This window comes from Scyliorhinus torazame, chromosome 2, assembly GCF_047496885.1.
Source record: "Scyliorhinus torazame isolate Kashiwa2021f chromosome 2, sScyTor2.1, whole genome shotgun sequence".
Taxonomy (NCBI): domain Eukaryota; kingdom Metazoa; phylum Chordata; class Chondrichthyes; order Carcharhiniformes; family Scyliorhinidae; genus Scyliorhinus; species Scyliorhinus torazame.
In genome coordinates this window covers 161,291,350-162,444,782 of record NC_092708.1, presented here as the reverse complement: position 1 = coordinate 162,444,782, position 1,153,433 = coordinate 161,291,350, and the positions used below count along the sequence as shown (strand labels likewise).

Genomic DNA, 1,153,433 nt, shown 5'->3' with positions numbered 1-1,153,433 from the left:
CACCCAGTGCCACAAGAAGGTGAACGACCTCGTCAGAGCAGCCAGGGTGAGCCTCCCCCCCCCTGCCTGATATCCATATGTCCCCTCCCCCATATCTCCCTCCCCCATATTCCCCCTCCCCAATATCCTCCATATCCCCCCTCCCCATATCCCCCCTCCCCCATATCCCCCCTCCCCATTATCCCCCATATCCCCCCTCCCCCATATCCCCCCTCCCCCATTTCCCCAAGTGAATCTAGCCCTAACCTTAACCTCTGCAATACACGCGCAACCGATGGCGTGCATTCATATACCTGCCTAACAGTGTTGCCTTATACCCCTGCCACCACCCCCACAGGAGAAGCGCGCACACAACAATAGGGAGCATGTGAGGACTGGAGGAGGGCCTGCTGATGAGAGGCCACTGACCGAACACGAGGAAAGGGCCCTAGAACTGGCTGGCGGCCCTGAGGACCGGGAGGTTGCTGATGCAGAGGTCGGGGGCCCACCAGCAAGTGAGCCACCGACAGCCCGTCCCCATATCCCCCCTCCCCCATATCCCCCTCCCCCATATCACCTGATCACTGCCTGCGTGTCTAACCATGCATGCTTCATTGTGTATCGCAGGAGCAAACGTCCAGGCACCCATCCCCGCAGATGCAGACCGCCCGCATGATGCCCCTCGGAGACCACGGGAGACGGAGAGACCCGAACCCTCCAGCATGCGACGCCCGCAGGATGCCCCTCGGAGACCACGGGAGACGGAGAGACCCGGACCCTCTGGCATGCGACGCCCGCAGGATGCCCCTCGGAGACCACGGGAGACGGAGAGACCCGGACCCTCTGGCATGCGACGCCGCAGGATGCCCCTCGGAGACCACTGGAGATGGAGAGACCCGGACCCTCTGGCATGCGACGCCCGCATGATGTCCCTCGGAGACCACTGGAGACGGAGAGACCTGGAGCTACAGGGAGACGACACCCCCGTCTCATGCGGGTGCGACGACGCAGGTGTGTGCCACCCAGCGACGAGAGGGGCAGCCACAGGCCCCCGTCACAGCCGGGCCACGAAACCACTACCCAGGACACCACTACCCAGGACACCCCTACCCAGGACACCCCTACCCAGGACACCCCTACCCAGGACACCACTACCCAGGACACCACTACCCAGGAAACCGAAATACAGGACAGTGACAGATTGGATGGGCGGAGACGAACCGCCACCCCAAAGTGCCATGGACTCAGAGTCGGGACGATGCGCACGACACAACGCCACTGCTGTCATCAACACCCTCCACCATCGCAGAAACACTCACCTCGGTTGGGCACTTTAGTGATGAGGTGTCTGGTACACTCACTGGTGCGCACAACACAGCCGTCCCGGTAGAGCAGGTGGAGGTAGGAGCAGCAGAGGGGCCGGGCGGTCGGAGGGCAGCCCAGCCCAAGCGAACATCTGCCGCCCAGATGGATCCCGGGTTCCTGGAGTTACCACACCCACCCATAGGTCCGATGCAACCACCGAACCTGAGACGAGCGAAGAGGGGTGACGGCCAGCTTGCGGCGGCTGCAGTCGCAGGTGGAGGAGTCCACCCGCATCCAGGAGCTGGGAGTGGTGCCGGTCATGCGTGCCACCCAGGCCGACAACGCACTGGTGGCGTCCGCGGTGGAGGCAAATGGGGTGTGACGGTGTCAGACATGGGGAGCGGTTTGCAGGCGGCGTCTGTGGCCCAGGACATGGCTGCCCTCTCACAGGAGGCCATGAGCCAGTGCCAGCGGCAGATGGCAGAGGGGCTCAACTCCATGGCAGAGTCTCTGCAGGCCATGGCCCAGTCTCAGCAGGCCATGGCCCAGTCTCAGCAGGCCATGGCCCAGTCTCAGCAGGCCATGGCCCAGTCTCAGCAGGCCATCGCTGAGGGCATCGGCGCCATTGCCCATGTGCGAGCCGGCGTCGCACTGTCACAGACAGGGTTTGCCAACCCCCCTGGGCTCCATGGCTGCAAACCTGCAGATCATTGTCGATACCAGCACGGGCCTCCAGGACTGGCAGCGCCAGATGTCGGGGGGGGGCGTCGGATGGCCAGTCCGTTCGCATCTCCCACCCATGTAGAGGCCTGGGGGCCATCGGGCACCCCGAGGGAGGGAGGAGGTGGTGTGGTCCGTCCCGGCTCCCTCTGTAGGGGAGGTCCCGGAACACCGCGACACCTCGGACTCCCCCCCTTCCGTCCCAGGTGCATCGGGTGGGCAACGGGCAGGACAGGCTGGCAGCTCACCATCCCAGTCGCCCCGGGCCGCAGCCTGGCCCATCTAGGCCAGGACGCCCCAGGAAACGGGCCGCCAAAGGGATCCCGTGTCAGAGGGCAGGAATCACAGGAGTCCACCTCCAGTTCTGCTGTACCGTCTGGGGAACCACGTAGACGTAGTCATAGGGTCCGTAAGGCCAAACAATTAGACACTGAGTAAGTTGGCAAGGGTGCAGGGCACAGATGAGTTTTAGGGGCGAGGGGCACGTGCATGAACTCAGTGTCTAATTATTAAAGTCAATGTTACACCTACAGAAACTGCGTTTGTGCTCTGTCCAAAGTGTGCGGGGGTGTCATGTACGTTGAGCACAAGTGTGTGTGTGAGGGGTGGTCTTACCTCAGCCCCAGGTGAGTCTGCCCCCTTCCCCCCTGGGCCGCCATCAACATCCCCCCGGGGAGAGGCGGGGACCGTGCGCTGCAGTGTCACAGCCGCATGCAGGGATGGTCCGGGTGGATGGTGGTACTGTGGCCATGGGTCAGACATAGTCCAACGATGTGGAGCCAGGAGCTCACCGCAGGGCGGGTTGTCATCATCCTCCATGGCCTGCAATAGACACGCGTCCACCGCACCTGTGTGAGCCCGGCCGTTGTGCTGCAGGTGGATCGGCAATGGGGGGGGTGGTGTGCATGCGGGTGGGGGTGGGAGGGGTTGGGGAGGGGGGGGTGAGGGTGCTGGGTGGGTGGATGGGTGGGGGGTGTGGGTGGTCGGCTGTTGCCCATGGTGTGCGGTCTGTGGCCGTACTACCCGATTCCCACGCCCATCTAGTCAGTGAAGCGGGCGGCTATCAGCCTGTCCCGTGCCCGCTGGGCCCAGCCGGTAACGGTGGACAGCCACCCGCCCATGTCTCGCCCGTCTGCCCTGACCATTGCCCCCATCCCCCTCATCTGGGGAGGACTGCACCTCTTCCTGCTGCTCCTCCACTCAGCCCTCCTCTGCCTGCGGCACATCGCCCCTCTGCTGGGCTATGTTGTGCAGGACGCAGCACACTACAATGATGCAGCCGACCCTATCTGACCGATACTGGAGGGCGCCCCACCTGAAACGCATCTTCAGCACGCCAAAGCACCTCTCGATCACTCCCCTTTGTCGCTACATGGGCATCATTGTAGTGGTTCTCCGCCTCATTGCGTGGCCTCCGTATAGGCGTCATCAGCCATGATCGCAATGGGTAGCCCCTGTCGCCCAGCAACCAGCCCCTCAGCCGGGGATGGCGTCCCTCGTACATGCCGGTGATGTATGACCGTGACAACACGTATGAGTCGTGTACACTGCCCGGGTAACGGGCGCAGACATGCAGGATCATCATGCGGTGGTCGCAGACCACCTGTATGTTCATCGAATAGGTCCCCTTCCTATTGGTGAACACGGCCCTGTTATCTGCAGGTGGTCGCACGGCGACGTGCATCCCATCAATCGCGCCCTGGACCATGGGGAACCCGGCCACGGCAGAGAAGCCCACGGCCCGGGCATCCTGGCTGGCCCGGTCCACAGGGGAGTGGATGTAGCGGTGGGCCATGGCATATAGGGTGTCTGTCACTGCCCGGATGCACCGGTGCACCAATGTCTGCGATATGCCGGACAGGTCCCCACTCTGTGCCTGGAATGACCCCGTTGCATAAAAGTTCAGGGCCACCGTAACCTTGATGGACACGGGGAGCGGGTGTCCCCCCGCCAGTGCCACGCGGTGACAGGTGTGCCAGCAGGTAGCAGATGTGTGCCACAGTTTCCCGGCTCATCCGGAGTCTCCTCCTGCATTCCCGGTCCGTGAGGTCCTGGTATGACAGCCGGGGCCGGTACACACGGGGCGCCCTCGGGTGCCTCCGTTGCCGTGGGGCCGCGACGTCCTCCTCCCCCTCCTCGTCCTGTCGGTCAGGTGTCCCTCCAGCCTGGTCGGCTGCCGCCTGCCCCTCTGCGGCAGCCTGCGCCGCCTCTCTGGCACGCTCCTCCTCCTCCTCCTCATCCAGGGCAACGTGGACATTAGCGGCTGCCGCCACGGCGGCCAACATCGCTGGATGATCGGAAAACATGACAGCCTGGTTGTGGGGGGGGGGGGTAACGACGACATGTCATCATTGCCCATACCCCCTCCTCCCCCCAGCCAGGTGGCATGGACCGCATGGGTCCGACTGTTGGAGGCTGGCACCTGGCAGGTGGACCAACTCACTTGCCCTCCCATCCCCCCCCCTCGGCACGGACCCCGTCCCCCTCCCCGGCACGGACCCCGTCCCCCCTCCCCAGCATGGACCCCGTCCCCCCATCCCCCTCCCCGGCATGGACCCGTCCTCCTCCCCGGCACGGACCCCGTCCCCCCCATCCCCCTCCCCGGCACGGACCCCGTCTCCCCATCCCCCTCCCTGGCACGGACCCCATCCCCCTCCCCGGCACGGACCCCATCCCCCATCCCCCTCCCCGACACGGACCCCGTCCCCCTCCCCGGCACGGACCCCCGTCCCCCTCCCCCGGCACGGACACCGGCCCCCCTCCCCGGCACGGATCCCGTCCCCCCATCCCCCTCCCCGGCACGGACACTGTCCCCCCATCCCCCTCCCTGGCACGGACCCCTGTCCCCCCATCCCCCTCCCCGGACCTCATCCTCCCGTCCCCAGCACTCACCCCCCTCCCGGCACTCCCCCGGAGCCCAGCCCACTCTACACACCCACCCCCCCCCCCCCCCCCCCCCCCCACCGCACACACACACACACAACCCTACACACGCCTCTCCCCCACACATTCAGACTGCGGCCACGCCATCGCCTCTCCAGCGGCCAACCCCCCAGGCCGTCACCCACCTCCACGCCGGGCGGCGTCAACCATGAGCACTGGTTGACGCCAATTAATAGGTGGTTTGATTTATGCCGACGTGACCCGTGATCACGTCGACAGGACTTCGGCCCATCCGGATGGGAGAATATCGGCAGCCCCGAAATCCATTGCCTTGCGCCCACCCGTGCCATTCTCCGAGGTGTGCGGCGTGATTGACGCCCCGCCGACTTTTCTCCCTTCGGAGAATTCGGCGGGGGCGGAATTCACGACGGCCCACGGCGATTCTCCGATTCGGTGGGGTCGGACTGTGACACTCCTGACGGTGTGTGAAAGCACTTGAGAAACTCACGTGTGACTGGCAGAAATGAACAAATGAGAACTTGAATTGCCAATGGAATAAGAGATAAATTGTAACAAAATTCTAGTTTTCAGGATCAAAATCCTGCTCGTCAGGAATCCAGGAGTTGTGAAAGCTGTTGGACCGATTGGACCTGAGTGAGAGTGGATTTAGAGAGGGAGAGAGAGCAGTGAGGAAGGAAAGAATTGGAAGAGAGTGAAGAATTTGGTTCAGGTCATGGAAATGGGGTCATTTTAGAAAGAAGCTTCCTTTTTGGAAGCAATATCTGAGAAACAAAATCACTTGCTGTGGAATCTCAAATCGAACTGCAGTGGTTGGGATGATGTCTCAATGATTTGATTATCTAATATCATCACCTTGACATTAATTTATTTAATCTGATCAAAGCAATGTCTTTTCTCATTTATTCTTACAGAATTAGTTAGTCAGAAGTAAATATTTATTTATTTACGGCACCTGGGCCATTTTGAATTTAAAGGTAATTGATGACATGCATTTATTTGATATAGGAACTTAATAATTTATTTATTTAAGTAAGTTACTTATCTGAATGCTTTTTAATGTTTTCTCTGCAGCTTCAAGTAGTGATATTTATTCATGTCAACTCGATTTATTTTGTGAAGACAGGAAAATAATAACTTATTGGACTTGGTCAGTTAAAACCATTATTCTAGCAATTATTTCTCAAAGGCATTCCAATAGCACATGTCTCAGAATACTAATATTTATTCATTCATTTATGAAGCCAATCAATCAAAAGTGAAGTTGGACAGAGTCAGTTATCTCACAAATAACAGTGTAATTGTAAGAGTTGATTTGGGCCTTATCCAAGTTATTATTTTCATGACAGAGATCTTGGAGTCAGATGTTGGATTGAGGAAACATGTGTAAGGATAACAGTCCCAAGTCAAAGTCAAACAAATGCTTCGGGATAGAAGTCCTGAGCTGAGGTACAAGCATCGAGGATAATGGTTCTGAAGTACTGAGGGAGCCCCATCTGTAATGGATCTATCGGTCCCGCCAATGGCAACCTGTGCCCCGCCTCCCATGGTGGAGCATGGAAATAACGGGAATACCCATCGACAGTGGCAGGACCGGAAGATCCTGATGCCGGCCAATGGTGGGCTGCCTCCGCCACCACAAAACACACCACAGGAAGGGTCGGGGCGGGGGGGGGGGGGGGGGGGGGGGGCAGGGGTGAAAAATCCCACCCATAGAATTCAAGTGGAATGCAATTAAATGTTTCAAGAACAGGAATCAAATGGACTTGTCAAATGCAATGTATGTTAACTGCTTGTCCTGCAATGTCCTTGTCCTGAGATGCTGAATCTTTTATTTCAAAGGCTAGGGTTAGGGTAAGGCCGCTTATTAAAGAACGATTCCAACTCTCTTCACCAGTGGCTTGTGAGGTAAACTGGTGCTCAATTATGTCCTTGCCATAAAAAACATGGCAGTTTTATTTTTAGTTGCCAACTCTATCCTTGTGGCTCCACAACTACATATCGTTCTTGATCGACTCAATTTCTTATCATGCAGGTAGAAATATGAGCAAGATCATCACTAAGGATACAATGTACTCTGAAAATAACAACAACTAGACTATCTTCATTCTATATTTTTCCTTCTAAACGAGAGCTGTCCCGTGTCTCCACAAATACTGCTCTGGACTAAAAGAAAACTCTCTGGGAGGGATTCTCCCTTTCTGAGACTAAGTCATGACGCCAACACAGAAATTGTGGACTTTTACGACAGCAAAACTGGTGCCACACCAGGACTGATTCCACTACTGCTAAGGGGCTAGCACTGGCACCATGTGGAACAAATGGATACCATTGATAAATGGTGCTGGATTCGCCTGTTTCGCGATTGACAGGAGGCTGGCAAGTTGTAGCCGCACATATACACTTCACTCCCCACACACACCATTCCAGCCAACAAGATGGCAGTGAACAGAGCAGACCCAAGTTTCGTGGACGCAGAGCTCGAGACCCTCTTCAACGCCGTGGCAGAGAGGAGGATGACCCTGTACCGTGGCCAAGGAAGGAGGCTGCCAGCCACCACCTGGGCGCAAGTAGCAGACGTGGTCAGTGCCATGGGCAACATCGTCCGGACCGCCCAGCAGAGCCGCAAAAAACTACGCAACGTCCTTGGGGCGGTCAGGGTGAGTAGGCAGCACTGTGCCACTGGCAGCAATCTCTGACACACACACCTGTAACCCGTAATACAACCCCCCCCTCCAAACCCGGAGGACAAGTGTGATGCACTATCAATTACCACAAAGACGAGTCTAGTGGAATAACCGGGGCTTTATTGAGTAAAGATGTTGTGCCTCCTGTAGCTGCTACCAGAATGGGAGCAGCACCGGCGAGCACACACACTTATATGCCGCCTACTGGGCGGAGCCAGCAGGCAGGGATTTACCCATGTACCTCTAGTATATGTGTCTTACCGTAATGCATATAATACTGCTAGTGGTGACTACCACATTCACCCCCTGTTAAAAAAAGAGTCCGGCCGGGGTGGTGGAAAAAAATTACAAGTTCAGTCTGTCGGGGGCCTCGACCCTCCTCTGCGATCGCCTCAGTCCTGGTGGTGATGTGGGCGCCAACTTGGTCACCTGTGACTCCGGGAGGGTGCTGTCCTCGTCTTCATCAACCCTGAGTGGAACCAGTGGGAGGACTGATCCTCCTGGGGCGGGGGCTGCGGTGAGGTTCACTGGGGGGAGGGGGAGTGGCGCAGGGGTGAATGAGGCAACCGGGGGTGGGGGGGGGGGGGGTCGGGTCGGGGGCCGTGGGTGGGGATCCAGCAGGGGCCAGGTCCCGGAGGGAGACTGTGTCCTGGCGCCCGTCGGGGTGCGCCACGTAGGCGTACTGCGGGTTCGCGTGTAGGAGGTGGACCCTTTCGACCAAAGGGTCTGACTTATAGGTCCGCACATGCTTGTGAAGGAGGACGGATCCAGGAACTGTCAGCCATGTTGGGAGCGAGACCCCGGGGATGGACTTCCTGGGGAAGGCAAAGAGACGTTCAGGGGGGTTTTGTTAGTCGCAGTTCAGAGGAGCGATTGGATGGAGTGGAGCGCGTCGGGGAGGACCTCCTGCCACCGGGTCACTCCGGCAGACCTGGCAGTCTCTGGTGATGGTCCTGACCTCCTCAATGGAATAGGGCAGGTTGCGGGCCTTGATGAAATGGAAGAACCGGGTGACCCCCGGGTGGCAGAGTCATAGTGGAGAGCCCGGAGTTGGTCCACTTGTGCGCTGGCACATGTACCGCGGGATAGGGCGTCAGGGGGCTCGGTGAGCTTCCCGGGGCGATACAAAATTTCGTAATTATAGGTGGAGAGCTTGATCCTCCACCTCAAGATCTTCTCGTTTTTGATCTTACCCCGCTGTGTATTATTGAACATGAAGGCAACTGACCGTTGGTCAGAGAGGAGAGTGAATCTCCTGCCGGCCAGGTGATGCCTCCAATGCCGCACAGCTTCCACAATGGCTTGGGCTTCCTTTTCGACAGAGGAGTGCCGTATTTTGGAGGCATGGAGAGTGCTGGAAAAGAAGGCTACGGGCCTGCCCGCCTGGTTGAGGGTGGCGGTCAGAGCTACGTCCGATGCATCGCTCTCAACCTGGAAGGGGAGGGACTCGTCGACCGCGTGCATCGTGGCCTTGGCGATGTCTGCCTTGATGCGGTTGAAGGCCTGGCGGGCCTCAGTTTTAAAATTCTTTGCTCAATAAATTGGTGCACTATCAATTACCACAAAGACGAGAGTAGTGGAATAATCGAGGCTTTATTGAGTAAAGATGTTGTGCCTCCTGTAGCTGGAACCAGAATGGCTGCAGCACCGGCGAGCACACACATTTATACCCCACCTACTGGGCGGAGCCAGCAGGCAGGGATTTACCTATGTACATCTAGTATATGTGTCTTACCATAATACATATAATACTGCTAGTGGCGACTACCACAAAGTGCACGCCCATACTGCATCACATGCCGGCACCCAAAGCATGTCCTAGTCATTGAGTCCACCAGCTACCAACTCTCTGGGCTGCATGCGTCAGACTGTCGAACATTGTCGTTTTCTGTTCCCCTCCCCCACCAGGAGAAGGCCACGCCCAACCGCGGGAGAAGACAGGAGGGGGACCGCCAGACCTGAGGCCGCTCACTGTGGCTGAGCAGAGGGCCCTGGACGTGGTCGATGACTCAGAGGAAAGGGAGGTCGCCGAGGTGGAGTTCGGCCGGAGGTGAGGAAGTGAGATCCCGCTTAGTTGTGGTTCCCCATGACACATCCCCACCAACACCACCCCCACACCAGGGCTATAGGATGACAGAGATTGGGACCTGAATATTGAAACATCACGTGACATTTAGGAAGGACATGAAGTTAGGGAAAGCTGAAGGGATGGCTCTGTTAATTAATGATAGTATTAGTACATGAGAGAAGGATGACCTAAGTTCAGGAAACTAGGTTATAGAAGCAGTTTGGGTTGAGATGCGAAATGATAAAAGCAAGAAGTTACTTTTGGGAGTGGTGTACAGGCCCCCAAACTTCATAGACTTTACAGTGCAGAAGCAGGCCACTTGGCTCATCGCGTCTGCACAGGCCCATGGAAAGATCACCCTATCTAAGCCCACACCCCCACCTATCCCTGCAACCCAGCAACCCCATCTAACCCTTTTGGACACTAAAGGCAAATTAGCATGGCCAATCCACTTAACCTGCACATTTTTGGACGGTGGGAGGAAAACGGAGCACCCGGAGGAAACCCATGCACACACAGGGAGAACATGCAGACTCCGCACAGACAGTCACCCAAGCCGGGAATTGAACCTGTGACCTGTGCAGCAACTCTGCTAACCACTGTGCTACCGTGCCGCCCGTATTTTCTTTATTTCTTTATTTTTTTTCATCTCCCTATTGTAGCGAGAGATATGGACGCCATTTTGAAATGGTGTTCCAATCTCCGAAGCAAATTCCGACCAAATCATCGTGGGTGCAAACCACTGCAGGAGTCAGAAAACAAGATCCTGCCGGCAAGGTGTCATTTTCAGATTTTCCCCGGTCCGCCGCTGGTGACGTAACAAGGTTCCCGCCAAGAAAGGCCAGGAACCTAATTTTAATAAATGATAATGTCATTAAAGTGCTTCCCTCCTGTATTGTCCTCCAACATTGGCATCTCCCCCCTCACCAACCAGATGTCACCTCGGCAAAGTTTACAGTACGTTTTTAAAAATGGGACCCAGGTGGAGGGAACTCACCAGGAGCACACAGGTAAGGATAGCCACTGGGGGAGAGGGGCATGCCCGGCAACACACTGGCATTTCCCCCTTTCACTGCCCTTGGCACCCTGGCACTGCTCCTGGCAGCCTGGACCCTGGCACTGGAGGGCAGTGCCAGAGGGAAGCACTGGGTGCCCATCTGGGGAGCTCCATTGCGGACCATGGTCAAGTCCAGTGCGGGCCTCCAGGACTGGCAGCAAAGCTCCACTCGCACCCCCATCCCATGGAGTAGCCCGGGGGCCATCGAGCACCCTGAGGGAGGAGGAGGTGATGGGACCCATGCCGTGCCGATGACTCCCGCAGGGGAGGTGCCGGAACACCACAGCACCTCCGCTCCACCCCCCCTCTCCCCGCCTCCTGGCCCCAGTGCATCTGCTGGGCAGCCGGCGGAACAGGGCGCCATCACACCACCTGGGATACCCGAGCAACAGTCGGGACCATCCAGAAGATGCCCGCGACGGGGACCCAGGTCGCAGGGCAGGAATAACAGCAGGCTGCCCCCACTCCTGCTGTACCGTCTGGGGATCCACCTAGATGTAGCATTAGGGCCCGTAATGCCAGAATGTTAGACATTATTTAAGTTGGCACGGGGGCAGGGCACAGTTTAGTGATAAGGGCTAGGGCACAAATCTGTATATACGTTGTCACAGTAAACATCTGTTCACACTGTTACAATCTGTCTCGATGCTCTGTCAGATGGATGTGAGGGGTGCGCTAGTCTGGGCTGGCCAGAGAAGGAGGGGGGCAAAATGGGCGGATGTTGTGGGTCACCCGGGCTCCCCACCATTCCCTGGACCGTCCCTACTACCGTCACCTCAGGGATCACCCAGGTGAATGGTGGAAATTGCTACCGTGGGCGGGAGTCAAATGTTGTTGTACGATGTGGAGTACCAGAGCTCGTCGCAGAGCGAGTTGTCATCATCCTCCATCCCATGACCAGACCCGCTGTTACTGCTAACCCAGGGCCCACATCCCATAGTGTGGCAGGTATGTATCACAGAGGGGGTTGCAGGCGGGCGTGTGGCCGGGAGGGTTAGTGAGGGGTGTGGCGGTGGGATGCGGTATCCATGCCCCTGGCCAATCCCCTCCCCCCCACCCCCCTAGTTGGTGAACCTGGAGCGTCGCGTGCACATTGGCTCTCGTGCACACATCGTGCGGCTTCGTGTGTCTGCCTGGGTCCATGTCCTGCCCAATCTCGCCCTCCCTCGCATCCTACTCATCGGACAAGGCCGTATGTTCCTCCTCCTCCTCCAGCACGTCACCCCTCTGCTGCGCAAAGTTGTGGAGGACGCAGCAGGCCACCACGATGCGGGCAACCCTCTCAGCGCCATACTGGATAGCCCCTCTAGAGCTGTCTAGGCACCTGAACTACATCTTCAGGAGGCCGAAGCACCGCTCGATCACACTCCTGGTTGCTGTGATAAGTGATAAGAGCTTGGGCATCGTTGTACTCTCATGCGTCCCAACAGATAAGCCTTTGGCTGTCCGTTCACCAGAACATTCCTGCAGCTATTGATTTACTCAGCTACACCTCACTTCCATCCATGATATCCTAATCCCTACTAAAATAATTACTCACACCCACCCTGGCTCTTACTCCTGATACAACTCATCCCCTCATCTACACTCCCTTAGGTTCGAGGAATGAAGACTTGAACAGAAATGGCAGTCAACTAGTTTACCCATCTGCCATCAGATCTGACTGGGCCACATAAAACACCATTGCTTCCTGCTCTCATCTCTGAAAACTGCTCACTATTCCAGGACCACCCTGGATTGCAAAGGTAACACCCAGCTTCTTTTCTCTGTTGCAGACCATCTTCTTAAACCCCTCTCTGATGGTTCATCCACTCTCACCTCGAACAACAAATGTAAGGAGATCATGGATTTCTTTGTCAGCAAAATTGAGACCATCTGACCATCTCCGCTGTCATTTCCCTTCCTTCCTCCGCTCGCTGAGCGAAACCTTCCCCATAACATCCCTCCAAACTGTTTCCATCTCTAGTTTCTCTCCCATCTCCCTCTTTGAGCTCATCCTGCCCATGAGATTCACTTCCTGCTCTTTCGATCCCTATGACCACTAAACTACCACTCACCCACCTTCCCTTCCTATCTCCCATGTTAGCTGACTGTTAACAGCCCTCTCCCTCTGCTTCAAATCGGCCGTCATCAGTCCTCTTCTCAATAAACCATCGTTTGATCCCTCTGGCCTCGTGTTGCCACCTCTCAAATTCATTCCCATCTTCCCCAGAATTCCATGTCTGAATTCCTCCAATCAGATTTCCGCCCATGCCACAGTACCAAAACAACGCTTATCAAAGTCACAAGTGCCATTCCATGTGACAGTGACAACGATGAACCAGCCCTCTTCATTCTCCTGGACCAATCTGTAGCCATCGGTACAGTTGACCACACTACACTTCTTAAAGACTTCTCCACTCTCCTCAACCTCATTGGGCTACCCTTCCCCGCTTTGATTCATATTTATCAAATGTAGCCCAGAATCACGACCAATGGCTTCTCTTCCCATTCTTAAACCTCTGGCACCCCCGAAGGACTTATATTGGATTCCTCTTATTTCTAATTTATATGTTGCATTATAACACATCATCTGAAACACAATTTCCGTTTCCACATGTACACTGAGGACATCCAGTTTCACCATATCAACCACCCCGCCCCCCCCAGTCTCTCTCCAACCCTCAGCTGTATCTAATCTATCAGACTGTGTAGCACCGTCAATATGACGCGAGGCAGGTTGAGGTAATGTCAATTGAAGGCTTGATTAAGCAGAACTTTATCCCCAGCAGCGTGGTTACAGAATGCAGCTGCTGAGGGAAATGGAGGGAAAAACTGGGTTCTTATACCGGCATTTCTGGGTGGAGTCCAGTAGGTGGCAGATCCTATCAGGACCTGGCATCCCTCCACCAATAGCCTGTCGACACGTGGTGTACCGTATTGCCCCTAATACATACCACCACATTCACCCCTTGTTGAAAAAAAACCAGGTGGGATGGTGGTTCGCATGGTGGTAGGGGTTTACAGAGTCGGTACTGTGCCGTAACTTTGAACAAAACACAACATTATCGCTTCAACTGGGCCAACGGGCCAAACAGGGTCGGTATGATGCCATAACTATAACTATAACTGAAAACGTTGAGAATGAAAGTGATTCGATGAGCCGGATGGGCGCCCTGGTCGTCCTTTCCGATCGTCTCGGGCGTGGTGGTGATGGCGCTGGCTCGAGTCCCGTCGACTCTGGGAGCATAGCGCTGTCCCCTGTGTCGTACTCCTGGGCGGGTCTGGGAGGAGAACCGAACCCCCCGGGAAGGGGGTGGCTGCGGGATGAACTGGCAGGAGTGAGGAGGTGGTGATTGGCGTTGGGGTGTGTGTGGGTAGCTCCGGCGGGCGCCAGATCTCGCAGGGAGACTGTGTCCTGTCAGCTATCGGGGTACTCCACATAGGCGTATTGCGGGTTGGCGTGAAGGAGATGCACCCGTTCCACCAACGGATCTGACTTGTGCGCCCGCACATGTTTCCGGAGCAGAATGGGTCCCGGAGCTGCTAGCCAGGTCGGAAGTGGCGTTCCAGAGGAGGACTTCCCAGGAAAGAGGAGGAGGCGCTCGTGAGGCGTTTGATTCGTGGTGGTGCACATCAGGGACCGGATAGAGTGAAGGACATCCGGGAGGACTTCCTGCCAGCGGGAAATTGGGAGGCTCCTAGACCGGAGGGCCAGCAGGACGGCCTTCCAGGCCGTTCCATTCTCCCTTTCTACCTGCCCGTTCCCCCGGGGGTTGTAACTGGTCATCCTGCTCGAGGCTATGCTCCTGCTGAGCAGGAATTGACGCAGTTCGTCACTCATAAAGGAGGACCCCCTGTCGCTATGGATATAGTCGGGGAAACCGAACAGTGTAAAAAGGTACCGAGGGCTTTAATGACCGTGGACGCTGTCATGTCGGGGCAGGGGATGGCGAAAGGGAAACGGAGTATTCATCAACGACGTTCAGGAAGTACGTGTTGCGATCGGTGGAGGGGAGGGGGCCTTTGAAATCCAAACTGAGGCGTTCAAATGGTCGAGAGGCCTTAACCAGGTGCGCTCTATCTGGCCTGAAAAAGTGTGGTTTGCACTCAGCGCAGATCTGGCAGTTACTGGTGACAGTTCGGACGTCCTCGACGGAGTAAGGGAGGTTGCGGGCCTTAAGGAAGTGGTAGAAACGAGTGACCCCCGGGTGGCAGAGGTCCTCATGGAGGGCTTGTAGACGGTCCACTTGTACATTAGCACATGTGCCGCGAGATAGGGCATCGGATGGCTCGTTCAGCTTTCCGGGACGATACAAGATCTCCTAATTGAAGGTGGAGAGTTCGATCCTCCACCGCAAGATCTTGTCGTTCTTGATCTTGCCCCGCTGTGCATTATCGAACATGAAGGCAACCGACCGTTGGTCAGTGAGGAGAGTGAATCTCCTACCGGCCAGGTAATGCCTCCAGTGTCGCACAGCTTCCACTATTGCTTGTGCCTCCTTTTCCACTGAGGAGTGGCGGATTTCTGAAGAGTGGAGGGTTCGGGAGAAGAAGGCCACGGGTCTGCCTGCTTGGTTGAGGGTGGCCGCCAGAGCTACATCCGATGTGTCGCTCTCGACCTGGAAGGGGAGGGACTCGTCGATGGCGCACATCGTGGCCTTTGCGATATCCGCTTTGATGCGGCTAAAGGCCTGGCATGCCTCTGTCGTCAGGGGAAAAGTAGTGGACTGGATTAGTGCACGGGCCTTGTCTGCGTACTGGGGGACCCACTGGGCGTAATAAGAAAAGAAGCCCAGGCAACGTTTCAGGGCTTTGGTACAGTGGGGGAGAGGGAACTCCATGAGTTCAGGGTCGGGGCCTATCACTCCATTACGCACTACGTACAAGCCATTGTTTTCAGGCCAAATAAAGACTGGTTCCCCTCACCACCAATGCAATCTTCTCCGTGGCTGAGGTTGAACCAGAATGTTTGCAACTTCGGTGCCATATTTGACTGAGAGACAAGCATATCGCTGGAAATTCTGAAACTCCCCACCTAACAGCACGGTGGGTCTACCTACTGCGGTTCAAGAAGGCAGCTCATCACCACCTTGTGACAGGCAACGAGAGAAGAGAAATAAATGCTGGCCTAGTCAGTCATGCCCACATCCCATGAATGAATTTTTAAAAATGCCCTAGCCAGCTTGCCGCATTCTTACCTCCATAAACTTGACGATATCTAAATCTCGGCTGCCCATGTCCTTACTCACTGCAAGTCCCCTGAGTTTGCAGACCTACACTGGCTCCCAATTGAACTGTGCCTCAAAAATTTTCATCTTAGTTTTCAAATCCCTCCATGGCCTGGCCCCTCCCTATCTCTCTAATATCCTTCAGCTACATAAACCGCAAAGATATCTTTCCTCTAATTCTGTCTTTTTGAGCATCCCAATTTTAATCACACCACCAATAGTGACCATGTATTCTGCTGCCTTGGGCCTAAGTCCTGGAATTCGCTCCTTAAACTGCTCTGACACCTCATTTTGCTCTTTGACGACACATTTCAAAAACTGTGGGCTGGATTCTCCATTTGAGAGACAAAGGGCTGGATTCACCGTTTTTGAGGCGAAGTGCCGCCGCTGGCGTGGGAACGGTGGCGTTTTACAATGCCAAAATTGGTACCGAACCCTAACCGATCCTGAGTGAGGGGCTAGCAGCCATGCCGGGTAAAACCCCCGGCTCCCACGACAAAAACGGCTGGAGAAAGTCTGGGTCCGTGATCGCGCATGCGCACAGCGGCGACCTGTAGTGGTCGCGCCGTCAAACATGACGCTGGCCGTGTGCGGACCCGACCTGCCAAATACTGTCTCCTGGCCACCCCCCACCTGTCCCTACAGCTCTCACGGAAGCCCCCTCGGCCAGCAGCACGGCTCCCGCCCGACTGTGGCGGCGCTGGACACAGTCCGCAGCCCCATGTCGGGTTCCCGACCGCTGAGACCACACGTCCCATACACGGTTGGGAACTCAGCCCATTGAGGGAGGGCCTTCACGTGATGCGCCAACTCCGTTCCAGCGGCGTGTGGCGCGTGACACGATAATGCCATTTTGGAGGAAGCGGAGAACAGAAAACCGGCGTCAAACCAGCAGCATCCCCGATTTGGACGTCAGAAGGGATTGTCCATCCGACCGCTGATTACAATATCGGCGGAGTGTAGACGCGGGACTGAATTGGGAGTGTTTCCTGGTCCTGTTGGGGGCGCCAGTCCCGGAGCCGTTCAGGACATGCTAATGGGCCAGTAGTCTGCCCGCATGTAATAAGCGCAATTGTAATGGATGCCGCCGTTGGATTTACTGGGGCCAGAATTGGCACTGGAGAACTTGACATGCTTGACACACTCTCATTCCAGTGAGGCCAGGAAGATGGCACTAAGGAGAGTGGCCCCAAGGTTTGTGGATACGGAACAGAAGTCACTGCAGGATGCTGTGGAGGAGAGGAGAGACACCCTATTCCTCAGGGTGGGCAGAAGGCTACCACCCGTCGAGGCCAAGTGCCCTGGGTGGAGGTGGCAGAGGTGGTGAGCATCGTGGGCCCCACCGTGAGGAGTGAGCTGCAATGCCAGAAGAAGCTGAACAACCTCCTTAGGATGGAATAGGTGAATCACCACCTCTGCGCCACTGGCATCACCCGCCTCCACATCCCTCACTCCCCCCCCCCCCCACCGGCCCCCATCTGGCACCCTCCCCATCGCCCTGCAGGTCCCTACCAGGGTTCTAACCGCAGTGGAGCACAGGCCGATGGTGCTGGCCAGGGAGGTGGGAGAGCACAGGCCGATGGTGCTGGCCAGGGAGGTGGGAGAGCACAGGCCGATGGTGCTGACCAGGGAGGTGGGAGAGCACAGGCCGATGGTGCTGGCCAGGGAGGTGGGAGAACACAGGCCAATGGTGCTAACCAGGGAGGTGGGAGAGCACAGGCCGATGGTGCTGGCCAGGGAGGTGGGAGAGCACAGGCCGATGGTGCTGACCAGGGAGGTGGGAGAACACAGGCCGATGGTGCTGACCAGGGAGGTGGGAGAACACAGGCCGATGGTGCTGGCCAGGGAGGTGGGAGAGCACAGGCCGATGGTGCTGGCCAGGGAGGTGGGAGAGCACAGGCCGATGGTGCTGACCAGGGAGGTGGGAGAGCACAGGCCGATGGTGCTGACCAGGGAGGTGGGAGAACACAGGCCGATGGTGCTGGCCAGGGAGGTGGGAGAGCACAGGCCGATGGTGCTGGCCAGGGAGGTGGGAGAGCACAGGCCGATGGTGCTGGCCAGGGAGGTGGGAGAGCACAGGCCGATGGTGCTGGCCAGGGAGGTGGGAGAGCACAGGCCGATGGTGCTGGCCAGGGAGGTGGTAGAGCACAGGCCGATGGTGCTAACCAGGGAGGTGGGAGAGCACAGGCCGATGGTGCTGACCAGGGAGGTGGGAGAGCACAGGCCGATGGTGCTGACCAGGGAGGTGGGAGAGCACAGGCCGATGGTGCTGGCCAGGGAGGTGGGAGAGCACAGGCCGATGGTGCTGGCCAGGGTGGTGGGAGAGCACAGGCCGATGGTGCTAACCAGGGAGGTGGGAGAGCACAGGCCGATGGTGCTAACCAGGGAGGTGGGTGAGCGGGCAGTTCCCCAGGTTGGCAGGGGACAACCAAATGAGTTCCGAACGAATTGCGATGACCATATGGCAAGTGAGTCACCCCTCCCACCCACGCTCTGCCTACTCGAGATCTTACCACGAGTCTTGTCTTTGGTCTTGCAGGATCACCATCCGATAACGCCAGACCATTCAGTGTACCTCATCCTGGCCGCAGCCCCACAACATTCCAGAGTACCAGCCCAGAATGACACCGACTTCTCACCACTCCCGTCAACTGCACCCTCCATCATCCCAGTCACCTTGGTGGGTCATTTTAGAGGCTGGGACTTTTACTGGTGCGCTCATCACACATGCAGCAGTACATCAGGCGGAGATAGGAACCCCTGAGGGGAAGATCGTTGGAGGACAGATCGACTACAGGGACTAGATGCAGTCCAGGCGGGTTTCACACTTCTGCAAAGGGTGGCTCCATCAATTCTGGAGATGCAGCACAGAGCAAGAGTCCACAGAAGGGGGTGTCAGCAATCTTCCACCACCTGCAGGTACAGGTGGAGGATTTCAATAACCTGCAGGAGCAGGAGGCAATGCCAACAATTCATGCCACCCAGGCCAACACTGAATGCGTGGCATTGGCGATGGAAGCCTTGGGTGCGAAGGTCACAGTCATGGACCATGATGTCCAAGCCCTTGGCACAGAGTGCTGGCAGTGGCTGAGGAGCAGGACAGGGCAGCCATGTCACAGGTGTGATGAAAAGCATAAGCAATCATGTAAATAGTAATGTATATGACCTCCAACCAGCAGGTAAGAGTCGAGAACAACCATATGACACTGTTACCTCAGGGAGTCTGGAGATAGTCGTCGTAGTGGATAGTCGTATTTGTAGTAGATAATTTATAATAGTTAGCAGTTTTTGATATTTTTCTCATGGTTATCTAACCCACGTAATTGTTGTAACAATAATATTTAACTCGTCAAGAACTAGATGTTTTCTAGTGCATGATTCCTATCGGCCGAGCACCAGGACGTAACATAGTACCAGGACTGGCTTTGAAGATTTAACAAGAAAGCAGAATTTGTTTTGAAGAACACAAAATGTTTTCTGCTAACCACATAGAGTACTGGCAAATCTCACTCAACGCACTTCTAGACAGTGAAGTCCAGGATGGGAGGTCTGAAGACACTACACCAGCTTTGAGTCACTGGCAATTTAGATGCAAATTGGCGTGCTTTTAAACACAATTCAACTCTACGCTTCAGATCTAGATCTGCAGGCACAGGCTGATGAACGAAGAATAGTGTTGCTGCACACTGTAGCCGGTCCACAGGCGATAGAAATCTTTAATACCTTCGTATTCGACGATGATGAAGCTGATTAGAAAACTATGATGACGTCGTGAAAAAGTTCAAACGGCACTTCACACCGAACAAAACTGAAACGTTCAAGTGGTAAATTTCTGCGCACGTGTACACAGCAGGTGAATCATTCGACAGCTTCTTAACAGACTTGCGGTTATAGGCGCAGATATGTAATTCTGCGACTTTGCAAGCGTTGATGATCCGCGATCAAATCGTGTTCGGGATTAGTAATGACAAAGTTCGGGAGAGGTTGTTGAAGGAGAATGAACTCCAGCTCCATTAAGATTTGCCATGCTAGCGAGCTAGCTGTGCAGCAGATTAGCACTCTAACCCTAAAGAATTTTGGTACGAAGATTGGAGATGCAGCCGACACGATTAGTGTTGTGACACAACCTCAGGCAAAACATGGTCCCAGCAGTGGCGGCCATTTTAAACAAGTTACCAAAACCACCATTTTGTGCAAGTGACGTGGCAACAAGCATTTGCAAAGGCAATGTCCAGCATTTGGAAAAGTCTGTTTTAAATGTAAAGACAACAATCACTCAGCAAAACAATGTTTCTCGAATAAAAAATCGGAAGTTCCAAAATCAATCAACGTGATTGACGAGACAATTCGCGAAGACAAAGGGCAGAATGGTAGCACAGTGGTTAGCACAGTTGCTTCACAGCTCCAGGGTCCCAAGATCGATTCCTGGCTTGGGTCACTGTCTGTGCGGGGTCTGCATGTTCTCCCCGTATCTGCGTGGGTTTCCTCCGGGTGCTGCAGTTTCCTCCCACAGTCCAAAGCTGTGCAGGTTAGGTGGATTGGCCATGATAAATTATCCTCAGTGTCCAAAAAGGTTGGGTGGGGTCACTGCGTTATGGAGTGACGGGGATAGGGTGGAAGCGTGGGCTTAAGTGGGCTCCTCTTTCCAAGGGCCGGTGCAGACTCCTTCTGCACTGTAAATTCTATGATCTACGACACATTTTTAATAGATATGGGGCGGGATTCACTGTTTCCCGACGCCGATTTCATAATCGGTAATCGGGCAGAGAATCCCTTCTGACGCCGAAATCGGGGGTGATGCATGTTTGACACAGGTTTTGTATCCTCTGCCCCTCCGAAATGGCGTCATCGCATTGCATGTTGCACGCCGTTGGGACGGTGTTAGCGCATCACCTGAAGGCCCTTCCCCGATGCTCCGGCCCGATGGGCCAAGTCCCTGGCCGCGTGGTTGACGTGTGATCTCAGCAGTCGGGAACCCGATGTGGCCACTGCAGACTGTGTCCAGCCCCGCCACAGTCGGGCGGGAGCTGTGCTGCTGGACGAGAGGGCCTCCGCGAGGGCTGGGGAGACTGGCCGGGGATCACCATCTGGCAGGTCGGATCCTCGCACGACCGATGGGCTGCACCGCACTGTAAATTCCATGATTCTATGAAAAGAGTTTACAGTGCTGCAACCATGCAAAGTACATCAGTGGATTCAATCCTGAAAGAATTTCATGAAATATTTCAAGGCTTTGGAGATTCACTTATCAGATCAGTGAAAAGCGAATGCGCAACCAGTCATACACGCACAACTTCATTAAAGGAACAACTAAAAAATGAACGAGAGATAATTGTTATGGGCGAGGCGTTTTCAGAACCCCAAAATGTGTCATGGAGTTCAACCAACCTCTCCCTTTAATGGATTTGTTGCTTTTGAAGCACGCGGCTTGTTCTCCAGGTGTGATATTACAATTATGGACACGTGGGTTTTTAAACACAAAACAAGGTTTATTCCATGAACTCAATTTAACACTTTTAAATAAATATTGGATCTCTTAACACCCCTTACTTCAAAGATAACCCCGACAATATTACAACACTAAATAACCTTCAGTTATTCCTTTCAACATCCAAGACTTAACACCTTTAAACAGAAACACATCAGGTTAAAGGCTTTACTGTTATGAGTTTAAATCACCCAAATGATCCAGAGATAGTCTTTCATGGCAGAGATCACAGCAGATCCAGCTCACTGCAAACACAGACACACCCCAGCAGTTTTTCAAACTGAAACTTCAAAATGGCTGAACTGAGCTCAGCTCCACCCACTCTCTGACATCACTGATTTCTTAAAGGTACATTGCTTAAACATCCATTTCTTAAAGGTACTCTCAAATGACAGAATAATAAATCTGGGGGTGATCAAACGCTCTGAAGAGCCAATGGATTGGGTGAACTCCATGGTCTGCGTGAAGAAACAGAACAATGACCTGAGAATTTGCATGGATCTCAAAGATCTCAATTTCAACATAAAGAGAGAGCATTATCCTATTCTGAAATGAGAAGAAATTATGTATGCGATGTCAAGAGCGACATGTTTTAACAAACTAGATGCATCACAGAGTTTTTGGCAACTTCAGTTGGATGAGGAGAGCACAAAGCTCTGCACCTTTAACACTCCATTCTGACGATACCATTTTCTCAGAATGCCATTTGGTATTGTTTCAGCATCTGAAATTTTCCATAGGGCAATGGAACATGTCGTAGAAGGAATTCCAGGTGTTAGAGTATTCCCGTACCAGCCTCCTCGAACAGGCGCCGGAATGTGGCGACTAGGGGCTTTTCACAGTAACTTCATTGAAACCCACTTGTAACAATAAGCGATTATTATTATTATTATTATACGTAGACAATGTTATTGTTTGGAGCTCAGCAAGAGAAGAGCACGACGAAAGGCTTATCAAAGTGCTGAGAAGCATTAAGAAGCATGGTCTGAAGTTAAACAAAGACAAATTCCAGTTTGGTGTCGAAAAAAATCATGGGCGGGATTCTCCGACCCCCCTGCGAGTCGGAGAATTGCCGGGAGGCGGCGTGAATACCCCCCCCCCCCCCCCCCCCCCGCCGGCCACCAAATTCTCCGCGCCAGAGAATTGGCGGGAGCAGGAATCGCGCCGCGCCAGTCGGCGGACGCTGGCAGCGGCCCCCCCCGCCGATTCTCCGACCCGCGATGGGCCGAAGTCTCGCTCGTGCTATGCAGGTCCCGCCGGCGTAAATTGGACTAGGTCCCTTACCGGCGGGACCTGGCGGCGCGAAGGGCTCTGGCTCTGGGGTCCTGGGGGGGGGGGGGGGGGGGTGCAGGGCGATCTGGCCCCAGGGGGTGCCCCCCCGGTGGCCTGGCCCACGAGCCGGGCCCACTGATCCGCGGGTGGGCCTGTGCCGTGGGGGCACTCTTTTCCTACGTGTCGGCCGCTGTGGTCCTCTGCCATGACCGACGCGTAGGCGAACCCCCCTGCGCATGCACGGGGATGACGTCAGCAGCCGCTGACGCTCCCGCGCATGTGCGGACCCGCGCCGGCCGGCGGAGTCCCTTCGGCCCCAGCTGGAGCGGCGCCAACAGCCTCCCACACCAGCCGGCAGGGCGCAAACCACTCTGGGGCGGGCCTAGCCCCTAAAGGTGAGGAGGATTCCGCACCTTTGGGGCGGCCCGACGCCGGAGTGGTTCACGCCATTTTGTCCTGCCGGGACCCCCCGCCCCGCCGGGTTCGGGACAAACCCGCCCCATATTCTTGGGAGACAAACTTTCTGCTAGACGTCTACAACCTGGTCAGGAGAATATAAAGGCGATATTGTACATGCCATGTCCAACAGACAAAAAAGGAGTCCTAAGGATGCTAGGTATGATAAATTTTGTAGGACAATTTATTCCTAATCTTGCAGCAAAAACGACATGCTTGAGGGAAACCATCAAGAAATATATCGGTATGGAGGCGGTTTCATGCATGGGCACCAGTCTGGAGGCGATGGTAACTGCGCCTCTGCCATTCCCGCCGGCGCGGTACTCCACCAGCCCTGTGGTGGTGGCGGCCCTGAGAGTCTGGGGGTAATGGAGGAGACATGTGGGAGCAGAGGGTGCATCGGTCTGGTCCCCAATCTGTGATAATAACCGATTTTCCCCGGGAAGTATGGATGGGGGGGTTTCAGATATGGCGGAGAGCAGGGATTGAGAGGATGGGGATGTTTATAGACGGGAGGTTTCCGAGTATGAGGGCGCTGGAGGAGAAGTTTGGGTTGGCGAGGGGAAACAAATTCAGGTATCTGCAGGTGCGGGACTTCCTACATAAACAGGTGTCAACCTTCCAGCTCCTACCACTAAGGGGGATTCAGAACAGGGTAGTTTCCAGAGGGTGGGTAGGATAAATGAGCGTCTCTGACATTTACAAGGAACTTGTGGGGTCAGAGGAGACGCAGACCGAGGAGCTGAAGCGCGAGTGGGAGGAGGAGCTGGGAGGAGAGATAGAGGATGATCGATGGGCGGACGCATTGAGTAGAGTGACGCGTCCGCAACGTGTGCCAAGCTCAGCCTGACATAATTCAAGGTCGTTCACTGGGCCCACATGACAGTGGCCCGGATGAGCAGATTCTTTGGGGTGGAAGACAGGTGTGTAAAAGGTGCGGGAGGACCGGCGAACCATGTCCACATGTTCTGGGCATGTCTGAAGCTTCGGGGATTCTGGCAGGGGTTTGCAGATGTCATGTCCACGGTGTTGAAAACAAGGGCGGCGCTGAGTCCAGAGGTGGCGATTTTCGGGGTGTCGGAAGACCCGGGAGTCCAGGAGGAGAAAGAGGCAGATGTTCTGACCTTTGCTTCCCTGGTCGCCCGGAGACGGATACTATTAGCTTGGAGGGACTCAAAGCCCCCGAAGTCGGAGACCTGGCTATCGGACATGGTTAGCTTTCTCTGTTTGGAGAAAATCAAGTTCGCCTTGAGAGGGTCACTGTTAGGATTCGCCCGGAGGTGGCAACCGTTCGTCGACTCCTTCGCAGAAAATTAATCGTCAGCTGAAGTGGGGGGGGTTAGTTTAGCTTAGAGTAGGGGGTTAATAAAGGTGGCACCTGTAAGGAAGGTTCATAGTTTATAGTTTCATGTACATTTTTTATTTTGTTCTTGGTGCAATACCAAAAATACATCAATAAAGTGTTTATTAAAAAAAAAGAAAGATATTGGGCGGGATGCTCCGTTAGCCGGTACCGAAATCGGGAAAGGCGATTGGGCGGAGCATCAGTTCCGACATCAAAGTCGCAGCAGGCGCTGATTTGATGGCAAATCGCAATGCTCCAGCACCTCGACAGCGGCGTCAATGCGTTCCAGAACGCATGTACGGTGGATACCGTTTGCATATCATTAGCAAGCCTGACCCGGTATTCTCCGGGGCTTCCACGATTCTCCTCCTCCAATGGACCAAGTCCCCGACGGTGCAGTTCACTTGTGCTTTTAAAATCGTGAAACCGGCGTGGCGGCTGCTGAGGGAGAGAGAGGGGGTACGGAAGGTGTCCAACATCACCATTGTAATAAGTCCACGAATGCAGATGTCCCTTCGCCAGAATTCCTTTTGTTAACAAAACCAACAGCAGTACAACCATGTGCATTCAGCTTGCTGTCACACTGGGAGTGCAGAGGATCTGACACTCCCTGTTATACACAAAGGAGAGGCTCTCCGATTGGCCCCACCACTCAGGGAACTCGTATTCCAATTGGCCAATCTCAAAGGCCTGGTCTAAGTCACTACAGCCATGTTCGCTAACACTTGTGCCGCTGGCCGGAAGGGCTTCTGCCAGGGACAGTGGGAGTAGTGGGCTGTGGGGTTGGGGTAGACGGGCATGCAACACCATTTCCGCAGCAAGCAAGGCAGCCATGCAGCTGCGCACACCACTAACAGTCCACTTTGAACCTAATGCCACGGATCATATAGGTGACCCCCCCGGCACCCACTGGGTGCCCTCTGTCTGCAGCCGACCCAGCAGCTACATGGGCACGCTCCAGCACAACCAGTGCCATCTTTTTGGCTGGGATAAGTGTGTGTGGGGAGTGTAATGTGTATATGTGGCTGCAGCTTGTCAGCCGCCCGAGTGTCGATCACGGACTCAGCGAATTCCGCACCGTTTTTCATTGGGATCGATTGTGTTCCATGCAACACACCGTAGCCCCTCAACTGTGGCAGAATTGGTCCTGGTGCGACGCAGGTTTTCTGTCATAAAAGTCCACGGATTCACCGTTGGCGTCAACCGACACCAAAATTGCATTGGCGATTGGCCGGAGAAACTGTTTTGACACCAAAATCGGGGCCGGTGCCAGTTTCCGGAAGCTCCACCCCTTCCAAAACACATCATTGGTGAGTACGCCGCACGCCGTTGGGATGGCCTCGGGACGTCACCTGAAGGCCCTTCATCGATGATTTGCACCCTGACTTCCCGACGACGTGGAACACTTGTGGTCTGAGCTTTCGTCAACCTCACGTGGTGGGTGCGCCGCCACAGTCGGGGGGGGGGTGGGGAGCAGAGGGGGTTACACGGGGCCATGTTGGATGGCGCGACCGCCGCATGTCGCCGCTGAGCGCTTGCGCGGCCATGGACCCGGTAATTCTCTGGCCTTATCTGCAGGTAAAGCTAGGGTGTTTACATGGCGCGGCTGCTAGTCCCCACTGGGCGGAGCATCGGTGCGGGCACGCCTGCTCCGAACATAGCCTCAAATCTATCAGAATCCCACCCATTATTTTTCCAATGGCATGAGTCGCAAATGTTACAGGAAGCATTGACAACAGCCCCAGTGCTGACATTTTGTGACCCTACAAAGAAGACAAAAATATCGACAGATGCGCCGAAAGATGGTTTGGGAGCAGCATTATTGCAGCAAGACAATGATGAAAATTGACTTCCAATTGCCTATTCATCAAGTTCAATGACTGGCAGAGAGCGGAGATATGCTCAAATAGAAAAAGAATGCTTGGGTTTGGGGAATGGATTTACCAAATTCCATGATTACTTGTATGGCCTATTAACATTGTTAGTGGAAGTTGACCATAGACCACTTGTGGCAATAGTAAAGAAAAATCTAAATGCGATGTCACCCAGGATACAACGTATGATGATGACGTTACAAAGATACGATTTATACGCCAGGTAAAGATCTCATAGTAGCCGATACACTTTCCCGTGCTACGGACGTGAGCAAAGAACAACATGTGGATAAGGATGTACAAGTACACATGAATCTTGTGACAGAATCCCTTCCAGTGTCCGATGACAGTTCAAAACTAATCAGAGACGAAACCAACAAAGGAAACCCAGGTCAGAAGGCAAGATACACAGCAGGTCACCTCCACATCTGATGTGCTGCTTGGAGACCCAACTAGAAGGAGCATTAGAGAACATAAAATTAGAAAGTTAGACACCAGTTAAGTTGGCACTGGTGCAGCACACAGGATAGTGTTTGGGGTGAGGGCACAATTCGTTGTCTGTGCAGAGCCTGAACATTCTCCCCATGTCTGCCTGGGTTTCCTCCGGGTGCTCTGGTTTCCTCCAACATGTCCCGAAAGACGTGCTTGTTAGGTGAATTGGACATTCTGAATTCTCCCTCCGTGTACCAGTACAGGTGCCAGAGTGTGGTGACTAGGGGCTTTTCACAGTAACTTCATTGCAGTATTAATGTAAACTTACTTGTGACAATAATAAAGATGATTATTATGCTTATTTCGAGCACTATTAAAATTGAGCACCTGTTCACCGACTGCCTAGGTCCTCTATCTGAAGGGTGTGAGGATGGTCTGGACTGGGTGCAGAGGATGTGCCGCGTGGGGAGTGTGAGAGGTCGGATATGGGGTGTGGGTGTTGGAGGAAGGCCATAGGTCAGTCACAGGTGACTCTATGAATCCTGTTTCAGAATCTGTCAATTAAGTTTCAGACTTGAATCTTAACAGTTTCGGATTCTGTGAATCCACAGTTTCGGATTCTGTGAATCCACAGTTTCAGACTCTGTCAACCCAGAGTTTCGGATCATGTGAATCCACAGTTTCAAACTCTTTGCATCCACAGCTTTAAGAGTTTCCCTCATTTGCAGCTGAAAAATTTCAATATGAAGTTAAAATGAAAAGCAGATATGTGCAAATCCCTCCCGATGACCTCACAATGGAAATTAAGTGGCTTTAATTGTGCATGGACAGGAGCATTGCACCATTAAAATCTAAACATATCCAGAGGGCAGCATGGTGGCACAGTGGTTAGCACTGCTGCCTCACAGCGCCAGTGACCTGGGTTCAATTCTTGCCTTGGGTGACTCTGTGGAGTTTGCACCTTCTTCCCGTGTCTGTGTGGATTTCCTCCGGTTCCTCCCACAGTCCAAAGATGTGCAGGTTAGGTGGATTGGCAATTCTAAATTGCCCTTTGTATTGGTGGGATTACTGGATTATGGGGATAGGGTGGGCCTGACCCTAGGTAGGGTGCTCTTTCAGAGGGTCGGTGCAGACGCGATAGGCTGAGTGGCCTCCTTCTGCACTGTAGGGATTCTATGATTCTATGATTTGATAAGAAGTAAGGTTACCAACATATAATTGATATTCCATTGATAAAGCACTGTGGAAAATTTAAACTTTCCCTTTATTCTACATTTATAATATATCAGCTGGAAATCAAAATGTATAGCCTGGTTAGCAACCCTTCTTTGCAGTGAAGCTGATTGTGTTGGTCAGATAAATTGCAAAGAAATTAATTAGCTGACCTCTAATATATTGGGCAGTATCCCACAAACAGTGGGTTATTCACGTGGGCTTCTGGGTGAACAACCTCACCATCTTTATTGGTGAGGATTCCAAGAGTTGCGACAGACAGTACAACAATTATTTGACCAAAGCATGTCCATAAGCTGCATTCTTTAGAGAAACATAAATAGAACTCTCGGTACCTGGAGGAAAGCAATTTGGTGTATCTTGAGGTTTAATTGCACAGCATTTATAAACGTTCCATGCCAATTAGCCAAATGTTCATGAAAGTAGCACTGTACACATCGGATTTATACCGTCGTATCAAATGTGTTCTTCAGGCAGTGATTGAGTTTTTAGTGGGTCTCGCTGGAGGACATAATTATGATTGAAAAATGTGGGGTAATTAGCAGCAGGAGCTTAGCAAAGTAAAAGTTACCTGTATTTCTTCAGTAACAAACTGAATACAGGAGAGAGCTTTACCTGCATTTATCATCAGCTTTGCTCACTGGGACAGTAACTTCTGAGCGAACACTGCAATTTTACAAATACTATAGTTTGCATTTTGAAATTCCAGCATTCTGCCTTCTTTTACATGATAACGAAAATACGTTCGTATCCCTGAATCAACCTTAGCCTCCAGACTGACTCCCTTACTGTTCTGAAGAGAGGCAGTCTCTTACCCCGGACTATTTTCTTCACTTTGAGCTGATCTCTAGTTTCTGTGGGAGTTCACAAAGAATGGCCGGTTGCTAACATGCTTGTGAGATGATTCATTCATCAACCAGCCTCTCTCAAACTTTACAATAATAATAATCTTTATTATTGTCACAAGTAGGCTTACATTAACACTGCAATGAAATTACTAAAAATCCCTCAGTCGCCACATTCCGGCGCCTGTTCGGATACACTGTGGGAGAATTCAGAATGTCCAATTCACCTAACAGCATGTCTTTCAGCACTTGTGGGGGGAAACCAGAGTACCCGGAGGAAACCCACACAGACATAGGGAGAACATGCAGATCAGGGGCGGGATTCTCCGCCGGAGGAATGCTCCGCTTTGCCGGCGCCCGGGGGTTTCCCAACGGCGTGGGGCTTCCCCACAATGGGAAACCCCATTGACCGGCCGGCGTAATGGAGAATCCCGCCGGAGGGTCAGGGCTGAAATGTGACGCAGCTGGGCGGAGTATCAGCCCATGGTCTTCCAGATGATATGTCTTTCCCCAAAGGGACACTATCTTAAAATCCTACCATGGGTTTCACCTCTGTAAGGTGTTCAAAGTCTTGCTCAACTTTCAAGGACCGATACCACCCATCAAAAACTTAGTGTGTTTTTCGGTGGCGCACCATTCGCTGGTGCTGGGATTCTGTCTTCCCGACATTTGTCAATGGGATTCCCACTGAAGCGACCCCACGCCACCGAGAAACACACGGGCAGGGAATGCGCTGCTGGGGGGGAAAAGTGAATCGCAGCGACCGGCGAATTCTGGCCACTATTTTTTTTTTTTTTGAAGCAGATTCCACATTCTATTTCTTCTTTATATTGCTCAGTTTCAGTCTGTGAGTCTCCAGGATTAACTCCCAGGCATTGAGAACAATTTTCCTTGTATCATTTTCACAAAACTATGAAAGAGATGAGTTCACTTTCCAAAGCCTTCCCCACCAACACGCTCTGCAATAAAATAGTCCAACTTTCTTTTGGCCATTGCAGATTTGTAGAAATTTGCCCAAATGGCACCAAAATGCCTTTCAACTCCTTCCTCACTTAATTTAGGCGCTAAGCAAATATGATTTGGCAAATCAAAACCAGGAGTTAAATCGGAGTCATTGTCAAGTTCTCCTGCCACCCCTACACAGAGCTGGCTGCAGAGAGTGATACTCTGGAGTTGAGGTAAGTGTGGGGGTTTAGTGAAGTGGGGGAGGGAGGTATTGCCGTATCGTGTTTCCCTTATTACGTTCACAGGTCAGTGGCGGCAGGATCAGACCAAGGCCGGAGAGCGGGGAGATAAGTCTACATCCCCATGAACACACCCATGTAACATCACAGGTTAGTGTTTGGTAGGTGAGTATTTATCTCTTCTACCTTTTCAGACCTGCTTTGAGATTGAATGCCAGGTAGAAAAAGGTTAGTGTGAAAACCGCAGATCAGTGGTGAAATTAAAAACAAACTGAAAATCCAATTAAATAAATGCAGGGCCAGGCGATGTGTTACAGCTGCATCATGTGGGGGCTGGTGGGCCTCATTGTGGTTCATGGCGATCACAACTGTAGCTAACGTTGGTTGCTCGAGGAACTTTGGCTCAGAGTTAACAAGCTGGAGTCTGAACTTCTGACATTGCAGCACATCAGGGAGGTAGAGTTACCTAGATGCTGTGTTTCAGGAGGCAGTCATAACCCTTAGATTAACTACCTTGAATTTGGTCTGTGGTCAGGGACAGGAGGGTGTGGCTACAAGTGAAGCAAGTAGTGGGATCCAAGAAGTAGCACTAAGGAGCCTCAGCCCCTGTCCTCAATCAACACGTTTGAGCTTCTTGCTTCCTGTGTGGACGAGAGCGGGGACTGGAGAGAGGATGACAAAACTGACCACAGCACCGTGAGACCGGGAGCCATTCAAGTGGTGGGAGAAAAGAGAAAAGTGATCGTAATCGGGCTTCGTATATTTATAAGAACATAAGAACTAGGAACAGGAGTAGGCCACCTGACCCCTCGAGCCTGCTCCACCATTCAAATGAGATCATGGCTGATCTTTGTGGACTCAGCTCCACTCTCCGGCCCGTACACCATATCCCCGAATCCCTTTATTCTTTAGAAAGGTATCTATCTTTTTCTTAAAAACGTTTAAAGAAGGAGCCTCAACTGCTTCACTAGGCAAGGAATTCCAGAGATTCACAACCCTTTGGGTGAAGAAGTTCCTCCTAAACTCGGTCCTAAATCTACTTCCCCTTATTTTGAGGCTATGCCCCCTAGTTCTGCTTTCCCCGATCAGTGGAAACAACCTGCCCGCATCTATCCTATCTATTCCCTTCATAATTTTATATGTTTCAATAAGATCCCCCCGCATCCTTCTAAACTCCAATGAGTACAGTCCCAGTCTACTCAACCTCTCGTCATAATCTAATCCCCTCAACTCTGGGATCAACCTAGTGAATCTCTTCTGCACTCCCTCCAGTGCCAATATGTCCTTTCTCAGGTAAGGAGACCAAAACTGAACACAATACTCCAGATGTGGCCTCACCAACACCTTATACAATTGCAGCATAACCTCTCTAGTCTTGAACTCCATCCCTCTAGCAACGAAAGACAAAACTCGATTAGCCTTCTTAATCACCTGTTGCACCTGCACACCAACATTTTGCGACTCGTGCACCAGCACACCCAGGTCCCTCTGCACAGCAGCATGTTTTAACATCTTACCGTTTAAATAATAATCCATTCTGCTGTTATTCCTCCCAAAATGGATAGCTTCACACTTGGCAACATTGAATTCCATCTGCCAGACCCTAGCCCATTCACCTATCCAAATCCTTCTGCAGACTTCCGGTATCCTCTGCACTTTTTGCTTTGCCACTCATCTTAGTGTCGTCTGCAAACTTTGACACATTGCACTTGGTCCCCAACTCCAAATCATCTATGTAAATTGTGAACAATTGTGGGCCCAACACTGATCCTTGAGGGACCCCACTAGTTACAGGTTGCCAAACAGAGAAACACCCATTTATCCCCACTCGATGCTTTTTGTTAGTTAATCAATCCTCTACCCATGCTACCACTTTACCCTCAATGCCATGCATCTTTAGTTTATGCAGCAACCTTTTGTGTGGCACCTTGTCAAAAGCTTTCTGGAAATCCAGATATACCACATCCATTGGCTCCCCGTTATCTACTGCTCTGGTAACGTCCTCAAAACATTCTACCAAATTAGTCAGACACGACCTACCCTTTATGAACCCATGCTGCGTCTGCCCAATGGGACAATTTCCCTCTAGGTGCCCCGCTATTTCCTCCTTAATGATAGATTCCAGCAATTTCCCTATAACCGAAGTTAAGCTTACCGGCCTATAATTACCCGAATAGTTAGGGGAATAGACACTGTTCTCTGCAGCCAGGATCAAGAGTCCCAAAGGCCATGTTGCCTATCCGGTGCCAAGGTTCAAGACATCTGCTCTGGCCTGAAGAGGAACTTACATTGGGAGGGGAAGATCCCATTGTCATGATCCATCTAGGGACCAACAACATAGGTAGAATGAGGAAAGATGTCCTGCATATAGAGTTTGAGGATTTAGGCACTAAATTAACCAACAGAACCGCCATGGTTATAATCTCTAGATAGTTACCTGAGCCACGTGCGAATTCACATAGGGTACATAAAGTTAGAGAATTGAAAACATGGCTCAAAGATTACTGTGGGAGAAGTAGGTTTTGGTTCATGGGCCACTGGCATCAGTACTGGGGAAAGTGGGGGCTGTACCATTGGGACGGCCTACATCTGAACCATGATGGGACCAGCGTTCTTGCAAATTGCGTAAGTGGGGAAGTAGAGAGGACTTCAAACTAAATAGAAGAGGGCTGGTTCTAAAGAGGGAATATGTAGGCTTCCAAAGCAAAAGGATATGACAGCTTTATAAGGCAGATTTTTAGGCAATGATACCCAGAGTGTGGCAGGAAGGGACGAAGTCAGCAACAAATAGGGTCAAAAAGGGAAATAATGGTAACACGGTCAAATTAATAGCTCTTTAACGTCTGTGTGGAGTCTGTATGTTCTCCCCGTGTCTGCGTGGATTTCCTCCAGATGCTCCGATTTCCTCCCAGTCTAAAGATGTGCAGATTAGGTGGATTGGCCATGCTAAATTGTCCCTCAGTATCCAAAGATATGGTTAGGTGGGGTATTGGGGATAGGACGGGGAGTGGGCCTAGGTCAGGTGCAGACTCGATGTAGCAGATGGCCTCCTGCACTGTAGCAATTCTATGTTTGTACGGCACGTAGCATTCAGCACAAAATAAATTAACTAACGGCACAAATTGAGCTGAATGGGTATGATCTTATAGCCATTACAGAGGGGTGCATTCTACGAACATGGGGAGAAGGCCAGCAGAATGCTGGCACAGCAGCTTAGGAAGAGGGTGGCGGTCAGGGAAATAGAGAGGGTGGTTGATGGGGATGGGAATTTGGTAGGGGACTCGGCAGGGCTAAACAGAGCATTCAGGGACTTTTACAGTAGGCTCTATTGCTCGAAACCCCCCACAGGGCCTGAGGGAAAGAGACACTTTTTGGACGGACTGACCTTCCCAAGGGTGGGCAGGGAGCTGGTGGATGGGCTGGGGGCCCCGATTAGAGCCGAAGAAATAGTTGAGGGCTTGAGGGCAATGTAGTCGGGTAAAGCCCCGGGGCCGGACGGGTATCCGGTGGAATTCTGTGAGAAATTCTTGGGGATTTTAGGGCCGTTGCTGGTCAAGGTTTTCAATGAGGTGAGGGATAGAGGGGTGCTGCCCCCGATGATGTCACAGGCCACTATTTTGTTAATATTGAAGCGGGACAAGAACCCGGAGCTAACCGGGTCATATAGGCCAATTTCCCCACTTAATGTGGACGCCAAGTTGCTGGCCAAAGTTTTGGCCTCCAGGATTGAAGAATGTGTGCCGGATGTGATTAGGGAGGATCAAACCGGGTTTGTCAAGGGCAGGCAGTTGGTGGCCAATATAAGAAGGCTGCTCAACGTGATTATGATGCCCCCGGAGAGTAGGGAGGTTGAGGTAGTTGTGGCAATAGATGCGGAAAAGGCGTTCGACCGGGTGGAGTGGGACTATCTATGTGAGGCGTTGGGACGATTTGGGTTCCTTAGGGGGTTTATCGACTGGGTTAGGCTGTTGTACCAGGCCCCAGAGGCTCGTGTAAGGATGAATAGGATGACCTCGGACTATTTTAGACTGCACTGGGGGACAAGGCAGGGATTCCCCCTCTCCCCACTGCTGTTTGTGTTAGCTATAGAGCCGCTGGCAATTGCTCTGAGAGCTTCAAGGGGCTGGAAGGGGTTGGTTTGGGGGGGGGCTGGAACATAGGGTCTCGCTGTACGCGGACGACCTGCTCTTATACGTATCAGATCCAGGGGCAGGGATGGGTGAAATCATGGCGATTTGGGGGGAATTTGGCCGGTTGTCGGGATATAAACTGAATATGACAAAGAGCGAGATGTTTGTAGTCCAGGCGAGGGGTCAGGAGGGTCGGCCGTTTAGGTTAGTAGGGGACAGTTTCAGGTACTTAGGGATACAAGTGGTGCTCGATTGGGGCTGGTTACACAAGTTCAACTTGTCCCGGCTGGTTGAACAGATGAGGGCCGAGTTTCAGAGATGGGATGCGCTCCCGCTGTCGTTGGCTGGAAGGGTGCAGACGGTCAAAATGACAGTCCTACCGAGATTTTTATTAGTATTTCAATGTCTCCCAATTTTCATCCCGCGGTCCTGTTTAAAGAGGGTTAACAAAATCATCCTGGGCTTTGTCTGGGTGGGTAAGTCCCCACGAGTGAAGGTGATGCTCGAGAGGAATCGAGGGGAGGGGGCGCTTGCCCTACCGAATTTCAGTAATTACTACTGGGCGGCTAACATAGCCATGATAAGGAAGTGGGTGGTGGGGGCGGGGTCGGTTTGGGAGTGGATGGAGGCAGCTTCATGTAGGGGCACCAGTTTGGGGGCGTTGATAATGGCCACCTCTGCCGTTCCCGCCGGCGAGGTACTCCACCAGCCCCGTGGTAGTGGCAGCCTTGAGGATCTGGGGTCAGTAGAGGAGGTACGTTGGAGCAGTGGGAGCATTGGTCTGGTCCCCAATATGTGACAACCATCGGATTGCCCCGGGGAGCTTGGATGGGGGGTTTTGAGTATGGCGAAGGGCGGGAATTGAGAGGATGGGGGACCTGTTCTTAGAGGGGAGCTTCCCTAGCTTGAGGACGCTGGAGGAGAAGTTTGGGCTGGCAAGGGGGAACGAATTTCGATATTTACAGGTGCGGGACTTTCTGAGCAGGCAGGTATCATCCTTCCCACTCCTGCCACTAAGGGGGGATCCAGGATAGGGTAGTGTCTAGGGGATGGGTGGGAGAGGGGAGCGTCTCGGACATTTACAAAGAACTTATGGGGGCGGAGGAGACGCAGACCGAGGAGCTGAAGCATAAGTGGGAGGAGGAGCTTGGTGGTGAGATGGAGGATGGCTTATGGGCGGACGCATTGAGCAGAGTCAACGTGACCGCAACATGCGGCAGGCTCAGCCTGATCCAATTCAAGGTGGTCCACCGGGCCCACATGACAGTGGGCCTGGATGAGTAGATTCTTTGGGATGGAGGACAGGTGTGTAAAATGTGCGGGAGGACCAGCGAATCATGTTCACGTGTTCTGGGCATGTCCAAAACTTAGGGGATATTGGCAGGGGTTTGCGGACATCACGTCCAGAGTATTGAAAACAAGGGTGGCAATGAGTCCAGAGGTGGTGATTTTTGGAGTGTCGGAAGACCCGGGAATCCAGGAGGAGAAAGAGGCAGATGTTCTGGCCTTTTCTTCTCTGGTAGCCCGGAGATGGATACTGCTAGCTTGGAGGGACTCAAAGCCCCCAAAGTCGGAGACCTGGTTAACCAACATGGCGAGCTTTCTTGGCCTAGAGAAGATTAAGTTCGCCTTGAGAGGGTCACTGTTAGAGTTCGCCCGGAGGTGGCAACCATTCATCGACTTCTTTGCGGAGAATTAATCGTCAGCGGGGGGAGGGGGGGTGCGGGAGGGGGGGTTAGGGTAGCGTAGAATAGGGGGGTAATTAGGCGGGTCGGGAGTCAGTGATTGCACTATTTTTCTTGTTCTGTGTACACTGTTTTATTCTTGGTCTGTACTGTTGTTTGTAATGCCAAAAATACCTCATTAAAATTGTTTATTAAAAAAAGAATAACGTCATGTAGCCAATGCTGATTACTGCCAAAATTCCTGATATAAAGCTAAATCATTTGGGTTAAAACGTCTCTCCTCAGCATGAAAATCATGGGCAGGATTCTTCATCCTGCCTCACCCGTTTTCGGATGCGGACTGTCCCCGCTGGCAGCAGGATACTCCGTCCCGGCAGCCAGCCAATTGGGATTCCCATTGTGGGAACCCCCACGCCATTGGGAAATCTGCGTGGGCGAGTGCGCTGCCGGAGAATCCAGTCCCATGTCTGTCCTTCTGCTTTTCTTGTCTCCTTCCTACTTTTGCTTTGACATCTGGATGTAGCAGATCCAGGTCAGACTTCGCTCTTTTACACATCAATAATTCAGCTGGTGAGAGACCCTTAGTTGTTTGTGGTGTGATATGACATTGAAATAAGAACCTTGAGAGCCTGGTTCCTAAAATATCACCTGCCATCCTCTTCAATCCTCACTTCAATGTCTGAGCAGCTCGCTTTGCTAAACCATTTAACGCTGGTGAAAAGGCTTGGTATGCACATGGTGTATTCCATTTCTTCGCATAAATTCTTGGAACAACTTGTTCATAAATGTTGTACCATTCTCAGACACGAGAGAATCCGGTAACCTGTGAGTTGTATAAACCTGGCAAAACTTCTCTTCGGTACTGAGAGCTGTAATGTTGCTCATGATGTCTACTTCTAATCACTCAGAATGTGCATCCACAATGACTAAAAACGTGTGACCCATGAAACGACCTGCAAAATCCACATGAATCCTTGAACAAGGACAATTAGGCCATTCCCAAGGGTGTAATTGTGCTCGTGGTGCCATCGTCTGGTTAGATTTACATGCAGAACAGGATTTCACTTTGTTCTCCAAATCCTGGTCCATATGAGGCCACCAGACATATGACCTGGATCAACTCTTCAATCGAAAGGAACCTGGATGAGCTTCCTGAATTTCATCCATTACTTTTGAATGACCAGTGGGTGGAAGAACCACTCTCGATCCCTACTGTAAACAACCATCCTGCACACTTAACTCATCTCTGCGTCTCACATAAGCTTCAACCCAATATCTTCTACGATAGATAATCATCCTTGCGTCAGAATTTTTAAAAACTTGGTGGCACGGTAGCACAGTGGTTAGCACTGTTGCTTCACAGCACCAGGGTCCCAGGTTCGATTCCCGGCTTGGGTCACTGTCTGTGTGGAGTCTGCACGTTCTCCCCGTGTCTGCGTGGGTTTCCTCCGGGTGCTCCGGTTTCCTCCCACAAGTCCTGAAAGACGTGCTCTTAAGTAATTTGGACATTCTGAATTCTCCCTCTGTGTACCCGAACAAGTGGCGGAGTGTGGCCACTAGGGACTTTTCACTAACTTCATTGCAGTGTTAATGTAAGCCTACTGGTGACATTGTTATCTCTGGAGCAGAGAAGACTGAAGGGTAACCTGATCGAGGGGCACAATTATGAGGGGTATGGATTGAGTGGATGGGGAGCAGCTGTTCCCCTTAGTTGAAGAGTCAGTTACGAGGTGACACAAATTCAAGGTGAGGGGCAGGAAGGCGGATTTGAGGAAAAGCTTTTTACCCAGAGGGTGGTGACGGTCTAGAATGCAGTGCCTGGGAGGGTGATATAGGCGGGTTACTTCACATCCTTTAAAAAATACCTAGATGAGTACTTGGCACATCTTAACATTCAGTGCAGTTAGTGGTTAGTGCAGTGCAGTGGTTAGCACAGTTGCTTCACAGCACCAGGGTCCCAGGTTTGATTCCCAGCTTGGGTCACTGTCTGTGCAGAGTCTACACGTTCTCCCTGCGTCTGTGTGGGTTTCCTCCGGGTGCTCCGGTTTCCTCCCACAAGTCTTGAAAGACGTGCTGTTAGGTGAATTGGACATTCTGAATTCTCTCTGTGTACCCGGAGTGTGGCGACTTGGGGCTTCTCACAGTAACTTCATTGCAGTGTTAATGTAAGTCTACTTGTGACAATAAAGATTATTAAAAAAAGACTATGGGCCGTGTGGAAGCAAATGGGATTAAGTAGACAGGTCAAGTGTTTTTCATGCATCGGTGCAGATTCAATGGGCCAAAGGGCCTGTTCTGCACTGTATTATTCTGTGATTCCGACTTAACATGTCTGCGTTAGCATCATCCTTCCCTGCCATGAATACGATGCTGTAGTGATCGGCTGACAGTGGAGCCAAAGCTGTAGACAGATCTGGCAAAAGCTTTCCAGAATACGTTCAGCAAGCTTACAAATTACCTGAAATTGGCCACATTCCTGGGCTCCGGAGTTTCTTTAATCGCTTGAACTTTCCCTTCCACGGGAGGTAAGCCTTGTGCAGTAGTTCTGTGGCCTAGATCCTCCATGCTCAGTGCCTGGAAAATGCACTTCAGACACTGTCCCGCCTCTGAAAACTGTTCTAAAACTTGATCCAGGTTGCTGAGGTACTCCTCAGTCTTACTCAAAATTAAAATGTCATTTAAGTCGACTGCAACATGAGGAATGCCTTGTAACAGGTTGTCCATTGTCCTTTAGAAGTTCACTGGACTGGAGGATTGGCCTTCAACAACTGATACTTGAAGAATCCTTTATGCGTGTTGATCGTCATGTCCTGCTTCAAACCTTCCTCGAAAAAGAGTTGTTGATTTGCCTGGCTCATGTCCAGATTTGAAATGTCTTGCCTCCTGTAAGTGTTGAAAATGGATCTTCTGCCCTCAGCAACAGGTAATCGTCCAGCTTGGAAACCTGAATAAGAGTAATTTTGTAACAGTACCATCAGGAACAATTGGAGCTGTCCAGCTGAATGGGCTCAATGATTTCTAGCCTTTGCAGGAGCTCTGACTCCTCCTCCACTTTGCCTTTAATGGTGTAGGGTATTGACCTCGGTTTGAAAAGGCGAGAAGTAGCCTGAGGATCGACAAACAATTTCACTGAAGTGTCCAGCAATGCACCCAATCGTCTTTGAAAACCTCAGGATATTTCTGAATGACATCCTCTGTCACTTTTCTGTGCTTTGTCTCTAGTTAGAACATAGAACATACAGTGCAGAAGGAGGCCATTCGGCCCATCGAGTCTGCACCGACCCACTTAAGCCCTTCACTTCCACCCTATCCCCGTAACCCAATGACCCCTCCTAACCTTTTTGAACACTAAGGGCAATTTAACATGGCCAATCCACCTAACCTGCACAGTCTTTGGACTGTGGAAGGAAACCGAAGCACCCAGAGGAAACCCACACACACACAGGGAGAACGTGCAGACTCCGCACAGACAGTGACCCAAGCTGGGACTCGAACCTGGAACCCTGGCGCTGTGAAGCCACAGTGCTAACCACTGTGTTACCGTGCTGCTGCACGTTACCATTCAACTGCATTTTCCTGAACCAGTCACATCCGAATAGACTTAGCCCATGGCCGTTTACTACCGGAAGCCAGGTTCTTGCTTCTTGGCTGTTATATGCAATGTTTGCCTCTACCACTCCAAGCAATGGTGTAGTGTCACAATGTACGTCTAAAATTTGATTCCTGCCTGAGTAACAGCTGGCACCTGCTCAGAGCCCAAATCTTCCTGAAGATCTCCTCACTGCTGACAGATGCAGAGGTTCCTGTGTCCACCTCTACCTTGATTTTCTGTCCATCGAAATCCACTGTAGCATAAACAGGCACGGCATACCCTCTACTCATGTCAAGCATGTCATAATAGTACCAGGTCTGAGAGTTCCAGGAGATGTGCCGTCGACTGGGGCTTCCTTGCATTTGAGGTTTCCTGCTCGGCTTGTTTTTTTAAATTTAGAGTACCCAATTATTTTTTTTCCAATTAAGGGGCAATTTATCGTGGCCAATCCACCTACCCTGCACATCTTTGGGTTGTGGGGGTGAAACCCACGCAAACACGGGGAGAATGTGCAAACTCCGGACGGTCAGTGACCCAGGCTCCGGATTCAAACCCAGGTCCTCAGCACCATAGTCCCAGTGCTAACCACTGCGCCACCGTGCTGCCCTCCTGCTCAGCCTTTGACTTGGTCTTAGCACCTCTTCACTAAATGCGTCTTCTTGTTGAACTGGCGAAAAGCAGTATCTATAAACTTACAATGATTCAGATAGTGTGATTCTCCACATCTAAAATACACCACAGTCTTCATCTTTTTACTTGCAACTTCTTCCTTTACTTGATGTAGTGCACCTGCCTGCGTGCTGCCATTGGCCTTCTGAATATGTCTTACATTATTGACTGCCATTATTGGCAGCCATTTCCACGTCCTGAAAAATTTTGAGAGCCTTCTTAAATGTAAGTATAGCTTCTCACAGCAAACACCGTTGAATGCTGTCCTCGTTAAGACCACAAACTAGTCAGTCCCGAGGCATGTCTTCCAAAACTGCCCCAAAATTCGCAATGGTCAGAGAGCTGGCACAATTCAGCAACAAGGTTAGCTAAAGACTGTCCCGTCTTCTGAAAATAACTATTGAATTTGAAATGTTGTACAATTATTGAGGGCTTAAGATTGTGGTGATTCTGAACAAGTGTAATTAAATCTGCAAATGAAATGTCCCTTGGTTTCCATAGTGTATCTAAATTTCTTACTAGCTTGTCAGTCTTCACCGCACACACTCGGAAGAATTGAGCAATTTCTTGCCTCACCTGCGATCCCTTTGCCAAAAAAAAGTGTTCCAATCTTTCTACATTTTCAGTCCAGTTCTCGTTCTCTTCCACAAACTCACTGATAGACCCAAACTCAGCTATGGTGGTGCTAACTTGTCTTTCGTTGGTAAACTTAACAACATTTTGTGCTGAAAATGCTGAAACTCAATTTTTTAAATTCTCATTGTCAAAAAGATGTGTTAACTTGACCACAACTTGACCATAAACTAATGGAGCTAAAGGCCAAGGCCCCCTGGACCGGATGGGCTGCATTCCAGGAAAAAATTATTTTGTAGCCTTGATCACGGATTTAGCAGTTAAGTCAGACAGTTTGGTGACTTCAGGATCATTTGAGAAATAATCAATGATTAGAATATAATCACGACCATAAAAGTGAAATAAGTCGATTCCAACTTTTGACCATGGAGTCTTTTCAAGATCATGTGGTAGAAGTGTTTCTTTGCATTGAGTTGATTGGTTGCGTTGACATGTTTCACATTCAAGAATCAGGTTTGCAATGTCCTTGTTGAGGCCTGGCCAATATACTGCCTGTCTCGCTCTTTTTTTGCATTTCTCTATGCCGAGATGACCTTCATGTATTTCTTGTAGTATCATGGGCTTAAGTTTCATAGGAATCATGATGCGATCGAGACGGAGTAAAAAACCATCAAGAACGTGAGTTCAGATTGAATGTTTCTGTATTTGGAAGTGTCCTTTTGGCCAATCATTGTTCAAATGGTTAATGGCACGTTGCAACATTTCATCTTTGTTGATCTCATCTCTGTGAGTTTGAGTGTGTCATCTGACGCAGGTAGGGTTTCAGCTCGAAGCTGCACTTGAGTTTCAATGTGCTGAATGAACTCTGGTGGTCGTTCTTCTGAGTTGTTGAACGAGATCATTAGCAATTACCAAATCTTTGCTTGGATTATAGACTAGTTGAAAATCATATCGTCCTAACGTCATAGGAAGATGTTGTAGTCCAGGAGTCATGTCATTCAAATCTTTGTGAATGATGTGAACAAGTGGTCGGTGATCAGTTTCGCCTGTGAATGTTGGTAAGCCATAGACATAGTCGTGAAACTTGAGAATTCCAGTAAGTAAGTCTAAACATTCCTTTTCTATCTGGGCATACCTTTGTTCAGTAGGTGTCATAGATCGCGATGTATAAGCAGCGGGTGTTCACAAAGAATCATCATCTCTTTGAAGAAGAACTGCTCCAATTCCACTTTGACTTGCATCCGTTGAGATTTTTGTTTCTCTGTCAGGGTCAAAGAAGGAAAGAACAGGTGCGGTAGTCAATGTTGACTTTAGATTCATCCATTCTGTGTGGTGCTCATCAGTCCATGAAAATGTAGTCGATTTTTTGATGAGATGATGCAAAGCTGTAGTTCTGGAAGAGAGGTTTGGAATGAACTTCCAATGTAAATTTACAACGCATAGGAATCTCAACACTGTTTTCTTGTCTTCTGGGACTGCCATCTTCTGTATGGCAACAATCGTGTCTTCGTCAGGTTGCACACCAGGTTCTGAAATTTGATCACCCAAGAACTTTAAAGTTGAGATACTAAAATTGCATTTGGCTCTGTGTAGTTTTAAACCAAATTTGTGTATCCTTTGGAAGACTTGCAAAAGCCTTGCATTATGCTCTTCACGTGGAGATGACCAGACGATGATATCATCCACATAAACTCATACTCCATCGATGCCTTCTGTCAATTTTTCCATTGAATCATAGCATCATAGAATTTACAGTGCAGAAGAAGGCCATCCAGCCCATCGAATCTGCACTGGCCCTTGGAGTTAGTACCCCATTTAAGCCCACACTCGTAACCCAGTAACCCCACCTAACCTTTTTGGATACTAAGGGCAATTTAGCATGACTAATCCACCTAACCTGCACATCTTTGGACTGTGGGAGGAAACCGGAACACCCAGAGGAAACGCACACAGACATGGGGAGAACGTGCGGACTCCGCACAGACAGTGACCCAGCGGGGAATCGAACCTGGGACCCTGGAGCTGCGAAGCAACTGTGCTAACCACTGTGCTGCTGTGCTGCACGATGAAATATCTCCGATGCTGAAATAATACCAAATCGCATTCTGTTGAAACAGTATCGACCAAACGGTGTGTTAAACAATTTCTTGTCATCTAACTGCATTTGCCAAAATCCTCTGGAGGTGTGCAGTTTGCCATTTGCCATTTCACTGGTGATCTCTTCACGCTTAGGTATTGGATGATGTTCACGTTTTATATTCTTATTTAGATCTTTTGGATCTATGCAGATTTTTAATTCTCCAGATGGTTTCTTGACATCCCCATCAAACGGACCCAATCAGTCGGTACTGTAATCTTGGAGATGATGCCAGGTTTCTGCATGCGTGCAAGTTCTTGCTTTAATCTTTCACGAAGCAGAGCAGGAACTCTTCTAGGAGGGTGTACCACTGGTTTTGCATTTGGTTTCAATTGTATTTTATATTGAAATGGAAGAGTACCCATACCTTCAAAGACGTGAGGAAAGCAGTCAATAATTCCTTGAATATCTTCCTGAATAGATGGACGAGGTGCTTGTGTTATAGATTCTTTGAACTAGGTGAAGATCCTGACAAGTTTATGCACCTAATAGCGAAGATCGATTGTATTCAACAACCTCAAACCGTAAGGAGGTGACGGTGCCGTGATTTGTCACAACAAGATAGCAAGATCCCAATGAGGTAATTGCGTTGCCATTATAATCACGCAATTGACAATCTGTTTTCTGTATTTTAGGAGGTTGACTAAGTTGCGAAAGGTCATTTGTGTTTATCAAGCTCGCGGAAGCTCCTGTGTCCAACTTGAAAATGATTTCCGAACCATTTACTTGAAGCGGTGTATTCCATTTGGATTCCGTGTTAATAGATTGTATTATTTGAGGATTAGAAGTAACATCTACAGTAGTGATATACCTTCAATTCACCGAGAGGCAGAGAGAGCGAGTGAACATTAGGCTTTATTAATCGTGAACTTGCCTAGCCAGAGTTGGTTGTGCAGATGAGTGCCACCCACAGGTGGCCGATCTATATATAGCCCCGGTGAGGGCAGAACCAGAGGCGGAGCCAACCGGGGTTACAGTACAGTACCTGGAAGCAGCTCGTATCACCACTTCCAGGTCATAGGTTACAGTATCCTGCATTAGGTGAATACATTCACCACAAGTAGCATCACATTTTTCAATTATTCCTACAAAGAAGGAATCTTCTAAACAATATGCATCAAGATCATTATCAGCGTTATCACTTTTAAAAGTTTCTTCAGTTGTGTCTACACTTCTTATGTTCATGTGTGTCTTCTGTAGATTTGCAGATTTAAATTGTGTTGCTTTAAGTGAAGTTCTGCATTGCACAGCAAAGTGGTTGAGTTTGCAACATTTTGAGCAAGTTTTTCCAAGTGCAGGACATTTTTTATCTGGGTGGGTGTGTGCACGGCATCTACACGTCATGATGTTTATTTCGCCACGCGCAAAGTGTCTTCATGCATGCACAGAACGGTCTTCTTCCATCTCACGCCTCTTGGTGAAGTGTGCATGTGCGGGTCAGGAATGCGTGTCCGCAATATGGCTGCCGTCCAAAACACGCATTTTTCTGAACTGCGCCACAGCTCCAATGCAGTCGGTCTCGAGGCTCGTTTTCGCACCCTTTTCTTTTTTCAGAATCTCTGAATACTGACTTTTAGACAATTCATTCACTCGACCCATTTCAATAGTGTTTTCTAGCTTCAGATCTTTTTGTCTTAACAAATGTTCCCTGAGCTTTTCATCTACGATTCCAAAGAAAATTTGGTCTCTGATCATAGAGTCAGATAGCATGGAGAAGTTACATGTTTGAACTTTGAGTTTCAAATCTGTTATGAAGCAATCAATAGATTCTCCATCATTTTGCATACTTTTCTTACAATACTCTTGAGGGTTTTACCATTCACTGTATATTCCCTACCTGCATTAAACCTTCCAAAATGCATTACCGCACATTTGTCCGGATTGAACTCCATCTGCCATCTCTCCGCCCAAGTCTCCAAACGATCTAAATCCTGCTGTATCCTCCGAGTCCTCATCGCTGTCCGCAATTCCACCAACCTTTGTGTCATCTGCAAACTTACTAATCAGACCAGTTACATTTTCCTCCCAATCATTTATATATACTACTAACAGCAAAGGTCCCAGCACTGATCCCTGCGGAACACCACTAGTCACAGCCCTCCAATTAGAAAAGCACCCTTCCATTGCTACTCTCTTCCTTCTATGACCGAGCCAGTTCTGTATCCACCTTGCCAGCTCACCCCTGATCCCGTGTGACTTCACCTTTTGTACCAGTCTACCATGAGGGACCTTGTCAAAGGCCTTACTGAAGTCCATATAGACAACATCAACTGTCCTACCTGCATCAATCATCTTTGGGACATCTTCGAAAAACAAGTTAGTGAGACACGACCTCCCCTTCACAAAACCATGTTGCCTCTCACTAATACGTCCATTTGCTTCCAAATGGGAGTAGATCCTGTCTCGAAGAATTCTCTCCAGTAATTTCCCTACCACTGACGTAAGGCTCACCAGCCTGTAGTTCCCTGGATTATCCTTGCTACCCTTCTTAAACAAAGGAACAACATTGGCTATTCTCCAGTCCTCCGGGGCATCACCTGAAGACAGTGTGGATCCAAAGATTTCTGTCAAGGCCTCAGCAATTTCCTCTCTAGCCTCCTTCGGTATTCTGGGGTAGATCCCATCCGGCCCTGGGGACTTATCTACCTTAATATTTTTTCAAGACACCCAACACCTCGTCTTTTTGGATCTCAATGTGACCCAGGCTATCTACACCCCCTTCTCCAGACTCAACATCCACCAATTCCTTCTCTTTGGTGAATACTGATGCAAAGTATTCATTTAGTAATTGTGCACTCGCACTGTCTAAATCAGATGCAGACATATATAGCTGAAACTGTTGTTTTAAAACTTTCCAGTTAACATCTAGTTTACCAGATCTCCTGAGCTGTCGTAGAGATTGCACTTTCTCCATGAGTTTGGGATTCTTCTGTGTTTTGAAGTAACAGGTCTGTAAGCAGCCTGTTCTTCGAAGTCTGAGTCGCGTGCTAGTTTTTGTTGTTAGAATCTATATGAATAATTTTTAATAAGTTCAGCAAAAAAACCTGGTACCATGTTATATTCCTTGCCTTTTCCTCCAAGATAGTCAGATATGGAGTGCTGACAAAGAATATAAAAATAAGAAGTTTGAATCAAAATAAATTTATTTTACACGACTAACTTTGATTAGGTTTACACACTTTACTGAGTAATAGATACTAAACTAATAATACTGAATCTGTAGTACAGTAATCAATATTCTATCCAACTACACTATGACTTGACCTTATCCTATATCTCTACAATCAATTCTCACTCTGTTCTCCAGGCTTCTCATTATGTTCACTTCTGCTTCTCCCAGAATTCCGAGAGATGCTGTCTTATATACAATGAATTAGTAACGCCATCTAGTGTTTGATTCACACATAGTTTCAGATGTTACTACACTGGCACTATACATATCATTACAACGGGGAGAGCAGCCTGAAGACCAGCCCTCTGCTCGAGACTCAGGAGACCCCGGAGGTCGGGTCAGAGGATGACAGTTTCATCCTCCACCATCCCAGACATTATCACCTCGGTTGGATACACGAGTGAAGAGACTCCTGGGACAGTATCTGGTGCGCACCACACAGTCGGTCCGGTACAGCAGGTGGAGGTAGGAGCAGCCGTGGGGCTGGACAGTCGGAGAGCAGGCCAGCCCCAGGAACCAGCTGTCGCCCAGACAGGTCCCGGAGTCATGGAACATTCAGTCCCCCCCACAGTGGAGATGCAGTCAGAGACCCGGGGACTACAGGAGGGACTACAGCCGGCTTCCAGCAACTGAAGGCGCAGGTGGAGGAGTCCATCCACATGCAGGAACAGGGGGTGGTGCCGCTCATGCATGCCACCCAGGCCGACACCGCACTGGTGGTGTCCGCGGTGGAAGCAATGGGGGCGACGGTGTTGGATATGGGTCAGTGTGTGCTAGGCCTGGGGCATTCTGTGCAGGCGGGGGCCAAGGCCAAAGACAGGGCTGCTCTCTCACAGGCAGCTATGTACCAGAGCCCCCTGGACATCGCAGTGGCGCTTCTGAGCGTGGTCCGGTCACAGCAGGCCATGGCTGAGAATGCTGGCGGCATTGCCCAGACACTGGCCGGCATGGAGCCGACTCAGAAGGAGGTGGCCCACACCCAGAGTGACATTGCCCACAACCAGGGGGACGTGGCCCAGTCACTGGCTGAAGTGGCACAGACCCTCAGTGGGGTGGGACAGTCCCAGGCGGAGATGGGCCACCCCCTGTGCTCCATGGCTGCGAACATGCAGACCCTTGTCGAGACCAGAGCGGGCCTCCAGGATTCGCAGCGCCAGGTTGCAGAGGGGCTTGAGGAGATGGCTCCGCTCGCAACTCCGTCCCATGGAGTAGCCCAGGGGCCTGTGCCAGTGGCTCCCACAGGGGAGGTGCTGGAACACCCCAGCATCTCTGACTCCCCCTCCTCCTGTCCCTGGTGCATCAGGTGGGCTGTGGCAGACCAGGGCAGCATCACGCCACCCGGATCGCCCGAGCAGCCGGTCTCATCCAGGCCTGGTCGCCCCAGGAGACGTGCGCCAACGGGAACCTTGTTGCAGGGTAGGAGTTACAGCAGGCAGCCTCCACTCCTGCTGTACCGTCTGGGGAACCACCTAGGTGTAGTGATAGGGTCCGTAAGGCAAGAAAGTTAGATACCAGTTAAATTGGCACGGGTGCAGGGCACAGTTGAGTCATGGGACTAGGGCACAGACTGTATATATTTGTTCATAATAAACACCTGTTAACACCATTCAAACCTGCCTCGGTGCTCCGTCTGATGGGTGTGGGGGTGGGACGGTCAGTGCTGGCCAGTGGGAGTGGGGCGGCTGGGGGATGAGTGATGGCCCCGTGGGTGGACCGTGCTCCCCCCTTCACCCCCTCCCACCCCACCCCAGGGATTCAACGGGACCATGTGATGGACTGGTTATCTCGCATGCAGGGATCACCAAGATGGATGGTGCTACTGTGGACATGAGTCAGACATTGTCATTCGATGAGGAGCACGGAGCTCATCGGAGAGCAGGCTGTCATCATTCTCCATCCCATGGACCAGACCTGCTGTCACTGCCAACTCAGTACCCCCAGCTCGTTATGCAGCAAGTATATATAACGGAGGCGGGTGTGCATGTGGGCGGTTTGGTGGTGTGGGAGGTGAGAGGGATTGGTGGTGTGGGAGGTGAGAGGGTGTGGGTCTGGGATGATGGTGTCCATGCCCTGGCCAGCAACCCCCCTCCCCATAGTCAGTGAAACGTGAGGCGACAAGGGCGTCCCGTGCATGCTGGCCCTGGCGATGGCGTTGTGCGGCCTCCCATGCCTGCCAAGACCCCATGTCCCACTCATTGTTCCCCTCCCCTTCATCCTCCTCATCTGATGAGGCCTGCCCTTCCTCCTCCTCCTCCTCCAGCACATCGCTCCTCTGCTGTGCGATGTTCTGGAGGACACAGCAGACCACCATGTTGCGGCCGACCCTCCTTGCCAAGTACTGAAGGGCCCCTCCAGAGCAGTCCAGGCACCTAAAGCGCATCTTCAGAACCCCAAAGCACCGCTCGACCACACCCCTGGTCGCTGTATGGGCGTCATTGTAGCGGGTCTCCGCTTCGGTCTGTGGCCTCCAGATAGACGTCATCAGTCACGATCGCAATGGGTACCCCCTGTCACCCAGGAGCCAGCCCCGCATCTGGGGGGTGTGCCCCTCAAACATGTCGGGGATCACCGAGTGTGCCAACATGAATGTGACGTGCACGCTGACTGGGTATCGGGCGTATGGGTGCATAATGGGCATCTGCTGGCCACAAAGTAGCTGAATGTTCATCGAGCGGTAGCCCTTTCTGTTCATGTACAGTGGCCTGTTGTCCGCCGGTGGCCGTAGGGCGACATGCACCCCATCGATCACCCCTTGGACCTGGGGCACCCCGGCGATAGCAGCGAACCCCGCTGCCTGGGCATCCTGGTGGGCACGGTCCACAGGGTACTGTATGTACCGCTCCACCTTGGCATATAGGTGCACCTGTGCGCCGATATCTGTGAGATGCCGGCCAGGTCTCCATTCGGCGACTGGAAGGACCACGAGGCATAAAAGTTAAGGGTGACCGACACCTTGACAGCCACCGGGAGCGGGTGTCCTCCCCCATATCCCTGCGGTGCCAGGCATGCCATCATCTGGCAGATGTGTCTGACAGTCTGTCTGCTCATCTGCAGTCTCCCTGCATGCCCAGTCCGGCAGTCCTCGAACAACATGCGATTGCGGTACATGCGGGGCCTCATCCAGTGCCTCCTTGGCACCTCCTCTACCTCGGCCTGTTGGACGGCCGGACCACAAGCTTGTGCAGCCGCATGTCCCTCTGCAGTCCGCTTATCTGCTGCACTTCCGCCTCCTCTCCGAGCAGCCTCCACTCATGCTGCCACAGGGCATCATGCAGAGCTGCGGCCATCGTCACGGCGGCCAGCATCGCGGGTTGGTGTTCAAATGCCATTGTCTGCAGGGGGCGAAAGGCCAACATGTTAATGTGGTGCGTACCTCCGTGCCCAACCAGGTACCATGGGCTATTTGGTGGCCCCAGTTGGAATTGCGGGCCCAACCCACGCATGTCCTACCTCCCCCCCCCCCCCCGCACTCCGGTCCCATCGGTGCCCCCGGACCAGGCGCCCGTCCCTGCTGCCAGTAGCACCGTTGGCTGGCACTGTCCTCACTGGGGGCTGCCGTGGGTGTGGCCCTTGGTGGTCCCCCGGTGGGTGGATGCCAGTTGGGCGGGGTGTTCGGGGGCGGGCACGCTGTGGTGGGGGGGGGGGGAAATGTGGGGGTGGCCGCACCCACATGGCCGGTGTCACCGTGTAGAACCAGGGGCCAGAATGGGTGGTCAGCGAGATGGCCGCTGTAATGGTGGTCGGTGCATGGGCACCGCCCCAGTCCTGCGGGCGAGCACCCTGGCTACTCGGCCCGCCCATGGCAGGGGTCCCCCCGTCACGGCCAGCATGGCCCGTGTCCTGGCCAGCAGCCCGCAGTCACTCCAGGCCATTTCCTACCTCCTCTCTCTCGCTCAGCAGCCAGGATGCCAGGTTCACGCTTTTTATAACCACAAGTGAACCACGTCGTTGGGAACTCGACCCATTGGAGCCGCTGAATCGCGGAGGCCCCGGAGCATCGGGCGTCAGGCCCGGTGATGATATGCCTACTGTACTTTCAGGCCACGCGGCGAGCACCGCATTTACGCCATCTTGGGGGTTCCGAAGCATTCCCATTTGGCATCAAACTGGCGTCTACCCTGATTTTGGCGTCGGAAGCTATTCTCCGCCCAATTGCATTTTCCAATTTTGGCGTCGACAAACGGAGAATCCAGCCCCAATTCACTCCTTCAGAATTATAATACGATCTCAGTGAGACTGAGAGTCAATCTGGTGGAAGCCTGTACAGGTGAAGGGGAGTCTCTGGAGGAATTCCTGCAGCCCATGTGGTCTAACTGAAGGCAGATTTTAAAAAATTATTCATTTACAGGATGTGAGCGACGCTGGTTAGGCCAGCATTTATTGCCCATCCCTAGTTGCCCTTCAGAAGGTGGTGGTGAGTTGACTGCTTGAATCGCTGCAGTCCTTGAGGTCTTGGTACACCTACTGTGCTGTTAGGGAGGGAGTTACAGGATGTTGGCCCAGCGACAGTGAAGGAGCACCGATAAAAGATCCAAACCAACCAATGATTTCAAGATCACCGACTCCAAAGACTACCACTTCAGCAGCAAATATTCATCTCAGCCCTTGTAATCCCTGTTATTTTTAACCTTTCCAACCCACTCACCGTCTGTCTGTCTTGTGTGTGGAGGGTGGGATGTAGTTTGGGGAATAGTTATATCAGTAGCCCATTGTTCTATTATTTCTATTATATGTTTATCTCTTATCTTATTATAAATAAAGTTTTTTTAATGTTTTACTTACAAACCTGGTGCATGTGAGTCATCGAAAGCAGTTGAAGGTTAAAGATCTCAGGAAAATGTATGAATCATTGGTTAATTCAGTCATTTTGGGACTCCGGAGTCTGTGGGGCTCTAATTGACCATACACTAGCCCAGGATGTCGTAACAGAAGTGCAGCTTGAGGGGTTAATCTTTGCAGAGTTGGTTGGCTGTATTTGCAACATTCTTTGTTTTACAGCTTTTACCTCCTTATCAGAGTCTTCGTAGTCATAGCCCTGGGGCGCGATTCTCCGCTCCGACGGCAGTGTGTCGGAGCCGGCACCAAAATGGGAGTCTTTCACTCCGCGGTCGGCGCCTGTTCCAGGACTCCATTCTGCGCCGTACAAGTGGGCCAGCAGGGGTGCGGCGGGAAGCGCGGCCTCAGAGCAACGTCGGAGACGCGGTGCCACTCAATCGACGCGGCGCAGCGTCGCACATAAGGCGACGCGAGCGCACAGGCTGCCGATGGAGCAACATGGCGCCACACCGAGCAGTGCCCGGTTCACCGACCATGACCTGGAGATGCTCCTGGATGCCCTCGAGGAGAGGAGGGGGTGTCTGTACCCTGGACCCGGCCAGAGGGCCCCACCCAATGTGGCTTGGCATCTGTGGAGGGCGGTGGGCCCGGCCGTCAGTGCCATCGCGTTGACACCCAGAACTGGCGAACAGTGCCGCAAAAAGCTCAACGGCCTACTGAGGGCAGCCAGGGTGAGTACCCAGCAATGTGCCCATGGCACCAACCCCCCTACCCCCAACATGTGTAACACCCACCTCCTCCCCAGGAGGACGGTACAACCACAGCTGTGACCCGCATGGCTGCAGCCACCCATGCAAGCCGCGTTGGCCGTGTGCCCTGTGCACCCATGCCAACATAGATCCAACTGCATGCATCGGACCACCTAACAATGCTGTAATTTACCCCCCCGCCCCCTGGCCCCTTTCCCCTCAGCACTCTCCCCTCAGCACATTACTCCCAGCACTCTCCCCTCAGCACTCTCCCCTCAGCACTCTCCCCTCAGCACTCTCCCCTCAGCCCTTCCCCCTCAGAGCACTACCCCCAGTCGTTTCCCCTCAGCACTGTCCCCTCACCCCGTACCGCGACCCACCCCCCCCTCCACCTGCCTAACCATGATGGTGTATTGTGTGTTGCAGGGCCACGCGTTGACCGACCCGGAGCACCTGGCAGACACCGTTCCCGGCCAGCGCCTGGGCGGCCAGCCGACGCAGATCAACCAGGCGCATCAGGATTACACCGCCCCGGCCAGCGCCTGGACGGCCAGCCAACAGGGACACGAGCAACGATGGGGAGGGCAGGTCCAACAACAGCCCTCCGGCCCAGTCCAGTGACCACACGACGACACAGGACACTAGCACACAGCGGACAGACAGACACGACAAGACGACACAGGACACTAGCACACAGGGAATGGACAGGCACAACACGACGACACAGGCACACAGGGGATGGACAGCCACGACACAACGACACAGGACACCAGCACACAGGGGGATGGACAGGCACGACACGACGACACAGGACACCAGCACACAGGGGAATGGACAGGCACGACACGACGACACAAGACACCAGCACACAGGGGATGGACAGGCACGACACGACGACACAAGACACCAGCACACAGGGGGATGGACAGGCACGACACGACGACAGAGGACACCAGCACACAGGGGACAGACAGGCACGACATGACGACACAGGACACAGGCACACAGGGGATGGACAGGCACGACACGACGACAGAGGACACCAGCACACAGGGGATGGACAGCCACGACACAACGACACAGCACACAGGGCACAGACAGACACGACACAACGACACAGCACACAGGGCACAGACAGACACGACACAACGACACACGACACCAGCACACAGGGGACAGACAGACATGAAAGAACACAACGCGACACCACCAAGGAGGGGACGAACATACAGGATACTGTAATAAGAGACACATCAGTATATGATGGTGCAGAGACACACACTGACTGACACACTGCAAGACCAATTAACACACACAACACAGCAGCCAATCACCAGTTAGGGCACGGTCACTATAAAGACAGAGGGCACTAGTTTTCCCGCTCATTCGGGATGCAGCCTCAGAGAGACAGAGCCCGCAGTCAGTAGCACAAACATCCACCATGTGCTAGCAGTATAGGCTGGTCAGGTTAGGCATAGGTCTTCAGTCAATCTAACATAGTGTCGACCCACAGTGCAAGTATGTTTAACAGCTCTTAGTTAAATAAAATAGAGTCGTACTATTACAAGTGTTGGTAGCCTGTCTATGTTACTGCTAAGGTAAACGCAGTCTCCACAGATCCAGAGTAACCAACACATCATGGTACCAGTACGTGATGTTAGAGTTTAATAGACCTACCTTCAAGTGATCTGCCTTCGACCAGTAATCAGCCATCCAGAAGTATGGACAGCGTCCGCCCTCCCCCGCCGCTCCGCATCACCGGCAACCTCGGTGTGAACTGGAAAATCTTTAAACAACGATTCCAGCTATACCTCGAAGCTACAGACCTGGAAGCTGCATCAGACGGCAGGAAGATTGCTGTCTTCCTTTCCACGGCCGGGGACCACGCCTTCCATATCTTCAACTCTCTCACTTTCGCTTAAGGTGAAGACAAGGCCAAGTTCAAGACAGTCCTGCTCAGATTCGACAGTCACTGTGACATCGAGGTAAATGAAAGTTTTGAGCGTTATGTCTTTCAACAGCGTCTGCAGGGTAAGGATGAACCTTTTCAATCTTTCCTCACCCACCTTCGCATCCTCGCGCAGTCCTGCAATTACGGCTCCACCTCCGACTCGATGATCCGCGGCCAGATCGTTTTTGGTGTGCAATCGGACCCTCAAGGTTAAAGAGCTCACCCTTGCGATAGCCATCGAGACCTGCATTCTGCATGAACACGTCACTAACCGATACTCACACATTCAAGCGGCTGAAACGACGCGGCAAGGTCCCCACGAGGCAGAGCGGGTGCAAGCCATTAAACAACTCCAAGGCCTAAGCCTGGATGAGGGCGGCCATTTCGCGTGCTTTTCGCGGGCTCCCGCGCATGCGCGCACTGACCGAGGGGACGGCGAGGCCGAGGACCGCACTGCGCAGGCTCGCACTACGTACGATCGCACCGCGCATGCGCGGTGGCGTACCGAGTGTTCTGACGTCACGATGTGCGGCAACTGTGGCTCCACCCACTTAAAGCGGCAATGTCCTGAAAAATCCCGACGCTGTCTCCAATGTGGCAAGCTTGGCCACTATGCAGCCCTTTGCAGGTCTGCTCAACCTACTACCTCTCGTCGCTCCAACCAGCCTCGCAGGGATGTCCGAACCATCCAGCCACCGATCACCGATTCCGACTTGATTCCGGACCTTGACACCGAGGACCCGAAAGCACCATTTCGGGTGGCCATCATCACCAAACACAAGATGCTCCAGGAGACAAAAGCCAAGTCTCTCCCAATATTCAGCATTGATCCGGACGACGAGTGGTGTGCCATCCTCACGGTCAAGCGATCTCGCATCCGATTCTGCCTGGACACGGGCGCTTCAGCCAACCTCATTGCACGGTCTGACCTCGAAAGCCTCCATGTCAAGCCTATCATCCTGCCATCCGCCTGCCAGCTTCTGGACTATAATGGGAATGCCATTGCTGCCAGTGGCTCTTGCCAACTTGAAGTGTCGCACCGGTCATTAAAGGCTAACCTGCCATTCAAAATAGTGGGATCCACTGAAGCCTCCCTGTTTGGTGCTCAGGCGTGCAAACTTCTAAACCTTGTCCAAAGGGTTCACTCCCTGTCACCCGCTGACGCTCCCGCATCTCAGGACGCTGACTTTCGGACACAGCTGAATGCTATCATCACCAGCTACCATGGTGTATTCAAGGGCATGGGCACACTCCCATTCACTTATAAAATCTTGTTAAAACCAAATGCCACGCCTGTGGTGCACGCACCTCGCAGGGTACCAGCACCCCTCAAGGACCGCCTCAAGCAGCAGCTGCAGGACCTCCAGGACAAGGGCGTAATTTCAAAAGTTACAGAACCGACTGACTGGGTCAGCTCTCTGGTGTGCGTGAAAAAAACCATCCGGCGAATTACGCATATGTATTGATCCCAAGGACCTCAACCGCAATATTATGAGAGAAGACTACCACATTCCAAAGCGCGAAGAACTCACCTGCGAGATGGCTCGCGCCAAATTTTTCACCAAGCTAGATGCATCCAAGGGGTTCTGGCAGATCCAACTCGACACATCCAGTCGGAGGCTCTGCACCTTGAACACTTCATTTGGCCAGTTTTGCTACAACCTGATGCCGTTTGGCATCATCTCTGCATCGGAAGTGTTCCACAGAATAATGGAGCAGATGATGGAAGGTATCGAAGGGGTTTGCGTATATGTGGACGACATCATCGTCTAGTCTACCACCCCGCAGGAGCACATTGATTGCCTCCAACGCGTCTTCCGACGAATCCATGAGCATGGCCTCCGCCTCAACAGGGCCAAATGCTCCTTTGGTCAAACAGAACTTAAATTCCTCGGAGACCACATTTCACAGTTTGGCGTGCAGCCGGATGCTGACAAGGTATCTGCCATTAAGGCCATGAAGACACCGGAGGACAAGAAGGCGGTCCTCCGCTTCCTGGGCATGGACAATTTCCTGGGGAAATTCATCCCTAACCTCACCTCCCACACCACGGCTCTCAGGAACCTGGTTAAGAAGACGACCGAGTTCCAATGGCTCCCCGCCCACGAACAAGAATGGCGGGAACTCAGGGCGAAGCTGACCAAGGCCCCGGTGTTAGCATTTTTCGATTTGGCCAAAGAAACAAAGATCTCCATGGATGCCAGTCAGTCCGGCATTGGAGCAGTGCTCCTTCAACGTGACAACGCCTCCTCATGGGCTCCTGCCGCATACGCGTCACGTGCAATGACGCCCACTGAACAGCTATGCGCAATTTGAAAAAGAGCGCCTGGACCTTCTTACCGGAGTCGTCAAATTCCATGACTATGTCTATGGACTCCCAAAGTTCGCAGTCGAGACAGACCACAGGCCACTAGTCAATATCATTCAAAAAGACCTTATTGACATGACGTCGCGCCTGCAGTGCATTCTCCTTAAACTCAGGCGGTACGACTTTGAACTCGTCTACACCCCGGGTAAGGAGCTCATTGTCGCCGATGCACCCTCCCGATCTGTCACCACACCCTGCGACCCAGCGGGCTTCGTGTGCCAAATTGATGCTCAGGTGGCATTAGCCGCATCCAATCTGCCCGCCATGGACGAACGACTCATCCATATTCGTCGTGAGACGGCCAACGATCCCCTGCTCCAACGTGTCATGCGCCACCTGACAGACGGGTGGCTCAAGGGCCAATGCCTTCAATTCTATAACATTAAAGATGACTTGGCGGTGGTAGATGGAATTCTACTAAAGCTGGACAGGATCGTCATTCCGCACAGCATGCGGAACCTCGTCCTTGAGCAGCTCCATGAGGGCCATCTGGGAGTGGAGAAATGCCGCCGATGGGCCCGTGAGGCAGTGTACTGGCCTGGAATCAACAAGGACATTGCCAACGCCGTTCTTAACTGCCCAACATGCCAGCATTTCCAGCCTGCTCAGCCAAGGGAGACCTTGCAACCCCATGAGTTGGTCACGTCCCCCTGGACCAAAGTGGGCATCGACCTGTTCCATGCACTTGGCCGGGACTACGTCCTCATAATGGACTATTTCTCAAACTACCTGGAGGTAGTTAGGCTACACGACCTCACCCCAACTGCGGTCAACCTTCGCTCGCCATGGCATCCCGCTCACAGTCATGTCCGCCAATGGCCCGTGTTTTGCCAGTCAGGAGTGGTCCAATTTTGCCAAACGATACAACTTCACACATGTCACGTCCAGTCCCCATTACCCCCAATCCAATGGCAAAGCTGAAAAGGGGGTGCACATTGTCAAACGACTCCTGTGCAAGGCAGCCGATGCAGGATCCGATTTTTACCTCGCCCTGCTTGCTTACAGGTCAGCCCCATTGTCCACCGGCCTGTCACCGGCTCAATTGTTGATGAATCGCACGCTGCGGATGACGGTGCCGGCCATTCCTGTCCCGGACTTGGACAACCTTCCGGTTCTTCGTCGAATGCAGTTATCTCGGGCCCAACACAAATCAACGTACGACGCCCGTGCCACGGATCTACCTGCTCTGGCTTCTGATGACGAGGTCCATGTCCAACTTCCCGATAGTGGTTGGTCCGCCACCGCTGTGGTGCTCAGACAAGTGGCCCCCAGGTCATTTTTGGTTCATCTACAAGACGGCTCTCTTCTTCGCCGAAATAGGCAGGCACTACGACTCCTTTCTCGCTCGCCACCAGATCATCATGTCCTGCCCCGCCGTCACGATGAACCCCTCACTGACTTTGCAGATCTCCCTTTCGCTCAGACACCCTCTGAGTCTGACACAGTCCCACCCATTCCAGAACAGGCGGCCCCTGACCCACCCTTGAGGAGGTCAACCAGAATTTGTCGCCCACCTCAGAGACTGAATTTATGAACTGCCTGAATTCATGGACTCTTTGAACTCATTAACTGATTGTTTCGTTACCCTGCTTGATTAACTCACTGGTTTGTACATACTGTTGTTCTAGTTATATTTTGTGTTACATACTGTCCATCTGCACTAGACACCTTCCAATGTAAATATCTTAGAGTTTCTGTACATAGTCCTGTAAATATGCTCGCATGTGCCACACATAGTTAGGAACATTTGCATACTACATTATTTATTGCCACAGACACACATAATTTTTTTTAGAAAAGGGGGATAATATACACGTCAGTATATGATGGTGCAGAGACACACACTGACTGACACACTGCAAGACCAATCAACACACACAACACGGCAGCCAATCACCAGCCAATCACCAGTTAGGACACGGTCACTATTGATGCACGATCAATGACCACTAAAGCGAGGTTGTAGTCCAACTGAAGACTTTAATAAGCTAGATGTTTCCCCCAGCAGCTCAGGTACAGAATGAAGGCTGCTGGGGCGGCACGGGCTCTTGTACCCCACCTAGCAGGGCGGAGCTACCATACCTCCGAACCAATAGAAAGCATACAGTTTCCACCAATGGTACTCCAGCCTATCAGGTACCGTAATACCTCTAATACCACATTCACCCCCTGTTAAAAAAGTGCCCGGCAGGGGTGGTGGCCTGATACTACAAACATGGCAACGTGGTAGAATTAGTTATGGAGGTACCGTAATACATCCGTACAGTGTTTTGTAACTATTTACAATTCTGATGAATTAAATTTGCAGTTTACAGTTTACAATTTAAAATTAAGCAATCAGTTGATCGGGGGCCCTGGTCGTCCTCTGTGGTCGTCGGAGCTTTGGCGGTGACTCCGATGGAGGCTCGGGCGTCTGTGACTCCGGGAGCGTGGCTTCGATCTCCATGGCAGCTTCGGCACCCCTAGACGGCGCTGGTGGGGAAAACAGTTGACCTGGGAAGGGAGCGCCTGCGGGGAGCGTCGATGGGTGGGGGGGCCAAGACGGGGCCAGCGGACTGACTGATCCTCCTGTAAGGTGTCCCAGTGGAGGGGAGGGTGGGACTGGTGGCTGGGGTGTGCGTGGTCCGGCGGGCGCCAGGTCTCATAGGGAGACCGTATCTTGTCGGCCGTCGGGGTATGCCATGTTGGCGTACTGGGGGTTAGCATGGAGCAGATGGACCCTCTCGACCAACGGGTCCGACAAAATGGCGGTGCCCATCCCTCTAACGTGGCGTCCGTGGGACAAGATGGCGGCGCCCGAGGTACGCACATGGCCCTGGAATAGGGAGATGGCGGCGACGGCTAGCCACACGGGGACCGTGGAGAGGTTTGTGGTGGCGGTCCGCATTCACCGCCGGAGACCGCGGCAACCGCACGGGCCTAACATACCCCCACAAAATGGCCCTTTTTGCCGCATCCCTTGAAGATGGATGCGCGGGCGGGGCAGCCCTAGCGGGGGTGCTTGGCCTGCCCGCAAAAGTAGCAGCGGGTCCCCCCGGGGTTGCCAGGCTGCCTTACAGCGCAGGCCTGTGGGGGGATCGGGGAGGTCTCTGGGTCAGGCGCGGAGGGGGTTCCGCGCTGCCCAGGGGGCTGCCGCGCGGTCGGGAACGTAAGCGCGGGCATTCCTGGAGGCCACGTCCAGGGAGCCGGCAAGGGCCCCTGCCTCCTTGAGACCCAGAGTGCCTTTCTCTAGCAGTCGCTGGCGAATTTGTGAGGATAGCATACCTGCCACGAAAGTGTCCCGGATCAAGAATTCAGTGTGTTCGCTCGCCGAAACTTGCGGGCAGCTGCAGTTTCTCTCCAACACCAGGAGTGCACGGTAGAATTCTTCCAGCGATTCCCCAGGGGTTTGTCGCCTTGTTGCAAGCAGGTGCCGGGTGTAGACCTGGTTTACCGGGCAAATATAATGTCCTTTTAGCAGCTCTATTGCTGCATCGATATCTTCCGCTTCCTCGATGAGGGTGTAAATCTCCAGGCTCACCCTTGAGTGCAGGACTTGCATTTTCTGCTCTCCGGTGGGTGTGTTTTCGGACGTTCCGAGATACCCTTTAAAAACTCCAGCCAGTGCTTGAAGATTGCCGCTGAGTTCACCGCGTGGGGGCTGAGTTGCAGACACTCCGGCTTGATTCAGAGCTCAATCCGTTTTTTTTAAAAATAGCTTATTAAATTGATGCACGATCAATGACTACTAAAGCGAGATTGTAGTCCAACAGAAGGCTTTAATAAGCTAGATGTTTCCCCCAGCAGCTCAGGTACAGAATGATGGCTGCTGGGGTGGCACAGGCTCTTATACCCCGCCTAGCAGGGAGGAGCTACCATACCTCCTAACCAATAGAAAGCCTACAGTTTCCACCAATGGTGCTCCAGCCTATCAGGTACCGTAATACCTCTAATACCACAACTATAAAGACAGAGGGCACTAGATTTCCTGCTCATTCGGGATGCAGCCTCTGAGACAGACAGAGCCTTCAGTCAGTAGCACAAACATCCACCATGTGCTAGCAGTATAGGCTGGTCAGGTTAGGCATAGGTCTTCAGTCAATCTAACATAGTGTCGACCCACAGTGCAAGTATGTTTCACAGCTCATAGTTAAATAAAATAGTGTTGTACTATGACAAGTGTTGGTAGCCTGTCTATGTTACTGCTCAGGTAAACGCAGTCTGCACAGATCCAGAGTATCCAACACATCAGCTACGGCACCCCAGGGTACCCCCAACCGCAGGTCCGATGGTGACACTGAGGTTGCGTCACAGCTGTCCCCTGCACCCTCCGCCACCGCAGATACTCTCACTTTGGCTGGCCATTTTAGTGATGAGGCTTCTGGGACACTAACTGGTGCGCACCACACAGCCGCTCCGGTACAGCAGGTGGAGGTAGGAGCAGCCGATGGGCCGGACGGTCGGAGGGCAGCCCAGCCCCAGCAAACACCTGCCGCCCAGACGGGTCCCGGGTTCCTGGAGTTCCCCTGCCCACCCATAGACTCGATGCAGTCAGGGACCCAGGGGCGTGATAGTGTGACGGTCGGTTTCCAGCACCCTGCAGGTGGAAGTGCAGGAGTGCATCCACGTCCAGGAGCAGGAAATGGTGCCGGTCATGAGTGCCACACACGGGTGACGTCCGCGGTGGAGACAATGGTGGCGGCGGTGTCAGGCATGGGACTGAGTTTGCAGGGCTTGGGGCTCTCTGTACACGGGTACTCTGTGGCCCAGGACAGGGCTGCCATCTCACAGGCAGCCATGAGCCAGGGCCAGCTGAACATCGCAGAGGTGCTCAACAACCTGGCGCGGTCTCAGCAGGCCATGGCACAGTCCCAGCAGACCATCGCTGAGATCATCAGCACCATTGCCCGGGTGATGGATGGCGTTGTGAAGAGCCAGACAGGGATGACAAACTCCCTGAGCTCCATGGCTGCGAACGCCCAGACCCTGTTCGATACTAGCGCGGGCCTCAAGGACTGGCAGCGTCAGGCGATGGTGATGCCCCGGGTGCTGGATCCGCTCGCACCCCCATCCCAATTGCCCAAGGTGCAGCCTGGCCCATCCAGGCCGGGCTGCCCCAGGAAACGGCCGCCAAAGGGGACCCTAGTCACAGGGCAGGAATCACAGGAGTCCGCCTCCAGTTCTGCTGTACTGTCTGGGGGAACACCGAGACGTAGTCATAGGGCCCGTAAGGCCAGAAAGGTAGACACTGATGAGTAAGTTGACACGGGTGCAGGGCACAGAATAGTTAGATGGGCTGGGGCACATGTACAGAACGTCTGTTATTAACCAAATTCCACACCTATGTGAGCTGCCTCTGTACTCTGTCCGATGTGTGCCGAGGTGGGGCGGGATCTGTGTGCCAGTGTGTGTGAGGGGCGCTGCGATAGAAGTTGAGCTCTGGTGCGCGTGACGTGCGGCCCCGTGCCCCCACCCCCTCACGGTTCTCCCACGCCAACCCGCCCCCCAGCCGTACGCCAGGGCCATGGGATGCAGTGCCTGGCCCGCGTGCAGGGTCCAACCAGGTGGAGGGTCTTGATGTGGCCATGAGTCAGACATTGTCGAACGATGTATGGCTCGGAGCCCATCGCACGCCGGGCTGTCATCATCCTCCATGCTTGTACCAAACCCACTTACACCATCAACCGTTTGCCCCCATACCGTAGTGCCAAAGGTAAATGTGCCATGGAGGAGTCGTATGCATGCGGGTGATGTGGTGGTGGGGGAGGTGAGGGTGGTCGGTAGTGGGGGAGGTGAGGTGGTCGGTGGTGGGGGAAATGCCAAACTCTGCTGTCATGCCCATGCCTATCACTGCTGACCCCCACCGTGGTCACCGAAACGTGCAGCTACCAGCAACACCCGTGCCTGCTGGCCCAGCCGGCGGCGCTGGGCAGCCTCCTGTTGCCGTCCATCCCCCATGTCCCGTGCATCAGCTTCCCCCTCGCCATCCCCCTCATCTGGTGAAGATTTCCCCTCATCCTGACCATCCTCCTCCTCCAGCAGATCGCCCCTCTGCTGGGCTATGTTGTGCAGGACGCAGCAGACCACGACGATGCGGCCGACCCTCTCCGACGGGTACTGGAGGGCCCCCCAGAGCGGTGCAGGCACCTGAAGCACATCTTCAGCAGCCCAAAGCACCTCTCGACCACACTCCTGGTCGCTGCATGGGCAACATTGTAGTGGCGCTCCACGTCGGTCTGTGGCCATCGGATATGCGTCATCAGCCACGAACATAATAAACACCCATTTCTTAAAGGTACTCTCACTTCAGATATTTATATACACACACATTTACAAACACCCATTTCTTAAAGGTAATCTCACATGACACCTCCCCCCAAGAACAAAAAATAAACCATCAACTTCAAGATGGTTTCATTTTTCACCTTTTCACTATCCCAATTGTCCAAGGTGCAGCCTGGCCCATCCAGGCCGGGCCACCCCAGGAAACAGCCGCCAAAGGGGACCCTAGTCACAGAGCAGGATTCACAGGGGTCCATCTCCAGTTCTGCTGTACCGTCTGGGGGAACACCGAGACGTAGTCATACGGCACGTAAGGCCAGAAAGGTAGACACTGATGAGTAAGTTGGCACGGGTGCAGGGCACAGAATAGTTAGATGGGCTGGGGCACATGTACAGAACGTCTGTTATTGAACACATTCCACACCTTTGTGAGCGGCCTCTGTACTCTGTCCGATGTGTGCCGAGGTGGGGCGGGGTCTGTGTGCCAGTGTGTGTGAGGGGCGCTGCGATAGAAGTTGAGCTCTGGTGCATGTGACGTGCGGCCCCGTGCCCCCCCCCCAACGGTTCTCCCATGCCAATCCGCCCCCAGCCATATGCCAGGGCCATGGGATGCAGTGTATGGGCCGCGTGCAGGGTCCAGCCAGGTGGAGGATCTTGATGTGGCCATGAGTCAGATATTGTCGAACGATGTATGGATCGGAGCCCATCGCATGGCGGGCCCATCGCATGGCGGGCATGGTACTCCATGCTTGTACCAGACCCACTTACACCATCAACCGTTTGCCCCCATCCCGTAGTGCCAAATGTAAATGTGCCATGGAGGAGTCGTATGCATGCGGGTGATGTGGTGGTGGGGGAGGTGAGGGTGGTCGGTAGTGGGGGAGGTGAGGTGGTCGGTGGTGCGGGAAATGCCAAATTCTGCTGTCATGCCCATGCCCATCACTGCTGACCCCCACCGTGGTCACCGAAACGTGCAGCTACCAGCAACACCCGTGCCTGCTGGCCCAGCCGGCGGTGCTGGGCAGCCTCCTGTTGCCGTGCATCCCCCATGTCCCGTGCATCAGCTTCCCCCTCGCCATCCCCCTCATCTGGTGAAGATTTCCCCTCATCCTGACCATCCTCCTCCTCCAGCAGATCGCCCCTCTGCTGGGTTATGTTGTGCAGGACGCAGCAGACCACGACGATGCGGCCGACCCTCTCCGACGGGTACTGGAGGGCCCCCCAGAGCGGTGCAGGCACCTGAAGCACATCTTCAGCAGCCCAAAGCACCTCTCGACCACACTCCTGGTCGCTGAATGGGCAACATTGTAGTGGCGCTCCACGTCGGTCTGTGGCCATCGGATATGCGTCATCAGCCACGAACATAATAAACACCCATTTCTTAAAGGTACTCTCACTTCAGATATTTATATACACACACATTTACAAACACCCATTTCTTAAAGGTACTCTCACATGACACCTCCCCCCAAGAACAAAAAATAAACCATCAACTTCAAGATGGTTTCATTTTTCACCTTTTCACTATCCCAATTGCCCAAGATGCAGCCTGGCCCATCCAGGCCGGGCCACCCCAGGAAACAGCCGCCAAAGGGGACCCTAGTCACAGAGCAGGATTCACAGGGGTCCATCTCCAGTTCTGCTGTACCGTCTGGGGGAACACCGAGACGTAGTCATACGGCACGTAAGGCCAGAAAGGTAGACACTGATGAGTAAGTTGGCACGGGTGCAGGGCACAGAATAGTTAGATGGGCTGGGGCACATGTACAGAACGTCTGTTATTGAACACATTCCACACCTTTGTGAGCGGCCTCTGTACTCTGTCCGATGTGTGCCGAGGTGGGGCGGGGTCTGTGTGCCAGTGTGTGTGAGGGGCGCTGCGATAGAAGTTGAGCTCTGGTGCATGTGACGTGCGGCCCCGTGCCCCCCCCCCCACGGTTCTCCCATGCCAATCCGCCCCCAGCCATATGCCAGGGCCATGGGATGCAGTGTCTGGGCCGCGTGCAGGGTCCAGCCAGGTGGAGGGTCTTGATGTGGCCATGAGTCAGATATTGTCGAACGATGTATGGATCGGAGCCCATCGCATGGCGGGCCCATCGCATGGCGGGCATGGTACTCCATGCTTATACCAGACCCACTTACACCATCAACCGTTTGCCCCCATCCCGTAGTGCCACAGGTGAAGGTGTCATGGAGGGGTCGTATGCGTGCGGGTGATGTGGTGGTGGGGGAGGTGAGGGTGGTCGGTGGTGTTGGAGGTCCGAACTCTGCTGTCTGTGCCCATGCCCATCACTGCTGACCCCCACCGTGGTCGCCGAAACGTACAGCTACCAGCGACACCCGTGACTGCTGGCCGAGCCGGCGGGGCTGGGCATGTTGTCCATCCCCCATGTCCCATGCATCTGCTGCTCCTTCGCCATCCCCCTCATCTGGAGAAGAGTTCCCCTCATCCTGACCGTCCTCCACCTCCTCCACCTCCAGCACATCGCCCCTCTGCTGGGCTGTGTTGTGCAGGATGCAGCAGACCATGATGAGGTGGCCGACACTGACGGGTATTGGAGGGCCCCCCAGAGCGGTCCAGGCACCTGAAGCGCATCTTCAGCAGCCCATCATCCTCCATGCTTGTACCAGACTCTCACATGACACCTCCCCCCAAGAAAAAAAGATGGTTTCATTTTTCACCTTTTCACTATCCCTTAAGAAATGCACACAGTAAATATACTTTTTTGTTTCAAAAAACAACACACGCAAACAGGTATAATAATATAGTCCATTTTTTTCCTCGTTTTTCTTCCTCCAACTGAAATCCTCCTCGATTGACAGTCTCTTTGAACAAGAAGGTCTCTGCACGATCCGTCCATTTCTCTACGCCTCGGCATTTCTCTTTAAAGTCAGATACATTAGTTCAATCTGATCACAGAGTCCCTTGTAATTCTCCAACACAGGATCATTGGTTATCACAGCTATCAGGCAGTCAAATGCCTGTTGAAACTCCGCTGCCCACTGAAATTTTTGATGTTTCTTCAGCAAGTCCATCAGTAGAGCAACCACGCGACAAAACCTTTGCACAAATGTTCAATCAAATCCACTCATGCCAAGAAATCGCATTATTTCCCATTGTCCTGAGGGTATGTTTGTTAGTTAACCGTTGAAATATGGCTGGTGCGTTTTTCATGCCAAAATGGCATAACTTTGAATTGGTATATACCATCTGGAGTCACAAAAGCTGAAATCCCCTTCGCTCTTTCGGATAAAGGTGCCTGCCAGTAACCTTTAAGTAAATCCAGTTTGGAAATAAAAGCTGATTGTCCCACTTTCTCAATGCAATCCTCCAAACGTGGGCTAGGATACGAGTCCGTTCTTGTAACTGCATTAACCTTTCTATGGTCCACACACAACCGTAGGGTATTGTCTAGTTTTGGTACCATCACTATAGGTGAGCTCCATTGGCTGCATCCCACTTCAATTTTGCCATTTTTAAGCATAGTCTCAATCCTTTTGTTAACCTGCGCCAATTTTAAAGGGTTAAGTCTGTATGGATGTTGTTTGATTGGAACAGCATTTCCCACATCTACATCATATATCGCCAATTTGGCACATCCCAATTTATCTCCACAAATATGCCCATGTGATATCAATAACTCTTTCAGGTCAGTCTGTTTTTCCTCTGGAAGGTAACTCAACAATTTATCCCAATTTTTAAGAACATCCTCGCTTTCCAATTTAATTTGAGGTATGTCAAATTCACAGTCATCTGGATTTGGTTCATCACTTTGAGTTAGAATCATTAAAACCTCCTCCTTTGTCTCTCCTTCCCTTTCAAAGTACCTTTTAAGCATATTCACATGACACACACGGTGAGTCTTCCTTCTAGCCAGCGTTTTTACCACATAATTCACCTCACTTAATTTCCTTTCAATCTGATAAGGTCCACAAAACCTAGCTTTGAAAGGTTCACCTACCACTGGTAACAACACTAAAACTTTATCTCCACTGACAAAACATTTTGTACAACTTTTAAATGTTGTCTAGCCAATTCACCTGCTCTATTTAATCGTTCCCTGAAATTTGACACGTAATCCAATAATGTAATTTCCGATTTCTCAGTCACCAATTTTTCCTTAATCAATTTAAGTGGTCCTCTTACCTCATAACCAAAAATTAGTTCAAAAGGACTAAATTTGGTTGACTCATTAGGTGCATCCCTAATTGCAAACAGTACGAATGGAATTCCTTTATCCCAATCCTCTGGATAATTGTGACAGTAAGCCCTCAACATGGTCTTTAATGTCTGATGCCACCTTTCTAATGCTCCCTGCAATTCTGGATGGTACGCAGTTGATTTAAATTGTTTTATTCCTAAGCTATCCATAACTTCTTTGAATAACTTTGAGGAAAAATTTGATCCTTGATCCGATTGTATTTCTGTGGGCAGTCCATATCTAGTAAAGAATTTAAGTAACTCCTTCACAATCTTTTTAGCTCTAATATTACATACTGGAACGGCCTCTGGAAACCTTGTAGACACATCTAATATAGTCAAAAGATATTGATTCCCACTTTTTGTTTTAGGAAGCGGTCCTACACAATCAATTAGGACCCTTGTAAAAGGTTCCTCAAATGCTGGAATGGGTATTAAGGGCGCTGGTTTTATCACTGCTGGAGGTTTCCTTATCACCTGACATGTGTGACATGACTGACAAAATTTAATTACATCTTTATGTGGTCCAGGCCAATAAAAATGTTTCTGGATTTTAGCTTGAGTTTTCCTTATTCCCAAATGACCTCCCACTGGTACCTCATGTGCAACTCGCAACACCTCCTTTCTATACTCTACCGGCAATAACTACTTTCATAGATTATCATAGAATTTACAGTGCAGAAGGAGGCCATTTGGCCCATCGAGTCTGCACCGGCTCTTGGAAAGAGCACCCTACCCAAGGTCAACACCTCCACCCTATCCCCATAACCCAGTAACCCCACCCAACACGAAGGGCAATTTTGGACACTAAGGGCAATTTATCATGGCCAATCCACCTAACCTGCACATCTTTGGGCTGTGGGAGGAAACCGGAGCACCCGGAGGAAACCCACGCGCGCACTGGGAGGATGTGCAGACTCCGCACAGACAGTGACCCAAGCCGGAATCAAACCTGGGACCCTGGAGCTGTGAAGCAATTGTGCTATCCACAATGCTACCGTGCTGCCCCTTGATGAACTTCTACCCACTTTTCATCCTCCTGCATATGTAAAGGTCTCCATTTTCTCATCAAGACATCACTTTCACGGTAATAACACTCCGGTATACACTCAGATTCCTCTAACGTATATGCTTTCTGATACATCCGTTTTATTTCTATATCTTTCTGTTGTAACTCCGTCAATTTTCCTGAACTAAAAATATCCGCCTTATCCTCCACCTGTTCTTGTTCTTTTGCAACCATCTGATCAAAAATCGTTTCTGATAATTGCGCTTCAACTTCACCTTCACTCTTTGATTTCTCCTCTTGTCTTAACCTGTGACTTTGCGACCTTGTTATGACACAATCCGGAAAAATCCCAGGATATTTGTCCTTCAACACGTCAGTTGTCTGATTTTCCACTGGCCTATCAACGACAGTAGGCATCACTCCCACCTGTGATCCAGCTGTATCATTACCCAAGATAAACTGTATTCCTGGACAAGATAGTTTCTCTATTACTCCTACTACCACTTCACCACGCTTCACTGGACTTTCCAACCTTACCTTATATAATTGAACACTACTCCGCTCACCCTGAATTCCACATATTACCACCTTTTCTGGCAATATTCTTCCCAAAATACATAACTCCTCATCTCTTACCATTAAAGATTGACTAGCTCCCGTATCTCTTAAAATTGTGACTTCTTTACCTGCTCCTCCTGATACACATGAGTAAACTTTACCCACACAAGTAAATTCTTTAAAGAGATCTGGCACCTTCTTATCAATCACCTCTTGATCAGGCTGTACAATCTTTTGCACCTCCTTCGCTTCACTTGGGCTTTTCTTTACCCCTTTAACAAACCCCACTGTCTTATCCTGTTTTACCATATCAACCTTCCCAGTGCTTTTCTTCAACCACCAACTCTGTGACTTTACATGGCCTAGTTTATGACAGTGAAAACATTTGAAAATTTTCATTTCTTGTCCACCTTCCTGGGTTTCTTTTTTAATCTGAGGTACATTCTTCTTATTATCTCCCATCAGATCACCTTTACCTTTACCACTTGAGTATTTCTCATGTCCCCAGTTTCTATCCCTCACAGGCTGAAACTGATGTGGGTAACCAAGCTTTGATTTAGAACATAAGAACTAGGAGCAGGAGTAGGCCACCTGACCCCTCGGGCCTGCTCCACTATTCAATGAGATCATGGCTGATCTTTTGTGGACTCAGCTCCACTTTCCTGCCCGAACACCATAACCCTTCATCCCTTTATTCTTCAAAAAACTATCTATCTTTATCTTAAAAACATTTAATGAAGGAGCCTCAACTGCTTCACTGGACAAGGAATTCCATAGATTCACAACCCTTTGGGTGAAGAAGTTCCTCCTAAACTCAGTCCTAAATCTATTTCCCCTTATTTTGAGGCTATGCCCCCTAGTTCTGCTTTCACCCGCCAGTGGAAACAACCTGCCCGCATCTATCCTATCTATTCCCTTCATAATCTTATATGTTTCTATAAGATCCCCCCTCATCCTTCTAAATTCCAACGAGTACAGTCCCAGTCTACTCAGCCTCTCCTCGTAATCCAACCCCTTCAGCTCTGGGATTAACCTAGTGAATCTCCTCTGCACACTCTCCAGTGCCAGTATGTCCTTTCTCAAGTAAGGAGACCAAAACTGAACACAATACTCCAGGTGTGGCCTCACTAACACCTTATACAATTGCAGCAGAACCTCTAGCAATGAAGGACAAAATTCCATTTGCCTTCTTAATCACCTGTTGCACCTGTAAACCAACTTTTTTCGACTCATGCACTAGCACACCCAGGTCTCTCTGCACAGCAGCATGTTTTAATATTTTATCATTTAAATAATAATCCCTTTTGCTGTTATTCCTACCAAAATGGATAACCTCACATTTGTCAACATTGCATTCCATCTGCCAGACCCTAGCCCATTCACTTAGCCTATCCAAATCCCTCTGCAGACTTCCAGTATCCTCTGCACTTTTTGCTTTACCACTTATCTGAGTGTCGTCTGCAAACTTGGACACATTGCCCTTGGTCCCCAACTCCAAATCATCTATGTAAATTGTGAACAGTTGTGGGCCCAACACTGATCCCTGAGAGACACCACTAGCTACTGATTGCCAACCAGAGAAACACCCATTAATCCCCACTCTTTGCTTTCTATTAATTAACCAATCCTCTATCCATACTACTACTTTCCCCTTAATGCCATGCATCTTTATCTTATGCAGTAACATTTTGTGTGGCACCTTGTCAAAGGCTTTATGGAAATCCAGATATACCACATCCATTGGCTCCCCGTTATCTACCGCACTGTTAATGTCCTCAAAAAATTCCACTAAATTAGTTAGGCACGATCTGCCCTTTATGAACCCATGCTACGTCTGCCCAATGGGACAATTTCTATCCAGATGCCTCGCTATTTCTTCCTTGATGATAGATTCCAGCATCTTCCCTACTACCGAAGTTAAGCTCACTGGCCTATAATTACCCACTTTCTGCCTACCTCCTTTTTTAAACAGTGGTGTCACGTTTGCTAATTTCCAATCCGCCAGGACCACCCCAGAGTCTAGTGAATTTTGGTAAATTATCACTAGTGCATTTGCAATTTCCCTAGCCATCTCTTTTGGCACTCTGGGATGCATTCCATCAGGTCCAGGAGACTTGTCTACCTTTAGCCCCATTAGCTTGCACATCACTACCTCCTTGGTGATAATAATCCTCTCAAGGTCCTCACCTGTCATAGCCTCATTTCCATCAGTCACTGGCATGTTATTTGTGCCTTCCACTGTGAAGACCGCCCCAAAAAACCTGTTCAGTTCCTCATCCATTTCCTCATCTCCCATTATTAAATCTCCCTTCTCATCCTCTAAAGGACCAATATTTACCGTAGCCACTCTTTTTTGTTTTTTATATTTGTCGAAACATTTACTATCTGTTTTTATATTCTGAGCAAGTTTACTCTCATAATCTATCTTCCTCTTCTTTATAGTTTTTTTAGTAGCTTTGTGTTGCCCCCTAAAGATTTCCCAGTCCTCTAGTCTCCCACTGATCTTTGCTACTTTGTATGTTTTTTCCTTCAATTTGATACTCTCCCTTATTTCCTTAGATATCCACGGTCGATTTTCCCTCTTTTTACCGTCCTTCCTTTTTGTTGGTATAAACCTTTGCTGAGCACTGTGAAAAATCACTTGGAAGGTTCTCCACTGTTCCTCAACTGTTTCACCATAAAGTCTTTGCTCCCAGTCTAGCTTAGCTAGTTCTTCTCTCATCCCATTGTAATTTCCTTTGTTTAAGCACAAAACATGAGAGCTTGATTTTACCTTCTCACCCTCCATCTGTGTTTTAAATTCCACCATATTGTGATCGCTCCTTCCGAGAGGATCCCTAACTATGAGATCCTGAATCAATCCTGTCTCATTACACAGGACCAGATCTAGGACTGCTTGTTCCCTCGTAGGTTCCATTGCATACTGTTCTAGGAAACTATCGCGGATACATTCTATAAACTCCTCCTCAAGGCTGCCTTGACCGACCTGGTTAAACCAATCGACATGTAGATTAAAATCCCCCATGATAACTGCTGTACCATTTCTACATGCATCAGTTATTTCTTTGTTTATTGCCTGCCCCACCATAATGTTACTATTTGGTTGCCTATAGACTACTCCTATCAGTGACTTTTTCGCGTTACTATTCCTGATTTCCACCCAAATGGATTCAACCTTATCCTCCATAGCACCGATGTAATCCCTTACTGTTGCCCGGATGTCATCCTTAAATAACAGAGCTACACCACCTCCCTTACCATCCACTCTGTCCTTCCGAATAGTTTGATACCCTTGGATATTTAACTCCCAGTCGTGACCATCCTTTAACCATGTTTCAGTAATGGTCACTAAATCATAGTCATTCACGCTGATTTGCGCCATCAACTCATTTACATTATTCCAAATACTACGAGCATTCAGGTAAAGTACACTTATGTTGGCTTTTTTTACCTCTGTTCTGAATCTTAACACCTTGATCAACAACCTCTCCTAAGTTATATTTCCTCTTAACTTTTCTCCTAATTTTTCTTGTCGTTGAATCCATATCTTCATGTAACAACCTGCTGTGTCGCTTACCATTAATGTTTTCACTTCCCGTTTTATTCCTTTTACTATTCCTGGTCCTATTCACTGAGCTCCCCTCAGTCACTGTACCTTGAACTGTCACCCTTTTTGATTTTTGACTATGGCTTCTCTGCCTTACAATTTCCCCCTTACTGCCTTTTGTTTCTGTCCCTGTTTTACTACTTTCCAACTTCCTGCATCGGTTCCCATCCCCCTGCCACATTAGTTTAAACTCTCCCCAACAGCTCGAGCAAATACCCCCCCCCCCCCCAGGACATCGGTTCCAGTCCTGCCCAGGTGCAGACCGTCCAGTTTGTACTGGTCCCACCTCCCCCAGAACCGGTTCCAATGTCCCAGGAATTTGAATCCCTCCCTCTTGCACCATCTCTCGAGCCAGGCATTCATCCTATCTATCCTGACATTCCTACTCTTACTAGCTCGTGGCACTGGTAGCAATCCTGAGATTACTACCTTTGAGGTCCTACTTTTTAGTTTAACTCCTAACTCCCTAAATTCAGCTTATAGGACCTCGTCCCGTTTTTTACCTATATCGTTGGTGCCTATGTGCACCACGACAGCTGGCTGTTCACCCTCCCCCCCCAGAATGTCCTGCAACCGCTCCGAGACATCCTTGACCCTTGCACCAGGGAGGCAACATACCATCCTGGAGTCTCGATTGCGTCCGCAGAACCTCCTGTCTATTCCCCTTACAATTGAGTCCCCTATCACTATAGCCCAGCCATTCTTCTTCCTGCCCAGTTTTGCAGCAGAGCCAGCCATGGTGCCATGAACCTGGCTGCTGCTGCCTTCCCCTGGTGAGCCATCGCCCTCAACAGTATCCAAAGCGGTATATCTGTTTTGCAGGGAGATGACCGCAGAGGACACCTGCACTGCCGTCCTACTCTTGTTCTGTCTTTTGGTCACCCATTTTCTATCTCCCTCAGTACCTTTCACCTGCGGTGTGACCAACTCGCTAAACGTGCTATCCACGACGTCCTCAGCATCGCGGATGCTCCAAAGTGAGTCCATCCGCAGCTCCAGAGCTGTCAAGCGGTCTAACAGGAGCTGCAACTGGACACACTTCTTGCACGTGAAGAGCCAGGGACAGTGGACGTGTCCCTGAGCTCCCATATTGCACACGAGGAGCATGACACGGGTATGAGATCTCCTGCCATGTCTTAAACCTTCGGTTAACTTCAACAATTACAATTTACCCCCAAAAATTAAATAAATAAATAAGCAACGAAGAAAAAACGATATACCAATGAAAAGAAAACAGAAACACTACTTACCAGTCACTGACCTCGAGCCTTCCTCTTGATCTTCACAGCGGTTGTTTTTTTTTGGTTAGAGGAGGGGGTAGGGAGGAAGAAGTGTTTAGGGTTTACGTGTCACTTGACAACAGCTCTTCCACAAACTACCTTCAAATTAGGGTGACCACGACGGAGGTATGCAAATTTCCCTTGTAACACCAATCAGCAGCTCTGCTCTACTGCCCTCTGCTGGATGCTTGTCTTCACTCGAACAGCTAGGGTCTTTAGCTCAGGTACACCTGCAATTTATGACCTAATTCATAATCATCTGCATTTCTGCTGCTAATCTCGCAGTTTTAACCCTCTGCTCTTCCACATGAGTTCTCACTACATCAGGAATTGAATTTTTAAACTCCTCCAAAAGTATAATTTATCTGAGAGCTTCATACGTTTGGTCTATTTTCAAAGCCCTTATCCACCTATCAAAATTATTCTGTTTGAGCCTTTCAAATTCCATGTATGTTTGACCAAATTCTTTAACCTCCTCATACGTCCCAGATACCTTCTCCGGTAGTGATGCAACCACTTCACTAGCTCTACCTATCAGCTTTGTTTAAATCAGTAATACCCACATGTCCTGTGGCCATTTCATTTGTTTAGCTACCTTCTCAAATGAAATCAAAAAGGCTTCTACCTCCTTCTTGTCAACACTTGGCAATGCTTGGACATATTTAAATAGATCCCCACCAAGCCTTCGACTTTGATGTTCTCCCTCACTATCCTCTTCACTATCATCCAACAGTATATTTCCCTTTACGTCTGCCAATTTTAACTGACTGTCATGTTTCATGGCCATTTTCTGAAGTTCAAACTCCCTCTCTTTATCTTTTTCCCTGATCTGTATCTCCCTTTCTCTTTCTTTTTGTTCTGGTAGGGTTATTCTTTCTTTTCTCCTTTCTTCGCTTTCCTTTTCTTTTTCCTCTCTCTCTCTTTCTCTTTCTTTTTCCTCTCTCTCTCTCTTTCGTATTGAAGCTGCTTTAATTCTTTCTCATGTTCCATTTGTTTAAGTTGTAACTGAATTTTTGCCATTTCCAATGAATCAAACTGTATCTCAGGCAACGTTAAATGCTTAGCCACTGCCATAGTTACCTCATCTTTTCGCATTTGGTCAGCGAATGGTAACTGCAATGTTTTTGACAAATCTAACAGTCTGCTTTTAGTCTCTGTCCGTAAGGTACTGCGTGTGACCGTTTCCACCCCCAAAAACGTTTGAGCCTCTGAAAGAGCCATTGTCCACAACACACGCCCTACTTAAACTAGAATACCTCACCTGAAAAGCAACCATATTATGCTCACCCCTCACTGTCTTTAAGTTCACTAAGCCAATCCAATAGATAGACTTTTACCCCCCTCGAGCCCCTAATTTGTTATGGGCCAGGGTTTAGAGAACCCCAAAGTGTATCATGGAGTTCACCTGACCCACAACTTTTAATAGATTTTGGTATGGGGAACACACGGCCCACTCTACAGGTGTGGTACAGCAGAAATGGATAAGTATTTTTTAAAAGCAAAACAATGTTTACTCTATGAACTCAAATTAACCGTTTTAAAACACACAGTGAACATCTTAGCAACCATCAATTCAAATACAACCCCCAAATACTACAACACTAAGTAATACTTTCAGCTTTCCTGTTAACATCCATAAGACTTAAAAACACCTTTCAGCAGAAGCACATTAGGTTTACATTCACTACTGAGAACATTTATAATTCCCGGCGCCGGAGAATTCGGCATCTGGTGGGGCCGGGATTCACGCCACCCCCCGAAGGGGTGTCGGAGAATCCCGCCCATAGTCTTTTGATGGCAGAGAGATCAACAGTGCACCTACTCTGTCTGGCTTCAGCTCCAACACTGAAAACAAAACTAAAACACACCCTGCAGTCTGCTCAAAAACGAAAATAAAAAGCTGACAAACAGCCCAGCTCCACTCACTCTCTGACATCCCTGCAGTAATAAACACCCATTTCTTAAAGGTACTCTCACATGACACTCTCGACCACACCCCTGGTTGCTGCATGCACCTCATTGTAGCGGTTCTCCGCGTCGGTCTGTGACCTCCGTGTAAGCCTCATCAGCCATGACCACAATGGGTAACTCTTATCACCCAGGAACCAGCCCCGCAGACAGGGGGAGTGTCCCTCAAACATGGCGAGGATGAACGATTGTGCCAGGATAAACGTGTCATGTACACTGCCCGGGTACCGGGCACAGACATGCAGGATCTTCATCTGGTGGTTACAGACCACCTGAATGTTCATGGAGTAGGTCCCCTTCCTGTTCATGAACATGTCCCTGTTCTCTGTTGTGGCCGCATGGCGACGTGCACCCCATCGATCGCCCCCTGGGCCTCGGTATCCTGGCCATGGCTGCGAATCCCACTGCCCGGGCATCCTGGTGTGCCCGGTCCACAGGGAACTGGATGTAGCGGTCCGCGATGTCATACAGGGCGTCAGTCACTGCATGGCTGCACCGATGCCTGGGAAATGACGGACAGGTCCCCATTCGGCGACTGGAATGACCCAGTGGCATAAATGTTCAGAGCCACCGTAATCTTGATGGCCACTGGGATAGCATGTCCTCCCCCAGTTCCATGCCGTGCCAGGTGTGCCATCAGGTGGCAGATATGGGCGACGGTCTCCCGGCTCATCCTGAGTCTCCTCCTGCATGCCCTGTCCGGTAGTTCCTCGAAGGACATGTGGCGCCGGTAGACATGAGGCCTCATCGGGCGCCTCCGGCACTGTGGCACCTCCTCCTCCACCTCCCCCCCCATCCACATCGGTATCCTCCTCCTGCGCCTGTCGGTCGGGCAGCCCTGCAGCCTGAGCGGATGCCACCTGGCCCTCTGCAGCCCGTCCCTCTGCTGCAGCCACCGCTGCCGCCGCCTCTCTGAGCCGCCTGCGCCGACGCTGCCACAGGGCTGCATGCAGGAGAGCGGCCCCCACCACGGCGGCCAACATTGCTGGCTAGTGCCCAAACATTATGATCTGCAAGGGGTGGGGGTTAGACAACAGTTTTTACCATGGCGCATGGTCCCCTCCACAACCATATACCATGGGCTGCATGGCCGCACTGGTTGGCCGGTTGCGCCACGCTTGCGCCACACACACACATGCACACCCACCCATGGCCCCGACTCCTGTTGCCCTTCCCTCATGATAGCGCCACTGATGGATTGCAGTGCCCTCACTGGGGGATGCCATGGGTGCAGCCCTACACCTATCCGATGGTGGGTGCCGCCTGCTGGGTGGCCCGCCCTCCGGGGGTGAGGGGGGGGGGGGGGTCCGGCATCCATCCGCACGGCCGGGGACCCGTGCTCAGCCAGCGCCCAGGGTTGGTGCCCATCAGCCTGACCACCGTAATGGCGGCGTGGCTCAGGCACCGCCCTGCCATGACGGCCGTTCCGGCTGGCGGGGCTGTCCTCCCACAAACCCCCCCAAACCTGGAGGCCCTCCCCCATCACCCCCTCGCCCCCTCCCCCCCCCCCCCCCAGCCACCCTCGTGCTTGTCCCGCCACATCCAGGTCCTCCCACGCCAACCCCCTCACCTCCTGCCTCCGCATCATGAGCCAGCACGACTGGCTCACGATTTTTAAAAGCAGGTTAGAATGGCGCCGGTGTGACCTGGGGTCATGCAGTCGGGACTTCGGCCCATCCGGGCCACAGAATCGCCGGGGCCCTGGAGAATCGCTAAACGGACCCCCTCCGGCGATTCTCCGGGCCACTCGGAGCCGATCACAACCACGCCGTTTTTGCTTGTTGGGAGAATCGCGAAATGGCGTCAGACAGGCGTCGCGCGAACTACCGTCGGGAATGGGGATTCACCGAACCGGCGTGTTTGAGAGAATCCCGCCCATGATCTCCCATGTACACAGCTGTGCTGTCTACTCTCAATCAAACCCTGTCTTTCCAAATGCCTGTATATCTTATCCCTCAGAATCTTCTCTCGTAACTTACCCACCACAGATGTTAGACTTACCGGTCTATAATTCACAAGTTTTTCTTTGCAGCCCTTATTAAACAAGGGCACAACATTTGCTGTCATCCAGTCTTCTGCTACCTCACCCAGGGCTAACGATGATGCAAATATCTCAGCCAGGGTTCCTTAATTTCTTCTCTCGCATCACACATGTTCCTGAATATACCTGGTCAGGATCCAGGGCGAAATTCTCCAGTATCGGCGCAATGTCCGCCGACCAGCGGCAAAAACGGCACAAATCAGTCCAGCATCGCGCCGCCCCAAAGGTGCGGAATCCTCTCCATCTTGAGGGGCCGAGCTCTAACCTTGAGGGACTAGGCCCGCGCCGGACTGATTTCCGCCCCGCCAGCTGGCGGAAGTGCCCCGCCAGCTGGCGCGGAAATGACATTGGCGGGCGGCGCATGCGCGGGAGCGTTAGCGGCAGCTCACGACATCCCCGCGCATGCGCTGTGGAGACCGTGGCGAAGGCGGAAGGAAAAGAGTGCCCCCACAGCACAGGCCCGCCCGCGGATCGGTGGGCCCGATCGCGGGCCAGGCCACCGTGATGGCACTCCCCGGGGCCAGATCGCCCCCCCCCCCCCCCCCAGGACCCCGGAGCCCGCCCGCGCCGCCTTGTCCCACCGGTAAGGTAAGTGGGTTAATCCACGCCGGCGGGACAGGCATCCTAGCAGCTGGGACTTCGGCCTATCCAGGGGGGACCCGCCATTCGGCACGGCGCGATTCCCGCCCCCGCTGAATCTCCGGTGCCGGAGAATTCGGCAACCGGCGGGGGCGGGATTCACGCCAGCCCCCGGCAATTCTCCGACCCGGCGGGGGGTCGGAGAATCTCGCCCCAGGAGATCTATCCACCTTCATACATTTTGATACATCCATCACCTCCTCTACTGTAATGCAAACTGTCCCCAATATATCGCCACTAACCTTCCCAGGTTCCCAAGTCTTCATGTCTTTCTCTACGGTAAATAGAGAAGAAATATTCATTAAGAATCTCACCCATCTCCTGCGATTCCACACATATGTGTCCACTTTGGTCCTGGAGGAGTCCTATTCTCTCTCCAGTTAATCTTTTTCCTTTCATATACTTAAAGAATCCTTTGGATTCACCTTAATCCTCTCAGCTAAAGCTACCTCATGCTCCCATTTTGACCTCCTAGTTTCCTTCTGGAGTATACGCCTGTACCCCATGTACACCTCCAAGGAATCCCTTGATTCGAGCTGCTTGTACCTGAACCATGCCTTCTTTTTCCTGGCTAAAACCTCAATATGTTTTGTCATCCAGGGTTCGCTACTCAGCCTTTCCCTTCACGCTAACAGAAACATATAGATCCTGAACTCTAGCTATTTCACTTTCAAAGGCCTCCCACTTGTTGGAGGTCTCTTTGCCCTCAAACAAGCTACTCCAAGCTGCTGAGGGCAGCACGGTAGCACAAATGGCTTCACAGCGCCAGGGTCCCAGGATCGATCCCCTGCTGGGTCACTGTCTGTGCGGAGTCTGCACGTTCTCCCCGTGTGTGCGTGGCTTTCCTCCGGGTGCTCCGGTTTCCTCCCCCAGTCCAAAGATGTGCAGGTTAGGTGGATTGGCCATGATAAATTTGGCCTTGGTGTCCAAAAAGGTTGGGAGGGGTTATTGGATTACGGGGCTAGGGTGGAAGTGAGGGCTTAAGTGGGTCATGCAGACTCGATGGCCTCCTTCTGCACTGTATGTTCTATGTTCTAATCAACCCTTACAAGCTCCTGTCTAATTCCATCAAAATCGCCTTGTCCCAGTTTTGTCCCTTTCCATAACTATTTTAAAATTAATAGAACTATGGTCACTGGTCCCTGTCATAATATCCACTCATGCATATAATGAGATGCAGACAGGCAGTGATTGACACATAGGATGACCAGTAAGCATACAACACAGCACAACACAGCACAGCCAATCACCAGACAGGACACCACCACTGTAAAGCCAGAGGGCACTAGGTTTCCCGCTCTCTTGGGACCCAGCTACTGAGACAGTCAGAGTCCACGAGCTAGCACAGTGCAAACACCATGCGGTAGCTAGTAAGTCTGGTCAGGCTACTACAAGGTCACTAGTCAGATCAGTATAGTGTCGACCCACAGCTGAATATGTACAGCAGTTCATCTAGTTGAATAAAACAGTGTTGGATCTTCTCCTGTGTTAGACGTCTGTTTCTAACTTCCCTGCATCGAGTGCAGTCCACATCGAACCAACCTGCCTAACACATCATGGTACCAGAGTGATATTGATCTTGACGGACCTACCTCGAGTGAATCAGCATTGACCAGCAAGCAGCCATCCAGTGAAATGGAAAACATCCAGCCCCCTCCGCATCTCCGCCAACCTCGGCACCAACTGGAAAATCTTCAAGCAAAAGTTCCTCTTGTACATCGAGGCCTCCGACCACGAGGCAGCATCAGATACCAGGAAGATCACACTATTGCTCTCCACTGCGGGGGACCACGCCATCCATATCTACAATTCGCTTACATTCGCCGACGGCGAAGACAAAACAAAATTCAAAACAGTCCTGTTGAAGATCGACAGCCACTGCGACATTGAGGTGAGTGAGAGCTTTGAACGGTACATTTTCCAGCAGAGGCTTCAGGGTAAGGATGAACCTTTTCAGTCCTTCTTGACCCATCTCCGCATCCTCGCGCAGTCATGTAACTATGGCTCGACGGCTGATTCCGTGATCTGGGATCAGATCGTTTTCGGGTCCACTCTGACTCCCTGCAGCAGCAGCTCATTAAAATCAAACAGTTGACCCTCTCTGTCGCTATCGAGGCGTGCGTTGTCCATGAGCGTGCCAAGCATCGTTACTCCCGCATCAGGGCGGCAGAAACTGCAAAGCTGGCCTCCCACGAGGCAGAAAGAGTGCAGGCCTTGCGCAGGTGCAGGGCCTGAGCATCGAGGAGAGTGGCCGTTTCACGCACTTTTCTTGGATCCCTGCGCATGCGCGCCATGACCAAGTGGACGACGCGACCGAAAACCCAACTGCGCAGGTGTGTATGTCGGCCGACCGCACTGCGCATGCACGACGGCGCACGGATTGCGCTGACGTCAGCGTCATGACGTCTCCGAATTGTGGCTCCACCCACTTAAAGCGGCAATGTCCGGCAAGAGGACACCGATGTTCTCCAGTGTGGCAAGCTTGGCCACTACGCAGCCCTCTGCAGATCCGCTCCACCGCTCAGCAACCAGCGATCCCAGCTCCGGCGCAGAAATATCCGCTCAATACAACAAGGCATGCCAGATTCTGATCTCGCCAGCCCAACGGACCCTGATGCTGACTGCCTCAAGTCTCCATATCGGGTGGGCATCATAACCACACATGAGCTGGCCTCCACCACACCTGTGCAACGCCTCTCGATCCTCAGTGTGGATCCCGACGACGAGTGATGTGCTGTCCTCACAATTAACAAGGCTTGCATCCGATTTAAACTGGGCACCGGCGCATCTGCGAACCTCATCTAACAATCCGACCTTGACACCATCCGGGCCCAACCAAGCATTCTTCCACCGGCTTGCCAGCTCCTTGACTACAATGGCAATGCCATAGCTGCCAGTGGCTCGTGTCAACTAGGGGTATCCAACAAGGTGATCAAGGCAACGTTACGATTTGAAATCGTCAGGCCTGACAGGGCGTCCCTGCTCGGTGCTCGCGCCTGCAAGCTCCTGAACCTGGTTCAGCGAGTCCACACCATGTCATCGTCACCGGCGACGGCCTCGCCCGATGGAAATTTGGAAGCCGACATAGACGACATTATCACGCACTACCACAGTGTATTCGATGGAATGGGCACGCTCCCGGACCAATACAAAATACTGCGCAAGCCGAACGCCACCCCTGTAATCCATGCACCACGCCGGGTGCCGGCGCCCCTCAAGGATTGTTTGAAAAAGCAACTACAGAACCTCCAAGACCAGGGCATCATCTCGAAGGTCACGGAGCCAACAGACTGGGTTAGCTCCATGATCTGCATAAAGAAGCCATCAGGGGAGCTCCGCATTTGCATTGATCCCAAGGATCTAAACCGCAACATCACGCGGGAGCACTACCCGATCCCGAAGCGTGAAGAGTTAACCAGTGAGATGGCTCATGCCAAATTCTTCACTAAGTTGAACGCCTCCTGGGGTTTTTGGCAAATACAGCTGGACGCGTCCAGTCGCAAGCTGTGCACGTTCAACACCCCGTTCAGCCGCTACTGTTACAACCGCATGCCTTTCGGTATCATACCTGCCTCCGAAGTGTTTCATCACATCATGGAGCAGATGATGGAGGGCACCGAGGGGGTACGAGTATCCGTGGACGACATGATCATCTGGTCCACAATGCCCCAGGAACACATCACTCGCCTCAAGCAGGTCTTCCAGCGAATTCATGAACATGATCTCCAGCTCAACAGGGCCAAGTGCTCATTTGGTCAATCTGATATAAAGTTTCTAGGCGACCACATCTCGCGGCAGGGTGTGCGGCCAGACGCCGACAAGGTCTTGGCAATCAATGCCAACGTCCCCGGAGGACAGGAAGGCTGTCCTCCGCTTCCTCGGGATGGTCAACTTTCTCGGGAAATTCATTCCCAATATGGCATTCCACACCACGGCCCTCCTCCATTTCATCAAGAAGTCAACGGAATTCCAGTGGCTGCCCACACATGAAGCGGAAGGCGCAAAGCTCACCACAGCCCCAGTTCTAGCGTTTGACCAATATCTTTGACCAAGATATCAACTGATGCAAGCCAGGACGGCATTGGGGCGGTGCTCCTCCAGCGAGATGACTCCTTGTCCTGGGCTCCAGTGGCATATGCCTCCAGGGCCACTGAGCAACGGTATGCCCAGATCGAAAAGGAGTGTTTGGGTCTCCTGACCGGAATAGTCAAGTTTCATGACTATGCTTACGGCCTGCCGAAATTCATGGTGGAAACGGACCACAGGCCTCTAGTCCACATAATCCAGAAGGATTTAAATGACATGACATCTCGGTTACAGCAAATTCTTCTTCGACTTCGCCACTATGACTTTGAACTCGTCTACACGCCAGGCAAAGAGCTGATCAATGCATATGCCCTATCCTGGTCCATCACCACACCATGTGAACAAGGTGACTTCATCTGCCACATAGAAGCGCAAGTGAAATTGTGTGCCACCAACCTCTCAGCCTCTGACGAACGGGTAGTCCAAATTCGTGAGGAAACGGCCAAGGATCCTTTACTGCAGCGTGTGATGCAGTACCTTACCCATGGCTGGCAGAAGGGACAATGTCCCCAATTCTTTAATGTTAAAGACGAGCTGATGGTTGTTGAGGGAATCCTTCTGAAACTCAACAGGATCGTTATTCCTCAAAGCATTCAGGCTATGGTGCTGGGTCAACTCCATGAGGGTCACCTTGGAGTCGAGAAATGCCGACGCAGAGCTCGGGAGGCGGTTTACTGGCCGGGCATTAACCAGGATATTGCCAACACGGTGCTCAACTGCCCCACCTGTCAGAAGTTTCAACCGGCTCAACCCAAGGAAACATTGCAACAGCACGAGATCGTGACCTCTCCATGGTCCAAAGTAGGTGTAAACCTTTTTCACGCCAAGGGGCGTGACTACGTACTCCTGGTCGACTACTTCTTCAGTTACCCAGAAGTGGTGAAACTGTCTGACCTCACGTCTAAGGCGGTCATGAAAGCCTGCAAAGAAACGTTCGCCAGGCATGGAATACCGCTCACGGTAATGAGCGACAATGATCCATGCTTTTACAGCCAAGAATGGTCTGATTTTGCACAGTCCTACAACTTCCTTCACGGTACCTCCAGTCCCCACTACCCGCAATCAAACGGGAAGGCTGAGAAAGGGGTCCATATTGTCAAGCGGTTGCTGTGCAAAGCTGCAGACTCAGGCTCCGACTTCAACCTGGCAATCCTGGCATAGAGGGCAACCCCACTGTCCACTGGGTTGTCTCCAGCGCAGATGCTCATGAATCGCACTCTGAGGCCACTCAGTTCCAGCCATCCATGTTCCTGACCTTGACCACCTCACGGTAATACAAAAAGTGCAGCAGTCCCGGGCCCAACAGAAGGCCACATATGATGCTCATGCCACGGATTTATCTGAGCTGACTCCAGCCGATCATGTTCGCGTCCAGTTGCCTGAGAACGGTTGGTCAGCCACAGCTGTTGTTGTCAAACAAGTAGCCCCGAGGTCTTTCATTGTTCGCATGGCTGATGGCTCCCTGCTACGGCACAACAGACGGGCATTGCGAAGAGTTCCACGCCCACCGCCTGACCACAGTGCTCCGCCGGCTATCATGCTTCTTCCGGACGTACCCTGCCACGAGGCCACTGATCTACCAGCAATCCTGACGGCCCACGGGATCACCGCAATGGCAGCAATCCCACCTCTCCACGTGCGGGCGGCTCTTGGTCCACCTCTGCGGCGATCAACAAGAATGTGTCGCCCGCCATATATATATATATATGTACAGCAGTTCATCTAGTTGAATAAAACAGTGTTGGATCTTATCTTGTGTTAGACGTCTGTTTGTAACTTCCCTGCATCGAGTGCAGTCCACATCGAACCAACCTGCCTAACACATCAGTCCCAAAGTGGTCCCCCACTGTCACCTCAGTCACTTGCCCTGCCCTATTTCCCAAGTGTAGGTCAAGTTTTGCTCTTTCCCGAGTAGGACCCTGCACATACTGCCTGAGGAAACTTTCCTGAACACACTTAACAAATTCCACCGTCTAAGCCCAAAACATTATGGCAGTCCCAGTGTATGTTAGGAAAATTAAAATCCCCGACTATGGCAACCCTATTACTCCTGCAAGTCTCCTCAATCTCCCTGCATATTTGTTCTTCTAATTCCCGTTGACTATTTGGGGGCCTGTAGCACAACCCCAATAGCGTCACTATCCCCTTTTATTTCTTAGTTCCACCCACAAAGCCTCGCTGGATGATCCCTCTGTTATTTCATCTCTGACAACTGCCGTGATGCTCCCCTTAATCAAAAATGCAACTCTCCCCTCCTCTCTTTCCTCCACCTAAAGCACATGTACCTGGAACATTAAGCTGCCAGTCCTGTCCCTCCCTTAACCATGTTTCAGTTATGGCTATAATATCCCAGTCCCACATACCTACGCATGCCCTGAGTTCATTAGCCTTACCTGTCAGCCCTCTTGCATTAAAATAGATGTAATTTAATCCAACAGGTTTTCCCCACTCCCTGCCATGCTTCTGCCTATCATGTCTATTCGGCTTGTTCTTGCTGAGTACTGCATCTCCTTTCAGCCCCTCATTTCCTTCCCTGCTGCTGAGGTCAGTTAGTGACAGGTCTATTCGATAGCAGTTGTTTATCATCAATTCATAATCAGAATTGAAATCGGATTCAGAACTACCTTCTGACTCTTCATCGCTGTTATTACTATTAGACTCGGAATCCTCTTTCTCATAGTCACCTTCAGTCTTGGGAGTCCTCAGAATCTGGTTCTGTACTAGATTTTATCTTTGACAAATCTCTGAGGAATCACTTTTGTCGAGATATGTTCAGCAGAATCAGCAGAATCAGATTCACTACCATTTGCATTTGATATGAGATCAATATCTTCCAACATTGCTTCCTTTGAGTCATTCAATGCCCAATAGGTATTCCTAATACCAATGTGCCCTGCCGTTGGTATCTCATGTGTTATCAGCAGTACTTTCTTCTGACTCTCTGTAATCAAGGGTTAAGCTACAACCTTCACTCCTGCCAAATCTTTCCCCTATAATAAGTCTATTCCGTCCACAGGGAATTTCTCTACCATCCCGACCACTACTGGACCTGACACTAAATCACACTCCAATTATACAATGGAACGTTATCTCTGGCATTTCCAAGGCTCCATCCTAGGCCTCCTCTGTTCATTGTCTGTATGCTATCCCTTAGCAATGTGGGACTGGAAGCAGGCTGACAAGACGGGAAATTATAGGCCGGTTAGCCTGACTTCGATCATTGGTAAGATTTTAGAATCCGTTATTAAAGATGAGATCGCGAGGTACTTGGAAGTGCATGATAAACTAGGACTGAGTCAGCACGGCTTCGTCAAGGGGAGGTCTTGTCTGACAAATCTGTTAGAGTTCTTTGAGGAGGTAATAAGGAAATTAGACAAAGGAGAATCAGTGGACGTGATTTATTTAGATTTCCTTTGACAAGGTGCCGCATAGGAGACTGTTAAATAAGTTAAAAGCCCATGGTGTTAAGGGTAAGATCCTGGCATGGATAGAGGATTGGCTGACTGGCAGAAGGCAGAGAGTGGGGATAAAGGGGTCTTTTTCAGGATGGCAGCCGGTGACTAGTGGTGTCCCTCAGGGGTCTGTACTGGGACCACAAATTTTCACAATGTACATTAATGATCTGGAAGAAGGAACTGAAGGCACTGTTGCTAAGTTTGCAGATGATACAAAGATCTGTAGAGGGACAGGTAGTATTGAGGAAGCAAGGGGGCTGCAGAAGGATTTGGACAAGCTAGGAGAGTGGGCAAAGAAGTGGCAAATGAAATACAATGTGGAAAAGTGTGAGATTATCCACTTTGGAAGGAGGAATTTAGGCATAGACTATTTTCTAAATGGGGAAATGCTTCGGAAATCAAAAGCACAAAGGGACTTGGGAGTCCTTGTTCACGATTCTCTTAAGGTTAATGTGCAGGTTCAGTCGGCAGTTAACAAGGCAAATGCAATGTTAGCATTCATGTCAAGAGGGCGAGAATACAAGACCAGGGATGTACTTCTGAGGCTGTATACGGCTCAGGCCAGACCCCATTTGGAGTATTGGGAGCAGTTTTGGGCCCCGTATCTAAGGAAGGATGTGCTGGCCTTGGAAAGGATCCAGAGGAGGTTCACAAGAATGATCCCTGGAATGAAGAGCTTGTCGTATGAGGAACGGTTGAGGACTCTGGGTCTGTATTCGTTGGAGTTTAGAAGGATGAGAGGGGATCTTATTGAAACTTACAGGATACTGCGAGGCCTGGATCGAGTGGCCGTGGAGAGAATGTTTCCACTTGTAGGAAAAACTAGAACCAGAGGACACCATCTCAGTTTAAAGGGACGATCCTTTAAAACAGAGATGAGGAGGAATTTCTTCAGCCAGAGGGTGGTGAATCTGAGGAACTCTTTGCTGCAGAAGGCTGTGGAGGCCAAATCACTGAGTGTCTTTAAGACAGAGATAGATAGGTTCTTGATTAATAAAGGGATCAGGGGTTATGGGCAGAAGGCAGGAAATGAAAAAATGAAAAGAATGGGGATGAGAAAATATTAGCCGTGATTGAATGGCGGAGCAGACTCGATGGGCTGAGTGGCCTAATTCTGCTCCTATGTCTTATGGTCCTATGGTCTAAGACACATAAGCCGGGAATAGAAACTGCCAAATGAGGCCCTGGCTGGAATCGATAATGGCCGTCTGCTAGAGAACTCAAGTCAATATTTGTTATCACTATATGGACTTTGTGATTACCGATGACTATGAATATCGAACTAACTTCCAGACACAGGTGATCAATTTTGTAGCAAGACAAACTACAAACAAAGAGGTCATCAGACTCCATAATGGACAATAGCTGGTCAGACAAGAGTGTCTCAGAGGACAGTGGATCTTGGTTGAATCACCCTGGATGAACAGGAATATCCTGTATCTTCCCATTAATTACTTCGAATCTGGATGGGACAATAGAACTCAGGCCATGTGAGGCGTATACACCTATGATTCAATCCTAGCAGAACCAATATAAAAGAAGGAACACCGGAACAGATAATCAACAATAACCCAGGAGTCCCTCAGGCACAACCACCATAAGAAGAAGGGACCCTGTTCCCGAGTCAGAGAAGGTATCCACATCAAGTCCTGGACAGCCTCCTTCACTAATTGGGGGTAATACTTAGAGCTCACCTATGAGTCTGAGTCACATTTTGTGTGAATTGTGAATAAAACTGGGTTAAATCTTCTCATAATTTAAGGCACCAGGGTAAAAGGTTTTGCTAATAAACTGGTCAAAGTGTCTGATAATTTACATACAACAGCAACATAGGGCCAACTTTCATATGTATGTTGATGACGCTGCACTCTACCTTTACACCATCTTTTTAAATCCGTTCACTCCTCTATTTGTCAAACAGCTTGTCTGACATGCAATCTTAGATCAGAAGGAGGAAGGGGTATGCCAACATATCAAACTGGGTAACTTGCCTTCCTGGTGCTCCTGCAAATTTTCACTGCAGACTTGATGGCCCGAATGGCCTCCTTCTGAACTGTAGGAATTTTATGGTTCCATTCTGTGGATACCATGAAAACTCCACTACTCTTCTCCAAAAAGTGCATTAGGATTCTATACATCCATTTGAAAGAGCTAGCAGTTTAATGTCTCTATGGAAACACCACTGGTGGTATATTGTATGTATTACGGCACTGCCCGTATATTACAGGTACGCCGGTAAATCCCAGCCTGCTGGCGTATAAAAGTGTGTGCTCTCCTGCGCTGCAGCCATTCTGGTTCCAGCTACAGGAGGCACAACATCTTGTTCAATAAAGCCTCGATTGTTCCACCATTCTCGTCTCGTGGTAATTGACGGTACATCAATTTATTGAACAAGATTTTAAAAGATGGATTTCCTCATTAAGCCTGATCACCTGCAGCTGAGCCCTCACGCAGCCAATGCCACGTCCACCTTCGACCACTGGCTAGCCTGCTTCGAAGGCTACCTCAGAGCAGCCACCGAAGAACCCTCAGACTCACAGAAGCTCCAAGTCATCTACTCACGGGTGAGCCCTGACATTTTTCCCCTCATCCGGGAGGCGCCCACCTACTCTGAAGCGATGACGCTCCTGAAGGGATGTCAGGTTAAACCGGTGAATCAAGTGTACGTCAGGCACTTCCTGGCTATGAGACAGCAACTCCCCGGGGAGACTGGACGATTTCTTACGGGCCCGACAGATCCTCGTTAGGAACTGTGACTGCCAGGCAGTTTCGGCAGTCCAACACACCAAACTTTTAAATAGAGACGCTTATGTCACGGGCATGAAGTCTACGTACGTCCGCCAGCGACTATTGGAAGGGGGTACGCTCGATCTCGGGGGACTAGGCAGCTTGCTAATTCATTAGAAGTGGCCTCCCGTAACCTGAAATCCTACACCCCCAACCGCGCGGCACCCTCTTGGGCATTGTGGGCCCCACCAGCTGCCGACTCCAGCTCACTGCAAGCCTGCGCCGCGTAGCAGCCAGCCAACTCTGGGGAGCCCAAGTGTTATTTTTGTGGACAAAGCAAACACCCCAGGCAGCGCTGCCCGGCGCGGAGCGCGACCTGCAACGGGTGTGGAAAGAAGGGCACTTTGTTTCCGTTTGCCAGGCCCGGTCGGTCGCCGCTGTTTCCAGGCCCGGCACTTCTACACGCCCCATGTGCGAACCAGGGGCGCCACCATCTTCCCCTCCGCAAGCCACGTGCGGCCCGTGGGCGCCGCCATCTTTGATGCCGCCTGCCATGTGGGCGCCGCCATCTTCGCCGCGATTTTGGACCGCACCTCAGGACCCCTGCTGGTCTGGCCGTTTGTCGCCTACTGCTACCTCCGCCACCGCTGATCAGCCCGGGACCTCCCAGCATTTTCCGCAGCTTGCCTCCATCACCCTGGATCAGTCTCGGCCCCGCAACCTCGCGACCGCTACGACGACGGTGAAGATCAACAGGCACGAGATGACCTGCCTCTTTGACTCCGAGATCACAGAGAGTTTCATCCATCCCACTACGGTAAGGTGCTGCTCCCTCCCGGTACACCCCGTCACCCAGAATATCTCCCTGGCCTCCGGATCCCATTCTGTTGAAATCCGGGGGTACTGTATCGCGCCCTCACCGTCCAGGGCTTAGAGTTCAGCAACTTCCGGCACTACGTCCTCCCCCACCTCTGCGCTGCCCTGTTGCTCGGCCTGGACTTCCAGTGCCACCTCCAAAGCTTAACTTTAAAATTCGGCGGACCCCTGACCCCCTTACCGTCTGCGGCCTCACGACTCTTGAGGTCGATTCACCTTCCCTGTTTGCGAACCTCACCCTGGACTACAAACCCGTCGCCACCAGGAGCAGATGGTACAATGCCCAGGACAGGACCTTCATCAGGTCGGAGGTCCAACGGGAGGGGATCATCAAGGCTAGCAACAGCCCCTGGAGAGCTCAAGTAGTGATAGTGAAAACTGGGGAGAAGCACAGGATGGTCATTGACTACAGTCAGACCATCAATCGGTACACACAGCTCGACGCGTACCCCCTCCCACGCATATCTGACATGGTCAATCAGATTGCGCAGTATCGAGACTTTTCTACAGTAGACTTGAAGTCAGCCTACCACCAGCACCCCATCCGCCTGGAAGACCGCCAATACACTGCGTTCGAAGCAGATGGCCGCCTCTATCACTTCCTTAGGGTCCCCTTCAGCGTCACTAATGGGGTCTTGGTCCTCCAACGTGAGATGGCCCGAATGGTTGACCGGTACGGACTGCGGGCCAGCTTCCCGTACCTGGATAACGTCATCATCTGCAGCCTTGATCAGCAGGACCACGATGCAAACCTCCAAAAATTCCTCCATAACGCCAAATTCCTTAACCTCACCTACAATAAAGGAGAAGTGCGTGTTCCGCACCAACCGCTTAGCCATCCTTGGTTATGTGGTGGAAAATGGAGCCCTAGGGCCCGACCTCGACCGCATGCACCCCCTCATGGAACTCCCCCTCCCCCACTGCCCCAAGGCCCTGAAACATTGCCTGGGGTTTTTCTCATATTACGCCCAATGGGTCCCTAATTATGCGCACGCACAAGGCCCACCCACTCATCATGTCCACAGTTTTTCCCCTGACGGCTGAGGCCAGGCCTTCAACCACATCAAGGCGGACATCGCCAAGACCACGATGCACGCGGTCGACGAGTCCCTCCCCTTCCAAGTGGGGAGCGATGCATCAGACGTGGCTCTGGCCACCACCCTCAACGGGCAGGCCAGTGGCTTTCTTTTCCCGCACCCTCCATGCCTCCGAAATTCGGCACTCCTCTGTCGAGAAGGAGGCCAAAGCCATTGTGGAAGCTGTGCGGCGTTGGAGGCAATACCTGGCCGGGAGGAGATTCACTCTCCTCACCGACCAATGGTCGGTTGCCTTCATGTTTAATAATACACAGTGGGGCAAGATCAAAAGTGACAAGATCTTGAGGTGGTGGATCGAGCTCTCCACCTGTAACTATGAGATCTTGTATCGCCCGGGGAAGCTCAATGAGCCCCCGGATGCCCTATCCCGCGGTACATGTGCCAGCGCACAGGTAGACCGACTCTGGGCTCTCCACTATGACCTCTGCCACGCGGGGGTCACCCGATTCTTCCATTTTTTCAAGACCCGCAACCTGCCCTACTCCATTGAGAAGGTCAGGACTGTCATCAGAGACTGCCAAGTCTGCGCAGAGTGCAAGCCGCACTTCTACCGGCCAGATAGAGCACACTTGGTGAAGGCCTCCCGCCCCTTTGAACGCCTCAGCATGGACTTCAAAGGGCCCCTCTCCTTCACCGACTGCAAGGTGTACTTCCTCAATGTTATTGATGAGTACTCCCGGTTCCCCTTCACCATCCCATGCCTCGACATGAATTCTGCCACAGTAATTAAAACCCTGCACAGCATCTTCACTCTGTTCGGTTTCCCTACCTTCATCCACAGCGATCAGGGATCCTCTTTCATGAGCGATGAGCTGCGTCAGTTCCTGCTCAGCAAGGGCATCGCCTCGAGCAGGACGACCAGTTACAACCCCCGGGTAAACGGGCAGGTGGAGAGTGAGAACAGGACGGTCTGGAAGGCCGCCCTACTGGCCCTGCGGTCTAAAAATCTCCCGGTCTCCAGCTAGCAGGAGGTCCTCCCCGACGCACTCCACTCCATCCGGTCGCTCCTTTGCACCGCCACTAATGAACCTGTGTTTGCCTTCCCCAGGAAGTCCACCTCTGGGGTCTCGTTCCCAACATGGCCGACAGTTCCTGGCCCCATCCTCCTCCGGAAGCATGTGCGGAGCCATAAATCGGACACCCTGGTCGAGAAAGTCCACCTCCTACATGCAAACCCGCAGTATGCCTACGTGGCACACCCCGACGGGCGCCAAGACACCGTCTCCCTCCGGGACCTGACACCGCCCCTCTCCCCCCCCCCCGGTTGCCTCATTCACCCCTGCGCCACTCACTCTCCCTCCAGCGAACCTCACCGCACCCCCCACCGCAGCAGAATCCGTCCTCCCACTGGATCCACTCAGGGGTGACGAAGGAGAGGACAACACGCTCCCGGAGTCGCAGGTGACCACATTGGCGGCCACATCACCACTAGGACTGACGCGATTGCGGCGGAGGGTCAAAGCCCCTGACAGACTTAATTTGTCAGGTTTCCGCCACCTCCGCCGGACTCGTTTTTTTAAACAGGGGGTGAATGTGGTAAACACCACTAGTGGTATATTGTATGTATTACGGCACAACGGTAAATCCCTGCCTGCTGGCTCCACCCCAGCAGGCGGCGTATAAAAGTGTGTGCTCTCCTGCGCTGCAGCCATTCTGGTTCCAGCTACAGGGGGCACAACATCTTGTTCAATAAAGCCTCGATTGTTCCACCATTCTCGTCTTGTGGTAATTGACGGTACATCAGTCTCATTTGCATCTTTGACAGCGCAGCCATCCCACAGTACTGTAGAGAGGACTGGGACCCTATTTGAAGTGTTGGCACAGGCAATGAAAGTTTCTTTTAAGACATTTCCTGGTAATTCTCAGAACTCACAGGTTGTAAAATGTTGGTCCACCAGGGGGCACCAACCATGGACATCAGCTGCAGCAAAAGCTTTCCTGCAAACGGTGCAAATTCTACCACCAGAATCTGGCAAAAAGCCAAAGAAATCAGGATATTATCTGATTTAAGTAACAATGTCATTCCATGGAACAGGATCAAGATGAGAAGTTAAAAACACCAATAGAACAACTGATCTATTATAGGGGCAACAGGAGAAAGCACAACTTCAGCAACACAACCAAAGAAACAGAACAAAAAAGTCTGCTGAAGGTGTTTATCAGAAGATCAACAATCAGACAATGCAAGAGAGGGAAGCCTTCATACCACCAGCAATTTTCCGGTTCGATGCATTGTCTCAGCCTCGTTATACATGGGATTCGGAGTAAGGAAAGTTTTCACGCAGAGATATTAAATGTGATCCCAGAATTAAATGGATGTTGGCGCTATAAGTGGTTTAAATACGCTTAATTTTTAAATGAAAAAATAATCTTTACTTTAAATCATTGAATTTTTGCTAAATGCTTTGAAAGGATTTTGTTGGAGTAAACCAGACCTCACGTTAAATTGTAAGTGTCCTCAGTAAACTGCTGGAGTTCTGTACAAATCCTCACTGCAGACCACACGTTCATGATTCTACAAACATGGAAATCAATGCTTTGTCTTCTGTACAATTGTTCACACCAACATCATCCTGCAGAATAGAAGCAGTTGGTAGTAATTCAGTTTTAACCAGGATAAAATATGTAAGTCCTGTTCCCAAATTACATATGGAACTTAAATGGACTAACTCTCCAGCACTGTCCATGCAATGAAGTCCTCCCTGTGATGAACCTGAACGAATGCAGTGCTGCTTCCTGCTAGATAATTGTTTGCAACTCTATTGTTTTTTTTCCCATGCTCTTTCTTTCACTGCACATCCAGGGAGATATGTCCTGGTTTTTAGCCAGATAGTTCTTCATTTACTTAAGCATTTGCAGATGAAGATTGCTGTAATTACCAGAATACCTGCTTATTTTCTAAGTATTATCTTGGCAACCAGCTGGCATTTACAACCAATTAACAAGCTTTACCATTAGTTGCATAAGGAGTATCTTGGAGCCTGCCCATTGTGTGCTAATTTTCCCTTGCAGATAATCAGCATAAGCCTCTAAAAAGCAAAAAAATGAAAAGAAACGTCTATATAAAAAAACAACAGCAGATGTGGAAATTACCATGTGCCTTTTGCAGACAAAGCTATCTTCTGACTCATTGATTGCAATGGATGTCGTCACTGCTGGTTCTTAAGTATTCCCTTTGTCTCATCTTTTAAAAATGTGGCTTTGATAAAGTACCATGTTTTTACCATAAGCTACAACCAGCACTTGCTTGTCTGCAATTTAGTGAAATTGAGCAATTGTGGGGCTGAACACTCGGAACAATTTGACCAAAACAGCTTGAGGGAAAAAATAGATGAAAATGTGCCTGCTCCAATTAATGAAGATAACCACTAAATGATTCCCTAATTATTTCCCAATTGCACTTAGGAGAGGTGATCCGTATATAAATTAGCTTCAGAAAATTATGGGCTAACTTTTACTGCATTGCTTTTAATCAGCAGGGATCTGCTGGGCAATTAAACTGGCTGTTTGACACGTTTTTGTTTTTTGAACAGTTTTTTTTTTAAAGAAGTTTCTGGAAAGTCACCGTTTTGCAAATATTTCAGTCGATTCTAATGAATAATGCCTCTGTTACATGTTTCAAATATTAAGAAAACTACTTTAAAATATTATTAGTGTAAATTTGGATAATGTATATTTAATTACTTTTGTTCGCTCATCGCTCAGTTGATCATTATGTAATTTGACTGCACAATGGCACAGATCAAAGTCATTTTTTGCCAGCTTCACCACCATTAAGAACAAATATTAATCCATGTTTAGAACATGCAGGCATTGCAGATTCTGGAGCTGGCCCACAATTGCAAATATTAAAACTGACATCTTAAAACTTTAAACCTTGGGTAGGGTGCTCTTTCCAAGAGCCGGTGCAGACTCAATGGGTCGAATGGCCTCCTTCTGCACTGTAAATTCTATGATAAACATTTTTTAAAGGAGGCTTCTCACCCAACCCATTCTCTGACCAAAGGATTTAATATCATGCAACATGGATTCGGATTTTTGTCAATAACACTGGAACCAGGTACTGAGTGTGTCCAAGTACCACCAGCTGACACACTTCCAAACTTCTCCACTTTTTTCTGAATTTTACACTTCCTAAAACGTCTGCTGATATCAAGAATGCTTATGGGATATTGTAGTCGTGCTTACATCACAGGACATTAATACCCCAAAGCACTGTAACACCAAGCCAATGGCACATCCAAAGATTCAACCATTGTTAACATCACACCAACTGTTTGATCATTAAAGAAGCACAGAATCTCTGCAGTACAGAAGGAGCCCATTCAGCCCATCGAGTCTGCATTGGTGTCTGAAAGAACATTCTACCTCATCCCACTCCCCTACCTTAACCCCGTAACCTAGCACATTCTTTCTTTGCAAATAGCAATCCAATTCCCTTTTGAAAACCTCGATCAAACCTGCCTCCACCATCCTTTCAGGAGTTCATTCATGACTCCAATTACCCTCTGGGGGAAACATTTTCCTCACATCACTTCTCCCCCTTCTGCTCATTATTTTGAATCTGTGACCCCCTAGTTCTTGATGTACCCCTAAGAGGGACCAGTTTCTCATGATTTACCCTGTCCATACCGCTCAGGACATTGAACGCTTCTATCAAATCTCCTCTCAGCCTTCTTTATCTCCACGGAAAAATGACCCAATCACTTTTCTCACCTATGTTAGAATTTACAGTGCAGAAGGAGACCATTCAGCCCATCGATCTGCACCGGCCCTTGGAAACAGCACCCCACTTAAGCCCACACATCCACCCCATCCCTGTAACCCAGTAACCCCACCTAATCTTTTTTGGACACTATGGGCAATTTAGCATGGCCAATCCATCTAACCTGCATGTCTTTCAGGACTTGTGGGAGGAAACCCAGGCAGGCACGGGGAGAATTTGCAGACTCCGCACAGACAGTGACCCAAGTTGGGAATCAAACCTGGGACCCTGGAGCTGTGAAGCAACAGTGTGAACCACTGTGCTACCATGCCGCCCATTGGTCCCAGTGTGGACTATGACCTCTAGCTGTTCGCCCTCCCCTGAAAGAATGTCCTGAAGTTGTGCTATGACATCCTTGTGCCTGGCACCTGGGAGGCAACCATATCATTCTGAGTCATATCTACGGTCACAGAAACCTCCGTCTGCTCCCCTAATATGGAAATCTCAATCACAATAACACTTCCATTCTTCCTTCTCCGCTCCTGTCTGCTGAGCCATCCGTTGTGCTACAAACTTGGCTCTTGCCACAGTCCTTTGAGGAACCACCTCACTCACCAGCATCCAAAATGGAAATGTGACTAGAGAGTGCCCCCTGGTTATTGACCTCTCTGCTGAGGGAAAAAGTTTTGCTCTAACTCCCCTATCTATGTCCCTCATAATTCTGTATGCCTCAATCATGTCCCTCCTCAGCCTTCTCTGCTCTAAAGAAAACAATCCCAGCCTCACCAACCTCTCTTCATAGCTGAAATGCTCCAGCCCAGGCATCATCCGCGTGAACCTCCTCGGAACCCTCTCCAGTGCAATGACATTTTTTAAAATGTATTTTATTCCAAATGCGTAAAAAAACAGTAACATATACAACAACACTCCACAACCACACAGTCCACAGTTTGTGCAATTTTTCCCCCTTTTCCCCCTTAACCCCATCCCTTGCGACAAACAGTTCCTCAAACATTATCATGAACAACCCCCAATGTGTCTCGAAGCCCTCCGCTGACTCCCTCAACTCCAATTTGATCTATTCCAACCAAAGAAAGTCGTACAGGTCTCCCAGCCAGGCCGCCACCCCTGGCATCCCAGCTGACCTCCAATTCAGCAAGATCCTTCACCAGGGAATTAGAGAGGTGAAGGCCATGACATCGGCCCCTTCCCCTGCAGCAGCTCCAGCATTTCCGATACCCCAAAGGCCGCCACAATTGGGTCCGGCCTGATCACCACTCCTACAATTTTAATTAACGTCCCAAACACCTTCCCAGTATATCTCCAGCTTCTCGCAACCCCAGAACATGCGTGCATGATTCGCCGGCCTTCGCCCACACTTCTTGGCCACCTCTTGAAAGAACCCACTCACCTTCGCCCAGGTCATATGTACCCTGTGTAACACCTTGAACTGAATCAAGCTCATCTTAGCGTAGGAGGAGGTTGAATTCACCCTACGCATCACCTCACACTATAATCCGCAGCATATTCCCCACCTCCAACCCCTCCTTCCATTTGCTGTTGGTCCTCACCACTTTCCCACCCCCCCGCTCCCCCAACCACACATATATGTCCCCAATCCTACCCTCTCCCAACTCACCCGGCAGCAGCAGTTGCTCCAATAGGGTGTACCCCGGCAACTGGGAAACATCCTCCTCTCCTTTCTTGCAAAGTCTCTCACCCGCATTGATGCACAATCAATGACCACTAAAGCGAGGTTGTAGTCCAACTGAAGGCTTTAATAAGCTAGATGTTTCCCGCAGCAGCTCAGGTACAGAATGAAGGCTGCTGGGACGGCACGGGTTCTTATACCCCACCTATCAGGGCGGAGCTATTATACACTCTAGCCAATAGAAAGCATACCGTTTCCACCAATGATGCTTTAACCTATCAGGTACCGTAATACCTATAATACCACATTCACCCCCTGTTAAAAAAGGAGTCCAGCGGGGGTGGTGGCCAGAAACTACAAAACATAACAACATGGTATAATTAGTTATGGAGGTACCGTAATACCTCCGTACAGTGTTTAGTAACTATTTACAAGTCTGGTAGCTATGTACATTTGATGGTTTATATTTACAGATTACAGTTAAAATGAAGCAATCAGTCGATCGGGGGCCCTGGTCGTCCTTTGTGATTGTCGAAGCCTCGGTGGTGACTCCAGTGGAGGCTCGGGTGTCAGTGACTCCGGGAGCGTGGCTTCGATCTCCATGGCAGCTTCGTCACCCCTAGACGGTGCTGGTGGGGAAAACGGCTGACCTGGGAAGGGAGCACCTGCGGGGGGCGGCGGAAGGACCGATCCTCCTGTAAGGTGCTACGGTGGAGGGGAGCGTGGGACTGGTGGCTGGAATGTGCGTGGAGTTCCGGCGGGCGCCAGGTCCCATAGGGAGACCGTATCTTGTCAGCCGTCGGGGTACGCCACGTAGGCATACTGGGGGTTAGCATGGAGCAAATGGACCCTCTCGACCAACGGGTCCGACCTGTGAGCCCGCACATGTTTTTGGAGCAGGATGAGTCCGGGTGCTGCCAGCCAGGTCGGGAGCGAGGTCCCAGAGGAGGACTTCCTAGGGAAGACAAGGAGATGTTCGTGAGGTGTCTGATTGGTGGTCGTACAAAGCAGTGACCGGATGGAGTGGAGGGCATCCAGGAGGACTTCTTGCCAGCGGGAGACTGGGAGGTTCCTGGACCGTAGGGCCAGTAGAACGGTCTTCCAGACCGTTCCGTTCTCCCTCTTGACCTGTCCATTACCCCGGGGGTTGTAACTGGTCGTCCTGCTCGAGGTGATGCCCTTGCTGAGCAGGAATTGACGCAGTTCGTCGCTCATAAAGGAGGACCCCCCTATCACTGTGTATGTAAGCGGGGAACCCGAACAGTGCAAAGATGTTATGCAGGGCCTTGATGACGGTGGAGGCGGTCATGTCGGGACAGGGGATGGCGAATGGGAACCGGGAGTACTCGTCAATCACGTTCAGGAAGTATGTGTTGCGGTCGGTGGAGGGGAGGGGGCCTTTGAAGTCCATGCTGAGGCGTTCAAAGGGACGGGAAGCCTTTATCAGGTGCGCTCTCTCTGGCCGGTAGAAGTGCGGTTTGCACTCCTTGCAGATTTGGCAGTCCCTGGTGGCTGTCTAGACCTCCTCGATGGAGTAGGGCAGGTTGCGCGTCTTGACGAAATGGAAAAAGCGAGTGACCCCCGGGTGGCAGAGGTCCTCGTGGAGGGCTCGGAGGCGGTCCACTTCTGCGGTGGCACATGTGCCGTGGGACAGGGCATCAGGAAGCTCGTTTAGCTTCCCGGGACGATACAAGATCTTGTAGTTGTAGGTGGAGAGTTCGATCCTCCACCGCAAGAGCTTGTCGTTTTTTACCTTGCCCTGCTTCAATGACCACTAAAGCGAGGTCGGAGTCCAACTGAAGGCTTTAATAAGCTAGATGTATCCCCAGCAGCTCAGGTACAGAATGAGGGCTGCTGGGACGGTCACGGGTTCTTATACCCCACCTAGCAGGGCAGAGCCATTATACACTCTAGCCAATAGAAAGCATACAGTTTCCACCAATGGTGCTTTTAGCCTATCAGGTACCGTAATACCTATAATACCACACGCATGTACCTAAATTCTCTCCCCATCAGCAACTCGAACCTCTCCCGTAACTTATCCAGACCTGCACACTGCCCTTCCAGATGCAAGTCCCTTATCCTGACCAGTCCCGCCTACCTGCCCTTCCCGTACATCCCACTCAGCTCCCCGGCTTAAACCGTGGTTCCCGCACAGTGGTGTCAACACCGACATCCCCTTCAACTTCAAGTGTCTCCGCGGCTGATTCCACACCCTAACCATCGACTGCATCACCGGGCTCCCCGTATACTTCACCGGAGCTAGTGGTAATGGAGCTGTCACCAGAGCCTTCAGACTGGATTCCCAACAAAACTCCTCCTCCATCATTGTCAAATTCCACCTGTGCATCGTAGCCCATTCCCTCGCCACCTGATTCCCCAAGTCCCTGAACCTTTCCCTCACTACCTTAAATGACAACACCCCCAAGTTGGGCTCCCACCCCGCCACATTCACCAACACGCCTCGCTCTTTTCGACATTTAACTGATACCCCAAGAAGGTCCCAAACCTCTCTAATATTCCCACAATCCCACCTATACTCTCCAACGGGTCCAACACGAACAACGATAGGTTATCCCTGTGCAGTGACACCCGGTGCTCCCTGCTGCCCTCAGAATCCCCACTCACTCCACCGAATCCCTAAGGGCCATTGCCAAGGGTTCAATCGCCAGCGCGAACAACATTGTCGACAGTGGACACTCCTGTCTCGTACCTCTATGCAGCCCAAAATTCAGTGAACTCATATCATTGTACATACACTTGCCCCAGGGACTATGTATAACAAACGCACCCACGCAACAAACTTCAGGCCAAATCCAAACCTACCCAAGATCCCGCAAAAATACCTCCACTCCACCCGATCAAAAGTCTTGTCTGCATCCATAGAGGCAATGAACTCTGGTACCCGCCCACGGAGCTATAACCTCATTTAACTGCCTCCTGATGTTCCGGGAGAGCTGCCTGCCCTTTACGAAATTTGTTTAATTCTCAGTGATCACCCCTGGCACACATCCCTCCATCCTCCCCACCACCAACTTAGCCATTACTTTCATGTCTGTGATCAACAGCGATATGGGACTATACGACCACACTCCAACAAATCCTTCCACTTCTTTGGGATTTGCGTAATTGACGCCTGCGTCAGTGTCTCCGTCTTCCCCAAGGCCTCACTAAACATCCCCCAAAATACGGTGGCAACTCCATCGCCAATGCCTTAAAAAATTCTGCCGGAAAGCCATCCGGCCCTGGGGCCTTCCTTTCTTCATCCCTCGAATGCTGTCAATCACCTCCCTCAGCACCAGCGGTCCCTCCGATACCTGCCTCCTTTCTTCCTCCAACCTTGGAAACTCCAAACCGTCCATATCCCCTTCCTCTCAACCCAGCTCTGCCCTGTACAGCTTCTCATAATACCCACTGCGCACATCATTTATCCTCCCCCGCTCTGACACTCCCTCCCCCTTCTCTGTTTGCACCTTTACGATTTTCCTGGATGCAGCCTGCGTCCGTAGCTGATGGGCCAGCATTCGGCTCACCTTCTCCCCATATTCATATTGCACCCCTCTCGCCCTCCATGGCTGCCCCACTGCCCTTCCTGTCGTCAACCTATCAAACTGCCCCCGCAATCTCTTTCTCTCTGCCAACAACTCTTTCATGGGGACCCCCAGGTATTTTTTGTCCACCTCAACTATCTCCTCCAACAACCACCCATGCTCCTCCCTCCTCTCCCTGTCCCTATGCGCCTTGAATGAGATAATCTCACCTCAGACCACCGCCTTCAACGCCTCCCAGAACGTGGTCACAGACACCTCCCCGTTCTGATTAATCTCCATATATTCCCCGATTGCCGACCTCACCTTTCCCCATAACCCCTTAACGGTCAATAAACCCGAATCCGGCCTCTATCCCGGCCTCTGCATCTGCCCTGTGCTGAGCCTCACCTCCAACCAATGCAGCGCATGATCAGACATCACAATCCTCACAAATACTCTGCCTCCGCCACCCCCAACAACATTGCATGGCTCACCACAAAGAAATTAATTCCCGAGTACACCTTATACACATGCAAGAAGAGGGAGTACTCCCCCCCCCCCCAAGGTTCTGAAACCTCCACAGATCAACAACTCCCATACAATCCATAAACCCTCCCAGCTCCTTCGCCATCCTCAACCTTTCCACTGACTTGGGGCTCGGCCTGTGAGGCACGGTCAATTTGACTAAAGACGAAAGTTGAATCCAAACTGAGGCTTTATTGGTATCAGATGTGTGGCCTCCCACAGCAGCTGGCAAAATGGCTGTGGCTGGAGGACACACATATTTATACCGCGCCTCCTGGGCGGTGCCAGCAGGCCGGGGCCACAGGCGAACCTGTAGTGCAGGTTCTACCGTACCTCTAATATAAGTACAACAGTGGTTTACCACATTCACCCCTGTTAAAATTGAGTCCGGTGGGGGTGGTGGATAACTATATACAATCATGATTTTAATATTTACAGAGCAAAACAAATGTCTCTTGGCGTCCGGTGGACCGGTCAGAGGTTCAGCCGGTCTGAGGTCTTGATGGTCCTTTGAGAGCGACGAAGTGGTGACGGCGATGTTGGTGCTGACCTGGTCCAAGGTAACTCTGGGAGCGTGCCAAAATCCTCTACATCGACGGGTGTGGGCAGGGGAAGGACGGACGGTCCTGGGGGGGGGGGGGGGGGGGGGGGGGTGTTGTGAGCGACGGGGGAGGGGAGGGTGGCGCCGGGGGCGACAGAAGGGGTGTGGGGGTGGAACCTGCTGGTGCCAGGTCCCTGAGGGAGACTGTATCCTGGCGGCCATCGGGGAACGCCACGTAGGCGTACTGGAGGTTTGCATGGAGCAAGTGTACCCTCTCCACCAACGGGTCCGCCTTGTGGAGTCGCACATGTTTACGGAGAAGCACAGTTCCCGGAGCTGTGAGCCAAGTCGGGAGCGACACCTCAGATGTGGACTTCCTGGGGAAGGCAAAAAGACGTTCATGCGGTGTATTGTTAGTGGCAGTGCAGAGTAACGAGCAAATGGAATGTAGTCCATCAGGGAGGACCTCTTGCCAGCGAGAGGCTGGGAGGTTCCTGGACCGTAGGGCCAGCTGGACGGCCCTCCATACCGTCCCATTCTCCCTTTCTACCTGTCCGTTTCCCCGGGGGTTGTAGCTTGTTGTTCTGCTGGAGGCGATACCCCTGCTGAGCAGGAACTGACGCAGCTCATCACTCATGAATGAGGATCCCCTGTCACTGTGGATGTAGGCGGGGAAACCGAACAGAGCAAAGATCGAATTGAGGACTTTAATGACGGTGGCAGACATCATGTCGGGGCAAGGGATGGCGAAGGGGAACCGGGAGTATTCATTGACCACACTGAGGAAATATGTGTGACGATCGGTGGAGGGGAGGGGGCTTTTGAAGTCCATGCTGAGGCGTTCAAAGGGGTGGGAAGCCTTCACCAGGCGTGTGCAGTCTGGCCGGTAGAAGTGCGGCTTGCACTACGCTCAGACCTGGCTGTCCCTGGTGATTGTCCTTACTTCCTCGACAGAGAAGGGCAAATTTTGTGCCTTAATGAAGTGGTACAACCATGTGACCCCAGGGTGACAAAGGCTGTCGTGCAGGGTCCGGAGTCGGCACATGTACCTCGAGATAGGTCGTTTGGGGGCTCGTTGAGTTTGCCAGGGCGATACCTAATCTCGTAATTGTAGGTGGGGAGCTCGATTCTCCACCGCAAGAATTTATCATTTTCGATCTTGCCCCGCTGTGTGTTGTTGAACATAAAGGCTACCGACCATTGGTCAGTGAGGAGAGTGAATCTCCTGCCGGCCAGGTAATGCCTCCAATGCCGCACAGCTTCAACGATAGCTTGGGCCTCTTTTTCGACGGATGAGTGCCGAATTTCAGAAGTATGAAGGGTGCGGGAAAAGAATGCCACGGGCCTGCCTGTCTGATTGAGGGTGGCGGCAAGGGTGACGTCCGATGCGTCGCTTTCTACTTGGAAGGGCAGTGTCTCGTCTACAGCGTGCATTGTGGCCTTGGCAATATCAGCTCTGATCCGGGCGAAGGCCTGTTGGGCCTCGGCCGTCAGGGGAAACTGGGTGGACTATATGAGTGGGTGGGCCTTGTCCGCATAGTTTGGGACCCACTGAGCGTAATATGAAAAGAACCGCAGGCAGCGTTTGAGGGCCTTGGGGCTGTGGGGGAGGGGGAGCTCCATGAGGGAGCACATGCGGTCGGGATCGGGCCCCAGAACTCCGTTCTGGACCACATAGCCGAGGATGGCTAAGCGGTTTGTGCTGAACACACACTTCTCCTTGTTGTAAGTGAGGTTTAGGAGAGTATCGGTGCGGAGAAATTTAGCAAGGTTGGCGTTGTGGTCCTGCTGATCATGGCCGCAGATGGTGACATTGTCTAGGTACGGAAACGTGGCCCGCAAACCGTACCGGTCGACCATTCGGTCCATCTTCCTTTGGAAGACCGAGACCCTGTTAGTGACGCCGAAGGGGACCCTAAGGAAGTGATATAGCCGGCCGTCTGCCTCAAAGGAGGTGTATGGCTGGTCCGATTTACGGATGGGGAGCTGGTGGTAGGCGGATTTCAGGTCCACCGTTGAGAAGACCCGGTACTGTGCAATCTGGTTAACCATGTGGGAAAAGCGCGGGAGGGGGTACGCGTCGAGCTGCGTGTACCTGTTGATGGTCTGGCTGTAGTCCACGACCATTCGGTATTTCTCTCCAGATTTAACCACTACCACTTGAGCTCTCCAGAGCTCTCCAGCTGTTGCTGGCCTCGATGATGCCTTCCCGAAGCAACCACTGGACTTCAGACCTGATGAAGGTCTTATCCTGGGTGCTGTACCGTCTGCTCCTGGTGGCGACGGGTTTGCAATCTGGAGTTAGATTAGCAAAGAGGGAAGGTGGGTCGACCTTTAGGGTCGCGAGACCGCACACAGTAAGGGTCCGCCGAATTTATGGGTTAGGCTCTGGAGGTTGCACTGGAAATCCAGGCCAGGATAAGTGCAGCGCAGAGGTTAGGGAGAACGTAGAGGCGGAAGCCGTGGAATTCTACGCCCTGGACCGTGAGTGTGACCGTACAGTTCCCCCGGATCGCTATGCAATGGGATCCGGAGGCCAGAGAGATTTTTTGATTGGCGGGGTGTATCGTGAGGGAGCAGCGCCTTACCGTATCTGGGTGTATAAAGCTCTCAGTGTTCCCGGAGTCCAACAGGCAAGAGGTTACATGGCCGTCGACTTTCACCCTGGTGGATGTGTTGGTCAGGTTATGCGGGCGAGACTGGTCGAGTGACATGGAGGCGAGCCTTGGTTGGTCGTCGGGTAATGGGCGGCTGTTGAGTTCAGATCTTGGAACGCTGGTGGTGTCCATGTGCTGAGGGGTAGACAAGATGGCGGCGCCCGGAGATCTTGGGGGTTACACAATGGCAGCGCCCATGAAACGCACGTGTTGCACTGAGGGGAAGATGGCGGCGCCCACTGATCACTGGGTGGGCAGTGGGCTGGGGCGGCGGCCTGTGAGGTCCATGAAGCATAGGAGGGGTGGGCCGCGCAGTTGAAGGCGTAGACCATCTGGGGGGGAGGAGGAGATGGCGGCACCCATTTTCCGTGACTGGGGGGGGTGGGGCAATCGCGGCCACTGAGCGGGCCTGGCACACCGCGGCGAAGTGGCCCTTCTTCCCGCAGGCTTTACAAAGGGCAGTGCGGGCCGGGCAGCGTTGGCGGGGGTGCTTTTGCTGGCCGCAAAAGTAGCATCGGGGCCCCCCCGGGGTTTGCTGGCTGGCGTACAGCGCAGGCGTATTGGGTGGGCAGTGCCCCCGCTGGGGCGGCGGCCTGTGAGGTCCATGAAGCATAGGAGGGGTGGGCCGTGCGGTTGAGGGCGTAGGACTGGACGTTGCGCCAGGCGACCGTCATGGAGAGCGCTAGCGTTTTAGTCTCTGCGAGGTTGTGCGTGGCCCCTTCTAGGAGCCGCTGACGTATGATATCTGACCCAATTCCAGTCACAAAGACGTCCCTCATAAGGAGGTCTGAGTGTTCCTTAGCTGTAACGTCCTGGCAGTCACAGTCCCGGACTAGTGGGATTAGGGCCCTCCAGAAGTCTTCTATGGACTCACCCGTTAATTGAGAACGAGTTGCGAGCGCGTGCCTGGCGAAGAGCGTGTTTGTCTTTTGCTCGTAATTGTCCTTGAGTCGAGTCTTGGCTTCAACGTAGTTTGGCGGATCCTGGATCAGCGGGAAAACTTTGGAGCTCAGCCTGGAATATAAGATCTGGATCTTCTGAGCCTCTGGAACAGGGGTTGGCGGCTCGTTGATATACGCTTCAAAGCAAGCTAGCCAGTGCTGGAAGTCCTTTCTGGTGCGGTTGAGTGCGGGACCAGCTGCAGGCGATCTGTTTTAATACGGAGGTCCATCCTTCGAAACTGATACCAATAAATTGAGGCACGATCAATTTGACTAAAGACGAAAGTTGAATCCAAACTGAGGTTTTATTGGTATCAGATGGGTGGCCTCCCACAGCAACTGGCGAAATGGCTGCGAGCTGGAGGACACGCATATTTATACCCCGCCTCCTGGGCGGAGCCAGCAGGCAGGGGCCACAGGCGAACCTGTAGTGCAGATTCTACCGTACATCCTCTAATATAAGTACAACAGTGGTTTACCACAGCCTGTCCACCCTCAGTTCCGTCACACAGTTAAGATCTCCACCCATATTCAATTGGTGTGTATCCATGTCTGGGATCACTCCCAGCAAACCACTCATAAATCCCACATTGTCTCAATTCGGTGCATATACATTGATTAGTACCGCTGGTGTCCCCTCCAGCACCCCAGTCACTATCACATATCTTCCGGCCGGGTCCCGCACTTCCTTGATCCCCACAAACCTTGTTCTTTTGTTCAACACAATGGTGACCCCCCAGGACTTCGAGTTAAACCCTGAGTGAAATACTTATCCCAACCATCCCTTTCTCAGCCTAACCTCGTTTTTCACCCAGAAGTGCGTCTCATGTAAAAAGACCACCTCCGCCTTCAAACTCCTCAGGTACGCAAAAACCCGAGACCTCTTAATTGGCCCGTTTAATCCCCAGACGCTCCACGTTACAATTCTTTCCAGAGGCTTATGCCTCCACTCCCCTCTACTGTGTGCCATCATCCGCCTCCGGCTCTGCCTCCTCTAATTCCACCCTAAATCAGGCCCATCCAAGATGGCCCCCCTCTATGTCCATGACCACGCTCAGTCTCCAACTCTGCCATGTCGCAGTCCCCCCTCTCTTTCCCATCTCCCCACCTCTCTCGGCCTCCTCCCCCACCTTACCTCCAATCACCAGCATTACCTGCCAGCATGGCAGCCCCCACTTGAACATCCCCCTGCACACCCCTCCCTCCCGCCTCCTCCCCACCCACCGGTCCCTTCTTCCCCAGTGCAAGCAGCCCCCCCCCCTACCTACCTGAATGCCGCTCAACCAGCAACACCACCCATTGGGCCCCACAACACACATCCCCTACCTGGAAAGAGAAAACATCCTTTATTTTTGGAGGGGGAAGAATGTGAATGTATTATATATTTCAATCACCTGCGGGCCTGCTACCATGAGCAGTAACACAATTTTTCTCTCGTCTGGTTGTGCCTGGAAGTCGAGAGCTGAGGCATACTACATGAAGTGCTGCTTAAACGTGGCCCATTTCCATCCACATTACCAGTAATGTAAAGCTACTCTGGAGCTTTCAGACTTTCCATTTGAAGAATGTTTTTCTTGGAACAACATTTCTTTCTTTTTTTGACGACTGTGCCATTCAAATAACACCTGGTACCATGTTATGTTTGTGTACTATGATAATAAATGAATCAGTGTACGTCAGAACATCTAGTTCAAGGCAATTTATTTAACGTTGAATAAACTGTGGGTAGACTAAGCAATTTCTAACTAAACTGTGGAGCTTCTAACCATGTTACTGTTGCTCGTTAACATCTTCTGTAACTCTGACCAAGACTGGTTTTGTCCGGTTTCATTGTCCTGTTCCTCTTGTATGACACCTAGTGGTCGGAGGCTATATATACTTGTCATATACACTTGTTATATGCACTGTTATATACACTGTTACTGCATAACATTATAATTAGTATGTCCTGAATGGCTCCGGGACCAGCGCCACCATTGGGACCCTAGAACACCTGCGATTCAGTCCTGGCGTCAGCACTTAGTCTCTGAAGTGGAGAATCCCACCCCTGGAATCAGCAAGAGATAAATAACAAGAAAAATTGAGTTAGTGATATTGGTATGGGATAAACATTGGCCAAGATACCGGAGAGAACTCCCTTGTTTTATTCAAATAGTGCATTGGGGTCTTTTACACCCATTTGAGAGACCTGGTTGAATATCTCACCCAAAGGATGGAACTTCCAACAGTGCTGTACTCCCCTTAATGATGCATTTGAGAATAAGTTTGGATTATGCATTCATGGAGGTAAAATGGCCTTCTGAATTTTCACTCCCTCCACCATAGCTGCAGCACATACAGATAAAAGATGCACTGCAACAACTCACCAGAACTCCTTTGACAGCACATTCCAAACCCGTGATCTTTACCACCAAGAGGAACAAAGGCTACAGACATATGGGAACACCACCACCTGCAGGTTCCCCTCTAAGTCACACATTGTCTTGACTTAGAAATATACCATCCTATTCCTTCATCATTCCTGGGTCAAAAACCTGGAACTTCCTCCTTTGTGGGTTTACCTCCACATACCAACATGGACTGCAGGGAATAAAGAAGATGACTTTCCAGCATCCAGAATAGGATGGGGGATTGAGCCTAGGTGGGGTGGCCTTTCAAAGGGGCGGGGCAAACTCGATGGACCAAATGACCTCATTCTGCACTGTAGGGATTCTATCATTCCATAACACCAAGTTGGGTGGGAGGGTGAGCTGTGAGGAGGATGCAGAGATCCTTCAGTGTGATTTGGACAGTTGAGTGAGTGGGCAAATGAATGGCAATGCAGTATAATTTGGAGAAATGCGAGGTTATCCACTTTGGTAGCAAAAACAAGAAGGCAGACTATTATCTGAATGGCCATAAATTAGGAAAGGGGAATGTGCAACGAGACCTGGGTGGCCTCATGCACCAATCACGAAGGCAAGCATGCAGGTACAGCAGGCGGTAAAGAAGGGAAATGGTACATTGACCATTAAAGCAAGAGGATTCGACTACAGGAGCAGGGATGTCTTTCTGAAATTATATAGGGTCTTGGTAAGGCCACACCTGGAATATTGTGTGCAGTTTTGGTCTCCTTAACTAAGGAAGGATGTTCTTGCCCTAAAGGAAGTGCAGCAAAGGTTTACCAGACTAATTCCTGGGATGGCGGGGCTGACAACAAAGAACAAAGAAAAGTGCAACACATGAACAGGCCCTTCGGCCCTCCAAGCCCATGCTGATCATGATGCCCGAACTAAAAAAAACTTCTGCCCTTACTCAGTCCGCATCCTTCTATTTCCTCCCTAATCATGTACCCATCTAGATGCCTCTTAAATGTTGCTAATGTGCCTGCTTCCACCACATCCTCTGGTGGCCCGTTCCAGCCACCCCCCATTCTCTGCGTGAAAAACGAATGAGAGATTGAATCAGTTAGAATTGTATTTGCTGGAGTTCAGAAGAATGAGGGAGGATCTCATAGAAAGCTATAAAATTCTAACAGGACTGGATAGGGTAGATGCAGGAAGGATGTTCCCAATGGTGGGTGTGTCCCGAACCAACGGTTACAGTCTGAGGATATGGGGTAGACCATTTAGGACGTAGATGAGGAGAAATAACTTCACCGAAAGAGTGGTTAGCCTGTGGAACTTATTACCTGAGGAAATAGTTGAGGCTAAAATATTGCATGTTTTCAAGAAGCAGTTAGAGAAAGTGCTTCGGGCGAATGGGATCAAACGTTTGGGGGGAAAGTGTGATTAGGCTGTAAAGTTGGATGTTCAGCAAGCTCAAAGGGCCAAATAACCTCCTCCTGTTCCTATTTTCTATGATTCTTTGTTTCTATAAGGAAGGAAACACTGTGGATGAACTTCTGGAGAATAGGGTGGATAAAGTGGACCAAGTATCAGTAAGGGAACATTTAGGAGATAAAGATCATAGTGTCATATGGTCAGGTTAGCAATGGTGTATTATCCACAAAGAAATACCACTTCACTGGTAAATGTCACACAAACATAAGCCTTATTTTCTTTAAAAAGACCCAAGAGTGGTTTGAGGTCCGTAGCAATGTTAAGGTGTCTTCTATATACATACTGGTGAAACTTGTTTACCCCATATACTATTGACAAGCCTTCGTTTTCAATCTGAAAGAAGCCATTGATGGCCTTTGCGAGGGTTCTTGAGACATACTCTATATGCTTCTCAGATCCATCATCCACCTTACGGGCCAATAATGCACCAACGCCGTTTGAAGAAGCATCATAGGTTAAAACCAATTCCTTGGATGGGCCGAAATGCACAAATAAATTGATGAATATTCAAAGCTTCTCTCTGGAAGATTGTCCGAACCCAATGCTGGTGCTTCTTTAGTAACATATGCAAAGGGGTCAATAAGGTTGACAAATTTGGTAGAAAACGCCCATAGTAATTCACCATTCCTAAGAATGACTTGAGCTCAAATTCTTTTCTAGGGACTGGTGCCTCCTTTATTTCTCTGGTCTTGTCTTCCATGGGATGTAATCCTTGTGCACCCACTGATGCAATACACCAGATTGGCGACCTCAATGGCTTGAAAAGTACATTTTTCCTTCATGAGGTGTACTCCAGCGTCTTGGAATTTCTTTAGCACCTCCCCTAAGTCAGCTGGGTGCTCAGCTTCTGACGATCCAGTTATCAAAACATCATCCAGGAATATTACAACTCATGGTAGACCTTGGAATAGCCCTTCCATTGTTCTCTGGAAAATGGGGCATGAATATGACACACCAAAGCTAGGCACTTATACTGAAACAACCCTTTGTGTGTTTTTTGTAACATGACTACGGGAAGCCTCATCTGACTCAAATTGTTGATATGTGTGGCTCATATCTAGCTTTGCATAAGACTGGCGTCCAGCCATTTTGCACACAGCTCTTCAATCTTGGGTTGTGGGGGCGAAACCCACGCAAACACGGGGAGAATGTGCAAACTCCACACGGACAGTGACCCAGAGCCAGGATCGAACCTGGGACCTCGGTGCCATGAGGCAGCAATGCTAACCACTGCACCACCATGCTCCCCCCCCACAGTCCAAATATGTGCAGGTAGATGGATTGGCCATGCTAAATGGCTCCTTGGTATCAAAAAGGTTAGGTGGGTTACTGGGTTATAAGTATAGTGTGGAAGTGTGGGCTTAAGTACGGTGCTCTCTCCAAGGGCCAGTGCAGACTCAATGGGCCGAATGGCCTCCTTCTGCATTGTAGGGTTTCTATGAAATCGCTGTAATGTTACTGATGGCTTTGGGTTGTAATGTGTTTTCACCAATTCAGTATCTCAATAAATGACTTGGAGTCAGGAGCACTTGGGGATGTGAGGCTGCATATTAAATCACAGACCTGGGTTCCACACACACTGAGGAAGATTAACTTTCTCTTTCCTTCCTCCTCTATTTCGTTGACATGAAATACTTAATACTCATGATCTTGGGGCCACTTTTTTGTTTCTTTTATCCTCATTGCCAATGTAATACCGAAGTTTCAATCCAATTTGGGTGATTTTGTCATGAATGTTAGTTGCAGATAATTTCTGTGATATTTGAATTTCATGAAATGAAATGAAATGAAATGAAAATGATCATTTGGTATTACCTGTAAATGGAGACAGATTTTTATTCAGTAAGGGAATAAAGGATTATGGGGATAATGCTGGAAATTGGCATTGAGGATTATCATATCAGACCTGTCATGATCTCATTGACTGGCCTACTTCTGTTCCTAGGTCTTGTGGTCTCACGGAGACAGGATCGTCTGTCAGAATGCCATTTCTCATGTAGCTTCAATTTGTCCTTTTGTTTTATTTTAAAATCATCTGTGGGGCAGCACGGTGGTGCCGTGGTTAGCACTGCTGTCTCACGGCGCCGAGGTCCCAGATTTGAATCCTGCTCTGGGTCACTTTCAGTGTGGAGTTTGCACATTCTCCCCGTGATTGTGTGGGATTTTCCCCCACAACACAAAGAAGTGCAGGAGAGATGGATTGGCCACGCTAAATTACCCCTTAATTGGAAAAAATGAATTGGGTACTCTAAAATTTATTTTTTTAAAAGAGGGGGAAAAAATCAGTCAGTGAACCATTTGGTCCAGGTCCTAATGCTGGATCTCCATTTTCCTTCATGGTGGTGGTTTTTTTATTGTCCCAAAAAAAAATTTCAGCCAGCCAAACAGTTGAGTTGTCTATCACTTGTTTAAACGCAAGATTACAATCCCCCCCGCCGGCTTTAACAATCTTGTTAAGGTCAGGTTGATGATCATCCCTGAGAAGAAACTGTAAAGCAAAATAATCACATTTACTGAATGATTCTCCAAATGAAGAAATTACCAACAAGATTCCACTTTTGTAACTTTTACTTTAACATGAATCAGAAGCAATAAAAATTACAAATGAACAAATGATTCTTCAAATTGAAAGGTAAGTTTCACTTTAGATAGTTGATATAATGTTGCATGCAGCCACGAACATATGCATCCCTTCCCGTATAAATGTGGCACTTTGTAGCTACACAGTTCCACAGTATGCTGTTTCCTATTCATGCAGGTTAGGTCTGGAGTTCTTTCGGACAACAACTTTCAAATTCAGGTTTCTTGGATACAGTTATCATCAAGACATGCTTCCATGAATGCTCTCTCCTTCGGTTTATAACAGTCCTTAAGGTGTAGATTTCCAGAGCTCCTGTCCACCAACCAGGATTAACACCAATTCACGGTTAGGCCACTTCTGGGAAAGATCCAGCTCTTAAGGATCACCAAGCTACTCACGCAGCTGTCCAGGTTTAGACCATTTTAGACCACAGCTTGCATTATGCCTCCAAGCGTTCCTATCTCCCTTTCTGCCAAATAAAAAAAAGCTGACCTCTTTCCCTCTCAAGAATTGTGTCGTTCTCTTTCTATCTGTCATGATATGCAAACATGCAGCTAATGGACACATAGAATTGGACACGACCAATGAGCAGTCAGGACACTCAGGGGTGGTATCTCACTATAAAAGTGATGAGGCACTCACACCCCGCCTCTTTCCACAGACCAACATCTACAGAGTGAGACAGGGTTATATCCTCAGCATCACACCCCAGCACGTGGCTTAGAGCAGGCTGGTTCAGTTGGACTGAGTTACTACATTTAGATTGATGTGGAGGTGCCGGCCTTGGACTGGGGTGAGCACAGTAAGAAGTTTTACAACACCAGGTTAAAGTCCAACAGGTTTGTTTCGATGTCACTAGCTTTCGGAGCGCTGCTCCTTCCTCAGATGAATGAAGAGGTATGTTCCAGAAACACATATATAGACAAATTCAAAGATGCCAAACAATGCTTGGAATGCGAGCATTAGCAGGTGATTAAATCTTTACAGATCCAGAGATGGGGTAACCCCAGGTTAAAGAGGTGTGAATTGTGTCAAGCCAGGACAGTTGGTAGGATTTCGCAGGCCAGATGGTGGGGGATGAATGTAATGCGACATGAATCCCAGGTCCCGGTTGAGGCCGCACTCATGTGTGCGGAACTTGGCTATACGTTTCTGCTCGGCGATTCTGCGTTGTCGCGCGTCCTGAAGGCCGCCTTGGAGAACGCTTACCCGGAGATCAGAGGCTGAATGCCCTTGACTGCTGAAGTGTTCCCCGACTGGAAGGGAACATTCCTGCCTGGTGATTGTTGCGCGATGTCCGTTCATTCGTTGTCGCAGCGTCTGCATGGTCTCGCCAATGTACCACGCTTCGGGACATCCTTTCCTGCAGCGTATGAGGTAGACAACGTTGGCCGAGTCGCACGAGTATGTACCGCGTACCTGGTGGGTGGTGTACCTTGATGGGTCAAATGACTTCTTTCTGCACTGTAGGGTATCTTGGTAAGTAAGGGAGTGATAGGTTACCAGAGAATAGATGGGAATGAGGAGTTGAGGTTATAATCAGATCCGCCATGATTTTATTAAATTGCGGAGCAGGCTTGAGGGGTTGAATGGCCCACTCCTGCTCCTAGGTCGTTTGTTTGTGTGACTGTTTAATTCAAACAGAATCAATTCATTTCCAGTTGTTATTAATTCTTTGTTGTCTTAAATTTTAGTGCCTTTTTAACCTCAGAAGGTTGAGCTTTTGAACCTTTGAACACCTTTTGAACCAAACTATTGCTCTTGACAACAGACCCAGAAAGAGGCTCATCGATCCTGCTAATACATGACTATCCCGAATAACTTCATGGGAGTTTTAGGAAATATCCGGAGGCTGTACTAGATTGTTTCCCAAGATGAGGTCAACATTATTAATAGGCAATTTGGATGCCAGTCCCACAGTAAGGGAATCACTAACTAAAGCACATTTTAAATTCACTCGACACAATGGGAGAGGTATCATTGTCTTATTTCAATGCACATTTATTTAGCAAACTCTCTGGAATAAATTCACATCTTTTGCTAACATCAGGGTTTGAGCCAGACTGAAGAGCATCTCAAGCAATAACAATTTCTTTGGCCTCTTTATCAGACAAAAATGGGCATAAACATAAATTTTCCATAATCCTTCATGTTCTGGTTTACACCCACTATAGGTGGTATCCGTTTGTCAAAAGCTTCCGTCACTGATACAACATTTTCTGGAGGAACACTAGATACACGCACAAATGCCACCATCTTCATTTTCAATTTCCAGCAATCTGCTTTGATGTGCCATGTCTTATAGCAAAAGTAATATTTTGGTATCTTAATTCAGGCTGTATGTTTTCAACTCTAAGAAGCAACTGTCCTTTTCATTTCTGCCACCTCCTTCATGGTGAATAGTGTTCTGCTCACTATCACTTCTCTTATCTCTCCAGTTTCTCTGTGGGTTTGCAGAGGTTTGCTGCCACCTATGTGTTTGTGGGATCATTCATAGCTATCAGCCAGAACAGCTTCTTCCCTTATTTTAAAAACATTACGGTCTTCTAGGTGGAACCGGATTCCTAAAGGAGCACTCTTCCTAAATTCTGCTATTAACAATATCTCAAACAGGTTTTCAAAATCCTGATCAAGTTTTATTGAGGGAGCAGGAGTCGGCCACATGGCTTTTTGAGCCTTTTCCGCCATTCAATAAGATCATGGTTGATTCGACTGTAACCTCCTGCCTACCCCCGGTAACTTTTCACCCCCTTGTTGATCAATAATCTATCTACCTCTGCGTTGACAACATTCAAAGATTCTGTTTCCACTGCCTTTTGAGGAAAGTTGTTCCAAAGACTCACTATCCTCGAAGAGAAAACAATTCTCCTCATCGCTCTCATAAATGGGTGATCCCTTATTTTTAAACAATGACTCTTAGTTCCAGATTCTCCTACAAGAGGACACATCCAGTCCACATTGACCCTGTCAAGAACCCACAGGATCTTTTTTGTTTCAAATTTTCCCTCAATGTTCAAATGCTGAGCCATTGACTCAACTATTTATGTTTTCTTAGCACCTACATGTAAATCTATTTTGAACATCAATGCTATCACTTTCAAATTAATCTTTGTTAACTGTTGAAAGGTATGATGTGGAGATGCCGGCGGTACATACTCGTGCGACTCGGCCAACGTTGTCTACCTCATACACTGCAGGAAAGGATGTCCCGAAGCGTGGTACATTGGCGAGACCATGCAGACGCTGCGACAACGAATGAACAGACATCGTGCGACAATCACCAGGCAGGAATGTTCCCTTCCAGTCGGGGAACACTTTAGCAGTCAAGGGCATTCAGCCTCTGATCTCCGGGTAAGCGTTCTCCAAGGCGGCCTTCAGGACGCGCGACAACGCAGAATCGCCGAGCAGAAACTTATAGCCAAGTTCCGCACACATGAGTGCGGCCTCAACCGGGACCTGGGATTCATGTCGCATTACATTCATCCCCCACCATCTGGCCTGCGAAATCCTACCAACTGTCCTGGCTTGATACAATTCACACCTCTTTAACCTGGGATTACCCCATCTCTGGATCTGTAAAGATTTAATCACCTGCTAATGCTCGCATTCCAAGCATTGTCTGGCATCTTTGAATCTGTCTATATATGTGTTTCTGGAACATACCTCTTCATTCACCTGAGGAAGGAGCAGCGCTCCGAAAGCTAGTGACATCGAAACAAACCTGTTGGACTTTAACCTGGTGTTGTAAAACTTCTTACTGTTGCAAGGTAGTCACAGACAAGTCCTCTCTTTCGAGGAATGCTTTAGTAATAAACAGAGACATTTTAATTTTTCACTTAATACAGCAAAAGTCACGGTGAAAACCTTTTGGTTTAAACTTTAGCAAAACCCAACGTACTCATCTCAGCCGATAGATTTCAATTCCCAGACACATCCTTAATTTTTTACGATCCTCCAAGAAACTAATAATTTATTGGAACATATTTGAAACTCCAGTGAATAGCTGGAAGAAAGACAAAAGGGGATTTCATATTTTAAAACATTTACTGTAACAAACAAAAATGCATATTCACTAAACACTATCTCAAGAATTAGTCGTGAAATTCAACACATTCTACACTGGCGTCAGCACTAGAGTCTCCCAAGAGGAGGATTTCACCTTGAGTCTCATCCAGAGGGATGCTCCGATTACAAATGCTGAAATCGCGTTCAGTGATTGGCCGGTGATCTGTTTTTTCGCTGAAATCGGCGGAGTGGGGGGGGGGGGGGGGGCTGTTTTCGGATGGTCTACCCCCTCAAGAATGATGTAATCGCGGAGTACGCCGCACGTCATTGGGACGGCCTCAGGACGTCACCACCGTGCACACGCGCGACCATGGACCCGACAATTCTCCATCCGTATCTGCAGATAAGGCCGGGGGCTTTACGTGGTGCAGCTGCTAGCCCCCCATTAGGCAGAGCATTGGTGCGGGGGTCAGCCCCAACTTTTTCTTTGTAAAACTAGACGCTTCCTCTGGACATAGCCTCAAAATCGGAGAATCCAGCCAGAAGCTATCCAAAGACAGCACCTGATCAAATCCCTCCAGTGCAGATGGAGGCCATGCGGCCTATCAAGTCTGCACTGACCCTCTGAAGGAGAACCCTACCCACGCCCATTTCCCTGCCGCATTGCCGTAACTCCAACTAACCTGGACATCTTTGGACGGGAAGGGACAATTTTAGCATGGCCAATCCATCTGACCTGCACATCTCTGGACTGTGGGACTAAACAGGAGCACTTGCAGGAAACCCATGCTGCCACAGGGAGAACATGCAAACTCCACACAGACAGTCATCCAAAGTCGGAATTGAACACACGTCCATGGCGCTTTGAGGCAACAGTGCCAATCATTGTACCACCCTGCTGCTAAATAGTTAATTAAGGAAACTGGCTTGACTGGTCTTGTTGTACCTGGACTTTTAGCCACCTTAGCCAGACACAGGAGCACACGAATGAGGCAGTCTTCTGATCTGACCGCGTCCCCCTCTCTGCACCGGTTGCCAAAGATCAGGAGCGCGGAGCTGAAATGCTGGGAGGACCATGGCAGAGCAGTCTCGGAGGGCTGAATGGCCTTCTCCTGCTACTATTATCTATGTCTCTATGACATCAGTCCTATGGTGAGTCAATCAATCTCACTGAAACTTCACCTGTCTCACAACGGTTTCCAATCGCCAGATTTGAAGATCTCTCCTTGGAAATCTTTCCAAACATTGCTCCCTTCCTGATGTGAAATTTCAAAGAATTTACAGTGCAGAAGGAGGCCATTCGGCCCATCGAGTCTGCATCGGCCCTTGGAAAGAGCACCCTACCCAAACCCACACCTCCACCCAATTCCCATAACCCAGTAACCCCACCCACCTTTTGGACACAAAAATTAATTTAGCATGGCCAATCCACCTAACCTGCACGTCTTTGGACTGTGGGAAGAAACCGGAGCACCCGGAGGAAACCCACGCACACACGGGGAGACCATGCAGACTCCGCACAGACAGTGACCCAGCCGGGAATCGAACCTGGGACCCTGGAGCTGTGAAGCAACTGCGCTAACCACTATGTCTTCAACAGTCACCCACCTCGTTGGGTTTGAATCTCGCCTTCTGAGCACCCCCACAGGCAGTGAAACTGGGGCTCAAATCTCACGCAACATCGCATATCTGTGGACCGTGCACTCCTCAAGGCTGCAACAATTACAGCTGGTGTGGGAGTCTATTACACAGGGCTGCTGCATGCATGACCCTCCATGGTAAATCCCAATGGAAAAGAGAAGACTCCCACACAGAGAGCTTCCCGTCAGGGGCTGAGACCTGGCTGTTTATGCACAAATCAGGACTGAGGAGACTGAGGGGGGAACATGATTCAGATGTATAAAATTGTGACGGGCAGAGATAGAGCAGACAGGAAGAAACTTTTCTCCTTGGTGGAGGGATCAATGGCCATGGGGCATAGAGTTAAGGTAAGGGACAGGAGGTTTAGAGGGGATGGGAGGAAACACATTGTCACCCAGAGGGTGGTGGGAGTGTGGAACTCACTGCCTGAAAGGGTGACGGAGGCAGAGACCCTCATAACATTTAAGAAGTATTTAGATGTGCACTTGCAATCCTAAAGCATACCAGGCTCTGGGTCAAGTACTGGGAAATGGGATTAGAATAGTTAGGTGGTTATTTTTGACCGGTGCAGACTCGATGGGCTGAAAGCCCGTTTCTGTATTGTCTGACTCTATGACTGGAGAGCTAACTCAAACAGTGTGGAAGTCTGGTGAGCTGAGTAAAACTTAGTTATCTTTAAAAAAAATATTGTGTGTGTGGTAGTCGGTATTAGAGGTATTACAGTACCCTGTAATGCTGTAAGACCATTGGTGTCGGAGGTACTGTTTTCATTGGTTAAGCCTGCCTGCTGGTTCCGCCCAGTAAGGCGGAGTATAAGAGCCCGTGTCTCCCCAGCAGCTGCCTTCAGTACCTGCGCTGCTGGGGGAAACATCTAGTGTAATAAAGCCTTCAATTGTCTCCAATCTCGTTTCTGGAGTTATTGATCGAACATCAATTTATTACACTAGATTTTAAAGGATGGAACTCCGAATCAAGCCGGAGTGTCTGCAACTCAGCCCCCACGCGGCAAACTCAGCGGCAACCTTCAAGCACTGGCTGGCGTGTTTCTATGGATATCTCAGGACGGCCACAATTACACCCACGGAGGACCAGAAAATACAAGTTCTGCACTCGAGGGTGAGCCCAGAGATCTACACTCTCATCGATGACGCGGACGATTTCGAGGCCGCAACAAATCTGCTAAAAGGACACTATATTCGCCCTGTAAACCGGGTCTACGCCCGACATCTACTAGCGACGAGGTGACAAATCCCTGGGGAATCGCTGGAGGAGTTCTACCGTGGGCTCCTGGTGTTGGGGAGGAACTGTAACTGCCCACAAGTTTAGGCCAGCGACCACACAGAACTTTTGATCCGGGATGCATTTGTTGCAGGTATGCTGTCCTCCTAAATCCGCCAGCGATTGCTGGAGAAAGAGACACTAGGCCTCAAGGAGGCACAGGCCCTTGCTAGCTCCCTGGATGTGGCCTCCCAAAACGCCCGCGATTACATCACCGACCGCGCGGCGGCCCCTTGGGCAGCGTGGAAACCCCGCGACCAACTGCGATGCATCCCCCATCTCCCCACAAGCTTGTGCTGCGAGACATCCACGTAACCCAGGGGGGGCCCCGCTGCTATTTTTGCGGGCAAGCCAAGCACCCCAGACAGTGCTGTCCGGCCAGCTCATCCCTCTGCAAAGGATGTGGCAAAAAGGGCCATTTCGTGGCGGTATGCCAGGCCCGGGCGGTCACTGCAATCTCCAGAGGCGAATCGGGACCGCCACCATAACCCTCTCCATGGGCAACGTGCGGCCAGCGGGCGCCGCCATTTTCCTCCTTCAGGGCCACGTGTGGCCTCCGGGTGCTGCTATCTTGTCTCTCGGACACCACATGTGATGGATGGGCGCCGCCGTCTTGTGCACCCCCAGCCATGTGCGACCAGTGGTCGCCGCCATCTTGGCTGGACTCTCAGGACCCTGACTTGGATGACCACACACCGCCCGAGGAGAACATCCAACTTCTGCCACGACTAACCTCGGTCACCCTGGACCAGTCTCGGCCCCGAACACTCTCAACTGCAACGACGACCGTGCTCATCAATCGGCATGAAACGTCCTACCTGATCGACTCTGGGAGCACGGAGAACTTCATACACCCCAACACGGTAAGGCGCTGTTCTCTCCCCGTTCACCCAGTTAACCAATAAATCTCCCTGGCCTCCGGGTCTCATTCAGTGGAGATCAAGGGGCTCTGCATTGCGAAGCTCACGGTCCAGGGACGGGAGTTTAAAAATTACCGGCTCTACGTCCTTCCCCACCTCTGCGCTGCCACACTCCTAGGGTTAGATTTTCAATGCAACCTCCAAAGCTTAACCTTTAAATTCGGCGGCCCTAAACCCTCTCCCTGGATGTGGCCTCCCGGAACGCCCACGCTTACGTCCCCGACCGTGCGGCAGCCCCTTGGGCAGCGTGGAAACCCCGCGACCGACTGCGATGCATCCCCCATCTCCCCACAAGCTTGTGCTGCGAGACATCCAGGCAACCCCGGGGGGGCCCTCACTGTCTGCAGCCTCGCCACCCTCAAGGTCGATCCGCCTTCCCTGTTTGCGAACCTCACCCCGGATTGCAAACCCATTGCCACCAGGAGCAGACAGTACAGTGCCGAGGACCGGACATTTATTAGGTCGGAGGTCCAGCGATTATTGAGGGAAGGTGTCATTGAGGTTAGCAACAGTCCCCGGGGAGCTCAAGTAGTGGCTGTAAAGACCAGGGAGAAGCATAGGATGGTCATCGATTATAGCCAGACCATCAACAGGTATGCGCAGCTTGACGGGTACCCTCTCCCCCGCATATCCGATCTGGTCAACAGGATCGCACAATACAAGGTCTTTTCCACGGTGGATCTAAAGTCCGCCTACCACCAGCTCCCCATCCGCCCAAGCGACCGCAAATACACTGCTTTCGAAGCAGATGGGCAACTCTACCACTTCCTAAGTGTTCCCTTCAGTGTCACTAATGGAGTCTCGGTCTTCCAACGAGAGATGGACCGAATGGTTGACCGGTACGGTTTGAGGGCCACGTTTCCGTACCTCGATAATGTCACCATCTGCGGCCTCGACCAGCAGGACCACGACACCAACCTCCGAAAATTCCTCCATACCGCAAAAATCCTTAATCTAACATATAACGAGGATAAATGCGTTTTCAGCACCAACCGTCTAGCCGTCCTCGGCTACGTAGTACATGATGGAGTTATAGGCCCAGACCCTGAACGCATGCGCCCCATCATGGAGTTCCCCCTCCCTCACTGCTCCAAGGCCCTGAAACGCTGCCTGGGATATTTCTATATTATGCCCAGTGGGTCCCCAACTGTGCGGACAAGGCCCGCCCACTAATCCAATCCACGGTTTTTCCCCTGTCGACAGAGGTCCGCCAGACCTTCAGCCACATCAAAGTGGACATCGCAAAGGCCACGATGCACACCATCGACGAGTCCCTCCCCATCCAAGTTGAGAGCGACGCGTCCGGCGTAGCACTGGCGGACACCCTCAACCAAGCAGGCAGACCCGTGGCCTTCTTCTCACGCACCCTCCACACTTCAGAAATCCGCCATTCCTCAGTTGAAAAGGAGGCCCAGGCCATAGTAGAAGCTGTGCAGCATTGGAGGCATTACCTGGCCGGCAGGAGATTCACTCTCCCCACTGACCAGCGGACGGTGGCCTTCATGTTCAATAATGCACAGCGGGGCAAGATAAAGAACAACAAGATCTTACGGTGGAGGATCGAACTCTCCACCTACAACTATGAGACCTTATATCGGCCCAGGAAGTTAAACGAGCCTCCTGATGCCCTATCCCGCGGCACATGTGCCAACGCACAAGTGGAACGCCTCTGAGCCCTCCACGAGGACCTCTGCCACCCGGGGGTCACTCGATTCTTCCATTTCATTAAAACCCGCAATCTGCCCTGCTCCATCGAGGAGGTCAGGACAGCCACCAGGAACTGCCAAATCTGCGCGGAGTGCAAGCCGCACTTCTACAGGCCAGAGAACGCGCACCTGATAAAGGCTTCCCGTCCCTTTGAACGCCTCAGTATGGACTTCACAGGGCACCTCCCGTCCACCGACTGCAACACATACTTCCTGAACGTGATTGACGCGTACTCCCAGTTCCCATTCGCCATTCCCTGCCCCAACATGACCACAGCCACCGTCATAAAAGCCCTCCACAGTATCTTTACGCTGTTCGCTTTCCCCGCCTACATACACAGCAATAGGAGGTCCTCCTTTATGAGACTGCGTCAATTCCTGCTCAGCAAGGGCATTGCCTCGAGCAGGACGACCAGTTACAACCCCCGGGGAAACGGACAGGTAGAGAGGGAGAACGGAACGGTCTGGAAGACCGTCCTACTGGCCCTACGGTCCAGGAATCTCCTAGTCTCCCGCTGGCAGGAGGTCTTCCCGGACGCCCTCCACTCCATCCGGTCACTGCTGTGTACCATGACCAACCAAACACCTCACGAACGTCTCCTTGTCTTCCCTAGGAAGTCCTCCTCCGGGACCTCACTCCCAACCTGGCTGGCAGCTCCTGAACCTATCCTGCTCCGAAAACACGTGCGGGTGCACACGTCGGATCCATTGGTTGAGAGGGTCCATCTCCCCCACGCTAACCCTCAGTACGCCTACGTGGCGTACCCTGACGGCCGACAGGATACGGTCCCCCTACAGGACCTGGCACCCGCTGGATCCCCACACACACCACCACCACCAATCCCACCCTCCCATCCACCGGCGCACCCCATAGCCGCCCCCTTCCCAGGTAGATCGGTCCTCCTACCGGTCCCGTCTAGGGGTGATGAAGCTGTCGAAGAAGCCGAATCCACGCTCCCGGGGCCACAGATGTCCGAGCCGGCGTCTGCATCACCACCGAAGCTACGACGATCGCAGAGGACGACCAGGGCCCCCGATCGACTAATTGCTTCAGTCTGAACTGTAAATAAATTATGTAAATAGTTGCGATGTAACGAGGCAAAACCACTGTACTGATGTATACCAGGTACCTCCATAACCTTAACCTCTACCACTGAGTAATGTGAGGCCACCACCCCCACCGGACTCTTTTTTTAACAGGGGGTGAATGTGGTAGTTGGTATTAGAGGTTTTACGGTACCCTGTAATGCTGTAAGACCATTGGTGTAGGAGGTACTGTTTTCATTGGTTAAGCCTGCCTGCTGGTTCCGCCCAATAAGGTGGAGTATAAGAGCCCGTGTCTCCCCAGCAGCTGCCTTCTGTACCTGCGCTGCTGGGGGAAACATCTAGTGTAATAAAGCCTTCAATTGTCTCCAATCTCGTTTCTGGAGTTATTGATCGAGTATCAGTGTGTTTCAGACTTAACTGCAAGCGCTGTTTAACACATAACTGCAGGTTCTATTTAACTTCTCAGTCACAATCAGGGGCCTCAGCAGGGAGATCAATCCAAAGGCATCAGCTGAAATAGTTAATTAAGGAAATTGGCTTGAGCTGGGCTCAGGTGTTCCTGAGCTCAGGTAATCCCTTTTTTCAGAACATATCAATTCAGACATTTTCTGGGGGACAAGCACTGGAGTGTGATCTCAGTGGAGTGTGAGAGATCGGTGAGTAAGGGAGGAAGGTACTCCTTTGCTTTACTAACTTTTTCACCCTGTAGAAAGTGGCTGTTGCTCTACCACACAGGGAGAAGCAAGTTGTTGGTGAACGTCTGGTGAGTATCCAGAGCTTAGGTCTATTTTTATAGAATCCTACAGAATTTACAGCGCAGAAGGAGGCCATTCGGCCCATCGAGACTGGCTCTTGGAAAGAGCACCAAAGTCCACGCCTCCACCCTATCCCCATAACCCAGTAACCCAACTAACCTTTTCAGACACTAAGGGCAATTTATCATGGCCAATCCACCTTTGGGTGGGGTTACTGGGTTACGGGGATAGAGTGATGGTGTGGGTTTGGGTAGGGTGCTCTTTCCAAGGGCCGGTGCAGACTTGATGGGCCGAATAGCCTCCTTCTGCACTGTAAATTCTATGATTCTATGATTCTATAACCTGCACATCTTTGGACTGTGGGAGGAAACCAAAGCACCCGGAGGAAATCCACGCAGACACAGGGAGAACATGCAGACTGCACACAGGCAGTGACCCAAACCGGGAATCGATTACACTAACACCTCCTTCTTTTGCTCTCCTTCCCTTTCAAAGTACCTTTTAAGCATATTCACATGGCACACTCGGTGAGTGTTCCTTCTATTCTGGCGTTCTGACCAAATAATTCACCTCACTCAATTTCCTTTCAATCTGATAAGGTCCACAAAACCTAGCTTTTAAAGGTTCACCTACCACTGGTAACAATACTAAAACTTTATCTCCACTGGCAAAACTACAAACTTTTGGTTTCTTGTCTGCTACCTGTTTCATCACATGCAGTGTAACTTTTATATGTTGTCTAGCCAATTCACCTGCTCTATTGAATCGTTCCCTAAACTCCCGAGGTTTAAAATAGTACTGGAATTTGTGATATGATTAATAAATATGTTTAAAAAAAAGATTGAATAAAATAATGAATTAAAGATCAAAAGTATGGTAGGACAGGTGATGTGACATGGTTATGGCATTTAGATCTCATGGATACTGAGGTTATCCTGGGTCAGCATGTCTATAGTAAGTGTCTGCAGCTTGAAGAGCTTCGGTTCATAGTCATTGAGCAGGACGTTGAGTTGCGGACAGTGCAACACATCAGGAAGGATGAGAGTTTTCTGGACACTTTGTTTCAGGATGCGGTCATACCCCTTAGGATAGGATCTGCTCATTTGGAAAGTGTCAGGGACAGGAGGGTGCAATTGCAGCTGAGGCAGGTAAAGAAGGGCATCCAGAGGGTAGGCAGGCAGCCATGTCAGCCTCTGCAATTGTCAAAGAGGTTTGAGGTTCTTTCAGCTTGTTTGGATGGGCTACAGGGTGGATGAGTTGACTGACCATGGCACTGTGGTGCAGATAGTCATTTAAGATGGAGGGGCAGCACATAAGAATGTAATAGGGGGCAGTATAGTGAGTTGTGTGGATACTGTTCTCTGTTGCAAGAAATGAGACTGGAAACATCTGTGTTGCCGCACAGTGCCACAGTTTGGGACATCTGTTCAGCGCTGGAGATGAACTTGCAGACGGAAGGGGAGGATCCAGTGATCATATCATTGACTAAATTGATACGCAATCAATACGCTTGAGTCCACGTGGAGTCCTATCGATTCAGCTTTAATCAGATAGAACTGTACCCAGCAGCGAAGTTACAGAGGTGAAGGCTGCTGGGATGGCATTGGTTCTTATACCCCGCCTCTCAGGGCGGGGCTATGTACATTGCCCAATGGTATGCCCCGCGGTCTAGCCAATGGTCATTCCTCTCTCTGGTACCGCAATACCTGGTATTACCACATTCACCCCCTGTTAAAAAAGAGCCAGCGGGGTGATGGCCAGTATTACTGTCGCCTTTTCATGGTAGGACCAGGTATTGCAGGTACCATGCTATCGAGGGTTGCGGAGAAAGTTCTTGCATTGTTAATTCTCTTCATAGTGCTGCAATCAGACGATCGGGCGGCCTGGTCGTCCTACTGGAGCGTCCTCTCTCTGGTACCGCAATACCTGGTATTACCACATTGACATGGGCAGGATATTGAAGGAGTTTCTGCATCGTTAATATTGGAGAAAATTTTAACTGAATATTGGGAGCTAGGGATAAAATTTGGGAAGATGTGATAAACCAAAGAGGAGAGAGAGATGAGAAAGAGGACCCTGAGGTATTATTAACAAAATTCAAACGGATATGCATGCAATTTCAAAATATCATATCAGACAAACATGTGTTTAACATGGTACGGTGGCACAGTGGTTAGAACTGCTGACTCACAGCACCAGATACCAGGGTTGAATTCCAGCCTTGGATGACTGTATGGAGTTTGCACATTCTCCTCACGTCTGCGTGGGTTTCCTCCAGGTGTTTCCTCCCACAGTCCAAAGATGTGCATGTTAGATGGATTGGTCATGCTAAATTGCTCCTTAGTTTCCAAAGATGTGCAGGCTAGGTGGATTGGCCATGCTAGATTTTCTCTTGAAATGAAATGAAAATCGCTTATTGTCACAAGTAGGCTTCAAATGAAGTTACTGTGAAAAGGCCCCAGTCGCCACATTCCGGCGCCTGTTCGGGTAGGCTGGTACGGGAATTGAACCGTGCTGCTGGCCTGTCTTGGTCTGCTGTAAAAGCCAGCGATTTAGCCCTGTGCTATGTGTTCTTGGTGTCCAATGATGTGTGGTTACAGGAAAGGGTGAGGAATTGGGTCTAGGTAGGGTGCTCTTTCGAAGGGTCGGTGCAGACTTGATGGGTAGAGTGGTCTCCTTCTGCACTGTATGGTTCTATGGATTCTATGGACTACTGGCCACAAACGTGATGAGTCCATACAGTTTCATACTGCAACTTTAAAAGTCCTTGACAAAAGGTGTGTGTTTGGCACCCACACTGGCGGACTTGTGGGAGATTTCATTGTCTGTGGAATCAATAGCAATGTCATGCATAAATAGTTGCTTTGAGAGAAAAACCTAGAATCTGCCATCTGCATCTGCATGCTGAATGAGCAGTCAGAAAGAAGCACCAAAGAGTTATACATAGATACATAGATACATAGAAGATAGGAGCAGGAGAAGGTCTTTTGGCCCTTCGAGCCTGCTCCGCCATTTATCATGATCATGGCTGATCATCCAACTCAATAGCCTAATCCTGCTTTCTCCCCATAGCCTTTAATCCCATTCTTCCCAGTGCTATATCCAGCCGCCTCTTGAATGTATTCAATGTTTTAGCATCAACTACTTTCTGTGGTAATGAATTCCACAGGCTCACCACTCTTTGGGTGAAGAAATGTTTCCTTATCTCTGTCCAAAATGGTTCACCCTGAATCCTCAGATTGTGGCCCTTGGTTCTGGGCACACCCATCATTGGTAACATCTTCCCTGCATCTACCCTGTCTAAGCCCATTACAATTTTATAAGTCTCTATGAGATCCCCCCTCATTCTTCTGAACTCAGTGAGAACAATCCCAACCTACTCAATCTCTCCTCATATGACAGTCCCACCATCCCTGGAATCAATCTGGTAAACCTTTGCTGCATTCCCTCGAGAGCAAGAACATCCTTCCTCAGAGAAGGAGACCAGAACTGCACATAATACTCCAAGTGTGGCCTCACCAAGGCACTGTACAATTGCAGAAACACATCCCTGCTTCTATACTCGAAACCTCTCGCAATGAAGGCCAACATACCATTAGCCTTCTTTACCGCCTGCTGCACCTGCATACTTACCTTCAGCGACTGGTGCACAAGGGCATCCAGGCCCAGCTGCACACTCCCCTCTCCCAATTTATAATCATTCAGGTAGTAATCTGCCTTCCTGTTTTTGCTTTCAAAGTGAATAACTTATCCAAATTATATTGCATCTGCCATTGATTTGCCCACTCACCCAACCTGTCCAGATCTTGCTGTAGGATCCCTACATCTTCGTCACAGTTCACCCTCCCACCCAACTTGGTATTATCTGCAAACTTTGAGATGTTACATTTTGTTCCCTCATCCAAATCATTAATATATATTATGAATACCTGGGGTCCCAGCATCGATCCCTGTGGTACCCCACTAGTTACTGCCGGCCAATTTGAAAAGGACCCATTAATTCCTACTCTTTGTTTCCTCTCTGCCAACCAGTTTTCTATCCACCTCAATACATTTCCCCCAACCCCATGCGATTTAATTTTGCACAATAATCTCTTATGCGGGACTTTGTCAAACGCCTTCTGAAAGTCGAAATATACCACATCAACTGGCTCCCCCTTGTCAACTGTACTGGTTACACCTTCAAAGAATTCCAACAGATTTGTCAAGCATGATTTTCCCTTCATAAATCCATGCTGACTCTGACTGATCCTGCCACTGCTTTCTAAATGTTCTGCGATAAAGTCCTTGATAATGGATTCAAGCATTTTCCCCACTACCGATTGTTAAGCTTACTGGTCTATAATTTCTTGCTTTCTCTCTACCTCCCTTTGAACATTGGAGTGATGTGAGCTATCCTCCAATCTGCAGGGGCAGTTCCAGAGTCTATAGAATCCCGGAAGATGACCACCAATGCATCCACTATTTTCAGAGCCACCTCCTTAAGCACTCTGGGATGCAGATTCTCAGGCCCTGGGGATTTATCTGCCTTCAATCCCATCAATTTTCCCAGCACCATTTCTCTACTAATGTTGATTTCCCTCAATTCTTCTCTCTCACTAAACCTTTCATTCTCCAACATTTCTGGTATCTGAGTTACGGCGGGAAACAGAACATGCCCTGCTCCAACTGTGGCGGCCATCGCTCACAGAGTGAATGCTTCACAATTAATAAACATTGTAACGATTGCGGCAAGTGAAACCACTTTGCTGAATGCTGCAGGTCCAAGTCACAGCAACCTCTTTCTGTCGCTAGCCATCGTGCAGCCAATTACTCCTGCAGGGTTCGGAACACGAACTGGGTGAATGAGCAGGAGCTCAATCAGAGCAACGTGAGCACTTAGTCTCTTCAAACACTCTATTGCGAGAGTGTCGACTCCATCGCAGGGAAAGGTGAAATCTTTGCTACGTTAAACATTGCCCGTAACAATGTAAGATCGATATGGGAGCTAAGTGCAACATCGTGCCCAAGCAGCTGCTGCAGGTAATCAACCCATATGCTGCACTAGATTCCACCACCAAGGTAAATCATGTGGCATATGGCAGCCAAACCATCCGCACACAGGGTACCTTCCAGTTTCATGTGGTCGACCAAGATGGAAAGCAGCTGTTGGGTCTCCAGGACGGCATTACACAAGGGATATTTCACCTTGGTCCGGATGTACGCATTCGGCAGCACCAGGCCCCAGAGATCCTAGAATAAAAAGATCTGTTTAATTGCGATATCATCGGAATGCTACCTGTCATATATCACATGAAGTTGGATGACTTGGTACCTACTGTCTATGTTCCAAGACTTTGAGAACATCACAAGTAGTCCCCTCTACCCACAATCGAACAGTATGGCAGAACAGGCGGTATGCTCAGCAAAGCAACTCCTTGACAAATATATGCAGGATAATATGGACTTTTATGCTACACGACTCAACCTGCGAAACGTCCTGAGACAGGGCCTGCCCTCGTCAGCACAGAAAATGTTCTAAAGGCGTACCAGAACCAATTTCCTGTCTCCATGGCCTTTCTGCAACCAAAAGTGGAGACAAATGTGAATGCCAACTTCATGAAGCGGCGGCAAAGAGATAAAAGGTACTATGGCCACAATGCCCACAGACTTTGCACTCTAGAACTAGGCCAAATGTTCAGGCTCCAGGCCACAACAAACTGGGTACACAGCTATGCCCCACAACCAAACAGCTATGTGGGTGCCTTGGACGATGTTCTCTACATCATGAACCAGTGTCACCTGTTGCAGGGACCCGAACCAACATCACCAACTACCACAGAATGCAATGCATTGAGTCTGCAATCTGCGCCCTCTGTACCACTGGAAATGTAGGCCCCTCCCAAGGCCAATCTAACAAGCCCTGCAGCTGCTGGGCCCACCACAAAGACCCATGATGCCATCCACCCTGAGGACAACAACTCAAGGGCATCCCAAGCAAAGCTAAATGGCGCACTCACATGCTCAGGACACCTGAACAGGTCAAATTCACAGTTCAAGCATTACGTACTGACCTAGTCTACATAGCAACTCTGTTTTTTAGAAGAGGAGCAGGGAAGAGATGCTATGTTCCAGGTGTAACAGCAAAGTCAATGCCGTGCACATTGAATATAGTTTAGGTTCTGTTGCCCAAGTTTATGCTCAATGTTATAGTTTAGAACCTGTCACTGCTGTCCTACGTTGTCAAATGCCTGTAGTACCGGTTGTCCCAACTTAAACAGGGAAGGTGTAGACGGGGTGGTGGTTTGTCCATTGGGATGACATGGACACAGGAAATGATGTGTCAGTAGCGTGAGAAGTCTCTCCCAGCACGGGCAGACACTCAGCATATAAGAGCTGCTAATATTGTTGAATAAACCCTTCCACTTGTTAGTCCCCTGTCATCCCTTGTCGTCAGCAACTTCTACAAATAGAATGTGCATCATACCAGAAATGTTTACATCATTTGCACTGGTTCTAACACAAATTTTGCAAATATCAGGGAAGGAAAATTTAGTTCCAGCATTCCCAAATAGAATGTTATCGCTATTTTCAGATAAGATATGGGGTCAGTCTTATAAAGTCAAAACCTAATGGTTGGCCTTGCACAAAACATGAATGTAGCTAATGACCATGCAAGGCAAATGGCTGTGGCTTCTTTGGTTGGCGAAATGGTGAATGGGAGAAGACAGATAGACACAGCAAAAACATGGTTAATTAAGAAGGGTGGTCAGGGATATGGTGGATCCATCGGGATGATAGCCAGTTTCATATTCTCTGTTTGTTTGGTTGGAGTTTTCACTTATGAGCCAATCTTGTCTCATGGAAACCATTATTATTTGAGATCACTGGGGCCTCAGTAATTAAAAGAAAAGTTACAAATTGAACAAAATTTGATCAGAAAGTAAACTGGAATCTCTAAGTGTCAACAGTAACACTATCTTCTAGTTCTTCGTGATCTAATTTTATGCTTTTATTAAAGTGGGTAAAATGTACTTATACATACCATATATTATCTATTTAATGAAGGAACATCCTTGCAGATTTGCTTAACTTTCCATATTACAATATGATTTAGATGAGTAAATATCAAGCCCACTAGCCTGATGACTGAATAAAGCTAAAGACTGTAAAAGTACCGTTGCATGTAGATTAACCGTCTGTTACTTCCAAATTAAACCTCTCCAAACAGCTAGACGCCACTAGCAATCTTAATTTCCACTCAACATTGGACGCTGTTATTGACTTTCGCTTATTAAACCATAATAATACAAATTTGCTTTTCGGCTGTATTGTCAGAATGGGTTTTGTATACAGCACGCACGTCTCTAAAGAGATACTGGAAGGAAACAATATGCAAAAGGTTATTAAAGTTGCATTTTAATTAGGTAGCAAGTACAATATTTTACTACAAAATAAGTTAACCCATTTTAAGCCTTCCCTCAGCAGCAGAGTTCAAAGATAAGCTGACACCTCTCACTCAACATCTTCCAAAGAGTAGGAAAACCCATTTAAAATCAATGCAACAGATTTCACCTTGCTATTTTCTTTTCTGAAGCTAGTTTGGCTGGCATGTGCCAATGAACCAAATCCTTGCAGGGCAAAATAAACACTCACTTTAGGCTAAACTATGGTGTTATACCATATATGGTAATATATGTGACACCTCAATGCTAACGAAGTAGAAGCAGCTACGGGTGAGCACATGTTGTCTGGAATGAATGGCAATTAACTTGAGTTCTGGACTTCATTGAAACCTAACCATTAAAGAGGCTAAGGGCATGCAATGGGAAAAGATTTAGAATCACTTCATCTGAGTAAAGCTGAGGGTTACATTTCTGCTCCCGGCTTAGGACTACAGGTTACGCTATCATTGGTATTTAGCTAAGATGTTGACCATATGTATTGAGGCCCTCAATGTAGCAGAAACCTTCCCTGTATTTTCACCAAAGCTGGTTGAGTGCTAGTTTAGTTGACTGCAATCTTGAGCAGGGTGGGGCGAAGAGGAGAAGGGGATGGGGAGGTCGGTGGGAGAGGTACAGAGAGCTGGCAGCAGGAAGAAAGCACTAAATCCATTTCCTCCCCTGTTCCTCCCAATATCCCCATGACCCCTGCCCTAAACTGCCAACAGCGGTGTGATCATAAAGAAAACGCTGCAAGAAGGTTTTGATGTTAAATGCAGAGATGTGAAAGCTTTGAATAGCAGGTAAAAGTAAAAAGTGAGCCATAATTAAAGTTCCCCAGTGATCGAATGAGGATACGTACTATCTGAGATGGTTCTCAATCAGTTAGCAATTGGAGCACGGCAATTTAACTTCATACCTATGACCTAATGAAGGGATAACTCAGTCAAAATTTCAACACTCATCCATATTCCAAAGCTCCTAATGGACTTAGAATGTAAACTTAGTATCCCTGCAGTGCAGAAGGAGGCCATTCAGCCCAACAAGGCTGCACCAAGCCTCTGAAAGAGCACCCTACCTAGGTCCACTCCCCTACACTATCCCTGTTGCCCCACCTAACCTGCACAGCTCTGGACTGTGGGCGGAAACCGGAGCACCCGTGGGAAACCCACGTAGACACGGGAAAATTGTGCAAACTCCACACAGACAGTCACCCAAGGCCAGAGTTGAACCTGGGTCCCTGGGGCTGTGAGGCAGCAGTACTAACTACTGTGCCACCCTTTTTTATTGTTTTTTTATTCCAAGTCGTGTGTTGAAACACCAGGCGAGGACTGGGGGAAGAACCGCTGTAATGGTTGCAACGGGAAAGCCTGCCGGCACTCATCCTCCACTTTCACACAGGAAGAACAGTTATTTGAGTGAGGCACTGAAGACAGCCACGACATCTATGGAATTATTCCTCAGCACAAGCCATCATCTTCAGGAGACAGGAAGGGAGAGACACGAGAATGTGCTTTTTCCAAGGGTGGAAGTGTAAATTACAAGGGGGCACAGGTTAAAGGTGAGAGGGGGAAAGTTTAAGGGGGACACGTGCGGGGTATGTTTTTCACACAGAGAGTGGTGGGTGCCTGGTACATGCTGCCAGAGGATGTGGAAGCAGGCACATTAGCAACATTTAAGAGGCATCTGGATGGGTACATGAATAGGGAGGACATAAAGGGATATGGATCAAGTAAGGGGAGAAGATTTATTTTAGTTAGGGCATGATGATCGGCACAGGCTTGGAGGGCTGAAGGGCCTGTTCCTGTGCTGTACTTTTCATTGTTCTTTGTTCTTAAAACGTACTGGGCCATATTCCAATATTAAAACAATAAAATTGAACACGAGAGCTGAGACAATGCCAGAGGTGCTTCTTCAGTTGAAAGGAAAATCAGATGGATTGAAGAATCAGGGGGCTTCATACTTACTTCATGGTTCTAAGCTCATTGATTTTATGCCGAGATCAAGCCTGCTGGTGTCAAAGCCTGACACTTCAATCCAAAAGTCCAGGTCAAGACTGAACCTCAGGAGAGCGATCGTGTCATCTTTCCTCTGAATTCCATCTCAGTCCTTCGATTCCTGTTATTGAACTGGCTTTCCACAACTCCTCCCCGTGGAGTGTTCTTTTCGAAGCTGTGCTGTCGAAAGCACATTTTTATTTCATAAATTCACCCTTCCTGAAACATGTGTGGAGTCATCATTTTCTGCCAGGGGAATATAAACTATGCTGATGCATAAAAGTCAAGTTTCTTCACCTCCAATTGCTAAAATGATAAATTTAAATCATTTTAAATTTATGTCAGTGGCTCACTTGCCACTGGACTGATTTACCAGCAGGTAATAATAATTATAATAATAATCTTTATTAACACAAGTAGACTTACATTAATACTGCAATGCAGTTACTGTGAAAATCCCCCAGTCGCCACATTCTGGCACCTGTTCGGGTCCACAGAGAGAGAATTCAGAATGTCCAATTCCCCTATCAAACACGTCTTTCGAGACTTGTGAGAGGAAACTGGAGCACCCGGAGGAAACCCACCCAGACACGGGGAGAACGTGCCGACTCCTCACGGACAGTGACCCAAACGGGAATCGAACCTGGGACCCTGGCGCTGTGAAGTAACAGTGCGAACCACTGTGCTACCAATGCCGCCCAATCTCAAGTAATCACAGAGACAGTCAGAAAACATTCTGCGGGATTCTCTGGTCTGCCAGCTGCGTTTTCCTGTGCTGCGCGCCCTCGCCATCAGCGGGACCGTCCGTTCCGGTAGCCAGCCAATGGGATTTCCCATTGTTGGCTCCCCACGTCATCGGGAAACTCGCGTGCGTGGGTGTGCTGCCAGCAGAGTGGAGGATCCCACCAATGGAGAATTCCGCCCAATGTGTTTCCAGTTCAGTGCTAACTGAAACAAGCCTAACGCCCAAGTTTCATAATATTCCCCGTATTGATACAAAATCATCCATCAGCAGATTTGGTACATTTGTCAGGACCAACCGTATGAGTAATGAGCCCGAATATCCAATGAAGGAGTTAACAGTTATTAAAAAGTAGCAGCAGTCCAGTTAAGTTTTATTTATACAGTTTTTTTTCTTTGCAGAGTCTTTTTCTATGTATATTACAGTACATCGTTTAAGAGATTTCTTTGCAATTTGAGGTTCCAATTTATTTTCATATAATGGCTGTGTGCAATTTGCCATTGTGAGCTTCGAAAAGCAACCATTTCCAGGACTGTTCAAAGATTGAGCTATGTCAATTACACAAAAATGATTGCAGTGGAAAGGCTGTAATTAAATGGCATCACTTCTTACTGCGTGCAACAAAATCTGTTTTCTTCTTCGATATTCCTGAAGCCATACTGTTACACCAGTCAGACACGTCACCTCTGCCTCATCTTCTGCAACACTTATTTGCGTTTTCACAATGCGATTAGTAAGATTAAAGCAGAGATGGGCTCACAGAGATATACAGATAGAAGTGCCCGAACAGATTTCAACTCCCATACTTTTGTTGTTTTACATTTGTTCAGAATTTACAGCTGTTCCAAATCAAAAGGCACCATCTAACTGCCGAAATTAACTTAATTTTCGAGTGAAACTCTTGTCTTCCATGCTGAATAACTCCAGTGCTCCCAAATCCTTGTTGCAAAGTTGGTAAAAAGCCAAGAATACCAGCAGAACAACAAAATCTTTTATTCCCATTTTGGTCAATGCAACAGCCATTACAGGATATAAACCTTACAGTGGTGGGGGAACTGCAGCCCGGAGACCACATACCATCCGTCAGGGTCCTCAGTGTAGCCCACGAGACATTTTGTTGACCGGTGTCACAGACAGGGTTTCCACCAGCTTGGGTGTTTTTCCTGCCGTTATGTCTAAAGTGATGGGCAGGAGTCTCCGTCGGCCGACATACAGTAAACGCTGTTTGCATATCATTGGCGGGCCTGACCTGGTTTACTCTGGGCTGCTCCATGATGCCCGACTCCGCCGGGGTGAATTGCCGACGGCGTTTTCAGTTGCGGTTGTAAAAATTGGGAAACAAGCACCATGGCTGATGAGGGAGAGAGCGGAGCGAGGACATGCAGAGGCCTGACCGGGAGCTGCCAGCTCGGCCGCTGGCAGGGCTGGCTGTGTGTGTGTGGGGTGGGGGGGGGGGTAGGAGGAGGAGGCCCGCGTTGTCGGGGGGCATCGGCGGATGACGAGGGGTGTCCAGGGGATCGGCCATGCGGTTGCAGTGATCCCCCAGGGGATGGAAGTATCCAGGCACAGACCACTGCACCCTAGCTCCAACCCCCCACCCCACCAAATCCCGCCTCTTGCTCCACCCCCTGCCTCTGACCGGTTGTCACCTCCCAGTGGGGCAGCATGCAGCCCACCCAAGGGCAGCGGCCACAGTAGACCTTGCAGGAGGGGGCCTGACAGAGGCCTCTGAGTGTACCGCTGGCAAGGGCAGCGCCAGCCAATGGTACCACTGGCAGCAGGGGCGGGAGCCAGGGCCAGAGGCCCCCACGGTGCGGCGCACTGGGGTGCGGAGGGCAGAGTGCTCGTGGAATGATCAGGTGTGGGTGTCAGGTTAGGGGAGGGGGACATGCGGGGGCAGGGTCTGCAATGCAGACTAGGGCCACCGTGTCGCTCGGTGGACTAGGTCGGGCACAGGGGCACACACCATGTTAACCTATCTGACTTTCACCCCTTGCAGACAATGGACTTCAGAATTCAACCAGGAATGGTGACCTTCATCCTCGTTCCCGCAGCTCTGGGGGATGCACTGAGGCTGTACAAGCTGGAGCTGATTGAGGAGGACTCTGCAGCAGCGGGGCCTGCCCCAAAGGAACAGGAGCCAGCCTGTGAGGATGGGGAGATGGCTGCCCAACAGGTCAAGGTGGATGAGGTGGGAAGGAGGCATTGTGTGTACTGGCTGCGCCTGTCATTCGAGGATCTGTCGGACCGGGCATGCCGTCGAAGACTCCAGCTAAGCAGGGGGAACAGTATGACATATCTGCCAGATAATGGCGCACCTGGCTCTGGGGGTATGGGAGAGGGCTCCCGGTAGCCATCTAGGTGACGGCTGCCCTGATCTTTTATGGCACAGGATCCTTCCAGGCACCGAGTGGGTATCTGCCCGGAATCTCACAGACCTCGGTGCACAGGTGTATTCGTGAAATAACGGAGGCCCTACATGCCCATTTGACACAGTAGATCAAATTCAATGTGTACTGACCGCACCAGGATGCCAGGGCAGTGGGGGTCATCGTCTTTGTCGCGATGCCCCAGGTCCAGGGGGTGATCAATGGGATGCATGTCGCCCAACAAGCACGGCCCATGACTGGCCGGTCCACACAAACCAAAAGGGGTTGAACTTGATAAACGTACAGCTGGTGTGTGACCATGGGGTGGGGACGGTGACACATGTGCCACGGGGAACCGCCACTCAGCGGGGTCTCACTTGCTCGCCCAATACCAACTTCTGCCTCCGTGACCGCGCTCGCTCTCGGCCCACCGATCAGGTCTAGTGCCCGCTGCTCAGCTGCGATGAGGGGCCACAGGTCCGGGGGTCCCCCTCGGTGTTTTTTCCCTAATCCGGCGGTTGTGGGCCAACTTCCCCTGGGGGGAGGGGGAGGCAGAAAACGCATAGTGTTAGACAGTCGGACGCATGCAGCATAACGGGTGGGTAGATGGTGGCCTTTGTGGCCAGGGCACCAGGTCATGGTGGCTGGTATGGGTGATGGCAGGTGGTGCAGGGTGCGGGGTCGGTGTGTCCCCCCCCCCCCCACCTATAGGATGTAGGAGGAATGGGGTTGCGGGTGTGCGGGTCGGGGGTGAGTGCCGGGGCACAGTGCAGCCTACTCACCCATGCCACCCTGTGGGGGTCGTGCAGTTTCTTGCGCCATTGCTGGCCAGTCCTGGCTGTGTTGCCCACAGCGCTCACAACCTCTCCCACCTGCGCCCAGGCCCGGTGCACGGCAGAGAATGGCAACCTCCCCCCACCCCAGAGTACAAGGTGGCCCGCTGCTCCGCCATTCCGTCCAGTAGGGTATCCAGTTCCACGTCAGTGAACCGCGGCGTCACTCTCCTTGCTGCCATCTTGTTTGCTGGGATTAGTGTGTGTGGGGCATGGAGTGCTTATATGCGGCTGCAGCTTTTCAGCCCCTTGTGTATCAATCCCGATTCCGGCAAATTGGACACCGTTAGTCATTGAAATGGATCGTGTTCCACATGGCGCCGATGCTAGCTGATTAATGGTTGCTGAATTTTCCCATCATAGAACACCACCTATTCAGTCCCCGGCGTCAACACTTAGGACAGATACTCCATTCCTGAGACTAAGTGTTGACGCCGGGCAGGATTCGTGGACTTCCACGACAGCTGGCACCGCATCTGGACCGATTCAGCGACTGTGGAGGGGCTCGCACTGGCACCACGTGAAACACAATCGATTCCAATGAGAAACTGTGCGGGATTCGGTGAGTCCGTGATTGACACTCGGGAGGCTGGCAAGCTGCAGCCGCAGATACACGTTACACTCCTCACACACACTCATCTCAACCAACAAGATGGCGCTGGTGGATCCCGCTGATGGGCCCACTGGGGCCTGAGGGTATCTCGGAGCGGGGAAAGGGAGGGAGGGGGGTGCCGGCAGGGGCGGGGGGGGGGGAGAGGGGGGACGACCCATACGACCTTTGGCTATAAGTTCACAGTGGGCAGTGAATGACATAAACAGCTGCATGACTGCCTTGCAGGCTGTGGCAATGGTGTTCCATGCCCATCCACCCCGACCCCACAGCCCACCTCCTGGCCACCTCCTGGCCACCTCTCGCTACCCCACCCCCCCCACCACCCTCATCCCTGCTCCCCGACCGTGACTGAAGTCCTCCAACCAGCGGCACAACTGTCAGCACAGTATGGCGATGGTGGCCACTTTCCCTACGCACTCGCTCTCCCTCAGCAGCCACGACGCCTGTTTCACAATTTTTAAACGCACAAGTGAACCTCACCGTCGGGTGTTTGCCCCACTGGAGATGGAGCATCGTGGAGGCCCCGGAGAATACCGGGTCAGTCCCGCTAATAATATGCCTACGGCGTTTGCTGTATGTCCATAGTGGAATGCATTGATGCCACTGTCAAGGCACTGGAGAATTGCGATTGGGCTTGAAACCGGCGCCTGCCACGATTTTGGCGTCAAAATCGCTTCTCCGCCCAATCACTTCTCCCGATTCTGGTGTCAGCCGACGTAGAATCGCGCCCGATATGCACATAAAGTAAGGGTAAATGAAGTGAGGTGCATGCTGACTGCACACAACATTGACGATGCACTCCCTCTGCATCCAATCAAAGCGTAAATATTTATTTTGGTAGTGGGCCAGTTAGTTCAGTTGACTGGACAGCTGGTTCTCGATGCAGACTGAGGCCAACAATGTGGCTTCAATTCCCATACTGGCTAAGGTTATCCATGAAGTCCTGGCTCCCACCTGAGGTGTTGTGATCCTCAGGTTAAATCACCCTCAGTCAGTTCTCCCCCTCAAAGGGGAAAGCAGCCTAGGGTCATCTGGGACTGTGGCTACTTTACTTTATTACCTTTGGTTCTGCCATTTGAAGTTTATGATAATTCTATTCATCGATGAGTGATTAACAATTTCCATGACTCATTCTGAAATATTTGACGTGTATTGAATGTATTCAATCTTATTCATGGGGTCATGTTCCGAAAACATGCCAGATTTCAGTCTCGCGGCCCACTGAGATGAAGAGGGTCACTCATGCGGCCCACTCACTCGACGTAAGGCCCTATCACTGATATAAGCAAAAGCAATGGAATTAGGGACAGGGGAGAAAGAGCAAAGTCATGACACATAAAAGTGGTTGAGGAAAAAACTTTGAACTCCCTTGGAATAAATGGTGCTATAAACATTTGAAGCCTTGATAAAACCTGACTACACCATCATAAACTTATATTCTCTGATGTTAGTTAAAAAGGAGCCCCACCTATAAGGCTCTCTTTAGACAATCGCAAAAAATATATTTCGTATTTTCAAGTAATTTTATAACCTATAATTTTTCAAGGTACACACAGGTTGTTATCATACCATAATAAATGCACAATACTGTGGTCCATAAAGTTATGCAACGGGATTCTCTGTTAGCAGGATCCTCTGGTCAGTTAGCAGCTCACCCATGCCTGCGGGTTTCCCGACGGCGTGGGGTGGCCACTATGGGAAACCTCATTGGCCGACTGCGGGAACGGAGAATCACGCTGCCGGCGGGGGCGCGCCGTGCTGGAAAACCGGGCTGGCGGATCAGAGAATCCCCCCATAAGATTTGATAAGCAATGTCAATTCTGCCAATATTAGGCAACAATTTGATGAATAAAGTAATTTTGTGCAATGAAGTAGGAGGTGTGGTGATGCACTGGGTAGCATCCTTACCTCTGAGCCAGAAGCTCTGGGTTCAAGTCTCAGGAATTGATGACCTAGGAAGGTGCGTTCATAACACGGCCAAACAGCTTGAGTGTCAACCTGCGAATCTTCCAAACATGACAATGGCTGGCAGTAAGAGTGAGAGAGACTCCTGCTCAGCGATGTTTGATGTGGAGTGGCACTGTCTCAAGCTATAACCCCCTGGCGACAGGCTAGTGACCTGTTCTGAGGATTACTAGCTCTGGAAACAGATGAAAGTCTGTCTTAGTGCAGGAAGAGAATTGGAATTGGGAATGCAATTAAATAAAACAAGTTAATTTAAGCAGTATCTAGACACATGGGATGTAATTCTCTGTTTTTGAGACTAAATGCAGTGGCGGACAGCTCCGGAAGCGCCTCTTCCCCTGGCCGGAATGGTGGATCTATATATCCCAGGCCATATTGGAATCTCATTAATTATACACAGGTGCATTCCCCTCCAAATTTCAAGGCAGCCGACAGCTCCTTGCCACCCTTGCCAACTCCTGCCTTTGCCAACTCCACCCTTGCCTACCAGCCTCTTCTCGTTCCTTAGTCCTTGCAATCTGTTCTTCAGCAGTTCCCAACTTCTGGCTGCCCTGATGGCTTCACTCCTGACTTATTTTCTGGCTCTCACTAAAGGCTCCATCTAGCAGCAGAATTAGATCAGTGCAGGTATTCTGGGACTTCAGCTATTACCAGAAATAACCAGCTTCTGCCACTAGATAAATCCTGGTCAATGTACTGAAGTGAGCACTGTCATTTTTTAAAACAATTTAATTGCATTGTATGTTATATTTATTTTATATTTAGTGATGTATTGTCATGAATCTGCCGAGCAACAGCAATAAATGAATTTAACAAAATGTAATAGGGTGCAGGATGTCCAACAACAGGTAGAAATCTGCCTAGAAACTGCAGTAGACAATATTCAAAAAGCCCTATTGTTATGTGTCTCTCCAAATAACAGGATTAGTAGGCCGTTTCGATGATAATCATGGGTGAATAGCTTATGAGGAGAAACAGCTTATAGATGATTGGGAAGGTCAAAGAGGTATACATATGTCAATATATTGTTAAGAAAGCTGATAGGGGCAGCCAGCCGAATACACAGAAGGTATAATAAAAGAGGGATAAAGGTATAATTGGCCCAACAATCAGAAGTCAGAGAGGCAGTTAACATCTAGCAGTCTCAGAAAGCAGAAAAGCCAGTTTCCAGAAACCAATCCTGAAGGTTAAAGTTTTTCAGCTAGCTGCTTAGAGGTCAAGTTTACATGAAACAAGCCTCTAAGTCTTAGAGCCAAGGCAGTGCAGCAATCCTTCCTAATGGCAGTTTAAATATCTTTGCTGGACCAGAAAATTATCTTTCTCAGACTTGAGTATCATCCCTGTATTGTGCGGTAACTATAAACTGGTTGTTTAATTTGGATGATGTTTGGGGAAATGTGGAAGTTTTTGCAGGTATTGCAGATATACTTTGGAACAAGGGGCAAATTCTATATAAGCTGTGTGTGTGTTTAGTAATTCATACATTTTAATTGCATGAGTAGATTGTGTATTCGTCTTCTTCATTTTAATAAATAGTCCTTAAGGATTGTTACACGGCGACTACGCTATTTATTTTTATTGGGGCTTCACTTGTCTCCTCACACTGAAACAAAACAAAACAACATACTCCCATGGACCACTGTTCCAAGTTGGGATACCCTCGCAGATAGCATCAGCATGCTTCGTGAAATATTTCATTTTGCAAGTTATTCCATCTGGGAATGCACAGTGCTGCACATGTAAGGTACACCATTTTGAATTCTACATTTGTTTTTCCAGGCAAGAAATGTCCAATGGAACCTAACTTCAACATTAACATTGATTCCTTAGGGAAACGTTGATTCACTTAAAGTTGTTTTACTTATAGTGGCGATTTTCAGGAATGCAACTATGACTTAAAGTGAGAACTTACTGTACATGGCAGCTTTATGGCAATTGACATCTCCATGTAAATTGGACACACTATCTAACTGACTAATTTGTGATCAATTAATTGAAAAAACCTCAATTTCACGAGCTCGGGAACAACTCCTCATGGAGGATAATGATTTAACCTTGAGAAAAGTCACGTCCTTTGCAGTCCAAATCAAATTTTCCTTCTTAGCCTCGAAGAGGTTACACAGAAATTCACCCTCAGACTCAAGATTGCAAACACAGCTTGCCCAACCTGCTCAATACAGGTGTTGTAGACAAAGAGACCTCAGCTGTCTCATCAATACGTGCCCCATCAGATCACATTCAAACATGTGCTCAAATTGTAGAAATGCTCATTGATTCACAAAACCATGCCCACCTCAAGGGAAAAAGTATAACTTGTGCTTAAAGTAATTTTGCAAAGGGTTGCAGGTCAAGGAATAAGAAGACTTTGTCCATTCAACACATGGAGGAGTGGCTTCCTGAGAGTGACACACAGCATGAATGGTGAAGCAATAAATAATTTTATGGAATGCTCAGTCGAAATGTGGGCATCTGAATATCACTTAAAAACATCAGAAATTGATGCAGGAGTAGACCTCGTAGCCCATCGAGCCTGCTCTACCATTCAGTAAAATCATGGCTGACCTGGGGCTTCAACTTCATTTTCCCGCCCCCTCCACATATCCCATAACTCCCTGAAAGATCAAAAATCTGTCTATCGCAGATTTACGTATATTCAATGATGGAGCATCCACAACCCTCGGGATAAAGAATTCCAAAGATTCACGACACTTAGAGTGAAGTAATAGAGTAATTTCTCTGCATCCCAGTCAAGTACCAATTCCAGAGCCACCATGAATCTAAACCCATCAATATCACACCAACAGTAATGAGAAGCAACATGGCACAGCCTCAGGATAAAGCTCCATTCATTTGAAGCCTACTTGTGACAATAAGCGATTTTCATTTCATTAAATGAGCTACTTAAACTGGGCTGGGACCAGTGCCCTGGCCAATTGTATAACTAGAGCTGTGAACAGGGTTTCACACTAACAGAGTTGGGGAGAGTTCAAATGTAGGGAGATTTAGAAAACAAAGAAAAAGGTCGAGGCAATGGAACAGTGTAGCATCGTGGGTAAAGACAAGTAGAGTGAGACAACAAGGGACAGAGAGTTTAACATTAAGGAATAAGGGTCATTGCAGAGAATAGAAGTAAAATGATGAAATTAAAGGTTCTTCATCTGAATGCATGAAGCATCTACAATAAGCTGGATGAACTACTGCAGAAATAGAGGTAAATGGTTTAGATTCAATCACCATTATGGAGACCTGGTTGCAATGTGATCGAGGTTGGGAAAAAAATATTCCAGAATAAAACAGACAGATTGCCATAAGGGGTAGCCCAATAGTAAAGGATAACATCAGGACTTTAGTGAGGAAGGATCTGTCTCAGAAGATCATGAAGTAGAATCAGTCTGAGTGAAGATTAGGAGCAGCAGGCATCAAAAATCACTAGTGGGAGTCGTTTATAGACAGTCTAACAGTAGTTATACCATTCGACAGAGCATTGAACAAGAAATTAATGGATGAAAGCAAATTACTGCGGATGCTGGAATGTGAAACAAAACAGAAAGTACTGGACAATCTCAGTAGGTCTGGCAGTGCCTGTGGAGAGAGAATGGAGCTAACATTTCGAGTCTGGATGCCTCTTTGTCAAAGCTGGAGAGAACTGGAAATAGGGGCACATTTATACTGTTGTGGGGGGGGGGGGCGGTAGCAGTAGGGCTGGGTAGGAGGCGGAAAAAGGTGGAGATTGATAAAGGTGTTGTGGTCAGAAAGACAAAGGGAATCCAATTGGAGATGATTCAGGCTAAGAAGGGTGTTAATAGTGGCATATAAAGAGATTAAAATTTGTTAATGGCAGAACAAATGTAAGCAGTGCGTCAAAGGACAACCAGGAACAGGGAACAGATGGCCTAAGTGGGGTGGGGTGGGGGAGGGTGTATAATGGTGAGGGAAAAACATATTGTTGGAAGAAATGAAAATAAATTGATAGAAATAAAAATGGGGTGAAGGTGGTGGAGAGAGTTCGCAGTCTGAAGTTGTTGAACTCAATGTTAAGTCCAGAAGGCTGCAATGTGCCTAATCGGAAGATGAGGTGCTGTTCCTCCAGTTTGCCCTGGGCTTCACTGGAACATTGCAGCAGGCCAAGGACAACATGTGGACATGAGAGCAGGACGGTGAGTTGAAGTGGCAAGCAACAACAATACCTGGGTCTTGCTTGCGATTGGACAGGAGATGTTCTGCAAAGCGGTCACCCAGTCTGCGTAGTCTCTCCAATGCTGAGTATACCACACTGGGGGCAGCACGGTGGCCCAGTGGGTTAGCCCTGGTGCCTCACGGCGCCGAGGTCCCAGGTTCGATCCTGGCTCTGGGTCACGGCCCGTGTGGAGTTTGCACATTCACCCTGTGTTTGTGTGGGTTTCGCCCCCACAACCCAAAGATGTGCATGATAGGTGGACTGGCCACACTAAATTACCTGTTAATTGGAAAATAATGAATTAGGTACTCTAAATTTTTTTAAAAAAAATTTTTTTTAAGGAGTATACCGCACTGGGAGCAGCAAATGCAACAGACCAGATTAAAGGAGGTGTGCGTGAAGCCCTGCCTCACTTGAAAAGAGTGTTTAGGCCCTTGGATGGTGCGCAGGGAGGAGTTAAAGGAGCAGGTGTTACACCTTCTGCAATTGTATGGGAAGGTGCCATGGGAAGAGGGTGATGGGTGTGATGGAGGAGTAGACCAGGGTATCCCTGAGGGAATGGTCTCTGCAAAATGCTGACAGGGGGAGTGTAGGGAAGATGTGTTTGGTGGAGTTGGCAGAACTGCCGGAGGATGATTCTTTGATTGTGGAGGCTGGTGTGGTGAAAAGTGAGCACAAGGGGGACTCTATCCTGGTTCTGGGAGGGAGGGGAAGGGGTGAGAGCAGAGGTGTGGGTGATGGGTCGGACAGGGTTGAGAGCCCTGTCGACCACAGTGGGTGGAAATCCACGATTAAGAAAGAATGAAGACATGTCAGCAGCACAGGTTTGGAAAGTGGCATCATCGAAAATTACTGGAGTCATTAATTAAGGCAATCTAATAATTGTGGGGGATTTTAATTGTCATGCAGACTGGGATAATCACATTGACAAAAGTGGTCTGGAAGATGAGTTTGCAATAATGATAATCGCTTATTGTCACAAGTAGGTTTCAATGAAGTTACTGTGAAAACCCCGAGTCACCACATGCCGGCACCTGTTTGGGAAGGCTGGTATGGGAATTGAACCTGTGCTGCTGGCCTTGTTCTGCATTACAAGCCAGCTGTTTAGCTCACTGTGCTAAACCAGCCCCTTGTAGAATGTTTTGTGGCAGTTTCCCTGATGAGTACATCATGGAATCAACTAGGATAAAGCTATCTTAGATCCAATATTGTGTAATGAAGCAGGTTAATCAGTAATCGAACAGTAAAGATCCACAGGGAAATAGTAACCATAATACCATTGAATTACATGTTAAGCTTGAAAGCGATGTGCTCCAATTACAAATGAGAATCTTAAACTTAAACAAAGTCATTTACATAGGATTGAGGGGAGAATTGGCTAAGATTGATTGGGTAAATGCATTAAAAAGGATGGTAATAAATGAATAGTGGGAAGAAACAATTCAAAATGTCCGACAAAAATACATCCCATTGCAAAACAAAAAATCAGTAAGAAAGATGCATCCATGGCTTACTCAGAAAATTAAGGAAGCTATTAGATTAAAAGAAGAGGCTTCTAATGTTGCACAAAAACAATACAGTCTGAAGATTGTGAAGATTTATAAACCAGCAAAGGGCCACCAAAATGTTGATAAAATGGAAAAGACCAAATGAGAGCAAACTAACCAGACATATAAAAACAGATTTTAAGAGCTTTCATAAGTAGATAAAAAGGAAGAAAGTAGCTAAAGTAAACATTGGTCCCTGAAAGCAAAGACGTGAGTAATTATCATGGTGAATGGAAAAATGGTCGAGGCATTGAACAAATGTTTTGTGTCTCTCTTGGGGGTAGAAGGCACAGGTTGCATATCAGAAATAAAGGATAACTTAGGGGCTAAAAAGTGTTCAGGAAAGTAAAGGAATTAATATCAGAAGTGAAAATATATTGGAAAAACGTAAGGGACTAAAATCTTATAAATCCCTGGGACCTGATGTCCTACACAATGGTGTTCAAAAAAAGATATGGATATGTTGGCTATGATTTTCTAAAATTCCAGGGGCAGGATTCTCCCTTCCCCGATGCCAGATTCGTAATCGGCGATGGGGCGGAGAATCTCTTTTTACAATGGAATCGGCATTGGCTCCTGTTTTCGCATGCTCCACCCCCTCCAAAACGGCACCGCATGCCGTTGGAACGGTCTCAGGACTGAAGGCCCTCCCCCTATGCTCTGACCCCAATGGGCCAAGTTCCCAACCACGAGGTTGACTCAGGGTCTCAGCGGTCGGGAACCCGGCATGGTGGCTGCGGACTGTGTCCAGCTGGGCATGAACCATGCTGCTGGCTAGGGGGGACTTCGGCGAGGGCTGGGGCGATTTGTGGGGCGTGGCCAGCGGGTGGCCAGGAGGTGTCCAGGGGGACATTACCTGGCAGGTCGGGTCCGCACATGTCCGACGCCACGTTGTAATGGTTGCAGGTCATTGCCATGTGCATGCACGGCCCGGACCTGGCAATCCTCCGGCCATTTATTTTGTGGAGGCCGGGCGTTTAACGTGGTGCGGCTGCTAGTCCCTCACAGGTCGGAGGATTGGTGCTGGTGCGGCGTCGATTTTTTTCACATAAAACGCCACGGATCCTCCGGACGTAGCCTGAAAATCGGAGAATCCAGCCCCACAGATTTGGGAACAGTTCCATTAGATTAGAAGTTCGCAAATGTAGCATTGCTCCACAGCATAAAACTACACATGGGGCAGAGGGCAGACACCCTGGCTGGCAGACCTGTCTGAATTTCACCACCTGGAGAATATCAAATACACAATCCAAGGGTTGGACAAGGGCTTCAAAAAGTCTGTGGGCTATTCATCAGCCCGTTCCAGGACCTGTTCGAGGCCAATAGCGACTCGGAAGAGAGGGGCCGAGAGGGGGAAGAGGGAGGGAGGAAAACAAATGAGGACACACACAATGCAAAGAAGCAGCGGGGGAAGGAGAGAGAAAGGAACCCAAGGGAATCACAGAATAAAACGTGATGGAAAAGGGAGGAGCCATGTATCCCCCCCCCAACTGACTCTGCAAAGACAACAACTAAAAACTGTGACAGAAAGGAGCGGAACACTGTATGAGACGTCCAGGGCAGAAGTCAGCACTAAAAAGGAAAACTAAACTACCAACAGGGGGAAGGGAGATGGGGGAACCATATATAAAAATCTCTGTAAATAAGATACGACTTTATATGTAAATATCAGATACACCACAGATTGAGCTGTTAATCTGTAAAAACTGTAAAAACTGGAAAATCCCAATAAAAATATTTAAAAGATATATATAGTGTTGCTCCTTCCCCTTTCACTGATACATTGGTAGAATTCCCTCCTAAGTGAAGTCAGATGCAACGTATTCATTTAGTACCACAGCCATGCTGTCCAACTCCACAAGAAGATCTCCTCTTTAAAATTCCCTTTTAGTCCCTAATTGGTCTCACACTTCCTTTGACTAACCTGTATAAAGGCTTCCACATTCCATTTATGTTCACAACTAATCTAGCCTCATATTCTCTCTTCTCCATTCATATTTTATTTTTTGGGATTTCCTCCATACTTCCTGCATTCAACATTGTTCTCTGGCGTAATCGGAAGCTTACAATTGTCAGAACCTCCTTATTCTGCATCATTTTAACCTCTCTGGGTGGGATTCTCCGGCCTCCCCGCCACATGTTTCTCGGAGGCAAGAGGCAGCGCACCGTTAGCTGGCAGCGGACATCTTGCTCCCGCCGCTGTCAATGGGAATTCCCATTGAAGCTACACACACACTGCCAGAAAACCTATGGGCAGGGATGTGCTGGTAGCAGGACAAGAGAGTCCTCCCATCAGCAAACGGCCAGTGATCTTTCGTCACCCAAGGAGCTTTGACTGGCTTTCCATTCCTCCTCATTAGAATATGTCTCTTCTGCACTTGAGCCATCTCCTCTATGATGACCACCAAATGTTCATTTACTGTTTTTTCTACCATTGTGCTTATTATTGCATCTCATTACTGTACCTTATCACTGCATCTTATTACTATATAACTCCAATTTGTGACTTCACCTTATCACTGCATCTTTTAGCAGCAGATAAATGTCTGCAAAGGCCATATTTTAACATGTACTCATAGGTTATCTGCTCCTGCAGATATTTTGACAGAGGTAACCACTAACATTGAAAAAATATCAAAGAAGCACCAAAGATAGTGAAATTTACCTTAACATCTGCTGCCACCGTATGTCATTTCAGATTTCTCCCTTAAAAACAAAAACGGAAAAGGGGAGGAAGAAGAATATTAAAAAGTCCAGCCTCACTTCCGCCCCCACAAAAACACATAAAAATCATCCCAACCCTATGTGTCTTCTGTGTATTACATCAGACATGAGAAATACCTGAAAACCAAGAGTTTGGAGTTTAAATATTCAAATCCACATGTTATTAGCCAGGGAAAGAGCTAATTGCCTTCTTTTGTCGGGTAGCGGACCACACATCCACTGATTCCAAAACGGATCCCACAAAGTGTTAATTTTCACTATTTTCATTAAATATCACTGTTTAGATTCATATGGTTGTAAATCTTTAAATTAAGCCATAGTCAGGCCCATTGGTTCACAATCACTGAATAAATCAAATTCCATTTTTATTACCACAGATCCTGTCATCTTTACTGGCTCTTTGGGGATCACATATTTGCATATTTCCATGAAGATGGCAAAGCAATAACTTTGATGATTACTTGTGATATGGTATTGACAGAGCTACACAATCAGGACCAGCTACATGATGTTTCCTTCATGGTATTACTGTTCATAGAAGTTACAGTGCAGAAGGAGGCCATTCGGCCCATCGAGTCTGCACCGGCTCTTGGAAAGAGCACCCTACCGAAGCCCACACCTCCACCCTATCCCCATAACCCAGTAACCCCAACCAACACTAAGGGCAATTTTGGACACTAAGGGCAATTTATCATGGCCAATCCACCTAACCTGCACATCTTTGGACTATGGGAGGAAACCAGAGCACCCGGAGGAAACTCACCCACACACGAGGAGAACGTGCAGACTCCGCACAGACAGTGACCCAAGCTGGGAATCAAACCTGGGACCCTGGAGTTGTGAAGCAAATGTGCTAACCACTATGCTACCGTGCTTCTCACTGTTATTGGGAAAGGATCACATGCAGGGCATTGCAAGAATTCCCATTCCCAAGTTTCGTCTATTCCGACAATGGTCAATGTGACATCAGAGGCTGGATCCCTCAGAGAAGTCATCTTTTACCTCTCAAGACTGATTTCTTTGTCCCAAGTGTCAGCTATCTCTGATGAGATGGAAGAGGAAAACCAGTGGACCATGGAAATAAAAACTGAAACTATTTATCAGGTCAGGCAGCATCTGTAGAATGAGAAACAGAGTTAGCAGCAGAGTGGAGTGGGTGTACAAATTTCAACCCCCAAGGATTGAGGTGGGGGGGGGGGGGGCTGCTGGTTTGCAAGGTAAAAGTTATATAATTTTATAATCTAACCCCAACCCACCCATCTCTGGATTAAATGAAGACAGGCCAAGAAATAGAGACTTGTGCCTCCACTTTAACTAAATTTATCATTTTAACACATGGAAGCTGAGATTCCTAGTTCGCAAGTATCCCAGCAGCTAAAAGATGGAAAGAGGACCAAATCCATCAGGTAATTGGTTTTATTGCACAGCTTGTGGGCCAAGAGCAGAAATATTCCTTCCAGCCCCAACAAGCTAATGTCCACATGATCAGACCCCCACCATCAGCCTGCTCCACTACAATGTCTAAACCTTCACTCCCATATTCAGTTCATCCCAACCTTCTACCATGATGTCCTACCTCCACATGCTTTCTGCCCCCACACTTTTTCTGATCCCAATGCGCTCCAACCAGCCCCTAGATGTCAGCCCCTACCTGACATCCACTCCCCAGCTTCCTTCTCAACTGACAAATCTATAAACCTAGCTGGCCGTTGGACAGAAAACCTGCTAAAAGTATCTATGAGGTATCTTACGATTAATTTCTGAAAAGCAAGCGTGAAATACGTACTTCCAAATTTCCTGTTCAAACATCTTTACCATCAGTCCCCACAACACCTCTCTTTTCAGCCCTAAGTACACACTAGTTTCAACATCCCTAGTTGGCTCCATTTCATCAGAACAGAAAATTACTCTGGAGGATAGCTTTGATTGTCCCTCTTCTGGAAGACTTCATAGGTTTTACATTGATATATATTTGAGTAGAAAAAGGTTTCCCGAGCCCCAGTTAAAGAGCTGGGGGAAATGACAATTTACATCGCTCTTTTAAAGTCCTGGGCAAAATAGCCTCTTTCAGTGCTGTACAATTCAATGATTGAACAGTGAGACCATGATCTAATTGAAAAGAGTGACTCGTGCTGCTTGTGAACTCAGAAACTGGCATTCACTCATTCACAATCTCTGTAAAATTGAAAGGAAAAAAATAAATTCAGGCCTGGATGGAAATATCAAACAACATTGAAAAATGGTTTCTCAAGCAAAGTGACTCGGATCAACGGAAGGAACCAGTGGAAAAATGAGGAAGATGGGATTGAATATGAGTGAAGAGACAAAACAATAGCTAGACTGAAAATAATGCATGGTTTGCAGTTCTCCATAGAAAGGATACTAAAGCCAAAGTTTATCAGCATGAATTCACCAGGATAATGCCGGGAATGGGCAGCACGGTAGCATAGTGGTTAGCACAATTGCTTCACAGCTCCAGGGTCCCAGGTTCGAATCAGGCTTGGGTCACTGTCTGTGCGGAGTCTGCACATCCTCCCCGTGTGTGCGTGGGTTTCCTCCAGGTGCTCCGGTTTCCTCCCACAGTCCAAAGATGTGCAGGTTAGGTGGATTGGCAATGATAAATTGCCCTTAGTGTCCAAAATTGCCCTTAGTGTTGGGTGGGGTTACTGGGTTATGGGGATAGGGTGGAGGTGTTGACCTTGGGTAGGGTGCTCTTTCCAAGAGCCGGTGCAGACTCAATGGGCTGAATGGCCTCCTCCTGCACTGTAAATTCTATGATAATCTATAATAATCTATGATAATCTATGAATGGTAAACTATTGTTTTCAGCATAGGCTTCAGAAACTTTGCTATTTCCACGAGAGAAGAGAGATGAAAGAAGGGATTTAATACAGTTGATTTTACATACAAAGGGGTTTTTGAAACAAGTGCTGTACTCTGAGCTATGCCAGGAAGTCTCCTCACACGAGTGCCGCAAGAAATGTTTCAAAGCTGATCTCAAAGCCTCCATGGAGGTCTGTGCTATTAATTTCAACATGTGAGAAAAAGATGCCCAATCTTGACCAAAATAGCGATCCATCATCAAAAATGGTATCATATCTTCCAATCAACCACTGGAAGAAAATAGTGAGAGAGGCGGAAAGAGAGGCCAGCTGCTCACGGCAACAATTCGCTGCCACCTCTACCAGCTGACAACTGATGTCCTCACTGCGCAACAGGCTGAAAGGTTAGGATAGGACTCATAAAGGCATCTGCAAAAGCATAGCCCCTCAGACACCTTCCATCCAGCCACCCAAGGGAGAATCATCCTCAATTCAAGGGATTACCCATGATCATAATAATAATAATAATAATCTTTTATTGTCACAAATAGGCTTACATTAAGATTGCAATTAAGTTACTGTGAAAAGCCCCTAGTCGCCACATTCCGGTGCCTGTTCGGGTACACTGAGGGAGAATTCAGAATTCTCAGCTGGTACGGGAATTGAACCCGCGCTGCTGGACTTGTTCTGCATCACTAACCAGCTGTCTAGCCCACTGAGCGATCATGTATCAGAAAGAGCATTTCCTCCGGTTGGGGTCGTCAATTTAAAACTATCACTTAGAAAGGGAGGTGGGAGATGAGAAGTGGTTCCTCACTTAGACTTTTACCAGCATGGGAATTTTTGCCACAGAAAATAACTGGAGCATCTTTTATGGGAAAAGTGGTTAAGCATTTGAATAAATAGTCGGTTCAAAGCTATGGAGAGAGAGCAGAGCTTTAGGATTGCTTTTAGATTATGTCTGGCAAAAAAAAGTCAACCGAGGCACAATGAGTAGAATGACCACCTTCTGTGCTGCGAATTTTGTGGTTTATGGTTTCCAAGTTTCTTCTTTCAGTGCTGGCTGGGAAAGATCTATAGGTTTAAGTCAAACCACTTAATAGATCCATGCATGAAAATAGCCTTCCCCCACAGTTGGCAACCGACCCACAGCATATGGAATTTAATGAATGAAGAATTAAGCAGGGGCTTCCAATTTTTTAGTGGCGAGACTATTAATTTTCCAAGTACTAAATACTGTGCACGAAGTAATTACTTTTTTAAAAGACAGAAGATGCAATTATTTTGGCATTTTTAAAAAACAAAATTTTAATTCTAATCAGGAATTCCTTTTTTTAAAAGCTCGCTTACCTACAACAATGAAATGTTTCCACTCAGAAGTGTTAACACGCCAAAGTACAGCCAGCTCCACTGCAGTGCATTGTCAGATAAAAGTCTTACTTAACAGGAAGACAAAACCTAATGTGACCTGGGGGGGGATTCTCCGAAAACTGGCGCGATGTCCAGGACCCGGCGCCAAAAATGGCCCCCCCCAAACAACGGAAATTCTCTGGCCCCAAATGGGCTAGCAGCAGCGTGACGCCATTTGCGATGGCGTCACCCGACGTGGACAGTGACGCCGCATGGCATGATGGATCTAAAGACGCGCCACCCCCCAAAACGGAAGACCCGACAGGATGGCCGCCCACCGCGCAGCCCCGAGGTTCCAGGACCGCGACATCGAGGCCCTCCTGGATGCAGTGGAGCAGAGGAGGGACGCCCTGTATCCCGGACACGGCCGCAGGGTCGCCCCACGCCTCAGCCGGCGTCTGTGGAGGGAGGTGGCAGAGGCCGTCACCGCTGTGGCTCTGACATCACGGACAGGCACCCAGTGCCACAAGAAGGTGAACAACCTCGTCAGGGCAGCCAGGGTGAGTCCTCCCCCCCCCCCCCCCACTCCCTGCCCGATGTGCAGCATACCTCCAGGTGAAACCAACCCTAACCCTAACCTCTGCACTATACACGCAACCGATGGCGTGCATTTATATACCTGTCTAACACTGTTACCCTTTACCCCTGCCACCCACCCGCCCCCCACAGGAGAAGCGCGCGCACAACAATAGGGAGCATGTGAGGACTGGAGGAGGGCCCGCTGATGAGAGGCCACTGACCGAACACGAGGAAAGGGCCCTGGAACTGGCTGGCGGACCTGAGGACCAGGAGGTTGCCGATGCAGAGGTCGGGGGCCCACCAGCAAGTGAGCCACCGACAGCCCGTCCCCATACCCACTCTCCCCCATATCCCCCATATCTCCCCTCCCCCATATCCCCCATATTCTCCCTCCCCATATCTCCCATATCCCCCCTCCCCCATATACCTCCTCCCCCATATCCCCCCTCCCCCATATCCCCCACATACCCCTTCCTCCATATCCCCCATATCCCCCTTCCCCTATATCCTTCATATCCCCTTTCCCCCATATCCCCCCTCCCCATATCCCCCTCCCCCATATCCCCCATATCCTCTTCCCCATATCCCCCCTCCCCATATCCCCCATATCCCCCCTCCCCATATCCCCTCTCCCCATATCCCCCACACCACCTTCCCCCATATCCCCCTCCACATATCCCCCATATCTCCCTTTCCCCACATCCCCCATATCCCCCCTCCCCCATATCCCCCATATACCCCCCATATCCCCGCTCCCTCATATCCCCACATTCCCCTTCCCCCATATCCCCCCTCTCCCATATCCCCCACATCCCCTTCCCCATTCCCCATTAGGGCAGCACGGTAGCATAGTGGTTAGCACAAATGCTTCACAGCTCCAGGGTCCCAGGTTCGATTCCGGCTTGGGTCACTGTCTGTGCGGAGTCTGCACATCCTCCCCGTGTGTGCGTGGGTTTCCTCCGGGTTCTCCGGTTTCCTCCCACAGTCCAAAGATGTGCGGGTTAGGTGGATTGGCCATGCTAAACTGCCCATAGTGTCCAAAATTGCCCTTAGTGTAGGGTGGGGTTACTGGGTTATGGGGATAGGGTGGAGGTGTGGACCTTGGGTAGGGTGCTCTTTCCAAGAGCCGGTGCAGACTCGATGGGCCGAATGGCCTCCTTCTGCACTGTAAATTCTGTAAAATATCCCCATATCCCCATATCCTCCTTCCCCCATATCCCCCAAATCCCCCATATCCCCTTCCCCCATATACCCCCTCCCCATATCCCCTGCCCCCATATCCCCCATAGCCCCCCTACTCCATATCCCCCATTTCCCCCTTCCCCCATAGCCCCCCTCCCCATATCCCCCCTCCCCCATATCACCTGATCACTGCCTGCGTGTCTAACCATGCATGCTTCATTGTGTATCGCAGGAGCAAACGTCGAGGCACCCATCCCCACAGATGCAGACCGCCCGCAGGATGCCCCAGGACGACCACAGGAAACGGAGAGACCCGGACCCTCTGGAACGCGACGCCCACAGGGTGCCCCAGAGCGACCATGGGATACGGAGAGACCCGGACCCCCTGGCACGCGACGCCCGCAGGATGCCCCAGGACGACCACGGGATACGGAGAGACCCGGACCCTCTGGCACATGACGCCCGCAGAATGCCCCAGGGCGACCACGGGATACGGAGAGACCCGGACCCTCTGGCACGCGACACCCGCAGGATGCCCCAGGACGACCACGGGATACGGAGAGACCCGGACCCTCTGGCACATGACGCCCGCAGAATGCCCCAGGGCGACCACGGGATACGGAGAGACCCGGACCCTCTGGCACGCGACACCCGCAGGATGCCCCAGGGCGACCACGGGATACGGAGAGACCCGGACCCTCTGGCACATGACGCCCGTAGGGTGCCCCAGGGCGACCACGGGATACGGAGAGACCCGGACCCCCTGGCACGCGACGCTCGCAGGATGCCCCAGGGCGACCACGGGATACGGAGAGACCCGGACCCTCTGGCACGCGACACCCGCAGGATGCCCCACGGCGACCACGGGAGACGAAGAGACCTGGAGCAACAGGGAGACGACGGCCCCGTCTCGTGCAGTTGCGGCGACGCAGGCGTGTGCCACCCAGCGACGAGCGGGGCAACCACAGGCCCCTGTCGCAGCTGAGCCGTGAAACCACCACCCAGGACACCCCTACCCAGGACACCACTACCCAGGACACCCTTACCCAGGGCACCCCTACCCAGGACACCCCTACCCAGGACGCCCCTACCCAGGACACCCCTACCCACGACACCCGTACCCAGGACACCCCTACCCACGACACCACTACCCAGGACATCCCTACCCAGGAGACCCCTACCCAGGAAACCAAAATACAGGACAGTGACTCAGAGTGGATGGGTGGAGACGAACCCCCACCCCAAAGTGCCATGGACTCAGAGTGGGACGAAGAGCATGACACAACGCCACTGCTGTCACCAACACCCTCCACCATCGCAGAAACACTCACCTCGGTTGGGCACTTTAGTGATGTGGCGTCTGGTACACTCACTGGTGCGCACAACACAGCCGTCCCGGTACAGCAGGTGGAGGTAGGAGCAGCAGAGGGGCCGGGAGGTCGGAGGGCATCCTGGCACAAGTGAACATCTGCCGCCCAGATGGATCCCGGGTTCCTGGAGTTACCACACCCACCCATAGGTCCGATGCAACCACGGACCCGGAGACGAGCGAAGAGGGTGACGGCCGGCTTGCGGCGGCTGCAGACGCAGGTGGAGGAGTCCACCCGCGTCCAGGAGCTGGGAGTGGTGCCGGTCATGCGTGCCACCCAGGCCGACACCGCACGGGTGGCGTCCGCGGTGGAGGCAATGGGTGCGATGGTGTCAGACATGGGGAGCAGTATGTGAGGCCTGGGGCGTCTGCGACCCAGGACACGGCTGCCCTCTCACAGGAGGCCATGAGCCAGAGCCAGCAGCAGATGGCAGAGGCGCTCAACGCCGTGGCCCTGTCTCAGCAGGCAATGGCCCAGTCTCTGCAGGCAATATCCCAGTCTCAGCAGGCAATGGCCCAGTCTCTGCAGGCAATATCCCAGTCTCTGCAGGCAATGACCCAGTCTCAGCAGGCAATGGCCCAACCCCTGCAGGCCATGGCCCAGTCTCAGCAGGCCATGGCCTAGTCTCTGCAGGCCATCGCTGAGGGCATCGGCGCCATTGCCCATGTGCGAGCCGGCGTCGCACAGTCACAGACAGGGATGGCCAACTCCCTGAGCTCCATGGCTGCAAACCTGCAGACCCTGTCGATACCAGCACGGGCCTCCAGGACTGGCAGCGGCAGGTGTCGGAGGGCCGCGGACGGCCGGTCCGTTCGCACCCCCAACCCATGTAGAAGCCTGGGGGCCATTGGACACCCCGAGGGAGGAGGAGTTGCTTGCGCCCGTCCCTGGTCCCCCTGTAGGGGAGGTCCAGGAACACTGCAGCACTCGGACTCCCGCCCCTTCCGTCCCAGGTGCATCGGGTGGGCAATGGACAGGACAGGCTGGCTGCTCGCCATCCCAGTCACCCGGGCCGCAGCCTGGCCCATCTAGGCCAGGACGCCCCAGGAAACGGCCGCCAAAGGGATCCCGAGTCAGAGGGCAGGAATCGCAGGAGTCCACCTCCAGTTCTGCTGTACTGTCTGGGGAACCACCTACGCATAGTCAAAGGGCCCGTAAGGCCAAACAATTAAACACTGAGTAAGTTGGCACGGGTGCAGGGCACAGCTTAGTTATAGGGGCTAGGGCACATGTATGCACTGTTTGTTATTAAAATCACTTTAACACCTACAGAAGCTGCCTTTGAGCTCTGTCCAAAGTGTGCGGGGCTGTCATGGACGTTGAGCGCCAGTGTGTGTGTGTGAGGGGTGGTCTTACGTCGGCCTCAGGTGAGTCTGCCCCCTTCCCCCTGGGCCGCCCTCACCATCCCCCCGGACAGAGGACGGGACCGTGCACTGCAGTGTCACAGCCGCATGCAGGGATGGTCCGGGTGGATGGTGGTACTGTGGCCATGGGTCAGACATCGTCCAACGATGTGGAGCCAGGAGCTCATCGCAGGGCGGGTTGTCATCATCCTCCATGGCCTGCAATAGACACGCTTCCACCGGCGCCCCTGAGAGCTCGGCCGTTGTGCCACAGGTGGATCGGCAATGGGGGGGTGGTGTGCATGCGGGTGGGGTGGGTGTGGTTCGGGGGGGGGTGAAGGTGCTGGGTGGGTGGGGGTGGGGGGGGTGAGGGTGTTCGGGTGTTGCCAAGGTGTGCGGTATGTGGCCATACTCGCCGATTCCCACGCCCCCTCGTCAGTGAAGAGGGCAGCTACCAGCCTGTCCCGTGCCCGCTGGGCCAGCCGGTAACGGTGGACAGCCACCCGCCCATGTCTAGCCCGTCTGCCCTGACCATTACCCCCATCCCCCTCATCTGGGGAGGACTGCGCCTCTTCCTGCTGCTCCTCCACTTCCGCCGTCCTCTGCCTGTGGAACATCGCCCCTCTGTTGGACTGTGTTGTGCAGGACGCAGCACACCACAATGATGCGGCCGACCCTATCTGACAGATACTGGAGGATGCCCCCAGAGAGGTCCAGGCACCTGAAACGCATTTTGAGCATGCCAAAACACCTCTCTATCACTCCCCTTGTCGCTACATGGGCATCATTGTAGCGGTTCTCCGCCTCATTGCGTGGCCTCCGTATAGGCGTCATCAGCCACGACCGCAACGGGTAACCCCTGTCGCCCAGCAACCAGCCTCTCAGCCGGGAGTGGCGTCCCTCGTACATGCCGGGGATGTAAGACCGCGACAACACGTATGAGTCATGTACACTTCCCGGGTACCGGGCGCAGACGTGCAGGATAATCATACACTGATCGCAGACCACCTGGATGTTCATGGAATAGGTTCCTTTCCTATTGGTGAACACGGCCCTGTTATCTGCAGCTGGCCGCACGGTGACGTGCATCCCATCGATCGCACCCTGGACCATGGGAAACCCGGCCACGGCAGAGAAGCCCACGGCCCAGGCATTCTGGCTGGCCCGGTCCACAGGGAAGCGGATGTAGGGCGTCTGTCACTGCCCGGATGCACCGGTGCACCGATGTCTGCGAGATGCCGGACAGGTCCCCACCTGGCGTCTGGAATGACCCCGTGGCATAAAGGTTCAGGGCCACCGTAACCCTGACGGACACGGGGAGAGGGTGTCCCCCGCCAGTGCCACGCGGTGACAGGTGTGCCAGCAGGTGGCAGATGTGTGCCACGGTTTCCCGGCTCATCCGGAGTATCCTCCTGCATTCCCGGTCCGTGAGGTCCTGGTACGACAGCCGGGGCCGGTACACACGGGGCGCCCTCGGGTGCCTCCGTTGCCGTGGCGCCGCGACGTCCTCCTCCCCCTCCTCGTGTTCCTCCTTCACTACGTGCTCCCCCTGCTCCTCCTCCTCGTCCTGTCGGACGGCTGCCCCTCCAGCCTGGGCTGCTGCCGCCTGCCCCTCTGCGGCATGCTCCTCTGCGGCAGCCTGCGCCGCCTCTCTGGCACGCTCCTCCTCCTCCAGGGTAACATGGAGAATAGCGGCTGCCACCACGCGACCAACATCGCTGGCTGATCAGAAAACATGACGGCATGCGGGGGGCGGGGTGGGGGGGGGAACGACGACATGTCATCATTTCCCGTACCCCCCTCCCCCCAGCCAGGTGGCATGGGCTGCATGGGCGCGACTGTTGGAGGATGGCACCTGGCCAGGTGGACAAACTCCCTTGCCCTCGCACCCCCCTCCCCGGCACTCATCCCCCCAGCCCCCTCGCCGGCACTCACCCCCCCGTAGCCGGCACTCATCCCCTCGTCCCCGGCACACACCTCCCCGTACATGGCACTCATCCCCTCGTCCCCGGCACTCACCCCCCTGTACCCGGCACTCACCCCCCGTCCCCGACACACATCCCCCCGTCCCTGGCACTCATCCCCCCGTCCCCGGCACTCACCCCCCCTCCACCCGACACTCACCCACTCGTACCCGGCACTCAACCCCCCTGTACCCGGCACTCACCCCCCCCGTACCCGGCACTCATACCCCCCGTCCCCGGCACCCCAACCCCATACCCGGCACTCACCCCCCTGTACCCGGCACTCATCCCCCCGTCCCTGGCACTCATACCCCCCGTCCCCGGCACTCAACCCCCCCGTACCCGGCACTCACCCCCCTGTACCCGGCACTCATCCCCCCGTCCCCGGCACTCACCCCCCTGTACCCGGCACTCATACCCCCCGTGCCCGGCACCCCACCCCCGTCCCCGGCACTCACCCCCCTGTCCCCGGCACTCACCCCCCTGTACCCGGCACTCATCCCCCCGTCCCCGGCTCTCACCCCCCTGTACCCGGCACTCACCCCCTGTACCCGGCACTCACCCCCTCGTCCCCGGCACTCACCCCCCTGTACCCGGCACTCACCCCCCCTGTACCCCGGCACTCACCCCCTCGTCCCTGGCACTCACCCCCCTGTACCCGGCACTCATCCCCCTGTCCCCGGCACTCACCCCCCTGTACCCGGCACTCACCCCCTCATCCCCGGCACTCACCCCCCTGTACCCGGCACTCACCCCCCCTGTACCCGGCACTCACCCCCCTGTACCCGGCACTCACCCCCCTGTACCCGGCACTCACCCCCCTGTACCCGGCACTCACCCCCTCGTCCCCGGCAATCACCCCCCTGTACCCGGCACTCATCCCTCCGTCCCCGGCACTCATCCCCCCCGTATCTGGCACTCATCCCCCCCGTCCCCGGCTCTCATCCCCCCTGTCCCCGGCAATCACCACCCCATACCCGGCACTAACCTCCCCGTACCCGGCACTCACCCATCCGTACCCGGTGCTCACCCCCCATACCCGGCACTCATACCCCCCATCCCCGGCACTCAGCCCCCCCCCCACCCGGCAATCATACCTCCCTCCCCGGCACTCATGCCCCCCGTCCCCAGCACTCACCCCCCCCCCCGTCCCCGGCTCTCATCCCCCGGTCCCCGGCACTCACTCCCCCCTCCCCGGCACTCATTCCCCCCTCCCCGGCACTCACCCCCCCGTCCCCGGCACTCACCCCCCTGTACCCGGCACTCATCCCCCCGTACCCGGCACTCACCCCCCTGTACCCGGCACTCATCCCCCCGTACCCGGCGCTCATCCCCCCGTCCCCGGCACTCACCCCCCCATCCCCGGCACACACACCCCCGTACCCGGCACTCATCCCCCCATTCCCGGCACACACACCCCCGTACCCGGCACTCATCCCCCCCGTCCCCGGCACTCAACCCCCCGTACCCGGCACTCACCCCCCCTCCCCCGTACCCGGCACTCATCCCCCCGTCCCCAGCACTCACACCCCCCATCCCCGGCTCTCATCCCCCCGTCCCCGGGCATTCACCTCCCTGACCCCGGCACTCACCCCCCCCGTACCCGGCACTCACCCCCCCCGCGTACACGGCACTCATCCCCCCGTCCCCGGCACTCACCCCCCCATCCCCGGCACTCACCCCCCCCTACCCGGCACTCATTCCCCCGTACCCGGCACTCACCCCCTCGTACCCGGCACTCGCCCCCCTGTGCCCGGCACTCGCCCCCCCGTACCCGGCACTCATCCCCCCCTACCCGGCACTCATTCCCCCGTACCCGGCACTCACCCCCTCGTACCCGGCACTCACCCCCCCGTACCCGGCACTCACCCCCCTGTACCCGGCACTCATCCCCCCGTACCCGGCGCTCATCCCCCCGTCCCCGGCACTCACCCCCCCATCCCCGGCACACACACCCCCGTACCCGGCACTCATCCCCCCATCCCCGGCACACACACCCCCGTACCCGGCACTCATCCCCCCGTCCCCGGCACTCAACCCCCCGTACCCGGCACTCACCCCCCCTCCCCCGTACCCGGCACTCATCCCCCCGTCCCCAGCACTCACACCCCCCATCCCCGGCTCTCATCCCCCCGTCCCCGGGCATTCAACTCCCTGACCCCGGCACTCACCCCCCCCGTACCCGTCACTCACCCCCCCCGCGTACACGGCACTCATCCCCCCGTCCCCGGCACTCACCCCCCCATCCCACCCCCCCATCCCCGGCACTCAGCCCCCCCTACCCGGCACTCATTCCCCCGTACCCGGCAATCACCCCCTCGTACCCGGCACTCGCCCCCCTGTGCCCGGCACTCGCCCCCCCCGTACCCGGCACTCATTCCCCCTACCCGCGACTCATTCCCCCGTACCCGCACTCACCCCCCTCGTACCCGGCACTCACCCCCCTGTACCCGGCACTCACCCCCTCGTACCCGGCACTCACCCCCCCGTACCGCCACTCATCCGCCCCTGTACCCGGCACTCATCCCCCCGTCCCCGCACTCATACCCCCCGTCCCCGGCACTCAACACCCCCGTACCGGCACTCACCCCCCTGTACCCGGCACTCATCCCCCCGTCCCGCACTCACCCCCCCGTACCCGGCACTCAGCCCCCTGTAGCCTCGGCACTAATACCCCCCGTCCCCAGCACCCCACCCCCGTACCCGGCACTCACCCCCCTGCACCCGGCACTCATCCCCCCGTCCCCGCACTCACCCCGCCGTCCCCGGCACTCACCCTCCCGTACCCGCACTCACCCCCCTGTACCGCGCACTCATCCCCCCGTCCCCGGCACTCACCGCCCCTGTACCCGGCACTCACCCCCTCGACCCCGGCACTCACCCCCCTGTACCCCGGCACTCACCCCCCCTGTACCCGGCACTCACCCCCCTGTACCCGGCACTCACCCCCCCTGTACCCGGCACTCACCCCCCTGTACCCGGCACTCACCCCCCTGTACCCGGCACTCACCCCCTCGACCCCGGCACTCACCCCCCTGTACCCGGCACTCACCCCCCTGTACCCGGCACTCACCCCCCTGTACCCGGCACTCACCCCTCCGTACCCGCACCACCCCCCTGTACCCGGCACTCACCCCCTCGTCCCCGGCACTCACCCCCCTGTACTCGGCACTCATGCCCTCCGTCCCCTGCACTCACCCCCCTGTACCCGGCACTCTCACCCCTCGTCCCGGCACTCACCCCCCCTGTACCCGGCACTCACCCCCCTGTACCCGGCACTCACCCCTCGTCCCCGGCACTCACCCCCCTGTACTCGGCACTCAACCCCCCGTCCCCGCTCTCATCCCCCCCGTCCCCGGCAATCACCACCCCATACCCGCACTAACCTCCCCGTACCCGGCACTCACCCATCCGTACCCGGTACTCACCCCCCATACCCGGCACTCATACCCCCCATCCCCGCACTCAGCCCCCCCCCCACCCAGCACTCTTTCCCCCCGTCCCCGGTACTCATTCCCCCTCCCCGGCGCTCACCAACCCCCCCTGTACCCAGCACTCAACCCCCCGTACCCGACACTCATTCCCCCCTGCCCGCACTCACCCCCCCCCCGCACCCGGCTCTCATCCCCCCGTCCCCGGGCATTCACCTCCCTGACCCCGGCACTCACCCCCCCGTACCCGGCACTCACCCCCCCCCCCCCCCCCCCCCGTACACGGCACTCATCCCCCCGTCAAGGGCAGCACGGTTGCATTGTGATAGCTCAATTGCTTCACAGCTCCAGGGTCCCAGGTTCGATGCCGCTTGGGTCACTGTCTGTGCGGAGTCTGCACATCCTCCCCGTGTCTGCGTGGGTTTCCTCCGGGTGCTCCGGTTTCTCCACAGTCCAAAGATGTGCCGGTTAGGTGGATTGGCCATGATAAATGCCATTAGGGGTGGGGTTACTGGGTTATGGGATCGGGTGGAGGTGTTGACCTTTGGTCGGGTGCTCTTTCCAAGAGCCGGTGCAGTCTCGATGGGCCGAATGGCCTCCTTCTGCACTGTAAATTCTATGTTAATCTATGTCTATGTTAATCACCCCCCCCGTACCCGGCACTCACCCCCCCAACCCGGCCTCATCCCCCCATCCCCGGCACCCCCCCCCCCGTACCCGGCACTCACCCCCCAGTACCCGGCACTCACCCCCACCCGTACCCGGCACTCATTCCCCCCTCCCCGGCACTCACCCCCCCCCCGTACCCGGCACTCATCCCCCCATCCCCGGCACCCCACACCCGTACCCGGCACTCACCCCCCCAACCCGGCCTCATCCCCTCGTCCTCGGCACTCACACCCCCCGTACCCGGCACTCATCCCCCCATCCCCGGCACTCACCCCCCCGTACCCGGCCCTCACCCCCCCAACCCGGCCTCATTCCCCCGTCCCCGGCACTCATTCCCCCTCCCCGGCATTCACCCCCCCCGTCCCCGGCACTCACCCCCCCCTCCACCCGACACTCACCCCCTCGTCCCCGGCACTCAACCCCCCCCGTACCCGGCACTCACCCCCCCCGTACCCGGCACTCATACCCCCCGTCCCCGGCACCCCACCCCCATACCCGGCACTCACCCCCCTGTACCCGGCACTCATACCCCCCGTCCCCGGCACTCAACCCCCCCGTACCCGGCACTCACCCCCCTGTACCCGGCACTCATCCCCCCGTCCCCGGCACTCACCCCCCCGTACCCGGCACTCATACCCCCCGTCCCCGGCACCCCACCCCCGTACCCGGCACTCACCCCCCTGTACCCGGCACTCACCCCCCTGTACCCGGCACTCATACCTCCCGTCCCCGGCACCCCACCCCCGTACCCGGCACTCATCCCCCGTCCCCGGCACTCACCCCGCCGTCCCCGGCACTCACCCTCCCGTACCCGGCACTCACCCCCCCGTCCCCGGCACTCACCCCCCCAACCCGGCCTCATCCCCCCATCCCCGGCACTCATCCCCCCGTCCCCGGCACTCACCCCCCTGTCCCCGGCACTCACCCCCTCGACCCCGGCACTCACCCCCCTGTACCCGGCACTCACCCCCCCTGTACCCGGCACTCACCCCCCTGTACCCGGCACTCACCCCCCTGTACCCGGCACTCACCCCCCTGTACCCGGCACTCACCCCCCTGTACCCGGCACTCACCCCCTCGACCCCGGCACTCACCCCCCTGTACCCAGCACTCACCCCCCCTGTACCCGGCACTCACCCCCCTGTACCCGGCACTCACCCCCCTGTACCCGGCACTCACCCCCCTGTACCCGGCACTCACCCCCTCGTCCCCAGCACTCACCCCCCTGTACCCGGCACTCATCCCCCCCGTACCTGGCACTCAACCCCCCGTCCCCGGCTCTCATCCCCCCCGTCCCCGGCAATCACCACCCCATACCCGGCACTAACCTCCCCGTACCCGGCACTCACCCATGCGTACCCGGTACTCACCCCCCATACCCGGCACTCATACCCCCCCATCCCCGGCACTCAGCCCCCCCCCACCCAGCACTCATTCCCCCCTCCCCGGCACTCATTCCCCCCTCCCCGGCACTCACCCCCCCATACCCGGCACTCATCCCCCCGTCCCCGGCACTCATCCCCTCCTGTACCCGGCACTCACCCCCCCGTACCCAGCACTCATTCCCCCCTCCCCGGCACTCATTCCCCCCTCCCCGGCACTCACCCCCCCGTACCCGGCACTCATTCCCCCCTCCCCGGCACTCATTCCCCCCTCGCCGGCACTCAACCCCCCCATACCCGACACTCCCCCGAAGCGCACCCCCCACCCCCCACGCCACACACACAACTCTCCCCCACACACACAGATTGTGGCCACGCCATCACCTCTCCTGCGGCCACCCCCCAGGCCGTGACTTACCTCCACGCTGGACGGCGTCAACCATCAGCACTGGTTGACGCTGTTAAAAAGGTGTTTTGATTTACGCTGACGTGACCATCGGCCCATCCGGCCGGGAGAATATGGGCAGCCCCGGAGTCCACTGTCTCCTGCCCGCCCCTGCCATTCTCTGAGGCGGGCAGCGCGATTGAGGGGTCAGAGAATCCCGCCCCTGGTCTGAGCCTTCATCTATATTAAGAGATCAGCCACTGTTAGGATGAACTAGAAACAATATAGACACCGTGTGGTTTAAAAATGTATCGGTGTATGAAATTCAGAAAAATATATTTTTTTAACCTTTCTCCTCTTTCCGCAACTGCACCTGAATATGGAGAAAAAGGAAATCTTTCTCAGAAAGCAAAAGCAATTTTGACTTTTCTCGGAATGTGAATTTTGGATCCACAGATATTTAAGTCAATAAACAATGCGTTAACAGTGACCAAGTTGGTAGCTGGACATTGTGAGTGACCACGATAATGGCTCATTTATTCAGTGAAAAGTGGCAAATCGTGGCAGATTCTCCATATATCATTATCACTCTCCCCTGATGCTTAAGTATTTAAATTTCATAAAATACCTTTTTGTAAAAAATATTCTGCAACGAAAGCCATGTTGGCATACTGTGAGCAGGACAATAAATTCAGAAGTAGGCTGTGCCACAGCTAACCCATGATTATATTCCAGAAACTTTTCTTAAAGTTACCACCACATAATCCTGCCTAAGTTGAGCACATTTCTTAAAATTGGTTTACTGCTGGCATGCATGCAGACTGAGTAAAGCTGTAATCATCGCAACATTTAGAACTTTCCATTTTCATAAATAATATGCAATTTTGCCAGTAATGTTGTAAATGTTATGATCCTATTGAACACTATCTGTTGGTGTATATTTAAAATACTTAAAATTTTAAATTAGCTCCCAGTAGAGACCCAATTACAGGTTTTACAGAGTATTGAGTGGTGCATTGGTTTGACCAGTACAGCAAAGACAATTATATTAAGTGGTCATTTTTGGAACCATCTTCAAACATCTTGAATGCATTTAATACCATGCTGTGTGCCACTATCCTCCTGAAATAAGAGAGGGTGTCAGGTGCTACCATTAATGTAACTCCAGAGAAAATGTACAGGTTATGACAAGCATTTTAATACAACTCCAGAGGAAATGTACAGGCTACAACAAGCATTTTAATGTAACTGCACAGAACATATACAGGCGAAAACAAACAATCCCTCCCAAGGTCCAAGCACAAAGGCCCACCTCTCCTCCCTGAACAAATTCTTATCTAGTCAAACACCTTCAAACAGAACCAAATGGAACAAACAGAGAAAAGAAAAGAGAAAAAGGAATTCTACATGCAGAATCTCAAACATCACTTCGAACTCAGTTTTCCACAGTCAAGGTTCAAGGTCCTTGTTTTCCCATTAGGTTATTGCCCTTCATAAAGTCCGCCACATCCTCCAGTGAGCCAAAGTACAGCTCCTGACCCTCATCGGTCACCCATAGATGGGCCGGGTAAAGCCGTCCAAACTTTGGGTAAAGCATCTAAACTTTATTTGCTTCTCATACAGGGCCGCCTTGAATTTATTAAAACTCACCCTCCTCTTTGCGAGTTCTGCTCCCAAGTCCTGGTACAGCCGGATCTCAGCATCTTCCCACAGGCACCGTTTTGTCTGCCTGGCCCACCTCAAGATGTGTTCCTTATCTGGGAACCGATGCAGTCGTACCACCATCGCCCTTGGGGGATCACACCCCTGGGGCTTATGCTTAAGCGGCCTGTGGGCCCGGTCCACCTCCAACGGCTTGGGGAACGCACCCCCCCCCCCCCCCGCCCCCCCATCAGCTTCTCCAGCATCTTCCCCATATATGCACCGGCATCCGATCCTTCCTTACCCTCTGGCAGACCAATGATACGGATATTCTGTCTCCAAGAACGGTTCTCCACTTTCTCTAGCAGTCGTTTCTGTTGGTCCTGTAAAATCCCGATCTCCGCTGCCATTGCGGTGGACTGCTCCTCTCGTTCTGCAGTCACCTCCTCCAGCTTCTGGATTGCCTGTCCCTGGGTCGTCAATCTCTCCTCCACACGGTCGACCACCGCCCTAATCGAGTCCACCGCCCGGGCCAGGTTCTCTGCACATTCCTTGCGATGTTGAATGAACTTCTCAGTCAAAAAGTTCACCAACTGGTCCGGCGACCATTGAGCTGGCGAGGTCAGACCCTGTGTCCCTGCCATTGCCCCCTTCGAACTCTGGCCCTCACTTCCAACCCACTTTTGATTCCTCCTTTTTTGATTTTTCCCTGGGCACAGACCACTAAGAGCGGGAGCTGCCAGATGTGTGATCTTTAACTCCATGGCCGCCACTCAGAAGTCGGCGAACGTCACCTTGACGGCCACCGGGAGCGGGTGTCCTCCCCTACAGTGCCGGGTGTGCCATGATCGGGCAGATATGTCGCACTGTCCACCTGCTCAGCCGGAGTCTTCAACGGCATGCCCGGTCCGACAGGTCCTCGAATGACGGACGGTGCTGGTACACACAAGGCCTCATGCAGCACCTCCTAGGCACTTTCTCCTCCTTGGCCTGCTGGGCGCTGGCTCTCCAGCTAAGGTGGTTGCCTCCTGTTCCTCTGGGGCTCGCTTCACTGCTGCAGCTTCCTCCTCCTCCTCAAGCAGCTCCAACTCGTACAGCAGAAGGGCATCCCCCAGGGCTGTGGCGACCAGCAGGAAGGCCACCAATGTTGGTTGAATTCCAATATCCATTGTCTGCAGGGGTAAAAGGCAGACATGTTAGCATGGTGCATGCCCTCCCATGCCCAACCAGGTCCAAAGGGCTGCATGGTGGCCCCGGTTGGCACTGCGGGCTCTGCCGACACATCCCCCCCCCCCCACAACCACACCTCTGCACCCCTGACCCCATCGGAGGCTGACCCCTGGGGGCCTCTTGTCCTGGCGCAGTTCCTGATGCCTGGGGAACAGTCGGCTGGCACAGCCCATGCCAGTGGTACACTCCACGGCCCCCTCCCAGCACCCAGTAGGAGCTACAATAGACATGGTCCTGGCTGGGCCGCCGGCGGGTGGTGGCCAGTTGAGTGATGGGGTGGATGGCAGAGGCTGAAGTGAGGTGATGGGGTGGTGGGAGCGCCAATACGGCTGGTGTCACTCTGCAGGACCAGGGGCCAAGGTGTGTGGTTAGTGGAGTGCACAGCAAGATGGCTGCCTTACAGGCCACGGTATTGGCAGTTCATGCCTGGACACTGCCCCAGTCCTGTGGGGGTCACCCCGGCCACTCAGCCAGTTCCCCCGTCAACCCTCCATCCCAACCAGCCCGGCCAGCGTCCGCCCCTGCAGCCCATAGGCGGCGCTAACGAGGTGACAGAGAATTGCGATTTGGCATCAAATCGTCACCACCGCAATTTCAGCGTTGGAACCTATTCTCTGCCCAATTGCATTTTGCGATTTCGGCGTCAGCCAATGGAGAATCCCATCCACAAGTTTTTTAAAAAAAACAACGGCCCCAACTGGACGATGACAGCACCGAGTCTCCAAGTGCGAGTGAAATAGACAAAAAGCTGGCATGGTCAGAAAAACATTGACCAACCAAAAGAAGAAAATACTTCAGACATTGCTGAAATTACCTTCCTTAGAAAAAGGAAACGTTTTAAAAGTTCATAAAAGAGCAGCCTGGTTCGCGCCAAAACTCTAAAAGCGCAGGAAAAATATATAAACAGCTGACAGCTGAGTGAAAAAAATGACAGTTTTAAAGTGGAAACACCTTTAAAGAGGTAATGCATTTAAAGTGGCAATGCACTAAAAGCGGTAAACACAAGAAGGAACAAACGGTTATGGACAGGAAAAGTCCACAGATAGAGGAGAACTCGCAAAAAGAGAAGTGCCATAAACAACAAAGAACTCAAGGAAGAGGCGATGAAAAACTCAAGGGAGAGACAATGGATCCTCCAGAAAGAGGGCAATGGAAGACCCCAAAAAGAGGGCACTGAAAGACCCCAGGAGAAGCGTAATGAAAGACCCCAGAAGGGGCGTAATGAAAGACCCCAGAAGGAGCGTAATGAAAGACCCCAGAAGGGGCGTAATGAAAGACCCCAGAAGGGGCGTAATGAAAGACCCCAGAAGGAGCGTAATGAAAGACCTCAGAAGGAGCGTAATGAAAGACCCCAGAAGGGGCGTAATGAAAGACCCCAGAAGGAGCGTAATGAAAGACCCCAGGAGGAGCGTAATGAAAGACCCTAGAAGGGGCGTAATGAAAGACCCCAGAAGGGGCTTAATGAAAGACCCCAGAAGGAGCGTAATGAAAGACCCCAGGAGGAGCGTAATGAAAGACCCCAGAAGGAGCGTAATGAAAGACCCCAGAAGGAGCGTAATGAAAGACCCCAGAAGGGGCGTAATGAAAGACCCCAGAAGGAGCGTAATGAAAGACCCCAGAAGGAGCGTAATGAAAGACCCCAGAAGGGGCGTAATGAAAGACCCCAGAAGGAGCGTAATGAAAGACCCCAGGAGGAGCGTAATGAAAGACCATAGAAGGGGCGTAATGAAAGACCTCAGAAGGGGCTTAATGAAAGACCCCAGAAGGAGCGTAATGAAAGACCCCAGGAGGAGCATAATGAAAGACCCCAGAAGGGGCGTAATGAAAGACCCCAGGAGGAGCGTAATGAAAGACCCCAGAAGGAGCGTAATGAAAGACCCCAGAAGGGGCTTAATGAAAGACCCCAGAAGGGGCGTAATGAAAGACCCCAGAAGGGGCGTAATGAAAAACCCCAGGAGGAGCGTAATGAAAGACCCCAGAAGGGGCGTAATGAAAGACCCCAGAAGGGGCGTAATGAAAGACCCCAGAAGGGGCGTAATGAAAGACCCCAGATGGGGGATAATGAAAGGCCCCAGAAGGGGCGTAATGAAAGGCCCCAGGAGGAGCGTAATGAAAGACCCTAGAAGGGGCGTAATGAAAGACCCTAGAAGGGGCGTAATGAAAGGCCCCAGAAGGGGCGTAATGAAAGACCCTAGAAGGGGCGTAATGAAAGACCCCAGGAGGAACGTAATGAAAGGCCCCAGAAGGGGCGTAATGAAAGGCCCCAGAAGGGGCGTAATGGAAGACCCCAGAAGGGGCGTAATGAAAGGCCCCAGGAGGAGCGTAATGAAAGACCCTAGAAGGGGCGTTATGAAAGACCCTAGAAGGGCGTAATGAAAGACCCCAGAAGGGGCGTAATGAAAGACCCCAGAAGGGGCGTAATGAAAGACCCCAGAAGGGGCTTAATGAAAGGCCCCAGAAGGGGCGTAATGAAAGACCCCAGAAGGGACGTAATGAAAGACCCCAGAAGGAGCGTAATGAAAGGCCCCAGAAGGGGCATAATGAAAGGCCCCAGAAGGGGCGTAATGAAAGACCCCAGAAGGGGCGTAATGGAAGGCCCCAGAAGGGGCATAATGAAAGGCCCCAGAAGGGGCGTAATGAAAGACCCCAGAAGGGGCGTAATGGAAGACCCCAGAAGGGGCGTAATGAAAGGCCCCAGGAGGAGCGTAATGAAAGACCCTAGAAGGGGCGTTATGAAAGACCCTAGAAGGGCGTAATGAAAGACCCCAGAAGGGGCGTAATGAAAGGCCCCAGAAGGGGCATAATGAAAGGCCCCAGAAGGGGCATAATGAAAGGCCCCAGAAGGGGCGTAATGAAAGACCCCAGAAGGAGCGTAATGAAAGACCCCAGAAGGGGCGTAATGAAAGGCCCCAGAAGGGGCATAATGAAAGGCCCCAGAAGGGGCGTAATGAAAGACCCCAGAAGGGGCGTAATGGAAGACCCCAGAAGGGGCATAATGAAAGGCCCCAGGAGGAGCGTAATGAAAGACCCTAGAAGGGGCGTTATGAAAGACCCTAGAAGGGCGTAATGAAAGACCCCAGAAGGGGCGTAATGAAAGACCCCAGAAGGGGCTTAATGAAAGGCCCCAGAAGGGGCGTAATGAAAGACCCCAGAAGGGACGTAATGAAAGACCCCAGAAGGGGCGTAATGAGAGGCCCCAGAAGGGGCGTAATGAAAGACCCCAAAAGGGGCGTAATGAAAGACCCCAGAAGGGGCGTAATGAAAGGCCCCAGGAGGAGCGTAATGAAAGACCCCAGAAGGGGCGTAATGAAAGACCCCAGATGGGGCGTAATGAAAGACCCCAGAAGGGGCGTAATGAAAGACCCCAGAAGGGGCGTAATTAAAGCCCCCAGAAGGGGCTTAATGAAAGACCCCACAATAAGGGCAACAAGAGGTCTTCCGGTGACGGTCATGGAGTGAAAGGTCGCACATTTGGCAGCTCCCGCTCATGGTGTTTTTTTTGTGGCTTTTACGCCGGATTGTTGCAGGAATTTTGTAAAGTAAAGGTGTAGAAGCAAGAACAGGAGGAGGGGACCCCCAGTTTATGGAGCTGCGGCCCAGAAAAAATCGGAAAAGGAGGAATCAGAAGTTGATGGCGAGTGAGGAGCAGATATCGAGTGTGGAAATGGCAGATAAGCAGGGTCCGGCCCCGTCAGCTCAGTGGCCGACGGACCAGTTGGGGAGCTTCTTCAATGAGAAGTTCTCCCAACAACGTAAGGAGTGTGCGGAGGACCTGGCCCGGGCGGTGGACTCGATCAGGGCGGTGGTTGACCACGTGGAGGCATGGCTGACGACCCAGGGTTAGGCGATCCAGAGGTTCGAGTAGTTGGCGGGGGAGCATGAGGAACAGTCCACCTCAATGGCAGCAGAGATCGGGATGCTGCAGGACCAGCAGAAGTGACTGCAGGAGATAGTGGAGGACCTGGAGAACCGTTCTCGGAGGCAGAACATTCGGATTGTGGGTCTGCCGCAGGGAAAAGAAGGATCGGATGCTGGTGCGTATTTGGGGAAGATGCTGGATAAGTTGCTGGGAGAAGGTGCATTCACCAAGCCGGGCCCACAGGGCGCTTATGCGTAAGCCCCAGGGGGGGGTGAGCCCCCGAGGGCGGTGGTGGTACGGCGGCATTGGTTCCTAGACAAGGAACGTATTATGAGATGGGCCAGGCAGACGAGGCGGTGTATGTAGGAAGATGCTGAGATCCGGCTGTACCAGGACTTGGGAACAGAACTTGCAAAGAGGAGGGCGAGTTTTAACAAGATCAAGTCGGCCCTGTATGAAAAAAGAATAAAGTTTGGAGTGCTGTACCCTGCCGTCTATGGGTGACCTCTGAGCATCAGGTACTGTACTTTGGCTCGCCGGAGTACATGGTGGACTTTGTGAAAGATAATAAACTGATGGAAGAATGAAGACCTTGAACTTTGACTGTGGGGAACTGAGCTATGAGCTCTGTTTTGTAAAACTTTTAACTTTCGATTTGCGATGCTCGGACTGACTTTTGAGGCTTTGTATTTATTTTTCCGTTTTTCATTCGGTTCTGTTTGGGGTTAGGTTAATAGATAGTACTTTGTTATGGGAGATGGGGTGGGCCTTTGTGCTCGGACCTTGGGAGGGACTGTTTGTTTGTTTTTTGCATTTTGCCATTGTTTTGAGTGTTTGCATTAAGAACGGGGGAGGGGAACCTGTGGGGGGTAGGATGCTAGGCGGCAGGGGCGGGGGCTGCCAGGCTAGCTCGGAGGGCTAGTTCAAGGAAGCAAAGTGGGGGGTGAGCTGAAGACCAATGTGGGAGGGGTGATGGGAGGGGGAGGGGAGGGTTGGGTGGGGGGGGGGTTAGACTGCTGATGGGGAGGGGACTTTTAAGTTGGTGGAGGGGAAGAGATAATGATGGTAGCTGCCGGAAGGCGGGCCAGGTGAGGTGCGGGACAAGGGCCAAGGACTGGCCTAGGAGAGGTTATGGCTGATCGACAGGGGAGGGGGCTGGGGTGCCTCCCGACAGGCTTGATCATGTGGAACGTTCGTGGACTAAATGGGCCGGTCAAAAGGACCCGTGTGTTCGCACACTTGAGGCAACTGAAGGTGGACGTGGCCATGTTGCAGGAGACACACTTGAAGTTGGGAGATCAGGTTAGACTGAGGAAGGGATGGATCGGACAGGTGTTCCCTTCGGGATTGGACTTTAAAACGAGGGGGGTGGCAATCCTGGTCAACAAAAGGGTGGCATTTGAGGTGGGGAAGATGGAGGCGGACCGGGGGGGGTGGGGGGGTAGATTCATCATGGTTAGTGGGAAGCTGGAGAGAATGGCCATGTTATTGGTGAATATATATGTCCAAACTGGGATGATGTTGAGTTTGTGAGGAGGGTGCGAGGGAAGATTCCGGACTCGCATCAACTGATTGTGGGGGAGACTTTAACACGGTCCTGGATCCGAGAATGGACCGGTCGAGTCCCAGGTCTGGAAAGGTGTCAGCAATGGCTGTGGTAGTATGCATTAGGGGTCATGTGGGACTGTGAAGCCATGATGTCATTGGCTGACAGATCCCGGGTCCTGGTTGGCTGTTGATCTCTAGCTCCGCCCTGAAGGCGGAGTATAAAACCAGGAGCTCTCCCCCGCAGGCCAGTCTGTTGCTGAACTGCGGGGAACAAGTCACGCTTAATAAAGCCTCATCGACTTCATCTCTATTCGTCTCTCGTGAGTCTTTGTGCGCTACAATGGCGAAGGAGCAGCAGGGGTTTATGGATCGCACGTGAGGGGTGGAGATTTGGGAGGCAAAGGAGCAGGGAGTTTTCATTTTACTCCCATGTACACAAGTTGTATTCCCGGATTGACATCTTTGTGCTGGACAAAACGCTGCTGGCTGAGGTGGTGGATACTGAATACCGGTGTTGGACCATGCCCCACACTGGGTAGAGCTGCAAGTGAGCAAAGGAAAGGCCCAGTGGCTGCAATGGAGGTTAGAGATAGGGCTGCTAGCGGAGGATGAGGTGTGCGAGCGGGTGAGGGACGACATTCGGTGATACATAAGGATTAATGATACGGGTGAGATCTCGTCGGGGTAGTGTGGGAGGCACTGAAGGCGGTTATCAGCGGGAAACTCATTTTGATTCGGGCCTATAAGGAGCAGGCTGAACGGGCGGAGTTGGACAGGCTGGTAGGTGAACTTTTACAAGTTGACAGGAGCTATGCGGAGTCTCCGGATGAGGGGCATCTGAAGGAGCTTCAGAGACTGCAAATGGAGTGTGGGCTCCTAGCCGCAGGTAAGGCAGAGGGGCAGCTGAGGAGGGTGAAGGGGGCGGTGTATGAATATGGGGGACAGGCCAGCAGGATGTTGGCGCATCAGCTGAGGAAGCAGGAGGCGGCGTGAGAAATTGAGAAAGTTAAAGGATACAGGGGGGATTAACCAGTTTGTGGATCCGATGGGGGAGAATGATGTGTTTTGGGAATTTTAGAGTAGACTATACAAATCGGAACCCCCAGCCGGGGAGGAGGGTATGAAGCAATTCTTGGTGACGCTGGAGTTCCCGAGGATAGACGAGGAGTTGGTGGAAGGCTTGGGAGGCCCAATCGGACTTGGGGAGGTTATAGACGGATTGGGGCCGATGCAATCGGTTAAGGCTCCGGGACCTGATGGACACCCGGTCGAGTTCAAAAAAACGTTTTCCGGGCTGCTGGGGCCGCTCATGGTAAAGGATTTTAAGAGTCGAAGGAGCTGGGAGTGCTCCCCCCAACGTTATCGCAGGCATCAATTTCCCTTATTCTGAAGCGGGATAAGGATCTGGAGAGCTGTGGATCGTATAGGCCGACCTCCCTTTTAAATGTGGATGCAGAATTGATGGCAAATATCTTGGCCACGCGCATAGAGGACTGTGTCCCGGAGGTAATGGGGAAGGACTAGACGGGATTTGTGAAGGGACGTCATTTGACGTCCAACATTAGACGGCTCCTAAATGGGATAATGATGCCAGCGGAGGGACGTGAAGTCAAGGTGGTAGTAGCCATGGATGCAGAAAAGGCCTTTGATCGGGTGGGGTGGAAGTACCTGTGGGATGTCCTTGGAAGGTTTAGGTTTGGGAAACGATTCATGGATTGGGTCCAGCTGTTATATCAGGCTCCGGTGGCGAATGTAAGGACCAACCAGGTCCAGTCAGAATATTTTAGTTGTGTAGGGGGACAAGACAGGGGTGCCCGCTCTCCCCACTACTGTTTGCCCTGACCGTAGAGCCCTTGGCAATGGCGCTAAGGTCACCGAACATCTGGCGGGGGATAGCGAGAGGGAGGGTGGAGCACAGGGTTTCACTCTACACGGACGGCTTGCTCCTTTACATAACAGACCCGTTGGGGGGGGGGGGGGGGGGGGGATTATGGAGATTTTGGAGGAATTTAGTCGGCTCTCAGGCTACAAATTAAACATGGGTAAGAGTGAGGTGTTCGTGATCCAGGCACGGGAGCAGGAGAGGAGACTGAGGGAGTTACCGTTTAAAGTGGTGGGAAGATGATTTAGGTACCTGGGGAATCAGGTGGAGAGGGACTGGGGTTAGCTCCGTAAGTTAAATTTGGGCAGGGCGGTTGAGCAAATGAAAGGGGACATCCGCAGGTGGGACATGCTCCCACTGTCATTGGCGGGGAGGGTACAGACTGTGAAGGTGACAGTCCTCCCGAGATTGCTATTTGTGTTTCAATGCCTTCCAATGTTTATCCCAAAGGCATTTTTCAGGAGGATGAACGTGGTGATCTAGGGTTTTGTATGGGCCGGTAGGACCCCGAGGGTGAGGAAGGTCCTTTTGGAACGGAGACGCGGGGATGGGGGCTTGGCCTTTCTGAATGTTATTAACTATTACTGGACAGCCAACATATCGATGGTTAGGAAGTGGGTAGTGGGGGAGGGGTCGGTGTGGGAGCGAGTGGAGGCGGCATCCTGTAAGGATACGAGTTTGGAGGCTTTGTTAACGGCACCTCTGCCGTTCTCGCCGGCTCGGTACTCCACAAGCCCAGTGGCAGCCCTGAGGGTGTGGAGGAATGGAGGCAGCACAATGGAGGGGGTATCGATGTGGTCACTGATCTATGGCAATCACCGGTTTGTTCTGGGATGATTGGCCGGGGTCTTTAGGAGATGGCAGCAGGCAGGAATCGAGAGAATTGGTGATCTCTTCATTGAGGAGGAGCAGTTTGAGTTGCCGGGTGGGAACGGATTTCCGTACCTGCAGGTATGGGACTTTGTCTGGAGACAGGCCCCAAGCTTTCCTCGCCTCCACCTAAGGGGTTGGAGAGGGGAGGGTCTCGGAAATATACAAGGAATTGATGGAGTGGGAAGGGGTTCCAATCGGGGAGGTGAAGAGGATGAGTTGGGAGGGGAATTGGAAGTCGGACTAAGGGAAAAGGCCTTGAAAAGAGTCAATTCATCCTCGTCGTGTGCCAGGCTGAGCCTGATCCAGTTCAAGGTGATCCATAGGGCTCACATGACTGTGGCCGGATGAGTAGGTTTTTTGAAGAAGTGGAGGACAGGTGCGGGCGGTATGGGGGAATCACGTGCACATGTTCTGGGTGTGTCCGAAGTTGAGGGGATTCTGGCAGGGATTTGTGGGCGTCGTGTCAGAGGTCCTGGATGGGAGGGTGACTCTGAGCCCAGAAATGGAAATATTTGGAGTATCGGAAGATCCGGAAGCCCAGGGGGGGTGAGAAGCCAACGTTTTGGCCTTTGCCTCCCTGATGGCCTGGAGACGGATTTTGTTGGGATGGAGGGACTCGGAGCCTCCAAAGTCAGGAGTGTGGGTCAGCGACATGGCAGGGTTCCTCAGGCTGGAAAAGATTAAGTTCGCCTTGAGAGGCTCAATTCAGGGGTTCGCTCGGGGGTGGCAGCCGCTCATCGACTTCTTTAAGGAAAACTGACCGTCAGCAGAAAGAGAGGGGGGGGGGAGGAAAATGGGAGGCATGGCAGTGTAAAATAAGGACAGAGAATCTAATATACAGGCAGTTAGCAGCTGGGGCGGGGTGTAGTTGGGTATGTTATGGTGATGTTGCTGCATGTGTCGGTCTGCTCGGTTGTTTAGAAGTTTAAAATGTTAAATTGTTAAACTGTGAAAATTAAAAATGCTTCAATAAAATGTTTTCTAAAAAAACGTAAGGGCAACAAGAGAATTGCAGAATGGAAACAAGCCAACACTTCATCAGAGACAGACCTAACCAACAGTGAAGCCAAAAGCGTTTGGCTGCAGTTGAGACAAGTATAAATGAAGGTTCCTGAATTAAATACACACTCAGAAGAAATGCAGAAATTAAAGACTTCAAAAAAAACAAGGAATTATTAAACTTGAAGAGGAATCAGCAAAAAGAATTAAAGCTCTAGAGATGACATAAGCACAACAAAATTAAATGGCTGACAGCAAACGTTTAGAAAAAGGAAATTGCAAATCATTTACAAAATGAAGTTAAGAAAAAGGGAACACCGGAGAATAAGCGGACCTCCATGAAGAGCAACTAGAAGATTAGAACAAGTCCAGTGAAGAATTGCATCAGGAGAATAAGACCTTGAAGAAGGGAAGCTTGGGTTTATTCTGGTGTTCTTCGTTAGACACAGTTCTAGATCGGCACCACAGGTTCCCCCTGTGCTGAATTCATGCCCAAAAGGAAGGGGGAAGAAACCGGGAAACCCGGAGTAGATATTTCTTCAACGGAGTCGAGGGCCTCGTGGAGCTCCTCGGTAGCTAAGATGGCGACGGCAGAACTGCCATCATCAGCTGTCCCGATTGCAACGGGTATGCCATTATATGCGCTGGCTAAGAAATTTAATATACAATTTAAAATACACTTTGAGAGGCAGTGGAAATTGGTCTCGGAGAGATTATGTAAGTCGATTGGGGAAGCATTGGGCCCAGACCGGGTAGTGTTTGACAAAGCTGTTGGGGTGGTGAAAAAAGATGGTGAGATTCTGGAAGATGTTGAGGAGGCACTCATGAGGGATAATAAGCAGCTTGCATCAATAGAGGCCGAGATAGCAATGGTGGCCGATGAAAATAAAAGATTGAAGGTGGAAGTCGACAACCTGGAAAATTGTTCAAGGAGGCAGAACCTCAGAGTTGTGGGGTTGCTGAACGGGGTGGAGGTCCCGAATCCCACCGAATATGTAGCACGGATGTTTTGGAAGATGGTGGGCGGTAGTGGTCTCTCCTCCCCCCAGTACTCAACAGAGTACATTGGACACTCAGGAAGAAGCCTCGATCAAATGAGCCACCTCGTGCGATGATCATTCAGTTCCATAGTTTTTGGAATAAGGAAAAGGTCCCGCAGTGGGTCAAGGGTCACCGCGACCCAAAATGGGAAGGAAATTTGAAAAGGGTCTATCAAGGCATGGGGGCAGAGCTGCCGAGGAAACGTGTGGCCTTTAACAATGTGAAGAACATTCTCCACAGATAGGGCGTTCGATACAAGGAGTGTACCCGGCGAGGTTGCGGGTCACACACGAGGCTCAGGACTTTTATTTTGAAACACCTGAGGAGGTGGAGGACCTTATTAACAAACATGGACTGGGGTCCAATTAAACAAAAGGTATTGTATGGAGGATTTCTTTGCGGTGATGGTTGTGGACTGAAGGAGGTTGTAGAGATATTCTGGATATCATTGTTGATATTCTGTCATTGGAGTTTGAGGGATGGGGGATTCTCTACGTTGCATGGTTTATGGGTCCCTTTTTCTTTTGATGAATTGTTGGGTAATGCTGTTGTCCTTTTCATTGTCCTGGTGGGAGCTACCTCGCTAGCAGTTGTGGCCACCTAAATGGCCACCTAAAATGGTATCTGGCTGAGGATGCTGGGAAAAGTGGCCAAGTTCAGGGACAAACAGGCTGCAACTCTAAATAAACAAAGAGCTTCAGCCCAGACTTTGCGAACAGCACAGGAGAAAGGTAATTGAGAGGCCATCCCAGGACAATGGGGTTAAAATACAAATCAGTACAATGTCGCTGACTCAGTGGCATCAGTTTCCTTATTTGGAAAGGCTTACATGCCTCGGACACCAATGGACATGGCCGGTAAGGACACGCCCCGTCATCAAGGTGGTGTCTTGATTGGACCTAATCGATCAGGGTGATCGATCAGGGTGATTGATTGGGAGCTCACCTGGGACCGTCCAAAAGGGAGCGAAATACCCGGGGATAAAAGGTGCTGCACAACCCCACACTTGCTCTCGCGACAGCAACCAACAACGGTGACCCTTCACCGATCGAAGAAGAGGAAGACCATCCGCACTACTGACCAGAGCTAAGGACAACGACGACCAACAACAGACTCTCAACATTGCCAGACTGCGGACCCCAGATAAAGGCCATATCTGCCTAGCACTTGTTAAGTTAAGGGGCTGGATTCTCCGATTCTGGGGCTATGACCCCATGCCGACGTGGGAAGAGCAGGAAAAATGGCGCAAAACGGCCACCAATTCCCCGTTTTGCCGGGGGCTAGCAGGACGGCAGCATAGAGCACTTGGCTCTAGCTACTGATACGGACTGGAGAATTGCCGGGTCCGTGGCCGCGCATGCACAGTGTCGGCCTGCAGCGGCAACGTCGTGCTACATGGCGGAGGCCGCTTGCGGACCCGGCCTGCGAAATAGTCCCCTGCTTCGGCCGGCTCGCGTGCCCCGGACCATCCCCCACAGTGCCCGCAGCCCTGAATAATGTCCCCCCCTGCCTGCGGATCGGCCCTCCCCTGACTATGGCGGTGCGGAATTGAGTCCGCAGCCGCCAACGCCGAGTTCCCGATGGGTTAGACCACACGTGTCCCACATCATCAGGAACTCAGTCGGTCGGGGGCACAGCATCGCGGGGCGGGCCTGAGGCCGTCGATACTCAGAGGGGGTGGAGCATCGCAAAAGCGGTGGCACCCCCGACTTGGTCGGGAACTCGGATTCTCCGGACATTCGCCAAACGCGATTTCGGCGTCAGCGACCGGAGAATCCAGCCCAAGGTCTTGTTGTAGTTCAACTTATATGCGTGTGATTGAAATAACCTTAACATTATGTGCGAGCAAATAAATTATATTTTTGTATGAAACAGCTTGTTGTCATTTGTCTATCATTTACAGGTTACAGACACACTGTGGTTTAGGGTGAACAGAGTGTATAATGCTGGCGAACGGGAGTGAGATGTGGGGAGGAACTGCAGCCGTAAAACCAGTTCGATCTGGATTGGCGTGCTTCGTGTCGGGGTTTCTGTGGGGGGAGGTAAGAGTGCAAAAACTCTGGGTTTGGTTCCAGTTTGGGGATTTGGGAAGGGAATAAGGGGGGATGGGGAAGAGGGATCAATTAGGTGGCTGATGGTTGATCTAGAATATTTTTTGTGTTTTTCTGGGGTTGGGGTTGGCTTGCATCTTGGGAGAACCATTGACCGATACCTCTTAAAGATTTATTTGTTTGTCCCTAACGGTGGAAATGGCTGATTCCGGAAGGATGGGGGGTGGGTGGGAAACCCCCAATTTGGCTGGTCATCTGTAAGGGGATTGGGCGGCCCAGCGAAGAGATCAAGAGATTTTTTATCATCTAAAAACTTGAACGCTGATGTGGTGCTTTTGCACGAGACCCATTTGCAGGTAAGAGATCAGACCAGACTCCGGAGGGGGTGGGTGGGGCATGCATTTCACTCGGGCTTCGAAGGAAGAGCCTGAGGCACAACAACTGTGATTAATAAGCGAGTGCTCCTATTGGCCACCAAAATTGTGACGGACCCCAATGGTAGGTATGTGATGGCAAGTGGGTCCTTGGCAGGTGCTTTGGTAGTTATGGTAAATGTATATGACCCTAACTGAGACGATGTGGTATTTATCAAGGGTTTTCTGGCCCCTTTCCCTGATTTGGATACATACCGGCCACCAGCTGGTATTAGGAGGCGACTTCAATTGTGTGCTGGAGCCCAAAATTAATCGATTAAGGCCAAAGTCTCGTCTCTCTCAGGGATGATGAAGGTGCTTCAGACCTTAATGGAGCAGATAGGGGGAGCGGACCCGTGGAGATTCCTGCACCCACACGATAGACTATTTCTTGTTGGCTTTGTCTCTGCATTCGGGGATCAGAAAGGCAGAGTATACGGCGAAGGTAATCTCTGACTATGCTCCACATTTGGTGGATCTTGAGCTGGGGACAGATCCCTTCCAGTGGGCTCCATGGAGATTAGATGTCGTATTACTGGCAGAGAGGGTGTTCTGTACATTCAGTTTAACAGGAATGGATCGGTCTCTCCCTACAGGTTATGGGAGGCACTTAAGCCAGTGATAAGAGAGGTGATCTCATATAAAGTGCACTTAGACAGGGCAGTGATGATGGAATGGCAGCGTTTAGTGGGTGCAATCCTGTAAACAGACCATTGCTATTCTGAGGATCCTGCCCCTGAGCAGCTCCAAATGCAGTTTGACTTAGTATCCACCAGAAAGGTGGGACAATTGTAATGCGTGAGGGATGTAGTGTATGAGCATGGGGAGAAGGCAGACCATTTGTTGATGCACCAGGTGAGGTGGCTGGTGGCCTTCCAGGAGATTGTAGAGGTCAGGTACTCGAGGGGCAGCTTAGTGACTGCACCGAGGGACGTCAATGCGGCATTTGAAGCTTTCTATAGGGATATTTATAGATCAGAGCCTCCGGAGGGGGTGTCAGGCATGGTGGGAATTCTACACAGGTTGTTCTTCCCGAAAGTAGGGGGAGGAGAGTAGAGCAGAGTTGGTGGACCCTCTAGGCTCGGAGGAGATGCTGAGGTCAATTGGGTTGATGCAGATGGATAAGGCACCAGGCCTTGATAGGTATCCTGTTGAGTTTTACAAAGAATTTTCAGACCAGCTGGTGCTATTAATGGAAGATTTGTTCAATGTCGCTTTAGCTCGAGGTTCCCTGCCTGATACATTTTCACAGGCCACCAGCTCCTTCATCTTAAAGAAAGATAAGGACCCCACAGAGGGTGGTTCTAACAGGTCCATTTCACTGCTGAATATGGATGCCAAGTTATTGGCTAAGGTACTGGCTCTGTGGTTAGAGTCATGTGTCCCGGGGATAGTTGCAGACGACCAGACAGGATTTGTGAAGGGGTGGCAGCAGTTGGCTAATATACAGAGCCGGAGGTGATTGTGTCTATGGAGGCAGAGAAAGCATTCAACAGGGTGGAGTGGAAATACCTCATTGAGGTGCTTGGGAGGTTTAGATTCAGGCAGAAATATTCTGTACAGGGCCCCCAGGACTAGTGTTTGCACAGATCCGACACACTCAGCATGCTTCCCACAAACGGGTACAAGACAAGGGTGCTCATTGTCACTTCTCCTTTTTGCCCTGGCAAAAGAATCCCTGGGGATAGCACTGAGGTCTTCCCGGGATGGAGGGGGCTAAATCACGGGGAGGGCGGTTAGGGAGCAGAGGGTGTCTCCATATGCTGATGACCCGCTATTATATGTCACAGATCTGGTCCCCTCTATAGACAAGATTATAAAGCTGCTGAGGAGCTTTGGCTTCCTCTCAGGTTATCGGTCAAACCTGGGAAAGGGTAAATATGTTCCAGTTAACCCTCTGGGAGGGGAGCCAATCTGGGGGTATTACCCTTACGCCGGGCCAGAGGTAGCTTCCGGTATTTGGTATCCAAGTGGCACATGGTTGACCTAGGCTTCATGAATCCCCCCCTCTCCCTCCCTCCAAGTGGCAAGCCCCCCCCCCCCCGACCCCCAGACCTGACCCCAGCAGTGCCAACCTGGCACCTGGGCACCCCGGCAGTGCCAGGGTGACAGTGCCCGGGTGCCACTGCCAGGGCACCAGGCTGGCAGTGCGTAGGTGCTGAGATGCCAAGAAAGTGTGAGGGTACCACTCTGCCCTGTTCCCAACCATTGAGGGATTTCCAATGGCCCCCCTTCTCCCAGGACCTGGACCTGCAATTTGAAAGAAAGAAGGTAGAATCAGATGTAAAGGTGTTACAGTTAAATAAAGGTAGCTACAGGGGCATGAGGGAGGAACTGACGAAAATCGACTGGGAGCGGAGCCTAGTGGGAAAGACAGTAGAACAGCAATGGCAGGAGTTTCTGGGAGTAATTGAGGACACAGTACAGAGGTTCGTCCCAAAGAAAAGAAAGGTTATCAGAGGGGGGATTAGGCAGCCATGGCTGACAAAGGAAGTTAGGGAATGCATCAAAGCAAAAGAGAAAGCCTATAATGTGGCAAAGAGTAGTGGGAAGTCAGAAGATTGGGAAGGCTACAAAAACAAACAGAGGATAACAAAGAGAGAAATAAGGATAGAGGATCAAATATGAAGGTAGGCTAGCCAGTAACATAAGGAATGATAGTAAAAGTTTCTTTAAATACATTAAAAACAAACGGGAGGCAAAAGTAGACACTGGGCTGCTCCAAAATGACGCTGGTAATCTAGTGATGGGAGACAAGGAAATAGCTGAGGAACTAAATAAGTACTTTGCGTCAGTCTTCACAGTAGAAGACATGAGTAATATCCCAACAATTCAGGAGAGTCAGGGGGCAGAGTTGAATATGGTAGCCATCACAAAGGAGAAAGTGCTAGAGAAACTAAGAGGTCTAAAAATTGATAAATCTCCAGGCCCAGATGGGCTACATCCTAGAGTTCTAAAGGAGATAGCTGAAGAAATAGTGGAGGCGTTAGATATGATCTTTCAAAAGTCACTGAAATCAGGGAAAGTCCCAGAGGATTGGAAAATCGCTGTTGTAACCCCCCCTGTTCAAGAAGGGAACAAGGAAAAAGATGGAAAATTATAGGCCAATTAGCCTAACCTCGGTTGTTGGCAAGATTCTAGGATCCATTGTTAAGGATGAGATTTCTAAATTCTTGGAAGTGCAGGGTCGGATTAGGACAAGTCAGCATGGATTTAGTAAGGGGAGGTCGTGCCTGACAAACCTGTTAGAGTTCTTTGAAGAGATAACAAATAGGTTAGACCAAGGAGAGCCAATGGATGTTATCTATCTTGACTTCCAAAAGGCCTTTGATAAGGTGCCTCACGGGAGACTGCTGAGTAAAATAAGGGCCCATGGTATTCGAGGCAAGTTACTAACATGGATTGATGATTGGCTGTCAGGCAGAAGGCAGAGAGTTGGGATAAAAGGTTCTTTTTCGGAATGGCAACCGGTGACGAGTGGTGTCCCGCAGGGTTCAGTGTTGGGGCCACAGCTGTTCTCTTTATATATTAACGATCTAGATGATGGGACTGGGGGCATTCTGGCTAAGTTTGCCGATGATACAAAGATAGGTGGAGGGGCAGGTAGTATGGAGGAGGTGGGGAGGCTGCAGAAAGATTTAGACAGTTTAGGAGAGTGGTCCAAGAAATGGCTGATGAAATTCAACGTGGGCAAGTACGAGGTCTTGCACTTTGGAAAAAAGAATAGAGGCATGGACTATTTTCTAAACGGTGACAAAATTCATAATGCTGAAGTGCAAAGGGACTTGGGAGTCCTAGTCCAGGATTCTCTAAACTTGCAGGTTGAGTCCGTAATTAAGAAAGCAAATGTAATGTTGTCATTTATCTCAAGAGGCTTGGAATATGAAAGCAGGGATGTACTTCTGAAGCTTTATAAAGCACTAGTTAGGCCCCATTTAGAATACTGTGAGCAATTTTGGGCCCCACACCTCAGGAAGGACATACTGGCACTGGAGCGGATCCAGCGGAGATTCAAACGGATGATCCCAGGAATGCTAGGCCTATCATACGATGAACGTTTGAGGACCCTGGGATTATATTCATTGGAGTTTAGGAGGTTGAGGGGAGATCTAATAGAAACTTACAAGATAATGAATGGCTTAGATAGGGTGGACGTAGGGAAGTTGTTTCCATTAGCAGGGGAGACTAGGACCCGGGGGCACAGCCTTAGAATAAAAGGGAGTCACTTTAGAGCAGAGATGAGGAGAAATTTCTTCAGCCAGAGAGTGGTGGGTCTGTGGAATTCATTGCCACAGAGGGCGGTGGAAGCCGGGACGTTGAGTGTCTTTAAGACAGAAGTTGATAAATTCTTGATTTCCCGCGGAATTAAGGGCTATGGAGAGAGAGCAGGTAAATGGAGTTGAAATCAGCCATGATTGAATGGTGGAGTGGACTCGATGGGCCGAATGGCCTTACTTCCGCTCCTATGTCTTATGGTCTTATGCCTGGTCCACATTTGTGTGCCAGTCCTAAACAGCACTCTAGCAAGGTCTCCCAGGCGAGGCCGTTGAGTCCCGGGTGCCGGGAGAATCCGGTGTCTGGGTATTTAAATGAGCCATTAGGCCCAGTGAGAGTGAGCTCCAGGCTGAGCCAGGGGGAGCGAGTCAGGTGACTCACAATGGGACCGGTGCCCAGCACGGAGCCCAATTTGGGGCTCGGCAACGCTTCACCCATTGTGCCCGGATACACGCTGGCAGCAACGGGTCATGCCCTAAGTGTTCCCGCCAGAACCGAAAACCTTGCGATTCACATTCCCATTGGGATCGCTATTCCTTCCACGATTCAGGACATGCAAGTAGGCCAGCACACTGCCGGCGTGAATTGGAAGGAATTTCCAGCGGGCGGTGTAACAGCCGGGGCTGAAATTAGCACTGAAAGGTCTGACGAGCTGGAGCTGCTTAGAAGCATTCCATTCATCACACACTCACTGCAGCCACGAAGATTGCTCAGAGAAGACATGCCCCCTGATTTCAGGAGTCTGAAGTGGATCCACTGCTCGATGCCAATGAGGAGAGGAAGGGCAGCCTCTTCCCCAGGGTGGGCCGCAGACAAAGCCCGCCCTCCTGAGCAGTGCTTGAAAGGAGGTGGCAGAGGCAGTCATTGCGGCCAGCCAGGAGGAGAAATCTCATGACCCTGAAGGGTGGGGGTCAGAGGGGAGGCATCTGCTCTGAGAGAGGCAAAGTGGCAGGGAGGTTTCCAAAGACCACGGAGCATGTGTCCTTTGATTGAAGTGAGCTCTGCTGATCCCCTGCTTCCTCTGCAGTGGGGCTGCACCTCAGAGGAGCGCGCTGAGGAGTGTTGACGCCTGGTGAACCAGTATGATACCGCTGGGGTTCGAGAGTTTCCAGAGGAGCGACCTGGGTGGACTCCCACATCACCAAAGGTTCCCTGAACATTTACAGGACACACTGAGCAGTCAGCACTGAACAGCAAGAACCTTCTAATTAGCGGCACAGGGGTACATTTAAAACACATATTGCAGCAATGGCAGTCTGCGTCAGGCCACATCGATCCCGAGGGGGCACTTTCAGTGACACCATGTCATTCCCCGCCACTCCCCCCAGCCCAAGCAGCCAACCCCTAGCAAGCCCGACAAATCTGGAGAATTTGCGAGAGTTTGTTTTACCCTCTCGCGTCCCCTCAACAGTCATGGCGCCCAGGCCCCGCTTGTAAATACTTGCCCCAATTCGCATTCGCATGACCTCCACCTGAGAGGGTGGGAGCACCATGAAGGGTTGGTGAATGAAGTGTCCAACACGCTAATGAGATTTAAATCCATGCAAATGACGATTTTGCGTGGGCCGCCGCCGAACGGCACAAACGTCACTGATGCCGCCAACGGGAGACCGGAGCATAGCATCTCAATCAGCGTCGCGTGCAAATCGCAATTTTTTCATTGCGCACTATTCTCCGCTCGATCGCAATTCTCACTGCTGGGGGCAGGAAGCAGCGAATTCAGCCCAGGATCTCAGGCATGTGTGCAGTTAAAAAGCCTTCAATATGATCGCATTGGGATGGGGGCGGGGGGGGGGGATGTGGGGACCAGGGCTCAAAGGAATAATAAAGGGGGAGTGATGAAAGAGAAGTCTGGGGAGGGATAAAATGATAAAAGGTTGCAGCAAGAAATGAGACAAACTTTTAATCCCGTGATGATGGGCATTGTGGCCCTTATGAAGAGTCTCCCTATTTGTCCAGGTGGAACCTTTACAGCCCATCCCTATTTGCTGCATGGTCACCTAACGCACAGATCCACCAATAAATACCCACGGTGATCGAACATGTGCACCTTGCACACTACTGGCTCTTTACATTTTAATTTCCATGAGATTGGAGCTTATTCCCAACACAAAGGCGGAATGGCACCCATTTCAGTTTTCGCCATTGGGGATGGCTCACTACTGATTATATTTTGCCTTTACACTTAGACCGAAAGAGCAGGAGGTTGTCACGGTTGGGATCTGTAAGGCAGACAGCATTATCAGAGACCCCTCCCACCCAGTCATTGCCTTCTTCTGCAAATGAAGAAATAGAATTATCAATACATTGCATCATGAACAGAGAGCCATTGGAGATTGGCAAGGAGCGCCGCAAGGATGTGTGCTCAGTCCTCTACTGTATTCCCTACACACATGACTGTGTGGCATAATTTAACTCCAACTCAATCTATAAGTTTGTGGATGATACGACTGTGGTGGGCTGTATCTCAAACAAATCAGACTACAGGAGGGAGATAGATCATTTGCTTGCATGGTGTACCGAAAACAACCTCTCTCTAAATGTTGGAAAGACCAAGTAACTGATCATCGACTTCAGGAAGCGTAGCACGACACACACTCCCGTCAGCATCAATGGCTCTGAATGAAGATGGTCGATAGCTTTAAGTTCCTGGCGGTCACCATCACCAACAGTCTGTCCTGGTCCACGCATGTTGATGCAAAGGTCAAGAAAGCCCAACAACGTCTCTTACTTCCTACAGAAGCTAAAGAAATTTGGCATGTCTGCATCGACTCTCACAAACTTCTACAGATGTGCACTAGAGAGCATCCGATCCGGCTGCATCACAGCCTGGTATGACAACTGCTCAGCCCAAGATCGCAAGAAACTGCTGAGAACTCAGCGCAACGCATCACACAAGCTTGCCACCCACATTGATTCTGTATACACCTCCCGCTGCCTCAGGAAGGCAGACAGCATTATCAGAGACCCCTCCCACCCAGGCATTGCCTTCTTCCAGACCCTTCCATCAGGCAGAAGGTACAGAAGTCTGAAGACCCGCACATCCAGACATAGGAATAGCTTCTTCCCCACAGCTACTGGACTCCTCAACGACTCCCCCTCAGACTGATCTGTTCTCTGTAAGAACGCTATTCACGATGCCCTCTGCTGCTCTTGCTCATGTATTTGCTTTGTTTGCCCCCTTGTTCCACACTGTAACTAATCACTGTTTGTCGATGTACCATTTGTCAATGTTCTCTGTTGATTATTCTTGTGTCTACTATATACGTACTGTGTACGTTCCCTTGGCCGCAGAAAAATACTTTTCACTGTACTTCGGTACATGTGACAATAAATCAAATCAAATCAATAAGGAACCATGAGGTTTTATTGCATGTTGGATTCTGACAACAATAGAATTTAGGAGGTGGACCAGGAGAGCGATGAAAATGTTAACATGGAAATAGCATTAGCGTTGGTAAGGTTTTCAGTAACTGTGGATGGAATTTATTTCAGAGGTAGAATGGTCTTGATGAAGAACATGTGGGATTTGAACCTCCACTCAGGGTTAAATAAGATACCAAGGTATTACATGTTTTGATTCAGCCTGACGGACCAGAGAATCGCGCCACTGGCGCCGGCGCGGTCGGTGTGGCGCCGGTCGGGGGCTGCTCAACGCGGCCCCCCCGGCGATTCTCCCAGCGCAATGGGCCGAGTGCCCGCTGAGTTAGGACGAGTCCCGCCGGCGCTGTTCTCGTACAGTCCTACCTGGCGTGACCTCGGCGTTCATGCTGCGGCGGGCGGCCTGGTGTGGGGGAGGGGGGATCCATGGTGGCCTGGCCCGCGATCGGAGCCTACCGATCGGCGGGCGTGCTTATCCCAGTGGGGGCTTAAGTACCTCTGCGCCGGGCCCCTGCTGCCATGTTGCATCGGGGCCAGCGCGGAGAAGGCTACCCACACGCATGCGTGAACTCGCGCCGGCCGTAGCGCGCATGTGCGGACCTGCGGCGCCCATTCTGACGCCCATTGGCAGCTGGAGCAGCGTGAGGTTCTCCAGTGCCGTGCTGGCCCCCTGTGTGGCGCAGGATCGCTACTCCTAGGGGTCTGTTGACGCCGTCGTAAAACGCTCCGGCGTTTACGACGGCATCAACACTTAGCCCTAGGATCAGAGAATCCCGCCCATGGTGTCCGGCAGCTCCTCAAAGGACCAGCGCCGGCAAGACCAATTATAGCGCATCCTTCCATCCCCCAACTTGGTCTGATGGACAGTCGGCACTTCAGCTTTACCATCTGGCCCCTGCTGTTCTGACAAAGGCTCCTGCAGTGCAAGGTCTGGCCCTGGCGCTCTCACAACCGCATCCGCAATGGCTGCACTCTCCAGGTAGACAGTAAGCATAGCTGGCTGCGTTCCAAATTCCATATCTTACCTGTGAGGGGGAGGGAGAGAAATAGAGACAATCACCACAGTAAAGCATCCCTTGACCATCCATTCCCCCAAATCCCATGTCCATCCTGCGTATGATGGTGGCTGAGCAACCCTCACCAGCCCCACTTCACAGCGCAGCATTGTTGAACATCTGGCCTTCACAGGTGTCTGGCACAGTCACTTACACCGCCCCATGTCCCCTAATGTTCATCCATAGCCTCCAGTCCAGGTGGTCCCTCCCTTCACTCCCTCAGTAATGATGAGCCTCGTGATCTGGTGGCAATGGACGGTCCTTATTGGACCCATTGCCATGAGGCTCAGATCCGGCCTCTAGCTACCTCTTCCCCTGAGCTATGCTTCGATATTGAGCCAGGGGGGGAGGGGTAGCTGTAATCTCATTGATGATGATAGGAGGCTCTGGGTTGGCTCCAACCACCTCGTACCCCACCCCCTCCACTCCCCGGCCCCTTCCAGAACATGAACTTGACACCACAGCCCAGTCCCCATCAGAGACTTGCACCCACCCCTTGCTGTGAAAACCTAATATCCACACAATCCCTCTGTGCCAAATGAGGAGTCAGTGGCCACAGCAAAAGGTATTTGCAATGGGCTATGTGACCCTTCTCCTCGATCTTCAAGGGAATCTAATGGGAATGCCCTTATTGAGTGAGCTCCGGAAGCACTCCCACACTTTTGAGGCCCTGCACGCTCTATCTTTGCGGGGTCCCCACGCCACGTACACCCCCTGATGACGTGACGGCCCACCCCCAATGATATCGACCCCCCCCCAATGACATTGAGCCCACCCGAATGACGTCAAGCCTGCCCAAATGATGTTGATATCTGCCCCGATAATGTCGAGCCACAGCGCAAATAATGTCAATGCCCTCCTGACCCCATCCACCCTCCGTTCACACAATGAAAGGCACAGAAACCCCAAATCACTGCTTGACAGACTGCTGTAGTGCTCTTTAACTTATGACAACAACAAGCATGTAATGTTGATAAATTAAAATCCAAGCCCACCTGTTGTCAGCATGATGGTAGAGATGGTCAATGTTGCGATCTGTGTCTTGCAGTGATCAAACATGAACTGGTTGATGAGCAATGGGATGGAGAAATCAGCCGGTGATATGACTACAACACAGCACAGGCCAGAATGAGCTAGCAAAAGTCCAGTGCAGGTGCAGAGACCCCAATGAAGTGTCCAGTCCAAGTCCAATATCAGTGGCTATGCTGAAAACTGTATGGCAGGATTCTGTTCTTTAATTGTCCACAAGAGTAAGAAGAGATTTTCTGAAGGCAGTAAAGAGTGATGGGGAATGATGGTTCCTCACCAGTGTAACGGCCTGTGTGTGACCACCAGCCATTATATCAGACCAGCATATGTTCTCTCTTGAAGAACAGAATTTAGACTGGAGGGCACGGTGGAGGGGCAGATTTTTGAAATTTTCTTGCTTCATCGTTGTTTGCAACTTAAATGACTATTCTTTTGCACTTTTTCTTCACAAAATCATTAATCACATCAATGTATGTCAAATCTTGTAAGGATGCATTTTCAATTGTCATTATTGCTGAACATGTCAAATATTCCTGACTCACTGGTCTTCACAGATAATGTTTCACTCTTTTCAATACAATGAACGAACGTTCACTAGAAACATTTGTGACAGGTATTGTTAAAATTATTTCAGAACGGTTTCAACATTTTAAAAGGTTGGCTGCAAACCATCATGTACAAATTAGCTGGTGATCATGAAGCGAAGAGCTCATCATTATTGATGAACTGAATAAATTGTTTCACTTTATCTACAAAAAGATTTGTGTCTATGTCTGCCCGGTAAAATTCACTTCATTTCTTACTGCAGAAGTATTTAGCATTGTGATCCAAACTTTAGGTGAAAAGCACACAAAATAAATCAACTGTTTTCTTCAGAGATTTACTTTGGCTCTGCAATTGCACCATTATCGTGTCACAAATAACACAAACAGTCTCAACGCTGACCTTCTCTTTCCATTTCAAAGTGACCTAATTGTCTCTAGTTTAATCAAAAAAATAAAAATCAGAGGAACCTGTATTTTTTGTTAATGTTAGTGCCTCTGCTCCACGAGGTAGTCATTTCGAGCTTCCATGACAAAGCGTTTAACTGAGATTAACAATTGTGAAACATTCAATAAAATTGTATCAACATTTTGCAGTGATTTGCTGACAACATTCATTCTTTGAAGTAAACGGTTACACAAAACAATAAAAACTGCATTTCCATACTTTTCAAACTACTCTGCTAAGGACTTTGCTTCAGCTTTCACACAGAACTCCTCTGAATTTATTGTGGCTATGTCTGATAAGCATTCCTTTGTATAGACAAAGTTCAATCACACAGCCAGAGCAGCATCTGCATGAGTGGACCAAGCAGTGCTACAAATTCTATTGACCGTCAAAAATATTCCATGTGCCTGCGCCAAGGGTGATTGCAGCATTTGTTACGGATGCGTGGAAACTGAAAAAAGTCATACAAGTCTACAAAGTTATAAAATGTGCGGCTGCCTCACATGATTCAGCTGCTGCATTGTAGATTAAATTCAAGGAGTGACTGGAATAGGGGGTGAATAATGCACAGGGGGTTGCATTGTCCAATCTTGTTTGTACACCTGAATATTTTCCTGCCATATTCGTGGCATTATCAAAAATCTGCCCAGGACACTTTCTGATGTCCAAACCTAAATTTGAACAGATTTACAAAAGCGTTGTCTCCAGACACTCAGAAGTGTGGGATTGTAGCTAGACAAAGTCACTCTCCAACTTCAGTATTGCTGGTCACATATCTTAAAATTAATGTTAATTGGCCAGCGTGACTCACATTTGGTGTTGAATCAACTATTATGGAACAGTATTTGGCATCTTTGACTTCACTAGTGAATTGGTTTCTGAGCCGCTCTGCCATTATCGTGATTACATCGTCATAGGTTTGGTGCATTAAAAGTTGGTTTTCCCTGAGCCACAAGCATAGAATCATAGAATTTACCGTGCAGAAGGAGGCCATTCGGCCCATTGATATTAATAACTTTTCAAAAGCTTGTCAAATTCACTGAGATATTCAAGGCAGGCTAAAAAATTACCTGTTCAACTTGACACTGATGTCTCATCATGTCCTCTTCGAGGTAGTCCCAAGGAAGACAGCCGTTTGACTGTGGCAACAACATGTTGCAACACTTTCCCCCAATAAGAATATTCCTTTTCAAACTGAAACACAGAATTAATTCTTCCAGATAATTCACAACATTGAATGAATGCACACACAGCCTTAGTGTGATTTTTGGAAGTTCCATAGAATCATATCATAGAATTTACAGTGCAGAAGGAGGCTGTCCAGCCCATCGAGTCTGCACTGACCCTCTGAAAGAGGACACCCCCCCCCCCCCACCCCCCCGCACCCTATCCCCGTAATCCCATAACCCCATCTAACCTGCACATCTTTGGACTGTGGGAGGAAACGGAGCACCCGGAGGAAACGCATGCAGACATAGGAAGAACGTGCAAACTCCACACATACAGTCACCCAAGGCCGGAATTGAACTTGCGCTGTGGGGCAGCAGTGCTAACCACTGTGCCACCCAAACATTGAAGTGACTCATTGAAGTAGTCTTAGCAGCTACAGACTGAAGGACAGGGCCACTAAACCAGTCACAGCCATCTCCTTGATTAGAGTGCTGATACAACGGGCTGGATTCTCCGCCATCGGGATGCTCCATTTTGCTGGCAGCCCGGGGATTTCCCGACAACGTGGGGTTACCCCACAATGGGAAACCCCATTGACCAACCGGCGTAACGGAGCATCCCGCCAGCATGCTGAACCAGAAATGTGGTGTGGCTGGGCAGAGAATCCAGCCCAACGTGAGCGGGGTGCATGGAACGGGAGATCTCAGAGCTCTTCAATGAAACTGACCGCATTCAACAGTTTAATGGGTCTGGTTCCTTAAAGTAACATCTAAGGAGTGAGTTGCTAGTCATTCACAGCAGCATTCAGAGGTTTAGCCACGGCACCCCCAACCCTAGGGGAACTCTTCCCCCCGCCCCGCACCCCCCTCATCCCCGAGTAGAAGCCCTGGCCACCAATCCGAGTCCCACTACATCCAGGTCTCCAGACAAACACCCCTCTGCAAGCCAGAATAAAATCTGAAGGATACTTACCTCCTTGCTCGCTCTCAAAGCCATGGCGGCTCCGGTTTCCTCCCACAGTCCAAAGATGTGCAGGTTAGGTGGATTGGCCATGCTAAATTGCCCTTAGTGTCCAAAATTGCCCTTAGTGTTGGGTGGGGTTACTGGGGTATGGAGATAGGGTGGAGATGTGCAGTTGGGTAGGATGCTCTTTCAGAGAGCTGGTGCAGACTCGATGGACCGAATGGCCTCCTTCTGCACTGTAAATTCTATGATAATGATAACCTGGACTTCCGGGTGCGGCGATGACCAGCTGAGTCGCACGTTTCGGCAGCTCCCTGTGAAACGGACTTTTGGGCTCTTGATAGGAGCCCCAACGGCAATTTTAACGGCTGAAAACACCGTGCGGTAAACCAGAAGGGTGTTCCCCCTGGACACGGATGGAAAAAGGAGAGGAAAGTGGCCGGATTGCAGCGGATCCTTTGGAACAACGGCAAGGAAGGCAAGCAGAAACCAAGATGGCGTCGGAAGGTGGCAGTTTCATATGGGGCCCTGAACAACAAGAGTTTTTGAAACGCTGCGTGGAGGAGATAAAAAAGGAAATGAAGAAAGAGTTGTTGGCCCCGATATTACAGGCGATTGAAGGGCTGAAAGAGGAACAAAAGACCCAGGAGCAGGAGCTTCGGGTCGTGAAGGCGAAAGCAGCAGAGAATGAAAACGACATACAGGGCCTGGTGGTGAAGTCGGAGATACAGGAGGCACACCAGAAACGATCTGTGGAGAAGTTGGAGGCACTGGAAAATAACGCAAGGAGGAACAACTTGAGGATTCTTGGCCTTCCTGAAGGTGTGGAGGGGGCGGACGTCGGGGCATATGTGAGCACGATGCTGCACTCGTTAATGGGAGTGGAGGCCCCGACGGGTCCATTGGAGGTGGAGGGAGCATACCGAGTTATGGTGCGAGGACCGAGAGCAGGAGAAGCTCCCAGAGCCATAGTGGTGAGATTTCTCCGTTTTAAGGATAGAGAAATGGTCCTTAGATGGGCGAAGAAAACTCGGTGTAGTAAATGGGAGAACGCGGTGATCCGCGTCTATCAAGATTGGAGTGCGGAGGTGGCGAGAAGGAGGGCGAGCTTTAATCGGGCCAAAGCGGTACTTCACAAAAAAAAGATAAAGTTTGGAATGCTGCAACCGGCAAGACTGTGGGTCACATATCAAGGGAGGCACCACTACTTTGAGACGGCGGATGAAGCGTGGACTTTTATTGTAGAAGAAAAATTGGAATGATTGGACTACGAAAATGAACGTTTGGACAAAGTGGTGGGACGAGTGGGGGGGGGGGGGCGAAGAGGGATTGTATGATTAATCCTGCGGTATGGTAACTTTTCTTTCTCCCACAGGTGGTGATGGGGGGAGGTGGGGAGGGAGAGGAGATGGGGCGTTGGCCATGGGAGGCGGGGCCGAGGGAGAGGCGCGGGCTTGGTTCCCGCGCTATGATAATTATGGCGGGAATAGAGAAGCAGGAAGGAGGGGGCGCCGCACGGGGCGAGCCGTGATCACGGGGGGAAGCCGAGGTCAGCCAGAGTTTGCTGACTTCTGGGAGCAACATGGGGGGAGTAATTACGCTAGCGGGGGGTCTAGCGGGGGGGGGGGGGGAGGGGGGAATTACTGGGTTGCTGCTGCTGGGGAAAGGGGGGAGTGGGTGCGGGAAAGGATGGGCGGGGGGGCACCGTCTGGGAGAAATACAGCCGCGTGGGAACTGGGCGAGAAACTGGAAAAAGATGATGGCTAACCGGCAAGGGGGGGGGGGTGGGAAGCCCCCCAACTCGGCTGATCACGTGGAACGTGAGGGGGCTTAACGGGCCGATAAAGAGGGCACGAGTACTCGCACACCTTAAGAAACTTAAAGCAGATGTGGTCATGTTACAGGAAACGCACCTGAAACTGATAGATCAGGTTAGGTTGCGCAAAGGATGGGTAGGGCAGGTGTTCCATTCGGGGCTGGATGCGAAAAACAGGGGGGTGGCTATATTAGTGGGGAAGCGGGAAATGTTCGAGGCAAAGACTATAGTGGCGGATAACGGGGGCAGATACGTGATGGTGAGTGGCAAATTACAGGGAGAGATGGTGGTGTTGGTAAACGTGTATGCCCCGAATTGGGACGATGCCAATTTTATGAGGCGAATGCTAGGACGCATCCCAGACCTAGAGACCGGAAAGCTGATAATGGGGGGAGACTTTAACACGGTGTTGGAACCAAGGCTGGATAGGTCGAAGTCCAGGACTGGTAGGAGGTCGGCAGCAGCCAAGGTGCTTAAGGATTTTATGGAGCAGATGGGAGGGGTGGACCCGTGGAGATTCAGTAGACCTAGGAGTAAGGAGTTCTCGTTTTTCTCCTATGTCCATAAAGTCTATTCACGCATAGACTTTTTTGTGTTGGGTAGGGCATTGATCCCGAGGGTGAGGGGAACGGAATATACGGCTTTAGCCATTTCGGATCATGCCCCACACTGGGTAGACTTGGAGATAGGGGAGGAAACAAGAGGGCGTCCACCCTGGAGAATGGATATGGGACTAATGGCGGATGAGGGGGTGTGCTTAAGGGTGACGGGATGCATTGAAAAGTACTTGGAACTCAATGACAATGGGGAGGTTCAGGTGGGAGTGGTCTGGGAGGCGTTGAAGGCGGTGGTTAGGGGGGAGCTGATATCAATAAGGACACATAAAGGGAAGCAGGAGAGTAAGGAACGGGAGCGGTTGTTGCAAGAACTTTTGAGGGTGGACAGACAGTATGCGGAAGCACCGGAGGAGGGACTGTATAGGGAAAGGCAAAGGCTGCATGTGGAATTTGACTTGCTGACCACAGGCACTGCAGAGGCACAATGGAGGAAGGCGCAGGGTGTACAGTATGAATATGGAGAGAAGGCGAGCAGATTGCTGGCACACCAATTGAGGAAAAGGGGAGCAGCGAGGGAAATAGGGGGGGTGAGAGACGAAGATGGAGAGACGGAGCGGGGAGCGGAGAGAGTGAATGAAGTGTTTAAGACATTTTATAAAAAATTGTATGAAGCTCAACCCCCGGATGGGAGGGAGAGAATGATGGAGTTTTTGGATCGGCTGGAAATTCCCAAGGTGGAAGAGCAGGAAAGGATGGGATTGGGAGCACAGATCACGGTAGAAGAAGTGGTGAAAGGAATTAGGAACATGCAGACGGGAAAGGCCCCGGGACCGGACGGATTCCCAGTTGAATTTTACAGAAAATATTTGGACTTGCTCGCCCCGCTACTGACGAGGACCTTCAACGAGGCAAAGGAAAGGGGACAACTGCCCCCGACTATGTCAGAAGCAACGATATCGCTTCTTTTAAAGAAGGAAAAGGATCCGCTACAATGCGGGTCCTACAGACCAATCTCCCTCCTCAATGTAGATGCCAAGGTCTTGGCCAAGGTAATGGCAATGAGAATAGAGGAATGTGTCCCGGGGGTGGTTCATGAGGACCAAACTGGGTTTGTGAAGGGGAGACAGCTGAACACGAACATACGGAGGTTGTTAGGGGTAATGATGATGGCCCCACCAAAGGGTGAAACGGAGATAGTAGTGGCGATGGATGCCGAGAAAGCATTTGATAGAGTGGAGTGGGATTATCTGTGGGAGGTGTTGAGGAGATTTGGGTTCGGAGAGGGGTATGTTAGATGGGTGCAGCTGTTGTATAGGGCCCCAGTGGCGAGTGTGGTCACGAATGGACGGGGATCGGCATATTTTCGGCTCCATAGAGGGACAAGGCAGGGATGTCCTCTGTCCCCATTACTGTTTGCACTGGCGATTGAGCCCCTGGCGATAGCGCTGAGAGGTTCCAAGGGATGGAGGGGAATACTTAGGGGAGGAGAAGAACACCGGGTATCTTTATATGCGGATGATCTGCTACTATATGTGGCGGATCCAGCGGAGGGGATGCCAGAAATAATGCGGATACTTGGGGAGTTTGGGGATTTTTCAGGGTATAAATTGAACATGGGAAAGAGTGAGCTGTTTGTGGTGCATCCAGGGGAGCAGAGTAGAGAAATAGAAGACCTACCGTTGAGGAAGGTAACAAGAGACTTTCGTTACCTGGGGATCCAGATAGCTAAGAATTGGGGCACATTGCACAGGCTAAATTTGACGCGGTTGGTGGAACAGATGGAGGAAGATTTCAAGAGATGGGATATGGTAGCATTGTCAATGGCAGGGAGGGTGCAGGCAGTTAAGATGGTGGTCCTCCCGAGATTCCTTTTTGTGTTTCAGTGTCTCCCGGTGGTGATCACGAAGGCTTTTTTCAAAAGGATTGAAAAGAGTATCATGGGTTTTGTTTGGGCCGGGAAGACTCCGAGAGTGAGGAAGGGATTCTTACAGCGTAGTAGGGATAGGGGGGGGCTGGCACTACCGAGCCTAAGTGAGTATTATTGGGCCGCTAATATTTCAATGGTGAGTAAGTGGATGGGAGAGGAGGAAGGAGCGGCGTGGAAGAGATTAGAGAGGGCGTCCTGTAGGGGGACCAGCCTGCAGGCTATGGTTACAGCCCCATTGCCGTTCTCACCAAGGAACTATACCACGAGTCCGGTGGTGGTAGCTACACTGAAGATTTGGGGACAGTGGAGACGACATAGGGGAAAGACCGGAGCACTGGGGGGGTCCCCGATAAGAAACAACCATAGGTTTGCCCCGAGGGGAATGGATGGGGGATATGGAATGTGGCAAAGAGCAGGTATAACGCAATTGAAAGATCTATTTGTGGATGGGAAGTTTGCGAGTCTGGGAGCGCTGACCGAGAAATATGGGTTGCCCCAAGGGAATGCATTCAGGTACATGCAATTGAGGGCTTTTGCGAGGCAGCAGGTGAGGGAATTCCCGCAGCTCCCGACACAAGAGGTGCAGGACAGAGTCATCTCAAAGAAATGGGTGGGGGACGGTAAGGTGTCGGATATATATAGGGAAATGAGAGACGAAGGGGAGACTATGATGGACGAACTAAAAGGGAAATGGGAAGAAGAGCTAGGGGAGGAGATTGAGGAGGGGATGTGGGCAGATGCCCTAAACAGGGTAAACTCGTCGTCCTCGTGCGCCAGGCTAAGCCTGATTCAGTTTAAGGTATTACACAGGGCACATATGACTGGAACACGGCTCAGTAAATTTTTTGGGGTGGAGGATAGGTGTGCGAGGTGCTCGAGAAGCCCAGCGAATCATACCCATATGTTTTGGTCATGCCCGGCACTACAGGGGTTTTGGATGGGGGTGACAAAGGTGCTTTCGAAAGTAGTAGGAGTCCGGGTCGAACCAAGCTGGGGGTTGGCTATATTTGGGGTTGCACAAGAGCCGGGAGTGCAAGAGGCGAAAGAGGCCGATGTTTTGGCCTTTGCGTCCCTAGTAGCCCGGCGCAGAATATTGCTAATGTGGAAAGAAGCCAAGCCCCCGGGGGTGGAGACCTGGATAAATGATATGGCGGGGTTCATAAAGTTAGAGCGGATTAAGTTCGTCCTAAGGGGGTCGGCTCAAGGGTTTACTAGGCGGTGGCAACCGTTCGTCGAATATCTTGCGGAAAGATAGATAGGGGAGAACAAAGAAGGCAGCAGCAGCGGCCCAGGACTTGGGGGGGGGGGGAGGGATGGGGGGGGATGGGGGGGGGGGTGTGGCCTGAGACAAGGCAGTTGCCAATTAGGGCTAGTTTTTATTTTTTGTTATTTAATATTTATTTATTTGTTGTTGTTCTTGTTTAAATTTTAAAAAGGTCATTATTATCTGTATTGTTACAATGTTGTGTAAAGGATGCACAATGTACTGTGTTGGTTGACCAAAAATTTTCAATAAAATATTATTTAAAAAAAAAGATAATGATAACCTGCTTTTAAATCCTTGCATCAAATCACGCCCGCCTAACTCCCATCCAGGAGGGGCGGAGGCAACACAGGTGGTACTTGAATTGGGCTTTTAACCAACAGTAGCATTCAGATGATTGCTAATTACTACTTTGCATGTTTCTGCGGACACAGGGCAGGAAACCCGTTATGGCCAGTGGGTTCGGCCCAGAGACTCGCAAAGGTTTGACACCCGGCGCGATTCCCAATTTTGAGCTGCCGCGGAATTCAGCGAGCCAACACAAATCCCCATCCAGTGAATGGCCCCGGAAAATCCCACCTACGCTTCTGAGCGACTAGCTTTGGAATCCATGTTTCCTTCTCACTGTTCAAATCACCCACTCATTAGTGTGGCAACATGCGGCAGAAGCTTTAATTTTGTTGTGTTATCCTGAGAAAAGATTTCTATATATGTTACGTCTTTCATCTCAAAATGCTTTACAGCCCATTAATTACTTATTGAAGGTTAGTTACTGTTATAGTTCGGATAGGCGCAATTGGTGCACAGCAAGCTCCCACAAACATCAACCTAATTGCAATGCGACCCACCTAATAGGAGCAGCCATTACAGATGACAGGAAACTAAGTATTAGAGGTTTGCAGATTCTTTTTTTAAATAAATTTAGAGTACCTAATTCATTTTTTCCAATTAAGGGGCAATTTAGCAAGGCCAATCCACCTAGCCTGCACATCTTTGGGTTGTGGGGACGAAATCCACACAAACACGGGGAGAATGTGCAAACTCCACACGGACAGTGACCCAGAGCCAGGATCGAACCTGGGACCTCGGTGCCGTGAGGCGGCAGTGCTAACCCACTGCGTCACCGTGCTGCCCAAGGTTTGCAGATTCTTTGATTAACAAATCAAACCAGATTAAAAGATGAAAGCTTGTGGTAGTATGTATTAGGGGTATTACGGTACCTAGGTTGGAGGTACCTGATACTGTAAGGTCATTGGTGTTGGAGGTACCTGATACTGTAAGATCATTGGTGGAGCCTGTCTGCTGGTTCCGCCCAGAAAGGCAGAGTATAAGAGTCTGTGTTTCCCTAGCTGCTGCATTCTGTACCTGCGCTGCTGGGGGAAACATCTAGTTCAATAAAGCCATCAATTGTCCTACAATCTTGCTTCGGGAGTTATTGATCGTGCATCAAAGCCCTAGGTTCAAAAATAGGTAGAAGGTATCACTAAAGTGGGATGACTGTGTGACCAAACCCATGCAGAAAAAACAAGCAAACTGACAGTAAATGAAGCTTCGAACAATAGGGGATGTTAAGGGAAAACTGTGATGACAATTGATTACATTAAAACAGAAATTTCAATTAAGTGAGTCAGAAGTAAATGTGAATGACTTTTTTTTGTTCAGAACACTCCTTTTTTGAAATAAATTAGACTACCCAATTATTTTTTTTTCAATTGAGGGACAATTTAGCGTGGCCAATCCACCTACCTGCACATCTTTGTGTTGTGGGGGTGAAACCCACGCAGACACGGGGAGAATGTGCAAACTCCACACGGGCAGTGACCCAGGGCCGGGATCCGAATCCGGGTCCTCAGGGCCGTGAGGCAGCAGTGCTACACTGTGCCATGTGCCACCCTAGAACACTCATTTTTATGAAAGAAGATAACATAAATGGTAAGCGACGCGGCAGGTTGTTACATGAAGATATAGGTTCAACGACAAGGAAAATTAGGAGAAAAGTTAAGAGGAAATATAACTTAGGAGAGGCTACTGATCGAGGTGTTAAGATTCAAAACAGAGGTATAAAAGCCAACATAAGTGTACTTTATCTGAATGCTCATAGTATTCGGAATAAGGTAAATGAGTTGATGGCGCAAATCATCGTGAATGACTATGATTTAGTGGCCATTACTGAAACATGGTTAAAGGATGGTCACGACTGGGAGTTAAATATCCGAGGATATCAAACTATTCGGAAGGACAGAGTGGATGGTAAGGGAGGTGGTGTAGCTCTGTTATTCAAGGATGACATCCGGGCAATAGTAAGGGATGACATCGGTGCTATGGAGGATAAGGTTGAATCCATTTGGGTGGAAATCAGGAATAGTAAGGCAAAAAAGTCACTGATAGGAGTAGTCTATAGGCCACCAAATAGTAACATTATGGTGGGGCAGGCAATAAACAAAGAAATAACTGATGCATGTAGAAATGGTACAGCAGTTATCATGGGGGATTTTAATCTACATGTCGATTGGTTTAACCAGGTTGGTCAAGGCAGCCTTGAGGAGGTTTATAGAATGTATCCGCGATAGTTTCCTAGAACAGTATGAAATGGAACCGACGAGGGAACATGCGGTCCTAGATCTGGTCCTGTGTAATGAGACAGGATTGATTAATGATCTCATAGTTAGTGATGCTCTCGGAAGGAGCGATCACAATATGGTGGAATTTAAAATACAGATGGAGGGTGAGAAGGTAAAATCAAGAACTAGTGTTTTGTGCTTAAACAAAGGAGATTACAATGGGATGAGAGAAGAACTAGCTAAGGTAGACTGGGAGCAAAGATTTTATGGTGAAACAGTTCAGGAACAGTGGAGAACCTTCCAAGCAATTTTTTACAGTGCTTTGTTTACACCAACAAAAAGGAAGGACGATAGAAAGAGGGAAAATCGACCGTGGATATCTAAGGAAATAAGGGAGAGTATCAAATTGAAGGAAAAAGCATACAAAGTGGCAAAGATTAGTGGGAGACTAGAGGACTGGGAAATCTTTAGGGGGCAACAGAAAGCTACTAAAAAAGCTATAAAGAAAAGTAAAATAGATTATGAGAGTAAACTTGCTCAGAATATGAAAACATATAGTAAAGGTTTCTACAAATATATAAAACAAAAAAGAGTGGCTAAGGTAAATATTGGTCCTTTAGAGGATGAGAAGGGAGTTTTAATAATGGGAGATGAGGAAATGGTTGAGGAACGGAACAGGTTTTTTGGGTCGGTCTTCACAGGGGAAGACACAAATAACATGCCAGTGACTGATAAAAATGAGGCTATGACAGGTGGCATGAAGGGGCAGCACGGTAGCATTGTGGATAGCACAATTGCTTCACAGCTCCAGGGCCCAGGTTCGATTCCGGCTTGGGTCACTGTCTGTGCGGAGTCTGCACATCCTCCCTGTGTGTGCGTGGGTTTCCTCCGGGTGCTCCGGTTTCCTCCCACAGTCCAAAGATGTGCAGGTTAGGTGGATTGGCCATGCTAAATTGCCCTTAGTATCCAAAATTGCCCTTAGTGTTGGGTGGGGTTACTGGGTTATGGGAATGGGGTGGAGATGTTGACCTTGGGTAAGGTGCTCTTTCCAAGAGCCGGTGCAGACTCGATGGGCCGAATGGCCTCCTTCTGCACTGTAAATTCTATGATAATCTATGACCTTGAGATGATTGTTATCACTAAGGAGGTAGTGATGGGCAAGCTAATGGGGCTAAAGGAGACAAGTCTCCTGGCCCTGATGGAATGCATCCCAGAGTGCTAAAAGAGATGGCTAGGGAAATTGCAAATGCACTCGTGATAATTTACCAAAATTCACTAGACTCTGGGGTGGTCCCGGCAGATTGGAAATTAGCAAACGTGACACCACTGTTTAAAAACGGAGGTAGGCAGAAAGCAGGTAATTATAGGCCAGTGAGCTTAACTTTGGTAGTAGGGAAGATGCTGGAATCTATCATCAAGGAAGAAATAGCGAGGCATCTGGATGGAAATTGTCCCATTAGGCAGACGCAGCATGGGTTCATAAAGGGCAGGTCGTGCCTAACTAATTTAGTGGAATGTTTTGAGGACATTACCAGTGCGGTAGATAATGGGGAGCCAATGGATGTGGTATATCTGGATTTCCAGAAAGCCTTTGACAAGGTGCCACACAAAAGGTTGCTGCATAAGATAAAGATGCATGGCATTAAGGGTAAAGTAGTAGCATGGGTAGAGAATTGGTTAATTAATAGAATGCAAAGAGTGGGGATTAATGGGTGTTTCTCTGGTTGGCAATCAGTAGCTAGTGGTGTCCCTCAGGGATCAGTGTTGGGCCCACAATTGTTCACAATTTACATAGATGATGTGGAGTTGGGGACCAAGGGCAATGTGTCCAAGTTTGCAGACGACACTAAGATGAGTGGTAAAGCAAAAAATGCAGAGGATACTGGAAGTCTGCAGAGGGATTTGGATAGGTTAAGTGAATGGGCTAGGGTCTGGCAGATGGAATACAATGTTGACAAATGTGAGGTTATCCATTTTGGTAGGAATAACAGCAAAAGGGATTATTATTTAAATGATAAAATATTAAAATATGCTGCTGTGCAGAGAGACCTGGGTGTGCTATAGCATGAGTTGCAAAAAGTTGGTTTACAGGTGCAACAGGTGATTAAGAAGGCAAATGGAATTTTGTCCTTCATTGCTAGAGGGATGGAGCTTAAGACTAGGGAGGTTATGCTGCAATTGTATAAGGTGTTAGTGAGGCCACACCTGGAGTATTGTGTTCAGTTTTGGTCTCCTTACCTGAGAAGGACGTACTGGCGCTGGCGGGTGTGCAGAGGAGATTCACTAGGTTAATCCCAGAGCTGAAGGGGTTGGATTATGAGGAGAGGTTGAGTAGGCTGGCACTGTACTCATTGGAATTTAGAAGGGTGAGGGGGGATCTTATAGAAACATATAAAATTATGAAGGGAATAGATAGGATAGATGCGGGCAGGTTGTTTCCACTGGCGGGTGAAAGCAGAACTAGGGGGGCATAGCCTCAAAATAAGGGGAAGTAGAATTAGGACTGAGTTTAGGAGGAACTTCTTCATCCAAAGGGTTGTGAATCTATGGAATTCCTTGCCCTGTGAAGCAGCTGAGGCTCCTTCATTAAATGTTTTTAAGATAAAGATAGATAGTTTTTTTGAAGAATAAAGGGATTAAGGGTTATGGTGTTCAGGCCGGAAAGTGGAGCTGAGTCCACAAAAGATCAGCCATGATCTCATTGAATGGCGGAACAGGCTCGAGGGGCCAGATGGCCTACTCCTGCTCCTAGTTCTTATGTTCTTATGTTCTTCTGAATTTCTTTGACAATTCTTTTGTCAAAATGTAATTTTTATTGCTATAGCGCACCAGGGCCACCAGCTCTCTGACCATTCCGGAGGCATGAACACCCTCACTGTGAACACGCAATGACATGTCCTGAGGCCTGAGCAAATAAGATGAGGTTACTTGAGAACTTCCGTAGTAGAATGTCAACTCTTTGAGAAGGACAATTAATGAAGGGTCTTACTTTTTCCCGTAAACAAAAAGCCCTACCTCAGACATGTCCACCTACTGTGCAGGAGAAGGGCTGGTACATGAACAACTTGCGTTCAGAGGCATGACTTGTGTGAGGAATTTTATTGTATTTTACATCTTCACACAGAACTTACACAAGGTACTGCTTTAGAACATTGACTCTCATTGAGGATGACTACATTGTAGTCACATAATTTACAGCAGAGTAATTATATATAAATTAGAAAGGGTAATAATTCACATTTATTCGGCTCAACAAAAGGAATGTTAAAGGTAACACTCTCCATTCCTCAAACACTGAACCAAGTGAGCAATCTCCTCTCAGGAAGTTTGATGGTTTAATGAAAAGCCTGGAAAGACTGCCATCTGCTGGTGAGAAACTGCGAACTCTCTCTCTCAACAAAAGAATCTGCCAACAAGAAGGCATGCTCCCTGGAAGTCTGCCCTGTATTGGTAACATGGGCTCACCACCAATCTAAAGTAGTTGGCTTCGGGGCGGCACGGTGGCGCAGTGGTTAGGACTGCTGCCTCACGGCGCCCAGGTCCCAGGTTCGATCCCGGTGGTCACTGTCTGTGTGGAAATTGCACATTAAACTGCACATTCTCCCCTTGGCTGCGTGGGTCTCACCCCCACAACCAAAGATGTGCAGGTTTGGTGGATTGGTCACACTAAATTGCCCCTTAATTGGAAAAAGATAATTGGGTACTCTAAATTTATTTTAAAAATGTAAAGTAGTTGGCATCTTACCCCCTCTCCTGTTGAAGCAATGATTTTCATCTTCGGCTGCCAGCTCATTCATTATTGATTGATTCCACCCCCCCCTCACACCCTCCCCCGAACCCGAGTAAAGACAGGGAGAATAGCAGCTAGAAGTGCAATTTTATCAATCCAGCCACCCAATGACACCAAGGCACATTGGGAATCCTGTTCCACTGAGGATATCGGTTCAACAAAGTCCACACAGAAAGTTTATTCCTCAAAAAGGAAGAATGAAATATATGTCCCAGTGAGAAGGCAATGGGAGCATTATCTCTTTTCAAAAACAGAATAAATTAGGGCAGGGAATTATGTCACAATTATGGCTCCTGTTTGGTGTACCTGCCTTCAAGGGGCCGGAATCCTAACTGTCGGTTTAAGCTCAGGTAAATCTATTTCAGGATAAAACAGTAACTGGACCAGTCACGTGGGCCGCCGAGCCCGCCTCCTTGATGGGGCTGCGCTACCACATCCCTCCCCCCCTTAAGTCCCTTAATACACAGCATAGTAACTATTTATAGCGCTATGTACACAGTGGGGAACATCAGAAGGGAGAGGTAGATGGTCCTTTAGAGAGTCAGTCAGTCCGGGGCTTTCCTAGTCCAACTGGATCTCCTCAGCACCATCACTGGTCTCTTAGCTTCTGAAGTAATCAAATCGTCGTGAGCAGGCATCGGTACCCCAGGCTTTGTAACCCCAACTGGACTATCGGGTTCATTACCCTTGGCACCACTGGCGGGGCTGCCTCCTCAGCCCTTGACTCCTCTTGTACAGAGACACTTGTGGGGTACCAACAATGCTAGCAGGACCCGCCTGTACTAGACTGGGGGTTGCTGAACCTCGATTCCTCAGGTGATTGAGATGTGTCTTGAGAGCCCTGCCAGCCACCTTGACCACATATAACACAGGTCTCGAACGGGCCATGATGCATCGGCTAACCACGGTGACCCCGAGGCAAAATTGTGAACAAAAACAAGGCCCCTCCCACCGGTACAACCTGTCTCCCTTCCTTACGGAACTTTGGCCCTTCTGGGAGGCCTGGCGTGCTTCCACCCTCCCCGCCAAATTTGGAAACATCAAGCCAAGATGCGTCCTTAGACCATTACCCATCAGGAGTTCAGCAGGTGTCACTCCTGTCGTCAAGTGGGGAGTGGCATTGTACGAAGACACAAAACTAGAAAGTGGCTGTCGCAGTGGTCGGTCAGATTGCCTGCACACCTTGAAAGATTATACAGTTCTCTTGGTTAGGCTGTTGGACGAAGTGTGGTACCCTGCCGTTCCTCCACGTCGAATACCATTTGCACGAACAAAAGTCTAGAAATCATAAGAATAATCATTATTGTCACAAGTAGGCTTTCTGGAATGAAGTTACTGTGAAAAGCCCCACTACAGCGTCTGTTCAGGTACACGGAGGGAGAACACAGAATGTCCAATCCACCTCACAGCACATCTTTCGGGATTTGTGGGGGGAAACCGGAGCACCGGAGGAAACCCACGCAGACAGAGGGAGAACGTGCAGACTCCACATAGACAGTTAACCAAGCTCGGAATAGAACCTGGGACACTGGCCATGTGAAGCATCAGTACTACCCTCTGTGCTACCGAGGATAGGTGTGGGTGGTGGGCGGGGAGGATAGGTGTGGGCAGTGGGTGGGGAGGATAGGTGTGGGTGGTGGGCGGGGAGGATAGGTGTCGGCGGTGGGCGGGGAGGGTAGGTGTGGGCGGTGGGTGGGGAGGATAGGTGTGGGCGGTGGGTGGGGAGGATAGGTGTGGGTGGTGGGTGGGGAGGATAGGTGTGGGTGGTGGGTGGGGAGGATAGGTGTGAGCAGTGGGCGGGGAGGATAGCTGTGGGTGGTGGGTGGGGAGGATAGGTGTGAGCAGTGGGCGGGGAGGATAGGTGTGGGTGGTGGGCGGGGAGGATAGGTGTGGGCAGTGGGTGGGGAGGATAGGTGTGGGTGGTGGGCGGGGAGGATATGTGTGGGCAGTGGGCGGGGAGGATAGGTGTGGGCGGTGGGTGGGGAGGATAGGTGTGGGTGGTGGGTGGGGAGGATAGGTGTGGGTGGTGGGTGGGGAGGGTAGGTGTGGGTGGGGAGGATTGGTGTGGGCAGTGGGCGAGGAGGATAGGTGTGGGCGGTGGGTGGGGAGGATAGGCGTGGGCGGTGGGTGAGGAGGATAGGTGTGGGTGGTGGGTGGGGAGGGTAGGTGTGGATGGGGAGGGTTGGTGTGGGCAGTGGGCGAGGAGGATAGGTGTGGGCGGTGGGTGGGGAGGATAGGCGTGGGCGGTGGGTGGGGAGGATAGGTGTGGGCGGTGGGTGGGGAGGATAGGTGTGGGTGGTGGGTGGGGAGGATAGGTGTGGGCGGTGGGCGGGCAGGATAGGTGTGGGTGGTGGGTGGGGAGGATTGGGGTGGGTAGTGGACGGGGAGGATAGGTGTGGGTGGTGGGTGAGGAGGATTGGGGTGGGTAGTGGACGGGGAGGATAGGTGTGGGTGGTGGGTGGAGAGGATAGGTGTGGGTGGGGAGGATAGGTGTGGGCAGTTGGCGGGGAGGATCGGTGTGGGTGGTGGGTGAGGAGGATTGGGGTGGGTAGTGGACGGGGAGGATAGGTGTGGGTGGTGGGTGGAGAGGATAGGTGTGGGTGGTGGGTGGGGAGGATAGGTGTGGGTGGTGGGTGGGGAGGATAGGTGTGGGTGGGGAGGATTGGTGTGGGCAGTGGGCGAGGAGGATAGGTGTGGGCAGTGGGCGGGGAGGATAGGTTTGGGCAGTGTGTGGGGAGGATAGGTGTGGGTGGTGTGCGGGGAGGATAGGTGTGGGCGTTGGGTGGGGAGGATAGGTGTGGGCGGTGGGTGGAGAGGATAGGTGTGGGCAGTGGGCGAGGAGGATAGTTGTGGGTGGTGGGCGGACAGGATAGGTGTGGGTGGGGAGGATTGGTGTGGGCAGTGGGTGGGGAGTATAGGTGTGGGCGGTGGGTGGAGAGGATAGGTGTGGGTGGGGAGGATAGGTGTGGGCAGTTGGCGGGGAGGATCGGTGTGGGTGGTGGGCGGAGAGGATAGGTGTGGGCAGTGTGTGGGGAGGATAGGTGTGGGCAGTGTGTGGGGAGGATAGGTGTGGGCAGTGGGTGGGGAGGATAGGTGTGGGCGGTGGGCGGGCAGGATAGGTGTGGGTGGTGTGCGGGGAGGATAGGTGTGGGCGTTGGGTGGGGAGGATAGGTGTGGACGTTGGGTGGGGAGGATAGGTGTGGGCGGTGGGTGGAGAGGATAGGTGTGGGCGGTGGGCAGGGAGGATAGGTGTGGGTGGTGGGCGGAGAGGATAGGTGTGGGTGATGTGTGGGGAGGATAGGTGTGGGCGGTGGGCAGGGAGGATAGGTGTGGGTGGGGAGGATAGGTGTGGGCGTTGGGTGGGGAGGATAGTTGTGGGTGGTGGGCGGAGAGGATAGGTGTGGGTGATGTGTGGGGAGGATAGGTGTGGGCGGTGGGCAGGGAGGATAGGTGTGGGTGGGGAGGATAGGTGTGGGCAGTGGGTTGGGAGGATAGGTGTGGGTGGTGGGTGGGGAGGATAGGTGTGGGTGGTGGGTGGGGAGGATAGGTGTGGGCTTTGGGTGGGGAGGAGAGGTGTGGGCAGTGGGCGAGGAGGATAGGCGTGGATAGTGGGCGAGGAGGATAGGTGTGGGTGGTGGGTGGGAAGGATAGGTGTGGGTGGTGGGCGGGAGGATAGGTGTGGGTGGTGGGTGGGGAGGATAGGTGTGAATCGGAAAGTAGCGAAAGCCGTACCCGTACTTACAGCACTGCCTTAATACCCCTGTCCCAAATTTTGAAGACCATAAGACCATAAGACATAGGAGTGGAAGTAAGGCCATTCGGCCCATCGAGTCCACTCCACCATTCAATCATGGCTGATTTCAACTCCATTTACCCGCTCTCTCTCCATAGCCCTTAATTCCTCGAGAAATCAAGAATTTATCAACTTCTGTCTTAAAGACACTCAACGTCCCGGCCTCCACCGCCCTCTGTGGCAATGAATTCCACAGACCCACCACTCTCTGGCTGAAGAAATTTCTCCTCATCTCTGTTCTAAGGTGACTCCCTTTTATTCTCAGGCTGTGCCCCCGGGTCCTAGTCTCCCCTGCTAATGGAAACAACTTCCCTACATCCACCCTATCTAAGCCATTCATTATCTTGTAAGTTTCTATTAGATCTCCCCTCAACCTCCTAAACTCCAATGAATATAATCCCAGGATCCTCAGACGTTCATCATATGTTAGGCCTACCATTCCTGGGATCATCCGTGTGAATCTCCGCTGGACCCGCTCCAGTGCCAGTATGTCCTTCCTGAGGTGTGGGGCCCAAAATTGCTCACAGTATTCTAAATGGGGCCTAACTAATGCTTTATAAAGCTTCAGAAGTACATCCCTGCTTTTATATTCCAAGCCTCTTGAGATGAATGACAACATTGCATTTGCTTTCTTAATTACGGACGCAACCTGCAAGTTTACCTTTAGAGAATCCTGGACTAGGACTCCCAAGTCCCTTTGCACTTCAGCATTATGAATTTTGTCACCGTTTAGAAAATAGTCCATGCCTCTATTCTTTTTTCCAAAGTGCAAGACCTCGCACTTGCCCACGTTGAATTTCATCAGCCATTTCTTGGACCACTCTCCTAAACTGTCTAAATCTTTCTGCAGCCTCCCCACCTCCTCCATACTACCTGCCCCTCCACCTATCTTTGTATCATCGGCAAACTTAGCCACAATGCCCCCAGTCCCGTCATCTAGATCGTTAATATATAAAGAGAACAGCTGTGGCCCCAACACTGAACCCTGCGGGACACCACTCGTCACCAGTTGCCATTCCGAAAAAGAACCTTTTATCCCATCTCTCTGCCTTCTGCCTGACAGCCAATCGTCAATCCATGTTAGTACCTTGCCTCGAATACCATGGGCCCTTATTTTACTCAGCAGTCTCCCGTGAGGCACCTTATCAAAGGCCTTTTGGAAGTCAAGATAGATAACATCCATTGGCTCTCCTTGGTCTAACCTATTTGTTATCTCTTCAAAGAACTCTAACAGGTTTGTCAGGCACGACCTCCCCTTACTAAATCCATGCTGACTTGTCCTAATCCGACCCTGCACTTCCAAGAATTTAGAAATCTCATCGTTAACAATGGATTCTAGTATATTGCCAACAACCGAGGTTAGGCTAATTGGCCTATAATTTTCCATCTTTTTCCTTGTTCCCTTCTTGAACAGGGGGGTTACAACAGCGACTTTCCAATCCTCTGGGACTTTCCCTGACTCCAGTGACTTTTGAAAGATCATAACTAACGCCTCCACTATTTCTTCAGCTATCTCCTTTAGAACTCTAGGATGTAGCCCATCTGGACCCGGAGATTTATCAATTTTCAGACCTCTTAGTTTCTCTTGCACTTTCTCCTTTGTGATGGCTACCATATTCAACTCTGCCCCCTGACTCTCCGGAATTGTTGGGATATTACTCATGTCTTCTACTGTGAAGACTGACGCAAAGTACTTATTCAGTTCCTCAGCTATTTCCTTGTCTCCCATCACAAAATTACCAGCGTCATTTTGGAGCGGCCCAATGTCTACTTTTGCCTCCCGTTTGTTTTTAATGTATTTAAAGAAACTTTTACTATCATTCCTAATGTTACTGGCTAGCCTACCTTCAAATTTGATCCTCTCTTTCCTTATTTCTCTCTTTGTTATCCTCTGTTTGTTTTTGTAGCCTTCCCAATCTTCTGACTTCCCACTACTCTTTGCCACATTATCGGCTTTCTCTTTTGCTTTGATGCATTCCCTAACTTCCTTTGTCAGCCATGGCTGCCTAATCCCCCCTCTGATAACCTTTCTTTTCTTTGGGATGAACCTCTGTACTGTGTCTTCAATTACTCCCAGAAACTCCTGTCATTGCTGTTCTACTGTCTTTCCCACTAGGCTCTGCTCCCAGTCGATTTTCGTCAGTTCCTCCCTCATGCCCCTGTAGTTACATTTATTTAACTGTGACACCTTTACACCTGATTCTACCTTCTTTCTTTCAAATTGGAGATTGAATTCGACCATATTATGATCACTGCCTCCTAAGTGCTTCCTTACTTTAAGATCTTTAATCAAGTCTGGCTCATTACATAACACTAAGTCCAGAATGGCCTGTTCCCTCGTGGGCTCCATCACAAGCTGTTCCAAAAAGCCCTCCTGTAAGCATTCAATGAATTCCCTTTCCTTGGGTCCTATGGCAGCATTATTTACCCAGTCCACCTGCATATTGAAGTCCCCCATGATCACTGTGACCTTGCCTTTCTGACATGCACTTTCTATTTCGTGGTGCATTTTGTGCCCCCGGTCCTGACCACTGTTAGGAGGCCTGTACATAACTCCCATTATGGTTTTTTTGCCTTTGTGGTTCCTCAACTCTACCCACACAGACTCCACATCATCTGACCCTATGTCGTTTAGTGCTATTGATTTAATTTCATTCCTAATTAACAAGGCAACCCCGCCCCCTCTGCCCACCTCCCTGTCTTTTCGATAGGTTGTGAATCCCTGGATGTTTAAATGCCAGTCCTAAACACCCTGCAACCATGTCTCTGTGATGCCTACCACATCATACCTGCCAGTCACAATCTGGGCCACAAGCTCATCTACCTTGTTCCGTACACTGCGCGCATTTGAATATAGCACCTTTAATTCTCTATTGACCGTCCCTTTTTGTTTTCTTAGTGTGGTGGACCTTGGTTTACTGAGCCTTTCCCTACACTGTGTCATATTTTGTGGGATGGGGACAATCGTAACCACTCTTGAGTTTTGTCTGTTCATGTTTTTTTTTGTTTTCCTAAGCAGCTACGCTCCCCGCTGATTACTTCACCTCTTGGTTCCCTGACTTTCCCTTCCCCCCCAATCTTTAGTTTAAAGTCCTATTGACCACCCTATTTACTCTTTTCGCCAGAACACTGGTCCCAGCTCGGTTCAGGTGGAGACCATCCCAACGGTATAGGTCCCCCCTGTCCCAAAACTGATGCCAGTGTCCCATGAAAAGGAACCCCTCATTCCCACACCACTCTTTCAGCCACGTGTTAACTTCCCTTATTCTTGCCTCCCTATGCCAATTTGCACGTGGCTCGGGCAGTAATCCGGAGATTATGACCCTTGAGGACCTGTTTTTTTAATTTGAATCCTAGATCTTTATAATCTCTAAACAGGTCCTCTTTCCTAGACTTGCCTATGTTGTTGGTACCGACATGGACCACAACAACTGGATCCTCCCCCTCCCTCTCCAGTATCCTTTCGAGCCGGTCAGAGATGTCCCGCACCCTAGCACCGGGCAGGCAACATACCGTGCGGGGCTCTTTATCCTGCTCACAAAGGATACTATCTATCCCCCTGATAATAGAATCCCCTACAACTACAACTTGCCTATTTGCTCCCTCCCCTTGAATGGCCTGCTGAACCATGGTGCCTTGGTCAGCTGACTCATCCTTCCTGCAACCCTGTTCGCCATCCACACAGGGAATAAGTGCCTCATACCTGTTGGACAGAGTCAAGGGCTGAGGCTCCTGAGTTCCTTACTGCTGGTTCCCTTTAACTGCCTGACTTGCAGTCACACCCTGCTGTCCCTGGCCACTGGCAGGATTTAAAGAGCAGCATTCGGATAGGAAAGATGGCAATGCAGGCAATGCAGCGGCTCATGAACCCAGAGGAATTTGCAGTCGCAGCGACCAGCAGCAGTAGAGTGGGACAATGTCCCATTTGGGAGGAAGAAATCAGGAAATATCTCAAAGGGAAAGGATGGCCCCTTTGGAATGAATTCTGTGACAACGAGGAATCAGGCCCCGGGAGTATAGGACATACTTGGTGGGAGAACCTGAGCGAGATCCACAAACAGAGCTTAGGGAAAGCTCCCAAGCCGATGGCAATCATGTCCTGCTTGGCACAATTGCGAGGCACAGAGGAGGCCGTCAGGAAGCTCCGGAAAGAAGTTGAGGGCATACATCGAATGAGTAAGGTCGATGTAAGCGAGGTAGAAAAGGAGAATTTGGAATTGAGAAGGAAGTTGGCAGCAAAAGATATAGAGGTGGAGGATGCCAAAAGGGCACACCAGTCTTTTCTGGCGCACCTAAGCAGCTTCCAGTCTCAATACGAAAAGGCCTATCAGGACACGCAACGTGCAGTCCTGGTACGTGAAGAAACAGAAAAGCAGGTAGAAGCGTTGCAGAGACAATGCAGCGATCTAAAGGCAGCATTAAGAGCACTCCATGCTGCTACCACAGAACAAAGACAAAGCTCGTTAGATCACGCAAAGTGCCGGAAGCAGATTGCAGAGCTGCAATCGCTGCTTTCAGTTCAGAAAGGTTTCCAGGAAACCTTTGGAGCGAAATTAGATCAGGAAGACGGCCCTGATTGGGAAGAATTGAATGAAACAGCGCAGAAATATGTTCAGGGAACATGTGCGCAGGGAAAGTCACAAAAAAGGAAAGCGCCCCAACCCCCCACAGAGCAGATAGTTCAAGCTCCAATGAACCCAGTAACCACCCACCGCACAGCCACATCGGACGATGCGGAATTTCTATATTCCTCCCCCTTAACAGTGACCCAATTACGGGACGCATGCGAGAAAATCACACCGTTCCTCCCCACCTCAGACCCCCACTATTTTTTTGCCACAGTTAAGCATCAGGCGACCATGTACGGCCTGGATGAGCGAGAGCATGTAAAGCTCACCGTTTTAAGTTTAGACCCTTCAGTAGCAGCAGCCCTTCCCGACCCACAGAATGTAGGAGGAGGCACCCTTGCAGAAATGCATACCGCGATCCTGGATGCGATCGGGTATAACCGGGGTGACCGCATAGATGGTCTCAACAAATGTAGGCAAAAGAAATCCGAGCACCTCACAGCGTTTGCTGGACGCCTGTGGATCCACTTTGCAGCAGTTTTTGGAGACTTAGACCGTGCCCATTTGTCCCCAGACAACATGGCCAAATGGACCCGCACCCTTATCTCCCATGCCACAGAAACAGGACAGAAAACTTGCACGAGTTGTGATCCCTCAGAGGAGGCCCATAACGAGAAGTGGGTCGTGAAAAGATTGTCCCGCGCTTTGGAGCAATCTATACAAAGTAAACACGCAGTCAAGAATCCCGAGTAAAAGGAGGCCGGCGCAGATGTGCAGGCAGTAAAAACACACCAGAACCCCGCATGGGTGAATGAGGGAAAGAACAGCCCCCACCCAAGTCACAGGAGTGTTACAACTGTGGACAGTTGGGACACTTCGCAAGAGAATGCAATGCCCCTAAAAAGCCAGAGAGCCCAGCAGACGGGCACTCTGAGTAAGAAAAAGACAGAGCCCATTCATAGCGTTAGCGCCCGTTCAGATCAGACGGACTTGATCGGAACAGACTAACGGTGTATGGGCTCCCCCAGTTGGGTCTGCGACACCCTTTGGGATAGGTCCGGATGACCGGTAGTCGCAGCGAAAATTCGGGGCCGGCCATCGAATTTCTCTGGGACACAGGAGGGTCCCGCACCACAATAAATTCCTCCACCCTATTTCAAAAAGACACGTGGCCCACTACAGCCACTATCACCCTCAGCGGCTTTACAGGCCACTCACAGCAGGGACACATCACAGCCCCTGTACCCATTCAAATCGGTAACATCACCACCAAGCATCCCGTAGTTTTAGTTGACCTGCCCCACACAGCAGAACACATTCTGGGAATCGATTTCATGAATTCCCATAATCTTTCATTCGATCCAGTCAACCAGTGTGTCTGGAAGATGGCAAAATCCGCAAGAGCCCCTGCAACGCTCAACATAGGAGAGTACGCGAATAAAATTAGCGCAGTAGGCGAATTTTGGTTCAACCCGACCACGCTTAGTACGGACAAGCAGGTTAGGGCAGTTCTGCAAAAGAACAGGGCAGCATTTGCGACCCACAAGCATGACTATGGACGGATGACTGGCTCCGTACAAATAACAGGCCCTGACCCTAGACCCCAAAAACAGTATGGATTTCCCCAAGAGGCAGAGGGAGAAATCGCTAAAGTGATCAACAGCTTATTAGAGCAGGGCGTACTCAGATCAGTAGCCGCCACTAATAATGCCCCGATTTGGCCAGTGAGAAAGCCCGATGGATCATGGCGACTGACCATCAATTACCGGGAACTCAACAAAATCATCCCCGCAGCAGCCCCCACAGTAGCAACAAGTCCCGAGACCATGCTCAAGCAGGGACTCAATTCCCGATTCTTTACGGTTTTGGACGTCAGTAATGGATTCTGGTCCATTCCACTGGCAAAGGCGTGCCAGTACAAATTTGCCTTCACCTTTAAAGCACAGCAGTACACGTGGACATGCCTGCCCCAAGGCTTCCACATCTCCCCCTCCATTTTCCACTGACAGCTGGCAAATGGTTTAGCCAAATTTACTTGCCCCGAATGTCTGGTTCAGTACGTAGACAACCTACTACTGCAGACAGACACCAAGGAAGAGCACATTGAGCTTCTGTCCGAACTCCTGGAACTCTTACACTCAATCGGTTGTAAAGTCAACCCCAAAAAGGCCCAGATTTTGGAAGATAAAGTGATATATTTGGGAACAATTATCACACATGGTAAACGCGAGATGGAGCATAAAAGGATTGGCTCGATTGCTAAATTGCCCCTTCCCCAGATCGTTTCAGCCCTCCGGTCATTTTTAGGACTGGTTGTCTACTGCCGAAACCACATTGACGGTTTCGCCAGCAAAGCAGCACCCCTCTCAGACCTCCTAAAGAAAGGAACCCCCTGGGAATGGCTTCCGCAGCATACGGATGCTGTGGACTCTTTAAAACAGGCACTCATAGCAGCCCCTGCGCTACAAGTTCCAGACCCGCTTTCCCCTTACGCCATAGAGGTAGCGACCACAGACCGCACCCTTTCGGCCGTGCTCCTCCAGGAACGGCACGACCAGTAGCTTACGCCTCCAGAATTTTAGATGCTGTGGAGCAGGGATTTTCAGCCTCTGAGAGGCACCTGCTCGCAGTATTTTGGGCAGTGCAGTATTTTTCATATATTACCAGACTGAACCCCGTCACAATTCTCATCGAACACAACCGCACCCAACGTTTATTGGACGGATGACTCAAGGACGGTACAGTAAGCCAGATTAGAGCAGCAAGATAGACCCTTCTCTTGCAGGAACGGGACATCCCTGTGAAAAGGACAAAGACGCACACCTATTTAGCCGACAACTTACAGTACCCCGGAACCCCCCATGAATGCGAAATTATCTCTCCACACCACACCACAGGCCCCTTTATCGCTAAAACACCACCCAGAAAGATAGGTAGTTCAAACCAGAGCCCCCAGCACACGGACACGTGTGAGCCCATAAAGATCTATGTGGACGGATCTTCCACAGTCTTGGATGGGAAGCGCATAACAGGTTGCGGTATCTATGTCGAGGACGCGCAGGGATGCGCCCTTGAGGAAATATTGTCAAAACTTCCAGGCCACTTAGGCGCAGGCAGCAGAGCTCGCGGCCGTCGCGTATATAGTGGAACACCTAGATTCCTTCCCCAGCCCAACAGATATATACTCGGACAGCCTCTATGTCTGCAACAGCCTCACGGAATTCCTGCCCCTGTGGAAAGCAAGAAGATTTGTTTCCGTAGATGGAAAACCCCTCCCCCCAGCCCCATTGCTCCATCACATTTTAGAGAGAGCCCAGAACAGGACTTTTGGGATAATCAAAGTTCGCAGTCACCATCGTTCCTCCCCCCCGCTGGAAATGTGAAAGCCGACGCACTGGCTAAAGCAGGTTCCAGACGTGGACATTTTTGGACACCTCCCGAAAGCGCACCAGTGAGTGCAGTTCAGGTCTCACAGACAAAGATCGAGGATCTAGTGGAGGCCCAGAAGCAGGACAGCAATCTCAGGGAGATTGTAAAAGGAAAATATCCAGCTCCCTATGAGAGATTCAAAAATGCACTGACCACACATGACGGTGTGGTGTTAAAAGACACCCTTTATGTGGTTCCTGAACATGACAGGAATCAGCTGATTTGTTTGTTCCATGACGGTCATGGACATCAGGGAATCGATCCCACTACAGCCCATCTCAAGCAGCTTTGTTGGTGGCCGAATTTAAAGGAAAATGTAAACCACTACATCGAGAATTGTCTTATCTGCACCCAGAATAATCCGGACAGATATGCCAAAAAGGCTCAACTCAGCCACACCCGACCAGTTAATGGCCCCTGGACTAACCTCCAGATTGATTTTATAGGACCATTGCCCCCTTGCAGGAATGGCTATAAATATGTACTCGTGGTGATTGACACATTTACGAAATGGGTGGAAGCATTCCCAGCCCGTACAAGCACTGCAAAAACCACAGCCAAGATTTTGACCCACAACATCTTTACAAGATGGGGACTCCCCCGCAGCATTGAATCCGACCAAGGTTCCCACTTTACGGGGCGTGTCATGCAGAACGTCCTCACGATATTTGGCATCACCCAAAAATTCCACACAGCATACCACCCACAGTCGAGTGGTATAGTGGAGCGCATGAATCGGACCCTGAAATCCACCCTCAGAAAAATGGTCCAGCAGAACAACACCACTTGGGACTCAGTCCTCCCTTTTGCGCTGATGTTTTTGCGTAATACAATTTCTACTTCCACAGGTTACACCCCACACACCCTCATGACCGGACACCCCATGAAAGGCACAGAATTTTTATTAGATTTAGACTTGACCAGCCCCGAAGTGACGACCCTCACACACGAGAAAGCAGTAGAACAATTAGTGAATAATGTTAAAACGGCTCAGCTAGCAGCCGCAGTGAAATTGGGCACCAGAAAGAAACAGAGCAAGGCTTGTTTCGACAAGACAGTGCATGCGACTCAGTACAGTATAGGACAGCAAGTTATGCTCTCCGTATATAACCCTAGCACATTCCTGTCACCAAAATACTCGGGTCCGTACTCCATTGCGGACAAAGTAAGCCCTTCCGTATATAAAATAAAGTATCCCAACGGTAAGACTGCGTGGTTCCATATCAACCAGCTGAAGGCATATGGAACACAGTCGAACCACGCACACCACGTCATGCTCGACGCATCACACCACGCCGCGCCCACAGCCAACGTAACCCTACCATCCCCCAACACGTCCAGCCCAGCCACAGACTCGACCTCGACTCCACCCCCAAAATATACACTCCGCCCCGGAACGCCCACAGACTGCAGACGCTCGGGTAGGAGAGACACGGCGTTGGTAGCCGTCCTACCCGGGGACTCCATCCAACTCTTACCCGTCGCGGCCCATACGCACCTCATTTTGGAAATTTTTGTTCAAAAAGATTTGTTCTGTTTCAGGTCACCCTTAGGTTGCCAAACACATGCTATTTACATCCTGAAACATTTGGATGGTAAATCGCACAGTCTGCGAGACGGCTCGCACTGGTTCATTATTGGGAAGTGTGTCTTGTCCTAAAATTCGGTTTTTGAAAAAAAAAAATGAGGGAGTCACACATAGTGACCAATTATAAAGGGAGTAATTGGCACTAAAGGACAGACAGACTATCGTACGAGATGTTAAACCAAGATAGTTACAAACACTATGCTTGTTTCCACAGAACTCCAGAAGATTCAGGACCGGAGAAGAGAAGAAAAGAAAAGAGAAGAGCCATGAGGACTTCCTTCACATGGTTCATCATTAATAATAATGGACATTTGGTTGCGAGTGAACGGGAACCCCATGACTTCAAGCCCCCCCAGCCGTTAATGTTTCGCTTCCCCGCAGTACCCAGAGCCCAGTCACCAGCGACACCACACCATCTTGGTGTGCCAGGTTTATAACCTGGTACTCTCTGTCATATGTAATAGAAACCTTACTGGTATTAGCGATACTCTGCTGCATCGTGCAGACTATGCGTCTACGGAAATGGAGAAGGAGAGCCTACCACACTCGAACCCCGGTATATAGGATCAGATCCCCTATTTTCGGATACGACCAGACGCCTGACCCCCGTGATCGATAATAAAGAGCATTCATTTGCGGTTTTATTGTAAATAAAGAAGTGTAAAGAACTGTTCATGAGCAAATTGTACGATCCTGAGCTTGACTGCCAAGCCAGGAAAAATGTGTATAAACTGCTATGATCTTGTTTGTATGATTGAGGAAGTTAGAATAATGAAATGTTCAAGTGAGTGTAGTGTATTCAGAATAGTTCGAGGTTCCCAATTTATTGTTTTGTAATGCATGTCCCTGTTTGACATAGCGCCCTTAGAATTGTCAGTTAAAAATTTTTTGCATAGTTATGATCAGTGTAGAGGCCATGAAAGAAGTGCCGCCCAGGTCAGGGAATGGAAAGCAACATAGTTGTGTGATCCTTCACGCTTCGCGTTAGGATCACAAGGAGGGGTTGTAGCCACTTAAAATGGCCAACTCCCGATTCAAAATGGCGAATGGCAAAGGCTGATGGGAAAGTCAGCCAACAAGACAAAAACCAGCAGCTGCAGGTTGGCTGTGTATTTACCTCTGGAAAGGCCAGACAATATCGATACCAGCAACCATCAGCATAACAAAACAACAGCCATCTGCTTACTAATGAGCAATCCCCGGGAACAATAAGCAACATTTAGACACACAAAGCAAAACCAGACTCTTCGACGCCAGCAGGAGCCTACACAAAAGGAAGTGAACGAGCACCTCAAGACCGTCCATCGATCAGGGAACCGCTCCAGCATTGGAGAAAATCGAACCAAGCAATTGGGACAAAGTCCAATCACTTGGGACCAGGTACAGGGTCCCCCCCGAAAGGCGGGAAGCCCCTGGGGACGAAAAATATTGAGCCCCAAGTTCAAATCACTCTCTTCTTCTCCACCTCTTCGCTCTCTTCACGCTCTTCTTCCTGCCCGGGACACCCAGCAACAACGAACCAACATTGACCGTGACCGGAGCAGTGAAGATCGAAATCGGAAGTCTTAATTCAACGCTCGCTACGAGATAGGCGCTGCTAGCCACCAGTCCGTACCAACTTCGAATCCCGCAGACTCAGAACTCGAACGAAATGCCATTTGTTCCCCTGACCTGGTGGGCCAGTTCCAAGTTAAGTATAGGCCTGTTAGTTGTAGAAGTAGCTTAGACGTAGAATTTTTGCACCAGTAGCGATTACTGTGTATAATAAATGTGCTTTGATTTAAATCTTACTAATCGGTGTATTGGGTTATTGAACATTACTCAGACTTCAACCACGTGGCGGTATCAGAAAGATACCTGGCGACTCAAGAGCAAAGGTAATAAAACAGAGCAATTGAACTGAGGCAAAATCAGCAACATGGGTGGGGAGGATAGGTGTGGGCAGTGGACGGGGAGGATAGGTGTGGGTGGTGGGTGGGGAGGATAGGAGTGGGTGGTGGGTGGGGAGGATACGTGTGGGCGGTGGGTGGGGAGGAGAGGTGTGGGCAGTGCATGGGGAGGATAGGTGTGGGTGGTGGGTGGGGAGGATAGGTGTGGGTGGTGGGCGGGGAGGATACGTGTTGGCGGTGGGTGGGGAGGATAGGTGTGGGCGGTGAGCAAAGGTGTGGGTGGTGGGTGGGGAGGATAGGTGTGGGCGGTGGGTGGGGAGGATAGGTGTGGGTGGTGGGTGGGGAGGATAGGTGTGGGTGGTGGGCGGGAAGGATAGGTGTGGGCTGGGAGGATAGGTGTGGGTGGTGGGCGGGAAGGATAGGTATGGGCGGTGGGTGGGGAGGATAAGTGTGGGCGGTGTGAAGGGAAGAGAGGTGTGGGTGGTGGGTGGGGAGGATAGGTGTGGGCGGTGGGTGGGGAGGATAGGTGTGGGCGGGGAGCATAGGTGTGGGCAGTGGACGGGGAGGATAGGTGTGGGCGGGGAGGATAGGTGTGGGCGGGGAGGATAGGTGTGGTTGGTGGGCGGGAAGGATAGGTGTGGGTGGTGGGTGGGGAGGATAGGTGTGGGCGGTGGGTGGGGATGATAAGTGTGGGCGGTGGGTGGGGAGGATAGGTGTGGGCGGGGAGCATAGGTGTGGGCAGTGGACGGGGAGGATAGATGTGGGCGGGGAGGATAGGTGTGGTTGGTGGGTGGGAAGGATAGGTGTGGGTGGTGGGTGGGGATGATAGGTGTGGGTGATGGGAGAGGAGGATCGGTGTGGGCGGGGAGGATAGGTGTGGGCAGTGGGCGGGGAGGATAGGTGTGGGTGGTGGGTGGGGAGGATAGGTGTGAGCAGTTGGTGGGGAGGATAGGTGTGGGTGATGTGCGGGGAGGATAGGTGTGGGCGGTGGGTGGGGAGGATAGGTGTGGGTGGTGTGTGGGGAGGATAGGTGTGGGCAGTGCATGTGGTGGATAGGTGTGGGCGGGGACGGTAGGTGTGGGCGGTGGGTGGGGGGGATAGGTGTGGGCGGGGAGGACAGGTGTAGGTGGTGGGCGGGGAGGGTAGGTGTGGGCGGTGGGTGGGGAGGGTAGGTGTGGGCGGTGGGTGGGGAGGATCGTTGTGGGTGGGGAGGGTAGGTGTAGGCGGGGAGGATAGGTGTGGGTGGTGGACGGGGAGGATAGGTGTGGGCGGGGAGGATAGGTGTGGGCGGGGAGGATAGGTGTGGGTGGTGGACGGGGAGGATAGGTGTGGGTGGGGAGGATAGGTGTGGGCGGTGGGTGGGGAGGATCGTTGTGGGTGGTGGGCGGGGAGGGTAGGTGTGGGCGGTGTGTGGCGAGGGTACGTGTGGGCGGGGAGGATAGGTGTGGGTGGTGGACGGGGAGGATAAGAGTGGGTGGTGGGCGGGGAGGATAGGTGTGGGTGGTGGGCGGGGAGGATAGGTGTGGGCGGTGTGCGGGGAGTATAGATGTGGGCAGTGGATGGGGAGGATAGGTGTGGGAGGGGAGGATAGGTGTGGGCGGTGTGTGGGGAGGATAGGTGTGGGCAGTGGATGGGGAGGATAGGTGTGGGTGGGGAGGATAGGTGTGGGCGGTGGGTGGGGAGGATAGGTGTGGGCGGCGAGGATAGGTGTAGGCGGTGGGTGGGGCAGATAGGTGTGGGTGGTGTGCGGGGAGGATAGGTGTGGGCGGTGGATGGGGAGGATTGGTTCGGGCGGGGAGGATAGGTGTGAGCGGGGAGGATAGGTGTGGGTTGTGGGCGGGAAGGATAGGTGTGGGCAGTGGGTGGGGAGGATAGGTGTGGGTGGGCAGGATATGTGTAGGCGGTGGGTGGGGAGGATAGGTGTTGGCTGTGGGTGGGGAGGATAGGTGTGGGCAGTGGGTGGGGAGAATAGGTGTGGGTGGTGGGTGGGGAGGATAGGTGTGGGCAGTGGGCAGGGAGGATAGGTGTGGGCAGTGGGCGGGGAGGATAGGTGCGGGTGGTGAGCGGGGAGGATAGGTGTGGGTGGTGGGCGGGAAGGATAGGTGTGGGCGGTGGGTGGGGATGATAAGTGTGGGCGGTGTGCAGGGAAGAGAGGTGTGGGTGGTGGGTGGGGAGGATAGGTGTGGGCAGTGGGTGGGGAGGATAGGTGTGGGTGATGGGAGAGGAGGATCGGTGTGGGCGAGGAGGATAGGTGTGGGCAGTGGACGGGGAGGATAGGTGTGGGCGGGGAGGATAGATGTGGTTGGTGGGTGGGAAGGATAGGTGTGGGTGGTGGGTGGGGAGGATAGGTGTGGGTGATGGGAGAGGAGGATCGGTGTGGGCGAGGAGGATAGGTGTGGGCAGTGGGCGGGGAGGATAGGTGTGGGTGGTGGGTGGGGAGGATAGGTGTGAGCAGTTGGTGGGGAGGATAGGTGTGGGTGATGTGCGGGGAGGATAGGTGTGGGCGGTGGGTGGGGAGGATAGGTGTGGGTGGTGTGTGGGGAGGATAGGTGTGGGCAGTGCGTGTGGTGGATAGGTGTGGGCGGGGACGGTAGGTGTGGGCGGTGGGTGGGGGGGATAGGTGTGGGCGGGGAGGACAGGTGTAGGTGGTGGGCGGGGAGGGTAGGTGTGGGCGGTGGGTGGGGTGGGTAGGTGTGGGCGGTGGGTGGGGAGGATCGTTGTGGGTGGGGAGGGTAGGTGTAGGCGGGGAGGATAGGTGTGGGTGGTGGACGGGGAGGATGGGTGTGGGCGGGGAGGATAGGTGTGGATGGTGGACGGGGAGGATAGGTGTGGGTGGGGAGGATAGGTGTGGGCAGTGGGTGGGGAGGATCGTTGTGGGTGGTGGGCGGGGAGGGTAGGTGTGGGCGGGGAGGATAGGTGTGGGTGGTGGACGGGGTGGATAAGTGTGGGTGGTGGGCGGGGAGGATAGGTGTGGGCGGTGTGCGGGGAGGATAGGTGTGGGCAGTGGATGGGGAGGATAGGTGTGGGTGGTGGGCGGGGATGATAGGTGTGGGCGGTGTGCGGGGAGGATAGGTGTGGGCAGTGGATGGGGAGGATAGGTGTGGGTGGGGAGGATAGGTGTGGGCGGCGTGTGGGGAGGATAGGTGTGGGTGGGGAGGATAGGTGTGGGCGGTGGGTGGGGAGGATAGGTGTGGGCGGCGAGGATAGGTGTAGGCGGTGGGTGGGGCAGATAGGTGTGGGTGGTGTGCGGGGAGGATAGGTGTGGGCAGTAGATGGGGAAGATAGGTGTGGGTGGGGAGGATAGGTGTGGGCGGTGGGTGGGGAGGATAGGTGTGGGCGGATAGGATAGGTGTGGGTGGTGGGCGGGGATGATAGGTGTGGGCGGTGTGCGGGGAGGATAGGTGTGGGCAGTGGATGGGGAGGATAGGTGTGGGTGGGGAGGATAGGTGTGGGCTGCGTGTGGGGAGGATAGGTGTGGGCAGTAGATGGGGAGGATAGGTGTGGTTGGTGAGTGGGGAGGATAGGTGTGGGTGGTGTGCGGGGAGGATAGGTGTGGGCGGTGGATGCGGAGGATTGGTGTGGGCGGTGGATGGGGAGGATAGGTGTGGGCGGTGGATGGGGAGGATTGGTGTGGGCGGGGAGGATAGGTGTGAGCGGGGAGGATAGGTGTGGGTTGTGGGCGGGAAGGATAGGTGTGGGCGGGCAGGATATGTGTAGGCGGTGGGTGGGGAGGATAAGTGTGGGCTGTGGGTGGGGAGGATAGGTGTGGGCAGTGGGTGGGGAGGATAGGTGTGGGTGGTGGGTGGGGAGGATAGGTGTGGGCAGTGGGCGGGGAGGATAGGTGCGGGCAGTGGGTGGGGAGGATAGGTGTGGGCGGGCAGGATATGTGTAGGCGGTGGGTGGGGAGGATACGTGTGGGCTGTGGGTGGGGAGGATAGGTGTGGGCAGTGGGTGGGGAGGATAGGTGTGGGTGGTGGGTGGGGAGGATAGGTGTGGGCAGTGGGCGGGGAGGATAGGTGTGGGCAGTGGGCGGGGAGGATAGGTGTGGGTGGTGAGTGGGGAGGATAGGTGTGGGTGGTAGGCGGGGAGGATAGGTGTGGGCGGTGGGTGGGGAGGATTGGTGTGGGCGGGGAGGATAAATGTGAGCGGGGAGGATAGGTGTGGGTTGTGGGCGGGAAGGATAGGTGTGGGCAGTGGGTGGGGAGGATAGGTGTGGGCGGGCAGGATATGTGTAGGCGGTAGGTGGGGAGGATAGGTGTGGGCAGTGGGCGGGGAGGATAGGTGTGGGCAGTGGGCGGGGAGGATAGGTGAGGAAGGTAGGCAGGGAGGATAGGTGTGGGGGGTTGGTGGGGAGGATTGGTGTGGGTAGTGGACGGGGAGGATAAGTGTTTGCGGTGGGTGGGGCGGATAGGTGTGGGAGGGGAGGATAGGTGTGGGTGGTGTGTGGGAGAATAGGTGAGGGTGGTGTGCGGGAAGGATAGGTGTGGCCTGGAGGGTAGGTGTCGGTGGGGAGGATAGATGTGGGTGGGGAGGATAGGTGTGGGCGGGGAGGATAGGTGTGGGCGGGGAGGATATGTGTGGGTGGTGTGCGGGGAGGATAGGTGTGGTTGGTGGGCGGGGAGGATCGGTGTGGGTGGTGTGTGGGGAGGATAGGTGTGGGTGGTGGGCGGGGAGGATAGGTATGGGCGGTGTGCGGGGAGGATATGTGTGGGTGGTGTGTGGGGAGGATAGGTGTGGGTGGTGGGCGGGGAGGATAGGTATGGGCGGTGTGCGGGGAGGATAGGTGTGGGCGGTGAGCGGGGAGGATAGGTGTGGGCAGTGGGCGGGGAGGATAGGTGTGGGTGGTGTGCGGGGAGGATAGGTGTAGGCAGTGAGCGGGGAGGATAGGTGTGGGCAGTGGGCGGTGAGGATAGATATGGGTGGTGGATGGGGAGGATAGGTGTGGGCGGGCAGGATATGTGTAGGCGGTGGGTGGGGAGGATAGGTGTGGGCTGTGGGTGGGGAGGATAGGTGTGGGCAGTGGGTGGGGAGGTTAGGTGTTGGTGGTGGGTGGGGAGGATAGGTGTGGGCAGTGGGCGGGGAGGATAGGTGTGGGCAGTGGGCGGGGAGGATAGGTGTGGGCGGTGGGTGGGGTGGATTGGTGTGGGCGGGGAGGATAGGTGTGAGCGGGGAGGATAGGTGTGGGTTGTGGGCGGGAAGGATAGGTGTGGGCAGTGGGTGGGGAGGATAGGTGTGGGCGGGCAGGATATGTGTAGGCGGTAGGTGGGGAGGATAGGTGTGGGCAGTGGGCGGGGAGGATAGGTGTGGGCAGTGGGCGGGGAGGATAGGTAAGGCTGGTGGGCAGGGAGGATAGGTGCGGGTGGTGGGTGGGGAGGATTGGTGTGGGTAGTGGACGGGGAGGATAAGTGTTTGCGGTGGGTGGGGAGGATAGGTGTGGGAGGGGAGGATAGGTGTGGGTGGTGTGTCGGAGAATAGGTGAGGGTGGCGTGCGGGAAGGATAGGTGTGGCCTGGAGGGTAGGTGTCGGTGGGGAGGATAGGTGTGGGTGGGGAGGATAGGTGTGGGCCGGGAGGATAGGTGTGGGCGGGGAGGATATGTGTGGGTGGTGTGCGGGGAGGATAGGTGTGGGTGGTGGGCGGGGAGGATCGGTGTGGGTGGTGTGTGGGGCGGATAGGTGTGGGTGGTGGGCGGGGAGGATAGGTATGGACGGTGTGCGGGGAGGATATGTGTGGGTGGTGTGTGGGGAGGATAGGTGCGGGTGGTGGGCGGGGAGGATAGGTGTGGGCAGTGGATGGGGAGGATAGGTCTGGGTGGGGAGGATAGGTGTGGGCGGTGTGTGGGGAGGATAGGTGTGGGCAGTGGATGGGGAGGATAGGTGTGGGTGGGGAGGATAGGTGTGGGCGGTGGGTGGGGAGGATAGGTGTGGGCGGCGAGGATAGGTGTAGGCGGTGGGTGGGGCAGATAGGTGTGGGTGGTGAGTGGGGAGGATAGGTGTGGGTGGTGTGCGGGGAGGATAGGTGTGGGCGGTGGATGGGGAGGATTGGTGTGGGCGGGGAGGATAGGTGTGAGCGGGGAGGATAGGTGTGGGTTGTGGGCGGGAAGGATAGGTGTGGGCAGTGGGTGGGGAGGATAGGTGTGGGCGGGCAGGATATGTGTAGGCGGTGGGTGGGGAGGATAGGTGTGGGCTGTGGGTGGGGAGGATAGGTGTGGGCAGTGGGTGGGGAGGATAGGTGTGGGTGGTGGGTGGGGAGGATAGGTGTGGGCAGTGGGCGGGGAGGATAGGTGTGGGCAGTGGGCGGGGAGGATTGGTGTGGGCAGTGGGCGGGGAGGATAGGTGTGGGCGGTGGGTGGGGAGGATTGGTGTGGGCGGGGAGGATAGGTGTGAGCGGGGAGGATAGGTGTGGGTTGTGGGCGGGAAGGATAGGTGTGGGCAGTGGGTGGGGAGGATCGGTGTGGGCGGGCAGGATATGTGTAGGCGGTAGGTGGGGAGGATAGGTGTGGGCAGTGGGCGGGGAGGATAGGTGTGGGCGGTGGGTGGGGAGGATAGGTGTGGGCAGTGGGCGGGGAGGATAGGTGAGGCTGGTGGGCAGGGAGGATAGGTGTGGGTGGTGGGTGGGGAGGATTGGTGTGGGTAGTGGACGGGGAGGATAAGTGTTTGCGGTGGGTGGGGAGGATAGGTGTGGGAGGGAAGGATAGGTGTGGGTGGTGTGTGGGAGAATAGGTGAGGGTGGTGTGCGGGAAGGGTAGGTGTGGCCTGGAGGGTAGGTGTCGGTGGGGAGGATAGGTGTGGGTGGGGAGGATAGGTGTGGGCGGGGAGGATATGTGTGGGTGGTGTGCGGGGAGGATAGGAGTGGGTGGTGGGCGGGGAGGATCGGTGTGGATGGTGTGCGGGAAGGATAGGTGTGGCCTGGAGGGTAGGTGTCGGTGGGGAGGATAGATGTGGGTGGGGAGGATAGGTGTGGGCGGGGAGGATAGGTGTGGGCGGGGAGGATATGTGTGGGTGGTGTGCGGGGAGGATAGGTGTGGTTGGTGGGCGGGGAGGATCGGTGTGGGTGGTGTGTGGGGAGGATAGGTGTGGGTGGTGGGCGGGGAGGATAGGTATGGGCGGTGTGCGGGGAGGATATGTGTGGGTGGTGTGTGGGGAGGATAGGTGTGGGTGGTGGGCGGGGAGGATAGGTATGGGCGGTGTGCGGGGAGGATAGGTGTGGGCGGTGAGCGGGGAGGATAGGTGTGGGCAGTGGGCGGGGAGGATAGGTGTGGGTGGTGTGCGGGGAGGATAGGTGTGGGCAGTGAGCGGGGAGGATAGGTGTGGGCAGTGGGCGGGGAGGATAGATATGGGTGGTGGATGGGGAGGATAGGTGTGGGCGGGCAGGATATGTGTAGGCGGTGGGTGGGGAGGATAGGTGTGGGCTGTGGGTGGGGAGGATAGGTGTGGGCAGTGGGTGGGGAGGTTAGGTGTTGGTGGTGGGTGGGGAGGATAGGTGTGGGCAGTGGGCGGGGAGGATAGGTGTGGGCAGTGGGCGGGGAGGATAGGTGTGGGCGGTGGGTGGGGTGGATTGGTGTGGGCGGGGAGGATAGGTGTGAGCGGGGAGGATAGGTGTGGGTTGTGGGCGGGAAGGATAGGTGTGGGCAGTGGGTGGGGAGGATAGGTGTGGGCGGGCAGGATATGTGTAGGCGGTAGGTGGGGAGGATAGGTGTGGGCAGTGGGCGGGGAGGATAGGTGTGGGCAGTGGGCGGGGAGGATAGGTAAGGCTGCTGGGCAGGGAGGATAGGTGCGGGTGGTGGGTGGGGAGGATTGGTGTGGGTAGTGGACGGGGAGGATAAGTGTTTGCGGTGGGTGGGGAGGATAGGTGTGGGAGGGGAGGATAGGTGTGGGTGGTGTGTGGGAGAATAGGTGAGGGTGGCGTGCGGGAAGGATAGGTGTGGCCTGGAGGGTAGGTGTCGGTGGGGAGGATAGGTGTGGGTGGGGAGGATAGGTGTGGGCGGGGAGGATAGGTGTGGGTGGTGGGTGGGGAGGATCGGTGTGGGTGGTGGGTGGGGAGGATCGGTGTGGGTGGTGTGTGGGGCGGATAGGTGTGGGTGGTGGGCGGGGAGGATAGGTATGGACGGTGTGCGGGGAGGATATGTGTGGGTGGTGTGTGGGGAGGATAGGTGCGGGTGGTGGGCGGGGAGGATAGGTGTGGGCAGTGGATGGGGAAGATAGGTCTGGGTGGGGAGGATAGGTGTGGGCGGTGTGTGGGGAGGATAGGTGTGGGCAGTGAATGGGGAGGATAGGTGTGGGTGGGGAGGATAGGTGTGGGCGGTGGGTGGGGAGGATAGGTGTGGGTGGTGAGTGGGGAGGATAGGTGTGGGTGGTGTGCGGGGAGGATAGGTGTGGGCGGTGGATGGGGAGGATTGGTGTGGGCGGGGAGGATAGGTGTGAGCGGGGAGGATAGGTGTGGGTTGTGGGCGGGAAGGATAGGTGTGGGCAGTGGGTGGGGAGGATAGGTGTGGGCGGGCAGGATATGTGTAGGCGGTGGGTGGGGAGGATAGGTGTGGGCTGTGGGTGGGGAGGATAGGTGTGGGCAGTGGGTGGGGAGGATAGGTGTGGGTGGTGGGTGGGGAGGATAGGTGTGGGCAGTGGGCGGGGAGGATAGGTGTGGGCAGTGGGCGGGGAGGATAGGTGTGGGCAGTGGGCGGGGAGGATAGGTGTGGGCGGTGGGTGGGGAGGATTGGTGTGGGCGGGGAGGATAGGTGTGAGCGGGGAGGATAGGTGTGGGTTGTGGGCGGGAAGGATAGGTGTGGGCAGTGGGTGGGGAGGATCGGTGTGGGCGGGCAGGATATGTGTAGGCGGTAGGTGGGGAGGATAGGTGTGGGCAGTGGGCGGGGAGGATAGGTGTGGGCAGTGGGCGGGGAGGATAGGTGAGGCTGGTGGGCAGAGAGGATAGGTGTGGGTGGTGGGTGGGGAGGATTGGTGTGGGTAGTGGACGGGGAGGATAGGTGAGGCTGGTGGGCAGGGAGGATAGGTGTGGGTGGTGGGTGGGGAGGATTGGTGTGGGTAGTGGACGGGGAGGATAAGTGTTTGCGGTGGGTGGGGAGGATAGGTGTGGGTGGGGAGGATAGGTGTGGGCGGTGGGTGGGGAGGATAGGTGTGGGCGGCGAGGATAGGTGTAGGCGGTGGGTGGGGCAGATAGGTGTGGGTGGTGAGTGGGGAGGATAGGTGTGGGTGGTGTGCGGGGAGGATAGGTGTGGGCGGTGGATGGGGAGTATTGGTGTGGGCGGGGAGGATAGGTGTGAGCGGGGAGGATAGGTGTGGGTTGTGGGCGGGAAGGATAGGTGTGGGCAGTGGGTGGGGAGGATAGGTGTGGGCGGGCAGGATATGTGTAGGCGGTGGGTGGGGAGGATAGGTGTGGGCTGTGGGTGGGGAGGATAGGTGTGGGTGGTGGGCGGGGAGGATAGGTGTGGGCGGTGTGCGGGGAGTATAGGTGTGGGCAGTGGATGGGGAGGATAGGTGTGGGAGGGGAGGATAGGTGTGGGCGGTGTGTGGGGAGGATAGGTGTGGACAGTGGATGGGGAGGATAGGTGTGGGTGGGGAGGATAGGTGTGGGCGGTGGGTGGGGAGGATAGGTGTGGGCGGCGAGGATAGGTGTAGGCGGTGGGTGGGGCAGATAGGTGTGGGTGGTGTGCGGGGAGGATAGGTGTGGGCGGTGGATGGGGAGGATTGGTTCGGGCGGGGAGGATAGGTGTGAGCGGGGAGGATAGGTGTGGGTTGTGGGCGGGAAGGATAGGTGTGGGCAGTGGGTGGGGAGGATAGGTGTGGGCGGGCAGGATATGTGTAGGCGGTGGGTGGGGAGGATAGGTGTTGGCTGTGGGTGGGGAGGATAGGTGTGGGCAGTGGGTGGGGAGGATAGGTGTGGGTGGTGGGTGGGGAGGATAGGTGTGGGCAGTGGGCGGGGAGGATAGGTGTGGGCAGTGGGCGGGGAGGATAGGTGTGGGTGGTGAGCGGGGAGGATAGGTGTGGGTGGTGGGCGGGAAGGATAGGTGTGGGCGGTGGGTGGGGATGATAAGTGTGGGCGGTGTGCAGGGAAGAGAGGTGTGGGTGGTGGGTGGGGAGGATAGGTGTGGGCAGTGGGTGGGGAGGATATGTGTGGGTGATGGGAGAGGAGGATCGGTGTGGGCGAGGAGGATAGGTGTGGGCAGTGGGCGGGGAGGATAGGTGTGGGTGGTGGGTGGGGAGGATAGGTGTGGGCAGTGGACGGGGAGGATAGGTGTGGGCGGGGAGGATAGGTGTGGTTGGTGGGTGGGAAGGATAGGTGTGGGTGGTGGGTGGGGAGGATAGGTGTGGGTGATGGGAGAGGAGGATCGGTGTGGGCGAGGAGGATAGGTGTGGGCAGTGGGCGGGGAGGATAGGTGTGGGTGGTGGGTGGGGAGGATAGGTGTGAGCAGTTGGTGGGGAGGATAGGTGTGGGTGATGTGCGGGGAGGATAGGTGTGGGCGGTGGGTGGGGAGGATAGGTGTGGGTGGTGTGTGGGGAGGATAGGTGTGGGCAGTGCGTGTGGTGGATAGGTGTGGGCGGGGACGGTAGGTGTGGGCGGTGGGTGGGGGGGATAGGTGTGGGCGGGGAGGACAGGTGTAGGTGGTGGGCGGGGAGGGTAGGTGTGGGCGGTGGGTGGGGTGGGTAGGTGTGGGCGGTGGGTGGGGAGGATCGTTGTGGGTGGGGAGGGTAGGTGTAGGCGGGGAGGATAGGTGTGGGTGGTGGACGGGGAGGATAGGTGTGGGCGGGGAGGATAGGTGTGGGTGGTGGACGGGGAGGATAGGTGTGGGTGGGGAGGATAGGTGTGGGCAGTGGGTGGGGAGGATCGTTGTGGGTGGTGGGCGGGGAGGGTAGGTGTGGGCGGGGAGGATAGGTGTGGGTGGTGGACGGGGTGGATAAGTGTGGGTGGTGGGCGGGGAGGATAGGTGTGGGCGGTGTGCGGGGAGGATAGGTGTGGGCAGTGGATGGGGAGGATAGGTGTGGGTGGTGGGCGGGGATGATAGGTGTGGGCGGTGTGCGGGGAGGATAGGTGTGGGCAGTGGATGGGGAGGATAGGTGTGGGTGGGGAGGATAGGTGTGGGCGGCGTGTGGGGAGGATAGGTGTGGGCAGTCGATGGGGAGGATAGGTGTGGGTGGGGAGGATAGGTGTGGGCGGTGGGTGGGGAGGATAGGTGTGGGCGGCGAGGATAGGTGTAGGCGGTGGGTGGGGCAGATAGGTGTGGGTGGTGTGCGGGGAGGATAGGTGTGGGCAGTAGATGGGGAAGATAGGTGTGGGTGGGGAGGATAGGTGTGGGCGGTGGGTGGGGAGGATAGGTGTGGGCGGCGAGGATAGCTGTGGGTGGTGGGCGGGGATGATAGGTGTGGGCGGTGTGCGGGGAGGATAGGTGTGGGCAGTGGATGGGGAGGATAGGTGTGGGTGGGGAGGATAGGTGTGGGCGGTGAGTGGGGAGGATAGGTGTGGGAAGTAGATGGGGAGGATAGGTGTGGGTGGTGAGTGGGGAGGATAGGTGTGGGTGGTGTGCGGGGAGGATAGGTGTGGGCGGTGGATGCGGAGGATTGGTGTGGGCGGTGGATGGGGAGGATAGGTGTGGGCGGTGGATGGGGAGGATTGGTGTGGGCAGTGGGTGGGGAGGATAGGTGTGGGTGGTGGGTGGGGAGGATAGGTGTGGGCAGTGGGCGGGGAGGATAGGTGTGGGCAGTGGGCGGGGAGGATAGGTGTGGGCAGTGGGCGGGGAGGATAGGTGTGGGCGGTGGGTGGGGAGGATTGGTGTGGGCGGGGAGGATAGGTGTGAGCGGGGAGGATAGGTGTGGGTTGTGGGCGGGAAGGATAGGTGTGGGCAGTGGGTGGGGAGGATCGGTGTGGGCGGGCAGGATATGTGTAGGCGGTAGGTGGGGAGGATAGGTGTGGGCAGTGGGCGGGGAGGATAGGTGTGGGCAGTGGGCGGGGAGGATAGGTGAGGCTGGTGGGCAGAGAGGATAGGTGTGGGTGGTGGGTGGGGAGGATTGGTGTGGGTAGTGGACGGGGAGGATAGGTGAGGCTGGTGGGCAGGGAGGATAGGTGTGGGTGGTGGGTGGGGAGGATTGGTGTGGGTAGTGGACCGGGAGGATAAGTGTTTGCGGTGGGTGGGGAGGATAGGTGTGGGTGGGGAGGATAGGTGTGGGCGGTGGGTGGGGAGGATAGGTGTGGGCGGCGAGGATAGGTGTAGGCGGTGGGTGGGGCAGATAGGTGTGGGTGGTGAGTGGGGAGGATAGGTGTGGGTGGTGTGCGGGGAGGATAGGTGTGGGCGGTGGATGGGGAGGATTGGTGTGGGCGGGGAGGATAGGTGTGAGCGGGGAGGATAGGTGTGGGTTGTGGGCGGGAAGGATAGGTGTGGGCAGTGGGTGGGGAGGATAGGTGTGGGCGGGCAGGATATGTGTAGGCGGTGGGTGGGGAGGATAGGTGTGGGCTGTGGGTGGGGAGGATAGGTGTGGGTGGTGGGCGGGGAGGATAGGTGTGGGCGGTGTGCGGGGAGTATAGGTGTGGGCAGTGGATGGGGAGGATAGGTGTGGGAGGGGAGGATAGGTGTGGGCGGTGTGTGGGGAGGATAGGTGTGGGCAGTGGATGGGGAGGATAGGTGTGGGTGGGGAGGATAGGTGTGGGCGGTGGGTGGGGAGGATAGGTGTGGGCGGCGAGGATAGGTGTAGGCGGTGGGTGGGGCAGATAGGTGTGGGTGGTGTGCGGGGAGGATAGGTGTGGGCGGTGGATGGGGAGGATTGGTTCGGGCGGGGAGGATAGGTGTGAGCGGGGAGGATAGGTGTGGGTTGTGGGCGGGAAGGATAGGTGTGGGCAGTGGGTGGGGAGGATAGGTGTGGGCGGGCAGGATATGTGTAGGCGGTGGGTGGGGAGGATAGGTGTTGGCTGTGGGTGGGGAGGATAGGTGTGGGCAGTGGGTGGGGAGGATAGGTGTGGGTGGTGGGTGGGGAGGATAGGTGTGGGCAGTGGGGGGGGAGGATAGGTGTGGGCAGTGGGCGGGGAGGATAGGTGTGGGTGGTGAGCGGGGAGGATAGGTGTGGGTGGTGGGCGGGAAGGATAGGTGTGGGCGGTGGGTGGGGATGATAAGTGTGGGCGGTGTGCAGGGAAGAGAGGTGTGGGTGGTGGGTGGGGAGGATAGGTGTGGGCAGTGGGTGGGGAGGATAGGTGTGGGTGATGGGAGAGGAGGATCGGTGTGGGCGAGGAGGATAGGTGTGGGCAGTGGGCGGGGAGGATAGGTGTGGGTGGTGGGTGGGGAGGATAGGTGTGGGCAGTGGACGGGGAGGATAGGTGTGGGCGGGGAGGATAGGTGTGGTTGGTGGGTGGGAAGGATAGGTGTGGGTGGTGGGTGGGGAGGATAGGTGTGGGTGATGGGAGAGGAGGATCGATGTGGGCGAGGAGGATAGGTGTGGGCAGTGGGCGGGGAGGATAGGTGTGGGTGGTGGGTGGGGAGGATAGGTGTGAGCAGTTGGTGGGGAGGATAGGTGTGGGTGATGTGCGGGGAGGATAGGTGTGGGCGGTGGGTGGGGAGGATAGGTGTGGGTGGTGTGTGGGGAGGATAGGTGTGGGCAGTGCGTGTGGTGGATAGGTGTGGGCGGGGACGGTAGGTGTGGGCGGTGGGTGGGGGGGATAGGTGTGGGCGGGGAGGACAGGTGTAGGTGGTGGGCGGGGAGGGTAGGTGTGGGCGGTGGGTGGGGTGGGTAGGTGTGGGCGGTGGGTGGGGAGGATCGTTGTGGGTGGGGAGGGTAGGTGTAGGCGGGGAGGATAGGTGTGGGTGGTGGACGGGGAGGATAGGTGTGGGCGGGGAGGATAGGTGTGGGTGGTGGACGGGGAGGATAGGTGTGGGTGGGGAGGATAGGTGTGGGCAGTGGGTGGGGAGGATCGTTGTGGGTGGTGGGCGGGGAGGGTAGGTGTGGGCGGGGAGGATAGGTGTGGGTGGTGGACGGGGTGGATAAGTGTGGGTGGTGGGCGGGGAGGATAGGTGTGGGCGGTGTGCGGGGAGGATAGGTGTGGGCAGTGGATGGGGAGGATAGGTGTGGGTGGTGGGCGGGGATGATAGGTGTGGGCGGTGTGCGGGGAGGATAGGTGTGGGCAGTGGATGGGGAGGATAGGTGTGGGTGGGGAGGATAGGTGTGGGCGGCGTGTGGGGAGGATAGGTGTGGGCAGTCGATGGGGAGGATAGGTGTGGGTGGGGAGGATAGGTGTGGGCGGTGGGTGGGGAGGATAGGTGTGGGCGGCGAGGATAGGTGTAGGCGGTGGGTGGGGCAGATAGGTGTGGGTGGTGTGCGGGGAGGATAGGTGTGGGCAGTAGATGGGGAAGATAGGTGTGGGTGGGGAGGATAGGTGTGGGCGGTGGGTGGGGAGGATAGGTGTGGGCGGCGAGGATAGCTGTGGGTGGTGGGCGGGGATGATAGGTGTGGGCGGTGTGCGGGGAGGATAGGTGTGGGCAGTGGATGGGGAGGATAGGTGTGGGTGGGGAGGATAGGTGTGGGCGGTGAGTGGGGAGGATAGGTGTGGGAAGTAGATGGGGAGGATAGGTGTGGGTGGTGAGTGGGGAGGATAGGTGTGGGTGGTGTGCGGGGAGGATAGGTGTGGGCGGTGGATGCGGAGGATTGGTGTGGGCGGTGGATGGGGAGGATAGGTGTGGGCGGTGGATGGGGAGGATTGGTGTGGGCGGGGAGGATAGGTGTGAGCGGGGAGGATAGGTGTGGGTTGTGGGCGGGAAGGATAGGTGTGGGCGGGCAGGATATGTGTAGGCGGTGGGTGGGGAGGATAAGTGTGGGCTGTGGGTGGGGATGATAGGTGTGGGCAGTGGGTGGGGAGGATAGGTGTGGGTGGTGGGTGGGGAGGATAGGTGTGGGCAGTGGGCGGGGAGGATAGGTGTGGGCAGTGGGTGGGGAGGATAGGTGTGGGCGGGCAGGATATGTGTAGGCGGTGGGTGGGGAGGATAAGTGTGGGCTGTGGGTGGGGAGGATAGGTGTGGGCAGTGGGTGGGGAGGATAGGTGTGGGTGGTGGGTGGGGAGGATAGGTGTGGGCAGTGGGCGGGGAGGATAGGTGTGGGCAGTGGGCGGGGAGGATAGGTGTGGGTGGTGAGTGGGGAGGATAGGTGTGGGTGGTAGGCGGGGAGGATAGGTGTGGGCGGTGGGTGGGGAGGATTGGTGTGGGCGGGGAGGATAGATGTGAGCGGGGAGGATAGGTGTGGGTTGTGGGCGTGAAGGATAGGTGTGGGCAGTGGGTGGGGAGGATAGGTGTGGGCGGGCAGGATATGTGTAGGCGGTAGGTGGGGAGGATAGGTGTGGGCAGTGGGCGGGGAGGATAGGTGTGGGCAGTGGGCGGGGAGGATAGGTGAGGAAGGTGGGCAGGGAGGATAGGTGTGGGTGGTTGGTGGGGAGGTTTGGTGTGGGTAGTGGACGGGGAGGATAAGTGTTTGCGGTGGGTGGGGCGGATAGGTGTGGGAGGGGAGGATAGGTGTGGGTGGTGTGTGGGAGAATAGGTGAGGGTGGTGTGCGGGAAGGATAGGTGTGGCCTGGAGGGTAGGTGTCGGTGGGGAGGATAGATGTGGGTGGGGAGGATAGGTGTGGGCGGGGAGGATAGGTGTGGGCGGGGAGGATATGTGTGGGTGGTGTGCAGGGAGGATAGGTGTGGTTGGTGGGCGGGGAGGATCGGTGTGGGTGGTGTGTGGGGAGGATAGGTGTGGGTGGTGGGCGGGGAGGATAGGTATGGGCGGTGTGCGGGGAGGATATGTGTGGGTGGTGTGTGGGGAGGATAGGTGTGGGTGGTGGGCGGGGAGGATAGGTATGGGCGGTGTGCGGGGAGGATAGGTGTGGGCGGTGAGCGGGGAGGATAGGTGTGGGCAGTGGGCGGGGAGGATAGGTGTGGGTGGTGTGCGGGGAGGATAGGTGTGGGCAGTGAGCGGGGAGGATAGGTGTGGGCAGTGGGCGGGGAGGATAGATATGGGTGGTGGATGGGGAGGATAGGTGTGGGCGGGCAGGATATGTGTAGGCGGTGGGTGGGGAGGATAGGTGTGGGCTGTGGGTGGGGAGGATAGGTGTGGGCAGTGGGTGGGGAGGTGAGGTGTTGGTGGTGGGTGGGAGGATAGGTGTGGGCAGTGGGCGGGGAGGATAGGTGTGGGCAGTGGGCGGGGAGGATAGGTGTGGGCGGTGGGTGGGGTGGATTGTTGTGGGCGGGGAGGATAGGTGTGAGCGGGGAGGATAGGTGTGGGTTGTGGGCGGGAAGGATAGGTGTGGGCAGTGGGTGGGGAGGATAGGTGTGGGCGGGCAGGATATGTGTAGGCGGTAGGTGGGGAGGATAGGTGTGGGCAGTGGGCGGGGAGGATAGGTGTGGGCAGTGGGCGGGGAGGATAGGTAAGGCTGGTGGGCAGGGAGGATAGGTGCGGGTGGTGGGTGGGGAGGATTGGTGTGGGTAGTGGACGGGGAGGATAAGTGTTTGCGGTGGGTGGGGAGGATAGGTGTGGGAGGGGAGGATAGGTGTGGGTGGTGTGTGGGAGAATAGGTGAGGGTGGCGTGCGGGAAGGATAGGTGTGGCCTGGAGGGTAGGTGTCGGTGGGGAGGATAGGTGTGGGTGGGGAGGATAGGTGTGGGCGGGGAGGATAGGTGTGGGCGGGGAGGATATGTGTGGGTGGTGTGCGGGGAGGATAGGTGTGGGTGGTGGGCGGGGAGGATCGGTGTGGGTGGTGTGTGGGGAGGATAGGTGCGGGTGGTGGGCGGGGAGGACAGGTGTGGGCAGTGGATGGGGAGGATAGGTCTGGGTGGGGAGGATAGGTGTGGGCGGTGTGTGGGGAGGATAGGTGTGGGCAGTGGATGGGGAGGATAGGTGTGGGTGGGGAGGATAGGTGTGGGCGGTGGGTGGGGAGGATAGGTGTGGGCGGCGAGGATAGGTGTAGGCGGTGGGTGGGGCAGATAGGTGTGGGTGGTGAGTGGGGAGGATAGGTGTGGGTGGTGTGCGGGGAGGATAGGTGTGGGCGGTGGATGGGGAGGATTGGTGTGGGCGGGGAGGATAGGTGTGAGCGGGGAGGATAGGTGTGGGTTGTGGGCGGGAAGGATAGGTGTGGGCAGTGGGTGGGGAGGATAGGTGTGGGCGGGCAGGATATGTGTAGGCGGTGGGTGGGGAGGATAGGTGTGGGCTGTGGGTGGGGAGGATAGGTGTGGGCAGTGGGTGGGGAGGATAGGTGTGGGTGGTGGGTGGGGAGGATAGGTGTGGGCAGTGGGCGGGGAGGATAGGTGTGGGCAGTGGGCGGGGAGGATAGGTGTGGGCAGTGGGCGGGGAGGATAGGTGTGGGCGGCGGGTGGGGAGGATTGGTGTGGGCGGGGAGGATAGGTGTGAGCGGGGAGGATAGGTGTGGGTTGTGGGCGGGAAGGATAGGTGTGGGCAGTGGGTGGGGAGGATCGGTGTGGGCGGGCAGGATATGTGTAGGCGGTAGGTGGGGAGGATAGGTGTGGGCAGTGGGCGGGGAGGATAGGTGTGGGCAGTGGGCGGGGAGGATAGGTGAGGCTGGTGGGCAGAGAGGATAGGTGTGGGTGGTGGGTGGGGAGGATTGGTGTGGGTAGTGGACGGGGAGGATAGGTGAGGCTGGTGGGCAGGGAGGATAGGTGTGGGTGGTGGGTGGGGAGGATTGGTGTGGGTAGTGGACGGGGAGGATAAGTGTTTGCGGTGGGTGGGGAGGATAGGTGTGGGAGGGGAGGATAGGTGTGGGTGGTGTGTGGGAGAATAGGTGAGGGTGGTGTGCGGGAAGGATAGGTGTGGCCTGGAGGGTAGGTGTCGGTGGGGAGGATAGGTGTGGGTGGGGAGGATAGGTGTGGGCGGGGAGGATATGTGTGGGTGGTGTGCGGGGAGGATAGGAGTGGGTGGTGGGCGGGGAGGATCGGTGTGGATGGTGTGTGGGGAGGATAGGAGTGGGTGGTGGGCGGGGAGGATAAGTATGGGCGGTGTGCGGGGAGGATACGTGTGGGTGGTGTGTGGGGAGGATAGGTGTGGGTGGTGGGCGGGGAGGATAGGTGTGGGCAGTGGATGGGGAGGATAGGTCTGGGTGGGGAGGATAGGTGTGGGCGGTGTGTGGGGAGGATAGGTGTGGGCAGTGGATGGGGAGGATAGGTGTGGGTGGGGAGGATAGGTGTGGGCGGTGGGTGGGGAGGATAGGTGTGGGCGGCGAGGATAGGTGTAGGCGGTGGGTGGGGCAGATAGGTGTGGGTGGTGAGTGGGGAGGATAGGTGTGGGTGGTGTGCGGGGAGGATAGGTGTGGGCGGTGGATGGGGAGGATTGGTGTGGGCGGGGAGGATAGGTGTGAGCGGGGAGGATAGGTGTGGGTTGTGGGCGGGAAGGATAGGTGTGGGCAATGGGTGGGGAGGATAGGTGTGGGCGGGCAGGATATGTGTAGGCGGTGGGTGGGGAGGATAGGTGTGGGCTGTGGGTGGGGAGGATAGGTGTGGGCAGTGGGTGGGGAGGATAGGTGTGGGTGGTGGGTGGGGAGGATAGGTGTGGGCAGTGGGCGGGGAGGATAGGTGTGGGCAGTGGGCGGGGAGGATTGGTGTGGGCAGTGGGCGGGGAGGATAGGTGTGGGCGGTGGGTGGGGAGGATTGGTGTGGGCGGGGAGGATAGGTGTGAGCGGGGAGGATAGGTGTGGGTTGTGGGCGGGAAGGATAGGTGTGGGCAGTGGGTGGGGAGGATCGGTGTGGGCGGGCAGGATATGTGTAGGCGGTAGGTGGGGAGGATAGGTGTGGGCAGTGGGCGGGGAGGATAGGTGTGGGCGGTGGGTGGGGAGGATAGGTGTGGGCAGTGGGCGGGGAGGATAGGTGAGGCTGGTGGGCAGGGAGGATAGGTGTGGGTGGTGGGTGGGGAGGATTGGTGTGGGTAGTGGACGGGGAGGATAAGTGTTTGCGGTGGGTGGGGAGGATAGGTGTGGGAGGGAAGGATAGGTGTGGGTGGTGTGTGGGAGAATAGGTGAGGGTGGTGTGCGGGAAGGGTAGGTGTGGCCTGGAGGGTAGGTGTCGGTGGGGAGGATAGGTGTGGGTGGGGAGGATAGGTGTGGGCGGGGAGGATATGTGTGGGTGGTGTGCGGGGAGGATAGGAGTGGGTGGTGGGCGGGGAGGATCGGTGTGGATGGTGTGCGGGAAGGATAGGTGTGGCCTGGAGGGTAGGTGTCGGTGGGGAGGATAGATGTGGGTGGGGAGGATAGGTGTGGGCGGGGAGGATAGGTGTGGGCGGGGAGGATATGTGTGGGTGGTGTGCGGGGAGGATAGGTGTGGTTGGTGGGCGGGGAGGATCGGTGTGGGTGGTGTGTGGGGAGGATAGGTGTGGGTGGTGGGCGGGGAGGATAGGTATGGGCGGTGTGCGGGGAGGATATGTGTGGGTGGTGTGTGGGGAGGATAGGTGTGGGTGGTGGGCGGGGAGGATAGGTATGGGCGGTGTGCGGGGAGGATAGGTGTGGGCGGTGAGCGGGGAGGATAGGTGTGGGCAGTGGGCGGGGAGGATAGGTGTGGGTGGTGTGCGGGGAGGATAGGTGTGGGCAGTGAGCGGGGAGGATAGGTGTGGGCAGTGGGCGGGGAGGATAGATATGGGTGGTGGATGGGGAGGATAGGTGTGGGCGGGCAGGATATGTGTAGGCGGTGGGTGGGGAGGATAGGTGTGGGCTGTGGGTGGGGAGGATAGGTGTGGGCAGTGGGTGGGGAGGTTAGGTGTTGGTGGTGGGTGGGGAGGATAGGTGTGGGCAGTGGGCGGGGAGGATAGGTGTGGGCAGTGGGCGGGGAGGATAGGTGTGGGCGGTGGGTGGGGTGGATTGGTGTGGGCGGGGAGGATAGGTGTGAGCGGGGAGGATAGGTGTGGGTTGTGGGCGGGAAGGATAGGTGTGGGCAGTGGGTGGGGAGGATAGGTGTGGGCGGGCAGGATATGTGTAGGCGGTAGGTGGGGAGGATAGGTGTGGGCAGTGGGCGGGGAGGATAGGTGTGGGCAGTGGGCGGGGAGGATAGGTAAGGCTGCTGGGCAGGGAGGATAGGTGCGGGTGGTGGGTGGGGAGGATTGGTGTGGGTAGTGGACGGGGAGGATAAGTGTTTGCGGTGGGTGGGGAGGATAGGTGTGGGAGGGGAGGATAGGTGTGGGTGGTGTGTGGGAGAATAGGTGAGGGTGGCGTGCGGGAAGGATAGGTGTGGCCTGGAGGGTAGGTGTCGGTGGGGAGGATAGGTGTAGGTGGGGAGGATAGGTGTGGGCGGGGAGGATAGGTGTGGGTGGTGGGTGGGGAGGATCGGTGTGGGTGGTGGGTGGGGAGGATCGGTGTGGGTGGTGTGTGGGGCGGATAGGTGTGGGTGGTGGGCGGGGAGGATAGGTATGGACGGTGTGCGGGGAGGATATGTGTGGGTGGTGTGTGGGGAGGATAGGTGCGGGTGGTGGGCGGGGAGGATAGGTGTGGGCAGTGGATGGGGAGGATAGGTCTGGGTGGGGAGGATAGGTGTGGGCGGTGTGTGGGGAGGATAGGTGTGGGCAGTGAATGGGGAGGATAGGTGTGGGTGGGGAGGATAGGTGTGGGCGGTGGGTGGGGAGGATAGGTGTGGGTGGTGAGTGGGGAGGATAGGTGTGGGTGGTGTGCGGGGAGGATAGGTGTGGGCGGTGGATGGGGAGGATTGGTGTGGGCGGGGAGGATAGGTGTGAGCGGGGAGGATAGGTGTGGGTTGTGGGCGGGAAGGATAGGTGTGGGCAGTGGGTGGGGAGGATAGGTGTGGGCGGGCAGGATATGTGTAGGCGGTGGGTGGGGAGGATAGGTGTGGGCTGTGGGTGGGGAGGATAGGTGTGGGCAGTGGGTGGGGAGGATAGGTGTGGGTGGTGGGTGGGGAGGATAGGTGTGGGCAGTGGGCGGGGAGGATAGGTGTGGGCAGTGGGCGGGGAGGATAGGTGTGGGCAGTGGGCGGGGAGGATAGGTGTGGGCGGTGGGTGGGGAGGATTGGTGTGGGCGGGGAGGATAGGTGTGAGCGGGGAGGATAGGTGTGGGTTGTGGGCGGGAAGGATAGGTGTGGGCAGTGGGTGGGGAGGATCGGTGTGGGCGGGCAGGATATGTGTAGGCGGTAGGTGGGGAGGATAGGTGTGGGCAGTGGGCGGGGAGGATAGGTGTGGGCAGTGGGCGGGGAGGATAGGTGAGGCTGGTGGGCAGAGAGGATAGGTGTGGGTGGTGGGTGGGGAGGATTGGTGTGGGTAGTGGACGGGGAGGATAAGTGTTTGCGGTGGGTGGGGAGGATAGGTGTGGGTGGGGAGGATAGGTGTGGGCGGTGGGTGGGGAGGATAGGTGTGGGCGGCGAGGATAGGTGTAGGCGGTGGGTGGGGCAGATAGGTGTGGGTGGTGAGTGGGGAGGATAGGTGTGGGTGGTGTGCGGGGAGGATAGGTGTGGGCGGTGGATGGGGAGTATTGGTGTGGGCGGGGAGGATAGGTGTGAGCGGGGAGGATAGGTGTGGGTTGTGGGCGGGAAGGATAGGTGTGGGCAGTGGGTGGGGAGGATAGGTGTGGGCGGGCAGGATATGTGTAGGCGGTGGGTGGGGAGGATAGGTGTGGGCTGTGGGTGGGGAGGATAGGTGTGGGTGGTGGGCGGGGAGGATAGGTGTGGGCGGTGTGCGGGGAGTATAGGTGTGGGCAGTGGATGGGGAGGATAGGTGTGGGAGGGGAGGATAGGTGTGGGCGGTGTGTGGGGAGGATAGGTGTGGACAGTGGATGGGGAGGATAGGTGTGGGTGGGGAGGATAGGTGTGGGCGGTGGGTGGGGAGGATAGGTGTGGGCGGCGAGGATAGGTGTAGGCGGTGGGTGGGGCAGATAGGTGTGGGTGGTGTGCGGGGAGGATAGGTGTGGGCGGTGGATGGGGAGGATTGGTTCGGGCGGGGAGGATAGGTGTGAGCGGGGAGGATAGGTGTGGGTTGTGGGCGGGAAGGATAGGTGTGGGCAGTGGGTGGGGAGGATAGGTGTGGGCGGGCAGGATATGTGTAGGCGGTGGGTGGGGAGGATAGGTGTTGGCTGTGGGTGGGGAGGATAGGTGTGGGCAGTGGGTGGGGAGGATAGGTGTGGGTGGTGGGTGGGGAGGATAGGTGTGGGCAGTGGGCGGGGAGGATAGGTGTGGGCAGTGGGCGGGGAGGATAGGTGTGGGTGGTGAGCGGGGAGGATAGGTGTGGGTGGTGGGCGGGAAGGATAGGTGTGGGCGGTGGGTGGGGATGATAAGTGTGGGCGGTGTGCAGGGAAGAGAGGTGTGGGTGGTGGGTGGGGAGGATAGGTGTGGGCAGTGGGTGGGGAGGATAGGTGTGGGTGATGGGAGAGGAGGATCGGTGTGGGCGAGGAGGATAGGTGTGGGCAGTGGGCGGGGAGGATAGGTGTGGGTGGTGGGTGGGGAGGATAGGTGTGGGCAGTGGACGGGGAGGATAGGTGTGGGCGGGGAGGATAGGTGTGGTTGGTGGGTGGGAAGGATAGGTGTGGGTGGTGGGTGGGGAGGATAGGTGTGGGTGATGGGAGAGGAGGATCGGTGTGGGCGAGGAGGATAGGTGTGGGCAGTGGGCGGGGAGGATAGGTGTGGGTGGTGGGTGGGGAGGATAGGTGTGAGCAGTTGGTGGGGAGGATAGGTGTGGGTGATGTGCGGGGAGGATAGGTGTGGGCGGTGGGTGGGGAGGATAGGTGTGGGTGGTGTGTGGGGAGGATAGGTGTGGGCAGTGCGTGTGGTGGATAGGTGTGGGCGGGGACGGTAGGTGTGGGCGGTGGGTGGGGGGGATAGGTGTGGGCGGGGAGGACAGGTGTAGGTGGTGGGCGGGGAGGGTAGGTGTGGGCGGTGGGTGGGGTGGGTAGGTGTGGGCGGTGGGTGGGGAGGATCGTTGTGGGTGGGGAGGGTAGGTGTAGGCGGGGAGGATAGGTGTGGGTGGTGGACGGGGAGGATAGGTGTGGGCGGGGAGGATAGGTGTGGGTGGTGGACGGGGAGGATAGGTGTGGGTGGGGAGGATAGGTGTGGGCAGTGGGTGGGGAGGATCGTTGTGGGTGGTGGGCGGGGAGGGTAGGTGTGGGCGGGGAGGATAGGTGTGGGTGGTGGACGGGGTGGATAAGTGTGGGTGGTGGGCGGGGAGGATAGGTGTGGGCGGTGTGCGGGGAGGATAGGTGTGGGCAGTGGATGGGGAGGATAGGTGTGGGTGGTGGGCGGGGATGATAGGTGTGGGCGGTGTGCGGGGAGGATAGGTGTGGGCAGTGGATGGGGAGGATAGGTGTGGGTGGGGAGGATAGGTGTGGGCGGCGTGTGGGGAGGATAGGTGTGGGCAGTCGATGGGGAGGATAGGTGTGGGTGGGGAGGATAGGTGTGGGCGGTGGGTGGGGAGGATAGGTGTGGGCGGCGAGGATAGGTGTAGGCGGTGGGTGGGGCAGATAGGTGTGGGTGGTGTGCGGGGAGGATAGGTGTGGGCAGTAGATGGGGAAGATAGGTGTGGGTGGGGAGGATAGGTGTGGGCGGTGGGTGGGGAGGATAGGTGTGGGCGGCGAGGATAGCTGTGGGTGGTGGGCGGGGATGATAGGTGTGGGCGGTGTGCGGGGAGGATAGGTGTGGGCAGTGGATGGGGAGGATAGGTGTGGGTGGGGAGGATAGGTGTGTGCGGTGAGTGGGGAGGATAGGTGTGGGAAGTAGATGGGGAGGATAGGTGTGGGTGGTGAGTGGGGAGGATAGGTGTGGGTGGTGTGCGGGGAGGATAGGTGTGGGCGGTGGATGCGGAGGATTGGTGTGGGCGGTGGATGGGGAGGATAGGTGTGGGCGGTGGATGGGGAGGATTGGTGTGGGCAGTGGGTGGGGAGGATAGGTGTGGGTGGTGGGTGGGGAGGATAGGTGTGGGCAGTGGGCGGGGAGGATAGGTGTGGGCAGTGGGCGGGGAGGATAGGTGTGGGCAGTGGGCGGGGAGGATAGGTGTGGGCGGTGGGTGGGGAGGATTGGTGTGGGCGGGGAGGATAGGTGTGAGCGGGGAGGATAGGTGTGGGTTGTGGGCGGGAAGGATAGGTGTGGGCAGTGGGTGGGGAGGATCGGTGTGGGCGGGCAGGATATGTGTAGGCGGTAGGTGGGGAGGATAGGTGTGGGCAGTGGGCGGGGAGGATAGGTGTGGGCAGTGGGCGGGGAGGATAGGTGAGGCTGGTGGGCAGAGAGGATAGGTGTGGGTGGTGGGTGGGGAGGATTGGTGTGGGTAGTGGACGGGGAGGATAGGTGAGGCTGGTGGGCAGGGAGGATAGGTGTGGGTGGTGGGTGGGGAGGATTGGTGTGGGTAGTGGACCGGGAGGATAAGTGTTTGCGGTGGGTGGGGAGGATAGGTGTGGGTGGGGAGGATAGGTGTGGGCGGTGGGTGGGGAGGATAGGTGTGGGCGGCGAGGATAGGTGTAGGCGGTGGGTGGGGCAGATAGGTGTGGGTGGTGAGTGGGGAGGATAGGTGTGGGTGGTGTGCGGGGAGGATAGGTGTGGGCGGTGGATGGGGAGGATTGGTGTGGGCGGGGAGGATAGGTGTGAGCGGGGAGGATAGGTGTGGGTTGTGGGCGGGAAGGATAGGTGTGGGCAGTGGGTGGGGAGGATAGGTGTGGGCGGGCAGGATATGTGTAGGCGGTGGGTGGGGAGGATAGGTGTGGGCTGTGGGTGGGGAGGATAGGTGTGGGTGGTGGGCGGGGAGGATAGGTGTGGGCGGTGTGCGGGGAGTATAGGTGTGGGCAGTGGATGGGGAGGATAGGTGTGGGAGGGGAGGATAGGTGTGGGCGGTGTGTGGGGAGGATAGGTGTGGGCAGTGGATGGGGAGGATAGGTGTGGGTGGGGAGGATAGGTGTGGGCGGTGGGTGGGGAGGATAGGTGTGGGCGGCGAGGATAGGTGTAGGCGGTGGGTGGGGCAGATAGGTGTGGGTGGTGTGCGGGGAGGATAGGTGTGGGCGGTGGATGGGGAGGATTGGTTCGGGCGGGGAGGATAGGTGTGAGCGGGGAGGATAGGTGTGGGTTGTGGGCGGGAAGGATAGGTGTGGGCAGTGGGTGGGGAGGATAGGTGTGGGCGGGCAGGATATGTGTAGGCGGTGGGTGGGGAGGATAGGTGTTGGCTGTGGGTGGGGAGGATAGGTGTGGGCAGTGGGTGGGGAGGATAGGTGTGGGTGGTGGGTGGGGAGGATAGGTGTGGGCAGTGGGGGGGGAGGATAGGTGTGGGCAGTGGGCGGGGAGGATAGGTGTGGGTGGTGAGCGGGGAGGATAGGTGTGGGTGGTGGGCGGGAAGGATAGGTGTGGGCGGTGGGTGGGGATGATAAGTGTGGGCGGTGTGCAGGGAAGAGAGGTGTGGGTGGTGGGTGGGGAGGATAGGTGTGGGCAGTGGGTGGGGAGGATAGGTGTGGGTGATGGGAGAGGAGGATCGGTGTGGGCGAGGAGGATAGGTGTGGGCAGTGGGCGGGGAGGATAGGTGTGGGTGGTGGGTGGGGAGGATAGGTGTGGGCAGTGGACGGGGAGGATAGGTGTGGGCGGGGAGGATAGGTGTGGTTGGTGGGTGGGAAGGATAGGTGTGGGTGGTGGGTGGGGAGGATAGGTGTGGGTGATGGGAGAGGAGGATCGATGTGGGCGAGGAGGATAGGTGTGGGCAGTGGGCGGGGAGGATAGGTGTGGGTGGTGGGTGGGGAGGATAGGTGTGAGCAGTTGGTGGGGAGGATAGGTGTGGGTGATGTGCGGGGAGGATAGGTGTGGGCGGTGGGTGGGGAGGATAGGTGTGGGTGGTGTGTGGGGAGGATAGGTGTGGGCAGTGCGTGTGGTGGATAGGTGTGGGCGGGGACGGTAGGTGTGGGCGGTGGGTGGGGGGGATAGGTGTGGGCGGGGAGGACAGGTGTAGGTGGTGGGCGGGGAGGGTAGGTGTGGGCGGTGGGTGGGGTGGGTAGGTGTGGGCGGTGGGTGGGGAGGATCGTTGTGGGTGGGGAGGGTAGGTGTAGGCGGGGAGGATAGGTGTGGGTGGTGGACGGGGAGGATAGGTGTGGGCGGGGAGGATAGGTGTGGGTGGTGGACGGGGAGGATAGGTGTGGGTGGGGAGGATAGGTGTGGGCAGTGGGTGGGGAGGATCGTTGTGGGTGGTGGGCGGGGAGGGTAGGTGTGGGCGGGGAGGATAGGTGTGGGTGGTGGACGGGGTGGATAAGTGTGGGTGGTGGGCGGGGAGGATAGGTGTGGGCGGTGTGCGGGGAGGATAGGTGTGGGCAGTGGATGGGGAGGATAGGTGTGGGTGGTGGGCGGGGATGATAGGTGTGGGCGGTGTGCGGGGAGGATAGGTGTGGGCAGTGGATGGGGAGGATAGGTGTGGGTGGGGAGGATAGGTGTGGGCGGCGTGTGGGGAGGATAGGTGTGGGCAGTCGATGGGGAGGATAGGTGTGGGTGGGGAGGATAGGTGTGGGCGGTGGGTGGGGAGGATAGGTGTGGGCGGCGAGGATAGGTGTAGGCGGTGGGTGGGGCAGATAGGTGTGGGTGGTGTGCGGGGAGGATAGGTGTGGGCAGTAGATGGGGAAGATAGGTGTGGGTGGGGAGGATAGGTGTGGGCGGTGGGTGGGGAGGATAGGTGTGGGCGGCGAGGATAGCTGTGGGTGGTGGGCGGGGATGATAGGTGTGGGCGGTGTGCGGGGAGGATAGGTGTGGGCAGTGGATGGGGAGGATAGGTGTGGGTGGGGAGGATAGGTGTGGGCGGTGAGTGGGGAGGATAGGTGTGGGAAGTAGATGGGGAGGATAGGTGTGGGTGGTGAGTGGGGAGGATAGGTGTGGGTGGTGTGCGGGGAGGATAGGTGTGGGCGGTGGATGCGGAGGATTGGTGTGGGCGGTGGATGGGGAGGATAGGTGTGGGCGGTGGATGGGGAGGATTGGTGTGGGCGGGGAGGATAGGTGTGAGCGGGGAGGATAGGTGTGGTTTGTGGGCGGGAAGGATAGGTGTGGGCGGGCAGGATATGTGTAGGCGGTGGGTGGGGAGGATAAGTGTGGGCTGTGGGTGGGGATGATAGGTGTGGGCAGTGGGTGGGGAGGATAGGTGTGGGTGGTGGGTGGGGAGGATAGGTGTGGGCAGTGGGCGGGGAGGATAGGTGTGGGCAGTGGGTGGGGAGGATAGGTGTGGGCGGGCAGGATATGTGTAGGCGGTGGGTGGGGAGGATAAGTGTGGGCTGTGGGTGGGGAGGATAGGTGTGGGCAGTGGGTGGGGAGGATAGGTGTGGGTGGTGGGTGGGGAGGATAGGTGTGGGCAGTGGGCGGGGAGGATAGGTGTGGGCAGTGGGCGGGGAGGATAGGTGTGGGTGGTGAGTGGGGAGGATAGGTGTGGGTGGTAGGCGGGGAGGATAGGTGTGGGCGGTGGGTGGGGAGGATTGGTGTGGGCGGGGAGGATAGATGTGAGCGGGGAGGATAGGTGTGGGTTGTGGGCGTGAAGGATAGGTGTGGGCAGTGGGTGGGGAGGATAGGTGTGGGCGGGCAGGATATGTGTAGGCGGTAGGTGGGGAGGATAGGTGTGGGCAGTGGGCGGGGAGGATAGGTGTGGGCAGTGGGCGGGGAGGATAGGTGAGGAAGGTGGGCAGGGAGGATAGGTGTGGGTGGTTGGTGGGGAGGTTTGGTGTGGGTAGTGGACGGGGAGGATAAGTGTTTGCGGTGGGTGGGGCGGATAGGTGTGGGAGGGGAGGATAGGTGTGGGTGGTGTGTGGGAGAATAGGTGAGGGTGGTGTGCGGGAAGGATAGGTGTGGCCTGGAGGGTAGGTGTCGGTGGGGAGGATAGATGTGGGTGGGGAGGATAGGTGTGGGCGGGGAGGATAGGTGTGGGCGGGGAGGATATGTGTGGGTGGTGTGCAGGGAGGATAGGTGTGGTTGGTGGGCGGGGAGGATCGGTGTGGGTGGTGTGTGGGGAGGATAGGTGTGGGTGGTGGGCGGGGAGGATAGGTATGGGCGGTGTGCGGGGAGGATATGTGTGGGTGGTGTGTGGGGAGGATAGGTGTGGGTGGTGGGCGGGGAGGATAGGTATGGGCGGTGTGCGGGGAGGATAGGTGTGGGCGGTGAGCGGGGAGGATAGGTGTGGGCAGTGGGCGGGGAGGATAGGTGTGGGTGGTGTGCGGGGAGGATAGGTGTGGGCAGTGAGCGGGGAGGATAGGTGTGGGCAGTGGGCGGGGAGGATAGATATGGGTGGTGGATGGGGAGGATAGGTGTGGGCGGGCAGGATATGTGTAGGCGGTGGGTGGGGAGGATAGGTGTGGGCTGTGGGTGGGGAGGATAGGTGTGGGCAGTGGGTGGGGAGGTTAGGTGTTGGTGGTGGGTGGGAGGATAGGTGTGGGCAGTGGGCGGGGAGGATAGGTGTGGGCAGTGGGCGGGGAGGATAGGTGTGGGCGGTGGGTGGGGTGGATTGTTGTGGGCGGGGAGGATAGGTGTGAGCGGGGAGGATAGGTGTGGGTTGTGGGCGGGAAGGATAGGTGTGGGCAGTGGGTGGGGAGGATAGGTGTGGGCGGGCAGGATATGTGTAGGCGGTAGGTGGGGAGGATAGGTGTGGGCAGTGGGCGGGGAGGATAGGTGTGGGCAGTGGGCGGGGAGGATAGGTAAGGCTGGTGGGCAGGGAGGATAGGTGCGGGTGGTGGGTGGGGAGGATTGGTGTGGGTAGTGGACGGGGAGGATAAGTGTTTGCGGTGGGTGGGGAGGATAGGTGTGGGAGGGGAGGATAGGTGTGGGTGGTGTGTGGGAGAATAGGTGAGGGTGGCGTGCGGGAAGGATAGGTGTGGCCTGGAGGGTAGGTGTCGGTGGGGAGGATAGGTGTGGGTGGGGAGGATAGGTGTGGGCGGGGAGGATAGGTGTGGGCGGGGAGGATATGTGTGGGTGGTGTGCGGGGAGGATAGGTGTGGGTGGTGGGCGGGGAGGATCGGTGTGGGTGGTGTGTGGGGAGGATAGGTGCGAGTGGTGGGCGGGGAGGACAGGTGTGGGCAGTGGATGGGGAGGATAGGTCTGGGTGGGGAGGATAGGTGTGGGCGGTGTGTGGGGAGGATAGGTGTGGGCAGTGGATGGGGAGGATAGGTGTGGGTGGGGAGGATAGGTGTGGGCGGTGGGTGGGGAGGATAGGTGTGGGCGGCGAGGATAGGTGTAGGCGGTGGGTGGGGCAGATAGGTGTGGGTGGTGAGTGGGGAGGATAGGTGTGGGTGGTGTGCGGGGAGGATAGGTGTGGGCGGTGGATGGGGAGGATTGGTGTGGGCGGGGAGGATAGGTGTGAGCGGGGAGGATAGGTGTGGGTTGTGGGCGGGAAGGATAGGTGTGGGCAGTGGGTGGGGAGGATAGGTGTGGGCGGGCAGGATATGTGTAGGCGGTGGGTGGGGAGGATAGGTGTGGGCTGTGGGTGGGGAGGATAGGTGTGGGCAGTGGGTGGGGAGGATAGGTGTGGGTGGTGGGTGGGGAGGATAGGTGTGGGCAGTGGGCGGGGAGGATAGGTGTGGGCAGTGGGCGGGGAGGATAGGTGTGGGCAGTGGGCGGGGAGGATAGGTGTGGGCGGTGGGTGGGGAGGATTGGTGTGGGCGGGGAGGATAGGTGTGAGCGGGGAGGATAGGTGTGGGTTGTGGGCGGGAAGGATAGGTGTGGGCAGTGGGTGGGGAGGATAGGTGTGGGCGGGCAGGATATGTGTAGGCGGTAGGTGGGGAGGATAGGTGTGGGCAGTGGGCGGGGAGGATAGGTGTGGGCAGTGGGCGGGGAGGATAGGTAAGGCTGCTGGGCAGGGAGGATAGGTGCGGGTGGTGGGTGGGGAGGATTGGTGTGGGTAGTGGACGGGGAGGATAAGTGTTTGCGGTGGGTGGGGAGGATAGGTGTGGGAGGGGAGGATAGGTGTGGGTGGTGTGTGGGAGAATAGGTGAGGGTGGTGTGCGGGAAGGATAGGTGTGGCCTGGAGGGTAGGTGTCGGTGGGGAGGATAGATGTGGGTGGGGAGGATAGGTGTGGGCGGGGAGGATAGGTGTGGGCGGGGAGGATATGTGTGGGTGGTGTGCAGGGAGGATAGGTGTGGTTGGTGGGCGGGGAGGATCGGTGTGGGTGGTGTGTGGGGAGGATAGGTGTGGGTGGTGGGCGGGGAGGATAGGTATGGGCGGTGTGCGGGGAGGATATGTGTGGGTGGTGTGTGGGGAGGATAGGTGTGGGTGGTGGGCGGGGAGGATAGGTATGGGCGGTGTGCGGGGAGGATAGGTGTGGGCGGTGAGCGGGGAGGATAGGTGTGGGCAGTGGGCGGGGAGGATAGGTGTGGGTGGTGTGCGGGGAGGATAGGTGTGGGCAGTGAGCGGGGAGGATAGGTGTGGGCAGTGGGCGGGGAGGATAGATATGGGTGGTGGATGGGGAGGATAGGTGTGGGCGGGCAGGATATGTGTAGGCGGTGGGTGGGGAGGATAGGTGTGGGCTGTGGGTGGGGAGGATAGGTGTGGGCAGTGGGTGGGGAGGTTAGGTGTTGGTGGTGGGTGGGAGGATAGGTGTGGGCAGTGGGCGGGGAGGATAGGTGTGGGCAGTGGGCGGGGAGGATAGGTGTGGGCGGTGGGTGGGGTGGATTGTTGTGGGCGGGGAGGATAGGTGTGAGCGGGGAGGATAGGTGTGGGTTGTGGGCGGGAAGGATAGGTGTGGGCAGTGGGTGGGGAGGATAGGTGTGGGCGGGCAGGATATGTGTAGGCGGTAGGTGGGGAGGATAGGTGTGGGCAGTGGGCGGGGAGGATAGGTGTGGGCAGTGGGCGGGGAGGATAGGTAAGGCTGGTGGGCAGGGAGGATAGGTGCGGGTGGTGGGTGGGGAGGATTGGTGTGGGTAGTGGACGGGGAGGATAAGTGTTTGCGGTGGGTGGGGAGGATAGGTGTGGGAGGGGAGGATAGGTGTGGGTGGTGTGTGGGAGAATAGGTGAGGGTGGCGTGCGGGAAGGATAGGTGTGGCCTGGAGGGTAGGTGTCGGTGGGGAGGATAGGTGTGGGTGGGGAGGATAGGTGTGGGCGGGGAGGATAGGTGTGGGCGGGGAGGATATGTGTGGGTGGTGTGCGGGGAGGATAGGTGTGGGTGGTGGGCGGGGAGGATCGGTGTGGGTGGTGTGTGGGGAGGATAGGTGCGGGTGGTGGGCGGGGAGGACAGGTGTGGGCAGTGGATGGGGAGGATAGGTCTGGGTGGGGAGGATAGGTGTGGGCGGTGTGTGGGGAGGATAGGTGTGGGCAGTGGATGGGGAGGATAGGTGTGGGTGGGGAGGATAGGTGTGGGCGGTGGGTGGGGAGGATAGGTGTGGGCGGCGAGGATAGGTGTAGGCGGTGGGTGGGGCAGATAGGTGTGGGTGGTGAGTGGGGAGGATAGGTGTGGGTGGTGTGCGGGGAGGATAGGTGTGGGCGGTGGATGGGGAGGATTGGTGTGGGCGGGGAGGATAGGTGTGAGCGGGGAGGATAGGTGTGGGTTGTGGGCGGGAAGGATAGGTGTGGGCAGTGGGTGGGGAGGATAGGTGTGGGCGGGCAGGATATGTGTAGGCGGTGGGTGGGGAGGATAGGTGTGGGCTGTGGGTGGGGAGGATAGGTGTGGGCAGTGGGTGGGGAGGATAGGTGTGGGTGGTGGGTGGGGAGGATAGGTGTGGGCAGTGGGCGGGGAGGATAGGTGTGGGCAGTGGGCGGGGAGGATAGGTGTGGGCAGTGGGCGGGGAGGATAGGTGTGGGCGGTGGGTGGGGAGGATTGGTGTGGGCGGGGAGGATAGGTGTGAGCGGGGAGGATAGGTGTGGGTTGTGGGCGGGAAGGATAGGTGTGGGCAGTGGGTGGGGAGGATCGGTGTGGGCGGGCAGGATATGTGTAGGCGGTAGGTGGGGAGGATAGGTGTGGGCAGTGGGCGGGGAGGATAGGTGTGGGCAGTGGGCGGGGAGGATAGGTGAGGCTGGTGGGCAGAGAGGATAGGTGTGGGTGGTGGGTGGGGAGGATTGGTGTGGGTAGTGGACGGGGAGGATAGGTGAGGCTGGTGGGCAGGGAGGATAGGTGTGGGTGGTGGGTGGGGAGGATTGGTGTGGGTAGTGGACGGGGAGGATAAGTGTTTGCGGTGGGTGGGGAGGATAGGTGTGGGAGGGGAGGATAGGTGTGGGTGGTGTGTGGGAGAATAGGTGAGGGTGGTGTGCGGGAAGGATAGGTGTGGCCTGGAGGGTAGGTGTCGGTGGGGAGGATAGGTGTGGGTGGGGAGGATAGGTGTGGGCGGGGAGGATATGTGTGGGTGGTGTGCGGGGAGGATAGGAGTGGGTGGTGGGCGGGGAGGATCGGTGTGGATGGTGTGTGGGGAGGATAGGAGTGGGTGGTGGGCGGGGAGGATAAGTATGGGCGGTGTGCGGGGAGGATACGTGTGGGTGGTGTGTGGGGAGGATAGGTGTGGGTGGTGGGCGGGGAGGATAGGTATGGGCGGTGTGCGGGGAGGATAGGTGTGGGCGGTGAGCGGGGAGGATAGGTGTGGGCAGTGGGCGGGGAGGATAGGTGTGGGTGGTGTGCGGGGAGGATAGGTGTGGGCAGTGAGCGGGGAGGATAGGTGTGGGCAGTGGGCGGGGAGGATAGGTGTGGGTGGTGGATGGGGAGGATAGGTGTGGGCGGGCAGGATATGTGTAGGCGGTGGGTGGGGAGGATAGGTGTGGGCTGTGGGTGGGGAGGATAGGTGTGGGCAGTGGGTGGGGAGGATACGTGTGGGTGGTGGCTGGGGAGGATAGGTGTGGGCAGTGGGCGGGGAGGATAGGTGTGGGCAGTGGGCGGGGAGGATAGGTGTGGGCGGTGGGTGGGGAGGATTGGTGTGGGCGGGGAGGATAGGTGTGAGCGGGGAGGATAGGTGTGGGTTGTGGGCCGGAAGGATAGGTGTGGGCAGTGGGTGGGGAGGATAGGTGTGGGCGGGCAGGATATGTGTAGGCGGTAGGTGGGGAGGTGAGGTGTGGGCAGTGGGCGGGAAGATAGGTGTGGGCGTTGGATTGGGAGGATAGGTGTGGGCAGTGGGCGGGGAGGATAGGTGAGGCTGGTGGGCAGGGAGGATAGGTGTGGGTGGTGGGTGGGGAGGATTCGTGTGGGTAGTGGACGGGGAGGATAAGTGTTTGCGGTGGGTGGGGAGGATAGGTGTGGGAGGGGAGGATAGGTGTGGGTGGTGTGTGGGAGAATAGGTGAGGGTGGTGTGCGGGAAGGATAGGTGTGGCCTGGAGGGTAGGTGTCGGTGGGGAGGATAGGTGTGGGTGGGGAGGATAGGTGTGGGCGGGGAGGATAGGTGTGGGCGGGGAGGATATGTGTGGGTGGTGTGCGGGGAGGATAGGTGTGGGTGGTGGGCGGGGAGGATCGGTGTGGGTGGTGTGTGGGGAGGATAGGTGTGGGTGGTGGGCGGGGAGGATAGGTATGGGCGGTGTGCGGGGAGGATATGTGTGGGTGGTGTGTGGGGAGGATAGGTGTGGGTGGTGGGCGGGGAGGATAGGTATGGGCGGTGTGCGGGGAGGATAGGTGTGGGCGGTAAGCGGGGAGGATAGGTGTGGGTGGTGTGTGGGGAGGATAGGTGTGGATGGTGTGTGGGGAGGATAGGTGTGGGTGGTGTGTGGGGAGGATAGGTGTGGGTGGTGGGCGGGGAGGATAGGTATGGGCGGTGTGCGGGGAGGATAGGTGTGGGCGGTGAGCGGGGAGCATAGGTGTGGGCAGTGGGCGGGGAGGATAGGTGTGGGTGGTGTGCGGGGAGGATAGGTGTGGGCAGTGAGCGGGGAGGATAGGTGTGGGTGGTGGATGGGGAGGATAGGTGTGGGCGGGCAGGATATGTGTAGGCGGTGGGTGGGGAGGATAGGTGTGGGCTGTGGGTGGGGAGGATAGGTGTGGGCAGTGGGTGGGGAGGATAGGTGTGGGTGGTGGGTGGGGAGGATAGGTGTGGGCAGTGGGCGGGGAGGATAGGTGTGGGCAGTGGGCGGGGAGGATAGGTGTGGGCAGTGGGCGGGGAGGATAGGTGTTGGCGGTGGGTGGGGAGGATTGGTGTGGGCGGGGAGGATAGGTGTGAGCGGGGAGGATAGGTGTGGGTTGTGGGCCGGAAGGATAGGTGTGGGCAGTGGGTGGGGAGGATAGGTGTGGGCGGGCAGGATATGTGTAGGCGGTAGGTGGGGAGGATAGGTGTGGGCAGTGGGCGGGGAGGATAGGTGTGGGCGTTGGATTGGGAGGATAGGTGTGGGCAGTGGGCGGGGAGGATAGGTGAGGCTGGTGGGCAGGGAGGATAGGTGTGGGTGGTGGGTGGGGAGGATTGGTGCGGGTAGTGGACGGGGAGGATAAGTGTTTGCGGTGGGTGGGGAGGATAGGTGTGGGAGGGGAGGATAGGTGTGGGTGGTGTGTGGGAGAATAGGTGAGGGTGGTGTGCGGGAAGGATAGGTGTGGCCTGGAGGGTAGGTGTCGGTGGGGAGGATAGGTGTGGGTGGGGAGGATAGGTGTGGGCGGGGAGGATAGGTGTGGGCGGGGAGGATATGTGTGGGTGGTGTGCGGGGAGGATAGGTGTGGGTGGTGGGCTGGGAGGATCGGTGTGGGTGGTGTGTGGGGAGGATAGGTGTGGGTGGCGGGCGGGGAGGATAGGTATGGGCGGTGTGCGGGGAGGATATGTGTGGGTGGTGTGTGGGGAGGATAGGTGTGGGTGGTGGGCGGGGAGGATAGGTGTGGGCAGTGAGCGGGGAGCATAGGTGTGGGCAGTGGGCGGGGAGGATAGGTGTGGGTGTTGTGTGGGGAGGATAGGTGTGGGTGTTGGGCGGGGAGGATAGGTATGGGCGGTGTGCGGGGAGGATAGCTGTGGGCAGTGAGCGGGGAGCATAGATGTGGGCAGTGGGCGGGGAGGATAGGTGTGGGTGGTGTGTGGGGAGGATAGGTGTGGGTGGTGGGCGGGGAGGATAGGTATGGGCGGTGTGCGGGGAGGATAGGTGTGGGTGGTGTGCGGGGAGGATAGGTATGGGCAGTGTGTGGGGAGGATAGGTGTGTGTGGTGGGCGGGGTGGATAGGTGTGGGCGGTGAGCGGGGAGGATAGGTGTGGGTGGTGTGTGGGGAGGATAGGTGTGGGTGGTGAGCGGGGAGGATAGGTGTGGGTGGTGTGCGGGGAGGATAGGTGTGGGCGGTGAGCGGGGAGGATAGGTGTGGGCACTGGGCGGGGAGGATAGGTGTGGGTGGTGTGTGGGGAGGATAGGTGTGGGCAGTGGGTTGGAGGATAGGTGTGGGCAGTGGGCGGGGAGGATAGGTGTGGGTGGTGAGCGGGGAGGATAGGTGTGGGTGGTGTGCGGGGAGGATAGGTGTGGCCAGGGGGCGGGGAGGATAGGTGTGGGCAGTGAGCGGGGAGGATAGGTGTGGGCAGTGGGTCGGAGGATAGGTGTGGGCAGTGGGCGGGTAGGATAGGTGTGGGTGGTATGTGGGGAGGATAGGTGTGGGCGGTGTGCGGGGAGGGTAGGTGTGGGTTGTGTGCGGGGAGGATAGGTGTGGGCAGTGGGTCGGAGGATAGGTGTGGGCAGTGGGCGGGGAGGATAGGCGTGAGTTGTGTGTGGGGAGGATAGGTGTGGGCAGTGGGTCAGAGGATAGTTGTGGGCAGTGGGCGGGGAGGATAGGTGTGGGTGGTGTGCGGGGAGGATAGGTGTGGGTGGTGGGTGGGGAGGGTAAGTTTGGGTGGTGGGTAGGGGGATAGGTGTGGGCGGTGGGTGGGAGAATAGGTGTGGGTGGTGGGTGGGGAGGATAGGTGTGGGCAGTGGGTGGGGAGGATATGTGTGGGCAGTGGGCGGGGAGGATAGGTGTGGGTGGTGGGTGGGGAGGATAGGTGTGGATGGTGCGCGGGGAGGATAGGTGTGGGTGGTGCGCGGGGAGGATAGGTGTGGGCAGTGGGCGGGGAGGATAGGCGTGGGTGGTGGGCGGGGAGGATAGGTGTGGGTGGTGGGCGGGGAGGATAGGTGTGGGCGGTGGGTGGGGAGGATAGGTGTGGGTGGTGGGCGGGGAGGATAGGTGTGGGTGGTGGGCGGGGAGGATAGGTGTGGGCAGTGGGCGGGGAGGATAGGTGTGGGTGGTGAGCGGGGAGGATAGGTGTGGGTGGTGGGCGGGGAGGATAGGTGTGGGCGGTGGGTGGGGAGGATAGGTGTGGGTGGTGGGCGGGGAGGATAGGTGTGGGTGGTGGGCGGGGAGGATAGGTGTGGGCAGTGGGCGGGGAGGATAGGCGTGGGCGGTGGGTGGGGAGGATAGGTGTGGGCTGTGGGTGGGGAGGATAGGTGTGGGTGGTGGGCGGGGAGGATAGGTGTGGGTGGTGGGCGGGGAGGATAGGTGTGGGTGGTGGGCGGGGAGGATAGGTGGGGGCAGTGGGCGGGGAGGATAGGTGTGGGCAGTGGGCGGGGAGGATAGGTGTGGATGGTGGGCGGGGAGGATAGGTGTGGATGGTGGGCGGGGAGGTTAGGTGTGGGTGGTGGGCGGGGAGGGTAAGTTTGGGCGGTGGGTGGGGGGATAGGTGTGGGCGGGAAGGATTGGTGTGGATGGTGGGTGGGGAGGATAGGTGTGGGCGGTGGGCAAGGAGGATAGGTGTGGGTGCAGGGCGGGGAAGGTAGGTGTGAGTGGTGGGCGGGGAGGATAGGTGTGGGCAGTGGGCGGGGAGGATAGGTGTGGGCGGTGTGCGGAGAGGATAGGTGTGGGTTGTGTGTCGGGAGGATAGGTGTGGGCAGTGGGTCGCAGGATAGGTGTGGGTGGTGGGTGGGGAGGATAGGTGTGGGCGGTGGGCGGGAAGGATAGGTGTGGGCGGTGGGCGGGGAGGATAGGTGTGGGCGGTGAGCGGGGAGGATAGGTGTGGGCAGTGGGTGGGGAGGATTGCAGTGGGTGGGGAGGATAGGTGTGGGCGCGGAGGATACGTGTGGGCAGTGGGCGCGGAGGATAGGTGTGGGCGGGGAGGATAGGTGTGGGCAGTGGGTGGGGAGGATAGGTGTGGGCGGTGGGCGGGGAGTATAGGTGTGTGTGTGTAGGGAGAGGAGGATAGGTGTTGGCGGGGAGGATAGGTGTGGGCAGTGGGCGGGGAGGATAGGTGTGGGTGGTGGGTGGGGAGGATAGATGTGAGCAGTTGGTGGGGAGGATAGGTGTGGGTGGTGTGCGGGGAGGATCGGTGTGGGCGGTGGGTGGGGAGGATAAGTGTGGGCGGTGGGTGGGGAGGATAGGTGTGGGTGGTGTGTGGGGAGGATAGGTGTGGGCGGGGAGGACAGGTGTAGGTGGTGGGCGGGGAGGGTAGGTGTGGGCGGTGGGTGGGGGGGATAAGTGTGGGCGGGGAGGACAGGTGTAGGTGTCGGCGGGGAGGATAGGTGTGGGTGGTGGACGGGGAGGATAGGTGTGGGCGGGGAGGATAGGTGTGGGTGGTAGACGGGGAGGATAGGTGTGGGTGGGGAGGATAGGTGTGGGCGGTGGGTGGGGAGGATCGTTGTGGTGGGGGCGGGGAGGGTAGGTGTGGGCGGTGGGTGGGGAGGGTATGTGTGGGCGGGGAGGATAGGTGTGGGTGGTGGACGGGGAGGATAGGTGTGGGTGGTGGGCGGGGAGGATAGGTGTGGGTGGTGGGCGGGGAGGCTAGGTGTGGGCGGTGTGCGGGGAGGATAGGTGTGGGTAGTGGATGGGGAGGATAGGTGTGGGTGGGGAGGATAGGTGTGGGCGGTGTGTGGGGAGGATAGGTGTGGGCAGTGGATGGGGAGGATAGGTTTGGGTGGGGAGGATAGGTGTGGGCGGTGTGTGGGGAGGATAGGTGTGGGTGGTGGATGGGGCGGATTGGTGTGGGCAGTGGGTGGGGAGGATAGGTGTGGGTGGTGGGCGGGGAGGATAGGTGTGGGTGGTGTGCGGGGAGGATAGGTGTGGGTGGTGTGCGGGGAGGATAGGTGTGGGTGGTAGGCGGGGAGGATAGGTTTGGGTGGTGGGCGGGAAGGATAGGTGTGGGCAGTGGGCGGGGAGGATAGGTGTGGGTGGTGGGTGGGGAGGATAGGTGTGGCAGTGGGCGGGGAGGATAGGTGTGGGTGGTGGGCGGGAAGGATAGGTGTGGGCGGTGGGTGCGGAGGATAGTTGTGGATGGTGGGTGGGGAGGATAGGTGTGGGTGGTGGGTGGGGAGGATAGGTGTGGGTGGTGTGCGGGGAGGATAGGTGTGGGTGGTGGGTGGGGAGGATAGGTGTGGGTGGTGGGTGGGGAGAATAGGTGTGGGTGGTGGGTAGGGAGGATAGGTGTGGGTGGGGTGCGGGAAGGATAGGTATGGCGGGGAGGATAGGTGTGGGTGGTGTGTGGGGAGGATAGGTGTGGGTGGTGAGCGGGAAGGATAGGTGTGGGCAGTGGGCGGGGAGGATAGGTGTGGGTGGTGTGCGGGGAGGATAGGTGTGGGTGGTGTGCGGGGAGGATAGGTGTGGGTGGTGTGTGGGGAGGATAGGTGTGGGTGGTGTGTGGGGAGGATAGGTGTGGGTGGTGTGCGGGGAGGATAGGTGTGGGTGGTGGGTGGGGAGGATAGGTGTGGGTGGTGTGCGGGGAGGATAGGTGTGGGTGGTGAGCGGGGAGGATAGGTGTGGGTGGTGTGCGGGGAGGATAGGTGTGGGTGGTGTGTGGGGAGGATAGGTGTGGGTGGTGGGTAGGGAGGATAGGTGTGGGTGGTGAGCGGGGAGGATAGGTGTGGGTGGTGTGCGGGGAGGATAGGTGTGGGTGGTGTGCGGGAAGGATATGTGTGGCGGGGAGGATAGGTGTGGGTGGTGGGCAGGCTGGAGGACCAGCTGCATATGTTTTGGGCTTGTCCAAGGTTGAGAGAGTTTTGGAAGGGGTTTTTGGATGTAATGTCAAAGATTTTGGGGTCGAGGTAGCTCCGAGTCCAGAGGTAGCGATATTTGGAGTGTCAGAGGATCCTGGGGTCCAGGTGGGGAGAGAAGCTGACGTCTTGGCCTTTGTTTCTGCATTTAAAATAAATTAAGTTTACCATTTGAGGGGTGCACCTTGAGGTGGAAGCTGGTTATCAACTTTTTTTTTAAACTTTAGAGTATCCAATTCATTTTTTCCAAATCAGAGGCAATTTAGCGTGGCCAATCCACCTACCCTCCACATCTTTGGGTTGTGGGGGCGACACCCACGCAGACACGGGGAGAACGTGGAAACTCCGCACGGACAGTGACCCAGAGCCGGGATCGAACCTGGGACCTCTGCGCCATGAGACAGGCCTGGTGTCACTCCAGGCATGCTCTTCTGCACTCCTCATTGAACCAGGGTTGGTCCCTTGACTTTAATGCACTGATAGAGTGAGGGAAAAACTGGGCCAAGGGGTGATGGAATTCATTTCTGCTGCTGCTGATTGTGATACCCACAGATTCTGTGAATCTGTGCGTGTCCAGGTTTGAGCTGCTAGATCTGTTCTGAATCGAACCCATTTATTATGGTGCCAATGCCACAAAACACAATGGAGAGTGTCCTGAATATGAAGGCAGGATTTTGATCTCCTTAATGACGGTGTGATGGTCATTCTTACCAATACTGATGTGGACCGATGCTTCGGTATCAGGAATATTAATGAGGACTGGGTCAAATAAATTTTCCCTCATTCCCTGCACCAGCCCAATATCGCGGATACATCTTTCAAGACTCAACCAGCTTGGAAAATGGTGGTGCTACTGAGGCTCTCTTGGTGATGGACACTGAAATTCCCCAACCAGAGTACATTCTTGTACCCTTGTGCCAATTGTACCCTTGTACCCTTGTACCTCTTGTACCAATCAGAGTACCCTTGATTCCCTCAGTGCTTCTTCCAACTGGTGTTTAACATAGTGGAGTACTGCTGGATCACTTAAAGGGGAGTGGCAGATGGAGATCAGGAGGTGTCCTTGTCCACGTTGGAGAGCCACAAAGACAATACAGGGCTCTGATGCTCCTTCTGTTTAGAACATAGAACATAGAACAGTACCGCACAGTACAGGCCCTTCGGCCCACAAAGTTGTGCCGGCCATTCATCCTAATCTGAGATCAACCTCACCTGCACCCCTCCAATTTACTGCTGTCCATGTGCCTGTTCAAGAGTCGCTTAAATGACCCTCATGACTCTGACTCTACCACCTCTGCTGGCAGTGCATTCCACGCATCCATCACTTATTTCCAGGTCACTTATTTGTTCCCATCGCCCTGTCTTTAACTCTTCCCCTCAATCATGCATGTTGGATATGGTGTTCAGCTGCGCGAGTTAAGAGAGGGGACAGGTTAAAATCTGTTCCTCTCAAATAGCAGCACTGACAGATTAATGTTAATCACTTATTGATGTCAAGAACTGCCATATGTCTGGGAAACAGATTGCGCCACTAGCCCCTCGCCAATGTTGCTTCACAGCTCCAGGATCCCAAGTTCGATTCCCGGCTTGGGTCACTGTCTATGTGGAGTCTGCACGTTCTCCCCGTGTCTGCGCGGGATTCCTCCGGGTGCTCTGCTTTCCCCCCACAAGTCCCGAAAGACGTGCTGTGAGGTAATTTGGACATTCTGAATTCTCCCTCTGTGTACCCGAACAGGCGGCGGAATATGGCGACCAGGGGATTTTCACAGTAACTTCATTGCAGTGTAATGTAAGCCTCCTTGTGCCAATAAGGATTATTGCATCAGGAGTGTGTGCATCTACTGCCAACGCCATTTCAAAACTTTAAAGTGCCTCATAGCAACCAATAATCCAATTTTGCCCCCAATCTAAGCATCTATCTAAACTGATGCAAGCTTTTCATTACAGATCTTTATATAATGAACTGAATTTAAATTTGCCAGCTGCCATGATGGGATTTGAACTTGGGTGAAATCCTGTGGAGGTGACAGGAGCCTTGGCTACTGCATCTTGTGCCAGTCAGGCACCCAACAGGCTAATTACAGACTTTCCCCTGGGACTCTGGGCCAGAAGATCTGAGGAGGGCACAAGATTTCTTCACTCATGTATCCAGATCGTCAGTCCAAGGCTCTGTTTACCTGTCCAGTTAGTCCACTATGTCACCGCCCACCTCTGTTTAATTTAGCATTAATTTATTTTCAAATTTGTCGTGACACAAGACGAAGGTCTGAATGTGGCTGCCAACTCCTGTTCCATCTGTAATTGGCCATAGTCCACAGGGGGCCATAGGCATCTCTCCTTGTTTCAGAGAAAGAGATGTGCTTTTAACTTGAGGGGCACCACTCGACATCAAGCCTGGCTGACCCAAAATCCCTTCCGCTCTTACTGCCTGCCTTGGGTGTGTTTGAAGGGTTAGCAGGTTGACCATTAACCTGTTTGGTCAAGTCATAAACACTCTTACCGCAGCCAGCAAGTCCTGGGATGTGACTTTGTGGTAGTATGTATTGGGGGTCATGTGGGACTGGAAGCCCTAATGTCATTGGCTGACAGATCCCGGGTCCTGGTTGGCCGTTGACCTCATACTCCGCCCTGAAGGCGAAGTATAAGAAGCCGGTGCCTTCCCCCGCAGGCCAGTTTACTATCGGGCTGCTGGGGAACAGACATGCTTAATAAAGCCTCATCGACTTCACTCTATTCGTCTCACGGAGTCTTTGTGCGCCACAGACTTGAACCCCAGAGTTGCTTGATTCAGAGGCAGGGGCATTACCCGCTGAGCCACAAGACCTCCCTCATGAGGCCATGACAGAATTAATATAATGTCGGGCAATACATCGGGGTTTCTGCAATTGACATAAGCACAACAGCAGGTGGCTGCTAATGTGCAACACCATCTCAGCATTAATTTTACACAAGTCAGATAATAATTTCAACTTCAAATAATCATTTAAAACATTACTGTTTCATGTCTAACCAAGAGAATACATAGGAGAATGTACAGCACATAAACAGACCACTCAGCTTAACCAATCCATGTCACCATTCATGCTCCATTCAGTACTGCTCTGTCTTCCCCCTATCAGCAATACAGCTATTTTTCCTTGTGCTCCATATGCCTATCTAGCCTCCCTTAAATGTGTGTGTACCATTCATTTCAACCACCCTCTGTGGTTTTGACTTCCACATTTTCATTCTTTTTTCTTCTGAGTTCCCAATTTGATAAACATTTGGGTTCCCTTTTTAATTCTATTTCCAATAGCCCATTGTTCTGGTATTATCACACTAACCTTTATAGTTAACGAACAGCAGTAACCCGCTATTCGGAGTTATATTGTTTAAACCTCAGCCTCTAAAACAATGCCAAGTTGTTCTGGGAGCGTATTCTCCTTGTGTGAATTCTTAGACACAGGATTTGAATAAGTGACATTTACATTAACTCAATCCAAACAAAGGTACTGAACATGTCATCAGTCAAATGTCCAAAAATAAATAAACTATGAAGTAAAGCACCCCAAAGAAAAACAAATTTAGAAATGGGGTGGAACTACTGCGCAACCGTGATTGTATCCATTAGAAAAAAAACTGGAAGAGTCAAAGCCATTCATTATCACCCCAGACGGAGTCATAACCATTAATGATAACATTATCAAACACCAAAGCATTTCCAATTTATTCCTATCTGCATTGCAGTTTGCTTTACGACATTAGACAAGGAATTAATTACACCCAGGAATTAGATTAGATAAGATAGAAGGTCTTGAAGAGTGGCAAAGCCAACATTACAGAAATCAATCAATATTGCATATAACTTATCTACAGTGCCTTCTTGCGCAGGTACCCAACAAATGCACTATGGCAAGAGAAAAAATATGAATAGAAGGTTGCATAACACACTTCTATACTTGGCAAAGAAGGAGGAGAATGCAGTGGTACTGCAGTAAATGCAAAATATTAAAGTGAAACAAAAGCAGTTGTATGATAGAGTGTCTAGAACTTTACCATCTCTGAGTAGTGATGACATAGTGAGGATAGAAGATTCAGGCAATTGGTCGAACAAAGCCATTGTACTTGAAGAAGTAGCACCTCGTTCCTACAGTGCACAGATAGAGGATGTGTTGGTTTTAAGAAGAAATTGTTGCGCACTCTTGAAAACCAGAGAAGACTTTCACAACAAAGTGATGGGTGTTGAATCTACGTCAGAGTCAACGCCAGCTGCAGTGTCAGATAGTTCAGCAGTTCCTGAGCATGAGAATGCCATGGAGAACAAGTTCTGAGCAGCAAGGTCAAACTTTGAGAAGATCAACCGGAGACAGAGGAAAACCTGTACATTTAGATAGAGTGCCTCTAACTCTGCCTTTTTAACATTATTCCATATTTTGACTCGATTTGATGTTGGCCTATGTTGCTGCTACCTTCCACTTTAACGTTGTGCTTTCCTTCTTATGATTACCAGCTTTGTTTCTCTTTTATCTGAATTCCCACTCCGCTTCGATCCCCCACTAAGCTAGTTTAAATCCTCACCAGCAATCCTAGCAAAGGGAGGCTTTAAACAAATATGGCAGGGGGGTGGGAACCAGAGTGTTAGTTGAGACGGTGTATTAACTGAAGGGGAAATAGAGAACAAAAATAAGGGAACAACATCACCATGACGCAGAGCAAAAAAGGTGACAAGTGTGAGAAGGGAGGTGGTCAATGCAGGACTGAGGGTGTTGTACCTAAATACGCGCTGTATAAGGAACAAGGTAAATGAGCTTGTTCCGCACATTGAAATTGGCCGGTACAATGTTGTGGGCATCACAGAGATGTGGCTGCAAGGGGATCAGGGCTGGGATCTAAATATACAAGTATATGTGTCCTATCGAAAGGACAGGCAGATGGGCAAAGTGGGTGGGATTGCATTGTGAGTTAGGAATGAAGTTAAATCGATAGCAAGGGGCAATATAGGGTCAGAAGGCATAGAATCGCTGTGGGTAGAGTTGAGGAATCGCAAAGGTAAAAAGACCCTGATGGGAGTTATGTAAAGGCCCCCTAGCAGTAGTCAGGATGTAGGGCAGAAAATAAATCAGGAGATAGAAAAGGAAGATAAAAAGGCAATGTTACGATAATCATGGGGGACTTCAATATGCAGGTGGACTGGGAAAATCAAGTTGGTAGTGGATCCCAAGAAAATTAATTTGTGGAATGACTAAGCCATGTTTTTTTGCAGCAGCTTGTGACAAAGCCTACTCGGGAACAGGCAATTCTGGATTTGGTGATGTGTAATGAGGCAGACTTGGACTTCCGGTGACGGCGGGCGGGAGGCGGCCGCACAATGGAGGGCTCCCGGTTGGCAACGGCATTTTCGGGGCTTTAAGCCCGGTCCCAGGGTCCGTGGGGCCGCAGAAGAAGGGAGAAGGCACAGTGAAGACACAGGAGGAAAAAAGGAACAAAGAAAAATGTCGAGGGTGAGCAAGAAAACGGCCGAAAAAAAAACAGCTGGAGGTCCGTCGGGGAATGGAAAGGTCACCGCGGGGTCAACAGGTAAAATGGAGGCTGGAGCACCAGGGAAGGCCGCACTGCTTACGGCTGAAGAAATAACTAAGGTGATGGCTGCGGAATTTGAAAAGCAGTTGGCACAGATTGTGAAATGCATGGAGACGGTGAGGAAGGAGATGAGGGAGGTTTTGAGTGTGCTGGTGGAGGAGGCGGTTGCCCCGGTGAGGACGGAGGCGGAGGTGCGAGAGCAAGGGGAGGCGCTGAAGGAAGTGGAGGAGACGTTATTGCAGCACGGTGATCAACTTGCCTCAATGGGGAAAGAGATGCGGAAGGTGATGGATACTAACAAGGATCTGCGAGGAAAAATGGAACTGGAAAATAGATCCAGGCGACAGAATTTGAGGATTGTGGGGCTGACCGAAGGAGTTGAAGGACCGAAGCCGACTGAGTACTTTGCCGCGATGCTGGCAAAATTATTGGGGGAGGGGGAGGATCCCTCCCGATATGAACTGGATCAGGCTCACCGGTCGTGGAGGCCTGTACCAAAGGCGAGTGAGCCGCCAAGGGCAGTGACTCTGTGCTTCCGTAGGTACAGGGTGAAGGAGAAGGTCCTGAGCTGGGCCAAGCAGAAGCGGGTGGTGCAGTGGGCTGGAGCTGGTATATGTGTATACCAGGACTTTACGGTGGAGCTGGCAAGGAGGCGGGCTGCCTTCAACCGGGTGAAGAGGGCACTGTACATTAGCAAGGTGCGGTGCGGCATTGTATATCCAGCGAAGCTGAGGGTGACTTACAAGCTCAGGGACTTTTATTTTGGAACGGCTGAAGCAGCGGAGGAGTTTGCGAAAGCAGAAGGACTGTGGCAGAACTGACATTGAGGAATGGCCATGTGCCGATGTAACCTCATGATTGTATTTTCTCCTTTTTTGTATCACTGCGCGCGGGTGTAGAGATTAAAGGAGCCAATGTGGTATATATTTGGGCAAGGGAAGGGACGGGACTTTCACTCGAAATGAGAGTTCTTTGGGGTGTAGGTGGATATGCGGGGTTTGTGTGCTAAAAGGGGATCTTTGGGCTTTCCTAGGGCCGGGCAAGTGGGAAAGGGACCCGGGCGGGGGCCTCCACGCTGGCCGGTTTAAGCCGGCCTGTGAACGGGAGTGAGGTGGGGGAGGGGCTGCAGCCATCGGAGCCTGGCAGAACGGGGTCCGAGTGGTCGAGCCGGGGTGGAAGGACCCGAGGTTGGGAGGAGGAGTTTTACAAGAGGCAGTGGACAGGAGGAGCTGGAGACCTGCGGTGGGGGGTGTGGGGGGTGGGGGTGGGGGGGGGGGGAGAGCTGTGTAAGATTAAGGGTGACTACGGGTAATCCCTGATTCCTTTTTGCCATTTGTTTATGTAAACATGCGGGTTGAGGTTTGGGGGTTGGTGGGCGGATGGGATCATTGTTATTATGGGGACTGACATATCTTGCTGATTATTGTTTATTGTTGATGGATGTAAATGTGGGAGAAAATGTGAAAAAGGAGGAGAATAAAAACATTTGCAGACTTGATTACGGAACTTAAGGTGAAGGAACCTTTAGAGAGCAATGATCACAATGTGATAGAATTTACCCTGCAGTTTGAGAGGGAGAAGTTGGAATCAGATGTAATGGTATAACAATTAAATAAGGGTAACTACAAAGACACGAGGGAGGAGCTGGCCAGTATTGATTGGAAAAGGAACCTGGCAGGGAAGACAGTGGAACAGCAATGGCAGGAATTTTGGGGGGTTATTCGGGAGGTGCAACAGAAATTCATCCCAAGGAGGAGGAAACATGCTAAGGGGAGGACAAGACATCCATGGCTGACGAGTGATGTCAAGGACAGCATAAAAGCAAAAGAAAAAGCATACAAAGTGGCGAGTATTAGTGGGAAGCCAGAGGATTGGGAAGCCTTTAAAAGTGAGCAGTGGACAACTAAAAAAGCAATAAGAGGGGAGAAATTGAAGTATGAGTGCAAGCGAACTAGTAATATAAAAGAAGATAGGAAACAAAGAAATGGCAGCCGATCCGAATAGTTACTTTACATCAGTCTTCACGGTGGAAGACACCAGTGGGATGCCAGAGCTCCAGGAGAATCAGGGGGCAGAGGTGAGTATAGTCGCCATCACTAAGGAGAAGGTTCTGGGGAAACTGAAAGGTCTGAAGGTGGATAAATCACCTGGACGGATGGACTACACCCCAGGGTTCTAAAACAGATAGGTGAGGAGATTGTGGAGGCATTGGTGGTGATCTTTCAGGAATCGCTGGAGGCAGGAACGGTCCCAGAGGACTGGAAAGTGGCTAATGTAACACCACTGTTTAAGAAGGGAGAGAGGGAGGTAGAAAACTGGAAATTATAGGCCAGTTAACCTGACTTCGGTCATTGGTAAGATTTTAGAGTCCATTATTGAAGTTGAGATCATGGAGTACTTGGAAGTGCATGATAAAATAGGACTGAGTCAGCACGGCTTTGTCAAAGAGAGTTTATGTCTGACAAATCTGTTCCAGTTCTTTGAGGAGGTGACAAGGACGTTGGACAAAGGAGAACCAGTGGACTTGATTTATTTAGATTTCCAGACGGCCTTTGACAAAGTGCCGCATAGGAGACTTAAATAAGTTAAAAGCCCATGGTGCTAAGGGTAAGATCCTCGCATGGATGGAGGATTGGCTGACTGGCAGAAGGCAGAGAGTGGGGATAAAGGGGTAATTTTCAAGATGGCAGCCGGTGACTAGTGGTGTGCCTCAGAGGTCTGTGCTGGGACCGCAACTTTTCACAATATACATTAATGAACTGCAAGAAGGAACTGTAAGCACTGTTGCTAAGTTTGCAGATGATACAAAGATCTGTAGTGGGGCAGGCAGTATTGAGGAAACGGGGGGCTGAAGAGGATTTGGATAGGCTAGGAGAGTGGGCAAAAATGTGGCAAATGGAATACAATGTGGAGAAGTGTGAGGTTATGCACTTTGGAAGGAGGAATGGAGGCATAGACTATTTTCTAAATGAATGGGGAAATGTTTAGGAAATCAGAAGCACTAAGGGACTTGGGAGTCCTTGTTCAAGATTCTCTGAAGGTCAACATGCAGGTTCAGTCGTCAGTTAGGAAAGCAAATGCAATGTTAGCATTCATGTCAAGAGGGCTAGAATATAAGAGGAGGGATGTACTTCTGAGGTTGTATAAGGCTCTGGTCAGAACCCATTTGGATTATTGTGAGCAGTTTTGGGCCCCGTATCTAAGGAAGGATGTGCTGGCCTTCCTTAGAGTCCAGATGAGGTTCACAAGAATGATCTCTGGAATGAAGAGCTTGTCGTATGAGGAACAGTTGAGGACTCTGGGTCTGTATTCGTTGGAGTTTACAAGGATGAGGGGGGATCTTATTGAAACTTACAGGATACAGCGAGGCCTGGATAGAGTGGATGTAGAGAGGATGTTTCCACTTGGAGAACCAGAGGACACAATCTCAGGCTAAAGGGACGATCCTTTGGACCTGAGATGAGGAGGAATTTCTTCAACCAGAGAGTGGTGAATTTGTGGAACGTTTTGCCGCAGAAGGCTATGGAGGCCAACTCACTGAGTGTCTTTCAGACAGAAATAGATAAGTTCTTGATTAATAAGGGGATCAGGGGTTATGGGGAGAAAGCAGGAGAATGGGGATGAGAAAAATATCAGCCATGATTGAATGGCGCAGCAGGCCCGTTGAGCCAAGTGACCTAATTCTGCTCATATGCATTATGGTCTTATGCGCTTTCAAGCTTTCCACGCGGATACTTATCCCGGTCCAGCTAAGGTGAAACCCGTCTTCCTTTTGCCGGCCCCATCTGCCCCAGAAATCTGAGCCCCCCTTCCTACATCATTTCTTCAGCCACATTATTAGCCAGTTATTATACTCTTTTCCTAAAAGCAGTGAATTAATTGAGCTATCTGCAAATGGACCATTACAACAGATACTCACCGACCAATCAACTTGCCACTTGCTGTGATGTAAGTGTTCGCTTTTTTACTCACTTCTCCTTCACAGTCACCGTGAGCTGATTCAAATAGCTGATTTCCATGACTCTCCAATTCCCAAGTAAATGTAGGCCTTGAGCCTCCGCCCTGATTTATATCCTCCTGCTCCAGACTGGACCAAGCAGGGTCCGCCGCCCTGCTTTCATCCATACAGGCTGCAAGAACTTTAAACAAATCAACTACCTATTTTCCTGTGTAGCCATCTGGGATGGCCACGTCCTGATTACAAAATGGACACTTGCAAAGAATGCAGGGAAAATTGGACAATACTGAAAAACAAGCAGGTGCAAGGTCTGAATGTTGATTAGAGCCTTGGCTCTCAGACAGGACAGAAACTGCTAGGCCATCTACATACTAATAAGCCATCTCCGGGGACAAAAGGGAAACATTTAGATAAACAATGTTAAGGCAGACACCCCGGCGCCAGAGGAGACTCAAACAAAGCAAACCAAGGCCACCTAGGACAAGCCCAGCAACCAGGGAACCCTCCCCTCTATTGGAGGAAGATCGATAAGAATAATTGGGAAAGGCCCAATTAATTGAGGCCAAGTTCAAGGCCCGCCCAAAAGCGCGCAAAGCCCTTTCAGGTATAAAAAATATTCCCCAAGAGAGAATCTTTCTTCTTTGGCCTTGGCTCTCAGCGAAGAGAGACCAGCCGAACAGCTACGCCAGACCAAGTAAGTTCCAAGTCAACACACATTACGAGATAGACGCTTCTAGTTGCTGTCCTGTAAACAGCTCAACCCAGCAGCCTCAGAACCGAGCAACGGCCATTGTCGGGATTTTGGAGTACCCTCATTTACCGAGAAGGAGGGAAAGGAAAGTGGCAGTGTGAATTGAGGAAGGATTAAGACTCCCAGCAAAAAATGGGGAACGAGAATGTTGGTAGGGAGGACCTGACCTGATGTTTCAAGGGAGAGAATGAGGTGGCAAAATATGTGTGACGTATTTTGGGACTTCTTGACAATTACTTACAAATGAAATTTGAGGAAAGTCCAGCCTAGTCTTTCTCTGAATCATTCCCAGACACCTGCCAGAGTTACTAAAAGAGTCCAACAGAATGACTGTGAGAATTTGGCCTCATTGCATATAACTATTGCTTAAATCGCAAAGCGGAGGTGATACTTGTTCACACATAGGCTGAAGTACAGGCAGAGGCAACAATGAACAGCACAATGGCTTCTGAGATTTTGTAACACTGGAAATGGCAGGTCAAGGAAGACACTGGGTGGAATCCTCTGCCCCGCGACGCCACAAACAAGAACCATGATCAGGCGGAGATCCAGGCGTCCAGCCAAATTCAAGGTCCGCCCCCAGTGCCATGCTCCGGCCTCTCGCTGGCAGCGAAAACGAGATTGCGTCCCGTGCCGCCTGCAACATGCAAAACCAGCATTTGCAGGCATTTAAATGTGATCAGTGGGTTGGACACAGTCTGCTCTGCCCTTTCGTGATGCTCCGCTGCTCTCAGGCGGAGGTCTCGCGGGTATGAATTACTACAGGTATTTACAAACATGGACTGGGCTCCATGGCTGTGGAGGGGTAGCAGAGGCTTCAAAAAACACTAAAGAACCTCTTGGACTTGCTGGGGGTGGCGGCCCATACTGGGACAATAGCCGGGTAGTGACTTGGTGCCAAGTCTGTCCCCCTCGGGATCGGGGAGGTCTGGCTCAGACCACCATTGCTGCAATTTGTCTTTTAAACAGATCCCCTTGGTGCTACTTACAGGCTCCTGGCTGCTCACACTGCTGCGTGTCGGCCTGTGTGCTTTAAATGCTCAGAAGGCAGGGCAGCATGGTGGAATAGTGGTTAGCACTGCTGCCTCACGGCACTGAGGACCCGGGTTCAATCCTGGCCCCCGGTCACTGTCCGTGTGGAGTTTGCACATTCTCCCCGTGCCTGCATGGGTCTCACCCCCACAACTCAAAGATGTGTAGGGTAGGTGGACTGGCCACGCTAAATTGCCCCTTAATTTAAAAAAAAATGATCAGCAGGCCTCTGTGTCATAATATACACCAGTATACCATGGTGCAGACACACACTGATGGACACACAGTGGGACCAATCAACACACACAACACCGCAGCCAATCACCAGTTAGAGCACACGCACTATAACGACAGGGGGCATCAGAGTTCCAGCTCATTCGAGTTGCAGCTAGCTAGGAGGACAGAGCTCACAGCCTGCAACACAGACATTCACCATGTGCTGAGTGCATCGACTGGTTAGGACAAGGCAAAGGTCTTTAGTTAAAGCTAGTATCATGTTAACCCACAGTCATAGCATGTTAAACAGTTAATGATTCAATAAAATAGTGTTGCACTATTTCAAGTGTTGGTGACCTGTATGTGTTCCACGGATCCAGAGCACCCAACACAACATGATGCCAGGAGTTGAGGGATATTAGCACTTCTTACACTGACCTTCAAGTGATCTGCCTTCCGCCAGTATTCCATCATCCGGCAACACGGACAACATCAGCCCGCCGCCGCCGCTCCGCATTGCCGGCAACCTAGGGGCCAACTGGAAGATATTCAAACAGCGCTTCCAGCTCTTCCTTGAGGCCACAGACAGGGAGGACGCCTCGGATACCAGGAAGATTGCCCTCCTCCTATCCACGGCCGGGGACCATGCCATCCACATTTTCAATTCTCTCACCTTTGCGGATGATGAAGATAAAACAAAGTTCAAGACGGTCCTCCTCATGTTTGACACTCACTGCAGCGTAGAGGTGAATGAAAGTTTTGAGCGCTATGTATTCCAACAGCATTTGCAGGGTAAGGATGAACCTTTCCAATCCTTTCTCACCCACCTCCGCATCCTTGCGCAGTCCTGTAGCTACAGGCCCACCTCCGACTCCATGATACGCGACCAGATCGTTTTCGGTGTTCAGTCGGACCCCCTACGCCAGCAGCTCCTCAAAGTAAAGCAGCTCGCCCTAGCGACCGCCATTGAGACCTGTGTCTTACACGAAAACGCCACCAGTCGGTATTCCCACATCCAAGCGGCTGAAACGGCGCGGCAAGGTCCCCACGAGGCAGAATGGGTCCGAGCAATCGAGCAACTCCAGGGACTCAGCTTGGATGAGAGCGGCCATTTCACGGACGCCCGCGCTTGTGCGCACCAAACGAGGGGACGGCGGTGTCAAAGAACGTAATGCGCAGGCGCGCACCATGCACGACCGCACCGCGCATGTGCGGTGGCGCAGCAAACGTGCTGACGCTACGACGTGCGACAACTGTGACTCCGCCCATTCAAAACGGCAATGCCCTGCCATATCTCGACAATGCCTAAGATGTGGCAGACTTGGCCACTATACTGCCTTCTGCCAAGCAGCTCAGCCTGCCAATTCATATCGCTTCAGCCAGCCTCGCAGGAATGTCCAGGCAATTCAACCCACGGTCACCGAGCCCGATGCGGACCTCCCACACAGCAGTGACACTGAGGACCCAAAGGCGACTTTTCGAGTCGGTGTTATGACAAAAAACAGGCTGTCCCCGAAGCAAAGACACCAGCCGCTGTTGGTATACAGCATCGATCCAGACGATGAGTGGTGTGCCACCCTGACGGTCAACCGGTCCCAAATACGATTCCGCCTGGACACTGGTGCCTCCACCAATCTCATTGCGCGGTCTGACTTCCAAAGCCTTTGTGTCAAACCAGCCATCCTTCCATCAGCCTGCCAGCTATTGGATTACAATGGCAATGTCATTGATGCTAGCGGCTCGTGCCAACTTGAAGTGACGCACAGGTCACGCAAAGCCATCCTTCCTTTTGAAATCGTGGGCTCCTCGAAAGCCTCCCTGCTTGGTGCGCAGGCATGCAAGCTGTTGAACCTAGTTCAGAGAGTTCACTCTCTCTCTCCTGATGACACGCCTGCCTTTCAGGACACTGACTTCAGGGCGCAGCTCGACGCCATCATCAACCAGCACCACAACGTCTTCGAGGGCATGGGCATGCTCCCATATACCTACAAGATCTTATTGAAACAGAACGCCACGCCTGTGGTGCACGCACCTCGCAGGGTCCCAGGACTCCTTAAGGACCGCCTTAAGCAGCAGCTGCAGGACCGCCAGGACCAAGGAGTGATCTCCAGAGTCACGGAACCAACCGACTGGGTCAGTTCCATGGTATGTGTAAAAAAGCCTTCCGGCGAATTGAGAATTTGTATTGATCCCAAGGATCTAAATCGCAATATCATGAGGGAGCATTCCCAAGCGCGAAGAGCTCACATGTGAGATGGCTCGCGCCAAGCTTTTCACCAAACTCGACACCTCAAAAGGATTCTGGCAAATCCAGCTCGACAATACCAGCAGAAAACTGTGTACATTCAATACCCACTTTGGCAGATATTGTTACAACAGGATGCCGTTTGGGATCATGTCAGTCGCCTCCAGCGCGTATTCAAACGCATACGTGAGCAGGGCCTATGCCTCAACAGGGCCAAATGCTCTTTTGGTCAGACGGAACTCAAGTTCCTCGGGGACCACATCTCCCAGTTGGGTGTGCGGCCGGATGCAGACAAGGTGGCTGCTATCACTGCCATTAAAACGCCAGAGGTAAAGAAGGCGGTCCTCCGATTTCTGGGCATGGTCAACTTTTTAGGGAAGTTCATCCTTAACCTCGCCTCTCATACCACGGCTCTCAGGAACCTGGTCAGGACGACGACAGGCTTCCAATGGCTCCCTGCCCACGAGCGCGAATGGAGAGAGCTCAAAACAAAACTCACCACGGCCCCGGTCTTAGCTTTCTTTGATCCAGCAAAAGAGACCAATATTTCGACCGATGACAGCCAACCCGGCATTGGGGCAGTGCTCCTTCAACGCGATGAGGCCTCATCATGGGCCCCCGTTGCATATGCGTCACGCGCCATGACCTCCACGGAACAGCGCTACGCGCAGATAGAAAAGGAGTGCCTGGGCCTTCTGACCGGTGTGGTTAAGTTTCACGATTATGTCTACGGACTTCCTCAATTCACCGTCGAGACCGACCATCGCCCGCTGGTCAATATAATACAGAAAGACTTGAAAGACATGACACCTCGCCTCCAGCATATTCTTCTCAAGCTCCAGCGATACGACTTCCAGCTGGTATACACCCCAGGCAAAGACCTCATCATTGCTGACGCTCTCTCCAGGGCAGTCGACACTCCATGTGACCCAGCGGGATTTGTCTGCCAGGTTGACGCCCATGTGGCCTTCGTGGCCTCCAATCTACCTGCCACGGATGAACGCCTTGCCCAAATTTGCCGCGAGATGGCAGCTGACCCTTTGCTACAGCGTGTCATGCGCCACCTAACAGATGGGTGGCTCAAGGACCAATGTCCTCAGTTCTATAATGTCAGAGATGATCTGGCGGTAGTAGACGGGGTTCTTCTGAAACTGGACCGCATTGTCATCCCGCATAGCATGCGCCAGCTCGTCCTGGAATAGCTATACGAGGGCCAGCTTGGAGTGGAAAAGTGCCGCCGACGGGCCCGAGAGGCAGTGTACTGGCCCGGCATTAATGAGGACATAGCCAACACAGTGCTCAACTGCCCCGCTTGTCAGCGCTTTCAGCCGGCCCAACCACGTGAGACCCTGCAGCCCCATGAGTTGGTCATGTCACCATGGACCAAGGTGGGCATCGACCTGTTCCACGCGCTGGGTAGAGACTATGTCCTGATCGTGGACTACTTTTCAAATTACCCGGAGGTGATACGGTTGCACGACATCACATCGTCTGCAGTCATCCGTGCCTGTAAGGACACCTTTGCTCGACACGGCATCCCGCTCACAATGGCCCCTGCTTCGCAAGCCAGGAATGGTCCAACTTTGCCAGGAGATACAACTTTGTGCATGTGACATCCAGTCCCTGTACCCCCAATCCAACGACAAAGTGGAGAAGGGCGTCCACATAGTCAAACGGCTCCTCTGCAAGGCTGCCGATGCTGGGTCTGATTTCTGCCTCGCCTTGCTGGCCTCTTGCTCCGCCCCACTGGCCACTGGCCTGTCGCCAGCCTAGTTGCTCATGGGTCGCACCCTGAGGATGACGGTGCCATCCATCCATGTCCCAGACCTCGACCACGTTCTGGTCCTTCGCAGGATGCAGCTGTCTCGTGCACAGCACAAGGTGGCTCATGACTCCCGTGCAGCTGATCTCCCTGCTCTGGCTCCAGATGACAACGTCCGCATCCATCTTCCAGATGGTGGCTGGTCTGCAACCGCTGTGGTCCTTCGGCAGGTGGCCCCCCGCTCGTTCCTGGTTTGTCTACCGGATGGCTCCATTCTCCGCCGCAATCGACACGCCCTTCATCTCGTTTCGCGCTCACTACGTGATCCTCCACTATCGCCTCGCCCTCTTGCTGACCCTGCCATGGACTATGCAGAGATCCCGGTCACTCTGCATCCTCCTCACTCTGACACAGTCCAGCCCGCTCCTCAGCCGACGGCTCCCGACCCACCCTTGAGGCGGTCAACCAGAATTCGTCGCCCACCTCAGAGACTTAATTTGTGAACTTTGTGGACTTATGGACTTTCTGATTTGTTCTGTTCTTCCGTTTGATCATTTACATGGTTTGTGTATAGTATTCATCTCGTTATTTTTGAGACATACTGTTTTTCTGCACCAGGCACCTTCCCATGTAAATAGCTTAGTTCTCCTGTACATAGTCCTGTAAATATTTCGCACACACATAGTCTGGGACATTCTCACCATACACTATTTATTGCCACACATGTACATTCTTTTATAAAAGGGGGGATGTCATAATATACACCAGTATATCATGGTGCAGACACACACTGATGGACACACAGTGGGACCAATCAACACACACAACACCGCAGCCAATCACCAGTTAGAGCACACGCACTATATCAGAGTTCCCGCTCATTCGAGTTGCAGCTAGCTAGGAGGACAGAGCTCACAGCCTGCAGCACAGACATTCACCATGTGCTTAGTGCATCGACCATGGTTAGGACAAGGCAAAGGTCTTTAGTTAAAGCTGGTATCGTGTTAACCCACAGTCATAGTATGTTAAACAGTTAATCATTCAATAAAATAGTGTTGCACTAGTTCAAGTATTGGTGACCTGTATGTGTTCCACAGATCCAGAGCACCCAACACAATACTGCTCATCAGAAAGCCCACCCAGGCTGCCCCTCTGGACACCCTTATATCCCAGCTGTATAATCAAGGGCCAAACTCAATCAAGAGCCCACCAAATGTTGGCACTCCTCAAAAGCGCTGCCCAATTGTGAGGAAGCAGGGGATCAGTAGAGCTCACCACAAACAGAGGACACCTGCACTGCGGCCTATGGAACCCTCCTTGGTTTTCTACCCCTCTCTGACCCCCAGCATTCCGGATCACCATCTGTCTCCTACTGGTGAGACTGGCAGCGTTGACTGCCTCTGCCTCTGGGGAGGAGGTGGCACAGTGGTATTGTCACTGGACTAGTCAACCAGAGCCTCAGAGTAGGGCAGCATGGTAGCACAGTGGTTAGTACTGTTGCTTCACAGCACTCGGGTTCCGGGTGCGATTCCCGCTTGGTTCACTGTCTGTGCGGAGTCTGCACGTTCTCACCGTGTCTGTGTGGGCTTCCTCCAGGTGCTCCGGTTTCCTCCCACAAGTCCCGAAACACATGCTGTTAGGTGAATTGGACATTCTGAATTCTCCTGTGTACCCGAACAGGCGCAGGAATGTGGTGACTAGGGGCTTTTCACAGTAACTTCATTGCAGTGTTAATGTAAGCCTACTTGTGACAATAATAAAGATTATTTCTGTATAATGCTCTGGGGACCCGGGTTCAAATCCCACCTCTGCAGACGGTGGAATTTGAATTCAGTTAAAAAAATCTGGAATTAGAAGTCTAATGATGACCATGAAACCACTGCTGATTGTCGTAAAAACCCATCTGGTTCACTAATGTCCTTTAGGGAAGGACATTTCGAGTCGATTTCGGCGGGAGAACAGCTGGTGAGTCAGTTTCAGCGGGAGCAGTGCGGAAGTGGCTGCTGGGAGGTAAGTCTGTCCTTTAAAAGCACTTGTCTTTGCAGGGGCAGGCCAGTCGATTTCGGCGGGAGAACAGCTGGTGAGTCAGTTTCAGCGGGAGCAGTGCGGAAGTGGCTGCTGGGAGGTAAGTCTGTCCTTGTCCTGTCCACTTGTCTTTGCTGGGGCAGGCCAGTCGATTTCGGCGGGAGTGGAGCTGGCTGGTTAGTCAATTTCAGCAGGAGCTGAGAATTTTTTTTAAAAATTAGTGTTTTAGGCGGGAACAGGAAGTCGACCCGCGGACGTCTGGGAAGACCCTCACCAATAAATTCTGGTGGAGAGGAAACCCGAGACACTACGCGTGTAGTGTCTCCCACCCGCCCTCCTCCTCTAACCTAATAATAAAACCCATTGGTCTGAGGTAAGTACCATATTTTATTATATTATTATTATTTTTTATAAAAAATTTAATTTAGTTGTTAGCCAGATCTTGGTAGAAAGTTAGAGGAATGGCAGGGAAGGGAGTGCAATGTTCCTCCTGCAGGATGTTTGAGGTGAGGGATGCAGTTAGTGTCCCTGCTGATTTTACCTGCAGGAAGTGCTGCCATCTCCAGCTCCTCCAAGACCGAGTTAGGGAACTGGAGCTGGAGTTGGAAGAACTTCGGATCATTCGGGAGGCAGAAGGGGTCATAGATAGCAGCTTCAGGGAATTAGTTACACCAAAGATTGGAGATAGGTGGGTAACTGTAAGAGGGACTGGGAAAAAGCAGTCAGTGCAGGGATCCCCTGCGGTCGTTCCCCTGAGAAACAAGTATACCGCTTTGGATACTTGTGGGGGGGGGACTTACCAGGGGTAAGCCATGGGGTACGGGCCTCTGGCACGGAGTCCGTCCCTGTTGCTCAGAAGGGAAGGGGGGAGAAGAGCAGAGCATTAGTAATTGGGGACTCAATAGTCAGGGGCACAGATAGGAGATTTTGTGGGAGCGTGAGAGACTCACGTTTGGTATGTTGCCTCCCAGGTGCAAGGGTACGTGATGTCTCGGATCGTGTTTTCCTTGTCCTTAGGGGGGAGGGGGAGCAGCCCCAAGTCGTGGTCCACATTGGCACTAACGACATAGGTAGGAAAGGGGACAAGGATGTCAGGCAGGCTTTCAGGGAGCTAGGATGGAAGCTCAGAACTAGAACAAACAGAGTTGTTATCTCTGGGTTGTTGCCCGTGCCACGTGATAGTGAGATGAGGAATAGGGAGAGAGAGCAATTAAACACGTGGCTACAGGGATGGTGCAGGCGGGAGGGATTCAGATTTCTGGATAACTGGGGCTCTTTCTGGGGAAGGTGGGACGTCTACAGACAGGATGGTCTACATCTGAACCTGAGGGGCACAAATATCCTGGGGGGGAGATTTGTTAGTGCTCTTTGGGGGGGTTTAAACTAATGCAGCAGGGGCATGGGAACCTGGATTGTAGTTTTAGGGTAAGGGAGAATGAGAGTATAGAGGTCAGGAGCTCAGATTTGACGTCGCAGGAGGGGTCCAGTGTTCAGGTAGATGGTTTGAAGTGTGTCTACTTCAATGCCAGGAGTATACGAAACAAGGTAGGGGAACTGGCAGCATGGGTTGGTACCTGGGACTTCAATGTTGTGGCCATTTCGGAGACATGGATAGAGCAGGGACAGGAATGGATGTTGCAGGTTCCGGGGTTTAGGTGTTTTAGTAAGCTCAGAGAAGGAGGCAAAAGAGGGGGAGGTGTGGCGCTGCTAGTCAAGAGCAGTATTACGGTGGCGGAGAGGATGCTAGATGGGGACTCTTCTTCCGAGGTAGTATGGGCTGAAGTTAGAAACAGGAAAGGAGAGGTCACCCTGTTGGCAGTTTTTTATAGGCCTCCTAATAGTTCTAGGGATGTAGAGGAAAGGATGGCGAAGATGATTCTGGATAAGAGCGAAAGTAACAGGGTAGTTATTATGGGAGACTTTAACTTTCCAAATATTGACTGGAAAAGATATAGTTCGAGTACAATAGATGGGTCGTTTTTTGTACAGTGTGTGCAGGAGGGTTTCCTGAAACAATATGTTGACAGGCCAACAAGAGGCGAGGCCACGTTGGATTTGGTTTTGGGTAATGAACCAGGCCAGGTGTTGGATTTGGAGGTAGGAGAGCACTTTGGGGACAGTGACCACAATTCGGTGACGTTTACGTTAATGATGGAAAGGGATAAGTATACACCGCAGGTCAAGAGTTATAGCTGGGGGAAGGGCAATTATGATGCCATTAGACGTGACTTGGGGGGGGATAAGGTGGAGAAGTAGGCTGCAAGTGTTGGGCACACTGGATAAGTGGGGCTTGTTCAAGGATCAGCTACTGCGTGTTCTTGATAAGTATGTACCGGTCAGGCAGGGAGGAAGGCGTCGAGCGAGGGAACCGTGGTTTACCAAGGAAGTGGAATCTCTTGTTAAGAGGAAGAAGGAGGCATATGTGAAGATGAGGTGTGAAGTTTCAGTTGGGGCGATGGATAGTTACAAGGTAGCGAGGAAGGATCTAAAGAGAGAGCTAAGACGAGCAAGGAGGGGACATGAGAAGTATTTGGCAGGAAGGATCAAGGAAAACCCAAAAGCTTTCTATAGGTATGTCAGGAATAAGCAAATGACTAGGGAAAGAGTAGGACCAGTCAAGGACAGGGATGGGAAATTGTGTGTGGAGTCTGAAGAGATAGGCGAGATACTAAATGAATATTTTTCATCAGTATTCACTCAGGAAAAAGATAATGTTGTGGAGGAGAATGCTGAGCCCCAGGCTAATAGAATAGATGGCATTGAGGTACGTAGGGAAGAGGTGTTGGCAATTCTGGACAGGCTGAAAATAGATAAGTCCCCGGGACCTGATGGGATTTATCCTAGGATTCTCTGGGAGGCCAGGGAAGAGATTGCTGGACCTTTGGCTTTGATTTTTATGTCATCATTGGCTACAGGAATAGTGCCAGAGGACTGGAGGACAGCAAATGTGGTCCCTTTGTTCAAAAAGGGGAGCAGAGACAACCCCGGCAACTATAGACCGGTGAGCTTCACGTCTGTAGTGGGTAAAGTCTTGGAGGGGATTATAAGAGACAAGATTTATAATCATCTAGATAGGAATAATATGATCAGGGATAGTCAGCATGGCTTTGTGAAGGGTAGGTCATGCCTCACAAACCTTATTGAGTTCTTTGAGAAGGTGACTGAACAGGTAGATGAGGGTAGAGCAGTTGATGTGGTGTATATAGATTTCAGCAAAGCGTTTGATAAGGTTCCCCACGGTAGGCTATTGCAGAAAATACGGAGGCTGGGGATTGAGGGTAATTTAGAGGTGTGGATCAGAAATTGGCTAGCTGAAAGAAGACAGAGGGTGGTGGTTGATGGGAAATGTTCAGAATGGAGTACAGTCACAAGTGGAGTACCACAAGGATCTGTTCTGGGGTCGTTGCTGTTTGTCATTTTTATCAATGACCTAGAGGAAGGCGCAGAAGGGTGGGTGAGTAAATTTGCAGACAATACTAAAATCGGTGGTGTTGTCGATAGTGTGGAAGGATGTAGCAGCTTACAGAGGGATATAGATAAGCTGCAGAGCTGGGCTGAGAGGTGGCAAATGGAGTTTAATGTAGAGAAGTGTGAGGTGATTCACTTTGGAAGGAATAACAGGAATGCGGAATATTTGGCTAATGGTAAAGTTCTTGAAAGTGTGGATGAGCAGAGGGATCTAGGTGTCCATGTACATAGATCCCTGAAAGTTGCCACCCAGGTTGATAGGGTTGTGAAGAAGGCCTATGGAGTGTTGGCCATTATTGGTAGAGGGATTGAGTTCCGGAGTCGGGAGGTCATGTTGCAGCTGTACAGAACTCTGGTACGGCCGCATTTGGAGTATTGCGTACAGTTCTGGTCACCGCATTATAGGAAGGACGTGGAGGCTTTGGAGCGGGTGCAGAGGAGATTTACCAGGATGTTGCCTGGTATGGAGGGAAAATCTTATGAGGAAAGGCTGGTGGACTTGAGGTTGTTTTCGTTGGAGAGAAGAAGGTTAAGAGGAGACTTAATAGAGGCATACAAAATGATCAGGGGGTTGGATAGGGTGGACAGTGAGAGCCTTCTCCTGCGGATGGAAATGGCTGGCACGAGGGGACATAACTTTAAACTGAGGGGTAATAGATATAGGACAGAGGTCAGAGGTAGGTTCTTTACGCAAAGAGTAGTGAGGCCGTGGAATGCCCTACCTGCTACAGTAGTGAATTTGCCAACATTGAGGGCATTTAAAAGTTTATTGGATAAACATATGGATGATAATGGCATAGTGTAGGTTAGATGGCTTTTGTTTCGGTGCAACATCGTGGGCCGAAGGACCTGTACTGCGCTGTATTGTTCTATGTTCTATGTTCTATGTTCTAAATCTGCCGTTCTTACTTGGTCTGTCCTACATGTGACTCCAGATCCACAGCATGGTTGACTCTTAACTGCCCCCTCAAGGACAATGTGGGATGGGCATTACATGCTGGCCCAGCCAGCAATGCAGATGTCCCATGAACGAATAAAAAACCACCTCCCAGGCAGTGTTCAGGAGGGCAGGATTGTGTCTGCTGCCGGCAAATCAGCTGGCGTGCCTTTACTTGCGGCGAGAGGCCAGTGGGGCCTCATTAAGTGGACCCATTAATACCTCAGAAATTGAATAATATTGCCAGCCTCGCTGGGTCGAGCGCCGGGAAGCTCGTGGGAGTTCCCGCTTGCTACAGCACTTGGAAATCTTTCTGGAGAATCACGCACTTAGTCTCCCAAATGGAGAATTTCACCAATATTTCATATTTGATGGAATGCTAGATATTTTCTCAAGATGTAGGTTGCAAAAGAGGAGAATCGAGGGGCAGTGCTCTGAGGGAGATTGCCATAGACGAGAAACTGAACTTAACCAGTCCAGCCATGTTAATACTATGGCTACAAGCACAGGCCAGTGGCTTGGAATCCTCCAGCGAGTAACTCACTTCCTGACTCCCCAAAGCCTGTCCACCATCTACAAGGCACAAGTCAGGAATGTAATGGAATACTCTCCATTTGCCTGGAAGAGTGCAGCTCGAACAACACTCAGGAAGCTCGACACCATCCAGGACAAAGCAGCCCGCTTGAATGGCACCCATCCACAAGTATTCAAACCCTCCATCACCGACGAACAGTGGCAGCCGTGTGTACCATCTACAAGATGCACTGCAGGAACTCCCCAAAATTCCTCAGACAGGACCTTCCAAACCCACGACCACTACCATCTAGAAGGACAAGAGCAGCGGATACCTGGGAACCCCACCACCTGGAGGTTTCTTCACTGTCAATAGGTTAAAATCCTGGAATTCCCTTCCTAACAGCACAGTGGGTGTACCTACATCTCAGGGTTCACAGCGGTTCACGAAGGCAGTTCACAACCACCTTCTCAGGGGAAATTAGGATGGGAAATAATTGCTGGCCTAACCAGCGATGTCCCACATCCCATCAATGATTAATAACACATTTGCTCAATTAACCTGATGGCGATACTTTACAGAAAATGACCTCAGGAGGTGTAGTGTTTGGTGGTCTAGGTGACGGAGTGAATTACAGATCGTCTCCGGGAAGAATTCACTTTTACTTATTCCATACCTTCTGTGGCTCTCTTCATTATCTGAGTTTCACTCTGAAAACAAAACACTCGGATTCAAATCTTCAAATCTCCGGATCGTTGGTGATGGATGGTAAGCTGGGAGATGTGTTCCAGGACCCCAAGGAAATCCTGACCGACAAACATATGTGTAAATTGCCCGGGGTTTTCCGACTGGCTGATTCTAACTCCTGAGGGCGAATGTTTCTGACACTAAACTCTGGGCAGAGACTTGGGCCTGGTAAGTAGAACTCACCTGGACACTTACCCTGGGAATGGTACGCGGTATAACACCTGGTCAAACTCAGTGACCAGCCAGCATAATTGCACCACATGATACATGAGGTTTCTTAATTTTATTCAGAAGTTAGCAAAATTTCAGAATTCAGAAAGAAAATATCTTTCCAATGCCAAGGCAATGTGCAACTGTCCAGCTCGTCAACAGATTTTTTTTCTTGGAATACCCTCAAAAAGCTGGTTGTAGCATTTATTCAGTCAATTATATTACACACTTGCTTCTTCAGTTTGATTGGGCTTCAACAGAACTGCCAAAGTTAGCTTTCTGCATGTAATAGAGATGCTTGTAACGATCACTAGGTGGCAATATTGCACCAGACATTTTGAAAAGATTAAACAAAGCAGAGACGGTCTGGGCATTTCTGTGGGCAGTGTCTCCTGTGGGCAGCGTCTCCTGTGGGCAGCGTCTCCTGTGGGCAGAGTCTCCTGTGGGCAGCATCTCCTGTGGGCAGCGTCTCCTGTGGGCAGTGTCTCCTGTGGGCAGCGTCTCCTGTGGGCAGCGTCTCCTGTGGGCAGCATCTCCTGTGGGCAGAGTCTCCTGTGGGCAGCATCTCCTGTGGGCAGTGTCTCCTGTGGGCAGTGTCTCCTGTGGGCAGTGTCTCCTGTGGGCAGCGTCTCCTGTGGGCAGTGTCTCCTGTGGACAGAGTCTCCTGTGGGCAGTGTCTCATGTGGGCAGTGTGTCCTGTGGGCAGTGTCTCCTGTGGGCAGTGTCTCCTGTGGGCAGTGTCTCCTGTGGGCAGCGTCTCCTGTGGGCAGTGTCTCCTGTGGACAGAGTCTCCTGTGGGCAGTGTCTCATGTGGGCAGTGTCTCCTGTGGGCAGCGTCTCCTGTGGGCAGTGTCTCCTGTGGGCAGTGTCTCCTGTGGGCAGTGTCTCCTGTGGGCAGCGTCTCCTGTGGGCAGTGTCTACTGTGGGCAGCGTCTCCTGTGGGCAGCGTCTCCTGTGGGCAGTGTCTCCTGTGGGCAGTGTCTCCTGTGGGAAGCATCTCCTGTGGGCAGCGTCTCCTGTGGGCAGTGTCTCCTGTGGGCAGTGTCTCCTGTGGGCAGCGTCTCCTGTGGGCAGTGTCTCCTGTGGGCAGTGTCTCCTGTGGGCAGTGTCTCCTGTGGGCAGCGTCTCCTGTGGGCAACGTCTCCTGTGGGCAGTGTCTCCTGTGGGCAGCGTCTCCTGTGGGCAGTGTCTCCTGTGGGCAGTGTCTCCTGTGGGCAGTGTCTCCTGTGGGCAGCGTCTCCTGTGGGCAACGTCTCCTGTGGGCAGCGTCTCCTGTGGGCAGCGTCTCCTGTGGGCAGTGTCTCCTGTGGGCAGTGTCTCCTGTGGGCAGCGTCTCCTGTGGGCAGTGTCTCCTGTGGGCAGTGTCTCCTGTGGGCAGTGTCTCCTGTGGGCAGTGTCTCATGTGGGCAGTGTCTCCTGTGGGCAGCGTCTCCTGTGGGCAGTGTCTCCTGTGGACAGTGTCTCCTGTGGGCAGTGTCTCCTGTGGGCAGCGTCTCCTGTGGGCAGCGTCTCCTGTGGGCAGTGTCTCCTGTGGACAGTGTCTCCTGTGGGCAGTGTCTCCTGTGGGCAGTGTCTCCTGTGGGCAGCGTCTCCTGTGGGCAGTGTCTCCTGTGGGCAGTGTCTCCTGTGGGCAGTGTCTCCTGTGGGCAGTGTCTCCTGTGGGAAGCATCTCCTGTGGGCAGCGTCTCCTGTGGGCAGTGTCTCCTGTGGGCAGTGTCTCCTGTGGGAAGCATCTCCTGTGGGCAGCGTCTCCTGTGGGCAGTGTCTCCTGTGGGCAGCGTCTCTTTTGGTTCGTTCAGCAGTAAAATCTGCTGGAGGTGCAGGAAAATTCCACCCATAATACTCAAGAGTTATTTCAAAGGGAAGTTTTGAATTTGTTAAAAAGAACCAAATTTGTGAACATTATTATTTCTTAAAACTTAAAGAAAATAATATGACTAAACTGTGAGGGTTTTTGTGGGGGGGGGGGGAATTTTGAATTACCTGCAGAGTGTTATATTTGGGGACCTCACTGCCGGAGGAGATGGAAGCAGGGACGATAGTGACATTTAAGGGGCATCTTGACAAATACATGAATAGGATGGGAATAGAGGGATACGAACCCTGGAAGTGTAGAAGATTGTAGTTTAGTCGGGCAGCATAGTCGGCACAGGCTTGGAGGGCCGAAGGGCCTGTTCCTGTGCTGTACTTTTCTTTGTTCTTTGTTCTTTATTCAAGTCCCAGACCTGGAGAGCATGAAAATCTTCCTGAGCCTAAATCTAATTTCTTATGTTCTGATTGAGTCAAAAGCGGTTTTCGCAAGCCACACGGAGTTCCCGTTCGATATTCAATAGGCATGTGTTTGGATCCAAAGCGAGCTGCATCCATCTCCCAGAGTTAGAAGCTCCAGCGCCAAAGAGAGTACCAACACCTGGGCTTGAATTTTACAAGGTCCACTTGCTAAAACGTAGGGGCTGAGGCAATGCTGGGCGGCCCAAATGCTATTTTTGCGGGCAAAACAAAGAGCCCCGGCAGTGTTGCCCGGTGCGGAGCGCGACCTGCAACGGATGTGGAAAGAATGGACACTTTGTTTCTGTTTGCCAGGCCCAATCAGTCGCCGCTGTTTCTAGGCCCAGCGTCCCTGCACCCCCCATGTGCCACCCAGGGGCGCCGCCCTTTTCCTCTTCGCAAGCCACGTGCGGCCTGTGGGTGCCCCCATCTTTGATGCCACCCGCCATGCGCGCTCCGTGGGCACCGCCATTTTCGGCGCCATTTTGGACGGCGCCTCGGGACGACCCCTGATCACCTGGAAGCTCGTCTGGCCGTTCATCGCCTGCCGTTACCTCCACCACCGCTGACCAGCCCGAGGCCTCCCAGTATTTGCCGCAGCTCGCCTCGATCACCCTGGACCAGTCCCGGCCCCACAACCTCGCGACCGCAACAACAACAGTGAAAATCGATGGGCACGACACGTCCTGCCTTTTTGACTCCCTGAGCACAGAGAGCTTCATCCACCCCATGACCGTAAGGCGCTGCTCCCTCGCGGTACATTCCGTCACCCAGAAGATCTCCCTGGCCTCCGGATCCCATTCTGTGGAACTCCAGGCGTACTGCATCGCGACCCTCACCGTCCAAGGCACAGAGTTCAGCAACTTCCGGCTCTACGTCCTCCCCCACCTCTGCGCTGCCCTGTTACTCGGCCTGGACTTCCAGTGCCACCTCCAAAGTTTAACCTTAAAATTCGGCGGACCCCTACCCCCCTCACCGCATGCGGCCTCACGACCCTTAAGGTCGATCCACCTTCCTTGTTTGTGAACCTCACCCCGGATTGCAAACCCGGCGCCACCAGGAGCAGATGGCATAATGCCCAGGACCTTCATCAGGTCGGAGGTCCAACGACTTCTGCGGGAATGGGTCAGTGAGGCCAGCAACAGACCCTGGAGAGCCCAAGTGGTAGTAGTAAAGACCGGGGAGAAGCACAGGATGGTCATTGACTACAGTCAGACCATCAATCGGTACACGCAGCTCAACGCGTACCCCCTCCCACGCATATCTGACATGGTCAATCAGATTGCGCAGTATCGGGTCTTTTCCACAGTGACCTGAAGTCCACCTACCACCAGCTCCCCATCCGCCCGGAGGACCGCCAATACACTGCGTTCAAAGCAGACGGCCGCCTCTATCACTTCCTTAGGGTTCCCTTCGGCGTCACTAATGGGGTCTCGGTCTTCCAACGTGAGATGGACCGAATGGATGACCGGTACGGACTACGAGCCACCTTCCCGTACCTAGACAGCGTCACCATCTGCGGCCACGATCAGTAGGACCACGACGCTAACCTCCTAAAATTCCTCCAGACTGCCAAACTCCTTAATCTCACGTACAATAAGGAGAAATGCGTGTTCCGCACCAACTGCTTAGCCATCCTTGGCTATGTCGTGGAAAATGGAGTTCTAGGGCCCGACTCCGACCACAAGCGCCCCCTCATGGAACTCACCCTCCCCCACTGCCCCAAGGCCCTGAAACGATGACTGGGGGTTTTTCTCCTACTATGCCCAGTGGTTCCCGAACTATGCGGACAAAGCCCGCCTACTCATTCAGTCCACAGTTTTTCCCCAGACGGCCGAGGCCCGCCAGGCCTTTAACCGCATCAAGGCAGACATCGCCAAGGCCACGATGCACGCGGTTGACGAGTCCCTCCCCTACCAGGTTGAGAGCGATGCATCGGACGTAGCTCTGACCGCCACCCTCAACCAGGCGGGCAGACCCATGGCCTTCTTTTCCCGCACCCTCCATGCCTCCGAAATTTGGCATTCCTCTGTCGAAAAGGAGGCCCAAGCCATTGTGGAAGCTGTGCGGCATTGGAGGCATCACCTGGCCGGCAGGAGATTCACTCTCCTCACTGACCAACGGTCGGTAGCCTTCATGTTCAATAATACACAGCGGGGCAAGATCAAAAACGATATGATCTTGAGGTGGAGGATCGAGCTCACCACCTATAATTACGAGATTTTGTATCGCCCCGGGAAGCTCACCGAGCCCCCTGACGCCCTATCCCGCGGTACATGTGCCAGCGCACAAGTGGACCGACTCCGGGCTCTCCACTATGACCTCTGCCACCCGAGGGTCACCCAGTTCTTCCATTTCATCAAGGCCCGCAACCTGCCCTACTCCATTGAGGAGGTCAGGACTATCACCAGAGACTGCCAGGTCTGCGCGGAGTACAAGCCGTACTTCTACCGGCCAGATCGAGTGCACCTGGTGAAGGCCTCCCGCCCCTTTGAGCGCCTCAGCATGGACTTCAATTGGCCCCTCCCCTCCACCGACCGCAACACGTACTTCCTGAACGTGGTCGATGAGCACTCCCAGTTCCCTTTTGCCATCCCATGCCCCGATATGACTTCTGCCACGGTCATTAAAGCCCTCCACAGCATCTTCACACTGTTCGGTTTCCCTACCTACATCCACAGCGATCGGGGATCCTCCTTTATGAGTGATGAGCTGCGTCAGTTCCTGCTCAGCAAAGGCATTGCCTCAAGCAGGACGACCAGCTACAACCCCCGGGGAAATGGACAGGTGGAGAGGGAGAACGGGAAGGTCTGGAAGGCCGTCCTGTTGGCCCTGCGGTCTCTCCCGGTCTCCCGCTGGCAGGAAATCCTTCCCGGCACGCTCCACTCCATCCGATCGCTCCTCTGCACCGCGACTAACGAGACCCCCATGAACGTCTCTTTGCCTTCCCCATGAAGTCCACCTCCGGGGTCTCGCTCCCAACATGGCTGACAGCTCCTGGACCCATCCTCCTTCACAAGCATGTGCGGACCCATAAGCCGGACCCTTTGGTCGAAAGGGTCCATCTCCTACACGCGAACCCGCAGTACGCCTACGTGGCGCACCCTGACGGGCGCCAGGACGCAGTCTCCCTCCGGGACCTGGCACCTGCTGGATCCCCACCCACGGCCCCCGACCCAACACATCCCCCCCCCCACCCTCGGTTGCCTCATTCACCCCTGCGGCACTCACCCTCCCCCCAGCGAACCTCACCACAGCCCCCGCCCCAGGAGGATCCGTCCTCCCACTGGTTCCCCTCAGGGGCAACACGCTCCCGGAGTCACAGGTGACAAACTCGGCGCCAACATCACCACCAGGAGGCGATCGCAGAGGAGGGTCAAGGCCCCCGACAGACTGAACTTGTAATTTTTTTCCACCAACCCCGCCGGACTCTTTTTTAACAGGGGGTGAATGTGGTAGTCACCACTAGCAGTATTATATGCATTACGGTAAGACACATATACAAGAGGTACATGGGTAAATCCCTGCCTGCTGGCTCTGCCCAGTAGGTGGGGTATAAATGTGTGTGCTCGCCGGTGCTGCAGCCATTCTGGTTCCAGCTACAGGAGGCACAACATCTTTGCTCCATAAAGCCTCGATTATTCCACTGCTCTCGTCTTTGTGGTAATTGATAGTGCACCACCTTACAAGGGCGAGGCTGAGCCGGCTCTTTGAGGGGGTAGAAGATGTGTGTGAACGTTTTGGGGGAGGCCCCGCAAACCATGTTCACATGTTTTGGTCCTGTCCAAAACTGGAGGATTACTGGAAGGAGGTGTTTAGGATAATCTCTGAAGTGGTGCACATGAAACTGGACCCGGGCCCTCGGGAGGCCATATCGGGGTGTCGGACCAGCCGGGGTCGGAAACGGGCGCGGAGGCAGATGTTGTAGCCTTCACCTCGTTGATCACCCGAAGGCGGCTCCTGTTAGGGTGGGGATCAATCTCTCCACCCTGTGCCTTGGCTTGGTGGGGGGGACCTGCTGAAATTCTTAACATTTGAAAAGGTCAAATTTGAACTGAGGGTAAGGATGGAGGGGTTCTACAATTCATGGGTGTTATTCATTATGCATTTTCGAGAATTGGATCACATCGAACATTCGGGGGGTTGGGGGGAGGGGGGCTGTATGTGTTAATGGTGACTATGGGTGATTCCTGATTCCTTTTTGTCATTTGTTTATGTTAACATGCGGGTCAATGTCTGGGGTTTGGTGGGAGGATGGGATCATTGTTATTGATATGGGGATTGACATTACATTCGTTACTGATTATTGTTTATTGTTGGGTGTAAATTTAGGAGAAAATGTGAAAAAGGAGAATTTTTTAAAAAATTTTAAAAATAAGTTTGCATACGCACCTGTAACACGCTTAAATACAACATCTCAAACATTAACGTTCAGTGGAACAGTCCAATCTTTGTTTAGATCTGTAAGTTAAAGTATTTTCTTTTCATCAATGTCCATTTTATTTACCCTTGTAATCGCATCAACCATAAAAGTGTCTTGCAAAGTATCTGAATCTGAAGTAAAAACTATTTCTTCACCACCTTTGTTTTTAACATTCTGTACTTTCTTGTATATATTGAATTATTTTTTTCGAATCTTTCACTGGTTTTGCTGATGTAGAATGACATTGGAAAGCAAAGTAGTTTAGTTTACCGCATTGCGTGCATTTTTTTCCTTTTGCAAGACAATTTTTCAAAAATGGCTGTGTCCACAGCACGTACAGGTCATCATGCTGTTGGGTCATGTTCAAAATGGCCACCTTCAGTTGATGTGTTGGGTGTTCTGGATCACATACAGGTTACCAACACTTGAAGTAGTGCAACACTATTTTATTAAAAGGTTAACTATTTAAACATACTTGAACTGTGGGTAAATACAATACCAGCTTTAACTAAAGACCTTTGCCTTGTCCTAACCAGTTGATGCACTCAGCACATGGTGAATGTCTGTGCTGCAGGCTGTGAGCTCTGTGCTCCTAGCTAGCTGCTAATCGAATGAGCGGGAACTCTGATGCCCTCTGTCTTTATAGTGCGTGTGCTCTCACTGGTGATTGGCTGCGGTGTTGTGTATGTTGATTGGTCCCACTGTGTGTCCATCAGTGTGTGTCTGCACCATGATATACTGGTGTATATTATGACATCAGTGGCACACTGTCTTCTAAATTGCATCACTGTGTTAATAGCGTCAGCCACTTTTCCTGAATTTGCGGCCTTTTCTTGAGCCCTAAACTCTGCATATTGATTTGTGACTTGTTCGCTAGCCTTACAGAGATTAATTACTTCATCTAAAGGCAGAGTCTCATGCACTCTGTCTTAAACTGTACTCTGCTCTCTCCTACACTCTATCCCACTCTCTTCCATTCTCTCCCAGAAGCCTAAGAGTCAGTCTTTTTTATAGGCCTGTTCCCAGCTCCATCTAGTGGTCAATTATGATATTACATTAACCCTTTGTATACTATGATGTGGAGATGCCAGCGTTGGACTGGCTGCACAATAAGAAGTCTTACAACACAGGTTAAAGTCCAATAAGTTTGTTTTGAACCATTAGCTTTTGGAGCGCAGCTCCTTCCTCAGGTGAATGAAGAGGTGGGTTCCAGAAGCACACATTTGGACAAAGACAATGATGTGAGACGATACTTTGAGTGCGAGTCTTTGCAAGTAATTAAGTCTTTACAGATCCAGACGGAGCAACTGGAGAGAGGGATAATCACATATTAAAGAGTTCTGAATTATTTCAGGCCAGGACAGTTGGAAGGATTTTGCAAGCCCAGGCCAGATGGTGGGGGGTGAATGCAGTGCAACATGAATCCAAGGTCCCGGTTGAGGCCATACTCATGAACGCGGAACTTGGCTATTAGTTTCTGCTCGGCGATTCTGCGTTGTCACGCGTCCTGAAGGTCGCGTTGGAGAATGCTTACCCAAAGATCAGAGGCTGAATGCCCTTGACTGTTGAAGTGTTCCCCAACTGGAAGGGAATATTCCTGCCTGGTGATTGTCGTGTGATGTCTGTTCATTCGTTGCCACAGCGTCTGCATGGTCTCATCAATGTATCACGCCTCAGGATATCCTTTCCTGCAGTGTATGAGGTAGGCAACGCTGGCCGAGTCGCACGAGTATGTACCGCGTAGCTGGTGGGTGGTATTCTCACGTGTAATGGTGGTATCCATGTCGATGTTCTGGCACGTCTTGCAGAGGTTGCTATGTCAGGGTTGTGTGGTGTCGTGGTCACTGTTCTCCTGAAGACTGGGTAGTTTGCTGCAAATAATGGTCTGTTTGAGGTTGCACGGTTGTTTGAAGACAAGTAGTGGGGGTGTGGGGATAGCCTTGGCAAGATATTCGTCTTCATCGATGACGAATTGAAGGTTGCGAAGAAGATGTTGTGGTTTCTCCGCTCCAGGGAAGTACTGGACGACAAAGGGTACTCTGTCGGTTGTGTCCCATGTTTGACTTCTGAGGAGGTCAGTGCGGTTTTTTGCTGTGGCGCATTGGAACTGTCGATCGATGAGTCGAGCGCCATATCCCATTCATACGAGGGCATCTTTCAGCATCTGTGGATGTCTGTTGCAGTCCTCCTCGTCTGAGCAGATCCTGTGTATATAGAGCACTTGTCCATAAGGGTTGGCTTCTTTAATGTGTTTAGGGTAGAAGCTGGAGAAGTGGAACATTGTGAGGTTATCCATGGGCTTGCGATAAAGCGAAGCGCTGAGGTGACCGTCCTTGATGGAGAGGAGTGGGTCCAAGGATCTGGAGAGAAGTCCATGGTAAGTCTAATGGTGGGATGGAACGTATTGATGTCATTGTGAAGTTGTTTCAGTGATTCTCCGCCATGGGTCCAAAGTAAAAAAATGTCATCGATGTATCTGGTGTACAATGTCGGTTGAAGGTCCTGTGGGTGAGGAGGTCTTGTTCAAACTTGTGCATGAAGATGTTGGCGTATTGAGGTGCAAGTTTGGTCCCCATGGCTGTTCCGTGTGTCTGAATGAAAAACTTGTTGTCAAAGTGATCCAGGATGAAGTGGATGAGTTGTAGAATTGTGTCTGGAGATTGGCAGTTGTCGGTGTTGAGTACTGAGGCTGTTGCAGCAAAACCGTCATCATGGGAGATGCTAGTTTATACACTAGACATTCTACATTAAAAAAATTAAATTTAAGAGTATCCAATTCATTTTTTCCAATTGAGGTGCAATTTTAGCATGGCCAATCCATCTACCCTGCACATCTTTGGGTCGTGGGGGTGAAACCCACGCAACATGGGGAGAATGTGCAAACTCCACACGGACAGTGACCCAGGAACTAGACATTCTACATAATAGAACATAGAACATTACAGCGCAGTACAGGCCCTTCAGCCCTTGATGTTGCGCCGACCTGTGAAACCACTCTAAAGCCCATTTACACTATTCCCTTATCGTCCATATGTCTATCCAATGACCATTTGAATACCCTTAGTGTTGGCGAGTCCACTACTGTTGCAGGCAGGGCATTCCACGCCCTTACTACTCTCTGAGTAAAGAACCTACCTCTGACATCTGTCTTATATCTATCTCCCCTCAATTTAAAGGTATGTCCCCTCGTGCTAGACATCACCATCCGAGGAAAAAGGCTCTCACTGTCCACCCTATCCAATCCTCTGATCATCTTGTATGCCTCAATTAAGTCACCTCTTAACCTTCTTCTCTCTAACGAAAACAGCCTCAAGTCCCTCAGCCTTTCCTCATAAGATCTTCCCTCCATACCAGGCAACATTCTGGTAAATCTCCTCTGCACCCTTTCCAATGCTTCCACAACCTTCCTATAATGCGGTGACCAGAATTGCACGCAATACTCTAAATGTCATGGTAACTTCACAAGTTCAGCAGCCACTCAGAAGATCAAAAAGGCTATGATGTAAACCTAAGGGGGAGGAATTTGTGACAGACTGTAAATAGTTTAAAGTTGGAAATATTTATATATATCATATGGAATTGTAAAAATGATCTAATGAATGTAAATAATTACATTTTCCAAAGGAAAAGGGATGTGATGATAAGCATAAAGCAATTCTGTAATATTATACACAACCTCTGACCACCAGGTGGCAGTGTAAACCTACCAGGTGACTGTGTGTCTGGGGAGTTGGGAGTAAGTTGTGTTGGTGGATATACATATTCTGCAGTAGCCCTATATAGTTAGTTAGTATTAATAGTTTGTTATTTATTTAAGAAGGGACGGAGGCAGAAGCGGGAAATTATAGGACGGTTAGCCTGACTTCGGTCATTGGTAAGATTTTGGAGTCTGTTATTAAAGATGAGATCGCAAAGTACTTGGAATTGCATGATAAACTAGGACTGAGTCAGCACAGCTTTGTCAAAGGGAGGTCATGTCTGACAAATCTGTTAGAGTTCTTTGAGGAGGTGACAAGGAAGTTAGACAAAGGAGAACCAGTGGACATGATTTATTTAGATTTCCAGAAGGCCTTTGACAAGGTGCCGCATAGGAGACAGTTTATTAAATTAAGAGCCTATGGTGTTAACGGTAAAATATTGGCATGGATACAGGATTGGCTGACTGGCAGAAGGCAGAGAGTGGGGATAAAGGGGTCTTTTTCAGATGGCAGCCGGTGACTAGTGGTGTACCTCAGGGGTCTGTGCTGGGACCACAACTTCTCACAATGTACATCAATGATCTGGAGGAAGGAACTGAAGGCACTGTTGCTAAGTTTGCAGATGATACAAAGATCTGCAGAGGGACAGGTCGTATTGAGGAAGCAGGGATGCTGCAGAAGGACTTGGACAGGCTAGGAGAGTGGGCAAAGAAGTGGCAGATGGAATACAATGTGGAAAAGTGTGAGGTTTTCACTTTCGAAGGAAGAATGGAGGCATAGACTAGTTTCTAAATGGGGAAATGCCGAGGAAACCAGAAGCACAAAGGGACTTAAGAGTCTTAGTTCAAGATTTTCTTAAGGTTAACGTGCAGGTTCAGTCGGCAGTTAGGAAGGCAAATGCAATGTTAGCAGTCATGTCGAGAGGGCTAGAATACAAGACCAGGGATGTACTTCTGAGGCTGTAAAAGGCTCTGGTCAGACCCCATTTGGAGTATTGTGAGCAGTTTTGGGCCCCGTATCTAAGGAAGGATGAGCACGCCTTGGAAAGGGTCCAGAGGAAGTTCACAAGAATGATCCCTGGAATGAAGAGCTTGTCATATGAGGAGTGTTTGAGGACTCTGGGTCTGTACTCATTGGAGTTTAGAAGTATGAGGGGGGCTCTTATTGAAACTTACAGAATACTGAGAGGCCTAGACAGAGTGGACGTGGAGACGATGTTTCCACTTGTAGGAAAAACAAAACCCGAGTGCACAGCCTTAGACTGAAGGGACGATCCTTTAAAACAGAGATAAACAGGAATTCAGCAAGAGGGTGGTCAATCTGTGGAACTGTTTGCCACAGAAGGCTGTGCAGGTCAAATCTCTGAGTGCCTTAAGACATAGATAGATAGGTTCTTGATCAATAAGGGGATGAGGGGTTATGGGGAGAAAGCAGGAGAATTGGGATGAGAAAAATATCAGCCATGATTGAATGGGGGAGCAGACTCGCTGGGCCTAATGCTGCTCCTATGTCTCATAGTCTTATGTCCTTATGACAGTGTCACAAACAATACTGGGGCCCAGTATCGATTGATATAAGCCAATCGCAAAGTTAAACTTACTACCAGGTCACACCTTCACAACACCTTCCCGTCAGTGGCTGGTTGAACATTCTCAGCTATCTTCGGTCTCATTGACTCACAGAATTCTTACAGTGCAGAAGGAAGCCATTCGGCCCACTGACTCTGAACCGACCCTCCGAAAGAGCACTCTACCCATGCCCAATCTCCCACCTTATCCCCGTAACCCCACCTAGGGGTAATTTATCATGGCCAATCTACCTAAACTGCCCATCTACAGGCTGTGGGTGGAAACCGGAGCACCCAGAGGAAACCCACGCAGGCACAGGAAGAATGTGCAAGCTCCATAAAGAGAGTCACCCAAGGCCATAATCGAACCCGGGTCCACGTCGTAGTGAAGCAGTAGTGCTAGCCACTGAGCCATCATGCTGTGTCCTTCTCCATTATTTTAAACATACAGTTCAGGTCTTTTTAAGATCCAATATTTTCTTGCATAATTCCAGGTTTTTTACCATCGTCTTACATAAGAACAAGGAACAGGAGTAGGCCATCTGGCCCCTCGAGCCTGCTCCGCCATTTAATGAGATCATGGCTGATCTTTGTGGACTCAGCTCCACTCTCCGGCCCGTACACCATATCCCCGAATCCCTTTATTCTTTAGAAAGGTATCTATCTTTTTCTTAAAAACGTTTAAAGAAGGAGCCTCAACTGCTTCACTGGGCAAGGAATTCCAGAGATTCACAACCCTTTGGGTGAAGAAGTTCTTCCTACACTCCGTCCTAAATCTACTTCCCCTTATTTTGAGGCTATGCCCCCTAGTTCTGCTTTCCCGACCAGTGGAAACAACCTGCCCGCATCTATCCTATCTATTCCCTTCATAATATTATATATTTCAATAAGATTCCCCCCGCATCCTTCTAAATTCCAATGAGTACAGTGCCAGTCTACTCAACCTCTCATCATAATCTAATCCCCTCAACTCTGGGATCAACCTACTGAATCTCCTCTGCACTCCCTCCAGTGCCAATATGTCCTTTCTCAGGTAAGGAGACCAAAACTGAACACAATACTCCAGATGCGGCCTCACCAACACCCTATACAATTGCAGCATAACCTCCCTCGTCTTGAACTCCATCCCTCTAGCAACGAAAGACAAAACTCGATTAGCCTTCTTAATCACCTGTTGCACCTGCACACCAACTTTTTGCGACTCGTGCACCAGCACACCCAGGTCCCTCTGCACAGCAGCATGTTTTAACATCTTACCGTTTAAATAATAAACCATTCTGCTGTCATTCCTCCCAAAATGGATAGCCTCACACTTGGCAACATTGAATTCCATCTGCCAGACCCTAGCCCATTCACCTAACCTGTCCAAATCCTTCTGCAGACTTCCGGTATCCTCTGCACTTTTTGCTTTACCACTCATCTTAGTGTCGTCTGCAAACTTTGACACATTGCACTTGGTCCCCAACTCCAAATCGTCTATGTAAATTGTGAACAACTGCGGGACAACACTGATCCTTGAGGGACCCCACTAGTTACAGGTTGCCAACCAGAGAAACCCATTTATCCCCACTCTCTGCTTTCTGTTAGTTAACCAATCCTCTACCCATGCTACCACTTTACCCACAATGCCATTTAGTTTATGCAGCAACCTTTTGTGTGGCACCTTGTCAAAAGCTTTCTGGAAATCCAGATATACCACATCCATTGGCTCCCCGTTATCTACTGCACTGGTAACGTCCTCAAAAAATTCTACCAAATTAGTCAGACACGACCTACCCTTTGTGAACCCATGCTGCGTCTGCCCAATGGGACAATTTCCCTCCAGGTGCCCCGCTATTTCCTCCTTAATGATAGATTCCAGCATTTTCCCTACAACCGAAGTTCAGCTTACCGGCCTATAATTACCCGCTTTCTGCCGACCTCCTTTTTTAAACAGTGGTGTCACGTTTGCTACTTTCCAATCCTCTGGGACCACCCCAGAGTCTAGTGAATTTTGATAAATTATCACTAGTGCGTTTACAATTTCCCTAGCCATCTCTTTTAACACTCTGGGATGCATCCCATCAGGGCCAGGAGGCTTGTCTACCTTTAGCCCCATTAGCTTGCCCAATACGGCCTCCTTAGTGATTACAATCATCTCAAGGTCCTCACCTATCATATCTTTATTTCCATCAGTCACTGGCATGTTATTTGTGTCCTCCACTGTGAAGACTGACCCAAAAAACCTGTTCAGCTCCTCAGCCATTTCCCCGTCTCCTATTATTAAATCTCCCTTCTCATCTTTCAAAGGACCAATATTTACCTTAGCCACTCTTTTTTGTCTTATATATTTGTAGAAGCTTTTACTATCTGCTTTTATGTTCTGAGCCAGTTTACTTTCATAGTCTACCTTACTCTTCTTTATGGCTTTTTAAGTAGCTTTCTGTTGTCCCCTAAAGACTTCCCAGTCCTCTAGTCTCCCACTAATATTTGCCACTTTGTATGTTTTTTCCTTCAATTTGATACTCTCCCTCACCTCCTTAGATAGCCACGGTCGATTTTTCCCCTTTCTACCGTCTTTCTTTTTTGTCGGTATGAACCTTTTCTGAACACTGTGAAAGATCGCTCAGAATGTTCTCCACTGTTCCTCAACTGCTTCACCATGAAGTCTTTGCACCCAGTCTACCTAGCTAGTTCTTCTCTCATCCCATTGTAATCACCTTTGTTTAAGCACAAAACACTAGTGTTTGATTTTACCTTGTCATCCTCCAACTGTATTTTAAATTCCACCATATTGTGGTCACCCCTTCCAAGAGGATCCCGAACTATGAGATCATTAATCAATCCTGCCTCATTACACAGGACCAGATCTAGGACCGCTTGTTCCCTTGTAGGTTCCATCACATACTGTTCCAGGAAACTAAGGAGACCAAAACTGCACACAATACTCCAGATGTGATCTCAGCAAGGTATTGTATAATTGCAGTAAGACATTGAACATACATACAGGAGGTCATTCGGCCCATCGAGTCTGCACGGACCCACTTAAGCCCTAACCCCGAAACCAAATAACTCCTCCTAGCCTTTTTGGACACTAAGGGCAATTTATCATGGCCAATCCACCTAACCTGCATGTTTTTGGACTGTGGGAGGAAACCGGAGCACCCGGAGGAAACCCACGCAGACATGGGGAGAACGTGTCCGCACAGACAGTGACCCTGCGGGGAATGGAACCTGGGACCCTGGCGCTGTGAAGCCAGAGTGCTATCCACTTGTGCTACCGTGCTGCCCCTAAGACATCTTTGCCCCTGTACCCAAATACTCTTATAACACTGCCCAGCTTTCCATTTGCCTTTCTAATTGTTTGCTATACCTGTATGTTAGCTTTCAGTGACTCATGAACAAGGACACACAAGTCCCTTTGAAAGTCAACACTTCTCAGCGCCTCAGCATTTATGAAATACTGTGTACTTCTGTTTATCTACCAAAGTGGGGAACCTCCATGTTGAATTCCATCTGCCAAACCTTTGCCCTCTCACTTAGCCCGTTCAAATCTCCTTGAAGCATCTTTGCATCTTCCTCTCAACTCACACTTCCACCTTGGTTTGTGTCATCTGCAATCTTGGAAATATTACACTTTACTCCTCATTGATATCGATTGTGAATAGCTTAGACCCACGCACTAATCCTTGGAGTACCCACTGGTCACAGCCTGAAAATGAACCACTTTTCCCTCCTCGGTTTTCTATTTGTTACTCAGGTCTCAGTCCATGCCAGTATATTACCCCCAATTCCATGCACTCCAATTTTGTTTACGAACTTCTTGTGTGAGACTTTCTGAAAAGACTTTCTGAAAATCTCAGTACATCACATCCACTGGTTCCCCCTTACTTATTCTGCTTGTTAAAAACCCCAACAGGTTTGTCAAACATGATTTTCCTCTCATAGATCGATGTTGACTCATCCCAATCCTACCATTATTTTGGAATTGACCTGTTATCACGGGTGAGATTCTGTGATCCTGAGGCTAAGTGTTGGCGCTGTCGGAAACGCCGTTGCGCTTCTCGACGGCCTGAACACGGCCTCAGGATCAGCAATTCTGGCCCCTGCAGGGGGACAGCACAGCACTGGAGCGGACCACGCTGCTCCAGCCGCTGATCCTGGCGTGAACTGAGTGCCACGGGGTCCACGCATGCGCAGTGCCTCCCTTCAACGTGTCGGCCCCGACGCAACATGGCGCAGGGCTACAGGGTCCGGCGCGGAAGAAAGGTGGGCCCCGATTGTGGGCCAGCCACATCGGAGGCCCCCGCAGGGTCGGACCCCCCTCCCCCTCCACAGGCCGCCCCCGGAACCTTCAACGCCGAGATCCCGCCGGCTGAGAGCAGGTGTGAACGGTGCCGGCGGGACACGGGATTTTTACGACGGCCGCTCGGCCCATCCCAGGGAGGCCATATGGAGCCAACCACGCCGGCGCCAATGGTGCCGATTCTCCGCTCTCTGGAGATTCGCGTGCCAGCGTCGGGGCGGCATGGCGCGATTCACGCCGGTCGCGGGGATTCTCCGGCCCGGCCCCGGGCTGAGAGAAGCCCCACGTCTTTGATTTTGGAGTCGAGTATTTTTCCGACTGCTGATGTCAACCTAACAGGTTTGTAATTCCCTGTTTTCTCTCTCACTCCCTTCTGAAATAATGGGGTTTCATTTGTGGGGTTGGATCACAAAAAATACTTCAGCTGCTTACTCCAATACTTTCTGCTATATAGGACACGATTTAATGGCTGCACCGCACTCTCGCTCAAGCGCGACGTGGCTGTTCGTTCGCAGGAGAGCTCAAAATCAGGAAACTCGCAGGGCGCCGATCGATTCACCCGGTCGGTCTCCGCTGGCGAGAACTGAATCCCACCTTAGCGTGGTGAGAAACCAATAATCACCAACTAAAACCAATCTCCATACAATTAAGGGGAGCGACCCCCTATCTAACGGCCTCCCAGCAAGTGGTCACACAGGCACCGATTGGTAGGCTTTTTAAAAACATTAAGCTGGCAGAATGGCTGCTGTGGAGATCCAAGGAGGTGAGTAGTCATCATTGCTCCTGGCTAGTGGGCCCAGGGCACTGCTGCCTCAGTGCTCGGTGGGGGGCGGGGGGTTGGGGGTGGGGGGGTGGGGGGGTTGGGTGGAGGTCATTGGTCGGGACGGGGGTGGGATGCCCTCGGTGGGTCGGGCCGACCCTGGGCTGGGCGGGTGGTGATCGGAGGAAACACCAGCCCCTATCTGTCTGTCCCACTGACCACCCATAACTCCCACTGACCGTAGAGACCTCTGGCTGCGTGACTGAATGTTACTGCTAATAGGGAATTGGAAATCCTAGTTCAGTGAGCACTTCACAGCTTCCAAGTGGCCCCCATGGGTAAGCGGCCATGTAGCATGTGGAAGTTTTGCCTAGCATCCCAATCAGACCATGATGCATGGACACTGCAGGAAGCAACACCACGGACGCAGCAGCCAACATCCGAACATTCCCGTGGCTAGCGGGTGGGTGCATGCACCAGGGAGAGGACCAGCACCCGGCCCTGGCAATGTTACGAGCTGGTGTCTGGGGTACAGGGCCAAGGGTCCAGTGGCCAGGGGTATGTGGTCAGGGCATATTGGATGGCACCCTGCAGGATGGCAGGAGATGTGAGGGGGGAGGCGGGGAAGCTATGGTGGACTGGAGGGTCCCAAGGTGGAAGGCATGACTGGTTGCCAGTCTCACACTCTCGCTAATTCCTTACAGATATTACACGGGATGTGTGCTATCTTGGACCCTGCGGAAGCTGCCCTCGTGGAGCTACTGACAGGCCACGCAGCCAGACACCAGAGAAGACAGCAGCAGCAGCATTGACAGAGGCTCGAGGAGGCAGCCCATGGGCAGGGCCCTTCCCCACACCCTGAGGACCCGACCACCAATCAGGCCACAGAGAGAGCCAAAGGGGGATGCCAGCAACTACCCAAGGTGTACACGCGTCACTGGTCTTTTGAACACATGATGAACAGGGTGTGCTGCAGGAGGCTCTGCCTCAACAAGGGCAGGTGCAGCACCTGTGCTATGTCCTCGCTGACTTGGCACCACAAGGAGGAGGAGCATACCCACTCCCGGTGGCCACCAAGGTCACCGCAGTCCCGAACTCCTATGTCTCAGGATCATTCCAGGGCTCATGCGGAGACTTGTGTGGAATTTGATAAGCTACAGCCCACAAGTGCAGACCTCAAGTCACAGATGCCCTGTTTGCCCAGGCAGCTAACTGTAAACTTTGACCTGGACCTTGTCAACAAGATGATTAAGCAGCAGGAATCTCCGCCATCGACTGGATGCCCCTGGTCCACGGGCTAATAGATGGCACGCATGTAGCTTGCGCTCACCGGGGCGTCAAGGAGTACTCTACATCAACGGGAAGGCGTTCCACTGCCTGAATGTCCAACTCATGTGCAACCACCACATGATGGTCCTGCTTCCCTGGGTATTTGCAAAACAGCTACATCCTGGGGCAGTCGGACATCGCAAGCTTCTTCGAGGATCATCCCAGGATGACCGGGTGGCGTTTGGTGGATAAGGGGTACCCGCTGAGGACCTGCTAATGATGCCAATACGGGGGCCGGATGCCGATGCGGAAACCGGTACTTCGAGGCCCATGTGGCCACCCGAGCATTGAGCGGTACATCAGACTCCTCCAAATGCGGTTCCGATGCCTCAACAACTCTAGTGGTGTCCAGCAAAACACCCCCCAGAGAGTTGTCCGCTGTGTGGTGGTCTGCTGTGCCCTCCACAACCTGGCACAGCAGTAGGGCAACGTGCTGGAGGTGGAGGGGGAGGAACATGCGGCCTCGCCACAGGAGAAGGATGAGGGGGAGCCAGCCAGGAGGCGCTGGAAGACAAGCCCGGGGAGGACCCGCAGGATGGAGGACAGGTGGCAGTAGCAAGGGTCCGGCAAGCCTGGAGGGCCGGGAGGCCCTAATCTTCGCCCACTTCACATGTGGCTCCGTCTGCCATATCACTCCCTCCCGTCCTCCCCCTCCCCCACTCTTTCCCTCCCCACCCACCCATCCCACCCCCACCCTCCCCAACCACCCTATTCCATCCTCCCTGGGTCTGTGTACCATCACTCCAAGGTGATAGGACTGTGTCAACCTGTTGAAGGACTGCCTGTCTGCTGAGTGCTCGCCCACACCCATCACCTGCACATGTTGTGCCTGGGGGGGTGGGAGGGAAGTCCAGGACCACCATGCCCGGGGGGCTGGGGCAGGGATAGAAGGTAGGCCCGCATTTCAGATGAAAGTGCCAGAGGCATCATATTTCTCAGGTGCAACGTGCTTTAATGCTGTACATATGTGCCCTAACTCCCATCGGCCCCGATGGTGCCACCTCCCTTCCCCAGCCCTCACCAACCTTGAACCCCACCCCTTACCCCCCCACACTCCCCTACCCACTTCCTCCCTTCACCCCCACCACCTCCCTTCCTCCCCGTACCCACTCAGTAATCCTCAACCTGCTTCGCCTTCCGTGCTCTACCATTACTTCGATGTATGTCCCCAGGATGCATGTTAGAGGTAGAGGCAGCCTTCTGCTTGATGCATCGCGCGGCCTACGATGCCCCTGACAGGTATCCTCTCAGTGTCCTGGGGCGTAGTGCCCTGGCCCACTTGCCAGCGACAAGTGCCTCACCATGCCACCCTGTGCCAGAGGCTGACTCCAAGACACGCCGTTGTCAGCAGGGGGAAATTGGGGGAGCTGGTAACCGCCATCGCCACTCCATAGGGTGGCACCAGGTTGACATCCAGCATCCCCCCCTCGCGGTCGGTGCCCATAGGGCCCTGGGAGTCACCTCGGACGGAGGGGTTGTTAGATGGAGCCCCGGCTGCCTCTGCATCATCTGTCTCTGGCAGACCTGGCAGCTGCCCAATGTCTGCACCATCGTGTCTACGCCCTCGGTGATGCTCCTCAGTGACTGGGACATGCTCTGGAGCGCCCGGCAAGGTCCACCTGTGCCCGAGGCACATCCCCCAGTGAACGGGAAATGCTCTGAAGCACCTCGGCACTGCCCAGCTGAGACTGGGACATGCTCTGCAGCGCCCCAGAAAGGTCCACCAGGGATTGGGACACGTCCCCCAGTGAGTCGGACATGCTACCGAGGCCCTCAGTCATGGCCGTCAATTGGCGGTCACACTGTGCCTTGGACGTTTCCACTCATGGTGCCGACATCATGCACCAAGCTCTCCACTGAGACCGAAGTGGAGAGCCTGGTGCATGATGTCAGCACATTGCCGGCATCATCCCCTGCGTCCATAACCTCTGAGACTCCTCCAAGCGGCTATGGACCTGCTGGAGTGTCGCCGACAACCTTCTCTGAATATCACAGCCGCGCCCTATCGACTGCATAAGCTCCAGGTAAACCTCGTTCAGAGGCTCTGACTGGGACCCAGCTGGGTCCTGAGATCCAGCAGACCTCCAACTGCAACAAACCCTGTGCCCTCTGTTGTGGGGGCTGGTTTAGCTCAGTGGGCTAGACATCTAGTTTGTGATGCAGGCAAGCAGTGTGGGTTCAATTCCCGTACCAAATGAGGTTATTCTGCATTCTCAACCTTGCTCTTAAGCCACCATCAGTCAGTTCTACCCCTCAAAGGGGAAAGCAACCAATGGTCATCTGGGACTATGGCGACTTTACCTTACAATCTGCTGTAATTATAAGAATGCTAGAGAGCAAGGCAAACATGTTCCTAAAATTAGAAAGATAACTTTTTTCCATCCAAAAGATCTAAATTTTCTCAGTAGAATATTGAACCGGATCACTGCTTCTAACTAAGCACCTGAGAAGGAAAGCGTTATTTTTCACTAAGAAGATGAATCTCATAAAAACAGGAATGCACCCCCTCCCAAAAGACTATAACTGTGATTGATAGTCCAGTGTGCTTTAAAGTGATATTAACCAGAGGCAAGTGTACCCATTAGCTGTGTTTTAGATAAACGATTTTACAGTTCCAACAGAGTAGCAATTTGCAGAGACAAGTGGCTCCTTTACAAAGATTAAACCTGTGCCACAAATAGCTTGAAAATCACACTTTGGAGAATTTGAAAATCAAAGACAAAAGATTTGTCATGATATCCACATTAACATATCATGGTGCAATCACATACACACACTGATGGACAGGTAGTTGGACCAACCAATACATACACAACATCGCAGCCAATCACCAGTGAGAGCACACGCACTATAAAACAGGGAACACCACAGTTCCCGCTCATTCTACCAGGAGATAGCTCAGAGCACAGAGCATACAGCGTGCCACTCAGACACACACCATGTGCTGAGTGCCTCACCAAGATAGTGCTAGGGCTGGGTCCACAGGTTAGCTGGTGAAGTACAAACCACAGCCAGAAGTTAATAGTTATTATTGTACAGAATAATAAAACAGAGTTGTACCATCTACAACCGTGTTGGTTCGTTTGTGTATCGGAACACCCAACACGACATGATACCAGGACTGGAAACTCGCCAGCGACTGTGAGACCTACCTGCACCTCTTCAGAATACCCGCCATCCTGCACCATGGAAACCATCAGCCCGCTGCAGCCACTTCGGATCGTGGAAATCTTGGCATCAATTGGAGGCTGTTTAAACAGCGCTTCCAACTCTTCCTAGAAGCCACAGTCAGGGAGAATGCATCGGACACCAGGAAGATCGCCCTCCTCCTCCACGGCGGGGCAACACGCCATCCACATCTACAACTCCCTGGCATTCGCGGAAGGCGAGGACAAGACGAAGTACAAGACGGTCTTTCTAAAATTTGAGGAACACTTCAGCGTGGAAGTTAATGAGAGCTTCGAGAGGTACCTCTTCCAGCAGCGCCAGCAGGGTAAGGATAAGCCTTTTCAATCTTACTTGACACACCTCCGTATCCCCGCGCAGTCCTGCGGCTATGAGGCCACCTCCGACTCCATGATTCGGAATCAGATAGTTTTTGGGGTCACCTTGGACACCCTACGCCAGCAGCTCCTTAAAATAAAGCGCCTCACCCTAGCGACTGCCATCGAGACCTGCGTCCTCCACGAAAACGCGACCAGCCAGTACTCCCAATTCCAGGCGGCCAAATCGGCAGGGCAGGGGTCCTACGAGGCCGAGCGGGTCCAGTCGATAGAGTTCATCCCGGCCCGCGGCCTGGACGAGGGCAGCCATTTTGCGCACTTTCCGAGGCCTCCCGCGCTTGTACGCGCCAAAAGAGGGGACGTCGACACAGAGGGACGGGACGCGCAGGCGCGCTCTACGCAGGACCGCACCGTGCATGCGCGGTGGCGCAAAAAACGCCATGACGTCACAATGTGCGGCAACTGTGGATCCGCACACTTAAAGCGGCAATGTCCGGCCAAAGCGCGACAATGCCTCCGCTGTGGCAGGATGGGCCACTACGCTGCCTGCTGTCGAGCAGCTCAATCTGCCAACTCTCCGCAATTCCACCAGCCTCGCAGGGACGTGCGGGCCATTCAGCCCCCATACACCGAGTCATACCCTGACGAAGTGCAGACGGTGATACCGACGACCGGGAACCCTTCCGCGTTGCGGTAATAAAGAAGAACCGGGGGCGAGATTCTCCAGTCCCGCGCCAGTTGGGAGAATCGCGTGGGCCGCCAAAATTTCCCGGGACGCCGGTCCGACGCCCTCCCGCGATTCTCCCAAGCGGCGGGAACGGCCCCGTCAAATTCCGCGGGCCGCAGGCCGGAGAATCGCTGGAGACACCCAAAATGGCGATTCTCCGGCACCCCTGCTATTCTCAGGCCCGGATGGGCCGAGCGGCCAGGCCAAAACGACGGGTTCCCCCCGGCGCCGTCCACACCTGGTCGCTGCCGTCGGGAACAGCGCGGGAACAGTGGGGGGGGTGCGGCCTGCGGGGGGGGGGGGGAGGGGGGATCCTGCACCGGGGGGTACCTCAAATGTGGCATGGCCCGCGATCGGTGCCCACCGATCGTCGGGCCGTCCTCTCTGAAGGAGTACCTCCTTCCTTCCGCGGCCCCGCAAGATCCGTCCGCCATCTTCTTGCGGGGCAGACTCAGAGAGGACGGCAAGCACGCATGCGCGGGTGACGCCAGTTATGCGGTGCCGGCCGCGTCATCTATGCGGCGCCGCCTTTACGCGGCAACAAGGCCTGGCGCGTGTAGATGACGCGGCCCCGATCCTAGCCCATTGTCGGGGCCTGAATCGGTCGGGATTGGGGCCGTTTCGCACCGTCGTGAACCTCGACGGCGTTCACGATGGCATGGGCACTTCGGCGCGGGAGTGGAGAATCCCGCCCCGGATGTCCCCAAGTCGGACCCACCAGTCGATGCCAGTACACAGCATTAATCCGGGCGATGAATGGTGTGCCACCCTAACAGTCAACCCGAATTCGTCGCCCACTTAATAGACTGGACTTATGAGCCTGTTTGCACATTGGACTCACTGAATTGTTTTGCAATACTGTTAACGTGTTTCTTTCTTGTCGTTCCAGAAGTTCTCTTTCGATATTTGCTGATTGCATTTGTTCTGTTATTGGTACAACCTCGTTGCTCTGTTGCGCCTGACACCTTCCTATGTATATAGTTCAGTCTCATGTACATGTTGTAAATATTGCACACACATACTCAGATGCACTCAGTACACACCAATATTTATTACCATGTAGGCACATATTCTTGTGAAAAGGGGGGATGTCATGATATCCACATCAGCATATCATGGTGCAATCACTCACACACTGATGGACAGGTAGTTGGACCAATCAACACACACGCAACATCACAGCCAATCACCAGTGAGAGCACATGCACTATAAAACAGGGAACACCACAGTTCCCGCTCATTCTACCAGGAGATAGCTCAGAGCACAGAGCTCACAGCGTGCCACTCAGACATACACCATGTGCTGAGTGCCTCACCAAGATAGTGCCATGGCTGGGTCCACAAGTTAGCTGGTAAGGTACGAACAGTGGGCAGCACGGTGGCACAGTGGTTAGCACAATTGCTTCACAGCTCCAGGGTCCCAGGTTCGATTCCCGGCTTGGGTCACTGTCTGTGCGGAGTCTGCACATCCTCCCCGTGTGTGCGTGGGTTTCCTCCGGGTGCTCCGGTTTCCTCCCGCAGTCCAAAGATGTGCAGGTTAGGTGGATTGGCCATGATAAATTGCCCATAGTGTCCAAAATTGCCCTTAGTGTTGGGTGGGGTTACTGGGTAATAGGGAGAGGGTGGAGGTGTTGAACTTGAGTAGGGTGCTCTTTCCAAGAGCCGGTGCAGACTCGATGGGCCGAATGGCCCCCTTCTGCACTGTAAATTCTATGATCTATGATCTATGATCTATGAACCACAGCCAGAAGTTAATAGTTATTATTGTACAGAATAATAAAACAGAGTTGTACCATCTACAACCGTGTTAATTTGTTTGTGTATCGGAACATCCAACACGACAGGATTGCCTTTAATAAATTTCTTTTACAAGGTTCAATAGTCCCACACTAACATCCCACTTGTATAATACTGTAAGGAAGGATACATGCAACATTATTAGTTTTCACCCATTTTCTTCTTTTGAAATGCTTTTACTCCACCAAAACACATGGAATCCATTTTTTTTCAAGGGATGTTGTGGGTGTTACTGGCTACGCCAACATTTATTGTCCATCACTAATTTCCCTTGAGACGCTGTTGGTGAGCCATCTTCTTGAACCACTGAAGTCCATGTCGTGGAGGAACACATGCGATTAGGGAGGGAGTTCCAGGATTTTGACCCAGCAACAGCAAAGGAACGGTGATATAGTTCCAGCTTCATAAGACCATAAGACATAGGAGCAGAATTAGGCCACTCGGCCAATCAAGTCTGCTCCCCCATTCAATCATGGCTGTTATTTTTCTCATCCCCATTCTCCTGCCTTCTCCCCATAACCTCTGATCCCTTTATTAATCAAGAACCTATCTATCTCTGTCTTAAAGACACTCAGTGATTTGGCCTCCACAGCCTTCTGCGGCAAAGAGTTCCACAGATTCATCACCCTCTGGCTGAAAGAATTCCTCCTCATCTCTATTTTAAAGGATCGTCCCTTTAGTCTGAGATTGTGTCCTCTGGTTCTAGTTTTTCCTACAAGTGGAAACATCCTCTCCACGTCCACTCTATCCAGGCCTCGCAGTATCCTGTAAGTTTCAATAAGATCCCCCCTCATCCTTCTAAACTCCAATGAGTACAGACCCAGAGTCCTCAACCGTTCCTCATACGACAAGCTCTTCATTCCTGGGATCACTCTTGTGAACCTCCTCTGGACCCTTACCAAGGCCAGCACATCCTTCCTTAGATACGGGGCCCAAATCTGCTCACAATACTCCAAATGGGGTCTGACCAGAGCCTTATACAGCCTCAGAAGTACATCCCTGCTCTTATATTCTAGCCCTCTCGACATGAATGCTAACATTGCATTTGCCTTCTTAACTGCCGACTGAACCTGCACATTAACCTTAAGAGAATTGTGAGCAAGGACTCCCAAGTCCCTTTGTGCTTCTGATTTCCTATGCATCTTCCCATTTAGAAAATATTCTATGCCTCCATTTCTCCTTCCAAAGTGCATAACCTCGCACTTTTCCACATTGTATTCCATCTGCCCACTTCTTTGCCCACTCTCCTAGCCTGTCCAAGTCCTTCTGCAGCCTGCCTGCTTCCTCAATACTACCTGTCCCTTTACAGATCTTTGTATCATCTGCAAACTTAGCAACAGTGCCTTCAGTTCCTTCTTCCAGATCATTAATGTATATTGTGAGAAGTTGTGGTCCCAGCACTAACCCCTGAGGTACACCACTCGTCACCGGCTGCCATCCTGAAAAAGACCCCTTTATCCCCACTCTCTGTCTTCTGCCAGTCAGTCAATCCTCTATCCATGCCAGGATCTTACCCTTAACACCATGGGCTCTTAACTTATTTAACAGTGACTCCCGGTTGCGGCTATGCGGAGCTAAGTCGCACGTTCGGCAGCTCCCGCTAAAAACGGACTTTTGGGCTCATTTTAGGGAACGTAACGGCGCATGTTCGACGTTTCCCGAAGTGGGAAGGGAACAGCAACATTCCCCCGATAGTGTATGGATTGGACCAGGAGTGGGGCGATTTAAAAAGTGACATTGAAGCAAAGAAAGGTGCGAGGGAGGAGGACCAAGATGGCGGCGGGCGGAGACCAGGCAGCGTGGAGGCAGTGGGCGCAAGAGCAGCAGGAGCTTCTCCAGCGCTGTTTTAAGGAACTGAAAGCAGAGCTGCTGGAGCCGATGAAAGTTTCAATTGATAAGCTGCTGGAGACCCAGACGGCCCAAGTGGCGGCGATCCGGGAGGTCCGGCAGAAGGACTCGGAGAACGAGGACGTGATCCTGGGCCTGGTGGTGAAGGTGGAGGCGCACGAGGCGCTCCACAATAAATGGCAGGCGAGGTTCGAGGAGATGGAGCACCGGTCGAGGCGGAAAAATCTGCGGATCCTGGGTCTCCCGGAGGGGCTGGAGGGATCGGACGTGGGGGCCTACATGGTCACCATGCTGAATTCGCTGATGGGAGCGGGGGCCTTCCAGTGGCCCCTGGAGCTGGAGGGGGCCCACCGAGTGCTGGCGAGGAGGCCCAAGCTCAGCGAGCCGCCACAGGCGGTGCTGATGCGGTTCCACCGGTTTGCTGATCGGGAGTGCGTGTTAAGGTGGGCCAAGAAGGAGCGGAGCAGCAGGTGGGAGAACGCGGAGGTCCGGATCTATCAGGACTGGAGCGCGGAGGTGGCGAAGAAGAGGGCCGGTTACAACCGGGCGAAGGCAGTGCTGCACAGGAAGGGGGTGAAGTTCGGTATGCTGCAGCCGGCGCGTCTGTGGGTCACCTATAAGTACCTACACCATTATTTTGAGTCCCCGGAGGAGGCGTAGGCCTTTGTTCAGGCCGAAAAACTGGACTCGAACGAAGGGTCGGGGACGAGGGGTCGCAGTGGAGGGATGGTTGGGGATTGTTGTGTTGTGTTTCAAGGCGGGGTTCTTTGTTTTTCGGGGGTTGATTGGGCATTGTATTGATTAGGTCCGCTGAGTGGGCTCGTGGGGGGGGGTAGGTAATCTGCTTGGGGGGTTGATGGTCGGTAGGGGAGATGGGGCCCCGCGGGGGGAGCGGGGGGGGTGGGGGGGTGGGGGGGGGAGTGGCCTGAGTTGGGGGTAGTGGGACCGGGCCTGGAAAGGGAGCTGCGCCAGAGGAGGCGGGTGGAAAGCACGGGTTTTTACCCGCACTTAGGGTTGAAGGGGTGGGCGGAGCTGGGAAGCACGGGCATTTCTCCCGCGCTGGGAGTGGAATCGATGAGAGCCTGCTGGTGGACAAGGGGGGGGGGGGGGGGGAAAGTTCCACATGGGGGGGGGTCGATGGAGCGGCGGGAGTGGCCGGGGTCAGCAGGAGTCAGCTGACGAACCGGAGTGCAATGGGGGGAGCAATGCAGCTAGGGGGGGACCTAGCTGGGGGAGACGGGGAGGGGGGGGCGGGGGGGGACCGGGTTGCTGCTGGAATGGCCAAGGGGGAGCTGGAGTTGGTAGAGGAGGTCGGACGGGCGGTCTGCCGCTGTGGGGAACAGTTCGCGGGCAGGTGGCTGACCTAGGAAGGGCTATGGCTAGTCGGCGGGGGAGGGGGGTGAGTAGCCCTCTGATCCGGCTGATGACCTGGAATGTAAGGGGACTGGATGGGCCGGTCAAGCGGGCCCGGGTGTTCGCGCACGTGAAGGGGCTGAAGGCAGATGTGGCCATGCTTCAAGAGACGCACCTGAGGGTGGGAGATCAGGTAAGGTTGAGAAAGAGGTGGGTAGGGCAGGTGTTTCATTTGGGTTTGGATGCAAAAAATCGGGGGTGGCGATCTTGGTGGGGAAGAGAGTGTCATTCGAGGCGTCGAGCATTGTGGCAGACAATGGCGGTAGGTATGTGATGCTAAGTGGCAAGCTGCAGGGGGAGCGGGTGGTGTTGGTCAATGTATATGCCCTGAATTGAGACGATGCGGGGTTCATGCGGCGTATGCTGGGCCAGATTCCGGACCTGGAGACAGGAGGCCTGATAATGGGGGATTTCAATACGGTGCTGGACCTGGCACTGGATCGCTCTAGGTCTAGGACGGACAGGAGGCCGCCGGCGGCCAAGGTGCTGAGGGGGTTCATGGACCAGATGGGAGGGGCATGGAGGTTTGCGAGGCCAGGGGCCAGGGAATTTTCATTCTGCTCCCATGTCCACAAGGCCTATTCCTGGATTGACTTTTTTGTCATGAGCAGGGCATTGATTCCAAGGGTGGAGGATACGGAGTACTCGGCGATAGCCATTTCTGATCATGCTCTGCACTGGGTGGACCTCGAGTTGGGGGAGGAGAGGGACCAGCGCCCGCTGTGGGGCCTCGAGGTGGGGTTGCTGACGGACGAGGAGTTGAGCGGGCGGGTCCGGGCGTGTATAGAGAGGTACCTGGAGGCTAATGACAATGGGGAGGTCCAAGTGGGGGTGGTCTGGGAGGCGCTGATGGCGGTGGTCAGGAGAGAGCTGATCTCCATTAGGGCCCATAAGGAGAGGAGGGAGAAGAGAGAGAGGGAGAGGTTGGTGGGGGAGATGGTGAGGGTGGACAGGAGGTACGCGGAGGCCCCGGAGGAGGGATTGCTTAGGGAGCAGCGTAACCTCCAGGCTGAGTTCAATTTGTTGACCACCAGGAAGGCAGAGGCGCAGTGGAGGAAGGCGCAGGGGACGGTATATGAATACGACGGAGAAAAGGCGAGCCAGATGCTGGCGCACCAGCTTCGGAAGTGAGAGGCAGCTAGGGAGATCGGGAGAGTTAGGGATGGAGGAGGGAGCACAGTGCGAAGTGCAGTGGGTATCAATGGGGTCTTCAGGGACTTCTACGAGAAACTGTACCGGTCTGAGCCCCCACTGGAGGGGGAGGGATGGGTCGCTTCCTGGACCGGCTGTGGTTTCCGAGGGTGGAGGAGGGGCAGGTGGCGGGGTTGGGGGCGCCTGTTGGTTTGGAGGAGTTGGTCAAAGGGATAGGGAACATGCAGGCGGGGAAGGCACCGGGGCCGGATTGGTTCCCGGTTGAATTTTGCAAGAAGCATTCGGACCTGCTGGGCCCGCTGTTGGTAAGGACCTTCAACGAGGCAAGGGAAGGGGGGGCGCTGCCCCCGACGATGTCTAGAGCGCTGATTTCCCTGATCCTGAAGCGAGACAAGGATCCCCTACAGTGTGGGTCATATAGGCCGATCTCACTCCTAAATGTAGATGCAAAGTTGCTGGCAAAGCTTTTGGCCATGAGGATAGAGGACTGTGTGCCGCAGGTCATACACGAGGATCAGACGAGGTTCGTGAAAGGGAGACAGCTGAATATGAATGTACGGAGGCTCTTGAATGTTATAATGATGCTGGCGATGGAAGGGGAAGCGGAGATAGTGGCGGCGGTGGATGCGGAGAAGGCCTTTGGTAGGGTGGAATGGGGGTACCTGTGGGAGGTGGGTGGGTGAGGCTGCTATATGAGGCCCCGGTGGCGAGTGTGGCCACGAACAGAAGGAGGTTAGAGTATTTCCGGCTACACCGGGGGACGAGGCAGGGGTGTCCCCTGCTCCCCCTGCTCTTTGCGCTGGTGATTGAACCCCTGGCCATGGTGTTGAGGGAGTCGAGGAACTGGAGGGGGCTGGTGCGGGGCGGGGAGGAGCATCGGGTGTCGCTCTATGCGGATGATTTGCTGCTATATGTGGCGGATCCGGTGGGGGGAATGCCGGAGATGATGAGGATCTTTAGGGAGTTTGGAGATTTCTCCGGATACAAGCTTAATATGGGGAAGAGCAAGTTGTTTGTGGTGCACCCAGGGGACCAGGAGAGGGGGATTGGTGTGCTCCCGTTAAAAAGGGCGGAGAGGAGTTTCAGGTACCTGAGGGTGAGAAGGGTGTTCCTGGAGCGGTGCAGGGATAGGGGGGGGTTGGCGCTGCCTAACCTCTGTGGGTATTATTGGGCCGCCAACATGGCGATGGTGCGTAAGTGGGTGATGGAGGGGGATGAGGCGGCATGGAAGAGGCTGGAGGTGGCATCCTGTGTGGGCACGAGCCTGGAGGCGCTGGTGACGGCGCCGCTGCCACTTCCTCCAATGAGGTATACCACACGCGGTGGTGGCGGCTACCCTCAAAATCTGGGGGCAATGGAGACGTCACGGGGGGAGGTGGGGGCCTCAGTGTGGTCCCCAATTCAGGGGAACCATGGGTTTGTCCCAGGGAGGATGGACGGAGGGTTCCTGAGCTGGCACAGGGCAGGTATTAGAAGGATGGGGGACCTGTTTGTGGACGGGAAGTTCGCGAGCCTGGGTGAGCTGGAGGAGGAGTTCAGACCCCCCCCCGGGGAACACCTTCAGATATATGCAGGTAAGAGCGTTTGTTCGGCGGCAGGTGGTGGAGTTCTCGCTGTTGCCGCCACGCGGGGTCCAGGACAGGGTGCTGTCGGGGGCGTGGGTTAGAGAGGGGAGGATCTCGGCAACATATCAGGTGATCCAGGAGGAGGAGGAGGCCTCTGTGGAGGAGCTAAAGGGTAAGTGGGAGGAGGAGTTGGGTGAGGAGATTGATAAGGGGACGGGGGCGGATGCCTTGGGGGGAGCGAACTCTTCCTCCTCTTGCGCGAGGCTCAGCCTCATACAATTTAAGGTGCTGCACCGGGGCAAGGATAAGCCGGCTCTTTGGGCGCGATGACAGGTGTGTCAGGTGCTCAGGCGCCCAGCAAACCACACCCACATGTTCTGGGCATGCCCATCGCTGGAGGACTTTTGGAAGGGTGTAGCAAGGACGGTGTCGAGGGTGGCCGGTTCCAGGGTCAAGCCGGACTGGGGGCTCGCAATATTTGGGGTGGCAGAGGAGCCGGGAGTGCAGGAGGCGAAAGAGGCCGGTATTCTGGCCTTTGCGTCCCTGGTAGCCCGGTGAAGGATTCTTCTTCAGTGGAAAGATGCGAGGCCCCCAAGCGTGGAATCATGGATCAACGATATGGCAGGGTTTATTAAATTGGAGAGGGTGAAATTTGCATTAAGGGGATCGGTGCAAGGGTTCTTCAGGTGGTGGCAACCGTTCTTGGACTTCCTGGCAGAGTGTTAGAAGATGGTCAGCAGCAGCAGCAACTCGAGGGGGGGGGGGGGGTTCGTTTTTCCTGAGTGGGCGCGTATATTTGCCTTTGTGTTGATGAAGGCTGTTAATTTATTATTTATGTATATAGGGGGAGGGGGTCTGTTCTTTTCTTTCTGTATTTTGTTGTTGATATTTTGTGAAAATGTGAATAAACATTTTTTTTAAAAACTTATTTAACAGCCTCTTATGCGGCACCTTGTCAAAGGCCTTCTGGAAATCTAAACAAATCACGACCACTGGTTCTCTTCCTTGTTACTTCCTCAAAGAACTCTAACAGATTTGTCAGACAAGACCTCCCCTTGGCGAAGCCGTGCTGACTCAGTCCTATTTTATCATGCACTTCCAAATACTCCGCAATCTCATCTTTAATAATGGACTCTAAAATCTTACCAATGACCGAAGGCAGGCTAACCGGCCTATAATTTCCCGTATTCTGCCTCCCTCCCTTAAACAGTGGTGTTACATTAGCCACTTTCCAGTCCTCTGGGACCCTTCCTGCCTTCAGTGATTCCTGAAAGATCACCATCAATGCCTCCACAATCTCCTCAGCTATCTCTTTTAGGACCCTGGGATGTAGTCCATCCGTCCAGGTGATTTATCCACCTTTCCATTTCCCCAGAACCTTCTCCTTAGTAATGGTCACTGCATTCACCTCTGCCCCCTGGTTCTCCTGGAGCTCTGGCATACTACTGGTGTCTTCCAGGGAAGACTGATGCAAAGTAGCTATTCAGTTCATCTGCCATTTCTTTGTTTCCTATTATTACTTCTCCAGCCACATTTTCCAGTGGTCCAATGTCTATTTTTGCCTCTCTCTTACCTTTTATTTATTGAAAAAACTCTTCCTATCTTCCTTGATATTACTTGCTAGTTTGTACTCATATTTCATCTTCTCCCCCTTATTGCTTTTTTAGTTTTCCTCTGCTCGCTTTTAAAGGCTTCCCAATCCTCCGGCTTCCCACTATTCTCGCCACTTTGTATGCTTTTTCTTCAGCTTTTATGCTGTCTTTGACTTTCCTCATCAGTCATGGATGCCTTGTCCTGCCCTTAGCATGTTTCTTCCTCCTTGGGATGAATTTCTGTTGTGCCTCCCAAATAACCCCAAAACTCCTGCCATTGCTGGTCCACTGTCTTCCCTGCTGGTCTCCTTTTCCAATCAACTCTGGCCAGCTCCTCCCTCGTGTCTTCGTAGTTATCATTATTTAACTGTAATACCGTCACATCAGATTGTAGCTTCTCCCTCTCAAACTGCAAGGTAAATTCTATCATATTGTGGTCACTGCTCCCTCAGTGTTCCTTCACCTTAAGATCCCTAATCAAGTCTGCCTCATTACACCTCACCAAATCCAGAAATGCCTGTTCCCTAATAGGCTCTGTCACAAGCTGCTCCAAAAAAACATCTCTTAGTCATTCCACAAATTCATTTTCTTGGGATCCACTACCAACCTGATTTTCCCAGTCCACCTGCATATTGAAGTACCCCATGAGTATAGCTCAGGATGGTGTGTGAGCTGGTGGGGAATTTGCAGGTGGTGGTGTTCCCATGAATCTGTTCCCTTGTTCGCCTAGTAGTAGAGGTCGCGGGCTTTGGAAGGTGTTGTCGAAGGGACCTTGGTGAGTTGCTGCAGTACATCTAGTGGATGATACACATGGCTGCCACTGTGAATGGGTGACAGAGGGAATGGGAGTTGAAGTTAGTGAATGAGGTGCCAATCAAGTGGGCTGCTTTGTCTGGTCAATGGTAACCCCCAGGATGATAATAGTGAGGCTATTCAGTGCTGGTAATGTCAAGGGGAAATGGTAAGATTATCCCTTGTTGGAGATCGATATTACCTGGCACTTGTGTGGCGTAAATGTTACTTGCCACTTATCAGCCCAACGCTGAATATTGTCCAGGTCTTTCTACATCTGGACATGGACTGCTTCAGTATCTGAGGAGTCACGAATGATGCTGAATATTGTGCAATCATTAGCGAACGTCGCCACTTCTGGCTTTAGATAGAGTGAAGGTCATTGATGAAACACTGAAGGTGATTGGGCCTAGGACACCCATCTTCAGCTGCTTCATCAAACTGATGCACACTTGCCCCTTCTGTGTGCCCTGAAATAATAAGGCAAACTACAATTAGAACAGGTTCATATTTGTTAGATATGTGAAATATACCTGCCACCCTTAGGCCAATCTTTGAACTGTCTGAACGTTATCACTTTCTGGACTGCAGTAAACAGCTGGCAAAGACAAGTGCAGCACCCTCTCCCCCATCTCATGCTCAAGCTCCCAATCTGAGTTGTGTCAAGTGTCACGTAAGGAGAGCTATTAAAGAGGAGGAGGCTTGAGGGGCTGATTGGCCTATTCCTGTTTCTATCTTCATAAAAGAATGCAGGTCAACTTCTACACAGGTTAATACATTCCTTGGGCGTTAAATTAAGTATTTCAGTCTGTGAAATGCAGAAGCTACTCAGTGTATTGTGCATTCGTTTCATAAATAGTTTTAACTGAATGTGAAAACCAAGTAAATATATGACCAATATAAAAGTTCAAATGAAATTCAAATTACCCACTCATAAAAACACTGATTGCTAGATATTTGAATCCTGGTAACAATTCTAAACCCCCAGAAAAATGTGGGTTGGGAGCAGGTGGGAGGGTAAAATCATTTAAGTTTTGGAGAATTGGTTCAATCCAGATCCAACATGGCCATTTCAGGGCATGACAGAGGCTGTTTGATATCACTGAGAAACCTACTCACCAAATCTGGGGATTGCCTAATTGGATGAGGGAGATATTATTTGTGCAATTAATGTCCTTAGGTGACATTAATGAGGTATGTCATATCGTTTTTACCTTGGCTACAAATTTTACTTCAGCAGAACACATTTCCGAGGTTCAGAAAACTGTGCAGGACAAGCAAGGTGAGGCTGAACAATGGTTCAGGTTGGTATTTAACCTGGTCATTGTCGCATCTGAATAAAACCTCAATTATTGTAGCTGTTATCTCAATTTTCTGTGCCAAATGTTTGGCAGACAGTGTATGAGTGGGCGTAGTTTTTTTTCTTCAAGCTTTTGACAGTTTCCATATGGGATTCATGGTAAGAGATGACACAAGGGCAATAATGTGAAAGGATCTTGGTTCAGAAGATCAGAACATAGAACATAAAGTGCAGAAGGAGGCCCATCGAGTCTGCATCAACCAATTTAAGCCCTCACTTCCACCCTATCCCGTAACTCAATAACCCCTCCTAGCCTTTTTGGACACGAAGGGCAATTTAGCATGGCCAATCCACCTAACCTGGACTGTGGGAGGAAACCGGAGCATCCGGAGGAAACCCACGCAGATACGGGGAGAACGTGCAGATTCCGCACAGACAGTGACCCAGCGGGGAATCAAACCTGAGACCCTGGCTCTGTGAAACCACAGTGCTATCCACTTGTGCTACCATGCTGCCCTGGTAGTAGGGCAGCACGGTGGCGCAATGGGTTAGCCCTGCAGCCTCACGGCGCTGAGGTCCCAGGGTGATCCCTGGGTCACTGTCCGTGTGGAGTTTGCACATTCTCCCAGTGTTTGCGTGGATTTCGCCCCCACAACCCAAAGATGTGCAGGCTAGGTGGATTGGCCACGCTAAATTGCCCCTTAATTGGAAAAAATGAATTGGGTACTCTAAATTTATTTTAAAAAAGATCAGGAAGTAGAATCAGTGTCGCTGGGGATTAGAAATAACAAGGGTCAAAAAAGAATGGTAGCGGTAGTTTTTGAGCCCCGAACAGTAGATATACGACAGGACAGAGAACTAAGCAATAAATAACTGGAGCTTGTAACAGAGGGAATGCAAAACTTGTAGGGTAATTAATCTTCATGGAAGTTGTATCAAATTTCCTGGTACAAGCCAGTTTCCTGGACAAATACATTGTGGAAGCAACTAGGGATAAAGCTATATTTATGCAAAGAGGCAGGGTTAATTAGTAATTTCACAGTAAGAGATCCTCTGCAAAGATTATTCATAAAGACAAGAGAATTCCATATTAAGTTTGAAAGTGACATACTCCAGACCCAAACAAGAATCTGAAGCTTAAAGAAAGCCAATTAGATTGATATGAGGGGAGAGCTGACTAAGGTTGATTGAATAAGTAGACGAGACGGTATGACAAAAAAGGTGAGAAACATTTAAAGAAACAATTCAAAGTCTTCAAAATACGATCCACAGTAAAACAAAAGCGCAGCAAGAAGGCTTCATCCGTGGCTAAATAAGAAAGTTAAGAATAGTATTGGATGCAAAGAAGAGGTTCATAATGTGCCAAATTATAATAATAACCCAGACAACGAAGAGTGTTTTAGAAACCAGCAAAGGGCTGCATAAGTTGATCAAAAGGAAAGAATAGAACATGAGAGTCTATTTTAATTCATTACAGAGATTTGTGCGTCTCTGGCTAGGCTGGCATTTATTGCCCATCCCTAATTGCTCTTGAGAAGGTGGTGGTGAGCTACCTTCTTGAACCACTGCAGCCAATAATATAAAACAAGTTGTAAGGAGCGTTGCAAGTAAATAAAAAGGAAAATAGGAGCTAAAGTGAACATTGTCCTCTTCACGGCAGAGACAGGAGACATTGGGCATGACTCAGCAGACTCAAGTTAAGTACCGCTGAATGGCGTGATCAGCAGGGTGTTTCTTGGCAGCTGCAGTGCCAAGAAACACCCCGTTATTCAACAGCATTTTGTTGTTTTTTTTGGCCTCAGAGAGTTTTTCCCCAACTTGGCCACACTTAGAGGGATTTCCTGCTGGCAAGCTGATCTGGCGAGCAGATTAGGGCGCCATTTTGATCGACAACCCCAATGTCCCCCCCCACCCTTTCAGACTTCCCCTGCTTTCTACCCCCTCCCTCGCCCCCAAGCTTGTCGAGGTCCCTGTGTACACCCCTCACCCCCTCCAATGGGCAAGCCCTCCAGTCACGCCTGACTCCTGGCAGTGCCTACCTGGCACATTGGCACTGCCAGCCTGGCACCCTGGAAGAACCTCTGATATCCTGGCACTGCCAAGGTGTCAGACAGGCAGAGCCAAGGTACCTAGGTGCCAGGGGAAGTGCCAGAGTACCACATTGCCCTGTCCCAACAACCTGGGGTTCTCCAATGGCCTGTGAGCCCCTCTGAGGTGTCGATACGCCTGGTCCACGTTTGAATCTGGCATCCGGGTATCTAAATGAGCAATTTGGCTCATTTAAATATGCAGATTTGGATCTCGCCCAGCGAGGCCTAGATCTAGATCACACCGGGTGGAGCGAGTCGAGTGACTCGCAATCGGCCTCGGGTCTGACGCCTGGCATTGTGCCCAATTTGGGGCTCTTGCACGATTTACCTATTGCTCCCTGATCTGTGCCAGGCACAAAGGGGTGTCTGAGTCACGCTCATTATCACAGTGAATGGAGACATTGAACAAACATTTTGTGTCTTCACAATAAAAGGCCCATATTAGATACCAGAAATAGTGAGTAATCAAAGTGCTGAAAGAGAGTAAGGCACTTCATGTGATTAATACCAGCATTAACAAAAATTGGACAAACATCAGGGTCTAAAATCCAACAAATCCACAGGATCTGGTAGCCCAATTCCTCTTTCAGCGACTGAAAGACGAAGCTGCAGAGATAGTGGATGAGCTGGTTATGATTTTCCAAATTTCCCTAGATTCTAGAACAGTCCCAACAGATTGGAAGTTAGTAAATATAACACTGCTATTCAAGAAAGGAGGGAGAGAGATTACAGGGAATGACTTGCCAGTTAACCTGACATTGATTGTCAGGAAATAGTTTGAATTTTTAATCAAGGAAGTCTTAACAATGTATTTAGAATTTGGCAGTATGATTAGACAAAGTCCACACGGTTTTACAAAAGAGAAATCATGTTTGGCAAAATGTATCAGAATTTCTTTCAGGAATTAACTGGAAGGGTAATAAAATGGGCGTAGTAGATGTTGATGTGTTGGGTGCTCGGGATCCGTGGAACACATACAGGCCACCAACACTTAAAATAGTGCAACACTATTTTATTAAGTCAGAAACTGTTGAACATACTTACACTGTGGGTTAACACGATATTAGGTTGAACTAAAGACCTATGCCTTGTCCTAACCAGTCTATGCACTCAGCACATGGTGAAGATCTGTGCTGCAAGCTGTAAGCTCTGTCCTACTAGGAGGCTGCATCTCGAATGAGCGGGAATTCTGATGCCCCCTGTCTTTATAGTGCGTGTGCTCTAACTGGTGATTGGCTGCGGTGTTGTGTGTGTTGATTGGTCCCGCTATGTGTCCATCAGTGTGTGTGTATCTGCACCATGATATACTGGTGTATATTATGACATCCTCCCTTTTATAAAAGAATGTATGTGTGGCAATAAATAATGTATGGTGAAAATGTTCCTAACTACGTGTGGGGTGCGAAGACATATTTACAGGACTACGTACATGAGAACTAAGCTATTTACATGGGAAGGTGCCTGGTGCAGAGAAGCAGTATGCAACAAGAATAACGAGATCAACACTATATACAAACCAGGGAAACGATCAAACAAAGCAACGAAACAATTCAGAAAGTCTATAAGTCCGCAAAGTTCATAAATTAAGTCTCTGAGGTGGGCGACGAATTCTGGTTGACCGCCTCAAGGGTGGGTCGAGAGCCGCCGGTTCAGGAGCGGGCTGGACTGCGTCAGAGTCAGGGGGATGCAGAGTGACAGGGATTTCTGCATAGTCTGTGGCGGGGTCAGCAGGAGGGCGAGGTGACAGTGGAGGATCACGTAGTGAGCGTGGAACGAGACGAAGGGCGCGTCGATTGCGGCGCAGAATGGAGCCAACCGGTAGACGAACCAGGAATGAGCGGAGGGCCACCTGCCGAAGGACAATAGCGGTTGCAGACCAGCCCCCATCCGGAAGATGGATGCGGACATTGTCATCTGGAGCCAGAGCAAGGAGATCAGCTGCCTTGTGCTGTGCACAAGACAGCTGCATCGGGCAAAGGACCGGAACGTGGTTGAGGTCTGGGACATGAATGGACGGCACCATCGTCCTCAGGGTACGACCCATGAGCAACTGGGCTGGCGACAGGCCAGTGGACAGTGGGGCAGAGTGATAGGCCAGCAAGGCGAGGCAGAAATCGGACCCAGCATCGGCAGCCTTGCAGAGGAGCCGTTTGACTATATGGACTCTCTTCTCCGCTTTGCCGTTGGATTGTGGGTACAGGGGACTGGATGTCACATGGGCAAAATTGTACCGCCTGGCAAAGTTGGACCATTCCTGGCTGGCGAAGCAGGGGCCATTGTCCGACATAACCGTGAGCGGGATGCCGTGTCGAGCAAAGGTTTCTTGACAGGCACGAATGACTGCAGACGAGGTAATGTCGTGCAACCGTGTCACTTCCGGGTAATTCGAAAAGTAGTCCACGATCAGGACATAGTCTCTACCCAGAGCGTGGAACAGGTTGATGCCCACCTTGGTCAAAGGTGACGTGACCAACTCATGGGGCTGCAGGGTCTCACGTGGTTGGGCCGGCTGGAAGCGCTGACAAGTGAGGCAGTTGAGCACTGTGTTGGCTATGTCCTCATTAATGCCGGGCCAGTACACTGCCTCTCGGGCCCGTCGGCGACACTTTTCCACGCCAAGGTGGCCCTCGTGTAGTTGTTGCAGGACAAGCTGGCGCATGCTATGCGGGATGACAATGCGGTCCAGTTTTAGAAGAACCCCAGCTACTACCGCCAGATCATCTCTGACATTATAGAACTGCGGGCATTGGCCCTTGAGCCACCCATTTGTTAGGTGGCGCATGACACGCTGTAGCAAAGGGTCAGCCGCCATCTCGCAGCAAATTTGGACGAGGCGTTCATCCGTGGCAGGTAGATTGGAGGCCGCGTCAACCTGGCAGACAAATCCCGCTGGGTCACATGGAGTGTCGACTGCCCTGGAGAGAGCGTCAGCAATGATGAGGTCTTTGCCTGGGGTGTATACCAACTGGAAGTCATATCGCCGGAGCTTGAGAAGAATACTCTGGAGGCGAGGCGTCATGTCGTTCAAGTCTTTCTGTATTATATTGACTAGCGGGCGATGGTCGGTCTCGACGGTGAACTGAGGAAGTCCGTAGACATAATCATGAAACTTAACCACACCGGTTAAGGCCCGGGCACTCCTTTTCTATCTGCGCGTAGCGCTGCTCCATGGGGGTCATGGCCCGTGACGCATATGCAACGGGGGCCCATGATGAGGCCTGTTGTCCATGTTGAAGGAGCACAACCCCAATGCCGGATTGGCTGGCATCGGTCGAAATTTTGGTCTCCTTTGCTGGATCAAAGAAAGCTAAGACCGGGGTCGTGGTCAGTTTTGTTTTGAGTTCTCTTCATTCGCGCTCGTGGGCAGGGAGCCACTGGAAGTCTGTCGTCTTCCTGACCAGTTTCCTGAGAGCCATGGTATGAGAGGCGAGGGTAGGGATCAATGCAAATTCTCAATTCGCTGGAAGGCTTTTTTACACATATCATGGAACTGACCCAGTCGGTTGATTCCATGACTTTGGAAATCACTCCTTGGTTCTGGAGATCCTGCAGCTGCTGCTTGAGGCAGTCCTTAAGGGGTGCTGGGACCCTGCGAGGTGCATGCACCACAGGCGTGGCATTCTGTTTTAATAAGATCTTGTAGGTATATGGGAGCATGCCCATGCCCTCGAAGATGTTGTGGAGCTGGTTGATAATGGCGTCGAGCTGCGCCCTGAAGTCGGTGTCCTGAAAGGCAGACGTGTCATCAGGAGAGCGAGAGTGAACTCGCTGAACTAGGTTCAGCAGCTTGCATGCCTGCGCGCCAAGCAGGGAGGCTTTCGAGGAGCCCATGATTTCAAAGGGAAGGATGGCTTTGCGTGACCTGTGCGTCACTTCAAGTTGGCACGAGCCGCTGGCAGCAATGGCATTGCCATTGTAATCTAATAGCTGGCAGGCTGATGGAAGGATGGCTGGTTTGACACGAAGGCTTTGGAGGTCAGATTGAGATTGGCGGAGGCACCAGTGTCCAGGCGGAATCATATTTGGGACCGGTTGACCGTCTGGGTGGCACACCACTCATCGTCTGGATCGATGCTGTATAACGATAGAGGCTGGATTCTTTGCTTCGGGGACACCCTGTTCTTTGGAACGATACCGACTCGAAAAGGCGCCTTCGGGTCCTCGGTGTCAATGTTGGGTAGTAGGTCCGCATCGGACTCGGTGACCGTGGGCTGAATGGCCCGGACATTCCTGCGAGTCTGGTTGAAGCGATGTGAGTTGGCAGGCTGAGCTGCTCTGCATAAAGCAGCATCGTGGCCAAGTTTGCCACATCTCAGGCATTGTCGGGATTTGGCAGGGCATTGCCATTTTAAATGGGTGGAGCCACAGTTGCCGCACGTCGTAGCGTCAGTACGTTCACTGTGATGCGGGATGCGCATGCACGGTGCGGTCGTACGTGGTGCGCGCCTACGCATTACGTTCGTCGCCGTCCCCTCGTTTGGTGCACACAAGCGCGGGAGTCCGCGAAAAGCTCGCAAAATGGCCGCCCTCATCCAGGCTGAGGCCCTGGAGTTGTTCGATTGCTTGGACCCGTTCTGCCTCGTGGGGACATTGCCGCGCCGTTTCAGCCGCTTGGATGTGGGAATACCGACTGGTGGCGTGTTCGTGTAGCACGCAGGTCTTGATGGCGGTCGCTAGGGCGAGCTGCTTTACCTTGAGGAGCTGCTGGCGTAGGGGTTCGACTGAACACCGAAAACGATCTGGTCGCGTATCATGGAGTCGGAGGTGGGCCCGTAGCTACAGGACTGCGCAAGGATGCGGAGGTGGGTGAGAAAGGACTGGAAAGGTTCATCCTTACCCTGCAAACGCTGTTGGAATACATAGCGCTCCAAACTTTCATTCACCTCTACGCTGCAGTGAGTGTCAAGCTTGAGGAGGACCGTCTTGAACTTTGTTTTATCTTCATCATCTGCAAAGGTGAGAGAATTGAAAATGTGGATGGCATGGTCCCCGGCCGTGGATAGGGAGAGCGCGATCTTCCTGGTGTCCGAGGCATCCTCCCGGTCTGTGGCTTCAAGGTAGAGCTGGAAGCGTTGTTTGAATATCTTCCAGTTGGCCCCCAGGTTACCGGTGATGCGGAGCGGCGGCGGGCGGACGCTGTGCATTTTGCAGGATGACGGTATGCTGGTGGAAGGCACATCACTTGCAGGTAGGTCTAAGAAGTTCTAATATCCCTCAACTCCTGGTATCATGATGTGTTGGGTGCTCCGGATCCGTGGAACACATACAGGCCACCAACACTTAAAATAGTGCAACACTATTCTATTAAGTCAGAAACTGTTGAACATACTTACACTGTGGGTTAACACGATATTAGGTTGAACTAAAGACCTATGCCTTGTCCTAACCAGTCTATGCACTCAGCACATGGTGAAGATCTGTGCTGCAAGCTGTAAGCTCTGTCCTACTAGGAGGCTGCATCTCGAATGAGCGGGAATTCTGATGCCCCCTGTCTTTATAGTGCGTGTGCTCTAACTGGTGATTGGCTGCGGTGTTGTGTGTGTTGATTGGTCCCGCTATGTGTCCATCAGTGTGTGTGTATCTGCACCATGATATACTGGTGTATATTATGACATCCTCCCTTTTATAAAAGAATGTATGTGTGGCAATAAATAGTGTATGGTGAAAATGTTCCTAACTACGTGTGGGGTGCGAAGACATATTTACAGGACTACGTACATGAGAACTAAGCTATTTACATGGGAAGGTGCCTGGTGCAGAGAAGCAGTATGCAACAAGAATAACGAGATCAACACTATATACAAACCAGGGAAACGATCAAACAAAGCAACGAAACAATTCAGAAAGTCTATAAGTCCGCAAAGTTCATAAATTAAGTCTCTGAGGTGGGCGACGAATTCTGGTTGACCGCCTCAAGGGTGGGTCGAGAGCCGCCGGTTCAGGAGCGGGCTGGACTGCGTCAGAGTCAGGGGGATGCAGAGTGACAGGGATTTCTGCATAGTCTGTGGCGGGGTCAGCAGGAGGGCGAGGTGACAGTGGAGGATCACGTAGTGAGCGTGGAACGAGACGAAGGGCGCGTCGATTGCGGCGCAGAATGGAGCCAATCGGTAGACGAACCAGGAATGAGCGGAGGGCCACCTGCCGAAGGACAATAGCGGTTGCAGACTAGCCACCATCCGGAAGATGGTTGCGGACGTTGTTATCTGGAGCCAGAGCAGGGAGATCTGCTGCCTTGTGCTGTGCACGAGACAGCTGCATCGGGCAAAGGACCGGAACGTGGTCGAGGTCTGGGACATGAATGGACGGCACCATCGTCCTCAGGGTACAACCCATGAGCAACTGGGCTGGCAAAAGGCCAGTGGACAGTGGGGCAGAGCGATAGGCCAGCAAGGCGAGGCAGAAATCGGACCCAGCATCGGCAGCCTTGCAGAGGAGCCGTTTGACTATATGGACTCTCTTCTCCGCTTTGCCGTTGGATTGTGGGTACAGGGGACTGGATGTCACATGGGCAAAATTGTACCGCCTGGCAAAGTTGGACCATTCCTGGCTGGCGAAGCAGGGGCCATTGTCCGACATAACCGTGAGCGGGATGCCGTGTCGAGCAAAGGTTTCTTGACAGGCACGAATGACTGCAGACGAGGTAATGTCGTGCAACCGTGTCACCTCCGGGTAATTCGAAAAGTAGCCCACGATCAGGACATAGTCTCTACCCAGAGCGTGGAACAGGTTGATGCCCACCTTGGTCCATGGTGACGTGACCAACTCATGGGGCTGCAGGGTCTCACATGGTTGGGCCGACTGGAAGCGCTGACAAGTGGGGCAGTTGGGCACTGTGTTGGCTATGTCCTCATTAATGCCGGGCCAGTACACTGCCTCTCGGGCCCGTCGGTGACACTTTTCCACGCCAAGGTGGCCCTCGTGTAGTTGTTGCAGGACAAGCTGGCGCATGCTATGCGGGATGACAATGCGGTCCAGTTTTAGAAGAACCCCAGCTACTACCGCCAGATCATCTCTGACATTATAGAACTGAGGGCATTGGCCCTTGAGCCACACGTCCGTTAGGTGGAGCATGACACGCTGTAGCAAAGGGTCAGCTGCCATCTCGCGGCAAATTTGGACGAGGCGTTCATCCGTGGCAGGTAGATTGGAGGCCGCGTCAACCTGGCAGACAAATCCCGCTGGGTCACATGGAGTGTTGACGGCCCTGGAGTGAGAGTCAGCAATGATGAGGTCTTTGCCTGGGATGTATACCAACTGGAAGTCATATCGCCGGATCTTGAGAAGAATACGCTGGAGGCGAGGCGTCATGTCGTTCAAGTCTTTCTGTATTATATTGACCAGCGGGCGATGGTCGGTCTCGACGGTGAACTGAGGAAGTCTGTAGACATAATCGTGAAACTTAACCACACCGGTTAAGGCCCGGGCACTCCTTTTCTATCTGCGCGTAGCGCTGCTCCATGGGGGTCATGGCCCGTGACGCATATGCAACGGGGGCCCATGGTGAGGCCTGTTGTCCATGTTGAAGGAGCACAACCCCAATGCCGGATTGGCTGGCTTCAGTCGAAATTTTGGTCTCCTTTGCTGGATCAAAGAAAGCTAAGACCGGGGTCGTGGTCAGTTTTGTTTTGAGTTCTCTTCATTCGCGCTTGTGAGCAGGGAGCCATTGGAAGTCTGTCGTCTTCCTGACCAGTTTCCTGAGAGCCATGGTATGAGAGGCGAGGGTAGGGATCAATGCAAATTCTCAATTCGCTGGAAGGCTTTTTTACACATATCATGGAACTGACCCAGTCGGTTGATTCCATGACTTTGGAAATCACTCCTTGGTTCTGGAGATCCTGCAGCTGCTGCTTGAGGCAGTCCTTAAGGGGTGCTGGGACCCTGCGAGGTGCATGCACCACAGGCGTGGCATTCTGTTTTAATAAGATCTTGTAGGTATATGGGAGCATGCCCATGCCCTCGAAGATGTTGTGGAGCTGGTTGATAATGGCGTCGAGCTGCGCCCTGAAGTCGGTGTCCTGAAAGGCAGACGTGTCATCAGGAGAGCGAGAGTGAACTCGCTGAACTAGGTTCAGCAGCTTGCATGCCTGCGCGCCAAGCAGGGAGGCTTTCGAGGAGCCCATGATTTCAAAGGGAAGGATGGCTTTGCGTGACCTGTGCGTCACTTCAAGTTGGCACGAGCCGCTGGCAGCAATGGCATTGCCATTGTAATCTAATAGCTGGCAGGCTGATGGAAGGATGGCTGGTTTGACACGAAGGCTTTGGAGGTCAGACCGCGCAATGAGATTGGCGGAGGCACCAGTGTCCAGGCGGAATCATATTTGGGACCGGTTGACCGTCTGGGTGGCACACCACTCATCGTCTGGATCGATGCTGTATAACGATAGAGGCTGGATTCTTTGCTTCGGGGACACCCTGTTCTTTGGAACGATACCGACTCGAAAAGGCGCCTTCGGGTCCTCGGTGTCAATGTTGGGTAGCAGGTCCGCATCGGACTCGGTGACCGTGGGCTGAATGGCCCGGACATTCCTGCGAGTCTGGCTGAAGCGATGTGAGTTGGCAGGCTGAGCTGCTCTGCATAAAGCAGCATCGTGGCCAAGTTTGCCACATCTCAGGCATTGTCGGGATTTGGCAGGGCATTGCCGTTTTAAATGGGTGGAGCCACAGTTGCCGCACGTCGTAGCGTCAGTACGTTCACTGTGATGCGGGATGCGCATGCACGGTGCGGTCGTACGTGGTGCGCGCCTACGCATTACGTTCGTCGCCGTCCCCTCGTTTGGTGCATACAAGCGCGGGAGTCCGCGAAAAGCTCGCAAAATGGCCGCCCTCATCCAGGCTGAGGCCCTGGAGTTGTTCGATTGCTTGGACCCGTTCTGCCTCGTGGGGACATTGCCGCGCCGTTTCAGCCGCTTGGATGTAGGAATACCGACTGGTGGCGTTTTCGTGTAGCACGCAGGTCTCGATGGCGGTCGCTAGGGCGAGCTGCTTTACCTTGAGAAGCTGCTGGCGTAGTGGGCCTGACTGAACACCGAAAACGATCTGGTCGCGTATCATGGAGTCGGAGGTGGGCCCGTAGCTACAGGACTGCGCAAGGATGTGGAGGTGGGTGAGAAAGGACTGGAAAGGTTCATCCTTACCCTGCAAACGCTGTTGGAATACATAGCGCTCGAAACTTTCATTCACCTCTACGCTGCAGTGAGTGTCAAGCTTGAGGAGGACCGTCTTGAACTTTGTTTTATCTTCATCATCTGCAAAGGTGAGAGAATTGAAAATGTGGATGGCATGGTCCCCGGCCGTGGATAGGGAGAGCGCGATCTTCCTGGTGTCCGAGGCATCCTCCCGGTCTGTGGCTTCGAGGTAGAGCTGGAAGCGTTGTTTGAATATCTTCCAGTTGGCCCCCAGGTTACCGGTGATGCGGAGCGGTGGCGGGCGGACGCTGTGCATTTTGCAGGATGACGTATGCTGGTGGAAGGCACATCACTTGCAGGTAGGTCTAAGAAGTTCTAATATCCCTCAACTCCTGGTATCATGATGTGTTGGGTGCTCCGGATCCGTGGAACACATACAGGCCACCAACACTTAAAATAGTGCAACACTATTTTATTAAGTCAGAAACTGTTGAACATACTTTCACTTTGGGTTAACACGATATAGATTGAACTAAAGACCTATGCCTTGTCCTAACCAGTCTATGCACTCAGCACATGGTGAAGATCTGTGCTGCAAGCTGTAAGCTCTGTTCCACTAGGAGGCTGCATCTCGAATGAGCAGGAACTCTGATGCCCCCTGTCGTTATAGTGCGTGTGCTCTAACTAGTGATTGGCTGCGGTGTTGATTGGTCCCGCTGCATGTCCATCAGTGTGTGTGTATCTGCACCATGATATACTGGTATATTTTGACAGATGTAGTGTACTTGGGATGTCAAAAGGCATTTGAAATGCGGCACACAAACTAATAATACACAAGCTAAAAGCCCATGGAGTTGGGGGAGTTCAGATGGAGTATAATGTAAGGAAGATTGAGGTTCACTTTGGTTGTAGGAACAGAAAAGCATTATTTTTTCAAAAGGACTGAAATTTGTAAATGAAACTTGTAAACGCAATGCAAACTGGAGGAACAGCACTTCATCTTCCACTTAGACACTTTCCAGCCTCCCGGACTTAACACTCAGTTCAACTGCAGATTGTGAACTCTCTCCTCCACCTTCACCCCAATTTTAAAAATAATCTATTTTGTTTATTTCTTCCATTGATTCATTTTTCCATCCTCCTTTTCACCCTGCTTTCCATCATGGTTTTCCCTTACCACCCTTTCCCCGCCCCCCCCTACCCCACCCCACCCCACTAGGGCCATCTATTCCCGCTTCTGGATTGTCCTTTGTCACCCTGCTTACCTCTGTTCTGCCATTAACAAATTCTGATCTCTTAATGTGCCACTATCAGCACCCTTCTTAGTCATGATCACAACTATTACATTCCCTATACAACCATGTATATCTTTTTGGAGCTTACAGCTAGCCTCTACACTATCCACTACATAGCCAGTCTTTGTGTCATCTGCAAATTTCCTAATCGTGCCCCCCACCCCCACGTTCAAGTCCAAATTGTTAATATATAAAACAAATAACAGGGGTCCCAACACCAGATCCTGTGGAACACCACTTGAATCAGCTTTCCATTCCCAAGGGTAGCCATCGATCATTACCCTTTGTTTCCTGCAATTAAGCCAATTTTGGATCTAATTTGCCACATTACCCTGTATACCAAGGGCTTTTATCTTTTTGACCAGTCTGCCATGTGGGACCTTGCCAAATGCCTTACTAAAATTCATATAGACAGCATCCACTACACCACCTGCATCGATCCTTCTTATCACTTCCTCAAAGAATTCAATCAAATTAGTGAGGCATGACCTTTCCTTAACATAGTTACACTGACCATCCCTGACTAGCCTGTGCCTTTCTAAGTGACAGTTTATCAGAACTCTCAGGATTGATTCTAACAATTTGTCCACCACCAAAGTAAGACTACAATTGTTTGACCTTTCCTTCGTACCCTTTTTAAACAATAGAACGACATTTGCATTCCTCCAGTCCTCCGGCACCTCCCCTGTGTCTCATGAAGATTGGAAAATAATCCTTAGAACATCTGCTATTTCCTCCCTGGCCACCTTCAACACCTTAACAATCTTTTCCTAGACTCCCCCTATTGCTGGCCCTCTATCTAGTCCTACTGCTCCACCACCAGCACCACCCCCATCACCAACGCTACCCAATCACTCCCCCCTCACCCTCACCCCCCTTCCCCCCCCCTCCCCAATAGTTAACAGTGACCAGCTCTCTGAAATACAATATAAACGTTCGGCATCTCCGGTAGAACCCTTCAATCAACACACTCACGGTGTATTTGTCCTTCTTGAGGTGCATAACCTCCATTAAATCCCTCAGCCATGCCGAAGCACGCGGTGGCATTGCTAGCCTCCAATCCAACAGGATCCGCCTCTGCGCCACCAACAAGGTGAAGGCAAGGGCATCCACCCACGTAGCTCCAGCACATCCAAACTACCAAAGATAGCCACCAAAGGACATGGCTCCAACTCAATATTTAGGATCGCCAACATGGTGCTAAAAAAGGATCAGGGCCTGAACATGTATGTGTGGTTTTCGAGCCCACTCGAACAGCGCTCACACCTACATGTAAATGGTGATGTTCAGAGGGACTTGGGTGTACTCATACATGGAATACAAGAGGTTAGCATGCAGGCACAGTAAGCAATTAGGAAGGCAAATGTGATGTTGACCTTTATTGCATGAGGACTGGAGGACAAAAATAAGGAAGTCTTACTACAATTGTTTTGGTGAGATCTGTTGTGCGATTTCTCTTTACTATGCTCTTTACTCTGGCTCTGTCCCAATTAGCGCAATCAGTGAATTTACCTTCTTTCTAAATTGTCTATGTCCGAATGCTTAGAGTCGCCAGGCATCGAATGATACCACCACAAGTTTCAACCGGCTATCGATCAAAGAGCCAAACACCAGTTAGTTAGTTCAAGGACAAGGGTACTTTATTTATAGTCAATCAATCATGCAACATAAACACTACTAGTTAGCTACACTTATTACTAAGACAACCTGTACTTAGCTTCGGGCACCCGGTTTAGGTCAGGAAACCGTGGCCGCTGTTCAGGATCTCTTGGGTTCAAAGTGGTAACTGCTGCTCGGCTGGGCTCGTCCTTCTGGTAGTGGGTGTTGAATTCAAACTTGCTTCTGGTGTTGCTGCAGTTGGCAATGGCCATGACCGGGGTAACAAGGCCAAAAGAGAGCGAGCATATGGCGAACTCTTCCTTTATACTTGGGGGCTTTAGCGCTCTTTTGGGCGGTCCTTCGATTTGGGCCTTACTAATTGGGTGATCCCTGATCACTCCGTTCGATTCCTTAGCCAATAAGTGGGCGGGGATCTGGATGACTGGGCGTGTCTCAAGCGGTCATTGACCCTGTTGTTTGCGTTTCCCTTGGACAGGGAGTTGCGCCGAAATGTCTGGGACTGTCCCGCTTGCTGGAGTACCAGTCCTTTGTGTTGGGGGAGATGGGCCATCACCTGCTAATCGGCCTGATTAACATGCTAATGGGACGGGGTTTCGATACCGTCTACACTTTGCTGACAGATATACATTTCAGGCTCATAACCTGCCTGACTCTTGGCTTGTCCATTTTACCCATCAGTCTTTGCGAGTTGCTCTGTGCTTAGTTGGAAGTAGCCATGTCAGATGGCTACAGATCACAGCTGGAATACTGCGCACAAATTTGATCGCCCTATTTAAGGAAGAATATACCTGCATGGGAGACAGCACGGTAAAGGTTTACTCGATTGGGCTCACAGATGAAAGGGTTGTCCTGTGATGAGAGGCTGAGTAAACTGGATCTATATTCTATTGAGTTTAGAAGAATGAGAGGGGGATCTTATTGAAACATGCACACTTGTGAAAGGGCTCAACAGGGAGATGGACACTGAGAGATTGTTTTCCCTGGCTGGAGAATCTTGAACACAGGGCACAGTCTCAGGATAAGGGGTTTATCCTTTAGGACTGAGGCGAGGAGAAATTCTTTCACTCAAGGGCCGTGAAATTTGGAATTCTGTACCACAGAGGGTTGTCGATGTTCAATTGTTGAAGATATTTAAGGCTAAAAAATGATCTGTCTGGGAAATAAGAGAAATGGGGAGTGGGCCGAGGTGGAGATAAGGCCAATGATCAGCTATGGTTGCATTGAACAGTGCGGTAGGCTCCACGGGCCATATGGTCAACTCTTGCTCCTGTTTCTTATGCTCTGATGTTGAAACTGACAAGATTAGGATTGGTGGTGTCTCAAATGTGTGAGTCAGCAAAATAGGAAAAGAAGATCATCACTACCTCTGGCTGTGATGGCCACTGTAGTGAAATCAGTCTGTACACAGAAGACAGAAACACAGAAAGCTGTGGGCCGGTTTAGCTCAGTTGGCCAGACAGTTGTTTCGTGATGCAGAGCGGGGCCACCAGTGTGGGTTCAATTCCTGTACGGGCTGAGGTTATTCATGAAGGCCCACCTTCTCAACCTTGCCCCTTGCCTGAGGTGTGGTGATCTGCAGATTAAATCACCACCAGTCAGCTCTCCCCCTCAAAAGGGAAAGCCACCTACAGTCACCTGGGACTATGGTGACTTTTCTTTATACTTACACACAGAAAGCTGCACAGGAGGGCAGCAAATCTGGAGGACAGAGTGGTGGGGATCATTGGAAATGCCACTGAGCCTGTGATTAGCAGCATCACTGACATCAGCCAGGCTGATGATGCACCTTCTCTATTCCACTGCATCCTCACCCCACAATCTGATCTGATGAGCAAGCAGCACATGGTGTAATAATGCACTCTTGCTTCCCGTCCTACTCGACTTACCACACCCCGACCTGCTCCTTCTGCATTTATGCTTTCAGATACCTAAGTGATGCCTGCGGCTGAGGCCCTGAAGAAGGGTACGCCTCTGATCACTCTACTTTATACTCGCAACCACCAGCACAGATATTGGCACTGCACACATTTTAGAGGGTGGTGCAGAGGCAGAATCTGCATGTAAAAGTCATGAGGCATGGGTGGGCTTTACCAAGCCTGGGAGAAAAGACTACAGGTGCTCAATTCCGACTGGCTGAGGTTATAGATTCCAGGCGGGATTCTCTGATCCTGAGGCTAAGTGTTGACGCCGTCATAAACGTGATGTGGAGGCTTTAGAGAGGGTGCAGAAGAGATGTACCAGAATGTTGCCTGGTATGGAGGGCATTAGCTATGAGGAGCGATTGAATAAACTCGGTTTGTTCTCACTGGAACGAAGGAGGTTGAGGGGCGACCTGATAGAGGTATACAAAATTATGAGGGGCATAGACAGAGTGGATAGTCAGAGGCTTTTCCCCAGGGTAGAGGGGTCAATTACTAGGGGGCATAGGTTTAAGGTGAGAGGGGCAAGGTTTAGAGTAGATGTACGAGGCAAGTTTTTTACGCAGAGGGTAGTGGGTGCCTGGAACTCGCTACCGGAGGAGGTAGTGGAAGCAGGGACGATAGTGACATTTAAAAAAATATATATATTTTATTCAAATGTTTTGGCCAAACAAAACAATACAAAGGTTTTCCTTTTTACAACAATAAAACAGTATAAATAACAGTGGCCGTTTTTAACAAATAAATAAATTATATATATATAAACTAAATGGCAACTGCCATAACAAAAATAATAACTCTCCAAAAATAAAATTAAACAATCCAATATACATAACCTAGTACAAATATCTATACAAAAACACCCCTGAGGACCCGCCCGAGCCCTCCCCCCCCCCCCGGGTTGCTGCTGTTGCCTTCCCATTTCCTTTATCGTTCTGCGAGGTAGTCAATGAACGGTTGCCACCGCCTGGTGAACCCTTGAGCCGAACCCCTTAGTGCGAACTTTATCCATTCTAGTTTTATAAACCCTGCCATGTCATTTATCCAGGTCTCCACGCCCGGGGGTTTGGCTTCCTTCCACATAAGCAATATCCTCCGCCGAGTTACTAGGGACGCAAAGGCCAAGACATCAGCCTCTTTCGCCTCCTGCACTCCCGGCTCTTCTGCAACCCCAAATATAGCCAACCCCCAGCCTGGCTCCACCCGGACCCACACCACCTTCGAAAGCACCTTTGCCACCCCCACCCAGAACCCCTGCAGTGCCGGACATGACCAAAACATGTGGGTGTGGTTTGCTGGGCTTCTCGAGCATCTCCCACACCTATCCTCTACCCCAAAAAATTTACTGAGCCTTGCTCCAGTCATATGCGCCCTGTGTAAAACTTGAATTGTATCAAGCTTAGCCTGGCGCACGAGGACGATGAGTTTACCCTACGTAGGGCATCAGCCCACAGCCCCTCCTCAATCTCTTCCCCCAGCTCTTCTTCCCATTTCCCCTTCAGCTCATCCACCATGATCTCCCCCTCGTCCCTCATTTCCCTGTATATATCCGACACCCTACCATCCCCCACCCATGTCCCTGAGATCACTCTATCTTGAATCTCCTGCGTCGGGAGCTGCGGGAATTCCCTCACCTGCTGCCTCGCAAAAGCCCTCAGTTGCATGTATCGAAATTCATTCCCTTGGGGCAACCCATATTTTTCCGTCAGCGCTCCCAGACTCGCAAACGTCCCGTCTATGAACAGATCTCTCAGTTGCACAACCCCAGCTCTCTGCCATGCTCCAAATCCCCCATCCATTCTCCCCGGGACAAACCTATGGTTATTTCTTATCGGGGACCGCACCGAGGCTCCCGTCCTTCCCCTATGTCGTCTCCACTGCCCCCAAATTTTTAGTGTTGCCACCACCACTGGCCTTGTGGTGTATTTCTTCGGGGAGAACGGCAACGGCGCCGTCACCATTGCTTGTAGGCTGGTTCCTTTGCAGGACGCCATCTCCAATCTCTTCCACGCCACTCCCTCCCCTTCTCCCATCCACTTACACACCATTGAGATATTGGTGGCCCAGTAGTATTCACTTAGGCTCGGTAGTGCCAGCCCCCCCCTATCCCTGCTACGCTGCAAGAACCCCCTCCTCACTCTCGGGGTCTTCCCGGCCCACACAAAACTCATGACACTTTTCTCAATTCTCTTGAAAAAAGCCTTCGTGACCATCACCGGAAGGCACTGAAACACAAAAAGGAATCTCGGGAGGACTACCATTTTGACTGCCTGCACCCTACCCACCAGTGACAGGGGCACCATGTCCCATCTCTTAAAATCCTCCTCCATCTGTTCCACCATTCTTGTTAAATTAAGCCTATGTAAGGTTCCCCAACTCCTGGCTATCTGAATCCCTAAGTACCGGAAATCTCTTGTCACCTTCCTCAGTGGTAAGTTATCTATTCCCCTGATCTGCTCCCCCGGATGCACCACAAACAACTCACTCTTCCCCATATTCAATTTGTACCCTGAAAATTCCCCAAACTCCCTGAGTGTCTGCATTATCTCAGGCATCCCCTCCACTGGGTCCGCAACATACAGCAATAAATCATCTGCATACAAAGATACTTCTCCTCCCCTGAGTACTCCCCTCCACTTCCTGGAGCCCCTCAGTGCTATGGCCAGGGGCTCAATCGCCAATGCAAACAGTAACGGAGACAGGGGACACCCCTGCCTCGTCCCTCTATGAAGACGGAAGTAGTCAGACTTCTGTCTGTTCATGACCATGCTCGCCACCAGGGCCCTATACAGCAGCTGTACCCATCCGATATACCCTTCTCCAAAACCAAATCTCCTCAGCACCTCCCACAGATAATCCCATTCCACTCTGTCGAATGCTTTCTCGGCGTCCATCGCCACCACTATCTCCGCCTCCCCCTCTGGTGGGGGCATCATCATTACCCCTAGCAACCTCCGTATGTTCGTGTTCAGCTGTCTCCCCTTAACGGACCCAGTTTGATCCTCGTGGACCACCCCCGGGACACAGTCCTCTATCCTCGTCGCCATCACCTTAGCCAGGAGCTTAGCATCTACATTTAAAAGGGAAATGGGCCTGTAGGACCCACACTGCAGCGGGTCTTTTTCCTTCTTCAAAAGGAGCGATATCGTTGCCTCCGACATAGTCGGGGGCAGCTGCCCCCTTTCCCTGGCCTCATTAAAGGTTCTCGTCAAAAGCGGGGCCAGTAGGTCCATATACTTCCTATAAAATTCCACCGGGAATCCGTCCGGTCCCGGGGCCTTCCCCGCCTGCATGCTCCCAATCCCTTTTACCACCTCCTCCATCTCAATCTGTGCTCCCAGTCCCGCCCTCTCCTGCTCCTCCACTTTAGGGAATTCCAGCTGATCCAGGAAATGCATCATTCCCTCCTTCCCTTCCGGGGGCTGAGCCTTATATAACCTCTCATAAAATGCCTTGAACACCCCGTTCACTCTCTCCGCTCCCCGTTCCATCTCTCCCTCCTCATCTCTCACCCCAACTATCTCCCTCGCTGCTCCCCTCTTCCTCAATTGGTGGGCCAGTAGCCGACTCGCCTTCTCTCCATACTCATACTGTACACCCTGTGCCCTCCTCCACTGTGCCTCTGCCTTACCCGTGGTCAGCAGGTCAAATTCCACATGTAGCCTTTGTCTTTCCCTGTACAGTCCCTCCTCCAGTGCCTCCGCATATTGCCTGTCCACCCTCAGAAGTTCTTTCAGCAATCGCTCCCTTTCTTTACCCTCTTGCTTCCCTTTATGTGCCCTTATGGATATCAGTTCCCCTCTAACCACTGCCTTCAACGCCTCCCAGACCACTCCCACCTGAACCTCTCCATTGTCATTAAGCTCCAAGTACCTTTCGATGCACCCCCTCACCCTTAGACATACCCCCTCATCCGCCAATAAGCCCATTTCCATTCTCCAGAGTGAGTGCTGTTCTTTTTCCTCTCCTACCTCTAGGTCTACCCAATGTGGAGCGTGGTCCGAAATGGCTATGGCCGTATATTCCGTCCCTGTCACCTTCGGAATCAGTGCCCTTCCCAAGACAAAAAAGTCTATCCGTGAGAATACTCTATGAACATGGGAGAAAAATGAGAACTCCTTACTCCTAGGCCCGCTAAATCTCCAGGGGTCTACCCCTCCCATCTGTTCCATGAAGTCCTTGAGTACCCTGGCCGCTGCTGGCCTCCTCCCGGTCCTGGACCTCGGCCGGTCCAGCCCTGGATCAAGCACCGTATTGAAGTCTCCCCCCATTACCAACTTTCCCGCCTCCAGGTCCGGGATACGTCCCAACATACGCCTCATAAAATTTGCATCATCCCAGTTCGGGGCATATCCGTTCACCAGAACCACCGCCTCCCCTTGCAATCTGCCACTCACCATCACATATCTACCCCCACTATGCGCCACTATGGTCCTTGCCTCAAATAGAACCCATTTCCCCACTAAGATAGCCACCCCCCTGTTCTTCGCATCTAAACCCGAATGAAACACCTGCCCCACCCATCCTTTGCGTAGTCTGACCTGGTCTATCAGTTTCAGATGCGTCTCCTGCAACATAACCACATCTGCCTTTAATTTCTTTAGGTGTGCGAGTACCCGTGCCCTTTTAATCGGCCCGTTCAGCCCTCTCACGTTCCACATGGTCAGCCGGGTTGGGGGGCTCTTTACCGCCCCCCTTGTCGACTAGCCATCCCCTTTTTTAACCCAGCTCCTCACCCGGTTCACACGTACCCGTATATCCCCCCGACGGCGCCCTCCCGCCTCGACCACCCCATCCCATAACAGCTCCCCCTTCTCCTTAGCAGCAGCAACCCAGTTAACCCCCCCTCCCCCCCTCCGCGAGATCCCCCTCTAGCGTAGTTGCACCCCCCCATGTTGCTCCCAGAAGTCAGCGAACTCTGGCTGACCTCGGCTTCCCCCCTTGTTCTCGGCCCCCACTGTGCGAGGCCCCCTCCTTCCTACGTCCCTGCTCCCGCCATAATTACCATAGTGCGGGAACAAAGCCCGCGTTTCCCACTCGGCCCCACCCCTAATGGCCGGCACCCACAGTTCCTCATACTCCCCCCCACCGCCCCCCCCAACATGTGGAAGAGAGTAAAGTTCCAGGATCGCAAAATTAACAAATTGAAAAAACCATCCCCCCCCCCTTTTTTCTCGCCCCACATAATCACCCCGCCACTTTGTCCCAAAAGTTCTTTCTCTTGCCCGACTATTCCAGTTTCTCGTCCACAATGAATGTCCACGCCTCTTCTGCCGTCTCAAAGTAGTGGTGCTTCCCTTGGTGTGTGACCCACAATCTCGCCGGTTGCAACATTCCAAACTGGATCTTCTTTTTGTGAAGCACCGCCTTAGCCCGATTAAAACTTGCCCTCCTTCTCGCCACTTCCGCACTCCAATCCTGGTATACGCGGATCACCGCGTTCTCCCACCTACAGCTCCGAGTTTTCTTCGCCCATCTGAGGACCATCTCTCTGTCATTATAGCGGAGAAACCTCACCACTATAGCTCGGGGTATTTCTCCAGCCTTCGGTCTTCTCGCCAGAACTCGATAAGCTCCCTCCACCTCCAAGGGGCCCGTCGGGGCCTCCGATCCCATTAGCGAGTGAAGCATCGTGCTCACATATGTCCCGACGTCCGCCCCTTCTGCGCCTTTGGGAAGACCCAGAACTCTTAGATTCTTCCTCCTCGAGTTATTCTCCAGTACTTCCAACCTTTCCACACACCTTTTGTGCTGTGCCTCGTGCGTCTCTGTCTTCACCACCAGGCCCTGTATTTCGTCTTCATTTTCAGCAGCCTTTGCCTTCACGACCCGAAGCTCCAGCTCTTGTGTCCTCTGCTCCTCCTTTAGCCCTTCAATCGCCTGTAATATCGGGGCCAACAGCTCCTTCTTCAACTCCTTTTTCAGCTCTTCCACACAGCGCCGCAGGAACTCTTGTTGGTCCGGGCCCCATAACAAGCGGCCACCTTCCGACGCCACCTTGCTTTGAGCTTCCCTTCCTTGCCGCTGCTCCAGAGGATCCTCCGCAATCCGGCCGCTATCCTCTCCCTTATCCATGCGTGTCCAGGGGGGATTCCCTTCTGGTTTACCGCACAGTTTTTTTGGCCGTTTAAATTGCCGTTGGGGCTCCTATTAAGAGCCCAAAAGTCCATTCCAACGGGAGCTGCCGAAACGTGCGACTTAGCTGGTCATCGCCGCACCCGGAAGTCACGATAGTGACATTTAAGGGGCATCTTGACAAATACATGAATAGGATGGGAATAGAGGGATACGGACCCAGGAAGTGTAGAAGATTGTAGTTTAGTCGGGCAACATGGTCGGCACGGGCTTGGAGGGCCGAAGGGCCTGTTCCTGTGCTGTACATTTCTTTGTTCTTTGTTCTTTGTTCTTGTCGTCGCGTTTCGCAACGGCGTCAACATGCCCTCAGGAGCAGCGATTCTGACCCCTACAGGGGGCCAATGCTCCCTTCTCCACGCCGGCCCTGGCGCAAAATGGCGTAGGGTTACAGGGGCCGGCGCGGAGCAAAAAAGGCCCCCAGTCCGAGAGGCCGGCCCGCCGATTGGTAGGCCCCGATCGCGGGCCAGGCCTCAGCGGAGCCCCCCCCCACGGGGCCGGATTCCCCCTCCGCCCCACCAGGCCGCCCCCGGATGGATGCACGCTGAGGTCCTGCCGGGTCAGACCACATGTGGACGGCGCCGGCGGGACTCGGATTTTTTTTACAGCTCAGCTCATCCCGGGGGGTGAATCGCCGGGGGAGGCGGCCGCGTAGAGCGGCACCCGACCGGCGCCGCGCCGACCATGCCAGCGCCGACCACGCCGGCACCAATGGGCGCCTGTTCTCCGCTCTCCGGCCAGAGCCCGGCCCGGCGATTCTCCAGCGCGGCCTGGGCTGAGGGAATCCCGCCCATGGATTTTGTAAGGCAAGCTCCTGCGTGACTAACTTGATTGAAATTTTGAGGTGGGAACAAGGGTCAATGAGGATAACGGGTTTGATATCGGGCAAGATTTTCCAGCCCTTCCCGACGATGGGATCCTCTGGTCCTGCCAAAGGCGACCCTCTCCCCGCCCCTTACCACAGTGGGTTCCCCAGCGGTGGGATGGGCGAGGAACACAATCCTTTCCGGAAACATCAGTGAGTCTCGAAGGTCCTACTGCCAGCCAATGTTGAGCCGCCTGAAGAGCACCCCCTGAGTGGTCGAGGTTGTGCATTCATTGCTCCAGCACCACAACAATCTGTTCGATGGTGTTTCCTGTGGTAGCATGGGCCCATTGTGTGTGTGCAGGTCACATGTGGTTCAGCTGTAGAGCGAGTCATGAGGCAGGTGTGGAGTGGATTGCCTTTGTCACCCAGAATCCACCTTCTGGTGACGAAAAGGTCAATGGATTGATTCCTTTGTGCTGCTGAATGCATGTTCAGCTGTGCATGTTGAAGAGGTGACATTAACTATAATTACAAGATTGAAAATGGAGAATTTGCCTTCCCTGCATAGTTCTGGTGCATGCTCGTAATGCCACTGTCAACACCCTTACCAAGATGGCATTTGAAGTGCGCCATACAAGAAGTGAGCCAAAGCAATGCAAACATAATTTTGGTACCAAAAAGACATTTGAAGTGTCAAAACTATAGCCACGTCAAAACTATTGCCACGGTGCTCATGATCGACGATTAGGTGCTCCCACCAGCATAAAAATCAGAGTGATTCCCGCTAGCGCTAGGAGCAATGCCGATGTGCTTTTCTGTGGCCCTTTAAAAAATGTTACCCTCAATCAGGTTTTCAGGTTCACTCAATGAAACACCAAGGTTCTTGTTAGAACTAAGAAGGGCAGCTCCTAATCTTTCTGGCAGGTCCCACTCCTCAGAGATCGAGGCACCCTTTAAAAGTATTGCTGCTGCAGTTCCCCCCCCCCCCTCCCCTGATCGCTGGCAGGGCCCTCCCTCAATTCCCCCCTCACCAACCCAGTCTCTCCCTTATTCCCCCCTTCAGGCCCCGTCCTTTGACAGTGTGTGTCCCTGACACCCACCTCCCATAAAGGAACCCCCTCAGCACCCTGGAGGCAATTGCAGGGTGGAAACTCACCCCTTGCCACCCTCAGACTGAAAACTGCTAGGTCCACGTTTCACAGAACTAATTCACCCCAGTGGGACTCTAGGTTGGGGGTCCTGGACCAGCCCAGGAAGCAGGTGAATCGGACGCCCTGCCCGTAAAATACATGCTAAACAGCTCTAATGAGCTATTTACATGTTCCCACCAGGTCTGGGTGGGAATCTCGTTGGGGATGTCAGAAACTCCCGTTATGGCCGGTGGGGCAGGCCAGGAAACTCGCATCGGATTTGGAACCTAGCGAGAATCCCGATTTTGTCCTGACCCGGGATTCAGCGGGCCATCATGTTTCCCGCGGCTAGTGGTCAGCCTATAGTGCTGGTATGTTTAATTTTGGGCCCTTTATTTCCCCTAAGTACATAATAATTAAAATAATAATCTTTATTGTCACAAGTAGGCATACATTAACTGTGCAATTAATTTACTGTGAAAGGCCCCTAGTCGTCACATTCTGGCACCTGTTCAGGTACGCAGAGGGAGAATTCAGAATGTCCAATTCACCTTACAGCACGTCTTTCGGGACTTGTGGGAGGAAACCGGAGCACCCGGAGGAAACCCACGCAGTTACAGGGAGAATGTGCAGACTCCGCACAGACAGTGACCCAAACCAGGAATCGAACCTGGGACCCTGGTGCCGTGAAACAACAGTGCTAACCACTGTGCTACCTTGCCGCATTACCAGTCACTGTCAGCTGAAACCTGGACAATCTCTCATGTGAACCTGACTGCAAGCACTCTGTCACTGAGCAGAATTGTCAGTTAATTTCCAATCTCCTTTCCCATTACAGAGCCAGCTGGGTTCCTAGAGAAACAAATCACCACAAAAGCAATCCAATCTCTTGTCAGGATTCGAACAAAGCCAAGGACTGCATGTTCAAAGAATGGGTCACTGAGACATTTACTGGTAATTTCTAAGCTTTCTGTGAATTGATGTTGCAACATCTTTGAAACCTGAAACAATTACCTTGGTAACCTCTTTTGTAACAATTGGAAAAGCTGCTTTTGTACATTATTTCTGAGGTGTTAATTAATAGGCACAGCTGTCGAACAGAGAACTTCAGAGACATTTCAAGTTCAGTTAGTCTTCTATACAGAAGAAAGGACTCCAACTTTTCTGAAATGCATCTTAGAAACAATTGCTTCTCTATTATTTTCTTTGACAAAAAAATCCCCCTCTGATTTATTTGTGATCAGCAGTGATGTGACAGAAATATGACAGTGGTGTAGTCCCCTCAATAACGACCCGAGAGTGTAGAATGGTAAATGAAGGCTTTAATAAGCAGAGAACTAGTCAGTGACCGAGACGTGTGCTTACTGAGTGCCACCTACAGGGCGTCACCTTATATACGGCTCCCTGGTGGGCGGAGCCGGAGGCAGAGTCCCCCAGGGTTCCAAACCCGGTCTTAAAGGGGCATCACCTACATGGTGTTAAGGGTACAGTAACCATTCATCACAAGTGGCTTCATGTCCAGTAATGAATTTTGGAGCAGCCGAGCACACGTATCCTTGTAGTTAATGAGTGTTACCACAATGGTCTAATAACAGGTGGACGCCTTCTAATTATGCTGGTTTCTGATCAACAGCTGCTACCAATCACCTCTCTGTTGTTCTCCTGCAAAAAAGATGGACAAACAGTGGCAGCCCCTCTGTTGCCAAATTAAACATCCCCAAGGGCCTGTTTCTCTGCAGTGGATTTTAAGTGCGTCGCTTCAATCACTAATTACGACAATAGAGTTCACCCATTTCATGCAACTTGATAGAGAACTGGAAAAAACAACACAATAAAAAGCCAAATAAAAGCCTCATTAAATCAGCAAGAAAATGATTCACAGGTTTTTCCTCTAGCTAGTAATGATCTGCAGAGATAAAGTTGGAATAGAACAAAGACCATTACAGCACAGGAACAGGCCCTTCGGCCCACCAAGCCTGCGGCGATCCAGATTCCATATTTAGACCTACTATTTACTGCCCAAATGGTCTGTATGCCTCCATTCCCGCTTGTTCATGTGTCTATCAAGATATATCTTAAATGTTGCTATTGTGCCTGCCTCCATCACCTCCACTGGCAATGCGTTCTAGGAACCCACTACATTCTGTGTGAAAAACTTGCCCCACATGTCTCCCCTAAACTTTCCCCCTCTCATCTTGAACCTGTGCCCCCTTGTAATTGAGTCTTTCACCCTGGGAAAAAACCTCTGACTATTCACCCTGGCTACACATCTCATAATTTTGTAGACCTCAACCAGGTCTCCCCTCAGCCTCCGTCTTTCCAACGAAAACAATCCGAGTTTATTCAACCTCTCCTCATAGCTGACACCCTCCAGACCAGGCAATATCCTGGTAAACATTCTTTGCGCACTCTCCAAAGCATCCACGTCTTCTGGTAGTGCGACCAGAACTGCACGCAATATTCGAAATGTGGCCCAACTAAAGTTTTATACAATTGTAACATTGTGGGAAACCACTGTTAGTGTATTATATGTATTGTGGTAAACTGTTACTGGACTACATGTATTGTGGTAAACCACTGCCTGATGGCTCCGCCTGTGGCTCCTCCCCTCGGACTCGGTATAAAGGTGGCTGACCTCCGGCCCTGCCCCAGTTCAGGATCAGTGGCCAGGAGGCTTTCTGTTTAGCTTATTAAAGCCACAGTTGTGTTCACTACTCATCTTGTGTTAATTGATGGCACATCAAACATGACCTACCAACTCTTGTACTCGATGCCCAGCCGATGAAGACAAGCATGCCGTATGCCTTCTTGACCACCTTATCCACCTACATTGCCACTTTCATGGAACTATGCACCTGAACACCCAGATCCCTCTGTATGTCAATGCTCCTAAGGATTCTGCCATTTACTGTATAATTTGCATATAAATTTGGTCTTCTAAAATGCATCACCTCTCATTTGTCTGGATTGAACTCCATCTGCTATGTCTCTGCCCAACTCTCCAATCAATCTACATTCTGCTGTATTCTCTGACAGTTCTCTTCACTATCTGCAACTCCACCAATATTAGGGTCATCTGCAAACTTGCTAATCAGACCAACTACATTTTCCTCCAGATCATTAATATATATTACAAACAACAGTGGTCCCAGCACTGAATCCTGTGGAACACCACTAGTTACAGATCTCCATTCTGAAAAACTCCCTTCCACCGTTACCATCTGTCTCCTGTTGCCAAGCCAGTTCTTTATCCATCTAGCTAGCACACCCCAAATTCCTTGTGACTTTACCTTTTGTACCAGTCTGCCGTGAGGGACCTTGTCAAACGCCTTGCTAAAGTCCATGTAGATGACATCCACAGCCTTTCCCTCATCAATTAATTATGTCACCTCCTCAAAAAACTCTATCAGGTTGGTAAGACATGACCATCCCCACACAAAACCATGTTGCCTATCACTAACAAGTTCATTCGCTTCCAAATGTGAATAAATCCTCTCCCTCAGTATCTTCTCCAACAGCTTACGCACCACTGACGTCAGGCACACTGGCCTATAATTTCCTGGATTATCCCTGCTTCCCTTCTTAAACAAAGGAACAATATTTGCTATTCCCAGTCGTCTGGAATTTCGCCTATGGTCAAAGATAATGTAAAGATATCTGTTAAGGCCTGTTGCTAAATGTTGCTCTCTTTTGTTGGCTCTGAATATGGTGGCCTTCCTTAATTCTAATTACATTTGCTCTAGAGTCGCCAGGTATCTTTCGATACCGCCACAAGGTTCAAACCGGATACTGATCAAAGACTCAATACACCAGTTAGTTAGTTCAAAGTCAAATGCTTATTTATTTACACACACAGTTAAATATAATCATGCACAAATACTACAGAATAAACTATCACTACTGCTAAAGCCTATACTTAGCTTCGGGCACCCACTCAGTCAGAGGAACAATGGCTATTGTTCGGTTCTGAGGCTGCTGGGGTGGAACTGGTACGGGATAACAGCTAAGGTTGTCTGTCTGGTAGTGTGCGTTGACCTTGGACTTACTTGTTTCTGGTGCAGCTGTTGGACAGGTCTCTCCTCGGTGAGAGCCGGGTCCAAGAGAACGATTCTCTCTTGGGGGCTCCTTCTTATACCCAAAGGGGCTTAGCTCACTTTTGGGTGGGCCTTGAACTTGGCCCCAATCAATTGGGCCGTTTCTCGATCGTTCCTATCGATTTCATCCAATAAAGGGGTGGGTGCCCTGATGGCTGGGCGTGTCCAAGGTGGCCGTTGGCCTGCTTTGTTCTGGTCTCCTCTGGTGGCGGGGTGTCTGCCTTAGTATCGGTTACTCAAATGTTACTCTTTTGTTCCCAGAGATGGGCCATTCGTATGCTATTGGACCTACAGTTTTGGTCTTGCCTGGGAGCTGCAGCTCCAATATGCAGACAAACCCTGAACCTGCTTGTTATCTCAGTATTGTCCATTTTCCCTGCAATCTTTGCAAAGTGTCCATTTTGTAATCGGGAAGTGGCCATCCCAGATGGCTACACACCCTCCTTGTGATCCTCAACGCGAAGCATGAAGGATCACATTACCGCGTCGTCTTCATTCTCCGACCAAGCAGGGCACCCATAAGCACTTCACGGGCTCTACACTGCCCTATCCAATGAAACACAATTTTTACCTAAAATCATTTTGCATACATACATCATTATAAAACTCTACGGGGCGCCATGACTTTCAGGCATGCATTACAAAATAAAAAACTGGAATCTCTAACTATCCTCAATAAACTATCCTCACTCAAACAATCAAAAATAATCTACAACACTTTAAACTGTACAAATAGCAGTAACACAAGTTTCTCTGGCTTGGCAGTCAAGCACAGAGGTTTACATTTCTTTATTGAACGAACAAAACACACATAAAGAAAACGGATGCACTTTAATTCACTCAAGGGATTGGGGGTTTTGGTGAAGTCCGAAAATGGGTGACCTAAATGTGTATACCAAGGTGCGAGAGTGGGACGCTCTCTTTCGCCATTTTCTGAGCCTAAGTGTCTGCATGACACTGCGGAGTATCGCCAGTACTAAGAGTGATTCTACTATGTAAGATAGTGAATACCAGGTTATAAACTTGTCATACCAGGTTGGGGTGTCGATAACTGTCTCGGGGGTAACTATCTCGGGGTTAACTATCTCGGGGTTAACTATCTTGGGGTACAGTGTATGGGAGTGGTGGGAAACATTCACGGCCTGTGTGGTAGAGGTCAGGGGGGTCACGTCCGTGCGCAACTGAAGGGATCCCGCGAAGATCCAAGTGAAAAACATGAAGGTCGTCTTCATTTTTCCTTTTTCCTGTCTTCTTCTTTTTCTTCCTTTGGGGTTGCTGAGGTTCCGGAGTTCTATGGACACAAGCATAATATCTGTTATTATCTTGCTTAAGATTTTGTGTGTCTGTCTGTCTGTCCTTTGTTGCCAATTACCCATTATAACTGGTCACCGTCTGTGACTCCCTCATTTTTTAAAAAAACCGAATATTTGGACAAGACATCCGAGAAAAATACTGACACGGTGCGAGCCGTCCCGCAGCCTGTGCGATCTACCACCCTAGTGTTTGAGGATGTAAATAGCATACGGAAGCAACCTAAGGGTCGCCAGAAACAAACAAAAGAATTTCGAACTGAAAGTGCCAAAATGGGGTGCGTATGGACCGCGGCGGGTAAGAATGGGTAAATTCCCCGGGTAGGATGGTGATAAATGCCGTATGTGCTCTACCCGAGCGTAGCTGACCAGAGGGGGGTCCTCAGGCAGGGCGGGGACCAGTGCAGTTTCTCCACTGCCTGAGCAACCGGCAAAAATGGGTAAGAGTGTGGTTGTCGTGGGGGCTGCCTCTCGTGATTACCTTCAAATCAGGAGAGTAGTTATGATGTATTCATTTTCTCAGGTACATGCCTGTCCTGAACTCTAACCAACTCGTCTCTAAAAGACACCCACATATCAAATGTGGATTTACCCTGAAACAGCTGCTCCCAATCCACATTCTCCAGCTCTTGCTGAATTCTGTTGTAATTAGCTATCCCCCAATTTAGCAACCTCACTCGAGGACCACTTGAGCCCTTATCCATGAGTATTCGAAAACTTACCAAATTATGATTACTATTCCCAAAATGGTCCCCTCCTGAAACTTTGATCACCTGGTTGTGCTCATTTCCCAGCACTAGGTCCAGTAAGGCCCCTTCCCTGGTTGGACTATCAACATACTGTTTCAAAAAACCCTCTTGGACACACCTGACAATTTGCTCTCCATTCGAATCTCTGGCACTGAGGGAGTCCCAGTCAATATGAGGGAAATTAAAATCACCAACCACAACAACCCTGCTATTTTCACATCTATCCAGAATCTGATGTTATGGATCAGGGTTTAGAGAACGCCAAAGTGTATCATGGAGTTCACCTGACGCACAACTTGTAATAGATTGTGATATGGGGAGCACACGGCCCAGTCTACAGGTGTGGTGCAGCAGACATCCAACAGTATTTTTTAAAGCAAAACAATGTTTATTCTATGGATATTTTTAAAACATATCGTGAACATCTTAGCAACCATCAATTCAAATATAACACCCAAGGAATACAACACTAAGTAATCCTTAAACTTTCCTTTTAACATCCATAAGCGAAAACAGCACGGGAGCAGAGAGAGCCGGGACAGCGAAAACAGCGCCGGAGGAGAGAGCCGGGAGATTTAAAAAGCGCGGGAGGAGAGAGCCGGGACAACAAAAACAGCGCTGGAGCAGAGAGAGCCGGGACAGCGAAAACAGCGCCGGTGGAGAGAGCCGGGAGTATTTTAAAGCGCGGGAGGAGAGAGCCGGGACAGCGAAAACAGCGCCGGAGGAGAGAGCCGGGAGATTTTAAAAGCGTGGGAGGAGAGAGCCGGGACAACGAAAACAGCGCGGGAGCAGAGAGAGCCGGGACAGCGAAAACAGCGCCGGAGGAGAGAGCTGGGAGATTTTAAAAGCGCGGGAGGAGAGAGCCGGGACAACGAAAACAGCGCGGGAGCAGAGAGAGCCGGGACAGCGAAAACAGCGCCGGAGGAGAGAGCCGGGAGATTTTAAAAGCGCGGGAGGAGAGAGCCGGGACAGTGCTGGGAGAGGTGAGTGCACAAAAGGTGTGGCAGGAGTGCCTTTAGCCACGGAGTGCTGATTGGAACAGAGTGCATCTGAGTTTAGGTGAGTGACTGAGTTCGGGTGAGTGGCGAGAGAGGGCTGTGTTTTTGTTGGTGTTCGGGTTTATCCTTGAGGTTATACAAAAAAAAATTTTTTTTAATTTAAAAAAAAATTAATTAACTAGTTGAATATGGCTGGACAGGTGATGTGCTGTTGCTGTATGATGATGGAACTGGTGGATCCCATTGAGACCATCAGTGACCACATCTGCAGCAAGTGTTGGCTGCTCGAGGAATTTCGGCTCAGAATTGATGAGCTGGAGACCGAGCTGCACACACTGCGGCACATCAGGGAGGGGGAACATTACCTGGACGCTTTGTTTCAGGAGGCAGTCACACCCGGTAGAATAAGTACTGTTAATTCGGTCAGTGGTCAGGGACAGAGTGGTGTGACTGCAAGGGAGGCAGGTAGGGGGATCCTGAGTTTAGGAGTTGAGGAGACTCAGCCCTTGACCTTGTCCAACAGGTATGAGGTACTTGCTCCCTGTGTGGATGAGGAAGAGGGCTGTAGGGAGGATGCGTTGACTGACCACTGCACCGTGGTACAGGAAGCCATTCAAGAGGGGGGAGCAAAAAGACAAGTGGTAGTTGTAGGGGATTCTATAATTAGGGGGATTGATGGCATCCTTTGTAAGCCAGATCGAGAGTCCCGCATGGTATGTTGCCTGCCCGGTGCCAGGGTGAGGGACATCTCTGATCGGCTTGAAAGGATTTTGGAGAGGGAGGGGGAGGATCCAGTTGTTGTGGTCCACGTTGGGACTAACAACATAGGTAAGACTAGGAAAGAGGACCTGTTTGGGGATTATCAAACACTAGGGACTAAATTAAAGAGCAGGTCCTCCAGGGTTATAATCTCTGGATTACTACCCGAGCCACGTGCCAATTGGCATAGGGTTGAGAAAATTAGAGAAGTTAACACGTGGCTAAAGGAGTGGTGCGGGAAAGAGGGATTCCATTTCATGGGGCATTGGCATCAGTACTGGGGCAGGAGAGACCTGTACCGTTGGGACAGTCTTCACGTGAACCATTCTGGGACCAGTGTTCTAGCGAATAGGATAAATAGGTTGGTCACAAGGACTTTAAACTAGCAAATTGGGGGGAAGGGAAGTGTAAAGCTATGGACAGTATAATGGTTAATGGAGATCAAGGCAGCAGGTTACTTGACAGGTTATTATGTAGAGATATGGGTTCAAAGACAAGGAAAATTAGGAGAAAGGGTAAGAGGAAAAATAAATTGTGAAAAGTTACTGATCAAGGTGTTAGGATTCATAACAAAGACATAAAAAACAGCATAAGTGTACTTTACCTGAATGCTCGTAGTATACGAAATAAGGTAAATGAGTTGATGGCGCAAATCATCGTGAATGACTATGATTTAGTGGCCATGACTGAAACATGGTTAAAATATGGTCATGACTTGGAGTTAAATATCCAAGGGTATCAGACTATACGAAAGGATAGAATGGAGGGTAAGGGCGGTGGTGTAGCTTTGTTGTTTAAGGATGGCATCCGGGCAATAGTAAGGGATGATATTGGTGCTATGGAGGACAAGGTTGAATCAATTTGGGTGGAAATCAGGAATAGTAAGGCGAAACGGACACTGATAGGAGTAGTCTATAGGCCACCAAATAGTAACAGGATGGTAGGGCAGGCAATAAGCAAAGAAATAACGGATGCATGTAGAAATGGTACAGCGGTTATCATGGGAGGTTTTAATCTGCATATCGATTGGTTTAACCAGGTTGGTAAAGGCAGCCTTGAGGAGGAGTTTATATATAATTTCCTGGAACAGTATGTAATGGAACCTACAAGGGAACAAGCGGTCCTAGATCTGGTCCTGTGTAATGAGGCAGGATTGATTAATGTTCTCATAGTTCGGGATCCTCTTGGAAGGAGCGACCACAATATGGTGGAATTTAAAATACAGTTGGAGGATGACAAGGTAAAATCAAACACTAGTGTTTTGTGCTTAAACAAAGGCGATTACAATGGGATGAGAGAAGAACTAGCTAAGGTAGACTGGGAGCAAAGACTTCATGGTGAAGCAGTTGAGGAACAGTGGAGAACCTTCTGAGCGATCTTTCACAGTGTTCAGAAAAGGTTCATACCGACAAAAAAGAAAGACGGTAGAAAGGGGAAAAATCGACCGTGGCTATCTAAGGAGGTGAGGGAGAGTATCAAATTGAAGGAAAAAACATACAAAGTGGCAAATATTAGTGGGAGACTAGAGGACTGGGAAGTCTTTAGGGGACAACAGAAAGCTACTTAAAAAGCCATAAAGAAGAGTAAGGTAGACTATGAAAGTAAACTGGCTCAGAACATAAAAGCAGATAGTAAAAGCTTCTACAAATATATAAGACAAAAAAGAGTGGCTAAGGTAAATATTGGTCCTTTGGAAGATGAGAAGGGAGATTTAATAATAGGAGACGGGAAAATGGCTGAGGAGCTGAACAGGTTTTTTGGGTCAGTCTTCACAGTGGAGGACACAAATAACATGCCAGTGACTGATGGAAATAAGGATATGATAGGTGAGGACCTTGAGATGATTGTAATCACTAAGGAGGCAGTATTGGGCAAGCTAATGGGGCTAAAGGTAGACAAGTCTCCTGGCCCTGATGGGATGCATCCCAGAGTGTTAAAAGAGATGGCTAGAGAAATTGTAAACGCACTAGTGATAATTTATCAAAATTAACTAGACTCTGGGGTGGTCCCAGAGGATTGGAAAGTAGCAAACGTGACACCACTGTTTAAAAAAGGAGGTCGGCAGAAAGCGGGTAATTATAGGCCGGTAAGCTTAACTTCGGTTGTAGGGAAAATGCTGGAATCTATCATTAAGGAGGAAATAGCGGGGCACCTGGAGGGAAATTGTCCCATTGGGCAGACGCAGCATGGGTTCACAAAGGGTAGGTCGTGTCTGACTAATTTGGTAGAATTTTTTGAGGACGTTACCAGTGCAGTAGATAACGGGGAGCCAATGGATGTGGTATATCTGGATTTCCAGAAAGCTTTTGACAAGGTGCCACACAAAACGTTGCTGCATAAACTAAAGATGCATGGCATTGGGGGTAAAGTGGTAGCATGGGTAGAGGATTGGTTAACTAACAGAAGGCAGAGAGTGGGGATAAATGGGTGCTTCTCTGGTTGGCAACCTGTAACTAGTGGGGTCCCTCAAGGATCAGTGTTGGGCCCGCAGTTCACAATTTACATCGACGATTTAGAGTTGGGGACCAAGTGCAATGTGTCAAAGTTTGCAGACGACACTAAGATGAGTGGTAAAGCAAAAAGGGCAGAGGATACCAGAAGTCTGCAGAAGGATTTGGATAGGTTAGGTGAATGGGCTAGGGTCTGGCAGATGGAATTCAATGTTGCCAAGTGTGAGGCTATCCATTTTGGGAGGAATAACAGCAGAATGGATTATTATTTAAACGGTAAGATGTTAAAATATGCTGCTGTGCAGAGGGACCTGGGTGTGCTGGTGCACGAGTCGCAAAACGTTGGTGTGCAGGTGCAACAGGTGATTAAGAAGGCTAATCGAGTTTTGTCTTTCATTGCTAGAGGGATGGAGTTCAAGACTAGTGAGGTTATGCTGCAATTGTATAGGGTGTTGGTGAGGCCGCATCTGGAGTATTGTGTTCAGTTTTGGTCTCCTTACCTGAGAAAGGTCACATTGGCACTGGAGGGAGTGCAGAGGAGATTCACTAGGTTGATCCCAGAGTTGAGGGGATTAGATTATGACGAGAGGTTGAGTAGACTGGGACTGTACTCATTGGAGTTTAGAAGGATGCGGGGGGGGATCTTATTGAGACACATAAAATTATGAAGGGAATAGATAGGATAGATGCGGGCAGGTTGTTTCCACTGGTCGGGAAAAGCAGAACTAGGGGGCATAGCCTCAAAATAAGGGAGGTAGATTAAGGACGGAGTGTAGGAGGAACTTCTTCACCCAAAGGGTTGTGAATCTTTGGAATTCCTTGCCCAGTGAAGCAGTTGAGGCTCCTTCTTTAAACGTTTTTAAGAAAAAGATAGATGCTTTTCTAAAAAATAAAGGGATTCTGGGATATGGTGTACGGGCCGGAGATTGGAGCTGAGTCCACAAAGATCAGCCATGATCTCATTAAATGGCGGAGCAGGCTCGAGGGGCCAGATGGCCTACTCCTGTTCCTAGTTCTTATAAGACACAGAAAAAAACTTTTAACAGAAGCACATCAGGTTTAAATTCACTACTGAGAACAGTTATCACTCTGAATTCACCAAATGATCAAGAGATAGTCTTTAGATTGCAGAGAGATCAAAATTACACCTTCTTTGGCTGGCTTCACCTCCAACACTAAAATGAAACCAAAAAACACAAACACACCCAAGCTTTTCTCAAAGCGAAACTAAAGCTGACAGACAGCGCAGCTCCACCCACACTCTGACATCACGGATAAACACCCATTTCTTAAAGGTTCATCCACTATTTGATAAACACCCCATTTCCTAAAGGTACTCTCACATGACACTGACTACATATCTGTTTCTCTGTATCCCACTGGCTGTTGGGAGGCCTATAGTACAACCCCAACATTGTGATTGCATCCTTCCTATTCGTGAGCTCTACCCATAATGCCTCACTGCAGGATCCCTCTAAGATATCCTCCCTCATCACAGCTGTGATATGTTCCCCTCCCTTTCTGCTACACCCTCATCTAAAACATCGATATCCCGGAACATTAAGCTGTCATTCCTGTCCCTCCTTTAACCATGTTTCCGTAATAACAACAATGTCATACTTCCAAGCTCTAAGTTCATCCATCTTTCCTGTTATACTTCTTGCGTTGAATAGTTTGAAATATCTAACAAAATGGTGGTAAAGTATGTAATCATCTATTTTCTTTGAATGCATTGCATTAAAGTTGATATGGAGATAAAACTGGACAGAGCAATGTTGCTGTAAGTGGGATATTCAATATTATGCTGTTCATCGACTGCTCCTAGCATTTTGTTTTGCATCATAATCTTTCAAAGTTCAAAATTAAAACTTATTTTTCATTTATTTCTGCATTAATTTATTGCCTGTAATAGTTTGGATCCAGATTTTCACCCTAATTCTTTTCTCTTTTTACCAATTTACAACTCTAATAAATGAGACTTAAACATAGACGAAAGGTGAATTCCATACTCTTGATTTAATTTTTAATGAATCTCTTTTGGCTTTCCCACAAATGGAAACTGATTTAAACCATGTTTTTATGGTCTTTTTGATGAATCCCCCATGTTCTTTTATTGATTTTTGGAACCTTTTCCCTTTTCTGGTTATAAATTGTGACAGTGCATTTATCTAGTTTTTGACTTGATGTATTTTTTGTCACTACGTATGGCGAAGAATTTTTACCGATCAGTTTGAGCCATTAATCTGAAATACTCTAAAATAACATTTTGTATTCTGGAACTGTTCTCATAGCTTTAGAACATAGAACATAGAACATACAGTGAAGAAAGAGGCCATTCGGCCCATCGAGCCTGTACCGACCGACTTAAGCCTTCACTTCCACCCTATCCCCGTAACCCCAATAACCCCTCCTAACCTCTTTGGTCACTAAGGGCAATTTATCATAGCCAATCCACCTAACCGGCACGTCTTTGGACTGTGGGAGGAAACCGGGCACCCGGAGGAAACCCACGCACACACGGGGAGGACGTGCAGACTCCGCACAGACAGTGACCCAACGGGGAATCAAATCTTGGACCCTGGAGCTATCCACTTGTGCTACCGTGCTGCCCTAAAACTACCTTTGCACGCCAACAAAATTCCATTGAAATGCAGAAGCCTCAAAATATCCTTAATTATCTGGAAATACTGTCCAGATCACAGTCTTTCTGTGTCAAGCTGAGCAGCTTTGGCCACTTCAGGTTTCAGTCCACAGGTCTCAAGTTGTGAATAAAAGTTAAAGAAAATTCTCATTTAACGAGGGTTGAGAGGGCACAGGGAACTTTAACTTTGAATGTTTTAACATTGTACTTAAAACATTAATCTTTAATCAGTGTTAAATTCTAATATTTAAAACATTTGGATGTAAGTTTTTGCAACTCTTCCATTCTTCATCTATAAATATCATTTGAATAATTTATCTATTCGGCTAAGTGGACTGCTATGAGGCCAAACCCAGTGTCATTTTCAGAGAGATGGTATGTGAGAGGAGCTCATTGCAGACTCCCCCGACAATCTCCTCATCCCTGGTTTCAACTCTCCTCAGAGCAGTGTGACCAGCAATGAGAACTCACTCAGTCAGGAAATGAAGGTTACTCCACACCAAGCCACCTAATATCTATTGCAGTTATCGAATGAATGTTACTACTGTGGAAGAAGACTAGATGCTGCAATATGACAATAATATTGCCTTCAGCGAGGCATTATACGTTCTCTTATGTTCAGACAAGGGCCAGGATTCTCAAGTCCGCCAGCCGTGTTTTTCAGCGTGGTGCGCCCCCGCCAGCAGCAGGATTCTCTATTCCCGCAGCTGGCCAATGGGGTTCCCCATTGTGGCCATACCACACAGTCGGGAAACCCACGGGTGTGGGTAAGTTGCCGGTGGACAGGAGGATCCCGTCAATGGAGAATTTCGCTGAAGAATTTTCTGCTAAAGCGTTAGCTACTTAAGAACTAGGCACTGCCGAATGCACAATTGATTGTAATGAGCAATTAATAACTAAAATACATTTAGGACGACATGTGGTGCAGTGGTTTGCACTGGGACTGTGACGCTGAGGACCCGGGTTCAAATCCCAGCCCTGGGTCACTATCCGTGTGAAGTTTGCACGTTCACCCCGTGTCTGCATGGGTTTCACCCCCACAACCCAAAGATGTGCAGAGTAGGTGGATTGGCCAGGCTAAATTGGCCCTTAATTGGAAAAAAATAATTGGGTACTCTAAAAAATTTTTTTTTTTTAAAAATAACTAAAATACATTTAAAAAAATACAACATGCTAAATCCTTTGACATCATAACCACAATCATAGAGGTTCCAGTAAAGTGAAGCATTTGTTTAGTTCAAGATGGCCTTCCCTGAGCAAATGTGCAGGCCTGAATGTTTGCTCCCAGGTCGAAAATGCAGAATTGGGACAAAATCAGATCAGACTGACATGCACTTTAATGTGTGCAGCTGCCTCTATGAACCACAAATGTGCAAAATTTGACCTGCCCTGTTCCAGCCCCAACACCCCCCGCCCCCTCCCCCACATCCCTGCCGCAAAAATGGCGGGGTCTGGGCTTGGGGCAGGAGTTCCACATTCCAGCCACTGGAACGATTTTTGCTTCTTCCTCAAAAAGAAAATTCAGGTCCCAGTTTCAAGAGCCATGGAGTTAATAAATAAGACATGTTGGACTTAAAGGATAATAATCTTTATTGTCACAAGTAGGCTTACATTAACACTGCAATTAAGTTACTGTGAAAAGCCCCGAGTCACCACATTCCAGCACCTGCCGGGTACACAGAGGGAGAATTCCCCCCCCCCCCCCCCCACCGCGGTCAAGTGAGCGTACATTACTATGGGGTCACTGAGAGCCCCCAACCTTTAGCGCCACCCCTTTCAGTGCACCCCTTTCAGCCCTCCCCTTGGAAGCACCCTTCAGCCCCCCCCTTCATACTCCTCCCGACCCCTTCCTCACCCTTCATATCCCTTTCAGCCCCCCCTAGCATGGTTATGGTATCCCTGAGGCCCCATCTCATGGCTGTCTGGTCTTTTGCCACACAACATGCTTCGGCTGGGGCCCTTAGCTTGTTGGGCTGATGTCCCTGGGGCAAAACTTCCCTTCGCTATGATGGTGTAGAGATTTGTAACTGCCCATCCTGCTGTGTTTGGTGTTCGATGTCTCGTAAGGAATCTACCAAATGACTTGCGACTTGTCCAAACCAGGACCTTTATCAAATTGCACGTGGTAAGATAACGATCTGTTACAGAGCAAGTTATCATGGAGTTTCTTTGTGCTCCCTGGAACTACCCCGAGGTACAACTGTCCTCATGTACGTCTTATAACCACCTGCTGATCATCAGATGTGCCCACCCGTATATCTGAGTGCCATGTCACATGACCCCTGCCTTGAGACCGTATGGTGGGTCTGTACTGTTGCCACCAGCTGGTTGGAGGTTGCACCACCAGCCATCTACAATATTGCTTACCGCATATCACCACACATCCTGCTTTCCGAATTGCATTTTCAACAAAGGAGGATCCATCTGTAAATAAAACAATATCTGGGTTTTGTAATGGATCTTCTTCTATCAGGCGCATCTCCTCCATGATTTCTACACAGTAATGCTCTTCACCTTCCCCCTCTTGCTCCTCAGGAAGTGGGAGCATGGATGATGGGTAGATGATGGGTTTACCGCGCTTACCCATTGTAAATGCAGGTTAGGGAGGACTTCCGGTTGCGGCTATGCGGAGCTAAGTCGCACATTCGGCAGCTCCCGTTAAAAACAGACTTTTGGGCTCTTTTCAGGGCCCCCAACGGCATTTTTTCGACGTTTCCCGCTGTGGGAAGGAGATTGCAATAGTCCCCCGACAGTGTATGGCTTGGACCAGGAGCGGGGCGACTAAAAAAGTGTTGGTGAACCCAAAGACGGTGCGAGGGAAGAAGAGCAAAATAGCAGCGGGTGGGGACCAGGCAGCGTGGATGCAGTGGGCGCAGGAGCAGCAGGAGGTTATCCAGCGCTGCTTCAGGGAGATCAAAGCGGACCTGCTGGAGCCGATGAAGGCTTCTATCGACAAGCTGCTGGAGACCCAGACGGCCCAGGGGGTGGCGATCCGCGAGGTCCGACAAAAGATCTCCGACAATGAGGACGAGATCTTAGGCCTTGCGGTAAAGGTGGAGGCGCACGAGGCGCTCCACAAGAAATGGCAGGAACGGTTCGAGGAGATGGAGAATCGGTCGAGGTGGAAGAATTTGCGGATTCTGGGCCTCCCGGAGGGGCCGGACGTGGGGGCCTATGTGGTCACCATGTTAAACTCGCTGATGGGAGCGGGGTCCTTCCAAGGGCCCCTGGAGCTGGAAGGGGCCCATAGAGGGCTGGCGAGGCCCAAGGCTAACGAGCCTCCGCGGGCGGTGCTGGTGCGGTTTCATCGGTTCGCTGATTGGGAGTGTGTGCTCAGCTGGGCCAAGAAAGAGAAGAGCAGCAGGTGGGAGAACACGGAGGTTCAAATATACCAGGACTGGAGTACGGAGATGGTGAAGACGAAGGCCGGGTACAATTGGGCGAAGGCGCTGCTGCACAGAAAGGGAGTGAAGTTTGGCATGCTGCAGCCAGCGCGACTGTGGGTCACCTACAAGGACAGCCGCACTATTATTTTGAGTCTCCGGAAGAGGCAAGGGCCTTTGTTCAGGCCGAGAAGCTGGGCACAAACTGAGGGTTGGGATGGGTGTTCGGGGATTGCTGTTAGTGTGTTACATTTTGAGGGGGGGTTCTTTGCTCTTGTTTCTTTTTGGTTCGGTGAGGGTGGTTAGGGAGGGTTGGGCACTGTTTTGGTTGGGTCTGTCGGGTGGGCTCTTGGAGGGGGGTAAGTAAATGCAGTAGGGGTGGATGGCCGGTAAGGGCGATGGCGCCCCGTGGGGGAGGGTGAGGCCCGAGTTGGGGGTGGGGGGACTGGGCCTGTAAAAGGAGCTGCTTCAGAGGCGGCAGGGCCAGGCAGGTGGAAAGCGCGGGCTTTTTCCCGCGCTGAAGGCTGGAGGGGGCGGGGCTGGGACGGGGAAGCGAGGGTTGTTTCCCGCACTTGGGATGGAAGGGGGAGGCGGAGAGCCTGTGAAGGGGTAATGGAGGAGGAGGGTATGTCCCACAATGGGAGGAGTTGAAGGAGAGGCGGGAGTAACCGGGGTCAGCAGGAGTCAGCTGACTTGCGGGAGTGCAATGGGGGGAGTAAAGCAGCTAGGAGGGGTGCTAGCTGAGGGGGGGGGGAAACACCGGGTTGCTGCTGGTATGGTCATGGGGGAGCTGGAGCGAGTAGGGGGGTTAGGACTGGGGTCTGCCGCCGTGGGGAACGGGCCGGGCGTGGGGTGCGGGCGCGTGGCTGGCCGAGGAAGGGTTATGGCTAGTCGGCGGGGGAGGGGGGCGGGTAGCCCCCTGATCCGGCTGATAACCTGGAATGTAAGGGGACTGAACAGGCCGGTCAAGCGGGCCCGGGTGTTCGCGCACCTGAAGGGGCTGAAGGCAGATGTGGTCATGCTCCAGGAGACATACCTGAAGGTGGCAGACCAGGTAAGATTGAAGAAGGGGTGGGTAGGTCAGGTGTTTCATTCGGGGCTGGAAGCCAAAAATCGGGGGGGTGCCAATCTTGGTGGGAAAGGGGGTGTCGTTCGAGGCATCGAGCATTGTGGCAGATAATGGCGGTAGGTACATAATGGCAAGTGGTAAGCTGCAAGGGGAGAGGGTGGTGCTGGTCAACGTATATGCCCCGAACTGGGATGATGCGGGTTTTATGCGGCGCATGTTGGGTCGGATCCCGGACTTGGAAGTGGGGGGCTTGATAATGGGGGGGGACTTTAACACAGTGTTGGATCCGGCACTGGGTCGCTCCAGGTCTAGGACGGGTAGGAAGCCAGCGGCGGCTAAGGTGCTGAGGGGGTTGATGAACCAGATGGGAGGGGTGGACCCTTGGAGATTTGCAAGGCCGGGGGCTAGGGATTTTCATTCTTCTCGCATGTTCATAAGGCTTATTCCCGAATCGACTTTTTTATTATGAGTAGGGCGCTGGTAGCGACAGTAGAGGCTACCGAGTACTCGGCGATAGCCATTTCGGATCACGCCCTGCATTGGGTAGACCTTGAGCTGGGGGAGGAGAGGGACCAGCGCCCGTTGTGACACTTGGAGGTGGGGCTGTTGGTGGACGAGGAGGTGAGTGAGCGGGTTCGAGGAAGCATAGAGAGATACCTGGAGGCCAACGATAACGGGGAGGTCCGTGATAAGTGGGGATGGTATGGGAGGTGCTGACAGCGGTGGTTAGGGGAGAGATGATCTCCATTAGTACCCACAAGGAGAGGAGAGAGCAGAGGGAGAGGGAGAGGCTGGTGGGGGAGATGGTGAGGGTAGACAGGAGGTATGCGGAGGTGCCTGAGGAGGGACTGTTGAGGAAGAGATGCAGCCTCCAGGCAAAATTCGACCTGTTGACCACCAGGAAGGCGGAGGTGCAGTGGAGGAAGGCCCAGGGGACGATGTATGAATATGGGGAAAAGGCAAGTAGGATGCTGGCGCATCAGCTTCGGAAGCGGGATGCAGCTATGGAGATCGGGGGAGTTAAGGATAGGGGAGGGAGTGTGGTGCGGAGTGGGGTTGGCATCAATGGGGTCTTCAGAGACTTTTATGAGGAACTGTATCGGTCCGAACCCCCGCTGGAGGGGGGAGGGATGGGCCGCTTTCTGGACCAATTGAGGTTTCAGAAGGTGGAGGAGGGACTAGTAGTGGGATTGGGGGCCCCGATTGGGCTGGAGGAGCTGGCCAAAGGGATAGGGAGCATGCAGGCGGGGAAGGCACCGGGGCCGGACGGTTTCCCGGTCGAATTCTACAAGAAATATGTGGACCTGTTGGGTCCGTCGCTAGTTAGGACCTTCAATGAGGCAAGGGAGGGGGGTGGCTTTACCCCCGACGATGTCCCGGGCACTGATCTCCTTGATCCTGAAGCGGGACAAGGATCCCCTGCAGTGTGTGTCTTACAGGCCGATTTCGTTGTTAAACAAGGTGCTGGCGAAGGTCTTAGCCACGAGGATTGTGTGCTACAGATCATCCACGAAGACCAGACGGGGTTCGTGAAGGGGAGGCAGTTGAACGCGAATGTGCAGAGGCTCCTGAACGTTATTATGATGCCGGCGAGGGAGGGGTAGGCGGAGATAGTGATGGCGATGGACGCTGAGAAGGCCTTCGATAGGGTAGCGTGGGGGTACTTGTGGGAGGTGCTAAAGAGGTTCGGGTTTGGGGAGGGGTTTGTAAGGTGGGTTAGGCTGTTGTACGAGGTCCCGATGGCGAGTGTGGCCACGAATAAGAGGAGGTCTGAGTACTTTCGGTTGCATCGAGGGACGAGGTAGGGGTGTCACCTGTCCCCCCTGCTCTTCGCACTGGCGATTGAACCCCTGGCTATGCCACTGAGGGAGTCGAGGAACTGGAGGGAGTTGTTGCGGGGTGGGGAGGAGCATAGGGTGTCGCTCCATGCGGACGACGTGCTGCTATATGTGGCGGATACGGTGGGGGGAATGCCAGAGGTAATGAGGATCCTCAGGGAGTTCGAGGATTTCTCAGGGTACAAGCCCAACATGGGGAAGAGCGAGTTGTTCGTGGTTCACCCAGGGGACCAGGAGAGGGGGATTGGCAAGCTCCTACTAAAAAGGGCGGAGAGGAGCTTCAGGTATTTGGGGGTCCAGGTGGCCAGGAGCTGGGGGGGCCCTGCATAGACTTAATTTCACGAGGCTGGTGGAGCAAATGGAGGAGGAGTTCAAGAGGTGGGACGCGTTGCCGCTGTCCCTGGCGGGTAGGGTGCAGTCAGTTAACATGACGGTGCTCCCAAGGTTTTTGTTCCTGTTCCAGTGCCTTCCCATGTTTATCCCGAAGGCCTTCTTTAGGTGGGTGGGTCAACAGGAGTATAACGGGGTTTGTGTGGGCGCGAGGGACTCAGAGGGTGAGAAGGGTGTTCCTGGAGCGGAGTAGGGATGGGAGGGCTGGCACTGCCCAACCTCTGTGGGTTCTACTGGGCCGCCAATGCGGCGATGGTGCGCAAGTGGGTGAGGGAGGAGGAGGGGGCTGCATGCAAGAGGCTGGAGACGGCGTCTTGTGAGGGTACGAGTCTGGAGGCGCTGGCAACGGCGCCGCTGCCGCTCCCTCCAATGAGGTATACCATGAGCCCGGTAGTGGCGGCTACCCTCAAATTCTGGGGCCAGTGGAGGCAGCACAGGGGGGAAGTTGGGGCCTCGGTGTGGACCCCAATACGGGGGAACCACCGGTTTGTCCCAGGAGGAATAGATGGAAGGTTTTTGGGGTGGCAGAGAGCAGGGATAAGAAGGTTGGGGGACCTGTTTGTGGACGGGAAGTTCGCGAGCCTGGGTGAGCTGGAGGAGAAGTACGGGCTGCCCCCGGGGAACACCTTTAGATACTTACAGGTAAGGGCGTTTGCCAGGCGGCAAGTTGTGGAATTTCCGCGGCTCCTGTCACGCACAGTACAGGACAGGGTGCTCTCGGAAGGGGGGGGGGGGGGGGGGGCGTTGGAGTGGGGAAGATCTTGGAAACTTACCAGTTGATGCAGAAGGAGGAGGAGGCCTCGGTGGTGGAGTTGAAAGGTAAGTGGGAAGAGCAGTTGGGAGAGGAGATCGAAGAGGGGACGTGGGCAGATGCCCTAGGGAGGGTGAGCTCTTCCTCTTCGTGCACGAGGCTCAGCCTCATACAGTTTAAGGTGCTGCACAGGGCACACATGACCGGGAGAATAATGAGCCATTTTTTGGGGGGAGAGGACTGGTGTGTTAGATGCTCAGGGAGCCCAGCAAACCACACCCATATGTTCTGGGCATGCCCAGCGCTGGAGGAATTTTGGAAGGGCGTAGCGAGGATGGTGTCGGGGGTGGTAGGATCCAGGGTCAAACTGGGCTGGGGGCTCGGGATATTTGGGGTTGCAGAGGAGCCGGGCGTGCAGGAGGCGAAAGAGGCCGGAATTCTGGCCTTTGCGTCCCTGGTAGCCAGGCGAAGGATTCTTCTTCAGTGGAAAGATGCGAGGCCCCCAAGCGTGGAATCCTGGATCAACGATATGGCGGGGTTTATTAAATTGGAGATGGTGAAATTCGCCTTGAGAGGATCGGTACAAGGGTTTTTCAGGTGGTGGCAACCGTTCTTGGTCTTCCTGGCAGAACGGTAGACAATGGTCAGCAGCAGCAGCAACCGGTTTGGGGGGGGGGGGGGGGGGGGTGCTGCGGGTGGTTCTATTTTATTTTTGTTTATTTACCCTGGGGGATCTGAGGGGGTGTATATATTTGCTATGTTTGCTTTGTGTTAACTCGGGATGTTAATTTATTATTTATGTATAGGGGGAGGGGGGCACGGGGGTTGTTTTACTTTGTTCTGTATTTAATTCTATTGTGTTCCTTTTTCATTCTGTTGTTGATATTTTGTGAAAACCCTAATAAAAATTATTTTTTTAAAAAAGGAAATGCAGGTTTGGGGCTTCCAAAACTGCTGTGCACCTGCTCCGTCTGGCTGAGGCGACTTGTGCAACTCTATTCATTGAGAGTAACACATGAAGCATATGAGGGGCATTTTTTGGTCTCGGACAATGCCTGCAGTAGCCATTACAGCCTGACACGTGGCCTCCCTGGCTCTCAGGCAACCTCCGAGGGCTACTATGTCCAGCTTTCCCAATTATACCCAATTGGTCTCTGTTGATCCCCATGTTCCTGGGCTATCATGTATCCGTCTTTCTCATGGACAAACAAGGTGAATGGTTTCCTATTATTTGGAATTCCGAGAGCTGATGCTGAGCACAAGGCCTGTTTCAGATTCACAAAGGCCTCTTGCTGTTCTGTTGTAAAATCAACCTCTTCTTTTGATTTTCGATTCCCTTCAAAAGGTCATTCAATGGTTGTGCCAACTGTGTGTACAAATCAATGAAATGAAAATTGCTTATTGTCACAAGTAGACTTCAAATGAAGTTACTGTGAAAAGCCCCTAGTCGCCACACTGTTCGGGGAGGCTGTTACAGGAATTGAACCATGCTGCTGGCCTGCCTTGGTCTGCTTTCAAAGCAAGCGATTTAGCCCTGTGCTAAACAGCCCCTAAACAGCTCCAAAAAGATCTGTTTTTGGATAGTGGTGGGCTCTTTGGCAACCAAAATTGCTGCTGATCTATCCTGGGTAAATTCTCTCTTGCCCTTCGAAATCTTCTGGCCTAGGTGGACAACCTCATATTCGGCAATTTGTGCTTTGGCCATGCTGGCTTTATGTCCTTTCTGGCTGAGATGATCCAGAAGAACATGTAAGCCTCTCTCATGATCCTCTTCTTTAATGGAGGCCAACAGAATGTCATCTACATGTCATCCACAGCCGTTGTTGTGCCGTCGGTATTTAGGTACCATTGGCATATCATCGATGGGCCATGTTCCCGACAGCGCGGTTCACTTGTGGTCTCAGCGGTCAGGAACCTGGTGTGGGGACTGCAGACTGTGTCCAACATAGCCAAAGTCAACCGGGAGCCATGCCGCTGGCCGGGGAGGTTTTATGGCACGACCGCTGCAGGTCGTCGCCCTGTGCATGTGCAGCCATGGATCTAGCCATTCTCCAGGCATTTATAGCAAGGGATCCGGGGGTTTTGCTCGGCACGGCTGCTAGCCCCTCACCGGTCACAGGATCGGTGACGGTTCGGCGTTGATTTTTCGGTCGTAAAATGCCACAGTTCCCATGCCAGCGTCGGCACTTAGCCTCCAACACAGTGAATCAAGCCCTAAGTGTTGACGCCAATGCAGAATCTGTGGACATTTACGATAGTTAATTCGGCGCCGTACCTAGACCGATTCTGCTACCGTTACGGGGCCAGCACTGATGCCGCACGGAACTCAATCAATTCCAATGAAAAACGGTGCATGATTCGGCAGGTCTGTGATCAACACCGGGAGGCTGACACTCTACGCAAACGGTGTCTACTGTATGTGTGTTCCAGAACGCATTGACACCTCTGTCGAGGTGCAGGAGCAATGTGACTTGGCGTCAAAACGGCACCCGCAGTCATTTCGGCGTCGAAACCGAATCTCCGCCCAATCACCTTTCCCGATTTCCACACCGGCTAACAGAGAATCCCGCCCATTGTCTGAGTGTCTCACCTTCTTCTTCTAACCTTTCTAGCTTTTCAATTTTGGGTTTCTCTCTCTTTAGCTCCTCACAGCCTGCGCGTGATTGCCCCTTCTGTTTTTTTATTTTGAGATCATAGTTGGGACTCGCTAGCGTCTCGTTTCTCTTTTGGAGCTGGCTCATTAGAACCAGGGACCATTTGGTCAGTTCTTTATCTCTCATACGGGTAGTTTTCCCCCAAACTCTTCTTGTATCATCAAGGGACCATTGCTCTTTGGAAGTATTGTACTTTAAAAAGTTGTGTTCAATCTCCGTACCGGTTTCGGTCAAGTCAAATTGCTGTTCTATGTAACCCTTTGTTATCTGGAACATTTCTTCTGCAGAAATATCTGGTGGGGCTCCTCCACCCCAAGAAGTTGTAGGAAGATCTTCGGCTGCCATTTCGACTCTGAAATTGTATTTTCTAACCCCAGGCCTCAAGTCATAGACGATTCTCTAGTCGGGGGATTGCAATATATATATCTATAACGCCGTATCATATGTATATATATCATTATCAGGCATCTGACTGTTATGGGGACTTGGGCCAATTTCGACCTGGACATTTTCGGAGGAGCTCACCCAACTCTAAACGGTCGCAGATGTGAGGGTCTCTTATCTTGGTTCTAATGAGCCGCTGCCTGATGCCTCGGTGAAGTGTTCGATCTCTTAATTCTGGCATTCCTGGCTGGCTCTCCGAATTGTAGGAACAGTTATTTTACCTTCTAATTAGAATCGGTAGTACGGTTGGTGGGAGGTGTCAAAAATATGTCTTTATTATTGTTCATTACTCACTTGAATACACTTGAATAAGAACTGAATAAAAACTTAGAAACAAAATATCGAACAGTACATAAAAAAGCCAAGCGCATGACAAAAAGCATAAAGCCCAAAAGGAAATCACTTTAAACAGAAACAAACAGATGGATGATTCAAGAATTCATGAACAAAGACCTCGTCCACGAGGTCCTATTTTTGAGGGAATCCTTATCTCTGGTTTAACCCCTCATTTACTTTCATTGGCTTCTAATTCTCAGCTGAGACCGTCTTGTTAGTTCAAATGAATGCTGGTTATTTAAACGATTATTTGTTAATCAAACATTGAACATTACTTAAGATTGACTGGTGCCTATCAAAACTAGCTTAATGTCTGCATGTGCAGTCTTAGGAAAATTACTGGATATGTTTTTTCACACCTGCCATGGTACACAGCTTGGTGGAGACCTTGCTAGAACTGATTAGTTGATTAGACAGAGAACAATACAGTCTGAGTGTTGAATACACTGGAATATAATGGTTAATTCATTATATGAGACACTGACTGGGTTCCCACATTCAACTATGCATTCAAGTAGCCCCGATATGTATAAAACTATGAATAAAACTAGACTCTATCATCCCCAGTATGTCCATCACATCTGGTCTCCGTTTGTGGAGACCAGTACTAATCCACGGTTGAGTGAGGCCTTGCCGGTGCGGTCGGTGACTCCAAGGAGCTGGGAGAATATAGCCTGAAACGGGGCGCACATATTTAGATGAGTCTAATAGCTCATTTAAATATGATTATCTGCATCATGCCCAGCGAGGACATTCTCCAGACCCCGTGGGCGTGGCGAGTTGGGTGACTTGCAATCGGCTCGGCATCTGGCACGAAAGACATTTTGGGCATCACCCACAATTCACCTGACACAATAGGATCAGCGGCAGGCGCATCGCGGTGGCAAAACCGTGTCCTTAGTCCCTGACATGTTACTGCAGTGCCTCTTCCGGCCACAGCAGTTCCATGCCTAGAGAACCTGGAGAGCTGTCAGCCAGTCGGATCTCTAAGTGAGACCAAAGATGTGCAGGTTAGGTGGATTGACCATGATAAATTGCCCTTAGTATCCAAAATTGGCCTTAGTGTTGGGTGGGGTTGCTGGGTTGTGGGGATAGGGTGGAGGTGTTGACCTTGGGTAGGGTGCTCTTTCCAAGAGCCAGTGCAGACTCGATGGGCCAAATGGCCTCCTTCTGCATTGTAAATTCTATGATTCTATGAAAATGCTGCCTGCTGCCCATAAACACTCATTACAGCATAAACTGGCAGGAAGACCTGTTGGAGTTGGCGAGGATGTGATCCCTACATGATTCTGCTTATGGTGGAGGACAAGACTCTGTCATCCTAAAAATCCAGCCAGAATCAATTATAAACTGTGTGATTACTTGAACACTTCGCAAATAATAGTAGAATTCGGCAGTAACAATATGGATTTATGAAAGGGAAATCATATTTGACAAACCCATTGGAGTATCTTAAGGATTTTCAAAAGGTCTTCAATAAGGTACCACACAGGAGGTTGGTGAACAAAATTTGAGCACATGTGATCGGGGTAATATACTGGCTTGGATTGAAAATTGGTTAATTGACAGAAAACAGAGAGTAGCAACAAACGGGCCATTCTCGGATTGGCAGGCTGGGATCAGCAGAGACCTAGGATTAGTACTTGGGCCCCAGCTACATGTTTATAATCTATAATCAGTGATTTGTATGTGGGGAACAAATGTAACATATCCAAGTTCAGAGATAACACAAATCTAGGTGGGATTGTGAATTGTGAGGAATATGCTTCAAGGGGATTTTGACAAGCTAAAGGAGTGGCAGATAGAATATAATGTGAAACAATAGAATATAATGCAAAAACAGAAATACAGAGCTTTTGCTAAATGGTGAAAGTTTATGAAATACTGATGTCCAAAGAGAACTAGGTGTTCTTGTTCATGCACCACTGAAAGTTAACATGCAGGTGCAAAAAACAATTCAGGAGGCAAATTGTATGTTATTGCAAAAGGATTTGAGTATAGGAGTAAAAATGCCTTGCTACAATTGTATAGAGCCTCAGATTGCACCGCACCTGGAATATAATGTATAGTTTTGGTCTCCTTCGGGAAAATATATACTTGCTACAGAGGGAGTGTAACAAGTCCTTCTCAACCTGTCTGCAGTCTTTGACATGGTCAACCCACCACCCACTCCAATGTCTCCAGCTGGGTGGGACTGCTCTCATCCAGTTCCATTCTTATCAACCTAATCGTAGCCAAAGAATCATTTGCAATGACTTCATAACCACTAGGTTAGGTGGATAGGTCATGCTAAATTGCTCTTAATAGAGGGGAGCTTTCCGAGTATTAGGGCGTTGGAGGGAAAGTTTGGGTTGGCGAAGACAGGTGCGCAAAATGTGCGGCAGGACCGGCGAACCATGTCCACAAAGCTGAGGGAATTTTGGCAGGGGTTTGCAGATGTCATGTCCATGGTGTTAAAAACAAGGGTGGCGCTAAGTCCAGAGGTGGCAATTTTCGGGGTGTCCGGGAATCCAGGGGGAGAAAGAGGCAGACATTCTGGCCTTTGCTTCCCTGGTAGTCTGGAGACGGATTTTATTAGCATGGAGGGACTCAAAGCCCCCGAAGTCGGAGACCTGGCTCTCGGACATGGTTAGCTTCCTCTGTTTGGAGAAAATCAAGTTCGCCATGAGAGGGTCAACTGTTAGAGTTCGCCTGGAGGTGGCAACCGTTCGTCGACTTCTTTGCGGAAAATTAATCGTCAGTAGGGGGGGGGGGGGGTAGTTTACATTAGAGTAGGGGGTCAATAAGGGTGGGACCTGTACGAGAGGTAAATGGCTTTTGCACTATGTTTATGGTTTCATGTATATTGTTTATTTTGTTGTTGTTCCTATATCAAAAATACCTCAATAAAATGTTTATTAAAAAAAGAAAATTGCTCTTAATGTCCAAAAAGGCTAGGTGGGGTTACAGGGATAGGGTGGAGGTGTGGGTCTTTAGTGGGGTGCTCTTTCCAAGGGCCGGTGCAGACGATGGGCCAAATGGCCTCCTTTTCACTGTAGATTCTATGTTCGACATTCTATGTTCATTCCTGCTCCTGCACAATTAACCCTGCTGTCCCCCAAGTTCCAATCCTTGGCCATTGTTAGGTCTTGTGGTTTCCAATGGTTTAGAATAATCACAATGTTAGATGCAAAATGCTGGAGCTTTGTTCAAATCTTTTTAATCGATCACACCAGGTGCTGCTGACTGATCCATTATTACTCAGCACCAGGCTGAAACGCAGCAGCAAATGTGGCAACCTGGATATGGTAAACTGTCCCTAAATTGGAAAAAAAGAATTGGGCACTTTAAATTAAAATAAAAACTCTTTATCATTGATATAAAAATATAACATCTAACTTCAAAAAATAACCATGTACCAATATAACTTATAACTGTTAAAATCTTTAACGTTTTTCATGTTATGTCTAAATTAAAGAAGATTAATGATCAACTTTTACAAATAAATGCAACTTCTTAAAAACCTTTTAAAACTTGTTTTCTTTGTTCAAAAATTATTATTCCCGATTGTAGTGATTTGTGGTGTTGCTAACTTGCTGTTGTCTCTGAATTTGGCTCTGTTTAATCACGTCTGCTCAAGAGTCGCCAGGTATCTTTCGACACCGCCACAAGGTTCAGAACCGAATACTGATCAAAGACTCGATACACCAGTTAGTAAGTTCAAAAGCAATGCTCATTTATTTGCACACAGTCAAATCTACTCATGCACAAACTCTACAAACTAAACTACCACTATTACTAAAGCCTATACTTAGCTTCGGGTGCCCACTCAGTCAGAGGAACAATGGCCGTTGCTTGGTTCTGAGGCTGCTGGGTTGAGCTGTTTACAGGATAGCAACGAGGAGCGTTGGCTTGGAACTTACTTGGCCTGATGGAGCAACTCGGCGGGTCTCTCTTCACTGAGAGGCAAGGCCAAAGAAGAAAGATTCTCTCTTTGGTGAGTGCTTCTGTACTCAAAAGGGCTTTGCGTGCTTTTGGGCGGGCCTTGAACTTGGCCTCAATTAATTGGGCCTTTCCCAATCATTCGTATCGATCTTCCTCCAATAGAGGGATGGGTTCCCTGATTGCTGGGCGTGTCCCAGTGACCGTTGGTCTGCTTTGTTTTAGTCTCTTCTGGCGCCGGGGTGTCTGCCTTAACATTATGTATCTAAATGTTTCCCTTTTGTCCCCGGAGATGACTCATTAGTATGTAGAATGCTTCGCAGTTTCTGTCCTGTCTGAGAGCCAAGGCTCTAATCAACAGACAGACCTTTCACCTGCTTGTTTCTTGGTATTGTCCAATTTTCCCTGCATTCTTTGCAAGTGTCCATTTTGTAATCGGGACGTGGCCATCCCAGATGGCTACAGTGGTGATGGTCCCTTTAAGCTCAACATTGCAATATAAGGGGTAACCTAGTTTGGGGGACCAATTCGGACACAGAGTGGGTAATAACTAGAAGCAGAGGGCACAATCTCAGACTAAAGGGACAATGCTTTAAAACAGAGATGAGGAGGAATTTCTTCAGCCAGAGGATGGTGAATCTGTGGAACTCTTTGCCACAGAAGGCTGTGGAGGCCAAACCAGCGTCTTTAAGACAGAGATAGATAGGTTCTTGATTAACAAGGGGATCAGGGGTTATGGGGAAAAGACAGGAGAATGGATAGGGATGAGAAAAATATCAGCAATGATTGAATGGCGGAGCAGACTCGATGGGCCGAGTGGCCTAATTCTGCTCCTATGCCTTATGTTTATCACCTATTACTATCCTAGACCAGATCCCAACAGTGGCTAGGATACTGGACAGAAACCCCAATATTTTATTTAATTATGTAAAACTGTGAGGAAAGGATATTTCACTCTCGGAGTGATTCCCGCACAAATGGGGATATGATGTATTGAAGCAAACTTTATTATTAACACAGGTTTAAACAACATTAACATCACAGAAATAGCTTACAATTAACAGTTAAACAATTCTTAATAATAAAAGGAAACACTGCAACTCCTAACTGATACCTTCTCCATCTCCAATCAAGCAAAACCCATCACAGGTCAAAAATCACTTTTAAGTAAAGTTAGCAAACACCCAATTACTTGCCATTCTGGATAGAGTTCTTTTAAAAGACTGTTTGGAGAGAGTGAGAGATCCTTTCAGTAAACAGCCTGTAAATCCTTGTCTGTCAGATTAATGCTGAATCTGACAGCCTTCTACAAAAGCTGTCATTCAGCTCACAGCGTCCAAAAACTAACTAAAACTGACTGCTACAGATCTGGCTCTGCCCATTACTTACATCATCTTTATTCCACTAAAATCCCATGACCTACTTATTTAAGCTTAAACACATTGCGTGGGTTTCTCCGTTTGGGAGACTGTTCTCCTGACGAAGCTGAATTGTAACAGTTTTGCAATGCACTTGGGGTTGTAAAGCGGGATGCAACTCCGTGTTCCATGCCATGCAAATTTATGAAATCACATGCCTGAGTGATTGGAATGACCTACCTCCCTTTGATGTGGTCAATGTTTATTTTAAATATTTTTATTCTCCTCTTTCATATTTTCTCCCAAATTTACACCCACCAACAACAAACAATAATCAGTAACAAATATGCCAATCCCCATATCAATAACAACGATCCCATCCTCCCACCAAATCCCAAACATTAGCCCGCATGTTCACATAAACAAATGACAAAAAGGAATCAGGAATCACCTATAGTCACCATTAACACACACCGCCCCCCTCCCCCCAACCCTCCCACCCACCCCCCCAACTAATGTTCGATGTTATCCAGTTCTTGAAAGTGCATGATGAATAATGCCCATGAATTGTAGAAACCCTCCATCCTTCCCCTCAGTTCAAACTTAACCTTCCCAAGAGTCAAGAATTCCAACAGGACCCCCGCCATGCTAGGCCACAGGGTGGAGAGGATCCGCCTTCGGGCGATCAATGAGGCGAAGGCTACAACATCTGCCTCCGCACCCGTTTCCAACCCTGGCTGGTCCGACACCCAGAATATGGCCTTCCGGGAGCCCGGGTCCAGTTTCGCGTGCACCACTTTAGAAATTACCCTAAAAACCTCCTTCCAGTAATCCTCAAGCTTTGGACAGGACCAAAACATATGAACGTGATTAGCACCCCCCCACCCCCCACAACGCTCACACACATCCTCCACTCCTTCAAAGAATCGACTCATCCTCACCCTCGTGAGGTGTGCTCTATATAGCACTATCAGCCCCAACCTCGTGCACGAGGTGGAGGTGTTCACTCTCTGGAGCACCTCACACCAGAACCCCTCCATATCCTCTCCCAACTCTTCCTCCCACTTTGCTTTGATCCCTTCCAGTGGTGCCTTCTCCTTATCCAAAATAGCTCTGTAAACCACTGATAGCAATGTGGGGGCCGGTTCCTCCTGGAAGCTTAATATCTCCTTTCTGGAAAAATCTCGAACCTGCATGTATCTAACGATGTGGTCAATGTTTACAAACTTTTGGGGTTCGCCACTTTGGCCACTGAAGCATGAAGGGATATGAATGGGTCAAAACAGCAGGTGGATTTTACGAACTGCCGATCACGGATCACTACTCGAAAGCTATGAATAGCTTGCAGATAATGGACTTGTCTGGTGGGAACCAGACTCAGGCACAGATGCTCTCCTTCGAGGAATGGATATGTGGAGCTGCAAGGTAAAGGTTACAGGTATAATGCTTCCCACTGTCCTGTCTGGACTGCTCTCTAGCTTCCAGACAGGGGTCCCTTTTCTGGTGGGGTAGGGGCTCTTTGTTGGGGGGTGGCTGTGGAGGGGTTCCTTTAGGCAGGGGGTCCCTGTGGGGGTTTCCCCTACTACAGGAGTCCCTGCAGGGGGTCAGCCTCTGGCAGGGGTCCCTGGGTGGGTCCCCTAATGCAGGGGTCCCTGGGTGTGTCCTCCTATTACAGGGGTCCCTGTGGGGGGGGGGGGGGGGGTCTCCCTATTACAGCGGTCTCTGGAGAGGGTCCCCTTATTACAAGCATCCCGATGGGTGGACCCCATTACAGGAGTCTCTGGGGGGGGTCTGCATATTATGGAGGTCCCTGGAGGGGTCCCCGTATTATAAGGGTCCCAGTGGGTGGTCCCCCTATTACAGGTGTCCCAGTGGGGCGGATGGAGTTGTGTGGGCATCTGATAGAGCAGGCATTGGCAGGCAGTGTTGGGGGGTTGGCCCTGGGATGGGCTCGAATGATCTCAAGCAGCATGGTTCTGGCGTGATGGACATCGTGGTAGGCCAAGGGCACAACCGTTGAACCCTTGGCCCATCATGAGGTCCACCACACAGGTTCACGATTGCTGAGACCACAAGCAACCGCACCCATGTGATTCCCGTCTGCGGGAACTGGAGAAATGCAGGAGGTCGGAACATGGGCCGCGGGCATGATAAATAGATACAAATGGGTCAGTAAGATCCATTTCCATTTATTTACACCCTCATGCCCAGCGCACACCGTGGACCATGGTCATGCCGCCAGCAAGAGATCGGACCTGACATCCGATTCTCTGATTCATCAGGGAACACATTCCGGGCATCCCGGGATGGAGAATCGCATCCTAATTATCTACTCCCCAGAAATCATTAGGCTTCTCCTTATAAAGATAAGCATGGATTAAAAGAAAAATTATCTAATTTTTACAACATCTTAATTGCACATTTTGCAGGCGCAAATGTTGCCTGTCTTTTAAGCCAGGATTCTTTTTAAAATATTACTGCAGCAGATATATACATATCCCTAACCCAGACTTTTAAAACCATTACTGCACCAGATACACATAATGAAATATAGATACCAATTTCTTACATTCATCACATCATGGAGTCTCTGCTTCCCCAACAACTTATATTCCAGGTTTTCATGATTGAATCCTCTAAATTTACAGTTTGTTCTCTCAACTAATCAGGTAAGTATTTAACATGCTTGTTGAAGTGACTTTGTCCTACACTTGCAATAGTGAGTTGTTGTCTTACTTCCTCCTGGTCATTTGGAAGGTGTATATTGCTTGGTATCGTTGTCTTGTACTTTCTGCCATTTCATAGCACTGGCGGTGTCGGCCTTGAGAGGTGTAGATCGGAGGAGCAACAACAAAGGCAAGGTTTGGGTCTCCTTGGTCTCTCAGCATTTTGGAGAGTTTTCTTGGCCGTGTGGATGTGTCTTTCTCTCAGTCCATGTCCTCTTTTGTAATGTGGTGAAGAGGTGATGATGTTGAACCTATACTGTTCAGAGAATTCCTTTCCCCTAAGGAGGTGAATTGAGCTTCTGACCATGTATGCTTGCCATCACCAAGATCACCTATTTCCACATATTTCTGTAACATCACCCAACTTTGCCCATCTCAATTCGTCTGCTACTGAAACCTTCATTCCTTTATTACCTCTAGTTTTGGCGATGCGAACGCTCTCCTAGCCGCTCTCCCAATTTCTGCGCTTCATGAAAGTTAGATCATCCAAAACTCTACTGCCCATGCCTCATACTCAACTAGTTTCCCAATCACCTCTGTATTTGCTGACCTACATTGGCTCAAGAACCTGTTGAGCAACCTTTTGATTTTAAAGTTCTCATCCTTGCATTCAAACTCCTCCATGGCCTCATCCTACCCCTTCCCTGTTACCTCCTTCAACCCCATAACCCATCGCTTTGATAATTCTGGCCTCTTGTAATTTCTCCTATCGCGGTCGAGACATGAAGGAAAATGTATTTATATTTAAACATCAGCTGGACTATGTTATAAAGTCATTTTGGTCAAGACCTTGGAGAGGGTACAGAGGAGATTTACCAAAATGATACCCAAGTGGATAAACTTCAGCTTATGGAAAATGTGCAAAGGTTGTGAACATTCTTCTTAGCACAGAGATGGGAGATTTGATAGAAGTGTTCGAAAAGATGCATGTTTTTATAGACAAGGTAGGGAGAAATGGTTGGGAGGAGAGCTGGTTTCCAGTAATTGGACAACACAGATTTCAGAGTATCCACCACCCCCTTCAACGTCTCTCCTTGCTCCCATACCTCGGCCCATGTCTTCGACACAGCTGCCTTTACCGGGGCAATCGCCTCCTCCACCCACGTTTTCATCGCCACCATCATCTCCATCCGCCTGAGCGACCAATGTGCCCTGTCCAACATCAGAGGACACCGCCACGATGAAAACGTGGATGTAGGAGGCGATTGCCCTAGTAAAGGCAGCAGTGTTGAAGACATGAGCCGAGGTTGGGGAGCAAGGAGAGAGGGTGAAGGGGGTGGAGGAGGCTCTGTAACAGCACAGTGACCAGTTCATCTCGATGGGTGAGGAGCTGCGGAGGGTGGCGAAGGCTAACAAAGGGCTCAGAGCAAAGGTGGAGGACCTGGAGAACAGGTCGAGGAGGCAAAATCTTTGGATCGTGGGCCTTCCTGAAGAGGTGGAGGGCCCGAGGCTGACTGAGTACTCTGCAAAGATGCTGGCGGAGTTGATGGGGTTGGGGGGGGGTCTCTTTTCTGGTGTTTCTCGTTTTTGCATTTGATGGTGAGATGGTACGGGTTCTGGGTTGGTTTCCCAGCGGAGAGTAGTTTATCTGTGTTTTGAGTTGGTTATAAGTATATTAGGCTTGGGAGTTATGTGCACTGGTGCTGGGACTGGGTTATGGGGGAGGGGATTGGGAGCAGGGGAGCTCGCACAGGGGCCCCCCACCAGCAAGCAGAGCTAGGCTAGTGAATGAGGGTGTGGTGGAGGAGGGGCCACGGTCTTCGGACCTTCATCAAATAGATTTTGATAGGCCTGACAGGTGTGAAATGTGGGGGGAGGGGATCAATACTGGGAGAGGGGTTTGTAACATGAATTTGTTGGGGGGATTCTGGGAGGGAGAGGGGGTTGGGTTCGACGTAGCAAAAGGATAGGGCAGGTTCGGCCCCTGGGGTTATGATGATGGTGGATAGGAGGGGCGGGGAGTATGAGGGACCCCCCTGTCAGAATTGTGACGTGGAACGCGAGGCACAATCTTTGGATCGTGGGCCTTCCTGAAGAGGGCCCGGTGAAGAGGCCGAGGGTTTTCACCCATTTGAAAAGCGTGAAGGTCTATGTGGTGATGCTGCAGGTGATTCGTCTAAAGGTAAAGGAACAGGTGAGGCTGAGGAAGGGTTGGGTGAGTCAGAGTTCACTCGGTGTTTGACAGCAGGGCTCGGGGGGGGGGGGGGGGGGGGTAGCGGTTTCGGTGGGCAAGAAGGTGAGATTTCAGATGGAGAACGGCGGATCAGGGGCAGGTACATGATGGTGACTGGTGCGTTGGAGGAGTGGTTGGTGGCATTGGTGAGTGTAAATGGCTCCAATTGGGATGATGTGGGGTTTGAGAAGAGGGAACTGGGTGCCATCCTTGATTTCATGAGCTGATAGTAGGGGGCGATTGGAGCATGGTGTTGGAACCGAAGGTGGACAGGTACCAGCCGCGCTCGCTGGCCGGGCTCATGGGGGAGATGGGGGGAGTAGATCCATGAAGGTTCTAGGGAATGGGATTATTCGTTTTTTTCTCGGTACACAAGGTGTTTTCGAGAATTGACTTCTTTGTGAGGGGAAAGGTGCTGTTGGCTGGGTAGGAGGCCGGAGTACTCAGCAATCATGATTTTGGATCATGCCCCGCATTGGATGGACGTGTTTTTGGAGAAGGGAGTAGCCCAGAGGCCGGGTGAAAAATGGACCTGGGGTTGTTAGCGGACCAGAGCTTCTATGATAAGATTGGAAAGAAGATCAAGGTGTATGTGGGGTTCAATTGCACGGGGGAGGTCTGGCAGTCGGTGGTTTGGGAGGCTCTGAAGGCAGGAGCGAGGGGGAGGTGATCTCCTTTAAGGCTAAGGTGGATAGGGAGGAGAGGGAGCTATGCCATAAACTGAGGAGATTTTGGAGGTGGATGAGGGGTACATGGAGGACTCGTACCCAGGCCTCTTGGCCAAGAGGAAGGAGTTGCAGGCGAGGTTCGACCAGTTGTCCACGGGGAAAGCGGTACCTCAGTTGAGAAGAGTGAGGAGGCAGTCTACAAGCATAGGGAGAAGGCAGGACATATGCTGGCCGGACAGCTCCGGAGGGAGGAGGGGGCAGCGAGGGAGATAGTTCAGGTAAGGGAGAAGATGGGGAAGCTGGTGGTGGCTCCGGAGCAAATCAATAAAATATTTGAGGAACTTTATAGAGACCTACATCGGTCGGAGCCACCGGGGGAGGAGCAGGGGATGAGGAAATTCCTGGACGGGTTGGAGCATTTGAGGCTGGATGAGAAGGTTAGGGGATGGTTGGAGGATCAGATTGGGGAGCAGAAGGTGAAGGAGGTGATTGGGAGGATGCAGGCAGGGAAGGCAACGGGACCTGATGGGTTCCCAGTCGAATTGTGTAAGAAATTCAAGGACACACTGGCACCACTGATGGTGGAAATGTTTGAGGGTGCGATAGGTAGGGGTGTCTTGCCGCAAACGATGGGGCAGATATCCAACTCGTTGCTGCTAAAGAAAAATAAGCAACCAGTAGCATGTGGGTTGTATAGACCCGTATCGCTGTTGAACGTCAAGCCAAATATTGGAAAAGATGTTGGGTTAAGGTTGGAGAGATGTCTTCCGAAGGTGAATGGGGAGGACCAGACTGGGCTCGTGAAGGGAAGGCAGATGTTCTTGAAATTGAGGAGGTTGTTGAATGTGATCCCATCTCCAGCGAGGGAAGGGAGACAGAGGTGGTGGTGCCACTGGATGCAGAGAAGGTGTTCGATTGGGTAGAGTGGGGTTATCTTATGGTGGTATTGAAGAGGTTTGGAATTGCGCCAGTTTGTGGCTGTATCAGGAGCCGAGGGCGAGTGTGCGCACTAACAGCACAAACCCAGGGTATTTTGCACTGCATTCGGGGGGGGCCCATGCCCCACCTTCCGTTCACATTAACTATAGAGCTCTTAGTCATCGCATTAAGGAGCTCAGAGCTGTGGAAGGGAATCGTGAGGGGGGGTAGAGCATAGGCTGTCCCTATATGCTCACAATCTGCTGTTGAACATTTCGGAGCCGAACGGGGGCCATAATGGAGCTGCTCGGAGATTTGCGACATTCTCGGGGTATAAATTTAACCTGGGGAAAAGTATGTTTTTATGGTCTACCCACCGGGAGTGGGAAAGAATATATAATTGCATTCCTGTAACAAAGGGCTTATCTTATGAAAAAAGGTTGAATAGTTGGGTCTATACCCATTGGAGTTTAGAAGAATGAGAGGTGATCTTAATGAAACACTTAAGATCTTGGGGGGGCTTGACAGGGTGGATGCCAAGAGCATGTTTCCTCCTGTGGGGGAGACTAGAACACAGTTTAAAAATAAGAGGTCTTGAATGACCAAGGAAACCAGCGGAAGGTATGATAAAGATTTATTTTAATTTAACATAAAGTCTGCCCATGGCAGTAACTATCTACAATCACAGGCCCCTTTGGGACAACCAATATGCAGGTCCCTGCTGGGGCCAGCTATTAAGCTCGGTTTTACAAGCCCTAGCTGAGTGGGCCTCCACCCCCTACCGGGGAAGCTCGTACCCCATGAGCCCCAAGAGAAGATCAATAATGGTTTCCCCATGGGACTGATGAAGGTTATGACATCTCCACATTTTAAGACAGAGATTAAGATGATTTTTGTTCTCGCAGATGGCCATCAAGCAGTGGAGGCTGGGTCACTGAATTTATTCGTAGCTGAGTTAGATAGATTTTTGACAGACAAGGGAGTCAAGAGTTAAGGAGGCAAATGAGAAAGTGGACTTAAGACCACAGTCAGATCAGCCAGGATCAAATGGAGGAGCAGGCTTGAAGAGCCAAGTGGCCTACTCCTGTTCCTAGGTCTTATTTTCCTAAGTTGGAGAAACGTTATGATGAACCAATGCATAGTTAGAAAGGATTAGAAATTCAGGGTCAAGCAATGATGGCAGTCAAATCAAACCTCCAGTAAGTGAAAAACAAAGTAGAAAGTAAAAATAAACGAGCAATGGGAAAACAACAGCCTACAAATTAGCTTGGGCCCCATTTTGAATTCAGGGTAGACTCAGGGCGGGATGCTCCCGTTCCCCAGCCATGTGTTTCTCGGCCGTGCGCTGTTTGCTGGGGCTGTGGTTCTATCCTCTGCCGCTTGTCAATGGGATTTCCCACTGAAACCAATCCACACCGCCGTGAAACCCACTGGCAGGGATGCGCTGCCGGCGGGAATAGTGGATCCTGATAACCAGAGAATTACGTCCAGTGTTGTGCAACCATCATTCACCCAACCCAAGAAACTCACGGATCATAATGGCAATTTTTAAAAAGTGCTCCTTTAACAGATATTAGACCCATAATTTACATATTTAAGGGGGTCTAATATTTGTCAGACGTCTTTTAAAAAATGGCTCCCATAATAGCAGCGGGACCAAATTCTGTGCATATTCCACTTTTTACCTTAATGAGGCATGAAATCAAACCAATAAAAAATGGATCAGAAATAGACAGAAAAGGAGAAAGAGTCATGTTTGTAGATTTATGTGTTATCATTGTCCATCTGAAGATATTAATGTGTATACATCACTCGGACTAGTCTGGAAGGGCAATTCACTTTTTGTTCGTTGATCTTCAGTTTTCTTCAGGGCCACAGATGCAGAAACTAATGAAACATCATTGGTTCTGAGTGTGATTTATATGCTGTCTAGTGCAGTAATTACTGGCAATAACACAGACAATTTAATAGTTTAAGCTTGATATCCACTGCTTTCATATGAAGATATCTGTGTTTAGGGATTTTTGGAATGAAAGCAAGATGCTCTTCTTTGTCAGAAGCTTAGAATGTTTGTCCATATTCTCTTAACAAATGATCAAATCTGCCATGTTAGAAAATGGATAACAGGCGCAGGTGGCTGGAGGTACAGCTTGGAATGTTGTCTGAATTCAATCACCAGAAAGAAATATGTTGCAAAACGGGCTAAACATAAAATATGCTTGACAGCTAAGAAAGAAACATTAAATGATGTTTTCTTGTTTTAATATGCTTTTCTGTTTTAACTGTTTCTTTGTGGTTTAGTAGTGAAGTGAAAATGAAGATCAAATTATTTAATTTGCAACTGCCCATCTTTGCCATCTTCCAGTTGGGTGGGACTGCACTCTCCTGGTTCCATTCTTATCTATCTCACTGTAGAATCACTTGCAAAGGCTCCTCTTCCTGCTCCCGTAGTTACCTCCGGTGTCCCCCAAGGACACATCTTTGGCCCCTCCTATTTCTCATCTATATGCTGCCTCATGACGACATTATCTGATAGCGCAGAATTAATTTTCACATGCATGCTGACACGCAACTCCATCTCGCCACCCCCTCTCTTGACTCGTCCCGCGTTGCAAAATCCTTGTTTGTCAGGATTTTAAGTATTCTCATCCATGTTTTCAGGTCACTCGCTGCTCTTTCCCCTCCCAACCTCCCCATCATCTCCATAATCCTCGGAGACATCCACGTTTCCCTAATTGTGGCCTTTTTAAAAATTTAATTTAGAGCACCGAATTCTTTTTTCCCCAATTAAGGGGCAATTTAGCATGGCTAATTCACCTAGCCTGCACATCTTTTTGTGTGTGGGGGTGAGATCCACGCGGACACGGGGAGAATGTGCAAACTCCACACGGGCAGTGACCCAGGGTCCTTGGTGCCGTGAGGCAGCAGTGCTAACCACTGCACCACCCTGCTGCCCCTAATTTTGGCCTCTTGAGCATCCCTGATATAAATTGCTCCACCATTGGTGCCTGTGCCTTCAGCAACCTGGGCCCTAAGCTCCGGATTTCCTTCTTTAAATCTCTCCGCCTCTTGACATTCTTCGAAACCTACCTCTTTAACCACTTTTTGGCCATCTCCCTCATCCTCATATAGCCTTATGTAGCTCAATGTCCAGTTTTGCCTTAAAAATATTTCTCTGAGCCATATTGTCGTTGTCCGACACACAAAAGCACCTACAGTTAATTTCTGCAGTCTTCCCCAGACCACCTTTCAATATTAAATTCTCTCTTTTCTCTACATACAACTGTAATCTGCTTATAGAGCATTTTTCAAGTCGATCTATATTCTGATCAGTCTGATCTGCATGTTTTCCATTCTGTGTTGCTTTCCCTTTAGTTTTCTCTGATACTTTTATTGGATTTTCCACTGGTTACTATTCCCAATCCCACCTATCTCTCTCTCTCTCATGTGGATAAAAGCCGGAATTCACCAGCCGTTGCGATTCATTTTTCCCGCTAGTAGCGGGTTTCCCAGCGGAGTGGGGTCGCTTCAATGGGAAATCCCGTTGAGAAGCGGCAGGAAGATAAAACCCCACCGCCAGCGAAGGTCGAGAAACACGCGGCTGGAGGATCATGGAATCCAGTCCGAGGTGTGCAATCAAAGCAATTTCTCAAGTGAGTTTAGTTGAATTATCGAGGATAAAGTCAGAGAAAGACATGTTCTGTGGCAAGGCGAACAGCACAAACCAGGGGGAACGAAAATAGCCTGAGAGGTTTTACTAACTAGGAACCATGATGAGGCATTCCCAGCACTCCATAGATGGGACCAGAGGAGTCACCAGCAGGATCCATTTAGCTAATTGACAGTGACATTATTAAAGGATTCGCAAGGACAGGGCTCACTCAGTTGGAGCAAAACAGCAATTAGAATTTATGCGAAGGGAGCCACATAGGAGTCTCCAACAGTTCAAAGAATCCAGAGAGATGAATATTTCCTCTTTTCTCCTTTCTCTTCTGTGGCTGGGAGACTCCGGAATATTCTGCATATTTGAGTGCTAGGATTCTGATCCTACAGCCAGGGACCTATGGGGGATGGTTATGATACAAAAGTATTGCACTTTGAACACCAAGAACTTAGAGCAAGAACACAGCACTGAATAGCACTGATTGATGAGAGAGATTATTTTTTGTGTGCATTTCATTTCCAGACCCATATAGTCACATTCCTTTATCCAGAATAGGACAAGTTTAAGCTTGATATCAATCTGATTTTAAAATCAAGGCTGAAAATTCCATGGTAGGACAGGACAATGCCTCCCTGCCAACTTTGCAGCTCTTTCTTTTTTTTAAAAAATATTTTATTGAAAATTTTTGGTCAACCATCACAGTACATTGTGTATCCTTTACACAATAATATAACAGTATAAATAACAATGACCTGTTTTATAAACAAAGAATAAATAATATATAACAAAAACTAAAACTAAAACTAAATGGCAACTGCCTTGTCTCAGATAAACACTCTCCAAAAATATGATTTAACAGTCCAATATACAATTATTTATAGCAACGGCCTATACATATTATACATATATATTAACAACCCTGAGAGTCCTTCTGGTTCCTCCCCCCCCCCCCCCCACCTCCCCCCCCCACCCCCTGGGCTGCTGCTGCTGCCTTCTTCTTTTCCATTCCCTCTATCTTTCTGTGAGGTATTCGACGAACGGTTGCCACCGCCTGGTGAACCCTTGAGCCGATCCCCTTAGGACGAACTTAATCCGTTCCAGCTTTATAAACCCTGCCATGTCATTTATCCAGGTCTCCACCCCCGGGGGCTTGGTTTCCTTCCACATCAACAGTATCCTGCGCCGGGCTACTAGGGACGCAAAGGCCAAAACATCGGCCTCTCTCGCCTCCTGCACTCCCGGCTCTTGTGCAACCCCAAATATAGCCAACCCCCAGCTTGGTTCGACCTGGACCCCCACTACTTTCGAAAGCACCTTTGTCACCCCCACCCAGAACCCCTGTAGTGCCGGACATGACCAGAACATGTGGGTGTGATTCGCTGGGCTTCTCGAGCATCTCGCACACCTATCCTCTACCCCCAAAAATTTACTGAGCCGTGCTCCAGTCATATGCGCCCTGTGTAACACCTTAAATTGAATCAGGCTTAGCCTGGCACACGAGGACGATGAGTTTACCCTACTTAGGGCATCCGCCCACAGCCCCTCCTCAATCTCCTCCCCCAGCTCTTCTTCCCATTTCCCTTTCAGCTCATCTACCATAATCTCCCCCTCGTCCCTCATTTCCCTATATATATCTGACACCTTACCGTCCCCCACCCATGTCTTTGAGATCACTCTGTCCTGCACCTCATGCGTCGGGAGCTGCGGGAATTCCCTCACCCGTTGTCTCGCAAAAGCCCTCAGTTGCATATACCGGAATGCATTCCCTTGGGGCAACCCATATTTCTCGGTCAGCGCTCCCAGACTTACGAACTTCCCATCCACAAACAGATCTTTCAGTTGCGTTACTCCTGCTCTTTGCCATATTCCAAATCCCCCATCCATTCTCCCCGGGGCAAACCTATGGTTATTTCTTATCGGGGACCCCACCAAGGCTCCCGTCTTTCCCCTTTTCCGTCTCCACTGTCCCCAAATTTTCAAAGTCGCCACCACCACCGGGCTTGTGGTGTATTTCTTCGGTGTGAACGGCAATGGGGCCGTCACCATAGCTTGTAGGCTAGTCCCCCTACAGGACGCCCTCTCCAATCTCTTCCACGCTGCTCCCTCCTCTTCTCCCATCCACTTACTCACCATTGAGATATTGGCGGCCCAGTAGTACTCACTTAGGTTCGGTAGTGCCAGCCCCCCCTATCCCTACTACGCTGTAAGAATCCCTTCCTCACTCTCGGGGTCTTCCCGCCCCACACAAAACTCAGGATACTCTTTTCGATCCTTTTGAAAAAAGCCTTCGTGATCACCACCGGGAGGCACTGAAACACAAAGAGGAATCTCGGGAGGACTACCATTTTAACCGCCTGCACCCTCCCTGCCAGTGACAGGGATACCATGTCCCATCTCTTGAAGTCCTCCTCCATTTGTTCCACCAATCGCGTTAAATTTAACCTATGCAATGTACCCCAATTCTTGGCTATCTGGATCTCCAAGTAACGAAAGTCCCTTGTTACCTTCCTCAGCGGAAAGTCCTCTATTTCTCTGCTCTGCTCCCCTGGATGCACCACAAACAACTCACTTTTCCCCATGTTCAGTTTATATCCTGAGAATTCTCCAAACTCCCGAAGTATCCGCATTATCTCTGACATCCCCTCCGCCGGGTCCGCTGCATATAACAGCAAATCATCCACATACAGAGATACCCGGTGTTCTTCGCCTCCTCTAAGTACTCCCCTCCACTTCTTGGAACCCCTCAATGCTATTGCCAGGGGCTCAATCGCCAGTGCAAACAATAATAGGGACAGAGGGCACCCCTGCCTTGTCCCTCTATGGAGCCGAAAGTACGCAGATCCCCGTCCATTCGTGACCACACTCGCCACTGGGGCCCTATACAACAGCTGCACCCATCCAACATACTCATCTCCAAAACCAAATCTCCTCAGCACCTCCCACAGATAATCCCACTCCACTCTATCAAATGCTTTCTCGGCATCCATCGCCACCACTATCTCCGCTTCCCCCTCTGGTGGGGGCATCATCATTACCCCTAGCAGCCTCCGTATATTCGTATTCAGCTGTCTCCCCTTCACAAACCCAGTTTGGTCCTCATGGACCACCCTCGGGACACAATCCTCTATCCTCATTGCCATTACCTTGGCCAGAATCTTAGCGTCTACATTTAGGAGGGAAATAGGTCTATAGGACCCGCATTGCAGCGGGTCCTTTTCCTTCTTTAGGAGAAGCGATATCGTTGCCTCAGACATAGTCGGGGGCAGCTGTCCCCTTTCCCTTGCCTCATGAAAGGTCCTCATCAGTAGCGGGGCGAGCAAGTCCACATATTTCCTGTAAAATTCAACTGGGAATCCATCCGGTCCCGGAGCCTTCCCCGCCTGCATGCTCCTAATTCCTTTCACTACTTCCTCTATTTCAATCTGTGTTCCCAGTCCCACCCTTTCCTGCTCCTCCACCTTGGGAAATTCCAGCCGGTCCAGAAAGCCCATCATTCTCTCCCTCCCATCCGGGGGTTGAGCTACGTATAATTTTTTATAAAATGCCTTGAACACTCCGTTCACTCTCTCCACTCCCCGCTCCATCTCTCCTTCCTCATCCCTCACTCCCCCTATTTCCCTCGCTGCTCCCCTTTTCCTCAGTTGGTGGGCCAGCAACCTGCTCGCCTTCTCCCCATATTCGTACTGTACACCCTGTGCCTTCCTCCACTGTGCCTCTGCAGTACCCGTTGTCAGCAAGTCAAATTCTACATGTAGCCTTTGCCTTTCCCTGTACAGTCCCTCCTCCGGTGCCTCCGCATATTGCCTGTCCACCCTCAGAAGTTCTTGCAGCAACCGCTCCCGTTCCCTACTCTCCTGCTTTCCTTTATGTGCCCTTATTGATATCAGCTCCCTCTAACCACTGCCTTCAGCGCCTCCCAGACCACTCCCACCTGGACCTCCCCATTATCATTGAGTTCCAAGTACTTTTCAATGCACCCCCTCACCCTTAGACATACCCCCTCATCTGCCATTAGTCCCATGTCCATTCTCCAAGGTGGGCGCCCTTCTGTTTCCTCCCCTATCTCCAAGTCCACCCAATGTGGAGCGTGATCCGAAATGGCTATAGCTGTATACTCCGTTCCCCTCACCTTCGGGATCAACGCCCTTCCCAAAACAAAAAAGTCTATTCGCGAATAGACTTTGTGGACATAGGAGAAAAACGAAAACTCCTTACTCCTAGGTCTGCTAAATCTCCACGGGTCTACTCCTCCCATCTGCTCCATAAAATCTTTAAGCACCTTGGCTGCTGCCGGCCTCCTTCCAGTCCTGGACCTCGACCTGTCCAGCCCTGGTTCCAACACCGTATTGAAATCTCCCCCCATTACCAACTTTCCCACCTCTAGGTCCGGGATGCGTCCTAGCATATGCCTCATAAAATTGGCATCATCCCAGTTCGGGGCATATACGTTTACCAAAACCACCGTCTCCCCCTGTAGTTTGCCACTCACCATCACGTATCTGCCCCCGCTATCCGCCACTATAGTCTTTGCCTCAAACATTACCCACTTCCCCACTAATATAGCCACCCCCCTGTTTTTCGCATCTAGCCCCGAATGGAACACCTGCCCCACCCAACCTTTGCGTAGTCTCACCTGGTCTATCAGTTTCAAGTGCGTTTCCTGTAACATAACCACGTCTGCCTTAAGTTTCTTAAGGTGTGCGAGTACCCGTGCCCTCTTTATTGGCCTGTTCAGCCCTCTCACGTTCCACGTGATCAGCCGGGTTGGGGGGCTTTTTACCCCCCCCCCCCCTTGCCGATTAGCCATCCCCTTTTTCCAGCTCCTCACCCGGTTCCCACGCAGCTGTGTCCCCCCCAGGCGGTGCCCCCCCGCCCATCTCACCCCCTACCAGCTCCCCCCTCTCCCCAGCCGCAGCAGCCCAATAATTCCCCCCTCCCACCCCCCCCGCTAGATCCCCCACTAGCGTAATTACACCCCCCATGTTGCTCCCAGAAGTCAGCAAACTCTGGCCGACCTCAGCTTCCCCCCGTGACCTCGGCTCGCACCGTGCGACGCCCCCTCTTTCCTGCTTCCCTATTCCCGCCATGATTATCATAGCACGGGAACCGAGCCCGCGCTTCCCCCTTGGCCCCGCCCCCAATGGCCAACGCCCCATCTCCTCCACCTCCCCTCCTCCCCCCACCACCTCCTGTGGAAGAGAGAAAAGTTACCACATTGCAGGATTAATAACATAAAACTCCTCTTTCCCCCCTTTTTACCCCCCTCTTCGCCCCCCATACTCGCCCCACCACTTTGTTTCAAACGTTCTTTTTTTAATAACCCGCTCATTCCAATTTTTCTTCCGCGATAAAAGTCCACGCCTCATCCGCCGTCTCAAAGTAGTGGTGCCTCCCTTGATATGTGACCCACAGTCTTGCCGGTTGCAGCATTCCGAATTTTATCTTCTTTTTGTGAAGCACCGCCTTGGCCCGATTAAAGCTCGCCCTCCTTCTCGCCACCTCCGCACTCCAGTCTTGGTATATGCGGATCACCGCGTTCTCCCACTTACTGCTCCGAGTTTTCTTGCCCATCTAAGGACCATCTCTCTATCCTTAAAACGGAGGAATCTCACCACCATGGCTCTGGGAATTTCTCCTTCTCTCGGTCCTCGCACCATCACTCGGTATGCTCCCTCCATCTCCAGCGGACCCGCCGGGGCCTCCGCTCCCATTAACGAGTGCAGCATCGTGCTCACATATGCCCCGACGTCCGCTCCCTCCGCACCTTCAGGAAGACCAAGAATCCTTCGGTTGTTCCTCCTCACGTTGTTCTCCAGCGCCTCCAGCCTTTCCACACATCGTTTATGGTGTGCCTCGTGCATCTCCGTCTTCACCACCAGGCCCTGTATGTCGTCCTCATTCTCGGCAGCCTTTGCCTTCACGACCCGAAGCTCCCGCTCCTGGGTCTTTTGCTCCTCCTTTAGCCCTTCGATCGCCTGTTATATCGGGGCCAACAGCTCCTTCTTCATTTCCTTTTTAAGCTCTTCCACGCAGCGTTTCAAAAACTCGTGTTGTTCAGGGCCCCATATTAAACTGCCACCTTCCGACGCCATCTTGGTTTTTGCTTGCCTTCCTTGCCGCTGCTCTCAAGGATCCACCGCAATCCGGCCACCTTCCTCTCCTTTTTTCATCCGTATCCAGGGGGGATTCCCTTCTGGTTCACCGCACAGTACTTTTAGCCGTTAAAATTGCCGTTGGGGCTCTTATTAAGAGCCCAAAAGTCCGTTCCACCGGGAGCTGCCGAAACGTGCGACTCAGCTGGTCATCGCCGCACCTGGAAGTCACTTTGCAGCTCTTTCGATGAAAGGATAAGTCTAGGTTTGGTTTGCCTGTTTGATTAGTTAATCTGCAAATCTTGAAATATTTCAGGAGATATAGGAGGCGACCACCCCAGTCCCTACCCCTGCCTCTGTCCCCACCCCTGCCCCTGCCCCTCCCAGTACCTTGTCAATATTCATTTCTCAACAAACACCATCTAAAACCGGTGGACTGTTCACCCAACCTGTGTCTATTTATGCGACCTTGCTTGTTCAGAACAGCTGCTGTTTGCCGATCGCCACTGCACGAAACTTGCTGTATTAAACGCTTAGACTCTGTAATGATGAAGCGCAAGATGCAAGTTTGAGCGATTTTTCCTGTATTTTCCTTTGTCAAATATCGCCAAGAGCAAATGTTAAAGAAACTAAAGAGCAGCTTGTGCCCGAGTAAGAGAATAAAGGAAAGGCCGGGAAAAGAAGGACGTTGACAAAAGTCAGAGAATGGGCCAAGCTCCATAGTTGTTCAGGGCTGGCAGTAATGGGGAAGGTTACAATGGACTGGATTTCGTGATCCTGACCAAAGGCCAAAATGCATCACATGGGCTGAAAGGTTGGCCGGTGAAACCTGGATCCAGATTCACGCGCCCCATTTCCAGAGCAGCCACTTTTATTGGTGCAGGAAAGGGCTGGATCGGGAGTGAGGGACCTCGGGTGTGTACTTGGCGGACAAGATTATGAGGGGCCTGGATAGAGTGGATGGGCAGGCACTCTTTCCCAGGGTGGAGGGATCATTATAAAAATGACAAACAGCAGTGGCCCTAAAACAGATCCTTGTGGTACACCACTAGTAACTCGGCTCCAGTCTGAACATTTCCCATCAACCACCACCCTTTGTCTTCTTCCAGCGAGCCAACTTCTGATCCAAACTGCTAAATCACCCTGAATCCCATGCCTCCGTATTTTCTGCAGTAGCCTACCGTGGGGAACCTTATCAAACGCTTTACTGAAATCCATATACACCACATCAACTGCTTTACCCTCATCCACCTGTTTGGTCACCTTCTCAAAGAACTCAAAAAGGTTTGTGAGGCACGATCTACCCTTCACAAAACCGTGTTGACTATCTCTAATCAAACTATTCCTTTCCAGGTGATTATACATCCTATCTCTTATAAACCTTTCCAAGATTTTGCCCACAACAGAAGTAAGGCTCACTGGTCTATAGTTACCGGGGTTGTCTCTGCTCCCCTTCTTTAACAAGGGGACAACATTTGCTATCCTCCAGTCTTCTGGCACTATTCCTGTAGACAAAGATGACTTAAAGATCAAAGCCAAAGGCTCAGCAATCTCCTCCCTAGCTTCCCAGAGAATTCTAGGATAAATCCCATCCGGCCCAGGGGATTTATCTATTTTCACACTTTCCAGAATTGCTAACACCTCCTCCTTATGAACCTCAAGCCCTTCTAGTCTAGTAGCCTGAATCTCAGTATTCACCTCGACAACATTGTCTTTTTCCTGTGTGAATACTGACGAAAAATATTCATTTCGCACCTCTCCTATCTCCTCAGACTCCAAGCACAACTTCCCACTACTGTCCTTGACTGGCCCTACTCTTACCCTAGTCATTTGTTTATTCTTGACATATCTATAGAAAGCTTTAGGGTTATCCTTGATCCTACCTGCCAAAGACTTCTCATGTCCCCTCCTGGCTCTTCTTAGCTCTCTCTTCAGGTCCTTCCTAGCTAACTTGTAACTCTCGAGCGCCCTAACTGAACCTTCATGCCTCATCTTTACATAAGCCTCCATCTTCCTCTTGACAAGTGTTTCGACTGCTTTAGTAAACCACGGTTCCCTTGCTCAACCACTTCCTCCCTGCCTGACAGGTACATACTTATCAAGGACACGCAGTAGCTGATCCTTGAACAAGCTCCACATTTCCATTGCGCCCATCCCCTGCAGTTTTCCTCTTCATCCGATGCATCCTAAGTCTTGCCTCATCGCATCATAATTGTCTTTCCCCCAGATATAACTCTTGCCCTGCGGTATATACCTATCCCTTTCCATCACTAAAGTAAACGTAATCGAATTGTGGTCACTATCACCAAAGTGCTCACCTACCTCCAAATCTAACACCTGTCCTGGTTCATTACCCAGTACCAAATCCAATATGGCCTCGCCTCTCGTTGGCCTATCTACATACTGTGTCAGGAAGCCCTCCTGCACACATTGGAGAGAGTGTTGAAGATGTAAGACTCCAGCGTTAAAAAATATTAGAACACGGAAAGTTCTGACTCAAGGTGGCTACACTTAAGATGCTACTGATGCTGTGTTGAACTGGACGTCTACAAGGTTGGAACAGGTGGAGGCAGCCTTGCTGGAAGTAAGTGCAAGGCCCAAGATATCTGAACACTGATATGAATCTTTTAAACAGTATTAAGATCAAGTGGTTAAGCAGCACGGCAGCACAGTGGTTAGCACTGTTGCTTCACAGCGCCAGGGGCCTAGGTTCGATTCCTGGTTTGGGTCACTGTCTGTGTGGAGTCTGCACATTGCCCCTGTATCTGGGTGGGTTTCCTCCGGGTGCTCCGGTTTCCTCCCACAAGTCACGAAAGACGTGCTGTTGGTGATTTAGACATTCTGAATTCTCCCTTTGTGTATCCGAACAGGCACCGGAATGTGACGACTAGGGGCTTTTCACAGTAACTTCATTGCAGTGTTAATGTAAGCCTACTTGTGACACTAATAAAGATTATTAGTATTGTCTTCTAATAATCTGAGCAGTACCTGACCTGAGTTATTGGGACCGTCAGCTAAAAAGGTGCAGAAGGAAAGTTGAATTGAGATATCCAGTTTAAATTGGAACGGAAAGCAAAATACTGCGGATGCTGGAAATCTGAAATAGAAACAGAAACTGCTGGAACTCAGCTGGCCCGGCAGCATCAGGTGTCCGGCACCCAACAGCATTAGGGGCTGGTTTAGCACAGGGCTAAATCGCTGGCTTTGAAAGCAGACCAAGGCAGGCCAGCAGCATGGTTCAATGCCCGTACCAGCCTCCCCGCACAGGCGCTGGAATGTGGCGACTAGGGGCTTTTCACAGTAACTTCATTTGAAGCCTACTTGTGACCACAAGCGATTTTCATTTCATTTTCGTTTCATTTTTCATCTGTGGGGAGAGAGGAACAGAGCTAACATTTCGATTCTTCTCCAGAGCTCAAGATGGAGAGAAATGTGGTGGATTGTATCATGTATAAGAAGGGGTTGAACAGCTGGAGCAAAGTGGAAGGTTAATGATGGGTGGGAGCTGGAGAGATTGCGACAAAGATGCCAGTGGAAGAATCTGTGTTCCTTGTACTTTTAATATCTTTAATGTAACTAAGTATTTCAGTTAGAATTTAATTATTAGTATTCGTGTTCTTTGATCTTTGTACAAATAAAGTTTTTGATTTATACCATGAATTTTGTGGCTGCATTATTTTAGTAAATACCTGGGTTTTCGGATCCTTAAAAAAAATACAGGGTTTACTGGTCTCGACCGAAATATTCGCTTCCATTGCTGCTGTGAGTTACACCTGTGTGGGAGACAGAGCGCCCAATTCCAGAATGACCCCCACCTCTCTGAATAAAAATCCCACCAGCCTGCACTGCCAGGCGGGAGGTGTGATCGTGACGTCAGGAATTCTCCTGACTCCCGTATCACAATGCACATATAGAAATCCAGCGTCTTTGAAGTCGATAGGATTTCAGTACCATGAAAATTATTAATGGACTAGGTCCACAGCAAGCTCTCCTTGAAACTCAATAAGAACAGCTGAGGTTAAACATTGTTAGTGTTTATATTGTATTGAAATATTTCTCTTGATCTTCAGGATATTGAGGCACCGTTATTTAGTCTTTTTCCCGCACTCTTCAGTGGAAAATTGTTTGCACAATAACTTGTTGGAATTACGAGCTGATAATGGCGAGCCAGGGGCAATGGGTCATCTGGGCTCTTAGTGATTGGCAGGACCAACTGTATAACTCCTTAACCAATCAGTTTAAAGGGTTGAGAAAGACATAGAAGGAAGGACAGAGGAAAGCTGAATTAAAGTTAAATCAAGTACAGAAGGAGAAATAGAGAGAGAATTATATACAGAATTAGATGAGAGAGAAGAAAGTGAAAGGAACAGTCAAAAAACAGTCACATTTGATATTTTCAAAATCTCTAACAACAGGCAGGGTTGAGAATAAACAGTATAAATTATTCTCTTTCGTGCCCAGAGAGTTTGATAGCATTGCATTAACAATTATCATGTTGTTAAAAATTGCTTGTAATGTGAACTTCTAGTCATTACATTCCTCAACATGTGCAATGGTCAATGAATGTGCAAATCCAGCAGGTTCGTAAAAGTAACAGATTGGGCAACCCTCACTCTATATGAAATAACATTGGCAATGTTTCATTGCAGAATTAAGTTCACCTCCGCTTCCTCTTGACTGTGGCAGATGGGAAATGAGTAACAATTATTTGTTGTAGAATTAATTGAATTGATAATCCCGTAGGGAGAATTGGACCAGGAATTACCATTTCAGTCAAGGGTTTTATATGGGATGCCATTTGGCTTGGATTCATCCTGTGCAAAGTTACTCAATGAATAAAGCTGTCACAGCCAGCAATTAATGTGAGAAAAATACTATAAATATTTCCTATTAATTCATACCACATGACAATAAAAGATTATTATTATTACTGCATTGAATGACTTCTGTAAACATGGCATTTTGCATCATTAGAAGATTCAGTTATAGTATTGAGCCCAATTCTAATTCTGTGTAAGGGTTTTGAATCAGTTGAATTCTTGCCCAATGGCAGCCAAAACTAATTGATCATTAATTTAGTTAGCTGAATTTCATACAATACCACAGTTTTAGCAGGGTTTAACTCAACAGTAGAAGTAACACACTTGTTGAGACTTATGACATGGATTTGGTTGAGTACTTGTTGGTTAATCATATTTCTGCATGATTATGAGACAATGGCCAGATAAAATCAGTGACAGGGAGTTTGCGGTGGAGATTGAAGTCGATGCCTTCAATTTTCCCAAGGTTTAATTCAAGGAAATTTCAATTCATCCAAGACTGTGGACCAGACCAACATTCTGACAATGTAGAGTCATTGAGTGAGGTGCTGATAGATTGCTTGTCTGCAGACAAATGGGTGTGATTGAACCGGAAAAAAATGAATGTCCAGTTTTGAACAGGTTTAGTGTGTTTCTTGCAGCTGCAGTGCTGAGGACCACCCTGCTTTTCAACGGTACTTTGCTGGATTCTTTGGCCTCGGGGAGTTTCTCTCCACCAAGGCACACTTCAGAGTGATTACCTGCTGGCAAGCCCAGCAGGGAAGGCTCCTTGCAGATCAAGACACCATTTTGTCTGGCTGCCCTGATCTTTCCCCCCTCCCTTTCAGCAACCCCCCTCCCCCGGTTTCAAACCACTGAGCTCCGCAACCTCTGGGAGGCCCCTGGGTTCACCCCCCAATCACTGCCACGATGGCACAGTCGGATGCCATGGTAGCACTGCAAGGGTGCCAGAGGGAGTGCCAGGGTGCCAATCTGCATTGTTCCCAACCACCCAGAGGTCTCTAATGGCCAAGGAGACTGGGAGACTGGGAAATCCCCCCACCGCCCCAGGTGCCATTACAACTGGTCCACGTTTGTGGAAACCAGTACTAATCGGCACCCTGGTGAGGTCTCCCAGGCATGGCCATGAGGCCTGGGCGCCTGGAGAATCCCACAAACGCATATTTAAATGAGTCTAATGGTTCATTTAAATGTGCCGATCTGGATCATGTCCAGTGAGGGTGCGATCCAGATCGTAGCGTCTCACGAGACACCTCGAAATCTCGTGTCGCATTTTGAGAATCGCCAATCTCGCGAGAGACCTCTCGCAAGATTCAAGGGCCTTGCCCCGACACCAAGTCGGGTGAGTTGAGGCCGTTACATCACGCCCAATGTCAGTGGAGAACATGAAGGTGAGGAAGAATAGAGGGTCAGGATAGCTGTTTGAAGCTCCCCATCAATAACATTGCGGAGATAGGAAGAGAAGTCTTTTTAAAAGAAATTCATGTTGTCATAGGTGCATTGATACTGCGTGCACAATGGTGCCAATATTATTTGAATTAATTAAAATTAATTAACCTCTGATGTGTATTTTTTCTACATCTAATTATGGTAAAATGCACCTTTTGCCACAGATTAATCTGTTTTGTCATAATGGCAGTACAACACAATCAAATTCTTAGAAAGGATAGACTGGCCAGTCCAGAGAAAACATTAATGTCAAATTGTTCTTGCCATAGAATTCATTACAGAAGCATCTCATAACTGAAGATTACATTGAGAAAAAGAGGCAAATTTAATTATAGATCAATAGTGCAAAAACACAACGATCGAAGCTGAGGACTGAAAGTAAAATAGAAGACTGCTACAAAATGTGTCACGTGCTGAGTCAAAATGTGCACTGTGTGATAGATCAAAGACCAAAAAGGAGAATTGAAAGGGAAGTAGAACAAAATATTTAATATATGTTTTTTTATTTATGAACCAATTTTGGAACCTTTGTGACAGAACTTTAATGATGTGGAGGAAGATTGTTATCAAAATGTAATATGTAACACGTTCACTGTCACATATCTGAAAGGGATTTAAAATCACAAATTTAAAATTGCACAACATGCCAAGATTCTTCTGTCGACTAAAAATGTAATCCAAAATTTATTGCCATGCCTTGGGGCCTTTGCAATTTATGTTTCAAATTGAGGTATGAGTTTATGCACTCCAATATATTTTCAAAAAACTCACATCACAATTTTTGATAACCATTTTCATTTGTTAGATTTAACAGTCATATTTATTAGTCCTGCCTGCAGGCGATCATTCCAAAATCATCACTATTCAAGTCCGGGACTTCCTTGAACGTGGATCCTCCCTCCATCTGCTGAAGAATAATGAAGCGGACTGCAGACCGATTCACCACCTGAGCTCCTTTCAGTCTGATCCCTCTGCAGCCTTGTTAGAAACAGCAACAGCATCTTTGACAGCTTTGGCGTGTCAGCCTCCTGCTGCACCTGCACAACTCAACCCAGATGCAGTCTCCGAGGATACACTAAGTAATAATTGGGTGCAGACCTTCTGCCTCCCGACCCCTACCCACAACCCTTTGAGTGAAACTATTATACCAGGATCTTGGATCTTTGGAACGCTGGCCTTGCCACAACCAGCCTATTATCTATAGACAACAGAACACTCCTCCCTCTCACTCACATTCTTTCATTCCGGTCATTAACCAATATAACCCTTTAAAGATAGCAATAATGCAGATTATGCACAGATACTTTATTGAGTCAAAAGCTGATCAAGTAGAAATGTTTGGAATAGGTTTTGGAATTTAGACCAATGTGCATAACTTGAATGTTGGAAATGTTGCAAACTGTATAAAAAATGTTCCTGCCGCCCTGTCACATTTGCTCTTCATGTACAGTTACATACATTTTCCACAGCTCACCATGGATTAGGTACACTCTCAGTTTATGTTTCATTAAGCAATGTGTTCAGATCAGTGTTAATCTGAGGAATGGAAAGCTTCAGAAATCTGAGGACATTGATACAGCAAAGCATCAAACTGAGCTCTGACTCCTCACACAACAAACTTGATTTCCCTTGTGAATATTTAAAGCATGCTGGCTAAAATTTATCTTGTTGTTTATATTGAAACAGGGCGTGCTCAGCAATTTGTGATGCATAATTATTGAAATAATGAAGATAAAGACGATACAAATCTTTGGTTGTTATGCCTACAAACTCCAATAGGGGGAGTTGTTACACTATATAATTCACACGTAGATTTATATGAAATGAAATGAAATGAAAATCGCTTATTGTCACAAGTAGGCTTCAAATGAAGTTACTGTGAAAAGCCCCTAGTCGCCACATTCCGGCGCCTGTTCGGGAAGGCTGTTACGGGAATCGAACTGTGCTGCTGGCCTGCCTTGGTCTGCTTTCAAAGTCAGCGATTTAGCCCTATTCACATTCATATACAATTTATTTCAAATTATAGGTTCCAACTTCTACCAAAGTATAATAATGTGTCCAAACTATTCCTGCATGAGTTTGAAATGTTGGTTGGAAGTACAAAGTGGATAAAAAGTAGTTAACGAAGACCCAAGAGCAACCTGATGGGGGAAACCTGTGGGCTGGATTCTCCAATTCCCCAGCCGCTTATTTCTCGGCTTGTCAACGGGATTTCCCATTGATGACATCCCACGCCGTCAGGGAAACCCACAGGCGGGGTACGCAACTGGTGGGAAGAGTGAACCGGTAGGAAGAATGAACCGGTGGGAAGAGGGGATAGCAGAGAAAAGGAATTCACAAATCATTAAATGCATCAATGCAGGTTAACAAAGCTATAAAAATGTGAGCAATATTTGTAGAGGAATAGAATTGAAAAGTAGAGAAGTGATGTTAAACCTCGATAGAAGCTTGGTTAGACCACACTTGGAGTACCACACAGTTCTGGTCTTAATAATATAACAAGGATAGAGAGGCACTGAGGAAGAAAACCGTTTACAAGGATGATGCCAGATCTGAGATTTATACCTGAAAGATTCAACAGGATGTGGCACTTTTCACTGAGAGATGGCAATATAGAGTATTTAAAATTATGGAGGGGCTTGTTTGGGTAGACATAAGGGAATATGGGAACTCCAAAAATATATCAAATAGTCACTAATAAATCAACTTAGACATTCAGGAGAAACTTCTTCACTCACGCAGTGGTTAGATTGTGGGAAAGCTGTCACGTGGGGTAATTGATGTGAATACCATTGATGCATTTAAGGAGGAATTAAGTACATGAGGGAGAAATGAACAGAAGGATATGCAGATAAAGTCAGATGAAATAGGGTGAAGGAGGTTCATGCGGAGCATAAATGCAGTAAAGGCCATTTAGGCCAAGTGGCCTGTCTCTGCCTGGAACATTTATGTGAATTTATCTGGATAATGTTTCAAATTTTCACAGAACAAAAACAAATTTCAAAGGACGCTTCACTAACTATATCAGTAATGCAAAACCTGGCCAAGTCTTTACTGTAACTTTTATTCAAAGGAATTCATAATGATGCACAGGGCTTCATGAGCTCATTTTCAGAAAAGCCATGTTACATTGATTTAATAAAAACTGGCATTCCAGAGTAACAGCCAAGATATGTCACTGCCTGCAAACAAAATGGTCAATTCATCTGTGCTGTGCTTGGGACACTCTGAAACATCCTTAACCGCTGTGGTGAAGGTGCACTAAGTTAAAGGGCAGGATTCTCTGTCGGCCAACGGCGGAATCGCGAAACGCGATTAGGCAGAGAATCGGTCATCACGCCAAAATTGTGGAGGGTGTCGGGTACATGCCAGAATGCCATGCTCCGGAGCCTCAAAAGCGGAGTCAATGTGTTCTACTCCGCACATACAGGAAACACCGTTCACATATCCATATCATTGGCGGATCTGACCCAATATTCTCCGGCACCTCCGCAATGCTCTGCCTTTGCCGGGGGCAGTTCCTGATGGCAAGGCTCACTTGTACTTTCAAAAATCGGGAAACAGGCATCATGCGTGCTGAGTGAGAGAGTGTACAGAAAGTGTCCAACCTCACCAAGTGTGCTGGCAGTTGAGTCGCTGGCTGGGGGGCATCTGCCAGGGTCAGGGGGGTGTAGTGGGGACGGTCAGGAGGCGGGCGGAGCCAGATGATGCAGGGGCAGCCAGGGCACCCTGGAGTGATGTTACAAAACTGGGAGGGTGGTAATTGGTAGGGAGGGGGATGGGAAAGGAAGCAATGATGGACCAAGCCATGTCCTAAGTGAAGCAGATGAGTATGAGGGCCTCCCTGGCACTCCAGGTTTGACAGGCCCTCACCGCTGCCACCTGTCCTGTAGCCTCCGGTGGTCCTATGGTTCATCCCAGGGATCATCCTCCAGTCCCTGCTGAGTCTGGCGCCTCATCATCATCCTCCTCCTCCTCGGAGATGGCACATATTTCTCATCCCCCCACCTCTAGCTCGTCACCCTGCTACTGTGCCAGCTTGTGGAGACCTCAGCAGATCACCACAAAGCGGACTAACCCCTCCGTCCGATGTAATGCAGGGCACTACCGGAGCGGTCAGGGCATCGGAAGCGCATTTTGAGAAGACCAATATATCGCTCAATGACAGCCCGGGTAGCCATATGGGCTTCGTTGTATCGGGGCTCCGCTTCGATCCGGCCCCCGTACTGGCGTCATTAAGGCATCCGTGACCTGTAGGAAGCACCTGTGGGCTGTGGCCTGCGAGATGCCACGTAAGACCCTGCTCGAACCTTGGAATAATCTTGAGGTGTAAAAGTTCAGGGCTGAGGTGACATTAGAGCGTGTGTCCTCCTCCACATGGTGCCAAGTCTGCGAGGGCATGGCACCGGTACCGCACCGTCTCCTTGTTGAGGTGGAGCCTCCTGCAGCAGGCACCTTCGGTCATCTGCTCAAATGATGAGCAATGCTTGTACACCTTGGGCAGTCGTGGGCCTCCCCCTCCGGGTTTCACCCTGGCCTGATGGGCGGCTGGGTCCTCAAGGTGTGGGTGTAACAAAAAGGGTTTCCTTTACTCCACAACAGGCTGGTATTGGGTGTCACAGATAACTGTGGGTGTCCCTCTCCTGCAGGTGTTGAAACCACAGCCCAGATGTGTCGCACTGGGACAGCTTCGCAAGGGAGAGGGATATACCTAACCAGTGGGATTGCCCTTATGCCACACCAGTTACCTTGACTGCCAGCTACGCCTGTGTGAGTCTCTCCCCTGTTGATGGTGAAATGTTACCTGGAAGTGCCCCACTCGTGCAACTCCACAAGAGAGAGAGAGAGAGAGGGACCACTGTTTATTCCTGACCAGTAGCTTCTCTGGAGTGAGCGTTTCTGAAGCGCTCGGATTCCATTTGGGTCCTCGACTTTGGAATCATGTTCTGGCAATTATTGCGACTCAATCAGAGCGGACAGTGAAAGGAAGGTGAGACAACAACAATGGTAAATTTAAAATTAAATGATTTATTCAAAAGAATTAGATCCTCCACAACTCAGACTATAACCATAAGACCATAAGCCAAAAGGAGCAGAATTAGGCCACTCGGCCCATCGAGTCATGGCTGATATTTTTCTCATCCCCATTCTCCTGCCCGCTCCCCATAACCCCTGATCCCCTTATTAATCAAGAACCTATTTATCTCCACAGATTCACCACCATCTGGCTGAAGAAATTCCTCCTCATCTCTGTTTTAAAGGGTCGTCCCTTTAGTCTGAGATTGTGTCCTCTGGTTCTAGTTTTTCCGACAAATGGAAGCGTCCTCTCCATGTCGACTCTATCCAGGCCTCGCAGTATCCTGTAAGTTTCAATAAGATCCTCCCTCATCCTTCTAAACTCCAACGAGTACAGACCCAGAGTTCTCAAACATTCCTCATATGACAAGTTCTTCATTCCAGGGATCATTCTTGTGAACCTCTTCTGGACCCTTTCCAATGCCAGCACATCCTTCCTTAGATAAGGGGCCCAAAACTCCTCACACTACTCCAAATGGGGTCTGACCTGAGCCGTATACAGCCTCAGAAGTACATCCCTGGTCTTGTATTCTAGCCCTCTTGACATGAATGCTAACATTGCAGTTGCCTTCTTAACTGCCGACTGAACTTGCACATTAACCTTAAGGGAATCGTGAACAAGGACTCCCAAGTCCCTTTGTGCTTCTGATTTCTGAAGCATTTCTCCATTTAGAAAATAGTCTATGCCTAAATTCCTCCTTCAAAGTGCATAACCTCACACTTTTCCACAATGTATTTCATTTGCCACTTCATTGCCCACTCTCCTAGCTTGTCCAAGTCCTTCTGCAGCCCCCTTGCTTCCTCAATACTCCCTGTCCCTCTACAGATCTTTGTATCATCTGCAAACTTCGCAACAGTGCCTTCAGTACCTTCTTCCAGATCATTAATCCATATTGTGAAATGTTATGGCCCCAGCACAGACCCCCTGAGGCACACCACTAGTCACCAACTGCCATCCTGAAAAAGACCCCTTTATCCCCACTCCCTGCCTTCAGCCAGTCAGCCAATCCTCTATCCATGTCAGGATCTTACCTTTAACACCATGGGCTTTTAACTTATTTCACAGTCTCCTATGCGGCACCTTGTCAAAGGCCTTCTGGAAATCTAAATAATTCACGTCCACTGGTTCTCCTTTGTCTAATTTCCTTGTTACCTCCTCAAAGAACTCCAACAGATTTGTCAGACATGACCTCCCCTTGACGAAGCCGCGCTGACTTGGTCCTATTTTACCATGCAATTCCAAGTACTTTGCGATCTCATCTTTAATAACAGACTCTAAAATCTTACCAATTACCGAAGTCAGGCTAACCCAGTGTTCTTCAAAGTCGGGGGCGGGACCCGCAGGTGGGTCGCGGGCAGGTGTCGCGTGGGTCGCGGAGCCATTGTCCGTGGCGCTCCCGATCGCGCAAATCCCCGCGCAGCAGCCGGCATTTCATAACGCCAGCTGCAAGTGGCCGTGAACATGTTAAAAAAAAAACTTGGCCGCATTGCGCATGCGAGCTGATAATCGGGCACGCATGCGCAGTGTGGCCGCTATTTTTTTAAACGGTTGCAGCTTTTGTTTTACAAGTTCTGTGGTGGTTTTTATTCATTTATTCATTTCGTTTTGTTCATTTAATTTTTCTTGTTTACATTTATTTTATTCATATTTTTTTTACAAGTTCGGGAGGCTTTATTCATTTTTTTCATCTATTTTACTCATTTTTTAAAATATTTTTTTTTACAAGTTCAGGGGGGGTTTTATTTGATAAAATTTTTCAGGAAAAAAATTCAGAACTTTGGACAGATGGAGACTCCATACTTTCCGACACCGGAAGGCTTCACCTTCATCCAACAGGTTCCATTGGAGGAGCGTGTACGAGGGCCAAAAGGACCCAAAACCATTTCCTCCATTTTTGTCAGCAGCAAACAAGGTAAGAGAAAATGGTGGGTCGCGCAGGTCGGCCGGCGTGGGTCGCAAAGGTCAGCCAGCGTGGGTCGCGAAGGTCGGCCGAATTGGGTCCCGAAGGTTGGCCGGTTGGTAAAAATGGGTCCCCGGAAAAAAAGTTTGAAGAACACTGGGCTAACCTGCCTATAATTTCCTGTCTTCTGCCTCCTTCCCTTCTTAAACAGTGGTGTTACATAACACACAAACACAGGTTATGAAATACTATGTATAAAAACATGAGGCTAAACGGCACATTGAAAATTCTTACTGTTACACAAATTTACTTCAATGCCCGCAAACATCGATACTGTTGCTCTGTTTATCTGGTTATAAATATGGCGGTCAATATGGTCGCCTTCCTTAATCCAGTTATGTTTACTTTAGAGTCGCCAGGTATCTCTCAATATCGCCACAAGGTTCAAACCCAAATACTGATCAAAGAGCCAATACACCAGTTAGTTAGTTCAAAGTCAATACTATTTATTTACACACAGTAAGATCTACTCATGCACAACAGTACTACAAACTAACCTATCTCTAACGCTAACGCCTATACTAAACTTCGGGTGCCCACTTAGTCAGAGGAACAATGGCCGTTGTTCGGATCTGAGGCTGTTGGGTTCGAAGATATACAGGAGAACAGCTAAGGGCATCCGTCTGGTAGCGAGCGTTGACCTTGGACTTACTTGCTTCTGGTGTAGCTGGTGGATGGGTCTCTCTGCTTTGAGAGCCAAGTCCAAGAGAGCGAATCTCTCGTGGGGGTTCCTTCTTATACTTGGAGGGGCTTTGCGCACTTTTAGGCGGGTATTAAACTTGGTCCCAAATAATTGGGCCGCTTCTCGATCACTGTTATCGATCTTGACCAATAAAGGGGTGGGTGCCCTGAAGGCTGGGCGTGTCTTAGGTGGCCGTTGGCCTTGCTTTGTTTGTGCTTTTCGGTTGGGGAGCTGGCGCCGGGATGTCTGCAATAATATCAGTTACCTGAGTGTCATTCCTTTGTTTCCCGGAGATGGGCCATCAATATGCTAATTGACCCATAGTTTCAATTCCGTCTGGGAGCTGTTTTCCAGATATATATTCAGGCTCTGTGCCTGCTTGTTTTCTAGCATTGTCCACAGTTCCCTATATTCTTTGCAAGCATCCATTTTGTATTCTGGAAGTGGCCATCCCAGATGGCTACACTCCCGCCTTGTGATCCTCAACGCGAAGTGTGAAGGATCATATTACTGCATCTTCTCTGTTCTTTTCCTAAGTTGAGCACCCGTAAGCAGGGACAGGCTCTACTCTACTCTGTCCTATGGATTGGATCTTTACCTAAATTGTTTTATATACACTCATTATTATAAAATTTTACAGGGCGCTATGACATTCATGCATTACAAAATAAAACCTCTAACTATTCTTATCTAAAGTATCCTTAGTCAAGTAAAAGAATTTACAACATTATAAACTATACAGTAGCAGCAATACAGGTCTCTGTAGCTTGGCAGTCAAGCACAGAGTTTTACATCTTTTCATTAGAACAAACAAAAAAAAAATCGATGCACTTTAATTCACTTAAAGTGAGTGGGGGGTTTGCTGAAGTCTGAAAATAGGGTGTCTGAAGGTATATACCGGAATGCAGGAGGCTTTCCTTCGCCATTTCCTAAGTCTCAGTGTCTGGATGACACTGCAGAGTATTGCAATAACTAGTAGTGCTTCTACAACGAAGGACAGGGAATACTAGATGATGAACTTGTCACACCAGGTTGGTGTATCAGTTACTGTCTCTGGGTGTAATGTATGGCAGAGATGGGAAACATTCACGGCCTGTGGGGTAGGGGTCAGGGGGGTCACGTCCGCACGCAACTGGAGTGATCCCGCGAAGATCCAAATGTAGACCATGATGTTTGTCCTCATGTTCTCTTCTTTCTTCCGTGGTCTTCCTGTGGCTTCTGTGGTTCTGGATTTCTGTGGACACAAGCATAATATCTGTTATTATCTTGCTTAAGATCTCGTATGTCTGTCTGTCCTTTATTATCAATTACCCATTATAATTGGTCACCATAAGTGATTCCCTCATTTTTTATTTTTTTAAACCAAATATTTTGGGACAAGACATCCGAGAAGGAAATACTATCACAGCGCGAGCAGTCTCGCAGCCTGTGCGATCGATGCAGTGAGTGTACCATCCCAGTGTTTGAGGATGTAAATAGCATATGGAGAGCAACCTAAAGGTTGCCGTAAAACAAACAAAAGAGTTTTGAACCAAAGGTTCAGAATGGGGTGCGTATGGGCTGCGGCGGGTAAGAATGAGTGGAATCCCCGGGTAGGACGGTGACCAGTGCCGTATGTGCACTACCCGAGCTTAGCTGACCAGATGGGGGTCCTCAGGCAGGGAGCGGAGCAGCCGGACAAGAACGGTAAGAATTTGTGTTCGCCGTGGATGTTGCCTCTCGTGATTACCTTTAAATCAGAAGAGTAGTTATGATCGGTTGTCTGCCGACAAACTAGTTCCTTTAACTGCCAGTGGGCATTAAAAGAGTGGTGGCGTGGGCCATGAAAAACCTTAAGTGGACAAACAACATTCAACATTTACAGTAACAAACATGTAACGTAACACACAAACATAACAAAAATAGTGCAGGTTCCATCAGAAAGGACACCGTAAATCTCCATCAGCTCCTTTTTTCCATCATCTGGACACCTCATTGCTCTATAGCGAACAGAGTCGCAAAGGGGTTCGTCTGGTGGGAGTCAAACTCTAAGTCATCATCTTCTCCCGGTTGCCATACTCGTGACTGGAGTAGCTGTGCCAAAGCTGCTTGGGGCGAATTGGGGTCCATCTCATCATTCCGGATGAGGCTGAACGAATTATCTCGGTGCCAGTATTTTGTGTCGAGGTTGGAGCTGGTAGGGGGCAATCCATAATCGTCAGGCGGTGGGTCTGGATCAGGGGCCTTAATGTACGTGGTTTCAAAGGGGTCGAAGGAATCTTGTTTGGAATCGCTGGGAGTGGGGCCTGATGCAGGGGTGTAATCAGGTCGCAGTATTATGGGGCTGTCACTATCGCTGCTGGTTGGAGGAAGGGAGAGGCGGAGTCGTGCCTCTGGGGGTGGAGTCGAAGTAGTGTCTGAGGATGGGCTGGACTGGTTGGGGGAGGGTAGGAATAGGTCGTTCGTGGGCGGGGCGTGTTCATCTGATGCTGCAAGTGTGCTGTGGTGTGAGTGGTTGTTCTGTGTGCCATAAGCCTTAAGCTGGTTTATGAGGAACCACGCAGACTTGCCATTGGGATAAGTGATTTTATATACGGAGGGGCTGACTTTATCAGAAATGGAGTACGGTCCTGCAAATTTGGGGGAAAGGAATGAGCTGGGGTTGTATAGGGATAATATGACCTGCTGCTCTACTACAAATTCTGTGGCGTGTACTGTCTTGTCAAAGTAAACCTTGCTTTGCTTCTTGCGTGTCCCAAGTCTAACAGCTGCTGCAAGCTGGGCCACTTTTACATTCTCTATAATCTGTTGAACTGCTTTCTCATGGGTGAGGGCGGTGACTGTGGGGCTGGCCAAATCGAGTCCTAACAAATATTCAGTCCCTTTCATGGGTCGTCCGGTCATGAGGGTGTGGGGGGTGTATCCTGTCGACGTGGATACCGTGTTCCTTATGAACATCAGTGCAAAGGGTAGAACTGTGTCCCAGGTGCTATTGTGCTGTTGCACCATTTTCCTGAGGGTTGCTTTTAAAGTCCTATTCATTCTTTCTACTATTCCGCTGGATTGGGGGCGGTATGCAATGTGTAATTTCTGTTTGATTCTGAAAATTGTGAGGACATTTTTCATCACTCGTCCTGTAAAATGTGAGCTTTGGTTGGACTCTATGCTGCGGGGAAGACCCCATCTTGTAAAGATGTGCCGAGTGAGGATCTTGGCTGTCGCTTTAGTCGTGTTTGTTCTGGATGGAAAAGCTTCCACCCATTTTGTGAAGGTGTCGATGACCACCAACACATACTGAAAACCATTCTTGCAGGGGGGTAGGGGTCCTATATAATCAATTTGCAAATTCGTCCAGGGGCCATTAACGGTGTGACTAAGCTGACCTTTCCTTGCATATCTGTCCGGATTGTTCTGGGCGCAGATTAAACAGTTTTCAATGTAGTGCGTTACATTGGCTTTGAAAACAGGCCACCAGCAGAGAGGTCTGAGGTGGGCGAGGGTTGTTTCTATGCCTTGATGTCCATGGTTGTCATGGAATTGATAAATAATTTGGTTTCTGTCCTGACTGGGGACCACAAAAATACCTTCTTTTAAAATTACACCATCATGTGTTGTCAACGTGTTCTTGTATTTATCGTAGGGGGCTGGGAAGTTGCCTTTTAAAACTTCCCTGAGCTACTCATCTTCTTTTTGGGCCTGTGCTACATCCTGAATGTTGGTCTGTGAGACCTGAACCGCGTGTACTGGGGCACTCTCGAGAGGATTCCAAAAGTGACCGTGTCTGGAACCTGCCTTTGCTAGGGCGTCTGCCTTAACGTTACCAGCGGGGGGAAGAATGATGGTGGCTACGAACTTTAATAATGTCATATTTCCGATCTTTTGCTGTCTTTAGGATATGTGGAGTAATGGGGCTGAGGGTAGGAATTTTCCGTCTGTGGAAACGAAACCTCTACATTCCCACAGGGGTAGGAATTCTGTTAAACTATTACAGACATATAAATTGTCGGAATATATGTCGGCTGGGGTCGGGAACAAGTCGGCGTGTTCTACAATATACGCTACAGCTGCTAGTTCTGCTGCCTGTGAGCCTAAATGTCCGGGCAATTTCAAAGATACTTCTTCTAACGCGCGACCCTGCGCGTCCTCTACATATATACCCGCAACCGGTAATCCTTTTGCCGTTCAAAACTGTGGAGGAGCCATCCACATAAATCTTTAGGGGTGCGCCAATGTCTGTGGGCTGGGGTCTCTGGGGTGTAGTTCCTGGTTTTGTGGGAGCTGACTTTGGTACAAAGGGTCCTGTGTTGTGTTTGGTGGAGATGATTTCACATTCATGTGGGGTGCCTGCATAGTGTAAATTATCGGCGAGGAAAGTGTGTGTTTTTGTTCTCTTCACTGTAACAAGAGGCAAGGCCATATTGGATTTGGTACTGGGTAATGAACCAGGACAGGTGTTAGATTTGGAGGTAGGTGAGCACTTTGGTGAAAGGGACCACAATTCGATTACGTTTACTTTAGTGATGGAAAGGGATAGGTATATACCGCAGGGCAAGAGTTATATCTGGGGGAAAGGCAATTATAATGCGATGAGGCAAGACTTAGGATGCACGGATGGAGAGGAAAACTGCAGGGGATGGGCACAATGGAAATGTGGAGCTTGTTCAAGGAACAGCTACTGAGTGTACATAGAACATAGAACATTACAGCGCAGTACAGGCCGTTCGGCCCTCGATGTTGCGCTGACCTGTGAAACCACTCTAAAGTCCATCTGCACTATTCCCTTAATAGAACATAGAACATTACAGCGCAAATAAGTACTTGATAAGTCTGTACCTGTCAGGCAGGGAGGAAGTGGTTGAGCAAGGGAACCGTGGTTTACTAAAGCAGTCGAAACACTTGTCAAGAGAAAGAAGGCGGCTTATATAAAGATGAGTCATGAAGATTCAGTTAGGGTGCTAAAGAGTTACACGTTAGCTAGGAAGGACCTAAAGAGAGAGCTAAGAAGAGCCAGGAGGGGACATGAGAAGTCTTTGGCAGGTAGGATCAAGGATAACCCTAAAGCTTTCTATAGATATGTCAGGAATAAACAAATGACTAGGGTAAGAGTAGGGCCAGTCAAGGACAGTAGTGGGAAGTTGTGCTTGGAGTCCGAGGAGATAGGAGAGGTGCTAAATGAACATTTTTCATCAGTTTTCACACAGGAAAAAGACAATGTTGTTGAGGAGAATACTGAGATTCAGGCTACTAGACTAGAAGGGCTTGAGGTTCATAAGGAGGAGGTGTTAGCAATTCTGGAAAGTGTGAAAATAGATAAGTCCCCTGTGCTGGATGGGATTTATCCTAGGATTCTTTGGGAAGCTAGGGAGGAGATTGCTGAGCCTTTGGCTTTGATCTTTAAGTCACCTTTGTCTACAGGAATAGTGCCAGAAGACTGGAGGATAGCAAATGTTGTCCCCTTGTTCAAGAAGGGGAGTAGAGACAACACCGATAACTATAGACCAGTGAGCCTTACTTCTGTTGTGGGCAAAATCTTGGAAAGGTTTATAAGAGATAGGATGTATAATCATCTGGAAAGGAATAATTTGATTAGAGATAGTCAACACGGTTTTGTGAAGGGTAGGTCGTGCCTCACAAACCTTCTTGAGTTCTTTGAGAAGGTGACCAAACGGGTGGATGAGGGTAAAGCAGTTGATGTGGTGTTTATGGATTTCAGTAAAGCGTTTGATACGGTTCCCCACGGTAGGCTATTGCAGAATATACGGAGGCATGGGATTCAGGGTGATTTAGCAGTTTGGATCAGAAATTGGCTAGCTGGAAGAAGACAAAGGGTGGTGGTTGATGGGAAATGTTCAGACTGGAGTCCAGTTACTAGTGGTGTACCACAAGGATCTGTTTTAGGGCCACTGCTGTTTGTCATTTTTATAAATGACCTGGAGGAGGGCATAGAAGGATGGGTGAGTAAATTTGCAGATGACACTAAAGTCGGTGGAGTTGTGGACAGTGCGGACGGATGTTAAAATTTACAGAGGGACATAGATAAGCTGCAGCGCTGGGCTGAGAGGTGGCAAATGAAGTTTAATGCAGAAAAGTGTGAGGTGATTCATTTTGGAAGGAATAACAGGAAGACGGATTACTGGGCTAATGGTAAGATTCTTGGCAGTGTGGATGAGCAGAGAGATCTCGGTGTCCATGTACATAGATCCCTGAAAGTTGCCACCCAGGTTGAGAGGGTTGTTAAGAAGGCGTACGGTGTGTTAGCTTTTATTGGTAGAGGGATTGAGTTTCGGAGCCATGAGGTCATGTTGCAGCTGTACAAAACTCTGGTGCGGCCGCATTTGGAGTATTGCGTGCAATTCTGGTCGCCGCATTATAGGAAGGATGTGGAAGCATTGGAAAGGGTGCAGAGGAGATTTACCAGAATGTTGCCTGGTATGGAGGGAAGATCTTATGAGGAAAGGCTGAGGGACTTGAGGCTGTTTTCGTTAGAGAGAAGAAGGTTAAGAGGTGACTTAATTGAGGCATACAAGATGATCAGAGGATTGTTTAGGGTGGACAGAGAGAGCCTTTTTCCTCGGATGGTGATGTCTAGCACGAGGGGACATAGCTTTAAATTGAGGGGAGATAGATATAAGACAAATGTCAGAGTTAGGTTCTTTACTCAGAGAGTAGTAAGGGTGTGGAATGCCCTGCCTGCAACAGTAGTGGACTCGCCAACACTAAGGGCATTCAAATGGTCATTGGATAGACATATGGACGATAAGGGAAGTGTGTAGATGGGCTTTAGAGTGGTTTCACAGGTCGGCGCAACATCGAGGGCCGAAGGGCCTGAACTGCACTGTAATGTTCTATGTTCTAACTTCTATGTTCTAATGTCCCGTCCCTGTAAGAGAAGGGTCAATCGGGATGCGCGAATTTGGCTGACTGTGCCATCCTTTAATCTACCATCAACTAGGAGTTGTGTTGGTGTGTGCTCAGTTAAAATGGTGATGGGGTTGAGTCCTGTCATGTAGGTGAATTATTGGACTGCCCAAAAAACTGCGAGCAGGTGCCTTTTGCAGGCAGAAAATCCTTGCTCCACTGGATCAAGTACTCGTGAGGCGTATGCGACTGGGCCTAAACGATTATGTCTTTCCTGGAGGAGCACGGCCGAAAGGGTTCGGTCAGTGGTTGCAACTTCAATTGCGTATGGGGAGAGTGGATCTGGGACCTGTAATGCGAGGGCTGTGCTGAGGGCTCATTTTAATTCATCCACGGCATCCATGTTCTGTGGAAGCCATTCCCATGGTGCTTGCTTCTTGAGAAGTTCGGAGAGGGGGGCTGCCTTTGTGGCAAAACCGTTGATATGATTCCTACAGTAGCCAACCAGTCTTAGAAATGACCGGAGGGCTGTGACATTATGGGGCAGGGGTAATTTGACAATCGAGTCGATGTGTTTCTGCTCGATCTTGAGTTTGCCATGGGTGATCACTGTTCCGAAATAAATTACTTTTTCTTGTAGAATCTGGGCCTTTTTGGGGTTCACTTTACATCCGATTTGTTGAAGAAGTCCTAATAGTTTGGCGGGAAGCGAAATGTGCTCTTCCTTAGTGTCCGTCTGCAGAAGCAAATCATCTACGTACTGGACCAGGCAATCGGGTCTGGAAAATTTGGCTAATTCATTCGCCAGCTGTCGGTGGAAAATGGAGGGGGAGTTGTGGAAGCCTTGTGGAAGGCACGTCCACATATATTGCTGTCCCTGGAATGTGAAAACAAATTTATATTGGCACGCTTTGTCCAATGGAATGGACCAAAAGCCGTCATTAATGTCCAAACCGATGACCACCAAACCAATTTTGATTGGAGTCCCTGTTTTAGCATTGTCTCGGGACTCGTGGCTATGTTAGGGACTGCTACTGGGGTTACTTTGTTTAGTTCCTGGTAATCGATGGTCAGTCCCCATGATCCATCAGGTTTCCTGACGGGCCAAATTGGGGCATTGTTCGTTGATGCCACTGAACGGAGTACCCTTGGTCAAGCAGACTCTGGATAACCTTTGAGATTTCTCCCTCTGCTTCTTGGGGAAAACCGTACTGCTTTTGGGGTCTGGGGTCGGGACCTGTAATATTCACTAAGCCAGCGATCTTGCCACAGTCGCGCTTGTGCTGAGCAAAAGCTGCTTTGTGTCGTTGCAAAACTTCCCTAACTTCTCTATCCTGACTAATGGCTCGAGGGTCGAACCAGAAGTCTCCTACTGCGCTGATTTTGTTCTCGTAGTCTCCAACTGTGAGCGTGGCGGGGGCTCGTGCTGCCTTTGCCATTCTCCACACACATCTGTTTGCTGGGTCGAATGATAGATTGTGGGAGCTCATAAAATCGATACCTAAAATGTGTTTGGCTGTCTGGGGTAGATCGACTAGAACTACGGGGTGTTTAGTTTTAATGTTCCCTATCTGAATCACTACAGGGACTGTGATGTGTCCCTGCTGCAAATGCCCTGTAAAACCGCTGAGATTAACGGTGTCTGTGGTGGGCCATGTGTCTCACTGAAACATTGTGGAGGAGTTTAGCATGGTGCGGGACCCTCCTGTGTTCCAAAGAAATTCTACGGGGTCTCCCCGGACTGTGCCTGCCACTACCGGTCTCCCGGACTTGTCCCAAAGGGTGTCGCAGGCCCAAGTTGGGGAGTCCGAACACCGTCAATCGGTGCTGTTCATATCTGCGTTCTCGGAATGGTCGCTAATGCTATGGATTGGCTTGGTCCTATTCTTAATTAGGGTGCCTGCCTGCTGGTTTCGTTGCTGCTTCTGGGGGGCTTGACATTCTGATGCGTAATGTCCTAATTGTCCGCAATTGTAACATTCGTGCGTTTTAGGTTGCTGTGGGCTGTTTCTTCCCTCATTTACCCATGCGGGTTTCTGGTGCGTCCCAACTGGATGCATGTTTGCATCTGCCTGCTCTTCCTCTGCTTTAGCGTAAGCTGATTTTCCCTGGATGGACTGTTCCCAAGCACGGGATAATTTCTTTCATGCCCATTTCTCATTGTGGGCCTCATCTGAGGGGTCGTAATTTGCGCAAGCTTTCTGTCCTGCTTCTGTCGCATGAGAGACTAGGATGCGGTTCCATTTGGCCATATTGTCTGGGGTCAAATGGGCGCGGGCTAACTCTCCAAATGCTGCTGTGAAATTAATCCATAGGCGTCCAGCAAACACTGTGGGGTGCTCTGTCTTTTTCTGCCGACATTTGTTTAGGCCTTCTTCCTTTGTTGTAGCCGATCGCATCTAGGATCGCTGCATGCATTTCTTGGAGGGTGCCTCCTCCTACATTCTGTGGGTCGGGAAGGGCTGCCACGACTGAGGGGTCGAGGCTCAAAACTGTGAGCTTCACTTGCTCTTTTTCATCCAGGCGGTACATGGTCGCCTGTTGTTTTACTCTTGCGAAATAATGGTGTGGGTCCGATGTGGGTAGGAACAATGTTATTTTATCGCACGCGTCCCTTAATTGAGTGACGGTTAATGGGGTGGTGTACAGAATATCTGGGTCTCCGTCTGTTGTGGCCCTGCGCTGTGTGGTGACGGGGTTCATAGGGTTGTGCTCTGCCTATGCAGTCGGGGGTGGGGGTGTTTTCCTTTTCTGTGGGCAGTCTCATTTAACTCCTGCCAATCGGGACCATTTTCTTGGTCTAATTGGGGTCCAAACGTGTTCTGGAATCCATTTTGTAAAGAAAGCGGAGTTTGCAGGTCTGCAATTTGCTTTGGGCATTTGGCATGGTCTACCGAGCTCTGCCTTTGTTCCATCGTGGAACTGTGGAGTGCTCGTAGGGCTGCTTTTAAATCATTACATTGTTTCTGTAACTGCTCAACTTGGTGTATGTTTCCTCTCTTACCAACACGCGTTGCGTGTCCTGGAAGGCCTTGTCATATTGCGACTGAAAGCTGCTTAAATGGGCGAGGCAAGATTGGTGTGCCCGTTTTACATCAGCCATCTCCTTGTCCTTCGCCACTAACTGCTCGCTCAGTTCCCTGTTAACTTTCTCGTACCCACTCACGTCTCCCTCACTATTCTTATCTCTCTCTTCAATCTCTCTGCGGAGCGTCCTCACGACCTCCTCTGTGCCTCGCAATTGTGCCAAGCAGGACACGATTGCCATCGGCTTACGAGCTTTCCCTAAGCTCTTCTTATGGATCTCTGTCAGGTTCTCCCACCAAGTATGCTCTATACTTCCGGGACCTGTTTCATCATTCGTATAAAATTCACTCCAAAGGGGCCATCCTTTCCCTTTGAGGTACTTTCTAATCTCCTCTTCCCATACGGGACACTGCCCTGCTCTATTGGTCACTGCGACCTCGAATTCCTGGGGGTTCATAAGGCGTTCCATTGCCTTCATTGCCATTTCTATCGCTATCTCTGGGGTTTCAATGAATTTGGCACAGGGGGGAATAAAGTGGTGATGTAAACACGGGTACGACTTACGCTATTTTCCGTTCTACAAAACTCCCGACAGTTTTACACAACAAAATCTCGCACGTTTACCTTATATCCCTGTTTGTACGCATGCAAATAACACACTTCCGAATCTTGGTGGTTTGATCAGTATTGGTCTTACGTTTGTGGTTTTTTCTTTTCCCAATTGGATTCGAATTTAAATTTGGGTTCTCTCAGAGTGACTAGGCCACTTCTAGATCGTGTCCCACCAGAGTCGCCAGTAATGTTGCTCTGTTCATCTGGTTATAAATATGGCGGTCAATATGGTCGCCTTCCTTAATTCTAATTATGTTTACTTTAGAGTCGCCAGGTATCTCTCGATACCGCCACAAGGTTCAAACCCAAATACTGATCAAAGAGCCAATACACCAGTTAGTTAGTTCAAAGTCAATACTGTTTATTTACACACACAGCAATATCTACTCATGCACAACAGTACTACAAACTAAACTATCTCTAACGCTAACGCCGATACTTAACTTCGGGTGCCCACTTAGTCAGAGGAACAATGGCCGTTGTTCGGATCTTAGGCTGTTGGGTTTGAAGATATACAGGAGAACAGCTAAGGTTGTCCGTCTGGTAGTGAGTGTTGACCTTGAACTTACTTGCTTCTGGTGATGCTGGTGGATGGGTCTCTCCACTTTGAGAGCCAAATCCAAGAGAGCGAATCTCTCGTGGGGGTTCCTTCTTATACTTGGAGGGGCTTCGTGTGCTTTTAGGCGGGTACTAAACTTGGTACCAATTAATTGGGCCTCTTCTCGATCACTGTTATCGATCTTGACCAATAAAGGGGTGGGTGCCCTGATAGCTGGGTATGTCTTAGGTGGCCGTTGGCCTTGCTTTGTTTGTGCTTTTTGGTTGGAGAACTAGCGCCGGGATGTCTGCAATAGTATCGGTTACCTGAGTGTCATTCCTTTGTTTCCCGGAGATGGGCCATCAGTATGCTAATCGACCCATAGTTTCAATTCCGCCTGGGAGCTGTTTCCCAGATATATATTCAGGCTCTGTGCCTGCTTGTTTTCTAGCATTGTCCACAGTTCCATATATTCTTTGCGAGCGTCCATTTTGTATTCTGGAAGTGGCCATCCCAGATGGCTACAATACATAGATATAGCCACTCACCCACCCCAAACTTCAACGGTTTATACCAATTGGGAATTTCTGTGGGTATGCTTACCGTTTCCCAGGAAGGATAGTTAAAAAAACACCAGCATAGATGTCTCTGGTTGTTCCTCCAAACTGGCTGGTCCATGTAGCTGGTATCCCTCTGGTCTTCGTGGTCTGCAGCTTGTGAGTCCTGCACGTATCCAGCATGGACCCGGTGATTCTCCCACTGTTTTCCACGCATTCCGTGAGTTTTTCAAGCGACGCCTCTGCTTGCCCCTGACCAGTAGCGGAATCGATGCAGGTGTGGCGCCGATTTTTCCGTCGTGGAACGCCACGGAACCTCCGTTGGTGTCAGCACTTAGTCACAGGAACGGAGAATCCAGCCCCTTGTGAATCATCAATCAAGAACTAATTCCCTGCTGCATACGTTGGCACACAGCTTAGTGAGAAAGAAAAGGTCATGACACAATTAACAGTCAGGAATGGATTTTGATTTCTTATAAGAGATACGTATCTGAGCAAATAAAGGCTGGACTAAATAGGCCTTCTTGTACATTCTGTATCTGTAAAACCAGATAACTACTGCTTTTAATCTACAATTCAGTCTAATTTTAAGCACAAACTCAAATGAAATACCTCCTGACTAACACACACAATCAAAAAAACTCTCTTATTGAGAATGCTGGTACAGGAAGAGATTTAATGCTAGGGGTTGACCCACTACTGAACTAAACTAATATACAAAGAAGATATCAGATGTTATCGTGTGCTGTTGAAGACGTGGTTGGAAAACGGCCCAGACTGATATTTACTAGCTACTAAGTCTAACTGACAGAGATCGCATTTATTTTTCAACGTAATTCATACTTGGCAATTGATTTACTTATCTCTGGAACCCTGACAAATAAAGTTATGGAGGCAAGAATAGGGGAAAATTATTTTTCCTGATCATGTACGACATTACAATATTATCTTCTGAATTCACTAACTTGCAGGCTAAACATTGAAATGCTAAGCATTTATTATTATTGTCATAGGCCCAGATGCTAAGTAGTTTTATATAAGTATTCATACTTTTACAATGTTTGATTAGACCCCAGAGGTCAATTCTAAATCAATGTGGAAGCTTTAAAGCACTTATGTTCATAATTGGGATTATTTCTAATTATTTATTATTTGTCTGTAAAGTTAAGGATCACTAAGGAAGAAATAGCAACCGCTTGACAATTAACTAATTGCTCAAATGTCTGATTAAAATCCGACAGGACAGAAAACAAATCTGTGGGCAATAAATTGGAATAAAATAGAGTAAGAGAATTAATGAGAGCATAAAGTTATTTTGGGTTATTTTCTGGGTTATTTTGGTGCAAAGCTGAAAACAGACACTAAAAGCGTACTGTGCTTATCTGCAGGCCTATTTGAAAGTCTCCTTTTAGCACACAATATTGGGCCAATTGCTTGCACCATGGGTTGTACTTGTCTGGAGGAGCTATGTGAGGCATGCTTGCAGATTTAGCCTCTCTCTTAGGCAGACCTTTGGAATTGAGGGTGACTTGATTCCACTCCAGTTAATGGGTTCTGAGATGAATGATAAGTCCAATGTGTGACCTGCAGACTCTGTCACATACAGGTGCCTTGAAGGGTTGGGGAGATCAGTTGTTTGGAAGTTTGTGCATTCCCGCTGATTCCTCGTCTTCGCCTCTACGTGTTTTTCGCAACATCGCTCAAAGTGTTTTGCGCCTTCACAAATGAGCCTTCTCCATTTTGGGCGGTCATAACAACCTCAACTCCATTCGTCAATACCCTGTCCAGCTCCAGCTCAGCATTACCCCAGTCCAGAGAAAATTTAAAACAAAAAGCCATTTGGCAGCTGAAAAACAACAAAGCCTCTGGAGCAGGTTAGATCCCTGCTGGAATTCTGACATGGTGGAGATACATTCCTGGCAGGGCTGTGTTACTTTATATCCCTCATCTGGAAGAAGAGTGCATGTCATGGGATCTCAGGAACATTGTGATCATGACTACAGCAAAACATCTACCGCCCCATCCCACCAATGGTTACGATGAAGAGTGAGATCATGTCCCTGTTCTACCCCTCCTTTCTATAGCATCTGATACTGCCCTGAATGGCCTCGTGTCCTTCCCCCATTCGTCCTCCAGATCAAGGGATGATGCTCATGACTGAGGGAGTGCCCTTTCGCCCAGGGATCCAATAAAGTACAGTACTCACTCCTTTTATGCAAAGTCCTCAGATAAATTAATATTGATAATAGTGTTGGTGAAATTTGCACAATGTGTCCTAGAAAGTGTTTCTAAATCTTCAATCTTCTGGCAGCAAGTGAGCAGTAACAGGCAATAAACCAAGAGTAGCCCTCAAAATTCATCAGCAATTTTCTCCCAATTGGCTGGTCACTGTAAGCAACTGGCATTGGATCAAACCTTTTCAATTACATTTTCAGGCAGCCTTGATAATGTACACTGTCAAGGCATTTAAGTGGTCTTAACTGCTGACCAATTCAGCTCCCAGTTCAACTTGGGCCCACAGTAGCACAGTGGTTAGCACTGTGGCTTCACAGCACCAGGGTCCCAGGTTCGAATCCTGGCTTGGGTCACTGTCTGTGCGGAGTCTGCACATTCTCCGTGTCTGTGTGGGTTTCCTCCGGGTGCTCCGATTTCCTCCCATAAGTCCCGAAAGACGTGCTGTTAGGTAATTTGGACATTCTGAATTATCCCTCTGTGTACCCGAACAGGCGCCGGGATGTGGTGGCTAGGGGCTTTTCACAGTAACTTCATTGCAGTGTTAATGTAAGCCTACTTGAACAATAAAGATAATATTTAAAAAACCTTCCAATTTCTTTATGAAGCTGGTGTCTTGCGCGAAACGAATACTAAATTATTATTTCAATTTAAGACTCCATTTCAGGGGGACTTCCGGTGGCGGCTATGAAGGAGTAAGTCGCACATTTGGTGGCTCCCGCTCTGGTCGGACTTTTGGACCTTTTCCCCCGATTTTTTAACGGACGTGAATTGTAGAACGGATGTCAGTGGCAATTCTCTACTGAATTCCCGCTTCGGTGCATGGAGAAAAGGACTAGAAGTGTTCGTAAGGGCAGAAATAAGAAGACAGAGAAGACTTGGGCTGTAGTTGCAGCAGGGGACAGCATGGCGGAGTGACGAACCTCTGGCTTGTCGACACAGCAGTCTATGGAGCAGCTGATGCAAGTCATCCAGGAGGGCTTTGCAACGCAGAAACGGGAATGCTTGGACCCAAGAAAAGCATTGATTGAATGGCTGGATCTCAGGTTGGACGCCCAGGATCAGGCGATCCAGAAGGTGGAGAAGGCGCTGGCTGAGCAGGAGGAACATCAGACTGTGGTGGAGCTGGAGGTGGGGATGCTGAGGGACCAGCAAAAGAAGCCTCTGGAGAAGGTGGAGGACCTAGAGAATAGGTCCCACCAGCAGAACCTAAGAATTGTCGGGCTCCCAGAGGGGTCCAAAGGAACGGACGCTGGGGCATACATCGCAGGCATGTTTGAGAAGCTGCTGGGGGATGGGGCATTCTTCTGGCCCTTGGAGGTGGATAGGGCTCACAGAGCACCTGCGAAGAAGCCGCAAATGGGAGATCCCCCAAGGGCTTTGGTGGTGAGATTCCACAGGTTCTCGGATAAGGACCTTATTCTGCAGTGGGCCAAGCAGACACGGAGCTGTAAGTGGGACAATAGCATCCTGTGGGTTTACCAGGACCTGAGTGTAGAGGTGGCCAGGAGGAGATCAGGTCGATGCTTTTCAAGAAAAAGGTGAAGTTTGGACTGTTATACCCAGCCCGTCTCTGGGTCACACATGAGGATCAGCACTTCTACTTCGAGTCGCCTGAGGACGCGTGGACTTTGCAAGAAAGAAAGGGCCGGTGATGGACTGAGAACTTTTGAACTTGGCTGCAATGTTCGTGTTTCTGTTTTCTCTGTTTTGTCTCTCTGTTTTTGTAAAAAAAAGTTTCTCGTTTTGCTTGGAACCAGCAGTGGAGCTGAGTGAGTTTAGGTTTTTGTTTGCACTGGTGGGGGATGGAGGTGTGCTAGTTTTGATCTTGGATTGTTTGATGTTAGAGTTTGTTTGCATGAGCCGGGGGAAGAAAACATTAGGTGGGAGACTATCTGGCACCGGGGATGGGGGCCACCAAGCTAGCTGGGTGAGCTAGCTCTCGGAAGCGCAGTGGGGGGTGTGCATATGTTTGGTTTAGGAAAGGGATTGGGTTACAGAGTGTTGTTGCTAGGGGAAGTGGGGGGGGGGGGTGAATGTTCTGCTGGCGAGGGAGGGACGTGGGCTGAGGGACAGAGAGGAGGTCTGGGGGCAGGGGCTGCCTGGGGATGGACCGGTGGAGGTGCGGATCACGGGCTGGTGGCGGGCCTAAAAAAAGGGGATGACTGATCGGCGGTGGGCGGGGGGGGGGGGGGGGGGCAATGTGCCCCCCAACTAGGCTGATCACCTGGAATGTTCTAGGGTTAGATGGTCCGGTCAAAAGGGCACGTGTGTTCGCGCATCTTAGGGGATTGAAGGCGGACGTGGTGATGTTGCAGGAGACGCACCTTAAGGTAATGGACCAGTTTAGACTGAGGAAAGGCTGGGTCAGCCAGGTGTTTCATTCGGGGCTAGATTCAAAGACTAGAGGGGTCGCGATCCTGATCAATAAGCGGGTGGTGTTTGAGGCGGGTAGAATAGTCTCGGACGTGGGAGGGCGGTATATTATGGTCAGTGGGAAACTGGAGAGGGTGCAGGTGGTATTAGTGAATGTATATGCGCCAATTTGGGATGATGTGGAGTTTATAAAGAGGATGCTGGGTAAAATATCGGACCTGGACTCGTACAGGTTGGTCATGGGAGGGGACTTCAACACAGTTATGGACCCGGGCTTGGACCGGTCAAGCTCGAAAACAGGCAGGGTGCCAGCAATGGCAAAGGAACCAAGAGGGTTCATGGAGCTGATGGGGGGGTGGATCCATGGAGATTTGGGCAGCCGAGGGTGAAGGAGTTCTCCTTCTACTCACACGTGCATAAAGTGTACTCCCGGATTGATTTCTTTATTTTGAGCAGGGCCTTACTGGCAGAGATGGTGGACACGGGGTACTCGGCGATCACAATCTCAGACCATGCTCCGCACTGGGTTGACCTGCAGGTTAGTAAAGACAGTAATCAGCGCCCGCACTGGAGGTTAGATGTGGGACTTTTGGCGGGTGAAGGGGTGTGCGAGCGGCTGAGGAAATGTGTTCAGAGCTACCTGCAGGTCAATGACACAGGGGAAACTTCGGCAGCGGTGGTTTGGGAACCACTGAAGGCAGTGATAAGGGGGAGGCTGATCTCGATTCGGGCCCATAGGGAGAAGGTGGACAGGGCGGAGAGGTACCGACTGGTAAAGGAGTTACTACAGATTGACAGGAGGTATGTGGAGACCCCAGGGGCAGGGCTCCTGAGGGGATGGCGGAGGCTGCAGGCGGAGTTTAGCTTGCTGACCACAGGGAGGGCGGTGGAGCAGCTGAGAAAGGCAAGGGGGGCGATTTATGGACATGGGGAGAAGGCCAGCAGAATGCTTGCACAGCAGCTTAGGAAGAGGGAGGCAGCTAGGGAGATAGGGAAAGTAAAGGACGGTGAGGGGAACCTGGTTGGTGATTCAGTAGGGGTGAATAAGGCGTTTAGAGACTTCTACAGCAGGCTGTACAGGTCGGAATCCCCTACAGGGCCGGAGGGGATGAGGCGCTTCTTGGAGGGGCTGAATTTCCCAATGGTGGACGGAGAGCAGGTAGAAGAGCTGGGGGCCCCAATTGGGCTGGAAGAGATAGTGGAGGGCTTGGAGGCCATGCAGGCAGGTAATGCCCTGGGTCCGGACAGGTACCCAGTGGAGTTCTATAAAACGTTCTCGGGGATATTGGGGCTGGTGTTGTTGAGGATGTTCAATGAGGCAAGGGAAAGAGGGGTGTTGCCCCCGACGATGTCACAGGCAATGATTTTGCTGATTCTTAAGCGGGACAAGAACCCGGAGCTGTGTGGGTCCTACAGGCCGATCTCCCTGCTGAATGTGGATGCCAAGTTGCTGGCCAAAATCTTGTCCTCCAGGATTGAGGACTGTGTTCCAGATGTTATTGGGGAGGACCAGACGAGGTTTGTTAAGTGTAGGCAGTTGGTGGCCAATGTAAGAAGGCTGTTAAATGTGATCATGATGCCCCCGGAAGGTAGGGAGGTTGAGGTAGTGACCGCAATGGATGCAGAGAAGGCTTTTGATCGGGTAGAATGGGATTATCTGTGGGAGATACTGGGACGGTTCGGATTCGGGCGGGGCTTTATTGACTGGGTCAGGTTACTGTATCAGGCTCCTGTGGCAAGTGTACGGATGAATAGGACAACATCGGACTATTTTCGACTGCACCGGGGGACGAGACAGCGATGCCCCCTCTCCCACTGTTGTTTGCGCTGGCTATAAAGCCGTTGGCAATCGCTCTGAGAGCTTCAAGGGGCTGGAGGGGACTGGTCCGGGGGGGTGGAGCACAGGGTTTCGCTCTATGCGAATGATCTGCCTCTGTACGTTTCGGACCCAGTAGAGGGGATGGAGGAAATCATGAAGATTTTAGGGGAATCGGCCGGTTTTCGGGGTATATGCAAAACATGGATAAGAGTGAGATGTTTGTGGTTCAGGTGACGGGACAGGAGGGGCGACTGGGGGAGCTGCTGTTTAGGTCAGTCGGGGGTAGTTTTAGGTACCTGGGCATCCAAGTGGCGCGGGAATGGGACCGGCTGCATAAATTGAATCTGGCCCGGCTGGTGGACCAAATGAAGGACGATTTCTGGAGCTGGGACGCACTCCCGTTGTCGCTGGCCAGGAGGGTACAAACGATGAAGATGACAGTCCTCCCGAGGTTCCTATTTGTATTTCAATGTCTCCCCATTTTTATTCTGCAGTCCTTTTTAAAGCGGGTCAATAGGGTGATCACGGGTTTCGTCTGGGCGGGCAAGACCCCGCGAGTAAGGAAGGTAATGCTTGAGCGGAGTCGGGCAGAGAGCGGGCTGGCGCTGCCAAATTTTAGCAACTATTACTGGGCGGCTAATATAGCCATGATCAGGAAGTGGGTGGTGGGGGAGGGGTCGGCGTGGGTGCGGATGGAGGCGGTTTCTTGGAAGGGCACCAGTCTGGGGGCATTGGTAACTGCGCCTCTGCCGCTCCCGCCGGCGCGGTACTCCACCAGTCCAGTGGAGGTGGCGGCCCGGAGAGTTTGGGGCCAGTGGAGGCGGCATGTGGGAGCAGTGGGAGCATCGGTCTGGGCCCCAATTTGTGATAACCACCAGTTTGCCCCAGGGAGTATGGATGGGGGGTTCCGGGTATGGCAGAGAGAGCGGGGATTGAGAGGATGGGGGATGTGTTCATAGAGGGGAGCTTTCCGAGTATGAGGGCCCTGGAGGGAAAGTTCAGGCTGGCGAGGGGAAACAAATTCAGATATTTGCAGGTGCGAGACTTCCTTCGTAAACAGGCGGCAACTTTCCCGCTCCTACTGCTGAGGGGGATTCAGGACAGGGTAATTTCCAGAGGGTGGGTAGGGGGGTGGGGAGCGTCTCGGACATCTATAAGGAGCTTATGGGGTTGGAGGAGACACAGACCGAGGAGCTGAAGCGTAAGTGGGAGGAGAAATTCCTTGGATACTTTAGATTATTATTTTTTTTAATTTAGAGTACCCAGGCGACGGCAAGGTGGCACAGTGGTTAGCACTGCTGCCTCACGGCGCCGAGCACCCGGGTTCAATCGTGGGCCAGGTCACTGTTCGTGTATCATTTGTATATTCTCCCCGTGTCTGCATGGGTCTCACCCCCATAACCCAAAGATGTGCAGGATAGATGGATTGGCCATGGTAAATTGCCCCTTAATTGAAAAAACAATGAATTGGGGACTTTAAATTTAGAGTACCCAATTTCATTTTCCAAATTAAGGGGCAATTTAGCATGGCCAATCCACCTACCCTGCACATCTTTGGGTTATGGGGGTGAGACCCATGCAGACACGGGGAGAATGTACAAACTCCACACGGACAGTGACCCGGGCTGAGATCGAACCTGGGACCTCTACGCCGTGAGGCAGCAGTGCTAACCATTTCTTAAAATGATGCTGCAAACCCTGAGTTTACCAGTAAACAAATTTATAAAGGCCACCTGGAAATTAATAAGTCCCTTGAATAACTTGCAAATACGGGTGGTACAGTGGCATAATGGTTAGCACTGCTGCCCGAAAGAGATCCCGGTTCGACCTGACCTTGAGCGACTGCCTGTGCAGAGCGTGTACATTTCCCCCGCCCCCGCCCCCCCCCCCGCCCCCCCCCCCCCCCCCCCACCCCCATCCCCGTGTGTGCGTGGATTTCCTCCGGGTGCCCCAGTTTCCTCCCACAGTCCAAAAATGTGTAAGTTAGGTGGATTGGCCATGATAAATTTTCCCTTAGTCTCCAAAGCTTAGTTGGGGTTACAGGGATAGGGCGGGTGAGTGAGCCTGGGTAGGGTGATCTTTCGTCGGGTCGGTGCCAACAAGATGGACCGAATGGCCCCCTTCTGCACTGTAGGTATTCCACGTATCAAAAGATAATCTATTACTGGAAGAGTGGATTCATCAGTTATGATTTCCAATCTTAACAAAGGGTGCTAAAGTCACCGTGAATTTTTTTCATAAACACAGGACTCGCCATCCACATCAACACGGAGAATGGATAGAAAACTCCCCATAAGATATTGAGTTGAGCATGAAATGAAATTGCTCCAATATTCCTGCAAAGAATTAAATAATCCGGAGAAATCAGAGTACTATTTTCAAGAAGGAACAGCATATTGTACTGGCTTGTGTTTATCCCAATCCTTTCTCCCTGCTGCCTGTAGAGGTGTTATCTCTTCTTAAAATCTTTGGTGAATGTTTGTTCCCATAGAAACAAAATGCAAGGAGAAAAGACTACACTTCCCAAGGTTGACATGATGTTCCCTTGTCAATATATCCCAGAACATTGCACAGTGAATGTCTGTACATTAGGCCATAGCCTTAATCTAGCAAGAGAATCTCTTACTATGCCAACTTCCATCTGAATATGAAACATTATCGACTCAAATTCATATATTTACGTGTAAAATGTATCATAAGCTGTAGATTTATTATGACTGAATAATTCAACTGCATTTTTATTATGATATTCCATATCTCCCCTTACATGACCCTGATGAAAATCATGTACTCTTACTAATTGCACCACCACACTTGCCTATTCTCTGGAGCCAGGCACAATTGAGCCACTTTAAATACAACTCAACCTTCACAGCAGAACCATGGATCCAATTTTTTTGCAGTGGGGCATCTAACAGCATCTACCGTTAAGTGGGGCTTGGCCACGCAGTCTTTAGCTCAAAATATTTTTGGCCAATAAGTGGCTGAGAGTGCCAGCTGGATGAGGGAATAAGACCATCAGAGACCTGGTTGAATAGAACATAGAACATAGAACAGTACAGCACAGTACAGGCCCTTCAGCCCACGATGTTGTGCCAACCATTTATCCGAACCTAAGACCAACCTAACCTACTTCCTTCAATATACTGCTGTCCATGTGCCTGTGCAAGAGTCGCTTAAATGTCCCTAATGACTCTGACTCCACCACCTCCACTGGCAGTGCATTCCGCGCACCCACCACTCTCTGTGTAAAGAACCGACCTCTGACATCTCCCCTATACCTTCCCCCAATCACCTTAAAATTATGTCCCCTCGTGACAGCCATTTCCGCCCTGGGAAAAGTCTCTGGTTATCCACTCTATCCATGCCTCTCATCACCATGTACACCTCCATCAAGTCACCTCTCTTCTTTCTTCGCTCCAGTGAGAAAAGCACTAGCTCCCTCAACCTTTCTTCATAAGACATGCCCTCCAGTCCAGGCAGCATCCTGGTAAATCTCCTCTGCACCCTCTCCAAAGCATCCACATCCTTCCTATAATGAGGCAACCAGAACTGGACACAATATTCCAAGTGTGGTCTCAGCAGGGTTTTATAAAGCTGCAGCAAAACCTCACGGCTCTTAAATTCAATCCCCCTATTAATGAAAGCCAACACACAATACGCCTTCTTAACAACCCTGTCAACCTGGATGGCAACTTTGAGGGATCTATGTATGTGGACCTCAAGATCCCTCTGTTCCTCCACACTTCCAAGAATCCTGCCTTTAACCCTGTATTCAGCATTCAAATTTGACCTTCCAAATGAATCGCTTCACATTTATCTAGGTTGAACTTCATCTGCCATTTCTCAGCCCAGCTCTGCATCCTGTCGATGTCCTGTTGTAACCTGCAACAGCCCTGGACACTATCTACAATCCACCAACCTTCGCGTCGTCGGCAAACTTACTAACCCACCCTTCCACTTCCTCATCCAAGTCATTTATAAAAACCACAAAGAGCAGAGGTCCCAGAACAGATCCCTGCGGGACACCACCGGTCACTGACTTCCAGGTGGAATGCTTTCCATCCACTACCACTCGCTGCCTTCTTTCGGCCAGCCAATTATGTATCCAGACAACCAAACTTCCCTGTATCCCATGCCCCCTAACTTTCTGAAATAGCTTACCATGGGAAACCTTAACAAATGCCTTACTGCAAACCATATACATCACATCCACTGCCCGACCTTCATCAACGTGTCTCGTCACATCCTCAAAGAATTCAATGAGGCTTGTGAGGCATGACCTGCCCCTCACAAAGCCATGCTGACTATCTTTAATCAAACTATGTTTTTCTAAATAATCATAAATCCTATCTCTCAGAATCCTTTCCAATATTTTGCTCACCACAGGCGTAAGACTGACTAGTCTGTAATTCCCAGAGATTGCCCTATTCTCTTTCTTGAACAGGGGATCAACATTCCCCTCCCTCCACTCATCCCAGAAGGTACTACCCCTGTGGAGAGTGAGGACTCAAAGATCATGGCCAACGGTGCAGCAATCTCCTCCCTCGTTTCCCATAGTAACCTTGGGTATATCCCGTCAGGCCCAGGGGACTTATCTATTCTGATGCTTTTCAAAATTTCCAGCACATCCTCCTTCTTAATATCAATCTGTTTGAGCCTAGTAACCTGGTTCACGCTGTTCTCAAGAGCAACAAGGTCCCTCTCTCTAGTGAATACTGAAGCAAAATAATCATTCAAAGCCTTCCCAACCTCCTCAGACTCTAGGCACAAGTTCCCTCCACTATCCCTGATCGGCCCTACTTTCACTCTACATCCTCTTATTTCTCACATAAGTGTAGAATGCATTGGGGTTTTCCCTAATCCTTCCCGCTGGGGCTTTTCCATGCCCCCTTCTAGCTCTCCTCAGTCCATTTTGGAATTCCTTCCTTGCTATTTTGTAAACCTATAGAGCCGTGCCAGATCCTTGCTTCCTCAAACTTACGTCAGCTTCCTTCTTCCTCTTGACTAGAAACTCCACTTCTCTTGTCATCCAAGGCTCCTTCACCTTACCATTCCTTCCTCGTCTCAGTGATATAAAACCCAACTAGGTATATCCTTAACTGATAAGATTTAAGGACTGCGAAAAAAAAACAGCAACAGGCTTGAGAAGAAAGTCAATTCAATTCAACAAGACAAGAGAAAAGACAAAGGAAATTAGAAAACAAATAATATGACATTTTAAAAATCTCCAGCAAGAATGAAAATTTGAAGGACTGAGAGCCTACGCTTGTAATTTGAAGTGCCAGACATTGATTGGCAATGCTGAACAATTTCCAGAGCTTCTATGATAACATGATGATTATGTTCTTGAATTAGGCCTCCAGAGGCCCATATCAATTCAAATCGCATTCATATCCGATCACAACAGCTAACAAATTTAAATTCAATGAATTAAGTCAATAAATCTGAAATAATAATTAGCATCAGTAATGGTGGAAATCACCAGTGCTAACCATGAGACTACCATAGATGTAAAAAAACTGATCTGGACCACTGATGTTCTATAAGGAAGGAAATCTGCTGTCCCTACTCTGTTATCCCAACCCAAAGCAATGGGGTTAACTCTTAACTTCCTGCTGAAATGCTGTCGCAAGCCTCACAGTTGTGTCAAAATCGCAACCTGGGCGTTCATCTTTTCCTTCTTGAGGGCAATAAATCCTAACCTTGGCAATGAAGCTAACAGAAATAAATGGATACTTACACTTAAAGTGACAAGACCAAATTGCCTGCAACAGGGTTTAGATGATATCTATTATACAGGTACAGTAATGACACAATGGTCAATGGATTTCGATGGTGAGGCAGATAATGAAATGGAATGTTTGTGAAACTAACAGCTGGGTGATAAAACAAAGATACAACTTTTGGATATTGGCATCCAACCACTCAAAGTTCTAGCCTGAACTTCACTTCATGTACCATTTAGGGTTAAATAATGGCGAGTTCCATTGGCCCCACTGTTGGGAGCAAAACCGCGGCCAAAATTCTGCTTTTGATGATATGGTAATATTCCTGTTACCATAAAACATTGCATCATCCAGCAGCTGGGTAGATCCACCACTATCACAGATCAGCGGTTAGTTCCTTACAGCTGGAATACCATCTTTAAAGAGCGTGGGAAAAAGCCAGTCATTTCCGACTGGGATTTTTGTCTGATCTCATTAGCCTAGACTTTCAACTATAAGGAAGTAAAAGACTGAGATAAAGGAACGAAACATCAGCTTGTATGAAAAAATGAAGGGAAAAGAGGTAGCTTTAATTATAAATAAAGGAAAAGAGTATGTCTCGTGCAATGCTCAGAGTGTGGGAAATAAACAGTGGGTGTTAGAAGGAACTATGTCACGGGAAGATATAGATTTGACAAGACAAACAGCAGCTTGGCCAAATACTGGACTGTGATGAAAACTAAACATATTAAGTTATGATACTTCTAGGAGGAACAGTGTTTGCATGAAAGAGTGAATACACGGGGAAAGAGGATTAATGTACGAAACAAATATGCAGATGGAGTAAACATGGGCCTGGTTTCTTCATTCTGGAGCCTACGCTAGCAGAGATTCACTACTGAACTCTGCGGCTGCTGCTAGGAGTGTGAGGCCGTCCGACACATGCAGCCCGGGGGATGGGTTGCTGGTGCCTTCGGTCGCCAGGGCACCGGGCCATGGAGGCCGATATGGGTACTAGCATGTGGTGCAGGGTGGGGGTTCGGCCACCCTCCAGATTGGGAGGGCGGATTAACGCGTATGTGGGACAAGGGTTGGTGCCAGCGGCATAGTGCTGCACTTTGGACACCCGCAGGAGGTTTGCAGTTTTTTACTGCACTGTAGGCCGATCCGGATGGTGTTGCTGGTGGCGCTTACTACCTCGGTCACCTGCGCCCAGGCATGGCGAACAGCGGCGACTGGCAGCCACCTTCCTGGGCCGAGCACAGGATGGCCTGCCTCTCCTTCATGGCATCCAGGAGGGTCTCAATCTCGGTGTCCATGAACCTTGGTGGCTCTCCTCGCTGCTATCATGTTGGCTGGAATGGTGTGTGTGAGAAAGTGAAGTGTGTATATGCGGCAGCAGCTTGTTAGCCTCGTGAACACGGCGAATCCTACACTATTTCTCAATGGAATCGATTGTGTTCCATGTGGCGCTGGTGCTAGCCCCTTTACAGTCACTGAATAGGTCCAGGTGCGGTACCAGTTGTGCTGTCGTGGAACTCCATGAATCCTGCCCCAGCGTCAACACTGGTGTGGGTATAGAAATCAGGGAGAAGGACTGTGATAAAATTAAAGAAATTAGCAGACAGAGGTAAGGTAAAGTCACCACCGTCCCAGATGACCTGACTGCTTCTCCGTGGAGTGGGAGAGCTGGCTGGCAGTGGTTTAACCTGAGGATCACCACACCTCAAGCAAGAGGCAAGGTTGAGAAGGCAGGGCCTTCATGAATAACCTCAAACAATACCAGAATTGAACCTTCATTGCTGGTCTTGTACGGTGCAGGTCATCATAAATCTGCTGTCTAACCAACTGAGCTAAACCAGCCCTGTATTTAGACATTTTACAATTAACAATATATCCCTCCCTCCTTCCTTTCCAAAATAAGACAAGAGAACTGTGATGGTAAAGTTAAAAAAAAACACTTTCATTTTATTTAAATTTTTCTTTTAGACGGTGGGCAGCACGGTACCATTGTGGATAACACAATTGCTTCACAGCTCCAGGGTCCCAGGTTCGATTCCGGCTTAGGCCACTGTCTGTGCGGAGTCTGCACATCCTCCCCGTGTGTGCGTGGGTTTCCTCCGGGTGCTCCGGTTTCCTCCCACAGTCCAAAGATGTGCAGGTTAGGTGGATTGGCCATGATAAATTGTCCTTAGTGTCCAAAATTGCCCTTAGTGTTGGGTGGGGTTACTGGGTTATGGGGATAGGGTGAAGGTATTGACCTCGGGTAGGGTGCTCTTTCCAAGAGCCGGTGCAGACTCGATGGGCCGAATGGCCTCCTTCTGCACTGTAAATTTTATGATAATCTATCAAGGTGAAATAGTTCTTGTACAAAATGTCAGTGCAACTGCTTAAGTGAAAGGTCATCGTGATGTATTTCATATTATGTTGTGGGTAAATGTTTTTCTTAAAACTTTACAAACTGCCATAAATGTGTTATTACAACAACAAAGCACAACATTTAAATAGACGATAACCATAACTGAATAACATAACTGAATTAAGCACTGTCATGTGAGAATATCTTTAAGAAATGGGTGTTTATAAATGGGTGTGTATATAGTTATCTGTAGTGAGAGTGCCTTTAAGAAATGGGTGTTTACTACTGCAGTGATGTCAGAGAGTGGGTGGAGCTGGGCTGTCTGTCAGCTTTTTACTTTCGCTTTAGGCTGTTTGCTGCAGGGTGTGTTTTATTTTTGTTTTCAGTGTTGGAGCTGAAGCCAGACAGAGCAGGTATACTGTTGACCTCTCTGCCATGAAAAGACTATCTCTTGATCATTTGGTGAATTCAGAATTATAAATGTTCTCAGCAGTGAATGTAAACCTGATGTGCTTCTGTTAAAAGGTGTTTCTTTTGTCTTCTGGGTGTTGTTTGGGAAGTTATTAAGATTACTTAGTGTTGTATTCTTTGGGGGTTGTATTTGAATTGATGGTTGCTAAGATGTTCACTGTATGCTTTAAAAAGGTTAACTTGAGTTCATAGAATAAACATTGCTTTAATTTAAAAGGACTGTAAACCTCTGTTTGCAACATACCTGTAGAGTGGACTGTGTGCTCCCCATAACCACAATCTATTAAAAGTTGTGGGTCAGGTAAACACCATGATACACTTTGGGGTTCTCTAAACCCTGGCCCATGACAAATTGGGAGCTCGTCCGGGATAAAAGTCTATCTATTGGATTGGCTTAGTGAACTTAAAGACAGTGAGGGGTAAGCATATTGTGGTTGCTTTTCAGGTGTAGTATTCTAGTTTAAGTAGGGAGTGCGTTGTGGACAATGGCTCTTTCAGAGGCTCAGAAGTTTTTGGTGGTGGAGACGGTCACACGCAGCACATTACAGACAGAGACTAAAAGCAGATTGTTATATTTGGCAAAAACATTGCAGTTAACATTACCTGACAAAATGCGAAAAGATGAGAAAATTATGGCGGTGGCTAAGCATTTAAAGTTGCCTGAGATACAGTTTGACTCATTGGAAATGGCAAAAATTCAGTTGCAAATGAAACAAATGGAACATGAGAAAGAATTAAAGCAGCTTGAATATGAGAGACAGGAAAAAGAAGGAGAGAGAGAAAGAGATAGAGAGGAAAAAGAAAGAGAGAGAGAGGGAATAAAAGGAGAGAGATAAAGAGATAGAGAGGAAAAAGAAAGAGAGAGAGAGGAAAAAGAAAGAGAGAGAGAGAGGAAAAAGGAAAGGAGAGAGAAGAAAGGTGAAAAGAAAGAATAGCCCTAGCAGAACAAAAAGAAAGAGAAAGGGAGATACAGATCAGGGAAAAAGATAAAGAGAGAGAGTTTGAACTTCAGAAAATGGCCATGAAACATGACAGTCAGTTAAAATTGGCAGACGTAAAGGGAAACGTACAGTTGGATGATAGTGATGAGGATAGGGAGAAAGAGTGTCAAAGTCGAAGGCTTGTTGGAATCTATTTAAATATGTCCAAGCATTGCCAAGGTTTGACGAGAAGGAGGTAGAAGCCTTTTTCATTTCATTTGAGAAGGTGGCTAAACAAATGAAATGGCCACAGGACATGTCGGTATTACTGATACAAACAAAGCTGGTAGGTAGAGCTATTGAAGTGCTTACATCACTACCGGAGAAGGTATCTGGCACGTATGAGGAGGTGAAAAAATCCATCTTAGGTGCATATGAACTAGTGCCTGAAGCTTACAGACAAAGGTTTAGAAATTTAAAGAAATAATTTGGTCAAACATACATGGAGTTTGAAAGGCTCAAACAAAGTAATTTTGATAGGTGGATAAGGGCTTTGGAAATAGACTAAACCTATGAAGCTCTCAGAGAAATTATACTTTTGGAGGAGTTTAAAAATTCAATTCCTGATGTAGTGAGAACTCATCTGGAAGAACAGAGGGTTAAAACTGTGAGGTTAGCAGCAGAAATGGCAGATGATTATGAATTAGTTAATAACTCAAAGCTTGGTTTCCGACATCAGTTTCAGCCTGTGAGGGATAGAAACTGGGGACATGAGAAATACTCAAGTGGCAGAGGCAAAGGTGATCTGATGGGAGATAATAAGGAGAGTGTACCTCAAATTAAAAAAGAAATCCGGGAGGGTGGAAGAGTCATGAAAAGTTTCAAATGTTTTCACTGTAATAAACTAGGCCATGTAAAGTCTCAGTATTGGTGGTTGAAGAAAAGCACTGGGAAGGCTGATGTGGTAAAACAGGATAAGACAGTGGGGTTTGTGAAAGTGGTGAAGGAAAGCCAAGTGAAGCGAAGGAGATGCAAAGGATTGCACAGCCTGATCAAGAGGTGATTGATAAGAAGGTGCCAAATCTCTTTAAAGAATATACTTGTGTGGGTAAAGTTTACTCATGTGTATCAGGAGGAGCAGGTAAAGAAGTAACAATTTTAAGAGATACAGGAGCTAGTCAATCTTTAATGGGAAGAGATGAGGATTTATGTAGTTTGGGAAGAATGTTGCCAGAAAATGTGGTAATATGTGGAATTCAGGGTGAGAGGAGTAGTGTTCCATCATATAAGGTAAGTTTGGAAAGTCCAGTGACGAGTGGTGAAGTAGTAGTAGAGAAACTATCTTGTCCAGGAATACAGTTTATCTTGGGTAATGATATAGCTGGATCGCAGGCGGGAATGATGCCTACTGTAGTTGATAGGCCAGTGAAGAATCAGACAACTGAAGTGTTGTAGGGCAAATATCCTGGGATTTTTCCAGATTGTGTCATAACAAGGTTGCAAAATCACAGGTTAAGACAAGAGGGGAAATCAAAGTGTGAAGATGAAGTTGAAGTGCAATTATCAGAAACAATTTTTGATCAGATGGTTGAAAAAGAAAAGAACAGGTGGAGGATGAGGCGGATATTTTTAGTTCAGGAAAATTGGCGGAGTTACAACAGAAAGATGTAGAAATAAAACGGATGTATCAGAAAGCACACACGGAAGAGGAATCTGAGTGTATACCGGAGTGTTATTACCGTAAAAGTGATGTCTTGATGAGAAAATGGAGACCTTTACATATGCAGGTGGATGAAAAGTGGGCAGAAGTTTATCAAGTTGTATTGCCGGTCGGGTATAGAAAGGAGGTGTTGCGAGTTGCACATGAGGTACCAGTGGGAAGTAATTTGCGAATAAGGAAAACTCAAGCTAAAATACAAAAAACAATTTATTGGCCTGGACTACATAAAGATGTAGTTAAATTTTGTCAAATCATGTCACACATGTCAGGTGATAGGGAAACCTCAAGCAGTGATCAAACCAGTGCCCTTAATACCCATTCCAGCATTTGAGGAACCTTTTACAAGAGTCTTAATTGATTGCATAGGACCGCTTCCTAAAACGAAAATTGGGAATCAATATCTTTTGACTATAATGGATGTGTCTACTACATTTCCAGAGGCCATTCCAGTATGTAATATTAGAGCTAAAAAGATTGTGGAGGAGTTACTTAAATTCTTTACTAGATATGGACTACCCACAGAAATACAATCGGATCAAGGGTCAAATTTTACCTCAAGGTTATTCAAAGAAGTTATGGATAACTTAGGAATAAAACAATTTCAATCAACTGCGTACCATCCAGAATCACAGGGAGCGTTAGAAAGGTGGCATCAGACATTAAAGACAATGTTGAGGGCTTATTGTCACGAATATCCAGAGGATTGGGATAAAGGAATTCCATTCGTACTGTTTGCAATTAGGGATGCACCTAATGAGTCAACCAAATTTAGTCCTTTTGAACTAATTTTGGGTCATGAGATAAGAGGACCACTTAAATTGATTAAGGAAAAACTGGTGAGTGAAAAATCGGAACTTACATTATTGGATTACGTGTCAAATTTTAGGGAACGATTAAATAGAGCAGGTGAATTGGCTAGACAGCATTGAAAAGTTGCACAGAATGTGATGAAACAGGTAGCGGACAAGAAATCCAAGGTTCGTAGTTTTATCAGTGGAGATAAAGTTTTAGTATTGTTACCAGTGGTAGGTGAGCCTTTAAAAGCTAGGTTTTGTGGACCTTATCAGGTTGAAAGGAAATTAAGTGAGGTGAATTATGTGGTTAAAAACACCAGATAGAAGGAACACTCACCGAGTGTGTCATGTGAATATGCTTAAAAGGTACTTTGAAAGGGAAGGAGAGAAAACGATTCTAACTCAAAGTGACGAACCGAAACCTGATGACTGAATTTGACATACCTCAAATTAAATTGGAAAACGAGGAAGTTCTTAAAAATTGGGCTACATTGTTGAGTTACCTTCCTGAGGAATAACAAACTGACCTGAAAGAGTTATTGATATCATGTGGGCAAGTTTGTAGAGATAAATTGGGGAGTACTAAAATGGCTATACATGATGGAGATGTGGGAAATGCTGTTCCAATCAAACAATATCCATACAGACTTAACCCTTTAAAATTGGCACAGGTTAACAAAGAGATTGAGAGTATGCTAAAAAATGGCATAATTGAAGTGGGTTGCAGCCAATGGAGTGCACCCACAGTGATGATACCAAAACCAGGCGGTACCCTACGGTTGTGTGTGGACTATAGAAAGGATAATGCCATTACAAGAACGGACTCTTATCCTTTCCAACATTTGAAGGATTGCATTGAGAAAGTGGGACAATCAGCTTTTATTTCCAAACTGGATTTACTTAAAGGTTACTGGCAGGTACCTTTATCTGAAGGGCGAAGGAGATTTCAGCTTTTGTGACTCCAGATGGTATATACCAATTCAAAGTTATGGCATTTGGCATGAAAAACGCCCCAGCCACATTTCAACGGATTACCCAATTGTGCGGAATACATCGACGATCTGGTAATTTTCATCCAGACATGGACAGAATGTTTGAAACATCTGATGGAGTTATTCAATCGACTTCAGGAGGCGGGTTTGACAATAAACCTAGCCAAAAGTGAATTTGGAAAAGCCCAAGTCACTTTCCTTGAGGAGTTTCCCAATACCCTCGAGACAAAGGGAAATAATGCGATTTCTTGGCATGAGTGGATTTGATCGAACATTTGTGCAAAATTTTTATGGCGTGATTGCTCCACTGATGGACTTGCTGAAGAAACATCGAAAATTCCAGTGGACAGCGGACTTTCAACAGGCATTTGACGGCCTGAAAGCTGTGATAACCAATGCTTCTGTGTTGGAGAATTACAAGGGACTCTATGATCAGATTGAACTAAAGTATCTGACTTTAAAGAGAAATTCCGAGGCATAGAGAAATGGACGGATTGTGCAGAGACCTTCTTGTTCAAAGAGACTGTCAATCAGGAAGGATTTCAGTTGGAGGAAGAAGAACAAAAATGGACTATATTATTGTACCTGTTTGCGTGAGTTGTTTTTATTTAAACAAAAAGGTATATTTACTGTGTGCATTTCTTAAAGGATAGTGAAAAGGTGAAAAATGAAACCATTTTGAAGTCGATGGTTTATTTTTTTTTTCTTGGGGGGAGGTGTCATGTGAGAGTACCTTTAAGAAATGGGTGTTTATAAATGGGTGTGTATATAAATATCTGTAGTAAGAGTACCTTTAAGAAATGGGTGTTTACTACTGCAATGATGTCAGGAAGTGGGTGGAGCTGGGCTGTCTGTCAGCTTTTTACTTTCGCTTTAGGCTGTTTGCTGCAGGGTAGGCTTGGTTTCATTTTAGTTTTGAAGAAGCTGAAATCACAGCAGGATGTGTATGAATCTCTGCACGCTTATGAATGTTCATTTGCTGATTTCAACATGGTAACTGCTCTCAATAGTGAATTTAAACCTGATCTTTGTGTTAAAAGGGTCTTTGGTCTTCTGAATGTTGTTTGGGAATTTATTAAGGATTACTTAGTGTTGTATTCTTTGGGGGTTATATTTGAATTGATGGTTGCTAAGATGTTCACTGTATGTTTTAAAAAGGTTAACTGAGTTCAAAGAATAAACATTGTTTTACTTTAAAAATACTTTTCCATTTCTTCTGTACCACACCTGTAGAGTGGGCCATGTGCTCCCCATACCACAATCTAGTAAAGGTTGTGGGTCAGGTGAACTCCATGATACACTTTGGGGCTCTCTAAACCCTGGCCCATAACAATAGATTGTAGTTTCCTCGGAGGTTTAGATTTTCTATGTGCTGTGATATTGAAGTGCCTTTCTCCACCTCATTTAACAAAATATTCTATTGGTCTTCTATGCAGTTTTGACTCTTCTTCACCTCTATATCATGAGCTGCCATCTTCTAAATGCAAAAATATTAATACTTTTAAGCACGCTAATCTTAAAGATATATAATAACATTACAGATTTAAAACAAATAAGAAAAGCTATGTTCGCTTATAAATATTGACGAACAATTATATTCATTCATTAAAATAAATTACACTTAGAATAAGTCAATAACAACAGCATTAATTGTTTAAAAGATGTTTAAAAACACTAAAAAGCAGGGAAATACCTTTAAAATTGTAGGAAACCCATTGTGTCTTCACCCTGTCTCTTTAAATATTCTCTGTTAAAGCTGTCCTCGCTGGGCGTACCCTGGTCATTAAAACCCGACTTCGCTGGGTGTTCGCTTCCCTGGGGATGTGAGAAGCTCTTCAACGCTGGCTCCAAGTGCCTCCCAGGATTGGAAGTGCTGATATTCATTTGCAGGTCAGGTAAGTATGTAGGTTCAGGTTGTGTTGTCAGCGCACCTTCACTTTCCGACAGCAGGCGGACGTTATGGCCCAATGATCTGGAAAATTCACGTCAACAAACTTCAGCAACTCTTTCCTCCTCCCTGTCCTTGATGTTATTACTGTGGGTTTATGTGTTGCTTATTTCAGGATGGTTGGCATAGTGTTCACAAAGACCACAAAGACCTACGGGCAGCACGGTAGCATAGTGGTTAGCACAATTGCTTCACAGTTCCAGGGTCCCAGGTTCAATTCCCGGCTTGCGTCACTGTCTGTGCGGAGTCTGCACGTTCTCCCCGTATCTGTTTGGGTTTCCTCTGGATGCTCCGGTTTCCTCCCACAGTCCAAAGACGTGCAGGTTAGGTTAATTGGCCATGCTAAATTGCCCATAGTGTCCAAAATAAAAAAGGTTAGGTGGAGTTATGGGGGTAGGGTGGAGGTGTACAGATAGGGTGGAGGTATGGGCATAGGTAGGGTGCTCTTTCTAAGGGCCGGTGCAGACTCAATGGGCCAACTGGCCTTCTTCTGCACTGATAATTCTATGGAAATAGCTTGAACTTAAACAAATCTATTAACACTACTAATTTGGATTCAACACGTACTCCTAAAGAATATACAGTTGATCATTAACATTTAAACTGCACTCATCTACAGCTAATCTTAATACTGATATTAACTACGATCTGCTCTTACTTACACTATCTGTACTTCTGACTCTTTCTAGCTAACTCCTGTTCACACTCTCCCCAAGACTTAGCATCACTCCCTTATATAGATGTAACTATAACTCCCCCTTTCTAGTGGCTACTCTAGACACTTCATTGACCTTGCAGTTCTTTCAGTTATGATAATACCACAATTACTACCCTAGTCTACATTAGGATAGTCAGTCAGTTCCGAAGTCGGCAAACCTGCTTACTGAGATGGTCTCACATTGTTGTCACCCAGGAGAAGCATGATTTTAATTTGTTTGTTTGAAACTTTAAAGAAAGTTTGATTGCTGTGATTTATTCAGCAGTACCTGACAGTTTGATCATCATCTCAGCCCTTGTCAATGGGAGGAAAGCAGGATGCTAACCAAGCACTTGAGGGAACATGCACAGGCCTTTGACCTTTGGCAGTCCATATCATGTGAGGGACTGAATCACCATGGCTTATCAGGACCGCACTAACAGTGTAAAGCCATCACAGTAGAATCCTTTCAATGGTATTAAAAGCATCACTCTGAGATGTTTTAAATTGCCAAGATAGCATTTTGGAAATCTTTTCCTATTTGTTTGCAACTGTATGGTACAATGACCTTAACTGTAACCCAGGATTCCTGCGATACAACCATGACTACACATCGAAAATATTTCATTATTTGTAAAGGCACTTAGGGATACATTGAAATTGTGATGGATACCACATTGCCTGAATGTTTAGCTTGTCGGGAGAATGTTATTAGCGGGACCAGAGGCAGATGTGAAAACTGCTCCGGCCTGCGATTGGCTCCCAACACCGATTTCATTCTGACTAGCCAATTACTGTCGGCCAACGTGAACTACTTGCTGAGACAGGCTCAGCGCTGCCAACGGGGGTGGGAGGAGGGCGAGTGCCAGGAGCAGTAAGGGTGTGGGCAGGGGGTTTTGAATGGATCTCCGTGAGGCTGGCAGTCGGTTTTCAAGAGCCTGAGGGAACTGCTTTGAAAATCGATTTCTTTTTGACACATGGCTTCAATTAAAGTGTTATTACTGTCTCCAGAATGTCATCTGTCTCCGGAGCACCAGGTGAGACGGAAATACTCGGAGCTAGTCGGCACTCCGCTTTCTCGATGAATGCCTGCCGGTTTTGCTGGAGGCAGTCAGTTCCTGACAGGACATTCTGCTGCAGTGGGACAGTGAGAGGAGGCCACCTCATGTGACGAAGAAGGCCAGAGCTGAGGGAGCAAGTCTGGTCCGTGGTCAGGGTGTCACTCACAGAACCTGTATCCAGTGTGGCTCTGACAGGGTGAGCACTGAATCCAGTTGGAACTTTGGGTAGCTGTCTATGTGAGTGACAGCACTTGTTGGTTCCCACAGGTGTGAAATGCACAGCGAAAAGTGGCACATAATCATGTGCCTTGGCGAATCATGGTTGGCATGTATGTCAGGATAATGTGTGTTAATGTGAAGGGCAACTGAACCTGTGGGCCTGATTCTCCGGCCTCTTTGCGCTCTTGCTCGAGTGGAACCAGGCTGGTGAACAAAGGGAATAGTCGAAAATGAGAATCGTGCCAGGCGCCAAACAGTTTGCGATGCCACAGGCCTGCTCCCGGAGGCGAAATCAGGATCTCGCCGTAGTGTGGCAAGAAACCAATTATCACCACTTAAGCCCTATTTCCATACAATTAACGGGAGCCACCCCATATCCAACGGCCTCCCATCATTCATCGGCCTCTCAAGCAAGTGGTCACGCTGGCGCCGTTTAGTACTCATTTTAAAAACGTGAAACTGACGGAAGGGCTTCTGTGGATAGACGAGGAGGTGAGTAGCCATCTTTGTTCACAGGCAAAGAGCCCAGAGGCTCTGGGCTTACCACCCCAGTGCTCGGGTGGGGGACTCTTGGCTTGGAGAGGGGGGGTGGGCCATGAAGGTGCGGGGGAGGCACTGGGAGGGAAACCGCGTGCGGCACCACCAGGCCAACCCTTGGATCGTGTGTACTCATTCCGGGTACAACCTTTGCCCCTTCCCCTCTGCCCCATTGACCACACATAACCCCCACCAACTGCCGAGGCCTCTTGCCCTGCGGCTGAAGGCTATTGCTAATAGGGAATTGGCAATCGTGGTTAAGTGAGCACATCACACAGCCCAGGTGGATTCCTGTGAGCCATGCAGCATGCGGGAGTCATTGCCCAGCATCCTAATCAGACTGCGATGCCTGGACACGGCAGGAGGCAACACCACACATGCAGCAGCCAACATCAAACACCCAGGGGATGGGACACAGCTCCGGGGACATGTCCATGGCCGGAGGGTGGGTGAGTGTCACAGGGAGGGGACCAGCGCCCGGTCCAGGCAATGTCATCCTACCATGGATGGACAACAAATGAAAAGTGCGAATGCTGCCCAGCCGATTGGCCGATTCACTGAGTGTAAAAGCACGGGCCACTCAAAATGGCTGTCAATTGTTCTTTAAATCGGCTTAATAGGCCCTTTAATTGTCGGCAAGCATGTGTCCAACTTGCACATGCGCCCTGTGGTAATGTGCATCAACGTAAATGCATGTAGGCTAGCTAGACACTAGAGGGAGTACAAGAGACATCACACACACTCAACCAATAGATCAAGTAGATAGGACACGACCAATAGACATTCACGATACACAAGGAGGTGACACGACCACAGGGCGACATTACACCAACCCATATATAAAGGACACCACACACATGATCTGCCTCTTTCCAGTGGAGACAGTCAGTGAGTACAGACACAGGGTTGATTCAATATTAGCAGTAGTGTCGAACCTGAGTAATAGAAGTGTAAATAGTTTAATAAACTTGTTGAAGTTATTTCCACGTCTGAACCTTCCTTTGTCAAGTGCACCACAAGGAAGCCGCTTATGTTACACCTACAACATAACAAATCATGGTACCAGGAGTGAACTGCTTCAATCCAGATAGCCATACCTCAGCGTACAGTGACAACTAGCAACGATACCCAGGCAAGATGTTCGGGATCCGGGTTCCGCAGCAGCTCCAGTGCCACGGTGATCTCTGCGAAAACTGGCGGGTATTCCGGCAAATGTTTGAAATCTTCGTGGTGGCAGCCGAACTAGAAGAAGTGGCCGATCCTGAAAAAACAGAGCTTCTCCTCACCATCGCCGGTGCCAGAGCAGAAGAAATCTTCAAGGGGCAAAATCTTCAAGTTCTCCAAGGGGCAAAACAGGAGCGACTTCCAGGCAGTCCTGGACAAATTCGGCAAATACTGTGAGGAAAACACATTCCAACCAGCAAGAAAACCTAAGAGAAGTGCCAGTACTCACCACGAGGCCGAGATCCCCGAGCAGAGAACTGTTTTGATCGGCGGCCATCTTTCTAAAGGTACTGCACTTGCGCAGTTGAGCAAAGCCGTGCATGCGTAAATGAGAACAAGGCCCAAAGTAAAGAAACAGCGATCTGCGCATGCGCATTCACTTCCTACGTGCTACGTCACGCACGTCATGACGTCAGAATCCCCGGACAACGCCCATTTAAAGGGGAAACGTCCCAAATCGAAGAAAAAATCTTTCAAAGCTGTAAAACAACCTTCCTTTACCTGGAATGACAGCACAATGCCTCACATTGAACCAGGAAATGAAATTAACCTCTGAAGAACCCTGCAACAAGCAGTTACCTACGCCCAAAACGATGATTCTGACCTTGAATACTTCGATGCCGACATTTACATTTTCTCTGGACTTCGCGAGCCCAATGCCAGTTCCGACGCAAACAGTGATGATACGGTCCTAGAAGACAACGACACAGACAAACCTTTCACCTTGGGAGGCTACCCCAGTACCAAATCCGAACCACAACTCAACCAATAGATCAAGTACATTGGCGACCCCCGTATTGAATCCGACGCAAACGTGGATTCGTTCTTCGGATTTGAGGATCTTCAGCCCAGCAGATATGACATCCCAACTCATGAGTGCAGGATGATTCTGCGGCCTGAAACCAAGAGACAGAGAGCGGCCTGCTGCCACACAGAGCGTGGTCCACGCACCGCTCAGGGTTCCCGACTCTACAAAAGAAGACACGCAAGATTCAATATTACACCCACCACGTGGATTGCAGCAACTGGTTAGTCAGTCTGGGTAGCTATAATAGGATTAGCAGTAGTGTCGAACCCGAGTAATAGAAGTGTAAATAGTTTAATAAACGTGTTAAAGTTATTTCCACGTCTGAACCTTCCTTTGTCAAGTGCACCACAAGGAAGACGCTTATGTTACACCTACAACATAACAAATCACGCCCCACTGACCAAATATCGTGAGGCAGCACGGTGACATCGGGATAACCTCCTGACATCATGGCAGCCATTTTGCATCCGTTGTGTCTACCATGCGCCTACTTGGCCAGTGCGAAATTCTGGCCTGTTTAAATGCAAGTTATTTTGTTATGTTCACTTTAAGAGCTCATGCACTATCATGAAACAGATTCTAATGAATCTTTTTTCCCTTTAAATAAAGGTTTGCCGAACAGGAAATGACATGAAAATAATCAGCCCCAAAGTGCTGACTTTCGAAGAGGAAATTCTCAAATTGGCAATGCCTGTTACTCACATGTATGTATTATGACTGCTTTTCATGAGTGCATTATCAGCACAATCACTTTCCAAGGGAACAGAGGGACCGAGACTGTGGGGCTGTGTACAGACACTGGAGGGGTGGGTGGTATTGTTATTGCTGGTGAGATACCAGTAAATGGGGACCTGATAGCTTGTGGGCCTTCCTTGTCTGCTAAAATATACCCCATGCATATATCTGTTTGGGCTATAATCTCATGTCAAGTACTCCCACTCCTTTTGAGCTTGTGCCTTATTAAGTACTGTCTGCAGAATTGTAATTAAGTACTTCAGCGGTCTTATCTGCATGCAAATATATAACACTCGAAAGGGAAGTTCAAATTTAATGGGAATGCAGGGATAAAATGTCATTTGTGAAATTGTGAAATTTGCAATTCAACATAATGCATTTTTCAACATTTTTCTATTATTTACTGGAGTGTTCTTGTGTTTTCCAAATGTGATTCTGGAAGAAATCAGTGGGCACTATGTGATGACTATGAAAGAGAATCTGACTGCAAGGAAGCTGTTTACAAAGATCCTGCACAACAGGGAAATCGAGCTGTGAGCAAAATGGTCCCCACAGTATAAACATTCATACCACTGAAGGAAACACAACTATGGGCTGGATTCTCTAATTTTGAGGCTGTGAGGAAGTGTCTAGTTTTATGATGCTGCGCCCGGTGGGGGGGCTAGCAGCGGCGCTGCGTAAAACCCCCGGCATTCCCGACATAAACGGACAGAGAATTGCCGGGTCCGTGACCGCGCATGTGCACAGCGACGACCTGCAGCGGTCGCGCCATACAACATGGCGCCGGCCACGCGCGATCCCGGACTGCCAGATAGTGCCCCCTGTACCCTCCATGCCACTCCCGGACCACACCCCACCAGTCCTGCCAGCCCCCGCCGAAGTCCTCCCCGGCCAGCAGAACGGCTCCCCCCCCCCCCGGACCCCCCCTCCACCCGACTGTGGCGGCTCTGGACACAGTCTGCAGCCGCAGCTTGAGGTTGGCGAAAAATCAGACCACACGTGTCCCACGCCATCAGGAAGTCAGCCCATCGGGGGCGGAGCATCGGGTGAGGGCCTTCAGGTGACATCCTGAGGCCGTCCCAACGGCGTGCCGCGAACTCACTGATGATGCCATTTTGCAGGGGCGGAGCTACCGGAAAAAAATGTCGCTCCCGATTTCGGTGTCAGAAGTGATTCTCCACCTGATCGGCGATGGAGAATCCCACCCTTTATCTCTCAGTGCCAGTCTTCCATGTACCTGTCCCTGTTTTAGGCTGTTACACCATTCTGTCGACTTCCAAAGTGAATGATGAACTACTGAACATTTAGCTTAAATAATTAATTATTGAGCTGTGTGATAAGATAACTAGGATAAATAATAATAATAATAATCTTTATTGTCACAAGTAGGCTGACATTAACATTGCAATGAAGTTACTGTGAAAAGCCCCTAGTCGCCACATTCCGGCGCCTGTTTGGGTACACAGAGGGAGAATGCAGAACGTCCAATTCACCTAACAACACATCTTTCGGGACTTGTGCGAGGAAACCGGAGCACCCAGAGGAAACCCACGCAGACATGGGGAAAACGTGCAGACTCTGCACAGACAGTGACCCAAGCCGGGAATCAAACCTGGAACCCTGGCACTGTGAAGCGACAGCGCTAACCTACTACTAACACCAATTAACTATTGTGGAACTACTGCAAAATATGTCTATCCTCAGCACGACCTACTCCCAACTCCCAGACCACAGGGTTACATGATGGGTTTACACCTGTAGTCGGAGGTCATGCAAAACGTCACACACAGTGCAATCTCAGTGACTGCAGCACCAAAACATTGCAATACAGATAGAAGCCACTTGGCCCTTGGTAACTGCACCAAGTGAAAACGAGTGGCCCAGTTGAATACACCTTCCTAGCCCTCAGTCAAAGGCCGATAGATTCCAACACATCCAAGTTTTTTTTCCCAGTGCGTTGAGGGTTTCTATCCCTACCACTCCTTCATACAGTAAATTGAAGATCCCCACCACCCTCTGGGTGAAAAGACCATCTGGCTTCACTTCCAATCTTCAGGCCAATATTTCAAAACTATCACTCCAGGGGATGGACCACTTTGCGAAGGGAAACAGACCCATTCTATCTGACCCGACATAATTTTATCCACCTCAATTAAACCACACCACCAGCCTCCTGTTCCGGAAAGAAATAAACATTTGATCCAATACTGCTGAATAAATATAAATCTGCATCCTCCAAACAACTTCACAAAGTTCCGTTGGAACATTGCGAGGGAGATCAGGAGTGGGGGATATAAAACAGCTATTCCACCAGGAGCGAAGGATAAAAAGCAGCTATTCCACTAGGAGCGGGAGATATGAAACAGCTTTCGACCAAGAGTGGTGATATAAAGCAGCTATTCCACCAGTCTCAGGTGATATAAGCAGCTATTCCACCAGTAGCGGGAATATAAAGCAGCTATTCAACCAGGAGCAGGATTCAAAATAGCTGTTCCACCAGGGATGGGTGATATAAAGCAGCTATTTCGCGAGATATAAAGCAGCTCCTCAAGATGCAGGAGAGAAAAGCAGCTATACCTCCAGGACTAGCGGGGTATAGAGCACCTTTCTACCAAGAGAGTAGCATATAAAGCAGCTATTCCACCAGTACGGGAGTATAAAGCAGCTATTCCACCAGAAGAAAGGGATATAAAGCAACTATTCTGCCAGGAGCCTGAATATAAAGTAACTATTCTAGCAGGGGATATCCAGCAATTATTCCACCAGGACCAGGGTTATAAAGCAGCTATTCCACCAGGAGTGGGGCTATAAAGCAGATATTCCACCAGGAATGGGGATACAAACCAGCTATTCCACCAGGAGAGGGGATATAAACCAGCTATTCCACCAGGAGTGGGGATATAAGCCAGCTATTCCACCAGGAGTGTGGGGATATAAATCAGCTACTCCACCAGGAGTGAGAGATATAAAGAAGCTATTCCGCCAGCTGTGGGGTATATAAAGCAGCTACTCTACCAGGAGCAGGGGATATGTAGCAACTATTCCACCAGGTACGGGATACAAGGCAGATATTCTACAAGCCACGGGGAATATAAAACAGCACCACTAGGTGCGGGTGTCATAAAGCAGCTATTCCAACAAGTGTGGGGATATAATGCAGCTATTCCGCCATGACCAGGGATATATTGCAGTTATTCCACCATGAGTGGGGTATATAAAGCAGCTATTCCACCAGGAGTGGCGATATATTGCAGCTATTCCGCTGGGAGCACAGGATAAAAAGCAGCTATTCCACCAGGAGCGAAGGATAAAAAGCAGCTATTCCACTAGGAGCGGGAGATATGAAACAGCTTTCGACCAAGAGTGGTGATATAAAGCAGCTATTCCACCAGGAACAGGGGATAGATAGCAACGGGATACCACTCACAGTAATGAGTGACAACGGTCCATGTTTCTACAGCCAAGAGGGGTCCGACTTTGCACGATCCTACCACTTCAGGCATATCACATCCAGTCCCCATTACCCGCAATCAAACGGGAAGGCCGAGAAGGGGGTCCATATTGTCAAGCGGCTGCTTTGCAAGGCTGCAGACTCAGCCTCTGATTTTAATCTGCTGCTGTTGGCATACAGGACAACCCCTCTGTCGACTGGTTTGTCTCCAGCGCAGCTGCTCATGAACCACAACCTGCGGACGAATGTTCCAGCCATCCATGTTCCAGACCTTGACCACCTCATGGTGCTGCAGAAAGTGCAGAGATCCAGGGACCAGCAGAAGATAATGTATGATGCTCATGCCACTGATTTGCCTGCGCTGGCTCCAGAAGATGTTGTTCACGTCCAGATGCCTGAGGGAGGCTGGTCAGCCCCAGCTGTTGTCGTCAGGCAGGCCGCGCCCAGGTCCTTCGTTGTCCAAATGGCTGATGGCTCCATTCTACGGCACAACAGGAGGGCGCTGCGCAATGTTGCCTGCCCACCACCTGACCCCACTTCTCCGCATGTCATCATGCCGCCTCAGGATATCTCGCACCACGTGGCCACCGATCTGGCAGCAATCCCACCTGTCCACGAGGCCACTGATCTGGCAGCAATCCCACCTGTCCAGGTACCGGCGTCCCCGCCTCCACCTCTGAGGCGATCGGCAAGAATTTGTCGCCCACCACAAAGATTGAATCTATAGACTTGAATCCTGTAAATTTTGTTCAGTTTGCTCTGTATCTGCACGATAGACACCTTCCCATGTACATATGTTCATTCATTCACCACTTGTACATAGTCATAAATGTAGATACAGCCACATTCCAAAATTTATTTCAAAAAGGGGAGATGTCATAATATCCACTCATGTATATAATGAGATGCAGACAGGCAGTGATTGACACACAGGATAACCAATGAACACACACGACACAGAACAACCAATCACCAGACAGGACACTACCACTATAAAACACACAAGGCATTAAGACTCTCCCTCTTCTCACAGGATACAGCTACAGAGATAGTTAGAGTGCACAAGGCCGTGAGCACCGTCTCCATGTGACAGAGAGCTAGTCTGGTCAAGCCAGTCAGAGGTTATCAGTTTAGATTAATAGAGTGTAAGCCCACAGCAGATTATGTACAACGACCAGCAGGTTCAATAAAACAGTGTTGGACCATCTCCTGTGTCGGAAGCCTGTTTCTAGTCTCACTGCATCCAGTTGCAGTCAATGTTAAACCAACTCAGATAACACATCACTCCACACGGACAGTGACCCAGAGCCGGGATCGAACCTGGGATCTCGGCGCCGTGAGACAGTAGTGCTAACCACTGTGCCACCTTACTGCCCAGGCAATATGGAGCTTAATGCAGGCATACCTCCTGGTGCAGGTATGCAAGCCCAGGCTCCAGGTAATGCAAGGGCGGTTCAAGTTAATTTGCAGCTGCTGCTTTTGGACATTGAACCCTCCCTCCATCCCCCCATCCCATCCCATCGCCTCCCTCCCTTACCTCATCTCCCCTTCCCCCCTCTGTTTGCCTCCCTCCCCTCACCTCTCTCACCTCCCACCCTCTCTGCTTGCCTCCCTCTCCTCACCTCCCTCCCCCCTCCCTTATTTCCATAAAAGATGACAGAACCATTATGTTCAAGTAAAAAACTATATTTTATTGCAAGGAATTTGAAAATGTTGAGGTAGTTATTACACAAAATGTCATACTACAGCTGCTAATGTTAAATGTTAAATCAAATGTTAACATGGTATCAAAATTTTCTATTTATAACATTAATTTTGTTAATAAATGTTTCCATTAAACTTTACAAACTTCTACAAATGTCTTTTGTAACAACAAAACACAACATTTAATTTGAGATAATTATAAATAAATAAGATAATTGAAGTAAGCAAGGCAGAACTATAATAATGGTAAGCACAAATCAATAATGATAAACACAAATCAAAAAAGGTCAGATGATACAGCTAAAAGCCCTGGGGTCTCTTTTTGAACCTTATAATCAGGACAGATTCATCTTGTATCAGCATTTTATGACCATTTCTGCAGGTCTGGAAGGAGACAGTGTTATTTACATTTTCTCCTGCTTCAAGAATTTGCATTGGTCATGGTCCCAGAAGCTCTGACTTCTCTTCTTCCCAACTAAATTTTTAGTTGCCATATTCTAAGTTAAATCATACAAACACTTTTAAGCATGCCACACATGACGTTAGATAGTGTAGATTTAAATAGTGGTTTTACAGATTTAAAACAAATTACAAAACCTATGTTTATTTATAAATATTAAATAATAATCACCGTCAATCATAATAAATAAAACTAATAATTACTTTAAAAGAGCCAATAACAATGGCAATGCCTGTTTGAAAGAAAGAACAAAAAAATGGTTTCATAAGTCTTCCATACCTTTAAAACAGCTGCGAAACCTGTTGCTTGTTGTCTTCAGACCAGCAGTTTAAATGCCTGACCTCAACGGCATTCCCTTAATTCCCCCATCACAAGGGTGTGTGGCTACATATAAACTGTGCCGAGCTGTGGCCTGCGCATATTGTCCCAATGCAGGCCCGAGGCTGTTGCTGCAATTGGAAAGTTCACAGTGGTCTTTGAGCGCTGGTAAATGGGCCCTTTTCTACCTCAGTAACAGAGGGCCATGGCTTCCCGCAGATGCATGAAAGCTATGGGCCAAGATATTATTCTAAGTGGCTAATATTTTTTAACAAGATCCACTCCTAAGCCTTGCCTTTCCCTTTAAGTACCCTTCCCCAACCACATCTCAAACACATGGCACCAAAATGAACAGCAGAGACTAGAATCATCTTTCTCCAACCAAGGAAGTTGTGTGGCACAATGGGTAACATTCCTGTCTCTGATCCAGTAGCTCTGTGTTTCAGTCCCACCCCAGGGCTTGATGGGCTATAGAAAGTGTATTTATAATGCAGCCAACAGGGCAGAAATAGAGTGAACTATATTAAAATTAGAGCAAATTGAGAAGTGCTGACCCATGATCCCAATGTAATATATAGTTGATGCCACAGGCATTTTGCAACTAAACATTTGGCAATTGTACCTATGCCAACAATGAAAGAACTATCTATGTGGTTTACTTCTCCTGCCTTTTCCCTATGGTCTTCCATATTTTTTCCCCGCATATTTATCCATTTCCCTTTTAAAATCTGTTATTGGTTCTGTCTGCACCACTGTTCTATCAGAGCCCATGAATTAATAACTGTCTGTGTCAGAACATTACCTTTCACGAGCAGAGTTGTTAGGCCAGCAACAATTCTGTTTCTAGCACAACCTGCACAAACAAGGATTTACCAAAGATTGTGATCAGAATCTCTGCAAATGTCCGTCCGACCGTCCCTTATCTTTCTCAGATGAACTTTAAGTCCCATCAAGCTTTCAGCCCTCATGCCTTATTTAAAGTACTTTTCAAGTCTCCCCTCTTCTCTACCTTCATTCACATTATTACATGCTTGATGCACGATCAATTACACAAAGACGAGAGTAGGATGTAATTGAGGCTTTATTACACAGAGATGTGTGGCCTCCTACAGCAGCTGACAAAGTGGCTGCTGCACTGGAAACACACATATTTATACTCCGCCTACTGGGCTGAGCTAGCAGGCAGGGATCTACCCCCGTGCCTGTAGTACAGGGGCCTTACCGTAAAGCACCGATATCAACATCCGATATATACAATATATACATCAGTGGTGACTACCCCAATGCTTTTGTGAAAAACAAGGCCAAGTATTCAAAGAACAAAGAACAAAGAAATGTACAGCACAGGAACAGGCCCTTCGGCCCTCCAAGCCCGTGCCGACCATGCTGCCTGACTAAACTACAATCTTCTACACTTCCTGGGTCCGTATCCCTCTATTCCCATCCTATTCATGTATTTGTCAAGATGCCCCTTAAATGTTACTATCGTCCCTGCTTCCACCACCTCCTCCGGTAGCGAGTTCCAGGCACCCACTACCCTCTGCGTAAAAAACCTGCCTCGTACATCTACTCTAAACCTTGCCCCTCTCACCTTAAACCTATGCCCCCTAGTAATTGACCCCTCTACCCCGGGGAAAAGCCTCTGACTATCCACTTTGTCTATGTCCCTCATAATTTTGTAGACCTCTATCAGGTCGCCCCTCAACCTCCTTCGTTCCAGTGAGAACAAACCGAGTTTATTCAACCGCTCCTCATAGCTAATGCCCTCCATACCAGGCAACATTCTGGTAAATCTCTTCTGCACCCTCTCTAAAGCCTCCACATCCTTCTGGTAGTGTGGCGACCAGAATTGAACACTATACTCCAAGTGTGACCTAACTAAGGTTCTATACAGCTGCAACATGACTTGCCAATTCTTATACTCAATGCCCCGGCCAATGAAGGCAAGCATGCCGTATGCCTTCTTGACTACCTTCTCCACCTGTGTTGCCCCTTTCAGTGACCTGTGGACCTGTACTCCTAGATCTCTTTGACATTCAATACTCTTGAGGGTTCTACCATTCACTGTATATTCCCTACCTGCATTAGACCTTCCAAAATGCATTACCTCACATTTGTCCGGATTAAACTCCATCTGCCATCTCTCCGCCCAAGTCTCCAAACAATCTAAATCCTGCTGTATCCTCTGACAGTCCTCATCGCTATCCGCAATTCCACCAACCTTTGTGTCGTCTGCAAACTTACTAATCAGACCAGTTACATTTTCCGCCAAATCATTTTATACTACAAACAGCAAAGGTCCCAGCACTGATCCCTGTGGAACACCACTGGTCACAGCCCTCCAATTAGAAAAGCATCCTTCCATTGCTACTCTCTGCCTTCTATGACCTAGCCAGTTCTGTATCCACCTTGCCAGCTCACCCCTGATCCCGTGTGACTTCACCTTTTGTACTAGTCTACCATGAGGGACCTTGTCAAAGGCCTTACTGAAGTCCATATAGACAACATCCACTGCCCTACCTGCATCAATCATCTTAGTGACCTCCTCGAAAAACTCTATCAAGTTAGTGAGACACGACCTCCCCTTCACAAAACCATGCTGCCTCTCACTAATACGTCCATTTGCTTCCAAATGCGAGTAGGTCCTGTCTCGAAGAATTCTCTCCAGTAATTTCCCTACCACTGAAGTAAGGCTCACCGGCCTGTAGTTCCCTGGGTTATCCTTGCTACCCTTCTTAAACAGAGGACCAACATTGGCTATTCTCCAGTCCTCCGAATCCAAAGATTTCTGTCAAGGCCTCAGCAATTTCCTCTCCAGCCTCCTTCAGTATTCTGGGGTAGATCCCATCAGGCCCTGGGGACTTATCTACCTTAATATTTTTTAAGACACCCAACACCTCGTCTTTTTGGATCTCAATGTGACCCAGGCTATCTACACACCCTTCTCCAGACTCAACATCTACCAATTTCTTCTCTTTGGTCAATACTGATGCAAAGTATTCATTTCGTACCTCGCCCATTTCCTCTGGCTCCACACATAGATTCCCTTGCCAATCCTTCAGTGGGCCAACCCTTTCCCTGGCTACCCTCTTGCTTTTTATGTACGTGTAAAAAGCCTTGGGATTTTCCTTAACCCTATTTGCCAATGACTTTTCGTGACCCCTTCTAGCCCTCCTGACTCCTTGCTTAAGTTCCTTCCTACTTTCCTTATATTCCACACAGGCTTCGTCTGTTCCCAGCCTTTTAGCCCTGACAAATGCCTCCTTTTTCTTTTTGACGAGGCCTACAATATCTCTCGTTATCCAAGGTTCCCGAAAATTGCCGTATTTATCCTTCTTCCTCACAGGAACATGCATTTGGTATTCATTTGGTATCCATGCCATTCTTTCACCCACCTTGAAATTTCCTATTTCATCTCATTGATCCTACCTTTTCTTTACCTCTCCTTTCAATATCTATAGTACGAAGTCTTACAACACCAGGTTAAAGTCCAACAGGTTTGTTTCGATTTCACTAGCTTTCGGAGCGCTGCTCCTTCCTCAGGTGAATTCAATATCTATGTATTAAAATACCTTTGCTCTCTACTTCATTAGTGCCTGCCAGTCTTCAGTCACATTCATTCTTAGACTTTGTAATCTTTGCTCCTTCCCCTCTATGCTTTTGATGTTCTACTTTATTTTATTTTCTATCGTTATGGTATGATACAAGAACAAGGAATTGGTTATGAGGAGAGTTTGAAAAATTGGGATTATATTGATTGGGACAGGCGTGAAACTAAAAGGTGATTTTGTGAGAGTTTACAAAAATCCATGACACGTTTGATTCCCTGAAAAGTGAAACAATGGCTGGAATTCTCTAGTCGTTCGATTCCCTTTTCCCGCTGGCAGCACACACCCGCCAATGACAGCATGGGGGGGGGGGGGGGTTCAATGGGAAACCCCATTGACAAGCGGCCGGAAGATAGAATCCTGCCGCCAGCGAAAGGGACGTGGCCGAGAAGCACATAGCTGGAGGTCCGGAGAATCCAGCTGAATATTTCATCTGGGATCAGCGATTTAACATTGGCTCCAAAAGAGTGAGAAGAAATAGGTTAGGAGAAATGTATAATGCCGAGAGCCTTCCAGGCATGGAATGCTCTCTCACAGGCAACCTTTCTTAAAGGCTGAACTGTTAAAGGAAGAATGGATAAATATTTGAAGCAGAGAAAGATATAGAAATTTGGGTGAGGGGAGAACAAGTGAGGTCAGATTTGGATTACTCTCGCAAGAACAGGCACAGTGGGCCAAATGCTTTCCTGGTCTGCTACATATTCTCATGCTTTTCTCGGCCGTGGTTTGTAGTGTGGTGTTTTTCTGTCAGCCCCGTTCATTCAAATTTCTCTCTCCATCCAGGAAACTTTTAGCTTTTGTGGAACTTGCCTGACTTTTTGTGGGATCAGCCCTCGTTTTTAGTCTGATCACCTGCTGTTTTGAAAGTTTGAAATTGATTTCCCGGTGTCTTTTTTGCCAATATTTCTCTAATTTATCAGCATTAATTCTACATATATTACACAGAAATGACCTATTTCAGTCAGATACTGTTGTCACTCTCCTTTTCAATTTTTATGTCAGTGCTCATTTTGTTATAATCACTGTTTGTCGTTATGTTCAATACTCTCATTAGCAATTAAAGTGGAGGAAAAGTAGGCGGCAAGGTGGCGCAGTGTTTAGCATTGCTGCCTCACGCCGCTGAGGAACCGGGTTCTATCCCGGCCACAGATAACTGTCCATGTGGAGTTTACACATTCTCCGCGTGTCTGTGTGGGTCTCACCCCCACAACCCAAAGATGTGCAGGGTAGGTGGATTGGCCACGCTAAGTTGTCACCTAATTGGAAAAAAAAATTGAATACTCTAAATTTATTTTGAAACAAAGTGGAGGAAAATAGGCAATGATTCCTGCTGCTGTGCATCAACCACCAAATTCAGAACTTCCTGAGCTGGAAATCGCATTCGGCGACGGGCGGAGAATCCCTGATGACGCCCAAATCGGGAGACGGCGCCGCTTTCGCGATGCTCTGCCACCTGAAAAGCGGTGTACACCATGGCCTCATCCACGGCTTCATTGCCTGAGGCCCGCCCCACGATTCTCTGTCTCCGACCGGCCGAGCTCCTGGCGGCATGGGACGTGTGGTCTCACCCGACATGAACTCAGCCTGGCGGCTGCCGACTCAGTCCAGTGCCGCCACAGTCAGGGGAGGGCCGATCCGCGGGCAGGGGGGGCTTCAATCGGGGCTGAGGGCACTGCGCGGGGGGGGGGGGCAGTCCGGGGATTGTAAGCAGCCGCCGTGCGTATGCGCAGCCATGGAACCGGCAATTTTGCAAGCCGTATCGGAAGCTAGAGCTGCCTTCCTGCTAGCCCACCCCACCCCCGTACAGGGAATCGGTGGTCATTCTGCGGCAGTTTTCCTGGTGTAAAACATCACTGTTTTCACGCCGGCGTGGGGATTAAGTCTCCCAAATGGACAGTCCAACCTCCTGTGTCAGAGGGAGCAGCAAAGAGAAATAGAAAACTTGATATAAATAGGGACTTGGGGCGAAATTCTCCATCCCGCCCCGCCACATTTCTGCCCCGACCCGCCGGCGGGATGCTCCATTACACCGGCCGGTCAATGGGGTTTCCCATTGTGGGGCAGCCCCACGCCGTCGGGAAACCCCCGGGTGCCGGCAAAACGGAGACTCCCGCCGGCGGAGAATGACGCACATGGTTTCAGATGCTGGGGGGGACACAAAGTAGCAGAAGACATTAGGACAGTGCAAATATATCTCTGGACTATGGACAATATGTGGAGACAAATTTGGAGCAAACTAGGGGAATTACTTGGAGAGAGAGTTGCAGAATGCATCGACAATGTTGTGGGGCAGCTAAGAGAAGTTACAAAAAAATGATTGGATGTATGTTCAAAAGTGGGGAGCTTGCAAGCAGAATTGATTCAGCAGTGGGCAACGTTAGATCACTCCTTATAAACTCTACCCACCAGTATCTGTCAGCTGGCAAAGGCTTCTCCTGCATGATTGCTTCCAAAATCAGACTCAGTTGCCTGCTGGCCATGCTCCTTCTCCTCCAAGGCATTAAGCAACTATCCTTTGTAGATAGCAGCATACAGAAATTCCCAACACTCTGAGAGATCCTGGATGAATTATGTTGCAGTACTCAGCAAGTTTATCAAGGCACCTGAAACCTGTCTATAGAAACCCTACAATCTGTTCAATGATAAATTGGGGACACAATGGCCGGCATTCCCTGAGCCCGCACCGGGTCGGAGAATCACCGGGGGCACGCGCGAATCCCGCCACGCCTCTCCAACGCTGGGCCGCAGATTTTCCGGTGACCGGAGAATCTGTGCCAATTGCGCCGGCGCAGTCGGGGGCCATTGAAAGCGGCCCCCGCGGCGATTCTGCGCGCTCGACTTTAGATGGGTCCATTTTTGTCCAATGTGTCCAACCTACCGGGGGAAGGCCCTAGCGGCCAGGTCTCTGGCACTGAGTCTGGCTCTGGGGCTCAGAAGGGAAGGGGGGAGAATAGAAAAGCAATAGTTGTAGGAGATTCAATGGTTAGGGGAATAGATAGGAGATTATGTGGTCGCGAGCGAGACTCCCGGAAGGTATGTTGCCTCCCGGGTGCCAGGGCCAGGGATGTCTCGGATCGTGTCTTCAGGATCCTTAAGGGGGAGGGGGAGCAGCCAGAAGTCGTGGTGCACATTGGTACCAACGACATAGGTAGGAAAAGGGGTGTGGAGGTAATAAACAAGTTTAGGGAGTTAGGCTGGAAGTTGAAAGCCAGGACAGACAGAGTTGTCATCTCTGGTTTGTTGCTGGTGCCACGTGATAGCGAGGCTAGGAATAGGGAGAGAGTGCAGTTGAACACGTGGCTGCAGGAATGGTGTAGGAGGGAGGGCTTCAGGTATTTGGATAATTGGAGCGCATTCTGGGGAAGGTGGGACCTGTACAAGCAGGACGGGTTGCATCTGAACCAGAGGGGCACCAATAGCCTGGGAGGGAGGTTTGCTAGTACTCTTCGGGAGGGTTTAAACTAATTTGGCAGGGGAATGGGAACCGGATTTGTAGTCCAGCAACTAAGGTAGCCGATATTCAGGACGCCAAAGCATGTAATGAGGCAGTGGGGAAGGGAACACTGACAAAGGAGAGTATTTGCAGGCACGGAGATGGGTTGAAGTGTGTATACTTCAACGCAAGAAGCATCAGGAATAAGGTGGGTGAACTTAAGGCATGGATCGGTACTTGGGACTACGATGTGGTGGCCATCACGGAAACTTGGATAGAAGAGGGGCAGAAATGGTTGTTGGAGGTCCCTGGTTATAGATGTTTCAATAAGATTAGGGAGGGTGGTAAAAGAGGTGGGGGGGTGGCATTATTAATTAGAGATAGTATAACAGCTGCAGAAAGGCAGTTCGAGGAGTATCACCCTATTGAGGTAGTATGGGTTGAAGTCAGAAATAGGAAAGGAGCAGTCACCTTGTTAGGAGTTTTCTATAGGCCCCCCAATAGTAGCAGAGATGTGGAGGAACAGATTGGGAAACAGATTTTGGAAAGGTGCAGAAGTCATAGGGTAGTAGTCATGGGCGACTTTAACTTCCCAAATATTGAGTGGAAACTCTTTAGATCAAATAGTTTGGATGGGGTGGTGTTTGTGCAGTGTGTCCAGGAAGCTTTTCTAACACAGTATGTAGATTGTCCGACCAGAGGAGGGGCAATATTGGATTTAGTACTGGGTAATGAACCAGGGCAAGTGATAGATTTGTTAGTGGGGGAGCATTTTGGAGATAGTGACCACAATTCTGTGACTTTCACTTTAGTAATGGAGAGGGATAGGTACGTGCAACAGGGTAAGGTTTACAATTGGGGGAAGGGTAAATACGATGTTGTCAGACAAGAATTGAAGTGCATAAGTTGGGAATATAGGCTGGCAGGGAAGGACACAAGTGAAATGTGGAACTTGTTCAAGGAACAGGTGCTACGTGTCCTTGATATGTATGTCCCTGTCAGGCAGGGAAGAGATGGTCGAGTGAGGGAACCATGGTTGACAAGAGAGGTTGAATGTCTTGTTAAGAGAAAAAAGGTGACTTATGTAAGGCTGAAGAAACAAGGTTCAGACAGGGCATTGGAGGGATACAAGATAGCCAGGAGGGAACTGAAGAAAGGGATTAGGAGAGCTAAGAGAGGGCATGAACAATCTTTGGCGGGTAGGATCAAGGAAAACCCCAAGGCCTTTTACACATATATGAGAAATATGAGAATGACTAGAGCGAGGGTAGGTCCGATCAAGGATAGTAGCGGGAGATTGTGTATTGAGTCTGAAGAGATAGGAGAGGTCTTGAATGAGTACTTTTCTTCTGTATTTACAAATGAGAGGGGCGATATTGTTGGAGAGGACAGTGTGAAACAGATTGGTAAGCTCGAGGAAATACTTGTTAGGAAGGAAGATGTGTTGGGCATTTTGAAAAACTTGAGGATAGACAAGTCCCCCGGGCCTGACAGGATATATCCAATGATTCTATGGGAAGCAAGAGATGAAATTGCAGAGCCGTTGGCAATGATCTTTTCGTCCTCACTGTCAACAGGGGTGGTACCAGGGGATTGGAGAGTGGCGAATGTCGTGCCCCTGTTCAAAAAAGGAACTAGGGATAACCCTGGGAATTACAGGCCAGTTAGTCTTACTTCGGTGGTAGGCAAAGTAATGGAAAGGGTACTGAAGGATAGGATCTCTGAGCATCTGGAAAGACACTGCTTGATTCGGGATAGTCAGCACGGATTTGTGAGGGGTAGGTCTTGCCTTACAAATCTTATTGAATTCTTTGAGGAGGTGACCAAGCATGTGGATGAAGGTAAAGCAGTGGATGTAGTGTACATGGATTTTAGTAAGGCATTTGATAAAGTTCCCCATGGTAGGCTTCTGCACAAAGTAAGGAGGCATGGGATAGTGGGAAATTTGGCCAGTTGGATAACAAACTGGCTAACCGATAGAAGTCAGAGAGTGGTGGTGGATGGCAAATATTCAGCCTGGATCCCCGTTACCAGTGGTGTACCGCAGGGATCAGTTCTGGGTCCTCTGCTGTTTGTGATTTTCATTAATGACTTGGATGAGGGAGTTGAAGGGTGGGTCAGTAAATTTGCAGACGATACGAAGATTGGTGGAGTTGTGGATAGTAAGGAGGGCTGTTGTCGGCTGCAAAGAGACATAGATAGGATGCAGAGCTGGGCTGAGAAGTGGCAGGTGGAGTTTAACCCTGAAAAGTGTGAGGTTGTCCATTTTGGAAGGACAAATATGAATGCGGAATACAGGGTTAACGGTAGAGTTCTTGGCATTGTGGAGGAGCAGAGAGACCTTGGGGTCTATGTTCATACATCTTTGAAAGTTGCCACTCAAGTGGATAGAGCTGTGAAGAAGGCCTATGGTGTGCTCGCGTTCATTAACAGAGGGATTGAATTTAAGAGCCGTGAGGTGATGATGCAGCTGTACAAAACTTTGGTAAGGCCACATTTGGAGTACTGTGTACAGTTCTGGTCGCCTCATTTTAGGAAGGATGTGGAAGCTCTGGAAAAGGTGCAAAGAAGATTTACCAGGATGTTGCCTGGAATGGAGAGTAGGTCTTACGAGGAAAGGTTGAGGGTGCTAGGCCTTTTCTCATTAGAGCGGCGAAGGATGAGGGGCGACTTGATAGAGGTTTATAAGATGATCAGGGGAATAGATAGAGTAGACAGTCAGAGACTTTTTCCCCAGGTGAAACACACCATTACAAGGGGACATAAATTTAAGGTGAAAGGTGGAAGATATAGGAGGGATATCAGAGGTAGGTTCTTTACCCAGAGAGTAGTGGGGGCATGGAATGCACTGCCTGTGGAAGTAGTTGAGTCGGAAACATTAGGGACCTTCAAGCAGCTGTTGGATAGGTACATGGATTACGGGAAAATGATATAGTGTAGATTTATTTGTTCTTAAGGGCAGCACGGTAGCATTGTGGATAGCACAATTGCTTCACAGATCCATGGTCCCAGGTTCGATTCCGGCTTGGGTCATTGTCTGTGCGGAGTCTGCACGTCCTCCCCGTGTCTGCGTGGGTTTCCTCCGGGTGCTCCGGTTTCCTCCCACAGTCCAAAGATGTGCGGGTTAGGTGAATTGGCCAATGATAAATTGCCCTTAATGTCCAAATTGCCCTTGGTGTTGGGTGGAGGTGTTGAGTTTGGGTAGGGTGCTCTTTCCAAGAGCTGGTGCAGACTCAAAGGGCCGAATGGCCTCCTTCTGCACTGTAAATTCAATGATAATCTATGATTAATCTAGGACAAAGGTTCGGCACAACATCGTGGGCCGAAGGGCCTGTTCTGTGCTGTATTTTCTATGTTCTATGTGTGCAGGAGGGTTTCCTGACACAGTATGTAGATAAGCCAACGAGAGGCGAGGCCATATTGGATTTGGTACTGGGTAATGAACCAGGACAGGTGTTAGATTTGGTGGTAGGTGAGCACTTTGGTGATAGTGACCACAATTCGATTACGTTTACTTTAGTGATGGAAAGGGATAGGTATATACCGCAGGGCAAGAGTTATATCTGGGGGAAAGGCAATTATGATGCGATGAGGCAAGACTTAGGATGCATCGGATGGAGAGGAAAACTGCAGGAGATGGACACAATGGAAATGTGGAGCTTGTTCAAGGAACAGCTACTGCGTGTCCTTGATAAGTATGTACCTGCCAGGCAGGGAGGAAGTGGTTGAGCGAGGGAACCGTGTTTTACTAAAGAGGTCGAAACACTTGTCAAGAGGAAGAAGGAGGCTTATGTAAAGATGAGACATGAAGGTTCAGTTAGGGCGCTCGAGAGTTACAAGTTAGCTAGGAAGGACCTAAAGAGAGAGCTAAGAAGAGCCAGGAGGGGACATGAGAAGTCTGTGGCAGGTAGGATCAAGGATAACCCTAAAGCTTTCTATAGATATGTCAGGAATAAAAGAATGACGAGGGTAAGAGTAGGGCCAGTCAAGGACAGTAGTGGGAAGTTGTGCGTGGAGTCCGAGGAGATAGGAGAGGTGCTAAATGAATATTTTTCATCAGTATTCACACAGGAAAAAGATAATGTTGTCGAGGAGAATACTGAGATTCAGGCTACTAGACTAGAAGGGTTTGAGATTCGTAAGGAGGAGGTGTTAGCAATTCTGGAAAGTGTGAAAATAGATAAGTCCCCTGGGCCGGATGGGATTTATCCTAGGATTCTCTTGGAAGCTAGGGAGAAGATTGCTGAGCCTTTGGCTTTGATCTTTAAGTCATCTTTGTCTACAGGAATAGTGCCAGAAGACTGAAGGATAGCAAATGTTGTCCCCTTGTTCAAGAAGGGGAGTAGAGACTACCCCGGTAACTATAGACCAGTGAGCCTTACTTCTGTTGTGGGCAAAATCTTGGAAAGGTTTATAAGAGATAGGATGTATAATCATCTGGAAAGGAATAATTTGATTAAAGATAGTCAGCACGGTTTTGTGAAGGGTAGGTCGTGCCTCACAAACCTTATTGAGTTCTTTGAGAAGGTGACCAAACAGGTGGATGAGGGTACAGCAGTTGATGTGGTGTATATGGATTTCAGTAAAGCGTTTGATAAGGTTCCCCACGGTAGGCTACTGCAGAAAATACGAAGGCATGGGATTCAGGGTGATTTAGCAGTTTGGATCAGAAATTGGCTAGCTGGAAGAAGACAAAGGGTGGTGGTTGATGGGAAATGTTCAGAATGGTGTCCAGTTACTAGTGGTGTACCACAAGGATCTGTTTTGGGGCCACTGCTGTTTGTCATTTTTATAAATGACCTGGAGGAGGGCGTAGAAGGATGGGTGAGTAAATTTGCTGATGACACTAAAGTCAGTGGAGTTGTGGACTGTGCGGAAGGATGTTACAAGTTACAGAGGGACATAGATAAGCTGCAGTGCTGGGCTGAGAGGTGGCAAATGGAGTTTAATGCAGAAAAGTGTGAGGTGATTTATTTTGGAAGGAATAACAGGAAGACAGAGTACTGGGCTAATGGTAAGATTCTTGGTAGTGTGGATGAGCAGAGAGATCTCGGTGTCCATGTACATAGATCCCTGAAAGTTACCACCCAGGTTGAGAGGGTTGTTCAGAAGGCATTCGGTGTGTTAGCTTTAATTGGTAGAGGGATTGAGTTTCGGAGCCATGAGGTCATGTTGCAGCTGTACAAAACTCTGGTGCGGCCGCATTTGGAGTATTGCGTGCAATTCTGGTCGCCGCATTATAGGAAGGAAACGGAAGCATTGGAAAGGGTGCAGAGGAGATTTACCAGAATGTTGCCTGGTATGGAGGGAAGATCTTATGAGGAAAGGCTGAGGGACTTGAGGCTGTTTTCGTTAGAGAGAAGAAGGTTAAGAGGCCCCTGGGGAAAAGCCTCTGACTATCCACTCTGTCTATGCCCCTCATAATTTTGTAGACCTCTATCAGGTCGCCCCTCAACCTCCGTCGTTCCAGTGAGAACAAACCGAGTTTATTCAACCGCTCCTTATAGCTAATGCCCTCCATACCAGGCAACATTCTGGTAAATCTCTTCTGCACCCTCTCTAAAGCATCTACATCCTTCTGGTAGTGTGGCGACCAGAATTGAACACTATACTCCAAGTGTGGCCTAACTAAGGTTCTATACAGCTGCAACATGACTTGCCAATTCTTATACTCAATGCCCCGGCCAATGAAGGCAAGCATGCCGTATGAATTCTTGACTACCTTCTCCACCTGTGTTGCCCCTTTCAGTGACCTGTGAACCTGTACACCTAGATCTCTCTGACTTTCAATACTCTTGAGGGTTCTACCATTCACTGTATATTCCCTACCTGCATTAGACCTTCCAAAATGCATTACCTCACATTTGTCCGGATTAAACTACATCCGCCATCTCAACGCCCAAGTCTCCAAACAATCTAAATCCTGCTGTATCCTCTGACAGTCCTCATCGCTATCCGCAATTCCGCTAACCTTTGTGTCGTCTGCAAACTTACTAATCAGACCAATTACATTTTCCTCCAAATCATTTATATATACTACAAACAGCAAAGATCCCAGCACTGATCCCTGCGGAACACCACTGGTCACAGCCCTCCAATTAGAAAAGCATCTTTCCATTGCTACTCTCTGCCTTCTGTGACCTAGCCAGTTCTGTATCCACTTTGCCAGCTCACCCCTGATCCCGTGTGACTTCATCTTTTGTACTAGTCTACCATGAGGGACCTTGTCAAAGGCCTTACTGAAGTCCATGTAGACAACATCCACTGCCCTACCTTCATCAATCATCTTTGTGACCTCCTCGAAAAACTCTATCAAGTTAGTGAGACACGACCTCCCCTTCACAAAACCATGCTGCCTCTCACTAATACATCCATTTGCTTCCAAATGCGAGTAGATCCTGTCTCAAAGAATTCTCTCCAGTAATTTCCCTACCACTGAAGTAAGGCTCACCGGCCTGTAGTTCCCTGGATTATCCTTGCTACCCTTCTTAAACAGAGGAACAACATTGGCTATTCTCCAGTCCTCCGGGACATCACCTGAAGACAGTGAGGATCCAAAGATTTCTGTCAAGGCCTCAGCAATTTCCTCTCCAGCCTCCTTCAGTATTCTGGGGTAGATCCCATCAGGCCCTGGGGACTTATCTACCTTAATATTTTTTAAGACGCCCAACACCTCGTCTTTTTGGATCTCAATGTGACCCAGGCTATCTACACACCCTTCTCCAGACTCAACATCTACCAATTCCTTCTCTTTGGTGAATACTGATGCAAAGTATTCATTTCGTACCTCGCCCATTTCCTCTGGCTCCACACCCTCCCGAAGAGCATTAGCAAATTTCCCCCCCAGGATATTGGTACCCCTCTGGTCCAGGTGTAGACCATCTCGTTTGTAGAGGTCCTACCGACCCCAGAATGAGCCCCAATTATCCAGAAATCTGAAACCCTCCCTCCTGCACCATCCCTGTAGCCTCGTGTTCAACTCCTCTCTCTCCCTATTCCTCATCTCGCTATCACGTGGCACGGGTAACAACCCAGAGATAATAACTGTTTGTCCTAGATCTAAGTTTCCACCCTAGCTCCCTGAATTCCTGCCTTACATCCCTATCCCTTTTCCTACCTATGTCGTAGGTACCTATGTGGACCACGACTTGGGGCTGCTCCCCCTCCTCCTTAAGGATCCTGAAAACACGATCCGAGACATCACGCACCCTGGCACCTGGGAGGCAACACACCAACCGCGAGTCTCTCTCGTTCCCACAGAATCTCCTACCTATCCCCCTAACTATGGAGTCTCCAATGACTAATGCTCTACTCCTCTCCCCCCTTCCCTTCTGAGGAACAGGGACAGACTCTGTGCCAAAGACCTGTACCCCATGGCTTACCCCTGGTAAGTCCCCCCCCCCAACAGTATCCAAAGCAGTATTCTTGTTACTAAGGGGAACAACCACAGAGGATCCCTGTACTGACTGCTTCCTCCCAGCCCCTCTCACCGTCACCTATCTATCTTTATTCTTCGGAGTAACTACATCCCTGAAGCTTCTATCTATGACCACCTCTGCCTCCCGAATGATCCGAAGTTCATCCAGCTCCAGTTCCCAGTTCTCCTGAGGAGCTGGAGATGGGTGCACTTCCCACAGATGAAATCAGCAGGGTCACTGACGGCGTCCCTCACCTCAAACATTCTGCAGGAGGAACATTGCACTACCTTCCCTGCCATCCCCTCTAGATAAAAAAAGAAAAAGAAAGAAAGAGCTGACCTGTTATTCACTCTCCTTCTTAGCAAGCTATCATTCAGCAACCTCTGCGCCCGCACGATAACACCTGAGGGAAAATAAAATAAAAACGACTTACCAGTCACCGGCCATTCCCTTATCTGCAGGCTGTGACATCACGGTTCAACTTCTTTCTATTTCTACCTGCCCTCGAGCCTTCCTCTTGATCTTTACAGCGGTTGGTGTTTTTTGGTTAGAGGAGGGGGCAGGGAGGGAAACACTGAAGAAGTGTTTCGGGTTTAAGTGTCACTTGACAACAGCTCCTCCACAAACCACCTTCAAGTTAGGGTGAGCACATGGACGTATGCAAATTTCCCCTGCAACAGCCAATCAGCAGCTCTGCTCTACTGCCCTCTGCGTGCAATTCTGGTCACCGCATTATAGGAAAGATGTGGAAGCATTGGAAAGGGTGCAGAGGAGATTTACCAGAATGTTGCCTGGTATGGAGGGAAGATCTTATGAGGGAAGGCTGAGGGACTTGAGGCTGTTTTCGTTAAAGAGAAGAAGTTAAGAGGTGACTTAATTGAGGCATACAAGATGATCAGAGGATTAGATAGGGTGGACAGTGAGAGCCTTTTTCCTCAGATGGTGATGTCTAGCACGAGGGGACATAGCTTCACATTGAGGGGAGATAGATACAGGACAGATGTCAGAGGTAGGTTCTTTACTCAGAGAGTAGTAAGGGTGTGGAATGCCCTGCCTGCAACAGTAGTGGACTCGCCAACACTAAGGGCATTCAAATGGTCATTGGATAGACATATGGACGATAAGGGAATAGTGTAGATGGGCTTTAGAGTGGTTTCACAGGTTGGTGCAACATCGAGGGCCGAAGGGCCTGTACTGCGTTGTAATGTTCTATGTTCTACGTTCTATGTTTGACTAATTGATTCGAGTTCTTTCAGGAAGTAACCAGCAAGGTGGATAAAGGCGAACCTGTAGATGTAGTGTACCTGGATTTCCCAAAGCATTGATAAGCTGCCACATCAAAGGTTACTACACAAAGTAAGTGCCCATGGTGTAGGATTGGGCAGCACTGTTGCACAGTGGTTAGCACTGCTGCCTCACAGCACCAGGGACTGAGGTTCAATTCCGGCCTTGGGTGACTGACTGTGTGTGTGGAGTTTGCATATACTACCCGTGACTGCATGCGTTTCCTCTGGGTGCTCCGGTTTCCTCCCACAGTCCAAAGACTTGCAGGTTAGGTGGATTGGCCGTGCTAAATTGCTCCTTAGTTTCCAGGGATGTGCAGGTTAGGTTACGGGGATAGAGCCCGATGGACGGGGGAGTAGACATGGGTAGAGTGCTCTTTCGAAGGGCCATTTTTGGATTGTCAAGTCATTCAGATTATTATTTGAATGGGCATAAATTTAGAAAGGTGGATACTGAGCGGGACCTTGGTGTTCTCATGCCTTGTGCATCAAGCAAATGGTATGTTGGCCATTCATAATGAGAGGATTTGTGTATAGGGTTAGGGATGTTTTACTGCAATTGTATAGGGTGTTAGTGAGGCCATCCCTGGAGTATTGTTGCAGTTTTGGTGTCCTTATCTGAGGAAGGATGTTCTTGCTATGGAAGGGAGTGGAGCAAAAGTTTACCAGGCTGATTCCTGGGATGGTGGGACTACTTATGAGGAGAGGCTAAGTCGGTCAGGATTAGATTCATTGAAGTTTAAAAGAGTGAAAGGGGATCTCACAAGAACTTATAAAATTCTAACATGATTAGACAGGGTAGATTCAGAAAGAATGTTCCAGATGGTGGGGGAGTCTAGAACTAGGGGTCGTAGTTTGAGGATAAGGGGCAAACCTTTTAGGACTGAGGTGAGGAGAAATTTCTTCACCCAAAGAGTGGTGCATCTGTGGAATTCACTACCACAGAAAGTAATTGAGGCCAAAATATTGTGTAATTTCAAGAAGGAATTAGATATAGCTCTTGGGGCTAAAGGGATATGGGGAGAAGGTGGGATCAGGGTATTGAACTTGACGATCAGCCATGATCAGAATGAATGGTGGAGCAGGATCGAAGGGCCGAATGGCGACTCCTCACAGAATAATACAGTGCAGAAGGGGCAGCACGGTAGCATAGTGGTTAGCACAATTGCTTCACAGCTCCAGGGTCCCAAGTTCGATTCCCGGCTGGGTCACTGTCTGTGCGGAGTCTGCACGTTCTCCCCGTGTGTGCGTGGGTTTCCTCCGGGTGCTCCGGTTTCCTCCCACAGTCCAAAGATGTGCAGGTTAGGTGGATTGGCCATGCTAAATTGCCCTTAGTGTCCAAAATTGCCCTTAGTGTTGTGTGGGGTTATTGAGTTATGGGGCTAGGGTGGTGTGGGCTTGAGTAGGGTGCTCTTTCCAAGAGCCGGTGCAGACTCGATAGGCTGAATGGCCTCCTTCTGCACTGTAAATTCTATGATTCTAAGAGGCACTTTGGCCCATCGAGTCTGAACCAACGCATGAAAGCTCCTGACCTGCCCACCTAATCCCATTTTCCAGCACTTGGCCCATAGCCTTGAACGTTATGACGTGCCAAGTGCTGATCCAGGTACTTTTTAACGGATGCAAGGCCACCCGCCTGTACCACCTTTGGAGGCAGTGCGTTCCAGAACATGCAGTGGCCGTTGAGGCAGCTGAGAAATTATCCAGTCAATTTGCACTTTGTGGGAAATTTAAAAGAAGTGCCCACTCACACAGAAATCATTGGCTTTGGCAAGAGGAAAGGTTCCACCACCCTCTAGGCAAAAAGGTTTTTCCTCAAATCCCCCCCTGAACTTCCTGCCCCTCACCTTGAACTTGTGTCCCGTCGTAACAGACCCTTCAACTAAGGGGAGCAGCTGTTCCCTATCCATCCTGTCCATCCCCCTCATAATCTTGTACACCTCAATCAGGTCGCCGCTCAGTCTCCTCTGCTCCAGGAAAAACAACCTAAGCCTATCTAACCTCTCTTCATAACTTAAATGTTCCATCCCAGGCAATATCCTGGTGAATCTTCTCTACACCTCCTCCAGTGCAATCACATCCTTCCCATAGTATGGCGACCAGGATTGCACACAGTACTCCAGCTGTGGCCTCACCAAAGTTCTATACAGCTTCAACATGACCTTCCCTGTTTTTGTAATCAATGCCTCGATTGATAAAGGCAAGTGTCCCATATGCCTTTTTCACCACCCTATTAACCTGCCCTTCTGCCTTCAGAGTTCTATGAACAAAACTCCAAGGTCCCTTTGTCCCTCGGAACTTCCCAGGCTATTCATTGACTTCTTCCTTGTAATGAGTCATCCCAAAGTGTAACACCTCACAATTTTTAATGTTAAATTCCATCTGCCACTTTTCTGCCCATTTGACCATCCCGTCTATATCTTCCTGCAACCCAAGACACTCAACCTCACTGTTATCCACCCGGCCTATCTTTGTGTCATCCACAAACTTGCTGATCCTACCCCCCACATAGTCATTTATGTCGATTATATGAATGATAAATAATAAGGGCCCCAGAACAGATCCCTGCAGAACGTCATTGGACCCTGGCTTCCAGACACTAAAGCAGCCGTCTATCAGCACCCTCTGTCTCCTGAAGCTAAGCCAATTTTGACTCCACCTTATCAGGTTCTCCTGCATCCCATGTGTATTTGCTTTCTTTTAAGTCTCCCATGTCGGTGGGACCTTGTCAAAGGCTTTGCTGAAATCCATGTAAACTACATCCTGTAGGTCATGGCGGTTTAGGTGCTGGGGGCTGTAGATAGTGGAGGTGGAGGGGTGGGGGTGTAGGTAGTGGTGGTGGAGGGGGTGGGGATGTAGGTAGGTGGAGGTGGAGGGGGTGGGGCTGTAGGTAGTGGTGGTGGAGGGGGTGGCGGTGTAGGTACTGGAGGTGGAGGAGGTGGGAGTGTAGATAGTGGAGGTGAAGGGGGTGGAGTGGAGGTAGTGGAGTGGAGGGGTGGGGGTGTAGGTAGTGGAGGTAGAGGGGTGGGGGTGTAGGTAGTGGAGGTGGAGGGGGTGGGGCTGTAGGTAGTGGTGTTGGATGGGGTGGGGGTGTAGGTAGTGGAGGGGGTGGGAGTGGAGGTAGAGGGGTGGGGGTGTAGGTAGTGGAGGTGGAGGGAGTGGGGGTGTAGGTAGTGGAGGTGGAGAGGGTGGGGGTGGAGGTAGTGGGGGTGGAGGGGGTGGGGCTGTAGGTAGTGGTGGTGGATGGGGTGGGGGTGTAGGTAGTGGAGGTGGAGGAGTGGGGTTTTTAGGAAGTGGAGTTGGAGAGGGTGGGAGTGTCGGTAGTGGAGGTGCAGGGGGTAGGGGTGTAGGTAATGGAGATTGGAGGGGTGGGTCTGTAGGTAGTGGAGCTGGAGGGGGTGGGGGTGTAGGTAGTGGAGGTGGAGGGGTGGGGTTTTTAGGAAGTGGAGGTGGAGGGGGTGGGAGTGGAGGTAGTGGAGGGGGTGGGGGTGTAGGTAGTGGAGGTGGCGGGAGTGGGGGTGTATGTAGTGGAGGTGGAGGGGGTGGGGAGTGTAGGTAGTGGAGGTGGAGGGGGTGGGGCTGTAAGTAGTGGAGGTGGAGGGGGTGGGGGTGTAGGCAGTGGAGATGGAGGGAGTGGGTGTGTAGGTAGTGGAGGTGGAGGGGGTAGGGATGTAGGTAGTGGAGGTGGAGGGGGTGGGGTGTAGGTAGTGGAGGTGCAGGGGGTGGGGATGTAGGTAGAGGAGGTGGAGTGGGTGGGGTGTAGGTAGTGGAGGGGTGCAGGGGGTGGGGTGTAGGTAGTGGAGGTGCAGGGGGTGGGGATGTAGGTAGTGGAGGTGGAGGGGCTGGGGTGTAGGTAGTGGTGGTGGAGGGGGTGGGGTGTAGGTAGTGGAGGTGCAGGGGTTGGGGATGTAGGTAGTGGAGGTGGAGGGGGTGGGGTGTAGGTAGTGGTGATGGAAGGGGTGGGGGTGTAGGTAGTGGAGGTGGAGGGAGTGGGTGTATAGGTAGTGGTGGTGGAGGGAGTGGGGGTGTAGGTAGTGGAAGTGGAGGGGGTGGGGTTGTAGGTAGTGGAGGTGGAGGGGGTGGGGGTATAGTTAGTGTTGGTGGAGGGGGTGGGCTGGGGGTAGTGGAGGTGGAAGGGGTGGGGGTGTAGGTAGTGGAGGTGGAGTGGGTGGGGGTGTAGGTAGTGGAGGTAGAGGGGTGTAGCTGCAGGTAGTGGAGGTGGAGGGGGTGGGGGTATAGGTAGAGGAGGTGGAGGGGCTGGGGGTGTAGGTTGTGGAGGTGGACGGGGTAGGGGGTGTAGGTAGTGGAGGTAGAGGGGGTGGGATTATTAGGTAGTGGCGCTAGAGGGGGTGGGGGTGTAGGTAGTGGAGGTAGAGGGGTGTAGCTGCAGGTAGTGGAGGTGGAGGGGGTGTGAGCGTAGGTAGTGGAGGTGGAGGGGGTGGGGGTGTAGGTATTGGAGGTGGAGCGGGTGGGGATTTTAGGTAGTGGAGGTGGAGGGGGTGGGGCTGTAGGTAGTGGAGGTGGAGGGGGTGGGGTTTTTAGGTAGTGGAGGTGGAGGGGGTGTGAGTGTAGGTAGTGGAGGTGGAGGGGGTGGGGGTGTAGGTAGTGGAGGTGGAGGGGGTAGGGATTTTAGGTAGTGGTGGAGGGGGAGGGGCTTTTAGGTAGTGGAGGTGGAGGCGGTGGGGTGTTTAGGTAGTGGAGGTGGAGGGGGTGGGGGTGTAGGTAGTGGAGGTGCAGGGGGTAGGGGTGTAGGTAATGGAGATTGGAGGGGTGGGTCTGTAGGTAGTGGAGGTGGAGGGGGTGGGGGTGTAGGTAGTGGAGGTGGAGGGGTGGGGTTTTTAGGAAGTGGAGGTGGAGGGGGTGGGAGTGGAGGTAGTGGAGGGGGTGGGGGTGTAGGTAGTGGAGGTGGAGGGGGTGGAGCTGTAGTTAGTGGAGGTGGAGGGGGTGGGGGTGTAGGCAGTGGAGGTGGAGGGAGTGGGTGTGTAGGTAGTGGAGGTGGAGGGGGTAGTGATGTAGGTAGTGGAGGTGGAGGGGGTGGGGTGTAGGTGGTGGAGGTGCAGGGGGTGGGGATGTAGGTAGTGGAGGTGCAGGGGGTGGGGATGTAGGTAGTGGAGGTGGAGGGGGTAGTGATGTAGGTAGTGGAGGTGGAGGGGGTGGGGTGTAGGTAGTGGAGGTGCAGGGGGTGGGGTGTAGGTAGTGGAGGTGCAGGGGGTGGGGATGTAGGTAGTGGAGGTGGAGGGGGTGGGGTGTAAGTAGTGGTGGTGGAAGGGGTGGCGGTGTAGGTAGCGGAGGTGGAGGGAGTGGGTGTATAGGTAGTGGAGGTGGAGGGAGTGGGTGTATAGGTAGTGGTGGTGGAGGGGATGGGGGTGTAGGTAGTGGAAGTGGAGGGGGTGGGGGTGTAGTTAGTGTTGGTGGAGGGGGTGGGGTGTAGGTAGTGGAGGTGGAGGGGGTGGTGGTGTAGGTAGTGGAGGTGGAGTGGGTGGGGGTGTAGGTAGTGGAGGTGGAGGGGTGGAGCTGCAGGTAGTGGAGGTGGAGGGGGTGGGGGTATAGGTAGAGGAGGTGGAGGGGCTGGGGGTGTCGGTAGCGGAGGTGGACGGGGTAGGTGGTGTAGGTAGTGGAGGTAGAGGGGGTGGGATTATTAGGTAGTGGCACTGGAGGGGGTGGGGGTGTAGGTAGTGGAGGTGGAGGGGGTGGGGTTTTTAGGTAGTGGAGGTAGAGGGGGTGGGCTGTAGGTAGTCGATGTGGAGGGGGTGGGGTGGGGCTGTAGGTAGTGGAGGTGGAGGGGGTGGGGCTGTAGGTAGTGGAGGTAGAGGGGGGTGGGCTGTAGGTAGTCGAGGTGGAGGGGGTGGGGTGGGCTGTAGGTAGTGGAGGTGGAGGGGGTGGGGTTATTAGGTAGTGGAGTTAGAGCGGGTGGGCTGGAGGTAGTGGAGGTGGAGGGGGTGGGGTTTTTAGGTAGTGGAGGTGGAGGGGGTGGGGGTGTAGGTAGTGGAGCTGGGGTTGTAGGTAGTGGAGGTGGAGGAGGTGGGTGTGTAGGTAGTGGAGCTGGAGGGGTGGGAGTGTAGGTAGTGGAGGGGGTGGGGGTGTAGGTAGTGGAGGTGGAGGGGTGGGGGTGTAGGTAGTGGAGGTGGGAGGGGGTGGGGGTGTAGGTAGTGGAGGTGGAGGGGCTGGGGGTGTAGGTAGTGGAGGTGGAGGGGGTGGGGGTGTAGGTCGTGGCAGCGGGGGTGTAGGTAGTGGAGGGGGTGGGCCTGTAGGTAGTGGTGGTGGAGGGGGTGGGGGTGTAGTTAGTGGAGGTGGAGGGGGTGGGGGTGTAAGTCGTGGAGGTGGAGGGGGTGGGGGTGTAGGTAGTGTTGGTGGAGGGGGTGGGGGCGAAGGTGGAGGGGGTGGGGGTGTAGGTAGTGAAGGTGGAGGGGGTGGGGGTCTAGGTAGTGGTGGTGGAGGGGGTGGGGGTGTAGGTAGTGGAGGTGGAGGGGGTGAGGTGTAGGTAGTGGAGGTGGAGGGGGTGGGCGTGTAGGTAGTGGAGGTGGAGGGGGTGGGGGTCTAGGTAGTGGAGGTGGAGGGGGTGAGGTGTAGGTAGTGGAGGTGGAGGGGGTGGGGGTGTAGGTAGCGGAGGTGGAGGGGGTGGGGGTTTTTAGGTAGTGGAGGTGGAGGGGGTGGGAGTGTTGGTAGTGGTGGTGGAGGGGGTGAGGTGTAGGTAGTGGAGGTGGAGGGGGTGGGGGTGTAGGTAGTGGAGGTGGAGGAGGTGGGGATTTTAGGTAGTGGAGGTGGAGGGGGTGGGAGTGGAGGTAGTGGAGGTGGAGGGGGTGGGGCTGTAGTTAGTGGAGGTGGAGGGGGTGGGGTTTTTAGGTAGTAGAGGTGGAGGGGGTGTGAGTGTAGGTAGTGGAGGTGGAGGGGGTGGGGGTGTAGGTAGTGGAGGTGGAGGGGGTGGGGATTTTAGGTAGTGGAGGTGGAGGGGGTGGGGTGTAGGTAGTGGAGGTGGAGGGAGTGGGGGTGTAGGTAGTGGAGGTGGAGGGGGTGGGGGTGTATGTAGTGGAGGTGCAGGGGTTGCGGTTTTTAGGTAGTGGAGGTGGAGGGGGTGTGAGTGTAGGTAGTGGAGGTGGAGGGGGTGGGGGTGTAGGTAGTGGAGGTGGAGGGGGTGGTCTGTAATTTGTGGAGGTGGGAGGGTGTGAGGGCGTAGGTAGAGGTGGTGGAGGGGTGGGGTTTTTAGGTAGTGGAGGTGGAGGGGATGGGCTGTAATTTGTGGAGGTGGGAGGGGGTGGGGTGGAGGTAGTGGAGGTGGAGGGGGTGGGGGTGTAGGTAGTGGAGGTGGGATTGGGTGGGGGTGTAGGTAGTGGAGGTGGAGGGAGTGGGGGTGTAGGAAGTGGTGGTGGAGGGGGTGGGGGTGTAGGTAATGGTGGTGGAGGGGTGTAGGTAGTGGAGATGGAGGGGGTGGGGGTGTAGGTCGTGGAGGTGGATGGGGTGGTGGTGTAGGTAGTGGAGGTGGAGGGGGTGGGAGTGTAGGTAGTGGAGGTGGAGGGGGTGGGGTTTTAGGTCGTGGAGGTGGAGGGGGTGGGGGTGTAGGTAGTGGAGGTGGAGGGGGTCGGGGTGTAGGTAGTGGAGGTGGAGGGGCTGGGGGTGTAGGTAGTGGAGGTGGAGGGGGTGGGGTGTAGGTCGTGGCAGTGGGGGTGTAGGTAGTGGAGGTGGAGGGGGTGGGCCTGTAGGTAGTGGTGGTGGAGGGGGTGGGGGTGTAGGTAGTGGAGGTGGAGGGGGTGGGAGTGTAGGTCGTGGACGTGGAGGGGGTGGGGGTGTAGGTAGTGGAGGTGGAGGGGGTGGGGTGTAGGTCGTGGAGGTGGGGGTGTAGGTAGTGGAGGTGGAGGGGGTGGGGGTGTAGGTCGTGGCAGTGGGGGTGTAGGTAGTGGAGGGGGTGGGCCTGTAGGTAGTGGTGGTGGAGGGGGTGGGGGTGTAGTTAGTGGAGGTGGAGGGGGTGGGGGTGTAGGTCGTGGAGGTGGAGGGGGTGGGGGTGTAGGTAGTGGTGGTGGAGGGGGTGGGGGTGGAGGTGGAGGGGGTGGGGGTGTAGGTAGTGAAGGTGGAGGGGGTGGGGGTCTAGGTAGTGGTGGTGGAGGGGGTGGGGGTGTAGGTAGTGGAGGTGGAGGGGGTGAGGTGTAGGTAGTGGAGGTGGAGGGGGTGGGCGTGTAGGTATTGGAGGTGGAGGGGGTAGGGGGTCTAGGTAGTGGAGGTGGAGGGGGTGACGTGTAGGTAGTGGAGGTGGAGGGGGTGGGGGTGTAGGTAGCGGAGGTGGAGGGGGTGGGGGTTTTTAGGTAGTGGAGGTGGAGGGGGTGGGAGTGTTGGTAGTTGTGGTGGAGGGGGTGAGATGTAGGTAGTGGAGGTGGAGGGGGAGGGGGTGTAGGTAGTGGAGGTGGAGTGGGTGGGGATTTTAGGTAGTGGAGGTGGAGGGGGTGGGAGTGGAGGTAGTGGAGGTGGAGGGGGTGGGGCTGTAGGTAGTGGAGGTGGAGGGGGTGGGGTTTTTAGGTAGTAGAGGTGGAGGGGGTGTGAGTGTAGGTAGTGGAGGTGGAGGGGGTGGGGGTGTAGGTAGTGGAGGTGGAGGGGATGGGGATTTTAGGTAGTGGAGGTGGAGGGGGTGGGTGTGTAGGTAGTGGAGGTGGAGGGGGTGGGGATTTTAGGTAGTGTAGGTGGAGGGGGAGGGGCTATTAGGTAGTGGAGGTGGAGGGGCTGGGAGTGTAGGTAGTGGTGGTGGAGGGGGTGGGGGTGTAGGTAATGGAGGTGGAGGGGTGGGGCTGTAGGTAGTAGAGGTGGAGGAGGTGGGAGTGTAGGTAGTGGAGGTGGAATGGGTGCTATTTTAGGTAGTGGAGGTGGAGGGGGTGGGGGTGTAGGTAGTGGAGGTGGAAGGGGTGGAGTTATTAGGTAGTGGAGGTGGAGGGGGTGGGGATATAGGTAGTGGAGGTGGAGGGGGTGGGAGTGTAGGTAGTGGAGGTGGAGGGGGTGGGGTGGGCTGTAGGTAGTGGAGGTGGAGGGGGTGGGGGTGTAGGTAGTGGAGGTGGAGGGGGTGGTCTGTAATTTGTGGAGGTGGGAGGGTGTGAGGGCGTAGGTAGTGGTGGTGGAGGGGGTGGGGTTTTTAGGTAGTGGAGGTGGAGGTGATGGGCTGTAATTTGTGGAGGTGGGAGGGTGTGAGGGCGTAGGTAGTGGTGGTGGAGGGGGTGGGGGTGTAGGTAGTGGAGCTGGGGGTGTAGGTAGTGGAGGTGGCGGGGGTGGGGGTGTAGGTAGTGGAGGTGTAGGGGGTGGGGGTGTAGGTAGTGGTGGTGGAGGGGATGGGGTGGAGGTAGTGGAGGTGGAGGGGGTGGGGGTGTAGGAAGTGGTGGTGGAGGGGGTGGGGGTGTAGGTAATGGTGGTGGAGGGGGTGTAGGTAGTGGAGGTGGAGGGGGTGGGGGTGTAGGTCATGGAGGTGGATGGGGTGGTGGTGTACGTAGTGGAGGTGGAGGGGGTGGGAGTGTAGGTAGTGGAGGTGGAGGGGGTGGGGTTTTAGGTCGTGGAGGTGGAGGGGGTGGGGGTGTAGGTAGTGGAGGTGGAGGGGGTCGGGGTGTAGGTAGTGGAGGTGGAGGGGCTGGGGGTGTAGGTAGTGGAGGTGGAGGGGGTGGGGGTGTAGGTCGTGGAGGTGGGGGTGTAGGTAGTGGAGGTGGAGGGGGTGGGGCTGTAGTTAGTGGAGGTGGAGGGGCTGGGGGTGTGGTAGTGGAGGTGGAGGGGGTGGGGGTGTAGGTCGTGGAGGTGGGGGTGTAGGTAGTGGAGGTGGAGGGGGTGGGGCTGTAGTTAGTGGAGGTGGAGGGGCTGGGGGTGTAGTTCGTGGAGGTGGCGGTGTAGGTAGTGGTGGTGGAGGGGGTGGGGGTGTAGGTAGTGGTGGTGGAGGGGATGGGGGTGTAGGTAGTGGAGGCTGAGAGGGTGGGGGTGTAGGTAATGGAGGTGGGGGTGTAGTTAGTGGCGGTGGAGGGGGTGGGGGTGTAGGTAGTGGAGGTGGAGGGGGTGGGGGGGTGGTTGGCCGTGGAAAAGTTTCGGAACAGTCGAAGTACTGCATTCTTAAGGAAATATTTGCCAAGAAGTACGCAGTCTATACCTGGCCCTTCTACAAACCTGTGGAGTCAGAAGCCTTGAGACGATTATCACAACATTATTAAACACTCCATGGATCTCCGTGCTTTTAGAGTAAGACAATACCTTACAGTCTCTTGTAGCTGTAACTTTAGAGCATGGATGTCAAGTACCATTGAGTCTGTCCTGTGTTGATGCTTTTGAAGTCTGCTATCTCTCACTACTTCTTTAACAAAATACTTAAGGGAAATACCATGGGTGACATTTTATATTGTCTGCCTTGAGACATTATACAGGCACAGTCCCAAGCAAGCCATTTTAAATAGTGCTGGATGATGCCTTGATGTATCTTACAATACACTGGTTCCTAAAGCACTTGTAAGTAGCTTGTACAAAGACAAAATTGGACCAAGAAGGGTTTTGAATTCTTACTGCATTTTGGAGTAGACCTTCATTGGTCTGCAGGTCCTGTTCAGATTATTAAAATAATGTTTAGGAAAAAAAATACACATAATACATACATTCCGATGAAAAAGAAAAAGAAAATCCAAGGGGAGGACCCACCATTCACCACAACCAAAAATGTTCAAGATTGTTTCAAACTTACGGAAAAAGCAAAAGGGTGGGTTGAAGGTCGGCAGATTGGACCGAATATAAAGCACAGCAAAGAATGACCAAAAGATGTACAAGATGGAGAAAAATCGAGTACAAGTGAAATCGAGCTCAAAATACAAAAATAGATCGTCAGAGTTTCCACAGATAATTAAAAAATTAAAAAAGTACACAAAGTGAGCATTGGGCATACAGAATGTGAATCTGGGGAATTAATGATGTAAAATAAAGAGATTACAGCTGAATTGAACTGGTATTTTGCATCGGTTTTACTGTAGAGAATAAAATGACATCTAAGAAGTTGCTGTAAATCAGGAATTGGAAAGGAGGGAAGAACACAGGAATATTACAATTCTCAGGGAAGTGATACTGAGCAAATTGTTGGAGCTGCAGGGTGGCAAGTCCCTGGGTCCTGGTGAACTTCATCCTAGGATCTTAAAAGAAATGGCTAGTGAGATAGTTGATGCATTGGTTATAATTTTCCAAAATTCCCCAGATTCGAGGAAGGTTCCATTAATTTGGAAAATAACAAATCTAACTTTTATTTAAAAAGGGACGAGACAGCAATCAGGAAATTAGAGGCCAGTTAGTTTGACATCTGTCATAGGGAAAATGTTAGAATTTATTATTGAAGATGCTATAGCCGAGCGATTAGATGCATTCAAGGCAATCAGGCAGAGTTAACATCATTTTGGGAAAGAGAAGTCATTTTTATATCTCTGATAGAGTGCCTGGAAGGCAAAATTTGAATGGACATGGCGATCCAGGGGAGAGGAACATTGGAAAGAGAGATCAAAAACCTGGACGTGAATGCTTGTTGAAGACATTTGAAAGTTTGGGAGAAGGTTCCAAAGCAAGTTCTTTGAGCGTTGAGAATGGATGGAGTTCAGTGAGGCCGGTTGACTCATGGTGTGACAAGCATTTGGGGGAAGTTGATGAGCAATCCGTGGACGTTGCCTTGGATGGAATTTGTCACTTGGTTTCACATTGTGGTGTGTCTGGCTGCAGGTCTCCTATTGGTTTACATCGACTGTACTTACATGAGAGTATAAGTTGGACTTTGTAACTCGGATTATCCCTACAAATCTGTATATATCTGTAAAGGTATAGCTGTGGGTGAAAGAGTTGTGTAATTTAGTTCATCTTTCTTGCTTAATAAATGTTTATTCTTTTGTTAAAAGTTCATCAGCAGACTCCTGTGACTCAGTTCAGTTGCCTCCTTCCGCATTTCTAAACAGAAAATAGGTTAGGATCTATCAAGTCAGATTCCACCCTGGGACCTGACTTGTCCAGTAGTAATATCAACTGGGATCCTAACACCATTCTAATGAAGCATTGGTGGAGCGCATCATTTGTAGGGGGAATGCAATTTCAGTGAGTTGGCCTTTGAGTGAGCATTCATGAAATGTAAATGAGGTACCCAACGTAGATCAGTGGGGAACTCACCTTTAACCCATCATCAAAAACAAGAGAACAAAATTCAAAACTAATTTTCCACTGGAAGGAAACTGAATTTTGTGATCTGCCTGCAATGACTTCTACTCTGGCAAAAGTGCAAAGTTCTGCCCTCAATGTTTTGATGTAATACCCCCTTCAGTCACCATGTATAGAATAAACCTTCCTTCCATATAGATTGCACCTCCAACTCAAATATTTTGCTAAAAAATAATGCTGCAATTATGTGAGCTGATAATGGGGCGCGGTTTTGAGCCCACTTTAGCCATGCACGGGATTGCCAACGCAGGCACAAAATCTGGAGAGAATTGGAAAACGCCAATCTCGCCGGCGATTTTCCACTTTCAACCCCCCTCATTGGTGCAGTAACGTGAAAAATGCCATGGGAGACCTGGGAACCTAATTTTAATACATTAGCTGTTGTTAATGAGCACTCACACCGGGGAATATTCAGCATCATGCCAGTGCCATTTACAACAGGTTTATCAAAACGTGACTCTGGTAGCCTTATCTCTAAAGGTGAGCACTCCAGTCACCCTCACCTTCTTGGTGCCTGTCGCAGAAGTTGCAATGGAGAGGACGCGGGAGACGCAGAAAAGTTCAACTCAGTGCCGGAGGAGGATCAGTACTGTCATCTCAGGTGGAGGGTGGCTCACAGGCCTTCCCTTCCCTTCTTGTCGGGGTATCCCTTGTTTTAAAGGGGTCTTGCAGCTGGCATGCAGCCAGCGCTCCCCTATCTCCCATACTGTGATTTTGTCAATTTTGCTACTGAGGGAGTGCCCTTCCAGAGTGGGAGTTCGAAAATGGGTGGCAGAAGGTGAGTACAGAGAGTCAGCATTGGGGGCAACCGTGTGATTCCTGCGTGGAGTCCCATGAGAGGCTAGGATGCAAGGGCAGAGTGGGGGACTCAGGCGGCCTGAATGGGGGGAGGATGACTGCTGTGAGATTTGAACCCCCAACTCAGACAGCAGTTTGAGGACAAAGGTGATAAACTGCTTGGAAAGTCAAGCCCCACTGATTATGGAGTTTTGACTTTCAGGGATTAGCATCACGATAGAAGGCTGTCACAGATGGATTGATCATTTGATATGCAGTCCCTGTGAACTAGAGGAATGAGGCTAGCATCTAAGAATGAGGTTGAACAGCTAATGTCAGCATTCAGCTTCTTCACCACGGCTGCCATGGCTTCCCAGGCGGGGGTGGTGATCTTGGTGGATGGACAGCTGCAGAAACGTGGCTATAGGATGTCCTGCCTCTGCTGGACAGCATCCAGGAGTTTGGTCAGGGCTCTCTTGGTGAATCTTGGCACTGGCTTCCTGGCACCACCACTCCGACTGGATCGGAACACGTGCTGGGGAGGTGTTTATATGGAGAGCCCCAGGATTGCAGAGATTAAGTTGTCCCATGGCGAGTGAATCTGTGGCAGACCGTCACAAGCGTGGCATGATTCATGTGAGTAGAATATTTTTTTAAAGAGGCTCAATGTTCCTTGTGATTTCCTGCCAATTCACCTGAATCGACACTTTGAAAAAATATGGTAAGATTCCATCCATGGGAATGTAGTTTAAGAAATGATATGGATTGAATAGGCAGAATTAACAGACATTATTTGTCACAGTATGGACATTTAGCCCATCATTCAGCTGCCAGAGTACTGAATGGTAAAATGCTGCTAAATCTGTACAGCGGGCTGTGAACAACGTGTTCAGACTATCACTGTCACTTCACCCACAACTGCTTTATTTAATCATCTCATCATGCACACGGTGTGTCACATCTTACTGTCATCTCTTCTCCCCACTTTCCATTCTTGTGTTTTCCATCATATATGCGGCAGATGTTTATCTCTATGATTCAATGGTTAGGCCCTCAGTTTTGTGAATCTGCTAAGGATGCAGGGGGAGCATCTCATTCTGATTAGGAGCAGGATTTACATGTTCTTTGTTTAGCCTCTTACTTGGCTTCCAATTGTTGCATCATATATGCACATTTTGAATTCATTAAGTTCCTTGCAATAATGTATTACCACCCCTTGCAACAACCTGTTGGTTAAAAATGCTAACAAGTTAGGTTGAAAAGTTTTGGAATCTTTTAAATGTATTTTGACAGGAAATGTGTCCAAGTGCACGCTAATGCATTAAATCTAAGAAAAAATTAATCAATCGACTGCAGTTTAACTTAAGCATGACGAGAGAGTTCACTCGATTGATGTCAGTCTGGTTCAGTTCAGGGCGTTCTTCTTTCAACTGAGAAAGCTGTGGTTTCAAGCTTCCCTCCAGGCCCGGACAATATACACTGGGTCTCGGCTAATGCTCCAATAAATACTGACCAAGTGTTGGAGCCTATATTCATTGAATGAGACATGAAATTATTCAGGTGGATATATTCAGGTGGAGGGTGTCACGGTGGCATCCATGGTTAACACCGCTGCCTCACAGTGCCAGGGATCCATTCCAGCCTCGGGTTACTGTCTCTGTGAAGTTTGCACTTTCTCCCCGTGTCTGCACGTGTTTCCTCCAGGTGTTCCGGTTTCCTGCCACAGTCCAAAGATGTGCAGGTGGATTGACCATGCTAGGTTTCCCTTTAGTGTCCAGAAATGTACAAGTTAGGTGAGGTTACAAGGATATGGCAGGGGAGTGGACCTAGGTCAGGGTGCACATTCAGAGAATTGGTGCAGACTTGATGGGCTGAATGGTCTCCTTCTGCACTGTAGGGATTCTACTCTATGTAAAAAATCCCAAGGCACTGTTTGAAGAAGTAGAGGGAGTTTTTTATCCAGAGTTCTGACTAAAGGTACACCATAAACTGCCCAGGTCTTGATAGGGAGTGGTTGTGATGTGGTGGTGAAGGGGAGGCGGAGATTCCAACAGGAAATCGACTAGACTGCATTTCCCTACCTGCTGCGGTGTTCAAAGCCTGATTAATAGGCCTGAGTTTGAGTCGGTTGAATCACTCTGGACCAGGCTAAACTCAGGTCGGGACTTCGCAGTTGTGCCACTGAGAACATTGGTGGAGGATCTGATCCCCACCCCCGCATAGGGGCAGTCTTCGTATTGTGTGAAATCTGATGGGGATGAGTGCAATACAAATTAAGAGGCTAAGTTTGGGAATAGCCAGGACTAGACACTCCTGATTCTGTAGGTCCACAAAGAGTGCTGTAAAGGTACTTAGCTTCTCTTCTCTGAAGCTGTCTTTACTTCCCTTCAGTTACCTGCAGGTTTACCATGACTTGGGAAAACTGGTTCAGGCTCAAAGCAATGCAGGTTCACTTGGACACTTCCAACCTCACGATAGTATTTTTATGGCCAACCCACCTTGTTAGATTGATTGGTTGCCTGCCCCTTGACCTGCTTCCATTAGACCCGAAAGTGGGTGTATTGGAGGCAGGTTTAGAGAATTGTGAAGTCTCAGCATCTCACCCGTCCTCAACCCAGCCATTTGTGGGGGTCACAATTCACCCCATTACCTTTTATTTAAGAAGTAAAACAATTATTGGCAAATGCACTGGAATGTTTTGAGAATGGGGTATGTGTTATAACCTGCCTACTGACGATTGGCTGGGGACTAATGACTATCCCACAATCCTATGGGAGTATGAACTTCCCCAATGGGGGGGGCGGAGAAACACCTACTATAAATAAGCTGGCCAGTCCAGGAACCAGGAGGAAGGAGAAGGTAGCAAGGGAAGTTACTGCTACTGTTATGTATATATTGTTATAGTAAATAAACATTATTATTTTGTATCCTTAAAACTCGTGCTGGGTTCTTCGTGGCCCTCACAAAACTGGCAACGAAGATGGGATGTGAATAGCTGTCTACACTGCTGAAGCCACCTCCCTGGATTTTTGTTGGATACAGGTTGGAAGTTGTTTTCTATTATACCATGCCTCTGTACGGACGTTTGGATGTTTTTGATGCTGCGCTGGAAAGCTGGAACCAGTACACACAACGGATGCGTTACTATTTCCGGGCAAACAATATCACTGAAAACGAGCGCCAGGTGGTCATATTGCTCACCGCCTGCGGGCCGCATACGTTTGGTGTGATTAGGAGCCTTACGTACCCAGCTGCGCCGGACATCAAAACGTTTGACGAACTTGTGAATATAGTGGGGCAACACTTTAACCCAACCCCGTCCACGATAGTCCAGCGTTACCGGTTTAATACCGCTGAGAGGACCCCTGGAGAATCCCTTGCCGATTTTTTTATCCAGGCTACGCGGGATTGCGGAATACTGTGACTATGGTGAGACCTTGTCAGAAATGTTACGCGACCGTTTGGTTTGCAGTATTAACAATGCGGCCACCCAGAGAAAGTTGTTAGCGGAGCCAACATTGACTTTTCAACAGGCAATACAAATAGTCTTGTCCCGCGAGAGCGCAGAGCGAGGAGTACAGGAGCTACAGGGAATGGAAGTGCATGCCTTGGGGCGCAACCCTTTCCGCCCAAAAACGTCCCCCCGCACTCCTGCGGTACCTTGGGCGAGGCAACGACCAGACCGACGCCAGTGGCCATCGGACATTCCTCCCCGAAGGGAGCCTTCTCCAGAGCCAATGGATGAGGAGCCATGTCCATGTCAGACTTGTAGGCGCCGACCCCGTCGCGGACGGCGGTCCTGGGGACGCCAGAGGCGCCGTCGTTCCGACCGAAACTGGGACCAGCCCAGGGGCCGTAACTGGGACCAGCCCAGAGGCCGTACCTTCCATGTGGATGAACCTGCGGCGACCACTCCTGAGGACGTGGAGACGGAGGACGACTGCCTGCAGCTGCATTGTGTGGCAGCTCCCCGTGTGGCCCCCATTAAGGTGACAGTACGGGTCAATGGCCACCCGCTGGAGATGGAGTTGGATACTGGCGCAGCGGTCTCCGTGATCACCCAGAGGACATTCGACCGCATCAAGCAGGGTATATAGACCCTTACATTAACTGACTCACAGGCCAGGTTGGCCACCTACACGGGGGAACCACTGGACATTGCAGGAACTACAATGACCCCTGTTGTCTATGGACGCCAGGAGGGTCGTTTCCCACTTATTGTAGTGCGTGGCCATGGGCCCAGCCTGTTGGGTCGGGACTGGTTGCACCATTTGCGGTTGCAATGGCAGCACATCCTCCAAACAGTTTCTGGAGGGTTGACTGAGGTGCTAGGACGATACCCAGAGGTATTCCAGCCTGGTTTGGGGAAAATAAAAGGGGCCGTAGCCCATATCCAAGTTGAACCAGGAGCTACGCCGCGCTATTTCTGGGCGCGCCCAGTGCCTTACGCCTTGCTCGAGAAGGTAGAAGGGGAGCTCACTCGTTTGGAGAGTTTGGGTATTATCAGGCCCGTCCGTTTTGCTGACTGGGCAGCACCAATTGTACCAGTAATGAAGCCAGATGCCACAGTTCGCTTGTGTGGCGACTATAAACTTACAGTGAATACAGTTTCCCGACTCGACCGATACCCAATGCATCGCATAGAGGATCTCTACGCGAAACTTGCAGACGGACTCTCATTCACAAAATTAGATATGAGTCACGCCTACCTGCAGTTGGAGCTGGACCCTGCCTCCCGACCATATGTAACAATTAACACACACCGGGGCCTGTATGAATATACACGGTTGCCCTTTGGAGTATCCTCTGCCTGCGCAATTTTTCAACGTGTTATGGAGGGCATTTTGAGAGGTTTACCATGTGTGGCTGTCTACCTAGATGACGTGTTGATTACAGGGACGTCGGAGCAAGAGCATTTGGAAAATCTGGAGGCTGTCCTTAAACGCCTTTCGGAGGCTGGAGTCCGTTTACGTCTCACACAGTGCGTATTTCAGGCAAAAGAAGTAGTCTACCTAGGTTATCGGGTGGACCGCGAGGGTCTGCACCCCGTCGCAGAGAAGGTGCGTGCAATTCAACATGCCCCCACCCCGACTGACACTTCGCATCTTCGTTCTTTTCTCGGTCTCGTAAACTATTACGGGAAGTTCCTCCCCAATCTGGCAACTACGCTGGCCCCCTTACACCTGCTGCTAAAGAAAAATCACACCTGGGTTTGGGGTCAGCCGCAAGAAACCGCTTTCCGGCGGGTAAAGCAACAATTGTCGTCGTCTGGGTTACTAACCCACTATGATCCGGGAAAGCCTTTGCTCGTCACATGTGATGCATCCCCGTATGGTATTGGGGCTGTCCTGTCCCACAAGATGGAGAACGGGGCCGAGCGACCGATAGCTTTCGCCTCCCGCACATTGACTGCAGCGGAGAAAAAGTACGCGCAGATAGAGAAGGAGGGCCTGGCAGTGGTTTTTGCGGTGAAACGCTTCCACCAGTATGTGTACGGCCGCCATTTCACTATCGTGACTGATCATAAGCCCCTGCTGGGACTCTTCAGAGAGGATAAGCCAATACCGCCCATTGCTTCTGCACGGATCCAGCGCTGGGCTTTGTTGCTTGCTGCATATGAGTATTCTCTGGAGCACAAACCAGGTACACAGATAGCAAATGCCGACGCACTGAGCCGATTGCCTTTATCAACCGGCCCCATGTCGACCCCCACGACCGGTGAGGTGGTCGCAACCCTAAATTTTATGGACACCTTGCCTGTCACGGCATCACAGATCCGTGAGTGGACCCAGACGGAGCCAGTCCTGTCAAAGGTTCGGCACATAGTCCTGTATGGTGGGCAGCATAGACAGCTCCCAGGCGAGTTGCGGGCATTTTCCTCCAAGCTGTCAGAGTTCAGCGTGGAAGACGGCATCCTCTTGTGGGGGACGCGTGTGATTGTCCCGGAAAAAGGCCAGGAGCTGATATTATCAGACTTGCAAAATGGGCATCCGGGCGTGACCAAGATGAAAATGTTGGCCCGGAGTTATGTCTGGTGGCCAGGCCTCGACACCGACATTGAGAAGGTGGCCCAAAACCGCTCCATTTGCCAGGAGCATCAGAAGCTTCCGCCGGTTGCGCCCCTACGTCACTGGGAATGGCCAGGGCGGCCTTGGGCACGCTTACATGCAGATTTCGCAGGCCCTTTTCAGGGATCCATGTTCCTTCTACTAATTGACACCCAGTCCAAATGGCTGGAGGTGCATAAGATGCAGGGGACAACGTCCTGCGCAACAATTGAAAAAATGCGTTTATCATTTAGCACGCATGGCCTCCCTGAGGTGCTGGTCACGGATAATGGCACTCCATTCACTAGTGAGGAGTTTGCTAGGTTTACAAAGACGAACGGCATCCGCCATATCCGCACTGCCCCTTACCACCCGGCTTCAAATGGGTTGGCAGAGCGCGCAGTGCAAACATTCAAAAGAGGCCTAAAGAAGCAGTCTTCCGGATCAATGGACACGAGACAGGCTCGGTTTTTGTTTACGTACAGGACCACCCCCCCCCATACAGTGACTGGGGTAGCTCCCGCAGAACTCCTAATGGGCCGGAGACTTCGCACCCGCCTTAGTATGGTCTTCCCGGACATTGGCGCAAAAGTACGCCGCACACAAGAACGGCAGGGACCGGGATTGTCTCGGCATCGTCCGATTCGGCAGTTTGCGCCCGGTGACCCAGTATTCGTGCGGAATTTTGCTGGTGGTGCCCAATGGGTTCCTGGGGTAATCTTTCGCCAAACGGGCCCTATATCGTACCAAGTGCAAGCCCAGGGTCGTCTCCAACGTAAACATGTAGACCACGTCCGGTCCAGAAGATCATCCCCGCAAAAGATTCCCCGCCCCCGGAGCTCAGTTCAACAGCGGCAAAGACCAGAAACCAGGGAAGGTAGTCCTCCAAATCTTCCACTGGTGCCTCACTCGAAGCCTGCGCAGGTCGTGACGGGACCGAATGGGGATAGAGACGCTGACATGACGGAGGCAGCAGACTCTGACTCCGAGATGGAGACACAGGATGAATCAGAGGGGGAATCCTCGGGTCCACAGGCCGTGGATGTACAATGTGCAAAGGCAGAGTTGTGAGCATCAGGATGGGATGACAGCATCTCTCCTCCGACTGTAAGGTTGACTGGAGGAGTCCCATTGCCTTCTGTCCGAGGAGAGGGTGCTGTCATTTCAACGCAACGAGGCCAAAACTCTGAGGGTGGCCTCTGCAGTGGAGAACTTGGCACAGGACGTGCACTCCATGGTGGGGATATCTACTTCACAGCACACATCTGGCATAGTGAGAGGCACGGTGGGACAGTAGTTAGCACTGCTGCCTCACAGCACCAGGGACCCAGTTCAATTCTGGCCTTGGGTGATTGCCTGCGTGGGTTTCCTCCGTGTGTTTCCGTTTCCTCCCACAGTCCAAAGATGTGCAGGTTAGGTGGATTGGCCATGATGAATGTGCGGGGTTTCGGGGACAGGGCGGGGGAGTGGGCCCACGGTAAGAGTGCTCTTTTGGAGGGTCGGTGCAAACTCAATGGGCCGAGTGGTCTCCTTCTGCACTGTAGAATCTATTAATTCTATGGTTCAGCTCAGTTCTGGATCTCACTCCATCTGCCCCTTTATCTCATGGAGGAACACAGGGGCCCCCGGGAACCCGAAGGAAAGAGGATTGGCAGGAGCGGAGCCCAAGGCCTTCCACCCAGCAGACCATGGGGCTGTCTAGCCCATCCAACACCGATCTCCCTGTGAGTGCCAAACCTCCAACCCGGCACACCAAGGACAGCATTGCGACACCCAAGGAATGCCCATCTCAGGCAACAGAGTGTGGAAGGCAGCACGGAATCTCAACCTCAGCCATGGATCCTGTGGATACACCTAGACGGAGCGGGGGGATGAGGAAGAGTATGTAACTATAGGCACCTGGTGGGAACAGGTGAACCGAGACACTATATTAGAGGTAAGTCACCATTATAATATCGCACTTGTGTTAAACATCACCTTGTTCACCCATGCAGATCCTCCATGTTGTCGTCTCTTGATGCCATGCTCCAAAAACCCCTCAGCGCTTCATCCCACTGCAGTTTGAGAATCACAGCGTTCCGTCTCTCCCACCTCCCACACTAATACACCACTGCTAGCACACTCCCCGCCCCCCCCCCGCCCCCCCACCCCTAAACCCCAATTCGTGAAAGGTCACACCACCCACCCCCACAACATCAACGCTCATACCTCTCATATCTTCCACTCTTCTCTAGAGGACACGAAAGGCTGACAGTGTTCAGAACCATTCCACCTAGTACGTAGGTGGAGGATCTCGGAGGGCGCAGTCGGAGCTGAGATTTGTCACCCAGCATCTCTGAACCCCATGATAAGCCCGTTCATTGGCAGGACATGTTCAGCTCTCTGTCAGGCAGGAGTCAGACATATCGCTGAGGATGAGATGAGCATCACTTTGTCCTCAGTGCAAGTCATCATTATTCTCCTGCAGCGTTCGGCCAATTGCTTTAGTGCCCTGCACATGAATGTAGGAACCTTCACAATGACCTCCAGCAGGCACCACATTAGTGGGTTGATATCAGACCCCATGGTGGGAGGCCTCTTCACTCCGTAGTCCTGGTTGTTCTCAAACCGAGATGCTATGAGGGCATTCCTAGCCCTTCGCCCTATGTGGGCCCTGGCCATTGCCCAAGATCCTTTCTTCTCTTCCTCCTCTGCGTGTTGATGCTCACCGCCTTCCTCGACGTCCTCCTCATCCACGGAGATGTGGCCTCTCCTAGTCCAGCATATCTGCCTGCTACAGTGTCAGATTGTGCAGAGCACAGCAGACCACATTGATGTGGAACATCCTCTGCGAATTGTGTTGGAGGGCTCCCCCCGACTGTTCTCGTCACCGGAACTGCATATTGAGCAGTCCAATCACTTGTTCGACCAGCGCGCACATTAACACATGAGCTTCGTTGCAGGGAGTCTCAGCAGGTGTTTGTGGCCTCCACCCTGTTGTCATCAGTCACTTCCTGAGGGAGTAGCCTTTGTCCTCGAGGAGCCATAACTCCAGCTGCGCCTCTCCCTCAAAATCAGCTGGGATCTGCAAGCGCCTCAAGATGTAACTACCATGCACGCTTCCTGGGAAATGGGCATGCACCTGCATGGTGTGCATTAGGTGCTTCTCCCTATTTGAACGCATCTCCACTAAGCCTCACCCCTTCCCCTGTCATACAATAGCCACTTCCCCACAGTTGTCCCTCTCAACTCCACCTGAATAAAGTACTTTGACCCTTGAGAGTGTCAGCGTTCCTACCCCCTCCCCCCAGCACAGTGTGAGATGTTAGAGCAGTCAAATGCATTTGATGGACCACATTCCAACCTGCCGGGAGACTTGAACAATGACCCCGTCATTGCCTTGAACGGGATGAGTGACAAGATACTGCACTATAACGCCTTGCATTGGAGCCATATCTGTGTCAACTCTCTGTTATAAGACCAGAAGACATAGGAGCAGAATTAGGCCACTCGGCCCATCGATTTTGCTCCACCATTCAATCATGGCTGATATTTTTCTCATCCCCATTCTACTGCCTACTCCCTATAACCCCTGATTCCCTTATTAAACAAGAACCTATCAATCTGTCTTAAAGACACTCAGTGATTTGACCTCCACAGCCTTCTGCGGCAAAGAGTTCCACGGATTCACCACCCTCTGGCTGAAGAAATTCCTCATCTCTGTTTTAAAGGATCGTCCCTTTAGTTTGAGATTGTGTCCTCTGCTTCTAGGTTTTGCTACAAGTGGAAACATCCTCTCCTCGTCCACTCTTCCCAGGCCTCACGTTATCCTGTAAGTTTCAATAAGATCCCCCTCATCCTGCTAAACTCCAACGAGTGCAGACCCAGAGTCCTCAACCGTTCCTCATACGACAAGCTCTTCATTCCAGGGATGCAAATGCAAATGAAAATCACTTATTGTCACAAGTAGGCGTCAAATGAAGTTACTGTGAAAAGCCCCTAGTCGCCACATTCCGGCGCCTGTTCGGGGAGGCTGTTACGGGAATTGAACCGAGCTGCTGGCCTGCCATGGTCTGCTTTCAAAGCCAGCGATTTAGCCCTGTGCTAAACAGCCCCTTGACATTTTGATCATTCTTGTGAACCTCCTCTGAACCCTTTCCAAGGCCAGCACATCCTTCCTTAGATACGGGGCCCAAAACTGCTCACAATACCCCAAATGGGGACTGACCAGAGCCTTATATAGCATCAGAAGTACATCCCTGGTCTTGTATTCTAGCACTCTCGACACAAATGTTAACATTGCATTTGCCTGGACTTCCGGTGGCGTGGGTGAGCAGGGCAGCCACAATAACAAGAGCTCCCGCCGGTGGTCGCAATTCGCGGCGATTTCGGGGAAATCCCCGAGTCCTCACGCACTCTCCGACTATCGTCAGCCTTTGGGGCCGCCGCGAACAGCCAGCGAAGAACCCCACGCGGGTGTCGGACGGCGGGGGCTGAGGCGCCGGGCCCGGCAGGTCAGAGCAGCGGGGGCGGAGCTACGAGGAGGCCGAGGTGGCAGGCCCGAGGCTAGGGCACTATGTAGGGAGGGTGCTCCATGTCGGATGGCTCCCACCTAGGAAGAAGAAAGAAGGTTGAAGCCTGGTCCCAGGTGAATGTAGAGGAGAAAGAAAGAAGATTTAAGGAAGTTTGGTGAAAACATTTTTTTCAAAAAAGAAGAATGTCAGATTGATGAAGGGCAGGAGGGTGAAGGGGGCGAGAGGAGAAAGGAAAGAAGATAAAAAACAATAAGCCGCTAAAGGATGCAAAAAGCAGCGTCGAAGAAAGGAGGAAACGCGGGTTCGCCGCCGAAGGAGAAGACGAGCAAAAGCAAAAGTGTTGATAGGATGGCGGAAGCTGAACTGCAAGGTGGGGCCGCACTACCTACGGTGGAGAAGATGACCGAGGTGATGGTGGTGGAGCTGGAAAATCGTTTGGTGAGGCACATGGAGGCTTTGAGGAAAGAGATGGCAGTCGTGTTGAGGTCATTGGTGGAGGAGTCAATCGGCCCGATGAGGGTGGAGGTGGCAAAGGCATTGGCCAAGGTGAGAGAGCAGGGCGAGAAGATGAAGGAGGTGGAGGAGGCCGTGACACGACACAGCGACCAGGTCACCTCGATGGGGGACGAGCTGCGGAGGGTGGTGGAGGTTAACAGAGGGCTCCGAGCAAAGCTGGAAGACTTGGAAAACCGCTCAAGGCGGCACAATTTGAGAATTGTGGGCTTGCCCGAAGGGACAGAGGGCCCAAGGCCAATGCAATACTTCGCTAAGAAGTTGGCGGAACTGATGGGGGAGGGTGAGAGCCCCACCCTGTACGAGCTAGACCGAGCTCATCAGTCTTTATGGCTGAAGCCCAAAGTGAACGAGCCGCCAAGGGCAGTAATTATCTGCTTCCATACATTTTGCATGAAGGAGAAAGTATTAAGCTGGGCGACGCAGAAGCGTGAGGTGCTGTGGGATGGTACTGCAGTTCGGATCTACCAGGACTTGACGGTGGAGTTGGCAAAAAGACGAGCGGCGTTTGGGCGAGTGAAGGCGGCTTTGTACAAGAAGGGGGTGCGATTTGGTGTGGTGTACCCGGCGAAGTTGAGAGTAACATACAACGCCAAAGACTTTTATTTTGAGACAGCGGAGGTGGCTGAGGCGTTCGTGAGGGCAGAAGGCTTGGGACAGACGTGAAGAGCGGAACTGGAAGAGAGACTGTGGACTGTGTTTGAGCGGCTGGAAAATGTACAAATGTTACAACTTTCTTTTTACTGATTTGTATTGAAATTTACTTCTCTTTGCATTGTTACAGAGTTCAAGTTAATGGCGTTCTGTGTTGCGACGGTTAACTGTTATGTTAGTGAATTGTTGGGGTTGGATTGTTGGGTTTGTTTTGGTGTTTCTTTCTCTGGGACTGGGCGAAGGGGGCGAGAGGTGATGGCGGGGGGAGCCACCCGCGCTAGCTAGCTAAAGTCAGTTAGTGAACGGGGGTGAGGTGAGAGGAGGACTGCGGACGTTGGAGCCTGGATAGCAGGCTTCAATGGGCCTAGGAGGCGAGCAAGAGGGTGTGGAGGGATGGATGTTGGGGGATGTTTTTGTAGGGGGGGTTCTTGGGAGGGGGGGGAAGGGGTTCGATGTTAACAATGGACGGGGGCGGTCAGGCTTATGGGGCAGGGCCCGGTGGTATGGTGATGGTGGATAAGAAAGGTGGGGGGGCTGAGAGACCCACAGTAAGGATAATCACGTGGAACGTGAGAGGGCTAGGAGGTCTGGTCAAGACGTCAAGGGTGCTTGCACATCTTAAAAGTTTGAAAGCCGATGTAGCAATGCTGCAGGAGACTCACTTGAGGGTGAAGGACCAGGTGAGACTTAAAAAGGGCTGGGTTAGCCAAGTGTTTCACTCCGGATTTGATGGAAGGGCTCGAGGGGTAGCGGTGCTGGTCAGCAAAAGGGTACGCTTCCAGATGGAGAAGGTGGTGGCAGATCAGGGGGGTAGATATGTGATTGTGACAGGGGCACTGGAGGGGAGATTAGTGGCACTGTTAAGTGTATACGGTCCCAATTGGGACGATGTGGGATTCGCGAGGAAGGTGTTTGGGGCTATTCTCGACTTGGACACGCATGAGCTGATTGTGGGGGGGGACTGGAACTTAGTACAGGAGCCAAGGTTGGACAGATCATGGCCGCGCTCGCTGGTCCCATCAGGTGGGACGAAGGCGCTGGCTGGGCAAATGGTGGCAATGGGAGGGGTGGACCCTTGGAGGTTTCTGCACCTGAGGGAACGGGAGTACTCGTTTTTCTCAGCGGTCCATAAGGTATACTCGCGGATCGACTTTTTTGTGGTGGGGAAGGCTTTGCTGGCTGGAGTCAAGTGGTCGGAATACTCTGCAATTGCAGTGTCAGATCACGCTCCACATTGGGTGGATATGGTGCTGGAGAAGGGGGCAGCGCAGAGACCGGGGTGGAAACTGGATGTGGGGCTTTTGGGGAACCAAGTATTCTGTGAGAAAATTGAAAAGGTAATTAAGGAATATGTAGGTTTCAATTGTACGGGTGAGGTGTCGAAGGCAGTCGTCTGGGAGGCTCTAAAGGCAGTGGTGAGAGGTGAGGTAATTTCCTTTAAGGCCAGGGTGGATAAAGAGGAGAGGTTGGAGCGGCAGAGGGTAATGGATGAGATGTTGGAGGTAGATAGGAGGTATGCAGAGGATGGGGACCCGGCGAAGCTGGAAAAGAGGAAGGAACTACAGGTGAGCTTCGACCGACTGTCCACCAGGAAGGCGGTGCGCCAACTGAGACGAGCAAGGGGTGCAGTTTATGAACATGCAGGTCAGCTCCGGAGGGAGGCAGCGGCAAGGGAAATTCTTCAGGTGAGGGACAGGGCAGGGAAGTTGGTGGTGGCCCCAGTGCTGATTAACAAGGTTTTTGAGGAGTTTTGAGAGGTTGTACAAGTCAGATCCACTCGGGGGAGACCGTGAGATGCAGGAATTTCTAGATGGGTTGGAGTACCCGAGGTTAGGGGAGGGGGACAGGGCTACATTAGAAGGAGCAATAGTGGAGCAGGAGATAAAGAATGCGATTGGGAGGATGCAGTCTGGGAAGGTGGCAGGGCCGGATGGGTTTCCGGTGGAATATTATAAAAAATTTAAGGATAGGTTGGCACCCCTGATGGTGGGGATGTTTGCGGAGGCAATAGGGAAGGGGGTATTGCCGCAAACCTTGCGGCAGGCATCGATTTCCCTGTTAATAAAAAAAGATAAGGATTCGATGGAGTGTGGATCGTATCGGCCCATATCACTTCTGAATGTGGACGTAAAAGTGTTGGCGAAGGTACTGGCGGGTAGCCTGGAGGAGTGCCTTCCGAAGGTGATAGGGGAGGATCAGACGGGTTCGTGAAAAGGAGGCAGCTGTTTTTGAACATTAGGAGGGTTTTGAACGTTGTTATGGCATCGGCGGAAAGAAAGGAAACAGAAGTAGTTGTGGCATTGGACGTCGAGAAGGCGTTTGATCGGGTAGAATGGGGGTACCTGATGGCAGTGCTGGAGCAGTTTGGGATTGGACCAAGGTTTGTGAACTGGGTAAAGCTATTATATAAGGAACCGAAGGCGAGTGTCCGCACAAATAATATCAGTTTGAGATACTTTTCTCTCCACCGTGGGACGAGACAGGGATGTCCTATGTCCCCCCTGCTCTTTGCACTTGCGATTGAGCCGTTGGCCATCGCATTGAGAAGTTCGGGAGCATGGAAAGGAATAATTCGGGGGAGGGGGAGGGGGGGGGGTGGGGGGGGATAGAGCATAGGGTGTCCTTATATGCCGACGACTTGCTGCTGTATGTGTCGGAGCCGAGTGCATCGATAGGAGGAATATTGGAGCTACTGCGGGTATTTGGGTCTTTCTCTGGGTACAAGTTGAACCTGGACAAGAGTGAGTACTTTGTGGTGTCTCGGCCGGGGAAGGATTACCTCATTCATATGGGGAGGGAAGGTGGCCAGAGTGAGAAAGGTGCTGCTACAGAGGGGAAGGCAGGCAGGGGGTTTGGGTCTCCCGAACCTGTTGTATTACTACTGGACGGCGAATGTGGAGAAGGTGCGGAGCTGGGTCAGAGGGGTGGATTCTCAGTGGGTCAGAATGGAGGAGAGTTTGTGCAGGGGGTCGGGACTGAAAGCACTGCCAACAGCACCGCTGCTGATAGCTCCGGGGAAATACTCAGGGAGTCCGGTAATAATAGCTTCATTGAGAATTTGGAGGCAGTTTCGCCAACACTTTGGGTTGGGGGCAGGGTCAAGGGAAATGCCGATTCGGGGGAACCACAGATTTGAGCCAGGGAGGTGAGATGGAAGATTTCGGAAATGGGAAGAGAAGGGGATTAAGACGCTAAAAGATTTGTTTCTTCGGGGTCGGTTTGCAGGATTGAGGGAGCTGGAAGCGAAGTATGGGCTGGAGCAGGGAGAAGAGTTTAGGTACATGCAGGTTCGGGATTTTGCCAGGAAGGAGATTGTGGTGGTATGCATTAGGGGTAATAGGGTACACCATGATGCCGACAGGCTATTGGTAGATGGATACCGGGTCCTGATAGGATCTGCCACCTACTGGGCTCCACCCAGAAATGCCGGTATAAGAACCCGGATTTCCCCCAGCAACTGCATTCTGTAACCGAGCTGCTGGGGATCAAGTTCTGCTCAATAAAGCCTTTAATTGATGTTACTTCAACCTGCCTTGCGTCATATTGACGGTACAACAGAGATACAGAGCTTCCCAGAGGAACCGGCCTCCACATTGCTGGAGGTGTTGACAACAAGGGGACTGGAGAAGGGGGCAGTGTCAGCGGTGTACAGAGCTATTTTGGAAGAGGATAAGGCACCACTGGAAGGGATCAAAGCAAAGTGGGAGGAAGAGCTGGGAGAGGTTATAGAGGAGGGGGTCTGGTGTGAGGTGCTCCGGAGAGTGAATGCCTCCACCTCATGTGCGAGGTTGGGGCTGATACAGCTGAAGGTGGTATATAGAGCGCACCTCACGAGGGCGAGGATGAGACAATTTTTTGAAGGAGTGGAGGATGTGTGTGAGCATTGCGTGGGGCGGGCCCGCGAATCACGTTCATATGTTTTGGTCCTGTCCAAAGCTAGGGGAGAACTGGAAGGAGGTGTTTAGGGTAATTTCCAAGGTGGTGCGTGTGAAACTGGACCCGGGTCCCCAGGAGGCCATATTCGGGGTGTCGGACCAGCCAGGGTTGGAAACGGGAGCGGAGGCAGATATCATAGCCTTCGCCTCGTTGATCGCCCGAAGGCGGATCCTGCTGGGATGGAGAGCAGCCTCTCCACCCAGTGCCCTGGTGTGGCGGGGGGACCTGTTGGAATACTTGACCCTTGAGAAGGTTAAGTTCGAACTGAGGGGAAGCTCGGAGGGGTTCTACAAGTCATGGGCACTATTTATTATGCACTTTCAAGAACTGGATAACATCGAACATTAGTTGGGGGGGTGGGTGGGGGGATGGGGGGGGAGGGGGGCTGTGTAGATTAAGGGTGACTACGGGTAATCCCGGATTCCTTTTGTCATTTGTTTATGTAAACACGCGGGCTGATGTTTGGGGGTTGGTGGGCGGATGGGATCGTTGTTATTATGGGGATTGACATATCTTGCTGATTATTGTTTATTGTTGATGGGTGTAAATGTGGGAGAAAATGTGAAAAAGGAGAATAAAAATATTTTTTAAAAAACATTGCATTTGCCTTCCTAACTGCCGACTGAACCTGCACATTAACCTTAAGATAATCATGAACAAGGACTCCCCAAGTCCCTTTGTGCTGATTTCCTAAGCATTTCCCCATTTAGAAAATAGTTTGTGCCTCCATTTCTCTTCCAAAGTGCATAACCTCACACTTTTCCATTGTTTTCCATCTGCCACTCTCCTAGCCTGTCCAAATCCTTCTGCAGCCCCCTTGCTTTCTCAATACTACCTGTCCCTCAACAGATCTTTGTATCATCTGAAAACTTAGCAACAGGGCCTTCAGTTCCTTCTTTCAGATCATTAATGTATATTGTGAAAAGTTGTGGACCCAGCACAGACCCGAGGCACACCACTAGTCACCGGCTGCCATCCTGAAAAAGATCCCTTTGTCCCCACTCTCTGCCTTCTGCCAGTCAGCCAATCCTATATCCATGCCAGGATCTTACCTTTAACACCATGGGCTCTTAACTTATTTAACAGTCTCCTATGCGGCACCTTGCAAAGGCCTTCTGGAAATCTAAATAAATCACATCCACTGGTTCTCCTTTGTCTAACTTCCTTGTTACTTCCTCAAAGAACTCTTAACAGATTTGTCAAACATGATCTTCCCTTGACGAAGCCGTGCAGATTCAGTCCTATTTTATCATGCACTTCCAAGTACACCGCAATTTCATTTTTAATAATGGACTCCAAAATTATGTCGACCTATGAGCCTTGGAGTTCAATGTTTGGGGGCAATGCTTCCAAAGGGTTAAAAATTGGGCACCAATCAGTGACATTCTATGCATTGCACTGTTGACTTAATTAGCACAATTGACCAAAGGTGAAGGATCAGGCAACTGGCTTCCCCTTCTCGCAGGCTTGGTACACCTGATTCATTTGAAGACTGCAATTAGCATGTCAACCTCATTACCCCAGCTCACGGAGGCTGCGGATAATCAAGCCTTCTAAATGGAACAGCCAGTCACCAGACATCCCTGACAGCCTGGTCTCCATAACCAGTGGACATGAACCTCCACACAGGCTTCATAGTGCTGCCTGAATGTGGGGCTTCATTCTTATGGGTGGCATGTAGCACTGTTGCTTCACAGTTCCAGGGTCCCAGGTTCAATTCCTGGTTTGGGTCACTGTCTGTGCATAGTCTGCACATTCTCCCCGTGTCTGCATCGGTTTCCTCCGGGTGCTCCGGTTTCCTCCCACAAGTCCCGAAAGACGTGCTATTAGGTAATTTGGACATTCTGAATTCTCCCTCTGTGTACCCGAACAGGCGGCGGAATGTGGTGACTAGGGGCTTTTCACAGTAACATCATTGCAGTGTTAATGTAAGCCTACTTAATAAAGATTATTATTATTACTATAGTCATCCTCCCCCTGTGGGAGGCTGGAAACCACCCCTTCTGAAAGTCGCCCATTCTACCCATGCAGCTTGGTATCTTATGGAACCCCACCCATGAACATCGCAGTCTCCCCCAGTGCTGACCCTATGGATTTACCTGCTCCGACCAGTTTCCAGCTGTCACTCTGGAAGATCAATCCCTTGGCAGTTATATCGTCTCAAGCACAGCAAGGAGGACAGGGGGAGCGCGCTACCTGGAAACCAGATGCTAGACTCCTTGAAACCTAGAGGCTCACAGCCAGGAAGGACTGCTAAGGCCTGCAAGTAACTCCACCCCCAAGATGCTGAGACTGATCTGCACCACGCTCCTCCCCTCTGCCCTCTCCAGCCGAAGTTGAACTTATCGATATCCCCCATGTCCTCACCGCCGCCCCCTCTGTGACCCTGGATGGTAACGGTGACCAGAGCATTCACCTCCGATATTCCCTTCCGAGGTGAGGTCACCAGTTTCTCGTTTTTATTCGGCTGCTGTAATCGCGCTGGTGTGACTGATGAATATTCAGGCATGGGAAGTCCTGGAGGGAGGGCTTGCTGATGATCTAATAATGTATTAAAATGAAGTTCCCGATCTTCCAAAGAATAGTACAGCACAGGAACAGGCTCTTCGGCCCTCCAAGGCTGTGCCGAATATGATGCCTGTCGAAACTAAAATCTTATGCACTTCCGGTCCGTATCCCTCTATTCCCATCCTATGCATGGATGGGATTTTCCGTCCAACCGCACCATTTTCTGGGATCCTCCATCCCGGCAGCTGCCCAAAGGGGTTTCCCCTTGTGGGCACCTCACGTCGTCGGGAAATCTGTGGTCATGATTGCGCGGCTGGCTAAGCAGAGTATCCCACCGGTGGAGAACCCCGCCCCAGTATTTGAAAGATGCCTCTTAAGTGTCACTGTCGTACCTACTTCCACCACCTCCCCGGAAGCAAGTTCCAGGCACTCACCATCCTCTGTGTAAAAAGGTTCCCTTGCACATTTCCTCTAAATTTTGCCCCCCACACCATAAACCTATGTCCCCATGTAATTGACTTTTCCGCCCTGGGAAAACACTTCTGACTATCCATTCTGTCCATGCCATTCATAATCTTGTAGACTTCTATCAACCTCGGTCATTCAAGTGAAAACAATCCAAGTTTAACCAACCCCTTCTCACAGCTAATACTCTCCAGACCAGGCAACATAGAACATACAGTGCAGAAGGAGGCCATTCGGCCCATCGAGTCTGCACAGACCCACGTAAGCCCTCACTTCCACCCTATCCCTAACCCAATAATCCCTCCTAATTGTTTTGGACACTAAGGGCAATTTATCGTGGCCAATCCACCTAACCTGCACATTTTTGGACTGTGGGAGGAAACCGGAGCACCCAGAGGAAACCCACGCAGACACGGGGAGAACGTGCAGGCTTCGCACAGACAGTAACCCAGCAGGGAATCGAACCTGGGACCCTGACCCTGCCCTTGTAAACATCCTGGTAAACCTCTTCTGTACCCTTTCCAGAGCCTCCACTGGTAGGGTGGTGACCAGAATTGTATGCAATATTCCAAGTGTGGTCTAACTAAGGTTCTGTACAGCTGCAGCAAGTCTTGCCAATTTCTCACCAGGCTTTCCGCGAAGAAGCTGGAAAATCAATAATCGCAACCTCGCCAGAGAGAATCACCTTTTCCGATTCTCACTGAATTTTCAACCCGTGTTGCCATTCTCACTGCCAACGAGAACAAGCCCAAAATCACCCACAGACTCTGCTTCAAAAATAGTGTAATTAATTTACATTCCTTTGGATGTGCTGAGGAAATTATAATCTTCTCATAAACAATGTAATTTCTTTCACTATGCTAATCAGTGACTATTTACAATCCCAATGATTTATCCATGACACATAATTCAAAATGAAAATATCAAATAAAATCTCACGGCTGGGTCTGACCCGGTACATGGCGTGGCCGGTGAATCTTGCGAGAAGCCTCTGACGAGATTTATCCAGCTCACTACGCCTTGCGAGAACGAATGGTGCTCATGAGAAGTTGCGATCTGGACCTCGCTCACGGGCAGGACCCAAATTTGCATATTAAAGTGTGCAGTTAGGAACACTTTGATATTGACCCACCTGCTCTAATCAACCCCCAGGATCGAATCCCCTCTCTGAGGAGACCCCAGCCAGGTGCCGTTTGGTCTCCACAAACAGGGACCAGGTGGAACGGCACTTGGGAGGGCATCTTCCAGGTGATCAGAAGCCCCTGGGTGGTTAGCCTCTGGGCAGGGTGGCATCCTGGCACTGCCGTTGTCACCTGGGAACATTGGCAGTGCCAGGGTGCCCAGGTGGTACAGCCAGGCTGGCAAGGGCACTGTCAAGAGTGCCAGTCTGGCAGTGCCAGGGTGTCCAGGTGGCACAGCCAGGCTGGCAGGGGCACTGTCAGAGTGCCAGTCTGGCAGTGCCAGGGTGTCCAGGTGGCACAGCCAGGCTGGCAGGGGCACTGTCAGAGTGCCAGTCTGGCAGTGCCAGGGTGTCCAGGTGGCACAGCCAGGCTGGCAGGGGCACTGTCAAGAGTGCCAGTCTGGCAGTGCCAAGGTGGCATTTTGCCCACGTCGGGGATCGGGGCTGATGTGCCTTGCCATTATGAAGTGGGGTGAGGGGGTTCGAGTATCTCCCAACAGGTAAGTTGGGGCATTGGGGGGTCATGTTGTGGGATGGAAAGATCAGGGAACCACTGGTGAGTGGAGCTCCTCAGTGCAGGAAATGAAGGTGAAAATGAAAATCGCTTATTGTCACGAGTAGGCTTCAATGAAGTTACTGTGAAAAGCCCCTAGTCGCCACATTCCGGCGCCTGTTCGGGTACGGGAATCGAATCGTGCTGCTGGCCTGCCTTGGTCTGCTTTAAAAGCCAGCGATTTATCCCAGTGTGCTAAACCAGCCCACTGGTAAGTGTGGCCTCACCAGGGTGTTCCCCACCGAGGCCCCGGGAACATCGGGCTAAACCCGCCCACAACACCACTCTGATTTTTTTATTGTTAAATCACACCCATCAAATTTAATCTCATGTATTTTGTAAAAAAAAAGATTTAATTTAAATAATCAGTGGTTCAAAATCAGTGTGTCATCATTGCCAAATAAATTTAAAAATGAAGTCATGAGCTTGTTTGTGTTCAAAATTTAAATCTGACATTTATTTTGTTATTGTAGATTATGACAGAAAATTACAATTTCAGTGTGAGTTTGTGTATGAGTTCCATGTAAACACCAAATGTCATTGCAAACAATAACTTACAAGTCACATACTTCCTTTCGCGATTTGTTCATTTGTATAGCTACAAATCATTACAACACAAATGTAACAATGGAGAACATTGTTTACCTGGGTATTTCTTTAGACAAAACATAACAGCTGAGCTAGCTTCTAGAGACAATTCATACTGTTGAATTTGACCATTGGAATTTTTCCAAAGTGCTTCAAGCATCTTTTAATCTCTACAGATGCTACGCGACATTAACCTTCATTACATGAATACTGCTGTAATTTTGATCTATTACGGGTCAGCAGAATAAAAGCAAAGAGCTCGCTTGATTACAATACCAGACATCCTAAGTTGTTTTTCACAGTTATTACATTTTTTATGTAGAAGTGGCTATTTGTTAGTAGTCAATTTTCTATAAAATATATATTATACAACTATTTTAAGAACTACTTGCCTTGACATCCAAAGATGCAATTCACTGCTTGCAATTTGAATATAAGGCAGATTTCTGATGAAGTGCTTGTTTAATTTTACCCACTTACTTTATTACTGTATCCAATTAAACAAGCATTTGGCAGATGCTTTTAACTCTGGAACAAGGGCTTGTGTTTGAACATCTTTCTACATTGATAAAGAACACAGGAAATAAAGATTTTGTGGGAGAACATTGTTAAACATATCCATACAGATGTTTGTGCTACCCTGCAAGTAGTTTTGAAGGAGGAAAGAAAATAGGTAAATATGTCACCTATATTATATCATAATACAGGAAAATGTTTGAAAAATAACTGATTGTAACGTATGGTGGCTAATGGGTTAGTTAAAAAAATTAAATCGTCATGGATCAATGACATAAAATAATTGTTACAATTCAATTTGTACACTTGGGTGAGGCAGTGGTGTAGTGGTAGTGTCACTGGACTAGTAAACCAGAGCCCCGGAGTAATGCCCTGGGAGCCAGGTTCAAATCCCACCACTGCAGATGGTGAAGTTTGAATTCAACAAAAATCTGGAATTCAAAAGTATAATGATGATCATGAAACCATTGTCAATTGCTGTAAAAATCCATCTGGTTCACTAATTTAGGAAAGGAAATCTGCCATCCTTACCTGGTCAGGTCTGGCCTACATGTGACTCCAGACTCTTAACTGTCCCCTCAAACTGTCCCCTCAATGGGCAATAAATGCTGGCACAGCCTGCGATGTCCACATCCCATGAATGAATTTTAAAAACTTATATTTACAGCTTTCAATTTGATCTTTTGCCCAAGATTTGCCAACCTGCATTTATTACCAGTTGATATATCTGTAAAGAAGTAGAAATGCTAGTGTTGTCCAGCAACTACAAATTAATTATGGAGCTACAGAAAGGTAAATAGCAGTAATGAATGCAGCTAAAGGCAGATTTGGGATGAATTGTGTAAATGCTATCATGGTCAACTTTTCCCAGGTTAGATCACAGGATCCTTGTCACACAGATGGCAGTTATACTGAAGCTTTTCTTGCACTAGTTTGAAATTCAGTGATAATTATGGAGATTATTCCACAAATAAAATTGTCAGAAACTTCAAAGATCACGTTTTCTCAAAATCTCTACAAATAACCACAAAAAGTTTTTTTTTTTAGCTAAATTCCATTCAGTCTGACCCTCACCCACCAGGCATTCTGATTTTCCCTCTCTATGTCCCTGAGGCACCTGTTTTGAGGAGTCATTACTGTGACACAGCTGAGATTGCTAACTCGCCAATAAAGAAGCCCATGGCCATGATCTACCTGAATGCGAAGAGTCCCATAATGAGCACGTTTAGCCAGGCATTTCCCGGCACTCGGAGTGCTGAGAAACCCCATGCTATCGAACGGATTCTGTTTCTATTCAGGTAGATTTGGGGCCTCAGCGGGGAACTCCCCGACGAGCCTGCACTTATTCCTTTCTCTGCACTGAGGAACACCGCTCACCTTGGCAGTACCAGGCTGGCATCCAGGTGCCCCCAGCACCTGGGAGACCCCGTGTGCCGTTCTGTCTAGTCCCCGTTTGTGGAGACCAGCACCAAACTGTGCTTGCCCGGGTCTCCAAGGCGAAGGGGTTAGATCCCAAAGCCTTGGTTAGATCATGGGAGCACCTTGCTCTGATATGCCGCTAAAAAGTGATCTGCCCATCCGTGTTAGATCTCACGAGGCGTGGTGTGCCGGGTAGCTCCCGGAAGAGGGTTTAATTTAAGTAGTTCTAAGATTTAAAATGTAAATTTCAATTCAGCTGATCAAAAGTTTACTTTAACTGCATCTTGTTTAACTTACTGAGAGGTGCAAATTAAAAATAAACAATTCCATAAAAGCTTTTTGAAACTAAATTAATTGATGTTTGTGGCCATGTGGCTGATGGATTTGAAATTGAGCACAAATAGACTGGAAGTTTAAATAAGTGCCTATTGGTATCATCGGCATAAACCGATCTATGAATTTCCAAGATTGATTTCTTTAAACTTATATATTTCACATTTATGAGACGATCGTTTATGGTCGACTCCTATATCTTACGTTCTAATATCTACATTTAGACTACTGTATACGCAAAGTGGAATATTGTCAATACAAAATATTTTTAAGTAAAAAACTTAAAGTTCACAGTACAGCAGTTTTATGTTAGTTCATCAATGCATTAGCAGCTGGTTAAATGGGTGAAGATAAAGACAATTAAAGTGATACAAAATGCATTTAATCCACATATATTATTTAGTACTACAATAAACTGGGCCAAGTCTTTTAGTGCCTTTTTGGTCTTGAAAATATTGGACGGGATTCTCCAATAATGGGATTATGTCCCCACGCCCGCCAGAAAATGGGCGCGAATCACTCTGGACTTTTTTTCTAGAAAGTCCGGTGTGATTCTCCATTTTTAAGGGGGCTAGCAGGGCCTCGGAGTGCTCCATGCAGCTCCGGCTGTCGATATAGGGCCCTGCACGTCCGGCCACTGGTGCGCGCATGCGCGCGGCGGCCGCCTGCGGCACCGGCCTCGCACAAATGGCGGACCCACACAGGGGGCCGGCGCCAAAGAAGTAGCCCCCCCCCCCAACAGATCGCGCGCGCCCGCCGATCGGTGGCCCCCCATCGCGGGCCTGGCCGTCGTGGAGGTCCGCCCTGGTGACAAATCCCCCTGCCCCCACCAGGGTGGCCACGGCAGCCACGACTCCGAGCTCCCGCGTGGAACCATACGTGAACCACGCTGGCAGGAACTCAGCCGGTCGTCCGCGGAGAATCGCCGCGGGGGCCTCATTCAACGGCCCCCAACCGGCGCCGCGTGGACCACGCGCGCGCGACTGGTGGCGATTCTCCAGTTGCCGGAGAATCACGCGAAGGCGTCGCAGGTTCGAGGCCCCATTCTCCGCCTCCGCGCCAGACACGATTGTGGCATGGAGACGCAGAGAATCCCAGTCCTGAAGTTTATCCACAAGAATTGCTCACTCACAGATTTTTTTCTCCAATAGGTCACCTTCTCTCGAAGCTGATGACTGTCACTGATATGGACACCAGAATCCGTCTGGTACCTCGCTCAAGCGACCATTCTACACTTGAGCCTCAATGGTGACCTTTGGTAGTTCAGGATCAAGGCTCTCTACTTCAATTAGAGGGACAATTATCAGAAACACCAACCCTGGGGATACTGAGGCAAACTAACTACCTAACTTATTATTGACTTGATGAGGAACTGAAACTGGAAACTTGTTCTGAATACATCAGTACCACAGCAAGAGATCTTGTGGCACAGTCGCACTGCCCTACCTCAGGACCATGAAGCTCCAGGTTCAAGTCCAAAGCCAGGATGCGCTGGCCATGGAAAAAGCATTCCTAACTTGGCTCCAAGGGGTAATAATCAGCTTGGAAATCCTTCCCCCACCATTCCCCAAAGGGAAAAAAACAGCTAATGAAAAGCTAATAAAAATATACTACAGTGCATTTACCAATGAGTTATTATTTTCTTTTATAATGAACAGAAGCTATTTGTAAAAGCTCAAAATCAGGGCCAGAATTCTCTGGTCCAATCAGCAGCGTACCCCTGCCTGCAGGTTTCCCGCCGGGGGTGGGGGTTGGCGTCAATGGGAATTCCCATTGACAGTGACGGGAGCAGAGAATCCCGCCACCAGTGAACGGTGCGACGCCTCCCACTGTCGAGAAGCTCACGGTGGGAGGCTGGAGAATCCTGCCCCAGGATTTTCTGTGGAAAACTAATTTTATTCTATAACGTATTGCAAAAACACTACTTGCAAAGAAAAATTCCGCAACAGCCATTTTAAATTCCTTAATTGCTGGAAACTGCCCCCCAAGTGACAGGGGGGCAGCTGCATCCATTTGATGAAACTGCAAAACAACATGAAGAACAAAGGTATTAAAGCAAAGGTGCAGCACAGATTTACTAGGACAGGGGTCAGCAACCAATGGCATGTGTGCCAAAGGTTGTACACAAGAAGATTTTCAGTGGGACGCGAGGCCAGATGGTTGGTGTTGGGGAAAGGCTGGAGGAATGGTTAAAGGAGGTAGTTGCTATCGTCGGCAGACAAAACTTAGAGTGAATAAATAAACACGGGGCACATCACTTCTGAAAGGTTGCTGACCCCTTGCACTAAGATTTACGATGAGAGGATAGAGAAGTTAGGATTTCTTTTATGCAGCTGTGTTGAGGAGGTCTTCAAGATTATAAAGGGATAAATCGTGTTACGTTGTTTCCGTGAGTCACTGAGATGGTTATGAGAGGGTAGAAATTAAAGATGGTCACAAAACAAATGCCAATGAAGGTTACAAGAGGTTATTATCTTTAAAAGGCTATATTCCTTCTCGCTCACACACTATTATTGAAGATGGATCTACAAGTATTTCTTAAATGAAATTAGTTGGTTGTTTGAAAAAGAGGAACATTAAACAGAATAGACAGAGATCAGTTCGGATTTGACCAGATGGTTTATGCAATGAAAACAGAGGCACAGACTTTATGAGCCAAATGAGCTGGCTCTATGCTGTTTCATTCTGCGATTCTATGTAGAAAGATGTACATTTCACAAGGTATTGCATATCCGGCATTATTCCTTTGAGCAATATTTGCATAGCTCTTCCAAATGAAAAATACATCAAGCTTAAAATATTTTAATTAATTCAGAAACAGCAGAGCGAATTTTTATGACGCCCCCCAACATATTTAGAAACTGGGGGGAGGGAGCACACAAAATAAAGTGGCTGGCCAGCCCACCTCCTGCCCGCCCATCCCCAAGCTCTCCCCGAATTTACAAGGCGGGGTCTTAAGGACACAATACGTTGGGTGGGGGATGGCAGAAGGAAGGTGCCAGCCTGCAATTTGCTAAAGGGGGTGACCTCTTTTGGGGGTCTCCTGTGCCCATAGGGGCAACCTCCCCTAAGATAGTACCTCCACGCTGTTCCTCGCTCCTGGCCTGATCCCCAGACCCCTTCCCAACTTATCGGGTCCCCGATCTTTCCCTGAACAAAGTCCTTCAACTTATCTTGAAGTCCAGTTGCCATCTTCTGTTTTACAGAACTTCCTGTAGTAACACCACTACTTTGTTCTGGCACTGCTAGGGCTGCTCAACTGCCGAACTGATTGGCTAGTAGTTCTTGAGGGCAGGACCCACTATGCTGAAGGTGTGCACGTCCCACTCTCACCTTGCCAAGGCAACGCCCCGGTGCATTATTGCAGTGGGGCAACCATTTTAAACTTGGCAAGATGTCAACTAACGTCTTGACTGGTGGGGTTTGGGAGGTGGGGGGGGGAGTAGCAAGGAATGAGTGGAGATGTATTTTATGGCTAAATATTTAACTTAGACAATATCAATCATTAAATTTGCAATGAAAATATTTATAGAACACACACACATATACTTTGAATGGCAGTATGTGTGCAAAGGGTCAATACTACGCTAATGAACATTTGCATGAATTTTCCTGAAGAAATACGAGGTGAAAGATATTGGAGTATTTGTTGTGACTGTACACCGTGACTCTTGAATTTAGTTCAGTCAAAGACAGCTCCTTAATCAGGTTAATTAATCTAATTCCTGACCAAAAATATGTTACGTGGGTATATTTATGCCCAACCATGGCAATTGGTCCATCAATGACCTTCCTTCCATCATAAGGTCAGAAGTGGAGGTGTTTTCTGGTGACTGCATGGTGTGCAGTGCCATTCCTGACTCCTCAGAACTGAAACAGTCCATGCCCAAATGCTGCAAGACCTGGACAATATCCAGGCTTGGGCTGACAAGTGGGAAATAACATACGCACAATACAAGTGCCAGGCAATGACCATCTCCAACCAGAGACAATCTAACTATCTTCCCTTGATATTCAATGGTGCCACCATCACTGAATCCCCATAATCAACATCCTGGTGGTTGGTTAGCACTGACCAGAAAATGAACTGGACCAGCCATATAAATACTGTGGCTACAAGAGCAGATCAAAGGCTAGGAATCCTGTGGTAACTCACTTCCTGACTCCCCAGAGCATGTCCACAATATACAAAGCACAAGTCAGGAGTGAGAAGGAATATTCTTCACTTGCCTGAATAAGTACAGGTCCAACAACATTCAAGAAGCTCGACACCATCCAGGACAAAGCTGCCTATTTGATTGGCACTCCATCTAAACATTCACTCCCTCCGCCACCAATGCATAATAGCAGCCATGTGTATCATCTACAAGATGCACTCCAGAAACTCACCTAAACTCCTGAGACAGTACCTTCCAATCCACAACCTCGACCATCTAAAAGGACAAGGGAAGCAGATACATGAGAAAAACCACCACCTGGAAGTTCACCTCCAAGACACTCACCATTCTGGCTTGGAACTGTATCACCATTCCTTTATTATCACTGTGCCAAAATCGTGGAACCCGTTCCCCATCAGAACTGTGGGTGTACCTACACCACGGGCTACAGTGGTTCAAGAAGGCATCTCACCAACACCTTCTCAAGGGCAATCAGGGATGGGCAATAAATGCCAATGAGGCCCACATCCCTTGAACGAATAAAACATTTCAAGCATCTTCATTATCATCTCAGGTTAGAAGAGCTAGGACTCCAGATTGTAGAGAAGTGTAGACCTGGCAGTAGTTTCATTGATGTTTATAAGGTGATGAAAGGAGTTTGATTGTCCTTGAACAGACAGTTTGTTCTAATTAAACCGGTTATGGAGGACTAGGTGTCTCGAACTTAAGTTGTACAAGGTCAGATCTAGGTTAGATCTCGGAAAGTGTTTCTTTTCCCTGAGAATAGTGGACCCCTGCCATCTTGTGCAGTGAACACGGATTCGCTAAATTCCTTCAAACAAGAGCTGAGCCTGGGTGGAGGTGATCTTGGACAAAAGGTAGGTACTGCATAAGGACCTGAGAGATCTCCTGGACTAGGTTTGATAGCCTGAGGAGTTGGGGAGCGGGAGTGCGATTGTCAATAGTCAGAGGTGAATTTCCCAGGCTTTTTCCTTCGAATTGGCCTGGGATTTTTCTGATTTTTTTCTTCCCCTTTCAAGAGAGCCATGTTGTGCAAACTCCAAATATATATTATATATATAGATAAACGACAAGGCAATACAATTTTTTGAATACTGGATGGACTATCTCTGGTTTGTCAGTGTTCGATTTTTATTTCCCCACTTCCCACCAATTTTCTACCATGTGTGTTCAGCTTCACCTGGGCATTATTACCACTTTGTTTGGAAAGGTGGAAAAATCTTCACGAACTGCATTAACAACAAACAATGTGAAGGTCACCTATTGGTTGATTGTTGCACTTGTATGACACAGGGAAGCCACCCTGTCTGATTATTCCAAACAACATAACCACGACTGGAGCTCACTCCCAGATGAGAAATACAACTGCAAATGTCTATCAAGGTCTGGTTCAAGATCTGCTCACCTATTAGCATTGCAGCTGTGAGGCCATTAAGAGGAAAAGTCTTCCTGATATATGTACACTTTAGTTGGAAAGCTATGGTTTTCACTTCATTATTGGTCTATATATTTTCTCTCTTGAGTAATTGTGACTAAATGCTTACTCCCCTGAGGAAACCATTTATCTTGAAACGTCATACATGAGTTCAAGGTCAACTTTTGCAACTTTGCAATTATCCATTTTGAATTAGACAGTATCTGTAAAAAGAATTCACGCAATCTATTTTCCATTTGTATTTCCTCCTCTCCTCTCCACTTTTGAACACATTTACTGAAATTTGTTTCTGCCTCAACCGATTCACTATATTTCACTGTATGGGGCTTGACAGTGAGCAGGCTGGTCAAACCCGATGTTAATCCAGTGTCCAGAAACTGTCCTCACCCACAACAAGGGCAACTGGATTGTGGTAACCCTAGCCAATTTTACCACGCCAAGGTCCCGGCTGAGGTCGGGTAACTCAGCACCAAATAAGGAATCTTTCTGGTTCTTGTATGGCTCAGGCAGTCAATGGAAAACTTTGCAAGGCGCTGAGGGATAGGCAAATTTCACAGGGTAACTAGGTATCTGAAAATAAAGAAAGGGGAAACCCGACATTTGGAATATTACTTTCCTCTCAACATTTCAGAGAAATAATTGAAAATTTTCATTTTGTTACGATATGTGTTTGTCACAAACTCCATATTCCTCAAAGAATCAATCTGGTAAACTAAATTTTACTTTGGTAAAGCCATCTGTTGGTGTTAAGAATTAATATTTGATATTCTCCGAAGGCAGAATCCAAGCTCAACTTCATTTCTCAGCTGTTTACAGAATGAGTCCGTACCTGTGGAACATTCCAGAGTACAATTTTGAAACAAGTCCTCAACTTATATATGAACAGATTTTTAAAAATAAAAGCAGTATTTACATACAATGGCTTCACAACAGAAACAAAATGCTATGCATTACAAAAATGTACAGTAGAATATTTTTGTTCATATTAAAATGTATTTAAAAAGCTAATATATGCATAATTTAACAATGGAAAATGTAAAGAAAAGTGCATGCCAATTGTGACTTAATCAGTTCCTGTTCTCTTCCTTTATTTTAAGTGAATTACAAATGCACGTTTGAAGGCAGTTATAGGATTATTAGAAAGATCACTTTAATGCTTTTCTTGAATTATCTTATTGCGATATATACCATAAAATTTGTACCTTTAAATATTAAGTATTGTACTTTCTAAAGGTTTTGTTAGTACTTCGGTATCATCCATGGGAATAAATTGGCTTTTGACAACAAGCAGTAATTGTGACTCCATAATCAAGCTACTGTACTGGGCTGGTTTGGGAATTATGTGAGCTTTCATTCGACTCTCCATTATTTTTCTCCTGCATCTCCTGATGACTTTATTTGAATTTCATCTCTGCACTTCCACTTCCTGACTTGGTCAGTCCACATGAGGTACAAGCAGTTTGAATGTTCTTCATGTTCTCCAGCGCCTCATTCTTAGCATTTTTCAGTAAATCTCCCTGGCCCTGTATACGTCAAAGGACCATGGTTACATTGATTCACTAATTTTTTAACATGTTTCCAAATGTGTTCATCTTCCAAATTCACTTTAAGCATGGTCAATAATGTATTTAAAAAACAACCAACTTACCAAAGTGTGTATTGATCACAATTTATAGAATATAAAACACATGAGGAAAAAGGAAGATTGCAGTCATAGCTTGCTTGTTGTCATTTTATAACCAAACAATACTTACAATCATTTAGATGAAAGCTCCTCACTCAACAAGAATCTACTGACTTATATCACCACAAATGTCTTGGCTCAGAGTGCAAGGGAACATATGACTGAGTGTGAAAGAATTCTGAACATTTCTTAATTTTAAAGTCTTTATAACAGTTGCTAAAACAGGAGCTGAAATTCCTATATGAATTATTTTTGTCACTGATTGATTAAAGTGTTTGCACCAATTTCCTGCGTGCTATTAGAATGAAATGAAGTTATTTAAACAGGTTAACAACTTTTTTTAAATTTAGAGTACCCAATTATTTTTTTCCAATTAAGGGGCAATTTAGCGCACCAAACCTGCACATCTTTTTGGGTTGTGGGGGTGAGACCCACGCAGACACGGGGAGAATGGGGATTGGGAACCTGAATTGTAGCTCCAGTATACAGGAGGTTGAGAGTAGTGAGGTCATGAGTAAGGTTTCAAAGTTGGAGGAGTGTACTGGCAGGCAGGAAGATGGTTTGAAGTGTGTCTACTTCAATGCCAGGAGCATCCGGAATAAGGTGGGTGAACCTGCGGCATGAGTTGGTAACTGGGACTTGAATGTTGTGGCCATTTCGGAGACATGGATAGAGCAGGGACAGGAATGGTTGTTGCAGGTGCCGGGGTTTAGATATTTCAGTAAGCTCAGGGAAGGTGGTAAAAGAGGGGGAGGGGTGGCATTGTTAGTCAAGGACAGTATTACGGTGGCAGAAAGGACGTTTTATGAGGACTCGTCGACTGAGGTAGTATGGGCTGAGGTTAGAAACAGGAAAGGAGAGGTCACCCTGTTAGGGGTTTTCTATAGGCCTCCGAAAAGTTCCAGAGATGTAGAGGAAAGGATTGCAAATATGATTCTGGATAGGAGCGAACGTAACAGGGTAGTTGTTATGGGGGACTTTAACTTTCCAAATATTGACTGGAAATGCTATAGTTCGAGTACTTTAGATGGGTCCGTTTTTGTCCAATGTGTGCAGGAGGGTTTCCTGACACAGTATGTAGATAGGCCAACGAGAGGCGAAGCCATATTGGATTTGATACTGGATAATGAACCAGGACAGGTGTTAGATTTGGAGGTAGGTGAGCACTTTGGTGATAGTGACCACAATTCGATTACGTTTACTTTAGTGATGGAAAGGGATAGGTATATACCGCAGGGCAAGAGTTATATCTGGGGGAAAGGTAATTATGATGCGATGAGGCAAGACTTAGGATTCATCGGATTTAGAGGAAAACTGCAGGGGATGGGCACAATGGAAATGTGGAGCTTGTTCAAGGAACAGCTACTGCGTGTTCTTGATAAGAATGGGCCTGTCAGGCAGGGAGGAAGTGGTCGAGCGAGGGAGCCGTGGTTTATTGAAGCAGTTGAAACACTTGTCAAGAGGAAGAAGGAGGCTTATGTAAAGATGAGACGTGAAGGTTCAGTTAGGGCGCTCGAGAGTTACAGGTTAGCTAGGAAGGACATAAAGAGAGAGCTAAGACGAGCCAGGAGGGGACATGAGAAGTCTTTGGCAGGTAGGATCAAGGATAACCCTAAAGCTTTCTATAGATATGTCAGAAATAAAAGAATGACTAGGGTAAGAGTAGGGCCAGCCAAGGACAGTAGTGGGAAGTTGTGCGTGGAGTCCAAGGAGATAGGAGAGGTGCTAAATGAATATTTTTCGTCAGTATTCACACAGGAAAAAGACAATGTTATCGAGGAGAATACTGAGATACAGGCTACTAGACTAGAAGGGCTTGACATTCATAAGGAGGAGGAGTTAGCAATTCTGGAAAGTGTGAAAATAGATAAGTCCCCTGGGCCGGATGGGATTTATCCTAGGATTCTTTGGGAAGCTAGGGAGGAGATTACTGAGCCTTTGGCTTTGATCTTTAAGTCATCTTTGTCTACAGGAATAGTGCCAGAAGACTGGAGGATAGCAAATGTTGTCCCCTTGTTCAAGAAGTGAAGTAGATACAACCCCAGTAACTATAGACGAGTGAGCCTTACTTCTGTTGTGGGCAAAGTCTTGGAAAGGTTTATCAGAGATAGGATGTATAATCATCTGGAAAGGAATAATTTGATTAGAGATAGTCAACACGGTTTTGTGAAGGGTTGGTCGTGCCTCACAAACCTTCTTGAGTTCTTTGAGAAGGTGACCAAACAGGTGGATGAGGGTAAAGCAGTTGATGCGGTGTATATGGATTTCTGTAAAGCGTTTGATAAGGTTCCGCAAGGTAGGCTATTGCAGAAAATACGGAGGCAAGGCATTTGATAGGGTGGAGTGGGAGTATTTATGGGAAGTGTTAAGGAGGTTTGGGTTTGGGAACGGGTTTATTAGCTGGGTTAGACTTCTTTATGGGGCTCCAACGGCAAGCGTAGTTACAGGTCGACATAGATCGGAGTATTTCCGACTATATAGGGGAACAAGACAGGGATGCCCGCTGTCTCCATTGTTGTTCGCGTTGGCAATTGAACCTCTGGCCATGGCGTTGAGAGACTCCAGGAAATGGAGAGGGGTGATTAGAGGGGGAGAAGAACACCGAGTCTCGTTATATGCGGATGACCTATTGTTATACGTGTCGGACCCAGCGGGGGGAATGATAGAGGTTATGCGAATTTTGAGGGGGTTCGGGGATTTCTCGGGGTATAGGCTAAACATGGGAAAGAGTGAATTATTTGTGATACATCCAGGGGACCAGAGTAGAGAGATAGAAGGCTTGCCTCTAAGGAAAGTGGAAAGAAACTTCCGATACCTGGGGATTCAGATCGCTAGGAGCTGGGGAACCTTGCACAGACTTAATCTGACACGGTTGGTAGAACAAATGGAGGAGGACTTCAAGAGGTGGGACATGCAGCCTCTATCGCTGGCGGGCAGGGTGCAAGCAATTAAGATGATGGTCCTCCCGAGGTTCTTATTTGTATTTCAATGTCTCCCTATACTAATCACTAAGACCTTTTTTAATAAAATAGACAGGAGCATCACGAGCTTCGTGTGGGCAGGGAAAGTTCCGAGAGTAAGGAGGGGGTTCCTTCAGCGTAGTAGGGACAGAGGAGGATTGGCACTACCGAACTTGGGCGATTACTATTGGGCCGCCAATGTGGCAATGATACGTAAATGGATGATGGAGGGTGAGGGAGCGGCGTGGGAAAGACTGGAGAGAAAGTCCTGTAAAGGGACGAGTTTAGAGGCGCTGGTGACGGCGCCGCTACCGATCTCACCTAAAAAGTTTACCACTAACCCGGTGGTGGCGGCAACATTGAATATCTGGGGACAGTGGAGGCGACAGAGAGGGGTGCGGGGAGCCCTGGTGGGGTCCCCAATCAGGAACAACCATAGGTTCGCCCCAGGAAGAATGGATGGAGGATTTCAGAGCTGGTTCCAGTTGGGAATTAGGAGGGTGGGAGATTTATTTATAGATGGGACTTTTGCGAGCTTGGGAGCATTGGAGGAAAAGTATAAGTTGCCCCGGGGAAATTTCTTGAGATATATGCAGGTGAGGGCATTTACTAGACAACAGGTGAGGGAATTTCCATTGCTCCCGACACAGGGGATACAGGACAGGGTGCTTTCAGGGGTGTGGGTCGGAGAGGGCAAGGTGTCAGAGATTTACCGAGAGATGAGGGAAGAGGGGGAGGAGTCGGTGGGCGAACTAAAAGGAAAGTGGGAAGAAGAACTAGGGGAGGAGATAGAGGAGGGTATGTGGGCTGATGCCCTAAGCAGGGTAAATTCCTCTTCCTCATGCGCCAGGCTTAGCCTGATTCAATTTAAGGTGCTACATAGAGCACACATAACGGGAGCAAGATTGAGCAGGTTCTTTGGAGTGGAGGACAAATGTGGGAGGTGTGGCGGGAGCCCGGCAAACCACGCACATATGTTTTGGGCATGCCCGGCACTGGAAGGGTATTGGAAGGGAGTGACGGGAGTGATTTCGCGGGTGGTGAAGGCCCGGGTCAAACCAGGCTGGGGGTTAGCTCTATTTGGAGTTGCGGAAGAGCCGGGAGTGCAGGAGGCGAAAGAGGCCGACGTTGTGGCCTTTGCGTCCCTAGTAGCCCGGCGCAGGATCCTACTCATGTGGAAGGAGGCGAAACCCCCCGGACTGGAGGCCTGGGTAAATGATATGGCGGGGTTCATTAAACTGGAGCAGATAAAGTTTGCCCTGAGAGGATCGGCTCAAGGGTTCACCAGGCAGTGGCAGCCATTTCTCGACTACCTAGGGGAACGTTAGAGGGAAGACAGATGACCAGCAGCAGCAACCCAGGGGGAGGGGGGGGGGGGGGAGGGGGGGGTTAGTTTAGGTCAAAGATAATGGGGTTTTGTTACTTGTGTATTGTTTAAAATTTCTGTATTGTTATTGTTGCGTTTGCTTTGTAAGAGGGGAAAAATTGTTGTTTGGGAAAAAATTTTCAATAAAACATTTATTAAAAAAAAAGAAAATACGGAGGCATGGGATTCAGGGTGATTTAGCAGTTTGGATCAGCAATTGTCTAGCTGGAAGAAGACAAAGGGTGGAGGTTGATGGTAAATTTTCAGCCTGGTGTCCAGTTACCAGTGGTGTACCACAAGGATCTGTTTTGGGGCCACTGCTGTTTGTCATTTTTATAAATGACCTGGAGGAGGGCGTAGAAGGATGGATGAGTAAATTTGCAGATGGCACTAAAGTCGGTGGAGTTGTGGACAGTGCAGAAGGATGTTACAAGTTACAGAGGGACATAGGTAAGCTGCAGAGCTGGGCTGAGAGGTGGCAAATGGAGTTGAATGCAGAAAAGTGTGAGGTGATTCATTTTGGAAGGAATAACAGGAAGACAGAGTACTGGGGTAGTGGTAAGATTCTTGGTAGTGTGGATGAGCAGAGAGATCTCGGTGTCCATGTACATAGATCCCTGAAAGTTGCCACCCAGGTTGAGAGGGTTGTTGAGAAGGCGTACGGTGTGTTAGCTTTTATTGGTAGAGGGATTGAGTTTCGGAGCCATGAGGTCATGTTGCAGCTGTACAAAACTCTGGTGCGGCCGCATTTGGGGTATTGCGTGCAATTCTGGTCGCCGCATTATAGGAAGGATGTGGAAGCATTGGAAAGAAGGCAGAGGAGATTTACCAGAATGTTGCCTGGTATGGAGGGAAGATCTTATGAGGGAAGGCTGAGGGACTTGAGGCTGTTTTCGTTAGAGAGAAGAAGGTTAAGAGGTGACTTAATTGAGGTATACAAGATGATCAGAGGATTAGATAGGGTGGACAGTGAGAGCCTTTTTCCTCGGATGGTGATGTCTAGCACGAGGGGACATAGCTTTAAATTGAGGGGAAATAGATATAGGACAGATGTCAGAGGTAGGTTCTTTACTCAGAGAGTAGTAAGGGCGTGGAATACCCTGCCTGCAACAGTAGTGGACTCGCCAACACTAAGGGCATTCAAATGGTCATTGGATAGACATATGGACGATGAGGGAATAGTGTAGATGGGCTTTAGAGTGGTTTCACAGGTCGGCGCAACATCAAGGGCCTGCACTGCGCTGTAATGTTCTATGTTCTATGAATGTGAACAAGTTAACAACTTAGTTAAACTAGTAAACACAGGAATATGACACATATATAACCAGTGATGTAAAATAGAACATGCAGGATTTTGCTGTCCAATGTTTTGCAGACAATGTTTGGGGCACAATTTAACCAAAATGTTTCTTAAGTGTGGTAGCATTATGATTCTGTCCTTTTCCTTTCTGAATTGTGGGTGAGATACGACTGAACGTTCGGGCTAATTTCAACTAAAAGTGCCTATTTGGCTATGTTCTGGAGGAGAGCCTCCTGTCTACTCAGCACATCACTGTCATCCAAAGTCCTTATTATAACATTTATACTCCAATGACACCACTGGGCAAAAATCAAGACTCGTGCCAGGCGCAAATAGGTTTGCTATCTAGTCGGCCCACTCCCAATGGCAAGTTCCGGATCACGACCCACATATGGCAAGCATATCATTGGCCCCAATTAGCCCAACTGCCATTTCATTTGCGAGATTGAAGTTGAATGTAACGGGCTCCCGGGAATTAATTGACTTCCCAGCAAGAAATCACGCAGGCGTTGTTTAGAACTCCCTTTTAAAGATAGTGAAGCTGACGCAATGGCCACCGAGGGGATCTGAGGAGGTGAGTAGGCATTTCCATTTTCGGGCATGCAGCTCAAGGGCACTGGAACTGGAGCCTTTCTTCTGTGAGTCCTTCAAACCACCTTTTAATATTGTGGATACTCATAACACGGGCAACTACAAATGTTGCCCGTCTGTCCTGCCAAACATTTCCAGGACTGAACCCTGTTATTGGTTCTATGCTGATGGTCACTTTAACTACTTTGACTGTGAAAAGCTGAAGGCTATTGTTATGGGCCAGGGTTTAGAGAACCCCAAAGTGTATCATGGAGTTCACCTGACCCACAACTTTTAATAGATTGTGGTATGGGGAGCACACGGCCCACTCTACAGGTGTGGTACTGCAGAAATGGAAAAATATTTTAAAAAACAAAATAATGTTTATTCTATGAACTCAAGTTAACCTTTTTAAAACATACAGTGAACATCTCAGCAACCATCAATTCAAATACAACCCGAAAGAATACAACACTAAGTAATCCTTAATAAATTCCCAAACAACGTCCAGAAGAAACACCTTTTAACAGAAGCACATTAGGTTTACATTCACTACTGAGAACATATATAATTCTGAATTCACCAAATGATCAAGAGATAGTCTTTTCATGGCAGAGAGATCAACAGTACACCTGCTCTGTCTGGCTTCAGCTCCAACACTGAAAACAAAACTAAAACACACCCTGCAGCAAACAGCCTGAAACAAAAGTATAAATCTGACAGACAGCCCAGCTCCACGCACACTCTGACATCACTGATAAACACCCATTTCTGAAAGGTATTCTCACATAACATCTCCCCCCCAAGAAAAAAAAACCCATCAACTTCAAGATGGTTTCATTTTTCACCTTTTCACACGCAAACAGGTCTAATCATATAGTCCATTTTTTTTTTGTTCTTCTTCCTCCAACTGAAATCCATCTCGATTGAGTCTCTATAAACAAGAAGGTCACTGCATGATCCATCCATTTCTCTATGCCTCGGCATTTCTCTTTAAAGTCAGATTCTTTAGTTCAATCTGATCACAGAGACCCTTGCAATTCTCCAACACAGGAGCATTGGTTATCACAGCTTTCAGGCAGTCAAATGCCTGTTGAAAGTCCGCTGTCCACTGAAATTTTCGACGTGTCTTCAGCAAGTCCATCAGTGGAGCAATCACGCTACAAAACTTTTCTACAAATGTTCGATCAAACCACTCATGCCAAGAAATCGCATTATTTCCCTTCGCCTTGAGGGTATCGTAAACTCCTCAATAACTGTTGGTTTCACATTCCGTGTGACCATTCGACCCTGTCCGATTGTATGGGCTTTTCCAAATTCACTTTTGGCTGGGTTTATCACCAAACCCGCCTCCTGAAGTCGATCAAATAACTCCATCAGATGTTTTAAATGTTCTGTCCATGCCTGGCTGAAAATTACCAGATCGTCGATGTATCCCGCACAATTGGGTAATCCTAAAACAAATTTGTTCGTTACCCATCTAAATGTGGCTGTGGCGTTTTTCATGCCAAATGGCATAACTTTGAATTGGTATATACCATCTGGAGTCACAAAAGCTGAAATCTCCTTCGCCCATTCGGTTAAAGGTACCTGCCAGTAACCTTTAAGTAAATCCTGTTTAGATATAAAAGCTGATTGTCCCACTTTCTCAATGCAATTCTCCAAACGTGGGATAGGATAAGAGTCCAATCTTGTAACTGCAATAACCTTTCTATAGTCCACACACAACCGTTGGGTACCGTCTGGTTTAGGTACCATCATTATGAGTGAGCTCCATTGGCTGCAACCCACTTCAATTATGCCATTTTTAAGCATATCTCAATCTCTTTGTGAACCTGTGCCAATTTTAAAGGGTTAAGTCTGTGGATGTTGTTTGATCGGAACAGCATTTCCCACATCTACATCATGTATAGCCATTTTAGTACTTCCCAATTTATCTCCACAAACTTGCCCACGCGATATCAATAACTCTTTCAGGTCAGTCCGTTTTTCCTCTGGAAGGTAACTCAACAATTTATCCCAATTGTTAAGAACATCCTCGTTTTCCAATTTAATTTGAGGTATGTCAAATTCACAGTCATCTGGATTTGGTTCATCACTTTGAGTTAGAATCATTAAAACCTCTTCCTTCTTCTCTCCTTCCCTTTCAACGTACCTTTTAAGCATATTCACATGACACACTCGGTGAGTTTTCCTTCTATCTGGTGTTTTTACCACATAATTCACCTCACTTAATTTCCTTTCAATCTGATAAGGTCCACAAAACCTAGCTTTTAAAGGATCACCTACCACTGGTAACAATACTAAAACTTTATCTCCACTGGCAAAACTACGAACTTTGGATTTCTTGTCCACTACCCGTTTCATCACGTTTTGTGCAACTTTTAAATGTTGTCTAGCCAATTCACCTGCTCTATTTAATCGTTCCCTAAAATTTGACACGTAATCCAACAATGTAATTTCTGATTTCTCACTCACCAATTTTTCCTGAATCAATTTAGGTGGTCCTCTTACCTCATGACCAAAAATTGGTTCAAAAGGACTGAATTTGGTTGACTCATTAGATGCATCCCTAATGCAAACAGTACGAATGGAATTCCTTTAACCCAATCCTCTTGATAATCGTGACAATATGCCCTCAAAGTTGTCTTTAATGTCTGATGCCACCTTTCTAATGCTCCCTGCGATTCTGGACGGTACGCAGTTGATTTAAATTGTTTTATTCCTAAGCATCCATAACTTCTTTGAATAACCTTAAGGTAAAATTTGATCCTTGATCCGATTGTATTTCTGTGGGTAGTCCATATCTAGTAAAGAATTTAAGTAACTCCTCCATAATCTTTTTAGCTGTAATATTACCTACTGGAATGGCCTCTGGAAACCTAGTAGACACATCCATTATAGTCAAAAGATATTGACTCCCACTTTTTGTTTTAGGAAGCGGTCCTACGCAATCAATTAGGACCCTTGTAAAAGGTCCCTCAAATGCTAGAATGGGTATTAAGGGTGCTGGTTTTATCACTGCTTAAGGTTTCCCTATCACTTGACATGTGTGGCATGATTGACAAAATTTGACTACATCTTTATGTAGTCCAGTCGAATAAAAATGTTTCTGGATTTTAGCTTGAATTTTCCTTACTCCCAAATGACCTCCCACTGGTACCTCATGTGCAACTCGCAACACCTCCTTTCTATACCCTACCGGCAATACTACTTGATGAACCTCTGCTCACTTTTCATCCGCCTGCACATGTAAAGGTCTCCATTTTCTCATTAAGACATTACTTTTACGGTAATAACACTCTGGTATACACTCAGATTCCTCTTCCGTGTATGCTTTCTGATACACCCGTTTTATTTCTACATCTTTCTGTTGTAACTCCGCCAATCTTCCTGAACTAAAAATATCATCCTCCACCTGTTCTTGTTCTTTTTCAACCACCTGATCAAAAATCATTTCTGATAATTGCACTTCAACTTCATCTTCACACTTTGATTTCTCCTCTTGTATTAACCTGTGACTTTGCGACCTTGTTACCACACAATCCAGAAAAGTCCCAGGATATTCATCCTTCAACACTTCAGTTGTCTGATTTTCCACTGGCTTATCAACCACAGTAGGCATCACTCGCACCTGCGATCCAGCTATATCATTACCCAAGATAAACTGTATTCCTGGACAAGATAGTTTCTCTATTACTCCTACTACCACTTCACCACTCTTCACTGGACTTTCCAACCTTACCTTATATAATTGAACACTACTCCTCTCACCCTGAATTCCACATATTACCGCCTTTTCTGGCAACATTCTTCCCAAACTACATAACTCCCCATCTCTTACCATTAAAGATTGACTAGCTCCCGTATCTCTTAAAATTGTGACTTCTTTACCTGCTCCTCCTGATACACATGAGTAAACTTTACCCACACAAGTAAATTCTTTAAAGAGATCTGGCACCTTCTTATCAATCACCTCTTGATCAAGCTGTACAATTTTTTGCACCTCCTTCGCTTCACTTGGGCTTTCCTTTCCCACTTTCACAAACCCCACTGTCTTATCCTGTTTTATCACATCAGCCTTCCCAGTGATTTTCTTCAACCACCAACACTGTGACTTTACATGGCCTAGTTTATTACAGTGAAAACATTTGAAATTTTTCATGTCTCTTCCACCCTCCTAGATTTCTATTTTAATCTGAGGTACACTCTCCTTATTATCTCCCATCAGATCACCTTTACTTTTACCACTTGAGTATTTCTCATGTCCCCAGTTTCTATCCCTCACCGGCTGAAACTGATGTCGGAAACCAAACTTTGATTTATGAACTAATTCAAAATCATCTGCCATTTCTGCTGCTAATCTCGCAGTTTTAACCCTCTGCTCTTCCACATGAGTTCTCACTACATCAGGAATTGAATTTTTAAATTCCTCCAAAAGTATAATTTCTCTGAGAGCTTCATACGTTTGGTCTATTTTCAAAGCCCTTATCCACCTATAAAAATTACTCTGAGCCTTTCAAACTCCATGTATGTTTGACCACATTTTTTCCTTAAATTTCTAAACATTTGTCTGTAAGCTTCAGGCACTCGTTCATCTGAACCTAAGATGGATTTTTTCACCTCCTCATACGTGCCAGATACCTCCTCCGGTAGTGATGCAAATACTTCACTAGCCCTACCTATCAGCGTTGTTTGAGTCAGTAATACCCACATATCCTGTGGCCATTTCATTTGTTCAGCTACCTTCTCAAATGAAATGAAAAAGGTTTCTACCTCTTTCTCGTCAAACCTTGGCAATGCTTGGACATATTTATTAGGTTCCCACCAAGCCTTCGGCTATGACGCTCTTTCTCACTATCCTCATCACTATCATCCAACTGTACGTTTCCCTTTACGTCTGCCAATTTTAACTGACTGTCATTTTTCATGGCCAGTTTCTGAAGTACAAACTCTCTCTCTTTATCTTTTCCCCTGATCTGTATCTCCCTTTCTCTTTCTTTTTGTTCTGCGAGGGCTATTCTTTCTTTTCTCCTTTCTTCTCTCTCCTTTACTTTTTCTTCTCTCTCTCTTTCTTATTCCTTTCTCTCTCATTCTTTTTCCTCTCTTTCGTATTCAAGCTGCTTTAATTCTTTCTCATGTTCCATTTGTTTAATTTGTAACTGAATTTTTTGCCATTTCCAATGAGTCAAACTGTATGTCAGGCAACTTTAAATGCTAAGCCACCGCCATAATTACCTCATCTATTTGCATTTTGTCAGGTAATGTTAATTGCAATGTTTCTGCCAAATCTAGCAGTCTGCTTTTCGGCTCTGTCCGTAAGGTACTGTGGGTGACCGACTCCAGCCCCCAAAACCTCTGAAAAAGCCATTGTCCACAACACTCTCCCCACTTAAACTAGAATACCACACCTGAGAAGCAACCACAATATGCTCACCCCTCACTGTCTTTAAGTTCACTAAGCCAATCCAATAGATAGACTTTTATCCCGGACGAGCCCCCAATTTGTTATGGGCCAGGGTTTAGAGAACCCCAAAGTGTATCATGGAGTTCACCTGACCCACAACTTTTAATAGATTGTGGTATAGGGAGCACACGGCCCATTCTACTGGTGTGATGCAGCAGAAATGGAAAAGTATTTTTTAAAGCAAAACAATGTTTATTCTATGAACTCAAGTTAACCTTTTTAAACCAAACAGTGAACATTTTAGCAACCACTAATCCAATACAACCCCCAAAGAATACAACACTAAGTAATCCTTAATAATTCCCCAAACAACATCCAGAAGACAGAAGAAACACCTTTAAACAGAAGCACGTTAGGTTTACATTCACTACTGAGAACATTTTTACTTCTGAATTCACCAAATGATCAAGAGATAGTCTTTTCATGGCAGAGAGATCAACAGTACACCTGCTTTGTCTGGCTTCAGCTCCAACACTGAAAACAAAACTAAAACACACCCTGCAGCAAACAGCCTGAAACGAAAGTAAAAAGCTGACAGACAGCCCAGCTCCACGCACACTCTGACATCACTGATAAACACCCATTTCTTAAAGGTACATTTCTTAAACACCCCTTTCTTAAAGGTACTCTCACATGACACTATTGCTGATAAGAAATTGGCCTTGTTAGTTGTGAGAGCACTTCTTGTATTTGCTGCTGCCCATGCAGGTGGCTGCAGATGCCTGGATACTGCTGTTACTATTTCCTGTCTTTTCTTAGCCGGAAAAAAGGACAATTATTTCTAAGACACATTTGTCCTGGAACACCGGGCTCAGGGGAACTCAGGAAGGTAATCCGGTTTGAGGCAAGAAGATGCTGCAGGACCTGGAGCGTGACATTGTTCCAAATGGCCACCTGATGATGCTGTTGAAGAAAAGCTTTTGCAGATTGCTGATGCTTTTGTTGCTGGTGTGGTGAGTGCAGCATGTAAATGGCACATCACCGCCGGTTAAACATGCTGGAAGTTAAGGATGTTCCATTGCACCTTGAGTGCCAGTGGAATATGTGGATGCCAGGATTTGGTTCCGGTGAGATTGAGCCGTGTGGGAGGGCCTGCACAGCTGCGACTCCTGGACAGAGAATGGCATTGATATGTGGAAAAGGTCACACATTGATGGACAGATCATTTGTAAACAAAATTCTGGACATGATAACCCATTCTCAGGCCTATCCTCCCTTTCTGTTGAGGAACTTCCGAGGGGTGATAATGTGTTTTTGACTTTTTTGTGAAAATTAACTGATACAGCTTTGTATTGGTACCAATGGTGACGTTTCCTTGTTGTTTAATGGTTAGTGTTATATGTTATCTAAATGATTTTAAAATCCTTGTTACTGTTAACCATTTAATCAACAAAATATTCTCATTCTCGTGGGTACACGTGCCATGTCTCAGATGATAATTATTGCATTGCATTTCAATCAAACTTTGAAGCCTGGAAATTTGCCTGAACTTCAGTAATGTCAGCACCATAGAGGCAGCAGCCAACAATCAAACTTCAGCACTGGGGATATTCTCGTGACCAAAGGGTGAGTGTGTGGATCAGGGGAGGGCACCTGATGTGGCTAGGGTTGAGTGTGCAGAGCGAGGTTTTCAGCACAACTGGCTCACTGGATGGCACTCTGAGAGATGGCGGGACACATAAGGGTGGGGGAGGTTTGGGGGATTTGAGGGTCCCGGGGTGGAAGCCCTATGATTGTCAGTCTCCATCCTTCTCCAATTCCTGAGTTACCAAAGTGGATGGTGGTGTCGATCCCACAGAGGCTGCCCTCACGGTGCTAGTGACAGCCCAGGCGGCCAGATGCCGGAGAAGGCAACAGCATTGACGCAGACTGGAGGCGGCACCCCCTGTGCAGGGGGCCGCAACATACCCTGAAGAACCAGCCACCCATCAGACCGAGAGGAACCCAGAGGGGACGCCTGCATCGGCCCAAGATGTACAAGTGTTGTTGGTCTTTCGAGGAGATGACGGACAGCATGTACTGCACCAGACTTCATCTCAACAAGGATGCAGTGCGGCACCTGTGCTATGTCCTCATGGACTTGACACCCCATGGAGGAGGGGGACACCTGTTCCAGGTGGCTGTGAAGGTTACCGCAGGCCTGAACCTTTATGCAACTGGTCCATTCCAGGACTCGAGCAGGGACTTGTGCAGCATATCTCAAGCTACAGCCCACAAATGCATCCGTGAGGTCACGGATGACCTGTATGCCCGGGCAGCAGACTGTATCAACTTTGAGCTAGACCAAGCCCACCAAGATGCTCGGGCTTTAGGATTCCCTGCCATCGCCGGGATGCCCCGGGTTCTGGGGGTAATTGATGGCACACATGTCACCTTGCACGCACTGGGGCATCACTTTATTAACAGGCAGGGGTTCCACTCCCTGAATTTTCAACTCGTATACAACCAACACCTCCAGATCATGCACATGTGTGCTCACTTCTCAGGAAGCGTGCATGACATCTACAGCCTTGGACACTCGGAGATCCTCAGCGTCTTCCAGGACAACCCCAGGATGACGGGTTGGCTCTTGGGAGATAAGGGGTACCCGCTGAGGTCCTGGCTGATGATACCAGTGCGGAGGCCGGACACTGAGGTGGTGACCCGATATAACAAGGCCCATGTTGCCACCCGTGCAGTCATTGAACGGTGCGTCAGGCTGCTGAAAATGCGGCTCCGATGCCTGAGCCCCTCTGCTGGTGCAGTGCAGTACTCCCCCCAGAGGGTCCCCCGCTTTGTGGTGGTCTGCTGTGCCCTCCACAAGCTGGCAGAGCAGCGGGGCAACACAGAATCCATAGAATCCCTACAATGCAGAAGGAGGCCATTCGGCCCATGAAGTCTGCACCGACCCTCTGAAAGAGCACCATACCCAGGCCCACACCCCCACTCCATCCCTGTGACCCCAACTGACCTGCACATCTTTGGACACTAAGGGGCAATTTAGCATGGCCAATCCACCTAACCTTCACATCTTTAGACTGTGGGATGAAACCGAAGTATCCGGAGGAAACCCACGCTGACATGGGGAGAATGTGCAGATTCAGCACAGACAGTGACCCAACAGGTGTTGAACCCAGGCCCCGAGAGCTGTGAGGCAGCAGCGTTAGCCACTGTGCCACCATGCCGCCTCAGCATGTTGGAGGAGGAGGAGGGACATGCGGCTGGTCTGAGGAAGAGGCAGACCAGGAGGGGATGGTGGACGAACCCGGAGAGGAGCTGCAGGAGGACATGGAGGGTGAAGGACAGGCAACGGCTAGGGTCCGGCATGCCCGGAGGACCAGGGAGGCCCTCACCATCACCCGATTCTCATAGAACATTAGTCCATCAGTCCACCTCCCCTCTCCCCATTCTCTGACCCTCCCACACCCTGGGCCCGCCCCCCCCCTCCCCCTCATTGCCCTGTTCCACTCTCCCAGCGTCTGTGTAACATCACCCCAGAGTGATGGGCCTGTGTCAGCACTGTCAGAGGGTCAATATATAGGGCAGGAGCGTGAGGGTCACTCACTGTGAGGTCAGCTCTGGTGCTCCTCAGTTTATGCCAAAGTCTGACTCCTGTCATTCTGCTGATAGCACGCTCACATCCATCCTCTGAACGGGGTCCGCATCGGGGGATTTTGATCTTGAAGCACTGTGCCTGGGGGGGCAGGGTGTGGTGGAGTGGAGCGTAATAAGAGGTGGGGCTTAACGTGACAGAGGCTTCACATCTATCAGTTGTGACATGTTTTTAATTGTGAACATTTGAAATTTCCATTCCCCTTAGCTGCAGATAGTGACCATCCCCCTGCCCCCAGTGCCTACTCAGTGATCTTCTTGATCTATTGTGATCAACTGCTACGGCTAGTGTGTCACCGGGATGCACATCGGAGGTGGAGGCAGGCTGCTGCTTTTTGCGCCCAGTAGCTGTTGATATCTTTTTGGACATCCGCTGGAGGGCCTTGAGCCGGTCGGCCCCAGCCGACTTACCGGTGTCACGGGCATCGCCATGCCGCCTTCTTCAGCCCGTTGCCCTTGAGATGCACCAGTGTCAGGGGGGGAGATTTGGAAGAACTGGAGACCGCCGCAGTCTCCTTGGTGGCAGGCCCTGGGTGGCCTCTAGCACGTCCTCCTCCTGGACGGTAGGGCCCTAGCAGACTCCATGGGACAGAGGGGCAGCTGGAGTGAGCTCCAGAGGCCTCTGCATCGTCTGGCTTTGCCGGTCCTAGTGCCTCCCCATTGTCTGCACCATAGTGTCGACGCCCTCAGTGATGTTCCTCAGTAACTGGGCCATGCTCTCCAGTGCACCGGCAATGTCCACCTGCGTCTGGCACACGTCCCTCAGAAACTGGGACATGATGTCAGCCATGGTCGTCACAGACTGCGCCACCACTACTCAAGACACTGACCTCACCCTGCAGGCTTTTCACTGTGTTTGCCACCTGAGCAGTGTTGGCCTCGGTGCCACGGATTGTCAGCATAATTTCCTGCACCTGTAGCCTTTGGTACTTCTCCAATCAGCTATGCACTTATCAGAATGTCGCTGACACCCCTCCTGAACATCATGGCCGTGTCCTAGCATCTCCATCAGCTCTGAGATAACCTTGGACTTATTCCTCCAGTGTATGGCATTCTTCCTGATCATGCTGCCTGAACTGACAGCCGCTGCCGCACCCTCCCCGGCGTTATTGATGTCCCTGCTGCTGGCTTTCCGAACAGGATGTCCCATCTCGCGTCCACTGTATCTAGAAGCCTGGCCAGGTTTGTATCCTCAAGGTGGGAAGCAGGTCTGCTTGTGTGTTGACTGGGAGTGAGTGGTGAGGAAGCATTTAAAAACAGCTCCACCTGGTTAGGCTGAGACACGAGTCTGGTGAATCAGATGACGAGACAGCCAGTATAGTGAGAAGCTCATGGGGGCTCATTTCCAGCATTAAGTGCCGTTAAATATGGACCGTGATCTCACCAACGCGGCCATCGAGAAACACCCTACCAATCGCACCCAAATGACACTTAGATATTTTTTCTTTTAAATTGCGCCCTATATTGCCAAGTTTTTCCAGGGTAGCGGGTCATTTGAGAACTCGGGATGGCTGCCCATGCTCTGCTGCATTTTGTACCAGGCCCAGACAAGGGTCACATGCTCAGGGTTACCAGTAACGGCCAACTGCAGAAACAGTAAAGTTTCGGTGGTGATGGCGGGAAAATTAGAACCTTGAAGGACAACTGCTGCTCACAGCTAGAGAAACCTTTGGGTTTTTTTTAAGTACATATGAGGAAGGCAACATGAAATCACCACATGCATTTTTCCCCTCGTCAAATTGCTCATTGAAGTTGAAAACGGGAGGCTCTTACAAGAAGCTCTAAAGGAAAGAGCAGGCACACAAGGAGAAATGAGCAGAGGACCTGTCCATGGGCAGACGGCTGTCATTGGTTTTGTATTGGCTGTAATCTCTGAGATTTCTGGAGGTCCAGCTGCATGTCAAGTTACACTGTCCCTTAAATACCTTGCAATTTTAATTTATGATTAAGACTGTTGTGAGGTCCTTCATAATGTGTCTTGCGATGGTGCCAGGGGCTGGAAATTGCAAATACTACACACTTGTTCAAAAAATGGTTCTGATAAACTTAGCTACAGGCCAATCAGTTTAACTTGTTTGGTGGGAAAGATTTCAGAAATGATAATCCAGGAAAAAAATTAACAGTCACTTGGAGAAATGTGGACCAATTAAGGAAAACCCCAGCATGGATTTGTTGAAGGCAAATTGTGATTTAACTAACCAGATTGAGTTTTCTAATGAAGTAACTAAGAGGGTTAAACGTGGTCGAATGGACTTGCAAAAAGCATTTGATAAAGTGTCACATTATCAGCTTGCCAGTAAAGTTGAAGCCCATGGAATAAAAGGGAAAGTGCAGCATTGCCATGCAGTTGGCTAAATGACAGAAAACAGAAAGTAGTGGTGAACAGATGTTATTTGGTCCGAGGAAGGAAGATAGTGGAGTTCCCTAGAATCGTACCACAACCAGTGCTTTGCTTGAGAAAGTGCCCCATATGGGTCCCTATTTGCCCATATAGCAAATGTCAAATTTGCCAATGACACAAAACTTGAAAGTAGTGTGAACTGTGAGGAGGATCAGAATCGACCTGAAGAGCGTCAGACAGCCTGGTGGAACAGGCAGTTATGTGGCAAATTAAACTTAATGCAGAGAAGTGTAAAGTGATACATTGTGGTAGGAAGAACAAGGAGAGGCAACACAAACTAAAGGTTACAATCCAAAGGGTAGCAGGATCAGAGATACCTGGCAGTACCTTGTGCACATGTAACTGAAGGTGCACTTGTTGTGGAGGGGAGGTGGGGGCGGGGAGAGAGATCCCTGCTCCTGGAGTTGGCCAAGTTGGCAATAACAGGCCCAGGCAGTAGGCAGTCAAAGGGGTCGTCCGACCCAGCGGCCTGCCCCTCTACCGCAGCTACATGCACGGCCGGGTGACCTTGGAGAGAGAGCACGTGGCGTCAACTGGCTCGCTTCGGGCCTTCCACAAATGGTATACTGCACAGGGGCTGAGGTGCAACATTACCCCCAGGAATTATATTTTAGTTTAGTTAGCTAAGTTTATTTTGCCATTCTGTTTTAGTTACAGTGCCCACCAGGGGCTGTCACCCATCCCCTATCTTTTTTTGTTTAATTTACTGATTTTTCATTTTATTCAAAAGAGTAATTGAAGGTGGCAGAACAGGTTGACAAAGTTTAAAATGTTTATGGGATTCTGAGTTTTAGAAACAGTGGCATGGAGTATAAAAGCAAGGAAGCTATGATGACCCTTTCTAAAACACTGGTTTGGCCTCAACTAGAGTATTGTGTCCAGTTAAAGGCACCACACTTTAGGAAGGATATGAAGGTGCAAAAAGATTTCCGAGAATGGTTCCAGGGATGAAGTACTTCAGTGCAGTGGATAATAATTTAATAATAATCTTTATTGTCACAAGCAGGCTTACATTAACACTGCAATGAAGTTACTGTGAAAAGCCCTCGTCGCCACACTCCGGCGCCTGTCCGGGTACACAGAGGGAGAATTCAGAATGTCCAATTCACCTAACATGTCTTGCGGGACTTGTGGGCGTAAACCGGAGCACACGGAGGAAACCCACACAGACACGGGGAGAACGTGCAGACTCTGCACAGACAGTGATCCAAGCGGGAATCGAAGTTGGGACCCTGGCGCTGTGAAGCAACAGTGCTAACCACTGTGCTACCGTGCTGCCCACTGATAGACTAGAAAAGTTGGGACTGTTCTCCTCAGAGAAGGCTGAGGAGAAGTTTTCTAGAGGCCTTCAAAAATCTATGTCTCGATAAGAGACATAGAAAAATGTTCCTGCTTTTTGAATGGTCCAGAGAAGAACCAGAGAACACATCATTAAGCTGATCAGCAACAGAACCATACGCCAACTGAACGAAAGTTTTTTAAAACAGCAAATGGTTAGGATCTGGAATGCATTGCCTGAGAGTGGGTGGTGGATGACAGATTCAATTGTGTCTTTCTAAAGGGAACTGGATAAGGACCTGAAGACAGAAAAATTTGAGAACAATACAGGGTCGGGAACTAGTTAAAATGCTCTTGCATTAAGCCAGAGTGCATTTGACGGGCCAAATGGCCTTCATCTATACTGTAACCATTATATGGGCGCAGAGGAGATTTACCAGGATGTTGCCTGGTATGGAGGGAAAATCTTATGAGGAAAGGCTGATGGACTTGAGGTTGTTTTCGTTGGAGAGAAGGTTAAGAGGAGACTTAATAGAGGCATACAAAATGATCAGGGGGTTAGATAGGGTGGACAGTGAGAGCCTTCTCCCGCGGATGGAAATGGCTGGCACGAGGGGACATAGCCTTAAACTGAGGGGTAATAGATATAGGACAGAGGTCAGAGGTAGGTTCTTTACGCAAAGAGTGGTGAGGCCGTGGAATGCCCTACCTGCAACAGTAGTGAACTCGCCAACATTGAGGGCATTTAAAAGTTTATTGGATAAGCATATGGATGATAATGGCATAGTGTAGGTTAGATGGCTTTTGTTTCGGTGCAACATCGTGGGCCGAAGGGCCTGTACTGCGCTGTATCGTTCTATGTTCTATGATTCCATAATATGTAGCTGAATTCAACAGCAGGCCCAGAAAGACACATTTGCTATCTCTCCTCCCTACCCCGTCCCTTGTATGGCCAACATTCACCTCGGAATGACTGGCTTGTATGTCTATTCAGCTGTCCATGGGTTCAAATGGACCACTTCAGGGAAGGAATAGCTATAGAACTTGGAAGCTTTGGTTTTGGGTACACAGGAATTGAATGAGAAGTGGCAATAAAATTCCTCAGTGTTCAGAGGTTTTATATTTCGAAAAGAGCAGCTTGTTTGAAAAATTGGCACCCAGATCCGAAAGGGGCCATTTTAATCAAACAGGATTTGATCGCGATCTGTTTTAGAACCTGAGCATTTCATTCTAATCGAGGCTAAGAACAAACAAAGATATATGTTGTTCTCCACCTGTATTTTTCTCTCCGCCCACCACTTTGTTCATCTTAGTGTTTTAGTTTTTTAATACAATTTATCTCTGTGCAAAATTCTAAACTACAATTGGACCAACCATTTGTGACCCCTTCAAATGTTCTCACTGAAAATGTCTAATTTTCACTTTGTCTCATTTTAGTCAAGACTTCTGGCGACATTTTACACAAGAGTTTCCCAAGTTATTACTGTACCTTCAATACGGTGATATTCCATGCAAAACTTTCAAGTGTTTTACTTTTCTTGCTTCCCTTCAAACCCTCCTTTTTTGCTAAATTGTGTATTTCCTCATGAAATTCAAGTCCTGTTCAAGGTATTGGAACACAAATACAAGTTAGTGCATACATGTGCCATTATTTCTATGGGCCACAAATCTTTATTGCTTTTTTATAATTGACATGGGTACTAACAAATGAATTAAAACTTAAAATTAGACTTTCACGTCACTATTAAATGATAATTGCATCACTAAATAATTAGGATATTTATTTCCCATCTTTAACACAAATATTTAGTATAGTACACATTTGGTGTACAGCAAAGCTTTTTATACTTCAGTGCAACAATTTGCCAAGTTGCAACATTGGAAGAATGTCACCATGCCAAATTCCTCTCCAGTTGCCTGGTGAAGATTACATCTAGGTACAGACACACGTATGCCTCCTGAGATCAGAAATTTCCACTCTTATGTACGATGTGCGGGGAAGTGATATGCATATCACAGGATTATTAACTACAACAACTGACATCTACATATTTAGCATAGTGAGTGAAACACAGGAGTGTTATCAAACAAAATCTGACACTGAACCACATAAAGAGACATAGGACAGGTGGCCAAAGGTATGGTCAAGGAAGTAAGTTTTAAGAAACATCTTAAAGGAGACAGAAATGTTCAGGAAGGAAATCTCAGAGCTCGGGGGCCACATTTTCATGGTCCTGATCAGGGTCAAATGGAGGTGGGACAGTAAAATAATTGTCTGCCGAGCGGTTTAAATGACAGTCCATTTCTTTATTTCAATTCCAGATTTGTATTGACTAAATTAATTAATTGAATTGAAATTGCACTAGCCGCCATGGGATTCAAACCCAGTGTCCACCTAGGGCATTATTAGCCTTGGACTCTGGGTTATAAAATATATTTTTTTATTGGTTTTCACATTTTATGTTACACATTTCAGTTCCTAGGTTAAGTTACAAGTTGTAAAACAAAGCAAAAACAACCAAGGAAAAATTAAAATGACAATTAAAAAACAGAAACACACAAAGGTGACTGTTTTGTTATGCCCTTGACGTAGCATAAGCTGCTTCCTTGATGTGCACTCTGACAAAGGAAGGTTCAGACTTGGAGACAGCTTTAACACATTTATTAAACTGTTAATGATTCTCCTACTTGGATTCAACGCTACCGTTAATCCTGCTATAGCTACTCAGACTGACGGACCAGTCTGCTACAATCCACGTGGTGGGAGTGATGTTCAATCAACCCTGTGTCTGTACTCAGAGTGTCTCCACTGGAAAGAGACTGAGCATGTGTGATGTGTCCTTTTATATGGGTTGGTGTAATGCCCTCCTGTGGTAGTATCACCTCTGTGTGTATCGTGACTGCCCATTGGTCGTGTCCTATCTTACTGACCTATTGGTTGACTGTCTGTGTGTCATGTCTCTGGTGTTCCCTCTAGTGTCTAGCTAGGTGTAGTGTATGTACATTAACCCTTTGTGTATTACAGTGATGTATATCGCCACAATGACTATATATAATAACAGGTATTTGTTTCCCCTGCCTCTGTGGCCGTAGTCGGGGCAGCACGGTAGCATTGTGGATAGCACAATTGCTTCACAGCTCCAGGGTCCCAGGTTCGATTCCGGCTTGGGTTACTGTCTGTGCGGAGTCTGCACATCCTCCCCGTGTGTGTGTGGGTTTCCTCCGGGTGCTCCGGTTTCCTCCCACCGTCCAAAGATGTGCAGGTTAGGTGGATTGGCCATGATAAAATTGCCCTTAGTGTCCAAAATTGCCCTTAGTGTTGGGTGGGGTTACTGGGTTATGGGGATAAGGTAGAGGTGTTGACCTTGGGTAGGGTGCTCTTTCCAAGAGCCGGTGCAGACTCGATGGGCCAAATGGCCTCCTTCTGCACTGTAAATTCTATGATAGATACTATGGTCCTCATTTGGCCAATCTGTCTCAGCTGTACTCCCCAATGTTGACCTGACCTGAATTAATCGGCGTGTTTTTTGGTTTTTTTCCGTTTGCCCTCGGGTCCATCCCCTGCGGTTCTGTCCGTTGTACCTCGCAATCTTTTTTGTGAGCTATCGCCCCCTTCCTCCTGCCACCACTCCCTTCCATTCCCCCCCTTCCTTTTCCTTTATGTTCCATGACTCGTCTGTGCCTCCCCCCCCCCCCACCCGCCCCCTCGCTTGATTGGTTGCCAGCTACAACAGGTCTTGGAACAAGCTGGTGAATGGCTTACACATCCTGCGGAAGCACCCTTCCAACCCTCAGATGGCAAATTTTATCTTTTCCAATTGGAGGAATTCCAAAGATTGGATAGCCAGTCTGTGACCCTGTGGTGCTGCTGATCACCAGCCGAGCAGGATTCTTCGATGGGCGATCAGGGAGGCAAAGGCTAGGGTATCGGGCCCCCCTCCCCATAAAGAATTCTGGAAGCTCTGAGACCCCATAGACCACCACTTTGGGGCATGGCTCCACCCTCACCTCCACAACCTTGGACATCACCTCAAAGAAGGTCGTCCAGAACCCTACCAGTCTGGAGCAAGCCCAGAACATGTGGGTGTGGTTGGCCGTGCCACCCTGGCATTGTTCGCATTTGTCTTCCACCTCCGGGATGAACCTGCTCATTTGGATTCTGGTTAGGTGCGCTCTGTGCACCACCTTCAGCTGCATTAGACTCAGCCCTGTGCATGTGGAGGGGGAGTTCGCCCTGTGTAGTGCTTCACAGAAACATAGGCTGCTCCATCATTCATTATGATCATGGCCGATCATCAAGTTCAATACCCTGATCCCACCTTCCGCCATATCCCGTGATCTCTTTAGCCCCAAGAGCTATATCTAATTCCTTCTTGAAATTACACAATATTTTGGCCTCAACTACTTCCTGTGGTAGCAAATTCCACAGATTCATCACTCTCTGGTGAAGGAATTTCTCCTCACCTCAGTCCTCATCCTCAAACTATGACCCCCAGTTCTGGACTCCCCCACCATTGGAACATTTTTTATGAATGTCCCCTGCCTAATCCTGTAGAATTTTATAAGTGTCTATGAGATCCCCTCTCACTCTTCTAAACTCCAATGAATATAATCCTAACCGATTTAGTCTTTCCTCATAAGACAATCCTGCCATTCCAGGAATCAGCCTGGTAAACCTTCTCTGCATTCCCTCCATAACAAGAACATCCTTCCTCAGATAAAATCAAAACTTCACACAATACTCCGGATGTGGCCTCACCAATGCCCTATACAATTGCATAAAACATCTCTATTCCTATACTCAAATCCTCTCGCTATGAAGGCCAGCATACCATTTCAATCCGGAGTCCCCCCCCCCTACTTCTATGCCTAGTTCTTCCTCCCATTTTTCCCTTGTCTCGTGCAAGGGGAAGTGTACCTCTTCCAATAGTCACTCGTGCAGGTCCCCACAGTTCCTCTTCCCTAGGTCGCCCGCATCCAACAGTTTCCCAACTAGCGAATGTCCCGGTATCTGGGGCTACGTCGTTGCTTCTCTACGGAGGAAGTTTGTGATCTGTTTATGTCTCATTTTGTTTCCTTTTGGGAGTCGGAACCTCTCCGTGAGTTCCTGCAGGGTCGCTATTCTGTCATCTGTGTACATGTTGCTAACCATCAGTGTCCCATCTTGTCTCCATCTTTTCTGTTAAGGCGAAGTCTTGACTCATTTGGTACCACATTTGGAGTGTAGCTACATCACTGGGCTTCTTGAGTACTTGGTTGGGGGGTATGGGAGTGCAGTTGTGGCTAGGGCTCAAGGATGTCCCTGTGCAGGAACTCTCCTCCATCCTCACCCATTCCACTCCCACTTCCTTCACCCATCCCCTCACTCTTTCTGCTGTGGCCACCTCATGGTAAAAGTGCAGGTTTGGGAGGGCCAGGCCTGCCATACTTCTTCTCCTTTGTAGGTCTCTTTTTTGGATCCTCAGATCCGCCCCCCCCCCCCCCCGCCCCCTCCCACACACACACACACACAAACGCTATGATTAGTTTGTCTACCATATTGAAGAAGGCCTTTGGGTTGTAGACTTGGAGGAATCTGAACAGGAAGAGCAACCTGGGCAGTACGTTCATTTTGATCGTCTGCATTCACCCCGCTAGCGAGAGTGGGTTCCAGCTCTGCAGGTGCTTTTTGACTTCCTCCACGAGAATCATCAGGATCAACTTGTGGATCTGTATCCAATCTTGGACTATTTTCATTCCCAGCATGCGTAATTTGGTTTTTGCTTGTTTTAACTAGTTCCTCCAGCTCTGAGCCTCTCACTGGGAAGATTTCATTCTTGCTCAGGTTGAGTTTGTAGCCCGAGAAGGCTCCAGATTCCTGTAGCTTCATGATCTCTTCCATGCTGGCCTGGGGATTTGTGATGTCGAGGAGCAAATAATCTGCATAGAGTGAAACTCTACGTCCTCTGTCCCGCCTCTGGACTCTTCTCCAGTCTTTCACTGTTCTGAGGGTGATCACGAGTGGGTTGATTGCCAGAGCAAACAGCAGCCGGGACAGCGGACATCCCTGCCTCGTACCTCCGGGCAGTTGGAAGTATTTAGAGCTGATGGTGTTTGTCCATACGCTCGCCATGCGAGGGTTGTACAGTAGTTTCACCCGAGTAGTGAACCCTGTCCCAAGTCCTAACAGCTCCTATGAGGTACTTCCACCTCGACTCTGTCGAAGGCCTTTTCTGCGTCCAGGGAGATGATCACTTCTGGTGTTCTCTCCCTGGATGGGGCAATTATCAAACTCAGCAAGTGCCTGATGTTCGATGTTAGCTGCCTGCCCTGGTCCTCGTCTGGTCCTCTGCGACCACCTCTGGTACGCAGCTCGCCAGCCGCTTAGCCAGAGTTTCTGGCAGGATTTTTGCATTTACCTGCATTTACCAGTTGGACCTACACTTTGTCGGGTCTTTGTCCTTTTTGGGTATCAGTGATGTTGAGGCATGTGCTAGTGTTGGTGGCAGGGAGCCCCTTAGCAGCGAATCTGCGAACATCTCCCGCAAATGCAGTGCCAGTGCTGTTGCAAATGTTTTGTAGAAGTCCGTCGGGAATCCATCTGGCCCCAGCGCCTTCCCCGCCTGCATGGAGTTAATACTCTCCATGACCTCTCCCAATTCTAATGGTGCTTCTAGGCCCCGTCTCTTATCTTCCCCAATGACTGGCATGTCCAGTCCGTCGAGGGACTACTTCATCCCTGATTTCCCTTGGAGGTGTACAGTCCCCAGTGGAAGGTCTCAACGGTCTTGTTGATACTTTCCGGCATGGCAATGAGCCAGTCATTGTTGTTCCTAACCTGCCCTATTTCCCTTGTGGCTGCCTGTTTCTGCAGCTGGTGAGCCAGCAGGCAGTTGGCTTTGTCTCCATGCTCGTAAAAGGTCCCCCATGTCTGGTGGAGTTGGTGTACTGCTTTCCTCGTGGAGAGCAGTTCAAAGTCCATTTGTAGCTTCTTCCTCTCCACCAGTAGCTCTACGGTTAGGGCCGCAGAGTACCGCCAGTCCACCTCCAGTATGGAATCGACCAGTTGTTGCCTAACGGCCCTCTCCTTCCTGTCTCTGGCAATTTGTACGACATAATTTCTCTCCTGATCACTGCCTTCAGCACCTTCCAGAACGTGAAGGGTGAGACCTCGATATTCTGGTTATTGGTATCGTACCCGTCTATGGCCTGTGACATCCTTTTGCAGAATGCCATATTGGCTAGGAGAGCCGAGTCTAGCTTCCATGTGGGGGGCTTGGGCCCTGCCTGTCTCCAACCTCAAAGAATAAAGAACAAAGAACAAAGAAATGTACAGCACAGGAACAGGCCCTTCGGCCCTCCAAGCCCGTGCCGACCATGCTGCCCGACTAAACTACAATCTTCTACACTTCCTGGGTCCGTATCCTTCTATTCCCATCCTATTCATATATTTGTCAAGATGCCCCTTAAATGTCCCTATCGTCCCTGCTTCCACTACCTCCTCCGGTAGCGAGTTCCAGGCACCCGCTACCCTCTGCGTAAAAAACTTGCCTCGTACATCTACTCTAAACCTTGCCCCTCTCACCTTAAACCTATGCCCCCTAGTAATTGACCCCTCTACCCTGGGAAAAGCCTCTGACTATCCACTCTGTCTATGCCCCTCATAATTTTGTATACCTCTATCAGGTCTCCCCTCAACCTCCTTCGTTCCAGTGAGAACAAACCAAGTTGATTCAACCGCTCCTCATAGCTAATGCCCTCCATACCAGGCAACATTCTGGTAAATCTCTTCTGCACCCTCTCTAAAGCCTCCACATCCTTCTGGTAGTGTGGCGACCAGAATTGAACACTATACTCCAAGTGTGGCCTAACTAAGGTTCTATACAGCTGCAACATGACTTGCCAATTCTTATACTCAATGCCCCGGCCAATGAAGGCAAGCATGCCGTATGCCTTCTTGACTACCTTCTCCACCTGTGTTGCCCCTTTCAATGACCTGTGGACCTGTACTCCTAGATCTCTTTGACTTTCAATACTCTTGAGGGTTCTACCATTCACTGTATATTCCCTACTTGCATTAGACCTTCCAAAATGCATTACCTCACATTTGTCCGGATTAAACTCCATCTGCCATCTCTCCGCCCAAGTCTCCAGACAATCTAAATCCTGCTGTATCCTCCGACAGTCCTCATCGCTATCCGCAATTCCACCAACCTTTGTGTCGTCTGCAAACTTACTAATCAGACCAGTTACATTTTCCTCCAAATCATTTATATATACTACAAAGAGCAAAGGTCCCAGCACTGATCCCTGTGGAACACCACTGGTCACAGCTCTCCAATTAGAAAAGCATCCCTCCATTGCTACTCTCTGCCTTCTATGGCCTAGCCAGTTCTGTATCCACCTTGCCAGCTCACCCCTGATCCCGTGTGACTTCACCTTTTGTACTAGTCTACCATGAGGGACCTTGTCAAAGGCCTTACTGAAGTCCATATAGACAACATCTACTGCCCTACCTGCATCAATCATCTTAGTGACCTCCTCGAAAAACTCTATCAAGTTAGTGAGACACGACCTCCCCTTCACAAAACCGTGCTGCCTCTCACTAATACGTCCATTTGCTTCCAAATGGGAGTAGATCCTGTCTCGAAGAATTCTCTCCAGTAATTTCCCTACCACTGAAGTAAGGCTCACTGGCCTGTAGTTCCCGGGATTATCCTTGCTACCCTTCTTAAACAGAGGAACAACATTGGCTATTCTCCAGTCCTCCGGGATATCCCCTGAAGACAGCGAGGATCCAAAGATTTCTGTCAAGGCCTCAGCAATTTCCTCTCCAGCCTCCTTCAGTATTCTGGGGTAGATCCCATCAGGCCCTGGGGACTTATCTACCTTAATATTTTTTAAGACACTCAACACCCCGTCTTTTTGGATCACAATGTGACCCAGGCTATCTACACCCCCTTCTCCAGACTCAACATCTACCAATTCCTTCTCTTTGGTGAATACTGATGCAAAGTATTCATTTAGTACCTCGCCCATTTCCTCTGGCTCCACACATAGATTCCCTTGCCTATCCTTCAGTGGGCCAACCCTTTCCCTGGCTACCCTCTTGCTTTTTATGTACGTGTAAAAAGCCTTGGGATTTCCTTAACCCTATTTGCCAATGACTTTTCGTGACCCCTTCTAGCCCTCCTGACTCCTTGCTTAAGTTCCTTCCTACTTTCCTTATATTCCACGCAGGCTTCGTCTGTTCCCAGCCTTTTAGCCCTGACAAATGCCTCCTTTTTCTTTTTGACGAGACCTACAATATCACTCGTCATCCAAAGTTCCCGAAAATTGCCGTATTTATCTTTCTTCCTCACAGGAACATGCCGGTCCTGTATTCCTTTCAACTGCCACTTGAAAGCCTCCCACATGTCAGATGTTGATTTGCCCTCAAACATCCGCCCCCAATCTATGTTCTTCAGTTCCCGCCTAATATTGTTATAATTAGCCTTCCCCCAATTTAGCACATTCATCCTCGGACCACTCTTATCCTTGTCCACCAGTACTTTAAAACTTACTGAATTGTGGTCACTGTTACCGAAATGCTCCCCTACTGAAACATCTACCACCTGGCCAGGCTCATTCCCCAATACCAGGTCCAGTACCGCCCCTTCCCTAGTTGGACTGTCTACATATTGTTTTAAGAAGCCCTCCTGGATGCTCCTTACAAACTCCGCCCCGTGCTCCTTACAAACTCCACCTCAAACACTCCCAGATGCTCCTTACAAACTCCGCCACAAACACTACCTCACATCCACGTAGTGTGGAGCGTGGTTGGAGATTACGATTGCGGAGTACTCCACATCTACTAGCCCTGGAAGGACCGCTTTTCCCACTACAAAGAAGTCGATGCTGGTGTAGACCCTATGAATCTGGGAGAACAAGAAGAACTCCTTCTCCCCTGGGTGTGTGAAGCTCCATGGGTCCACCGCCCCCATCTGTTCCATGAACACTCCTAGTTCCTTTGCCATGTTTGATTTTTTCCCCCCGATTTGGGGATTGATCCGTTTGTACGTGGGTCCTGTACACAGTTAAAGTCCCCCCCCCCCACCCCCCATGATGAGTCGGTGTGTGTCTATGTCGGGGATTTCTGCCATGGTCTTTTTTACGAATTCCGCGCCATCCCAGTTGGGAGCGCATACGTTTACAAGGACGACTGATGCCCCTTCCAGGAGACCACTAACTTTGATGTACTGTCCCCCTTAGTCCGTAACTGTCCTCGGCGCTGTAAACGCTGTCCTCTTACTGAGTAGTATGACCCCCCCCCCTTAGCCCTCGCCCTGTAGCACGGATACGTCTGTCCCACCCAGCCCTTTCTTACCCGCAATCGGTCCTTCTCCCTCAGGTGTGTCTCTTGGCGCAAGACTATGTCAGCTCTCATATTTTCCCTGGGCCGTTGAGTCCTCTGACGTTCCAGGTGACTATTCTGATGGAAGTTTCTGTCCCCCCACCCTCCTGCGGGATCAACCACACTTACCTTGTGAATGCGCCCTTGCATTCCGGGGTTTCCCTTTGTTAGGGGGCAATTCAAAATGGTCATGGTCACCGTATTCACCATGAGGCCAGGCTCCTACGCTCCAGGGTTTCCCTTTGTCCAGGGGCCACCGAAGCTGGCCGTCATCCAGGTGCATGCCATGTGGCTGCGCCCTTGCACTATGGGGTTTCCCTTTGTTTGGGGACCCACCAAAGTGTCTGTTTGCGGTGCCTTTTTGTTCCTTGCTGCCATGTGCGATCTGTCGTAGCTAGCCTAGCAACCCCCCCCCCCAAGCCTTTCCCACCCTGTTTACCCACCCTATTCTCCCCCATCTTTAATGTTTTCCCCATTTCCAGGCACCCTCCACCCGATGAGAGATGTGCCCCCTTGCTCGTTATTCCTAGTGCTAGCTTATCCGCTGAAGCGGTGCCCCTCCTGGGTAAATCTATACCATGCCCTGACTGTTGCACATCTGTTCCCCCTTCCACCTCCTCATCCCCTCCTGCACCCTGCTGCTCTCGCCCCCTCCTTTCTGAGACTCAACTCCGGAATTCAAAATGGGGCGGTATAGTCCCATGCAAATAGTTTCTCAGTGTCTCAAAATGCTGGGGTATCTGGTGCAATGCTGGTTCCGTTGCTTTCGTCCCAGCCCATGTTTGTGGACAAAGCTGTCCGTGTCTGCCTGAGCATTGAAATAATATTCCCTGCCCTGGAAAGTCACTCAGAGTTTGGCTGCGTAAGGCATTCCAAACAGCACACTGTTTTTATAAAGGGCCGCCTTGGCTTTGTTAAATTTTGCCCAGCACTTGGCCAAGTCTGCCCCAATGTTCTGATACACCCGGATCGAGTGACCCTCCCAAGTCAAAGCCTTGTGTGTCCAATTTAAGATCCTTTCCCTGTCTTGGTACCGGTGCAGCTTCGCGATGATGGCCTGCGGATGTTCCCTGGCCTTGGGCCGGTGTGACCTGTGTGGTCTGACTACTTCTGGAGGCTTGGGGAAACTTTCCCTTCCCACCAGTTTGCCTAGCATCTGGGCCACTACTCCATAGGGTTCATGCCCTCAGTTCCCTCTGGTAGGCCCACAATGCGGAGGTTCTGGTGGTGCAACTGATGATTTTGATCCTCGACTTTCCCTCTTAATGTCCCTTCCATCTCCACCAACCTTGACATTTCCGTCCCTAGTATGACGATCTGGTCGCACTGGTCGGCAGAGGCCTTCCCCAGCTCCCTGATCGTCACTTCCTGAGTCTCGAGCTACCTTTCTGCCTTTTCCATTGCCGCCTGCAGGGTGACCAGTGATGCACGATCAATTGCACAAAGACTAAAGTTGGGTACAACTGTGGCTTTATTACAGTCAGATGCGTGGCCTCCTGCTGCAGCTGGCGAAGTGGCAGGGTACTGGAGGTCATGCATATTTATACAGTTCTCCGTGGGCGGAGCCAGCCGGCAAGAGCTACCGGCGAACCTGTAGTGCAGGTCCGACCTTACATCTCCTATTACAGTGGTTCACCACATTCACCCCCTATTAAAATGAGTCCGGCGGGGGTGACGTGAAACTATATCCAATTAGTGCAATTATGTACAGTGGTAGGGAAAGAAAAGTCCACGTTGACGGCCCGGAGTCCGTCAAATGTTCAGCCGGCCCGGTGCTTTGTTGGGAGCGGCGTAACGGTGGCGGTGGTGGTGGAGGTGGCACTGATGGCGGTGCTGATGCTGGCCAGTCATGGGGGAACTCCGGGAGCGTGCCAAAGTCCTCTTCGTCCTCTTGTGCGGAAAAGGGGAGGGGGGGCTGGTCTGGTGGGGTCAATATTGGTGGCGCGGTGGGAGGTGGGCGCATTGGTGGGGGGGTGTGTTGGGGTGGAACCTGACGGTGGCAGGTCCCTGAGTGAGACAGTTTCTTGGCGGCCATCGGGGAACTCAACGTAGGCATATTGAGGGTTGGCGTGGATCAGGTGAACCCTTGTGGAGTCGGACGTGCGCGGAGAAGGACCGGTCCTGGAACAGCGAGCCAAGTCGGGAGTGACGCCCCGGATGTGGACTTCCTGGGGAAGGTAAAAACAAGTTCATGGGGTGTGTTATTAGTGGCGGTGCACAATAGTGACCGGATGGAGTGTAGAGCGTCAGGGAGGACCTCCTGCCAGCGAGAGGCTGGGAGGTTCCTGGACCATAGGGCCAGCTGGACGGCCCTCCAAACCGTCCCATTCTCCCATTCTACCCCCAGTTTCCCCGGGGGTTGTAGCTGGTCGTCCTGCTGGAGGTTATACCCCTGATGAGCAGGAACTGATGCAGCTCATCGCTCATGAATGAGGATCCTCTGTCACCGCGGATGTAGGCGGGGAAACCGAACAGAGCGAAGATGGTGCTGAGGGCCTTGATGACGGTGTCAGACGAGATATTAGGGAATCGGATGGCGAAGGGGAATCTGGAGTACTCATCAACCACACTGAGAATGTACGTGTTATGGTCGGTGGAGGGGAGGGGCCCTTTGAAATCCACGCTGAGGTGTTCAAAGGGGCGGGAAGCCTTCACCAGGCGCGCACGGTCTGGCCAGTAGAAGTGCGGCTTGCACTACGCACAGACCTGGCAGTTCCTGGTGACTGTCCTTACTTCCTCGACGGAGTAGGGCAGATTGCGAGCTTTGACCAGATGGTACAATCAAGTGACCCTCAGGTGACAAAGGCTGTCGTGTAGGGCCCAGAGTTGGTCCACTTGAGCGCTGGCACATGTACCTCGGGAGAGGGCGTCTGGGGGCTCGTTGAGTTTACCGGGGCGATACAAGATGTCATAATTATAGGTGGAGAGCTCGATTCTCCACCGCAAGATTTTATCATTTTTGAGCTTGCCCCGCTGTGTGTTATTGAACATGAAGGCTACCGATCCTTGGTCCGTAAGGAGAGTGAATCTCTTACCGACCAGGTAATGCCTCCGATGCCGCACAGCTTCAACGATAGCTTGGGCCTACTTTTCGACGGATGAGTGTCGAATTTCAGAGGCATGAAGGGTGCGGGAAAAGAATGCCACGGGCCTGCCTGCCTGGTTTAGAGTGGCGGCAAGGACGACGTCTGAAGCGTCGCTTTCTACTTGGAAAGGCAGTGACTCGTCCACTGCGTGCATCCCGGCCTTGGTGATGTCTGCTCTGATGCGGGCGAAAGTGTGTTGTGCCTCGGCCGCGAGGGGGAATTGAGTGGACTGAATGAGTGGGCGGGCCTTGGCCGCATAGTTTGGGACCCACTGAGCATAGTAGGAAAAGAACCCCAGGCTGCGTTTGAGGGCCTTGGGGCAGTGGGGGAGGGGAAGTTCCATGAGGGGGTGCATGCGCTTGTGGTCGTGCCAGAGAAGTCCGTTTTGGACTATATAGCCGAGAATGGCTAACCGGGTCGTGCTGAACACACACTTCTCTTTGTTGTAGGTCAGGTTGAGAAGAGTGACAGTGCGGAGGAATTTATCGAGGTTGGCATCGTGGTCCTGCTGGTCGTGGCCATAGATGGTGACATTATCTAAGTACGGAAAGGTGGCCCGCAAACCGCACTGGTCGACCATTCGGTCCATCTCTCTTTGGAAGACCGAGACCCCATTTGTGACTCCGAAAGGGACCCTAAGGAAGTGGTAGAGGCGACCGTCCGCCTCGAAGGCAGTGTATGGCCGGTCCGACTTCCGGATGGGGAGCTGGTGGTAGGCGGATTTCAGGTCAATTGTTGAGAATACCCAGACTGCGCAATCTGACTGACCATATCAGATATGCGTGGGAGGGGGTACGTGTCGAGCTGTGTGTACCGATTGATGGTCTGGCTGTAGTCCACGACCATCCTGTGTTTCTCCCCAGTTTTAACCACTACCACTTGGGCTCTCCAGGGGCTGTTGCTGTCCTCGATAATACCCTCCTTCAGCAGCCGCTGGACTTCGGTCCTCATGAAGGTCTTGTCCTGGGTGCTGTACCGTCTGCTCCTAGTGGCAACGGGCTTGCAATCCGCAGTTAGATTGGCAAAAAAGGAGGGGGAATCGACCTTGAGGGTCGCGAGGCCGCAAACGGTAAGGGGGGGTAAGGGCCCGCCGAATTTGAGGGTGAGGCTCTGGAGGTTGCACTGGAAGTCCAGGCCCAATAGGAGTGCAGCGCAGAGATTAGGAAGGACATAGAGGTGAAGGATACTAAATTCTACGCCCTGGACCGTGAGGGTGAATGTACAAAAGCCTCGGATCGGGAAGGAGTGGGATCCGGAGGCGAGGGAGATCCTTTGATTGGCAGGGTGGACCGCGAGGGAGCGCGCCTTACCGTATCTGGGTGAACGAAGCTTTCGGTGCTCTCGGAGTCCAGCAGGCATGAGGTCGCGTGGCCGTTGATTTTAACTGTCGTCGATGCGGTGGCCAGATTGTGCGGGCGGGATTGGTCCAGCGTCATCGAAGCGAGCTGCGGGTAGCCATCGGATGCTTCGGATGGCGAGCGTGTGCGGTTCTGAAGTCGGGATGTCAGGCGACCCTGTGGGGGACAAGATGACGGCACCCATGTTGCGCACATTCGCGTGTTCGGCAGCCATAACGGCCTGACAGTCACAGTCCCAGACAAGTGGAATTAGGGCCCGCCAGAAATCTTCGATGGACTCACCAGGTAGTTGCGGGCGGGTGGCGAGTACATGCCTGGCGAAGAGCGTGTTCGCCTTCTGCGCGTTGTGTTCCTTAAGGAGTTCCATTGCTTTTGTGTAATTTGTGGCGTCTTGGATCAACGGGAACACGCTGGAGCTCAGTCTGGAGTACAGGACGTTTATCTTCTGAGCCTCCGTTGGCGTGGGGTCCGCCGCGTTGATGTAGGCCTCAAAACATGCTAGCCAGTGAGTAAAGTCTTTTCTGGCGTCGGGCGAGTGAGGATCCAGCTGCAGGCGATCGGGCTTAATTCGGATATCCATTCTGTGGAAAATCTGACTGTAATAAATTGATGCACAATCAATTGCACAAAGACTAAAGTTGGGTACAACTGTGGCTTTATTACAGTCAGATGCGAGGCCTCCTGCTGCAGCTGGCGAAATGGCAGGGCACTGGAGGTCATGCATATTTATACAGTTCTCCGGGGGCGGAGCCAGCTGGCAGGAGCTACCGGCGTACCTGTAGTGCAGGTTCTACCTTACATCTCCTATTACAGTGGTTCACCACAACCAGCGCCACTTTGACTGTTGCCATCATCTCTATCTTGATGGCCTCCTTTAGCTCCTTGTGTTCCTGCGTTAGGCACTTCCTGCATTTGTTCATCGCGGGGCGGGGGGGGGGGGGGGGGGGGGGGGGGGGCCTGTGTGTGGTCTGGAAGTCCTTCCCGTTCAGGTGTGGCCGGGACCTCGCTGCCCCACATGCTTGCCATCCTCGGTCCTTCTCTACAGACTTTTGCTGCCTTTCCCGTCTTATCGGCCTTGGCGATGCTGCTGCTCGGCATAGCTTGCCCTGATGGTGTTGGAGGAGTGTTTTAGTGGGCTATTTTAGGGTTAAAGCACCTCAACACAAGTTTCCAGGAGGTGGGCCACCTCTTGTACATCCACTCAGCACATCCCCGTCACAGGAAGTTAGACCGTCCCTTTCTGACCTAATACATTTTCATGAGGGCACGGTATGGAACGGGCCCCAGAACAGGCCTGCTTCTATTAAGGAAGCGATTAGAGTTGTGGGCTTAATGCAAGCCCATCTCCTGTAAATGCTTTAATTTTCATTAAGCAGCCAGACTTCAGTATCTGCCGGGTTTTAAACTAGCTTCATGGAGGTGGGAATCATGGGAGGGAGGCAGGAAGAATTTAGGAGTAAAATGGTTTTGCCTGTGTTACATTTCATCATGAAATTCTGTCGCTTGATTTGTATTTCTGTTCATTAAGGTGAGTCATGACAGTGCTGTGATTGGAAGATGTAACCACCCACGAAACAATAGCCCAGATTTTCACCATGATGGAGAGGCTTTCTGTTGTGTTGAAAATAGTGAAACAGGCTGAAAATCGTAAATCCTGACTCCAAATACGACACTTCCTATTTTTGCGGGGGCGGGGTGCAGGCGTGTTGTACAAAGGTAGCTGTCCATTTAAATAGTGCACTGCATCCACTCTGTTGAATTTTGGTAGTCGAGGAGTGTGGAACATGAAATGTGCAAAGTGGTCCTGGCAAGAGCAGGTCTCAACTTGGTGCATTTCTTTACTTAGCCAGGGCAGAGATAGGAATCCCAGTTGAATTTGCTTAAAAACATTATTCATAGCCCCAGAAGTATCAGCAAACAAATTCCAACAGTCTTTCCCTGAACACAAGGTAGAAGGAACGCGAGGCCCCTGGTTTGCATTGCCCCGTCTCATTTATGTGCCCAGATGCCAGGAGGAACATAAAAGGTGGACAAGGGGCCTCGCACATCGAGGCCATAGGAGTCAGTCACTGTGGGTAGCCGGAGGCCAAAGGAGGGCAAAAGGCCGGGAGGAAGCGGCGGCTGCTGCTCATGCACCAGGAAGGAAGTGGCAGGACGGTAGCACAGTTGCTTCACAGCTCCATGGTCCCAGGTTCGATTCCCGGCTTGGGTCACTGTCTGTGCGGAGTCTGCACATTTTCTCCGTGTCTGCGTGAGTTTCCTCCGGGTGCTCCGGTTTCCTCCCACAGTCCAAATGTGCAGGTTAGGTGGATTGGCCATGATAAATTGCCCTTAGTGTCCAAAAAGGGTGGGTGGGGTTACTGGATTACGGGGATAGGTTGGAAGTGTGGGCTTAAATGGAGTGCACTTTCCAAGGGCCGGTGCAGACCCGATGGGCCGAATGGCCTCTTTCTGCACTGTAAATTCTATAATTCAAAAAAGTTCTATGACAACCAGGTACTACCCTGTGAGAAGGTTGTACAGACCTAGGATATCCTATCTCCATGTGACAGAGAACCAGTAGCAAAGGTGACTGAGTTAAGCCATGAGATGGTGACAGACGTATGTTGCATGGTCCAGCAACAGCCCGAGCCACAATCCACTGATTCTCATGCCCTGCCAGTGGCTGTGAACGTAACCATCACTCTCAGCTTCTTTGCCTCAGAACTTTTCCAGGGATCATCAGGTGACCTGTCTGGTATATCCCAATCAGCAGCACCCAGCTGCAGAGATACAGGTAAAGTCGCCATAGTCCCAGGTGACCATAGGCTGCTTTCCCCTTTGAGGGGGAGAACTGACTGAGGGTGGTTTAACCTGAGGATCACCACACCTCAGGCGAGGGACAAAGTTGAGAAAGTGGGCCTTCATGAATAACCTCAGCCGGTACGGGAATTGAACCCGTGTTGTTGGCCTCTCTGCATCACAAACCAGTCGTCTAGCCAGGAACTTCATCATGGACCTGCTTCTCAAATGGGCTTTTTTGAAGGTCCACTTTGTACCTGTGCTTGAGTCACTCAATCCATGTTGGGCCTGCCTAAGACCACTTACTACTTCCAGCGTCGCCTGCCCTAATTCCTATTGTAATCCATCCACCATCACCACCACCCACCACAAAACTGGACCCCCCCCCAAAAAAACCAGAAGTCTGGCAGCCATTTTAAAGACTTCTCGTGGCGGTGATGTGCTGAGCAGTCACACATTAGGGGCTCTCCTCCAGAACACTACCAAACAGGCACTTAATAGTCGAATTTAGCCCAAGAATGTGTCAATAATAAAGGGAGAGAAGAGAAAGAACAACATTATGCCAGCAAATGGGAGCACCCCCCACCCCGGCCGCATCCCCCCCCACCCCCCAGCCTGGAGATGGATGGAAGACATTCCTGGCCAAGGAACTGTTGGCGAAGAGACAATAAATGTGGAGGTCCAGGTGGCTGTGACGGAGGCGTTGGTCGCCAAGCAGATGGCGATCGACGGTCTGGGGAAGAAGCTGAAAGCTCAAGGGAAGACGATCCAGGAGCTTGAGAAGGCTTCAACGGACCAGAGCGACAGGATTGTTGCTCTGGAGACCGAAATTAAAAGGTTTGTGATAACTCAGGGGCACCTAAAGGGGAAGGTTCAAGGACCAGGAGAACCAGTCCCGGCGCCAGAATATACAGACCGTGGGCCTGCCAGAGGAAATCGAGGGCAGGGACCCGATGGACTATGTGGCCCAGATGCTGGGCAACCTGGTCAGGAGGGAGAGCTTCCCCAAACCACCGGAGATCGACAGGGCACACAGATCGCTCCGACCGAAGCCCAGGGTGGGGGACCAACCAAGGGCAATAATTGTAAAACTGCATCATTATCAGGATCGTGAGAGGCTCCTGCGATGGGCAGACTGTCTGACAGACCTGTCAGAATTTCCCCACCTGGAGAAGATCAAATACAGCACCTGAGAGTCGGACGAGGGCTTCCACAAAGCGTGGAGACTATTCACCCGCCTGTTCCAAGACCTGTTCGAAGCCAATAGTGATTAGGAAGGAAGGAGGGAAGGGGGGCCAATGAGGGCAGACAGGATCGCACAGTGTGCAGAGAGGAACAAGGGAAGGGCGGGTGGGAGGCAAGGAAGGAACCCGGGGAGTATCAGGAAGGGACATGGGAAAAGAGATAGGGGGGAGTGGGCAGAGAGCCCCACCCCAGCAAAACCACAGGATCCCCGCCCCCGCCCAAATACCGGCGTCGCAGAATACGGCAGTCGCCGTCGGAGCGGGATTCACGCTGCCCCCCCCCCGGAGATTCTCCGACCCGGCGGGGGACGGAGAATCCCGCCCTATATGTTTTATATATCTAATAGTTAAATTGTTCAATTGCAAAACGCCAGTAAAAATACTTAAAAAAATATTATAAATGTGGGTAAAGTCTTCCGATGAATTAAAATAAGTTAATGAAATGAATGAAATGGCAGTGTATGTTGTACAGTATTGCATGTGTAGCTGAATGTGATACTGTCCAATTGTTGGAGGTTTTTCCCATTGCTCATATAGAATCATATAATCATAGAATTTACAGTGCAGAAGGAGACCATTCGGCCCGTTGAGTCTGCACCGACCCTGGAAAGAGCACCCCACCCTATCCCCACAACCCAGTAACCTAACCTAACCTTTTTAGACACCAAAGGCAATTTATCATGGCCAATCCACCTAACCTTCACATCTTTAGACTGTGGGAGGAAACCGGAACACCAGGAGTAAACTCATGCAGACACGGGGAGAACGTGCAGACTCCGGACAGACAGTGACCCAAGCCGGGAATCGAACCTGGGACCCTGAAGCCACTGTGCTACCGTGCTGCCCACATGTGTATTCAGTCTGGACAGCTGTTGACATAGCAGTTCTGAAGTCAGCATGCTTACTTGGGGCAAGTTATGGGCTCTTGGCTACAATCCACTTGAATAATCATTTTACAACTGTTTGGTTCTATTTACACAGTTAGCTTGAAGAGTCTGTTTGTTTATTTGGGTAGTTTAATCTATTTTATGGCTTCCAACTGTTATAGTAGGGCTTGTGAGTTCTGTTTATAAAGAGAATAATGGGTGATGGGGTGAAGGTGAGCCAGGATTGGATTGGATTGGATTTGTTTATTGTCACGTGTACCGAGGTACAGTGAAAAGTATTTTTCTGCGAGCAGCTCAACAGATCACTAAGTACATGAAAAGAAAAGGAAATAAAAGAAAATACATAAAAGAAAATACATAATAGGGCAACACAAGATACACAATGTAACTACATAAACATTGGCATCGGATGAAGCATACAGCGGAGAAGAAGCTATTTTTGAGTCTGTGCGTGTTTTCAGACTTCTGTATCTCCTGCCCGATGGAAGAAGTTGGAAGAGTGAGTAAGCCGGGTGGGAGGAGCCTTTGATTATGCTGCCTGGTTTCCCCAGGCAGCCGGAGGTGTAGATGGAGTCAATGGATGGGAGGCAGGTTCGTGTGATGGACTGGGCAGTGTTCACGACTCTCTGGAGTTTCTTGCGGTCCTGGGCCGAGCAGTTGCCATACCAGACTGTGATGCAGCCCGATAGGATGCTTTCTACGGTGCAGTTGTAAAAGTTGGACCTGCCAGTGGATGGGGTAGGCCTATCCCTAGGCAATTAAGGTCATGGTTCCTTGAAAATTCTAATTCCCTGCAAGTTGGTGACGAAGGCGGGATGATGACAGCCAGTTTAGTCCTACCTACCAATTCTTGCCTCCAAAATGGAAATCCAGCCCTAGGACCTAGACAGCTGAATGTCATTGCGTATGAGCAGGAGAGCAGAACTGGAGGGTTGTAGAGCTGAAGGAGATTGCAGAGTTAGAAAGGAGTGAGGCCATGGAGGGATATGAAACAAAGGGATAATAATTTGAAAATTGAGGCATTGCCAATGTGGATCAGCAAGCACATGGGTGAATGGAGAGCAGGTCTTGGTGTGAATTAGGATATGGGCTGCAGGGCTTTGGATGGGCTCAAGTTTACAGAAGGTTCAAGGAATGTTCCTCTGATGTCTTCCTTAAAAGGCCATGATCTTTAAAAGGAAAACAGCAACTTAAAGGGTATAAATTTACAAATATTATGTTCAATAGTATGACACTGCAAGTTACATTGTCAAATGTGTAGACTAGCTGTGACACTCAAGAGAATATGTCTACCTGACTCACGGCACTGCATGATCTTGTCATATAAAGTATCTGCAACATCAATCAGGTACTTTGTCTCCTGTATGACCTGTGAATAAAATACAAATGATGAAAACACAAATGTGAATCAGTGCACTGCACTACCTAGAGCACCATGTTGTTGCTCAATGTAATCATATCCAGACAAAGTACTTACAACTTAAATATTGTCCCTCAATGTGAAATAGAATCTTACAATCAAGCTTAATAGTTACAGAACTTTTCAGAGTAAGGGGGGATTCAGTGATAATACCTCTTAAAACTGAATAGCATGCCACTAGAGTAGTTTTACATACGTTACTTTATTAAGGATTGAGATGAATTATAGGAAGAGCACTGAGTAATCATTATTAACCATTACACATATATTTTTAGGACATGGAAGTAATAAGCAATCAAATTAGATTTAGGACAGCTAACTTGACCAAAAGGACATTAATTCTGACATCCTGTCTTTGTGAAACAATCCAGGGTACTGGTTCTGTTGTTCTGTTTCTCACAGTCAGCACAGGCTGCTGGGATTGGTCATAGCTGTCAGGATGAGGATTAATCATGGGTTGCTTGCGATTCTATTGGGTGAAGTTTAAACATTGCTTGCAATTCTAATGGGTGAAGTTTAAACAGTGCTTGCAATTCTATTGGATAAGTTTAAATGTAGCAGCTTCAGGGATTGGATTACGTCCAACTGGGGTGGGCTATTGATTTTTGACCGTTGTATAATACTGGTCTTTGTTTGGCAGAACAGGTCTCGGCAGATATCCAGTCTGTTCTCCGAGTTGACATAACAAGCTTGATTAAATAGCCATCTTGTCCAGGTTGTCATTGTGTTTGTTCCTCTCTGTACTGAGTTGAGCCACAGGGAATAACCCCACATGGAAGCTGACTCAATACACAGGTCTTGAAACCGCTCCTTCATCATTTGACACACTGTGAGCACGGGCGTACACAGGATTCTGGCAGAATGATCCACCTCCTAAATACGGGTGAGTACATTTTAATTTACCACCCAGTAGATAGAAGAGTTACGGATCTGGTGGTCGGATCCATAAGTTGTGCGGCCCGAACAAGGGGTGAAAGTTGCGAGTAGGTAGCGGTGGACACACGCAACACTGAGAATGTGCTAATGTTGGGTGGGCAAAGTCGGACTTTCGTGCCACACTGATGAGGCAGAGCAGGATAAACAGTTGCGTGTTAAAAGGATTGGAAAGGGTAGGGCCCCACGACGATTCGATGGAGGCCAAACCAGGAAACCCCAGAGGGGCTCAGAGTAAGTGACCAGTCAGACAAAGCTGGTGTCATTATTCGGAAGTTGTATGTGGAACAAGATTTGAAACCCCACTGTTTAGTGCAGCTATGGAGGAAAGGGGGTTAGGGAACAAAAAAACGACAAAGGAACATGAATTGGAGCACAAAAGTTAACTGTTTTAGCATGCTATTGATTGGTTTTTAAATTGCCCCGAAACATGGGCGGGATTCTCCGCAAACTGGCGCGATGTCCGCTACCCGGCGCCAAAACCGGCACGGATCACTCCGGCGTCAGGCCGCCACAAAGGTGCGGAAGTCTCCGCACCTTTAGGGGCCAAGCCCTCACCTTGAGGGGCTAGTCCCGCGCCGGAGTGGTTTCCGCTCCGCCGGCTGGCGGTAAAGGCCTTTGGCGCCACGCCAGCCGGCGGCGAAAGGTCTTCGCCGGGCGACGCATGCGCGGGAGCCTCAGCGGCCGCTCACGGCATCCCCGCGCATGCGCAGGGGAGGGGGGTCTCTTCCGCCTCTGCCATAGTGAAGACGATGGCGAAGGCGGAAGAAAAAGAGTGCCCCCACGGCCCAGGCCCGCCCACGGATCGGTGGGCCTGATTGCGGGCCAGGCCACCGTGGGGGCACCCCGCGGGGCCAGATCGCCCCGCGCCCCCCCAGGACCCCGGAGCCTGCCCACGCCGCCTTGTCCCGCCGGTAAGGTAGGTGGTTTAATCCACGCTGGCTGGCGAGGGTTGACAGCGGCGGGACTTCGGCCCATTGCGGGCCGGAGAATCGCCGGGGGTAGGCCCGCCGACCGGCGCGACGTGATTCCCACCCCCGCCGAATCTCTGGTGGCGGAGAATTCGGGACACGGCGGGGGCGGGATTCACGCCAGCCCCCGGCGATTCTCCGACACAGTGGGGGGTCGGAGAATCGCGCCCAACGTGTGTAAATTACTTGATACAAGATTAAATTGTGGATGTATGGACAGTCATTATCACCAGTTAAACGTCAAAATTCTAAGCATGCATCGCCTCTGTGAGGGAACAAAAGTTTGGTCGCTCATAATGTGCTTGGGTGAAATGCCTTTAAGATTTAAATTTACTAAAGGATAGGTGATGCCTATGAAATCAGGTGTTGAAGATTGGATTAAATGGAAAAAGGAAAGATAAATGAATCAAATAAACAGTTTAAGTTTTATAATGAAAAACGGTAGTGAACCTTGTTCAGTAGTTTAACCAAAAGAGTGTCAGCTTGTGGTGCAGCAAGAAGAAAGGGCTGCTGTGAACTTTACGAGCAGCAGTATTGTGTTTCGTTTGTTTGGAGGAGATTCGTAGAGTAATATTATTATTAAGATTTATCTTTCTGAGGAATTAGCCTTGAGGCTTTTACAATTCCAGATGCCGGAAGCGTAGGGAAGAATCAGCAGACAGAGAAATTTATGTCATTCGTGTTGATTATTTTCGTTTCAAAACACTTGCTGCCTGAAGTAGCATTTTCTTTTTCTTGATGTTTAATCATTTAAGTGCTTCAAGTCCAAACAGTTGACAAAAACCTGCAGTCATGTTTTCTGGCCAGAGGCATGATTCCAGGATAGTTTTGAACAACATGTGGGAATTTTAATCCGGATATAAATTCACACATGTAAGAATGAGACCATTTTAATTTAATAGGATTAATTGGAGTTTGAGATATCTAAATTGATTCTGGCTGGTCCTGTATTGGATTGATTTTGTGTTAAACCTTTGGGTCAGGTTGAAAAATAATTATTCCTGACACAATTGATACTAGTAGGAAGAAAGGGTACAAATTTTGAGGGAACAAAAATGGGTGTAGATTAGGGATTGATAATAATCCCTCCTCGTGTTTCTGGTTAAGTCAAACAAAGGAGGGCGGTGACGTAAGACGTCCAGTTGAAGGCTTATACCCCGCCTCTCTTCATACAGCAGATAATTAACCCTTGCCTGGTAACAGCTGAAGATGTTTTTTTACAGACATTAAGAATTTTAACTGCTCGGCCCAAGACCGCAAGGAACTTCAGAGAGTCGTGAACACAGCCCAATCCATCACACAAACCTGCCTCCCATCTATTGACTCCATCTACACCTCCCGCTGCCTGGGGAAAGCGGGTAGTATAATCAAAGATCCCTCCCACCCGGCTTACTCACTCTTCCAACTTCTTCCATCGGGCAGGAAATACAGAAGTCTGAGAACACGCACGAACAGACTCAAAAACAGCTTCTTCCCCACTGTCACCAGACTCCTAAATGACCCTCTTATGGGCTGACCTGATTAATATTGCACTCCTGTGTGCTTCACCCGATGCCAGTGTCTATGTATTTACATTGTGTACCTTGTGCTGCCCTATTATGTATTTCTTTTATTTCATTTTCTTTTCACGTACTTAATGATCTGTTGAGCTGCTCGCAGAAAAATACTTTTCACTGTACCTCGGTACACGTGACAATAAACACAAATCCAATCCAAATCCAAATCCGATCTCCGTGCTTGCTCCTCAGAACCCACTGACACCCACCATTACAACTCCTTCATGTCCAGGTAGGGTGCACATACATGCTTTAGAGCCCCCTGATACATCAGGCGTGCAGTTCACAATTCTTTCTTTGTCCCCACAGGAGAAGATATCCCATAACAAGCGGGAAAGGGCCAAGATGGGGGAGTGGAGTAGCAGAGATTTGAATCCTCATGCCCTATGAGCTACGGGCCCTGGAAATTGCGGGGTTAACCGCGGAGAGAGCAGTCACCGCCCAGCGAGATTGGCCTGTCCCGCCAATGTGGTGAGAATCCACTGCCTCATCACCCAGATGGCCTGTCTCAAGTGAGTTGTTCATGTCAGACAAAATTACCCCTCCCGCTCACTGACCACGGCCGGGATTCTCTCTTCTGGGGACTAAGTCACCATGCCAGCGGGAAAACAGTCGGCGACCACTCCGGCGTCAATAGCCCCCGAAACCGTCGGGGGCTAGGTGGACACCGGAGGGGTTGGCGCCTCTCCATCCGGCGGCGAAGGGCTGGCGCGAGTTCATGCATGCGCGGAACGGCCGGCGTATTTTCACGCATGCGCATGGGGTTCCCTTCTCCGGCCGGGCCCTGGGCAATATGGTGGAGCCCTAAAGGGGCCCGGCACGCCGGAAAGAAGGCCCACACGGAACCAGCCCGCCCGCAGGATCGGTAGGCCCCGATCGCGGGCCAGGCAACCGTGGGGGCCACCACCCCACCCCGGGGTCAGATCCCCTCGAGGACCGTCCCCGTATACCCACCTGCCAGGTCAAGCCGTGCATGAGGTGAGTAATTCACGCCAGCGGGGCTTGCCAAAAATGGACAGCTGCTCGGCCCATTGAGGCCCAGAGAATCGCCGGGGGGGCCACTGCCAACGGCCCCTGACCTGTGTGGCAGGAATCCAGCTGCCACCCGAAAAACGGCGGCAGAGAATAGTGCCGCTGGCGGCGGGGCGGCGGATGGGATTTGCGGGGGATCGGAGAATCCCGGCCCACATGTCCATTGTCTCACAGGATGAGGCAGAACCATCCGGAGCTGTTCACCACACCCCCGCCACCCAAGAGACCATACTCGGAGGAGAGCTCCAAGGAGACCACCATTGAGGCATCACAGATCTCAACCCCACCTTTCACCAGTGCAGAGACACACACCTCTATGGGTGACATGAGTGGACAGGCTTCTGGGGCACAATCTGGTGAGCACCACACGGTTCTTCAAAAAAATATTTTTACTCAAAGCATTTCCTGATTTTTTTACAAAATACAAAGCATCCATTTGAACCAAAACATACAAAAAAGTACACACCATACAACAAAAACAACCCCTCCCCCCTGGACATTTACCATTGCTTAAAGCAGGCGATGAGCAGCCTCCAAATGGAGGAATTCCGCCATAAAGTCACTCATCCACTCTGCCACTTTAGGCGGCTCTGGATCCTGCCATCCTAACAAGATCTGTCTCCGGGCGACCAGGGAGGCAAAGGCCAACTCATCGGCCTCTCTCCCCACCTGCACTCCCGGATCCTCCGACACCCCAAATATCGCCACCCACGGGCCTGGAACTACCCTCACCCCCAGAACCTCCAACACAGGCCCCGCAACTGACTTCCAGAACTTCTCCAACTATGGGCACACCCAGAACATATTGTTGTGATTGGCTGGGCCCCACAAGCACCGCCCGCCTCTACCTTCTACCCCCAGGAAAAAAAAGGACTCATCCGCCCGAGCACCACCCAGTTGCTGATGCACATCTGGTAGAGGCAGGAACATCCAAGGGAGTCAGCAGTTGGAGGTCTGCTGGATCCCAGGACCCAGCAGGGTTCCAGTCAGATGCCAGGCCTCTGGACAAGGTTCTCCCAAAATGGATGCAGATAATAGGACACAGCTGTGAGATTCAGGGGCTGAAGGCAGCGACATTCCAGCCAGTGAATAGCCGATTGGATGAGTCCCAAAGACTACAGGCGCAGGAGATGATGCTGACAATGCATGGCACCGAGGCCAACACCAACACAGCTAGGGTGGTGACCGCAGTGGAAAACCAGGAGCACAACGTCTGCGTCTTGAGTAGTGCCCAAGGCATGGCTCAATCTGTGACGACCATGGCTGAGGACCTGAATATCATGTCTCAGTCTCTGAGGGGCATGTCCCAGACACAGGTGGACATTGCTGAGGAACGGCAGAGCATGGCCCAGTCACTGAGGAGCATCGCTGAGGGTGTTGACACCATGGTGCAGGCAATGGGGAGTTGCCAGGACTAGCAGAGCCTGGTGACTCAAAGGGTTCTGGAGCTTATACCAGCTGCTCCTCTGTCCCTTGGAGATCCCCAATGCTCTACGTGCACCATCAGGGAGGAGAAAGCATTGGAGGCCACCCTGGGCCTGCCACCAAGGAGACGACTGTGATCTCCAGTTCTTCCGAATCCCCCCCTCCTGACACCGGTGTTTCTCAAGGACAACAGGCAGAACAGGGTGGCACGGCGATGCCAGTGACACGACAAGTCGGCCTGGGCCCCTCCGGCTCCAGGCCCTCCAGAGGACATATGCCGTGGACATCAATGGCCACAAGGCATGGAAATAAGCAGGCTGCCTCCACCTCTGATGTGCATCCTGGCGACATACCTGGATGTAGCAGGAGACCACGAAAGATCAAAACGAGAGAGGATCACTGTGCTGGCACTGAAGGGAGGGAGAGGGTAGTTACTATCTGTAGCTAGGGGAAACAGAAATACCAAATGTTCATAACTAAAACATGTTACACCTGATACATGCGAAGCCTGTGTCGCGTTAATCTTCACAGCAAGCCTGCCTGCAACATTGTGGTATTATAGGTATTACGGTACCTGAGAGGCTGAAGTACCATTGGTAGAACCTATATGCTCGCTATTGGCTAGAGTGTATAATAGCTCCGCCCTGATAGGCGGGGTATAAGAACCTGTGCCGTCCCAGCAGCCCTCATTCTGTACCTGAGCTGCTGGGGGAAACATCTAGCTTATTAAAGCCTTCAGTTGGACTACAACCTCGTTTTAGTGGTCATTGATCGTGCATCAATTTAATAAGCTAGATTTCAAGAAGAAAGGATGGAGCTCCGAGCCGGAGTGTCTCCAACTTAGCCCCCACACGGCGAACTCAGCGGCGATCTTTAAGCACTGGCTGGCATGTTTTAAAGGGTACCTCGAGACAGCAGAAAACGCACCCACGGGAGAGCAGAAACTGCATGTCCTGCATTCAAGGGTGAGCCCGGAGATCTACACCCTCATCGAGGAAGCGGAAGACTTCGATGCAGCAATCGAGCTGCTAAAAGGACACTATATTCGCCCGGTAAACCAAGTTTACGCCCGGCATCTGCTTGCAACAAGACGGCAAACCCCTGGGGAATTGTTGGAGGAATACTACCGCGCAGTCCTGGTGCAGGGCAGAAGCTGCGGCTGCCCGCAAGTTTCGGCGAGCGAACACACGGAACTTTTCGTCTGGGACGCTTTCGTGGCAGGTATGCTTTCATCACAAAGCCGCCAGCGCCTGTTAGAGAAAGACACCATGGGTCTTAGGGAGGCACGGGCCCTTGCAGGCTCCCTGGACGTGGCCTCCAGGAACGCCCACACCTACGTTCCTGACCGCGTGGCAGCCCCCTGGCAAGCATGGAACCCCGCAGCAGCCGACCCAGAGACTTCCCCCGTTCCCCCACAGGCCTGCGCTGCAAGGCGGCCTGCCAACCCAGAGTGGCCCTGCGGCTACTTTTGTGGGCAGGCCAAGCACCCCCGCCAGCGCGGCCCGGCCCGCGCATCCACCTGCAGGGGATGCGGCAAAAAGGGCCATTTCTTGGGGGTATGTCAGGCACGAGCGGTGGCCGCGGTCTCCGGCGGCGAATCTGGACCGCCACCACAAACATCTCCACGGGCCTCGTGTGGCCAGCGGTCGCCGCCACCCCCATACCCACATGCGGACCCCGGGTGCCGCCATATTGATCCATGGACGCCACGCTGCCTGAACAGAATTCCCAACTACTGTGATTGGCTTCCGTGACTCTGGATCAGTCTTGACCTCGAACACTCAACCACTACAACGACCGTTTTCATCAACGGGCACGAGTCATCCTGCTTAATTGATTCTGGGAGCACGGAGAGCTTCATACATTCCGACACGGTAAGGCGCCGTTCCCTCCTCATCCACCCTGTTAATCAAAGAACTCACTGTCCTCCGGTTCCCACTCAGTGGAGATAAAGAGGTTTTGTTTAGCAAACCTCACAGTCCAGGGAAGGGAGTTCACAAATTTCCATCTCTACGTCCTTCCCCACCTCTGCGCGGCTACACTCCTGGGTTTAGACTTCCAGTGTAACCTTCAAAGTCTGACCTTCCAATTCGGCGGCTCTATACCCCCCCTTACTGTCTACGGCCTCGCGACCCTTAAGGTCGACCCGCCTTCCCTGTTTGCGAACCTCACCCCGGATTGCAAACCAGGAGCAGACGCTACAGTGCCTAGGATCGGATCTTTATTAGGTCAGAGGTCCAAAGGCTACTGAGGGAACGGGTCATTGAAGGCAGTAACAGCCCCTGGAGAGCTCAAGTAGTGGTGGTAAAGACCGGGGAGAAGCATAGGATGGTCATCGACTAAAGTCAGACCATCAACAGGTTTACGCAGCTGGATGCGTACCCTCGCCCCCGCATATCCGACCTGGTAAACAGGATCGCACAATATAAGGTCTTCTCCACGGTGCATCTCAAGTCCGTCTACCACCAGCTCCCCATCCGCACTAGTGACCGCAAATACACTGCCTTCGAGGCAGACGGGCAGCTCTATCACTTCTTAAGGGTTCCCTTTGGTGTCACTAACGGGGTCTCGGTCTTCCAGCGCGAGATGGACCGAATGGTTGACCGGTACGGCTTACGGGAACATTCCCGTATCTCGATAATGTCACCATCTGCGGCCACGACCAGCAGGACCACGGCACCAACCTCCAAAAATTTCTCCAGACCGCTAAAATCCTTAACCTTGCATACAATAAAGATAAATGCGTGTTCAGCACCGACCGCCTAGCCATTCTCGGCTACGTATTGCGAAATGGAGTTATAGGCCCCGACCCTGAACGCATGAGCCCCCTTATGGAGTTCCCCCTCCCTCACTGCTCTAAGGCCCTAAACCGCTGCTTAGGGTTTTTTAGCTACTACGCCCAGTGGGTCCCCAACTATGCGGACAAGGCCCGTCCCCTGATCCAATCCACAGTTTTTCCCTTGTCGATAGAGGCCCGCCAGGCCTTCAGCCGCATCAAAGCGGATATCGCAAAGGCCACGATGCATGCCATCGACGAGTCCCTCCCCTTCCAGGTCGAGAGCGATGAATCCGACGTAGGTCTGGCGGCCACCCTCAACCAAGCGGGCAGACCCGTGGCCTTCTTCTCCCGTACCCTCCATGCTTCCGAAATCCACCACTCCTCAGTCGGAAAGGAGGCCCAGGCAATAGTAGTGGCTGTGTGACATTGGAGGCATTACCTGGCCGGCAGGAGATTCACTCTCTTCACTGAGCAACGGTCAGCGGCTTTCATGTACATTAATGCACAGCGGGGCATTAAAAACCGACAAGATCTTGCGGGGGAGGAACGAACTCTCCACCTACAGCTACAAGATCTTGTATCGAGCCTCCTGATGCCTGTCCTGAGGACCTCTGCCACCCGGGGGTCACTCGCTTTTTCCATTTCATCAAGACCCGCAACCTGCCCTACTCCATCGAGGATGTCAGGACAGCCACCAGGGACTGTTAAATCTGCGCGGAGTGCTAACCGCACTTCTACCGGCCAGAGAGAGCGCATCTGATAAAGGTTTCCCATTCCTTTGAACGTCTCAGCATGGACTTTAAAGGCCCCCTCCCCTCCACCGACCGCAACACGTACTTCCTGAACTTGATTGACGAGTACTCCCGGTTCCCATTCGCCATCCCCTGTCCCGACATGACCGCCTCCACCGTCACCAAGGCCCTCCATAACATCTTTGCACTGTTCGGGTTTCCCGCTTACATACACAGCGATAGGGGGTCCTCCTTTATGAGCGACGAACTGCGTCAATTCCTGCTCAGCAAGGGCATCGCCTCGAACAGGACGACCAGTTACAACCCCCGGGGTAACGGACAGGTAGAAAGGGAGAATGGAACGGTCTGGAAGACCGTCCTACTGGCCCTATGGTCCAGGAACCTCCCAGTCTCCCGCTGGCAAGAAGTCCTCCCGGATGCCCTCCACTCCATCCGGTCACTACTTTGTACAACCACCAATCAGACACCTCATGAATGCCTCCTTGTCTTCCCTAGGAAGTCCTCCTCTGGGACCTCGCTCCCGACTTGGCTGGCAGCACCCGGACCCATCCTGCTCCGAAAACACGTGCGGGCGCACAAGTCTGACCCGTTGGTCGAGAGGATCCATCTGCTCCATGCTAACCCCCAGTACGCCTACGTGGCGTACCCCGACGGCCGACAAGATACGGTGTCCCTACGGGACCTGGCGCCCGCCGGAACTCCACGCACATTCCAGCCACCAGTCCCACCCTCCCCTCCACCGCAGCACCTTACAGGAGGATTGGTCCTTCTGCCGCTCCTGCCTAGGCCCCCCCACCCACCGACACCCCCCTCCCCCCCCCCCCAGCAGGCGCTCCCTCCCCAGGTCAGCCGGTTTCCCCACCAGCGCCGTCTAGGGGTGACGAAGCTGCCATGGAGATCGAAGCCACGCTCCCGGAGTCACAGATGCCTGATCCTCCACCGGAGTCACCACCGAGGCTCCGACGATCACAGAGGACGACCACCGCCCCCGATCGACTGATTGCTTCATTTTAACTGTAATCTGTAAATATAAAACACCGAAGGTACATAGCTACCAGACTTGTAAATAGTCACTAAACACTGTACGGAGGTATTACGGTACCTCCCTAACTAATTATACCATGTTGTTATGTTTTGTAGTTGCTGGCCACCACCCCCGCCGGACCTTTTTTTAACAGGGGGTGAATGTGGTCTTATACGTATTACGGTACCTGAGAGGCTGAAGTACCATTGGTAGAACCTATATGCTTGCTATTGGCTAGAGTGTATAACAGCTCCGCCCTGATAGGCGGGGTATAAGAACCCGTGCCATCCCAGCAGCCCTCATTTTGTACCTGAGCTGCTGGGGGAAACATCTAGCTTATTAAAGCCTTCAGTTGGACTACAACCTTGTTTTAGTGGTCATTGATCGTGCATCAAACATCACTCCTGATTGTTGCCCTACGCTCTCTCCAACCCCCCCAGGTACAGTTGTTCAACGCCCCCGATGCATATCCCATTCAGAGGATGGGTGAATGTGCATTGTCAGCAGAAAGACAAGAGTCAGACTTTGGCATAAACCAAGGAGCACCAGAGCTAACTTCATAGCGACTGACCATCACGCTCCTGCCTTGTATAGTGACCCATTGACAGTATCGACAAAGGCCCATCACCCAGGGGTGATGTTGCACAGACGCTTGAAGGGTGGAACAGGGTAGTTGGGAAGTTGGGAGGGGTGGGCAGATGCGAAGGAGGATTGGGAAATGGCGGGGAGGAGGGGAACGGGGAGGGGGCAATTGTGGGGGGGAAGAGGGATGGAGGTGGAAGGATTCCGGGTGGAGGGATTGGGAGAAGGAGGGGAATGCGGGGGAGAGGTATGGGGTAGGGGGTAAATGGATTGACAAAGCCTCGTCCTATGAGTATCGGGTGAGGATAAGGGCCTCCCTGGTCCTCCGGACATGCCCTTGCTCCAATCTCTGGCTCCTCCCACGGGGGCGTTGGCGGGCAGCTGTGGGACCTCGCTATTGGGCTGCCCACTCATAATGACCCTTTCGCATCCTCATGCTGACGCGGGACAGACCTCGATCCCGACGCCAGCGGAGCCCAGAGCATCAGAGACAGATTGGCACCTTCACTATCACTAGATTCTCTGCCTCAGCGCTGCTGGCAACGAGGGGCAGAGAATTTCGTCCAGAATGTTTTGCCACAGTCAGAATTCTTCCAAAAGCAATCCAGCCAGGTACATCTTTTCCAAAATAAGGTAAGGAAATCGTTGTGATTTGTTTTATCCTTTGCTGAAGTTGCTGACCAAAAATCCACTGCCAGAGGCAGTAGCAGCTTTTTAGTACCTTACTGGACCATTCTCCTTGTGAGCCTGAACACTAAGGCGATTAAATTTCTAGATACAAAGCGGGCATGTGTTGACACTTCTTGTGTATGTGTCCATGTGTTTGTGTTGGGGAGGTGAGAGCTGGAATTTCACAAGGTCCAGATCTGCTTCAGTTTTAACCACCATTTATATCCCATCTCAATTCCTACCTGAAATGAGAGAAGTGGGAAGGAACACCCTATAAATAGTTCAGATATGCAAGTGATGGATTTAGAACATCCTAAATTCCATCATACTGTATCAACTCTGACACACACGTACATATACGCACACACCATCTAATTATTTCTAAAATTACAGGGATCTTTCAAGCAAGAGCTCTCTCCTGACAGTTTGCTACTGACCTTCAGGCAACTTTGTGGTTTTCTGGCGAGCTTTTTAAAAAATAAATCGGAACCACAAAGTTGCCTGAAGTTGCGAGGCAGCAGCTCCGCAGCTAATGAAACTGACCTGGCAGATCGGCTTTAAAATAATCACAACGGCCTTGTTAACACCTGTTTTTCAGTTCGAAAACGCTGCTTGTTCAGTGTGGACGATTCAAAACTGCATTGGAAACACCGAGCCCAGGCCTTCTTAGAGTCCAGGTCCCGGTGTTTGGCACCATTCAACTCCCCTCTCCCGGGCCCTCGGGCCTTCTAGCCTGCATCCTCGGGTCTTAGATTCTGGAAAGGTCCCTGCAAATTGGAAAACGACAAACCTCTTTTCAAGAAAGGAAGGAGACAGAAATCAGGATATTATAGGCCAGTTAGCCTGATCTCTGACACTGGGAAATTGCTGGAATCCATTATTAACAAAGTATTTAATCTCTCTTTGGTATGCATAACCCCAGAGAGTAGTGGAGGCGAGGTCACTGAATACATTCAAGAATGTGTTTGACAGGTTTTTGATCTATTAAGGAAGTCAAAGGTTATGGGGTGCAGACAGGAAATTGGATTTCACGGCAAAATCAGATCAGCAGGCTCAAAGGGCCAAATGGTCATCTCCCACTCCTATTTGCTTCAGCTGCCACTTTTCCCAAGGCTTGGGAAAGCACGCTGCTCAGTGGGAAAATCGGCAAATCACGTTAAGTCAGATGCTGTCAGTGTCACTAACATATTTAAAATGACAACCTGCGCCCCAGCCTGGGGGCAATTGCCTGTTCACCATCCCATTGTCCCGTCTCTGTAAACTCCAAAATTGTCAGGTTGAAGCCGGCCTCTCGACATACTCGAACGTTTACCTCACTTAACCCCCTAACCAAGACCTAATCCCGCACGTTCACGCATATTAAAGATCCCCCTAATACAATTGATGAAGGCAGTGAGTTAGATGTTAACAAGGCTTGGTCATGTGGAACAGCAGAGGGACATAGGTTTAGAGAACCTTAGGTTTTATGTGCACAGGTATAAAATATAAATGGCAAGAGATATTGAATAGTCTATATAAAATCTTGATAAGATTTGTTAGAGGACAGCATTCATAATTCAAGTGGATAAATGGTTGAAGGAAAGGCAATTGAAGAAGTACAGGAAGAGGGGAGATAATTTTGATTGAAATTTGCATGGTGATTACATGTCATGCTGGACCGGGTGAACCAAATGGTTGCTTCTGTGCTGTAAGTTCTACATATTTGTACATATTGCATTCGGTCTAGTCCAATCGAACAGAGAGCCTGCTAATTCAAGTGCTGGCTGTTCATCTCACGATCAAATGGCTGCAAATTCAGTTTCAAGTGCTTGTTTTTCACAGTTGGGACTGGCAGGCAAAGCTCCACATGGAAACATTTGTGCCTGGGAAAATGTGGAAAGGATGCATCATTTTCATTGTGTAACTTTGCTTCACTCAAGGCACATTGCTAGGCCAATGAACCCGGTAACACCAGACACAGAGTAGTCCGTGGCAGCCTTATCTTTCTGGCAGCAACATGACAAATAGGATACAGTACAAGCAAAAAAAATCAACTTGTTAACAGTACAGCTTAGGATATTTATAACCGTGTGTAAGCAAAGTTAAAAACATCCAATCACCACACTGATTTCATCACCATATTGAAAAGACTTGAAAGGCAAACAACAAAAAGAGCAGGGAGGTAAAAGGGGTGGGAGAGGGAGGAGGGAGAAATCACTCTTTTAATACTGGATTACTCTTGTCCGGTGGGAGTGGAGTGGGACCACTCCATTGTATACAACGGGTTTGCCTGCTGGGGGGGCTGTGAGTCAGTCCATCTACCTGTTCAATTAACAAAGGAGCTTTGTTATGGAAATAATCTAAAGCTCAATCTACTGGTGGTGCAAAAGAAATTAGTTGCCTGATGTGCCATGAGGCATTGAATAGAAATGGGACTGTTAAAGCATTTCTTTAAACATACAGGAGTGTGAAAATATTCTCACTAAATCTCATTTTATCTTTTCTTTTGAAAACAAAATATGTCTTCTCAAACATTCTAACAATACTCAACTAAAATGACAGGTGTGTACAGGCGATTCATGAGCAAGAATGTCGGGAAACAAATCAATCACAATGGAAAACTATGTGCAGCGTGCCTGAAATGTTCTGATGGGTGCAACTGGCAGGTGATACATCTTGGCAGCAGTGTATGTGCATAAATTATTCTTAAAAGTGAACTTTGTTAACAGGCCAGGAGTTTAATAATTGATAGCACACTTGAGAAATACATTAAACCTGCACTAAATGTTAAGAATTTGTCTTTGCATCAATGACCCAAATCAATTTTTTGGTTGACCTTTCCAGGAGTCTGAGAAGAAGTGGCAAAAGAGACAAGGGCTGGGATTCTCCCTTTTGGGGACTAAGTCCCCACACCCGGCAGAAAACGGGCAAGAATCACTCCGGACATTTTCCTCGAAAGTCAGGGGGGATTCTCCATTTTCCAGGGGGCTAGCAGGGCCCCGGTGTGCGGCCTGCAGATCTTGCTGCCGGCGGGGCCCTGTTGTCCAGACCGCGCGATCGCACATGTCCATGGCGGCCCACTTCGGCACGGGCGCTGCCAACATGGCGGAGCCACACAGCGGGCCCGCGCGGAGGAAGGTAGGTGAAAACCACGCTGGCGGGAGTTCGGTCGGTCGCCCGCGGAGAATCACCGTGGGGGCCTATTTCTGTGGCCCCCGACTGGCGTCGCGGCGACCGCGCGGGTGCGAATGGCACCGATTCTTCGGCGGCCGGAGAATCGGTGGCCCGGCGTCGGAGTGGCGTGGCGAGAATTTCCCGCGCCCACGGCGATCCTCCGACCTGGCGCGGGCTCGGAGAATCCCGGCCATGAGGTGAACATCAAAAAATGTCAACTTTTTTTCTGGTAGATTTCAAAGGGAATCAACATCCGGTACCCAGTTCAACACTATATGGACAACAGAACTAAGTGGTCGAAAACTTGGTGAAACTAGGCAACCTAGTTTCTTGCAAGGTATACTCTGAGAAGGAAATGGCATGAAGTGGCCAAGGAGTCAGGCCCACAGGAACTGGCTGCAGTGTCAGAAAAACTTCAATGGCCTGACATGGTAGACAAAGTCTGTGAAAGCATCGACAAATACCATTTCTGACCACTACACTACTAAACTCTCATGCCGCTCAATGCTGCCTCACTCAACAATCTGCAATCAGGACTCATGTCTGATATTGAGAGACTCTACCTGACCCCCCCCCATGGGTATCAATGCTGCCAGCCTCATGCCCGTCTCTCATTACTTCCACAGACTTCCGAGTATTCAGTCAAGGCCGGTACATTACCGAAGCACATTGCAGCACTGTTCCTGACATTCTTCGCTCTATCTTGTTGACAAAATGACTCAAGTGCAGGAAGCAAAGCAGAACTGGCAGCACGTGGGTGAAAGGGTGAGGGGGGTAGTTGATTGAGGAGTTGATGGGGTTGGGTCAGTTGTGCTGCTCAGTTCAGTTATGCTGGCCAATCATTGAGTTAGACCAGGTATTAATAAGTGTAAGATTTCCAGGGTTGAACATGTAGGTCCATCTCACAAATCTGGCCCAAGTCTCTGGTCCTGAGCTCAGGGGCAGAGACTTTTGCAGCGGGACCCAGACAATAGAAATAAGTCAAATGGAAGTTTAAAGTCTCCAGGCGATTTCTACAACTGTGTGTCAGGAATTCTGCAGGACTTCCCAATATATTTGAGAAGAACAATAATCCCAGACAACAGCTCAAACCCAGAATAATTTTCAAAAAGTTTAAGCCTCATATCTTGGGTTGTCCTACAGCTTTCTTTATTCTGGCTTGTAGCAAAACAATGGAGTCGTAGACATTGTGAATAGGAAGATTAATTTATACACGACGGGGTGAATTCTCCATTTGGGAGACTTGGGATTTGGGATTCTCTGTCCAGCGATATCAAATCGACATTCGGCAGAGAATTGGGCGTCAGCTGAAAATTGAGGTCGGCGGCAGGCAACAGAATGCCATGCTCCGGTGCCTCGACGGCGGAGTGGATGCGTTCCATGCCCCACGTCGGCGTGGGTATGCAAATTGTGCAGTAATGGCTGTTAACATATCATTAACTGGCCTGACCCAGTAGTCTTCGGCCTCCCATGATGCTCTGCCAGGCAGAAGTGATGCCGGCCTGGTTTACTTATGGTATTGAAAAACAGGAACCGAGCGCCGTGGCTGTTGAGGGAGATGCAGGACGTAAAGTTAGTTTCCAAAGATGCAATCGTGGGCTGTCAGGGACAGGGTATGGACCACCATTGCCGTGGCCTGCAAGGCAATCATCTGGGTGTGCACTCCACTGACTGTCCACTGTGTCCTGTAAATGTGCAGAACACAGCCAGTCATGTAGGTGCCCGCGGCCCCCACTGGGAACCCCCAGACCCCAGCCGACCCATCAACGGGCTGTGTGTGATCCAGCACAGCCAGTGGTCCACCCCTAAGTGCAGCCATCTGAGGTACTGCCCCACTGCAGGGTGACCGGTGTAGAGCGGTCATGCACCATGGCCCTTGCCCCCCTCCCTGGCACACTGCCCCCCAGGGCGAGGTGCCGCATCAGTGGCACTATCAGCCAGCCCACCCCGCAGGACCACTGGCCGTCACCAAGCCCCGCCCGCCCACTGCGCCTCTGCTCCCATCCATCCTGTCCCCAGACAGGTGCGCACAACCCGTCTGTTGAGGGCCCACGGCACACTACAGCTACGGTCCCAGCTGGTGCCCACCCCTCTCCCAGCCCCGTCCACGATCGCTGCCCGCAGGCATGCCACCAGGCACAGCAACAGTCAGTGGCACATGGTGCCCACCCACAACCAGTTGCCACCCTGCTGGCGGGGTATCACGCGACCCACCCAAGGACGGCACCAATGATAGGCCCAACAGGAGGGCATGGGACAAGGACCGCAGAGTGTAACACTGGCAGGGACAGGTGACAGTGCAGGAGGTGCCCCGGGGCTAGGGGAGTGGTGCGGAAGACAGAGTGTCGGGGGGAATGGTCCGGATCGGGAGGGGACATGCAGGGGCATGGGCTGCAGTGCAGCCCAGGGCCATTATATAGTCGGTTGGACCTGGTTGGGTACGAAAGTATTCACCATGCTAACATGTCTGCCTTTCACCCCCTTCAGAAAATGGATCCCAGTGTGCAGACAGGTGTGATTGGCATCTTCCTGGTGGATGCACTGAGGCTGCATGAGCAGGCATTGCTCAGGGAGGACCCTACAGAACCGAAGCCTGCCCCGGTGACGATGGGGAGCCTGCTGCCCGCCCAACCAGCTGAGGAGGAGGCGGGACGGAGGCGTCACATCTGGCAGTGTCTGTCGTACAAGGGCCTGCCGGACTGGACGTGCCACCGCCGACTGCAGCTGAGCGACATCTATGCTGGATCATGGCGTATTTGGAACCGCGGGGGTATGGGGGAGGACACCCGCTCCCGGTACTGTCAAGGACCCCTGAACATTTTTCCATGGGGGTCCTTTCAGGTCCCGAGTGGTAACCTGTCTGGGATCTCCCAGACCTCCATGTACAGGTGCATCCGCGCCAAAATGGATGCCCTGTATGCCCGGGTGGCACAATACATTACCTTTGGAGTGGACCAAGTCTATCAGGTTGCCCGGGCAGCGGGATATGCTGCCAACACGACATGCCCCAGGTCCAAGGGGTGGTCGGCGGGATGCATGCCCCCCCTGCAGGCACCGGTACATGAGGGGGTACCCTGCATTAATCGGAAGGGATTCCACTCCCTCAATGTGCAGTTGGTGTGCGACCACTGCGATCCAGGGCTGATATGCTGGCGGAGGAGGTGGAGTAACGGCATGCCTCGCCTGACGAGGAGAATGTGGAGGTGGGGCCAGGATGGGCAGGACATGGTGCCCGGGTAGGCACAGGGGGCCGCACGATGTGTGCGCCAGAGCCACCGCACATGGGACAATCCAATCGTCACCAGGTTTCGCCATCTAGGGAGTTTAGACACCGCCAGCTCAACCGTCACGTCCCACCCCCACAATACCACTCCCCCCACACTTTACGGACACCACCACCACGCCCCCATCCTTGCACCACATCCAGCCCCCACCCCAAACCCCCTCCAAGCTTCCCACCATCTGCACCACGGGGTGTTGGCCCTGGGTCGGCAGCATCAGTGGGCCTGGTCCATGGGGCGGAGGATGATGATGACCTGCTCTGGAAAGAGCTCAGGTGTTCAGCAACGTCTGACAACGTTTGACTCCCGCTCCGGTGTCACATTCTATTGTCCGCCCGGGTGATCCCTGCACGCGTGCTAGCCATTCCATTACACAGACCCACAGTCCTTCTGGGGAATGTGGGGAGTTGGGGTGGCATCCAGGGAAGGATGGGGGTGGTGGTGGTAAGCGGTGATCAGCCACACACTTGTTAGCCCTACCACAGGGCACCCCTGCATCTCTGGCCAAGGCCCCTGCCACCCCGAGGACTGCCACCAGGGGGTACCCTGGGGGCCCTGCCATCCTCCAACACTGGCACCAGCCTCCCACCCCACCCCACCTCCATCAAAGGGAGGTAAGTGCATTCCAAACACTAAGCGCTAGATTCTCCGATCGCCAAAATAGCGTTTGGCGATCGGCCGGACAATCCACTTTAACGCTGCAATTGGGTGCGGTGCCGTTTTACGATGCTCCGCCCCCTCAATAATGGTGTACTGGAGGAGTGCGCCGCACGCCGTCGGGATGGCCTCAGGACGCCACCTCAGGACCTCCCCAATGCACCGCCCTCGAGGGCTGAGTCCCCGAAGGCGTGGGCCACAACGTTCGGGGACCTTACGTGGCAGCTGTGGACTGTGTCCAGCACCGCCAGTCAGGCAGGGAACCGTTCCACTGGCAGGGGGGGCTTCGGCAGGGGTTGGGGGACTGGTGGGGGTGGTCCAGGGGTGGCGAGGTGGGTTACCTCGGGCCCGGGGGTGCCGTGGCAGTTTTTGGCAGGCCGGGTCACCGCGCAGCCGGCGCCATGCTGTGCGGTGCGGCTGCCGTCGTGCGCATGCGCGGCCATGGTCCCGGCCATTCTGCGGCCGTATCTGCAGCTAAAGCCGGGGGCTTTACGCGCTGCGGCTGCTAGACCCCCCCCCCCCCCACCCCCCACCGGGGTGGGGTCAGCGGCAACTTTCTGGCCATAAGACCAGACGGATCCTGCGGACATCGCACCCAGCCCTCAGTGTATTCCAAGCAGTCAAGCGTGAGATTGGAATGTTTGTAAATATTGGGGTTTCACCACTTAAGAGTCACTGATCCACAAAGGGAGATGAATGAATCAAGGCTGCAGTTAGTTTGTGGAAGCTGTCAATCACAGCCTACTACTAGAAAGTTATGAATAGCTTGCAGCTAATGGATCTGCGGAATTGAAACAACGATCACAGCTGTTCACCTTCCAGGAATGGAGCTGTGGAGCCTCCAGGTAAACATTACAGCTCTAATTAATGTTTTTCACTTCCCCTATCTGGACTGTTCACTACCTTCCAGACAGGGGTCTCTTTTCTGGGAGGGTTGGGTTGGGGGTGTTCTCTAGTCAGGGGTCCCTGAAAGGGGTCCCTTTAGTCAAGGGGTCCCTGTGGGGGAGGACCAATAGTTAGGGGGTCCCTTCAGTTAGGGGGTCCTGGGGCAGGGTGTCTCCCTATTCATGGGGTCCCTGGGGGAAGGGGTATGGGGTGGGTCTGGTGGTGGAGAGCATTGTGGGAGGCGGGAGAGGGCGGCCCTCAGATGGACTTTAGGGGCAACTCCCCTAAGAGGTTTCACCCCTGGCCCACTGCGAGGTCCACCAAGTCAGGGCCACCACGTCAGGGCCACCACGTGAGGGGACTGGAGAATCATGGGTAGGCCGGAGACTGGTGCCAGGCCGACTACATCCTCCCGCTGGCACAGGGCAGTCAACCTCGTACCCGGCGCCAATGGGGGGGATGGAACATCGCCCAGCGCCGATCCTGATTTTCCCCCGATGCCCGATTCTCCCTTCCGTCGGAAAGGTTCTTCGGGCACTGCAGGATGTAGAATCCAGCCCAATATCTTGCATTTAGACAGCAACTTTAAAGTGATAAAGCATCTCAAGCATTTCACAGGGGTATTATCAGGCAGAATTTGACGCTGAGCCACATAAAGAGATACCAGGATTGGTGCCTAAAAGCTTGGTCAAAGAGGTCATTTTTTAAAGAGCATCTTAAGGAGAAGAGGTGGAGAGGTGTCGGGGGAAATTCCAGTGCTTAAGTCATCGACATTTGAAGGCTGTTTTAGTCAATGTATTTTGGACCAAACGTTAGATGGGTTGCCCACTGTGCTACCTGTCCTCTCCGAAACACAACAAACACCACATCACCTGACTGTATTGTTTAGGCTCAAATTAATAACTACCTTAAGATTTCTAATTGCACAGAGGCAAAAGGAATGCAGAACAACCAGTACTTAATTTGAATACTGCTTTAATCCACCTCAAAAGAAGAAAAGTGACTGAATTCTCATGCCATTTTTAGAATGCTTCAGAGTCTTCAGAGCTAACAATGTGGGCACGTGACAAAGTCACTTCCCACCACTCCACTGTGACAAAGAGTTGGCATAAAAGAATGGAAACTACAGAACAGAGTCAACTGCACTTTTATTTCATGCAGAATTCTGACACTTCAATTACAGTCAGTTCATTTATCCAGGAATAATTTTTTTGTGACAATTTTAGTTTTCTGCCAGAGTGTGAACTGCTGACTTCAGACATTTGGCAGGATCTTGTTATCTTCCAACATCTCACTTGGATGTCAAATAATTGGGACTTGAGACCAACTCTTTACACAGAGGGTAGTGGGTGCCTGGAACTCGCTACCAGAGGAGGTGGTGTCAGCAGGGACGATAGTGACATTTAAGGGGCATCTTGACAAATACATGAATAGGATGGGAATAGAGGGATACGGACCCAGGAAGTGTAGAAGATTGTAGTTTAGTCGGGCAGCATGGTCGGCACGGGCTCGGAGGGCCGAAGGGCCTGTTCCTGTGCTGTACATTTCTTTGTTCTTTGTTCTCTCAGTCCGTGTTAAACAAATGAGCAGGTACAGACCATTCAACCCCTCAAGCCTGCTATGCCATTCAATAATATCTTGGCTGATCTTGAACCTCAGCTATACTTTCCTGGCACTTCAAATATCTCTCGATTTCATGAAAGATCAATAATCTATCTTTTGTGAGGGCCACGAAGAATCCAGCACGAGTTTGTAGAACAGAAAGAAAACTTTATTTACAATAACATATATTTTTATACAACAGCAGCAGTAACTCCCTTGCTGCTCACTCCTCTCTAGCTGGTTCCATACTGGCCAGCTTTATTTATGCAGGGACCTGCTAATGATTTCCTGCCCCCCTCATTGGTTTATCTTCATGAACCTCGCAAACTCCTCACTTGTGAACGGAGTGCCGTTATCCGTGACCAGCACCTCAGGGAGGCCATGCGTACTGAAAGGCAAACGCATCTTCTCGATTGTTGTGCAGGACGTTGTGCCTACCATCTTATGCACCTCTAGTCATTCAGACTGGGCATCGATTAATAGATTAGGCTTACATTAACAAGTAGGCTTACATTAACACTGCAATGAAGTTACTATGAAAAGCCCCTAGTTGCCACATTCCGGCGCCTGTTCGGGTACACAGAGGGAGAATTCAGAATGTCCAAATTACCTAACAGCACGTTGTGGTAATACCAGGTATTGCGGTACCAGAGAGAGGAATAACCATTGGCTAGACCGCGGGGTCTACCATTGGGCAATGTACATAGCCCCGCCCCGGGAGGCGGGGTATAAGAGCCAATGCCGTCCCAGCAGCCTTCACTTCTGTAACTTCGCTGCTGGGTACAGTTCTATCTGATTAAAGCTGAATCGATATGACTCCACGTGGACTCAAGCGTATTGATTATGTATCAATTTAATCAGATAAGTACTTTTGAAGGATGGATCTCCGCATCAAGCCGGCGTGCCTTCAGCTCAGCCCGCACGCAGAAAACTCTGCCGCGATTTTGAAGAATTGGCTGGCATGCTTCCAGAGCTACCTCGAGACGGCTGCCGACACCCCCACGGAAAGGCAGAAAATACACCTCCTACGCTCGCGGGTCAGCCCGGCGATCTACCCCCGATCGAAGGGGCAGCGAACTATGATAAAGCCATGGAACTGCTGGAAGGACACTACATTCGTCCAATTAATCAGGTCTACGCCCGTCACCTGCTGGCAACGAGACGGCAGGGCCCAGATGAGACGCTAGAAGATTTCTACAGGGCACTGATCGTGCTGGGCCAAAACTGCGGCTGCCCAGCGGTGACGGCGAACGAGCACTCCGAACTTTTAATTCGAGACGCTTTCGTGGCAGGTATGATCACCCCCGACATCGGCCGAAGGCTCCTCGAAATGGACACGCTGGGCCTCACCGAGGCCCGGGCCCTGGTAGGGTCCATGGACGTGGCGTACAAAAACGCCCTTGCGTACGTCCCCACGTGCACCGCGCCCCCCTGGGCTGTGTGGCACCCCGCCGCGGCAGCCCCCCAGACTTACCCGCTTAACACCCAGACTTACCCGCTAACTCCGCAGGCCTGCGCGGCAAGGCACCCCGCTACCACCGCCGGCCAATGCTGTTTCTTCTGCGGCCAGGCGAATCACCCGCGCGCGCGCTGCCCGGCCCGCACCGTCACCTGCAAAGGGTGCGGCAAGAAAGGCCACTATGCCGCGGTCTGCCTCGCCCGCACGGTGAACGTGGTGTCCAATGACTACCCTCAGCCATTCCTCCAGCCGCCCGCTGCGCAACCACAGCCGTTCTTCCACGTCCCGACCGTCCCAGGCCCACCGCCGCACTCCCTTTTCCCAGCCCCGCCGGCCCAACGTGCACTGCAGCCTTTGCCCCGCCAGGCAGCGTTGCAGCCGCAGCCATTCTTCCCCCCAGCAACCATGCTGGAGGAGTACGCGCAGCCATTTTGTCCCTCGCCGGTCCAATCGTCGGGGTCTCCGTCCCCGAACTCCATGGGCGATCCCTGGCCGGCGCCATCTTGGATGGGGCCTCAAGCCCCCAGCGCGGCTGGCTACGTGCTGCCGGACCAAAACCCCTTGCTGCAGCTGGCCTCCGTCACACTGGAGCAGCATGCGCCGCCAGTTTACTCCTCCCCGCCGCCATCTCCGGAGTCCCCGGACTCCACTTGCGATCCATGGACGGCGCCATCTTGGATGAGGCCTCAAGCCCCCAGCACGGCTGGTTACGCGCTGCCGGACCAAAACCCCTTGCTGCAGCTGGCCTCCGCCACGCTGGAGCAGCGTGCGCCGCCAGTTTGCTCCTCCCCGCCACCATCTTCCGAGTCCCCGGACTCCACGTGAGCTCCATGGCCGGCGTCTCAAGCCCCCAGCGCGGCTGGCTACACGCTGCCTGACCAAAACCCTTTGTTGCAGCTGGCCTCCGCCTCGTGGGAGCAGAGTGCGCTGCCATTTTGTCCCTCCCCGCCGCCATTTGGTTTCTCCCCGCCGCCATCTTCGGAGTCCCCGGACTCCATGTGCGATCCATGGACGGCGCCATCTTGGATAGGGCCTCAAGCCCCCAACACGGCTGATGATGCGCTGCCCGATCTTCACTCCTTGCTGCAGCTGGCCTCCATTACCCTGGACCAGAGTCGGCCCCGAATGCTAGCAAAGGCCACCACGACGGTCGGCATCAACGGCCACGTGACGTCATGCCTCATCGACTCCGGGAGCATGGAGAGCTTCGTCCATCCCGACACGGTAAGGCGCTGTTCTCTGGTCACCTACCCCACCCAACAAAGGATCTCCCTGGCCTCCGGGTCACACGCGGTGCAGATAAAAGGGTTCTGCCTCGCGAACCTCACCGTCCAAGGCAGGGAATTCCGCAATTTCCGCCTATACGTGCTGCCGCACCTCTGCACAGCCACCCTTCTGGGGCTGGATTTCCAGTGCCACCTACAAAGCCTTACTTTTAAATTTGGCGGCCCTATACCCCCCCTTACTGTTTGCGGCCTCGCGACCCTTAAGGTCGACCTGCCTTCCCTGTTTGCGAACCTCACCCCGGATTGCAAACCCGTCGCCACCAGGAGCAGACGGTACAGTGCCCGGGACCGGACCTTCATCAGGTCCGAGGTCCAAAGGCTGCTGAAGGAAGGGATCATCGAAGCGAGCAACAGCCCCTGGAGGGCTCAAGTAGTGGTGGTAAAGACCGGGGAGAAGCATAGGATGGTCATCGACTATAGCCAGACCATCAACCGGTTGATGCAACTGGACGCGTACCCCCTCCCCCATATTGGCCTAGTAAACAGGATCGCGCAATACAAGGTCTTCTCCACGGTGGATCTCAAGTCTGCCGTCCACCAGCTACCCCTCCGTAATAGCGACTGCCAGTACACTGCCTTCGAAGCAGATGGGCGGCTCTACCACTTTTTAAGGGTTCCCTTCAGTGTCACAAACGGGGTCTCGGTCTTCCAGCGTGAGATAGACCAAATGGTTGACCGGTACGGCTTACACGCAACGTTCCCGTATCTTGACAACGTCACCATCTGCGGCCATGACCAGCAGGACCACGACACCAACCTCCGTAAATTTGTCCAGACCGCGCACCTCCTGAATCTGACCTACAATAAGGAGAAGTGCGTGTTTAGCACCAACCATCTAGCCATCCTAGGCTACGTAGTGCGAAATGGAGTCAGAGGCCCCGACCCCGAACGCATGCGCCCCCTTATGGAGTTCCCCCTCCCTCACTGCCCCAAAGGCCCTAAAGTGCTGCCTCGGCTTCTTTAGCTACTACGCACAATGGGTCCCTAATTACGCCGACAAGGCTCAACCCCTAATCCAATCCACAACCTTCCCCCTGTCGACGGAGGCCTGCCATGCCTTCTGCTTTCTTCTCCCGCACTCTCCATGCCTCCGAAATTCGCCACTCCTCGGTCGAAAAGGAGGCCCAGGCCATAGTGGAAGCTGTGCGGCACTGGAGGCATTACCTGGCCGGCAGGAAATTCACTCTCCTCACGGACCAACGGTCGGTGGCCTTCATGTTCGATAATGCACAGCGGGGCAAGATTAAGAACAACAAGATCTTGCGGTGGAGGATCGAACTCTCCACCTTCGATTACGAGATCTTGTATCGTCCCGGGAAGCCGAACGAGCCTCCTGATGCCCTATCCCGCGGCACTTGTGCCACCGCACAAGTAGACCGCCTCCGAGCCCTCCACGAGGACCTCTGCCACCCGGGAGTCACCCGGTTCTTCCATTTTGTTAAGTCCCGGAACCTGCCTTACTCCATCGTGGAGGTCAGGTCCATCACCAGGGACTGCCGAATCTGCGCGGAGTGCAAACCGCACTTCTACCGACCAGAGAGGGCGCATCTGATAAAGGCTTCCCGTCCCTTTGAACGCCTTAGCATGGACTTCAAAGGCCCCCTCCCCTCCACCGACCGCAACACGTATTTCCTGAACCTGATTGATGAATACTCCCGGTTCCCATTCGCCATCCCCTGCCCGGACATGACCACAACCACCGTCATCAAGGCACTCCAAACTATTTTTACACTGTTCGGTTTCCCCGCATACATCCACAGTGATAGGGGGTCCTCCTTTATGAGCGACGAGCTGCGCCAGTTCCTGCTTAGCAAAGGCATCGCCTCGAGCAGGACGACCAGCTACAACCCCCGGGGAAACGGGCAGGTAGAAAGGGAGAACGGAACGGTCTGGAAGACCGTCCTGCTGGCCCTTCGGTCCAGGAATCTCCCAGTCTCCCGCTGGCAAGAAGTCCTCCCAGTGGCCCTGCACTCCATTCGGTCACTGCTATGTACTAGCACGAACCAGACACCTCATGAACGTCTCCTTGTTTTCCCCAGGAAGTCCTCCTCGGGGACCTTGCTCCCAACCTGGCTAGCAACAACCGGAACCGTCCTGCTGCGGAAACATGCGAGGGCGCACAGGTCGGACCCGCTGGTCGAAAGGGTCCACCTGCTGCATGCCAACCCCCAGTACGCCTACGTAGCGTGCCCCGACGGTCGCCAAGATACGGTCTCCCTCCGGGACCTGGCGCCCGCCGGAGCCCCACGCGCGCCCGAGCCACTGCCCCCAGCCCCCCCCGTACCTGACCGGAGGGTCAGTACTGCCGCCAGAACCCCGACCCAGAGCCGAGCAGGCACTGACGCCCCCTACAGGCACCCCTTCCTTCTGCCCATCTTTTGACCTTACAGCGCCGCCTAGGGGTGACGAAACTGCCTGGGAGGAAGACACCACGTTCCCGGAGTCACTACTGCCGGGGCCCTCACCAGGATCGCCGCCGAAACTTAGACGCTCCAGTAGGACGACCAGGCCGCCCGATCGTCTGATTGCAGCACCATGAAGAAAATTAACAACGCAAGAACTTTCTCCGCAACCCTCGATAGCATGTTACCTGCAATACCTGGTCCGACCATGAAAAGGCAACAGTAATACTGGCCATCACCCCGCTGGCTCTTTTTTTAACAGGGGGTGAATGTGGTAATACCAGGTATTGCGGTACCAGAGAGAGGAATAACCATTGGCTAGACCACGGGGTCTACCATTGGGCAATGTACATAGTCCCGCCCTGAGAGGCGGGGTATAAGAACCAATGCCATCCCAGCAGCCTTCACTTCTGTAACTTCGCTGCTGGGTACAGTTCTATCTGAATAAAGCTGAATCGATATGACTCCACGTGGACTCAAGCGTATTGATTGTGTATCACACGTCTTTCGGGATTTGTGGGAGGAAACAGGAGCACCCGGAGGAAACCCATGCAGACACGAGAGAAGGTGCAGACTCCGCACAGACAGTGACCCAAGCCGGGAATCGAAACTGGGACCCTGGAGCTGTGAAGCAACAGTGCTACCCACTGTGCTACCGTACCGCCCACTATAGCAGTCTTTCGAGCAGTGATTTTCCATTTTGTGCCTTGTATATTATGAATTTCAAATAATGTATCAACATTACATGTTTGTTGCTGTCATAAGTTAAAGAGCACTACAGCAGACTGTCAAGCAGTGATTTGGGGTTTCTGTGCCTTGCACTGTGTGAGTTGAAAGTGGACGGGGTCAGGAGGCCATTGACGTCATTCAGGGTGGTGTTTGACGTCATTGTGGCGGGGCTTGTTATTATTGGGCTGGAAATCGATGTCATTGGGGGGAGGGGCTCAATGTTATTAGTGGCGCCCACCACGTCACCGGGGCCAGGGTGTGACATGGGGCCCCGAAAAGAGGGAGAGCACGGGGCCCCAACAGTGTAAGTCCGCCTCTAGTTATCTGACCACCTGATCCTGTAAATTCATGGACTGAAGCGGGGAGATGGGGTAGAGATAGTATTGTAGTAGTGACAATGTCATATTAGCAATAATGTGGAAACAACAATGTAAATGTATGAGACTGATGAGACGGTGGTGGCATGGTATGAGATGGGCGGCACGGTAGCACAGTGGTTAGCACTGTTGCTTCACAGTGCCAGGGTCCCAGGTTCGATTCCTGTTTGCGTCACTATCTGTGCGAAGTCTGCACGATCTCGCCGTGTCTGCATGGGTTTCCTCCGGGTGCTTCGGTTTCCTCCCACAGTCCAAAGATGAGCAGGTTAGGTGGATTGACCATGCTAAATTGCCCTTAGTGTCCCAAAAAGGTTAGGTGGGGTTACTGGGTTATGGAGATAGGGTGGAGGTGTGGGCTTAGGTAGAGTGCCCTTTCCAAGAGCCGGTGCAGCTTCAATAGGCCGAATGGCCTCCTTCTGCTCTGTAAATTCTATGGAAGACAATGTAAGGCATGAAGTAAACTAGTGTTTCTGTATACGCATTGGGGATGTGTAGTATATGGGTCTAGCATTTATAGGGTTAATATGGGCCTGAGTACAATGCTGCCCACACAGTATGGTATTGAGCAGAGACATCTAAAGACCTAGATATGGATGTAACTCCTTGCTCGCACCCATTACTGTATATATAGTTACAAATAGTTAACAACACCTTCCAAACAGACTGATTGTAGTCCCAGCCCTGACAACTTCTGCTAATGGCTCTGCTGGGACTACAGAGCTGGTGGCCAATCAGATTGACCAACAGCTCTCTGAGGCTGGACTCGACGGAATCATCCCAGATATCGGCAGTGTCCAATGTTGTGCTGGGAAAGCGACATTGAACCCACTGATGCCAATAGCATGTTTTTCTAACATATTGTGTGCAACTTAGTTCAAAGAATGGGCAAACTTGGGTTTAACATCGGATTGCTGGCGGGGCCGCCTCTTATTCGCCACTCGCTGTGACCTCAGAGCTTCAGTAATCCATGTGCAATATTTGAAGTGTGCCCCTGCACAGAGCTAGCACTCCACACGTGACAGGAAGCTCCCGGAGTATCCTAGCTACCAAATGGGTGCCCAATCTTCAGTTTGTTTGATGCCTGACCAAAGCAACACCACATCCGCCCCACACCACATGACAGAGTGGTCACAGCTTCAGCCACTCGATTGCACCCTGTGCTCCAGAGATAGAGATGGGGCCCATCTTAATTTTTGGACGTCACGCCCCTCCCGCCCCGTCGCGTTTCGTCCCACAGAACACAAAGGCGCAATCTACAAAAATACACAAATTGATCACTGCTTTTTAAAAACACACCTGTATAAATAATTGCAAATTAAAATCCAGGCTTACCTATTGTCAGAATGACACTAAAGATGATCAATATTGTGATGTGTGTCTTGAGGCTGTTATGGGCCAGGATTTAGAGAACCCCACAGTGTATCATGGAGTTCACCTGACCTCTATTGGAAACTCCTCAATAACTACTGTTTTCACATCCCGTGTGACCATTCGACCCTGTCCGATTGTATGGCCAAGGAAAGTGACTTGGCCTTTTCCAAATTCACTTTTGACTAGATTTATCATCAAACCCGCCTCCTGAAGTCGATCGAATAACTCCATCAGATGTTTTAAATGTTCTTCCCATGTCTGGCTGAAAATTATCAGATTGTCGAGGTATACCGCACAATTGGGTAATCCTGACACAAATTTGTTAGTTAACCGTTGAAATGTGGCTGGGGCGTTTTTCATGCCAAATGGCATAATTTTGAATTGGTATATACCATCTGGAGTCACAAAAGCTGAAATCTCCTTCACCCATTTGGATAAAGGTACCTGCCAGTAACCTTTAAGTAAATCTAGTTTGGAAATAAAAGCTGATTGTCTTACTTTCTCAATCCATGTCCCACTTTCTCAATACAATCCTCCCAACATGGAATAGGATAAGAGTCCATTCTTGTAACTGCATTAACCTTTCTATAGTCCACACACAACTGTTGGGTACCGTCCGGTTTTGGTACCATCACTATGGGTGAGCTCTATTGGCTGCAACCCGTTTCAATTATGACATTTTTCAGCATACTCTAAATCTCTTTGTTAACCTGTGTCAATTTTAAAGGGTTAAGTCTAAATGGATGTTGTTTGATTGGAACAGCATTTCCCACATCTACATCATGTATAGCCATTTTAGCACTTCCCAATTTATCTCCACAAACTTGCCCATGTGATATCAATAACTCTTTCAGGTCAGTTTGTTTTTCCTCTGGAAGGTAACTCAACAATCTATCTCAATTATTAAGAACATCCTCGTTTTCCAATTTAATTTGAGGTATGTCAAATTCCAAGTCATCTGGATTTGGGTCCTCACTTTGAGTTAGAATCATTAAAACCTCCTCCTTTTTCTCTCCTTCCCTTTCAAAGTACCTTTTAAGCATATTCACATGACACACTCAGTGAGTTTTCCTTCTATCTGGCGTTCTTACCACATAATTCACCTCACTTAATTTCCTTTCAATCTGATAAGGTCCACAAAACCTAGCTTTAAAAGGTTCACTTACCATTGGTAACAATACTAAAACTTCATCTCCACAGGCAAAACTACAAACCTTGGATTTCTTGTCCGCTACGCGTTTCATCACATTTTGTGCAACTTTTAAATGCTGTCCAGCCAATTCACCTGCTCTATTTAATAGTTCCCTAAAATTTGACATGTAATCCAATAATGTAAGTTCCAATTTCTCACTCATCAATTTTTCCTGAATCAATTTAAGTGGTCCTCTTACCTCATGACCAAATATTAATTCAAAGGGACTGAATCTGGTTGACTCATTAGGTGCATCCCTAATTGCAAACAGTACGAACGGAATTCCTTTATCCCAATCCTCTGGATAATCTTGACAATAAGCCCTCAACATTATCTTTAATGTCTGATGCCACCTTTCTAACGCTCCCTGCGATTCTGGATGATATGCAGTTGATTTAAATTGTTTTATTGCTAAGCTATCCATAACTTCTTTGAATAATGAGGTAAAATTTGATCCTTGATCCGATTGTATTTCTGTGGGTAGTCCATATCTAGTAAAGAATTTAAGTAATTCCTCCGCAATCTTTTTAGCTGTAATATTACGTACTGGAATGGCCTCTGTAAACCTAGCAGACACATCCATTATCGTCAAAAGATATTGATTCCCACTTTTCGTTTTAGGAAGCGGTCCTACACAATCAATTAAGACCTTGTAAGAGGTTCCTCAAATGCTGGAATGGGTATTAAGGGCGCTGGTTTTATCACTGCTTGAGGTTTCCCTGTCACTTGACATGTGTGACATGATCGACAAAATTTAACTCCATCTTTATGTAGTCCAGGCCAATAAAAATGTTTTTGTATTTTAGCTTGAGTTTTCCTTACTCCCAAATGACCTCCCACAGGTACCCCATGTGCAACTCGCAACACCTCCTTTCTATACCCTACCGGCAACACTACTTGATGAACTTCTGCCTACTTTTCATCCGCCTGCATATGTAAAGGTCTCCATTTTCTCATCAAGACATAATTTTTATGGTAATAACACTCTGGTACACACTCAGATTCCTCTTCGCTATATGCTTTCTGATACATCCGTTTTATTTCTATATCTTTCTGTTGTAACTCCATCAATTTTCCTGAACTAAAAATATCCGCCTCATCCTCCACCTTTTCTTTTCCAATCATCTGATCAAAAATCGTTTCTGATAATTGCACTTCACCTTTATCTTCATTTTCTGATTTCTCCTCTTGTCTTAACCTGTGACTTTGCGACTGGACTTTCCGACCTTACCTTATATAATGGAACACTACTCTTCTCATCCTGAATTCCACATATTACCACCTTTTCTGGCAACATTCTTCCCAAACTAGATAATTCCTCACCTCTTACCTCAAAGATTGACTAGCCCCTGTATCTCTTAAAATTGTGACTTCTGTACCTGCTCCTCCTGATACACATGAGTAAACTTTATCCACAGAAGTAAATTATTTAAAAAGATCTGGCACCTTATCAATCGCCTCTTGATCAGGCTGTACAATCTTTTGCGCCTCCTTCGCTTCAATTGGGCTTTCCTTTACCACTTTAACACACCCCACTGTCCTATCCTGTTTTACCATATCAGCCTTCCCAGTGCGTTTCTTCAACCACCAACACTGTGACTTTACATGGCCTAGTTTATTACAGTGAAATACTAGTGGTTAGTTTTGTTTTGAGAGTTGGATAGCTGCAGGCAAAGCAAGGAGCTGCATAAGGATCTCTCTCTGTAAACTAAGGACTGTCGCCAAATCAATTTGGTGCTTTCAAAGTGCTGACTGCTCTCAATAGTGAATTTAAACCTGATCTTTGTGTTAAAAAGGGTCTTTTGTCTTCCGGATGTTGTTTGGGAAGAGGCGATTGTAGCAAACATCCTAAAACAAAAGTAAAGCAGCCAGACAGCCCAGCTCCACCCACTCTCTGACGTCACTGCAGCTCCCTAATAAACACCCATTTCTTAAAGGTACATCCAGTACAGCTATTTTACAAACCCCCATTTCTTAAAAGGTACACCCAGTACAGCTATTTTATAAACAACCATTTCTTAAAGGTACCCTCACATGACGAGGCAAACAAACATGGATCTTGTTGATGAGCAATGAGAGCGAAAAATCAGCTGATGATATCACTGCAACACAGATCAGTGGGGACAGAATGAACCAGTTCAGTCCAATCCAGGAGCAAATACACCAATCAATAAGTTGCATTCGCTGCCATTCAGTACATTTCAGAATCCCATTCAGTTTCAAAAGTTAACTTCCTTACTTCCTCTCACAAAATCAAAGTCAGTGCTGTAAATTCAGATGAGTGAAGTGTCCAGTGAGTCCAAGTCCAATATTAGTGACTCTGTTGACAGGATTTTGTTCTTTGTCTAAGAGACTTTCTGAAGTCCAATTTCGACAGTGATGGTGGTTAGAACGATCAGCATGTGACCAGCTGCAGCCATTATATCAGACCAGCAATGGTCCATTTTGAGAAACAGAATTTAAACAAGAGAATAAATGGTACGCAGACAGATTTTAAAGATTTTCTTGCTTCATCCCTTGTTGGCATGGCAACTTGCATAGTTTGTTCCTATACTTCTTCACAAAATCATCAATTACATAACAGTAGGTGAAATCTTGTAAAGACACACTTTCAGTCATCAATATTGTTGAACTTGTCAAATGTTCCTGACTCATAGTACTTCGCAGGTAATTTTTAATTCTTTTCAATACAGAAAAATAATGTTCATGAAAGCACTTGTGACAGGTATTGTTAAAAAATATTTTCAGAATGGTTTCCACAAATGGAAAAGTTGCCTGCAAACCATTATGTACAAGTATGTACAAATCTTCTGGGGATCTCGAAGCACAGAGCTCATCATCGATGAATTGTTTCACTTCATCTTCAAAAAGATTTGTGTCAATGTCCTCCCGGTAGAATACAATTAACTCTTGCTGCAGTGGCTCTTAACATTCTCATCCAAACTTTTGTTGAAAAGCATACAAAATAATTCAAGTCTTCTTCAGAGATTCACTTCTGCTCTGCAATTGCATCATTATTTTCACTTCCACTGAGGTATAGTCATTTTGAACTTCCATGACAAAACTTCTAACTGAGGCTAGCAATTGTAAAGCATTCAATAAAGTTGGATCAACATTTTGCAGTGATTTGCTGACAGCATTAATTCTTTGAAGAAAACTGCTCCACAAAATAGTAAAAACTGCAATATCGTACTTTTCAAACTTCTCTGCTCAGGATTTTGCTCTAGCTTTCACATCTGGTTTCTCTGATTTTGATTGAGCTATGTCTGATAAGCATTTCTTTACACCGACTAATTTCAGTCTCAAAGTGGATCCTCTGGTATCACAAATTATTTTGATTGTCAAATGTTTTCCATTGACCTGCTCCAAGCTTGATTACATCATATTCCACCCATGTGTGGAAACCGAAAAGGCAAGAAGTTTTGAACAAAGTCAAAAAAATGTACGACTGCCTCACATGATTAAGCTGCTGCATTGTGGATTAAATTCAAGGAATGACTGGAACATGGGATGAATAATGCACAGGGGCTTGCATTGTCCAGTCTTTTTTGTAGACGTGAATATTTACCCTCCATATTTGTGGCATTATCGAAGCTCTGCCCAGGCCAATGTTTGATGTCCAAACCTAAATTTGAAATGATATCCAAAATCGTTGTCTCCAGGCTGTCAGAAGTGTGGTATTGCAGCTGGACAAAACAGAAAAATTGTTGTACAACTTTACCATCGCTGGTCACATATCTTATATTTAATGGACGGGATTCTCTCAGCCCACGCCGGGCCGGTGATTCGCTGGGTCGTGCGCGAATGGTGCGACGCCACCCCGACGATTCTCCAGACAGCGGAGAATCGCCGCCATTGGTGCCGGTGCGGTTGGTGTGGCGCTGATCGGGGGCCGCGTACCGGCGATTCTCCGGCCGGGGCGGCAAAAAGAAATCTGAGTCCTGCCGGCGCCGTCCACGGGTGGTCTTACCCGGCGGGACCTCGGCGTACATCCATCCGGGGATGGCCTGGCTGAGGGGGGTACCCACCCCTGGGGGAGCCTCCGCTGTTGCCTGGCCCGCGATCAGGGCCTACCGATCGGTGGGCCGGCCTCTCGGGCTGGGGGCCTCTTTTGCTCCGCGCCGGCCCTTGAAGCCCTACGCCATGTTGCGCGGGGCCGGCGCGGAGAAGGGAGCCACCGCGCATGTGCGCAATCGCGCTGGTCGCACTGCGCTGTGCAGACCCGCACCGCCCATTTGAAGACGGTATCGGCAGCTGGAGCGGCGTGGGTCGCTCCAGTGCCATGCTGGCCCCCTGTAGGGGTCAGAATCGCTGCTCCTGGGGGCATGTTGACACCATTGTGAAATGTACCGGCGTTTACGACGGCGTCAACACTTAACCTCAGGATCAGAGAATCCTGCCCAATGTTAATTGGCCCGCATAACTCACATCTGGTGTTGAATCAACTATTGAATAATATTTGGCATCAATGACTTCAGTGATGAATTCGTTTCTGTGCAGTTCTGCCATTAGTGATGAAGTCATCGTAGGCTCTGTGCATTAAAAGGTTGATGGTGCCGGAGCCACAATTTGCATAACATGAGGCTCGTCAAATTCACTGAGATATTCAAGGCAGGCTAAAAAATTACGTCTTCAACTTGACACTGAAGACTCATCATGTCTTCTTAAAGGAAGTCCCAAGGAAGACAGCAGTTTGACTGTGGCAACAACACGTCTCCGCATTTTCCTGCAGTACGAACACTCCTTTTCAAACTGAGCTGATGATTCAGAATCAATTCTTCCCGATAATTTACATCTTTGAATGAATAAGATCTATCATAAACATTACAGAACACGAGACAGGGGTGTCCCCTGTCCCCCCTGCTCTTCGCACTGGCGATTATTGAACCCCTGGCTATGGCACTGAGAGAGTCGAGGAACTGGAGGGGGTTGGTGTGGGGTGGGGAGGAGCATAGGGTGTCGCTTTATGCGGACGACTTGCTGCTGTATGTGGCGGACCCGGTGGGAGGAATGCCAGAGGTGATGAGGATCCTTAGGGAATTCGGGGACTTTTCGGGGTACAAGCTCAATATGGGGAAGAGCGAGCTGTTCGTAGTTCATCTAGGGGACCAGGAGAGGGGGATTGGCGAGCTCCCACTAAAAAGGGCGGAGAGGAGCTTCAGATATTTGGGGGTCCAGGTGGCCAGGAGCTGGGGGCCCTGCATAGGCTTAACTTTACAAGGCTGGTGGAGCAAATGGAGGGGGAGTTCAAGAGGTGGGACGCGTTGCTGCTGTCCTTGGCGGGTAGGGTGCAGTCAATCAAAATGACGGTGCTCCCAAGGTTTTTGTTCCTGTTCCAGTGCCTCCCCGTGTTTATCCCAAAGGCTTTTTTCAGGCAGGTTAACAGGAGTATAATGGGGTTTGTGTGGCCGCAAGGGACTCCGAGGGTGAGAATGGTGTTCCTGGAGCGGAGTAGAGATAGGGGGGGCTGGCGCTGCCCAATCTCTGTGGGTACTACTGGGCCGCCAATGCGACAATGGTGCGAAAGTGGGTGATGGAGGGGGAGGGGGCTGCATGGAAGAGGCTGGAAACGGCATCCTGTGTGGGTACGAATCTGGGGGCTCTGGCAACGGCGCCGCTGCCGCTCCCTCCAAGGAGGTATACCACGAGCCCGGTGGTGGTGGCGGCCCTCAAAATTTGGGGCAGTGGAGGCGGCATAGGGGGGAAGTTGGGACCACCGGTTCGCCCCAGGGAGAGCAGGTGGAGGGTTTTCGGGATGGCACAGGGCAGGGATACGAAAGTTGGGGGACCTGTTTGTGGACGGGAAGTTTGCGAGCCTGGGTGAGCTGGAGGAGAAGTACGGGCTCCCCCCCGGGGAACACCTTCAGGTACTTAGAGGTAAGGGCGTTTGCCAGACGGCAGGTGGTGGAATTCCCGTGGCTACTGCCCCACACAGTACAGGACAGGGTGCTCTCGGGGGGCTGGGTGGGATTGGGGAAGATCTCGGAAACTTACCAGGTGATGCAGGAGGAGGGGGAGGCCTCGGTGGTGGAGTTGAAAGGTAAGTGGGAGGAGGAGTTGGGAGAGGAGATCGAGGAGGGGACGTGGGCAGATGCCCTCGGGAGGGTGAATTCTTCCTCTTCGTGCACGAGGCTCAGCCTCATACAGTTTAAGGTGCTGCACAGGGCACACATGACCGGGACAAGGATGAGCCGGTTCTTTGGGGGTGAAGACAGGTGTGTTAGGTGCTCAGAGGTCGGAATTCTGGCCTTTGCGTCCCTGGTAGCCCGGCGAAGGATTCTCCTTCAGTGGAAAGATGCGAGACCCCCAAGCGTGGAATCCTGGATCAGCGATATGGCAGGGTTCATTAAATTGGAGAGGGTGAAATTCGCCTTGAGAGGGTCGGTACAAGGGTTCTTTAGGCGGTGGCAACCGTTCTTAGATTTTCTGGCAGAACGATAGACATTGGTCAATGGCAGCAGCAGCTCGGGGGGGGGTTTACTTTATTTTTGTTTATGTATTTTACACTGGAGGGTTTGAGGGGGTGTATACACCTGTTGAGTTAAGTCGGGGTATTAATGTTAATTTATTATTTATGTACGGGGGGGAGGGGTTTAGGGGGTTGCTTTTTTAGATTGTGTTTTGTACTTAACCCTGTTGGGTTCTTTTTTCTTTCTCATTTTGTTATTGATATTTTATGAAAACCTTTAATAAAAAGTATTTTTAAAAAAAACATTACAGAACATTTTGAATTGTCTTGACTGTACATTTCCATCAGTTACACATTCCCTTGACTTTCTTCCATTCAATTTTGATAGCCTTACACACATATCGCTCTTTACATTACAATTCCTTCTTAGACATTTACATTGTCATGTTTCTTTTATGCATTGGAGTGTTAATGACCCAGACCGAGGGGAGTTTACACTGTTACCCGCCCCTTGGTGTACATTTGCTGGTAAGACCTTACACAGTGGTATTTCCCCATTGTGCCTTGGCGGCAGCTGCCCCAAGCTTGAGTGCGTCCCTCAGCACGTAGTCCTGGACCTTGGAATGTGCCAGTCTGCAACACTCAGTCGAGGACAGCTCTTTGCACTGGAAGATCAGCAAGTTCCGGGCAGACCAAAGAGCGTCTTTCACCGAGTTGATGACCTTCCAGCAGCAGTTGATGTTTGTCTCAGTGTGTGTCCCTTGAAACAGTCTGTAGAGCACAGAGTCCTGTGTCACAGAGCTGCTCGGGATGAACCTTGACAAATACAACTGCATCTCTCTCCAGACCTTCTTTGCAAAGGCCCACAAGGAGGTGGGTGACCGTCTCATTTCCCCCACAGCCGCTCCGAGGGCAGCGTGCAATGGCGCAGAGCCTTCGGGTGTACATGAAGACTCTGACGGGGAGGGCCCTTCTCACCTCCAGCCAAGCTAGGTCTTGGTGCTTGTTTGTAAGTTCTGGTGATGAGGCGTTCTGCCAGATGACTCTGACAGTCTGCTCAGGGAACTGTCCAATGTCCTCCACAGTGTTTTTCCCTGAGGGCCTCGAGGAAATTACATGCTGACCACTGCTTCATTGCCTTGTGGTCAAAGGTGTTTTTCTTCAAAAGCTTTTCCACGAGGGACAGGTGGTATGGCGCGGTCCAACTACTTGGAGCGTTCCGCGGCAATGAGGCCAGGCCCATCCTTCATAACATGAGGTAGAACCTCAGTATGTAGTGACACTTGGTGTTTGCATACCGGGGGTCCACGCACAGCTTGATGCAGCTGCACACAAAGGTGGCCATCAGGATGAGGGAGACGTTGGGTACGTTTCTCCCTCTCTTATCCAGAGGTTTGTACATGGTGTCCCTTCGGACACGGTCCATCATGGATCTCCAGATGAATTTGAAGATGGCCTGGGTGACTGCTGCGGCGTAGGGTCGGGTAATGGGCCAGACCTGCGCTACGTGCAGTAACACCGAGAGTGCCTCACACCTGATGACCAGGGTTTTGCCCGCAATGGAGAGGGAGCGTTGCTCCCACCATCCCAGTTTCTGCCTTGCCTTTGCTATGCGCTCCTCCCAGGTTTTGGTGCATGCCCCAGCAGCTCCGAACCATATCCCCAGCACCTTCAGGTAATCTGACCTGACAGTGAAGGGGACAAAGGACCGGTCGACCCAGTTCCCAAAGAACATGGCCTCGCTCTTGCCGCGGTTTACCTTGGCTCCCGAGGCCAGTTCAAACTGGTTGCAGGCATTCAAGAGCCTGCGCACAGACGTGGGATCCGAGCAGAAGACGGCGACGTCGTCCATATACACCAAGGCCTTAAATTGCATGCCTCCGCTGCCTGGGATCGTCACTCCTCTTATACCCGGATCCTTCCTGATGGACTCGGCAAAAGGTTCTATGTAGCACACAAACAGGGCCGAGGAGATAGGGCAGCCCTGCCTGACTCCAGATTTGACCTGGACCTTTTCTGATTCCCACCCATTGATTGAGACTGCGCTATAGATGTTGGTGTAAAGCAGTTTGATCCAATTGCGAATTCCCTCCCCAAATCCCATTTTGGAGAACACATCCATCATGTAGGTGTGCGATATTCTGTCAAAAGCCTTCTCCTAGTCAAGGCTGATGAGGCAGGTGTCCACCTTCCTGTCCTGCACGTAGGCGATCATATCCCTGAATAGCACGAGGCTATCAGAGATCTTCCTGCCGGGTACAGCACGGGTCTGGTCAGGGTGGATCACCGACTCCAGAGCAGACCTGACCCCTTGACAGCCATTGACCAACCCAGCACCTCCTCCTTGCCTTGCTGAAGGTTTTGCAGGCTTGCACGCCGATGTTTGGTTGGCGACCTCACTTTTGCCTCAGGATGCCAACCAAACCTCATGCCAGAAACCTGGCTGCCGTTTTGTATCTTTACTCAATGAAAGTTCAGAAACTTAACGCCCAATGCTGAACCTCTCTAAGTCTCCACATCTCTGAATGTCTGACAAACTGTTTTTCCACTCCACAGAGGAGTCCACCAATCAGAACCTGATTTGTTCTGTATTACTTGATATTGGCTTATTCGAATTTCTTTAGCCAGGCAGCAAACATAAATCTACCAAGGCTCTGATTGGTGTTCACATGGTGTTCCCACCACAACAGTTACTTCTCCATATGGGGCCTCCCCATTGGCCGGGGACCGCGCTGCAGCGCTAAGTGTTTAATTGAAAGACCGCCTCTGCTTGCACCCCTTCCATATCTCATTTGGCATTCTGCCAGAGCAGTGGCAGGCTCTGTTGGTTCTGGTTCTTGGCTTGGAAGTTGGACAGGTATTCGGGTGCGCTTTCATTGTTGTCTTCCATTGCTTCATGTTGAACCATGCTCAGTCAGTTCAGCTGTTGCATTGGTCAGTGGTTGCTGCTCCTCTGAATTGTTTCCTGCTGAATGGACAAACATTGAATTAGTCTCCTTGAGACAGATATCTTTTCTTCTTTCTCTGTGGGCGCTCTTGATGTCCTCCATGATTGAGGAAAAGTGTTCTTGTGACGAGAAGAAGGTTTAATTGTAAGCTCACCTTTACTTTGTGTTGTCAATGGCGGGTGGCAGCAACCAGGTTCCAGCATCCCCTGTGGTCGCAGCATACTGGTGGAAGCTGCAGTGTCTGCATGGTGGTTGCTATAATGACCAGTTGCACCATTGTTGTAGATGAAGGTAGAAGCTTCTCAAACTGCTGACTCTCTTGTACCACTCCACTGGAGGTGCAGTGGTTATCTTGAGGGCAGTAGGTTGGTCTGACCACTGAGGATTTTCTGGGGCCTGCAATGAGAATGGACCAACCTGCCCCAGAAAGAGAGAAGAACGCTCAAAGCTGAAGTCTACATCTGAACACTTTTCAGTATTTGGGCACTCAGGATTGCATAGCTGTGTACTTGTATAAAAGGTCGTCCAGTGTGGAATCGACCGCCAGAGAGAGAGTACCCAGTGAGGTTTAACTGGGTCTCATGTGTATATTTTTTGTTTAAATAAATGTCTTTTACTTTTACTCGCTGGACTCCCCGTGCCTCACTAAACAGGTGACGAGGGTAAACCTGGAGCTCTTGACGTGCAACCTATCCAGTCTTACTGAGAAGGATTTGTTAGTGAGTCATTTTCCTGCAGTCTTCGGCTCAAGTAATTTTGTGCTGTTGTTTGCTGGAACTCTGAGCTGATAATGGCAACAGGGTAAACGTGAGTTAAATGCTAAATCAGGTATAGAAAGAGATAAAAAGGCAAAGAAAGATTGGATTGAGAGATAGAGAGAGAGAGACAGAGAGGATAATTAAAAAATGTTAAATTTAAATTTTAGAATCTGACATTTTTAAAATCTCAAACAACAATTCACGACTTGAAGGAATGGGATTTCAACGCTTTTAATTCTTAATCTTCTTGGCCTGTCTACCATCTATTGACTACATCTACAGCTCCCGCTGTCAGGGGAAAGCGGGCAGCATAATCAAAGACCCCTCCCACCCGGCTTACTAACTCTTCCAACTTCTTCCATCGGGCAGGAGATACAGAAGTCTGAGAACACGCACTAACAGACTCAAAAACAGCTTCTTCCCCACTGTCACCAGACTCCTAAACAACTCTCTTACGGATTGACCTCATTAACACTACACTCCTGTATGCTTCACCTGATGCCGATATTATGTAGTTACATTGTGCACCTTGTGTTACCCTATTATGTATTTTCTTTTATTGCCTTTAATTTTCATGTACTTAATGATCTGTTGAGCTGCTCGCAGAAAAATACTTTTCAATGTACCTCGGTACACGTGACAATAAACAAAATCCAATCCAAATCCAAATAGGTTGATTGGCTGTCATTAACAATGATCGCATTATTAAATGTGTACTTATTTTATCAATTGCTACACTTAGGTTTGTGATCATTGTGGCCACCACTGTTGCCCGTATCAGACTCCCCATCAGTCACTCCCATCAGAGACCTCATTAGACCCCCATTAGAGACCCACATCAGTGACCCCATTACACCCCCCCCCCCCAATCAGAGAACCCCCAGCAGTCACACCTGCCTGAAAGCTGAAGAGAAGTCCAGGCAGTACAGTGAAAGATCACTGCATTTTCACTTACCCTTCCCTTATATCTGCAGCCTCAGACAAAAGTGTTTAAAGCGGCCTTTGAAATACAAAACTTCCATTCAATTTCACACAGCAATATATTTCACCAGCCAGCGATTGACAGTTTTATTAGTCCAGAGACAGGTACTTGGTAGATTCTTTGTCTATCTTTCCCTTCATACTTGAATGCACCTCAAGTATCCTGCTTTGATGCTGACCACAATATTTATAAACACTCTTGCTATTGAAACTTGTCTCCAGAGTCTCACAATGTCCTTCCTGTGTTCCCGAGGGTAAAGCGGTTCATTATTGCCAAAGGACAAAAGGGGGCATCCCAGATATTCAGGTCCACACCCTCTCAGAGGAGAGGGCCAAGGATAGGGTAATGGCTGCAATGGAATTCGGCATGCGCCAAAGAAATGAGTCTAATACAACACAGATGTCCCTATAGCAAATGAGTCACTCCTCTCCCACAGACCAGTCCTTCCCAAGCTCTCACTGCATGTCTTTTGTCTTGCACGATCAACATCAGATGAGGCTGGGCAGTCCGGGGTCCCTGCCCCCCATCCAGACCTCAGATCACCCCGGATTGCCACTCTGGGAAAGACACTAATGTCTCGCCACTGCCTTCACCTGCACTATCTACCACCACAGATGCTATCACCTAAATGGATGTTAGCGGTCAGGCTCTTGGGTCACCCTCTGGTGAGCACCACACACATGCTGCACATCAGGTGGAGGCAGGGAATCCTGAGAGAGTGAACGGTCAAAGGGCTACTCGATCCCAGGCAACAGCTGTGGCCCAGATAGATGTTGCGCTTCTGGAAAAGATGATCCCACCATTGTTACAGAACTGACAAGTGCTCCAGGGTGTATGCATCATGCACGCTGCCTGGATTGTGGATTGGATTGGATTGGATTTGTTTATTGTCACGTGTACCGAGGTGCAGTGAAAAGTATTTTTCTGCGAGCAGCTCAACAGATCATTAAGTACATGTGAAGAAAAGGAAATAAAAGAAAATACATAAAAGATTAGAACGAGTATAGGTTAAGTAAAAAGTGGATCTGTTTGGGAGAGCTCGCAGAGAGTCGCCTCGCTCCAGCGCCATCTTGGGTGAAAAAGGGCAGGGACATGCAGATGTGCAGATAATGGTCACATAGCATCTGCACATTCATGGTGTGAAAGCCCTTCCTATTGATGAAGGGGCACCCCATGTCGAACCGGTGCTTGGAGGGCAACATGACTGCCAGCAGTTGCCCCCTGGACCTGGGACATGCCAACAACGGCGGAAAACCCTGCTGTTCGGGCATCGTTAGGCCTGGTCCAGATTGAAGGTGATGTAGTCTGATGCCCGGGTGCATAGGGCATCTATGACAGCACAGATGCACCTGTGTGCGGACATTTGTGAGATCCCACACAGGTCCCTGCTCGAGTCTAGAATGTTCTAGAGGCATAAATGTTCAGGGCGACTGTCACCTTGACAGCCACCAGGAGCGGGTGAGTTCTTCCATACCCCCATGGCACCAGGTGCACCACCATCTGGCAAAGGTGGCGCACAGTGTTCTTGGTGAGCCAGAGGCAGCACACGCGTTCCAGCAGCTCCTCGAAAGACAGCCGATTACAGTGTACATGTGGCCTGATGCGGCACCTCCTTCGCACCTCCTCCTCAGCCTGTTAGACGGACAGCTGGCCCCTTCTCTTCTGGGGCATTCTCCTCTTCTGCAGGGTCAAGCCAAGGCTGGCCCAGGTGCTCTTACCATCGTGTAACTGCAACGGCAGCAGTGACAATGTAGATGGCGAGAATTGCTGTCTGTAGTCCGAAATCCATGTCTCTGCGGGAGGAGGGGCAGAGATAGAGAATGTCAGCAAAATCAGGATTCTCTTGACCAACCAATGCCAGCAGGTTACATGGTCACCCTGAGTTGTACTGCTGCACCACCCTCAACATCATCCCCCCTCCACAGCCCCTTTGAGATGCTGTAGTCCACATTGCACCCATGTCCCCATCTGTGACTGGCACCCGGCCTGTGATGTGGTGAGCCTCTGACCTCACCACTTGTCCCTGCCAACTGGGGTACCAGTGGCTGCTGCAACCAGTGTGAGCCATCGGCTCTGTGACCCCTGTCCCGTGTCTCTCAGTGTGGGCAACTGTGGGTCTCCTCACTGGGTTGAGACAGGTAGCTGGTCAGGATTCCTGGCTGGGACGGGATGGATGGGATCAGGGGTGCGGTGGTCAGGCAGAGCTTGGAGATATCTTGTGACCCTCAAAGGTGGGCTAGTTGATAGTGTCACTGGGAGGGACTGTGTGCTCGGGGGGGTTCAAACGGCTACGGTGCATGTGTCCTTTGTTTGAGGTGAGCTCTGCTAATTGCCTGCTTTCTCTGCTCTGAGGCTGCAATTCTTTCACAAATTTTCAACATTTGTACAATTTATAACAACCACCCCAGCACTGCCTCCAGCAACGAGGTTGCAGGTACTATCGGGAAAAATGTCGGGAAGATCTTCCTCGCAAAGTCCCGCACCTGCATATACCTGAAACTTTGGCCCCGCCCCAGCCCAAATCTCTCCAGACTCCCAAATCACCCTCCCAGAAGCAGATCCTTCATTTTCTTGATTCCCCATCTCTTGCTATCCCCGGAACCTTGCGTCCATCCTCCCTGACTCGATACCATAATTCCCGCTAATCCACATTCCCCCCTCCACCACAGCACCTTACAGGAGGATCGGTCCTTCCGCCGCCGCCGTCTAGGCCCCCCCACCCACCGACGCTCCCCGCAGGCGCTCTCTTCCCAGGTCAGCAATTTTCCCCACCAGCGCCGTCTAGGGGTGACGAAGCTGCCATAGAGATCGAAGGCACGCTCCCAGAGTCACAGACGCCCGAGCCTCCACCGGAGTCACCACCGAGTCTCCGACGATCACAGAGGATGGCCCAGGGCCCCCGATCGACTGATTGCTTCATTTTAACTGTAATCTGTAAATGGCGGCGCCCATCCCTCCAATGTGGTGTCCACGGAACAAGATGGCGGCGCACGTGGCCCTGGGATATGGAGGTGGCGGCAAACGCTGGCCGCACGGGGTCCGTGGAGAAGTTTGTGGTTGCGGTCCGCATTCGCCGCTGGAGACTGCGGCCACCGCTCGGGCCTGACATACCCCCACGAAATGGCCCTTTTTGCCGCATCCCTTGCAGGTTGATGCGCGGGATGGGCAGCGCTGGCGGGGGTGCTTGGCCTGCCCGCGAAAGTAGAAGCGGGGCCCCTCGGGGTTGCCAGGCCGCCTTGCAGCGCAGGCCTGTGGGGGGACGGGGGAAGTCTCGGGGTCGGCCGCGGCGGGGTTCCACGCTGCCCAGGGGGCTGCCGCGCGGTCGGGAACGTAGGCCCGGGCGTTCCTGGAGGCCACGTCCAGGGAGCCTGCAAGGGCCCGTGCCTCCCTGAGACCCAGGGTGTCCTTCTCTAACAGGCGCTGGCGAATTTGTGACGAAAGCATACCTGTCACGAAAGCGTCCCAGACGAAGAGTTCCGTGTGTTCACTCGCCTAAACTTGTGGGCAGCCGCAGCTTCTTCCCAGCACCAGGAGTGCACGGCAGAATTCCTCCAGCGATTTCCCAGGGGTTTGTCGCCTTGTTGCAAGCAGGTGCTGGGCATGGACCTGGTTTACCGGGCAAATATAGTGTCCTTTTAGCAGCTCAATTGCTGCATCGAAGTCTTCCGCTTCCTCGATGAGGGTGTAAAACTCCGGGCTCACCCTTGAGTGCAGGACGTGCAGTTTCTGCTCTCCCATGGGTATGTTTTCGGATGTCTCGAGATACCCTTTAAAACACGCCAGCCAGTGCTTAAAGATTGCCGCTGTGTTCGCCGCGTGGGGGCTGAGTTGCAGACACCCCGGCTTGATTCGGAGCTCCATCCTTTCTTCTTAAAATTCTAGCTTATTAAATTGATGCACGATCAATGACCACTAAAGCGAGGTTATGGTCCAACTTAAGGCTTTAAGAAGCTAGATGTTTCCCCAGCAGCTCAGGTACTGAATGAGGGCTGTTGGGGCGGCACGGGTTCTTATACCCCGCCTATCAGGGCGGAGCTGTTATACACTCTAGCCAATAGAAAGCATAGTTTCCACCCAATGGTGCTTTAGCCTATCAGGTACCGTAATACCTATAATACCACAACCTGCACACCCAAAGATCTAAAGTGAGACGCTGCCAAACAAAATGTCAGTCCCCCCCGGGAGAGGACACCATAAAGTACGCACTTTTCCCTAAATTCAATTTTTACCCTGAAAAAGTCTCAAGCCTCTGAAGCACCCCCATTATGCTCCTCACCAAAGAGCCCGTCTCCAAAACATACAAGTCATCTGCATATATGGACATCTTAGGCGGTATTCTCCCGCAATCGGCGGGATGGCCAGGCGCCGACGCCGCGAACGGCGCGAACCACTCCGGCGTCAGGCCACCAGGAAGTTGCGGAATCCTCCGTACTTCCGGGGGCTAGGCCAGCGCCGAAGGGCCGCCGTGGTCCCGCGCATGCACAGAACCACCGGCATGTTCTGCCGCAGACACAGAACCGCCGGCGCGTTCTTGCACATGCGCAGGGGGTTTCGTTTCCGCGCCGGCCATGGCGGAGCCCGACAGAGGAAGGAAGGAGTGCCCCCACGGCACAGGCCCGCCTGCAGATTGGAGGGCCCCGACTACAGGCCAGGCCACCGTGGGGGCCCCCCGGGGCCGGATCCTCCCGCGTCCCCACGAGGACTCCAGTAGACGGCCTACCAGCCAGGTCCCGCCGTGTGGGACCATGTCCATTTCACGCCGGTGGGACTGGCCGAAAATGGGCGGCTGCTCGGCCCATTGGGGCCCAGCGAATTGCCGGGGGCCGCTGTGAATGGCCCCCGACCGGCGCGGCGTGATCCCCGCCCGAAAACCGGCGCCGGAGAATTCGGCAGCCGGTGTAGGAGTGGCGGGGCGGGATTCACGCCACTCCCCGGTGATTCTCCGACCTGGTGGAGAGTTGGAGAATCCCGCCTCTTATGTTCCACCAACCCCCCCCTCACTATCCCTCACACAATCCCAAACCCCTCCGTGCAATGTCCAAGGACTCTATAGTCAATGCAGACAGAGGGGGAGACATAGGGCTCCATGCCCCATACCCCGGTGCAATGAAAAGTACCCAAATTCATATTATTGGTGTACATGCTCGCCATCGGCTCCTTATACAACAGCTGCACCCATGCCACAAACATAGGTCCAATCCCAAATTTCTCCAAATTCCCCATCATATAACTCCACCCGATCAAACAACTTCTCCGCATCTAACGCCACCACCACTTCTGTCTCCCTTCCCTCTACCGCTTTCTTTTTTTTGTATAAATTTAGAGTACCCAATTATCTTTTTCCAATTAAGGGGCAATTTAGCATGGCCAATCCACCTATCCTGCACATCTTTGGGTTGTGGGGGCGAAACCCACGCAAACACGGGGGTAATGTGCAAACTCCACACGGACAGTGACCCAGAGCTGGGATCGAACCTGGGACCTCGGCGCCGTGAGGCTGCAGGGCTAACCCACTGTGCCACCATGCTGCCCCCCCTATCACTTTCAACAGCGTCCTTATATTTGAGGAAAACTGTCTGCCCTTTATGGACCCCATCTGATCCTCCCGGGTAATAGATAGGAGATTCTGGTCGCGAGCAAGACTCCCCGAAGATATGTTGCCTCCCGGATGCCAGGGCCAGGGATGCCTCGGATCGTGTCTTCAGGATCCTTAAGGGGGAAGGGGGAGCAGCCAGAAGTCGTGGTGCACACTGGGACCAACGACGTAGGTAGGAAAAGGGGTGTGGATGTAATAAACAAGTTTAGAGAGTTCGACTGGAAGTTAAAAGCCAGTCAGACAGAGTTGTCCTCTCTGGTTTGTTGCCGGTGCCACGTGATAGCGAGGCTAGGAATAGGGAGAGAGTGCAGTTGAACACGTGGCTGCAGAAATGGTGTAGGAGGGAGGGCTTCAGGTATTTGGATAATTGGGGCGCATCCTGGGGAAGGTGGGACCTGTACAAGCAGGACAGATTGCATCTGAACCAGAGGGGTACCAATATCCTGGGAGGGAGGTTTTCTAGTACTCTTCGGGAGGGTTTAAACTAATTTGGCAGGGGAATGGGAACCGGATTTGTAGTCCAACAACTAAGGTAGCCGATGTTCAGGACGTCAAAGCATGTAGTGAGGCAGTGGGGAAGGTAACACTGATAAAGGAGAGTTCTTGCAGGCACGGAGATGGGTTGAAGTGTGTATACTTCAACGCAAGAAGCATCAGGAATAAGGTGGGTGAAATTAATGTATGGATCGGTACTTGGGACTACGATGTGGTGGCCATCACGGAAACTTGGATAGATGAGGGGCAGAAATGGTTGTTGGAGGTTCCAGCTTACAGATGTTTCAATAAGATTAGGGAGGGTGGTAAAAGAGGTGGGGGGTGGGGGTGGGGGGGGGGGGGCGGGAGGTGGTTGGGGGGTTGCATTGTTAATTAGAGACAGTGTAACAGCTGCAGAAAGGCAGTTCGAGGAGGATCTCCCGACTGAGGTAGTATGGGTTGAAGTCAGAAATAGGAAAGGAGCAGTCACCTTGTTGGGAGTTTTCTCTAGGCCCCCCAATAGTAGCAGAGATGTGGAGGAACAGATTGGGAAACAGATTTTGGAAAGGTGCATAAGTCACAGGGTAGTAGTCATGGGTGACTTCAACTTCCCAAATATTGAGTGGAAACTCTTTAGATCAAATAGTTTGGATGGGGTGGTGTTTGTGCAGTGTGTCCAGGAAGCTTTTCTAACACAGTATGTAGATTGTCCGACCAGAGGGGAGGCCATATTGGATTTGGTACTTGGTAATGAACCAGGGCAAGTGATAGATTTGTTAGTGGGGGAGCATTTTGGAAATAAGGACACAATTGAAATGTGGAACTTGTTCAAGGAACACATACTAGGTGTCCTTGATATGTATGTCCCTGTCAGACAGAGAAGAGATGGTCGAGTGAGGGAACAATGGTTGACAAGAGAGGTTGAATGTCTTGTTAAGAGGAAGAAGAATACTTCTGTAAGGCTGAGGAAACAAAGTTCATCAGGGCGCTGGAGGGATATAAGATAGCCAGGAGGGAACTGAAGAAAGGGATTAGGAGAGCTAAGAGAGGGCATGAAAAATCTTTTGCGGGTACGATCAAGGAAAACCTCAAGGCCTTTTACACGTATGTGAGAAATATGAGAATGACTAGAGCGAGGGTAGGTCCGATCAAGGACAGTCGCGGGAGATTGTGTATTAAGTCTGAAGAGACAGGAGAGGTCTTGAACGAGTACTTTTCTTCAGTATTTACGAATGAGAGAGGCCATATCGTTGGAGAGGACAGTGTGAAACAGACTGGTAAGCTCGAGGAGATACTTGTTAGGAAGGAAGATGTGTTGGGCATTTTGAAAAACTTGAGGACAGACAAGTCCCCCGGGCCTGATATATCCTAGGATTCTATGGGAAGCAAGAGATGAAATTGCAGAGCCGTTGGCAATTATCTTTTCTTCCTCACTGTCAACAGAGGTGGTACCAGGGGATTGGAGAGTGGCGAATGTCGTGCCCCTGTTCAAAAAGGGAATAGGGATAACCCTGGAAATTACAGGCCAGTTAATCTTACTTCGGTGGTAGGCAAAGTAATGGAAAGGGTACTGAAGGATAGGATTTCTGAGCATCTGGAAAGACACTGCTTGATTAGGGATAGTCAGCACGGATTTGTGAGGGGTAGTCTTGCCTCACAAGTCTTATTGAATTCTTTGGGGAGGTGACCAAGCACGTGGATGAAGGTAAAGCAGTGGATGTCGTGTACATGGATTTTAGTAAAGCATTTGATAAGGTTGCCCATGGTAGGCTTATGCAGACAGTAAGGAGGCATGGGATAGTGGGAAATTTGGCCAGTTGGATAATGAACTGGCTAACCGATAGAAGTCAGAGAGTGGTGGTGGATGGCAAATATTCAGCCTGGAGCCCAGTTACCAGTGGCGTACCGCAGGGATCAGTTCTGCGGTCCTCTGCTGTTTGTGATTTTCATTAATGACTTGGATGAGAATTGAAGGGTGGGTCAGTAAATTTGCAGACGATACGAAGATTGGTGGAGTTGTGGATAGTGAGGAGGGCTGTTGTCGGCTGCAAAGAGACATAGGTGGGATGTAGAGCTAGGCTGAGAAGTGGCAGATGGAGTTTAACCCTGAAAAATGTGAGGTTGTCCATTTTGGAAGGACAGATATGAATGCTGAATACAAGGTTAATGGTAGGGCTCTTGGCAATGTGGAGGAGCAGAGAGATCTTGGGGTCTATGTTCATAGATATTTGAAAGTTGCCACTCAAGTGGATAGGGCTGTGAAGAAGGCCTATGGTGTGCTCGCGTTCATTAACAGAGGGATTGAATTTAAGAGCCATGAGGTAATGATGCAGCTGTACAAAACTTTGGTAAGGCCACATTTGGAGTACTGTGTACAGTTCTGGTCGCCTCATTTTAGGAAGGATGTGGAAGCTCTGGAAAAGGTGCAAAGAAGATTTACCAGGATGTTGCCTGGAATGGAGAGTAGGTCTTACGAGGAAAGGTTGAGGGTGCTAGGCCTTTTCTCATTAGAGCGGAGAAGGATGAGGGGCGACTTGTTAGAGGTTTATAAGATGATCAGGGGAATAGATAGAGTAGACAGTCAGAGACTTTTTCCCCAGGTGGAACAAACCATTACAAGGGGACATAAATTTAAGGTGAATGGTGGAAGATATAGGGGGGATGTCAGAGGTAGGTTCTTTACCCAGAGAGTAGTGGGGGCATGGAATGCACTGCCTGTGGAAGTAGTTGAGTCGGAAACATGAGGGACCTTCAAGCGGCTATTGAATAGGTACATGGATTATGGTAGAATGATGGGGTGTAGATTAATTTGTTCTTAATCTAGGACAAAAGTTCGGCACAACATTGTGGGCCGAAAGGCCTGTTCTGTGCTGTATTTTTCTATGTTCTATGTTCTCCCCAATCACCTTCAGAAGGGACCCGACCAACCTTAACGCCAGCACCTTTGTCAATATATTGGTGTCTACATATAGCAGAGATATAGGGCTATACGACCCACCTGATCCTTGTCCTTCTGAAGCAACACCAAGATGGAGGTCTGCCCTATCACTTACGGCAAGACACCACTGTCCATCTCATCCTCAAACATTCTCACCACCAACGGCGCCACCTATCCTAAATCTTTTATAAAGTTCGACTGGGAACGCGTCGGGCCCCGCTGCCTTCCCTGCCTGTATCTTCCCAATCGCCACCTTCACCTTCTCCACCCCCACTGGCTCCTCCAGCCCTGCCCTCTCCACCTCACACAACCTCCGGCACACTTACCCACTCAAAACCTCCCTCATCTCCTGCTCATCCGCTGGTGACTCCGACTTAAAGAACTCCTCAAACACCTTATTAATCTGTTTCGGGGCCACCACCAACTCCCCCGCCTTGTCCTGCACCCAAAATATCTCCCTCGCCGTGGCCTCCCTACGAAGCTGACCTGCCAATATATGCCCTGCCTTCTCCCCATACTCATAGACAGCCCCCCCTCCTTCTCAACTGACGCACCGTTTCCCCCCGTAGACAATAGATCAAACCTCGTCTGCAACTCCTTCCTCTTACCAGGAGCCCCAGGTTCAGGTTCCCCACGCTCCTCCCATCCGCCTCCAAAATTGTCCTATCAATCGTTGGAGTTCCTCCTTATCCTCCCTATCTACCTTGGCCTTAAACAAGATCACCTCACCCCTCACCACCGCCTTCACAGCCTCCCTACCACCAACGGTGAAACCTCCCCCATGCAATTAAACCTCACATACTCCTCAATCACCTTCCCTATCTTGTCACAGAAACTCCGGTCTGCCAATAGCCCCACATCCATCCTCCACCCCGGCTTCTGGGCTGCCCCTTCTCCAATGCCACGTCCATCCAATGTGGAGTGTGATCAGAGATCACAATTGCCGAATACACGTCCCTCTTAACACCGGCCAGCAGCGCCTTCCCCACCACCAAAAAGTCAATCCTCGAAAACATCTCATGCACGGGGAAAAAAAAAAATGTACCCGGTGTCTCGGGTGCAAAAGAATCCACAGGTCCAAACACCCCCCCCCCCAACTCCCTCATGAGCCTTGCCAACGCCTTCACGCACTCAATGGCACTCAACATTCTCTTCACGAATCCCTGCATCATCCCAATTGGGGGCATTACCAGCCTCCAACCTCGCTTTCAATGCATCCGTCACTCTCATGTACCTGCCCCCCTGATCCGCCACCACCTTCTCCATCTCAAACCTCACCCTCTTGCCCACCAGGATTACCACCCCCGAGGCCAACTATCAAACCCCGAATGACTCACCCACCTCTTCCTAAGCCTCACCTGATCCTTCACCCTCAAATGGGTCTCCTGCATCATCACTACATCAGCTTTTAAACTCTTCAAATGAGCAAAAACTCTCACTTTCTTCGCTGGTCCCCCTAACCCCTCCCATTCCACGTCACCATTTTGACCGGGAGTCTCTCAACCCCCCTCCCCCCAACATATCTGCAATCACCATTCCCCCAGGCCCCACCCATCTGGCCAGACGCACCCCGTCCTTTTGTTATCGTCTACCCCCCCCTCCCAGAATCCCCCCTGTCACTTCACCCAGTATTGATCCCCTCCCCCACCTTTCACACCTCCCAGGTCCATCGAAACCTGATAAAACAGGCTGCAACAACTTTGTTGTGACAGTGCCTCCTCCGCCCCTTCAACCTATCGCCTTGCTCCTGCCCCTCGACCAAGTCAAAGGACGCAGATGACACTAAGATATGTGGTAGAGCCAAGTGAGCAGAGGACACTGAAAGTCTGCAGGGGGATATAGATAGTTTAAGTGAGTGGGCAAGGGTCTGGCAGAGGGAGTTCAATGTTGGTAAATGTGAGGCCATCCATTTTGGTCGGAATAACAGCAAAATGGGTTATTATTTAAATGGAAAAAATTGCAGCATGCTGTTGTGCAGAGGGACCCAGGTGTCCTTGTGCATGAATCGCAAAAAGTTGGTTTGCAGGTGCAGCAAGTAATTAAGAAGGCAAATATAATTTTGTCCTTCATTACTAGGAGGATGGAGTTTAAAAACAGAGAGGTTAGGTTGCACCTATATAGGGTGCTGGTGAGGCCACACCTGGAGTACAGTGTACAGTTTTGGTCTTCTTATTTGAGAAAGTATGTATCGGCACTGGAGGGTGTGCAGATAAGATTCACTTGGTTGATTCCGGAATTGAAAGGATTAGCTTCTGAGGAGAGACGAAGTAGACCGGGACTGTACTCATTGGAATTTAGAAGGAGGAAGGGGAATCTTACAGAAACATATAAAATTATGTAGGGAATAGTTAAGATAGAAGCAGGGAGGTTGTATCCACTGGCGGGTGAAACTAGAACTAGGGGGCATTGCCTCAAAATAAGGGGGAGCAGATTTAGGACTGAGTTAAGGAGGAACTTCTTCACCCAAAGGGTTGTAAATCTGTGCAATTCTCTGCCCAGTGAAGCAGTTGAGGCTCCTTCATCAAATGTTTTTAGGGCAAAGATAGATAGATTTTTCAACTATAAAGGAATTAAGGATTATGGTCAGTGGGTGTGTAAGTGGAGCTGAGTTCACAAAAAGATCGACCATGATCTTATTGAATGGCGGAGCAGGCACGAGGGGCCAGATGGCCCACTCCTGCTCCGAGTTCTTGTGTTCTTATGTTCTTCATTGCTGTTGCCTTTACCGGGGCAATTGGTTCCTCCATTCACTCTTTAAGCAAAGCCATCATCTCCCTCCGAAGCACCTCCATATGCATGGCAAACAGCCTTTCAAACTCCACCAACATCACCTCGGTCAGAGTTTCAACTGTGAGGGGAGCGGCCCCACCAGGCGACCCCGCCGCGCGCCATCTTTCTTCCTGCAGGATCATAGCAACACTCGCCAACTTTCACTCACCCCCTTCTTTCCAGGACCTTTCACCCGGAACTTTGGCATTCCCCAACCTCCTTATGACTTGCCACACCAACTCATCCAAAAACTATCCTTAAGACCGGGCATCAAAGTACCAAAAACCAGAATCCATCTAATGTGTGACCTCCACCTACATGCTGCCATCGAACGTCCCCTGAGGCTGCACGTCTAAGGAGTGCACTGAGGAGTGCACTGATGAGTGCCAACAACATATGGGCTGGCGATTGAGAATGGCCACGCCATCCCGTTGATGATATTACTGGGGTATGAAGGTTTCCAGATGATCAGAAATCCTTGGAGCATTTCTCAACAACCTGGAGCCTGTAAGTTGCAGCTAGAGGGTGAGTTTAAATGACTTTATTCAGCAATGGGGGTCTTCATAGATTATCATAGAATCATAGAATTTACAGTGCAGAAAGAGGCCATTCAGCCCATCGAGTCTGCACCGGCTCTTGGAAAGAGCACCCTACCCAAGGTCCACACCTCCACCCTATCCCCATAACCCAGTAACCACACACAACACTAAGGGCAATTTTGGACACTAAGGGCAATTTATCATGGCCAATCCACCTAACCTGCACATCTTTGGACTGTGGGAGGAAACCGGAGCACCCGGAGGAAACCCACGCACACACGGGGAGGATGTGCAGACTCCGCACAGACAGTGACCCAAGCCGGAATCGAACCTGGGACCCTGGAGCTGTGAAGCAATTGTGCTATCCACAATGCTACCGTGTCTTAGCCAGGGGCTGCCGATTCTGAGGGAAACACCCCGAGTCCATTCACTTGTCACCAAGTCATTCCCTCCTGCTCCCTGAGGTACAGACATCCCTCAGAAAGCCCGATAAAAGTTTGCTTACCTCCTCGCTCCCCCTCAATTACCATGGCGCCTACTTGTAAATATTTGCACCAATTCACGCCTGCATGACTCCTGGCTGAGATGGCTAGAGCATTATAGGGGACTGGAGAACGGGGCTTCCAGCCTGTTATTAAGATGTAAATGGGTGAAATCACCGATTTGCATGGTGCTGCCAGCATGGGTATGTAGCTCGCTGCCGCCGCCCCCGGAAGGCTGGAGCATTGGAACAAGGTCGGTACCTGCCGACAATCCCATTTTTCAGCCAGCACTCCATTCTCCACAGGATCAGGAAACCCGCTACCAATGTCGTGAAATGGAGAATTCAGCCTGTAACTTCAAGACAACCACGTGATGCACTTGAAATTTTAAACTCTCCATAAATTGTAAAGGGAAGGGACCACCGCTACAAACAAGATAGAAGCTACTACAATTAGTGCAGGATCCAAGAGGCAAGCATGAGCCATTCCAATTCACTGAGGTAGTAGTATTCACCACTAAATGCGTTTCTGTATCTAGCAACATTCCGCAACTAGTTACGCACACCAATTGTACTAAAATGGAATGCAAGATGTTTTCGGTATGTTTAATCTGATTAGCAACTAATTGATATCCATGGAAACCTTAAAGTAAAATAATGCAGTGGACTCACGATCTTGAAAAGTTTGATATGGAGGCTCGAAAGCACTCAGCATGTAGGCTAAAGGTAACTAAAGTAGCATTAAGGAAAGGCGTTACTGACGAGCCTTGTTAAGGCTACACAGTAGGGGGTCCTTCAGTTTTGTGTGCCAGAGCACATATCAGGAATTAGCTGTTCACTCAAAAATAATTTTTGGCCCATTAATTTCAGTGCTTGCTGGCTGGGGTTTTTTAGTTCATGAATTCGATCAGCTCTTATGTTTTTTTAAATATATAAATCGTGTTACTTGAGACCACATACCTCAATTTGAAAAGAACAGACCTTTTCATAGAAATATCAAATATGATCTCTAACTAACAATAGGAAGCACTATTCAAACACCATCCCCAATAACATTCCAAAAATATACCTGAACAGACACTTCCCCTTTCAAAGAGAAACTCTTTCCCTTGCCCTCAATGCTTCACAAAAGACACTTTCCAGATCTCTCCTCATCCCTCAGAGGCACTCTTTCTCTCTCCTATTTCCTCAGAGACACTCTTCCTCCCTCTCTCGCCTCTTTCCTCAGACACTCTTTCACACTCTCCTCTTTCCTCAGACATTTTTCTGCTCTCTCTCCTCATTCCTCAGGGGCACTCTTGCTCTCTCTTTATTCCTCAGAGACGCAACCTCTATCTTGCCTCTTTCCTCAGAGACATTTTATCACTCTCTCTTCTCATTCATCAGACACTGCTCTGTTATCTCTCCTTGTTCCTCAGAGACACTTTTCTGCTCCCTCTCCGTACTCCTTACAGACACTTTTGCCCTCTCCCTCTTCCTTTCGAAGAGATGTTCTTTCCCTCTCTCTGTCCTTTCCTCAGACACTTCCTCTCCCCACTTTTAGAGACACTTGTCCCCTCTCTTTCCTTCTCTACACTTTCAGAGACATTCTTTGCCCACTCCTTCCCAGAGACATTTTTCCTATTCCTCTCCCCTTTCAAAGATATTCTTCCTCACCTTCCTCAGAGACATTCTTCTCCTACCCTTCCTCTTTCAGAGGCACACTTTGCCTCTCTCTCTACCATCACAGAGACACTATTGCCTTGTTTTCTCCACTCTTCACACAATGTGCTATGAGTTTGGGGGTTGAGGAGCCCCCATAGTCCACATGACTGGGTACAAGTTGCATACTCATATCTTTTAGAGGCAACTATCTCCTTCCAAATGTCCAGTACCATTCCATTTTGACTTATACAACTTCTCACGACACTTCCAACAACATAGTGCATCCATTGGATAGAGCCTCAGCAATCACAGTAATCGATTGGATGTCAAATTGCTGGATTGTTTCAGCACCGTTCAAGCTGAAGTACTGGTGTCTGATGCCATGATTGGATTGGATTGGATTGGATTGGATTTGTTTATTGTCACGTGTACCGAGGTACAGTGAAAAGTATTTTTCTGCGAGCAGCTCAACAGATCATTAAGTACATGAGAAGAAAAGGGAATAAAAGAAAATACATAATAGGGCAACACAACATATACAATGTAACTACATAGCACTGGCATCGGATGAAGCATACAGGGTGTAGTGTTAATGAAATCAGTCCATAAGAGGGTCATTTAGGAGTCTGGTGACAGTGGGGAAGAAGCTGTTTTTCAGTCTGTTCGTGCGTGTTCTCAGACTTCTGTATCTCCTGTCCGATGGAAGAAGTTGGAAGAGTGAGTGAGCCGGGTGGGAGGGATCTTTGATTATACTACCCGCTTTCCCCAGGCAGCGAGAGATGTAGGTGGAGTCAATAGATGGGAGGCAGGTTTGTGTGATGGATTGGGCTGTGTTCACGACTCTCTGAAGTTTCTTGCGGTCCTGGGCCGAGCAGTTGCCATACCAGGCTGTGATGCAGCCTGATCGGATGCTTTCTATGGTGCATCTGTAAAAGTTGGTAAGAGTCAATGTGGACATGCCGAATTTCCTTAGTTTCCTGAGGAAGTATAGGCGCTGTTGTGCTTTCTTGGTGGTAGCGTCGACGTGGGTGGACCAGGACAGATTTTTGGAGATGTGCACCCCTAGGAATTTGAAACTGCTAACCATCTCCACCTCGGCCCCGTTGATGCTGACAGGGGTGTGTACAGTACTTTGCTTCCTGAAGTCAATTACCAGCTCTTTAGTTTTGCTGGCATTGAGGGAGAGATTTTTGTCGCTACACCACTCCACTAGGTTCTGTATCTCACTCCTGTATTCGGACTCATCGTTATTCGAGATCCGGCCCACTATGGTCGTATCGTCAGCAAACTTGTAGATGGAGTTGGAACCAAGTTTTGCCACGCAGTCGTGTGTGTACAGGGAGTAGAGTAGGGGGCTAAGTACGCAGCCTTGCGGGGCGCCGGTGTTGAGGACTATTGTGGAGGAGGTGTTGTTGTTCATTCTTACTGATTGTGGTCTGTTGGTCAGAAAATCGAGGATCCAGTTGCAGAGTGGGGAGCCAAGTCCTAGATGGCAGCAGCCTTTGTTGCAATATAAGCTGAGACATTAGCTCAGCTCTGCACAAAGCTCTTTCCCAGTTGGAGCCGGTCTTTCATGCCCTTTGAAAGTTACAACAGGTTTACACATAATCATAGAATATTTACAACACATAAGGAGGCCATTTTGCCCATCATGTTCATAGTTGTTGTCAAAAAGCCATGTATTCTAATCCCACATTCCTGCACTAGGTCCAAAGCCCTGCAGGTCACAGTGCTTCAGGTAGGCATCGAAGTATCTTCAAAATGAGGCACTTCCGGTGGCGGCCATGGTGTGAGTGGTCGCACACAAGGCAGCTCCTGCTTGAAGGCGTAGAAAAGAGCTCTTTTTACCCAAAACGGGAGTAACCTTGACAGGAAAGTGCAGCTGAAGGGTGGAGATGTCTCCACCCCCCCGGGTGTGGTATGTCTGCTGGTTACCAAACCCGACAGAAGAAGATGAAAGACCTGGCCAAGGAGTTGGAAGAGACCTGTGGCACAGCAGCTATTGGAAAGATGGCGGAGGGGGAAGGGTCAGTGCAAGTTCGAAGGCCCCAAATGGAACAGTTGATGACCTTCATTAGGGAAGAGTTCCGTCAGCAAAGGAAGGAAATGCAGGAGGACAGATCGAAGTCCATCGAAGGGGCTGTGGCACTCCTGAAGGGCTTGGTGGAAAGGGCCGAGAAGTATCTGGAGGCACAGGTCGCAGATCCGAGAGATGGAAAGGATGATGTTGGACCACAGCGATCGGGTGGTGGCATTGGAGGCAGAGATGGGGCTTTTATCTTTGCAAGATGCTGAGAGCCAGAACCTGCAAATTCTCGGCCTGCCTGAAGGAGTGGAAGGCGCGAGTGCTACAAGGTACTTTTCAAGGATGCTGGCGGGGTTGGTGGTGGAGGGGGTGCTGGACAAGGCCACTGAGTTGGGCAGAGCACACAGGTCTCTGAGGCAGAAGCCAAGAGCTGGGAAGCCGCCATGGGCAGTGATAGGAAGACTTCACAAGTTTATGGAGAAAGAGAAGGTCTTGCAGTGGGCCAGGGAGAAACATAACTGGGGATGGGAGGGGAACAATGTCCGAATACTTGTTCAGACTGGCAAAACGGCATGCTGGGTTCAACAGGGCCAAGGTGGTGCTGTATCGACGGCAGATCAGGTTTGGGTGCTCTACCCCGTGAAAGTATGGGTAACCTATGAGGGCCGGGATTATTATTTTGAGAACCCAGAAGCGGCCAATGACTTGATCAAGGAGCACAAACTGGGGAAGAGCTGAATTCTATTGGGAGACGGAGGAGCCGGCACTTTGGAGTACGGAAGAAATGGAGTGGGGGATGGATGGAGGTTTTTCTTTTCTTTTCCTCCCAGACGGAGGGTATTTATTATTCTGTTGGGTCGACATTGGGTAGCAGGGGTGAAAAATTTGTAAGGGGCCGGCTGCCCCCCCCGCCCCGCAACCCCCGGTGTCGTTCCCCCCCCCCCCATTGGCAGTGTTTTTCTATTTTGTTTGTCTTTGAGGGAGGCGACCTGCGGTCTGAGATATGTCTTTGTTTGGGTGGGGGAGGGAGAGGTATGCAGATAGCCTTCTACACAGAACAAACCTGGAAACCAAGATAGAGGCCATATTCTCAACTTGCGCTCAGGGCGCAGCAGACCAGCTGCAAAACACCACTAAATAGATGAGACAACGATACTACGCCAACTATATGCACACCAAGAACAGGAAGCTTGAGAAACTCAGCATCACCACCAGCAGCAACCAAGCCACCCCCGGTACCACAGTAGTAAACAATACAGGGAAATCTATTGTCAACTTGTCGGACTACACCCTTCAACAAGACAAAATCGAAGTCCTCAGCAGAGGGTTCAGTTTCGGCACCACCATTAAAATGGACCCCATCAGTCTCACAGCAGACATGGAGGAATTCATCAGGCGAATGAGGCTCCGGGAGTACTCCCACAGACCCCAAGAGGCCGACAGTGAACCCAATGAGACAACCAATGAACCGGAACAGCAGACCGAGAGATCTGCGGTGCGGCAACCGAAGAGGAAAGAGTTGGATTGGACCCCTCCAGAAGGCCGCTGCCCTAGACACGACATGTATGCTCAAGCCGTCAGGCGTCGCGTCAATGCCAGATTCATCAGTCATATTCACAAGACAGCCCCAAACGTCACCCAAGCACAACGCAATGCCACCCGCGCTCTCAAGACCAACCACAACATTGTCATCAAACCAGCAGACAAAGGAGGGGCCACCGTCATACTGAACAGAACGGATTACTGCAAAGAAGTGTACCGACGACTCAACAACCAGGAACACTACAGACAGTTACCCGCAGATCCGACCAAGGAACACACTCGCCAACTCAACAGACTGATCAAAACCTTGGATCTAGACCTTCAGAGCACCCTACGTGCTCTCATCCATGTACTCCCCACGTTGGGTCATCTCTTCTGCCTCCCGAAAATACATAAGGCCAACACAACAGGCCGTCCTATCATATCAGGCAATGGGACCTTGTGTGACTACATTGAGGGAATCTTGAAACCCATCGTACAAGGAATGCCCAGCATGTCGCAATATGACAGACTTCTTACAGAAACTCAGCACCCATGGGCCCGTTGAACCAGGAACATTCCTCGTCACAATGGATGTCTCGGCACTCGACACCAGCATCCCCCATGACGACGGCATTGCTGCAACAGCCTCAGTACTCAACACCGACAACTGCCAATCTCCAGACGCAATTCTGCAACTCATCCGCTTCATTCTGGATCACAACGTCTTCACCTTCGACAACAAGTTCTTCATCCAGACACACGGAACAGCCATGGGTACCAAATGTGCATCTCAATACGCCAACATCTTCATGCACAAGTTCAAACAAGACCTCCTCACTGCACAGGACCTTCAACTGACGTTATACACCAGATACATCGATGACAATTTTTTCCTTTGGACCCACGGCGAAGAATCACTGAAACGACTACATGATGACATCCATAAGTTCCATCGCACCATCAGACTCACCATGGACTACTCTCCAGAACCGGTTGCATTCTTGGACACACTCGTCTCCATCAAGGACGGTCACCTCAGCACTTTGCTTTACCGCAAGTCCACGGATAACCTCACGATGCTCCACTTCTCCAGCTTCCACCCTGAACACATTAAAGAAGCCATCCCCTATGGACAAGCCCTCCGTATACACAAGATCTGTTCAGACAAGGAGGAATGTAACAGACATCTACAAACGTTGAAAGACATCCTCGTAAGAACGGGATATGGCGCTCGACTCATCGATCGACAGTTCCAACCCGGGACAGCAAAAAACCGCACCGACCTCATCAGAAGACAAACACGGGACACAACCGACAGAGTACCTTTCGTCGTCCAGTACTTCCCCAAGAGGAAAAACTACGACATCTTCTTCGCAGCCTTCAACACGTCATCGATGAAGATGAACATCTTGCCAAGGCCAATCCCACACCCACACTACTTGCCTTCAGACAACTGTGCAACCTCAAACAGGCCATTGTTTGCAGCAAACTACCCAGCCTTCAGAACAGCGACAACGACACCACACAACCCTACCATGGAAACCACTGCAAGCCGGATCATCGACATGGGTACCACCATTACACGTGAGAACACCACCCACCAGGTATGCTATACATACTCGTGCGACTCCACCAACGTTGTCTACCTCATACGCTACCTTCACGACACGCAACAACGCAGAATCGCCGAGCAGAAACTGATAGCCAAGTTCCGCATGCATGAGTACGGCCTCAACCGGGACCTTGGATTCATGTCTCATTGCATTCATCCCCTACCATTGTGAAATCCTACCAATTGTCCTGGCTTGAGACAATTCACATCTCTTTAACCTGTGATTATTCCCCTCTCCAGTCGCACCATCTGGACCTGCAAAGGCTCCCATTCAAAATATCATCTTGCATCATTGAATTTGTCTATATATGTGTTTGTGGAATCCATCTTTTCATTCACCTGATGAAGGAGCTGTGCTCCGAAAGCTAGTGATTCAAAACAAACCTGTTGGACTTTAACCGGTTGTTGTAAGACTTGAAACTGTGCCCATCGTTTTCATGTATTTGTCAAGATGCCTCTTAAATGTTGCTATCGTACCTGCGTCCACCACCTCCCCCGGTTGGAGGTTCCACTACCCTCTGTGTAAAAAACTTGCCACGCACATCTCCTCTAAACTTTTCCCCACACACCTTAAACTAATGCCCCATTGTAATTGACTGATCCACCCTGGGAAAGGTTTCTGACTATTCAGTCCATTCATGCCCTTCATAATTTTGTAAACTTCAATCAGCCCACCCCTCAACCTCCGTCGTTCCAGTGAAAACAATCCTGATTTATCCAATCTCTCCACATAGCGAAGGCATTCTTTTACTCCCTCGCCTTTCACCGATACACTCTTTCACCCTTTCCTCTTCACTCAGACACTCATCCCTTTTCTCTCCACTTTCACTCAGACACTCATCCCCTTTCTCTCCACTTTCACTCAGATACTCATCCCCTCTCTCCCCACTTTCACCCAGACACTCATCCCCTTTCTCTCCACTTTCACTCATTTACTCATCCCCTCACTCTCCACTTTCACTCAGACACTCATCCCCTCTCTCTCCACTTTCACTGAGACACTTATCCCCCCTCTCCGCTTTCACTGAGACACTCATCCTCTCTCTCTCCACTTTCACTCAGACACTCATCCCCTCTCTCTCCACTTTCACTCAGACACTCATCCCCTCTCTCTCCACTTTCACTCAGACACCCATCCCCTCTCTCTCCACTTTTACTGAGACACTCATCCCCTCTCTCTCCACTTTCACTCAGACATTCATCCCCCCTCTTTCCACTTTCACTCAGACACTCTTTCACTCTCTCTCCTGTCACTGAGACACTCTTTCACTCTCCTACCTTTCACTGAGACACTCTTTCACTCTCTCCACTTTCATTGAGACTTTTTCACTCTCTCTCCTTTCACTGAGACACTCTTTCACTCTCTCTCGATTTACTGAGGCACTCTTTCAACCTCTCCTTTCACTGAGACACTCTTTCACTCTCTCCACTTTCACTGAGACTTTTTCACTCTCTCTCCTTTCACTGAGACACTCTTTCACTCTCTCCACTTTCACTGGGACTTTTTCGCTCTCTCTCCTTTCACTGAGACACTCTTTCACTCTCTCTCCTTTCACTGAGACACTCTTTCACACTCTCCACTTTCACTGAGACACTTTTTCACTCTCCTTTCACTGAGACACTCTTTCACTCTCTCTCCTTTCACTGAGACACTCTTTCACTCTGTCTCCTTTCACTGAGACACTCTTTCACTCTCTCCACTTTCACTGAGACATTCTTTCACTTTCTCCACTTTCACTGAGACACTCTTTCACTCTCTCCACTTTCACTGAGACTCATCCTCTCTCCCAACTTTCACTCAGACACTCATCCCATATCTCCACTTTCACTGAAACACTCATCACCTCTCTCTCCACTTTCACTCAGACACTCATCCCTTCTCTTCACTTTCACTGAGACACTCAGCCCCTCTCTCCACTTTCACTGAAACACTCACCCCCTCTCCACTTTCACTGGGACACTCATCCCCTCTTTCTCCACTTTCACTGAGACACTCATCCTCTGTCTCCACTTTCACTCTCTCTCTAAATGTTGAAAGACCAAGGAACTGATCATCGACTTCAGGAAGCGTAGCACGACACACGCCCCCGCCTGCATCAATGGTTCTGAAGTGGAGATGGTCGATAGCTTTAAGTTCCTGGGGGTCATCATCACCAACAGTGTGTCCTGGTCCACTCACGTTGATGCAACAGTTAAGAAAGCCCAACAATGTCTCTACTTCCTACGGAAGCTAAAGAAATTTGGCATGTCTGCATCGACTCTGACAAACTTCTACAGATGTGCGATACAGAGCATCCGATCCGGCTGAATCACAGCCTGGTATGGCAACTGCTCGGTCGAAGAGTGTGGTGAACTCAGCCCAACGCATCACACAAGGAAGTTTGCCACCCCCACATTGATTCTGTACACACCTCCCGCTGCCTCAAGAAGGCAGACAGCATTATCAGAGACCCCTCGCAACCAGGCATTGCCTCCTTCCAGATCCTTCCATCAGGCAGAAGGTACAGAAGTCTGAAGACCCGCACATCTAGACATAGGAACAGCTTCTTCCCCACAGCTACAAGACTCCTCAACAACTCCCCCTCGGACTGATCTGTTGCCTGTAAGAACACTATTCACGACGCTCTATGCTGCTCTTGCTCATGTATTTGCTTTGTTTGGTCCCTTGTTCCGCACTGTAACCAATCACTGTTTGTCGATGTACCATTTGTCAATATTCTCTGTTGATTATTCTTTTGTCTACTATGTACGTACGGTGTACGTTCCCTTGGCAGCAGAAAAAGACTTTTCACTGTACTTCGGTCCATGTGACAATAAATCAAATCAATCAAATCAAATCACTCAGACACTCATCCGCTCTCTCACTTTCACTCAGACACTCATCCCCTCTCTCTCCACTTTCACTCAGACACTCATCCCCTCTCTCCACTTTCACTGAGTCACTCATCCCCTCTCTCTCCACTTTCACTGAGACACTCATTCCCCCTCTCCACTTTCACTGAGACGCTCATCCACTCTCTCTCCTTTCACTGAGACACACTATACTCACCCAAACTTTCACTGAGGCACTCTTTCACTCTCCATTTTCACTGAGACACTCATCCCCTCTCTCCACTTTCACTGAGACACGCTTTCACTCTCTCTCCACTTTCACTGAAAGTCATCCCCTCTCTCCACTTTCACTCAGACACTCATCCCCTCTCTCCACTTTCACTGAGACACTCTTTCACTCTCTCCACTTTCACTGAGACACTCTTTCACTCTCTCCACTTTCACTGAGACACTCTTTCACTCTCTCTCCTTTCACTGAGACACTCTTTCACTTTCTCCACTTTCACTGAGACACTCATCCCCTCTCCCAACTTTCACTCAGACACTCATCCCCTTTCCACTTTCACTGAGACACTCATCCCCTCTCCCAACTTTCACTCATCCCCTTTCCACTTTCACTCAAACACTCATCCCATATCTCCACTTTCACTGAAACACTCATCACCTCTCTCTCCACTTTCACTCAGACACTCATCCCCTCTCTCCACTTTCACTCAGACATTCATCCCTTCTCTTCACTTTCACTGAGACACTCATCCCCTCTCTCCACTTTCACTAAAACACTCACCCCCCTCTCCACTTTCACTGGGACAGTCATCCCCTCTTTCTCCACTTTCACTGAGACACTCATCCTCTGTCTCCACTTTCACTCTCTCTCTAAATGTTGAAAGACGAAGGAACTGATCATCGACTTCAGGAAGCGTAGCACGACACACGCCCCCGCCTGCATCAATGGTTCTGAAGTGGAGATGGTCGATAGCTTTAAGTTCCTGAGGGTCACCATCACCAACAGTGTGTCCTGGTCCACTCACGTTGATGCAACAGTTAAGAACGCCCAACAATGTCTCTATTTCCTACGGAAGCTAAAGAAATTTGGCATGTCTGCATCGACTCTGACAAACTTCTACAGATGTGCGATACAGAGCATCCGATCCGGCTGAATCACAGCCTGGTATGGCAACTGCTCAGTCGAAGAGTGTGGTGAACTCAGCCCAACGCATCACACAAGGAAGTTTGCCATCCCCACATTGATTCTGTACACACCTCCCGCTGCCTCAAGAAGGCAGACAGCATTATCAGAGACCCCTCGCAACCAGGCATTGCCTCCTTCCAGATCCTTCCATCACGCAGAAGGTACAGACGTCTGAAGACCCGCACATTCAGACATAGGAACAGCTTCTTCCCCACAGCTACACGACTCCTCAACGACCCCCCCTTGGACTGATCTGTTCCCTGTAAGAACACTATTCACGACACCCTAAGCTGCTCTTGTTCATGTATTTGCTTTGTTTGGCCCCTTGTTCCACACTGTAACCAATCACTGTTTGTCGATGTACCATTTGTCAATGTTCTCTGTTGATTATTCTTTTGTCTGCTATGTAAGTACTGTGTACGTTCCCTCAGCCGCAAAAAAATACTTTTCACTGTACTTCGGTAATGTGACAATAAATCAAATGAATGAAATCAAATCACTCAGACACTCATCCTCTCTCTCCACTTTCACTGAGACACTCATCCTCTCTCTCCACTTTCACTCAGACACTCATCCCCTCTCTCCACTTTCACTCAGACACTCATCCCCTCTCTCTCCACTTTCACTCAGACACTCATCCCCTCTCTCCACTTTCACTCAGACACTCATCCCCTCTCCCTCCATTTTAACTCAGACACTCATCCCCTCTCTCCACTTTCACTCAGACACTCATCCCCTCTCTCTCCGCTTTCACTGAGACACTCATCCCCTTTCTCTCCACTTTTACTGAGACACTCAATTCCTCTCTCTCCACTTTCACTGAGACACTCATCTCCTCTCTCTGCGCTTTCACTGAGACACTCATCCCCTCTTTCTCTCCTTTCACTGAGGCACACTATACTCACCCAAAAATTCATTGAGACACTCTTTCCCTCTCCACTTTCACTGAGACATTCATCCCCCCTCTTTCCACTTTTACTCAGACACTCTTTCACTCTCTCTCGATTCACTGAGGCACTCCTTCACCCTCTCCTTTCACTGAGACACTCTTTCACTCTCCTACCTTTCACTGAGATACTCTTTCACTCTCTCCACTTTCACTGAGACACTCTTTCACTCTCTCTCGATTTACTGAGGCACTCTTTCAACCTCTCCTTTCACTGAGACACTCTTTCACTCTCTCCACTTTCACTGAGACACTCTTTCACTCTCTCTCCTTTCACTGAGACACTCTTTCACTCTCTCTCCTGTCACTGAGACACTCTTTCACTCTCTCCTTTCACTGAGACTCTCTTTCACTTTCTCAACTTTCACTGAGACACTCATCCCCTCTCCCAACTTTCACTCAGACACTCATCCCATATCTCTCACTTTCACTGAGACACTCATCCCTTTTCCACTTTCACTGAGATACTCATCCCCTCTCTCCACTTTCACTGAGACACTCATCCCATATCTCTCACTTTCACCGAGACTCGTCCCCTCTCTCTCCACTTTCACTCAGACACTCATCCCTTCTCTTCACTTTCACTGAGACACTCATCCCCTCTCTCCACTTTCACTGAAACACTCACCCCCTCTCCACTTTCACTGGGACACTCATCCCCTCTTTCTCCACTTTCACCAAGACACTCATCCCCTCTCTCCACTTTCACTGAAACACTCAACCCCCTCTCCACTTTCACTGGGACACTAATCCCCTCTTTCTCCACTTTCACTCAGACACTCATCCCCTCTCCACTTTCACTGATACACTCATCCCCTGCCTCCACTTTCACTATCTCTCTAAATTTTGAAAGACCAAGGAACTGATCATCGACTTCAGGAAGCGTAGCACGACACACGCCAACGCCTGCATCAATGGTTCTGAAGTGGAGATGGTCGATAGCTTTAAGTTCTTGGGGGTCACCATCACCAACAGTCTGTCCTGGTCCACTCACGTTGATGCAACAGTCAGGAAAGCCCAACAATGTCTCTACTTCCTACAGAAGCTAAAGAAATTTGGCATATCTGCATCGACTCTGACAAACTTCTACAGATGTGCACTAGAGAGCATCCGATCCGGCTGCATCACAGCCTGGTATGGCAACTGCTCGGTCGAAGAGTGTGGTGAACTCAGCCCAACGCATCACACAAGGAAGTTTGCCACCCCCACATTGATTCTGTACACACCTCCCGCTGCCTCAAGAAGGCAGACAGCATTATCAGAGACCCCTCGCAACCAGGCATTGCCTTCTTCCAGATCCTTCCATCACGCAGAAGGTACAGAAATCTGAAGACCCGCACATCTAGACATAGGAACAGCTTCTTCCCCACAGCTACAAGACTCCTCAACAACCCCCCCTCAGACTGATCTGTTCCCTGTAAGAACACTATTCACAACACCCTATGCTGCTCTTGTTCATGTATTTGCTTTGTTTGGCCCCTTGTTCCGCACTGTAACCAATCAATGTGCCATTTGCCAATGTTCTCTGTTGATTATTCTTTTGCCTGGTATGTACTTACTGTGTACGTTCCCTCAGCCGCAAAAAAATACTTTTCACTGTACTTCGGTAATGTGACAATAAATCAAATGAATGAAATCAAATCACTCAGACACTCATCCTCTCTCTCCACTTTCACTGAGACAATCATCCCCTCTCTCCACTTTCACTCAGACACTCATCCCCTCTCACTCCATTTTAACTCAGACACTCATCCACTCTCTCTCCACTTTCACTCAGACACTCATCCCCTCTCTCTCCGCTTTCACTGAAGCACTCATCCCCTTTCTCTCCACTTTCACTGAGACACTCATCCTCCCTCTCTCCACTATCACTCAGACACTCATCCCCTCTCTCTCCACTTTCACTCAGACACTCATCCCCTCTCTCTCCGCTTTCACTGAGACACTCATCCCCTTTCTCTCCACTTTTACTGAGACACTCAATTCCTCTCTCTCCACTTTCACTCAGACACTCATCCCCTCTCTCTGCGCTTTCTCTGAGACACTCATCCCCTCTCTCTACACTTTCACTGAGACGCTCATCCCCTCTCTCTCTCCTTTCACTGAGGCACACTATACTCACCCAGACTTTCATTGAGACACTCTTTCCCTCTCCATTTTCACTGAGACACTCATTCCCCTCTCCACTTTCACTGAGACACTCTTTCACTCTCTCCACTTTCACTGGGACACTCATCCCCTGTGTCCACTTTCACTCAGACACTCATCCCCTCTCCACATTCACTGAAACACTCACCCCCCTCTCCACTTTCACTGGGACACTCATCCCCTCTTTCTCCACTTTCACTCAGACACTCATCCCCTCTCCACTTTCACTGAGACACTCATCCCCTCTTTCTCCACTTTCACTCAGACACTCATCCCCTCTCTCCACTTTCACTGGGACACTCATCCCCTCTTTCTCCACTTTCACTCAGACACTCATCCCCTCTCCACTTTCACTGAGACACTCATCCCCTGCCTCCACTTTCACTCTCTCTCTAAATGTTGAAAGACCAAGGAACTGATCATCGACTTCAGGAAGCGTAGCACGACACACGCCCCCGCCTGCATCAATGGTTCTGAAGTGGAGATGGTCGATAGCTTTAAGTTCCTGAGGGTCAACATCACCAACAGTCTGTCCTGGTCCACTCATGTTGATGCAGCAGTTAAAGCCCAACAATGTCTCTTCTTCCTATGGAAGCTAAAGAAATTTGGCATGTCTGCATCGACTCTGACAAACTTCTACGGATGTGCGATACAGAGCATCCGATCCGGCTGAATCAGAGCCTGGTATGGCAACTGCTCAGTCGAAGAGTGTGGTGAACTCAGCCCAACGCATCACACAAGCTTCCCACTCCCACATTGATTCTGTACACACCTCCCGCTGCCTCAAGAAGGCAGACAGCATTTTGAGAGACCCCTCCCACCCAGGCATTGCCTTCTTCCAGACCCTTCCATCAGGCAGAAGGTACAGAAGCCTGAAGACCCGCACATTCAGACATAGGAACAGCTTCTTCCCCACAGCTACAGGACTCCTCAACAACTCCCCCGCGGACTGATCTGTTCCCTGTAAGAACACTATTCTGTAAGACACTCTATGCTGCTCTTGCTCATGTATTTGCTTTGTTTGGTCCCTTGTTCCACACTGTAACCAATCATTGTTTGTCGATGTACCATTTGTCAATGTTCTCTGTTGATTATTCTTTTGTCTGCTATGTAAGTACTGTGTACGTTCGCTTGGCCGCAGAAAAATACTTTTTATTGTACTTCGGTAATGTGACAATAAATCAAATCAAATCAAATCATTCAGACACTCATCCCCTCTCTCCACTTTCACTCAGACACTCATCCCCTCTCTCTGCGCTTTCACTGAGACACTCATCCCCTCTCTCCACTTTCACTGAGCCACTCATCCCCTCTCTCTCTCCTTTCACTGAGGCACACTATACTCACCAAAACATTCATTGAGACATTCATCCCCTCCCCACTTTCACTGAGACACTCAGCCCCCCTCTCTCCACTTTCACTGAGACACTCATCTCCTCTCTCTCCACTTTCACTCAGACACTCATCCCCTCTCTTTCCGCTTTCACTGAGACGCTCATCCACTCTCTCTCCTTTCACTGAGACACACTATACTCACCCAAACTTTCACTGAGGCACTCTTTCACTCTCCATTTTCACTGAGACACTCATCCCCTCTCTCCACTTTCACTGAGACACTCTTTCACTCTCTCTCCACTTTCACTGAAACAGTCATCCCCTCTCTCCACTTTCACTCAGACGCTCATCCCCTCTCTCCACTTTCACTGTGACACTCTTTCACTCTCTCTCCACTTTCACTGAAACAGTCATCCCCTCTCTCCACTTTCACTCAGACACTCATCCCCTCTCTCCACTTTCACTGTGACACTCTTTCACTCTCTCTCCACTTTCACTGAAACACTCATCCCCTCTCTCCACTTTCACTGAGCCACTCATCCCCTCTCTCTCTCCTTTCACTGAGGCACACTATACTCACCAAAACTTTCATTGAGACACTCTTTCCCTGTCAATTTTAACTGAGACTCATCCCCTCTCTCCACTTTCACTGAGACACTCTTTCACTCTCTCTCCTTGCACTGATACAATCTTTCACTCTCCAACCTTTCACTGAGACACTCTTTTACTCTCTCTCCTTTCACTGAGACACTCTTTCACTCTTTCCACTTTCACTGACACAATCTTTCACTCTCTCTCCTTTCACTGAGACACTCTTTCACTCTCTCCACTTTCACTGAGACACTTGTTTACTCTCTCTCGTTCCACTGAGACACTCTTTCACTCTCTCTCCTTTCACTGAGACATTCATCCCCTCTCTCCATTTTCAGTGAGACACTCATCCCCTCTCTCTACTTTCACTCAGACACTCAACCCCTCTCTCCACTTTCACTCAGACACTCACCCCCTCTCTCCACTTTCACTCAGACAATCATCCCCTCTCTCCACTTTCACTCAGACACTCTTTCACTCTCTCCACTTTCACTGAGACACTCTTTTACTCTCTCCACTTTCACTGAGACATTCTTTCACTCTCTCCTTTCACTGAGACACTCTTTCACGCTCTCTCCTTTCACTGAGACACTCTTTCACTCTCTCCCCTTTCACTGAGACACTCTTTCACTCTCTCTCGTTTCACTGAGACACTCTTTCACTCTCTCCACTTTCACTGAGACATTCTTTCACTCTCTCCTGTCACTGAGACACTCTTTCACTCTCTCCCCTTTCACTGAGACACTCTTTCACTCTCTCCACTTTCACTGAGACACTCATCCCTTCTCTCCATTTTCACTGAGACACTCATCCCCTCTCTCTACTTTCACTCAGACACTCATCCCCTCTCTCTACTTTCACTCAGGCACTCATCCCCTCTCCACTTTCACTGGGACACTCATCCCCTGTGTCCACTTTCACTCAGACACTCATCCCCTCTCCACTTTCACTGAGACACTCATCACCTGTCTCCATTTTCACTCTCTTTCTAAATGTTGAAAGAACAAGGAACTGATCATCGACTTCAGGAAGCGTAGCACGACACACGCCCCCGCCTGCATCAATCGTTCTGAAGTGGAGATGGTCGATAGATTTAAGTTCCTGGGGATTACCATCATCAATAGTCTGTCCTGGTCCACTCACGTTGATGCAACAGTCATGAAAGCCCAACAACATCTTTACTTCCTACAGAAGCTAAAGAAATTTGCCATGTCTGCATCGACTCTCACAAACCTCTACAGATGTGCGATAGAGAGCATCCGATCCGGCTGAATCAGAAGGCAGACAGCATTATCAGAGACCCCTCGCAACCAGGCATTGCCTCCTTCCAGATCCTTCCATCAGGCAGAAGGTACAGAAGTCTGAAGACCCACACATCTAGACATAGGAACAGCTTCTTCGCCACAGCTACAAGACTCCTCAACAACTCCCCCTCGGACTGATCTGTTGCCTGTAAGAACACTATTCACGACGCTCTATGCTGCTCTTGCACATGTATTTGCTTTGTTTGGTCCCTTGTTCCGCACTGTAACCAATCACTGTTTGTTGATGTACCATTTGTCAATATTCTCTGTTGATTATTCTTTTGTCTACTATGTACGTACGGTGTACATTCCCTTGGCAGCAGAAAAATACTTTTCACTGTACTTCGGTCCATGTGACAATAAATCAAATCAATCAAATCAAATCACTCAGACACTCATCCGCTCTCTCACTGTCACTCAGACACTCATCCCCTCTCTCTCCACTTTCACTCAGACACTCATCCCCTCTCTCCACTTTCACTGAGACACTCATTCCCCCTCTCCACTTTCACTCAGACACTCATCCCCTCTCTCCACTTTCACTGAGACACTCATCCCCTCTCTCTCCACTTTCACTGAGACACTCATTCCCCCTCTCCACTTTCACTGAGACATTCATCCCCTCCCCACTTTCACTGAGATACTCAGCCCCACTCGCTCCACTTTCACTGAGACACTCATTCCCCCTCTCCACTTTCACTGAGACATTCATCCCCTCCCCACTTTCACTGAGATACTCAGCCCCCCTCGCTCCACTTTCACTGAGACACTCATCTCCTCTCTCTCCACTTTCACTCAGACATTCATCCCCTCTCTTTCCGCTTTCACTGAGACGCTCATCCACTCTCTCTCCTTTCACTGAGACACACTATACTCACCCAAACTTTCACTGAGGCACTCTTTCACTCTCCATTTTCACTGAGACACTCATCCCCTCTCTCCACTTTCACTGAGACACTCTTTCACTCTCTCTCCACTTTCACTGAAAGTCATCCCCTCTCTCCACTTTCACTCAGACACTCATCCCCTCTCTCCACTTTCACTGAGACACTCTTTCACTCTCTCCACTTTCACTGAGACACTCTTTCACTCTCTCCACTTTCACTGAGACACTCTTTCACTCTCTCTCGTTTCACTGAGACACTCTTTCACTCTCTCCACTTTCACTGAGACATTCTTTCACTCTCTCCTTTCACTGAGACACTCTTTCACTCTCTCCCCTTTCACTGAGACACTCTTTCACTCTCTCCACTTTCACTGAGACACTCATCCCTTCTCTCCATTTTCACTGAGACACTCATCCCCTCTCTCTACTTTCACTCAGACACTCATCCCCTCTCTCTACTTTCACTCAGGCACTCATCCCCTCTCCACTTTCACTGGGACACTCATCCCCTGTGTCCACTTTCACTCAGACAGTCATCCCCTCTCCACTTTCACTGAGACACTCATCACCTGTCTCCATTTTCACTCTCTTTCTAAATGTTGAAAGAACAAGGAACTGATCATCGACTTCAGGAAGCGTAGCACGACACACGCCCCCGCCTGCATCAATCGTTCTGAAGTGGAGATGGTCGATAGATTTAAGTTCCTGGGGATTACCATCATCAATAGTCTGTCCTGGTCCACTCACGTTGATGCAACAGTCATGAAAGCCCAACAACATCTTTACTTCCTACAGAAGCTAAAGAAATTTGCCATGTCTGCATCGACTCTCACAAACCTCTACAGATGTGCGATAGAGAGCATCCGATCCGGCTGAATCAGAAGGCAGACAGCATTATCAGAGACCCCTCGCAACCAGGCATTGCCTCCTTCCAGATCCTTCCATCAGGCAGAAGGTACAGAAGTCTGAAGACCCGCACATCTAGACATAGGAACAGCTTCTTCGCCACAGCTACACGACTCCTCAACAACTCCCCCTCGGACTGATCTGTTGCCTGTAAGAACACTATTCACGACGCTCTATGCTGCTCTTGCACATGTATTTGCTTTGTTTGGCCCCTTGTTCCGCACTGTAACCAATCACTGTTTGTTGATGTACCATTTGTCAATATTCTCTGTTGATTATTCTTTTGTCTACTATGTACGTACGGTGTACATTCCCTTGGCAGCAGAAAAATACTTTTCACTGTACTTCGGTCCATGTGACAATAAATCAAATCAATCAAATCAAATCACTCAGACACTCATCCGCTCTCTCACTGTCACTCAGACACTCATCCCCTCTCTCTCCACTTTCACTCAGACACTCATCCCCTCTCTCCACTTTCACTGAGACACTCATTCCCCCTCTCCACTTTCACTCAGACACTCATCCCCTCTCTCCACTTTCACTGAGACACTCATCCCCTCTCTCTCCACTTTCACTGAGACACTCATTCCCCCTCTCCACTTTCACTGAGACATTCATCCCCTCCCCACTTTCACTGAGATACTCAGCCCCCCTCGCTCCACTTTCACTGAGACACTCATTCCCCCTCTCCACTTTCACTGAGACATTCATCCCCTCCCCACTTTCACTGAGATACTCAGCCCCCCTCGCTCCACTTTCACTGAGACACTCATCTCCTCTCTCTCCACTTTCACTCAGACATTCATCCCCTCTCTTTCCGCTTTCACTGAGACGCTCATCCACTCTCTCTCCTTTCACTGAGACACACTATACTCACCCAAACTTTCACTGAGGCACTCTTTCACTCTCCATTTTCACTGAGACACTCATCCCCTCTCTCCACTTTCACTGAGACACTCTTTCACTCTCTCTCCACTTTCACTGAAAGTCATCCCCTCTCTCCACTTTCACTCAGACACTCATCCCCTCTCTCCACTTTCACTGAGACACTCTTTCACTCTCTCCACTTTCACTGAGACACTCTTTCACTCTCTCCACTTTCACTGAGACACTCTTTCACTCTCTCTCCTTTCACTGAGACACTCTTTCACTTTCTCCACTTTCACTGAGACACTCATCCCCTCTCCCAACTTTCACTCAGACACTCATCCCCTTTCCACTTTCACTGAGACACTCATCCCCTCTCCCAACTTTCACTCAGACACTCATCCCCTTTCCACTTTCACTCAAACACTCATCCCATATCTCCACTTTCACTGAAACACTCATCACCTCTCTCTCCACTTTCACTCAGACACTCATCCCCTCTCTCCACTTTCACTCAGACATTCATCCCTTCTCTTCACTTTCACTGAGACACTCATCCCCTCTCTCCACTTTCACTAAAACACTCACCCCCCTCTCCACTTTCACTGGGACAGTCATCCCCTCTTTCTCCACTTTCACTGAGACACTCATCCTCTGTCTCCACTTTCACTCTCTCTCTAAATGTTGAAAGACGAAGGAACTGATCATCGACTTCAGGAAGCGTAGCACGACACACGCCCCCGCCTGCATCAATGGTTCTGAAGTGGAGATGGTCGATAGCTTTAAGTTCCTGAGGGTCACCATCACCAACAGTGTGTCCTGGTCCACTCACGTTGATGCAACAGTTAAGAACGCCCAACAATGTCTCTATTTCCTACGGAAGCTAAAGAAATTTGGCATGTCTGCATCGACTCTGACAAACTTCTACAGATGTGCGATACAGAGCATCCGATCCGGCTGAATCACAGCCTGGTATGGCAACTGCTCAGTCGAAGAGTGTGGTGAACTCAGCCCAACGCATCACACAAGGAAGTTTGCCATCCCCACATTGATTCTGTACACACCTCCCGCTGCCTCAAGAAGGCAGACAGCATTATCAGAGACCCCTCGCAACCAGGCATTGCCTCCTTCCAGATCCTTCCATCACGCAGAAGGTACAGACGTCTGAAGACCCGCACATCTAGACATAGGAACAGCTTCTTCCCCACAGCTACAAGACTCCTCAACAACCCCCCCTTGGACTGATCTGTTCCCTGTAAGAACACTATTCACGACACCCTAAGCTGCTCTTGTTCATGTATTTGCTTTGTTTGGCCCCTTGTTCCGCACTGTAACCAATCACTGTTTGTCAATGTGCCATTTGTCAATGTTCTCTGTTGATTATTCTTTTGTCTGCTATGTAAGTACTGTGTACGTTCCCTCAGCCGCAAAAGAATACTTTTCACTGTACTTCGGTAATGTGACAATAAATCAAATGAATGAAATCAAATCACTCAGACACTCATCCTCTCTCTCCACTTTCACTGAGACACTCATCCTCTCTCTCCACTTTCACTCAGACACTCATCCCCTCTCTCCACTTTCACTCAGACACTCATCCTCTCTCTCCACTTTCACTCAGACACTCATCCCCTCTCTCCACTTTCACTCAGACACTCATCCCCTCTCCCTCCATTTTAACTCAGACACTCATCCCCTCTCTCTCCACTTTCACTCAGACACTCATCCCCTCTCTCTCCGCTTTCACTGAGACACTCATCCCCTTTCTCTCCACTTTTACTGAGACACTCAATTCCTCTCTCTCCACTTTCACTGAGACACTCATCTCCTCTCTCTGCGCTTTCACTGAGACACTCATCCCCTCTTTCTCTCCTTTCACTGAGGCACACTATACTCACCCAAAAATTCATTGAGACACTCTTTCCCTCTCCACTTTCACTGAGACATTCATCCCCCCTCTTTCCACTTTCACTCAGACACTCTTTCACTCTCTCTCGATTCACTGAGGCACTCCTTCACCCTCTCCTTTCACTGAGACACTCTTTCACTCTCCTACCTTTCACTGAGATACTCTTTCACTCTCTCCACTTTCACTGAGACACTCTTTCACTCTCTCTCGATTTACTGAGGCACTCTTTCAACCTCTCCTTTCACTGAGACACTCTTTCACTCTCTCCACTTTCACTGAGACACTCTTTCACTCTCTCTCCTTTCACTGAGACACTCTTTCACTCTCTCTCCTGTCACTGAGACACTCTTTCACTCTCTCCTTTCACTGAGACTCTCTTTCACTTTCTCAACTTTCACTGAGACACTCATCCCCTCTCCCAACTTTCACTCAGACACTCATCCCATATCTCTCACTTTCACTGAGACACTCATCCCTTTTCCACTTTCACTGAGATACTCATCCCCTCTCTCCACTTTCACTGAGACACTCATCCCATATCTCTCACTTTCACCGAGACTCATCCCCTCTCTCTCCACTTTCACTCAGACACTCATCCCTTCTCTTCACTTTCACTGAGACACTCATCCCCTCTCTCCACTTTCACTGAAACACTCACCCCCTCTCCACTTTCACTGGGACACTCATCCCCTCTTTCTCCACTTTCACCAAGACACTCATCCCCTCTCTCCACTTTCACTGAAACACTCAACCCCCTCTCCACTTTCACTGGGACACTAATCCCCTCTTTCTCCACTTTCACTCAGACACTCATCCCCTCTCCACTTTCACTGATACACTCATCCCCTGCCTCCACTTTCACTCTCTCTCTAAATGTTGAAAGACCAAGGAACTGATCATCGACTTCAGGAAGCGTAGCACGACACACGCCCCCGCCTGCATCAATGGTTCTGAAGTGGAGATGGTCGATAGCTTTAAGTTCTTGGGGGTCACCATCACCAACAGTCTGTCCTGGTCCACTCACGTTGATGCAACAGTCAGGAAAGCCCAACAATGTCTCTACTTCCTACAGAAGCTAAAGAAATTTGGCATATCTGCATCGACTCTGACAAACTTCTACAGATGTGCACTAGAGAGCATCCGATCCGGCTGCATCACAGCCTGGTATGGCAACTGCTCGGTCGAAGAGTGTGGTGAACTCAGCCCAACGCATCACACAAGGAAGTTTGCCACCCCCACATTGATTCTGTACACACCTCCCGCTGCCTCAAGAAGGCAGACAGCATTATCAGAGACCCCTCGCAACCAGGCATTGCCTTCTTCCAGATCCTTCCATCACGCAGAAGGTACAGAAATCTGAAGACCCGCACATCTAGACATAGGAACAGCTTCTTCCCCACAGCTACAAGACTCCTCAACAACCCCCCCTCAGACTGATCTGTTCCCTGTAAGAACACTATTCACAACACCCTATGCTGCTCTTGTTCATGTATTTGCTTTGTTTGGCCCCTTGTTCCGCACTGTAACCAATCAATGTGCCATTTGCCAATGTTCTCTGTTGATTATTCTTTTGCCTGGTATGTACTTACTGTGTACGTTCCCTCAGCCGCAAAAAAATACTTTTCACTGTACTTCGGTAATGTGACAATAAATCAAATGAATGAAATCAAATCACTCAGACACTCATCCTCTCTCTCCACTTTCACTGAGACAATCATCCCCTCTCTCCACTTTCACTCAGACACTCATCCCCTCTCACTCCATTTTAACTCAGACACTCATCCACTCTCTCTCCACTTTCACTCAGACACTCATCCCCTCTCTCTCCGCTTTCACTGAAGCACTCATCCCCTTTCTCTCCACTTTCACTGAGACACTCATCCTCCCTCTCTCCACTATCACTCAGACACTCATCCCCCTCTCTCCACTTTCACTCAGACACTCATCCCCTCTCTCTCCGCTTTCACTGAGACACTCATCCCCTTTCTCTCCACTTTTACTGAGACACTCAATTCCTCTCTCTCCACTTTCACTCAGACACTCATCCCCTCTCTCTGCGCTTTCTCTGAGACACTCATCCCCTCTCTCTACACTTTCACTGAGACGCTCATCCCCTCTCTCTCTCCTTTCACTGAGGCACACTATACTCACCCAGACTTTCATTGAGACACTCTTTCCCTCTCCATTTTCACTGAGACACTCATCCCCCTCTCCACTTTCACTGAGACACTCTTTCACTCTCTCCACTTTCACTGGGACACTCATCCCCTGTGTCCACTTTCACTCAGACACTCATCCCCTCTCCACTTTCACTGAAACACTCACCCCCCTCTCCACTTTCACTGGGACACTCATCCCCTCTTTCTCCACTTTCACTCAGACACTCATCCCCTCTCCACTTTCACTGAGACACTCATCCCCTCTTTCTCCACTTTCACTCCGACACTCATCCCCTCTCTCCACTTTCACTGGGACACTCACCCCTTTCTCCACTTTCACTCAGACACTCATCCCCTCTCCACTTTCACTGAGACACTCATCCCCTGCCTCCACTTTCACTCTCTCTCTAAATGTTGAAAGACCAAGGAACAGATCATCGACTTCAGGAAGCGTAGCACGACACACGCCCCCGCCTGCATCAATGGTTCTGAAGTGGAGATGGTCGATAGCTTTAAGTTCCTGAGGGTCAACATCACCAACAGTCTGTCCTGGTCCACTCACGTTGATGCAGCAGTTAAAGCCCAACAATGTCTCTTCTTCCTATGGAAGCTAAAGAAATTTGGCATGTCTGCATCGACTCTGACAAACTTCTACGGATGTGCGATACAGAGCATCCGATCCGGCTGAATCAGAGCCTGGTATGGCAACTGCTCAGTCGAAGAGTGTGGTGAACTCAGCCCAACGCATCACACAAGCTTCCCACTCCCACATTGATTCTGTACACACCTCCCGCTGCCTCAAGAAGGCAGACAGCATTTTGAGAGACCCCTCCCACCCAGGCATTGCCTTCTTCCAGACCCTTCCATCAGGCAGAAGGTACAGAAGCCTGAAGACCCGCACATTCAGACATAGGAACAGCTTCTTCCCCACAGCTACAGGACTCCTCAACAACTCCCCCGCGGACTGATCTGTTCCCTGTAAGAACACTATTCTGTAAGACACTCTATGCTGCTCTTGCTCATGTATTTGCTTTGTTTGGTCCCTTGTTCCACACTGTAACCAATCATTGTTTGTCGATGTACCATTTGTCAATGTTCTCTGTTGATTATTCTTTTGTCTGCTATGTAAGTACTGTGTACGTTCGCTTGGCCGCAGAAAAATACTTTTTATTGTACTTCGGTAATGTGACAATAAATCAAATCAAATCAAATCATTCAGACACTCATCCCTTCTCTCCACTTTCACTCAGACACTCATCCCCTCTCTCTGCGCTTTCACTGAGACACTCATCCCCTCTCTCCACTTTCACTGAGCCACTCATCCCCTCTCTCTCTCCTTTCACTGAGGCACACTATACTCACCAAAACATTCATTGAGACATTCATCCCCTCCCCACTTTCACTGAGACACTCAGCCCCCCTCTCTCCACTTTCACTGAGACACTCATCTCCTCTCTCTCCACTTTCACTCAGACACTCATCCCCTCTCTTTCCGCTTTCACTGAGACGCTCATCCACTCTCTCTCCTTTCACTGAGACACACTATACTCACCCAAACTTTCACTGAGGCACTCTTTCACTCTCCATTTTCACTGAGACACTCATCCCCTCTCTCCACTTTCACTGAGACACTCTTTCACTCTCTCTCCACTTTCACTGAAACAGTCATCCCCTCTCTCCACTTTCACTCAGACGCTCATCCCCTCTCTCCACTTTCACTGTGACACTCTTTCACTCTCTCTCCACTTTCACTGAAACAGTCATCCCCTCTCTCCACTTTCACTCAGACACTCATCCCCTCTCTCCACTTTCACTGTGACACTCTTTCACTCTCTCTCCACTTTCACTGAAACACTCATCCCCTCTCTCCACTTTCACTGAGCCACTCATCCCCTCTCTCTCTCCTTTCACTGAGGCACACTATACTCACCAAAACTTTCATTGAGACACTCTTTCCCTGTCAATTTTAACTGAGACTCATCCCCTCTCTCCACTTTCACTGAGACACTCTTTCACTCTCTCTCCTTGCACTGATACAATCTTTCACTCTCCAACCTTTCACTGAGACACTCTTTTACTCTCTCTCCTTTCACTGAGACACTCTTTCACTCTTTCCACTTTCACTGACACAATCTTTCACTCTCTCTCCTTTCACTGAGACACTCTTTCACTCTCTCCACTTTCACTGAGACACTTGTTTACTCTCTCTCGTTCCACTGAGACACTCTTTCACTCTCTCTCCTTTCACTGAGACATTCATCCCCTCTCTCCATTTTCAGTGAGACACTCATCCCCTCTCTCTACTTTCACTCAGACACTCAACCCCTCTCTCCACTTTCACTCAGACACTCACCCCCTCTCTCCACTTTCACTCAGACAATCATCCCCTCTCTCCACTTTCACTGAGACACTCTTTCACTCTCTCCACTTTCACTGAGACACTCTTTTACTCTCTCCACTTTCACTGAGACATTCTTTCACTCTCTCCTTTCACTGAGACACTCTTTCACGCTCTCTCCTTTCACTGAGACACTCTTTCACTCTCTCCCCTTTCACTGAGACACTCTTTCACTCTCTCTCGTTTCACTGAGACACTCTTTCACTCTCTCCACTTTCACTGAGACATTCTTTCACTCTCTCCTTTCACTGAGACACTCTTTCACTCTCTCCCCTTTCACTGAGACACTCTTTCACTCTCTCCACTTTCACTGAGACACTCATCCCTTCTCTCCATTTTCACTGAGACACTCATCCCCTCTCTCTACTTTCACTCAGACACTCATCCCCTCTCTCTACTTTCACTCAGGCACTCATCCCCTCTCCACTTTCACTGGGACACTCATCCCCTGTGTCCACTTTCACTCAGACACTCATCCCCTCTCCACTTTCACTGAGACACTCATCACCTGTCTCCAGTTTCACTCTCTTTCTAAATGTTGAAAGAACAAGGAACTGATCATCGACTTCAGGAAGCGTAGCACGACACACGCCCCCGCCTGCATCAATCGTTCTGAAGTGGAGATGGTCGATAGATTTAAGTTCCTGGGGATTACCATCATCAATAGTCTGTCCTGGTCCACTCACGTTGATGCAACAGTCATGAAAGCCCAACAACATCTTTACTTCCTACAGAAGCTAAAGAAATTTGCCATGTCTGCATCGACTCTCACAAACTTCTACAGATGTGCGATAGAGAGCATCCGATCCGGCTGAATCAGAAGGCAGACAGCATTATCAGAGACCCCTCGCAACCAGGCATTGCCTCCTTCCAGATCCTTCCATCAGGCAGAAGGTACAGAAGTCTGAAGACCCGCACATCTAGACATAGGAACAGCTTCTTCGCCACAGCTACACGACTCCTCAACAACTCCCCCTCGGACTGATCTGTTGCCTGTAAGAACACTATTCACGACGCTCTATGCTGCTCTTGCACATGTATTTGCTTTGTTTGGTCCCTTGTTCCGCACTGTAACCAATCACTGTTTGTTGATGTACCATTTGTCAATATTCTCTGTTGATTATTCTTTTGTCTACTATGTACGTACGGTGTACATTCCCTTGGCAGCAGAAAAATACTTTTCACTGTACTTCGGTCCATGTGACAATAAATCAAATCAATCAAATCAAATCACTCAGACACTCATCCGCTCTCTCACTGTCACTCAGACACTCATCCCCTCTCTCTCCACTTTCACTCAGACACTCATCCCCTCTCTCCACTTTCACTGAGACACTCATTCCCCCTCTCCACTTTCACTCAGACACTCATCCCCTCTCTCCACTTTCACTGAGACACTCATCCCCTCTCTCTCCACTTTCACTGAGACACTCATTCCCCCTCTCCACTTTCACTGAGACATTCATCCCCTCCCCACTTTCACTGAGATACTCAGCCCCCCTCGCTCCACTTTCACTGAGACACTCATTCCCCCTCTCCACTTTCACTGAGACATTCATCCCCTCCCCACTTTCACTGAGATACTCAGCCCCCCTCGCTCCACTTTCACTGAGACACTCATCTCCTCTCTCTCCACTTTCACTCAGACATTCATCCCCTCTTTCCGCTTTCACTGAGACACTCATCCACTCTCTCTCCTTTCACTGAGACACACTATACTCACCCAAACTTTCACTGAGGCACTCTTTCACTCTCCATTTTCACTGAGACACTCATCCCCTCTCTCCACTTTCACTGAGACACTCTTTCACTCTCTCTCCACTTTCACTGAAACAGTCATCCCCTCTCTCCACTTTCACTCAGACACTCATCCCCTCTCTCCACTTTCACTGTGACACTCTTTCATTCTCTCTCCACTTTCACTGAAACAGTCATCCCCTCTCTCCACTTTCACTCAGACACTCATCCCCTCTCTCCACTTTCACTGTGACACTCTTTCACTCTCTCTCCACTTTCACGGAAACACTCATCCCCTCTCTCTACTTTCACTCAGACACTCATCCCCTCTCTCCACTTTCACTTGACACTCTTTCACTCTCTCTCCACTTTCACTGAAACACTGGTCCCCTTTCTCCACTTTCACTCAGACACTAATCCCCTCTCTCCACTATCTCTGAGAAACTCATTCCCTCTCTCCATTTTTGACTTTGACTGGGACACTCTCTCCACTTTCACTGAGACACTGATCCCCTCTCTTCACTTTCACTGAGACACTCTTTCACTCTCTCCACTTTCACTGAGACACTCATCCCCTCTCTCCACTTTCACTCAGACACTCATCCCCTCTATCCATTTTCACTGAGACACATCCCTTTTCTCCATTTTCACTGAGACATTCATCCCCTCTCTCTCCACTTTCACTGAGACACTCATCCCCTCTTTCTCCACTTTCACTGAGACACTCATCCCCTCTCTCTCCACTTTCACTGAGACACTCATCCCCTCCCTCTACTTTCACTCAGAGATTCATCCCCTCTATCCATTTTCATTGAGACACTCATCCCTTCGCTCCATTTTTACTGACACATTCATCCCCTCTCTCCATTTTCACATAGACGCTCAGAGCCAGAGATTTGAAATTGAGGTGGGAAGCTTAGGTCATGAAATTTCCCAGCTTGGCAGATCGATCTTCATGGGGCGAAATCCTTCGGTATCGGCGCGATGTCCGCCGACCGGCTCCAAAAACGGCGCAAATCAGTCGGGCATCGCGCCGCTCGAAATGTGCGGAATCCTCCGCATCTTGGGGGGCCGAGCCCCAACCTTGAGGGGCTTGGCCCGCGCCGGACTAATTTCCGCCCTGCCAGCTGGCGGAAAAGGCCTTTGGTACTCCGCCAGCTGGCGCGGAAATGACATCTCCGAGCGGCGCATGCGCGGGAGCGTTAGCGGCCGCTGATGGCATTCCCACGCATTCGCTGTGGAGGGAGTCTCTTCCGCCTCCGCCATGGTGGAGACCGTGGCGAAGGTGGAAGGAAAAGAGTGCCCCCACGGCACAGGCCCGCCCGCGGATCGGTGGGCCAGGCCACCGTGGGGGCACCCCCCGGGGCCAGATCCCCCCGCGCCCCCCCCCAGGACTCCGGAGCCCGCCAGCGCCGCCTTGTCCCGCCGGTAAGGTAGGTGGTTTAATCCACGCCGGCGGGACAGGCATTCCAGCAGCGGGACTTCGGTTGTTTTCAGAGTTAATGAGGAATACCTTTTCGATAGTTTAGTATATTAGTTGCCTAAAAAGTAATGTTTAATCAACATTGATTTGGTTTGTCTCTTACAGTAAAGTCTGCACTGTAAATTCTATGATTTTTACAATGTGAAATTATCATGTAATTCTTTTTGTCAGTCACTGGGAAATTCATTAACAAAAACAAAATACTGCAGAATACTGACAATCTGAAATCAAAACAGAAAATTCCAGAAAAACTCAGTGGGTCTGGCAGCATCTGTGGAATTAAAACAGAATTATGCTTGAGTCGAATGTGACTCTTCTTCGGAACACCTAAAGATCACCAAAACTGGAACATTCACATCTCTTTTTAAAAATATCAGTAGCTATCGGGATCATAATATTTATCCTCTCTTCACTTTACCCTTTCTCTTCTCTGTTCACAAGCACATTCTTCATCTCACCTCTTTTTCACAGACACATTCTTACCCTCTCTCTCCTCCTTTAAGGAGCTTCACTCTTGCAGTAGTCTTCACCTCTCTTTCTCCTCCTTTCTCAAAGACACTCATCCCCTCTCCTGAATCACAGAGAAGTACTTACCCCCTCCCTCCACCTTTAAAAGAAACAATCTTCTCCTTCCTCAGGTTTGCACTGAGTGCTGAATTTGGTGCTTTTTGAGTGCGATAGTGAGAGTTTGGTGACCGAGGGAGTGCTGAATTTGGTGCTTTTTGAGTGCAATAGTGAGAGTTTGGTGACCGAGGGAGTTAGGTGAGGAGGGAGTAAGGTGCTCCTTTCATTTTGTTTCCGACATTTCCGCAAAGAGTGCGAAGAGAGCCAGGAGTTTACAGGAAGTGTAGCTGACTGGGAGCAGAGTCGGAGGGCGGAGATCTAGTTAGTCCACACAGCAGCTATATTCTGTAAGGTAAGAGGGGATGGAGGCTCTTACATGCTCCTCCTGTAGGATGTGGGTGGTGAGGGATACCACCGGTGTCCCCACTGACTATACCTGCGGGAAGTGCACCCAACTTCAGCTCCTCAAAGACCGTGTTAGGGAACTGGAGCTGAAGCTGGATGAACTTCGGATCATCCGGGAGGCAGAGGGGCTGATTGAGAATAGTTACAGGGAGGTAACCACACCCAAGGTACAGGACAAGAATAGCTGGGTTACAGTCAGGGGGAAAAAAACAAACAGGCAGACAGTGCAGGGATCCCTCGTGGCCGTTCCCCTTCAAAACAAGTATACCATTTTGGATGCTGTTGGAGGGGATGACCTACCGGGGGAAGGCCCTAGCGGTCAGGTCTCTGGCACGGAGTCTGGCTCTGGGGCTCAGAAGGGAAGGGGGGAGAATAGAAAAGCAATAGTTGTAGGAGATTCAATGGTTAGGGGAATAGATAGGAGATTCTGTGGTCGCGAGCGAGACTCCCGGAAGGTATGTTGCCTCCCGGGTGCCAGGGCCAGGGATGTCTCGGATCGTGTCTTCAGGATCCTTAAGGGGGAGGGTGAGCAGCCAGAGGTCGTGGTGCACATTGGTACCAACGACATAGGTAGGAAAAGGGGTGTGGAGGTAATAAACAAGTTTAGGGAGTTAGGCTGGAAGTTGAAAGCCAGGACAGACAGAGTTGTCATCTCTGGTTTGTTGCCGGTGCCACGTGATAGCGAGGCTAGGAATAGGGAGAGAGTGCAGTTGAACACGTGGCTGCAGGAATGGTGTAGGAGGGAGGGCTTCAGGTATTTGGATAATTGGAGCGCATTCTGGGGAAGGTGGGACCTGTACAAGCAGGACGGGTTGCATCTGAACCAGAGGGGCACCAATATCCTGGGAGGGAGGTTTGCTAGTACTCTTCGGGAGGGTTTAAACTAATTTGGCAGGGGAATGGGAACCGGATTTGTAGTCCAGCAACTAAGGTAGCCAATATTCAGGACGCCAAAGCATGTAATGAGGCAGTGGGGAAGGGAACACTGACAAAGGAGAGTATTTGCAGGCACGGAGATGGGTTGAAGTGTGTATACTTCAACGCAAGAAGCATCAGGAATAAGGTGGGTGAACTTAAGGCATGGATCGGTACTTGGGACTACGATGTGGTGGCCATCATGGAAACTTGGATAGAAGAGGGGCAGAAATGGTTGTTGGAGGTCCCTGGTTATAGATGTTTCAATAAGATTAGGGAGGGTGGTAAAAGAGGTGGGGGGGTGGCATTATTAATTAGAGATAGTATAACAGCTGCAGAAAGGTAGTTCGATAATAGAGATAATAGAGTATCACCCTATTGAGGTAGTATGGGTTGAAGTCATAAATAGGAAAGGAGCAGTCACCTTGTTAGGAGTTTTCTATAGGCCCCCCAATAGTAACAGAGATGTGGAGGAACAGATTGGGAAACAGACTTTGGAAAGGTGCAGCAGTCATAGGGTAGTAGTCATGGGCGACTTTAACTTCCCAAATATTGAGTGGAAACTCTTTAGATCAAATAGTTTGGATGGGGTGGTGTTTGTGCAGTGTGTCCAGGAAGCTTTTCTAACACAGTATGTAGATTGTCCGACCAGAGGAGGGGCAATATTGGATTTAGTACTGGGTAATGAACCAGGGTAAGTGATAGATTTGTTAGTGGGGGAGCATTTTGGAGATAGTGACCACAATTCTGTGACTTTCACTTTAGTAATGGAGAGGGATAGGTCCGTGCAACAGGGCAAGGTTTACAATTGGGGGAAGGGTAAATACGATGTTGTCAGACAAGAATTGAAGTGCATAAGTTGGGAACATAGGCTGGCAGGGAAGGACACAAGTGAAATGTGGAACTTGTTCAAGGAACAGGTGCTACGTGTCCTTGATATGTATGTCCCTGTCAGGCAGGGAAGAGATGGTCGAGTGAGGGAACCATGGTTGACAAGAGAGGTTGAATGTCTTGTTAAGAGGAAAAAGGTGACTTATGTAAGGCTGAGGAAACAAGGTTCAGACAGGGCATTGGAGGGATACAAGATAGCCAGGAGGGAACTGAAGAAAGGGATTAGGAGAGCTAAGAGAGGGCATGAACAATCTTTGGCGGATACGATCAAGGAAAACCCCAAGGCCTTTTACACATATGTGAGAAATATGAGAATGACTAGAGCGAGGGTAGGTCCGATCAAGGACAGTAGCGGGAGATTGTGTATTGAGTCTGAAGAGATAGGAGAGGTCTTGAATGAGTACTTTTCTTCTGTATTTACAAATGAGAGGGGCGATATTGTTGGAGAGGACAGTGTGAAACAGATTGGTAAGCTCGAGGAAATACTTGTTAGGAAGGAAGATGTGTTGGGCATTTTGAAAAACTTGAGGATAGACAAGTCCCCCGGGCCTGACGGGATATATCCAAGGATTCTATGGGAAGCAAGAGATGAAATTGCAGAGCCGTTGGCAATGATCTTTTCGTCCTCAATGTCAACAGGGGTGGTACCAGGGGATTGGAGAGTGGCGAATGTCGTGCCCCTGTTCAAAAAAGGAACTAGGAATAACCCTGGGAATTACAGGCCAGTTAGTCTTACTTCGGTGGTAGGCAAAGTAATGGAAAGGGTACTGAAGGATAGGATTTCTGAGCATCTGGAAAGACACTGCTTGATTAGGGATAGTCAGGACGGATTTGTGAGGGGTAGGTCTTGCCTTACAAATCTTATTGAATTCTTTGAGGAGGTGACCAAGCATGTGGATGAAGGTAAAGCAGTGGATGTAGTGTACATGGATTTTAGTAAGGCATTTGATAAAGTTCCCCATGGTAGGCTTATGCAGAAAGTAAGGAGGCATGGGATAGTGGGAAATTTGGCCAGTTGGATAACGAACTGGCTAACCGATAGAAGTCAGAGAGCGGTGGTGGATGGCAAATATTCAGCCTGGATCCCAGTTACCAGTGGCGTACCGCAGGGATCAGTTCTGGGTCCTCTGCTGTTTGTGATTTTCATTAATGACTTGGATGAGGGAGTTGAAGGGTGGGTCAGTAAATTTGCAGACGAGACGAAGATTGGTGGAGTTGTGGATAGTAAGGAGGGCTGTTGTCGGCTGCAAAGAGACATAGATAGGATGCAGAGCTGGGCTGAGAAGTGGCAGATGGAGTTTAACCCTGAAAAGTGTGAGGTTGTCCATTTTGGAAGGACAAATATGAATGCGGAATATAGGGTTAACGGTAGAGTTCTTGGCAATGTGGAGGAGCAGAGAGATCTTGGGGTCTATGTTCATACATCTTTGAAAGTTGCCACTCAAGTGGATAGAGCTGTGAAGAAGGCCTATGGTGTGCTCGCGTTCATTAACAGAGGGATTGAATTTAAGAGCCGTGAGGTGATGATGCAGCTGTACAAAACTTTGGTAAGGCCACATTTGGAGTACTGTGTACATTTCTGGTCGCCTCATTTTAGGAAGGATGTGGAAGCTCTGGAAAAGGTGCAAAGAAGATTTACCAGGATGTTGCCTGGAATGGAGAGTAGGTCTTACGAGGAAAGGTTGAGGGTGCTAGGCCTTTTCTCATTAGAGCGGAGAAGGATGAGGTGCGACTTGATAGAGGTTTATAAGATGATCAGGGGAATAGATAGAGTAGACAGTCAGAGACTTTTTCCCCGGGTGGAACACACCATTACAAGGGGACATAAATTTAAGGTGAAAGGTGAAAGATATAGGAGGGATATCAGAGGTAGTTTCTTTACCCAGAGAGTAGTGGGGGCATGGAATGCACTGCCTGTGGAAGTATTTGAGTCGGAAACATTAGGGACCTTCAAGCAGCTATTGGATAGGTACATGGATGACGGTAAAATGATATAGTGTAGATTTATTTGTTCTTAAGGGCAGCACGGTAGCATTGTGGATAGCACAATTGCTTCACAGCTCCATGGTCCCAGGTTCGATTCCGGCTTGGGTCATTGTCTGTGCGGAGTCTGCACGTCCTCCCCATGTCTGCGTGGGTTTCCTCCGGGTGCTCCGGTTTCCTCCCACAGTCCAAAGATGTGCGGGTTAGGTGAATTGGCCAATGATAAATTGCCCTTAATGTCCAAATTGCCCTTGGTGTTGGGTGGAGTTGTTGAGTTTGGGTGTGGTGCTCTTTCCAAGAGCCGGTGCAGACTGGGGGGCCGAATGGCCTCCTTCTGCACTGTGAATTCAATGATAATCTATGATTAATCTAGGACAAAGGTTCGGCACAACATCGTGGGCCGAAGGGCCTGTTCTGTGCTGTATTTTCTATGTTCTATGTTCTATTTTTTTTACAGAGACAAGTGTCCCCCCCACTCCTCAACTAACAGAAATCCTCTTCCCCTTTTCAGAGATGCATTTTCCTTCTCTTACACCCAGTTCACACACATACTTTCCTTCACCTCTCAACAGTTAACTGGCACTCTGGCTCTTTGAATCTTTTTGACTGTGATTTTAGGTCCAACTTCAATTTGACCCTGTTACTTTGCTCCAGCACTGGGCATTGTTCCAAATACCATGGGTGGGATTCCAGATTTAGCAAAACATCTCCAAGGAGCAGAGATCCCCACTGCAGCAAATGGCATAGTCCGTCTACAGAGAAGTGAAACAGTGTAGACTAGGTGGAAACAGAACATTAGGCATGAAGAGCAACAACCTCTTGGCCAAAACAGTTGGGGAGCAATTTAGCTGCATGGATGAATTGATAGCAAAAATAGAAATAAATGAGTATGATATGATCATTATTACAGAGATGTGGTTGTAAGGTGACCAAGGCTGGGACCTGAATACTCAAGGGTATATGACATTTTGTAAGAGGAAATGAAAAGGTGGCGGGGTAGTTGTATCAGACCTCATACAAAAGGATGTTCTAGGTAAGAGTGATCACAACACAAAAAAGTTTACATACTGTTTGAGAGTGAGAACTGTGGGTCCATAGCTAGTGTCTTAAACTGAAAGACAATTACAAGGATATGAAGACAAAGTTGGCAAAAGTAAAGTGGAAAATAAGCTACAATATAATCTGTGGAGAACCTGTGGCATACATGTAAGGAGTTATTTCATAACCCTCAACAAAGATATATTCCATTGAATAAGAAGAAAGATGCTACCTCAAGGATACACCATCCATGCTCAATTTAGGAAGTTAAGGGTCGTATTGACTTGAAAGAAAAAGCATTAGTAGAAGGCCATATGATTGGGAAAGTTTTAGAAACCATCCGATGGTGATCAGAAAAATAAAAAACAAAAAGACACTGGAGTGCCAGAGATGACAAACAAGAAATATAAAAATAGACAATAAAAACTTCTACCAGTAAATAACAAGAAGGTAAAGCATGGACTGATCTCTGTGGGTGGGACTAGAGATTTAATAATGGGAAATGAGGAAGTGGCAGGGGCTTTGAACAAATATTTTGGTGCCACAGTCACAAAAAGCATCCCAAGAATAGTAGAAAATCAAGAGGCAAAAGAGAGGGATGAACTTAAAACAATCACCATCAACAGGAAAAAAGTAATGGGAATTCTAATGAGACTTAAGGCTGATAGGTCTCCTGGGCCTGATGCTATGCATTCTAGAAATAAATAGCTGCAGAGCTCGTTGGTGCATTAGTTATAAGAAGACGCATTTGCAAGAATTTATGGATAAATTAATTTTACTTTTTTTAAAAATATGGAGAATGTACTGCATGATAGCATGATGGAGTTGAGTGCATCAGGTGACCTGCGTCCTTGCCTCCAAGAATGTATGAAGCCGCCTAAGTTTGGAAGTAGCCTGCTTGTCTGGTCAAGATGTTAAAAATGCACCCGAGTTCTCAGTGGAGCTAACAGCTACAACTGTCTAAATATCTTTGAAAGCTGATGAACAATGTCTCAGTGGTTGTAAAATGAAAGTCCACAGTGGGGGTGAGAAGAAAAATCACTATATCACAAGGAGATGCAACTCCTGCACTGCAAATTCTATGATAATCTATGATGCAAATAGCTTACATATGAATCCTACTATATAGCAATGTTGACCTCATCAGGGATCATTCGTGCGGATGATGGAAACACTGACACTGTGGTCACCTGACTGGATCCAGCTTATGTTAAGAAACATAATTTATTTATTGACACTTATCTTAAGCAGCAGCCAAACAACAGTCAGTCTGGGTGACAAAGAGACCACAGATGGAATATATGCCACCCAGCAAAGGAAGAACCCTGCTCAAAATCTACTGAGAGGCAGAGAAGTGAGATGTCCTTTCGACAGAATCAAACCAGCTCTTCACTTCAGGGGCTCAACTTCACCTCAACTGGAGTAAAGCTCGAAACCTGCTGTTACAAGGAGTACGCCACTGTGAATTCATCAGCAGAAATTCAAACCTTCATTTTCTTCATTGAATCAACAGAGAATCCTCAGACCTGCAATATTTCCAGCTTCCATCTCAAAACACAAGAGTAATGGTGACTTTTTGAACTCTGAACATCTAAATGCATGTAGCCTCTTGCAATCACTTTTTTTTGCCTGTATGTGTTTTATTTGAATGTATGTATGAGTGCTGTTGCAATTACATTTCAGTGCACAGAAATAAATATTTATATTTTTCTATTTTCAAAGATACAAGAAAACATTTTTGTCTCTTCTTAAGAGTTACTGCACTAAAAGGGGTAAAAATATTTTATCTTTGAAGCATGCCTTGTTATAGCCAGTCAAAAGGTAGAAAAAAGGGCAAGATCAAACGACCATCACTCTCCTATCCGTAACAACAACTTAACTACACTGTACAGCGAATTGGAAAGACCATACCTTGGGTACTGTGCAGTTTTATGAGCATATGAATTAGGAACAGGAATAGCTCACTTGCTCCCTCAAGCCTGCTCTACCACTTGATAAGATCATGGCTGATGGTCTCCATACTTAACTTCACGTTTCTGGCAGTTTCCCATAACCCTCGACTCCCTTGATAATCAAAACTCAGTGTAACTCAGTCCTGAATATATTCAATGACACAGCCTCCACTTCTCACTGGGGACGTGAATTTCAAATATTAATGATGTAATGATACAATGAGAGAAGAAATTCCTCTTCATCTCCTTCTTCAATGAGAAACACTTTGGGCGAAATTCTCCGGAAACGGCGCGATGTCCGCCGACTGGCGCCCAAAACGGCGCAAATCAGTCGGGCATCGCGCCACCCCAAAGGTGCGGAACACCAGCTGGCGGTAAAAAGGCCTTTGGTGCCCCGCCAGCTGGCGCGGAAATTACATCTCCGGGCGGCGCATGCGCGGGAGCATTAGCGGCCGCTGACGGCATTCCCCAGCATGCGCAGTGGAGGGAGTCTCTTCTGCCTCCGCCATGGTGGAGACCGTGGCGAAGGCAGAAGGGAAAGAGTGCCCCCACGGCACAGGCCCGCCCGCGGATTGGTTGGCCCCGTTTGCCCTGGGCAGGAAATCATTATTTGCAGTTGTCCCTGGGCAGTCTATCATTATTTACAGTTGTCCCTGGGCAGTATATCATTATTTACAGTAGGCCTTGGGCAGTATATCATTATTTACAGTTGTCCCTGGGCAGTATATCATTATTTACAGTTGTCCCCGGGCAGTACATCATTATTTACAGTTGGCCCTGGGTGTTATATCATTATTTACAGTTGTCCCCGGGTGTTATATCATTATTTACAGTTGTCCCCGGGCAGTACATCATTATTTACAGTTGGCCCTGGGCAGTATATCATTATTTACAGTTGGCCCTGAATAGTATATCATTATTTACAGTTGTCCCTGGGCAGTATATCATTACTTACAGTTGTCCCTGGGTGTTATATCATTATTTACAGTTGGCCCTGGGCAGTATATCATTACTTACAGTTGTCCCTGGGCAGTATATCATTATTTACAGTTGTCCCTGGGCAGTATATCATTATTTACAGTTGTCCCTGGGTAGTATATCATTATTTACAGTTGGCTTGGGCAGTATATCATTATTTACAGTTGTCCCTGGGCAGTATATCATTATTTACAGTTGTCCCTGGGCAGTACATCATTATTTACAGTTGGCCCTGGGCAGTATATCATTATTTATAGTTGGCCATGGGTAGTATATCATTATTTACAGTTGTCCCTGGGCAGTATATCATTATTTACAGTTGTCCCTGGGCAGTATATAATTATTTACAGTTGTCCCTGGGCAGTATATCATTATTTACAGTTGTCCCTGGGCAGTATATCATTATTTACAGTTGGCCCTGGGTTTCATATTATTTACAGTTGTCCCTGGGCAGTATATCATTAGTTACAGTTGGCCCTGGGCTGTATATCATTATTAACAGTTGTCTCTGGGCAGTATATCATTATTTACAGTTGGCCCTGGGCAGTATATCATTATTTACAGTTGTCTCTGGGCACTAAATCATTATTTACAGTTGGCCCTGGGCAGTATATCATTATTTACAGATGTCCCTGGGCAGTATATCATTATTTACAGTTGGCCCTGGGCAGTATATCATTATTTACAGTTGGCCCTGGGTGTTATATTATTTACAGTTGTCCCTGGGCAGTATATCATTATTTACAGTTGGCCCTGGGCAGTATATCATTATTTACAGTTGTCCCTGGGCAGTATATCATTATTTACAGTTGTCCCTGGGTGTTATATCATTATTTACAGTTGTCCCTGGGCAGTATATCATTATTTACAGTTGTCCCTGGGTGTTATATTATTTACAGTTGTCCCTGGGCAGTATATCATTATTTACAGTTGGCCCTGGGCAGTATATCATTATTTACAGTTGTCCCTGGGTGTTATATCATTATTTACAGTTGTTCCTGGGCAGTATATCATTATTTACAGTTGTCCCTGGGTGTTATATTATTTACAGTTGTCCCTGGGCAGTATATCATTAGTTACAGTTGTCCCTGGGCAGTATATCATTATTTACAGTTGTCCCTGGGCAGTATATCATTATTTACAGTTGGCCCTGGGCAGTATATCATTATTTACAGTTGTCCCTGGGCAGTATATCATTATTTACAGTTGTCCCTGGGTGTTATATCATTATTTACAGTTGTCCCTGGGCAGTATATCATTATTTACAGTTGGCCCTGGGCAGTATATCATTATTTACAGTTAGCCCTGGGCAGTATATCATTATTTACAGTTGGCCCTGGGCAGTATATCATTATTTACAGTTAGCCCTGGGCAGTATATCATTATTTACAGTTGGCCCTGGGCAGTATATCATTATTTACAGTTGGCCCTGGGTGTTATATCATTATTTACAGTTGGCCCTGGGCAGTGTATCATTATTTACAGTTGTCCCTGGGTGTTATGTCATTATTTACAGTTGTCCCTGGGCAGTATATCATTATTTACAGTTGTCCCTGGGCAGTAATCATTATTTACAGTTGTCCCTGGGCAGTATATCATTATTTACAGTTGTCCCTGGGCAGTATATCATTATTTACAGTTGGCCCTGGGCAGTATATCATTATTTACAGTTGGCCCTGGGCAGTATATCATTATTTACAGTTGGCCCTGGGTGTTATATCATTATTTACAGATGTCCCTGGGTGTTATATTATTATTTACAGTTGTCCCTGGGCAGTATATCATTATTTACAGTTAGCCCTGGGTAGTAAATCTTTATTTACAGTTGTCCCTGGGCAGTATATCATTATTTACAGTTAGCCCTGGGTAGTAAATCTTTATTTACAGTTGTCCCTGGGTGTTATATTATTATTTACAGTTGTCCCTGGGCAGAGTATTATTATTTACACTTGTCCCTGGGCAGTATATCAGTATTTACAGATGTCCCTGGGCAGTATATCATTATTTACAGTTGTCCCTGGGCATTATATATCATTATTTACAGTTGTCCCTGGGTGTTATATCATTATTTACAGTTGGCCCTGGGCAGTATGTCATTATTTACAGTTGGCTCTGGGTGTTATATTATTATTTACAGTTGTCCCTGGGCAGTATATTATTATTCACAGTTGTCCCTGGGCAGTATATCATTATTTACAGTTAGCCCTGGGTAGTATATCATTATTTACAGTTGTCCCTGGGCAGTATATCATTATTTACAGTTGTCCTTGCGCAGTATATTATTATTTCCAGTTGTCCCTGGGCAGTATATCATTATTTACAGTTGTCCCTGGGTGTTATATTATTATTTACAGTTGTCCCTGGGCAGAGTATTATTATTTACACTTGTCCCTGGGCAGTATATCAGTATTTACAGATGTCCCTGGGCAGTATATCATTATTTACAGTTGTCCCTGGGCATTATATATCATTATTTACAGTTGTCCCTGGGTGTTATATCATTATTTACAGTTGGCCCTGGGCAGAATGTCATTATTTACAGTTGGCTCTGGGTGTTATATTATTATTTACAGTTGTCCCTGGGCAGTATATCATTATTTACAGTTGTCCCTGGGCAGTATATCATTATTTACAGTTGTCCCTGGGCAGTATATCATTATTTACAGTTAGCCCTGGGTAGTAAATCTTTATTTACAGTTGTCCCTGGGCAGTATATCATTATTTACAGTTGGCCCTGGGCAGTATATCATTATTTACAGTTGTCCCTGGGCAGTATATCATTATTTACAGTTGGCCCTGGGCAGTATATCATTATTTACAGTTGGCCCTGGGCAGTATATCATTATTTACAGTTGGCCCAGGGTGTTATATCATTATTTACAGATGTCCCTGGGTGTTATATTATTATTTACAGTTGTCCCTGGGCAGTATATCATTATTTACAGTTAGCCCTGGGTAGTATATCATTATTTACAGTTGTCCCTGGGCAGTATATCATTATTTACAGTTGTCCTTGCGCAGTATATTATTATTTCCAGTTGTCCCTGGGCAGTATATCATTATTTACAGTTGTCCCTGGGTGTTATATTATTATTTACAGTTGTCCCTGGGCAGAGTATTATTATTTACACTTGTCCCTGGGCAGTATATCAGTATTTACAGATGTCCCTGGGCAGTATATCATTATTTACAGTTGTCCCTGGGCATTATATATCATTATTTACAGTTGTCCCTGGGTGTTATATCATTATTTACAGTTGGCCCTGGGCAGTATGTCATTATTTACAGTTGGCTCTGGGTGTTATATTATTATTTACAGTTGTCCCTGGGCAGTATATCATTATTTACAGTTGTCCCTGGGCAGTATATCATTATTTACAGTTGGCCCTGGGTGTTATATCATTATTTACAGATGTCCCTGGGTGTTATATTATTATTTACAGTTGTCCCTGGGCAGTATATCATTATTTACAGTTAGCCCTGGGTAGTAAATCTTTATTTACAGTTGTCCCTGGGCAGTATATCATTATTTACAGTTGGCCCTGGGCAGTATATCATTATTTACAGTTGTCCCTGGGCAGTATATCATTATTTACAGTTGGCCCTGGGCAGTATATCATTATTTACAGTTGGCCCTGGGCAGTATATCATTATTTACAGTTGGCCCAGGGTGTTATATCATTATTTACAGATGTCCCTGGGTGTTATATTATTATTTACAGTTGTCCCTGGGCAGTATATCATTATTTACAGTTAGCCCTGGGTAGTATATCATTATTTACAGTTGTCCCTGGGCAGTATATCATTATTTACAGTTGTCCTTGCGCAGTATATTATTATTTCCAGTTGTCCCTGGGCAGTATATCATTATTTACAGTTGTCCCTGGGTGTTATATTATTATTTACAGTTGTCCCTGGGCAGAGTATTATTATTTACACTTGTCCCTGGGCAGTATATCAGTATTTACAGATGTCCCTGGGCAGTATATCATTATTTACAGTTGTCCCTGGGCATTATATATCATTATTTACAGTTGTCCCTGGGTGTTATATCATTATTTACAGTTGGCCCTGGGCAGTATGTCATTATTTACAGTTGGCTCTGGGTGTTATATTATTATTTACAGTTGTCCCTGGGCAGTATATCATTATTTACAGTTGTCCCTGGGCAGTATATCATTATTTACAGTTGGCCCTGGGCAGTATATCATTATTTACAGTTGGCCCTGGGTAGTATATCATTATTTACAGTTGTCCCTGGGCAGTATATCATTATTTACAGTTGTCCCTGGGCAGTATATCATTATTTACAGTTGTCCCTGGGTGTTATATCATTATTTACAGTTGTCCCTGGGCAGTATATCATTATTTACAGTTGTCCTTGCGCAGTATATTATTATTTCCAGTTGTCCCTGGGCAGTATATCATTATTTACAGTTGTCCCTGGGCAGTATATCATTATTTACAGTTGTCCCTGGGTGTTATATTATTATTTACAGTTGTCCCTGGGCAGAGTATTATTATTTACACTTGTCCCTGGGCAGTATATCAGTATTTACAGATGTCCCTGCGCAGTATATCATTATTTACAGTTGTCCCTGGGCATTATATATCATTATTTACAGTTGTCCCTGGGTGTTATATCATTATTTACAGTTGGCCCTGGGCAGTATGTCATTATTTACAGTTGGCTCTGGGTGTTATATTATTATTTACAGTTGTCCCTGGGCAGTATATCATTATTTACAGTTGTCCCTGGGCAGTATATCATTATTTACAGTTGTCCCTGGGCAGTATATCATTAGTTACAGTTGTCCCTGGGCAGTATATCATTATTTACAGTTGTCCCTGGGCAGTATATCATTATTTACAGTTGTCCCTGGGCAGTATATCATTATTTACAGTGGGCCCTGGGCAGTATATCATTATTTACAGTTGTCCCTGGGCAGTATATCATTATTTACAGTATGCCCTGGGCAGTATATCATTATTTACAGTTAGGCCTGGGCAGTATATCGTTACTTACAGTTGGCCCTGGGCAGTATATCATTATTTACAGTTGGCCCTGGGTGTTATATCATTATTTACAGTTGGCCCTGGGCAGTGTATCATTATTTACAGTTGGCCCTGGGTGTTATATTATTATTTACAGTTGTCCCTGGGCAGTATATCATTATTTACAGTTAGCCCTGGGCAGTATATCATTATTTACAGTTGGCCCTGGGCAGTATATCATTATTTACAGTTGGCCCTGGGTGTTATATCATTATTTACAGTTGGCCCTGGGCAGTGTATCATTATTTACAGTTGTCCCTGGGTGTTAAATCATTATTTACAGTTGGCCCTGGGCAGTGTATCATTATTTACAGTTGGCCCTGGGTGTTATATCATTATTTACAGTTGGCCCTGGGCAGTGTATCATTATTTACAGTTGTCCCTGGGTGTTATGTCATTATTTACAGTTGTCCCTGGGCAGTATATCATTATTTACAGTTGGCCCTGGGCAGTAATCATTATTTACAGTGGGCCCTGGGCAGTATATCATTATTTACAGTTGTCCCTGGGCAGTATATCATTATTTACAGTATGCCCTGGGCAGTATATCATTATTTACAGTTAGCCCTGGGCAGTATATCGTTATTTACAGTTGGCCCTGGGCAGTATATCATTATTTACAGTTGGCCCTGGGTGTTATATCATTAATTACAGTTGGCCCTGGGCAGTGTATCATTATTTACAGTTGGCCCTGGGTGTTATATTATTATTTACAGTTGTCCCTGGGCAGTATATCATTATTTACAGTTAGCCCTGGGCAGTATATCGTTATTTACAGTTGGCCCCGGGCAATATATCATTATTTACAGTTGGCCCTGGGTGTTATATCATTATTTACAGTTGGCCCTGGGCAGTGTATCATTATTTACAGTTGTCCCTGGGTGTTATGTCATTATTTACAGTTGTCCCTGGGCAGTATATCATTATTTACAGTTGGCCCTGGGCAGTAATCATTATTTACAGTTGTCCCTGGGCAGTATATCATTATTTACAGTTGTCCCTGGGCAGTATATCATTATTTACAGTTGGCCCTGGGCAGTATATCATTATTTACAGTTGTCCCTGGGCAGTATATCATTATTTACAGTTGGCCCTGGGCAGTATATCATTATTTACAGTTGGCCCTGGGCAGTATATTATTATTTACAGTTGTCCCTGGGCAGTATATCATTATTTACAGTTGGCCCTGGGCAGTATATCATTATTTACAGTTGGCCCTGGGCAGTCTATCATTATTTACTGTTGTCCCTGGGCAGTATATCATTATTTACAGTTGTCCCTGGGTGTTATATCATTATTTACAGTTGTCCATGGGCAGTATATCATTATTTACAGTTGGCCCTGGGCAGTATATCATTATTTACAGTTGTCCCTGGGCAGTATATCATTATTTACAGTTGTCCCTGGGTATTATATCATTATTTACAGTTGGCCCTGGGCAGTATATCATTATTTACAGTTGACCCTGGGTGTTATATTATTATTTACAGTTGTCCCTGGGCAGTATATCATTATTTAAAGTTGGCCCTGTGTGTTATATCATTATTTACAGTTGGCCCTGGGTGTTATATTATTATTTACAGTTGTCCCTGGGCAGTATATTATTATTTACAGTTGTCCCTGGGCAGTATATCATTATTTACAGTTGGCTCTGGGCAGTATATCATTACTTACAGTTGTCCCTGGGCAGTATATCATTATTTACAGTTGTCCCTGGGCAGTATATCATTATTTACAGTTGTCCCTGGGTGTTATATCATTATTTACAGTTTGCCCTGGGCTGTATATCATTATTTACAGTTGGCTCTGGGCAGTATATCATTAATTACAGTTGTCCCTGGGCAGTATACCATTATTTACAGTTGTCCCGAGGCAGTATATCATTATTTACAGTTGTCCCTGGGTGTTATATCATTATTTACAGTTGGCCCTGGGCAGTATATTATTATTTACAGTTGTCCCTGGGCAGTGTACCATTATTTACAGTTGTCCCTGGGCAGTATATCATTATTTACAGTTGGCCCTGGGCAGTATATTATTATTTACAGGTGTCCCTGGGCAGTATATCATTATTTACAGTTGTCCCTGGGCAGTATATCATTATTTACAGTTGGCCCTGGGCAGTATATCATTATTTACATTTGGCCCTGGGCAGTATATCATTATTTACAGTTGGCCCTGGGCAGTATATTATTATTTACAGTTGGCCCTGGGCAGTATATCATTATTTACAGTTGTCCCTGGGCAGTATATCATTATTTACAGTTGGCCCTGGGCAGTATATTATTATTTACAGTTGTCCCTGGGCAGTATATCATTATTTACAGTTGGCCCTGGGCACTATATCATTATTTACAGTTGGCCCTGGGCAGTCTATCATTATTTACTGTTGTCCCTGGGCAGTATATCATTATTTACAGTTGTCCCTGGGTGTTATATCATTATTTACAGTTGTCCATGGGCAGTATATCATTATTTACAGTTGGCCGTGGGCAGTATATCATTATTTACAGTTGTCCCTGGGCAGTATATCATTATTTACAGTTGTCCCTGTGTATTATATCATTATTTACAGTTGGCCCTGGGCAGTATATCATTATTTACAGTTGACCCTGGGTGTTATATTATTATTTACAGTTGTCCCTGGGCAGTATATCATTATTTACAGTTGTCCCTGGGTGTTATATCATTATTTACAGTTGTCCCTGGGCAGTATATCATTATTTACAGTTGTCCCTGGGCAGTATATCACTATTTACAGTTGTCCCTGGGCAGTATATCATTATTTAAAGTTGGCCCTGTGTGTTAAATCATTATTTACAGTTGTCCCTGGGTGTTATATTATTATTTACAGTTGTCCCTGTGTGTTATATTATTATTTATAGTTGTCCCTGGGCAGTATATCATTATTTACAGTTGTCCCTGGGTGTTATATCATTATTTACAGTAGTCCCTGGGCAGTATATCATTATTTACAGTTGTCCCTGGGCAGTATATCACTATTTACAGTTGTCCCTGGGCAATATATTATTATTTACAGTTGGTCCTGGGCAGTATATCATTATTTACAGTTGGCCCTGGGCAGTATATTAGTATTTACAGTTGTCCCTGGGCAGTATATCATTATTTAAAGTTGGCCCTGTGTGTTATATCATTATTTACAGTTGTCCCTGGGTGTTATATTATTATTTACAGTTGTCCCTGTGTGTTATATTATTATTTACAGTTGTCCCTGGGCAGTATATCATTATTTACAGTTGTCCCTGGGTGTTATATCATTATTTACAGTTGTCCCTGGGCAGTATATCATTATTTACAGTTGTCCCTGGGCAGTATATCACTATTTACAGTTGTCCCTGGGCAATATATTATTATTTACAGTTGGTCCTGGGCAGTATATCATTATTTACAGTTGGCCCTGGGCAGTATATTAGTATTTACAGTTGTCCCTGGGCAGTATATCATTATTTAAAGTTGGCCCTGTGTGTTATATCATTATTTACAGTTGTCGCTGGGTGTTATATTATTATTTACAGTTGTCCCTGGGCAGTATATTATTATTTACAGTTGTCCCTGGGCAGTATATCATTATTTACAGTTGGCTCTGGGCAGTATAGCATTACTTACAGTTGTCCCTGGGCAGTATATCATTATTTACAGTTGTCCCTGGGCAGTATATCATTATTTACAGTTGTCCCTGGGTGTTATATCATTATTTACAGTTGGCCCTGGGCTGTATATCATTATTTACAGTTGGCTCTGGGCAGTATATCATTAATTACAGTTGTCCCTGGGCAGTATATCATTATTTACAGTTGTCCCTGGGCAGTATATCATTATTTACAGTTGTCCCTGGGTGTTATATCATTATTTACAGTTGGCCCTGGGCAGTATATTATTATTTACAGTTGGCCCTGGGCAGTATATCATTATTTACAGTTGTCCCTGGGCAGTATATCATTATTTACAGTTGGCCCTGGGCAGTATATTATTATTTACAGTTGTCCCTGGGCAGTATATCATTATTTACAGTTGGCCCTGGGCACTATATCATTATTTACAGTTGGCCCTGGGCAGTCTATCATTATTTACTGTTGTCCCTGGGCAGTATATCATTATTTACAGTTGTCCCTGGGTGTTATATCATTATTTACAGTTGTCCATGGGCAGTATATCATTATTTACAGTTGGCCCTGGGCAGTATATCATTATTTACAGTTGTCCCTGGGCAGTATATCATTATTTACAGTTGTCCCTGGGCAGTATATCATTATTTACAGTTGTCCCTGGGCAGTATATCACTATTTACAGTTGTCCCTGGGCAATATATTATTATTTACAGTTGGTCCTGGGCAGTATATCATTATTTACAGTTGGCCCTGGGCAGTATATTATTATTTACAGTTGTCCCTGGGCAGTATATCATTATTTAAAGTTGGCCCTGTGTGTTAAATCATTATTTACAGTTGTCCCTGGGTGTTATATTATTATTTACAGTTGTCCCTGTGTGTTATATTATTATTTACAGTTGTCCCTGGGCAGTATATCATTATTTACAGTTGTCCCTGGGTGTTATATCATTATTTACAGTTGTCCCTGGGCAGTATATCATTATTTACAGTTGTCCCTGGGCAGTATATCACTATTTACAGTTGTCCCTGGGCAATATATTATTATTTACAGTTGGTCCTGGGCAGTATATCATTATTTACAGTTGGCCCTGGGCAGTATATTAGTATTTACAGTTGTCCCTGGGCAGTATATCATTATTTAAAGTTGGCCCTGTGTGTTATATCATTATTTACAGTTGTCGCTGGGTGTTATATTATTATTTACAGTTGTCCCTGGGCAGTATATTATTATTTACAGTTGTCCCTGGGCAGTATATCATTATTTACAGTTGGCTCTGGGCAGTATAGCATTACTTACAGTTGTCCCTGGGCAGTATATCATTATTTACAGTTGTCCCTGGGCAGTATATCATTATTTACAGTTGTCCCTGGGTGTTATATCATTATTTACAGTTGGCCCTGGGCTGTATATCATTATTTACAGTTGGCTCTGGGCAGTATATCATTAATTACAGTTGTCCCTGGGCAGTATATCATTATTTACAGTTGTCCCTGGGCAGTATATCATTATTTACAGTTGTCCCTGGGTGTTATATCATTATTTACAGTTGGCCCTGGGCAGTATATTATTATTTACAGTTGTCCCTGGGCAGTATACCATTATTTACAGTTGTCCCTGGGCAGTATATCATTATTTACAGTTGGCCCTGGGCAGTATATTATTATTTACAGTTGTCCCTGGGCAGTATATCATTATTTACAGTTGGCCCTGGGCAGTATATCATTATTTACAGTTGGCCCTGGGCAGTATATTATTATTTACAGTTGTCCCTGGGCAGTATATCATTATTTACAGTTTGCCCTGGGCAGTATATCATTATTTACAGTTGGCCCTGGGCAGTATATCATTATTTACAGTTGGCCCTGGGCAGTATATTATTATTTACAGTTGTCCCTGGGCAGTATATCATTATTTACAGTTGGCCCTGGGCAGTATATCATTATTTACAGTTGGCCCTGGGCAGTATATCATTATTTACAGTTGGCCCTGGGCAGTATATTATTATTTACAGTTGTCCCTGGGCAGTATATCATTATTTACAGTTGTCCCTGGGCAGTATATCACTATTTACAGTTGTCCCTGGGCAATATATTATTATTTACAGTTGGTCCTGGGCAGTATATCATTATTTACAGTTGGCCCTGGGCAGTATATTAGTATTTACAGTTGGACCTGGGCAGAATATTATTATTTACAGTTGTCCCTGGGCAGTATATCATTATTTACAGTTGTCCCTGGGTGTTATATCATTATTTACAGTTGGCCCTGGGCTGTATATCATTATTTACAGTTGGCTCTGGGCAGTATATCATTACTTACAGTTGTCCCTGGGCAGTATATCATTATTTACAGTTGTCCCTGGGCAGTACATCATTATTTACAGTTGTCCCTGGGTGTTATATCATTATTTACAGTTGGCCCTGGGCAGTATATCATTATTTACAGTTGTCCCTGGGCAGTATATCATTATTTACAGTTTGCCCTGGGCAGTATATCATTATTTACAGTTGTCCCTGGGCAGTATATCACTATTTACAGTTGTCCCTGGGCAATATATTATTATTTACAGTTGGTCCTGGGCAGTATATCATTATTTACAGTTGGCCCTGGGCAGTATATTATTATTTACAGTTGTCCCTGGGCAGTATATCATTATTTAAAGTTGGCCCTGTGTGTTAAATCATTATTTACAGTTGTCCCTGGGTGTTATATTATTATTTACAGTTGTCCCTGTGTGTTATATTATTATTTACAGTTGTCCCTGGGCAGTATATCATTATTTACAGTTGTCCCTGGGTGTTATATCATTATTTACAGTTGTCCCTGGGCAGTATATCATTATTTACAGTTGTCCCTGGGCAGTATATCACTATTTACAGTTGTCCCTGGGCAATATATTATTATTTACAGTTGGTCCTGGGCAGTATATCATTATTTACAGTTGGCCCTGGGCAGTATATTAGTATTTACAGTTGTCCCTGGGCAGTATATCATTATTTAAAGTTGGCCCTGTGTGTTATATCATTATTTACAGTTGTCGCTGGGTGTTATATTATTATTTACAGTTGTCCCTGGGCAGTATATTATTATTTACAGTTGTCCCTGGGCAGTATATCATTATTTACAGTTGGCTCTGGGCAGTATAGCATTACTTACAGTTGTCCCTGGGCAGTATATCATTATTTACAGTTGTCCCTGGGCAGTATATCATTATTTACAGTTGTCCCTGGGTGTTATATCATTATTTACAGTTGGCCCTGGGCTGTATATCATTATTTACAGTTGGCTCTGGGCAGTATATCATTATTTACAGTTGTCCCTGGGCAGTATATCATTATTTACAGTTGTCCCTGGGTGTTATATCATTATTTACAGTTGGCCCTGGGCAGTATATTATTATTTACAGTTGTCCCTGGGCAGTATACCATTATTTACAGTTGTCCCTGGGCAGTATATCATTATTTACAGTTGGCCCTGCGCAGTATATTATTATTTACAGTTGTCCCTGGGCAGTATATCATTATTTACAGTTGGCCCTGGGCAGTATATCATTATTTACAGTTGGCCCTGGGCAGTATATTATTATTTACAGTTGTCCCTGGGCAGTATATCATTATTTACAGTTGGCCCTGGGCAGTATATCATTATTTACAGTTGGCCCTGGGCAGTATATCATTATTTACAGTTGGCCCTGGGCAGTATATTATTATTTACAGTTGTCCCTGGGCAGTATATCATTATTTACAGTTGGCCCTGGGCAGTATATCATTATTTACAGTTGGCCCTGGGCAGTATATCATTATTTACAGTTGGCCCTGGGCAGTATATTATTATTTACAGTTGTCCCTGGGCAGTATATCATTATTTACAGTTGTCCCTGGGTATTATATCATTATTTACAGTTGGCCCTGGGCAGTATATCATTATTTACAGTTGACCCTGGGTGTTATATTATTATTTACAGTTGTCCCTGGGCAGTATATCATTATTTACAGTTGTCCCTGGGTGTTATATCATTATTTACAGTTGTCCCTGGGCAGTATATCACTATTTACAGTTGTCCCTGGGCAATATATTATTATTTACAGTTGGTCCTGGGCAGTATATCATTATTTACAGTTGGACCTGGGCAGTATATTATTATTTACAGTTGTCCCTGGGCAGTATATCATTATTTACAGTTGTCCCTGGGTGTTATATCATTATTTACAGTTGGCCCTGGGCTGTATATCATTATTTACAGTTGGCTCTGGGCAGTATATCATTACTTACAGTTGTCCCTGGGCAGTATATCATTATTTACAGTTGTCCCTGGGCAGTACATCATTATTTACAGTTGTCCCTGGGAGTTATATCATTATTTACAGTTGGCCCTGGGCAGTATATCATTATTTACAGTTGTCCCTGGGCAGTATATCATTATTTACAGTTGGCCCTGGGCAGTATATCATTATTAACAGTTGGCCCTGGGCAGTATATCATTATTTACAGTTGTCCCTGGGCAGTATATCATTATTTACAGTTGTCCCTGGGCAGTATATCATTATTTACAGTTGGCCCTGGACAGTATATCATTGTTTACAGTTATCCCTGGGCAGTATATCATTATTTACAGTTGGCCCTGGGCAGTATATCATTATTTACAGTTGTCCCTGGGCAATATATCATTATTTACAGTTGGCCCTGGGCAGTATATTATTATTTACAGTTGGCCCTGTGTGTTATATCATTATTTACAGTTGGCCCTGGGCAGTATATTATTTACAGTTGTCCCTGGGCAGCATATCATTATTTACAGTTGTCCCTGGGCAGTATATCATTATTTGCAGTTGGCCCTGGGCAGTATATCATTATTTACAGTTGGCCCTGGGCAGTCTATCATTATTTACAGTTGTCCCTGGGCAGTATATCATTATTTACAGTTGTCCCTGGGTATTATATCATTATTTACAGTTGGCCCTGGGTAGTATATCATTATTTACAGTTGGCCCTGGGTGTTATATTATTATTTACAGTTGTCCCTGGGCAGTATATCATTATTTACAGTTGTCCCTTTGCGGTATATCATTATTTACAGTTGTCCCTGGGCAGTATATCATTATTTACAGTTGTCCCTGGGCAGTATATCACTATTTACAGTTGTCCCTGGGCAATATATTATTATTTACAGTTGGTCCTGGGCAGTATATCATTATTTACAGTTGGCCCTGGGCAGCATATCATTATTTAAAGTTGGCCCTGTGTGTTATATCATTATTTACAGTTGTCCCTGGGTGTTATATTATTATTTACAGTTGTCCCTGGGCAGTATATTATTATTTACAGTTGTCCCTGGGCAGTATATCATTATTTACAGTTGGCTCTGGACAGTATATCATTACTTACAGTTGTCCCTGGGCAGTATATCATTACTTACAGTTGTCCCTGGGCAGTATATCATTATTTACAGTTGTCCCTGGGTGTTATATCATTATTTACAGTTGGCCCTGGGCTGTATATCATTATTTACAGTTGGCTCTGGGCAGTATATCATTACTTACAGTTGTCCCTGGGCAGTATATCATTATTTACAGTTGTTCCTGGGCAGTACATCATTATTTACAGTTGTCCCTGGGTGTTATATCATTATTTACAGTTGGCCCTGGGCAGTATATCATTATTTACAGTTGTCCCTGGGCAGTATATCATTATTTACAGATGGCCCTGGGCAGTCTATCATTATTTACAGTTGTCCCTGGGCAGTATATCATTATTTTCAGTTGTCCCTGGGTGTTATATCATTATTTACATTTGTCCATGGGCAGTATATCATTATTTACAGTTGGCCCTGGGCAGTATATCATTATTTACAGTTGGCCCTGGGCAGTATATCATTATTTACAGTTGGCCCTGGGCAGTATATCATTATTTACAGTTGGCCCTGGGCAGTATATCATTATTTACAGTTGGCCCTGGGCAGTATATCATTATTTACAGTTGGCCCTGGGCAGTATATCATTATTTACAGTTGGCCCTGGGCAGTATATTATTATTTACAGTTGTCCCTGGGCAGTATATCATTATTTACAGTTGGCCCTGGGCAGTATATCATTATTTACAGTTGGCCCTGGGCAGTATATCATTATTTACAGTTGGCCCTGGGCAGTATATCATTATTTACAGTTGTCCGTGGGTGCTATATTTTTGTTTACAGTTGTCCCTGGGCAGTATATCATTATTTACAGTTGGCCCTGGGCAGTATATTATTATTTACAGTTGTCCCTGGGCAGTATATCATTATTTAAAGTTGGCCCTGTGTGTTATATCATTATTTACAGTTGTCCCTGTGTGTTATATTATTATTTACAGTTGTCCCTGAGCAGTATATTATTATTTACAGTTGTCCCTGGGTATTATATCATTATTTACAGTTGTCCCTGGGCAGCATATCATTATTTACAGTTGTCCCTGAGCAGTATATTATTATTTACAGTTGTCCCTGGGTGTTATATCATTATTTACAGTTGGCTCTGGGCAGTATATCATTATTTACAGTTGACCCTGGGTGTTATATTATTATTTACAGTCGTCCCTGGGCAGTATATCATTATTTACAGTTGTCCCTGGGTATTATATCATTATTTACAGTTGTCCCTGGGCAGCATATCATTATTTACAGTTGACCCTGAGCAGTATATTATTATTTACAGTTGTCCCTGGGCAGTATATCATTATTTACAGTTGGCCCTGGGCAGTATATCATTATTTACAGTTGGCCCTGGGCAGTCTATCATTATTTACAGTTGTCCCTGGGCAGTATATCATTATTTACAGTTGTCCCTGGGTGTTATATCATTATTTACAGTTGGCCCTGGGCTGTATATCATTATTTACAGTTGTCCCTGGGCAATATATCATTATTTACAGTTGGCCCTGGGCAGTATATTATTATTTACAGTTGGCCCTGTGTGTTATATCATTATTTACAGTTGTCCCTGGGTGTTATATCATTATTTACAGTTGTCCCTGGGCAGTATATCATTATTTACAGTTGGCCCTGGGCAGTATATTATTATTTACAGTTGTCCCTGGGCAGTATATCATTATTTACAGTTGGCCCTGGGCAGTATATCATTATTTACAGTTGTCCCTGGGTGTTATATCATTATTTACAGTTGGCCCTGGGCTGTATATCATTATTTACAGTTGTCCCTGGGCAATATATCATTATTTACAGTTGGCCCTGGGCAGTATATTATTATTTACAGTTGGCCCTGTGTGTTATATTATTATTTACAGTTGTCCCTGGGTGTTATATCATTATTTACAGTTGTCCCTGGGCAGTATATCATTATTTACAGTTGTCCCTGGGCAGTATATTATTATTTACAGTTGTCCCTGGGCAGCATATCATTATTTACAGTTGGCTCTGGGCAGTATATCATTACTTACAGTTGTCCCTGGGCAGTATATCATTATTTACAGTTGTCCCTGGGCAGTACATCATTATTCACAGTTGTCCCTGGGTGTTATATCATTATTTACAGTTGGCCCTGGGCAGTATATCATTATTTACAGTTGTCCCTGGGCAGTATATCATTATTTACAGTTGGCCCTGGGCAGTATATCATTATTAACAGTTGGCCCTGGGCAGTATATCATTATTTACAGTTGTCCCTGGGCAGTATATCATTATTTACAGTTGTCCCTGGGCAGTATATCATTATTTACAGTTGGCCCTGGACAGTATATCATTGTTTACAGTTATCCCTGGGCAGTATATCATTATTTACAGTTGGCCCTGGGCAGTATATCATTATTTACAGTTGTCCCTGGGCAATATATCATTATTTACAGTTGGCCCTGGGCAGTATATTATTATTTACAGTTGGCCCTGTGTGTTATATCATTATTTACAGTTGGCCCTGGGCAGTATATTATTATTTACAGTTGTCCCTGGGCAGCATATCATTATTTACAGTTGTCCCTGGGCAGTATATCATTATTTGCAGTTGGCCCTGGGCAGTATATCATTATTTACAGTTGGCCCTGGGCAGTCTATCATTATTTACAGTTGTCCCTGGGCAGTATATCATTATTTACAGTTGTCCCTGGGTATTATATCATTATTTACAGTTGGCCCTGGGTAGTATATCATTATTTACAGTTGGCCCTGGGTGTTATATTATTATTTACAGTTGTCCCTGGGCAGTATATCATTATTTACAGTTGTCCCTTTGCGGTATATCATTATTTACAGTTGTCCCTGGGCAGTATATCATTATTTACAGTTGTCCCTGGGCAGTATATCACTATTTACAGTTGTCCCTGGGCAATATATTATTATTTACAGTTGGTCCTGGGCAGTATATCATTATTTACAGTTGGCCCTGGGCAGCATATCATTATTTAAAGTTGGCCCTGTGTGTTATATCATAATTTACAGTTGTCCCTGGGTGTTATATTATTATTTACAGTTGTCCCTGGGCAGTATATTATTATTTACAGTTGTCCCTGGGCAGTATATCATTATTTACAGTTGGCTCTGGACAGTATATCATTACTTACAGTTGTCCCTGGGCAGTATATCATTACTTACAGTTGTCCCTGGCCAGTATATCATTATTTACAGTTGTCCCTGGGTGTTATATCATTATTTACAGTTGGCCCTGGGCTGTATATCATTATTTACAGTTGGCTCTGGGCAGTATATCATTACTTACAGATGTCCCTGGGCAGTATATCATTATTTACAGTTGTTCCTGGGCAGTACATCATTATTTACAGTTGTCCCTGGGTGTTATATCATTATTTACAGTTGGCCCTGGGCAGTATATCATTATTTACAGTTGTCCCTGGGCAGTATATCATTATTTACAGTTGGCCCTGGGCAGTCTATCATTATTTACAGTTGTCCCTGGGCAGTATATCATTATTTTCAGTTGTCCCTGGGTGTTATATCATTATTTACATTTGTCCATGGGCAGTATATCATTATTTACAGTTGGCCCTGGGCAGTATATCATTATTTACAGTTGGCCCTGGGCAGTATATCATTATTTACAGTTGGCCCTGGGCAGTATATCATTATTTACAGTTGGCCCTGGGCAGTATATCATTATTTACAGTTGGCCCTGGGCAGTATATCATTATTTACAGTTGGCCCTGGGCAGTATATCATTATTTACAGTTGGCCCTGGGCAGTATATTATTATTTACAGTTGTCCCTGGGTAGTATATCATTATTTACAGATGGCCCTGGGCAGTATATCATTATTTACAGTTGGCCCTGGGCAGTATATCATTATTTACAGTTGGCCCTGGGCAGTATATCATTATTTACAGTTGTCCGTGGGTGCTATATTTTTGTTTACAGTTGTCCCTGGGCAGTATATCATTATTTACAGTTGGCCCTGGGCAGTATATTATTATTTACAGTTGTCCCTGGGCAGTATATGATTATTTAAAGTTGGCCCTGTGTGTTATATCATTATTTACAGTTGTCCCTGTGTGTTATATTATTATTTACAGTTGTCCCTGAGCAGTATATTATTATTTACAGTTGTCCCTGGGCAGTATATCATTATTTACAGTTGGCTCTGGGCAGTATATCATTATTTACAGTTGACCCTGGGTGTTATATTATTATTTACAGTTGTCCCTGGGCAGTATATCATTATTTACAGTTGTCCCTGGGTATTATATCATTATTTACAGTTGTCCCTGGGCAGCATATCATTATTTACAGTTGGCCCTGAGCAGCATATTATTATTTACAGTTGTCCCTGGGCAGTATATCATTATTTACAGTTGGCCCTGGGCAGTATATCATTATTTACAGTTGGCCCTGGGCAGTCTATCATTATTTACAGTTGTCCCTGGGCAGTATATCATTATTTACAGTTGTCCCTGGGTGTTATATCATTATTTACAGTTGGCCCTGGGCTGTATATCATTATTTACAGTTGTCCCTGGGCAATATATCATTATTTACAGTTGGCCCTGGGCAGTATATTATTATTTACAGTTGGCCCTGTGTGTTATATCATTATTTACAGTTGTCCCTGGGTGTTATATCATTATTTACAGTTGTCCCTGGGCAGTATATCATTATTTACAGTTGGCCCTGGGCAGTATATTATTATTTACAGTTGTCCCTGGGCAGTATATCATTATTTACAGTTGGCCCTGGGCAGTATATCATTATTTACAGTTGTCCCTGGGTGTTATATCATTATTTACAGTTGGCCCTGGGCTGTATATCATTATTTACAGTTGTCCCTGGGCAATATATCATTATTTACAGTTGGCCCTGCGCAGTATATTATTATTTACAGTTGGCCCTGTGTGTTATATTATTATTTACAGTTGTCCCTGGGTGTTATATCATTATTTACAGTTGTCCCTGGGCAGTATATCATTATTTACAGTTGTCCCTGGGCAGTATATTATTATTTACAGTTGTCCCTGGGCAGCATATCATTATTTACAGTTGGCTCTGGGCAGTATATCATTACTTACAGTTGTCCCTGGGCAGTATATCATTATTTACAGTTGTCCCTGGGTGTTATATTATTTTTTACAGTTGTCCCTGGGCAGTATATTATTATTTGCAGTTGTCCCTGGGCAGTATATCATTATTTACAGTTGGCTCTGGACAGTATATCATTACTTACAGTTGTCCCTGGGCAGTATATCATTACTTACAGTTGTCCCTGGGCAGTATATCATTATTTACAGTTGTCCCTGGGTGTTATATCATTATTTACAGTTGGCCCTGGGCTGTATATCATTATTTACAGTTGGCTCTGGGCAGTATATCATTACTTACAGTTGTCCCTGGGCAGTATATCATTATTTACAGTTGTTCCTGGGCAGTACATCATTATTTACAGTTGTCCCTGGGTGTTATATCATTATTTACAGTTGGCCCTGGGCAGTATATCATTATTTACAGTTGTCCCTGGGCAGTATATCATTATTTACAGTTGGCCCTGGGCAGTCTATCATTATTTTCAGTTGTCCCTGGGTGTTCTATCATTATTTACAGTTGTCCCTGGGCAGTATATCATTATTTACAGTTGTCCCTTTGCGGTATATCATTATTTACAGTTGTCCCAGGGCAGTATATCATTATTTACAGTTGTCCCTGGGCAGTATATCATTATTTTCAGTTGTCCCTGGGTGTTCTATCATTATTTACAGTTGTCCATGGGCAGTATATCATTATTTACAGTTGGCCCTGGGCAGTATATCATTATTTACAGTTGGCCCTGGGCAGTATATCATTATTTACAGTTGGCCCTGGGCAGTATATCATTATTTACAGTTGGCCCTGGGCAGTATATCATTATTTACAGTTGGCCCTGGGCAGTATATCATTATTTACAGTTGGCCCTGGGCAGTATATTATTATTTTACAGTTGTCCCTGGGCAGTATATCATTATTTACAGTTGGCCCTGGGCAGTATATCATTATTTACAGTTGGCCCTGGGCAGTATATCATTACTTACAGTTGGCCCTGGGCAGCATATCATTATTTAAAGTTGTCCGTGGGTGCTATATTTTTGTTTACAGTTGTCCCTGGGCAGTATATCATTATTTACAGTTGGCCCTGGGCAGTATATTATTATTTACAGTTGTCCCTGGGCAGTATATCATTATTTAAAGTTGGCCCTGTGTGTTATATCATTATTTACAGTTGTCCCTGGGTGTTATATTATTATTTACAGTTGTCCCTGGGCAGTATAATATTATTTACAGTTGTCCCTGGGCAGTATATCATTATTTACAGTTGGCTCTGGGCAGTATATCATTACTTACATTTGTCCCTGGGCAGTATATCATTATTTACAGTTGTCCCTGGGCAGTATATCGTTATTTACAGTTGTCCCTGGGTGTTATATCATTATTTACAGTTGGCCCTGGGCTGTATATCATTATTTACAGTTGGCTCTGGGCAGTATATCATTACTTACAGTTGTCCCTGGGTGTTATATCATTATTTACAGTTGTCCCTGGGCAGTATATCATTAGTTACAGTTGGCCCTGGGCAGTATATCGTTATTTATAGTTGGCCCCGGGCAGTATATCATTATTTACAGTTGGCCCTGGGCAGTATATCATTATATACAGTTGTCCCTGGGCAGTATAACATTATTTACAGTTGGCCCTGGGCAGTATATCATTATTTACAGTTGTCCCTGGGCAGTATATCATTATTTACAGTTGTCCCTGGGTGTTATATCATTATTTACAGTTGTCCCTGGGCAGTATATCATTATTTACAGTTGTCCCTGGGCAGTATATCATTATTTACAGTTGTCCCTGGGCAGTATATCATTATTTACAGTTGTCCCTGGGCAGTATATCATTATTTACAGTTGTCCCTGGGTGTTATATCATTATTTACAATTGGCCCTGGGCAGTATATCATTATTTACAGTTGTCCCTGGGCAGTATATCATTATTTACAGTTGGCCCTGGGCAGTCTATCATTATTTACAGTTGGCCCTGGGCAGTATATCATTCTTTACAGTTGGCCCTGGGCAGTATATCATTATTTACAGTTGGCCCTGGGCAGTATATCATTATTTAAAGTTTTCCCTGGGCAGTATATCATTATTTACAGTTGGCCCTGGGCAGTATATCATTATTTACAGTTGTCCCTGGGCAGTATATCCTTATTTACAGTTGGCCCTGGGCAGTATATTATTATTTACAGTTGGTCCTGGGCAGTATATCATTATTTACAGTTGGCTCTGGGCAGTATATCATTACTTACAGTTGTCCCTGGGCAGTATATCATTATTTACAGTTGTCCCTGGGCAGTACATCATTATTTACAGTTGTCCCTGGGTGTTATATCATTATTTACAGTTGGCCCTGGGCAGTATATCATTATTTACAGTTTTCCCTGGGCAGTATATCATTATTTACAGTTGGCCCTGGGCAGTATATCATTATTTACAGATGTCCCTGGGCAGTATATCCTTATTTACAGTTGGCCCTGGGCAGTATATTATTATTTACAGTTGGTCCTGGGCAGTATATCATTATTTACAGTTGGCCCTGGGCAGTATATTATTATTTACAGTTGGCCCTGGGCAGTATATCATTATTTACAGTTGTCCCTGGGCAGTATATCATTATTTAAAGTTGGCCCTGTGTGTTATATCATTATTTACAGTTGTCCCTGGGTGTTATATTATTATTTACAGTTGTCCCTGGGCAGTATATTATTATTTACAGTTGTCACTGGGCAGTATATCATTATTTACAGTTGGCTCTGGGCAGTATATCATTTCTTACAGTTGTCCCTGGGCAGTATTTCATTATTTACAGTTGTCCCTGGGCAGTATATCATTATTTACAGTTGGCCATGGGCAGTATACTATTAATTACAGTTGGCCCTGGGCAGTATATCATTATTTACAGTTGTCCCTGGGCAGTATATCATTATTTACAGTTGTCCCTGGGCAGTATATCATTATTTACAGTTGGCCCTGGACAGTATATCATTGTTTACAGTTATCCCTGGGCAGTATATCATTATTTACAGTTGGCCCTGGGCAGTATATCATTATTTACAGTTGTCCCTGGGCAATATATCATTATTTACAGTTGGCCCTGGGCAGTATATTATTATTTACAGTTGGCCCTGTGTGTTATATCATTATTTACAGTTGGCCCTGGGCAGTATATTATTATTTACAGTTGTCCCTGGGCAGCATATCATTATTTACAGTTGTCCCTGGGCAGTATATCATTATTTGCAGTTGGCCCTGGGCAGTATATCATTATTTACAGTTGGCCCTGGGCAGTCTATCATTATTTACAGTTGTCCCTGGGCAGTATATCATTATTTACAGTTGTCCCTGGGTATTATATCATTATTTACAGTTGGCCCTGGGTAGTATATCATTATTTACAGTTGGCCCTGGGTGTTATATTATTATTTACAGTTGTCCCTGGGCAGTATATCATTATTTACAGTTGTCCCTTTGCGGTATATCATTATTTACAGTTGTCCCTGGGCAGTATATCATTATTTACAGTTGTCCCTGGGCAGTATATCACTATTTACAGTTGTCCCTGGGCAATATATTATTATTTACAGTTGGTCCTGGGCAGTATATCATTATTTACAGTTGGCCCTGGGCAGCATATCATTATTTAAAGTTGGCCCTGTGTGTTATATCATAATTTACAGTTGTCCCTGGGTGTTATATTATTATTTACAGTTGTCCCTGGGCAGTATATTATTATTTACAGTTGTCCCTGGGCAGTATATCATTATTTACAGTTGGCTCTGGACAGTATATCATTACTTACAGTTGTCCCTGGGCAGTATATCATTACTTACAGTTGTCCCTGGCCAGTATATCATTATTTACAGTTGTCCCTGGGTGTTATATCATTATTTACAGTTGGCCCTGGGCTGTATATCATTATTTACAGTTGGCTCTGGGCAGTATATCATTACTTACAGATGTCCCTGGGCAGTATATCATTATTTACAGTTGTTCCTGGGCAGTACATCATTATTTACAGTTGTCCCTGGGTGTTATATCATTATTTACAGTTGGCCCTGGGCAGTATATCATTATTTACAGTTGTCCCTGGGCAGTATATCATTATTTACAGTTGGCCCTGGGCAGTCTATCATTATTTACAGTTGTCCCTGGGCAGTATATCATTATTTTCAGTTGTCCCTGGGTGTTATATCATTATTTACATTTGTCCATGGGCAGTATATCATTATTTACAGTTGGCCCTGGGCAGTATATCATTATTTACAGTTGGCCCTGGGCAGTATATCATTATTTACAGTTGGCCCTGGGCAGTATATCATTATTTACAGTTGGCCCTGGGCAGTATATCATTATTTACAGTTGGCCCTGGGCAGTATATCATTATTTACAGTTGGCCCTGGGCAGTATATCATTATTTACAGTTGGCCCTGGGCAGTATATTATTATTTACAGTTGTCCCTGGGTAGTATATCATTATTTACAGATGGCCCTGGGCAGTATATCATTATTTACAGTTGGCCCTGGGCAGTATATCATTATTTACAGTTGGCCCTGGGCAGTATATCATTATTTACAGTTGTCCGTGGGTGCTATATTTTTGTTTACAGTTGTCCCTGGGCAGTATATCATTATTTACAGTTGGCCCTGGGCAGTATATTATTATTTACAGTTGTCCCTGGGCAGTATATGATTATTTAAAGTTGGCCCTGTGTGTTATATCATTATTTACAGTTGTCCCTGTGTGTTATATTATTATTTACAGTTGTCCCTGAGCAGTATATTATTATTTACAGTTGTCCCTGGGCAGTATATCATTATTTACAGTTGGCTCTGGGCAGTATATCATTATTTACAGTTGACCCTGGGTGTTATATTATTATTTACAGTTGTCCCTGGGCAGTATATCATTATTTACAGTTGTCCCTGGGTATTATATCATTATTTACAGTTGTCCCTGGGCAGCATATCATTATTTACAGTTGGCCCTGAGCAGTATATTATTATTTACAGTTGTCCCTGGGCAGTATATCATTATTTACAGTTGGCCCTGGGCAGTATATCATTATTTACAGTTGGCCCTGGGCAGTCTATCATTATTTACAGTTGTCCCTGGGCAGTATATCATTATTTACAGTTGTCCCTGGGTGTTATATCATTATTTACAGTTGGCCCTGGGCTGTATATCATTATTTACAGTTGTCCCTGGGCAATATATCATTATTTACAGTTGGCCCTGGGCAGTATATTATTATTTACAGTTGGCCCTGTGTGTTATATCATTATTTACAGTTGTCCCTGGGTGTTATATCATTATTTACAGTTGTCCCTGGGCAGTATATCATTATTTACAGTTGGCCCTGGGCAGTATATTATTATTTACAGTTGTCCCTGGGCAGTATATCATTATTTACAGTTGGCCCTGGGCAGTATATCATTATTTACAGTTGTCCCTGGGTGTTATATCATTATTTACAGTTGGCCCTGGGCTGTATATCATTATTTACAGTTGTCCCTGGGCAATATATCATTATTTACAGTTGGCCCTGCGCAGTATATTATTATTTACAGTTGGCCCTGTGTGTTATATTATTATTTACAGTTGTCCCTGGGTGTTATATCATTATTTACAGTTGTCCCTGGGCAGTATATCATTATTTACAGTTGTCCCTGGGCAGTATATTATTATTTACAGTTGTCCCTGGGCAGCATATCATTATTTACAGTTGGCTCTGGGCAGTATATCATTACTTACAGTTGTCCCTGGGCAGTATATCATTATTTACAGTTGTCCCTGGGTGTTATATTATTTTTTACAGTTGTCCCTGGGCAGTATATTATTATTTGCAGTTGTCCCTGGGCAGTATATCATTATTTACAGTTGGCTCTGGACAGTATATCATTACTTACAGTTGTCCCTGGGCAGTATATCATTACTTACAGTTGTCCCTGGGCAGTATATCATTATTTACAGTTGTCCCTGGGTGTTATATCATTATTTACAGTTGGCCCTGGGCTGTATATCATTATTTACAGTTGGCTCTGGGCAGTATATCATTACTTACAGTTGTCCCTGGGCAGTATATCATTATTTACAGTTGTTCCTGGGCAGTACATCATTATTTACAGTTGTCCCTGGGTGTTATATCATTATTTACAGTTGGCCCTGGGCAGTATATCATTATTTACAGTTGTCCCTGGGCAGTATATCATTATTTACAGTTGGCCCTGGGCAGTCTATCATTATTTTCAGTTGTCCCTGGGTGTTCTATCATTATTTACAGTTGTCCCTGGGCAGTATATCATTATTTACAGTTGTCCCTTTGCGGTATATCATTATTTACAGTTGTCCCAGGGCAGTATATCATTATTTACAGTTGTCCCTGGGCAGTATATCATTATTTTCAGTTGTCCCTGGGTGTTCTATCATTATTTACAGTTGTCCATGGGCAGTATATCATTATTTACAGTTGGCCCTGGGCAGTATATCATTATTTACAGTTGGCCCTGGGCAGTATATCATTATTTACAGTTGGCCCTGGGCAGTATATCATTATTTACAGTTGGCCCTGGGCAGTATATCATTATTTACAGTTGGCCCTGGGCAGTATATCATTATTTACAGTTGGCCCTGGGCAGTATATTATTATTTTACAGTTGTCCCTGGGCAGTATATCATTATTTACAGTTGGCCCTGGGCAGTATATCATTATTTACAGTTGGCCCTGGGCAGTATATCATTACTTACAGTTGGCCCTGGGCAGCATATCATTATTTAAAGTTGTCCGTGGGTGCTATATTTTTGTTTACAGTTGTCCCTGGGCAGTATATCATTATTTACAGTTGGCCCTGGGCAGTATATTATTATTTACAGTTGTCCCTGGGCAGTATATCATTATTTAAAGTTGGCCCTGTGTGTTATATCATTATTTACAGTTGTCCCTGGGTGTTATATTATTATTTACAGTTGTCCCTGGGCAGTATAATATTATTTACAGTTGTCCCTGGGCAGTATATCATTATTTACAGTTGGCTCTGGGCAGTATATCATTACTTACATTTGTCCCTGGGCAGTATATCATTATTTACAGTTGTCCCTGGGCAGTATATCGTTATTTACAGTTGTCCCTGGGTGTTATATCATTATTTACAGTTGGCCCTGGGCTGTATATCATTATTTACAGTTGGCTCTGGGCAGTATATCATTACTTACAGTTGTCCCTGGGTGTTATATCATTATTTACAGTTGTCCCTGGGCAGTATATCATTAGTTACAGTTGGCCCTGGGCAGTATATCGTTATTTATAGTTGGCCCCGGGCAGTATATCATTATTTACAGTTGGCCCTGGGCAGTATATCATTATATACAGTTGTCCCTGGGCAGTATAACATTATTTACAGTTGGCCCTGGGCAGTATATCATTATTTACAGTTGTCCCTGGGCAGTATATCATTATTTACAGTTGTCCCTGGGTGTTATATCATTATTTACAGTTGTCCCTGGGCAGTATATCATTATTTACAGTTGTCCCTGGGCAGTATATCATTATTTACAGTTGTCCCTGGGCAGTATATCATTATTTACAGTTGTCCCTGGGCAGTATATCATTATTTACAGTTGTCCCTGGGTGTTATATCATTATTTACAATTGGCCCTGGGCAGTATATCATTATTTACAGTTGTCCCTGGGCAGTATATCATTATTTACAGTTGGCCCTGGGCAGTCTATCATTATTTACAGTTGGCCCTGGGCAGTATATCATTCTTTACAGTTGGCCCTGGGCAGTATATCATTATTTACAGTTGGCCCTGGGCAGTATATCATTATTTAAAGTTTTCCCTGGGCAGTATATCATTATTTACAGTTGGCCCTGGGCAGTATATCATTATTTACAGTTGTCCCTGGGCAGTATATCCTTATTTACAGTTGGCCCTGGGCAGTATATTATTATTTACAGTTGGTCCTGGGCAGTATATCATTATTTACAGTTGGCTCTGGGCAGTATATCATTACTTACAGTTGTCCCTGGGCAGTATATCATTATTTACAGTTGTCCCTGGGCAGTACATCATTATTTACAGTTGTCCCTGGGTGTTATATCATTATTTACAGTTGGCCCTGGGCAGTATATCATTATTTACAGTTTTCCCTGGGCAGTATATCATTATTTACAGTTGGCCCTGGGCAGTATATCATTATTTACAGATGTCCCTGGGCAGTATATCCTTATTTACAGTTGGCCCTGGGCAGTATATTATTATTTACAGTTGGTCCTGGGCAGTATATCATTATTTACAGTTGGCCCTGGGCAGTATATTATTATTTACAGTTGGCCCTGGGCAGTATATCATTATTTACAGTTGTCCCTGGGCAGTATATCATTATTTAAAGTTGGCCCTGTGTGTTATATCATTATTTACAGTTGTCCCTGGGTGTTATATTATTATTTACAGTTGTCCCTGGGCAGTATATTATTATTTACAGTTGTCACTGGGCAGTATATCATTATTTACAGTTGGCTCTGGGCAGTATATCATTTCTTACAGTTGTCCCTGGGCAGTATTTCATTATTTACAGTTGTCCCTGGGCAGTATATCATTATTTACAGTTGGCCATGGGCAGTATACTATTAATTACAGTTGGCCCTGGGCAGTATATCATTATTTACAGTTGTCCCTGGGCAGTATATCATTATTTAAAGTTGGCCCTGTGTGTCATATCATTATTTACAGTTGTCCCTGGGTGTTATATTATTATTTACAGTTGTCCCTGGGCAGTATATTATTATTTACAGTTGTCTCTGGGCAGTATATCATTATTTACAGTTGGCTCTGCGCAGTATATCATTACTTACAGTTGTCTCTGGGCAGTATGTCATTATTTACAGTTGTCCCTGGGCAGTATATCATTATTTACAGTTGGCCCTGGGTACTATATCATTATTTACAGTTGGCCCTGGGCAGTATATCATTATTTACAGTTGTCCCTGGGCAGTATATTATTATTTACAGTTGGCCCTGGGCAGTATATCATTATTTACAGTTGGTCCTGGGCAGTATATCATTATTTACAGTTGGCCCTGGGCAGTATATCATTATTTACAGTTGTACCTGGGCAGTCTATCATTATTTACAGTTGGCCCTGGGCAGTATATCATTATTTACAGTTGGCCCTGGGCAGTATATCATTATTTACAGTTGGCCCTGGGCAGTATATCATTATTTACAGTTTTCCCTGGGCAGTATATCATTATTTACAGTTGGCCCTGGGCAGTATATCATTATTTACAGTTGTCCCTGGGCAGTATATCCTTATTTACAGTTGGCCCTGGGCAGTATATTATTATTTACAGTTGGTCCTGGGCAGTATATCATTATTTACAGTTGGCTCTGGGCAGTATATCATTACTTACAGTTGTCCCTGGGCAGTATATCATTATTTACAGTTGTCCCTGGGCAGTACATCATTATTGACAGTTGTCCCTGGGTGTTATATCATTATTTACAGTTGGCCCTGGGCAGTATATCATTATTTACAGTTTTCCCTGGGCAGTATATCATTATTTACAGTTGGCCCTGGGCAGTATATCATTATTTACAGTTGTCCCTGGGCAGTATATCCTTATTTACAGTTGGCCCTGGGCAGTATATTATTATTTACAGTTGGTCCTGGGCAGTATATCATTATTTACAGTTGGCCCTGGGCAGTATATCATTATTTACAGTTGTCCCTGGGCAGTATATCATTATTTAAAGTTGGCCCTGTGTGTTATATCATTATTTACAGTTGTCCCTGGGTGTTATATTATTATTTACAGTTGGCCCTGGGCAGTATATCATTATTTACAGTTGTCCCTGGGCAGTATATCCTTATTTACAGTTGGCCCTGGGCAGTATTTCATTATTTACAGTTGTCCCTGGGCAGTATATCATTATTTAAAGTTGGCCATGGGCAGTATATTATTAATTACAGTTGGCCCTGGGCAGTATATCATTATTTACAGTTGTCCCTGGGCAGTATATCATTATTTAAAGTTGGCCCTGTGTGTTATATCATTATTTACAGTTGTCCCTGGGTGTTATATTATTATTTACAGTTGTCCCTGGGCAGTATATTATTATTTACAGTTGTCTCTGGGCAGTATATCATTATTTACAGTTGGCTCTGCGCAGTATATCATTACTTACAGTTGTCTCTGGGCAGTATATCATTATTTACAGTTGTCCCTGGGCAGTATATCATTATTCACAGTTGTCCCTGGGCAGTATATCATTATTTACAGTTGTCCCTGGGCAGTATATCATTATTTACAGTTGGCCCTGGGCACTATATCATTATTTACAGTTGGCCCTGGGCAGTATATCATTATTTACAGTTGGCCCTGGGCAGTATATTATTATTTACAGTTGGCCCTGGGCAGTATATCATTATTTACAGTTGGTCCTGGGCAGTATATCATTATTTACAGTTGGCCCTGGGCAGTATATCATTATTTACAGTTGTACCTGGGCAGTATATCATTATTTACCGTTGGCCCTGGGCAGTATATCATTATTTACAGTTTGCCCTGGGCAGTATATTAATATTTACAGTTGTCCCTGGGCAGTATATCATTATTTACAGTTCGCCCTGGGTAGTATATTATTATTTACAGTTGTCCCTGGGCAGTATATCATTATTTACAGTTGGCCCTGGGCAGTATATCATTATTTACAGTTGTCCCTTTGCGGTATATCATTATTTACAGTTGGCCCTGGGCAGTATATCATTATTTACAGTTGTCCCTGGGCAGTATATCATTATTTACAGTTGGCCCTGGATAGTATATCATTATTTACAGTTGTCCCTTTGCGGTATATCATTATTTACAGTTGGCTCTGGGTAGTATATTATTATTTACAGTTGTCCCTGGGCAGTATATCATTATTTACAGTTGTCCCTGGGCAGTATATCATTATTTACAGTTGTCCCTGGGCAGTATATCATTATTTACAGTTGGCCCTGGGCAGTATATCATTATTCACAGTTGTCCCTTTGCGGTATATCATTATTTACAGTTGGCCCTGGGCAGTATATCATTATTTACAGTTGTCCCTGGGCAGTATATCATTATTTACAGTTGGCCCTGGGCAGTATTTCATTATTTACACTGGTCCCTGAGCAGTATATCATTATTTACAGTGGTCCCTGGGTAGTATATCATTATTTACAGTGGTCCGTGGGTAGTATATAATTATTTACAGTGGTCTCTGGGTAGTATATCAGTATTTACACTAGTTCCTGAGTAGTATATTATTATTTACAGTGGTCCCTGGGTCGTAATACATTGTGCACAGTGGTGACCGAGTAGTATATGGTTATGGAGAGGTTTGGGCCGAAGGGTCTGTCTCCATGCCATAGATTCTATCACTCAATTTGCTTAAATGGGCTTTTTGGTTGGCATGGACAAGTTTGGGCCGAAGGTCCTGTTTCTGTGCCCTAGATTCTATGAAAGCAGGAACTTACTGGATCACAGGAAACTGCCTAGCGTATTACAAAAATGACAACAACAGTAACTGGTCGAAAGCCTCAGAACTAAAAAGTTGAAACTATCATTAAAATTTACATTGAATTAAAGCACTGAGAAATAAATGTGACTCTGTTTCTAAGTAGATGATGAACAAAATGACAAAAATGCTCAATCTGCTGGAATGTGCAATAATTTCTGAAGTTTATTTTGAATTGTCCAATTGTTCTTGATAACCTCAGAGTAAGATCAATATTAGTCCCATTAAATCTAGCCATTTTGGAAGTAATTTTATCCTTTTTTTTCACTTGTGTTAACATGTACATTAACAAGTTGAAAGTATCTAAAGGCAGTAACTCGAGGTTAAAATTGCTGAATATATAACATTATTTGGTATTTTAAAAAATCCCTACCAGGTCATATGATGACAGAACCTTCTTTTGCACCTCAGATACCATTCCAAAGGGTTCCAAATATGGGTAATTGTCCTTTATGTTGAGTGATACTGAAGAAGTGTTGTCATGGTTCAGTAATCTTGAAGACGTGGTCAGCATACACTGAGTCAGATTGGCAGTAGGAGCTAAGCCACATATTTCCTTAAAGGAGACAATTGCATTCTGTACAGAAGTAAAAAAAAAATAACAGGAACCAAGTGAGCAGTCAAGACTTATTGTATAATTTTATTGATTAATTGCCATAATGCATAATTTCTTAAACCTCAAAATAGTTGTCGCCAGGAAAATTAGGAATAAAAATGCTTAAAATAACTTTTGAAAAACTGGAATTGCAAAGAGGATAAGTTGACCTAACTCCGTAAAAACTGTTTATTTGTATTTATGCAATAAATGCAATGGCCAAATTCTTATCTGCCTGACTTCCTTATTGCACTTGGGTCAATGCACGTGCACCTATGGTAAATCAGTTCTAATAGCACTAATTTTGGTGAGGCCGTATGTAAAAGGTGGTCCTCATTATTTGTCAGATCAGCAATTAGGGCCCTCTCAGATGCCACTGAGAAAAACAATTTGAAAAGGAGTTAAATATTTATTTTAAATAATGGTGTACCCCATTTAGACTTAAATCAACTCGTTAAAGCTCTGAGTTTCTAAGTCTTGACAATGGAAATCAAAATGAGTGTAATCCAGAAGTTGCCAAATGCAGCAATTTATTAATTGTAGAAGTATGCACCTAATATAAACAATTAAAAATCTGTTAGTTCTATAAACACTGAATATGTAGGTCAATGCCATTTATTATTTATAAATTGCTGTACAACATCTTAATTACACACGAATTGTGTTTAATTGTAGGGAGCTAGTGGGTACTAACTGGGAATTCACTTGTGCCCCTATAACTGGCCACTTGTGTCCTCTGTGGTTAGTGCCTGCATTCCGTAACTATGTAAATAAATGCTTATAAACATGTGTAAATATTGGTTCCAGTTATATCCTTCACCAACTAGCTTTCTGGACCATATCTCTATATTACTAATTTTAAAAGTGCTTTGAAACAAGCTTCTTCAATTTAAATTCAGATGCATGAGCTTGTTTGTTTTTGTCCCACAAGAACAATACATTTCCTTGAACAGACATTTAAACCATGTTACATTAAACTAAAATTCAGCCAATTCAACAACTATGATTTGTATCTGTTTGGTATCTTTAATGTAATAAAATGCCCCAAACTCTTCACAGGAACTTTATAAAGTATAATTTGACATTCAGTCACATAAGGAGGTAATAGGTCAGGTGACCAAAAATTTGGTCAAAGAGGGAGGGCTTTAAGGAGTGTCTTAAAGTAGGAAAGCGAGGTTTAGGGAAGGAATCCCAGAGTGTAGGGTGTTTGCAGCAGAAAGCACAGCCGCCAGTTAAGGGGATACAATCAGGGATGCTCAAGAAGTGAGAGTTAGATGAGTGAAGAAATCTCAGATGATTGTTAGAGCGGAGGAGATGACAGGGATATGGAGAGAAGTACCCTAACTAAAAATAAAACAAATGAGAATTTTTAAATTAATGTGCTGTCTAACCAAGAGCCAGCGATCAGCGAGTAAAGAGGTGATGGAGGAACAAGATTTGATGCAGGTTAAAACGCAGTTTTAAATGACCTCAAGCGAACAGAGGGTAGAATATTGTCACAAGTAGGCTTACATTAATACTGCAATGAAGTTACGATGAAAATCCCCGAGTCGACACATTCCAGCGCCTGTTCGGGTACACTGAGGGAGAATTCAGAATGTCCAATTCACCTAACAAGCATGTCTTTCGGGACTTGTGGGAAGAAAACGGAGCACCTGGAGGAAACCCACGCAGACATAGGGAGAACGTGCAAACTCTACACACACAGTGACCCAAGCGGGAATCGAACCTGGGACCCTGGCGCTGTTTTGCACCTGTATGGTTATGAACAGTTTGGTTCAGTCTTGGACTATTGCCAGGGCGAGGGATGGAGAAAGTGATCATGAAATTAGCGCAGTAACTATCAACAAAATGCAAAAGTGCATGCATTCTAACTTCAGCCATTTGCTTTTTGAACATGTTTTCTGAAACTCTCCATATCACACTTCATTGCAAATAAGTATCAATGAACATTCAATGGAAGTAAAGGGTAAGAAGTACAAATCCCCAACACTTTCTGTACTGCCATTAGCAGAAAGCTACTTTTTTACACCAAAATTAGTCCTAGCTAATCCTTAAGCTGTTACGGTACGATAACTAGAGAGCCAATAGGATGGCACCTTTCAGAACTTCACAATGACCCAAAGCGCTTTACAGCTAGTGAAGTACATTTAAAGTGCTGTCGCTATTATAATGTGAAAACATGGCAATCAGGTTGCATGAAGGAATCTTCCATAAACAGCAATGAAAAGCTTGCATTCGCATAAAGCCTTTAAAGTGGTAAAATATCTTTATGTGATTCAAAGCAAACAACATTTGGCACAACATAAAGAGATAAAGTTAAGAGTTAAGTCTGAAGAGTATCCTAGAATTTAGGATATATGCAGCTGACGGCATGGCTGACAGTAGTGGAGTGATTAAAATCAGGGATGTGCAACATGTCAGAATTGGAGTGCAGAGATTTCAGAGGACTGTAGAGCTGGAGAAGGTTATACAGAAGGTGTGAGGCCATAGAAGGTTGTCACAAGATCCCCATTTCCACAGGCTAACAGGGCAACTGGCCTGCTCATGTCAATAAGCCCACAAGAATGACATTGATCCGGATATTGGTAGAAACCGGACAGTGAGTGCTTCGGTGCTATTTTTGTACCCCAACAAATTTAGCAAATCCAGCTGTGTAATTACTTTCAGTACAATTTAAGAAGTATTAGATCGGTCAGTTGGTTAGTGCAACCTGATTCAGTAACAATTTTAAATGTTACAAAATATTTTGTCTTCAATAATCCATTACCTGCACGTTTTCGCGGATATCTGCAGCTTCTCGTAATGGTTGGCCTGCACTTTTGAAGGTATCATCAATAACCTTGATCCCGGTATTTCTTAACCTAGTGTATTTTGTATTCTTCCCTTTTCTGACTGAATATCCACGTTTGTGAGCCTTTCCTCCACCTCTTCGATCAGTTGTTGCAATATGAACAAAAAGAGCAGCAAGTTCTATTTCTTCACCAGTGAATGAGTACAAAGGAATGTATCGGTAACCAGACTGCAAACATTCATATGGGATAGTGTACTGGCCAATAAATTCATCACCAATATAGTCGTCATCTAAAGCCACAAATCGAACTGTTACAAGCTCAGGCAGATTGATTTCAAATTCAAAGCTTTCATCAAAAATTGGATTCTTTCCATTTTGATGAACAGTCTTGGTCCTCATTTCTGCACAATCTGCTGGAATCCCACGAATTTCCACATACACATATGGGTCTATAACATCCCCTTTTGTACCAGAATCTTTAGGCTTTGGAAACATCTGACCACTGATGATTTTTATGTGTAAAACCTGGGGCAAGGTTCCTGGAACTATTATTCCCTTAGTATATGCGTTGAAATAGGACACCTCATCACGCATAATCGCAGGCTTAAGCACATAACCACAACAACCGTTCTGTCTAAACCAACCAATGTTAAGATCCAACATTGGACCAGGGGTCTGATAGTTGATGGTTACAATTTGACAGCCACAATTCCAGAATTCTTGTGGATTCAAATTGCTTGACTCTAAACCCAAGTGGCCAGAATACACTCGTGACAGAAATCTCTTATTGTAATTCACAAAGTCTTCTGGACATTCATTTACCAATGTGCTTGCCTCGGGTTCACTAAAATTGCAGATTTCCCAATATTTCTGCTTCTTCATTGAATTCTGAAAACTACTGAATTGCACAGTCTGACATAGAGTAACCAAATCAGAGAGTTCCCGACACAGATTAATTTTCCGCTTGGTAACAAAAAATGCATCTGTCAACCTTCGGGAAATCTCTCTTTCTTCATCTTCGTCTGTCACGTCACCTACTGATAAATTTGTGTTTTGTGGCAATTTCCTTCCCTTCAAAATAATTTTTCTCTTTAGCATCTCTGGTGATGGGAGATAGTTTGTAGTTGAATCTGGTGGTCCTGTAAACATTTTGTTTCCAAAGATCATTTTCATTTTCTGAGCCATGTCTTTTTGCTGTCCCACTGAGCAGTGGTTTCGCAAACACATAATCAAAGGGTACTCTGAAGTCACAAAGGCATACTGATTAATCACTTTAATGACGTTACGGAAGCTGACTGTTGAGGTCACATTGTTGCGTTTACTAACGACTGGTTCGTCTGGACCATCATACACATCAAGCTCAATACTTCTGCAGCCTAGCTTTAAGGCCTTAATATATCCAAGCAGATCAGAAGGGCTTCTAGATGCGATTTCTGTCAAATAGGTGTTGTGAGATGCATTGATATAATAATGGGATAGAGGCTGAGTCATATCCTGACAGACTTTATTGTGTTCTGGATCAAATATATTGCACTCTGGTGATATCAGGTACCGAGTAAATCCATCAATACCAAGATTGCCGTTCATCCGACCTTGCTCTGAAGGTTCATACCTCCGTATAAGATCAAGGCACATTTCTTCTGTTGCATTTAGGATCCCTTGTTCTGCTTCTAAAAAAAACATCAAGTCTTTGGCATCTAGATACTCTTTATTCCCGGAAATTTGCACAAGTAGAAAATACACCTCAGGCCTAGTACAAAGATCACAGTAAACATCAGTAAACTCCTCCTTTGTTACCCTGGTGGTTAGCTTTCCTTTATGATTTTGTATCTCTCTAAAATTAACTCTGATTTTTGTCTCATTCAAACCTTGATTGAGTTGCATTATCAGCTTCACAGCTTTGTCTTCCAACATAATTCCATTACCATCTACGTCAGCGTGTTCAAACACAGAATGGAGCCACCTGGTCCTCAGTGTATTTTGTTTGCCTTCTAGCAAATCCAAAGCTTGCTTAGTATGTGAAGTAACATAACGGAGGCCTGTAACCCAAATGTTGGCTATGTCTGCAGAACTGGCAACCAGATCCAAAGACTCATAGTTTTCTCCATGTATTAATGAGAAGGAACAGTCTTCACAAATCTGATCAACAACTGCACAGCTTCTGAAAGTTTCAGTATTTTTTCCAACTCGGACCTCTTTAAGGGAAGAAACATCAAGTTTAGCCTTTTCAGGATCCTTCTTGGAAGGTTCCCAACGCAAAGCCTGAATGTCAAGGTCTAAAGTAAAAAAGCGACTATAGATACGAGTATTTGAACGGATTTTCTTCAGCTCACAGCCAGCCTGCATAAAGCTGATGCAGTCACCAGCACTGTTAATTTTCCTTTCAGAAGGCATGCTACTGAATGACACCGTTTTCTTATGTTCGTGCTTCGGTCTTGTAGAATCCTGTGAGACAAATACAAAAAAAATATAAGCATGATTAGCAAATTGCAATATTATTGAGTTACAATCTAGTACTTTGTCTATGCTTCCACTTATTCTTCTTGGCGCGTACCTGCAACTTTCTTTGTACTCATTTATGATAATCATAAATTAAACCAACATTGATTACTTTGGCTGCGATTCTCCAGAAAGATTTTGAAGTGTTTACGTTTCATAGATTTCATAGAATTTACACTGCAGAAGGAGGCCAATCAGCCCATCGAGACAGCACCGGCTCTTTGAAACAGCACCCTACCCAAGCCCACACCTCCACCCTATCCCCATAACCCAGTAACCCCACCCAACACTAAGGGCAATTTTGGACACTAAGGGCAATTTAGCATGGCCAATTCACCTAACCTAAACATCTTTGGACTGTGGGAGGAAACCGGAGCACCCGGAGAAAACCCACGCAGACATGGGGAGAACGTGCAGACACCGCACAGACGGGAAGCGAACCTGGGACCCTAGAGCTGTGAAGCAATTGTGCTAACCACTATGCTACCGTGCTGCCCTCACATTTGACAAGTGAGCCTCAACTGTCGCAAGCTTCCCAGTGCTCGGCCTAGTGAGTCCGGCAATGCTATTCAACGTTAATTGGTCCACTTAACGAGGCCTCACAGGCTTCTAGCTGCAAATGAAGGCTCGCTAACTGATTCGCCGGCACCGAGCTTGCCAACCCCCCGCTAACAAGATCAAGCAGCACTTAAGCTGCACTTGCTCAGCCAACAACAACTGCCAGCTCGCAACAATGGTGCCGAGGAGACCAGCACCAAGATTCGGGGATGCTGACCTAGGGAAGTTCCTGGACGCCATGGAGGCCAGTGGGATGTCCTGTTCCCCGAGGGTCCCAGAGGGTTAGCCATAGGGCAGCTGGTGCTGCCTGGGATGAGGTGGCGGTAGTTGTGAACGCCAGGAGTGTGACTGGCTTCCAGTGCCAAAAAAAGGTCAGCAACCTACACCGGATAGCACGAGTGAGTAGACACCAACGTCCCCCCGCCCCTCCACCTCGGAGACCAATCCGCCTCCAAGCGAGCATCCACCCCCCAACTCTCCATGCGACCCCAACCCTCCCTCCACCCCTCTCCCGCTTCAACCCCCCTCAATCTTCCCTTCACACACTCCCTCCCACCACCGTGAACCATGCGTGTGGCTCACGATGCCCTCTCTGTGTCTCCTCAGGAAAAACTCTCCCGTAATTGCTGGGAGAGGGCCCAGACTGGCGGTGGTGTTCCAGATCTAAGAGACCTCACCACCTTCGAGGGGTTTGCCCTGGAGGTGACTGTGGTGGTCGAGGACAGAGGCTCGCGATTGTCGCAGGTGTGAGGAACTATCGGGCTCCACCCGGGGGACCTGCCAAACATGAGTTGTTATTGTCTTACTGACTGACCCATCCCTGCCACTGGCCACGAGTCCATTCTTCCGCAAGTCCTCCAGCCGATGGCGCAAGCCCATCCCGGGCAGCATCCTCTCCAGCCTTCCAGGAGACCACCTCGGATGAGGGCTCCGAGGATGCCACCGTAATAGTCGCGGCACAGCTGTCATCCACACCCTCCACCAGCGCAGCCACACACACCTCAGTGGGAAATGTTAGTGGTCAGGCTTCTGGGGCACAATCTGGTGAGCACCACACAGCTGCTGATGTACATCAGGTGGAGGCAGGAACCCCGGGCAAGACAGCAGTAGGAGGTCTGCTGGATCCCAGGATCCAACTGGGTTCCAGTCTGATGCTGAGCCTGTGGAAGTGGGTTACCCAAAGCTGATGCGAGACATTAGAGAGCTGCCGGGCATTCAGAGGGAGATGGCAGCATCACTCCAGCGGATCCATAATGCTTGGAGGAGTCCCAGATGTTACGGGCGCAGATGTCGCCGGCAATGAGTGGCACTGAGGCCAACACTGCTAGGGCGGCGACAGCACTGGAGAGCATGGTGCATGACGACGGCACCATTAGTGAAGGTGTCCAAGGCGTCGCGCAGTCGGTGACGGCCATGGCTGAAGGTTTCGACTGAATGTTTGCCTGGCTGGGGGATGCCACCCAGTACCAGGCTGACCTTGATGAGGTTCTGCGGGACATGTCCCACTCTCAGACAGTCATGGCTGAGGCACTGCAGAGTTTGTCCCAGTCGCAGGTGAGCATTGCCGAGACGCTGCAGAGCATGTCCCAATCACTGAGGAGCATCACCGAGGGCGTCAGCATTATGGTGCAGACCATGGGGAACCGCCAGGGCTGGCAGAGCCAGATGATACAGGGGCAGCCGGGGCTCGAACCAGTTGCCCCTCCGTCCCATTGTGAATCCCAGGGATATGGGCACCAATTGGGAGGAGGGGGTGCTGGGCGCCATGGAGTGGAGATGGTGGCCATCAGCTCCCCCAAGTTCCACCCCTCTGATGACGCCGCATCTCACTGCCAGCACAGGGAACGGGGCGACGCAGCTGTGCATCTGCTGCTGACAGGTGTGCTGTGGCCCTCTGGCTCCAGAGCCCCCCGAGGACGGCCACCAGGGGCATCGAAGGCCATGGGACAAGGTAAGCAGTTGGCTGCCTCCAACTCAGATGAGCACCCTGAGGAGACACCTAGATGTAGTGGTAGAGCTAGGAAGGCCAAGATCACTGAGGACACCGGGAAAGTGGGGAGAGGGTGGGGGTAGGTAGGGGGTGAGGGTGGTGGGGAGGGGGTTGGGAGGGTGGGGGAATGGCATAATTGGGAGAGTGGGGAATTGTATTACACATTAAACATCCTTGTGCACAACCATTATGTTGCCTCTGTCACTTTCTTCCGCAATGTGGGCTGACTGCAGAGCCCTTGGCCCATCTCTCCAGGCATCTCCACATGGCACCCACCCACATCCAGCTGTGGACATGTCCACAGTGCTGTGTCCCATCCCTGGGTGTTCAGATGTTGGCTGCTGTGTGTGTGGTGCTGCCTCCCGCAGTGTTCAGGCACAGTGTCCAGGCATCAAGGTGTGATTGGGAAGCTAGGCAATGACTCCCACATGCTACATGGCCCGCAGACCCACGGGAATCCACTTGGCATGTGTCAAGTGCTCACTTATCCATTATTGCCAATTCCCTATTCGCAAAAGTCTACAGCTGCACGGCCAGATTCCTGGCAGTCAGCGGTAGTTATGGGTGGTCGTTGGGACAGACGGGCAGGGGGAAGGGATTCCCCCAGAACTGGTACACGCGATCCAAGCATTGTCATGGTGGTGCCGCGAGCGGTTGCCCCCTGGTTGCCCACCCAGCATCTTCCCTCCACCCTCCCATGCTGACCCACCCCAGTTGAGGATCCCCCACCCACACCCGAGAGTCCCCCATCCCCTGCCAAGCACAGGCAACTAGCCCAGCGCCCCTGGGATCTTTGCCTGTTAGCAAATATGGCTACTCACCTCCTCTGCTCCCCAAAGAAGCCCTTCCGCCAGGTTCACGTTTTTAAAAGGAGTACTAATTGGCATCAGCGTGAGCATTTACTGGGGAGACCGATGAATGACAGAAGGCCATTGGATATGGGGTCATTCTCGTTAATTGCATGGAAATAGGGCTTAAGTGGTGATAATTGGTTTCTTGTCACGCTACGGCGAGATCCCGATTTCACCTACAGGAGTGGACCGGTTGCATCGCAAACTGTTCGGCGCCTGGCGTAGTCTCGCTTTTGGCCTCTCTCGCTATTCACCAGCCTCGTTTCGCTTGAGCGAGAGAACAACGAGGCCGAAGAACCGCGCCCTTTGATTTCAACGGCGCTAAGCTGGAATCGGCTGAGGTAACATTACACAGAATATGGAATCAACACCTATTTCAGAATAATTGCAATAATGGAGGAGGACATTCAGCTTGTCATATCTATGCTGGCTCTCCATGAGCAATTTAACTAGTCCCAACCCTCAACGCTCTCCCTGCAGCCTCACAATTTCTTTCCCCTCAGGTGCTTATCCAATTTCCTTTTGAAAACCAGGATTGAAACTGCCTGCACCACCCTTTTAGGCAATTCATTCCAGATTGCCACCACTTGCTGTGCAAATGAGCTTTTCCTTATGTTTTCTTGCGTTCTTTTGACAATCACAAATCTGTATCCTCTGATTATGTGAAGTTTCTCTCTATCTGGACCCAATGCCCCTATTAAATCTTTGCTCAACCTTTCCTTTTATAATGAGAACACATCCAGCTGCTCTAATCTATCCATATAACTGAGATCCCTCATTCCTGGTACCATTCTCATGAATCTTTTCTGTATATTCTCCGAAGCCCTCACATCGTTCCTGAAGCACGATGCCCAGAACTGGACACAATTTATACAACTGGACCCGATGTTTTATGAAGGTTATCCATTTCTTCCTTGCTTTTGCACTCTGAACCTCTATTTATAAACCTCAGAATCCCCTATGCCTTTCTTTCTTTATTTGTCCTGCCACCTTCAATGATTCGTGCATGTGTACATTATCCCCAGGATTCTCTTTTCATGTACCTTCTTTAGCATTCTACCCTTCAGTTTATATCGTTTTTCCTCATTTCGCCACATAAATTTCATGACCAGGATTTTAAGGGTTACTATCTGTGCGGAATCTGCACGTTCTCCCCTTGTGTGCGTGGGTTTCCTCCGGGTGCTCCGGTTTCCTCCCACAGTCCAAAGACGTGCAGGTTAGATGGATTGGCCATGATAAATTGCCCTTAGTGTCCAAAATTGCCCTTAAGTGTTGGGTGGGGTTACTGGGTTATGGGGATAGGGTGGAGGTGTGGGCTTGAGTAGGGTGCTCTTTCCAAGAGCCGGTGCAGACTCAATGGGCCGAATGGCCTCCTTCTGCACTGTAAATTCTATCATCTATGATCTATGATGGCAGAGGATAGTTGCCATCTCTCTAGTCTCAGCAGCGCCAGAAGCCAGAGTGGACAGGACTCGAGCTGCAAGCAGTCCCCAGACCCAAAGTCCTGGGAATCTAGGACCAGGTAATTGTGGGGATCTCAGGGCAAAGAGGGGAAGTGAAGTTAAATGAAGTTTAAAAAATCATACACATGCTGCCACCTTCCCGAGCAGAATCTGCTACGCCAAGCAGCCATGATCCCGGTGGCAAGCCTTTACTTCTGCGTCTATGCCACCTCATCACACCTGTTGTAGATTCCAAACATTTACTCATCCAACACCAAAAGAATGTAGCAGGCAATTAAAAATTGCGTCCAAGTGATTCTCTAATAAGCTCTAATATAAAAGCAAAATACTGCAGAGGCTGGAAATCTGAAATAGAAACAGGAAATGCTGGAAAAAACAGGTCTGGCAGGATCTGTGGAGAGGGCAACAGAGTTAATGTTTCGAGTCCATATGACTTGTTCAGGGCTGCAGTCTTCAGGCTCTTCACCACAGATGCTGCCGGACCTGCTAACGTTTTCCAGCATTTCCTGTTCTTATTATCTTAAATAAGCTCATTAGCTTGTTAGTTGGTAATTTCAAAATGGCGGCCAGGCTTCCAATTTTAGCACCCGTAATTTTCAAGTCTGGCATGGTGACATAATATTTCCGACCCAACATCATTATGCCATATTTTACATTGGCGCAGGATTGGGGGATTGGCACACCTGGGGCGACATTCTCCGACCCCCCGCCGGGTCGGAGAATCTCCGGGGGCTGGCGTGAATCCCGCCCCCGCCGGTTGCCGAAGTCTCCTGCACCGGAGATTCGGCGGGGGCGGGAATCGCGCCGTGCCGGTTGGCGGGCCCCCCCCCGCTCGATTCTCCGGCCCGGATGGGCCGAAGTCCCGCCGATAAATTGCCTGTCCCGCCGGCGTAAATTGAACCACCTACCTTACCGGCGGACAAGGCGGCGCGGGCGGGCTCCGGGGTCCTTGGGGGGGCGCGGGGCGATCTGACCCCGGGGGGTGCCCCCACGGTGGCCTGGCCCGCGATCGGGGCCCACCGATCCGCGGGCGGGCCTTTGCCGTGGGGGCACTCTTTCCCTTCCGCCTCCGCCACGGTCTCCACCATGGCGGAGGCGGAAGAGACTCTCCCCACTGCGCATGCGCGGGAAACTGTCAGCGGCCACTGACGCTCCCGCGCATGCGCCGCCCGGAGATGTCATTTCCGCGCCAGCTGGCGGGGCAACAAAGGCCTTTTCCGCCAGCTGGCGGGGCGGAAATTCCTCCGGCGCCGGCCTAGCCCCTCAATGTTGCGGCTCGGCCCCCAAAGATGCGATGCCCGTCTGATTGGCGCCGTTTTGGGCGCCAGTCGGCGGACATCGCGCAGTTTCCGGAGAATTTCGCCCCTGATTTGCGGCCATAAAGTCCAGCCCCATCATGCCATCTGCTCCTGCAGCCCACCAAAGCTACACCATGCTTCGCGTGTTTACATGCATGCACTGGAAATCTCATTGTAGTTTTGCCTCTAACATTGGTTCCAGGACGGGGGGGCATTCAATTCCTCCCATTTTTCAGGCTGACTTTTTTTCCCTTTCATTGAATATGGGTTATTCTGGCAAAGCTAACATTTGTTGTACATTCCTAATTCTCATTGAACTGAACATTTAAGATGGTAGTTTGACAGTTAAGAGTCAACCTCATTGCTGTGGAACTGGGGGCACAAGTAAGCCATCCCAGGTAAGGACGACAGATTTAATTTGCAAAAGGACATATGAACCAGTCGGGGCTTTGCAAAAATGGATGATGGTTTCATGGTCACCATTGAAAAGATAAAGGGCGGGATTCTCTCAGCCCAGGGCTGGGCCAGCGAATCCCCGCGACCGGCACGTATTGCACCACGCCGCCCTGGCACGATTCTCCGCTGCGCCATTGGCGCCAGCGTGGTCGGCACAGCGCCGGAGCAGCCCCCCCCCACCCCCCCTGCCGATTCTCAACCTGGGATTGGCCGAGCTGCCCTTATAAAAAGCCCGAGTCCCGCCGGTGCCGTTCTAATCTGCTCTCAGCCGGCGGGAACTCGGCATGGAAGGGTCTGGGGGCGGCCTGTGGGGAGGGATGGGGGGGTTCAACCCCAGGGTGGTGGGGAACCTCCGTTGTGGCCTGGCCCGCGATCGGGGCCCACCGATCGGCGGGCCAGCCTTTGGGGCTGGGGGCCTCCTTCCTTCCGCGTTGGCCCCTTTAGCGCTACGCCATGTTGCGTCAGGGCCGGCGCGGAGAAGGCAGCCACTGTGCATGCGCGCATTGGCGCTGGTGTGACTGCGCATGCGCGGACCCCGGGATCAGCAGCTGGAGCGACGCGGGCCGCTCCAGTGCCATGCTGGCCCCGTCGGGGCCAGATTTGCTGATCCTGAGGCCATGTTGACGCCGTCGAGAAACGCGACGCCGTTTCCGACGGCGTCAACACTTAGCCTCAGGATCAGAGAATCCCGCCCAAAATGTATATTCCAGATTTATTAATTGAATGTCAGTTCTACCAGTTGCCACGGTGGGATTTGAAACCATGTCTGCAGAGCATTAATCTGGGCCTCTGGACATGAGCACGATGCCACTCTCTCCAACTCTCAGCTGGACTGAGAAAAGTTCAAATGTAATAGGTTTTGAGGAAGTGAAAAGAGAGAGGGTGGGAGAAGGAACAAAAGGCAAGGGGCATGATTTAACAGAAATTAAACAGCGCCCGGGTCAAGCGCATTTAGCCAGGCGTTTCCCGGCGCTGGCAGCATCGAGAATAACCCCGCTATTAAATGGGACTCTGCTTCATTTCTGGGCTTCGGCGAGGAATGCCCTGCTGAGGCTGTACTTAGTCTGGTTCCCTCACTAAAATATTCCGTTTGTCAGTGGGGGAAGAGATCGAGATGCCATTTAAAAATAGTATCCTGATCTCATGTTCCGCACCTTGGCCTTGAGACCCCCCTCCAATGCCCCAACTCACCAATAAGGAAGTAATCGAATCCCCGCACCCCACCTCATAAGGGCAGGGCACCCTGAGGTTTGATCCCTGGCAGGTGGCACTGCCTGGTTGCCTGGGTGGCACTGCCCGGTTCCAGGTCGCCCCGCCCAGAGCCCAACCTCCCAGGGGCTCATGATCATCTGGGAGAACCCCCAAGTGCAGGGACTTCTGGTCCACGTTAGTGAAAACCAGTGCTAAACCGCGCCCGCTCGGGATCTCCGAGGTGAGGCCGTTAGCTCCCGGGCGTTGGGTAGATCCGGCATAGACAGAGACTAACTGCTCACTTGAATATGCAAATCTGGGTCCTGACCTCAATGGGGGGGATCCAAATCACGATGCCTCACAAGATCTTATCAGACCTTGCGATGCATGACGAGGCCGGTAAATCGCATGAGAATTCTCTCGTGAGACTTATCGGCGTTGTCCCGTCCTGAGGTGGGTGTGGCAAGGCCGATAGATCGCTCCCAAGATCTGTAACAGAGTGGAAGGCAGGAAATATTAAATGATAAAAGATTTCATGGTTAACAGTCAAAGGGAGTGATAATGGAACAAGTGAACAAAAAAGTTTCAATTTTTATCTACATTTATTGATCTCAGTGTTGATCCAGAATGCGATAGATGCCTCATGAAAGATGAAGTTCTGTTCATCAAGCTTATTTTGGGGGTTCATTAGAACCCTGGCACAGGTCAGGAAAAGAAATGTCAGAGTGGGAGCAAGGTGGAAAATGAACAATGTCAGGTGACTTGAGGCTCAAGATCATGCTTGTGGAGTGAACGGAGAGGAGACCACATTCTGACAGTGAATGCAGTGTACTAAATTGAAAGATGTACAAGTGCATTGTGGTTTTGCATTCGCTGTGGACCATCAGCAGCAGTAAGATGGTATTCAACCGCAATCTGCAACTTCATGGCCTGGCATATTCCCCACTCTACCACTACATTAAGCTGGGGTATCAACCCTGGTTCAATGAAGAGTACAGGAGGAGGCAAGGGAGGAAATATCAGGGGCGCTGGCAATAATTTTCAATTCCTCTCTGGCCACAGAAGTGCCGAAGGACTGGAGGATCGCCAATGTGGTACCATAATTCCATAAGGGGGGAAGGGATTAACCAGGAAACTACGGTCCAGTCAGCTTAACCTCAGTGGTGGGAAAAGTATTGGAAGCAATTTTGAGAGTCAGAATTAATCTGCTTTTGGAGAGGCGGGGATTAATCAAGAGCAGTCAGCATGATTTTGTAAGGGAAGGTCATGTCTGACCAACTTCATTGAGCTTATCGAAGAGGTGACCAGGTGTAGATGAGGGTAATGCATTTGACATAGTATACTTGGACTTCAGCAAGGCTTTTGTTAAGGTCCCACATGGGAAACTAACAGCAAAGGTAAGAGTCCATGGGATCCAAGGAAGTTTGGCAAATTGGATCCAAAATTGGCTGAGTGGCAGGAAGCAGAGGGTTATTGTCAAGGGGTGTTTTTATGACTGGAAGTCTGCATCCATTGGGATCCCGCAGGGATCAGTGTTGGGGCCCTTGCTGTTTGTGGTTTATATAAATGATTTAGGTATGAATGTAAGAGGGTCGATCAGTAAGTTTACGGATATTACGAAGATTGGTGGGGTAGTAAATAAGTTACAGGAGGATATAGACGGGCTGATCAGCTGGGCGGATCAGTGGCAAATGGAATTCAATCCGGATAAGTGTGAGGTGATGTATTTGAGCAGGCCAATCAAGATAAGGGAATACATGATAGATGGCAGGACCCTGGAGGGTCAGAGTGATCTTAGTGTGCATGCCCACCGGTCCCTTAAGGTAGCAGAGCAGGTGGGCACAGTAGTTAAGAAGCCATATGGTATACTTGTCTTTATTAGCCGAGGCATTGTGTTTAAGAGCAGGGAGTTTATGCTGGAACTGTATAAAACGTTGGTTAGGCCACAGCTAGAGTACTGTGTGCAGTTCTAGAATCCACATTACAGGAGGGATGTGTGAGCACTGGAAAGGGTGCAAAGGAGATTTACCAGGCTGTTTCCTGGGCTGGAGAGTGTTAGTTATGAAGAGAGTTTGGACAGACTTGGATTGTTTTCCTTGGAGCAGAGGAGACTGAGGGGGGACAGGATTGAGATGTATAAAATTATGAGGGGCGTAGATAGAGTAGACAGGAACAAGCTTTTCCCCTTGGTGGAGGAGGTTAATGACCAGGGTCCATAGATTTAAGGTAAGGGCAGGGTGTTTGGAGAGGATGTGAGGAAAAACCTTTTTACCCAGAGTGTGATGGGAGTTTGAAATTTGCTGTCTGGAGCAGCAGGCCAGCAAGTGTAAAGACTGGGGAAGAGCTTGAGACGAAGACAAATATAGCTTAAAGGGAGAGCAGGCAGGGGGAGGCCGCTGAACTCAGCGGATCTGGAGGTCTGGATTGAGTTTGCTTCAACGCAAGACAGGTAAGACAGATGAACTTAGAGCCTGGATTAATGTGGGGAATTATGATATTTTTGCTATTACAGAGACTTGGTTAAATAATAATAATAATCTTTCTTATTGTCACATGTAGGCTTACATTAACACTGCAATGAAACTACTGTGAAAATCCACTTATCACCACATTCCAGCGCCTGTTCGGGTACACAGAGAGAGAATTCAGAATGTCCAATTCACCTAACAGGCACGTCTTTCGGCGCTGTGAAGCAACAGTGCTAACCACTGTGCTTCCGTGCTGCCCACAAGGAGGGACAGGATTGGCAGCTTAACGTTCTGGGATAACAATATTTTCGATGAGACAGAGGGGGAAGCAGAAATGATGGGGGAGTTGCATTACTTCTTAGGGAACATATCACAGCTGTGATGAGAGAGGACATCTTGGAGGGGTCCTGGAGTGAAGCATTATGGGTAGAGCTCACAAATAGAAAGGGTGCAATCACAATCTTGGGGGTTGTACTACAGGCCTCCCAACAGCCAGTGGGATGCAGAGGAACAGATATGTACTCAGATTCTCGAAAGATGTGAAAATAGCAGGGTTGTTGTGGTGGATGATTTTACTTTCCCCCATAGAGACTGGGTCTCCCTTCGTGCCAGGAGTTCGGAGGGAGAGCAATTTATTAGGTGTGTCTAGGAGGAATTTTGAAACAATGGAAGGGATTCTCTGTTGCCCGCATTGATATCGTAATCGGCTATCAGGCGGGGAATCCCTTCCGATACCCAAATCGGGGGTGGCGCCGGTTTGACGGCAGTTTTTGAGACTCCGCCCCCTCCGAAATGGCATCATCGCGTTGCACGGCGCACGCCGTTGGAAAGGCGTTAGCGTGTCATCGGAAGCCCCTTCCCTGATGCTCCGCCTCGATAGGCCGAGTTCCCGACGGCGCGGAACACTTTTCTGTCGACCCCGCATGGGGACTGCAGACTGTTTCCAACACCGTCACAGTCAGGTGGGGGGTGGGGGGGGGGGGGGGGGGGGGGGGAAGAGACGTGCGGCTGGCTGGGGGGGCTTTGGTGAGGGCTGGGGGGATTGGTGGCGGGTGGTCTGAGGGTGGCTAGGGGGGTTACTGGGAGTCATTATTTGGCAGGCCGGGTCCGCGCGCAGCCTGCGCACTGTTGCACGGTGCGGCCGCTGCAGGCCGCCAGCATGCGCGTGCGTGGCAACGGACCCAGCATTCTCCAGCCGTTCTTGGCGTGGGAACCGGGAGCTTTACCCGGTGCAGCTGCTAGCCCCCAACAGTCTCGGAATCTGTGCAGCTGTTGCGCTGTTTATTCTGGCATAAAACGCCACTGTTCCCATCCCGGCCTCAGCACTTCGTCAGGAAATTGGAGAATCCAGCCTGATATGTTGATAGTCCAACCAGGGAGAGGGCCTTACTGGACCTGGTATTGGGGAATGAGCCTGGCCAGGTGACCAGAGTTTCAGTCGGGGAACATATTGGGAATTTAATTCCATAAGTATTCGAATACTCATGGATAAGGACAAGAATGATCCTTGAGTCAGGGTGCTAAATTGAGGAAAAGCCAACTACAACAGAATTCGGCAAGAGCTGGAGAATGTGCGGCGGGATTCTCCAACCCACCGCCAGGTCGGAGAATCACCGGGGGCGGCGTCAATTCCGCCCTCGCCGGCTGCCGAATTCTCCGTCGTCGGGGATTTGGCGGGGGCGGTAATCGCGCCGCATCGGTCGGCAGCTGCTAGCAGCGGCCCCCCCGGCGATTCTCCGGCCCACGATGGGCCGAGTGGCCACCCATGTTCGGCCGGTCCCACCGGCGTAAATTAGAGTAGGTACTTACCGGCGGGACCTGGCTGCGTGGGCGGCCTCTGGGGTCCTCGGGGGGGGTGCGGGGGGGATCTGGCCCCGGGAGGTGCCCCCACGGTGGCCTGGCCCGCGATTGGGACCCACCGATCCGCGGGCGGGCCTGTGCCATGGGGGCACTCTATTCCTCCGCGTTGGCTGCTGTGCTCCTCCACGATGGCTGCCGTGGAGATGATCCCCCCCCCTGCGCATGTGCTGGGATGATGCCAGCACACGCTGGCGCTCCCGCGCATGCGCCAACTCCCGCCGACCGGCGGAGGCCCTTCGGCGCCGGCTGGCGGGGTGCAAACCACTCAGGCGCCGGCCTAGCCCCTGAAGGTGCGGGAGTATTCCACACCTTCAGGGCGGCCCGACGCCGGAGTGGTTCACGCCACTTCTTCGCGCTGGAGATGCCCGCTCCACCGGTCCGCGGAGAATCCCGCCCGTGGTTTGTGAGGTGCTGTTTGAGGGTAAATCCACATTTGATGTGTGGGAGTTTTTAAAGGTTGGTTGATTAGAGTGCAGGACAGGCATGTCCCTGCGAAAATGAAAGAAAGAGATAGCAGGATAAGGGAACCATGGATGACAGGAAATTATGAGACAAGCCAAAAACATAAAGGAAGCACACATCAGGTCTAGGCAACTAAAAAACAGACAAAGCTTTTGAAGAATATAGAGGAAGTAGGAACATACTCAATGGGGAGTTAGGAGGGCTTAAAGTGGCCGCAAAATGTCATTGGTAAGCAGGGTCAATGAAAATTCGGAGGCTTTTTATACAGAAATAAGGAGCAAGAGGGTAGCTAGGGAAAGATTGGCCAGCTCAATGACAAAGGAGGGAAGTTATGCCTGGAGTCAGAGGAAGTGGGTGAAATCCTTAATGAGTATTTTGTATCGGTATTCACCAAGGAAAGGGACATGACGGATGTTAAGGTTAGGGATGGGTGTGTTAATACTCTCGGACATGTCAGCAGAATGAAGGAGGAAGTATCGGATATCTTAAAATGCATTAAGGTAGACATGTCCCCTGGGCAGGATGGGATAAATCCCTGGTCACTGTGGGAGACAAGAGGGTAAATAGCTGGGGCCTTAACAGATATCTTTGCATCATCTTTGACCACAGGCGAGGCTCCAGAGAACTGGAGAGCAGCCAATGTTATCCCTTTGTTTAAGAAGGTAAACAGGGATAATCCAGGTGATAAATTATAGATTTATTGATTGCTTCATTGATTTACTAGGGACCCTTAAGAATTGATGCAGTATAATTTTTTAATTTAGGACTTGGACAGAAAATGGAATATTCACAAACGGGTTCAGAGAAAAAATGAGAATTGCTGTACAAAGCTAATATTGTTTCAAAAGAAAACTTGCATAAAGACCAGCGTAATGAATAGACCATAGTTCAACAAAATATTTAAAATGTATCAAAAGCAAGGTTAATGCAAGCACCTTGGGCGGGATTCTGCCATAATCGGCGGGCGGGCAACTCCGGCGGGACGGAGTGGCGTGAACCACTCCTGCGCGGGCCACCCAAAGGTGCGGAATCCTCCGCACCTTCAGGGGCTAGGCCCGCCCCCGAGTGGTTTGTGCCCTGCCGGCCGGCGGGAAAGGGGCTTGGCGCTGGCCGGCGCGAGTTGATGAATGCGCGGGAGCGCCAGCGTGTGCTGGCGTCATCCCCGCACATGCGCAGAGGGCTTTGTTTCTGCACCGGCAATGGCGGACTGCGACAGCCGCCGGTGCGGAACAATAGAGTGCCCCGACGGCACAGGCCCGCCTGCGGATCGGTGGGCCCCGATCGCGGGCCAGGTAACCGTGGGGGCACTTAACAGGGCCAGATCCCCCCGAGTCCCCCCAAGAACCCCGGAAGCCGCCTGCGCCGCCAGGTCCCACCGATAAGGACCTACTCCAATTTACGCCGGCGGGACTGGCGAAAAACAGGCAGGACTTCGGGCATCACGGGCCGGAGAATTCGGGCAGCCCCGGGGTCCATTGAGTCGCACCGATCCCCGCCATTCTCCGAGGCGGGCGGCGTGACTCACACCGGACCGATTTTTGGGGGGCCGGAGAATTTGGAGGACGGTGGGGGCGGGATTCACGCCGACCCCCGGCGATTCTCCGACCCGGAGAATCCTGCCCCCTATCTTTGTATGAATGGCATATGTGGCAGATGCACGTAGACATTTAATTCATTTGATGAACATTTGTGAATTTTAAGTAATGACCAATGCTTGGATAACAAATCATGTTCTGAGTGACAGAATAAATCAGAAAGCCTCAGCTGAGAATTAGAACCAATGAAAGTAAACAAAGGGCTAAACCATGGATAAGAATTTCCTTAAGAATGTGATCCGTATGAATTTTTAATGAGAAGAATTTTAGCCTTCCGAAATTCTTGAAGCATCCGTGAAATTACTTTTAAAAACATTTGTTGAAACTACTTTTATTTTGAAGCCTTTTCTTTCACTCTCTCGTATCTCAAGGACTTTTCAATGCACTCTGAAATTTAATTTTGTGCAAATGTATTCAGTAAATCTTTGAAAAATAAAGAGTGCTTGGATACCTCTTCAAACCGGACTCCTGAGTAGAGATAAGAGGATCTTTCACAAGGTAATTATACGCCGCTGAGCCTGATGTCAGTGGTCGGGAAGCTGTTGGAGAAGATACTTAGGGCCAGGATTTATTCACATTTGGGAGTGAATGGATTTGTTTGTGATGGGCAACATGGTTTTGTGTGGGGAAGGTCATGGCTTACCAACTTTAGAATTTGTTGAGGTGACAAAATTAATTGATGAGAGATGTTGCTACACGGACTTTAGTAAGACGTTTGACAAGGTCCCTCATGGCAGACTGGTACAAAAGGTAAAGTCGCATGGGAGTGGGGTGTGCTAGTTAGATGGATAAAGAACTGGCTTGAAAACAGGAATCAGACAATAGCAGTGGAAGGGAGTTTCTCAGAATGGAGATCTGTAACCAGTGGTGTTCTACGGGGATCAGTGTGGCACCACTGTTGTTCGCAATATATATACATTATCTGGAGGAAAATGTAGTTGGTCTGATTAGCACGATTGCAGATGACACTAAGATAGGTGGAGTTGCAGATAGTGAAGGAGACTGTCAGAGAATATAGCAGAACATAGATAGATTGGAGAGTTGGGCAGAGAAATGGCAGATGGAGTTCAAGCCGGACAAATGCGAGGTGATGCATTTTGGAAGATAGAATTCAGGTGTTAATTATGCTGTAAATGGCCAGAATACCAGAATGGTAGATGATCCATCTCGGCCTCCTCCAGAGGTCCCGAGCATCATAAATGTCAGTCTTCAGCCGATTCAATTCATGTGAATCGAATGAAATGGCTGAAGGTTCTGGATATTGCAACGGCTATGGGCTCTGACAACATTCCTGCAATAGTGCTAAGACTTGTGCTCCAGAACTAGCTGCGCCCCTAGCCAAACTGTTCCAGTACAGCTACAACACTGGCATCTACCCGGTAACATGGAAAATTGCTCAGCTATGTCCTGTACACAAAAAGCAGGCCAAACAGGCCTGGATAATTACCATCCTTTCAGTCTACAATTGATCATCAGAAAAGTGATGGAAGGTATCATCAAAAATGTTATCTAGCTATATTTATTCGGCAATGTTGCATCTCCTCTGCTTGCATGAAAAGATTCCACCAGACAAGACTGTGATGTTGGGGTGATTGAGGAATGAACTAGAGTATTGCAGAGGGAATGCTCCTCTCATAATGCTGAAAGCGGAGGGGAAGATATGTTTGATGGTGGTATTACATTGGAGTTGGAAGAAATGGTGGAGGATGATCCATTGAATATGAAAGCTGACGAGGTGGAAGTTGAGGACAAGTGAACCCTCTTACAGTTCTGGGAGGAAGGGGAAGGGATGAAAGGAATTCTTCATTGAGGAACAGGAAGAAAAATCAGAAGCACTGTTACACGAGAACATAGGAATTAGGAACAGAAGTAGGCAATCCAACCCCTCGAGCCTTCTCCGCCATTCAATCAGATCATGGCTGATCTCTCCCTGGTCTCAAAACTGCTCCCTTTATCCTTTCAACCTGTATTTTTAAATCAGAAATATATCTCTCTCCTTCTTGAAGCCATTTAATGACTCAGAACTGATGTGACAGAGATGAAGAAACTGGGAAAGTGGAAGAGTCGAAACAGGAAGTGGGGTATGAGTAAGTGCAGTCAACTTAGCTGTGGGAGTCCAGTTGTGAATAATTTAGTGAAGTAAATTATTATTGTTATTATAATAAAGATTATTATTTTTATTAACTATTTTGTTCACATAAAAGTTTGAATGATGTGTGGTTTGATCAGTAGGGCACCTCAAAACCAGTCCATCAAATCTGCTCTTTGTTTATACCTTATGAAATAAACACATTTAGTACAATTAAGTCAAATAAATGGAGAGTTGGGGACGTTCTGCCCTGGAGGATGGATGGTTAAAATTTTCTTGCACACTGAAGTCTTTAATAAATCTAGTAGGGAGAACAGGAAACAGAAACAGGGATTGTGTTTATTTCATAAGGTATAAACAAAGAGCAGATTTGATGGACTGGTTTTGAGGTGCCCTACTGATCAAACCACACATCATTCAAACTTTTGTGTGAACAAAATAGTTAATAAAAATAATAATCTTTATTATAATAACAATAATAATTTTTATTATTGTCACAAGTAGGCTTACATTAACACTGCAATGAAGTTACTGTGAAAAGCCCCTAGTCGCCACATTCCGCCGCCTGTTCGGGTACGCAGAGGGAGAATTCAGAATGTCCAATTCATCTAACAAGCACGTCTTTCAGGACTTGTGGGAGTAAACTGACGGAGGAAACCCTCGCAGACACTGGGGGGACGTGCAGGCTCCGCACAGACAATAACCCAAGCGGGAATCGAACCTGGGGCCCTGGCTCTGTGAAGCAACAATGCTAACCACTGTGCTACTTTATGCATTTACGACATAATAAAAAGACTCTAGACCCATTAACAGATCACGGGTGGGATTCTCCGACCCCCCGCCGGGTCGGAGAATTGCCGGGGGTCGGTGTGAATCCTGCCCCCGCCGGTCACCAAATTCTCCCGCACCGGAGATTCGGCGGGGATTGCGCCGCGCCGGTCAGCGGGCCCCCCCAGGCGATTCGCCGGCCCACGATGGGCCGAAGTCCCGCTGCTTCTATGCCAGTCCCGCTGGTGTAAATTGAACCAGGTCCCTTACCGGCGGGACCTGGCGGCGTGGGCGGGCTCCGGGGTCCTGGGGGGGCGTGGGGCGATCTGGCCCCGGGGGGTGCCCCCATGGTGGCCTGGCCTGCGATCAGGGCCCACCGATCCGCAGGCGGGCCTGTGCCGTGGGGTACTCTTTTCCTACGTGCCGACCATCAGCCTCCGCCATGGCTGACGCGTAAGTGAACCCCCCTGCGCATGCGCGGGGATGACGTCAGCAGCCGCTGACGCGTCCCGCGCATGCGCGGACACGCGCCGGCCGGCGGAGTCCCTTCGGCCTCGGCTGGCGTGGTACCAAAGGCTTTCCACGCCAGCCGGCGTAGCGCCAACCGCTCCGGGGCGGGCCTAGCCCCTAAAGGTGCGGGCCTAGCCCCTAAAGGTGTGGAGGATTCCTCACCTTTGGGGCGGCCCGACGCCGGAGCGATTCACGCCACTCCGTCCCGCCGGGACCCCCCGCCCCGCCGGGTAGGGGAGAATCCTGTCCAAGATCTCTACAAAGGAAAATATTGCTGTAAGCCAGGTATGTCACACTGACCATGGGTGGGTGGAGTTCACCTGTCCTCCCTTTGTGTTGGAGGTCTCTGCATGGCAGATGAATGAGACCTGGCTGGAGCTTACCAATTGAGAGTAAATGTGACCACTAGTTATTGTAAGTCTGGCTCTTCACTGCTGGGATTAATCAGGCCACCCACATATTCCTTCGTCTAAGTCAATGAATATCAAAGCTGAATACGGTTTGCCTACACTGCCTTTAATAGTAACAGCTGAGCCCTGAGGCATTCTTAACACTGGGTTGGAAGGATACCTTATTTTCACCGTGGATGGATAAGTATTAACATATCCCGTCACCTCACAATTTATTACTGTTTATTTCCAGCAGAACCCTTAAGATTTATCTATGCAAAATTGCTCTTTCAAAACTCATCAGGCAAATAGAACTGGTTCTGTAATAATTTTAAACCTGTTCGCCACTCAGTGTGAGTGGACCAAAACCTGCATAACTTCCCAATATTTATAAACATTTTATGCTATTGAGGTTAATTAGTTTATAAAATTTGCTCGAGTGGGTGGCAGCCAATAAATTGTTTGGATGGCCTTCCCACCACCCAATTTTATACAGGATGAGCAAAGTCTAGGCTGGCCTACCCTCCTTTCCCCAATTGATGTCCTTAAGTGACCAATTACTGACCACTGAAGGACAATTCCCACCCGGACTCTTTCAGATGGGCAGAGTTCAGTGGCAAAGGGAAGCCCGAAAACTGATTCTTCTCAGGCCTTGGCCTCCATCCACAGCCTCTTTTCAATATTGGGTGGCCACCAAAAGGTTTGGCCCCTGCAGGTACGACCCCTCCCCAGCCTTTCCACTAGCACTCCCTTCCGTCCTCACCTGATGAAGGTGCAGCGCTCCGAAAGCTAGTGATTCCAAACAAACCTGTTGGACTTGAACCTGGTGTTGTAAGACTTCCTACTGTTCCTTCTGGAATACTGGCATCACATTAGCTGTCCACCAGGCCTCTGCACCTCACCTTTGGCCAGAGAGCATTTGAAAATTAGCATCAGAGTCCCTGCAATGTCCTGCCTAATCTCACACAGCAGCCAAGCATACAATTTCACATAATCAAATGTTGAATAACAAATTATCCAGTGGGTAGTGTACACCAATACATCTGAAGACCTTTTCACTTTTACATGCTATTCTTTCCCTGGGCAGCTTGTGAGTCGTCAGAAGGAACAACCTGGAAACCAGGTAATTTCATAAAATACTGAAATCAATCACTGAAGTAAAAACAGACATAGGGTGCAATTTTACTAAAAGGGAACAAAGTCCACAGCGAGCTCGTTTAGCCACGTGTTTCCCGGTGCTCGCAGCGCCAAGAAACACAAGTCTATAAAACACCACTCGCGTTAGATAAGGGGCCTCAACGTGAAAGCGCGGCCGAGGCTTCACAGAGCCCTGCTTTGTGCACTGAGGAGCTCTGTTCACCAGAACTCCTCAGAATATGGAGAGATCGGAACGCCAAGTGGGGCTGCTGCAGGGGAACGAGGGTTCACAGGGCACGGAATACACTGCATGGATGTTGGAGATGTTGATAGGGGAGAGAGCCTTTGATCGTCCTCTCGTGGTCGACCGAGCTCATAGGGCATTGAGAAGGATGTCGAAGGCAGGCGAACAGCCAAGGGTGCTGGTGGCATGCTTGCATCGATTCCTGGACAAGGAGAAAATCCGGAGATGGGCCAAACAGGTGAAGAAGAGTACATGGGAGGGGAACATGATCCGAATCTACCCAGATTGGGGCATGGAGCTGGCTAAACGTCAGGCCAGATTCAGACTTTGCCTGCCTGGAACACATTTTTCTCATTTCAGAAGGACACTAGCGTCTGAAAACGTTTCAAAACCTCCTCCAGGTTTGCTAGATGCTCTTTTTCCGATTATATGTCATCTAAGTATATTGCCACCTTAGGTAGCCCTTCGAGAATGTTTTCCATCACACATTAAAAAATGATGGAGTGCCAACGAGGCACTGAAGGGCAGACGCATATATCTGTATAAATTCTTAAGGGTGTTAATCGTCACGTACTTACTCATCCAATTCTAGCTGGAGATAGGCATGGCTCATATCTAGTTTGGTTAAGGTTTGACCACCTGCACATTTGGCACATAGATCTTTTATGCATGGCACGGGTACCGATCTAAATGTGAGGCTTTATTTTTTTAAAATATTTTTATTCAAAATTTTCAACAATTTGATACCAAAAATGTCCAAGACCTCCCCCCCTCCCCCAACCCCCTACCCCCCTACAGCAATCAGGTCTCCAAAATGTAAAACAAACAAACCCCATCTCTGATGGAACTCCTTCACCGGGATTCTCCAAAATCCCGGCCAAGTGTTGACGCTGGCATCAAAATCGGCGCGAGCGACTTCGGCATCAAAGGACCTCCAGGCCCAGGCATTCGGCCCTTCCTCGGGGGCTAGTACGGCACCGGAGTGCTGTGCGCTCGAAAGCTGGCGCACCACGGCATGTACGTGGGTTGCCATATCCGCGCCGGCCTCCGGGCATCATAGCGGAGCCCTACAGGGGACCAGCGCGGAGGAACATAGGCCACCCCCCGGAGTTAGCCCACCTGCCGATCGGTTACATGGTGATGAAGTCTGGTATGTGTGGCATGTGAGTGGGAACAGGGATGTAAGGAGCAAATTATCTACTCGAGGGAACATGGGGAGTGGGAGTGGTTGGGGGTGTGGTGTGGGGAGGGCACCATGAGAAGTTTGGGGAATCCATGAGGTGGCTGGATGAAAGATCACAGTGGAGGTGTGAAGGATGTGTGCAGTGGTATACATCAAGAGGCAGACTTACCCTGGCTGCGGGAAGAAAGTCATTCATCTTCTTTCGGCACTCTTATGCACTGAGCTGACACTCACTACTGCGGTTGACTTTGGTTGATGGATGCCTGCAGGAACATGGGTAGAGGATGTCAAGCCTCTGTTCCACAGCATGCAGGTGTTTGGCAAAGGATCCCTCTGAAAACCTTGGTGCTCTTTCCTGCAGCCATTCCCAGACTGGACTTGGGACTTTTAAAAGGAGTGCCCCACTGATTGCAGAGGTTAAGTTGTCCGGGGTGAGCAAATCAAAGGCAAGCCGCTATGAGCGTGGAGTGAATCATGTGGGGAAAAAAAAAAGTTACTATGACTCAATATTCGGTGCGTTTTCCCACCAATGGCCGGTTTTCTCACTGGACCCGACACCAAAATATGGTAAGTACTTTATCCTGGCAGCCACTCTCATGAATTGGAGGCAATGCAGAAAGGTATACTCTGATATGTCCAGCTAGGTGCAGAGGTGTTCTCAGGAAGGGGCAAGTGCAAACTAAAAACTTCAGGTGTTGTTGCGCCTGCATTCATTGGCCCGTCATAAACTCCTTTTCCTCATCTGAATTATGCAGTGTGCTTTGGGCCCTCAAACAAATGCCCATAATCACTACAGTACTTTGCAAACCAGAATTTAAAAATCAGCAAACAACAGCCATTATGAAGGAATGTGCTGCCAGGGTGATGTGGGGCAAATGGAACTAAAATTGAGAAAAAGAGCAAATATTTTATCTGGAAAGAAATCTTTGCATCCGACTATCTTTGCATTCAATTTAAATGGGCAACTGTATGCTTTGTGGGGAGTCAGACAAAGCAGTGTTGCACCTCTTTTACCTCAGGTTTACTCCATTGGACAGCTGACACAAGGAACCATGTAATACTTGCACGTGTCCTTGACACATCTGAAACTCGTGCAAACTAAAATGCTATAGCATTGTAATTAGATTTAATGGCCGGGATTCTCCGACCCCTCACCGCGCATGTGCCAACTTCCGCCGGTCGGCGGATGCCCTTCGGTGCCAGTTGGCGTGGCGCCAAGCCCTTCCGTGCCAGCTGGCACGGCTCCAAACACTCCGCCGCCGGCCTAGCCCCTGAAGGTGCGGAGGATTCCACACTTTCGGGGCGGCCCGGCGCCGGAGTGGTTCACGCCTCTCCTCGGCGCCGGAGTGGTTCACGCCTCTCCTCGGCGCCGGAGTGGTTCACGCCTCTCCTCGGCGCCGGAGTGGTTCACGCCTCTCCTCGGCGCCGGAGTGGTTCAAGCCTCTCCTCGGCGCCGGAGTGGTTCACGCCTCTCCTCGGCGCCGGAGTGGTTCACGCCTCTCCTCGGCGCCGGAGTGGTTCACGCTGCTCCTCGGCGCCGGAGTGGTTCACGCCTCTCCTCGGTGCCGGAGTGGTTCACGCCTCTCCTCGGCGCCGGAGTGGTTCACGCCTCTCCTCGGCGCCGGAGTGGTTCACGCCTCTCCTCGGCGCTGGAGTGGTTCACGCCTCTCCTCGGCGCCGGAGTGGTTCACGCCTCTCCTCGGCGCCGGAGTGGTTCACGCCTCTCCTCGGCGCCGGAGTGGTTCACGCCTCTCCTCGGCGCCGGAGTGGTTCACGCCTCTCCTCGGCGCCGGAGTGGTTCACGCCTCTCCTCGGCGCCGGAGTGGTTCACGCCTCTCCTCGGCGCCGGAGTGGTTCACGCCTCTCCTCGGCGCCGGAGTGGTTCACGCCTCTCCTCGGCGCCGGAGTGGTTCACGCCTCTCCTCGGCGCCGGAGTGGTTCACGCCTCTCCTCGGCGCCGGAGTGGTTCACGCTGCTCCTCGGCGCCGGAGTGGTTCACGCCTCTCCTCGGCGCCGGAGTGGTTCACGCCTCTCCTCGGCGCCGGAGTGGTTCACGCCTCTCCTCGGCGCCGGAGTGGTTCACGCCTCTCCTCGGCGCCGGAGTGGTTCACGCCTCTCCTCGGCGCCGGAGTGGTTCACGCCTCTCCTCGGCGCCGGAGTGGTTCACGCTGCTCCTCGGCGCCGGAGTGGTTCACGTCTCTCCTGGGCGCCGGAGTGGTTCACGCCTCTCCTCGGCGCCGGAGTGGTTCACGCCTCTCCTCGGCGCCGGAGTGGTTCACGCCTCTCCTCGGCGCCGGAGTGGTTCACGCCTCTCCTCGGCGCCGGAGTGGTTCACGCCTCTCCTCGGCGCCGGAGTGGTTCACGCCTCTCCTCGGCGCCGGAGTGGTTCACGCTGCTCCTCGGCGCCGGAGTGGTTCACGCCTCTCCTCGGCGCCGGAGTGGTTCACGCCTCTCCTCGGCGCCGGAGTGGTTCACGCTGCTCCTCGGCGCCGGAGTGGTTCACGTCTCTCCTGGGCGCCGGAGTGGTTCACGCCTCTCCTCGGCGCCGGAGTGGTTCACGCCTCTCCTCGGCGCCGGAGTGGTTCACGCCTCTCCTCGGCGCCGGAGTGGTTCACGCCTCTCCTCGGCGCCGGAGTGGTTCACGCCTCTCCTCGGCGCCGGAGTGGTTCACGCCTCTCCTCGGCGCCGGAGTGGTTCACGCCGCTCCTCGGCGCCGGAGTGGTTCACGCCTCTCCTCGGCGCCGGAGTGGTTCACGCCTCTCCTCGGCGCCGGAGTGGTTCACGCCTCTCCTCGGCGCCGGAGTGGTTCACGCCTCTCCTCGGCGCCGGAGTGGTTCACGCCTCTCCTCGGCGCCGGAGTGGTTCACGCCTCTCCTCGGCGCCGGAGTGGTTCACGCCGCTCCTCGGCGCCGGAGTGGTTCACGCCTCTCCTCGGCGCCGGAGTGGTTCACGCCTCTCCCCGGCGCCGGAGTGGTTCACGCCTCTCCTCGGCGCCGGAGTGGTTCACGCCTCTCCTCGGCGCCGGAGTGGTTCACGCCTCTCCTCGGCGCCGGAGTGGTTCACGCCTCTCCTCGGCGCCGGAGTGGTTCACGCCTCTCCTCGGCGCCGGAGTGGTTCACGCCTCTCCTCGGCGCCGGAGTGGTTCACGCCTCTCCTCGGCGCCGGAGTGGTTCACGCCTCTCCTCGGCGCCGGAGTGGTTCACGCCTCTCCTCGGCGCCGGAGTGGTTCACGCCTCTCCTCGGCGCCGGAGTGGTTCACGCCTCTCCTCGGCGCCGGAGTGGTTCACGCCTCTCCTCGGCGCCGGAGTGGTTCACGCCTCTCCTCGGCGCCGGAGTGGTTCACGCCTCTCCTCGGCGCCGGAGTGGTTCACGCCTCTCCTCGGCGCCGGAGTGGTTCACGCCTCTCCTCGGCGCCGGAGTGGTTCACGCCTCTCCTCGGCGCCGGAGTGGTTCACGCCTCTCCTCGGCGCCGGAGTGGCCCACCCTGCCGGTTCGCAGAGAACCCCGCCCAATATTTCAAACGCTGATACAAATTGGACTTGATATGTACTAGAATAATTTGGCACCACCACAAATTTAGTTGAATTTTCCTTTTCCATACATTTTTCACTTCAGAATGGGGTGGGGGCCAGGAGCGCACTACATTTAGGAAAACAACAAATGACCACTTTGCATACACTGAAGGCACTAATCACCAGCTTGTCAGATATAACACAGGAGTGTTAGTGCATCAATACTCTGCGTTGCATCGATAATTTGCTTCAACCCAACGCCAGCACCAGAAGAGCCCCACACACAGACATATACTTCATCAATGTGAAATTTCTATTTCCCACAGTCTGTATCCTTAGGGCTTCTCACAGAATGACTGCCAAATTAGTGTCAACAAAACTGAATGCAGGCTCATATCCACTGGGAATTCAAGCAAAACTGCCAAAACACATTCCAGTTCAGAAAATGAACTGTGAACAGCCCATGTATTTCGTAAAAGGCAAAATAAACTAATCTGACGCATTCATTTTAAAGATGCACACTACACTCGGTGCAGACTCGATGGGTCGAATGGCCTCCTTCTGCACTGTAGGGTTTCTATGGATTCAATGACTCAATCTTCTTTTCTAATTTTGATCACAGCGCCAGGGACCCAGGTTCGATTCCCGGCTTGGGTCACTGTCTGTGCGGAGTCTACACGTTCTCCCCGTGTCTGCGTGGGTTTCCTCCGGGTGCTCCGGTTTCCTCCCACAAATCCCGAAAGACGTGCTGTTAGGTGAATTGGACATTCTGAATTCTCCCTCCGTGTACACTAACAGGCGCCGGAATGTGGCGACTGGGGGATTTTCACAGTAACTTCATTGCAGTGTAAATGCAAGCCTATTTGTGACATAAAGATTATTATTTCAGAACATAAGAAATTAGAGCAGGATTCGGTCATTCTGCTCCTTGAGCCTGCTCTGCCATTCAATAAACTCAGGGCTGATCTGTTTCTGGCTTTACCTTAACTTTCCAACCTGCCCCAGAACCCCTAACTCCCTTGTCAACAAAAATGTGCCTAACCTGGCCTTGAGTATATTCAATTACCTTGTCTCCGCTGTTTTCGGTCTTAATGAGAGACCCTTTATTTTGAAACTGAGCACCTCATTCTAGAATTCCCCTCGAGTCGAAGAATCACATCCATATCTACACTCTCAAGCTCCTCAGAGTCTTAGATGTTTTATAAGATCACCACACACCACACATAAACGCCAATGAGTACAGATCCAACTTTTCCTCATAAGGCAATCCCCTCATACCAGGAATCAGCCTAGTCAACCTTCTCTGAACTTCCAATGCAAGCATGTCCCTTCATAAATGAGGTGACTAAACTGTATTCTAGGTATTGTCTAACCAATGGCCTGTATAGTTGTTGCTAGACGTAGCCACTTTTATACTCCAACCCTTTGTGATAGAGGGCATTCTGCTTACTTGTCTAATATCCTGCTGCATCTGCATCCTGACATTTTGTGTTTGATGTAAAAGGACATCCATGCCGCTCTGTACTGCAGAATTCTGCAGTTTCTATTTAAATAATATTCTGATTTTCAATTCTTCTTTTCAAAGTAGACACATTGGGCTGGATTCTCCGTAGCCCTGCGCCAAACCCGCAGGGGGTGGAGAATCCACTTTCACGCCGGTTCTCCGGGCCACGAAAATCGGCGTTACCGCAGAGTACGCCGGGCCGCCGGGGGGCCATTGCCAGAGGCCCGCCCAGCAATCCTCTGCTCCCGACCAGCTGAGTTCCCGACGGCGTGGAACTAGCTACCTATTGCCGGTCGGAATGCTGGCGTGGCGGCTGTGGATTCAGTCCAGAGCCACCCTGGTCGGGGGCAGGGGGATCGGAGACCGGGGTGGCCTTATAGGTGGCCGGGGGTTAAATCTGCGTGGTTTCAGGCTCGGACGCACGGCCGATCGAGGGGTGTCTCTTTTCTCTGTGTGGCTCCGCGGTCCAAGTCCGCCATGGCCGCTGGAGGCCGCTGCCGTGCGAATGCGCTGACTCTGAACCGGAAGTGCGGGGGCCTGGAGCTGCAAGATTCACTCTGGGACCTTGCAGGGCATTGAATTTGTCCAACATTTTGTAAAGAATTTCTGGAGTAAAACTCCGCTGCCGGCGTGGGGACATAGTCTCATTTTGGGAGAATCCAGCCCCTTATACTCTATCTATCAAGTTTTGGACAACTTACTTAACTTATCTATTCATTTGGAGAATCTTTGTACCCTACTCACAACTGTAGTGATCTCTGTACATCAAATACATGATCAATGTATGTAAAGTAGTACAATCAATTCAACACTAGGGGCGGAATTCTCCGGAATCAGCGCAAAAAACGGCGCGAATCAGTCTGGCATCGCGCCGCCCCAAAGGTGCGGAATCATCCGCATCTTGAGTTGCTGAGCCCTAACCTTGAGGGGCTAGGCCCACGCCGGACTGATTTCCGCCCCACCAGCTGGCGGGAAAGGCCTTTGGTGCCCCGCCAGCTGGAGCGAAACTGACTTTGCCGGGCGGCGCATGCGCGTCAGCGGCCGCTCACGGCATCCCCGCGCATGCGCAGTGGAGACCATGGCGAAGGCAGAAGGAAAAGAGTGCCCCCACGGCACAGGCCCGCCCGCCGATCGGTGAGCCCCAATCGCGGGCCAGGCCACCGTGGGGGCACCCCCGGGGCCAGATCGCCCCGCGCCCCCCCCCAGGACCCCGGAGCCTGCCCGCGCCGCCTTGTCCCGCCGGTAAGAGAGGTGGTTTAATCCAAGCCGGCGGGACACGCATTCCAGCAGCGGGACTTAGGCCCATCCGGGCCGGAGAATCGCCGGGGGGGGGCGCCAACCGGCGTGGGGCGAGTCCCGCCCCCGCCGAATATCAGGTGCCGGGGGATTCGGCAACCGGCAGGGGCCGGTGGGGGGTCGGAGAATCCCGCCCCAGATGTCTCACTATCAGGTGGTATAAGAAAGATTTTCCCGCTCTTTCTGAGAGAGTGTGCTTTAGGAGAGTAAACAGACAAGACATAGAATAGCTAGAGAGAGAGAAGTTATTAGTTATTTCATTATTACATTGTATACTTAGTTGGTTATCTTTACTGTATTTCATTTCTTTTATTAGTTGAGTATTAAGTACAAAGGACTCACAAATATTATTTTTTTTACTCATTAAATTAGTTTATCTTTAAAAGACGATTGTTCATTTCATCAACTCAGCTCGTTCAAAGAGTAATATATATATTACGTAAGGTAATATAACAACAACTTGCTTTCCTGCCTATCTTCATATCAATAAACTGGGCTACAATACAGTCAGCCCTTCAACCTAAATCATCAACTTTATCTTAAATAGTTGAGGCCTCAGCACTGACTCCTGTGCACTAGTTAAGAGTTTGCCATCCTGAAGATGTCCTGAAGCCAACTTAGTTAGCCAAAACTAATCTTTATATCACCTTCAGTGAAATTAGAGTTTAGATGAACCACAGCTTTACAGATGGGTGGCACAGTGGTTAGCACTGCTGACTCACAGTGTCAGGGACCCGGGTTCAATTCCACCTTGGGTCACTGTCTGTGTGGAGTTTGTACGTTCTCCCCGTGTCTGTGTGGGTTTCCTCCGGATGCTCCGGTTTCCTCCCACAGTCCACAGATTTATGGGTTAGGTGGATTTGCCATGATGAATTGCCCCTTAGGGCCCAGCGATGTGCAAATTAGGTTATGGAGTTACAGGGGTAAGGTGGGATGGACGCTAAGTGGACATGGGCAGAATGTTCTTTCAGAGGGTCAGTGCAGACCCGATGGGCACTGTTGGAATCCTATATTCACCGGTTGGGCATCGACAAGCACAAAGCCCACATTGGGAGGGCTGCAAACAAGCCAATGCTCACTTTTAAAAGGGACAACGAAAGGAGTCCACAATAGTCGTAGAGATAAAGAAACATATTTTTATTTAACACGTTAACTATAAGACCATAAGACATAGGAGCAGAATAAGGCCACTCGGCCCATCGAGTCTGCTCCGCCATTCAATCATGGCTGATATTTTCTCATCCCCATTCTCCTGCCTTCTATCCATAACCCCTGAACCCCTTATTAATCAAGAACCTATATATCTCTGTCTTAAAGACACTCAGCGATTTGGCCTCCACAGCCTTCTGCGGAGGAGTTGCACAGATTCACCACCCTCTGGCTGAAGAAATTCCTCCTCATCTCTGTTTTAAAGGATCGTCCCTTTAGTTTGAGATGGTGTCCTCTGGTTCTAGATTTTCCTACAAGTGGAAACATCCTCTCCACGACCACTCTACCAAGGCCTCGCAGTATCATGTAAGTTTCAATAAGATCCCTCTCATCCTTCTAAACTCCAACGAGTATAGCCCCAGAGTCCTCAAAAGTTCCTCATACGACAAGTTCTTCATTCCAGGGATCATTCTTGTGAACCTCCTCTGGATCCTTTCCAAGGCCAGCACATCCTTCCTTAGATACGGGGCCCAAATCTGCTCACAATACTCCATATGGGGTCTGACCAGAGCCTCATACAGCCTCAGAAGTACATCCCTGATCTTATATTCTAGCCCTCTTGACATGAATGCTAACATTGCATTTGCCTTCTTAACTGCCGACTGAACCTGCACATTAACCTTAAGAGAATCGTGAACAAGGACTCCCAAGTCCCTTTGTACTTCTGATTTCTGAAGCATTTCCACATTTGGAAAATAGTCTATGCCTAAATTCCTTCTTCCAAAGTGCATAACCTCACACAATCCACATTGTATTTCATTTTCCATTTCATTGCCCACTCTCCTACTTGTCCAAATCCTTCTGCAGCCCGCCTGCTTCCTCAATACTACCTGTCCCTCTACAGATCTTTGTATCATCTACAAACTTAGCAACAGTGTCTTCAGTTCCTTCTTCCAGATCATAAATGTCTACTGTGAAAAGTTGTGGTCCCAGCACAGACCTCTGAGGCACACCACTAGTCACCGGCTGCCATCCTGAAAAATACCCCTTTATCCCCACTCTCTGCCTTCTGCCAGTCAGCCAATCCTCGATCCATGCTACGATCTTACCCTTAACACCTTGGGCTTTTAACTTATTTAACAGTCTCCTATGCGGCACCTTGTCAAAGGCCTTCTGGAAATCTAAATAAATCATGTCCACTGGTTCTCCTTTGTCTAACTTCCTTGTCACCTCCTCAAAGAACTCTAACAGATTTGTCAGACACGACCTCCCTTTGACAAAGCCGCGCTGACTCAGTCCTATTTTACCATGCACTTCCAAGTACTTTGCGATCTCATCTTTAATAACAGACTCTAAAATCTTACCAATGACCGAAGTCAGGCTAACCGGCCTATAATTTCCCATCTTCTGCCTCCCTCCCTTCTTAAACAGTGGTGTTACATTAGCCACTTTCCAGTCCTCTGGGACCCTTCCTGCCTCCAGTCATTCCTTAAAGATCATCACTAATGCCTCCACAATTTCCTCAGCTCTCTCTTTTAGGACCCTGGGGTGTAGTCCATCCGGTCCAGGTGACCTATCCACCTTCAGACCTTTCAGTTTCCCCAGAACCTTCTCATGCTCTAGTAGTTTCCTTCTGGGTTTGTTCTAGTCTGTGCCTGACTGGCTGGCTCGACTTATACCAAGGCACATTAGCTAAGGGTCCCCCGCCCCTTTTCAGGGGAGCTCGTATTCTGTAAACTCCACAGGGTATTGGATCACCCCTATCCTGTAAGACCCATGCAGGTTATCACATTAACCAACATCCTTTACAGTTCCAGACACCAACTGTGAACATTATACACTTTAACTACTGGCAAATGCAACATCAACGAGTACTCTATTTGTGCTTGCAAAGAGAGTCTGTATTTGTTGTCAAACACTGTCTCTACTAACATAAAGCTATCCCGACTTCTGATTCAGCTCTAGGAAACAAGGGTATGGCTTACCCAAAGAGAATTCAGTATACAAACATCAGATTGAAATCCGCACCTACATACTGATGTTTCTTAGCCAGGTACATTCTCACCTACCACAACTCTTCATCCAATATCAACTTGGAATTAAACACAGAGAGCTTCCTCGTGCTTTTGCAATACTTTGTTCCAACAAAGGATAATATAGTAATGGCAGAGAGGCAAAATAATTGCTAAATGAATGGCAGAAGCTCTGAATCAATGCATTGTTCAGTGTGTAATTGGTATTGATCTCAAATTTACTTTCAAGGTGATCTTCAGATCTCAATTCTGCTGTGAAATAGAGGAAAGAATATGCCACATCAGACCATTCTGGTACTGCTATGATTTTTGGAGGATGGAGGTCTGGTACAAGCCAATGGTTCACGGTCTAAGGACAGTGAAATTGTCTAAGTTCTAATATTTAAGCTCATCACTGTTGAAGAACATAGGAATCAAAAGCTTCAGAGGCAAATGCTGTAATTAATAAATACATTTTGCCATTCTTTTGAGTCCCACTGAGTGGCCTGCAGGAGTGTAGTACTTGAAAAGAAAAGAACATAATTGAAAGGTATTAATTTTGACTCCAGGGAACTAATATAGGAGATCACCAAGAGCCTCAAATCCCTTGTCGATTAGCAAAGGTAATGCTCAGTTCACAAAATGTGAGCCAGATCTGACTGGTTCAATATTAAGAAACACAAAAGATGAGAAGCAATAAGGACCCATGGTTGTGGTTCAAACTGGGTTAACCAGAATACTCATGACGACAAAAGTCACAAGAGAAGTCAGTCAGTGCTAGAAGTGAGATATAGATCATATGCCACAAATTCTCGTTATGCATTCTGTTCGTACCAACTTTTTTTAAAAAAGTTTTTTTATTAAGGTTTTGCAAAGTTTTTCATAATAGTAATAATCCTAACACAGCAAAATAGAGTCAACATTAACATAGTGCAAAAAGAGAATATACAATACCAATTAACCAGACGTAACCCCACGCGCCTCAGTCTTCCCAAGCCCTCCCAACGGAGCACTCACCCCCACTCCCCTATGGGTCGCTGCTGCTGACGTTTTAATTTTCCCTGAGAAGTCATCGGACGGTATTATGCCCCCCGCTCAACAGCAGCAGCTCTGTACACTTGGCAAAATAATTTACACATATAAGTAGGCAGCTGTTCGTAATGTTGTCGTCCCTTGCTTCTCCCAGAAGGCATTCGCTGCCGTTGTCGCCTCGTGCGCAGTTCCGCTTCTGCGGCCCTCCCGTCTTCCCCGTTTTCTCTGTGCCTGTGGATGTTAAGTTTGTTAACATTTCCCTGCCTCCCCCTCTCCTTCCCTGGCTCTCCTCTATTGTTCCCTGTCTCTTCCCTCTGCTCCCCCCTCTCCCCGCTTCTGCCCCCCCCCCACCCCCCTCCCCCCTGCCCATGGTTCGTCTTTCCTTCCTCTTAGGTTTAGCTGTCCGTCCCCCCTCCCCAGGTCTATCTCTCCCTCTCATGCTTTGGCTACTTTCCCCTGTTTCTTGGCTACCTGGCTATTCTTCTGCTTGTTTGAAACATGCGGCTAAATGCGTTTGCCATGGGACTTTGTTGCCATTTAGTTGAATTGCGCAATATTCAATAAGTAGTCTCCATGTGGCGATTCATGGTGAAGAAGTGGAAGCAATGGAGGAATGATCTTTACGAGACCAGGCCTAACCTCTCCACCGATAACTGCTACCGTATTAAGAAACACAGAAACAGAAGGCGGGATTCTCCGCAAACGGGGCAATGTCCACTACTCGGCGCCAAAAACGGCGCGGATCAGTCCGGCGTCGGGCCGCCCCAAAGATGCGGAATTCTCCGCAACTTTAGGGGCCAAGCCCTCACCTTGAGGGGCTAGGCCCGCGCCGGAGCCGCTTCCGAAAGGACTTCGCTGGGCGACGCATGCGCGGGAGCATCAGCGGACGTTCACGGCATCCCCGCGCATGCACAGGGGAGGGGGTGTCTTCCACCTCCGCCACAGTGAAGACCATGGCGAAGTTGAAGAAAAAGAGTGCCCCCATGGCACAGGCCCACCCGCGGATCAGTGGGCCCCGATCGCGGGCCAGGCCACCGTGGGGGCACCCCCCGGAGCCAGATTGCCCCGTGCCCTCCCCCCCCAGGACCCCAGAGCCTGCCCATGCCGCCTTGTCCCGCCATTGAAAAGGAGGTCTAATCCACGCCGGCTGGCGAGGGTTGACAGCGGCGGGACTTCGGCCCATCGCGGGCTGGAGAATCGCCAAGGGTGGGCCCGCTGCAGGGGCGGGATTCAAGCCAGCCCCCGGCGATTCTCCGACCCCGCATTTCCGCGCCAGCTGGCGGGGCACCAAACGCCATTTCCGCCAGCTGGCGGGGCAACAAATGCCATTTCCGCCAGCTGGCGGGGCGGAAATCCCTCCGGCGCCGGCCTAGCCCCTCAATGTTGGGGCTCGGCCCCCAAAGATGTGGAACATTCCGCACCTTTGGGCAGCGCGATGCCTGTCTGATTGGCGCCGTTTTTGGCGCCAGTCAGCGGACATCGCGCCGTTGGGGGAGAATTTTGCCCCAGATCCTCGCCACTTCCTATAAAAATGTCTCCATCTACTTTGCCTGGAACCCTCATGATTTTGAACATTTCTAGAAAATCTCCCCTCAACCTTTTCTTCTCTGAAGAGACTAACACAATTTTTTCAATCTACTGATATAATTGAAGTCCCTCATCCCGGATCCATTTTTGTAAACCTTTTCTGTATCCCAGCTAAAGCCCACACAGCCTTCCTAAAGTGTAGTGCCCAGTGTTGGACACAATACTGCAGTTGAGGGAGAACCAGTGTGTTATAAATATGTGTGGTAAACCACTGTTACACCTTTATTAGGTGATATAAGTTAGGACCTGTACTACAGGTTCGCCGGTAGTCCCTGCCTGCTGGCTCCGCCCAGTAGGCGGAGTATAAATATGCGTGTCCTCCATTCAGCAGCCATTTCGCCAGCTGCTGTGGGAGGCCACACATCTTAGAGCACTAAAGCCTCAGTTGTATCCAACTCTAGTCTTTGTTCAATTGATCGTGCATCGATATACATCATAACTTCCTTTCTTTTGTACTCTATATCTCTTATTCATAAAGCTCATGATCCTCCACGTATTTTTAAACACTTTCCTAATCTGCCCTACCACCTTCAACAATTTGTGCATATATACCATCAGTCTCTCTGTTCTCACACCCCCTTAAGAATTGAACCTTTTATTTAAAATGACATTGCCTCATTCTTCCTGTTAAAATGCATCACTTTGTAGTTATTTGCAAATTCCATTAGCCACGTGTCCACCTATTCCACCAGTGCCTATGTTCTCTTAAAGCCTATCACTATCTTCCTCACAGTTCACTATACTCCCAAGTGTTGTGTTATCAGCAAATGTTGAAATTGTGTCCTGCACACCCAAGTCTAGTTCACCATTATAAGATCAAGGAAAACAGCAGTCCTAGTGTGGCTGTTCGGGAAATCCCACTGAATACCTTCCTCCAGGCTAAAAATCAACTATTTCACCATTATCCTCTTACTTTTGTCACTCAGCTAACTTCATATCCATGCTTCGATTGTCCCTTTTATTCCATGGGTTTCAACTTTGCTGCAAACCAATTACATGGTTCTTTATCAAAAGCCTTTTGGAAGTCCATGTAGGCCCCATCAATCACCTTCACCAATCCTCTCTGTCACCTTAAGAAAACGAAACAAGTGCGGTAAACATTATTTGCCTTTAACAAATCCATGCTGGCTTCCCTTAATTTATTTATAGTTGTTCAAGTCATTGTTAATTTTGTCCCAGGTTATAAATTCTAAAAGCTTTCGCATCATTGAATTTAATCTGACCAGCCTGTCAAAAGAACAAAAATAGGAGCTGTAGGCCATTTGGCCTCTTGAGCTTGCCCTGGCATTCAATAATGGCCTTAATTCAATTCTCCTGCCTGCCACCCATAACTCTCGACTCCCTTGTCAATCAAACATGTGTCTGACTCAACCTTGAATATATTCAATGACCCAGCCTCCACTGGGTCTCTGGGGTAGAAAATTTCAGAGATTAATGACCCTCTGAGAGAAAACATAATTCTCCTCATCTCCATCTTAAATGGGAGACTTCTTTAGTTTGAAAGTATGCCCCTTAGACCTGGAAAAAAACTCTTTCAGCATCTAAACTCAAACCCCCTCAAAATTTATGGGTGTCAACTGGCTCAGTAATCAGTCTGAGAGGTCCCACCAGCAGAGGACGACATCAGCTGCTATATTCACGTAAGTATTTAAAGATCCCAAACCTTTTCAATGTTTTAGTGAATGAGTGAAATGAGCAACTGGGTGGTTTAGAAAGAAGCAAAAAATGTTGCCCCAGTCTAATCTCGGAGCAGAACAGTCATAATCCAATTTAAAATTTTTAAACTGCAATCAAATGAACCAAAGTTAAAAAATTGCACAAGGAATCTTTCACTTTGCTGAATACTGATTTTGGAAGGATATTTATCTCGGAGTATTGTCCCTCTGTTTTCAGTAGGTATGCAATCCACTTTCTCAGATAAAAAGTGGCCTTTATCGACTTTCAAAAATAATCTCACAACACACGTACACCAACTGCATTGGTATTTAATGCAAACTATACCAGTTTGAAAGATGGCAAAAGTAACAACAAGCATTATACATAGAGATATCGCTGTCATTGAAATGTGAAGCAACGGTGCTAACCACTGTGCTACTGTGCCATGCTCTGCACCTAGTGGATGTGGTTTTGGAGAGGGGACCAGCGTGGAGTTTGGATGACGGCTGTTAGCGGACCTGGGGTATTGTGTAAAGATGGCCAAGGTGTTGGATGATTATATAGAGTTCAAAAGGAATGGGAGGTTTCGCCCTCGGTGTTGTGGGAAGCCCTGAAGGCGGTGGTGAGAGGGAAGGCAATTGAATATAAGGCTCAGGTGGATAAGGAAGCAAGGGAGGAAATCCAGCGGTTGGTGGATGGGATATTGGAGGTGAATGGGAAGCATTTGGGGAATCCTATCCCAGATTGTTGACAAACAGGAAGCTGTTACAAGCACAGTTTGACCTGGTGTGCACGGATATGGCAGTATGGCAGTTGAGACGGCAAGTGGAGAAGTTTATGAGTATGAGGAAAAGGTCAGCAGGCTTCTGGCATGCAGTTGAGGCGGCAGGTGGAGTCCCGGGAAATCAAGTTCAGCTCGGAACCTCCATGGACAATTTGGACATTGTTGATATTTTGGAGGGATTGGAATGTCCAAGGGTAGAGGGGGAGGACCGGGAGGGATTGGAGGAGCCGCTGGGGGCAGAGGAAGTCAGAAAGGCAATTGGGAATATGCAGACAGGGATGCCACCTGGGCCAAATAGATTCGGTGGTGGTGACTACGCTAAAAATATGGAGGCAATTATAGGAGCACTTTAAAGCTGGAAGTGGGTTGAGGATGATAGCGATCAGCGATATGTTTGATCCGGATAGGGTGGATGCCTGGTTTAAAGGATGGGAGAATAAAGGGGTGGCAGTAATGGGGGATTTGTTCCTGGAGGGGCGGTTTGCGAGTTTGGGGGAGTTAGTGGAGTACAGGCTAGCACATTCGGAAGCATTCAGGTACTTGCAAGTTTGGGATTTTGTGGGGAAGGTTTACTCGAGTTTTCCGGTTGCGCTGCTCATGTCGTTGGTGGAGAGGGTGTTGTCACTGGCTGGGTTGGAGGACGGTGAAACTTCACACATCCATGGGAAGCAGCTTGGTGGAGGACTGGGCCTCGCTGGAGGGGATTAAGACAAAATGGGAGGAGGAGCTAGGGGATGAAGTGGAGGAGGGGTATGATGTGAGGCCTTACGGAGGGCGAGTGCCATATTGTCGCCTGCGAGGCTCGGGATCATAGGAGGTGCATCGGGCACGCTTATCGGGGGGCAAGGATGAGTCGGGTGTTTGAGGGGGTAGAGGATAAGTGTGAGCGGTGTGGGAGGGGCCCAGTAAATCACGTGCATTTGTTCTGGGCATGTCCTCAGCTAGCAAACTTTTGGGGCACTTTCTTCAGCACCTGTTGGCGATCTTAGGCAGGGAGCTGGAGCCGGCCCCCTAGAGGCCATCCGGGGTGTCAGAGCTGCAGGCGGATGCGAGGGGAAACGTTTTAGGCTTTGCCTCGTTATTGCAGACGGGTTCTGCACCCAGTGCCTCGATGTGGCTGGGTGACCTCCTGGAATTTATGTATTTGGAGGAAGTTAAATACATTCTCAGGGGGTCGATTGGGAGGTTCTACCTAAGATGGTAACTGTTATGTATTTTAAAGAGTTGTCATTTTTGGCTGCTGGGGAGTGGGGGCGGTGTGAGAGGTTTGGGAACTGTTCTTGTTTTTGTATTTGTATATAAATTAAAAATGTTCAATAAAAATATTTCCAAAATAAAAATCTATATTGTGTTCAAATTCTGGATGTAAGGGGCAACACTCTCAACATACCTAACTGATTGATAATAATTCCTGCCTTGTCCTGTATGTAGTTACTTCTACCAGGAGAACTGTTGCCATGGAATGTCATACTAATCGGTCTTGTGCCATCCTCACACATTTATGTAGCTCATCTACAATTGTTCTGTGACATCTGTCAAGGTCTACTCCTCTATCTGCTGCCTTTCACTTTGCCCTCGAGGAAAGTTCTCTGTAGCTTTTCGATTCTGGTCAGATGGCGAAAGACTGACGTCCCATTGCCACTTCCCCCCTCCTAGTTTTGTATCTGGAATTAATTCCTGCCACTCCTTTCCCGCCTGACCTGCTGATGAGAATTATTTGGAACAGCGGGTATCCGAGGGTTTGTGTTGAGGGCAGCGGGATTGGCAGCCCCATTTTCCATGGCACTCACTGCTATAAAGTAGGTAAGTTTAAAGGTCCAGCCACTTTCTGAAGCCAGAGAGAAGGAAAGTTTGTAATTGGGTAGGTCGATTGCTTAGGGGGTCAGGTCAGGTGGGGGAATCAGGTTGTTGATGGGTGGTGCTCGGAGGGGGGGGTTGTCACTGTGCGGGGGATCGTGTAGTTGGGCTGAGTGGTCAGTGTGGGGGACAGTTCGGTGGTCAGTGGAGAGGTCAGATAGTCTGTTGGGGTGGTGGGGGGGGGAGGAGAGCAGTCAGTGGTGCCTGTGGGAGTTGTAGGGTCCTTGGGGGGTGGTGCGGTTGGGAGAGTGGTTAGTGGGGGTCAGGTGGTTGGCCGGGTGGTTCTGTGTCAGTGGAGGAGCAGTCAGTGGAGGGGAGGGCAGTTGGGGGTCGGATAATGGGAAAGTCCGTGGGGGGATTGGGGGCAACGTCATGCGGGTCCTACGGGAGTAATGGGGAGAGGGATAATCTCATGAGGGATTGGGAGGGTAGGTGGGTGGGGTGGGGAGGGAGATCAGTACTCTAGTTACTGAGGAGTTAGAAGTGGTTTTAATTCTTTTAACCTTTCTTCGGTAACTATGACTGTCAGTCAGAACCATCCAAAGTTTACAATTCATATCATATTTTTGGATGATACCAATGAGAGCAATTGTCCAATGGATGTTTGAATTTCCCAGGAAATTGTTGTACTATCCTTACCGGAGGGCAGTTCCCTAGTGCATCTTTGGGGTAGTCTCCAGTTTCAACACCCCAGAGCTCAGAAGTTAAGAGTCAATTTATTTTCTGGAAGTCACTTTTTAAGTTATTTTTGTTCTTGCAATTTCAAGAACCTTAATATTTGTCTTATGGTCTGTGTGTGGAATTTAAAGCATCCACATTTCAAAGGTTTTATTTTCTTTCACAAATCTTTTACTTATTGTCCAGGTCTCCGAATCATACAGGAAAGTGGATACAATGTAGCATCTTATGATTTATTTTTCCTTGTTACAAGTTTGAGTTTTCTTGTTAACACATCCTTCATCTTCACAAAATTACTTCTGGCTATCTCCATCCTTTTGCTGACTGCAGCATCGCATCTACCATCTTTTGTTATCATTTATCCTAAATAAACAAACACTATCTATTTGTTCCAGTGCAACACCTACACTTGAATCTTCATTCTAGTTTCTTCTAATATGTTGCTGAAATGTGATATTGTCAGTAAAGATGTGAGATGTATCCAGATCTTATAATGGGACAAATAGTGAGCAGACATGTTTCAAGAGTGAAGTACAACAGCATTGTGTACTTTTGCCAACATTATTCAATCTGTACACACAACAAATATTCAGTCAGATATACCTGCATTTGTATAGCTCCTTTCACATCCTCAGGGCTTTCTAAAGTGCTTTGCAGATACTTTTTAAATGTAGGTTAAATAGGGATAGCACATTACAGGATGTACGCAAAGGAGCCAATGTGGTCACAACAAATTTGGATAACAGTTCTAATGGGGACAATGCTAACCCTGCAAATTGTTTGAACAATGAACATTGTGATTTGTTTTTTGTATGCGCTTCCAGAAACATTTCATGTAATGTCCCTTCAATGGAGGATTATATTGAAGGACTGCCTGTCTTAATCTTGAAGCATTGTAATAGGTTTCCTGAAAGCCATTTGGCCAAACCATTCTATTATCCAGAAAGCAGAGAGTATCTTACCCTGCTAAATGTGATGAGTTGAACTGAAATACATAAAATAGCTGAAATTTTCTTTGCTCTTCAGTTAGCTTGTACTTCAATTAGTACAAAAGGCACAAGGCTGATACATATCCAGCAAAACATGCTATTCCATTTCCAATGTTTTGGTGCAATTATTCCAAAGGATTAATAAATATATCGGGTCTTATTGTTGAAAACTTTAGTAGCACCAAACTGTTGGCCATTAGTCATATGATAATTTACTAGCTATCAGCCATTTAACTGCTAAGTTAGTGCTTAAAAGTTGAAATGTTCTATCTGCAAATTCAAAACTGTCAAGTTTATATTAAAGCTGGTAGTGATTCCAGTGAGTGTGCACAAGTGCACAGAAAATAATGGATGATATTTTCTCTGAAGTTGATTCCTTTATAGGTCAAGTCCCTTAACAAGATTGACTATACTAAATTGTTTTTTCCACAAGCATTTAGTCAACCTGTCACAAAAATAAAGCCTTTAAGTGAATTGCAGAATCGGTTTAGAAAACGAACTGTGCATCACCAATAATTTCTGCATTTATGCTTCCTAAAATCAAGTGCTGCCAAAATTACAAATTTAAATAGAATTTTAACCCTGACTAATTTTGTGTCAGTGTAATTTTGTGAAGTTGGGCTCTTGGTTTAGATCTTCACTAAATGGAATATATGCACATCTACAGTGTTCTAATTCTATCCCCAACCTATACTCAGGTTTCGCAAGACTCCGATTGGAGAGTAATGCCTCACAAAATACCAATTGGGCGGGATTCTCCGTTCCTGAAACTGGGGGAGGGATTCTCCGATTGCCGACTCCGAAATTGCATTCGGTGATTGGGCGGATAATTCCCTTTGATGCTGAAATTGGGGGCGGTGCCTGTTTTGGGATGCTCCCCCCCTCCAAAACGGCATCATCGGTGAGTAAGCCGCACGTTGGCTGCGGCCTCAGGGCGTCACCAGAAGGCCCTCCCCCGATGGTCTGCCTCTGATGGGCCGACTTCCGATGACGTGGATCACTTGTGATCTGAGGATTCGTCAACCTCGCGTGGTGGCTACGGACTGTGTCCAGCGCCGCCACAGTCGGGGTGGGGGAGCCGTTCGGCTGGCCGGGTGGGCTGCAGCAGGGCTGGGGGACTGGTGGGGGGGTGGTCCGAGGGTGGCGAGAGGGGTTACAGGGGGACACTATGTGGCAGGCTGGGTACGTGCGCAGCTGGCGACATGTTGTTCGGCACAACCGCTGCAGGTCGCCGCCGTGCGCATGTGCGGACACGGCAATTCTCTGGCCGTAGCTGCAGGGAAAGCTGGGGGGGGCTGCTAGCTCCTCATTGGGCGGAGCATCAATGCGGGGGCCCGGCAACTTTTTTGTCGTAATGCTAGACACATGCTCCAGATGTAGCCTCAAAATCAGAGAATCCAGCCCTATGTGTTGATGCCGGGGCAGAATTCATGGACTTTCACCACAGCAAAACTGGCGCCGAATCTGGACCGATTCAGCAACTTTGGAGGGGTTATAGCACCAGCGCCATGTAGAGCACAATCAATTCCAATTAAAAACACCGGATTTGCCGGGTCTGTGATTGACACTCAGGAGGCTGAAAAGCTGCAGCGGCAAATACACATTACTCTCCTCACACACAGTCATCCCAGCCACCAAGGTGGAACTGGTTGTGCTGGAGTGCGCCCATCCTGCTGATGGGTCGGCTATGGCCAGATGGCACCTGGGGGGGTGGCCTGGGATGACACCTATACGACCCATGGCCCCAAGTCCACAGTGGGTTGTCAACAGCTTGCACAGCTACATTGCAGCCTTTCCGGCTGCGGCAATGGTGCTCCATGTCCATGCCTCCCAACTCCACAGCCCAACTCCTGGCTACTCCCCCTGGCCCTGGCAGAAGCTCCTCGGCCAACGGCCAAATTGTCAGCAAACTATGGTGATATTGAAGCATGAAGGGATATGAATGGATCAAAGTTGCAGATGGTTTTTACAAGCTGTCAATCAGAGATCACTATTGGAAAGCTGTGAATGGCTTGCAGATAATGGATCTGTGGGAACCAAATAGCAGGCACAGCTGCTTTCATTCCAGGGATGCACACTTGGAGCTGCAGGGTAAGTATGACAACAATAATGCTTCAAACAGCCCCTGTCTGGACTACTCTCTAGCTTTCAGACCGATGTCCCTTTTCTGGGGGGTGGGGGTGTCTGTGTGAGGTGGGGGGTTTGTGTGGGGGGATCCATTTGTATTTATTTACATCCCCCTCCTGGCGTGCATCGCGGACCTTGTTCACACCGTCAGCAGGAGGTTGGAGCATCGTGTTTGGATTGGTGCCCGGCGCCGATCCCGATTTTCCCCCAATGCTCAATTCTCCATCCCATCGGGGAACATGGGCGACATTCTCTGACCCCCCCGCCGGGTCAGAGAATCGCCGGGGGCTGGCGTGAATCCCGCACCCGCCGGTTGCCGAAGTCTCCGGCACCGGATATTCGGCGGGGGCGGGAATCACGCCGCGCCAGTTGGCGGGCCCCCCACTCGATTCTCCGGCCCGGATGGGCCGAAGTCCCGCCTCAGAATAGCGGGGGTGCCGGAGAATCACAACTTTGGGTGTCTCCGGCGATTCTCCGGCCTACGGCCCGCGAAACTCGATCGGGCCGTTCCTGCCGCTTGGGAGAATCGCGGGAGGGCGTCGGACCGGCGTCCCCGGAAATTTTGGCTGCCCAGGCGATCCTCCCAACCGGCGTGGGAGTGGAGAATCGCGCCCTGGGTGTCCCAGGACGGAGAGCTCAACCCTATGTTCTCCCGCCAGAGGAGGATTGTTTCCGATTTACGTTCCCTCTGGGATGCATATAGTGATCCCACCCACAATGGGCGGGATTCAGATTGCGACGGCTTGCAAGATCAGATTAGATCTAGCGAGGCGTCATGAGCCGGATTGATCCGGAAGAGGGATCTCCCAACATCTACTGGCCACCTATCCGAGCTCAATGCGTTCCTTGGGTCTGAGGAGAACTGAAACGGTGTGTCTCCTACAAGAAACTTATCTAAAATGTATCTTAATTGTACTGTAAAATAAAAGAACGAACAGTTAAAAACTAAATGTTCCCATATTGCATCTGGCTAATTCTTAATTTCCTCACTCATGTGAAGAAACCCTTTATCAGCAAGGGGATAATACATAGGTTTAATTAGCAGCAGCAAATCTGTGTGCCAACAGATGTAGATGTCACAGAAGGTTAATCAAAAAACACATGTTCAAAATCCATTTTCATTTGCAATGTCTGTGGGGCAATTTTGATCACAATTCAATCCCACCACACAATGGAATTTCCTTTGAGTGCTCACTTGCTGAATCAAAAACAGTGACAAATTGTCCTCTAAAAGTACACCTTGCTACTTTCACACAAGCTGTCAGCACCTTGATAACATTTATTTCTTTCTCAGAAGTAAACAATATGTGTTCATCCAAAAACGTTGATCATTCTCAATATGAATGGGTTGTCATGATATGCAAACATGCAACCAATGAACACTCAGAATAGGACACAACCAATGGGCAGTCAGGACACTCAGAAGTAGCATCACCACAAGGGGGCATGACATAAACACGATAAAAGGGATGAGGCACTCACACCCTGCCTCTTTCCACAGGCAGACATCTAGAGAGTTAGACAGGGTTGATCAGCAGCATCACACCCCAGCACGTGGCTTAGAGCAAGCTGGTACAGTTAGACTGAGTTACTACAGTTAGCTTAGCAGAGAGTCGAACTCATTTGAGAACTGTGTTAATAGTTCAATGAACACGTTGAACTCATTTCAGAGTCTGGAGCATCCTTTAGTTAAGACTGCATCAAGTAGCCGCCTGTGTTATCCGAAGCAGCATAACACAACATGATACCAGGAGTGACTGGTCAATCTATTTAGTTCAACCCAGCAAGATCCGTGACAACCAGCTACTGAATACAGGCTCAATGGACAAGATTCAGGCTCCTCATCAGCTCAGGACCACCGGCAATGTTAGTGCCAACTGGCGATCATTCAAGCAGAAATTTCAGCTATACGTGGAAGCATCCGACCGATGCTCGGAAGATAGCTCTTCTACTCACCACTGCGGGTGACCATGCGATACAGATCTTCAACTCCTTTCACTTTTCCGAAGGGCAGGACAAAACGAAGTACCAAACCATCCTGGATAAATTTGACAGCCACTGCGAGGTGGACACCAACAAAATCTTCGAGCGCTACATCTCCAAGCAGAGGATGCAAAGTAAAGATGAATCTTTCAACTCCTATCTAACTAACCCTAGACTGCTAGCACAATCCTGCAACTTCGGTGATATCACTGATTCTATGATCAGAGACCAAATCATTTTTGGAGTACACTCTGATCCTCTGTGAGAGCAATTGTTGAAAATCAAGCACATGACCCTGCCAGTCACGATTGAAACGTGTACTGTGCATGAGCACTCTAAAAATCGCTATTCACAGTACAAAACGGCAGAAAGTGAAAAACAAGCCTCCCGCGAGGTGGAGAGTGTTCAGGCCATCTCCCGGATGCAGCACCTCCACATTGACGAAAGCGGCCATTTCGCGCGCTCTTCCCGGGGCCCGACGCATGCGCAATGCGATTGGGAACACGAAGCAGCCGAAAACCGCACTGCGCAGGTGCAGACGTCCCAAGACCGCACCGCGCATGCGCAACGACGCACTGAGCGTCATGATGCCGGCGTCATGACGTGTGCGAACTGCGGCACTGCCCAATTTTTTTAAAACTGCCCTGCAAGAGGCAAACGCTGTTTAAACTGTGGGAAACCAAACCACTATGCAGCCCTGTGCAGATCTGCACCACCAGTCAGGAGCCAGCGCTCCCAAATCCGACAGTGACGCATCAGAAGTAAGCAACACCGAATGCATGACTCTGATCCAGGCAGTGCGACGGATCCAGATGATGAATACCTGGACAACACGTACCGAGTGGGCATTATTACAAAGTGCGAATACGCCACCCGGACACATCGCGGGTCCAATCAATCCTGGCCGTGGATTCCGAGGACGAATGGCATGCAGAGATGAAGGTCAACCACTGCCCCATCCAGTTCAAACTGGACACAGGTGCTTCCGCCAACCTGATTTCGCAGGTGGACTTCAAGAGAATCAAGAAGTCCCCCACAATCCTGCCTTCAAACTCCTAGACTACAATGGAAACGTAATCAAGGCACTTGGGTCCTGCCATCTGCACGTGTCCAGCCGACACACACAAGCAAGCTTACGCTTCGAGGTTGTCAAGGAGACAGAGCGTCCCTGCTAGGTGCGCATGCCTGCAAGCAACTGAACCTCATTCAAAGGGTCTATACCACGATCTTCAAGCCAGCATCGACGACATCCTAACCCAGTACCCAGATGTTTTAGCGGGATGGGCATGCTGCCGTACGAGTACAAGATTCTACTTCGGCCTGATGCCAAGCCAGTGGTCCACGCACCACGACGTGTCCCTGCTCCACTGAGAGAGCGCCTAAAGGCAGAGCTCACGAGTCTACAACAAAACGGCATCATCTCCAAGGTCACTGAACCCACCGACTGGGTCAGCTCGATGGTGTGCGTAAAGATGCCTTCAGGGGACCTACGCATCTGCATTGACCCCAAGGATCTAAACAAAAACATTATGCGGGAACATTACCCCATCCCGAAGAGGGAAGAAATCATGAGTAAGATGGCACAGGCGCACTTCTTCACAAAATTGGACGCATCCCAAAGATTTTGGCAAATCCAACTTCAAGAATCCAGCAGAAGGCTCTGCACCTTCAACACGCCTTTTGGCAGATTCTGCTGCAACTGAATACCATTTGGCATCATCTCGGCATCAGAGATTTTCCATCACATCATGGAACAGATGATGGAGGGAATAGAAGGGGTTCGTGTCTACGTTGACGATATCATAACCTGGTCCACAACCCCAGAGGAACATGTGTCGCGACTCAAGAAAGTATTCCGACGCATACATGAACATGGCCTCAAGCAAAACAGGTCCAAAGTGCTGTTTTGGGACATCCACGCTGAAGTTCCTGGGCAATCAGATTTTGCAACATGGTGTGCGCACGGACACAGACAAAATTAAAGCCATTGAGGCAATGAAAGTCCCCGAGGACAAGAAGGCAGTACTGCGCTTCCTGGGAATGGTCAATTTCCTTGGCAAGTTCATCCCAAATTTGGCCACACACACCACGGCCCTTCGCAACCTGGTGAAAAAATCAACTGCCTTTGAGTGGAAGGTGGAGCACCGAACAGAGTGGCTGGAGCTGAAAGACAAGCTCACCACTGCACCCGTCCTTGCATTCTTTGCCCCAGACCGGGAGACCAAGATATCCGCAGATGCGAGTCAGGATGGCATTGGGGCAGTGTTGCTTCAAAGAGATGACACATCATCCTGGGTACCAGTAGCATATACGTCACAGGCAATGACACCCACTGAGACCAGATATGCGCAGATTGAGAAGGAGTGTTCAGGTCTTCTCACCGGCATCCTCAAATTTCATGAAAATGTCTACGGCTTGCCAACATTTACTGTTGAGACGGATCATAGGCCTCTGGTCCACATCATCCAAAAGGACCTGAACGACATGACGCCTCGTTTGCAGATAATTCTGCTCAAACTCCAGAGGTATGATTTCAATTTGGTGTACACACCTGGCAAGGAGCTCATCATCCCCGATGCATTGTCCCACTCCGTCAACTCACCCAGTGAACCACTGGAGATCATCCAGCACATTGAATTGCAGGTACAACTGTGTGCAAGCACTTTCCCGGCAACAGATGAGAAGATCGTTCTCATCCAAGAAGAGACGGCCAAAGACCCCCTGTTGCAGCGAGTCATCCACGACCTCAGTAATGGCTGGCAGAAAGGGCAATGCCCTCAATTCTACAACGTCAAGGACGACCTGACGCTGATCGACGGCATCCTGTTCAAGCTGGACAGGATAGTCATCCCGCTAGTCTCCAGAACATGGTGCTGCGGCAGATTCATGAGGGACACCTGGGCGTAGAAAATTGCAGACGCAGGGCCCGGCAAGCTGTCTACTGGCCCGGCATCAACAAGGACATCACGGACATGGTCCTGAACTGCGAAACCTGTCAGAGGTTCCAACCAGCGCAGAGCAAGGAGACGCTCCAACCACATGACCTAGAGACCTCTCCGTGGTCCAAAGTTGGCATTGACCTATTCCATGCGAATGGTCGCGACTATATCTTAATCATCGATTACTTTTCAAACTATCCTGAGGTGCTGAAGCTGCCAGACCTCACCTCACGGATCATCATCAAAGCGTGTAAAGAGACATTCTCACGGCATGGCATCCCGAACACCGTCATGAGCGACAATGGCCCGTGCTTCCACAGTCGGGAATGGTCCACGTTTGCCAAGAGCTACAATTTCAGGCATGTCACCTCCAGTCCGTACTATCCGCAGTCCAATGGCAAAGTCGAAAAAGGGGTGCACATCGTTAAGCAGCTCATCCGCAAGGCCTCGGACTCCGCTTCCGACATACACCTTGCACTACTTGCGTACCGGGCGACCCCCTTGTCACCAGCTCAACTGCTGATGAACAGGGACCTGCGGACGACGCTTCCAGCCATACTCCTGCCCAACCTTGGTCACCTCCCGGTGCTGCAGAAGATGCAGCAGCTTCGCTACAGCCAGAAGCAGGGCTATGACGCACATGCCACCGATCTGGACATGCTATCCCCAGCAGACACGGTCAGGATCAAGATACCGGATGGTGGGTGGTCTGCTCCGGGTGTCATTGTTCGACAGGCCGGGCCCAGATCCTATGTCATACGTATGGCTGATGGCTCCATTGTGCAAAGGAATCGAAGGGCACTGCGAAATGTTGCTTGCCCACAACCACTTTCCCCTCCATTTCCACATGTCGAATTGCCACCTCCAGACACCTCGAACCATGAGGCCACCAGTTGTGCCTCCCACTCGCCTGTCAAGACACCCTCATCCCTTCCACCACCTCTCCGGCGGTCGACGAGGATCAGCCACAAGCCTCAAAGACTGGACTTATGAGCATTTGTTTTGTTTGTTCTGTTCCTTATTCCTCAGTCAGTCACATTAGACAGACACATTGACGTGTATATACATCTAAAAGAAAAAAAAGGGGGGGAAATGTCATGATATGCAAACATGCAACCAATGGGCAGTCAGGACACTCAGAGGTGGCATCACCACAAGGGGGCATGACATAAACACTATAAAAGGAATGAGGCACTCACACCCTGCCTCTTTCCACAGACAGACATCGAGAGAGTTAGACAGGGTTGATCAGCAGCATCACACCCCAGCACGTGGCTTAGAGTAAACTGGTACAGTTAGACTGAGTTAGATTAGCAGAGAGTCGAACTCATTTGAGACCTGTGTTAATATTCAATAAATACGTTGAACTCATTTCAGAGTCTGGAGCATCCTTTAGTTAAGACTGCATCAAGTAGCAGCCTGTGTTATCCGAAGCAGCATAACACAACATCCAAACTGTTGATCATTCTCAATTAGAATGGGTAATTTTCCTTTCCAGGTCACCTTGAGGCCTTTGCATGCGTAAAGCTTTCAAGAACATCAAATCCAACCACTAACAATAGAGAAACATTCAGCCGACTCCCCATGTCAAAATGCATACTGACCAGAAACTGAAAAACATTTTCCATCTCTGTACAGAGTGCCAGTCGTAGAATTATAGAATCCGTACTGTGCAGAAGTAGGCCTTTTAGCCCATCGTGTGTGCTATGAAAGAGGCCCACTGCCTAGTTCCACTCCCATGTCCTATCCCCCTAACCCCACTCAGTCATCATGGCCAATCCGCCTGACCGACACGAATTTGGACTGTGGGAGGGAACTGGAGCACCCGGAGGAAACCCACGCAGACACGGGGAGAAAGTGCAAACCCCACACAGATAGTGGCCCGAGGCCGGAATTGGACCCGGGTCCCTGATCTGAGGCAGCAATGCTAACCACTGTGCCACCCTATTCTATGCTGACAATATTGTAAACTAACAATCTGAGACCCTCATTTGTTTTCAAGGGCAAAACATTTTGAATTCAGAACATATTTGGATTAAAATTTGCCTTTAATTTCCTTTACCGGATACTGTCGGGGGTAATTTTCCAATTCTGCACTCGTACCAGGAAGCACTGACAGCTGGGAGCAAAATTTAGATATCTAAATTTATGTTCTCAGCAGGTGAGGTTCCCCATTAGGAATGCAAAGCTGAAAATTTACCCTGGTTAAATCATCACAATCAGTAGGAAAATTAAAAGATCAATTTGCATTGTTTATTTAGTTAGCTGGGGGAAAAAGGATTTATATGAGAAAAAGGAAATGAACCCAGCCTGGTTAGGTCTTCACAGCGAATTCCACGTTCCAATATAACTACAACGCACAATAAATTATTAGTTCATTCCATTGCTGTTTGAATTATCACCAAGCAGTGACTCATAGCATATGGATTATGAAACCTGAACAAAAATAAGCTTTAAGGTAAAAAAAAACTAAAATTCCTTTGGGGGAGGAGCAGGCTTTAGGGTCATGGGTGCGACTTCCCTGCGGATTTCCCTGACATTTGGGCCAAATGTGGGTGCCATGTCGCACTCTCTGGGGCTGGACTGGCGGCGCTATTTTCCCAGACCTGCTTTCCTAATTGACCACCTCCACTCTACTCTGTCCTTAATGACAGGCTACCAATGCTGCCAGTTAAATCACAGGCTTGGCAGCTCTAGAGCTCTGACAACTGCGGGAATGGCAGATGTTTCTGAGGCAGGTCTAAGAATGTAAGGGTGCTTCAAAATGGAGGTGCAAGAATAATAAAATATTTAAGAGACGGAAAAGCAGTAAGCCCATCCCAAATGAAGGGAAACCCCTCTCACAGTTGGATCATTGCGACCCTGAGACAAGCCTTTCCTTCCTGTGGTCCCCTCTTTGGGACATGCAGTCTCTGGCTCCTATGGGCACCAGACTACTGCAGGGTGCTGCAAAATTGCCCCTAATTGAGGCCTCAACTATTTAAATTGTCTGTCTGCCTGTGCACTGGACAGGAGATCCACTTCCCAGACCAACTCCAAGAAACGTCCCCAGCAGTGATAATGTACTAGGGAGCAATCCAGGTGTGGCTCCCCCTTATTTTTCCAGCACCTTCTGTCTGTCTCTACTTCCGTCAACACCGGACTGGAAAATTCAGCCTCATGAGTGGAGTGGAACTTCCATCTGTCTACTATAAATATCCCTAGTCCCTTCAGAAATCCCAGAGTCAGGAAATGGTTTTAAGTGAGAAATTAAGCCATTTCTAACATGCCCGAGATGTACACCTGACAAGGTGCTCCCCAAAAAAAAACTCACATTTGTACAGCACCTTTCACAAATAGTGCAGTGGGATCTTTCAAACCAAATGAGGGGGCAGACAGATTCTTACTTTTCACCTCTCCATCCAAATAATTTAATGTCCAATAGTGCCATTATCCCTCAGTATTGCTCTTAAATCTCAATCTAAATTGTGTACTCCAGTCTCTGCAGTGGGCTTGAACTCATTACCACTGAGCTAATTCAAATACTTTCCTCCATGAACCTTCAACCAAAAAGAATGTAAACGTGGTTCTATACCTCAAAGCACAGAACAAGAAAGAGTCCAGTGTGACAAGTCATCCCGAGCAAGCCATGCGTGTTCTCCACTGTGCTGTATTTTTACCAACTCAGTTACTCTCCTCAGTATGAAAACAGAAAATGCTGCAAAAACACAGCAGGTCTGGCAGCATCTGTTGTTGCGGATGCCTAGTCAGCCCTCAACAAAGTCTAAGATACTGAAGCAGTCGCATAACGTTTTTAAGTTTTATGACTGAGCAGAAAAGATGGATTTGTTCCGGGAGTGAAAACATAAGGAATCAGGCTTTGATATTTTATAAACAAAACTTTATTAAAACAAACAAAAACAATATTTAAACTTTCAAACTTCACAGTTCTAACACTAACAGATGAAATGCAATTTCTTAACTTTAACACACAAGGTCCCATTAAACGGCACTTTGCATTAAAATACAGCTATAGTTCCACTTACACATCCAGGCAAAGTCAGCACGGCACTTTTATTTAGGAAGCAATCTTTCTCCTGTTAGGACATCTCTTTCAGAATCCTTTTTCAAAGCTTTCTCTCTCTCTGCAAGTTTCCATGACCTGGTCCATGGCTGCTTACATCTTTAAGTTAGCAGGCTTTGTAGCCTGACTGGCTGCTCTCCACAGCCTTCCGCTTCCAGGTTTCCTGACCTGTCTTCTTGGCTGCTCATCTGCTTCTGCCTTTGTTCCCCAAATAATTTCTCTCTCTCTCTTTCTCTCTAAGCTCCGCCCAGCCCTTCAAACAATGCCTCTCACCTGAGGTGATCAAACTTGAATCTATTCTTGTTATTCGGCTGATAGCCCATTCCCGTTCAGACAAAAGGCCAGAGCAATGCCATTCATATGCAACTAACTTCCATTGAGAGACCATTATGTCATCAGACTCTGTTAATGAGATAATGGCTGGTCATGCAGGAGTATCCCGAAAGACAATGGGTCTCTGGTGAATCACATCAGGCATTCCCTAACGGGTTTAACTCTGGAAGCATGTGACTCAGCCAGGTATTGGCGTATCCCTTTGAGTTCGGGCTAACAGCATTTTCCTTCAACCTGTTTCAAATTTTAAATTGTCTGCTTCATTTTTGGACCCCATTTCTGAACCCAAATTTCTAATATCTCCCTATCATGATACTGTGGAGAGAGAGCAGAGTTAACTTTTGTGTTTATATGATTCTTCTTCAGAGCTGAAGAGAGATGGAAATGTGACAGATTATATACTGTTGAAAAGAGGGGAGTGAAGCAGGTGGAGCAAATGTTTTATTTAATCAAAATGGAGGAGGTCTGAAGTTGTTGAATTCAGTGTCAAATCCAGAAGGCTGTAAAACGACGAATCGGAAGTTGAGTTCCCCCAATCTATGTTGGGTTTCGTTGGGACATAGTAGTAGGGCACAGGTGGAAATATGGACATGGGAATAAGATGGTGGTAAATTGAAATGGCAAGTGACAGGTAGGTCAGGGTCAAGTTTGTGGATTAGGCAACGGTGGTCTGCAAAGCAAATAGCATTTAATCTCCCCAGTGTCGAGGGATCCAAATTGTGAGCAGCCAATACAGTAGACTAAATTGAAAGAGTACAATTAAATTGTTGCTTCACCGGTAGAAGGAGTGTCTGTGGCCTTGGACGGTAAGGAGGGAGAAAGTAAAGGGCAGGTGTTACACATTTGGTGATTGCATATGAAGGTATTGTGGGAAGGGGATGAGGTGTTGGGAGTGGTGGAGGAGTGGACCAGATTGTCATGGAGTGAAACATCCCCACAAAATGCTGACCGGGGAGTTGAAGGAAGATGTGTTTGGTGATGGCATCATGCTGAAGTTGGCAGAAATAGCGGAGGATGATCCTTTGAATGTGGAGACTGCTGGGGTGAAAAATTAGGATGAGGGGACCCTTGCCATGGTTCTGGGTGGGAGGGGACAGGATGAGGGGAGAAGCGAGGGAAATGGTTGGGCACGGTTGGAGTCCCCGTCAACGTGGCATCATCATAGGAACAGATGTGACTTCACCTACAGGAAGCTCTCCTAAGTAAGCTTAATAACCACAGATAACATTTCTAAAAGGATGTAACTCTGCATTTTTCCCCCTCTGCAAAAGCTCCTCCAGAAAATCAATATATAGTGACAAACATTTATCATTTTAAAGTTATAATTGGCATAATTTTATTTCCCAATTAGGGACTTGCAGGAATTACTGGTTGACAGTCCTGATTTTCCATTTGTTTAAATTAAAAGCTAGAAATTCAGGAACTGGTACCCATATTTTCCTAAGAATTGTTCCTTCTGAATACCGTTTTTTGCCTCGAGTGGGAAATTGACCCCAGGATTAGGTGGTTTTATATTTTCCATGGTAATTATTTTTTGTTATCCATGGTCTTATTTTTGGCTTGCCAACTTTGTACTTTGGTCTCTTAGTTCTGCAATTACTGGTTAAGTTACATGCTTACTTTCAACTACACAATTCATCTTTCACATTTAAAAAAATTAGGTTCATGAAAACAAGTTTAGTTGGCACTTCTGGTGGCAGCCATGGAGTGAGAGGTCGCATATTTGGTGTCTTCTGTTCAAGATGGATCTTGTTGGTCCTTCCCCTCACGTATATGGGTCATTTTGAAGGTGAAAGGTGTGTGAGTGCCCAGGGAAGGTAATACTCCTCTGGGGAGTCCGGTGCATGGATCAGAGGACAAGGAGTGCTATAAGAAAAAGGGAACAGTTGGAGCCGGGCAGTTCTTGTGGTGCGTCAAATGTCAAGATGGTGGAGGGTAAGGGGGCAGCGCTGCCCGTCCAGTGGTCGATAGAGCAGCTGGCGGAGTTATAAACAATAAATTTCAGCAGCAGGGAAAGGAGGCCTCGGAGGACCTGGCTAAAGTGGTGGAGCAGCTCGGGGCGGAAATTGAGACGGTGGGGCAAAGGCTGAAGGCTCAGGGCCCAGTGATAACAGAAAGTGGAGGGGAACATGAAGAGCGGACGGCCTCGCTGATGGCGGAGTTGAGTATGATGGTGGACAGCCAGAAGAGGCAGAGAGAAGTTGGAGGATCTGGACAATCGCTCCAGACGACAAAATTTAACGACAGTCGGGATGCCTGAGAGTATCGAGGGAGCAGATGCCGCCAAGTATGTGGCAAGGATGTTGGAGCAGTTGATAGGGGAAGGGGACTTTGATCAGCCCCTCAAGGTGGATCGGTTCACAAGGTGCTGAGGAGGAGGCTGCAGGTATGGGAGCTGCACTGCTTCTTGGACAAAGAGAAGATTTTTCTTTAAGTGAGCTGCTATCAGGACCTGGGCATGGAGCTGGTGAAGAGGAGAACCGGGTTCAACCAGGTGAAGGCTGTCCTCTTCAAGAAGGGAGTGAAGTTTGGGGTTTTGTAACCGGCCCGCTTGAGGGTGACTTTTCATAAGAAAGAGTTTTGTTTTGACTCGGCCGGAGGAGGCGATGGAGTTTATGAGAGACCATGGACTGGGAGGAGTGTGAGGTCACTGAGATTTGGAGAGGAACTTTGGGTTTGTGGTGAAATGTTTGGGGTGGGTGTTTTGAGTGGGTTTCGACTTGGGAGCGGCGATGGTAAGTGTGTTTTCTTTGTTCTTGTTTGTTGCTGGTTGGTGGGGTGGATTGGAGGGGAAATGAGGAGGTTACAGGCCCTGGGCGGGGGTCATCTTGCTAGCTGGGTGGGCTAGCTAACGGAAGTGAAGTAGGGGGTTGCCAGAAGGAAGGCGTGGGGGTGATGGTTTGGTTCTTTGCTTCAGGGGAAGGGGAGGTGTGGTAGGTTGCTGACATGAGTGTGGATGTTGTGGATGTTGTGGCACAGTTGGGAAGGAAGAGTTGGCAGTGGACATCAGAGGGCGGGCCTGGAGGGGCACGTGACAGAGACGGGAGCGGTGGGGGGGGGGGGGGGAGCTGGCCCAGGAAGGGGTATGGCCCAGGCGGAGCCCCCCGTCCAGGCTGGTCACGTTGAATGCTACTTTGTTTCAGGCTTTTATTTCCCTGATTCTTAAAAAGGATAAGGAGCAGTGTGGATCATACCGCCCAACATCCTTGTTGAATGTGGATGCCAAGTTATTGGCGAAGGTGCTTGCATCGCGGATTGAGAACAGTGTGCCAGGGTTGGTTGGCGAGGATCAGACGGGGTTTGTGAAGGGAAGGCAGTTGTCGGCAAATGAGCATAGGGTCCTGTTGCACGCAGATGATCTGCTGTTATATATTTTGGACCTGTTGGGCTGCATTGAGGGAATTATGGGTACTTGGGGGAAGTTCGGCTGGCCTTCGGGGTATAAATTGAATTTGGGAAAGAGTGAGGTGCTCACGATCAATGCTAGGGGTCAGGAAAGAAGGTTAGGGAAGCTGCCGTTGAGGGTGGTGGGGACTGGATTTAGATACCTCAGTGTCCAGGTGACGCAGAGCTGGGTCCAGCTGCATAGGTTGAATTTGGCTTGAATGGTGGAGGGGATGAAGGTGGATTTTAGCGGGGCTGGTTCAGAGCGGGGCTGGTTCAGAGCGGGGCTGGTTCAGAGCGGGGCTGGTTTAGCACAGTGCGCTAAGACAGCTGGCTTGTAATGCAGAACAAGAGCAGCAGCACGGGTTCAATTCTTGTTCCAGCCTCCCCGAACAGGTGCCGGAATGTGATGACTAAGGGCTTTTCACAGTAACTGCATTGAAGCCTACTTATGACACTAAGTGTTATTATTATGTCTGAGGTCCTGGGGGCTGAGGGTGGCGAGTCTGGAGGTAGCAATATCTGGGGTGTCAGAAGATCCGGGAGTGTAGGGGTGGGGGTGGGGTTGCAGAAAGAGGACTATGTATTGGCCTTTGCCTCCCTGATAGCCCAGAGGTGGATTTTGTTATGTTGGAGGGACTTGGAACGCTGAAGGCAGGGGTGTGTGTGAGCGGCCTGATAGAACAACTGCACTTCGCGAAGATCAAGTTTGCTGTACGGGGGTCGGTGGAAGGGTTCACTTGGAGATGGAAACCGTTCATCGATTTCTTAAAGGAGGATTGAGGGCTCAGTGAAGGGGGGGCGGCAAGGGGGGGTTCAAAAGGGGGAAGGTGGGATGTGGTAAAGGGTCAGTGTCAGAGGGGCTGGAGGGTTGCGGTTGTTGTGATGGTCTTTTGTTGCTCTTTGACTGTCCTTTTGATTTTTTGTATAAGTCTATTTTGTTGAAAAGCCTTGAATAAAAATATTTTTAAAAGAAGAAAATAAGTTTAGTTCTGTGACACTTTCCTGGTAACTGGAGAGCTTTGAAACATAGAACCATTGTTGTTTACCGTCTGCGAACACAATAAGTTAATGCCCTTTTCAAGATAAAGAAGCCCAATGCATGCAAAAAGCAAATATTACACATTATTACAAAAAGGTCTTGGTGGGGAATCATGCACACTAGAAAGCTGCAAGTTTCAAACCCTGATCAAAGTTGAGACAACTGGGGCGAAATTCTCCATTATCGGCAGAAAGTCCGCCGATCGGCGCAAAAAACGGCGCAAATCCCACTTGCGTCACGTCATAAAAATGGGCCGATAGTCTGCGGCCCGAAATGGGCTAGCAGCGACGTAACGGGATCCGCGCTTGCGCAGTGGTTCACGCCGTGCAGCGTCATACGCGCTGCACGGCGTGACAGCTCATAAGGCCGCGCAGCTCCCCCCCCACCCGACCGGAACAGCCGACCGCAACACCCGACTTGATGGCTGGCCGTCGCTCAGCCCCGAGGTTCGAGTCACGCGATGTGGAGGCGCTCCTGGACGCGGTGGAGCAGAGGAGGGACGCCATGTATCCCGGGCACGGCCGCAGAGTTGCCCCACGCCACAGCCGGCGTCTGTGGAGGGAAGTGGCAGAGGCCGTCACCGCTGTGGCCCTGACACCACGGACAGGCACCCAGTGCAACAAGAAGGTGAACGACCTCGTCAGAGCAGGCAGGGTGAGCCTCCCCCATATCCCCCCCATATCCCCCCCTCCCCCATATCCCCCCTCCCCCATATCCCCCCTCCCCCATATCCCCCCCATATCCCCCCTCCCCCATATCCCCCCTCCCCATATCCCCCCTCCCCCAAATCCCCCCCTCCCCCATATCCCCAAGTGAATCCAGCCCTAACCTTAACCTCTGCAATACACGCGCAACCGATGGCGTGCATTCATATACCTGCCTAACACTGTTGCCTTTTACCCCTGCCACCACCCCCCCCCCCCCACAGGAGAAGCGCGCACACAACAATAGGGAGCATGTGAGGACTGGAGGAGGGCCCGCTGATGAGAGGCCACTGACCGTACACGAGGAAAGGGCCCTGGAACTGGCTGGCGGACCTGACGACCGGGAGGTTGCTGATGCAGAGGTCGGGGGCCCACGAGCAAGTGAGCCATCAACAGCCCGTCCCCATATCCCCCCTCCCCTATATCCCCGTCCCCCGTATCACCTGATCACTGCCTGATGTCTAACCATGCATGCTTCATTGTGTATCGCAGGACCAAACGTCCAGGCACCCATCCCCGCAGATGCACACCGCCCGCAGGATGTCCCTCGGAGACCACAGGAGACGGAGAGACCCGCACCCTCCAGCATGCGACGCCCGCAGGATGCCCCTCGCACACCACAGGAGACGGAGAGACCCGCACCCTCCAGCATGCGACACCCGCAGGATGCGCCTCGGAGACCACGGGAGACGGAGAGACCCGGACCCTCCAGCATGCGACGCCCGCAGGATGCGCCTCGGAGACCACGGGAGACGGAGAGACCCGGACCCTCCAGCATGCGACGCCCGCAGGATGCCCCTCGGAGACCACGGGAGACGGAGAGACCCGGACCCTCCAGCATGCGACGCCCGCAGGATGCCCCTCGCACACCACGGGAGACGGAGAGACCTGGAGCAACAGGGAGACGACACCCCCGTCACGTGCGGGAGCGACCACCCAGCGATGAGGGGGGCAGCCACAGGCCCCCGTCACATCCGAGCCAGGACACCACTACCAAGGACACCACTATCCAGGACACCCCTACCCGGGACACCACTACCCAGGACAACCCTACCCGGGACACCACTACCCAGGACACCCCTACCCGGGACAGCACTACCCAGGACACCCCTACCCGGGACAGCACTACCCGGGACAGCACTACCCGGGACAGCACTACCCAGGACACCCCTACCCGGGAAGACGAAATACCGGACAGTGACTCAGAGTGGATGGGTGGAGACGAACCCCCACCCCAAAGTGCCATGGAGTCAGAGTGGGACGAAGAGCACGACACAACGCCACTGCTGTCACCAACACCCTCCACCATCGCAGAAACACTCACCACGGTTGGGCACTTTAGTGATGAGGCGTCTGGGACACTCACTGGTGCGCACAACACAGCCGTCCCAGTACAGCAGGTGGAGGTAGGAGCAGCAGAGGGACCAGGCGGTCGGAGGGCAGCCCAGGCCAAGCGAACATCTGCCGCCCAGATGGATCCCGGGTTCCTGCAGTTACCACACCCACACATAGATCCGATGCAACCACCGACACGGAGACGAGCGAATAGGGTGACGGGTGGCTTGCGGCGGCTGCGGTCGCAGGTGGAGGAGTCCACCCGCGTCCAGGAGCTGGGAGTGGTCCCGGTCATGCGTGCCACCCAGGCTGACACCGCACGGGTGGCGTCCGCGGTGGAGGGAATGGGTGCGACGGTGCCAGACATGGGGAACGGTTTGCGAGGCCTGGGGCCTTCCGTGCAGGCGGCGTCTGTGGCCCAGAAAATGGCTGCCCTCTCACAGGAGGCCATGAGCCAGTGCCAGCGCCAGATGGCAGAGGCGCTCAACGCCATAGCCCAGTCTCAGCAGGCCATGGCCCAGTCTCAGCAGGCCATAGCCCAGTCTCTGCAGGCCATGGCCCAGTCTCTGCAGGCCATGGCCCAGTCTCTGCAGGCCATGGCCCAGTCTCAGCAGGCCATCGCTGAGGGCATCGGCGCCAGTGGCCATGTGCGAGCCGGCGTCGCACTGTCACAGACAGGGTTTGACAACCCCCTGGGCTCCATGGCTGCAAACCTGCAGACCCCTGTCGATACCAGCACGGGCCTCCAGGACTGGCAGCGCCAGATGTCGGGGGCGCATCGGATGGCCAGTCCGTTCGCATCCCCCACCCATGTAGAGGCCTGGGGGCCATCGGGCACCCCGAGGGAGGAGGAGGTGGTGTGGTCCGTCCCGGCTCCCTCTGTAGGGGAGGTCCCGGTACACCGCGACACCTCGGACTCCCCCCCTTCCGTCCCAGGTGCATCGGGTGGGCAACGGGCAGGACAGGCTGGCAGCTCGCCATCCCAGTCACCCGGGCCGCAGCCTGGCCCATCTAGGCCAGGACGCCCCAGGAAACGGCCGCCAAAGGGATCCAGTGTCAGAGGGCAGGAATCACAGGAGTCCACCTCCAGTTCTGCTGTACCGTCTGGGGAACCACGTAGACGTAGTCAAAGGGCCCGTAAGGCCAAACAATTAGACACTGAGTAAGTTGGCACGGGTGCAGGGCACAGATGAGTTTTAGGGGCTAGGGCACGTGCATGAACTCCTTTGGTTATTAAAGTCAATGTTACACCTACCGAAGCTGCCTTTGTGCTCTGTCCAAAGTGTGCGGGCGTGTCATGTACGTTGAGCGCAAGTGTGTGTGTGACGGGTGGTCTTACCTCAGCCCCAGGTGAGTCTGCCCCCTTCCCCCTGGGCCGCCATCAACATCCCCCGGGCAGAGGACGGGACCGTGCGCTGCAGTGTCACAGCCGCATGCAGGGATGGTCCGGGTGGATGGTGGTACTGTGGCCATGGGTCAGACATAGTCCAACGATGTAGAGCCAGGAGCTCATCGGAGGCGGGTTGTCATCATCCTCCATGGCCTGCGATAGACACGCGTCCACCCGCAACTGGGTGAGCCCGGCCCGTTGTGCCGACGGTGTATCGGCAATTGTGGGGGGGGTTGGTGTGCATGCGGGTGGGGTGTGTGGGGTTGGGGAGGGGGGTGAGGGTGCTGGGTGGGTGGATGGGTGGGGGGTGTGGGTGGTCGGCTGTTGCCATGGTGTGCGGTCTGTGGCCATACTACCCGATTCCCACGCCCATCTAGTCAGTGAAGCGGGTGTCTATCAGTCTGTCCCGTGCCCGCTGGGCCAGCCGGTAACGGTGGACAGCCACCCGCCTGTGTCTACCCCGTCTGCCCTGACCATTGCCCCCATCCCCCTCATCTGGGGAGGACTGCGCCTCTTCCTGCTGCTCCTCCACTCCGCCCTCCTCTGCCTGCGGCACATCGCCCCTCTGCTGGGCTATGTTGTGCACGACGCCGCACACCACAATGATGCGGCCGACCCTATCTGACCGATACTGGAGGGCGCCCCCAGAGAGGTCCAGGCACCTGAAACGCATCTTCAGCACGCCAAAGCACCTCTCGATCACTCCCCTTGTCGCTACATTGGCATGATTGTAGCGGTTCTCCGCCTCATTGCGTGGCCTCCGTATAGGCGTCATCAGCCACGATCGCAATGGGTAGCCCCTGTCGCCCAGCAACCAGCCCCTCAGCCGGGGATGGCGTCCCTCGTACATGCCGGGGATGGATGACCGCGACAACACGAATGAGTCGTGTACACTGCCTGGGTGACGGGCGCAGACGTGCAGGATCATCATGCGGTGGTCGCAGACCACCTGTACGTTCATCGAATAGGTCCCCTTCCTATTAGTGAACACGGCCCTGTTCTCTGCAGGTGGCCGCACCGCGACGTGCATCCCATCGATCGCGCCCTGGACCATGGGGAACCCGGCAACGGCAGAGAAGCCCACGGCCCGGGCATCTTGGCTGGCCCGGTCCACGGGGAAGCGGATGTAGCGGTGCGCCATGGCATAAAGGGCACTGTCACTGCCCGGATGCACCGATGTCTGCGATATGCCGGACAGGTCCCCACTCGGTGCCTGGAATGACCCCGTTGCCTAAAAGTTCAGGGCCACCGTAACCTTGACGGACACGGGGAGAGGGTGTCCCCCGCCAGTGCCACGCGGTGACAGGTGTGCCAGCAGGTGGCAGATGTGTGCCACGGTTTCCCGGCTCATCCGGAGTCTCCTCCTACATTCCCGGTCCGTGAGGTCCTGGTATGACTGCCGGGGCCGGTACACACGGGGCGCCCTCGGGTGCCTCCGTTGCCGTGGAGCCGCGACGTCCTCCTCCCCCTCCTCATCCTGTCGGTCAGGTGTCCCTCCAGCCTGGGCGGCTGCCGCCTGCCCCTCTGCGGCAGCCTGCGCCGCCTCTCTGGCACGCTCCTCCTCCTCCTCCTCCTGCTCATCCAAGGCAACATAGACATGAGCGGCTGCCACCACGGCGGCCAACATCGCTGGATGGTCTGAAAACATGACGGCCTGGTGGGGGGGAGGGGAACGACGACATGTCATCATTGCCCATATCCCCTCCTCCCCCCAGCCAGGTGGCATGGACCGCATGGGTCCAACTGTTGGAGGCTGGCACCTGGCCAGGTGGACCAACTCATTTGCCCTCCCATCACCCACCCCGGCACGGACCCCCTCCCCAACCTCCACCCCGGCACGGACCCCCCCCCCCCCAACCTCCACCCCGGCACGGACCCCCCTCCCAACCTCCACCCCAGCACGGACCCCCCCCCAACCTCCACCCCAGCACGGACCCCCCCCCCCCAACCTCCACCCCGGCACGGACCCCCCCCAACCTCCACCCCAGCACGGACCCCCCCCAAACCCCCAACCTCCACTCCGGCACGGACCCCCTCCCCAACCCCCAACCTCCACCCCGGCACGGACCCCCCCCAACCTCCACCCCAGCACGGACCCCCCCAAACCCCCAACCACTCCGGCACGGACCCCCTCCCCAACCCCCAACCTCCACCCCAGCACGGACCCCCCCCAACCCCCAACCTCCACCCCAGCACGGACCCCCCCCCCAACCTCCACCCCAGCACGGACCCCCCCCCCAACCTCCACCCCGGCACGGACCCCCCCAACCCCCAACCTCCACCCCAGCACGGACCCCCCCCAACCCCCAACCTCCACCCCAGCACGGACCCCCCCCCAACCTCCACCCCAGCACGGACCCCCCCCCAACCTCCACCCCAGCACGGACCCCCTCCCGGCACTCCCCCGGAGCCCAGCCTACTCTAACCCCCCCCCCCCCCTCCCCCCCGCCGCACACACACACACACAAGCAGAGACACACCTCTCCTCACGCAATCAGTCTGCGGCAACGCCATTTCCTGCCCAGAGCCAACCCCCCAGGCCGTCACTCACCTCCTCGCTGGTCGGCGTGAGCCTGGAGCACCGGGTCACGCCGATGAAAAGGAGGTTTAATTCACGTCGACGTGAACAGTCATCACGTCGACGGGACTTCGGCCCATCCGGAAGGGAGAATATCGGCAGGCCGAAAATCGGCTGCCTTGCGCAGCCCGTGACATTCTCCGCGGCAGCGGCGCCATTAATGCCCCGCCGACTTTTCTCCCTTCGGAGACTTCGGCGGGGGCGGGGGCGGGAATCACGGCGGCCAACGGCCATTCTCCGACCCGGCGGGGGGTCGGAGAATGACGCCCCTGATTTCAGCCAAGGTAGGAATATTGCACCATAATTGCCCAGCACTACAAATGAAGCAAAAGAACATTGGACAGATTTCCTCCTCTGCTTTTGTTCAGTAATCATACTGGAAATCATAAGGTGAGACAGAACTGGCCATAATGCAAACAGCTCCACAGGTGAACAGTATGTTGACACTGACATATAATTAACTTGGTCTTGAAGGATCTATGTTTCCATTAATCATTTTGTACTTAAGCTAAAATAACCTCCTGCTGATAAGATTTCTATCTTCTTATTAACCGCTCTTAATCATGCAACACAAAAGTAAGCCATCCAGACAACCATTCTTGTGCCAGCTCTTTGACAGGGCTGTGCAAATTATTCCCATATCAAACAGTTGCTTGGAAGTACACAACTTGCAGTAAAGACAGACATTTTGTCAAACTTTTCATCTTGCACTCATCAGGACAAACACAAGAATGTCAAATTTCAAACGATCACAACAATTTGTACTGCAGGAGAAAAGGATGCTGATTGCTTAGCAAGCCGACACTGTTTGGCTGAGGTGTTAATACGGAGAAAGCAACTGGGAAATATAGGCTCCCCCAGCCCCCAGTAATTCAAAAAAGGAGTAAGGCTTGAACATTTTCCTAATGATGTGATGTTGGATATGATTCTATGGTTGGGCAGCACTTGCTGAACAATCTTGCGTGTGCTGAAAGTTACATGAACAACCAATTTAAGATTATCAGTCCAGCTCGTAACGTGACTCATTTATGTTTGCTAGAAGCAAAATACTTTTATATGCAGGGATCCATTCTTTGCAAACAAAAGAAATATGTTCAAGCCTTGTGCATTTTTAAGTGACCTTATTCTTGCATTTGTCCTGATAAGTGCAAGACGAAAAGATTTGGCAACGTGTCTCTCTGCAGCAATATTCTAGTCTAGCATCCTTGTTCTTTCCCCAGAGCTCTGCAATTCTCTCCCTTTTAAGTTTTTATCAAATTCTCTTTTGATATTTAATAGTTTTTTCAAGAAGTGCATTCCAAATATTAACTCACTGTGAAAAAATGTTCTCATCTTGTTTCTGCCTCTTTAAAATCTTTGTTCAATACAGCTAGTTTCAACTGGCATTTTTAACATTCCTGGCTCTCACTACTTAGTGATTGCTCACTTCTCAAATAAGTTTCTTTTTTTCCCATTTTGTTTGATAAAAAGAGTATTTCTGGATGAAGTTTGTAAGCCATGTTTGATTCTTTTCCCATAGATAAATGGAATAAGGTATGTATCACCTTCCAACCAAAAAAGCTATATCTTACTAATCTGTACCATCCAGTATCATGACACTTATACTTACTTGTCCTTGTACATTACTACAGAGAAATCTAGGTAGGTTGAGAAAATATGCAAATATCCTTTCACCCACAAGCTCAGCTTTGAGGGGTTAGATCTGCATGTATATAAAATGTATTCACTTAATTTATAAGGTTTTTTTAAAAAGTGACAATAGTTTATGTTGGTACACCAATTAATGGTAACATTAGACAAGATATAACCGCGTAAGATACGGAAAAACAATTAGGACGACCTTTTGTGCTTTGGGTAACATGGTTCAATCTCAGGTGATGAAACAAACAAACAAAGAACAAAGAAATGTACAGCACAGGAACAGGCCCTTCGGCCCTCCAAGCCCGTGCCGACCATGCTGCCCGACTAAACTACAATCTTCTACACTTCCTGGGTCCGTATCCCTCTATTCCCATCCTATTCATGTATTTGTCAAGATGCCCCTTAAATGTCACTATCGTCCCTGCTTCCACCACCTCCTCCGGTAGCGAGTTCCAGGCACCCACTACCCTCTGCGTAAAAAACTTGCCTCGTACATCTACTCTAAACCTTGCCCCTCGCACCTTAAACCTATTCCCCCTCGTAATTGACCCCTCTACCCCGGGGAAAAACCTCTGACTATCCACTCTGTCTATGCCCCTCATAATTTTGTAGACCTCTATAGTTGCAGCATGTACAATACTTGGTAGTCTGTCTAACTCTGGTTTCATGAATAAATCATAATAGGAAAAGTGCAACTAGACAACATAAGCTGTAAAAGTAAGGATAATTTATTTTCATTGATACTATTGGCTATCGCTTGCTTGCGAGGATGATTGTCTTCCATTCGACCACAAAGGCTGATTCGGCTGATTCGGGATGTGCCGACTTCATGGCACATAGGACATTTGTTGTCATGTGGGTTGTCTGATCGTCTACTATCAGTTTTCATCATAGCATGTTTTTTTCGCCATTTGTGTTTTTTCACTTCATTTTGTTGTTGTTGAATCTCAAAATGCTGGGCTACATCCCACAGGCACTGCCGCCATTTGGTTCTGTCCAAGGCATTAGTCTGCCAGGAGTTGATGGAAATGTTGCATTTCTTCATGTTGGCTTCCAGCACATCCTTGAAATGCTTTTTCTGTCTTCCTCTGTTGTGTCTGCTCTGACTGACCTGGGAGACGACCTGCTTTGGAAGCCTGGTATCTGGCATCCAAACTATTTAACCAACAGAGTTGATGGCAGATGATCATGGCCTCGATGGCTGTGGTGTCTGCTTGTGAGAGGACACTGATGTTGGTGCATCTGTCCTTCCACTTAACATGTAAGATTTTCCACAGGTAGCATTGAAGGTACGACTCCAGTGCTTTGAGATGCTTCATATACTTTGTCCATTTTTCAGCCCTGGAGTAAGGAAGGGATCATGACTGCATGGTAAAGCAGAAGCCTAGTTTCCGTTTTGATGTTGCAATCATCAAACACTTGCTTCCTCAGGTGGTCAAATGCTGCACTAGCAGATTTCAGACATTGCTGGACTTCTTCCTCAATGTCAGCCTTCTGTGAAAGATAACCTCTAACTGAAAGTGCTCCTCATTCTCCCAGCACTCATCAATCCTAATCAATGGGGCTGGGGCATGTGAATTTGGAGCTTGCTAGTGGAAGACTTTGGTCTCCTGAATATTGGGTGTAAGTCTTATCCTCATTCCTCCCTTAGTAAATGTCACCGATTATCTGGAAATTAGTCTCCAACACGGCACTTGCTGCAGCAAAATCAATGTATTGATGCTCAATGACTGAGGTCGGGTTGGTCTTAGTTTTGGAGTCATCTGAGATTAATTAGTTTACCGTCCATTTGATAAGTAAGCTGCACTCCAGCAGGGAGCTTGTCTCTAGTCAGACGGAGCATGGCAGTAAGGAAGATTGAAAAGAGTTGGAGCGATCACACAACCTTCTTTTACCCCCATTTTTCTTTTCCAATTAGTGGGCAATTTAGCCTGGCCAATCCAACTACCCTGCACGTCTTTGAGTTGTGGGGGTGAAACCCTCACAGACACGAGGAGAAAGTGCAAATTCCACACGGACAGTGACCCGAGGCTGAGATTGAACCTGGGTCCTCGGTGCCGTGATGCAGCAGTGCTATCCACTGCGCCACCATGCCGCCCCATTTTACTCCTATCTTAACCTCAAAAGGATCGGTAATTGATCTGTTGTTCAAGATTACCACTCACTTTTCATCATGAAGCAGACAAAGGGACCTCCGGTGGCTAAGGAGTCACATGAAAGGTGGCTCTCCCCCGAGAGACACCAACATAGGCACTTTTGACCCGAATATCGGTCACCAGGCCAACAAACCCCCCTCCCACCCTCACCCTGAAACATAAAGCACCTGAAGAAATGCCCTCAAACCAGCAAAGAGGCCAAAAGGACAACAAAAACATTAAGAGCCAGGAGAGGAAGGCCGAGGCCAGAGACACGAGAAATGAGGCTGAGCAGGACATAGCGGATCGAGTGGAGTCATCGACATAATGCAGCACTCCCGCCGACAGGGCAATGGATGGAGCATCTGACATGAGAACTCCTAAAAACCTAGGGAACTCATGGCAATGGTGAAGACGGTGATAGCAGATGCCCTGGCCCCCTCCAAGGAGGCGCTGGAGAGGAAAGAACGGTGACTGGTGATGTAGGAGGCAACAGAGCAGGAAATAGAGAGGGCAACCACAGACCAGAGTGAGCAGATCACTTCACTCAAAGCAGAGGCGGCAAGCTTGGTGGCAGCCCTGGGAACACTCAAAGGGAAGGTGGGAGACCTGGAAAACAGGTCTCGCTGCCAGAACATAGAACATAGAACAATACAGCGCAGTACAGGCCCTTCGGCCCACGATGTTGCACCGAAACAAAAGCCATCTAACCTACACTATGCCATTATCATCCATATGTTTATCCAATAAACTTTTAAATGCCCTCAATGTTGGCGAGTTCACTACTGTAGCAGGTAGGGCATTCCATGGCCTCACTACTCTTTGCGTAAAGAACCTACCTCTGACCTCTGTCCTATATCTATTACCCCTCAGTTTAAAGTTATGTCCCCTCGTGCCAGCCATTTCCATCCGCGGGAGAAGGCTCTCACTGGCCACCCTATCCAACCCCCTGATCATTTTGTATGCCTCTATTAAGTCTCCTCTTAACCTTCTTCTCTCCAACGAAAACAACCTCAAGTCCATCAGCCTTTCCTCATAAGATTTTCCCTCCATACCAGGCAACATCCTGGTAAATCTCCTCTGCACCCGCTCCAAAGCCTCCACGTCCTTCCTATAATGCGGTGACCAGAACTGTACGCAATACTCCAAATGCGGCCGTACCAGAGTTCTGTACAGCTGCAACATGACCTCCCGACTCCGGAACTCAATCCCTCTACCAATAAAGGCCAACACTCCATAGGCCTTCTTCACAACCCTATTATTGCCCTATCAACCTGGGTGGCAACTTTCAGGGATCTATGTACATGGACACCTAGATCCCTCTGCTCATCCACACTTTCAAGAACTTTACCATTAGCCAAATATTCCGCATTCCTGTTATTCCTTCCAAAGTGAATCACCTCACACTTCTCTACATTAAACTCCATTTGCCACCTCTCAACCCAGCTCTGCAGCTTATCTATATCCCTCTGTAACCTGCTACATCCTTCCACACTATCGACAACACCACCGACTTTAGTATCGTCTGCAAATTTACTCACCCACCCTTCTGCGCCTTCCTCTAGGTCATTGATAAAAATGACAAACAGCAACGGCCCCAGAACAGATCCTTGTGGTACTCCACTTGTGACTGTACTCCATTCTGAACATTTCCCATCAACCACCACCCTCTGTCTTCTTTCAGCTAGCCAATTTCTGATCCACATCTCTAAATCACCCTCAATCCCCAGCCTCCGTATTTTCTGCAATAGCCTACCGTGGGGAACCTTATCAAACGCTTTGCTGAAATCCATATACACCACATCAACTGCTCTACCCTCATCTACCTGTTCAGTCACCTTCTCAAAGAACTCAATAAGGTTGGTGAGGCATGGCCTACCATTCACAAAGCCATGCTGACTATCCCTGATCATATTATTCCTATCTAGATGATTATAAATCTTGTTTCTTATAATCCCCTCCAAGACTTTACCCACTACAGACGTGAGACTCACCGGTCTATAGTTGCCGGGGTTGTCTCTGCTCCCCTTTTTGAACAAAGGGACCACATTTGCTGTCCTCCAGTCCTCTGGCACTATTCCTGTAGCCAATGATGACATAAAAATCAAAGCCAAAGGTCCAGCAATCTCTTCCCTGGCCTCCCAGAGAATCCTAGGATAAATCCCATCAGGTCCCGGGGACTTATCTATTTTAAGCCTGTCCAGAATTGCCAACACCTCTTCCCTACGTACCTCAATGCCATCTATTCTATTAGCCTGGGGCTCAGCATTCTCCTCCACAGCATTATCTTTTTCCTGAGTGAATACTGACGAAAAATATTCATTTAGTATCTCGCCTATCTCTTCAGACTCCACACACAATTTCCCATCCCTGTCCTTGACTGGTCCTACTCTTTCCCTAGTCATTCGCTTATTCCTGACATACCTATAGAAAGCTTTTGGGTTTTCCTTGATCCTTCCTGCCAAATACTTCTCATGTCCCCTCCTTGCTCGTCTTAGCTCTCTCTTTAGATCCTTCCTCGCTACCGTGTAACTATCCATCGCCCCAACTGAAACTTCACACCTCATCTTCACATAGGCCTCCTTCTTCCTCTTAACAAGAGATTCCACTTCCTTGGTAAACCACGGTTCCCTCGCTCGACGCCTTCCTCCCTGCCTGACCGGTACATACTTATCAAGAACACGCAGTAGCTGATCCTTGAACAAGCCCCACTTATCCAGTGTGCCCAACACTTGTAGCCTACTTCTCCACCTTATCCCCCCCAAGTCACGTCTAATGGCATCATAATTATCCAGAATCATCTTCGCCATCCTTTCCTCTACATCCCTAGAACTATTAGGAGGCCTATAAAAAACTCCCAACAGGGTGACCTCTCCTTTCCTGTTTCTAACTTCAGCCCATACTACCTCGGAAGAAGAGTCCCCATCTAGCATCCTCTCCGCCACCGTAATACTGCTCTTGACTAGCAGCGCCACACCTCCCCCTCTTTTGCCTCCTTCTCTGAGCTTACTAAAACACCTAAACCCCGGAACCTGCAACATCCATTCCTGTCCCTGCTCTATCCATGTCTCCGAAATGGCCACAACATCGAAGTCCCAGGTACCAACCCATGCTGCCAGTTCCCCTACCTTGTTTCGTATACTCCTGGCATTGAAGTAGACACACTTCAAACCACCTACCTGAACACTGGCCCCCTCCTGCGACGTCAAATCTGTGCTCCTGACCTCTATACTCTCATTCTCCCTTACCCTAAAACTACAATCCAGGTTCCCATGCCCCTGCTGCATTAGTTTAAACCCCCCCAAAGAGCACTAACAAATCTCCCCCCAGGATATTTGTGCCCCTCAGGTTCAGATGTAGACCATCCTGTCTGTAGAGGTCCCACCTTCCCCAGAAAGAGCCCCAGTTATCCAGAAATCTGAATCCCTCCCGCCTGCACCATCCCTGTAGCCACGTGTTTAAATGCTCTCTCTCCCTATTCCTCATCTCACTATCACGTGGCACGGGCAACAACCCAGAGATAACAACTGTTTGTTCTAGTTCTGAGCTTCCATCCTAGCTCCCTGAAAGCCTGCCTGACATCCTTGTCCCCTTTCCTACCTATGTCGTTAGTGCCAATGTGGACCACGACTTGGGGCTGCTCCCCCTCCCCCCTAAGGACCCGGAAAACACGATCCGAGACATCACATACCCTTGCACCTGGGAGGCAACATACCAAACGTGAGTCTCTCACGCTCCCACAAAATCTCCTATCTGTGCCCCTGACTATCGAGTCCCCAATTACTAATGCTCTGCTCCTCTCCCCCCTTCCCTTCTGAGCAACAGGGACAGACTCCGTGCCAGAGGTCCGTACCCCATGGCTTACCCCTGGTATGTCCCCCCCCCACAAGTATCCAAAGCGGTATACTTGTTTCTCAGGGGAACGACCGCAGGGGATCCCTGCACTGACTGCTTTTTCCCAGTCCCTCTTACAGTTACCCCTATCTCCAATCTTTGGTGTAACTAATTCCCTGAAGCTGCTATCTATGACCCCTTCTGCCTCCCGAATGATCCAAAGTTCTTCCAACTCCAGCTCCAGTTCCCTAACTCGGTCTTGGAGGAGCTGGAGATGGCAGCACTTCCTGCAGGTAAAATCAGCAGGGACACTAACTGCATCCCTCACCTCAAACATCCTGCAGGAGGAACATTGCACTCCCTTCCCTGCCATTCCTCTAACTTACAACTAAATTAAAATTTTAATAAAAAATAATAATAATATAATAAAATATGGTACTTACCTCAGACCAATGGGTTTTATTATTAGGTTAGAGGAGGAGGGCGGGTGGGAGACACTACACGTGTAGTGTCTCGGGTTTCCTCTCCACCAGAATTTATTGGTGAGGGTCTTCCCAGACGTCCGCGGGTTGACTTCCTGTTCCCGCCTAAAACACTAATTTAAAAAAAAAAATTTTTTAATTCTCAGCTCCTGCTGAAATTGACTAACCAGCCAGCTCCACTCCCGCCGAAATCGACTGGACTGCCCCTGCAAAGACAAGTGGACAGGACAAGGACAGACTTACCTCCCAGCAGCCACTTCCGCACTGCTCCCGCTGAAACTGACTCACCAGCTGTTCTCCCGCCGAAATCGACTGGCCTGCCCCTGCAAAGACAAGTGCTTTTAAAGGACAGACTTACCTCCCAGCAGCCACTTCCGCACTGCTCCCGCTGAAACTGACTCACCAGCTGTTCTCCCGCCGAAATCGACTGGCCTGCCCCTGCAAAGACAAGTGCTTTTAAAGGACAGACTTACCTCCCAGCAGCCACTTCCGCACTGCTCCCGCTGAAACTGACTCACCAGCTGTTCTCCCGCCGAAATCGACTGGCCTGCCCCTGCAAAGACAAGTGCTTTTAAAGGACAGACTTACCTCCCAGCAGCCACTTCCGCACTGCTCCCGCTGAAACTGGCTCACCAGCTGTTCTCCCGCCGAAATCGACCAAGAAGAAATTTTAAGTGAACAAATATGAATCATGAAAGTTGTGGTGTGCAGCTTGCCAGCTAGGGAGTAGTTAGGGAACCTTAGGATAGTTGGGCTGCCGGAGGGTAGGAACCCAATGGACTGCATGGTGCAGATGTTAGGAAAGCTGGTCAGCGGAGGGAACTTCCCCAAGCCCCCGGAGGTGGACAGGGCCCACTGGTCACTCCGGCAGAGGCCCAAGGCAGGGGAACCATCACTGCGATTAATCGGCAAGCTCCACCAATTCCAGGACAAGGAATGGATCTTTAACTGGGCTGGTAGCACGCGGTCCTGCACTGGGGAAGGGCATATGATCCGTATTTTTCAGGACATTGGAGCTAACCTGACCAACGCCAGACTGAGTTCAATGGAGCCAAGGCAGCTCTATTCATGAGCAAAGTATCGTTCAGGATGCTGTACTCAACAAGACTTTGGGTGCCTGTAAAAATAGGGAACAGTATTTCACACGCTGGGAGAGGTAGAGAACTTTCTCTGCAACAACGGGCGTATAAAACAGCAACAGCAATGGCACACATGGACCATTGATGTTGATAATGTTCCTTAACTTACTAACAACAGCGAATCTGGGGGTGAGGGGGGTGCAGAAGGCAAAGGAGCACCAAGACGAAGGAGGGGGGAGGAGGGTAGAGAACAGAACAGGTGGTATAGTCACGACTGGATAGGAAGCGGGACAATTAGAAGGAAGGGCTAGGCAAAGAGATAGGGGGAGGACTCTGGATTGAAGCACTGCACAGGGCGAACTTAGCTCCTCATGCTTAGGGTTGAGTCCAAGGTCCCGTCTGGCTCTCCTGTCCTGCTTGTCCTGTGTTCGCCTTGGCGTCTTTACCCTTCCTCCGATTCCCCCCCCCCCCCTCCCTATTCTCCACCCCTTCCCAGTCTCACCTCCCCCTCCATTATCCAGTTTGGTGGTGCACAGGGCGCATTTACCCAGAACATGAATGAGCGGGTTCTTGACGGAGGTGGAGGACAAATGTGAACGGTACCAGGGAGGCCCGGCCAACCACACCCACTTGTTGTGGTCTTGCATCAGATGTGTTGGTTACTGGACAGCCTTCTTTAAGATGATATCCAAGATGATGGGGGTGAGGGTGAAGTCATGCCCTCTGGTGGTGACCTTTGGGGTTTTGGTGCAGCCAGAGCTCTTTATGAGGGGAGGGGTAGACATCTCCTTTATCACCCGCCGAAGACTCCTGCTTGGCTAGAGATCAGCACGTCACCCAAGGCCGCAGACTGGCTGCCCGACCTGGCAGAGTTTCTCAAATTAGCAAAAATAAAATACGCCATTTGGAGGAAGGCTTCCACACACGTGGAGGCTATTCACCAGCCTGTTCCAAGACCTGTTCGTGACGAGCAACCTCAAGCAAGGGGAGGGGAAGGAGGACTGAACCGGACAATGTGGGAAGAGATGTGGGGGGAGGGGATGAAAACGCCAAGGTGAACACAGGGCAAGCAGGACAGGAGAGCCAGGCGTGACCAAAGGGCGAAGGCACACATGGGAGCGACCAGAGCGGCCACAGCATCAAACCCGAAGCACACAAGACTGACGACAAACAACCGCCCCCCCCCCCCCCCTCCCCCGCCACTCGGGAGCTGCGGGGAGCATAAATAAGACAGTACAGTTGTGACAACCAACCCCTGTGGTCTCAGAAACAGGGGCCCCATTCCTGTACAGAGGTCCATTTGTGTGAATGTATAAAGGTCCTTCATTATACCATTTGCATGCCCATTTTGTAGATTTCCTGTTTTCTTTCTTTGTTGTTTTTACTATTGTGTGTATTCCATAATAAATGTTACTATAAATAATTGTAACACCAATAAAAACATTTTTAAAAATTGAAGCAGGCAAAGGATGGTAATACATTTTGGAGGATATCCATTCTTCTGCAGATTCTTCCACCGTACCTCACTATTTACAGAGTCAAAGGCCTTTGTTATGTCAAAGAACCTATGAGAGACGTTAATGATATTCAAGCCATTTTTTCTTGTCGCAGGTGAACTATAAAATCCATGTTAGCCATGCCTCCTGATGGCCGAAACCCACATTGGGATTTGGGGAGTATAATAAGTTGATTCAAAAGGGTTCTTTTAATAATCTTTCCGGAGATGCAAAGCAGGGAGATGCATCTGTAATTTTCATATTTGGATTTGTCCCCTTTCTTGAAGAATGTCATAATCATGGTGTACTTCAGATCATTAGGGACTTACTCTTCAATCCAGATCTGTAGGATAAGCGCATGGAACTGTAATGCTAGTTCCTCTCCTCTGGGCTTAAAGATTTCAAGGGAGAGTTCTATCACCTCAGGCTGCTTTCTTCATTTGTGTGATGCCTTTCATCACCTCCAGAGGCAATGGCAGAGTTTCGAGCTAATCTCTAACTGGGTGTTGTGGGATGGAGATTAATATACTCTGGTCATCAATTGATTCTTGTTTGAAAAGATCTTCAAAATGCTCCCTCCAACAGGCATTTCCTTGATCAGATTTTTTCCCATCCATAGGCCTCAGAGGAGCTGGTCCTTGAGTTCTTTGGCCATAAATTGTCTTTGTTGCAGTGAAGAAGCCACGGATATCATTCATGTCAGTGAGGTGTTGAATTTTCTTTGTCTTGTCTCCCCACATGTTTTCACATTGTGGGTGCATCGTTGTACCTTGGTCTTTTCTCATTGGTAAGCTGGTTTCTTTTGTTTTGAGACTGGATCATCCTTCCAGAAAGTCCTGCGCTTACAATCAGGTTGTTCCTATCCTGATCATTTTCATCAAACCAATCCTGATGTTTCCTGACAGAAAATCCAAGTGACTCTTTGTAGGCATTGATGATATTGGATGTAAGGACATCCCAAGCACTGTGGAGTCCCTTCTTCTGTTCTTGACTGTCGTAAAAACGGTGGAGTTTTACGCCAGTTTTAAGGGCCACATATTCCTAGCCCTGCAGGGGGCTAGCATTGAACCAGCGTAAATCTAGCAGCTTTTGCTGCAGATACGGGCCTTCAGCAATGGCTGCAGGTAGGTGACATGTGGCTTTTCGGGGTTGGCAGAATCGGGGATCCGGCCCCGGTCCCGATTCCGTGCGGGGAAATGCATTCTCTGCCCCGGCTCCGGCCGCGATTTCGGTGGCGGGGTGCGAAGAATCCAGCCCCGATACTTCAGGGATTCATAAAATATCAGGGGCGGGATTCTCCCCTACCCGGCGGGGTTGGCGCCGCACCAACCGCCGTCGAAGGGCCTCCACCGGCCAGCGCAAGTTGCCGCATGCGCGGGAGCGCCAGCGTGTGCTGGCGTCATCCCAGCGCATGCGCAGGGGGGGGTTCATCTCCGCACTGACCATGGCGGAGGTCCACAGCAGCCGGTGCGGGCACAGGCCTGCCCGCGGATCGATGGGCCCCGGTCGCGGGCCAAGCCACCGTGGGGGCACCCCCTGGGGCCAGATCCTCCCGCATCCCCCCCGAGGACCCTGGAGGCCGCCCGCAGAGCCACGTCCCGCCGGTAAGTAACAGGTCTAATTTACGCCGGGAGGACCGGCCTAAAACGGGCGGCCGTTCGGCCCATCGCAGGCCGGAGAATCGCCGGGGGGGGGGGCCGCTGCCAGCGGTCACCGACTCGCGCGGCGCCCGCCCCCAACAAAACCCCGGCGCCAGAGAATTCGGCAGCCAGCGGGGCGGGATTCACGCCGCTCCCCCGGCGATTCTCCGGCTCGGCGGGGGGTCGGAGAATTCCGCCCCAGAGCTTCAACATTGATGTTTTACGAATTCTCTTCTGTTGCATTCATTGAACGGGATTCTCCCTTCTGGGGACTAAGTCCCCACACCCGCTGGAAAACAGGCGAGAATCACTCTGGACTTTTTCCTAGAAAGTCCTGGGTGATTCTCCGTCTTCAAGAGGGCTGGCAGGGCCCCGGTGTGTGTCCTGCAACTCTGGCTGCCGGCCGGGCCCTGCAGTTACGCCCGCGCGGCCCCGCATGCGCACGGCGGCCGGCCGCATATCCGTGCATGTGCGCAGCGGCCGTCTTTGCACCGGCCCCTGCGCAGCATGGCGGAGCCCTACATGGGCCCGGCGCGGAGGAACATATCTACACCGATCGCGGGCCTGCCCACCGTGGAGGCCCCCGCCGGAGTCGGATCCCCCCACCCCCCTCCAAGACGGCCTCCACTGTTAGCCGTTTAGCTGCTGTTGCATAAAGAGTCAAAAGTTCTACTCCTTCTCACAAACACATTTATTTTCCTTTAACACAACTCTGTACAAACTCTATCATCACATCACATGCCACAAAGGCCACCTGAAGCTCCTTTACATATCAGTATCAATTACTGGATACTTAACATAAATGAGACATTTTAATTGGAATGTCTCTTAACCTATTCCTTAACACCCGCAGCCAGAACGCTGAGGTCCCGCTGGGTGGGACCACATGTGAACCACGCCGGCGGGACTTGGCGGGCAATCGGTCTGTCGAGCGCAGAGAATCGCCGCGGGGGCCGCTGACCGGCACCGCGTCGATCGCGCACGCATGACTGACGGCGATTCTTCAGTTGCCGGAGAATCGTGTGCCGGTGTGGGAGCCTATTTTGTGTAATTCTCCACCCCCGTGCCGAGTGCAATTTCAGCGCAGAGGGTCGGAGAATCCCGCCCCTCGTTTCAGAGCCAGTTCGATGGACATAATTAACAAATAAGTCATTCTTCAGGTGGTGTGGACATTTTTGTGAATCTGGGTGTCGATGAAGACTGAATTGATCAAGTGTCAATGATTGGACTATGGGTATTGCCATGATATTTTATACTTGCTCTTCGGACGGAAAAGGGTATTGGTGATGCTCAGCCCATATTCTGTACATTGAGTAAGAACGTTGTCGAAGGCGATTTTAATTCCTTGCCCGCCAATACTTCCATTCCAGAATTTGGAATCTCTTCCAAATCTGGCACTGAAGTCTCCGCGAGGAAGAAGACTGTCCTCCCTCAGAGAGAGCTCTGTCAAATTTTACATAGAAATCTTCCTTGGATTCATCGTCGGTGTCTAGAATTGGGGCATATGCACTGACCACGTTGGTGAACTGTCTCCTTGACAGTTTGAGACAGAGTCATGAGGTGCTCATTTTTTGCAAGAGAGAGCTCGTGAAGCCTGTTAACAGGTTCATTCTTGATGGCAAGTCCAACTCCATGATCCCTGCCTTCTTCTTTTGATTTCTCTTTGCAAAAGAAAGCAATACCGCCTTGGAGTTCCTTGAGCTGCCCTTCTGCAGCTCACTCGGTCTGACTCAATGCTAATATTGATGTCACACCTTTGGAGTTCTTGGCTGACAATCGCAATGCGTGTCTGCATTCACTTGTGGGTGTGTCCACAAGAACGGTCCAGATCCCAAACTTTATCACTTTGGTCTTTTGTGTGCTTCTACCGCAAAAGATTATCCCTCTGGACGTGGCTATCCAGTCGGGAATGGTGACTATGTTTAGAGTACCTTTTCTAGCCCCCTCCCTCCCTGTAACTCTGCACATTTTTCCTTTTCAGAGAACAGTCTAATTCTTTTTCAAATGCTTTAATTGAACCTGCCCCTCATGCTCTCGGGCTAACTTGACCCACTAACTTGACCTGACAATCTCCCCCACCCTCCCCGGACCCGACTAGCCCATAAGCTGACCACCCCCCGACCACAACCTGGGAGAGGAGGATGCATTTGGTGCTAATAACAAGGATCTGTGACTTCTGGGGGCCTGGGCTTGGATAGTGCCATAGTGCCAAGAGTGGACCGGTAGCACCACCATAGACTGAGCTGGCCGGATCCTAAAGGACGAAGCTATTAGACTGGGGCTGCAGCAGGTGGTGAAGGAAACACCAAGAGGGCAAAACATACTTGACCTCATCTTCACCAATCTGCCTGTGACAGATGCATCTGTCCATGACAGTATCGGTAGAAGTGACCACCGCACAGTCTTTGTGGAGACAAAGTCCCATCTTCACATTGAGGACACCCTCCATCGTGATGTGTGGTACTATCATGGTGCTAAATGGGATAGACTTTGAACAGATCTAGCAGCTCAAGACTGGGCATTCATGAGACGCTGTGGGCCATCAGCAGCAGTAGAATTGTATTCAACCATAATCTGCAACCTCATGGCCTGGCATATCCCCCACTCTGTCATTACCACCAAGCCAGGGAATCAACCCTGGTTCAATGAAGAGTGCAGGAGAGTGGGCCAGGAGCAACATCAGGCATACCAAAAAATGAGGTGTTGACCTGGTGAAGCTACAACACGAGGCCACCTGTGTGCCAAACAGCATAAACAGCAAGTAATAGACAGAGCTAAGCGATTCCACAACAAACACATCAGAGCTAAGCTCTGTAGTCCTGCCACATCCAGCCGTGAATGGTGGTGGACAATTAAACAACTCACTGGAGGAGCAGGCTCCACAAATACCCCATTCTCAATGATGGAGGAGCCCAGCACATGTACAAAAGACAAGGCTGAGGCATTTGCAACAATCTTCAGCCAGAAATGCCGAGTGGATGATCTATCTCGGTCTCCTCCAGAGGTCCCCAGCATCACAGATCTCAGTCTTCAGCCAATACGATTCACCCCATGTTATATAAAGAAACGGCTGAAGGCAAAGGCTATGGGCCCTGACAATATCCCAGAAATAGTACTGAAGACTTGTACTCCAGAATGTGCCGCACCCCTAGCCAAGTTGTTTCAGTGCAGCTACAACACTGACATCTACCCTGCAATGTGGAATATTGCCCAGGTATGTCCTGTACACAAGCAACAGGACAAATCCAACCCAGCCAATTACCACCCTATCAGTGTAATCTCCATCATCAACAAAGGGATGGAAGGAGTCATCAACGGTGCTATCAAGCGGTACTTACTCAGCAATAACCTGCTCACGGCCACTCAGTTGGGTTCCGCCAGGGTCACTCAGCTCCAGACCTCATTACAGTCTTGGTTCAAACATGGACTAAAGAGCTGAATGCAGAGGTAAGGTGTGAATGACTGCCCTTGACATCAAGGCAGCATTTGACTGAATATGGCATCAAGGTGCCCTAGCTAAACAGGAGTCAATGGGAATCGAGGGGTAAAACTCTTTGGAGTCATATCTGTTACAAAGGAAGATGATTATGGTGGTTGGAGGTCACTCATCTGAACTCCAGGGCACCACTACAGGAGTTCCTCAGGGTAGTGTCCAAGGCCCAACCATCTTCAGCTGCTTCATCAATGACCTCCCTTCCATCATAAGGTCAGAAATGTTTGATGTTTGCGGATGACTGCAAAATGTTCAGCACCATTCGTGACTCCTCAGATAATGACCAATTTGTGTCCAAATGCAGCATGGCCTGGATAATATCCAGGCTTGGGCTGACAAGTGGCAAGTTACATTCACGCCACACAATTGTCAGGCAATGACCATCTCCTACAAGAGAGGATCTAACCACTGCCCCTTGACAGCATTACCATCGCTGAATCCCCCACAATCAACATCCTGAGGGGTTACCATTGATCAGAAACTGAACTGGACGAGCCAGGGCAGGTCAAAGACTACAAATCCTATGGCGAGTAACTCATCTCCTGACTCCCCAAAAGCCTATCCACCATCTACAAGGCACAAGTCAGGAATGTAATGCAATACTCTCCACTTGCCTGGATAAGTACAGCTCCAACAACACTCAAGAAACTTGACACCATCTAGGATAAAGCAGCCCGCTTGATTGCTGCCCCTTCCACAAACATTCAAACCCCCCCCCACCACTGACGAACAGTGGCAGCCGTGTGTACCATCTACAAGGTGCACTGCAGTAACTCACCAAGGTTCCTTGGTTCCAAACCCACTACCATCTAGGACAAGAGCAGCAGATACCTGGGTACCCCACCACTCGGAGGTTCCCCTCCAAGTCACTCCCCACCCTTACATGGAAATATATCGCTGTTCCTTCACTGTCGCTGGGGCTACATCCGGGAACTCTGTCCCAAACAGCACAGTGGTGTACCTACACCCCGAGGACTGCAGCGGTTCAAGAAGGCAACTCACCACCACCTTCTGAAGGACAACTAGGGATGGGCAATAAATGTTGGCCCAACCAGCGACACCCACATCCCATAAATGAATTTTTAAAAAATATCGCCTCGTTCTCAAGTGGCCACTTCACAGTGCTTGAGATCTGATTGTATTGTACCAATACAATCAGCAGTGAGTGGTGTGTTAGACAGGACCGAAAGGAAGTGCACCTCGCCACCTTCACAGCATCTCAAATTTGCCGGGCCCATGGGTGAGTAAGTGTGCGCTAGTTGTGAAAGCCCTTAGCAGGATATTGATAGGATAAAGAACGGGTGAGAAATCGGCAGATGCAGTTCAACATGGAAAAATGTGAAGTCATAGATTTTGGAAGTAAGAACAGGGAAAGCAAACACAGAGCTGCAAAATTAGGATGTTAAATGGAGCAGAGGGCCACAAAAAGATAAACAAATCCTTGGTGTGGCTAAAAGCACAGAATACAAAAGAAAGGTAAGCTTGGAATTTTACAGCACCATAATTAGGCAGTACTTGGTGTTACTATGTAGTTTTGAGTACCCTCAAAAAGGATGTAAATGTAAATGCATTGCAGGTTCATCATTGAAAGACGAGGGGCAGAGTTAAGACGAGAAACCTTCGAAGTATTGGCTTTTTCACTGAAGTCGCAAAAAATGTGTGAGAGTGAGTGAGTGTACATGACAACGGATGTGAGAGCGAGAGAGAACCCTGAAACTAGGAGCGAGCCAGACAGACATCCACAGATAGCAGCGACACACATATACACACACACCAACTCCTCTTTCCCCAAAAACCTATACACACACGAGGGTGGAAGAGGAAGAAAACCCCGGCTGAAACACAACCCGCTACCGGCCTCCACTTTGGTATAATTCTGCTGAGGCCAGCACAGAATGTGGCCACCATAGGCAAACGCAAGGTCAGTGTTAGTTAAACCCAACTCCTTATCGGCCCTGATCGGCCCCCGGTCCTTCTTGACCAGGACTTGAAGGCTAGTCTACCTCTCTCTCGCTTAAGGAAACAGGCAACAAGGATTTTATTAGTTTGTTCTGCTGCTTGGCAGATTTTTTAAAATGATCTATTTATTGCTTTGACATCGATTATTTTGCTCAGCAAGATTATTTAAGTTTCCTTTATACCTGAAGTTTCTGTTTGAAATTCATGTTTAATGTTTTGCCAAAACATTAATCGAAGGCTGCTGCTGCTGGGTTTTGTGCTGAAGGGGAATGAGAGGCTCACAAGAAGTCGGACTGCTTTTTGGAGAGCTGGCTGAAGGAGTTACTTTTGTTCCAATGGAAATAGGGAGTGTTTAAAATTCTCAACGCCTGGTGGCATCTGTGCAGAGAAAAACAGAGGTCAGTGACCCTTCTTCAGGACTAGCACAGATTGTGGATCTGAGGTGCTGACTCTGTTTCTCTCGCCACAGATGCTGTCTGGTCTTCTGAATATTTCCATCATTTTCAGTTTATATTTCATATTTCCAGCATCTTTCATCTCCTATTATATGCTCTGCTCTGGGCATTTTAACTGGTTAGTTTGAATTAAAAATTTCTCACTCAGGGCAAGTTGTAGTTGTTCTGTTAACAAAGCCCATTTGTGTGAATAGGAATAGCACATTATTGAAGACAAATTGGTTGGTGCTAGTTTTCTGGAAGTTTTGCCCACTTTTAAACTTGGAAATGTAATCAGGAATCATGCGCCAAAATATTATGTCACTTAGTTCAAGGTATTCTTATGTGTACATGGGATTGCTGTCTGCAGTGCTTGTGATGTTGCTGCCTGGATGCTGCACAATGCCAAGTTCAAAGGAGCAGAGCTGATTGCATAACATGAACAACTAAGCTATGCATAATTGGCTGACAACGATGTGGTTCTAAAGTGTAACATAATGAAACCTAAGGTTCCAATGGGCTCCATAAACAGAGGCATAGAGTACAAAAGCCAAGAATCTTTGTTAAACATACATGAAACAATTCAACCCCACTGTGACTATGGTTACTAATTCTATTATACCAGGAAATACATCCCCAGCCTGACCCTCTTACTCCATACCATTCATCAAATACCCCAACTAGACCTGACTACCCTCCTAACTGAATATCCCACTGACCCAACCCAAGTCCCCCTGATCTGAATTAACTACCCCTGACCATCCACTCGCCCACCCATCCATCTCACCCACCTACCCATTCACACAGTCACTCATCCATTCACCACCCCACATTCAAAGACTGGAGCTCTAAATTTACCTGGAAACTGCAGTTAGTGCCGTAAGAACAAGCATATCCTCTCTTCCCCGACTTTACTCTGCTATGCTGAGTTTCCGGGGGGGGCACTGCACATTCTTTTGACAGTTAGTTGGAATTGAAAGGTCCTGGAAGGGGGGGGGGCTTCACGTGCAGCAACAATGTGTGCAGCATTGTTGCTGCTCGGAAAATTGAGGCCATTATAAAGATTAAGTAAATAGGACATGTGCGCAAATATAAGCGGTTGATTTTGCAAATAAAGAGGTGGGTGAGACCCAATCCTGGGATTCCTGCCCACATTCCTGGCACTGGAAATTTTAATGGTAAGACTCGGTTGTGAAAAGACAAGAGGCCATTAAATTGAATGCAGCATTGTAAAATTTGAAAAGTCTCAGATGCATTAGAGTGTATTTTCCACTATCGAAGGAGCTAATCAGTAGTGCACAATAGTGAAACTCAATGATTTGACTGTGTGAATTGGGGCCTTTAATTTCATAATTTTCTTGAAGTTAAACTCAGCCATCTGTACGGCCGTTTCAAAGCTTTGCTAGCTTACTGAGCTTTCACTATCTTTAAACATCAGCTCTGTCCTATGTTTACATGTTCAAAGCTTTGCCAGATAGCTGGGCTTTTGGTTGACTTCAAAGATTTAAATGTATTCAGCTCTGGATATTTTGGTGTCACAATTGTTCAATGGAATCTTATTATGAAGGCTTGACTGAGTCCCAAACTCACTAATGGATTCAGCTCAGCAGAGGTTTTTGACACAGCTGTCTAGAAGATGAGCTTTCCTGTCTTAGCAGATTTATGAGCCGTTAAGACGATTTTAAGGGGGATTTGATGTATCTTTTAAAAATTTTGACAGACCTATGAGCTTTTCGTAGACTGCCCAATGTTATTATAGGATTAGTGGATACTATATATGGAGAAAGTGGGTCTAGGTTGCACAGTTGCTTCACAGCGCCAGGGTCCCAGGTTCATTTCCAGGCTTGTGTCACTGTCTGTGCGGACGGTCTGCACATTCTCCCTGTGTCTGCATGGGTTTCCTCTGGGTGCTCTGGTTTCTTCCCGCAAGTCACGAAAGACGTGCTGTTAGGTCATTTGTACATTCTGAATTCTCCTTCCGTGAACCCGAATAGGTACCGGCATGTGGCGACTAGGGGCTTTTCACAGTAACTTCATTGCAGTGTTAATGTAAGCCTACTTGTGGCACTAAAGATTATTATTACAAGGGGATACGGGGAATGTTAAGGGGTGAGGAGGGTGATGGTACAGTTAGGGGTGACTGTGGGATGAGGAAGTAGTGGGTGAAGGTGGTAAGGGGATGAGCAAGTAAGGGGGTTGTTGAGGGTTGTGTTAGATGGTGAGGAGGGAATTATTGGGATAGGTGCTAGGGGGCCTCTCACGTATCTTCAGAACTGGGCAGATGTCTCAGCGAATGGAGGTGAGCCTTTTAGCCTTGCCAGTTTGGCATCTGACTATCTCCGCATCTGCTTCTGGCATGCTGTGGGAGGCAGTGGGCCTGACTCCAGCCTGATCCCACCAACCTGCCATGAAGGTAGTGTAGATGGCCAATGCTGGAGGAGGGAATTCTGATGTTGGGAGATAGCCCAAATTCCAATTCGGCCTTCAAGATGTAATTCTGGCTCAAGATGTTTAACATATATGACTAGTTAATCTCTGCAGCACCATAGAGACGGTGGATTGCTGTATTATAACCATAGCATGCAACTGTGTGTTTATGTCATGTTGGGGTCACCATCTGGACCACTGATTTACAGTAAGTGAAAAAGTCAAATTCTGTTTTTATTAAAAGTTGGTCTGAGATCTTTATTGGCAATTTTGAGATTGACTTCACAGTGCTGTCTATTATTCTGTGAAAATTGTAAAAGCTGCCCATCATATTTACCTATTTACCCAAGTATTTATTTCTTTTGTCACTCATTCTGGTCTGACAAAATCATTTCCAAAACTAGGCTGCAATGTTTCTGGACCAGCTTCCGACAGACTCTTTAAGAACATTACATTGGGGCAGCACGGTGGCACAGTGGGTTAGCCCTGCTGCCTCACGGCGCCGAGGTCCCAGGTTCGATCCCGGCTCTGGGTCACTGTCCGTGTGGAGTTTGCACATTCTCCCCGTGTTTGCGTGGGTTTCACCCCGACAACCCAAAGATGTGCAAGGTAGGTGGACTGGCCACGCTAAATTGCCCCTTAATTGGAAAAAATGGAATTGGATACTCTAAATTTATATTTTAATAAACGTTAGATTGGTCTAAGTCCAGTATCAATGGGCTAAGTATATCTGTCCATTGGTACATAACATTCATGTTCGGATCCTACAAACAGCAAAGGGGCCTAATTAAGTACTTTAATAAGGCTTCCGTCCATTTCAAATCCCATGTTAAAAGTGAATCTGGTTACCATCTCCTTTTCCATATGTCTGGAATCGTAGGCAGATTAAAGTTTCTCCCTCCATTAGCAATTAGTCTGTTAACATTTTCTAACTGTTAGCATAACAGGAAGTAATCAGGTTGCTTTAATTATCAACACAGCTTAATCAGTTGAATTCAGTTTGTTCAAACTTTAAAAAAATTACAATTGTAATAAGGAATGATATGTAGTTTTAAGTTGAAGCATTTTCTGAAGTTTGTGGAGCAGAGAATCAATAAATTAATGGTGATGGCTGGGAAGGACAATACCATTTTCACTCAGTTTCTTTGAACCTTCAATGCAGGTTTGAAAAAATGGTCCATGAAAGGAAGTGAAATTTTAAGTTGTTAAAATTATTTTAAATGTATATCTTGGAATCTGAAATGATTGCAGGGCATAATATCTTCCAGTGACAATACAGCCCCCTTTCACCACAAAGAACTGGCAAACTGTCCCATGTCTAAACAATGTACATCATTGTTATGGTTCTCATACCAAGGCAATTTAACATTGTCTTGTTCAAAAGACTCTACTGTTTATGCAGCATAGAAATTGGCTTCCAACCATCTACACAGTTGCTTCAGAAAGAATCAGTGCATGGGAAGAAATACTTTTATTTTTGGATTCCTGTAATGTAGTACAAAATAATTATTCTTGTGCATTCTAATTAGCTATTTATTTTTATTGTTCTCTTGGTAAACGTAAAGTGGCACTATTTTATAAAAACAACAAGACCATGTTTCTTGGTGAATAATAATAATTCTAATGAAATTGTCAAAGTTTACCGAATATTCTTCTTTCCAGAATACATCGATTTACATAAAGTTTACAACACATAAGCAGGTCATTCAACTCAACTATTCTATTTTGGCGTTTACGCTTCACACATGCTCCTTCTTCTACTCGACTTAACCTCACCCTATCAGTATATCCTTATATTCCTTTCTTCCCTGTATCTTCAACAAAATAAGGAGAAAGCTAATGTTATTAACCTCAACTACTCCATTTGGTAGCAGATTCCACCATATTCTTCATGAGTCTGGTGGGCAGTGAAGTGGGATCGCCTTCCCCTATCATTGGCAGGCTGTATGCAGGTGATTAAAATGGACATATTTTTTAAAAATTTTATTTATTTTTATTTCCGTGCCTACCAGTCTTTTAACCCAAATCATTTTTTATGGGGGTGGTCAGGTTGGCTTTGTCGTTTGTGTGGGCAGGGAAAGTGGCAAGGATTAGGAGGATGGTGCTTCAAAGAGGGCAACAGTCGGGGGGCCTGGTCCTTACAAAACTGTTATAATATTATTGGGCGGCTAATGCTGAGAAGGTGCAGCCTTGGAGCAGAGAGACGGAGGCTTTGTCAGTGAGGATGGAGGCAGGCTCTTGTAAGGGGTCGGGGTTGCGGGTGTTGGTAACAGCTCCATTCACGTTTGCTCCAGGGCAGTACTCAGGGAATCCGGTGGTGGTGGCCACGCTGAAAATATAGAGGCACTTTCAGCAGCACTTTAGGGTGGGGTGGAGGTTGAAGTTGGTGACAATTCAAGGGAACCAAGGGTTTGAAGCCAGGAGAGATGGATGCGAAGTTCTGGGGATGGGAGGAGCGAGGGGCAATGGAAATTAAGGACCTATTTGTGGGAGGGTGATTTGCAAGTTTGGAGGAGCTGGGGGAGATGTTTGGGAACCCACGAGGGGACATTTTCAGGACCAAGCAGTTGTAGGATTTCACAAAAAAGGTTTTTCCGACTTTTCCGGTGGCACCGCCCTCTTCGTTGCTGGAGGGGGTCTTGTTAGTGATGGGGTTGGGGAGATTGGGGTTGGGGGTGAGTCATCTTGGCGATCTATGGGAGGATCTTGGAGGAGGATATGGCATCTCTAGAGGTGGTTAAGGCCAAGTGGGAGGAGGAGCTGAGGATAGCGCTGGAGGAGGGGTTGTGGGTGTGAGGTGCTGCGGTGGGTGAATGCCTCAACCTCGTGCGCAAGGCTGGAGTTGATACAGCTAAAGGCTGTACACAGAGCCCACCTGACGAAGTGGAGGATGTGCCGGTTGCTTGAGGGGGTAGAGGATATCCGTGAGCGGTGGGGGAGGGGCCCAGCCAATCACGTACATATGTTCTGGTCCTGCCGAAGTTGGGGAATTTTGGAGGTTGTTCTTCAGCACCATGTCGGTGATCTTGCATGTGGATTTCGAGCCCAATTCACGGGATCAATATTCAGGGTGTCGGACTTGTCGGAGTAGCAGACAAGAGCAGGGGCTGATGTTTTAGCCTTCGCCTTGTTGATTGCTCCTGTTGGGGTGGACGTCAGTTTCTCTACCCTGTGCCTCGGTATGGCTGGGGCATTTAATGGAGTTCTTGCACTTGGAAAGGTGTAATTTGTTCTGAGGGGGGGGCGAGTGAGGGGTTCCATAGAGATGGTGCTTGTTTATATTACATTTCAAGGAGCTGGTTACCATCAACTGCTAAGTGGGGAGGGGGGCGTGGTGGGGAGGTTGGTTAAGGTATTGGTTTTACTTTGTATTGTTATGTGTTTTAAATGTCAAAAATTTGAATAAAAATACATTTAAAAAAATAAAGAGGATATGAATACTACCAAAGGATAACCAAGTGATGAGGGCGGGTTCTGCCTCCTTCTCTTCACAGCGATCAGAGATCACCAAGTTACTACAATCTAGTCAAGAATATCAATTACCGTGCATGATTCAGATCAAATTGTGACTGTGCCATCCAGGTCAGACCACTGCCAACATACTGATGTGATGAATGTAGAAAATGTTATATTTTATATTTGTGGAAGTAATGTTATTAAAGAGGACAAACACAGCCCTCTTTAAGGGGGTGAAGTTTGGGATGCTGTACCCAGCCCATCTGTGGGTCACACGTGAGGAACGGGACTTCTACTTTGAAACACCAGACGAAGTATGGACTTTTATTAAAGAAAAGAGGCTGGAGGCGAATTAAAAGACATTGAAGCCTTGGAGAGTACTGTGGTGGCGATTTGTTGTGCTGGGTTGTATCAGTATAAGTAATGCTATGTGTAATAAGGGGCTGTTTGGATAGTTAAAGGTAACTTTGTCTTGCAGGGAGCTGGTTAGAGGGGGGATGGGCTTTGGGGGTGTTTCTGCTTTTTGGGTGATTATTTTTCTAAAGTGGCTGTTTCTTCACTGTTTTTTCTGATGTTTGTTTACAGGTGAATGTGACGCTTTTAAAATGTTTGTCCATGTGGGGGGAGAGGGGAGAGAACAATTGGGAGACAGACTGCTTGGTGCCAGGGGCGGGCGCTATCAAGTCAGCATGGATCAGCTGACTCTCGGAAGCGCAGTGGGGGGTGAGCAGGTGTTAAGCAGGAGCTGGGCTTGGGGGGTTGGGTTTCCAGTGTTGTTGCTATGGGGGGAGGGGGGGGGAGAGCTGCTTTGCTGACAGGGGAGGAACTGTTACTAGGGGACAAATGGGAGGTCGGGAACGGGGGGGCTCGAGGAGGCGGAGGGCGCGATCTAGAGGCTGGCCTAAAAAGGGTGATGGCTCGTCGGCAGGGGGGGGATGCAGCTGGAAGCCCCGTACCAGGCTGATTACATGGAACGTCAGAGGGCTGAATGGACCGGTCAAGAGGGCTCGCGTGTTTGCACATTTGAGGGGGCTGAAGGCGGACGTGGCAATGCTACAAGAGGCACATCTAAAGGTTACAGACCAGACGAGATTGAGAAAGGAGTGGGTCAGCCAAGTATTCAACTCAGGGCTGGACTCAAAGACCAGGAGGGTAGCGATCTTGATCAACAAACGAGTGGCATTTGAGGCAGGGAGAATCGTGTCAGGCAAGTGGGGTAGGTACATAATGGTGAGTGGGAAGCTGGAGGGGGTGCGGGTGGTACTCGTGAACATATATGCTCCGAATTGGGACGATGTGGAATTTATGAGGCAGGTTTTAGGTAAGATCCCAGACTTAAGAGTCACATAACCTGATCATGGGAGGAGACTTGAACACAGTCATTGATCCGGAATTGGACCGGTCAAAATCCAGGACAGGGAGGAGGCCGACTGCGGCAAAGGAATTGAAGGGGTTTATGGAACAGATGGGGGGGAATGGACCCATAGAGGTTTGCACGGCCAAGGGCGAAGGAGTTTACTTTTTTCTCCCATGTCCACAAGGTATACTCTCGCATTTACTACTGGGAGGCTAAGATAGCCATGATTAGGGCGTGGGTAGTGGGGGAGGGGTTGGCATGGGAGCGGGTGGAGGCGGCGTCATGTAAAGACACACGTTTGGGAGCACTGATAAAGGCACCTCTTCCATTCTCGCCGGCCCGATACTCCACAAGTTCAGTGGTGGTGGCGGCTCTGAAAATCTGGGGGCAATGGAGGAGATATAAGAAAGTGGACGGAGCATCGGTTTGGACCCCGATTTATAACAATCATCGGTTTGTACCGGGTAGGCTAGATGGCAGGTTCCGGAGTTGGCAAAGGGCAGGAATTAGGAGGATGGGGGATCTATTTATAGACGGGAGCTTCCCCAGCTTGAAAGCCTTGGAGGATAAATTTGAATTGCCAGCAGGGAATGGGTTTAGGTATTTGCAGGTGCGAGACTTCCTGAGAAAACAGGTGCCGGCCTTTCCGCTGCTGCCGCCACGGGGGACACAGGATAGAGTAGTTTCCAGTACCTGGGTGGGAGAGGGGAAGATTTCAGATATTTACCAGGAGCTTTCAGAGGCGGAGGAACTTAAGGGCAAGTGGGAGGTCGAGCTAGGAGGAGAGATAGAGGCGGGTCTATGGGCGGATGCCCTAAGCAGGGTTAATATCTCCTCATCATGTGCCAGGCTCAACCTGATACAATTTAAGGTAGTCCACCGGGCACACATGACAGCAGCTAGGATGAACAGGTTTTCCGGGGTAGAAGATAGGTGTGCGAGGTGCGCGGGAAGCCCAGAAAATCATGTCCACATGTTTTGGGCATGCCCGAAGCTTAGAGGGTTTTGGCAGGGTTTTGCTAAGGCAATGTCCACGGTGCTAAAAATATGGGTGGTGCCGAGTCCGGAGGTGGCGATCTTTGGAGTGTCGGAAGAGCCGTGAGTTCAGGGGACGAAAGAGGCCGACGTCTTGGCCTTTGCCTCACTGGTAGCCCGGAGACAGATCTTGTTAATGTGGAGGGACTCGAAGCCCCCGAGTGTAGAGACGTGGGTGTAGCACAATCAATCACTCACGAGGCGAGATGAGAAGGAGTCGAACGATGGCTTTATTACGCAGACTTGTTCCCCAGCAGTACAGTTACAGAATGCGGCTGCTGGGAGAACCCGGGCTCTTTTACTCCGCCTTACTGGGTGGAGCCAGCAGGCGGCTGATCCAATCGGGATCCAGTGTCTATCCACCAATAGCCTCTCAGCATCCCAGGGTACCTTAATACCCCTAATACATACCACCACGGTGGATTAGTGACATAGCTGTGTTTTTCAGTCTCGAGAAAATAAAGTTTGCCTTAAGAGGGTCAATGGTCGGGTTCACCCGGAGGTGGCAGCCGTTCGTCAACTTTCTCGGGGAAAATTAAAATGTCAGCAGAAGCAGTATTCCAAGGTGGGGGGGGGGGGGGGGGAGGCCGGATTGTTGTATGGTTGGGGGGGGTGAAGATTGAGATGGGGGGGGGAAATGTTTATTATACCATGTTGATGTCATTGTCTATGTTATTTTTATTAAAAGTTTCAAATACCTTAATAAAATATATATTTTTTAAATTGTCAAATGTATATTTGTTGCAATAATGTTATTAAAATGGGTTTAATGGGAAGCGGGAGTACTCATCAACAACGTTGAGAAAGTACACATCACGGTCAGTGGAGGGGAGTTGCCCTTTGAAGTCCATGCAAAAGGGCGGGAGGCCTTCACCAGGTGAGCCTTGTCCGGCTGATAGAAGTGCGGCTTGCACTTTGCACAGATTTGGCAATCCCTGATCACAGCCCTGACATCGTCAGTGGAGTAGGGCAGGTTGCGGGCCTTGATGAAGTGAAGAAGCCGGGTGACCCCCGGGTGACAGAGGTTGTTGTGGATGGCCCGTAACCAGTCTGTTTGAGCGCTGGCGTATATACCGCGGGACAGGGCATCTGGGGGCTCGTTGAGCTTCCCAGGGCGATAGAAGATGTCGTAGTTATAGGTGGAGAGTTCGATTCTCCGCCGTAAAATCTTGTCGTTCTTAATCTTGCCCCGCTGCGTGTTATTAAACATGAAGGCAACTGACCGTTTGTCTGTGAGGAGAGTGAATCTCCTGCCGGCCAGGTAATGCCCCCAGTGTCGCACAGCTTCCACAATGGCTTGTGCCTCCTTCTCGACGGAGGAGTGTCGAATCTCAGAGGCATGGAGGGTACGGGAAAAAAAGACGACAGGCCTTCCTGCATGGTTGAGGGTAGCGGCCAGGGCAAAGTCAGACGCATCGCTCTCCACTTGGAATGGAAGGGAATCATCCACAGCGTGCATCGTGGCCTTGGCAATGTCGGCTCTGATGCGGTTGAATGCCAAGTGGGCCTCAGCCGTCATGGGAAAAATTATGGACTTAATGAGTGGGCTGGCCTTGTCCGCGTAGTTGGGGACCCACTGGGCATAATACGAGAAAAACCCCAGGCATTGTTTCAGGGCCTTGGGGCTGTGGGGAAGGGGGAGCTGGAGAAGGGGGCGCATGCGGTCGGAGTCGGGCCCTAGGACACCGTTTTCCACGACATAGCCGAGGATGGCTAGCCGGGTTGTGCGGAAAACGCATTTCTCCTTCTTGTAGGTTAATTTAAGGAGTCAGGCAGTGCGGAGGAATTTGTCTAGGTTCGCGTCATGGTCCTGCAGGTCATGGCCGCAGATGGTGACATTATCCAAGTACGGGAACGTGGCCCGCAGCCCGTACTGGTCCACCTTCGGTCCATTGTTCGTTGGAAGACCGAAACCCCGTTGGTGACGCCGAAGGGGACCCTGAGGAAATGGAAGAGGCGGCCATCTGCCTCGAAGGCAGTGTACTGGCGGTCTTCCGGCCGGATACGTGGTACGCGGACGTCAAGTCTACCGTAGAGAAGACTCGATACTGCGCAATCTGATTGACCATATCAGATATGCGTGGGAGGAGGTACGCATCGAGCTGCGTGTACCGGTTGATCATCTGACTGTAGTCGACTACCATCCGTTTCTTTCCCCCGGTCCTGACGACCACCACTTGCGTCCTCCAGGGGCTGTTCCTAGCCTCGATGATCCCTTCCTCCAGGAGCCGCTGAACATCTGACCTGATGAAGGCCCTGTCCTGAGCACTGTACCGTCTGCTTCGGGTGGTGACGGGCTTACAGTCTGGGGTGAGGTTCGCGAAGAGCGAGGGATGGGCGACCTTCAGAGTTGCGAGGCTACAGATCATGAGAGGGGGCAGGGGTTTCCCGAATTATAGTGTTAGTCTTCTGAGATTGCACTGGAAATCTAACCCGAGCGAGAGGGGAGCGCAGAGATGAGGGAGGACGCAGAGCTTAAAGTTAGTGTACTCTACGCCTTGAATTGACAGGTTTGCGACGCAATACCCCCGGACCTGTATGGAGTGCGAACTGGACGCAAGGGATATAGTCTGCGAGATGGGGAGGACCTGGAGGGCGCAGCGCGTTACCATATCCGGGTGGACAAAACTATCTGTGCTCCCGGAGTCGAAGAAGCAGGACGCCTCCTGCCCGTTAAGTTTGACAGCCATCATCGAATTTCGCAGATGGTAAGGCCGGGACTGGTCGAGCTGGACCGAGCTGAGGTAATGCAAAGGACTATCTGTGGCAGCAGCGTGGTCACAAAATGGCGTCGTCGACAATGTCGACCAAGATGGCGGCACCCACAGGACACACGTGGCGGGCCGCGTCGGTGACAACGGCCAAGATGGCGGCCCCCACGAGTCGCACGCGGCGGATAACGTGTCAGAAGGGGGCGGTCCCGGCAGGCACGATGCCATGTTGCGAGGTCTATGAGCCTCAGGCCGGCCCTGACAGGCTTTTGATTTTGGGGCTTTAGAGCGGCTCAGACATACCTTTACAAAATGACCTTTCTTGCCGCACTTATTACACACAGCGCTGCGTGCTGGGCAGCGCTGCCGGGGATGCTGGCCCTGCCCGCAGAAATAACAGCAAGGTCCTCCGGAGCTGGCCGGCAGCCGTGCGGCGCAGGAGTGAGATACGCCTGGGTCGGGTGATGGCTTCGCCTCTGACTTCCCCGAGGATGCCGCGTGGTCGGACGGGAAGGCCTCGAGGCTCTGGAAAGCCACTTGTAATGAGGTCGCCAGCTTCACTGTCGCCTCGAGGACGAGAGCCCCTTTCTCGAGGAGGCAATGCCGGACATAGCTGGACCGGACCCAGCCACACAAGTGCCCCGAATCATTAGCTCCGAATGCTCCGAAGCAGAGACCGTCCGGCAGTTACAACTGCGGGCGAATACCCTCAACTCACGAAGATACTCCGCGAGTGACTCACCCTGGCGCTGACGCCGCGTGGTGAGGAGGTGTCGGGCGAGGACCTAATTGACCGACCTCACGAACTGTTCCTTGAGTACATCTACAGCCTCCGTATAAGATCCCGCATCTCGGATTAACTGGAAGATCCAATGGCTCACCCGGGCGTTGAGGAGACATTGCTTGAGTGCTGGGGAAACCGCAGCAGTCGAGGATTCGAGGTAGGCCTCGAAGCAGCTGAGCCAATGCTCAAAGATAGCCGGCGCTTCAGCGGCTTGCGGTCCAGTTCGAGATATTCAGGTTTGAGGGCAGCATCCATTATCAAAATTTTAGTTTGTTAAATTGATAGACATCAATTCAGACGAGACGCTGAGAAGCAGTGAACCGATGCTTTAATGAGCTAAATATGTGCCGACCTGTAGCTCCTCCCACACTGCAGGGCTGACCCAGGTCAACAGGCTTTATAACTCCACAGCTGGGCGGAGCCACAGGCGGAGCCAACAGCAGCACCAATAATAACATTCCAACAGTACAACAGCAACAACCAATAACAGAACAGCAATAACAATAAGTATATACAACAGTGGAGATAACAATACTAATAGAACAATAGTGAACATATATACCACAGCCTTACGCAGCCATATGTGGCTCACCACAACTTTAAACCTTGCAGTGATTTATCAAGCTGTTGAAAATAAATCCCCAGTATACATACACCCATGTTCCTCTGGCCCGACAGCAAAACACACACCAACAATTTAGTTTACCAGGAAAATGCATCCCTGCATCTGTTCATTTCGCAGACATGCCCTACTTCAGTTCATTATCCAAAATCACATCCATAGTCACATCTGATCCCTTGTGCAAATTTGCAAGTTAAGTCCATTTTCCTCAAAAATATATCCAGAGCCAACCCCTTTCCCTAGCAAATGAATTCACGATATTCTTCCTCCAGTGAAACTATCCACTCCCACAGCCACTTGTGCGGTAACCATAACCACTGCCACATTCCCCACTATAAGCAACTACACTGCATTCACATGCTCTCCAATTGTCCAGGATAGTCTGTTTCCATTATTCTCCAGAGAAAACTCATGAACATTTTTACAATAAGTGCACACTGCTGTCTAGATTTATACCTAAACCCAACGTAATCCATCCACTCACACCATTCAATGTTCAACAATCTCCTCTGTAAAATGAAATATCCATATTCTATTCAATCTGTACCAACTCCTGCAGCAAACATATCCCCTTGCCATATTCCTGCAAGAAGTACAATTGCCTGACATCCACCCTTCTCTAATAGCTAACTTCTCCAACATCCATTCCCTGCATACACGCACCTTACTCCTCTGTACATTACACCCTAATGAATGCCACCCCTTACCGAGTTGGCCTCCTGTTAGTCTGTGGAAAGCATGAACAGTTATTTTACAAAAAGAATTAGAGGTTATCACTTATTTGGTATAACACTATTTAACATTAACAGGACATTACAAAATGAAGAATTGCCAGTTATAGGAAATATATTGATGGTTGAACTCACTTCACACAAAATGCATGAAGTTTACTCATAACTTAAAAACACGAAAGCTAAGACTGCATGTTCTACTGTATGTAGTTGCTTGGTTACCAGATGGTTCCCATCACAACGAGACTCACTAGTTATATATAAATCATCTGAATTACCCTTATCAAGTAATTTCTCATGATATTGTTATAAAATCGTTACAGCTCCAATTTTTGCAAAGGTAGTTGTAAAGTAGATGAAAAGCTTTCAAAACCATGGCCATGCTTAAATTCTGGTGTATCTGGGAGACTGCTAACAAAAAATGTGTCATTAAACCTTGAAATGCCTCTTCCAATTCTGGTGTGCCTTCTGGCCCCACTCAGATCTGAAATTTCCATCATCTAACAGAGAATGGAAAATTACTGCATGCAGAATGTATTGTATATGCCTTCTTATATTGGAATATCATTACCATTTAAAAAATCAAGACATCCAGAAATAACACTGCTTATTTCATCCTGTAAATTTGTCAGTGAGCTAAAATAGGTTTTAAAATTACCGTCTTTATAAAATGTGCAACACATCCGGGTAAAAATTGACACTTCATCTTGATTGCTTGTGCTACAAACTAAGCAAGATCTTATGCCTTACTAAATCCCATAGCGTAATTTGCAAACATGCACTGGGTTACAGTGGGTTTCCACCATGGGAGCTGACATGTTTTTATATTGTATTTCTAAAAGGCAAAATAATTCGAGTGAAATTAATCTTTGGTTAAAAAGAAAAGAAACAAACAACTTTTACATAATATACAAAATGCATATTAGGAGAGTGGTCAATGATTAGATATATACAGACACGTCAGCATAATACAACATTCATGACTGACTATAACACAAATTAACATGACTATTGATGAAAAGAAACATGAAAGCTTTTCATCTTGTACTCATCAGAACAAATGCAAGAATGTCAAATGTCAAACGATCACATAATTTAAATTCCAGGAGAAAAGGGTGCTGATTGGTTGGTGAGCTGACTCTCATTAGCCAAGGCACTGCAATGGGGAACAAAAGACTCCCTAAGCTCCCTGGAATTTCAAAAATGGCGCAAGCCTTCAACGTATTTCATGTGTTTGCAGAGAAAGGGTCTCTGCCTACCAAGGTATGTCACTTCCAAGAAGCGTAAATGAGCTTGACTAATTATCTTAAATTGGTTGTTAGTCTGGCTAGCAGTGCACTCAAGATTGTTCAGAAAGTGCTGCTCAATTGCATTAACAGTAATTATTTTGTTTGGAGTTTTGCAAGCACAGAAAGGTTGAGTATGGTCTGTACTAGTATTACTAAGAACAACTAAAGGAATATGCTATTTGATTTGATCAGCTATTTGATGGGTTGTACAGCCTACCTGGCATCACATCGGCACTGAAATCCTACATGACATCGCTCTATTGTGTGGTAAGTAGAACATCTTTTTGAACTGATGGCAGCATCCTGCTGGTAGAAAATACCACACGTACAGCCATTTCATAGTGGTACTATGAAACAGCTTTTGTTGTCCATATTTTTGAAATTCATTACTTTGCATGATAATTTGAATTAGACTGGGCACTTTTCAGATCCAAAACTGATGGCCTTTGGCACACTTGCGAGTTTGTGATACAGTGAATAAGATTTGATTAGAATATCCACTGTCCTGCGGGATAGCATTGAAGCACTCTATTTGTGGGTCAAGCTGGCAAGGTGAGTAAATGGCTCTGTATACAAGATTGCTGATAAGGCCAATCTTTTGGCACATTGCGGATACATTGAGATTCTGATGAAAAGCTTCAGCAATATGTCACTTTAGCACTACTCATATTATTGAGAAGCAGTTTTTATGTGGCTTATTTGTTTTACTTGACTATGCTTTGTTACATATATTTTGAAGAAAGGAAATTATTGAGGGTGAACAAAGCGGGCCTTACATCATACCAAATAGAAATATTGAATCTCACATCCATTAGTCTCCGTGTGGAGCACAAGTTGTCAATGCATTTGTTTTCAAGTTTTGCCGGAGATATCTGCTGGACTTCAATGGTGTCAGGGCCTTGCTTCAGTGGTCTGAACGTTTTACATTTTTGGGAGTTAACTCACATTGCGCTACATCTACTGACAGAGTATCATAACCCAGGAATGCAACATCAGTTGCCACGTGACCTGAACTGGATATTTGTGCCTTTTGCACATGTATTTTTTCAAGTGGGGTACACATCGCAACGTCTCGCGTGGCGTTGCGAGCCGGATAGGCGCCGGGGGCAGGATCTCCGGCTTTTCTGGCGCAGTGTTGGATTGTGCCCGTAGTCACTTTTTAGGACCCTGGGGGGTTTCTCGCTGGATTAGCCCACACCTTGAATTCCTTTTCAACACTGGGGAGCTGAACTCAGAGAACGAGCTGCCATTTTGAAAGGGTGCCCTGATCTCTATGTCCCTCCCACCCCACCCATGGGCAATGAGGTGATTGAAGGAAAGGAGAATATGGGAAAAGGGTGAGTATCTGGTGGTAGAACTACTTCTTGTTTAGAGGATGACTATAAGAATTAACTGGTTGGGCCGAGGGGTAATTTCTATGCAATATACTGGACAATAACAAGGAAGGAGATAACAAATGCTCAACTCCTTTGTTCTTTGTTTGTATTTTTAATGGAAGTATCCAATTCAAAGTGATCAACCAGCCTCTGTGTAATGGTAAAATTTCCCATTCTTCAGTGAGTAAATTCAGCAGCTTTCTAGACACTTTCCAGCAACCCCTCCAACTCTGCATTTCCAAGTGCTCAATTGTTTATCTGAAACTCTCTCAAGAAAGCTATGAAACTTCATTTGGATAATATAAAAGTACTGAAATAGTTTCATGATATGAATAAAGTAAATTGATTACATTGTTCTAATGTTTTGCAGGGTTTGTATTAATACATTTAACATGAGTCAAAACACCGATCTTATCCCTTCCCTAAGTCACTTAACTTAGACAATTCTAAAGTTATAGGAAGTCTTCACTTGCAAAAATGTTTCCATACCACATAAATTCAATTATTCTGAAAATGTCATGCAAATGGCAGACTATATAAAATACATTTTCATGATTATTGAATGGTCTGTGGATTTATTATTAATATTCTTAAATAATTTATTTTACTGAAGTGAAAGGTGGAGAAGGGTGAGGTTGAATCTGTTATCAAGATTTGGGATCTTGTGAATAGATGCAAGATCCTTTCAAGTCTTTTGCCATTTGGGAAGACTATTATTGCAACTCACTGATTCTCTGAAAAACTGAAAGTACAAATCCATTTCCTATTGCTCAATAACATAGGTGATAGTACAGTACATCGCCGACAACCCAATCAATAAAAATGAGGGGCTGGATCTCTGTTTCAGCTGCTTAGTGCAGGCTCAAATGGAGAATTTGCAGGCGTTTTGCAATGCCAAAATCTGCGGCGAACCTTCACTGGTGAGGGGCAGCAGCACCGGGTGAAATCCCTAGCTCCCGCAGAAAAGATGGCCGGAGAATGGCCGGGTCAGTGGCCGCGCATGCGAATGGCGCGACCTACAACATGGAGCCGGCCGTGCACAGACCCCACAGGCCAACCCCCACCAATCCCCCAGACCTCGTGGAAGCCCGGTCAGCCAGCGGCATGGCTCCCCGCCGAGTGTAGCGCCACTGGACTCAGTCCACAGCCGCCAACGCCGGGTTCCCGGCTGCTCAGACCACACGTCAACCGCGCAGTCAGGAACTCGGCCCATCGGGGGCAGAGCATCGTAAAGGCTTACGGCGCGCAACATGATGATGCCATTTCAGAGGGGGCGGAGACTCGAAAACCAGCATCAAACCAGCGCCTCCCCCGATTTGGGCGTTGGAAGGGATTCTCTGTCTGACCGCTGATTACGATATCGTCTGTAATTCGAGGACCTGCTGACCCGACCGGGCATGCCTTCGAAGACTCAGGCTGAGCAGGGACCATACGGCATTTCTGCCAGATCATGGCGCACCTGGCACCCCGAGCGAATGGGGGAGGTCACCTGCTTCTGGTGGCCATCCAGGTGACAGTCGCCCTGAACATCTATGCTGAGTGGGGACCTGTCAGGGATCTTATAGAGCTAGGTGCATCCGTGTCGTCAAGGAGGCTCTATATGCCCAGTCAGCAGAATACATGCATTCCAATGTGGACTGAGCCCACCAGGATGCCAAACAGCAGGGTTCGCCGTCATCACTGAGATGCCTTGGGTACAGGGGGTAATGTAGCCAGAGAGGTTCTCACACAGGGTCCCAGGCTCTCTGGCTACATCGAGGGCATCTTGAAACCCATCGTAAAAGGTACGCCCAGCTTCTGTCACGACATGACGGACTTCCTACAGAAACTCAGCAGAAAGGATGTACATTGGCGAGACCATGCAGACGCTGCGACAACGAATGAACAGACATCGTGCGACAATCACCAGGCAGGAATGTTCCTTTCCAGTCGGGGAACACTTCAGCAGTCAAGGGCATTCAGTCTCTGATCTCCGGGTAAGCGTTCTCCAAGGCGCCTTCAGGACGCGCGACAACGCAGAATTGCCGAGCAGAAACCTATAGTCAAGTTCCGCACACGAGTGCGGTCTCAACCAGGACCCTGGGATTCATGTCGCATTACATTCATCCCCCACCATCTGGCCTGCGAAATCCTACCAACTGTCCTGGCTTGGTACAATTCACACCTCTTTAACCTGGGTTACCCCATCTCTGGATCTGTAAAGATTTAATCACCTGCTAATGGTAGCATTCCAAGCATTGTTTGGCATCTTTGAATTTGTCTATATATATGTTTCTGGAACATACCTCTTCATTCACCTGAGGAAGGAGCAGCGCTCCGAAAGCTAGTGTTTGAAACAAACCTGTTGGATTTTAACCTGGTGTTATAAGACTTCTTTCTATGTACACAGAGAGTGACCCAAGAAAATGCACAGTGTTAAACAGTCTGGCGCATGCAGCACAGGGGGTGGGTAGCTGGAGGCTTCAGTGGCCAGGGCACCCGGTCATGGGTGCCGGCATGTGGTGCAGGGTGGGGATTTGGCCGCCCTCCAGGTGAGGTTGGGGGTTAGGGTTATGGGTGTGTGTGGGACGAGGGTTGGTGCCAGATGCACAGTGCTGCCTACTCACCCTGGCTGCCCTGAGGAGGTTGGACAGTTTCTTACGGCACTGCTGTACGGCCTGGACAGTGTTGCTCGTGGCGCTTACCTCCTCTGTTACCTGCGCCTAGTCATGGCAAACGGCAGCAGCTGGCCAGCTCCTTCCCCGGCCAGGTACAGGGGAACACGGCGTCCAGGAAGGTCTCAAGCTCGGCGTCCAGGAATCCCGAGGCCACTCTCCTTGCTGAGTGAAGTGTGTATCTGTGGCTGCAGCTTGCCAGCCTCCTGAGTGTCAATCGTGAATCTGGCCCTGTTTCTCATTGGAATCGATTGTGTTCCATGTGGCGCCCGTGCTGGCCCCCAAACGGTCGCTGAATCGGTGCAGGGCTGCACCAGATTTGTTGTTGGGAACACCATGAATCCTGCCCCGGAGTCAACACTTAGTCTCAGGAATGGACAATTCCGCCCACATGTCTTCCGTCAGGCACAAGGGGCGAAATTCTCCGTTATCGGCGGAAAGTCCGCCGATCGGCGGAAAACACGGCGCAAATCCGACTTGCGTCACGTCGGAAAAATGGGCCGATAGTCTCCGGCCCGAAATGGGCTAGCAGCGGCGTAACGGGATCCGCGCTTGCGCAGTGGTTCACGCCGTGCAGCGTCATACACGCCGCACGGCGCGACGGCTCATAAGGCCGCGCTGCTCCCCCCCACCCGACCGGAACACCCGACTGCAACACCCGACTGGATGGCTGGCCGCCGCTCAGCCCCGAGGTTCGAGTCACGCGATGTGGAGGCGCTCCTGGACGCGGTGGAGCAGAGGAGGGACGCCCTGTATCCCGGGCACGGCCGCAGAGTTGCCCCACGCCACAGCCGGCGTCTGTGGAGGGAGGTGGCAGAGGCCGTCACCGCTGTGGCCCTGACACCACGGACAGGCACCCAGTGCCACAAGAAGGTGAACGACCTCGTCAGAGCAGGCAGGGTGAGCCTCCCCTTATCCCCTCCTTCCCCATATCCCCCTCCCCATATCCCCCCTCCCCATATCCCCCCTCCCCAGAACCCCCTCCCCCATATCCCCCTTCCCACATATCCCCCGTATCCCCCTCCCCCATATCCCCCCTCCCCCATATTCCCCCTCCCGCATATCCCCCATATCCCCCCTCCCCATATCCCCCTCCCCCATATCCCCCGTATCCCCCCTCCCCATATCCCCCCTCCCCCATATCCCACATATCCCCCCTCCCCCCATATCCCCAATATCCCCCCTCCCCCATATCCCCCTCCCCCATATCCCCCATATCCCCCCTCCCCCATATCCCCCTCCCCCATATCCCCCCTCCCCCACATCCCCGTCCCCCATATCCCCCTCCCCATACACCCCTCCCACATATCCCCCCTCCCTCATATCCCCCATACTCCCCCTCCCCCATATCCCTCCTCCCTATATCCTCCCTCCCCCATATCCCCCATATCCCCCCTCCCCCATATCCCCCCCCATATCCCTCCCTCCCCCATATCCCCCCCTCTCCCATATCCCCCCATATCCCCCCTCCCCCATATCCCCCTCCCCCATAACACCCCTCCCCCATATCCCCCATATCCCCCCTCCCCCATATCCCCCATATCCCCCCTCCCCCATATCCCCGCTCCCCAATATCCCCCCTCCCCCATATCCCCCTCCCCCATATCCCCAATATCCCCCACATCCCCTCCCCATATCCCCAATATCCCCCCTCCCCCATATCCCCCCTCCCCATATCCCCCTCCCCATATCCCCCTCCCCCATATCCCCCCTCCCCACATCCCCCCTCCCCCATATCCCCCTCCCCATATCCCCCTCCCCATACACCCCTCCCCCATATCCCCCTCCCCATACCCCCCTCCCCCATATCCCCCCTCCCTCATATCCCCCATACTCCCCCTCCCCCATATCCCCCTCCCCATATCCTCCCTCCCCCATATCCCGCCCTCCCCCATATCCCCCCTCCCCCATAACCCCCATATCCCCCATCCCCATATCCCCCCTCCCCCATATCCCTCCCTCCCCCATATCCCCCATACCCCCCTCTCCCATATCCCCCTCCCCATATACCCCGTCCCCCATATCCCCCATATCCCCCCTCCCCCATATCCCCCCTCCCCCATATCCCCCATATCCCCCCCTCCCCCATATCCCCGCTCCCCCATATCCCCCCTCCCCCATATCCCCAATATCCCCCCTCACCATATCCCCCCTCCCCCATATCCCCCCTCCCCCATATCCCCCTCCCCCATATCCCCCCTCCCCCACATACCCCCTCCCCCACATCCCCCCTCCCCCATATCCCTCTCCACATACCCCCCTCCCCATACACCCCTCCCCCATATCCCCCCTCCCTCATAACCCCCATATCCCCCCTCCCCATATCCTCCCTCCCCCATATCCCGCCCTCCCCCATATCCCCCCTCCCCCATAACCCCCATATCCCCCCTCCCCCATATCCCCCCTCTCCCATATCCCCCTCCCCATATACCCCCTCCCCCATATCCCCCCTCCCCCATATCCCCCTCTCCCATATCCCCCCTCCCCCATATCCCCCCTCCCCCATATCCCCCATATCCCCCCCTCCCCCATATCCCCCATATCCCCGCTCCCCCATATCCACCCTCCCCCATATCCCCCCTCCCCCATATCCCACCTCCCCCATATCCCCCACATCCCCAAGTGAATCCAGCCCTAACCTTAACCTCTGCAATGCACGCGCAACCGATGGCATACATTCATATACCTGCCTAACAGTATTGCCTTTTACCCCTGCCACCCACCCCCACCCCCACAGGATAAGCGCGCGCACACAATAGGGAGCATGTGAGGACTGGAGGAGGCCTCGCTGATGAGAGGCCACTGACCGAACACGAGGAAAGGGCCCTGGAACTGGCTGGCGGACCTGGGGACCGGGAGGTTGCTGATGCAGAGGTCGGGGGCGTAGTAGCAAGTGAGCCACCGACAGCCCGTCCCCATATCCCCCCTCCCCTACATCCCCCTCCCCCATATCACCTGATCACTGCCTGATGTCTAACCATGCATGCTTCATTGTGTATCGCAGGACCAAACGTCCAGGCACCCATCCCTGCAGATGCAGACCGCCCGCAGGATGCCCCTCGGAGGCCACGGGAGACGGAGAGACCCGGACCCTCCAGCATGCGACGCCCTCAGGATGCCCCTCGGAGGCCACGGGAGACGGAGAGACCCGCACCCTCCAGCATGCGACGCCTGCAGGATGCCCCTCGCACACCACGGGAGACGGAGAGACCCGCACCCTCCAGCATGCGACGCCCGCAGGATGCCCCTCGCACACCAGGGAGACGGAGAGACCCGCACCCTCCAGCATGCGACGCCCGCAGGATGCCCCTCGGAGGCCACGGGAGACGGAGAGACCTGGAGCAACAGGGAGACGACACCCCCGTCACATGCGGGAGCGACCACCCAGCGACGAGGGGGGCAGCCACAGGCCCCCGTCACATCCGAGCCAGGACACCACTACCCAGGACACCACTACCCGGGACACCACTACCCGGGACACCACTACCCGGGACACCACTACCCGAGACAGCACTGCCCAGGACACCCCTACCCGGGACAGCACTACCCAGGAAGACGAAATACCGGACAGTGACTCAGAGTGGATGGGTGGAGACGAACCCCCACCCCAAAGTGCCATGGACTCAGAGTGGTACGAAGAGCACGACACAACACCACTGCTGTCACCAACACCCTCCACCATCGCAGAAACACTCACCTCGGTTGGGCACTTTAGTGATGAGGCGTCTGGTACACTCACTGGTGCGCACAACACAGCCGTCCCAGTACAGCAGGTGGAGGTAGGAGCAGCAGAGGGGCCGGGCGGTCGGAGGGCAGCCCAGCCCAAGCGAACATCTGCTGCCCAGATGGATCCCGGGTTCCTGGAGTTACCACACCCACACATAGATCCGATGCAACCACCAACCCGGAGACGAGCGAAGAGGGTGACGGGCGGCTTGCGGCGTCTGCAGTCGCAGGTGGAGGAGTCCACCCGTGTCCAGGAGCTGGGAGTGGTGCCGGTCATGCATGCCACCCAAGCTGACACCGCACGGGTGGAGTCCGCGGTGGAGGCAATGGGTGCGACGGTGTCAGACATGGGGAACGGTTTGCGAGGCCTGGGGCTTTCCGTGCAGGCGGCGTCTGTGGCCCAGGAAATGGCTGCCCTCTCACAGGAGGCCATGAGCCAGTGCCAGCGCCAATGGCAGAGGCGCTCAACGCCATAGCCCAGTCTCTGCAGGCCATGGCCCAGTCTCAGCAGGCCATGGCCCAGTCTCAGCAGGCCATGGCCCAGTCTCTGCAGGCCATGGCCCAGTCTCTGCAGGCCATCGCTGAGGGCATCGGTGCCAGTGGCCATGTGCGAGCCGGCGTCGCACTGTCACAGACAGGGTTTGCCAACCCCCTGGGCTCCATGGCTGCAAACCTGCAGACCTCTGTCGATACCAGCACGGGCCTCCAGGACTGGCAGCGCCAGATGTCGGGGGGGCGTCGGATGGCCAGTCCGTTCGCATCCCCCACCCATGTAGAGGCCTGGGGGCCATCGGGCACCCCGAGGGAGGAGGAGGTGGTGTGGTCTGTCCCGGCTCCCCCTGTAGGGGAGGTCCCGGTGCACCGCGACACCTCGGACTCCCCCCCTTCCGTCCCAGGTGCATCGGGTGGGCAACGGGCAGGACAGGCTGGCAGCTCGCCATCCCAGTCGCCCGGGCCGCAGCCTGGCCCATCTAGGCCAGGACGCCCCAGGAAACGGCCGCCAAAGGGATCCAGTGTCAGAGGGCAGGAATCACAGGAGTCCACCTCCAGTTCTGCTGTACCGTCTGGGGAACCACGTAGACGTAGTCAAAGGGCCCGTAAGGCCAAACAATTAGACACTGAGTAAGTTGGCACGGGTGCAGGGCACAGATGAGTTTTAGGGGCTAGGGCACGTGCATGAACTCCTTTGGTTATTAAAGTCAATGTTATACCTACAGAAGCTGCCTTTGTGCTCTGTCCAAAGCGTGCGGGGGTGTCATGTACGTTCAGCGCAGTGTGTGTGTTAGGGGTGGTCTTACCTCAGCCCCAAGTGAGTCTGCCCCGTTCCCCCTGGGCCGCCATCAACATCCCCCCGGGCAGAGGACGGGACCGTGCGCTGCAGTGTCACAGCCGCATGCAGGGATGGTCCGGGTGGATGGTGGTACTGTGGCCATGGGTCAGACATAGTCCAACGATGTAGAGCCAGGAGCTCATAGGGCGGGTTGTCATCATCCTCCATGGCCTGCAATAGACACGCGTCCACCCGCAACTGTGTGAGCCCGGCCCGTTGTGCCGCAGGTGGATCGGCAATGGGTGGGGGGTGGTGTGCATGCGGGTGGGGTGGGTGGGGTTGAGGAGGGGGGTGAGGGTGCTGGGTGGGTGGATGGGTGGGGGAGGTGGGTGGTCGGCTGTTGCCTTGGTGTGCGGTCTGTGGCCATACTACCCGATTCCCACGCCCATCTAGTCAGTGAAGCGGGCGGCTATCAGTCTGTCCCGTGTCCGCTGGGCCAGCCGGTAACGTTGGACAGCCACCCGCCTGTGTCTACCCCGTCTGCCCTGACTATTACCCCCATCCCCCTCATCTGGGGAGGACTGCGCCTCTTCCTGCTGCTCCTCCAGTCCGCCCTCCTCTGCCTGCGGCACATCGCCCCTCTGCTGGGCTATGTTGTGCAGGACGCAGCACACCACAATGATGCGGCCGACCCTATCTGACCGATACTGGAGGGCGCCCCCAGAGAGGTCCAGGCACCTGAAACGCATCTTCAGCACGCCAAAGCACCTCTCTATCACTCCCCTTGTCGCTACATGGGCATCATTGTAGCGGTTCTCCGCCTCATTGCGTGGCCTCCGTATAGGCGTCATCAGCCACGATCGCAATGGGTAGCCCCTGTCGCCCAGCAACCAGCCCCTCAGCCGGGGATGGCGTCCCTCGTACATGCCGGGGATGGATGACCGCGACAACACGTATGAGTCGTGTACACTGCCTGGGTAACGGGCGCAGACGTGCAGGATCATCATGCGGTGGTCGCAGACCACCTGTATGTTCATCGAATAGGTCCCCTTCCTATTGGTGAACACGGCCCTGTTATCTACAGGTGGCCGCACGGCGACGTGCATCCCATCGATCGCGCCCTGGGCCATGGGGAACCCGGCCACGGCAGAGAAGCCCACGGCCCGGGCATCTTGGCTGGCCCGGTCCACGGGGAAGCGGATGTAGCGGTGCGCCATGGCATATAGGGCATCTGTCACTGCCCGGATGCACCGATGCACCGATGTCTGCGATATGCTGGACAGGTCCCCACTCGGTGCCTGGAATGACCCCGTTGCATAAAAGTTCAGGGCCACCGTAACCTTGACGGACACGGGGAGAGGGTGTCCCCCGCCAGTGCCACGCGGTGACAGGTGTGCCAGCAGGTGGCAGATGTGTGCCACGGTTTCCCGCCTCATCCGGAGTCTCCTCCTGCATTCCCGGTCCGTGAGGTCCTGGTATGACTGCCTGGGCCGGACACGGGGCGCCCTCGGGTGCCTCCGTTGCCGTGGGGCCGCGACGTCCTCCTCCCCCTCCTCGTCCTGTCGGTCAGGTGTCCCTCCAGCCTGGGCGGCTGCCGCCTGCCCCTCTGCGGCAGCCTGCGCCGCCTCTCTGGCACGCTCCTCCTCCTCCTCCTCCTCATCCAGGGCAACATAGACATGAGCGGCTGCCGCCACGGCGGCCAACATCGCTGGATGATCGGAAAACATGACGGCCTGGTGGGGGGGAGGGGAACGACGACATGTCATCATTGGCCATATCCCCTCCTCCCCCCAGCCAGGTGGCATGGACTGCATGGGTCCAACTGTTGGAGGCTGGCACCTGGCCAGGTGGACCAACTCACTTGCCCTCGCATCCCCCTCCCCGGCACGGACCCCCCCCCAACTCCACCCCGGCACGGACCCCCATCCCCCTCTCCGGCACGGACCCCCCCCCAACCTCCACCCCGGCACGGACCCCCCATCCCCCCCCCAACCTCCACCCCGGCATGGACGGCCTCCCCCAACCTCCACCCCGGCACGGACCCCCCCCAACCTCCACCCCGGCACGGACCCCCCCCCCCAACCTCCACCCCGGCACGGACCCCCCCCAATCTCCACCCCAGCACGGACCCCCCTGAACCACCACCCAGGCACGGACCCCCCCCAACCTCCACCCCGGCACGGAACCCCCATCCCCCTCCCCGGCACGGACCCCCCCCCAACCTCCACCCCGGCACGGACCCCCCCCAACCTCCACCCCGGCACGGACCCCCCCCCCAACCTCCACCCCGGCACGGACCCCCCCCAACCTCCACCCCGGCACGGACCCCCCCCCCAATCTCCACCCCGGCACGGACCTCCCCCCAACCTCCACCCCGGCACGGACCCCCCCCCCCAACCTCCACCCCGGCACGGACCCCCCCCCACCTCCACCCCGGCACAGACCCCCTCCCGGCACTCCCCCGGAGCCCAGCCTACTCTAACCACCCCCCCCCGCCACACACACACACACAACCCGAGACACACCTCTCCTCACGCATTCAGACTGCGGCCACGCCATCGCCTGCCCAGAGCCAACCCCCCAGGCCGTCACTCACCTCCACGCTGGTTGGCGTGAGCCTGGAGCACCGGGTCACGCCGATGAAATGGAGGTTTAATTTACGTCGACGTGAACGGTCATCACGTCGACAGGACTTCGGCCCATCCGGAAGGGAGAATATCGGCAGGCCGAAAATCGACTGCCTTGCGCAGACCCGTGACATTCTCCGACGGCAGCGGCGACATTAACGCCCCGCCGACTTTTCTCCCTTTGGAGACTTCGGCAACCGGCGGAGGCGGGATTCACGGCGGCCAACGGCCATTCTCCGACCCTCTGGGGGGTCGGAAAATGACGCCCAAGGTCTCGCAAGAAACTATATTACAGGAGAAATGTTTTTCTTTTCTTTTTGCGTTCTTGGGCTGTGGGCGTCGATGGCTGGGCCAGCATTTGTTGCCCATCCCTAATTGCCCTTGAACCGAGTGGCTTGCTGAGCCATTTCAATGGGGGGGCAGTTATGAGTCAATTGCATCTCTGCGTGGGTCTGGAGTCACATGTGGGCCAGACCGGGAAAGGACGGCAGATTTCCTTCCCTGAAGGACATTAGTGAACCAAAAGGGTTTTTGCGACAATGGTTTCATGGTGATCTTTGCAGATTTTTATTGATTTCAAGTTTTACCATCTGCCATGGTAGGATTCGAACACGATACCCAAGAGCATTACCCTGAGTCTCTGAATTACTAGACCAGCTACAATGCAACTTCTGCCATGATCATAGGGCAGACCAGATATATCTCCTACACTGTCCAAACCCACGTCGATATCATCTGGAGGAGGCATGTGGATCCACTGTTGGTGGGGAGAACTATTCTGTCAGAAGCAGAATCCGGAGAAAGTTTCAATCTAACTGTGCTGAGAGACGACCTGGAACTTCCTGAAAACCTGGCACGAACAGAACCGATTGGGGGAAACAGCACTTTGATTGCAAATCAAGTCCCAAGTCAATCTCAAATTTAAACGTCATCTCTGGTTAAAACAACCACTGACGAGTTTCACATCGAGTTAAAGACACCAGAGTTTCCAGTAAGTGCTAAGAAGCAGTACCAGACATTCACCGACAAACACACAGAGAACGATGACCTCCAAATCGTCTGACTTATTGACTGTTGTTATTTATTGATTGTACGTGATATACTTGTTTAATGTGTTAGGGCAGTTTGATTTAAAGGGGGAGGAAATGTGTATTTATCATGATTTCTTATTAGCAGCATTGAAGCTGAACACAACACATTTGATAATGCATGCATGACATCATCGGAGGTGACATTATCGACTGTTTGCATGGGGAACTGTACAGAGTAGGTCTGAACACATCTCCTTCATAAAGCTCCTTCGTTTGTTGAACCTCTATGGCCTCCTAACCTCAATTCTGCAAACACCAATACACAAATGTTAACATGCAGGGTATCGTTGGCAGTGCATTTCTGCTACATTATGCAAACTTACTGTGAAATTAATAGGGAAATGTTTGCACACCATTATTAATATGCAAATTTACCATGTTATTTGTTGTTTCCATGTTCTACTCAACTAAACATAATCACACTGCCATCTCCCAGTCAATACCATTATTCTATAAAAAGGCAATCTCCCAGGGAAAAAAAATATTGAAGAGGACAATTAGTGATACGTTTTGGAAGGAAACATGGGTTATATTGAAATGAGGATATTTCAACTTTTCGCATTGTTTGTCACAGTTCCAGCAAGTGAAGGGGGCACTCAGTAGAGTGCATACCTTTGCCACGCTATGTCAAAATTTCAATTACGCAGCTCTTCCTTGAGGCTTTTCCAAGCCTGCTTGATGTTCTGTGACTACGAAGATGAAAAAAATGATTTTATTAAGAGCATCCATCTCACTGAGGACGCTTCAGGTCATTCCCCGTCCAATAACTTGCTCTGAAAACTCTGCGCACATTTTGACAGCTCTGACAAATTTCACCACTAAAGTTGAGTCAATCCACAACATTCCAAACAATCAACAACATTTTAATTGAAACAACACACAACATTCCCCCCAAAAATCAATTTGTCCTAATTCCAAATTTAAATGGGTCCTTTAAAAAAATTCAGGAGCTGGATTAACACCTTTGCTGAAAAGTACGCGGTTCCTTCTTGGGCCATACCCTATCTGTACACCACGTTTTGTCCAAATCGGTCCATTAATGTTTGAAACATATTGGGCGGGGCTATGTCCCCACGCCAGCGTGAAAACCGGCGCCAACGACCCCCAAAAGTGAGGACTTCACCTTCCTAGGGGGCTAGGTTGGCACCGGAGTGGCCCCCGCAGCTCCAGCCGGCGCGAATGTATTTCCGCATATGCGCGGAACAGCCGGTGTATTTACACGCATTCGCAGAACGGCCAGAGTATTTCCGCGCATGCGCGGGGTTCCCTTCTCCACGCCATATATGGCAGAGCCCTATAAACAGAGGCCCAATGTGGGGTAAAGTAGGTCCCCACAGAAACAGTCCGCCCGCCGATCGGTAGGCCTTGATCGCGGTTCAGGACACCCCGGGGTCGGACCCTCCCCCCCTCCAGGACGGTCTCCGCACACTCACCTTCCAGGTCCCGCCGTGTGGTAGGTGAGTAATCCACGCGGGCGGGACTCGGCCAAACTCCTCGGCCACTTGGCCTTTCAGGGCCCGGAGAAATGCCAGGGGAGCCACTGTCAACGGCCCCCGACCGGCGCGGCGGGAATCCCGCAGGTGCCCGAAAAACGGCGCAGGAGAATGGGGGAGCCGGCGCCGGATCGGCGAATCCCGGCCATTGTTACAATACCAAAACAATGTCACAGCAAAAATCACAACTTCCACCACTGAGCACTAAACACTATGGGCGGGATTCTCAACTTGCTGACGCCGTAATTGCATTCGGCGATCGGGCGGAGAATCCCTTTTTATGCCAAAATCGGGGGCGGCACCTGTTGTCGGATGCTGCGCCCCCTCCAAAACGGCGTTATCGGTGAGTACGCCGCACGCCTTTGGGACGGCCTCAGGACGTCACCTGAAGCCCTCCGCCGATGCTCCGCTCCCGATGGACCAACTTCCCTATGGCGTGGATCACTTGTGCTCTCAATTTTCGTCAACCTCTGGTGCCGATTATGGACTGTGTCCAGCGCTGCCACAGATAGGAGGGAAGGAGCCGATCGCTGGCCGGGGGGGGGGGGCTTCGGCGGGGGCTGGGCGGGCGGTCTGGAGGTGGCGAGGGAGGTTACAGGGGGGGTACTATCTGACAGGTCGGGTCCGCACGCAGCCGTGCCATGTTGTACGGCGTGACCGCTGCAGCACCGTCATGCGCATGCGCGGCCATGAACCCAGCAATTCTCCGGCCTTTTCTGTCAGGAACGCCGGGGGGTTTACGTGGCACGGCTGCTAGCCCCCCACCGGGCGGAGCTTCGGTTTGGAGGCTCACTGGCTTTATCATCGGAAGATGAGACATTTCCTCCAGACATAGCCTCAAAATTGGAGAACCCTGCCCTATGTTCTCTCGCCAGAGCTGAATTGGAATTGATTTGCGATTCCAGTTTCCCTTGCCATGCAAATTTATGCATGGTGAATAATACAAGGGATTCCCGCTATCGGGCCTCCATTTTGAGCAGGTAGCTTGATTGTGAGATCCCACAGCTGGCCCCCAGCAACCCCCCCACCCCCATATCAACAAGCAGCAACCCCTCCCACGCATCAAGCACTTGAAAGAGAGTTAAGTGCTGTCAACAAGTATGAAGAGGTGTGATTAGAATGCACGTAATTCTCTTTGATGTGGTTGATGTTTGCAAACATTGTGGTTACAGCACTTAGAGTGAAGAAGATCAATGCAGGAAGGCTAACAGCTGTTTTGTGGAAGCTATCAATCACAGCCCACTATGAGAAATGAATTAATGGCTTGTAACACTCAACTGGGCATACACCTGCTGGCTCAGATAGAAGAAGCACCACGTGTTTAATGACGGATTTAAACACAGGTCAGTGCCTTTCTCTTTCCAGGAATAGATACGTGGTGCTTCTTCTGTCTGAGCCAGCAGATGTATGCCCAGTTGAGTGTTACAACAGTAGTTTATTTTCACTGACACTGCCTAGACTGCTCTCACTCTCTGCCAGATAGGGGTCCCATTTCTGGGGGGTCTGTGGGGGTGGGAGGGGGTCCCTTCAATTAGGGGGTCTCAGGGGTGCCCCTATTCAGGTGGTCTCGGGGAGTGCCTCTCTTTGAATTTTAGGTTTAGATTTATTGTCACGTGTGCTCAGTCACAGTGAAAGGTATTGTTCTGCATACAGCCCAGGCAGATCGTTCCATACATGAGAAACGTAGGACATAAGATAACTACACAATGTAAAAACATGGTCATAGACATCAGATGAAGCATACGAGTGCAGTGCTACATCAGTAGAGAAGATGCATAAAGAGATCAGCTCAGTCCATAAGAGAGTCATTCAGGAGTCTGGTAACAGCAGGCAAGGATCTGTTTTTGAACCTGTTAGTGCGTGTTCTCAGATTTTTGTATCTTGTACCCGATGGAAGAGGTTGGAAGAGAGAATAACCCGGGTGGAAGGGGTCTTTGATTATGCTGCTCACTTTCCCAAGGCAGCGGGAGGTGTAGACAGAGTCACTGGATGGGAGGCGAGTTCACATGAAACACTGGGCTGTGTTCACAACTCTCTGTCGTTTCTTACGTCTTGGGCCGACAATTGCCATACCAGGCTGTGTTGCAGCCAGATAGGACGCTTTCTGTGATGCATCTGTAAAAATTGGTCAGAGTTGATGTGGACATGCCGAATTTCCTCAGTTTCCTGAGGAAGTATAGGCGCTGTTGTGCTTTCTGGTTGCAGAGTCGATGTGGGTGGGCCAGGACAGATTGTTGGTGATGTGCACACCTAGGAATTTGAAGATATCACCCATCTCCACCTCGGCACTATTGATGCAGACAGGGGTGTGTACGATACTTCACTTCCTTAAGTCAATGAGCAGCTCCTTGGTTTTGCTGCCATTGAGGGAGAGATGGTTGTCATTGCACCATGCCATTAGGTTCACTATCTCCCTCCTGTGTTCTGACTCATTGTTATTTGAGATCCACCATGGTTGTGTCACCAGCAAACCTGTAGTTGGAGTTGGAGCTGGATTTTGCCACAGTCGTGTGTGTACAGGGAGTATAGTAGGGGGCTAAGTACACAGCCTTGCGGTGCATCAGTGTTGAGGGCTATTCTGGAGGAAGTGTCAATTGTTTATCCTTGCTGATTGTGGTCTAAGGGTCAGGAAGTCGAGGATCCAGTTGCAGAGGGAGGGGCCAAGTCCTAGGTTTTGAAGTTTGGATATGAGTTTGGCTGGGATTATGATGTTGAAGGCAGAGCTGTGGTCAATGAACAAGAGTCTGACGTAGGAGTCTTTGTTGTTGAGATGCTCCAGGGATGAGTGTAGGGCCAGGGAGATAGCATTTGCTGTGGACCAGTTGTGGCGGTATGCGAATTGCAGTGGCTCAAGGCATTCTGGAAGTATGGAGTTGATGTGTCTCATGACCAACCTCTCAAAGCACTTCATAATGATGATAGATGTCAAGGAAACTTCCGGTGATGGCGGGCGGGAGGCAGCCGCACACTGGAGAGCTCCCGCTCGGGAATAGAAATTTTGGAGCTTTAACGCCCGGTCCCGGGGGCAACGGAGGCTGAAAAGGCTGTAAGAAGGCACAGGGAGGAAAAACGTCCAAGTTTGGGAGAAAAATGGCCGTGAAAAAGGGGGTTAACGAAAGTCCGCCGGCGAATGGAAAAGTCAGCGCAGAAACTGTAAGGAAAGCGGAGGCTGGAGCACCAGGGGAGGCCGCATCGCTCACAGCAGAAGAAATGATCAAGGTGATGGCTGTGGAACTTGAAAAACAGTTCACAAAGCACATGGAAGCGATGAAGAAGGAGATGGGGGCGGTATTGAAAGTGCTGGTGGAGGAGACGATTGCCCCGGTGAGGGCGACGGTATCAAGCGCAGCGGCGGAGGTGCGGGAGCAAGGTGAGACACTGAAGGAAGTGGAAGAGGTATTATCGCAGCACAGTGATCAACTCACCTCGATGGGGAAGGAGTTGCTGAAGGTGATAGAGACCAACAAGGGTCTGCGAACCAAAATGGAAGACCTGGAAAACAGATCCAGGCGACAGAATCTGAGGATTGTGGGTCTGCCCGAAGGGGTGGAAGGCCCGAGACAGATGGAGTATTTTGCCACGATGTTGGCGAAGCTATTGGGGGAGGGGGACGATCCCTCCCGGTATGAACTGGATTGGGCTCAACGGTCGTGGAGGCCTATACCAAAGGCGAGTGAGCCGCCAAGAGTAGTAACTGTGTGTTTCTGTAGGTATAGAGTGAAGGAGAAGGTCCTGTGCTGGGCAAAGCAGAAGCGGGTGGTTCAGTGGCCTGGAGCTGGTATACGTATAAACCAGGACTTTACGGTGGAGCTGGCGAGGAGGCGGGCTGCCTTCAGCCGGGTGAAGAAGGCGCTGTACATCAGCAAGGTGCAGTGTGGCATAGTATATCCAGCTAAGTTGAGGGTGACCTACAAATCCAAGGACTTTTATTTCGGGACGGCGGAAGCAGCGGAGGAGTTTGCGAAGGCAGAAGGACTGTGGCAGAATTGAGAAATGGTCGTGTACCGACGTAGCCTCATGTAACTTTCTTGTTTCACTGTGTGTTAGTGTATGTACTAAATGAGTCGATGCTGTATATATTTGGACAAGGGAAGAGATGGGACTTTCATTTGCAATGATGGTTCTTTGGGGCTTGGGTGTGTATGCGGGGTTTGTGTGCTAAAGGGGACATCTTGGTTTTCCTGGAACCGGGCAAGGGGGAAGGAGACCCGGGCCGGGGTCTCCACGCTGGCCGGTTTAAGCCGGCCAGTGAACAGGAGTGCGGTGGGGGGAGGGGCTGCGGCATCGGAGCCTGGTAGAACAGGTTTCGGCCAGTCTAGCTGGGGTGAAAAGTTGGGGGAAGGAACCAAGGTTGGGAGGAGGGGTTTACAAGAGGAAGTGGAGGGGAGGAATCTGGGAGGAGGGGTGGGGGAGGTGTCTACAATTCATGGGTGTCATTCACGGTACTCTTTCGGGGATTGGATGACGTTGAACATTAGGGGGGAGTTGGGGGATGGACATGCCACAGAAACAGGACAGGACAGAAAGCCTGCGCGAGTTATGATCCCTCAGAGGAGGCCCATAATGAGAAGTGGGTAGTGAAAAGATTGTCCCGCGCTTTGGAGCAATCTATACAAAGTAAACACGCAGTCAAGAATCCCGAGGAAAAGCAGGCCGGCGCAGATGTGCAGGCAGTAAAAACACACCAGAACCCCGCATGGGTGAATGAGGGAAAGAACAGCCCCCCACCCAAGTCACAGGAGTGTTACAACTGTGGACAGTTGGGGCACTTCGCAAGAGAGTGCAATGCCCCTAAAAAGCCACAGAGTGCCCAGCAGACGGGCACTCTGAGTAAGAAAAAGACAGAGCCCATTCATAGCGTTCGCGCCCGTTCAGACCAGACGGACTTGACCGGAGCGGACTGACGGTGTTTGGGCTCCTCCAGTTGGGTCTGCGACACCCTTTGGGATAGGTCCAGACGACCAGTAGTTGCAGCGAAAATTCGGGGACAGCCCATCGAATTTCTCTGGGACACAGGAGGGTCCCGCACCACAATAAATTCCTCCACCCTATTTCAAAAACACACGTGGCCCACTACAGCCACTATCACCCTCAGCGGCTTTACAGGCCACTCACAGCAGGGACACATCACAGCCCCTGTACCCATTCAAATCGGTAACATCACCACCAAGCACCCCGCAGTTTTAGTTGACCTGCCCCACACAGCAGAACACATTCTGGGAATCGATTTCATGAATTCCCATAATCTTTCATTCGATCCAGTCAACCAGTGTGTCTGGAAGATGGCAAAATCCGCAAGAGCCCCCGCAACGCTCAACATAGGTGAATACGCGAACAAAATTAGCGCAGTAGGCGAATTTTGGTTCAACCCGACCACGCTTAACACGGACAAGCAGGTTAGGGCAGTTCTGCAAAAGAACAGGGCAACATTCGTGACCCACAAGCACGACTGTGGACGGATGACTGGCTTCGTACAAATAACAGGACCTGACCCTAGACCCCAAAAACAGTATGGATTTCCCCAAGAGGCAGAGGGAGAAATCTCCAAGCTAATAGAAAGCTTATTAGAGCAGGGGTACTTAGATCAGTAGCCTCCACTAATAATGCCCCGATTTGGCCAGTGAGAAAGCCCGATGGATCATGGCGACTGACCATCGATTACCGGGAACTCAACAAAATCACCCCCGCAGCAGCCCCCACAGTAGCAACAAGTCCCGAGACCATGCTCAAGCAGGGACTCAATTCCCGATTCTTTACGGTTTTGGATGTCAGTAATGGATTCTGGTCCATTCCATTGGCAAAGGCGTGCCAGTACAAATTTGCCTTCACCTTTAAAGCACAGCAGTACATGTGGACATGCCTGCCACAAGGCTTCCACAGCTCCCCCTCCATTTTCCACCGACAGCTGGCAAATGGTTTAGCCAAATTCTCTCGCCCCGAATGTCTGGTTCAGTACGTAGATGGCCTACTACTGCAGACAGACACCAAGGAAGAGCACATTGAGCTTCTGTCCGAACTCCAGGAACTCTTACACTCAATCGGTTGTAAAGTCAACCCCAAAAAGGCCTACCATCCCCCAACACGTCCAGCCCAGCCACTGACTCGACCTCGACTCCACCCCCTAAATATACACTCCGCCCCGGAACGCCTGCAGACTGCAGCAGCAGAGACAGCGACGGTGACTCGGACGATAGGCACAGCACACCTCCCTACTATCCCCATGCAACAGGACCCACACCCAGCGATTCCGACTACGATCCAAGTGATCCCTTCATGATCACTTTCCTAAACAAACCCCACCACCGACCACCGAACTACACTGACGACCCCGATTTTGTCCCCACACAGCTAGACACCAACTATTGGCACCGAGATAACTCGTTCCAACTCGTCCGCAACGACGAGAGCGACCCCACCTCACACCATGCAGCCCTTTCAGCCCTGATACACTCAAGAGTTTGGCACCCGGGAGAAGATGACGACCTTGGGTCTGACTCTCGAACCGAGAACCCCTTTGCGACTCTGGGTCGCAACTGAGAACTGAGGTGTCCAGATGATGTTTTAAAAGGAACCGCTTGGGAGAAGTGGTGTCCTGTCTGATGGAACCCGCAGCATGTTTTATGTTGTTTGTAGTGTTTTTTTTAATATTGTTTATCAGACCAAAAACATTTTCACAGCCCCACGCCTTTTCGGCCGAAACCTCTGAGGACTTGCCCACAGAGATTTGCTACTGGCCAGACACTAGTTCAGAGGAACTAGCTTGTCTGCAGAGACTTGTTAATGTACCAGACGCCCGTTCATAACTGCCCTTCTGGTTCGAAGGAAAGAACCACTACGGCAGCCCCACCACGATGACTATATTTCTTGCCCGTTCTTGTCGGTTGCTCAGGCAGTGGAGAAACGGCTTAGGATCCGCCCTGCCTGGGAACCCCCCCTCTGGTCAACTACGCTTGGGTAGGGGAGACACGGCATTGGTAGCCGTCCTACCCGGGGACTCCATCCAACTCTTACCCGTCGCGGCCCATACGCCCCTCATTTTGGAGATTTTAGTTCAAAAAGTTTTGTTTTGTTTCAGGTAACCCTTAGGTTGCCAACCACATGCTATTTACATCCTGAAACATTTGGATGGTAAATCGCACAGTTTGCGAGACGGCTCGCACTGGTTCATTATTTGGAAGTGTGTCTTGTCCTAAAATTCGGTTTTTGAAAAAGAAAATGAGGGAGTCACACATAGTGACCAATTGTAAAGGGAGTAATTGGCACTAAAGGACAGACAGACTATCATACGAGATGTTAAACCAAGATAGTTAGAGACACTATGCTTGTTTCCACAGAACTCCAGAAGCTCCAGGACCGGAGAAGAGAAGAAAAGAAAAGAGAAGAGCCATGAGGACTTCCTTCACATGGTTCATCATTAATAATAATGGACATTTGGTTGCAAGTGAACGGGAACCCCATGACTTCAAGCCCCCCCAGCCGTTAATGTTTCGCTTCCCCACAGTACCCAGAGCCCAGTCACCAGCGACACCACACCATCTTGGTGTGCCAGGTTTATAACCTGGTACTCTCTGTCATATGTAATAGAAACCTTACTGGTATTGGCGATACTCTGCTGCATCGTGCAGACTATGCGTCTACGGAAATGGAGAAGGAGAGCCTACCGCGCTCGAACCCCGGTATATAGGATCAGATCCCCTATTTTCGGATACGACCAGACGCCTGACTCCCGCGATCGATAATAAAGAGCATTCATTTGCGGTTTTATTGTAAATAAAGAAGTGTAAAGAACTGTTCATGAGCAAATTGTGCGATCCTGAGCTTGACTGCCAACCAGGAAAAATGTGTATAAACTGCTATGATTTTGTTGTATGGTTGAGGAAGTTAGAATAATGAAATGTTTAAGTGAGTGTAGTGTATTAAGAGTAGTTAGAGGTTCCCATTTTATTGTTTTCATAGTTTTCATAGAATTTACAGTGCAGAAGGAGGCCATTCAGCCCATCGAGTCTGCACCGGCTCTTGGAAAGAGCACCCCACCCACGGTCGACACCTTCACCCTATCCCCATAACCCAGTAACCCCACCCAACACTAAGGGCAATTTTGGACACTAAGGGCAATTTATCATGTCCAATCCACCTAACCTGCACATCTTTGGACTGTGGGAGGAAACCGGAGCACTCGGAGGAAACCCACGCAGACACGGGGAGGATGTGCAGACTCCGCACAGACAGTGACCCAAGCCGGAATCGAACCTGGGACCCTGGAGCTGTGAAGCAATTGTGCTATCCACAAGGCTACTGTGCTGCCGTGTTTTGTAATGCATGTCCCTGTTTGACATAGCGCCCCTTAGAATTGTCAGTTAAAACATTTTTGCATAGTTATGGTCAGTGCAGAGGCCATGAAAAAAGTGCCCCCAGGGCTGCAGGTTTGCTGTGTATATACCTCTGCAAAAACCAGACAACATCGATACCAGCGGCCATCAGCATAACAAAGTAGCAGCCATCTGCATACTGATGAGCAATCCCCGGGGACAATAAGTAACATTTTGACACACAAAGCAAAGCCAGACTCCTCGGCGCCAGCAGGAGCCAACACAAAGGAGGTGAACGAGCACCTCAAGACCGCCCATCGATCAGGGAACCTCTCCAGTATTGGAGAAAACAAAGTCCAATCACTTGGGACCAGGTACAGGGTCCGCCCCGAAAGGCGGGAAGCCCCTGGGGACTATAAGAGTTAAGCCTCAGGTTCAAATCGCTCTCTTCAGCAGCTCCTCTTCGCTCTCTTCTTCCTGCCCGGGTCACCCAGCAACACGAACCAACATTGACCGTGACCGGTGCAGTAAACATCGACTGACGTAAGTCTTAATTCAACGCTCGCTACGAGATAGGCGCTCCTAGCTACCAATCCGTACCAACTTCGAATCCCGCAGACTCAGAACCCGAACGAAAGGCCTGTTCCCCTGACCTGGTGGGCCAGTCCGAAGTTAAGTATAGGCCTATTAGTTGTAGAAGTAGCTTAGATGTAGAATTTGTGCATGAGTAGCGATTACTGTGTGTAATGAATGTGCTTTGATTTAAATCTTACTAATCGGTGTATTGGTTTATTGATCATTACTCGGACTTGAACCTCGTGGCGGTATCATAAAGATACCTGGCGACTCGAGAGCAAAGGTAATAAAACAGAGCAATTAAACCAAGGAGAAAATCAGCAACAGCTTTCCTAGCAGCTATCATGGCTCATTCATCTTCTGCCAGTCCAGCTTTCCTCTGATCTTCATTCCAACCCTCAAAGTGTGTGGATGGATCCTAGTGGATAAGGTGGCTACTGATCTTGCTACAGAAGACCCAGTCAGAGGCGCAGAGGCAAGACAACCAACGGCACTTGCTCAGAATTACATTTGGTATGCCATCGGGCTTCTGAAAATGCGACTTTGGTGCCTGGACCTGTAGAGTGGTGGCCACCAATGCCCTCCAGTGACCTCCGGTGGCGACCATGAAGTGAACGGTCACACATTTGGCAGCTCCGCTCATGGTGGTCTTTGCGTGGCTTTTAAGCCGGATTGTTGCAGGAAATTTGTAGAGAAAGGGTGCAGAAGCAAGGACCAAAGGGACCGCCAATTTATGGAGCTGCGGCCCAGAAGTCATCGGAAAAGAACGAACCAGACGGGGGTTGCCGAGTGAGGAGCGGACAACGCGAGTGGGGTTGGCCGTCGAACAGGGTCGGACCCCGTCAGCTCAGTGGTCGATGGACCAGTTGGGGAGCTTCTTAAATGAGAAGTTCTCCCAACAGCGGAAGGAAAGTGCGGAGGATCTGGCCCGGGCGGTGGACTCGATCAGGGCGGTGGTTGACCGCATAGAGACGGAACTGGCGACCAGGGTCAGGCGATCCAGAGGTTCGAGGAGCTGGCGGGGAGCATGAGGACCAGTCCACCTCGATGGCAGCGGAGATCAGGATGCTACAGGACCAGCAGAAGTGATAGTTGAGAAAGTGGAGGACCTGGAAAATCGTTCTCGGAGGCAGAACATTCGGATTGTGGGTCTGCTGGAGAGAATCAAAGGATCGGACGCTGGTGCATATGTGGGGAAGATGGTGGGGAAGCTGCTTGGGGAAGGTGCGTTTGATCGACTGCTGGAGGTGGATCGTGCCCACGGGGCACTGATGCGCAAGCCCCAGGGGGGTGAACCGCCGAGGGCGATGGGGATGCGATTACATTGGTTTCTGGACAAGGAACGCATTATGAGGTGGGCCAGGCAGACGAGGCGATGTACATGGGAGGATGTCGAGATCCGGGTGTATCAAGACCTGGGGGCAGAGCTCGCAAAAAGGAGGGCGAGCTTTAATAAGGTCAAGTCGGCCCTGTACAAAAAGGGCATAAAGTTCAGATTACTGTACCGGGCCTGGCTATGGGTGACCTATGGGGGCCGGGAGCGGTACTTTGGCTCGTCGGAGGAGGCAGCGGACTTCATGAAGGAGAATAGGCACAGGAGAAGGGGGATCTTGAATTTTGACTGAGGGGATCGGAACTATGTTTTGTAAAACTTTGGATCTGTGTTGTTTGGGCATATCTTGGGGATTTTGCTTGTTTCTTGCTGGGGTTTTTTTTCAGTTTGGTTTGGGGTTAGGCTGGTATATAGTAATATGTAAAGGGAGGAGGGGTGGGTCTCTGTGCTCGGACCTTGGGAGGGATTGTTTGTTTGCTTTTGCTTCTTGCCTTTGTTTTGACTGTTTGCACTCACGGGGGGAGGGGAAACCAGTGGGGGGGTAAGATGGTAGGCGCCATGGGTGGGGGGCTTCCAGGCTGGCTGGGAGGGCTAGTTCACGGAAGCAAAGTGGGGGGGGGGGGGGGGGGTGAGCAGAAGACCGATTGGGGGGGGGGGGCGGTGAGCAGAAGACCGATTGGTGGGGGGTGGGGGGTGACGGGTCGGGGACTTTGAAGGTGGAGAAGGGTTGATGACGGGAGTTGCCCGAGGGCAGGCCAGGGGAGATGCGGGACATGGGCCGGAGACTGGCCTAGGAGAGGTTATGGTTGATCAGCGGTGGGGGGGTTGCAATGTTCGGGGACTGAATGGGCCTGTCAAAAGGGCCCTTGTGTTCTCGCACTTGAGGCAACTGAAGGCGGACGTGGTCGTGTTGCAGGAGATACATTTGAAGGTGGGGGATCAGATTAGGTTGAGGAAGGGATGGGTCGGGCAGGTGTTTCATTCGGGATTAGACTTTAAAACGAGGAGGGTGGCAATTCTGGTCAATAAATGGGGAAGATAGAGGCGGACCCGGGGGGTAGATATGTTATGGTTAGTGGTAAGCTGGAGGGAATGTCCATGGTACTGGTAAATATATTTGCCCCAAATTGGGATGATGTTGAGTTTGTCAGACAGGTGCTGGGGAAGATCCCGGACCTGGATTCATATCGACTGATTATGGGGGGAGATTTCAACACGGTCCTGGATCCGAGGCTGGGTCGGTCGAGTTCCTGGTCTGGGAAGGTATCAGCTATGGCAAAGGAGCTGCGGGGGTTTACGGAGCGCATGGCGGGGGTGGATCCATGGAGATTTGGGAGGCCAAGGAGTAAGGAGTTTTCATTCTACTCCCATGTACACAAGGTATATTCCCGGATAGACTCTTTTGTGTCGGGCAAAACGCTGCTGGCTGAGGTGGTGGATGTTGAATATTCAGCAATTGTGGTCTCAGATCACGCCCCGCACTGGGTAGACCTGCAGTCAACAAAGGAAAGGAGGTTGGATGTGGGGTCGTTAGAGGAGGAGGAGGTGTGCGAGCGGGTGAGAGAGGCCATTCGGGGGTATATAAAGATCAATGACACACGTGAGGTTTCGGCGCGGGTGGTGTGGGAGGCACTGAAAGTGGTTATTAGGGGCAAACTCATCTCAATTCGGGCACATAAGGAGAAGACTGAGCGGGAGGAGTTGGACAGGCTGGTAGGTGAGATTTTACAGGCAGACAGGAGGTATGCGGAGTCTCCAGCTGACGGGCTTCAGAAGGAGCGTCAGAGATTGCAGTTGGAATTTGGGCTCCTGTCCACAGGGGAGGCAGAGGGACAGCTGAGGAGGGTGAAGGGGTTAGTGTATGAATATGGGAGAAATGCCAGCTGGGTGTTGGCGCAGCAGCTGTGGAAACAGGAGGCGGCGAGAGAGATTGGGAAAGTAAAAGATACAGGGGAGAAGTTGGTTTTGGATCCGGCGGGGGTAAATGATGTGTTTCGGGAGTTTTACAGTAGATTGTACAAATTGGAACCCCCAGCCGGGGGGGAGGTTATGAAGCGATTCCTGGGGGGGCTGGAGTTCCCAAGGATAGATGAGGAGTTGGTGGAGGGTTTGGGAGCCCCAATTGGGAGGTTACAGACGGGTTGGGGGCATTGCAATCGGGTAAGGCCCTGGGACGTGATGGATACCCGGTTGAGTTTTATCACAGGTTTTCTGGGTTGCTAGGGCCACTCCTGGTTAAGGCTTTTAATGAGTCCAAGGAGTGCTCCCCCCAAAAGTTATCGCAGGCATTGATCTCCCTTGTTTTGAAGCGGGATAAGGATCCGGAGAGTTGTGGGTCGTATAGACCGTTCTCCCTGTTGAATGTGGATGCTAAATTGCTGGCAAAGAGCTTGGCCATGTGCATAGAGGATTGTGTCCCGGAGGTAATAGGGGAGTACCAGACGGGATTTGTGAAGGGTCGACACCTGACATCCAATATTAGACGGCTCCTAAATGTGATGATGATGCCTGCGGAGGGGTGCGAGGCTGAGGTGGTGGTGGCCATGGATGCAGAAAAGGCCTTTGATCGGGTGGAGTGGAGGTACTGGGAAGATCGGGTTCGGGCAGGGATTCGTGGATTGCGTCGATTGCTTTCTCAGGCACCTATGGCGAATGTAAGGACCAACCGGGTCCTGTCAGAGTACTTTAGTCTCTGCAGGGAGACAAGGCCTCTCTCCCCACCACTGTTTTCCTTGGCCATAGAGCCTTCGCCAATGGCGCTGAGGGCATCAAACGTTTGGCGGGGGATAGTGAGGGGGGGGGGGGGGGGGGGGGGAGATCATAGGGTCTCGCTTTATGCGGATGATTTGCTCCTGTGTATAACAGACCCGTTGGGGGGGATTGCAGGAATTATGGGAATACTGGAGGAATTTGGCCGGTTCTCAGGCTACAAACTAAACATGTGCAAGAGCGAGGTCTTCGCGATCCAGGCAAGGGGACAGGAGTGGAGACTGAGGGAGATGCCGTTCAAAGTGTTGTGAGGGAGTTTTAGGTAGCTGGGGATTCAGGTGGCAAGAGACAGGGGTCAGCTTCATAAACTAAATTTGGGCAGAGCAAATGAAAGGGGACTTCCGCAGGTGGGACATGCTTCCGCTGTCATTGGCGGGGAGGGTAGACTGTGAAAATGACAGTCCTCCCAAGATTGCTGTTTGTGTTTTAGTGTCTTCCAATCTTTATCCCCAAGGCATTTTGTAGGAAAATGAACGCGGCGATCTTGGGTTTTATATGGGCTGGGAAAGCCCCGAGGGTGAAGGTCCTTCTTGAGCGGGGGCGGGGATAGGGAGGCTTGGCCCTTCTGAACTCTATTCATTACTAATGGGAGGCTAATATTTTGATGGTTAGGAAGTGGGTAGTAGAGGGGTCAGTGTGGGAGCGGGTAGAGGCGGCACCATGTAAGGGCACGAGTCTGGAGGCTCTGTTAACAGCACCTCTGCCATTCTCGCCGGCTCGGTACTCCACAAGCCCAGTGGTAATGGCAGCCCTGAGAGTGTGGGGGCAATGGAGGCAGCATATGAGACTGGAGGGGGCATCGGTGTGGTCACCGATCTGTGACAATCACCGGTTCGCTCCGGGGAGGCTGGATGTGGACTTTAGGAGGTGGCAGCAGGCAAGGATTGAGAGATTTGGGGACCTTTTCATTGAGGATGGTTTCCCAAGCCTGAAGGAGCTAGAGGAGGAGTTTGAGTTATCGAATGGGAACAGCCCCTTCCTGCCATCATCCTGGAAAAGGACTCCTCTCCTCCCCCTTTTATATTAGATCCAGGTCGGCATCAATGAAATGAGGGTCTGGACTGCCCATGTGCCAGACTTCATGCTCTCCCGTGACTCTCTCTTCCCTGTGGTGCGATGAAAGTCTTTGGCACAAATAGTTGATCTCTCTCTCAGAACAAGCGGCAGCCTCAGTGATGGTTACCGTGGGTTGTCTAAAGGAGTCGCATATTTCATCTGACCTGCCTCCATTTCTGCCCCTCGGACTCTAATTGGGGGAGCTGTTGGGGTAGTGATAATGTCAACTGCACTAGTAACCCAGGCTAATTCCACCACGGCAGCTGGTGGAATTTGCATTCAATGAATAAGTCTGAAATGTAATGCTAGTATCAGTGATGGTGACTGTGAAAAGCATCATCCATTGTCATGAATCTGGTTCACTAATGTCCTTCAGGGATGGAAATCCGCCATCCTTTACTTGGTCTGGCTTACATGTGACTCCAGACCTACAGCAATGTGGTGGAATCTTAACTGCCCAATGAAATGGCCTAACCACTCAGTTCAAGGGCAGTGAAGGATGTGCAACAAATGTTGGTCTTGCCAGTGATGCCCACATCTTATGAAAGAATTTAAAAAAGTAAACTGTCTCTGTCTCAATTAAGGACTCACTCTTGAGAAAACCTGCGCTTTAGTCAATCTGCTACCAGAGGCATGTTTCTGACCCGGAAATGGAAATGGCTGCTGTTTCCTGTCTCCGTATTGAAAATTCAGTACGTTAAGTCTTTTCTTTCCAGGCACTACTGGAACTGCTGACTGTTTTCAGAATTTTCCGTTTTAATTCAGATGCTCTGCAAGGTATCTGTGTATCCCATATTTATAATTTCAGTTGAATGCAAAGGACATGCAAATCAACATGGAGGGTGGGTTTCTGCATCCCTCCGCACCAGATTTCTGGTTCAGCACGCCATCGGGATTCTCTGTTTTGCCGGCTGGTCAATGGGGTTTCCCATTGTGGGACAGCCCCACGCTGTCAGGAAACCCCCGGGCTGCCGGCAAAACGGAGCATCCCGCCGGCGGAGAATTCAGCCCGGAATCTCAGTTGAATATGAAAGAACGTCATGTGGATATACATCTCCCAGGCAACTTAAAAGCAAGTACCAGATCTAAGTGCCATAACTTTGCCAGCCAAAAGCAACAGCCACAATTCAGATATCCCAAAACTGGAAAGATTTTCTTTGATTGTGTTGATACAAACAAAACACAAAACTATGCAGTTAAATATGCAGCAGAAAATGGAGCTGTATAACCACAGTTGGTCAGAACACTTTAGTGTGCTTAGAGCAAAAATAAGTTGCGGAAATCTCCACTTCAGAGACTAAGTGTTAACGCCGGGATTGAATCGGTGGTGTTTGATGACAGGAAAATTGGCGCAATTCCCAGATGCCCAGCCGTTATTGGGCTAGCACTGGTGCTACATGGAACACATTGGCCCTCTGCTGCCGATGTTGTGGAGGAAGCAGCAGGCCATCATGATGTGGGAGACTCTCCTAGCGTTATACTGGACGGCCCCTCCAGAACGTTGCAGGCACCTAAACTGCATCTTCAGGATGCCGAAACACCGTTTGAAAACGTCCCTGGTCGCTGCATAGGCGTCATTGTAGCAGTTCTCCACTTCGGTCTGTGGCTTCTGGATAGGCATCATTAGCCTCGGGCGCAGAAAATAACCCGTCGTCCAAGAGACAACTCCTCAGCCGGGGGTGCGCCTCGAAGAGGTCAGGGACTGTTGAGTGCGCCAGGATGAAGGTGTTGTGCGCACTGCCCGGGTATCAGGCGTAGACGTGCATGATGTGCAACTGATGGTCACACACCAGCTCCACGCTCATCAAGTGGAACCCCTTTCGATTTGTGTAGAGTGGCCTGTCATGGACCGGTGCTCGTGGGGCAACATGCATCCCGTCGATCACCACCTAGACCTGGGGCATCTTGGCAATGACCGTGAACCTCATCTCCCCCCCCCCCCCTGGGGCACCCTGGTGGGCTCGGTCCACATTGAATTTGTTGTATTGTGCCGACCGGCCATATCGGGCCTCTGTGATGCCCCTGTCCACTAAGGTCTGCGAGATCCCGGACAGGTCCCCACTCAGCACCTGGGGACCCCGTGGTGTAAAGGTTCAGGACGACCATCACCTTGGCGGCTGCCGGGAGCAGGTGTCCTCCCCCATACCCCCGCAGTACCAGGTGCACCATGATCTGGCAAATATGTTGCACTGTCCCCCTGCTCAGCCGGAGTCTGCAACAGCATGCCTGGTCCAGCAGGTCCTCGAATGACAGGCGCTGGCGGTATACATGAGGCCTCATGTGGCGCCTCCATCCCACCTCCTCCTCCTTGGCCTGTTGTACGGCCAGCTCTCCATCCTCAGCGGTTGCCTCCAGTTCCTCTGCGGCAGGCTCTGCTGCTGCAAGGTCCCTCTTGAGCAGCTCCAGCTCGTACAGCCTCAGTGCATCCCCCGGGCTACGGCGACTAGGATGAAGGCCATCAATCATCATTTTGAGGATAAAAATTGGCAAGTCATGTTGCAGCTGTATAGAACCTTAGTTAGGCCACACTTGGAGTATAGTGTTCAATTCTGGTCACCACACTACCAGAAGGATGTGGAGGCTTTAGAGAGGGTGCAGAAGAGATTTACCAGAATGTTGCCTGGTATGGAGGGCATTAGCTATGAGGAGCGGTTGAATAAACTCGGTTCATTCTCACTGGAACGAAGGAGGTTGAGGGGAGACCTGATAGAGGTCTACAAAATTATGAGGGGCATAGACAGAGTGGATAGTCAGAGGCTTTTCCCCAGGGTAGAGGGGTCAATTACTAGGGGGCATAGGTTTAAGGTGCGAGGGGCAGGGTTTAGAGGAGACGTGCGAGGCAGGTTTTTTATACAGAGGGTAGTGGGTGCCTGGAACTCGCTGCCGGAGGAGGTGGTGGAAGCAGGGACGATAGTGACATTTAAGGGGCATCTTGACAAATACATGAATAGGATGGCAATAGAGGGATACGGACCCAGGAAGTGTAGAAGGTTTTAGTTTAGACGGGTAGCATGGTCGGCACAGGCTTGAAGGGCCGAAGGGCCCGTTCCTGTGCTGTACTTTTCTTTGTTCTTTGTTCTTATTCCTGGTTAAATTACGAAGTCCACTGTCTGCACTGCGTGATACTCAGACGTGTTAGCATGGCATGTACTCCCGTGCCCAACCAGGTCCACTGGGGTACATGGTGTTGCCCTGGTCTGCACTGCACTCTGCCACTGCCACATGCACCCCTTTCCCCTCCTCCTCCATCCCCACACCCAGCCACGGCCATTCCCCCGTCAAGCTGCCCACCGCACCATTGGCCCCACTGGTGCCTAGCACTGTGGAGGCCTTGGGCCCTGGCGCCTGTCCCTCCCGCTAGGGGTGCCATTGGCTGGCACTACCCATGCCAGCGGTACGCTCTACACCCCCCCAGTCTACTGCAGGGGCTACTATGGGCGTTGCGCTTGGGTGGCTGTGTGCTGCCCCGACATGGGGGGTGGGGGGGTGGAGGGAGAGTTGGTGGGGCGGAGGGTGTCGGATGGGGTGGTGGGGTGGGGGTTGGGGGCTGGGGTCTGAGGGTGGGGGCACTTAAGCTGCACAACCAAATGCCACAGTGTGCAGTCAGTGGGGTGCGCAGCAAGATGGCTGCCTTGCAGGCTGCGGCAATGGCGGTCCATGCCGTACACCCTGGTCCCGTGGGGGGTAACACCGACCCCATGGCCCAACCCCTGACCACCTCCTCCACCCCTTGCCCGCCCCCCAGCCAGCCCCACGGTCAGACCTCTGCATGACCTACCTGCTCTCTCCTCCATCAGCCACGCCGCCCGTTTCCCGATTTTTAAAACCACAAGTGTAACACACCGAACACAGTAATGCCCCCCCGGCAGAGGAGCAGCATCGCGGAGGCCCGGGAGAATACCAGGTCAGGCCCACTAATTATGCGCGGACGATGTTTACTGTAGGTGCGCAGTAGAACACATTCATGCTGCTGTTAAGGCACTCTGGCGATTCTCCGCCAAATCACGTTTCGCGATTCTGACGTCGGACGACAGACAATCCTGCCCAAGGTTTCTGACCCATGAGAAAACAAATACAACAGGCAGAGAGGCTTGTGTGCTTTGTGACCGAATGTTAACGAGCTGCGCATTGATGAACTTTAGATTATTCTTTGAACTGACAAAAATGTTCTCATTGTGATTGTTTATGAAATTGCTCAGACACTTCGGCCTCAAAGTGTGTTAGATAGTTCTGCATTTCATGCAAGGTTTACAAACAAAGACAAGAAACACTTGGATTACTTCCAACATTTTACTCGTGATGGTGACTGCAGTCTTATATCTTCCCTTGGCATTACAGGAATTCAAGTTGAGGATTTACTTTCCTGTCTGGCACAATTTATAGTTTGACACATCCAGTACTCCGATTGGGCTTAATTAAACCAGGAGGTAACATTTTACACAAAAAGTTAATTTGGATGCAATTCATTTGATCAAGACAAGAGTCATTCCAGAGCAAGTGTTAATCAAAAGCAGCATTGGTAAGCTCAAAATTTTACTTCTGACCCACATTTATCATCTCAGGTAATGAGAATTATTGTAGTCCACTGTGATTAAATCTGCCAAGGCATAATATGAACTGATTCATTATGGTTGCGACATGGTAGAGGTTGTGCAAAGTCTGCTTTGATTTATATAAACCTGTGCTTCAGTTCAGCATCCTTTAAAAAAAAACTACCAGTAATGGACATTATCATTACATGTAGCCATTTCTGTTGCACAGTTCAGATTTACTTGGCGGTTTTTATTGCCCTATAGTTTCAATTTTATCACAATGGAGAAAGCAGTGTACGTTTGGCTAATATAAAGGGCATAATTTTAACTGACAAGGTGTGGACAGATCGGGGGAAAGGGAGTTACATACATGAGAAATATACTTGTCAAAAATCCAACATGATTCGGCCCACTTCAAGGTTTTGCCAGAGCACGTTTGGAGGCGAGCAGGAAACCTGCATAGAGCTGTCAGACCAGTCATTTAAATATGTAAACAAGCAATTGATTGCGGTTTTAACTCCGAATTTTGACTTTCACGTTTGCATTGGGTTTGCTGAGCTGTGTGGAACTCACCAGGGTCAACGAGAACACAGTGGGATGTCACTGATCAATGAAACAGATAGAATTGAAAGCTTTTACAGAGTGAAACTGCATAGCCGATGGCCTACCTCTGGGAAAAGCATATGTTCACAGCACATGATTTGAGACTGATTTCACTGCTTTGCGGGTGATTTAATGTCAATTCACCTATCTTGGACTTGACTCACTTCGGTATGATCTTGCCAGTTATTAGCATTCACTGCAGCATGAGAGCAACTTACGTTGTTGTAGCATGGATTACCAGGACCAGCCTTATCAACAGTACCAGTAGCAGCGGTAACAGCCTTCTCTGCAGCTACATGCTGCTTCACTGGATTTAAGATATAAGAAATAGGGGTGGCAGCTGGCCATTTAGTTCCTAAAGCCATTCAATTGTGGCCTTAACTCCACTTCTGTGACTGATACCATAACTCTCTCACTGATCTAAAATTTCAAGCAGGAGAGGAAGACAAGACTGAGACTAGACCTGGAGGCTTAAAAGAGCTAGGTGGTGGTGGTGATGGCACTCAGCCTGTGGACTGTCCGCAATTAGTGGCAAGGTGGTTAGCACTGCTGCCTCACAGCAACAGGGTCCTGGGTTCAATTTCGGCCTTGGGTGACTGTGTAGAGTTTGCACCCCCCCTCGGTGTTGTGGAGTTTGCACCCCCTGCTGTCTGCGTGGGTTTCCTCCTGGGTGCTTCAGTTTTCTCCAAAGGTTCAAAGACGTGCAGGTTGGCTGGATTGGCCATGCTAAATTGTCCCTTGCTGTCCAAACGTTAGTGTAGTGATATCATGGTTGTAATTCACCAACTCACCACTCGGAGTCTCGTTAGTATATAAGTGAATGTTAGAGTCAGATGACCTCAGACTGACTAGGAAGCTGGCAGAGAGAGGTGGCCTGTGCATGTTCATACTGTTATTCATCTGTTGTTTTGCAGATATTTCACCCACAGTTAATGTTAATAAATTGTTTATAGCTACAAGTGTTCTTGTAATACAAAGTCAGGCCATCCGACAAGAACATTAGTTAGGTGGGGTTATGGGATGTGGCGGGGGAGTGGGCCTGGGTAGGGTGCTCTTTCAGAGGATTGGTGCAGACTCGATGGACTGAATGACCTCCTTCAGTACTGTAGGGATTCTATGATTCGGTGAAAAATGTGATGTTTTAGAGAACCAAGTAAATGGTTGGTTGGTGAGTATTTTGCTCCTTTACCTTTGAAGACCTTGTACAAATCATTGGTAACAGTGAGGTTTTATTAGTAGTAAGGTTTTGTAGTAACAGTAGTAAAGCTTATTCGTAGTAGTAAGTTTTATTAACTTAAAAAGTATTAAATTATCACATAATAAAGATGGCAGGACAGGTGCTGTGTTGCGACTGTGAAATGTGCAAAGTTCCTGGACACCAGTGTGAACCAGGGCAAACACATCTGCAGTAGGCATCAGTCATTGAGCTGATGCATTAGGGAGTGGGATAGTTACCTGCGCACTTTGTGGCTAGGCAGACCTTTAGAGTTGGACAAAGGTCAGGGATAGGAGGTTGTGATGGCGAGCCAGGTGGATAAGGGGATTAATCAGGTTGTGATGGAGGAGCCTCAGCCCCTGACTTTATCCAACAGATACAAAGTGCTTGCTGCTGTTGTGGATCAGGTGAAGAACTGTAAGATGTATAAGTAGACTGGCCATGGCGCCATGGTGAACGATGCCATTCGGGGAGCGAAGAGGAATGAGTTAGTGATGTGAGACAGTATCGTCAGCCGCGACTGGGAGTGCAGAAGGTTGTATTGTCTGCCCAGTGCCAGGATTGAGGATATCTCCTCGCGGCTGGAGATGAACTTGGGAGTTGGAAGGGAGGACCAAGTTGTTGTAGTTCACGTGGCAACCAACAACATAGTAGAACTTAATTCCTGGCTCAACCAAAGAGAATTTGAGGAATTAGGGTCAAAGTTAAAATGAAGAGGATTGACTTCTGATGGCGGCCATAGATTGCACACTTGGTAGCTCCCGCTTGAGTCGTTTTTTTTGGTCCTTTTCCCCGGTTGCTGGGTGGATGTCTTGGAGAAAAAAGGTGCAGAGGTGGTGGAGGACAGTTATTCTCCACTGGTGAGATTGGTGGATGAATCTGCAGACCAGAAGTGGATCTAGAAAGAAGGAACTGCAGGAGCAAGAAACTCTTTGTGTGACTCAGTGTCGGCTCTACCAGCCCAATGGTCAATGGAGCAGTTGGTGGACTTTATGAATGAAAAGATCAGCCAACAGAGGAGGAATTCTCAGGAGGCCCTGACGAAGATGGTAGGCTCGCTGAAAGCGGGGATCGATCGAGTGGAGTTGAGGCTGGAGACCCAGAGCCAGGCGATCCAAAAGGTGGAGGAGGCGGAGGGGGAGCACGAGGAGTAGCTTATATCATTGGTGGCCGAAATTGGGATGTTGAGGGATTCTTTGGTGTGAGGCCGGAGGACCATAGCAGGTGAGTGCACCTTTTTTCTTCTTTTCATTGTTATTGTTGTTTGCACTATGAAAGTTAGTGCACTTTCTAGTTGCACGAAACAACTAATGTTGTTTGCACTGCGAGGTGGGGGGGGGGGAAATCACTGGGGGATGGGATGCTTGCCGCCACGGGCGGGGGGATTTGGGGGGAGGGTGGGGGGATTTTAATACGGTTATCGAGCCGAGATTGAGTCGGTCGAGTCCGCGATCGGAAGCATGTCGGCGGTGGCGAAAGAGCTAAAGGGGTTCATGAAGGCAGGGGGTGGGGGACGTGTGGGGGTTTGGGAGGCCGAGGGCGAAGAAATTTTCGTACTTCTCCCATGTGCACAGGATGTACTCGTGGATCAATTACTTTGTGGTGGATAAGACTTTGCTGGCGGGGGTGGTTGACTCGGGCTATTCGGTGATTGTGGTCTCTGACCACGCGCCGCACTGGGTGGATTTGCAAGTGGACCGGCTTTGCGGGGGGGGGGGGCAGCCGTGGTGCTGCTAGCAGATGAGGAGGTGTGTTAGCGGGTGAGGGCCGCCATTCGGAGCCATGTGCAGCTGAATGACATGGGTGAGGTTTCACTCGCCACGCTATGGGAGGTGCTTACGGCAGTGGTCAGGGGATAGTTTATATCGATCCAGACGCACAGGGACAGTATGGAGCTGGCAAAGATGGTAAGGCTGGTGGAGGGGATCCTGCAGGTAGATAGGAGTTACCCGGAGGCAGGATTGTTGAAGGAGCGGCAGAAATTCCAGATGGAGTTCGGGTTGGTGTCCACGAGGAAGGCAGTAGGGCAGTTGCGGAGGGCCAATGGTCAGTGTATGAATATGGGGAGAAGGCGAGTAGGAAGCTGGCCCACCAACTTAGGAAGCAGGAGGCAGTGAGGAAAAGGTGAAGGGTGGGAGGGGAAGAGCGGTCCTGGGCCTGGTGGGGGTGAATGGGGGAGGGTTTGAGGAATTCTATATGAATCGGGCTCCCGGCTGGGGGAGAGGTAATGCAGCGATTTCTGGACGGGTGAATTCCCCATAGTGGAGGAGGGCCTTGTAGAGTGGCTGGGGGCACCCACTGGACTGGTGGAGGTGATGGAGGGCATGGGGGCAATGCAGACAGGGAAGGCCCCAGGCCCGGATGGGTTCCCGGTAGAATTTTACAAAACGTTTTTGGGGGATCTGGGGCCGTTGCTGATAAGGGCATACAATGAGGCTAGGGAGAAGGGGGAGCTTTCCCCTACGTTATCGCAGGCTTCAATATCCTTAATTTAGAAGAAGGACAAGGACTAGGAGCAGTACGTGTCTTACTGCACAATATCGCTGCTAAATGTGGATGCCGAGTTGTTGGCAAAGATCTTCGCCTGGCGGATCGAGGACTGTGTGCTGGGGGTGATGGAAGTCACAGATGTTTACAACATGAAAACAGGCTCTTCGGCCGAACTTGTCCATGCCGCCCAGTTTTTAGCACTAAGCTAGTCCCAATTGCCTGCATTTGGCCCATATCCCTCTACCCAGCTTTCCCATATAACCATAAAACTGTCCAAATACTTTTTAAAAGACAAAATTGTACCCGCCTCTACTACTGCCTCTGGAGCTTGTTCAAGACACTCACCACCCTCTGTGTGAAAAGAATTGCCTCCCTGGACCCTTTTGTATCTCTCCCCTCTCACCTTAAACCTATGCCCTCTAGTTTTAGACTCCCCTGCCTTTGGGAAAAAAATGTTGACTATCTACATTATCTATGCCCCTCATTATTTTATAGACCTCTATAAAATCACCCCTAAGCTTCCTATGCTCCAGGGAAACAGTCCCAGTGTATCCATCCTCTCCAAATAACTTAAACCATCAAGTCTCGGTTGCATCCTAGTAAATATTTCTGCACTCGTTCTAGTTAATAATATCCTTTCTATAATAGGGTGACAAGAACTGTACACAGTAGTCCAAGTGTGACCGTACTAATGTCTTGTACAACTTCAGCAAGATGCCCCAACTCCTGTACTCACTGTTCTGACCAATGAAATCTAGCATGCTGAATGTCTTCTTCACCACTCTGTCCACTTGTGACTCCACTTTCAAGGAGCTATGAATCTGTACTCCTAGGTCTCTTTGTTCTATAACTCTCCCTAACTCCTTACCATAAACTGAGTAGGTTCTGCCCTGATTTGTTTTACCAAAATGTGTCACCTCACATTTATCTAAATTAAACTCCATCTGCCATTCACCAACCCACTGGCCCAATTGATCAAGATTCCATTGCAATCCTAGATAACCTTCTTCACTGTCCACAATGGCACCAATCTTAAGTGTCATCTGCAAACATACTAACCATGCCTCCTAAATTCTCATCCAAATCATTAATATAAATAACAAATAACAGTGGACCCAGCACTGACCCCTGGTCAGGAGGCCTCCAGTTTGACAAATAGCCCTCTACAAACGCCCTTTGTCTTCTGTCGTCCAGCCAATTTTGTATCCAATTGGCTACCTCACCTTGGATCCCGTGAGATTTAACCTCATGCAACAACCTACCATGCGGTACCTTGTCAAAAGCTTTGCTGAAGTCCATGTAGACAACATCGACCGCACTGCCCTCATCTACCTTCTTGGTTACCCCTCCAAAAAACTCAATTAAATTTGTCAGACATGATTTTCTACTCATAAAGCCATGCTGAATGTCCCTAATCAGTCCTTGCCTCTCTAAATGCCTGGGTGGAATTCTCCCCCCGCCCCCCACGGCAGGTGGGAGAATCGCCGGGGCGCCGCGCGAGTCCCGCCACGCCGCCCCGGCACCCACGCGCGATTCTCCCCCACCCTCCCCCACCGGCGCGGCGAGAATCACGGCTGGCCGCTGGCGGCTGGAACAGCACGGGAACGCTGGGGGGACGGCCTGTGGGGGGGGGAGGGGGGTTCCTGCACCGGGGGGGGGCCTCAAAAGGGGTCTGGCCGCGATCGGTGCCCACCGATCGGCGGACCGGCCTCTCTGAAGGAGGACCTCCTTTCCTCCGCCGCCACGCAAGATCCATCCGACATCTTCTTGCGGGGCGGCCTCGGGGAGGACGGCAACCGTGCATGCGCGAGTTGCGCAGGTGATGTCATTTACACGGCGCCGGCCGCATCATTTACGCGGCGCTGTCTTTACGCGGCGCCAAGGCCCGGCGCACGTTAATGACGCGACGCCGCTCCTCGCCCCCCGGGGGCGGGAGAATAGGGGGCTGGGAGCAGGCTCCAACGCCAGAGTGAAACACTCCGGTTTTCACTCCGGCGTCGGGACTTAGTCTCCCGATGGGAGAATTGCCCCCCCTGTCTCTCAGAATATCTTCTAACAACTTACCCACCACAGACATTAGGCTCAACCGGTCTGTAGTTTCCAGGCTTTTCCCTGCGGCCCTTCTTGAACAAAGGCTCAACATTTGCTACCCTCCAATCTTCAGGCACCTCACCTGTGGCTGTCGCCGATTCAAATATCTCTGCTAGGAGACCCCAATTTCCTCCCTAACCTCCGACAACGTCTTGGGATACATTTCATCAGGTCCCAGGTATTTATCAATCTTGATGTGCTTTAAGACTTCCAGAACCTCTTTCTCTGGAATATGTACACTCCTCAAGACATCATTATTTATTTCCCCATGTTTCCTAACATCCACATCAACAGTAAATACCGAAGAGAAATATTCATTTAGGATCTCACCCATCTCTTGTGGATCCGCAAAGGAGAATCCAAAGAACTTCTACAAATACATAAAGGGCAAAAGAGTAACGAGGGAGACAGTAGCGCCTCTCAAGGATCTACAAGGAGAAATGAAACGGAAGTGGGAGGAAGAGCTGGGGAAGAAGGTGGAGGCTGGGTTATGGAGGAGATTCTGAGGAGAGTGGATGCATCTTCTCCTATTGAGCTCCCTCCCAATCCATTAATTCCTTTTAAATCTCCGACACCCTCCCCTCGCCAAACCTCTGATTTCAACACCACCTTATCCTGCAACTCTGGTAGGTCGGAAAAAGACTAGCATCCTCTTTGTGTGCTAGACTTCGCCTTATTCAATTCAAAGTAGTTCATAGGGTGCATATGATGGTGGACAGAATGAGGAGTTTTTTCGAGGGGGTGGAGGATAGGTGTGGGCGGTGTGCGGGGAGGCTCAAGAACCATGTCCACATGTTTTGGGCTTGTCCAAAGCTGCGGGGATTCTGGCAAAGGTTCTCTGATGTTATGTCCGAGATACTGAAGGTTGCCCCGAGTCCAGAAGTGGCAATTTCCGGAGTCCCATGGAGCGAGAGAGGCCGACGTCTTGGTCTTTGTGTCCACTTTGGTCGAAAGAATGGAAGAGTTGAATTTTTTTAAAAAGTGAGAAACTTGTAAGTGTGGATGCTTAAATAAACTTTTGTATGTTAACATACAGGTACAAGCAGTTAGGAAAGGGATTGGAGGACAGGAATCAATATGTCTTGCTCGAGTTGAACGGGGTTTTGGTGAGACCACATTTGGAGTAGTGTGTGCAGATGTGGGGGGAAATTCTCCATAAAACGGCGTGATGTCCGCCGACTGGCGCCCAAAACGGCGCAAATCAGTCGGGCATCGCGCCGCCCCAAAGGTGCGGAATGCTGCGCATCTTTGGGGGCCGAGCCCCAACCTTAAGGGGCTAGGCCCGCGCCGGACGAATTTCCGCCCCGCCAGCTGGCGGAAAAGGCCTTTGTTGCTCCGCCAGCTGGCGCGGAAATGACATCACCAGGCGGCGCATGCGCGGGAATGCCGTCAGCGGCTGCTGACGCTCCCGCGCATGCGCAGTGGAGGAAGCCTCTTCCGCCTCCGCCATGGTGGAGACCGTGGCAAACGCAGAAGGGAAAGAGTGCCCCCACGGCACAGGCCCGCCCACGGATCGGTGGGCCCCGATCGCGGGCCAGGCCACCGTGGGGGCACCCCCCGGGGCCAGATCGCCCCGCGCCCCCCCCAGGACCCCGGAGCCCACCCGCGCCGCCTTGTCCCGCCGGCAAGGTGGTTTAATCTACACCGGCGGGACAGGCATTTTAGCGGCGGGACTTCGGCCCATCCGGGCCGGAGAATCGCGGAGGGGGCCCCGCCAACTGGCGCGGCGCGATTCCCGCCCCCGCCGAATATCCGGTGGTGGAGAATTTGGCAACCGGCGGGGGCGGGATTCACGCCAGCCCCCGGCGAGTCTCCGACCCGGCAGGGGGTCGGAGATTCTCGCCCGTGGTCTCCACATATAAGGAAATGCATACTTGCATTGGGTGTGGTACAGCAAAGATTCACTAAGTTGGTCCCTGGGATGAGGAGGTTGTCTTTTGATGAGAGATTGAGCAAATTCGGTCAGTTTTCTCTGGAGTTTAAAAGTGAGAGGTGATCTCATTGAAACGTACAAGACTCTAAAGGGGTTTGTTAGGGTCGACGTTGAGATTGTTTCCACTTTTTGGGGAATCTAAAATGTTCAGGATAAGGGGTTGATCATTTAGGACTGAAATGACTTCTTTCAAAAGGTTGTGAACCTTGGAATACTCTGTCCCAGACGGTTGTGGATGCTTCATCACTGAATACATTTAAGGCGAGGAGAGAAAAATTTGGTCTCTCAGGGAATCAAGGGATATGAGGAACAGGCAGCGAAAGTGGAGTTGAAGCCCAAGATCAACAACGATCGTATTGAAAGGCGGAGCAGGCTTGACGGACCGCATGGTCAACTCCTGCTCCTATTTCTTGTGTTCAACGACCCAGCTCTTTATGGAAGAGAATTCTAAATACTACCAACACTTTTGAGAGAAAAACATTTTCCTCACCTCAGTCTTACACGGAAGATCCCTTATGTTAAAACAGTTCTGCCTAGTTCTAGATTACGCTTTGATGGGAAGCATCCTCTCAGCAGCCACCCTGTCAAGTCCCCTCAGAATCTAATGTTTCAATAAGATCATCTTTCATTCTTATAAACTCCAATGAGTATAGGCAGAATATGCTCGACCTTTCCTCATGAGACAATTCCATCATCCCAGGGATCATCCTAATGAACTTTCTCTGAGCCACTTTCAATGCAAATATACTGCTCTTTAAGGAAGGAACTCCAGATTGCACACAATACTCCAGATGTGGTCTCACTAATGTCCTGTACAATTCTAGCAAGACTTCCCTTCTTTTATCCTCCATCACTTTTACAATAAAGGTCGACAATTAAGTGCCTTATTAATTACTTGCAGGACTTGAATGCTTTTGTTTCGTGAATCATGTACGAGGACACTCAGATCCCTCTGTACCGCAGCATTCTGCAGTCTCTCTATTAATATTGTACTTATCCATTCTTCTTCCCAAATGGGCAATGTCCCATTTTCCCACATTATACTCCATCTGCCAATGTTTTTCCCATTCACTTAATCTATCTACATCATTTTGAAGATTATTTGTAGCCTCCTCACAACATGTATTTCTACCTATCTTTGTACCATCAGGAAATGTGGCTACAAAACGATTGATCCCTGCGTCCAAGTCAGTAATATAGGTCGTAAATAGTTCGGGCCCCACCACGGATATCTGTGGAACTCCTCTAGTTACAATTGGCCAATTTGATATGTACCATTTATCCCGACTCTCCATTTCCTACTAATTAGCTAATTCTCTGTTCAAGCTAATAGATGACCGCCAACATCATGAGCTCTTAACTGGTGCAGTCACCTTTTATGTGGCACCTTACCAAATGCCATTCAGAAATCTAAACAGATACATTAACTGGTTCCCCTTTATCCATCATGCCTGTCTTTGAGAATGTATCAAACACAATTTCCCTTTCACAAAACCATGTTAACTCTGCCCGATCATATTAGCATTTTCTAAATTTGCTGCTATAAATTCCTTACTAATAGTTTCCAGAAATTTCCCAATAACAGACATGGGGCTAACTGGCCCATAGTTTCATGTTTTCTATCTCCTTCCTTTCTTAAATAGAGGTGTCACATTTGTATTTTTTTTAATCCCCTGGGGCCTTTCCAGAATCTGAAATGTAGGGAGTTTAGGAAGATTACCACCAATAAATCCACCATTTCTGTCACCACGGGCGGGATTCTCCGTTGGCCGACGCTGAAATCAGGAAACGTGATTGGGCAGAGAATCGGTTTTGACGCCAAAAACATGGCGGGCGCTGGTTTCACACCAAATCGCAATTCTCTGGTTCCTTGACAGCGGCATTAATACGCTTCACTCCGCACGTACAGTAAACACTTTTTATAAAAACTTTTTCTGAGTTACCAAACCAGGGCTGAGTGTGGGTCAGGGGCGAACCCCTAATCCAGCTCCTCGCCTGCTCCAAAAAACAATTCGAATTGAATCCAATTCATGGTCCCCACAAGAGAGACATACCAGATCTGAGCCAAAAAGCTCAATCTACACAACACTTGATCTTAGCCAAAAGGCCGAGAAGCGATTACAGTAAACACTCTTGGCATATCATTAGCGGGCCTGACCCGGTGTTCTACGCGACCTCCACTATTCTCCGCCTCCACTGGGAGGAATTCCCCGACAGCGAGGTGCACTTATGCTTTTAAAAATCATGAAACAGGTGCCATGGTTGATGAGGAAGAGAGAGGGGTACAGAATGTGTCCAACTTCACCACAGTTTGCTGACAGTTGTGCCACTGTCCGGGGAGCTGCTTCCGGGGGTAGGCTGTGGGGTCGGGGTGGATGGACATAGAACATCATTGCTGCAGCCTGCCAGGCGGCTGTGCACGCCGCCGGTTGCCCGCTGTGACCTTTGTGCCACAGGTCGTATGTGTGTGTCTGTCCCAGGCCCTGGCCCCATGGACGTGCTCCATGGTGTGATGGGGAGTGGAGTGCTAATGCGGCTGCAGCTTGTCAATCACTCGAGTGTCAATCCTGACCCTGGCAAATACAACACCATTTTCCATTGGAATCGACCGTGTTCCCCGTTGCGCCGGTGCTAGCCCCTCAACAGTCGCTGAATCGGTCCATGTGCGGCACCAGTTCTACTGCCGTAGAAATGCACAAATCCTGCTCCAGCGTCAACACTTAAGCATCAGAAATGGGCAATCCCGCCGCACTTCTTTTAAAATCCGAGGATGCGAGCTATCAGGTCCACACTAGTTTCCCTGTACTTTTTTTCCATCCATTGTAGTTTCTCCATCATTTTTGCCTCTTGCTTTTCTACTAATCCTGGGATAATTTTTGTGTCTTCTACAAGGTCTCTTCCATTTTCTTGTTACCCAACATTAATCCTGCAGTCTCAACTTCTAAGAGGCCAATGGCTTACTCTGTGGCTGAATTCCTAAAGAAAGCTGCCTCGAGATAAATGAATGTTGTGCAGGGATTGCTGAGGAAGTCAGAGGATAGAGTTTGACACCTGAAAGTAAGTTGTCATCTTTCCAGACCTCAAGAGATCATTGAGCCCTTTGAGGCACTGTATGCGGTCTGGGAGGCCATGCTCCTGTTTGGGTTGGGAGGCAGGTCTTTTCCTTCCGTCTGCAGGAAACAGCATTTCACTTCAATCCGTCAGCAGGATCACCAGAAAGGAGTCAGAGGCCAGGAGCAGGGCCTTCCCATGTCTCCTTCTCATTCCTCTGGTTGCTGAAGCTTCAGGAGTCAATGTAGAATTCAGCCACTCTGACCCCTCGTCCCTTTAACCAGAAGACTTATCTTTGACAGACATTGGTTGCCATCATGTCTGGAATCTGTAATTGGTCAGGAAACCCAGAAGTGGGACATTAATACTAAGCTAAATTGTAGTCACGGCAAAGTCTGCTTCTCTGACAAATGTGTTCCGAACCTGCTGTTGGCACCCCCGTTGTGAGCAGGTCTGTTATATTAAAATCCTGTCATTATGTGTGTACATATGTTCTCAAATAATTAATTGCTGAATCTATTTTCTCTTTGTTTAATTAAGTCTTAAATTTGTAATTTTTTAATGTGTTATTTCCAAAAGCAATCCCACAGCACCAATAAACAATATTATGATTTCCTTTCCAGGCCTTTCAATGAGCGACAAAAACCTTATTGACCATCATTAGAGGGAACTTATTATTCACCAGAAGGTAATTTAATATCTAAATATAATCAACATTTTGTAGTGGCATGCCTATCCACAAAATAGACAGTGTAAGAGTTTAGCTGCTTCAGTAAAAGTCAAGTTGCACTTTAAGAAATATTCACTCCTCCCACTCTGTATTTAAAAAGAATGCAGGTCAGAGATAATGCTACGCTGTGGCACTAACTATATGACCTGTGCTGGAGCACAGTTCTCGCTGGAAGCACGGAATTTTTCCATGTTTCATGCAAATGTTTGGAACTCACACAATGACTTTGACTTTCACTGAATCAGGCCGACTTGGGAGCCCTTTAAAAATGGTAGATGAGACCTAATTACAGGATGCCCGCCTTCTTTTACATTACCGGCAATTTTTGCCAGCACAGAATAAGGTGAATAGTCCTCCCTCATGCTCCGCCTTACTATCCTGAACAGTCCAACCACCACACACTAGCAATTTATGTGGAGTCAGGACCCTTCTGTAGGAATATGTGTTTCATGGCACCTCAGAGGAATCGTGAACCGCAGCGGAACCCCGGTCCCGACAGGGGAACAAAATAAAGTCACCTGCTCCTGGAATTCTTTCACTCACAAGCTTTGAAATACAAAATAAAAGCTATTCTTTTTGTTTCAATTGTTAGATGCTGTATTGTAAGTTAGATGTATTTTTACTACAGTGATTGATTATGGGGCTCTGTCCTGCAAAGGTAGATCGATTAGCACGGTGTCAATGTTGAGATGCGTTAAGTTACATTTCCAATTTGCAAAAGTATTGTTATGCATTAAAAACTGAAGAATACTATGCTTGGATACTCTTTAAGAGTCACAATCTGAAGTGATTTAAATGTTCACAACTCTTTAAAATGGAGCAGAAAATCTTCTCTACAGCTTTCCCTTAAAGAGAAAAACAAGCCTGTTCCTGGGTGCAAGGTTAACAGGCCAACTGGCCTAGGTTACACAAAGATACATAACTTTCTGTTTTAACAATTTCAATAGGCTTCATTGTTTGTGTTTTATAATAGCTGTTATGACAGTTGAGACTCTTCTGCATGCTTGACTGAGTTTCAAAAGCTATGGAACCACTGATCTCAGCAGGAGGCTTGTGGACAGTTTGATTGGCTGTTTTAAGAGGTAATTAAAGGATTATTTGTCTTTGATATAAGCAAATGTTTGTTTTTACAACAAATTGACCACTTGAGAGGAGTTACCTATTAAATGGGTGTTTCAAATTAGAGTATTTTTAGTATAACATGTATCTGAATGACAGTTTTATTATTTAGTTAGAAGTTTATTTTTAATGCCCATTTCAGAGACATAACGTTTGAGATCTGCCCATGGTAGATACTGAGTGATACTGTGCAGGATACCATGGAGATATGACGGGGCATGGGGTCATAAGGGGCCATGGCAGGTATGAAGGGGCATTGGGATATGAGGGAGCATGTGGGGGAATGGGGGTGTCATGAGGATATGAGGGGGAATGGAAATGGCATGGGATATAAGGAGGTATGGAGGTGGCATGGGACCATGAGAGGTGGGTGGGGAGGTGAGGGGCTGAAACTCATCAACACGACTGGGCTGATTTTGCACTAAATGAATATGGGGGTTTTAGCCTGACAGCCTCACCATCTACCCACACCCATTATTGCCTCAGGCCTTCCTCCAAATATGGCAGGCCCAGCAGTATCCCACTTCTGCATGCCAGAGTGAAAATTCAGAGGGCCATATTTAAGTGGCAGGTCTTCCAGGTGAGGAAGCTCCCCTCTATGAAAATTCAGCCCAGTGATTTCCCCAACAATTATACCCCCCAGTTTTTACAATGAGTACCACTCCATGGGCGCGATTCTCCACTCCCCCGCCGGTTGGGAGAATCGCCTGGGTCGCCAAATTTTCCCGCGACGCCGGTCCGACGCCCTCCCGCAATTCACAGAAGCGGCCAGACCGGCACAATCGCGTTTTGCGCGGCGCGGTCCAGTGAATCGCCCGAGACAGCCAAAATGGCGATTCACCAGTACACCCCCGTGATTTTCCGGCCCGTATGGGCCGAGCGGCCTGCCCAAAACGGCGAGTTCCCCCCTCGGCGGCGTCCACACCTGGTCGCTGCCGGCGGGAACAGCGCGGGAACGCTGGGAGGGGGGTGCGGCCTGCGGGGGAGCGAGGGGGGATCCTGCACCGGAGGGGGGCCTCAAATGGGGTCTGGCCCGCGATCGGTGCCCACCGATCGTCGGGCCGGCTTCTCTGAAGGAGGACCTCCTTTCTTCCGCAGCCCCGCAAGATCCGTCAGACATCTTCTTGCGGGGCGGACTTAGAGAGGACGGCAACCACGCATGCGCGGGTTGGCGCCGGCCAACCCGCGCATGCGCAGGTGACGCCAGTTATGCAGGGCCGGCCGCGTCATGTATGCGGCGCCGCCTTTATGCGGTGCCAAGGCCAGGCGCGCGTAAATGACGCGGCGCGTTCGCGCCGTCGTGAACCTCGACGGCATTCACGACGGCGCGAACACTCTGCCTCCATTTCGGAGAATCCCGCCCCATATGTAGGAACTCAGCAGTTTACTCCTGTTACAAAATCCTTAAACAGAGTCCTTGGTTTCTCAGCTAATGTTAAGAACACATCAATGAATTGGAGATTATATTGCAATTGAATAATGATTTTATTTCCTCATCTCTTTTTTTTAAATAATTAACTGCCTAGTTCAAATGAGCAGTAAGTTCCAACCAAGTCAACAGGTTAGAAAAAGATAACATTTGTATTTTATTGCAACTTTCAAGCATTCAATGAATAATTTTAAAGTACAATTTTTGTGCTGTTGATTAAGAGTTGAATATCTACCTAAGAGAATACTGCATTTTTTCAAATACTACTCACCATCAAACCCAAACACTCCCCCCCACCCCCTTCCAGGTAAAAATGATTTGCATGTACTTCTTTCAATTTAGTGTATTGTATTGCGCTGCTCAAAATGCGGCCTCCTCTAGTGTAGAGGAAGTTAAATGCAGACTGGGCAACTGCTCTGCGGAACCCCTCAGTTCCGCCACAAGCATGACCACCCCCCCCTTCCCCCAACCCCCCCCCCCCCCCAACCGCCGCCCCCCCCCCCCCCCCCCCCCCCCCCCCCACCCCCACTAGAAAATGTCATTTTAATTTTACACCTTTCTTCAAAACTCTGACCTGCTATTATGATCCAAGACCAGGCCTCAACAGTGGCTAGGATACCGGACCGAAACCCCAATATTTTAGTTCATTTTAAGACTGCAGAAAGAATGATTCGCTCCAGGAGTGATTGCACTAATAAAATAGGGCTGTTATTTTTAAAACAATATTTTATTATAAATAGAATATTAAACATTTTAACTGTGCACCCGGAAAGAACAGCTTTCAATTACCCCTTAACACTACGCCACAATTTTCCATTAAACAAGAAAAGAAAGATACAGCTCTCAATCGACCTTGGGCTGGTTACAATCACACTGTCAGGAACTCGGCCAGTTTTGCGCGGAGAATCACGGGGGTGGGGGGCTCTGTCAATGGCCCCCTACCCGCGGCGCGTAGATCGCGCGCGAGCGATTCCCGAGCGTTTCTCCGGGGACCGGAGAATCGCTTCAGCGGCGCCAGTGCCGATTTCCGGGTACACGGCCATTCTCCACCCCCGCGCCGAAATCGCGTTCGGCGCGGGGGTGGAGAATGGCCGTGTACCCGGAAATCGGCACTGGCGCCACTGAAGCGATTCTCCGGTCCCCGGAGAAACGCTCGGGAATCGCTCGCGCGCGATCTACGCGCCGCGGGTAGGGGGCCATTGACAGAGCCCCCCACCCCCGTGATTCTCCGCGCAAAACTGGCCGAGTTCCTGACAGTGTGATTGTAACCACGCATCGACCGTCGGGAACCTCGGCTGTGGGCTCAGTCCGCGGCTGCCCTGGTGGGGGCAGGGGGATCGATCACCGGGGGTGGGGGTGGGGGGGGGGCTTCAGGGACGGCCAGGGGAGCGATCGGGCGGCACAGACCCGCAAGCGCGCATGTTCTCGGGGGCGGGCCGACATTTTTGATGACGGTCCGCGGTGCAAGTCCGCCATGTCGCACGCCACACGCGGCCACCGCAGGCCGCCGCTGTGCGCATGCGCGGACTGCCGACCGGAAGTGCGGCCCCTATTCCGCAGCCAGAGCTGCAAGAAGCACTCCGGGGCCCTGCCAGCCCCCTGCAGGTAGGAGAATCGTTCAGGACTTTCTTAAGGAAAGTCCAGGGTGAAACGCCTGCATTTTTACGCTGGCATGGGGACATAGCCCCATTTGTGGAGAATCCAGCCCCTTAAATTAGCAGGGCATAGATTAATACTTGCAGTACAAAATAGATTCTGGCCCTGGTCCGAACTCCTGATTCTGGCTGAATACCTTCAAAATAGCTGCTTCCACTGGGTTGTTTCAGTCTCTTCCTTGTCTTCATACAAGACAGCTCTGCTTTTAAAATCTTATTACTCTTGTCTTAACTCGCCTACTTGGAAATAATTGTGGACTCAGGGAGATCAAAACTCAGCTTCTCTCTCTTTCAAAGCTTCTCCACACTGACTGCCTCTCTGAGCTCTACCCATAAATGTCCTTGGGCTGGACCCCCAAGGGCTAAGTGCTGGCTCGTACAGCGAATCTGTGGGAGGTTCACGGTTCCGGTGAGGGGCGAGCGACCGGCGCCGACTGAAACACCCGGCGCCGTGCCAAAAATGGGCGGAGAATGGCCGGGTCCTGGGCCGTGCATGCGCATGGCTGATGTCCTGCACCGGTTGCGCCGCACAACATGGCGCCGGCCGTGCGAGGATCCAACCCAGCATCCCCGACCCCACAGCCCACCCTCTGGCCACCCCCCACCAGTCCCCACAGCCCTCCCCCCTTTGCGCAGCCACGGACCCGGCAGTTCTCTGGCTGTTATTTGGTGGAGGAGCGGTGCTGGGGCGGCGCTGATTTCTCCCACGTAGAACGCCTCGGATCCTCCGGCCATAGCCGAAAATCAGAGAATCCAGCCTTATGTTCTCCTGCTGGAGCTGAATTCCACCAGTTTTACAATCCCCTTGGGGTCATAAAGCTGGATGCAATTCAGTGTTCCACGCCATGCAGGTTTATGCATGTCACGGAATACGAGGGATCCCAGGGAATCCAGTTATTGGGATAGCAATGTCCTGGGGCCGGCCACCTCCCCCCACACTGCAAATTGGCCCCAACCCCCTAATGTTTGAAGACATTGACCATATCAAAGGAAGGTCACTGCAGTGAAATCAGACGCTTGGGTTGATTGGAATGCACTCAGTGCTTGGAATGCACTTGCCTCTTTAGTCAATGTTTACAAACATATGAATGGATCAAAGATGCAGATGTTTTGTTGAAGCTGTCAATCACAGACCACTACTAGAAAGCTATGAACAGCTTGCAGCTAACGGATCTGTGGGAACCAGTTAAATATTATAGCTATAATGCTTCCCACTGTTCCTGTCTGGAAAGCTCTCTAGGTTCCAGACAAGGGTCCCTTTTCTGGGAGGGGACGGGTGTTCTATGGGTGGAGGGGGGTCAGTGGAGGAGGTTCCTTTCAGCAGGGGTCCCTGTGTACCGTCTTCTATTACAGGGGTCCCTGGGAAGGCTCCTATTACAAGGGTCCCTGTGTGCCAAGGGTCCCTGTGGGGGTCCTCCTATTACAGGGGATCCTGGAGAAGTCTCCCTATTACAGGGGTCTCTGGGGGGGGGGGGTCCCCCTATTACTTTGTCCCTGGGGGGTATCACTATTACAGGGGTCCAGGGGGCCAGTGGTGGGGAGAAGGGATCTGGTAGAGGAGTCATGGGTAGGCAGTGCATTGTTGGGGGATGGCCCTCGGATGGTCTCTACCTGCATGGGCCTGACGCGGTGGGCCAAGAGGGTCCGCAAGGTCCTCCACGACAGGGCCAAGCTGGCAGAGACCAAAAGTCAACAGCACCCACGTGATTCCCAGCTGTGGGGAATGGAGAATCGCAGAGGACAGGAGCATAGAGTGCCAGTCCCGCTAAATGGATGCAAGGTCATTAAGATCCATTTGCATTTATTTACATCGCCGCACCGGGGGACTTCGTGGACCTAATTCATGCTGCGTGCGGGGGGTCGGAGGATTGCATTTGAATCGGTGGCCGATCCCGATTTTTCCCCAACACCTGATTCTCCATCCCATCGGGGAACGTATTCCGGGCGGAGAATCCTGCCCATTGTCTCTGCAGGCTACATAAGCACATTAACACCCCGGGGACTTCCCCAGGCAAACCACCATGCATTAGTCCAGACTTATAAACACATCCCTGTGTCAAATTCACTTGTTGGCTGCTAAAACCATCCAGGCTCTGCAAACAGAATTAATTTTAAACAAACACATTCTAATGCCAGACTTTTAACCCTTAAATTGCCCACATTTATAATACAATTTTCCTAATATTTTCCAATTGTTCCTTTGAAAAAATGAACCAATGTAAACAGGGCTTCATTTTTCTAAAACCCTTTTAACCATAAGACATAGGAGCAGAATTAGGCCACTCGGCCCATCAAGTCTGCTCCACCATTCAATCATGGCTGATATTTTTGCATCCCCATTCTCCTGCCTTCTCCCCATAACCCCTGATCCCCTTATTGATCAAAAACCTATTTATCTCTGTTTTAAAGACACTCAGTGATTTGGCCTCCACAGACATCTGCGGCAAAGAGTTCCACAGATTCATCACCCTCTGGCTGAAGAAATTCCTCCTCATCTCTGTTTTCAAGGATTGTCCCTTTAGTCTGAGATTGTGTCCTCTGGTTCTAGTTTTTACAAGTGGAAACGTTCTCTCCATGTCCACTCTATCCAGGCCACGCAGTATCCTATAAGTTTCAATCAGATCCCCCCTCATCCTTCTAAACTCCAACGAGTACAGACCCAGAGTCCTCAACCGTTCCTCATATGTCAAGTTGTTCATTCAGGGATCATTCATGTGAACCTCCTCTGGACCCTTTCCAAGGCCAGCACATTCTTCCTTAGATACGGAGCCCAAAACTGCTCAGAATACTCCAAATGGAGTCTGACCAGAGCCTTATATAGCCTCAGAAGTACATTCCTGGTCTTGTATTCTAGCCCTCTCGACTTGAATGCTAACATTGCATTTGCCTTCACGTTAAACATTTTTTAAGATTACATACAACTTATACTCTATTAGATATATAATTTTATATTTTTCAACAGCCAAACATTAACATCAATATAGTCTATTTTTGTCTTCTCGAACATTAGTAGTGAGAAAGCATCAACCACAATTTCTCCTGCCACATGAAGAATTCGGAAATTAAAGGGTTGTCACAATGAACTCCATCTGAATAGTTTGCGTTTTGTGTTGTAAATTTGTCCAATAATTTTAAGGGATTATGGTCCGTATATACAATTGCGTCAGATAAATTGATACTAACATAGATGTTAAAATGCTAAACGCCTATACCAAACTCAATGGGCGGTATTCTCCATTGCCCGATGCCGAAATAATCGTAAATCGGCGATCGGACGGAGAATGGGCTCCTCCTCTGAAATCGGGGCGGTGCCGGTTTGACGCTGGTCAGCCATGCTCCGCCCCCTCATAAATTGCGTCATCGCGATGCATGCCGTTGCAATGGCGTTGGCGCGTCATCGGTCTGCCGACCCGCGATGCACCGCCCTGATGGGCCGAGTTCCTGACGGCACGCGACACGTGTGCTCACACAGATCGTGAACCCGGCGTGGCGGCTGCAGACTGTGTCCAGCGTCGCCACACTCGGCCAGGATCCATGCTGCTGACCACGGGGGCTTCTGCGAGGACTGGGGGAGGTTGGCCAGGCGTGGTCTGTGGGGTCACAGGTGGCGGGTTGGGTACACGCACGGCCGGTACCACGTTGTACGGTGCGACCGCTACAGGTCGTCAGCCATGCGCATGCGCGGCTCAGGACCCGGCCATTCTCCAGCCCTTTTCTGCACGGGAGGTGGGAGTTTTGGTCAGCGCCGGTTCTAGCACCAAACCGGTACCGGAATCGGTAAGGGGTTTGCGCCAATTGTTTCCGCGTAATCCTCCTGCAGATTCTCCGTTCAAGCCGGCACTTAGCCGCAGAAACAGTGAATCCAGCTCAATGTCTCCTTTTCGGTGGTCGAATATTTGTTTTGGCGAATGCTGAGTTTTCTTTGAAAATACCAGATCGGTCTTTCAATTCCGTAGTCGTCGTTGTCCTGCACAGGGCAGCATCAACACACACATCACTTGTATCAATTGCCACCTGAAATGATTTGGCATAATTAGGTGTCATCAACACTGGTGCGGTGGTTAACACAGTCTTCAGATTATCGAATGCCTCCTGACATTCTGCCGGCCACTGACACTTGTGGGTTTTTTTTGAAATTCAGTCAGTGGAGCAACCACGCTGGCACAGATTTCTGGCAGAAGCCAGAAACTTCTCTCCAATTCGATGGTATTGGAAATTCTCCAATAGCTTTTGTCTCCACACTCCTTGGAGCCATCTGACCATGTCCAATGGTATGGCCTAAGAAAGTGGCTTGACCTTTTGCAAACTCACTCTTAGCCAAATTTACCACCAATCCAGCTTTGTTTAATCATCTAAAGAGTTACATAGGAACAGGAGTAGGCCATTCAGTTCCTTGCGCCTGTCCTGCCATTCAATGAGATCATGGCTGATCTGTGACGAAACTCCATGTACCTACCTTTGACCTATATCCCGGAATATCTTTGCTCAACAATACCCTATCAATCTCGGGTTTAAAATTAACAAATAATCTAGCTTCAACTGCTGTTTGTGGAAGAGTTCCAAACCATGACCACCTTAAGTTACAGAACAGGATCAAAGAATTTACAGTGCAGGAGGAGGCCATTCAGCCCATTGAGTCTACAGGTCCTTGGAAAGAGCATCCTAATTAAGCCCACTCCTCCACCCTATCCCCGTAACACTACCTAAACTTTTTGGGCTGGGTAGGGTGCTATTTCAAAGAGCCGGTGCAGACTCGATGGGCCAAATGGCCTCCTTCTGCACTGTAAATTCTATGATAATTCTATGATTTTTAAAGCAATGAGAGAGAGTACTCTTGTTTAAAATAGATGTGTTATCAGTAGACACAACTTTATTTTCTAACAACTGGCTGCTGTGGTTTTCCACGGTGGATACTCGGCGAGTTGGGGTAGAGGGGGGAAGGGCAAAGGGTGATGGGTAGAGGGGCGTGGGTTGGCATAGGAGTATGAGTTGAGTAGAGGGTAATGTGTTGACATGGAGGGGTGAGAGGTAGCATTGAGAGTGTGGGGAGGTTAAGGGGTGAGGGCTGGAGGTCTGTTCTTTGTTTTTTTTAGAGCCCTAGCTGAGGGATGATACCTGTCCCCTTAACAAAGCTTTCCCGCCTAGATATACTTTATACCACTTGCCCTGTTCAAAACGTTGCTGTAATGATCTCGCCCTTACCTCTAATCATACCTGGTTTATCACTACGACTCTGGTAACTTATCCACTCCTTTGTTCCACCCTTTATGCTCCTGTTTAAGATCCTTGTTGTGTACTGTCCACCCAAATGCAATTCCATCTTTCGCACTTGAGATATCTTCTCTGCTTTCTCTCTTCTCAATTTTGGTAATGCTAACCTGAATTTAGCTCTGCTTGCTCTCTCTCTCTTTGAGTTCATTCTCCTCCTTTTCTCCCTAAATCTCTGCCTCCATGTGAATGCTCCTGCCCCTGCTACAACAACAACTTGTATAGCTCCATTAACCTAATAAAGCAGTGCAAGATGTTTCACAGGAGCATTATAAAGCTAAACCAAAACCGAGCCATATAAGACAACATTAGGGCAGATGGTAAAATGTTTGGTCAACATTAAGTGAGTTTCAAGGAATGTGTAAATTAAAGAGATGAAGAGAGTCAGAGAGCATTAGGGAGGGAATTCCAGAGCCTAGGACCTAGATGAAGGGAAGGCCAGCATTAATGGAGTGATTAAAAATGGTAATGTTCAAGAGGCAAAATTAGTTGAGCAAAGAAATCTTGACGTGTTATGGGGCTGGAGGAGATTAGAAAAGTAGGGAGGAACGAAGGAAGAGATGGAGGGATTTGAAAACAAAGAAAACAAACAGAGTCCATGAGGCCAAAGCTGGAACTGATGACAGGACCAGGAAAGAGGTTGGTGCGCTTAGCCCTTGGCAGACACTCAGGGTGGGAAGGGCAGGGAGAAATAGGGTGGGACAATGGGATTGCTGTTCATTAAAATGAATGAAAATGAAAATTAAAATCGCTTATTGTCACGAGTAGGCTTCAATGAAGTTACTGTGAAAAGCCCCTAGTCGCCACATTCCAGCGCCTGTTCGGGGAGGCTGGTACGGGAATCAAACCGTGCTGCTGGCCTACCTTGGTCTGCTTTAAAAGCCAGCGATTTAGCCCAGTGAGCTAAGCCAGCCCCATTAGAGGGAAAAGATGGAAGTCTCAGCAGACATTTCAGAGGATGCCAAGAGAGAAACAAAGCCAAACTGTAGATTTATCGAGAGGGAGTCAAGCCTCGGATAGCGGGAGGAGAGTTGGAAAGACGAGGAATGCGAAAGATTTATGAGAGTACGGTGCTAGGGCAGAGAGAAAAAAGGACGCATGATAGTGGGAGAGGGGCAAACAGTGAAGCAAAAGAGAGTGAAAAATCATAGAATCATTGAATCATAACGTTTAGTGCAGAAGGAGGCCATTCGCCCCATCGAGTCTGCACCAGCCCTTGGAAAGAGCACCTACTTAAGCCCATGGGAAGTAAAGTGCTCAGCTTGGTTCTAGAGCTTCAGCCAAAAGGTAGATACGAATACATGGGGAAAGTTAGCTACACAGGTGGCATGGTTACGTGCTAGATTAAGATAGTTATGCTTTGAATGCATGCAGGGGGAAAACACATGGTAATACTAGTTTTAACGTAAGAGGTTGATAAGATTGATGTCGGTTGGATGAAATCAGTGACATATTGATGTTCAGATGCTGAGACAGGTGATATGATTGAAACCAGAAAATTCTCAATTTCACACGAAAGATCCTTTTTGTTAGTTTAAAGCAGATATTCACAAAAGCTTTTTATATGTCAGCAATTGTAAAGGTTAAACATCATCTTCACTGCAAATTACAACAGATTTTCTACCATGTTTTATTTCACTGACTGGTCAGGATTCATCACTGCCAAAGTTACCATAGTAACAGCACAGTTAGTTCACAGCTTATAACATAATTGCATTGCCACCTGGCTGGTTGGCAAAACCGCCTTAAGTGATGAATACAAAGTGTACACAGAACAAAAAACTTACCGTGTTTATTAATGTATAACAAAATTCTATGGGCATAGGGACCATAATTTGCTGGAAATGAGATGGGTAAGACACAAAATTCATCCATCCACCTTATTGCCATGCTACTGTTGTAGCGTGGCTGATAGTGGCTCTGGTGCAGCTCCCAGCATCCATTTTTGAGCAGGTGTGCTGTGCACACTCCAGGGGGCTGAGAAGAATTGGAAAGAAACCCCGTGCTACAGGCAGACTTCCTTTAAAGGCGCAGTCCTATTAAAGGAAAGCTGCAGCAATGCACTGCAGGCTGCTAGATAATTGTTTTTTTTTTTGCCATCCAGGCACAAGCTGTGGCACACCAGAGGAAGGAGAAAGCTCCCCCTTTCGTGATGCTGCCCTGGGTGTTCTATGCCGAGAGCTTAAAGCCAGGGAGGAAGCCATGTTTCCCATGCCTGCAGCAAGTTTGAAAACTAACATTTCAAAGTAAATTGGAAAAGGCTGAAAATTGGAATGGTCAACGCCCAAGGCATAGCTCCACTAATCTGTACAGCAGTGCCCCCGGGGATAACGGATGGATGTGAAAAGTGTGGGCGGGGTCCAGCGAATCATGTTCACATGTTTTGGGGTTGCGAGAAGTTGGAGAGCTTGTGGGAGGTGGTTTTTGGAACCTTGTCAAGGATAGTGGGGGCCGAGGTGAAGTCGGATCACATGATACTGATCTTTGGGGCATCAGAGGTGCCGGAGCTGCTGGAAGGGAAAGGAGGCCATGGGGTAAAGCAAAAGAACCTGAGCTGTAACTTGTTGAATGGCCCTTTAAACAGCTCCAGAATAGGGTCCACCTTGCTTCCTACTGTTTGTTTCTAGAGTGAAGAAGAAAGGACTTGCCTGCATGTTCATTGGCCAATGTTAGTATCCTGTCTTTGCATTAGCCCACTGACACACCTGCATGTGTCACTCCAGTTAACTAACGCCATGCAGACCGGGCTAAACTTCACACCCACTGTCTGAAAATCAGCTTTAAAGCATGCTGATTAAATAAACACATTTAGTATAAGGTATTTACAAACTACAGGTGACACTGAGTATTATTATTAATGCTAGAAAGACAAGAAATAATTTCGGTTTATTTCACAAAATCAACATTTTTCTAGCAAGTCGTTCATGAATATGGTCACCAGTTATGTAGGAACTGAAATATGCTTTGGAAGTTTAACACAGCAGCCCAGACACGACAACTTCACTATTGCTATAATATCGTTAATTTACTTAACGCGCTAATATCTGAGATGTAGTAAAATTATTTACAAATGGTATATTGAAAGATAGAGGATGCGTTCTAATGGCTGCGCCACGCCCAATTTGGGGTACAACGTGGTCGGTAAATCTCGTGAGAGACCTCTCGCAAAATTTACCCGGCTCGCCACGCCTCGCAAGATCCGACGGGATCTTACGAGATATCACGGTCCACATCGGGCAAATTTGTATATTAAAGCGAGCAGCTAGTCTCACTTTAATGTGAACTCGCCGGATCTACCCATGGCGTTGGGATCGAATCCCTTCACCTTGGAGACCTCAGGAGAGCGCAGTTTAGTATCCCAAGGAAGGTTCCCTGAGCAGACTGTCAAGAGTCATCTGGCAGAACGTCTCATCACCAGAACTTACAAACAAGCACCAAGACCTAGCTTGGTTGGTGGTGAGAAGTGTCATGATATTCAGATAAACATCATGGTGCAAACACACATACACACTGATGGACAGATCAACGGACCAATCAACACACACGCAACATCACAGCCAATCACAAGCAAGAGCATACACACTATAAAATGGGGAACACCACACTTCCCGCTCATTCCAGCAGGAGACAGCTCAGGGCACAGAGCTCACAGCAAACCACTCAGACATTCACCATGTGCTGAGTGCTTCTCCAAGATAGTGTTAGGGCTAGGTCCACAGGTTAGAGGGTAATGAACGAACCACAGTAACCAGTTTACAGATGTTGTTATTGTTAGTAATAAAACAGAGTTGTACCATCTGCAACCGTGTTGGTGTAGCAGAGCACCCAACACAACATAGTACCAGGATTGGAACCCAGCAACTGTGAGACCTACCTACACATCTTAAGGAATCCGCCATCCTGCGCCATGGACACCATCAGCCCGCCGCAGCCGCTCCAAATCGCTGGAAACCTCGGCGTCAACTGGAAGCTGTTTAAACAGCGCTTCCAGTTCTTCCTAGAAGCCACAGAGAGGGAGAATGCTTCGGACACCAGGAAAATCGCCCTCCTCCTCTCCACGGCAGGGCAGCACGCCATCCACATCTACAACTCCCTGGTGTTCGCGGAAGGTGAGGACAAGACGAAGTACAAGACGGTCCTTCTCAAACTCGAGCAACACTTCAGCGTCGAGGTAAATGAGAGCTTCGAGTGGTACCTCTTCCAGCAGCGCCTGCAAGGTAAGGATGAGCCTTTTCAATCTTTCCTAACACAGCTCCGTATCCTCGTGCAGTCCTGCGGTTACGAGGCCACCTCCGATTCCATGATTCGGGATCAGATTGTTTTTGGGGTCACCTCGGGCACCCTACGCCAGCAGCTCCTCAAAATTAAAAGCCTCACCCTAGCCACTGCCATTGAAGCCTGCGTCCTCCATGAAAACGCGACCAGCCGCTAATCCCAATTCCAGGCAGCTGAATCGGCAGGACAGGGGTCCTACGCGGCCGAATCGGCAAGGCAGGGGTCCTACGAGGCCGAGCGGGTCCAGTCAATCGAGTTCCTCCAGGCCCGTGGCCCCAAAGAGGGCGGCCATTGTGCACGCTTTCCGCGGCCTCCCGCGCTTGTACATGCCAAAAGAGACGTCGACGCAGAGGGACGTGACGTGCAGGCGCGCTCTACGCAGGACCGAACTGCGCATGTGCGACGGCGCAACGAACGCCATGACGTCACGACGTGCAGCAACTGTGGATCCGCACATTTAAAGCGGCAATGTCCAGCAAAGAATCGACAATGCCTCCGCTGTGGCAAGATGGGCCACTACGCTGCCTGCTGTCGAGCAGCTCAACCTGCCAACGCTCCCCAATTCCGACAGCCTCGCAGGGACGTGCGGACCATTCAGCCTCCATACTCCGAGTCATACCCTGACGATATACAGACCGGTGATACAGACGACCGGGAAGCCTTCCGCGTTGCGGTCATTGACAGGAACCGGATGTCCCCAAGCAGGACCCTCCAGCCGATGCCAGTGAACAGTGTTAATCCGGGCGATGAATGGTGTGCCACCCTAACGGTCAACCGATCACCAATCACATTCAGTTTAGACACTGGTGCCTCCGCCAACCTAATAGCATGGTCAGCCTTCTACGCCTTGAAGGTCAGACCACCAATTCGGCCATCCCGTTGTAAGATGGTCGACTACAACGGAAACGTTATCCCGGCCATGGGGTCTTGCCAGCTCGAGGTCACACACAATGCATACACAGCCACACTGTCCTTTGAGATAGTTGGATCATCGAAGGACTCCCTGCTAGGCGCACAGGCGTGCAAGGTTCTCCACCTCGTTCAGCGGGTACACGCTCTGTCTCCAGAAGGCACGTCAGACTTCCCGGATGCAGAATTTAGGGCACAGCTCCACTCGCTCCTCGCCCACAACCAGGAGGCATTCGAGGGCATGGGCACATTGCCCTACACTTACAGAATACGACTCAAACCGGACGCCACCCTGGTCATTCACGCACCTCGTAGAGTCCCAGCACCACTCAAGGACCGCCTCAAGCAGCAGCTGCACTATCTCCAGGACCAAGGAGTGCTATCCCGGGTCACGGAGCCCACGCCATGGGTCAGCTCCATGGTGTGCGTTAAAAAGCTCTCTGGCGAACTCTGGATCTGCATCGATCAGAAAGACCTGAACAACAACATCATGAGGGAACACTACCCAATACCCAAACGGGAAGAGATCACGAACGAAATGGCCCAGGCTAAAATTTTTACAAAGCTTGATGCCTCGAAGGGCTTTTGGCAGATTCAACTGGATCAGTCCAGCAGGGAGCTGTGTACCTTCAACACTCCCTTTGGCAGGTTCTGCTACAATAGGATGCCGTTTGACATCATCTCGGCATCCAAGGTATTTCACAGAATCATGGAACAGATGATGCAGGGCATCGAAGGGGTGCGCGTCTATGTTGACGACGTCATCATCTGGTCCACCACACCACAGGAGCACATCAGTCGTCTCCAGCGTGTCTTTGCGCAGATACGGGAACGCGGCATGCGCCTCAACTGAGCCAAGTGCTCTTTTGGCCAAACTGAGCTAAAGTTTCTGGGGACCACATATCCCGGTCAGGAGTGTGTCCGGATGCAGACAAAGTGACATCTATTGCAGCCATGCCGCAGCCAGCAGACAAGAAGGCAGTGCTACGCTTTCTCGGGATGGTCAACTTCCTGGGGAAGTTCATTCCCAACCTTGCCTCCCACACAACGGCTCTTCGCCGCCTTGTGAAGAAGACCACGGAGTTCCAGTGGCTGCCTGCACACCAGAAGGATTGGGAGGAGCTCAAAATTAAGCTCACCACAGCCCTGGTCTTGGCGTTCTTCGACACTTCTCGAGACAAAGATCTCAACTGATGCCAGCCAGTCCGGCATTGGGGCGGTACTCCTGCAACGGGATGACACTGCATCATGGGCCCCGGTTGCCTATGCCTCGCGGGCCATGACCCCCACAGAAAAGCGCTATGCGCAGATCGAGAAGGAGTGCCTGGGTTTGTCAACTGGCACAGATAAGTTCCAGGACTACGTGTATGGTCTCCCCCAGTTCACCGTGGAAACTGACCATCGCCCCCTGGTCAGCATCATACATAAGGACCTGAATGAAATGACCCCTCGCCTCCAGCGCATTCTGCTCAAGCTCCGGAGGTACGACTTCCAACTGGTCTACACCCCGGGAAAGGACCTCATCATCACGGATGCCCTGTCCAGGGCAGAGAGCACACCGCCCGATTCGGAGGGGTTCGTCTGTCAGGTTGAAGCGCATGTGGCCTTCACATCGGCCAATCTGCCAGCTGATGATTCAAGTCTGGCCCGTATTCGCCGGGAGATTGCGGCTGACCGCCTTCTACAACGTGGAATGCAGAACATGACGGGAGGGTGGCTCAAAGGACAGTGCCCACAATTCTACAATGTCCGGGACGACTTGGCCGTCATTGACGTTGTCCTCCTAAAGCTGGACCGGATTGTGATTCCACACAGCATGCACAGGCTGGTCCTTGACCAACTACACGAAGGCCATCTGGGGGTTGAGAAGTGCAGGCGGAGGGCCCAAGAGGCGGTATACTGGCCGGGCATCAGCGACGACATTGCCAACATGGTGCTGAACTGCCCCACCTGCCAAAGGTTTCAGCCAGCGCAACCCTCTGAGACACTTCGGCCGCATGAGTTGGTGACGTCCCCCTGGGCGAAGGTGGGTGTGGACCTTTTTCATGCGCTTGGCATGGACTCCGTCATCATCATTGATTACTTTTCGAATTATCCATAGGTCATACGCCTGCACGATTTGACATCGTCCGCTGTCATCAGGGCATGCAAAGAGACCTTCGCTCGCCATGGCATTCCGCTTACTGTCATGTCGGACAATGGGCCCTGTGTTGCAAGCCAAGAATGGTCTTCTTTTGCTGCTTCGTATGGCTTCACACACGTGATGCCAGCCCTCTGCATCCCCAGTCAAATGGCAAGGCGGAAAAGGGCGTTCATATTGTCAAGCGGCTCCTCTGCAAGACTGCTGATGCCGGATCGGATTTCTGCTTAGCCCTGCTGGCCTATCGCTCGGCCCCACTAGCCACTGGCCTCTCACCAGCCCAGCTGTTGATGGGTCGCGCCCTCAGGACCACTGTGCCATCCATTCTTGTCCCCACACCCGACTATGCTCCAGTACTGCAAAGGATGTGACAGCAGCGTGCTCAGCAGAAGGTGGTACATGACACTCGGGCAACTGATCTTCCTGCTTTGGCGCCTGGAGACACCGTCCGCATCCACCTACCAGAGGGCGGCTGGTCGGCAACTGCCGAAGTTCTCCGATGCGTGGCTCCCCGCTCGTTCCTGGTTCGCATGCCTGATGGCTCCATTCGCCGGCGCAATCGCCGGGCTCTTCGCCTGCTTCCGCGCTCGCTACGTGATCATACACCGGTGCCATGCCCTCCTGTTGTTCCTGATGTCGACTTCGTGGAGCTTCCTGCCACATGCCCATTCCTCTGTCGCCTGTGTTCCTGACCCACCCATGAGGTGGTCAACCCGAATTCGTCGCCCACCTACTAGGCTGGACTTATGGGCCTGTTTGAACATTGGACTCATTAAAGTATTATGCCACAATGTTAATATGTTTCTCTTTTTGTCGTTACAGGAGTTCGTTTTGATGCTTGATGTTTACACTTGTTTTGTTTATGGTACAACCTCGTTGCTATGTTGCACCTGACACCTTCCTATGTATATAGTTTAGCCTCATGTTGTAGATATTGCACACACACATTCAGCTGCACTCAGTACACATCTATATTTATTACCACATAGACACATTTTCTTGTAAAAAAAGGGGGGGTGACATGATATTCAGATAAACATCATGGTGCAAACACACATACACACCGATGGACAGGTCAACGGGCCAATCAACACACTCGCAACATCACAGCCAATCACAAGCAAGAGCATACACACTATAAAACGGGGAACACCACACTTCCCGGGCATTGCAGCAGGAGACAGCTCATGGCACAGAGCTCACAGCAAGCCACTCAGACATTCACCATGTGCTGAGTGCCTCTCTAAGATAGTGTTAGGGCTGGGTCCACAGGTTAAAGGGTAATGAACGAACCACAGTAACCAGTTTACAGATGTTGTTATTGTTAGTAATAAAACAGAGTTGTACCATCTGCAACCGTGTTGGTTTGTCTGTGTAGCAGAGCACCCAACACGACAAGAAGGGTCCTCCCCGTCAGATTCTTCATGTACACCCGAAGGCTCTGCGCCGTTGCACGCTGCCTTCGGAGTAGCTGTGGGGGAAATGAGACGGTCTCCTTGTGGAATGTGCCTTTGCAAAGAAGGTCTGGAGAGAGATGCAGTGGTATTTGTCAAGGTTCATCCCGAGCCGCTCTGTGACACAGGACTCTGTGCTCTACGGACTGTTTCCAGGGACACACACCGAGACAAACTTCAACTGCTGCTGGAAGGTCAACAACTCGGTGAAAGACGCTCTTTGGTCTGCCCGAAACTTGCTGATCTTCCAGTGCAAAGAGCTGTCCTCGACCGAGTGTTGCAGACTGGCACATTCCAAGGTCCAGGACTACGTGCTGAGGGACGCACTCAAGCTTGGGGCAGCTGCCGCCAAGGCGCAATGGGGAAAGACCACTGTGTAAGGTCCTTCCAGCAAATGTACACCGAGGGCCGGGTAACAGTGTAAACCCCCCTCAGTCTGGGTCATTAACACTCCAATGTATAAAACAAACATGACAATGTAAATGTTTAAGAAAGAATTGTAATGTAAAGAGTGATATGTGTGTAAGGTTATCAAAATTGAATGGAAGAAAGTCAAGGGAATGTGTAACTCTGATGGAAATGTACAGTCAAGACAATTCAAAATGTTCTGTTATGTTTATGATAGATTTTATGAATAAAGTATATTTTTTGAAGAAAAAAAAAATCCCAAACTGGGACCAGGTGAAACAGCACTTGGATGCTGGGCAGGGTGGTACCCTTGCACACCAATGCCACCTGGGTGCCAAGGTGTCTGGGCAGCACAGCTCGCCTCGCAAGGGCACTGTCAGGGGCCAGTGCCAAGATGCCCGGGCGACCTTTTACCCATGCCAGAGATCGGGCCTGGGGGTGCCCTGCCCACATTAGGTGGGGGGCTCGATGACCCCCTTATAGGGACTTTGGGGATATCCAGGGGTCACGTTCGGGGGTCTCAAGATCAGGCGCCATTTAAAATTGAGACCAAGTGGAGTTCGGCGGGGTGTTCCCTGTTGAGGCCCCAAAATAAAACAGTCCCATTAGATAGCGAGGTCTTTCTCTGCGCTGCGAGAGCTGGGAAACACCTGGCTAAACGCGCTTGACACGGGACTCTTGTTTCATTTTTGTTAGATCACCCCCCAAGTCACTGTTTACCCACCAAATGAAAAAGGTTCTTAATATGTGAGTGACGTTGTTTATTTTCATTCAAGATATCTTTTTCTGTTGCTTACATTTCTTTGCAATATCTCCCATTGTCGGCTTGTAGTAATTAATTAAGATACAAATAAAAAAACATTCTCCCTTTCCATACTACATCCTAATTCTATATTTTCCAAATTATTTCCTTGATTATGAATGACCGTTCTTGCTGAAGTTGTCAAGAATGCAAGAAATAAGAGCAAGAATAGGTCATTTGGCACTTTGAGCCTGCTGATTCAATACGATCATGGAAGATTTTTGACCCCAACTCCCACTTTCTTCCACTCTTCATGGGCGGGATTCTCTCAGCCCACGCCGGGCCTGAGAATCGCCGGGCCGGGCAGGAATCGCGCGATGCCGCCCATGACCGCGGAGAATCGGCGGCAGCATGGTCGGGCGATTCTCCGCGCAGGATAGGCTGACTGGCCGCAAAAAAAATCTGAGTCCCGTCGGCGCCGTCCACGTGTGGTCTTACGCGGCGGGACCTCGCGCGCATTCTTCCAGGGGCAGCCTGGTGGGGGGGGGGGGGGTCCGACCCAGGGGAGCCTCCGCCATGGCCTGGCCCGCGATCGGGGCCTACCGATCGGCGGGCTGGGCGCCTCATTTGCTTTGCGCCGGCCCCTGTAACCCTACGCCATGTTGCATCGGGGACGGCGCGGAGAAGGAAGCCACCACGCATGCGCGCAATTGCGCCGGTTGCAGTGCGCATGCACGCAATAGCGCCAGTCGCAGCGCACATGCGCAGACCCGCCGCGCCCATTTGACGCCTTTATCGACAGGTTCTTTATTAATAATGGGATATGGGGTTATGGGGAGAAGGCAGGAGAATGGGGATGAGGAAAATATCAGCCATGATTGAATGGCAGAGCAGACTCGATGGGCCGAGTCGCCTAATTCTGCTCCTATAGCTTATCAACATCCTGTGGGCTTACCATTGACCAGAAACATAACTACCCTAGCCGTAATCAGGCAGAGTTAACTAGTGGGATTCTCTGCCTTTCCTGTGGCGGGAGGTGGCCCACCGTTGGTCGGTAGCGGGATCTTCTGGTTCCCCTGCTATCAATGGGATTACCAACTGATTCCACCCCACGCCGCCGATAAACCCACAATGGGGGTGCACCATTGGCTGCATGAAGAGCCTGAAGATCTCACCCAACGTGCTTTAGCAAAAGGGAAATCACGTTTGACCAATTTATTGGGGTTCTTTGAAGTAGTCACATGTGCTGTGGATAAAGGTGTACTGTACCTAGATTTCCAGAAGGCATTTGATAAGATACTACATCAAAATCTATTGTGAAAAATAAATGCTCGTTGTGTATGAGGTAACATATTTGCACGGACAGAAGATTGGCTAGCTAACAGGAAACCGAGAGTAGGCATGAATTGATCATTTCCTGGTTGGCAAGATGCAACGAATTGTGTGCCACAGTTATCAATGCTGGGGCCTCAACTTGCTACATTTAAGCAAATGACTTAGATGATGTGACCAATGGTATGGTTACTAAGTTTGCTGATGACACAAAGAAAGGTAGGATAGTAAAATGTGAATAGGACACAAGAAGGCTACAAAGAGATGTAGATAGGGTGAGTGAGTGGGCAAAAATCTGGCAAATGGAATATAATGTGCGAAATATAATGTCTTGGGCAGGAAAAATTCTAAAAAGTACATTGTCTCAATGGTGAGAGATTGGAGAGCTCTGAGATGCAGAAGAACCTCGGGGCCCTAGTGTATGAATCGCAAAAAGTTAGAATGTAGATACAGCAAGTAATTAGGAAAACCAACAGAACGTTATCATTTATTGCAAGGGGAATTGAGTACAAAAGTAGGGAGGTTATGCTTCATTATACAGGGCACGATGGGACCACAACTGGAATACTGTGTACAGCAGGCATTGTCAAACTCGGGGGCGCGACCTGCGCGGGTGTGTCGTGGGCCGGTGTTGGGAGGGTCGCGGGGCGTCCGTCGCGTCGCTCCCGATTGTGCAAATCCATGCCGCAGCATCTGGCTTTTAATAATGCCAACTGCAAGCGGACTTCAAAATGGCCAGGAACAGATTTTAAAAATTTGCCCGCACTGCGCATGCGTGCCCGATCATCGGTACACAAAGAGACCATTGGGGCCAAAGGAACCCAAGACCATTTCCTCCATTTTTGTGAGCAACAAACAAGGTAAGGAAAAATGGTGGGTCGCGCAGGTCAGCGGGCATGGGTTGCGAAGGTCGGCCGGGTTGGGTCCTGAAGGTTGGCCAGTTGGTAAAAATGGGTCCCCGGAAAAAAGATTTGAAGAACACTGGTGTACAGTATTGGTCTCCTTATTTAGGGAAGGATGTAAATGCTTTGGAAACAGTTCAGGGAATGTTTACTAAGCCTGGAATGGGTGGGTTGTCTTACGAGGACAGGTTGGACAGGCTAGGCTTTGATCTGCTAGAGTTTAGAAGGGTAAAAAGTGATTTGATTGAAACATACAAGATCCTGGGGGCGGGTTCTTAGTAGGGTTGACATAGTGAGGATGGTTTCCCTTGTGGGAGAATCTAGTATGAGGGGGCCTCTGTTTAAAAATAAGGGGTTGCCCATTTAGGACAGAGGTGAGGAGAAATTGTTTCTCTCAGAGGGTCGTGAATCTTTGAATATTTTTAAGGCAGTGTTTACGATAGGGAGATTTTAGAAAATTGGATATGGAAATGGGATCGAAGATGTAGTGGGAAATTTAGGGATCAACAGACTGAAGATAAAACTGCTAACACTGAGTCCCACACTTAGCCTGAGTTACATTGTCCCATTCAGACTTAAACTCATTAATGGGAATAAACAGAATACCCCTGTTCAGCCGGGGTGATTCATTCAAGATCCATAGATAAATACTCTGGCTACAAGAGCAAGTTAGGGTCTGGGAATTCTGCAGCAAGTAACTCACCTACTTGAAGCTCTGCTGGAATTGGATGAGAAGCAGGCGATGAAACTGAGGCAGTCGGGAAGGCACTGGGACCTGTGGAATTCCCAGTGGAATTTTATAAGTAATTCGTCGACCTATTACTGGGCTAAATTGCTGGCTTTGAAAGCAGACCAAGGCAGGCCAGCAGCACGGTTCAATTTCCGTATCAGCCTCCCCGAACAGGCGTCGGAATGTGGCGACTAGGGGCTTTTCACAGTAACTTCATTTGAAGCCTACTCGTGACAATAGGCGATTTTCATATTTCATATTTCATTTCATTTCAATAGACTGGCATTTAATCACCTTGCGAACAAAATTCATATTTGAAATAATCCACAGCTTGCAGTAAATACTAGTAAACTGGCTGCAGACAGGCTATTTTGTCCCCAATAATAACATGGCAATTATATTTTGTTACCTGAAAATACTGCTCGACAGGATAACCAAGTAATCTTGCTGGTCAGCTTTTGGGGAAAAAGTTTCAATTTGAATCATCACATGCGTTTATATGAATAAAACTGATATTTTCTTTTCTCCCAAAAGAAAATGTATACAAATGTGAAAGATAAATAGCCAAGAGTATTACAATCGCTGTATGGCCAGATATATTCTCCAGGATTTCAGACCATTCAGCTGAATTTATAAAAGCTCAGCAAGTGTGAAAGAGGATAAATCACTTTTAAAGCAAACTAATAATATAGATTCGTCTGTGGGCAAACAAAAAATTTTACACCATCGAAAGCGTCTTCCATTTCAATCTTAGCCTTTTTACATATTAAGATAAAAGATAAGAATAAATTGAAATTTGGTTCCCCTATTTTTAAGGATAATCGTATTTGATGTCCTTGTATCACAGCAAAAAACTTGCTGTTGGGTTGTGCAATTTCCGGAAATATCTTTACTGAAACAAAAACAATCTTTATTTTAAGGGTCAGTTTTTTATGAAGATAATTTTGTCTTGCTTCACTTCGCCTCTTCCATTCAACCTATTCTCTATGGTTGAAGACAAGAGATCAGATTGTGGGCCTCCACCCTTGCTGCTCTGAAATCAACAACTAAAAGGTTCAGAAGGGTGGCACAAACACATTCCCTTCACTCGCATTCAAAAGCACCTCGCTTTCATTTAGCACTTTCCTTTGTGCTATATGCCTGGGAACCAGCTCGTCATGGCCACAAACCAGGTCTATCATTCTTTGCAATAAGGACAATAATGAAAATATTAAAATGTGGAGACTTACATCTATGTAAATGAAGTGGGTTCCATATCAATGAGAAAGGATCCCTGACTTCATCAATAACAGCACTGCAGAACTGTAATAACCCTCCGGAGACCCACGGCATTTACCCAATTGAACTCCCTGTGGGGCTCGTGGAATACGAGCGCCCCCACTAATGGGCAGAGGCTGGCCCGTATTGCGACCGGCCTGACTGGCAGTCCCGGTTGGGACCTATGTGTTGTACACCGCATTGTGGCTTTTTCATTTGGTTGGAAGCAAACCTCTGTTTTTGAATCACCTTGTTGGGTCTCCTGAGCTTTTATACTGGTGACGAGGAAAAACTACGGCTTTGATTCTGGACGTCTAGACTGCACTTGAATTCCTCAGCACGAGAGCAAGGCTGGAGAGTATTTAAAAATGCTTTTATTTTAAAAAAGCTAGAGGCCTTTGACGCAGTTGTGGAAGATTGGGCCCAGTATACCGAACAGAAGTGGTACTTCTTCCAGACAAATGCTATTACAGGAGACGACCGGCAAATACTCCTGACCGCTTGTGGAGTCTCAACTTTCAGTGTGATCAAACACTTTAGCTACCCGACACTCCCAGAGTCAAAGACTTTTAATGAATTTGTAGAGCTTGTCGCAGGCTATTACGACTCCAAAACTATCAGTGATAGTGCAGAGATACTGGTTCAACATGGCCGGGCGAACCTCAGGGGAAATCGGTCATGGATTTCCTGACGCGCCCTAACAAACTGGCTGAGCATTGTGACTATGGTCCATCCCTCAGAGATACTGCGAAACTGCCGACTGTGTGGCATTAATAACATGGCGACGCAACGGAAATTGGTGGCGGAATTGTCCTTGGATCAAAGAAGGGCCATAGAACTATCCCTCACTTTTGAAAAAGTGAACAACGGAACCCAGGAACTCCAGGGTTTCATGGACTTTGTTGTGCATGTTGGCCGCACCCCATTTTGGCGAGTAACGCCCTCCAAGAGTAGGCCCTATGGGATCCTGTTGCCACATGAGCAATCCGACTGTACCCATTCTAAAAAGCTGTTGCCAATCTAGACAAAGTCAATCCGCCTGTAGGCATTCTAAAGACCTGTTGCCAATCTAGATGGAGATTCTGTAACCAGTCGCAGCCCAGAAGACTGGGTCCGGTCTCCTGCACCACTACCAGTGGCAGTCAAACTGATTGTTGTCCATGGGTAACCGGGGTCATCTTTGTCCCAATAATTGTTAATGGTTCTCCGGTACGTTGTCAGTTTTGGGCATATCGATTTGTCAAGAACCACCGCTGCCCAAGACATCTCCCTTGAGGTCCAGGAAGACTCACAATGGTGCTGCACATGCGGTTGCAGGAACCGTGGCGGCCAGGGGTGCCAGAATCGACAGCGAATGCATCGCCCTTGTCGGGTGACAAACTCCACCTAGCCAGGGCTCTACATATTGCCCAGCCTAATGATGATGATCGCATGCAACTAAATTGCATTACGGCACCAAAGGTAGCCCCAATTAAGATAACCCTTCCATAAAATTTGTTTGGGGATCCAGCACCTGGGCCTAAAGGACACTAAGATACCCGGATTGTTGGGGTCTTTGATTATGCTGCCCGCTTTCCCTAGGTAGCAGAAGATATATACAGAGTCAATGGGATGGGAGGTGTTTTTTTGTGATGGTGTGGGCTGTGTTCGCGACTCTCTGTAGTTTCTTACGGTCTTGAGCTGAGCAGTTACCATACCAAGCTGCGATGCAGCCAGATAGGATGCTTTCTATGGTGCATCTGTAAAAATTGGTAATGTGGACATGCCAAATTTCCTTAAGTTTCCTGAGGAAGTATAGGGTTGTTGTGCTTTCTTGGTTGTTTCCTCACCTAGGAATTTGAAGCTGTCAACCATCTCCACTTTGGCACCATTGATGCAGACAAGAGTGTGTATGACACTTCGCTTCCTGAAGTCGATGACCAGCTCCTTAGTTTTTCTGACATTAAGGGAGAGAGTGTTGTCATTGCACCATGCCACCAGGTTTGCTATCGCCCTCCTGTATTCTGACTTATTGTTGTTGAGATCTGACCTAGTATGGTTGTGTCATCAGCAAACTTGTAGATGGAGTTGGAGCCTGATTTTGCCACGCAGTCGTGTGTGATATAGGGAGTACAAAAGGGGCTAAGTACGCAGCCTTGTGGGGCCCCAGTGTTGAGGACTATTGTGGAGGAGGTGTTGTTGTTTATCCTTAATGATTGTGTCTATGGGTCAGAAAATCAAGGATCAGTTGCAGGGAGAGGAGCCAAGGCCCATATTTCGGAGTTTGGATATGAGCTTGGCTGGGATTGTGGTGTTGACGGCAGAGCAGTAGCCAATGAATAGGAGTTTGACGTGGGAGTCATTGTTGTCGAGATGCTCCAGGGATGAGGCATCTGCTGTGGACCGGTTGTGTGGGTATGGAAATTGTAGTGGATCAAGGCATTCTGGGTGTATGGAATTGATGTGCCTCATGACCAACCTCTCGAAGCACTGAGCAGCATGGCAGCATAGTGGTTAGCACAGTTGCTTCACAGCTCCAGGGTCCCATGTTTGATTCCCGGCTTGGGTCACTGTCTGTGCGGAGTCTGCATGTTCTTCCCGTGTCTGCGTGGGTTTCCTCCCGGTGCTCCGGTTTCCTCCCACAGTCTAAAGATGTGCAGGTTAGGTGGATTGGCCATGCTAAATTGCACTTTGTGTCCAAAAGGTGGGATGGGTTTACTGGGTTACGGGAATAGGGTGGAGGTGTGGGCTTGCGTAGGGTGCTCTTTCCAAGGGCTGGTGCAGACTCGATGGGCCGAATGGCCTCCTTCTGCACTGTAAATTCTATGAAATAATGAAAGATGTCAAGGCCACCGGACGGTAGTCGTTGAGGCACGTTGCCTGGTTCTTCTTTGGCACCGATACAATCGTGGTCTTCTTGAAGCAGGTGAGTACCTCGAAATGGAATAGGGAGAGGTTGAAGGTGTCGGCGAACACTCGTGCCAGGTAGGCTGCGCAGGATCTGAGTGCACGACCAGGAACTCCGTCAGGACCCGTTGCTTTCCATGGAGGAAGGGTTCAAGAAAGTGGACTGACTTTGGAAGCTGTGGCGGTATGTTGCTGCTCAAAACGAGCATAACATGCATTGAGTTCATCGGGGAGGGGTTCTCTGTTGCCAGAGATTCTACTCTGCTTTGCCTTGTAGCCCGTTATGTTGTTTAAGCCTTGCCACAACCGACGAAACTCCGTGTGTCGTTAGTCCGTGACTGTTGCTTAGTCTGGTGTTGTCTCTTGGCGTCCCTGATGGCTTTGCGGAGGTCGGACCAGGTTCTGCGGATTGGCCATGTTCTATGTGAGAGGTTAGGAGAGTGGGGCTGGGTAGAGTGCTCTTTCGGAGGGTCAGTGCAGGTTGAATGGGCCAAATGGCCTCTTTCTGCACTGTAGGGATTCTATGGATTGACCATAACATTCAGTTTGAGAGTGAGAAACTTGGGTCAGAATTTGTGCTAAACTTAAATAAGGATAATTAAAAATCAACATGGGTAGAGGTGGCTGGAGTGGATTGGGAAATGATTTTTTAAAAAAAAGCATTTTATTGCAAACTTGTTTCAAAGTAGGTTACAGCAAATAAACACCCCAGGAAACATACTTCCCAACAATCAGCTATACAGTGTGTACAGATTTTTCTCTTTTTGCACCCCACCCCCCTCTCCCCATCACCCACCCGCCCCCCCCCTGCGTCGAACAGCTCCTCAAACATGGTCATAAACATCCTCCACCTTTTCTCAAACTCCCTTTCTGAGCCCCTTAACTCATACTTTATCTTCTCTAGCCGCAGGAAGTCATACAGGTCACCCAACCAAGCCGCCACCCCCGGTGGCGATGCCGACCGCCACTCCAGCAAAATCCGTCACCGTGCAATCAGAGAGGCGAAGGCCACGACATTGGCCTTCCTCCTCCCCATGAGCTCCGGCTTCTCCGAAACCCCAAATATCGCCACCAAAGGGTCCGAGTCCACCTCCTCCTCCACTATCCTGGCTAAGACTGCGAACACTCCTATCCAGAATCTTCCAATTTTTCGCAACCCCAAAACATGTGCGCGTGATTCGCTGGCCCCCCACCCACACCTCTCTCACTCAACTGTTAGCTCCTGAAAGAACCCACTCATTCTCGCCCGAGTCATACGCACCCTGTGCACCACATTAAACTGTATCAGGCTCATCCTTGCACAAGACGAGGTCCCGTTTACCCGTAGCAGTGCCTCACTCCATACTCCCCAATTGATCTCCATTCTCAACTCCGCTTCCCATTTCTCCTTGATCTTCACCACCCCCTCGCCTCTCTGCTCCCCCAGCCACTTGTATATATCCCCAATTCTTCCCTCCCCTTCCATATCCGGAAGCAGCAGTCGCTCCAGCAGGGTGTATCCCGGCAACCTAGGGAACCCCTTCCAGACCTTTCGTGCAAAGTCCCTAACCTGTAGATACCTGAACTCACTCCCCCTCGGCAGCTCTACCCTCTCCCTGAGCTCCTCCAGACTGGCGAACCCTTCCTCCAAATACAAATCCCTCACTTTGACCAGCCCCACTTCCCTCCACTTCCTGTATACACTATCCATCCACCCCGGCTCAAACCCATGATTCTCGCACAGCGGCGTTAGCACCGACATCTCTTCCACACTAAAATGCCTCCTCAGCTGATTCCATATCTTCACCGTGGACTGCACCACTGGGCTCCCTGAATACCTACTCGGAGCCATTGGCAATGCTGCCGTCACCATAGCCTTCAAGCTAGACCCCTTACAAGATTCCTCCTCCACCCCACCACCACCGCACCTTGTCCACATTCGCCGCCCAATAATAATGAAGCAAGTTCGGCAACGCAAACCCCCCTGCTGCCTCTGCCTCTGTAGCAGGGTCCTCCCCACCCTCGGCACGTTCCCCGCTCATACAAAGTCAGAGATGATTGTGTCCACTTTCCGAAAAAAGGCCTTTGGTATAAAGATCGGGAGAGCCTGAAAGATAAACCAGAACCTCGGCAGAATATTCATTTTCACCACTTGGACCTTCTCCGCCAACGTTAAGTGCAGTGTATCCCACCTCTTAAGATCCTCACTGGCCTCCTCCACCATCTTCGTTAAGTTCCACATATGGAGCCCCGTCCATTCCCTCGCTACCTGAATCCCCAAATACCTAAACCTATCCCTCGCTACCGTAAATGACATCCCCCCAAATTAGCTCGCTGTGCCAGCTCATTCACTGGGAACACCTCGCTTTTCCCTACATTCAGCTTGTACCCAGAGAACCCTCCAAACCTCCCCAACAGGCCCATAATCCTTCCCATACTCTCTAACAGATCTGAAACATACAGCAAGAGTTCATCGGCCTAGAGCGACACCCGATGCTCCCTCTGTCCCCTCATTTTCCCCTGCCAGTCTGCTGACCCCCTGAGAATCATTGCAATGGCTCTATGGCCAGCGCAAACAGCAGCGGCGACAGCGGGAACCCCTGCCTCATACCCCTGTGTAAGTCAAAGCTCCGTGAGCTCATATCATTCGTCCTCACCCTCGCTCTTGGTGCCACATACAGCAACCGCAACCATGCCAGAAATCACAGCACAAACCCAAACCTTCCCAAAACTTCGAACAAGTACCGCCCGATCAAATGCTTTCTCCGCGACCATGGACACCACCACCTCCGATACCAGAGCCCTCGACGGATTCAGCACCACATTCAACAGCCGTCTTATATTACTCGCGAGCTGCCTGCTCTTCACAAAGCCTGTTTAATCTTCTGCAACCACCCCCAGGACACAGTTCTCCATCCTCCCCGCCAACAACTTAGCCAATACTTTCACGGGGCAGCACGGTAGCATGGTGGTTAGCACAGTTGCTTCACAGCTCCAGGGTCCCAGGTTTGATTCCCGGCTGGGTCACTGTCTGTGCGGAGTCTGCACGTTCTCCCCATGTCTGCGTGGGTTTCCTCCGGGTGCTCCGGTTTCCTCCCACAGTCCAAAGATGAGCAGGTTAGGTGGATTGACCATGCTAAATTACCCTGAGTGTCCAAAAAGGTTAAAGTGGGGGTTACTGGATTATGGGTATAGGTTAGATACATGGGCTTGAGTAGGATGCTCTTTGTAAGGTCCGGTGCAGACTCGATGGGCCGAATGGCCTCCTTCTGCACTGTAAATTCTATGATTCTATTACATCCTTGTTCAATAGTGATATGGGTCTATACGACCCACATTCCAGCGGATCCTTCCCTTTTTGGGGGGATTAGTGTGATTACTGCCTGAGTCATTGTCTCCGGCAACTCCGCCTTCTCCAGTGCTTCATTAAACGCCCCCAATAGATCGGGTGCCAGGTCCGCTGCAAATTCCATATAAAATTCTGCCGGGTACCCATCCGGCCCAGGGGCCTTCCCTGACTTCATACCCCTGATACTATCCAGCACCTCCTTCAGCCTCAGGGGCTCCTCCAACGCCTGCCTCTTTGCTTCATCCTCCTCGGGAAATTCCAGCTTGTCCAGAAACCACCCCATGTCCCTCTCCTCTTCTCCTGGGTCTGCCTCATAAACTCCCTGGTAATACTCTCTAAATGCCTCATTTATCTTCCCGGCTCTGACACCACATCCCCAGTCCCAGTCCGATTCTTCAATATTTCCCTGGACGCAGCCTGCCTCCGCAGTTGGTGCGCCAGCATGCGGCTCGCCTTCTCCCCATTTTCATATTGCACCCCTCTTGCCCTACGCAGTTGCCCTACTGCCCTCCCCGTTGTCAGCCTGTCAAATTGCCCCTGCAACGTTATCCTCCTCGCCAATCCCTCCACGGTGGGCACCGTCGAATATTCCCTATCCACCTCCAATATCTCGCTCACTAGACGGTCATGTTCTGCCCTCCTTTCCTTATTCGCACAAACCGTAAATGAAATAATTTCTTCCCGGACCACTGTCTTCAATGCTTCCCAAAGAATGCCCGCCGACACCTCCCCATTCTGATTCAACTCCACAGACTCCTTAATCGCCGCCCGCACCTTATCACAAAAACCTGAATCCGCCAACAACCCCGAGTCAAACCTCCACCCCGGCCTCTGCTCCCGTCCTGTACTGAACCGACTATCCAGCCAGTGGGGTGCATGGTCCGGGATAACTATCCCCGCATACTCTGCCCCCTCCACCCCAACCAAAATCTCCCGACTCACTACAAAGTAATCAATCCTCAAATGCACCTTATAGACGTGTGAAAAGAAGGAATACTCCCTTCCCCTGGGTTCTGAAAGCCTCATGGATCCACCATACCCATCCTTTGCATAAACCCCCTCAGCTCCCTTGCCATTCGTACCCTACCCATCAACCTGGGGCTCGATCTATCCACCCTCGGCTCCAGGACACAGTTAAAATCTCCTCCCATGATCAACTGGTACGTGGCCAAATCCGGGATCACTGCCAGCAACCGCCTCTTAAAACCCACACCATCCCAATTTGGGGCATACATATTTACCAACAGTACCGGTGCCCCTTCCAATGGCCCACAATCACATATTTCTCACCCGGATCCCTCACCTCCTTCGCACTCACAAATTCCATTTTTTTGCTCATTAAAATCACCACACCCCTCGATTTCAAATCAAACCCCAAGTGAAAAACCTGCCCGACTCACCCCTTCCTTAACCTAACCTGGTCCTTCACACGAAGGTGCATCTCCTGCAAAAAGACCACCCCGCTTTCAAGCTCCTGAGGTGCGCGAACGCCCGCGACCATTTAACCGGCCCATTCAGTCAACGCTGGGAAATGAATTTAGCAGAAAATAAGTTTAATCAGCAATGGCAGATGTTTACGAAAATAGTTCATGACTCATAACAAAAATATATCCCAGTGAGGAAAGAGGATTTTAGGAAGATGATAAATCAACCATGGTTAACCAAACAAGTTAAGGACAGTGGGCGGGATTCTCCCCTACCCGGCGGGGCGGGGGTTCCCGGCGGGATGGAATGGCGTGAACCACTCCAGCGTCGGGCCACCCTAAAGGCGCGGATTTCTCCACACCTTTTGGGGCTTGGCCGTCACCTTTAGGGGCTAGGCCCATGCCGGAGTGATTGCCGTCCCGCCGGCTGGCGTGGAAGGCCTTTGGCGCCACGCCAGCCGGGGCCGAAGGGACTCCGTCGGCTGGCGGAAGTCCGGGCATGCGTGGGAGCATCAGCGGCTGCTGACGTCATCCTCCACGCATGCACAGGTGGGGGGGGTCACCTCCACGTCGGCCATCGCGGAGGCTATGGCCGACGCGGAGGGGAAAGAGTGCCCCCACGGCACAGGCCCGCCCTCGGATCGGTGGGCCCCGATCGCGGGTCAGGCCGCCGTGGGGACATCCTCCTAGGCCAGATCGCCCCGCCGCCCCCCCCTCCCAAGGACCCCGGAGCCCGCTCGCGCCGCCTGGTCCCGTCGGTAAGGGAAGTGGTTTAATTCACGCCGGCATTACAGCAGCGGGACTTCGGCCCATTGCAGGCCGGTGAATCGCCGGGGGGGCCGCCGACTGGCGCGCCGCGATTCCCACCCCCGCCGAATCTCCGGTGCCGGAGAATTCGGCAGCCGGCGGAGGCAGGATTCACGCCGCACCCCCGGCGATTCTCCGACCCGGCGGGGGGGGGTCGGAGAATCTCGCCCAGTATTAAACTGAAAGAAAAAACCTGCAGCGTGGTAAAAGTTAGTAGTAAGCCATAGGATTGGGACATTTTTTAAACCAATAAAAGATGACCAAAACATCTTTTGCGGGAGAAATTGGGAGAAGTCATAAGAGAGGCCAAAGTAAACATGCTCCTTAGAGAATGAGACTGGGGAAATACTAATGGGGAAGCAGACAACGGCAGAGGAGTTAATTAAGTATTTTGGGTGGAAAGACGCGAAGCCCCCCAGTGTGGAAGCCTGGATAAACTACATGGCAGGGTTCATCAAGCTGGAGAGGATAAAGGTTGCCTTGACAGGGTCAGTGCAGGGGTTCTTCAGGCGGTGGCAACCGTTCCTAGACTATCTCGCGGAGTGTTAGATGGAGGTCGGTCAGCAGCAGCAGCAACCCAGGGGGGGGGGGGGGGGGGCGTTTCTTTCGGGGGGGGTACAAGTGTGGGCGGGGAAAGGGTTTTTTCCTAGGGGCACTTGAGAAAGGAAAAACATAAACATATGGGAAAGTCAATATGAGCGGTAGGAACCCATTATACAAGTTCTGTATTATGCTGGATTGATATGTTTATGTCTTACTCTGTTACTTTTTTCCTCCTTTTTGTTACGGGAGGGGTTTGAATGGTTGAAAATTTTTGTTGAAAAATTCTGAATAAATATATATTTTTTTAAAAAGTAAGTATTTTGTGTCAATCTTCATGGTAAAAAACACTAATAGCATTCCCAAAACACTCAATAATCAAGTGGCAAAGGTGGCGTCAAGCATGGCTGGCGGGGATTTGTGGTTACCGCAGATGGGGCCATCTCGGTTAAACTGAGATGCTGCCTTATTTGGTTCCATATCTTCAGTGTGGCTACCACCACTGGGCTGGATGTGTACTTTGTTGGGGGGGCATAGGAGCGCTGCCATGGCGAGGGCTGGGAGGGTTGTTCCCTTGCAGGAGGACTCCTCCAGCCTCACCCATTCCATGTTCGGTTCTCATATCCATCCCCTCACCCTCTCTGCTGTCCAGTGGTAGTACTGTAGATTTGGCAGGGCTAGATCGCCCATGTTTTTCCTCCTTTGCGGTGTTTGACTTAGGAATCCTCTGGTTCTTACCCCCCACGCAAACGCCATAATTACTTTGTCTACAGTGTAGAAATAGGCCTTGGGGATGAAGTTCAGTATGGATCTCAACAGGTAGAGGAACCTCGGCAGTACGTTGATTTTGATCGTCTGAACTCTCCCCGCCAGGGAAAGCGGGAGTACATCCCATCTCTGTAGGCCCTTTTTTACTTCCTCTGCCAGACTGGTCAAGTTCCACCTGTGGATCTGTGTTCAGTCATGGGCTATCTGGATCCCCAGGTAGCGGTATTTGTTTGAATGGTAGTCCCTCCAGCTCTTAACCTCCCCAGTTCGGGTTCACTGGGAATGCCTCATTTTTGCCCAGGTTTGGTTTGCAACCCGAGAAGGCTCCAAATTCTCTTAGAGATTGCATGATTGCTTTCAGGCCGTTCTGTGGGTCCAAGAGGTAGAGAAGAAGCATGTCATCCGCATAGAGCGACACATTCTAGAAAATGGAGACAGGACGGGGGGATGCTAGCAGTTAGGGGCCATTACATAGGGGACAGACCCGCGGCCTTGGACGAGCTGAAGGAGGTCCTGGATTTGCCGACGGGTCAAGAGCTCAGGCACCTCCGAATTAAACATTTTCTCCACCAGGAGACGGCAAAGTACCCCAGGGCCCCAAGAGGTACTCGCCTGGAGGAACTATTCAACACGAACAATAATATGGGGGGGGGGGGTGTATGGGGGGGGGGGTTGGGGGCAGGGTGTTTGGGGGGTGTTTGGGGGGGGGGGGTTTAGGGTGTGTGTGTTTGGGGGGTTGGTTTGGGGGGGGGTTTGGGGGGGGTGTTTGGACAGGGGTGTTTGGGGGGGGTGTTTTTGGGGGGGGGTGTTTGGGCAAGGGGTGTTGGGGGGGTGTTTGGGGGGGGTGTTTGGGGGGCGGGGGTGTTTAGGTGGGGGTGTTTGGGGGGGTGTTTGGGGGGGGTGTTTGGTGGGGGGGGGGGTTTGGGGGTGGGTAATTTGGTGCAGTGAGGTAACCAGGAAAAGTGGTTAATCTAATTGTGCTGTTTTTCAGTTAAAAGTGCAGTGTAGATTAGTGTCTGATTGGCTGAAGCTGCCCCCACCCTAATTGCTGAGAGGCAGTTATCTGGCAGTCACCTGAGGCCTGTTAAGGGGCACAAAGGTACACATTGTATTCGTCTCTTTAAAGTTTTAGTGTGAGTCATCCTAAAGTCTGTATAAAAGACAGACAGAAAGCACACTTAGTAAGCATTGCGCTGGTCAAGGAGACACAGCCTGAGTGAGTGAGACACAGACAGAGTGAGAATTTGGTAATTTGGTGCAGTGAGGTAACCAGGAAAGGTAAGTGGTTAATCTAATTGTGCTGTTTTTCAGTTAAAAGTGCAGTGTAGATTAGTGTCTGATTGGCTGAAGCTGCCCCCACCCTAATTGCTGAGAGGCAGTTATCTGGCAGTCACCTGAGGCCTGTTAAGGGGCACAAAGGTACACATTGTATTCTTCTCTTTGAAGTTTTAGTGTGAGTCATCCTAAAGTCTGTATAAAAGACAGACAGAAAGCGCACATTAGTAAGCATTGCGCTGGTCAAGGAGACACAGCCTGAGTGAGAGAGATACAGACTGAGTGAGTGAGACACAGACAGAGTGAGAATTTGGTAATTTGGAGCAGTGAGGTAATTCGGTGAAGAGTGGGAGAAGGTGCTTTTTCCCGACTGTTTTGTTCTCTCTCTTTCTTCGGGCCTAATTTTGGGAGCCGTTCGGAGGAGGAGGAGCAGTCTCTGTGAGTATAAAAACCTAACAGTAACTTCCTGTGTTCCAGTTTTTTTCACCAAAAGTGATGTCAGAGGGAAGCTGTGATCTGATTGGTTGGTAGCAAATCTGCCCAAATTTAAAAAAAAACAGCCAAACTCGTAAGCTTAAATTAAACTAATTAATTAATTAGTGATGGCTGGTCAGGTGATGTGCTTGAGCTGCTTGATGTGGGAGCTGGCAGATCCCATTGCGAGCTGCAGTGACCACATCTGCAGTAAGTGTTGGTTGCTCGAAGAGCTCCGGCTCAGAGTTGATGAGCTGGAGTCTGAGCTTCAAACACTGAGGCACATCCGGGAGGGGGAGACTTACCTGGACACTGTGTTTCAGGAGGCAGTCACACCTGTCAGAGTAAGTAGTTTAAATCCTGCCAGTGGCCAGTGTGACTGCAAGTCAGGCAGGTAAAGGGAACCAGCAGTCAGGAACTCAGGAGCCTCAGCCCTTGCCCCTGTCCAACAGGTATGTGGCACTTGTGTGGATGGCGAACAGGGCTGCAGGAAGGATGAGTCAGCTGACCAAGGCACCATGGTTCAGCAGGCCATTCAAGGGGAGGGAGTAAATAGGCAAGTTGTAGTTGTAGGGGATTCTATTATCAGGGGGATATATAGTATCCTTTGTGAGCAGGATAAAGAGTCCCGCATGGTATGGTGCCTGCCCGGTGCTAGGGTGTGGGACATCTCTGACCGGCTTGAAAGGATACTGGAGAGGGAGGGGAAGGGTCCAGTTGTTGTGGTCCATGTTGGTACCAACAACATAGGCAAGTCTAGAAAAGAGGACCTGTTTAGAGATTATAAAGAGCTAGGATTCAAATTAAAAAACAGGTCCTCAAGGGTCATAATCTCCGGATTACTGCACGAGCCACGTGCAAATTGGCATAGGGAGGCAAGAATAAGGGAAGTTAACACGTGGCTGAAAGAGTGGTGTGGGAAGAGGGGTTCCTTTTCATGGGACACTGGCACGGTTTTGGGACAGGAGGGACCTATACCGTTGGGATGGTCTCCACCTGAACCGAGCTGGGACCAGTGTTCTGGCGAAAAGAGTAAATAGGGTGGTCAACAGGACTTTAAACTAGAGATTTGGGGGGAAGGGAAAGTCAGGGAACCAAGAGGTGAAGTAATCAGTGGGAAGCGTAGCTGCTTAGGAATACAAAAAAGCACGAAAAGACAGAACTCAGGAGAGGTTACGATAGTCCCCATCCCACAAAATATGACACAGTGTATGAAAAGGCTAAGTAAACCAAGGTCCACCACACTAAGAAAACAAAAAGGGTTTGTCAATAGAGAATTAAAGGTGCTATATTTAAATGCGCGCAGTGTACGGAACAAGGTCGATGAGCTTGTGGCCCAGATTGTGACTGGCAGGTATGATGTGGTAAGCATCACAGAGACGTGGTTGCAGGGGGTTCAGGACTGGCATTTAAACATCCAGGGATTCACAACCTATCGAAAAGACAGAGAGGTGGGCAGAGGGGGTGGGGTTGCCTTGTTAATTAAGAATGAAATTAAATCAATAGCACTAAACGACATAGGGTCAGATGATGTGGAGTCTGTGTGGGTAGAGTTGAGGAACCACAAAGGCAAAAAAAACACAATGGGAGTTATGTACAGGCCTCCTAACAGTGGTCAGGACCAGGGGCACAAAATGCACCACGAAATAGAAAGTGCATGTCAGAAAGTCACGGTCACAGTGATCATGGGGGACTTCAATATGCAGGTGGACTGGGTAAATAATGCTGCCAGTGGACCCAAGGAAAGGGAATTCATTGAATGTTTACAGGAGGGCTTTTTGGAACAGCTTGTGATGGAGCCCACCAGGGGACAGGCCATTCTGGACTTAGTGTTATGAAATGAGCCAGACTTGATTAAAGATCTTAAAGTAAGGGAACACTTAGGAGGCAGTGATCATAATATGATAGAATTCAATCTCCAATTTGAAAGAAAGAAGGTAGAATCAGATGTAAAGGTGTTAGTTAAATAAAGGTAACGACAGGGGCATGAAGGAGGAACTGACAAAAATCGACTTGGAGCAGAGCCTAGTGGGAAAGACAGTAGAGCAGCAATGGCAGGAGTTTCTGGGAGTAATTGAGGACACAGTACAGAGGTTCATCCCAAAGAAAAGAAAGGTTATCAGAGGGGGGATTAGGCAGCCATGGCTGACAAAGGAAGTTAGGGAATGCATCAAAGCAAAAGAGAAAGCCTATAATGTGGCAAAGAGTAGTGGGAAGTCAGAAGATTGGGAAGGCTACAAAAACAAACAGAGGATAACAAAGAGAGAAATAAGGAAAGAGAGGATCAATTATGAAGGTAGGCTAGCCAGTAACATTAGGAATGATAGTAAAAGTTTCTTTAAATACATTAAAAACAAACGGGAGGCAAAAGTAGACATTGGGCCGCTCCAAAATGACGCTGGTAATCTAGTGATGGGAGACAAGGAAATAGCTGAGGAACTAAATAAGTACTTTGCATCAGTCTTCACAGTAGAAGACATGAGTAATATCCCAACAATTCAGGAGAGTCAGGGGGCAGAGTTGAATATGGTAGCCATCACAAAGGAGAAAGTGCTAGAGAAACTAAGAGGTCTAAAAATTGATAAATCTCCGGGCCCAGATGGGCTACATCCTAGCGTGCTAAAGGAGATAGCTGAAGAAATAGTGGAGGCGTTAGTTATGATCTTTCAAAAGTCACTGGAGTCAGGGAAAGTCCCAGAGGATTGGAAAATTGCTGTTGTAACCTCCCTGTTCAAGAAGGGAACAAGGAAAAAGATGGAAAATTATAGGCCAATTAGCCTAACCTCGGTTGTTGGCAAGATTCTAGAATCCATTGTTAAGGATGAGATTTCTAAATTCTTGGAAGTGCAGGGTCGGATTAGGACAAGTCAGCATGGATTTAGTAAGGGGAGGTCGTGCCTGACAAACCTGTTAGAGTTCTTTGAAGAGATAACAAATAGGTTAGACCAAGGAGAGCCAATGGATGTTATCTATCTTGACTTCCAAAAGGCCTTTGATAAGGTGCCTCACGGGAGACTGCTGAGTAAAATAAGGGCCCATGGTATTCGAGGCAAGGTACTAACATGGATTGACGATTGGCTGTCAGGCAGAAGGCAGAGAGTTGGGATAAAAGGTTCTTTTTCGGAATGGCAACCGGTGACGAGTGGTGTCCCGCAGGGTTCAGTGTTGGGGCCACAGCTGTTCTCTTTATATATTAACGATCTAGATGACGGGACTGGGGGCATTCTGGCTAAGTTTGCCGATGATACAAATAATTGGTGGAGGGGCAGGTAGTATGGAGGAGGTGGGAAGGCTGCAGAAAGATTTAGACAGTTTAGGAGAGTGGTCCAAGAAATGGCTGATGAAATTCAACGTGAGCAAGTACGAGGTCTTGCACTTTGGATAAAAGAATAGAGGCATGGACTATTTTCTAAACGGTGACAAAATTCATAATGCTGAAGTGCAAAAGGACTTGGGAGTCCTAGTCCAGGATTCTCTAAAGGTAAACTTGCAGGTTGAGTCCGTAATTAAGAAAGCAAATGCAATGTTGTCATTTATCTCAAGAGGCTTGGAATATAAAAGCAGGGATGTACTTCTGAAGCTTTATAAAGCATTAGTTAGGCCCCAATTAGAATACTGTGAGCAATTTTGGGCCCCACACCTCAGGAGGGACATACTGGCACTGGAGCGGGTCCAGCGGAGATTCACACGGATGATCCCAGGAATGGTAGGCCTAACATACGATGAACGTCTGAGGATCCTGGGATTATATTCATTGGAGTTTAGGAGGTTGAGGGGAGATCTAATAGAAACTTACAAGATAATGAATGGCTTAGATAGGGTGGACGTAGGGAAGTTGTTTCCATTAGCAGGGGAGACTAGGACCCGGGGGCACAGCCTTAGAATAAAAGGGAGTCACTTTAGAACAGAGATGAGGAGAAATTTCTTCAGCCAGAGAGTGGTGGGTCTGTGGAATTCATTGCCACAGAGGGCGGTGGAGGCCGGGACGTTGAGTGTCTTTAAGACAGAAGTTGATAAATTCTTGATTTCTCGAAGAATTAAGGGCTATGGAGAGCGGGTAAATGGAGTTGAAATCAGCCATGATTGAATGGTGGAGTGGACTCGATGGGCCGAATGGCCTTACTTCCGCTCCTATGTCTTATGGGTGTTTTGGGGGGGCTGGTGTTTTGGGGGGGGGGGTGTTTGGGGGGGGTGATTGGGGAGGAGTGGGGTTCATGGGGGGGTTGGGGGGCTGCTTGGGGGGGGTTGGGGAGAGGGTATTTGAGGGGGGTAGTGGGGTTCATGGGGGGGTGTTGGGTGGTGCAGAGTGGGGTCCAAGGGGGGGGAGTGAGGTCCAAGGGGGGAAGTGGGGTCCAAGGGGGGGGAGTGGGGTCCAAGGGGGGGGCGTAGGGTCCAAGGGGGGGAATGGGATCCAAGGAGGGGGAGGTGGGGTCTAAGGGGGGGAGTGGGAGTGGGGTCTGGGGGTGACAGTGGGGTCCATGGGGGGGGGGGCTGTTGGGGGAGGAGTGGGGTCCATGGAGGTGGGGGTGTTGGGGGGAGGGGAGGTGTTGGGGGGAAGGGGGTTGTTGGGGGGAGGGGGGTGTTGGGGGGATGTTGTGGGGAGGGGGGGTGTTGTGGGGGGAGGGGGGGTGTTGGGGGGAGGGGGGGTGTTGGGGGGAGGGGGGGTTGTTTGGGGGGGAGTGGGGTCCATGAGGGGGGTGTTGGGGGGGGGGGTTGGGGGGAGGGTGTTGGTGTTGGGGGAGGGCCGCCTCATGCAATTTAAAGTTGTGCAACGAGCCCACCTGACTAGAATCCGAATGAGCAGGTTCTTCCTGGAGGTGAAGGACAAATGTGAACAGTGCTTGGAAGGCCCAGCCAACCTCACCCACTTGTTCTGGGCCTGCACCAGACTTGTCGGGTTCTGGACAGATTTCTTCGAGGCAATGTCCAAGTTTGTGGGGTGAGGGTGGAGCAGTGCCCGAGTGTGGCAGTCTTTGGGGTATCGGACCAGCCAGATCTTCATTTGGGGAAGTGGACCGACACCCTGGCTTTTGCTTCCCGAATCGCCGCTGGAGAATCCTGCTCGGCTGGCGATCAGCAACACCACCCACGGCTGCAGACTGGCTGGCAGAGCTGTTAGAACTTCTCCACCTGGAGAAGATCAAGTACACCATCCGAGGTTCAGCAGAGGGCTACGGCAAAGCGTAGGGGACATTCATCAACCTGTTCCAAGACCTTTTCGAGGCCAACAGCAACTAGGAACAGAGGACGGGGCGGGGGAAGAGAGGGAGGCACACACAAGAGAAAGGGGCAGAGGTGGGGGGGAGGGGGGAGGGAATCCACGGGAAGCACAAAACGAAGCAAGGGGACAAGGGAAGGAGGGGAAAGGCCACACAGGCCCCAACAGTAAAAACTGAAAGCCTCAGTATTGTGAGCGACACGAAGAATCCAGCTCGAGTTTGTAGAATCAAAAGAAATAACTTTATTTACAATTACATATTTACAACAGCAGCAGTACTCCACCAGTGCTCACTCCTCTATAGCTGGTTCTACACTGGCCAGCTCGACCTATGCACGTGACTCTGCTAATGATTTCTCCGCCCCCCTCATTGGGGAAGCTCAGACCCACGAAGGATTGTGGGATTGCCATTAGTCCCCAGCCAATAGTAATCAGGCAGGTTATAACATCCCTCCCCCCCTCCCCAGAGTCCGAGAAATCCACCGAAGACTCTGGCGAAGGAGGGCGTCGAACTAGTTTTGCTGCAGGCCGGACACCATTTGCATGAGGCACTGGATCTGGTGGTGTGTAACAAGACGGAGAATGGCGCTTCCGCGATGAACGGCGTAACGGTTTTACATCCACGGGCCGTGGGACCGAGTAACCCCCTCAGAGGTGTCCTGTGTCTCCATCTCGGAGTCCAAAGCCTCCGTCATCTTGGCGTCCCTATCTCCCTATCTCCACGCGGTTCTGCAACGACCTGGGCAGGCTTTGAGTGCAGCGCCAGAGGAAGATCGTGAGGATGATCCTCCACTGGGTCTGGTCTCTGGTAGAAGTGAGCTCCGGGTGCAGAAAATCTTTGGAAGAGGCTGCCTTCTGGACCAAACGTGGTCTAAGTGCTTGCTCGAGAGACGATCCTGGGCTTGCAACTGGTAAGAGACCGGGCCCTTTCATTGAAAGATAACGCCAGGGACCCACTGGGCACCACCAGCAAACTGTTGAACGAACACCGGGCGCAAACTGCCGAATCGGCTGATGCCAAGAAAGGCCATGCCTCTGCCGCTCGAGTGCGGTGTACTTTTGCGCCAATATCCAGGAAAACCATGCTAAGGCGGGTGCGAAGTCTCTGGCCCATTAGGAGTTCCGAGGGAGCTACCCCAGTTACCACATGTGGAGTGGTCCTGTACGAAAACAAAAAAATGAGCCAGTCTAGTGTGCATAGACCCGGAAGACTGTTTCTTTAGGCCCTGTTTGAATGTCTGCACTGCGCGCTCCGCCAACCCATTGGAAGATGGGTGGAATAGCGCCGTGCAGCGATGGCGTATGCCGTTCATCTCATGAACCTCGCAAACACCTCACTTGTGCCGTTGTCCGTGACCAGCGCCTCGGGGAGGCCATGCGTACTGAAAGACAAACGCATCTTCTCGATGGTTGCGCAGGACGTTGCGCCTAGCATCTTAGGCATCTCTAGCCATTTTGACTGGGCATCGATTAATAAAAATATTAATAAAAGGAACATGGATCCTTGAAAAGGGCCTGTGAAATCCACATGCAAGCACGCACAAGGCCGCCCTGGCCATTCCTAGTGATGTAGAGGCGTGGTCAGCGGAAGCTTCTGATGCTCCTGGCAAATTGGGATGAAGTTCAGGACTATGTGCCGAACCTTTGACAGGACTGGATCCATCTGGGTCCACTCGCGGGTCTGCAATGCCGGGACAGGCAAGGAGTCCATAAAATTTAGGGTTGCAACCACCTCACCAGTCATGGGGGTCGACAAAGGCAATTGGCTCAGTGCATCGGCATTCGCTATCTGGGTTCCTGGTTTATGCTCTGGAGAATACTCATAAGCCGCGAACAACAAAGCCCAGGGCTGGATCCGTGTAGAAGCAATTGGCAGAATTGTCTTATCCTCTCGGAAAAGTCCCAGCAGAGGCTTATGATCAGTCACTATAGTGAAGTGCTGGTCATAAACATACTGGTGGAAGCGTTTCACCGCAAAGACCACCGCAGGCCCTCCTTCTCGATCTGCGCGTACTTCTTTTCCGCTGCAGTCAATGTGCGGGAGGCGAAAGCTATTGGGCGCTCAGCTCCGTTCTCCATCTTGTGGGCCAGGACGGCCCCAATACCATATGGGGATGCATCACACGTGATGAGCAAAGGCGTTCCAGGATCATAGTGGGTTAGTAACCCAGGCGACGACAATTGTTGCTTTACCCGCCGGAAAGCAGTTTCTTGCCGCTGACCCCAAACCCAGGTGTGATTCTTCATCAACAGAAGGTGCAACGAGGCCAGCGTAGTTGCCAGATTGGGGAGGAACTTCCTGTAAAAGTTTACGAAGCCGAGAAAAGAACGAAGATGCGAAGTGTCAGTCGGGACGGGGGCCGCGCACAACGATAAGCAGGAAATGCCCCTCCTGGCGCCCATAAGCAACAGGGGTCATTGCAGTTCCAGCGATGTGCAATGGTTAACCACTTACCAGATAATCACTAAACAATTAGCTTCTAGCCCTGCAGTAGACAGGAACTAATTTCTATAGGGTAGAAAAATCAAATAGTCAACAAAAGACAAAAGTCAAATTAGAATAATGGATGGACAACCCAGGATTGACCAATGCACTGGAAAAGACAAAAATTGAGCACATCACTAGCTCCCCTCCATATCAAACACCATTCGGAGATGAACTACCAGTTAGAATTTTGCTCCCGAGGTAAATACATTGACTCGGGAAATGTTCTGGCTTGACTTACCTGCCTTGAGGAAAAAGTAGCCTGAGTGGCGCGATTTTAACTCCAGGGATGGTGGGTGCAGGATGGAGTCAAGCCCCTTACACAGAATGGAGATGGCCATAAGGGCATCAGTTGTTTTATTAAATATTAGGCTGTTTGCCTCTCACTGCTCGCATTCTATCAACACCCACCCACTCCCTATGGCCCCTCATAACTTCCATGCCAACTCATGCACCCACCAACCCAGCTCCATGACCTCTTAGAGCCTCTACGTCAACTTAATGCCATCTCATGCACCTCACCCAATATCCATAGCCCACTTTTGACCCCCATGCTCCCTCAATGCCAACTCATGATCTGTATCCACTTTGCTGTTTCACGCCTATGCCAAATCGCCCTGTAGCCACCATGGGCAGGCCTCCGGAGATATGTTAAGATAAAATAAAGATCTAAATATCTATTAAAGTTTTCACTGTTACACACAAACACTCCCATATATGAAAGCCGATTCAATACATTCACATTTCCTCAAGACCTAATCCCTTATAAAACAGGCATATTCATAACCTCACATCAAAGCAGCTAATTCTTTAATAATCTCTTTGAGCTAACACATCGAATGATGGACTGACAAACCCTTTGCTGTGATAATATGTTGTAGGAGGCACTCGAGCATTAATGACACTCTAATGCTAGCATTTAGGGTTATGTCAAAAACAGCTACTAGAATCGATTTTTTTTCAACCCTCACAGACAGAGGCAGGCAATTCAATTTTTAAAGGGCTTGCTATTTAATTTATTGGCAGCTTGACAGATCTACACACCTCATCTGCCCTTCAAAAGCAATTACGGCATCGCTAAAGATTTGTAACACTCATACTATGGGGTAAGATCTTTGCTCCAGTGAAAATGGGGTCTGTGAGAACTCAGGACTGAGTACCGTCCCATCCCCATTGCACCCCCAGCAAAAATAGGATCTGTTGGAAAGTGGTTGGGACTTCCAGAGCTAGGTCTTATTCGCCATTTTTAAAGGTCCCTAAAGTCTCCATGGCTCACTGAAAACCCGTTGCTTCACTGTTGCCAGGTCAAAATCTTGGAACTCCCTCCCTAACAGTACAATGGGTGTACCTGCACCCCCATTAACTTCAGTGATTCAAGAAGATGGCTCATCTCAACCTATCCAAGGGAAATTAAGGATGAGCAATAAATGCTGGCCTTGCTCATGACATTCACATTGCAGGAATGAATAAAAACAAAACAATATGGACATACTTCAAACCTAAGTATTTTGTTAGGTGTGCAAATATAGCTGCTAATTCAGCTCCACAGAGCATAATATTTTGCCAAATGTAACTTTTCTTTTAGCGTGATCCCAGGGATAATGAACTGTACTGTCAAAAACAGTAACCAACCTTGTGGATGGTCTCCACGATGATTGTGAAAATGTATAACCTTTCTAGTCAGGTTATGAAAACAAAACCAGCTGAGCTCAAGAGCAAAATGCAACAGAAAACACTCAAATGTACTGGTCTCCAAATGTACTGCTTACCAATATCAATAGGTTGGTCTCCAATGGCTCAGAATACGTTTTATACATTAAGCATATGAAGGTATGTCACAACATTTTAACCTGCATTTTATAATGTTTACCATTTGAACAATAACCCAGAAATATAAATGCATAATTTAATTATTAAAAGGAGAAAGAGTGTCTTCCCGTGGCTGCATGTAGGTGGAAGTCGCACGTTGGGTAGCTCCTGCTCAAGGCTCGGTTCTTCAGAATTTAATGCCCGGTTACCAGAGGAAACTTTTGGATGAGCAGGTGCAGGAAGGCAGAAGGAAGGAGGAGGTGTCTAAAAACTAGAAGAAAACCATCGGGAAGAAGGGGGCAAGCAGAGATTTGCCGTCAAGCGAACGGGTCAGCCCTGCAGCAAGAAAGATGGCGGAGGTTGGATCGCTGGATGGGGCTGCGCCCTTCACAGTAGAGAAGATGACCGAGGTGAAGGCCAGGAGTTTGAGAAGCAGTTCGCTAAATACATGAAGGAAATGATGGCAGCAATGAAGGTACTGGTGGAGAAGGCGATTGCCCCATGAAGGCGACTGTGTCGAAGACATAGAACATACATAGAGCAAAAGGAGGCCATTTGGCCCATCCAGTCTGCACCGACCCACTTAAGCCCTCACTTCCACCCTATCCCCCTAACCCAATAACCCCTCTTATCCTTTTTGGACACTAAGGGCAATTTATCATGGCCAATGCACCTAACCTGCACGTCTTTGGACTGTGGGAGGAAACCAGAGCACCTGGAGGAAACCCACGCAGACATGGGGAGAACGTGCAGACTCCGCACAGATAGTGACCCAGCAGGGGTTGAGGTGCGGGAGTAGGGAGAGAAGCTTAAGGAGGTGGAGTAGGCTTTCTTGCAGCATAGTGAGCAGTTCACCTCGATGGGTGAGGAGCTGCGGAGGGTGGTGGAGGCCAACAAAGGACTGAGAGCAAAGTTGGAGGACATGGAGAGTAGGTCTAGGCAGCAGAACTTAAGAATTGTGGGTCTGCTCGAAGGGGTGGTGCGCCCGAGCCCGACTGGGTACTTTGCCAAGATATTGGCGGAGTTGCTGAGGGAGGGGGAAGATCACTCCTGGTATGAACTGGATAGAACTCATTTGTCATTGAGGCCTAAATTGAAGGCGAATTAGCCGCCAAGGGCGGTAATAATTTATTTTCACAGGTACCATGTGAAGGAGAAGGTCCTGAGTTGGGCGAAGCATAAGCGGAAAGTGTAATGGGCAGGAGCTGGTATACATATATACCAGGACTTAACTGTGGAGCTGACGAGAAGGCGGTGGCCTTTGGTCGAGTGAAGTCGGCACTGTACAGCAGTGGTGTGAGGTTCAGCGTGGTCTATCCAGCGAAGTTGATGGTGACCTACAACTCAAAGGACTTTTTCTGTGAGACGATGGAGGCTTTTATGAAGGCTGACGGACTGGGGCAGAAATGAGAAATGGGACTGGGGTTTGGTCTTGGACCAAGGGTAGGGTGGTGAAAGGTTGTAAATAGTTTTGTTTCTCGTTTTTTATTCGTGTTTTTAGGGTGTTAAGCTGCCTGTTTGGGAAGAGTAGGAGTTGGGATTTTTTGCGATGGTAGCTTTCTGGCGTGTGTGTGTGTTTGCACTGCGCTTGTTTAGCTGTTTATCTGATGGGTATCTTTTCAGGGACTGGGCAAGGAGAAGGGAAATGGGAGTAGGGGGGTCCTGACCAGAATAGTAACGTGGAACATGAGAAGTTTGAGGAGGGGGGCAGTAAAGAGGTTGAGGGTCCTTACGCATCTATAAAGCTTAAAGGCCAATGTAGTTCCCGGAGACTCACCTGAGGGTGAAGGACCATGTGAAGTTCAGGAAGGGCTGGGTGAGCCAGGTATTCCATTCGGGGTTCGATATTTCGGGAAGGTAACGGTGTTCGGTGGGCAAGAGGGTGAGGTCTCAGATGATGAAGATGGTAGCGGACCAGGGGGGTTGATATCTGATTGTAACTGGGGCATTGGAGGGAAGGTTGGTGGCACTGGCGAGTGTATATGGCCCCAGTGTATATGGTGTATATGGGATGCAGGGTTTGCGAAGAGGGTGCTGGGGGCCAATCCGGATTTGGACACACGCGACCTAATAGTAGGAGGGATTGGAATGTGGTGCAAGAGCCAAGGATGGACAGGTCACAGCTGTACTCACTGGCCGCGCGAGGGGGGGGGGGGGGCGAAGGCGCTGACCAGGCTTTTGAGGGAGATGGGAGGAGTGGACCCAGGGAGGTTTTTGCATCCGACGGAGTGGGAATATTCGTTCTTTTCCTCAGTACACAAAGTATTTTTGAGGATAGACTATTTTGTGGTAGGGTAGGCGCTACTGGCTGGAATTAGAGGATCGCGGAGTATTCAGCGATATCGATCCCTGACCATGCGCCACATTGGGTGCATTGGTCCTGGAGAGGCCGGGGTGGAGAATGGATGCGGGGTTGTTGGAGGACCAAAGCTTTTATGATAAGATCGGGAAGGTGATTGAGGAGTATGTAAGATTTAACTGTGCAGGGACAGTATCGAAGGCGGTGGTGTAGGAGGCCCTGAAGGCAGTAATGTACAAAAGTTGAACGTAAAATTTATTAAGAACTTGTTTAACAACCATAGGCAGGTCTTCCAGTAAAACTACTTGAGCTATTCGTTGTCTTGAAATATTCTAATTACCATCCGTTCTGGAAAGACTAAGCAAAATTTTCATGACATTGTAAAAGTGATACAAATAATGTATTCATGCATAAGCAAGATTTTGGAGTAAGTATTTCATAATCCCCCCCAAAATGAAAGATTTAGATGGATATTTAGAAGTTTCAACATAATGGGTTGGATTTTGTGGTCAGCAGCAAGATTTGTTACACATGTAATTATCCACGAAGGTTGGGCTTTTGCACTGGAGTTACCTCTCATCCAACCATCTAAAAGGTGCAGCTGTACTGTACCTACAGGGCATGTGGAACCTGTGTGAACAGGGCAAGTTACTAGTACCTCCTCAACCAACTAGATTGAAGAATCAAGCACAGTCTGAACCAGGAAGTGTCAGTTTGACTACTGAATTCATATCAAATTTCTACAGAATCAAAGAGAGGAAAAGAAAGATTTAGGTGTGATAAGACACAGAAAAAAGGAAAAATATATTTTGATTTACATTTTTCTTTATTTTACCTCTCTAATGGTAATTAAAATCTGAAGGAATGAGATTCTACACACATAAAAGTTCATTTTCAGCACCAGAGTGGTTGTTTGGCAAATAATTGAGACTTATCACACTATCAAAAGAGTCCCTGTACTCGAATAGAGAAGTCCCAAGTTCTCTCGAGTTTACTTCTAATATGTAGTAATTTTGTGCCATTCTACACATTTATGTGGTGAGTGAGTCTACTCTGGAGGAGAAGGACATTCTGGACAGCAATTTCCTGATTTCTGCATGTGCGGCCATTGATTGATTGATTGTCGCATGTACTGAAGTACAGTGAAAAGCATTTTTCTGAGGCCAAGGGAACGTACACAGTACATATACAGTAAACAAAAAGAATAATCACAAGTAGGCTTACATTAACACTGCAATGAAGTTACTGTGAAAATCCCCTAGTCACCACACTACGCCGCTGTTCGAGTATACGGAGAAGAATTCAGAATGTCTAATTCATCTAACAGCACGTCTTTCAGGACTTGTGGGAGGAAAGCGGAGCACCTGGAGGAAACCCACACAGACACAGGGAAAACGTGCAGACTCCGCACAGCCTGTGACCCAAGCCGGAATTCGGACGCGGGTCCCTGGTGCTATGAAGCAACAGTGTTAACCACTGTACTACCGTGCCGCCCAAATTATCGCCTTTGGTTGTTTCCCTGGCTCTGGGCTTTGGGCAATGTGACCGGTGTGCTCTGTCTGTTTCTCGTGGGTTGGGGAAGCTATCCCTTGTCACCAGATTGTCCAGAATTTGGGCCACATAGTCTGTGGGGTTCCTACCTTCAATCCCCTCCAGCAGGTCCACAATCCGCAGGTTTTGGCGCCTCGATCGGTTTTCCTGGTCGTCGATTTTCCCCTTCAGACTCCCCTGTGTCATGAGCAACCTTGCTACTTATTTTTCTAGGGTGGCGATCCGGTCACTCTTGTCCATTGCAGCCTCTCCAACTCTTTTATGGTGCTTTCCTGAACTTCCAGATGCCTCTCCGTCTTATCTCGGGCCATCTGCATGCTCGCCAGAGCTCCTGCGACCGCTCCCCTTACCGCAGCCTGGATGTCGGATCTCGGCGTGTTCTCAGTTCCCTTGAGAGAAACATCCTCCACCCATCCCCTGGTGTGTGTGAGTGGGGGGCTCCTTGTGTGGTGGGTCGGTCCTTCTCGTTCTGGCGAGGCCCGTATTTCGCATCTGCCGACTCAACCATTTACTTCTCCTGGCTTTTCACACTTCTAGTTTCCTTGCAGCCTTTGGAGTGGCTGTTGTTTGGCATGTCCCTTTGTGTTTCTGTTTGTTGACGTGTGGGAGTATTTGTTCTTTCATATTAGTGGGGTATTTCAGGTGAAAGAGCCTGTGGTGATGTGCATCAATCTGCACTGTAAATTCTATGATTCTATGATTAGTTCAGAAGGGGAGAACAAGTTGAGACTTCTCTCCCGTTAACTGTATCAATCGATACAACACAGGACATTGATTAGTTGTTGTGTGACACAACAGTGGCATGGAGTCAGGAGATGTATATATGTATTATATACCTGTAATGTTTCACTCTGTGAATACATCTATTGCAAGTAAAGATAGGCTCTGGTTTCTTCCTTCAGCAACTGGCTATCAAGAGTTTAACACTTCCTCACCTAACTTCATGCTCCCATATTCACACCAGCATTATGCTTCAGATTAATACTGTCTTCTTCCCCCATTCATAGACATAGACATAGAACATACAGTGCAGAAGGAGGCCATTCGGCCCATCGAGTCTGCACCGACCCACTTAAGCCCTCACTTCCACCCTATCCCCGTAACCCAATAACCCCTCCTAACCTTTTTTTGGTCACTAAGGGCAATTTATCACGGCCAATCCACCTAACCTGCATGTCTTTGGACTGTGGGAGGAAACCGGAGCACCCGGAGGAAACCCACGCAGACACGGGGAGAACGTGCAGACTCCGCACAGACAGTGACCCAGCAGGGAATCGAACCTGGGACCCTGGCGCTGTGAAGCCACAGTGCTATCCACTTGTGCTACCGTGCTGCCCTGATTCATGGCAGCATTGTTTTCACCATTTCCTCAATTTAAGCTGGCACCCTTATCCTTTAGGGCGGCACGGTAGCACATTGGTTAGTATGGTTGCTTCACAGCGCCAGGGTCCCAGGTTCGATTCCTGGCTGGGTCATTGTGCGGAGTCTGCACGTTCTCCCCGTGTCTGCGTGGGTTTCCTCCGGGTGCTCCGGTTTCCCCCACAGTCCTGAAAGACGTGCCGTTAGGTAATTTGGACATTCTGAATTCTCCCTCTGTGTACCCGAACAGGCACCGGAATGTGGCGACTAGGGGCTTTTCACAGTAACTTCATTGCAGAATTAATGTAAGCCTACTTGTGACAATAAAGAATATTATTACATTATTATTATAGATCACTGGGTCCCAAAGATTCATCATATTGGATTTGAAACATTGAGCGTGATCCAACGGCCATACTGCACTGGGGAAGTAGCTCACCACGGCGCAGCGTGGCCGTTGAAAGCCGGGAGATCCCGCACCTGGGGCGTCATTCTCCGACCCCCCGCCGGGTCGGAGAATGGCCGTTGGCCGCCGTGAATCCCGCCCCCGCTCCCGGAGATTGGGCGGGGGCGGGAATCCAGCCGCGCCGGTTGGCGGGACCCCCCGCTGGATTCTCCGGCCCGGATGGGCCGAAGTCCCGCCCAGGAATTGCCTGTCCCGCCGACGTAAATCAAACCTGGTATTTACCGGCGGGACCAGGCAACGTGGGCGGGCTCCGGGGTCCTGGGGGGGGGCGCGGGGCGATCTGACCCCGGGGGGTGCCCCCACGGTGGCCTGGCCCGCGATCGGGGCCCACCGATCCGCGGGCGGGCCTGTGCCGTGGGGGCACTCTTTCCCTTCCGCCTCCGCTACGGCCTCCACCATGGCGGAGGCGGAAGAGACTCTCCCCACTGCGCATGCGCGGGAAACTTTCAGCGGCCGCTGACGCTCCCGCGCATGCGCGGGGAAACTGACAGCGGCCGCTGACGCTCCCGCGCATGCGCCGCATTTCCGCGCCAGCTGGCGGGGCAACAAACGCCATTTCCGCCAGCTGGCGGGGCGGAAATCCCTCCGGCGTCGGCCTAGCCCCTCAATGTTGGGGCTAGGCCGCCAAAGATGCGGAGACTTCCGCACCTTTTTGCCGGCGCGATGCCCGTCTGATTTGCGCCGGCTTTGGGGGAGAATTTCGCCCCTGGGGTCTACCCGGCAGTTAGCCTCACTCTAAGGGGATCTTTTGGGGTTCTCGGAGATCTCTCTCTACAATGGGGAGTTCCAGCGAGCAGAACTTCCCACTGCACAAAACGGGCCATGTGTTTCTCGGCACTGCGAGGGCTGGGACACGCGTGGCTAAAAGCTCTCGCTCGGGCACTGTGTTTCCTTCAGGGAGAATCGCGCCCATTAACTCCATTTCTCTTTCTGCAGATGCTGGCAGACCTGTCGACTTTTTCCACCACTCGCTGTTTTTATCTCAGATCTCCCAACAAATGCAATATTTTGCTTTTATCAACACCTCAAGGACCAGAGCGGTTCAAGTAGGCAATTCACCTACACCTTCTGAAGGGCAACTAGGGACGGGCAATGAATGCTGACCTAACCAGCGACACCCACATCCCGTAAATGAATTTTTTTTTTAATGTATATGAGATCTGCGGCGGCACAGTAGCACAATGGTTAGCACTGTTGCTTCACAGCGCCAGGGACCCGGGTTCGATTGCCGGCTTGGGCCACTGTTTGTGCGGAGTCGGCACGTTCTCCCCATATCTGCGTGGGTTTCCCCCGGGTGCTCCAGTTTCCTTCCATAGTCCAAGATGTGCAGGTTAGGCGGATTTCTCTGAATTGCCCCATAGTGTTCAACGTTAGGTGGGGTTGCTGGTGATAGGGTGGAGGTGTAGGCTTAGGTAGGGTGTTCTTTCAGGGGCTGTAGATTCGATGGGCCGAACAGCCTCCTTCTGCACTATGAATTCAATGATTCTATTCTATGATCTTGGGTTACATAATTAGAGGTATTGTGTACAACAGCAGGGAAGTTATGCTAAGCATTTACAAAGCTTTGGTTCACAGACAATCAAATCCAGTTCTGATCATCACATCTTAGGAAGGATGTGAAAGTCCTCAGGACAGGGGAAAGAAGATTTTCAAGAATGGTTCCAGAATGAGTTCAGGTTGGATAAATTGGGGTTATTTTCCCTGTAGCAAAGAAGATTAAGGGGAGATGTGATAGAGGTATACAAGATTCTGACAGGCTTATTGCCCCATTAGCTGATAGCACGAGGACTACAGGATACACCTATACACATTTAAGGTTCTGGACAAGTGATATGGAGAGTAGACAAGTGATATACGGAGAGGTTATGAGGATTTTTTTTTTCCCCCAGCAAGTGGTAATGACCTGGAATTTAGTGCCTACGAAACTGGTGGAAATGGAGAAAATCAATGGTTTAGAAAGAAATTGGATAGACACTTAAGGGAAGTAAACCCGCAGGATTATGTAATAGAGTGGGATAATGGCATTTACAGTACTGCTCTAAAGAGGGTCTGCAATAACTTGATGGACCGAATGGTCTCTATCTGTGCTACAATGACTCTATGATCTAAACTTTCAATGCAGGGTTGCAAACCCAGCTCCCAGATCAATTCTAGGTCTTGACCCCCATGCCTGCACTGCATTGTACTCATGACGTGATTGTCAAATGGCCTAATTGTCCGGGAGGCAAGCTTGCCACCCAATTGGAGCCACTGGGTGTCTCCAGTAAGCAAGAACTACCTCCAGGAACGAGCAGAAAAGGCAGGTGGCAGCTATATTAGGGGCTGCCGCTACCTTGCTGATTTGAGCAGCCAGCTCCTTGGAAATCCAGGAGGTGGAATGAGGACGACAGCAGCCTTCCACAAAATGATAACGGCCAGTGCTTGTGCTGGCACCAGTTGACCCCACAAATTCCTCTCAAAACCTTCTCTAAAGAAATATTATTATTATTGTTATTATATATTCAGGCCTTGCAGCGAACGCAACAGCTGTGCAGTGACATGTACAAGATTGTTCCAGTTCACAGAAAATAATCTTCCAAAGGCTGATTTTTACACTGGGGCTGGGGTTTCCCTTCCAATGTAAAGGTCAGAGGCAAGTCCACCTCTGCTTGGCTGCCTTGCTTCGAATCCAGAGGCTGTCAGGCCTTTAATTAAGTTGAGGTGGGCATTATGCCGACATCTGACAGGAAGTCGCGTCTCCAGCAGCAGCGTCAAGAGCAGTGGCCATTGCCAGGACTGCAGTGAATGCCAGAGGGAAGCATGCTGCGATTGAATCCAGGATCTCAGCAAGAGCAGGAAGCACTGTAGGTCCCAGTGAGGGAGTTAGGTGGCCGGAGTGAACAGACTGGAATCAAAATGGCAGGGGGGAGTGGGGAGATGGAGGGAATACCTCGGGGGAGGCCTCTGACTGACACAAGGGTCCGAAAAGGAGGCACTACCCCTCTCCAGGCTTCACCTGGTAGGCTGGCTGATCTCCCTGACAATGGGCAGACTCCGAGCGGTGAAGAGGGGTTCCTTAAGTGGAAGTGGCCACTAAAGGCCTCAATTGACCCACAGACAATCAGACTGCTTGCGCCTCCCCCACCACTAGTTAAATGGCAGAAGAAATGGTTGGGGACAGGTAAACAGTAGGTACAGTGCCGCTGGCATGGCACCCAAATTTACAGTCCCCTTGCCAGCCAATTCACTCTCAGGCACGATAAACCTCCAGCCAAAATTTCATTCCATTCCTTAATAAGCTCCTTAAGCAGCTTAATGAGGGGACCATTAATTGGGGGAGAATGTCTTCCCCGCTGCCAGTCCATTGACTGGGCCGGAGAATCCCCGCGAACGGGCCACGCCTCCCCGATGCCGGCACGCGATTCTCTGCAGAGCGGAGAATCGGTGCCATTGGCGCTGGCATGGATGACGCGGCGCCGGTCGCGGGCCGCTCTAGGCGGCCGGCCCGCATGGGCCGATCGGCCGTAAGAAAAGAGCAGAGGCCCACCGCCGCCGTTCTAGTCTGCTCTGGGCCGGCGGGACCTTGGCATGGAAGAGTCGGGTAGCGGCCTGGGGGGGGGGTCCGACCCCGGGGAGCCCCCTCCGATGTGGCCTGGCCCGCAATCAGGGCCCACCGATCAGCGGGCCGGCCTCTGTGGCTGGGGGCCTTCTTTCCTACGTGCTGGCCCCTGTAGCCCTGCGCCATGTTGCGTCGGGGCCGGCGCATTGAAGGAGGCCACTGCGCATGCGCAGATCCCACGGCGCACAGATCGCGCTGGGATCGGCAGCTGGAGCTGCGCGAACCGCTACAGTGCCGTGCTGGCCCCATTTAGGGGCCAGAATTAGTACTGGGAGCGGCCCGTTCACGCCGTCGTAGAACGCGACGGCGTGGACACCCAGCCAAGGGATTGGAGAATCCTGCCCCAGGATTCCAACATGACCTCCCAAGTCCTAGTTTTCAAAACCCACCTGCACTGGGTCCAGACTCCATATAGAACATAAACGAGTCATAGGCCAGAACTTTCAAGTATCCTGAAGTTAGGCTGCCACAAGGCTTGTCGAGCTCCTTTTTAAATGCCACAATGAATCAGAATTCAGAACATACTTTGTGCATGAGACTGATGACTTCCTGTGAAAATATGCCTCCTAATATCAAACCTATTTCCATGCTTACCAAATAGGACTTACCATGAGACCTAGGAGCAGAATTAGGCCACTCGGCCCATCGAGTCTGCTCCACCATTCAATCATGGCTGACATTTTCTCATCCGCATCCTCTTGCCTACTCTCCATATCCCTGATCCCCTTATTAATCAAGAACCTATCCATCTCTGTCTTAAAGACACTCAGTGATTTGGCCTCCACAGCCTTCTGCAGCAAAGAGTTCCACAGATTCATAAGAACATAAGAACTAGGAGCAGGAGTAGGCCATCTGGCCCCTCGAGCCTGCTCCACCATTCAATGAGATCATGGCTGATCTTTTGTGGACTCAGCTCCACTTTCCGGCCCGAACACCGTAACCCTTAATCCCTTTATTCTTCAAAAAACTATCTATCTTTATCTTAAAAACATTTAATGAAGGAGCCTCTACTTCTTCACTGGGCAAGGAATTCCATAGATTATAACCCTTTGGGTGAAGAAGTTCCTCCTAAACTCAGTCCTAAATCTACTTCCCCTTATTTTGAGGCAATGCCCCCTAGTTCTGCTTTCACCCGCCAGTGCAAATAACCTGCCCGCATCTATCCTATCTATTCCCTTCATAATCCTATATGTTTCTATAAGATCCCCCCTCATCCTTCTAAATTCCAACGAGTACAGTCCCAGTCTACTCAACCTCTCCTCGTAATCCAACCCCTTCAGCTCTGGGATTAACCTAGTGAATCTCCTCTGCACACCCTCTTCACCACCCTCTGGCTGAAGAAATTCCTCCTCATCTCTATTTTAAAGGATCGTCCCTTAGTCTGAGATTGTGTCCTCTGGTTCTAGTTTTTCCTACAAGTGGAAACATTCTCTCCATGTCCACTCTATCCAGGCCTCGCAGTATCCTGTAAGTTTCAATAAGATCCTCCCTCATCCTTCTAAACTCCAACGGGTACAGACCCAGAGTCCTCAACCGTTCCTCATATGACAAGTTCTTCACTCCAGGGGTCATTCTTGTGAACCTCCTCTGGACCCTTTCCAAGGCCAGCACATCCTTCCTTAGATACGGGGCCCAAAACTGCTCACAATACCCCAAATGGGGTCTGAACAGAGCCTTATACAGCCTCAGAAGTACATCCCTGGGGCGAAATTCTCCCCCAACGGCGCGATGTCCGCCGAATGGCGCCACAAACGGCGCCAATCAGACGGGCATCGCGCCGGCCCAAAGGTGCGGAATGCTCCGCATCTTTGGGGGCCGAGCCCCAACATTGAGGGGCTAGGCCGACGCCGGAGGGATTTCCGCCCCGCCAGCTGGCGGAAATGGCGTTTGGTGCCCCGCCAGCTGGCGCGGAAATGCGGCGCATGCACGGGAGCATCAGCGGCCTCCGACAGTTTCCCGCGCATGCGCAGTGGGGAGAGTCTCTTCCACCTCCGCCATGGTGGAGGCCGTGGCGGAGGCGGAAGGGAAAGAGTGCCCCCACGGCACAGGCCCGCCCGTCGATGCCCCGATCGCGGGCGAGGCCACCGTGAGGGCATCCCCCGGGGTCAGATCGCCCCGCGCCCCCTCCAGGACCCCGGAGCCCGCCCACGCCGCCTGGTCCCGCCGGTAAATACCAGCTTTGATTTACGCCAGCGGGACAGGCAATTTCTGGGCGGGACTTCGGCCCATCCGGGCCAGAGAATTGAGCGGGGGGGTCCCGTCAACCAGCGCGGCCCGATTCCCGCCCCCGCCCAATCTCCGGTACCAGAGACTTCGGCGGGGGCGGGATTCACGGCGGCCAACGGCCATTCTCCGACCCGGCGGGGGGTCGGAGAATGACGCCCCTGGTCTTGTATTCTAGCCCACTTGACACGAATGCTAACATTGCATTTGCCTTCTTAACTGCCAACTGAACCTGCACATTAACCCTAAGAGAATCGTGAACAAGGACTTCCAAGTCCCTTTGTGCTTCTGATTTCCTAAGCATTTCCACATTTAGAAAATAGCCTATGCCTAAATTCTTCCTTCCAAAGTGCATAACCTCACACTTTTCCACATTGTATTCCATCTGCCAGTTGATTGCCCACTCTCCTAGCTTGTCCAAATCCTTCTGCAGCCCCATTGCTTCCTCAACACTACCTGTCCCTCTACAGATCTTTGTATCACCTACAAACTTAGCAACAGTGCCTTCAGTTCCTTCTTCCAGATCATTAATGTACATTGTGAAAAGTTATGGTCCCAGCACAGACCCCTGAGGCACACCACTAGTCACCAACTGCCATCCTGAAAAAGACCCCTTTATCCCCACTCTCTGCCTTCTGCCAGTCAGCCAATCCTCTATCCATGCCAGGATCTTATCCTTAGCATCATGGGATTTTAACTTATTTAACAGTCTCCTATGCGGCACCTTGTCAAATGCCTTCTGGAAATCTAAATAAATCACATCCACTGGTTCTCCTTTGTCTAACTTCCTTGTTACCTCCTCAAAGAACTCTAACAGATTTGTCAGACATGACCTCCCCTTGATGAAGCCGTGTTGACTCAGTCCTATTTTATCATGCACTTCCAAGTACTTTGCGATCTCATCTTTACTAACAGACTCTAAAATCTAACCAATGACCAAGTCAGGCTAACCGGCCTATAATTTCCCGTCTTCTGCCCCTTCCCTTCTTAAACAATGGTGTTACATTAGTCACTTTCCAGTCCTCTGGGACCCTTCCTGCCTCCAGTGATTCCTGAAAGATCATCACCAATGCCTCCACAATTTCCTCAGCTATCTCCTTTAGGACCCTGGGGTGTAGCCCATCCGGTCCAGGTGACTTATCCACCTTCAGATCTTTCAGTTTCCCCCAAAACCTTCTCCTTAGTGATGACCACTGCACTCACCTCTGCCCCCTGGTTCTCCTGGAGCTCTGGCATCCCACTGGTGTCTTCCACCATGAAGATAGATGCAAAGTAACTATTCAGTTTGTCTGCCATTTCTTTGTTTCCTATTATTACTTCTCCAGCCACATTTCCCAGTGGTCCAATGTCTATTTTTTCCTCTCTCCTACCTTTTATATATTGAAAAAAACTCTTCCTATCTTCCTTTATATTACTAGCCAGCTTGCACTCATACTTGATCTTCTCCCCCCTTATTGCGTTTTTAGTTGTCCTCTGCTCGCTTTTAAAGACTTCCCAATCCTCTGGCTTCCCACTAATTCTCGCCACTTTGTATGCTTTTTCTTAAGCTTTTCTGCTGTCCTTGACATCCCTCGTCAGCTAGGGATGCCTTGTGTCCTTATGTCCACTTATCCTTCCTCACTGTTTAGCTTGAATCCTCTATCCACACGGACTGTGCATAATTGTTTATTACTTTAAAAACCTCAATTTAATCTAATTTATGTCCAGGTTTTACTAAGGGAAAAAAGGTCCAGCCAAGTAAGCCTATTATAACAATGGAGGACTTTTAAAACTATGTGTCAATCTAGTGGCTCAGTTCTGCCTCTTTCTCAGAACTTCAAATAACCCACAAAAAGAAAAGACCAAAACTGAAGAGAGTGGACTGGACTTTCATCCGGGTAGCAGAAGTCAGGAGAATTGCTGGCTCAGCCCGCCCACCTTGGGAGAAAGTGCCCACAAGGACAAGATTTTCATTGTGTATGTATGTGTTGGGGGGTAGTGTGTGCGAGCTAGTTGAGCCAGCTATCCCAGGAAAATATTTAGAGGCAGCCACAGGGGCTGCCAGGTGCTGAGGCAGGCTGTTTAAAAAGTGCGCTTCAGTGCTGTTGAAAGGCCCAACCCCCCCCCCACCCTCATTTACCACCCCTTCCTCCCCGGCACATTACCCCTCTCCCAAGTATGCCAACTCATACCCCCAGCCATACCAATTGTCGCTCATGTCCCCATGTCAAGGTATGCTCCCCGAACCACCCTTCAGGGCCCCTCATGCCTAGTTCCGGAACTCCCATTTCCACTCATCCACGATGCACTGTATAGAAGCAATAAATAATAATAATAATAATCTCCATTAGTCTCACAAGTAGGCTTACATCAACACTGCAATGAAGTTACTGTGAAAATCCCCTAGTCGCCACATCACGGCGCCTGTTCGGGTACATTGAGGGAGAATTCAGCATGTCCAATTCACCTAACAAGCACTTCTTTTGGGATTTGTGGAAGGAAACTGGAGTAGCCGGTTTCAAAATGTATTTTTCACATTAGGATGTGTAAAGAAAAGCATTAAAAAAGTCATTCATTTATACCATTGACTTTAAAACTTTTACTGCAGCCCAATAAAAGTGTTATTCATCCAGACCATTTAAAGTGTCAATAGTTGAAACTGCAAATGCTTGAACCTGTTCATCTTGTGTAAAATTGTGAAATTGACAGCATAGATCAGAGAACCAGAGTTGTCAATTGAGCAATGTTTTCCCTGGGGCTCAGGTGTTTCAAGAGGTTAAATAATTTCTGGGATTTCAGCCAAGAATGCATAATGAAGCTTGGCTGAAAGACCAGAAATTCTTAGAAAGGCACAGATTAATCAAGGCCCGTCAGCATGGATTTACGGTCTGACTAATTTGATGGAATATTTTGAGGAAGTAACAAAGAGGGTTGATGAGGGTAGTGCAGTTAATGTGTTCTATATGGATTTTAGCAAGGGCTTTGACAAGGTTCCATCCAAGTTAAAGAAAATAAAAGCCCATGGGATCCATGGGGAATGTAAGAAACTGGATTCAAAATCGTCTCCGTGGCAGAAAACAAAGGGTAATTGTTGATGGATGATTTTAAGAATGGAAGGTTGTTTCCAGTGGGGTTCCACAGGGCTCAGTTCTTATTGTGGTATTTATTAACTATTTGGACGTAGGGGAATGATCATGAAGTTTGCAATGGCAGAAAAATTGGCTGCACGGTAGATAGCGAAGAGGCTTGCTGTAAAATCCAGGAAGATATCGATGGACAAGGTAGGTGGGTAGAAAAGTGGCAAGTGGAATTCAACCCAGAGACAGTTGAGATGATGCATATAGGGGCGATCATAGAAGGCAAAGGGCTATACAAATGGAAGAATACTGGTAAGTGTAGAAACAATGAGAGACCCTGGAGTGAATGTCCACAGAATCCTGAAAGTACCAGGACACATTGGTATGGTTGTTAAGGCATATGGAGTCCTTTCCTTTATTACCTGAGGTATAGAATATAAGAGCAGGGAAGTTATGCTGGAATTATATAAAACATTAGTTAGGCCACAACCTGAATACTATGTGCAGTTTTGGTCACTTAAATACACAATGGATGTAATTGCATTACGGAGAAGGTTTATGAGAATGTTAAATATGCACAGATGAATCTGAAGTAGGAGTAGGTCACTGGCCCCTCTCACCTGCTCCACCATTCAATAAGACCAGAGCTGATCTGATTTTAACCTCACCTTCACATTCCTGTCTTCCCCAATAAGCTTTCAACTCCCTTGCTTAAGAACAATCTTGTGACCTCTGCCTTAAAGATCTTCAAGGACACTGCCTCAGCCATCTTTTTAGAAAGAAAATTCTCACAACCCTCGGAGAGAAAAAATATTTTCCTCATCTCTGTCCTAAAAACAGTGACCGTATTCTAGATTTCCCCCACAAGGGGAAACACTTTTTCAACATCCACCCGTTCAGGTCCCCTCAGGATCCTATATGTTTCATTCAAATCGTCTCTTACTCTTCTAAATTCCAACGGATACAAACCTAGCCTATCCAGTCTTTCCTTATAAGACATTGTCCATTCCAATAACTTAATAAACCTTCTTTGGACTGTTTCTAATGCATTTACATCTTTCCTTAATTAATGGGACCAATATGGTACACAGTGCTCCAGATGTGGTCTCACCAATGCCCTGTGTAACTGAAGCATAACTTCCCCAGTCTTGTATTAAATTGCCCTTCAAATAAACAATAACATTCTATTAACTCTGCTATTTACTTGCTGCACTGCATACTAACTGTTATAACCCGCACGGAGGTCACAAGGTGTGGACTATTAGGTTTTCCATGATCTTGGCAGAATGTGAACGTCCCTTTAAAGGGGCAGGGTTTCCCCTTAACAAGGGAAGCCTGACCGGTAAAAAAAACCCAGCCTGGATGTGGGCCGGCATGGCAGTACCCTTTCCAAAAACCCCGCAGACTACCCTTCGGGGAATGGTGTAGTTGTGTAATTGATTAAACCTTTTGGTTTGCCTCCGAACGTTTGTTCCTTGTAGTCACTCGGCTCGGATCCAACACTGGCGATGAGGATGAATAGTGTCTTCGCACATGATTGAGCTTGGTGCTGCCGGTCACTGGCGGGAAGGTCCGTAGCAGACAGGATCGGTCTGAATAGAATCCAGGCAGACTGGAGCCCTGTGACATTTTTCACCGAGCGACGAGGTGCTCGTCAGGAATTACGACTATAAGATCACAGTCAACCGAGTTTCCAGTTAGGACTGCTACCTCGTATGTCCCATGTGTAGAGGATCTCTATGTGGAGCTCAGCAGAGGCGGCACCTTCACGAAACTGGACATGGGCCACGCTTACCTCCAACAGGTCTTGGACCCGGAATCCAGGAAGTTCTTGCCGTTAAATACGCAACACGGACTGTATGAGTATACCTGTGTGCCTTGTGGGGCATTGTCGGTCTGTGCGATATTCCAGCATGCCATGGAGAAAATACTGCAGGGATGTGGGTGGCACTGTGGGCAGCATGGTGGCACAGTGGTTAGCACTACTGCCTCTCCAGGGACCCGGGTTCAATTTTGACCTCGTGGAGGTCGTACTTTCACCCCGTGTCTGCGTGGGTTTCTGGTTTTCCAACAGTCCAAGCATTGAGGATGGCGTCCTCCTCTGGCGGACACTGGTTGTGATCCCGGAAAAGGGTCATGGTCCTATTCCGCAGGATCTCTACAATATCCATCTCGGGGTCTCGAAGGTGAAGAAGTTGGCCTGCAGCTACGTGTGGTGACTGGGCATCAACGGCGACATAGGAAAGCGAGCCCAATGGTGCGGCCAATGCCAAGAGGGCCGGTGGCTCTGCCAGTGGCGCTCCTCCACCCATGGGAATGGCCAGGGTGGGTGGGGGGGGGGGGGGGGGATGTTATAACCCACACGGAGGTCACAGGTCATGGACTATTAGGTTCCGTGTGACCACGACAGAATATGAGCTTCCCCATTAAAGACACGGTGCTTCCCAAAAACCCCACCGACTACCCTTCGGGGAGTTGAGAGTGTAGCTGTGCACTTGATTAAACCTTTTATTTTGCCTCCAAACATTTGTTCCTTGTGGTCACTCTGCTCGGATCTAAAACAAACCTTTTGCCGCTCCTGCACAGGGACACCTAGGTCCCTCTGTTGCCAGGACTAGAAAATTGCAGCTATGAGGAAAGATTGAATAGGCTGGGGCTGTTCTCCTTGGAAGAAGAGGCTGAGGGGAAATTTGACTGAGATGTACAAAGTTTTGAGGGGCCTGGATAGAGTGGCTGGGAAGGGCTTTGGGGATCACTGACGAGGAGGCATAAATTTAAAGTGATTCATAGAAAGATGAGAAGACAGATAAAGAAAATATTTTTCACCCAGACTGCCGCCAGCGTCTGGACTCACTGACTCAAAGAGTAATCGAGGCAGAAACCCTCAATTCATTGAAAAGGTATCCGGATATTCACTTCAAGTGCTGTAAACTGTAGGGGTACACACCAAATGTTTGAAGGTGAAATTAGGCTGGTGGGTTATTTATCAGCCGGTGCAGACATAATGGACCAAGTGGCCTCTTTCCCTGCCGTAAACCTCTGTGATACTTTAAACAGTCTGGATGACTGACATTGTTATTGGGCTGTAATAAAAATGATTTTAAAAATATTATCAATGAATGACTTTTTTTTAAAGCTCTTTTGTACTCGACCTACTGTCATTGTAGGGTTCAATGCTTCTATACAGTGTATAGTGGCTGGATGGGCATGGAAATGCCATAGTTTGGATGGGGATATGGTGCATATTTTAGAATGGGGGTTAGTTATACGGGTTATTTGTACCTAGGCGTGGGGGGCATGAGGGACCATAGTGGGTGTGGGTGGGGGCCTTAGATTAGAACGGGATTATGAGGCCCCAAAGGGCTTGTTTGCGGGACATACCTTGACATGGAGGCATGAGGGCCCATTAGGTTTGTTTGGAAGACATACGTTGGTAGAGGGGGCATAAGAGCTTACTTTTCAGAAGGTTCTTTCATGCAGAATATGATTCATGGCACCTCTGAGGTACTGTTAACTACGATTCTTTGAAAAGCTGGCCCAACTCCAAGAAAACTGTAGACATGCCTAACCCAATGGAGCTGGCCAGGTCGGGAATGCAGCTTGTGGGCTCGCACCCTGTAGCCTGCACCCTTAAAAGGCACTCCTGAAAATCGGAAACCCTGGGAATTGGGTCTGGAATCCCAGAATTGGGAACATTTTTTAAGCGCTCCCGAGTCATTCTGAACATCAAGTTCAGTATTCTAGATGCAGTCTGCTGGCAAAGGCCAGAGGCAAATAATATTTATTGCTTTGCATTCAATCATCATGACATACATCCTTTAAAGGGCATTGATTTAAATAAAGTGCCTGTAAATCAAAATGGTTGCCAAGATTGTTGAATGGATCAGAATCGCTTCCATGTAAAGAGGTCATAATTGAATGACACAATGGTCTCACTTGCACGCTTTAACATTGACGAGGATAATGTTATCAAGATTAAAATGTTGGGAAAGAAAATGCATTAAAACAAAATAATTGTCGGATTGTTAAATGGAACAGAATCGCTTCCAAGTAAGAGGTCAGAAATAACTTTTACCTGCACCAGATAAATACATTTTTGGATGCATGAACTAGGATTACAACTCACAGAAAGTATTTTGACAAAAAAATCTACTTCATGAGAAATAAAACAAAACTAGCTAGTTATCTTATTCTTAATTGATCTTTCAATAATAAGGTGCATGGTGTACTCAACAATTGGTGATATTGTAATTTTTCTTCTCTGGATTAGTTGAACAAAAAATCCCCATAAAAATCATATTGCACCACAACATTTTGGGAGCTATCAAAGCATGGGTTCATGGCTACAGTTCTTCACGAGTTCCCAACTTCAGTCATCATTAAGCAAAATGTAGAGAAACATGGCAGGAGCAGAGGAGCTGGTGGGATGCTCGGAGTATTTGGCCACAATGAGATGGCACACTTTGGTTCTATTGGCGTCAAGTAAGAGTGATTAACTGGTGACTAATTGGTCCCATGCATGTCACAAATATAGGGTATGGCTTTTTCATAGGTGAATATCCATTTACCAAATTAGGCAGTATAAGGCATTTTGATGATTCACAGCTGTTTGATCATGATACTATTGTTCAGTCCAAATAATACTTTCCACTCTTTCCTTCTGGATCCTATCCCGGTCCAGAAGCCAACCCCAAATGGGGAAAAACCCAGGTCTTATATACAAGCTTCAATGAGCATCACCTGCTCTCAATTCACTCTGAAGCAAGACCGAGTTTACTCTTAAAGGAACCTGCATTTCTACTATTGTCATGGTAGTGTCCTGGTTATATGCTGCTGGACTAGTAATCCAGAAATCCGGACTAATTTAGATAATTTGAGTTCATGTATCATAAGGCAGTTCAAAAATGTTATTTTTTTTTAATCCTAGAGGTTGTGAAAAGGCAACTGGTTCACAAATGTCCTTTAGGAAAAGGTGTCTGACCCATTTACCTGATCTGGTCTGTTAAAAACAACCTATAAAGCAATGTGGATGAATCTTAACTGCCCTCTTCAGTTGTATGAAGCTTTCATCACACAGCCTACCACCCACTTCTGCAGGTAGTTAGAGATAGGCACTACATCCCTGCCTCGTCAGTCATGCCCAAATTCTGATTTTTAAAAAAATATAATCATATTTTTCTGCAACTGAAATGAGGGGCCGATTCTCCGAAATGGAGATGAAGTGTTCACGCCGTCGTGAACGGCGTCACGTTTCACGGCGGCGGGAAACGGCCGCGGGCAGTAGCGATTCTGACCCCCACAGGGGGCTGGCATGTCACTGGAGCGGTTCACGCTGCTCCAGCCTCCCTCCCAGCGCCAAATGGACGCCGCGCCAACCCGCGCATGCATGGGGGACTTCTTCAGCGCGCCGGCCCTGACGCAACATGACGTAGGGGTTCAGGGGCCGGCTGCGCATCAAAGTAGGCCCGGGGGGGGGGGAGGGAGAGGCCGGCCCACCGATTGGTGGGCCCTGATCGCAGGCCAGGCCCCATCGGAGGCCCCCCACCCCGGGGACGCCCCCCCCCCCCACACAGGCCACCCCCCCGACCCTTCGCGCAGGGTTCCCGCCGGTAGAGACCAGGGGTGAACGGCGTCGGGGCGGCGTGGCGCGGTTGCGGCGATTCTCCGGCCCGGCGCGGGGCTCAGAGAATTGCGCCCGAGGTTCTTTGAATGTTCTGATAAACAGCACCATTCTCAGACTCAACCCCATTGAAAAACTGCAAAAGATCAGATGGCCTTCATCCATCCTAACCAAGACATCTTGAAATGAAATGAAAATCACTTGTCACAAGTAGGCTTCAAATGAAGTTACTGTGAAAAGCCCCTAGTCACCACATTCCGGCGCCTGTTCGGGGAGGCTTCAATTTACTACAGTACCTTAAGCATCACCACCGCCTCTCTCAATCTTGTCACCACCTCTAATTTGTCACCCTGTTTGTCTGACATCCAGTATTGGATAAGCAGAAATTTCCTCCAATTAACAACTGGGTAGTCAAGAACCAACGGGTGGGATTCTCTCAGCCTGGGGCCGGGCCGGAGAATCCCCGCGACCGGGCCACGCTGCCCCGACGCCGGCACGCGATTCTCCGCAGAACGGAGAATTGCCGCCATTGGCACCGGCATTTTTGGCGTGGCGCTGGTTGCGGGCCGTTCTACGCGGCCGGCCCACCGATTCTCGGGCCGGGATGGGCCGAGCGGCCGTCGTGAAAACGCTGAGTCCCACCGGCGCCGTTCTAACCTGCTCTCAGCTGGCGGTACCTCGGCATGGAAGCGTCGGGTGGCGGCCTGGGGGGGGGGGGGGGCACCGACCCCGTGGGGGCCTCTGATGCGGCCTGGCCCGCAATCGGGGTCCACCGATCGGCGGGTCGGCCTCTCTGGCTGGGGGCCTCCTTTCCAACGCGGCGGCCCCTGTAGTCTTGTGCCATGTTGTGTCGGGGCCGGCGCGTTGAAGGAGGCCACTGCGCATGTGCGGATCCCGCGGCGCCCAGTTCATGCTGGGATCGGCAGCTGGAGCGGTGATCCCGCCATGCTGGCCCCCTGTAGGGGCCAGAATTAGTCCTGGCAGCAGCCCGTTCACGCCATCGTAAAACGCGACGGCGTTTACGACGACGTGGGCACTCTGCCACAGGATGAGAGAATCCCGCCCATCGTCTTCAGTTCCCACTAGAAACTCCATCCTTGAGTTACTGAGTTTATCCCTCTCCTTGGCAACTGCCTAATGCTGAACCAGACTATTGAAACCTTACTTGGCCCTGAGCTGACCTTAAGTTAATCCTCCAGTGTATGTTGATCTCAACTGAAAAGGTGGTTGAAACATTAATTACTATCACCCTTGCCAGGAAAGGGTGAAAATAGTCAGGTTTGCTCTCCATAAATCTAATTGAAAGTGTGGTGCTTGTATGAATATTAAATAAAATTAGCATCAGATTTAGATGAAATGATCTTCAGCATTAAATAATCCACAAAGAGTTTATGCAAAAATTCATAGCAGTCAAGTGTGCAGTATAGATCAACTGATTAGACAAACATCTTCTTTGCATGTTGTAATTTCTGAGTAACTTTATGTACTGAAGAAGGGTTTCTGCTCCTTTTCGAGCTGAGATTTGCCTAAATTGAAAATCAAAACTGGGATCCCTCAAGTTATCGAGAAAAAGTAGATTTATATCGGGGTGTGATTTAACCATTACGTTGCACCCGACCCGGATCTGGGCCGATCAGTTAAATGGCAGGAAAGGCCAAAATCGAGATCCGCGCCAGGAGGAAATCAGTTTGCAATCTAACCGGTCCACTCCTGATGGCCAGTTCCAGATCTCGCCCAAATATGTCAAGCATATCATTAACCCCAATTAGCACCAACTTCCATCTTATTAGCCAGATTGAAGTTGAATGTAATGGCCTCCTGGGAATTAACCAGCTCCCCAGCGTCCATAAGACCTCCAAGCGATCTTTAAATAGCAGGGGCAGCTACAGCTGCCGCCGGTCTATCCTACCAAACACTTCCAGGACAGAGCCTGTTCTTGGCTATATGCTGAAGGTTGCTTTAACTCCCTCTGACTGAGCAGCCTCTAGCTTCAAAGCTGGAGGCTGTTGCCAATAAGGAATTGGCCTTATTAGTTATGTGAGCACTTCACAGCACTCAAGTGCATTCTCTTGGGTGCCGTGCCATATCTCAGAATGCATAGCATTTCAAACAAACCTTGAAGCCTGAACACTTTGCCAAAACTCTAGAGGCGTCAGCACCACAGAGGCAGCAGCCAACAATCATACACTCAAGAACTTGGCTTCAGCAGCAGGGATATCCTCGCAACCATAGGGTGAGTTTGTGGATCGGGGAGGATACCTGCGCACGGTCTCACTATGTTCCCAGCAGGGAGCTGGAGTCTAGGTGCTCCTGCTGTGGCGGGGGCGAGTGTGCAGAGTGAGCTTTTGCAGCACAACTGGCTCCTTGTATGGAACTCTGAGAGAAGATGGGACACAACACGGAAGGGTGGGGGAGGCAGCCCTAACTTGATTGTTGGTCTATCTCCTTCTCCAATTCCTCAGAGAAAACACACTGGCTGGTGTTGTCAATCCTGCAGACGATGCCATCGCGGTGCTGGTAGCAGCCCAGGCACCGGAGAAGGCAGCAGTGTCGACACAGGCTGGAGGCGGCACCACATGGGATATGACGGACAGCATGAACCACAGGAGGCCCCGTCTCAACAATCAGTGTGGCACCTGTGCCATGCCCTCGCAGACTTGGCACCCCATGGAGGAGGAGGACACCCACTCCCGGTGGCGTGAAGGTCAACACAGTCCTGAAACTTTATGCCACACGTTCATTCCATGGCTCGAGGGGGGACTTGAGTGGATTTCACAAGCTATAGTCCACAAGTGGATGCCCTGTTTCCCCGGGAGCTGCCGATATCAACTTTGAACTGGACCAAGCCCACTAAGATGCCAGGGCAGCAGGATTCTCCGCTTTTGCTGGTATGCCCCAGGTCCAGGGGGTAATTGATGGCTCACACCACCTTGCACACACAGGGGCATCAGGGAGTGCCCTTCATTAACAGGAAGGGGTTCCACTCCCTGAATGTTCAACTCGTGAGCAATCACCACCTCCCAGGGAGCATGCCAGATAGCTACATCCTGGAAGATGTAGATCGAAGATCCCCAGGACAACGGGTTGACTCTTGGGTGCTAAGGGGCTGAGGTTCTGGCTGATGATGCCAGTGCGCAGGCCGGAGACTAAGGCGGGGGCCCAACCTGTTGCCACCCGTGGTGTCATTGAACAGTGCACCAGACTGCTGAAAATGCCGTTACGATACGTGGACCACTCTGCTGGTGCACTGTAGTACACCCCCCAGAGGTCATCCGCTTTGTGGTGGTCTGCTGTGCCCTCCAAAACCTGGCACCGCAGCGGGTTGACATCATAGAATCATAGAATTTACAGTGTAGAAGGAGGTCATTCAGCCCATCGAGTCTGCACCGAAACAGCGTCTCACTTAAGCCCACACCCGTAACCCAGTAACCCCACCTAACCTTTATGAACACAAAGGGCAATTTATCATGGCCTATCCACCTAACCTGCACAGCTTTGGACTGTGGGAGGAAACTGGAGCACCCGGAGGAAACCCATGCAGACACGGAGAGAACGTGCAGAGTCCACACAGTCAGTGACCCAAGCCGGGAATCGAATCTGGGACCCTGGAGCTGTGAAGCAACTGTGCTAACCACCGTGCTGCATGCTGAAGGAGGAGGAACACATGGCCTTGTCTGAGGAGGGGATGGTGGAAGAACCTGGGGAGGAGCCGCAGGAGGAATCAGAGGAGGTAGGACAGGCAGGGGCAAGGGTGCGGCATGCCTGGAGAATCAAGGAGGCTCTCATCCTCGCCCTCTTCTCAAAGGACGAGGCTTTGTCCATCAGCGCAGCCCCTCCTCTTCCCCCCAGCAATTCCCCTCCTTTCTCCGCCCTCACCCCCCCCTCCCAATCTTCATCGGGAGCGTTTGATGTTGGACCACTGTGCCGGGGGTGGGGGTAGAGCAACAGGGAGTGGGGTGCAGGCAGGCTTCACATGTATCAGGTGTAACATGTTTTAATAGTGCACATTTGACATTTCCATTGTCCCTAGCTACAAATTTGACCCCCTCCCCATGCTCACTCAGTGATCCTCAATCTTCTTAATCTTCCGTGGTCTACTAATACCTCTAGATGTGTCCTCATGATGCACATCAGAGGTGGAGGCAGCCTGCTTCTTTTCATGTCCTGTGGTCTTTAATGCCCTTGGCAGATGTCCTCTTGAGGACATTCAGGGCATAATATTCATAATATAATATTCAGGGCAGCACGGTAGCTCCAGGAGCCTCTGCATTATCCGACTCCGCCGGTCCTGGCGCCACCCAGTTGTCCACACCTCAGCGATGCTCTTCTGTGACTCGGCCACGCTCTGCAGTGACTTGGCAATATCCACCTGTATCTGGGACGTGTCCATCAGTGACTGGGATATGACATCTGGACGCTTCAGCCATGGTCATCACAGGGTCTTCACAGACTGTGCTATGCCTTGGGCACCACCACTCAAGACGCTCAAGTCGTGAAGGCCTTCCACTGCGGTCACCACGCTCGCAGTATTGGCCTCGGTGCCACGCATTTTCAGCATCATTTCCTGCTGGGCAGCACGGTGGCGCAGTGGGTTAGCCCTGCAGCCTCATGGCCTGAGGTCCCAGGTTCGATACCGGCTCTGGGTCACTGTCCGTGTGGAGTTTGCACATTCTCCCCGTGTTTGCATGGGTTTCTCCCCCACAACCCAAAGATGTGCAGGCTAGGTGGATTGGCCACACTAAATTGCTCCTTAATTGGGAATAATTAATTAGGTACTCTAAATTTATTTTAAAAAAACATAATTTCCTGCATCTGTAGCCTTTGGGACTCCTGCAATCGGTTATGCACCCGCAGGAGTGTCGCTGACTTCCCCTCCTGAATTTCCCAGCCGTGTTCTAGCATCTGCATTACGGGAAAGCACCACATTCAACAAATGCCGCATATTCGAGGACAACCGCATGCACTTTACAAATCCAATATGGTCCTCCCCAACCACCTGCGGAAGACACTCCTCCAACCTGAGAAACAACTCCTTAGCAAGAATCTTGGCACCCACATTTAGTAGAGATATCGGCTAGTGTGACCTGCATTCTACCGGGTCCTTATTTTTCTTCAATAAAAGCAAGATGGAAGCCTGCATCAGTTTCTCTAGGAGCACCCCCTTGCCACTCATCCTCAAACATCTCCACCAACAGCGGTACCAATCGGTCCACAAACTGCTTATAAAAATTCACCGGGAACCCATCCGGCCCCAGTGCCTTGCCTGTCTTTTCCCTGTGGCCGCTAGCAACCCCACATCCAAACTCCACGCTGTGCTAATACCGCATCCACGAGGTGGGTGGTATGTTCAGAAATGATGATTGCCGAATACTTCACCCTCCTTACCCCCGCCAACAAGGACCTCTCCATAATGAAAAACATCAATCCGTGAATACACATTGTGAGAAAAAAAAGAGTACTCTCGGCCCCCCAAATTAGAAACAACCACGGGTCTACTTCCCCCACCTTCTTCATAAACGCCACCAACACCTTCGCAACCCCCACCTCCGATGGGGCCAAAGACCTTGGCTTAGACCAATCCACTCTCGGGTTCAAGGCCGTATTCAAGTCGTTCCCCACCCCCCACCTCTCCGAATCAACTGATGTGTGTCCGTGTCGGGGATGGCCGCTAACATCTTCTTGAACCCTACATCATCCCAATTGGGGGCATACACGCTAAACAACACCACCGACATTCCCTCCAAAGTTTCCGTAACTATCATGTATCTGTCCCCCTGATCTGCTACCACCTTCTCCATCTGAAATTGCGCTCTCTTGTTAATCAGTATCACTAAACCACCCCCCCCCCCGTCCCCCCTCCCCCGGGGCCCTACAATCAAAGCAGCCCAAGTGACTTACCCAGCCCTTGCAAAGCCTTACCGGGTCTTTCACCTGCAAATGGATCTCCTGCAGCAACACCACATCAGTCCTCAAGCCCTTCAAGTGGGCAGAAACTCCCGCCCGCCTTACCTGCCTCCCGGTCCCCACACAATCCATGTTACTAACTGAACCGGGGCTTCTCACCCCACCGCCCCTACATATTAGCCATGTCTACTACGAGAGATAATCCGATCCCCCACCTGATTCCTAAAACCAGCGCCCACCCAAGATGGCCCCCCAGCCCCGCGAATGGGACCAAGAACTACTCCCAGTCACCATCAGACAGCTACCCTTTTCCCAGAAGCCCCTTCTAACCACTTCCTCTTGAATCAGCTCCTCTCTTCAATCGCCCCCCCCATTCACACCTTCTAGGTAAGCCAAAACCTGCTTATCCAGGTTCGGCCGACCGCAGCCCCTCCCCACCTCGCTCCCATTCACTAGCCAATTTCAGTTTGCTAGTGAGATGGCCCCCATCCTCCACATCCATAACAAACAAACTAAAAACAAAGATCCTAGACCCAAACCATCTACCTCATGTGTCAAAATTCCCCCACCCTCACTCATCCCGAAACGGACCCTCTCGTCCCCTCCCCCCACCTGCCTATGCTCTCCAGCCCAAAACAGCTCCCAGAGAGGAGAAAGGCAACCCACACCACAAGAGGCCCCAAACAGTACTAATGTACAAAAATAATTAACAGACCCCAACCACAAAACATATTCCCTTCATCCCAACCACAACCCCAAAGTCCCAGTTGAGTCCCAATCCTTCCACCTTCACAAACACCTCCGCCTCCTCAGTTGTGACCCTCAGCCTCGACGGATAGACCACCCCAAAAGCGCAGTCCACTCATGAAAAGTGCTGCCTTCGCCCTGTTAAAGGCCGCATGCCTTCTCGCTAGGTCCACTGTGACGTCCTAATATATACGAATACCACTGCCTTCCCACTTCCTGATTCTGGTTGGCCCATCTCAATACCTGTTCCTTCATCTGGCAGCTCTTGGTGGTTCGTTCGCCTGTGGCTTCTGCCGGAGCGACTGGTGGGCCCTATCCAACTTGAGGAGCGGGGGGCCTCCTCTTCCACCTCCAACAGCTTCGTGAACATCTTCGCAAAATACTCAGTCAGCCTCGGGCCCTCTATACCTTCAGGCAGCACCACGATTCTGAGGTTCTGCCGTCGTGACCTGTTCTCAAGGTCCTTAATCTTGACCCTCTTATTTCTGTCCTCCACCCTCAGCAACTCCGCTTCCAACGAGATGAACTGGTCACTGTGTGGTGGCAGTGCTTTCTCCACCCCGTTCAGCTCCTCACCATGCTCCTGCATCATCTCCAGTGTCTTCATCGGGGCCAGCGACTCTTCCATCGAGTTCTTAAGAGTATCCATCATCTCCTTCCGTTGCCACTCAAAATGTTTGGCAAATTGCCGCTCAAACTCCACCACCATCACCTCGGCCAGTGTATTCACTGTAATGGACGCAGCCCCACCTGGCGAGCTTGCTCCAGCTATCTTTCCACCAACCACACTCCGCACCATTGTTGACTCTGCCGGCGGACTAGCACTCGCTCCCTTTCTCCCAGTATTCTTTCTTTGGGATTTTGACATCCTCTAATGCTCATAATTCTATTAGGGTGAGTTTACCCACAAATTCCCCCCAAAACTGCGTGAAAGGGGCTAAAAATCGAGGACTCTAGCAGGAGCCACCTAACATGCGACCTCCACCTACATGTTGCCACAGGAAGTCCCCTTCATGCCCAGAATCTTTGGTGTTGAAACATCACGGGCGTCATTCTCCGACCCCCCAGAGGGTCCGAGAATGGCCGTTGGCCGCCGTGAATCCCGCCCCCGCCGGTTGCCGAAGTCTCCGAAGGGAGAAAAGTCGGCGGGGCGTTAATGTCGCCGCTGCCGATATTCTCCCTTCCGGATGGGCCGAAGTCCTGTCGACGTGATGACTGTTCACGTCGACGTAAATTAAACCTCCTTTTCATCGGCGTGACCCTGTGCTCCAGGTTCACGCCGACCAGCGTGGAGGTGAGTGACGGCCTGGGGGATTGGCTCTGGGCAGGCGAATGTGTGAGGAGAGGTGTGTCTCGGGTTGTGTGTGTGTGTGTGCGGCGGGGGGTGTGGTTAGAGTAGGCTGGGCTCCGGGGGAGTGCCGGGAGGGGGGTCCGTGCCGGGGAGGGGGATGGGGGGGGTCCGTGCCGGGGAGGGGGATGGGGGGTCCGTGTCGGGGTGGAGGTTGGGGGGGGGGGGGGGGGGTTCGTGCCGGGGAGGGGGATGGGGGGTCCGTGCCAGGGTAGAGGTTGGGGGGGGTCCGTGCCGGGGAGGGGGATGGGGGGTCCGTGCCGGGGTGGAGGTTGGGGGGGGGTCCGTGCCGGGGAGGGGGATGGGGGGTCCGTGCCGGGGTGGAGGTTGGGGGGTCCGTGCCGGTGTGGAGGTTGGGGGGGGGTCCGTGCCGGGGAGGGGGATGGGGGGTCCGTGCCGGGGTGGATGTTGGGGGGGGGGTCCATGCCGGGGTGGAGGTTGGGGGGGGTCCGTGCCGGGGAGGGGGATGGGGGGTCCGTGCCGGGGTGGAGGTTGGGGGGGGGGTCCGTGCCGGGGAGGGGGATGGGGGTTCCGTGCCGGGGTAGAGTTTGGGGGGGGGGGGTCCGTGCCGGGGTGGAGGTTGGGGAGGGTCCGTGCCGGGGAGGGGGATGCGAGGGCAAGTGTGTTGGTCCACCTGGCCAGGTGCCAGCCTCCAACAGTTGGACCAATGCGGTCCATGCCACCTGGCTGGGGGGAGGAGGGAATATGGGCAATGATGACATGTCGTCGTTCCCCTCCCCCCCACCAGGCCGTCATGTTTTCAGACCATCCAGCGATGTTGGCCGCCGTGGCGGCAGCCGCTCATGTCTATGTTGCCCTGGATGAGGAGGAGGAGGAGGAGGAGCGTGCCAGAGAGGCGGCGCAGGCTGCCGCAGAGGGACAGGCGGCAGCCGCCCAGGCTGGAGGGACACCTGACTGACAGGACGAGGAGGGGGAGGAGGATGTCGCGGCCCCACGGCAACGGAGGCACCCGAGGGCGCCCCGTCTGTACCGGCCCCGGCAGTCATACCAGGACCTCACGGACCGGGAATGCAGGACGAGACTCCGGATGAGGCGGGAAACCATGGCACACATCTGCCACCTGCTGGCACACCTGTCACCGCGTGGCACTGGCGGGGGATACCCTCTCCCCGTGTCCGTCAAGGTTACGGTGGCCCTGAACTTTATGCAACGGGGTCATTCCAGGCACCGAGTGGGGACCTGTCCGGCATATCGCAGACATCGGTGCATCGGTGCATCCGGGCAGTGACAGGTGCCCTATATGCCCTGGCGCACCGCTACATCCGCTTCCCCGTGGACCGGGCCAGCCAAGATGCCCGGGCCGTGGGCTTCTCTGCCGTGGCCGGGTTCGGCATGGTCCAGGGCGCGATCGATGGGATGCACGTCGCCGTGCGGCCACCTGCAGATAACTGGGCCGTGTTCACCAATAGGAAGGGGACCTATTCGATGAACATACAGGTGGTCTGCGACCACCGCATGATGATCCTGCACATCTGCGCCCGTTACCCAGGCAGTGTACACGACTCATACGTGTTGTCGCGGTCATCCATCCCCGGCATGTACGAGGGACGCCATCCCCGGCTGAGGGGCTGGTTGCTGGGCGACAGGGGCTACCCATTGCGATCCTGGCTGATGACGCCTATACAGAGGCCACGCAATGAGGCGGAGAACCGCTACAATGATGCCCATGTAGCGACAAGGGGAGTGATAGAGAGGTGCTTTGGCATGCTGAAGATGCGTTTCAGGTGCCTGGACCTCTCTAGGGGCGCCCTCCAGTATCGGTCAGATAGGGTCGGCCGCATCATTGTGGTGTGCTGCGTCCTGCACAACATAGCCCAGCAGAGGGGCGATGTGCTGCAGGCAGAGGAGGGCGGAGTGGAGGAGCAGCAGGAAGAGGCGCAGTCCTCCCCAGATGAGGGGGATGGGGGTAATGGTCAGGGCAGACGGGGTAGACACAGGCGGGTGGCTGTCCACCGTTACCGGCTGGCCCAGCGGGCACGGGACAGACTGATATCCGCCCGCTTCACTGACTAGATGGGCGTGGGAATCGGGTAGTATGGCCACAGACCGCACACCATGGCAACAGCCGACCACCCACACCCCCCACCCATCCAGCACCCTCACCCCCCCTCCCCAACCCCACCCACCCCACCCGCATGCACACCACCCCCCCATTGCCAATCCACCTGCGGCACAACGGGCCGGGCTCACACAGTTGCGGGTGGACGCGTGTCTATTGCAGGCCATGGAGGATGATGACAATCCGCCCTGCGGTGAGCTCCTGGCTCTACATCGTTGGACTATGTCTGACCCATGGCCACAGTACCACCATCCACCCGGACCATCCCTGCATGCGGCTGTGACACTGCAGCGCACGGTCCCGTCCTCTGCCCGGGGGATGTTGATGGCGGCCCAGGGGGAAGGGGGCAGACTCACCTGGGGCTGAGGTAAGACCACCCCTCACACACACACTTGCGCTCAACCTACATGACACCCCCGCACGCTTTGGACAGAGCACAAAGGCAGCTTCTGTAGGTGTAACATTGACTTTAATAACCTAACGCGTTCATGCACGTGCCCTAGCCCCTAAAACTCATCTGTGCCCTTCACCCGTGCCAACTTACTCAGTGTCTAATTGTTTGGCCTTACGGGCCCTTTGACTACGTCTACGTGGTTCCCCAGACGGTACAGCAGAACTGGAGTTGGACTCCTGTGATTCCTGCCCTCTGACACTGGATCCCTTTGGCGGCCGTTTCCTGGGGCGTCCTGGCCTAGATGGGCCAGGCTGCGGCCCAGGCGACTGGGATGGCGAGCTGCCAGACTGTCCTGCCCGTTGCCCACCCGATGCACCTGAGACGGAAGGGGGGGAGTCCGAGGTGTCGCGGTGTACCGGGACCTCCCCTACAGGGGGAGCCGGGACGGACCACACCACCTCCTCCTCCCTCGGGGTGCCCGATGGCCCCCAGGCCTCTACATGGGTGGGGGATGCGAACGGACTGGCCATCCGACGCCCCCCCGACATCTGGCGCTGCCAGTCCTGGAGGCCCGTGCTGGTATCGACAGGGGTCTGCAGGTTTGCAGCCATGGAGCCCAGGGGGTTGGCAAACCCTGTCTGTGACAGTGCGACGCCGGCTCGCACATGGCCACTGGCGCCGATGCCCTCAGCGATGGCCTGCAGAGACTGGGCCATGGCCTGCTGAGACTGGGCTATGGCGTTGAGCGCCTCTGCCATCTGGCGCTGGCACTGGCTCATGGCCTCCTGTGAGAGGGCAGCCATTTCCTGGGCCACAGACGCCGCCTGCACGGAAAGCCCCAGGCCTCGCAAACCGTTCCCCATGTCTGACACCGTCGCACCCATTGCCTCCACCGCGGACGCCACCCGTGCGGTGCCAGCTTGCGCATGCGCCGCATTTCTGCGCCAGCTGGCGGTGCAACAAACGCCATTTCCGCCAGCTGGCGGGGCAGAAATCCCTCCGGCGTCGGCCTAGCCCCTCAATGTTGGGGCTAGGCCACCAAAGATGCGGAGCATTCCGCACCTTTGGGCCGGCGCGATGCCCGTCTGATTGGCGCCGTCTTTGGCGCCAGTCGGCGGACATCGCGCCGTTGGGGGAGAATTTCGCCCCTGATTCATAGAATTTGGTATTAATAAGAGCAATGTTTCATTTCTATGATCTATAAGTATCCCCTTTACCAAAAGAACTGAAACCTTAAAACAATTAAGTTCATTCGCACAGACAATTCATACTGATGACACAGATGCAAGGAGATCACATCAAATCTGGAATACGCCTTAATTCTGTTTTCCATAAATGGTGATTCTCCGTAGCTGTGAAGAATGCCAAACAATGTCAAAATCTTGTTGGCCAGCAAGCTGTGTTTAATTTAATATCTTCCAATTTTCCCCCCTGGTCTACATTCAATTCATCCTTTGTATACAATTACTGTGTCATAATGCATTACATTTTGGCTGAAGCATATGGTGAAGTCATCAATGGGCATAAATAAGACAGACGGCATTTATAAAAATATAAAATAAACTTCCCTGAATCGGCTTCATATTTTGTTATTTTGGACCTTCCCGGAAGATGGTATGTCCGCAAAGCAGATAAGTGTGGTTGACAGTGCACGTAGATTACACTATGTCAGGATAGGACAGGTTTGTTCAGCTAGCTATTCTTTCCCTGCCCTTTTTCATATGTTACCGTGGGGTTTTGTGGTTTAACTGCAAGCTATTATTTCCAATCCAACAACATTTTGCGAACCAGAGTACAGACAATACAAAGAACATATTCTGCAAACTGTGGTTCACAGATGTAACCCATTGTGCTACAGCTTACTACAAAATTACAACAGCTGAGATTCAATAACTTATTTACGGTGCTTTTATATTATATTTAAGAGTCCCGCAAAAGCAGCACTGAAGCATTCACCACAAGTACTCTAAAGAATGATTGATTTGGTGAGATAGGGGCATTATATTTAAAATAGTACTAGTTTGATCTTGAACAGAAATTTTACTTTAGCACACAGCACAGAATCCTAGAACTCTACAAATGTTAATACAGGAGGTGACAATTTGACCGGTTGTATCTGCTCCAGTGCTAGCTCGACATATTTTCATCCATCTTCCAGCAGTTTCCATATTTTGCCTCCTCAGATGATTATCTAATTCCCTTTTAGATGTGGTAATGCGCTCTACAGCCTCACCTCCATTGAGATTTTGTTCCTCACCTCCCTTTTGTGCCTTTAATACTAATTCCTATTTACCACTGGGTTTCTGACCATTACTTGATCTTTGAATCCCTTCCATAACATTGGAGAATTCTATTAGGTCTTCCGTGACCTGTACTCATACCACTCAAAAAGCAATGAGAGGCCAGGCCACGTGTGCCATGCACTTAGCAGCCAATATCTCATAATCTTGAATTTGTTTCAAACCAATCTGGCAGACAATGCTGCCATTGTAGTCTGCCAGTGGATGTACCTTGCCAGGTGACAATTTTACTCTTTAGGGTAAATTTGTTGATCTCTCATTCCTAATTTAGCCAAAGTCAAAGGAAGTCAAAGAAAGGGCTTGGATGTAGTTTATATGGACTTTAGTACGCATTTGACAAGGTCCCACATGGCAGACTGATCCAAAACCGAAAATCACATGGGATTCGGGGTGGGTTGGCTAGATGGTTCCAGAACTGGGTCAGTGAGAGAACAACAAGTTTGTTTCGAATCTCCAGCTTTCGGAGCACAGCTCCGTTATCAGGTGCCCACCCCAGCCCAACGCCGGCATCTCCACATCTTGGTTATAGAAGACAGAGAATAGCGGTGGAAGGGTGTTTTTCCGATCTTTAGCTGGTGGTGTTCTGCAGGGATCAGTGCTGAATCCTCTGTTGTTTGTAATATATATAAATGATCTGGGGGAAAATGTGGGTGGTCTGATTAGTAAGCTTGCGGATGACACAAAGGTGGCAGAGTTGCTGATAGTGCCGAGGATTGTCAGAGGACACAACAGGATATAGATAGATTGGAGGCTTGGGCACAGAAATGGCAGGTGAAGTTTAATCTGGACAAATGCGAGGTGATGCATTTTGGACGATCAAACCGAGGTATGAATTATACTGCAAATGGTAGGACCCTTAGGAACATAAACATACAGAGGGATCTGGGCATGCAGGTCCACAGTTCTCTAAAAATGTCAACAAGGTGATTAAGAAGACATATGGCATGCTTGCCTACATCAGCCAGGGCATTAAGGACAGGAGTTGGGAAATCATGTTGCAGCTGTATAAAACCTTGGGTAGGCCGCATTTGGAGTATTGTGTGCAGTTCTGGTTACCACATTGTCAGAAGGATGTGGAAACTTTGGAGAGAGTGCAAAGAAGGTTCACCAGGATGTTGCCTGGTCTCGAGGGTGTTGGCTATGAGGTAGAATAAACTAGGATTGTTTTCGCTTGAACGACGGAGGCTGAGGGGAGACCTGATAGAGGCATAGACAGGATAGATAGTCAGAGGCCATTTCCAAGGATGCAAGTTTCAATTACAAGGGGGCACAGGTTCAAGGTGAGAGGGGGCAAGTTTAAGGGAGATGTGTGGGGTATGTTTTTCACACAGAGTAGTGGGTGCCTGGAACGCACTGCCAGAGGATGTGGTGGAAGCTGGCACATGAGCACCATTTAAGAGGCATCTGGATGGGTACATAAATAGGGAGGAAATAGACGGATGCGGACTGAGTAAGGGCAGAAGGTTTTGTTTTTAGTTAGGGCATCATGATCGGCACAGACTTGGAGGGCCGAAGGGCCTGTTCCTGTGCTGTACTTTTTGTTGTTCTTTGAAGTATAAGTGAAATATAAAACTACAGCAATCAAATGAAGGAATAGAGAGCTGGGATTCACATATACAAATTTTGGACGGTGACAGAATTGAGAAGATAGTTTAGAAAAAATCATATGGAACCTGGGATTTATAAATGCAGGTAAAGTACACAGAAGCAAGTTAGTGATGCTAAACCTTTATAAATCACTGGTTAAGTCCAGCTGGACTACTGTGACCAATTTCTAGGAACAGACTTAAGAATGGTTTTAAGGCGGTGCAGAGATTTACTAGAACGTACAAGAGATGAGGACATCAGTTTATATGGAAATATTAAGGACACTATGATCGGTAGCTTACCTTAGAGAAGAGAAAGTTGAGATTTAATAGGGAAATTTAAACTTATGAAGGGTTTTGATAAGAATAGATCAGGAGAAACAATTTCCACTGGGATTTGGCGGGGAGGGCATTGTGTCAGAATCCTTTAGAGGATTGGTATTGTTTATGAAACTCAATCTGACATGATATTGCATCTGGAGCATGGGAATGCAAAACACAGTTACAAGTCAAAGGGGAAGTGGAAAGTAGAACTATTGAACTCTAATTTCAGCTCCGCAGAGGAAGAAGCTCGGGACAGACCTTCCAATGGTAATCTTCAGAGCAAATATTGACTGGGAAGGACTGATCACTGCCAACTGCCAATTTGATCTTGGTGTAGGGAAGAGAAAATGAACTGGATGAGAGCAGACCATCTTACTGCTAACTTTAAGTTTATTTGTGAAATGTTAGCTCATTGAGGGAATTCCACTAATGTTCCCAAATTTCAGCACTGTGGTGTGGAACAACTGGGAAAGATAGCTCTGTGAAATATACAGCAGCTGTGATCACTAGGAATTGGGCAGCACGGTAGCATTGTGGATAGCACAATTGCTTCACAGCTCCAGGGTTCCAGGTTCGATTCCGGCTTGGGTCACTGTCTGTGCGGAGTCTGCACATCCTCCCCGTGTATGCGTGGGTTTCCTCCGGGTGCTCCGGTTTGCTCCCACAGTCCAAAGATGTGCAGGTTAGGTGGATTGACCATGATAAATTGCCCTTATTGTCCAAAATTGCCCTTAGTGTTGGGTGGGGTTACTGGGTTACGGGGATAGGGTGGAGGTGTTGACCTTGGGTAGGGTCCTCTTTCCAAGAGCCGGTGCAGACTCGATGGGCTGAATGGCCTCCTTCTGCACTGTAAATTCTATGATAATCTATGAATGGAGGAAAATGTTGGTTCGGCCAGGGAAAGGCACAAAGTAGGCTGGGAGAATTCAAGGAAAGGTCAGAAGTAGCTGTAATATTGGTGAGGAAAAATAAGAATGCTCAAGGAGAGATGATCAACAGGCTGGGAAGGGTGGAGATTTTGTCAGAATTTAGGCGGAATTGGGATGCGGTGATGAAAAGGGGGACAAGGATGGGATAGAAATCAGACCAGGAGAGGCAAAGAATGGGTGAGAAAGGACCATTAGAATAACAGCTGTTCAAAAAACACATTTGCAATCAAAAAGAAAATTTAACTTAGTAATCTCAATTCAGGACCATGAAGCTCATCTTCAGGTCTGTGAAGCTATCTTAACAAGTTAGTTGACCCTTCTTTAATAATAATAATCACTTATTGTCACAAGTAGGCTTCAATGAAGTTACTGTGAAAAGCCCCTAGTCGCCATATTCCGGCGCCTGTTCGGGGAGGCCAGTACAGGAATTGAACCCACGCTGCTGCCTTGTTCTGAATTACAAGCCAGCTGTTAAGCCCATTGTGCTAAACCAGCCCCTAACTGGGACCTTTTAAAAAGATATGTTACACACTGCTGCACTTTGGAGGCTGCTAAACTGTCGTCAGCAGATGACAGTGAAGCGGTCTATCATCAGTCTGCAACAAGGTCAATATCACATGCCACAGCCCACAGAGTCTATGAGGCTGCATAGTATTTTAACTCTTTATTCCTACTGGGGAGAGTAAATCAAGAAAACCATCAAGATTAAGTTCTGCACCAGATCAGTCACACATTGGCAAATAACAGCAATGCATGCAGTTCAAGTGATTGGTCGTAAACGTTTGCTGTATTTAGTTGTACAGTGATCCGCAAGCATGTTCTTGTCATTGTGTTGGATACTGTATGAGAAGGTAATGGGGGGGGCATGAAGATGTTAAGATCATGTTGAAGTGACAGGATTGTCACTGCAACCGCTCAACGATCATTGAGACTGGCAAACTTTGTTCAGCAGTTGTAGTTTCAGCCCCCTATCTTTTCACATCACCTTCTTATTGGTATTCACTGTCTTCCTGTCTAGACATTTCATGACGATGTCTTGTTCTATTGTGAATTTGTATTACATGCAGTTTATACGACGATAATGGAAGAGACTTTGACTGAGATGAGCAGAGTACTACCGATCTGAACCAGCAGCTGAGCCTGGTAGATGCAAGTACCTCATTATATCTGTCCTTCACAGCTGCTGCAGAAGTGTCAGAAGCTCTGGTTTCATAGATGTCAACCTCACAGTTGAGTAATGCATATTGTAAGCAGGGGCACTTGAGATTATATTGGTATAATCAAAGGCTCCCTGGACACGGAAGAATCCTGAAATTTGGAACAATACATTGTGGCTTCTCGTGTATTAGCTCTGACAAAAAGTACATCAATCATCTCATTAATACACATGTGCAATGCAACTTGACTCACGTTTCCTTTGCGGCTGCTTTGAATAAGCCTGAAGTTATAAAAACTAAACGGTGAAGTGACTTAGACGGTACTGTTAAAAGTATGGTAAATAAATCAGCAGATGACACCAAAATTAGTACAGAGGTTAAATTGGGACAGAAATTAAATGAAAATGAAATGAAAATCGCTTATTGTCACAAGTGGGCTTCAAATGAAGTTACTGTGAAAAGCCCCTAGTCGCCACATTCCGGCGCCTGTTCGGGGAGGCTGGTACGGGAATTGAACCGTGCTGCTGGCCTGCCTCGGTCTGCTTTCAATGCCAGCGATTTAACCCTGTGCTAAACCAGCCCCAACCAGGGATAGAAGTATAATCAAATAAAAATAAATGCTCGGACAGTGAGCCACACAACAGCAAATAGCATTTAAGTTAGACAAATGTAGTGTGTCACACTTGCAAAATATAGGGCAGCACAGTGGTTAGCACTGCTGCCTCATAGCGCCGAGGATACGGGTTCGATCCCGGCCCCGGGTCATGGTCTGTGTGGAGTTTGCACGTTCTCCCCTTGTCTGCGTGGGTCTCACCCCAATAACCCAAAAAGATGTGTATGGTAGATGAATTGGCCACATTAAATTACCCCTTAATTGGAAAAAAAAGAATTGGGTATTCTAATTTTTTTTTTTTAAACACTTGCAAAGTACAAGTATCATGTAACAAACAATACTGAAAGATGTTGGGAGAGAAAAATAACTTTGTATTTTTGTGCATTGATCACTGAGAGATTGTAATTAAAGTTCCCAAGTTTTATTATTAGCGCCATTCAGCCATGTCGAAAAGTCAATGTACGAGCCATGGGTCAAACTACATCTCCAGAGCACTGTACCCTGTTTGGTTGCCCTACATGAAACAGTGCTTCTGGATAAGGCACAAACAAGGTAGACAAGATTGGTTGCTAGCTTAAAGAACCTCAGCGACTCAGGCAGGCTCAATAATCTATTTTAGACCGAGGTCTATAAAATAGCTAAAAGGCTGGATAGCTTCCTATTTGCAGACTAATCAGAACCAGGGCACATGAGTTTAAACTATGTAAGAGTAAGAATGGACTATATGTTGGACAACTTTTTCCAAAGAATTAAGAGCCCCTGGAATATGTTGGTGGCAAGTGAAGTGGGTGATGGTTCTGCATGTCTTCAAGAGAGAGCTGCACTGGTTCCTGACTAAGAAAGAAGTTGTCTGTAATATCAATTGCAGATCATGCTGGGAGTAATGCTGCAGCAGGTGGATACTCAGTATAAAGGTGGAGATCTGATTAAGTAGGGAAGTTGTATGTCAAGCATATTCACATTTTTCTGACTGCACCCACCCAGGCGCGCAGTGAAAATTCCCACAATACCAAACCAAGCTTTATAAGTGGATGATGAAGGGGCATTTGAGAGGTCAGGAAATGAGACAGATAAAATTCAACCTCCACAATTAAAGTACATTCCCACAAGAGGAAAAGATAGGGCAAGCAAAGCCAGAGCTCCCTGGATATAAAAGACATAGAGAGTAAGACAAAGCAGAAAAAGGTTGATATGTAAGTGAGAACCAAGCTAAGTAGAAAAGGTTCAGGGGGGAAGTGAAGAAGGAAAGAAGAGCAGCAAAGGGAATAGTAATTAACATAAAACGGATTCCAAAGGTCTTCTACAGACATATAAGCAGTCTAATGAGGTAAGAGGAGAGGTGTGGCCGATTAAGCACCAAAAAAGGGGATTTATGCATGGAAGCAGGGTGCTAAATGAGAATTCCGCGTCTGTCTTTACCAAGGAAGATGCTACTGGAACTTAGTGAATTAGGAGGTAGCTAAGATACGTGTTGAAAATTCATATAAAGACTTCCGGTGTTGCATGTAGAGGCTCTCCTTCGAAAACGGCTTTTTTCAGTGCAACCAACAGCTTAAACTATTAAAAAACTGACAATTTAACACAATAAGGTCTTATAAGGATGCCCAGAAAAGATAGAAGAAAGAAGGATTCGGGACGTGGTCCGTCTTCAGATTCCGAGATGTCACAGGACTCCTCGAACAGTAAGATGGCGTGGGGTGGCTCTCCGTCTCCCTTATCGACCACGCCACTGCCGGCAACAATCTCAGCCGCATAATGGAGATAGAGTTGGAAAAACATAGTCAAAGTCTGCCAATAGACCTAAAAAAGATCGATTGATGAGGCTCTGGCTGATATCACTTTAAAGTTAGAAAAAATGAATTAGACCGTCAAGGCACATGGTGCCACGCTGAAAGGCATTGAAATGGCCCCAAAGGATCATAGTGAAGGAATCACGTCTTTGTAAGCCAACCTAACTTCAGTGGTCGAGAGCAATAAAATTTAAAAGGCCAAAATAAGTCATCTTGAAAAGCGATCCAGAAGGCAAACCGCCCGCATTGTGGGATTGCCGGAGGAGATGGGGGGCCGCACCCTTACTGATTACTTTGCAGGCATGTTGTCTAAGATGGTAGGTGAGGGTGTGTTCACATTCCAACCCCCCACAGAGTTGACCGGGCTCATCACTCTCTGCAGCCGAAGCCTCAAGCTGGAGAACTACCATCATTCGTTTTCACAGATTAAAAAGAAAATAGGTCCTTTGCTGAGCTAGGGAGCATCAGTATATAAAATGGGAACGCCACTCCATCCAGCTTTATCAGGATCTGTGTGCATTCCTGGCAAGAGCTGCCTTCAACAGGGTAAAATCTATCTTCCACAAAAAAGGGAGTCTGATTTGGAATGGTCTATCCAGCTCGCATCCGAGTGTCTATTGGGGAGAAAGGCCACCTTTTTGATTTGCTCGAGGAAGCAAACTTGTTCAAAAACTGAACTTGGATTCTGTTTAATACATGTTTACTTATTCTATTGTATGAACCGGTGACTGGGCGTTTCATAACTCTTGTGTTTATCATGTTTAAGGTTTGCAGTTGCTGTTGTGTTTGCATTTGAAAGTTATTGTTGCGCTATAAATTAGTCGAGATTTTATTATATTTTCTAGTAGGGAGTATCTCTGTTAATGGTCAAGTTAGCTAACGGAAGCAAGTGATCGAGGCGCTACTGTAGCTCTTCACAAACAGTTTGTGAATATGAGCTTAGATTGTATAATTAGTGGGGTTTTATTAACTGTAGGTTTAGGGATAGGGTATTGTTTTTTAGTGTTACAGAAGGGCATTATTGAGGTGGGGAGGGAAGGGGGAGGGGTTTAATGTCAGTTGGCTGGCGTTATTTGTGAGTCCTTTTTTGCCAAGTCGCTTGGTGGCCATCATGGGTGGGTCTCTTTAATTTATCTTCCCGGGATCCCTTGTCTAGTATTCCTCCTTGGAAATGGCTGATTCAGGGCTAAGGAGCAATGGGAGACCTCCAATTTGTTTGGACGTCGAGAATGTTTTGAGGTCTGAATGGCCCAGTAAAGCAGTCTAGGGTTTTTGACCATCTTAAGACTCTAAACTCCGATTTTTTTTTTACAGGAAACCCACTTGTGTGTAAGGCTACGTAAGGTGTGGGTGGGGCAGGTCTTCCACTCCAGTTTTCATGGCACGGCCAGAGGTACGGCAATCTTAATTGATAAGATAAAACAATTCTCCTCCTCTCATGTTATAGCTGACCCTAATGGTCGCTATGCTACTGTTTGTGGCTCACTAGCGAACACTCCAGTAGTCCTGATAGTAGCACCATCTGTGCCCCCAACTGGGATGAATCAAACATTAAATGCTCTTTTGCATTCTCTCCTCAACCTTGATTTATACCGGATGATTCTAGAAAGTGACCTGAACTGTGTCTTGGTCCCTATATTGGAGTGTTCCAAACCAAAATCTCTTGTCCCACCTGGGATGGCCAGGATTTTGGCCTCTTTTTTGGTGCAACTGGGTGGGGTAGATCTGTGGTGTTTTTCTGCACCCAAATGATAAAGAGTTTTCTTTTTGTTTTGCATGTCTACTGAGCATATTCTCAAATTGACTTTTTATGTTTTTGATAAGGTCCTCCTCCCTTTGGTAATTGCAGCTGACTGCTTGGCAATTGTCATCTCGGATCAAGTCCCACATTCTGTTGATTCACTGTTTAACTCCGGGCCTTCCCAAAGCCCACACTGTAGACTGGACACCACTCTGTTATCAGACGACAAATTTTGTGAGCGTTTGTCTACCTCCAGAGAAGATTTCATTAAACTCAACAAATCGGTTTCAGTCTCTCCCTCCACATTCTGGGAGGATCTCAAGGCCATCAGAAGGGGGGAATTTCATATAAGACTTATACCCTGAAAATGGAATGGTTGGTGCAACAGAGGTTGGTGGACTCCATCTTGGACGTGGACCGCCAATACTCACTCGCCCCAACTCCAGAGATACTGATGCACAGGAAAAGGCTACAGTACCAATTCGAACTGGTGTCTACTAGTAAGTCTGTGCATCAGTTATGACGCTCCAGGGGTACCTTCTGTGAGCATGGGGAGAAAGTCAGTTGTCTTCTGGATCATCAACTCAAGTGGCAAACGGCCTCTTGAGAGGTCCCTATGATTTATAATAAAGACGGCAAACTTGTTTACGCGCCTCTCCGGGTCAATGCAGCTTTCAGATCATATTACCGCGAACAGTACGAGTCAGAAGTCCCTGCGGACAAATCAAGCCTGGCTAGCTTTCTGGATGGTTTGTGTATCCCAACTATCGAAGCGAGTAGGAGATACGAATTGGATTCCCCATTATGCCCAGGAGAGATTTTAAAATGTATTGGACTGCTGTAACCTGGCAAAGCCCCAGTTCCTGACAGCTTCCCAGCCAAGTTTTATTCAATGTTTTCAGAACAGCTCACACCCTTAATATTGGATATATTTGACGACTCACTGTCTTGGGATTATTGCCCCCAACCCTCACTCAATCTCCTGGATTTGTCTGTTGTAGAATTCCCCCACTGTCAGTATTCGCACAAACATTGTACTTTCAGATTACTTTCCCTTGGGGAGGGGCATTAGACAGCTCCACCCCCCACCCCCCCCACCTTGCCCACATTCCAAAAGGACCCGCCGCACCCGCGGGGTCTTCCCTGCCCACACAACCCCGTCAGTCAGCCCACTGACCTTCCTAAAGAACGACTTGGGGACAAAGATAGGGAGGTTCTGAAATACAAACAGAAACCCAGGCAACACCGTCATTCTCACTGTCTGCACCCACCCACACTCAGCGGCAACACATCCCTCCCCTTAAAATCTGCCTTCATCTGCTCCACCAGTCGAGCCAAGTTCAGTTTATGCAACTGCGCCCAGCTCTCCGCCACCTGGATACCTAAATACCTGAAACCGCCTCAACACCACCAGATTACACTCAAATTACACTCACTCCACCCAATCACCCTTCTCCGGGTCCATCGCATCCACCTCTACCTCCTGCCTCTCCAAAGGCATCATAATTACATTGAGTAGCCTCCGCCGATAACTGCCCTCCCTTCACAAAACCCATCTGATCTTCGCCTAACACCCCAGCACACAGTCTTCAATCCGTGATGCCAGAATGTTTGCCAATAACTGGCATCTACTTTCAATTACGATATTGGGCGGTACGATCCAAACTGCTCCGAGTCCTTATCCTTCTTTAAAATCAGGGATATGGAAACCTGCGACAAAGTAGGGGGGAGTTCGCCCCTCTCCCTCGTTTCATTGTATGCCCTCACCAGCAGTGGCCCCAGGTCTGCCCCAAACTTTTTATAAAATTCTACTACCGGGAATCCGTCCGGCCCCGGGGGTCTTCCCTGCTTGCATCGCCCCCATACCATCCACCACCTTCCCCAGCCCAATTGGGGCCCTCACTCCCTGAACCAGCCCCTCCTCCACTTTAGGAAACTCTAGCCCATCCAGAAACTGCCCCATCTCCTCCTCCTTGGCCGCGGGCTCCTACTCGTACAGTCTGCTATAAAAGGCCTCAAACAACACCCCATGCATCACCTCCGGGTCCTTCACCACCTTACCCTTATCATCCCTAACTCTACCAATCTCCGTCACCGCTGCCTGTTTTCTCAACTGATGGGCCAATATCCTCCTCGCCTTATCCCCGTACTCATACACTGCCCCTCTGGCCCTCCGCAACTGTTCCACACCTTTCCCCGTAGAGACTAGCCCAAACTCCATCTGGAGCCTCTGCCTCTCTTTCAACAAACCTGAATCCGAATACCACCTGTCCACACTCAAAATCGCATCCAAAAACCTTGCCCTCTCCACCCATGTGCACCCAAATCAAAATAAACTCCCTTCTAACTTGAGCCTTCAGTGCCTCCCATAACGTGGCGGTTGTGACCTCCCCTGGGTTGTTCTACACTTGTAGCCCCGAATGGCAGCCACACCCGTTCACACACCTCCTCATCCGCTAGTAACCCCACATCTAGCCTCCACTGTGGCCGTCGGGCCTCCCCCTGAGCCACCCACAAATCTACACAATGTGGCGTGTGGTCAAAAACAACAATTGCCCAATACTCCCGAGTCAGCCACCCCCGCTAGCAGCGCCTTGTCCATCACAAAAAAGTCAATCCGGGAGTACACCCAGTGCACATGGGAGAAGTATGAAAACTCCTTCGTCCTTGGCCTCCCAAACCTCCATAGGTCTCTACACCCCCCCCCCCACCCCGCATGTGCCCCATTAACCCCCTCAGCTCTCTCGCCACAGCCGACACCCCAACGACTTCGGACTCGACTTCGGTTCTACGACGTATTGAAATCGCAACCCCAATAATCAACCGATGGCCGTCCAAGTCCAGAATCTCCCCCAAAACGCGCCTCATAAAATCCACGTTACCCCAATTCAGGGATAAACATTTACCAGAACCACCAACATCCCCTCAAATTCCCACTAACCATCACACACCTCCCTGTCCCCGGTCAGTCACAATGTTTCTTACCTCGAACGCAACCTTCTTATTGACCAACACCGAATGAAACACATGCCCCACCCATCGCTTTCTCAGCCTCGTCTGATCCCCCGACTTCTGGTGCGTCTCCCGCAAAAATGCCACATCCGCCTTCAAACTCCTCAGATGCGTGAACACACGCGACCTTTTAACCCCCTCATGTTCCATATGACCAGCCTGGTCGGGAGAGCTCCCCGCCCCCTCCCCCTGCCAAAAGCTGTAACCCTTTTTGAGCCAGCCCCTGCCCCACATCACACGCAGCTCCAGGCCCACCCTCAGATATGCACCGCCATCGATCCCTTCCCAACTGCGCCACACCAACCAAAACCCTTGTCTTGGTTGGGCGAATTAATGTCATCTCTGCACTTGGAAAAAATTAAGTATACCATCAGGGGGTCGGTGGGGAAGTTCCACCTGAGGTGGCAACCATTTATCTCCTTTTTTAAAGATTTGGACACCGTCAGTTGTTAGAGGGTTCAGTTTATCGTGGGGTTAAGTTTTATGTAGCAATTTTGATGAAAGATTTGTGCATACCTTTTTGACATTGTACTTTTATATCTTTGATGGTTGATTGTTTATAGTGGTTAATGTCCGTCTTTAACATTTCAATAAATGTATATTTTTTATATTTCATATAAAGAGGGGCTGGATTTTCCGTTTCTGAGACTAAATGCTGACGCCGGCGTGGAAACAATGGTGTAAGTCAAGTTAGACACCAGTTAAGTTGGCATGGGTGCAGGGCACAGTTGAATTATAGGGGCGAGGGCACAGACTGTATATATTTCTCCGCAATAAACACCTGTTAACACCGTTCAAACCTGCCTCGGTGCTCCGTCTGATGGGTGTGGGGGTGGGCTGATCAGTGCTGGCCAGGAAAGTGGGGGATGGGGGGACAAGTGCAGGCCCCGTGGGTGGGTCATGCTCCCCCCTCACCCCGCACCCCCCACCCCCCACCCACCCCCTCCCCCCCTCCCCTAGCCAGCAACCCCTCTCCCCCTCCAAGTCGGTGAACCGTGTCGCGATGAGGGCATCCCTTGCGTGCTGGCCCTGGCGATGGCGTTGTGCAGCCTCCCGTGCCTGCCTGGGCCCCATGTCCCACTCATCGTCCACCGCATCCTCCTCGTAGGACGAAGTCTGCCCTTCCTCATCAACCTCCTCCTCCAACACATCGCCCCTCTGCTGTGCAATGTTGTGGAGGATGCAGCAGGCCACCACAGTGCAGGCGGCCCTCCCACCCTCGTACTGGAGGGCCCCTCCGGAACGGTCCAGGCACCTGAAGCGCATCTTTAGGATGCTGAAGCACCGCTCAACCACATCCCTGGTTTTTGTAAGGGAATCATTGTAGCGGGTCTCCGTGTCGGTCAGTGGCCTCTGGTTAGGCGTCATCAGCTATGACCGAAACGGGTAACTCCTGTTGCCCAGCAGCCAGCCCCGCTGCCGGGGGGGGGTGGTTACTCCTTAAACTTGTTGGGGATCACCGAGTGTGCCAGGAAGAATGAATCGTGCACCCTGCCCGGGTACCGGGCACAGAAGTTCATGATGGGCATCTGTTGGTCGCAGACCAGCTAGACGTTCATGGAGTGGAACGCCTTTCTGTTAGTGTACAGCGGCCTGTTATCCGCAGGTGCCTGTAGGGCGACATGCATGCCATCGATCACACCCTGGACCCGGGGCATCTCGGCGATGGCAGTGAATCCCACTCCCCGGGCATCCTGGTGGGTGCAGTCCACATGGAACTGGATGTACTGGGCCACGACTACAGATAGGGCGTCCGTGACGGCACGGATGCACCTGTGCACCGAGGTCTGTGAAATCCCGTCGCATAAAGGTTGAGGGCGACCATCACTTTGACGGTCACCAGGAACGTGTGTCCTCCCCGCGGTGCCAGGTGTGCCACCACCTGGCAGATGTGTCTCACAGACCCTCTGCTCATCCGCAGACTCTGTCTGCATGCCCGGTCTGGCAGGTCCCCGAACGACATGCGGGTGCGGTACACGCAGGGTCTTATGCGGTGCCTCCATGGTACCTCCTCTTTCTCCTCGGCTTGTTGGGTGGCCGTCCCACCAGCCTGTACGGCTGCCACCTGCCCCTCTGCAGCCCGTTCCTCTGCAGCCCGATCCTCTGCAGCCCATTCCTCTGCTGCAGCCTCTGCATCCTCTCTGAGCGCCTCCGCTCACCCGGCCACAGGGCACCTTGTAGGGATGTGGCCATCACCACAGAACCAGCATCACGGGTCGGTGTCTGAATGCCAGTCTCCGCAGAGGGTGAAAGGTCAACATGTTAACATGGCGCATACTCCCGTGCCCATCCAGGTACCATGGGCTACATGGTGGTGCCGATTGGCACTGCGGGCCCCACCAAACATGTCCTCGCCTCCACCCCGCACCCCTGCCCTGTCAGTACCCGGCCCCGTCGGTGCCTCTGATCCTGCCACCCATCCCTGCTGCCAGGGGCATCATTGGCTGGCACTTCCCTCACTGGGGGCTGCCTTGGGTGTTGCCCTGGGTGGTCCCCCAGTCATGGTTGCCAGTTAGGCGGGGTGCTCGGGGCCGGCGGGGGGGGGAGGGGGCACCTAAATGGCCAGTGTCACTGTGTAGAATCAGGGGCTGGGGTGGGTGGTCAGCAAGATGGCCGCTGTAATGGGGGGGAATCCCGGCTGCTCGGCCCACCCTCCTCCTCCTCTCCCGCTCCCCCGACCCTAGCTGGGGACCCCCACCATCGCAGCGAGCATGGCTGGTGTCCGGGCCAGCAGCCCGCAATCACTCCACGTCATTTCCTACGTCCTCTCTCGCTCAGCAGCTATGACGCCAGGTTCACGATTTTTATAACCACAAGTGAACAATGCCGTCGGGAAATCGGCCCAACGGAGGCGGTGAATCACGGAGGCCCCGGAGCATTGGGCGTCAGGCCCGCTAATGATATGCCTACTGTACTTTTAGCCCGACAGCGAGCGACACATTTACGCCATTTTCGGAGTGCCGGAACATCCTGATTTGGCGTCAAACCGGCACTGACTGCAATTTCACCGCTGGAAGCTATTCTCCGCCCTATAAGGTTGAATCCATTTGGGTGGAAATCAGGAATATTAAGGCGAAAAAGTCACTGATAAGAGTAGTCTATAGGCCACCAAATAGTAACATTATGGTGGGGCAGGCAATAAACAAAGAAATAACTGATGCATGTAGAAATGGTACAGCAGTTATCATGGGGGATTTTAATCTACATGACGATTGGTTTAACCAGGTCGGTCAAGGCAGCCTTGAGGACGAGTTTGTAGAATGTATCCGCGATAGTTTCCTAGAACAGTATGTAATGGAACCTACGAGGGAACAAGCGGTCCTAGATCTGGTCCTGTGTAAATGAGACAGGATTGATTCAGGATCTCATAGTTAGGGATCCTCTCGGAAGGAGCGATCACAATATGGTGGAATTTAAATTACAGATGGAGGGTGAGAAGGTAAAATCAAACACTAGTGTTTTGTGCTTAAACAAAGGAGATTACAATGGGATGAGAGAAGAACTAGCTAAGGTAGACTGGGAGACTTTCTGGTGAAACAGTTGAGGAACAGTGGAGAACCTTCCAAGCGATTTTTCACAGTGCTCAGCAAAGGTTTATACCAACAAAAAGGAAGGACGGTAGAAGGAGGGAAAATCGACCGTGGATATATAAGGAAATAAGGGAGAGTATCAAATTGAAGGAAAAAGCATACAAAGTAGCAAAGATTAGTGGGAGACTAGAGGACTGGGAAATCTTTAGGGGGCAACAGAAAGCTACTAAAAAAGCTATAAAGAGTAAGATAGATTATGAGAGTAAACTTGCTCAGAATATAAAAACAGATCGTAAAAGTTTCTACAAATATATAAAAAAAAGAGTGGCTCAGGTAAATATTGGTCCTTTAGATGATGAGAAGGGAGATTTAATAATGGGGGTGAGGAAATGGCTGAGGAACTGAACAGGTTTTTTGGGTCGGTCTTCACAGTGGAAGACACAAATAACATGCCAGTGACTGATGGAAATGAGGCATCATTTGAGGCATCAAATATGACAGGTGAGGACCTTGAGAGGATTGTTATCACAAAGGAGGTTGTGATGGGCAAGCTGATGGGGCTGAAGGTGGATAAGTCTCCTGGCCCTGATGGAATGCATCCCAGAGTGCTAAAAGAGATGACTAGGGAAATTGCAAATGCACTAGTGATAATTTACCAAAATTCACTAGACTCTGGGGTGGTCCCTGCGGATTGGAAATTAGCAAACGTGACACCACTGTTTAAAAAAGGAGGTAGGCTGAAAGCGGGTAATTATAGGCCAGTGAGCTTAACTTCGATAGTAGGGAAGATGCTGCAATCTATCATCAAGGAAGAAATAGCGAGGCATCTGCAATAGAAATTGTCCCATTGAGCAGACGCAGCATGGGTTCATAAAGGGCAGGTCGTGCCTAACTAATTTAGTGGAATTTTTTGAGGACATTACCAGTGCGGTAGATAACGGGGAGCCAATGGATGTGGTATATCTGGATTTCCAGAAAGCCTTTGACAAGGTGCCACACAAAAGGTTGCTGCATAAGATAAAGATGCATGGCATTAAGGGGAAAGTAGTAGCATGGATAGAGGATTGGTTAATTAATAGAAAGCAAAGAGTGGGGATTAATGGGTGTTTCTCTGGTTGGCAATCAGTAGCTAGTGGTGTCCCTCAGGGATCAGTGTTGGGCCCACAACTGTTCACAATTTACATAGATGATTTGGAGTTGGGGACCAAGGGCAATGTGTCCAAGTTTGCAGACGACACTAAGATGAGTGGTAAAGCAAAAAGTGCAGAGGATACTGGAAGTCTGCAGAGGGATTTGGATAGGTTAAGTGAATGGGCTAGGGTCTGGCAGATGGAATACAATGTTGACAAATGTGAGGTTATCCATTTTGGTAGGAATAATAGCAAAAGGGATTATTATTTAAATGATAAAATATTAAAACATGCTGCTGTGCAGAGAGACCTGGGTGTGCTAGTGCATGAGTCGCAAAAAGTTGGTTTACAGGTGCTTAAGAAGGCAAATGGAGTTTTGTCTTTCATTGCTAGAGGGATGGAGTTTAAGACGAGGGAGGTTATGCTGCAATTGTATAAGGTGTTAGTACGGCCACACCTGGGTTATTGTGTTCAGTTTTGGACTCCTTACCTGAGAAAGGACGTACTGGCGCTGGAGGGTGGCAGAGGAGATTCACTAAGCTAATCCCAGAGCTGAAGGGGTTGGACTACGAGGAGAGGTTGAGTAGACTGGGACTGTACTCGTTGGAATTTAGAAGGATACGGGGGGGATCTTATAGAAACATATAAAATTATGAAGGAAATAGATAGGATAGATGCGGACAGGTTGTTTCCACTGGCGGGTGAAAGCAGAACTAGGGGACATAGCCTCAAAATAAGGGGAAGTAGATTTAGGACTGAGCTTAGGAGGAACTTCTTCACCCACAGGGTTGTGAATCTATGGAACTCCTTGCCCAGTGAAGCAGTAGAGGCTCCTTCATTAAATGTTTTTAAGATAAAGATATATAGTTTTTTGAAGAATAAAGGGATTAAGGGTTATGGTGTTCAGGCCGGAAAGTGGAGCTGAGTCCAAAAAAGATCAGCCATGACCTCATTGAATGGTGGAGCAGGCTCGAGGGGCCAGGTGGCCTACTCCTGCTCCTAGTTCTTATGTTTTTATGTAATGTGCATGCTGGGTTTGAATCTCGATTTATTGTATTTTCCTGATCAGTGATTGTCAGCTTTTCAACTAAACCATGATCTAATTGAATGCTGCAACACGCTAGAGGCACTCAATGGCCTTTTCCTGTTCCTAAGTACCTCCAAAATGGTGCCTCAGTAAATTTATGTAAATTGATTGCAGAGAACAAGGCTAATACTGTATTCCAATCTGTGCTTATTATGAACAATGTCATTACCAGAACTACGCAAAATGTAGTCTTGTATCCATATTTGTGAGAACTGTATTTGAAAAATTGCATGAAGTTATATTAAAAATGTAGATTTGAAAGGCCCTTTGATCTTTGAGATTCTTTTTTTTAAAGTATTTTTATTCTCTTCCTTTTTCAAATTTTCTTCCAAATTTACACCCACCAACAGTAAACAATAATCAGTAATGTCAATCCTCATATCAATAACAATCCACCAAAACCCCAAACAGCACCCCACATGTTAACATAAACAAATGACAAAAAGGAATCAGGAATCACCCAAAGTCACCATTAACACCGACAGTCCCACTCCCCCCAACCCTCGCAACACCCCGCCACCCCCTAATGTTCGATGTAATCCAATTCTCGAACGTGCATAATGAATAACGTCTATGAATTGTAGAACCCCTCCATCCTTCCCCTCATCCTTCAAGTGTCAAGAATTCCAGCAGGTTCCCCCCCCCGGCCCTCCAGGGCACAGGGTGGAGAGGTTGCTCTCCATCCCAACAGGATCTGCCTTCAGGCGATCAACGAGGTGAAGGCTACAACACCTGCCTCCGCACCCGTTTCCAACCCCGGCTGGTCTGACACCCCGATATGGCCTCCCGGGGACCCGGGTCCAGTTTCACATGCACCACTTTAGAGATTACCCTCAAAATCTTCTTCCAGTAATCCTTCAGCTTTGGACAGGACCAAAATATATGTACGTGGTTTGAACGTTCACACACATCTTCTTCCTCCCTCAAAGAGCCGGCGCATCCTCGCCCTTGAGAGGTGTGCTCTTTATACCACCTTCAGCTGTATCAGCCCCAACCCCGCGCACGAGGTGGAGGCGTTCACCCTCCGGAGCACCTCACACTGGAACCCCTCCTCCACACGTTCTCCCAACTCTTCCTCCCACTTTGCCTTAATCCCTTCCAGCGGTGCCTTCTCCTCTTCCAAAATAGCCCCGTAAACCGCCGACACTACCCCCTTCTCCAGTCCCCCTGTCGTTAGCACCTCCTCCAGCAATGTGGAGGACGGTTCTACCGGGAAGCTCTATATCTCCTTTCTGGCAAAGTCTCGAACCTGCATGCATCTAAATATTTCCCCCTGCTCCAGCCCATACTTCGTTCCCAGCTCCTTCAATCCTGCAAACCGACCCCCAAGAAACAAATCTTTTAGTGGAGATTCTCTGAGATTCTAACATGATTTTTCTTTCAATCCCAAAATGAATTTTACAGCAGTTAATTTTCTAAGGTTTAAATTTCTGAAGCGCAGAAGGAGCATTCATATAAATGAAGTCTCTATATATTATGTCGAAAGCACATGTAGATTACCTGCAAATTAATTGATGAATTGCGTTGATAAAAATAACTTCTAAGCTTGGCAAACATATTGTACACTCAGTTCGATCATAACACTGAAAAAGAACAGAAAATGTCTTTCAGTATTAAGATCAGCCCTATTTAAAATATTCGAGTAACTGTAAGGGATTGCAACATAAACAGCAGGTTCGCGCTTGTCATTCACGAGGCAGTAAATTCCTCATTTCTGCCATGCTATCAGCAGCACAACTTCTTTGATACAAATATTGATGTAAATATTCACTCAAAGGATTGCGGATTTTGGGGAATTCTCTTTCCCAGAGGATTGTGGATGCTCAACTGTTGAGCATATTTAATATTGAGATCAATACATTTTTGGATACGAAGGGACATGGGGATGGTGCAAGAAGATGGAGTTGAGGTAGGCTAGCCATGATCATATGAATACCAGAGCAGGCTCAAGTTGTCAAGTAGCCTACTTCCGCCTCTATTTTAATGTTCCTAATTTTAAACTGTTAAAAAATACTACTGAAAACTAGATTTCATCGTCAGGAGTGGCTTTGTAAGAAAATTACAGATAGTAGAAAATACAATTAAACAGAATAAAGCAAAAGTTGCATTTGTTTGATTCTGGTGAATTCTTAAAAATACCATTTGCTTTGATTTGGAACATTGAAGGGCAGTATTTAAAGAAACAACAAGGAAATTTATATTTAAAAAAAACTTATTTGCCTGATTTGTTCCAGCACAGGTATATCATAGCACTTGAGTGAAGGAACAATAGCAGATCATTCAGCCGCTTGAGCCTCTTCTGGCATTCGGTTACATCCTGGCTGATCTGCAGGTCAACTTCAGTGACACCTACCTTTGATCCATATTGCATGACACTCTTACCTGAAAAAGATAATGGGACTACTATCAGCATAAATTAATAGAATAGACACATTATAGGTTTATAAATGGGCTAAAGAAATGATAAGTCATTTTTGATTTGGATTACTTTTACATTCACATATAAAAATATATAGCAGTAGTCCAATTATTCATAAGGCAAACAAGCAGAGATTAAAAAACACATGGGGCGAAATTCTCCCCCAACGGCGCGATGTCCGCCGACTGGCGCCAAAGACGGCGCCAATCAGACGGGCATCGCGCCGGCCCAAAGGTGCGGAATGCTCCGCATCTTTGGCGGCCTAGCCCCAACATTGAGGGGCTAGGCCGACGCCGGAGGGAGTTCCGCCCCGCCAGCTGGCGGAAATGGCGTTTGTTTCCCCGCCAGCTGGCGCGGAAATGCGGCGCATGCGCGGGAGCGTCAGCGGCCGCTGACAGTTTCCCGGCGCATGCGCGGGAGCGTCAGCGGCCGCTGAAAGTTTCCCGCGCATGCGCAGTGGGGAGAGTCTCTTCCGCTTCCGCCATGGTGGAGGCCGTAGCGGAGGCGGAAGGGAAAGAGAGCCCTCACAGCACAGGCCCGCCCGCGGATCGGTGGGCCCCGATCGCGGGCCAGGCCACCGTGGGGGCACCCCCGGGGTCAGAATGCCCCGCGCCCCCCCCCCCCAGGATCCCGGAGCCCGCCCACGCCGCCTGGTCCCGCCGGTAAATACCAGGTTTGATTTACGCCGGCCGGACAGGCAATTTCTGGGCGGGACTTCAGCCCATCCGGGCCGGAGAATCCAGCGGGGGGTCCCGCCAACCGGCGCGGCCCGATTCCCGCCCCCGCCCAATCTCCGGTACCGGAGACTTCGGCGGGGGCGGGGGCAGGATTCACGGCGGCCAACGGCCATTCTCCGACCCGGCGGGGGGGTCGGAGAATGACGCCCATGATTTAGAAATGACCGAGTTTAGGATTCCCATTGCAATTCTCTTGCAATACGTAATGGTGAACAAAAGCAGATTTTCATCCATTTCCATAGCGAGTCACTACCAGAATAGGTTGCTAGTCCTTCAGCAGGAAGTTTAGGATAAAGCAGACTAATTGATTTAACAACTAAGAAGATTAACAAGAAGAACCTGAATTTATAGAGCATATTTAATGTAGTAAAATGTACCAAGGTGCTTCACAGGAGTATTATCAAATAAAATTTGACTGAGCCGAGGAGGACATGTTAAAGCCAATGACAACAAGCTTGGTTGAAGTGTAGGGCACGATCTAACCAAAATAAATCAGTCCTTTCTGGATAGCAGGTTATTGCTATTTAAGGACCTGGCGGGGAACGCCTCCCCAAGGCCGCACTTCAGCATAATTTCCTACACTTGAGGAGCCCATTTAGAAATGCCGGCCTGATCTCTCAACCCGCCCAAAGTGACCCCCCAATTCACCGATGGGAGTTTCTCCCCTCCACCTCCCCCCACTCCCCCACCGCACCTCATACAGACAGGGCACCCCCAGGCCATATCCCCAGCGCAGGCAGAATGCTAGCCAGGCACCATGACGCTGCCAGCCTGGCAGTGACACCTGGACACCCTGGCAGTGCCAGGCTGGCACCCGAGTGGCAGTGACAGGCTGTCAGTGCCAGTGTGCCACCCTGCCCGGTGCCAACCATCCAGGAGCCTCCGATCACCTGGGAGACCCCCCTCCAGCAAAAGTGCTGGTACGCCTGGCCCCCGATTGTAGGGACCAGTGCTAATCAGCGCTCAGATGTGGTCTCCTCGGCGATACCAATAGATGTTTGATCCAGCGTTAGCAAGGCTAAGTGATTAAACTCACTTAACCGTATGAGAATGGGTCCCGCTCATTGTGGGTGGGTCCAGATCACGACATCTTGCGAGATCTAACACAATGACCGTAGGGGAACCGTCTCCCGGGATCTTCTGGCCACGTCCCACTAACATTCCAGCAGGACAAGGCCAGTAAATCACGTCCTTAGGCTTTAAGAACTGTCTGAAAGGGGAGAAAAATAGAGAGGATTTTTTAACCAGTGCCACCAGCAGAATCTTCCAATCCAGCTGACGTTAACACTCTATTGTGGGTTCCCTGGCGGAGGAGGGTGCGAACAACAGGAAAACCCCATAGACAGCAGCCGAACTGGAGGATCCCACCACCAGCCAATGGCGGGTCATTCCCAGAAAATCACACGGTCACATCGAAAATCCTGCCCAATGTGTGAAGAACTTTAGGAAGGGAATTTAAGATGTTACAACCTTGGCAGCAGAAGGCACAGCTGCAAATGGTGAAGTGATTAAAATCAGGAATTGCTCAAGGGACCAGAATTAGAAAAGTGGAGATATCTCAAGAGGGTTGTGGGCTGGAGAATATTACTGAGAGGTAGGGAATCACAAAGTCAAGACAGGATCTGAAATTTAAGGTGTTGCTTAACCAGAGCCAATACAAGCTGCTAAGCATATGGGCAGCATGGTAGCATTGTGGATAGCACAATTGCTTCACAGCTCCAGTGTCCCAGGTTCGATTCCGGCTTGGGTCACTGTCTGTGCGGAGCCTGCACATTCTCCCCGTATGTGCGTGGGTTTCCTCCGGGTGCTCCGGTTTCCTCCCACAGTCCAAAGATGTGCAGGTTAGGTGGATTGGCCATGATAAATTGCCCTTAGTGTCCAAAATTGCCCTTCGTGTTGGGTGGGGTTACTGGGTTATGGGGATCAGGTGGAGGTGTTGACCTTGGGTAGGGTGCTCTTTCCAAGAGCCGGTGCAGACTCGATGGACCGAATGGCCTCCTTCTGCACTGTAAATTCTATGATAATTCTATGACAGGTGAAAAGGAATTGCGAGTTAGGAGATAACTAGCAGAGTTTTCAATAACCTGAAGTTTACAGAGGGTAGAATGGAAGTTGAACAGGAGTGGGTTGGAAGAGGCAAGTCTACAGGTAATAAAAGGGTGGTGAAGGTTTCCGTGCCAGATGAGCGGAAACAGAGGGAAGGGGATGTTGGGTAAAGTTACCAACAGTTTTATCGATGGCACAGATAGACCAATGAAGAAGTCACAAAAAAACACAGGCAGGATTCTCCGTTGGCTGATGCCAAAATCAGGAAACGCGGTAGAGCGGAGAATAGGTTCTGACGCCAAAATCACAGCAGACGCCGATTTGACACCAAATCGCAATTCTCCGTCACCTCGACAGCGGCGTCAATGCGGTCCGGAGCGCACTTACAGTAATTACTGTGTGCCTATCATTAGCGGGCTCGACCCGGTATTCTCTGGAGCCTCCGCAATTCTCCGCCTCCGATGAAGCGGTCCCATCGGTGTGGTTCACTTGTGCTTTTAAAAACTGTGAAACCGGCATCATGGCTGATGAGGGAGAGAGAGGAGGCAGGCCACAGAGAGGCCTGACTGTGGCCTGCAGGGACGGACACTGGCTGGGCTGGCTGGGTTGGGGGGGGGGGTGATGGGAGAACGGGGCATGTGGCCGGGGTGACACCACCCACGGGACTGGGGTGGTGTCCTGGCACGGACATTGCCACGGCCTTCAAGGCAGCCATCTTTTTGCGAAAACCACTGACCATCCATCCTGGCCCCTGGTTCTGCAGTGACATTGGTCGTATGGGTGCTCCCACTCCCCCACCCTACCATCCGCCATACCCCTCCACCCGGCCGCCATCTACCGGAAGGGCATTAGGCTCTGTGGCCCTTACGGGGGTACTGGACAGGGGCCGTGGAGCGTACCACTGGCATGAGCAGTGCCAGCCAATGGTACCCCGGTATCAGGGATAGGCGCCGGGGCCAGAGTCCCCACTGTGCCGATCAATGATGGGGTCAGAGGTGTGGAGATGGGAGCAGGGGGAGACATGCGGGGGCAGAGCCCGCAGTGCCAACCAGGGCCACCATGTAGCCCGGTGGACCTGGTTGGGCATGGGGGTACACACAATGCTAACATGTCGGTCTTTCACCCGCAACTCAGCAGGGTCTCACTTCCTTGCCCGCAGCTGACCTCCACTCTGATGATCTTAATAATAATAATCGCTTATTGTCACAAGTAGGCTTCAATGAAGTTACTGTGAAAAGCCCCTAGTCGCCACATTCCAGCACCTGTATGGGGAGGCCGGTACGGGAATTGAACCCACGCTGCTGGCCTTCTTCTGCATTACAAACCAGCTGTTTAGCCCACTGTGCTAAACCAGCCCATCCTTTCCTCTGGGCCGCCGACCACGACCAGGGCCCTCTGCTCTGCCACGGTCAGGGGCTGCAGGTCCGGCAATCCGCTTCCAGTTTTTATTTCCGCTCCCGGGGGGTGGGGTGGTGGGGCACGGCTGGTCGGTCCGTACAGTGTTCCTGAAGGTGCGCACCGCCTCTGCCACATGCGCTTTGGCACGACAAATGCCGGCGGCCTCCTTCCCGGACCGGGGTACAGGGTCAACCGCCTCTCCTCCACCGCGTCCAGGATGGTCTTGAGCTTGGCGCCTGTGAATCTCGCGGCCGCTCTCCTCGCTGCCATTTTGTTGGCTGGATGCTGTGTCTGTGTGGGGAGTGAAGTGTGTACATGCGACTTGTCAGCCTACTGAGTGTCAATCGCGAAACCGGTGAATCCCACACCGTTTTTCATTCGAATTCATTGGGCGGGATTTTCCACTCCCGCGCCGAAGTGGCCGCGCCGTCGTGAACGCCATCGAGGTTCACGACGGCGCGAAACGGCCCCGATCCCGACCGATTCAGGCCCTGACAATGGGCTAGGATCGGGGCCGCGTCATCTACACGCGCCAGGCCTTGTCGCTCGCGTAAAGGCGGCGCCGCATAGATGACATGGCCGGCGCCGTATAACTGGCGTCATCCGCGCATGCGTGGTTGCCGTCCTCTCTAAGTCCGCCCCGCAAGAAGATGGCGGACGGAACTTGCGGGGCCGCGGAAGGAAGGAGGTCCTCCTTCAGAGAGGACAGCCCGACGATCGGTGGGCACCGATCGCGGGCCACCCCACATTTGAGGTACCCCCCGGTGCAGGATCCCCCCTCGCCCCCCCGCAGGCTGCCCCCCCCCCCCCCCCCCCCCCCCCAGCGTTCGCGCGCTGTTCCCGACGGCAGCGACAAGGTGTGGACGGAGGCGGGGGGAGCCCGCCGTTTTGGCCTGGCCGCTCGGCCCATCCGGGCCTGAGAATAGCAAGGGTGCCGGAGAATCGCCATTTTGGGTGTCTCCGGCGATTCTCCGGCCTGCGGAACTCAACCGGGCCGTTCCCGCCGCTTGGGAGAGTGTCGGACTGGCGTCCCGGGAAATTTTGGTGGCCCAGGCCATTCTCCCAACCGGCGCGGGAGTGGAGAATCGCGCCCATTGTGTTCCACATGGCACCGGTGTTGGCCCTTTAACAGCAGCTGAATCAGTCCAGGTGCAGCGGCAGTTTTGCTGTCTTGGAAATCCACAAATCCTGCGCCAGCGTCAACACCTTGGGCGTGATTCAATGAAAAGACTTCTGCTGTGGTAGTGAGTGGGAACTGCCGTGAGCTTCCCGGCACGCAGCCGAGCGAGGCTGGCAACGCAATTCAACGTTATAGGTTCACTGAATGAGGCCTCAAGGGCTGCTCGCCACAAATGAAGGCTGATTCGCTGGGACCGTGCTTGCCAGTCCCCCGCTAACACGGTCAAGCAGCACTTAAATTTCATTTGCTCAGCCAACCCCAGCCAGCTCACAACAATGGTGCCAAGGAGATCAGCCCGAAGATTCAGGGACGCTGACCTGGGAAGGCACCTGGATGTGGTGGAGGCCAGGAGAGATGTCTTATTCCCCCGAGTGCTGCCTGGGATGAGGTGGCGACAAGCTTGAATAGTATAACGAGGAAGACTGGCCAGCCGTGCAGGAAGAAGGCCAACGACTTACACTTTGCAGCATAAGCGAGTAGAAATTCCCCCAGGAGACCCTTCCGCCCCATGGGAGCATCCACCGCCCCCACCCCCCTACTCTTCATGCGACCCCCAGTCCTCCACCCCACCTCTCTGTTTCCCGGACTCCTTTCCTCCGCGCCGGCGCCTGTACTTCTGCGCCATGTTGGGTCGGGGCCGGCACGGACAAGGGAGACACCGCGCATGTGCGGAAATGGGATTGCGCATGCGCAGGTTCGCGCCAAACCCACTGCGCACACGCGCATCCCCCGGCACCCACTCCACGGCCGGATCAACAGCTGAACCGCTCCAGCGCCCTGGTGGCCCCCTGTAGGGGCCAGAATTGCTGATCTTGGGGCCGTGTTGATGCCGTCGGGAATGGGGACGGCGTTTCCGACGGTGACAACACTTAGCCTCAGGATCAGAAAAGATCGGTCAGCCACACGGAGGCTGGTGGACGCCGAAGTGGTGAGGAACCATCGGGCTCAACCCGGGGGTCCTGTCAAATGTGAAGAACAAACAAAGAACAAAGAAATGTACAGCACAGGAACAGGCCCTTCGGCCCTCCAAGCCCGTGCCGACCATGCTGCCCGACTAAACTACAATCTTCTACACTTCCTGGGTCCGTATCCTTCTATTCCCATCCTATTCATATATTTGTAAAGAACAAAGAAAAACTAATTTTCAGAGGCCAGTTAAGCGTTAACCACATGGCTGTGGGTCTGGAGTCACATATTGGCCAGACCAGGGTAAGGATGGCAGATTTCCTTGATGAACCTAATGGGTTTTTACAGCAATTCATACTGGTTTTCATGGTCATCATTACTGAGACAAACTTTATAATTCTAGATGTATTCATTGAATTTCCACCAGCTGATGTGGGATTTGAACCTGTGTCTCCAGAACTCAGCCTCAGAGTGCCTCAGCCTCTGGTTTACCAGTCCGATGGCATTACCATTATGCCACTGTCTCCCCAGGTAAGATTCAGTGCAGATGTCTCATCTGCTACTGAGTCCTGCAATACAAACTCCTGTCTGATATCCCTCTGCATTTGCATGTTTGCACAGTCTGATGTCCTGATTGGCATCATTTTGCAGTGAATAGGCACTGCCACTTACCCTGGCGGAGTGCACCATTCATCCTTTTCCTGCACTGCTGGGCATTTTCTTTGTGAGCTCCAAAGTAGGTAATCTTCACTGCCACCACAGCCCAGGCTGTGAGTTGTTATTGCCTTATTGACTGACCCATCCCTCCCACTGACCACACATCCATTTTCCCAGAGGTTCCCCAACCGATATGGCCGACCAATCCCGGGCGGTTCTCTCCCCCCCCCCCCCCCCACCCCACCCGACTCCGAGGAGAACACCTCAGAGGAGAGCTCCGAGGAGGCCACTGTGGTCGCGGCTCAGTTGTCATCCCCACCCCTCACCAGTGCAGATGCACACACCTCGGTGAGAAATGTTAATGGACAGGCTTTTGGGGCACAATGTGGGAGCAGTACATTGCTGATGACGCACATCAGGAGGGGGCAGGAACCCCCAGGCGAGACAGCAGCCGGCAGTCTACTGGATCCCAGTCTGATGCTGAGCTTGTGGAAGTGGGTTACCCGGAGCTGAAGGAGACAATAGGGAGCTGCCGGGACATTCAGAGTGAGATTTCGGTGTCGCTCCAGCAGATCCATTGCAGCTTGGAGGGGTCCCAGAGGCTATGGGCGGTGGCAATGAGTGGCACCGAGGCCAGCACTGCTAGGGGGGCAACCGCAGTGGAGAGCCTGATGCACAATGTCGGCAGCATGAGTGAAGGTATCCTAGATGAGGTTCTGCGGGACATGTCCCGCTCTCAGAGGGAATGGCCGAGGTGCTGCGGAACGTGTCCCAGTCGCAGGTGGGCATGGCTAAGGCACTGCAGAGCATGTCACTGAGGAGCATCGCTCAGGACGTCAACACCATGGTGTGGGCCATGGGTAACCGCCAGGGCTGGCACCACCAGGAGTGGTGTATTGTACAGCACATTAAACGCCATTCTGCACAACCATCATGATGCCTTTGTAACATTCTTCTGCAATGCAGGCTGACCCCCGGACCCTTTGCCCATCTCTCCAGGCATCTCTCCCCCACCCCCTCCCCGTGGAGCTCACCCACCCTCTGGTCGTGGACATGTCTCCGGAGCTGTGTCCCATCCTCTGGGTGTTCGGATGTTGTGTGTGGGGTGTTGTCTCCCACAGTGTTCAGGCACAATGTCCAGGCATCAAGGTGTGATTGGGAAGCTAGGCAATGACTCCCACATGCTACATGGTCCGCCCACCCACGGGAGTCCACTTGGCATGTGTCAAGTGCTCATTTAACCACGAATGCCGATTCCCTGTTAGCAATAGCCTTCAGCTGCACAGCCAGAGGCCTCGGTAGTCAGTGGGGGTTATGGGTGATCAGTTGTGCAGACGGACTGGGACGAGGGTTGCTCCCAGAACGGGTACACCCCCAACCCCAACAGTGACAGTGAAGGAATGGCGATATATTTTCAACCAGCATAGAATGTGCTTTGGAGGCATTGGAGGTATTCCTATGTGCCGATAGCGCTGGTTCTTCTAGGTTGTTGAAGCTGTGAGCATGGTAGGTGCCACTGATATAGGATTGGCAAACTGTGTAGAGCATACTCTTGACTTCTCTTTTGTAGACAGTGGAATGCCACTTCCTGACCAGGGGCGAGATTCTCCGACCCCCCGCCGGGTCGGAGAATCGCCGGGGGCTGGCGTGAATCTCGCACCCACCGGTTGCCGAATTCTCCACCACCGGATATTCGGCGGGGGCGGGAATCGCGCCACGCCGGTTGGCGGGCTTTCCCACGCGATTCTCCGGCCCGGATGGGCCGAAGTCCCGCCGCTAAAATGCCTGTCCCACCGGCGTAGATTAAACCACCTACCTTACCGGCGGGACAAGGCGGCGTGGGCGGGCTCCGGAGTCCTGGGGGGGGGGGGCGCGGGGCGATCTGGCACCGGGGGGTGCCCCCACGGTGGCCTGGCCCGCGATCGGGGCCCACCGATCCGCGGGCGTGCCTGTGCCGTGGGGGCACTCTTTCCCTTCCGCCTTCGCCACGGTCTCCACCGTGGCGGAGGCAGAAGAGACTCCCTCCAATGCGCATGCGCGGGAATGCCGTCAGCGGCCGCTGATGCTCCCGCGCACGCGCCGCCCGGAGATGTCATTTCCGCGCCAGCTGGCGGGGCACCAAAGGTCTTTTCCGCCAGCTGGTGGGGGCAGAAATTCGTCCGGCGCAAGCCTAGCCCCTTAAGGTTGGGGCTCGGCCCCCAAAGATGCAGAGCATTCCGCACCTTTGGGGCGGCGCGATGCCCGTCTGATTTGCGCCGTTTTGGGTGCCAGTCGGCGGACATCGCGCCGTTTCCGGAGAATTTCGCCCCTGCTCTTGTAGCCACAGTATTTATATGGCTCAAAGTTGCTGACTAATAATTATCTCCCCAGGATATTGAAAGTGGGTGATTCAGCAACGGTGATGCTGTTGAATGCCAAGGGCAAGTGGTCAGACTCGCTTGTTGGAGATGGTCATTGCCTGGCACAATTCTTACATTGTGTAACCCTGGAAATGCATGTATGGGGTAAGCTAGAAGAAACAGAAGATGTGTGATAAATCAGTAATTAAAGATAATTGTGGTGAATTCACAGTCCAACAGTCTAAAGCATTTCTAGAATAGGGAGGTTGTAATTCTTATAAGCATCTGAGATTTAAATTGAGAACAAAAGATTGTGCTTGTTATGCTGAAAATCAAAACTGCAAAATATGGTACTAAAATTCCTTGGTTCATCAAGCCTTGGAGAATACTGAGAATTGCATACACCAATGCAGTTCAGCAAGGACCTTCTAGAGCTGGTAAGATCAATGGAAGAGAACCTCAATGCCACAGGTCAGATGGATGCAATAATCACTTAGATCACAATTCCAATGTCAACTAACTCATGGTTAAGTTTTCCAGGCCTTTATCTTAACCCTGCCAATGATCCAATCAGTCTTTTGAGTAAAAGGGGTGAACTAAGATTTTTGTTTCTAAAGAATCAAAGTCTTTGGGGTCCATAGTTATGTTGCAATGTAGTGCAATTCAGAAGTGTAACCAGTACTGTATTAGCTCTTGAAGAAAACAATAGAAAGTTATTAACAAGCTTCCTTGAGGAACTATTTTAGAGGAAATCTTTGCTTAAGCACCAATATATTGCCCACACATTGGGCGCGAACCACGGCCACCTTGCGCCCGAAAAGCAGCTCACTGCACTGCCCTGCTCCTGGAATCTACCCATCTCAGAACACCTCAGGATGCGATCTCGTGAGATGTTACGATGTAAATCCAGCCCATTGTGGTATGATCACTTTTTAGCAAATCTGCATATTAGAGTGAGACAACTAGTCTCACTTTAATGTGCAGATTCCTGAATTACCCGAGGCGTGGGATCAATCCTCTTTGCCTCAGAGACCTTGGGTGAGTGCTGTTCAGTACTGGTCTCCAGAAATAGGGACCAGACAGAACGGCACTTGTGGGGGTCTCTCAGGGAATTGGAAGCCCCCAGGTGCATGCCCTTTGGGAAGGGTGATACCCTGGCACTGCTGGTGCCACCCAAGCAATGCCAGCCTGACACCCTGCCAGTACCACCTGGATGCCAGCCATGCCAGTGTCCCAAGCTGGCATTTTGTGCACTGGTGATGCAATGTGTGGGTATTGGGATGGTGTGGGGGTTGGGGGCCTTGTGGAAATGGACGCCATTTTTAAATGGTGTCTCGATCTCTTGCTATGCTGGGGATTTCCAGCGAGCGGAGCTCCTCCGTGCACAAAATGGGAATTTGGCCACACATTCTCTGCTTAGGCCCCCTATCTGACGCAGGTGGCGTTTTATAGCCATGTGTTTCTCGGCGCCGCGAGTGTTGGGAAACACGCAGCTAAACGCACTCGCTATGGGACTTTGTTCCCTTTTAGTTGAATCGCGCCCATTGTTTTTTCTTAATTTAAATCACGAGTAGTACTCAGTTGACAAAACTGAATATTCTACAACAACACTTTTTAAATTAGAGTGGATTTTCATAATTATTTCAGGTTTATAAGACCGGGACAGAGATCAGTATGCATATGTGATCCACAATATAACCTGCTCATGCTACACGTTCAAGGTATATAACAATCTCTTTTTGTCTAATGTAAAAAGATCAACTCTAACCTCAGAGAAGAACCTGAATATATAAACCATAATTCAAACAGTTGCTGTGGTAAACTATGGGACTTTTTTCGATATGTCATATTGAGGTTTAGACAAAAGGAAATTGAACTTGTTAATCAATCAAAACTTAGATGGATATTCAGTTGTTGGTCCGTTAAAACACTTCGGTAATTTCATGTTTGTTACCATTTGAATCTATATAATGTGTTCATCAGAAAAGATATTGTGCACTGAAGTTCAATTAAGGGCAGAAGACAGGTGTAGAAACTGTTTTCTGGGGCGGGATTCTCCGATATCGGCGTGATGTCCGCCGACCGGCGCCAAAAACGGCGCGAATCAGTCCGGCGTCGCGCCGCCCCAAAGGTACGAAAGTCTCCGCATCTTGAGCGGCCAAGCCCTCACCTTGAGGGGCTAGGCCCGAGCCGGACTAATTTCCGCCCCGTCAGCTGGCGCGAAACTGACTTTGCCGGGCGACGCATGCGCGGGAGCGTCAGCGGCCGCTCACGGCATCCCCGCGCATGCGCAGTGGAGGGGGTCTCTTCCGCCTCCGCCATGTAGAGACCAAGGTGAAGGCGGAAGGAAAAGAGTGCCCCCACGGCACAGGCCCGCCCGCGGATCAGTGGGCCCCGATCGCGGGCCAGGCCACCGTGGGGGCACCCCCCGGGGCCAGATCTCCCCGCACCCCCCCCAGGACCCCGAAGCCCGCCCGCCCCGCCGTCCCAAAGGTGGATCAATCCACGCCAGCGGCGTGGGTTGACAGCGGCGGGACTTCGGCCCATCGTGGGCCGGAGAATCGCCGGGGGGTCCGCCAACCGGCGCGGCGCGATTCCCGCCCCCGCCGAATCTTCGGTGGCGGAGAATCCGCGATACGGCGGGGGCGGGATTCACGCCGGCCCCCGGCGATTCTCCGACCTAGTGGGGAGTCGGAGAATCACGCCCCAGGTTCTGAACTTAACTCCAGTAGAAAATGGTAACTGAGCTGAGATTTTACCCGTGGAGTGGAGGTACTTGGGCCAAACGTTTCCATCCTCGTCAACGGCTGGGATTTTCTGGTAAGTGAATGGAGTTTTGGCTGGAACTCCAAATTTTCTGTTCTCGTTCACAACAGGTCCACCCACAGATGAGACCGGAGAATACTGCCCTTGGTTTGGACAAGTTACCTGTCTGATATTGGGGGGTAGACTGGCCCTCCAGTTCAGGAACCCATCAAAGGCCTTCTACCTTGAGAGGAGCAACAGACTTCAGTATAGGGCAAGTAACTGAGAGGGTGCTTCAACATGAGTTTCTCTAAAAATTCAAATTTAAAAAGTGAGAAAAGGAAACAGACCAACACTGTGGCATAGGAGAGGGGGGGGGATCTACAGAGTCACCTTTGGCTGCATCCATACCCAGGCAGGCAGGGAGGGTCTATAATAAAAGAAAAAGACTGGGTGGCCCACGGCCCACGTTACAGAAGCTAAATTTTGGGGTCTTGGTTAAAGTGGTGAAGGAGGACCTGAAATGATGGGATAGCCTCCAGCTGATTTTGGCTGGAAGGATCCAATCGATTAAAATCATCCTCCCATGGATAATATCCTCCCAAGATTTGTCTTTGTTTCAGTGGCATTCAGTTTTCCTTTTGAAGCCCTTTTTTACAGGAGACAACAACTAGGGGCTGGTTTAGCACAGGGCTAAATCGCTGGCTTTGAAAGCAGACCAAGGCAGGCCAGCAGCACGGTTCAATTCCCGTACCAGCCTCCCCGAACAGGCGCTGGAATGTGGTGACTAGGGGCTTTTCACAGTAACTTCATTTGAAGCCTACTTGTAACAATAAGCGATTTTTATTTTCAATTTTTCATGATCTCGTCCTTTATTTGGGCAGGTAGGACCCCGCAGATCCGTATGGGTTTTTTACAAAGGAATAGACAATCAGGGGGTCTTGTGTTACCGAATCTGTTATATTATTATTGGGTGGCAATATTGAAACGGTGCGGGGATGACATGGAGGGACGGAGTCCATGTGGAGGCAGATGGAGAGGAATGACTCTAACGGCACCAGCTTGAGGGCATTGGTTACGGCTCCCATCCCTTTTCCCCAATGGCGTGTGCTGCTAATCTGCTGGCGGTGGCCACTGCATTGGTTGTCGTTTCTGTGGTGTTGGGTGCTCTGGTGCACAGATGAGCCAACACAGTTGTATGTGGTACAACTCTATTTTATTATAACTCTTATAATACAGTTCGTTCTGGATACTCTGCACGTGCTGTCTCCCTGAGTGTCCCCGGCTATGGCTGTGTCCTGGTTCTCCCCTGCCGCTCTTTCTGACCACCAGGGGTTGTGTCTGTGCTTTTATATCTTTCTGTCATTGGTTGTGGTGTTGTGTGTTCTGATTTGTCTGTTGGTGTGTCTATCATGATGTGTGTGTTTGAATATCATGACATCCCCCTTTTTTACAAAGACAAGTGCCTACGTGGTTATAAATACAATTGTGTCATGAGTGCATCTAAGAGTGTGCATTTGTGTTGTGTACAGCGTGTGTTTATGACGTAACTATTTACATGGGGCGATGTCGGGTGCGTCACACTAACAAGGTTGTACCATAACAAAACTTGGATGCGAGAGAAAAAAAAAACTTGAACATTGGTCCGGTCAGACGATATCTGGAACAATAAACAACAACAGGTTATAATACAGAAGTGTTTGACTTTTTGAACGTATTAACAGCGTTATAAGTCCAGTCTAATGGGTGACCGCCTCAAGAATGGGCTGGTCCTCAAGCCGGTTCAGCTGTGGAGATTTGTGGTCACACTGGTTCACCTTGGACTGTTGGAGGTGATGCTGTTGCCGAAGTCTCTACTTTACCATTTGTTGTACTTCCTGCAGTGCTTGGTCTTTTTCATTCTTGCAAATATGACATTCAACATCTTTGTTAGTGGTGCCCTGGCTGTGGTTTGGTTCTGGTGGCGATGGAAGGGGCATGATCCGTGGCATCTCCACGAAGTCATCCTTGGGAACCAGTGGAGGATCCGGCGTGTGCGTACGGTGCAGTTGCGAGCGTGGAAGGCGGCACAGAGCCCGCTGATTGCGCCTACGCACCAATCCATCCGCCCTGCATGCCAGGAACAAGGTGGAGTCTGTTTTCTTTTTATGTTTGTGGTGGACGGCATCTTGTAGCCGATGGGTCGTTGCCATTGAAGTAGCACCATCACTAATATCATGCAAGGCGATGACTGTGCCAGATGTGGAAGTTGGCCAAGACCGTGTACGCTGGTTCCGGCCACCTGCTGTGCCGGAAGGGCGACTCCGCAGAGAAACGTCGAAGCATGTCGCCTTGGATAGAGAATTGTTGCTCGCATCAACGTCTGGCGATGGCGCGAGTTGGTGTGTCCATCTTGGACCGCCGGTGCTGGTTGCCACTGCCGACCCAGTGGGACTGCCACGCGATCCATTCCCTGTCGCCGTGGCATCTGCCGTCACCCTGAGCGTGCCATCACCGAGGCCGCGACACCGCCCGTCCGGAGCAAGGTCTGGCGTGCGCAGATCAGAGTCGGCGCTTGGCTGCTCCCCATCTGGAGTCCGGTCTGCCTTCCGTCGATGCCCCCCATCCGGAGTCCCAACAGGTTCACTGGAGGCAGCCGAGATTCCCTGAAGCTGCACTTCTGGAGTCGGAACATGCAGGAATGCACCAACCAGTGGAGAGGCTCGAGCCATCGAGGGTGGAAGCGGTGCGCCGCCACCGCAGTCGTCAGTGGTCCCACCGTGATCGTTGAGTGCCTTGGTACGCACTAGGCGAGGTCTGTCACCTTGCACCTTTTGCATGGGAAGTGGGATGCTGTCGTCACTCGTCTCACATCCCGTGGATAGATCGTCATTAGCAGCTTGCTGTTCACTAGGGTTGGGTAAATTGTCAGAGTTTTCATCTGGTGGTGCACACCATGTCGGTGGACTGTCATTGTCTTGCCATTGTCCTTCATTTGGGCTTTTCTTCTTTGGAACTTTAAATCTTCCCCCAGACATTGCAGAACCTTGTTTATTACCCCCAAATTCTCCCATATGTATGGTCTCGAATATAGTATCCACTGTTTCTATCGACATTGTACCATTTTCCAAAGAACATTCCGTTTCACTTTTCTTCTCAGGTACCTCATATGTAACTTTGTTTGATGTACATGCCTTCATGATCTCTGGGTCTGATTTTGCTGGGACTGGCATGGTCACAGTCTCTTTTTTACTGTTCTCAATTGCCCACATCATACTCCCCATACATAACTGCTTGAGCACTGGGGTTAGTGTGGTACAATGGATAATCGGTTCGACCTTATCTGCATCTTCATCATTAGTGGAAAGCACACTTGGTTCACTTGAAACTGCTGTGGGTGTTAAATTCGTTATCTGGCTACTCGATGTCGGTGTCCTCAGGATTCTTGCTCCAATGTTCTGCTCAATAATCAGTGGAGTGTGTATAGGTTCAATGCAATTAATGTTCCCTTCCAGGTTTGAAGAGTCATTACTGACTAACTGCTGGTCTCCGAAGTTGGGATTTTGCGGCATTGTGTTGAAGGGAGACATTTGTCCCTGCCGTGGATATGAGTCAGGTTGTGTTATTTCCATCACCTGAGGATCAATGTCTTGTCCATTTTTTCGATCCGTACTAAAACACTGGCAATTCTCAGTCTGCTCCTTGCAAGTTAAACATACAATTAATTTCGTTAGGAAATCCTCAGCATCCTTCTGTGGCCGTGCAGCATTATTAATCTCTGTTCGGCTATAATGATCCTGAAGGTCAGCGCATAAACCTTTTTTCTTCGGGCTTGGACGAGGCGATTCCTTTGGCTTGTCTTCAGTTGGGCTTGAACAGTCTTCAGCGCTGTGCCCTTTATTGTAGCATGAGAGACCGTCATGGTCATGCTGCTGTGTAGTGGAGCATGGTAGGCTGTCATAGCCTTCCTGCTGTTCACGGGAGCATGGCAGACCTGCATCGTCTGCCGCTGGTTGGTCAGGAGAGGTTGCTAGACCCTCATGGTCTTGTTCCTGCAAGGACTGCGCTCTGGAGTCCTGCGTTCCTTCCATCGTGGAGTCCGTCCACAAACTCTCTGTGGAGGCTTGTGACACTGGAGTCACTTCTTGTTCGTGCAAGGACTGCGCTCTGGAGTCTTGCGCCGCCTCCACCGTGGAGGCTGTCCACGAGCTTGCCGTGGAAGCTTGTGACACTGGAGTCACTTCTGGTTCATGCGAGGACTGCACTCTGGAGTCTTGCATGTCTTCTTTCATAGAGTCGGGAACGTTGAGCGGGACGTGGACCACGCTCTGTGTGGCAGCAGGGCACCCTCCGTGTGCTTGCACCGCTCCCCGTCTGGTAATGTCAGGCCGCAGCATCATCCGGTACTGATAAGTTGGAACGTCATATCTGCTGGGTTGAAGATCCTCAAATCCGAAAAATGAATCCGCATCTGCGTCGGATTCAGTATGGGGGCCGCCAATGTGCACCACGAAAGGTTCGTCCGAGTCATAGTCATATAGGACCACGGAGCTATCATTGGGCTCGCGAGGTCCGGAAACACTGTAAAAATCGTCATCGAAGTATTCAAGGTCGGAATCATCGGCTTGTGCGTAGGTAACTGCTTGTCGGAGGGTTCTTCGGAGGTAAAATTCATCTCCTGGGTCAATTTGCGGCACTGCGCTGTCATTCCAGGTGAGGGAAGGTTGTTTTACAGCTTTAACAGATTTTTGTTTTTTTGATTTGGGATGTTTCCCTTTTAAATTGGATTTGGGACATTTCCCTTTTAAATTGGTGCAGTCTGGGGCCTCTGACATCCTGACGCTCGGTATGTAGCACGTAGGAAGCGACTGCGCATGCTCAGATCGCTGTTCCTTTACCGATGGCCGTTTTCTTGACTGCGCATGCGCAGCATCTCGCGCATGCGCATACGAAACTTCCGGTTCTGCGCACTGCTCGCGCAACTGTGCTAGCGTGATACCTTTAGCAAGATGGCCGCCGACCTCGACCCAGCCTTTTCTCAGGCCCTGGATTTCGGGCTCCGGGATCCCAGCCACGAGGTGAGTACTGCAGCTTTTCTTACCTTTAAGTCCCCATTGGATTGCGTATTCTTCACAGTACTTGGCGAATTTGCCCATGACTGCCTGGTAATCGTGCCTTTGCTGCCTCCTGAAGAACCTGAACCTTCTGAACATTGCTCTTGCCCTTGCACCGGCGACGATGAGGAGAAATTCAATTTTTTCCTTATCATCCAGGTCTTGGAGTTCAGCTGCCGCCAGGAACAACTCGAACATTTGCCGGAATCGCCGCCAGTTTTCGTGGAGGTCGCCGTCGCACTGGAGCGCCTGCGGAACCGGGAGCTCTTGCATTATGCCTGGGCACTGCTGGTTGTCTCTGTACACTGGATGTATGCCGGCAGGTATCGATCCACTCCTGTACCATGTGGTGTTGGGTGCTCTGGTGCACAGATGAGCCAACACAGTTGTATGTGGTACAACTCTATTTTATTATAACTCTTATAATACAGTTCGTTCTGGATACTCTGCACGTGCTGTCTCCCTGAGTGTCCCCGGCTATGGCTGTGTCCTGGTTCTCCCCTGCCGCTCTTTCTGACCACCAGGGGTTGTGTCTGTGCTTTTATATCTTTCTGTCATTGGTTGTGGTGTTGTGTGTTCTGATTTGTCTGTTGGTGTGTCTATCATGATGTGTGTGTTTGAATATCATGACAGTTTCCTTTGAGTTTGTGAGGGGTGGATGAAAAGGTTGGAATACTGTTAACTGTTGTACATAAATGGTTGTACTGGTGTTATTCTGGAAAATGGTTAACAAAATAATTTTGTTTAAATTGGAGGGAACGGGTTAGGCGGCGGGGGGTATTTTTTGTATATTGCATGAATCTGGTTGAGTGTTTTACATGTTTGCAAACTGAAAATTTGAATTAAAACATTTTTTTTAAAAATACTGCGGATGCATTAGTGGAGACGGAAATAGAATTAACATTTTGAGTCCATATGATTTCTTCAGAGTGAAGAAGAGCCATACGGAATTCTGTTTGTCTCTCTGCAGGTGCTGCCAGACCTATTGCGTTTGTCCAGCATTTGTGTTTATTTTCTGTGTTATTTCATATTTTATATATTCTGGACATCAATGGGTGAAAAATTCAGTTCCTTGAGTCTCTTCACAGAGGAGTAATCAGGCACAAACCTAATGGCAATTGTCACCTGAAAAGATCACTATTCAGTGATGCAAAAACTGCTACAACAGGCATTCATATATATAAACTTTATTTTGGATAAACATTCCAAGATGCTTTTGCAGTGGCATAAGGAGAAGAGTGAACAATGAATTAGAAAAGAGGTATAGGAAGGGCAACGTCAATGAGGTGGGTTATGGGTGGTGCTGACTTCACAAGAAGCAGCCGTGCGAAAAATATAGAGAACAAAAGGTTTATTTACAGAGGTGCGAAAATACTTTATGAACAGGTCCCAGACGGGACTACCTGCCCCCGGCTCACAATTGGGCCGGGTTTTTATTTTCTGGTTTTCTGCCCCACTGATAAGGGGGCTCCACCCCTCAGCGGGGAAGGTACTGCTCCACGAGATTCATGGGTAGCCTAATCGGCCTGGCCTTGTGTAGGTGACAAGCGGCTTAAAAGGAGTACAGAGAGAGACATAGAGCAAACGTTTTTAGGCAGGAAATTTCACAGGGCGGGGCATGGGTGCCTCAAGGCACGGTCATCAACGGTGAAATGAAGAAGAAATGTCAGTCGGAAAAAGACAATATTTTGGGAATGGGGATCGATGTATTAGAGGAGGAGGTTACAGAGTTAGGAAAAGGCTAGTGTGGAGAAAGGTAAAGAAATCAATGAAGATTTAAAATTTATGCATTGAGAGGCTGGGTGGCAATATAAGTCAGCAAGGATAGGGATGATGGATGAGTGTGAAAAGTTAAAAATCTCCAAGGGAATGGCAAATGTCAGAGACGCCAAGCATGGCTCTTTGATGGAGCCGACACAGGTTTAAAAGCTACAGGCTGGAGCAGGAGGGAGGGATTCAGTTACCAGGGGCGAGATTCTCCGACCCCCCGCCGGGTCGGAGAATCGCCGGGGGCTGGCGTGAATCCCGCCCCCGCCGGTTGCCGAATCCTCCGGCACTGGATGTGCCGAAGTCCCGCTGCTAGAATGCCTGTCCCACTGGCGTGGATTAAACCACCTCTCTTACCGGCGGGACAAGGCGGCGCGGGCGGGCTCCGGGATCCTGGGGGGGCGCGGGGCGATCTGGCCCCGGGGAGTGCCCCCACGGTGGCCTGGCCCGCGATCGTGGCCCACCGATCCGCGGGCGGGCCTGTGCCGTGGGGGCACTCTTTTCCTTCCGCCTTCACCACGGTCTCCACCATGGCGGAAGCGGAAGAGACTCCCTCCACAGCGCATGCGCGGGGATGCCGTGAGCGGCCGCTAACGCTCCCGCGCATGTGCAGCCCAGAGATGTCATTTCCGCGCCAGCTGGCGGGGCACCAAAGGCCTTTTCCGCCAGCTGGCGGGGCGGAAATCAGTCCGGCGCGGGCCTAGCCCCTCAAGGTTAGGGCTCGGCCCCCCAAGATGCGGAGGATTCCGCACCTTTGGGGCGGCGCGATGCCGGACCGATTAGCGCGTTTTTTGGCGCCGGTCGGCGGACATCGCACCGATACTGGAGAATTTAGTCCCTGGATTATTGGGGCTCATTCTGAGGTAGGTGGGACCTCTACAAATGGGATGGTCTACACTTGAACCAGAGGGGTACCAATACCCTGGGGGGGGGGGGGATTTACTAATGCTCTTCGGGAGGGTTTAAACTAATTCGGGAGGGTTTAAGCTAATTTAGCAGGGGGATGGGAACCTGAATTGTAGCTCCAGTGTGCAGGAGGTTGAGAGTAGTGAGGTCATGAGTAAGGTTTCAAGGTCGCAGGAGTGTACCGGCAGGCAGGAAGGTGGTTTGAAGTGCGTCTACTTCAACACCAGGTGCATCTGGAATCAGGTGGGAGAACTTGCGGCATGGGTTGGTACCTGGGACTTCAATGTTGTGGCCATTTCGGAGACATGGATAGAGTAGGGACAGGAATGGTTGTTGCAAGTGCCGGGGTTTAGATGTTTCAGTAAGCTCAGGGAAGATGGTAAAAGAGCGGGAGGTGTGGCATTGTTAGTCAAGGACAGTATTACGGTGGCAGAAAGGACGTCTGGTGGGGATTCATCTACTGAGGTAGTATGGGCTGAGGTTAGGAACAGGAAAGGAGAGGTCACCCTGTTGGGATTTTTCTATAGGCCTCCGAAAAGTGCAAGAGATGTAGAGGAAAGGATTGCAAAGATGATTCAGGATAGGAGCGAAGGTAACAGGGTAGTTGTTATGGGGGACTTTACCTTTCCAAATATTGACTGGAAACGCTATAGTTCGAGTACAAAGAACAAAGAACAAAGAAATGTACAGCACAGGAACAGGCCCTTCGGCCCTCCAAGCCCGTGCCGACCATGCTGCCCGACTAAACTACAATCTTCTACACTTCCTGGGTCCGTATCCCTCTATTCCCATCCTATTCATGTATTTGTCAAGATGCCCCTTAAATGTCACTATCGTCCCTGCTTCCACCACCTCCTCCGGTAGCGAGTTCCAGGCACCCACTACCCTCTGTGTAAAAAACTTGCCTCGTACATCTACTCTAAACCTTACCCCTCTCACCTTAAACCTATGCCCCCTAGTAATTGACCCCTCTACCCTGGGGAAAAGCCTCTGACTATCCACTCTGTCTATGCCCCTCATAATTTTGTATACCTCTATCAGGTCTCCCCTCAACCTCCTTCGTTCCAGTGAGAACAAACCGAGTTTATTCAACCGCTCCTCATAGCTAATGCCCTCCATACCAGGCAACATTCTGGTAAATCTCTTCTGCACCCTCTCTAAAGCCTCCACATCCTTCTGGTAGTGTGGCGACCAGAATTGAACACTATACTCCAAGTGTGGCCTAACTAAGGTTCTATACAGCTGCAACATGACTTGCCAATTCTTATACTCAATGCCCCGGCCAATGAAGGCAAGCATGCCGTATGCCTTCTTGACTACCTTCTCCACCTGTGTTGCCCCTTTCAATGACCTGTGGACCTGTACTCCTAGATCTCTTTGACTTTCAATACTCTTGAGGGTTCTACCATTCACTGTATATTCCCTACCTGCATTAGACCTTCCAAAATGCATTACCTCACATTTGTCCGGATTAAACTCCATCTGCCATCTCTCCGCCCAAGTCTCCAAACAATCTAAATCCTGCTGTATCCTCCGACAGTCCTCATCGCTATCCGCAATTCCACCAACCTTTGTGTCGTCTGCAAACTTACTAATCAGACCAGTTACATTTTCCTCCAAATCATTTATATATACTACAAAGAGCAAAGGTCCCAGCACTGATCCCTGTGGAACACCACTGGTCACAGCCCTCCAATGAGAAAAGCATCCTTCCATTGCTACTCTCTGCCTTCTATGGCCTAGCCAGTTCTGTATCCACCTTGCCAGCTCACCCCTGTTCCTGTGTGACTTCACCTTTTGTACTAGTCTACCATGAGGGACCTTGTCAAAGGCCTTACTGAAGTCCATATAGACAACATCCACTGCCCTACCTGCATCAATCATCTTAGTGACCTCCTCGAAAAACTCTATCAAGTTAGTGAGACACGACCTCCCCTTCACAAAACCGTGCTGCCTCTCACTAATACGTCCATTTGCTTCCAAATGGGAGTAGATCCTGTCTCGAAGAATTCTCTCCAGTAATTTCCCTACCACTGAAGTAAGGCTCACCAGCCTGTAGTTCCCGGGATTATCCTTGCTACCCTTCTTAAACAGAGGAACAACATTGGCTATTCTCCAGTCCTCCGGGACATTCCCTGAAGACAGCGAGGATCCAAAGATTTCTGTCAAGGCCTCAGCAATTTCCTCTACAGCCTCCTTCAGTATTCTGGGGTAGATCACATCAGGCCCTGGGGACTTATCTACCTTAATATTTTTTAAGACACCCAACACCTCGTCTTTTTGGATCTCAATGTGACCCAGGCTATCTACACACCATTCTCCAGACTCAACATCTACCAATTCCTTCTCTTTGGTGAATATTGATGCAAAGTATTCATTTAGTACCTCGCCCATTTCCTCTGGCTCCACACATAGATTCCCTTGCCTATCCTTCAGTGGGCCAACCCTTTCCCTGGCTACCCTCTTGCTTTTTATGTACGTGTAAAAAGCCTTGGGATTTTCCTTAACCCTATTTGCCAATGACTTTTCGTGACCCCTTCTAGCCCTCCTGACTCCCTGCTTAAGTTCCTTCCTACTTTCCTTATATTCCACGCAGGCTTCGTCTGTTCCCAGCCTTTTAGCCCTGACAAATGCCTCCTTTTTCTTTTTGACGAGGCCTACAATATCTCTCATCATCCAAGGTTCCCGAAAATTGCTGTATTTATCCTTCTTCCTCACAGGAACATGCCGGTCCTGAATTCCTTTCAACTGCCACTTGAAAGCCTCCCACATGTCAGATGTTGATTTGCCCTCAAACATCCGCCCCCAATCTATGTTCTTCAGTTCCCGCCTAATATTGTTATAATTAGCCTTCCCCCAATTTAGCACATTCATCCTAGGACCACTCTTATCCTTGTCCACCAGTACTTTAAAATTTACTGAATTGTGGTCACTGTTACCGAAATGCTCCCCTACTGAAACATCTACCACCTGGCCGGGCTCATTCCCCAATACCAGGTCCAGTACCGCCACTTGCCTAGTTGGACTGTCTACATATTGTTTTAAGAAGCCCTCCTGGATGCTCCTTACAAACTCCGCCCCGTCTAAGCCCCTGGCACTAAGTGAGTCCCAGTCAATATTGGGGAAGTTGAAGTCTCCCATCACCACAACCCTGTTGTTTTTACTCTTTTCCAAAATCTGTCTACCTATCTGCTCCTCTATCTCCCGCTGGCTGTTGGGAGGCCTGTAGTAAACCCCCAACATTGTGACTGCACCCTTCTTATTCCTGATCTCTACCCATATAGCCTCACTGCCCTCTGAGGTGTCCTCTCGCAGTACAGCTATGATATTCTCTCGAACCAGTAGCGCAACTCCGCCTCCCCTTTTACATCCCCCTCTATCCCGCCTGAAACATCTAAATCCTGGAACGTTTAGCTGCCAATCCTGCCCTTCCCTCAACCAGGTCTCTGTCATGGCAACAACATCATAGTTCCAAGTACTAATCCAAGCTCTAAGTTCATCTGCCTTACCCGTAATGCTCCTTGCATTAAAACATATGCACTTCAGGCCACCAGACCCGCTGTGTTCAGCAACTTCTCCCTGTCTGCTCTGCCTCAGAGCCACACTGTCCCTATTCCCTAGTTCTCCCTCAATGCTCTCACCTTCAGACCTATTGCTCCCGTGCCCACCCCCCTGCCATACTAGTTTAAACCCTCCCGTGTGACACTAGCACTTTAGATGGGTCAGTTTTTGTCCAATGTGTGCAGGAGGGTTTCCTGACACAGTATGTAGATAGGCCAACAAGAGGCAAGGCCACATTAGATTTGATACTGGGTAATGAACCAGGCCTGGTGTTAGATTTGGAGGTAGGTAGCACTTTGCTGATAGTGACCACAATTCGGTTACGTTTACTTTAGCGATGGAAAGGGATAGGTATATACCGCAGGGCATGAGTTATAGCTGGCGGAAAGGCAATTATGATGCGATTAGGCAAGACTTAGGATGCATAGGATGGGGAAGGAAACTGCAGGGGATGGACTCAATTGAAATGTGGAGCTTGTTCAAGGAACAGCTACTGCGTGTCCTTGATAAGTATGTACCTGTCAGGCAGGGAGGAAGTGGTCAGGCGAGGGAACCGTGGTTTACTAAAGTAGTTGAATCACTTGTCAAGAGGAAGAAGGAGGCTTATGTAAAGATGAGACGTGAAGGTTCAGTTAGGGCGCTTGAGAGTTACTAGTTAGCCAGGAAGGACCTAAAGAGAGAGCTAAGAAGAGCCAGGAGGGGACATGAGAAGTCCTTGGCAGGTAGGATCAAGGAAAACCCTAAAGTTTTCTATAGGTATGTCAGGAATAAAAGAATGACTATGGTCAGAGTAGGGCCAGTCAAGGACAGTAGTGGGAAGTTGTGCATGGAGTCCGAGGAGATAGGAGAGGTGCTAAATGAATATTTATTGTCAGTATTAACACAGGAAAAAGACAATGTTGTCGAGGAGAATACTGAGATACAGGCTACTAGACGAGAAGGGCTTGAGGTTCATAAGGAGGAGGTGTTAGCAATTCTGGAAAGTGTGAAAATAGATAAGTCCCCTGGGCCGGATGGGATTTATCCTAGGATTCTCTGGGAAGGTAGGGAGGAGATTGCAGAGACTTTGGCTTTGATCTTTATGTAGTCATTGTCTACAGGAATAGTGCCAGAAGACTGGAGGATAACAAATGTTGTCCCCTTGTTCAAGAAGGGGAGTAGATACAACCCCGGTAACTATAGACCAGTGAGCCTTACTTCTGTTGTGGGCAAAGTCTTGGAAAGGATTATAAGAGATAGGATTTATAATCATCTAGAAAGGAATAATTTGATTAGGGATAGTCAACACGGTTTTGTGAAGGGTAGGTTGTGCCTCACAAACCTTATTGAGTTCTTTGAGAAGGTGACCAAACAGATGGATGAGGGTAAAGCAGTTGATGTGGTGTATATGGATTTCAGTAAAGCATTTGATAAGGTTCCCCACGGTAGGCGATTGCAGAAAATACGGAGGCTTGGGATTCAGGAAGATTTAGCGGTTTGGATCAGAAATTGGCTAGCTGTAAGACAGAGGGTGGTGGTTGATGGGAAATATTCAGCCTGGAGTTCAGTTACTAGTGGTGTACCACAAGGATCTGTTTTGGGGCCACTGCTGTTTGTTATTTTCATAAATGACCTGGAGGAGGCCGTCGAAGGATGGGTGAGTAAATTTGCAGATGACACTAAAGTCGCTGGAGTTGTGGACAGTGCGGAAGGATGTTGCAGGTTACAGAGGGACATAGATAAGCTGCAGAGCTGGACTGAGAAGTGGCAAATGGAGTTTAATGCAGAAAAGTGTGAGGTGATTCATTTTGGAAGGAGTAACAGGAAGACAGAGTACTGCACTAATGGTAATATTCTTGGTAGTGTGGATGAGCAGAGAGATCTCAGTGTCCATGTACATAGATTCCTGAAAGTTGCCACCGAGGTTGATCGGGTTGTTCAGAAGGCGTACAGTGTGTTAGCTTTTATTGGTCGAGGGATTGAGTTTCGGAGCCATGAGGTCATGATGCAGCTGTACAAAACTCTGGTGCGGCCGCATTTGGGGTATTGCGTGCAATTCTGGTCGCTGCATTATAGGAAGGATGTGGAAGCATTGGAAAGGGTGCAGAGGAGATTTACCAGAATGTTGCCTGGTATGGAGGGAAGATCTTATGAGGAAAGGCTGAGGGACTTGAGGCTGTTTTCGTTAGACAGAAGAAGGTTAAGAGGTGACTTAATAGAGGCATACAAGATGATCAGAGGATTAGATAGGGTGGGCAGTGAGAGCATTGTGGATAGCACAATTGCTTCACAGCTCCAGGGTCCCAGGTTCGATTCCGGCTTGAGTCACTGTCTGTGCGGAGTCTGCACATCCTCCCCGTGTGTGCGTGGGTTTCCTCCGGGTGCTCCAGTTTCCTCCCACAGTCCAAAGATGTGCAGGTTAGGTGGATTGGCCATGATAAATTGCTCTTAACTGTCCAAAATTGCCCTTACTGTTGGGTGGGGTTACTGGGTTATGGGGATAGGGTGGAGGTGTTGACCTTGGGTAGGGTGCTCTTTCCAAGAGCCGGTGCAGACTTGATGGGCCGAATGGCCTCCTTCTGCTCTGTAAATTCTATGATATGATAATTTTCCTTGGATGGTGGTGTCTAGCATGAGGGGGCATAGCTTTAAATTGAGGTGAGATAGATATCGGACAGATGTCAGAGGTAGGTTCTTTACTCAGAGAGCAGTAGGTCCGTGGAATGCCCTGCCTGCAACTGTAGTGGACTCGCCAACATTAAGGGCATTTAAATGGTCATTGGATAAACATATGGATGTTAATGGAATAGTGCAGATGGGCTTTAGATTGGTTTCACAGGTCGGCGCAACATGGAAGGCGAAGGGCCTGTACTGCGCTGTAATGTTCTATTGATCTATTAGGGATTTTCCTTATCATGGACTTACCTAGGTTTGAGGGCATCCATGGTTCCTCCTCCCAGGCCTCCTGCAATAACCACTGATCATGTTGTAGCGCAGAGCTGCTGGCTACCCAGTTGGCTGCAGCTCTGAGGTGGGACATCCTCTTGGAGATGGACAGAAGTTCCAGCTCATACTAATTAAAGATATATTGTCCAGGGCAGCATGGTAGCACGGTGGCTAGCCAAGAACCCAGGTTAGATCCCGACCCTGGGTCACCGTCAGTGTGGAGTTTCCACATTCTCCCCATGTTTGCATTAGTCTCACCCCAACAACCCAAAATACGTGCATGGTAGGTGGATTGGCCATGCTAAATTGCCCCTTAATTGGAAAAAAATAATTGGATACTCTAAATTTTTTTTTTAATGTAACACGAGACCCTGCCTCTGTTTCTTAAAAAAAAGATATATTGTCCATGTTACAATCCCAGCTGATGTTACACCTGGACAGTTAGGTGCCAGAGCAGAACTTGGCTCGATAGATCCTCATTTTTCTTTTTTCTTTAGAAATGTGTATAAACAGAGTCTCAGTGCCGATTAACTTTGAACAAAAGAATAAAACATTTACAAAACAAGAAAAAATTAACTGTAGTACAATACTCCTTCACTTTTACTATACTTTTACAGGTAACAAAATTTTTACAGATAGCACCAGTTACAAACTTATCTTAAACTCTATGTTCTCAGTAAGTACACACCGCGGGCGAGATTCTCCGACCCCCCGCCGGGTCGGAGAATCGCCGGGGGCTGGCGTGAATCCCGCCCCCGCCGGTTGCCGAATTCTCCCGCACCGGATATTCGGCGGGGGCGGGAATCGCGCCGCGCCGGTTGGCGGGCCCCCACCCCCGGCGATTCTCCGGCGCGGATGGGCCGAAGTCCCGCTGCTAGAATGCCTGTCCCGTCGGCGTTGATTAAACCACCTCTCTTACCGGCGGGACAAGGCGGCGCGGGCAGGCTCCGGGGTCCTGGGGGGGGCGCGGGGCGATCTGGCCCCGGGGGGTGCCCCCACGGTGGCCTGGCCCGCGATCGAGGCCCACCGATCCGCGGGCGGGCCTGTGCCGTGGGGGCACTCTTTCCCTTCCGCCTCTGCCACGGTCTCCACCATGGCGGAGGCGGAAGAGACTCCCTCCACTGCGCATGCGTGGGAAACTGTCAGTGGCCGCTGACGCTCCCGCGCATGCGCCGCCCGGAGATGTCATTTCCGCGCCAGCTGGCAGGGCAACAGAGGCCGTTTCCGCCAGCTGGCGGGGCGGAAATTCCTCCGGCGTCGGCCTAGCCCCTCAATGTTGGGGCTCGGCCCCCAAAGATGCGGAGCATTCCGCGATGCCCGTCTGATTGGCGCCGTTTTGGGCGCCAGTCGGCTGACATCGCGCCGTTTCCGGAGAATTTCGCCCAGGGTCGGAAGGCATAGAATCGGTGTGAAAAAAGGCCCTAAAGGGACTTCTGTACAGGTCCCCTAGTAGTAGTCAGGATGTGGGGCAGAAAATAAATCAGGAGATAGAAAAGGCATATAAGAAAGGCAATTTTACAATAACTATTGGGGATTTCAGTATGCATGTGGACTTGGAAAATCAGGTTGGTAGCAGATTCCAAGAGAAGGAATTTGTGGAATATCTACAACAGGTTTTTTTAGAGATGCTTGTGGTAGAGCCCACTAGGGAACAGGCAATTCTGGATTTGATGACGTTTAATGAGGCAGACTTGATTAGGGAACTTAAGGTGAAGGAACCCTTAGGGGACAGTGACCTCAATATAATAGGATTTACCCTGCAGTTTGAGAGGAAATAGCTGGAATCAGATGCAACGATATTACAATTGAGTAAAGATAACTACAAAGACATGAGGGAGGAGCTGGCCAGAGTTCATTGGAAGGGGAGCCCAGCAGGGAAGACAGTGGAACAGCAATGGCAGGAGTTTTGTGGGGTTATTTAGGAGGCACAACAGAAATTCATCTCAAGGAGGAGGAAACATGCTAAGGGGAGGATGAGGCAACTATGGCTGACATGGGAAGTTAGGGACAACATCAAATCAAAAGAAAAAGCACACAATGTAGCAAGGATTAGTGGGAAGTCAGAGGATCGGGAAGCATTTAAATTCAAGCAGAGGACAACAAAAAAGCGAGATGGGGAGAAGATGAAATATGAGTGCAAGCTAACTGGTAATCTAAAAGAAGGTTGCAACAGGTTTTTTTTGATATATAAAAGGTGAAAGAGAGGCAAGAATCGACATTGGACTATTGGAAAATAAGGCTGGAGAAGTAGTAATGGAACAAAGAAATGTCAGAGGAACTGAATAGGTACTTTGCATCAGACTTCACAGTGGAAGACACCAGTGTCACAGCAGAACTTCAAGAGAGTCAGGGGGCAGAGATGAGTGTAGTGGCTATCACTAAGGAGAAGGTTCTGGGAAAGCTGAAAGGTCTGTAGGTGGATAGACAAATCACCATGGGCTACACCCCAAGGTTCTGAAGGAGATAGCTGAGGAGATTGTGGAGGCATTGGTGATGATCTTTCAGGAATCACTGGAGGCAGGGAGGGTCCCAGAGGACTGGAAAATGGCCAATGTAACACCCCAGTTTAAGAAGGGAGGGAGTGTAGAAGCCTCCATTACAAAGAATTAAACAGTCCTCTAAAATAACAGGCATACGCAAGCTTGCAAATAATAAAATATTCACAGATCATTGGTACTTTGAAGATATTTACTTATTTTATTTATGATGATAGAGCATATTCCTGGCTCCCAAAATACTGGTCAGGATCTTGCTATTTAGGATATTTAGCACCTGCCATCCGTCATCTTCCTCATCTCTATTATATTTCAGAACTAGCTGCTTGAAGAAATAAACATTCCATTACCTTAAGAGATGCAATTTATGCTAGAATTATTCCTTTCTATTGGGAAATAGGAATGGGCAATCAATTGAGTAAACTAACGACCATCATACAAAACGTAGCCGATTACACCGCCACTGCCCGAGGTAAAATCTCTGACGAAATGCGAGCAATTCGAACCCGTGGTATTACAAAATCGAATGGCACTTGACTATGTGCTAGCCGAAAAAGGTGGCACCTGCACCCTGATTGGTGCGGAGTGTTGCACCTTCATTCCAGATAACTCAAAAGAAGTTAAAGGCCTCGCATCACATATCCAAAAAGAAATCAAGAAACTTGATCCATTCTCTGGGATAAACTGTGTAGCTGGATTCATCATTTACATAACATGCCAATGTATCAAGTGCATCAAAGAACTATTCGCTAAACGCAGGGGACCAACTGTCAGGATGATTCACACTAACCATGAGATGAACTTGAAAAGAGATATTATTGTTGAAATGTTACTGATTAATCAATTATTTGACTGTATTAACATATTGTAGAATTAATTAATACTGAATCAGTAGAATCAAATTTGATTAATTTATTAATTGTTATTTTATAACAATGATTCTTTAAGAATTATAATCATTATTAGTGAAATGCTTGCAATGCAATGCTTATCCACTCTATTGTTTAAAACTGCTATGACAATATGAATGAGTTATTCTTTGCGCTTTTACCTAACCTATTGCATTAATAGTGTATTTTATCTTATTGTGATAATATCTCACTTATTCTTTTGATTTATCAAAAAGGCCGACTGTAGGATCCAGCTATTTTCTATAGGTAGAACTGATAGGTAAAAGATAGCTATTTAGCATTAAGCCCTTGTCTATTAAATACCATTTTAAAACTCACTCATAACCTCAGGTCATTTCAAAACACATATTCAGCATGCAAAAGATAGCTTCAACAGAACACAGAAACAGATAGATTAAACAGCATTCTTATTCAACTAACAAATACATTTGCAAGATTAAGTAACCCAAGGACAAGGCAAGTTCCATGGCAACAGCATAGAGACCATTGTCCTAACAAGCAAGTCAGCAAGAAACTGGTTCAAGTTGTATGCGATAAGGAAGCCGAATCGCATTCCATAGCTCATACAGGAATACATTTAAGTTGCTGTTGCATATTAAATGACAGACAGCTAACCGTCAATTCAAACTTATTTGATTCTAACCCAAACCAATTAGGATTACATCAGGGTATAGCTAGATGGCTAAAGTCTGATATGATTTAGTATAACCATTATAGATCGTGCGGCCATTTTTTACTTTATGAATCATCTATACTTTGATCTAACATACTCGTTGTCTCTCTGTCTTTCATATTTCACTTTCCAACTCTGACTTTTGAAGTTATTGCAAGCTGTTTGTGTAAACAAGAAAATCATTTCTGTATTACTTGAAAGCTAAATTGTCTACAAGATTGCTTCTCTTGTATCCTTTGCTAGCTGGACTTATTAGAGAATAAGACTTTAAATGATCCTTAATTGTAATTAATAAAGACAAATAAAACAGATTCTTATTTGCACCTGAGAAGTTTTAACTCAAATTTCTACTGAGTTTTAGTGTTCACAAGTGCCACTAAATCCGCATGGTAGATCTCTACAGGGAGGCAGAAGATGCTAAATTAGAGACCAGTTAGCCTGACTCTGGTCATTGGTAAGATCTAACAGAGCCCATTATTAAGGATGAAACTGCAGAGTACTTGGAACTGCATGGTAAAATAGGGCCGAGTCAGCACAGCTTCGCCAAGGGGAGGTTATGCCTGACAAATCTGTTACAATTCTTTGAGGAGGTATCAAGGAAGCTAGACAAAGAAGAGCCAGTGGACATGATCAATTTGTATTTCCAAAAAGCCATTTGACAAGGTACCGTATAGGAGGCTGCTGAATAAGATAAGAGACCATGGTGTTAGGGGCAAAGTACTGGCATGGATAGAGTATTGGCTGAGTAGCAGAAGCCAGAGTGGGAATAAAGGACTCTTTTTCAGGATGGCAGCCGGTGACTAGTGGTGTTCCGCAGAGGTCCGTTTTGGGACCACGACTATTGTCGATGTGCATTAACGATCTGGAAGAAGGAACTTAGGGCATTGTTGCTAGGTTCGTAGATAATACAAAGATATGCACAGGGACAGGTAACATTGAGGAATTTGGGAGGCTGCCATAGGACTTGGACAGGCTAGGAGAGTAGGCAAAGAAGTGGCAGATGGAATACAATGTGGAAAAGTGTGAGGTTATGCACTTTGGAAGGAAGATTAGAGGCATAAACTATTTCTAAATGGGGAAAGGCTTCAGAAATCGAAAGCACAAATGGACTTAGGCGTCCTAGTTCAGGGTTCTCTTGGTTAACATGCAGTTCAGTTGGCAGTCAGGAAGGCAAATGCAATGTTAATATTCATATCAGGTGAACTAGAATACAAGAGCAAGGACGTACTGCTGTGGCTGTATAAGGCTCTGATCTGATGCATTTAAAATATTAAGAGCAGTTTTGGGCCTCGTAACTAAGGGATGCAACTGCAGTGGCTGGATACGTCTCTGGTCTGATGCATTTAAAATATTGAGAGCAGTTTTGGGCCCCGTAACTAAGGAAGGATGTGCTGGCCTTGGAAGGGGTCCAGAGGAGGTTCACAAGAATGATCCCTGGAATGAAGAGCGTGTGATATGAGGAGTGGTTGAGGACTCTGGGTTTGTACTCGTTGGAGTTTAGGAGGATGAGTGAGGGGAGGGGGGGGTTCTTATTGAAATTTACAGAATACTGAGAGCTCTAGATAGGGTGGACATGGGTCTAGGAGAGACTAGAACTCAAGTGCACAGCCTCAGACTCAGAGGACGATCCCTTAAAACTGAGATGAGGGGGAACTTCTTCAGAGGGTGGTTATTCTATGGAACACATTGCCGCAGAAGGCTATGGAGACTAAGTCACTTAAGTGTCTTTGAGACAGATATAGATGGGTTCTTGATCAGTAAAGAGATCAGGGGCGAAATTCTCTGGAAATGTCGCGATGTCCGCCGACTGGCGCCCAAAACGGCGCAAATCAGACGGGCATCGCGCCGCCCCAAAGGTGCGGAATGCTCCGCATCTTTGGGGGCCGAGCCCCAACATTGAGAGGCTAGGATGGCGCCGGACGAATTTCCGCCCCGCCAGCTGGCGGAAAAGGCCTTTGGTGCCCCGCCAGCTGGCGCGGAAATGACATCTCCGGGCGGCGCATGCGCGGGAGCGTCAGCGGCCACTGACAGCTTCCCACGCATGCGCAGTGGAGGGAGTCTCTTCCGCCTCCGCCATGGTGGAGACCGTGGCGGAGGCGGAAGGGAAAGAGTGCCCCCACGGCACAGGCCCGCCCGCGGATCGGTGGGCCCCGATCGGGGGCCAGGCCACCGTGGGGGCACCCCCCGGGGCCAGATTGCCCCGCGCGCCCCCCCCCCCCCCAGGACCCCGGAGCCCGCCCGCGCCGCCTTGTCCCACCGGTAAGGTAGGTGATTTAATTAACGCCGGCGGGACAGGCATTTTAGCGGCGGGACTTCGGCCCATTCAGGCCGGAGAATCGAGCGGGGGGGCCCGCCAACCGGCGCGGCGCGATTTCCCGCCCCCGCCGAATCTCCGGTGCCGGAGACTTCGGCAACCGGCGGGGGCGGGATTCACGCCAGCCCCCGGCGATTCTCCGACCCGGCGGGGGGTCGACGTATTTCGTCCCTGGTGTCACAGGGAGAAGGCAGGAGAATGGGGATAAGAAACATATCAGTCACGATCGAATGGCGGAGCAAACACGATGGGCCGAATGGCCGAATTCTGCTCCTATAATCTTCTGGTCTTATATTCTCTAGAGTTTAGAAGGTTGAGAGGTGAACTCATTGAAACTTACAGATTCTTACAGGGCTCGACAAGATAGATGCAGGAACGCTCTATCTCCTGGCTGGAGGCATCTAGAGGCAGGGAACACAGTTTCAGAATAAGCAGTAGGCCACTTATGACTGAGATGAAGAGGAATTTCATTCCCCTATTTGAGAGGTCTGCGGAGGATCAATCATTCAGTTTATTCAAGACGGAGAGCAGTAGACGTCTAGTCAATATATCAAGGGGGATGAAGATACTGCAAGAAAATAGCATTGGAGTGGAAGGGTGGAATATCAGCCCTATCTAGTTCATTGGTGGGTCAGGCTTGAAGGGCTGAATGGCCGATAACTGGTCCAATTTCCTATGTTCCTCTGTTAACATGGGAAAAAATGAGCCTAACGTATATTATTATTGACCATTGTCTACATTGGATCTTCTGATTCAAATATTCAGAACAAAAAGAATAGGTACTCCGGGTCGACAGTAGTTAATCTCCCACATTTACTTGAACCTATGTCAGCGTTACAATTTTGAACTTTTCCTTCAGCATGGTGATAAATGGGATTTTGAACAACAAAAGGAGGAATAAACTATCTGAACTTTTCTTTTCCTAAGTGCTCTTCACCCTGAGCTGTAAAATGAGAACATTCATAACTGATGAAAAGAAGGGATGTTACTTCCCCTTATCTATTTACTGGTGAATATACTTGACGATTTATAGCCGAAGTTGTTGTCTAGTGAGGTGTTTGTTCTGTTATCTTGCAAAGCGAAGACTCATGACAATAGTCCACAATTAAAATACACTGATAGTAGTTTTCTGTTTATTCACTGAACTTGCTGCTGACTACTTTTAACTCTTGACAGGTTGAAGTCCAGCCATTACATATTATATATACCAATAGGGGTAAGCTAGCAGGGAACATCAAAGCTCACTGTAAATGTTTCTATAGGTAAGTAAAGAGAAAATGAGGGAATTCATAACGGGGAACAAAGAAATCGCGGAGGAACAAAATTCGTATTTTCCTCCTGTCTTCACAAAGAAAGACTTGAATAATGTACTGGAAGTTCTAAGAAACACAAGTTTCAGTGAGGAGCTGAAGAAATTAGTATTAGTAAAGAAATGGTTTTCTGGATTTAATGGGATTGAAGGAGGATAAATCTCCAGGGCCTGATAATCTTCATCCCAGAGTACTTAAGGAAGTGGCTCTAGAAATAGTAGATCCATTGGTGGTCATTTTCTTTGGACTCTGGAATGATTCCTACAGATTGGAGGGTAGCTATTGTAACCCCACTATTCAAAAACGGAGGGAGAGAAATAACAGGGAACTATATTCCAGTGAGCCAAATGTCAGCAGTAGGAAAGTTGCTAGAGTCCATTAACAAGGATTTCATAGCACAGCATTTGGAAAGCAATGGCGTAACCAGACAAAGTCAGCATGGATTTATCAAAGGAAAATCATAATTAACAAATCTACTAGAATTCTTTGAAGATGTAACTAGTAGAGTTGACCAGGGAGAACCGGTGGATGTGGTTTATTTAGACTTTCAGAAGGCTTTCGACAAGGTCTCACATAGCAGATAATATGTAAAGTTAAAGCGAATGGGATTGCTGGTTGTGTCTTGAGATGAATAGAAAGTTGGTTAGCAGACAGGAAGCAAAATGTTGGAATAAATAGGTATTTTTCCGATTGGCAGGCAGTGACTAGTGGGGTACCACAGGGATCTGTGCCCGGACCCCAACTGTTCACATTGTATATTACTGATTTGGATGAGGGAACTAAATAGATTTTCTCCAAATTTGCAGATAATGCAAAGTTGGATGGAAGGGTGAGCTGTGAGGACGATGCCGAGATTCTTCAGCAGGATTTGGACAGGCTGAGTGAGTGGGCATAAGCATGGCAGATGCAGTATAATACAGATGAATGTGAGGTTATCCACTTCAGTAGCAAAAATAGGAAGGCAGATTATTATTTGAATGGGTGTAAATTGAGAGAGGTAAATACTCAGCGAGACCTTGGGTGTCCTCGTGCATCAGTTGCTGAAACTATGCGCACAGGTACAGCAGGCAGTAAAGAAGGCAAATGGTGTGTTGGCCTTCATAGTGAGAGGATTTATGTATAAGGATAGAGATGTTTTACTGCAATTGGACAGGGCATTGGTGAGGCCACACCTGGAGTATTGTGTGCAGTTTTGGTGTCCTTATCTGAAGGAGAATGCTCTTGCTATGGAGGGAGTGCAGCGAAGGTTTACCAGGCTGATTCCTGGGATGGCGGGACTGTCATATGAGGGGAGGCTAAGTCAGTCAGGATTATAGTCAAAGGAGTTTAGAAGAGTGAGAGGGGAGCTCATAGAAATTTATAAAATTCTAACAGGGTTAGACGGTGTAGATTCAGAAAGAATGTTCCCAATGGTGGGGAGTCCAGAACTAGGGTCATCGTTTGAGGATAAGAGGTAAAGCTTTAGGGCGGCACAGTAGCACAGTGGTCAGTACTGTTGCTTTACAGCACCAGGGTCCCAGGTTTGATTCCCGCTTGAGTCACTGTCTGTGCGGAGTCTGCACGTTCTCCCTGTTTCTGCATGGGTTTCCTCCGGGTCCTCTGTATTCCTCCCACAAGTCCCGAAAGATGTGCTTGTTAGGTGATTTGGACATTTTGAATTCTCCCTCTGTGTCCCCGGAATGTGGCAACTAGGGGCTTTTCACAGTAACTTCATTGCAGTGTTAATGTAAGCCTACTTGTGACAATAAAGATTATTATTATTAAGGACTGAGGTGAGGAGCAATTTCTTCACCCAGAGAGTGGTCTGTGAAATTCACTACCACACAAAGTAGTTAAGGCCAAAACGTTGTATAATTTCAAGAAGGAATTAGATATAGCTCTTGGGGCTAAAGGGATATTGGGGGGAGGGGGGGTCTGGCTATTTAACTTGATGATCAGCCATGATCATAACGAATGGCGGAGCAGGCTCAAAGGGCCGAACAGCCTCCTCCTGCTCTATTTTCTATGAATCTATGAAGGAGTGGTCAGAGCTGATGTCAATAAAAATAGTACGAAGTCTTACAACACCAGGTTAAAGTCCAACAGGTTTGTTTCAAACACTAGCTTTCGGAGCACTGCTCCTTCCTCAGGTGAACATTCACCTGAGGAAGGAGCAGCGCTCCGAAAGCTAGTGACATCGAAACAAACCTTTTTTTAAAAAAATATTTTATTGAAAATTTTTGGTCAACCAACACAGTACATTGTGCATCCTTTACACAATATTATAACAACACAAATAACAATGACCTATTTTATAAACAGAAAATGAATAAATAATAAATAACAAAAATGAAAACTAACCCGAATTGGCAACTGCCTTATCACAAGTAACACTCTCCAAAAATATAATTTAACAGTCCAATATATAATTATCTGTAGCAACGACCTATACATATTATACAGTATATATTAACAACCCTGAGAGTCCTTCTGGTTCCTCCCCCCCCCCCCCCCCCCCCCCCCGATCCTGGGCTGCTGCTGCTGCCTTCTTTTTCCATTCCATCTATCTTTCTGCGAGGTATTCGACGAACGGTTGCCACCGCCTGGTGAACCCTTGAGCCGACCCCCTTAGAACAAACTTAATCCGCTCTAGCTTTATAAATCCTGCCATGTCATTTATCCAGGTCTCCACCCCCGAGGGCTTGGCTTCTTTCCACATTAGCAATATCCTGCGCCGGGCTACTAGGGACGCAAAGGCCAAAACATCGGCCTCTCTCGCCTCCTGCACTCCCGGCTCTTGTGCAACCCCAAATATAGCCAACCCCCAGCTTGGTTCGACCCGGACCCCCACTACTTTTGAAAGCACCTTTGTCACCCCCCTCCAAAACCCCTGTAGTGCCGGGCATGACCAAAACATATGGGTATGATTCGCTGGGCTTCTCGAGCACCTCGCACACCTATCCTCCACCCCAAAAAATGTACTGAGCCGTGCTCCAGTCATATGCGCCCTGTGTAATACCTTAAACTGAATCAGGCTTAGCCTGGCACACGAGGACGACAAGTTTACCCTGCTTAGGGCATCTGCCCACAGCCCCTCCTCGATCTCCTCCCCCAGCTCTTCTTCCCATTTCCCTTTTAGTTCATCTACCATAGTCTCCCCTTCGTCCCTCATTTCCCTATATATATCTGACACCTTACCATCCCCCACCCATGTCTTTGAGATCACTCTGTCCTGCACCTCTTATGTCGGGAGCTGTGGGAATTCCCTCACCTGTTGCCTCGCAAAAGCCCTCAGTTGCATATACCTGAATGCATTCCCTTGGGGCAACCCATATTTCTCGGTCAGCGCTCCCAGACTCGCGAACTTCCCATCCACAAACAGATCTTTCAGTTGCGTTATTCCTGCTCTTTGCCACATTCCATATCCCCCATCCATTCCCCCCGGGGCAAACCTATGGTTGTTTCTTATCGGGGACCCCCCCAAGGCTCCAGTCTTTCCCCAATGCCGTCTCCACTGTCCCCAAATCTTCAGTGTAGCCACCACCACCGGGCTTGTGGTGTAGTTCCTCGGTGAGAACGACAATGGGGCTGTCACCATAGCCTATAGGCTAGTCCCCCTACAGGACGCCCTCTCTAATCTCTTCCACGCCGCTCCCTCCTCCTCTCCCATCCACTTACTCACCATTGAAATATTAACGGCCCAATAATACTCACTTAGGCTCGGTAGTGCCAGCCCCCCCCTATCCCTGCTACGCTGTAAGAATCCCTTCCTCACTCTCGGGGTCTTCCCGGCCCACACAAAACCCATGATGCTCTTTTCAATCCTTTTTAAAAAAGCCTTCGTGATCACCACCGGGAGGCACTGAAACACAAAGAGGAATCTCGGGAGGACCACCATCTTAACCGCCTGCACCCTCCCTGCCAGTGACAGGGATACCATATCCCATCTTTTGAAATCCTCCTCCATTTGTTCCACCAACCGCGTTAAATTTAACCAATGCAATGTGCCCCAATTCTTGGCTATCTGGATCCCCAGGTAACGAAAGTCCCTTGTTACCTTCCTCAACGATAGGTCCTCTATTTCTCTACTCTGCTCCCCTGGATGCACCACAAACAACTCACTTTTCCCCATGTTCAATTTATACCCTGAAAAATCCCCAAACTCCCCAAGTATCTGCATTATTTCTGGCATCCCCTCCGCCGGGTCTGCCACATATAGTAACAAATCGTCCGCATACAAAGATACCCGGTGTTCTTCTCCTCCTCTAAGTACTCCCCTCCACTTCTTGGAACCCCTCAACGCTATCGCCAGGGGCTCAATCGCCAGTGCAAACAATAATGGGGACAGAGGGCATCCCTGCCTTGTCCCTCTATGGAGCCGAAAATATGCAGATCCCCGTCCATTCGTGACCACGCTCGCCATCGGGGCCCTATACAACAGCTGCACCCATCTAACATACCCCTCTCCAAAACCAAATCTCCTCAACACCTCCCACAAATAATCCCACTCCACTCTATCAAATGCTTTCTTGGCATCCATCGCCACTACTATCTCCGTTTCCCCCTCTGGTGGGAGCATCATCATTACCCCTAACAGCCTCCGTATATTCGTGTTCAGCTGTCTCCCCTTCACAAACCCAGTTTGGTCCTCGTGGACCACCCCCGGGACACATTCCTCTATTCTCATTGCCATTACCTTGGCCAGGATCTTGGCATCTACATTTAGGAGGGAAATAGGTCTATAGGACCCGCATTGTAGCGGATCCTTTTCCTTCTTTAAGAGAAGCGATATCGTTGCTTCAGGCAGTTGTCCCCTTTCCTTTGCCTCATTAAAGGTCCTCGTCAATACCGGGGTGAGCAAGTCCACATATTTTCTATAGAATTTGACTGGGAATCCATCCGGTCCCGGGGCCTTTCCCACCTGCATGCTCCTAATTCCTTTCACCACTTCTTCTACCTCGATCTGTGCTCCCAGTCCCACCCTTTCCTGCTCTTCCACCTTGGGAAATTCCAGCCGATCCAAAAACATGTAGCCTTTGCCTTTCCCTGTACAGTCCCTCCTCCGGTGCTTCCGCATATTGTCTGTCCACCCTCAAAAGTTCTTGCAGCAACCGCTCCCGTTCCTTACTCTTCTGCTTCCCTTTATGTGCCCTTATTGATATCAGCTCCCCTCTAACCACCGCCTTCAGCGCCTCCCAGACCACTCCCACCTGGACCTCCCCATTATCATTGAGTTCCAAGTACTTTTCAATGCACCCCCTCACCCTTAGACACACCCCCTCATCTGCCATTAGTCCCATGTCCATTCTCCAGGGTGGGCGCCCTCCTGTTTCCTCCCCTATCTCCAAGTCTACCCAGTGTGGAGCGTGATCCGAAATGGCTATAGCCGTATACTCCGTTCCCCTCACCTTAGGGATCAACGCCCTTCCCAGCAAAAAAAAGTCTATTCGCGAGTAGACTTTATGGACATAGGAGAAAAACGAGAACTCCTTATTCCTAGGTCTGCTAAATCTCCACGGGTCTACACCTCCCATTTGCTCCATAAAATCTTTAAGTACCTTGGCTGCTGCCGGCCTCCTTCCAGTCCTGGACTTCGACCTATCCAGCCCTGGTTCCAACACCGTATTAAAATCTCCCCCCATTATCAGCTTTCCCATCTCTAGGTCCGGAATGCGTCCTAGCATCCGCCTCATAAAATTGGCATCATCCCAGTTCGGGGCATATACGTTTAGCAAAACCACCGTCTCCCCCTGTAGTTTGCCACTCACCATCACGTATCTGCCCCCGTTATCCGCCACTATAGTCTTTGCCTCGAACATTACCCGCTTCCCCACTAATATAGCCACCCCCCTGTTTTTCGCATCTAGCCCCGAATGGAACACCTGCCCCACCCATCCTTTGCGTAGCCTAACCTGGTCTATCAGTTTCAGGTGCGTTTCCTGTAACATAACCACATCTGCCTTAAGTTTCTTAAGGTATGTGAGTACCCGTGCCCTCTTTATCGACCCGTTCAGCCCTCTCACGTTCCACGTGATCAGCCGGGTTGGGGGGCTTCCTACCCCCCCCACCTTGTCGATTAGCCATCCCTTTTTTCCAGCTCCTCACCCGGTTCCCACGCAGCTGTATCTCCCCCAGGCGATGCCCCCCCGCCCATCCCCTCCCATACCAGCTCCCCCCTCTCCCCAGCAGCAGCAACCCAGTAATTCCCCCCTCCCACTCCCCCCCCGCTAGATCCCCCGCTAGCGTAATTACTCCCCCCATGTTGCTCCCAGAAGTCAGCAAACTCTGGCCGACCTCGGCTTCCCCCCGTGACCTCGGCTCGCACCGTGCGACGCCCCCTCCTTCCTGCTTCTCTATTCCCGCCATGATTATCATAGCGCGGGAACCAAGCCCGCGCTTCTCCCTTGGCCCCGCCCCCAATGGCCAACGCCCCATCTCCTCCACCTCCCCTCCTCCCCCCTTCACCACCTGTGGAAGAGAGAAAAGTTACCACATCGCAGGATTAGTACATAAAACTCCTCTTTCCCCCCTTTTTAACCCCCTCTTCGCCCCCCACATTCGCCCCACCACTTTGTTCAAACATTCTTTTTAATAACCCGCTCATTCCAGTTTTTCTTCCACAATAAAAGTCCACGCTTCATCCGCCGTCTCAAAGTAGTGGTGCCTCCCTCGATATGTGACCCACAGTCTTGCCGGTTGCAGCATTCCAAATTTTATCTTCTTTTTATGAAGCACCGCCTTGGCCCGATTAAAGCTCGCCCTCCTTCTCGCCACCTCCGCACTCCAGTCTTGATAAACGCGGATCACCGCGTTCTCCCATTTACTGCTCCGAGTTTTCTTTGCCCATCTAAGGACCATTTCTCTATCCTTAAAACGGAGGAATCTCACCACTATGGCTCTGGGAATTTCTCCTGCTCTCGGTCCTCGCGCCATCACTCGGTATGCTCCCTCCACCTCCAACGGACCCGCCGGGGCCTCCGCTCCCATCAACGAGTGCAGCATCGTGCTCACATATGCCCCGACGTCCGCTCCCTCCACACCTCCAGGAAGACCAAGAATCCTCAGGTTGTTCCTCCTTGCGTTGTTCTCCAGTGCCTCCAACCTTTCCACACATCGTTTCTGATGTGCCTCATGCATCTCCGTCTTCACCACCAGGCCCTGTATGTCGTCCTCATTCTCGGCTGCCTTTGCCTTCACGACCCGAAGCTCCCGCTCCTGGGTCTTTTGTTCCTCCTTTAGCCCTTCGATCGCCTGTAGTATCGGGGCCAACAGCTCTTTCTTCATTTCCTTTTTGAGCTCTTCCACACAGAATTTCAAGAACTCTTGTTGTTCAGGGCCCCATGTTAAACTGCCACCTTCCGACGCCATCTTGGTTTTTGCTTGCCTTCCTTGCCGCTGTTCTAAAGGATCCACTGCAATCCGGCCACTTTCTCCTCCTTTTTTCATCCGTATCCAGGGGGATTCCCTTCTGGTTTACCGCACAGTGTTTTTAGCTGTCAAAATTGCCGTTGGGGCTCCTATCAAGAGCCCAAAAGTCCGTTTCACCGGGAGCTGCCGAAACGTGCGACTCAGCTGGTCATCGCCGCACCCGGAAGTCACATCGAAACAAACCTGTTGGACTTTAACCTGGTGTTGTAAGACTTCGTACTGTGCTCACCCCAGTCCAACACCGGCATCTCCACATCAATAAAAATATTCAGAGTAAAAACCCAAAATAAAGCAGTTGCACAGCATGTAGAGAACACATATCTGCCTTAATTATGTGCCCTTCCTGTTGATGGTTTGTTACCCATCCACATTCCTCACACTACCTTCTTGTCACAAAGGGCAACATACTAATATTTAATTTCTGGGTAAAATCCATCAGACATGGGCATCAGAACAACTAAACCAGTCTTGACATAAAGCTGTAATCTACGTTATGGTTCAGGAGTTTATATTACTATAGCCATCTGTACAAAGGCAGCCAGAGATTGCAAGAGGCCTTCTGGGTGGAATTTTTTGCGATTTTGTTTCAAAACATCATCTCCAGCAGGAAAAACAGAGGACAGCCCGCCAGCTGCCTTGCCAGGTTTTCCCGTCGCACTTTTGAACATTTTGAAAAGTAAAGTGAACAAGTGGGTCCCCAATGACGTCACGTTGGCAGGGCGGGCTTTTAACTATCCCGCCCCACCAGCAATCTGTTCCTGAAAGGATGTCCCAATCAAAAGCCACACCCCAAGAACTTCCCCAATGGAAGGCCCCCTATCATGACCCCCTTCCAGGGGGCTGTACTTACCTGTGCGCCCCTTGTGGGGTCTGCTCGCCAATTCCCCATTTTTCAAAACCTGTTGTAAAATCCAGCCAAATTTCAGATATTTCAGATCATTCAATTTCAGATTCCCAGGCTGGGATTTTGTGGCCGTTCACACTGGTGGGACCATAAGGCACACTCCTCGTGGCAGCGAGGGGTGCGTTAAACGGGAAACCCCACTGACACAACAGGATCAGAACATCCCGCCTCTGGCAAGCCACCCCCCGCCACTGCAGAACGTGCCACAGAGGGGGAGGAAAATCCTACCCATCACCTTTCACTCTCCAAACAAATAATCTCATCCAAAACTGTGCTGCATGAGTGCGAATTGGCTCCAAGTCCTGATTTGATTTAACTGATTGATATTTATTGTCACATGTACCGAAGTACAGTGAAAAGTATTTTTCTACGGCCAAGGGAACGTACACAGTACGTACAGAGCAGACAAAAGAATAATCGACAGATTATTGACAAATAGTGATTGGTTACAGTGCGAAACAAGGACCAAACAAGAGCAACATAGGGCGTCGTGAGTAGTGTTCTTACAGGGATCAGACCAGTCCAAGGGAGAGTCGTTGGGGAGTCTGGTAACTGTGGGGAAGAAGCTGTTCCTATGTCTGGATGTGCGGGTCTTCAGACTTCTGTACCTTCTGCGTGATGGAAGGGTCTGGAAGAAGGCAAAGCTGGGTGTGAGGGGGTCTCTGATAATGCTGCCTGCCTTCCTGAGGCAGTGGGAGGTGTATGGAGAATCAATGGGAGGATGGCAAGCTTGTGTGATGTGTTGGGCTGAGTTCACCACACTCTGCAGTTTCTTCCGATCTTGGGCGAGCAGTTGCCATACCAACCTGTGATGCAGCGGGATAGGATGCTTCCTGTAGCACATCTGTAGATGTTTGTGAGAGTTGATGCAGACATGCTGAATTTCTTTAGCTTCCGTAGGAAGTAGAGACGTTGTTGGGCTTTCCTGACTGTTCACTCATCCATCGCTCCTCTGCTTACTGACATATGTTATCTCAATTTTAAAATTCTCATCCTAATTTTCAAATCTTTCAATGGCCTCGTCCCTCGCTATCTCTGTAACCTCCTCCAGCCTCACAACCCTGAGATATCTACACTTCCCAGGCCTGACCTCTCACTCCATCATTGACAGCCATGCCTTCAGCTGCTGGGGACATAAACTCGAGGGTTCCTCTGTAATCCTTTCAATCTACTGCTCTTTCTTCTCTTTGACATGTTCCTTAAAACCTACTTCTATAACAAAACATTAACCCTATTATTTATGTGATTTGATGCCAAGTTTATTTTCAGACAATTCTCCTTTGAAGCGCTTTGTGCTCTACCATTTTAATGGTGCTGTATAAATGCAGATTGCTGCTATGTGTGACAATTGGGCATTTAAATGGCAGCAATTAATTTTCTTTTTAATGTATTAATGAAGTTTCCATTTCCCTCTGGCAAATACATCTATGTCATTGATTTTGATGCCTAAAATGCACATTGTGAACCATGTGAGCAGAGATCAAGTATGCTTAGCCGTTAATCATAACTAATCATGGAGAACAGAGATGAAGCTATAATGCAGAACACATTTCATGAAAATTGAACAAATTAACAAGATTGCTACCATTGGCGTGCATCATTTGCATTTGGAAACTTGCTTCACACACCTCCCTACACGATTGATCTCACAACAAGTTTTGCTTCTTACATTGACTTAAGTGTCAGCAACTTTATACTTTGCTCACAGGTTATTTAGTCTCAACTGCAAAATTAATAGGCAACAGAAATAAATAAAAATTCTAATACTGGATATCTGGGACGTCATTCTCTGACCCCCCGCCGGGTCGGAGAATCGCCGGGGGCTGGCGTGAATCCCGCCCCCGCCGGTTGCCGAAGTCTCCGGCACCGGAGATTCGGCGGGAGCGGGAATCGCGCCGCGCCGGTTGGCAGGCCCCCCCGCTCGATTCTCCGGCCCGGATGGGCCGAAGTCCTGCCGATAAATTGCCTGTCCCGCCGGCGTGGATTAAACCACCTTTTGAACGGCGGCGTGGGCGGGCTCCGGGGTCCTGGGGGGGGGCGCGGGGCAATCTGGCCCCGGGGGGGGTGCCCCCACGGTGGCCTGGCCCGCGATCGGGGCCCACCGATCCGCGGGATGGCCTGTGCCGTGGGGGCACTCTTTCCCTTCCGCCTCCGCCACGGTCTCCACCATGGCGGAGGCGGAAGAGACTCCCTCCACTGCGCATGCGTGGGAAACTGTCAGCGGCCGCTGACGCTCCCGCGCATGCGCCGCCCGGAGATGTCATTTCCGTGCCAGCTGGCGGGGCGGAAATTCCTCCGCCGCCGGCCTAGCCCCTCAATGTTGGGGCTCGGCCCCCAAAGGTGCGGAGCATTCCGCACCTTTGGGGCGGCGCGATGCCCGTCTGATTGGCGCCGTTTTGGGATACAGGAAGTCAGAGGGTAGTAAGGTGGGGACAGAAACAAAAGGCAGTAAAGGGAAAAGTAGAAGGAAGAGAAACCAAAGACAATAAACAAAAAGGGCTACAATATACCATTATACTAAAAGATCAATAAATGTCTAATAAAAAAAGCCTGAAGGATATGATGTAATTGGGATCATGGAGATCTGGCTCCAGGTGTCAACGGATGGGGACTCAACATCCAGGGATATTCAATATTCAATAAGATAGAAGGAAAGGAAAGGGAGGTAGGATAGCGTTGCTGGTTAAAGAGGAGATTAATGCAATAGTAAGAAAGGACATTAGCCTGGACGACGTGGAATCTGTATGGGTGGAGCTGCAGAACACCAAAGGGCAAAAAATGTTCGTGGGAATTGTCTACTGACCGCCGAACAGTAGTTATGGAATGGCATCGAACAGGAAATTAGAGATGCGTGCAGTAAGGGTACAGCAGTTATTATGGGTGACTTCAATCTGCTTATTGATTGGGCTAATCAAACTGGTAGCAATGCTCCACCCTCCACCCTCCCATCTGGGTTGCTGCTGCTGCTGACCACCTCCTAACGCTCCATTAGAAAGTCTAGGAACGGTTGACACTGCCTGAAGAACTCTTGCACAGACCCTCTCAAGGCAAATTGTACCCTCTCCAATTTAATGAACCCTGCCATGTCACTGATCCAGGCTTCCACGCTCGGGGGCCTCGTCTCTTTCCACTGTAGCAGAATCCTCCGCCGGGCTACCAGGGACACAAAAGCCAGAATACCGGCCTCTTTTGCCTCCTGCACTCCCGGCTCGTCCGATACCCAAAAGGGCTAACCCCCAGCTCGGCTTAACCCGGGTGTTCACCACCTTAGACACTGTCCTCGCAATACCCCTCCAGAACCCATCCAACGCCGGGCACGCCCAGAACATGTGGGTGTGATTTGCTGGGCTCCCCGAGCACCTCCCACACCTGTCTTCCACCCCAAAGAACCTGCTCAGCCTCGCTCCTGTCATATGTGCTCTGTGAAGAACCTTAAATTGTATCAGGCTAAGCCTGGCGCAAGAGGAGGAAGAATGAACCCTACCCAGGGCGTCCGTCCACGCACCCTCGTCTATCTCCTCCCCAAGCTCCTCCTCCCATTTACCCTTTAGCTCCTCCACCGAGGTCTCCTCCTCCTCCTGCATCTCCTGGTAGATCGCTGAGACCCTGCCCTCTCCAACCCACACCCCCGAGAGCACCCTATCCTGGATAATCAGGTGAATTTATAATGGGCAGCAAAGAGATGGCAGACCAGTTGAACAATTACTTTGGACCTGTCTTCACTAAGGAGGACTCAAATAACCTTCTGGAAATACTAGGGGACAGAGAGTCTAGCATGAGGAAGGAACTGATGAAAATCCTTATAAGTCAGGAAATTGTACTGGGGCAATTGATGGGATTAAAACCCGATAAGTCCCCAGGCCTGATGCTCTGCATCCCAAAGTAGTTAAGGAAGTGGCCCTAGAAATAGTGGACGCATTGGTGATCATTTTCCAGCATTCTATAGACTCTGGAAGAGTTCCAATGGATTGGAAGATGGCTAATGTAACCCACATTTTTTAAAAGGAGGAGAGAAAACGGGGAATTATAGATTGGTTAGCCTGACATCGGTGATGGGGAAAATGATGGAGTCAATTATTAAGGATGAAATAACTGAGCATTTGGAAAGTGGGGACAGGATTGGTCCAAGTCAGCACGGATTCACTGAAGAGAAATTATGTTTGACAAATCTTCTGGAATTCTTTGAGGATGTGATCAGTCGAGTGGACAAGGGTGAACCAGTGGATGTTGTGCATCTAGACTTTCAAAGGGCATTTGACAAAATTCCATACAAGAGATTAGTGAGCAAAATTAATGGTATTGGGGGTAATGTATTGACATGGATAGAGAACTGCTTGGCAGGCAGGAAGCAGAGAGTGGAAATAAACGGATCCTTTTCAGAGTGGCAGGCAGTGACTAGTGGGATACCGCAGGGTTCAGTGCTGGGATCCCAGCTGTTCACAATATACATTAATGATTTGGACAAAGGAATTGCATTCAATATCTCCAAACTTGCAGATGACACTAAGCTGGATGGATAGCGCTGTGTGCTGTGAGGAGGACGCAAAGAGGCTATAGGGTGATTTGGACAAGCAAGCTGAGGGGGCAATTACTTGGCAAATGCAATATAATGTGATAAATGTGAGGTTATCCACTTTGGTGGCAAAAACAGGAAGGCAGATTATTATCTAAATGGTGGCAGTTTAGGAAAAGGGGAAGTGCGTTGAGACCTGGGTGTCATGGTGGAACAGTCATTGAAGGTTGGCTTTCAGGTACAGCAGGCGGTGAGGAAAGCTCAGGCATGCTGGCCTTCACCGCGAGAGGATTTGTGTGCAGGAGTAGGGGTGTCTTGCTGCTGATATACAGAGCCTTGGTACGGTCACATCTTGAGTATTGTGTGCAGTATTGGTCTCCTAGTTTGAGGAAGGACATTCTTGCTATTGAGGGAGTCCAGCGAAGGTTCACCAGACTAATTCCTGGGATGGCAGGACTGACAAATGCAGAAAGACCAGATTGACTGGGCTTGCACTCACTGGAGTTTAAAAGAATGAGAGGGGATCTCACAGAAACATATAAAATCCTGATGGGACTGGACAGGCTAGAAAAATGCTCCCGGTGTTGGGGACGTCCAGAACTAGGGGCCGTAGCCTAAGAATAAGGAGTCAGCCATTCAGGACTGAGATGAGGAAGAACTTCTTCTCTCAGAGAGTTGTGAACCTGTGGACTTCTCTACCACAGGAAGCTGTTGGGGCCAGTTCGCTGGTTATATTCAAGCGGGAGCTGGACATGGCCCTTGTGGCTAAAAGGATCAAGGGGTATGGAGAGACAGCAGGAGTGGGATACTGAATTTGCATGATCAGCCATGATCATATTGAGTGGTGGTGCAGGGCGAAGGGCCGAATGGCCTACTCCTGCACCTATTTTCTATGTTTCTGTGGCTGACAGTCCAGTGAAGTACTCAGGGCACGCTCCACTGTTGGAGGTGCTGTCTTCCGAATTAAACTTTAAAACCAGGCTGTGCTAGCCTGCTAGCTCGGGTAGATGTAAAAGATTCCCTGGCACTGTTTCAAAAAAGAACAGGGAAGTTATTCTCGATGTCCTGGCCAATATGTATTGCTCAATAACATCATAAAAACAGATTACCTGGTCATTATCACATTACTATTTGTGGAGTTTGCATTGTGCATATAGGCTGCCATGCTTCCTACATTACAACAGTGACTACACTGCAAAAAGTAAGTAATTAGCTGTAAAGCACTTTGAGACTTTCAGTGTTCATGAAAAGCGCATTATAAATACAAGTGTTTTTTTCAGTCTCACCCAATCAACATACATGCCTGTTTTTTTCTCCCTCATCTACTTATCCAACTTCTCCTGAAATTAATCTATGCTAATCGCCTCATCTATTTAATGAAGTAGCAAATTCTACATTTTGGCATTGAATAAAATCAATTGAAGATAGCATACCTGAAGTGTTATTCAGGCTCTGGCTGGTTGTGAAGTATTGCCGTTTGTGAGCACCATGTAAATTAGTCAGCTCAAAAATGGAAATACATGTCATAAATTATGGTTTTCATTGTACAATCTCCAATATGTATTAAATAATTATTTTCAATCGCTGTTCAAGTAATGTTATAAAGTTTTTAAAAAGTAAAGTTACGAGGCAGCACGGTGGCGCAGTTGTTAGCACTGTTGCCTCAAAGAGCTGAGGACCTGGATTCGATCCGGGTCACTGTCGATGTGGAGTTTGCACATTCTCCCTGTGTCTGCACGGCTTTCATCCCCACAACCCAAATATGTGCAGGCTTGGTGGATTGGCCACACTAAGTTGTCCTCTCGTTGGAAAAATTTAAATAAAAAGTGAAGTTACTGTGACATTATGTAATGCTTGCCAATTTTAGTTTTGATTTCTACCAATATTCCAATACAAAAGAGTCAAATTTTAGGAAAATACAAATTCCATCCTTCAAAAAAATTGATAGTTGACTTTTCTTTCATGTCCTCAATCTTAATTTCCCTCGTCAACTATTGTAATTAAATATTGCATCTTAAAAAAAAGTTAACCGATGTAAGCCAAAGCAGGAGGAATCAAGGAGTGGTTGGAGAAAATTTGTCGAAATAATCCAAGGCTCTCAAATGGGTCAGTGGGCACTGTTGTGCAGAGACAGCAAATCAGTGTTGGTGCTGCAATCTGGGAGATTTGGTCACCAGGGGCGTCATTCTCCGACCCCGCCCCCGCCGAAGTCTCCGGTACCGGAGATTGGGCGGGGGCGGGAATCGGGCCGCGCCGGGTGGCGGGACCCCCCACTCAATTCTCCGGCCCGGATGGGCCGAAGTCCCGCCCAGAAATTGCCTGTCCCGCCGGCGTAAATCAAAGCTAGTATTTACCGGCGGGACTAGGCGGCGTGGGCGGTCTCCGGGGTCCTGGAGGGGGCGCGGGGCGATCTGGCCCCAGGGGGTGCCCCCACGGTGGCCTGGCCCGCGATCGGGGCCCACCGATCCACGGGCGGGCCTGTGCCGTGGGGGCACTCTTTCCCTTCCGCCTCCGCCACGGCCTCCGCCATGGCGGAGGCGGAAGAGACTCTCCCCACTGCGCATGCGCGGGAAACTGTCGGAGGCCGCTGACGCTCCCGCGCATGCGCCGCATTTCCGTGCCAGCTGGCGGGGCAACAAACGCCATTTCCGCCAGCTGGCGGGGCGGAATTCCCTCCGGCGCCGGCCTAGCCCCTCAAAGTTGGGGCTGGGCCCCCAAAGATGCGGAGCATTCCGCACCTTTGGGCCGACGCGATGCCCGTCTGATTGGCGCCGTTTTTGACGCCAGTCGGCGGACATCGCAGCGTTGGGGGAGAATTCCGCCCCAGAAGTGCAGAACAGAGTGGGCTCGCTATCACACCTCAGGGTGGAATGCACATTCATTAGGACTGAGAGCAGCATGTCACCCAGTAGGCTGGTGGTTGGCACCAGATGTGTTAGACCATGTTCAAAAGAGAGTAAATGTTTTTCTGAAATATTCAAACATTATGGGCAGGATTCTCCGTTTGAGGGACTAAGGGCGGGATTCTCTTGGCCGCACCCAAACGATGACCGAGAATCCTGCCCGAGGTCGATGGGACTTTTCCATGGTCCAAGCTCCGCCCGTGGCGATCATGTGGTGGGCGGGGTGGAAGAATCCAGCCCTAATGCCACTGTTCCCCAGTGTCGATGGGGCGCCAGTGCCAGAGCCATTCAGGACTTGCTAATGGGCCAGCAATCGCGCCACCTGAAACTAACGCAATTCCAACCGACACCGGCATTGGATTCGCTGGGGTCGGGATTGGCACTGGAGAGCTTGACAAGCTGGAACTGCATATAAGCACTCCATTCCCCACACCCACGCATTCCAGCCAAGACGATAGCATCATGGCTAGTGACCCCGAGATTCACAGGTGTTGAGCTGGAGATACAGATGGATGCTGTAGCGATAAGGCACCCCCCCCTCACCTATCCCTGGCGCATCATTTGGGCAGCGGGCAAAACAGGGTGGCACCATGCCACCTGTAACACCTGGAAGACTGCCGGATCCACCCAGGCCCGGTCGCTCCAGAGGACGGCCGCCAAAAGGAACCCAGGTCACAGGGCGAGATACGCAAAAGGCCACCTGCACATCTAATGTACCGCCTGGGGAACCATCTAGATGGAGTATTAGGACAGGTAAGATTAGAAAGGTAGGTATCAGTTAAGTTGGCACGGTTGAAGCACACTTAGGGGCTAGGGCACAATATCTGTATCTATCAAAATAAACACCTGTCCATCGACACTCCGAACTGCCTCGGTCCTCTGTCCAAAGGGTGAGAGAAATGGGGTGGGCAATGTGGCATCCGGTAGAGTGGATGTTCAAGAAAGCACGGGACAGGGCCCTCAGGCCAGTCCAACGTTCCCCCTGAAGTCACTCTCGGAGGCGGCAGGGGACTGGTCCAGAGCTGTGGGGGTGCCATTGGTTGTATATAATTTACAGCGCAGGAGGCCATTTGGCCCATCGAGTCTGCACCGACCCTTGGAAAGAGCACCTCACTTAAGCCCACACTTCCACCCCATCCCCGTAACCCAGTAACCCCTCCTAACCTTAGGGCAATTTAGCATGGCCAATCCACCTAACCTGCACATCTTTGGACTGTGAGAGGAAACCGGAGCACCCGGAGGAAACCCACGCACACACGGGGAGAACATGCAGACTCCGCACAGACAGTGACCCAAGCCGGGAGTCGAACCTGGAACCCTGGAGCTGTGTAGCCACAGTGCTAACTACTGTGCTACCGTGCCACCCATGGTAGTTAGAGCCTACCATCACTGCTCACCACCCCCATAACCACTGCCCGCCGCCCCAACCCGCCTGATCCCATCTTCACATCCCCTGAATGTCTGTGAGCCTGTGTGATGGAATGCCCAGCACGCATGCAGGGATCACCGTGGTGGACAGTGGAATGTGACACCGGGGCAGGAGTCAGATTCTGTCAAATGATGAGCTGGATTAGCTCAGTGGCTTTGTAATGCAGAGCAAGTCCAGCAGCGCGGGTTCAATTCCCGTACCAGCTGAGAATTCTGAATTCTTCCTCTGTGTACCCGAACAGGCACCGGAATGTGGCGACTAGGGGCTTTTCACAGTAATTTCATTACAGTGTTAAATTAGGTCTACTTGGGACAATAAAAAGATTATTAAAAAAGATTATTATTAAATGATGCAGAGCACCGGAGCTCATCGCACTGCGGGCCGTCACCACCCTCCATCCCATGGACCAGACCCGATGATACTGCCGGCACGGCCAACATCCTGTGGCGAAGCTGCTGGGATGCTCGGAGAGGGTGCAGGTGCTGGGGTGGGGGGTTTGGAGTGCAGGAAGGGTGGAAAGGGGAGGGGGTGGGTGACCATGGGGGGAGTGGGACGGAACGGTTGAGATGGCGATGCCCAGGCCACCGAGTCAGCGAACCTGGAGGTCATTAGGTTGCCCCGTGCGCAGCTACCCTGGCGCAAACCTCGTGCGGCCTCCTGTGCCTGCCCGGCTCCCATGCCCTGCCCATCCTGGCACTCCACCATATCCTTACTAGTCAGACGAGGCCTGGCATTCATCTTCCTCCAGCCCGTCGCCCAGCGTGATATTGTGGAGGATGCAGCAGTCCAGCACAATATGCAAGACCCTCCTAGGGCTATATTGGATCCACAAGAGCGGTCCAGGCACCTGAATTGGGAGGGACATAAATAGGGTCATGTGGCCTTGTCTGAGGAGGAGGCGGTCCAGGAGGGCCTGGAAGATGAGCCCGAAGAGGAGCCGAGGGATGGAGACATGCGAGGAACACCAGTGAGGCCCATACCATCTCCAGATTCTCCTAGAATGAGGCTGTGTCTGTCAGCTCATCCTCATCTCCATTTCCCCAATCCCCTCCATTTCTCTCCGTTCCTCAATTTCCCTCCCTCCCTACCACCATTTTCCTCCCTCCCTACCAACCATTTCCCTCCCTCCCCCTACCATTTCCCTCCCTGCCCCCAGCATTTCCCTCCCTCCCCCACCCCCATTTCCCTTCCCGCTTCCCCACGATCACACCAGCCCCTCGCTGTCCACCCTGTTTCCCCCTCAAAGGATCTGTGTCACATCACTCTCGGGTGATTGGCCTGTGTTGGCACTGTCAACGGGTCACCATACAAAGCAGAAGAGTGACAGCTCGCTGTGAGGAACGTTCTGGTGCTCCTCAGTATCTGTAAAAGTCTGACTCATGTCTTTCTGCTGACAAGGTGTTCAGAACCATCCTCTGAACAGGGTCTGCACCAGGGGCTTGAGATTTTGCACCACTGTGCCGATGGGCGGGGGTGGGTGACGGGGCGGGGATGGACGCCCGCTGTGAAGATGATAATGACAGAGGCTTCACATGTATCAGGTGTGATGTGTTTTAATAGTGAACATTTTACTGTGACAGATTTTCCATTCCCCCTAGCTACGGTTAGTGACTTCACCGGTGCCCACTCAGTGCTCCTCACTCTTCCTGATCTTCCATGGTGTACTGCTATGTCTAGGTGTGTCGCCATGATGCACATCAGAAGTGGAGGCAGCCAGGGCAGCACGGTTGCGCAGTGGTAGCACTGCAGTCTCACGGCGCCGAGGTCCCAGATTCGATCCCGGCTCTGGGTCACTGTCCGTGTGGAGTTTTCACATTCTCCCCGTGTCTGCATGGGTTTCGCCCCCACAACCCAAAGATGTGCAGGCTAGGTAGATTGAACACGCTAAATTGCCCCTTAATTGGAAAAAATGAATTGGGTACTCTACATTTATATTTTTAAAAAAGAAGTGGAGGCAGCCTGCTGCTTTCAATGCCCTGTGGCCATTGATGCCATTGGCGGATGTCCTCTGAATCGCCGTGCCACCCTTTTCTGCCTGCTGCCCTTGAGATGCGCCGGTGTCAGGAAGAACTGGAGACTTCCGTTGTCTCGTTGGTGGCTGGCCCAGGTGGCAGGCCCCAGGTTCGCCTCCAGAGCTTCCTTCTTCCTGACTGTGCTCATCGGGCCCTGGGGATCCCCATTGGACGGAGGGGCAGCTGGAGAGGGCTCCAGAGACCTCTGAGCCATCTCGCGCTGCCGGTCCTGGAGGCTCACCATTCCCAAATTGAGCAGGTCTGTGCACTCCAATGCTTGTGCGTCAACTGGGAATGAATGGTGAGGGAGCATTTAAAAGCAGCTCCCCCTTGTTGGCGGCGAGCCTATGAGGCGCGGGTCAAGCAAATCAGACGGCAAGGCAGCCTCTCGTGGGGATCTCGCGGGGTCTCATTTTTGGCACTAAATGCCGTTGAATACGGGCCGTGATCTTGCCAACACAACCTTCATGAAACACCCCACCTATTGCGCCCAAAACCAGACTTTGAATTTTTTTTTACGTTGAATCGCATGCATAGGATCTCTGTTGTTAGTCTGAGCCAGAGCATGGAGGGAATTTCTCCAATTGGCCTCAGTGTTGGTTTCAATGTGGATGCGAGAAAGTAAGCATGGGTACATGCTTTTGGTTGCAATCCAGTGATTGCTCGCTGGAAATGTACCTGGAGACTTTGGGACTATGCTCCAGTGTTTCAAGCATTGCCCCATTGTCAAGTAGGGGCTTTTCACAGTAACTTCATTGAAGCCTACTTGTGACAATAAGTGATTATTATTATTATTAGTTGTCTAAAACTAGTTTCACAGATGCACACATTAAAAATAGCAAATTAGTCACAGCGCCGAGGTCCCAGGTTCGATCCCGGCTCTGGGTCACTGTCCGTGTGGAGTTTGCACATTCTCCCCGTGTTTGCGTGGGTTTCGCCCCCACAACCCAAAGATGTGCAGGGTAGGTGGATTAACCACGCTAAATTGCCCCTTAATTGGAAAAAATGAATTGGGTACTCTAAAGTTTTTTTAAAATAGCATATTAGGCAATGAACCAAAGGGCTCTTGGCAACCTTGAACGTAAAATTCATCTGGGATCAACCATTTCAGGAAAGGAGGGAAGAACATTGAAGCAAACACAACCCTAGGAAGACCATTGGCAGACCGAATTGCCCACAGTTAACAAGTGAGGTAACGGTTAGCACAGACTGGAAAGCTTCCAGGTTTGATGCCTTGTCAGTGTTATTATTTCACCCTGGGACTCTGTGAAGACACTGCTAATGGTCTAAAGTGACCTAACAGAATGACTCACCATACGTTATAGTTTCACTCACCAGACGTTATACAGTTATACAGAATGGCATAATCCTAGGAAATCACTTTCAAGCCATAAACAAATAAGCACAGGACCGAATTGAACGCTAGGTCTGTAACACAATGTTTTAGTTCTGATGTCGAATACATGCTGTATATACTCCGACCAGATTAGCAGATAACTGTGGACACTTTAATTGCTTACATCATAATCATTATGCTTTAGCATCACACATGAATGAGAAACAGCACAAAGGGTGGCATCAATGTCCCCAATGACAACCATTGTGGAGCTGGTGGTAAGCCCGTATTAAACTTGGGAGTCTTTTTTATTTTCTTTAAAAAAGCCCTTGGGTTCAACCAGTAAATGCACCAGTGTGAAATTGAGTTACACAAAAGTTAAACAATACATGTTCAATCTGTCATGTGTGCAGAGTGCCACAGGATCCTTTTGCTTGTAGTAAAGGAGGGAAAAGCTACCATTTTCCTTTGTGATTGCTTTCCAGTTCCTGATGAAAAGTACATATGTCAGGATCTCACTAAATTCAGGCTCTGCTTTGGTGCCCTCCCATGCAACCTTGTCAAATCACATTGCCTAGACTCAGTCATGAAGATTGACTGTCCCCTTGAATAAGGAAGGGTTGAAAGAATGTCGGTACTTGAAACCATGGGCGTCATTCTCCGACCCCCCGCCGGGTCGGAGAATGGCCGTTGGCGGCCGTGAATCCCGCCCCCGCCGAAGTCTCCGGTACCGGAGATTGGGCGGATGCGGGAATCGGGCCGCGCCAGTTGGCGGGATCCCCCGCTCAATTCTCCAGCCCGGATGGGCCGAAGTCCCGCCGAGAAATTGCCTGTCCCACCGGCGTAAATCAAAGCTGGTATTTACTGGCGGGACCAGGCAGCGTGGGGCGATCTGACCCCGGGGGGTGCCCCCACGGTGGCCTGGCCCGCGATCGGGGCCCACCGATCCGCGGGCGGGCCTGTGCCGTTGGGGCACTCTTTCCCTTCCGCCTCCGCCACGGCCTCCACCATGGCGGAGGCAGAAGAGACTCCCTCCACTGCGCATGCGCGGGAAACTGTCGGCCGCCGCTGACACTCCCGCGCATGCGCCGTATTTCCGCGCCAGCTGGCAGGGCACCAAATGCCATTTCCGCCAGCTGGCAGGGCGGAAATCCATCCGGCGCCAGCCTAGCCCCTCAATGTTGGGGCTCGGCCCCCAAAGATGCGGAGCATTCCGCACCTTTGGGCCGGCGCGATGCCCGTCTGATTGGCGCCGTTTTTGGCGCCAATTGGTGGACATCGCGCCGTTGGGGGAGGATTTCGCCCGGAGTGTTTCACTCCGGCGTCGGAGGCCGTTCCCTGCCCCCTACTCACCCGCCCACGGGGAGCTAGGAGCGGCGCCGCGTCATTTACTGTCGTGTTGGGCTGGCCGCTCGGCCCATCCGGGCCAGAGAATCGCTGCTCGCCCATTACCAACGGCAAGCGGCGATTCTCCCAGCAGCCAGCCGTGATTTGCGCCGCGCCGGTTTGGGGGTGGGAGAATCGTGTGCGGGCGTTGGGACGGCGTGGCGGGACTCGTGCGACGCCCGGGCAATTCTCCCACCCGGCGTGTGGGGGGGCGGGGGGGGGGGGGTGGAGAATTCCGCCCACTCTCTTCTGGAGCAGAGGGAAGAAAACGGTCAAAATTAAGGCCGCGATTCTCCGCTCCCGCGACTAAGTGCCCACGCCGTCGTGAACGCCGTCGAGTTTCATGATGGCGCGAAACGGCCCTGATCGCAATCGATTCAAGGCCCGAAAATGGGCTAGGAGCGGGGCCTCGATGAACTTGGGGGGCGTGGCATGAAAGCAGCGTGGTAAGCGCGCGACACCCGAATGACGCGGCGCTGCGCCATAAATGGCGCGATCCGCGCACGGAAGGACCCTGGAGGAGGAGAATGAGGAGAGATGGCTGAGCCCCGACGAGCCGCACTGAGGTTCCGGGACACGGACCTGGACACCCTCCTCGATGAGCTAGAAAACCGAAGGGCCACCCTCTGCCCAAGACGTGGGCATCGCCAGCCGTCCAGCACGGTGAGGCGCGGTTGGCGTGAAGTTGGCACCGCTGTGAGTGCTGTGGGGCACACCCCTGGGGGGGGTGCGGGGCGATCTGGCTGCACAACCTCACTTGGTCTGCCAGGGTAAGTGCCATGAGGGTGCCCCCAGCTCACACCCAACCCCCCCATACCAGGCACGAGGGGGGGAAGTGGGGTGGGGTGGGTGGGTGGGTAGGCAGGGCTGGGTGGGTGGGGGGGGCTGGGTGGAGGGTTCAGGGTGCACAATGTTGTACTCGACCCACATGAGCACTGGGACCCCCCTGGAGAGATGCCATGGCGTGGCTCCAACTGTCTCCTCACCCAGCATTAATATAGCCTATATCTGCACTCCCTGATGATACCCGCCTAATTGTGATGCTTTATCCAACCCCCACCCCCCCCCCCCCCCACCCCCCCAGCCCCCGGACAAGACAGCTCACAACCACCGTGAGCGTATGAGAACCGGAGGGGGTTCTCCTGTGCTGCACCCCCTAAACGTTCACGAGCAGAGGGCCCTGGACCTCGCCCGTGTGCAGGACTGGTGGTGCAAGTGGCAGTGTTCAGCGAATCCCTCCCCACGGTGCGTGAACCGTGCGGCCACCAACACGTCGCGTGCCCGCTGTCCTCGATGGTGCCTTCGTGCAGCCTCCTGGACGTAACCAGCACACGGGCAGTGTCTGTGTCCTGCGCCCCTCCCCCACCCTGATGCACGCCATCCTCCTCCTCCTCCTCTTCCTCCTCCCCTTCGTTTGCGTTAGCTCCGATGCCGTCGGGTCCTCCCTCCGACTCCTCCACCAGGGCATCTCCTCTCTCCATGGCAATGTTGTGCAGCACACAGTAGACCACAACTATGCGACCGACCCTGTCGGGCCGGTACTGCAGGGCCCCTCCGGAACGGTCCAGGCATCTGAATCGCATCTTCAGCAGGCCGAAGCACCGCTCCACCACACCCCTGGTTGCTGCATGGGCCTCGTTGTATAGGCTCTCCGTGTTGGTCTGAGGCCTCCGTATTGGCGTCATCAGCCATGACCTCAACGGATAGCCCCTGTCGCCCAGCAACCAGCCCTTCAGCCGGGGGGGGGGGGGGGGGGCATCCATCAAACATTGCGGGGATGAACGACTGTGCCAGAATGTAGGCGTCGTGCACACTGCCGGGGTACTTTGCACACACATGCATGATCTTCATGTGGGATTCGCACACCACCTGAATGTTCATGGAGTATGCGCCCTTCCTGTTCATGAACACTTCCCTGTTGTCTGCAGGTGGGGGCCTGGGGACGTGCACACCATTGATGACACCCTGAACCATCGGTATCCCGGCCACCTTGGCGCATCCACGTGCCCGTGCTTCCTGCTGTGCTCGGTCCTCGGGGAATTTAATGTACCTGTCTGCGATGGCGTACAAGGTGTCGGTCACGGGCCTGATGCACCTGTGGACCGATGCCTGTGAGATCCCGGATAGGTCCCCGCTCGGCGCCTGGAAGCAACCGGTAGCGTAAAGGTTTAGGGCCACCGTCACCTTGACGGAGACTGGTATCGCGTGTCCTCCTCCCATTCCAAGTGGTGCGAGGTGCGCCACGAGGTGGCATATATGTGCGACCGTCTCCCTGCTGAACCGTAGTCTCCTCCTGCATGTGATGTCCGGTAGGGCCTCGAACGACATTCTGTCACGGTACACCCTCGGCCTTGCTGGACGCCTGTGGCGCCCTGGCACCACCATCAGTGGCTCCTCCTCCTCCCCCCCAAGCACTTTGATATCAATGCCCGCTTCCTGTGCATTCCTCGCCATCTGGGGGTCAATGTTCCCCTCGGCATCCCCCTGGACATTCCGGGCCTGAGCGCCTGCGGCCTGCGCGGCGACGACGGGCCACTCCGCGGCCATCCCCTCGCTGCAGCAGCAGCAGCCCCGTTGCAGTCTACGCTGCCGGATGGCCACCTGCAGTGCTGCGGCTCCAACCACTGCAGTGAACATCGCTGTCTGGTTGGCAAACATGGTGACCTGCAGGAGGGTGGTGGGGGGCAGAGAAACGACATGTTACACGGAGGTTCTTCCACACCTCGACACCTCGACAGCCGGGTTGCATGGGATCTCTGTGTGCCCCGGTGGCCTGGTCGCGCTGCAGATACGCAGGGCTGGCGTAAATCCCGCCCCCGCCGTGTCCCGAATTCTCCGCCACCAGAGATTCGGCGGGGGCGGGAATCCTGCCGCGCCGGTTGGCGGGCCCACCCCCAGCGATTCTCCGGCCCACGATGGGCCGAAGTCCTGCCGCTGCCTGGTGGGAAAAGGCGGCGTGGGCAGATTCCGGGGTCCTGGGGGGGGTGGGCGCGGGGCGATCTGGCCTCGGGGGGTGTCCCAACGGTGGCCTGGCCCGCGATCGGGGCCCACCGATCTGCGGGCGGGCCTGTGCCGTGGGGGGCACTCTTTTTCTTCCGCCTTCGCCAAGGTCTTCACTATGGCAGAGGCGGAAGAGATCCCCTCCCCTGCGCATGCGAGGGGATGGCAGCAGCAGCCGCTGACGCTCCCACGCACGCGACGCCCGCCGAAGACCTTTCGGCGCCGGCTGCCGTGGCGCCAAGGCCTTTCCCACCAGCAGGTGGAGCGGAAACCGCTCCGGCGTGGGCCTAGCCCCTCAAGGTGAGGGCTTGGCCCCTAAAGGTGCGGCGACCTCCGCACCTTTGGGGTGGCCCGACGCCGGAGTGGTTCCCGCCACTCCATTACGCCGGAACCCCCCACCCCGCCGGGTAGGAGAGAATCCCGCCCCTGGTCACTGTCTGCGTCCAACGGTCAGTTCACACCGTCCTCCTCACCAGTGTGCCAGTCGCCTGTGCCCATCAGCCACGCGACAACCTGCGGCCGTGTCCTCGTCACCGTCCTGCAATATCAGGGAGGTTGACATGTGGCATCCGCGGATGGACAACACCCTCCACACTCTCCCTCACCCCTCTCACCTCCACACCCTCCCTCCCCCCCCTCCCATCATGTTGCAATTGTTCCCGGGGATAGCCGATTAAACTGCAGATGTCTGGATGGATGGGCTGTTAAAAGTCCTGAATGTAACTGCAAATGTCTGGGTTGATGGGCTGTTGATAGCCCTGAGTATCGATCTGGGCCAACTTCCCCAGAGCCGAATATGCAATACTGTCTGCAGCTGTCCGTTTGTGTCTTGTTACCTGCTTTTCCCAGCAGCCTTTCGGGTTAGCCATTTCAAATTGGGTTTTGGCCAGATTAATCGGGTCGCAGCCATTTTACGTGGCTACAGAAGTCTCAGCAGCGGTGCTCTGGGAGGCGCTGAAAGCAGTGGTGAGAGGGGAGCTGATTTTAATCTGAGCCCATAGGGACAGGACAGACAGGGCAGAAACGGACCGACTGGTCTGGTTAAGGAAATTTTATGGACAGACAGGAGCGATGCGGAGTCCCCGAGGCCAGAGTTACTTCGGAAACGACAGAGGCTGCAGACCGAGTTTGGGGTGTTGTCTACAGGGAAGGCCGCAGAGCAGCTTAGAAGGGCAAAGGGCGCAATATACGAGCATGTGGAGAAGGCCAGCAGAATGGTGCACAACAACTAAGAAAGAGAGAAGCGGCTAGGGAAATAGGAAAGGTAGTCGGGGAGGGAAACCTGGTGGGGGATCCAATAGGACTGAACGAGGTGTTTAGGGACTTCTGTAGCAAGCTGTACACCTCGGAACCCCCCACGGGACCGGAGGGGATGAGGCACTTTTTGGACGGACTGACCTTCACAAGATTAAGTAGGGGGTTGGTAGACGGGCTAGGGGCCCCGATCAGGACCGAAGAAGTACTGGGGGCCTGAAGGTCATGCAGTCGGGTAAAGCCCCAGGGCCGGACGGATACCCGGTGGAGTTTTATAAAATGTTCTCTGAGATAGTGGGGCACCCGGTGCTGGTCAGTGTGTTCAACGAGGCAAGAGACAGAGGGGTCCTACCCCCGATAATGTCGCAGGCCACTATTTCGCTTATACTGAAACGGGATAAAGACCCGTTATACGTGTCAGACCCAATGGCGGGGATGGATGGAATCATGGAAACCCTGAGGGAATTTGGTCGGTTCTTAGGATATAAATTGAACATGGCAAAGAGCGAGATGTGGGTAGTGCAGGCGAGAGGTCAGGGTAGTAGGCTGAGGGGGCTGCCGTTCAGGCTGGTAGGAGAAAGCTTCAGATATTTAGGGATACAAGTAGCGCGAGACTGGGGTAAGTTGCATAAGCTAAACTTGTCCCGGTTGGTGGAGCAAGTGAGGGACGAGTTCCGGAGATGGGATGCGCTCCCGCTGTCATTGGCGGGGAGAGTGCAGACAGTGAAGATGTCGATTCTCCCGAGATTCTTGTTCTTATTTCAGTGTCTCCCCATTTTCATTCTACGGTCCTTCTTTAAGAGGCTAGATAAAATTATCCTGGGATTTGTTTGGGCGGGAAAGTCTCCATGGGTGAGGAAGGCGATGCTCGAGAAGAACTGAGGGGATGGGGGGCTGACGTTGCCGAACTTTAGCAACTACTACTAGGCAGCTAACATAGCGATGACAAGGAAATGGATGGTGGGTACGGGGTCGGTTTGGGAGCGGATGGAGGCTGCTTCGTGCAGGGCCACCAGTTTGGCAGCCTTGGTTACGGCGGCTCTGCCGCTCCCGCCGGCTCGATACTCCACCAGCCCTATAGTGGTGGCGGCTCTACGGATCTGGGGCCAGTGAAGTTTGGGCTGGCGAGAGGGAATGATTTCAGGTACTTGCAGGTGCGGGATTTTGTACGCAGATTGGTACCATCCTTCCCACGCCTCCCACCAAGAGGGATCCAGGACAGGGTAGTTTCCAGAGGAGAGGTGGGAGAGGGGAGAGTCTCCGACATTTATAAAGAATTAATGGGAGCAGAGGAGGCACAGACCGAAGAACTGAAGCTTAAGTGGGAGGAGGAGCTCGGGGGGAGATAGAGGACGGCATATGGGCTGACGCTCTGAGTAGAGTAAGCACGACCGCAACATGCGCCAGGCTCAGTCTGATCCAGTTCAAGGTCGTACATCGGGCCCACATGATGGTGGCCCGGATGAGCAAATTCTTTGGGCTGGAGGACAAATGTGCTAGATGTGCCGGTGGACCAGCGAACCATGTACACATGTTCTGGGCGTGTCCTAAACTAAGGGGATACTGGCAGGGATGCGCGGACGTCATGTCCCGGTTTTGAAAACTAGGGTAGCAATGAGTTCTGAGGTGGCAATTTTTAGGGTTTCGGAGGACCCGGGAGTCCAGGAGGAGAAAGAGGCCGACGTCTTGGTCTTTGCTTCCCTGGTAGCCCGGCGACGAATACTGTTGGCATAGAGGGACTCAAAGCCCCCGAAGTCTGAAGTATGGCTTTCGGACATGGCGAGCTTTCTAAGTTCGCCTTGAGAGGATCGCTGTCAGGGTTCGCCCGGAGGTGGCAGCCATTTGTTGACTTCTTCTCAGAGAATTAACCGTCAGCAGGGGAGGGAGGGGGGGTTAGGGTAGCGTAGAGTAGGGGGTTGCTGAGGCACGTTCTTACGAGAGGGGAGCCGATGCTTGCATTATGTCTCATTTGCTTTTTGTACACTGCGGTATAATGTTGCTGTTTTATATGCCAAAAATACCTCAATAAAATTGTTTATTAAAAAAACAAGAAACATTTTTTGTTCTTCTTCAAAAGTACTTTTAGTGGCGTCACCACTCAGCTAAAGTTTGGCACAGTCCACTCATTCCCAGAAACCTTAAAGCACCTTTTTTGTTTTAGGTTCTGGAAAATCCCAAATGGCCTTTATTTTTGCATCTCGTGGGGCCATTTAACCATGTCCCACAACATGTCCTCAATATGAAATTTGAGCTTTAGCAAATTTGCTTTTTGCCAAATTCATGATGAGATTAACTTCTTTTAAGCCTTCAAACAGTTCAGGTGTTCTTGCCAACTTCAAATAAACACCACTAAATTTTCAATGTACAGTGACCTAGTCCTTGAATAACTTTTGTTGTTAGTCTGAAATGTTGCAGGTGCGTTCTCCATCCCAAACTGCATAACTTTAAATTGATTAAGTCCATTCTACATCATGAATGTTGCGATTTTCTTTGCCCTCTCAGACAAAGCTACTTGCCAATAGCCCTTCAGTAAGTCTACGTTTGTGATGAACGTAGACTGTCAAACTCGTTTAGTGCAATCCTCGAACCGTGGTATCGGCAATGATTTCCTCCTGGTGACGGCATTCATTTTCCTGTAGTCCACACAAAGCCATTGTGTTCCATCTAGTTTTGGCACCATGATGATAGGGGAGCTCCAATCACTGGAACTCAACTCAATAATGTCATTTTGGAACATATATTCAATTTCCTTCTGAACTTGTGATAATCTTGCTGAATTTAACAGATATGGATGTTGCTTTATTGGAACAGTTTCCCCACATCTACATCATGCATCGCTATCTGTTCTACCTAATTTATTCCCACAAATACATTTAGAAGACTGCAGTAACACTTCCAATTTGCCTCAGCGCTAATCTGGAAAATAATTTAACCAATGTGTACATTTTTCAGTGCTTTCTCATTGCCCAAATGAATTAGAAGGAAGAATTTAACTCTTCCTCTTCTTCCTGCTTCATTACGATCAAGACCTCATGCTTGTCCTCATCTCCTTTCTCCCAAGACCTCTTAAGCATGTTAACATAGTACACTCTGAGATTTACACCTATCTGCTGTGCGTACTAGATAACTTACTTTGCTCAGTTTTCTATCAATTTGATATGGTCCACTAAATCTAGCTTTTAGTCGCGCACCCGACACAAGATTGGAAATAGCACTCCCAATTTCTCCCCTGCTACAAAACTACAAGTCTAGGCTTTCTTATCAGCCACTGCACCCATTCCCTGCTGTGCTGTCTTTAAATGCTTCCTTGCCACCTCAAGCCCCATTCAGTCTTTCTTTGAAATCCAATACATCGTCCAAAACTTTTCTTGGATTAATTTCAGTGGTCCTCTAACTTCATGTCCATAGACCTATTCAAAAGGACAAAATCTGATAGAATCATTTATTGCAACTATTATGGAAAATAATAAAAAAGGAATCCCTTTGTCCCAAACATGCGGGTAATCTTGACTGTACATTCTCATCATAGTTTTCAAAGAGTGATGCCACCTCCCTAATGCCGATGATTTGTACTGTTTTATTTACAGGCTATTCACGATCTCTTTAAACGTTAAATTTGACCCTTGATCTGATTGTATTTCTTTTGGTAAGCCATTTCTACTAACAAACTTGGTTAATTCGTCGACCATTCTTTTGGCTTCAGGAAATCTAGTCGCTTTTTCAATAATAGTTAGCAAGTATTGATTTCCACTTTGCGTCTTCGAAAGCTGTGATAGGGATGAAAGATGCTGGGCTTTGTTGCAACTTGTGGTTTCTCTATTGACATGTTTAACAAAATTTAATTTTATTTTTATTATCTTTATGTAGTCCCAGCCAGTAAAAATGTTTCTGTATCTTTGCTTGTGTTTTCTTTATTCCTAGAAGTCACCCTAATGGTATTTCATGAGTTAACCTTAGAATCTCTGTCCTAAACTCAGGAGGTAATACAATTTGATGTATTTCTGCCCATTTGCCATCTGAACTAACATGCGTGGGGCGCCATTTTCTCCTTAATATGTGATCCTTTACACAATAACATTCAAGGACACACTGAGCCTCCAATTCAGAGTAAACCGTTTGATAGGTGGAATCACTCTGCTGTAATTCTATTAAACCTCTTTCAACAAAACACATTTTTCCCCCCTCGTCTGTTCCCTCTTTGTTCAGCTTAATTAGACCATGTCAGGTGACCATACCTCACTTTTCTCATCCTGTGCTCGTAGGAGGAATTATGTGTCTATGACCTCATTGCTACACAATCAGAAAACACCCCGGGATGGTCCATTTGCAATTTTTTTGTAACTTGATTTTCTACCGGCTGGTCGGCCACAGTAGGCATCACTACTATCCGTGATCCAGCTATGCCCTTCCGTACAATGAATTGAATCTCTGCAAATGGCAATGTTTCTACCACTCCTATAACCACTTCTGTCTTCAAGCTTCAAGTTTATTTTCACCAAATGAATTTTTCTTGTTTCTCAGTAAGCACTGCTGACCAGAACCTCTTCCTTCAACATTTCTTCTGAACAACAAATATCCTTTTCCAACAACCATTAGGAATTGACTCGCTCCTGTATCTCATAAAATTTTAACCTTTCCCCATCTCATTTCTCTTACACATGGAAAGACTTTCCCTTCAGATTCAAAATTCCTAAACACATCAGCCACCTGCTGGTCACTCGACCCCTGTACAATTTGTGCTCACGTTTTAACCCCTATTGTTTGGTCTTTTATGTGTATCAATCATATCAGTCTCAGTTTTAATAGTTTCTTTCTTAAGAATAATAACTCCAACTGGCTGTCTGTGTAACTCACAGTATGTTATTTGTTTATTAGCATCTAACGTTCCTCATATCTTTCATTCTCTCAGCACCATCTTTTTAAATTTGAGTCGAAATTTCCTTGGAATTTTCAACCACTCCCTCTGTTGCTTGACTGTCTTTTCCCACAGCTTCACATTTTCTATCTTTCTCAGCTTTAAAAGTGTAGGAAAAAAGGCTTTGACCTATGAACCAATTCATAGTTGTCAGCAAGCTCCGCGGCTTGTCTTGTAGTTTTAACTCTTCTTCCTCCACATCACTGCAGGTAACAAATCTTTAAATTCTTCCAATAGAATTACTTCTCCAAGATCCTCATAGATTTTTTCTATTGTTAATGTTTTCACCCGCCTATCAATATTACTTTGTCTAACCCTTTCAAATTCAATACAAGTCTGTCCAAACAGTTTTCTTACAATCCAAAACTTGTCTGTGGGCCGCCATTACTAACTCATAAGCACTCAATATAGCATTCTTCACTCAATCGCACTCCCCACACCCTTCCTCTGAAGCATTGACTTCACTAGCCCTACCAACAAGTTTACTCTAAGAGCAGTGTCCAAATATCATAAGACCATCGCATTTGTCTGGCTATTTTCTTAAAGACATTTTAAAATGACTTGACGTCTTTTTCGTCAAACTTTGGAAGTGCTCACACAAATCTAAACATCTCTCCACTAGCTTCATGTCTAGAATTACTTCCTTCCTCCAGCTTTTCTGATCTCTCTTTTCCCACTGCCCGCATTTGAAAATCTAATTCTCTCTCACTCTCTCCATTTTCCTCCCTGCCATTGCTAACTTTTGAATATCTAATAGCCTTTGAAAAGTTCTCCTTTTTTCCTTTCTTCACTTTAATTTTTTCCTGCATTTCAAGTTCAAGTTCAGTTTTTTCACTTCTATTGCTTTTTTCCTCTTTTATTTTTCTTGTACTTCTAATTTCTTCATTTATAGTTGTAATTGACTTTTCGCTAATTCAATTTACTCACTTTTTAAAGCGTAACAGACATCTACAGACGTTGAAAGATGCCCTCGTACGAACGGGATATGGCACTCGACTCATCGATCGACAGTTCCAACGCGCCACAGCGAAAAACCGGACCGACCTCCTCAGAAGACAAACATGGGACACAACCGACAGAATACCCTTCGTCGTCCAGTACTTCCCCGGAGCGGAGAAACTACGTCATCTTCTTCACAGCCTTCAACACGTCATTGATGACGATGAACATCTTGCCAAGGTCATTCCCACACCCCCACTACTTGCCTTCAAACAACCGCGCAACCTCAAACGAACCATTGTTTGCAGCAAACTACCCAGTCTTCAGAACAGTGACCACGACAGCACACAACCCTGTCATGGCAATCTCTGCAAGACGTGCCAGATCATCGACATGGATACCACTATTACACGTGAGAACACCACCCACCAGGTACGCGGTACATACTCGTGCGACTCGGCCAACGTTGTCTACCTCATACGCTGCAGGAAAGGATGTCCCGAAGCGTGGTACATTGGCGAGACCATGCAGACGCTGCGACAACGAATGAACGGACATCGCGCAACAATCACCAGGCAGGAATGTTCCCTTCCAGTCGGGGAACACTTCAGCAGTCAAGGGCATTCAGCCTCTGATCTCCGGGTAAGCGTTCTCCAAGGCGGCCTTCAGGACCCGCGACAACGCAGAATCGCCGAGCAGAAACTTATAGCCAAGTTCCGCACACGTGAGTGCGGCCTCAACCGGGACCTGGGATTCATGTCGCATTACATTCATCCCCCACCATCTGGCCTGCAAAATCCTACCAACTGTCCTGGCTTGATACAATTCACACCTCTTTAACCTGGGGTTACCCCCATCTCTGGATCTGTAAGGATTTAATCACCTGCTAATGGTCGCATTCCTAGCATTGTTTGGCATCTTTGAATTTGTCTATATATGTGTTTCTGGAACAGACCTCTTCATTCACCTGAGGAAGGAGCAGCGCTCCGAAAGCTAGTGACATCGAAACAAACCTGTTGGACTTTAACCTGGTGTTGTAAGACTTCATACTGTGCTCACCCCAGTCCAACGCTGGCATCTCCACATCTTTAAAATGCTTGGTCTGCCTGTCAACTCTTGTCCATTTAAATGCATTGGTATTTCTTCAATTAACGCAGCTTTCTATATCCCTGTAAGAAATCCTAATTGTAATGTATTCACCAATCGGATTGGATTTGGGTTTATTGTCACGTGTGCCGAGGTAGTGAAAAGTATTATTCTGCGTACAGTCCACATTGTTCCATACATGAAAAAACATCAGACATACGATAGATACACACTGTAAATACATAGACATCGGGTGAAGCACACTGGAGTGTAGTATTAATCAATAAAGAAGATGCGTGGAGAGATCAGTTCAGTCCATAAGAAGGTCATTCAGGAGTCTGGTAATAGTGGGGAAGAAGCTGTTTTTGAATCTTTAGTGCGTGTTCTCAGACTTTTGTATCTTCTGCCTGTGGAAGAGGCTGCAAGAGAGATTAATCCGGGTGGGAGGGGTCTTTGATAATGTTGTCCGCTTTCCCAAGGTGTAGGCAGAGTCAATGGATGGGAGGCAGATTCGCATGATGGACTGGGCTGTGTTCACGACTCTCTGTAGTTTCTTACGGTCTTGGGCCAAGTAGTTGCCATACCAGGTTGAGGGAGAGATTGTTGTCATTACACCACGCCACTAGGTTCTCTATCTCCCTCTTATACGTTGACCCATCATTGTTCGAGATCCAACCTGTCACGGTCGTGATATCAGCAAACTTGTAGATGGATTGGAGCCAAATTTTGCCACACATTTGTCTCTCATTATTTGTATAATTCCGTCAATTCAGTTTTTGGTACACTTTTAAAGTTTCCACATTATATTGTTTACTCCCAAACAAATCTTAGCCAGTGCAAGAGCCAATTTTGCAGTCACCTTATTTTAAAATCACAAACCACCTCACTTGGTTCCACACTTTCCTTACTCTCATTATGTTTAAAAAGTCATAAATTCCCTATACCCAAGGAATTAGGCATTTTAAAATTCCAGCCAACTGCCCCCAATTTTAGTTACAAACCATGCTATGTTAAATGTGAGGGTATTCCCTGAATTGTAACTTGGAACACTGATTTGTAGTGGTTTATGTGTTTTTCCTGGTATAATGTGAGGAATGGTATATAACACAGTGAGGAACAGTCCAGTCATTGTGTGAACAATTAATAAATACTACTTATTAACTTAAAAGACAAAAACATACACAATAAGGATTATAATACACTATGACACTAAAGTAGACTGATGATTATGCACACATCATTTTACATGAGAGTATCGCTTGGTCCATAACTACCTATGTTTTTTTCTGAGAAAATATTTTATTAAGGCATTTATCATTTTAACACTTTTAAACAGAAAAATCCAACAAAGACAAAAGAAACCACATGACATAGCCATCCCCCCAAACATGGACCCCACCCAACATGGTCCACGGCCCTGTTCCTATCCTTGTACATCACTTCCATGCCTCCCCCTTTTTTCCCCCACACCGCCATTACCCCACTTGCTGACAGATTAATTTTCCGTAAAGACGCCGATGAACGGCTGCCACCTCGGAGCGAACTCCTGTAACAAACCCCTTAAGGCAAATTTGATTTTCTCCAACCATGGAAATCCCACCATGTCGCTTCCCCAGACCCCCGACTTTGGGGGCTCCGAGTCCCTCCATCCCAGCAGAATCCGTTTCCAGGCCACCAGGGAAACAAAAGCCAAAGCGTCGGCCTCTCTTCACCCCCCCTGGGACGACGAGAACATGGGGCGAAATTCTCCATTATCGGCGGAAAGTCCGCCGATCGGCGCAAAAAACGGCGCAAATCCCACTTGCGTCACGTCATAAAAATGGGCCGATATTCTGCGGCCCGAAATGGGCTAGCAGCGACGTAACGGGATCCGCGCTTGCGCAGTGGTTCACGCCGTGCAGCGTCATACGCGCTGCACGGCGTGACGGCTCATAAGGCCGCGCAGCTCCCCCCCACCCGACCGGAACAGCCGACCGCAACACCCGACTTGATGGCTGGCCGTCGCTCAGCCCCGAGGTTCGAGTCACGCGATGTGGAGGCGCTCCTGGATGCGGTGGAGCAGAGGAGGGACGCCCTGTATCCCGGGCACGGCCGCAGAGTTGCCCCACGCCACAGCCGGCGTCTGTGGAGGGAGGTGGCAGAGGCCGTCACCGCTGTGGCCCTAACACCACGGACAGGCACCCAGTGCCACAAGAAGGTGAACGACCTCGTCAGAGCAGGCAGGGTGAGCCTCCCCCATATCCCCCCTCCCCCAAATCCCCCCCTCCCCCATATCCCCCCCTCCCCCATATCCCCATATTCCCCCCTCCCCCATATCCCCCCCTCCCCCATATCCCCCCTCCCCCATATCCCCCATATTCCCCCCTCCCCCATATCCCCCCTCCCCCATATCCCCCCTCCCCCATATCCCCCATATCCCCGCTCCCCCATATCCCCCATATTCCCCCCTCCCCCATATCCCCCATATCCCCCCTCCCCCATATCCCCCATATCCCCCCCTCCCCCATATCCCCCCCTCCCCCATATCCCCCATATCCAACCTTCCCCATATCCCCCATATTCCGCCCTCCCCATATCCCCCCCTCCCCCATATCCACCCCTCCCCCATATTCCCCCCTCCCCCATATCCCCCATATCCCCCCTCCCCCATATCCCCCATATTCCCCCCTCCCCCATATCCCCCATATCCCCCCTCCCCCATATCCCCCATATTCCCCCCTCCCCCATATCCCCCATATCCCCCCTCCCCCATATTCCCCCCTCCCCCATATCCCCCATATCCCCCCTCCCCCATATCCCCCATATTCCCCCCTCCCCCATATCCCCCATATCCCCCTCCCCCATATATCCCATATCCCCCCTCCCCCATATCCCCCATATCCCCCCCTCCCCCATATCCCCCCTCCCCATATCCCCCATATCCCCCCTCCCCCATATCCCCCATATTCCCCCCTCCCCCATATCCCCCCCTCCCCCATATCCCCCCCTCCCCCATATCCCCCATATCCCCAAGTGAATCCAGCCCTAACCTTAACCTCTGCAATGCACGCGCAACCGATGGCGTGCATTCATATACCTGCCTAACACTGTTGCCTTTTACCCCTGCGTCCACCCCACCCCCCCCCCAGGAGAAGCGCGCACACAACAATAGGGAGCATGTGAGGACTGGAGGAGGGCCCGCTGATGAGAGGCCACTGACCGTACACGAGGAAAGGGCCCTGGAACTGGCTGGCGGACCTGAGGACCGGGAGGTTGCTGATGCAGAGGTCGGGGCCCCACGAGCAAGTGAGCCACCAACAGCCCGTCCCCATATCCCCCCTCCCCTATATCCCCCTCCCCCGTATCACCTGATCACTGCCTGATGTCTAACCATGCATGCTTCATTGTGTATCGCAGGACCAAACGTCCAGGCACCAATCCCCGCAGATGCAGATCGCCCGCAGGATGCCCCTCGGAGACCACTGGAGACGGAGAGACCCGAACCCTCCAGCATGCGACGCCCGGAGGATGCCCCTCGGAGACCACAGGAGACGGAGAGACCTGAACCCTCCAGCATGCGACGCCCGCAGGATGCCCCTCGGAGACCACGGGAGACGGAGAGACCCGCACCCTCCAGCATGCGACGCCCGCAGGATGCCCCTCGGAGACCACGGGAGACGGAGAGACCCGCACCCTCCAGCATGCGACGCCCGCAGGATGCCCCTCGGAGACCACGGGAGACGGAGAGACCCGAACCCTCCAGCATGCGACGCCCGCAGGATGCCCCTCGGAGACCACGGGAGACGGAGAGACCCGGACCCTCCAGCATGCGACGCCCGCAGGATGCCCCTCGCACACCACGGGAGACGGAGAGACCTGGAGCAACAGGGAGACGACACCCCCGTCACGTGCGGGAGCGACCACCCAGCGATGAGGGGGGCAGCCACAGGCCCCCGTCACATCCGAGCCAGGACACCACTATCCAGGACACCACGATCCAGGACACCCCTACCCGGGACACCACTACCCAGGACACCCCTACCCGGGACACCACTACCCGGGACACCACTACCCGGGACAGCACTACCCGGGACAGCACTACCCGGGACACCCCTACCCGGGAAGACGAAATACCGGACAGTGACTCAGAGTGGATGGGTGGAGACGAACCCCCACCCCAAAGTGCCATGGACTCAGAGTGGGACGAAGAGCACGACACAACGCCACTGCTGTCACCAACACCCTCCACCATCGCAGAAACACTCACCACGGTTGGGCACTTTAGTGATGAGGCGTCTGGTACACTCACTGGTGCGCACAACACAGCCGTCCCGGTACAGCAGGTGGAGGTAGGAGCAGCAGAGGGCAGCCCAGGCCAAGCGAACATCTGCCGCCCAGATGGATCCCGGGTTCCTGCAGTTACCACACCCACACATAGATCCGATGCAACCACTGACACGGAGACGAGCGAATAGGGTGACGGGTGGCTTACGGCGGCTGCGGTCGCAGGTGGAGGAGTCCACCCGCGTCCAGGAGCTGGGAGTGGTCCCGGTCATGCGTGCCACCCAGGCTGACACCGCACGGGTGGCGTCCGCGGTGGAGGCAATGGGTGCGACGGTGTCAGACATGGGGAACGGTTTGCGAGGCCTGGGGCCTTCCGTGCAGGCGGCGTCTGTGGCCCAGGAAATAGCTGCCCTCTCACAGGAGGCCATGAGCCAGTGCCAGCGCCAGATGGCAGAGGCGCTCAACGCCATAGCCCAGTCTCAGCACGCCATAGCCCAGTCTCATCAGGCCATGGCCCAGTCTCAGCAGGCCATGGCCCAGTCTCAGCAGGCCATAGCCCGGTCTCTGCAGGCCATGGCCCAGTCTCAGCAGGCCATGGCCCAGTCTCAGCAGGCCATCGCTGAGGGCATCGGCGCCAGTGGCCATGTGCGAGCTGGCGTCGCACTGTCGCAGACAGGGTTCGACAACCCCCTGGGCTCCATGGCTGCAAACCTGCAGACCCCTGTCGATACCAGCACGGGCCTCCAGGACTGGCAGCGCCAGATGTCGGGGGCGCGTCGGATGGCCAGTCCGTTCGCATCCCCCACCCATGTAGAGGCCTGGGGGCCATCGGGCACCCCGAGGGAGGAGGAGGTGGTGTGGTCCGTCCCGGCTCCCTCTGTAGGGGAGGTCCCGGTACACCGCGACACCTCGGACTCCCCCCCTTCCGTCCCAGGTGCATCGGGTGGGCAACGGGCAGGACAGGCTGGCAGCTCGCCATCCCAGTCGCCCGGGCCGCAGCCTGGCCCATCTAGGCCAGGACGCCCCAGGAAACGGCCGCCAAAGGGATCCAGTGTCAGAGGGCAGGAATCACAGGAGTCCACCTCCAGTTCTGCTGTACCGTCTGGGGAACCACGTAGACGTAGTCAAAGGGCCCGTAAGGCCAAACAATTAGACACTGAGTAAGTTGGCACGGGTGCAGGGCACAGATGAGCTTTAGGCGCTAGGGCACGTGCATGAACGCCTTTGGTTATTAAAGTCAATGTTACACCTACCGAAGCTGCCTTTGTGCTCTGTCCAAAGTGTGCGGGGGTGTCATGTACGTTGAGCGCAAGTGTGTGTGTGTGAGGGGTGGTCTTACCTCAGCCCCAGATGAGTCTGCCCCCTTCCCCCTGGGCCGCCATCAACATCCCCCGGGCAGAGGACGGGACCGTGCGCTGCAGTGTCACAGCCGCATGCAGGGATGGTCCGGGTGGATGGTGGATTTCGGCGGCAGCGGTGCGCAGGGGCCTTCTTGGAGGTGAGTAGTTAGTTTAAAACCACTTACCTTTACAGGAGCAGCCCATTGGATTTCGGCGGCAGCGGTGCGCAGGGGCCTTCTTGGAGGTGAGTAGTGAGTTTAAAAACCTTACCTTTACAGGAGCAGCCCTTTGGATTTCGGCGGCAGCGGTGCGCAGGGGCCTTCTGGGAGGTGAGTAGTTAGTTTAAAAGCTCTTACCTTTACAGGAGCAGCCCTTTGGATTTCGGCGGCAGCGGTGCGCAGGGGCCTTCTGGGAGGTGAGTAGTTAGTTTAAAAGCACTTACCTTTACAGGAGCAGCCCATTGGATTTCGGCGGCAGCGGTGCGCAGGGGCCTTCTTGGAGGTGAGTAGTTAGTTTAAAACCACTTACCTTTACAGGAGCAGCCCTTTGGATTTCGGCGGCAGCGGTGCGCAGGGGCCTTCTTGGAGGTGAGTAGTTAGTTTAAAAGCACTTACCTTTACAGGAGCAGCCCTTTGGATTTCGGCGGCAGCGGTGCGCAGGGGCCTTCTGGGAGGTGAGTAGTTAGTTTAAAAGCACTTACCTTTACAGGAGCAGCCCATTGGATTTCGGCGGCAGCGGTGCGCAGGGGCCTTCTGGGAGGTGAGTAGTTAGTTTAAAAGCACTTACCTTTACAGGAGCAGCCCATTGGATTTCGGCGGCAGCGGTGCGCAGGGGCCTTCTTGGAGGTGAGTAGTTAGTTTAAAACCACTTACCTTTACAGGAGCAGCCCTTTGGATTTCGGCGGCAGCGGTGCGCAGGGGCCTTCTTGGAGGTGAGTAGTTAGTTTAAAAGCACTTACCTTTACAGGAGCAGCCCATTGGATTTCGGCGGCAGCGGTGCGCAGGGGCCTTCTTGGAGGTGAGTAGTTAGTTTAAAACCACTTACCTTTACAGGAGCAGCCCATTGGATTTCGGCGGCAGCGGTGCGCAGGGGCCTTCTTGGAGGTGAGTAGTGAGTTTAAAAACCTTACCTTTACAGGAGCAGCCCTTTGGATTTCGGCGGCAGCAGTGCGCAGGGGCCTTCTTGGAGGTGAGTAGTGAGTTTAAAAACCTTACCTTTACAGGAGCAGCCCATTGGATTTCGGCGGGAACCGGAAGTTCGACCTCTGGCAAGTCCCCCCCCCCCCCCCCAATAAATTCTGGTGGAGAGGAAACCCGAGACACTACACGTGTAGTGTCTCCCACCCACCCTCCTCCTCTAACCTAATAATAAGACCCATTGGTGTAAGGTAAGTGCCATATTATATTATATATTATTAGCATTGTGCAGGCCAAGGATTGGAGGTGGAGGAGCAGTCTCTGTCAGCGAGAGAACCTGAGAACATCTCAGAAGGTAAGCAAGTGATTTTTACTTTTATACCTTTTTTCAAATTGTGTGTGTCGGGGGGGACAGAAAAGCTGTGACCTGAGTGGCTGGTTGGGATTCTAACCTAATTTTTTTTTTTTGACTATTTGGGAACTAATTAAACATAATAACTTAATTATAATTTAGAGGATATCTAAGCCAGAGATCGGAGGATATTATAGTTAGCTATCGCATTTCTATTAGAAATCTAGTGCTAGGAAACAGATAGTTGACAGTAACTTTGTAATTTAAAAAAAAGTATTTATTAAAAAAAAAGACAAATTTTAATTTTAATTAATTGACGCAATGTCAGTTAGAGGGGTGCTGTGCTCTGACTGTGAGATGTGGCAGGTCCGGGAGGCTTCCAGCGTCCTGGATGGCTTCATCTGCAGAAAGTGCACCCAACTGCAGCTCCTCACAGACCGCATGGTTCGGTTGGAGCAGCAATTGGATGCACTTAGGAGCATGCAGGTGGCGGAAAGCGTCATAGATCGCAGTTATGTAAGTGTGGTCACACCCAAGGTGCAGGCAGAGAAATGGGTGACCACCAGAAAGGGCAGGCAGTCAGTGCAGGAATCCCCTGTGGTTGTCCCCCTCTCGAACAGATATACCCCTTTGGATACTGTCGGGGGGGATAGCCTATCAGGGGAAAACAGCAGCAGCCAGAGCAGTGGCACCACGGCTGGCTCTGATGTTCAGAAGGGAGGGTCAAAGCGCAGAAGAGTAATAGTTATAGGGGACTCTATAGTCAGGGGAACAGATAGGCGCTTCTGTGGACGTGAAAGAGACTCCAGGATGGTATGTTGCCTCCCTGGTGCCAGGGTCCAGGATGTCTCCGAACGGGTAGAGGGAATCCTGAAGGGGGAGGGCAAACAGGTAGAGGTCGTTGTACATATTGGTACTAACGACATAGGCAGGAAGAGGCATGAGGTCCTGCAGCAGGAGTTCAGGGAGCTAGGCAGAAAGTTAAAAGACAGGACCTCGAGGGTTGTAATCTCGGGATTACTCCCTGTGCCACGTGCCAGTGAGGCTAGAAATAGGAAGATAGAGCAGACAAACACGTGGCTAAACAGCTGGTGTAGGAGGGAGGGTTTCGGTTATCTGGACCACTGGGAGCTCTTCCGGGGCAGGTGTGACCTGTATAAGATGGACGGGTTGCATCTAAACCGGAGAGGCATAAATATCCTGGCCGCGAGATTTGCTAGTGTCACACGGGAGGGTTTAAACTAGTATGGCAGGGGGGTGGGCACGGGAGCAATAGGTCAGAAGGTGAGAGCGTTGAGGGAGAACTAGGGAATATGGACAGTGTGGCTCTGAGGCAGAGCAGACGGGGAGAAGTTGCTGAACACAGCGGGTCTGGTGGCCTGAAGTGCATATGTTTTAATGCAAGGAGCATTACGGGTAAGGCAGATGAACTTAGAGCTTGGATTACTACTTGGAACTATGATGTTGTTGCCATTACAGAGACCTGGTTGAGGGAAGGGCAGGATTGGCAGCTAAACGTTCCAGGTTTTAGATGTTTCAGGCGGGATAGAGGGGGATGTAAAAGGGGAGGCGGAGTTGCGCTACTTGTTCAGGAGAGTATCACAGCTATACAGCGAGAGGACACCTCAGAGGGCAGTGAGGCTATATGGGTAGAGATCAGGAATAAGAAGGGTGCAGTCACAATGTTGGGGGTATACTACAGGCCTCCCAACAGCCAGCGGGAGATAGAGGAGCAGATAGGTAGACAGATTTTGGAAAAGAGTAAAAACAACAGGGTTGTGGTGATGGGAGACTTCAACTTCCCCAATATTGACTGGGACTCACTTAGTGCCAGGGGCTTAGACGGGGCAGAGTTTGTAAGGAGCATCCAGGAGGGCTTCTTAAAACAATATGTAAACAGTCCAACTAGGGAAGAGGCGGTACTGGACCTGGTATTGGGGAATGAGCCCGGCCAGGTGGTAGATGTTTCAGTAGGGGAGCATTTCGGTAACAGTGACCACAATTCAGTAAGTTTTAAAGTACTGGTGGACAAGGATAAGAGTGGTCCGAGGATGAATGTGCTAAATTGGGGGAAGGCTAATTATAACAATATTAGGCGGGAACTGAAGAGCATAGATTGGGGGCGGATGTTTGAGGGCAAATCAACATCTGACATGTGGGAGGCTTTCAAGTGTCAGTTGATAGGAATACAGGACAGGCATGTTCCTGTGAGGAAGAAAGACAAATACGGCAATTTTCGGGAACCTTGGATGACGAATGATATTGTAGGCCTCGTCAAAAAGAAAAAGGAGGCATTTGTCAGGGCTAAAAGGCTGGGAACAGACGAAGCCTGTGTGGCATATAAGGAAAGTAGGAAGGAACTTAAGCAGGGAGTCAGGAGGGCTAGAAGGGGTCATGAAAAGTCATTGGCAAATAGGGTTAAGGAAAATCCCAAGGCTTTTTACACTTACATAAAAAGCAAGAGGGTAGCCAGGGAAAGGGTTGGCCCACTGAAGGATAGGCAAGGGAATCTATGTGTGGAGCCAGAGGAAATGGGCGAGGTACTAAATGAATACTTTGCATCAGTATTCACCAAAGAGAAGGAATTGGTAGATGTTGAGTCTGGAGAAGGGGGTGTAGATAGCCTGGGTCACATTGTGATCCAAAAAGACGAGGTGTTGGGTGTCTTAAAAAATATTAAGGTAGATAAGTCCCCAGGGCCGGATGGGATCTACCCCAGAATACTGAAGGAGGCTGGAGAGGAAATTGCTGAGGCCTTGACAGAAATCTTTGGATCCTCGCTGTCTTCAGGGGATGTCCCGGAGGACTGGAGAATAGCCAATGTTGTTCCTCTGTTTAAGAAGGGTGGCAGGGATAATCCCGGGAACTACAGGCCGGTGAGCCTTACTTCAGTGGTAGGGAAATTACTGGAGAGAATTCTTCGAGACAGGATCTACTCCCATTTGGAAGCAAATGGACGTATTAGTGAGAGGCAGCACGGTTTTGTGAAGGGGAGGTCGTGTCTCACTAACTTGATAGAGTTTTTCGAGGAGGTCACTAAGATGATTGATGCAGGTAGGGCAGTAGATGTTGTCTATATGGACTTCAGTAAGGCCTTTGACAAGGTCCCTCATGGTAGACTAGTACAAAAGGTGAAGTCACACGGGATCAGGGGTGAACTGGCAAGGTGGATACAGAACTGGCTAGGCCATAGAAGGCAGAGGGTAGCAATGGAGGGATGCTTTTCTAATTGGAGGGCTGTGACCAGTGGTGTTCCACAGGGATCAGTGCTGGGACCTTTGCTCTTTGTAGTATATATAAATGATTTGGAGGAAAATGTAACTGGTCTGATTAGTAAGTTTGCAGACGACACAAAGGTTGGTGGAATTGCGGATAGCGATGAGGACTGTCTGAGGATACAGCAGGATTTAGATTGTCTGGAGACTTGGGCGGAGAGATGGCAGATGGAGTTTAACCTGGACAAATGTGAGGTAATGCATTTTGGAAGGGCTAATGCAGGCAGGGAATATACAGTGAATGGTAGAACCCTCAAGAGTATTGAAAGTCAAAGAGATCTAGGAGTACAGGTCCACAGATCACTGAAAGGGGCTACACAGGTGGAGAAGGTAGTCAAGAAGGCATACGGCATGCTTGCCTTCATTGGCCGGGGCATTGAGTATAAGAATTGGCAAGTCATGTTGCAGCTGTATAGAACCTTAGTTAGGCCACACTTGGAGTATAGTGTTCAATTCTGGTCGCCACACTACCAGAAGGATGTGGAGGCTTTAGAGAGGGTGCAGAAGAGATTTACCAGAATGTTGCCTGGTATGGAGGGCATAAGCTATGAGGAGCGATTGAATAAACTCGGTTTGTTCTCACTGGAACGAAGGAGGTTGAGGGGCGACCTGATAGAGGTATACAAAATTATGAGGGGCATAGACAGAGTGGATAGTCAGAGGCTTTTCCCCAGGGTAGAGGGGTCAATTACTAGGGGGCATAGGTTTAAGGTGAGAGGGGCAAAGTTTAGAGTAGATGTACGAGGCAAGTTTTTTACGCAGAGGGTAGTGGGTGCCTGGAACTCACTACCGGAGGAAGTAGTGGAGGCAGGGACGATAGGGACATTTAAGGGGCATCTTGACAAATATATGAATAGGATGGGAATAGAAGGATACGGACCCAGGAAGTGTAGAAGATTGTAGTTTAGTCGGGCAGTATGGTCGGCACGGGCTTGGAGGGCCGAAGGGCCTGTTCCTGTGCTGTACATTTCTTTGTTCTTTGTTCTTTGGTACTGTGGCCATGGGTCAGACATAGTCCAACGATGTAGAGCCAGGAGCTCATCGCAGGGCGGGTTGTCATCATTCTCCATGGCCTGCGATAGACACGCGTCCACCCGCAACTGGGTGAGCCCGGCCCGTTGTGCCGCCGGTGGATCGGCAATTGGGGGTGGGGGGGTGGTGTGCATGCGGGTGGGGTGTGTGGGGTTGGGGAGGGGGGTGAGGGTGCTGGGTGGGTGGATGGGTGGGGGGTGTGGGTGGTCGGCTGTTGTCATGGTGTGCGGTCTGTGGCCATACTACCCGATTCCCACGCCCATCTAGTCAGTGAAGCGGGCGTCTATCAGTCTGTCCCGTGCCCGCTGGGCCAGCCGGTAACGGTGGACAGCCACCCGTCTGTGTCTACCCCGTCTGCCCTGACCATTGCCCCCATCCCCCTCATCTGGGGAGGACTGGGCCTCTTCCTGCTGCTCCTCCACTCCGCCCTCCTCTGCCTGCGGCACATCGCCCCTCTGCTGGGCTATGTTGTGCAGGACGCAGCACACCACAATGATGCGGCCGACCCTATCTGACCGATACTGGAGGGCGCCCCCAGAGAGGTCCAGGCACCTGAAACGCATCTTCAGCACGCCAAAGCACCTCTCGATCACTCCCCTTGTCGCTACATGGGCATCATTGTAGCGGTTCTCCGCCTCATTGCGTGGCCTCCGTATAGGCGTCATCAGCCACGATCGCAATGGGTAGCCCCTGTCGCCCAGCAACCAGCCCCTCAGCCGGGGATGGCGTCCCTCGTACATGCCGGGGATGGATGACCGCGACAACACGAATGAGTCGTGTACACTGCCTGGGTGACGGGCGCAGACGTGCAGGATCATCATGCGGTGGTCGCAGACCACCTGTACGTTCATTGAATAGGTCCCCTTCCTATTAGTGAACACGGCCCTGTTCTCTGCAGGTGGCCGCACGGCGACGTGCATCCCATCGATCGCGCCCTGGACCATGGGGAACCCGGCAACGGCAGAGAAGCCCACGGCCCGGGCATCTTGGCTGGCCCGGTCCACGGGGAAGCGGATGTAGCGGTGCGCCATGGCATAAAGGGCATCTGTCACTGCCCGGATGCACCGGTGCACCGATGTCTGCGATATGCCGGACAGGTCCCCACTCGGTGCCTGGAATGACCCCGTTGCATAAAAGTTCAGGGCCACCGTAACCTTGACGGACATGGGGAGAGGGTGTCCCCCGCCAGTGCCACGCGGTGACAGGTGTGCCAGCAGGTGGCAGATGTGTGCCACGGTTTCCCGGCTCATCCGGAGTCTCCTCCTGCATTCCCGGTCCGTGAGGTCCTGGTATGACTGCCGGGGCCGGTACACACGGGGCGCCCTCGGGTGCCTCCGTTGCCGTGGGGCCGCGACGTCCTCCTCCCCCTCCTCGTCCTGTCGGTCAGGTGTCCCTCCAGCCTGGGCGGCTGCCGCCTGCCCCTCTGCGGCAGCCTGCGCCGCCTCTCTGGCACGCTCCTCCTCCTCCTCCTCCTCCTCCTCCTCATCCAGGGCAACATAGACATGAGCGGCTGCCACCACGGCGGCCAACATCGCTGGATGGTCTGAAAACATGACGGCCTGGTGGGGGGGAGGGGAACGACGACATGTCATCATTGCCCATATCCCCTCCTTCCCCCAGCCAGGTGGCATGGACCGCATGGGTCCAACTGTTGGAGGCTGGCACCTGGCCAGGTGGACCAACTCATTTGCCCTCCCATCACCCACCCCAGCACGGATCCCCCCCCAACCCCCAACCTCCATCCCGGCACGGACCCCCCCCCCCCCAACCTCCACCCCGGCACGGACCCCCTCCCCAACCTCCACCCCGGCACGGACCCCCTCCCCAACCTCAACCCCAGCACGGACCCCCCCCCAACCCCCAACCTCCATCCCGGCACGGACCCCCTCCCCAACCTCCACCCCAGCACGGACACCCCCCAACCCCCAACCTCCACCCCGGCACGGACCCCCTCCCCAACCTCCACACCGGCACGGACCCCCTCCCCAACCCCCAACCTCCACCCCGGCACGGACCCCCCCCCCCAACCTCCACCCCGGCACGGATCCCCTCCCCAACCTCCACCCCGGCACGGACCCCCTCCCCAACCTCCACCCCAGCACGGACCCCCCCCCAACCCCCAACCTCCACCCCGGCACAGACCCCCTCCCCAGCCTCCACCCCGGCACGGACCCCCTCCCCAACCCCCGACCTCCACCCCGGCACGGACCCCCCCCCCAACCTCCACCCCGGCACGGACCCCCTCCCCAACCTCCACCCCGGCACGGACCCCCCCCCCAACCTCCACCCCGGCACGGACCCCCTCCCCAACCCCCAACCTCCACCCCGGCACGGACCCCCTCCCCAACCCCCACCCCGGCACGGACCCCCCCCCCCAACCTCCACCCCGGCACGGACCCCCTCCCCAACCTCCACCCCGGCACGGACCCCCTCCCCAACCTCCACCCCAGCACGGACCCCCCCCCCCAACCCCCAACCTCCATCCCGGCACGGACCCCCCCCCCAACCTCCACCCCGGCACGGACCCCCTCCCCAACCACCAACCTCCACCCCGGCACGGACCCCCTCCCCAACCCCCAACCTCCACCCCGGCACGGACCCCCTCCCCAACCCCCAACCTCCACCCCGGCACGGACCCCCCCCCCAACCTCCACCCTGGCACGGACCCCCTCCCCAACCTCCACCCCGGCACGGACCCCCTCCCCAACCTCCACCCCAGCACGGACCCCCCCCCCCCCAACCCCCAACCTCCACCCCGGCACGGACCCCCTCCCCAACCTCCACCCCGGCACGGACCCCCTCCCCAACCCCCAACCTACACCCCGGCACGGACCCCCCCCCCAACCTCCACCCCGGCACAGACCCCCTCCCCAACCTCCACCCCGGCACGGACACCCCCCCCAACCTCCACCCCGGCACGGACCCCCTCCCCAACCCCCAACCTCCACCCCGGCACGGACCCCCCCCCCAACCTCCACCCCGGCACGGACCCCCTCCCCAACCTCCACCCCGGCACGGACCCCGTCCCCAACCTCCACCCCAGCACGGACCCCCCCCCCAACCCCCAACCTCCATCCCGGCACGGACCCCCCCCCCAACCTCCACCCCGGCACGGACCCCCTCCCCAACCCCCAACCTCCACCCCGGCACGGACCCCCTCCCCAACCCCCAACCTCCACCCCGGCACGGACCCCCCCCCCAACCTCCACCCCAGCACGGACCCCATCCCCAACCTCCACCCCGGCACGGACACCCTCCCCAACCTCCACCCCAGCACGGACCCCCCCCAACCCCCAACCTCCACCCCGGCACGGACCCCCCCCCCAACCTCCACCCCGGCACGGACCCCCTCCCCAACCTCCACCCCGGCACGGACCCCCTCCCCAACCCCCAACCTCCACCCCGGCACGGACCCCCCCCCCCAACCTCCACCCCGGCACGGACCCCCTCCCCAACCCCCAACCTCCATCCCGGCACGGACCCCCTCCCCAACCTCCACCCCGGCACGGACCCCCTCCCCAACCTCCACCCCAGCACGGACCCCCCCCAACCCCCAACCTCCACCCCGGCACGGACCCCCTCCCCAACCTCCACCCCGGCACGGACCCCCTCCCCAACCCCCAACCTCCACCCCGGCACGGACCCCCCCCCCAACCTCCACCCCGGCACGGACCCCCTCCCCAACCTCCACCCCAGCACGGACCCCCCCCCAACCCCCAACCTCCACCCCGGCACGGACCCCCTCCACAACCCCCAACCTCCACCCCGGCACGGACCCCCTCCCCAACCCCCAACCTCCACCCCGGCACGGACCCCCCCCCCCAACCTCCACCCCGGCACGGACCCCCTCCCCAACCTCCACCCCGGCACGGACCCCCTCCCCAACCCCCAACCTCCACCCCGGCACGGACCCCCTCCCCAACCCCCAACCTCCACCCCGGCACGGACCCCCCCCCCCCAACCTCCACCCCGGCACGGACCCCCCCCCCCAACCTCCACCCCGGCACGGACCCCCTCCCCAACCCCCAACCTCCATCCCGGCACGGACCCCCTCCCCAACCTCCACCCCGGCACGGACCCCCTCCCCAACCTCCACCCCAGCACGGACCCCCCCCAACCCCCAACCTCCACCCCGGCACGGACCCCCTCCCCAACCTCCACCCCGGCACGGACCCCCTCCCCAACCCCCAACCTCCACCCCGGCACGGACCCCCCCCCCAACCTCCACCCCGGCACGGACCCCCTCCCCAACCCCCAACCTCCACCCCGGCACAGACCCCCCCCCCCAACCTCCACCCCGGCACGGACCCCCTCCCGGCACTCCCCCGGAGCCCAACCTACTCTAACCACCACCCCCCACCCCCCACCCCCCCCCCCCCCCGGCCGCACACACACACACACAAGCCGAGACACACCTCTCCTCACGCAATCAGTCTGAGGCCACGCCATTTCCTGCCCAGAGCCAACCCCCCAGGCCGTCACTCACCTCCTCGCTGGTCGGCGTGAGCCTGGAGCGCCGGGTCACGCCGATGAAAAGGAGGTTTGATTCACGTCGACGTGAACGGTCATCACGTCGACGGGACTTCGGCCCATCCGGAAGGGAGAATATCGGCAGGCCGAAAATCGGCTGCCTTGCGCAGACCCGTGACATTCTCCGCGGCAGCGGCGCCATTAATGCCCCGCCGACTTTTCTCCCTTCGGAGACTTCGGCGGGGGCGGGGGCGGGATTCACGGCGGCCAACGGCCATTCTCCGACCCATGTTAACCACCCTCAGGGCCTCCTCCCATAGACCAATCTCCAACTCTTCTTCCCACTTCCTCTTCACCTCTCCTATTGGAATTCCTTCCCAGTCCATCAGCTCCTTATATGCCTCCGAGACCTTCCCCTCACCAACTCCTGTTTTTGACATCAGCTTGTCCTGTAGCCCTCTTGGTGGAAGGCGCGGAAAGCTCGAGACCTGCCTCTGAACAAAATCCCGTACTTGCAGGTACCGGAACCCATTCCCACCTGGCAAATCAAATTCCACCTCTCGCTCCTCCAAACTCAGAAAGCCCTCCTCAATGAAAAGATCTCCAAATCTCTCGTTCCCTGCCCGCTGCCACCTCCTAAAGCACTCTCCAGTCGCTACCCCTCCCCCGCACCCTCCAGTCACCCCCTCCCCCACCCTTCTCAGTTCCATCATGGACTCCGGTGTGTCAGTGAAGGGCACTGTAAACCCATTTGAGGCACAAAGAAACTTCAATGTGCCATTGCATGACATGTCAGGGTCACACTTAGCATCAGCGGGAATCACTCTGGTTTTCGCACTCGAGGGAGAACTTGATCACGGATTGGGAGAATCGCACCCTGGATCTGCAACTTGCCTCTTTCTGATGCTAGCTGTCTCTCTAATTCTTCTTTAATTAATTTGTGTTTTACAATTATACTATTTATTTTGCTTTGATGTTATTCACCTGTGGAGCTGGCTTTTGGCGTGAACTGTCAATTTCTCCACTTCAAAGTTACCACCCCTATAGCCCCATTGTTTTCTCTAGTCACATATGTAAAATACTTGTTTCCCACTGGCAGGCGAACTTCCAACTCATCATTTCTCCAGACGTCTGCTTCTAACCAACTCCCTGTTTTACTTGTTTTTCATGTTTTAATCTTAATTCCACCCCTCCCCCCTTCTAACCAACTTCGGGCGAGATTCTCCGACCCCCCGCCGGGTTGGAGAATCGCCGGGGGCTGGCGTGAATCCCGCCCCCTCCAGTTGCCGAAGTCTCCGGCACCGGATATTCGGCGGGGGCGGGAATCGCGTCGCGCCGGCTCGCGGGCCCCCCGCGGGATTCTCCGGCCCGGATGGGCCGAAGTCCTGCCGCTAAAATGCTTGTCCCGCCGGCGTAAATTAAACCACCTACCTTACCGGCGGGACAAGGCGGCGCGGGCGGGCTCCGGGGTCCTGGGGGTGTGCGGGGCGATCTGGCCCTGGGGGGTGCCCCCACAGTGGCCTGGCCCGCGATCGGGGCGCACCGATCCGCGGGCGGGCCTGTGCCGTGGGGGAACTCTTTCCCTTCCGCCTCCGCCACGGACTCCATCATGGCGGAGCCAGAAGAGACTCCCCCCACTGCGCATGCGCGGGAATGCCGTCAGCGGCCGCTGACGCTCCCGCGCCGCCCGGAGATGGCATTTCTGTGCCAGCTGGCGGGGCACCAAAGGCCTTTTCCTCAGCTGGCGGGGCGGAAATTCGTCCGGCGCTGACCTAGCCCCTTAAGGTTGGGGCTCGGCCCCAAAGATGCGGAGCATTCCGCACCTTTGGGGCGGCGCGATGCCCGTCTGATTTGCGCCTTTTTGGGCGCCAGTCGGCGGACGTCGCGCCGTTTCCAGAGAATTTCGCCCATCATTAGAGTTTGCAGCCCCAATATTTATGGAGCTTAGAAAACCAGGAAGCAGCTTATCACACAAAAGGTGATAGAAATCTGAAGTTCTGTTCCAAAATTAACCAGAGCGAAATGGGTAAAAGAGAGTTGAGATGCAGATTAAGCTTGATCTAACTGAACTGCAGAATTAACTAGGGTCAATGGGCCAAAGGCCTCCTTCTATATCGTAAATGACTCGAAAAACTTGGAAATTCATGGAGGGCAAAGTCCTGCTGCATTTAACGGAAGAATCTCCTTTGAATTTTCTTTCTCCGTTTCCCATCTAGCAGCAGGCCAATTTGATAGGATAGCTATCAGGTGGGAAGGTCTAAACTGGAAGGCTGAAGCCAGGGACCAGAGCAGAGAGAACCACTGAGTCATCAGGGAGAAAGGAAAAATCAAGAGATGACTGCGGGGTCTGGCAGGAGGAGATTGCAGGTGGTGAAAATTGCAGAGACAAGTAAGTGATCACAGATGTAGATGGCAATCATAAGGTGCTGGAAGTTTGAATCACAGGGTAGGGTTTCTGGAAATGGATCTGTGAATCTAATGTTAGAAATACTAGAAGCAAGACATCAGGGGGCGAGATTCTCCGACCCCCCACCGGGTCGGAGAATCGCCGGGGCTGGCATGAATCCCGCCCCCGCCGGTTGCCGAATTCTCTGGCACCGGATATTCGGCGGTGGCGGGAATCGCACCGCGCCGGTTGGCGGGCCCCCCACTGCGATTCTCCGGCACGGATGGGCCGAAGTCCCGCTGCTAGAATGCCTGTTCCGCCGGCGTGGATTAAACCAACTCTCTTACCGGCGGGACAAGGCGGCGCGGGCGGGCTCCGGGGTCCTGGGGGGGGGGGTGCGGGGCGATCTGGCCCCGGGGGGTGCCCCCATGGTGGCCTGGCCCGCGATCGGGGCGCACCGATCCGCGGGCGGGCCTGTGCCGTGGGGGAACTCTTTCCCTTCCGCCTCCGCCACGGACTCCACCATGGCGGAGGCGGAAGAGACGCCCTCCACTGCGCATGCGCGGGGATGCCGTGAGCAGCCGCTGACGCTCCCGCGCATGCGCCGCCCGGCAATGTCATTTCCGCGCCAGCTGGCGGGGCGGAAATCAGTCTGGCGCGGCCCTCAAGGTTAGGGCTCGGTCGCTCATGATGCTGAGGATTCTGCACCTTTGGGGCAGCGCGATGCCAGACTGATTTGCGCCGTTTTTGGCGCTGGTCGGCGGACATCGCGCCGTTAACGGAGAATTTCGCCCCAGAAGGCTGGAGTGAAGAGGGTTTGCCAGTCGCAGAAAGGGTAGCAGGTTGTAGCCAGTTACCTTGGGGGACTGTGGGACAGGAGAAGGGAGGCTGAATTCAGATCAAAGCTATGGGTCTTCTTAATTTGGGGGAGGGGTCGGATCTCTCGCAAGGCTTTAGGTCACTACACATCGAGGTGGTCAATCAGCCGATCATGGGAGAATTGGAGATTTCACCAGGTTAGCTTGGCGAATGGGTGGAGTGCAGAAGCAGGGTAAGCAAGACATCACTGCTGTTCCTCCTGGCCTACAAACAGTGCGGAAAGCACTTGGCTCTGAAGATTTGGCAGATCTCACTCCCTTTCAGCCTTCGTCTCTCTGATTGCACGGCGGCGAATTTTCCTGGAGTGGCGGTCGGCATCGCCACCAGGGGTGGCGGCTTGGTTGGGTGACCTGTACAACTTCCTGCGGTTAGAGAAGATAAAGTATGAGTTAAGGGGCTCAGCAGGGGGGTTTGAGAAAAGGTGGGGTGTGTTTGAGGGGCTGCTCGTCGCAGGGGGGGCAGGTGGAGGAAAAAAATCTGTACAGACTGTTGATTGTCGGGGAGTATGTTTCCCGGGGTGTTTATTTGCTGTAACCTGTTTTGATGCATGTTTGTAAAATACATTTTTTTAAAAAGTTCTGTTAAGAGACTTGGAGCTCGACAATACAAGATAATCAATAACTGGTAAGTTTCAGTTCCAAGACACCTGCTATTATAGTTAAGATACTTAATAATGCATAAAGTAAAAGGCGACATGTGAAAAGAAAATCTTTTGCTTTTATATAGTGCCTTCCATCTCTCAGAATGTGTTGTAGCATCCCACGTACAATAAATAACCTGGAAGTGCAACAACTACTCATTAGGGGAATGCAGTGGTTAAGGAAAGAATCAAACAAATTCCCTCATTCAAGTACAGGGAGGAATAATGCCAAAATACACAGTTCTTCTGAAACATGACAAAATGTTTTAATTTATGAAAATGATGCCTTGGCTAATGTGAACAATCATTTTGCAATCAGTTGCACAGACCTTTTAATTTATTAAAAGGGGCCCTCCACTGTCCATTGCAAAGCTGGTGCCAGGAACAACAAGGTGTCCTAAGAATCCAACGTTGATAGGACATAAATGCCAGACAAAAGCTCACGTAATCCACCCATTTACACATCTTTTCAATGTGTTTACATATATTTGAGCAATTATACTTGGCTGCCTGTCACTTCCAGGGGAGAAATCCCAAAAATGGGGGTGACAAGTTGAGCCTCACTCAAGGAATTTTCCACTGCGCTTACATTAGCTCCCAGACATAGCCCCAGTTGAAAATCTAGACGTCACTGTTTATGCCCACCAATAAATTCAAATTGTTATGTATTTCAAAGTCCAAGTTTCTTAAGAGCTTGAAGAGTCTGATTTAGAATTTATATTTCTAAAAACAAACTTTGCAAATGGTTGTGAATATCCACCTTCTCCGAGTACTGCTGCATACTACTGCTAGATTACTGATGGCTTGAGCATAAAATATTTATAACCTTTATCAAGCTATAAGAAACTAAGATACATCAGACACGTGTAATATGACTACATTTTCCAAAACTCGATATCAGGTAATTAAATATTCAAAAGATGCTTTAAGAAAATCCATTGCAATATAACTCACCTAATTTGGAGCACTTGAGAAAACACAAACCTACTTGTGTATTTATTTTCTTTGTGTTTTATTTAATTTGCAAAATAAATAAGGAGGGCTAGATTTTCCTCACAGATGGCAATAATTTAAATCAACGGAATGAATATGGGACAAGTTCTACATTATTTTTTCTGCCAGATTACTGCTGAGGCAGTGAAGATGCAAATACATCCCTTTTCATTCAGTTGAATCCCTGTCCACTACTAACATAGCTTTCACTAGCATCAAATAAGGAAATAAAGAGATGGATAATAAATGTTTCAATAAAGTTCAAAATCACCAATCAATGCAACATCCTCTTTGTACTGAAAATATTTACCCTGCGTTTCATGACGACTGATTTGAAAATTGCTCATTTACCTTTGTACATCTGCGTACCCCTGGAACTGTGTGTTATATACTGAGCAAAAACAAGGGAAGTGGATTCTGTTTCATTCCCCAACATTCTGATGCCTGCTCCAAGCCACTGTCACCAGCACTGGCAATGAGAAAATCTTTAATGACCAACAAAAAATGTAATTAAATATTAAAGATGATCTTTAAAGGAAAGTCTTACATGTGAATATGCTTAACGGAATAAATTTGATTACCAGGAATTTAAATAAAATACAGAAAGGTAATGTCCATTTCTTCCTAATTTATACAGCATCCCTAATCCATGATTTAATACACAAATAAAAAAGGTTCACTCAACTACACAATGCTCATCCAGCTATCGCATTTTGCAACGGTCAAATAAAGTATTTTTATTGAATTGTTTGCTTGAGGAATCACAACAACTCAAAATACACTTTCTGACATGTGTGATTAAGCTGAATGATATTTTCCCAACCATGCCAGGCCAAACTTTGCTAAACTTTCATTTCAGCAACAGGTTGCATAATAATTAAAGTTATTCAGTGATCTTCATTCCTGTTCAGTTATAGACTTGTTTTGGCCAACTTGCCAGATCAGTCATCTGCAGTATTTATAGAGCAATTTGTTTACATTGTAAACTAAATTAATAGATGGAATCATTATGCACAAAATTTCCAAATTCTAAATTTATATGTCGTTCTCCAGAAATATCATTAAGACATTATATTTTACCAAATTAGTTCTGTTGGATTCAGTATTTATCTGCAGTCTAATGAATGAATTCTAACTGTTATTGCAATTAATCAACAAAGAGCACAGCATCAAACCCTAGTATTTATAATACTGGATATATTTTTTGCTTTTTGGCAATATTCAAAGTTTTTAAAAACACAGATCACCAGTTGTATCAAAATCAAACATCATGGGCGGAATTCTCCGCAATCGGCACGATGTCCGTCGACCAGCGCCAAAAACGGCACAAATCAGTCCGGCATCGCGCCGCCCCAAAGGTGCAGAATCCTCCGCATCTTGAGCGGCCGAGCCCTAACCTTGAGGGGCTAGGCCCGCGCCGGACTGATTTCCGCCCCGCCAGCTGGCGGGAAAGGCCTTTGGTGCCCCGCCAGCTGGCGCGGAAATTACTTTGCCGGGCGGCGCATGCGCGGGAGCGTCAGCGGCCGTTCACGGCATCCCCGCGCATGCGCAGTAGAGGGAGTCTCTTCCGCCTCCGCCATGGTGGAGACCGTGGCGAAGGCGGAAGGAAAAGAGTGCCCCCACGGCACAGGCCCGCCCGCGGATCAGTGGGCCCCGATCGCGGGCCAGGCCACCGTGAGGGCACCCCCCGGGGCCAGATCGCCCCGCGCCTCCCCTAGGACCCCGGAGCCCGCCCGCGCCACCTTGTCCCGCCGGTAAGAGACGTGGTTTAATCCACGCCGGCGGGACAGGCATTCCAGCAGCGGGACTTCGGCCCATCCGGGCCGGAGAATCGCCGGGGGGGGGGCCCGCCAACCGGCGCGGCGTGATTCCCGCCCCCGCCGAATATCCAGTGCTGGAGAATTCGGCAACCGGCGGGGGCGGGATTCACGCCCGCCCCCGGCGATTCTCCGACCCGGCGGGGGGTCGGAGAATCCCATCCATTATCTAAACAAAATATTCAGAAATCTAGAAAACTTAAACAGTGTTGTGTTTTGCCCACAGTGCTTTATTTGAAAGACTATTAAATCAAACAAGTTCAATATTGTCATAGTTTATTTTGAAGTTTCACAGGGTCACATACATTGAAAACTGACTGGAATACATCATAGAGTTCAATTCAAGCTTTTAACTTTGGTGTTCCTTGATTACTGTCTTTCAGATGAAATATTAAACCAAGGCCTTTCAGGTAGATGCAAAAAATCCCATGGCACCATTTTCAAAAAATAGAGGAATTATCTCCAGAGTCTGAGGGCAACCGGGGAGTCCAACCTCAGTTGGGCTGGGTTGGCATGGGGGGTGGGCTGCCATGGGGGATGGGTCTCTGCTGGGGAAAGGGGGAGGGGAACCCCACTCAGGTCTGCATGCCAACCCCTGGATCATGTGTACCCATTCCGGAAGCAATCCTAATCCCTGCCTGCTTGCCCCACCAACCACCCATGAATCCCACTGACTGCAGAGGCCTCTGACTATACGGCTGAAGGCCATTGCTAACAGGGTATTGGCAATCGGAGTTCAGTGACGCTTCACACATCCCAAGTGGATCCCCGTGGGTGGGCGGGTCATGTAGCATGTGGGGCCTTATTGCCTAGCATCCAAATCACACCGTGATGCCTGGATATGGTGCCTCAACACTGCGGAGGCAACACTACAGACGAGGCAGGCAACATCTAAACACCCAGATGATGGGCTCCAGCCCCAGCAACTTGTCCACGGCCGAAGGTTGGGTGAGTGCAACAGGGAGAGGACAAGCCCCCGGTCCAGGTAACATTCTGTGCGGGTGTCTGGAGAACAGGGTGTGGGGTCCGGTGCCAGGGGTGGGATAATGGGGAGCCTGGAGGGTCCCGGGATGGAAGACATCGCTGTTTGTCAGTCTCACACCCTCTCCCAATTTCTTACAGATATTGAACAGTATAGATGATATTTTGGACCCTGCTGAACTTGCCCTAGTGGTACTGCTGGAGGCTGGGCGGCCAGGTGCCGGAGAAGGCAGCAGCAGCATCAACAGAGACTCAATGCGGCTACCCATGTGCAGGGTACTGCCCCAAACCCTGAGGACCCAGCCCCCCATCAGGCCGGGGGGAGACCCAGAGGGGGCAGCCGGGACGGGCCAAGGTGTACAAGCGTCATTTATCTTTTCAACAGATGACGGACAGCGTGTGCCGCAGGAGATTCCGCCTCAACAAGCAGACTGTTTGTCACCTGTGCCATGTCTTCGCGGACTTGGCACCACATGGAGGAGGAGGAGGAGGAGGACACCCGCTCCTGGTGGCTCTCAAGGTCACCGCAGCCCTGAACATTTACGCCTCAGGATCATTCCAGGGCTCGAGCAGGGACTTGTGCGGCATCTCACAAGCTACAGCCTGCAGGTGCAGCCGACAGGTCACAGATGCCCAGTTTGCCTGGACAGCGAACTATATCAACTTCGACACGGACGATGCCCAACAAGATGCCGAGGCAACAGGATTCTCCACCATCACCGGGATGCCCCTGGTCCAGGGGCTAATAGATAGCACGCATGTCGCCTTGCGCTCACCGGACCATCAGGGAGTGCCCTACGTCAACATTTTGTACACAGATCACCTTATGCCTGAGAATTTACAATACAGCAATACATTTTCCACAAGGATGGTGAGAAAACCAACCCAGATTCTCACAACTTACATTTTGCATGTAACCATTTGAACAAATCTAAATAGAGACATAAGCATTTGTGTAGATTTCAGAATGCTTGTATGCTATTTTATGATGAGCAAATTACACTGAAAGAAATGTTCAGTTCATGCCAAGTTCAAGATGCTTTCACTGATTGGCAGCCAAAGAACTTTGGTTTTTTCGATTCTTCAAGTTTCCTTCTCCTTCAATAGACCCCCCCTTTAAATATGGAGGGAATTCCTTTCTTTCTATTCTTTACTTCTTTCAAATTATTTTCTTCAGAACAAAATGTTTTTTCTTGCTATTTTATTTGCCAATTGAGTTGGAAATATGTCGTCACTTTACCTGCCACAGTGAAGGCAAAACAGTGCACACTACAACACCCAGGGCTAGCACTAATTTCCAAAAAGCTTTTTTAATATATTCAATGACCTCATTTAGCAGAAGGTATTTCCAGAGTTGGTTTGTTTGCTTTGGATAAAATTACTGACAAATTGCAAACAACATAAGAATTTAAAGAAACAATCAAAGCAAACATGATCTTCGCAAAGCACAAGTAGGTCACATTTCTGAATATATGTGGTTATTTGTACAAACTCAATGGCAAGCACAACAATTATTACAAAGACTTGTGTCAGACAGCATACTTTTTTCATGTTTATTGTGGCAGTTCTATTCTGTAAATTTTAGATGCACAATCAAGTCTTGGTCTAGTCCCCAGTATACAAAATTATTCTCTGCATGTAAAGGTACAAACAATGGGAAAAGCTACGTGATCAAATAAAGTGTTACTAATTTAGTCATTTGGAAGTACAGAACTTGAGTATTGCTGAATGAAGATACATGCTATCAAATTTTTGTCTTTCATCAGGATTGCTCACAAGAATTTTCCAATAATAACAGGGGATCAATGATTTATGTTGCATGAGAAGGTGCTGACTGGTTACCAAATGGACTCTGATTGAGGAATTGCCATGGAGAATACAGTATGGAACAGTTAAATGTCCATCTTCGTTCAAATTCAAACCAGGCAAGTCAACTGGTCAAGATATTGCCATAGGGAATTAACCAGGGAATGACTGTTCCAAAGTTTTTGTCTCGTTGAAAAAGGCGCAATGTGTGGACATGTTCCTTTTGACTGAAAAATGTGAATATATGTGTCTTCTAGCATCCTCCATCTCCAGAAAGAACCTGCTCAATTCGACTTCTTTTCAGGTGTGCTCTGTGCACCACTTTCAGCTGCATGAGGCTTAGCCTTGCTCATGAGGAGGTGGAGTTGGCCCTGCACAGTCTTTCGCTCCAGAGTCCCCACCCTTTTGCCATCCCTAGTTCTTGCTCCCATTTTTTCCTTGTCTCGTCCAGTGGGGAGAGCGTCCATTCATTTTTTTTTTTAATTTTAAAAATTTAGAGTACCCAATTTTTGTTTTCCGATTAAGGAACAATTTAGCATGGCCAATCCACCTAACCTGCACATCTTTGAATTGTGGGGCTGAAATCCACGCAGACACGGGAGAATGTGCAAACTCCACACGGACAGTGACCCAGGACCGGGATTCTAACCCGGGTCCTCAGCACCGCAGCCCCAGTGCTAACCACTGCACCACATGCTGCCTCCGAGAGCGTCCATTCTAAGAGTTGTCCTTACAGGTCCCCACAATTTCCCTTCCCCAGACTGTCCACGTCCAATAACTGCTCTAGCATTGTGCTTCTTGGGGTTCATGGGTATGTAGTCGTTTTTGACCTGCAGGTGTCGGAGTTTGTTCCCGTTTGGTAGTTCCAATCACTCGGTCAGCTCCTCTGAGTTCGCTAGTCTGACACCCGTGTAAAAGTTCCTAACCCGTCCTGTCTCCACCTCTTGAAGGTGGCGTTGAGCATGATGGGAACAAACCTATGGTTGCCGCAGATGGGAGCCAAGATGGACATCTCAGTCAGACCAAAATGCTGCCTCAATCGCGTTGCAGGTTCTCAGGGTCATTACCACCACTGGGCTTGTTGAGTGTTTTGCTAATGGGGATGGGAGCGCTGACATGTCAAGGGCTCGGGGTGTCATTCCTGTACACGAGGACTCCTCCATCCTCATCCATTCCGTGTATGGGCCCTTCACCCATCCCCTCACTGTCTCCGCCATGGCTGCCCAGTGGCCAGGCCTCCCACAGTACAATCCCTAGTACTGTTTTCGGGATTCTTGGATTCTTCTCCCCCACCACTGAACACACTAATGCCATAATCAGCTTGTCTATTGAATGGGAAAAGGCCTTGGGGATGTAGATCGGTATGGATCTAAACAGGAAGAGGAACCTGAGCAGTAAGTTCACCTTGATCGTCAGTACCCTCCCCACCAAAGAAAACGGGAGTGCATCCCATCTCAGTAGGTCGTTCTTAACTTCCTCCACCACCACCAGACTGGTTAAGTTCCACTTGTGAGGGCAACACCGTGGTACAGTGGTTAGCACTGCTGCCTCACAGAGCCAGGGACCAGGATTCAATTCCGGCCACGGGTGACTGTGTGGAGTTTGCACTTTCTACCAGCATCTGCGAGGGTTTCCTCCAGGTGCTCCGATTTTCTCTCACAGTCCAAAGATGTGCAGGTTAGGTGGTTTGGCCATGCTAAATTGCCCCCTAGGTGTCCAAAAGGATAGGTGGAGCTACGGGTATAGGGTCAGGGCATGGGATTAGATGGAGTATTCTTCAAGGATTGGTGCAGACTTGATGGGCCAAGTGCATTATAGAGATTCTCTGATTATATGATTCAGTCAATCTGGATCCCCAGGTAGCGGAATTTGTTTTGGGCTTTTTTTAAATGGGGGACCCTCGAGCTCTGTCCCTCCCCCGCTCGGGTTCACTGGGAAAATCTCACACTTTGCCCAGGTTAAGTTTTTAGCCCGAGATGGCTCCAAACTCTCCTAAGAGCTTCATGATTCCTTTCATGCCGCTTTTTGGGTCCGAAACATAGAGGAGCAGGTCATCCGTATAGGGTGAGACTTTATGCTCTCTGCCCCCTCTTCGGATTCCCTTCCAACATCTTGCCGCTCTCAGGACAATTGCCAGCGGCCAATCGGCTCGATTTCCAGGGCGAACAAGAGCTGGAACAGCGAGCATCCCTGCCTTGTGCCTCTTTGCAGCTGGAATGTTGTATATCAGTTTCACCCATGAGGTGAACCCTGTCCCTAGTCCAAGCCGCTCCAGTACCTCAATGAGGTATTTCCACTCGACTCTGTCGAAGGCCTTTTCTGTGTCCAGGGAGACAATCAACTCTGGTGTTCTCTCCCCGGTGGGATCGTTATTATGTTCAGCAGGCGTCTGACGTTCGCAGTTAGCCGTCTACCCTGAACAAAGCCCGTCTCGTCTAATGCGACCACTTCTGGTACGCAATCCTCCAACCGCTTAGCTAGGGCTTTCCCGAGTATTTTCGCCTCCACGCTGAGCAGCGAAATCGGTCTGTTATGATCCGCATTCCATTGGATCTTTTTGTATCCTTTTTTAGTACCAGCGATATGGTGGCCTATGGTAGCGTAGGCAGCAGGAAGCACCTCGTTAGCGAGTCTGAGAACATTTCCCGCAGGTGTAGGGCCAGTGCCGTCGCAAATCTTTTGTGGAAGTCTGTCTGGAACCCGTTGGATCCTGGCGCCTTCCCCTCCCTAATGGAATTAATGCTCTCTATGACCTCTCCCAGTCCTGTTGGTGCTTTCAGCCCCCTCCGCCTATCGTCCCCCAGAACTGGCATGTCCAGTGGAAGGTGAGACTTCCTCGTTCCAGTTGTTAGTGACGTATTTGCCTATGCCCTGTGATATTTTCTGGCAGAAGACCTTATCAGCCAAAAGGGCGGGGGGATGACAAAACGATAAGGGGCGTTGGAAAGTGCTTTAGACTGGCTTCATCAGGTCGATATCGGAAACATGGAACAAGGTGGCACCGCAAACAGCCAACCTCCATGTGGGGCGTTGGGCACGGAAAGTCTCCAACCTCACATCCATGTAATGTGGAGCATGGTCGGAGGTTATAATCACAGAGTATCCCACTCTTACTATTTCTGGAAGCTCCAATTTCCTCACTACATAGTCGTCAATGATAACTACCATGGGTCCATTGCCCATAAACGTTCCCAGTTCCTTGCCATGTCTGTTGTTTTCCCCGTTTTATAATATAATAATAATAGTCCCAAATTTTGGGGTTTGACATGTCCGTTAGTGGGTCCTGTGTACAGTGGAAGTCCTCCCCCGTGATCAGTTGGTGTGTGTCAATGTCGGAGATTGCCACCATGGTCTTTTTTATAAATTCCGTGTCAACCCAGTTGGGCGTGATACACCATCAATAATACACGACGAGTTGATAAAGTTAACTGAGGCTTTAATACACTAAACAGCAATCCTCCTGCGTCAGGACCCAAACTGGGGCCCGAGGCGGAGACTTGCCATTTTTATGCAGAAGCCCCGAGGGGAGGTGCCACAGGCGGAGCCAGCCTGGACAAGCCCAAGCATGTATGATACAGTACAGTCCGGACAATACAATCACGTGGTTTACCACATTCGCCCCCTGTTTTAAAAAAGTCCGGCGGGGGTGAAGTGGTCTTAAAGGTCCAGTCTGTCAGGGGCCTTGACCTTCCGCCGCGATCGCTTCAGTCCCGACTGTGGTGTTGGCGCCGGCGTCGAGGCCTGCGTGTCCGTGAGCGAGTTGTCATCAGCTTCTTCAACCAGATGTTGAGTCGGCGAAGGAGGGGGCGGTGTAGGGGCGGAGGTGGTGGTATTTGTCGCCGGTGGGCCTGCGGGTGTCAGTTCACGAGGGAGGTGGGCAGGGGTGGGGAAAGACAGTGTAGAGTGGGGAGTGGTGGTGGTGGTGATGGTCTCCGGGGAGCCTGCAGGAGCCAAATCCCAAAGGGAGACTGTGTCCTGCCGCCCATGCTGGTGTGCCACGTAGGCGTATTGTGGGTTAGCATGGAGCAGCTGGACCTTCTCGACGAGGGGGTCAGTTTTATGGCTCCTCGTATGCTGCCGGAGAAGGACGGGCCCTGGGACTGTCAGCCAGGACGGTAGCGAGACCCCGGAGGTGGACTTCCTGGGGAAGGCAAACAGACGTTCATGACGGGTCTCGTTAGTAGCTGTACATAGGAGCGACCGGATTGAGTGGAGCATATCGGGGAGGACCTCCTGCCAGCGGGAGACTGGGAGATTCTTCAACCGTAGGGCAGAAGGACGGCCTTCCAGACCGTCACGTTCTCCCTCTTCACCTGTCCGTTTCCCTGGGGGTTGTAGCTGGTCGTCCTGCTGGAGGCGATGCCTTTGCTGAGCAGGAACTGACTCAACTCGTCGCTCATAAAGGAGGAACCCCGATCGATATTGATGTAGGCGGGGAACCAAACAGGGTGAAAAGGCTGTGCAGGGCCTTGATGACGGTGGCAGAGGTCATGTCAGGGCACGGGATGGCGAAGGGAAATCTGGAGTACTCATCAATGATGTTGAGGAAGTACACGTTACGGTCAGTGGAGGGGAGGGGCCCTTTGAAGTCCATGGGGCGCTCAAAGGGGCGGGAGGCCTTTACATAAACATAACTGAGGCTTCAATACACTAAACAGCAAGCCTCCTGCCTCTGTACCCGAACTGGGGCCGGAGGCAGAGACTTGCCACTTTTATACAGAAGCCCTGAGGGGAGGAGCCACAGGCGGAGCCAGCCTGGACAAGCCCAGGCATGTATGGTACAGTACAGTCCAGGCAATACAATCACGTGGTTTACCACAGGCACGTACACCTTCAACAGGACTACCGGTCCCCGTCAAGGACACTGCTGACCATGATGTACTATACTCCTTGTTGCTTTAAACAACGTCCTCTTACTTAAAAATATGGCTACCCTCCCTAGCCCTCGTCCCATAGCAGGAATGGTAGATCTGTCCCACCCAACCTTTCCTTACCTGCAATCGGTCCTCCTATCTCAGGTGTGTCTCTTGGAGGAAGACTATGTCGGCTTTCATGCCTTTCAGGTGGGTGAAGACTCTGGACTTTTCACTGGGCCTTTCACCCCCCCCTCCCCCGACGTTCCAGGTGACTATCCAGAGGCGTCATTCTTCGACCCCCCCGCCGGGTCGGAGAATGGCCGTTGGCCGCCGTGAATCCCGCCCCCGCCCAAGTCTCCGGTACCGGAGATTGGGCGGGGGCGGGAATCGGGCCGCGCCGATTGGTGGGACCCCCCGCTCAATTCTCCGGCCCGGATGGGCCGAAGTCCCGCCCAGAAATTGCCTGTCCCGCCGGCGTAAATCAAAGCTGGTATTTACCGGCGGGACCAGGCGGCGTGGGCGGGCTCCGGGGTCCTGGGGGGGGCGCGGGGCGATCTGACCCCGGGGGGTGCCCCCACGGTGGCCTGGCCCGCGATCAGGGCCCACCGATCCGCGGGCGGGCCTGTGCCGTGGGGGCACTCTTTCCCTTCCGCCTCCGCCACGGCCTCCACCATGGCGGAGGAGGACGTGACTCTCCCCACTGCGCATGCGCGGGGAAATGTCGGTGGCCGCTGATGCTCCCGCGCATGCGCCGCTTTTCCGCGCCAGCTGGCGGGGCAACAAACGCTATTCCGCCAGCTGGCGGGGCAACAAACGCCATTTCCGCCAGCTGGCGGGGCGGAAATCCCTCCGGCGCCGGCCTAGCCCCTCAATGTTGGGGCTCGGCCCCCAAAGATGCGGAGCATTCCGCACCTTTGGGCCGGCGCGATGCCCGTCTGATTGGCGCCGTTTTTGGCGCCAGTCGGCGGACATCGCGCCGTTGGGGGAGAATTTCGTCCCTGATGTGGTTGTTTTTGTTCCCCCGCCTGCGGGATTAACTATGCCTACCTAATAAAAGCAAATTACTGTGGATGCTGGAATCTAGGCGGATGCTGGAATCTGGAACCAAAGAGAAAATGCTGGAAAATCTCAGCAGGTCTGGCAGCATCTGTAGGGGGAGAAAAGAGCCAACGTTTCAAGTCCAGATGACCCACGTTAGTTCTTTCTCTCCCTACAGATGCTGCCAGACCTGCTGAGATTTTCCAGCATTTTCTCTTTGGGCCGGATCATTGAGTATAAGAATTGGCAAGTCATGTTGCAGCTGTATAGAACCTTAGTTAGGCCACACTTGGAGTATAGTGTTCAATTCTGGTCGCCACACTACCAGAAGGATGTGGAGGCTTTAGAGAGGGTGCAGAAGAGATTTACCAGAATGTTGCCTGGTATGGAGGGCATTAGCTATGAGGAGCGGTTGAATAAACTCGGTTTGTTCTCACTGGAACGAAGGAGGTTGAGGTGCGACCTGCTAGAGGTCTATAAAATTATGAGGGGCATAGACAGAGTGGATAGTCAGAGGCTTTTCCCCAGGGTAGAGGGGTCAATTACTAGGGGGCACAGGTTTAAGGTGCGAAGGGCAAGGGTTAGAGTTGCTGTACGAGTTTTTTTACACAGAGGGTAGTGGGTGCCTCGAACTCGCTGTCGGAGAGGTGGTGGAAGCAGGGACGATAGTGACATTTAAGGGGCATCTTGACAAATACATGAATAGGATGGGAATAGAGGGATACGGACCCAGGAAGTGTAGAAGATTGTAGTTTAGTCAGGCAGCATGGTCGGCACGGGCTTGGAGGGCCGAAGGGCCTGTTCCTGTGCTGTACTTTTCTTTGTTCTTTGCAACTCCATCTACCTGCTTTGGTTCAGCGGGTAATAGGGAAGGCAAATGGAATATTGGCTTTTATTTCAAAGGGAATGGAGTATAAACTTTGGGAAGTCCTGCTAAAACTGTGCAAGGTAGTATTTAGGGCACACTTGGAGTACTGTGAACAGTTTTAATCCCCTTATCTTGTTGTGTTGTGTGCTCTGGATCCGTGGAACACATACAGGCCACCAACACTTAAAATAGTACAACACTATTTTTTTAAAAATATATATTTATTAAAGTTTTTTAACACAATTTTTCTCCCTTACAAACAACCACCACCGGGCTCGTGGTATACTTTGTCGGCGACAGCCGCAGAGGTGCCGTCACCAACGCCCCCAGGCTCGTTTCTTTACAGGACGCCATCTCCACCCTCTTCCATGCCGCCCCCTCTCCCTCCATAACCCACTTGCGGATCATCGCCACATTTGCTGCCCAGTAGTAGCTCCCCAGGTTTGGCAGCGCCAACCCTCCTCGGTCCCTACTGCGTTCCAGGAATCCTCTCCTTACTCTCGGGGTCTTATTCGCCCACTCAAACACCATAATACTCCTGCCTACTCTCTTAAAAAAGGCCTTAGTGATCACGATGGGAAAGCACTGAAACACAAACAGAAACCTCGGAAGGACCACCATTTTGACCGACTGCACTCTACACGCCAGCGAGAGCGGTAACATGTCCCATCTTTTGAAATCCTCCTCCATTTGCTCCACCAACCTCGTCAGATTCAGTTTATGTAGGGTCCCCCAACGCCTGGCTATCTGGATCCCCAGATACCGAAAGCTCCCCTCCGCCCTCCTCAGCGGTAGGTCCCCTATCCCTCTTTCTTGGTCCCCCGCCTGTAATACAAAGAGCTCACTCTTCCCTACATTGAGCTTATAGCCCGAAAACTCCCCAAACTCCCTTCGAGTCTGCATGACCTCCACCATCCCCTCCATTGGATCCGCCACGTACATCAACAGGTCATCCGCATATAGCGACACCCAATGCTCTTCTCCCCCTCGGACCACCCCCCTCCATTTATTAGACTCCCTCAATGACATGGCCAATGGTTTGATCGCCAATGCGAACAACAGGGGGGACAGGGGGCACCCCTGCCTCGTTCCTCGGTACAGTCGAAAGTACTCCGACCTCCGCCGGTTCGTCACTACACTCGCCATCGGGGCTCTGTAAAGGAGCTTAACCCAATTGATAAACCCTACCCCAAACCCAAACCTACGCAGCACCTCCCAGAGCTACTCCCACTCCACTCAGTCAAAGGCCTTCTCCGCGTCCATAGCTGCCACTATCTCCGCCTCTCCCTCCTCCGATGGCATCGTTATCACGTTTAAGAGCCGCCGCACATTGGTGTTTAGTTGCCTGCCCTTTACAAATCCCGTCTAGGCCTCGTGGATTACCCCCGGGACACAGTCCTCGATCCTCGTGGCCAGCACTTTTGCCAGCAACTTTGCATCCACATTGAGGAGCAAGATCGGCCTGTACGATCCACATTGCAGTGGGTCCTTGTCCCGCTTTAGGATCAAATAAATTGTCGCTTCCGACATTGTCGGGGGCAGTGTCCCCTCCTCTCTTGCCTCATTAAAGGTCCTCACCAGTAGCGGGGCCAACAGGTCTGCGTACTTCCTGTAGAACTCCACCGGGAATCCGTCCGGTCCCGGGGCCTTCCCCGCCTGCATGCTCCCCAAACCCTTGCTCAGCTCCTCCAACCCAATTGGTGCCCCCAAACCAGCCACCTCTTGCTCCTCCACCCTCGGGAATCTCAGCTGATCTAGGAATCGTCTCATCCCCTCTTCCCCCGCTGGGGGCTGGGATCTGTACAGCTCTTGATAAAGGGCCTTAAATGCCTCTCATTTATTTTCGTCGCACTCCGAACCGTGGCTCCCCTTCATCTTTGACTCCCCCTATTTCCCTCGCTGCCATCCTCTTACGGAGCTGGTGTGCCAGCATCCGACTAGCCTTTTCCCCAGACTCGTAGGTCGCCCCCTGCGATTTCCTCCACTGTGCCTCCGCCTTCCCTGTGGTCAACAGGTCAAACTCCGTCTGGAGCCGTCGTCTTTCCCCAAGTAATCTTTCCTCCGGGGCCTCTGCGTATCTCCTGTCCACTCTCAAAATCTCCCCCACTAACCTCTCCCTTTCCATACCCTCTGTCTTCTCCCTATGAGCCCTAATGGAGATTAGCTCTCCCCTAATCACCGCCTTCAATGCCTCCCATACCACCCCCACCCACACCTCCCCGTTGTCGTTGGCCTCTAAGTACCTTTCGATACACCCCCTCACCTTCCCACACACCACCTCGTCCACCAGCAATCCCACATCCAGCCGCCACAACGGGCGTTGGTCCCTCTCCTCTCCCAGCTCCAGTTCCACCCAGTGCGGGGCATGGTCCGAAACGGCTATGGCCGAATACTCCGTCCCCTCCACCCTCAGGATGAGCGCCCTACCCAGAACAAAGAAATCTATCCGGGAGTAGGCTTTGTGTACATGGGAGAAGAAAGAAAATTCCCTGGCCTGCGGCCTTGCAAACCGCCATGGGTCCACTCCCCCCATCTGATCCATAAACCCCCTAAGTACCTTGGCCGCCGCCGGCCTCTTTCCAGTCCTTGATTTGGAGCGGTCCAGTGCTGGATCCAACACTGTATTGAAGTCCCCTCCCATTATCAGGCCTCCTATCTCCAGGTCCGGAATGCGCCCCAACATGCGCTTCATGAATCCTGCATCATCCCAGTTCGGGGCGTATACATTTACCAACACCACCCACGTCCCTTGCAGCCTACCGCTCACCGTTACATATCGCCCTCCATTGTCCGCTACAATAGTCTTGGCCTCAAATGACACCCGCTTTCCCACCAATATTGCCACCCCTCTATTCTTCGCGTCCAGTCCCGAGTGGAATACCTGTCCTACCCATCCCTTTCTTAGCCTGACCGGGTCCGCCACCTTCAGGTGTGTCTCTTGGAGCATGGCCACGTCCGCCTTCAGTCCCTTTAAGTGCGTGAACACTCAAGCCCTCTTCACCGGCCCATTCAGGCCCCTCACATTCCACGTTATCAGCTGGATTGGAGGGGGGCTCTCTCTCCCCCCCCCCCCCCCCCCCCCCCCCCCCGCCGACTAGCCATCTCCTTTTCTGGGCCAGTCCTGTGTCCATGCATCCCTCACCCTCCAGTCCCCAGAGGGGGGACCCCCGTCCTGACCACCTCTTCTGTATCCCATTCCCTTTCGGCCAGTGCAGCAGCAACCCTTTCCCCCCCCTTCCCCCCCCCTCCCCTCCCCCACCCGCTAGACCCCTGTCTAGCTTTTTTGCTCCCCCCATGTCACTCCCGTAAGTCAGCTGACGCCTGCTGACCCCGGCTTCCCCCGCCGTCCCATTGACCTCCCCGCGTGGGAGTCTCCCAATCCATATGCACTCCTTCGTTCCCCTTCCCGCCTTTCTTCCCGCACGCGGGAAAACACCCCGCGCTTTCCAAAGCCCGCTCCGCCCCCTCTGGCGCAGCTCCTGTCGCGGCCTTGTCTCTCTCCCCCAGCCCATGTAACATTTCCTGCGCGTGATTGACCCCCTATATACAACAACCATCACACATCAAACCCCAAAACAACCCCCCACACTCACAAACCCTCAGTTCGAGTCCAACTTTTCGGCCTGTACAAAGGTCCACGCCTCTTCAGGCGTTTAGAAGTAATAGTGTTGGCCCTTGTATGTGACCCACAGTCGCGCTGGCTGCAGCATTCCGAATTTCACTTCTTTCCGGTACAACACCGCTTTGGCCCGGTTGAAACCCGCTCTCTGCTTTTCAACCTCCGTGCTCCAGTCCAGGTATATTCGGATCTCTGCATTGTCCCACTTACTGCTCTGCTCCTTCTTGGCCCATCTCAGGACCCACTCTCTGTCCGTGAACCGGTGGAACCTCACCACCATCGCCCTTGGCGGCTCATTTGCCTGGGGCTTCTTCGCCAGCACCCGATGTGCCCCGTCCAACTCCAGCGGCCTCGAAGGGGCCTTCGTGCCCATCATCGCCTCGAGCATCGTGCTCGCGTATGCCCCGGCATCAGTGTCCTCCACTCCCTCAGGGAGACCCAGGATTCGCAGATTCTTTCTCCTCGACCTGTTCTCCAGGTCTTCGAGTCTTCCGCCCACCTCTTGTGTAGCGCCTCGTTCTGCTCCACTCTCACCGCCAGGCCCACGAGCTCGTCCTCGTTCTGACTGACTCTTTTCTGTATCTCCTGGATCTTAGTTTCGTGGGCCTTCTGGGTGATCCCGAGTCCTTCTATTGCCGAAAGCATTGGCGCCAACATCTCCTTGCGCATCTCCTCGCACTGCTCCTCGAAGCAGCGCTTGATGAACTCCTGCAGCTCCCCTTGGTCCCTGGCCGCCGCCATTTTGTTTTCTTTCCCTCGCTTCTCCCGTTGCTCCAGTGCCACTCCTTTGGCCGTTACACTTCTGGTCCGTTTCATAGAAGTTGGAGGGGGACCTCTCTCTTCCCTTCCCCACGGGTTGCGGCAAAAAAAAAAGTTCCGTTGGGGCTCCTCTAACGAGCCCAAAAGTCCATGGTAGCGGGAGCTGCCGAATCATGCGGCTTAGCTCCGCATAGCCGCAACCGGAAGTCGAGAGGGAATCCTTTTGGCAGTGTTCGCTTCACCAGTCTGCCCCAAAAAGTCTATGGAAACTCCTGAAAAAGGTCTGAGAGTCGGTTCCAGACGGGAGCTGCCGAATGCGCGACGTACTCCTCCATGGCCGCCACCGGAAGCCTCGTCCCCGCTTCTTCAATGGCCTTGGTAGATCTTTTCACAGTTGTTCCCTCTGCTGCTAGAATTCACCTTTGATAGAGGCCCTCAAGTCAGATTGCAGCTTTAAGCTTGCCCTTCCCCCGCCTGCATGCTGGAAGAGGCTTTTGTCTATTCCTGCAGCTCAAGCCAAAACTTTTACTGTTTCTGCCGGGTCTGGAAACCAAAAGACATAACATTCCTGGGGGACACTGTCAGGGGAATGCGGCAGTCTTCTTCCCACACCGGGAAATGTCAAACAAATGCCGTGGGGGCCCTGTAAAAGAGCCCAAAAGTCCGTTCCAAGCGGGAGCTACCGAAGATGCGACCTAGCTCCGCATAGCCGCACGCGGAAGTCTTCCAACACTATTTTATTAAGTTAGAAACTGTTGAACATACTTTCACTGTGGGTTAACACAATGTTAGATTAAACTAAAGACCTATGCCTGTCCTAACCAGTCTATGCACTCAGCACATGGTGAAGATCTGTGCTCCAAGCTGTAAGCTCTATCCTTCTAAGAGGCTGCATCCCGAATGAGCGGGAACTCTGATGCCCCCTGTCTTTATAGTGCGTGTGCTCTAACTGGTGATTGGCTGCGGTGTTGTGTGTGTTGATTGGTCTTGCTGTGTGTCCATCAGTGTGTGTGTATCTGCACCATGATATACTGGTGTATGTTATGACATATCTCAGGAAAGATACACTGGCATTGGAGGCAGTCCAGAGAAGGTTCACGAGGCTGATCCAGGGTATGGAGGGATTATTTTATGAGGAGAGGTTAAGTAGGTTAGGCCTGTACTGATTGGAGTTTAGAAGAATGAGAGGTGACCTAATTGAGACATAGGGGGCGCGATTCTCCACTCCCACGCCAGTTGGGAGAATCGCCTGGGTCGACAGATTTTCCTGCGACGCCGGTCCGACGCCCTCCCGCGATTCTCCCAAGCGGCGAGAACGGCCCCGTCGAGTTTCGCGCGGCGCAGGCCGGAGAATCGCCCGAGACACCCAAAATGGCAATTCTCCGGCACCCCTGCTATTCTCAGGGCCGGATGGGCCGAGCGGCCGGCCCAAAACGGCGTCCATACCTGGTCGCTGCCGGCGGGAACAGCGCGGGAACGCTGGGAGGGCGGCCTGCGGGGGGTGGAGGGGGGATCCTGCACCGGGGGGGGGGGGCCCTCAAATGGGATGTGGCCCGCGATCGGTGCCCGCCGATCGTTGGGCCGTCCTCTCTGAAGGAGGACCTCCTGTCTTCCGCAGCCCCGCAAGATCCGTCTGCCATCTTCTTGCGGGGCGGACTCAGAGAGGACGGCAACCACGCTTGTCTCTCTCCCCCAGCCCATGTAACATTTCCTGCGCGTGATTGACCCCCTATATACAACAACCATCACACATCAAACCCCAAAACAACCCCCCACACTCACAAACCCTCAGTTCGAGTCCAACTTTTCGGCCTGTACAAAGGTCCACGCCTCTTCAGGCGTTTAGAAGTAATAGTGTTGGCCCTTGTATGTGACCCACAGTCGCGCTGGCTGCAGCATTCCGAATTTCACTTCTTTCCGGTACAACACCGCTTTGGCCCGGTTGAAACCCGCTCTCCGCTTTTCAACCTCCGTGCTCCAGTCCAGGTATATTCGGATCTCTGCATTGTCCCACTTACTGCTCTGCTCCTTCTTGGCCCATCTCAGGACCCACTCTCTGTCCGTGAACCGGTGGAACCTCACCACCATCGCCCTTGGCGGCTCATTTGCCTGGGGCTTCTTCGCCAGCACCCGATGTGCCCCGTCCAACTCCAGCGGCCTCGAAGGGGCCTTCGTGCCCATCATCGCCTCGAGCATCGTGCTCGCGTATGCCCCTGGCATCAGTGTCCTCCACTCCCTCAGGGAGACCCAGGATTCGCAGATTCTTTCTCCTCGACCTGTTCTCCAGGTCTTCGAGTCTTCCGCCCACCTCTTGTGTAGCGCCTCGTTCTGCTCCACTCTCACCGCCAGGCCCACGAGCTCGTCCTCGTTCTGACTGACTCTTTTCTGTATCTCCTGGATCTTAGTTTCGTGGGCCTTCTGGGTGATCCCGAGTCCTTCTATTGCCGAAAGCATTGGCGCCAACATCTCCTTGCGCATCTCCTCGCACTGCTCCTCGAAGCAGCGCTTGATGAACTCCTGCAGCTCCCCTTGGTCCCTGGCCGCCGCCATTTTGTTTTCTTTCCCTCGCTTCTCCCGTTGCTCCAGTGCCACTCCTTTGGCCGTTACACTTCTGGTCCGTTTCATAGAAGTTGGAGGGGGACCTCTCTCTTCCCTTCCCCACGGGTTGCGGCAAAAAAAAAAGTTCCGTTGGGGCTCCTCTAACGAGCCCAAAAGTCCATGGTAGCGGGAGCTGCCGAATCATGCGGCTTAGCTCCGCATAGCCGCAACCGGAAGTCGAGAGGGAATCCTTTTGGCAGTGTTCGCTTCACCAGTCTGCCCCAAAAAGTCTATGGAAACTCCTGAAAAAGGTCTGAGAGTCGGTTCCAGACGGGAGCTGCCGAATGCGCGACGTACTCCTCCATGGCCGCCACCGGAAGCCTCGTCCCCGCTTCTTCAATGGCCTTGGTAGATCTTTTCACAGTTGTTCCCTCTGCTGCTAGAATTCACCTTTGATAGAGGCCCTCAAGTCAGATTGCAGCTTTAAGCTTGCCCTTCCCCCGCCTGCATGCTGGAAGAGGCTTTTGTCTATTCCTGCAGCTCAAGCCAAAACTTTTACTGTTTCTGCCGGGTCTGGAAACCAAAAGACATAACATTCCTGGGGGACACTGTCAGGGGAATGCGGCAGTCTTCTTCCCACACCGGGAAATGTCAAACAAATGCCGTGGGGGCCCTGTAAAAGAGCCCAAAAGTCCGTTCCAAGCGGGAGCTACCGAAGATGCGACCTAGCTCCGCATAGCCGCACGCGGAAGTCTTCCAACACTATTTTATTAAGTTAGAAACTGTTGAACATACTTTCACTGTGGGTTAACACAATGTTAGATTAAACTAAAGACCTATGCCTGTCCTAACCAGTCTATGCACTCAGCACATGGTGAAGATCTGTGCTCCAAGCTGTAAGCTCTATCCTTCTAAGAGGCTGCATCCCGAATGAGCGGGAACTCTGATGCCCCCTGTCTTTATAGTGCGTGTGCTCTAACTGGTGATTGGCTGCGGTGTTGTGTGTGTTGATTGGTCTTGCTGTGTGTCCATCAGTGTGTGTGTATCTGCACCATGATATACTGGTGCATGTTATGACATATCTCAGGAAAGATACACTGGCATTGGAGGCAGTCCAGAGAAGGTTCACGAGGCTGATCCAGGGTATGGAGGGATTATTTTATGAGGAGAGGTTAAGTAGGTTAGGCCTGTACTGATTGGAGTTTAAAAGAATGAGAGGTGACCTAATTGAGACATAGGGGGCGCGATTCTCCACTCCCACGCCAGTTGGGAGAATCGCCTGGGTCGACAGATTTTCCTGCGACGCCGGTCCGACGCCCTCCCGCGATTCTCCCAAGCGGCGAGAACGGCCCCGTCGAGTTTCGCGCGGCGCAGGCCGGAGAATCGCCCGAGACACCCAAAATGGCAATTCTCCGGCACCCCTGCTATTCTCAGGGCCGGATGGGCCGAGCGGCCGGCCCAAAACGGCGTCCATACCTGGTCGCTGCCGGCGGGAACAGCGCGGGAACGCTGGGAGGGCGGCCTGCGGGGGGTGGAGGGGGGATCCTGCACCGGGGGGGGGGGCCCTCAAATGGGATGTGGCCCGCGATCGGTGCCCGCCGATCGTTGGGCCGTCCTCTCTGAAGGAGGACCTCCTGTCTTCCGCAGCCCCGCAAGATCCGTCTGCCATCTTCTTGCGGGGCGGACTCAGAGAGGACGGCAACCACGCATGTGCGGGTGACGCCAGTTATGCGGCGCCGGCCGCGTCATGTATGCGGTGCCGCCTTGACGCGGCTCCAAGGCCTGGCGCGCGTAAATGACGCGGCGCCGCTCCTAGCCCATTATCGGGCCCTGAATCGGTCGGGATAGGGGCCGTTTCGCGCCGTCGTGAACCTCGACGGCGTTCACGATGGCGCGAACACTCTGCCTCCATTTCGGAGAATCCCGCCCATAGGATTTTCAGGGGGCTTGACAGGGTAGATGCTATCGATCCTGCTGCTGTCGCCTTGTCCGGCATGTGGCCACTCGGCCTGCCTGCAGCATACTGTTCGATATCTGTAAGGAACTGTTAGAGGCTGTGAGACTGACTAACAGCGATGTCTTCCACCCTGGGACCCTCCAGTCCCCCCGCATTGCTCTCCTTCCGGGCCGGCCTCTGACTTGTTCCGCCCACGGACATTTTTCCGGGACTGGGTGTTCAGATGTTGTCTGCTGTGTCCGTGATGTTGCCTCCACAGTGTTCAGGCAGTGTCACGGCATCACAGTCTGAATGGGAAGCTAGGGTATAGCCCCCCACAAGCTAATTGACACACCAACCATGGGAATCCACTTAGGACACTCACTTACCTACGATTGCCAATCCCCAATTTGCTATAGCCTTCAGCTGCGTGGGCCAGAGGCCTCCACAGTCAGTGGGAGTTATGGGTGGTCAGTAGGGCAGACAGGCAGGGGCAACGGCTGCCCCGGAATGGGTACACATGCTCAGGGGTTGGCATGGTGGACCCACGCACAGTTGCACCCCCCCCACTGCCCAATCCGATACCCCCACTCCCGATGGTGGCCCATCCCAACCGAGACTGGGCCCCCGGTTGCCGCCCCCCACCCCACCCACCTTCAAGAACAGGGGCAGAAGGCATAGTGCCCAGGGGCTCATTGACTGTCAGCGAAGATGGCTACTGACCTCCTCAGGTCCCTGCAGCAGCATTTCCGCCAGATTCAAGTTTTTAAAAAGGAGTACTAATCGGCACCCGCATGACCACTAGTTGGAGGGACGATTAAGTCACGGGAGGCCTTTGGTATGGAGTGGCTCCTATTAATTGTATGGAAATTGGGCTTAGGTGGTGATTATTGGTTTCTCGCCATTCTACGTCGAGACTTGATTTCACCTAATGGAGTGGGCCGGTTAGATTACGAACAGTTTGGCGTCCTGCACAGTTCTCGTTTTTGGTCTCTCCCGCTATTAACGGCCTTGTCGTGCTCTCGCTTAAGCGCAATGAGGCCACTGAACTGCGCCCATAAAGAGAAGCAAAGAAAACCCCATAGTCACCATCAGAAAACAAAACCTCCCTCCCAACCCTCCCTCTCCCCTGAACCAGACCCCACCCAAATGTACAAGTTGGTTACATACCAAAGAACAATACGCTGTCCTAACTAGCCCCAACAAACCAAAAATGCTAGGCCCGTTGAACCATGAAAACGGGTCCAAGAGTCCCCACAGCTCCTCCCCCCACCTTGCTCCGTTTGCGAGCAAAACATTTACTGCTAGCCGAGGTAGCCTCTATCCAGGACAGAAAAAAAAGAGAAAGAAACACCCCTACCCTTCCCAGCTGCAAAAAGCAAAACAAAATTCAATACCCCTACAAAGACCAAAATCCCACCAGGAGCCCTATATTTCCAAAATTACTGCCTTAAGTAATACCCCGCAGTTAACTACCCGTCCCCCCCTTCCCACCATACAACATACGCAAAACATTCCCATTCCATTAACAAAGAAATAATACCAAATATATACAAAATGCCCCCAAACCCCTTCCCCTCAACAACCATTAAAGTCCCCACAGAGCCCATTTAACTTGATCCCAGTCCATGCTTTGTAACAAAGGGTCAGCCTCCTCTGAAGTGTTTTGACTTCACCGGGTACACCACTCCAAACCACACTTCACTCTTGTACAATTCTAATTGTAGACAGTCCGCCTCCTCTGAAGCTCAGACATCTTGATAAATTCTAAGGAGGCTCCCTTCCGTTCTCCTTGCCCACTTTAGGACCCACTCCTTCTCCTGGAAGCAATGGAACTTTACAGTAACTGCCCGAGGCTTCTGCTGGAAAGTTCGATTTGCCATATCCATTTCAGCCCAGCCCATCCGCCCCCATCATCTTACTGAACATCTACGAGAAACCCGCAGTAGGATTTCGGCCCTCCACACAGGTATTATCCTCCAGAGGAGTCATCGAGCTGAATTTTAACCTTCAGGCCCACTCACGGTAAGTGAGGCCAGCAGCATGTCAGGAACGCGGGGTTTCTGTTGCATATTTGTCAGTGATTTTTAACCATGTCACTGCAATTGCATCCCAATTCTGGATTTCCAACCAATAAGAGCAAGCAGGCATTATGACAACCTGCATCTCCTCTTTCAACTCCATCATTTAAAAGGGACCCATGAGGTATCGACATGAAGAATGGTAAATGTTTCTTAGCAGAGCCAGGACCTGTACAGATAGAAGCTCAAGTTGGCAAAATGGCGTCATGCTTCTGGGTTTGATGTTGCAGACTGCCTTCCTTAAGAAGATTCTGAGGTCAGCAACAAGAATGTGGTGGCTCGCTCCTGAACACATCAGCCTGGCACATTCAAATACAAAACACCTCACTCAACATTTCCAAAGGTTCTAAGGCCTCATACCAACACACCCTGAAACTGCACCCATCTGTCTATGTCAAGGAGTCTCTTCATATCTCCAGCAGATCAGTTACTACTGATCTCACCCTCACGTTATTGCAATCTCACACCTACCCCTCACGGTGACCTTCAACAAGGTCACCCAGGTGGACGGTGGAAAGTGCTACCATGGACAGGAGTCAGACATCGTCAAATGATGCAGAGCTCATCCCAGAACGGGTTGTCATCATTCTCCACTCATGGATCAGACCCATTGTTACTCCCAACCCATGGCCCACACTGCGGCAGGTGTGTATCACAGAGGGGGTTGCAGATGGGTGGGTGCGGTGTCCGTGCCCCTAGCCAGTCCCTCCCACATTAGCCGGTGAACATATAGGTGATCAAAGCATCCCATACGCATTGTTCCTGACGCACATTGTGCGGCCTCCCTTGCCTGCCTGGGCCCCTTGTCCTGTGCACCCTCACTCTCCCCCACATGCTCCTCGTCGGACAATGCCTGACATTCATCCTCCTACTGGAGCAAGTCGCCCCACTACTGCGCGACATTGTGGAGGATACAGCAGGCCTCGACAATGCGGGCAACCCTCCTAGCGCCACATTGGAGGGCATCTACAGAGCGGTCCAAGCACCTGAACTGCATCTTCAGGATACTGAAGCACCACTCGATATTGCTCATGGTCACTACAAGGCGCCGTTGTAGCGGGTCTCTGCATCGATCTGTGGTCTCCGGATAGGTGTCATCAGCCAAGCCTTAGCAGATAGCCCCTGTTGCCCAGGAGCCAACCACCCCCCCCCGCCCCCCAGCCAGGAGTGTGCCTTGAAGAGGCTGGGAATTGTTGAGTGTGCCAGCTTGAAGGCATCATGCACATACCCGGGTATCGGGCGCAGACTTGCATGATGCGCAGCTGATGGACACACACAGCTGCATGTTCATCGAGTGGAACCCCTTTCTGTTTGTGCAGAGCAACCTGTCATCTGCAGGAGCTCGTAGAACAATATGCATCCCGTCAATCATCTCCTGGACCCAAGGCATCCAGGCGATGGCAGCGAACCCCGCCGCCCGGGCATCCTGGTGGGCTCGGTTCATGTTGAAATGGATTGTGCCGACTGGGCATATAGAGCCTCCGTGACATCGCAGATAGACGTGTGCACTGAGCTCTGTGAAAACCCAGACAATTTGGCACCTGGAAGGAACCCGTGGCGTAAATGTTCAGGGCAACCGTCACCTTGACAGCTACCGGAGTGGGTGTCCTCCCCCATTTCCCCACAGTACCAGGTGCGCCATGATCTGGCAGATGTGTTGCACTGTCCACCTGCTCAGCCAGAGTCTTTGCAAGCATGCCCGGTCCGCAGGTCCTAGAATGACAGGCGCTGGTACAGGAGAGGCCTCATGCGGCGCCTCCTTTGCACCTCCCCCTCCTCGGCCTGTTGGGTGGCCGGTTCTCCATCCTCAGCAGCTGCGTCCTGTTTCTCTGGGGCAGGCTCCGCTGCTGCAGCTTCCTCCTCCGTGACCAGATCCAGCTCGTACTGCCTCAGTGCACCCCTCAGAGCTGCAGCGACTAGGAGCAAGGTCGCCATTGCTGGTTGAATTGCAATATCCATTGTCTGCAATGGCCCCGGTCAACACTGCGGATACTGCCACCCCCCCCCCCCCACCCGTTGGTGTCCGGCACCATGGGGGCCTCTGGCCCTGGAGCCTCTCCCTGCTGCCAGGGGTACTGTCGGCTAGCACAGCCCATGCCAGCGGCACGCTCCGTGGCCCACGTCTGGCGCCCTCTTGTAGGGGCTACTGTGGGCATTGCCCTTGGGTGGGTCGCATGATGCCCCGCTGGAGGGTGGCGGCTGAGGGGATGGTGGGGGCGTTGGTGCGGTAAAAACACAAATACAGCCAGTGTCGCTCTGCAGAACCAGAGGCCTAGGTGGGTGGTGGTCAGAGGGGTGCGCAGCAAGGTGTCTGCCTTGCAGCCTGCGCCTCGACAGTGCCCGAGTCGCGTGGGGGGGTCACCCGGCACCATTGCCCATTTCTCTCCTGGCACCATTGCCCATTTCTCTCCTGGCACCATTGCCCATTTCACGTTGCTGTCGTTGCACCGGACAATTGCGATTTGGCGTGAAACCTGCACCCGCCACGATTTCGCCGTCAGAACCGATTCTCCGCCCAATCGTGTTTCCTGATTCCGCCGTCAGCCAACGGAGAAACACGCTTCACATCTGTTCAGGCCTGAATCACATCTTCAGCATCCCAACTGTTTGCTCAATTACAACTCTAGTGCCTATGAGGCTCCTGATGTACTTGTTTGGGGCTTCAGTGTTTGGGCTTCACACAGGTGTCTTTGGAGTGTAGCCAGAGTTATCCACTGATTCTGCTTCAAGATATTAATATCCCTGAGGGACATAAAAGATGAACGTATCATGGCTGATCCATGGTGATCTTTCAGTGGTTGTAGCGTGGCTGAACATTGATGGAGTGGAATTCCATATGGCTGATAAGATTCCTTGATTATCTGGTGGACTTCTTGCGTCAGTGGGAAGTCACTCAGAACAGAAAATCTAAGCACCCTCTCATTCTGACTGGCTTCATCATTTGTGGAGTGCACACAAGTCTCAATCCTAACAAAAAAGTCCACCACCTTGTGGGCAACAGATTCCAAAATTCAACAAATACCACCTGCAGATCCTTGGCAGTCTACAGCTTCAAACAGAGTTAAGTGCTGTGAATCTCCAGTTGACCACTTCAAAATCACTCAAACATGAAGGGAGGCAATTGAAAAGCACTTAATTCTGTTTGAAGTGGTCCAAAAGCTGTCAATAAAAGCTTGATGTTTATAAACCTTGCTCTTGGAGCACTTCAGAGTTACTCAATCATGAAGGGGGATGAATGGAGCAATGCTGAGAGCTGTGTGTGTGGAAGCTATCAATCACAGCCTAGTAAAATCAATACCAAAGAGAAATGAATGAATAGCTTGGAGCTCAAAGATCTGTGGGGGTCTAAGCACACCTGACTGGTTTCTCTTTCCAGGAATTAACATGTGGTGCTTCCTGTGACTGAGCCAACAGGTGTATTGCCCAGGTGAGTGTTAAAGCATTAATTTTTTTCATTGCCTCTGCCTGGACTGCTCTCTAGCTTTACGACTAACAAAGTATTATTAACTTCAACAGCATAAAACAATAACTTTCAATTACTAGTTAAATGCTGCTTCCCAATACAATGAAACAATCCTAACTGCTTTCTTTGTCTACACTGAAACAAAATCCCATCTCAGATCACAATCCACTTTTAAATACAATTAGCAGACTCAGGAATACTTGCTGTAAAGAGATGTCTTGGATAAATCACTTTTAGAACTGATCCTTCAGGAACCAGCTGCAGATTCTTGCCGGTCTTACCTTACTGTTTAAACTGCCACTTTGAAATTGCTCCTATCCTGTTCACAGGCAAATCTTTAACTCGCGTGTCTTCAGATCAGCTGTTCCTGCTCTCTTCCCAGTCAAATCATTAATTGAATTGTTTTGAAAGAAACTGTTGGTCTGTCCACAAACATTTCTAACCTCACTGTATTGACAGCACTGCTTGGCTGGTCACATCCCAGACTAAAACGAGGAGGGCGTAGAAGGATGGGTGAGTAAATTTGCAGGTGACACTAAAGTCGGTGGAGTTGTGGACAGTGCGGAAGGATGTTACAAGTTACAGAGGGACATAGATAAGCTGCAGCGCTGGGCTGAGAGGTGGCAAATGGAGTTTAATGCAGAAAAGTGTGAGGTGATTCATTTTGGAAGGAATAACAAGACAGAGTACTGGGCTAATGGTAAGATTCTTGGCAGTGTGGATGAGCAGAGAGATCTCGGTGTCCATGTACATAGATCCCTGAAAGTTGCCACCTAGGTTGAGAGGGTTGTTAAGAAGTCGTACGGTGTGTTAGCTTTTATTGGTAGAGGGATTGAGTTTCGGAGCCATGAGGTCATGTTGCAGCTGTACAAAACTCTGGTGCGGCCGCATTTGGAGTATTGCGTGCAATTCTGGTCGCCGCATTATAGGAAGGATGTGGAAGCATTGGAAAGGGTGCAGAGGAGATTTACCAGAATGTTGCCTGGAAGATCTTTTGAGGAAAGGCTGAGGGACTTGAGGCTGTTTTCGTTAGAGAAGAAGGTTAAGAGGTGACTTATTTGAGGCATACAAGATGATCAGAGGATTGGATAGGGTGGACAGTGAGAGCATTTTCCTCGGATGGTGATGTCTAGCACGAGGGGACATAGCTTTAAATTGAGGGGATATAGATATGACAGATGTCAGAGGTAGGTTCTTTACTCAGAGAGTAGTAAGGGCGTGGAATGCCCTGCCTGCAACAGTAGTGGACTCGCCAACACTAAGGGCATTCAAATGGTCATTGGATAGACCTATGGACGATAAGGGAATAGTGTAGATGGGCTTTGGAGTGGTTTCACAGGTCGGCGCAACATCGAATGCCGAAGGGCCTGAACTGCGCTGTAATGTTCGATGTTCTATGTTCTATGTTCGTTAAACTGCAACATCAGCAGCAGACTGCTTCATCCCTGGCTCTTCCCATTAACTATGTAATCTTCCTAAAACTAAACACAATGGGCTGGATTCTCAGGTCGCCGACACTAAAATCGCATTCGGCGACCGGCCTGAGAATTCGAGTTCCCGACCAAATTGGGGGCAGTGCCGCTTTCGCTATGCTCCACCCCCTCCAAAGCGCTGTACTCTCGGAGTACGCTGCGCCACATATTGACGGCCTCAGGACGTTGCCTAAGGCCCGCCTCCCGATGCTCCATCCCCGACCGGCCGACTTCCTGACAGCGTGGGACACGTGTGGTCTCACCGGTCGGGAACTCGGCATGGCGGCTGCGGACTCAGTCCAGCACCGCCACAGTCGGAGGAGGGCCAATCTGCGGACAGGGGGGGCATTATTCCGGGCTGTGGGCACTGTGGGGGGGGGGGGGATTGTCCGGGGCGCGTGAGCCATACGAAGGGGGGTATTATTTTGCGGTCCGGGTCCGCGAGCGACCAGCGCCATGTAGCACAGCGCGGCCGCTGCAGGCTGCCACTGTGCGCATTCGCGGCCACGGACCCGGCAATTCTCCGGGGCGTATCGGCAGCTAGAGCCAGGTGCTCTATGCTGCCGTCCTGCTAGCCCCCAGCAAAATGAGGAATCGGTGGCTGTTTTGCGCCATTTTTTCTGCCGTAAAACACCACCGTTCTCACGCCGGCGTGGGGACATAGCCCCAGAATCTGAGAATCCAGCCCAATGTCTCTAATTATCTAGTCCCCAGGGAACCTTCTTTATATGAACAAAAGTATATTAGCCAAACTTCAGCAAACAATATCCATGGCTGAAATTAATTATGATCTTACTTTTACAATGCTTTTATTGCCCCAGTCTCCAAAAAGCCGAGCTGCCTTTCAAACCAGGACTTTTAAAAACATGACTGCAGCAATAACATATTAATCCAGACTTTTAACCCTCACTGCACCAAATACATATTATACAATATATCTGAAATTCCTCCATTCATCACGTTATAAAGTTTTGAATTTTGGGCAGTAGAACCCTACTTTATGGCCCCTAAGAGATTGCAGGGGTTTATTTCGATTGGTTGGCTGGTAGCCAATGGATTGGTCAGGGACAGTATTCTGCCCAGCAACCGACAGCGATTGGTTCCTGTCAGGTGAGGTTCTTCGAAGAGAACCCAGGAGAAGCCACTGGACCCTCAAGATGGAAGCAGCTCTCTCTCTGCACTGCTGCCTACTCTCTGAAGGCAGAAGCTTCTAGACCCTGAAACAAGCTGTCTTTCTCTCTCTCTCAAATGCTGGTTGCTTGGAGTTTTTGTGAGTCTACAGTGAAAACAATTACAAGCTGGAAAAAAAAAGATAACATGCATCTGAAAGCCTAGACTGAAGAAACTAACTGATAGACGCCTATCTGAAGCAAGACTCTTATACTTTTACTTGCATTATTTTACAACCCTCTTTCCCCTCTCTGTTTGTTTGTCTGTGTGTTGTCAGAGGGTGGGGTGAGTTAAAAGGGCGGGGTTAGAGATTAGCAAGTAGTTAACCAGTTGTATTTGTTGCCTATTTAATTGTAGTTACTGTTAATAATAAAAAGTTAATAGTGTTTAGATTTGCAAATCACGTGACTGTAGTTATCGGCAGCCAAAGACCTCAGGTATTTTAAAAATAAAAGTTAATTTCAACAGTATTGCGACTCTGGGTCAAGTGTGGCTGGAATTGACCTGGCCCAGGGTGTCATAACGCAGGTGGTTGAGGAAAAGATTGCTTCTGCTGCTCCTTTAGTTCTCCCATTGAGGTCCAAGACAGAGTTGCTCCCATCCGGAGCTGAAGGTTGACAGATTGGAAGTGCAGAACAAATACAAAAATATCACCAAAGATAGCAGAAATGACCTCCAAGGTATTGGAAATCACCTACAAAGCGATGGAAGCATACACTCAACAAGTCCTGTGAATAAAAATCTTTCACTTAAGTAAGGAAGCAGGTGTCAGATCCTAATATTTAGAGTACTTTTTGCCTGTCAATTGCTTAGTCCGTCAAATTTCACTGTTCTCATCTTGCTTTTCAAAGTCCCGAGAAATTCATGCACACACTGTTAAATTGAAAATCCTGGGTTAAACATATTTGTATAGTAGACCCGTATGTCCCATAGGAGTTTGCCCACATGCTGCAGAATGTTCTCTGGTTAAAGTTGACAGGTCCCTGCTAGCTTTCTGACAGGCCAGCGGTTTCACCGTTTTAACTTGCTGCCCCCACACAAATCCATCCATCTCGACAGATTAAAATTCCCCTGTGGTGCCGAATGATCAGGTTCCATGAGAATATAAGTAATATTGGAAGATTCGAACCAAATTGATTCTCTGTGCTAAACTTGCTATATTCACTCAATAAAGGTTCTTGGAGCCTGTTCCACTCATTCAATAAGATCATGGCTGAACTTCTAAATCAACTCCACTTTACCACCCTATCCACATATCCATAAATTCCCTTAGTGCCAAAAAAATCTACCTCACTGTTGAAAGTACTCATCAACTGCGCATCCACAGCTCCTGCGATAAACAATTCCAAACAATTTCTTTTGAAATGACTTTTGATTTGTGCCAATCCTGTACTTAATTTTCTTTTGAAGCAGGTGTCAATTAAAAGGCAAGTGTCTTAATGTCAATTTTTATTTCACGATCATATAATTTGGAAATCACATACTTTAGTGTGAAATGTCAACTGCCAGCGTGTAACATCACACTGATTCCTGAAATCTGCTCTCTACATTAAGCTTTCCAAATGCATCATAATTATTGCACCAGCTGCTACCCAGGTTAGCAGCTGGTGCAATAATTGTGAACAGTTGACATTTTCAGTTTTTTCATAATTTATCTAAATCCAGAAAGGTGTACTCAGATAGATGAAAGATGTGTAAGCTTGAAGGAATGGGTCCATAATTATAAAATAGACATTTACAGCATAGAGAAGGCCATTAGACCCAATGTGCCCATGTTGGGGTGGCTCTCCGCGGGACAAGACGTTGTATAGGAAATAGGAACAAGAACAGGCCTCTGCAGCTTATTAATTCAATCAGACCTGGGTTAATCTGTTGCTCAACTCTATTTACCCATTTTGCTCTGTATCGATTTGAAACAAATTTCAGATTTCCATTACCTTTGTGTGAAAAGGTGCTTCCTGCTTCACTTGCAAATTGGCTTACCTTTAATTGAGTTCTGCATTGTTCACCTTATTCTGGATTCCTGCACCACAGGAAATAACTTCTCTGCATTCAGTCAACCAAATCTATCATTTTAAACACCTTATCCAAAGATATCCCAGCTTGGTATGGAGCCTGCTCTGCCCAAGACCGCAAGAAACTACAAAAGGTCGTGAATGTAGCCTAGTCCATCACGCAAACCAGCCTCCCATCCATTGACTCTATCTATAATTCCCACTGCCTCGGAAAGGCAGCCAGCATAATTAAGGACCCCACTCACCCCGGACATACTCTCTTCCACCTCCTTCCGTCAGGAAAAAGATACCAAAGTTTGACGTCACATACCAACCGACTCAAGAACAGATTCTTCCCTACTGCCATCAGACTTTTGAATGGACCTACCTCATATTAAGTTGATCTTTTCTCTACACCTTGCTATAACTGTAACATTATATTCTGCAGTCTCTCCTTCCTTCCCTATGTACGGTATGCATTGTTTGTCCAGCATGCAAGAAACAATACTTTTCACTGTATACTAATACATGTGACAATAATAAATCAGATAAAATCAAAAAGATAACCTCTTACTCTTCTAAACTTGATAATAACAAGTTTATGCTATCTGTCTTCATATGTAATATTTTAAGTCCTGGCATCATTGTGGTGAACTATGTTGTACCTCTTTCAACGCAATATATCTTCCATAAGTCCATAAGACAAAACTGAATGTAGTCCTTCACATCAGGCCTGACCAAAATTCTACACAAATCGATAATTTCTTCACTTTTGTATTCAAACCTCTTTATGGCCGGTACTGACTAAAATAGAGGCTGGTTTTCAAGCATCTCAAATATTACACTTTACAGTGAATGTGGCACAATAGGGAAGAAAACATAGCAGGAAATTAGCAGGCACGAGAACCACACTGATCCGACAACCTTGTTCTCTCTTTCTCTTGCTGTCTACAACATCCATGCTCTATTTCAAGTAATTCCAACTTCAGTAGCTGCATATGCCAAACTAACAAGTATATCAGCAATATGTACAGTCAGCATTACCGACACTTCCCTTTTTCCACTGCCTGATAACAGCAGCATGAAACCCCTCATCTTGCACAAATTGGATGTTTCTGTCCCAGTATTAATATACATATAAGATACATTGAAAGGACAGCAAAAGACCAAGTGATTAATCCAACCAATCCCATCCAGCCACGATGGGCCATTATGTACAATAAGCTGTGTAGTTAAAATGTAATATTTGAGTGACTGGTGAAAGAATACTCCTGTAATAACATGACAGAGCAGCAGGACAAACATTTGCACCAATTCCCTGACCTTTCACACTTGGGCGTAGATTGAAAGACAAATTTAAAACAGGGTATGGGAATATTCCCAGTAAACTGCTCAGTTACAGTACTGCTACAGAAGAAAGCTCCAGTTCACATTGGCAGGGACGACACTGTTGCTTCACAGTGCCAGGGTCCCAGGTACAATTCCTGGCTTGGGTCACTGTCTGCGGAGTTTGCACGTTCTTGTCGTGTTTGCGTGGGTTTCCTCCGGGTTCTCTAGTTTCCTCCCACGAGTCCCGAAAGATATGCTTGTTAGGTGAATAGGACATTTTGAATATTCGCTCAGTATCCCCGAACAGGCTCCGGAGTGTGGCAGCTGGGGGATTTTCACAGTAACTTCATTGTAGTGTTAATGTAAGCCTACTTGTGACAATAAAGATTATCAAAACCACCCAGAAGAAAATTTGGCATGAATTCTATCAGCAGTATACTCTAACACTCACCAGGTCAGTTTCTGCAGTCATCTGAAAGCCACTTTGTGGGGCTCATCCATCACCTTGTCGAAAATTTAGTTTTGATCATTAAAAAAATTATTTGGCAGTTTAGTTATGGGCATTAGTCAAATAATGGAAGTATTTCAACCCAATGTTTTAATGCTGAATTCTGGGATACTAGCTCATCACATCACTTGGTCTTTGTTAGCATCACACTCACACTTGAGATGAGAGAAAAACCACATGGCCCTTAAGCCAATGATACAAGGCATCAAGGTATGGGACCATCAACCTCCCCAGCAATTAAAATTATCAGTTGTGTCCCCTAAATTCAAAGACTTAGGGCATGATCTAACAGAAACATTTCAGTGTCATTTGAGGCGGGTTTTGTTGGAAGTTTCCCGCCGGCTCTGTCAGCGTGCTCCCCACTGCTTTTTAACCACACTTAAGTCACCTTTATGGGCTCTGGGGAGTTTCTCACCAATTTCGCTCACATTAGAATTATTTTCATCACTGGGGAGTTGAACTCATTGGCCAAACCGGCTCCTCAGAGATCGGGTCGCCATTTTAAAAGGGTGCCCTGATCTTTAAGTAAGCGTGTGGATACAGTCCCCACCCATGGGCAATGTCATCCCCACATATATGGGCAGTACCCCCCCACCTTCCCAAGTAAGTGTCATGATATTTAGATCAGCATATCATGGTGCAATCACACACACACTGATGGACATGCAGTAGGACCAACCAACACACACACAACATCGCAGCCAATCACCAGTGAGAGCACACGCACTATAAAAACAGGGGACACTACAGTTCCCGCTCATTCCAGCAACAGCCAGCTCAGAGCACCGAACTCAGAGCCTGCCACTCAGACATTTACCATGTGCTGAGTGCCTCACCCAGATAGTGATAGGACAGGGTCCACAGATTAGCTGGTAATGCACGTACCCAAGTTAGCAGTGTGCTGTTACAGTTGAGTAGTTAATAAAATTGAGTTACACCATCTCCAGCCGTGTTGGATCGTTTGTACATCAGAACACCCAACACGACATGACACCAGAAGTGGACGCAAACCAGCGCCTGTGAGACCTACCTGCAACGTATCAGCAATCCGCCATCCTGCACCATGGAGAACATCAACCCGCCGCCACCGCTCCGAATCGCTGGCAATCTCGGGGTCAATTGGAAACTGTTCAAGCAGCGATTCCAGCTCTTCCTCGAGGCCACAGACAGGGAGAACGCATCGGACACCAAGAAGTTTGCCCTTCTTCTCTCCACGGCGGGGCAACACACCATCCACATCTTTAACTCCCTTACATTTGCGGACGGCGAGGACAAAACCAAATACAAGACGATGCTCCTGAAGTTCGATGAACACTTCAGCGTTGAAGTAAATGAAAGCTTCGAAAGGTTCCTGTTCCAGCAGAGCCTGCAGGGTAAGGACAAACCTTTCCAGTCTTATTTAACACACCTCTGCATCCTCACGCATTCCTGCAGCTATGGGACCACCTCTGACTCCATGATACGCGACCGGATAGTTTTCGGAGTCATATCGGACACCCTGCACCAGCAGCTCCTTCGGGTCAAGCAACTCACCCTGGCGACTGCTGTCGAGACCTGCGACCTGCATGAGAACCCCACCAGCCGGTACTCACACATCCAGGTGGCCGAAACGGCACGGCACGGGCCCAACGAGGCGGAGCGGGTCCAGACGATCGAGTACCTCCCGGGCCGCAGCCTGGAGGAGGCCGGCCATTTTGCGCGCTGTCCGAGGCCTCCCGCGCTTGTACATGCCAAAAGAGGGGACGCTGACACGGAGGAACGTGATGCGCAGGCGCGCACTACGCAAGACCGCACCGCGCGTGCGCGGTGGCGCAACTAACGCACTGACGTCACGATGTGCGGCAACTGTAGCTCCGCCCATTTAAAGCGGCAATGTCCTGCCAAAGCGCGACAATGCCTACACTGTGGCAGGTTGGGCCACTTGGGCCACTATGCTGCCTGCTGTCGAGCAGCTCAGCTTGCCAACTCGTACCCGTTTAACCAGCCTCGTAGAAACGTTCGGGCAATTCAACCCACGTTCACCGAGTCCGATCCCGACATCATACAGACAGTGACATTAAGGACAGGGAGCCCTTCCGCGTTGCTGTCATCAACAAGAGCAAGCTGTCCCCGAGTCGAAAGCACCAGCCGCTGTCAGTGCACAGCATTGATCCGGACGACAAGTGGTGTGCCACCCTGACGGTCAACCGATCCCAGATCAGATTCCGCCTGGACACTGGTGCCTCCGCCAATCTCCTCACATGGTCAGCATTCCAAACCCTGAAGGTTAAACCACCTATTCTGCCATCCAACTGTCAACTCGTTGACTATAATGGCAACATCATCCCCGCCACGGGATTGTGCCAGCTCGAAGTGACACACAACTCACGTAAAGCCATACTACCATTCGAAATCGTGGGCTCCTCAAAGGACTCTCTGCTAGGCGCACAGGCGTGCAAAATCCTCCACCTCGTTCGGCGTGTACACTCTCTCTCTCCAAAAGGCACGTCCGAATTCACAGATGCAGACTTTAGGGCGCAGCTCAACTCAATACCAGGATGTTTTCGTGGGCATGGGCACACTGCCCTACACGTACAAAATTCGGCTCAAACAGGATGCCACCCCGGTAGTTCACGCACCTCGCAGGGTCCCAGCACCACTCAAGAACCGCCTCAAGCAGCAGCTTCAGGACCTTCAGGACCAAGGAGTGCTTTCCCGGGTAACGGAGCCGACTCCATGGGTCAGCTCCATGGTGTGCGTCAAGAAGCCTTCCGGTGAGCTCCGGATCTGTATAGACCCGAAAGACTTAAATCGCAACATAATGAGGGAACACTACCCCATACTCAAACGTGAGGAGATCACGTGCGAGATGGCTCGGGCAAAAATATTCACCAAGCTTGATGCCTCAAAGGGCTTCTGGCAGATTCAATTGGATCAGTCCAGCAGGAAGCTGTGCACTTTCAACACTCCATTTGTCAGATATTGCTACAATAGGATGCCGTTTGGCATCATATCGACCTCTGAAGTGTTCCATCGCATCATGGAACAGATGATGGAGGGCATCAAAGGGGTGCGCGTCTATGTAGACGACATAATTATTTGGTCCACCACACTGCAGGAGCACATCAGTCGCCTCCAGCGCGCCTTTAAACGGATACGGGACCAGGGCCTGCGTCTTAACCGAGCCAAATGGACAAACCGAGCTGAAGTTCCTGGGGGACCACATCTCGCGGTTAGGGGTGCGGCCGGATGCTGACAAGGTGGCAGCCATCACGACCATGCAGACGCCACAGACAAGAAGGTGGTGCTACGCTTTCTCGGAATGGTCAACTTCCTGGGGAAGTTCATCCCTAACTTTGCTTCCCACACTACAGCTCTCCGCACCTTGTCAGGAAGACAACTGAATTCCAGTGGCTTCCCACCCACCAGCGTGAATGGGAGGAGCTCAAGGTCAAGCTCACCACCGCCCCGGTACTGGCGTTTTTTGATCCTGCAAGGGAGACGAAAATCTCGACTGACGCCAGCCAGTCCGGCATAGGGGCGGTCCTCCTGCAACTGGATGACACCTCATCATGGGCCCCAGTCGCCTATGCCTCACGGGCCATGGCCCCACAGAGCAGCACTATGCGCAGATTGAAAAGGAGTGCCTAGGCCTGTTGACTGGCGTTGACAAGTTCCATGACTATGTGTATGCCATTCCCCAGTTCACTGTGGAGACTGACCATCGCCCGCTGGTTGGAATCATTCAAAAGGACCTCAATGATATGACCCCTCGCCTCCAGCGCATTCTGCTCAAACTCCGGAGGTACGACTTTCAACTTGTCTACACCCCAGGTAAGGACCTCTTCATAGCAGACGCTCTGTCCAGGGCAGTCAACACGCCATCCAACCCTGAGGGGTTCGTTTGCCAAGTCGACGCACATGTAGCCTTCGCTTCTGCCAATCTGCCGGCTACTGATGCACGCCTGGCCCACATTCGGCGTGAGACTGCGGCCGACCTCCTTCTGCAACGTGTGATGCGCCACATGACGGACGGGTGGCTCAAGGGACAATGCCCACAGTTTTACAACGTTCGGGACGACTTGGCAGTTGTTGATGGTGTCCTCCTGAAGCTGGACCGCATCGTGATCCCACACAGCATGCACCGGCTTGTCTTAGAACAACTGCACGAAGGCCATCTCGGCGTTGAGAAGTGCCAGCGGAGGGCCCGAGAGGCTGTGTACTGGCCGGGAATAAGTGAGGACATTGCTAACACTCCTCAATTGCCCCACCTGTCAGCGGTTTCAACCGGCACAACCCCGTGAGACCCTTCAGCCCCATGAGTTGGTCACACCCCCTGGTCGAAGGTGGGCGTGGATCTGTTCCATGCGCTCGGCAGGGACTACATCATCATCATCGACTACTTTTCCAGCTATCCAGAGGTCATACGCCTGCACAACATCACGTCATCGGCTGTCATCCGGGCCTGCAAAGAGGCCTTTGCTCGCCACGGCATTCCACTCACCGTGATGTCAGACAATGGCCCCTGTTTTGCGAGTCAGGAATGGTCTTCCTTCGCCAGCTCATACAACTTCACACACGTGACGTCCAGTCCTCTGCATCCTCAGTCGAATGGCAAAGCAGAAAAGGGCGTCCACATCGTTAAAAGGTTCCTCTGTAAGGCTGCTGATGCAGGATCTGGCTTCTGCCTCGCCTTGCTGGCCTACCGCTCAGCCCCACTGTCCACGGGCCTATCACCGGCCCAGCTGATTATGGGGCACACCCTCAGGACCACTGTGCCATCCATTCACGTCCCAGACCTCGGCCATGCTCCGGTACTTCGGCGTTGCAGCAACAGCGTGAGCAACAAAAGGCGACACATGATGCTTGGGCGACTGATCTTCCTGCCCTGGCGCCTGGAGATAATGTCCGCATACACCTTCCGGAGGGTGGCTGGTCGGCAACCACTGAGGTTCTCCGACAGATAGCTCCCCGCTCGTTCCTAGTTCGTCTGCCTGCCACTCAGACATTCACCATGTGCTGAGTGCCTCACCCAGATAGTGATAGGACAGGGTCCACAGATTAGCGAGTAATGCACGTACCCAAGTTAGCAGTGTGCTGTTACAGTTGAGTAGTTAATAAAATTGAGTTACACCATCTCCAGCCGTGTTGGATCGTTTGTACATCAGAACACCCAACATGACAGTAAGGACACCCCACTATTGGGTCACTGAATGCACCCCATCTTCAAATTTTCTCATGCCCCCTTTCGCAGCCCCTCCTTCTAGGACTCCAACCGTCAGCTCCCCCCTGCCATACAAAGAGGTCCCTTCATAGCCGCCCCTCATCCTTCATAATCCTCCTTTCATGGGCATGGCTCCCTCAGGCGCTGACCTTGGGCAGTGCCACTCTGGCACTCAGGCACTGCCACCCGGCACCCTGACAGTATTCCTGCTGGCTTTGTGGTGCCACCCGGGCACCTTGGCAGTGCCAGTGTGGCAGTTCCAAGGTGCAGGCCAAGCAGAGCCAAGGTGCCTGCATTCCAAGGGGACAGTCGGGCCATCATGCACTATCCCTGGCCGTCCAAGGACCTCCGATGGCCTGGGAGACTCCCCAGATGCCATTCCGCCTAGTCCACGTTTGTGTGGACCAGTACCGAACAGCGCCCGGCTGGGGACTACCTGGGGAGGCCATTAGATGCCGGATGGGTTGGTAGATCCCAGGTGAGTATGCTTAAGTAGGTTTAAAACCAACTTAAGCGCGCGCAGTTTAGTAATGCCCGTTGTGGACGGGATTCTGGTTGTGTCAACTCACGGCACTTGGGTCGATCCCCCGAGACATAGTGGCTGCCAGGAAGCCCGCGGGAGGCCTCACGTGGCATCTCCCGGCTACGCCGCGCTCCCAGTCAGGCACGACGTGGCTGGTAGATGCACCATTATTGTGTAAAGGAAAACAGGAGTTAAAGCATTCAGCCTTGTGCTTTAAATTGCTGCAGTTTAATTTGTGATGTTTAAAAGAAGTCACTTTCTTGGACAGTATATATCCATCTTTTACAAGTTTAACAAATTCAGTTCTGTAACCCTACAGTTCTTTTAACTTTAATTACTTAGGTATATGTTATATTGAGCACATCAACATTTCCGGTGAGTTTAGCGGTCGCACGACAGGTGGCTCTTGTCTGAGAACATCAACTAAGGCCTTTTAGCCCCTATAAACGGGCACCAAAGGTACAGAACCCCCTCCAAAACCAAACCCCCATCGACCGCACTGCCAACCAGGATGGGAAAGGGTCAGCCACCCAGCCGAAAAGCCAGTAGAGAGGAGGGGCAGGAGAACCTCAGCCTGGGTACAAGGCACCACACGTGGAGGCGTGAACTGGCGAGGGCGGCCCCACAGAGCTCCCTGCGCGGACCCGGGTGCTGATGGACCAACTGATGTATTTCATCACCTCAGAGTACCATATCTGCATGTTCTGGTCCTGCCCCATGGAGTTCGGAACTGACTTCTTTGAGGCCATGTCCAGGGTTGTGGGGGTCGAGATGGAGCCGTGCCCACCTGTGGTGGCTTTGGGGTGTCAGAGCATCCAGATCTCTGGAAGGGAGTGGATACCAAGGCCTTCGCCTCACTGTTCGCCAGGGAAGAGTGCTGCTAGGCTGGAAGTCGGCAGTTCCACCCACTGCCTCAGAGTGACTCTCAGACCTGGCGGAGTTCCTGAAACTAGAAAAGATACAATTGTCGATCAGGGGACCGGGGGAGGCACTTCATGACATATGGAAGAAGTTCACAAACCTCTAAGCAACTAACTGGGGGCGGGGGCCGATCATGGTTATGCACTTCTTTTCTGGACATCCCCTGTATGTAAGTACCATCTATTGTGCAATATTTTAGATGTGTACTCTGAAATGTTTATTACTTTTAAGGTTATGAGCAACTTTACTACTCAATCCTTTCTTAAAGTAACTTATTACAAGTAACCATAGAGAGATAAATATCACCCAGCAAATGGCCTGCGAAAACAATCACTGATATGGGTCTAATTTAATACCGCAAAGTCTGAGACAATGAGCTCAAGGTATCATTCATGAAAGCATGACAACGTACTTCCCCTACCCTAAAGAAATAGACAAGGAAGCTATCATAAAACATTCTTTTATCTTAGCAAATACTAAGTAAAATGACAAACAAAAACTTTAATGAGAGGAATGATAATTGATAGAAGGCACTGGATAGAATCACTACACTGCAGAAAGAGGCCATTCGATCCATCGAGTCTGCACTGATGCTCTCAAAGAACTCCCTACCTAAGCTCACAACCCACCCGATCCCAATAACCCACCTAACCTTTTGGACACTAAGGGCAATTTATCATGGCCAATCCACCTAACCTGCTCATCTGTGGATTTTGGGAGGAAACCAGAGCACCCGGAGGAAACCCACTCAGACACGGGGAGAATGTACAAACTCCACACAGACAGTGACCTAAGGCGGGAATTGAACCCGGGTCCCTGGTGCTGTGAGGCAGCAGTGCTAACCACCGTGCCACCGTGCCCCCATATTGACACTTTAAGAGGGCCAGTCAGGGGACAATAGGTGAGGTCATCATTAGATGACCAATATCCTTGATAAACCAATCAGAAACTGATCATGTACCACCCAAACAAATCACAGTTTGATCATGCACCTGTTAAGCCAATAACGAGATAACCTTGCCCAATTTAAGCCGATCAGAATGCAATATCATTGATCACGCTGTGGGTTGTAGCTTGGGAAATTAATAAGCAGAAACTTTCACTGACCAAGGTGTGCATCAAGTTGAAACTGTTTCCAGAGACTTCCAGGTGCGGCGATGACCAGCTGAGTCGCACGTTTCGGCAGCTCCCGGTGAAACGGACTTTTGGGCTCTTGATAGGAGCCCCAACGGCAATTTTGACGGCTAAAAACACTGTGCGGTAAACCAGAAGGGAATACCCCCTGGATACGGATGAAAAAAGGAGGAGAAAGTGGCCGGATTGCAGTGGATCCTTTAGAACAGCGGCAAGGAAGGCAAGCAAAAACCAAGATGGCGTCGGAAGGTGGCAGTTTAACATGGGGCCCTGAACAACAAGAGTTCTTGAAATTCTGTGTGGAAGAGCTCAAAAAGGAAATGAAGAAAGAGCTGTTGGCCCCGATACTACAGGCGATCGAAGGGCTAAAGGAGGAACAAAAGACCCAGGAGCGGGAGCTTCGGGTCGTGAAGGCAAAGGCAGCCGAGAATGAGGACGACATACAGGGCCTGGTGGTGAAGACGGAGACGCATGAGGCACACCATAAACGATGTGTGGAAAGGTTGGAGGCACTGGAGAACAACGCAAGGAGGAACAACCTGAGGATTCTTGGTCTTCCTGAAGGTGCGGAGGGAGCGGACGTCGGGGCATATGTGAGCACGATGCTGCACTCGTTAATGGGAGCGGAGGCCCCGGCGGGTCCGTTGGAGGTGGAGGGAGCATACCGAGTGATGGCACGAGGACCGAGAGCAGGAGAAATTCCCAGAGCCATAGTGGTGAGATTCCTCCGTTTTAAGGATAGAGAAATGGTCCTTAGATGGGCAAAGAAAACTCGGAGCAGTAAATGAGAGAACGCGGTGATCCGCGTATACCAAGACTGGAGTGCGGAGGTGGCGAGAAGGAGGGTGAGCTTTAATCGGGCCAAGGCGGTGCTTCATAAAAAGAAGATGAAATTTGGAATGCTGCAACCGGCAAGACTGTGGGTCACATATCGAGGGAGGTACCACTACTTTGAGACGGCGGATGAAGCGTGGACTTTTATTGTGGAACAAAAACTGGAATGAGCGGGTTATTAAAAAGAACGTTTGAACAAAGTGGTGGGGCGAATGTGGGGGGTGAAGAGGGGGGTTAAAAAGGGGGGAAAGAGGAGTTGTATGTACTAATCCTGCGATGTGGTAACTTTTCTCTCTTCCACAGGTGGTGATGGGGGGAGGAGGGGAGGTGGAGGAGATGGGGCGTTGGCCATTGGGGGCGGGGCCAAGGGAGAAGCACGGGCTTGGTTCCCGCGCTATGATAATCATGGCGGGAATAGAGAAGCAGGAAAGGAGGGGGCGTCGCACGGTGCAAGCCGAGGTCACGGGGGGAAGCCGAGGTCGGCCAGAGTTTGCTGACTTCTGGGAGCAACATGGGGGGAGTAATTACGCTAGCGGGGGATCTAGCGGGGGGGGTGGGAGGGGGGAATTACTGGGTTGCTGCTGCTGGGGAGAGTGGGGAGCTGGTATGGGAGAGGATGGGCGGGGGGGCACCGCCTGGGGGAGATACAGCTGCGTGGGAACCGGGTGAGGAGCTGGAAAAAGGTGATGGCTAATCGACAAGGGGGGGGGGGGGTAGGAAGCCCCCCAACTCGGCTGATCACGTGGAACGTGAGAGGGCTGAACGGGCCGATAAAGAGGGCACGGGTACTCGCACACCTTAAGAAACTTAAGGCAGATGTGGTTATGTTACAGGAAACGCACCTGAAACTGATAGACCAGGTTAGGCTACGCAAAGGATGGGTGGGGCAGGTGTTCCATTCGGGGCTAGATGCGAAAAACAGGGGGGTGGCTATATTAGTGGGGAAGCGGGTAATGTTCGAGGCAAAGACTATAGTGGCGGATAACGGGGGCAGATACGTGATGGTGAGTGGCAAACTACAGGGGGAGACGGTGGTTTTGCTAAACGTATATGCCCCGAACTGGGATGATGCCAATTTTATGAGGCAGATGCTAGGATGCATTCCGGACCTAGAGATGGGAAAGCTGATAATGGGGGGAGATTTTAATACGGTGTTGGAACCAGGGCTGGATAGGTCGAAGTCCAGGACTGGAAGGAGGCCGGCAGCAGCCAAGGTACTTAAAGATTTTATGGAGCAGATGGGAGGTGTAGACCCGTGGAGATTTAGCAGACCTAGGAGTAAGGAGTTCTCGTTTTTCTCCTATGTCCATAAAGTCTACTCGTGAATAGATTTTTTTGTGCTGGGAAGGGCGTTGATCCCGAAGGTGAGGGGAACGGAGTATACGGCTATAGCCATTTCGGATCATGCTCCACACTGGGTGGACTTGGAGATAGGGGAGGAAACAGGAGGGCGCCCACCCTGGAGAATGGACATGGGACTAATGGCAGATGAGGGGGTGTGTCTAAGGGTGAGGGGGTGCATTGAAAAGTACTTGGAACTCAATGATAATGGGGAGGTCCAGGTGGGAGTGGTCTGGGAGGCGCTGAAGGCGGTGGTTAGAGGGGAGCTGATATCAATAAGGGCACATAAAGGGAAGCAGGAGAGTAAGGAACGGGAGCGGTTGCTGCAAGAACTTTTGAGGGTGGACAGACAATATGCGGAAGCACCGGAGGAGGGACTGTACAGGGAAAGGCAAAGGCTACATGTAGAATTTGACTTGCTGACTACGGGCACTGCAGAGGCACAATGGAGGAAAGCACAGGGTGTACAGGGGAGAAGGCGAGCAGGTTGCTGGCACACCAATTGAGGAAAAGGGGAGCAGCGAGGAAAATAGGGGGAGTGAGGGATGAGGAAGGAGAGATGGAGCGGGGAGCGGAGAGAGTGAATGGAGTGTTCAAGACATTTTATAAAAAATTATATGAAGCTCAACCCCCGGATGGGAGGGAGAGAATGATGGGCTTTCTGGACCGGCTGGAATTTCCCAAGGTGGAAGAGCAGGAAAGGGTGGGACTGGGAGCACAGATCGAGGTAGAAGAAGTGGTGAAAGGAATTAGGAGCATGCAGGCGGGAAAGGCCCCGGGACCGGATGGATTCCCAGTCGAATTCTATAGAAAATATGTGGACTTGCTCGCCCCGGTATTGACGAGGACCTTTAATGAGGCAAAGGAAAGGGGACAACTGCCCCCGACTATGTCTGAAGCAACGATATCGCTTCTCTTAAAGGAAAAGGACCCGCTACAATGCGGGACCCGCTATAGATGCCAAGATCCTGGCCAAGGTAATGGCAATGAGAATAGAGGAATGTGTCCCGGGGGTGGTCCACGAGGACCAAACTGGGTTTGTGAAGGGGAGACAGCTGAACACGAATATACGGAGGCTGTTAGGGGTAATGATGATGCTCCCACCAGAGGGGGAAACGGAGATAGTAGTGGCGATGGATGCCAAGAAAGCATTTGATAGAGTGGAGTGGGATTATTTGTGGGAGGTGTTGAGGAGATTTGTTTTTGGAGAGGGGTATGTTAGATGGGTGCAGCTGTTGTATAGGGCCCCGATGGCGAGCGTGGTCACGAATGGACGGGGATCTGCATATTTTCGGCTCCATAGAGGGACAAGGCAGGGATGCTCTCTGTCCCCATTATTGTTTGCACTGGCGATTGAGCCCCTGGCGATAGCGTTGAGGGGTTCCAAGAAGTGGAGGGGAGTACTTAGAGGAGGAGAAGAACACCGGGTATCTTTGTATGCGGACGATTTGCTACTATACGTGGCAGACCCGGCGGAGGGGATGCCAGAAATAATGCGGATACTTGGGGACTTTGGGGATTTTTCAGGGTATAAATTGAACATGGGGAAAAGTGAGTTGTTTGTGGTGCATCCAGGGGAGCAGAGTAGAGAAATAGAGGACCTACCGTTGAGAAAGGTAACAAGGGACTTTCGTTACCTGGGGATCCAGATAGCCAAGAATTGGGGCACATTGCATAGGTTAAATTTAACGCGGTTGGTGGAACAAATGGAGGAGGATTTCAAGAGATGGGATATGGTATCCCTGTCACTGGCAGGGAGGGTGCAGGCGGTTAAGATGGTGGTCCTCCCGAGATTCCTCTTTGTGTTTCAGTGCCTCCCGGTGGTGATCACGAAGGCTTTTTTTAAAAGGATTGAAAAGAGCATCATGGGTTTTGTGTGGGCCGGGAAGACCCCGAGAGTGAGGAAGGGATTCTTACAGCGTAGCAGGGATAGGGGGGGGCTGGCACTACCGAGCCTAAGTGAGTATTATTGGGCCGCTAATATTTCAATGGTGAGTAAGTGGATGGGAGAGGAGGAGGAAGCGGCGTGGAAGAGATTAGAGAGGGCGTCCTGTAGGGGGACTAGCCTACAGGCTATGGTGACAGCCCCATTGCCGTTCTCACCGAGGAACTACACCACAAGCCCGGTGGTGGTGGCTACACTGAAGATTTGGGGACAGTGGAGACGGCATAGGGGAAAGACTGGAGCCTTGGGGGGGTCCCCGATAAGAAATAATCATAGGTTTGCCCCGGGGGGAATGGATGGGGGATATGGAATGTGGCAAAGAGCAGGAATAACGCAACTGAAAGATCTGTTTGTGGATGGGAAGTTCGCGAGTCTGGGAGCGCTGACCGAGAAATATGGGTTGCCCCAAGGGAATGCATTCAGGTATATGCAACTGAGGGCTTTTGCGAGGCAACAGGTGAAGGAATTCCCGCAGCTCCCGACACAAGAGGTGCAGGACAGAGTGATCTCAAAGACATGGGTGGGGAATGGTAAGGTGTCAGATATATATAGGGAAATGAGGGACGAAGGGGAGACTATGGTAGATGAACTAAAAAGGAAATGGGAAGAAGAGCTGGGGGAGGAGATCGAGGAGGGGCTGTGGGCAGATGCCCTAAGCAGGGTAAACTCATCGTCCTCGTGTGCCAGGCTAAGCCTGATTCAGTTTAAGGTATTACACAGGGCGCATATGACTGGAGCACGGCTCAGTAAATTTTTTGGGGTGGAGGATAGGTGTGCGAGGTGCTCGAGAAGCCCAGCGAATCATACCCATATGTTTTGGTCATGCCCGGCACTACAGGGGTTTTGGGTGGGGGTGACAAAGGTGCTTTCGAAAGTAGTGGGGGTCCAGGTCGAACCAAGCTGGGGGTTGGCTATATTTGGGGTTGCACAAGAGCCGGGAGTGCAGGAGGCGAGAGAGGCCAATGTTTTGGCCTTTGCGTCCTTGTAGTAGCCCGGCGCAGGATATTGCTAATGTGGAAAGAAGCCAAGCCCCCGGGGGTGGAGACCTGGATAAATGACATGGCGGGGTTTATAAAGCTAGAGCGGATTAAGTTCGTTCTAAGGGGGTCGGCTCAAGGGTTCACCAGGCGGTGGCAACCGTTCGTTGAATATCTCGCAGAAAGATAGATGGAATGGAAAAAAGAAGGCAGCAGCAGCGGCCCAGGATCGGGGGGGGGGGGGGGGGGGGGGGGAGGGGGGAGGAGGAACCAGAAGGACTCTCAGGGTTGTTAATATATACTGTATAATATGTATAGGTCGTTGCGACAGATAATTATATATTGGACTGTTAAATTATATTTTTGGAGAGTGTTACTTGTGATAAGGTAGTTGCCAATTAGGGTTAGTTTTCATTTTTGTTATTTATTATTTATTCATTTTCTGTTTATAAAATAGGTCATTGTTATTTGTGTTGTTATAATATTGTGTAAAGGATGCACAATGTACTGTGTTGGTTGACCAAAAATTTTCAATAAAATATTTATTAAAAAAAAAGAAACTGTTTCCAGAGCCTGCTGTTCACAGAGAAGCAGAAGTTATTGGGAGAGAACAGGGACGGAGCGTTGATCTGCACTTAAGGCTGAATCAGGAAGCAAGAACTGTAGTGCGCCAGTGAAGTCCTGCCCTATTTTGATATGTATTGATTTCCAATTTATTAAAACTTTGAGTTACTTCGCCAAATTATTTCCTGTTGCCTATACGGTTAAAGTCTCCAATGAACACAACTGGATTTAAGTTCAAATAATATCTAGAATTTACAATCATCACTGTGCAATATGTACACTGCATTTGATACAGAGAAATAGAACTTACAACAGGGGTCCTCAAAGGTGGTTACACTCCTCAGGAGCAAATAGTCTGAAATTAGGGTAGCACCGTGGCACAGTGGTTAGCACTGCTGCCTCACGGCACCAGGGACCCAGGTTCAACTCCAGCCCTAGATTACGGTATGTGTGGAGTTTGCACATTCTCCCATGTCTGCATCTCCGGTTTCCTCCCACAGTCCAATGATGTACAGTTTAGGTGAACTGGCTATGCTAAATTGCCCCTTAGTGTGTAGGTTAGGTTGAGGGGCTATTGGGATAAGGTGGGGGAGTGAGCTTGGGTGGAGTGCTCTCTCAGCGGGTTGGTACAGATTGGAAGGGCTGAATGGCCTCTTTCTGCACTGTAGGGATTCTATGATCAACCTACTTGGTTCCAACAGCCCTCAAATTGCTTTTCCTTCATCCACCAATGCAATCCCAAACTTGATTCTGCAACAACCACTAAGCAGGAAATGAATTCCATAGCCTCAAAACGCCATGAAGACGTTTCTCTGGCTGCCTGTTCCAATATTTTAATATTACTATCCACTTCCAAGCATTCTGATTTCTTTCTTCAAACGTATTTTTAATTCAGTGCTATCCTCCCCCTAATTCTATACATTTCATCTGTTGTAACCTCACATATGGCACGCTATCCGCGCTGGCTCACGTGGTTCACGCCGTGCGGCATCATACATGCCGCACGGCGTGACGGCTCATAAGACGCGCTGCTCCCCCCACCCGACCAGAAGACCTGACCGGGATGGCCCCCTCCGCTCAGCCCCCGAGGTTCCAGTCCCGTGACATTGAGGCGCTCCTGAACGCAGTGGAGCAGAGGAGGGAGGCCCTGTATCCCGGGCACGGCCGCAGAGTTGCCCCACGCCACAGCCGGTGTCTGTGGAGGGAGGTGGCAGAGGCCGTCAGCGCTGTGGCCCTGACACCACGGACAGGCACCCAGTTCCACAAGAAGGTGAACGACCTCGTCAGGGCAGCCAGGGTGAGCCCACCCCCTGCCCAATATCCATATCCCCCCCCCCCTCCCCCATATCCCCCCATCCCCCCCTCCCCATATCCCCCCTCCCCCATATCCCCCATATCCCCCCCTCCCCCCATATCCCCCCCTCCCCCATATCCTCCCTCCCCCATATCCCCCCCTCCCCCATATCCCCCCCTCCCACATATCCTCCATATCCCCCCTCCCCCATATCCCCCTCCCCCATATCCCCCCTCCCCCATACCCCCATATCCCCCTCCCCATATCCCCCCCTCCCCCATATCCCCCCTCCCCCATATCCCCCCCCCTCCCACATATCCCCCATAACCCCCCTCCCCCATATCCCCTCCCCCCATATCCCTCCTCCCACATATCCCCCATATCCCCTCTTCCCCCCATCTCCCCCATATCCCCCCTCCCTCATATCCCCAAGTGAATCCAGCCTTAACCTTAACCTCTGAAATACACGCGCAACCGATGGCGTGCATTCATATTACCTGTCTAACACTGTTGCCTTTTACCCCTGCCACCACCCCCCCCACAGGAGAAGCACGCACCACAACACCAGGGAGCATGTGAGGACTGGAGGAGGCCCAGCTGATGAGAGGCCACCGACCGAACACGAGGAAAGGGCCCTGGAACTGGCTGGCAGACATGAGGGACCGGGAGGTTGCTGATGCAGAGGTCGGGGGGCCCACCAGCAAGTGAGCCACCGACAGCCCGTCCCCATATCCCCCCTCCGCCCATATCCCCTCTCCCCCATATCCCCCCTCCCCCATATCACCTGATCACTGCCTGCGTGTCTAACCATGCATGCTTCATTGTGTATCGCAGGAGCAAACGTCGAGGGCACCCATCCCCGCAGATGCAGACCGCCCCGCACGATGCCCCCTCGGAGACCACGGGAGACGGAGAGACCCGGACCCTCTGGAATGCGACGGCCCGCACGATGCCCCTCAGAGACCAACGGGAGACGGAGAGACCCGGGACAGTCTGGCATGCGACGCCCGCACAATGCCCCTCGGAGACCACGGGAGACGGAGAGGACCTGGAGCAACAGGGAGACGGCGCCCCCGTCTCATGCGGGTGCGGCGACGCAGGCGTGTGCCACCCAGCGACGAGAGAGGGGCAGCAACAGGCCCCCGTCACAGCCGAGCCCACGAAACCACAACCCAGGACACCCCTACCCAGGACAGCCCTACCCAGGACACCCCCTACCCAGGACACCACTACCCAGGAAACTGAAATACAGGACAGTGGCAGATTGGATGGGGCGGAGACGAACCGCCACCGACACCAAAGTACCATGGACTCAGAGTCGGACGATGCGCACCACACAACGCCACTGCTGTCGCCAACACCCTCCACCATCGCAGAAAACACTCACCTCGGTTGGGCACTTTAGTGATGAGGCGTCTGGTACACACACTGGTGCGCACAACACGAGCTGTCCCGGTAGAGCAGGTGGAGGTAGGAGCAGCAGAGGGGCCGAGTGGTCGGAGGGCAACCCGGGCGCATGCAGGAACATCTGCCGCCCAGATGGATCCCGGGTTCTGGAGTTACCACACTCACCCATAGGTCCAATGCAACCACCGAACCTGGGACGAGCGAAGAGGGTGACGGTCAGCTTGCGGCAGCTGCAGTTGCAGGTGGAGGAGTCCACCCGCGGCCAGGAGCTGGCAGTGGTGCCGGTCATGCGTGCCACCCAGGCCGACATCGCACGGGTGGCGTCTGCGGTGGAGGCAATGGGTGCGATGGTGTCAGACATGGGGGAGCGGTTTGCGAGGCCTGAGGCTTTCCGTGCAGGCGGCGTCCTGTGGCCCAGGACATGGCTGCCCTCTCACAGGAGGACATGAGCCAGCTCCAACGGCAGATGGCAGAGGGGCTCAACTCCGTGGCACAGTCTCTGAAGGCCATGGCCCAGTCTCAGCAGGCCATGGCCCAGTCTCTGCAGGCCATAAGCCCAGTCTCAGCAGTCCATAGCCCAGTCTCAGCAGGCCATGGCCCAGTCTCTGCAGGCATGGCCAAGGCCCAGTCTCTGTAGGCCATGGCCCAGTCTCAGCAGGGCCATGGCCCAGTCTCAGCAGGCAATCGCTGAGGGCATCGGCGCCATTGCCCATGTGTGAGCCGGCGTCGCACAATCACAGACAGGGTTTGCCAATCCCCTGGGGCTCCATGGCTGCAAACCTGCAGACCCCTGTCGATACCAGCACGGGCCTCCAGGACTGGCAGCATCAGATATCGGGGAGGGAGGGCGTCGGATGGCCAGTCCATTCGCATCCCCCACCCATGTAGAGGCCTGGGGGCCATCGGGCACCCCGAGGGAGGAGGAGGTGCTGGGGCCCATTCCGGGTCCCATTGTAGGGGAGGGTCCCGGAACACCTCAACACCTCGGGCTCCTCCCCTTCCGTCCCAGGTGCATCGGGTGGGCAACGGGCAGGACAGGCTGGCAGCTCGCCATCCCAGTCACCCGGGCCGCAGCCTGGCCCATCTAGGCCAGGATGCCCCAGGAAACGGCCGCCAAAGGGGATCCCGTGTCAGAGGGCAGGGAATCGCAGGAGTCCACCTCCAGTTCTGCTGTACCGTCTGGGGAACCACCTAGGCATAGTCAAAGGGCCTGTAAGGCCAAACAATTAGACACTGAGTAAGTTGGCACGGGTGCAGGGCACAGATGAGTTTTAGGGGCTAGGGCACGTGCATGAACCTCCTTTCGTTATTAAAGTCAATGTCACACCTACAGAAGCTGCCTTTGTGCTCTGTCCAAAGCGTGCGGGGGTGTCATGTACGTTGAGCGCCAGTGTGTGTGTGTGAGGGGTGGTCTTACCTCAGCCCCAAGTAAGTCTGCCCCCTTCCCCCTGGCCCGCCATCAACATCCCCCCGGGCAGAGGACGAGACCGGTGGCGCTGCAGTGTCACAGCCGCATGCAGGGATGGTCCGGGTGGATGGTGGTACTGTGGCCATGGGTCAGACATCGTCCAACGATGTGGAGCCAGGAGCTCATTGCAGGAGCGGGTTATCATCATCCTCCATGGCCTGCAATGGACACGCGTCCACCGGCAACTGTGTGAGCCAACTGTTGTGCCGCAGGTGGAACGGCAATGGGGGGGGGGGGGGGGGTGGTGTGCAATGCGGGTGGGGTGGGGGGGGGGGGGGTGGGGGTTGGGGGAGGGGGGGGGGAGGGGGGGGTGGGGATGGTGGGGGTGGGTGGTGGGGTGGGTGGTGGGTGGGGGGTGTGGGTGGTCGGGGGTGTTGCCATGGTGTGCGGTCTGTGGCCATACTACCCGATTCCCACGCCCATCTAGTAGGGTGAAGCGGGCGTCTATCAGCCTGTCCCGTGCCCCGCTGGCCCAGCCGGTAACGGTGGACAGCCACCCGCCCATGTCTAGCCCGTCTGCCCTGACCATTGCTCCATCCCCCTCATCTGGGGAGGACTGCGCCTCTTCCTGCTGCTCCTCCACTCCGCCGTCCTCGTGCCTGCGGCACATCGCCCCTCTGCTGGGCTATGTTGTGCAGGGCGCAGCACACGACAATGATGCGGCCGACCCTATCTGACCGATACTGGAGGGCGCCCCCAGAGAGGTCCAGGCACCTGAAACGCATCTTCAGCACGCCAAAGCACTTCTCCCATCACTCCCCTTGTCGCTACATGGGCATCATTGTAGCGGTTCTCCGCCTCATTGCGTGGCCTCCGTATAGGCGTCATCAGCCACGATCGCAATGGGTAGCCCCTGTCGCCCAGCAACTAGCCCCTCAGCCGGGGGATGGCGTCCCTCGTACATGCCGGGGATGTATGACCGCGACAACACGTATGAGTCGTGTACACTGCCCCGGGTAACGGGCACAGACGTGCAGGATCATCATGCAGTGGGTACGTTCATCGAATAGGTCCCCTTCCTATCGGTGAACACGGCCCTGTTATCTGCAGTGGCCGCACGGCGACGTGCATCCCATCAATCGCGCCTTGGACCATGCGGAACCCGGCCACGGCAGAGAAGCCCACGGCCCGGGCATCTTGGCTGGTCCGGTCCACGGGGAAGCGGATGTAGCGGTGCGCCATGGCATATAGGGCGTCTGTCACTCTGCCCGGATGCACCTGTGCACCGATGTCTGCGATATGCCGGACAGGTCCCCCACTCGGTGCCTGGAATGACCCCCGTTGCATAAACGTTCAGGGCCACCGTAACCTTGACGGGACACGGGGGAGAGGGTGTCCCCCCGCCAGTGCCCACGCAGTGACAGGTGCGCCAGCTGGTGGCAGATGTGTGCCACGGTTTCCTCCCGGATCATCCGGAGTCTCCTCCTGCATTCCCGGGTCCGTGAGGTCCTGGTACGACAGCCCGGGGGCCGGTACACACGGGTAGTCCTCGGGTTGCCTAGTTGCCGTGGGGCCCGCGACATCCTCCTCCCCCCCTCCTCGTCCTGTCGGTCAGGTGTCCCCTCCAGCCTGGTCGGCTGCTGCCTGCCCCTCTGCGGCAGCCTGCGCCGCCTCTCTGGCACGCTCGCCTCCTCCTCATCCAGGGCAACATGGACATTAGTGGCTGCCGCCACGGCGGCCAACATCGCTGGCTGACCGGAAAACGTGACGGCCTGTGCCGGGGGCGGGGGGAGAGGGGGGAGCGGGCGGGGCGGGGGGGGAGAGGGGGGGCCGGGGGGGGGGGGGGGCGGGGGGCGACATGTCATCATTTCCCATACCCCCCAGCCAGGTGGCATGGACCACATGGGTCCGACTGTTGGAGGCTGGCACCTGGCCCAGGTGGACCAACTCACTTGCCCTCGGCACCCCCCCCCTCCCCCGGCACGGACCCCCCCCCCCCCCCCCCCCCGCCCCGGCACGGACCCCCCCGTCCCCCTCCCTGGCACGGACCCCCGTCCCGTCCCCCTCCCCGGCACGCACTTCCCTGCACCCCGTCCCCCGGCACGGACCGCCCCGTCCCCCTCCCCAGCACGGACCCCGCCCCACGTCCCCCCTCCCCCGGCACGGACCCGCCCGTCCCCCTCCCCCCGGCATGGACCTCCCCGTCCTCCTCCCCGGCACGGACCCCCCCCGTCCCCCCCTCCCCCGGCACGGACCCCCCCCCGTCCCCCCTCCCCGGCACGGACCCCCCGTCCCCCCGTCCCCCTCCCCGGCACGAACCTCCCCCGTCCCCCTCCCCGGCACGGACCCACCCGTCCCCCTCCCCGGCACGGACCCCCCGTCCCCCTCCCCGGTATGCACCTCCCTGCCCTCCTCCCCGGCACGGACCCCCCCCGTCCCCCCTCCCCGGCACGGACCCCCCCCGTCCCCCTCCCCGGCACGGACCCCGTCCCCCGTCCCCCTCCCCGGCACGAACCTCCCCGTCCCCTCCCCGGCACGGACCCACCCGTCCCCCTCCCCGGCACGGACACCCCCGTTCCCCTCCCCGGTATGCACCTCCCTGCCCTCCTCCCCGGCACGGACCCCCCCGTCCCCCCGGCACGCCCCCCCCATCCCCCCTCCCCGGCACGCACCTCCCCGTCCCCCTCCACGGCACGGACCCCCACCCCCCACTCCCCAGCAGTCATCCTCCCCCCCCCCAGCACTCACCCCCCCCCCCCCCCCCCCCAGCACTCCCCTGGAGCCTAGCCCACTCTAACCACCCCCCCCCCCCCGCCGCGCACACACCCACACACACAACCTCTCCCCCACACATACAGACTGCGGCCACGCCATCCGCCTCTCCAGCGGCCAACCCCCCAGGCCGTCACCCACCTCCACGCTGGTCGGCGTCAACCATGAGCACTGGTTGACGCCAATTAATAGGTGGTTTGATTTACGCCGACGTGACCCGTGATCACGTCGGCGGGACTTCGGCCCATCCGGACGGGAGAATATCAGCAGCCCCGAAATCCATTGCCTTGCGCCCGCCCGTGCCATTCTCCGAGGCGTGCGGCACGATTTACGCCCCGCCGACTTTTCTCCCTTCGGAGAATTCGGCGGACGGCGGGGGCGGGATTCACGATGGCCCACGCCGATTCTCCGACCCGGTGGGGGGTCGGAGAATCTCGCCCCAGGTTACAGCAAGTAAACACCCTGGGAAACATACTTCCCAACAATCAACTATGCAGTCTGTACAGATTTTTCCCTCTTTTCACCCCCCCAGCCCCCTGCGACAAACAGCTCCTCAAACACGGTCACAAACAACCCTCCGCCTTTCTCAAACCCCGCTGCAGAGCCCCTGAGGTCATACTTTATCTTCTCTAACCGCAGGAAGTTGTACAGGTCACTCAACCAAGCCGCTACCCCCCGGTGGCGATGCGGGACCGCCACTCCAGCAAAATTCACTGCCGTGCAATCAGAGAGGCGAAGGCCACGACATTGGCCTTCCTCTTCTCCATGAGCTCCGGCTTCGCTGAAACCCCAAATATCGCCACCAAAGGGTCCGGGTCCACCTCCTCCTCCACTATCCTGGCGAAGACCGCGAACACTCCCACCCAGAATCTTCCCAATTTTTCACAACCCCAAAACATGTGCGCATGATTCGCTGGCCCCGGCCACACCTCTCACACTCATCTGCTACCCCCATGAAAGAACCCCCTCATTCTCGCCCGAGTCATATGCACCCTGTGCACCAACTTAAACTGTATCAGGCTCATCCGTGCACAAGAGGAGGTCCCGTTTACCCGTAGCAGTGCCTCATTCCATACTCCCCAATTGATCTCCCCCCTCCCAAACTCCACTTTCCATTTCTCCTTGATCTTCACTACCTCCCTGCTCCCCCAGCACTTGTATATATCCCCAATTCTTCCATCCCCTTCCACATCCGGGAGGGTGTATCCCGGCAACCTAGGGAACCCCCTCCAGACCTTTCGCGCAAAGTCCCTAACCTGCAGATACCTGAACTCACTACTTCTCGGCAGCTCTACCCTCTCCCTTAGCTCCTCCACACTGGCGAACCCTTCCTCCAAATACAGGTCCTCATCTTGTCCAGCCCCACTTCCCTCCACCTCCTGCATACAGTATCCATCCTCCCCGGCTCAAATCCATGATTCTCACACAGCAGCGTTAGCACCGACACCCCTTCCACCCTAAAATGCCTCCTCAACTGATTCCATATCTTCACCGTGGACTGCACCGCCGGGCTCCCTGAATACCTACTCGGAGCCATTGACAACGCTGCCATCACCATCGCCCTCAAACTAGACCCCTTTCAAGATTCCTCCTCCATCCTAACCCACTCTACCCCTTCTCCTTCCCACCACCACCGCACCTTGTCCACATTCGTCGCCCAATAATAATGAAGCAGGTTCGACGACACCAACTGTCTCTGCCTCTGTAGCAAGGTCCTCCCCACCCTCGGCACCTTCCCCGCCCATACAAAGTCCGAAATGTTCGTGTCCACTTTCCAAATAAAGGCCTTTGGTATAAAGATCGGGAGAGCCTGAAAAATAAACAAGAACCTCGGCAGAATAATCATTTTCACCACTTGGACCCTCCCCACCACCGTCAAGTGCAGTGTATCTCACCTCTTAAGGTCCTCCCTGGCCTCCTCCACCAGCTTTGTTAAATTCCACTGATGGAGCCCCGTCCATTCCCTCGCTACCTAAATCCCCAAATGCCTAAACCTATCCCTCACTACCGTAAATGGCATCCCCCCTAAATTAGCCCGCTGTTCCAGTTCATTCACTGGGAATACCTCGCTGTTCCCTACATTCAGTTTATGATTTTTATTAACTTCACTATTCTATTATAACCTGGTTGTGTTTATTTCCACCCTTATCACTTTTGCAATCACGTTTCTGTTAGTGCAAAAAAATTCTTGATATTCCTGTAAACTATTTGCTTCCAGTTCCTCAAGTGTAGGAAGCTTACTTAAGGTTGAGGAAGCAAGGAACGGGCGCGACTCTAGAGGGTTACAAGTTGCCAGGAAGGAACTTTTTTTAAATGTTTTTTTTTAAATTTTTAATGACTTTGATGAGGAAGTGGAAGGATGGGTTAGTAGGTTTGCTGATGACACGAAGGTTGGTGGAGTGTAGATAGTGTCAAGGGCTGTTGCAGGTTACAACAGGACATCGACAGGATGCAGAGTTGGGCTGAGAAGTGGCAGATGGAGTTCAACCTAGATAAATGTGAAGTGATTAATTTTGGAAGATCGAATTTTAATGCTGAATTCAGGGTTAAAGGCAGGATTCTTGAAAGTGTGGAAGAACAGAGGGATCTTGGGGTCCACTACATAGATCCCTCAAAGTTGCCATCCAGGTTGATAGGGTTAAGAAGGCGTATTGTGTGTTGGCTTTCATTCACAGGGAGATTGAGTTTAAGAGCCGCAAGGTTTTGCTGCAGCTTTATAAAACCCTAGTTAGACCACACTTGGAATATTGTGTCCAGTTCTGGTCGCCTCATTATAGGAAGGATGTGGATGCTTTGGAGAGGGTGCAGAGGAGATTTACCAGGATGCTGCCTGGACTGAGGGTATGTCTTATGAAGAAAGGTTGAGTGAACTAGGGCTTTTCTCACTGGAGCGAAGAAGGAAGAGAGGTGACTTTTTAAAATAAATTTAGAGTCCCCAATTATTTTGTTTTCCAATTAAGGGGCAATTTAGTGTGGCCAATCCTCCTAACCTGCACATCTTTGGGTTGTGGGGGTGAAACCCACGCAGACACGGGGAGAATGTGCAAACTCCACACAGACAGTGACCCAGGGCCGGGATTCAAACCCGGGTCCTCAGCGCTGCAGTCCCAGTGCTAACCACTGCGCTACATGCCACCCTCGGAAGAGAGGTGACTTGATAGAGGTGTACAAGGTGATGAGAGGCATGGATAGAGTGGACAGCCAGAGCGGAAATGGCCGTCACGAGGGGACATCATTTTAAGGTGATTGGTGGAAGGTATAGGGGAGATGTCAGAGGTGGGTGTGTGGAATGCATTGCCAGCGGAGGTGGTGGAGTCAGAATCATTAGAGACATTAAAGCGACTCTTGGACCGGCACATGGACAGCAGTAAACTGAAGGGATGTAGGTTAGGTTGATCTTAGATTAGGATAAATGGTCGGCACAACATCGTGGGCCGCAGGGCCTGTACTGTGCTGTACTGTTCTATGTATTTCTCAGTCTAAATTGTAATATATGCTTATACTTTGTTTTTAAATATTGCCTCTTTACACGTGACTTTTTTGTCCAAACTAGCCCCACCCTTCACTTCAGTCTTTTCTCCCTAGTTAGAACTAGTCCATTTAATTTTATTCCCCTAACTCCATATCTATCTTGCCAAATTATTTTCTGCTTCGGGCTGTATAAACAACAGCAGAAGCAACGATGAGGCAGTCACCGGAGATGCAGAAAATGTTAAAAGACAATTTGCGCGGGGCTGTACAGCCTCATTCTGAACCTGGGAACCAGAGCACAGAAAGGAGGGGGCGAGGGTGGCAGAGCACAGGAGAGGGTGAGGAGGAGACGGAGGGGAAATCAAAGCTGTAGGTCTAAGAGGGGGTTGGGCCGATCCCGGTGGGTGCGGGGTGGCACATTAGCGGAAAAGCTAGCGCCAGGAGGCATGAGTGAGCGGGGGGCTACGGTGCACTGCCCACCAGGAGCGAGCGCCTGTTGACAGGGTGGCGTACACCACCAACAGAGGAATAGCTGGTGGCCGGGGGGGGGGGGGAGAACAGAGGGGAGGACAACAGTAGGATAGGGAGAACAAAGGGACAAAGTGGGGGGGGGGGGGCTCTAGGCTTACTACAACCGGCCGCACAAGGTATCAAGGAACAAAATGGCATTGCAAGCGGCAACTTTGGCGGGTCCCCAAACAAAGGGAAACCCCAGAGTGCAGGGGCGCTTCCACAAGGTAAGTATGGTTGATCCCGCAGGAGGGGTGAGGGGAAAACAGAATCCCCCCCCCAATCAGAATAGTCACCAGGAGCATCAGGGGACTTAATGGCCCATTGAAAATCCAGAGTCTTCGACTCTGTATGAAAGCCGACATAGTCTTCCTCCAAGAGACACACCTGAGGGAGACGGAACAACTGAGGGTTAAAAACGGATGGGTGGGACAGATATACCATTCATGGGGGTAGCCATACTGCTTAGTAAGAGGATGACATTTACCTCAACGAGGATGGTTACGGATCCAGGGGGATGGTACATCATGGTCAGTGGTGTCCTGGACGGTGCACCGGTGGTCCTGGTGAACATGTACGTTCCCAACCAGGATGATACGGAATTTATGAAGACCATGGCAGAAACCCCCGACATAGACACCCACAGACAAATCATGGAGGGGACTTTAACTGTGTGCAGGGCCTGCTGACGAACAGGTCAATCCCCAAAACGGGGAAGACGTCAAACAATGCAAGAGAACCAGGGGCATTTATGGAGCAGATGGGGGCAGTGAATCCATGGAGGTTCATGCACCCAGGGGAGAAAGAGTATTCATTCTACTCACGGATACACAGCGTCGCCACCCATATCGACTTCATTGCGGTGGGGAAATCAGTGCTTCCAGGGCTAGTAAGATCAGAATACTCCACAATCATAATCTCCGACCATGTGCCATACTACATGGATGGGAGGTTGGAGACGGGCCACGCCCATGGAGGTTGGACGCAGCCTTCCTGGCCGACAAGGCCTTTTGCAGGAAAATATCACATGCCATAGCTGAGTATATTACTAACAACCAGAACAGGGTTCTCACCCTCCATGTTCTGGGAGTAGCTGAGGAGAGATTATCACTTACAAAGCGCACAGAGACAGGGATGGGAGGGCAGCTAGGCAACAACTGGTCAACTTAATTCTGGGCGTGGACCAGCGAGACTCCAAGGCCCCGGCCGTAGAGCTTCTGGCGGAGAGGAAAAAACGACAAATGGACTTTAAACTGCTGCCCATCACAAAAGCAGTGCACCAACCTGCCAGACACGGGGGAACTTTCTATGAACACGGGGAAAAATTCAGCCACCTGCTGGCTCACCGCTTAGCAAGCAGGCAGCCACGAGGGAAATGCCGCAGGTGAGGGACAACAGCAGCAGACTGGTAGCCTTGCCAAAATAGGTCAATGAAGCATTCAATGCCTTCTGTCAGGGACTGTACACCTCTGAACCCCCCAAAGGAGACTCAGGGACGAAACAGTTCCTCGGTGGACTGGACATGCCAGTCGTGGAGGAAGCTAGTAAGCTAGTAGAAGGGGGCTGGAAGCACCGCTAGAACTGGGAGAGTATTAACTCCATGAAGGTGGGGAAGGTGCCAGGACCAGACGAATTCCCAGCGGACAAAATTTGCGGCAGTACTGGCCCTGCGCAAGATGTTTACAGACTCACTAGCTAGGGGCACCTTGCCTCCAATACTAGCGCAAGCCACTATCTCACTGGTACTCCAAGAAAGACAAAGATCTGACCGAATGTGAATCCAACAGACCCATCTTTCTGCTCAATGTAGACACGAAAATACTGGCAAATTCCTGGCCAGGCAACTGAAGAACTGCATACCCAGAGGTGGTCATAGAAGACCAGACGGGTTTTGTCAAGTAAAGACAGCTAACAGCGAACATCAAGCGCCTGCTGAGTATGATAATGACCCAATTCGGGGAGAGAACACCAGAGGTGACCATTTCCCTGGCCTTCGACACAGTTGAGTGGAAGTACCTCATTGAGGTACTAGAGCAGTTTGGGATGGGAACAGGGTTCACCTCCTGTACAACATCCCCACGACAAGCGTATGGATCAATGCCACCAGCGCTAAATACTTCCAATTGCACAGGGGCAAAAGGCAGGAATGCCCGCTGTCCCCGCTTCTATTCACACTGGTAATTGAGCCGCTGGCGATTGCCCTCAGAACAGCGAGAAATTGGAAGGGGATCTGGAGTGGGGAAAGAGAGCACAGATTTTCACTCTTATGCGGATGATCTGCTCCTATACGTCCGGGTCCTGCAAGGCAGCATGGAGGGGATCATGAAGCTCCTGAAAAAGTTGGGGACCTTCTCAGTCTTCAAACTCAACCTGAGCAAGAATGAAATCTTCCCGGTGAACCCGAAAGGGAGAGGGGCAGGATGGAAGGACTGCCGTTCAAGCAAGCTCAAAGTAAATTCTGCTACCTGGGGATCCAAATTGCCCACGACTGGACACGGATCCAGTCTGGCGGAGGATGTTAATAAAGACCTGCAGAGGTGGGACACACGCCCACTCTCCCTGGCAAGGAGGGTGCAGACGATCAAGAATCACGTGCTGCCCAGGTTCCTCTTCTTGTTCAGATCCATACTGATCTACATCCCCAAGAGCTTCTTTAACACAGTTGACAAATTGATCATGGCATTCGACTGGGGTGGGGGAAGAATCCAAGGATCCCTGGGGGGGGGGGGGGGGGGGCAGACAGACTGCGGAGGCCTGTATGTTAGAAGGAGCCCCGCTGGACGAGACATGGGAGGAAGAACCAAGGTTAGAAATAGGGTGGGGATTCTGGAGGGAAGCACTGAACAGGGCAAACTCCATCTCCACATGCGCAAGGCTAAGCCTAATGCAACTGAAAACGGTACACAGAGAACCCGAATGAGCAGGTTCTTCTCGGAGGTGGAGAACAAATGTGAACGGTGCCAGGGAGGCCCGGCCAACCACACGCACATGATCTGGGCATGCCCCAGACTTGTCGGGTTCTGGACAGCCTTCTTTGAAGGAATGTCCAAGGTTGTGGCGGTGAGGGTGGAGGCAAACCCAAAAGTGGCAGTCTTCGGCGTATCAGACCAGTCAGAATTATTCAAGGGCAGGGGAGGCCAACGCCCTTGCCTTTGCGTCCCTAATTGCCCGCCGAAGAATCCTGCTCGACTGGTGATCAGCAGCACCACCCAAAGCTGTTTCCTTAGATATCCACGGTTGATTTTCCCTCTTTCTACCGTCCTTCCTTTTTGTTGGTATAAATCTTTGCTGAACACTGTGAAAAATCACTTGGAAGGTTCTCCACTGTTCCTCAACTGTTTCACCATAAAGTCTTTGCTCCCAGTCTACCTTAGCTAGTTCTTCTCTCATCCCATTGTAATCTCCTTTGTTTAAGCACAAAACACTAGTGCTTGATTTTACCTTCTCACCCTCCATCTGTATTTTAAATTCCACCATATTGTGATCGCTCCTTCCGAGAGGATCCCTAACTATGAGATCCTGAATCAATCCTGTCTCATTACACAGGACCAGATCTAGGACCACTTGTTCCCTCGTAGGTTCCATTACATACTGTTCTCGGAAACTGTCGCGGATACATTCTATAAACTCCTCCTCAAGGCTGCCTTGACCGACCTGGTTAAACCGATCGGCATGTAGATTAAAATCCCCCATGATAACTGCTGTACCATTTCTACATGCATCCGTTATTTCTTTGTTTATTACCTGCCCCACCATAATGTTACTATTTGGTGGCCTACAGACTACTCCTATCAGTGACTTTTTCGCCTTACTATTCCTGATTTCCACCCAAATGGATTCAACCTTATCCTCCATAGCACAGATGTCATCCCTTACTGTTGCCCGGATGTCATCCTTAAATAACAGAGCTACACCACCTCCCTTACCATCCACTCTGTCGTTCCGAATAATTTGATACCCACCTATTCCCATATTCCCACTTGCCCACAGCCTTGACTGTTATGGCATGCCAAGTACTCATCCAGGGTGTAAGGTATCCCACCACTACCACCCTCCCTGACAGTGCATTCCAGGCCATCACCACTTTCTAGGTAAAAAAGTTTCTCCTCAAATCACCCCCACCCCTCACTTTGAACTTGTGTCCCCTGGTAACTGAGACTTCAACTAAGGGGAACAGCTACTCCCTTATCCATGCCCCTCATAATCTTGTACACCTCGATCAGGTCACCCTCAGTCATAGAATCATAAAATTTACAGTGCAGAAGAAGGCCATTCGGCCCATCAAGTCTGCACCGGCCCTTGGACAGAACACCCTACTTTTTTTTTTTAATGTTTTTATTCTCCATTTTCACATTTTCCTTCAAAATTGACATCCCACCCACAGACAGTAAATGGTAACTAATACAAAATCAATCCCCTTAACAATAACACAATCCCATCCTCCCATCACCCCAAACAACGGCCCACCTGTCAATATATGCATCCAATAAACCAAACCCTCCCACGGTGGAAACAAAAAACAAAGGAGAAAAAGAAAAAGGAGTCCGGGACCGCCCATGGTCACCATTAACCTATAGAGTCCACTCCCCCCCTCTCCCCCCCTTCCCCCCCCCTCCCCCACTACACTCAACGCCATAAGAACACCCTACTTAAGCCACGCCTCCACCCTATCCCCATAACTCAGTAACCCCACCTAACCTTTTTGGACACTAAGGGCAATATATCATGGCCAATCCACCTAACTTGCACATCTTTGAACTGTGGGAGGAAACCGGAGCACCCGGAGGAAACCCACGCAGACATGGGGAGAGCGTGCAGAGTCAGCACAGACAGTGACCCAAGCCGGGAATCAATCCTAGGATCCTGGAGCTGTGAAGCTACATTGCTAACCACTATGCTACAATGCTGCCCGGTCTTCTGTGCTCCAGAAAAAACAAGCCAAGCCTATCCAACCTCTCTTTATAACTTAAATGTTCCACCCCATGCAACATTCTGGTGAATCTTCTCTGTGCCCCTTCCAGTACAATTACATCCTTCCTATAATGTGGCGACCAGAATTGCACACAGTACTCCAGCTGTGGCCTCACCAAAGTTCTATACAGCTCCATCATGACTTCCTTGCTTTTGTAATCTATGCACCGATTGATAAAAGCGAGTGTCCCATATGCCTTTTTCACCACCCTATTAACCTGTCCTTCCGTTTTCAGAGATCTGTGGACAAACACGCATGGTCGCTTTGTTCTTCGGAACTTCCCAGTATCAGACCTTTCCTAGTATAATTCCTTGTCAAATTACTCCTTCCAAAAAGTGTATCACCTCACACTTTTCATGGTTAAATTCCATCTGCCACTTATCCACCCATTTGATCATCCCGTATACAACGCAAGACACTTAATCTCACTGTTAACTATCTGGCAATCTTTGTCTCATCCGCAAACTTACTGATCCTACTCCCATGGAGTAATCTATTTCATTTATATAAATGACAAACAATTGGGGACCCAGCACTGATCCCTGTGGTGCGCCACTGGTCACTGGCTTTCAGACACTAAAGCAGCCGTCTATCATCACCCTCTGTCTCCTACCGCTATGAATCCACCTTACCAAATCACCCTGTATCCAATATGCATTTGCCGCCTTAATAAGTCTCTCATATGGGACCTTGTCAAATGCTTTGCTGAAATCCATGTAAACTACATCAACTGCACCACCCTTATCTACACACTTGGTTACATGCTCAAAAAATTCAAAAACATGACCTCCCTCTGACAAAGCCATGTTGACTATTCCTGATCAAATCTTGCCTCTCCAAGTGGAGATAGATTCTCTCCTTCAGAATCTTCTCCAGTAGTTTCCTAACCATTGACATGAGACTCACTGGTCTGTAGTTCCCTGGCTTGTCTCTACCTTTCTTAAATAATGGGACCACATTAGCTGTTCTCCAGTCCTCTGACACCTCCCCTGTGTCCAGAGAGGAATTAAAAATGTGGATCAGAGCCCCGACAATCTCCTCCCTCGCCTCCCACAGCAGCCTGGGACACAATTCATCCGGACCTGGGGATTTGTTCACTTTTAAGCACGCCAATAGCTTGTCACTCCCTATGGCAATTTGCTCAAGAGCCTCCCAATCACTCTCTCCAAGTTCCATAACTACCTCCTCATTCTCTTGGGTGAATATGTGAAATCTTCATTCAACACCCTACCAATATCCTCTGGCTCCACCCACAGATTCCCCCCTTGGTCCTTAATGGGCCCTACTCATTCCCTGGTTATCCTCTTCCTATTGATATACTTATAGAATATCTTGGAATTTTCCCTACTTTTACCAGCCAGACTTATACAATCCCTATCAAAGTCTTCAAACATTTTATTCACCTGCTCTGGCGCCAGCACCAACCCACCCGTTCCATCCCTAATCCACACGATCTCCCTCGCTGCTGCCTGCTGAGAGCTAGCCCACCAACACTCATCTGGCCTGGTCACCATATTCATAGATGACCCCCTTCGTTTGCCTCAGCTGCCGAACCGCCCTCCCCATGGATAGAAGATCAAACATCACAGGGAACTCCTTCCTCCTCACCAAAGGTCCCGGATCCGGGTCCTCCGCATATCTTCCATCTAACTCCAAAATCTTTTCCATCAAATGTTGCCGTTCCCCCTGTGCCTCTCTATCCACCTATGCCTTGAATGAAATGATCTTGCCCCTTGTTACCGCCCTCAACGCCTCCCAGACCATCGACGGCGAGACCTCCACATTTTGGTTAAACTGCACATACTCCTCGATCGCCTTCTCCATTTTAAGGAAAAAGTTCAGGTTCGCCATTAAACCCACATCTAGCCTCCACACCGGCCTCTGGGCTGGAACCTTCTCCAATGCCACATCCACCCAGTATGGAGATTGGTCCAAAATCACAATCGCTGACCAGCAAGTGTGGCCGGGATCTGTCCACCTTCAGATCCAGCACCATATTCCAGTCCCACCCAATATCAACTGCGGAGTATCCAAATCCAGTGTGTCCTCACAAACCCAGTATTGTCCCAGTTTGGAGCATATATGCTAACCAGCACCACCAGCCTCCCTCCCAACGTACCCATCACCATCACGTACCTGCCCCCTGGTCCGCCACCACCTTCTCCATCTGGAACCTCACTCGTTTACCCACCAGTATCCCCACCCCCTGGGTCCCGCTGTCAAAACCTGAATGAGACACCCAGCCCTTCCTCAGCCTCGTCCGGTCCTTTATCCTTAGATGGGTCATCTGTAACAGCACCACGTCCGCTTTCGGGTCCTTCAAGTACAAGAAAACTCACGTTCTCTTCACCGGACCCCCCAACCGTCGCACGTTTCACGTCACCACTCTGACCAGGGGTCTCTCACCACCCCGCCCTTCCTATCTGTCATGACCATCCCCCCAGGCCCCGCCTAGCAAGCAAGAATCAGCCCCGGCCCTAGTCACTGATATCCCTCACTCCTCCCCCTGCTCAGAAACGCCCCAACCACTTCCTCTTGAAAACTCCTCAAACATCCCATCCTCTCAACATTCACACCTCCCAGGCTCATCGAAACCTGCGTATATACGTTCCAATGACCGTGGTCCCTCCCCCCACCTCCCACCTTGATCCCGTTCACTAACCAACGTTGCATTTGCTAGCACGGCAGCCCCTGCCAGATCCCCCGCCCCCACATCAAAAAAGCACACCAACTCCAAAGCTCCCCCATACCTCCCCTTCCAAACCCCCAACAGCCTACATCCAAACAAGCCCCAAAACCCAATAAACCATAAATCCCAACCATCCTCCCCAAACCACCCAATCCAAACATCATTTACACAAAAGTTAACTATAACATCCATGAAGGGAATGAACAACATAAAGGAAAAACTTAGTCAAAAACCATCAAAAGTCCAACTCAGTCCAGTCCAAGGTCTCTGCCTTCATAAATACCTCCACCTCCACCGCAGTCTCAAAGTAGTAGTGCCTGCCGTTATGATGACACTTAGCTTCGCCAGGTAGACCACACCAAACTGCATATTCCGTTTGTACAACGCCACCTTAGCCCAACCGAAGGCCGCATGTCTCCTCACCAGCTACGTCATCAGATCCTGGTATATAGGTATACCGTTGCCGTCCCACTCCACCTCCCGCTTTGCCCACCTCAGCACCCGCTCCTTCACTTGAAAATTGTGAAAGCAGACGATCACAACTCTCAGCGGTTCATTAGTTTTTGGCTTCAGTCGGAGTGACTGGTGGATCCTGTCCAATTCGTAATGAGAGAGGGGTCCTCTCCCTCCCCCATCAACTTCACCAGCATCTCAGTGAATTATTCTGTAGGCCTCCGGCCCTCCACCCCTTCAGGCATACCCACGATCCTCAAATTCTGCCTTCCTGACCTGCTCTCCAGGTCTTCTACTTTGGCTCTCAGCCCTCTGTTGATCTATGCCACCTTCTGAACTCCTCACTCATCAAGGTGAACTGGTCGCTATGCAATGCCTCCACCCCCTTTATTTTCTCTCCTTGCTCCCGCACCATCGAAGCCTTCACCAACTCCTCTCTCACTGGCGCAAGGATATCACCCACCTACTCCTTAAGCGAGGTCATCATCTCTGACCAATGTCTTTCATAATGTTTTGTGAACAGCCGCTCAAACTCCCCGGCAATCTTTAGCCATCTTTTGCACCATAATGGGTGTGGCCCCACCCAACGAGCTCTCTCTCGCCATCTTTTCTCCCACTGAACTCCTTGCTACGTTTGACGGTGGATTTTTGCTCACACCCTATCTCCCTGGATTATTTTTCCCGGTTTTTGACATTCTTGAAATGTCTCAGACCTTCCCACAACTTCTCACAAAAGATTTTTCCTAACAACTGGGTGTAAAGAGCCTAAAAAAGACAACTCTGGCAGGAACCACCAAACATGTGACCTCCACCTACATGCCGCAACCGGAAGTCACAAGCCGAGTCCATTAATGACAAGCATTTATAAAGAGGCTATCTGGAGAAATAGATGCCTGCCATCTGTTCAAACTGCTTCTGTGGATAGAGATCATTCTGAATGCTTGGCTGAGTTCCGTGAATAGCTAATGAAGTCAGCTCATGAGTAGTCTGTTCACACAGCTTAGAAGGGAGTACTAGCTTTGTTTGATTAACATCTACATTACCTTGTACTATGTTCTTTCTTCGATGTAATTTTGAAATCCACGGGGAAATTCAAAACTGCGGTCCACGTGATTCCACTTTTGCATTCCCCAGTTGGCTTGCTCGGAGTTGAGAAACAAAATGGCAGCCCCATAGTCTTTAAAAGGCGAATTAGAAGTCTTTATGTGAAAAAGTACTTTTCTTTTATATAGGTTGTCTAAAGGAGTTGAACAGCACTGCAAACCTAAATATAGTTAAATGGGTAAATTGGTTTGATTGAAACTGGACATTAAATTATGGCACTTCTGAATCAGAGAACCTTGAATTTCCACTCAAGTTTGTCGCTATTCCTATTATCTAAGCTTCTTTATTAAAGACCCATTTAAAAATAATCATAAGTATTCTACAATGTGAAATGCAACCATATCTTAAGATTGAATTAGAATAATTTGCACAAAAGTACAGATATTTTAATAAACTGTATTCTAGTAGAAAGGAAATGATACAAATATTTACTAACTTGTTTTTCAAATATTATAATTATTTTTATAGGAAAACAAATACATAAAATTGTCACCCTACTGAAGCTCTCTGTGACCTTTAGAAATTGATTATCATCCTTAAGTCGCTAAACTATTATATTACACACTAATTGGTCTATTTAGTTTACTACCATTCAATCACAATGAATGTGAACTTCATTTAAAAAGCATTCCCTTGAGTGCAATTTGCTTAGTGAATTACAAATATATCTAAATCTCATTCAATCATTGGTTTTCTCCTTTTCCTTGACTAAAAGTACAATATACTTATCATTGAGTGACAGTTCATCACATTCTAGACTGACAGGCAGTTCATACATTGATTTTGATAATTAATGCTCCACATGACATAGGACCTCTTCTGTGAAGATGTTATTCAAAAGCTAGAGAATACCCTGTGGTAACAAGAGACTGGATGCAACTACATTATGGACAACAAAGTCAGTGGTGTATTGCAACCTACTGAGTGCATGCGAGTAAGCTTTACACCGATACCGGCATAAATCTCGCACTCAGCGTTAGCAACATAAATGGGCTAAATTCAGGATGGTATTAATCATCTCATGATGCTGACTATAGTGTAACTATAATCTTCCGACTTCCGGTTGCGGCGATGCGGAGCTAAGCCGCACTAGTCGGCAGCTCCCGCTATTACGGACTTTCGGGCTCTCTAGAGGAGCCCCAACGGGAATTTTTTGAAGACGCTCCGTGTGGGAAGGGAAGAGGGAGGTCCCCCTTCATCGTTTATGGACCGGACCAGAAGCGAAACGGCCAAAAAAGCGGCATTGGAGCAGCGGGAGAAGCGAGGGAAGAAAGACAAAATGGCGGCGGCCGGAGATAAAGTGGAATGCGGGCCAGAGCTGCAAGATTTCATCAAGCGCTGCTTCGAGGAGCTGCGGAAGGAGATGCTGGCGCCTATGCTGTCGGCGATTGAAGGACTCGGGATGACCCAGAAGGCCCACGAGGTAAAGATCCAGGAGGGGCAGAAAAAAGTCAATGAGAACGAGGACGAGATCTTGGGCCTGGCGGTGAGAGTGGAGGAGCACGAGGCGCTGCACAAAATGTCGGCAGGAAGATTCGAAGACCTGGAGAACAGGTCGAGGAGAAAGAACCTTTGGATCCTGGGTCTCCCTGAAGGAGTGGAGGGGGCCGATGCCGGGGCATATGCGAGTACGATGCTTGAGTCGATGATGGGCGCGGAGGCCCCTTCAAGGCCTTTGGAGCTGGATGGGGCACACCGGGTGCTGGCGAGGAGGCCCAAGGCTAACGAGCCGCCAAGGGCGATTGTGGTGAGGTTTCACCGTTTCACGGACAGAGAGAGGGTCTTGAAATGGGCCAAGAAAGAGCGGAGCAGCAGGTGGGACAATGCGGAGATCCGAATATACCCGTACTGGAGCACGGAGGTTGCAAAGAGGAGAGCGGGTTTCAACCGGGCCAAGGCGGTGTTGCACCGGAAAGGAGTGAGATTCGGAATGCTGCAGCCAGCGCGATTGTGGGTCACACACAAGGATCAGCACCATTATTTCGAAACGCCTGAAGAGGCGTGGACCTTTATTCAAACCGAAAAGTTGGACTCAAACTGAGGGTTTGTGAGGGTGGGGGGGGATGTTTGATGGTTGTTGTATATAGGGTGTTAATCACGCGCAGGAAATGTTACACGGGGGAAAAGAGACAAGCGACAGGAGCTGCGCCAGAGGGGGCGGGGTAGGCTTAGGAAAGCGCGGGTAAAAAAGGCGGGAGGGGGAATGGAGGAACGCACACTGATTGGGAGATTCCCACACGGGGGGGTCAATGGGACGGCGGGGGATATCCGGCTGATAACGTGGAATGTGAGGGGCCTGAATGGGCCAGGGAAGAGGGCCCGAGTGTTCGCGCACTTAAAGGGACTGAAGGCAGATGTGGTCATGCTCCAAGAGACACATTTGAAGGTGGCGGATCAGGTCAGGTTAAGAAAGGGGTGGGTAGGACAGGTATTCCATTCGGGGCTGGACGCGAAGAACAGAGGGGTGGCAATATTGGTGGGGAAGCGGGTGTCGTTTGAGGGCAAGAATATCGTAGTGGACAACGGAGGGCGATATGTGATGGTGAGCGGTAAGTTGCAGGGGACGTGGGTGGTGTTGGTAAATGTATACGCCCCGAACTGGGATGATGCCGGGTTCATGAAGCGCATGTTGGGGCGCATTCCGGACCTGGAGGTAGGAAGCTTGATAATGGGTGGGGATTTTAATACGGTGTTGGACCCAGCACTGGATCGCTCCAGATCTAGGACCGGAAAGAGGCCGGAAGTGGCCAAGGTGCTGAGGGGGTTTATGGATCAGATGGGGGGAGTGGACCCGTGGAGGTTTGCCAGGCCGCAGGCCAGGGAATTTTCTTTTTTCTCCCACGTGCACAAAGCCTACTCCCGGATAGATTTTTTTGTTCTGGGCAGGGCGCTGATCCCGAAAGTGGAGGGAACGGAGTATTCGGCCATAGCCATTTCAGATCACGCCCCATACTGGATGGAACTGGAGTTGGGAGAGGAGAGGGACCAACGCCCGCTGTGGCGGTTGGATGTGGGACTGCTGGCAGATGAGGTAGTGTGTGGGAGGGTGAGGTGGTGTATCAAAAGGTACTTGGAGGTCAATGACAACAGGGAGGTGCGGGTGGGGGTGGTATGGGAGGCGCTGAAGGCGGTGATCAGGGGAGAGCTAATCTCCATCAGGGCTCACAGGGAGAAGATAGAAGGTATGGAAAGGGAGAGGCTAGTGGGGGAGATTTTAAGAGTGGACAGGAGATATGCAGAGGTCCCTGAGGAGGGATTACTTAGGGAAAGGTGACATCTCCAGATGGAGTTTGACCTGTTGACCACAGGGAAGGCAGAGGCTCGGTGGAGGAAAGCGCAGGGGGCGACCTACGAGTATGGGGAAAAGGCGAGTCGGATGCTGGCACACCAGCTCCGTAAGAGGATGGCAGCGAGGGAAATAGGTGGAGTTAAGGATGGAAGGGGAGCTACGGTGCGGAGTGCGATGAAAATAAATGAGGCATTCAAGGCCTTCTATGAGGAGCTGTACAGATCCCAGCCCCCAGCGGGGGAAGAGGGGATGAGACGATTCCTAGACCAACTGAGATTCCCGAGGGTGGAGGAGTAAGAGGTGGCTGGTTTGGGGGCACCAATTGGGTTGGAGGAGCTGAGCAAAGGTTTGGGGAATATGCAGGCAGGGAAGGCCCCGGGACCGGACGGGTTCCCAGTGGAGTTCTACAGGAAGTACATAGACCTGTTGGCCCCACTGCTAGTGAGGACCTTTAATGAGGCAAGGGAGGGAGGGACCCTGCCCCCGACAATGTCGGAGGCGACGATATCTTTGATCCTAAAGCGGGACAAGGACCCACTGCAATGTGGATCGTACAGGCCGATCTCGCTCCTCAACGTGGATGCTAAGTTGCTGGCAAAAGTGCTGGCTACGAGGATCGAGGACTGCGTCCCAGGGGTGATTCACGAGGACCAGACGGGATTTGTAAAGTGCAGGCAACTAAACACGAATGTGCGGCGGCTCTTAAACGTGATAATGATGCCATCGGTGGAGGGAGAGGCGGAGATAGTGGCAGCTATGGACGCGGAGAAGGCCTTTGACCGAGTAGAGTGGGAGTACATCTGGGAAGTGCTGCGTAGGTTTGGGTTCGGGGGGAGGGTTTATCAGCTGGGTTAAGCTCCTTTACAGAGCCCCGGTGGCGAGTGTGGTTACGAATCGGCGGAGGTCGGAGTATTTTCGTCTGTACCGTGGGACGAGACAGGGGTGCCCCCTGTTCCCCCTGTTGTTTGCATTAGCAATTGAACCCTTGGCCATATCATTAAGGGAGTCTAGGAAATGGAGGGGGGTGGTCCGAGGGGGAGAGGAGCATCGAGTGTCGCTGTATGCAGATGGCCTGTTGCTGTATGTGGCGGATCCAGTGGAGGGAATGGTGGAGGTCATGCAGACTCTAAGGGAGTTTGGGGATTTTTCGGGCTATAAGCTTAATGTAGGGAAGAGTGAGCTTTTTGTAGTACAAGCAGGGGACCAAGAAAGGGGGATAGGCGATCTACCGCTGAGGAGGGCGGAGGGGAGTTTTCGGTACCTGGGGATCCAGATGGCCAGGAGTTGGGGGGCCCTACATAAACTGAATCTGACGAGACTGGTGGAGCAGATGGAGGAGGACTTCAAAAGATGGGACATGTTACCGCTCTCGCTAGCGGGTAGAGTGCAGTCGGTCAAAATGGTGGTCCTTCCGAGGTTTCTCTTTGTGTTTCAGTGCCTTCCCATCGTGATCACCAAGGCCTTTTTTAAGAGGGTAGGCAGAAGCATTATGGGGTTTGTGTGGGTGAATAAGACCCCGAGGGTAAGGAGAGGGTTTTTGGAGCGCAGTAGGGACCGAGGAGGGTTGGCGCTACCGAATTTGGGGAGCTACTACTGGGCAGCAAATGTGGCGATGATCCGTAAGTGGGTGATGGAGGGAGAGGGGGCGGTATGGAAGAGGTTGGAGATGGCGTCCTGCAAAGGACGAGTCTGGGGGCACTGGTGACGGCACCGCTGCCGCTCTCGCCGTCAAGGTACACCACGAGTCCGGTGGTGGCGGCAACGCTAAAGATCTAGGGCCAGTGGAGACGGCACAGGGGTGCGATGGGAGCCTCGGTATGGTCCCCAATCAGGGGTAACCACCGGTTTATCCCGGGGAGGATGGACGGGGGGTTTCAGAGCTGGCATTGGGCGGGGATTAGAAGAATGGGGGACCTGTTCATTGATGGGACGTTTGCGAGCCTCGAGGCACTCGAGGAGAAGTTTGGGATACCCCCGGGAAATGCTTTCAGATACATGCAGGTGAGGGCGTTTGTGAGGCGGCAGGTGAGGGAATTCCCGTTGATCCCGGCACAGGAAATTTAAGACAGGGTGATCTCGGGCGTGTGGGTGGGAGAGGGCAAGGTGTCGGCAATATACCAGGAGATGAAAGAAGAAGGGGAGGCGTTGCTAGAGGAGCTGAAGGGTAAATGGGAGGAGGAGCTAGGGGAGGAGATTGAGGAGGGGCTATGCGCTGATGCCCTAGGGAGGGTTAATTCCTCCTCCTCGTGTGCCAGGCTTAGCCTGATACAATTTAAGGTGGTTCACAGAGCGCACATGACGGGGGCGAGGCTGAGTAGGTTCTTTGGGGTAGAGGACAGATGTGGGAGGTGCTCAGGAAGTCCGGCGAACCATGTCCATATGTTTTGGTCATGCCCGGCACTGGAGGGGAGTGGCGGGAACAATATCTAAAGTGGTGAAAGCTCGGGTCAAGCCAAGCTGGGGGCTAGCAATATTTGGAGCAGTGGATGAGCCGGGAGTGCAGGAGGCGAAAGAGGCCGGCATTCTGAAAGAGAACACATGAAAGATCTGGAAAACTGGCATGGACGGGAGGAATTCAGTGTACAAAGTTCTGTAACATATCGTTTTACCATGTTTATATCTTGCTATGTGTGTTTTCTTTCTATTTTGTTACGAGGGGGGGGGGGGTTTGTTTGTAAGGGTGAAAAATTGTGTTAAAAAACTTCAATAAATATATATTTTTTAAAAACTATAATCTTCCAAACTATAGTCTGTGGGCCACAGCATACAAGCCTGGGCAATCCATTATCCAAAGTCAGGGCAACTCGGTATTGATGTGATCAGTTATTTTCTCTTGGTTTGTAATCCATTAAATTTAATGGGCGGAATGGTGGCGCAGTGGTTAGCACTGCTGCCTGAGCGCCAGGGACCTGAGTTTGATTCCCACCTTGGGTGACTGTGTGGTGTTTGCACTTTTAACGTGTCTGTGTGGAGTTTGCACTTTTAACGTGTCTACGTGGGTTTCCTCCGGGTGCTCCGGTTTCCTCCCACAGTCCAAAGATGTGCAGATTAGGTGGATTGGACATGCTAAATTGCCCCTTACGGTAAGGTTACAGGGTGGGAGGTAGGGTGGCCTTTCAACAGGTCAGTGCAGACTCGATGGGCCAAATGGCCTCTTTCTGTAATGTAGGGATTCTATGATTCTATTCCATAAGAGCTAAAGCCTATTGCCTTATTATTGGATAATCCACAATCAGAATACTCAAAACCAATTAGTCTCCACCAATTACGTTGGATGTACATCACAGAAACAGGCCAATCAATTCTTAACAGCCTTTGTTTGCTCCATTCGAACCTCTTCCCACCTTTTCCCATCTAAATCCACCCTTCTAATCTTCTATTCCCTTTTCCCTCATATGTTTGACTAGCCTATCATTAAATACATCTACACTATTCATTTTAATCCCCCCCTGTGGTAAGATGGGTGGCATGGTGGCACAGTGGTTAGCACTGTTGCTTAACAGCGCCAGAGTCCCAGGTTTGATTCCCGGCTTGGGTCACTGTCTGTGCGGAGTCTGCACGTTTTCCCAGTTTCTGCGTGGATTTCCTCCAGGTGCTGCGGTTTCCTCCCACAAGTCCCGAAAGGCGTGCTGTTAAATCATTTGGACGTTCTGATTCTCCCTCAGTGTACCCGAACAGGTGCCAGAGTGTGACGACTGGGGGATTTTCACAGTAACTTCATTGCAGTGTTGATGGAAGCCTACTTGTGACTATAATGACAATTAATATTATCGAAGTTCTAATTTTCACACTCTTTGGGTGGAGACGTTTCTTCCGAATTCCCTTCTGGATTTCTTAGTGATCCTCTTATATTTTTGGCCTTGAGTTCTTCTGTTCCCCTTAAGAGAAAACACTATCAAAATCTTTCATAATTTGAAAGACTTTTATCAGGTCAGCCCTCAGTCTTCTTTTTTTCCCCCTCAAAGAGAGACCCAGCATGTCAATCTTTTTGTGACATGTATATCATTTGTTTCTCGTTTGGGAGATAAGAACAGAAGAACTAGGAGCAGGAGTAGGCCATCTGGCCCCTCGAGCCTGCTCCACCATTCAATGAGATCATGGCTGATCTTTTGTGGACTCAGCTCCACTTTCCGGCCCGAACACCATAACCCTTAATCCCTTTATTCTTCAAAAAACTATCTATCTTTATCTTAAAAACATTTAATGAAGGAGCCTCTACTGCTTCACTGGGCAAGGAATTCCATAGATTCACAACCCTTTGGGTGAAGAAGTTCCTCCTAAACTCAGTCCTAAATCTACTTCATCTTATTTTGAGGCTATGCCCCCTAGTTCTGCTTTCACCCGCCAGTGGAAACAACCTGCCCGCATCTATCCTGTCTATTCCCTTCATAATTTTATATGTTTCTATAAGATCCCCCCTCATCCTTCTAAATTTCAACGAGTACAGTCCCAGTCTACTCAACCTCTCCTTGTAATCCAACCCCTTCAACTCTGGGATTAACCTAGTGAATCTCCTCTGCACACCCTCCAGATGCTGTTGAAGAAGCCACACTGTTGTAAGACATCTTGTAGATGATGTACACCAGAGACACGTTGGACTAGTGGTGGAGAAACTGAATATTTAAAGGTGGTTCATGGGATGCCAATCTAATTAGCTACTTTAATCTGGTTCTTGAGTGTTTCTGGAACTGTGCTCATCTGAGCAAGTGGACAGTGTTCCATCATAATCCTGACATGCCTTCATAGATGTCGGTCAGGCTTGGAGATATAAGTAGGTAAACGTCACTCACTGCAGGATACCCAGCCACTTAAGTACTGTGGCTAGAATAAAAGTTATGTGGCTCGACCAGATAGGTTTCTGCCCATTGGTAACCACCCTCCCCACATCTACCTGCATGCATGCACACAGGCCCTAACGCCCTTTAATGTCAAGGGAAAGTGGTTAGACTCCTCTTGTTGGAGATGGCCATTGCCTGGCACTTGTATGGCAGTATGGTCACTTGTAATTTATTAGCTCAAGCCTGGATGATAGGGGTCTTGCTGTATTGCAGCAATTGGCTGGTCCATTATCTGTGGAATACCAAATGGAACTGACCACTAGTCCATTAAGGCCTTCAGCTTATTAATCACAAATGGTTTTGAAGTCAGGTCCAAAAATAAGAGTGGTGTGCTGTACCCTGCTATCTCCTTTTTGAATAATTACATCAATTGAAATATTTTTAATATGCCATGTTAGAACAATGAATACAGTTGGCATCAGTGTAATTTTAAAGGGTTAAGTCTATATTTATGTTGTTTGATTGGAAAAGCATTTCCCACATCTACATCATATATAGCCATTTTAGTACTTCCCAATTTATCTCTTCAAACTTGCCCATGTGATATCAATAACTCTTTTAGGTCAGGTTTTCCCTCTGGAAGGTATCTCAACAATTTATCCCAATTTTTAAGAACATTCTCGTTTTCCCATTTAATTTGAGGTATGTCAAATTCACAGTCATCTGGATTTGGTTCATCACTTGGAGTTAGAATCATTAAAACCTCCTTTTTCTCTCCTTCCCTTTCAAAGTACCTTTTAAGCATATTCACATGACACACACGGTGAGTCTTCCTTCTATCTGGTGTTTTTACCACATAATTCACCTCATTTAATTTCCTTTCAATCTGATATGGTCCACAAAAACTTGCTTTTAAGGGTTCACCTATCACTGGTAACAATACTAAAATTTTATCTCCACTGCTTGAAGAAATTATGAAAACAGAGTTACAAGGAAATCAAATCAACAATTGTACGTACAACTGATGGATGTGCTCCCGTAGGTGAGAAATCAACTGATATAAGCGGATTCCCCTTATGCTGCCAGAAATAAGAAAATATTGCAAGCCACTCCAGAAGTTTCATAAAGGCTTATTATATGAATAATATTCCAGCAAAGAAAATCTAGATATAATGAAGGGACAGTCTTGCATTGGAAGCAGTTCAGAGAAGGGTCACTAGGCTGAATCCTATCTATCTTTATCTTAAGTGAGTGGATGAGTGGGTCAGCTTACAAGAAAAGGTGAGCAAGTTGGGCATATATTCAGAATCACAGAATTGGTACGGTGCAGGACGAGGCTATCTGGCCCATCAAGTCTGCACCAGATCTCCAAACGAGCATTATGATTTAGTATTCATGGCAGTTTATACGAATGAGCGGTGACCTTATTGAACCATACTGTATAAAGTTCTGAGGGGACTTGACGGGGTAGATGCCAAGAGGATGTTTCGCTTCATGGGGGATTCTACAACTAGTGGACATCATTTCAAAACTAAGGGGTCTCACATTTGAGACAGAGAAATAACTTTTCTCACCGCATTGTTAATCTTTGGAACTCACTTCCCCAGAGTGCAATGAATGCTAGGTCACTGAGTTCGACAGGCATTGAAGTACAAGGGAGTCAAAGGTATTACAAGCAGAAGGTGGAGTTAAGGCCACAATCAGATCAGCCATGACTTTATCAAATGGCAGGGCAAGCTTGAGAGGCCAAATGTGTTCCTATTTTATGATCTCATGACTCTCCTTACTTAATCTTTGCCTTACTAACTGAGAATTTAAACTATTCTTCATAATGCACTCCATCTCAGAGGTTAGGCTGACTGGCATGCATTTCCTCCCTTTTTAAACAGTGGTACAACATTCACAGTTATCCAGTCTTCTAGCAATATGCCTGTAGCCAGAGAGAATTGGAAAATGATGATCAGGGCCAGTGCCATTTCCTGCCTCGCTCCCTTAGCAGCCTGAGATATATTTCATTTTGGCCATGCAATTTATTCACTTTTAAAGATGCTAAATCCCTTTTCATACTTCCACTCTCAGTATGTTTATACCATCTAATATTTCACATGTCACCTCCTTAACTACTATGCTGCATCACCTCCCTTTTTTGTGAAGACAGACACCAAGTATTCATTAAGAACCATGCCCGCATCTTTCCCCTCCGTACACAAGTTACCATTTGAGCTTCTAATCAACCCTACGTTTTACTTCGTTAGATTTTCGTGATCTTTATATACTTACAAAACATCATTAACTTTTCCTTGATTTTACTTGCCAAAACATTTTCGCAAAGTCTCTTTGTCTTCCTAATTTTCTATTTAATTTCACTGCTCCACTTTCTGAACTCTACTCAGCCTTTTGATCTAGAGGTAACTGACGAGAGATAACTAGAGGTAATTTTGCCTGTTCTTACTTTCTGTTCTTTAACATCCAGGAGGCTTGAGATTTGGGAGTCTCACCTTTTATCTTTGTGGAAACAATATTTGTTCTGAAACGTCTACTGGTGTGGCACTGCTACCTTCAAGTTGTTGTTTTTTTCTAATCCACATTTGCCAAATCACATCTCAGTTTTGTAAAATTAGCCTTTCCCCAATGTAAAATATTTTACTTTTTCATACCTACACTAAATCTAACTGAAATTTGATCACTATCACAAAAACACTCTCTCACTGATTCCCCTCCCACCTGCTCAGCTTTATTTCCTAAAACCAAATGCAGAACCGCCCTCTCTCTTGTTGGCCTTGCAACATACTGACCAAAAACAATTCTCCTGAATACATTTTAAGAATTGTGTTTGTCCTCTATCCTTTGCACATTATCCCAGTTAGTATTAAGAGTAAATGAAATCCCTTATTATTGCCAACTGTTTCTTTCCTATCTTCCTCTGGCAGTTTGAGGGTCTATACAATTTCTGTGTTTGCCCTTTATTGATCATCAATTCAACCCAACTGGACTTTAACTGATTTTCTCGCATAATCATCCCTTCTCAAAACTATGATTTCTTCTTCAACTAATATTTCAAGTCCTCCTTTTTTATCCTCCCTAACTAATGCATCCGAATATCTTGTAACCAGGAATGTTGCCTTTCCTGCCTTTCTTAAGCCATGCTTCGGTTATAGCCACGATATCATTCCTTCAAGTAGTGTTTATCTGTGTGCTCAGTCCATCTGCCTTGTTCACCACACATTGAAGTATATACTACCTTGCACTGGCTCGCTTACTAATTTCTATCTTTGATTTCCAGCTTTATTTCTCTTCTGTTTGAATCTACAGTCCAGTTCAATATTCTCCTATTTCAGTATGGGCTAATGTGTGGCATAGGGAGTAATCCAGAGATTGCTACCTTTTAGGTCCTACTTTTTAATGTCTCTCTTACACAATGACTATTTCCTTCCAGATTACTGCTCCATCGCACTGCTGTATATTTGACAAACTGTACAGTTGACTTCACAACACTGAAATTTGTGTTGTTTTCTCTTTTTTTCATTTTAACCAGCCATAAGGTCACATCAGCAAGTGGTAAACGGGATAATTAAAGTATTCCTAATTTGAGTTATATTGCATTTGAAAAATGACAATCTTTATTGCAGCGGTTAAGAACATTTTCATATTGTTATGGGCCAGGGTTTAGAGAACCCCAAAGTGTATCATGGAGTTCACCTGACCCGCAACTTTTAATAGATTGTGGTATGGGGAGCACACGGCCCACTCTACAGGTGTGGTACAGCAGAAATGGAAAAGTATTTTTTAAAGCAAAACAATGTTTATTCTATGAACTCAAGTTAACCTTTTTAAAACATATAGTGGACATCTTATCAACCATTAATTCAAATACAACCCCCAAAGAATACAACACTAAGTAATCCTTTAAGCTTTCCTTTTAACATCCATAAGACTTAAAACACCTTTTACCAGAAGCACCAGGTTAAAGTCATTACTGTTATTAATTTTAAATCACCAGGATCGATTTACAGTCTTTAGATTACAGAGAGAGATTCATACACCTTCTGGCTGTGACTGCAGCTATCCAGCTCTGAAAACGAACTAAAACACACCCTGCAGCAAACAGCCTAAAACAAAAGTAAAAGGCTGACAGATAGCCCAGCTCCACCCACTCTGACGTCACTGCAGTAATAAACACCAATTTCTTAAAGGTACTCTCACATGACACCTCCCCACAAGAAAAAAAAAACCATCAACTTCAGGATGGTTTCATTTTTCACCTTTTCACTATCCTTTAAGAAATGCACACAGTAAATATACATTTTCGTTTCAAAAAAACACACGCAAACAGGTATAATAATATAGTCCCTTTCTTTTTAGTTTTTCTTCCTCCAACTGAAATCCTTCTCGATTGACATTTTCTTTGAACAAGAAGGTCTCTGCACGATCCGTCCATTTCACTACACTTCGGCATTTCTCTTTAAAGTCAAATACTTTAGTTCAATCTGATCACAGAGTCCCTTGTAATTCTCCAACATAGGAGCATTGGTTATCACAGCTTTCGGACAGTCAAATGCCTGTTGAAACTCTGCTGTCCACTGAAATGTTTGACGTTTCTTCAGCAAGTCCATCAGTGGAGCAACCACGCTACAAAACTTTTGCACAAATGTTCGATCAAATCCACTCATGCCAAGAAATCGCATTGTTTCCCGTCTTCTTGGGAGGTATCGGAAACTCCTCAATAACTGTTGGTTTCACATCCCATGTGACCATTCGACCCTGTCCGATTGTATGGCCAAGGAAAGTGACTTGGGCTTTTCCAAGTTCACTTTTGGCTAGGTTTATCACCAAACCCGCCTCCTGAAGTCGATCGGATAACTCCATCAGATGTTTTAAATGTTCTGTCCACGTCTGGCTGAAAATTACCAGATCGTCGATATACCGCACAATTGGGTAATCCTGAAACAACTTTATTAGTTAACCGTTGAAATGTGGCTGGTGCGTTGTTCATGCCAAATGGCATAACTTTGAATTGGTATATACCATCTGGAGTCACTAAAGCTGAAATCTCTTTCGCCCTTTAGGATAAAGGTACCTGCCAGTAACCTCTAAGTAAATCCAGTTTGGAAATAAAAGTTGATTGCCCCACTTTCTCAATGCAATCCTCCAAACGTGGGATAGGATAAGAGTCCGTTCTTGTAACTGCATTAACCTTTCTATAGTCCACACACAACCGTTGGGTACCGTCTGGTTTTGGTACCATCACTATGGGTGACCTCCATTGGCTGCAACCCACTTCAATTATGCCATTTTTAAGCATATTCTCAATCTCTTTGTTAACCTGTGCCAATTTTAAAGGGTAAGTCTATATTTATGGTGTTTGATTGGAACAGCATTTCCCACATCTGCATCATGTATAGCCATTTTAGTACTTCCCAATTTATCTCTACAAACTTGCCCATGTGATATCAATAACTCTTTCAGGTCAGTCGGTTTTTCCTCTGGAAGGTATCTCAACAATTTATCCCAATTTTTAAGAACATTCTCGTTTTCCCATTTAATTTGAGGTATGTCAAATTCACAGTCATCTGGATTTGGTTCATCACTTGGAGTTAGAATCATTAAAACCTCCTTTTTCTCTCCTTCCCTTTCAAAGTACCTTTTAAGCATATTCACATGACACACACGGTGAGTTTTCCTTCTATCTGGTGTTTTACCACATAATTCACCTCATTTAATTTCCTTTCAATCTGATATGGTCCACAAAACCTAGCTTTCAAGGGTTCACCTACCACTGGTAACAATACTAAAACTTTATCTTCACTTGCAAAACTACGAATTTTGGATTTCTTGTCCGCTACACGTTTCATCACATTCTGTGCAACGTTTAAATGTTGTCTAGCCAATTCACCTGCTTTATTTAATCGTTCCCTAAAATTTGACACGTAATCCAATAATGTAATTTCCGATTTCTCACTCACCAATTTCTCTTTAATCAATTTAAGTGGTCCTCTTAACCATGACCAAAAATTAGTTCAAAAGGACTAAATTTGGTTGACTCATTAGGTGCATCCCTAATTGCAAACAGTACGAATGGAATTCCTTTATCCCAGTCCTCTGGATAATCGTGACAATAAACCCTCAACATTCTCTTTAATGTCCGATGCCACCTTTCTAATGCTCCCTGCGATTCTGGATGGTACGCAGTTGATTTAAATTATTTTATTCCTAAGCTATCCATAACTTCTTTGAATAACCTTGAGGTAAAATTTGATCCTTGATCCAATTGTATTTCTGTGGGCAGTCCATATCGAGTAAAGAATTTAAGTAATTCCTCCACAATCTTTTTAGCTCTAATATTACGTACTGGAATGGCCTCTGGAAACCTAGTAGACACATCCATTATAACCAAAAGATATTGATTCCCACTTTTTGTTTTAGGAAGCGGTCCTACGCAATCAATTAGGACCCTTGTAAAAGGTTCCTCAAATGCTGGAATTGGGATTAAGGGCGCTGGTTTTATCACTGCTTGAGGTCTCCCTATCACTTGACATGTGTGATATGATTGACAAAATTTAACTACATCTTTATGCAGTCCAGGCCAATAAAAATGTTTTTGTATTTTAGCTTGAGTTTTTCTTATTCCCAAATGACCTCACACTGGTACCTCATGTGCAACTCGCAACACCTCTTTTCTATACCCTACCGGCAATACTACTTGATGAACTTCTGCCCACTTTCCATCCGCCTGCATATGTAAAGGTCTCCATTTTCTCATCAAGACATTACTTTTATGGTAATAACACTTTGGTATACACTCAGATTCCTCTTCCGTGTATGCCTTCTGATACATCCGTTTTATTTCTACATCTTTCTGTTGTAACTCCACCAATTTTCCTGAGCTAAAAATATCCGCCTCATCCTCCACCTGTTCTTTTCCAACCATCTGATCAAAAATTGTTTTTGATAATTGCACTTCACCTTTATCTTCACTCTCTGATTTCTCCTCTTGCCTTAACCTCTGACTTTGCGACCTTGTTACTACACAATCCGGAAAAATCCCAGGATATGCGTCCTTCAACACTTCAGTTGTCTGATTTTCCACTGGCTCATCAACCACAGTAGGCATCACTCCCACCTGCGATCCAGCTATATCATTACCCAAGATAAACTGTATTCCTGGACAAGATAGTTTCTCTATTATTCCTATTACCACTTCACCACTCTTCACTGGACTTTCCAACCTTACCGTGTATAATTGAACACTACTCCTCTCACCCTGAATTCCACGTATTACCACCTTTTCTGCCAACATTCTTCCCAAACTACAGAACTCCTCATCTCTTACCATTAGATTGACTAGCTCCTGTATCTCTTAAAATTGTGACTTGTTTACCTGCTCCTCCTGATACACATGAGTAAACTTTACCCACACAAGTAAATTTTTGAAAGAGATCTGGCACCTTGTTATCAATCACATCTTGATCAGGCTGTACAATCTTTTGCATCTCCTTCGCTTCCCTTGGGCTTTCCTTTACCACTTTAACAAACCCCACTGTCTTATCCTTTTTGACATCAGCCTTCCCAGTGCTTTTCTTCAACCACCAACACTGTGACTTTACATGGCCTAGTTCATTACAGTGAAAACATTTGAAATTTTTCATGTCTCTTCCACCCTCCTAGATTTCTATTTTAATCTGAGGTACACTCTCTTTATTATCTCCCATCAGATTACCTTTACCTTTACCACTTGAGTATTCCTCATGTCCCCAGTTTCTATTCCTCACAGGCTGAAACTGATGTTGAAAACCAAGCTTTGATTTATGAACTAATTCATAATCATCTGCCATTTCTGCTGCTAATCTCGCAGTTTTAACCCTCTGTTCTTCCACATGTGCTCTCACTACATCAGAAATTGAATTTGTAAACTCCTTCAAAAGTATAATTTCTCTGAGAGCTTCATGCGTTTGGTCTATTTTCAAAGCCCTTATCCACCTATCAAAATTACTCTGTTTGATCCTTTCAAACTCCATGTATGTTTGACCAAATTGTTTCCTTAAATTTCTAAACCTTTGTCTGTATGCTTCAGGCACCAGTTCATATGCACCTAAGATGGGTTTTTTTTCACCTCCTCATACATCCCCGATACTTCCTCCGGTAGTGATGCAAACACTTCACTAGCTCTACCTACCAGCTTTGTTTGAATCAGTAATACCCACATGTCCTGTGGCCATTTTATTTGTTTAGCCACCTTCTCAAATGAAATGAAAAAGACTTCTACCTCCTTCTCGTCAAACCTTGCCAATGCTTGGACATATTTAAATAGATTCCCACCAAGCCTCCGACTTTGACGCACTTTCTCACTAGCCTCATCACCATCATCCAACTGTACGTTTCCCTTTACGTCTGCCAATTTTAACTGACTGTCATGTTTCATGGCCATTTTCTGAAGTTCAAACTCTCTATCTTTTTCCCTGATCTGTATCTCCCTTTCTCTTTCTTTGTGTTCTGCTAGGGCTATTCTTTCTTTTCTCCTTTCTTCTCTCTCCTTTACTTCTTCTTCTCTCTCTCTTTCTTTTTTCTCTCTATCTCTTTCTCTCTCTCTCGTTGTTTTTCCTCTCTCTTTCTTTCTTTTTCCTCTCTCTCTTTCTCCCTCTCTTTCTTTTTCCTCTTTCAAGCTGCTTTAATTCTTTCTCATGTTCCATTTGTTTAATTTGTAACTGAATTTTTGCCATTTCCAATGAGTCAAACTGTATCTCAGGCAACTTTAAATGCTTAGCCACCGCCATAATTACCTCATCTTTTCGCATTTTGTCAGGTAATGTTAACTGCAATGTTTTTGCCAAATCTAACAGTCTGCTTTTAGTCTCTGTCCGTAAGGTACTGCATGTGACCGTCTCCACCCCCAAAAACTTCTGAGCCTCTGAAAGAGCCATTGTCCACAACACACTTCCTACTTAAACTAGAATACCACACCTGATAAGCAACCACAATATGCTCACCCCTCACTGTCTTTCAGTTCACTAAGCCAATCCAATAGATAGACTTTTATCCCCCTCGAGCCCCCAATTTGTTATAGGCCAGGGTTTAGAGAATCCCAAAGTGTATCATGGAGTTCACCTGACCCACAACTTTTTCATAGATTGGGGTATGGGGAGTACACGGCACTCTCGACAGGTGTGGTACAGCAGAAATGGAAAAGTATTTTTTTAATCAAAACAATGTTTATTCTATGAACTCAAGTTAACCTTTTTAAAACATACAGTGAACATCTTAGCAACCACTGATGCAAATACAACCCCCAAAGGATACAACACTAAGTAATCCTTTAAGCTTTCCTTTTAACATCCATAAGACTTAAAATATCTTTTACCAGAAGCACATCAGGTTAAAATCATTACTGTTATTAGTTTTAAATCACCAGGATTGATTTACAGTCTTTAGATTACAGAGAGAGATTCATATACCTTCTGGCTGTGACTGCAACTATCCAGCTCTGAAAAAGAAACTAAAACACACCCTGCAGCAAACAGTCTAAAACAAAAGTAAAATGCTGACAGACAGCCCAGCTCCACCCACTCTCTGACATCACTGCAGTAATAAACACCCATTTTTTAAAGGTACTCTCACTACAGATACTTATATACGCACCCATTTTCAACACCCATTTCTTAAAGGTACTCTCACATGACAATATTTTATGGAAATGCATGATGCTGAGGTTTTAAATGTCCATTTTGGATATGTGCATTTTATTAAAGTTTAGAAATAATTATAATTGTAACAAGTTAGCTGCAGATGGATATCTGAATACCTTTTATACATACTTCAAATTTAAAATATTATGTACAATCACAATGTTCTCTACAAACATTAAAACAATTAAATCAGCACTGTTGGTTAGGGGCATGCTTCTGCAGTGCAGCTCTCAAAATGCAGTGTTGGACTGTTGATTCTCATGTGGTGGCTCTCAGTAGGTGTCATCAGCAAAGCTGCCAAAAGGAAAACCTCCATGGAGATTGAAAAGTGAAAAAAAAAAGCATTATTCCAAGACTGCTCTCAGGCAGTCTGAAGGAGCAGGAATAAATCAATATGTGACTAACTCCTCCATTTGAAATAAAAACAACAAGTGCTGTAAATATTTAGCAGATTAAGCAGTACTGATGGAGAGAGAAATAGAGTTAATGTTTCACATCAATGGCCTTTCATCAATTCGGAGTAGTATTCTGCTTTTGTACATTTGGGAACTCACCATGGGGGAGTGCATTAAATTCTGCTCGATGTCTCAATTAGGGAAAAAAATGCTAGCTTAGATTTGATAGGGCAGCACGGTAGCACAAGTGGCTAGCACTGTGGCTTCACAGCGCCAGGGTCCCAGGTTTGATTCCCTGCTGGGTCACTGTCTGTGCGGAGTCTGCAAGTTCTCCCCGTGTCTGCGTGGGTTTCCTCCGTGTGCTCTGGTTTCCTCCCACAGTCAAAAGACATGCAGGTTAGGTGAATTGGCTATGATAAATTGCCCTTAGTGACCAAAAAAAGGGTAGGAGAGGTTATTGGGTTACGGGGATAGGGTGGAAGTGAGGGCTTAAATGGATCGGTGCAGACTCGATGGGCCGAATGGCCTCCTTCTGCACTGTATGTTCTATGATGAACAAGGGAACAAAGCGAAAAGTCAAAGCATCATAATATTTAATAACTGTCACATGTGCAGTAAAGTAATAGGGATAGAAGTGTAATTGTACATACAAAACTTCTAAATCTTTAAATTTACTGTCTTGCAAATAATGTTTTTTGGGGTGATTTTTGTTACCACTGCCCTCACTAGAAGCAATCACTTGTTGAATAACGGTGAACATTCCAATATTTTCATGGATTTTCATGGAGGTGGCAGGAAGGTCAAGTTGGGAAACCTCCCGACCCCACAGATCAATCTCCTTTAAAAAGGACCCACGTGCCATATTTTTGCTCCAGGGGTAGCGTGGAATGGGCCACATCGCCTCTGGAGGCAGGCCCAAGCCGGCAGCGGAGGTGGATGGATGGTCAGGCCAGAAGGGTAGAGCACTCACCTGTGTTTACTGGGACATCAATCAATTTTAATGGTGAATGTCAGACCCTCAATCCCTTATTTCATCCCCCCACACTACTCCATGCCACTTTCATGCTCCTTGATATTCCCCATGCCTCTTCATCATCCCCCATGTATCCTCTTTAGCCACTCATCCACAATGGGTGGACCTCAGGAGCGTTGTTCTTTGATTTTTAAACACTTGCAACAATCTAATACAGCTCTCACTCAAACACACTTTGTACTAAAAAAGCTCATTCATAAAACCCATTCCAAACATGTAATTCCCCTCAAGTGGTCAGTTGGTTGTAAAAACAAACATCTATTTCACTAACCACATCAATCACGGGTAATCCTTCAATAACTTGTGCCACAGGACTGGAGTACAGCAAATGTGGTCCCTTTGTTCAAAAAGGGGAGCAGAGACAACCCCGGCAACTATAGACCGGTGAGCCTCACGTCTGTAGTGGGTAAAGTCTTGGAGGGGATTATAAGAGACAAGATTTATAATCATCTAGATAGGAATAATATGATCAGGGATAGTCAGCATGGCTTTGTGAAGGGTAGGTCATGCCTCACAAACCTTATTGAGTTATTTGAGAAGGTGACTGAACAGGTAGACGAGGGTAGAGCAGTTGATGTGGTGTATATGGATTTCAGCAAAGCGTTTGATAAGGTTCCCCACGGTAGGCTATTGCAAAAAATACGGAGGCTGGGGATTGAGGGTGATTTAGAGATGTGGATCAGAAATTGGCTAGCTGAAAGAAGACAGAGGGTGGTGGTTGATAGGAAATGTTCAGAATGGAGTACAGTCACAAGTGGAGTACCACAAGGATCTGTTCTGGGGCCGTTGCTGTTTGTCATTTTTATCAATGACCTAGAGGAAGGCGCAGAAGGGTGGGTGAGTAAATTTGCAGACGATACTAAAGTCGGTGGTGTTGTCGATAGCGTGGAAGGATGTAGCAGGTTACAGAGGGATATAGATAAGCTGCAGAGCTGGGCTGAGAGGTGGCAAATGGAGTTTAATGTAGAGAAGTGTGAGGTGATTCACTTTGGAAGGAATAACAGGAATGCGGAATATTTGGCTAATGGTAAAGTTCTTGAAAGTGTGGATGAGCAGAGGGATCTAGGTGTCCATGTACATAGATCCCTGAAAGTTGCCACCCAGGTTGATAGGGTTGTGAAGAAGGCCTATGGAGTGTTGGCCTTTATTGGTAGAGGGATTGAGTTCCGGAGTCGGGAGGTCATGTTGCAGCTGTACAGAACTCTGGTACGGCCGCATTTGGAGTATTGCGTACAGTTCTGGTCACCGCATTATAGGAAGGACGTGGAGGCTTTGGAGCGGGTGCAGAGGAGATTTACCAGGATGTTGCCTGGTATGGAGGGAAAATCTTATGAGGAAAGGCTGATGGACTTGAGGTTGTTTTCGTTGGAGAGAAGAAGGTTAAGAGGAGACTTAATAGAGGCATACAAAATGATCAGGGGGTTGGATAGGGTGGACAGTGAGAGCCTTCTCCCGCGGATGGAAATGGCTGGCACGAGGGGACATCGCTTTAAACTGAGGGGTAATAGATATAGGACAGAGGTCAGAGGTAGGTTCTTTACGCAAAGAGTAGTGAGGCCGTGGAATGCCCTACCTGCTACAGTAGTGAACTCGCCAACATTGAGGGCATTTAAAAGTTTATTGGATAAACATATGGATGATAATGGCATAGTGTAGGTTAGATGGCTTTTGTTTCGGTGCAACATCGTGGGCCGAAGGGCCTGTACTGCGCTGTATTGTTCTATGTTCTATGTTCTAACTTCTTCAAACTGTCAAACAAAATGTGAACACAGTCCCCTGCTGAGATAAGTGGTTTTGGCGCTTTTGAAACTCAGTAAACCATTCAAAATAACCTCAACTATTTCAGAAAAAGGTAAAAAAAAAGGATCTATTGAAACTGAAATAAACAGTTGGCCTTTATTTTTCTGAGCTACACAGATGCCCTGTTAATAAAAACAGTCTAGGAGCAAGCGGACAAGCAACCTTGATGTGAAAGCAGCTGAAAGTTTTCTTTTCATTTGATAAGGATTCATTTCATATTATTATCATTGCGATTCCAAGCAGTATTGTCTTTGTTTTGAATACATCCTAATGGAAAAGGCATTCTGATGCATTTCAACACTTACAGAATGCTGATCAATCGAATAGTCAACTGACCTCTGCAGGACAGAGCCCTATAATCAATCACTGCAATAAAAACACATTTGACTTACAATACAGCATATAACTATTGAAACTGAAAGGACATTTTTGTTGTATTTCAAAGCCCATCGATGTAAGGCTTCCAGGCATAGGTGACTGTTTTATTTTTAGGTTTCCTAATAGGGACTGGGCTCCTCAGAGATGCCATGCACCATGTCTACATATAGAAGGGCCTGACCCTGCAAAAAATGTTGGGGGCATCAAAATGTGCATTCCCACAATGGAGTCAGCAAGGGCAGCAAGAGTGCTATATGCAGGTCAACTGCCCACACACTTATAATCTTCCTCTATCGTTGGCAAGACGGGTACAGGCAATGACGATGAACATTCTAACACGATTTTTGTTTTTGTTTCAGTGTCAGTCTTTTTGCCTAAGGCGTTTTTCAAGCCGGTGGTCAAGCTGTTCTCTTTGTTTGTATGGGCAGGGCAGGTGGCCAGGATAAAGAAGATGGTTCTGCAGAGGGGATGGCAGTCAGGGACGGGTGGGGCCTCCCGAGTCTGATGTACCATTATTGGGTGGTGAATGCAGAAAAGGTTTAGGGATGGAATAGGGAGGTGGGCTCATGTAGGGGGTCGGGGTTGCGGGTGCTGGCAACTGCGCTGCTCCCGTTGGCCCCAGGTAAGTATTCAGTGAGTCCGCTGGTGGTGGCCACACTGAAGATTTGGAGGCAGTTTCGGCAGCATTTAGGTTGGGAGTGGGGACGGGGGGATGCCAATCAGGGGAAATCACGGATTTGAGCCGGGGAGGATGGATGCGAGGTTCCAGGGGTGGGAAGAGAGGGGGATCAGGGAGATGAAGGATTTGTTTCTGGGAGAGCAGTTTGCGAGCTTGGAGGAACTGAATGAGCAGTTCGGCTTGGCGCGGTGGAAGAGTTTCCGGTACAAGCAACTGCGGGACTTTGCGAGAAAGGTCTTCTTGACCTTCCCGCTAGCGCCTGTCTCTTCGTTGTTGGAAAGGGTACTGTAGCCGGGGGGTTTGGGGAGGGGGATTGTCTCGCCGATTTATGGGAGAATAAGGTGTCCATGGAGGGGGTTAAGGCTAAGTGGGAGGAGGAGTTGGGGGTGGCGTTGGAGATGGGGTTGTGGTGTGAGATAATGCGGAGGATGAATGCCTCGACTTCATGTGTGAGTCTGGCGCTGATACAACTGAAAGTAATATACAGGGCGCACCTGACAAAGTCAAGTATGAGCTGGCTATTTGAGGACATGAAGGATATCTGTGAGCGATGTGGGAGGGGGCCTGCGAATCCTGTGCAGATGTTTTGGTCCTGCTCGAAGCTGTTTTGGAGGGCGGTTTTCAACACCATTTGGGGGTTTTGCAAGTAGATATGGAGCCCCATTCGCTGGAAGTCATATTCAGGGAGTCGGACCGGTCTGAGTTGCCGGCAGATGCGGGGGCAGATGTCTTAGCCTTCGCCTTGCTGATCGCTCGCAGGTGGGTCTTGGTGGAGTGGAGGTCAGTTTCTCCAACCTGTGACTTGTCATGGTGGGGGGACCTACTGGAGTTCTAAGCCCTGGTGAAGGTGAAATTTGCTCTAACATGGTGGCGGGTGATGGGTTCTGCAAAAGTTGGGGTTTGTTCACTCTGCATTTTGGAGAGTTGGATACCGTTGACAGCTGAGGTACGGGTGTTGGGTGGGTTTATTATTGTTGCAAAATGTAAAAAAGTTGATAATTTGGAATCAAAATATTTTGAAAACACTGCCCACACACTTATTCCCACTGGCCAAAACTGCTGGATATGGGGAAAGGGGTACAGATCCTAGGATCGGGAAACGCCTGACACTTTTGAGTCATTGAAACCTGGCAAATGGCCCATGGGAGAATTTAATGACTTGCTGGCGGACGGTTGCCATGCAAAGTGCCCATAAAAGAGTGCCCAGCCCCCAAAAGGCTCTTTCAGTCAAAGTTAATGTGTCTGAATTAAAGTATTCAGTATCAGGAAGGGGCAGGTGGCACTGAGAGAGCCACACCCCTTCCCTTTCTTCTACCCCAAATTAGCCAGTAACCCTCTCCCCATGACCCCTGTCCCACCCACATTCAGCTGTGGCCTGGATCCTTTGGCACTGATGGGCTTTGGAGAGCTGCTGACTTCCACCAGTTTTCAGGGGTGGAATCTTTGCTCCAACGTTTTGCATCCTGGGGAAGGCCCAAAGTTGGCCAGTTAGGGACACTTAACTTTGTTGTGCCTTTTCCAGCAGAGGTGACATGCAGATACCACCAGTTCTCCAACTGGCTGGCAAAACCCTGTTGCCAACATTAAATTCTACCCTATGTGTCAGATTATCTACCGTCTTAGAAGGTTTATCTCCAGGGCACAACCAGCATATTTCTTTGTTTATACCAATTGAATATGCTGGAATGGGATCTCAATATTGTCTATCAATTCAAGAAGTCTGCACAAAATACCAGCGACTATGCACATCCCTTCATGCTACTCTCCTGTCTGTGGAACCCATTCCAAATGGGCAGGTAAGTGGCAGATGGAATTCAACCTTTTAACCAAGTGTGAGTTGATACACTTTGGAAGGAGACATTTGACAAGGAAGTATTCAATGAACAACATGACACAAGGATGTTCTGAGGAACAAGAGGACCTTGGCGTGTTTGTCCATAGATCTCTGAAGGTGGCAGGGCAGGTTAATAGGGTGGTGAAAAAGGCTTATGGGATACTTGCCTTTATCAATTGATGCATAGATTACAAAAGCAGGGAGGTCATGTTGAAGTTGGGGGTGGCGTTGGAGATGGGGTTATGGTGTGAGATGCTGCGGAGGGTGAATGCCTCGACTTCGTGTGTGAGTCATAATGACATGTATAAAACTTTGGTGAGGCCACAGCTGGAGTACTGTGTGCAGTTCTGGTCACCACATTATAGGAAGGATGTGACTGCACTGGAGAGGATGCAGAGAAGATTCACCAGCATGTTGCCTGGAATGGAATATTTAAGTTATGAAGAGAGGTTGGATAGGCTTGGTTGTTTTCGTTGGAGCAAAGAAGACTGAGGGGCGACCTAATTGAGGCGCACAAGATTATGAGGGGCATGGGCAGGGTGGATAGGGAGTACCTGTTCCCCTTAGTTGAAGGGTCAGTCACGAGGGGACACAAGTTCAACTGAGGGGCAGAATGTTTAGTGGGGGATGTGAGGAAAAACATTTTTACCCAGAGGGTGGAGAGTCTGGAATGCACTGCCTGGGAGGATAGTAGAGGCAGATTGCCTCACATCCTTAAAAAGTACCTGGGTGGGCACTTGGCATATCTTAACATTCAAGGTATGTGCCAAGTGCTGACAAATGGGATTAGGTAGGTAGGTCAGGTGATTTTCATAAATTGGTTCAGAGTCGATGGGCTGAAGGGCCTCTTTTGCACTGTATTTTCTGTGATTCTGTGATTCAGTACTTCGATTTGGAACACAATGTTTTGTACACAGAAGTTTAAATACAGAATTAATCTTTCCAACAGCACCAACATATATTTTTCCATTTTAGTGTTGCATAATAGAAAGCAGTTCTAAAATAGTGAAGGGGGCACTTAGTACATCCTTGGCAGCCATGGGGGTGGTACCCCATGCCAACATTTGCCCCACCCACACCATTCCCCTCATACCAACACTGCCAACTCATTTCCACACCCACCATCTTATGACTCCTTAATACTACGCATGCTCCTCATGCCCCCCACCCATCCGCAACGAACCATCTCCCGCGTCTTCCTGATTCTGCAAAAATCCAACCCATATTGTTCACAGACTAACAAACGGGACAAAACATTAAATTTGCCCACATTCAGTGGTGGAGGTAATAAAAATAAGAAATACTGCAAATGCTCAGCAGGTCCAGCAGCATCTGTAGAAAGAGAAACAGAGTTAACATTTCAGGTCAAGTACCTTTCTTGTGTTAACCTATTAGCTTCATTGGGATGAACAATTCAAACTGCAATGGTCCAAGATTCTTTTCAGCCAACAATTGGCCACTTTCAACAGATAAATCTTCCACAGCTCAGAATGAATGATGGAACACTTAAGTTTGGAAGAATCAGACTAATTAAAAGCTTAGGAGTTATAACAAAATTAAATCACTGATTGTCAGTCAACATTCACTTCTTGCGTTAGATTTGCAGCAACATTAATTAGGTAAAATCTGAAATAATTTCTCAGTTTTTCTGTATGCCCACCCCTTAGCCTGCCTCTGTACTTGTTTAAAACCTGTTATTTCTCTAATTTATTTCCAGTTCTGATGAAAGGCAATCAACCGGAAATGTCAATTCTGTTTCTCTTTCCACAGATGCTGCGTGAGCAGGTGAGTATTTCCAACATTTCGGTTTTTCAACATCCACAGTGTTTTACTTTTGAATTTTTATTCTTATTTTGGTGAAATGTTTGTCTTTTGATTATTACGTGCATTGCCATTGGCCTGGAAAATGATGGCCTAAATAAGCTATTTAAAGATATTCACAATAATAACGGTTGTGTACATTCAGCATATGCATGTAATCTTTAGTACCTGAAGATTTAGACTGGCACATTTTTTGTAGAGTGCATCATTAACCTCAGTACTCAATAGGAGCAGGCACAGAAGTGGAACAGGAATTCATAATGACATGCTGCTGACCTATTTCCAAAATGGTCACCAGCTACTGACCATATTTATAAATTCTGAAGAGGCACAAGACTCAAAATGCTAACTCTGTTTCTCTACCCACAGATGCTGCCAGACCTGCAGAGTTTTGCCAGCATTTTTGTTTTTTTTATCTTTATAATTTACTTTGTTTCTCCAATATACCAATGAATATAACTAGTGATTCATCCTGAATTTGATCATCTCGTCTGAGTGACCATGGGGGATTTCCCGGTTCCATTCGCAGCAGGCGCAAATCCCATTATGGGCACTAACTCTCGCGAGAGAGGGGGCCATAATGAAGTTTGCAACTGGGAAATCGCAGAATGAGATCTTCCCCTCCTGCAACGTAATCTGGATCATGCCAGCAAGAGCGTGAATCTGATTATCATCCATTTGAAATAATTTAAATATTTCTAAACTGCATAACGCTGTACGCCAGCGGGAATTATTACTACTCTCTAGCAGTAGAGATATCCATGCTGGGAGGGTGGAGGCAGTGTAGCCCCTAGGTAGTCAGGGACATAGCAGGCCCTGTCAGTGCCAAGGACAGGGCTTCTAGAGAACCTCAGTGGTGACATGGGGGGAGGGAGTCCCACTAAGCCCTGATGCCAGTGATGGTGGCGGTGGTGGTGGTTGGGGGGGGGGGGGGGGGGGGGGGGGGGGGTGCTGAAGCCCTTTTGCTGGCGATGGTGACGGCGGGGTGCATTAAAGCTCCAATGCCATGCACAAAAGCTCCAACGATGGTGGGAGGGGGTGAGGCGCCTTTACTTCCACATTAAGATCGGGGTGCCCGCTCTGTAAAGCCCAGCTTGCTGGTTCTAGGAGGCCCCGTCCCACCAGGGTGACAGTACAAAACACACCTCCCTGCTTTTTTTTTACAAAGTTTCTGAAGATCTGGAGAGAAAGCGGCTGTTTCTCTGGAAAGAAACACACCTGTTTTCAGTCAGAACCTGACACTGCCATTTTTTTAGGAAAATTCTACCCCATATAATGAAATGAAAATCGCTTATTGTCACGAGTAGGCTTCAATGAAGTTACTGTGAAAAGCCCCTAGTGGCCACATTCCGGCACCTGTTCGGGGAGGCTGGTACAGGAATTGAACCGTGCTGCTGGCCTGCCTTGGTCTGCTTTAAAAGCCAGAGATTTAGCCCAGTGAGCTAAACCAGCCCCTATGGTCACTCAGACTGGATGATCAAATTCAGGATGAATCACTAGTTATATCAGAAATGGAGATCGTCAGGACCTCTGGATTATAGGGGCTGACTTCTACGCACCCCGACTCCGAAATCGCGTTCGGCAATGGGGCGGAAAATCCAGTTTCCCGCATGAAATTGGGCCCGGTTCCAGTTCCGCGATTCTCCGCCCACCTGAAAAGCGACGTAGTCCGATTATCCACCACCTGAGGCCCGCCCCGCTATTCTCCTTCCCCGACCGGCCGAATTCCCGACATCGTGGACCACTCATGGTCCCACCGTCCGTGATACCCACGTGGCGGCTGCAGACTCAGTCCGGGGCCACCACAGTCGGGGGAAGGCCGACCAGAGGGCAGGGGGGCCTCGTATGGGACTGGGATTTTTTTTGTACGTGCGGTCTGGGTCAGGCGAGCAGTCGATCGGGAGCACCATTTCCGCGGTCCAAGTCCACCATGGAGCATGACGCGACCACTGGAGGCCACCGCCGTGCACATGCGCAGCCTCTGACCCGGGAAGTGCAGGGAGCCGTATCAGCAGCTGGAGCTGCGAGCTCCACGACAGCTGCCTGCTAGCCCCCTGCAAGACTGTGAATCTGTGGCCTTTTGATCCAGTTTTCACAGCGGTGTGAGGACATAGTCCCAAAAATGGTGGATCTTGCCCCAGAATTCAGGATCAGTCGGGATTCTCATCCTTTGTAGTTTTACTGCAAATGTACACTTGGATGTCAGAGACACATTACGATCAACTGTGATAATCCTGGTTGAATGGCCATCATGCCGATGCTCAATATCAAGATTTGTACATAAATAATGATTATTTGGGCAAGACACCACACACAGGCTGCCACCATTCATTAAATTCTACCCAAACAATGAACGAAGACCTTCGAAGAAAGCGCAGGAGCAAAGATATAACTGTGAGCATCAGAATGTGAATGATTTGCAGAAGAATGTATAGTACAAAAGTAACTATTAATTAATTATGTTTAGTAATAATTGGACTACCGGATGACCGCCTGGTCTGCCAGAAATCTAATCCAACAACCCTACAGATGTAATGTCATATCTGAACACAAGCAAAAAGACCAATTTTAAGCAGTTGATAATTATGCAGCCAAAAACACAGGCAAATGGACACATTTCAAACAAGAAAATAAATGTTTTATGAATAGTGTTTCTGCAGAACACAATAAACAAATGAAACTCCAATTGTATGTTAACCAATGCATAACCATGTCTCCAAAAATAAGGCAAAGAATAGTTACAAAAATATATGATCTAAACTCTCCACATAGCCGAGTGGTGATTTTGAAGCTTCATTGGCCGGGGCATTGAGTATAAGAATTAGCAAGTCATGTTGCAGCTGTATAGAACCTTAGTTAGGCCACACTTGGAGTATAGTGTTCAATTCTGGTCGCCACACTACCAGAAGGATGTGGAGGCTTTAGAGAGGGTGCAGAAGAGATTTACCAGAATGTTGCCTGGTATGGAGGGCATTAGCTATGAGGAGCGATTGAATAAACTCGGTTTGTTCTCACTGGAACGACGGAGGTTGAGGGGCGACCTGATAGACGTCTACAAAATTATGAGGGGCATAGACAGAGTGGATAGTCAGAGGCTTTTCCCCAGGGTAGAGGGGTCAATTACTAGGGGGCATAGGTTTAAGGTGCGAGGGGCAAGGTTTAGAGTAGATGTACGAGGCAAGTTTTTTTACACAGAGGGTAGTGGGTGCCTGGAACCCGCTACCGGAGGAGGTGGTGGAAGCAGGGATGATAGTGACATTTAAGGGGCATCTTGACAAATACATGAATAGGATGGGAATAGAGGGATACGGACCCAGGAAGTGTAGAAGATTGTAGTTTAGTCGGGCAGCATAGTCGGCACGGGCTTGGAGGGCCGAAGGGCCTGTTCCTGTGCTGGTTCAAGAGCTACAGATAAAACTGTATGGAGTCCAAAATAAATTCCACAATCGTGCTGACTGCCATAAGTGTAAAGAACACCGTTTCTCAGAAATAAATTAAACGTTTCTGTTGTCAGAGGGGTGCCCTGCAAAAGTAACCATTAATACCTTGATGTTCCCCTGCAACGTAACAAATATGCAAGGCAGTTGTGTCAATACACGAGCGTTCCATGTTAGGACATGTTACCTCATATGGCCCCAACACCAAATTCGAAATCTCTGTCACGATATCTACGCAGAACATGGATTTGAGACCACTTTGTCGGCGGAGTTAAAAGTGTTTATTCACCTTCAATAGCAAGTTCACAGCAATATTTCCAGCTGTCCCAAACAAGATTACCCGCTCAGAAATACTGGGTGACTTTATTTTAAAAGCAATGGCTCAAAAACTGTCTTGGAGGGAAAAATATACTTATACAGCGCTTTATTACAGGCGCGCATCTTGCGTATCGCTCAAAGCACTTCTTGCCAAGTTGCTTTTGTAGTTGATTAATTATCATGTAGGCAGATGCATGCACCTCGCAGGATTTCAATGACATACCTTAATGATGCTACTCCTGCGGGGTGTAGCTTTGGCAGCCTCGATGAGACAAGCTTCCACATCCCCTGTTGCTCCTCCGGACGCTGATCCCCCGGGACTGAAACGATCTCCGGCCGCTGAAAGGGCGCTTCTCCTCCTGCTGCCCTTTCCGCCCGCCACCACTCCCCCAGCAGCTTCCAAATCGCCTTCCTCCGTTGTGCCCCAAGCTTTGTGGGAATCTCCAACTTGCTCTGGCTCCCAAAGTACTTCAGAACCATGAAGTCCACTCTCCTTCCGACCTTCCGCCATTTTGTGCATAAATTATAGGGAACAAACCAAAACTGCAAGTATTTTTTTGTATTCTCAACAAAGTCTTCCAGCGGCAGTGTTGCCAGACGAGACTCCCATAGCTGTCAGATCACAACACACTTCGGAGAAGGACTCAGAGCTTGAAAAGGAGGCACGGTTCCATGTGTCAGTGTGAAGTCTAATCAAATCTGCAATAACTTAAATGTATATTGTTTTAATTGCGATGATAAAACGGGAAGTTTGCAGAATACTCGCTCTGATGCATAGCACTGCCCACTCACTTTTCTTCTATTTCTCGGTGTAAGCCGCCAACGACAGCTTGAAAATCCGTCGGCTGCTCCTGCGATTGACGCCACCTTCCACCAATCAGTGTGGCAAAGTTTCGTCTGGTAACCAATCAGCAGCGAATGTGGGAGAGTGCCGAACAAACCTAGAGGAAAGGATGAGGCTCAACTCGTGAAACAACATTACTAATTGTCATCGGCTTCAGAAAAAAATGATTCCCAAAAGTTCCACAAAGTAAAATTGTTCAGTATTTTAATTCGGGCGGCATGTGTCTTACCTTTGAAACAAATATATACTTTGTCTAAATATATTCATTCTAAATGATATACAATGTGATTAGCACAGTTTCACGCATAAGAGTTTTGGTGGTTAAGAAGATTCTTTATTTCAATCAAATTATCACCGAAAATGTTTTTGGGAGGTGGGAATAAGTTGCTGCACAGCTTGCAACATTTATTTTACCTGGGGAGTGAAGTAGCAACGTTTAGTTACTCAGCCTCAGAAAATACAGCAAATTCCATCAATCCTCTTGTTCGCTCTACCAATTGCTCAATGCCATTCAATCATTTGTTGCGTTTATTTTGCAAAAAGTTCTGTGGCCATGCATCAGAGCGACTTCTAGAGTCATGCTAATCTTTAGTCTAACTAAATCCCCCTTTCTCTATTTCCTGTCAGCCAGTGTTTGCAGAACGTGATTTTATCAGACGCACGATCGCCCTCTAGCGTAAACATTAATATTTGGAAATGTTAAATGTTTCGCTATGTAAGAAACATGCTCAGTCTTTCCGAAATCAGCTGTTGAAACAAATATTTTTGGTATGTAATGCTAACTTGTGCATTACTGTAATTAAAAAATCGTGAACGTTATTTATTTTATGTCACCGGTTTGGGTCTCATCTCTTGGCAAGCTTGACAAAGGTTTAATAAATACGAAAAAAACTGCCCGAATATTTTCCCACGGTTAATTAAATGTTTTGATTATTTATATATTCAACCAGGATATATAAACCAGTGCTAATATGTTTTTTACGTCGCAGTAAATTTAGCTACATTATTCAAATGCAGTATTGGAGTGTTTAATTGCAAATACAAGTTTGTTTCGGAAAACTGAAAATTATTCTTATTTTTCTAATCCAGTTAGTTATACTGAGTCATTCGTTTGGAATTTGGGCTTCTGATTCGCAATCCGAGAAAGTAGATTTCAGAAATTCAGTAAAGCTAAACTACACTTTAGTCTTTAAAGATGTTACCTTAAATGGACAGGTTGCCACGACTTCACAGCGTAGCCATACAGTGTCAAAAGCCCGACTTGTAAATGAAGCGGTAGCTTTATGTTTGTTTAATTCGGACATGGAGAAGTTAAAATAGCTTGATCTCGTGTTCAAATGCAATCTTCGTAATTTCAAGGTCTGCTTGATAAGGAGAGTTGCCAGGTTATCTTTTACAGTAAATTCACGCAAGGTCAAAGATGGTGTAAAGAGGTTTATCCAACACAACGTGTGGTACATAAATAGAAGATCAAAGGGAACTGGCATAATCTCATTTCAATTCCTTCAGCTGTGTGGTCAAACACTTGATTCTGGATTCAGACTACATTTTAACAACCATGTTGATGCCAAGCTAAACTGCTTTGCGGGGCACTGCAGTAATGGCGTAATTATACCCATACTGTTTAAAATGTCAAACATTTCGAATTGTAAGTTTTGGCAACAAACAAACGAAGATGGCAGATTGTGTAACTTCTCCCTGTATTACACATTCGCATTTGTTCGCCGCCTTCAAGTGATTTCATAATACATGCATTTACCGACATCTGTCGATGGGATTTGGATGCTCAAACTTGTGGCCAGGTCACCATATTCGCTACAAGATACAAAATATATGTAATCTTGATGAAAGAAAAGAAAATTGTTTTGAAAATAGGCTTGAGGTACTGCAAAGAGTCGTGAACACAGCCCAGTCCATCACCCAATACCCCCTCCTATCCATTGACTCTGTCTACACCTGGCTTGGGAAAGTGGGCAGCATAATCAAAGACCCCTCCCACTCGGGTTATTCTCTCTTTCAACCGCTTCCATCAGACAGAAGATACAAAATCTGAGAACATGTGCTAAAAGATTCAAAAGCAGCTTCTTTCCCACAGTTACCAGACTCCTGAATGACCCTCTTATGGACTGAACTGATCTCTCCACGCATCTTCACTACTGAGTAGCACTACACTCTATGCTGCACCCAATGTCTATGTATTTACATTGTGTATTTATCATAGGTCCTCTGTTTTCCATGTATGAAAATACATTTCTGGATGGTATGCAGAACATTACTTCTCACTGTACCTTGGTACACGTGACAATAAATCTAAATCTAAATCTTAAAACTTGCAGTAATCAAGACCAATACACTGCTGCCAGAACAACTTCAAAAAGGTTTTGCAATTGAACTGTTCTGCAAAGCAAGCCTGCTCGAAACACTCTCACAGGGTGGTGACAATCTGCAAACTGAAGTATTCTGTTTCTGACAATGTGCTCCAATTTATTTAAAAGAACAAATTTCTTCAAGAGTAAAATGGCTCCATTTTACCAGAATTGATACATCAGGAAACCTGGGGAGGGAAAAGAATCAACAAATTTCTATATATTGGATTCTGCACTCAGACTCTTGCGTATTTATGTTCTGTTGCATGTCATTTCTGAAGACAGCTTCTGGACGCTTAATAAAACTTTGGCTCATGGCCAACCTCTTGTAATGTCTCCTTGTATGCCAATAGCTGCCAATTCATTTCAATTGCCATTTCAGCAGATTTATTACAATGAAGGCTGAATGCATTTGATTGTTTCTCCCCCACCCAAGCTTACCAAAATTGCACATTTCAACCCTCATTAGCAGCCGGCACTTTCCATTTTGTCAAAACGGCCAAATACCAGCATGAGTAACTCCTTTCAGTAAAGGAAAAGAAAAATTGGAAGAGAAAGTGGTGATATTGCTGCACCATCACACTATTAGATATGTCTCAGTCTGCACTGCTGACCTCAAATCCTTCACTTACGCTGCTGGTATAACCCAAACAGAGTGTTAAAAAAAAATGATAGTAATGCAATACATTTGAACATTTTTTCCAGAACTTGTGGTATCTCGGCCACAATAATATTTCTCCAATCTTGGGTTGAAAAAGAGTTTACCACTGTCCCACAATAACTATCCAGTTACCCTTAATAGAAGTGAATGGCCAGTTAATACTGGATGGGTTCCTGAACCTGTGAAAACAAACTCTTTTGTGGGAAGTTTGGCAAGAAGTTAATGTCAGAGAGAAGCTGTAGGGCTAGTAAAGAAAACATATAGTTATATAAACAAAATGTGTCTTGAAATTATGCTGAAAAATAGCATGGCTGATTCTCCAATTTGTTGTGCCTGACAAGGAATGACACTTGTAGGAGCATTGGTCCAGATGTTGTGATTTTCCTTTCATTAATTTAAATGCATAAAAAATTAGGGGATGCATTTAGGTAAGGCAAAAAGTGCAGAGGATACCAGAAGTCTGGAGAGGGATTTGGATAGGTTAAGTGAATGGGCTATGGCCTGGCAGATGAAATGCAATGTTGACAAATGTGAGGTTATCCATTTTGGTAGGAATAACAGCAAAAGCGATTATTATTTAAATGATAAAATATTAAAACATGCTGCAGGTCCGGGTGCGGCGATGACCAGCTGAGTCGCACGTTTCGGCAGCTCCCTGTGAAACGGACTTTTGGGCTCTTGATAGGAGCCCCAACGGCAATTTTAACGGCTGAAAACACCGTGCGGTAAACCAGAAGGGTGTTCCCCCTGGACACGGATGGAAAAAGGAGAGGAAAGTGGCCGGATTGCAGCGGATCCTTTGGAACAACGGCAAGGAAGGCAAGCAGAAACCAAGATGGCGTCGGAAGGTGGCAGTTTCATATGGGGCCCTGAACAACAAGAGTTTTTGAAACGCTGCGTGGAGGAGATAAAAAAGGAAATGAAGAAAGAGTTGTTGGCCCCGATATTACAGGCGATTGAAGGGCTGAAAGAGGAACAAAAGACCCAGGAGCAGGAGCTTCGGGTCGTGAAGGCGAAAGCAGCAGAGAATGAAAACGATATACAGGGCCTGGTGGTGAAGTCGGAGATACAGGAGGCACACCAGAAACGATCTGTGGAGAGGTTGGAGGCACTGGAAAATAACGCAAGGAGGAACAACTTGAGGATTCTTGGCCTTACTGAAGGTGTGGAGGGGGCGGACGTCGGGGCATATGTGAGCACGATGCTGCACTCGTTAATGGGAGTGGAGGCCCCGACGGGTCCGTTGGAGGTGGAGGGAGCATACCGAGTTATGGTGCGAGGATCGAGAGCAGGAGAAGCTCCCAGAGCCATAGTGGTGAGATTTCTCCGTTTTAAGGATAGAGAAATGGTCCTTAGATGGGCGAAGAAAACTCGGTGTAGTAAATGGGAGAACGCGGTGATCCGCGTCTATCAAGATTGGAGTGCGGAGGTGGCGAGAAGGAGGGCGAGCTTTAATCGGGCCAAAGCGGTACTTCACAAAAAAAAGATAAAGTTTGGAATGCTGCAACCGGCAAGACTGTGGGTCACATATCAAGGGAGGCACCACTACTTTGAGACGGCGGATGAAGCGTGGACTTTTATTGTAGAAGAAAAATTGGAATGATTGGACTACGAAAATGAACGTTTGGACAAAGTGGTGGGACGAGTGGGGGGGGGCGAAGAGGGATTGTATGATTAATCCTGCGGTATGGTAACTTTTCTTTCTCCCACAGGTGGTGATGGGGGGAGGTGGGGAGGGAGAGGAGATGGGGCGTTGGCCATGGGAGGCGGGGCCGAGGGAGAGGCGCGGGCTTGGTTCCCGCGCTATGATAATTATGGCGGGAATAGAGAAGCAGGAAGGAGGGGGCGCCGCACGGGGCGAGCCGTGACCACGGGGGAAGCCGAGGTCAGCCAGAATTTGCTGACTTCTGGGAGCAACATGGGGGGAGTAATTACGCTAGCGGGGGGTCTAGCGGGGGGGGGGGGGGGGAATTACTGGGTTGCTGCTGCTGGGGAAAGGGGGGAGTGGGTACGGGAAAGGATGGGCGGGGGGGGCACCGTCTGGGAGAAATACAGCTGCGTGGGAACTGGGCGAGAAGCTGGAAAAAGATGATGGCTAACCGGCAAGGGGGGGGGGGTGGGAAGCCCCCCAACTCGGCTGATCACGTGGAACGTGAGGGGGCTTAACGGGCCGATAAAGAGGGCACGAGTACTCGCACACCTTAAGAAACTTAAAGCAGATGTGGTCATGTTACAGGAAACGCACCTGAAACTGATAGATCAGGTTAGGTTGCGCAAAGGATGGGTAGGGCAGGTGTTCCATTCGGGGCTGGATGCGAAAAACAGGGGGGTGGCTATATTAATGGGGAAGCGGGTAATGTTCGAGGCAAAGACTATAGTGGCGGATAACGGGGGCAGATACGTGATGGTGAGTGGCAAATTACAGGGAGAGATGGTGGTGTTGGTAAACGTGTATGCCCCGAATTGGGACGATGCCAATTTTATGAGGCGAATGCTAGGACGCATCCCAGACCTAGAGACCGGAAAGCTGATAATGGGGGGAGACTTTAACACGGTGTTGGAACCAAGGCTGGATAGGTTGAAGTCCAGGACTGGTAGGAGGCCGGCAGCAGCCAAGGTGCTTAAGGATTTTATGGAGCAGATGGGAGGGGTGGACCCGTGGAGATTCAGTAGACCTAGGAGTAAGGAGTTCTCGTTTTTCTCCTATGTCCATAAAGTCTATTCACGCATAGACTTTTTTGTGTTGGGTAGGGCATTGATCCCGAGGGTGAGGGGAACGGAATATACGGCTATAGCCATTTCGGATCATGCCCCACACTGGGTAGACTTGGAGATAGGGGAGGAAACAAGAGGGCGTCCACCCTGGAGAATGGACATGGGACTAATGGCGGATGAGGGGGTGTGCTTAAGGGTGAGGGGATGCATTGAAAAGTACTTGGAACTCAATGACAATGGGGAGGTTCAGGTGGGAGTGGTCTGGGAGGCGTTGAAGGCGGTGGTTAGGGGAGAGCTGATATCAATAAGGACACATAAAGGGAAGCAGGAGAGTAAGGAACGGGAGCGGTTGTTGCAAGAACATTTGAGGGTGGACAGACAGTATGCGGAAGCACCGGAGGAGGGACTGTATAGGGAAAGGCAAAGGCTGCATGTGGAATTTGACTTGCTGACCACAGGCACTGCAGAGGCACAATGGAGGAAGGCGCAGGGTGTACAGTATGAATATGGAGAGAAGGCGAGCAGATTGCTGGCACACCAATTGAGGAAAAGGGGAGCAGCGAGGGAAATAGGGGGGGTGAGAGACGAAGATGGAGAGACGGAGCGGGGAGCGGAGAGAGTGAATGAAGTGTTTAAGACATTTTATAAAAAATTGTATGAAGCTCAACCCCCGGATGGGAGGGAGAGAATGATGGAGTTTTTGGATCGGCTGGAAATTCCCAAGGTGGAAGAGCAGGAAAGGATGGGATTGGGAGCACAGATCACGGTAGAAGAAGTGGTGAAAGGAATTAGGAACATGCAGACGGGAAAGGCTCCGGGACCGGACGGATTCCCAGTTGAATTTTACAGAAAATATTTGGACTTGCTCGCCCCGCTACTGACGAGGACCTTTAACGAGGCAAAGGAAAGGGGACAACTGCCCCCGACTATGTCAGAAGCAACAATATCGCTTCTTTTAAAGAAGGAAAAGGATCCGCTACAATGCGGGTCCTACAGACCAATCTCCCTCCTCAATGTAGATGCCAAGGTCTTGGCCAAGGTAATGGCAATGAGAATAGAGGAATGGGTCCCGGGGGTGGTTCATGAGGACCAAACTGGGTTTGTGAAGGGGAGACAGCTGAACACGAACATACGGAGGTTGTTAGGGGTAATGATGATGGCCCCACCAGAGGGTGAAACGGAGATAGTAGTGGCGATGGATGCCGAGAAAGCATTTGATAGAGTGGAGTGGGATTATCTGTGGGAGGTGTTGAGGAGATTTGGGTTCGGAGAGGGGTATGTTAGATGGGTGCAGCTGTTGTATAGGGCCCCAGTGGCGAGTGTGGTCACGAATGGACGGGGATCGGCATATTTTCGGCTCCATAGAGGGACAAGGCAGGGATGTCCTCTGTCCCCATTACTGTTTGCACTGGCGATTGAGCCCCTGGCGATAGCGCTGAGAGGTTCCAAGGGATGGAGGGGAATACTTAGGGGAGGAGAAGAACACCGGGTATCTTTATATGCGGATGATCTGCTACTATATGTGGCGGATCCAGCGGAGGGGATGCCAGAAATAATGCGGATACTTGGGGAGTTTGGGGATTTTTCAGGGTATAAATTGAACATGGGGAAGAGTGAGCTGTTTGTGGTGCATCCAGGGGAGCAGAGTAGGGAAATAGAAGACCTACCGTTGAGGAAGGTAACAAGAGACTTTCGTTACCTGGGGATCCAGATAGCTAAGAATTGGGGCACATTGCACAGGCTAAATTTGACGCGGTTGGTGGAACAGATGGAGGAAGATTTCAAGAGATGGGATATGGTAGCATTGTCAATGGCAGGGAGGGTGCAGGCGGTTAAGATGGTGGTCCTCCCGAGATTCCTCTTTGTGTTTCAGTGTCTCCCGGTGGTGATCACGAAGGCTTTTTTCAAAAGGATAGAAAAGAGTATCATGGGTTTTGTTTGGGCCAGGAAGACTCCGAGAGTGAGGAAGGGATTCTTACAGCGTAGTAGGGATAGGGGGGGGCTGGCACTACCGAGCCTAAGTGAGTATTATTGGGCCACTAATATTTCAATGGTGAGTAAGTGGATGGGAGAGGAGGAAGGAGCGGCGTGGAAGAGATTAGAGAGGGCGTCCTGTAGGGGGACCAGCCTGCAGGCTATGGTGACAGCCCCATTGCCGTTCTCACCAAGGAACTATACCACGAGTCCGGTGGTGGTAGCTACACTGAAGATTTGGGGACAGTGGAGACGACATAGGGGAAAGACCGGAGCACTGGGGGGGTCCCCGATAAGAAACAACCATAGGTTTGCCCCGGGGGGAATGGATGGGGGATATGGAATGTGGCAAAGAGCAGGTATAACGCAATTGAAAGATCTATTTGTGGATGGGAAGTTTGCGAGTCTGGGAGCGCTGACCGAGAAATATGGGTTGCCCCAAGGGAATGCATTCAGGTACATGCAATTGAGGGCTTTTGCGAGGCAACAGGTGAGGGAATTCCCGCAGCTCCCGACACAAGAGGTGCAGGACAGAGTCATCTCAAAGAAATGGGTGGGGGACGGTAAGGTGTCGGATATATATAGGGAAATGAGAGACGAAGGGGAGACTATGATGGACGAACTAAAAGGGAAATGGGAAGAAGAGCTAGGGGAGGAGATTGAGGAGGGGATGTGGGCAGATGCCCTAAACAGGGTAAACTCGTCGTCCTCGTGCGCCAGGCTAAGCCTGATTCAGTTCAAGGTATTACACAGGGCACATATGACTGGAACACGGCTCAGTAAATTTTTTGGGGTGGAGGATAGGTGTGCGAGGTGCTCGAGAAGCCCAGCGAATCATACCCATATGTTTTGGTCATGCCCGGCACTACAGGGGTTTTGGATGGGGGTGACAAAGGTGCTTTCGAAAGTAGTAGGAGTCCGGGTCGAACCAAGCTGGGGGTTGGCTATATTTGGGGTTGCACAAGAGCCGGGAGTGCAGGAGGCGAAAGAGGCCGATGTTTTGGCCTTTGCGTCCCTAGTAGCCCGGCGCAGAATATTGCTAATGTGGAAAGAAGCCAAGCCCCCGGGGGTGGAGACCTGGATAAATGATATGGCGGGGTTCATAAAGTTGGAGCGGATTAAGTTCGTCCTAAGGGGGTCGGCTCAAGGGTTTACTAGGCGGTGGCAACCGTTCGTCGAATATCTTGCGGAAAGATAGATAGGGGAGAACAAAGAAGGCAGCAGCAGCGGCCCAGGACTTGGGGGGGGGGGGGGAGGGATGGGGGGTGGTGTGGCCTGAGACAAGGCAGTTGCCAATTAGGGCTAGCTTTTTTTGTTTTTTTTTTGTTATTTAATATTTATTTATTTGTTGTTGTTTTTGTTTAAATTTTAAAAGGTCATTATTATCTGTATTGTTACAATGTTGTGTAAAAGATGCACAATGTACTGTGTTGGTTGACCAAAAATTTTCAATAAAATATTGTTTAAAAAAAAAAACATGCTGCAGTGCAGAGAGACCTGGGTGTGCTAGCGCATGAGTCGCAAAAAGTTGGTTTACAGGTGCAACAGGTGATTAAGAAGGCAAATGGAATTTTGTCCTTCATTGTTAGAGGGATGGAGTTTAAGACTAGGGAGGTTATGCTGCAATTGTATAAGGTGTTAGTGAGGCCACACCTGGAGTATTGTGTTCAGTTTTGGTCTCCTTACCTGAGAAAGGACGTACTGGTGCTGGAGGGTGTGCAGAGGAGATTCACTAGGTTAATCCCAGAGTTGAGGGGGTTGGATTACGAGGAGAGGTTGAGTAGACTGGAATTGTACTCGTTGGAATTTAGAAGGATGCGCGGGGATCTTATAGAAACATATAAAGCTATGAAGGGAATAGATAGGATCGATGCGGGCAAGTTGTTTCCACTGTCGGGTGAAAGCAGAACTGGGGGGCATAGCCTCAAAATAAGGGGAAGTAGATTTAGGACTGAGCTTAGGAGGAAATTCTTCATCCAAAGGGTTGTGAATCTATGGAATTCCTTGCCCAGTGAAGCAGTTGAGGCTCCTTCATTAAATGTTTTTAAGATAAAGATAGATAGTTTTTTGAAGAATAAAGGGATTAAGGGTTATGGTGTTCGGGCCGGAAAGTGGAGCTGAGTCCACAAAAGATCAGCCATGATCTCATTGAATGGCGGAGCAGGCTCGAGGGGCCAGATGGCCTACTCCTGCTCCTAGTTCTTATGTTCTTATGTTCAGTTAAGAAAGGCATCATCCAGCTACTCCTGCAAGTGCCGTTCCGAAGACGAAATGCTTAACCGGAATATCAGCCCTATATTGTCTGACATTTATAAAAATAAAAACAGAAATTGCTGGAAATACTCAGCAAATCTGGCAGCATCTGTGGAGAGAGAAACAGAGTTAATATTTTGAATTGAATATGACTTCTTCAGTACTGAAGGAATGAAGGCAGATCTATGTGATTAGTTTTGTGCCGTTGGAGGGAGAGAACAAAATGGGAAGGTCTAGGTTAAAGGGTAGAAGAGATTAAATGACAAAGATGTCATGAAACAAAAGGCAAGGGGGCATATGGTTGTATTAAAGAAACAAAGCATTTGTCCAGAGTGAGTATGAATGGCAGAATAGTGAACAGCCTTGTCCGAAAGTTAAAGCACGAAAATGAAACATTCAAACCGGCACATGGGAAAACTGCAGAGCCAAAATGGGGGACAGAGTTGATGGTCTGAAATTATTTAACTCAATGTTGAGTGCAGAAGGCTGTAAATGCGGCTAATTAGATGAGGAACGGTTCCTCGAGCTTGCATTATGCTTCACTGGAACATTGCAGCACGCCGAGGTCAGAAATGTGAGCATAAGAGCAAAATGGTGAATTAAAATGGCAATAAACCAGAAGCTGGGGCTCATGCCTGCTGCCTGAGCAAAGGTGTTCTGGAAAGTCCTACCCAATCTGCACTTGTTCTTCCCAATGTAGAGGAAACAGCATTGGAAGCAGTACGTTACAAAGTAATTGTACTCAGTTAGCCAATTTCAGCCACAATAGCGTTTACCCTTGGTAGGTAGAAGTGAACTGCCATATACAGTATACTAATTGAAAGAAGTGTAAGTTAATTAATGCTTTACCTGGAACCCGGAAGGAGTGTTTGGGGCCTTGGACGGTGAGGAAAGAGGAGGTAAAAGGGCAGGTGTTTTTGCTCCTGCGATTGCATGGGCAGATGCCATAGGAGGGGATGAGGTGTTGGAATGGTTGAGGAATGGACCAGGGTGTCACAGAGCAAAAAGCCCTGCGGAATGCTGATAAGGAAGGGAAGGAGAAGTTGTGTTTGTTGCTGGCATCATGCTGGAGGTAGTGAAAAAGCAGAGAATTATCTTTTGAATGCAGAAGTTGGTGGTGTGGAAAATGAGGACAAAGGGAATACTTTTGTGATTTGGGGAGGGAGGGAAAGGGGTGAGAGCAGAAGGGCAGGAAATGTGTCGGACATGGTTGAGAGTTCTGTGAACCACAGTGGGAGGGAATTCTCGGGGAGGAAAAAGGAAACATGTCAGAAGCGCTGTTGTGGAAGGTTGCTTCATCAGAACCGACATGACAGTGATGTAGAAACTGGGAGAATGGAATGCCATCCTCACTTGGGGGCAGATTAGGAGGAAATGATAGCTATACGATCCGGTAAGCTTATAATGAATATTGGTTGACAGTCAATGGCAGAGGAGAGGTGGAGACAGAGTTTTTGAGGAAGCAAAGTGTCAGGGTTGGATGATAAGAAGGTGAGAAAAAGAAAGATGATTAATTGGAAGCAAAGTTAATGAAGATTTCCATTTCTGGGCGAGAGCAGGAAACAACAGTGATACAGTTATCAATGTACCAGAAAAAGAGTTAGGAGAGGGGAGCCTGAGTAGGTCTGGAACAAGGAAAGTTACGCATGTCCCAGAAAAAGACAGACATAATTTAGGACCCAAGCAGATTTTATGACTAAATGGGATGAGTTAAAGGAGAAGTTGTTCAGCCAGATGGTGGAGAGTGGAAGTGGTTGAAAACAGTTTGGGCCTCTGTTCAAGGAAGAAGTGGAGCACAATCAGAGTGCCCTGGTGGCAGATGCATGTATAGATAGGTTGGACATCCATAGTGAAGAGGAGACAGGGCCAGCATTCTGTTGTATTCGTGTTGTATTGACATTGAATGTCTGAAGAGTCACGGATACAGCCGGGAAGAGACGGGCAAAGGGAGATAAAATAGAGTCCAGTTAGGAAATAATAAGTTCAATAGGACAGGAACAGGCCGAAATGATGGGTCGGTCAGGACAGTCTTGACTTATTGATTTTGGGAAAGAAGTAGAAGTGCTTATTTCAAGGTTGAGACTATGAGATGGGAAGCTGCGGAAAGAAGATTTACAGAGATGAGGTCAGTGACAGCCCTGGAAACAATAGCTTGATGCTTAGTGGTAGGGTCATGGTCCAGTAAGAGGTAGGAAGATGTATCTAAGAGTTGACGCTAAGGCTCCACAAGGTAGTTGGTATGCCAGATAACATCAGCACTGCCCTTGTCAGCAGGTTTGATAACAATGGTGGAATTAGACAAAGATCAAAGATCAAAGAACAAAGAAAAGTACAGCACAGGAACAGGCCCTTCGGCCCTCCGGGCCTTTGCCAATCATGATGCACTAACTAAAAAAAAACTCTGCCCTTATTTGGTCCATATCCCTCTATTTAAATATCTCCCACTTTCTATGATTTTACCTTTGACAAAGGGTCATCTGGACTTGAAATGTTAGCTCTTTTCGCTCCTTACAGATGCTGCCAGACCTGCTGAGATTTTCCAGCATTTTATCTATTGGTTTCCCTCTATTTCCTCCCTATTCATGTACCCATCCAGATGCCTCTTAAATGTTGCTAATGTACCTGCTTCCACATCCTCTGGCAACATGTTCCAGGCACCCGCCACTCTCCGCGTGAAAAACATACACTGCAGATCACCCTTAAACTTTCCCCCTCTCACCTTGAACCTTTGCTGCCTTGTAATTGACACTTCCACCCTTGGAAAACGCCTCTGACTATCCACCCTGTCTATGCCTCTCATAAATATGTAGACCTCTATCAGATCTCCCCTCAGCCTCTGTCTTTCCAGTGAAAATAATCCTAGTTTATTCAATCTCTCCTCATAGCCTACACCCTCGAGACCGGCAACATCTTGCACTTCTTTGCATTCGCTCCAAAGCTTCCACGTCCTTCTGATAATGTGGTGACCAGAACTGCACACAGTACTCTAAATGAGGCCTCACCAAGGTTTTATACAGCTGCAACATGATTTCCCAACTCCTATGCTCAATGCCCCAGCTGATGAAGGCAAGCATGCCATATGGCTTCTTAATCACCTTGGCCGCCTGTGTTGCCACTTTTAGGGAACTGTGGACCTGCACGCCCAGATCCCTCTGTATGTTAATAATAATCTTTATTGTCACAGGTAGGCTAACATTGCAATAAAGTTAATGTACCTAAGGGTTCTGCCATTTACAATATAATTCATACCTAGATTTGATCCTCTAAAATGCATCACCTCGCATTTGTCCGGATTAAACTCCATCTGCTATTTCTGTGCCCAAATCTCCAATCTGGCTATATCCTGTTGTATCCTCTGGCAATCCTCGGCACTATCCGCCAATCTTTGTGTCATCCGCAGACTTACTAATCAGACCACCCACATTCTCCTGCAGATCATTTATATATACTACAAACAACAGAGGTCCCAGCATTGATCCCTGCAGGACACCACTAGCTACAGATCTCCATTCTGAAAAATATCCTTCCACCGCTACTCTCTGTCTTCTATAACCAAGCCAGTTCTGTATCCATCTCGCCAGCCCACCCCGAATCCTATGTGATTTTTGCTTTTATACCAGTCAAACCTTGTCAAACGCCTTACTAAACATAGAACATAGAAAATAGAATGATGTTCGGCACGGGCTTGGAGGGCCGAAGGGCCTGTTCCTGTGCTGTACATTTCTTTGTTCTTTGTTCTTTGATACAGCGCAGTACAGGCCCTTCGGCCCACGATGTTGCACCGAAACAAAAGCCATCTAACCTACACTATGCCATTATCATCCATATGTTTATCCAATAAACTTTTAAATGCCCTCAATGTTGGCGAGTTCACTACTGTAGCAGGTAGGGCATTCCACGGCCTCACTACTCTTTGCGTAAAGAACCTACCTCTGACCTCTGTCCTATATCTATTACCCCTCAGTTTAAAGCTATGTCCCCTCGTGCCAGCCATTTCCATCCGCGGGAGAAGGCTCTCACTGTCCACCCTATCTAACCCCCTGATCATTTTGTATGCCTCTATTAAGTCTCCTCTTAACCTTCTTCTCTCCAACGAAAACAACCTCAAGTCCATCAGCCTTTCCTCATAAGATTTTCCCTCCATACCAGGCAACATCCTGGTAAATCTCCTCTGCACCCGCTCCAAAGCCACCACGTCCTTCCTATAATGCGGTGACCAGAACTGTACGCAATACTCCAAATGCGGCCGTACCAGAGTTCTGTACAGCTGCAACATGACCTCCTGACTCCGGAACTCAATCCCTCTACCAATAAAGGCCAACACTCCATAGGCCTTCTTCACAACCCTATCAACCTGGGTGGCAACTTTCATGGATCTATGTACATGGACACCTAGATCCCTCTGCTCATCCACACTTCCAAGAACTTTACCATTAGCCAAATATTCCGCATTCCTGTTATTCCTTCCAAAGTGAATCACCTCACACTTCCCTACATTAAACTCCATTTGCCACCTCTCAGCCCAGCTCTGCAGCTTATCTATATCCCTCTGTAACCTGCTACATCCTTCCACACTATCGACAACACCACCGACTTTAGTATCAGCTGCAAATTTACTCACCCACCCTTCTGCGCCTTCCTCTAGGTCATTGATAAAAATGACAAACAGCAACAGCCCCAGAACAGATCCTTGTGGTACTCCACTTGTAACTGAACTCCATTCTGAACATTTCCGATCAACCACCACCCTCTGTCTTCTTTCAGCTAGCCAATTTCTGATCCACATCTCTAAATCACCCTCAATCCCCAGCCTCCGTATTTTCTGCAATAGCCTACCGTGGGGAACCTTATCAAACGCTTTGCTGAAATCCATATACTCCACATCAACTGCTCTACCCTTGTCTACCTGTTCAGTCACCTTCTCAAAGAACTCGATAAGGTTTGTGAGGCATGACCTAACCTTCACAAAGCCATGCTGACTATCCCTGATCATTAAAGTCCATTTAAAATACATTCATACCTCTTTCCTCACCAAGTTTCTGTCACCTCTTCAAAAAACTCAATCAAGTTGGTGAGACATCTCGTACAAATCTAAAAACGTACTCTCTAAAGCTTTTCAAAATAGGGCCATGAAATGTCTTCAGCAATCTTATAGAGGTCTATGAAATAATGAGGGGCAAGGGGCTGTAGCCACCTAAATTGGCCAACTCCCGATTTAAAATGGCGAACGGCAAAGGCTGAAGGGAAATTCAGCCAACACAGGCAGAAGCCAGCAGGTGCAGGTTTGCTGTGTATTTAACTCTGCAAAAGCCCAGACAGCATCAATACCATCAGCATGATAATGTAGCAGCCATCTACATACAAATGAGCAATCCCCGGGAACAATAGCAACATTTGGGATACACAAAACTAAGCCAGACTCCCCGGCGCCAGCAGGAGCCAACACAAAAGAGGTGAACGAACACTTCAAGACCGCCCATCAATCAGGGAACGGCTCCAGTATTGGAGAAATCGAACCAAGCGATTGGAAAGAAGTCCAATCACCTAGAACCAGGTACAGGGTCCGCCCCGAAAGGCGGGATGCCCCTGGGGACTATAAAGTTAAGCCCCCAAGTTCAACTCACTCTCTTCTTCCTGCCCGGGTCACCCAACAACGCAAACCAACCTTGACCGTGACCGGTGCAGTGACCGCCGAAAGACCGTTAGTCTTAATTCAACGCTCGCTACGAGATAGGCGCTCCTAGCTACCAATCCGTACCAACTTCGAATCCCACAGACTCAGAACCTGAACGAAAGGCCATTTGTTCCCCTGACCTGCTGGGCCAGTCCGAAGTTAAGTATAGGCCTGTTAGTTGTAGAAGTAGCTTAGACGTAGAATTTGTGCATGAGTAGCGATTACTGTGTATAATAAATGTGCTTTGATTTGAATCTTACTAATCGGTGTATTGAGTTATTGATCATTACTCGGACTTGAACCTCGTGGCGGTATCATAAAGATACCTGGTGACTGGAGAGCAAAGGTAATAAAACAGAGCCAATGAACCAACCGAAAAGTTAGCAACAGGGCATAGATATGGTAAATAGTCAACACCTTTTCCCAAACGTTGGGGAGTTTAAAACTAGGGGGCATAGGTTTAAGGTGAAAGGGAAGAGATACAAAAGGGTCCAGAGGGGCAACTGTTTTCACACAGAGGGTGGTGAGTATCTGGAACGGGCTGCCAGAGGCAGTAGTAGAGGAGGGTACAATTGTGTCTTTTAAAAAGCATTTGGACAGTTATATGGGTAAGATGGTTATAAAGGGATATGGGCCAAATGCGGGCAATTGGGACTAGCTTAGTGGTAAAAACTGGATGGCATGGACAAGTTGGACCGAAGGGTCTGTTTCCATGCTGTAAACCTCTATGGCTCTATGACTCTAAAACCATGGTGCCTGTCACTAACTCGCCTATTTTCCTCCAAATATATCCTGTCCCTTAGTATCTTTTCCAAAGGTTTTCCTACCACTGATATCAGGCTCACAGGCTGATAATTTTCTGGATTATCTCTGCTACCTTTCTCAAAGGGAACAACATTGGCTATTCTCCAGTCCTCTGAAACCTTGGCCGGGATTCTCCCCTACCCGGCGGGGCGGGGGAATCCGGCGTAATGGAGTGGCGGGAACCACTCCGGTGCGGGCCTAGCCCCTCAAGGTGAGGGCTTGGCCCCTAAAGGTGCGGAGAATTGGGGCGGCGCCCCGCCCCGCCCCGCCGGCTGGCGGGAAAGGGCTTTGGCGCCACGCCAGCCGGCGCCGAAAGGATTTCGGCGGGCGACGCATGCGCGGGAGCATCAGCGGATGCTCACGGAGTCCCCGCGCATGCACAGTGGAGGGGGTCTCTTCCGCCTCCGCCATAGTAGAGACCATGGCGAGGGCGGAAGAAAAAGAGTGCCCCCATGGCACAGGCCCGCCCGCCAATCGGTGGGCCCCAATCGCGGGCCAGGCCACCGTGGTGGCACCCCCCGGGGCCAGATCGCCCCGCGCCCCCCCCCCCAGGACCCCGGAGCCCGCCCACGCCATCTGCCCCCGCCGATAAGGTAGGTGGTTCAATCCACGCCAGCTGGCGAGGGTTGACAGCGGCGGGACTTTGAACCATCGTGGGCCGTAGAATCGCCGGGGGGGAGCCCGCCAACCGGCGCGGCGTGATTCCCGCCCCCGCCGATTCTCTGGTGGCGGAGAATTCGGGACACGGCGGGGGCGTGATTCACGCCAACCCCCGGCGATTCTCCGACCCGGCGGGGGGTCGGAGAATCGCGCCCCTTGTCTGTGGTCAAAGAGGATGTGAAGATATCTGTTAAGGCCCCAGCTATTTCTTCCCTTACCTCCCGCAGTAACCTGGGATAGATCCCATCCGGCCCTGGGAACTTGTCTACTTTAATGCAATTTAGGATACTCAACACTTCCTCCTTTGATATATTGATGTTCTTAATAGCGTTCCCACACCTATCCCTGACCTCAGCATCCATAGTGTCCTTCTCTCTTGTGAATACCAATACAAAGTACTCATTAAGGCTTTCACCCACTTCCTGTGGTTCCGCACATAACTTCCCTCTATTGTCCTTAAATGGGCCTACTCTTTCCCTTTCTACCCTCTTGCTTCTAATATATGCATAAAAAGTCTTGGGATTCTCCCCGACCATGTTTGCTAAAGACATTTCATGGCCCCTTTGAGCCCACCTAATTCCACGTTTAAGTTCCTTCCTACTTTCATTGTACTCCTCAAGGTTTCATCAGTTTTTAGATGTCTAGACCTATCATATGCTTCCTTTTTCCTTTTGACTAAACTTACAATTTTTCTTGTCATCCATGATTCCCGAATCCGGCCATTTCTATCCTTAATTTTTGCGAGAACATGCCTGTCCTGCATTTCCATCAACTGGCCTTTAAAAGCCTCCCACATGTCAGATGTGGATGTGCCCTCAAATAGCCGCTCCCAATACACGTTCCCCAGTTCCTGTCTAATTTGGATGTAATTGGCCCTCGCCCAATTAAACACCCTCACCTGCGGGCCACTCTTGTCCTTGTCCATGACTACTCAAAATATTATGGAATTGTGCTCGCTAAGCCCAAAATGCCCCCCACTGAAACATCAATCACCTGGCCTGGCTCATTCCCCAATACCAAGTCTAGTATGGCCCCTTCACTGGTTGGACTGTCAACATACTGTATCAAAAAGCCCTCTTGGTCACATCTAATATGTTGCTCTCCATCTGAGCCCCAGTTGTAAGGGATTCCCAGTCAAAATGGGGACGTTAAAGTCACCCATCACCTTACATTTTTCACATCTTTTCAGTATTTGACTACACTGTAATGATATGTATAATCTAAGGGAGAGTAAGGGGTTAACAAGATGATGTTCATCTATATCACTGGTGGCCAGGTGGTTGAAGTTTCAGTCGGTGATCACTTTGGGAATAGCGATCACAATTCCGTAAGTTTTAGAATACTCATGGACAAAGACGAGAGTGGTCCTAAAGGAAGAGTGCTAAATTGGGGAAAGGCCAAGTATAACAAAATTCGGCAGGAGCTAGGGAATGTGGATTGGGAGCAGCTGTTTAAGGGTAAATCCACATTTGAAATATGGGAGTCTTTTAAGGAAAGGTTGATTAGAGTGCAGGACAAACATGTCCCTGTGAAAATGAGGAATAGAAATGGCAAAATTAGGGAACCATGGATGACGGGTGGAATTGTGAGACTAGCTAAGATGAAAAAGGAAGCATACATAAGATCTAGGCGACTTAAAACTGATGAAGCTTTGGAAGAATATCGGGAAAGTAGGACAAATTTCAAACGTGCAATAAAGAGGGCTAAAAGGGGTTATGAAATATCTTTGGCTAACAGGGTTAAGGAAAATCCCAAAGCCTTTTATTTGTATATAAGGAGCAAGAGGGTAACTAGAGTAAGGATTGGCCCACTCAAAGACAAAAGAGGGAATTTATGCATGGAGTCAGAGGAAATGGGTGAGATTCTTAATGAGTACTTTGCATCGGTATTCACCAAGGAGAGGGACATGACGGATGTTGAGGCTAGGGATGGATGGTTAAATACTCGAGGTCAAGTCAGCATAAGGAAGGGGGAAGTTTTGGGTATTCTAAAAGGCATTAAGGTGGACAAGTCCCCAGGTCCGGATGGAATCTATCCCAGATTACTGAGGGAAGCGAGGGATGAAATAGCTGGGGTCTTAACAGATATCTTTGCAGCATCCTTGAGGTCCCGGAGGACTGGAGAATTGTTAATGTTGTCCCTTTGTTTAAGAAGGGTAGCAGGGATAATCCAGGGAATTATAGACCTGTGAGCTTGACGTCAGTGGTAGGCAAACTGTTGGAGAAGATACTGAGGGATAGGATCTATTCACATTTGGAAGAAAATAGACTTATCAGTGATAGGCAGCATGGGTTTGTGTAGGGAAGGTCATGTCTTACAAACCTAATAGAATTCTTTGAGGAAGTGACAAAGTTAATTGATGAGGGAAGGGCTGTAGATGTCATATACATGGACTTCAGTAAGGCGTTTGATAACATTTCCCATGGCAAGTTGATGGAAAAAGTGAAGTCATATGGGGTTCAGGGTGTACTAGCTAGATATATGAAAAATTGGCTGGGCAACAGGAGACAGAGATTAGTGGTGGAAGGGAGTGTCTCAAAATGGAGAAAGGTGACTAGTGGTGTTCCGCAGGGATCCGTGCTCGGACCACTGTTGTTTGTGATATACATAAATGATCTGGACGAAGGTATAGGTGGTCTGATTAGCAAGTTTGCAGATAATACAAAGATTGGTGGAGTTGCAGATAGCGAGGAGGACTGTCAGAGAATACAGCAAAGTATAGGTAGATTGGAGAGTTGGGCAGAGAAATGGCAGATGGAATTCAATCCAGGCAAATGCAAGGTGATGCATTTTGGAAGATCTAATTCAAGAGCGGACTATACGGTCAATGGAAGAGTCCTGGGGAAAATTGATGTACAGAGAGATCTGGGAGTTCAGGTCCATTGTACCCTGAAGGTGGCAACACAGGTCGATAGAGTGGTCAAGAAGGCATACAGCATGCTTGCCTTCATCGGACGGGGGATTGAGTACAAAAGCCGGCAGGTCATGTTGCAGTTGTATAGGACTTTGGTTAGGCCACATTTGGAATACTGCATGCAGTTCTGGTCGCCACATTACCAGAAGGATGTGGATGCTTTAGAGAGGGTGCAGAGGAGGTTCACCAGGATGTTGCCTGGTATGGAGGGTGCTAGCTATGAAGAAAGGTTGAGTAGATTAGGATTGTTTTTGTTGAATTCCGGTTGCGGCTATGCGGAGCTAAGCCGCACATTCGGCAGCTCCCTCTAAAACGGACTTTTGGGCTCTCTTGAGGAGCCCCAACGGCAATTTTTTCGACAACCTCTAGTGTGGAAAGGTGAGCAAGTTCCCCCCTCCATAGTATATGGATTGGACCAGGAGTGGAGCGGTCAAAAAAGTGTTTTTGGAGCAGCGAAAAGTGCGAGGGAGAAAAAACAAGATGGCGGTGGGCGTAGATCAAGCGGCATGGGTGCAGGAGCAGCAGGGGTTTCTCAGGCGCTGCTTTGAGGAGTTGAAAAAAGAGGTGCTGGCGCCAATGCTGACGGCGATCGAGGGGTTAGTGGAGACCCAGGAGGCCCAAGGGGCGGCGATCCGGGAGGTGCGGGAGAAAACCACGGAGAACGAGGATGAGATCTTGGGCCTGGCAGTGAAGGTGGAGGCGTACGAGGCGTTGCACAGGAGGTGGGCAGAAAGATTCGAAGACCTGGAGAACAGGTCGAGGAGGAAGAATCTTCGGATTCTGGGTCTCCCAGAAGGAGTGGAGGAGGCCGATGCTGGAGCATATGTGAGCACGATGCTCAATTCGCTGATGGGAGCGGGGGCCTTTCCGCATCCCCTGGAGCTGGACGGGGCTCATCGGGTCCTGTCGAGGAGACCCAAGGCCAACGAGCCGCCACGGGCAGTGGTGGTGAGGTTTCACCGTCTCGTGGATAGAGAGTGTGTTTCGAGATGGGCCAAGAAGGAGCGGAGCAGCAGGTGGGAGAATACGGAGATCCGAATCTACCAGGACTGGAGCGCGGAGGTGGCAAAGAAGAGAGCTGGTTTTAATCGGGCCAAGGCGGCGCTCCATCGTAAGGGGAGTGAGGTTCGGAATACTGCAGCCAGCGCGATTGTGGGTCACGTTTCAGGATCGACACCACTACTTTGAAACGCCTCAGGAGGCTTGGACCTTTATACAAACTGAAAAGTTGGACTCAAACTGAGGGTCTGTGGTTGTGGGGGGGATGTCGGATGTATACAGGGTTTTAACTATGCGTCGGGAATGTTCCACGGGTTGGGTGGTGGATGGGGATGGGGGAAGAGATCAGATGGGGAGACTGTGAGCGAATGTGGGTGTCTATGCTGGAGGGAGGGGAGGCCCAGGGATGGGGGAATTGGGATAAGGCCGCAAAAAGGAGCTGTGCCAGAGGGGGCGGGGCCGGCTTAGGAAAGCGCGGGCTTCTTCCCACGTTAGGAAAAGACGGAGGGGGGGGGGGGTGGAGGAGCGCTCATTGACTGCTGGGGAGGAGGGGGGGGATTCCCACACGGGGGGCGGGGGGGTCAATGGGATGGCGGGGGAGGCCGGGGTCAGCAGGAGTCAGCTGACTTACGGGAGTGTTATGGGGGGAGCAAAAGAGCTAGGCATGGGTCTAGCGGGGGGAGGGGGGGGGGAGGGGGGAGAAATAGGGTTGCTGCTGCATTGGCCGATGGGGAACTGGAAACAAAAGGGGTGGTTGGGACAGGGGTCCCCAGCCTGGGAGACTGGAGAGTGTGGGCGGCGCGGGCACGGGACTGGCCCAGAAAAGGAGATGGCTAGTCGGCAGGGGGAGCGGGGGGGAGGGGAAGCCCCCTAATCCGGCTGATAACTTGGAATGTGAGGGGCCTGAATGGACCGGTTAAGAGGGCCCGAGTGTTAAAGGGGCTGAAGGCAGACGTGGTCATGCTTCAGGAGACACATTTGAAGGTGGCAGACCAGGTCAGGTTACGAAAGGGATGGGTAGGACAGGTATTCCATTCGGGTCTGGATGCAAAGAACAGAGGGGTGGCAATACTGGTGGAAATGCGTTCAGGTATATGCAAGTGAGGGCGTTTGTGAGGCGGCAGGTGAGGGAATTCCCATCGCTCCCGGCACAGCGGATTCAGGACAGGGTGATTTTGGGTGTCTGGGTCAGAGAGGGCAAGGTTTTAGTGATATATCAGGAGATGAAAGAAGAGGGGGAGGCTTTGGTAGAGGAGCTGGAGGGCAAGTGGGATGAGGAGTTGGGGAGGAGATTGAAGAGGGTTTGTGGGCGGATGCCCTGAGTAGGGTTAATTCCTCTTCCTCATGTGCCAGGCTCAGCCTGATACAGTTTAAGGTTATTCACAGAGCGCATATGACAGGGGCGAGGCTGAGTAGGTTCTTTGGGGTGGAGGACAGGTGTGGGAGGTGCTCGGGAAGCCCGGCAAATCACGTCCACATGTTTTGGTCGTGCCCGGCACTGGAAGGGTTCTGGAGGGGTTTCGCGAGGACTATGTCCAAGGTGGTGAAAGTCCAGGTCAAACCAAGTTGGGGGCTGGAATTATTTGGGGTGGCGGACGAGCCGGGAGTGCAGGAGGCGAAAGAGGCCGGCATTCTGGCCTTTGCGTCCCTGGTAGCCCGGCGGTAGATCTTGCTATTATGGAAGGACGCGAAGCTCCCCAGTGTGGAAGCCTGGATAAATGACATGGCAGGGTTCACTAAGCTAGAGAGGATAAAGTTTGCCTTGAGAGGGTCTGCGCAGGGGTTCTTCAGGCGGTGGCAACCGTTCCTTGACTATCTCGCGGAGCACTAGAAGGAGCTCGGTCAGCAGCAGCAGCAACCCAGAGAGGGGGAGGGGGGGAGGGGGAGGGGAGGGGGGTATTTCTTTCGGGGGGGGATATTTGGGTGGGTGGGGGAGGGTCTTTCTCCCAGGTAGTATTTGTACAAACATAGGGGAGGGTTAATAAGTGCGGGAGAAACCCATTGTATAAGTTCTGTACTATGTTTGCTTGATATGTTTATGTTTTGTTTTGCTCTTTTGTCTTTTTCTTTTCTGTTACGGGGTGGGGGTTAACTGGGTGAAAATTTTTGTTGGAAAAACTTTGAATAAACATTTTTTTTTTTTTAAAGGATTGTTTTCGTTGGAAAGACGGAGGTCGAGGGGGGACCTGATTGAGGTCTACAAAATTATGAGAGGTATGGACAGGGTGGATAGCAACAAGCTTTTTCCAAGAGTGGGGGTGTCAATTACAAGGGGGTCATGATTTTAAGGTGAGAGGGGGAAAGTTTAAGGGAGATGTGCGTGGAAAGCTTTTTACGCAGAGGGTGGTGGGTGCCTGGAACGCTTTGCCAGCGGAGGTGGTAGAGGCGGGCACGATAGCATAATTTACGATGCGTCGAGAGAGATATATGAACGGGCGGGGAACAGAGGGAAGTAGATCCTTGGAAAATAGAAGACAGGTTTAAATAAAGGATCTGAATCGGCGCAGGCTGGGAGGGTTGAAGGGCCTATTCCTGTGCTGTAATTTTCTTTGTTTTGTTCTATATCAACACTAGATGGCATCACTGAGTAGTCTTATAAAAGGCTGAGTCTCTAGGCATTCTGGGAGAAGCTGTTGGAGAAGTTGATGTAGAAGGATAGTGTGAAGTTGAGATAGAGTGTAGGTTATATATTAGACAATTAATTACTGTATCATAGATTCAATACTATTATTTTGTTAACTGTCATTCAGTGGAGTGTGCAACCCAATTTAAGTAGTGTAAAATAAACTAGTTTTGATTTAAGCTTTATGTTCTTTGTCAACACTACGGCTGTCTTGGAGAACAATACAAGGTACCTAACGTACACAACTGCTCCTCTGTTTCCTACGGGCTGTTGGGAGGTCTATAGTACACTCCCAACATTGTGATTTCACCTTTCTTATTTCTTAGCTCCACCATAATGCTTCACTACAAGATCTCTCCAATGTGTCCTCCCTCAACACAGCTGTGACCTGCTCCCTAATCAGCAATGCAACTCCCCCACCACTTTTGTTTCCCCTTCTCTCCCATCTAAAACATTGATATCCTGGAAAGTTAAGCTGCCAGCCCTGTCCCTCCTTTAACCATGTCTCAGCAATTGCAATTACATCATAGTTACATTCAGTAATCCAGGCTCTCAGTTCACCTGTTATACTTCTGGCATTGAAGCAAACGCACTCCGGAGCTAGTCCCGCTGAGCCCTGCGGCTTCCCTCTGCCTACTCTTACTCTGCGCTATGTTTATTTCAGTGTCACTTTTTTCCCCACTCTCTACCCTGTAATTGATAATATGGAAAGATATGTCATTTGAAACATGGAAGTTTGGCAATATCTGTTCTGAGAGAAACATGAGAGAATGTAGGGAAAGATCCCACGAAGGGTTAACAGCAGCTGCAAAGAGCAGGATTATAAAATGCAGATTCCTTCTTCCAAACAGGCTTAGCAAACAAACAGGACTTTTGTACGAGGCTAAACACATTGGCTCAGACCTTCATTGAAATTAACCATCTTAGTAAGCATCTGGAAAAGCATGGATGAGGGTTTCAGTTGAGTTAGGTGATAAATGTAAACCTTTCAAGTTATAACCAAGTGGATTTTTAGCATTACGCTAAAAGCAATGATTCACACCTTCATTGAAGAAAATCAGCAGATAGAAAAGAATGACTAGGGGGTCAAATATATAGGTGTGAAGCTCTGCTGACATCAGGTAAATTAAAGAAAACTGGAGACAACCTATCTACAAGAACACAAATTAGACCCAAATCAAAGTCAAAATTATGAGCTGGGCACAATTGGAAAATAAAACGATAGAAATGACAGGAATCAAAATTCACACCCCTATTGAAATCAAAGCATTTTGAACATCACAAAGGACACAATGTAATCAGAGATCTATGAGCTGAGATCATGTCAAAATGAATACTTAGTTGTGTTAGAAAAATTTAGATTAAAGCTACCTTTTACAATCCAAGTGAAATAAAAGTTACTTTACAATAAAGTCATATAAACTTAATAACTGTTAGAAAAAGGTATAAACCCTGAGAAAGGGGCAGAGCGGGAGAGAAGCAAAGAGGGGCAGAGAAGCAGAGAAGGAACAAGAGAAGTAAGCAGAGTCAGCTTACGCTCAGCTCGGTCATGGGACAGAGCAAAGCAGCCGAGCTAAAACAGCTAATACATCTAAGGAAGACCAGAATTTAAAGAGGAGGCAGAGTCAGCTCAAAGACAGCCAGCAGAGCCAGCTCTCACAGCTCGGTACATGGAATCGACAAGACATAGCAACTGAGCTAACCAGCCAGCGAATACATCTAAAGAAGACCAGACTTTAAAGAAGATTGATTGTCAACGTGGACCTGAAGGTCCCTTCAACCAACCAGAAGGATCCAGAAGCAAGATCTTTTTACCTTTCTGTAAAGATAGTGATTGCAGCTTTTAAAAGAAAAAATATAATAAAATAACTTTAAAAGTTTAACCTGAAACAGTGGTTATTACAAAAGTCTACTTTATTTACTTAGCGATGCGGGACCCAGGATCGATGCTACTAAGTGGTAAGTAGATGAAATCTTCTGTGAAGGTATGGGTTATACCGGGGGATAACTTGAAAACATAGTTTGACCTGAATAGCACCCACCAAAACCTGCATAGGAGTCAGGGAGTGAGAATCCCTGTTCACCATTTAGAACGTTGGCCCTTTTCGGTATAGGGGGACTTCTAAGAATAGTGGTGAGTTTTCAACAACCCTTACTGGCCTGCTGTTCCGGTTCCCATCCCCACCACACTAATTTAAACCCTCCTGAACAGCACTAGCAAACCTCCCGCCCAAGATATTGGTGCCCCTCTTGTTCAGGTGTAACCCATCCTTCTTGTACAGGTCCCACCTTCCCCAGAAGACATCCCAGTGATCCACATATATAAAGCCTTCTTTCCTACACCAGCTCTTTAGCCATGTGTTCGGATATGGGGGTGGGGGTAAGTAAACTGACCTGATAGAACGGAGTGGAGCAAGTCCAGGGAGAGATAGGTTAGAGAGAGCAAGGGGGCAGGGAAGTTAAGACAAACACCAAAATATCTCAATGAAAAATCAAGAGTGGACTAAAGGCTAGAAAGAGGGGTCCTGGTGGAGGAAGAATAATGAAGGAGGTGAAAGGAACTGCTGGTCGGGTGGAGAAAGAATAATGAAGAAGGTGAAATAGATCGCTGGTCGGGTGGAGGAAGAATACTGAAGGAGGTGAAAGGGATCGTTGGTCAGGTAGAGAAAGAAGAATGAAGGAGGTGAAAGAGACCCCTGGTCAGGTAGAGGAAGAATAATAGAGGAGGTGAAAGGAACCGCTGGTCGGGTAGAGGGAGAATAATGAAGGAGCCGAAACAGACCGCTGGTCGTGTGGAGAAAGAAAAATGAAGGAGGCGAAATAGACCGCTGGTCGTGTGGAGGGAGAATAATGAAGGAGGCGAAATAGACCTCTGGTCGGGTGGAGGAAGAATACTGAAGAAGGTGAAATAGACCTCTGGTCGGGTGGAGGAAGAATACTGAAGGAGGTGAAAGAGATTGCTGGTCGGGTGGAGGAAGAATAATGAAGGCGGTGAAAGGAAGCGCTGGTCGGGGGAGGGTAATGGAAGAAGAGTTCCTTGTTGTGCCAAGCTCAAAATTCATTGAGCTGGGGATAAGGAGATAAACTTGAGTCCTTTTCTATCCTTTGTCTTTTGTTCCATGACATCTTTGTCATTTAATCTCTTCTGCCCTCTATCCTATCCCAGAACTTCTCTTTTGTTATTCCTCCCCCTCTCCCCGTCACCCCAAAGATGAGCTAAGGAATAACCTGCCCTGAGTATAACAGATAAGTATTTGCAATGATCTTGTCCAGAAGCACTAATTTCCACTGAACAATTGCACTGCTCTGGGAACAATCCGGCAAAGCAATTTGAATCGGTAACCTCAGATGATTCTGCCAGTGATACGCTAATAGTTACTCTGAAAAAGTTAGAAGAAATAAAAACTTCTAACTTCAGTGTAACTATTTTAAATACCCAGATTGATCCCCCCAGGGTACTCCATCCACTCACAGCCCAACAGGACACTCCCCCAACCCTACCCCCACTATTAAGAACCCCACCCATGGTATTCCACACCCCAATGCCACCCTTACCCGAGCCCACTTAGATCCCCACCCCATAACATGTTCCGGCTGTATGCACAACACCCTTGCAGACCCAACCCAACTTAATCGAGTTGGACCCCACAACCTGACACCCCATAACTGAATCTCCACTCATCTCGACCCAACCCCCCACCCCCAGATGTCCAACCCCCTCACCTCTCCATGTCCGGCAACCCCACCCCCATGCCCGAATCCCCAAACCTCACACGTCCGACCCTCCCCACACCCCCATGACTGACCCCCCAACTTTACCAATGGCCGACCCACCAATGGCCAAGCCCCCACCCTCCCAAATTCCATCTCCTTACCTTAGATACTTACCTTCTCTATGGCCTGGTATTTTCAATTAAACTTACCTGCTTTGCAGAGCTGGTGTCGCACAGTGGCACAATGGTTAGCATTGCTGCCTTACAGCACCAGGGACCCGGGTTCAATTCCAGCATTGGCTTACTGTGTGGATTTTGCACGCTCTCCCTATAGTTGCCTCCCACAGTCCAAAGGTGTGCGGGTGTTACGACACTCTGGGCTATTGCGCGGTCAATTCCAGCCCCAGGGTGGCACGGTAGCACAGTGGTTCGAACTGTTGCTTCACAGCGCCACGGTCCCAAGTTCAATTCCCAGCTTGGGTCACTGTCTGTGCGGAGTCTGCACATTCTGTCTGTGTCTGAATGGGTTTCCACCAGGTGCTCTGGTTTCCTCCCATGAGTTCTGAAAAACGTGCTGTTAGGTGAATTGGACATTCTGAATTCTTCCTCTTTGTACCCGAACAGGTGCCGGAATGTGGCGACGAGGGGCTCTTCACAGAACTTCATTGCAGTGTTAATGTAAACCTACTTTGGCAATAAAGATTATTATTACTGTTTCAGATGGATGTCTTCCAGTACGTCTTTCTTCAGTCCAGCACTTCAGTTACATGTGGCCTTTCCTTTCAGTTTGTAATGGGTTTCATTGTATATTCATCAGGATCTCAAGACATCTATGCAGATTCAGATACAGCAAGCTGGAAGCATTTTCATCGATAGAATCATAGAATTTACAGTGCAGAAGAAGGCCATTTGGCCCATCGAGTGTGCACTGGCTATTGGAAGGAGCACCCTACTTAAGCCCATGCCTCCACCCTATCCCTGTAACCCAGTAACCTCACCTAACCTTTTGGACACTAAGGGGCAATTTAGCATGGATTGGATTGGATTGGATTGGATTTGTTTATTGTCACGTGTACCGAGGTACAGTGAAAAGTATTTTTCTGCGAGCAGCTCAACAGATCATTAAGTACATGAGAAGAAAAGGGAATAAAAGAAAATACATAATAGGGCAACACAACATAAAAGAGAGAGGTTAGTAATAATGTTAGGTTTAGAATTAAATTTTAAAAGATTAGAACGAGTATAAGTTAAGTAAAAAGTGGATCTGTTTGTGAGAGCTCGCAGAGAGTCGCCTCGCTCCGGCGCCATCTTGGTAAAGTGGCCAATCTACCTAACCTGCACAGCTTTTGACTGTGGGGGAAACCGATGCACCCGGGAGAAGCCCACGCACGGGAGAATGTGCAAACTCCACACAGACAATCACCCAAGACCATAATTGGACCCAGGTCCCAGGAGCTGTGAGGCAGCAGTGCTAACCACTGTGCCACCATTCCACCCTTTTTTTTTACTGAGGTGCTCCACTCGCTGGAACTCCTCTCTCCCGACACCCCCCCTCCCCGGCGCAACCCCCCAAACGCCACCAAAGTCCATCTCATCTATAAGCGGGTCCTCGGGTCCCTAGCTCACATGCGCAGGGCACCCCTGGGCCCAACACCTGCCATGGGATAAATGCCAGCCTGGCAACTTGGCAGTGTCCCTGCCAGTTGGTGGTGTCATCTGGGCACCTTGGCAGTGCCAGGGTACCACCCTGCCCAGAGGGCAACACCTGGGAGCCTCCAATCCCCTTGGAGACCCCCACAAGGGCCATTCCACTGATACCTGTTTGTGAGAACCAGCACAGAATGGCGCTCGCCTGAAGTCTCCGAGGGAGATGGAGAGAGAGAGAAAGGGGAACTCACAGGTTCTTCTCTCAGCGTCCACGAACTTTTCTGTCTATCCTGAGTCCTCTGAAAATCCCTGCCTGGCTGAACGCAATTAGTCTGTCTCTGGGTAGGATATGGTCCTTAACCAATCCATTGGCTACCAGCCAACCAATTGAACTGAATCCCTCTGATCTCTTGGTGCCGTAAAGTCTGAGTTCTTCTGTTCAAAAGCTAAATCTCCATAGTGTCGTGTTGGGTGTTCCGATACACAAACGAACCAACACGGTTGTAGATGGTACAACTCTGTTTTATTATTCCGTACAATAATAACTATTAACTTCTGGCTGTGGTTCATACTTCACCAGCTAACCTGTGGACCCAGCCCGAGTACTATCTTAGTGAGGCACTCAGCACATGGTCTATGTCTGAGTGGCACGCTGTGAGCTCTGTGCTCTGAGCTATCTCCTGGTAGAATGAGCGGGAACTGTGGTGTTCCCTGTTTTATAGTGCGTGTGCTCTCACTGGTGATTGACTGCGATGTTGTGTGTGCATTGGTTGGTCCAACTACCTGTCCATCAGTGTGTGTGTGATTGTACCATGATATGTTAATGTGGATATCATGACATCCCCCCTTTTCACAAGGATATGTGCCTACATGGTAATAAATATTGGTGTGTACTGAGTGCATCTGAGTATGTGTGTGCAATATTTACAACATGTACACGAGGCTAAACTATATACATAGGAAGGTGTCAGGTGCAACAGAGCAACGAGGTTGTACCACGAACAAAACAAGTGCAATCAGCAAATATCGAAAGAGAACTTCTGGAACGACAAGAAAGAAACACGTTAACAGTATTGCAAAACAATTCAGTGACGCCAATGTGCAAACAGGCTCATAAGTCCAGTCTATTAAGTGGGCGACGAATTCGGGTTGACCAGTAGGGTGGCACACCATTCATCACCCGGATTAATGCTGTGTACTGGCATCGGCTGGTGGGTCTGACTTGGGGACATCCGGTTCTTGTTTATTACCGCAACGCGGAAGGGTTCACGGTCGTCGGTATCACCGGTCTGCACGTCAGGGTATGATTCGGTGTATGGGGGCTGAATGGCCCGCACGTCGCTGCGAGGCTGGCGGAATTGCGGAGAGTTGGCAGGTTGTGCTGCTCGACAGCAGGCAGCGTAGTGGCCCATCCTGCCACAGCGGAGGCATTGTCGCGCTTTGGCCGGACATTGCCGCTTTAAGTGTGCGGATCCACAGTTGCTGCACGTCGTGACATCATGGCGTTCGTTGTGCCACCGCGCATGCGCGGTGTGGTCCTGCGCAGAGCGCGCCTGCGCATCCCGTCCCTCTGCATCAACGTCCCCTCTTTTGGCGCGTACAAGCGCGGGAGGCCTCAGAAAGCGCGCAAAATGGCCGCCGTCATCCGATCCGCGGGCCGGGAGGAACTCGATCGACTGGACCCGCTCAGCCTCGTAGGACCCCTGCCGTGCCGATTAGGCCGCCTAAAATTGGGAGTACTGGCTGGTCGCGTTTTTGTGGATGACGCAGGTCTCGATGGCGGTGGCTAGGGTGAGGCGCTTTATTTTGAGGAGCAGCTTGCGAAGGGTGTCCGATGTGACCCCAAAAACTATCTGATCCCGAATCATGGAGTCAGAGGTGGCCTCATAGCCGCAGGACTGCGCGAGGATACGGAGGTGTGTCAAATAAGGTTGATCCTTACCCTGCAGGTGCTACTGGAAGAGGTACCGCTCGAAGCTCTCATTAACTTCCACGCTGTAGTGTTTCAAATTTTAGAAGGACCGTCTTGTACTTCGTCTTGTCCTCGTCTTCCGCGAATGCCAGGGAGTTGTAGATGTGGATGGAGTGTTGCCCCGCCGTGGAGAGGAGGAGGGCGATCTTCCTGGTGTCCGATGCATTCTCCCTGTCTGTGGAAGCACTGGTTAAACAGTTTCCAGTTGACACCAAGATTTCCAGCGATGGTCTTCCGGGTGCGGCGATGACCAGCTAGGTCGCACGTTTCGGCACCTCCTAATCGAACGGATTTTTGGGCTCTTATTGGGAGCCCCAACGGCAATTTTTGACGGCTAAACCCATTGTGCGGTGAAACAGAAGGGAATCCCCCCCGGATGTACATGGAGAAAGGAGATAATAGTGGCCGGATTGCAGAGGATCCTCTGAAGCAGCGGCAAGGAAGGGAAGCACGAAGCAAGATGGCGGCGGAGGGAGGCCTTTTGGTCTGGGGCCCGGAACAGCAAGAGTTCCTTCGGAGATGTGTTGAGGAGCTAAAGAAGGAGGTGCTGGCCCCAATGCTGCAGGCGATTGAGGGGCTAAAGGAGGCGCAGAAGACCCAAGAATTGGAGCTTCGTGGCGTGAAGGCAAAGGCTGCCGAAAATGAGGACGAAATACAGGGCCTGGTGGTGAAGACAGAGACACACAAGGCACTGCATAAGAGGTGCATGGAGAGGCTGGAAGCCCTGGAGAATAACCCGAGGAGGAAGAACCTAAGAGTTTTGGGTCTTCCCGAAGGTGCAGAGGGAGCGGACGTCGGGGCATATGTGAGCACGATGCTTCATTCCTTAATGGGACCGGAGGCCCCGACGGGCCCCTTGGAAGTGGAGGGAGCATATCGAGTCCTTGCGAGAAGACCGAAGGCGGGAGAAATACCTCGAGCTTTAGTGGTGAGGTTTCACCGCTATAAAGACAGGGAGATGGTCCTGAGATGGGCGAAAAAGACACGGAGCTGCAGGTGGGAGAACGCGGTGATCCGTGTGTACCAGGATTGGAGTGCGGAGGTGGCGAGAAGGAGGGCGAGTTTCAATCGGGCCAAGGCGGTGCTCCATAGAAAGAAAGTTAAATTTGGTATGCTGCAGCCGGCGAGACTGTGGGTTACACCACTACTTCGAGACGGCAGAAGAGGCGTGGACATTCATTGAAGAGGAGAAGCTGGACTAGACTGGAGAGAGAAAGAACTTTTGTAATAAAGCAGTGGTGTGATTGCATGGGACTGGGAATCGGAAGTGGGGGGGGGGAAATTTTCTCTTTCCCCTCGATGGGGGGGGGGTATGGTGAACTGTGGGCGCCGGGGGGGAAGGAGAGGGGGAAGGAGAGAGTGAGCTGTGCCATAGGGGTGGGGCCGAGTGGGAAGCGCGGGCTTTGCTCCCGTGCTCTGGTAATTGTGGCGGGAAAAGGGGGCGCAGGAAGGAGGGGGCCTTACACAATGGGGGGCTGAGGATAAACGGGGGAAGCCGAGGTCAGCCAGATTTTGTTGACTTCTGGAAGCAACATGGGGGGAGCAAACACGCTAGAGGGGGATCTAGTGGGGGGAGGGGGGGGGGGGTAACTGGGTTGCTGCTGTTAAGGGGAAGGGGGAGCTGCAACGGGATGGGATGGTCGGGACGGGAGGACACCGTTGGGGGGACAAGTGGGTGCGGGGGAACCGGGTGAGGAGCTGGTCTAAAAAAGGGGATGGCTAGTCGACGAGGGGGGGGGGGGTAAAGAGCCCCCCAACCCGGTTGATCACGTGGAACGTGAGAGGGCTGAATGGGCCGATTAAGAGGGCAAGGGTACTTGCGCACCTAAAGAAATTAAAGGCAGATGTGGTCATGCTGCAGGAGACGCATCTGAAACTGGCGGATCAGGTCAGATTACGAAAAGGATGGGTGGGACAGATATTTCACTCGGGCTTGGATGCGAAAAATAGAGGGGTGGCAATATTAGTGGGGAAACGGGTATTGTTTGAGGTGAGGACCATAGTGGCGGACAGTGAGGGTAGATATGTGATGGTGAGTGGCAGATTGCAAGGTGAAGCGGTGGTTCTGGTGAACGTATATGCCCCGAACTGGGATGATGCCAACTTCATGAAGCGTATGCTGGGGCGTATCCCGGACCTGGAGGCGGGAAAGTTGGTAATGGGGGGAGACTTCAACATGGTGCTGGATCCAGGGCTGGACCGGTCCAGGTCTAGGACCGGGAGGAGGCCGGCAGCGGCCAAGGTGCTTAAGGACTTCATGGAGCAGATGGGAGGAATAGATCCCTGGAGATTTACTAGGCCTAGGAGTAAAGAGTTCTCCTTCTTCTCCCATGTCCACAAGGTGTATTCTCGGATAGACTTCTTTGTCCTGGGAAGGGCGCTGATCCCGAAGGTGGCCGGGACGGAGTACTTGGCTATAGGCATTTCGGACCATGCCCCACATTGGGTAGATCTGGAAGTAGGAGAGGAAAAGGAACAGCACCCACTGTGGAGATTAGATATGGGATTGTTGGCGGACGAGGGTGTGTGTGTAAGGGTAAGGAGATGTATCGAAAGGTATCTGGAGATTAATGACGACGGAGAGGTTCAGGTGGGAGTGGTCTGGGAAGCACTGAAGGCGGTGGTCAGAGGGGAACTGATTTCCATAAGGGCCCATAAGGGGAAACAAGAGAGCAAAGAGAGGGAGAGATTGTTGAGAGAAAATTTGAGGGTGGATAGGCAGTATGCAGTGGCTCCGGATGAAGGACTATACAGGGAAAGATGAAGGTTGCACACGGAATTTGATTTGTTGACCACGGGCAAGGCGGAGGCACAATGGAGAAAGGCACAGGGAGTGCAGTATGAGTACGGAGAGAAGGAGAGCCGGTTACTGGCCCAACAACTGAGGAAGAGGGGGGCGGCGAGGGAGATTGGAGGGGTTAGGGACGAGGAGGGTGAGATGGAACGGGGAGCGGAGAGGGTGAACGGGGTGTTTAAGGCATTTTACGAGAGGCTGTATAAGGCTCAGCCCCCGGAAGGGAAGGAGGGAATGATGCACTTCCTAGACCAGTTGGAATTTCCGAAGGTCGAGGAGCAGGAGAGGACAGGACTGGGAGCACAGATTGAGGTGGAGGAGGTGGTAAAAGGGATTGGAAACATGCAGGCAGGGAAGGCCCCGGGACCGGATGGGTTCCCGGTGGAATTTTATAGGAAATACGTGGACCTGCTGGCCCCGCTTCTGACGAGAACCTTTAATGAGGCCAGGGAAAGGGGGACATTGCCCCCGACGATGTCGGAGGCGACGATATCGCTGCTCTTGAAAAGGGACAAAGACCCGCTGCAGTGCGGGTCTTACAGGCCTATTTCCCTCCTGAATGTAGATGCCAAGCTTTTGGCCAAGGTGATGGCGGCGAGGATGGAGGATTGTGTCCCGGGGGTGGTTCACGAGGATCAAACGGGGTTTGTTAAGGGGAGACAATTGAACACTAACATACGGAGGCTGCTGGGTGTGATGATGATGCCCCCGCCGGAGGGGGAGGCAGAGATAGTGGTGGCGATGGATACAGAGAAAGCATTTGATAGAGTGGAGTGGGATTACCTGTGGGAAGTGTTGAGGAGATTTGGATTTGGAGAGGGGTTTATTGGATGGGTTCAGCTTCTATATAGGGCCCCGGTGGCAAGTGTGACTACAAATAGGCAGAGATCTGACCACTTCCGTCTATACAGAGGGACAAGACAAGGATGTCCTCTGTCCCCGTTACTGTTTGCGTTGGCAATTGAGCCACTGGCCATAGCGCTGAGGGGCTCTAGGAAGTGGAGGGGAGTACTTAGGGGAGGAGAAGAGCACCGGGTATCACTATACGCGGATGATTTGTTGTTGTATGTCGCGGGCCCAGTGGAGGGGATGCCCGAGATAATACAGACACTCAGGGAGTTTGGGGAATTTTCAGGATATAAACTGAATATGGGGAAGAGTGAGCTGTTTGTGATGCACCCTGGGGAACAGGGCAGGGGAATAGATGATTTGCCGTTGAGGAGAGTAACAAGGGATTTTCGGTACCTAGGGATCCAGATGGCTAGGAACTGGGGAACCTTGCATAAGCTAAATTTAGCAAGATTGGTGGAGCAGATGGAAGAGGACTTTAGGAGATGGGACATGGTGCCCCTGTCACTGGCGGGTAGGGTGCAGGCGGTTAAAATGGTGGTCCTTCCGCGGTTTCTTTTTGTGTTCCAGTGCCTCCCTGTGATGATTACAAAGGCCTTTTTCAAGAAAGTGGATAAGAGCATTATGAGTTTTGTATGGGCTGGGAAGACCCCAAGAGTGAAGAGGGGGTTCCTGCAGCGTAGTAGGGATAGGGGGGGACTGGCACTGCCGAGTTTAAGTGACAATTATTGGGCCGCCAACATATCAATGGTATGCAAGTGGATGGGGGAAGGGGAGGGAGCGGCGTGGAAAAGACTAGAGATGGCGTCCTGTAGGGGAACCAGCCTAAAAGCATTAGCGACGGCGCCTTTACCGTTCTCCCCGAAGAAATACACCACAAGTCCAGTGGTGGTGGCAACGCTGAAAATTTGGGGGCAGTGGAGACGGCATAAGGGAGTGACGGGTGCCTCGGTGAGGTCCCCGATAAGGAACAACCACAGGTTCGTCCCGGGGAAGATAGATGGGGGATTTAAAGCTTGGCAGAGAGCAGGGATTGTGAAATTGAAGGATTTGTTCCTCGGCGGGACGTTTGTGAGTCTGGGAGCACTGACAGAAAAATATGGGTTGCCACCGGGGAATGCATTTCGATATATGCAACTGAGGGCTTTTGCGAGGCAACAGGTGAGGGAATTTCCGCGGCTCCCGGCGCAAGAGATTCAGGATAGAGTGATTTTGGGGGCATGAGTGGGGGATGGTAGGGTGTCAGATGTATATAGAGAAATGAGAGACGAGGGGGAGACGATGGTGGAGGAGCTGAAGGGAAAATGGGAAGAGGAGCTAGGGGAAGAGATTGAGGAGGGGCTGTGGGCCGATGCCTTAAGTAGGATAAACTATTTTTTGGAGTGAGGGATAGCTGCGGGAGATGCGTGGGAAGCCCAGCGAACCATACCCACATGTTTTGGTCATGCCTGGTACTGCATGGGTTCTGGGTGGAGGTGGCGAATGTGCTTTCAAGGGTGGTGGGGGTCCGGGTCGAGCCAGGCTGGGGGTTGCCGATATTTGGGGTTGCGGACGAGCCGGGAGTGCAGGAGGCGAGCGAGGCTGATGTTTTAGCCTTTGCGTCCCTAGTAGCCCGGCGAAGGATATTACTTATGTGGAAAGAAGCTAAACCCCCAGGCGTGGAGGCCTGGATAAACGACATGGCGGGGTTTATAAAATTGGAGCGGATAAAATACGCACGAAGAGGTTCGGCTCAAGGGTTCACCAGGCGGTGGCAACCGTTCCTCGACTATCTCGCAGAACGATAAGGGAAATGGGAAGGTAACAGCAGCAACCCAGGGGGGAGGGGGAAGGGGGGGGGGAGGGAAGGGCCCATCCGGGCCCTCAGGGGTTTTGTACAGGTGTTTGTATATGAGTTATTTATATTGGCTTTTGTGACTTTATTATTTTGGATATTGACTAGTTTTTATTTTTGTTGCTGGCAGTTGCCGTCTAGTTAATATATTATTTATTCTTAAAAAAAAACGGTCATCATTATTATTTATATTGTTTTAAAGTTGCAAAAGGGGAAAATTTTGTACCGTTATTGTTTGACCGAAAAATTTGAATAAAATATATTTTAAAAAAAAGATTTCCAGCGATCCGGAGCGGCTGATGGTTTCCATGGCGCAGGATGGCGGGTTTCTGAAGAGGTGCAGGTAGGTCTCACAGTCACTGGCGAGTTTCCAGTCCTAGTATCATGTCGTGTTGGGTGTTCCGATACACAAACGAACCAACACGGTTGTAGATGGTACAACTCTGTTTTATTGTCTTGTACAATAATAACTATTAACTTCTGGCTGTGGTTCGTACTTCACCAGCTAACCTGTGGACCCAGCCCTAGCACTATCTTAGTGAGGCACTCAGCACATGGTGTATGTCTGATTGGCACGCTGTGTGCTCTGTGCTTTGAGCTATCTCCTGGTAGAATGAGCGGGAACTGTGGTGTTCCCTGTTTTATAGTGCGTGTGCTCTCACTGGTGATTGGCTGTGATGTTGTGTGTGTGTTGGTTGGTCCAACTACCTGTCCATCAGTGTGTGTGTGTGATTGCACCATGATATGTTAATGTGGATATCATGACAGTGTACTGTTTTGCATCTTTTGAGTTCCTCACTTACTCTGTTCGATTTGAAGGTATATGTCCATTTAAATATCTGTGGATCAAAAATGATAACAACAAAATAAAATAAATGGAAAATAATAGAATCACCAGGAAGGGCTCTTAGGTTAGATGGGTTGGCCATGCTAAAGTTTCCCCTTAGTGCAGGTTAGGTGGGGTAATAGGGATAGGGAGAGCGAGCGGGCCTAGGTTGGGTGTTCTTTCGGAGGGTTGGTGCAGACTTGATGAACCGCATGGCCTCCTTCTGTACTGTAGACATTCTGTGGGAATCAAAGTTTTTTTTAAAGGGGGAGTGTCCTCCTTTGTTCCTATCCTTTTGCACTTCGTTGTTGGATCCAGGGATATACTGTGCTGCCTGGATCTCATCCAGCCTGAGTCAGGAAGGTCAGGCAAGAAAGGCAATGATGAAACTTGGTACAGGCAAATAGGTACAGAGTGGTAGTCCGTACTGATTGCCACTCTAAGGAAGTTATAGCCCTGTAATTTTGTAGGATGCTTCCCATCACACATTCCTAAATGAAGTGATGACATCCCTGCACCTCCTGTCAGCACTTCTCAATCATCATGCAACTATAGCACAGTGGTTAGCACTGTTGCTTCACAGTGCCAGGGTCCCAGATTTGATTCCCGGCTTGGGTCACCGTCTGTGCGGAGTCTACACGTTCTCCCCGGGTCTGCGTGGGTTTCCTCCGGGTGCTCCGGTTTCCTCCCACAAGTCCCGAAAGACGTGCTAGTTAGGTGAATTGGGCATTCTGAATTCCCGATCTGTGTACCTGAACAGGCGCCTGAATGTGGCGACTAGAGGATTTTCATAGTAACTTTTTCAAAATATATATTTTTATTCAAATTTTTTTCATATTTACAGAAATAAGAAAAAATAAAGAACACATAAATAAACATCTTATAGCTATGTCACGTATTCCACCACTATACAAGCCCCCCATTAAACGATAATAAACACAGTAGTAAACACAAAATACCCCCCCGGGTTGCTGCTGCTGACCACTTCTAACGCTCCGCTAGAAAGTCTAGGAACGGTTGCCATTGCCTGAAGAACCCTTGCACAGATCCTCTTTTTAAAAAAATATATATTTTATTGAAAATTTTTTCCAAACAACAATTTTTCCCTCTTACAAAGCAAACGAAACAATAACAAAACAGAAATTTTTAACAATACACAAGTAACAAAACCCCATTATCTATTGACCTAAACTAAACTAAACCCCCCCCCATCCCCCTGGGTTGCTGCTGCTGGTCATCTGTCTTCCCTCTAACGTTCCCCTAGGTAGTCGAGAAATGGCTGCCACCGCCTGGTGAACCCTTGAGCCGATCCTCTCAGGGCAAACTTTATCTGCTCCAGTTTAATAAACCCCGCCATATCGTTTACCCAGGCCTCCAGTCCGGGGGGTTTTGCCTCCTTCCACATGAGTAGGATCCTGCGCCGGGCTACTAGGGACGCAAAGGCCACGACATCGGCCTCTTTCGCCTCCTGCACTCCCGGCTCTTCCGCAACTCCAAATAGAGCTAACCCCCAGCCTGGTTTGACCTGGGCCTTCACCACCTGCGAAATCACTCCCGTCACTCCCTTCCAATACCCTTCCAGTGCCGGGCACGCCCAAAACATATGTGCGTGGTTTGCCGGGCTCCCGCCACACCTCCCACATTTGTCCTCCACTCCAAAGAACCTGCTCAATCTTGCCCCCGTTATGTGTGCTTTATGTAGCACCTTAAATTGAATCAGGCTAAGCCTGGCGCATGAGGAAGAGGAATTTACCCTGCTTAGGGCATCAGCCCACATACCCGCCTCTATCTCCTCCCCTAATTCCTCTTCCCACTTTCCTTTTAGTTCGCCCACCAACTCCTCCCCCTCTTCCCTCATCTCTCTATAAATCTCTGACACCTTGCCCTCTCCGACCCACACCCCTGAAAGCACCCTGTCCTGTATCCCCTGTGTCGGGAGCAACGGAAATTCCCTCACCTGTTGTCTAGTAAACGCCCTCACCTGCATATATCTCAAGAAATTTCCCCGGGGCAACTTATACTTTTCCTCCAATGCTCCCAAGCTCACAAAAGTCCCATCTATAAATAAATCTCCCACCTTCCTAATTCCCAACTGGTACCAGCTCTGAAATCCTCCATCCATTCTTCCTGGGGCGAACCTATGGTTGTTCCTGATAGGGGACCCCACCAGGGCTCCCCGCACCCCTCTCTGTCGCCTCCACTGTCCCCAGATATTCAGTGTTGCCGCCACCACCGGGTTCATGGTAAACTTTTTAGGTGAGAACGGTAGCGGCACCGTCACCAGCGCCTCTAAACTCGTCCCTTTACAGGACTTTCTCTCCAGTCTTTTCCACGCCGCTCCCTCACCCTCCATCATCCATCTACGTATCATTACCACATTGGCGGCCCAATAGTAATCACCCAAGTTCGGTACTGCCAGTCCTCCTCTGTCCCTACTATGCTGAAGGAACCCCCTCCTTACTCTCGGACCTTTCCCTGCCCACACGAAGCTCGTGATGCTCCTATCTATTTTATTAAAAAAGGTCTTGGTGATTAGTATAGGGAGACATTGAAATACAAATAAGAACCTCAGGAGGACCATCATCTTAATTGCTTGCACCCTGCCCGCCAGCGATAGAGGCTGCATGACCCACCTCTTGAAGTCCTCCTCCATTTGTTCTACCAGCCGTGTCAGATTAAGTCTGTGCAAGGTTCCCCAGCTCCTAGCGATCTGAATCCCCAGGTATCGGAAGTTTCTTTCCACTTTCCTTAGCAGTAAGCCTTCTATCTCTCTACTCTGGTCCCCTGGATGTATCACAAATAATTCACTCTTCCCCATGTTTAGCCTATACCCCGAGAATTCCCCGAACCCCCTCAAAATTCGCATAACATCTATCATCCCCCCCGCTGGGTCCGACACGTATAACAATAGGTCATCTGCGTATAACGAGACTCGGTGTTCTTCTCCCCCTCTAATCACCCCTCTCCATTTCCTGGAGTCTCTCAACGCCATGGCCAGAGGTTCAATTGCCAACGCGAACAACAATGGAGACAGCGGGCATCCCTGTCTTGTTCCCCTATATAATCGGAAATATTCCGATCTATGTCGACCTGTAACTACGCTTGCCGTTGGAGCCCCATAAAGAAGTCTAACCCAGCTAATAAACCCGTTCCCAAACCCAAACCTCCTTAACACTTCCCATAAGTACTCCCACTCCACCCTATCAAATGCCTTCTCTGCGTCCATTGCCGCCACTATCTCTGCCTCCCCCTCCACTGGGGGCATCATTATCACCCCTAATAGTCGTCGCACGTTAACATTCAGTTGTCTCCCTTTTACGAACCCTGTCTGGTCTTCGTGCACCACCCCCGGGACACAGTCCTCTATCCTCGATGCCAGTACCTTTGCCAACAATTTGGCGTCCACGTTCAATAGTGAAATAGGTCTATAGGACCCGCACTGCAACGGATCTTTGTCCCTCTTCAAAATTAGCGATATCGTCGCCTCCGACATCGTCGGGGGTAGAGTCCCCCCTTCCCTGGCCTCATTGAACGTCCTCGCCATCAACGGGGCCAACAAGTCCACATATTTTCTGTAATATTCCACCGGGAACCCGTCTGGCCCCGGGGCCTTCCCTGCTTGCATGCTTCCCAGTCCCTTAATAACCTCGTCCACCTCAATCGGCGCCCCCAGGCCTGCCACCTCCTGCTCCTCCACTTTCGGGAACCTCAATTGGTCCAGGAACTGCCGCATCCCCTCCTCTCCTTCTGGGGGTTGAGACCTATACAGTTCCTCATAGAAGGTCTTGAACACTTCATTTATCTTTCCTGCCCTTCGCACCGTGTCTCCCCTTTCGTCTCTAATTCCTCCTATCTCCCTCGCTGCTGCCCTCTTTCGCAATTGATGCGCCAACAGGCGACTAGCCTTTTCCCCATATTCATACCTCCTCCCCTGTGCCTTCCTCCACAGTACCTCTGCCTTTCTGGTGGTCAGAAGGTCAAACTCCGTCTGGAGTCGTCTCCTCTCCTTGTACAATTCCTCCTCCGGGGTCTCTGCAAATTCCCTGTCCACCCTTAAAATCTCCCCCAGTAATCTTTCCCTTTCCTTGGCCTCTGTTTTCCTTTTGTGGGCCCCAATAGAGATCAGCTCTCCTCTGACCACCGCTTTTAATGCTTCCCAGACCACTCCCACAGGGACCTCGCCGTCGTCATTGACCTCCAGGTATCTCTCAATACACCCCCGCACTCTTGCACACACTCCCTCATCTGCCATCAGTCCCACATCTAATCGCCAGAGTGTTCTCTGCTCCCTGTCCTCTCCTACTTCCAGGTCCACCCAATGTGGGGCATGATCCGAAACCGCTATGGCTGAGTACTCAGCTTCTTCCACCCTAGAGATCAACGACCTTCCCAAAACAAAAAAATCTATTCGGGAGTACACTTTATGGACATGGGAGAAGAAGGGAAACTCCCTAGCCCTAGGTCTAAGAAATCGCCATGGATCCACTCCCCCCATTTGGTCCATAAACCCCTTAAGTACCTTGGCCGCTGCCGGCCTTCTTCCGGCCCTTGAGCTGGATCTATCTAGCCCCGGGTCCAGCACCGTATTAAAGTCCCCTCCTAAAATCAAGTTTCCTGCCTCCAGGTCCGGTATACGCCCCAGCATCCGTCTCATGAATCCCGCATCGTCCCAATTTGGGGCATACACATTAACCGACACGACCTCCATTCCCTCCAGCCTACCACTCACCATTACATATCTACCTCCGCTATCTGCTACGATGTTCTTTGCTTCAAATGCTACCCGTTTCCCCACCAAAATGGCCACCCCTCTGTTCTTTGCGTCCAGTCCTGAGTGGAACACCTGTCCCACCCATCCTTTCCTTAGCCTAACTTGGTCCGCCACCTTTAGGTGCGTCTCTTGGAGCATAACCACATCTGCCCTTAGTCCTTTCAAATGCGCGAGCACTCGGGCCCTTTTTATCGGTCCGTTCAGGCCTCTCACGTTCCACGTGATCAGCCTCACTAGGGGGCTACCTGCCCCCCTCCCGTGTCGACTAGCCATTACCTTCTCTAGGCCAGTCCCATATCCCGCCTCCGCGCTCCCGCTCGCTCCCCCAGCGTCGCACACCATCCCCGCCCACCCACTCTTTAGCCATTTCCTTTTGGATTTCCGCAGCAGCAACCCAGTTGTCCACCCCCCCCCCCCTCCCCCCGCTAGATCCCTATCTAGCATGATTGCTACCCCCATATCACTTCCGTAAGTCAGCTGACTTCAACTGACCCTGGCTACTCCTGCTCACTCCTCGACCCCCCCCATGTGGGGGAACTCCCATCCGCCTTGCGCCTGTCTTCCCGCCTTATTCTTTCTGGCGCGGGAACATCCCTTTACCTGACCCGCCTCTTATGGCGCAGCTCCCTTTCCCCTCCCCCTCTCCTTCCCCATTCTCCGACTATGTCCCGTCTTTCCCCCCTCACCGGCGCCCACATTTCCCCAAAGTCTCCCCCCTTCCCTGTTTACTTCTCAATTAACTTCCTCCGTAACATTAACAAAAACAATAACAATAACATTTCCTGCAGCATCAGTCCCTCAGTTCCGGTCCAATTTCTCTTCTTTGATGAAGGACCATGCTTCCTCCGCCGTCTCGAAATAATAGTGTCTCTCCTGATACGTGACCCATAGTCTTGCCGGCTGCAGCATCCCAAACTTCACCTTCCTTTTATGCAACACCTCTTTGGCTCGGTTGAAGCTCGCCCTCCTTCTCGCCACCTCCGCACTCCAATCCTGGTATATCCGTACCACAGCATTCTCCCATCTGCTACTCCGCACCTTTTTAGCCCATCTCAGGACCTCTTCTCTGACCTTAAGGCGGTAAAATCGCACGATTATCGCCCTCGGTGGTTCTCCCGCTTTTGGTCTTCTCGCCGGAATCTGATTTGCCCACTCCACCTCCATGGGGCCCGCAGGGGCCTCAGCACCCATCAGTGAGCTCAGCATCTTACTTGCGTACTCTCCACAGTCCACTCCTTCCACACCCTCAGGGAGACCTAGTATCCGAAGGTTCTTCCTTCGCGCTCCGTTTTCTAGGGCCTCGATCCTTTCAGTACACTTTTTATGAAGTGCCTCGTGCGTCTGAGTCTTAACCGCCAGGCCCAGGATCTCGTCCTCAATATCTGTCGCGGAGCTCAGTCTCCTGGGTCTTTAATGTCTCCTTGAGCCCCTAAATTGCCTGTAGCATCGGGGTCAGCACCTCCCTCTTCAGCAGCTCCATGCACCGTCTCACGATTTCATCCTGCTCAGGCCCCCATGTCACCTGCGCTTTCTCCGCCGCCATCTTGTATTTCTCTCCCTCTGACCTTTTGGTCGATGATTCCTCGGGCTGCAGCCGCCGCCGCCGGTTTTTTCCTCCTTCGTTCAGGGGGGACTCCCTTCTCACACACCCCACACCGGGTCGCGTCGTCGAAAAATTCCCCGTTGGGGCTCTTAAAAGAGCCCGAAGGTCCGTCGGAGCTGGAGCCACTGAAACGTGTGGCTAGCTCGGCATCACCGCAACTGGAAGTCCCTTGCACAGATCCTCTTAAGGCAAATTTTACCCTCTCCAATTTAATGAACCCTGCCATGTCGCTGATCCAGGCTTCCAAGCTTGGGGGCCTCGCATCCTTCCACTGTAGCAGAATCCTCCGCCGGGCTACCAGGGACGCAAAGGCCAGAATACCGGCCTCTTTCGCCTCCTGCACTCCCGGCTCGTCCGATACCCCAAATAGTGCGAGCCCCCAACTCGATTTAACCCGGGTGTTTACCACCTTAGACACCGTCCTCGCAACACCCCTCCAGAACCCATCCAGCGCTGGGCACGCCCAGAACGTGTGGGCATGATTTGCTGGGCTCCCCGAACACCTCACACACCTGTCCTCCACTCCAAAAAAACGCCTCAGCCTTGCCCCAGTCATGTGCGCCCTGTGCAGAACCTTAAATTGTATCAGGCTAAGCCTGGCGCAAGAGGAGGAAGAATTTACCCTACCCAGGGCGTCCGTCCACGTACCCTCGTCTATCTCCTCCCCCAGCTCATCCTCCCATTTACCTTTCAGTTCCTCCACCGAGGCCTCCTCCTCCTCCTGCATCTCCTGGTAGATCGCCGAGACCTTGCCTTCTCCAACCCACACCCCCGAGAGCACCCTATCCTGGAGCCTACATGCTGGCAGCAGCGCAAATTCCCTCAACTGCCGTCTTACAAACGCCCTTACCTGCATGTACCTGAAGGCATTTCCAGGGGGGAGCACAAATTTTTCCTCCAACGCCCCAAGACTTGCAAACGTCCCATCTATAAACAGGTCTCCCATCCTTCTAATACCTGCCCTGTGCCAGCTCAGGAACCCCCCATCCATTATCCCCGGGACAACCGATGGTTCTCTCGGATTGGGGACCACACCGAAGCCTCTGCCTCCCCCCTGTGGCGTCTCCACTGCCCCCAAATTTTGAGGGTCGCCGCCACCACTGGACCCGTGGTGTACCTTGTCGGCGGGAGTGGCAGCGATGCCGTCACAGCGCTCTCAGGCCCGTGCCCACACAGGACGCCATCAACATCCTCTTTCACCCACCCCCTCCCCCTCCATTACCCACTTGCGTATCATCGCCACATTGGCAGCCCAGTAGTACCCACACAGATTAGGCAACGCTAGCCCTCCTCTGTCCCTGCTCCGTTCCAGAAACACCCTTCTCACCCTCGGGGTCTTTTTTGCCCATACAAACCCCATGATGCTCCTGCTGACCCGCTTACAAAAAGCCTTAGGGATCAGGATGGAGAGGCACTGGAATATAAAAAGGAACCTCGGGAGCACCGTCATCTTCACTGACTGTACCCTACCTGCCAGGGAGAGTGGCAGCATATCCCACCTTTTAAACTCCTCCTCCATCTGCTCCACCAGCCTCGCCAAGTTAAGCTTGTGTAGGGCCCCCCAGCTCCTGGCCACCTGGATCCCTAGGTACCGAAAACTCCTTTCCGCCCTCTTCAGTGGAAGCTCGTCCATCCCCCTTCCCTGGTCCCCTGGGTTTATCACGAATAGCTCACTCTTCCCCATGTTGAGCTTATACCCGGAAAAGTCTCCAATGTCCTTGAGGATCCGCATCACCTCTGGCATCCCTCCCACCGGGTCCGCCACATACAGTAACAGGTCGTCTGCATACAGCGATACCCGGTGTTCCCGCCCCCACACCAGCCCCCTCCAGTTCCTGGACTCCCTCAAAGCCATCGCCAAAGGTTCAATTGCCAACGCAAATAGCAGGGGGGATAGGGGGCACCCCTGCCTCGTCCCCCGGTACAGCCAAAAGTATTCCAACCTCCTCCGATTTGTGGCCACACCGGGGCTTCGTACAGTAACCTAACCCAACTAACGAACCCCTCCCCGAACCTCCTCAACACTTCCCACAGGTACTCCCACTCCACCCTATCGAAGGCCTTCTCCGCATCCATAGCCGCCACTATCTCCGCTTCCCCCTCCACTGCAGGCACCATGATTACATTTAGGAGCCTCCGCACATTGGTGTTTAGCTGCCTTCCCTTCACGAAACCTGTCTGGTCCTCGTGGATCACCCCTGGAAAATAGTCCTCAATTCTGGTAGCCAACACCTTCGCTAACAGCTTCGCATCCACGTTGAGAGGCGAGATTGGCCTATACGACCCACACTGTAAAGGGTCCATGTCCCACTGCAAGATCAGCAAGATCAGCGCCCTGGACATCGTCGGGGGTAGGGCCCCCCACTCCCTCGCCTCATTGAAAGTCCTCACTAGTAGTGGGCCCAACAGGTCCATATACTTCCTGTAAAATTCCACCGGGAACCCATCTGGCCCCGGTGCCTTCCCCGCCTGCATACTCCCCAGCCCCTTAGTTAGCTCCTCCAGCCCTACCAGTGCCCCAAGCCCCACTACCTGCCCCTCCTCTAACCTCGGGAAGCTCAGCCGGTCCAGAAAACAACGCATCCCCCCCTCCTCCGTCGGCGGCTCAGACCTATACAGCCCCTCATAGAAGTCTCCAAATACCCCATTTATTCCCACTGCACTCCGCACCGTGTTCCCCCCTTTATCCCTAACTCCCCCAATCTCCCGCTTCCGAAGCTGGTGTGCCAGCATCCGGCTAGCCTTCTCCCCGTATTCATGCACCGCCCCTTGCGCCTTCCTCCACTGCACCTCCGCCTTCTTGGTAGTCAACAGGTCGAACTCGGCCTGGAGGCTTCGTCGCTCCTTGAGTAGTCCCTCCTCGGGGACCTCTGCATACCTCCTACCTACCCTTAAAATCTCCCCCACCAACCTCTCCCTCTCTCTCCTCTCCTTCCCCTCTTTGTGGGCCCTAGTGGAAATTAGCTCTCCCCTAATCACCGCCTTCAGCGCCTCCCAGACCACCCCTACCTGCACCTCCCCATTATCGTTCACCTCTAGGTATCTTTCAATGCACCCCCGGATCCGTCCGCTCACCTCCTCATCCGCCAGCAAACCCACCTCCAGGCGCCACAGCGGGCGCTGGTCCCTCTCCTCCCCTAGCTCGAGCTCCACCCAGTGCGGGGCATGGTCTGAGATGGCTATGGCCAAATACACAGTGTCCTCCACCCTCGGGATCAGCGCTCTGCTCAAAATGAAGAAGTCAATCCGGGAGTAGACTTTATGGACGTGTGAAAAGAAAGTGAATTACCTGGCCCCCGGCCTAACAAACCTCCATGGGTCCACTCCTCCCATCTGGTCCATAAACCCCCTCAACACGTTGGCCGCCGCCGGCCTCTTACCCGTCCTGGATCTAGAGCGGTCCAATGCTGGATCCAATACCGTATTAAAGTCCTCCCCCCCATTATCAAGCTCCCTGCCTCCAGGTCCGGAATCCGGCCCAACATGCGGCGCATAAATCCGGCATCGTCCCAATTCGGGGCATACACATTCACCAAGACCACCCGCAGCCCCTGCAGCTTACCGCTTACCATCACGTATCTACCTCCATTGTCTGCCATGATGCTCAGCGCCTCTAACGACACTCGCTTCCCCACCAAAATCGCCACCCTTCGATTCTTTGTGTCCAACCTGCCTTCCCACCACTTTCTCAGCCTAACCTGGTCAGCTACCCTGGAGCATGACCACATCTGCCTTCAGTCCCTTCAGGTGCGCGAACACATGGGCCCTTTTGACCGGCCCGTTCAGGCCTCTCACATTCCAAGTTAGCAGCCGGATCGGGGGGCTGCCCGCCCCCCTTCCCTGCCGATTAGCCATCTCCCTTTCTAGGCCAGCCGCGTGCCCACGCCTCCCGCACTCTCCGATCCCCCCAGCGGCAGACCCCCACCCCGACTCTCACTTCAGGCTCCAGCGCCCCTTTGGCCAATGCAGCAGCAACCCAGTTCTCCCCTCCTCCCCCCCCAGCTAGGTCCCCCCCGAGCTGCGTTGCTCCCCCCATAGCACTCCCGTAAGTCAGCTGACTCCTGCTGACCCCGGCCGCTCCCGCCACTCCATCGAGCCCCCCAGTGTGAGAATCTCTCCCCCCCCTGCTGTCCATCAGCGGGCACACCTCTCCAGCACCACCCCTCCCCCTGACCTCACCCCCTTCCTTCCCTAGCGCGGGAAAAAAAGCCCGCTTTCCACCAAGCCGGCCCCGCCCCTCAGGCAGAGCTCCCTTTCGCGGCCTGATCCCAGCTCCCCCACCTCGGGCCTCCCCTCTCCCCTCCCCCCAATGGGGCCCCCTCCTCCAGCCACCGACGCCCACACTCTCACCAAACCCCCACTGCGAACCATTTCACCCTACACCACCCAGCACCCAAAAAAACAAACAGTACGAAACTGAACAGGACATCCCCCCAAAACACAACAATCACATCAATCCCCCCTCGACATCCCCTCGCAACCGACCCTCAATCCGAGTCCAACTTTTCGGCCTGGATAAAGGTCCACGCCTCCTCCGGTGTCTTGAAGTAGTGGTGGCGATCCTTGAAAGTAACCCATAGTCACGCAGGCTGCAACATTCCAAATCTCACCCCCTTCCAATGCAGAGCCACCTTAGCCCGATTGTACCCGTCCCTCTTCTTGGCCACCTCCGCGCTCCAGTCCTGGTATATCCGGACCTCTGCATTCTCCCACCTGATACTCCGTTCTTTCTTTGCCCACCTTAGGACACACTCCCTGTCCACGAAGTGGTGGAACCACACCAGCACCGCCCGTGGCGGCTCGTTGGGCTTGGACCTCCTCGCCAGAACTCGGTGGGCCCCCTCCAGCTCCAGGGGCCCCGGGAAGGCCCCCGCGCCATCAACGTGTTCAGCATCGTGACCACGTATGCTCCAACATCAGACCCCTCCACTCCCTCCGGGAGACCCAGAATCCACAGGTTCTTCCTCCTCGCCCGGTTCTCCATGTCCTCAAACTTCTCCTGCCATTTCTTATGCATCGCCTCGTGCGCCTCTACCTTCACTGCCAGGCCCAAGATCTCGTCCTCGTTCGCCGAGGCCTTTTGCTGCACCTCCTGGATCACCGCCCCTTGGGCCTTCTGGGTCTCGAGCAGCTTGTCTATCGAAGCCTTCATCGGCTCCAACAGCTCTGCCTATAATTCCGTGAAGCAGCGCTGGAGAAACTCCTGCTGTTCCTGCGACCACGCAGCCTGGTCTCCACCCGCCGCCATCTTGATTTTCCTCCCTCACACTTTTCGCTGCTCCAAAACTACTTTTTTCACCGCTCCACTCCTGGTCTAATCCATACAGTGCCGGGGAAATGTTATTATCACCTTCCCACACTGGGAACCGTTGAACAAATACCGCCGGGGGCCCTAAAAAGAGCCCTAAAGTCCATTTCTGTCGGGAGCTGCCAAACGTGTGACTTAGCTCCGCATAGCCGCAACCAGAAGTCCCTTCATAGTAACTTTATTGCAGTGTTAATGTAAGCCTACTTGTGACAATAATAAAGATTATTATTACAATTTAATTTCATTCTCCTCAATATGAAATACAGGGTAAATTATCTGAAGTTGAGAATTGACAAAATTCACCCAACTAAGATAAGAACAATTCTGATCGAACAGATAACTCTGCGGCAACTATTTTCTAATATAGTTACATATCTTGTTTTATATTCATATAATCAATATTGAACATTCAGTGTGTTCGCAACTGATATGAAACTTTGAACTTAAAAAGCTGCTATATTCAAGTTACTAGCTACAGTGTCACCATGTGGTAAAATGTTACATCAACATGTAGATATATCTGACTTCCAGTGACGGAGATGTGCTGAGCAGTCACACATCAGGTGGCTCGCCTCCGAAAGACAGAAAAATAGGCACTATAGACACATTTAGGCCACAAAATCAGACGAAAACATCTCGTCACCCTCAACATCAAGAAATACAGCAAGGATGCCAGGAGGCAGCAGTTCATAGAGCCAGGGAGACGCTAAAAACTGCAGAAAGAGACAGTAGTGGCAGGCAAGCAGATAGCAGACCCAGGATGCCAGGGGTCCCCAGCCACTCCTAAGAGAGGGGGACCGGCGACCCGGAAAATGAGCTCCCTCCCCCCTGACGGGTGGAACACGTTCCTTACCAGGGAAATAAGGAGGTGAGAGACAATATTAAGGCTGAAATAAAGGCGGCAGTCAAGGTGACAGTGGCGGAGGCGCTGGCCATCATGCAGCTGGCCCTCGTCAGTATGGGAAAGAGATTGGAAGCCCAGGGGAGGACACTAATGGAGCTGGAGAAAGCCTCGACAGACCAGAGCAACCAAATTGTCACCTTGGAGGTCGAAATTAAGAGGTTGGAGGCAACCCAGGGGAGCCTGAAAGGGTAAGTGAGGACCAAGGAAATCGGTCGAGGCAACAGAACATCAGAATAGCGGGCCTGCCCGAAGGAAACGAAGGGAGGGACCCGACAGACTACATGGCCTAAATGCGAGGTACCCTAGTGAGAGAGACATCGTCCCCAAGCTCCAGAGATCAACAGGGCTCACAGATTGTTCCTGCCGAAGCTGAAGGCAGGAGAGCAGCCAAGAGCGATTATAGCCAAGCCATTACCAGGACAGGATCCTTCGCTGGGCTAGACAAATGAAGGCTTGTAGCTGGGAGGGGCACAAAATCAGAGTCTACCACGACATTGGGGCACACCTGGCAAAGCATAGGGCAGAATTTAAAAATAGGCCCTGTACAAGAACAATATTAAATTCAGGATGTTGTACCCAGCCAGGTTCTGGGTAACATACCAGGGCAAGGAATATTACTTTACTGACCCTGCAGAAACGTACAAATTTGTCCAAAAGAACGGTCTAGACAGACAGCAAAGGAGACATTGATAAAGAAGGCACAGAGCAGGCAGAGAAGTACCAATGGACAATTTTTGCACAAGACTGCATCGCCTTGTTATGAACAGGGGAACCAGTTCACAGAAAGGAGGGGTGAGTGCAGGAGAGGATGAGGAAGAGGTAGCGAGGATACCAACAGAATGGGCGTAGGTGGGGGTCAGACCAACCCCAGGAGGGGGACTACCACACTAGCAGGCAAGATAGACCAGGAGGTATGAGCAAGGGGTCCTTGGCGCATCTCCCACCAGGCAGACAGCGCCTGGCAAGGGGTGGGGACACAACACAAGGGGAGGGGGAAGCAGGGGGGTAAACAGAAGAGGAGGGTACAGGAGGGGGTTAAGGGGCAGCAAGATGGGGGGAAACAAATCCGCAGGGGGAGCAAAATGATGGGGGGAGGGGTGCTCTTGGCTAGCTTCAGCAGGTCACTCTCGGAAACATGGAACAAGATGACACCTCAAGAAGTCAATTTGGAGGGGCCCTCGGGAAAGGGAAACCCTGGCGTGCAGGGCTCACCACATGACGTACACACAGTTGGCGGCCATGTTGGGTGGCCCCTGGACCACGGGAAACACCGGAGCACAGATGCTCGGCCTCATGGGGAGAACGGTGTCCGCAGCCATTTCCGGTGGCCCCCTAACAAAAGGAAATCCAGGAGTGCAGGGGTGCATCCACAAGGTAAGTATCATTGATCCCGCAGGAGGAGGGGGACAAAAACCTCCCAACAAGATAGTCACCTGGAATGTCAGGGGATTTAACGGCCCAGTGAAAAGATCCAGAATCTTCGCCCACCTGAAAAGTATGAAACCGGACATTTGATTTGATTTTGCTTTGATTTATTATTGTCACATGTATTAGTATAGACTTCCCCCAAGAGATGCACCTGAGAGAGAAGGACTGACTGCGAGTAAGGAAGGACTGGGTCGGTTTTGTGAGGGCCACGAAGAATCCAGCACGAGTTTTAAGGATGCAAAGAAACAACATTTATTTACAATAACATATATATACAACAGCAGCAGCAACTTCGCTTGCTGCTCACTCCTTCCTGCTTGTTCCAAACTGGCCAGCTTTATTTATACAGGGAGTCTGCTAATGATTTCTCCGCCCCCCTCATTGGGGAAGCTCATACTCCCACAGGATTGTGGGATTGTCATTAGTCCCCAGCCAATGGTAAGCAGGCAGGTTATACCATCCCTCCCCCCCAAAGTCCAAGGAATCCATCGAAGACCCTGGCGAAGGAGGGCGTCGGACTCGTTTTGCCGCAGGCCAGACACCATTTGCATGAGGCGCTCGATTGGGCGGCGGATTGGGCTAACGAGAAGGAGACCGGCGCTTCCGTGATGATTGGCGTAACGGTTGTACATCCACGGCCCGTGGGCCCGAGGATCCCCCCCCTGATGCGTCCTGTGTCTCCATCTCGGAGTCAGAGTCTGCTGCCTCCATCATCTCGACGTCTCTATCTCCACGCGGTTCTGTAACGACCTACGCAGGCTTTGAGTGAGGCACCAGAGGAAGATTGTGAGGACTACTTTCCATTGTCTCTGGTCTCTGTGACTGTAGAAATGAGCTCCGGGGGTTGTGAATCTTTGGAAGGGATAGTCTTCTGGACCGAACGTGGTCTACATCTTTGCGCTGGCGGCGACCCTGGGCTTGCACCTGGTAAGATATGGGGCCCGTTTGGCGAAAGATTACGCCAGGGACCCACTGGGCACCATCAGCAAAATTCCGAACGAACACTGGGTCACCGGGCACAAACTGCCGAATCGGCCGATGCCAAGAAAACCCCTGCCCCTGCCGTTCTTGTGTGCAGCGTACTTTTGCGCCAATGTCCGGGAAAACCATGCTAAGGTGGGTGCGAAGTCTCCGGCCCATTAGGAGTTTTGCGGGAGCTACCCCAGTCACCGCATGAGGGGTGGTCCTATACGAAAACAAAAAAGTGATCCAGTCTCGTGTCCATTGACCCGGAAGACTGCTTCTTTAGGCCTCGTTTGAATGTCTGCACTGCGCGCCCCGCCAACCTATTTGAAGCCGGGTGGTAAGGGGCAGTGCGGATATGGAGTATGCAGTTCATCTTCATGCACCTCGCAAACTCCTCACTTGTGAATGGAGTGCCATTATCCGTGACCAGCACCTCGGGGAGGCCATGCGTACTAAAAGACAAATGCATCTTCTCAATTGTTGCGCAGGACGTTGTGCCTAGCATCTTATGCACCTCTAGCCATTTAGACTGGGTGTCGATTAATAGAAGGAACATGGATCCTTGAAAAGGGCTGACCCCAAGCTCAGGTGTGATTTTTCTTTAGCAGAAGGTGCAACGGGGCCAACGTAGTTGCCAGATTGGGGAGGAACTTCCCGTAATAGTTTACGAGGCCGAAAAAAGAACGAAGATGCGAAGTGTCAGTCGGGGCGGGAGCCTGTTGAATCGCGCGCACCTTCTCTGCGACGGGGTGCAAACCTTCGCGGTCCACCCGATAACCCAGGTAGACTACTTCCTTCGCCTGAAAGATGCACTTTGTGCGATGTAAATGGACTCCATTCTCCAAAAAGCGTCTAAGGACAGCCTCCAGATTTTCCAAATGTTCCTGCTCCGACGTCCCTGTGAACAAAATGTCATCTAAGTCGACAGCGACATGCGGTAAACCTCTCAAAATGCCCTCCATAACGTGTTGAAAAATAGCGCAGGCAGAGGATACTCCAAAGGGCAAACGTGTATATTCATACAGGCCCCAGTGTGTATTAATCGTTACATATGGTCGGGAGGCAGGGTCCAGCTCCAACTGTAAGTAGGCGTGACTCATATCTAATTTTGTGAATGAGAGTCCGCCTGCAAGCTTCGCATAGAAATCCTCTATGCGAGGCATTGGATATCGGTTGAGTCGGGAAGCCATATTCACTGTAAGTTTATAGTCGCCGCACAAGCGAACTGTGGCATCTGACTTCATTACAGGTACAATTGGTGTTGCCCAGTCAGCGAAACGGACGGGCCTGTTAATACCCAAAGTCTCCAAACGAGTGAGCTCCCCTTCTACCTTCTCAAGCAAGTCGTAAGGCACCGGGCGCGCCTGGAAATAGCGATGCGTGGCTCCTCGTTCGACTTGGATACGGGCTATGGCCCCTTTTATTTTCCCCAAACCGGAGGGAATTCATCTGGGTATCGTCCTAGCACCTCAGCCAACCCTCCAGAAACTGTTTGGAGGATGTGCTGCCACTGCAACCGCAAATGGCGCAACCAGTCCTGACCCAACAGGCTGGGCCCATGGCCGCACACCACAATAAGTGGGAAATGCCCCTCCTGGCATCCATAAACAGGGGTCATCATAGTTCCTGCAATATCCAATGGTTTCCCCGTGCAGGTGGCCAACCTGGCCTGTGTGTCGGTTAATATAAGGGTCTGTACACCCTGCTTGATGCGGTCGAATGTCCTCTCGGTGATCAAGGAGACCGCTGCGCCAGTGTCCAACTCCATCTCAAGCGGGTGACCATTGAGCCATACTGTCACCTTAATGGGGGCCACACGGGGAGCTGCCACACAATGCAGCTGCAGTCAGTCGTCCTCCGTCTCCACGTCCTCAGGAGTAGTCGCCGCAGGTTCATCCACATGGAAGGTATGGCCCCTGGGCTGGTCCCAGTTTCGGCCGGAACGACGGAGCCTCTGGAACCCCCAGGACCGGCGTCCGTGACGGGGTCGGCGCTGACAAGTCTGACACGGACATGGCTCCTCATCCATTGGTTCTGGAGAAGGCTCCCTTTGGGGAGGAATGTCCGACGGCCACTGGCGTCAATCCGGACGTCGCCTCGCCCAAGGTACCGCATGAGTGCGGGGGGACATTTTCGGACGGAAGGGGTTGCGCCCCAAGGCATGCACCTCCATTCCCTGTAGCTCCTGCACTCCTCGTTGTGCGCTCTCTCGGGACAATACTATTTGAATGGCCTGTTGAAAAGTCAATGTTGGCTCAGCTAACAACTTTCTCTGGGTGGCTGCATTGTTAATACCGCAAACCAAACAGTTGCGTAACATTTCTGACAAGGTCTCACCATAGTCAGAGTACTCCGCAATCCTGCGTAGCCTGGATAGAAAGTTGGCAAGGGATTCTCCTCGGGTCCTCTCAGCGGTATTAAACCGGTAACGTTGGACTATCGTGGACGGGGTTGGGTTAAAATATTGTCCCACTAAATTCACAAGTTCATCAAACATTTTGGTATCCGGGCAGCTGGGTACGTAAGGCTCCTAATCACCCCAAACGTATGCGTGCCATAGGCGGTGAGCAATATGACCACCTGGCACTCGTTTTCGGTGATATTGTTTGCCCGGAAATAGTAACGCATCCGTTGTGCGTACTGGTTCCAGCTTTTCAGCGCAGCATCAAAAACATCCAAACGTCCGTACAGAGGCATGGTGTAATAGGAAACAACTTCCAACCTGTATCCAACAAAAATCCAGGGAGGTTGCTTCAGCAGTGAGGACAGCTATTCACTTTAACCCTCGTCGCCAGTTTTGTGAGGGCCACGAAGAATCCAGCATGAGTTTTAAGGATACAAAGAAATAACATTTATTTACAATAACATATATATACAACAGCAGCAACTTCGCTTGCTGCTCACTCCTTCTTGCTGGTTCCAAACTTGCCAGCTTTATTTATACAGGGAGTCTGCTAATGATTTCTCCGCCCCCCCCTCACTGGGGAAGCTCATACTCCCACAGGATTGTGGGATTGTCATTAGTCCCCAGCCAATGGTAAGCAGGCAGGTTATAACAGTCGGACAGACCACGTTTCCTGTTACGGGACGAGAGCTAGGAGGATAGCTATACTGATAAGTAAGTGGATGGTATTCACTATGACAAAGACGGTTACGGACCAAGGGGCATGGTATGTCATGGTCAGTGGTGTCCTGGACAGGGCATCGGTGGTCCTGGTGAATGTGTGCGCACCCAACTGGTATGACACGAAATTTCCAGAAATCCCCAACATAGATAAGCACTGACTGATCATGGGGGAGGGAACACTTTAACTGTGTACAGGACCACTGATGAACAGGTCAAACACCAGAACGTGGAAAACGGCAGGCACGGCTAGAGAACTGGGAACATTTATATAACAGATAGGGCTGTGGACCCATGGAGGGTCATGCAATCAGGTGAGAAGGAGTTTAGTACACAAGGTCTACACTCATATCAACTTCTTTGTAGTGGGGAAATTGGTGCTTCCAGGTATAAGAGTGGAATAATCTGCGATTGTAATCTCCGACTACCCTCCACATTACATGGATGTGAGGTTGGAGACGGGTCATGCCTAACACCCCACATGGAGTTTGGACACGACTCTCTTCTGCCAGAAAACATTACAGGTGGTAGACGAGTACATTATTAACAACCGGAATGGGTAGGTCTTACCCTCCACATTCTGGGGGGCGCTGAAGGCTGTGATTAGAGGAGAAATTATCACCTATAAGGTACGCAGAGGCAGGGAAGAGAGGGCAGCTAGGCAGCAACTGATCGACTCCATTCTGAAGGGGATGGGTTAAAGAACCAGACATGGGAATGGGTGAGGACGGAGGAGAGCTCATGTGCAGGGACGACCCTCCAGGCTGTCGCCATGGCAACACTCTCATCTCCGCTAGCAAAACACTCAGCAAGCCCAGTGGTGGCAGCCACGTTCCGAACCTGGAACCAGATGAGGCACCAATTCGGCTTGACCAAAATGTCCACCATGGCCCCCCATCCGCGGCAATCACAAGTTCGCACCAGCCATGCTAGACGCCACCTTTAAGAGGTGGAGACAGGACGGGGGTCACGGACTTTTGCACAGAGGACAGGCTAACAATCTTAGAGGAACTGACAGAGACTGCAACTACTAATCGGAACGAACACCGACACCGCTGCTTAAGGGCAGCACGGGAGCACAGAGGGTAGCACTGCTGCTTCACAGCTCCAGTATCACAGGTTCAATTCCCGGCTTGGGTCACTGTCTGTGTGGAGTCTGCATGTTCTCCCTGTGTCTGCGTGGGTTTTCTCCGGGTGCTCCGGTTTCCTCCCACAAGTCCCAAAAGACGTGCTGTTAGGTAATTTGGACATTCTGAACTCTCCCTCTGTGTACCCGAACAGGTGCCGGAATGCGGCGACTAGGGACTTTTCACAGTAACTTCATTGCAGTGTTAATGTAAGCCTACTTGTCCGCTGCAGTGTGGGTCCTACAGGCCCATTTCCCTTTTGAACGTAGATGCTAAGCTCCTGGCCAAGGTGATGGCGACGAGGATAGAGGATTGTGTCCCGGGGGTGGTCCACGAGGATCAAACTGGGTTCGTTAAGGGGAGACAGCTGAACACGAACATACGGAGGCTGCTAGGGGTGATGATGATGCCCCCACCAGAGGGGGAGGCGGAGATAGTGGTGGCGATGGACGCCGAGAAAGCATTCGACAGAGTGGAGTGGGACTACCTGTGGGAAGTGTTGAGGAGATTTGGTTTTGGAGAAGGGTTTATTGGATGGGTACAGCTGCTATATAGAGCCCCAGTGGCAAGTGTGATCACGAACAGGCAGAGGTCTGACTACTTCCGTCTTTATAGAGGGACGAGGCAGGGGTGTCCCCTGTCTCCGTTACTGTTTGCATTGGCAATTGAGCCCCTGGCCATAGCATTGAGGGACTCCAGGAAGTGGAGGGGAGTACTCAGGGGAGGAGAAGAACACCGGGTATCATTGTATGCAGATGATTTATTGCTGTATGTTGCGGACCCAGTGGAGGGGATGCCTGAGATAATGCAGACACTCAGGGAGTTTGGGGAATTCTCGGGGTACAAATTGAATATGGGGAAGAGTGAGTTGTTTGTGGTGCATCCGGGGGAGCAGAGTAGGGGAATAGATGATTTACCGCTGAGGAAGGTAACAAGAGATTTCCGGTACTTAGGGATTCAGATAGCCAGGAGTTGGGGAACCTTGCATAGGCTAAATCTAACACGATTGGTGGAACAGATGGAGGAGGATTTTAAGAGATGGGACATGGTGCCCCTGTCACTGGTGGGTAGGGTGCAGGCGGTCAAAATGGTAGTCCTCCCGAGATTCCTTTTTGTGTTTCAGTGCCTCCCGGTGATGGTCACGAAGGCTTTTGTGAAAATCGAGAAAAGTGTCATGAGTTTTGTGTGGGCTGGGAAGACCCCGAGAGTGAGGAGGGGGTTTTTGCAGCGTAGCAGGGATAGGGGGGACTGGCACTACCGAGCTTAAGTGAGTACTATTGGGCCGCCAATATCTCAATAGATAGATAGACATAGAACATACAATGCAGAAGGAGGCCATTCGGCCCATCGAGTCTGCACCGACCCACATTAATCCCTCACTTCCACCTTATCCCCGCAACCCAATAACCCCTCCCAACCCTTATGGACACTACGGGTAATTTAGCATGGCCAATCCACCTAACCTGCATGTCTTTGGACTGTGGGAGGAAACCGGAGCACCCGGAGGAAACCCACGCGGACACGGGGAGAACGTGCAAACTCCGCACAGACAGTGACCCAGCGGGGAATCGAACCTGGGACCCTGGCGCTGTGAAGCCACAGTGCTAATCACTTGTGCTACCGTGCTGCCCCTGGATGTGGAACAATGGTGTGGAAGTGGATGGGAGAAGGGGAGGGAGCGGCGTGGAAGAGATTGGAGATGGCGTCCTGCAAAGGAACCAGCCTACAAGCACTGGCGACGGCGCCGTTGCCGTTCTCCCCGAAGAAATACACCACAAGCCCAGTGGTGGTGGCAACACTGAAAATTTGGGGGCAGTGGAGACGGCATAGGGGAATGACGGGAGCCTCGGTGCGGTCCCTGATAAGAAATAATCATAGGTTTGTCCCGGGGAGAATAGATGGGGGATTTAGAGCATGGCAGAGAGCTGGGATTGTGCAACTGAGGGATCTGTTCTTAGACGGGACGTTTGCGAGTCTGGGAGCGCTGACGGAAAAATATGGGTTGCCCCAAGGGAATGCATTTCGGTACATGCAACTGAGGGCTTTTGCGAGGCAACAGGGGAGGGAATTCCCGCAGCTCCCGACGCAGGAGATTCAGGATAGAGTGATCTCAGGGACATGGGTGGGGGATGGTAGGGTGTCGGATATATACAGGGAAATGAGAGACGAGGGGGAGATCATGGTGGATGAGCTGAAGGGAAAATGGGAAGAAGAGCTGGGGAAAGAGATTGAAGAGGGGCTGTGGGCAGATGCCCTACGTAGGGTAAACTCTTCGTCCTCGTGTGTCAGGCTTAGCCTGATACAATTTAAGGTTTTGCACAGGGCGCATATGACTGGAGCAAGGCTCAGTAAATTTTTGGGGGTAGAGGATTGGTGTGGAAGATGCTCGAGGAGCCCAGCAAACCACACCCACATGTTTTGGTCATGCCCGGCACTGCAGGGGTTCTGGGTGGGGGAGGCGAATGTGCTTTCGAAGGTGGTGGGGGTCCGGGTCGAGCCAAGCTGGGGGTTGGCTATATTTGGGGTTGCAGAAGAGCCGGGAGTGCAGGAGGCGAGAGAGGCTGATGTTTTGGCCTTTGCGTCTCTAGTAGCCCGGCGAAGGATATTGCTTATGTGGAAGGAAGCCAAACCCCCGGGCGTGGAGACCTGGATAAACGACATGGCAGGGTTTATAAAACTAGAACGGATAAAGTTTGCACTAAGGGGTTCGGCTCAAGGGTTCACCAGGCGGTGGCGACCGTTCATTAACTACCTCGCAGAACGATAAAGGAAATGGTAAGGTAACAGCAGCAACCCAGGGGGGGAGGGGGAGGGGGGGAGGGCTCGGGTGGGTCCTCAGGGGTGTTTTTGTATAGATATTTGTACTTGGTTATGTATATTGGATTGCTTGATTTTATTATTTGGGAGAGCTATTATTTTTGTTATGGCAGTTGCCATTTAGTTTATATATTATTTATTTATTTGTTAAAAACGGTCACTGTTATTTATATTGTTTTATTGTTGTAAAAACGGAAAAACCTTTGTACTGTTTTGTTTGGCCGAAAAATTTGAATAAAATATATATTTTTTAAAATGTAAGCCTACTTGTGACAATAAAGATTATTATTATTGTTATTATTAAGAACACTCTCTGCAAGGAAACAACAGTATACCCACGGACCCCGAGATGCACAATGCTAGAGGAACTATTCGATGCAGGTAACCTGGGAGGGGGGAACTGGGGGACCTGTACGTACGACTATTAGAAAGGGCACACTTCCCACTGGGCGAAAACTGGAAAGAGAGGAGGAAGAACTAGGGATGGAAATAGGATGGGGACTCAGGAGCGAAGCACTGAACAGGGTCAACTTCACCTCCATATTTCCAAGGCTAAGCGTCATGCAACTAAAAGTGAGAGTGACCTGACAAGAACCCGAATGCGCAGGTTCTTCCCGGAGGTGGAGGACAAATGTGAATGGTGCCAGGGAGACTCAGCCAACCACACCCACATGCCCCGTGCATGCCCAAGACCTGTCGGGTTCTGGACAGCTTTCTTCGAGACAATATCCAGAGTTGTGGGGATGAGGGTGGAGCCATGCCGAAGAGTGACTCATCGGGGGATCCCTGGTTCCCTTTAAGGAAGGAAATCTGCCATCGTTACCTGGTCTGACCTACATGTGCATCCCGACGTACAGCAATGTGGTTGACTCTTAAATGCCCTCTGAAATGGCCTAGCAAGCCACTCAGTTGTATTCAACCACTATGAAACCACAGAAACGTAATGAAACCGGACAGACCATCCAGTATCAAACCAGGCACCGGAAACGACAACGGCAAACCCAGCCCTGCCAACGCTGCAAAATCCTCCTTACTAACATCTGGGGGCTTCTGCCAAAGTTTGGAGAGTTGTCCCACAGGCTAGCTAAGCAGCAGCCTGACACAGTCATACTCACAGAATTCTACCTTACAGACAATGTTCCAGACACCATTATCACCATTCCTGGGTATATCCTGTCTCACCAGCAGTACAGACCCAGTAAAGGTGGCAGCACAGTGGTATCCAATGAGGAGGGAGTTTCCCTGGGAGTCCTCAACATTGGCCCTGGACCCCATGAAGTATCATGGCTTCAGGTAAACATGGCCAAGAAAACCTCCTGCTGATAACCACTTACTGTCCACCATCAGCTGATGAATCAGTACTCCTCTTTGTTGAACACCACTTGGAGAGAGCACTGTGGATGGCATGGGCACACAATATGCTTTGGGAGGGGGACTTCAATGTCCATCACCAAGAATGGCTCAGTAGCACAACCACAGACCAAGCTGGCCAGGTCCTAAAGGACATAGCTGCTAGCTGGGACTGCAGCAGGTGGTGAGGGAACCAACAAGAGGGAAAAACATACTTTTTAAAAAAGATTTAGTGTACCCAATTAATTTTTTCCAATTAAGGGGCTATTTAGCATGGCCAATCCACCTAGCCTGCACATCTTTGGGTTGTGGGGGCGAAACCCACGCAAACACGGGGAGAATGTGCAAACTCCACACGTACAGTGACCCAGAGCCCGGATCGAACCTGGGACCTCGGCGCCATGAGGCTGCAGGGCTAGCCCACTGCGCCATCGTGCTGCCCGGGAAAAACATACTTGACCTCATCCTCACCATTCTGCCTGCTGCAGATGCATCTGTCCATATTAGTAGAAGTGATCACCGCACAGTCCTTGTGGAGACAAAGTCCTATATTCACATTGAGGATACCCTCCATCGTGTTAGAACATAGAACACAGAACATAGCACATTACAGCGCAGTACAGGCCCTTCGGCCCTCGATGTTGCGCCGACCTGTGAAACCACACTAAAGCCCATCTACACTATTCCCTTATCATCCATATGTCTATCTAAAGACCATTTGAATACCCTTAGTGTTGGCGAGTCCACTACTGTTGCAGGCAGGGCATTCCACACCTTTACTACTCTCTGAGTAAAGAACTTACCTCTGACATCTGTCTTATATCTATCTCCCCTCAATTTAAAGCTATGTCCCCTCGTGCTAGACATCACCATCCGAGGAAAAAGGCTCTCACTGTCCACCCTATCCAATCCTTTGATCATCTTGTATGCCTCAATTAAGTCACCTCTTAACCTTCTTCTCTCTAACGAAAACGGCCTCAAGTCCCTCAGCCTTTCTTCATAAGATCTTCCCTCCATACCAGGCAACATTCTGGTAAATCTCCTCTGGACCCTTTCCAATGCTTCCACATCCTTCCTATAATGCGGCGACCAGAATTGCACGCAATACTCCAAATGCGGCCGCACCAGAGTTTTGTACAGCTTCAACATGACCTCATGGCTCCGAAACTCAATCCCTCTACCAATAAAAGCTAACACACCGTATGCCTTCTTAACAACCCTCGCAATCTGAGTGGCAACTTTCAGGGATCTATGTACATGGACACCGAGATCTCTCTGCTCATCCACACTGCCAAGAATCTTACCATTAGCCCAGTACTCTGTCTTCCTGTTATTCCTTCCAAAATGAATCACCTCACACTTTTCTGCATTAAACGCCATTTGCCACCACTCAGCCCAGCGCTGCAGCTTATCTATGTCCCTCTGTAACTTGTAACATCCTTCCGCACTGTCCACAACTCACCGACTTTAGTGTCATCTGCAAATTTACTCACCCATCCTTCTACGCCCTCCTCCAGGTCATTTATGAAAATGACAAACAGCAGTGGCCCCAAAACAGATCCTTGTGGTACACCATTAGTAACTGGACTCCAGTCTAAACACTTCCCATCAACCACCACCCTTTGTCTTCTTCCAGCCAGCCAATTTCTGATCCAAACTGCTAAATCTCCCTGAATCCCATGCTTCTGTATTTTCTGCAGTAGCCTACCGTGGGGAACCTTATCAAACGCTTTACTGAAATCCATATACACCACATCAACTGCTTTACCCTCATCCACCTGTTTGGTCACCTTCTCAAAGAACTCAATAAGGTTTGTGAGGCACGACCTACCCTTCACGAAACCGTGTTGACTATGTCTAATCAAATTATTCCTTTCCAGATGATTATACACCCTACCTCTTATAAACCTTTCCAAGATTTTTCCCACAACAGAAGTAAGGCTCACTGGTCTATAGTTACCGGGGTTGTCTCTACTCCCCTTCTTGAACAAGGGGACAACATTTGCTATCCTCCAGTCTTCTGGCACTATTCCTCTTGACAAAGATGACTTAAAGATCAAAGCCAAAGGCTCAGCAATCTCCTCCCTAGCTTCCCAGAGAATCCCAGGATAAATCCCATCCGGCCCAGGGGACTTATCTATTTTCACCCTTTCCAGAATTGTTAACACCTCCTCCTTATGAACCTCAAGCCCTTCTAGTCTAGTACCTGAATCTCAGTATTCTCCTCGACAACATTGTCTTTTTCCTGTGTGAATACTGACGAAAAATATTCATTTAGCACCTCTCCTATCTCCTCGGACTCCAAGCACAACTTCCCACTGCTGTCCTTGACTGGCCCTACTCTTACCGTCGTCATTCTTTTATTCCTGACATATCTATAGAAAGCTTTAGGGTTATCCTTGGTCCTACCTGCCAAAGACTTCTCATGTCCCCTCCTGGCTCTTCTTAGCTCTCTCTTTAGGTCCTTCCTAGCTAACTTGTAACTCTCGAGCGCCCTTACTGAACCTTCATGTCTCATCTTTACATAAACCTCCTTCTTCCTCTTGACAAGTGTTTCGACTGCCTTAGTAAACCACGGTTCCCTTGCTCGACCACTTCCTCCCTGTCTGACAGGTACATACTTATCAAGGACACGCAGTAGCTGTTCCTTGAACAAGCTCCACATTTCCATTGTACCCATCCCCTGCAGTTTTCCTCTCCATCTGATGCATCCTAAGTCTTGCCTCATCGCATCATAATTGCCTTTCCCCCAGATATAACTCTTGCCCTGCGGTATATACCTATCCCTTTCCATCACTAAAGTAAACGTAATCGAATTGTGGTCACTATCACCAAAGTGCTCACCTACCACCAAATCTAACACCTGTCCTGGTTCATTACCCAGTACCAAATCCAATACGGCCTCGCCTCTCGTTGGCCTATCTACATACTGTGTCAGGAAACCCTCCTGCACACATTGGACAAAAACGGACCCATCTAAAGTACTCAAACTATAGCGTTCCCAGTCAATATTTGGAAAGTTAAAGTCCCCAATAACAACTACCCTGTTGCTTTCGCTCCTATCCAGAATCATCTTTGCAATCCTTTCCTCTACATCTCTGGAACTTTTCGGAGGCCTATAGAAAACCCCTAACAGGGTGACCTCTCCTTTCCTGTTTCTAACCTCAGCCCATACTACCTCAATCGACGAGTCCTCATCAAACGTCCTTTCTGCCACCGTAATACTGTCCTTGACTAACAATGCCACCCCTCCCCCTCTTTTACCACCTTTCCTGAGCTTCCTGAAATATCTAAACCCCGGCACCTGCAACAACCATTCCTGTCCCTGCTCTATCCATGTCTCCGAAATGGCCACAACATCGAAGTCCCAGGTACCAACCCATGCCGCAAGTTCACCCACCTTATTCCGGATGCTCCTGGCATTGAAGAAGACACACTTTAAACCACCTTCCTGCCTGCTGGTACACTCCTGCAACTTTAAAACCTTACTCATGACCTCACTACTCTCAACCTCCTGTCTTCTGGAGCTACAATTCAGGGTCCCAAGCCCCTGCTGAACCAGTTTAAACCCTCCCGAAGAGCATTAGCAAATTTCCCCCCAGGATATTGGTACCCCTCTGGTCCAGGTGTAGACCAT

At 50.3% G+C, this 1,153,433-nt stretch overlaps 1 protein-coding gene and 1 long non-coding RNA gene across 4 annotated transcripts; one reads left to right on the top strand and one right to left on the bottom strand.

Annotated features, from left to right (window-relative positions):
- The first annotated feature begins 432,585 nt into the window (after window positions 1-432,585).
- Window positions 432,586-495,765, top strand: LOC140393032 (uncharacterized). Its single transcript, XR_011935470.1, has 3 exons — window positions 432,586-432,732; window positions 436,154-436,248; window positions 495,289-495,765. It is a non-coding gene; the product is annotated as an uncharacterized lncRNA (long non-coding RNA).
- Window positions 491,708-1,089,205, bottom strand: plcl1 (phospholipase C like 1). Of its 3 annotated transcripts, none has more exons than XM_072478951.1 (6): window positions 1,088,500-1,089,205; window positions 667,868-670,336; window positions 664,876-665,079; window positions 541,389-541,464; window positions 521,857-521,966; window positions 491,708-501,273 (listed from the first exon to the last, which is right to left on the bottom strand). In XM_072478951.1, exons 1-6 carry the CDS (start codon window positions 1,088,794-1,088,796, stop codon window positions 501,145-501,147), a joined length of 3,285 nt encoding a protein of 1,094 aa, XP_072335052.1. In that variant the 5' UTR covers window positions 1,088,797-1,089,205; the 3' UTR covers window positions 491,708-501,144. The 3 variants fall into 3 exon arrangements, with proteins under 3 accessions (XP_072335052.1, XP_072335069.1, XP_072335061.1); XM_072478968.1 differs by lacking the exon at window positions 1,088,500-1,089,205 and adding an exon at window positions 703,908-704,017 and having other exon boundaries at window positions 500,807-501,273; XM_072478960.1 differs by lacking the exon at window positions 1,088,500-1,089,205 and adding an exon at window positions 689,147-689,220 and having other exon boundaries at window positions 500,807-501,273.
- Window positions 1,089,206-1,153,433: the final 64,228 nt, after the last annotated feature.

Excerpts from the sequence above, each read along its gene's own strand:
- plcl1 (XM_072478951.1), bottom strand. The coding sequence starts at position 1,088,796 with ATGCACAAAATGGCGGAAGGTCGGAAGGAGAGTGGACTTCATGGTTCT. Across the intron at positions 665,080-667,867 it reads ATATCCGCGAAAACGTGCAG|AATGCAATTGTCTCCTTTAA; the intron begins GTAATGGATTAT and ends ACTTCTGTACAG. Across the intron at positions 521,967-541,388 it reads CATGCAGTGCCGTGAGTCAG|GACTTGAATTTCATGAGGAA; the intron begins GTAGACATATTC and ends TACCTTGAACAG.